Source organism: Topomyia yanbarensis, chromosome 3 (assembly GCF_030247195.1).
Source record: "Topomyia yanbarensis strain Yona2022 chromosome 3, ASM3024719v1, whole genome shotgun sequence".
Taxonomy (NCBI): Eukaryota; Metazoa; Arthropoda; class Insecta; order Diptera; family Culicidae; genus Topomyia; species Topomyia yanbarensis.
The window spans coordinates 121,257,029-122,409,057 of NC_080672.1; the positions used below are offsets into that span (position 1 = coordinate 121,257,029).

General features: G+C 38.6%; 17 protein-coding genes, 2 long non-coding RNA genes and 7 other non-coding genes across 42 annotated transcripts; 16 read left to right on the forward strand and 10 right to left on the reverse strand.

The window, feature by feature from the left end:
- The first annotated feature begins 27,341 nt into the window (after nt 1-27,341).
- LOC131687176 (uncharacterized) lies at nt 27,342-99,154 on the forward strand. Its single transcript, XM_058971229.1, has 5 exons — nt 27,342-27,511; nt 47,064-47,334; nt 56,224-56,562; nt 74,970-75,179; nt 98,366-99,154. The coding sequence occupies exons 1-5, from the start codon at nt 27,342-27,344 to the stop codon at nt 98,618-98,620; spliced, it is 1,245 nt and encodes a 414-aa protein (XP_058827212.1). The 3' UTR covers nt 98,621-99,154.
- Nucleotides 99,155-121,989: 22,835 nt separating this feature from the next.
- Nucleotides 121,990-122,487, forward strand: LOC131687177 (uncharacterized). Its single transcript, XM_058971230.1, has one exon. The coding sequence runs from the start codon at nt 121,990-121,992 to the stop codon at nt 122,485-122,487; it is 498 nt and encodes a 165-aa protein (XP_058827213.1).
- A 2,041-nt stretch (nt 122,488-124,528) lies between these two features.
- LOC131690702 (coiled-coil and C2 domain-containing protein 1-like) lies at nt 124,529-128,394 on the reverse strand. 2 transcript variants are annotated; one of them, XM_058976635.1, is made up of 6 exons: nt 128,177-128,394; nt 126,664-128,095; nt 125,922-126,565; nt 125,710-125,861; nt 125,159-125,249; nt 124,529-124,987 (listed from the first exon to the last, which is right to left on the reverse strand). In XM_058976635.1, exons 1-6 carry the CDS (start codon nt 128,237-128,239, stop codon nt 124,868-124,870), a joined length of 2,502 nt encoding a protein of 833 aa, XP_058832618.1. In that variant the 5' UTR covers nt 128,240-128,394; the 3' UTR covers nt 124,529-124,867. The 2 variants fall into 2 exon arrangements, with proteins under 2 accessions (XP_058832618.1, XP_058832617.1); XM_058976634.1 differs by having other exon boundaries at nt 124,530-124,987; nt 125,922-126,571.
- A 6,427-nt stretch (nt 128,395-134,821) lies between these two features.
- On the forward strand, nt 134,822-135,422 carry LOC131692054 (M-phase phosphoprotein 6-like). Its single transcript, XM_058978899.1, has 2 exons — nt 134,822-134,934; nt 134,989-135,422. The coding sequence occupies exons 1-2, from the start codon at nt 134,825-134,827 to the stop codon at nt 135,341-135,343; spliced, it is 465 nt and encodes a 154-aa protein (XP_058834882.1). The 5' UTR covers nt 134,822-134,824; the 3' UTR covers nt 135,344-135,422.
- On the reverse strand, nt 135,417-136,458 carry LOC131687179 (ubiquinone biosynthesis O-methyltransferase, mitochondrial-like). Its single transcript, XM_058971232.1, has 2 exons — nt 136,288-136,458; nt 135,417-136,230 (listed from the first exon to the last, which is right to left on the reverse strand). Exons 1-2 carry the CDS (start codon nt 136,338-136,340, stop codon nt 135,417-135,419), a joined length of 867 nt encoding a protein of 288 aa, XP_058827215.1. The 5' UTR covers nt 136,341-136,458.
- Nucleotides 136,459-141,486: 5,028 nt separating this feature from the next.
- LOC131691522 (nucleolar complex protein 2 homolog) lies at nt 141,487-144,324 on the forward strand. The gene is made up of 2 exons (XM_058978029.1): nt 141,487-141,724; nt 141,785-144,324. Exon 2 carries the CDS (start codon nt 141,785-141,787, stop codon nt 144,215-144,217), a length of 2,433 nt encoding a protein of 810 aa, XP_058834012.1. The 5' UTR covers nt 141,487-141,724; the 3' UTR covers nt 144,218-144,324.
- A 14,048-nt stretch (nt 144,325-158,372) lies between these two features.
- Nucleotides 158,373-279,478, reverse strand: LOC131689705 (uncharacterized). Of its 3 annotated transcripts, none has more exons than XM_058974973.1 (5): nt 279,349-279,478; nt 278,380-278,523; nt 189,061-189,196; nt 181,187-181,658; nt 158,373-159,408 (listed from the first exon to the last, which is right to left on the reverse strand). In XM_058974973.1, the coding sequence occupies exons 2-5, from the start codon at nt 278,450-278,452 to the stop codon at nt 159,241-159,243; spliced, it is 849 nt and encodes a 282-aa protein (XP_058830956.1). In that variant the 5' UTR covers nt 278,453-278,523; nt 279,349-279,478; the 3' UTR covers nt 158,373-159,240. The 3 variants fall into 3 exon arrangements, with proteins under 3 accessions (XP_058830956.1, XP_058830955.1, XP_058830953.1); XM_058974972.1 differs by having other exon boundaries at nt 279,166-279,451; XM_058974970.1 differs by having other exon boundaries at nt 279,069-279,446.
- Nucleotides 279,479-324,804: 45,326 nt separating this feature from the next.
- On the reverse strand, nt 324,805-330,161 carry LOC131687180 (uncharacterized). The gene is made up of 2 exons (XM_058971233.1): nt 328,813-330,161; nt 324,805-328,702 (listed from the first exon to the last, which is right to left on the reverse strand). Exons 1-2 carry the CDS (start codon nt 330,159-330,161, stop codon nt 324,805-324,807), a joined length of 5,247 nt encoding a protein of 1,748 aa, XP_058827216.1.
- Nucleotides 330,162-380,659: 50,498 nt separating this feature from the next.
- LOC131687449 (Krueppel-like factor 12) lies at nt 380,660-898,376 on the forward strand. The gene is made up of 7 exons (XM_058971535.1): nt 380,660-381,798; nt 391,884-393,260; nt 521,217-521,252; nt 732,425-732,485; nt 895,793-895,913; nt 896,327-897,180; nt 897,238-898,376. The coding sequence occupies exons 2-7, from the start codon at nt 393,249-393,251 to the stop codon at nt 897,408-897,410; spliced, it is 1,257 nt and encodes a 418-aa protein (XP_058827518.1). The 5' UTR covers nt 380,660-381,798; nt 391,884-393,248; the 3' UTR covers nt 897,411-898,376.
- Trnag-gcc (transfer RNA glycine (anticodon GCC)) lies at nt 555,741-555,811 on the forward strand. Its single transcript has one exon. It is a non-coding gene; the product is annotated as a tRNA-Gly (tRNA).
- On the forward strand, nt 616,843-616,913 carry Trnag-gcc (transfer RNA glycine (anticodon GCC)). Its single transcript has one exon. It is a non-coding gene; the product is annotated as a tRNA-Gly (tRNA).
- On the forward strand, nt 674,622-674,694 carry Trnak-uuu (transfer RNA lysine (anticodon UUU)). The gene has a single exon. It is a non-coding gene; the product is annotated as a tRNA-Lys (tRNA).
- Nucleotides 676,508-676,702, forward strand: LOC131694406 (U2 spliceosomal RNA). Its single transcript, XR_009306502.1, has one exon. It is a non-coding gene; the product is annotated as a U2 spliceosomal RNA (small nuclear RNA).
- LOC131694412 (U2 spliceosomal RNA) lies at nt 679,257-679,451 on the reverse strand. Its single transcript, XR_009306507.1, has one exon. It is a non-coding gene; the product is annotated as a U2 spliceosomal RNA (small nuclear RNA).
- Nucleotides 690,581-690,775, reverse strand: LOC131694407 (U2 spliceosomal RNA). The gene has a single exon (XR_009306503.1). It is a non-coding gene; the product is annotated as a U2 spliceosomal RNA (small nuclear RNA).
- On the forward strand, nt 764,581-764,654 carry Trnan-guu (transfer RNA asparagine (anticodon GUU)). Its single transcript has one exon. It is a non-coding gene; the product is annotated as a tRNA-Asn (tRNA).
- A 21,903-nt stretch (nt 898,377-920,279) lies between the features above and the next one.
- On the reverse strand, nt 920,280-1,073,609 carry LOC131687447 (kinesin-like protein unc-104). 7 transcript variants are annotated; one of them, XM_058971528.1, is made up of 22 exons: nt 1,073,412-1,073,609; nt 991,740-991,834; nt 960,490-960,716; nt 959,991-960,415; nt 959,615-959,870; nt 949,881-950,044; nt 949,676-949,815; nt 949,239-949,280; nt 942,515-942,913; nt 941,993-942,450; nt 941,816-941,930; nt 941,587-941,753; nt 941,317-941,522; nt 940,613-940,882; nt 928,503-928,640; nt 927,969-928,430; nt 927,809-927,899; nt 927,080-927,745; nt 926,829-927,018; nt 923,386-924,232; nt 923,231-923,332; nt 920,280-923,161 (listed from the first exon to the last, which is right to left on the reverse strand). In XM_058971528.1, exons 3-22 carry the CDS (start codon nt 960,670-960,672, stop codon nt 923,044-923,046), a joined length of 5,439 nt encoding a protein of 1,812 aa, XP_058827511.1. In that variant the 5' UTR covers nt 960,673-960,716; nt 991,740-991,834; nt 1,073,412-1,073,609; the 3' UTR covers nt 920,280-923,043. The 7 variants fall into 7 exon arrangements, with proteins under 7 accessions (XP_058827511.1, XP_058827510.1, XP_058827512.1 ...); XM_058971527.1 differs by lacking the exon at nt 991,740-991,834; XM_058971529.1 differs by lacking the exons at nt 991,740-991,834; nt 1,073,412-1,073,609 and adding an exon at nt 988,704-988,958 and having other exon boundaries at nt 926,838-927,018.
- Nucleotides 1,073,610-1,079,168: 5,559 nt separating this feature from the next.
- Nucleotides 1,079,169-1,082,102, forward strand: LOC131687448 (protein Son-like). Its single transcript, XM_058971533.1, has 2 exons — nt 1,079,169-1,080,001; nt 1,080,067-1,082,102. The coding sequence occupies exons 1-2, from the start codon at nt 1,079,292-1,079,294 to the stop codon at nt 1,081,982-1,081,984; spliced, it is 2,628 nt and encodes an 875-aa protein (XP_058827516.1). The 5' UTR covers nt 1,079,169-1,079,291; the 3' UTR covers nt 1,081,985-1,082,102.
- Nucleotides 1,082,103-1,105,084: 22,982 nt separating this feature from the next.
- Nucleotides 1,105,085-1,107,255, reverse strand: LOC131687181 (E3 SUMO-protein ligase ZBED1-like). Its single transcript, XM_058971234.1, has 4 exons — nt 1,106,712-1,107,255; nt 1,106,024-1,106,599; nt 1,105,461-1,105,973; nt 1,105,085-1,105,408 (listed from the first exon to the last, which is right to left on the reverse strand). The coding sequence occupies exons 1-4, from the start codon at nt 1,106,946-1,106,948 to the stop codon at nt 1,105,085-1,105,087; spliced, it is 1,650 nt and encodes a 549-aa protein (XP_058827217.1). The 5' UTR covers nt 1,106,949-1,107,255.
- Nucleotides 1,107,256-1,107,920: 665 nt separating this feature from the next.
- Nucleotides 1,107,921-1,109,533, forward strand: LOC131687450 (protein Son-like). 2 transcript variants are annotated; one of them, XM_058971536.1, is made up of 2 exons: nt 1,107,921-1,108,058; nt 1,108,119-1,109,533. In XM_058971536.1, the coding sequence occupies exon 2, from the start codon at nt 1,108,242-1,108,244 to the stop codon at nt 1,109,157-1,109,159; it is 918 nt and encodes a 305-aa protein (XP_058827519.1). In that variant the 5' UTR covers nt 1,107,921-1,108,058; nt 1,108,119-1,108,241; the 3' UTR covers nt 1,109,160-1,109,533. The 2 variants fall into 2 exon arrangements, with proteins under 2 accessions (XP_058827519.1, XP_058827520.1); XM_058971537.1 differs by having other exon boundaries at nt 1,107,925-1,108,058; nt 1,108,106-1,109,533.
- A 656-nt stretch (nt 1,109,534-1,110,189) lies between these two features.
- LOC131687451 (superoxide dismutase [Mn], mitochondrial-like) lies at nt 1,110,190-1,111,370 on the reverse strand. Of its 2 annotated transcripts, none has more exons than XM_058971539.1 (5): nt 1,111,329-1,111,370; nt 1,111,216-1,111,270; nt 1,110,933-1,111,035; nt 1,110,498-1,110,873; nt 1,110,190-1,110,442 (listed from the first exon to the last, which is right to left on the reverse strand). In XM_058971539.1, the coding sequence occupies exons 2-5, from the start codon at nt 1,111,251-1,111,253 to the stop codon at nt 1,110,300-1,110,302; spliced, it is 660 nt and encodes a 219-aa protein (XP_058827522.1). In that variant the 5' UTR covers nt 1,111,254-1,111,270; nt 1,111,329-1,111,370; the 3' UTR covers nt 1,110,190-1,110,299. The 2 variants fall into 2 exon arrangements, with proteins under 2 accessions (XP_058827522.1, XP_058827521.1); XM_058971538.1 differs by having other exon boundaries at nt 1,111,325-1,111,368.
- Nucleotides 1,111,371-1,114,205: 2,835 nt separating this feature from the next.
- LOC131692920 (uncharacterized) lies at nt 1,114,206-1,115,479 on the forward strand. The gene is made up of 2 exons (XR_009306111.1): nt 1,114,206-1,114,410; nt 1,114,474-1,115,479. It is a non-coding gene; the product is annotated as an uncharacterized LOC131692920 (long non-coding RNA).
- A 150-nt stretch (nt 1,115,480-1,115,629) lies between these two features.
- Nucleotides 1,115,630-1,117,371, reverse strand: LOC131692919 (uncharacterized). 4 transcript variants are annotated; one of them, XR_009306109.1, is made up of 6 exons: nt 1,117,195-1,117,371; nt 1,116,995-1,117,127; nt 1,116,739-1,116,918; nt 1,116,314-1,116,673; nt 1,115,959-1,116,254; nt 1,115,630-1,115,877 (listed from the first exon to the last, which is right to left on the reverse strand). It is a non-coding gene; the product is annotated as an uncharacterized LOC131692919 (long non-coding RNA). The 4 variants fall into 4 exon arrangements; XR_009306107.1 differs by having other exon boundaries at nt 1,116,739-1,117,127; XR_009306108.1 differs by having other exon boundaries at nt 1,116,735-1,117,127.
- A 1,381-nt stretch (nt 1,117,372-1,118,752) lies between these two features.
- Nucleotides 1,118,753-1,120,998, forward strand: LOC131692848 (zinc finger protein 664-like). Of its 3 annotated transcripts, none has more exons than XM_058980168.1 (4): nt 1,118,753-1,119,114; nt 1,119,167-1,120,135; nt 1,120,203-1,120,239; nt 1,120,592-1,120,998. In XM_058980168.1, the coding sequence occupies exons 2-4, from the start codon at nt 1,119,178-1,119,180 to the stop codon at nt 1,120,974-1,120,976; spliced, it is 1,380 nt and encodes a 459-aa protein (XP_058836151.1). In that variant the 5' UTR covers nt 1,118,753-1,119,114; nt 1,119,167-1,119,177; the 3' UTR covers nt 1,120,977-1,120,998. The 3 variants fall into 3 exon arrangements, with proteins under 3 accessions (XP_058836151.1, XP_058836152.1, XP_058836154.1); XM_058980169.1 differs by having other exon boundaries at nt 1,118,753-1,119,063; nt 1,119,132-1,120,135; XM_058980171.1 differs by lacking the exon at nt 1,118,753-1,119,114 and having other exon boundaries at nt 1,119,128-1,120,135.
- A 296-nt stretch (nt 1,120,999-1,121,294) lies between these two features.
- On the forward strand, nt 1,121,295-1,122,185 carry LOC131693038 (superoxide dismutase [Mn], mitochondrial-like). Its single transcript, XM_058980510.1, has 3 exons — nt 1,121,295-1,121,406; nt 1,121,462-1,121,934; nt 1,121,993-1,122,185. Exons 1-3 carry the CDS (start codon nt 1,121,369-1,121,371, stop codon nt 1,122,142-1,122,144), a joined length of 663 nt encoding a protein of 220 aa, XP_058836493.1. The 5' UTR covers nt 1,121,295-1,121,368; the 3' UTR covers nt 1,122,145-1,122,185.
- Nucleotides 1,122,186-1,129,777: 7,592 nt separating this feature from the next.
- LOC131692739 (zinc finger protein 260-like) lies at nt 1,129,778-1,132,121 on the forward strand. The gene is made up of 4 exons (XM_058979973.1): nt 1,129,778-1,129,857; nt 1,129,930-1,131,398; nt 1,131,459-1,131,495; nt 1,131,644-1,132,121. Exons 2-4 carry the CDS (start codon nt 1,129,976-1,129,978, stop codon nt 1,132,077-1,132,079), a joined length of 1,896 nt encoding a protein of 631 aa, XP_058835956.1. The 5' UTR covers nt 1,129,778-1,129,857; nt 1,129,930-1,129,975; the 3' UTR covers nt 1,132,080-1,132,121.
- The last annotated feature ends 19,908 nt before the right edge of the window (nt 1,132,122-1,152,029 follow it).

Below are 1,152,029 nucleotides of genomic sequence, written 5' to 3' on the forward strand. Positions count from 1 at the left end.
GAGGGGGATGGAGAAATTTTGTGACAATTTGTTACAAGGGGGGAGGGGGGAGTCAATTTTGGGCAATTTTTGCGTTACGTAATTTATGAATGGTCCCTTACAAGCTGGGCACAACATTTCGTTTCAGTCTAAGGGCGGTCCAGTCCAGGTCGATTTCATATTAACTTTAAAAATAATTCTATTGCAACTGCAATATGCACACAATGAACCAAAAGTTGCAAAATCCATCCAAGTTTTATAATTTTAAATTATGTTTTGAAGACATTACTGAATTTTAAATTCATTCTTCATTAGATTGTTAGCAGATTTCCGTCGAGTTTTGGATGCCTCAGTAGAATTCGATAATGTAATCATCATTTGAAACATTGATAGGGTTAGAAATTAAAACTAAAAACTATAACAAAATACCTTTCAATCAATAGGTTAACAATATAAATCTATGCTATATTTTTCCTCCATAGGGTGAAATATAGCATAGTGCTTTCGCATAGGCCTGCTAAGCCAAGACAAGTTTCGGCTTCACTTGTGTCTCATCGGCATAAACAGAACTTCTGCTCGAACGGGACATCACGTTTGATCAGTCGTTTGATTGAAACACATAGTGTGTTTTAGTTTTAAGGGATTTGCGTCAAGCCGGCGCTAATCTATTCCGACAATGTGTTAGTGTCGGTTTCTGATGAGGCGAAGCCGAAACGCAACATAGTATGAATATAAATCTGTTCAACGGTTCTGAATTGTGAAATTATGAATTTAAAGAAAAAAACAAAACAAGTTTTGAAAAAGCTTGATTTTTCGGATCAAAGTGGAAGTCTAAAAACGAGAAAAAATACGGGTCTAATATAATTCGATAAGGAACGGTCCTTCCAAATAACAAATCTGAATGATCGCTAAATCTAAATCTATCGATGGAATCGCTATACATGTATGTATATTAGAACGAGCGTAAAAGAAGCTACTTCACTCTATATGATGAGAGGACACGAAAAATGCTTAAATTGAAAGGTGCAACAAGTATCTACTGAAAATGTAGGTCAATAATATTGGCAAAAACGCTTGTCGATTGGTACAATCCCACGCAGTGCACGACAATTGTCGAAAGAAAACAGACTGACGTCTTCCACACTGTCCTGTGCTGTTGTCGCAAACGAAAAGACGAAAAAAGTTTCTGACTGGTTTAAGCACCACGGAATTCTTAACTATGTCGCTTGCAGAAAGTATGCATGGGTAATGAGCCAGTGAGAATACTTTTCTTGTCCAAAACCAAAATTCTTAGAATCGCTGCCAGTGAAATCCCCGACGCAAAACTCTTCGCAAGCGGCACTAGGGCCGGTTTTGGAAGAAACAACTAGCAAACCCACTAACGACTGGGAACTTATTATTTAAATCACTTGGTACTTGCACACAAAGGTAAGCAAAAATACTACCGACTTAGTCTAGCGACGGCGGTACCAGGTGAAGTCGTTTGTTTGTTTATGAAATGTACACGGAAGGAACTAACCTGAGTTTGGGTGACGTGTCAAACGGCGGTTGTAAGCTCGTATTTATTTCTGGCCCAATTTGTGTTTTGAATCGTACTGACTTCACGTTGTTTGTACATAGCACTTCTCGCGCTCAACACTACTATATACGTAGCACTGCTAGGATATGGACACACTAATGAAGAAAAATGATATAATGTCGTGAAGGAATGCAATAAGCTAATGAAAATCAAACTAAACCACACATGAGGGAGGAAATTGTTCTAATGGCGGCATAAAGGCAATTAGATAGGGATCCAAAATGGCTACATTCATAATAAATTCCAGTTATAGTAATGTAACGTGTCGCAACAAAATAATCAAACCACGTCATGTTTTTAGGTTTCTGAACTTTTGGTTATTCCTCCTGTCCCCACTTTCGAGTACCCTCGTAAAGAGCACTGTGGTATAACTCCGATAGCATCGCGTCCGAACCGGCTTGCGTCACAACGCCTGGAACGTTATGACGCTCATGGCTGCCTAATGTACCTTCAAGTGTATCATGAAGACCACTATAAAAGAATAATCAGCAAACTGTGAATAATTTTGCGAATGATATTTTGGGATTTAACGTAAATGCCAATACCTTACTTGAGATTAAGTTTGTTCATGTTCAACGGCAAATCTAAACCGATTTTGAGTATTGGGGTATGAAAACACATCTACGTAATTCAACGTGAACGTTTTGTAACTTTTCCGAATAATAATAGAGATATTTTTCAAAATGTAATGCGTAGGTTAATTTCAAAGATGAAGAATATATTTTTTCGGAGATGAATCATTTGTCCGCCTGAATTCAACGCTTCTTGCAACCGTGGGTTTGATGTTTGATGGTACAGTAAGATTCCGTTTTTGGCACGTTCCGGTTTTGGCATGCTCCCTTTTTGGCACGCTCCGATTTTGGCAACAAATGGGTTCCATTTTTGGCAACATTTTTGTTGGTCATAATAAGTCTTTTAAAAATGTGCAATAAATATTTTTTGTATCAATTGATATCACATTTGACTTCATTTTCAATCATGGGAGTCATATTAACCCTCAAAGGCGCAAATCAATTTTTTTTAATATTGTGAAAATTGTCTCATAGTTTCAATACATTACTGTGATAATTTTGAGATGTTTTTCGCAATGTTGTTTTAAAACAGTTTTATGCATTTAAGGGTTACCTATATTTTACACTATACGTGTTGTATTTATTCATTACAATAAGTGTAGAGATGCATTATTTATGTATAATATGGACAAGTTGCATGTGATTTTTACAACAAAAATGGTTTTCTTCAAACCTAAATATCTTCAAGCATTGCAGTTCGATTTTCAATCTATCAATTCCATTTGAAAGATCAACGATTGGTTAGTTATGGAGAAGCAATAAATTTATTTGTTTTTTAAAAGAACTGTGTCTTTTAAACAAAATTGTTCAATAATTTTCAGAATGAATACATAACAGCCCCAGGAGCGAAATCAACACTACCATTCAGTGAATTGTTCAAGTTTTGACGTTCAGTAGGCGAAGAAAAGCGAATCGAATTAAATGCTATTTTACATATTCGTAATGAGGGGAGTTACACTCGAGAAGTGCGCGAAGATTGTGAGAATTCTACAGGACGGCACAATGGGTAAAATGCTACTTTCGACGCTCAAATCCTCTAGCGCCCTGGGTATGTATCCTGAATCATTTGTGTCTTCAGAAAAGTATATTTGATGAAAATGAGCATTATTTTGACAACTGACTGATAAACATTTCTTGAAAAGAATAACCTTATGACTGAACTACTATTTGGAAAACTGCAGAAAGGACTAAACACAGCAGTCATTTGAATAAGATTACTTTATAAATTACTTGATTTTTTTTCTCAGTTCGAAAAATTATATTTAAATTCAAAAACAAGAAAATATTTGCATACATTTTAGTTTACTCAAAAATTCTCTAGCGAAGTAGGAACTATTTCACTTGAATTATATTTTTTTCCTCATTTCATTTGTCTGCAAAAGGCCCACCTTGTCCCACTTTTTTCTCTTCGTTGTTATAAAGTTAAAGGTTTCTACTAGTCACGAACAAAATTCCATCTGCTGCTTCGTGGGATATTACAAATTTTGTGGAACATATTTTTTAAATATTTTTGATGATAACAACCTTAAAATGTCATGATAACATTTATTAATCTTTAAAGCATTTATATTATTATGTATTTTCGAAGATTTAGGAATAAAACATTTATTTCTAGATATATTTTTCATAAACAAATGTTAAAATTCATTTTCTCGAGAATTTTTTTAAATGTCATGTAGCGCCATCTACATAGGTTATAAACTATAAATGTCTTCAGTACATGTGTTAGAAATATCAAAACAAACAACGACAGACCGGCGAAAGTTTTCTGATAGAACTCCTCTATCAAAAGATAGAACTGATCTAGATCAGTTTCTACTTATCTAGATCAAAACCAAAGTTGTCAAAATAATGTTCATTTCCATCTAAGATACTTTGCTAGACACTAATCCTCCAGGATGTATACCCAGGGCGGTAGAGGTTTTGAGCGTCGAAAGCTTGCCCCACTGTACGACGTCTGAATTTGATAAAATCATGAATAAAATTGAATTTGCCTATTCTTTATTTCATATCATTTCATTTCACATATGATTTAAAAGCCTTAAAACATTTTTGAAGTCGTAAAATGAAAATTCAAACTTTAAAATAAGGTTCCATTTTTGGCACGGTTTCGGTTTTGTCAACTGAAAAAAATAAAATTGTTGCCGAAAACGGAATCCTACTATATATGAATACTTAAGCTTTTTACGTGGAATTCCTTTACAGTGAACGTTTGTTTCTTCGCAAATCGTGAGATTCACTCACTCTGTCTTCGTAACTTTCAACAAAATGGCATAACAAATCCTCGTGCATGTATACTTACGAATAGTGTAGTCAATATGACTCTTGATACATAAACAGGAAATACATTTATTATTCGGTATATGCGCCAGAATAAATTGAAAAAAATGAATAAAATAATCAAATTAGCCAAATGATTAAATTTAATTGATGAAAAAATGGATATAGCAAATTAAATGAATAAAATTGCTTTATTTAATTAGAAATAAGATTATATTTTTTTAAAGAAATTATATAAAAAATCAAACGAGATTAATTTCATTGTCTTCGAATAAAAAATATCTAAACGTAAATAATAATATTATTTTTGATCAGTCTATTCTCAACCAACAAAGGCATCAGTCACAATACCATTGTGCTCTCTGCTGCTACCCCCCCCCCCCCCCCCCAGCGCAAACAGTTGCTTTTTTCTTGTGTGCATTGTCTGAAGAACAAAAAGAACCGTTACTATTATTCTCGTGTGGTGATCTATCAAGATGACTGAGTCTCATCAACAAAATGTGATTCTTCGGGCTAACACCGTGGCCATTGACTTCCGGTCTTTCCGCATAAGACCGAGTGTTGGTGATGTGGAATATTTGCTGAAGGAGAAAATGCAGCTTAGGTTGTCAGTTTCATCCAGTTGGAGCACGCGGTACTGATAACGTTCACAATTTGGCCAGGCGAAAAGATTCATTTCGCAAAACAACTTGAAACACGTTCTGGATTGTGGCACCGCTTAAATCAAGATCCCTTTGTATATGGATAACGGAAACATTGAAATTAAATTACATGATTTGGCACCACGTACTTGCAAAGTGGCCATTAAAAGATTCATGTTGTATTTCGGAGAAGTGGAATCCATTACGGAGGAACTACTTTCCATCCAGGTATTTCAAATGATGTTTTTGGTGAGAATGCGGATAGACCAACCCATTCCCTCCTACCTTACCCTACAGTACACAACAGAAGGGGAGGATACCTTCATACTGCGAACTCTATGTCCATATCATTCTGTGAACAAAAGGCACATTACGGACAACCCTGCTCAGAAACCGCTAAGAAAAGCTCATCTACAGAAAGAAATACCAACATTAAGTTTCCAATATCATTCCCTGAACCACAAACGGTTACCAAATTTGTGGCTGCTGTTCAAGCAATAATGACAACTGCGAAAGCCGCGTCAAGTACCACAAACCCAACAACTAATACCATAAATGAGGGAGCTACTAGCAATGACGGAGGGTTCACGCTCGTGACCAGAAAGGGAAAGAAGTTAGGAACAACACCTGATCACGAACATCAAGGCAGTGACCCGATGACACAATAGATCTAAATATTGGTCGCAGTGGTCCGTCTCCAACAAAAAAAACCTCGATGATGACCCGGACATGTGCGAAGACGACAGAGATATGACCCCCATGATACAGTTGACGTGGATGCAAATATTTCCCCGATACGAAAACGGACCTCCGCGCACAATGGCAAGTCGTGCGTACGGGATCAATATTAGCATTAATTGTTTATTATTTTTATTGTTTACATCATTTAAATATGTAAAAGTCCTACGGCTCCGTGAAGCTAACGCCTTGAGCCGTGCCAAATAAACGAATTAAAAAAATTATTTTTGAAAATTGGCTTACAAGCATCTGAAAAAGTGGCTTCATAAAATAGCAATAAGCCTGCCAGTGTTCCCATTCCATTCTTTTGCTACCTTTTTGTTTTTGTTTTACTTTCTTCGGCGTTGGTGAAGCGAATTCCACGACGATCTGTCCGGAAATTGTTACCGACCATCTTAGATTCCGATGAAACTTTTCATGTTTCGCAGGCATGGAAGACTAAATATAACGTATAGTTTTTTTGTTTTAGCACCAACTGGGTGTCTAGTTAGACGATGTATCTAAACTAGTACCCAAATTAGCACTACAGTGACCGAAATTCCTATAAGCGCATAGCAAATTTTCAGCCACAAGCTCGATTAAAAAATCAAACGACATCAATAATCACTGTAGGCGGTATGTATCTGTAATATATGCTGTTTGAAGTAGTAAATATTTATTTTTATTTATCAATGCTTGGATTGAAGAAATAAAACATACTTTGTGCACAGAAATTCCTATAAGCGCAGCATTAATTTTTATTTAATATTAATGTAATAAAAACAATAAATCTCAACTTTAATATTTTGTTTGTTTTCCATTTTTCAGAATTGTTGCGTAAATTCATTTCGGCATAGAATCGACCAGATTTCCTAACATATTTATTGGAATTTTTTGCCACTCCTCTCTGGAAACCAATTGAAGCTCTCTGACTGTTCCAAACTGGCGTCCACCACTGTATACTCGTCTTGCCAGGATACCCCAAAGGTTCTCAATGGGATTCAGATCAAGACTTCGTGCTGGCCACTCCAGCAACGAGATATCTCGCTCGGCAAACCACTGTTTAGATGCCTTGCTGACATGAATTGCAGCGTTATCTTGTTGGAAAATGAACTCATTGTTCATTACATCTTCAGTAATTGGTATTAATGTATGAATGTGTCTTGGCGTCAGATTGGGATTTTTGGTGTTTTTTGTGTACACCATATGTCCAGAGCCACGCAATATTTGACAAACTCTCCTGTTTGTGATGGGAAGTTCCAGTTCTTCCTTTATTCCTGAAGAATTGAACTTTCCTGTCTCACCCAACTGAATAATTCGGTTGCGTTCCCGGTTGGTAATTTTGGAATTACCTCTATTTTTCTTCCGCATGCCGTATTTTTCACCTTTCTTCAGGAAATTTCGTACTACGGTTTCACCTCTACCAATCCTCTTCGCTACTGCACGGTTGCTTAAGTCGACATCCTTTAGTTCAAGGATTAATCTCCGTTCAGTTTCATCCAAAAATGTCGCTTTAAACTTAAAAAACAATCCCGCTTCGGACACGTTGGTTATGTTCAGCAAGCACTCACTTACAACTGATACACGATATAATGAAAGATTTTAATGGTGTGTGTGAATGCAACTCAATAAGTGTTGCCAAAATGGGCGTGCGCTTATAGGAATTTCTTGTTCAAATAAAGAGATTCTGTCACAATAAATCGAAAAAGCAACCATACGAATTCAACAACACACAACTACAATGTCATGACTCATGTAATGTTCTGACAAAACAGCGATGTACTTATATGCAATCATTAGTTCAATATTATAGAAAATGAACGTGCGCTTATAGGAATTTCTGCCACTGTAGTTAGACACTAAAATCCAAAAAGTCACACGCCTTGTGTGAACACTAAACAACTGGCTTACCGAGTGATCGTAGTACCCTATTAGTTGTGTGGTGTTGTAATAGTACCGAGTGATCGGTAAGCCAGTTGTTTAGTGTTCAACTGAATTTTGGGTACTAGTTTAGAGACATCATCTAACTAGACACCCAGTTGGTGCTAGTTACTGACAAGGAGAATCCGAAACACTAAAAAAACCATACTTTATGTAAGGTCTTGCGTCCTTATGCACAAAAATTTGGCTTTGTCCATAGACATTCGTGCATAGACTAAACATTTTTCACAGTCAATAAAATTATTTTGACTCAAGAGCAATTTTTCAAAAGGGCGTGAACGTTTTCACATGTAGCATTTTCGTAAAAAAAGGTCGATTACCGTATTTTATACAGCAAAATTATCTGAAACGAGTTTCAGGGAATAGATAGGGGAAGCTGGACAAATTCGGGCCTAGTAAGGGTTTATGACCTACAGAATTGGAACGCGCCAACCGATTTACAAAAAACTGTTTTTTCCTGAAAGCCTGATCAATTGCGCACATTTTTAGATGACTTTTGCTGATCTTCTAACGTATTGCATATAAACAGTTCTACGCAAAGGTATATGAAAGGTCCGAATTACCCCAATCCTGTTCCAATTCGGACCACCCATTTCTTATAGATTTTTTTCAATAGAAATTAATTCCTATTTTAGCCTAAGTTATTCCTATTTGATTTTCACTAATTTTCGAATTGTGAAACGAATAGTTCTCGTTGATATATAAAACATTGTAGTAAATGTATAGTAAAAAGTAAGAGCTGGGCCAAATTACCTAAGCGTAGGTTATGAGCTATAACGTCAAAACCTACCAACCGATTTGTGAAAACTTATGTTTTCCTGAAAGCTCCACCGACTGCGCATACTTTCCTTACAAACAATTTTTCGCGATCGCGTATCAGATCGTATAGTTGATGTTTTCGCCCAGAACAAAATATTAAATAAAAGATTTTGTCAAGCAGATCCAATATCACGATAGTGCATTTGATTTAATTAATTGCCAGCAAAAAATTTATTTTTCGGCTTTCACATTTTTCAAAAAAAGCGTTTCGAAACAACATTCGCCCATAGCGCACGCACTCGAAAACTGAGAACCGCTAAATTTTGTGAAATCAACTCTGTTCGATGACAGCCATGAAAATGATATTTTACCTTTTTCACAATTTTTCATGGATAAGGCATCAAGACAGCTTGGGTTCATCTTCCGAATAGCGAAAAACTTTAAGGACGTATACTGTTTAAAATCTCTCTATTGCGCGCTGGTTCGCTCAACACATATTGTTCTGCTGTTTGGAACCCTTACTACCAGAATGGTGTCGACAGAAATAGGCCGTCCAACGCCGGTTCATACGCTTCGCACTCCGACATCTTCCTAGGCAAAACAGATTTCAGTTGCCGAGCTACGAAAACCGTTGTCAGTTAATACAGCTCGACACTCTAAGCATCCGGAGGGACTGCTCTCGAGCCCTGTTCGTCTCGGACTTACTGTCTGCCAGGGTGGATTGCCCTACAATCCTCGGACGCCTTGATCTTCAAGCTCGCGTTCGAGCTCTGCGCAATAACTCTCTTCTGCGAGTCCCGTTCAGGAGAACCAACTATGGGCGCCAGAGCACTGTTACCGGACTCCAGCGTGTGTTTAACAGTGTGGCGACGGCTTTTGACTTCAACCTGACAAGGAACTCGATAAAAACTAAAATAATGCAAATTCTTAAATGTAATTAGTTTAAGTAACCACCATTGGGGCCAAGGGGTCTGTTGGTGACGGTACAACAAATAAACAAAAATAATATTACCATAGCTGAGAAACAGCTGAAAGTCCGAATTGGCAAGCGATCCAAATTGGCCCACTTCCATCTACTTCTGCACAAAAAATGTACACATTGAATAAAATGTGTCATTTTTAACAAAAACTAAAATTCATGTTAAAAATTTAAATTGTAAAACAATCCTTCTTTAATTTTTTTTTATTTTTAGCTTTTTTTTGTTAACCATTTTTTGTTAACGACCTATTGAGTCAATTTGTCAACAGTTGTTACGGCATTTAACTAGCAAGGGACTGGAAGGTGAAGTATATTTTTCAATATTAAGAGCCGTTGTACTCAAGGGAGAGCAAGGAGTTGAAGGGAGAAAGTTCAGAAAAGTGTGGAAAGATCATATATACAAGCTTAGAGCTCACCGGTGACTTAACTTTTTGTCTGCTACCGTAGGAGTCAAGATCTTTTGGCATTAGAAATGCGAATAACCTGAGTCTACGGCATGTCCGGTCAGCTTCATCCAGTTGGAGCACGCGGTACTGATAACGTTCAACAAATTCGCCCAGGCGAAAAGATTCATTTCGCAAAACAATTTGAAACACTTTCTGGATTGTGACACCGCTAAAATCAAGATTCCTTTGTAGGGTGAAGTGCCTATTTTCACCGTACTAAGGAGGGCGCCTCACTGATACATTAATTACTCGGCCTACAAACAATAGAATGCGTACAATAGCTTTGCTTCGTTGTTAAGTACCAAGATAATAACATACATGCGCTGAAAACAGTCAAATTCTCGTGTTTGAGCGCAACGAAAACACGAATCGAGTGCCCCTATTGTTGCGCTACCATTTGACTCAATGCGTTAAATAAAGATGGAAGACACTGCTCTAACCAACGGCTTCAAATGGGTAGCGTGATAATAGAAACATAGCGATAATGGGCTCATCACCCTATATGGATATAGGAAACATGGAAGTTAAATTACATGATTTGGCACCACGTACTTGCAAAGTGGCCATTAAAAGATTCATGTCGATGTGGCGAATCGTTGGACTTATGGATAGTGGCGAATCGTTGGACTTATACTCGCCATTCGAGTTATTGAATTCAAGCCTTTCTTCTCGCTCAGACATAAAGAATAAATAATAAATCGTGCATTAAATTAATGTCATAATGTTCAATGTTGCTATACTTTCTTTGAAACAGTTCGGAAACATCGCTATTACCCAGGGTTCGTAATATAATTTATAAGTGTCTCTTACTATTATCAGTAATTGAAAAAATTTGTTGGGTTTGGGTTTAGTGAATTTTCAGCAGAATGAAAATTCACTAAACCCAATTTATCGAAAATGACTTTTTAGATTTTTTCCCTTTTTTATTTCGACTATGTTAGTCACATTTTCTTTTTTACATTTTAACGACATTCAATTAGCTAAACATTACTGGGTAGAGAAAGTTATGAAACTTAGAGCCATAGTACTCAAGTGAGAGCAAGGATGTGAAGTAAACAGATCGGAAAACTAGAAGTGGCAGGGTCATTAGAACAGGCTTAATACCGTACGGGCTTAATCTTTGTCTTCTGTTAATAAGGGGCGAGCTTAGACCGAATAACTACGAATCACCCGAGCTCACTAACATGTATCCTGATAAAGGTAGACGTATCTATCTTTACCGTGACAACCGACAACTGAATTTTTAGATATAATCGTAAATGTTGAATTTTCAAACCACCCCAAGTGCCAAAACTTTAAGGCATGAAAAAAAATAAATAAATAAACATCAAATATGAATTCAGCGTCACAGAATTACCTTCATGAGAAATAGTATGAATTATAAAAATATGTTAAAATTTTTCATTGAAAGCATCTCTATGATCCAAATACACTAAACAAAATCTTTTACGCCTTTAAAACGATTATTATTTGATTATTGATAGTTAATGATAGAGAAACACGAATAACTTATAAAAAGGCATATTGTCGAAAATTATTGTTTTTGTTGGAGCAAAATTACAAATATCTCGACAACTATCGCATATTGGAAGAGTTTTGTTAAATGCATTTTGATTTGAAATAGAGATTTAGACATATTGTAAACTGTGTCCATACCGCAGAACTTGACCGATCTTCACTATCAGCCCAACGAACTCACGGCCTTACTTCCCGACAAAATCAACGATGCACAGAGCCGGTAGATAACTATTCAGGTATTTCGGATCGCGGAGTAAAAGCGAACTAGCTTGTTCGATTGTTTTAAGTAGACTGACTGTGTATTTCAACGATAGGATCGACAGCCCCAGTGGTTAGTAGTATGGGTATATTTAATCGGCAGTACCAGCATCAAAATTAGTTTACAACCGGACACCCAGATTCACCTGATTCCAAATTAGGTATAGTTCATTTTCTATATATATCAACTGATAATAATAATAATCCATTTGCAATTCAACACTAACAAGTTTCTTCGTACTCCATCATACTATTGTCTGCTGTTTCATCCGAATCGTCCAGATCTGCTAGTTGATACCAGCGTTTGATACGATCAGCTGCATACACCGTAGTTCGCATTCGATTCGAGTTGCGCACGCCCGGTAGATCCTCCAACTCGAAGCGATCATTGTCCAACACGGATTTTACCACATATGGGCCCTTGTATTTCGCCTCCAGCTTGCGACTGTGGCCCATCGCGGTAAGATCTCGCTCTACTAACACCATGTCATCCACCTGATAATGACTCGGTTCCATTCGTCGTTCGTCGAAATATCGCTTCTGCATTCGTTGTCTATTCTCGATAGCATGCATCGCCTGTTGTCTCAGCTCCTGAGGGTTCTCCAACACATTGTTCCCCTCATCGTGTAGCGATAAAATGATGGCATTCTGATGTATGTCACGTGGCGTATAGGATAATATCAACGCACTCGGTGTTACATTTGTAGTTGAATTTGGCATATTGTTGATCGACCACTGGATTTTCGGCAAATGCTCATCCCAACGCACGTTTTGCTCACCCACCATACAACGAATTGCATTTAGCACTGTTCGGTTGGCTCTCTCGGCTTGACCGTTCGCTCTCGGAGATTCAACAGCTGTTTTGATGTGTGTTATTGCGTTCACCCGACAATACTCCTCGAATAGTTTGGCAGTGAAAGCCGAGCCCCTATCCGTCACCATGCGATTTGGTGTTCCAAACGTAGAAATTCAACACAGGCGCAGTTTTTGTTGAACGCACTGCTCGGACTACCACAAACTTAGAAAATCCACAAGTTAGAAGCACCACATACGAATTTCCTCGTGCTGATCGCACAAATGTGGTCCATGTGCACTGTACTGAATGGAACGGGCTCTTTCGGTACACTATGCAAGTATCCTTCTGGTCTTCCCCCTTTACTTTTGTAGAACGCACACTGCGAACAGGCTAGTATATAAGACTGGACATACTTGCGCATCTTCGGGAACCAGAATTTCTGTCTCAACTGTTCCAACACTTTCTCTTCAGCGAAGTGGCCCATTTCGTCGTGGTATGTGTGTACCAGTCGCCAGCGAACTTTATTCGGCACCACGAATTTTTTATCTCCGTCCACTAATCTCATCAATCTGTGTCTCTCCAGTCGATAATTTTGCTTTATTTGTCTTTCTTCGTCAGTCAGTTGCTCTCTTCCCAAAATATTAATAATGTCACACAATCGAGGATCTTGTCGTTGTAGAGCCACAAGAAAATCTGTATTACTCACTTCGATTGCCAATATATCACACAGAACTGGATTCACACTTACACCATCTTCAACCGGATCTCGGCTCAATGCATCAACGTGTCTCATAGCACTACCCGGTCTGTGCTCTAGTCGAAAATCGTATTCAGTAAGCTTTAAAAACCACCGTCCGATTCTGGCGTTCATGTCACGCTTTGTACATGTGTCTCTCACTGCACTACAATCGGTACGCAACACAAAAAAATCAGATAATGACGGAATCTTTCGATGCTCGCTACAACTGCCAACACCTCCAACTCATAACTATGGTACTTTCTTTCCACTTCCGACGTTTTCTTGCTGTAATAGCTGATCGGACGCAAACCTTCTTCCGTGTGCATTAACAAAATTCCTGCCAAACCGTCTTGCGATGCATCCGTGTGCAACTCTAACTCGCAATTTGGGTCAAACAGCACCAATAGAGGTCTATTACTCAATGCTTTCTTCAGCTCTTCAAAAGCCTTAATTTGCTCACTCTTCCACCCGAATGATACATCTTTTTTCAACAGCGTAAAAAACGGTGCTGCCACGATACTGAACTGCGGGATGAATTTACGGAAAAAGCCCGCCAATCCCAGAAACTGTTGAACTTGCAGCACACTCTCCGGGACCGGGTATTCCGCCACAGCTCGTGTTTTTGCTGCACCTGGCTGGATCCCACATTTCGATACCTCGAATCCCAAAAAATCGACCGCCGCCTTGAAGAAATGTGATTTTTTCAGATTGATAGTGAAGCCACTTTCCAGAAGTTTTTCGAACTTATCCAACACTTCTTTCACGTTCTTCCCACCGATCACTAGATCATCGATATAGGCCACAATTCCTTCATTACGAAGCTTCCCGGTCAGCTGGTTCATGGCTCGCTGGAACACTGAACAACCATTGGCAAGCCCAAACGGCATTCGAAGAAAATGATAATGGCCGTCACGAGTCGAAAATGCAGTACCCTCTTGACTGTCTTCCGCAACTGGTATCTGGTAGTAGCCAGAATAGAGATCCACAGTAATAAACACTTCTGCCCCACTGAGCTTATTCAAGCACCATTCAATATCTGGCATTGGGTAACGGTCTTTCACTGTCTTTTTATTTAACAAACGGTAATCTACTGCCATTCGGAATTAACCGTCTTTCTTTGGCACCATTACGACTCGGCTACTATACGGCGATTTCGACTCTTCCACAATACCGGCTTCTATCAGCTCTTCCACTAAACCACGCAAAGCAGTCTCTCTTGCATACTCCATACGATGTGGTTTTACATACACTGGCTCTTGATCACTTAATACGATCTTCATTTCCGTACCTTTCGCGACACCTAACTCATTCATATCCTTCGCGAAGCACGAGCGGTACCGATTCACTAGCTTTAGAATTTCTTCTTTTGAACCCTCTACGTTCAAATCATCAACTTCAATTGGCGAGTATTTCACTTGGCTGTCAATTGTGTACATCGACTCATATTTCCGCGGCTGTACTTCTACTACCATCTGGTTTACCTTTCCCGAATCTGCATTGTGATCACTATCACGTCGAAATTCCAATTTACCGTTACCTTTCACCATCACTATACCATCTTGGTTGAGCACATCCCGTCCCAATATGATGGCAGTGTTCTGTACCCAATTAGGGACAACGTTCAGCTTAACTGGTACTTCAATCTCATCGAGTTTTACAAAAGACCTCACCATTTTATCGACATCCACCTTTTTGCCACCAAAACCGACCAACGTTGTATTTGTCACTTCACTAGCACCGGCCCTATCGGCGAACCGATACTGAATAGTAGACACTTTGCACCCCGAGTCGATCAAAGCGTTCAGTTTCATTCCTCCCACCTCAACCAATTTAACGAAATTGTTTTCCTCTTCTACCACTTGCATTTTTGAGGGTCCAGGTTTCGGTTGTTTCATATTTGAACAATTTTTCGCCATGTGGCCACTAATACCACAACTATAACAGCATCTTTCAGCCACCTTTGAGCAAGCGATCGCCTTATGTCCAGGTTGATTACATCGATAGCACGTAATAACTTTTTCTTTCTTCTCAGTTGTTCGCACATGAGTTGATTCCAACGGTGTATCCATCATACCCTCCATCCACTTCAACTGCGACATCAGCTCATCAACTGTTTCGATTTTTCCTCCGAGTTGTACTCGACATTTGGATACGAACTCTCCTAACCCAGCGATCGCGTATTTCACTACCACACCTTCAGCTAAACCGGCTCGTTTACCCAAAGCAACTTGAGAGTAAATGTACTCTTCAATCGTCTCATCTCTCAATTTTCGACGCGTTGTCATCTGATTGTGGTAGTAAATTGGATCGCGTGCCGACGGGTATGCACGAACCAATTTTTGCGTAAACGGCGTCCATGTAGTAGCTACATCTTGTACTCCAGACCACCACAACTTTGCCGAACCTTCCAGATTCAAACGAGCACAATGTAATTTGGTAGCATCATCCCAATCGTAATGTACTGCCGTAGTTTCGATCTCCTGGATCCACTCTTCCGCTGATAGACACATGGCGTCTTTTGGGTTGAACTTAGTGACCAATTCTCTCAATCAGGCATGCACAAGAACGGTGCTGCTCCGTTTCCTATTGCTGTGCACTGACTCATAATGTGCCATAGCTAAATTCATTGAGCTAGTGCTTGCGCTGGTTTCCGATGAGCTAGAGTTAGCAAGTAGCACGAGCACCGATGAGCGAGAGCTCTCGCTAGCACGGTGATAGCTAGCACGCTGCACGGAGCTATAGCTCAGCTATAGCTAAGCAGAATAAAAAACAACACGTTAGTGTGAGTAATGATGCCTGCATCGTTTTTTCAGCAACCTGTCGCACATTCACCAACGCATATTTCTTGCTTTGTCCTATTCTTTCATTCCATAGCTTACACTACTGCACCATTCTAGCTCATCGGACAAGCTTACCGTGCCAGTTCATTGAGTTAACTCGTGCTAGCTCACTGAGCTAGCTCATCGAGCTTGCTCGTGCCAGCTTACCGAGCTAGCTCATGGTGCTAGCTTATCGTGCTAACTCGTTGTGCTAGCTCTTCGAATACTACAGCTCGAGCACGAAGGTTACCTAGCACGAGCGGTATCAGTGCTTACTGCTTTTGGTTCGTGCAAAGCGGCCGCTCAGCTCGTGTTAGGCTCTCGTGCTGTGCTTTATGCATCCCTGCTCTCAATTCACGGAAATCTGGACGACGAACTGCGCGATCTTGGACATTCGCCGGTTCCATCGAGGCGATAGTTAAGCGATGTTGCAAGCGTTCGATTTCAGCTTCTTTGGCCGCCAATTCTAACCTTAGCGCCGCGGCATCCTGTTCACCATCTCGAGACATTTTGGTCGTTTTTCGCAATGTCACAAATTGATCACGCGAATTATCAGCACCTGTGTTTCCGAATTCACTTCCGCTCTCGTATTCTTCAGATTCCGACATATGGTCTTGGTCAGAACATGTGATACCACACCAGTCACTAGCACGTATCTATGATAACCATATGTTTTTTAACTAACCACGCGGTTCTTTTGTCCCACTATTGTCCACCGATTTCTATAGTTCTAGAACTTTTGACTACGATCGCCTCGTATTGTACCAATTGATCTAACTGTCTACAGCTTGTAAACTGTGTCCATACCGCAGAACTTGACCGATCTTCACTATCAGCCCAACGAACTCACGGCCTTACTTCCCGACAAAATCAACGATGCACAGAGCCGGTAGATAACTATTCAGGTATTTCGGATCGCGGAGTAAAAACGAACTAGCTTGTTCGATTGCTATAAGTAGACTGACTGTGTATTTCAACGATAGGATCGACAGCCCCAGTGGTTAGTAGTATGGGTATATTTAACCGGCAGTACCGGCATCAAAATTAGTTTACAATATGATGTAATTTTATTACATATAAAGTTATTATTTGAAAAACTTTTTTTTCAGATTAGTTCTCCATCATGCGATTATATTCAAAATGTTTGTTTCCTCGTTAGATTTTTGTTGGCAACATATTTAAAAAATTCAAAAATGGGTTTTCCACATATTGAATTTAAAAAAAAAACATGTTTTTCTGTGTATATATTTTTTGTGCCGAAGTATTAATTTATTGTAACTCTTTCTTAGAAAATTTTGCTGCATAAAATACGGTAATCGAAAAAAGTTGTTTTGAAGGTAATGCACGCCAAAATGTCTACACCCTTTCAAAAAATTTCTCTAGCATCAAAGTGTTGTAATTTCTAGAGAAAACCATTAAAATTCATAAACCGATCACAGCTTTATAGTTTTGTTCGAATTGGCGATGGTCGTATTTTGTGGTCGTCCGAATTCACATAATATTCCTCAGTATCAAATATCTATTTGACCCAGCAAAGGTAAGTTCCATGATACACCGTGTGCGACGGGCATAATTGAATCCCACCAGCCATTCAGTCCTCGACACGGAGAAATGCCTTGACTTGAGGGCGCCTGTTTTCTTTCGCGTTTTACGTCATGTATGTAGGAACACAGTGAAGTGTATGTGATACTTCAATCCGCCAGATACCACGTATCCTCTAAGCTGGTTTTGTCCCGAGTGAGACAATAAACTGTCATTGACCTCCTAGTGAATCACACTGCCTATGATCGCATATTTGGCCAATTTTTTATAGGATTTCCTATTTTTATGGAACTGATTTGCGATCATAGGCTGCACAGCCGTATAATACTTTTCAATCTACAGAATAAAGTACAGTAACTTAAGAAAGCTAATCTCGATGAAATATCTCGTTTTTGTGTAAGTTTATAATAACATTGTATCAATCCAATATGACGAAAGTAATTGGTTATACGTTTTATGGATTTTAACACCTTCTAATGAGCGGATTCTGCCTGAATTAAATACACAGGAAGGGAACTTTTAATCAGAAGAGCTGATAATATTTGAAAGGATGCAGTAAATGAGTTATGAAATTTATGCTCGAAATCTAAAACAAGTCCCAACAAACTTTGGAAATTGCGTAAAGTTTCGTAATCAAATAAAAAGTTTACCCGCTACATTACTAATAAATAGGGCAATCTTGCAGCACGCTTACGTGCATCATCATACGTCTACATCTATTATGAACCAACACTGCAACCTAGTGCTTTCAGTAGAAATTGATCTAACTAATCTTCAGGCAACCCACAGCAGAAGAAGTTGGGTTTGCTGTTGGTGGCTTTCTTGATTATGACTCGTTACTAAAAACAAAATCAAATTTTGTTATTAATACTTGCTAAATAGAAAAACAAGCAATTGTGGTCGGAAATTACTTCTCCACAGCTCACGCACAAAATTTCAAGATAAACAAGGATATTTAAATATAAATGGTAATATGGAAATTGGAGAGGAAATGGATGGCTGCTAGCTGCTCACTGGCTATTTGTATATAAATGTGGTTACTCTTCATCCAATGTAACACAGTTGAAGAGAAAGCACTTCCTGGCATTCCATTGCTCCTCCGACAAGTGTATTTCAACCGTTCCCTGAAGACTTGTGCTATTTTTATATAAATTTTCTCACCAACATGTAACAACAGCAGCTACATATTTCGAAAAGACTCGTTCCATTCTGGACGCAGTCATATAATGTTTGCGAAACGAGTTGGGAATTGGGCCAAAAATGGAAAAATAATGAACGGAGCGGAGATTTGATATGTAACCATGTGAGTTAGCGCAGGAAAAGCTTTTCCTCACTCGCCATCAAAAAGCGAATGATGGGGATGTCAGTTATGATCTCTTCTGGCCATTGCACGAGTTGGCCACAGCTGGCATTCTCACTGAGACTGATGCCATTTATGATCGGATGGTTGTCCATCCGTTTCATCATTGTTTCTTGTTGAAATAAATGGGAGATGTCTGTGGGGCAAAACCACCGACTTATGCTGAATAATGAACAAACTGAATGAAAGCATATCTAGAGTGTGATCAAATTAATGCTGTGACTGAGCGAGCCTCAGAATATAAATTGGATAGCAGGATGTTTGGAAGCGGAAATCGGAACTACGAAATGGAGAGAATTCCTCTAGTAATTTCTTTGTGGCAAGTGGTACGTTATGAGAGTTAGGGTTGCACTATTTTACGGCAAGACTTGGCATGTGCCATAATTGTAAATAGGGTTTTATTTATTAAAAACGTTCAGGCGAACTCTTTGATTGGATGAAACTTTACTTTCTAGGACCAAAAAAATAACAGATCGCGATAAGACGAAGAGAAATTACGAATACCATAATAAAACTGCTGATATCTTGAACATGAGTCATATTACTCCACTGTAATATACGAAAGTAAGCTCTAGAATAAAATATCACGATACGGTGAACATAAATTACTAAAATAATAACTAAGATCCTGAAATCATGAAAACACATCACACAACTTGTGACAAAAATATCAAAAATCGTAACTAAGATCCTGAAATCATTAACGCAAATAAACGTAAATCTCTATTCGTGAAAAATATGACAACCACGCGAATAAAAATTATGAAAATCATGACAAAGTTCCTGAAATCATAAACATAAATAACATTGCATCAAAAATCGTAACTAGGATCCTAAAATCATGAACATTAATCTCGATAGTCTGACAGAAAAGTCCGATACTAAACTCATAAATATAACAAAGCACGGTGTCGTGATGAGAAATAACAGAAATCGCGAACAAGCTCCTGAACAACAGCAACAAAACCAAACATTTCAATATAACGCTATGTATGTATTCGAGGCGAAATAGTTTTTCGAAAGCACAAATAGTTCCATGAGTACGAGATTTATTATTCATAATTTCAGGAACTTGGTCACGGTTTTCGTAAATAATTCAGTTAATGAAATCGTCATCTTTAGTTCATGAATTTATGAACGGATTTTTTCCATACACGTTTAAGGTTGCCATCGTTGGGAACTCTAGTGATATAGGGGAGCACACTCTCTTCTAGTATCTAAACCGTACCCTCAAAATTAAATGTCAGACTCATAGTCCGCGCGAACTTCAAGAACCTATATGACTACGTAAATGGGTAGACGGTTATACAATCAATTTTATACGCGCAAAGCTACATCACGCTAACACACGCCGCATGCAATCGCCTACGCGGTCAAACACGTTAACATATAAACGCTCGAGCCCTTCACGATTATCCACGCAATTACGATACTGCAAACATAAAAGCACTTCGGTGATTAAGTGAAACACTTATATATTTATACACGCGGTCTCAAGTGCGAATATATAAACGCTTGCACCAACGCGATCATGACATCTCCACGCCCCCACATCTGAACTACACACTCAATGTCGCAATCAAAATATCAGTCCGCTGCAGTTTTCTTTTAGTAGCGTTTTAATGGGTGGCATTGACCGAATCGTCTAAAATTGCACTGAGTGATTCTGGCAGAGAGCCCTTCCGAAATATATCTGATATCTTAGTAAAGTAGGATTTGTTTGCTGATTTTCGGTGAAATATTTTTCGAGTCTCAGCTATCAAACGTCACTTTTACTGAGATCTCAGCAAAAAAATGTTTACTGAGATCTCAGCTGATCGGTAAAAGATACGAAAAAGTTAAGATTTAGCAGAAAAAATTAAGTGTAGGTTCTCGGGAGAAGCCCTATCAGTAACACAACAATTGCAGACGAGACGAGAAATAATAATCTTTGCGGTTGTTATTATAGCCTAAAGAGCAGCCACAAATTTGGCAACGCTTTTGTGGTTCAGATATTGTAATAGAAACCATTGTTTTGCATTGGTTTGCCGTAGATGAGTTGGCAATCTGTTGAGATCTCCTCTGCATCTCCCGCGCAAGGTTTTCCATGGTAAGCTGTCTGATTGCGGTACTTGCACGTAGGAGTTTGCTCCTCATGAGTGCATAATGTAGATTGTTTAATAGTGCTGCTGTGAGTTTTGTATTTTATAGTCAAACAGGAGGGAATAGGTCTTTCGACCCGCATCTTCGCCACAATGACACCGTTAGGAATACCTGGGCAGATGTTTCTCCAAGCAGCAGGTGTCCGTTTTGCGTTAGCTCAAAAGAGGTACCTCGCTGATAAGTCATGTATATGACTATATAGATGAGTCATGCTTTATGTACATGGAAATTTTAATTTCAATGTTGGCACTTTCAAACACGTGTTTTAAGTTGTTCTGCAGAGAAACGTTTGGCTTAGGCTAATGTGCTAAATTATATAAATACTGCATTGCAGAGAAGATAATGATAGATTTAAGCTCAATTTCACCTTCAGAAGGAATTCCACTTCACGAAAACTCTTTCGTATATGAACAAAATTTGAAGTCAACGACAGCAGCGTTGGGTCGGAGCAGAGTTTTCTCGTCAACTTTACTCAAGGCAAGAATAAATGTTTTCTTTGTTCTCTAGACAGTGCACACTAGATCGATAGACTGCTAGTTAGTCGGAGTTAAGTCATACCGGACTAAGTGACAAAGTATTGATTTCGAGAAAAACGGGTTTAAAGTTTGAATCGCAACATTCTTCACGTTATGATTGGAAATTAATTTTGGCTATAATTCTTGTTTCTTGTTACATATTTCAATACTGGTAAAAGTCGAATGTAGCCGCAGAAATTCTTTACCCAGTGCTATCAATATCTCATTTTTTTATATTTTGCGACTTAGTCCGATCTGACTTAACACCGACCAGTTGTAGTTCACTTGGCTCGTTTGTAAGTCTGATTCGGACAGAAATAGAAAGTGAGATCGACAGTTGTTTTTGCAGTTTTATCGATCATACCTCACAGATATTTGAGAATGCCAAGGACCCACATTTACTGCTATGTCAGAAATACTACTTGGGACCGTTGATGTCACTTCTTTACTTCAATCATGTATATCTAGTGATGAAGATTCCACATCAGTCCATTGCAAACGATCTCATGATATTTCATCACACCAAATCAATTGAGGATTGCAGATTTCACCAAGAATAACTTGATCAACAGGATTTCCCAGCTATTTTGGAAAATATTAACATAAACGTTGCTCTTCGCACAATGCTCCGATTACCAATTTCACGCACTAATTATAATATGCATAAAGTTATCTGTGACGTACAAAGGATCTTCAACCGAGTCACTCTATTGTTTGTCTGTATCGTTTTTATATTATTTTCATTTTGATGAGAATTATGCGCATGGCGTGACTTGACTATACAAACGATAAAACAATTAACAAAAGCTATCCGAGATTAGATTAATTACTTAATGTTGGGACTCTAGGATATCTATTGAATAATATAAGACGCATATAATATTATAACACATCAAGTTATGGATTTTCACTCCCCAAGTCCTCCTGGACTTTTACTCGCCTGATGTGGTCACCCTAAAATAGATAATTCGTCAATTTGAAATGTCAGTGAATGAAAATTTACAATTATTTACCATTTGTCAACATATTTCCCTAAAGTATTGATAATACTTTAATAATATTTGATATATATTGGTAAAAAATAAATTTATATTGGAGAAAAGCGGATCAAACGAGAAAAATTTATAAAAAATAAAAATTAGGAACTGAACCAACAACTAAGTTTTACTGGCAAAATGCGTGCTAATCATCTGCCCCTTTAACAAGTCGACACGAACTATACATTCAAATTTCCATCACAAATGGCCCTCCATCATTGTTCATAGTCTACAAAACAAGTCAATCAACTTTCATACATTCATAATGCTGGAGTCAGGCTAGAAAAACAAGAACGAAGGCTAGTAATGAAGACCTAAAACGCCAATCATCGTTTCAAATTCTCTCCAAAACAGCCCGCAAACTTGGTCTTTCACCTGTTTGTATATGAACGGAAAAACTTCCCAGCAATAAAACTACCAACAATTGGTAGAAAACACTGTGGTTTCCTTCTTTTCCCACCCCGTCCATGACAATTCACACGCTTGCACATGGAGAAACTTTATGTCCGACCGGTATGTTATACATTTCTATTTTCCTGCAATCCTGCTAGCCGTTGGTTGGCGCCAAACTACACCCAATAATAATTATGTAGTTTTTCGTCTGTTTTTCGCGTAAATTAGAACCGAAATCCGGAACAGAACCACATTGGCTTTGACGCTGAATATGTGCTGCGATGATGTTTCCCGGAAAAAGTTCAACATTGGAATTGGCCACATCCAACCGGTCGGAATCGACCACCATTCCGCAGAGTCATCATTATTCTGTCATTATTTGCTACCACAGCATGATGGACGGTTATTTTAACCGTGTGGTTCAATTGTTTATTTTTGCGCTATGCATGCATGGATAGACATTGGAATAAACTAATTGGTGGTTTTACATAAACTTTTAAAATGTCTTTAAAATCTATAATATGCTCAGTAGACTGCCCAGAAAAATGATGAATTTTTGAAAACTCAATTGACCCACCCTGAGTCGATTTTTAGTCCCACCAGAAGTACTTGTACCAACTCGAATGAAGCAAATCGGACAAGTCTGGCTACCGGACCAACGCACACATGTGTTATGTTATATATACAAATTGAACCAATATACTAAATACGCGTCGATTTCCCGCTTAAATGGAATCGAAAGTCTTACTGTAATGTTACAATTCAATTGATACAAACATTACAGTAAAGCGGGGCTAGCTGATGGAACGATGACCTCGGAACATCTCTGGCACTGTACACGAAATGGGTCATCGGAAAGTCAATTGAGCTAACACCTTCCTAAATCCGTGAACCAAGTTATTTGCATGAATGTTTAAATACATGCAAACATCTTTTTTCTGTAAATCACTACCAGCTAGTGGGAGATAGGATGGTTAACACACACACACACACACACACAAGTCTGGCTACCGGACAAACGTGCCTGAAGTTTTCATGGGATTTTTCGGCAACTTACATGGAGAAAACCTACCAGCTCGCATTTTCACCGCTAGGTGGCATTGTATGCATCGTATTATCACTGTAAGTGAATAAAGAAAAATTTAGTTGTCTACAACTTTGCCGAAGACTGCTAGTCAATCCGGCTTTGTTCAAAGAAGTTATTGAACTTTAACGAAGTGATGTCTGAATCAGTTTTGCATGGGGCCTAGCGGTGCATGGTTGTGTATCAGTACTCGAGTCCCGCGAACTATACATTTTTGGGAAATGATGGTTAGAATTAGCAGAATAGTATGTTTAGAAAGAATTGTAGTACATAATACGATAGAAAATTTTAGTTCCACCTGTGACCGTATAGAGGGAGCCAACACTAACTTTTCATAGCAAGAGAGATTCGCTATCGAGATGTTCGGAAGGAATACTGCAAAATGCCTGTTCTACAACTTTGTAGCAGATACCTATTTTTTTCTCTCTCTCCGTTGAAAAGTTCGTGTTGGCGCCCTCTATGCGGTAACATGTGGAACTAAAATGTTCTAACCAAAACATGACTCGTATTATTTACTATAATTTTTCTGAACATGCTGTTGAGTTAAACCTTATTTCACAAAAATGTTTAGCTCGTGGGAATCGAGTACTGTACACAACCATGCACTGCTACGCCCTATGAAAAACTGACTCAGGCACTTCGTTAAATGTTAAATAACTTCTTTGAACAAAACCGTATTGACTAGCAGTCTTCGGCAAAGTTGTATACAATTAAATTATTATTCTTATTTTTACTTACAGTGATAATATGATGTATACAGTGCCACCTAGTGATGGAAATGCGAGCCATTCGGGTTTCTCCATGTAAATTGTCGAAAAATCCCTTACAATCTTCTGGCACGTTGGTCCGGTAGCTAGACTTGTCCGATTTTCTTCAAATATGGACCAAGAACTCCTGGTGGGACTAGGAATGGACTCAGGGGTGGGCTAATAAGGGTCATTTTGTTCTTGTGCACAGTGTCTTTAGCATTTTCGTGTTTTGTAAAAGCTGAATACTTTGCAAACCGACGGAAAAAGTAATAGTAAAAAGCCATAGGGCCTCAAGGAACGAAGATGTGTGAAAGCATAATCCCACCCGAAGTAATACCCAAGCATTTTATTGAACCTGATCACCTCAATCACAGGAGCACTGGATAGTACTAACACTTTAATTATGTCCAGCTTTTATTGAAACTATAGAGTAAACTAAAACTCGCTAACATGTTAATTGAACAAATTCACAACAACCCCTGGCAGGTACATGGAGGCACTTGGTTGCTTATTACATCACAATCATTCGTTGTTGGAAACACTTAAACTGTCGAAAGCAAGCAACCAGGTAGTTCAAATTAAACCTAAGAGTTTGCGAAAAATAAACAATCGGCTAGAGTGGAGAGTAAAATTAAAACACTGGAGACTGCAAATAGACAATGAACAGAGCAAAAATGTTGGGAAAGTTTTTCAGAACTGCAAACCGCACCATTATTGCACCAACCTATCGTCGTCACCGTGCTCGAAACCCGGCGTATAGTCCGGACCGTTCAAGCATGGCCCGACGACCGACATCCCGTATCGAAGAAACCGACCGAAGCACCACCCAACACACCAACGTCACTCCCACCAACAGCAACCAGGAAACGCAGGTTTAAACGTGAAAGAAAATGGGTGAAACAAACTGGCAAAAGCTGTTCGTGACTTTTACGAGCCAGAGGACTCTCTATGCCGGATACGGGGCCACGGGTACCCAGCCCACGATAGTGTGGTAGAAAATGTGTGCTTCTTTTTGATGTTTCGTGTTGGCAGCAAATTAAGGGTTCTAATAGTCAAAAAAGCAGGAACATGTATAATGATGGTGAAGTGCACGGATAGTGGAGTCCGCCTAAACTGCTTATTCCCAGGGTGGGGTGTAAACTAACGTTTCTTGAAGCGTAACTTTTGTGGTTTGAATATGGTCAGCACGGAAGCAAGGGTAAAAAAGCGAAATGGTTATGTAGGAAAACAGTTCGGGCCAGTGTGTTTCAGTTTTCGCTCGTTTCTTTTGAATTTCCTTCAAGTGTTCATAAACATTTGAGTCGGGAATGTTTATTTTTAAACGATTGATTCAAATTTCTCATTTGGATAACATCTTACCGCCGAAGATGAAACTGAACGAAATTCAAACTAGTCATATCTCGAACTAGCCAGTAAATCTATAAAATAACAAAGCGCGATCTGGAGACTAATCGGTAAAAAAATTTCACTAGAACTTAACTATATCACCCATGTAAATCGAATTAATTATGTGTATTTTATAGTTCTTTGAATTATGGTATTTTATAAGTTAAACTTCATATTTTAACGAAATCTCAAGTACACGTGCGTTGTAAAAACTTTTAATAATCGTGGGAACAATAATATTTCTCCAAAAGCAGGCACATAGCCAGAAGCCAATCTAGTTTTAAAAAAATGAATAAAGGAAAAACATGAGACTCTTAATAAATTTGGGTTTCGCTAGTATTGAACAACTTGATGAGAGGGGGACGGGCATAGCGTGGTTGGTATATCGATTATCTTGTACGCAGCTCACCTAGGTTCGATTCCCAACCCCGCACATGGGGTCAGAGATTTTTCCAAAGAGATTTCTCTAACCCGAAAAGAGGTGAATAACCCTAAGGTTAAAACCTCTATAATAAAACAACTTGATTAGAAAATGACCAAAATGAAATAACCCACATTTTGCATTTTTTTCAGGAAACGAAAAAAAACTTCTATATTTTCAAATTGATAGTTTTACATTTCTTACAAAAGAAATGTATAGGATTCGCTCGAACTTGAAATTTTTTTTCCGAGGCCCGGAGGCCCGAGTCTCATATATGTACAAAAACCCACCGTCTCAGGGAATGAATTTGGGCAGCCTACTGACCCGCTAAAACAACTACTCTTGCATGGAACCTTATTGCTACCTGGCACTACCTTACGGAATTACTTTGGGGAGAGGTATTTTTATCTGCACAGCACATACCCCAATCCAATTACTTAGTTCTTTCAGTACGGTTACAGCGCCACTCTTCGACACACCACCAGTTCTCGGCCATCCACATAGGCTGGCAATTTCTATATGGCAGTCGGAAAGCTGGCTGTGGGTGGCAAACTTCAGATTGTCTAATCTACCGAACCCTCCGGCTGCCTTGTTCCTTTCAGCACCGGAATTTCTTTTCGTACCATTCAGCACCACTTAGTCGTTGAGCTCCTGACTTGTTCGCGTACTACTCGGTGTTTTCCCTGACGATGGATCTAGTCTTCTCCGACGCAGAATTCCACCACGAGAGAGGTTTTCCCGAAACCGAGCGGTTTCTAGAGCCATTCAGCTCCCCGCTTCGTCCCGATCTACAGGCGGTGGATTTAGCCTACTCAACGGGCCAGAGTGCTGAGATCTGTCTAGCAATTCCAGGTGGGGCGTAGTTTCTGATTCAGCGGCGCCCCTACGACCCACTGCTAGCTATTCGACGCGGTCTACTCGCTCTAATTCCCGGCGGTGAATCGTACTCACGAGCTACCCGATAGGGTGTCGAGATCGGTTCGACGATTCCGGTGAAGCCTGACGTCTGGTTTACTGGCAACCCGACGACCGAACCCGGTGCTACGTCGCGTATTATACAACTGGTCCCCTGCGGTGGACCTAGTCTACACCGACGGAGAGTTCTCCGGCGGCGGAATTTCTTCCGAAATCCGATTTGTGGCTTCACGACGGCTCTCTAGCCGATGGCGCTACTTTGTTGGTCCCTTCATTGCTTCCTCTGTAACTCGTAAAGTACACTTGACAGCATCCCAGATATGCTCGTCGTGGCACACCTCTTCGACAATATTGTCAACTGTCACACCAGACCTTTACACTTCTTCGGACCTAGGGTATTCGAAGACCATGTGTTCCGATGTCTCTTGCACGTTCTCACGCTCCGGACGAAGGGGTGATGAAGCATATCCAAACCGATGCAAATACTTCCGGAAGCATTCGTGCCCGGACAAAACAGCGTCAAATGTAAGTTCACCTTCCCATTCTTCCTATTTACCGAAGCAGACATATTTGGGATTAGTCGTTGGGTCCACCTTCCTTCTCCGCGTTGTCCCACTCTTGCTGCCACTTAGCTCAGAGCAGTCTTCTTGCATCGCGTACAAGCGCAGATAGGGAGCCAGAGTGATGCAGATAGGGATCATTCCAGCAATTATGTATACCGCCTCCGACGATATCGCTCTGTACGCACTCACGATACGAACGGCCATTAAACGAAACGTGCTTATCAACTTGGTCCGGTTCCGCTTTGAGTTCAGCGCAGCAGCCCAGGCCGGTACGCCATACCTCAGTATTGAGGATAAGACACCCGCCAGGAGTCGTCTCCTGCTCCATTTTGCTCCTCCGTGGTTCGGCATGATCCTTGCCAATACGTTAGTTGTCCTCGCAGCCTTCTCACATACATAGTCGACTTGGCTGTTTTAATTTAACCGCTCGTCGACCATCACACCCAGGTGCTTCAGCGCACGCATCGATGGAAAGTATTGTCCCCCAATGCTGATCACGGCACGCGGGCACCTCCACCAGTTGCAACTTGACGCGAGCCAACCAGGTTTCCACGATGCCTATTGTCTCTGCCGTCAACATCTCAACCTCTCCAAGGATCTAGCCCGTTATCACAGGAACAACATCATCTGCAAATCCGACGATCTCCACTCCTCTGGGCGGTTCCAGTGTTAACACTCCGTTGTACATTATATTCCAGAGCATTGGGCCGAGTATGGAGCCCTCTGCGGTACTCCCGCTGTGACCCTAATCGACCTCTGCCCTATGTTCGTCTCATAGACCAGCACACCCAGCTAGCATTATTGAACGCGTTCTTCACGTCGATCGTTACCATGGCGCAGTAGCGATTTCCTATTCACTTTTGCTTCGATGCTTGCTTTGCATTCGCGATGACTGTGCGGATGGCGTCCACCGTCGATATCCCTTTCCGGAACCCGAACTGCCTCTGCGATAGTCCGTTCTCACTTTCAGCGTAGGACTTCAGTCTATTGAGGATAACCATTTCTAGAACCACTTGGTAAACCCAAGTGTATCCAGCAGGAATATAGGCCGACAAGATACTGGATCTGCTAGTGGTTTACCTAGTTTTGGCAACAACACCAGCTTCTGGATCCTCCATCTATCCGGGAAGTAGCCATCGTCCAGGCATTTCTGTAGGACTATCCTGAACATGTCCGGAAACGCCAGGATCGCGGTCTTCAGTGCCACATTGGGGATACCGTCCGGTCCAGGACTTTCCTCGCTGTCACCCTTTTGTCACTACAAGAAGCTCGTCGTTGGAGATTCGATTGTCACCTGCATTTCCACCAGCCATGCGGTTGGGTCGTGCTTCAGGAAACGACCCTCCACGATAACCTTCATTTTGTCAGCACACATTTCGACTGGCCTCATTGGACGACACGGGAAGAATTGCTCCAGGGGTTAGCGTTTACTTCTCTGCAAGCTCCTTGTAGCAGGTTGACTTAATTAGTACTATTTTGCGTTTAATAGCGGCCCTAACCGCCCGGAATATTGCCTTACACTCTTCTATGACTGCCCATATCTTGCTCTCTGAACGCGTCTTCAGGCTTTTGGACAGGCAATCCGGAGGACACCGAGCCTTTCGTTCCACCAATATGCTGGACGTCAGCAGTTTCTCGGCTCTATTTTTCTCGGCACTGTCACGGCACACGCTTTCTTTACTGTTCCCGAGAGCTCATCGACATTCTAAATTAGAGTGAGACTGTCAGCACGAAGTACTTCCACAAAAACGTCCTTGTCGAAATCCTTTAGTTTCCACTTCCGCTCGCCAGTTCTCACTTTCCGCATTACAATACAATTCCGTCGAGCAATGGTGTAGTGCATCGCTTGATGGTCGCTGTGTGTGTACCACTCACTAGCTCGCCAAATCATGTTATCTAGCAGCGACGGACTGCAGAATGTTATGTCAATAATGGACTCCCGATCGTCGTTACAAAATGTGCCAGTGGAAACTTCGGTGCACAGTGTTACGTCTAGCTTCGCCAGGGCTTTCAACAAGCTATAACCTCTTGCTTTGGCTAGCCTCCACCCCACTTCACGGCCCAGACGTTAAAGTCTCCTCTTATAACAACCGGCGTTTGTCCGATTAACGAGTCGGTTAATGCGCCCAGCATCCGATAGTACTGCTCTGGTGTCCACCGTGGGGGAGCATAACAACTACATACGAATACACCGTTGATGCTGGCGATCACGAAGCCTTCGTGTGCGTTATCCACCACAGAGACAGGGATAGCGCTTCATCTTAATTCTTGTTTCCCGATCATAATAACTTGAAATGAACAAATACATTCATAATAGGTATGTACTTGCATACTGCCTTCATAACTCCAGAAAATAATTTGAGCAATTTTATTTTTCACTAACGTATTAATTTTGGCCCATTCTCACACCTTAGATCGGGTGATAATGTGCCAACGAAATTTACATTACTTGCTGATGTGAAAAATGTTAAGGAATTAATATGTATTTATTAAACGAGCAGTTTAGGTCTAATAATAATATCAATAAACTAAAATATATGATGTCACCTTAAGCATATTTATGCAGAGGAATAAGTCGTAGTCCGTTGCATGGTCTTTCGTCTACAAATTTTCATGTTTTTTACCCTATTGCTGCTTGTTAAAGGTTGCCACTTATAAAAACGTTCAAAGAATGTTTCTATAAGCTTGATACAAATTCTTGAGAGGGGGACGGGTGCTGATGAATTCATCATGCTTTCTGGATACTCAGGTACAGGAACACTTTCCAGAACCTGGAACAACAATCACGTTGGCCTCGTCGAAGTTCCAGATATATCCTCGTGGAACATTATTGACATCCACCAAAATCAACAATCTTGAAAAAAGTTCAACTGTAATGACAACTCAGTTCCAGGCTAAGCTCATTTTTATATTGGCCTATAAGAAATTACTATTTATTTCTGGCAAGTGAAGTTGGTCTTAAAACATTGCGTTATTCATTCAGAAGAAGCCAAATCGTTCAAAGACGTTATAAAGGTAACAAATGTTGTTACTTCATTCGGTGAGAATACACACTGACTAGAGATAGTCAGGTTCGACGGCCTGGACCCAACCCGATCGCGATGAAACGTCGCTGGGGTGTAGAACAGCGATTTCAAAAATTGCCATTTTGGGCATTCTAGTGACCATGCATATGGAGTAGAAGCACTATTCTTTTATATTAAAACAAAACATTTCAAATCCATTGATTTTATCATGATGACATGCCAATTTATACCAAATCCATATAGCGCTGACAAATGTAAATGTGTGAAAGACAATGATTGGCATTAGCTAATACGCTACCTATTTATGGATTCAAACGTGGCACATGGATTTAACTCTGTATTACGACTGGTTGATTCCAGTTGCAATATATAGACTGAAACTTATCACGTAGACCTAGCATTACTCATAATAATAATTAAATTGACATATTGTTATGCTTCAACATGTTTTTTTTAATCTCACAAGTGACCATCATCATACGCGTGCATAGTTTGGAAACGGATCGATAATTTTAGAATAAAATACATCCCTATTCGCTCTTAACCTTCAAACTACCAAGCCTTCTTCGATACACCAAAATCGACGTTCAATTGGCCATAACTTTTTTTCTGTTTAATCGATTTTGATGCAGTTTTTTGCCAAAGAACCGGAAATTATTCCAATTTTCGAAAATCTGTTTAAAATCGTATTCGGAGCTACGACCCCGGAGTAAATCCAGATTGCAGTGGGGTACCAACTTTTGGTCATTTTCAGTTTTTCATAAATATTTTCAAAACAACGCTAGAATTCAACATTTTTCGACAAGAATTTGTCAGAATTGACCTTCTTACATAATAATTGCACTTCATATATTAGTAATACGAATTGGCCAGTTCCTGGGAGCGGTTCCCAAAAGTGGCCATTCATGAGCTTACATTGCATATGCTTTATTATAACAGAAACACTAATTTATTTCAACAAATCTTATCAGATCGTCTACTTAGTATAGCAAGCAATTAATTCAATAAAGATTTAATATAGATTTGCCACTTTTTGACCAGTTCCGGGAATTCCGGAGCACGGTTCCCAGGACGAAATTTATTTTTTATGATAATTGTGGAATGCGGCACATCAAAAAACATCAACTCGATGATCTATGAAGAATGCAATCATATACGAAGGTATCCGGACACATGTAGACACTTGATGACCAGTTCCGGTAATTCCGGAACATGGTTCCCAGGTCAAATTTTATTTTTATGATAATCATAGCATGCGACACATCAAAAATTATCAACTCGATGAGCTATGAAGAATGCAATCATATACGAAGGCATCCGTACACATGTGGACCATTAACGACCAGTTCCGGGAATTTCGGAATACGGTCCCCAGGACAAATTTTATTTTAATGATAATCGTGGCATGCGGCACATCGAAAAACATCAACTCGATGATCTATGAAGAATGTAACCATATACGAAGGCATCCGGATACATACGGACACTTGATGGCCGGTTCTGGGATATCCGGTACACGGTTCCCAGGTCAAAATTTATTTTTATAATTGTGGTATGCAGCACATCAAAAAACATCAACTCGATGAACTGTAAAGAATGCAATCATATACGAAGGCGTCCGCACACTTGTGGACCATTGATGACCAGTTACGGGAATTCCGGAACACGGTTCCCGGGTCAAATTTTATTTTAATGATAATCATGGCATGCGGCACATCAAAAAACATCAACTCGATAATCTATAAAGAGTGCAATCATATACGAAGGCATTCGGATACATACGGACACTTGATGGAGAGTTTTGGGAACTCCGGAACACGGTTCCCAGGACGAATTTAATTTTTATGATAATCATGGAATGAGGCACATCAAAAAACATCAACTCGAAGATCTATGAAGAATGCAATCATATACGAAGGTATCCGGACACATACGGACACTTGATGACCAGTTCCGGGAATTCCGGAACATGGTTCCCAGGTCAAATTTTATTTTTATGATAGTCATAGCATACGGCACATCAAAGAACATCAACTCGATAAGCCATGAAGAATGCAATCATATACGAAGGCATCCGTACACATGTGGGTCATTGATGACCAGTTCCGGGAATTCCGGAATACGGTTCCTAGGACAAATTTTATTTTTATGATAATCGTGGCATGCGGCACATTAAAAAACATCAACTCGATGATCTATGAAGAATGCAATCATGTATGAAGACATCCGTACACATGTAGACACTTGATGACCAGTTCCGGGAATTCCGGAACATGGTTCCCAGGTCAAATTTTATTTTTATGATGATCGTGGCATGTGGCACATCAAAAAACATCAACTCGATGAACTATGAAGAATGCAATCATGTATGAAGACATCCGTACACATGCGGACACATGATGCCCGGTTCCGAGAATTCCGGAATACGGTTCCGAGGACGAATTTCGTTTTTTATGATAATCGTGGCATGAGGCCCGTCAAAAAACGTCAAGTCGAAGATCTATGAAGAATGCAATTATATACGAAGGTATCCTGACACATACGGTCACTTGATGGCCTGTTCCGGGAATTCCGAAATACGGCACATCAAAAAACATCAACTCGATGATCTATGAAGAATACGAAGGCATCGATACAAGCGGACACTTAATGACAGGTTTCAGGAATTCCGGAACACGGTTCCCGGGTCGAATTTTGTTTTCCATGATGAGCATGATAATATATGAAGGCATCCGGACACATGATTCTCAGTTCCGGGAATTCCGGAACACAGTTCACAGTACGAAATTTTTTATTCGATTTTTTTGTTTTTGAGTTGAGATATGCGGTTCATCAAAAAACATCTACTCGATGATCTACGAAGAAAGCAGTCATCCAGACACATACGGACATTTGATGGCCGGTTCCGTGAATTCCGGAACACGCTTTATTTTCCTTTCGTTGCTAATGGTCTGTGAAACCGTAGTACACAAAACAAATACTCTGGAGCAGAAAAGCATTTGTTTTGTTGCTCATAAGCTGTGCGGATTATAGCAGACGCATGTGAGTGTGTCATCGCTCCAAATTTGGGCTCCTATCACAACATGTCCCGTATCAACTTAATGTCACTCCTGAATACCATGTCTACAAACATGTCTAGTATGAATAAGAAAATCGGAGACAAATAACTGTATTGTGGCGACTTGTGGTTACTTATACTGTGACATTTTACTTATGAGTTTCTCATTTGACTTCCCACAAATTTCAGCATTGATCATGATCGCTGAGAAATATTTTCCTAAAAAGGCAAATCAAATTGGCACTAAAAATGGGGTAAAGATGAGGTTGAGAAGCTGAACGATAATTTTTTTTAACCACACCAACGGGGAAAAAATATCGTTCATCACGCATATGAAGTTTACTATTCCATTGTATGGTATTGGTGATGTTATAGTTATAGGAGTAGAGGATAAAGCCGGCGCAAAAAAACAAAGTGTCAATAATGTGGATTGAGAGAGGGGTGTGGTGGTAAAAAAAGACTATCCAATTCTATTTTATCTCTTTGTGGTTCGTTGATATTTGCACTCAATCACTGTGTGCGAATTACTGCATGTACATGAGGATGACTTTTGGACAAGAGAGCGTTAGCTCAAAATCAAAAAATGCGACCGCGCTATTTTGGATAAAACTTAAAAAAATAAGTTACGTAATGGAGTGTAGTATCAAGGCTTTGCTTTAAATACATTACAGATCTTACAGAAAAATATATCGGCCAAGGAACCGTATTCTGGAATCCACGGAACCACAACATCAATAGACCGCATGTGTCCGGATGTCTTTATATATGACTGCTTTCCTCGTAAATCATCGAATTGATTTGTTTGGTTATGTTACTCTCCATCAAGTGTCCGTATGTATCCGGTTACCTTCGTATATGATTGCATTTTTCATAGATCTTCGAGTTGATGTTATTTTATGTGCCTCATTCCATGATTATCATTAAAATAAAATTCGTCCTGGGAACCGTGTTCCGGAATACCCGAAACTCTCCATCAAGTGTCCGTATGTATCCGGATGTCTTCGTATGTGATTGCACTCTTCATAGATTATCGAATTGATGTTTTTTGATTTGCCGCATGCCATGATTATCATAAAAATAAAATTTGACCCGGGAACCGTGTTCCGGAATTCCCGGAACTGGTCATCAATGGTCCACAAGTGTACGGATGCCTGCGTATATGATTGCATTCTTCACAGATCATCGAGTTGATGTTTTGAAGTAGAATACTTCTAACGTTTCAATATGGGGTCCCGTTTCAAAAATTTCAGTTGAGAAATTTTCCCAGGTTTGAAATGCGAGTATCTTCCGTTCTACTGGACGAAATCGCAATATTTTTGCACTATCTGATCGGAAATTTGTGCACGTATATCGTATTAAATTTCGGAATTACTGCGACTACTATAAATAAACCAAAACAAGGATTTTCAGAAAATCCTTCGGAAACAGCGAGGAAAATGCGCAATTTGTCAGCATATCCCACGCAGAGCCGTCAAAAAGGAGCATGTAAGCGTTTCATTACATACGGGAATGTTATATATACAGGTCACGCGAGCTTGTTTTGTATCAGTGGGTGCTCGCTTACCACACGAGCAACATGCTCGTCCGGACGGTACAATGAGCGGTATCATGTTTGCGTTCCCGTACCAAGCGTCATCGCCAGGTTCTTCGTGATAAAATCTAGGGAATCACCAAATCTGCCAGTCGGCGTCTGGCTCGTCGTGGTGATGTAAAATGCATCTCCAATTTAATCTACGAATGCTGATGGTGTGCAGAAAAAGCGCAAAACCGCAATGAATGTCGTCTATACTCTGAAGCGGCAGGGACGCACTTTCTATGGATTTGGAAGTTGAAAAAGTAGAACTCACTTGTATCATTATAAAAAAGGCCCTTTTCAGAGCCACCAAAATCATTTCAAAGAATGAGTTTGCATTTTCTGTTTCATGGACTGTTTCTCCCTGGAGAGCTATTTGGGTTAAACCCTAAATTATGATTTATTTCAGTACGCAAATTGCAAATATGGTCAGAAACAAACTGGAGTGAAGTGAATTTTTACTAGGCGCATTCAAAAAAGGTTTCAATTCTCAAACATTTTACAAAGGTGCCGTATTACATTACTCTCTTTACCCTTAGTGTTCGATAATCTCCGTAGTGGAAACACAATTTCAATTTTGTTCTTTATCAAAAATATGTGGTCGACCAACCAAGGGGTGGAGCTACGACGAACACATTGAGGACAACACAAAAAAGGACGAGCTTACGTTGTGCTGTAGTCAGGTATAAAAACTCAGCATGCTGTTGCTTACGCTCAGTTCGTTTCCAGCATCAGCATGCAGCGGTTCGTTTGCAGCATGTTCCGCGAAATTCAAACCGCCGTCCATTTGCTGCTGTCACAGAAGAGTTGGCCAAGCACGCCGTCTTCGATGGCACCAAAACTGTTACCATATACACCAGCACCAAGTAAATTTCGAAAACTGCCCAAAGAAAAGGCCCTTTTCAGGGCCATCAATTTATCGACAAAGAATGAAATTGAAGTTTTGTTATTACAAGCATCAGCTTGTCAAGAGCGTTGGACGGTAAGTGAGCCACTTGTGAACAATACCGTCGCTTTCACTAGAATGGCACAAAATGAAAAGTTATTTGTGATTTATAGACAGTTTAGTGTAATGATTCAATTTACAAAAATCGAACGTTTCGATATAGGGGCTCCGTTTCAAAATTTTCGGCCAGAATGCTGCCTGTTTTTTCAAACGTGAAAATCTGCTGTTGTATTGAATGAAAACCTTCGATTTTTGCGCTGATTGGAAATAGTTGTGACTAATTCTGTAGAATGTACAATTACTGAAAATAACGGATTTTGTGAAAGCAGTGGTTGGTCCATACAATTCGATTCCAAGCCAGACTAGTTTTCGTTGGAAGGTCCACCTCTGACAATAGAAGTAAACTTTTTTACTATGAATTCAACTACAACTTCCTTGAAAACAGCACAGCTAAAAAACTTTTGGGAAAAACGCGCAAACCTAAATTTTTCACTATAATGGAAACTGCCTGTGCCCAGCCGCACAGCATCATCAATATTGATAGTAATTCAAGCCGGGAGGAAAGAGGTTGTAAGGCAATGGAAAACGAAAATTTCATTTATATCTTACTGGAATATAATTGGCTGGTCCTGAAAAGAACTTGTTGGTTTGTGGTTTATTTTGGGTCACAATTTAGGCCTGCTCGATTGCTGATAGCTGTGAATTTCTCGCAGGGCGACAGTTTCTGTTCAGTAGTGATGAGGCTTCCTAACGCCAACCGTGACTGGGGCACTTTTACACGGCCTTCGTTGCTTACTGCTTGCGGGGAGGCTTTCCTCCGGTGGACTTACGAGCGGTATGTTTGGTACGGGCCATTTATCAACAAAGAATCGAATTGAAATTTTGTTATTACAAGCATCCGAAAGTAGCTTGCCAAGAGCGTTCGATGGCAAGTGAGCTACTTGTGAACAATATCGTCGATTTCACGTATTTCACAAAAGAAAAAGTTATCATTTGTTTGTTTGTTTACAGTTTCGTGTTTACTAGGCGCATTCAAAAAAGGTTTCAATTCTCAAACATTTTACCAAGGTGCCGTATTACATTACTCTTTTTACCCTGAGTGTTCGATAACCTCCGTATTGAAAACACAATTTCAATTTTGTTCTTTATCAAAAATATGTGGTCGACCAACGAAGGGGTGGAGCTACGAAAAACACATATTGAGGACAACACAAAAAAGGACGAGCTTACATTGTGCTGTAGTCAGGTATAAAAACTCAGCATGCTGTTGTTCACGATCAGTTCGTTTGCAGCATCAGCATGCAGCAGTTTGTTTGCAGCATCTCCCGCAAAATTCAAACCGTCGTCCGTTTGCTGCTGCTAGAAAGTTAGCCAATCACGCCGTCTTCGATGGCACCAAAACTATTACCACATACACCAGCTCCAAGTAAATTCCGAACACTGCCCAAACAAAAGGCCCTTTTCAGGGCCATCAATTTATCGACAAAGAATGAAATTGAAATTTAGTTATTACAAGCATCAGAAAGTGGCTTGCCAAGGGCGTTGGATGGTAAGTGAGCCACTTGTGAACAATACCGTCGCTTTCAAGTAGAATGGCACAAAATAAAAAAGTTATTTGTGTGATTTGTAGACAGGTTAGTGTAATGATTCAATTTAGAAAAATCGAACGTTTTCTAACGTTTCGATATAGGTGCTCCGTTTCGGCCAGAATGTTGCCTGTTTTTCTAAAAGTGAAAATCTGCTATTGTACTGAATGAAAATCTTCGATTTTTGCGCTGATTGGAAATAATTGTGACTAGTTGTGTAGAATGTTCAATTACTGAAAATAACAGATTTTGTGAAAGCAGTGGTTGGTCCATACAATTCGATTCAGAGCGAGCCAGACTAGTTTCGTTGGAAGGTCCATCTCTGACAATAGAAATAAACTATTTCATTTTGAATTCAACTACAACTTCCTTGAAAACGCACAGCTAAAAAACTTTTGGGAAAAACGCGCAAACCTAAATTTTCCACTATAATAAAAACTAGTGCCCCGCCGCACAGCATCATCAAGATTGATAGTTATTCAAGCCGGGAGGAAAGGGGGAGGGAGGTTGTAAGGCAATGGAAAATTTCATTTATAATAATAATACTTTATAATTGGCTGGTCCTGAAAAGAACTTGTTGGTTTGTGGTTTATTTTGGGTCACAATTTAGGCCCGCTCGATTTCTGATAGCTGTGAATTTTTCGCAGGGCGACTGTTTCTGTTCGGTAGCGATGAGGCTTCTTAACGCCAACCGTGACTGGGGCACTTTTACACGGCCTTCGTTGCCAACCAGCCCCCTGTCAAGGACGACGTCTCTGTACAGCCAGCATCACTGCCATGAAAGGCAAAACATTGATTTTGAACCGAATGATTAGAAGCTGTATTTAGTTACAAAATGTCAATTAAATTAAATTATTAAATCATTCCACAAGATGCAAAACGTCGTGTGGAATGCTTGAATATCGAGCATAGTGCCGAACATAATTCTTTGTTTGGGGCTTTATAGCTATAACACCCCATACATGTAGGTCGCTGTCAAACTCCATATGATGGTATAGGGTTGCCAGGGGGCTGTTGCCAACTGCTTGCGGGGAGCCTTTCCTCCGGTGGACTTACGAGCGGTTTGTTTGGTACAGGCCATGTAGCGAAAAATGCTGATCTGCTACTTCTCTGATGCTGGTAGTAGGACGACGGTCAAACGCTCGTTTGCGTGCCTTCATTCATAAAAGTTCAACAATATTTTCAAAGAATGTTGCAAATTGTCAACTTGATAATTCCAAAAATACTCCAAATAAACTATGAATGTGCTAGAGTCGACAAAGTCGCATAGAAATTGCTTATTCCAGAGCAGAATTTACCGGTCTAAAGTGTATTCTACTTCACTCCGGTTATGTCTCTGACATTACCCACCCATCTTTTTTTTGATGTGCCGCATGCTATGATTATCATTAAAATAAAATTTGACCTGGGAATCATGTTCCGGAATTACCGGAACTGGTCATCAAGTGTCTACATGTGTCCGGATGCCTTCGAATGTGATTGCATTCTTCATAGATCATTGAGTTGATGTTTTTTGATGTGTCGCATTCCACAATTATCATAAAAAATAAATTTCGTCCTGGGAACCGTGTTCCGGAATTCCCGGAACTGGTCAGAAAGTGGCAAATCTATATTACACCTTTATTGAAATAATTGCTTGCTATACTAAGTAGACGATCTGATAAGATTTGTTGAAATAAATTAGTGTTTCTGTTATAATAAAGCATATGCAATGTAAGCTCATGAATGGCCACTTTTGGGAACCGCTCCCAGGAACTGGCCAATTCGTATTACTAATATATGAAGTGCAATTATTATGCAAGAAGGTCAATTCTGACAAATTCTTGTCGAAAAATGTTGAATTCTAGCGTTGTTTTGAAAATATGTATGAAAAACTGAAAATGGCCAAAAGTTGGTACCCCACTGCAATCTGGATTTACTCCGAGGTCGTAGCTCCGAATACGACTTTTAACGCATTTTCAAAAATTGGAATAATTTCTGGTTCTTTTGCAAAAAACTGCATCAAAATCGATAAAACAGAAAAAAAGTTATGGCAAAAAGAACGTCGATTTTGGTGTATCGAAGAGGGCTTGGTAGTTTGAAGGTTAAGGGGTTATATTTAAACAAAGCTGTGGCGAAAAAGTGAGCTAAGTTCGTAATTTTTTAAAAGTGATTTATGCAAATTTTATTTGAAAAAACCAAAGACAGTTCGTTAGTAGTACTATCGAAGTTCGAAAAAAAACAGATTGAATTAAAAAAATATTCAAGGCTAGTGAAGTTATGGCCTATCCCCCGAAACGTGTTTTTTTTGGCAGAGGTGTACGGTGAACGCTCTCCAAGCCGAATCGCTCAATAGAAATCAAAAAAGTAAAAAGATTATTGAAGAAAAATGGATTGTGGTGTACTTGAACGGATCGGTTTCCCAATAAAAAAAAATTTCCTATAAAAAAACATGTTGACCAAAAAGATGAGTTTTTGGTGTTTAAAATTTTAAACAAAAATTCATTGCGAACAATCGAAAATTATTGGATGAAAAAGTAACCGTTCAAGTACACGAGAATATTAATACAACAATTCAAAAAAAAAATATGAAGATCGGATGAATAGTTTTTGAGATATCACGTTCACTGCAACGGTACTTTTCAAAAATCATAGTTCCGAGATAATTGCGTTTACAGTTTTGTGTTAACTTCACTCGTGGAAGAACCTGCGCGCTGCGAACGGCTGTAGTTTGAAATCTGGTGCTCCTATCTGGATGAAATTTCGCACAGATATTTTCAAATGTATGTGCTTTCAGAATATTGAATTTTTTTTCGGTTTTTTGAGTTCCAACTTTGTATATTCTGTTTGACTATTTAGTCACTACATCATTGGTATTCTACGGCAACGGTTCTCAAACTTTTGATCCCGGGGACCCGTTCCCCAATCACGCAGGGTTGTTGAAAACTGTTACGGCTTAACATCCATTTTGTGTAGGGTTACTGTGCCCTAATTTATCTTAGCTGCTTATTCATCCTACCCATCTGAATACATTGGTCAGAGCAGTGTCTGCTATCTCTATTCAACGCATTAGGTCAACCGGTAGGATGAATAAGGGTGCGCTGTACGCGACTTTTCACTTCGCTCAAAGGCAAGTATTTTACATTTTCCAACCCAGATTCTTTATGTTACTGCTTCTACTTTAGGTTACTGTTCCTATGAATGAAACAAGGATGCTGATACCTATTTAAGCGCAATACAATCACTGTAAGCCGAGTTGCAATCGAAACAGTGTGACATCCTGACTAATGAGATGAATAAGGGCTCGTCTAGCTATCCACATATTAGTTTCAGTGTGTTACAATAAAGCTAATCTGCTTCGCAGACTCCTGGTAACTACAGATTTAGAACCATTGTTCTACGGTACTAAAATTAAATCTTTCTTTTTGTTCAGACGATTGGGGCAACATTGATTTTTTCAGGGATGCCAACGGTACCGGTAAACTACATTTTTTCGGTATATTTACATTTGTACAAGCCGTACAGCCCTCTACAGAGACGCATCACTACAGCTCTAAACAGAACGGTAGCCAAACCGCGTACATTTTCCCGTACAGCAGTAGAATACATTTTTGTTTTGCTGCTGTACTCCGACTGCTCGGTGAGAGTATGGCGCAGTAAAGTTTGTTCTCTCGCTTTGTACACTTTTCTCTGTATAGTCAAAGAGAGAGGCCCGCACACGAAAGCGTTAATGGCGGTCGTGGCGTAAACGAACCGCATTCATTGTCGTCGTTTGTGATTAAAAATATTGAATAAATTAAAAATATTAAAAAGTGTAAAATAAGGTAAGAGAAGCTGTACCGCTCGCGTCTGGTGGCTGTACTGGGGGCAGTATTTTTTGACAAGTTACTGCTTTGCTTACAGACTGCCGTACAGCGCTGGGCGTCTTGCACTAGCGAACGACAGCAGCGTCGAAAGAGAAATGAGAAGGTAGACAGAAAAATTACATCCGCAGAAAAGGTAGGCATTTTGCATCCTTGGATTTTTGAATATTCGAAAAAATCCAAAGAGAGAAGAAAGGTATGAAATATGAAATGTTAAAATTGAAAAAAAAACTTCGACGATTTATATTCAAAAATAGCATTCAACATCAACATCTAGTGTCAAAACAAACGAAAACCGCAAAAAAAATCAATTTCAAAAAATTTTAGTGCCAAAAGGACTGAAAAAAAATTCGGTGATCAAAAATTTTATGATAATGCCAAATGATTCAAAATTAATGAACCGTTGAGATCTGATAACAGAGCAAAACAGTAAGATTTTGCGCTAAATAAAAAATTGCAAAAATTTTTTTTGGGTCATTCAAATTGTAAAAAAAAGATTTTCTTTGGATTTGGCAAACTTTTGACCATCGAATTTTCCTAACGAAAAAGGTTTGGGAGAAGGACAAATCCAAATAGTGCCAGGAGTTTAGGGGTTATGAAAATTGACGTTACCAAATCGCACTATCTTTCGATTCTCCCGATGGATTATTTTTAAATTCACCGGTTCGTGAATACTACACCTTCCGGATGCCGAAGGCCGCATTAATGGTCATTTTTTCTGTTATTAACGGTTTTGGGCACACCGTGTAATCAGTCACTCAAAGATTCCCATTTATTTCTTGTCTTGAAGTATTGAATTAACGACGTATAATTGAATTTATAGAAATATTAGAAACAAATATATGTTAAAAAAATTCAATCTTTGGAAACTATTCAACTTTGAAAAGAATGGCACGAGCGAAAAAAGTAGTTCTGTCCATCGCGTATGAACTGAAGCTGTGCAATTATGCGTGAACCTTCACAGCTTAGCAGCTAATGAATAAGTAAGGATTTAAGTTGAGGGATAAATGTTAAAGTGACCGAATTATTAACAGAAGAGAAAGTAAACAAAGAGAGTAACTCATTGCCGATATGTCGTTTTGAAAAAATGCTCAAGATTTGTGATGTTCTGTAACGAAAACTACATGTGAGTGTAATATCGCTGGGTGTCATGCACGACTGTTATCACTCCATGTAACCTGTTGTGACAACAGTCGTGCATGACTGGTAGCAAATGGTTCCAAAGACCAGTACCCTGCAGTCTGTATGCACATGATAGTGTTTCATGTTTGTGGTGTATGTCTAATGGTTTGGCTGGTAGAAGGGCCTCCTAGGCAGCAGTCGAAGTTGTCGTTAACCAATCAACAGCATGAGAGCCACTCTTTGCAGATGGTTTAGCTACGATTGGACCGTTACAACCTCTCCCCTCTGCCACTACACAAGGAATCCATACGACAATATTAGACGTACAATTGTTTGTGAATTCAATAGATGTATTTGGGTTTGGGACCTCGGTTCTTTCCAAATGTTCGTCAGCACTGCCCAAAGGCGAGGCACGATTTCTTGACTCCGAACTCAATATGAGCATACCAGTTCGGTTTGGAATTAGCTATAACTCCAACGTACTTAATCCGTACACAATGGCTCAGAGTCAAATAACTGCAAGGAATGAACCCAGGTTGTTATTTCCTTCTTCGTGAAAAAACAATTAAGATTTGGTTTGGATTAACTGATAATTTAACTTGTCGACACCACTGTTCGACAGCTCTTAGTGCTTGTTCAGCAGCAATAATTGACGTTGCGTTGCGTTGCGTTGCGTTGTGACGATGATTTTGGCGGATTGCACACTGACTTCATCATGTTTGACTGCTGATTATCTAATAAGAGTTGCTTAGGAAGTGGTAAGTAGGAATTCATACCAATCCGACCCATATTAAAACCTCAACAGCATGATAGCCATCATTGCCGGCCGCCCCCATCTCCATCGTTCACGGGGAAGGATAAAGGATAAGGTAGACAGGAAGTGTTGATGCTCCACCTACTTAACGGAAGGACGACGATTCATCAGACTCTTCCATAGGTGTCGCGGAGTTGGTGGTTTGGAAGGGTATCAGGTCTAGGATTCGCTCCAAGCAAACGATGCGACCTGTAAAGCATATTTTATTAGGTAGTTGTTTAGTTAGTCTTCGAGTGCACGATCACTCGAAAAAGAGATGATCTTGTTTAGTTTTTGGTTATTTTTAAACTCTGGGCAGCCGGCTACCGAGAGTATACTATGTTCCCTAAACAAAAACAATTTGAACTCCACACAGCCGATCGTGGGAGTATTGCCTGGAAAAGCTAATCTTATCTGCGTAATGGGCCGGATCACTATTTATTGCAACAGTATTTGGACAGAACTCGCTACTTCTTCTCTACGATATATTTATTGGCTTGAAAACTACCAAGTGACAGCATATTATACTGGCAAAAATAGCGCGAGATGTTATAAATCAAGGAAAGTATTTCTTATTTTCCATATCGGATTGTTTGTGGAATACAAGTATACGAGCGATAATACCGAACACTGAAGGGAAATATAAAGGATTGTTAATCTGATGCACGGACTTGTTAGCAATAACGGAGCTTTAAATTAGGTTCATAAAAACAGACGCGGCGAATTTTCAATACGTATTGAGCCGTGTTCATAGATACTAGTCAGATTAGTCGTATTGGGGCTAATTTCCGATCAACTATTCATTTTTACGGCAATGTTTTCTCGACTAGATCTGTTCGCACCCTCTCATTCTGTTCGCACCCTCTCATTCTGCGGTCTAAGGACCAAATGTCATCAATAGACTTAGAATCGCGTGGAGGCATGAGATAGGAAACTTGTAAGAATTTTGCTATCCCACCGTTTGACTACCAGAATGGATGGGAGAACAGTAATACTAGCAAATACCGACTACCATAAGAGCGGTGCAAATTTGAACGAGTGACGTAGAGTACTGCACTGAAAAAAGGACCAGGAGTGCGATTTTACGAAGTTTTAGCTTCCGATGGCCCTACATTTTCTGACAAAGTGAAGTTCTTGAATGTTGAGATTTTTATTACTGTTTAGAAAAGCAAAAGTATCATAAAGCTAGTGTCAGGCCTTCATGAGACCTCAAGAAGTCACTTTTGGAGGTATTCGTAAATGTAGATTTGTCGGTAGACGGTTCCAAATATAATAGAAAAATACCTAATTTAACACAACTACAGATCACTTGCAACATAAAAAGCTTTTTGTGAAATTCGACAGCTCCATCTTAGGCCAATTCAATAAATTTCCTGCATGAAAGTTTCCATTTTTTAAAAACGGTTTTTAAGCCAAAGCTTTGGAAGTTAAACCTTGGCGTGGAAGTGCCGGTATATTAATATATTCTGTTACTTAGTGTAGAATTAGATTTCGTCATTTACGGCTAATATACAACCGCCAGAAGAAACTTAAAACGTTGGTACACAATCAAGAAAGGCGAATCAGAAAAGGTATATGTCAGTGATTCACTAAATACAGACTGGAAAGAGGGTAATATGGAAAACCTTAAGGTCCGCCCAGATTAAGTCTTCGGTACGGAACAAAACCTCGGCCTAGGAACTCCTAGCATGTTGTTAGTCGCCTCTTACGACATGGGAGCAGTTCCCAGAGGTTCTATTCTTGGTTGAAATAGTGCAAAAAGATTTCAGCCCGCCGGACACCACACGGCTTCTTGTTCAGCAGCAATAATTGACGTTGAAAAACAACTCAGCAACTTCTGCTGTCAAACATTTAGAAACGATAGAAGCAATTCACTTTTCTAATCCACTCATCTCGTGGCGGAGGCAATTTTGAGAGCGCTTTTCGTTGGCAACTGCTAGCGGAGAACGGAATCCACAGGCAAGAGTTATTGTGATAAAGTTATTAATAAATACCGGACCTATCAGCAGGATTTGCAGGAAAAATGCGATGCCAGTGACTTTATGTAACTCATTGCAAATCATCGAATACGATCTGCTTGTAGCTAATACTATTTCGTTCAAGTAAAAATAATAATTTATCACAGCTATCACCCTCCAGCCTGTAAGCTATGCAAAGCAAATGTACTGCCATATCATGATTTTACGGTGCAACCCGAGAATAATTTTTCAACAATGAATTTCGTCAAGCATAAAAAGCTGCATGCACAACAAGCTCGCCAACATCAGCACGAAACTCGGACTGAAAAATACAGTTTTAAACAGCCACTTTATTAAAATAATAAAGGGATTATTAATATTTATGGCCAAATTTGAATAAAAAACATTGCAGCTCCACTGGCACGAGCTTATCTCGTTTTCTATAAGCTTTCTGCTGTTATTTTTCAGGACGCTTTATTATTTCCCCTTTCCTCCTTCTCTATGTGTAATGGTTCACTGCTGTGGTATTTTCCTTCGCAGGAGGTCTGCTTCTGTTACTGCCCCTTTCGATGGGAGCTTGTCCGATGTTGTGTTTTTGGATAGTGGCCGGTTGACTGGGATACCCAGTGGCTCTGCAACAATCGTGTGTTGAATAGTGATGACTGCAGCGATGATACTACAAACTTTGAGCAGCCGGTTGACCAGTTCGGAACTCAGTCAAGAGGATGATCTCACTTACAAAACTCAATTTCACTACTCAATGATAATCCGGAATCCGAGCTCAAGCGCACATGCATGCGAGCCACGTTCTCGCCCCAAGTGATTAATTATTACTTTTCCTGACTGACCACAGTTGTCCAAGTGACTCTTTTATTTATGGTCGGAAATATTGAGCACAAGGAGCGATTTTTCAGAAGATTTGGTCTGCTGGTAGATAGACTGCGTCTGATGTCCTGGTCAATATTGTATAAAAATGAAGCAAATAAATTATTTACAATTCTCCACTGACGATGATTATTTCCATTCCAGGCGTGACCGTGGTTTCCTTCAACCGGAATATCCTGCTCAATCTGAAATCTCCACTACCACGATGTCGTCAAGCTCGGCACTAGATGTCAGCTCATCAATTTCCATAACCAATACCACCGCCGGCGCTATTATGAGAACAATGATGACCAACAGCGGGGAAACGATATTCATTTACATTATCCCGGCGCTGCTACATCTCGCTGGCTACGTAATCGCAGTTTACATTTACCGCTTCGCCGATAATGAACATTTGCAGTGTTTAATTGAAAGGGTGGGTACATTTGTGGTCGCATGTTGTTGTACACGGATAACAATAACAACCAGTTGGTCGCATTTTTCACTGCATGCTAGCATGCATTTTTTGTACGTTGCGCTAAACTCTGGCCTTTGGTAGGCTATGCATGTTGCATGATGAGCAGTTTTAATAACAGCTAATGGTCGATTGAAATTAAATGCTACACCGATGTTACTGAATGTCAACATCAAGTCCTGTGACATTTAGGTTATCGCAAAGCAACACACAGCGGCCTAAAAAGAAAGTTCAGATCACAATTCTTCTTCGCAAATAACGTAGCCTTTTCTTTCATTATTCGTCATTCCCGCGACCAATACTCCTGCCAATCTCCCGAGAAGGCGAAGAGCATAGTTTAGTGACTTTGACTTGCTGCATGGGCGCCGAGGAACTCGCTGGACTGTGTGTCGCACTGATAACACTCACACCAGTATGCGGCTAGAGTCTACCTGAAGAGCATACATCCCAAAATTTACGCCCAGGGCCGTCTGAAGATCATTCGGGGCCCCTGTAATTGAATAAGTTTTTGAGATGTATAATAGCATGGTTCATGCCACCCTAATGGAGTTTTTCATTGAAAAACCCCAGAGCGGTGGATTGCACTGGTGTTGCATTTTCTAGCAGAAGAGCAGGCCACAAGACGTGTTTCATTACCACTTCTGCTAGAAAGTGCAAATCCAGTGCAATCCACTGCCCCAGTGTTTTTCAATAAAAACGACAATAAAAACGAGTAGGCAAACAGTCAAGTTTGCATGGAAAAACATCAAAATATATGGAGAAAATACATGGTTATAGATTCCATCAGCAGGAGGCACTCGCAAATCCCGGACATCCTAAGGTAGAGTTACTAGTGATTAAAATGATAAAGCAGCGTATCACAGAAAAGATTCGTGTCTCAATTTAAGATTTCCAAAAATAAAATATATTGGGTGGCGTTTCGCTTAATAGCAGTCGCATTATGTAGTAGTATTCTGACAGAAATAACATATAGTAATCTGACCTTCATAGTTGCATGACGTTGTTTGAAGATAAAGCACGGTGTGTTTGGTAGAACAAGTTTATTCGAAAAAAATCGGCATCGATAAAACTTCAGCATGTGATAGAATGGGTTTTTCTCTTTCATGTTTAGGTAAAATTAAAATATTCTGTCGGGAGCTCCAGAACAACTTTTTATTTTAAAGTTTTTTGTTTGAAATCTTAGGTTTTTCAATGAAACTGGTTCCTATTTTTGCCCCTAGGTAGTACTATAGACATTCAAATATTACCAAAGCTGAAAATCCGATAGACAATTACATTGTCTACAACTTTGTAGAATACCACACTCGATATAAAATCGCCAGAGAAAGCTATTAAAATTTTATCAAAGTTTCCGGATTCGCACGAGGCCTACTGGTTAAGATATCGATTTCCAATAACATTTTTCTTTGTAAAAAATGACTTGTATTCTAACAGTGTCTGCAGAAGAACTTGAATGCTAATAAAGTCTCACTTTTAAACGGTAAAACATAATTTCAGATTCCATTGGTTTATGCGCACCAATGTTATTATATGAACAAGGAGATATAGAGAAGACTAGATAAAATTTGAACAAAATTTGTACTCTTTTCAAAGATTCTGAGTAATACAGCAAAAAGACACAGTTTTTTTCTGTCACAGATATATTTGTATCTTCTTTTTTATTTCTTCACTCATTCTGGAGAATCCTTGATGTAATCTTGAATCAAGTTCCTCTCTCGTCAGCATCTTGGTATACCACAAATTTAAATTAAATTTGAACTTTTTATTTGATCAAACTCGATTAGATATTTTGTCATTTGATTTGGTTTCAGTTGAGAATCCTAGTTGACAGTTTCCTGAAGAATAGAAAAATAATTCAATGAGATTTATGTTCAAGCTTGTTAACTTTTGGGATAAATTCGAGGACTTCTGTGCATCGAATTATACTGCTGGAATGTATTTCTTGTACTCAAATCACACTTTGTTTCAAAAGGAAAAAAATTCACATAACTTAGGAAAAAAGTGGCAAAGCCTACTGTAAATACATTCTTTGAGAAGGAATTCCAGAATCGCTATACACTGAACAGAAATCGCAATAGTAAATGAGATACAAAGGCTTTATCTATTGTACGAAGAGAGCGATCTTAATATAAAAGTAGAAGTATCACCTTTACCCGAAAGACGAGTTGCTGTTACTGTCTCCAGATTCTGAACTGAACTGGCAAATCTGTCTTCTGCATATGTGATATTTGCTCTTATCACATGTTATGAGGTAAATCTTCAATAAACAGACTTACATTACTTTGAGAATTTACTGAATTTGTGATCTAGCCTGAAATTTTCTTGTTCGTTTTTTGTAGTGATCCGTGTTCAGCGAGTAACGACTCCGGATTTTCTTCTTAAAGGAAATTATGAAACTTGGTTTTGTTCCTTTTTCCTAAGATTAGGTGAAATGTGTTCGATTTGGAAACAAAGCGCAATTTGGGAGCAAGTAAAACTCTATAAATTCTGATGAAATGAATCTACCCCAAAAGATAACAAATAAAAATCTAAAACTCAAAGCGCTTTTTTCTCTTTCAATCATCTTTCTTTTAATGTTGATAAGGACAAATAGGATTCTCAATCCAAAGTTGCAAGAAAAGCCATCGATTATTACAATGACTTAAACTATCTACTTTAGTTCATACAAATATAAAGTTTTGAATTTAGGTCAATTATATTTTACCAGGCAGGATAGGATCAGGAAGAAAGGTCATTCTAGATTGCATTAGCTATTTCCTAGAGCGAGAAAAGAAATAAAAAAGACACCAATACATGCTAAAATCAGTTACTACAGTAATCAACATCTTGAAAAGGTAAGAATATCGAATATATTTGCTCAACACCCTTCCAATAACTTCCTTGTTCATAAAATGTTATTTGCGCCCAAGAACCGGAGGAATCTGAAAATATATGTTTCTGCTGAGAATGGGACTTTGTAAACATTGAAATTTATCTGATTATACTGTTCATCTAAACTCAACAATTTTAAAGTCCTTGTTAATCGTATTAATGCGTGTTAATCAATAGACCCCGCGCACATCTAAAAACTCATAAAATTTTAATAACTTTCTCGTGTGATTTTACATAGATTTATAGCTTTCTACGAAGTTGTAGACAATGAGCTTGTTCATCAGATTCTCAGTATTTTTGAAAGTCTACAGTACCAATCAGTGGCAAAAATGCAAATTAGATTCATTAAAAAACTTAAGTTTTCAAACAAAAAACTTTAAAATAAAAAGTTGTTCTAGACCCCCCGACCGATTATTTTGCCCTTGGTTTCAAATGAAAGGGAAAAGTCCATTCTTTCATATCCTGAAGTTTTGAAGATGCCGATTTTTTTTATTAAAGTTGTTCGACAAAGACACCGTGAAAGCGTGCCTTGGCCAATGACGAATGCGCAAGTAGGGTGGGTTTACCATTTGAACGTTGTCTTGACCAGAAAACAATCTTTGTATCCCGTGATGGGTTTTAGGAGGCTTTCGTAAACAAAGTGCAAAATTCCTATTTCATGCCTATTTTTTAACACGGTTTTGACATGTTCAATCTGAACTTGTTACACATCGCGGTATAGTTGGAAAACATCGTTAATGTATGAGCGAACGTTACTATTGTAGTGGATTATGCAAAGTAAAGTATCACACATTCTAATGTTCACAATACTAATAAAAAATAGAAAGAAGTATTTCTTGTTGATTTTGGCTGTTGTTCGTTTATATCACTTAAAATTTGTGTAAAGCCGTAACAATGTCAGTTTTATTTTATAAATCATGATCACGATTAAAATTATTATCAATATAAGTTTTGCACCTTTCCCAAACCGCTTTCTGACAACAACTTTCTGAACTAACAGAAGTCTTGAGAAAGTGAAAAAGTTACTGGAAAGTGATCAGAATCAAAGTCAGCATAATAATTAAAAAGTAGTTTACCGTTGGAATTGATTTGAGTATTATTCTAGTAAGTTTTTGTAAGTCTCCTTTCAAAAAGTTAATTTGCTTGCCAGTACACTGAAAAGACAAATACCGTAAAGCGGGGTGACTTTGATCATCGGGGTGACTTTGATTACTCGAAACTTTTTTCGTAGATCGCTTATCAAACCAGAATAGTCTACCGAATCATTTCAATTTGAAATGATTTTTACTCTAAACTTATAAAATACTGATTTGATATGCTTTTTGAGTATATTGTTCGGGTGTTCGGTCCAAAAACTACGAAACACCGAAATTTGACTTTCCCTTATTTTTACGAAGCTTCGTAAAGTGTCTATTTTTTATAAAACAAATAAATCTCAGATTTGAGCTAGAGTAATAAATTACAAGCGAGTTTTTATTTTCCATTAGATTGGGATGTGGCAAATTTAGTTTCAAGAGTTTGTTTATTTTAAATATTTTTTTTGTGAAACTACTTGGCAATTATTTAAAATTATTTTAAGCTAAAATTCGCACATTTTTTTTATTGTTCAATATTCCAACGTGTTAAAATGGATGAATCTTTTTGTACATTGATAAAGCACTGAAATAAAACCATTTTAGCAGTTTTAAAGGTTTTCAAAACATTTTATTCTAGTTCGACACAAATTATAAGAATTTTGGTTACTCGAATTGTACAGTACATTGAAATACTTTTTATAATACCAATTAATAACTATTTAATAATTAGTATCTTTCCAGAATTAGTTTAAACAAACATTTGAATGAAAAACATTGACATCAACAACTTAATGTGGGTGAACATGCAGGTTATCAAAGTCGCCCCGGAATGCGAAAACGGACTTCAACTTGAAATCATTTTTGGAAAATTAACTGTAAGCGGACAATTTTAGGTAAAACCATCCAATCTTGTTCTCCATACATCAGTACATGGTTTAAAAATATGAATCTTGAAAAAAATGTGTTGCGTCTAAAAATATGTAATGATTACTTCGAAAAGTGATCAATGTCACCCCGGTTTACGGTACGCTGCAGCAATAAAAATGGTACCAAGATCGGTTTCAAACTCGGTATTCAAACTCTCGAACATTCTAATTTATGAACATTGTAGGATGGTGTGACGGAGATAGAAGATCCTTTCATAGGTAGAAAAGTTGTAACTCTACTTTGGAGCGGATTAACACGTTTAAACTTGTTTTCTTGAAGTGTACCTGAAGAAGTAGGTGAATTTTTTATTTGTTGTTTTTGTTATTTTGAACGAAAATTTATATTTTTTTTTTTTGAATAGGACAAGTCCAGAAATTCGAGTAATAGCTTTCGCTACAATTAGCGCATTTGAAGCTTTCTGCGGTTTTTTCAGCGGACAAGCGTCCTATGTGTGCGATTTATCACCACAGACAGAGCCGTAGCGTGTGGTTGGCCTATACCCCCGCCAAGGGCACCAACCTTGGGGAGACGCTAAAATCTTGACCGGCTTATTAAAATAAATGAGGTTAAGTCATGAAATTTGTCGAGATAGGAGTATCATTCCCAGGTACACACAAAATTATTGTTTGAAAGTCGAACTTAAAAAGAAAGCCAAAGAAGACAACAAAAAGGCGCATAACTGAGACTCTACCAAAGACGTCAGAAGCCTACGCACCGTCCTTTTAGTCCAGAATAAAGAACAAACAAAACAAAGACTTCAAATTTCAACAAAAATATCGAAAATAGAAAACTTTTCCGCTCGTTTTCTCAGTTTAATAGGAACAAGGGGAACGGAAATATGGTAATGGCCAGTAAAGCAGGCTGCCTTTTTAAAATTGTAGCAAAGATCGTAGAGTAAGCTAGATTATTATCGAGAAGATAACCCGTACCATGAAAACTACCGCCTCCTCGATGCCGGGAGGAGTTCCGCAATTTAACAAAGTTGCCGGTTTCCAACCTAGAACTAACCAATCTTGCACTAAGCTGAATCTCTGGTTGAAATGTCACATGGTTTTTTATGTTCCTGGAAATGTTGGAAACTCTTTGTTTCTTCTGAATTGACCTGTTGCATCTTTGCGTTAGATTTGTGACAGAGTTTTTTCTTGCTGGTATATTTAGCGGCATATCTAAGAAGAGAAAAAATATTGTTACGAAGACTCATTTGCTTGGATTTAGTGCAATACTGCATGAATGACGCGCGGGACCAACAAACAACCGATGATGCAGACGATCCTTGCCGAAGAAGATGCAAAGCAGCCTCGCCAAAAGGTCACCCGACACTAGTTTGAAGGTTCAGTGCGATTGTCACTCAAAATCGTCGCTCACTGACCCCTTATTGAAACAGACAATCCCGTCCTTCAGTAGATAGACACATGCCAAGCTCGAATCGATAACTACACCATCGATCTCAACTTTGTGAGCGGGTATGTAAACGCGTTAGTTCCTCATGAAAGCCTTTTCGCCAGTAACGTCATTTGTTTGATTTAGACAAAATATCACAATCCTGAGCTTATCTAGGCGAACTTTCGAGATATCTGGCACAGATGAATATTTCTGCGTCTTGTGGAATATTAGAATACTTTGCGTACTATCTTTGATCCGACAAAAGATCGGATTCGGTCGAACCCAGTTCAATATGTTTGATTTTAAATATAAGCTCAGATCTTTGGCGACGAATCTTGTTCTGCATCCATTTTAGGATCATTTGAGTCAATTCAGGAATACACTTAATATACGGTAGAGTGCCAGTATTTATGATCTTCCTGAAATTTCAAATCGGACACACCTCAAATGTATTGGTACCTCGAAAAAGTCTCCATGCAATATTTGAGCGCAATTGAAAAACAATGTCATGAAGCGTCGAGATCTGGTGTAATGTTGAAAAAAGTACCAGAGAGGCAACTTTTGTCAATACATTTTTTATGAGAAGATGCAACAAGATCCGTTGTTTCAAGCAGTTTTAAGATATTTGGCATAAAAATAAATTAAAAGTAGTCTTTTCAAACCCCAGTATATACACAAATTCAGATTTTTCCAAGTTTCATAAAAATTATCTTAAAACAAAATTCAAGATGACAGTAGATCTCGACGCTTAATTATATCCTAAGCTATTTCGTCGCATTTGTGCTATCTTATAACAAGCGCCATTCGGCGCTTTTCAAGAAAAACGATTTTTAAAGTTTGAGATTGAATATCTTGAAATGTATTGAAGCTTTTCGGAGAAGGCATTCGATGCTTCTATCTTTTCTGTAGTAATCTCTTGATTTATGCGAAGATCGATTGACTATATTTGCTCAATTTTCTCGTTTTATTCGAGAAAACCCATAAGTAAAATGGATTCATTAACAATTGAGAGACAATATGTATCATACAATGTTATTTTTGATAGGCGATTAAACGAAAAAAATATTCTTGCATAATCCATCATAACATTTCGGCACAGTTTCCAAAACTAGTAGAAATAATCTAGAAAACACTAGCCAACAATTCGCAGAAAAAAACTGTGGTAGGAAAAGTTTTGCTCCAAAGAATGACATTCGAAGTTTCATGTAATGCATTTCGAAAACGAATGGCTTTAAGTTTAGGGGATAGTTACTCCAATGGATATATACGATGACGATTCTTCCAAGGATCACTACTATGAACTCGGATCCTTATTCTATACAGCCCCAGAAGGGTGTACTAGCGACCTATAATTTTCTGAACAAAATCCTCAACCATTCTGCGCATAAAACATCATTAGTTATAACCAAATTAGAAAATGTAAACATAATAAATATATGTATAAACCCCATGATGCACAACCAAACATTCATTCTTTAACCGAAGCTTCCTATCCAGCGCAAAATAGATAAAACGAAATACAACTCATGCGGTAGCTACTGAACCAGCTCATGGTTGCATGCACAAAACGTAAAATAAACATAAATTAGCCCGTCAATGTGTTTAAAAGCCGATATATGAAACGGACGTGCCCTTTTCCGGTGGAAATGCAGTTTTTCGTCTACTCCCCAATCCGGTTTTACAGTGCCATGGTGCGCAGGCAAGCAGCAAAGAACAACAAACCTCAGCTTCGTTATTACCGCACCGCTGTGTTTTCTTTCTTGCACCAACCCTGACGAGCATGATGATAATGATGATGATGATTATGAGCCTTATTATCATTATTATGGCCGCACATGTGTGAAACTAGACTAACAAAGGGAAAATTACTGGAGAGAAAAGTGCTATGTAGAATACAGCGTCAGAGTTGGAAAACAACACCGATAATTCACAAAACAAGCTCATCGTAGCGCGAGCACGTTAAATTACCGTCATTAAAAATTTACGGCTTCCGACCAAAATGTCAGCGCATTTGTTTAAAGAGAATTCGACTCAGCAGAAGTTGCAAAATTAGAATTAATTGGACCGAATCGATAGAAAAATGCATTTTGTTGAAACGTGGAAAAGTTAAATTGGAAAATGATGGGATATCGAACAAATAAATTACTAAGCTTCTACGAAAATTTAGAGAACAAATTTCAAACGCTCTAAAAATAGTGCAATGGATAATCGAATATTCGACGAGAAAAGCAGTATTGCTTACAGTAGATAGATATGTAAGGAACATTCGAGATTCAAAAGCCAGCTTTTACTGGAAAATAATATATTCATGAGTAGATTTTACACCATCCTCGTCCAATGGAATAACTACCAATAAGCTCTACAATCAATTTCAGAATCTATATTTGGTCACAATTCTAGTTGCGTCTCATTATTCATTAACATCCGTTGCAGCCTCTCCCAGGAGGCAACGGAAACGGTAAAAGCAAAAGCGCATCTGATGCTTCTTCGATTGTCCCCGCTGACTGAGTGAAGCCGCTATACCGGTCATTAAAAATTCATTCTCACCGCCCGTCGTCCTATCACTATTCACTATCCACTAATCTTCTTACAGGTTTTCATCCTGAGCAGCACTCCCCGCCGGCTGGTGGCAACTTTGTGGGTCTACTTCGTCCTTGGGATGCTGTGGCTGGCCGGCTCCACCGTATACATCGGGCTGTTGGCGAATAAGCAGCAGTCGGCGCTAACCCATCTCGAATGGACGGGTGAGCTCAGCCCAACCGGGCAAAATTGTGTCAGGGGTCTTCTCAGTGTGGCGCTGTTCTTCCACGATCTGGTCCAGATGGTCATTATCGCCAGCTTCAGTCTCACGTGCTACTTGCTGCGATGCTACCTGCAAGGGCTGAAGGAAAAACTACTGCTGCACACTATCGAACCACTCAACTGGATGCGGGTGAGTTTCGTGCTTTTCAATTTACGGACCTATTTAGCCGGTGACCTGATTTTAACGAGTCTTTCATGGAGTGCCATTATTTATTTATGCCTATGCATGATTGAAAGAAAGACGTACACGGGTAGGCACTTGATTAAATCATCGGCACTTTTCGGACATAGATTGTTCATTCTTTTTTTATTTATCGGTGGACATATACAGTTAATTGTTTTTATGAACAACTATCTATGCCTTAAAAGAAAGGATTTTGAACAAGGTGACGACTTTTCGTTTACTGTCACAAATATAAAAATAATAGTAAAAGTTGTTCTAGTAAACAAAGATAAAAGAAATGTTTGAGCGTTTCATGTTCTTTCATTATTTTGATCCTGTTTCTTACATCGTTTATTTGACACGACTCATTGCGTTCGCCATGGGTCCTTTAATATAAACAATGTTCAAATAAAAGTAAATAAATCAAATTAATTAATTACGTGTGGGTTATGTTGTCAACTTTCTCTCGAATTATCGTTTTCGGCCATGCTGTCCTCGCTGTTGATAATTTCACGATTGACTGGTTTGGGTTGCTTGTTGAACTTGTGAAAGTCTAAACTTCAGGCTAGGAAGCAATCACGTTAAAGACAAATAATAGAGACGTGAAACGGACGAAAGAAATTTCACATATATGTGGCACTCACCCCTTTATAGCGCCACTGTTGTGTGTCCGGTGAGTGTACACTGAAAATCATCCACGAAAAAGTTATCGTCACAAACATAAAATCTGTAACCTGAGGCTGATGTACATAACAGTGCATGTTTCCATAGGCTCCAAAACTTAATGTTTGTTCATTATTTGGCTTTTTTAAAATGTTTGGATGCAACTGTATTGGTAATACATATAATAGGCTTGAAATGTGCTTGTACCAAACTGTTGACTTAAATCAAGGGATACTTTCTTCATCTCGTCCACGGAAAAAAATAAAAAAAACCCTACACTTGCAAGGGAAAAAATTGTCGTATGGTATTTTTCATTTTGGAGTCTCTCGTTAAAGTTTTTTTTTCTAACCCAAAAAACAATTGTAGGATTGATATCTCTATAATAACGAAACCCTTGCGATTACTTTTATATTTTTTTAATTATGCCTATCGTCCATTATGCCTAACGTACGTTATGCCAACCATCCATTATGCCTAACGTATATTATGCTAATCGACCATTATGTCTAACGTCCATTATGCCTAATGTACTTATGCCTAACGTATGTATGTCTAACGAACTTATGCCTAACGTATTTATGCCAAACGTCGCGCACCGATTGTTTATCGACCAAATTAAATCAAAAATATGAATAAAAGTTAAGAATTCATGCTTTATTTTCATAGAAAATTTTTCATGCGCGATCATGATACGTCATACATATTTTGTCATCATTCAATACACACTTATGACAGGTGTGTCATGCTGTGTAAAGAAAATATAATTCACATTTTTGGTAAACACATATTGTGAAATATGGTCAACCGATTTTCGCAATAATTGAGAGATTAATGCACAAAAAATAGAAGCATCAATTGTCTTCTCTGAAAATTTCTGCCATTTATAAGTTTCAAGATATTCAATCTCAAGCTTTACAAATCGTTTTTCTCGAAATCTGCAAAATGGCACCTGCCATAAGATAGCATAACGTCGACGATAAGTGAAAAAAACCTTTAAAACATGTAAATGTCCTGTGTATAAACAATATAATTCACATTCTTTTGAAGGTAGTCTCTACAACATACAGTAAAATAAATAATTGAATTGAACTGGGTGTATGAAAATTTGTTAAATATCGTTTTTTATCTCGATATACTGCATTCATGTAGCCTTCATATTTTCAACAAAGTTGTTTAAAATAACGTTATCAACAACTTTACTGAAGACACTAAGTCTATTACTATTTTTGAAAAGTTATTTCTTCATGATTATTTCTAGAAGATTTAATTAACAATATTATTACATTAAAAGATGTGCTTTTCATGTTGGACAACTTCTTCGATATTGTTAAAACTCTAAAGTTGATGCTTTCGAAATTTTGTGATCTTGACCGTTAGAAAAGTTTTCGAACATTTATTTCACCTTATAGGTGCACTTTGTATTTTCATACTTTGTTTGAATGGACATATTATAAAAGAAACTATAAATAACATCTATTAGACTAATTTTGTTTCTTAACTTTCAATAATTTATCAAACTTACATGAAATTTAAGCATTTTCGAAAAAGCAACGATTATTATCAAAATTTAATTTAATTAATTAATATTCTCGTTTGACCAATAATTCTTCGTAACACACTTTAAGCATGTTAACGATTATGAAGCCATTTTAAAATACAATGCTTGGTAACATACTCATCCCTTAATTATGGATTCGAAAAACCTATTTTGCTTCCATACATAATTAAAGAATACAAACAAAAGCAATTGGGGCGGGCAGAGGGGGCCGTGCACTATTTACGTAAGGCTTTTTTAGAACGTTTCAACTTCCAGCTTCTAAACCAGATAAGAGTTCGTAAGATTTTGGTGAACTCTTCCTCCCCCTTACGTAAGATCTTATCATGATTTTCGTAATTAAAAATCATTTTTAATTAATTAAACATTAAGATTGCGAAAACGATACTTATAGAATTATTACAAGAAAATTAATGACAAAATTTAACTGTAATCATCAGCAGTAATTTAATTAATGACAAAATTTAACTGTAATCATCAGCGGTAATTTAATTTGCATCTTAATTTTTCTCAGTAGATATTTCAGAATAACTGTTGGGAGATATTCAGAAACTCTGATTTGGTCCACATAGTCTGCTTCGCTATATTCCACTTCGTTTGAATCTATTTCCTTGTGATGTAAAACCTCTTCTAGCGTGAATTTATTCTGAGTTCCTACTGTGACGCTTATCGTACGCGTAGCTCCGACATGGCCATCTTCGAATTTTCTTGAAGTCAAATACAGTTCACACTCTGGAAACATTCGGTCTACAAGATCTTTGACAATCACATGATAGAACCTTTCTCGGATACCTAGCGGAAGCGAAAATTGAACAAAATTCCATAACTAATTTAGCAATTATATCTTGCCGCAAAACACTTCAATTCGAGGTCCGCCCTTCCTTGACCATTATGTGCAATATGTGCTCGTTTTGTGTGATGTACATCATGTTTATGGCAGAAATAATAACTAGTATCCTTTTCTAATGAAAAGAATATTTTTCTTATTGATTTCATTTTTCATACTTGTTTTATGATATTACGTAAAAAAGAACAAACCCTCCCTCCCCCTTAGATAAAAATTTGTAAGATTTTTTGAAACTCCCCCTCCCCCCATATTCCCTCACGTAATTAGTGTATGGCCCCTAAAGCAGTAGATAAATCGATTGCCTTGTACGCAACTCATCTGTTGCAGTTCGATTCCCAACCCCGTACATAAGGTTAGAGATCTTTCCAAAGTCATTTTTCTTGCCCGATTAAAAAGGCGAATCAACCTATGGTTAAAATATCTATAATCGAAATAAAAAAAATACATGTAATTTATAGATACTATTTGTCAGAAAATCAAAATCTAGTTATTTCTTATTTTTGCGAATAATTCTTATTCTTCTTTGCAGTGTTTGTACTACTTACGGTAAGAATACTAAAAAAATAATAACTTCCAAGCAGCTTAAAGAAAATGGAACGTACCCTTGTTTTGTCATAAGTGCTAGTCAGTTGGCTTCCATAAGCTCTCCTTGCTGGCACTATCCCACCGGGTGTTGCTTCAGATCGTCTATCTTCATCAAATCGAACGTAATGCGAAGGAAAACTATGTTTCCAGCTCTTTGTACATCCATTTATTGTCTGATATATTTTGTTCCATTATTGCAACTCGAAAAGTATGTTTATTGTTTCTTCGTCTTTGATAAAGTAAGAAAAGCTCGATACGTTTGGCTGCAGCTGTTTGCCATACCCACATTTCAGTGCTGATACAGAACAGTCGATATAGACCAAGATAGATGCGCCATTTAGATGCCATTCGGTAAACTACACAAGACTTCATTGCGCTAGTCGCCTCAGCTTCAACCGGACAAATACAACTAGAATTGCACTATTTTCTCGACACAGCTGACTTGCTACGGAACGAACTTTTGCATCGTCGCTGCTGCTGCTGTTGACTGAAGTAGGAACGATGTTAAATTTATCTTTATGTGCTGTACATTTTTTTTATAAGTCTTGTTTTCTTTATAATACCTCGTCGGTAGGTTGTTTGCCGAGGAATTCAACAAACGATTCGAAGCCAAATAGACGGGATTGAATTAATTTACTACCTCTACTATGTTTCGTATTGGATACACATTGAAAGAAATGCTGATGAATTTATTGGTATATTCGGACCAAACTAAGTAATTTCAATTTATTACCCAATAGTAGCCTATCTGCACTATTATCAATTGAAGAGTGAAGCTGCAAGCTGCAATGATCACTTGCCTAATAGGTTTTTCCTGTTCGATCCACAATTTGAACCATTCGAATGGAGTTATTTACAGCTTAAGGTTTATTTGCAAATTTCAAAGCCATATTGGTTTTTGCTTTTCTCATATTAAAAATGTCAAACAATCATTCTGAAGCTCGGTTTTCCAACCGTAGCTTTCAGAGCCGACTCTTCATCGAAATAAGAAAACATCTGTATATATGTGTCAATTAAACTCACATGATGACCAATGCGATTTGATCAAACTTTTTTTTCAACCAGTGATACATAACGCTCCCATGGGCTAATTTTTTTTTGTTATCGCTGTCTTCGGCTTTAGACCTGGAGTGGTCCATCTCGCCGACATGCTGCTTTGAATTTTCTATTTTCCTCATTGTCCCGGGTGTCAGGTTGATGAGCGCATCCATACAACAAGCTACCATATAAGTTGGTTCCACCATGATGTCAAGATGATAAAAAACTTATTAAAATTAATGCAAAATTATATAAATTCTCTGTTTTTTATTCAATTCGTTTATTTGATAAGGCACGTTTGCACTAGCTTAAAGGGGCGAATTTTGTTTTGTTTTACATTTTAAATTACTTTAAACTAGGGGATTACATATTGATTTTTATAAATGAAACTAAGGAGATTTTATAGCCATCTTATACATATACACAAGGGGGTAAAATGATTTTCGTAAGACTAGGGGGGTCATTTAGTTTTTATGGTAATATGGTTTGACATTGTTAGCATGGAGATTATTGGGGCAAATAATTTTTAACTAAGGGGGACAATTTTTACAACTATCTTAAATCTAGGAATAGCTAGAGGGCGTAATTTAATTTTGTAGAGATTCGGGAAGATTAATTAGAGTTATTTTTATATGGAAGTAAAGTTGGGCATTTTCAACGAGATAATGTAATATAATAGTTAAAAGAGCTAAATGAACAAAGATGGCAGGGGAGAAAATTATTAACATGGGTTACAGACTCCGGTGGCTTTCATCAGGAAGAATTATGTACTGGGACGCCGGGTGGTCCTCCTCACATCGTAGGCTCCGATGCGGATCGGAAAGACTTCGAGTTGCGCGCGTGACGTCTGTGCTGTAGGTCCCGTGTTTCTTGGCTCATTTGACAGAGATGGTTTGTGTCGCCTTGGAGTCGCATCAAACCTTCGTGGGTGTATGGTAGAGGCGGGAGAGGGCACTTCTGAGAAAGATAAGAAAAATAAATGGGGCAGTTAAATCTGTATATTGATGAACCGGGACGGAGGGTCTCCATTAGCGAGACCTGGCGGAACTGTATTCGGTGAACTAAAAAGATTCCATTCACCTTCAGAGATTTTATCATATTAGAAAAATGGCAAAATATGTATGATTTGCAATTAAATTAAAAAAATAGAGGATGATCCAGTATCCCATTTTCCCGTATATTTCAAATACTAAGGATATTTCCTTTAAAAAGAGGTATGAATTGTAATTTGCTGAGTGCTACTTAAAAATTTATAGGATTTAATATATTTTTCTTCCATATTGTCCCATAAAAAAAAGATGGGTGGGTAATGTCAGAGACATAACCGGAGTGAAGTAGAATACACTTTAGACCGGTAAATTCTGCTCTGGAATAAGCAATTTCTATGCGACTTTGTCGACTCTAGCACATTCATAGTTTATTTGGAGTATTTTTGGAATTATCAAGTTGACAATTTGCAACATTCTTTGAAAATATTGTTGAACTTTTATGAATGAAGGCACGCAAACGAGCGTTTGACCGTCGTCCTACTACCAGCATCAGAGAAGTAGCAGATCAGCATTTTTCGCTACATGGCCTGTACCAAACAAACCGCTCGTAAGTCCACCGGAGGAAAGGCTCCCCGCAAGCAGTTGGCAACAGCCCCCTGGCAACCCTATACCATCATATGGAGTTTGACAGCGACCTACATGTATGGGGTGTTATAGCTATAAAGCCCCAAACAAAGAATTATGTTCGGCACTATGCTCGATATTCAAGCATTCCACACGACGTTTTGCATCTTGTGGAATGATTTAATAATTTAATTTAATTGACATTTTGTAACTAAATACAGCTTCTAATCATTCGGTTCAAAATCAATGTTTTGCCTTTCATGGCAGTGATGCTGGCTGTACAGAGACGTCGTCCTTGACAGGGGGCTGGTTGGCAACGAAGGCCGTGTAAAAGTGCCCCAGTCACGGTTGGCGTTAAGAAGCCTCATCGCTACCGAACAGAAACAGTCGCCCTGCGAAAAATTCACAGCTATCAGAAATCGAGCGGGCCTAAATTGTGACCCAAAATAAACCACAAACCAACAAGTTCTTTTCAGGACCAGCCAATTATAAAGTATTATTATTATAAATGAAATTTTCCATTGCCTTACAACCTCCCTCCCCCTTTCCTCCCGGCTTGAATAACTATCAATCTTGATGATGCTGTGCGGCGGGGCACTAGTTTTTATTATAGTGGAAAATTTAGGTTTGCGCGTTTTTCCCAAAAGTTTTTTAGCTGTGCGTTTTCAAGGAAGTTGTAGTTGAATTCAAAATGAAATAGTTTATTTCTATTGTCAGAGATGGACCTTCCAACGAAACTAGTCTGGCTCGCTCTGAATCGAATTGTATGGACCAACCACTGCTTTCACAAAATCTGTTATTTTCAGTAATTGAACATTCTACACAACTAGTCACAATTATTTCCAATCAGCGCAAAAATCGAAGATTTTCATTCAGTACAATAGCAGATTTTCACTTTTAGAAAAACAGGCAACATTCTGGCCGAAACGGAGCACCTATATCGAAACGTTAGAAAACGTTCGATTTTTCTAAATTGAATCATTACACTAACCTGTCTACAAATCACACAAATAACTTTTTTATTTTGTGCCATTCTACTTGAAAGCGACGGTATTGTTCACAAGTGGCTCACTTACCATCCAACGCCCTTGGCAAGCCACTTTCTGATGCTTGTAATAACTAAATTTCAATTTCATTCTTTGTCGATAAATTGATGGCCCTGAAAAGGGCCTTTTGTTTGGGCAGTGTTCGGAATTTACTTGGAGCTGGTGTATGTGGTAATAGTTTTGGTGCCATCGAAGACGGCGTGATTGGCTAACTTTCTAGCAGCAGCAAACGGACGACGGTTTGAATTTTGCGGGAGATGCTGCAAACAAACTGCTGCATGCTGATGCTGCAAACGAACTGATCGTGAACAACAGCATGCTGAGTTTTTATACCTGACTACAGCACAATGTAAGCTCGTCCTTTTTTGTGTTGTCCTCAATATGTGTTTTTCGTAGCTCCACCCCTTCGTTGGTCGACCACATATTTTTGATAAAGAACAAAATTGAAATTGTGTTTTCAATACGGAGGTTATCGAACACTCAGGGTAAAAAGAGTAATGTAATACGGCACCTTGGTAAAATGTTTGAGAATTGAAACCTTTTTTGAATGCGCCTAGTAAACACGAAACTGTAAACAAACAAACAAATGATAACTTTTTCTTTTGTGAAATACGTGAAATCGACGATATTGTTCACAAGTAGCTCACTTGCCATCGAACGCTCTTGGCAAGCTACTTTCGGATGCTTGTAATAACAAAATTTCAATTCGATTCTTTGTTGATAAATGGCCCGTACCAAACATACCGCTCGTAAGTCCACCGGAGGAAAGCCTCCCCGCAAGCAGTAAGCAACGAAGGCCGTGTAAAAGTGCCCCAGTCACGGTTGGCGTTAGGAAGCCTCATCACTACTGAACAGAAACTGTCGCCCTGCGAGAAATTCACAGCTATCAGCAATCGAGCAGGCCTAAATTGTGACCCAAAATAAACCACAAACCAACAAGTTCTTTTCAGGACCAGCCAATTATATTCCAGTAAGATATAAATGAAATTTTCGTTTTCCATTGCCTTACAACCTCTTTCCTCCCGGCTTGAATTACTATCAATATTGATGATGCTGTGCGGCTGGGCACAGGCAGTTTCCATTATAGTGAAAAATTTAGGTTTGCGCGTTTTTCCCAAAAGTTTTTTAGCTGTGCTGTTTTCAAGGAAGTTGTAGTTGAATTCATAGTAAAAAAGTTTACTTCTATTGTCAGAGGTGGACCTTCCAACGAAAACTAGTCTGGCTTGGAATCGAATTGTATGGACCAACCACTGCTTTCACAAAATCCGTTATTTTCAGTAATTGTACATTCTACAGAATTAGTCACAACTATTTCCAATCAGCGCAAAAATCGAAGGTTTTCATTCAATACAACAGCAGATTTTCACGTTTGAAAAAACAGGCAGCATTCTGGCCGAAAATTTTGAAACGGAGCCCCTATATCGAAACGTTCGATTTTTGTAAATTGAATCATTACACTAAACTGTCTATAAATCACAAATAACTTTTCATTTTGTGCCATTCTAGTGAAAGCGACGGTATTGTTCACAAGTGGCTCACTTACCGTCCAACGCTCTTGACAAGCTGATGCTTGTAATAACAAAACTTCAATTTCATTCTTTGTCGATAAATTGATGGCCCTGAAAAGGGCCTTTTCTTTGGGCAGTTTTCGAAATTTACTTGGTGCTGGTGTATATGGTAACAGTTTTGGTGCCATCGAAGACGGCGTGCTTGGCCAACTCTTCTGTGACAGCAGCAAATGGACGGCGGTTTGAATTTCGCGGAACATGCTGCAAACGAACCGCTGCATGCTGATGCTGGAAACGAACTGAGCGTAAGCAACAGCATGCTGAGTTTTTATACCTGACTACAGCACAACGTAAGCTCGTCCTTTTTTGTGTTGTCCTCAATGTGTTCGTCGTAGCTCCACCCCTTGGTTGGTCGACCACATATTTTTGATAAAGAACAAAATTGAAATTGTGTTTCCACTACGGAGATTATCGAACACTAAGGGTAAAGAGAGTAATGTAATACGGCACCTTTGTAAAATGTTTGAGAATTGAAACCTTTTTTGAATGCGCCTAGTAAAAATTCACTTCACTCCAGTTTGTTTCTGACCATATTTGCAATTTGCGTACTGAAATAAATCATAATTTAGGGTTTAACCCAAATAGCTCTCCAGGGAGAAACAGTCCATGAAACAGAAAATGCAAACTCATTCTTTGAAATGATTTTGGTGGCTCTGAAAAGGGCCTTTTTTATAATGATACAAGTGAGTTCTACTTTTTCAACTTCCAAATCCATAGAAAGTGCGTCCCTGCCGCTTCAGAGTATAGACGACATTCATTGCGGTTTTGCGCTTTTTCTGCACACCATCAGCATTCGTAGATTAAATTGGAGATGCATTTTACATCACCACGACGAGCCAGACGCCGACTGGCAGATTTGGTGATTCCCTAGATTTTATCACGAAGAACCTGGCGATGACGCTTGGTACGGGAACGCAAACATGATACCGCTCATTGTACCGTCCGGACGAGCATGTTGCTCGTGTGGTAAGCGAGCACCCACTGATACAAAACAAGCTCGCGTGACCTGTATATATAACATTCCCGTATGTAATGAAACGCTTACATGCTCCTTTTTGACGGCTCTGCGTGGGATATGCTGACAAATTGCGCATTTTCCTCGCTGTTTCCGAAGGATTTTCTGAAAATCCTTGTTTTGGTTTATTTATAGTAGTCGCAGTAATTCCGAAATTTAATACGATATACGTGCACAAATTTCCGATCAGATAGTGCAAAAATATTGCGATTTCGTCCAGTAGAACGGAAGATACTCGCATTTCAAACCTGGGAAAATTTCTCAACTGAAATTTTTGAAACGGGACCCCATATTGAAACGTTAGAAGTATTCTACTTCAAAATTTCGGCACTCCGTGATGAACGCACAAAATCATTAATAAAATTTTCGTGAGTAATTAAAAAGGATTATTTTACATCTCTAGAGTTATAATTCTTCGAAAGACAAACTCACAATATCATATTACCGTATAAAAGTGACCCCATATACGAGATATAGAGAATGCGGCATCTCTCCTGACGCGGCATATCTCCAGAAATTACCCTATGCAATGCCCTATTGCTTAGGAAATGGTAAGCAGGAATTCATACCAATACGACCCATATTAAAACCTCAACAGCCTGCTAGCCATCAGTGCCGGCCGCTCCCATCTCCATCGTTCACGAGGAAGGATAAAGAATAAGGTAAACGGGAAATGCTGATGCTGTACCTACTTAACGGAAGGACGACGATTCATCAGACTCTTTCATAGGTGTAGCGGACTTGGTGGTTTGGAATGGTGTAAGGTCTGCAATTCGCTTCGAGTAAATGATCACTAGAAAAAGAAAAAATCTTGCTTAGTTTTTGGTTCTTTTTAAGCTCTGGGTAGCCGGCTACCGAGAGTATCCTATGTTTCCTAATCAAAAGCAAACACTATACAGATAAAGAGTTACGATAGCACAAGATTTTATAAATCAAGGAAAGTATTTTTTATTTTTCATATCGGATGGTTTGTAAAATACTCGTATACGAGCGATAATAACGATCATTGAAGGGAAATACAAAGGATTGTTAACCCTCTGGCACTCGCGCGAATGGCTTTCCGAACGAGCAGCCGCTGGTGCTGAAAGAAGATTTCGCTATAATTTCTGAAGGTGTTGCACTAAATACAACGACGCGAGTGCCGGAGGGTTAACCTGATACACGGGCTTGTTAGCAATAACGAAATTTGAAATAAAATTCATAACATGTTGCGGCGAATTTTCAGTACGTATTGACCCGCGATCATCGATACTAGGCAGATTAAAGTTTTATTGCGGCTGATTTTCGATCAGCTATTTATTTTCACGGTAATGTTTTCTTGATTAGATCTGTTCGCACCATCTCATTCTGCTAATGTCGGCAGAAGACTGATAGCACCCAGTCGTCGCTGGTCTAAGGACCAAATGTCATCAATAGACTAAGACTCGCGTAGTGGCATGAGATAGGAAACTTTTGAGAACTAAAGAGACTAGATAAACAAAGAGATGACATGCTCCGTCTATAATCCGAGCTTCGCTATAAGTTTCTACAGCTGAATTGAAACTCCAAACAGAACATAGCATCCCTTTGCTGATCTAGCATTTTTAGTGAGAACTATGTTATCTCACCGTTTGACGACCTACACCTCGCCCCAGCCCCATTTAGTCGAGTAAAACATTTTCAATGATAAAAATTTTCATGCGCCGAAGACCTAGAGAAATATTGTTTAGATACCAGCAATGCTAACTTTTATGAATTTATAATGCACATTTAGCAAATGTGCCTAATTGTTGCACTAAGAAACGCATAAAGCTTTGCAAAAAATTACAATTTTGCTGTTCGTTTTTGGATGTTTTGCTTCGAGCGCTTATTCCGTTCTAAATTGTTCAACAAGGTATTTGATATGCTCGCAAGCAGGGATGCCAAAGGTACCGGTAAACTACATTTTTTGGTATATTTACATTTGCACAAGCCGTACAGCCCGCTACAGCGACGCATCACTACAGCTCTTGCCAGAACGGTAGCCAAACCGAGTACATTTTCCCGTAGAGTAGAATACATTTTTGTTTTGCTGCTCTACTCCGACTGCTTGGTGAGAGTGTGGCGTAGTAAAGTTTGTTCTCTCGCTTTGTACACTTTTCTCAGCGTAGTCAAAGGGAGAGGCCCGCACACGAAAGCGTTGATGCCGGTCGTGGCGTAAACAAACAGCATTCATTGTCGTCGTTTGTGATTGAAAATATTGATTAGATTAAAAATATTGAAAAATGTAAAATTAGGAAAGAGAAGCTGTACCGCTCGCATCTGGTGGCTGTACTGAGGGCAGTATTTTTTGTCATGTTACTGCTTTGCTTACAGACGGCCGTACAGCGATGGGCGTCCTGCAATAGCGAACGACAGCAACGTCGAAAGAGAAATGAGAATGTAGGCAGAAAAACTACAGCCGCAGAAAAGGTAGGAATTTTGCATCCTTGCTCGCAAAAACATGGTAACTGTGTAATAATATCACCAGCAATAAGTACCCGATACGCATCTGCAATAAAACATCTATTGCCTAGGTAAGAACTAAGGGTGTGTTTGGTGTTTCCGGATATAAATAAATGCACAGCAGTAGTTTCCACCTATTGCAAGCAAGCAATTGAATACACTTTTTATAATGACATGCATGAATAGAATTAGCTCATTATTTTGCATTGAACTGGAATCTCCCTTATTTAACTTGGAAAACAATAAATTCGTTGATCCGACAATATTCAAATTACACAATTTTCGTAGCGAACCATTCATTATTACAATACCATTAGATCGCAACTGCTGTTCGCGAAAAAAAAATATTGCTGATTAGGACTCTTACAATAATCTAAATTAGTCTAGTACAAAATATCACTCAACCTATCATATGAATGTGTCTCATGTCATACAAACATATTCGTAAGAAGCCATTTGACAAGCTTGCGGCCCTCAGCAATTTATTATTATCAAAACACCATCATATTTACCAGTTTCACACTGTTAGTACAGAGAATTGAATAACCGACTATAAGATTCGATTTCTGGCGAAAGTAAAAGTTCTTCCGTTTAAAATAGTTGTCATAACGGAAGTACAATTTGAATTTAAATCGACATGGAGGTTGCGACAGGGACGCAACCTGAAGCTTGATTATAGGTATGTACTTACTACGCACAGTCACAAATGACAAAACCCAACTATAACGTAGATAGTACGATGTCAGGTCTATGCCACCACGCTAATACCTCATCCGTTTAAATAAAATATGATGTGTCGAATAGTCGCCATTGTTATAAAACACATGCAATCGCAAAGGTTCTACAATCCAATGTTCGGAAAAGGCTCAAAGAAACGAGTTGCACGCTTGGATGAGTTCCGTCCAACATCCTCCGAACGCTTCCTAAAAGGGATGCACTGCTTTTTACCAAACACATTCGCTTTCCATTGTATTCGTGCCGCAGATCAGTCGAACGGACGAACTACAATAATGGAAACAGAAATCGTTGCGTTAATTTACGCACCCTGTCCTTTCTAATGGGGCTTTCAATTATGGCTATTTGCCACATAATCACCGCCCTAATCTATTGAATAAATAAATCAGCAGCTTCTCATTCACCGTGTTCAACGTAAATGCAGCCAAACACGAAAACGACGACGTGCTTCGGTGCGAGTTGGCTTTACCGGCTTGCCCCGGGAATAACAATATCCGCGTCATGTAGAGGCAGTTAGCGAGTGGTGAATTTCTAGTACCTACTATTCTATTACAATGGTCAGTGTACAACAATGCTTTGGTACTACATCTCGTTGCGGAAGGGCAATAGGAGCAATAGAATATGTTATGTAATTATACTTCATTTAGAGAATTGTTCAATTGTGCTGGATTGAGCTTTAAAACACCGACCAAAGAAAATTGAAATAATGTGTTCAATTTTCTTAGAGGTATTGAAAATTTGAATTAAGTTTGGCATATGTTATCACAAAACCATGAGCCATTTATGTCAAACGGGATTTTTATAATAGCGAAATTCAACAGGTATACGAACAAAATACAATACCGGTGTTTTCATGTCATCTTTAATGTCAACAAATTAGTCGATTGCCGAAAACAATTTTAGGGGTAATTTACATTTCGCTTGTCGTTCGGGTCAATGTCACCATCGTTAAATGCGTCAGATTTTTTCCTTACCTTTTGCACTTACTGGTTTAGTAGTTGTAAAGAGATCTGAAAAATAATCAGCCCCAGGTGTGTTTTAAAAAGGAACGAAATTCTGAATGGAATTTTCCTTTGTTTCCCTCGTCATGTATTCATTCGGTGCAGTGCATTCATTAAGGTATATTCGGTTTAAATTAGACTTTTGTTGCAAATTGAATTCTTTTTCTATGCTGGCTCTGAGAGAGATAATCGAGCAAAAATGCACCAGACAGAGAATATAGCGTTGACTTTTGCTCAAAATTGTAATAGATGATTCCTTCTGCCTTCAATATGACCACATATAACAAATAACAAATAAAAGGACGTGGACGTTTCTACGTGCAACAATTTTCATTTTTTTTTGCTCTATTACTGTATTTTATACAGTAAAACTATCTGAGAACGAGTTACAGGGAATGAATACATCTGTACGAAAAAAATATACACTCAAAAAATGTTATGCCAGTTTTCACAAAAATAAAAATTTATGTTAAACATTTAGATTGCAAAAACCTATTTTTTATATTTTGTCAACAAATCCTGTAAAGAAAACAAAATTTTTGAATGTGGTTCCATAAAGGAGAACTTATCGGTAAAAAAATTTCTAACAACTTTATACATGCTTTTGAATTTCATATTAATTGACATACTAAACTGTAATTTTATTACAAAATATAATTCTAAGTATCATTTTAAATCAAAACGCATTTAACAAAAAACTTCCAAAATGCAACTTGGAAACGCATTTTGGAAGATATTTGGAATTTTGCTCCAACAAAAACAATTGGTTCGTGTAATGTTAACCTTTCAAAAACGCGAAAGAAACTTTTTCAGTGTACTTGAATCATGAAGAAGCTTTCAATAAAATTCTAAACGCCATTTTAAATCAAAATGATCTCAACAAAAAAATTCTGAAATGTAGTAATCCTCGAAAAATTTTAAAGTTTGTTTTAACAACGTAATTATTTTATTTTATTACTACCTTTTCATGAGTTTTTCGCGTTTCTCCATAAACAACAAAAGATTTTCCAAAAGCCCAATAACATTTCCTGTAACTTTCCCATTGACATCAAGATGATATTGTAAACCATTTGAAAATTAAATGCAAACAATCAAATATGATTCAACTATATTGTTTCATCATCAGACAATAAGAAAAGGAGTTTCGGTTCATCAAATCTTATCAGCTTAATCAGAACTCCTTTTCTTGCGGGACATCACGGAGTTTGCTCAGAAATACAAATTGTGTTTTCGTTTTTTGGAGCTAGCGTCAGTCCGGCACAAGCTTAGTCCTATCACTATGTTAGCCCTTAAAACACCGGGACGACTTTGTTACATATTTTTGGTTATATCTTATTATGTATATATATATATATATATATATATATATATATATATATATATATATATATATATATATATATATATATATATATATATATATATATATATATATATATATATATATATATATATATATATATATATATATATATATATATATATATATATATATATATATATATATATATATATATATATATATATATATATATATATATATATATATATATATATATATATATATATATATATATATATATATATATATATATATATATATATATATATATATATATATATATATATATATATATATATATATATATATATATATATATATTATTTATATTCATTGTATATGAATACAGGTCATTCAATCAAAGAACTGTTATATTTGGGGAACAATTGCACTATCAAATGAATATGGAGAAATAGTGCTACAAGTGGAGAGATTGCCGGAAACGTACTGTACACTCTTGAAATCATACAGAAATGCTTCAATTGCTTTAGCACACATTATCGCTTACCTTGACGGATGTTAGGTTACCGGAAATTCCGAAGTCCGGTTCCGGAGGACCAGTTCAGATTTAGAGGTCATTTCTATCATGTGACGCGTCAAATCACATTTTTTCGATGAAATAAGACTGACGGAAGAGCAAGGAGGCCATTTTGGACACACATGGCAATTTCAAAATTAGTTCCGGAACTCCGGTGGCGGGACTGACGGAAGAGCATAGGGAACATTTTGGGCAGACATGGTCATTTCAACATCAGTTCCGAAACACCGGTGTCCGTCTCCGGAGGATCAGTTAAGATTTTCATCATGCGACACTTTCTAGATTAAGTCAATCTGACGGAAGAACAAAGATGTAATTTTGGACACATATGGCCATTTCAACATCAGTTCCAGAACTCTGGCGTTTGGTTTCGGAGGACCAATTTCTATTTTGAAGTCATTGCCATCATGCAACATATCAAACCACACTTCCTCGACGAAATAAGTTTGACAGAAGAGGAAGGTGAGCATTTTGGACACATATGACTATTTCAACATTAGTTCCGGAAGTCCGGTGTCCAGTTCCGAAGGACCACTGCTGATATAGAGGTCATTTCTATCATGCGATACGTCAAATCACAATTTCTCTACAAAAGAAGATTGATGAAAGAGCAAAGTGGTTTGATTTGAAGTACCGCATGATAGAAATGACCTCTAAATCAGAATTGACACTCCAAAACTGGACACTGGAGTTCCGGGATGAATGCTGAAATGGCCATATGTATCAAAAATGGCATCTTTGCTTTTCCATCAGTCATATTTCGTCGAGGAAGTGTGATTTGGTGTGCTGTATGATGGGAATGACCTCTAAGTCGGGATTGGTCCGCTGGAACCGGACACCGGAGCTCCGGAACTGGTGTTGAAACGGCCAAATGTGATCAAAATTACATGTTTATACTCTTCCATAAATCTTATTTCATCGAGAAAGTATGATTTGACGTGTCGCATGATGGAACTGAACTGAGCTTATTCTTCGAAATGGACACTGGTGTTCCGGAACTGATGTTGAAATGGCCATGTCTGCCCAAAATGGTCTCTATGCTCTTCCGTCAGTCTTATCCTGCGAGAAAGTGTAAGTTGATGCGTCACATGATAGGAATAGCCTCTAAAATTGAACTGGTCCTCCGGAACCGGATACCGGTGTTCCGGAACTGATGTTGAAATGGCTATGTGTATCCAAAATGGTCTCTTTGGTCTTCCACCAGTCTTATCTTGTCGAGAAAATATGATTTGATGTGTCGCATGTTAGGAATAGTCTCTAAATCTGAACTGGTCCTCCGGAACCGGATACCGGTGTTCCGGAACTGATGTTGAAATGGCCATGTTTGCCCAAAATGGTCTCTATGCTCTTCCATCAGTCTTATCTTGTCGAGAAAATGTAATCTGATGTGTCGCATGATAGGAATAGTCTCTAAATCTGAACTGGTCCTCCGGAACCGGATACCGGTGTTCCGGAACTGATGTTGAACTGGCCATGCGTGTCCAAAATGGTCTCTTTGGTCTTCCACCAGTCTTATTTTGTCGAGAAAATGTGATTTGATGTGTCGCATGATAGGAATGGTCTCTAAATCTGAACTGGTCCTCCGGAACTGAACTCCTGAGTTTCTGGTAACCTAATATCCAGCAAGGTAAGCGGTAATGTGTGCTAAAGCAATTGAAGTATTCCTGTATGATTTCAAAAGAAAAAATAAAGTTTTCACCCGTTTTCATTCATGAACATCAAAATCAGATATAGTTTTCTTTTGAAAATACGAGGTTTACAGTACATTTCCGGCAATTTCTACGGATTGGCCACGTGCAGCCCTATTTCTCCATATTCATTTGATAGTGCAACTGTTTCCCTAAATATGTATCAAAAGATATAACCAAAAATATGCAAGAAAGTCCTCCCGGTGTTTTAAGGGTTAGTGTCGGATTCTGATGAGATGAGCTCGAAACGAATTAGTTTAACTTTCTTGATGTTTTTATTTTTCATGCCTGCTACATGATAGTACGTCGGAAAGGACAAACTCCTATTCCTGCTCAAATAACATTTTGTCAGATATTTAACCCTTAAACGCACAAAGTTGTTATAAAAACAACATTCCGAAAAAAACATCTCAAAATGATCGTAGTAACAGAGCAAAGCTGAGAAAATTTTTACGAGGCCGAAAAAAATTATATTTGCGCTTTTAAGGGTCAAAAATTCCCCGTACCTCATGTTCATGGCCCCACCATGTTTATAATTTTCCTCCTAGCACACGTGTTTCATTACAATTAGTTTTGTATAAAATTATCTGACCTAATTTTTTAACTTTTTCCATTCCCACGATTTATATCTACTGCAACCCGCGCATTCTTCGGCTCCCGCATCATGACGGCCACAGGAAATTTGCGAGTTCCGCAAACTATTACACCACTTGAATGGAAAAATTGCAGCTCCCGTAGCGTGTCTGACGCTGCTGAATATTAGCTACACATTCTCCAGCATCGCTCATCTTTTCCAGGATATAAATACCTGCCCAATTGGTGTGTTTAGTTTCACAGCTGCCAACTTACTGCTGTGGATGTTCATCTCGCTGACTCCATTTTTTCAGGTAAGTCCATTCGGAAATTGAAATCCACTAACCAGTAGAAGGGACAGCTCCGACAGATTCGAAAATGATTCGCAAACTCAGACTGGTCGCGTCGCTTTACGGCGGATGCTGTGTTCATAAATTGACTCAAATTTGGCAGTTCTGATGCAAACGCATGATACATTGTAGAAAATAAAATACCATGCGTCTGCTGCATACAATGTTTTGACGTAGGACTACGTCTTTGTTTTCGATATGGGAGTGCACTCTGCAAATTCTACAAAAATGGTATGTAACGAAAAGTGATCCAATTTTAAACGCATATAATTCAGCCATATCACGATAAATTTTCAATTTTTTGCGCAAATCGCCCTGAAATACTTCTAAGAATAGATTCCAATAGATAAACCCAAAGATTTTTGATATCATAGCAAAAATTAAATAATATACAACCTTGTCAAAATATCGCGCATTAACACACAGAAGATAGCGCTTCCCAAGCCCTGTACGACGGATTGGTGTACCTAGCGCGCAACGCTTCTATGAATGACGTCATCATCGACTATTTAAAGAACGGACTTGGCCAGACACGCTCAGTTCCCTGTTGAACGGCTGGCGAAGCAGATCACTGCGCTGTGTTTTTTACAGCCAGTGTAGCTGAGCTAGAAGACCGTTACACTGGCTGTGGAGGGACGCTACCCAGTGTCGTCCAACAGGCGACCGCCCCAACTGCTTCCTAAATGCCTCTGTAATGTTGCCAGTAATTTTTTGGTTTAACTAGCACATGTATTTGCTATTTGCGCTTGAAATTAAGTAATGTAGTGGTAGTAATAAGCTTCCCATTTTGGTTTAAACGCAAGGACAGTTTTTAAAACAGGATTTGATTAATTAGTTCAGCTCATTTAAGCAATTTTATCAATTCTGTAATTTAAAAGGAATTTTACGGAACTTGGTGAATTTGGCCCAACTTGCAACTGGTATAATCAACCTGCACAAAGTGTTGCATAACGCAGGGCTGTTTTTTGGAACAAAATGTGTTATCATTCAGCCCTTCGCTATGCAAAACACGATATTATGACAGATGGGCTAAGCGCGGCCGTTCCTTTCAATCGGGAAAGGCCGCGTGGAATTTTGGTGAAATGCGCTAATAGTGTCGTGGTGGTACTAGTTGTCTCCTTCGCTCTACCCATCATCATCAGCGTTGACTCATTTTGCATTGTACGCTTGGGTTCAATGTTTGGGGCGAATGTGTTGGTAGGTAGGGGAACTGGCGGTAAAATGAACACGTTAAGCAAAGTCATTATTTTCTAACTAATAAGTGAATGAGATATTACAATTACCTTATGTTTCTTGTTAGACATGTTTTGTACATATCTGGTAAAAATACTTCGTCATAAACACATTTTTTCAAACATGATTCTTGATTTCTAAACATGTCCAAAAATGAGACATGTTTATAGCGAGTGGGTAAAATGAACATGTGGCGGTGGTAAAATGAACAGCTTCTGGTGACCTGCAAAATGTCGTGTATGTATGCAATGCGCAGCATTGGAAAGCATTTTCCGATCAATGCTAATATCCCAACAAATCATGAGCTTTGCATACACACAGGGCATTTTGCAGACAAAAAAATTGTCACGGAAGAATTGAATTTTCATGACGTAATATTAACCATTTTACAATCCTGTGGCATCGAAACACATCTACAAACTTGGGGTTATCCATGGGTGTTTAATCTTTTAGGATCTGTTTGAGAGCAACTAGAAAGCTTGTTCTATACATGAGATGTGATTATATTGTCTAAAATTTGATTTTTCTTCACCGGTCCGGGTGTTTTTTCCCACACACTAAGTACTAAGAAAATAAATATTTTACATTAAGTAGTATAGTCCTACGTCTACAGTTCGTGCAACCCCATAGGGCTGCTTCTTGTAGTTTTTATTCTCGAACTAAACGCGTTCGAAATATCAGAAACGATTTTCCAACACGGAAAACCGATTCATCACAATTTCAACTAAAAAATTAGTTGAGTTTTTGGTTTCGTCTAGTTAATATTTGGGCGAACTAAATTTTTGTTGAAAACAATAATCCAACGTTGTTGGTTTGATGCTGTCAGTTTCAGTCTGGACACGAACGTTTCATCCTAGCACAAAACTTAAAAAGCTAAAGCACAAAACTTGAAAAACTACATGAGCTAAAGCTTGAAACGCTTGTCTCAGCTTCTAACGCTTGTTTTAGTCCAGACACAATTACATATGCCGTTACACTACCTTTTCAGCCAAGACACAAACGACTAGAATTCAACTAATCTCATTGTTGAATTAAACTGCTTCATCGTAAAATACAACATAGGATATTTCAAACGTTTTGTTTCACCGACCGACGGATGAAAGGTATGGAATTAAATTGTTGAAAAATTCCGTATTTCAGTAATTCACACGTAAATATAATACAGAGTTATGTTTCTCATAATGTTATCTTTTTATAAACTGCAATCTTAAATGAGACGAAATAGCCAAAGGTATTTAAGGATTGTTGGAAATTGATTGATTTGAATTTTAGAATAAAGGTATATTTTTTTCTATTTAGTCACAAACACTATCCAGCACTACAAAAAAAACTTCATACTTATTCCACATCTAGTTTGGAATCTCAAACGATGAAAAATAATTATCATATTACATATTACATTGGTTATTAATTGAAATGTTACTATATAATCGACTACATCCGAAATAGAATGATTTTGACAATTTTCGACAATACTTTCAATTTTCAGTGCACATGTATTGAAAAAAATGTCAATAAAAATCATCCCTTTATTGAAATGTTTTTAAAGAAAAACTAGGTAAAACCAAAATGAGGTCAGTTGAATTTCTGTTTTTTTTGTGTACTGGTTCAGGTAGTTGCGTCCAGGATAAAACAAGCTTTCCAAGCTGAGACAACTACCTACGTGCTTAACCGTTATGCCCAGCGTGTATGAACATAGTTGCTGTCGCTACCTTGATGTATTTCAGTAAGGTGTGCATCTTAGCTACTTGCTGTCATTTCGTATGATGTGCGTCTTGAATCAAAATCAATAATAATTTTCAATAACTATTATTTGAGAATCTCTCAAAATTAAGAGAAAATTTAGTTACGTTATTCAGTTTTCTGTTGAAATCAACTAATTAGAAAAACAAAAATTTGTTTTGTTATTTTCTTCATCGAATGGCTTTCAGTGAAGTGTTTAAAAATAGGGAAACAAATCATTTTAAATTTGGTAGTCTTATTACTTAAACACGAGTCCTATCTTAAAATTTAAAATTGCATTTTTCAGATTTTGAATTGTCATTTATTATCAATTTTATCAAATTCGCGCTGAATACAAATTTCACTCGTTTTGTCGATAATTTTTTTCAGTTTGCATGTTGGCTGTTGTAATAGCATACCAAATCTAGCTGAATTATAAAAAATCCTTCTAGTAACTAGATTTAACTTGGCACTTGTTAGTAATCAATTCTGTGCGTTTACTGATGAACAACTATTTTTGCAAATTATATCAACATTTGTAAATTGTATCAACATTGTATAGTTGCTAATAGAAAATCAGTTAAATGAAATCATTGTTGAACTGTTTTCATTCATTTGTTTCATTGCGCAGTACATTTTATGCAAATATTTCAGAGAATCTGAAAATTATTAATAGTCTAGAAATATAAAATTCGCACATAGTGTTCGCAAGACATGCTGCATTTTCAATGTGACCGAGGTCGTGTATTGCACACAACTCTTTAGTAGTTTCTAAGTGTAAATATGTTCACGAACATCTTAAATCTGATATTGCGCATCATTCAACAAATTCGATTAATCATGCATTTAGGATGAAGCCATAAAATCTAATAAATCTTGATTAAATGATTCTTGAAAAACAAAGTTATAACAGAAACCAATTTTCGCAGTAAGCTGTGTTATAAATCTAGTTTCGATAATAGTTAAAAGATTATGAAATTATAGTAAGTAACAGCCCTAGATATTGTTTTCTGAATCATTCAATCTGTGCTTCTGACTGAGAATCACTACACCAAAACCTTGCAACCTTTAGTTTATGTTGCTACTTACAACTTACTTCATAACAACTTGCTCATCAATAATTCCATGTACGATGTTTGATATGTATGATCAAAACAGTAAAAAATATGTTGGTGTTAAATACCTAACCTTTGGCTATGATAGCTTTGGAGAATTTTATCGACTTCATAAGCTTTCATTTTCGTGTTTTTTGGTGCACGAGGGTTTTTTATTCTGTTCCATGTGAAAAGTTGATATAATTTACGAACCAGAGCTTTTGTACGACATCGTCCTCACCAACAAGAAAGAATGATTTATGATAAACAGGGCTAATGTTGCTAAGTATTCTTTTGAAAGGAACGTACAGCTACTATTCAACACTATGCCGAAGAAATGGGCAAACATTTGAACTCCTGATATATTCGGTAGCGAACACCACCACCCCCCAATGAAGGACTAATCTATCACTTGTGATACATGGCATTTCTGAGCTTCGGGATTACTGCAGTATTAGCAGTGAACCCTAATATATTTTGTCGCAACCATGGGATGGCTCGCCTCAGGCCAAATTAATTAATTCCACCAATTGCCAAAAATGCTGATACAAGATCAGTAGCTGCAAATATCTCCCTACGGTATACCGACATTTTCTAGATAAGGAAAGTTATGCCAATTTAATATGGGTATGTTTTCAATCTGAGAAATAGGTTTAGTGCTAGTATTCCGGAGGTTGAAAAAAAATGTTGCATGGATGTCTTAGACCTTGAAACGAGAAAAAACCAAAAGTTCTTTTCTCTTAAAAACGAACGTTATTATAATTTAATCTTGCATAATAATGCGAGGTTGTTTCGTTTGACATTTTTGGTAGCGCCATTGAATATTGATGATAAGTGTATTCAATTTTCTATAATTTTCGGTCCAAATTTGTCATGTCCGTGAAAATTGTGCCTAAATTCAATTCTCCACAAGAAAAGCATCCCTTTATCGCACCGAAGCTGATACTGGTCTGAGCCAAAGTAAGTGCAAACGTGCCGGAGATTTATTATCACTTCACGCACAAGAACTCTACGTGATCCCAGCATTGCACTTGGAGCCTGTGCCTTCTGGTGTGACGTGGTTCGTATTGTCACAACGCCTACATATATTACGTCCAATAGCACTCACATATGCGAATGAACATATCATCGGTCGACATTTTAGTGTTTCCACTTTTACTAATAGGGGCCTTTTGGTGCACTTGAAAACCGTTACCATCAAAAACTAGAACCTAGATTCGTAAAATAGGAACCTGTTATTGTGATCATCCATGTTATTTATATCTAAAGTTGGAATAGGAGATGGTGCAGTGTTATCATAACATTGATCGATTACATTGTGTCTTTATCACAACTCACCGTCTCCGGGTGGTAAACCATTCCGCTGTAAATATAACACAATAAACATTACCGTTGTTACCCCTCTAAACCAGCGAATCAGCACCGTTGAGTTATCCTTCAACTAGAGTGAGCTAATTCATATGAGAAGCACGCAGCTTGCATCACATTCCACTCTCCCTCTCTCTCTCTCTCTCTCTTAGCTGGAATATCACCCAAAGTGGATAGGCGTTGCTACGACCCACTGACGGCTGTTGAAAGTGAATAGAATGCTAGACATAAAACTACGACTGGTTGCACCATGCCAGTTGTGGTTGATGGAGGGTTATGTTTTCTGGACTGCTACTTCGTGGTTTTAGTTACAACGAACTTTCCCATTAGGGTTGGCCAAAAGTAATTGTAATATATGAACGTAACCCGTCTTTTCAGGTAGTATTGGAACAAATTCTCACCGATTTTTGGTGTTTCAAGATGAGTTCATTTAGCACCGTTGTAAATTACACATAGAAAAACAGAAATGGGTTACAAGAACTTAACTACTATACGATGTGATAGCTCTGAGTAGTGATCAGACGTCTCGGATTAAGCGGCACAGTCTTGCTGTTAGTAAAGGGCTGTTCATAAACCACGTAGATTCATAGGGGGACGTCTAGCAAAAGTCTATGTTTCTCTACGAGGGAGAGGGTGGATTTTTTGCAAAAGTCTACGTAGACTTTGATTTTTTGTTATTCTCGTATTACTAATTGTAAATAAGATTTACAGAGAGTTGTGTTCAACATACTAGTCGATTCAGCTGGATATATTTATGTAAAGGTAGTACACTATTAAGGTAACTGCTCTTTCGGCAACCACTCAACCCAGAACCTACGTAATTTTTTGGACAATATAACAACGCGAAACATTGTTTCTGCATATATTTAGATATATTTTTGATATCGTGGAAAAATCTAGGAATAACACAAAATAAACAGTTCTAAAGACGATCTTCCAAAATGTCTCTTCGAAAAAGATTTCGACTGGAAATCCTGCAGTCGTGAATTGTCACCTGAGACACCACTAGTTAGCAGACATGCATGGGCCATTAAATGCATGAACCATTGAAATTTGGTAAAATGATAAAAGTTAAGCATTAAAATATTAACAAGAAAAAGTCCAATTTTTAACAATAAGTGGATCGATTTTTTAAAATTATTTTTCTGTTAATTTCGGTGAATCAAGCAGTAGTGTAATTAAATTTCTACAACAATGTGTTTACTCGAGTTAATTAGTTTGAAATTTCTCTTGCAACGATTTACACTGATTTAAACGCCCGTTGAATTTTACGCGTTGACCCGGTACAACTCTGTGCAAACCGGTTCTAAGGCAAAGTGCCTATTTTACCCATATAAGGGAGGGTGTCTCACTAATTCATTAATTACTCGGCCTACAGTCAATGTCATGCGTACAAATTGGCATCAACATCTTTGCTTTGTTGTTAAGAAGCAAAATAATAACACAAATGCCCTGAAAACAATGAAATGCTCGTGTTTAAGGGGTTATATATTTTGAGATGCGGGAAAAAAGCGAAAAGTTTGAATTTTTATAAAGGTATGTAGCCATATTTTTATGAAATACTTGTTATACGTCTAGCGTAGGACAATGTCAAATTCGCAAATTCCACTTGAGAACATAAAAAATAAAACGCTTTTTTTCCAAGAGGATTGCCGTGACTACGATTCCAGTCCAACAGCTCAACTGAAACCATCAAATTAAAAAAAAATCATTAGTATATGTACGTGTGGTGTCCTTGAACGATTGAAAAAAAATAATTATCTTCTTTTTGAAAACGTGGACGATTTTTCCAAAAAAATCACTATTTTCATCTGAAAAAAATTATTAAAAAATTCATAACATTAATATGAAAATTTTTTACGAAAAAAAGGAATCGTTCAAGGACACGGCAGTTCAATTACGAACAAGCCAAAAAAAAAGTTTTAAGGGCGATTGAAAACTTTTTCGGCAATCGTATTCACCGCAAAGACGTTTTTGGAAAACATTATTTCGAGATAATCGCGTTTAAATTTTCAAGTATAAGCCACATCTCCATAAGGGAGCAAAACGCAAAACGCTATAACTTTGTGTCTACTACTCCGATCTCCACAAAAATTTGAGATAAAATTCTTAAGAATCTCAACTTTAGGATAGAAGAATAAAAAAATTCTTGGTCGATTTTTTGGTCAACCGCAACATATGTAACCCCTTAAGTGCAACGAAAGCTAGAATAGAGATGCCCTATTGTTGCTTTATCATTTCACTCAATGCGTTGAGCAAAGATGGAAGACGGTGCTCTAACCGACGGCTTCAAATGGGTAGCACGGCGAAAATAGGTTCATCACCCTACTATTCGGAGTTAAAATTCTCAAATTTCGGTCTACGTGGTTTGTGGATGGATCCAACATGCTGAGAAATCCAGAAAAGTGTGTTTTTATGTTGACTTCAACGTACGCTCTATACAGCCAAATAGATCAAATTTTTACTTCAACTTGTGCACACATTTTCATTTGCCGTTGAATATATTTACTGTATTTACGGTAAAACTAGATTGAAATTTTTTTTTAATTTACTTTTTAACGACATTCAATTAGATAGAGATTTGGGAAAGTCATGAAAATTTAGAGCCATATTACTCAAGTGTGAGCAAGGATTTGAAATATATAGATCGGAAAACCAGAAGAAACAAGCTTAAAAACTTACGGGCTAATCTTTTGTCTTCTGCTGGCAGGAGCCGAGCTTGGGCAGCGTAACTACGAATCACTCAAGTGTACCAACAAGCCTCCTGGTAAAGACAGACTCCTGGTATCCCTCTTCCCCGTGAGAACCGACAATCTTTCTAAAAAGTACTAATAAACAGCGTTTTAATTTGACTGAACAGCTGATACTAAAATTCTCTGCAGGAAGATACAGTGAGTAACAAAAGTCTGCAACATACAGTGACACAATTTCAAATTGATACACCTCTAGTGTATATGTTTAATATTGTTTCATAATTTTTTGCGCTATTTAATATCGGTATTGTTTTGTAAATGTGATAGTAGAATCATCACAATTGTGCAAAAAGCAAAAATTTTTTGGAATGAACCAGTTTTAGTGCGAAAGGGTACAATACCTAACTTAGTTAGTGTTTAGCGTTTCGGATTCTCCTCAGCAGTAACTAGCACCTTCTTGGTACCAGGTAGATGTTAGATTCCAGGCGTTTGGTACTTAAACCAAAAGACTGCTTCGGATTACACTTTTCGCATCAGCAAAGCCCGAACTTCTGTGCTTGACTTCCGAGACATCACTCGGGACAAGCCAGTCGTTTATGTTCATGCAAGACGTTTAGATTAAGCGTCTAACTAGTGCCAATCTTGGTACTAGTCTAGATTTAGCATCTAACTGGTACCAAGAAGGTGCTAGTTCATTCGTTTACGAGCGGTCTATCGAGAAGCAAGTGTTTTTTCCAGTCCGTCAGTGTGAGATAAAGAATCGTACTAATCCCCGTTCAAGGTTATCTTGCACATTCTCTACCTCTCGAGTTTTTGGACTTTTTTCTTCTTTTGTGCGTGTGTTAATCGTTAGGCCGCATTCCTCAGCCTTTTGTTCGCGTAGTGAGGATTGAACAATAGCCAGCTATATAGGAGAAGATGGGGTAAAACGCACCCCCTAAGGAAATATGATCATAACTCAGCTATAGAACACCAATCGGGAGAATTTAATTAATGATATCGTTTTGCCAACATTTTCCTCTGTAATCACAGTCATAATGATTTGCAAAATAATCAAGAACATGAAAAATATTCGATTTTTCAAAATCATTAAAAATTGCCTTTTAAAAAATAAGCGGGGCAAAACGCACCTGTTCGGGAGTAAAATGCACCACAACATCGGGGCATAATGCACTACAACAACGGGGAAGAATGCACCGCAACAACGAGGCAGAATGCTCGATGAACAAGCAAGTAGTTTTGTTTTCTAACGAGATTTCACAAAAGTGTGCCATTAAATAGTCTTAGGTTATGCAATTAGTAGGTTTTCAAACCATTTTTTTTTGTTTTCGATTAAAAAATCAGCCAAATCAAAGAAGAGAGCATTTTGCCCCCGATGGAGCAGAGATACAAATTTAGCAAAAAGTGAATTATTTAGTAAATTTTTCATATATAGTGCGACAGAATAATGAACAAAGGTGTAAATAGAACTGGAATGCACTGATATAATAATACAAATTGCATTTATAAGAGCTGAAAATCCTTATTGCACGAGCCACGATAATGACATGAGAAGAGCACGAAATTATCTTTTGTTTATTTCTCGAGCTGCTATTGATGTACGGTTATGTAATTTTGACAAAGTATGTTTACTTTGGCGGACTTCTGACTGGTGTTATCCTTTTCTATAAATTTTCAGTAGTTTTCGATATAAGCAAAGGGTGCATTTTGCCTCGGGGGTGCGTTTTACCCCATCTTCCCCTAAGCTGGACTGGTGCGTCGTGGGAAACAAATTTACAGATAAGTAAAATCTACCTCTTTTGACACATTTACGGCATATTCCCGTCTGCGCGGGTGCTAACCCCGTGCGTCGACGGTGTCGATGGCTCCCTCCCCGGACGGCCAAATGGAGGTCGAATCGACTCCCAAGGCTCTCCCCCGACCCAAACAATATCCAGAGCTCTCGACCGGTCCCTTTGTGGTCTTCTTTCGGCCCAAAACAAAATCGCTGAATCTATTACAGATTTCGAAAGACCTGACGGAACGATTCTCGGCTGTGATCGAAATAAAAAAGGTCCGCTCAGACAGGCTGAGGGTCGTGCTAACTAACTCAAAGCAGGCAAACGATAGGACTATCACGTGTATATTCCAGCTGTAAAAGTACAGTCTAAAGGCGTTGTCACCGATGAGAGTTTGACATGCGAGGATCTGCTGCAGTACGGGGTAGGCCGTTTTAGAGACCGCTTACTTCAGCCAGTGAAAATACTTGAGTGCAAGCGTTTGCACTCAGTAGTAGTTGCGGGGGATGGTTCAAAAACGTACCCCCAGGAAAAGTGGCAGCACTGCCGAATCTCTCGGAAGTGATTTTGTGTTTCTCCCATAGTTTACAAAATTTTGCAGTGAAATATAGTATATTTAATAGTAAATCGAAGTTAATCGCTCGGTAGGTCGTTTCTCCTGTTGTGTTATGTGTTGGTAGGCAAAAATATCGTTGGAATAGTGTAATTTGACGTAGTGATTTTATCGTCACATCACAATTATTTTACTATGTATGTGCGCGACTCGAGCGAGCTACCAAAAAAATGTTCCCACTTAGCATCGACAGCGCCATCTGAACTTGACTAGTTGATGCAACGATTTCACTGATTCCCAGTTAAACTCATTCCGGAACCGGTTCGGATATCTGAATGGAGTCAGCACCCGGTCAAAAAAAAATGCGGACGGAGATCGGCAGGCGATTTAAATGATTTGACGTTAGACTTAACTCGCCTGTGCTAATTGCCCCTAGGAACAAATGCTATTTGCGAATGCGATTTAAAGGCAATTTCAATACTTAGACGACAAATTTTCTGGCGGCTGCAATGGACTTGGTTGTTTTTGCATTTTTCAAATATGGCGGTTAGTGTTATCCACATTATTCATATTATTTATCTTATTAATTCAATAATTTTTTTTATTGTTTTATTCATGTTATTTGTTTCATTTGTTTTAATCATTTTATTAAATTGTTAGTATTTCCCAGTTCATATATTGTTCAGTTTCTTCATTTTATTAATTCGGTTTAGTCAGTTCTTTTAGTTTTTGGATGACAGTTAGTTAGCTTGAAACAATTTAGTTTACTCTCTTAATTTCATAACTTTTTTAATATTGTCTGATTTTCATTTGAGCTAATTTGATTTGTTCTATTAATTTGATTTATATGGATCATTCTATCCATTTTATGAATAACTTTTTTTTTATTCATAATTGTTTAGATTTTTGGTTTGTTTTGTTATTGTTTTTTAATTTATTCAGTTTATTATACGTGTTATACGTGCAGGACTCGAGGCTGTGCTTGTCTCACATATAGTTGCTTGCCAGCTTTGCGTGCGTTTGGCAATTTAATGAATAATACAATTATATGTATGAGAGGTGTCTCATCCCACTGATGGGTGGATTAAATCGGTTTTATGTATACATGTGTGTATATATGTGTATGTGTTTATGTGTGTATATGTACATATAAATGTTCAAAAACTGGTTGCATTATAGACCGGATTGTTTTGTAGTGTACACATATAATCTATTAATGTGAAAAACTGATACTTCTGGATAGAAGTCAGATCTTCCTCCAATTACAGCTCCTTGGAGATCTCCAATGGAACAACTTACACAAGTCCAACAGGTAGTGACACCAGACTAGGAGAAACGGAAGCGCTGAGGAAAACACGGAGTCTATCGGTTCTTTTTTATTATTTCCCCTTTTCTTTCTTAAATAAGCAGGAATTCAAGAAATGTGGATGAGAGTTAAAGGAGACATAAATGGGAGATAGGAATGAAGGTAGAAAACTGAAAAAATGGTAAGTTCTAGTACACATGTGTTATGTTATATATACAAATTGAACCATTATAATAAATACGCGTCGATTTCCTGCTTAAATGGAATCGAAAGTTTTACTGTAATGTTACAATCCAATTGATACAAACATTACAGTAAGGCGGGGCTAGTTGATGGAACGATGACCTCGGAACATGTCTGGCACTGTACACGAAATGGGTCATCGGAAAGTCAATTGAGCTAACACCTTCCTAAATCCGTGAACCAAGTTATTTGCATGAATGTTTAAATACATGCAAACATCTTTTTTCTGCAAATCACTACCAGCTAGTGGGAGATAGGAAGGTTAACACACACACACACACACATGGTTCAAAAACGTACCCCCAATCAAACTCTTATCGGGTGACATTCGCTGGTACCGCTTTGCCAAATTACCTCCTCTTGCACAAGGTTCGTCTGCCTATGCGTCTGTTTGTGCCGCGGGTCATGAATTGCACAAAGTGTAAACAATTGGGTCACACAGCCACCCATTGTAGCAATAAGGCCCGCTGTGGACGATTCGTGCAGTAAGAATGCTGAGAAGTGTCCTTACTGTGCAGATAATCTGCATGATATCTCGGCATGTCCCGCGTACAAATTACGCGGGGATAAACTAGTTTTAGTTTAGTTCCCTTGTGGTGGGATCTGAACGTTCTTTCGCATAAATGCTAAAGAAAGCAACGCCACCATCCTCAACAAACATCTATACTCACTTGCCTCCTAACGAGGGCGAAGATAATGACCCACAAGAGGGAACATCTACTAGGGCGCCTAGAAGTTATAGCAACAGGAGGAACATTTCCTCTTCTAAAGTTCCTTGTAAAGGCCAGAAGGTATCCCTTGACGAGGCTCCGAAAGTCACATCTATTGGAAGTGTTGCAACGAAACCGAAGCAATTAGCTCCTGGTATCGGAGGATAAAGCTCAGCGAAGGAGTTCCCAGCACTTCCAGGAACATCAAAAATCCCAAGTGTTCCTTTGTTTCAGTTCGAGAATAATCACAGCACTGGAATTATCAAACTCTCGGACATAGTCGACTGGATAATAAAAACTTTCAATATAACTGATCCTATTAAAAGTCTTATGTTAGCTTTTCTCCCTACAGTAAGAACATTTTTGAAGCAGTTGACTGCTTAATGGCCCCTCCTTTCAGCGATTGTATCCTTCGATGGCTAACTCATCGAACGAGGTCACTGTTTTACAGTGGAATTCCAGAAGTATCATCCAGAAAATCGATTCCTTCAAAATTTTAATAAATAGTTTGAGTTGCGATGCATTTGCATTATGTGAAACTTGGTTAACTTCCGACATAGATCTCAACTTCCACGATTTTAAGATTATTCGCCTGGATCGAGACACCCCCTGTGGAGGAGTGCTTTTGGAGATCAAAAAGCGCTATTCCTTCTACAGAATTAACCTTCCCTCGATAACAGGTATTGAAGTTGTCGCTTGTCAAGTAACAACCAAAGGCAAAGATCCTTGCATAGCTTCCATATATATTTCCCCCAACACCGCGATTGGGCACCGCCGGCTACATGACATCATAGAACCCCTGCCTGCACCGCGACTTGTTTTAGGAGACTTTAACTCTCACGGTACATCACGGGGTTGCCTCTATGATGATAACCGGTCTTCCTTAATTCACGATCTTTGCGATAACTTCAATTTGACAATTTTAAACACGGGTGAAATGACACGGATCCCTCCCCCCAGCGCGCCCAAGTGCATTAGATTTATCCCTTTGCTCGACCTCGCTACAGTTGAATTGCGCGTGGAAGGTAGTCTCGATCGTAGTCTCGATCACCAACAGCGCAAGACAATTGCAATCAATCAATATTTCGTATGACCTCTCACGAAATATCAATTGGAACAGCTATGCGGCCGCGATATCCGACAACATCGAATCTACCCAAGAACTTCCTCCGGAGGAAGAGTACACCTTTTTGGCTGGCTTGATTCTCGACAGCGCGAATCATGCTCAGACTAAGCCAGTACCCGGCGCGAACATACAAAAACGTTCTCCCAATCCCTGGTGGGATAAAAAGTGCTCAGACGTGTACGCAGAGAAGGCCGCCGCGTTTAAGACCTTCCGGAACGACAGGGTACCCGCTAGTTTTCGACAGTACGCGACGTTAGACAAGCGAATGAAGAGTTTGATGAAAGTCAAGAAACGCGGTTATTGGCGCCGGTTCGTCGACGGATTAACGAGAGAAACATCGATGAGCACTCTTTGGGGAACTGCCCGACGTATGCGAAACCGAAACAGTACTAATGAGAGCGTGGAATATTCAAACCGTTGGATATTTGATTTCGCCATGAAGGTTTGTTCGGATTCCGCCCCGGCACAGAAGATCAACCGCGCCGCGCCCCCTCACGATAACGCGAACGAAACACCTTTTTCGATGGTGGAGTTCTCACTTCCTCTCTTGTTGTGTAACAATAAAGCTCCAGGGCCAGACAGAATCAAATTTAACTTGTTGAAGAATCTGCCAGACTCTGCCAAGAGACGCTTGTTGAACTTATTTAATAAGTTTCTTGAGGCTAACATTGTCCCACACGATTGGAGACAAGTGATGGTCATCGCCATCCAAAAACCAGGAAAACCAGTCTCCGATCACAATTCGTATCGACCGATCGCAATGCTGTCCTGTATACGGAAGTTATTCGAGAAAACGATCCTATTCCGCCTCGACAATTGGGTCGAAACAAATGGCTTACTGTCAGATACACAATTTGGCCTTCGCAAAGGCAAAGGGACGAACAATTGTCTTGCGTTGCTCTCAACCGAAATTCAAATGGCCTATGCTAGCAAAGAGCAGATGGCATCAGTGTTCCTAGATATAAATGGGGCTTTTGATTCAGTTTCTATCAACATTCTTTCAGAGAAGCTGCACCAGCATGGTCTTTCAGCAACTTTAAACAACTTTTTACTAAACTTGTCGGAAAAGCACATTCATTTTTCGCATGGTGACTTATCGACATCACGATTTAGTTACATGGGCCTTCCCCAGGGCTCATGTTTAAGCCCTCTGTTATGCAATTTCTATATCAACGACATTGATGAATGTCTTGACAATTCCTGCACGTTAAGGCAACTTGCAGACGATAGCGTGGTTTCTGTAACGGGACCCAAAGCTGTCGATCCACAAGGACCATTACAGAATACATTGAACAATTTGTCTGCTTGGGCTATTAAGCTGGGTATCGAATTCTCTACGGAGAAAACTGAGCTAGTTGTATTTTGTAGGAAGCGTGAACCAGCACAATTACAGCTTCTACTAATGGGTCAAACTATAGCTCAGGTCTTCACAGTAAAATATCTAGGGGTCTGGTTCGACTCGAAAGGCACTTGGGGATGCCACATTAGGTATCTGAAACAGAAATGCCAACAAAGGATCAACTTTCTTCGTACAATAACCGGATCGCTCGATGAAACAAGGCAAGCACTCCTCGTATTTTTTGGGGAAAATACGGGAGCTACTAAGTGCTTTATCTGACAAATCTTTCCAGATTACCTTGGTGTGGGTCCCTTCTCATTGCTCCATTCCGGGCAATGAGAAGGCGGACTCCTTAGCTAACCTTGAAGGTGACGTGTTTGAAAGACCAATTTTCTTCCACGAATTTTTCAGTATTACTCATCAGAGAACCCTCGAAAGTTGGCAAACCTCGTGGAGCAATGGGGAGCTAGGAAGTTGACTACATTCGATTGTCCCTAAGGTATCGACGAAACCTTGGTTCAAGGGGATGGATGGGGGTCGTGCCACATGTCGCAACTCATGGCAAACCATTACACGCTGGATGCACATCTCTGACGTATTGGGCTCGTGAAGAGTGGTATCTGCGCTTATGGCGATGACTATCACGACATCGAGCACATTGTCTGGGCGTGGACCGACTACAGTTCCGCCAGGTCTCGGCTTATGGACACCCTCCGGGCCCGAAGAAGACCACCTAACGTCCCGGTTCGAGATATGTTGGCAAGCCGCGATGTCCTCTATATGTCCCTTATATACACCTTCGTAAAAACCATCAATATCCAACTTTAACTGCCTCTTTTTCCTTATCATTCTCAGAAGCCCTCTCTTCCACCTGTACCATACACCCACGATGGTTTGATGCGACTCCAAGGCGACACAAAACATCCCTGTCGAATGAGCCAACAAACACGGGACCTACAGCACGAACATCACACGCACAACTCGAAATGTAGCCGATCAACACCTGAGCCGCACTACGAAATCGTCTGGAGAAACCCCTGCCATCTTGAGGAGGACCATCCGGCGTCCCAGATTCTGTAATCCATCCGTTGATCTCCCGAAGCCTGAAAGTGAAATAATGTTCTCCCCCTGCCATCTTTGTCCACCCTACTTCCCCTGACTCTTATACACAGAAGTAACACCCCTTCACATACCCCCCCCCCACCCAATATCTTCACGAAGCATTTAGCTCTTCCTGTCTTTTCTAGTTTTAACTATTATATTATATGATCTCGTTGAAAATGCCCAACTCTACTACCACATAAAATAACTCTAATTAATGTCCTCGAGTCTTTCATATTCTTATTTTTTAATGTTCCCCGAATGTTTTCACAAAATTCGTGCTTTGGCATTTTTATCGAATACGAATCACCTGATTCTGCGACACACCTAGGGTAACGAAATAGCATTTTATGCTGCCGGAACCGACAAAAAATTAAGTCACGGATAGCTGCCACACTAAGCATTTTTGCGACGTTAAAAATTCTTTGAATGAGCTGGTTTGTTCTCTCACACATTGCATGCAGCAGCGTTTTATTTATTCAACTATTGTGCTTGCCTCAGCATCAGCTCCAAATAGTAGCGTGTATTGATTGATCACATTGTTGGTAGCCAACGCACATGGCTGCTGATGGATTCCCCATCAAGGTACACTCTCTTTATCTTTTTTTATGATCGACTATAAGGAAGTCACTTCACTACTTCATCGATAAGTCTCTATACGCTTGTCCGGGCATGCCGCAGACTCAATGCCAAAATATCCTCAATACTGCGGTAGAAGATAAAGGGTTAAGTCGTCGGGAAACTCTAAGCTTGCTCATATGACCCTATGCCACATTTTTCTAAAATTTCTTCTTTCACATCTTTACTCTTTCTTGGGTGCTATTGCTCTTAATAATAAAATACTATCATATCTTCCAGTCCCTTGCTAATTTATTGGTAAATTCCACCGAGCTACGTTCCCAGACATCATAGCACATCCCTAAGCCATCCCATATCTCTGTGGACGATAGCCAACCAACCCGATTTCCAGTTGGGGTTTGAAATGAAAACCGTGGTAGCATATAGTTTCCTGCGTACATTTATGCGAAAGCCTCTGCGTTTGTGATGGAGGGAATCGCTGCTCAACCATCTATTCAGTAGCCATCCAGCGAGACCTGACCAAAAACTGTGCGCGCTTTCCCCGAGGCTCGTGTGGGAAGGAAAGTTTTCGCACGCAGGCAGGTCGTATGTAAATGAGTAGGTATCAAGTTTCAGCAGCAGCAAATCTAATTTCACAGATGGAACACCAAAGAGACCTTTTCACCTGCCACCATGCTCTCGACTCGAGTGAACGAACTACACCGGACTCGTGAAACGCACCAATTCCCCAAAGTGGACATTCCCCCGATGGAGTGTGTGCTTCAGTCCAACGACCTACATACGTGTTGTGCAAGTTATAACGGATGGGGGGAACCGCAGCCGCAGAACATAGTGGACTCTAAGCGATTTGAAACATGCTTGTGTCGCTTTGGGAGTTCCGTGATGTGTGAGCTCTGACTCGCGATGTAGCGCGGTATGGTTTTGTCGGTATTTTTGCCGAAGTTGTGGCACGCACAAGCTTCACATCTGGCGAATGGTGGCCATTTGACGTCAACGTTGGGAAAATACAGAGGGATGAATAATATATGTGGTGGGATTCAGTTTGTGAAAAATAATTAAATTTGATACATTGTGTTTACACGCGATTTTGTAGATGTACGATCTACATGCTTTGAGCACGCTAATTTTGTTGAAATTATGATACAATGTTTACAAAGTACGGATGTTTTCTTATTAAAAAGATGGGTGCATAATGTCGGAATGGACCGTAGCGAAATGGAATATATTTAAAATTTCTTCTTATAAATTGTACCGTTAATTGCCATCGGTCCCCAAAAAATGAATTCAATCTGCAATGCAATGCGTATACGATAGAATCTGAACACAGTAAATTGCTGGAGATATATTCCAAATTTTTTTTTGAACCCTAGAAACAAATAAATTATGTGAGTCGATATGTTGGTGGTTTGATAGATAGTAGAAGTTATTTCAAGCTGGTATACTGCTAACAGTTCGATAAGACCAGTATTTGCTGTCGGACGTACTGACGTCCGCATGGAACGACTACAAAATAGGAAATGCATAATTTTCAAACAGTCAATTTCTTATATTATCACGCTGCTACTCATCTAATTGGGTGATGCCAACTATGTAATACAATTCATGCTCGCTGGGCGAGCAGGGAAAAACTGTTCAGACCACAAATAATGACTGCTTTCAAAAAATCCTTTGCTTTGTTATTTATAGTATTTATACATTGTACAGAATTGGATACAAAATTTCTGGGTATATTTGTATTCAGATTGCGTAAAAATCTAGTAGGCACTTCTTAACGTCCAAAAATCATTCGTTCTGTGACTCTCGGATCGATTAGCCTATCTTGCCAGTCCGTGTAGTGTCTCGTTAAAAAGAATAGTGCTATTTCAAGGTTATCTTGTGCACTCTCCGTCTTCTCGAGGTTTAAGTATTTTTTCCGTCTTTTGTGTTTCTGCGCGTTAACCGTTATTATATAATTCGCTTGGATCGAGAGAAGTACATTTGGGGATCAAAAGGGCTATTCTTTCAATCGAATAAACCTCCCTTCGACAGGCACTTAAGGTACCAAACATAAATTACGAGACGCATTTAGGGGGGGAGGGGGACGACAAGTTGTGACATGTTGTGACATATGGGGAAGGGGGAGTAAGCTAGATCGTTACGTAACATGTTTTAACTGAACAAAAAAATTTTTTTCTAAGAATTTGTTACGTAATAGGGGAGGGGGGATAGAGCAAATTGTGACAATTTGTTACATGGGGGGAGGGGGAATCAATTTTGGGCAATTTTCGCGATACGTAATTTATGAATGGTCCCTAAGTTGTTGCTTACCAAACTAGAATTAGATAATTTCAACCCCCACGGTACGGCATGGGGTTACGGTAATCTATCTGCATCGCTTCATGAGCTTTGCGGCAACTATTGAGCGCCCATTTTAAATACGGGTGAAATGAGAGCACCCGAGCGCCTTAGACTTGTCCTTCTGCTCGATATCGCTGCGGTTAGATTGCATATAGAAGGTAATCCCTGATCTCCACGGAAGCGACCATCTGCCAATCGTAATTACTTTTGCTAACGGTTCAAGGCCACCGAATACAATGAATGTTTTGTTTGACCTCACACGAAATATCGATTGGAGGAACTACTTGTTCGCGATATCCGGGAAAATCGTACACACACAAAAGTTTCCTTGGGGGAAGAGTACGGGTTCCTGGTTGGCTAGATTTTCGATACCGCGATTTAAGCTCATACTAAACTCGTACCATACGCGAACTCTCGCGATCGTCCTCCCAACCAATGGTGATACAAAGAGTGCTCAAACGTGTACGCGGTGAAGACCGCCACGTATGAAACCTTCCGGGACGACGGGCTACCCGCTGGTTATCGACAGTACGCGACGATAGATACGCAAATGAAGAGTTTGATGAAAGCTACGAAACAGAGTTACTGGCGCCGGTTCGTTGACGGACTAAAAAGAGAATCATCGATCTTTGGGGCAATTAAGGGACCATTCATAAATTACGAAAACAAGAATTTGTTTTGTTATTTTCTTCATTGAATGGTTTTCGGTGTAATAATATGGAAGTTTTTTTTCTTTGTAACCTTGTGTAATAGGGTAATTTGGGGAGAGATGCCGCACATTTCTAAAAATCGATCCTGCATCAAAGTAAACCACTCAATATTCGATTAAATCATTTTTATCAATTGCGACAAGCTTCTCAAATACACGGAAATGGTTTTTGTCATGAAAAAAATCACAAAATTTTCACGAACTTTTTAAAAAAAGGAAAAATGGTTAACAATAGTATTTTTAGCTCTCGTTGATGTTTCTTGTGATTTCTTGTTCAGCTGAGTTTCTTGACATTAATTCATTGATAGTTTCGTTTTTATCCTAATATTGACATCACTACAAATCAATGCGACCACAAAAATTAGTGCCAGAAACTTTGAAGAACAATCCGAAGTAACTAATACTTAGATATACATCGCACTTATAAATATATAGATAAATAGACACATATTCCTATATAGAAAAATTAATTACGACCAATTGAAAAATTGAAGAAAATTGGTTGATTGGTTTTTCGACAATCGTGATCACGGAAAAATCGTTTTGGAAAAAACGACATTTCGTAGAGATGGGTTTTTGCACCCGAAACCCAGACCCGACCCGAACCCGACGGGTTTCGGGTCGGGATCGGGTTCTTTAAATTTAAACTTCTCGGGTTACCCGGGTTCCATGTTTTCATATATGAAATTCTCGGGTTCGGGTCCGAGTTTTTGGAATTTTAAACTTTCGGGTTCGGGTCGGCTTCGGGTTTTTCAAATTTGGAGTTTTCTTATTCGGGTCGGGTTCGGGGTTTGAGCAAATCACTTCAACCATATGTTTATGTCTGTACACAACACCCAGTCTTATTTTGTAGTAATTAACTTTACTTCGTGATACGATACTGTTATTTTTAGTTTTATATAGGTTTTCGGGGTCGCAGATTCTGATTCTGACGTCGAAAATGTGAAGTTCAAAATGGCGGATCCAATATGGCGACTGTGCTTGGCTAAATTTTATGTTTTTATATTGACCTAAAACGTCTTACAAGGGGATTCTGAATCTGACGTCGAAAATGTGAAATTCAAAATGGTGGATCATATATGGAGACTACGTTTGGCTAAAAATTACTGCCATTGTCCAGCCGTCATTTTGTATTTTTAAATTCTGTCCCCAAAAACCACATAATCTATTTTTATGCTAGTTGAGAAGTTATCCCTGTCTCTCAGAATCTTTTATAGACCAACATAATAATATACTCCATTTTTGCATATTTTGATATTTTTTTTTCGAAAAAATGACCTACGAAAAATTCTGCAAAAAATCTATTATTTACTTCAATGTTTGAGATACTTGCAAAAAAAATTTAGATCTCTACGACTTTTAGTTCAGACACAGCTGAATTTATTGTAAAAAAAACGAAAGAACTCGTATTTATATGTCAACGCTAACTAGAAATCCAATAAAAACATAAGAGAAGTAGGTGGGACGTATGCGTCCCACTGCGTCGCAAAGGGTTAACAAATCATGTTCGGATCGGGTTTCTCAAATTATAAATTTTCTGGTTCAAGTTATCAAATTTTGAAATTCTCGGGTTCGGGTTTCACAAAATTTTCATTCTCGGGTTCTGGTTTTTCAATTTTCAAGCTCTCGGGTTCGGGTCGGTAAACCCGACCATCTTTAAAATTTCAAGAATTTAAAATTTCAAGTATCACTGCTCTTGGTAGTCGAAGTGCGCTTAGAAGTGCTATAACTTTCTATCTCGATCTCGGATCTATATGAAAATTTGCGAAAATATTCTCAAGGAGTTATACTTACTGGTAAAATAATAAAAAAAACTCGATTTTTTTTAAAATAAGGGTATGTAATTTTTAAAAGCAGTTTTTGACGGTTTCTCCGTACAATGAAATTATATCACTTAGGTTTATTCATGAAAGTTTCATTTTGCGAAAAAACATACAAATTGATGCATTCACAAATGTTAGTGCCTAAAACTTTAAAGAATAAACCGAAATAACCAATTCTTAGATCCATTTAGCCCTTTAAATATATAGATAAATAAACTAATGATCCTATATGTCGTCTTAGTCCGTTAGTTTGTACATATTGCTTATTAAAAACCTATATCTGACGCAAATGTTCCTTTAATGACATTCCGCTGTAAAAAAATACATTTTAGCTTCACGCGGAAAAAATAATAAGAATAAACAAAGTTTAGTTTTAATTAACAATTTTCCTGTTTGACACAGTAATAAACAAGATTTGATTGAATCAATACTGTTGATTGAAATACTTAACACAAAAATTCATTTATTGGCTGTTCAATAGTTTCAACAAATATTTCGTTTGAAACAACAAAATTATGATAAGTTGAACCAAACAAACAACTTCGATGAAACAAAAAAAAATCTTTAGTATTAACCGAAGGAGAGAACAACTCAAATTTAGTTGAAATCAAACAAATATTCTGTAGGTTTTTAATGTTGGGATCAGTTCGAACTAACAAATTTTATTTTGTTTCAACGATGTTTCTATGCAAACAGCATTTGTTGAACTAAACCAAATACATGCTTTCAAGAAACGCCCATTTCAGTGTGAAACTGTCATTAGTCAAATTTCAAATTCAACTAAATGATTTGTTGTTTCAAAAGGGCCTGCTTCTTTTGCGTGAACCTCAATCGAGTGGTGCATCTCACCCGCAATTTTGATGCGGCATCTCTCCAAATTGTAGGGGAGAGATGCCGCACGACGGCATTTTCATCTGAAATTATAGATGACCATGATCAGAATGCATTCTAAAAGGTCCCAGCTATTCAACCGATACATGATTTATAAAAAAAATATTGAGCAATTTAAAAAACTAATGCATTTCTGAAAATTTTCGCCTTTCGGTACTTCGCGATGCAACTGGATGCACATAATCATTAATAACATTTTTGTGAGGTAAAAATAAGGATTATTTTACATCTCCAGTAATATAATTCTCCGAAAAACAAACTTCCAATGTCATATTATAGTAGTAAACTGACTCTATATACGAGATATAGAAAGCGCGGCATCTTACCCGACGCGCCATCTCTCCCGAAATTCCCCGATAAACATTATTCATCAATGTTCTATTTTGGAACTATAAAATAAACATATTTGTGCACGTATAAAAAGTAGTTACCGAAACCCCCAAACTTAAGTCCAATAACCAATACTTTTCTTAACGTTTTATTGTTACTTTGCAATACACAGTTAAAAACATACCTCAACTGATTTTTTTCTCTTCTAATTACAGGCAGCATCGCTTACGGTTGCGTGCCGTCGTACACAAACCTGCGGTCACCTAATCAGCATTCGTCCCTTCGTCCATCGGAACACTTCGTCGGAAGATTTAAACACTGTTCTACTGTACGCCTCATCGCTGCAAATGTCGGCGAAACTGTTTCGCATGCCAATTAGTGCCCACTATTTGTGCTTTTTCGTGTTCGTTTGTGTTATCATCATTCTCACGTTCGGGATGTGTCTAAGGCTCACAATCGGTGGTGTTTGATTCAGCAATTGTGGCGGCCACCCACGCTATCAGGAAGTGGCAGATGTCGAAAGAAAAATTTGCTACAGGGCTCGAGGCAGGAAGTAAACAGCGGACAAATAAAAGTTACCAATTTCGTCTGATGTTGGTGAACGGAAAACCTCGAAAACCATTTCAAATTTTGTTACAGCGGGCACAGTTTGGTTTTCGATTTCGACAGTGCAAATATTGGGATTGGAAAAATTGTGCAAATAAACACTACAGCTTACTTGGAGCGGAATGGGCAGATTCGATTGCGTGAAGTAATGGGTCGGGGGAATAGCAAACCGCCCATCAGGAACAAACAAACGAACTTATTGATTCGTTTATAGATATGTATACTTGATTATATGTTTTTATGTACAGCTGAAAGTAATTAAACAGTTGTAAATTTTGGGTAACTCAACAACAATGGGGACGTGTGTAAACTCGTTAATCACATTCGTCGCACTGTTGTGACATAATTATTAATTATAGGTATACTATTATTTTGAATAAACATATCGGTGCAACAAATACGATTTAATGTTTTCTCGACGGATTCAATAAATGCATTTTCTCATGTTTTTACAGCAGCATAGTCATTTGCTAATCAGCATGATATATATTGTGAATTTGTTCAAACTGAAATTAATGACGCCACTTATTTTCAACACATCGCAACTATAATTTAATTGTAGCTTGGCCTTTGATTTCATTTATTTTTATGTTTTATCAAAATGAGATTATTTATCTGAATTATAAATAAACCATTCGCGTAATTATTCCAAATATCTATTTGAACGTCGTACATCTTCCTAAGCTAATGTAAAAAGAATTCATTGTGAATCATTCACAAGGGGTCGCTAACCCGATCAGAATGAAATAAAACAATGTTATAACTCTGGTCTCGTTAATAGTTGAAATAACAAAAAATATAATAGAGATTCAAAAATGACACATGATCATCATTACTTATTGTATAATAATTTTAGCATGCATGTCTAAAAGTAAAGTGTTAATAAAATATAGCATAGGGCGCTTTTTATTTGGAAGCAAACAATCTTAAGGACCATTCATAAATAGATTTTCCGAAGTTTTTGTCGTGTCCGTAGTAATGCCAAAAAGAGTTGATTTTGAAGATTTTTTCAATTGGGTTAATTGATCAGAACTCTGATAATTTTCGTCTGTTTAGCTTGAACTGTTTTTGTCTGACAGAACTTACAGCTACCAATAAAGCTATTGTTGATCGAAATCCATTCAAAACTTTTGAAATGGCAGCATTTTGAATTTGGCAAAATGTCAAATTTTCGTAAAAAGTGGCATTTTTTTTTTTTGCTTACGCATGGTTTTTTCGAATTTGACAGTATTCAATATGCCTTTCCAGATTTCCAAATATTTGTCTGGTGTTTGTAGCACCTTTTAATAATAGATTTGATATAGCTTGTAAATTCGAAAAATTAAAAAAAATAACACTGACTAGTAAAAAAAAGCTAATTAATGGAGAAATCTCAAAACAGGAGCACGGCGGTAAAAACTATGGTCATTTTTTTAACTCAGCGCACCCTATTCACCCTAAAAACTACTATCACAACCCTGCACGAAAATGGCTGTCGACCAGTGTTGTTATTGTGGTTAGCGCTTTGAACTTGGGTGTTCTGAGTGTGATGTGAATACCTCCTGTTTGAACCAGCGAACCTTTTCCGACAGATCAAACTTTCTTAAAAGTTGTGTGAACATTTAAATGAAAATACGTTGAAAATCGCCCGGATACAGGTTTGTATCGTGTATCAGCATTGTATCCAAGTTTGCATACAAAACCTGTATAGCGATTGCTGGTCGATCGTAGCGCCAGCCAGTGGCAAGTTCTACTTGCTGGTGTCACTTCAAAACGACAGTTTTATTTCTTACGCAAGTTGAAAACTTTACTTGTATGTCAGTTCTCAGTGGGATAAGGGCAGAGTGAGACGCTTCTCGACCAACAAATTTTGTTTTCTGTCAATACATCACAATGTAGCGATAATAAAAAATAGCCCAAGGATATGCAATTCGACGGCATTCTGCTTTGTATTGGCATAAGAAATATGTCCATCTTTCCCTACCCTACTGTGCCCGTCAATATGTCAATATGAATATGTAAAGTTTGTGTATTTTTCGCTAGTCAAGTTTCAAATATCCAGTACCTCATGCCCACTTAGAAACGAGTAAAAAATAACCCCAATGATGAAAACCTCAAAGCTCTTCTGCAACACATAACTAAAAAAGTTAATGTAATGAAAAAGCGGTGCAAAAAGGCCTACTTTGAAAACCTTCTATCCAACACAACTCATTCAAAACTTTGGAAAAATATTAATACCATTTTTGGTCGTTCAAAGTCGGATGTTCCCATCAGCCTAATTTGCAACGATATCAGAGTCACTGAGACTAAAGAAGTATGTAATGTTTTCAACGAGTATTTCTCTAGCATTGGCAAAAATTTGGCTGACAATATTCCCACGAGTCCCAACTCAAATCCTATTACAAATATACAACACGTCCAAGAAACAATCTTCTTGCGTCCTGCAACCATAAACGAAGTGATCCTTTTGATTAAAGACCTCGAAAAAAATAACAGTTGTGGTCCTGATAAGATCCCCGCTAGTGTTCTTAAGAGTAACTGTACCGCTTTTGCAAACATCCTAACCAAAGCTTTTAATTTAATAATTCAAACCGGCAGGTACCCAGACTGTTTAAAATTAGCCCGAGTAATTCCAATTTTCAAAGCTGGTGATCCAAACCAACCTTGCAACTATTGACCAATTTCAACATTGTGCGTTTTCAATAAAATTCTTGAGAAATTGCTCATCACTCGACTACTCGAGTTTTTGAACAAACACAACATAATTTACAACTACCAGTATGGGTTCAGGCAGGGCTGCAGCACTTTAATTGCAATGACCGAACTAATTGACTCCATCATTAGTCAAATTGATAGCAAAAGAATTGTTGGTGCCCTTTTTCTGGACCTAAAAAAAGCATTCGATACTCTGGATCACTCAATCCTGCTTAAGAAGTTAGAATGCTATGGTATCAGGGGATTAGCGAATCATATTATTCGTAGCTATCTGTCGTATAGGCACCAATTCGTATCTATTGGAGACTCGTGTAGCTCTTATAGACCAATAGAAATAGGAGTGCCCCAAGGCAGTAATATTGGGCCACTGTTATTTTTATTGTATATCAATGACCTAGGTAGACTCGGGTTAAAAGGGACTCCTCGTCTTTTCGCGGATGACACAGCGTTGTTCTACCCGAACAACAACTGCCTGGATATTGTACGCGACATTGAATCGGATTTAAAAACACTAACGACGTATTTCAACGAAAACCTTCTTTCCTTGAACCTATCAAAAACTAAATATATGCTGTTTCGTTCATCTAGAAGAGCTATAGGCGTGCATCCAGACCCAAGAATGGGACAGTCTGTAATTCAGGAAACTAACTGCTTCAAATATTTAGGACTTCACTTAGACCCCACACTCTCCTGGATTGAGCATATAACATCTATAGAGAGAAAAGTTGCATCGTTATGTGGGGCTATGCGTAAAGTATGCTCTTTTGTTCCCCAGCATGTACTTCTAAAATTTTATTATGCGCACATCCACTCATTGCTGAACTACCTTGTATCTGTGTGGGGCCGTGCCAGTATCTCGAATCTGAAAAAGCTACAAACGCTTCAAAACAGATGTCTTAAAATTATTTATAAAAAACCATTTATGTACCCTACTATTTTGTTATACAATAATAATGCCCATAACATTTTACCTTTGCTTGGGTTGACTAACTACCAAACAATAATATACATCCACAATGCTTTGCATAACACTATTGCTCATAATAATCTAGAATTTACAACAGGCATTCGAGCTCACAGCACTAGACAAGCCAATCATTTATTATACTCCAGAGTATCCACGAACCTTGGTTAAAGACGCATTTCTTTCATCGGACCTAAGTTATTCAACCAGCTTCCTACTGATTTAAAGCAAATAACATGTCGCACTCGTTTCCAAGCAAAATTGAAACTAATTTTAAAAAATAAAATAGGAGAATTTTTAATATAAACTTCGTTCACCACCAATCGAGCTTATTCCTTTAGCTATAATTGGTTAACATTTTTTTAATAAAAACAATTGATAATTTTACCATTTTTTTTGTTAACCATTTTTGTTAACGACCTATTGAGTTAATTTGTCAACAGTTTTTTCGGCATTTAATTATTCAATGAGTTTCAACGTCGCAAATGCTTAGTGTGGAAGTTTACCGTGACTTAACTTTTTGTCGGTTCCGACAGCATGAAGTAACAAGTTACTTTACGCTTGTTCGGACATGCCGTAGACTCAGGTGATTCGCATTTCTAATGCCAAAAGACCCTGACCACTACGGTAGCAGACAAAGGGTTAAGTCGCCGGTGAGCTCTAAGCTTGCATATATGATCCTTCCACGCTTTTCTAAACTTTCTCCTTTCAACACCTTGCTCTCCCTTGAGTACTATGGCTCTAAATATTGAAAAATATACTTCACCTTCCAGTCCCTTGCTAATTAAATGCCGAAAAAACTGTTGACAATTGATAAATGCATTTTTTTCTAGCAATTAGTAATAAATAAATTTAAATTATTATGAGCTTCCTGCAAAGCTACGATGGGACCCTTAAAAGGATTCTTTTCCGCTGGGTACTCGCCGTAGCTTCTTGTCAAATTTTGTGTTTTGTCGGTCTCGTATTGTTTTTTTTTGTTCTCAGCGTTTCCGCGATTCGTAACTTTGTTTTGTTGTGCTGACCTTTTTTTTTGTACGCTGAGAACTGATGTGTCCACTACCAGGGGGCTCCGTTTGTGAGCTTTTTGGTGTGGGGGTAAGAGGCGGGCTATTAAAAAAAAAAAATAGTTCCCCGAGATCAACGGTTTTCAGGTTTTAATCGCTATTTTCTGCTATAAAAAAATAATATCTATTACCATGTTGTCGAAAAAACAAATTGTTTTGCTCATATATCTGATATTTCCCATTCTTGATTATTACAGTATCTTTCAGAAGTATTTGAAATCTTTTAGAAATGTTACCGTATCATTACATTTTTATTTAATTTTGCTGATTGTGAGAAACGCAAAGTGTCCGTCTTAGCCGACTTTCCCCTACAACTCGCGAGATAAGCTTTTGTGCTCTTTCTACTTATTTTGTCGTCCAGGTTAACTTTTGTGAATATGGCTAAACCCAAACGTTTACCAAACGTGTTCCGACGTCTCATTTATTCAGAATTTCGGTAGCGGGTATTTACACACATTTCGAATCGACCCTAAACTGCCTATAATCGCGAGTCAGTCCTATGCAGATAGAGAATCCCATAGAACATGAGACTAACTTACAATCATTGGCAGTAAACGTCTGTTATCTGTGGCCAAATTCAATGCCACTGCAAATTTTTTATCTTATTTTCTTCTGCCACTTCCACCATGCACTTTTTCTTAGCAGCCTCTTTTGTAAAAGACACACCCGATATTTGAGCAACCGAAAATAAAACTCGTAAGGATAAAACATGCTTCGTAAAACCCGCTTCAAATATGAAGGGCTCAGTGCAAGAACGGCCCAAGTCAAAAAAATATCAAAAGTGGGTTAATCACAAATTGTTTATGTTATTATGTAATTAATGCAATGACACCGCCTGACCAAAAAACTTAATTTGAAGGTACCTATTTATTTGAATAAAATATTGTTTAGCATTCGATTTTTTTTCAAATATTCAAAAGGAAGAGCGGCCCAAGTCGAATTGGGCCATTTTTCCTTTTAGTCCTGGTGAGGAATAAGCAATCTTACACACAGAGCCGGCGGATAGCGTGGGTAGTATGGGTAGTACTACCCATTCGAAAATAACCGAGTGGGTAATTACCCACTCGAAATTTTGGACATTTTAATAAATTTGAAATCTGCCACGTAAGTATCTCGGGCACACATTTGAAAATATCGATGCACAACAACTTCATTTACACAAACACACTGCAAGTGATTTAATGTAAATGTAATGCAAGCGTGTGTATTGCGAAAATGAGACGAATCCCTATTCTATTACCCTCACCCTATGCTTACTACCCACTCGTGCTAAAAGTGTAACGCCGGCCCTGCTTACATATGGTAGCAAAAGTAATTTTTTTCGAATTTGTACAGGAGTACACATTGTTATTACATAAAGGCTTTTACACATAGAATATTTAAAACGATTTGATGGTACATCATATCAAGTTTTACAGTTATAACGTTCACTTCACTATTGCACAGTTCCCACCAAATCGAACTGCACAGTATGAAAGTGTGATGAATCAAAAGTGTGATCAGAAGTGCAACTCCTTTGACCTGAAAAATTATTGACATAGAACAGTGTCAAAAACAAACTTCTTCGTACTTTTAGTAGCTGGAAGGTTAGCATGGCTGCCAGTATCCCGGTTTTTACAATAATTTTGATGGAAATAGTTAAGTTCTGGAAATGTCAAAGCTCTTAACTAACCACGAAAAGACAATGAGATCTGGCGTGATTAAATTTTTGTTTGTTTGTTTAGTTTTATTTACGTGACTTTTTCCTTCTCAAATTGAGAAGTTCGATACATGCATTTTTATATTGAATTAATGTCGCATTCGTCCCAATCTCCGTTCGAAGGATTTTCAATATGCGGCCGTTCATATAGCACGTAAGCAATAAAATCTTCATTTTTGACACTCTCCTACCCCGCTGTGGACAAGCGAGGACAATTCCCGTACCTACTTCCTTCCCACGATGTCCACGTGGTCAATTTTATTTGGGTGGCTTCATAAATAGAAATGGATTTTAAATTCTAGGAGAAAATTTTCCAATGTGTTAACTTCAACCTGTGCTTCAACCACAGAATATCATAGAATCTCTTTGAGAAATTTTCATGGAAATGTCTCATTCCTGAACGACATTGCCATCTATTGGATTTACGTTTTAAAGTCACCATAATAACACAAAGTTTATATAGATAGATTGACAGATTATTGAGTTGGCTCGCAATTTTAACAGGCTTTCCAATCTAAAAAATATTTAAATGTTTTCAATTTAAATAAATGCCTGCACACTCACACACTCTGCTATTATTAGCACTTTGGCTATTTCAAAATTTTGAAAAATTAAAATGCGAATTTGTTTCACTTTCTTATATAAGACCAAAATGAAATGCAATGCTCTGGTGGACATTTCACATCCCCTTTCCCCCTTCTCCGTGGACTTTCAACCCCTAAATTGTCCACGTGGTATCCCAACAAACATTAGGAGCTGAACTATAAGACTACTTGCTGATTAAAAGCAGATTAAAGGCTATTTAAGCTGAATAATAATTTCGCTGAACTATTCAAACATTAACAGTTTATTCAGTCTATGTAAACTCCAGTATTCGCCAGTTCAAACTAGGCTGCACTATACTACTAACAAATGTAGTAACGACAATATTAATGCTTTTATTCAACCATCTTAATTAGACTGAATTACGAGTTGAAGAAATGATGCTATTATCAATACTATTACCTTTAATCATTAAGCTGCACTATGTGTCTTCAAAAGGTTGTTTCTACCGATTGTATACTATTCCCCCGAAAATCATTCCCCAGAATTCCACCCCCCAGAATACCATTCCCCAGAATATACCATTCCCCAGAAAGTCATTTCTCAGAATGTACCATTCCCCAGAATTCCATCCCCCAGAATGCACAATTTCCCAGAAAAGCTTTATTTTTTATTCATTTGATCTTTTGAACATACTACAGTCGTGATTCGCTGCTTGGTCACTTTTGAACTGGACCGCTTTTTAGTTGGATCTCTGCTAGTTGGACCATTGTCCAACTAAAAAGCATCTTAATGTCAAAATCCTATTTCAAAATCACCTTGACAATCAAACTGAAAATAATCAGAGATGTGAACAGAAGCATTTACTAACGTCTCCTTTGGATAGCTTTGGACGAATCAAATTCGTTAGTTGGACATAGGCTATAGCTCAACCAACGAATCACGACTGTACTCGCTCCCACTTTCATCACACGATATTCTTCGTTTTCGATTCGTGCACATTCCACACAAATTAAAATACCGAAGTGTTTTCCCCAGAAAGAACTATTGTCCAGGAAACATGTAGAACAAATTGCAGAATCTAATACAGGTGTGTTTAGAGAGACATTGGGCATCAAGCATAGGAAGCGGTAGCGCCCCTTCCTAGGATTCAAAAGAATGAAACAGTGTTATGTAAGTAAGATTATATGGTGAAACCAAACCTTTGTGCATTATCGAAGTAATTGAAGTGATGTGGTGCTAAGTTGCTGAGGATGAGCTGCCGAAAGCGATGACTCCTCGCAAGTAAGCCAGTTATCCATTCGCTTACACGATTTACTCAAACATAGGAATTGATTCCTTATTTCAAACATGAGCAGTTCATTCAATCTTCATGAAAATGACTCTTTACGTCTGCCCAGTTTAAACTTGAAGAATTGTCCCGACTTTTGAGCAAGACTATCCTGTTCGGCATTAAGTCTTTTGGTACAAGATCGTCTGACATGAGACATTATATGGTAGTTGGCCATTTGAACGAACAAGCGTGTGGCATAAACACAGACAAACAGACACAACACTATGATTAATTGCTTAAAAATATCGATCCGCCAAACACTATACACGCTTCTAACCAGTCATTTACAATTTTTTTTACTAGCGGTCTATCCCATATACTTGCGCATATACCAGTGGCGCCATATATGGATTATAATCGTAAATGCTATCACTGTCCCATACTAAAAATATATTCAAAATGACCGCTAACGTTGGCGAAGAATTGTTGTCGAATATTATATTGTTAATCTGTGGTATAATTAACATTTGGCATAAGGTAAAAATACTTTAGAATGTATTTTGGGTAGATCGCACATTTGCGTACCAAACATTTCCAATGCAAAAGAAAGATAGATCTCGACAAACATATGATTACGGCGTTAAAGCAACTGTCAGAATTCATTTTTAGCGGAAATTCTGGACAAACCGTTACTAGGGTTGTGGTACCGGTAATACTGGTACCGAAAATCCCAGGAATACCGACCCATTTTTGGTACCGTAATACCGGTACTGAACAAAAGCCAGTACCGGTATTTTCGGCACTATACAATTTTTTATGACAAATATGTTAACTCTGCAGGGGATCTGTTTCAAAATATCGGTCTGCAAGATACCGTTTAATTATATTAATTTGCCTTCTAGATAAATCGTTGAGATAATACCACAGAGAGCAGACATATAAGCTAGAGCAAACTTTCCCGAAAAACTTGTGTAAACATTTAAATGAAAATACGTTGAAATCACCATCGCATACAGTTTCGCATGCGGGAATCACCATTCTATTCAAGTTTGCACACAAGTCCCGTATAACTGATTCGTTTTCGAGCTCTCCATCGAGACAGAGGTTGTTTCTTCTAGTCCGTAGTGCTGTGTGAGGCGATAAAGAATAGTTTTAATCCGCATTCAAGGTTATTTTGCCAGTTCGGTTCGGTCCTCAGTCTTTTGTTCGCGTGTGAGGATTAAACAATAGCCAGCTGTATAAGCTGGATCGGTTCGTCGTTGGACACCAGTTTAAAGCTAAGTGGTTTTTGTCTTTTGTAACACATTTATTGCTTTCTTCCGTCTGCGCGGGCGCTGACCCCGTGCGTTGACGTTTTCTATGGTTCCCTCTCCGGATGGTCAAATGGAAGTTGAATCGGGTTCAACTTCTAAGGCTCCCCCCGGCCCAAATGCTATCCAGAACTCTCAACTGGTCCATTTGTGGTGTTCTTTCGGCCCAAGACTAAATCACTGAATCTTCTTCAGATTTCTAGAGACCTGACGGAACGGTTCTCGGCTGTGACCGAAATTTCAAAGGTCCGCTCGGACAAGATAAGGGTGTTGCTAACCAACTCAAAGCAGGCAAACGATATTGCTTGCTGTGAGCACTTTACGCGGGATTATAACGTGTATATTCCGGCTGTAAGAGTACAATCCGAAGGCGTCGTAACCGATGAGAGTTTGACGTGCGAGGATCTGCTGAAGTACGGGGTTGGCCGATTCAGAGACCGCTTACTTCAGCCAGTTAAAATACTTGAGTGCAAACGTTTGCACTCAGTAGTAGTTGCGGGGGATGGTTCAAAAACGTACCCCCAATCAAACTCTTATCGGGTGACCTTCGCTGGTACCGCTTTGCCAAATTTCGTCCTCTTGCACAAGGTTCGTCTGCCTGTGCGTCTGTTTGTGCCGCGGGTCATGAATTGCACAAAGTGTAAACAACTGGGTCACACAGCCACCCATTGTAGCAACAAGGCCCGCTGTGGAAAATGCGGGGAGAATCATCTAGATGATTCGTGCAGTAGGCAAGCCGAAAAGTGTCCTTACTGTGCGGAGAGTCTGCATGATATCTCGGCATGTCCCGCGTACAAACTACGCGGGGATAAACTGAAACGTTCCCTTGCGGGACTATCCAAACATTCTTTCGCAGAAATGTTAAAGAATGCTACGCCACCATACTCAGCAAACATCTATACTCACTTGCCTCCTGACGAGGGCGAGGCTGGTAACCCACAAGAGGGAACATCTACTAGGGTGCCTAGAATTTATAGGAAGAGGAGGAACACTTCCTCTCGTAAAGTTCTTTGTAAAGGCCAGAAGGTGTCCCTTGAGGGGGCTCCGAAAGTCACATCTATTGGAAGTGTTGCAACCAAACCGAAGCAATTAGCTCCTGGTCTCGGAGGATTAAGCTCAGAGAAGGAGTTCCCAGCACTTCCAGGAACATCAAAAATCCCAAGTGTTCCTTTGTTTCAGTTCGAGAGTAATCACAGCACTGGAATTATAAAACTCTCGGACATAGTGGACTGGATAATAAAAACTTTCAATATTACTGATCCTATTAAAAGTCTTATGTTAGCTTTTCTCCCTACAGTGAGAACATTTTTGAAGCAGTTGACTGCTAAATGGCCCCTCCTCTCAGCGATTGTATCCTTCGATGGCTAACTCATCGAACGAGGTCACGGATTTGATCACTGTTCTACAGTGGAATTGCAGAAGTATCATCCCGAAAATCGATTCCTTCAAAATTTTAATAAATAATTTGAGTTGCGATGCATTTGCATTATGTGAAACTTGGTTAACTTCCGACATAGAACTCAACTTCCACGACTTTAATATTATTCGCCTGGATCGAGACACCCCCTATGGAGGAGTGCTTTTGGGGATCAAAAAGTGCTATTCCTTCTACAGAATTAACCTTCCCTCGATAACAGGTATTGAAGTTGTCGCTTGTCAAGTAACAACCAAAGGCAAAAGCCTTTGCATAGCTTCCATATATATTCCCCCCAACACCGCGGTTGGGCACCGACGGCTACAAGACATCTTAGAATCCCTGCCAGCACCGCGACTAGTTTTAGGAGACTTTAACTCTCACGGTACAGCATGGGGTTGCCTCTATGATGATAACCGGTCTTCCTTAATTCAGGATCTTTGTGATAACTTCAATTTGACAATTTTAAACACGGGTGAAATGACACGGATTCCTGCTCCTCCAGCGCGCCCGAGCGCCTTAGACTTGTCCCTTTGCTCAACATCGCTGCGGTTAAATTGCACGTGGAAGGTAATTCCTGATCCCCACGGCAGCGACCATCTGCCGATTGTAGTCTCAATCAATAACGGTTCAAGGCCATTGAAATCAATCAATATTTCGTATGACCTCACACGAAATATCGATTGGAAGAGCTATGCTGCCGCGATATCCGACAACATCGAATCTACCCAAGAACTTCCTCCGGAGGAAGAGTACAGCTTTTTGGCTGGCTTGATTCTCGACAGCGCGAATCAAGCTCAGACTAGGCCAGTACCCGGCGCGAACATACAAAAACGTTCTCCCAATCCCTGGTGGGATAAAGAGTGCTCAGACGTGTACGCAGAGAAGGCCGCCGCGTTTAAGACCTTCCGGAACGACGGGTTACCCGCTAGCTATCGACAGTACGCGACGTTAGACAAGCGAATGAAGAGTTTGATGAAAGCCAAAAAACGCGATTATTGGCGCCGGTTCGTCGACGGATTAACGAGAGAAACATCGATGAGCACTCTTTGGGGAACAGCCCGACGTATGCGAAATCGAAACAGTACTAATGAGAGCGTGGAATATTCAAACCGTTGGATATTCGATTTCGCCAAGAAGGTTTGTCCGGATTCCGCCCCGGCACAGAAGATTTACCGCGCCGCGTCTCCTCACGATAGCGCGAACGAAACACCTTTTTCGATGGTGGAGTTCTCACTTGCTCTCTTGTCGTGTAACAATAAAGCTCCGGGGCCAGACAGAATCAAATTCAACTTGTTGAAGAATCTGCCTGACTCTGCCAAGAGACGCTTGTTGAACTTATTTAATAAGTTTCTCGAGGCTAACATTGTCCCACTCGATTGGAGACAAGTGAAGGTCATCGCCATCCAAAAACCAGGAAAACCAGCCTCCGACCACAATTCGTACCGTCCGATCGCAATGCTATCCTGTATCCGGAAGTTGTTCGAGAAAATGATCCTATCCCGCCTCGACAATTGGGTCGAAGCAAATGGCTTACTGTCAGATACACAATTTGGCTTTCGCAAAGGCAAAGGGACGAACGATTGTCTTGCGTTGCTCTCAACTGAAATTCAAATGGCCTATGCTAGCAAAGAGCAGATGGCATCAGTGTTCCTAGATATTAAGGGGGCTTTTGATTCAGTTTCGATCAACATTCTTTCAGAGAAGCTGCACCAGCATGGTCTTTCAGCGACTTTAAACAACTTTTTACTAAACTTGTTGTCGGAAAAGCACATGCATTTTTCGCATGGTGACTTATCGACATCACGATTTAGCTACATGGGCCTTCCCCAGGGCTCATGTCTAAGCCCCCTTTTATACAATTTCTATGTCAACGACATTGATGAATGTCTTGACAATTCCTGCACGTTAAGGCAACTTGCAGACGATGGCGTGGTGTCTGTTACGGGACCCAAAGCTGTCGATCTACAAGGACCATTACAGAATACCCTGGACAATTTGTCTGCTTGGGCTATTAAGCTGGGTATCGAATTCTCCACGGAGAAAACTGAGCTAGTTGTATTTTCAAGGAAGCGTGAACCAGCACAAGTACAGCTTCTATTAATGGGTCAAACTATCGCTCAGGTCTTCACAGTAAAATATCTAGGGGTCTGGTTCGACTCGAAAGGTACTTGGGGATGCCATATTCGGTATCTGAAACAGAAATGCCAACAAAGGATCAACTTTCTTCGTACAATAACCGGAACATGGTGGGGTGCCCAACCAGGAGACCTAATTAGGTTGTATCAAACAACGATACTGTCGGTAATGGAATACGGATGCTTCTGCTTTCGCTCCGCCGCGAACATACATTTCATCAAACTCGAAAGAATTCAGTATCGTTGTTTGCGTATCGCCTTAGGGTGCATGCAGTCGACCCATGCGATGAGTCTCGAAGTGCTGTCGGGCGTTCTCCCGTTGAAAAATCGATTTTGGGAACTCTCATATCGATTGCTCATTCGATGCGATATCTTGAACCCGGTCGTGATTGAAAATTTCGAAAGGCTTGTTGAGCTCAATTCTCAGACCCGTTTCATGTCCCTGTACTTTGACTACATGGCGCAAAATATTAATCCTTCTTCTTACAATCCCAACCGTGTGCATTTCATAAATACTTCTGAATCTACTGTTTTCTTCGACACATCCATGAAAGACGAGATTAGTGGAATTCCGGACCACATACGCCCACAAGTGGTTCCAAACATTTTTTATAATAAATTCCGAGAAGTCGACTGTTCTAAGATGTTTTATACTGACGGATCAAACCTCGAAGGATCCACTGGCTTCGGTATTTTCAATCAAAAGTTCACCGCCTCCTACAAACTCAGTGACCCTGCTTCAGTTTACGCCGCAGAACTAGCTGCCATTCAGTATACCCTTGGAGTCATTGAAACACTACCCGCAGGCCATTACTTCATCGTTTCGGATAGCCTCAGTTCCATTGACGCTATTCGCTCGATGAAACAAGGCAAGCACTCCTCGTATTTTTTGGGGAAAATACGGGAGCTACTGAGTGCTTTATCTGACAACTCTTTCCAGATTACCTTGGTATGGGTTCCTTCTCATTGCTCCATTCCGGGCAATGAGAAGGCAGACTCCTTAGCTAAGGTGGGTGCCTTAGAAGGAGACGTTTACGAAAGACCAATTTGCTTCAGCGAATTTTTCAGTATTACTCATCAAAGAACCCTCGAAAGTTGGCAAACTTCGTGGAGCAGTGGAGAGCTGGGAAGGTGGCTACATTCGATAATCCCTAAGGTATCGACGAAACCTTGGTTCAAGGGGATGGATGTGGGTCGTGACTTCATTCGTGTGATGTCCCGACTCATGGCAAACCATTACACGCTGGATGCACATCTCCGGCGTATTGGGCTCGTGGATAGTGGTATCTGCGCTTGTGGCGACGGCTATCACGACATCGAGCACATTGTCTGGGCGTGCACCGAGTACAGTTCCGCTAGGTCTCGGCTAATGGATACCCTGCGGGCCCGAGGAAGACCAACCAACGTCCCGGTTCGAGATGTGCTGGCAAGCCGCGATGTTCTCTATATGTCCCTTATATACACCTTTGTGAAAACCATCAATATACAAGTCTAACTGCCCCTTGTTATCTCCTTATCATTCTCAGAACGCTCTTCCACCTGTATCAAACCATCTGTATCGAATGAGCCAACAAACACGGGACCTACGGCACGAACATAACACGCTTAACTCGAAATGTAGCCGATCCACATCTGAGCCGTACTACGAAATCGTCTGGAAAAACCCCTGCCATCTTGAGGAGGACCACCCGGCGTCCCAGTACATGATTCCCCTGATGAAGGCCACCCGAGTTTGTAATCCATCCGTTGATCTCACGATGCCTGAAACTGAAATGATTTTCTCTCCCTGCCATCTTTGTCTACCCTCCCTCCCCTGACTCTTATACCCAGAAGTAACACCCCTACCCCCCCCCCCCCCCCCCAATATCATCACGAAGCATTTAGCTCTTCTTGTCTCTTCTAGTTTTAACTATTATATTAGATAATCTCGTTGAAATTGCCCAACTCTACTACCCACAAAAATAACTATAATTACGAATCTTTACAAAATCCAATCATGCCCTCTAGTTATGCCTAGTTTTAAGTTAGTCGTAAAAAATTGTCCCCCTTAATTAAACATTATTTGCTCCAATAATCTCACTGATAAAAATGTCAAACCATATTGCCACAAAAACTAAATGACCCCCCTAATCTTACGAAAACAATATTATCCCCTTGTGTAGATATATAAGATAGCTATAAAATCGCATTAGTTTCATTTTAAAAAAATCAATATGTAATCCCCTAGTTTTAAGCAATTTAAAATGTAAAACAAAACAAAATTGGCACCTTTAAGCTAACGCAACGTGCCTTATCAAATAAACGATTTGAATAAGTCCCGTATAACGATTGCTGGCTGATCGAAGCGCCGACCAGTGGCAAGTTGCTACTCGCTGTTGTCATTTCAAAGCGACAGTTTTGTTTCTTACACAAGTTGAAAACTTTACTTGTATGTCAGTTCTCAGTGATAATACATTTGTGTGGGAATGAGGTGGGGACATCATCATAATAATTCTAGAAGTTAAAGTTTTATTAGCGACATTTCGATTGGTTTCCATTATTCACTGGGTGGCGCGTAATAAGACTATGGTCTAAGTCATGTCTGGTTTGCTCTTAAACCTTTATCTATAAAAGAACGAAGAGCGATTTAGTAGCTAACAGTTTTAGACTTGGCGAACTGCTTCAAATATGGCGATTTGTAGTTATTTGTGATCGGAAAATTCAGCAAAACTTCATAGTTTACAAGAAAGCAAGGAGCCTTGATATGCATTAGAGAATAGTAGGCAAACTACATAAAGGTCGAAACCAATTTTCAGAAAAGCAAGAGAGGAAATGCGATTAACCTGCTCGGATTTACTGCCATTCTCGCTTTGATTTACTGTTGTTAATAGGGTTTCATACATTTACCATCTGTTCAAGTCGACGAAAGTAGCCCCACTTAGCAGTTATTGATTTCAAAGTGGCCTAGATTTCGAAATAAAAGATGGTGCCGCATACGAAAAATATCTTCTGTAAAATGAATAATGCCATTCCGAAGCAATTAAAAACAATAAACAAGTTTTTTGATCAGCACAAATCAATCATCTGAGAATAAGATCATCAGTTTGATCATTCAATTTCAGTTTGAAGTTTTTTTCGATTTTTTTAAAAAAATATTCAAGTACCGGTACTTTACCGGTACTACCGGTACTGATGGCTTCAGTACCGTAGTACCGGTTCTCGCCAAAAAGGGTCGGTACTGCGAACCCTAACCGTTACTCTCCAACCACAGATGTTGGTAGTAAACAAAAAAGAAAAGTTTTCTTTTTCATTAAATGCTGTGAACTGTGCTGTCATATGTTTGTCGAAAAATGCTCTATGTTTGAATAAACAGGTCAGACGAAAATATGACAAATTTGCGTGCAAGAGTTATTTGGCATACAAAATCAAAAAAACTGCTCATGATTGAAAGAAGGAACGGTCCCTATGATCGAGTAAACCGGCTATACGAGTGGAATTAGGTAATGAGCAAACCTTAGGCTCCACCACAAAAAAATAACTACGAACATTAACTTTTCTGGGGAACGGAGCATTCTGGGGTATGATTTGCTGGGGAATGGAGTAGTCTGGATAATGGCTTTTTAGGCAATGATACATTCGAAGCAATGTCTTTCTGGGGAACGGTACATTCTGGGGGATAGAATTCTGGGGATTGGCTTTCTGAGAAATGGCTTTCTGGGGAATAGTATACAACCGTTTCCACCTATACATTTGCCCTTATACCTCCTTTGACTTTTAGATGAATTGTGTGTAATTGTACCTACTCCAAAAATTGACACGGTTAAAGAACCATGACGAATGGTAACCGACCTGGGTTCGAGTCCCAATACATGCACATTATTTTTTTTTACTTTTAAGTGAAATACATTTATACAGTGTTCTTTTATAATTTCATGCAGTTAATTTGCAATTTCGATTTCGTCCTAAAAAGTCTGCTAATAAAAAGAAGCTATCAAGTTGGTTCGATGCATTAGTAAACCTAAAAAATAATTCATACCAAGGACTTGCATATACATACACACATAGTTGAACCCAGCCAAATCCCCGCACAGGCGAGTAATAAGTAATGTTTTATACTGATATGTCGGAAAATTCCCGATTTATCGAGACAAAAAGATCGATTGTAAGAAAATCGTATCTTTTTCAATGACAATTTTGAAACAAAAATTGATTTTACAAGATCAATTTTTTAAAGTTAACAACATCGACTTTGAAAAATTTGTTTCAACACGCCCATTCCTATTTCGAAGTAAGTGCCTATCTGTGGACTATAAAGTCCCTGGAATAACATATGATTATTACATTGGCGACAACTATACTCGTTAATCTTTCAAGCGAGAAAACAGTATATTTTGTAAGTGTTTCGGTATATTCCAATCGAGATGTTTTCATATACTACGGTTTAGAAGCAATAACAATAGCAAAATTGTTGTTTCTTTTATATCTACTGAGTTTTCAGCAAGTGAAACCAACGATTTACAGTTTTTCAATGTAAAAGCTTGCCAAGTCATACCCGCCCTTGTTTTATGTAAATTTACCTTTTAATTCAAAATGGTCTGTTTACTTACTGAACACAAGAGAAATTTTTTGTTCGAACGATGCTGTAAATTTTTGACACCAGGGGCGACATTATGGAACCATTTCGACTTTTTCATACAAGCATTCATACAATAAACCTTTCGTTTCGAGATGCGCAATGTCACCCCAGAATTGTTACCATGGACCATTTGGCAGGGAATGGTAAATAAATCGAGGAGATTGCTACCTTAGAATTATAAATGGCTTCAACCCATCATTCAGTTACCATCACTTTCATATGACACTCATTTTTACTTGTCTAAAAGTTTTGTGACATCCGTAAGTCCTCATATTGGATACAAAAACGTCTACAGCATTAGTTTTTGAAACTAGTAAATTGTTTAATTTTAAATTTCCAAATGTTATTAAAAATTATCGCATTAAAAAATTATCGTAGGTCGGGATCCAAACCCAAGCCAACTAGGTTCACTCAAATCTATAAAAGGCTAGTGTAGTCTTTGTACAGACTCTATTCAACAGCCTAGACTTTTCGGTACATCGGTGAAATCTTAAGCATTCGATGTATGCAAGATTGGTGCAGACAGTAAGGTAAGTGCTTAGTATTCAACAGGTTGCTGGTTCGGATCCCAGGTACGTAATATGATATCCAACAAGGTAATACAAATTTTCTCTAATTGTAGCGTAACACTAATAAAAGTATATTTATATTTATATATATTGTTACACGCAAATATAAATTCTCTTTGGACTATTTTCATTATTACATTTATTTCTGTGTATACGTAAGATTCTTATCCCTATTTCATTTGACAGGAGTCGGGGAGAGTTTACTCTCCAACGAGCGGAAGCAGATAGGAGAGTAGGAACAACAAGATCAGACAGTAACAAACCTTCGTGCGGTTTGCACGCGTTTTCAATAAAAACATAAAATTACAGTCCACGCGTTTTTACACCACTGAGTATCCACGGAACATTTTGGTCCTAATCGTACCGGATTAGTGGATGAAAAAACCAATGATTCTTCGTTCGTGCGCGAAACGAAGAGAATTCGATGTGTTTCTCGGCTGTTGCGACGGTCAGGAGCGCGAATTGAATCCGATTGCTTCGGAAAAGGATTTTCGACAGTTGCGATTGTCGATAAAGAAATTTTGTGCTTGATTTGGGAAACTGAAATTCGGTGGCTTGCGAGTCTCAGAAAAAAAGTGTTGACCGATCAGTGCATTGAATTCGAAAGGTCATTGGAAGATTCTTGAACAAATAGAAACGAGAAGAAAAAAGGAAAAAGAAGTTCATTTCATGTGATGTTTTTGCGTTCTGGAAAAGTTAAGAAAGTGCTGTTTCCGACGACACCATTTTATACGCCTACAGTACCATATAGTGTGCCTCTTAGTGTGCGTGAGCAAAAAATTGAGGCTGTGAATCGGCAAAAAGAAGCAAAGTTGGCTGAAAACGTGGAGACCTTAAGCCAGTGTTGCGAGGCAACCAAATCAAAAGTAGAGAGAATCAGATCCGCTATTTTAGTCGCCGATCAGGATCACAACAAGTTTAGTTATCATGCTTTGAAGCTGTATTTAAAAACAGTTGATTCTTTCTACGACGAGTATAACAGTTTCCAGAATCGTATTTACCTCACGGATCCTACGAAGAAGGCCGAGTTTGAGCCGAAGTTTATTGACTTTGAGGAGCTGTATGAGTTTGTTCGCATATCGTTGTGTGAAATGATTCAGCGCCACGTAGAGGCACAGAAGGCTATAGCTGATGTGACTGCTTTGGAACGGGAGAAACAATTGCTCACTAATAAATTTTCGAGTGAGACATTAATGCTGGACGGACGAGCTGAAAGTAGTAGCGTGCAAGGAAATTCCATACCATACCGAATGCCACCATCTCTACTATTGCAGCAAACACCGTTACCGACTTTCGACGGTCGGTATGAACAGTGGCACAAGTTCAAGGCGAGATTTTGCGATATTGTCGATAGATGTACGCAGGATTCCCCAGCAACAAAACTCCATTATTTGGACAAGGCGTTAATCGGAGATGCTAAAGGGGCAATCGATGAACAGACATTGAATGACAACAATTACAAAGGGGCTTGGAGGATTTTAATAGATCGCTACGAAAACATGCCGATGCACTATGGTCCCAAAGCTGTATTTAGGAAGACAAAACTGTTTGCGCCTAAACCGTTGGTTTAAGATTTGTAGTATCTTCGGCAAACTTTCTTAGAACTTTCTTGCCAATTTTTTTATATTAGTTGAATTAGGGTGGTGGTCCTTGTGGTTAGGATGTTCAAAGTATCAACTTCTTAGATATGTAAAATTCAGCTACATAATGTTCTACAAAGTTATAAATCAATCAAATTGAAGCAACTTTTCTGAATAAACTATGTGGCTATCTCTAATGGTTCATGTGCTATGATTTTTGCAATATTTAAGGTAGGGTGGCTGTTTAAAAATTGGTTTTCGATTAATATCTTTTTATGTGTTAATTTCTCGCTAATACTTTGTTCTGGAGATTTTTAGAACTTTTGTAAATACACATTTTTGTCGAAGCAATGAAGTTTCTATCTCTTTTCTTTGCATAGTTACAGGCAATTTTCAAAACAAAAATGATTTTTTTCAAAGCTATACATCTTCCAACATTGCAAATGGATTTTCAATCTTTTAATTTCATTTGAAAGATCGAAACTTTTGTAATTTTTGGTGAGAAAACTGCGGGAGCGTTATTTCTGTAAAATAAATAATTTATTTTTGAATATGGTGTATTTTTCAACAAAAATCGTTCATAACTTTTCAAATAGACGAGTTAATAACTTTGTCACTTCAGCAAAAATCTTCGCCATGCAAAGTTATAAAAGTGCTGCAAACAAAGTATTTACGATAAATCAATGTATGAAGTGACAAATGAAAAATAGTGATTTTAAGAGGTTACGTTTTCATCGCTCAATCTCTTATGGTAAAATCAACTGAGAAATAGTCATTGGGTGTGATAATACCGAATGTCATGGCAATTTTATTGGATTTATAAACGTTTTTGAAAGAACAATCTACCGTACATCTAAATAGTACAGTGGATTTACAGTAGTGTTAGCTGCAAACTATCGTTAATTCTAAATCGGCCAGCAAAAGTTATCTATGCTCACTTAAGTAAATCCTTTTTGGTTTAGACTAGTGCTCAAAACGAGTGCTAGAAAGAAAATGTTTTAGTTCACGTCTTATCTGTTATCTTAAAATAAAATCTTGAAACGAGTTTGTTATTCATAGCAGCGGAAATTATTGTGTGCTTTTCCAGCATTTATACAATGTTTGAAAGTATAAATTAATTATCGACTATAATGACGGCTCACGGAAAGATTCTCAATTTTTCGTTACTTCAAAACAAATAAAAGTAAGAGGTCTGAAAATCGCTAACCGCGAACTGGTAGAATAACTCATAAAGCATAATTCCCTAGCATCTATATAATACATGATGACGGTACTTGCTTATTGGCCCCGTAATAGATAACTTTTATTTAGAGGTTACTATAGTACGCTATTAACACTATTGTGAATTCACGCTAAAATGTAGTTGTACGGTAAAATGTTGTGTTTTCAAAAAGTGTCACATATTCAATAGATTTTCATTATAACACACATTGACTATTTCTCAGTTGATTTTACCATAAGAGATTGAGCGATGAAAACGTAACCTCTTAAAATCACTATTTTTCATTTGTCACTTCATACATTGATTTATCGTAAATACTTTGTTTGCAGCACTTTTATAACTTTGCATGGTGAAGATTTTTGCTGAAGTGACAAAGTTATTAACTCGTCTATTTGAAAAGTTATGAACGATTTTTGTTGAAAAATACACCATATTCAAAAGTAAATTATTTATTTTACAGAAATAACGCTCCCGCAGTTTTCTCACCAAAAATTACATAAGTTTCGATCTTTCAAATGAAATTAAAAGATTGAAAATCCATTTGCAATGTTGGAAGATGTATAGCTTTGAAAAAAACCATTTTTGTTTTGAAAATCGCCTGTAACTATACAAACAAAAGAGATAGAAACTTCATTGCTTCGGCAAAAATGTGTATTTACAAAAGTTCTAAAAACCTCCAGAACAAAGTATTAGCGAGAAATTAACACATAAAAAGATATTAATAGAAAACCAATTTTTAAACAGCCACCCTACCTTAAATATTGCAAAAATCATAGCACATGAACCATTAGAGATAGCCACATAGTTTATTCAGAAAAGTTGCTTCAATTTGATTGATTTATAACTTTGTAGAACATTATGTAGCTGAATTTTACATATCTAAGAAGTTGATATTTTGAACATCCTAACCACAAGGACCACCCTAATTCAACTAATATAAAAAAATTGGCAAGAAAGTTCTAAGAAAGTTTGCCGAAGATACTACAAATCTAAAACCAACGGTTTAGGCGCAAACAGTTTTGTCTTCCTAAATACAGCTTTGGGACCATAGTGCGATGGTTATTCACAGCCATGTAACGAAGTTGCTGAACTTGAAATCGATGTTCAGAGAGTCATCGCAAGAGTTGCGAACGTTGATCGACGATTGTACGAAGCGTGTTGAGTCACTTGAGTTTCATAAACTTAAAATGGACAAGATGGCTGAGGCCATTCTAATCACGTTACTGACGTCAAAATTGGATCCAAGCACACGAAGAAGCTGGGAGGCATCCTGTGAACATGAAAAACTACCAGTGTTCAAGGACACTATCTCTTTTCTACGTAAACACTCTCATGTCTTAGAGCGATGTGAACAGAACGTCGCAATAACGAAAGGCAAAGCTTTAACCCTTAGAACCCAGATTTCTTCAGTTAATACCAAAACGCACACTGTGACAGTTCAGAAGGCGCATGATGGTTGCCCATTGTGTGGAACTGGTCACTCGATTGAAGCATGTGGAATCTTTAAAAAGTTGAATGTTGAAGAGAGATACACCAAGGCAAAGCAACTGGGATTATGCTTCGGTTGCTTGCAACGAGGACACCGAACGACAATCTGTAAGAACAGCAAACCGTGCCCGACATGCACGAAAAGGCACCATGTATTGCTGCATCCGGAGGAGAAGAAATCCACTGCAACTGATTCCATACAACAGTCACAACCTGTAGTGCAGGTCGCAGAGAAGAACACCAATCAACCGTTGACTGCGGCAGAATGCACTGTCCCGTTCAATCCGACGCAGACAAAGCAGATTTTGTTGGCAACAGCTCTAGTGATTGTAGTGGTGAAGCGCACAAATGTCGTATGCTGCTTGATTCCGGAGCGATGGCAAATTTTATATCAACAAGAACGGTTGAGTTGCTGCGGTTACGTAAGGAAAGTGCAAACGTCCCGATTGATGGTGTGAACGGGATGAAGACGGTAGTGAAATATAAAGTGAATGCCAAAGTAGTATCTAGAACAACCAGTTTCGAATCGTCATTAGATTATCTGGTTGTTCCTCGAGTTACCGGTGCATTACCAGCTATAAAAATCAATCCGGAGAGCTGGCAGATTCCAGAGACAGTACTGTTAGCTGACCGAAGTTCTATGTACCTGACCGCATTGATATGCTGGTCGGTGCAGAGTTGTTTTTTGAAGTGCTGAAAGAAGGTAAGATCAAATTATCCCCAAATCTACCAGTGCTGCAAGAGAGTCAACTCGGCTGGCTAGTTTCTGGACCAGTGGCCGACAAAGTGATCGGTACTGTAAAGGTATGTCAAGTTGAGCCTACGCCAACCTCCGATGAGCAGCTGACTAAACTACTGAAGCAGTTTTGGACCATCGACGAACTTGGAGGTGACACGTCATTTCCACAAGACGATAAATGTGAAGTGAACTTTTTAGAAACTTATAGTCGAACCAAGGATGGCCGCTACATAGTGAAGCTCCCGTTTCGAGAAACCGTTGAAGATCTTGGAGAATCCCGGGAACAAGCGAAGCGGCGATTTGTGGCGTTAGAACGTCGCCTAGACAGATTTCCAGAGATTAAACAAATGTACGTGGATTTTATCAACGAGTACCTGTCATTGGGTCACTGCAGAGTTGTGTCGAGTGCTGAACTCTAAAATCCAGGATTCGCCTACTACCTTCCGCACCATTGTGTAATGAAACCAGGCAGCTCTACCACTAAGTTGCGAGTGGTGTTCGACGCTTCGGCGAAGACTAGTTCCGATTTGTCTTTGAACGATGTCATGGACGTCGGACCAACTGTGCAAGACTCGTTATTCAATGGGAGCCCATGAAGGAAACGCAACGGGATGTCAGAGCGGATGCGACGCCTGCTGAGATGACGATTCCGAGACTTGAATTGTGTGCTGCATTGTTGTTAGCTGAGCTTATGGAAAAAGTGCACGAAACCCTAGCGTTACAAACCGTAAAGGTTGTGCTTTGGTCCGATTCGAAAATTGTACTGTGGTGGTTGAAGAAAATGAAAGCAGGTACTCCTGTTTTTGTACAAAATCGTGTTGTGAAGATACGACAGTTGTTTCCATCTGATAAATGGCGTTATATTTCAACGCAGCACAACCCTGCAGATTTAGTATCTCGTGGAGTGTTCCCAGCTGACCTGATGCACTGTGAAGGATGGTGGTCCGGTCCAAGTGCTCTCTCGACCGTTGCAGACAATGAAGATGTTATCGATTTGATGGAGTCTGAAGAGAATGAAGAACCATCTCTTCAGCAAATCATCGGTTTGTTAGTACCGAAGACACAGTTTGATCTATTAGATTTGATTCTGAAGCACAGTAGTTACCGTAAGTTACAGCGTATTTTTGCGTACATAATCCATTTTATTTACAATTGTCAAACTGAAAAATCAAACTGAACGCAGAACTGGATATCTCGGCGTCAAGGACCATTGCGATGCGCAGAAGGCAATGATGATTGTTGTACAGCGAAAGGTTTACACTTCACTGAAATCTTGATCGAAGCTCTACATCGAGAACATCTTCATGTTGGTTTAAACGGATTGCTCGCGGTAGTAAAACAAAGGTTCTGGCCTGTAAACGCAAAACGAACCATTCATCGTGTCCTGAAGAAATGCGTACGTTGCCTTCGAACCAATCCCAAAGATGTACTGCAGTATAAGGGCGACCTTCCGAGCTGCCGAGTGACTGTGGCTCAACCATTTGTCAGAACTGGTATGGACTATGCGGGACCTTTCTTCATAAAGGTTGGACGAATGAAGACGAAGATAAAGGTGTACGTGTGTCTGTTCGTATGTATGGTGACGAAATCCATTCATCTAGAGTTGGTGAGTTCGCTAACGATGGATTTTTAGCGGCACTTCATCGATTTGCTGGTCGACGTGGAAACCCATCTGAGTTATTCTCTGATAATGGAAGCAACTTTCGAGGAGCAGATCGAAAGCTATTGGAGTTGTTCGAGTTACTGCGGTCTCAGATATTAAATGAAAAGGTAAACGAGTTCTGCCAGCCGAGAGGAATCAAATGGAGTTTTAATCCACCCAAAGCTCCTCATCATGGAGAAATTTGGGAGGCCAACGTGAAATGTATGAAGACCCATCTGTACAAAACGTTGAACGAAAGCTACTTGACATATGAAGAGATGAACACATTGCTGATCCAGATAGAAGGTATACTAAATTCGCGGCCTCTTGTGCAATTGACGGATGATCCATTTGATTATGAAGCTCTGAAACCCGGACACTTCCTAGTTGGACGCGAGTTGACGGCGGTAGCGGAACCACTGTATGGTAGCGGAACCACTGTAATTCCTGTGAAATACATTGCTACATACGACCTCCGTAACAATGTTTGCTACACGTTTCCTTTCCTATCTCGATGACGATGTAAGGACGTGACCGGCACCGTTATTGACATTTCAGCTCGCGAAACACGCACATTGAGGGTGGATAGCTACTCCCAGAGCCCATTCGTTGATTCTGTGTAATTTCGCTTGTTCTGGCCAATCACGAAGAAACAAATACCAATTGTATGGTCATCATGCCCATGCTTATAGAAAATATAAAATAATATTCAGTGGTATTAGTTTTGATAAAATTATTATTATAACGTGTCAATCTACAAAATGCCGAGTTAAATAATTGTTTAAAAAAGATAAAAACGGAGAAAGATGGTTCGAACAACATATAAAACTCCATTTTTTCGTTTACCTCTTTATTGATATTCCTAGTATTCTATCACAATATGTAGAATCAGAAATCAGTTCGTAGCTGAACTTTTCACTACAACCGGCGTTGTACAAGCTTCTCTAAAACTCAACAAATATTTAAAGCGCTTTCTCGATTGTTTCTGGCTATGGCTTTTAAAAGCACCCACTAACTTTCGTTCCAATATAAATAAGCGTTGCAGTTGTACCGCTCCCGATATACAATGCAGATTCAATTGAATATTTTTCTCCTTTGTTTGGACTTTTTCACCGCACCGGTATCTGTTGGTTGCCACCCATCGATGGCAGTTCTTTTCATGCATCGATAATCAGCCACTTTTCCTTAATCTGTTCAATCTGCTTTGTCACTATCGGATTGCGAACACGTATTTTCACTTCCAGTGTACCGCCAACCGTTTTGCGTCCGTCCATCAGCTAGCGTGCACGAAAATCAGTTGAGTGGATGATTGTAGTGAGATGATACATTTTAAAATCGGAAAAATAAAGCAATATACGTGTGTTAGGAATGAGTCATTGATTTGTAAATGTTGATGGCGGAGATGCTATAATCTATTTTATTAGTGTTAAGACATTTACAAGACCTACCGGGAACGAATCATGAATCTCACATTGCGTTTCCAGTGGTTGTAATTTGACCGTGACCGTTCCAATCAGCGTATCCGAGCGTAGGAAACCTCTGAAACAGGAGGAGTATGAAAAAAATCTTGACGAACGCGAGGTACAACTACGAAAACAGCATCCAGCACCACAACAACACCTGCACTTCGTCGTAGACGCCAATCGCAATTCATGGCACGTGCATTTTTTGGTTTGTATTTCATGCAAAATGGTGGAATGAAAAAAGAAAAAAAAATAGCCTGTGGGGTTATTTTGTTCGAGAATGCGTGAGGACTATTGGAGCGTATGAGAGAAGCAATGTGAGCAGCCGACAACGGCATGAGGAAAACACTTTTTTAACTGAAAATAAAGTTGTGCCATATATGGAGTCTGATCGTAAACAGCTCCCTACAGAAAAGTGCATGCGAAAGCTGAGGTGCTCGACACATCGCAGCCATTTAATTTAATTAAACGGCTCGGCAACATCGCAGCCGTTTAGTTTAATTAAACGGTCATAAAACGAAACGAAAGCTACTCACCCTTTCGAGTATACTTCGAACTTGACGGCCTGTCTTTTAAAAATTCGTTGACATGCCCGCTGGCTTCGCTGAATTTCGATACTCTGTCGATGATTGTACTCCGGATTGTCCGTATCACGCACGAGGGCGGTTTTAATTTTGAACGGATCGTCCTAGGGAAATTGAACCGCAATAAATGAACAATCCTGACTTATGTTCGAAGACAAACCCACCTGTGGATAAGGAAACTCCAACTTCACATAAGTATCGATTTCTTTCGGATTAGGAACGTTATATGTAATGCCTCTCACCACCGTCACTTCAATCTCATTATCCGATAAATCCGTATTGCATTTAACCACGTTGAACTCCTTCAACTCATAGTGAAATTTAGGCACCGGTAATCTTTTCTTGTGAGCTAACCTAACAAAATCCAAATCCTTCTGCACACTACAGGCCAGATTTTCAAATCGGTTCGTTCCAGCAACGTCACCCATAGCTCGATGGTGATCTCTGGTATTCTTACACATTATCAACTGTTTCGAGAGTTGCTCCTCCAAACGAGTGTTCAGATCCACATCTGCATCATCCTCCGCAGTGCAATCTTCCTGAGCAACAATAGTGAACGAATCCTCCAACGAGCTTCGCTTCGCTGGAGCTATCGGTATGGTGGCCATATCGATCGGAATCCCACCACGAGCGGTATCAATCAGTTTTTCCAAGCCTTTGTATATTCGTATGTATTCCTTGGCTTCCTCTAATTCGCCTGCCTTTTTGGCCTCCACTGCTGCCTGTCGATATTCCTTAAGACGCGATGTTAGCACTGCAATTTGCTTTTCGTTTTGGGTTAGAGCCGACTTTGTTTCTTTACTAGAACCTGGAACTGAAAAATGTTATGTATTAAGGTAAATTTCTATTCAATGCAAGCTAGCATATTTTATGTTGGATGTTTTCTTTATCTAATCAATAATTCACCTGCTACTGGTGCAACCGCAGGAATTACACTCGCCGCTTTCGAAACAGGCCTTGGTGATGGAGCTGGTTGTGGCTTAGCTGGTTGATCCACTGGAATTGGCGCATAACCGGGCGGTGTCGGTAGTTCGTCTATTGGGATTGGCTTCCCTGCCTTGTGCATCTTAATCGCATCCTCATACTGTTTCACGATTCGACCTATTCTGCGTGCCTTGGACGCATTCCCTTCGTCTTTGGCCGCCTTTTCGACTGACCTATACTTGTCCAGGCGCTGTTGTAGAGCTTCCAAAACAGTAGATGCTTGTATGAGAACTTCCTCTTCCTCTTTTTCTTCAGGTTCTTGCGAATCCGGATTTGGTTCTACTGTAGAGGTTACGATAGGCACAACAATGGCATCCTTTTGGGTGGCATCTTCCTCTTTTCGAACCCTTCGGGGAGGTACTGGTGGAGCAAGTGCAGCAGCTGGCGATCTTTCTTCAAGTTCGGATGGTGCCGGTGGCATCTTACTCAAGTCAACTTCCTGACCGTTTTCTAAGGCATGTATTACCGTATCGAATTGCTTGACGGTTTTCATAAATCTTATTGCTTTCTCTGTATTCCCCGCTTTTTTCGCTTCCAAAGCAGCTACTTTATACTGATTTTTCCTTTCATTTAGTATAACTAATTGAGGATTTCCCGTCAATTCTTTCTTTTCTGGTGGTTTTATAGTGCTTGTAGACTCAAACACCGGTGCTGGATCAGAAGGCGGTAACGAAACCGAATTAGACAGCTCAGGTTCTAGAATGGTACCACCTGGTGGAGGAGCAGGAGCACGTCTAGTGGATATTGCTGGGGTATCTACTGCTTCTTCCACTTTTGGAGTTGCTGGTTTTGGACTTACTTTCCCTGCCATTTTTACGCTAACTTCAGGTGGTATTTCACTTGGATCTATCGATCTTCCAGCTTCTACCTGTTTCAGTTGATCCTTTAACGTTTTTAAACCTCGATTAAATCGCCTAGCTTTACCCGAATCACCCGCCTTTTTCGCGTTATCCTCCGCTGTGACATACATCTCAATTCTCATTTTAATCAGATCCTTCGTTGCAGTACCGGAAGAGGCAGCTTTTTTTGGTGGTGACGCTCTATCCGGTTCCGATTCTTCCTCGGCCACACCGCTAGAAATTGCCGCAAGTTCATTCATCAGATCCGAATCATCTTCATCGTCGGAGAACTCTTCGTCACTTCCGATATCCCGTAGGCTGGCTGCCACCATAGCATCTAGTGCTTCTGGTGCTACAATGCCACCTTTCGGTTTCGGCTTCTGCCTGGGTTTTTTACCAACCCCAGACCCAGAAGCGATCGCAGCCAGTTCTGCCTCTAAATCACCATCATCTCCATCAATATCAATATCACTGCCATCGTCATCTATATCGTCGCCTATTCCGAACAGACCAAACTAAAAAAAATGTATATAAAATCATTCACTTGGCACACAGGAATGATGACTAATACGGAAATCGCATTATGGAAAACAAACCTCAGATGGATCGCGTTTTCTGTCTCGCTTTACGGGAGCAGCCTTTTTGCTGAAACTAAACATTTTACCGACAAATTCAAAATAGCATTTCCAGCTGACGAAAACAAGTAAAAATCGTTTGAATAAAAACGATCAAACTCAATCAATTTTTTTTTAATTTTCACGGCGGTTTTAGAAAATGCTTGCGCAAAACTTTTGAAACAGTCGCGGTTGACAGTTCGAGTTGAGTCAACAATAATAAAACCGATAGGGCAAAGTAACCACAAATTGAACGTTTTCTCCAGGGATGCCAGATGGTAAAACAAAATTCTATTTTGAAGACCTTTGAATAATGATGTGAGGATATTATCTTTACAGTTGAAATCAGGAAAATCCAACCAGCGACAATCGTTTTTTCTCTTGTTCAGGGCTAACTCGCATAAATAGGTACCATATGCCAACCATTGCATTAAACGTTTATAAACCATTTTCAATATGGTTCGTTTAACAATAGATTAACCATTGCTTTGTATAATATCGAACATAACCATTATCGTTTTCCATTCCTTACCATACAAACAACGGGATGTTAAGAACTGTCACCATACCAAAATATATTCTTTTCCATATACATTTTGACAACATACCATTCAAGGACCATACAGTATATTTTAGATCTAGCGATGCAAAAAATATTAGGTGGAGAACAAAAATCTCTTTCCTTCACCTTTTCAATTATATCGATTGATGAAGTGTTATTTTGTTACGCGTCATATTCTGATGAAAGCTAAGTGGACTGACGCTTTATCAAATTGAGCTAACGTCGTAATATTGTAGGCCGAGGATTTTTGATCATGTTAATCTGCAGGTTTTTGGAGCAGGGTAAACAGATACACAAATAACAAAGACCGACGTGATTCAATTGTTTAGAACCAGAGAAAATACGATTGACGCTGGTTTGAACCGCAACCAGAACATTATTTTTAGATTGTGGAGACACTCATTTAAGTCCAATTTCTTCACTGGATGAAAACCGGTTTTCGCTGAAACCCACCCAAGTAACCATAAGCATTAAGCCATTGCACTATATTGGCTATACATTTGCACTAATGTTGCATTGAAACTCCATTACAGCATTAACAACGCAATAAAGCTCTTTATTAGCATCAATAATGCATAACTGCACAGCCGACATATAGCATTATAGCTTGCTCTATATGCGTATATAAAGCTGATATAACGCGTACATGCTTCAAGGATCTTTAAAGCATGTAAGCTTTACAAGTGCATTTAATGCCATTATAGAGCATATAAAAAGCTGATATAATGCTATTGTAATGCTGTGGGTTTATTTGTTATGCAACTCTTCTTGAAGATTATATTCGGCATATTTCATTTCAATCGAACATATGCAATATAGTCCAGGAAGCAAACGCAGCGCACTTACCGTGAAGGACGAGGCAAGGTACCTCAGTTCGAGACGTACTAAAGGTAATTTTCGTAAACATTCATATCATGTGAGAACGAAAACCCATTAAGGATATTCATTACAATGCGTTAGAATAGACTCAATTACGGTTTTAAACAGAATATTTTATTTTAAAATTTTTCCTTTTTGCTCATCATACCGAAAGGAAACATAATTAATGGTTTTAAAACCATGGCGGACAATGACAACCAACTGAAGCTTTTTAATAGCATTAGTAGTGCCAATATAAGGCTTTCAAATTTGACATTTGTACGCTTTTGCTATATAATAGCATTAGTACTGCAGAAACGAGCTGTCAATCTCCGCACAGTAATAGCACTATATTTCGCCTTTTCTGGCATAATATCGGCATTAAATAAGTATTTAGGGCTTCACTGCTTTTTAGGACAGCTTTATATGTGGATCTAAAGCAGATATTAGGCTACGTTATAATGCTTATTGGTTACTTGGGCAGTTTTCAGGTTGCTGGTAATAAATTAGCCGAAATATGGTTTTCATCGAAAACCAGTTTTCATCCAAGTGAAGAAATTGATCGTTAAAATTTTATTTGGAAATCTTGTTGGTTTCTGGAACACTTCTTGCAGAATACTTACTCAAAAGCAACACTCAATTCCTAGTCCTGGATCTTGAAGACAAATGACATCATTTTTTTCATAATTCGAGCATGTGGCGGAAATACATCTAGACATAAATGTCAAATGGTCCTACCCAGCTAAACCCATTCCAAAACGGACGATTCGGATTTCTGAATGGATTCCTTCTCAAATCCAACAACCGATTCTGATTCAATCGGTTTCAGAATCGGTTGTTGCATTTGAGCTGGAACCCATACTGACTCCATTCAGGGTTCCGAATGGTTTGACCGGGTAAGTGCAAATGAGAGCAGTGTTAAAAACGATGAATTTAATTTTTGGGTTGCCGGTATCTGATGAGTACTATCCAAGTAATGCCATTCGCATTTTTGTACCCAATTTTAAGTAACAAGAACACGAGCTTTACATTGAGCATTTTTTACCCAAACAATAGGTAACTTTGGTTTTCAGTGTAGAACAAAGTTTCAATAGCCTACCGATCTCGGTTAAAATAAAGTACCCATTAGTGAGTAGTATTCCACCCATTTACAACAAAACTGGGAAAACTCATACATTGGGTAAACACCACCTATCCAAAACTGTGTAGCACATGTATATGTCAAAAATGGGTAGATTTTTACCAAGTTGTATGTAATTGAACGAACTAAAAATGAGTTCAATCATTCCCATTTATGAGTACATTCAGAATGGTGAATATAACTTATTTATTCGGAACATAAAAAATTGAAAAACGCTTGCTTTTAAGGCCAAGCGCAAAAAAGGGAGTGAATGGTCTGTTCATGCCGAGGCAGGTTTGGCGCAGCGACTGGCAACCGCGTAAGGGGTAAACCCAGCCACCCCGAAGCAAGACAGAAGAGTGAGTGTATAGGCGTATAAGTGGACTGCCTCATGCCAAGACGGGAGGGTCGTAGCGTAGTATTTTGGGACTTAGCTATCGATACCTCATGGCGTGGCAGAGGAGTGAAAGGGTGAGCATCCAAGTCAGTCTCACACGGTATGTTAAGGGTGAGCACAAAAGTCAGCCTCACATGGTATGGTAGAGGCTAGCACAAAAGTAAGCCTAGCAAGGAATGAAAAAGGTGAGCACACAAGTCAGCCTCGCATGGTATGTCAGAAGTGGGGCCTAAGAAAAATGTCCCACATGGGATGCCAGGGGGAGTGACAGAGGTACAATAGAGTGGCACGATCGAGAGTGAATCAGGTTATAGGGTGAGCACCCAAGTCAGCCTCACATGGTATGGGTGGGGCGAGCACAAAAGTAAGCCTAGCAAGGAATGAGTAAGGTGAGCACACAAGTCAGCCTCGCAAGGAACGAAAAAGGTGAGCACAAAAGTCAGCCTCATGTGGGAGTGTTTGAGAGTGAATCAAAGTGCGATTGAGAGAGCACCCAAGTAAGCCTCATACAGGACGTATGAACGCGTGAGTGAGAGTGAATGAGTACATTTAGTACAGCCATCCCCCCAGAAGTAATACCGAGAGGTAGTTCCTGGGAGGAACGATGGCAGAGTCCAATGGAGTTTAGTCGGTATTAATGGCAGCGTCACCATTCGAGCCCAACACGCCCCCAGTGCACCCCGTGCGGTAGATTGGACCCTACCAATAGCACGTGTACTGGGCTAGGACGTAAAGGTCTTCTCCATTGTTAAAAAAAAGACGTCTCCGGAATCGACGCCGTCCAACATCGTTTGAAGTAAGTCGCAATGGTGTATTCTCTAGGAGCAGATCACTCTAGAAATGTATAACAAATTTGCATCAAATTAGAAAAAATGCATTTAATTTCCATTTTTGCATCAACTTTGCACTTCCTCGCAGAAAAGTTTGTGTAACAAACGTCCTACGCTGATTCATTTTGTTCGACGTTTTGTTGAATGTAGGGCTAATTTTTTGTAGGGTTTTGACGTCTTATACGCAACGCAAAATACATTACAAATTTCTATTTTGATGGAAAGAAATGCATTTAATTTAGCTGATTTTTAAAAATGCATCACAAGTGATCTGCCCCTAGTGTATTCTAATGTAAAATAGATATATTACAAAATAACATTTTCATTGATGTTGTCAAATCGTACCTAAAGATTCCTTTTTGTAGCAATGTTGCTGATGGTACATGCCCTTGGTAGTATCACCAAATACAAATATGTTGTATTTGTATGTATATAATGTATATATTATATGTATATAATTTGTATTTGGTATCACCTATGAAGCGCCTTGATCTATTATTCACTCCGACTAACAGTTTCTTCGGTTTTCAGTAAGTTTTCTCCTTTTCGAATTATGCTTTCCTATGTTACGGTAAATCTCCATTCTCCAAACTGTTAATTGTTTTTAAACCATTTATCAGTAGCCACTTTTCTTGTTGAATAATAGTTTCTGGATAGACAAAATTTTATCCACTTTCTTATTCGAAAAATACCCAATTTGTGGCAGCTGAAATTGAACCGATAATTCCGGTACTCATAAAGGAGTATTTTAACTATAAAGAACAGACATCCATGGTCGAACAAATATTTAATAAAATTTGTGTAAATTTTCGAATGAATATACGTTGAAATACTAGCGCCGTCCCATCAACTTATCCAAACTATCCCAGTTAAACTCATTCCGGAACCGGTTCGGATTTCTGAATGGAGTCATCACAGAGAACAGACATCGATGATCGAACAAAAATATTTAAAAAACGTGTGTAAACATTTGAATTAATATACGAAAAACACTAGCGCCGCCACACCAACCTATCCCAACTATCCGTCAAATCGATTCTGGAACCGGTTCGAAATCCTGGATGGATTCAGCATGGAATCTAGCTCAAAGAAAACAACCGATTCCGACTCTATCGGTTGACGCATTTGAGCTGGAATTCATGCTGGAAGTCCGAATCGGTTCCGGACTAGTTTGACTGGGTAGAGGAATAACCGCTGTCAATTCTGTCGCACTCAGCCACAAAAAAACATGACGACAGTAGCGCACCTGGTTTAGATATCCAAACTACCTTCGAAACCGTTAGAGATTTTACACAAGTTGAATGCTGAAGATGGACGTCTGTTCTCTGTGGAGTCATTATGGATTCCAAATCAAATGCAACAACCGATTCCGACTCAGAATCGGTTGTTGTATTTGATTTGGAATCCATACTGACTCCATTCAGGATTCCGAATCAAATTCCGAATGGTTTGACCGGGATTCGTCAAATCCATTCCGTAACCGGTTCGAAATCCCGAATGAATGCAGTATGGAATCAGGCTCAAAGGAATCAATTCCGACTCAATCAGTTGATGCATTTGGGCTGGAATCCATACTGAATCCACTCAGAAGTCCGAACCGGTTCCGGAATGATTCGAATCGTTCGAATGGGACCCTGTCAAAAAAATGCGGACGAACGTGGTCAGGCGATTTAAACAGTTCGACGTTTAACTCAACTCGGCTGTGCTAATTGCCCCTAGGAATAAATGTAATTTGCGAATGCGATTTAAAGGCAATTTCAACACTTAGACAAATTTTCGGGCGGCTGAAAAGGATTTGGTTGTTTTTGCGTTTTTCAAACAGAGCACAGAGAACAAACGTCCATCTTCATCATTCAACTTGTGTAAAAATTCCCAACGGTTTCGAAGGTACCCAGTAAAGTTCAGCCGGAACTGAACTGGAATTCTGGCTGGTTCCAGTTCGTATTCCGGCTCCAGTGACACAACCGATTCTAACTAGAATCGGTTGTGTCACTGGAGCCGGATTGCGAACTGGAACCAGCCGGAATTCCAGTTCATTTCCGGCTGAGCTTAACTGGGTAGAGAGTACTGACTCCATTCAGGATTCCGAATCAAATTCCGAATGGTTTGGCCGGGTCCCAGTTAAACTCATTCCGGAACCGGTTCGGATTTCTGAATGGAGTCAGCATGGATTCCAAATGAAATGCAACAACCGATTGCGACTCAATCGGTTTCAGAATCGGTTGTTGCATTTGATTTGTAATCCATACTGACTCCATTAAAGATTCCGAATCAAATTCCGAATGGTTTGACCGGGGTTGTGTCACTGAAGCCGGATTATACTAACTAGAGCCAGCTAGAGTTCTGGTTAATTTTCAGCTGAACTTTACTGGGTGAATTGATTGCCTAAAATTTGGCATCCCTGGTACTATTGACGTTAATAACATAATTCCAACATTGTTTTTGTTTACTTATGTGGTTTTCGTTTGAAGCGAAACTGAGTCAGTTCCTAACCCCAACTAGGCAATCCATTAGACGTTTGTTTGACAATTCAGCGGTGGGTTCTGCCAACAAGTCTACTCCTGCGAACAGAAAAACTCGTCCGACAAATAACTTTGTTAGTCCGATTCGTTTGATGTTGGATCGAGTCAACGATATTGTCGGACGTCGCACCCCTCGGAGTAACGTCAGAATAAGTAAACAAGAAATAATCAGCTGATCAGAAACGTCTCATGGATTGCCTAACTGCTGTCAAAATGTATGAACTGACAGCAGTTGGGGTTAGAACCTGACTCAGTTTCAGGTTCAAGCGAAATCGCCATTAACTTCCGTATCTCACAGAAGCACATCGTAATTAAACCGAAATAATTGATTAATATTCAAAATGAGTTCGAAAATGGCCAAAGTAAAGCTGTCCAAAGGCATTCTGGAAATGAAATTTATGTCCCGAACCAGAGAAAAGATCGAAAAGGAAAAGGATGATGCTGAAGGAAGGTAGCTGTGTTCATTATATATTTTATGATTCCATTCTCAGATCTTGCCTTGTAGGGCGTTATATTCCAATGAAATCACCGATAAAATGTTGCACGGTTCCTCCAAATTCATCATCGAGACAAGCTACGTTCCGTGCGAGGACCTAATCGAAGGACGCGTGAGCTACGGTGGAATGAATCCTGAAATCGAACGCATTATTGAGTTGGAAAGGAATAAGGATCTTGCCGCGCTAGTAGAAAAAGAGCGTGCTGAAGCAGCCAAACGACAGAAAATGCGCCTAGACGTACCCGACGAAGAAATGGCTGAATTCTACACCAGTGTTGTGAAAACGGTCAAAAGGAAGTTTGATAAACGCCAAAGCGTTCTACCTTTGAATATTAAGCGAATGGAACGTCCAAAAGACGAATAGATAAACGTAATATCCAGCAATAAAAAATCTTTTTTTAAGTTAATACATACGAATAATGTATTCTAAGCAGCGGTTAGGAATCGTCCATTAGTTTAACCGCTTGTAGCGCATAATTTATTTCTGTGCTTTCAGTCCAACACCAACTGTTTCTCCAAAACTCGAAACACATTCCATGGACTAAAATAGTACTACAGTTGTATGTTTTCAAAACACGTTGCAAGTCCAACGGAGAAATAAATTTATCCCAGTCATGAGTATTCTTTGGGACAAGATCCAGAATATATTCTGCAGCAACAATTCCGCCCAACCAAGAAGCGGTCGTTTTATTGAGTGTAGTGATAAATATCGATCCGCCTGGTTTGAGTGCCATCAAGCAATGCTCGAGAAACATTATTTTATTGCTCACGTGCTCCAGAACTTCTGAAACGACGATGGCATCATACTTCTCTACATTTTTCTTGGAGTGCTCTTCCACTGTTTCCACTTCATAATGAATTTTGCTGGCAATGTTTTGGTCCAGTAACTGAGCATGATCTTTCGCCACCTCAATCAGCTTTTCTCCCGGATCAATACCGCACACATCGGCCCGGATTCGTGCTAACGCTTCTGTAAGAATCCCTCCTCCGCAACCAACTTCTAGTATGTTAATCCCGGATAGGACCTGAGGCGTACGGATCTGCTCTTTTGGGATAAGGCAAGTTGAAATGAGTCCATCCCGAATAAGTGGCACTCGCAGTGCATTCATTGAGTGGAGTCCCTTCAGAGGTCCGGTTGGATCCCACCAGTCTGAGGCCATCTTCGCTAGAGTATCCACTTCATACTGGTCTACATTGCTAGGAGGATTAGTTTTTATTGGGGCTATTTGGGATAAGGATCTGATAGACGGACTAAAATGTTTATACAAATTTTATAATTTAAATAAAATCTACTTTTATGGCACATACCGTATATTGATAACCAACCGGTATAGCACCCGGAAGCGCATCGAGGATAACATTTTTGTGGATAAAGTTGATTTGAAGGAATTCAATCTATAGATTCCTATAGGATGACTTCCTAGAAATGTTAAAAAAAATCTAGAAAATCTGTTCACAACTAAAATTTGTGTAGGTATACAAAACCTATCAAAATATACAAAAAAAATTGTTTTGACAATGCGAGATATCAGCTGTTTATTTTTTTTCCAGAAACTACAAACCCACAAATAACTCTGTCTGGTTACCGCCATAATTCCGGCTCAAATGGACCAACACCTTATGAGTCGGAACCGTTTGAGTCACTTGAGCCAAAGTTCTGTCAGAATTCTGCTATTAGTTCAAATATCGGTTCGGAATCCTGATAATCAACGTTGCCAGATATACCGATTTATATATTTCTAGAGCTTCTATTTAAAACGACATTAAGATTTCTGGCAGCTCATTAACAACCACCCGATCAAACCATTCAGAATTTGATTCGGAATCCTGAATGGAGTCATTATGGATCCCAAATCAAATGCAACAACCGATTCTGAGTCGGAATCGGTTGTTGCATTTGATTTGGAATCCATACCCACTGAGACGTCCAAAAATTTGTTTCAAAATCGTTCAACACGGGTCCAACGATGGACGTTCGTTGAACGGTTATTTGGACGTTGTCCAAATTGGTCCAACGAACGTCCGTCATTGGACAATTTTGAAACCAACCGTTCTTAGAGGGTAATGACTCCATTCAGAAATCCGAACCGGTTCCGGAATGAGTTTAACTGCCCTCTAAGAACGGTTGGTTTCAAAATCGTCCAATGAAGGACGTTCGTTGGACCAATTTGGACAACGTCCAAATAACCGTTCAACGAACGTCCATCGTTGGACCCGTGTTGAACGATTTTGAAACAATTTTTTGGACGTCTCAGTGGGTGGGCACAGATGCAAATTCAAGTCAAAGCAAAATGGGTTTGTTTTCATCACGAAATACCTAATCTCAATCGATTTTTGCAGTGCAAAATGTTTCGTTTTCATCACGAAATAATTCAGCGCCTTATCTTTCTCAACGGGAATAGAAAGGTCAATATCTACAACCCAGTTAAACTCATTCCGGAACCTGTTCTGTCAAATAGATTAAATTCAAATTGCTGCATTTTCAGCATGTTAAATTGCTGAAACTTTCAGCTGGTAAAAATCCGGCAAAATTTAGCTGAAAACGATAACCAAATTTTGGTGTGTGATGGAGCCCAAAAATTGACCGATTGACTTTTATTTAAACCGATAAATACCGATTTTTATATAATTAGGTCACAGAGAACAGACGTCCATCTTCAGCATTCAACTTGTGTAAAATCTCTAACGGTTTCGAAGGTTGTTTGGATATCTAAACCAGGTGCGCTACTGTCGTCATGTTTTTTTGTGGCTGAGTGCGACAGAATTGACAGCGGTTATTCCTCTACCCAGTCAAACTAGTCCGGAACCGATTCGGACTTCCAGCATGAATTCCAGCTCAAATGCGTCAACCGATAGAGTCGGAATCGGTTATTTTCTTTGAGCTAGATTCCATACTGAATCGATCCAGGATTTCGAACCGGTTCCGGAATCGATTTGACGGATAGTAGGGATAGGTTGGTGTGGCGGCGCTAGTGTTTTTCGTATATTAATTCAAATATTTACACACGTTTTTTTTATATTTTTGTTCGATCATGGATGTCCGTTCTCTGTGATTAGGTTTTATAATAATATATGCGGATCAGAAATGCTCGTTATTACTTCGAGTTTTTTCATGAAAACTTTCTAGTATTCATCTTCAAAAGGGTTTTGGTGGTATGTCTATCTTATACATGTAGATACAGTTTTAGATTAAATGCTACATATTGTAGGTGCTTTGAAGCATTGAACATACTTGTGACTGGTTAGCAATGAAAATGCTAGCGTAGGACTTATAATCAATCTAGAGTATTTAATTATCTTAGAATTTTATTTATTTGCACTTATTGTAAAAAAAATTAAAAGACTCAATTGTGCTAACGCATTGAGCCGTTTAAAATAAAACTTTAGATTAAAAAAAATTGAATGTTTACTCAGGTTTTTTAAGAAATTTTTTCTAGCCTAAATGTTTGTTATCTGTGGTGTAACCTAATTTGAAAGTTTTATTTGCACTGAATCTAGCCAAAACCAGATATAGAGTGTATTAGCTAACACTTGTTATACTCAATAGAACTACTAATCAAACAAACGGAATTCGGTTCATTTTTCGACTGGCTTTGCTGGATCCGCGATCTCATTCGCGATCGAATTGGATCATTAAATGAAGAATAAAATTCTCCTTTTATTTCATAAAGCGATAGATCATCTTTCAAAATACAACAATACATAATATGTCCAACCTTCAAGACTTCAGAATGACTGTCATTGTTTAAAAAAAATGTAAACGCGTCCTCGTTTGGCAATATCGGTCTTCCTTGACAGTAAATTTAGCCACATGGGTTGGTATCTTGGACAGTTATCCCAGCAAAAGGATACGGATCAAGCTAGTTAAATTGAAGGTGTTGTCGTGATAATTCAATTTTATGAAATAATTAAATATTAATAATTAAATATTATTTGCGACACCGAAAATGTCATGCCAATTTTTTGATAATGTTTAAAATCAAACCAAAATTTTAGAGTAGTTTTATACATATATTTACTTCAAAAATCAAAAGAAAAGTTAATCGATGGAGCCTTGAGTGTAAAATTGAACGCATTTTCGCTTGATGCCCCCTTCTTCAAAGTTTTTACAGTGTCATCCGGTACCAGTTTCTCAGTTTTTTTTCCATTTTCTTAACATGTCCTTCTCGTCTTTGACTGTCTTCTTACTCTTCCGAAGTTCCCGCTTCTTCATTGCCCAGTACTGCTCCACCGGGCGCAGCTCCGGACAGTTTGGCGGATTCATGTCCATGGACAGAATTGGCCTCATACCCTTCCAGGACACTTTTAGAATAGTGGCATGATGCCAAATCTAGACAAAATAGCGGATCTTCGTCGTGCTGTTGCAAAAACGGCAAAAGGCGCTTCTCGAGGTACTCAGATTTGTAGATCTCGCCATTTACTGTGCCCTTTATCACGAAAGGCTCACTCCTCAGTCCACAAGAGCAGATGGCCTGCCAAATGAGATATTTGGAGGCGAGCTTCGACATTTTCTTCTTCTTAAATTTGTCGTCCACATAGAACTTGCTTTTGCCGGTGAAAAACTCCAACCCCGGAATTTGCTTAAAACGGCTTTTATACACGTTTCGTCGTCCATCACACAGCAGCCATATTTTGTCAGCATCTTCTCGTAGAGCTTCCGTGCCCGAGTTTTAGCCGTCGATTGTTGCCGCTCATCGCGGTTTGGGAAGTTCTGTACCTTGTATGTATGTAGTCCAGCTCTCTTCTTTGCATTTTGGACGTAGCTCTGCGACATGCCGATCTTTTTAGCTAAATCACGGCTTGAGACGTTGGGATTTGCTTTAATCATCCGCTTCACCTTTCCCTCCGTCTTTTTGTTCTCCGGTCCCGGTTTTCTTCCAGCTCCTTTGCCGTGGTCCAATGTCAACCGCTTCTGGAACCGCTTCAACACTCTGGAGACGGTTGAATGGTGAATGTTCAACATTTTTCCCAACTGCCGATGCGACAGGTCAGGAAATTCCAGGTGTTTGGAAAGAATTTGTTCTCTCGACTCGCGTTGGCTCACCTCCATTTTCGTTGAATCGAAAAACACGACTACGAGTTTGACAGCATGTAAACAATACACATCAATGAGAAGGTGTGCAAAATTCGGTTGATTTTTACCCAATGGTAAAAAAGTTATGCCCTGTTGAATGTGTCGCAATAATTTCGTGTTCGCACTTTAACGTTGTCAATTGAAATGTAAAAAAAAACTGTATAAATCTGTATTGTGTATTGAAAATCTGTATTAAATCTGTATTCTGTATCAGGTACAAGCTTAAAAGTCTGTATAATACAGATAAATCTGTATAAATAACAGCTCTGTAGAATCGGTTGTGTCACTGGAACCGGAATACGAACTGGAATTAGCCAGAATTCCAGTTCATTTACGGCTGAACTTTGCTGGATCTGAGCTTGAACAGACCCACTGAGACGTCCAAAAAATTGTTCAAAATCGTTCAACACGGGTCCAACGATGGATGTTTGTTGAAAGGTTATTTGTACGTTGTCCAAACTGGTCCAACGAACGTCCTTCATTGGACGATTTTGAAACCAACCGTTCTTAGAATTCGTAATGAACCGGTTTTTCTTTTATCTGCCCAGGGTGTACCGATTTATCGGTAGTCCTACCGATTTTGGTCTTCCCTACCGATTCACAAACGACCAAGGCAAAACTACCGATATTTTGTTATTCCTACCAAAAACTACCGATTTGGACACATCCAAATCAACATTCATTTTTTGGGTTGGATTTGGTCTGAGATCTGTGTTGTCAGTATTTTAGAATTCTATGTCAATACTACGTTTTTGGGACAACAACCCCGAGGTGTATACAGGTGTACACATTTTTTTTCTATGTGTGCATCAGCTGTCACTTTTTTCGGGCAAACAAGAAGAAATGAAGAAGAAAACAGAAGCACGTGGTCCCATACTTCATTCTGATTGGTTAGTGATGTAAACATTTGCTCTTTTGCGATCCCGGAGGCCATACTTATTTTTACCACGTGCTTACAAGCTTCATTTCGATTGGTCGGTTTGTTGATTATGTTCTTCGCGGTCCTGGGCCGCCATAATTAATTTCACTAGCAACAAACCAATACACTCAAACATGACAAATGTGAACACCTATATACTATAATGCATCTCGCAACAACCCGGCCTACCGATAACTACCGATAAACTTTTAGTGACCCTACCAGGGATACCAGGTATCTTTTTGAAATGTCTTCACATTTTATAAAAAATGTCTTCATTTTTTGTCTTAAACGGCCAGGATTCTGAATCGATTATTGATTTTTAGCCAGAATTCTGCCAGAAATCAGTCAGACATCCGAATAAATTTGCCTTTAAAATGAAAAACACGTCTTCACAACATTTCAAATGTCTTTAAAATGAACACATATCTTCCAATCTGGCATCTCTGGACCCTACCGATATTAAGGAATTCTATCTGGCCACCCTGTATCTGTCAGTTTGGGTAAACAAATCGCTCAACCGAACACACGTGCGTTTAGTTGGTTTTGTTAGAAGGCGTGTTCGGATTTATAATATACAGCGTTTAGATCTTTGTAATTTGTAATTTTATTGAGCACGATAACCTGTTAGTACAGACTTTGAATCAGATCAAGGAAGTTACTTGGATAGTGGTAAATACAAATAAATAAATAAATAAATCTTTATACCGAAGTGAACTGTTCTCGGGGTACAGTACAATTTATCATTAAAGGTAGGTTAAATTAGCCGTAATTGACACAAGTTAAGTCAAATGGAATATATTTTCAAACAGATGAAACCGAAGCCCACTAAGAAACGGCACGATCTGGAGAGCATGTCGCTGGACAACTTTCTGGATAATATAGATGCGGATTTAGACGACGACAGTAGCATGGATGTTACCTCGGCGCCAGAGACTAACCTGGGTCCACCGATTAAAACAAGACTAAAAATGCAGAATGGGGACAATGTTAAGCTGGAGACGAAAACTGTTGATAAGAAGAAGAAAACCAAAGATAAAGTAAGCAAAAGAAAAAAGGTAAAAGTGGAACCAAAAGATTTGGGTTCTGACGCCGAGGAAACCGACGGACAGAAGGATGTGGAGAGAGAACATCAGCAAGCGTTGGCCAAGTTGAAGGGAACTGATCCAGAATTGTATGCATTTCTAAAGCAAAACGACAAAAAACTGCTTAAATTCGGATCAATGTCACAAAGTGATGATGCTAGTGATGATAGTGACGAAGACGAAGATAACGATGACGAAGACGACGTTGAAGAAGGGATTGTACATAAGCTTCCGGACAGGCTGGAAGTTGCTAGCGACGAAAGTGATTTTGAAGATGAAGATGATTCCGAAGATGGAGAAAATGAGGACGATGTTGAGCCAGGAACCCAGAAGAAAATTACGTTGAAACTACTGCAGAAATGGACGGAAGATTTGACTACCTTTCCATTGAAAAACGTGGAGATAATACGTACTGTCTGTAAAGCATTTAATTCGGCGTTGGTCACGGTGACAGGTGAACAGAACGTGATTCCTGCCTACAAAGCGGAAGGTTCTGCTATTTTTAACGGAGTAGTACAACTTTGCGTTCTCCATCTCGGTAATGCCGTTAAACAGTATCTCAACGTGAAGAGCTCAAAGGAATACAAAAATCTAAAAAAGAACAAAAAATTTTCCAAGGTGCAGGCTTGCCTTCGAATGTATCTAACAGATTTGACCAATTTATTAGAGAATGTTTCGTCTTCTAATATTATGAATGTGTTACTGAAACATCTACATCAGTTTTCGTCGATATTGGTATGCTATCCGTCGATTACGAAGCCAATCTTGAAACGCATGATCATAATATGGAGTACCTCTGAGGAGGAATCGATTCGGGTACTGGCCTTCCTTTGTATCATTAAGATTACATGTGGTCAGATGCGACGATTTTTGAGCGATGTCTTGAAAAACATGTACTTGGCCTACGTAAAGAACAGTAAGTTTGTTAGTCCGAATACGCTTCCCGGAATCAACTTCATGAGACGATCCCTAACGGAAATGTTCACATTGGACATGGTCGTTTCATATCAGCATGTATTTCTTTATATCCGTCAATTAGCAATTCATTTGCGAAATGCGGTTATCCTTCAGAAAAAAGACAGTTTTCAGTACATCTACAACTGGCAGTACATAAACTCGCTAAAACTCTGGTCGGACGTTTTGGCCGCAACCCACAATAAGAAAGAGCTTGAACCACTGATTTACCCATTCGTCAGTATAGTTACCGGGGTCATCAAACTTATTCCGTCGGCGCAATACTTTCCACTTCGTTTCCACTGTTGTAAAATGTTGATTGATTTGACCGCCCGAACCCGAATTTTCATTCCGGTTCTTCCATTCCTGGTGGAAGTGCTCAACTCTAGTAGCTTCAACGAAGAACACAAAAAGCTGTCGATGAAACCTGTCAATTTGACATGTTTGCTCCGATTTGCACCGGCTAACATTCAGGAAAATGCCTACAAGGACGCCGTGTTGGATCAAATATACGAGCTTTCGCTCGAATATCTAGCTTACGAGTCGCATTCGATTTGCTTCCCTGACTTGGCCACTCCAATCGTGACCGCACTTCGCAAATTCTGTAAAACCACGAAAGTTTACAAATATTCGCGCAAAATCAAACAACTGAGCGATAAAATCGTAGAAAACAGTAATTTTATCGAGAAGGAGCGCACGTTGCACCCGGTTCGACTGAATGATATTTCCGCTATTCAAAGCTGGGAGGCAACGCGGAAAGCCAACGGAACACCATTGTTGACATTCTATCAAAGTTTCGCTAAGGAAAACGAGAAGGTCAAACGGCGGCAGGCGACACAGTCGGAGGATATCAGCGATTACAATCTGCCGACGATTACGAAGCTCGATAAGAAACCTACTGCGACAAAGGAAGGACCTACGGAACTCTTCCCATCGGATGATGATGATGATGATGATGAAAATGACAACTTTGAGGATGTTGATCCGGAATTTGACTCAACAGAAAAAAAGAAAATTCCAAAAAAGCAAAAGCTAGAACCTAAGGTAAAGAAGACGAAAAAGATGAAAGAAATCGCCGAAAAGAAGGAAACAAAGAAGAATAAACTCAAACCGACCGGAGAGAATGCTGATTTTCCCCTGGAAAGGACGGATAATAACGAAGAAGTCGACATATTGAAAGATTTAACTTTGGAAGATTGGGAATAGGGATCAGTGTTACATATTTCTATAAACAGTTATAGAATACCTTTATTTTTGCAATTTCACTGAAAACTAAAAATAAAGAGATGTTTGTGCTCTAAAACAAATCACAAAAAGAATCGGGTTACATAGCATCATCTACAATTTCACTTTCCTGTAATTTCAAGTAACCTTAATTTATCCCTCGAACTTCCAACACAGACTAACAGACATAACGCTATGACGAAATTTCTCTAAACATATCGATCCGCTCTTTTTCCCACAGCACTAACTCCATCATTTATACACAGTGCCTTTTTCGGAATCTTGTTGACTTACAGCGAAAAAAAGCCCATTATTTTTTACGTGCCTTGATTCTCAGAAGCGGGATCGTGGTGTTCATTTATACAAGGTATTGTTAAGAATAAAGTAGGGTATACGAGCCCTTATTCATCTCATTAGTCACGATGTCACACAATTTCTCTGATAACTCGGCTTACAGTGATTGGATTGCGCTTAAATAGGTATCAACATCTTTGTTTTGTTTATAAGAAGCAGATGAATAAAAAATCTGACTTGGAAAATGTAAAATACTCGCGTTTGAGCGAAATGAAAAGTCGAGTACTACGCACCCTTATTCATCCTACCATGTGAACTAATGCGTTGAATAGAGATAGCAGATACTGCTCTAACTAATGTGTTCAAATGGATGGGATGAATAGAGGAGCTAAGATGAATTAGGGCACAACCTATATTTTTAAGTTATTCAAAAGCACATAGCTTTAATTTGTCGATGGTGTTGTATAAGTTGTAACAGGTGTACTTATGGACTCTGTGTTAATTTATTGGTGTGATCTGTAATTCATTCTAAAGCTTTTGTTATCTCTCGTCAAATTCGACAAGTAGTCATGAAAGTTACAAAAGGTAAGCATTGCATGTCCAAACACGCCACGGCACCGCGTACTGCATTTTAACACCGCAACCGAGTGTATTGAAATGAGCACCCCAAGCCAGTGCTCGATGAGAAGCACCGATACACGATAAACGAAGCACCTGTGTCGGTGGCGGTGTTATACTTTCGACCCGGTGCTTCGATGCTTCGGAAAACACTCGTGCCGGGTGCTTTAAAATTTCTGAAGCACCGGAGCCGAGCACTTCCAACTTCGGATAACACCTCGGAAACTTTGATTTTGCAGCCGTATCAAAGCGAGAATGTTTAAGCCCGCTAGCATATGCACAAAAAGAAAGGAAAAAAGATTTTTCGGTGCAACGGAATAAAAGAGAACAGCAAATATACTTCTATAATCACGGCAGTTTGATTTTTAGTTAGATATGTAATTATAAAATATCCAAAGTCGATGCAAGTATAGATCGCGGATAGTGGATTTTTTTTAATTTTGCGTCTTGGAAATACTAATCAACGAAAATTCTATTTCTTTATCTTCTTGCAAATGTATATCTAATTGAAAGCAAAAGATATGAACTTTGCCATCGATAAACATCTTTTTATTTTTTTTATGATCCCAATCTATACGGATAACGCACATATGGTGCTTTACTTCAATTTGAATCTATTCCTATTGCCGCCATTTAGTTGATCTTTCTATACAACTCAATCTTATTATGGCGTTAGAATTGGGCACACGTTTCGAATTTTCGATCAATCAATCACGAGTATTTCACAGTATTTGGATAATTTTTATTATACGAAACTTTGGTACCAATTTTTAGATTATCTATTGCTGGTCGTAATAATAAAGTATTGAGTCATTTCATGTCGCAAATTCTATTACAATATTTAGCTAAAATAGTGATGAACTGCCTCATAGTGCTTTTTAGGCTGACAAAATGGAGACACTGAAAAAATCAGTTTATCCGGTGATGCTATTACCTGTAAGTCGATTATTCTTGGAAAGTGAATGGGTTACCAGGTTGTTTTGAAAAAATGAATTAATTTCAATTAGAATGTCAAATTACAGTACTAATTTTATCATTGCGGTCAATAAAACGTATTTTCAGAGGAGCTAATCTCATATAAAATTGTAGCCCTTTGCTGAAACAAGGTCATGTATAAGGTGATCATGTTTCTCAAATATTTTATATTCATTCCAAGCACTCCGGCCTGGTAAGTTAAAAAGGAGGGAGGCTTTGCTTTACTCTAATGGAACTGGAATTGTTAATATCATTTGTAGCAAGTTACCTACTGCAGAGAACTTCAGTTTTCAAAATTACTTGAAACACGTTATCTTATGTAAAGGCGTTAGGGCACAATCGAGGTGCGCCCATACGATTTATTTATACGATATACGTCATTACCAGTGCCATTACAAAACTTCTAACATAGCACAATGCATAGAAATGAATTTTGGCCGGACTTCATTACTTTTCTGGCACATAAATATCGCTAGCTAGTGTCCTAGTCCTTATCAGTTCTTCGATAGGTATACTATATAAGCTATATTCATTATTCCGCATGTAAACTCAATAAAACAAAGACAAATTTAGTTGACAAGATGGTAAGTGATCACTCAAACCACATTCTGGTGATGCAGTTTGAAATCTGAATACTAGATTTTTGTCTTGCTATATTCTGCATTTGTAATAATTGATCCGATACTTTGTCCTTTTTATATCTATTCTGCTTTAAGGTATAAAAAAGCCAGCTTCAAATAGGGTTTTTACAATTTGATCGGCAAAATTTAATTTCTGCATGCAATTTAGATACATAAAATTTCATTTGACTGTCTAAGGAGATTTCAATTCTTGCACAGTATAGTGGGTAAGTAGACTTACCAGTCATAAAGAGTATAACTGTACTGGAAACAGTGATCGATGTAAGGATATGCGATGATTTTTGCTGATACGGTCGGGCATCTATCATCGACATAACTTTTTATAGTCCGTCGGAGATGGCAAACATGAGTTGAAGAGTTTGTGAAAACTAAAAGCTAACAACATTCTTAAGAAATGATACTTGAATTTGGCTTGGTTCGTCAATAGACCATCGGTATAAATTGTGTTGAGTTTGTGTAAGTCATAGAAATTTAAACGCGTATGTAAATGATATGTTCCCACGCGAGTTGACTTTATTCGCTTGCATATTATCATATGATAAGTTGTTTCTTTTTACTTTTACTGTAAATTTTGACAAATAAACAGTATATTTGATTGAATTTATTAGAATGACAAAATAGGATCAGATGTAATCGGGAGTTGGTCTGATTTGCATTGAATTCTAAAAATTGCAATACAATCTAGTTGAATCCACTCACATTTTCTCGAAAGGTAGACTGAAAATATTGGTCCTAAAGTTTTTGTTTAATTCATACACGGCACTCATGAAGTCATTTGATGTTAGCTGAAGCCGCCACTTTTGAAATTTTACTAAAATACTGCAATTTCATGTTCGATTTTGCCTATGCGGAAACAAAAGAGAATTTCCATAGATTTTAAATAATGATCTTGCTACCTAGAGTTAAAAACTAAAATGTTTTCTCAATCAGTGACATATTCACTTTCCAGACTGATGGCTGGAAACATAATTTCTTTTTGAGGTTATGACTAAAGCTGAATACTTTACAGGATACTTAACGACCTTGACTTATACTACTTTTTCAGAAATCATATTTTTATTAATTTTATAATGACGGGACATTATTTTGAGCATTTCGAGACAAATGAAAAATACAACCGTCAAACTGGGAACTTGCAACACTTCTGACTTCCTCTGTTAATGTAAATTTAGCAACGGTAATAATAATTTTAACAATTTGGAGTCAAAAGTCTTAAAATTATACAAAACATATGAAAGGTGTTGACTGAATAAAAATATTTAAAATCAACATTTTTTCTACAACGCATTCCTATTTGCTTTTCAATTTAATTTAGGCGCATATGTATTTCCATACCTGAATAAAATTTTCAAACTGAGCTATCTAGTACTAAGTAGCGGAAAATTTTGACACTTTAGTCTTTCAATGATACTTTTAGTAATACAAATGTAGAGGTTACAATCCAATCGCTATTAATCGTTAAATAGTTAGTCTCAATATTAATTTTTTTTAGTTCTTAGAAGAGAATTTTCTCTTATTTGTAAAGAATACAAATGACCGGACGATATTTAAATTTCGAAGTGCAGAAAAATCTTTTTAATTTTGATACTGAATAAAGGTCAGTTATGGTTTTTAAACGTAATACTCGGCCTAAAGTTGTTTGATGTAAGAGTTGGCTAAGATGTACAATTCGACTCCAGTACCAACGCCAATTTAAATCCATTCATTCATCCATTTATAATTCCTACTTGCATACCTACTTAATCCTTCCTTGCTGTAAAGTGCATTACAGATTCTTCAAAGTACCAAGCTCGTTCATGCATATGAACGCACCAAATTGCTTTGAGCCACTTACCAAGCGACAGCAATAGCGCGGCGATAATTGCTACCGAAATATAAGCTGCCGTGTTTTACGAATTTGAAAACACTCGGTACGGTGCCTGCCGATGTCAGAAACACCTCGGTTGCGGTGCCTGCCGAAGTCAGAAACACTCGGGTCGGTGCTTTGCCGAAGCAACGAGCACGGTGGTTAAATATCATGCGCTGGCACCGACACCGGTGCCTTGGTATCGCCGACCGGTGTCTGCTGTTGAGCACCGGTACGGCGTGCCAACTTCAATGCTCTTGATGGCGTGTTTATTGGTAGAAGTGCCCACCATGCAGCACCGTTCGGTGCTTTTGCCATGCCTGTACCATCGAACTGCTTAGTAAGCAGTTCGATGGTACCCATCAAAACTATCGCAGCAGGTGTGGCGAAGCTCTCGATTTCGTTTGGAAGAAATGCAACAGTTTCTGAAATGGTTACGGCATTGGAGGTCAAGCAGTTTGAACCTAGTCAATCCAATACGTTGCCGATGCATCCAAATCCGATCACGAAGGCGACTATATTGGCGAAATAAGCGTGGTCAGCAACTTCACAATCGTGCTTAATAAAGTCGCTTTTACAGCTAGAACTTCAAAAATTAGACGGGCTTTCGAGCAACAGGAGCCAGAGAAGCGTAGAACTCTGGAGCAGGAGGAAGCAAAAAGACGACGAGATTTTGAGCTGAGCGAGGCGGAGAAGTATCGTGAATACATCAAACAGAAGTATGCTCTACTTGAAGAAATGTCGAACCGGTCTGATTGAAGTCGCAGTGAGACGGCGAGCAGAGTTGATGATTGGATGTACAGCGTAACTGTTCTACAACAAAGAGGACGGAAGGTCACTCAGACCACTGGCGCCTTCAATCCACAGCGACATTCTACTCAGCATCAATTCACGTTTGTGGAGCATGGTACTATTCCTATTCCCCGAAGACATTCACTAAACGTGGGTTCCATTACTGGAGGCGCATGTACTATTGAAGATGATTCAATGGTTCCGGTAGACCGAACTCGTTCCCGTACCGATTCTACGATCCGCTGTAGCGGACACCTGCTCTCACGATCCGGACGAATGACGCAGCAAGTTAGTCGATTGCCAGTAGGCGAAAAATACGACACGGAATCTTGCCAGCTCAGCAAGAAGCAGTTGGCCGCACGTCAAGCGATTTCAAATCTTTTCGGGTAAACCAGAAGAGTGGCCCATTTTTATTTCAATCTACAATAGTCTTGCGGATGTGCGGATTTTCTGACGAAGAGAACATCATCCGGCTTCAAAGGTGTCTGAAGTGAAAGGCTTACCAGGCGGTACAAAGTCGACTATTTCCCCACTGCGGAAAGATAAGTTGGAATGTACAACATTTCTCTTGCACAACAAATCTTTCGCACGAATTATCAACCGAGATAGTGCTTGGGATGAGTTGGTGTACGGAAAAGGATGTTTTTATGTACAATGTTGGATGGAATCGCTACGACCGCACCTTACTATCAGGTCAAGGTCTTCCGTGTGCTTATGACGATCTTCGATCCCCTTGGTTTAATCGCGCATTACCTTACGTATCTCAATGTTCTGCTGCAGGATATGTGGCGTTCCGGTACCCAATGGGACGTAGAAATCAATGACGATTTGTACAATAAATGGAAAATTTGGCTAATAGTTCTTCCGTAAGTCGAGCAGGTTAAGGTTTCACATTGCTATCAACTACGAACACCTTCAGTTGATGGCGTTGAATCTTTCAGCTTCAGGATTGATCACTCAACTCTCTCTCTCTCTCTCTCTCTCTCTCTCTCTCTCTCTCTCTCTTTTCTCTTTCTCTGTGCAACGTTTACAACTTAAAGTGCTGCTACTTTCTTATATTGGGCGTAGTACGCACAGAAAAATGTATTGTAGGTACAATATTCTGATTCAAGTTCAATAATGATTATTATTCCAGGGGTAATAATATTCATTATTTATTTCAATCCGTATTGATATTTCCACAAAAAAAACCTTTTTTTGACACGGTTAGGGTAACGTTAGAGCATAACTGAGCCGTAGATCATAAGCTTTCACAAAAAAAAATTAAAAATAAAGCTAGGCTGCATATAGGATCAAAGTCAGCCTAGAAGAGTACACATTTGATTCAACGTCAGATGTTGCATCAAGTTGTCAGCTCCTATTCTACAGTTTTCAAAGTATCAACCTGCAGCTTATTTTGATGGTGCAAATTATTTTAGATTTTCAACGCATAAGTGGTGATGCGAAGTATGTTATTTCGCATCTTAGAGGTTTGTTGTCTTCAGCAAAGTTTCAGAACGCTTAAAACTAACGTTTTAAAAAATTTAAAACTGAAAAACCCGTATCTTTCGTAAACCGGTAACATGACGTTTTTTGAAGTGAAACAAAAAATTGTTCAGTAGAGGGTTAACTCACCATTCGATGGCCACTACACACATATTGAATATATATAATTTCAGATTGAACAGTTCAGCAACTGTATGCAATGGCGCTGGGCTTGTGGCCTTCGACTGGAATGTTGCATTATGATTGGTTTGGATGTCTTCGAGGTTGGTTGGTAAATGTGTACACCTGTGACAAGTGGATTTTACTAGTTATCAACTTTTTTGAGCTTGAGCATGAGCCTAGCTCAGAGAAGGAGTGCTCCTAATGGATAGTTAATTATTGAGGATTTTTTGTACGATTATATAACTCGAACAAGCACACCGGCTCTTAGAAATGCTGAGTAGCCTTCCCGGGTCGGTGTGATCTGTTCGAGTCGAACCAGATGGACATTTGGTTCGAGCTAACTTTCTGGGGCTCCTTCTAGTGAATCGTCGATAAAAGTAGTTTATGTAGTCGACTTCTAACCTTGAACATCACGATACACAGATGCTTCTGCGTACAATTTATTTATTTTTTATATTATATCGACATTTAATTAACAAGATACTGGAAGGTGTGTAATATTTTTTAATATTAAGAGCATAGTACTCAAAGAAGCGCAAGAAGGTTAAGGAAGAAAGTGTAGAAAAGCGATGAATAGGGTCATATGAGCAAGCTTAGAGTTTCCCCGTGTTTTAACCTTTTGTCTTCTACATGCACGAGTCAGGATATTTTGGCATTAAATGCGAATCACTTGAGTCTGCGGCATGTCCGGACAAGCGTAAAGTCACTAAAAGACTTATGTTGTCGAAACCGGCTAACTATTATTTCGTCGTTTTCTGCAACAAAGCATTTTTGTGCATAATAAATAGTTGGTTTCGTTAAATTTCGCGAACTGAAGAAATGGCGATTTAAGGATCAAAAATATTCGTTATTTAACATATTTAGTGTACGTTGCATGAAAGTTATCGTCGGTAATGAAACTATTTTTTGTGAATGAAACAAAATATGTTGTATTTTTACTAACTGTTTCTAGTGTACTTTTCGTACATTTAACGAAATATTCTGTGATGCTAGTAAATTTATTCATTAGTTGAACGGTTACTTTCTCGTTCAAAGAACGAAGGTTTTAGTATTTTTACATACGATTTTTTCATCCGATCTTTTCGGTTCAGTTTGATTAAAAAATGCTGATCTGGCAGTTGATTGCACGAAATTTATTTGCAGTAGATTTACAAATAAATCCGTTCAGTGACATAATTTTTTGCACATAAATATTTTGGGAATATTTAGGGACAAAAATTATTCATATTACGAAAGGTGTTCGTAAATATTAGAAAGATTCTCGTAAATTTCATCAAACAATTTGTTTTACTAGTGAAACCGATTAGTTTCTCGGTATTTATTTTATTTGCGGAAGCCCCCGAGCGCTACGATGCAGTCACGCTACCACCCACCCAGTCACCAAATTTTCTGGCAGAGACCTGCCAGATTTCTGTTAGTCTTGGTTTAGTAGCCCTGTCAGATTTCTGCGTTCAACCTGTCGGGTTAGCTGAACTAGGGCGAACTCGATTTCGCTCGCGTTTTCTGGCAAATTTTGACAGGAACTGAGCAAAACCCTGGCACAACTGCCATAACTTTGTCAGATGTTTTGCTCGATTCGTGCTAAAATTCTATCGGGTAGGAATTGCCAGCAGCTTTGCACGGTTTAATTCCGAGTTGTGCATGGGTTTTGCTCGGTTCCTGTCAGAATCTGGCAGAAAACGTGAGCGAAACCGAGTTCGCCGTAGTTCAGTTAACCCGAGAGGTTACGCACAGAAATCTGACAGGGCTGCTAAACCAAGACTGAAGGAAATCTGGCAAAACGGTCTTTGCCAGAAAATTTGGTGACTGGGCAGACAGCGACCAGCTTAGTCGTCCCGGCACTGCGTTCGGAGGTCGTGAGGGGGTCTTTCGAACTCCCTTCTCACGCGAGTAATTTGCTTTAAATGATAACATACTCCCTGAAAATCTCTTGCTTCATAGCACGCCGTCGCAAACAACACCTGATTTCCTGACACGTCTACTACCAGAACGTTCGTGGAATAAAAACAGAAACACAGGCCTCACCTTGCTTGCCCTCACCTTCTGCGACTACGACATTATCGTTCTCACTGAAACCTGGCTACGTGATGATATATTAAACGCCGAGTTCACGACGAACTACGCAATCTACCGATGCCATCGCAACTCATCTGTTATTATAGCGATAAAGAAACATATAGCTGGGACTGTATTAAAAATGCCAGGATGTGAATGTTTGAAACAATTTGTTGTGCGCGTTTCAGTGACAGGTAGATCGTTAGCATTCTGGACAAAGCTAATAGACGCGACAATGAACTTGTAGGTGATTACGATCTCCCTCATCTTTGTTGGGTTTTTGATGATGATTATATATTTGAAAATGCAACTTCGGAACAAGAGACGGCCATCACAGAAACGTTGGTCGCTGATGGCTTGTATCAAATCTGCTCTCTTAGCAAGGTGAATGGAAGACCTCTCGATCTAGCCTTCGTTAACGATACGGACGTTTTTGCACTGATTGAGCCTCCAACATCTATACTGAAGGAAGATCCACACCATAAACCATTCGTTTTAAGATTTGATTTGCCTTCTGATGATGGTGAAGTTTTTGATACAATTAACGACTACCTCAACTTTGACTTTACTCGATGCAACTCTGATGAACTACTCAATTGGCGTGAGATGCTGGCTGGAAATGATTTAAATATGGCAGTTGCTGCGTTCTATGATTCCATATATGGGGTTCTTCGCCGTAATGTTCCTAAAAAAACTGTCAGCAGAAAAGCAGATTTTAAGTTTCCGTGGAGGAACGCCGAGCTTGATCGTACACAACGTACTTAAAAAAAACAACGAAAGCGATACTTCCATCATAGGACCGACGACAATAAAATTATTCTTCGTAAAACTAAACTGCAATATGAAACAGTCCGGAATAGTTCTTTCGGTGAATTTTTAGCCAAGTTCAACGCAGCCTTGTCTATCTTTAAAACAAAAATTCGCAGTCCATAGCCAAGTCGGTAGACCTTTTTGCAGATCGCCTCCGAGATGTATTTACCAGCGCTCTTGTCTATCCATCGCAATAGTATCTTGAAACATTGCCAACTCATAGTATCAACCTTCCCCTCCTAACGTAAATGATACCGATGTATTTAGCGCTCTGTCCAGCGTTGATCCGTTGTAAGAGCTTGGTCCGGATTTCTTGCCTCCTGTGCTTAATAAACATAGTGCCCGAGCACTTTCTGCACCAGTAAGTATTATTTTCCAGCGTTCAGTCTCAGAAAATGTTATCCCAAGTGTATTGAAAGAATCTGCTATATTTCCTATTCATAAAGCTGCAAACATGCACAATGTTAAAAACTACAGAGGAATCTCGCTGCTGGTTAAAGCTCTGGAAAAGTTTGTCTACAATTCGATGTTCGCTGCTTCTTCCAACAAAATTAACGTCAACACGGATTTGTAAAAAAACGTTCCGCCACTTCGAACTTGATGACGTACACAAGCTTTCTAGTTCTAGCTGTAGAAAAACGTCAACAAGTGGACGCTCTATATTTTGATTTCGCGAAAGCATTCGACAAGGTGCCCCACAACGTTGAAGCGACTAGGTTTTTTTGGATGGGTAACCAGATCAGGCTGCAATCTTACCTCTCACAATGATCCACCTTCGTCAGAATTGGCTCCACACGCTCAAGCACATTCGAAACACCGGCCGGTGTGCTTCAAGGAAATCGCTTAGGGCCTCTGATCTTTCTTTTATTCATCAACGATCTCTGCAGCCGCATTAAGTCTGAAAAACTATTCTATGCTGATAATTTGAAAATCTTTTGTTTAATTACCTCAGTACTCGACTCTGCTGTGCTCCAAGACGATATAGCCAATATAGAAAAATGATACTTGCTGAACGGCATACAGAACGGAACGTCGGTAAATGTAAGGTAATAAGTTTTGGTCGTTCGGTAACTCACAGGTGTTGCGGATATACCCCTCAAGCCTGTGTCATCCAGATGGAGGATTCTATCCGTGTTATTCGACAGAAAACTTCGAGCACATCACTGCAATAACGGCGAAGGCTTTTGCAACATTGGGTTTTATGAAACGGAACACAGTCGATTTTATGGTTTTCTACGCTCTGAAATCTTTATACTGCGCACTGGTCTGGAGCACCTTGGAGCATGATGTACAAGTATGGGCGCCATACAACGCCGTTCAAAGTAACCGGCTGGAGTGCGTTCAGAGAAGGTTTGTACGATTTTCTCTCATAAAACTGCCTTGGATCGACCTTATTCGTCTTCCGCCGTATAATAATAGATGCATGTAGCTAGATTTGCCAACGATAGAGTCTCGCCGCACTGTCTTGCAAAGAATGTCCATTTTCGATATGTTGTCGAACAATATTGATTGTCCCGACATTATCTCAAAGATTAATTTGTTTGCTCTTCCTCGTGGTATAAGGAATCGTCCGCTTCTGTGGATACCGTACAGCATATGACCAGAATTATCCGGTGGCCAGGTGTTGTAGCAAATCCAACGAAACTGCTTCAGTTTATGACCTCAATATCACTAAATCTAGTTATAAGTCAGCAATTAGGCATTTTAAACATTGATACTAGCATTGGCATTAAGTGTAATCTGTACGGTAAATACCGAAGACGTAATAATAATAATAATTTATGAAACAAATAAAAGTAATAAAAATAAAAACGTTTTCATAGAATTACGAATGATTCATCCTATGTATGAAAAATTCGTATATTTTACGAAATGTTACTGTATAAAAGCTATTCGTAGCGGATTTACGAATTTATTCATTCCGTGTGGTCTTTTGATATATTTTACGTGTATGTATGGTGAATAGGCTGTCCCAAAAAAATCGATGTTCGAAAAGTTATGGTGCTCAACCCTATAATGAAAGATAAGCACATTTTAAGCACTTTTGTAGAACAAATCAAGTTTCTAAAAAATCATCTAGAGGTTCCGCAAGTGCGATTTATGAAAAATGGTCATTTTTTAGCAAAATTGTCGTATATAAGCGGTTTTCGCAACTTTTTCAAAGCCCAATTATTTTTAATATATTTTTTCATTTTTCTGTGGACCTCAGAGAAAAAATCCCATTTAAAAGTTTTTTACAAAAAGTCCTTATATTAATTATAGAACCTCTTAATCATGGCGAAAAAAATATTTTTTTGGTTAATTTTGAAGAAAATCCACACAAAACGAATGTGAATAATTTTTTTTCAATAAACCAAAGGCATGTTTTGGAAAGTACTGTTCATTGCAAAAATTTTCGTGAACAAATGTTGTGAAAATTCGGTCGAGGGGCTGAGATATAGCATTTTTAGTAAATGCTTTCAAACCATGAAACTTTGCTACATTTTTTGAATTGTTCAATATCTCAACCGTAACTTGACCAGTGTAGGTATATTGGGTGTCAAATAAAAAGGATTTTTCTCAATCTTACAAAGCATTTTCATATGTGGAATCTACCATCTTATTCTAAGGTAGTTATTGAGAGATTTATGAGATTGTGCATGATCAACAACTTTTTCGAATAAGAAGTGATAACACCAATATTGCTATAACCTATGTAACATTCACGATTGATTAGATTTATTTATTAAAGTGAATGTATGCTAAGTCTTGTAATAAAACACTCAAATTGAAACTATTTGATATGTTATCGAATACATACGGCCTGATTGAAGCTTTAGAAGATTTATTTTGGCTATTTCTGTTTTTGGCGATAGTAACATTTCGTTTGTATCAATACCATTCTTTGAGCCATCTTTGTTGAATTCTTCACATGAAGCTAATAATCGTACAGTTTGATAATTACTGAAATATTTTCCGAGCATGCTCAAGATTTCCGAGCAAACTTTGACATGCCTAAAACGATTCTTGGTAGTCCGTGCTGATTGATCGGTGTTAAAGCCAAGTTGTATCGAAAAATTGGAGTAAAGTTTGGATAACATAATCTGGTATCGTGGGTTCAAAATATTTAGCTTAATCAGACATCCATGATAAAATTGATTGTAAAAGCTTTAAAAAGAAAAGTACTGGGAAATTTTTGATCAGAGTAAAACGGCTCGAATCTCTGTACGCTACCAGATTAAGTTGCCCAAAATATATTCCAATATCTCGGTATAACTGGATTTGTCTTTAACACAGATCAATCAGCATGGACTACAATGAATCGTTTCAAGTATGTCAAAGTTTGTTCGGAAATCTTAAAGTTAAACTGAAAATGGTATAAAAATTTACAACGAGATAATTCAATTTTCTCTACTGCGTTTGCTAAATCTTTACTAAATTCAATCAGTAGTACTAATACTATATAAGCTAATTTTCATGGCAAAAATTGGTGAGGAAATAAACTGCTATTTTCGTGTTCCTGTATTTTCCCGTTCAAACTTAAATGACAGTAACGATCGTACTGAAAGAACTGTAGCTTTATGTGGAGAAATATACGAGAAGGGCTCTATAAATGACACTGATAGAAACGAATTATTACTGACTATCACCCAAAATACGCAGAGTCAAAATAGCTTCTAAAACTTGAATCATGCCATATTTATTCGATAACATATGAAATGGATTCATTTTGACTGTTTAATTACAAGACTTAGCATACATTCACGTTAATAAATAAATCTAATCAATCGTGAATGTTACATAGGTTATAGCAATATTGGTGTTATCACTTCTTATTCGAAAAAGTTGTTGATCATGCACAATCCCATAAATCTCTCAATAGCTACCTTAGAATAAGATGGTAAATTCCACATATGAAAATGCTTTGTAAGATTGAGAAAAATCCTTTTTATTTGACACCCAATATACCTACACTGGTCAAGGGACCATTCATAAATTACGTAACGCTTTTAGGGGGGGGGGCAGGCGGTACAACAAGTTGTGACATGTTGTGACATAGGGGGAGGGGGAGTTAGCTAGATCGTTACGTAGAATCTTGCTTAACCTAGTATGAATCACGAATAAGTCCACGAATCGGAATAATGCTAACGAAGTACTGAACTAGGTCATGGATAGAAAAATGAATTGGAAATGACAACGCAGAAAGCATGACTGGAATATTTATATATCTCTTCATAGATAAAAGCACTGTGGGGGCTTTACGAAAGAAAAATTGCACTTAATCACAAAACATACGATTTTTGTGCACGGTTCTAAATTGTAACGTGTATAAGTGATTGTTACAGAACGCATGACAAGTTATTCAACAATTAAGACATACATTTCTCAACAACCTAATGTACTTATTAACGGATATGATACTTAACCCTACTTGAGACTTTACGTTGTACGTACTTTACGATCAGTAAAAAAGCTGAAATATTTTTCAAAAATTAAACTTTATTGGTTTTACCCCTCTTAACTCACTAGTATTTGGTTTCAGTTTAGTTCAGTAGCAAAGTACTTAACTGAGTAATAAAATTCGGCTTAGTCAGTATAATCGACTTCCTGTTGATATTTAACATGGGTTCCTTAATTTATATGTGATTGCTTCTACCTAACACTATTTTCAAGAATATTTCATATTTATTGACCCTAATCGCCACTATATTCAATCATCTCACATATGTACACCTTCTTGCTACATAATAACGCACCTAATAAAAACAACACAAATTTAATTAACCTCAACTAACCTCACTCGTTTGATAAAACTAATGGAGACGGAACTGTTTTTTTTTTTTTATTTTTGATAATAATCCTCCTACTAGCTCTACATAGTCTACGGCGAAAACAATCAATTGGGTCCATACCTAAAAAGTGTCAACACTCTAGGTGCTTACTTAGCATATGTCTTTCAACGGGTTTCCAGTATCGCATTCTGTCTGGGTCGAAGTGGGAGCATGAATAAACCTTGGCAACTAATTCGACTCAATAAATTAATTAATACTAATTGTCCATGGTCTCATTTTGTCCCGGCATCGTAATAATGATAGGAAAGTGGCCGATATAATTCGGTGACCGCATTGACCACCGTCGATCCGGCAAGCTACCAGCTGCGTAACCTATGCTAACAAATTTGTTATTACACCTGCACAGATAGTTCAACTGCTATAAGTCGTCCAGAATTGACCCTTTTTACGCAGTTCTGAAACATTGTAGAACCAACGATACAAACAGCAGCGCCGTTCTGTGATGTGCTGGGCAGGGTAGGAGAGCTGCGCTTGTTGGCTGGTGGTTGTTGTTTTTTATCGTAACCGGAGTGAACCGATCGCTGGAAACCACGTGCTCAGGAACGGAAGAGCTGATGAGATTAGCACCAACAGATAACTGGAGGCGTAGTTTACTTTGACACTGAATGCAGATGATTGCGCCGAGGGACACTTGTTCGAGCGATAGTAATCTTCGCAGTACATCTGTGGGAGATTAAAGAGAAGGAAATTGAGGCTCATTAGTTTAGTTTGATAATGTTCAGCTACAAAATTTGATAGGATTCATGAGTTTTAAAGGCTAGGATTTTTTTGTGATGTAATTAACATTAACAGTAGGTACTACAACACAGTAAATATCAGAAAATTATTTTTTTTCGGCTTATTGCCACTTGGTCAAGTCTCTCCATAAAATCTTGGTCAAGTCTCCCCAACATTAGTTATTGCGTTCAATGTCGTGCAAATTTTAGTAATAACTATTTCAATGTTCCGATTTATATAAAATTGTTTCATTGTAATTACTTAGTTTTAAGAAACTTAAAATGTAAAATGGAAAAAATTGGCACATTGAAGCTGTATCGGTAGGGAAGACTGAGGAGACTTGATCCCCGGGGAGACTTGATCCCATCATTGTAACTCAAAGGCGGATCAGAATACATTAATCGAATATACTATAAAGTTGAGTAGTTTTATCTAAACATAAATTTCATTAACACAGAAAAAAGAAAATGGACTTTTGTGTAACCGAATTTTTACCGATTTAAAAAAAAGTCTCAGAACACGCAAAAGAATTATCTATGTTTGATTCTACAAATTATTTCTTTATTTTCAATCACGATTAAATATTTATTTCAAATCAAAGCATTTATTGAGCTAAAATGGATTTTTGGGTTAGATCAACAAAAATATTCATTAAATTAACCTTACTGGTTTTGTTATTTGAGATTTTAGAAGAGCGACAAAATTATTGTTTATTTCAAATAAATCAGTGATTAAAGCAAAAACATGCTACGAATTGATTCCAAGGGTTTTCCTACATTAACTCGACAAATCTTGTTGGATTGCAACAAAGAGATAAAAGTTTGTTCCAACCAATAAGGAAGTTGATCACGCGTGCGGCAAAACTGGAAAACTTTACGCTCGCTTGCCTTGTCAAGATCCGGAGGAGCAAATTCTGAAGTGTTCAAACGATCGTAAGTAATCAAATTTTTCCAAACGATCGTAAGTAATCAAATTGTTGCCAAAAAATCTAAAAAATAATATTGAACAAATTTTCCTCCAGCGATATGTGGGCTAGTTCCAAAGCAGCAAAAGTCGTTCGAGATCGATATCAAGCGAGCATATGACCGAGAAACGAACCGAGCGGAAACGTCATGCAGAAGTGCTAGTTTACGCGAGTTGACTGTCGTTATCCCGACATTCGAGAATGCGCCGGTACGTCTACAGTGGTTCTACCTTACATCGAGAAGCTTCTAAACAAAACAAAATTCTTCAGTGGTAAGTCACTAATAATTTGATCTTTTGTAATGAGTTGAGAACATTTCATTCGTTTGAAGGTACAACGGATGCTACGACAAATCAGTTGGATTGTGCGACGCACGAATGAATTCAACAGGGACGATCGCACCCACAGAAGCTCTGAGGAATGCACAGTCCCAGTAGTACAGGATGTCCTGCAAAAAATAAAATTGCGTGAACAAAACAAATTTAGTTTTGATTTAACATTCGAAATGCGTTATTTTGAACATTTATTGCATTTAAAATAATAAAAGGTACAATTTGAATTGACAAATTTTTTTATTTCGATTCAATGTTCGATTTGCATTGATTCAAATATTTGTAGCGTTTAAAGCAACAAAATGAGCTTATTAAAACAACAAAATTGTATTTTTGTTTCGATTGTGGTTATGATGAGATTCACAAAATACTTTTTTGATTCAACTTTTTTTCATGTTTGATCCAATAAAATTTTCAGAGTTATTTCAACAATTGTTTTATTTATATCAACATACATTTTTTATTGAACACAGAACAACTTGATAAATTTGTTGGTGTAACCCTCATATTATTTGAGAATAATAATTATTTTTCTGCGTGAAGAACTGAAGAAGATTTATTTTTCAAATTTTCAAACTTTTATAAAATTGATAAAATCACCCACTACATACTCTACTTTTGCATACAGAATTACAGGAGAATGTCAATTATATGAATACGTTATGATTGAGCTGATTCTTTTGTTCAACTATATTTTTACTAAAGTTTGCTGAAATAGATGCTATGAATTCACTTGATCCCTTCAAATTCGTGGAGATTTGATCCCCTTCGCCATACTTCATACACACCACTGAAAATAACCAAATTCACACCAGAACAATTGAAGTCATTGTTGTCATAAAAAATGTCAAAAATGAACGCTTCATCGTAAAGAAACATAACTGTAATTGTTTACTACAGTATACGTAGCAACCATTCATCCCACATTTGACGTTCCTCAACCATAATAAAGACAGCTTTCAAATAATTGCACGGAGATTTGGGGAATTCGTAAAAAAATCAGGTGAGAGATGCGTAATATGTAGTAACAAAAATAACAATATCTAATCATAACAATTTAATCAATACTACAATCCATTTATAAAATTGAATGGGGTAATGTACCCGTTTTTGTCCTATTAAGAAGGGTACCACATTATTACTACAATAATTTTATTATTTCAGCTTCTTTGATTTGTTATGAAGGTCCATTTTTTTATTTCGATTATGGAGGTTTTAACGTTAAGGTCATTCGCCTCTTATTAAGAGCCAATATAATAACAAAATTGTCTTGAGAATGGTGAAAATCTTCTGTTTGAGCGCAGCAAAATCTCTAATCGAGTACCCCCATTATCGCAATACCATTTGAGTCAATGCGTTGAGCAAAGATGGCAGACGCTGCTCTAACCAAAGGCTTCAGATGGGTAGGATGATAGTAGAAACAGGGCAAAAATAGGCTTATTACCCTACATGCTCTTTTAAACACGTTTTCATAAAGGAATCAAGTGTCCCCAAATTAGGGATCGAGTCTCCACTAATCAAAGAATTTTCCATTTTTTGTTGTTTTCCAGAAATGCTCATAGCTCATGTCCAGTATAATATTTCCATGTAATTTTTTTATGATTATTAGTCATCCCTAGAAACAATATAAGGGACCGTTCATAAACCACGTAGACCGAAAGTTGAGAATTTTTAACCCCCCTCCCTCCTAGTAGACCTTAGTAGACTTTTACTAACCCCCTCCCCCCTACGCCAAAAGTCTACGTAGACTTTTAATTTTTTTGTATTCGCAGGAAATATGAATTTAGCAAGAAGCACATTATAATGTTCAATTAAAAATTAGCTTCCAGATTTATTTCAAGCTTTTTAAATATTAAAGAAAGGTTTTTCATATTGTTTTTTTGTCTATGATTGATCAAATCAATTAATACCGATTCAAGGTGCTTTCCAACGTTTGTGTAGCAGCATACTTCTTTTCAAGGTTAGTCACTCAAATATATGTAAAAAGATATATTGCTATAACTAGCTTAAATTTTGGCCGAAGTGCGACCTACACCAACAATGCAGAATTGCTAAACACTTTTTGAGCCTTACTGGTGCATTCAAAATTGTTAAATTATAAGAAACAATTACAAATTAATACTGTCGATGTGTACTATAATCTAGACTAAAATAACAAACCAAACATGCACACAAATGTCACTTTTCGTGGACAAATTTCAATATTTCGAAGATATTAAGATAATCAAAATTGCCTTATTTGATTAAGGGAACGAAGCTATTTAAATCTTCCCGAAAATATTCATATTTCTTATGTAATTAATAGCCGTATCACCTTAGAGTATTATCGCAAAGTATCAAAGTTCAACTCCGAATATTTACGAGGATAAATATAGTAGAGCCGGTTTGCACGGAGTTGCATAGGGTCAAGACGTAAAATTTAACGGGTGCTTAAAGATTTTGAAATCAGTGTAAATGATTGCAAGAGAAACTGATTAACTCGAGTAAACACTTTGTTGTAGAAGTTTAACTACACTACTGCTTTAACCACCGAAATTAATAAATAAAAAATAAAAAAAATTAATTTACTTATTGTTAAAAATCGGGTGTTTTGTTGTTACAATGCTTAACTTTGGCCATTTTTTAACTTTTTATGGTTCATGCATTTAATGGTCCATGCATGTCTGCTAACTAGGGGTGTCTCAGATGATTTCACTGTCAAAATCTTCCGTCGAGAGGAATTTTGGGCGATCGTCTTTAGAACTGTCATTTTGTATTATTCCTAAATCAAAATTATATCAAAATATACGCAAGAAACAACAACGTGTGAGGTTGTCCAAAAAAATCGTGGGTTCTGGGTTGAGTGGTCGCTTAACGAGTAGTTACCTTAATAGTGTAAATACTGAATAGACCGATATTTTGAATACAACTCTCTTTAAATCCCATTCATAATTAGTAATACGAGAATAACAAAAAAATAAAAGTCTACGTAGACTTTTTCACAGACCCCCCATCCCCCCTCGTAGACAAACGTAGACTTTTGCCAGACCCCCCCGTCCCCCCTATGAGTCTACGTGGTTTATGAACGGCCCCTAAAACTACAAAAAATACATAGTTTTTTATCATTCCACGGAGTTGGACTGAAAAATAAAAAAGGGGATAAAGTCTCCTCAGTCTCACCTACCGTGCCTTCTCAAATAAACAAAATTAATAAAAAAAGTATTAGACTGATAGTATTATGAAATTTTGTTTGCAATTTGTTGTGAAACCTTTTTTTGGTAAAATTGTGCACTATGAGTGTATTACAAATTGTCGTTTTGTGTAAGAATCTTTTTTGCCTTTCTCATATAAAGAAAGGCTATGCAATCACTGTAAAAATCGACTTTTTAACCGAGGCCCGGAGGGCCCAGTGTCATACACCATTCGATTCAGTTCGTCGAGATCGGCAAATGTCTGTGTGTGTGTATGTATGTGTGTGTGTATGTGTGTGTGTGTCATTTAAACTCACACAATTTTCTCAGAGATGGCTGAACCGATTTTCGCAAACTTAGTTTCATCTGAAAGGTATAACGCTCCCATAAGCTGCTATTGAATTTTTAGTTTATCCGACCTCTGGTTCCGGAGTTACGGGTCGAAGAGTGTGGTCACACAGCAAATTCCCATATAAACTGGTACCACCATGATGTTCAAATGATGTAAAACATATTAAAATTGATGTAACATTACTCTAGTTTGCGGGTCTGGATCACTAATGATCAATCAAAGCAGCTTTGACCACATTGGCCACCTATGACGGTTCATGACGCCCCCGGGGAACCCGCCAAATTCCTAAGCTAATATCACACCCATTCCACAACGAATTCTCTACCGATTTTTACCAACTTGATTTCAAATGAAAGATACAGTAATGCCATTGACTGCTGCTGAATTTCATTCGGTTCTGACTCTTGCTTCCGGAGTTACAGGGGTATTAGTAAGGATACACTGGAATTTCCCATTTAAATCGGTACAATCGTATACCTCAGAGGATAAAAACTATCGAAATGGTCACCAAATTACTTCTAATCGCAGATCTAGATCACTGATTGCCAATTAAACATTCTTTGAATATATTGTCCACTATCGACGATTCCGGAAGTCCGGAATTCCGGGCATATTCCACAATTAAAGTCACATCGGTTCTTCGGTGATGACTGAACCGATTTTCTCAAACCAAGTCTCAAATGAAAGGCCAAAGAAGCAGTTAAGTATTGCGTCGCCGCCCCTCCCCCCCCCCCCCGCCTTGCCCTTACACCTCCCTCCTTCATCACTCTCCTCCTCTTGGACCACCCTCACGCCCGTATTTCCTTCATCCACCCCGTATACCGAAGTAAGATGAAGGACTTCTGACGCATCCTCCACTCCCACTCTACTAACCCCCCATTCCCTACACGTTCAAACCCATTCCACCAACCTTTCCAAATTATAATCACATGAAGATAACATTGAACATGCTTATTAAGCTAATTAAATATTATTCTTTTGCCTTTCTCATATAGAAAGGTTATGCAATTGCTCCAAAAACCGACTTTCTAACCGAGGCCCGGAGGGCCGAATCTCATATAACATTCGACTCAGTTCGCTGAGATCGCAAAATATCTGTGTGTATGTATGTGTGTATGTATGTATGTATGTATGTATGTATGTATGTATGTAGGTATGTATGTATGTATGTAAGTATGTGTGTGTATGTGCGGATTTGTTAACAAAATGTCCACATCGGTTTCTCGGAGATGGCTGAACCGATTTTTACAAACTAAGATTCAAATGAAAGGTATAATATTCCCATAGGTTGCTATTGAATTTCATTTTCAACCGACATCTTGTTCCGGTTTACGAGTTGAAGAGTATGGTTACAAAACAAAATTTGTTGATTTGTCCACATCGGTTTCTCGGAATTTTCTGAACCGATTTTGACAAACTTGATTTTAAATGAAAGGTTCATGAATTTTGTGTGAATCCGAGTTCTGGTTCCTGAATTATAGGGTGATACGTACGATCACGCAGCAAATCCCGATTCTAACGTATTCGGCGATGAATGTGGTGGAATTTTTTTTCAAAATGTGAACACAACTGTTGAATTTGTAGATTTAGGTCCCCAACAGTCATTCAAAGTCTCTTTGGCCACACTGGCCACCATCGACGGATCCTGAAGTATCCAAATTCAGAATAACGGTTATATTGGTTTCTCGAAAATGGCTAGACCGATTTGATCAACTTAGTCTCAAATGAAAGGTGTTGCGTCCCCGGAAACTGATATTAAATTCCATCTCCATCCGGCTCCGGCTCCGGAGTTACGGGTTGTGGAGTGCGATCACATGGATAACTCCGATTCAAACCGATACCGCGATGAATGCAAAAAGGTGCTCTTATATATACTTACCAAGTGTAATAAGAATGAAAGACATTTTCATAATGTTGTATTGTACGAACCAGCTATTAAATCATAGTTTGGAGAAATGAGAAAGGCACAATTGCACATCTAGGTGGATTAAAACAGGTTTTTTAAATCATCTACGCTAAGATTATTTTCTGGGATCGAAGCATAAATAAGTTTATGAGAAGATGTATTTGTTAAAAACTAGTCACATTTAATCGCAAATTGACCAATTTGAAATGGGAAAAAAAGTAATTTAATTTGTGGCGTATCGTTAGAAAAATCTAAACCTCTAAGTGCAAAACCCTCGAAGTGACATCTGCTACTCCCATCTTCATCGTTTGATTTGAAGAAATATAAGTTAAAATGGATTTTTTTTTAAATTTTAGCATTGCATTACGCTGTTTGGAGGATTAATATGATCATCATTAACTTATGGGGGGGCTTTATTGGTGAGAAAAAAAAAAACACTTTTTATAGCGATTTTTTTTAGAACTTTGAGCGAAGCGAATTGATCAAAACTTTTGTACATTATAGTGCATCATTTCAATAACATGTTGTAATTTTTTCATGCAAAAATATCGACAAGCGACTCGGTGACGAAGCTTCTTGTAGTACACCTCTGGAAAAAACCATGGCACTTCTGGAAATTACTGTAACTTTGCGAATTTTTAACCGATTTGAAAAAAATCAAATGATTCTAAAAGTTGAAAGAATGGTCTAGAAATGGTATAAAATGGAATTTCGATATTTTTGAAAAAGTGCAATTATTTGGAAGAGTGAACGTTTAAAAATTGGGTGTTGAAAAATACCTCGAAATGGGATGGAAATTGAAATGAAAAAAACATTTCTGACCAGTAATACATTGATAACTCGCAACGCTACTGTTACAGCAGTTACTGTGCGCAAATTATACTTGCAGGCCATTGCTTTGAAAAACTATAAAAAATAAACAATAGAAATCAGCAAAATTGAGAACGATTTTTTCCTACTTCAAAATTAAATTAAATTAATTGAATAAGTGATTAAAAACGATTATATAACACTAATTGTTACTTATGTAGTGAAACAATCAGTATTTAAATTGGTATTGTCACGAGTCACATTTGCACTGACAGAACGAAATCTGACGAAACACCAATCGGCAACCGTACACTGGGGTACAAATGCACCCCACGCAAACTTTGACACCTGCTTCCACGAAAGCTATAAGCAAATTGGCTATACCACCTTTTCCTACTCTTATTAGGAACTCTTAATTGAATTATGGTGTTCCAGGTCGATAAATGCCGAATTATCGTCCTCAAACGGCTCCAAAGAAGGCGTGGGGTACATAGTGCAACGTTCTAGGGTTAAAAAGTTGAAAGTTGATTTCCCATGTAGCATTTTTAGTTTTATAGCACACTACAAGTGCAATTTAAGTTTTAAGAAGAGCTACAAGAGTGCCATAAAACCTCGATTGTTACTAGGGTTAGGGTCATATTGATCCAAACATCGAAAGAAGGTTAAAAAGAAATGGTTCCAACTATTAGAATAAGCATTTAAATTCATGGGATGGCCATTGAAAGTGTCCCTTGACATACACTACCGGTCAAAAATCTACGTTCACTTAAGAATTTTACATAATTGAGTGGGTTTATCAGTAAACTTTGTCAAGGACATGCGCCTTGACTGTATCACGCTACTGGTCAGAGTGTAGGAGGGAGTTTGACGCCTTTGGGTGACGTGTAGATCACAAACAAACTTGTTATGACAGGTTGTTTTATTTCGATGCGTCGAGTACACATACGCGTAACATCTTAGTGCTGCGAGAGCTCATTTCAAAAATTATATTCCAAATAGTTTTTAATGTTTTTCTTTATTAAAAGGTAAGTAAAAAGATTTTTATATTGAAAATCGTAACTGTCAAAGGAAAATATCTATTCAAATTGACCTGATTCGAAGATTATCATCTCATTATTAAAAAGTGAAAACAACTACATATTTTATGTGTTTATCGTAGAGAAAAGGGTCGAAAAATAATTATAATCAATAAAATAAATATCAATAAATGAAGGAAACCTTAACTTTTTGAATATTACATTAACATTGTAGGGTGAACTACAGGGAACAGACATATACGCTAGAACAAACTTTCCCGAAAAACCTGTGTAAACATTTAAAAGAAAATACGTTGAAAATCACCATCGCATACAAGCTCGCATGCGTGAGTCACCGTTGTATCCAAGTTTGTATACAAGTCCCGTATAGCGATTGCTAGCCGATCTAAGCGCCGACCGGTGGCAAGTTGCTACTTGCTGTTATCATTTCAAAGCGACAGTTTAATTTCTTGCACAAGTTGAAAACTTTACTTGTATGTCAGTTCTCAGTGGGTGAACTTAAACTTTTGACCGGTAGTGTTCTTGAAATTACAGCCCCTAATAAATCACGGTGTTCCTAAAACCGTTATTAACAAAAAATGACCATAAATTTGTCATACGGCATTCGAAAGATACAGTATCCAAGCATCATGTCAGTGAATTTCAAAATGATCCATAGTTGAGGATAATTAAGTTGTCTATTGTTTGAAGTAGCCAACTCTATTTTATATTCTTCTTGATGAAAATTAACGATGAAACGTCTACCTGTTCAAAAATGAAAAAATAATTAGAATCAGTCAACATACCATTGAGATATGGCCTTTTGAAGTAAACATTCCAACTTTCATCTATTTTTTTTTAAATTACACATTATATTTAACGTTTGGTAGACAACCCTATTTTCATATTTTTTCAGTGCACCATATAAATAACACCTTTTGTACATTATATTTATGTAATTTAATGGTAAGGTTTTCCTTTAAAAACCGCGACACGTATAAACGATCTAAATAGTCAATGGACACACATGGATTCACGCTTGAAGTTTGGTAGAAAACCCATCTATGACCGCATACCACATCCAAACCGTTATAAATTTCGATTCCGTCAATGAAATATTTTCAAACTTGCAGGGGATATACTTGATTACTATATCTTTCGAATGCCATGTACTAAATAAGTAGATAAATATTTTTTTTCTATAGAGATAGGACCAAACCCGTGGGTGTTTGCTGGTAGCCTTATGAAACGTGTCATAAAACTTCAAATTGCAATTTCTCTCGAACCTCCGATGGATCATTTTGAAATTCACTGAGAAGATGCTAGGATACTGTATCTTTCGAATGCCGTATGACAAAATTTATGGTTATTTTTTTTAAAGACGGTTTTAGGAACACCGTGTATAGTTTTCTCACAATACAAACATTTTGCCAAATATTCTTAGGACTACCAATATTTTCTCTGATAAATAGAATATAATATTACATTTGTTTCCACGAGTGGCTCTGCTCTACACTAAAATGCAAAAACTAGGGAAACACATGAAAAAATAGTTTTGTCTTCCCAAATCTACACAATTATCAAATTAGCTTGGACATTAACAAATATTTCAGACTAATAGAGCATATTATGGCACAACTTAGAAATGGATAAATAAATAGATAGACACCAATTGCCACGAACACGAAGAGATAGAGAGAGATAGATAGATAGATAGATCGAGAGATCGAATGAGAGAAAGGGAGAGAGAGAGAGGAGGAGAGGGAAAGACGTGCAAGGAATGGTATTTTGACAAACTATATCTTGTTAGAAAGGTATTTTCATAAGATTTGTATATGCATGTAGTGTGAAAAATTCCCTTGTTTAAACGATATTTGTTTAAAATATGTTGTGTTTTGACGAATTCACCCATATCTCAGAAAGTAAATAACGCATAAAAAAATAATAGTGTCAAATTGTCACTTTAGGCCTTTCATTTGAAACTAGTTTCGTTACGATCGGTTCAGACGTTGCTGAGAAAATTACATGACATTAATGTACATACATACATACACCTACATACAGATATTATCCTAATTTGTCGAGCTGAGTCGAAAAATGTATTCAAAGTTTAAACAAATTCTATTCATTTGTTAGCAATTTTAAAAAGGAAATATCAATTTTAGAAACTTATTTTTTTAGGTTTTATCCGGTCTCCGGGCACTGTGCGTTGAGGACTTCGGTTATTTCTGCAATGGAAACTTAATATATACTCATCATACTATATAAGCATCATTGGATAAAAACTACAATCTTTTTTGATACATAGAATATCATGTAACAGAGTTCGGTCGCTTAAAAATTGATTTCCAATTCTCTCTCTCCCTCTCTGTTGGACCCGAGCCAAGGATTAGGATGGAGTCCTGCATAGCAGTCATACGGAATTCTGCTTTATATTCTAGCGAAAACTTTTCTCAATATTTTGAGGGAATTCTGCTTATATTTATAATAGAATCCAACTTAGGATTTTGATAGCCATTCCAAGAATACTGATGAATTTCTAATGAATATATACGCATAATTTTGATGTAGTTCATTTAAAGATTTTAAGGGAATCCTGTTATTTCTATGTTAACCTGCTTCATTAGAACACCGAAAAAATGCCACAACAAGTATTAGCTGGATTCATTGAGCCAAGTAACATTACAAAGTTGAAGGGGGCAGTGTACAACGAGATTACGTCAAAATACTTAACAGAATTTTGTCATGTCATCAGATTGTCATGTAAATAATGCATCTTGAAACAAATATTCAATAGCAGTTTGCTATGGCACAAAACAAACAGTCGGAATCAATAACACATGATTATTTTATTTGCTTATTTTGATTAAAAGTCAACTCATTGCCTTAATATGTTTAAAAACTTTTTTTGATCAAACTTTTTCTTTTAACGTAAAATTTGGACAAAGAATTTCCGAATGTCGCAGTATTCAAAGGTGATCTTCGATATTAAAAGACTATCTGAGTGTAATTATGCTTTTACCTCAAATCGTTTGGCTTTTATATGAAAAATACATGTATTTGTCAGTCTGTTTGATTTACATATTCATAAGTTTTTTTTGAATGCTCGAAAAGTTCTGAAATTTGGTAGAGTTCGAGCATATGAAACAAGGTTTCAAAAAAGCAAGATTTTACTAGTCTAGGCATACAGTTCGGACTCGATTATCCAAGGATTTCAAAAAAATCTCACCACGGATAATCGAATCACCCGGATAATCGAATCAAACTTTTTTGTGTTATTTTATGAATGTAAGCTTTATACGCGAAACAATTAGAAATAAAATGGTCTGGTTAAATTTTCCTATCATGGTAAATGTAAATGTACCTATTTTGACCCTAGTCGATTTCTCAGAATTTCAATATTCGTAACGAGTTAATAGTATGTATCAGTTGTTTATAGCCATTTGCGCAAGAATTCTAAGACAAACTTTTTAATAAGGTGTGTCTTCTGTAATACAGGGCTAACTCGATTACCTGGGGCTTCGATTTTCCGGGGTAAATGATTTGATTACTCGTAGACCAGAAAAATAAAGTAAAGTAAGTAAACAAATAACAGTTAACGTGTCTTTTAACACTCATTTTAGTTAGAAGACGGGCGCATTGTGCATCCAAAAGAGATCGTTGTCTTTGTAACATCATTTAGTTGACCAATGTCGCCTCCAGTGACTGCTGGGTCTCTTATCAAAATCTTGTTAACCATTTCTTGACCAACTTTTTTCTACTATTTTTCTTAGAACTGTTGGCATCATGAAACACGAAATACCTGGTTTACTAACGAGAAGGTGCTTCTTTCGCAGTGCTAGAAGCTGCTCAATATTTACCTTCCGATTAAGTCCAATTTAATGAAAAAGGTAGTTGAAAGCAGTCTAAATTAGAAAGTTCTATCAGTTTCCAATAATATTTACACGCTACGGCTACGAAAATATTCCAAAATTTCACTTTCACCATTAACAGAAACTATCCTTGGCAGCACTGCCACAGTGGGACGACTTAGAACAAAAGGTGGACTAAAGTCCAAACTTTGCCGTATTGGTTTAAATAGGACGATTTTATGTAATTTTGGTAAGCTGAATTCGTTTTTGATATTAAAACATTTCAAAAATATACGTTTACTATTCATTAGGGTGCCTCAAAAATATTTTTTTTTTCGAAGTCGTTCTTAAAATTTGTGTATATTAATTTTCGTGTACTAAATCGTTTTTGATATTAACACATGTAAAAAAAATTCATTATGCGTTAGTGTGGCTCAAAGAATTATTTTGTAGCGAAGATACAAAAAATTTTTTAAAAAAGTTTTTGTGCGCTAAATTTCTATTTTAATTATAAAATCAGAAATTAGCTTTACCGCTTATTAGAGTGGCTCAAAAGTAAGTATTTTGTCTTTTATAATGATTTTTTTTCAAGAGTAATTTTGGAATTTATTTTCCATATTGAAATGAATTAATTGACAACTCATTATGGGGCTTCAGAAATGACTATTTTGTTTTTACGAATCAAATAAGATGTGTTCGACTAATTTTGGAATATTTATTTCGTTAGTGGGTTACTTGATATGAAAGGTACATTTTCTATCTTTTTCAAAACAAACATTTTGAGCATCTTAGTGGAATGTTTAATTACATTCACTAATCAACAAGATTATTAACGATTTTTTTTCGTAGGTGTTCTTTAAGTTACATAGATTGCTTATTTCATATCATAAATGAAAATAAATCCAAAACCCTTTTTTCGTGTATATGGTTCATTTAAAAATGGTCTTATTTCATTTGGATAATATCGCATATCCTTAAGCTATTTCAGTGCTATGCAAATTCGGATCAAAATACTCACCAAATGACTAAAACTCAACTGTGTTCACTCTATTTGACAGTTATTGCGCAAGTTAGCAAGAAATAGTTCCATAAACATTTTATACCCTATTTCAGATGGTTGAAAATATTTGCTGATTTTCAATCAGTCTTAATACCTCTACCATCTAAAAAACATACTTCCCACTCAGCTCCTTAGTCTTGATCACTAGTAAAACCCTTGTAGATCATGCTCTCAATGCTATTTGAAAGTTGTGCATGTATTCGTGTCATTATTCTAGCTATGAAGTGATTATCCAAATTCAATATCAGTAATAACCATGCGTCTCCATTCATAGTTTTTTTTTAAATTTTGACTGCTTATCGCAAGTTTTCGCAAAACTAGCATATACTCATTTGAAAGAGAAAATTAAAAGCTTTCGAATGAGTATAGCGTGATCGCGGGCACTCATGGGCGTCGTTGTTGTTATCGCATTTGAAGTTTGAATTCAATAAAAATCCATGACAAACTGTTATCTAAACACGAACAAAAGTAACTAGTGACTTATTTTTGGCGATTTTATGATGTAATTTTATCACACCGATAATTTTGGTCAAGTAATGCAATGCATAAAATCAACCATTTCTTTGAAAAACGAAAATAACCGGATGTAGTTCCTATGGTCAAATTATGCAAAAACACTTGAATTACACCATTAAAAAAGCTGCCAAAAATTCATTTTACGTTCAACTCACTTAAAATCTCGCAAAAATTTCTCTGATGGCTCAGCTGATAGAAGAAAAATACTAGCGAGAAAATCGCATAACATTCATATATGGACTTAAGTCCGGGCTCGTCCCACTGTGCACTGTTTCAACGGAACCCAATCAGATTAATTGTGATAACTTTTTTTCTGCTCATCATATTTATAACTGTTACTGCTCGAATGAAAGATATTAGTCCCAGTTATTAGCCTTACTTGTCATTGTAAACATACGTTGTGTAAACCAAAAGTTTTTTTTTTTTATTCAAATCGTTTATTTGATAAGGCACGTTGCGTTAGCTTAAAGGTGCCAATTTTGTTTTGTTTTACATTTTAAATTGCTTAAAACTAGGGGATTACATATTGATTTTTTTTAAAATGAAACTAATGCGATTTTATAGCTATCTTATATATCTACACAAGGGGATAATATTGTTTTCGTAAGATTAGGGGGGTCATTTAGTTTTTGTGGCAATATGGTTTGACATTTTTATCAGTGAGATTATTGGAGCAAATAATGTTTAATTAAGGGGGACAATTTTTTACGACTAACTTAAAACTAGGCATAACTAGAGGGCATGATTGAATTTTGTAAAGATTCGTAATTATAGTTATTTTTGTGGGTAGTAGAGTTGGGCAATTTCAACGAGATTATATAATATAATAGTTAAAACTAGAAGAGACAAGAAGAGCTAAATGCTTCGTGATGATATTGGGGGGGGGGGAGGTAGGGGTGTTACTTCTGGGTATAAGAGTCAGAGGAGGGAGGGTAGACAAAGATGGCAGGGAGAGAAAATTATTTCAGTTTCAGGCATCGTGAGATCAACGGATGGATTACAAACTCGGGTGGCCTTCATCAGGGGAATCATGTACTGGGACGCCGGGTGGTCCTCCTCAAGATGGCAGGGGTTTTTCCAGACGATTTCGTAGTACGGCTCAGATGTGGATCGGCTACATTTCGAGTTAAGCGTGTTATGTTCGTGCCGTAGGTCCCGTGTTTGTTGGCTCATTCGATACAGATGGTTTGATACAGGTGGAAGAGCGTTCTGAGAATGATAAGGAGATAACAAGGGGCAGTTAAACTTGTATATTGATGGCTTTCACAAAGGTGTATATAAGGGACATATAGAGAACGTCGCGGCTTGCCAGCACATCTCGAACCGGGACGTTGGTTGGTCTTCCTCGGGCCCGCAGGGTATCCATTAGCCGAGACCTAGCGGAACTGTACTCGGTGCACGCCCAGACAATGTGCTCGATGTCGTGATAGCCGTCGCCACAAGCGCAGATACCACTATCCACGAGCCCAATACGCCGGAGATGTGCATCCAGCGTGTAATGGTTTGCCATGAGTCGGGACATCACACGAATGAAGTCACGACCCACATCCATCCCCTTGAACCAAGGTTTCGTCGATACCTTAGGGATTATCGAATGTAGCCACCTTCCCAGCTCTCCACTGCTCCACGAAGTTTGCCAACTTTCGAGGGTTCTCTGATGAGTAATACTGAAAAATTCGCTGAAGCAAATTGGTCTTTCGTAAACGTCTCCTTCTAAGGCACCCACCTTAGCTAAGGAGTCTGCCTTCTCATTGCCCGGAATGGAGCAATGAGAAGGGACCCATACCAAGGTAATCTGGAAAGAGTTGTCAGATAAAGCACTCAGTAGCTCCCGTATTTTCCCCAAAAAATACGAGGAGTGCTTGCCTTGTTTCATCGAGCGAATAGCGTCAATGGAACTGAGGCTATCCGAAACGATGAAGTAATGGTCTGCGGGTAATGTTTCAATGACTCTAAGGGTATACTGAATGGCAGCTAGTTCTGCGGCGTAAACTGAAGCAGGGTCACTGAGTTTGTAGGAGGCGGTGAACTTTTGATTGAAAATACCGAAGCCAGTGGATCCTTCGAGGTTTGATCCGTCAGTATAAAACATCTTAGAACAGTCGACTTCTCGGAATTTATTATAAAAAAAGTTTGGAACCACTTGTGGGCGTATGTGGTCCGGAATTCCACTAATCTCGTCTTTCATGGATGTGTCGAAGAAAACAGTAGATTCAGAAGTATTTATGAAATGCACACGGTTGGGATTGTAAGAAGAAAGGTTAATATTCTGCGCCATGTAGTCAAAGTACAGGGACATGAAACGGGTCTGAGAATTGAGCTCAACAAGCCTTTCGAAATTTTCAATCACGACCGGGTTCAAGATATCGCATCGAATGAGCAATCGATATGAGAGTTCCCAAAATCGATTTTTCAACGGGAGAACGCCCGACAGCACTTCGAGACTCATCGTATGGGTCGACTGCATGCACCCTAAGGCGATACGCAAACAACGATACTGAATTCTTTCGAGTTTGATGAAATGTATGTTCGCGGCGGAGCGAAAGCAGAAGCATCCGTATTCCATTACCGACAGTATCGTTGTTTGATACAACCTAATTAGGTCTCCTGGGTGGGCACCCCACCATGTTCCGGTTATTGTACGAAGAAAGTTGATCCTTTGTTGGCATTTCTGTTTCAGATACCGAATATGGCATCCCCAAGTACCTTTCGAGTCGAACCAGACCCCTAGATATTTTACTGTGAAGACCTGAGCGATAGTTTGACCCATTAATAGAAGCTGTAGTTGTGCTGGTTCACGCTTCCTTGAAAATACAACTAGCTCAGTTTTCTCCGTGGAGAATTCGATACCCAGCTTAATAGCCCAAGCAGACAAATTGTCCAAGGTATTCTGTAATGGTCCTTGTAGATCGACAGCTTTGGGTCCCGTAACAGACACCACGCCATCGTCTGCAAGTTGCCTTAACGTGCAGGAATTGTCAAGACATTCATCAATGTCGTTGACATAGAAATTGTATAAAAGGGGGCTTAGACATGAGCCCTGGGGAAGGCCCATGTAGCTAAATCGTGATGTCGATAAGTCACCATGCGAAAAATGCATGTGCTTTTCCGACAACAAGTTTAGTAAAAAGTTGTTTAAAGTCGCTGAAAGACCATGCTGGTGCAGCTTCTCTGAAAGAATGTTGATCGAAACTGAATCAAAAGCCCCCTTAATATCTAGGAACACTGATGCCATCTGCTCTTTGCTAGCATAGGCCATTTGAATTTCAGTTGAGAGCAACGCAAGACAATCGTTCGTCCCTTTGCCTTTGCGAAAGCCAAATTGTGTATCTGACAGTAAGCCATTTGCTTCGACCCAATTGTCGAGGCGGGATAGGATCATTTTCTCGAACAACTTCCGGATACAGGATAGCATTGCGATCGGACGGTACGAATTGTGGTCGGAGGCTGGTTTTCCTGGTTTTTGGATGGCGATGACCTTCACTTGTCTCCAATCGAGTGGGACAATGTTAGCCTCGAGAAACTTATTAAATAAGTTCAACAAGCGTCTCTTGGCAGAGTCAGGCAGATTCTTCAACAAGTTGAATTTGATTCTGTCTGGCCCCGGAGCTTTATTGTTACACGACAAGAGAGCAAGTGAGAACTCCACCATCGAAAAAGGTGTTTCGTTCGCGCTATCGTGAGGAGACGCGGCGCGGTAAATCTTCTGTGCCGGGGCGGAATCCGGACAAACCTTCTTGGCGAAATCGAATATCCAACGGTTTGAATATTCCACGCTCTCATTAGTACTGTTTCGATTTCGCATACGTCGGGCTGTTCCCCAAAGAGTGCTCATCGATGTTTCTCTCGTTAATCCGTCGACGAACCGGCGCCAATAATCGCGTTTTTTGGCTTTCATCAAACTCTTCATTCGCTTGTCTAACGTCGCGTACTGTCGATAGCTAGCGGGTAACCCGTCGTTCCGGAAGGTCTTAAACGCGGCGGCCTTCTCTGCGTACACGTCTGAGCACTCTTTATCCCACCAGGGATTGGGAGAACGTTTTTGTATGTTCGCGCCGGGTACTGGCCTAGTCTGAGCTTGATTCGCGCTGTCGAGAATCAAGCCAGCCAAAAAGCTGTACTCTTCCTCCGGAGGAAGTTCTTGGGTAGATTCGATGTTGTCGGATATCGCGGCAGCATAGCTCTTCCAATCGATATTTCGTGTGAGGTCATACGAAATATTGATTGATTTCAATGGCCTTGAACCGTTATTGATTGAGACTACAATCGGCAGATGGTCGCTGCCGTGGGGATCAGGAATTACCTTCCACGTGCAATTTAACCGCAGCGATGTTGAGCAAAGGGACAAGTCTAAGGCGCTCGGGCGCGCTGGAGGAGCAGGAATCCGTGTCATTTCACCCGTGTTTAAAATTGTCAAATTGAAGTTATCGCAAAGATCCTGAATTAAGGAAGACCGGTTATCATCATAGAGGCAACCCCATGCTGTACCGTGAGAGTTAAAGTCTCCTAAAACTAGTCGCGGTGCTGGCAGGGATTCTAAGATGTCTTGTAGCCGTCGGTGCCCAACCGCGGTGTTGGGGGGAATATATATGGAAGCTATGCAAAGGCTTTTGCCTTTGGTTGTTACTTGACAAGCGACAACTTCAATACCTGTTATCGAGGGAAGGTTAATTCTGTAGAAGGAATAGCACTTTTTGATCCCCAAAAGCACTCCTCCATAGGGGGTGTCTCGATCCAGGCGAATAATATTAAAGTCGTGGAAGTTGAGTTCTATGTCGGAAGTTAACCAAGTTTCACATAATGCAAATGCATCGCAACTCAAATTATTTATTAAAATTTTGAAGGAATCGATTTTCGGGATGATACTTCTGCAATTCCACTGTAGAACAGTGATCAAATCCGTGACCTCGTTCGATGAGTTAGCCATCGAAGGATACAATCGCTGAGAGGAGGGGCCATTTAGCAGTCAACTGCTTCAAAAATGTTCTCACTGTAGGGAGAAAAGCTAACATAAGACTTTTAATAGGATCAGTAATATTGAAAGTTTTTATTATCCAGTCCACTATGTCCGAGAGTTTTATAATTCCAGTGCTGTGATTACTCTCGAACTGAAACAAAGGAACACTTGGGATTTTTGATGTTCCTGGAAGTGCTGGGAACTCCTTCTCTGAGCTTAATCCTCCGAGACCAGGAGCTAATTGCTTCGGTTTGGTTGCAACACTTCCAATAGATGTGACTTTCGGAGCCCCCTCAAGGGACACCTTCTGGCCTTTACAAGGAACTTTACGAGAGGAAGTGTTCCTCCTCTTCCTATAAATTCTAGGCACCCTAGTAGATGTTCCCTCTTGTGGGTTACCAGCCTCGCCCTCGTCAGGAGGCAAGTGAGTATAGATGTTTGCTGAGGATGGTGGCGTAGCATTCTTTAACATTTCTGCGAAAGAATGTTTGGATCGTCCCGCAAGGGAACGTTTCAGTTTATCCCCGCGTAGTTTGTACGCGGGACATGCCGAGATATCATGCAGACTCTCCGCACAGTAAGGACACTTTTCGGCTTGCCTACTGCACGAATCATCTAGATGATTCTCCCCGCATTTTCCACAGCGGGCCTTATTGCTACAATGGGTGGCTGTGTGACCCAGTTGTTTACACTTTGTGCAATTCATGACCCGCGGCACAAACAGACGCACAGGCAGACGAACCTTGTGCAAGAGGACGAAATTTGGCAAAGCGGTACCAGCGAAGGTCACCCGATAAGAGTTTGATTGGGGGTACGTTTTTGAACCATCCCCCGCAACTACTACTGAGTGCAAACGTTTGCACTCAAGTATTTTAACTGGCTGAAGTAAGCGGTCTCTGAATCGGCCAACCCCGTACTTCAGCAGATCCTCGCACGTCAAACTCTCATCGGTTATGACGCCTTCGGATTGTACTCTTACAGCCGGAATATACACGTTATAATCCCGCGTAAAGTGCTCACAGCAAGCAATATCGTTTGCCTGCTTTGAGTTGGTTAGCAACACCCTTATCTTGTCCGAGCGGACCTTTGAAATTTCGGTCACAGCCGAGAACCGTTCCGTCAGGTCTCTAGAAATCTGAAGAAGATTCAGTGATTTAGTCTTGGGCCGAAAGAAGACCACAAATGGACCAGTTGAGAGTTCTGGATAGCATTTGGGCCGGGGGGGAGCCTTAGAAGTTGAACCCGATTCAACTTCCATTTGACCATCCGGAGAGGGAACCATAGAAAACGTCAACGCACGGGGTCAGCGCCCGCGCAGACGGAAGAAAGCAATAAATGTGTTACAAAAGACAAAAACCACTTAGCTTTAAACTGGTGTCCAACGACGAACCGATCCAGCTTATACAGCTGGCTATTGTTTAATCCTCACACGCGAACAAAAGACTGAGGACCGAACCGAACTGGCAAAATAACCTTGAATGCGGATTAAAACTACTCTTTATCGCCTCACACAGCACTACGGACTAGAAAAAACAACCTCTGTCTCGATGGAGAGCTCGAAAACGAATGAAAACCAAAAGTTATAGTCGTTTAAAAACCTGGTTACATATAAACAACAACATTGGCACGAATGGGTTAAAGATGCCATTGAAATTCTGAGAAGGAATCAATTGTTAAGGGGGATAATGGAAGAAGAGCAATATTGTGTCAAAGTCCACTGGAACTCAAGATAATCATCAAAATTTTACACCGGATTTCATTGAAAATAGGAACATGGATTTTGAGAAGGATTCATCAAAATTCAGAGAAAAAAATACATAAAAATACGGATAAGGATTCAATTGAAATTTTGAAATAGATTCCATCGGAATGCTAAAAAAACTTCGATCAGAATCCTAGAAAGTATCCAAACAGAATCCTGAACAGCATGTCAACATTATCCCAAGAAAGAGTCAGAAAACGACCGTACTTTTAGTTTAAAACTAAAAAGTTGCATATTTGGCAACACTGCCGTAAAAACTAACATTTTTTCCAAATTCATTAAACAAATCCTTCAAAAATCATCTCTCTGATTGCTTCTAGTGCAAAGAGTACCAGAGATATAATCCGAAAACAACTATTTTTTTGAAACAATTTGTTAAAATCAGGAGTGTTCCTATGGACCGAGGGGTGGTTAAAATGGCACAATAATTTAGGATATTATATATTGGCCCTAGATGAACAATTTATTCAAAACTGGTTCCAATTCGTGAAGGTTGATTCCAAATTTTGGTTTTTTGGCCACTTTGCACGGAATAACCCATATATAAGCTTTTTTTAGGGGCACCAAAATTTGTGAGGAGATTAACCGTAGACCCCCGAAAAAAAGTTTTGTTGACTGCAGTGATGGAATTTGCACTATAATTAGACATTCTAGTTGAAATTTGAATCTTTTTCGAAACACCCGGATAATCGAATCATTTTCCCCGGTTAATCGAATCGCGGATAATCGAATCCCCGGATAATCGAGTCCAACCTGTATTATAATAATTGCTTTTGAAATATCCGGAAAATAAATATATTTTGGACCTTGCATCATGTAGTCGAATCTAATATCAAAAGGTTTCAAACATTTAGAAAAAAGTTATAGGTTTTCAAAAAAAACGAGTTCAATCGGTTTGTGGCTCGTGTTATTTTTGATCCAATTTCACTAAAATGTTGCGCAAATAAAAAATTCATTGCCTGCAAACAACGCACATTCCTTTTGCAGTACTCATTACTGATAGACATTAAAGCGGGTTCCAAACTAACCTTAATCAGTGTAGAGGACATTTTATCCAAAAACCCTCGCGTGAATCTCGCCGTATCCGATCCACACGTTTTTTTCGCCGCACTCTCGGAACAGTCCAGGTACTCGATGAAAGAGCAGCAAACCGTCCGCACATCATCCTCTGCATCCCTGCCGGCCGTGGTGTGATAGTTCGATTGCTGCTGCTGATGATGCCGCTCCTGACGTGCCTGATGGTTCTGGTGCTGTTGCTGCTGTTGAGTGATGACCGAAACCGTGTTGTGATACTTGCGACCGCATACCTCGTAGTCTGGCTTGACCCGCTGCAAACAGGGAGCATGCGATAGGAATTCGTTCTGATAGGGACCTTCCTTGCAGAGATCTCGCACGAACTGATGGGTGCCATTATAGAGTTTATTGAAGCGATCTCGTTGCTCCATAGTCATGCAGCGCCTGGTGTAACTGCGGATGCATTGCAGGCCGGTATTTAAATCACTGCAAGTAAAGGGAAAAATGGAGGAGTTGAAACAGTTAACAGTTTGTCATTTGGTCAAAGGAAGTATTACGATAATTAATAGCAAACTCGATGTCTTGAGAAATAGATTGAACCATTTAACAAAAGTCATTCCTCTTTACATAAAGGGGCATCCAGAGCGCGTTCTGTCGGTTGAATGAGGGACTGCTAAAAAGTGTCACCAAGAGAAGGCAATGTCACGTTTGGGGGATTTATGAGCATATATAAAGGCAAGCGAGCGAACGATATGAATGACTACTGCTCTACAAAAGTCTGAAAGTATGCAACACTAACCGGGCTGGGGAGTAGTTTTCTGCACCGGATGATGAGTGTGTCGGAATTTTTTTTCGTTCTGAATCATTAAGGCTTGGAATTATGTTTATGTTCTGACGTGACAGTTGTGAAATCGTTTAAGCTATTAAAAGTTGAGCAATAATACAATTTTTGCGGCAATTTTGAATAAGGGTGGGTTGTCATAAAAGGATTATAAACTATCACTTTGATACTCGGTTTGGGGCAACTCACTCTTCTAGTGCTAGTTATGCCAGAGCGTTGTTGTAGTGAAAATTGAGATTATATTTCTCATTATGTCACGTAGATAACAAAAATATTAACTTAATTCTTGATGAAATCTGTATGCAATATTTCGTTTAACAAATAGCAACTGAATGTAAGCGCATGGTAGTTCAGTCATCGTGAGTTTTGCTGTTTGAACAAAAACGGATTATGTACAGTCGGGTCTCCTACTAGACGATTAACTGGGGGCGTGAAAAGGAATCCGCGTTGTGGGAATCCGCGTAGTACCCGACCCGACTGTACCTATTAAAGTAGTTCGGCACAATGTACCATGCTTCCCCTCCATAATGTAAGCTAAACGTGAACACATGGTTTTTGCCTGGTTTATATTAAAAATTAATAGTATTAATTTTAATATTACTCCTGTAGTCAGAGGAAGAAATTATAGTAGTGTGAAATTTCAAAATGAAAATGTAGTCATGATGATGTTGATTATGATATAGTAACTCACCATCATGGCATGGAATGCTCCGGTGGCTTCAGATGATTTTAACAGCAAAGATACAACGATCATATCAAGTGACGTGTATATTATCACACGTAATAAGTGTCATTTATGTGCAATCAAACGTTGCAGAGAATCTCTTTTCAACGATAAGATCCAAAAACATTAGTTTTTTAGAGTTTCGGGTTCTCCGCCTCAGTAACTAACGCCATCTTGTTACCGGTTAGATGAGTTAATTATGGTTAGATGAGTTAGTTACTGATAAGGAGTATCCGAAACGCTAAAAACTAATTTTAAGTTAGGTATAGTGGCCTCCTGCACAAAAAAAGCATTTCCTTTTTTTTGTATAGTGCCAGGCGTTTTGAATCGCATTGTCTTCCGAGACATCACTCGGAACCTGCCAGTTGATTAGTTTATGCAACTTGGTTCTGGATTTGGATTTACAGCCTCCAGCAAAAGCAAGTGTCAGACTAACATTCCTTCCCTTTTCGTTACTCCCGCTCTATGTTTGGGCCTGCCCGGCGCTGGTATTGATCAATAAACAACTTAGGATTACCAAATTGCAATTTCAGCTAGTCCCGATCAATAGCGAAGTAGCAACCAGTGGTGGTCACTCAAGCTCAAGCTAAACTTGAGTCACGATTTCCGCTATGCCATTTTTGATTCTCGTTTCTGTCCGTGAAATAGTTCTCAACTTCATTATTCATAAATTATATGTTGATTCGCGATTTTATTCATAGGGTTAGGAGCATTACATAATTCATTCTATCTTGATTATGATCTGGTTTTTGAAGGGTGTGAATTAGTTTACAAAAACAAAAGTCTTTATTGTTAGGGACTAGTTCATTAAATCCAGAATATTGTTCATGGATTCATTCCTGACTTGTGAACTAATTCACAATTCAAAACCATAAAATAGGTATGCACTTTCATGATATTCATATGCAATTCTTTCATGTGCATCATATTTTCACGTGAACAAATTCTCCAAACTATAAATATTATTTATGTATCCAGTTTTGTTTTATGAGTAAGTTTTTGAATTATAGTATAATAGTCATGAACTATTCTTAGAGCTCGTGTATAAGTTTACGTGTTAATGACATTGACGATTGTCTTGCCAATTCATGCACGCTAAGGCAACTTGCAGACGACGGGGTGGTCTCTGTTACAGGGCCCAAAGCTTCCGACTTGCAAGGACCATTACAAGATAGCTTGGACAATTTGTCTGCTTGGGCTCTTCAGCTGGGTATCTAGTTCTCCACGGAGAAAACTGAGTTTGTTGTTTTTTTAGGAAGCGTGAGGGTGCAACTCCAGCTTCTATTAATGGGTGTAACGATATATCAGGTCTTCACATTTAAATATCTCGGGGTCTGATTCGACTCTTAAGGTACCTGGGGATGTCACATTAGGTATCTGAAACAGAAATGCCAACAAAGGATCAATTTTCTCTGGACAATAACTGGAACATGGTGGAGTGCCCACCCAGGAGACTTGATTAGGTTATACAACAACGGTGATGGAGTACGGGTGTTTCTGTTTCCGCTCCGCTGCGAACATACACTTCATCAAACTGGAGAGAATCCAGTATCGTTGCTTGCGCATTGCCTTGGGTTGTATGCACTCGACCCATACGATGAGTCTCGAAGTACTGGCAGGCGTTCTTCCGCTAAAAAATCGATTTTGGGAACTCTCATATCGATTGCTCATCCGATGCGACATTCTAAACCCGTTGGTAATTGAAAACTTCGAGAGCCTCGTCGAGCTTAATTCTTAAACCCGATTTATGTCCTTGTACTTCGACTACATGGCACAGAGCATTAATCCTTCTTCGTATACTCCCAACCGTGTTCGTTTCCTAGATACTTCTGATTTTACTGTATTCTTCGACACATCCATGAAGGAAGAGATTCGTGGAATCCCGAACCATATACGCCCGAAAGTGATCCCCAATATATTCTATAATAAATTCAGAGAAGTCGACTGTGACAAAATGTTCTACACTGACGGATCAAATCTCGATGGGTCCGCTGGCTTCGGTATCTTCAACAATACTATCACCGCTTCATTCAAGCTCAATGATCCCGCTTCAGTTTACGTCGCAGAATTAGCTGCAATTCAGTACACCCTTGGGATCATCGACACTCTGCCCAAAGATCACTACTTCATCATTTCGGACAGCCTCCGCTCTATCGAGGCTCTTCGTCCGATGAAGCCCAAAAAGCAATTCCCATATTTCCTGGGGAAGATATGGGAGTCCTTGCGTACGTTATCTGAAAAATCTTATCAGATTACATTTGTTTGATTAGGGGGTGGACGTAGCGTAGTTGGTAAATCGATTGCCTTGTACGCAGCGCACCTGGGTTCGAGTCCCGACCCCACACATAGGGTTAGAAATTTTTCATAAGAGATTTTTCTAACCCGAAGAGGCGAATGACCTTGAGGTTTAAACCTCTATAATCGAAATAAAAAAAAGGAAAAAAAACATTTGTTTGGTTCCCCTCTCATTGCTCTATCCCGGGCAATGTAAAGGCCGACTCATTAGCAAAGGTGGGCGCAATAGATGGTGACATATACGAAAGACCAATCTGCTACAACGAATTTTTCAGTATTTGTCGTTAGAGGACACTCAACAATTGGCAAATCTCGTGGAGCAATGGTGAACTTGGACGATGGCTACATTCCATTATCCCAAAGGTATCAACGAAGCCTTGGTTCAGGGGGATGGTTGTGGGTCGGGATTTTATTCGTGTAATGTCCCGACTTATGTCCAACAACTACACCTTAAATGCGCATTTGCAACGTATTGGGCTTGCGGAAAATAGTCTGTGCGCTTGTGACGAGGGTTATCACGACATCGAGCACGTTGTCTGGGTATGCGCCGCGTATTTGGACGCCAGGTCTCAGATAAAAGATTCCCTTCGGGCCCGAGGTAGACCATCCAATGTCCCAGTTCGAGATATGCTGGCAAATCGCGATCTCCCCTATATTTATACTTTCATAAAAACGATAAATATCCCAATTTAGTCCCTCTCTTTTATTTCTCGTTTTTAGAAGTTTCCTCCTGCCTTGTAGAACCGATCAGCTCCAGAGTGCCACTATGTAACCGCCGTCGCCCTTACCACTACGGAAACTGAAGCGAAAGCGACTCGAGGTCCGATGACTTTTGAAGGATTCCCCGCGACTCCGAAGAATACCATCCGCCAATCCGATCTACTAAACTGAGGCGCTAATTTGTATCGCTGATCTCCCGTTTGCTCGAAAATTACAAGTTTTGCTCTTCTCTACCGGTCACCATCTACTCCTTCTCTCCCCTGTCCTTGATACAACTGCTGCTACACCGATTTTGAAAATAAACCCCCTTTTGAATATCTTGACCAAGCATAAGTCTCCGATAAAAAATCAAATTTGTATTCCGTATTCCTAGTTTTAAAATAGCTGTAATTTTTACTCTTTGATAAAACTATTGTCCTCCATCTTCTAAATAGAATTGTATCCCTAGTTTTAAGACTTCTGTGAAATTTCTCATAAATATTTGTTCCCCCTTTTGTGTACCAAACTATTATATTGTTAGTTTTAAGATAACTGTAAAATATTTCGTAAAAAACTACTCCCCCTCTTGTATATCAAACTGAATTCCTTGTTTGAAATTTAAAAAAAAAATCTTTTGCCCCCTCTCTTGTATATAGAATTTTATTTCTAGTCTTAAGATAGCTGTAAAATTTTTCTTTTATAAAATAAAATATTTCAACATTGTAACCTCCTAGTTTTAAGATATCCAAAATGTAAAAACAAAAGAATTTGGCACCGCCAAGCTAACACATTTGTACCTATCAAATAAACGAAATGAATAAAAAAAAGTTTACGTATAAGGAAGATACCCCTAACCGCTGCCATTGTCTTGAACTAGTAGTAGACCATTATTCATGGATCCAAAGTTGCTCCGTGAACAGGTTCTTGATTCAGAGTATTTTGATCACAATCTTTTGATCGTATTCGCGAATAGTTCACAAAATCATGGGATACCGTCGATTCCACTTTCATTTTTGTGCGTTGACTTAACCCTGTCATACCCAACTTTTTTGGGCTTCCAAAACTATTTTTCCTTGAAAGCGAAACACTTGTTTTGATCAAGATAGGTGCTTTTTCTGCAGTGCTAGAAGCTGCCACTATTTATCTTTAGATGCTCAATACAATTCTTCTCTCTAGTTGGGGATAGAATAAATCGATAAATTTTATCAGTTTTCAATATTATTCCAAGATAACGAAGCTATATGAAAATATCATTTTTCACCTTTCAACTGTCCCTGGCAGCACTGTTCCAGCGGAGTCCAATAATACTAAATTCAATAATTTCAGTTTTACGGATACTGCTTATACCGGGACTGCTCAAATGAAAAGCAGTAGCTCAAATTAACAGCCTGTATTTGTTTTTGTGAAAATTTCTTTGGTTTAAATTAAACAAAGGCATGAAGTGGTTTATATTTGTAAGGGAACTATTTCACGAAACTAGGAATATGATTCATGGATCCATTTATGCCTTGGCGAATGGTTCCTTATTCATAGTTCCCATAATGGTTTTGAATTAATTTTGAAATTTTCCTGACCAGAAAAAACTATACTGCGAACCGTTTTGCCACGTAAAATGTCAAACCCAGCGAGCGTGGCTGCAAAGATATGTAAGTCAAATGGTTGGCATCTCCGGATCGGTTCACGGCTCGACAAGTTTCGATATATGCACGATAGTAACACGAGTTTGCAACAGCAACTAAGCATTAAAAACAACACCGAACTACACAAAGTCGGCTACCTAAAACTGATAAATATCACTGCCGGTGATCTGTCCGTGGGAGTGCCTGAGAGTTAAATAGCGAAAACGGGCATCGGCATCAGGAGAAATTCCGCTGCCGGAGAACTCTCAGCCCTAGCTAGCAGATAAATGGGAACGGGTTGCACCTAGAAAGATACGAATCTTTGGAAGATAGTTGTAAACAGATGTAAGTCATTACAGTCAGCATCTCTGGATCGGTCCGCGTCTCGGCTGGAGACGATATTTGCAGAAAGGGAAAGGAATAATAGGTTTAGGCGGCAAGTTCACTACACAACACTGCAGTAAGAATCCCGCGTTACCACGAGCCAGCAGGTAGCGGTGTCTATTGAAGATTCCTTCTCGATAACAGATGTTTTTCCAATTTGTTAAGCTGTGTCAATTGGTACAAAAGACTTGATACTCCAGACCTAAGAAAAGATCTTCAAAATTTGAAGGTTGCTATTCCCCTCTTTTTGAAAGAAACGTATAAAATCAAATCCTTCCTCCCGCGCAAAATTTTCTGCTCACATGTCTACATAGAGGTGGAAGTATAAACAGTAAATAACTTATAAAAATGATTACATAAAAACTGGCATGACGGCAGCTAGCATAAGCTTTGTATGGGTTTCTCACTATACTTTTTTTTAAGAAATAGTGTTCCATGAAATGTTTTTAGCGAGCAAGTACATTGCCACATTTTTCAAAGCAGTTTTTATAAAGAAATTAATATAAATATGTTCTAAACTAATTGAAAGAACCGTGTATCCATTCATATAACATTCAGTAATAGCCCTGAATTCTGGGTCTTATAAAAGGCGACGGCGCCAGTGAGTGGTAAGCGTGACCGACACTCATTCCAGTTGGTCTGGGTCGAATCCCAGCCGAGGTTGTTGAGATTTTTCTGAGGTGAAAAAATCTCTGGTCACGTCTTCCTTCGGAAGGGAAGTAAAGCCGTTGGTCCCCAGTCCATGAGTTGATGGATCGATATGTAGTTCAGATAGTGGATGCATCTCTCTGGCGTCGGTAAAGTAGATGTAAAATCTAACTTCTATACTTACTAATAAATATCTCCTCCTCCCGTGATACTTATGGAGTGCGCAGTAGTATATACGACCTCTAGCAAAAGCAAGTATCGGACTAACATTCCTTCCCTTTCCTTCCGCGATTTACGTTCGGGCCTGGCCGGCACCGGTATTGGTTAATAAAACATTTAGCATATTAATAAAACATTTAACATAAAGATTACCATTGCGCATTGAAAGATGTTTCGCTATCCCCAAGCATAATTATCTACTGATTCCTGGCTATCTCAAATCGATAACGGAGTAGCAGCCAGGGCTTTTCGCACAAGCTCTCAAATTCAAACTGAATTCTGGGCCTTATAAAGGGTTAAGGGAATATTACGTTTTGTAATTGCCAGCCATTTCTTCTTGAAATTGATCTTGCATATGGCATATTTCATTCGACCGAAAAATTAACTTTTTTTAATTGTGAGCTTAAATATTTTCATTCACAAGGTATAATAGTATTGATAACGTGGAATAATACTCACGGGCAAATTTTATCCAACTCCTCCTTCTTAGTAGCAATCGACAGATCCGTTGAAGACTGTAGCACCTGAAAGGGTCGTGCACATCTCGCCAATTCCTCCTGTCCACAGTTTTCTGCTCTGATTTTTGCAAGATTTACTGTAATACAAAGAAGAGAAGAATGTTTCTAGTTTTATTATCAGAATAATACAGAAAACGAGTGAAGATCACTTTTATCTAAAACAATGCACATATTTTTGATTGTCGATGTGACTTGTGAAATTATATAAAGGTGACAGTTAAATATTGGATTAAAAATTGTCCCCATTCAGGGAAGCAATCCAGGCAAAAAGATGAGATATTAATAGTCATTACGACCGCATTGGTGACATTCGACGAGTGGAAGACAACTCCTGAAGCTATGCTGTAAGTGTCGGTACCTAGAAGTGAGAAAAAAGAACTAAAACATCTCATAGCCGGTCCATCATTAAGAAGCTCGTAGAAAGATGATTGCAGAATTTCTCACCTCTTTGTCATGATATCCTTTTTTGTTTTATCTAATGTACTTTAAAAAAATGCCTGCAAACGGTGTGCCAATTTGCGTGTTTTTCAAATGTTGAATGTTTGTGTGACAGATGTTAGTAATCCTTATAATGATATTGTCATCCTACATTAATAAATTACTATTTGAACTGTAAATATAATTGTTCGGAATAACTTGTAAGAATCGTATAACGAATAATTCCACCAACAGTACGGGCTAGTCCATTTCGATACTGATTACCAGCTTCATTGAATGCAGCGTCAACAATGATTCAGGACACCGGTGAGAATTCCAACAAAATGACCTCTGGAGACCACCTTATTCCATCATCATCGTTTCGCTTTCTCGATGTGTTTTTATTTTTGACTTCCGTTTGCAAAGGCTATAGTTCCAATGACACAATCCGGGGCAAAGGGGGTCGCCACTAGCATCCTACTTTGGCGCGTATCCGAAAATGGATGCGGATAATCAGGGTTGGCATAGAGCTCGAGGGGTGGGTTGTGAATCGTGATTCCGAGACAGTTAAATTTTTCCTGCTGTGATTGCCGCTTTGGTGAGGGAAGCTGATTTTTCCGATCGTTGGATTGTTGGTGTGGTGCTGGTGGTTGTTTTTATTTTGTTCATACTAAATTCGCTATTCGATCCTGATTTTCCGGTAGGTCTCCAAGGGGTTTATTGAATCTGAAATTTGTGTTTTATCCGTTTGCTTCGGTGGTTTCGGTGGGAAATAATTATTTCGCAACTATAATGATTTATGACGATGGCGTCTCGAGGGGTCTGAAGCGAACCGTATAAACAGGAGGGAGATAATTTGGTTTCCATGAAGTTGAAGGCTGTGACCTTTATTAGTGAATTTCGATTTTTTTCTCAACGGAATTTTAAACGAAATGCTTGATTTTTCGCACTTTTTTTGCATTCCAAATTTAATCGAAATGAATCGAACTTGGTTTCCGAACAAGGGAAACAATTAATTATGCACTAGTTCATAGTAGTTTTAAAAGTGACACGAATTTCAACCTCATTTGTGATACTTTATTCAGCCAGAAGTATTCACGTTTCGCCACTTATGAGTAAAATAGAAGTTGCCATATACTGTTGAATACGCCATCGCACATGTTTCAAATATTTCGAATGCATGATCGTGCTGTACGTTTCCTTTTGCATATACCGTTCGTGGTAGTGTCTCTGGTCATATCGGCGGGGTGCTTTCATATTTAAGGATACGGTACGTATATACTTGAAGGTATTCCACCGGGTATCATCTGAACAACCAATGAATCAAACCGTATGCCACAGTTCGGTTGCTCTGGAAGTCCGTACCTGCTGATCGAAAATGCACCATGTTACGGCATTTCCCTGGCTCAACAGCGAGGTGTGATGAAATTTTCATTTATCATAAATAACCGTAAAACACTTACACGGGAAAGTCCGCTCCGTCTGGCAAGAAGTGTGAAAAGAATAATCATACTCGTGAATGAAATGTTTGCTGCCATTGCCGCAGCGTGTCGAAAAAAAGCGTTGTCTATTTATGCCAAACTGTTTGGGGTTGTTTACACGAAGGGTGAGCAAATTTTCATAGTGCTTCAGTCTGACTTCAAATTAAAACACTGCGGAAGAGTGCATAATTTTTGTGCAACGTCGCGCCACGTTCGTAATTGTTTATTCAGATCGGCCGGTTTGGTGCAACAATTTGTTTTGTTCAGTTCACTATGCTAAAGAAGTGTTATTTATGTGATGGTTGGAGAATTACGCCAGGTTAGTGCTCTTGAAGTCCATTACAATTAACTTTGATGTTGTAGTAGCACTGTAATTTTAAGGTTCCATGCTGACCTGTTGATTGGTACTGGTTATTATTTTAATTAACGATTACTCAAAATCGTTGGCTTGCCTTTCCTTGGAATTTTATGAATAGCCAACAAATCAACATTGTTGGAAATTTTTACCAAAAACGCAAAAGCTGTAGCAGTGCCAAATGCTGAGCTCCGATTTTTAATATCTTCCATTTCCATATCATGAAGCGTGATTTATCGCATTTATTACTTTAGTGACTATGAAACATGCGACATGGAATAGCATACGTGCAGTTAATATTCGACATTTTCTGTAATTGTAGTATCGTTTGTAACTTTTGGAACGAAATTTTCTTGCATTGGAGTTGAGAGTCTTTATTATGATTTATGAGTTCGTTGTGTATTGATGTCATAAAAAAATAATATCGTCCACGCATGTTCAAAAATGCTAATGACCGCAAAGGTGTGTTTTTGTTTCATTCATAAACATACTGTGAATGTCTTATATACCCTAGGGCTAGGCTCTTATAAAAATGGTAGAATCACAAAAATGTATTTTGTAGTGTTTCAACGATATTTAATTAGCAAGGGACTGGAAGTATTAAGTTTTTTTTAATCTTAAGAGCCATTGTACTCAAGGAGGACTGCGAAGGAAGAAAGTTTAGAAAAGCGTGGAATAGCGTCATATGTGAGATTTTTTCGACGATTTAACACTTTGTATTGTATCGCAGGAGTCAGGCTATTTTGGCTTTTTGTCAAATGCTTATCACATGAGTCTGCAAAACTGATACAGCACCTTGGAATCGAAAAAAGTAGAACTTACTTGTAGTCGGTAATAAAAAAGACAGTATTTTGTAGATTGATGTTTTGGTTTGTATATGACGCTATCCAATTAATGAAAAAGTTTTTTAAAAATATTTTATAATCAATCAATGACATAAAATTCGACAAACTGTTTGTTAAATTTAGTGTCACTCAAATCACAAGATTACCAATTAATAATCAATTGACTATTTCTACTTCAGATGAAAAGTTAAGATTCCATGGTAGCAATCGTTCAAATGGCCCGTTCCGAGGTGCCGCACAGGATCCGCCATTTTGCTTTTTTTGTAATAAGAAGGGTAGGCTGTTTATGAATGCTGTAATTTTTATTTTCATTTAGAAGTCTGCATTTAAATCAGTTACTTCGCTATTTCTAATGGAAATATCGAAATATTGATACATGTACATCGAAATCAAAAATATTCAAATATATTAGAACAAATGGATTCTCATATGGTAGCCCTAAAAAGGGCATTTAATGATAACTGAACAAATCAGTTGGCAATAGCAGACAATTCGATATACGTGTACCGTTATTTCGGTGTTAGTGAGAAAACTAACGACTGTTGGTGGAGTTCTTTTTAAGGGTTATGTTCGATTTCCAGTCTTTGAAATATTTAACAAATGGAAGCCGAATACAACCCCAAAAAAGTTACTTCGGTGTGTGAACTCTTGTTCTGCAGAGGGGTTGAGCGTGGTATAATTGAAATCGTCAATAAAATATGTCATTCGATTAAAAATAGGGTTTTTTGTGGGTCTCGTCTCATTTTATAGACAGAAAAATAACAAGTAAGGGGGGAAGGGACAATAATAATTAAGGGTACTACATATATGACAAACTATTTCATATTTGAGCTATACGGACTATTGATAGACTAGCGGTGCACATTAAATTTTTTTTTCAAGAGTTGCCCTAGCTAAGGTTTCGGAAAGGCCTCAGAATCACACGATAAAATTGCAGACGAGACGGGAAAAGCACTGCTTAAGGCCAATTGCAGCGGGCCGTGATTCTGAATGTGATATTCATTGTACACCTCAAATCTGTGCGAGTGTAATTACTTCCCGATCGCGTGTATCATTGCGAGGGGATTGAGCGTTTGTGCGTTAACGTGTTCGATCACGTGGGCGTTTGCATGTCGCGTACGCCAGCGTGTATGTTACTTCGCATATAAAAATTTGATTTTATTGCCGTGCGTCAATTCGCATATGCACGTGTGTTCTAGAATGATTGCGCGCGGGCGGTGAATCTGATACTTCATTTTCGGTATACGGCTCAGATACTAGAAGAGAGTGAGTTCTTTCCTATTTCTAGAGTTCCCGGACTAGTGGATGAGCGTCATTTTTTATTGGTCCAACTGAAGGCATGGACATAGGCTGTTATGGCCGAGTAGGGACTTCCGGACGTAACCAATTCATGATCGAGCGAACAACTGGCGTTTGTAAGTTCACTCTTGGGAGCGCGATTGTAAATTTATAAGTGCTAAAACTTTCTCTTAGTCACGGGGGTGTTTTCATGTTTTCGAGATCGCGGACGTAGGTGTGCGTGGATGATCATGAAGGGGTCGAGCGTTTGTATGTTAACGTGTTTGCCACTTGCGCTAGCGTGTATGTAACATCGCATGTATAAATTTGATTTTACAACCGTGTCGCATATTCGTATGTATTCTCGAATGATCGCGCGCAGACCTTTGATGTTTAATTTCTAGTGGTACCGATGCTACAAGAGAGTCTGTTTCCCCATATCACTAGGGTTCCTGGTCATGTCACCATGCAACGTGTTGTTTAGTGAATATGAGCGTCATTTTTTTTATTGGTTCAACTGAAATCATAAGGCTAGGCTGCTAGGACCGATGGTAGTGACTTCCGGACGTGAACGATTCAAGATCGCACGCGGCGGGTTAACACTTAGGACTGGTGGTATCCAACGGGGAAAAACGATCGGAAATGCTGAGTGAAGCTAAGCAATCATGTGAAAAAAATTCCCCCCAGAGGCGAGATTCGAACTCGCAACCTTTGAGACTCCGACCCAATACACTAACCCTTATGCTATCCCATCCCTGGGTATGGTGACATCCCAGAAAGAACATATGATTATCCCACTGGCGACGGTGATCGCACCCTGCCTAAAAAGCGAGAATCACACACAACGGCAGCTGATCACTCCAACACATTTAATCTATTTAATTTCCCCGCTAGATACCAAGGCCCGGGTTTTTATTATCGTCTGATGTCTAATTTTTAGTTCATTACCCATCGTACTTCGGTGGGTGGCAGAGCTAATGAAGACTGTCGATTTCTAGTCCCTTGCCCAGTGAACAGAGGTATGACGGGAGCGAACCCGCCCCACAGTGGGCAAAAAGCGACCCCCAGAGGCACTTAATTAGTCGCCGCGGGATTCCTATCATAATTTATATATGAAAAGTTGCGGAATTTGATAAGAAATCAAACGCACCTAGTTTGGTCCACTGCACGCATCTGTGGCCAGAGTCACGGGGGTTTGAGTACCCGGAATATTCCGGTATTAGACAAAAAGTGATTCCCAGAGGCACTCAATTAGTCGCCGTGGGATTCCTATCATAATTTATATATGAAAAGTTGCGGAATTTGATAAGAAATCAAACGCACCTAGTTTGGTCCACTGCACGCATCTTTGACCAGAGTTAGGGGGTTTGAGTACCCGGAGAACTCCCGGTATTAGGCAAAAAGTGATTTCCAGAGGCACTAAATTAGTTGCCGCGGGATTTCTATAATAATTTATATATGAAAAGTTGCGGAATTTGATAAGAAATCAAATGCAACTGGTTTGGTCCACTGCACGCATCTGTGGCCAGAGTCACGGGGGTTTGAGTACCCGGAGTATTCCGGTATTAGACAAAAAGTGACTCCCAGAGGCACTCAATTAGTCGCCGCGGGATTCCTATCATAATTTATATATGAAAAGTTGCGGAATTTGATAAGAAATCAAACGCAATTGGTTCGGTTCATTGCACGCATCTGTGGCCAAAGTCACGAGTGTTTGAGTACCCGGAGTATTCCGGTATTAGACAAAATGTGATTCCCAGAGGCACTCAATTTGTCGCCGCGGGATTTATATCATGATTTATATATGAAAAGTTGCGGAATTTGAAATAAGAAATCTAACGCAACTGGTTTGGTCTACTGCACACATCTGTGGCCAGAGTCACGGGAATTTTAGTATCCGAAGAATTTCTGGTATTAGAGTAAAGTAGTAAAACTGCCAAAATATACGACTTTGTTCGTTTTTATTTCAGTTTCTAGGTGTTAACAATCTTGGTGAAAAACAATCTAAACTTTGAGTAATTTAATTTCTTTTCCGATAGTACCGTAACCCGGGGTGACATTGATCACTTTTCGAAGTAATCATTACATATACATTTTTTCAAGTTTAATATTTTTAAACCATGTACTTATGTACGAAGTACATGATTGGATGGTTTCACCTGAAATTCTCTACTTACTACTATTTTTTCAAAAAACCTTAAAATTTGAAGTCCGTTTTCATATTCCGGGGTGGCTTTGATAACCTGTATATTCACCCACATTAAGTTCTTGATGTCAATGTTTTTCATTCAAATGTTTGTTTAAACTAATTTTAAATCGATACCCATTGTTAAATAGATGTTAATTGGCATTGTATACAGCATTTCACTATACTGTAAAATTCAAATGACCAAAATTCGTGTAAATCGGGTCTAACTAGAATAAAAGTATCTAAAAACTTATTTAACTGCTAAATTTGTTTTATTTCAGCGGTTTATCAATTAACAAAGATTTTCATCCATTTTAACATATTGGAGTATTGCACATAAAAAAATTTGAGAATTTTAGCTTGAAATAATTTGAAATAGTTGCTAACTAGTTTTACAAAACATTTTTCTAAAATTAAGCAAGCTCTCAAAAATCGATTTGGCACATCCGATACCAAAGAAAAATAAAAACTCGTTTGGAATTTACTATTCTAGCTAAAATCTAAGATTTATTTGTTGTATAAAAAATAGATGCTTTTAGAAGCTTCGTCAAAATAAGATAAAGTAAAAGTTAAGATTTTTGCATACTTTGTACTAATAAATCGAATAATGTACTCAAAAAGTATAATAAATCACTACTTTATAGTAAAACTCATTACAAATTTGAATGATTAGGTAGACTATTCTAGCTAAATATGTAATCTACGAAAAAAGTTTCGAGTGATCAAAATCACCCCGACGATTAATGTCACGTTATTATAATTACCGAAGCGTGATGTCTATAATATAATATGGCTTCATTTTCAGAAAAAAAAATGGCCAAAAATTTTTTTCTGAGACACCTTTATGTGTAAAAACCTTACTACTGCCCTCACGGAAAATAGCAGCGAAAAAATACTTTTTTATTGAATTCAATCGGAAAAGTAATCAACTTACTCCAAATTTAGTTCATTCCTCACGAAGATACCCAAATACACTACACTCTCCTATTACCACACTCCCCTAAATTCCATAAATAATCCCCAAAACTAAAATGAAAACGAATAAAGTCGAATATTTTGGCAGTTTTACTACTTTACCATAATACCAGGAATTCTTCAGATACTAAAACCCCTTTGACTCTGGTCACAGATGCGTGCAGTGGATCAGTTGCGTTAGATTTCTTATCAAATTCCGCAACTTTTCATATATAAATCATAATAGGAATCCCGCGGCAACTAATTGAGTGCCTCTGGGAATCACTTTTTATCTAATACCGGAATACTCCGGGTACTCAAACCCCCGTGACTCTGGCCACAGATGCGTGCAGTGGACCAAACTAGGTGCGTTTGATTTCTTATCAAATTCCGCAACTTTTCATATATAAATTACGATAGGAAACCTGCGGCGATCAGTTAAGTGCCTCTGGGAATCAATTTTTGTCTAATACCGGAATACTCCGGGTACTCAAACCCCCGTGACTCTGGCCACAGATGTGTGCAGTGGACCAAACCAGTTGCATTTGATTTCCTATCAAATTCCGCAACTTTTCATATATAAATTATTATAGAAATCCCGCGGCGACTAATTGAGTGCCTCTGGAAATCACTTTTTGCCTAACACCGGGAGTTCTCCGGTTACTCAAACCCCCCTAGCTCTGGCCACAGATGCGTGCAGTGGACCAAGCCAGTTGCGTTTGATTTCTTATCAAATTCCGCAACTTTTCATGTATAAATTATGATACGAAACCTGCGGCGATCAGTTAAGTGCCTGTGAGAATCATTTTTCTCTAATATCGGAATACTCCGGGTACTCAAACCCCCGTGACTCTGGCCACAGATGCGTGCAGTGGACCAAACCAGTTGCATTTGATTTCTTATCAAATTCCGCAACTTTTCATATATAAATTATTATAGAAATCCCGCGGCAACTAATTTAGTGCCTCTGGAAATCACTTTTTGCCTAATACCGGGAGTTCTCCGGGTACTCAAACCCCCCTAGCTCTGGCCACAGATGCGTGCAGTGGACCAAACTAGGTGCGTTTGATTTCTTATCTAATTCCGCAACTTTTCATATATAAATTATGATAGGAATCCCGCGGCGACTAATTAAGTGCCTCTGGGGGTAGCTTTTTGCCCACTGTGCGCCCGTTCGAATTAAACTAATAATTCAATTTTTGGTCTTTTGGCTTAAGTGCCAATACCTTATTTTAGAACTGGTGGTATCCAACTCAGTCTCAGTTACGAGTTCGAATCTCGCCTCCGGGGGGATTTTTTCCCATGATTCCTTAGCTTCACTCAACATTTCCGATCGTTTTTCCCCGTTGGATACCAACAGTCCTAAAATAAGGTATTGGCACTTAAGTCAAAAGACCAAAAATTATTGGGTTAATACTTGCTGCGTTCGTTAATTTATAGGTGGTAAAACGTTCACTTAATTATCGAAGTATCTTAATGGTGGCGAGATCGCGGGCGTAGGTATGTGTGGATGATTGCATTTTCTTGTTCGCGTTTGTGATCATTTATTCGGGAAGGCTACGAACATTTGTACGTTTGCGTCAGTAAATAATTGAACCTTAATTGATCTATTTCGATCTTCCCGAATGAATCGAATCGAATGCACAAATTGAACACCGGAAGGATTATCCACTATTCTATCATATATGCCAGTTCTGCATCCATTCCCTGTCCTGCTGTCACAACTAGTCAGACGAACATATACACAGATAAACATACGACTAGCACATAACAACTCTCTCGGTCTCCTCGATGGACCACTATCGTGGCGTAATGCAATAACCAAAGAAATTGTCTGTCTGGGGTTCTTTAGCACTGATGCACAAAATATGTTTAATGATGTTTGCCATACTGTCAAATTCATCTACGAAGGGGGGGGGGGGGGGGAGTCATAAAATTAATTCTTTATGTGATAAAAACAGTCACTCTGATAAGGGCGGGTTTTTCGACCAGAAATGCAATTTTGGTTTCGGAAACCTTCCTTTTTTCTTCTTTGGCAGCAGAACGGCCTGGATGTTAGGCAACACTCCATCCTGGAGGTAATGGTCACACCGGAGATCTCGTTGTACGTGTGTGGTCACGAAGGCAATACGAATAACACGCCTTTTGCAAAACACCTCCCACTCGGTTCATTCTACATCGTTCACGAAAAGGGCGGGCCTACGAACGAACGAAACATAAAAAAGGACTAACCTTCGTTTCTCAACGGTCGAATATAAAACATAGGACCAGTGTTTTCTATCATTGGTTGTTAATCGCTAATTATGAATTTGTTCGTTTGTTATGGCAGAAAATAGCCGCTAATTTCTATATTGGCCATTTGTGTATTAGGGCTAAAAACAGTTAAATATTTATCTTAACCGCTTGTTTGATTACCAAGGCAGAAAACGGCCAATTATTTCAGTACTTGCTGTTATTGCACATTATTGTACACGGTGGGAATTTATTTTGTTTATTAAGGCAAAAACCCGTTTAGTTTAGATTTAGCAGCAGAAATTTTTGAAACGAGCCTCCGTTATGAAACGTTAGGAGTATTCCACTTCAAAAAGTTTTTGTTAATTTCAAATATGTAACTAAGTATATGTAAAATACTATTGACATGCCTCACCAGTTTACACGACACGTTATCTTTTGTCTTCTGCTGGTAGGAGTTGTGTTTAGGAAGAGTTACTACGAATCGCTTCAGTCTACCAACATAAGTAAATAAAATAAATAAAAACATGCCTCACGGCAAAGACAGTCATGTCCCTCTTTACCAAAGAATAGTCCGTAAGTTTTTAAACCTGTTTCTAATGACCCTGTCACTTCTAGTTTTCCGAGATGACTACATACTAGTCGAACAAAAAAATGAAAAAAAGGTAAATCTTTATTTCAGCAGAATTATAAATATTTTAGCTACTTCTCGTAAATCGCTTCGATTTCTTGTCCTCTTTAGCACAGTTCAACGTGTTCATTCCGACCGCTGCATAAGAATCGGATTCAAACTATCTTGAAATTCATGTTCCATAACGGAAAGTTGAACCAATATTTTCCGTCAAATTTCTTTAATGATTTTTTTTAATGATTAGCATTAAAACAAAATAGCAAAATAATTTTTGCTGTGAACAACTTATTGCTGAATGCTCACTCATAAGTGTTCGCACGAAAACTAAATAATTCAAGCATTTTGTGTATCTGAATCCATGAATATAAAAATATTTTGACACCAGAAAATATGACGAATTCTAACGATTCATAAGGGGAAAAAATTACTACTGTTATATGTACTAGCAAATCATATCTGAAGTAGAGCTCATTGACCTTACTACAATAAAGGGACTATGTGTTGACAGTAGCTAGACTAGGAATAGTAGCTCCCAGTTTTGACTAATCAGTTCGATACCGTGAAATATGTTGCTGTTAATTATGACCTAGTTTACATTCAGGGTTGTCTTCATGTTGAACGGATGCCTTTAAATAGTTTGAATCAATCATTCCCATATCCATTAAAATTGTCGGAAATGGGGAGAGAAAGCTAGCTTGCAATACATCCCTATGTCAGGAATGGACAGTCTTAGCCAACCGTCTTACAACCAAGGATGCAAAATGCCTACCTTTTCTACGGCTGTATTTTTTTGCCTACATTCTCCTTTCTCATACGACGCTGCTGTCGCTAGTGCAGGATTCCCAGCGCTGTACGGCAGCCTGTAAGCAAAGCAGTAACATGACAAAAAATACTGCCCCCAGTACAGCTACCAGACGCGAGCGGTACTGCCTCTCTTACATTATTTTCCACTTTTTAATATTTTTAATCTATTTAATATTTTTAATCACAAATGACGACAATGAATGTGGTTCATTTACTCCACGACCGGCATCAACGCTTTCGTGTGAGGGCCTCTCCCTTTGACTATGCAGAGAAAAGTATACAAAGCGAGAGAACAAACTTTATCACGCCACACTCTCACCGAGCAGTCGAAGTACAGCAGCAAAACAAAAAAATATTTTACTGCTGTACGGAAAACTGTATTCGGTTTGGCTACCGTTCTGGCAAGAGCAGTTTTGATGCGTCGCTGTAGCGGGCTGTACGGCTTGTGCAAATGTAAATATACCGGAAAAAATGTAGTTTACCGGTACCGTTCGCATCCCTGCTTACTACTGCTTACCATGGCCAGCAGTATGATTAGACGTAAACAGCGACAAGAAATGGTTTGGTTTGATTTGTTCGAATCCCTGACTCGATGCGAAACCGGTAATGCCAAATTTTAAAAACCCGGACCCGACAATATCGAATCACAAGGATCTCGATTTTTTTTCGGCAAATCCTGGATAAAATCGATACCGAATTTTTTCGGAGTGATCTAAATAGAATGATTATAAACCCGAGACAATTCCAAAACACTCTCACGTCAAGGATCTCGGAGTCATCATGGATTCGGCAATAGTCTTCAAACCAAATACTGCATACATGGTGGATAAGGCATCATGACTGCTTGGGTTCATCTTCCAAATAGCGAAAAACTTTAGGGACGTATCCTGTTTAAAATCACTCTACTGGTTCGCTCAACAGTACAATATTGTTCTATTGTTTGAAATCCGTACTACCAGAACGGCGTTGACAGAATCGAGGCCGTAAAACAAATTTCAGGTGCCGAGCTACGAAAACCGTTGTCAGTTAAGTTTCAAAGAACTTTGGACGAGCGTCTATAGCTTTGCCACCGGTTTATGCATATAAAACCTTTTCAAATTCTAAAAGAAGAATATCAATCGATTTGTTAGATCGATACGATTCAAATAATAGAAAATAGCTGCTGGCAAAATTCTGGACCTAACTAAATAGTGCTACTGAAAAAGTTGCGTTGATTTTTTGTCACACTAGCATACTGTGTACACTGGTGCCTTTGAAAAAGTGACTGTACACTGTACAGTCACTTTTTCAAAGGCACCATTTCGCCTGGTCAATTGTTTTTCAAGCAACTATTTTGCATAATTTGAATCTATCACGATTCAAATTATGCAAAATAGTTGCATAATTTGAATCGTGAAAATTGACTGATATTCTCTTTTAGAGTGTTTATATGAATGAACCGGTGGCAAAGCTGTACAGAATTTTTCCGACGTATAATAACGGGTGTTCAATAAAAAAAGAGAATGATTTCAATACCTTTCTGTAATTAAAGTAAAGAGCATAATTTTTTTTTCTGTCCAAGAGAATTGCTCTCTGGACTTCCTAGAAACGAGTGGCATGTTTCTTTTCGCTCGGGTGCTGTCAATTCAATCGAAGGTGGCATCAAAACAGCAAGTGCTCCGCGAGCGTGTTGTACGGTTTTACGAAACGCATCGTGGAAAAAAGTTTACGGCAGACCACTTTCGAGACGAAAACGTGCCTGCGAGTACAATTTACCGGATCCTGGTACCCCTGCGCGTGGAGCGGAAGGCCGGTAGCAGTCGTCCGGGGAAGATAATGACCAAAAAGAAGAAGGAAGCGTTGAAAAAGCTGTACGGCAACAAGAATGGAACGAGCTTGCGTGACGCTGGCCGACAATATCCCTGCTCCCATACATTGATTCACTGAGCCCTTTCCGTTCTCGAAGACCCACATTCCAGGAAATAACAGCTACTATTCCAGTGACAAGTACAATATAAGTTTGAGCATACATTTGAAAAAAAAATATACTATTCATCGCCATGTCGGACAGAGAGATTTCAAAGCCGTGGTTCAAGCCATCAATCAACAAGTGTACCAGGAGAAGTGTCTTGAGAAAATTCTTCTGCCGTTCTTACAGGAACATCATGCGGATGGGAAGTACGACTTCTGGCCGGACAAGGCGTCTTTCCATTACGCCAAGAATACGCTGGAGTATCTTGAGAGGAAAAAGATACCGTACGTGTCGAATGAAAGGAACCCGACCAATTTGCCCCAGTGCCGTCCCATTGAGGATTTTTTCGGCTCCCTCAGTGACCTAGTGTACAAAAATAATTGGCGGGCCAAGGATACGAAGCAGTTGACCAGCAGGATCCGGAATTGTATTCGGAAGATGGACGTCAGTGCCGCCTGACGTTCTTGTGAGAGCATCGCGACTAAGTTGCGTCGCGCGGCTGACCAGGGCCCCTCTCCAATATTCTTTGACTTTGTTTTTAATAAAAAAAATACTGAATTCTTTGAATTTTTTGTTTTTTGACTACATGATTAAAGAAATTCTTATGTTTTTTTGAACACTCGTTATCTAGTGTTCAATTCTTACACATGCTCAAAGAAAGTAACTTGAGCCTTAATACAGCTCGACACTGTAGGCATCCGGAGGGACACTTCTCGAGACCTCTTCGTCTCGAACTTACTGCCACTTTTTCAAATGCACCATTTCGCCCAGTCAATTGTTTTTCCACCAACTATTTTGCATAATTTGAATCATGATAGTCTAATAAATCGACTGATATTCTCTTTTAGAGTGTTTTATATGGATAAACTGGTGGCAAAGCTGTACACAATTTTTCCGGCGTATAATAACGGGTGTTCAATAAAAAAGAGAATAATTTCAATACCTTTCTGTAATTAAAGTAAAGAGCATATTTTTTTTCTGTCCAAGAGAATTGTTCTCTGGACTTCCTAGAAATGGGTTGCATGTTTCTTTACGCTTGGGTGCTGTCAATTCAATCGAAGGTGGCATCAAAACAGCAAGTACTCTGCGAGCGTGTTGTACGGTTTTACGAAACGCATCGTGGAAAAAAAGTTTACGGCAGACCACTTTCGAGACGAAAACGTGCCTGCGAGTACAGTTTACCGGATCCTGGCACCCCTGAGCGTGGAGCGGAAGCCCGGTAACAGCCGTCCGGGTAAGATAATGACCAAAAAAAAGAAGGAAGCGTTGAAAAAGCTGTTCGACAACAAGAATGGAATGAGCTTGCGTGACGCTGGCCGACAATATCTCTCCTCCTATACCTTGATTCACTGAACCATTTCCGTTCCCGAAGACCCACATTCCAGGAAATAACAGCTACTATTCCAGTGACAAGTACAATATAAGTTTGAGGATTCATTTGAAAAAAATTTATACTATTCATCGCCATGTCGGACAGAGAGATTTCAAAGCCGTGGTTCAAGCCATCAATCAACAAGTGTACCAGGAGAAGTGTCTTGAGAAAATCCTTCTGCCGTTCTTACAGGAACATCATGCGGATGGGAAGTACGACTTCTGGCCGGACAAGGCGTCTTCCCATTACGCCAAAAAGACGCTGGAGTATCTTGAGCAGAGAAAGATACCGTACGTGTCGAATGAAAGGAACCCGACCAATTTGCCCCAGTGCCGTCCCATTGAGGATTTTTTCGGCTCCCTCAGTGACCTAGTTGCGTTGCGTTGCGTTGCGTTATGACGATGATTTTGGCGGATTGCACACTGACTTCATCATGTTTGACTGCTGATTATCTAATAAGAGTTACTTAGGAAGTGGTAAGTAGGAATTCATACCAATCCGACCCATATTAAAACCTCAACAGCATGATAGCCATCATTGCCGGCCGCCCCCATCTCCATCGTTCACGGGGAAGGATAAAGGATAAGGTAGACAGGAAGTGTTGATGCTCCACCTACTTAACGGAAGGACGACGATTCATCAGACTCTTCCATAGGTGTCGCGGAGTTGGTGGTTTGGAAGGGAATCAGGTCTAGGATTCGCTCCAAGCAAACCTGTTTAAAATCACTCTACTGGTTCGCTCAACAGTACAATATTGTTCTATTGTTTGAAATCCGTACTACCAGAACGGCGTTGACAGAATCGAGGCCGTAAAACAAATTTCAGGTGCCGAGCTACGAAAACCGTTGTCAGTTAAGTTTCAAAGAACTTTGGACGAGCGTCTATAGCTTTGCCACCGGTTTATGCATATAAAACCTTTTCAAATTCTAAAAGAAGAATATCAATCGATTTGTTAGATCGATACGATTCAAATAATAGAAAATAGCTGCTGGCAAAATTCTGGACCTAACTAAATAGTGCTACTGAAAAAGTTGCGTTGATTTTTTGTCACACTAGCATACTGTGTACACTGGTGCCTTTGAAAAAGTGACTGTACACTGTACAGTCACTTTTTCAAAGGCACCATTTCGCCTGGTCAATTGTTTTTCAAGCAACTATTTTGCATAATTTGAATCTATCACGATTCAAATTATGCAAAATAGTTGCATAATTTGAATCGTGAAAATTGACTGATATTCTCTTTTAGAGTGTTTATATGAATGAACCGGTGGCAAAGCTGTACAGAATTTTTCCGACGTATAATAACGGGTGTTCAATAAAAAAAGAGAATGATTTCAATACCTTTCTGTAATTAAAGTAAAGAGCATAATTTTTTTTTCTGTCCAAGAGAATTGCTCTCTGGACTTCCTAGAAACGAGTGGCATGTTTCTTTTCGCTCGGGTGCTGTCAATTCAATCGAAGGTGGCATCAAAACAGCAAGTGCTCCGCGAGCGTGTTGTACGGTTTTACGAAACGCATCGTGGAAAAAAGTTTACGGCAGACCACTTTCGAGACGAAAACGTGCCTGCGAGTACAATTTACCGGATCCTGGTACCCCTGCGCGTGGAGCGGAAGGCCGGTAGCAGTCGTCCGGGGAAGATAATGACCAAAAAGAAGAAGGAAGCGTTGAAAAAGCTGTACGGCAACAAGAATGGAACGAGCTTGCGTGACGCTGGCCGACAATATCCCTGCTCCCATACATTGATTCACTGAGCCCTTTCCGTTCTCGAAGACCCACATTCCAGGAAATAACAGCTACTATTCCAGTGACAAGTACAATATAAGTTTGAGCATACATTTGAAAAAAAAATATACTATTCATCGCCATGTCGGACAGAGAGATTTCAAAGCCGTGGTTCAAGCCATCAATCAACAAGTGTACCAGGAGAAGTGTCTTGAGAAAATTCTTCTGCCGTTCTTACAGGAACATCATGCGGATGGGAAGTACGACTTCTGGCCGGACAAGGCGTCTTTCCATTACGCCAAGAATACGCTGGAGTATCTTGAGAGGAAAAAGATACCGTACGTGTCGAATGAAAGGAACCCGACCAATTTGCCCCAGTGCCGTCCCATTGAGGATTTTTTCGGCTCCCTCAGTGACCTAGTGTACAAAAATAATTGGCGGGCCAAGGATACGAAGCAGTTGACCAGCAGGATCCGGAATTGTATTCGGAAGATGGACGTCAGTGCCGCCTGACGTTCTTGTGAGAGCATCGCGACTAAGTTGCGTCGCGCGGCTGACCAGGGCCCCTCTCCAATATTCTTTGACTTTGTTTTTAATAAAAAAAATACTGAATTCTTTGAATTTTTTGTTTTTTGACTACATGATTAAAGAAATTCTTATGTTTTTTTGAACACTCGTTATCTAGTGTTCAATTCTTACACATGCTCAAAGAAAGTAACTTGAGCCTTAATACAGCTCGACACTGTAGGCATCCGGAGGGACACTTCTCGAGACCTCTTCGTCTCGAACTTACTGCCACTTTTTCAAATGCACCATTTCGCCCAGTCAATTGTTTTTCCACCAACTATTTTGCATAATTTGAATCATGATAGTCTAATAAATCGACTGATATTCTCTTTTAGAGTGTTTTATATGGATAAACTGGTGGCAAAGCTGTACACAATTTTTCCGGCGTATAATAACGGGTGTTCAATAAAAAAGAGAATAATTTCAATACCTTTCTGTAATTAAAGTAAAGAGCATATTTTTTTTCTGTCCAAGAGAATTGTTCTCTGGACTTCCTAGAAATGGGTTGCATGTTTCTTTACGCTTGGGTGCTGTCAATTCAATCGAAGGTGGCATCAAAACAGCAAGTACTCTGCGAGCGTGTTGTACGGTTTTACGAAACGCATCGTGGAAAAAAAGTTTACGGCAGACCACTTTCGAGACGAAAACGTGCCTGCGAGTACAGTTTACCGGATCCTGGCACCCCTGAGCGTGGAGCGGAAGCCCGGTAACAGCCGTCCGGGTAAGATAATGACCAAAAAAAAGAAGGAAGCGTTGAAAAAGCTGTTCGACAACAAGAATGGAATGAGCTTGCGTGACGCTGGCCGACAATATCTCTCCTCCTATACCTTGATTCACTGAACCATTTCCGTTCCCGAAGACCCACATTCCAGGAAATAACAGCTACTATTCCAGTGACAAGTACAATATAAGTTTGAGGATTCATTTGAAAAAAATTTATACTATTCATCGCCATGTCGGACAGAGAGATTTCAAAGCCGTGGTTCAAGCCATCAATCAACAAGTGTACCAGGAGAAGTGTCTTGAGAAAATCCTTCTGCCGTTCTTACAGGAACATCATGCGGATGGGAAGTACGACTTCTGGCCGGACAAGGCGTCTTCCCATTACGCCAAAAAGACGCTGGAGTATCTTGAGCAGAGAAAGATACCGTACGTGTCGAATGAAAGGAACCCGACCAATTTGCCCCAGTGCCGTCCCATTGAGGATTTTTTCGGCTCCCTCAGTGACCTAGTTGCGTTGCGTTGCGTTGCGTTGCGTTATGACGATGATTTTGGCGGATTGCACACTGACTTCATCATGTTTGACTGCTGATTATCTAATAAGAGTTACTTAGGAAGTGGTAAGTAGGAATTCATACCAATCCGACCCATATTAAAACCTCAACAGCATGATAGCCATCATTGCCGGCCGCCCCCATCTCCATCGTTCACGGGGAAGGATAAAGGATAAGGTAGACAGGAAGTGTTGATGCTCCACCTACTTAACGGAAGGACGACGATTCATCAGACTCTTCCATAGGTGTCGCGGAGTTGGTGGTTTGGAAGGGAATCAGGTCTAGGATTCGCTCCAAGCAAACGATGCGACCTGTAAAGCATATTTTATTAGGTAGTTGTTTAGTTAGTCTTCGAGTGCACGATCATTCGAAAAAGAGATGATCTTGTTTAGTTTTTGGTTATTTTTAAACTCTGGGCAGCCGGCTACCGAGAGTATACTATGTTCCCTAAACAAAAACAATTTGAACTCCACACAGCCGATCGTGGGAGTATTGCCTGGAAAAGCTAATCTTATCTGCGTAATGGGCCGGATCACTATTTATTGCAACAGTATTTGGACAGAACTCGCTACTTCTTCTCTACGATATATTTATTGGCTTGAAAACTACCAAGTGACAGCATATTATACTGGCAAAAATAGCGCGAGATGTTATAAATCAAGGAAAGTATTTCTTATTTTCCATATCGGATTGTTTGTGGAATACAAGTATACGAGCGATAATACCGAACACTGAAGGGAAATATAAAGGATTGTTAACCTGATGCACGGGCTTGTTAGCAATAACGCTTGGACTCGCGTGGAGGCATGAGATAAGAAACTTGTAAGAATTTTGCTATCCCACCGTTTGACTACCAGAATGGATGGGAGAACAGTAATACTAGCAAATACCGACTACCATAAGAGCGGTGCAAATTTGAACGAGTGACGTAGAGTACTGCACTGAAAAAAGGACCAGGAGTGCGATTTTACGAAGTTTTAGCTTCCGATGGCCCTACATTTGCTGACAAAGTGAAGTTCTTGAATGTTGAGATTTTTATTACTGTTTAGAAAAGCAAAAGTATCATAAAGCTAGTGTCAGGCCTTCATGAGACCTCAAGAAGTCACTTTTGGAGGTATTCGTAAATGTAGATTTGTCGGTAGACGGTTCCAAATATAATAGAAAAATACCTAATTTAACAACAACTACAGATCACTTGCAACATAAAAAGCTTTTTGTGAAATTCGACAGCTCCATCTTAGGCCAATTCAATAAATTTCCTACATGAAAGTTTCCATTTTTTAAAAACGGTTTTTAAACCAAAGCTTTGGAAGTTAAACCTTGGCGTGGAAGTGCCGGTATATTAATATATTCTGTTACTTAGTGTAGAATTAGATTTCGTCATTTACGGCTAATATACAACCGCCAGAAGAAACTTAAAACGTTGGTACACAATCAAGAAAGGCGAATCAGAAAAGGTATATGTCAGTGATTCACTAAATACAGACTGGAAAGAGGGTAATATGGAAAACCTTAAGGTCCGTCCAGATTAAGTCTTCGGTACGGAGCAAAACCTCGGCCTAGGAACTCCTAGCATGTTGTTAGTCGCCTCTTACGACATGGGAGCAGTTCCCAGAGGTTTTATTCTTGGTTGAAATAGTGCAAAAAGATTTCAGCCCGCCGGACACCACACGGCTTTTTCGGCTCCCTCAGTGACCTAGTGTACAAAAATAATTGGCGGGCCAAGGATACGAAGCAGTTGACCACCAGGATCCGGAATTGTATTCGGAAGATGGACGTCAGTGCCGCCTGACGTTCTTGTGAGAGCATCGCGACTAAGTTGCGTCGCGCGGCTGACCAGGGCCCCTCTCCAATATTCTTTGACTTTGTTTTTAATAAAAAAAAACTGAATTCTTTGAATTTTTTGTTTTTTGACTACATGATTAAAGAAATTCTTATGTTTTTTTGAACACTCGTTATCTAGTGTTCAATTCTTACACATGCTCAAAGAAAGTAACTTGAGCCTTAATACAGCTCGACACTGTAGGCATCCGGAGGGACACTTCTCGAGACCTCTTCGTCTCGAACTTACTGTCTGCCAGGGTGGATTGTCTTACAATCCTCGGATGCCTGGATCTTCAGGCCCGCGTTCGAGCTCTATGAAATAACTCTCTTTTGCGATTTTCGTTCAGGAGCACCAACTATGGTCGCCAGATCGCTGTTAGCTGACTTCAGCGTATTTTTAACAGTGTGGTGACGACTTTTGCCTTCATCCTGACGAGGGATTAGATAAAACCTAAAATATCTGCTTTCCTGAAATCCATTGGGGACAAGGGGGTCTGTTGGTGAAGATACACTAAATAAACAAATAAACAAATATTGCGGAGACATTTTTTCCTTGGCATTTACAACGGTGTTTGTGTAGTGAAAATGTGTCTAACTCAGACAACGCAACGCACTTATGACATTCGTACTCTCGTGGGTCAGTTTTTATAAAATAACCTGGAAAACGACACGCGCAAGCATCCGAAAAAGAACATCAACCACATTTATTTAAAAATGTGACGATTGCAGCATTGGAAGCCAACATTACTCGAGTAATTAACCGGATGCTACTTAAAATGCTCGAAAGTGTCATCAAAAATTGGACCATTCGAATGGACCACATCAAGCGCTGCTGTAGCCAACATTTAAAAAAAATTCTTTCTGACAATAAATAGCAAAGAATGAACTTTCGAGAGATAATAAAGATTTCTCGATTTAATTCATTTTCTAATTTTTTTAACTGGTTTAAAAAAAACTCGTGATGAATCACCCTGTAGCTTTTGCTCACGTGTGTTCGCCGCACCAGGTATGCATCATTTTCTAAGCAAACAGAATGCATCACAACTGAAGAAAGTTTTCTTGTGAATGGCAAACGAACGGTTCGTGAACCGTTTTTCCTTTTCCAATCCCTGGATGTAGTATGAACATCGTTCATATTTATTTTATTTTGCCTATTTGCAGTGCAGCGTGGTACCTTATCCTAGCAGCATATCCTTTTCCAGATTAACGACATCAGCACTGCCGCCTGCAAGCAAACTGTAAAAAGTTCAGTCCGGCCTCCGACGAATGCTGGCTTATCGGAGGCGCAGTTAATGAACAATCTAATTAAGCCGAAGAGCAGCTAGACGCGATGATACTATCAGGCAGGGGCGATTTTATTATCTAACTTTAAATATTTTATGTTCACTTATCTCGGACCGTTTCCCGAGCCCGCTGATGGCGTTAACCTCGTGGCGTGCCAAACATACGTAGTTTAGTCCGATACATCACATTTCTCGGCTCCGGCATCAGGCACATACTCATCGACACGGCTATAGGCTCACGGGACTGTTCGTTTTTTGGTTCATGTGGGTTTGTTCCGTGCATCGAAGGTAATCTGTGTTTTCACAACCGTTATTTTTGGCTTGCTTTAGTAGATCGCAACAACAGAATACACGAAAAAAGCTTGCGAAAAATATCGAAGGTACTTGAAAATATAATTGGAGGGGTTTAATTTTCTTTTGTGCATTCCAACCTTTGGACCATGGTGTATTCCTGACTTTCTGGGCAGTCTGGTTAAGCGGAACGGGGGTTTTCTGTTGTAAATTACCTGTGGACAGGGATTTTTTTAACTTTTAAATCGTTTCATGTGTCGAAGATTTAATCTTGCTCCTTTAAGTCCAACGAAAATAATTTCCTATCCCGTGATTCGACTATTTCGGCGGTGGCGCCTCTTTCCGTAATTGCATTTTGTTGGAAATTTTTGGTGTTTCCCTGAGAGCAAACTAGAACGACGAGCCTTCTCGGCTAATTACATGCAGCAGAGGGCTCTCGGCACTGGAAGAATTAAAATTTACGAGCTGAAAAGTCCTCCCTTGTTCCGTTCTATATCCGTTTACAACACCGGCAGCACGAATCGGGGAACATTAATCTTGCTTGTCTTCGTCCAAGCGGAAAATCGAATCGATTGTTGTCGTATTTATAACTGGCAAAAATTAGTGTTTATTTGTCAAGGGTTTACGGGTTACCTCAAAATTGGTTTCGCGGCTTGTTGGGAGCATGAATTTATTGCTCTGTCTGAAATATTGTGTTTTAAAAAATGACATTATACACATCAATTGAAGTTTAACTGTTTTACGACTGATCTCGTTGAAATAATGAAAAATGACCTTTAGAAAGCACCGGTAAGAGAAACAACTGAAAGAGAGAGACCGGTCTGGCCAAGATTTATGCTTCCTACAGGGGAAAACCATTTTTGCTTTCCCGGCTAAATCCTAGACACGCTTACGTTTGTCAACGAAATCTCGCCTGACTGTGTGGCACAAAAAACACATGTGGCCCTCAGGTGAACAGGAAGCTTCCACAGCATTGGCGAAACGGATTCAGGGGGCGCCGCTGGTCCGGAAGAAGGAAGAACGTGCGGTGACGGGACGAGAAAAGGGTTCAGACTATTTTGCTTGTGTGCAAACCACGAAATCCCTTCCCGTCAAGCCAATGTTTTGGGGTTGCCCAACAGGATGGGTTAAAACGATGTGCACAAATCGGTGCAAGGTGCTTGGCGCTAGTGATGGTCAAAAAGCGTAATGTGTCAAATAAATCTTTGTTAGTTCATTATGTTTTTTTTTTGTTCGCGAAATGCGTCTCTCGGTGCATTTGAAATAGCACAGGGGAATGCCTCCGGCTGTGGAAGACACTCGGTTGTGAAATTTCTGATCTCTTTTACGTTTACTCCTAGCTACCTAGCATTGTGAAATTGCTGACAACTTCAAGTTTGTTTGCATGCTAGCATGAAATAAAGACCGAAGATTTTTGAACACTGTGTAAAGAATTGATAAAAAAGTTTTCGAAATATTTTTTGTTCAGAAAATCGTTCAGGAAAAATTTGCAAAATACGTCCAATCTTCGAACAGCATTTCATTATACAAAAGAAATTTTGGCGAAAATGACTTGAAAAATGGGGGAAATTATTTGCAAAATTGGGTGAGACCCGGTTGTAAAACGCTCATGTTTCCAGTTATGAAACTCGTGAAATATTTTCACGAGCATATATCGCCATTATCATCGCCATCGTGGCCGGGCAGTCCGGATATTCCGAATTATGACCGAATGCATTTTAGATTTTCAGGTTACTCGATCATCTTCTTCGATTGCACATTATATTGCCCAGAGAAATAACAAATCCATCGGTCTCTGTTTCAAATTTGAATCAAATAGGACAAGTATAGCTAGTGGACCAACGCACAAAATGTGCAATTCCATGCCTTTAATTATATTGCGGCTAAACCATACGGTTTTGAGTTTTGGTGACTTCAGAAGAGTTTTTCGAGTTATTCAGACGGATTTTCAGGCGACGGTCATGTTCCAAAATGAAGTGTAAAGGCATTTCTTAAATGTAACTTTTCACTGGAAGCAGATAGACAATTTGAGTCTTCAGCAAAGTTGTAGAGAATGATATTTTAAACAATTTTACTGAAGATACTAACTCTCTAATTAAAGCCATTTCGTTAAAGCCCTTTAAAAATAAGTTATTTTAAAAATAACTTTTGTCGTATTCATTTCTCAACAACAATGTTCTCTGCAATGTTCTAAATATTATAAAAACCCACAATTTTGCTGAACATTTTAAGACGATACGATGTGTATAGGAAGGGTTGAGCTGTTTCTTTGATTAAAAATGTCATATTTCTTAGCCAATTTTTTAAAAAAGTTGCAAAAGTATGCAGATAAATTAGTGTTATCTTGGAAGCAATAACAATCTAATATAAAATCTTGAAGGAATGGTTTGTATCCGTTAGTATCCAAGAATGTTATGAAAGAATGAATGTGAGATTTTGAGTTTTTTTCTTCGGCGCAATTTGGCTTGTCGCTTGTATTAAGCTTCTCCTAACACAAATATACAAAATTTTACTGAGCAAGCTACCATCTGTTGCGTATTTAAATAAAAGGTTTCAGGAAAAAGGAAACTGATTGCGAAGTATATATACAAATTTTATTCAACTATTTTATATGTACTGAATCTAAAAAATGTTTTTGGTTATAAAAATCGGTTTATGAGTGTAAAGGTAATATAATAACACAGTGCTACAAAATAAAAAAAATAATGTACTTTAAAAGTGGTCTGTTAAAGGTTGTAGATCTTGTCAAATACAACACAAAACCACTTTTAATCAATTTAATATACCCTCAAAATCTTGATTTATAGCAAAAAAAAACATTTTCAGCACGAAAAAAATTTCTGCGCGGTCATTTTCAACACATTTTAAATTCTCTGATTGTTTTGGAAAAAAAGTAGACATGACCTTTCCAACGGTGTACTTTTGCTAAAGACACTTTGCGGTTTTGGGACAATAATATAAAAGTTACCAAAATTTTGCGATTTTTTCATTAAAAATATGAAAATTGTTCTACATTTTTATTAAAAAGCGTCTTTGTTCAAAGAAAAATTTAGAGAGAACATTTAATTCCGCATCCAACGACCTATTGATGAACAAAATCGCTTGAGAAATTGGCAAAGTTATTATTTTTTTTCCAAATTAGAAACTTACTCGCATGAACTTTTAAGGGGACAGTCTCATATAATGTTTTCAAAAAATAGATTTTTTTCGCTCGATTACGTATACATTCAAAAATTTGTGTGTGAACTTTGAGCTTGAAATTGGAAAAAATAACGGAAGATATATTTATAGCATTGTTAATTAGATGCTCTCTTGAAAATTTTATTAATGCAAAGACGATTCTTTAGAAGAATATTGATTAATTTTCATAATTTACATGGAAAACTCGCAAAATTTTGGTTGTTTTCGTATTGTTGACCCAAAGGTATCTTTGACAAAAGAACATAACAAAGCATACTGTTGGAAAGGTCATGTCTTCCTCTTTCCAGAACACTCAAAAAAATTAAAATCGGTTTAAAAATAACCGCGTAGAATTTCTTTTATGCCGAACGTTCCGAAAATAAATTTTTTGCTTTTAAACCAAGATTTTTGGGGGAATACAACATTTTTTAAACATTGTCTTGTGTTGTATATGGCGAGATCTACAACCTATATTAAGTCGCTTGAAAAGTTCAAAATGACTGTAGCACCGTGTAATTAAACAAAAAGCGCTCATAGTTCCATTGAGAATTGTGTGAAGAAGAAACAATTGGTCTAGTAGATTTTGAGTTACGATGTGCACCGATTTTCTTAACGTTTCCCCCGAAGATTCACCGTGAATTGTTTTTGCAATGAAAAGTAGGGAAATTAAGTTCAAATATTGCATTATTGTAGGGGAATTGACAGTAGTGACTAATAAAAGCAATTTTCACCGAATGAACCTTACCTCTCATCTCCCCACCCTCGTCAATCTTAACATGAATATTTGTATAGTATAGTGTAAACCGTGAATAATCGCAAAATTGAAATCAAGCAATTGCGATATTCATAGGTGATCTGTTGCTTCCTTTCTATTTGATTCATATATTACTAATAATAAATATTATGTTACGCAGCGTGTTTTCATTTTTCAAACATTCTCATGCAATAGTTTATTAGTTAGCGATTTTGTTTATAGTCGAATCTGATAAACGTAAGCTGTTCCAGTTTTGGAGTAAAATCGAGGATGATCCAAACCCAAATTTTTCATGACGACGCAGACAACAGCTCGTCGACAGAGCAGAAGATAACTAGATCATGAACATTTTATTGAAGACCTTTTCTACTTTCCCATTGTTTGAGATTGAATAGAATATAAACGCCGTAAGAAGTCAAATACTAGAAGTTTCTTGGATAGTAACGGATATTAACCATTCCTTCAGAATTTTGTAATACATTGATAGTACTTTCAAGATCACACTATTTTTTCTACAGATTTTTGCAATTTTTTTGAAAAACTGGCTAAGCAATATGACATTTTTAGTCAAAGAAACACCTCTAACTCTTTCTATGAACATCGTAGCGTCTTTAAATGTTCAAAATATTGCGGGTTGTGCAGAGAACATTGTTTTTGGGAAATAAATACGACAAAAATATTTAAAAAAAACTGATTTTTAACTTTAACTGATTTTTTTAACTTGATTTTTGATCTTATAACAACGAAATGGTTGTGGTTAGATAGTTAGTATCTTCAGTAACATTAGTTAAAATATCTCTACAACTTTGTTGACGATTCAAACTGTTTATCTCCTTCCAGTAAAAAAGTTACTTTTCAGAAATGCCTTTACACTTCATTTTGGAACATGACTAATGTCATGTCCACTTATAAAAATCCATCTGAATAACTCCAAAAACTTGTCTGAAGTCACTATAGCTCAAAACCTTATGGTTTAGCCACAGAATAATTAAAGGTTGCTCACTATTGTCATGCATGCATCGGAACCGGTTGTTCTATAATCTATTCCCAAATCAATAGTTAGCACCATCAGCGATGAATCGAGGGCAAGAGGCAAGAAAGAACATCTGATCGCGAGCACCAAGACAGGTTTAACGATGCCGATATTGACATGAACGAAAACAAAAAAGAAGTGAATAACTCCAAAGAGGTAGTAGGCTAGCAAACAAATGCTTTCTTACTGCAAAAGAAGGTCTTCACGGGTAGTAGCATGTTACGGGCACGAGTTTCGACGGATTCTGAGGGATTTTTTTAAAATTTATTTCAAGCTTCACATATTATAAATGAGAGAGAGAGAGAGATCGTAGTAGGCATATGCGTCGGACGTGATTTTTTTCGCTCCCGTCAATCTTGTTGTAAAAATTTGCAATTTTGGTGCTTTTTGTGTTAAAATTATTATTTTAGAGTATTCTGATAAATTTCAGGTTTTATTTTGAATGGGAAAGTGTTGATGATGTATGTTTACAATATTGTAAGAAATAATAGTGAAACTAGTGTTTACTAGCTGATCCTTATTTGAAGCATCGGTAAAGGTTTGATTGAAACAGAGGATATACAAACTCGGTTCTTTAGTACTAGATAATAAAGTTAATTCGCAATTTTTCTTTTTGCCCAGAGAACAGATCGTTTATCGAGTATGGAATACTAAATTGCTGCTTAATTAGAGAGAGTTAAAAAATACTCATCTTGTGGTTCTACTAACCAATTCTCGAACGATTGTAGATATCAGACTAGCTCACAGTTTTAGTAATACTCCCACGGTGGGCTGTTTGGAGTTCAAATTACTGTGTTTAGAAAACTTACTAGTTCGTATGTTCGCCGCTGGGTAGCACTGTATGCATCGTATTATCACTGTAAGTGAAAATAAGAAAGATAATTCAATTGTCTACAACTTTGTCGAAGACTGCTAGTCAATCCGGCTTTGTTAAAAGAAGTTATTAAACTTTTAACGAAGTGATGTCTGAGTCAGTATTGCATGCGGCCAAGCAGTGCATGGTTGTGTATCAGTACTCGAGTCCCAATAACTATACATTTTTGTAAAATAATGGTTAGATTTAGCTGAATAGTATGTTTACAAGAATTGTAGTAAATAATACGAGTTATGTTTTTGTTAGAAAATTTTAGTTTCACCTGTGACCGCATAGAGGGTGCCAACCCTAACTTTTCATAGAAGAGAGATAGAGTATCAAGAAGTTTGGAAGAAATACTGAAAAATGCCTGTTCTATAACTTTGTAGAAGACACCAAATTTCTATCTCTTTGTCGAAAAGTTAGTGTTGGCGCCCTCTATGCGGTAACATGTGGAACTAAAATTTTCTAATCAAAGCATGACTCGTATTATTTACTATAATTCTTCTGAACATACCATTGAGCTAAACCTGACGATTATTTCACAAAAATGTTTAGTTCGTGCGAATTGAGTACTGATACACAACAATGCACTGTTAGGCCCCATGCAAAACTGGCTCAGGCATCACTTCGTTAAAAGTTTAATAACTTCTTTTAACAAAGCTGTATTGACTAGCAGTCACCGGCAAAGTTGTAGACAATTAAATTATCTTTCTTATTTTCACTTACAGTGATAATACTATGTATATAGTGCCACCTAGCAGCGAAAATGCGTCTTAGTGGGTTTTCTCCATGTAATTTGTTGAAAAATCCCATACAAACTTCAGGCACGTTGGTCCGGTAGCTAGACTTGCCCGATTTGCTTCAAATTTGGTGCAAGCACTCCTGGTGGGACTAGGAATCCACTCAGGGGTGGGCCGATAGGGGTCATTTTTTTCCTGTCAGTCTAGTGTACATATTCATTACGTGGCCGCATTGTCTACTTGTGGCGAATTCTAGATCTATACCTGTCCTTCAATTCAACACTGTAATACCTATGGAAGCATCGCTGAGTCGGTGGCCTTCCTTAAGAAGCTATTACATCAACATTTCCACTCTATACGGTGAAGATGGTCGTGCTCGTCAATGAAGATTCTCATGCTATTGATTTACTGAACTCAAAAGAGATAAAGTTTATTCCCGATCATTTATCTCTCAAGCAAGATAAGTTGAATTACCTATAGGAAACATGATAATTGTTAGTATGCAATCTACGAATAGCCCCGTGCTTCGGAACGCAACATATTGTAAATATATGGCTTAGGGCTCCGTTATGTTACCGTAATGAGCTGTGTTAAAAAAACGAATCCCAGATTTTTTCTTTTTTTCAGCAGCTTCTAAAAATTCTGTAATAATATATCAGTATTTATTATAATTAGATATCAACATGAAACATGGTAGATAAAATGGTGGATCTGAAATTTATCTAAAAAATATTCAACATTCTCAGTGTTTAAAATTTTATATCCGCATAACAATAAGAATACACTTGAACAAATCTTGCTTAAAAATTTAATGGGTTAGAAAAATATGTTTTGAAGGAGTGCTTTGGACAATTATGCAATACTCCGAAGCTTATAAAATTAAAATAGTTGTTCTTTTAATTTCATTTCTATAATAATATTCAGGTAATCCGCAATTAACGTTTAGATTTCATCTCTTTAATATGTGGCAGCCGTAGCATAAGCGCTCAATCCAAAAAGAAACATTACTGGTCCTAGGAATGAGTTTTTTTTTTCACCTCGAAAAATCGATAACTTGCATCCGATCTTTTCGGTTCAATGTTTGACAATATCGATTTTATTAATTCAAAAAAAAAACGATTTGGTAAAACCAATTTTCCTTCCAACATTCTCATCGAAAACAATGTGATTTCTTTCACAATCGAATGTTTACCTCGAAAAAATCGATTTTTTTCATTCGATCGATTTTTTAATTAAAGAAATCGATGCGACAAAATCGATTTTATTTTTCAAAATGCCCATCAGTAACTGGTCCTCATATCGAAATGATGTCCCATTAGTACAGAAGTTATCTGATTAGGTCCAAATATAGTTCGTGTGAGTGTTTACTTCAGCTACCGTATTTTGAAGAGATGAAATCGAAACGTTGATGCTATCTTACTAAAGCAGGATTTGTGCCCTTTTGCACAAAAAAGTTGCAATTTGAGGAAGAAATATGAAAAAGATCAGAATATCAAAAAAATATTTCTTCTGATTTTAGATAATGTACTATTTTGTGGATATTCATTTTGAATGACATAATGGGTAGTAGTATATTTATGACTCGCTGATAAAAACCTGTTTTATTCCCCTGGAATTTTCACTTTCTCATTCATTAACATTAGATTCCATAATTGCTGTATTAACCCTCAAAAAGGCACGCGGGTCTCTGAGGCCCGGCACGTTACAATTTTTAGTTACAAAAAAAATGTGTATGCAGTATAAGCTTAGGCATGGAAATTTTGATGAGTAGCTTTGAAATCTATAACAAAAATAAAGAATTGTGAAATTTTCATCTATGAAGTGATGCGCAGCTATGTTTGAATTTTTTACATGCACAAAAAGGCAAGCCGGGTCTGGCAGGCCCGGTTTGCATGCAATATTTACTAGGAATACCACGGGTTTTATACATTAATATTTATCTGAAAAAAACATTTTGATGAGTTCATCTTCATATTAGCAAATATTTTTTTTCATGTTTTGGTTGATTTTATCTTTTTACCTTTTCTCACAAGAAAAAAATCTTGAAAGTTTGAGCGAATTCTATACATTTCTTTTATAAGAAATGTAAAAATAGCATACGATAATGACGCGTGTCATGTTTTTTTGGGTAAATACTTTTATTTCACACACTGTGGTCTACTTGACAATTATTTGGATACAACATAACCTAACTCTGTCGTTATTGTCTATATTTGTTGTCTATTCTTTGTGTTATAGTTGTAATTATTCAAATTGTACGATCTAAAAGCAATAAAAAATTGAAATGGCTATAAGACGATATGCCCATGTTTTCAATCGTCTCAAAGAATCTGAAATAATGGAAGAAATTCGAGCAAATTCAACAGCAGACGATTTCGAAACTGATTTGCAAAGCGAGGAAGAAGATGTGAATGATATTGCTTCTGACGATGAATCCATCGCCTTATACGCTGAAATTGGGATTTGTTGCGTGTTCGTACTCATCATCCTGTAATTCCGGAACCGGAAGTCGGATCAATCAGAAATTCAACAGCAGCCATTGGGAATGCTGTACCTTTCATTTGAAACCAAGTTTGTAAAAATCGGTAAAGAATTCGCTGAGAAATAGGTATGACATTATCTTAGGAACTTGGTAAGTTCCCCCGGCATAGCTGGCCAATGTGACATGCAAAGCCAAGTAATGTTGTACATATTTTAATATATATTGCATCATTTGAACATTATGGTGGTATCAGTTTCTATGGAAATTTGCTGTGTGATTGTACTCTTCAACACGTAACTCCAGAAACGAAAGTCCGATCAATAAAAAAATCAATAGCGACCGATGGGAAGGCTGTACCTTTTATTTTAGACTAAACTTGTACAAATCGGTCCAGCCACCTCTGAGAAAAATTGGTGAGATTGTTTGCCACATTCATACATCCATACATACATACAAACATACACACACATACAGACATTTTACGATCTCGACGAACTGAGTCGAATGGTATAAGAGATTTAGCCCTGCGAATCTCGGTTAAAAAGTCGAAATTTCGACCGATTGCATAACCTTTCTATATGAGAACGGTAAAAAGGAGCTTGAATTTAGACGGGCCTGAGAGGCCCGGCTTGCCCTTTAATGTTAGGATTTTAGCTTGCCTTCACAAGGGTTAAAATTTAATTGTGATTTTCTAGGCGTGTACATTGCTTAATTTAACCCCAGATTTTAAAAACATCGAAAAAAAGTACCTTCGCCTTATTGGATTTATCTTGAAAAATATTTAGCCAAGCATAAAACCATAATTGCCAAAACGTTGCCAGATGTATAATATGTCCAACGAGAGCTTGTTTGTCAAAATCAGTGCAAAAATACCATCACAAGAGCTCGCCAAGGAAAACTGATCTACTTGATCCCACTCTATTCTATACATAAATGGCTACTAATTCATCTTAGCACGTCTAATTCTCCACCTATTGAACACACCTAGTAAGAGCATTCTCTGCTATCTCTGTTCAACTCAAATAATAGGGTAATTGGGAGTGTGTTGTACTCGTCGTTTCACTGCGTTCAAACTCGAGTATTTCGCATTTTCTAGGGCAGATTTTGTCTTATTGTACTACTCTTAGGAACTCAGCAAAGATATTGTTTCCTATTAAGGTTCAAGAAATCTTTTTTGAGCATGTGTAAGAATCGAACGCTTAGTAATAAGCGTAGGAAAGCTTGTGTTCAGCTTTTCCACCTATTTATCCATATCAAACCTTTGCAAAACTCTAAGAGAGGAATATCAGTCGGTTTATTAGATGATTACGATTCAAATTATGCCAAATAGTTGGTGGAAAAACAATTGAGCGATTGGAATGATGCTTTTGAAAAGGTGGCTTTGGTAATTTCATTACGTAGTTGTGTGGCGTATCCCAGCACAGTGTGGTAGTGTGACATACAAGTACAACGCGCGTGTCGTTTGTTTTCCTTTCCTGTCAGCATACGACCACAGATCCTAGCCGATCTTAACTAATACCACTCCCGTTAGAAACAAAACTGAGACAGGCGCTAATCCGTCAACCTGTCTAAGTGATCGAACTGACAGCGGTTAGAGACAGAACCCGACCCAGTCCCGAGTTTAAGCAAAAACGGTAAAAGGTGGCCTGTACCCCGGTTGGCACCGCTGGGAGGTAAGGGATAGGAGTTCTGTATCAGAGGTGAATGGCGGCATAGATTGACCTCATGTTGCACGATAATACAGCTTTGCCAACCAAAACGTTATTCGATCAAGCAACATACAAAAACTATTTTTTTTCTTATCGTGATTGATCTTTGATTAACTATCCATTTTACGGTAGGATTTTAACGTTCATATTTTCTTTCTTTCCTGTCATTTTGCGACTACCACTGAAGACGGATAGCACCCAGTCAACTCTGGTTGGTCTATGGATTTCATACCATCAATAGACTCACGTGGAAGCATTATATTAACACTTGTGAGCTCTATATTATCTCACTGTTAAACGACCAATCGTACCGTAACAGATTTTCTCCGGGTTGACAAATCTGTAAACTCAGATTAAAATGGTCCAATCCTATAGGATTTAGCTTTCAAAGAACGCGCCTTTAAATTTGCCCGAGAAGGCTTTATTATCCATTGTCATCAGTTCCTACTACATACAATCATTTTATTCTTACTTTAGTTATTCGAACACCTCTCCAGTCACTGCACATTTGTTCAGTAAGAATAATCTTCCCATTCGCTTAGCCCGCTGGCAAGGACACAACTTAATGCATAAATTATTAATTTCTCACGGTATCATCCGGTTGTTCCGTTAGGTGGGTCGCTAGTTACTCGCACCACCGTCGATGTTTTCCTTGGTGAAATATACCACCCTGCACTTGTATCAGCATCTACTCTCGCATACGTGTGTTTCCTAGTCAAACGGAACGGGACAGAATATGTGGTGTAACATGCACGACGTAAGTAGCAGGGAATAGTGAAAAACTAGCCAAGTGAGCAGTTTACGTTGCTGAGCTGGACGTCGGCTGCGAGGGGATGAAAGCTTGTTAAGGCAGTCAACACAGCATCGTCAGCCAGCCAGCCGGCTAACCTGCCGTGATGAATGTGTACTAACCGGATGGAGGAACTCCCTTCCCGACTAGAGCATAAACTGGTATGCTTCAGGTGAGATGGTGCATTTTTAATGTGGTCATCTTTTTTAATCGCGTGGATGCGTTGATGACAATTCTCACCAAACTAGAAACAATTGCACTACTCGTACAAAAAATAACTCAAGGGTCGGAAAAAATTATAATTAAACCTAACTTGGCAGAATAATAAGCGCTGAAACTTGGGTTTATTCTTGTTGTTTGGACGGAGAACATACTTCGCAGGAACGAAACGGATGGCTGATTCTTCGATTAACTCATACCTACAGGTTACTTTATTTCGTCGGCTAATTTGAAATGGCCGGGGAATTAGCTGTAGGGAACAAAAAATGGTAGATTGAGTACGGTTGTGCTGATACGGTTGGTTTAGTACGTTGCTGCGAAACGGGAAAAGTGTGCTGTTTAGTGCTCTCTGGTAAATTAGACTGCGGTACTTGCTGGAATGGGACAGGTAGAATTATAGATCGATAATACTGGTTTTGATTTTCGGCTATGTAAAAAATACACAACACTAACCAAGCACAACAAAGCGTTTTGCTGTTTCGTTTCTTTTGGATATTCTGTAGAATGCAAATTCTATCGGTAAAAGATTAGAGTCCCACATTACAAGCCGACTATTTTTTGAAAAAAGTGGTTGATCAAGGAATATTATTTTTGAGTCAACGACAAGGTCATAGATATTTTGAAATGAGAAACGTCATAGATATTTTGAATTTGAGTGGCTCGACATATGCCATTTTCTAGCACAAAACTTTTTGAGTTTCTGACTTTGAATGACATTAAATTTTGAGGGCGATTGGTTGCTCCACGGATTTGCAAATTGCATTTAAAGTTTGCATGAGAATAAGTATTTTTGCAACTCCGCACGTTCAAATAGCTATTGCACTCAAACCAGTGGCGGATCCAGGGGGAGGATCCTGGGGGTCCGGACCCCCTCCGAAATTTTTTAACCTTTTGAGAAATTATAAATTAGTTTTAATTTTATACTAGTTTCAAATATAAAATCATTTGAAACCAAATTTTACCACCAAAACAGATTTTCATTAAATGAGCTTTTGACGTATAATTTATTGTACAATGTTCATTCCAAAATCAAAATTTCGGACCTCTCCCGAAATTTTTTTCTGGATCCGCTCCTGACTCAAACTGAAAATTATATAAAACGTTTGTTCAGAATGTGGTTATCAACTTTGCCGAAAACTGTAACTAGCTAGGATTTTTTATAAAAATGTTATAACGATTTTAACATAGTAGGGTTAAATTAATCGCAGAAATTGATTATTTCAGTCAACACTGCAAAAGTACCATCAACACCTACGTTTCAATTCCAAATATCTCAGAATATGTTCGTCGCAGATTTGGTATCTTCAACAGAATTTTTCAGAATAATTTTCAGAATCACATGAACTTAGTTGGGAAGTCAAACAAACGATTCTTATCACATTTCGTTCAATAGGTTTCGATCGATCGGAGTTCAGGTTAGTTTGTTGGGATCATGTCTTCCGACACAAAATCCACCGAGTGAACCGTATACCACTTCAGTACGGATTTGGAATAGTAGCATGGCGCCAAATCAAGCCAGAACAACGGTTTTTTATGGTTCTGTCTGAAAAAGTTTTGAAAAACTCGCCGCACATGTTGTCTTTGGTCACGAAAGGTTCACTATGTTTGCCAAAACTGCATTTGGTGTACCAAATCAGGTATTTCGAAAAGAATTTCGTATTTAGACATTTTTGGTGATATCCAACGGGGAAAACTGATGCAAGTGAAGGGAAAGCAATTATGTGAAAAAAATTCTCCCAGAGGCGAGATCCGAACCCGTTATCTTTGAGACTCCGGCCCAATACACTAACCCTTATATCACCTGGCTTTTTGGTGTTTTTATTAGTAAAGACCCCCTTAATTGAAAATTTACCTCAAAAACTCAACGTAGGGGTTAGGTATTTTTTACATAGAATGTGTATGCAAAGTTTGACTGAAATCGGTTAAGTAGTTTTGGAATGGCAGGTAACACTGCAAATCATATTTTTGCAGAGACGTTCTACAAAAAGCTTCGTCACCGAGTCGTTTGTCGATATTTTTGCATAGAAAAATTACAGCATGTTATTGAAATGATATACTATAATGTACAAAAGTTTTGATCAATTCACGCAATGTTCTAAAAAAATCACAAAAAAGGATTTCTTTTCACGCTGAAACCCTTACCCCAGCCCCCTTAACCAAACGGCAAGCAACACATATGTATAAACGCTGCATCCTTGAAAAATGCGTTTACGGTATTGTAACCGTATTCCTTGCGTGACTCCTGATTTGTTACTAAACTGAGAAGAAAGCGAAGACCTATCATTTTGATATACAAATAAAATGCCAGTAAGTGACTTTTCGTAAAGATTTTTTGATGATCTATTCGGCCGAAGTCCACCTTTATTTGAGGTAATTCTACGTTTTATTTGAAGAAATTTCTCGCTCTTCGATAAGCAGATTCCCGTAAAATTAAAACAGTTTGAGCTCATCCCTCAAGGTCGTCCCAGCTTCCATATTGATCGGTACTTTCCGGAAAACCAGTGAAAACGAAATAAGAAAACAACTTTACATAAGTGTAAATATAAATGTTGTGTTGAGTCAACTACATTTATTAAAGATCAGCCTGTTGAAATCGGTTGTTTCCGTCGTTGGACACTTGTTTGAAATCCAATATCTCACAGCACCTTTTAAAGGGTTGGTACCTCAGGCTCAATCCTAGTTCAATGTTATGTTACCACGGCGAAACAACTAAACACGGAGCTGTGCGGTAAATCCGTCTCCGAGAAGGTTTCAAATTTAACCGAGCTTGTTAGCTGCATGACCAGGTGCTGATGAAATTCGATGATGTGTCTGGAATGACGATGAAACCTATGCTTAAGACGATTTCAAATAAATCCCGAGATTACAACTTTACAACTTTACTGGTCGCGGTTTCTATTTACAAGATTTACCTTCGCAAAAAAATATTCCCGAAAAAAAATTATGACTTGGCAAGCAAACAGTACATGCAGCAAGAAAATCAGCACTTTTGTGTCGGATCAGATTCAGAATCCGAGAATATATAGAAAAGTGTGCAGATTTTTTTACTCATAATATTTGACAAAATATGAAAATATTCTTGAAATTGCCTTTTCCTATGCTATATCACTTTTGGACTTAATTAATCCCCTTTATGAAAAAGCTTAACATAAAATGAGTGCTATAACTGGTAGTTTTGAACTTTAACTTCAGCAACGAATCATGTATCATAAAAATATTCAATCTTCCAATCGTCCAGTCTGCTCTAAGTTGATCAGATCGGAATACTAAAAGCGCCCAAACCAAAAGATTTAAGATTTTTAATTATTTGTACATTGTGCGAAGACAAAGAACAATGTGGTATATTCCTGCTATGTACAACTACACCATAGCGCTTGATATAAAGTATTGACATTCCCATTCATCTTCATCTGGGTACAAGAACGAAGACAAAAATGTTGCATTAAAGGGATGTGATTTGAGATTTGAAGTTCTTTCTTCCCAGATGTTCTTAAAGGTAATTCGACTAATGAGTAAGCGATAAGCCCGACTAATAATTCAATACCAGCACTGGTGAAATCAAATGATAAGTCCTTGTTATTGCTCAGACCAAGCTACGTATATTAGTTCACGAGTTAGTACCGTAGACAGACAACATATCAAGAAAGCCCTGCACATGTGCTTCTGAAAATCCTCTAGTACTCTCCAGATAAGTATAGAGCGCGTTATTTAAAACACCACTGTTTCCCAACAAGTGCAACTACTGCCCCTAGTACCTAAGAGATGGATTGTTGAAAGTGCAATTAAACTAGATGTAATATCTTAAGTTGCGCGGGGCGGATGTGTGATCTCTCTTAAGAGGCGAATGAGTTTCACTATCACCAATGTTATCCTGGGATATCAGAAATAGCTTAGGAGCTTTGAACCTTCATAATAACGATTTTATTGATCAGATTTGGCATACTTAACAAGTATTCTGATGAACAGTGTTTTAATGTGTTGCTTTGGAAATATATCTCACATTGCACAAGAAGATTTTTTTTCTAATGTGACACCTTCTTTGATTGCGCGGTACCAAAAATGAGTTTAGTGGCTTGTACGCAGCTCACCTGGTTTCGATTCCCAAACCCGCATATAGGGTAAAAAAAATCCAAAAGATATTTTTCTAACCCGAAAGGAGGCAAATGACCATATGGTTAAAACTTCTATAATCAAAATAAAGAAAAGTTTAGTGGCTATGGCCCACTAGGTAGTTGATAACAGTCTATTTTCTTTCTCTGGTCCAAGCCAGCCTAGAGGCCGTATTACATCTTGCGGGTTGGAGTATCTCAACCAAGAATTAATTCGCTGGGTTCCTGCTCCCATGTCGTAAGAGGCAACTGAAAACAGGAGCGCTCAAGTCAAGGTTTTTCTCCGTGCCGAGAACTGAAGAGCGAACAGGACTAAAATAAGCCAGTCGCGCACGGAGTGTCGTGGGTTACTATTGTTGTGTTACGCGAAATTCTGACACAGTAGACGTTTGTTACTTCACAAATTGTGTGATTTAAATGATGGTCATGTACCTAATACCCATTTCTGGGTTCGCTATAGGCGATTATAAGCCAATGTGTAGTGCTGTGTTCGTGTATGGTTAGAGTAGCACGAATTAATCTTCAGCATAAACGTATAGCAATTAAGAATCTATTCCGTCTTGTGCAGAAAGAAAAAGCTTCCATAGCTATAATTCAAGAACCGCATTTCCATAAAAGAAACTTGCATGATGAAAATCCACGTGAAATGCCTCGTGCATGCATATCTGCGAATAGTGCTACTAACGCATGCCTTATATCCGGCCTCACAATTCATAAGCAGGAAATACTTCAAGTGTTCGGCGTGTTCGCCGCACAATGAAAAATCACCGCCTGATGATTTCCAAAGGGTTGTATCACAATGGGTTTACACTTATAATCTGACAGTGATGCAAGTTCACCACATAATTTGGGCAGTCCAGATACCAATTTGATAGAATACTTAAGTGGTATAAATCAGTATGTACTTCTTGCAGGAAATCGCCCAACATTTGCACGATCTGACAGAGAAGAGGTTTCAGATGTAACTCTTCGCTCTGATGGTATTACGCATGAGTTTGGCAAACTTACACGCACCCAACGAACCGTCGTTATCTGATCATAAGTACATCGTATTTGCTGATTTGAACGTCTCGCTAGATATCGTCACGTATTGTAATCCTAATTGTACGAGCTGGGACCCCTACGAAAAGGGTTTGGCGACTTGGTTTCATGGGTATTATTCAATTATTGAATCTTCAAGTGACTTGGATGAGGTCGTGGATAAGATAAACTCACTCATACTAGCAGCATACCAAGAGACTTGTTTTCTTCGAGTTATGCGTACTTCTAGAGGATCCCCTCGTTGGAATAACGAACGTATTCTTCTCAAAAAATTATGCAGAAGAACATGGAATTGCAGACGCAGGGATGGGTTGAAGGCATTAAGTTGGCTTGCAATGTTGATAGAAATGCCCTTCGATCCTCTGAGCCGGGTGCGGGACGTTTGGCATAAATACGTTAAGCATAAGTAGGTTAGGCATACACACGTTAGGCATAATATACGTTAAGCATAATGGACGATTGGCATAATGTACGTTAGGTATAATGGATGATAGGCATAATTCACAAAAATATAAAAATAATTTACAAAAATATAAAAATAATCGTTAGAGATTTCACTTGTTTTTCCAGGTTAGGAAAAAATGACGCTTTGCTATACCATACCTTCGCATAACTCTAGCGAGAGACTCCAAAATGAAAAATACCATGCGAGATATTTAATCCTTACAAGTGTATAGTTTTTTTTTCTATTTTTCTGTAGATGAGATGAAGAAAATATCCTTTCAATTTTGATACAAGCAAATTTTTAGCCTTTTAGATGTATTACCAATACAGTTGCATCCAAATATTTAAAAAAAGCAAAATAATGAACAGACTGTTGTAACGGCATTTAATTGGCAAGGGACTTGAAAGTGAAGAATATTTTTCAATATTAAGAGCCATAGAACTCAAGGGAGAGCAAGGAGTTGAAGGTCGATTCCGACAGCATGAAATACAAAGTTACTTTACGCTCGTCCGGATATGACGCAGACTCAGGAGATTAGCATTTCTAATTTCATAAGACCTTGACTCCTGCGGTAGCAGACAAAGTCTTAAGTCGCCGGGAAACTTTAAGATTGCTAATATGACCCTTTCCACGCTTTTCTAAACTTTCTTGCTTCAACTCCTTGCTCTCCCTTGAGTACTATGGCTCTTAATATTGAAAAATATACTTCACCTTCCAGTATCTTGCTAATTAAATGCCGTTACAACATTTAACAAATTGACTCAATAGGTTGTTAACAAAAAAAATAGGAAAAAAAATATTGAACAGACATTAAGTTTTGAATCCAATGGAAACTGGCAGTGTTATATACAGTATCCACATTAGGCTACGGATTCTACGATTGTGACGATACCTTTTTCGTTTCGGTAACTCATCACAGTACAGGAATAAACTCTCTCTCTCTCTCTCACACACACACACATCAAAGAGTTTCCGCAGTTCTATTTGCGATGGCCTCGAGAATATAGTCATTGTGCTTAAGAATATGGGAGATAATCAATATAGAACCAGTAATATTCGTATATTCGTTGAATGAATAATAAAATGCATCATTCTTTCTTTCATGAATTGTTCTTCTAGGTTACATATTTTCTTCTTGGACAATTATACCTTGTATGCATGAAGAACAAATCTAAGTTAATCCTTACATGCCCAACTTTTTTCTAACGTTCATAGGGTTCAAAAAACACGAAAAACTCGTTTTGAAAGATGCTTCTTTCGCAGTGCTGGAAGCTGCTCAATATTTACCATCCGGTACTCAACACAATTCTACTAGAAAAGTTTCAATATTCTATATGCTAGGAAAAGATAGTCGAAGATACGCTTTAGCATTTTAATAATAATGGAAAATAATGAAGATATATCAAAATTTCATTTATCAACGCTAACTGTCAATATCTCTGGTGGTACTGCTTCAGCAGAGTTATATCAGACTAATCGCAATAACAGTTCTAAGTTCTAATAGTCCCAGTTACTGGTCTTACTTGTTTTTGTGAGTAAATTCTGCTCAAATCAAAAGTTTAGTTTAAAAACTTTGTTGTTTACAAACAACATGGGCATGAAGGGGTGCTTTATTCATACCTTAATAGACTGATTTTAAACAAGAGTATTTAGCCTATTTTAGAGATGTGCAATTTGTTCATTCGTTCATTCGATGTTCATTCGTTCTGCATCTTTTATTTGAGTGAAGATTTCTTGAGGTATATACAATAGAATAAAATGTTGATCGAGTTTTATCAGCTTCCAGAGTAATTCAAAAAATTTCAAACATTTGCGCTCTTACTTGAGGCTGTAACCACTAAAAAGTTATTTTCTTAAAGGATACTTCAATATGATAATTTATGCCCAACGTCCATTATGTCAAACGTCCATTATGCCTAACATCCATTACGCCAAACGCATTTATGTCTCCGGGAAAATATGGAATCATTCCAGTTCTACTTCAAAGAGGATATCAGGGATGTAATGCACCTTAGAACAAATAAAGAGAAGAATAAAAAACGCTCATTGCACTTTTCATGCGAATCACCGCTCTTCTCTTTCACAATAAACCTCTTCACTCCGATGTGTGTTGTTCCCACACGTGCATTCTACTCCATGGCTGCACACCTCAAAGAGTAGAAATGAAGAGGCTCTTTAGTGTAAATCTTGTCCCACGCGCACAGAAGCATAGAGGGCAACCAAAAAACATTTTTAAAACGTTCTGCCGATCAATTTTTATCTGAATTGTAGTTTGATTCGCCTTCCTACCTGCTTGCCAGTGAGGAGAAGCACAAAAAAGTGGCTCTTCAAGGTGACTCTTTGCGCGAAATTGTGTAGCTTTTGGTGAACAGATCTTTCTCTTTTTCGGTTTCCAAATTTCTCTTTGTGCGATCGTTCTGCACATCGCAATGTTTTTGTGCTGCTCTATTTTTCATTGGTGTATTTCACTCTTTGTGCACTTTGTGTGAGCAAATAACAAGCCCGTCTGGAGCCGCTAATACATTGAAAACCCGTTTTTATCAACCCCTGATTTAATCAGTTTATTGACCCGATTTTATGGACCAACCAGTATTATGAGACTATGTCTAGGGATTAAAGAATACTTTTAGAGCTTCGGTTTATTACAAATAAATACACAAATATGTTTTGCCATTGTCCCCATTTTTTCAACCTAAGGTAAACAAAGAGGGCTGATAAAAACGGGTCTTTGCTGTAATGATGATAATATGGTACTACCATCTATTGCAGCAGAACCACCGTTCATGCAATGGACTGATCTCCCAATACGACTTGATCAATCATTATTTACTGGTCCCCTTCAACTAACCACTGTATAAAGGGCCAAAAAGTAGTAGATTGGTTGGCCAGCAAAGTCGCCGACACGTACCACAGGGGGGTTGAGAGTCTCCTTCCAGAGGCTAGATCATGAGAGCCAATCATAATGAAAGCCGTCATAGTGGTGAACAGCCCCAATTCCCTCAGTCCGCCACATGTTACCAACCAGGAGTTGTCATTTCCACTCTCCTAGTCCATGTCGATAAGTCTGCCTGGAGCCGCCAGTAAAGGCCATAAGTAGGGGAAGATGGGGTAAAACGCACTCCCGGGGCAAAATGCACCTTTTGCTTATATCGAAAACAACTGAAAATTTCTAGGAAACGGCAACACCAGACGGAAGTCCGTCATAGTAAACATACACTGTCAAAATTTGATAACCGTACATCAATAGCAGCTCGAGAAATAAACAAAAAACAATAACGTGCTCTTCTCATGTAATTATTGTGGCTCGTGCAACAAGGATTTTCCACTCTTATAAATACTGATTTACTATTATATTAGAGCATTCCAGTTCTATTTATACCGTTGTTCATTATTTTGTCGCACTATATATGAAAAATCTACTAAATAATTCAATTTTTGCTAAATTTATATCTCTGCTCCATCGGGGGCAAAATGCCCTCTTCTCTGATTTTGCTGGTTTTTAATCGAAAACAGAAAAATCATTCTGAAAACCTACCAATTGCATATCCTAAGGCTATTTAATGGCACACTTTTATGAAATCCTGTCAGAAAACAAAACTACTTGCTTGTTCGCTGAGCATTATGCCCCGTTGTTGCGGTGCATTCTACCCCGTTGTTTTGCATTTTGCCCCCGCACAGGTGCGTTTTGCCTCGCTTATTTTTCAAAAGATTTTTAATGATTTTGAAGAATTGCATTATTTTTATGTTTTATAATTTGGCGAAGCGTTATGATTTTGATTACATAGGAAAATGTTGGCTAAACGATATCATTCATTAAATTCTCCCAATTGATGTTCTATAGCTTAGTTATGATCATATTTCCTTATGGGGTGCGTTTTACCCCATCTTCCTCCATTTCGTCACAAGTTCTGTTGGATTCGAATGTCACATAAGTGGCCATGCATAGCATTTTGGTGGGTAGGGGGAAATTTGTGACAAAGTGTGACGAGGGAGAGGGTACGGTCCGAAGTTGCGCGACGTAGCATTAAGTTTAATTATTTTTGACGGGCTTCAAACCCCATTGATTAGAGAAACCAATTTAAAGCGGAATGTCTGCGGAATTGCAAAACAAAAAGATTCGCGGAATTGCAAGCTTGCAAATAAAAAAGATTTGGTATGCGGATTTAACTTGCTACATTAGTTCGCTAATCTTGCTAACTAGTAGACCCAGGTTGGCAGTTGAATTAAATTTTCTCTTTGGATTCAACCAAATAAAATTTAGTAATTTAGTTGAACGTATGCTTTTAGGCAGTTGCAGAATTGAGAACTGAGAGAACATCTCTTCATGCTCCATGACATATAAAATTTAAAACAAAGCTATCAACACTATATTCGTCATGAAAAGGGTTTATTTTGTACGCAATTTACTGTTACAGTAAAGACCCGTTTTTATCACCCCCTTGGCAAATTTTAAGCTTGTAAAACAGAGACATTGATAAAATCGGGACATTTATTTTTCTGTCTGATTTATAAACCGAAGCTCTTAAAATATTCTTCTTTGGTCCTTAGATATAGCCTCGCAACCTTTTCTGATTATTTACTTTAAGTTCCCCTTAAGGGGGTCTGACAGGGAAAAATAAAAAAATAAGTTTTTTATTTTTGCATTTTTCGGATCTCTAAGATAAGAAATATATGCCCAAGAAAGGATTTGCTCGAATTCAACTTGGTTCGTCTGCTAGAGCCCATCAAACTACCAATTATCAATTTTCATATGAAGCTGATGAAATTGGGTCAAAAAGTTGATAAAATCGGGGGCTGATAAAATCGGGTCTCCACTGTATAATGAAAATGTTGATAAAAGCCGTCAAACATTTTGTAGAGACATGTATTTGAAAGAATTGGGGTTGTAGCTGCAGTTATTTACAAGGGGGAGATTAGAATTTTGTGACAAAATGCTACGAGGGGAGGGAGGAGTCGAAAATCGCTGAAAAAAGCTACGTCATTTGTGTACGACGGACCCTTATTTGCTCGGAAGCTTATTGTAGCTTCACTCATTGCTGTGAAGAAGCGCTTGGAAAGAGAACATCGGCGAATCGTGCAAGTACGATTTAGATTACAAAACGAGTCTTTAGTCCAAAGAAACTTTCTAGGAGGTTGCCATTTTGATGTGGGAGCCCCAACGCAGTCTAGAACTGGTGGTTGAAAAGCATGTTTACTCGATTTAGTCCGGGGAAAGCTTTGGTAAGTTAAAGTATCCAAGGGCATCACAACCAGTGTTACGAAATTTCAAAATCATTTACCTATTTCTGCTTGAATTTACCGAAACCGACATTCAGATTCAACGCCTCTCTCATTCATTCAATTTCCAACTGACTGAAATTTCATGCAGAATCGAATGCTTGAGTGCAGAGGAAATATAAATTCATTCACCAACCAAAGCATTCATTTGTTATTATGCCGACAGTTTGAAAGCAGAATTTAGCATCTTCTACATTTTCGAGCATAAGTGAACTGCGTAATATATATCTGGTGCACTTTTGATCGATAATCCCTCTCAGAGCCAGCATAGAAATAAAATTCACTTTGCTTCTGAAACCGAACATGTCCGTACCTGAAAGCGCTGCGTCGGGCGAACGAATGACGATGGAAACGAACCAAAAATTTCATTCATCGCAGCGGGCTTGAATTGAATTTCGTTTTCTTTCAAGTTCATGCAGCGATGTCAATTTTTTTAAGCTCTGATCACAACAAACGCGTCTATCTCATTAGAAGGGCTTCCTTTGGAATCTGGGTGGACTTGCATAATATCACTATAGAATCGTTTTTCAGAAGGATTCAAAGCTCAACCCGCTGTTGCAAAAGAAAACGACAATAAAAACTGCGCACTACGTCTGGAAATTTTTTTGTTACTGCTTCGATCCGTAAACACTTAAAGCATCCTCGAAAACTGTATCGTTGTAATTCTAGCATCTAGCCAAGTGACCGTTAAAAGTTAAATATCATAGTCACCATCAACATTAGCCAGATAAGCGTCCTCGAATTTCATCCTTATTCCAATGACGTTTCAGTAGTACGTACATCCGTAAACTACAAGTAAGGTAGGCCAGGTGCCCAAGATGAATGTACGAATATGTATCCGAAGGCATGATAGAAACCAAGAAGGTTTCAGGGAGAAAATTGTGACTTCAAAAATTCTCGCCTGAGAAGGGACAACGCAATAAGAATTACCGATTTAAAAATTATACGTCAGTTCAGTGAATTTTGTAAAATAAAAGAACTGAACAAAAATAGCCATTAATTTCTAATCGTAAGGTGGTTGTTCCATTTTCCATTACCCGGTAAGGGCACATAACACAAAACGACAAAAATGTGGTTGAGTACTAGCTTCTACATGAAACCCCTCCCTATCTTCAGTGCAGAGTTTACATTAACACAACATACATGCAATAGAACCAGGAGAGAATTTCTGATTTTCATTTCCTTTGACGTACAAGCCACTCGTTGGGGGTTGAGAGGGAAACCTTGAACAAACCGCACAAATTTACTTACACTTGACCTATCAACAGACGGTTTGCAACATCATTAATAGTCACATTGCACAGCAGGTAGGTGCTGCATATAAGGAATAGAACTGTAGGTACCATTCGAGGCACAAGCCTTCGGGTTTGTTTGACTGTTGCAGTCTGGATGACTGAATAAATTGGTCAAGATTCCAAAGATAAATGGCTTTTGTGTGGTAACTGTACTAATCAAAATACTACTGGCTAATGATATTAAAATAAATTTGTCAATCTATTTTCATTAGTTTGAACAGATCGATGGAAATGATGGAGAAGCTCGGTAATGCACTAGCCTGAAACGTACCTGGCGTCTACATTAAAAACTAACGCAACCATCAAGCACTGTTACAACCTCAATTAGCGCAAATACATGCGACACCATTGCGGTCACCGTTGCACGGGCTGGTACAGGAATTATCGCAGCCACCAGGCGCTGAAGAGCAGAATATTCATGAGTCGCTTTTAAACGGCGGTTGGGCCCAGTCATTCGGATAACTACTAGTGCGTTTGAGACTGGCTGCATTCATTGGTTCCTTTTTACCCCTTGCCCGCTCGTTCGTCTGAGAAGCGAGATTGCATTTCCAATCAGCTACCAACCGCAAGAATCCAGTTCAGTATTTGTACGTTTGGGTTCGAGGCTTGGTGAAATGGTTACTGCGACGAGGGTGGCTGAATAAATTTACATTTCACCTGTAACTTTCGCTCTTCCATTACTTTTGTTTGTTTTTCTGATTCACTTGATTTAGAATAGTTGAATAGTGGAACAGTGGGGCGACATTTTATAAAATGTATTTCCAGGAATACTGTTGGAGCGTGCTGGTGCTACTGTGCGGGAAACCACAGTTTGTGAGCAGGAAATGTGATTTCTATCAATCATTGCCAGTCAAGTGTGAAGTCAACGAGATTCAATGCATCTGGACGACAATGACGACAAGTATGGCGACCATGGCGTCTGCTATGACGACGGTGGTCCATCATCCCGTGAGCAGATCAGTGGGGTAGAAACAGGAATGTAAACATTTGTCCAGTATTGGTTGAACTGTAATTGTTCGATAACGGTTGAAACGTGATTTGAATGTTGCCTCCCGACGGTTTGCACGTTTTGTACTCAGTGTACAGGAAAATTTTCGATGCTGCATATAATTATTTGCACCTCCGTTATACAATCCAAATTCGATGCTGCGGTATCCGAATTAAACCAGATTATATCCACAACTGGGAAGAACCCGGTTAGCATCTTATCTACCAGTTCACAAAATTAGATTACCATGAGAGTGCTAACATGAAGGCGAAATTCGGCCTCCGTCGCAGGTGCGAAAATTTTTAATAGCGACGCAGTGCCCAGTGAAGTGTGACTCGGCGCAATCTACGACTCTGATTAGCACAAAGATTTACCATCATTTACAAGTCAAAAAGCTGTTAATATCACGACGCATCAGTCGAACTGATTCGAATGTCAAGGCACATTTTGACTGGAGTCGCTATTGAATTACATTACAGGCATCGCTGCTATATAATTACATCAATCAAATATCTTAATGACATGAACGTATTCGTACGAATTAAGCCTTTAATTATATCTTGACTTGAAACCACTGCGCATTAGCAAACATATTCCTCACTTGTTTGTTTCGGTGAAAGCACAATACGCTTGAAACTGTGTTTGCTTATTATCTAGATGTCACCAGTTCTTATGCAACAACCACAGCACGGACACCAGGTGAATTAATATCGTTGAGATGGATCCTACATTCAAATGTTACCATACGTAGGACAGTGGGTCATAATTTCGGTTAGAAGGTAATTTTTTATATTCAGATGAGACAGTAAAAAATTACTAATTGCCGAAATCGTTAAAAATGTTTGTGAAAACATTCGGGAAATAATAAGAACAATTTCATGATGCGAAAAATAGAAGTCTGATTTTTTTACCTTGAAAGCCTATCAACTGGGTAGCTTTATTTTCTAATATCGTTGTTCGACAGAACATGAAACGACTATTTTTCTCCGGGGCCATGTTTGCACCAGTGAAAACCCTTTGTGCGTGTGCATCTTCACGATGAGCTCCGCTCGGGGTTCAGCTTTCAACAGCACGAGAGTATATCTATAGTGTGCCTGTCGATGCGTTAATTACGATTTAATGCCATTTGTGAGTTAATGTAACATAGTTTGTGGTGTGTCGGTATGTGCAGCATGCGTACGCTTCTCTAGCTACGAATGCACAAATGCGAATATGCTTGACAAAACAATTACCCGCTTGAGGCTAGGATTGCGAAAGGTGTGATTTTGAAATATGTATCATCATCGTGCGGCTTCTGGTTTCTTGTGGCTGTCGGCTTCTAATTACCGAGAGCATTTGCATCGTTGACTTTTCGTTGTGGAATGTATGTATATGTTGTTCTAAATATATTTGGTACAGTTTGAAATATGATGATAATTACACAGATGAAGACGCAAGGAATGCAGGCGCCAAATCTCCAAAGTAACATTTATGGAATTCCGATAATTGAGGTAATTGAGTCAGTCAAAAGTCAAGAAGACAATTACCTGATTGACTAATTGAAATTTTTCGATCATTAACTGTTGTGAAGACTGTATTAGCACTGATGGTCTCTGGAAATCATCTCCCATCCCCCATAAGAAGGTGTTCCATTAAATAGTGTTTGTATTCATCACCTACAATGTTTTCTTGAATTTTTGTTTTATCATAAACGATAGTTAAAATAAATTTCTATGCGTAGGAAATAAAATTTCTAAATTATTTGCCAATTTAAGCAACGAACATAATTATTCGTTCTACACTCCGTTACTGTACTTAACCTTTAGTTGAACTGATTTCCAGAGTCTTCTAATATTGTGAATCCTTACAAACCAGAGCACAAACATCAGTCGAGTAGCATGTTGTCCGTTTCTACTCCTGAAATCAACCCGGCAAAATCATTTACATAAAGGTAAGAATCGCTTGCTCAAATTGCAAGAGTTCTGGTAATCCGCAAAAAAGGCAAAAAGTTTCCTTTTATGTAATACACAAAATAGGAAAAAAATCATCCATGTACTATGTATATATATTTATGTGTAGTGGTGATCAATATGCGTTTGAAAAAAAGACACCGGGGGTATTGAAAAACGAGTCCAATGAGCATGCCCATCGGCAATCAGTGGATAAAATACTTGAACGAGTTTATATTGAATGACCAACAAAATTTTCGGACACACATAGAGATTCGACCACGTACTCTTGCGCATCGTATATATCACTGACTATTGGCGACTTCTGAATATCGCACTAACCATTGTCGTTTGACCCATTTCGTGACACAAGTGCTAAATTGCTTCAAACTCAATTTCGTAGCGAAAAAAAATTTCAAATAGGAATTCGGGTCTTAAGGCTGGATTTACTTAATTTATAAGGAACCCATTTTCAAAGCTTCGATACATTCCCTATTGTCTTGGAATGGTTGTATGACTGACATTCAACCTTTCTTAGAATCCTTGACATGAAATTTGATAGTCTTTTTCCCAATATTTGTTAAGTTTGATCCTATACATCAAGAGTCTTGCGTGCCCTACCTGGTTTTTCCTCCAGGTGTGATTGCTCTCAGGGATGTTTACAAATAATTTATTGGCAGTCAACATAACCCAATGAAAAACAAAGGTAAAATTTTGAACCAGAGTTTAACTTAGAATTTCTAGGGAAACAATTTCGTTCCTCGAAAAACAAAACGGGAGTGTGGAGTTTTGGGACATTTTGTCTTTAAAAACTCCTATTCCTAATAACTGTTTTGCTCTATTCTGCAAATTATACACATTTTGCTGTTTTTTTTTTTCTAATGTGAAAAAATCTCAGGGATCGGACGGAACATTTACGGCCTTTGTCAGAATACGAGAAGTTTGGGTTCTAGAGCAAGTCACGAGCCCGGAAACTGTATACCCAGATGCTGACGAAGCCTTATGTCAAGGGGGACTTCTGGCAGCTTCCGGGGCTACTGTTCTTCGCCGCCAAGTATAAGTTTTATGTTCCGGAGGAAGCAAGGTAGCAGAAACTTCCAGTTTGCCAATAAATACATGATTTGGCAAGCGATCTGCTCATGTGGCAAACGTAGTGTGCCATTCGTGATTACTGGGACTGTAAACGGGGAGATCTACCTCAAGGAGTATTTACAGAAGCGCCCGCTTCTGTATCCTATGCCCTATGATCTTCTGACCGGATTTAGCTTCGTGCGCTTCGTGCTATTCAAATGTTGTTCTGGAGTGGTACGAATGAGATCACTTTCGTAACCATTAAGATAACCCCCCTCCAACGCACCGGAACTGAGGCCAATCGAAAAATACTGGGCTATTATGAAGCAGGCACTACGGAAGCATCCCAAGGAGGTCAAGAAAGACATGTAGAAAAAGTGGGTTTCCGTACAGAAGAAGCTACAGTCAGATGTTGTACAGAACCAAATGAGCGTAGAGTGCGAGTGTACGTTTATGGTATTGATGTTGAAAGAAATAACTATGCCAAAAGCTTACTAGCGGGTTATATTTTATTGTCTGAAAGTTTGAAAACGATCGATTTACTAGGATATTTTTACAGCGTTTTTTCCGTGATGCAATTTGTTGTGGGACACCCTTTATATGAACGAGAAAATGATAAAATTTGATTTGAATGACAAATGCCCTAGATCTCCAACTTCTCGTATTCTGACAAATGTCACAAAGTTTCCGTTCGGTTTCTGAGATTTTTTCACAATAGAAAAATTACATAATTTGTATGATTTGTAGCAGTGAGTTGAATGGTTATTGAAGATGGGGAATTGTCCCAAAAATAAGTATTTTGTTGCAATACCATATTCTTGAGCTTGTTCAAGATTTCTCAAATTGGAAAAGTATAGGGTTGATTAGAAATACGGATGAACTGAATTATAAAGGCATATAAATATACGTTATTATTAATCAATTTACAAGCACATTAAATTGAATGTTAATGATAAGTCATTCCATGATTACATTATGATTACAAACCATTATTCTGATTTTGTAAATAGTACGAAAATTATGACACCGATGACTACCGCGGTGATGATTTCACACAGACTGGAAAGTATGTATGTGTCAAAAAGACGGTTGAGTACTTCATTTCCGTCAGACGAGTATTCACTATTAGCAGTTGTAATTGAATTGACATGAAAGTCTTCCGATTTCGAACTAATTTAATTAAAAGGGTGTTATTTTAGTATTTTTTCAATCGTGATTTTTTATCGCTATTGACATATCTACTGAATTTTTTTAACATGTTCCGTTTTCTTTACAGTGTTATCAAGTCAAATATACGCTTGAGCGACGTCGTGAAACTTTTTTACAATTAGTTGCAAAAAAATAATCTTTTCAGACATATTGGCTCAAATGGTACGTTCCCCGCTTGCAATCGGGGACTCGTGCGTTGCCGTGGCTTCTCATCAATGCCCTGATCGGAAGGAAAAGAGAAGGAAGATGGAGGAAATAGAATTGGAAGGATGAGCGCGAATTTCGCACAAAATTTCGGACGAAATTTTGCGCGGAATTTCGTACGGAATTTCGTACGAAATTTCGCTCGAAATTCCGTGCGAAATTTCGAACGCCATTTCGTACGAAATTTTGCACGGAATTTCGCACGGAATTTCACACGAAATTTCACACGAAATTTCACACGAATTTTCGTACGGAATTTGGCAGAAAATTTCGCACGGAATTTCACACGAAATTTCGCAGAAAATTTCACACGGAATTTCACACGAAATTTCGTACGGAATTTCGCAGAAAATTTCGCACGGAATTTCACACGGAATTTCGGACGGAATTTCGCACGAATTTTCGCACGGAATTTCGAACAAAATTTCGAACGGAATTTCGAACGAAATTTCGCACGGAATTTCGCACGAAATTTAGCATGGAATTTCGCACGGAATTTCACACGAAATTTCACATGGAATTTCGCACGGATTTTCGCACGGAATTTCGCACGGAATTTCGCACGGAATTTCGCATGGAATTTCGCACGAAATTTCACACGGAATTTCGCACGGAATTACGCACGGAATTTCACACGGAATTTCGCACGGAATTACGCACGGAATTTCACACGAAATTTCACATGAAATTTCGCACGGAATTTCGCGCGGAATTTCGTAAGGAATTTCGCATGAAATTTCGCATGAAATTTCGCACGGAATTTCGCGCGGAATTTCGCACGGAATTTCGCATTAACTTTCGCACGGAATTTCGCATGAAATTTCGCAAGGGAATTTCACGCGGAATTTCGCACGGAATATCGCGCGGAATTTCACGCGGAATCTCGCGCGGAATTGCGCACGAAATTAGAGATATTGCGCGGAATTCAGCGTGGAATTTCGCACGGAATTTCGCACGGAGTTTCTCACGGAGTTTCGCACGGAATTTCGCACGGAATTTTGCGCGAAATATCGCACGGAACTTTGCTCGCAATTTCTCACGGAATTTTGCACAGAATTTCGCTTGGAATTTCGCATTGCGGAATTTCGTGCAGAATTTTCGCACGGAATTTCGTGCAGAATTTTGCACGGAATTTCGCACGAAAAGTCGCATGGAATTTCGCACGAAATGTCGTTGGAATTTCGCACGGAATTTCGCGTGAAATCTCGCACGGAATATCGCACGAAATTTCACACGAAATTTTGCACGATATTTCGCACGGAATTTCGAGCGGAATTTCGCACGAAATTTTGCATGGAATTTCGCACGGAGTTTCGCACGGAATTTCGCATGGAATTTCGAACGAAATATCGCATGTAATTTCGCAAGTAATTTCGCACAAAATTTCGAAGTTTGGCACAGAATTTCAGACGAAATTTCGCCCGGAGCTTCGCATGAAATTTCGCAAAGAAGTATACTTCTTAATACTTTACGTTTTTTTACGTTGCAAGTTCGTTGAAAAAGATTCAATTTAAGATGGCTCACAAATCAGCACAACAAAAGATTTTTCGCTCGTTTTTTGACACTGATCAGTGCAGCTGTGACAAGAATGAACTATAACTTCAACTGGGCATAAAAAGTGAGCTACAACCGAGTCTAGTATGCGCTAAAAATAACAGATGGCAACACTGCATAGGAACGAAAATATCGAGCTATACCAACCTATACAGCGTCCTAACATATACGACAATCCCTTACCCTTTCTGGTTAAATAGGAGGGAGTCTCCACAGAGTCGGCAGTGTTCTGATATTTTCAAAGAGTAATAAAAGAAATTATAATGAAAACCCGATTTTTTTGTATGTTTCATGGCCAGATTAGTTTTTCAATAACTTACCTCCCAAGTCACAATTGATGTTTTATAGTAGTTTAATAGCTACTCATAAAACAAAGATTGCCCTTGTAGCGTGCTATAAAATTCCAATTGTTACTTGGGCTGCAACTTAAAAAGCTTAGGCACACATTTGCATTCGATTACCATTTGTGTTTTCAACAATAAATTGACATAAATGTGATAGCATAATTTTGGCAGCCATCTTAAAACAGCGCTTGGGCCCCTGTGGCCACTTAGAAAATTTGTTTTCAATTTGTAAAAACTTAACAAAACGAGGAATAATAATCTCTAACGAGATGCTTCTAACGCCGATTATTTCTTTGGCATTTGAAATGTGTTAACGTGAACTGTAAGTTATAAAATATTATCAATTATTACAATTTCTGGTTTATGTCACTGTCGTTAGCTTCGAAAGAAAACCCCCTCTTTGAATCGCAGTTACACTTGCGACGATTCCAGTTTGCTTTTTATCAACGCAACATTAAGCTATGTCATGCGACTTGTGCCACGCAATGTGCAACATCTTTCACGCGCCTACCTATTGACGACGTGTGATGTAGTTATGCTAGAGCATACGAACTGGCACGCTACCGAGACACAAGCACACGTCATCGGGATACGTCATCACTCAATCGTTGTTACACACTGTACCGAGAGAAGTGCCGGTAGTGGTTCCGTCCGTGTGAAAGTAACAAACCTCGTGTCTCGAACGAAATCTGCTACACAAGTAAACCAAAGGAACGACGCGAAGCAAAACGACTTAAGTTTAAAATCCGCTGCGCCAAGAGCGAGTTTTATTGAATTAACGTTTCGCGATTGCCGTTGGTCGCGCGAGAGAGGGAGAGAGAGTGTGTGAAATACGATGAATGAAGCAGGTAAGCTTGAGTTTAAATAAAAAGAAATATATCAAACTATGGCTTGTATTCTTGTAGCTATCTGTAGTAGTGTTGGAGCAGGGCATGTTGGCAGTAGTTTGAAATATCGTACGATCCCACTTCGACCAATCGCTGCGGCGGATCGTGGTGGGCTCGTCAAGGCAAACGTGCCTCTCGCGCAACGCCACACTTTCCTCACTTCCAATGACAAAATGCGGGCAGCAGCGTGTATGCAATAACGATAGTTTAACGAGAGCGATAGGTAGTCATACTAACTATTTATTGCTTATAAAAAGATCATTGAAAGATATGACGTTACCAACATGATAACTGAAAGAATATTTTAATAATAAGCATCTAATAGGAAACCACCTTCCTGCGTCTACAACTTGTTCAAGAACAGCTTTGATCATCTGAACGAACGATTGCCATTGTAGTTGATGTAAATTAAGTTGTTTAACGACATTGTTCCTGACACTATCTAGCTCAGAAGGTGCAGATGCATTGACAGATTTTTACTGGCTATACATCTGTCGCAATGACCTGCACAGGTTCTTAAAAAAGATCAGTTCAAACGCAATTAGCAGAAGCAGCAGCGGGCCAAAGATCATTTTCTCGTAACTTCGTGCGTATGAAAATTTCCTGTATTTATTTTGGTTTTGACTCGAGCGCTCTACTTCATCCGACCAGTTATTACCGGTCGAGAAGCAAAGGGGAATCAACAAACACGCTGCCAATTGAGACCGTCCGAAGCGTACAGCAGCGGTCACTTTTCCCAGTCACCGACTTATCGAAGGCTCGGTCAGTGATGCTCTTTTGTGACGAATGATGATGGTAGGAATGCTAGTAGGAAATAATTGGAATAGTTTATGTAGCCTGGCCGGTATTGCCATCTAATACGAATCATAGCACACCAACACCAACTGTGGTTGATTTTTAAAGCGGATTGTGTTGAATGGGATAAAAACGTGCCCGTTGCGAGATGTGAAGGCATGTCACTTGAAGATTTCGTTATGTGGAATATTTTGTGCTGGAGGCCATGGAATTTCTAATGCATTATGTTGCGAATGAGATTTTTTCATGTGCAGAATTAATTTTAACTACAGATCGCGTATGAGTCCCATAAAGATAGGAAAACCCATAGATAACGGGACAACTATGCGATCATGGGTAAACTAATGTGAAAAGTAAATCTATGAAACTAAAACTGAGTGAGCAACATACCTGAATATATTTTAGCTTAGCAGTGAGATTTTCGGATTCTATCAAAATTTGTTGAAATTGTACAATCAATTGCATGATACTTAGGAGAGATACATAACACTCCATCTCAAATTAAACCAAAGATAATCAGACGTAAACTCTGATGAATCTTTATCGACCAAAAATACGGTTGATTTTAAATAATAAAATTAGCATTATGTCGGAATCTGGACAGATACATCCTGTCGTTTCCACACACCCATTTTTTAAAATTGATTATATTTTGTCGACAAAAACCTAACGAGAAAGGAACAATTGTATATAGTTCGATCATCAGACCCTTTGGTTGAGTAGTATTTTGATTGTTTTCGTGTAACTTTCAAATGGTTTACAATATCGTCTTGATGTCAAAGGAAAAGTTACAGGAAATTTTATGGGCCTTTTTTTAAATATCTCGAGAAATACGACATTTGAGAACATTTTTGTTATAAGCATTTTGATTTAAATTGGCGTTTAGAATAATATTCAAAAAGAAAATTGTATTTTTGACTACAAATAGTATTTTTATTGATCCTCCATTATCCAAATACACTGAAAAAGTATATCTACGTCTTTAAAAGGACAAGCATTAGATTAGCGAATAACTTTTAAAAAGGGCATAATTACACAAAAAAATTATTTCGTTGGAGAAAATTTCCAAATATCTCGAAAGCTATCGCATTTTGAAAGATTTTTGTTAAATGCATTTTGATTTAAAATGATACTTAGAATCATATTCTGTATTAAAATTATAGTTTTGTATGTCAATTAGTATGAAATTTAAAAACAAGTATAACATTATTGTTAGAAAAACTTTTTTACCATCATGCAATCACTTTCAAAATGTTTCTTTTCTCTTTAAATTTTGTTGACAAAATATAAAAATTTAAAAAATGGTTTTTTTTTTCAATTTAAATTGCAACAATATATTTTTTTTATTAAATATTGTAATTGTCAGAAAAAATCATGGAGATTCATCAACCGAACACAACTGCAAAGTTTCATTCGAATCGACAATGGTCATATTTTGTGGTCGGCCGGTTTCTCATGGAATCCCTCAGACGCTTCAAAATGTGAATTTGATCGGCGGGTAAAGTTAGCACAGCAGAAACCATCAAAAATTTGTCGCGTGATACAAAAGGGGAAACCGATTTATTAAAATATCAGCAATGCTCCTCATAGTCGGCTATCAGGAGTACAATGTGCTTATTCGGCCTATCGTGCTAATACAACAAATAATAAATTTCCCAAATTTTCGGTAGCCTGCTGCCCAGAGCAATTATTACATGCACACCAAAAAATTATGAATTTTATCGTTGACGTAATTGCAAGCATAACAGAATTTAACAAACCGTAATTCACGAAATGACGAAATATAACCGCGCTCCGTTTAATTTTACTTTAAACCTATACATTACATGCGCAGTGACATACAAATACACTTACTGCCATTCAGATCAAACGCTATATGTGGAGTAAAATTACGTGATTTACGAAATTCAACGACATGTAAAATTAAAATCAAACTTAAAAGTCAGTCATTTTTGATGCTCGTATATGTCAGGGTCAGGAGACGTAAATTTACACTATTTTTTCTAGGTGTGTGGTAACGCTATTGGCACACATACTAATAAATCTCCCCCTCCCGTGACACATGTGGAGATGCAGCGGATTCTTCGGTCTCTGGTAGCGACATGTATCGGACTAACATTCCTTCCTTCCCCAGAAGATCTGCATTCGGATGTGGCCGGCGTCAGTATTGATTAGCCTGCAGGGATCAATATCGATTGCACAATGTGGCTCACTATGCTATTCCCAAGCATATTGTTCTAATCAACATTTTGCAATCTAAATTCGATCTGGTCAATAACGAAGTAGTAACCACCGGCAATTTCTTATCTTTATGCTTATGCTACAGTTGTAGACGCTCCAAAAAGTCACAATTTTTCGGAACATTCCAACTCGCTATCTCTTCTCTTTATGGATTTATTTTTTGACCTTTTTCACTCTAATTTTAAGAGGTCACAGTTTATTCTAAAAAACATAAAATAGCATGTGTTGCAGTTAATATTTAAAAAGTTCTTGAAAAAATGGCCTCACAAATATTTAGCAAATCAATCAGATCTAGTAAGACTTTTAACTTAGCTATTTTCCAATTAGTGTTTATTTCGCAATAAAACAAACAATAAATTACACGATGCTGCAACATAAAAATAATTGAATGTACTTTTAAAGTGATATAGTAAAGGTTGTAGAGCTCGTCAAATATAACACAAAACCACGTTTGATCAATTTAATATACCCTTTCGGGCAAATGACCTAATGGTTAAAACCCAAATAAACAAATACAAATACAAATAATATACCCTCAAAATCTTGATTTATTGCAAAAATACGACTTTTCGAAACTTTCGGCGCTAAATTTTTTTTTGCGCGGTCACTTTTCAACCGATTTTAAATTTTTTGAGAGTTGAATTTTCCAACAAACTAAAATGCCAGTAACTAAGGTAATTTTCAACCGATTTTGATACATTTAGGTGTTTTGGATTCATCCATCCATCCACTTTTGGACTTGGTAAAAATGAATCGGGTTACTTTATTCAGTTCCGGGGAATCCGGATTTCCGGAAGCATGTTCCTGTGCTAGGATTTGTGAATACTATTTATGATACTATTTGTGAATTTCAATGGAATACCGGCAATATGGGTATCAAAATTTTTGGATTTATATCAGTAGGCTGTATCTCGCGGTTTTGGAACCATTTGGTGATTTGACCCCGGAACGGACATTCCGGAGCAGTTTCCCGTGGGGCCATTAGTGGCCATTCCATTCCAATTCCATTTTTCAAATTGCCATAGGGTCCCGTAACAATAAACAGCGAGACAATTTGAAGAGTTTTAATACTCATATTGCTAGTACATAAATAAAATTTACAAATCATACCCTAGTACTGGAACATTACTCCGGAAAATCCGAATTACCAAGAACCAGATCCACTCATCCGTTTCAGTTTAACTGAATCAGATAGTGGGCGAGTTCCTGAATCCGAAACATCTAAAGGTGTCCAAATCGGTTAACCGTTGTGTGTCCGACGCGGTACCCGGGTACCTTTTTAAGTTTCAATTAATTAAATTCCTATGTTTTATCCATAGCTGGAAATTGAAACTTTGTGACATCTTAGAACTTCACTAAGTCAAGCTTTTGGGTTAATAATATTGTTGATAAGTGAGGAGGGGCTCCTGAATTTTTTTTACTACGTAACAGGCCGACGTGGGTACCCGGGTACCCACAAAACTAAAATGCCCATAACTAAGGTAATATCCAACCGATTTCTATACTTTTGACCGTTTTGGATTCATGAACTCATCCACTTTTGGACTTGGTAAAAATGAATCGTGTTACTTCATTCAGTTCCGGGTTTCCGGAAGCAGGTTCCAGTGCTGGGGTACTATTTGCGAACTTCAATGGAATACTAGCAATATGGGTATCAAAATTCTTAGAATTGCATCAGTAGGCTGTATCTATTGGTTTTGGAACCATTTGGTGATTTGACCCCGGAACGGACATTCCGGAGCAGGTTCCCGTGGGGCCGTGACCGCACATTCCATTCCAATTCCATTTTTCAAATTGCCATAGGGTCTCGTAACAACAAAAAACAGACTTCCGAGACAATTTAAAGAGTTTTAATACTCATATTGCTAGGACATGATTAAAATTTACAAATCATGTCGTAGTACTGGAACATTACTCCGGAAAATCCGGATTACCAAAAACCAGATCCATTATTCCGGTTCTATTGTACAGAATCAAAAAGTGGACTAGTTCCTGAATCCAAAACATCTAAAAGTGTCCCAATCGGTTAAAGTAAGCCATGGTTATGAGCATTTCAATTTGTGGGTACCCGGGTACCCTCGTTGGCCTGTTAAAGGTGTTTTTTTTGTTGGACACATAAGGGTTAATAAAGAACATAACTTCAACGTGATAGTCCATTTTTCTTAATTTTCATAGGCTAATTCATTGACGAACACTAAATTTTTGAAAAAACTATTTTTTCTGACACAAACTTGTATTGGAATTGACTTTTCCGATAGCTACGCTATCGGAAATAATTCAGTGGTTCACAGAGCATTCTATGCCGAACTGACATCATCATAAGGTGCAATGGGAATTTGCATTTTTATTTGCATTTGTAAAAAATTATTCATCTAACATTTAATGTTTCAATGAAACTTCATAAAACTAGTGTGATTGAATTCATCTTCGAAACCTCCGAACCATTGCGATGATAGGACTGTTGGCAGCATAGTCAGTTGGTCTCATTTCAGGAACAAGCATAACTGTTTGGCGAAGAGTACGAGATGGCGCATAGACGTGCATTTGTGCTAGTAGGTCAGGATCATTGCATTCAATCAGCAGTATTTTGGCCACAAAGACTGCATGCGATGTCATTCTCCTTTCAGCAAGGGTGTGCAAGCCTAACAAACGACAGCGGTCTTCATACGGCGGCAGGTTTTGCGGATCACTCCATGGCAAGAAACGCAGAGCGTTCCTGACAAACCGCCTCCGAACGCCTTCGATTCTATTGATCCAAACAGCATGGTAAAGATTCCAAACGACATTGCCAAATTCTAGCATCGAACATACCAACGAACAGTAAAGAGCTTCAAAATAGAGTTACTATATTAAGAGTTAGGCGGACACAAAAGCCGGAAAACTGGCAGCTCTTATTTCAGGAAGAAAACACTGGCATCCCATGTAGATGTTCAAGCTCTAGCTTAATAATTTCATTGTCGTCGTGACTAAGAACTTTACATGCACGAGTAGAAAAACCAATTCGAAGGTCTGATTATATGATTTTATACTTGTGCGAATATTTCTTCTTGCTACAGAAAAAAATTGGTTCTTTTCGTTACTCTACACTCGATAACACAAGATAAGAGTAAAATAGTTATTACCATGATCACAATACTTTTTCCATATACATCCAATGAAAACATGTTATGTGACGTCATGCTCGATTGGCTCCGGCATTTGACATGTTCAATTGGCTCCGCTCAGTGTCTCCGCCTAACTATGAATATAGTAACTATACTTCAAAACACAAACGATCACGAAATTCGCCCAGTTGTCGATTGGCTTTGTCGATTGTAGCAGAGAAGTGACGATGGTAAGTTAGCTTATAATCCAGCATTACTCCTTGTCTTTGATGTAGTCAACACGTTGTAGCTGATTTCCAGAAATATTCTAATCAAAAGGAATGGTGTCCCTAGTGCGATGAAAGCTGATGACACTGCATTTGGGAATGCACAAAACATGCATATTCCGCACACACCAGGTGTTGAGAGAATCCTGAATGGCTGGCAGTACCATGCAGTCGGACTGAACACGAATTACGTAATATAGTTTAACATCGTTAGCGAAAAAGAGTTAGCCACCAAGATTTAAAAAACCAGCAACGTCATTAATAAACAGCGAAAATAGCAGCGGCCCGGGTGTACTACCTTGAGGAACTCCAAAGCTGTTCGAAAAGCAATCAGACTGAGCAGAGCCAATACAAACAGTAACTTGACGATGAACTAGATCGAAGCCATACGACTAGGTGCAGCCAAGTTTTTTTTAGTTTGGCAATCAGGATATTCACTTTGTCAAAGGTGGATTTCAAATCTGTATATATCGTATTCACTTGAAGTTTTTTGCACATATTATCCAAACAAAATGACGTAAAGCTCACTAGATTGGTTTCCACCGAACGGCCAGGATAGCAACCATCCTGACAGGTTCTAATATAGTGTCGGCAGGAAACAAATAGTTTTTCGTTAACCACTGACTCAATCAGCTTTGATTCAACTCCAAGCGAAGTAATTCCACGGTAATTTTCAACGTTACGCTTGTCGCCTTTTTTGAAAAATGGGATTTGTGTCGAACACTTCCAGTGCACTGCAAACGTTTACTGTTGAAGCGACATATTGAAAATTTGCGCGAGTTGGTGTAGCCAAGATGTCCGAGCATTTTTTTTGAATACAGCTGCAGGCATAATACTCGAACCGGGATCGAAGGACGCTTTTGTCTTCTCGATAGCCGAACGAACCATTTCATCTTCGATGGCGAAGAGATCCATGCTGATAATGTCAATCATCTCAGGCGATGCCGAGTCTTGAGAGAAGACGCTCGAAAAGTGCTGTGTAAAAAACAGCTGCACTCATCTTGAGACAAGTTTCCTTCCTCTTAGTGTTAACAAACGACCAGAATCCCTTGGGGTTCCGAATTAAGTTCAGTTGTAGTCGATTTACGTAACGTCTATAGACACTTACAACAGCGGTAATCGTTACTAGCGAGCGAAAAAAAATCGCTTCGATAAAAGACATGCGGAGAGTTCCATTAGACCATGGTGGTTTCTTGGCAGGTTGATATTTTGGGACTGAAGCTGCAACACATTCTAGAAGTAAACAGTTGTAGTGTGCTACAGCATCGTCGACATTAACGAAATGTTACAACTCATCCAATTGATCCGCATTAGAGAGCGACGAAGAGCGGAATAATCTGTCTTGCGAAAAAGAACTTATCGGGAGTCGGTTTGTTCTCGTAACGAAGACATCGGCGGAACTCCATCAAAACTTCCAAAGCAGGATGGTGATTGTCAAGGGGTACTAAAATTTCGGGCGCCTCCACAACAGAACATTCACGTACTGCACTTTCACTGACAAAAAACTTAGTCCAAAAGCGGAACTGATGAATGGAAATTAGCGAAGACTGCATATCAAGAAGACTAGCAACTCTGTCCAGAATCTGGAGAAAGTAACAACAGCACCACTTGCGGGTAAAGGTGGTACTTCCCATAGCGATGCACACATTTTTTACATTAAGCTTCTTACCTTCCTCCAATAGAGGCGCTGTAACCTCTGTCGCTTCTCCTTTGCATGGGGGAAGGAAGGAGATATCAGTCTTCTTAATATGAAGTCTTCGAAATTAGACTAACCTGATTCAGTCCATGAAAGGTTATTCCGTCAGAATGTAAATGGTGAAAAAAATTCAGCTGCTGTAAAGGGAGAACTTCATTTCTCGATTTTTGGCCAGCTTTTCGGAATTTTTGACCACTGTGTGGCGCCGTTATTAGAGTATAGATAGATAGTATAGATTCGTTGATTCTCCACACAATTTTCCTTGTTCTGGCCAATCACGGAGTAGTAAATACGACTCGATTACTAACTCATAATCATGTGACTCATGCACAGATTAACGATAAAAATATAGATCGGGCTTTGTAGTGCGTTTCATTTTTCTCCAGACCACCATTTCTATCATTATCTGAATTACCTTTCACCTTTTAATTTGAGTACTCTATTGGTTACCCTGATTTATTACATAGTTTTAGAAAAAAATAAAAAATAACACAAAAATAAGCGTTAGTGGAACTTCGCTTTTCTAATTTAATAGACTGTGCACTAAAAACGATACCTTTCAGTGATAAGAACAAATGATGGATGGTTCATGGAATAAGTGCCTTATCGCTTGCACTACCAAACCCAGGATAATCAAAATAATTTGTAACCTAATGAAAGTGGCATCGAATTATTTAGATTTGCAAGCCTAGTAGTCAGAAAGGGAATTAAATTGTAATTTTCTATTTTATATTATATATTGATCAATATCAGTTATTTTTTCCAGCTGCTTCCTATCGCTTTAATTACTTTCAAACCTCACCGGCCTGCTATGGAGGTTAAAATTCCTCAAACTATGAAATGAGTCTACTAATACCAACTGACCTGTTCTACAACCGAATCCCATCCGTCAATATCTGACCGACCACCTATTGGTGGCTAAACAATCCACCAGCGGTAGTGTCAATTTGAATATGATAAGCGAATCTCGGTGGGTTACTTCATGTGGAAGCCCATACTGCTTTGATGGGGAACATTGCATGGCAACAATAGTGGTTACAGATTAATAGAAAGCGTCCATGCGGTATCTGATGATGGTCACCGGATGGCCCACGGAAACCACGGAACTGTGCATACGTCCCAGAATTAATCCGAATTAGTATTCGGTGGTGTTGACATTTCGGTGTTCCTCGGCAAAATTAAAATATACCAATGAAATCGATTTAGCGAATATTAAAACACACGCCTATTGGTTTTTGGATCACTTGCATCTTCTTTGAAAAAACTATGATGTGACATTTTTTAATTCAAACTTGGTGGACATATTACGTGGAATTTTCGCCCACTAAAGAAAACTTGTTATTGTTATTCTTGTTAAGATAGCGATCAGTTTCGGTACACTTATTATTAGTCATCCCAAAATAAACTTCCCCATTTATTTAGACAGGCCATTCCTAGCGTACAGGATAACTGCAGATCTAGTACAATCCAAGCTATGGCTTCCAGAAGCAAAGAAATCCTCAGTTTCATCTTTGCCCCCAGCATCCCTAGTACAACAAAAATCTTCTTGTCGCTTATTTCACACTGATTGTTTACATTTTATCCATAACTTGAGCTCGGTTAGGCCACCATACGGCTCCCGCTTTTTCTACGACCGGTCAGTGTAGCCGTACGCTCGTTTGTACGGGCAATTGTGGAGACACGGTGTTCGCTTTCAGAAATATTAATTCATTCAATAAAAATCAATTTAACTGATTGCGAAAATGTGTGCGAAAGTTTCAATGGACGAAGACGATGTCAATTCGTGTGACGAGCCGATGAGGGATCGTATAGTCATTGCGGCCTTGTAACAAACGGTCATATGCCTCCTGTTTGGTTATGGTTCATTTTGCTTTTTGGAGCAGAAGCCGGAGCCTGTTTTGTGGTGCTTGTGTGTAAGAGGTAGCAGATCCAATTAAGAAAATTGTGTGATATGCCAAGTGAACTAATAATGACAGCTGCGGTCAGCTCGTTCCACATTCGATTGATTGAAGATTCTGCTAATATTTATTCTGTGCGGTTATGTTTGCGAACATTGTCGTAGACTAGAGTTGAAGGTTTTGTGGTTGCTGGAGATTATTGACTAATTAGATGAACAGCGGAATATGTGGTTTGTGCTATTAAAGACGAGGTGTTGTCGTAATTGACCTTTATCAATGGGTTCAATACGGTTAGCAACGGCAATATTATGCTATGTGCGTTCTATCATAGCACTCATCGCTCATTTAATTCAATCAATTGTTTTCAGCAGGACCACTCTGCCTTGACTGCTTCATTATATATGTACCGTCAATTTGTAGTTTGGCTATTTTACTATGATTCAACACTGCAATTCGAATTGAGAGATTCTTCAGAATTTTAATACCTACTATTTAATAATGATCCGTAACATAATATTCCTGCCACCAGCTTTCACTAGAACATGCTTTACCACTGAGTGTTGTTCCATGGAATAAAAACTTCAACGCTAAAGTTTGAACGAGTAAAACAATGGTGGTTTAGTCATCCGTATTCTGAAAACTTGAGCTAAAACAGTTTCGGTTATAATTCTGAAAGTTCTGCTTTCAATTAAAAGTAAATATATACAGATCCTTACACATTTTCAAACCAGCGCAAAAGTATCGTCTTGAGAAAGCCCCGATCAGAATCAAATAACAAAAATATAAGAGAATGTAATTTTCGATTCAAACTGGTTTTAGAATTTGGTCTCGTTAGTGGTCAAAATAATAAATATCAAAATAATAAAATAATAAGTATCACCACGAGATATAGTTTTCATAGATTTTTGTTACAATCTCTGATCGGCACATGATTCGATTATGCAGCTTGCAATACGCAAAAATCTCCTGCCCTAAGTATATTCAACTGATTGCTGGGGTAAGTATAATGTGAAGACGAATTGAATTGACGTCAATTGTACAATGCCAATCACTGATGAAACAGCTCTGTACATTGTAAGCCTGTATAACCCACTAGTGTTACTTTTTACCCTACGGCAACTCAACCGTCAACCATCAACCGGTAACCACAACGTCTGCCAGTCAAGTTTTTGCTGCTTCAGTTGTTTTTCCTCTCGCTCTCCATGAATTGCAAACACGTTGTAATTGAGAAACGATTAATTTAATACGTATGCAAAAAGGCAGGAATAATACAGGGCGCGTTCGAAAATTTTGTACTAATTGAGAAGAATTGAGGTTCAGAGAGTCGAAAAAGACGTAAAGATTTTGTTTGCTAATTTGGGAAAGAAGAACCATCGCTACTGAAAGTTCTCATATAACTGCGTTCATGGGTGATCCCTTGATGCTGTGTCAGAACGATGAAGGCATCGATTGTTTTCCGATGGGCAATGGCGTTGTCAGACTTAATGATTGTTGTTATGCAAGGTGAGCTCGGAGCAAGTCGAAATAGAAATAAATCAGAATTAAGTTTCTTGCACTCCTTGGGTTGTTCTGAATGGTTTGCAGTTTATAGAAAAAATTGTCAACTTTTATCAAATAGTTCTATCAATTGAAATGATTCTGGAATGGTTAACTCTATATTAGGCTGTCCCAAAAAAAATCGATGTTCGAAAAGTCCTGGTGCTCAACCCTATAATGAAAGATAAGCATATTTTAAGCATTTTTGTAGAACAAATTAAGTTTCTAAAAATCATCTAGAGGTTCCGCAAATGTGATTTATGAAAAATGGTCATTTTTGAGCAAAATTGTCGCATATAAGTGGTTTTTGCAACTTTTTCAAAGCCCAATTATTTTTAAAATATTTTTTTTTATTTTTCTCTGGACCTTAGAGAATAAATTCCATTTAAAATTGAGTCCCTTTGAGTCTGAAAATGTAAATTTCGAACATCGTACCAAGCCGAGATTGCTGTTTTTCAATATATGAATTCAATGCTTTAATGGGTTAAAAGCGTTTCTTTGTTGAGTCACTTCGGCCGGACAGCGGAATCAAGAACGTTGATGCGGCTGATCTAACAAGAAGGATTGTGATAGCTTGTGATGGTACAATGCCGCCCAAACTAGAACCACGCAGCAAATGGCGTCCAGTTTACTGGTTAAATGAGTAGCTCAGTACGTTGCATGTTGCTTGTCTCAGAGTCAGAAGTCGGGCTCAGAGAGCATGATCGGAGAATGAGAGAGGAGCGCAAGTGACGTTTCGGGAAGCTATGACCGCTTTTAAAATGGGAGATCAAGCTTAGTTTGCCATATAAGAAGCTGTGCTGAGAAGTAAATGCCAATCCCTGGGGGACGCAAACCGAGTTGTGATGGCAAAGATGAGGGTCCGTCGACGCAAGCTGAAATGTGCCGGAGTAAGCTAATGATAATCGTTGAGAATTTCTTCCCGAAGCACGATCCAACTACCTGGTCACCGACATCGTACGGATAATAAGAAGGAGCAAACACAGACGAGTGGCAAGTGACTAACAACGAGCTCAAAGAAGCGTCGATGCGACTAAAATCAAAGAAAACCCTCTATCCGTATGGAATACTAAACGTGGCGCCTAACAGCGCCAGCTGGGAAGCCATCGCCGCAGCGCTGTGCAGAATGATCATGCCGGATCCTGAAGAGCTACTTCCAGAGTGGAGTGCTTCTGTACCAACGGTGCTTCACTTTAAAAGTAAACTCTTTGGTACGGGTTGTACGATGGGGTCTGGACACTGTGGCTGCCAAGGAAATCATGAGTTTCGTGTGACGGAGACAGTAGACGTTATCGAGAACTGGATGAATGGGGTCAAGCTGCAGATAGCTCACCACAAGACGGATGTGGATGTGTTAACCAGCAGCAACTGCAAAGCGGTTCAGCGGAGGCAGGTCACCGTTGGAGGGCACCTGATTGCATTGAACCGTGCACTAAAGCAATGGGAAGTGATAATCGACGACAGTTTGATCGTCAACAACCACGTCGACTATGCCTGCGAACAGTCGGCGAAGGAACGCACTATCGAGGATCATGCCAAACGTAGGCGGCCCGAAACGCAGCGCGAGATGTCTGCTATCTAGTGTTTCATCATCGATACTGCGATATGGGGTTCCTGCGTGGGGTGCGGCGCTGAAAATTAAGCTGAATTGCGAAAAGCTAAACAGGACGTTCCGGCTGGTGGCAGTACGTGTTGCGAGCGCCTACAGAACATTATAGTCGGAGACAGCATGCGTTATCGCCTGGATGATCCCCATCTGCATCACCCTTACGGAGGATATCGATTGCTACAATCAAAGAAACATCAGAAACGTGAGGGAGAAGGTGAAAATCGATTTGATGGCGACGTGGCAGCAGGAATTGGACAATACGAAGAAAGGAACGTGGACCTACCGGTTCATCCCAAACTTGTCGAAGTGGGTCAGTTTAAAGCACAGAAAGGTGACCTTCCACCGAACACCGCTCCTGTCGGTCCACGACTCCTTCAGGAAGTATCTTAATCGGTTCGAGCACGCAACATCCATTGTACCCGGAGTGTGCAAACGTAGAGAAGACAACGGAGCTTCACTTTAAAAGTACTCTTAAAACACTAGGATAGGCCTAGTGTTATAATAGGATAATATTAAATACGGGGGTTCACATTATCGCCGTGTTTTGTCCGATACACTACCACAATCAAAACAATTTTTTTGCAACCATCATACAGAAAAGAATCACCAGTGCGGCCAAACCAAAACATGAACTTGAAAATATATTTTAATATAATTTCAGGTATACGTAATCAATTGTTTCAAGTTATTCAACTAATTGTTGATTGCAGAGATTCTATTTTCATCTGCACATACAATTCGGATCGGGAGAAAGCATTGTGTGATGTGAAACTTATCATGCCACTTGTTAACCTTCGAATGGTTATTTCCTGCGAGCGCAATTCTGGGCGCTCTTCTACTAACTGCTGATGAGGTTCTTTCATGTGTGTGATATTTGTGTTTGTTTTGATCGGCTGAAAAAAGCAGAATGATTCGCTTTACAAATCATTTGTTGGCGTCTATGATTTAGATAGCTAGTTAAAATCGACACAAATGGAATATAAGGCGTTGCGTTTCAACTAAAATGTTTTTCGATAAGGTGGAAATTGGCACGCCCAGAAGGCGATGATTGGATCGTTGAGGTGAGAATAGAAGCACAGAATAGAACATTTATTTTCATCTATGCTGAAAATATAAACAATTCTGCTAAATTAGCGTTGGGTATATAGATATTTAAGAAACAATGCACCGAAAAAATATGTTGGTGTTACGTTGGGATGGTTTGTAGAGAAATGGGACTTAAGGGACCACTTCAACGAAAAATACCTTGAAAGATAATAGTCTAGGAACACTGCTGTTTGCTTTGATGTTCGATTTCTCATAGTAAATAAAATTCTGGCCTACATTTGAAAAGGTCCTCTTATACGTTAAACTCATCTAATGTTTATTACATGCACAATTATTAGAGGTTTAGTTAATATTTCGGTAAATTGTAAGCATCTTCCATATAAATATATTAAAATATTATTATTATGTTTTTGGTGTAGTCAAAATATATTCGATCAGAATACAATAGAGTTTCAGTTCGTTTTTGTAATATGCGATCAGAAGGAGTTATATTTTTTCGCGAAAGAAAAGCTCTACTTCTTCCATACATTAGTTTGTTATGGAGCAATGGATGGCAGTCGAATGGACGAATCCCAAACGTATTTTTTACAAGAGCGATTTGATGTTCTGACCAGTGCTTTGCTTTATTTTCTAAACCCCGTTCGCTCAAAATTGTCCGCTGTTATTGATTATCAAAAAATTTTACAATACGCTTAGGTAAAGTGACTAGTCGTTTTCAGGATAAATGCGGGTCGTGCTCAAAAAGCATATTCACGACGTGCGTTTCCCAAATATTGCACAACTTGTGTAAGACCGAGAAACTATTCATAAGGATTCATGACCTGGCTCACATTAGAAGGCCAAAAGGGCACCACGATAATCAGAATAAATTGGCTCCCTTCGCACATTCCTCACGAATCTCGGAGACAGCATAACTCAAAACTTTTATGAGTGGTTTGAACAATATGACTGCAATTCGGGTATTTTGGAATAAAAATCTACATTTTGCTTTCCGGGACGTTTTACCATGCGGAATAAGATATTGAAATCCGGGACTATCGCGCCTGATTCGGGAAGTCTGGTCACTTCACTATAAGGATATTCTCGTGATATTTTCGTTTTTGACATTTAATTACTCCGGTGTAATCGGTGATAAACTCAAATTTGGGTTGGGTGTTATCAGACTGTCTGTTTTTCAAGACTACACCGGTGTAACACTGTGCGATAACAAAAATGCTATAAGAAACTGCTACAATTGAAGAGGCGATAATGATCACTTTTCTTCATAGCGTAAGCCATCAACTGAATAAACTCGACCAAAGTAGGAATCAAACATTCCAGAATTTTAGACTCAGGCGTTGTCGGTTTATTGGCGATCCATGGAGCCGACGATAGTTTCTTAGCAAGAGATCCACCCAAGATACATGAGAAGATGGGATAGCTAAGGAACAATAAGGTCGCTGACAACGATCAACTGCCATGTATTTTATTCAAAGGCGTGGGAGAGGTATTGGCTCCATAGAAAATTACCCCAGAATAAAGATCATTTTCTATCAAAGAAAGGTATTGGCTAAACCCGGAGCAGACTTTACCGAGCAGTATTGCCCAATGCCTCAACCGTCACAATGCTGAATGTATTATAACAAATTTGGTAGTGCATAACCAATATTAATTATGCAAATCCCTTTTCAATTAGTTTGCTGGATATATAGTTTGACAAGCCATATTCATCAACAAACAGGAGAAATTACTACTAGTCGGCCTTGAAAAAAACTTTTCCGATACCATATTGTTGCCAAAGTCAATGTAAACAAATGGTAATTGTCCTTTTTTGTTTCGGGGAGGAAATTCTGGTCCACAGGTCGTCTACGCGTATACTCCAGGTTGGAATACGTCCACTTTTTTATCGTGAAGGGATCAAGGTAAGTTGGATATCATCAATACTAGAGTATCGAAGATTTGAAGAGTTTGAGAATCTCATACTGTTCGATCGGTGCTGAGCTCTGAATCTTTTGGATAGGATATCTTCGAATCAGACAAGTGCATTAAACCGCTCTCTATTTCTTATTGTTTCTTGCTATTTATTACAGATATCAAGGCGCTATGAATACGCTCTAATAACCTAGGAATGAACGTTTTTGTGATCTTCCCAATAAGCCACAGTGGACTTTGAAGTGGTCCGTTAACGCAAACATTATTTAAAATTGGGAATGTTTCTATACCATTTGCAGAAATATTTGGTTGATTCATCGAATGCATATTTCGTCTAATTTTTTATACAGCTACTGTAATAATCGTGAATCTTGCACACAAATTGGCATGCAGATATTTAAATTTTTGAGTGCATAAAACGAAATGCAGAACGCTTTATCTGCCCAATATCATGCGCATCCGAACTCTTTGAATGTCGCTTTTAGGGATGCAGGCAGAATTTTTAAAGAGCCCTAAGTTCAAGCAATCCAGATAGTCTCCCGTAACAGGAAATCGATGGTAGACTTTACCCATCGCTGCGCAGTTCGTCCATTATCTGCTTAATTTTGATTCATTCTTAATGCGGAATGATGCTGATCCTACTGTGACGGAAATGGATTCCATATATCACGTTTTCTTATTTGATCGAGAATAACTGCACACTACTCTGAAGTAGCTCAATAATTTCATTCAGGATTACCAAAGAAGGGGATTTTCATTAAATTGATCACATTCCTTCGAAATGTTCTGATACGAAGATAGTAGGCGAGCTCTCGTCTGGAGTAGAACGCTTTTTTCGTTGTCAGTTTTCAGCTGTACATTTCAATTGAAAAAAAAAACAGTTTGTTTTTCACAGTTTGTTAATTCTGATAGTGAATCACCAGTGCATCATTAGGCGCAGCGTTCCCGGGAGGACTGTTACCCACGCGATGCCAACAAGAGACTATTAGTTGCTGTGTTTGATCTGCCGGCTTTTGGGAATGCTTCTGCGTGTTGGTGTGAAGCCCAGACAGCAGTTCGGAAGTCCCTCGCCGACTGTTAGGAGACCCACGTGTCCCGGCATTCCGCCGGAAGTTGTAAAGGTACCACGGAGCTCCCACCGAGATTTTTCCATGTTATTTTGATTATATTGTTTTCAGGAGCACTGCGTATGCATTGGTAATTTAATTAGTATTGATATAACTTCCAATATAGATTTATATACATTCGATTCGCCTTTTGTTGTCTCCTTCATCTATGAAAACTGTTTCGGTTCCGAGCGTTTTCAATAAGTAGATGATCGGACTATTATCAAAATAAAAACGCTTGTAAGGACGTAGCCAGGTATGTGAAAATAAGTGAATCTACGTCATTGCGCTTGTAAGGACGTAGCCAGGTGTGTGAAAATAAGTGAATCTACGTCATTGCGGATCGTGGCGAAAACTGATATGACAATAGATATGCTCAATTCTGCAACTCCACCCTACGATTTGTGCAGGTGTTCATGCTATGCTATTCTTTCGAAATGTTCTGATACGAATTACATGTTGGACAATGTTTAGTATATCATCCCGATCGTAATCGTAATTACCGAAATTTAGGTTACACATATTTCCAAGCAAAATCACCAAAAGAATTCTATGTTGTGCAAACTTAATGACGAGTTATCAAATGATTCAATGGTGTGTAGTCCAAAAAATCGACATCTTCTGATAACTGCTGCTCCCGGAATCCCGGGATTTCCCGGGAAAGTACTTATTTATTTCCCGAATCCCGGGAAGCTGAAAACCGTCGGGAAAATGCAGCTTTACTTACTTGATGTAGCTGCCGTGTTGCCATTGAATATCATAAATGATGGTAGTCCAGGTTCCTTGCACTGTTCTTTACCATATTTTCAGAAACGTTTCGGATGCGACTTAAGTTTACGCTGAAGATTTTGCTGGTATAGAAATAAATATTCTTGACTACCTCATGTGTCTGTGTGGTTGGATTTGACTTTAAAGTTTTTGAGTGATATTGTGCGATTCTTGGTATACCTCCGAACAGCTGTATCAAGTAACAAGACACTTCCGGCGTCTCATTGCGCTTTTTTACCTAGTATGGCCGGTTTGTTCGTAGTTCGGAACGTATCTACCAGCGACGTACGCCAACATATTGGAAAATGTTCAGATATTCTCGGGATCCAGAATTCTGATCGCTGACGAAACAAAAGTTACAGTGACTATTGTTGTTGTAATAGAATTGATTTGTGATGACGAGAGTTAGCTGTAGCTGTCGAGTAGTTTTACCTCACCTGTATGGAGAACTCAGCGATTGGAATCCGGTTTTATACGGGAATGGTTTAGTGCGAAAATCTCAACAACGCCATCGTTAGGATAGTAAAAAGTACAATTATGTACCATTCGCACGAATATCAACTTACGGTTTCAAAGCTCAATTATCGTCCGAACCTGTTCAAGGCAGTCCCAAGTGGTATTATCCAAAACATCCAAACGCCTTCAAACGGGAATTCGCAGCCTCCAGTACACCCCGTCCAGTAGATTTCGGATATTGTTAGAATTCCGGTCAATGAAAAACCTCGTAATCATGACCGAACAGCGTGTTATTACCTCGTTTCGACGAGGACAATTATGTCCAAACTCTGATCTTGATAATACAGCGGCAGCTTGTCTCTTCGTCGCTTTAAGGTGGATGTCGACAGAGAAGAGTTCTTTAACACATAGTACTTGGCTTCGGAAAATCTCTTTTTTCTATTTAAACACAGGACCGTAACGGCTGCTTGTCGCTGATTGGAGGGACTCGACTGTGATTAGGGAACTAGGGACTTCCTCATGATTGGCAAGTGTACGTCCGGACACCGGGACGGGTAGAGTCGGTAAGATGCAAACAAAGCAGTTACACTGGCGACTACTTCTGGATTTCGGAAGGCAAACTCACCAACCCCAAACACAGGATCTGGATGGCTGGAGGAGACTATCGAACTCCTCCAGCCATCCAGGGGGGGGGGGGGTTGAATCAGAAGGTTCGAAGAAGATGACCGAAGCCATATTCCAGAGAACCAGAAGAAGATAGATTGTGTAATTCGTTCGATGTAGTTGCTAGAAACCTCACACATTTCAGGGTACAAATAATTCGATTTTTCAATACCTCTTTTCCGACCCCAAACAGCTGCAGCTCGCTGGTAGGTTGGGCTCGTTCAGAGATGGCTCCGAAGCTTTCGTCGAACTAGCATGAACTTGAACGGGAAAAGGCAGGTAGAACACTTAAATAAAACATAACAACAGCTTGTACAAGAACTGTTTTACCATTAATAGGGTAACCAAGTCATATGAATTGCACGGAATTATTTACTAGCTCAACCGGATTACTTTTTTTTGCGACAATATATCTAAAGTGACGCACACAATTCTACACGCTAAAATCAACCAATTATATATTAATTCAATTGTAACCTTTAATGAAGGTGGTTAGTCGCTCGAAATCAAACTATCCGTGGCGAAAGCATCAATCAAAGGAAAAAAAACGAAAGCACGATGGACAATACAAGTCACTCGATACCCGTAAAAACAAGATTGATTTCTAATTGACCGAATATCAATCTCAGCCGTATCACGCCACACACCCATCTGCTGTTTTGTTTGAGGGAAAAGGCGTGGTTGGCACGAATAAGTTTGCGAACCGCCGCGTGTCAACTTTATTTGGCATCCTATTTGGTGGTACACAAACAACATGGTCGGTGACGTCACGGATCGTACGACATTCGAGCGCGCGATGTCTTAGTCAGACGCGGTTCGGCGGGTTTTCATGGGCCACAATTGTAAGGCCACCCAGTCAATAAAAGCGGAAAGTTTGACGTTAGGAGCAATGATCGAGAGGAAACGAGAGAGAGAGTGACTGATTCAACGTGTGTCCATTCTGTTGCATCAGAGTGTGCACTAATCAGTGACAGCTGAGATAGCAGAACGCGCACCAACTGATCTGCAATAACAGTCTAGTCTAGATAGCGGCTGTGTCACGCAATATAAACAGTGGATTTATTTCGCCAATCGCTGCACCCCAAGAAAACATACCTACGTGTCATGGTCGTGTGGCCAAACTAATCTCACCTGATGTTAGGATGGGATGGGGTGGTATGAAAAAAAGGAACAAAAAAATGTCGTTTTGGCACGAGTTTCGATCGCGAATTTAAATAGACGTGGAAATGGTGGGCAAAATACGTACAATCTAAGTGTGAAAGTGACAGCAGTGGTGCGATTTTTTCGTGGTTGTCGAATCAGATTTATTTTTAGCTGGTCACACACATAGTTTGTTAAGCTCCATCTGTTCTCGCACAGCAGTGCCTGTGCTAAGAAACTATATTCTGGTCCGCACTTGAAAATGCTCTGACAGTTTCGAAGAACTGCAACTTTTTTATCGCTTTTGAAATCTACATTACTTAGACGAAGACATCAACTATCTTCCCGAGAGACAGAGTGTTTACTAAACATAATCCCACATCAGTCACATGTTCAACGGGATTCCCTGTTTACATGACTTGCAAATATTAGGCAGTTTACTTCATCATTAGGAACTGTATAGGGCGAAAACATGCATTTTCAAAACTCGACCATTATAGAGTGATTAAAATTTTCTGAAATTGCCCTGTTTGTCTTAAAATATAGGGTTAATGTGCTAGTAATGGACCCCGCAGTAGACGGTGCTAACAATTTCAAAGAATTTGGATAAATCCAGTTGTACTTTTAATGTAATATTCTATCAATTGATGATACCAAGTCTTTCGAACAATATAATGCAAATTTAAAGCATTTTAACTTGTAACTCCTTTAGTTAAATTCGATATTTCGAACTAGTATCCATATCCGTATATGGACCCGTTTTCCTATTATGGACCCAGGGTCGAATATGCGAATTATGGACCCGGGTCCATTATACGCATATCCAACAATTAATACATAAAATTGTATTTGTACAGTTTTCTGGTAATATCAAGAGTCATTTTAGCACAGCATTATACGAATAATATAAAATATGAAAAATAATAAAATTTTGTTATTCTTTCCTTTCATTAAATATTTCAATGGCGCTCGAAACCTTTGACTAATGAATTAAATTTTTAATTGATCTGATGCTGATTTCAAAGGCGAACATGACTTTTATATCAAGCGATGTGATTTCTATGACGCTTATGAGTAAGGTGATGAGGTCTGCATTATAGAAAATCTTACACAAGATTACGAAAATTGGGGTTCATAATGCGCAGATACCTAGTTTCACTTGTTCCTATAATGGACCCCTAGAATTTCAATATAAATTTTAAATTATTTTAGTTTGTTAGATCTACATCGCAAAAGATTGTGTTAGTGTTAGGTATTAACCAGTAAAACAATGTCTTTTTCATGCGTAGTTTTTTTACATCAGAGCGAAGTATTCTTTTTATAATAGTAAAACAATTACTTACAAACCCTGTGTCATGCTGCGCTGGATTGAAATTGAGTGCAAATATCAATTTTGAAATGAATTATGGTGAAAAAACACATTCTAATTTCTGTCTAAGTCTTAAAGCTGTCCTGTAACCAACAGTATACGTTAAAAATAGTTATTAATGAAGAATAATTGACAAAAAAGCGTCAGGGGTCCATTATACGTAAAGGGTCCATTATAGGCATACAAACCTGCACGAAAAATAAAACATTTTATGTTAATGCTTTTTCCATTACAAAGCTGGACTAATTTTCTACTGAAAATTTACAAACGTTTCGGAAGTAAGGTATTCGACAATTAAAGGTTTTTTATCGAGTTGACCACCTCAAAAAAAAACCTGTTTTAATCCACCTAGCGGTGCAATTGTGCCTTTCTCAAACATGAACACGAGAATTTTTGCGTTGTTTATATTCATTATAAGCTTCCAAATGTATATATTACATTTTTATTGTACACGACATAACAACTATATACAAGAATAGAAATCATTATTCGAGTTCTAAAACTTTGTAAAAGAAAAAACAGCCACATTAATATTAAATTGAAAAAAAGGTGCGAAATCCCAAAAAGTCGACCTTTATAAAAAAAAAAAATTTCGTGATAACATAAAATCTCGACGTTTCATGCATTTTAAAGATGTTTGGCATCAAAAATACGAATTCGATTTCTGAAATTTCATGGGTCCACCCTTTGAAAAAAAAAAATTGAGTTCCGGCTTATATGGGAATTTCATATGTGACCGGACGATTTAGTCTATATTTTCGGACCCATATAAGCGATCCGTACGAAATTTAATGGACATCTGTGGGGATATTATAGCTATCATTTGGGACTAAGTGTGAAAATCGGCCCAACCATTTCCGGGAAACTGATGCGAGTTCGTAAATTTTGAAAGATGGCCGCTTTTCCCGGGCACTTCCGGAACCGTCTGTGGTGGTCAATGTAGTCAACGAAAGTTTGGTTGGCCGTCGGTGACCTAGAACAGCAAATTTAAGTTGTTTGAAAGACATTTTAGCGAAATTTTTACCTTTTTTGCTTTTATCGGAGTATCGGTTTGAATCACAATTTGCTATGTGATCGCACACCACAACCTGTAACTCCGGAACCGGAAGTCGGATCGGGATGAAATTAAATAGCCATTTACGGGGACGCAATACCTTTCATTTGAGGCCAAGTTTAGTCGAATCGGTCTAGCCATCTCCGAGAAACCGATGTGACTGTTATTCTGAATTTAGATACATCCGCCGGGGCTTCCGGAAGCGATGATGGTGGCCAATGTGGCCAAATAGACTTTGAATGGATGTTAGTGACCTAATACTACAAATCGAAGCAGTTGTGGTCATATTTTGGAAAAAATTTCACCTTTATACATTCATTGCAGAATTTATTAAAATCGACATTTTCTGCGTGTTCGTACTCATCACCCTGTAATTCCGGAACCGGAAGTCGGATCCATTATAAATTCAATAGCAGCCTATGGGAACGTTGCACCTTTCATTTGAGACTAAGTTTGTCAAAATCGGTTCAGCCATCTCTGAGAAAAATGAGTGACATTTTTGGTCACACACACACACATACACACACATACATACATACACACACACACACACACATTTTTCGAACTCGACGAACTGACTCGAATGGTATATGTCACTCGGCCCTCCGGGCCTCCGTTAAAAAGTCGGTTTTCAGAGCAATTGCAATACCTTTCTATTGAGAAAGGCAAAAAACTATAAAAGAAAGATTGTTTTTTGTGTTTTGAAGGAAATATACTTGCATTTTCCCGCATAAAACCGTATTTGCATTGGTATGGACAATGTTGAGAAAAACTTCTTGGTCATAAATACTGACCGTTATCTCCTAGAAGCGAACGATAAATAATCCGTGATCTCAGTCTACTAAAGATGGTGTTTCGTCGTGCGATTGTGAATCTATATGAGAAATTAGGAGTTATTGAAATTACAAATGCTTTTTATGTGAAAATGTCTCGGGAACACTATGGAATTAGAATTGCTACTAAAACTAGTGCAGGTAAACTTCGATATAACGCACACCTCGGTTTAAAAATTGTACGCTATATATAGCGATTCGATATATCGAATTGTACGTTATATCGAAACATGCAAAATTCTCACAGTATTGTTGTTAATGGTACTTTATTTTGTAGAATTTTGATGACGCGTAACTAATTATGAAAATCCAACCTACTTAGTAGTGTGGTACAACTTTTCTCATAAGAAAATTATAGTGGTTTCATAAAAAAGATGCCACAATTAATTTTAATTTATTTAAAAAAATCTTATTTTGACTCCTTTCCTAATTATTAAGTCATTCGTCATAATTATTCTGTTTGGGCTTGTAAAGTGTTTTATTAATATTCCCACCGTCTGCGCCTCATTAAGTAAAAGCAGTTTTCGGATTTTAATTCTTAGAATAGGCTGTAAAGATCCACTTGTATCCACGATTCAAGAAGTCTACAAATATTATCTCTCACTCTTATTTATTTGATGTGACACATAAGAGACCATCCATAAATGACGTAGCATTTTTGAGTGATTTTTAACATCCCCCTCCCCCATCGTAGCATTTCTTCATAAACTTCTAAATACCCCCTGGTAATTACGTAGCTTGACGGTGACTCTACCCCCCTTGTCGTCGCAATTTTTTTAAAAAAAACTAGAAAACGATGTTAGTTATTCCCCTTTAAAAAAGCTTCGTAGCATAACATGACCCCCTACCCCCCTGTAGTCACACATCATCACAAAAAAAAACTCCCCCCTCCCCCATAAAATGCTACGTCATTTATGGATGGTCCCTAATAGGACTCGAAAACAATCTTCGAGTCTAATAACCGGATTCAAGAGTCTCAGAATCCAGCAGTAAAATTTTGGTAAATATCACTGGATTCCTCGTAGATCGCCAAGGGGACTTAATTTCAAGCATCATATGATGGCAACATCAATGCAAAACAAACAGAACAATCATGAGTCCAGGGAACAGAATTCAGTAATATCCGAAATCAGAGTTAAATGTGTCCGCATTACTTTCAATATGATTCGTAGATCATACGGTTGATGTAATTTGATTATCCAAATGTCGAGAATGATAAAAAGAATCTGTAGTCCAAACAACCGAATTCGGGAGTTTCAGGAAGCGATTGTGTCTGATTGTCATCAAATGCTATTTTTTGTGGCACAGCATACCATGGAACATAAACATTGTCATTTGGGCCGAAAATCAGATTCCGCAGTCCCGAAACCAACCAACAATGGTCACACCAATATTATTACTTTTAGTTTTCAGTTAGAACTTACTGATTTTGTAATATTTATTGAGATAAATGGTTGGTTTTAATAAATTACGATCATACGCAAACGAAATTGCAAAAATCGCTCTCGCAGACTTCAATTAAGTAGACAATTGCTAACATGCTCATTAGAAGCCCGTGCTAATTGTACGTTTCAAGATTGAGTGTAACATATTGAATTCTTAAAATAAGGCATACAAGCGTAATTGACATGAAAAATAAATTAAAAACGCTTTTTTTACACATTTTACCCGATTAAGATCATTAAAGTAGAGCAAAAATTTGAACAGTTTAAGATGAGTTTACTGAGGAAGAGAGATACTGAGAGGGGATGTCGTGCAGTCTTCGTTGTTTTGCTACCCTTTCACGACCGATGCGATGTGACTTGACCCATCCTAGAAAAAGCCAATGAATCCGAACCTATCCTGCAAAGTTCGACGGAGAAATCGATGTATCTAACATCAACATGTTGACGTCCTTCTAATTATCGGATAATGAGTATGATACTAGGTTAATGGAAGTTGATCGATTAGACCTAAACTTGTGTTGAGATTCAGATATGAAATTAAGAATTTTTTAATTATTTTAAACAAATTGGATACTTCACATAATGAAGGTATCCGTTGATAGTATGAAACAACAACCATTTTGAAAACAAAAAATATTTCACGTACCAGGGAAAGCTCCAGACTGCAGAAAGCCATTCAACAGCATTGATAATAGTATCATTGGACTGATTGAACATTTTCTTACTATGATTGACAGAATGTCATCAGGTTCAACATTTGATGACAGCTTTAATTTGTAGTGTTCATTGTGGCAGTTGTAATATGGGGGCGAGAGCCAATAAGAAGAAAAGGCGAGAAACGCTTTAGAGATTGCAGATATCGAGTAAAGATAATTATTATACCTGGATAGGGCGAAGTGCCTATTTTCACCATACTAAGAAGGGTGCCTCATTAATTCATTAATTTCTCGGCCTACAATCAATGGAATGCGTAAAAATTCACATCAACAGCTTTGCTTCGTTGTTGCGAACCAATATAATAACCCAGACGCGCTGAAAACAATGAAATTCTCGTGTTTGAGGGCAACGAAAACTCGAATCGAGCGCCCTTATTGTTGCGCTACCATTTGACTCAATGCGTTGAACAAAGATGGCAGACACTGCTCTAACTAACGGCTTCAAATGGACAGGGTGGTAATAGAAACATGGCGAAAATGGGCTCATCGCCCTATATGGGTTTTTTTGAAAGACAATATCGATTGCTGGATAGCGTAGTATTCCCTACCCCGTGACGAAGAATTCCAAGCTAACTAATAGAGCTAATGCTTTTGTTTCGCTAGATCCAATGTGCCAGAAATGACCATTATAACTTCGGTTTAAGCCTTCGGAACACATACTTAACCAAACTTTAGATTAGCGAATCCCAACCATAACCACTTTCATGAATATCTTCAATTGTTTCATAGTCATTTCTCGTATAAAAAGAAAAGCTGAAACATACATAAATTGTAGGAGTAGAATTTAATGGTGCTCGACATCACACGACTAACGAGACAACATAAACAAACGACCCTCTCTCAGTGCAGAACAGGTAAGTGAATCAGTGCCATGCATGAATGGTTTACTGCGCGTTATCGGTGAGGGCTCATCCTACACCTGTACAGCACGGGCACCGGTAGTGTCATCCTATTAAATCTGTAGGTACGAAATAGTGTAATTTCGCACTATGTCACCTACCGCGCGCACCAGCGAGACTCCACTATTGCAAGCTCAGAAAATCGGAAACAGCAGATAAATAGTCGGAGGTGTGTCACATACACGATTGTGCTATTAGCGCCCGTGACCTGAGCTGAGGTTTGTATCGAAGCGCAGCGTGTGCCCGACTGCCGATGTTTTGTCTGTTCTTCTACATTTTTTACGAACCATTTCGCAAGTGCCCGAGACGGTTGGAAGAAGTTGGCCGAGAGCGTGATTGATATTGACCTTAAATGTGCTCATTTGATAAGGTGGCGGTTTTGCTTCTTCGGTGACTCGGTCGATAGTTCCTGAACTCGAGCGGTGTGAGCTGCATCGGAATTCACCTTCGAGCGAGTTTGTGGCGATCGCGTGCTCCGAATACAATGTTTATTCTAATCGGTTGCTTGGATTGATGCGGGTTGGGTGCAAGCATTCGAGTTCAGGAACTGTTATCAGTTAATTGGATGATTAGGATGTTGCAAGAAATAATGTATTTTTTGTTGCTAGACTATTAGTGGTTTCACATAGCCATATATAACATGAGGTCTGCGTTTATCTCAGTTAAAAAAAACAAAATGAGTACTTCAGATAACTTTAACTTTTCATATGAAAACAATCCTGAATTTTTCAAGAAATTCAAGAGTTGTTGGATAGTTAAAGAATTTCTTCTTGCTTGAATACAGTCCGTTCAGTCGAGCGCACCGTTATGGGGAGTAAATTAGAATCCTAATTTTCAAATAAAACGTCATAACATTTATCTGAAGCTGGTAATATCTGCCCTAAAAGCAGAAAAATGAGCACGTGGATGGAATAAGAGCACTATGATAAGCCTAGTTCTTGCAACCTTGGAAAACAATCAGCAGTTCTGAAATTTCAAACTCTTGTAGAACTATAACTGTCATACACGTATTAATATGAAAATATTAAAAAAGGTTAGCATGCATCAGTCCGGCTTGAACCTTCGTTCGGCCAGCAACAGTCTTTCTCAAGACTATCTCAATCAGTCTTTTTCAAGACTAAAACATTCATCAAGAATAATTTAGCCTGAGAAGTTATATAAATTTTATTGATATGATTTCAACACAGATAGAATATTTAAGGCTTTCTTGAAAGTGTTAGTGCAAGCTCAAAGTTTGGACGAAACATTCAACAAATTGAAAAACTTACTTGGCTTTCCTCATTCTCAAGTTATTCTTATAAAGAGAAAAGCTAACGGCTCCAACCCACCACAACGCTCTGGAATTATTAAATTTATTTTAACCCTAGAACGTTGAACTTGCGTTTTTAACCCAAGAACGTTGCACTCATTTTCTTCGTTTTTTAATTGCGTAAACAGCTGTGTAAGTGAAGGTACGGAGTTTATTGAATCAATGTTACATAAATTCGTTTGAACAAAAAAAGTAAACAAATTGCGGTTTTGACTTTTTTCACTGACATTACTATGACTTTGCGAATTTTCAACCGATTTGAAAAAAAAATCAAATGATTCGATGAGTTGAAAGAATGGTGTAGAAACGATATGAAATGGAATTTCGATATTTTTGAAAAGTGCAATTATTTGAAGGAGTGTAAGTTTTAAAATCGTGTTTTGGAAAATACCAAATCAAATGAAAAAAAAATCTGACCAGCAATTTATTAGTAACACCCATGGTTACTGTTACAGCAGTCACTGTGCGCAAATTATACTTGCGAGCCATTGTTTTGAAAAACTTCAAAAAATAAACAATCTATTTATATATATAAAAGTCAAAGTTTGTGTGTATATGATTTATGGACTCCCAAGCGGCTTAACCGATTGCCGTAAAAAATTATACATAGGCATTCGTTATGGAACGTGTTTGTGTGCTATTGGTTGAGGATTATCTGCCCACCAGGTGGCGCTTCGGAACAAATTGTGTTTTCCTCCTATTTCGTTGAATGTCGCAGCAACGTGCGATGGGTATTAGCTAGTACCTACTACAATAAAAACAAACAAAACAAAAACAACAAAAATATTGCATAATAAAAATCAGCAAAAATGAGGAAATTTTTTCTACTTCAAATTAAATTAAATTAATTGAATAAATGGTTAAAAACGATTTTATAATACCAATTGCTACTTACGTAGTAAAAGAAAACTGGTAATGTCACGAGTCACATTTCCACTGAAAGCACGAAACCTGACGAAGCGCTAGCGGCAACCGTACCCTGGAGTACAAATGTACCCCACGTCAACTTTGCCACCTGCTTCCACGAAGGCTATAAGCAAACTGGCTTTACCACTTCTTCCTATTCTTACTTGGAACTCTATCGCGAAGCCTGGGCTTCATTTTCCGTACAGCTAAATCCTTTGCAGACATTTATTGTCTCAAAAGCCTATACTGCTCTTTAGTGCGCTCCACGCTGGAGTATTGTTCGGCGGTCTGGAACCCGAATTACATGAACAGCAGCGATCGAATTGAAGGCGTTCAACGAAAATGTATACGGTATGCTCTTCGACGCCTGCCTTGGCGCGATCCTGTTCGTCTACCAAGCTACGAGAGTCGGTGTCAACTCATCCAGCTCGATACCCTCCAGCGTCGTAGAGAAACTGCAAGAGCCTTATTCATCTCTGATCTTCTGTCAGGACGCATCGATTCTCCAAATTTACTAGAGCGAGTTAACATCCAAGCAAGGTCCAGAACGACGCGGAAACGTTCTTCTGAAAGTGCCGTTTCGACGAACTATTCAAACAGCTAATGCCGCTATTACGGGACTACAACGCCTCTTCAATCGTGTGTCGCTCCTGTTCGACATTCATTTGTCTCGGATATCATTAAGAGATCGATTCCTACAGTTTAGATGTAATTAGTTTAAGTTTCCATCATTGGGGCCGAGTGCGGCCTGTTGATGTGCGCGATAAATAAATAAATAAATAAATTAATAAATAAACAAATAAATACATAAATAAATAAATAAATAAATAAATTAATTAATTAATAAATAAATAAATAAATAAATAAATAAATAAATAAATAAATAAATAAATAAATAAATAAATAAATAAATAAATAAATAAATAAATAAATAAATAAATAAATAAATAAATAAACAAATAAATAAATAAATAAATAAATAAATAAATAAATAAATAAATAAATAAATAAATAAATAAATAAATTTAACTATGGTTGCGTCGGAAAATGCCGAACTCTCGTCTTCACACGGCTCCAAGGAAGGCGTGGGGTACATTTGTACCCCAGTGCGACGTTCTAGGGTGTTACCCCTAATGAGGTTAATAATTTGAAATAGTGAGAAAAAGCACGTTTTATGTTCCACGTACGAGTAAAATGAGAAACATTATAGACGACAAGGGCAGAATTTAAAATCTATCCCAGTGTCGCAGATGCCAGGACTTTGGACCGAGAACTAAAAATTGTCATTTGGATTCCAAATGTACGATCTGTGGTGATAAATCGCACATCAATAACGCATGTCCTCCATTGCTTCATTACTCCAAGCGATCTAGGTAGCATCACGGAAGAAACATTAAAATTCTTGCAGCAATCAATGTTTCAATTGATGACTGCAATGCAATGCAAATTCCCATGTTTGAAGTTTCCAAACTGGGTTGGAAATTTTAAATTAGGAATAGAACAATATTAGCACTACTTGTAGAAATAAGCGTTAAAATATATCATTTGGATGTTCGTAATCTGTTGATACAAAAGAAGAGGAGGTTTTATACCTACTGGAAAAAAGTTTGAACGATTGAAACTCAATTCCAGCGGGTTTTTTCTATGTTCCGAAAATTTAAGAAAATAATGAAAAAACAAAATAACCCCTCTCCCCCTCATGTTGCTTATCTAACTACCCTTTCGGGTTGAAATATTATCTGTATCTAATTGTGATACAAACTATAGCAACACGTCATCCAGTCTGATAATTGCTATCATCACAATACCGATAACACTATCTAGAAGTGTCGACGTTTGAAGTACAATTTTGTCAATGCGTCTGATTTAAATAATAATTGGAATACGAATGTGCGCTTCAGTATATTCTTGCCATGGGATCATCAACCCGTGATTGTGATACAGCAAGAAATAAATAATCAGTATTATAATAAAGATTCTACTTCACATTTAGGTGGATCCTTTCGTATTTTTTCTGATTGCTATCGTGAATCATGCATGCTACTATTCACTTTTAACGTCATCTGTCGCTGAGCAAATGTTAATATTAATGCGCACTCCATTCACTTGGCGTCGTCAAGTAATCGCTGTGCAATTATTCGACTCGTGCACTATCAACCTGCCGGCAGCCTGTGTGTGACTAAGTGTTCATTGGGTGAGGTGTTTGGTTTACCTTAGCTGTGCTCAATGAGCTACATCGAATTGGATTTTTTTTGTTAGAAATTTTGTTACGAAACATATTATTCTCCACTGCTTGGATGGAATATGATTGATTTAAATAAATTCTACATTGATGATAAAACGGTAATCATGATCATTCTCGGTCTGAGTTATTTAGCCGAAGGTCATTTCAACGACTGAGTCGTTTCACCGAACTTTCAAATTAAGAAAATCGAGAAAGTTCGAAAGGTTGCTGGAACAATTTGTATGTGGAGAGTAGTTGATTAAATCACGCCATTCTTGAAAACTATAACTATACTTTAGTGTCTTCAGTCTTTAGAGGGTCGCCATTGATTCTTATAGCATTCAAAATGCTTAACTCGGCTATATGGAGCTACGGCTAGGCTAGGTGTAACTCTAAAATACGGAAATCGTTCCGAAATTGTGGTATAATTCTAGACGCTTACAGCGTTGTTGATTTTGGATAAATTTTAATTATGTGATTCGAACAATATCAAATGAAAGATGCATAGAAACACGTCGAACGACGTAGCCTAACTTTTTTACATTATAGTGTGTCCCATATTTATACTTTCATTCTATTTTTTCCGGATATCTTTTATTTTCTATTGAAACAAACTGAACCAAATTTACAAGGTTTGTTTCAAAGCTTAATCGACGGTGTTTCTTGAAATTCGGCAAACTTGGTGCGATTCGTTCATTTGTAATGGCAGTTTAAGTGGAAAAAGTAGTTTCCCACATTTATACGTTCACTAAGAAAACACGAATTTACATTTCTTATAAAGGAAATGTTTAGAATTCACTTCAATTTGCTAGATCTTTTCAAGTAATTATCAACACTCCATTTAGTACTGAATTGAACTCCCTTCATTTTTGAATACATGTTTAATTCGCTTCGGCATATAATCATTACGATTTTCTTAATTTCTTGCTCTGAGCCTGCCTTGGAATCACTTGATTGCTTTTATTTATCAAGCAAATGCCGTAGCGAATAAAACTTGTATTCAAAAATGATGGGAAATCGATTGACTACTAAATGTAGTGTTAATTGTTACTTGATAATAAAGTGAATAATGTATTTTTTGCATTTTTTACAAAAACCGTAATTTCATAGTGAACGTGTAATTGTTTTATTTTCGATTATAGAGGGTTTAAAACTTAGAGACTTTCGTCTCTTTCTTCGGGTTACAAAAATCTCTTTATAAAAATCTTTAACCCTATGTGCGGGGATGGGAATCGAAGCCAAGTGAGCTGCGCACAAGGCAATCGTTTTACCATCTACGCTATATCTGCCCCTCTGATGTGGGACACCACTTTTTTCACTTAACCTGCCATAACAAACGAACGAAATGCGCCAGGGTTCCCAAATTTCGAGAAATATCGTTGATTAAGCTTTAAAACAATCACTGTAAATTTGGTTCAGTTTGTTTCAACAGAAAAAAAGTTATCCTGAAAAAATAGAGTGAAAGCATATATATGCGAAAAATTGAATTCGAATTTTTTATGCTAAATGGCTTAGGATGTAATGAACCGTCAAGATCTAGTGCCACCCTGAATTTTGTTTTAAGATAACCTGGAAAATTCTGGATTTGAGTTGATACTGGGGTTTGAAAAGTCTGCTTTTAATTTATTTTCTATGCCAGATGTCCTAGAACTGTATGAAACAACTTATCTTTTATTTTCTCATAAAAATGTTTTGACAAAAGTTTCCTCTGGTACTTTTAAGATTTTCAAATAAGAATCAAAAATTTTGTTTTTTTAATTTACACCAGATTTCGACATTTCGTTGATTTCTAACACATTTGGCATACAAAAAATAAAAGCGGCATTACCAAACTCAAGTCTCATCTCAATTCAAAAATATTACTTGTAGCACAAAGACATTTTTTCAACATTACACCACCTCTCGACGCTTCATGACACTGTTTTTCGATTGCGCTCAAATTTTGCATGGGATCTTTTTTTGAGGTACCAATACTTTTGAGGAGTGTCTGATTTGAAATTTCAGAAAGACTCCTCAATTGATCCAAATGATCCTAAATGGATGTCGAATAAGATTCGTCGTCAAAGATCCGAGATTCCATTTTAACTCAAACATATTGAGCTGGGTTCGACCGTACCCGATCTTCTTTCGGATCAAAGCTGTAACAGATATCTCAAAAGTTCGTCTAGATAAACTCAGGATTGTGATATTTTGACTAAAGCAAACAAATGACGTTACTAGCGACAAGGCTTTCATTAAGAACTAACGCGTTTACATGCCCACTCACAAAGTTGAGATCGATAGTGTAGTTATCGATTCGAACTTGGCATGCGTGGATCTACTAAAGGACGGTATTGTCTGTTTCAATGACCCCTTGCTCCAGTGAGCGTAGATTTTGAGTGACAATCGCACCGGACCTTCAAACGGGTGACCTTTTGGCGAGACTGCTTTGCTTATTCTTCGACAAGGATCGTCTGCATAATCGCGCGTTATTCATGCAGTACTGCACTAAGCCAATGAGTCTTCGTAACAATATTTTTTTTCTTTTTTGAAAAGCCGTTAAATATACCAGCAAAAAAGCTTTGCCACAAATCCGAACCAAACAGAACCTGGTCAATTGAGAAGAAACCAAGAATTTCCAGCGCTTCCAGGAACACCAAAAACCATGTGACATTTCAACCAGAGATTCAACTTAGTGCAGGATTGGTTAGACCTAGGTTGGGAACTGGCAACTTTGTGATATTACGAAAATCCTCCCGGCATCGAGAAGAATTTAATTTTCATGGTACGACATAGGGTTGTTCTTTCGATGATAATTGATCTAGCCTACTCTACGATATTTGCTACAGCTTTAAAAAGGCGGCCTGCTTTATTGGCCACGACCACATTTTCGTCCCCCTTGTTCCTGTGAAACTGAGAAAATATGCGGAAAATTTTTTTACTATATTTTTGCTATTTTTGTTGAAATTTGAAGTCTTTGTCTTTTTTGTTGCTTATTCTGGACTAACAGGACCGTGGCGTAGTCTTCTGACGCCTTCGGTAGAGTCTCAGTTATGCGGCATTTTGCTGTCTGCTTTGGCTTTCTTTTTCAGTTAGACTTTTAAACAATAGGAATGAATGATGATACTCCCATCCTGACTAATTTCATGACTTAACCTCACTTATTTTAAAAGGCAGATCAAGATATTAGCGCCACCATTGGGTTGGTGACCTTGGCGGGGGCCAAAAAGAAAAATCAACTGCAGACTAATAAAGCTGGCTGAAAAGGGAAATATGGATGAATTCGGAAGATTAGGTCTCCATTACTTATTCATTTCGCCAAATTGTCCGGGATTGGACTGTGACTGAATGGTGGGTCCAGAATGGATTTTCAGTACAAGTATTATCGATGCACTATCTCCACAGTTGTCCTGTGTGCAACGAATCGGTAACGAAACTCATCAAAATGAATGGTTGAGTTCTGCTTCGGAATGTATTGCTTGTTGCTTGCTTCAAGTTTGACTTGAACCAAAAAATTGCTTTCACTTTACAGTTTAAAAAGAAATAAATAAGCTTAAGGTTGGAGAGAGAATGGGCAAAAATCAAAAACGAGACGTACTGTAACAGCATTTTAAATAAGCTGATTGATTTTTATGAAGATCTAACACTCGGTGTGGAAAAAAACTGCTTTTTTCGTTTTCGATGTTTGCCCATTCTCTCTCGGACCTTAATAGCGTGTAGATAATTTATAGGAGATTAGCCAAGATCCACAAATCACGAAAACTTGCATAGGTGGAAATGCTAATATCTTTCTACTAGTACACCTTCTGGATGAATAGGGGAGTACATACCCCCCCCCCCCCCATTCGGCGAAACGATTTGTTCCCGTTCAGACAACGGTTTCCATCATACTAAAACAATTTCAAAACGTTTTAATTATTCTCAGACTCGTTCTCTGAATGCTAGGTTGATAATGAAATTAGATCAAATATTGTCCAAATAATTATTAAACATTTTGCGAATTTCCAACAAGAAGCATAAAGTTCTAATACATTTGTAGAGATAATATCTACGTATAGAGAAAACATTTGGACCAAATACTTTATTCCAAATGTTGCAGTGATACTAAACAATGGACTACAACTGATGTTATCAGTTAGTCATATACTCCTGCGCGGGTAACCCTGAATTGCTGGTCGGAATCATTAATAGCATATGAAGCATAGTCAAGTTCATCTTGGGAGAAGATATATTATAGAGCAATATAAGTTTTGTAAATTTATAACAATTATTTTAAAACAGGTTATTCAGTAGACTGCTGGAATTACAAATAAGTAATTCTTCTTCTCATCGACAGCCACCCATTTAAACCCAAAAATGATCGGGTGCTTCAGTCTATTTGATTGAACTAATTCGTGCCGAGTTCATGTTTATTCTAGCAGAATCATCGCCAATCTGTTTATGTTCTTTCAAGTTCTCCTCCGTCTCAGGAAACTATTCTCATGTTTGCTGCTTCAAATCCACAGCATCAAGTTTATTTTTTAGCCTTCATCGCAAAAAAGTAAAAAAAAACTAACCACATAGATCAACACCTCAGTTCCGGAATCCACCGGAAAAGTGGTTAGCTTGCACGTAAACATTCACGTAAACCATCATAACCGAAGGAACACGAACATCGGTCGGTGGTATAGTTTGAAGCTAAGAGAAGGGCAGTCGAAAAACTTACCGGTGATAAAAACGGTTACTAAAATGCTCAAGCGATTGTAGAACTTGCTCAAGCTGGTCGTCGCCGGGAACATGTTGGTTACGGTTGTGGTGGAAGAAAGTGTGTTTACTATTTTTTTTGCTCACTGCACGGATTTCGGCAAACCTGTACCAACAAACAGAGTAAAAATAACAATCACTACTCACTGCACTGACGTACTCGGTAGGTACCGTCAAACGGGGTACATTTGATCAGATTAACTAATTGGAGGTCTTTTGAAACTACTAGCGGTGAATTTTGTACGACATGGCAAATCATTGGATTGTCTTGAATAAATGTAGAACTAAAATCTTACGAAATTGAATTGAGTTTTAATATCTGGGTCACCTTCAAAAATGATTTTGCTCATTATACCACATGTAAACCACAATAACTCTGCCTAAGAAGTTTTTTTTTTCATTTTCAAGAAGCGCAGAACATTGCCGACGGAAGAACTTTTATTAGAAAACATTCATGAAACCTAAGAAAAAGTGATCAATTGTACCCCGCATTACGGTATGTACCAAAATTCATACTATTCAAAACACGTTACGAAAACAACGCGACAATGCAAAACCGAAATCTTCAATCTAATTCTGAAGTTTGCACATTAGAACGGTTTCTATTTCTAACTGGATCACTCGGTGTTGGTTTGTAGCAAAATATCTTACCGCGAACGGTCAATCGATGTCAAGATCTTAAGCTATCCTACCGAGCCGGAACTACTTATTAACCGAAAATGTAAACGAATCAAGCTATCTTTCGCACCTGCTAACCACTGGTATGGTTCCTTCCGGCTACACTTGAACCTGTACGTGCGAGCGTAGCTTAGCCTTATCTTGCAGATCACAAGACCTGCTCTCGCGCAATATCTCCCTTCTGCACACAACGCCGCAACTCAAAACAACACTGATTGACAAACAATCAAGCGCGAAAAATTCGAACACACACCTGTGTATCGCCGCGAGACGTCGTGCAGTAACAGCGCAAAGAAAAGGACCTGATGCGACCGTACGCGGAGACTGTTAACTGGCAACTGACGATGGCACTGTGCTGGCATCAGGTTCTATGTTGGAGTGGCTGTATCTCCCGATAGTCCGAGCATCACACCGACCGGTAGGCAGGCTGGGTTGTATGTGCGACGAACTATACGAGAGATATTTTGTAGCAAAGACAGCCAAGGCACCTCATCGCACCTGCTGCTACCGGCCGTGGGGTGCAACATGCTCTCGTTTCATCGTGGCAACTATCGAAGCAAAACAACTCTGCGACGTTGCACGGCTGCATGAGAGTTCCCGCCCGGTATCACTCCATGCTGTTCTACCAAGTGGGAGCCCATAATAATAATCATGTTGCGCGAAATGGTCCGAAGTGGAAAAAAGACTACACACACGCACATACGTTCATACGTATGTGAGTAGCTATACGGTTCGCATGTTTTATAGGCATTTGAAGGTAGAACTTACAGCGTGCCAGGTCTGCATAATTGCCGCGTAGAACCGTCTCACTCGTGCTCGTGAGGCAACCGACCAACAACACATATCGTAAGAATTACTGACCGTTGTTACTGGTTTGGAGGCGAAAGAAATTTGCACGGTGACCTGAGTTGAGGTGGATGCCAGATGGATTTTGCGCCAACTAGTCAATGGGTTAGAAAACCTTCTCTTAGAATCTAATGGAGCTTTGTGAGTGTGAAAACATTCTTTGGTCTATCTTTTTTCGGCACACAAATAGTGATACGGTATTAATAAAATCAAGTGATCTAGTAAAGGATGTAGGTCTTTAAATACAAAACAAAACAACATAAATCATCATTTATAGCAAAAACACCATTTTTTCTGGACATTGGGCACTAAAAAATTAGTCACGTTGTCATTGTTCGGCCAATTTTCAGTGCTTTGTCCTGGACAGAAGAAGAATAAGCCTTTCCAACAGTATGGTAATGAAAATTCCCATGATTTTGTGATTTTTTCACGAAAAATATGTAAATTGCTCAACAGTTTTATAAAGGTAGAAAAACGCTAAAGTCATTTATTTTTCCCAAATTAACCCATTCATGCCCATGTTGTTTGTGGACAACATCAATTTCAAATAATTTTTTCGATTCGTTATCTAATATTTTGAAAATAAATTAGTACCTATAACAAAACTTGAGCTCACTATGCTGCTTTAAAGTTTATTTTTGTACTCATTTCTGCACTCCCAATGTGTGTAATAAAACTTTTTTAAACGGAAGTTATGGGAAAAAAGGAACTGATAAGAATATAATTTTCATTTTTCATTCTTTTTCAAAAACAGATGTTTTATTGGGCAAATAACTTTTTTTTATATATATTAATTCCTAATAGTATCGAAATAATTAATAAAATCTAAAATGTATAACGTATGTTTAATACAGCTACGCAAAAACCTGTTGTTTATAAACAACATTGGGCATGAAAAGATTCAACGTGTGTTTTGCGTGTTTTCCGCTTTTCTTAGTTGCTCAATCATTGTTTTGCTTTTGTGCTTCACGGATGCATTTGAGAAACGTTCCTCCAAAAGATTTTCGAACAATTTGAAAGTATAAAGTGCAATTAAATAATAATGCGGCTTCGTTAGAGAGAATTAACTGTAACGGAAGTGAAGTACATATCGGAATGCAACTGGAATGAGTCAGATGATGAACTAGAAGAACCAGCTGTCACTGGGAGAGAGAAAGTAAAACCAGCAGCAGAAAAAAAACTTCAAGCAATTTATCAACTTCCCCCAAATTATATTTTTATTCAGGTATCTACGAAGAAAGTGTTGAACCGCATATGTCAAGATGCGAATGAAGCTGATTTTCAGAATTTACTAGATCAAAGTTACGTCGTTGATGAAGCAGAGATCGAATTGATAGATGAACAAGAATATCTAGATGAATCTGAAAGGAAAAGCCAACAAAAAGTAAATCTGAAAGATCTACAGTGGAAGAAGAAAAAAAATCGTTCTATCGACGATAAATGGAGAAGATCACTTGATCAACCAAGAGATATACTAACACCTTTACAGTACTTCAAGATGTTTTTTCATGATGCGATGATTTCGCATGCAGTGGAACAGTCAAACCTTTTCGCGACACAAAACTTCATAGCGTTGAATGTAACAATTAAGGAGTTAGAACAGTATCTAGGAATTTTAGTTTGTATGGGGATATTGAAACTACCTGAAATGCGCATGATTTGGTCTGAGGAACTCCGTATACCACTAATTGCTAACGTCATGAACAGAAATCGGTTTGAAAAAATCAAAAAGTTCATTCATTTCAACAATAACTTATTATGGTATGACAAACTTTACAAAATCAGACCAATACTTGAAAGGTTGAGGCAAAATTGTTTGAAGGTGCCTCCGGAGGAGCATCAAGCGATTGATGAGCAAATTATTATGTTTAAAGGAAGACATAATGTGAAGCAATATAACCCAAAGAAACCCAATAAATGGGGTTTCAAAATGTTTACAAGAGATGGACAGTCCGGTATAGTTTATGATTTCGCGATGTACGTACACGTGCCCAATCTATGGATTAGGTATATCATCGGATATCGTTGTCCATTTGGCTGAAACTCTACCTCATAACGAAAATTTCAAGCTATATTTTGATAATTGGTTTACTTCAATTCACTTGATGATATCTTTGAATGAAAACGGAATACTATGTACAGGTACCATACGGTCAAACCGATTTGGAAAGTGTGATATAGAAAGCGACAAAAAACTTAAAGAAACCGGGCGTGGCACTATGGGGTAACTAGGCCGAAAACCTGGACAAAATTATTTTCTGCTGTTCTATATATTATTTTGCAATTATAATTCAAGGGAAGCTTAAATATTTGATCTTGAGCACATTTTTCATAAAAAATCCACCTAACAGTGTGAAATTTGTTTTCATCTTTTTTTTTATTTCTTCAAAAACTCAATCTAAATGAAACCATTGTGAATGGTGGCTATAGTAACATTCGAAGGACGATTTTCTAACAAATATAATTTTCTAGATTATATTTGTTCAATGGAGACAATACATTAATTACCTTGTTTTATTTATGATCATTCCAAAACTTGTTATGTTATTTTTCTCAAAGCAAAAAGTAATATTTTTAAAGGAAACGATATTTAACTGATTACTACAGAAACTGCTGCTTTGTATGCATGCATTCAATATTACAGTCACAATAATGCTGTTCGTCATTGTGTATGTATGTTTTGTTCAAAGCTTGAGGTGTGGATGTAAATGACCGCCCAAAGAAAATATTTGTGTCGACATAGATGAAAAATTACTAGGAGAATCTCATTCTCTTGGTAAATAGTAAATTCAAGAAAAAAAACACTTTCAATTTATCAACTATGAACAAAAGCAATAAAAAACTTTTTTCGGAAGTTCTACTGTATACTGAAGAAAAGTGTGTAACGGTAACATTCCTCGATGACTCTTTGTTCCTCATCTACAAGTTCTACCGCTGGTTTGAAAAGGTGAGGAGGGAGGGAGGTGAGGGTTTGTCATCGAAAATTTATGACTATTTTAAACGGTAAACAATTTACGAAACTGGTAAGAAATCTTAGCAGGTTAAATAAAACTTATAGTTGCTTATAATGTTTGATAAAAAGCACCAAAATTATGAAAAACTACAATTTTCAAATTGCTCGCGAACCAACAGTCGGACGCGGTCGGATGAGTATCCACCTGTGATGGACTGACAATAGCCGATAGTTTCGAATGCTTTCAACCTTTTATCTTAATTTGACTTAATTTGATAACTTTTTCAATTGCGAAGTAGTACTAAAATCACAAAACAAACAATTACCGTTTTTGTCAAAACAAAATAGTTTGCCTTTTTTATTTCGTTATATCCAGAATTAGAGTAGTTAGAGTAGGTCATTAGAAACGTTTCCTAGTATAATAATACTACATTGATTGTATTGTTCAATTTCAGTAGAAACTGTTTTCTATTGCCTGATTTAGTAGAAAAAACGTGTTTATTTTTAATAATGTTTGACCGTGTGTCACAAATTTAGACCAAAGTTTTTAGTTATCATTTCAATGGTACAAGATGTAGAAAATATTGAAGAATGTTGAAAAAATATAGTTTGATTAAAAAGTTAGAAATTTTTTTCTCTATTTTGTCCAACTTTTTGTTCTAGCCACCCCATAGTGCGTGGGTCTTACGATTATCGTGTTGAAAGTTCTCATAACCTAGTTTTGGTCAAATGGTATGACAACAAGCCTGTACAGCTACTCTCAACTATATGCGGTGTAGAACCCGTAGTTGAATGCCGTCGATGGAACAATAAAACTAAGAAGTATATTAATGTTACTTAAGGACATTATACATGCGAGCCACAACATAACTCCTACGCCACACACACCCCTCTCCCCTGCCTAACCAAGTATCTGACATGAGCAAATATAAAAATACGTTTTTCAACACACTAACCTTGCTGGTGTGCCACGAAACTGCTACTTAAGGAAGCTAGAATATTTTCCTATACAATCAATCCGAGTTTTTGACGGCATGCCATCTGTAGCTCCTATTTTGTGCGAAAATATCACCCCTCTTCACTTGGGGTTTCTTTTCGAAACACTCTTCTTATCGTTTTCATTGCACTTTTTCAAATGCACTTTTTTCACACATCACTGCAAAAACACTCGCGAAACTTTAATCGTTTACTAACAAAACTTAAAATTTTCTGCCAATGTGCAGATGACCAAAGGAAAATGTTCGGAAACTCTCATTTGTGCGTTTGAATTTTCACTTCAGATTTCAGTTTTTCCTAATGTAAACAAGCGAGTCGGTGCCTAGCAACGTGGCTTCCACATATCTTCACCTTAACCAGCTGTAGTATCAGAGTATAATAAGTTCATGGGAGGTGTTGACTTGACTTAGACCGTATGAATCACAAATCTTCGAAGTATTACACAAGCATTTTTTACTGGGTACTAAATACAGCTGTTGTTAATTCATGGCTTAAATTCAGGCGTGAGTGAAAAGGAAGGATTTTCTTTGATTCAATTTTCCGCAGTGATTGCAAAGAGTTTGTTGTATTCAATGGCGGGTGATACTAGAAAACGTGGTCGACCAAGTAATTCCCATTCAAAGTACCTAACGGAACATAAATCACGCCAAGTACTTCTGATAGATGATATTCGATTTGATGCTGTTAATCATTTCACGGGGTTTAAAAAAAATCAGTCAAGATGTAAACGTTGCAAAAACGGTTATTCAAGAGTTATTTGCACCAAATGTAGTGTTGGATTGTGCTGCAATCCACAGCGAAATTGTTTTCTTTTGTATCACTCTAAGTGAAATGAAGATTTTTTTTTCATGTTTTACTATAAATTAACGGATATAATCTTAAAAAACTGAATGGTTTTTATATGAAATAAACTATTAAAATCAAATGATTACGGTTATTTCTTTAACTTCACGCCCAATGTTGTTTATAAACAACAATCCGTAGAACATAAACGTGTAATCTGAAATCTAAAATTTCAAGTTTTTTTTAATTATTTCGTCCCTAACTGCCTTCCTGCACCAAGAAAAAAAATGTTGCATCGCCAGGAAAAAGTTGGGCATAAAAGGGTTAAAAACTTACAAGCATCAGGGACCATATATGCAATTTTCAAAAAATCGATTTCAATTGCTCCATTGCATATATATGTACAAGTGTGTGTGTAAAATTTGAAATTAAAATTGGAAAAAAATACCGGAAGATATAATTATAGAACACCACCGTGCAGGAAATATGGTGCTATTCAGGTAAAAATGAATATGAATGCGCTATGGTCCCAAATCTGTATTTAGGAAGACAAAACTGTTTGCGCCCAAACCGTTGGTTTTGGATATATAGTATCTTCGGGAAAACTTTTTTGGAACTTTCATGTCGATTTTTTTATATTAGTTGAATTAGGATGGTTCTTGTGGTTAAAGTGTTCAAAATATCAACTTTTAAGAAATGTAAAATTCAGCTACATAATGTTCTACAAAGTAATAAATCACTCAAATTAAAGCAACTTTCGTGAAGAAATTATATGGCTGTCTCTAATGGTTCATGTGTTATGATTTTTGCAATATTTAAGGTAGGGTGGCTCTTGAAAAATTGGTTTTCTATTAATATCTTTTTATGTGTTAATTTATCGCAAATACTTTGTTCTAGAGATTTTTAGAACTTTTGTAAATGCACATTTTTCCCGAAACCATAAAGTGTCTAGATCTTTTATTTGCATAGTTACAGGCGGTTTTTAAAACAAAACTAGTTTTTTTTCAAAGCTACACCCAAAACTCGGCCGTAATACTTTTACGGTAATAAGAAACAAATGCTCTAATAGCAAGACGTTTAATACTAAAATGGTCGCAACAAAAAATTCTTCAAACGGCAATACCAACACATTCAAATCGTCTCTGCGTCGCACACATGTTTCATCAATTCTTATATAATAAATATTAACGCGCCTGATTGTCTGGAAGTGCGTAGCACTTCGCTTGTCATTGTATTGCGCACCAAGCGAAGTAAACACAATGTGAATAAAGACGAGTTTCGATTTTCTTTACACGACGCATTTCGTATTTGAAGATCGGCTCGTACTCGGTTAGCTTCAAAGCACAGTCAGAAAAAAACCGAATAGTGGTGGGGTATTTCGGTCGGTGTTAAATTGAAATTTTATTCTATCGCGGACATCAACAGCAAGGTATCGACTGCACAAAAAATGCACAGCAGGGTTACCATATTCACAGATTTCAATGTGGCATCCCTGATGCACAGTCCTTCCCGTCATGTACGGGAAGCAAGACCTACGGTTTGGATCCACGCATCCGAACCGAGGGTTCGGATCCAGACACATGTTTGGATCTAAGCACCAAGTCTGGGCCTCGTTCAGGTCCAGACCTGGCAAGGGGAAAAAAGGGATGGGCTGGATCCCGGGACTGGTCCGGGTCCGAGTATTGGTCTGGATCCGGGTGCAGGTTCAGATTCGGAAAATGGTCCGAATCCGGGTGCTGGTCCGGATCCGGGAACTGGTCCGGGTTTGGGAACTGGTCCGAATTCGAGAACAGGATCGGGAACTGTGCCGGATCCGGAAACTGCCTATACTTTTTATTTCGCTATCCAACCTACTCTGTAAAAAAATCGTAATTTCGGCTGGTTTCTGCCAATATTGAGGTAGATTCCAGCCTGAATTTGAGTAGAAATCCGCCTGAGTTCCTGTTGGTTTGACCGGGTACTAATACTATTGTAGAAATCGACTGACGTATCTTACATACGAGCCGAGGTTGACACATACGCCAGCCCGGGACAACTTGACAGCTCCCACTTGAACTTATAAGTAAATTTTGTGGTGATTTGGTGATGTCATGGCGGCTCGAATGGAGAAAAATTTGAAAAAGACGCAACCCATATATTATTTTCCATATCTGTAAAAAATAAACAATTTAAGCATTTCTATCATCAAATTTATTTCGCTGTTCAAATTAGAAGCTGTTCGCATTCCGCTTTACTTAAACAGAAACACAGATTCCATTTTGAATTTAAAAAATTTAAAATAATTTCGATTTTCGGAAATACAAGAAGATGACTTTCAAAATCAAGCCACTAAATATTGGAATTCCCCAAAATCTTCCGGATCGAATCAACATTTCCCCAGGCATGAAATCCTCCGGTATAGGTTTCTTTCAGACTGGAATAAATTTCCAGAATAATTCTGAAGGGATCCGTACCGAAACCATCGCAATCTATACCGGACAGAATAATTGCAAAAGTCGAACAAAACTCTGGCAGGAGTTGAGCAAAATTGCACATTCCTGGCAGCATTCTTGCTGAAACCGAGCACTACCGGTTTGCTGCCAGAATTCTGATAAAAGCACACAAATTCTATTTAAAACTAATTTTGCTAAATAGGTAGAAAATCCTACATATATTATTTTCCCGATCAAAATACTAGAATTCTTGACGTTCTTAATGAACTTGAAACAAGGTGTCGTTGGTTCGCAAATTGTTAAGCTTGATGTGCTTTCATTGGCCAAAAGGTTTTTCATTTATATTTCTCGAGAAAAAAGCACCAATGATTTACCAACTACAAACTTCACACAACAAGAAAACTAAAACATTGTTAGGAAGGAGGTGAGCCGGTTGCCAAACAACAACGACTTCCAGCCAAATTTATAATAAGATTTATGTAACATTGCTGACGGTTTCCAGTTAGGGATAAATTTATTCTCTAATAATAGTTTTCTTTTTCCACATTTTGGTATACGCTTTTTCTAAATGCTGTTCTAGCCGCATTGACGGCGTTCATAACACACGTAACGAAACACGCTTTTCTCTTGAAACTTTTTCGATTCGTTGTTCGTGGTACTCGTACAGAGAAGGCATACTAGCACCACCATCAAAACGGTGGTATATATATGAAACAAGCACTATCTGTCAAGTTGTCCCTGGGTTGAATACCGCAATGCGCAACTGCGTGGTCTGTTACCGAAAAGAGAATAGAATCTTTCCCAAAAGTAATAGAAACATACCCGTCGGATTTTGGGTGTATATATCTTCCAAGATTTGCAAGATCAGAACATTTCTAGTTTTTGGTGAAAAAGTTGCGAGAGCGTTATTTCTGTAAACAATTGAATAATTTTTAAAAGTGGATTTTTCAACGTAAATCGCCGATAACTTTTCAAATAGAATATATAATAACTTTGTTAATTCAGCAAAAATATGCGCCATACAAAGTTCTAAAAGTGCCAATGGTAATGGAGATAACCCAGATAAACCTGAATCACTGTGACACCGTACAGCAACGGTTGCGGCAGTCTACGACAGAAACTATGTGCGATGTCGCATTGATCGCAGAGCCTTATCAAGTCCCCCTGATAACGGTAACTTGGTGGTGAATAGATCAGGAACGGTTGTGTTACAAGTTATAGGCAGATTCCCCATTTAAGAAGTGGTGCTCACCGGAACCCTGCTACAGTACGGAGAAGGAAGCCCTGTGAACGAAAGTGGAAGACGAAAGCCTTCAACCTCTTCGTTGAGGCACTTCGGCCAAACCGAGAACGTGGATTCGGCTAACCAAACAAGAAGGATTGTGGCGGCTTGCCGAAATGTGCCCGATTAAGCTGAAGATAATCGTCGAGGGTCTTTTCCCGAAGCACGATCCAACTATCTGGCCACCAACACCGTATGGCGACGAAGAAGGAGCGCACACGGACGATCGGCAAGTGACTAATGACAAGCTCGCAGAAGCATCGAAGCGCCTGAAATCAAAGATAGCCCCCGGTCCGGATGGAATAGCAAACGTGGTGCTGAAAGCTGTGATCCTGGCATATCCATACATGTTCAAGATGGTGCTGCAGAAGTGTCTAAATGAAGGCAACTTCCCTAAAATATGGAAGGTCCAGAAGCTGGTGTTGCTGCAGAAGCAAAGGAAGCCACCGGACAATCCGGCCTCGTACAGGTCCATATGCCTGCTGCATACATTCCGAAAACTCCTGGAAAGGATCGTCCTTAACAGGTTGACAAAATTCACGGAAGGCAGCGCGGACTGTCCAAGATGCAGTTCGGATTCCGCAAAGGAGCATCGACAGTGGATGCAATTCGGACAGTGGTCGAGAGTGCTGAGAAGGCATCTAAATGTAAGCATAAAGGAGATCGACACTGCGCGGTGGTCGCGATAGATGTGAAGAATGCATTTAACAGCGCCAGCTGGGAATCCATCGCTGCAGCGCTGGTTTCCCGACTATCTATGTCAGATCCTGAAGAGCAGGGCTCCATTCTTGGTCCAACTCTTTGGAACGGGATGTATGATGGGGCAACGGTGATGGGTGCGACACTTGAAGAGGTGGAGATGTCGGTGACGGAGACAATAGACGCGATCGAGAGCTGGATGAACGGGGTCATGCTGCAAATTGCCCACCACAAGACGGAGATGTTGTTGGTCACCAACTGCAAAGCGGTTCAGCGGATGTAGATCGACGTCAGAGGACACGTGATACATCGAAGCGTGCACTGAGAACATTGGGAGTGATAATCGACGACACGTTGAGCTTCAACAACCACGTCGACTACGTCTTCGAAAAGTCGGCGAAGGAAACGAACGCAATAGCGAGAATCATGCCAAACGTAGGCGGCCCGACAAGCAGCTCGAGACGTCTGCTATCTACTGTTTCGTCATCGATACTCCGATATGGGGTTCCTACTTGGGGTGCTGCGCTGAAAACCAAGCGGAACCGTGAAAAACTGAACAGGACATTCCGGCTGATGGCCGTACGAGTCGCGAGTGCCTACAGAACAATATCGTCGTAGGTAGTATGCATTGTTGCCGGGATAATCCCCATCTGCGTCACCCTGGCGGAGAACGTGAAATGCTGCCAGTGGCGAAATGCACGTAATGCAAGGAGATTGGTCCGAGCGGACTCGTTGGCTAAATGGCAGCAGGGGTGGGAAAATGCGGAGAAAGGAAGGTGGACCCATGAACTCATCCCAAATATTTCGGTTTGGGTGCATAGAAAGCATGGAGATGTGAACTTCCATTTGACGCAGCTTTTGTCCGGGCACGGATGCTTACATCGGTTTGGACATGCTTCGTCACCCCTTTGCCCGGAGTGTGCGAACGTGCAGGAGACACCGGAACACGTGTTCTTCGAATGCCCTAGGTTCGAAGAAATTCGTAGGGGTATACCTGGTGTGACAGTTGACAATTTTGTCGAAGAGATGTGCCACGACGAGCACACCTGGGACGCTGTCAATAGAGTGGTTATGAGCATACTCTCCGAGCTGCAGATTTTTGGGTTTCGAGAGAAATTCCGCCGTCGGGGAACTCTCCGACTGTGTAGACTAGGTCCACCGCTGGGGATCAGTTGAGTAGTACGCGAAGTCGCACCAAATTTGGTTCGGCGGGGCGCCAGTGAACCGGACGTCAAGCTTCACCGGAATAGCACCAAATTTGGATCGGCGGGGCGCCAGTGAACCGGACGTCAAGCTTCACCGGAATCGCTGCACAGAGCTCGACACTCTACCGGGTAGCTTGTGAGTAGGCTAGATTCACCGTCGGGGATTAGACCGAGTAGACCGCGTCGCACAGTGGGTCGCTGGGCGCTAGTGAACCAAAAGCTATGCTCCACCCGGCCCGTTGAGTTGGCTAATCCACCGCCGGGGACTAGATCTAGTACACGGGATGAGGCGGAGAGCTAAATGGCTCACGGAAACGAACATTGGTATCATGAGATTTCTACCGCTCGCTTTCGGGAGAACCTCCCTCGCCGGGAATTCTTCGTCGGAATAGGCTAGATCCAATGTCGGGGACTAGACCTAGTAGTTCGCGAACAAGTAAGGGCGGGAGCTGAATGGCTCATCGGGGAAGTAGAGCAAAATGGAACGAGAGGGAGCCAAAGAGCTCAAGAAATTATGGTGCCTAAACCAAAGAAGAATCGGTATCGGGAGAACTTCCTTCGCCGGGGAACTCTCCATCGGCATAAACTAGATTCACCGCCGGGGACTAGACTGAGTAGACCGCGACTAGACACCAACCGTCGCGGGTCATCGGGGCACCAGCGAACCGGATGCCCACCTCCACCACCATCTATCTGAAGTTTGCCGCCCAGATTGTTTTCTTAGGGGAGGAGCACTAAGTTTCGACTCACAGCCAGCTTTCCGACTGCCATGCAGAAATTGCCAGTCTGTGTGGATGGTGGTGAACTGGTGGTGTCTTGAAGAGTGGGGCTGTAACCATACTGAAGTAACTCACTACTAAGTAGTTGAATTAGAGTGGGAATTAAAACGCTTGAAAACCCCTCCCCGAAGTAATGCCGTAAGGTAGTGCCGGGGAGGAATCAGGTTTTGGACAAGAGCAGCGGTTTTTAGCGGATCGGGTGATGGCAGCCCAAACTCGTTCTCTGAGACATTTGGGTTTTTTGCACATTTTTTCCCGCCTCAGGGATTTCAGTTTTTTAATGCTCTCCAAAAAAAAACTCTCTCACACTCAGAGATATTGTCCCAAATCGTCGAGCTGAATCGATTGATATATAAGACTCGGCTCTCTGGGCCTCGGAAAAAATCTTGACAGTTTGAGCGAATTCTATACATTTCTCTTAAAAGAAATGTTACAAGATATCGGGATAAATCCATCATCAGGAATTAACAGTGGGGAAGATTATTATTGGCTGGGAGCTAATTAGCTCACGAAACAGACATCGGCACCGAAAAAAAAATTCCGCCGCCGGGAACTCTCCGTCGGAGTAGGATGAGTTCACCGCCGGAACTATCCGTGATAAGGCTGGGAGCTGAATGCTGCAGCTGTTCAGTTGTTGTCTCTTGCTGTATGCAGAAGCCGTCTCCACTCCACTCGGTCCATTGCTGCTTCTCACCAGCCTCGCAGTCTTCGAAGGGTCCGCAGGCCGTCCTCTATTTGGTCGTTTGGTGTTCTTGTTCATGTAGTGTCGCCCCCAAGAACCATCTTCATCGAGACGTTGTCCGACATTCTTACGACGTGTCGAGCCCGCCGCAAACGTCCTATTTTTGCGGTATGCGTGATGGATGGTTCTTCCAGCAGCTGATGCAACCCATGGTTCATTCGCCTGCGCCACGTTCCGTCTTCCATCTGCACTCCACCATCAATGGTACGCAACACCTTTCGTTCGAAAACTCCAAGGGCGCGTTGGTCCTCCACGAACATAGTTCAGGTATCGTGGCCGTAGAGGACCACCGGTCTAATTAGCGTCTTGTAAATAATCAACTTCCGTCGAATTTTGTTCGACCGGAGCGTCCTCCAGAGTCCAAAGTAGGCACGATTTTCCTTCAAGATCCGTCTCTGAATTTCTCTGCTGGTATCATTCTCGGCGGTTACCAGCGAGCCCAAATATATGAATTCGCCGAGCATCTCGATTTCATCACCGCCAATCCGAACTCGGGATGGGAGGGTCACATTGTCGTCTCTAGAATCTCTTCCTCTCATGTATTTTGTCTTCGAAACGTTGATGGCAAGTCCAATCCTGCTGGTTTCAGCTTTCAGTCTGATGTACGTTTCCGACATCGCCTCAATGTTCCGAACCATTATGTCAATGTCGTCGGCGAAGCCAAGAAGCTGGATGGACTTCCTGAAGATGTCGTGTCTATCCCCGCTCTCCTTATTACACCTTCTAACGCAACGTTGAACAGCAGGCACGACAGATCATCACATTGCCGTAACCCTCTTCGAGATTCAAAGGGACTCGAGAGTGTCCCTGATACTCGTACAACGCAACATTCATCGTCGCTGGTCAAAATCGTGTTAGCTTATCCGGAAAAACGTACTCGTGCAGTATCTGTCATAGCTGATCTCGATCGGTTGTGTCATACACCGATTTAAAATCGATGAACAAATGATGTGTGGGCACTTTGTATTCGCGACACTTCTGCAGAACCCTCCGAATCGCGAATATTTGGTCCGTGATGGCGCGGGAATCCACGAATCCCGCTTGGTAGTGTCCCACGAACTCCCTTGCAAATGGTGGCAATCGGCAGCAAAGAATTTAGGAGAGGACCTTGTAGGCGGCGCTAAGTAGTGTGATCGCGCGGTAGTTGCAGCAATCCAACTTGTCACCCTTTTTGTAGATTGGGCAAACGACACCCTCCATCCAATCCTCCGGAAGAATCTCCTCCTCCCAAATTTTGGCGATTACTCAATGCAGCGCTCTAGCCAGTGTTTCATCACCGTATTTTAATAGCTCGCTGGGTAGTTGATCTACACCGGCAGCTTTGTTGTTTTTCAGCCAGCGGATCTCCTCCTTGACTTCTTGGAGATCCAAGATTCCAAGATCCGTTGCCATACCGCCTTCGTCCTCTGCTGCTTCACCGTTGAGGTGCTCGTCATAGTACTGCTTCCACCTCTCAATCACCTCACACTCGTTCGTAAGAAGGTTGCCGTCTAAGTCCATGCACATATCGGCTTGCGGAACGTAGCCTTTGCACGAACTGATCAGCTTCTCGTAGAACTTCCGTGTGTCGTTTACGTGGTACAGTTGTTCCATCGCTTCACGATCTCGTTCTTCCTGTTGGCGCTTCTTTCTTCGGAGGACGGAGGTTTGCCTGTTCCGTGCTTGTTTGTATCGCTCCACATTCTGTCTCGTTCCGTGCTGCAACATCCTCCGTCCATGCTGAATTCTTCTCCTCTATTAACTGCTTACATTCGTCATAGAACCAGTCGTTTCCTCGATTCGGAATCCCTGTACCTAGTGTCGCTATAGCAGTACTTCCTATGGCGGAACGGATCTCCCTCCAGCCATCTTCAAGAGTAGCTGCGCCCAGCTGTTCTTCAGAGGGTAGTGCAGTTTCTAGGCGCTGTGCGTATTCATGGGCAACTCCGGCATCCCGAAATTGAGCGATGTTGGGCCTAGGCGTCCGACTGCAACGAGTGCTGTACACCGTCGAGAGTTTTGAGCGCACGCATACTGCAACTAGGTAATGGTCCGAATGGTAATGGTTCGCACTGCGGTTGGTACGAACGTTGGTGATATCAGAAAAGAATTGCCCGTCGATTAGAACGTGATCGATTTGGTTTTCGGTGCGTTGGTGAGGTGACTTCCAGGTAGCTTTGTGGATATCTTTGCGGAGGAAGAAGGTACTTCGGACTACCATGCCACGGGAGGCTGCGAAGTTCACGCATCGCTGGCCGTTGTCATTCGACACGGTGTGCAAGCTGGTTGGCCTGATTACCGGTCTAAACATTACCTCCCGTCCTACCTGAGCGTTCATATCACCGATGACGATTTTTACGTCCTGTTGCGAACAGCCGTCGTACACCTCCCCCAGCTTCGCATAGAACGCTTCCTTCTCGTCGTCGGGTCTCCCACAACCTTGCGTCGATCGGAGTCCATCCAATCACGCGTTTACGCATCCTACCCAACACTACAAAGCCGGTTCCCAGCTCGTTGGTTGTGCCACAGCTCTGGTAGAAAGTAGCCGCCCGATGCCCGCTTTTCCATACCTTTTGTCCTGTCAAGCAAAGTTCCTGCAGTGCTACGACTTCAAAGTTGCGTAGTTGGAGTTCGTCGAAGATTATCCTGTTGAAAGCTGGAAAGCAGTGACCTGCAGATCCATGTTCCAAGTTTCCAATCGTAGTCCTTATTTCGCGTAGGTCTTTGCTGATTGTTCCGATTCCGATTTTCTTCTGCATTGTTCGTAACGATTAGTTTTCCAGGGCGGCTTGTTGGGCCTTCCCCAACCCCCTGTTTCGCCGGAGGCCCATCGTGTCAGCTCTGTTTAGAGTCCAAAACTGACACGAGGACGATACATCAGCCGCCACTAACATGGGGAACAGACGCTCGGATGGACTCACCCTCCGAAAAGAGAAGCCCCCCTTCCCTGTCAGCATATGACCATGGTCCCACCGAGGTTGGTTACCCGATCTTTCCTATGGTTACTCGTACCCCAGCTGGCACCGCGAGGAGGTAGAGATAGGAGTTACTGGACAAGAATTGCCCAGTCATTTACCAACCAACAGGAGATATATGGCTCATGAAATCCGCAGCCAAACGGCACACTGAGACGAGAGCCACATAGCGATGTAATAGGTGAAGACGAAAAGCAAGAGAAGCGTTGATAGTTTAAATGGCTCAAAGATCGACATATTTCATGGATCAAATGAGTTTCCGAAATAGCTTAGCGAAAATTCGTGAGTGAAAGAAAGAGGTGCTACTGAAGCAAAAGGAGCTCCCCCCCTCCAGAAATCATACCTATGTGGTCGTGGAAGAAGAGCGAAAAAGAGTAAGTAGTGTCTTAGTGGTTAAAAATGCATACACACACACATTGTCCCTAATTGTTGATTTTTGTCGATTTGTATATGAGACTTAGCCTTCCAGCCCTCGGAAAAAGTTTTCAAAGTGTGAGCGAATCCTACACATTTCTTTTGCAACTAATGTAAAAATAAAGAAAAATTCAGATTGTCAGATCAGATCAGATTGTGGGTCACAAAGTGCAACCTAAAACAATTAATTTCGTGTTAAGCTGTGTCAAATAAATGAATTCAATAAAAAAAATGTTCGTAACCACAAAAGCGTGAAATGATAAAATTTTAAATATTATCATGAAATCAAATTTTTTGGTTGATTTTAGTTTCCTCAACCTACAAGTGGGTAGAAGCTGCAAAATATATGCATACCAATGACAAAAACAAAAAATAGCTATTAATTGAATATGCATATTTTTTAACAATTAAGGGCAAATGGATATTCAACTGTAACATTTCCAGTTTCACTAATCTAAGCAAATTATTAAACAATTGCGGTATCGAATGTTTCTATTGATGAAACAATATTCAAATAGCATAATCGTTCGAAAAAGGGAATCAGAGCCCGACAACAGCTTCCAATTATATTCATGCCTAAGAAACATTGATATCTTCTCCAATGACATTTATGATTGTACTACTAGTGCGTTTAAATTTGTCATCCGAAAACTAACCAACTAGAGGCCCTATTCGCAGATAAAGCCGTTTTTGGTTACAAAGCAGCATCGTAAGCAGCAAATGCAGTGCTTACGCTAGAAACGGACCCATGCTATATGTAGGGTAGAAATGTAAATAGTAAAACTCGGGGAGCAGGGAGAGTGGAAATAACTAAAGTTCATATTAGCTCATACATAATGCCATAATTTTGGTTGAAGGATTAGAGTGTAGAAAAAATTCATCAAACATAGTTTTAATAAAATAAAAAAAGTCACCCAACAGGCAAAAATGTGCTAGAAACAATTTCAGATATTTACAAACACTTTCTTAATTAATTTTTGTATCAAAAAATAGGACTGTATGTAACAATAATTTTCTTAAGCCTCAAAAAAGCAAGCTAAAATTTTGACTTCAAGAAGCATAGCTCCTAAGACCCAATGAAATCAAAAACCAAATTTTTTTGTCGTTTTATCAGTGAGAGAATCGAAAGCCCGAAAGTGCTCGATCATTTGTATTTCAAATTACAAGTTTATTGAAACTAGAGAACTGTAACTAGCTGGGCCTCTGAGACCCCTTGCCTTTTTGAAGGTTAAATACCCGTATAGTGATTGAATATCTGCCCTACAAACTGTCATTGAATAATACATATTATGGTTATTATAGTTTCTACATTGTTTGACTTTTTTTTACCAGTAAATAAATGAAAAATTTCCTGGAATAATCAATTTTACAGTCGAACAAAAAAAAGAAACATTAAGTTTTGCTCTTTCTGAGAAAAAATTACAATTAGATTTTTTTCTAAATTATTGGAACAGTAATATACTATTACAGTGAAAGCTGTTATCGTACATTTCTACTGGAACAGTACGATATGTTCAAGAGATGTACAAATGGAAAAACTGGATAATGTTTACGCATGATAGAAAACAGTGAAACAGAATTTAAATGATGGAAATCAATTCTAATAGATCAATTAGAGTTAGGGTCGATTTCTTCTCCCCGCATAACTTTCCACGTTCAATGCACCATTATTAAAAGTTAAGCGTGGGCGAAGAAATCCCTTGTACTCTTATACTCAATGTGTACAATACTCGAGCAATATTATACTACCAATTCCATCAATTTCAGTAATTATTATATTCCAAAACAATATAACTCGCTGTTGACGGTGTTACCCTAGACCAATATTCATGCATAAAGCCCTGCCTCTGGTGAGTGGCAGGTTGACTGTCGGTTGCATTATTGCTCATCCCTTGGAGGGTATAGTTTTAGGCGCTTTTGCGGTCTCCGATAATACCACAGTCGACTTTGACTGATTTTACGTGATGTGATAAGCAAGGTGCCTAGTAGTAGGCGAAATAAAATGGTGTTTTACTGATTTCCAAGCCTTTGTGATCCATAAATCCGAACTTACATTACCGTTTTCTAGTTGTCTGTATTGAAAGCACTATCGCCAGCATTAATTAATCCGATCCATACATTTCAGTCAAACTTCGGTAAAAAGATGTGTTGACAAGGCCAAGATCATTTTGTATTGCTACAAATATTTCCATTCCTGTGTTCAGTTCAGAACAGAATTTTTTGCTCTTGCTAGAATCTTTTATAGCTGAGGCACCGGCCTCCTGACTTCGCTGACGTGATTCACAACAGCCCATCTTTCAATAGTGTAAAATAAAATTTCCTTTAATTAAAAAGTTTTGCTCTACTTCTTCTCTGGCCAGATTTATGTATATCTTTCCGGGGGAAGCACAGCTACAAGCGTCCCGTACGGGGTAGTTCAGAGCATCGGGGCATCATCAGCTAGCTGGTCCGCTTGCCATCGGTATAGAGGACGGAAGTGTAGCTAGCGCTGAAGAGTAGTAAAAAATTACAAGATGAATAAGAAAAGTTTACGCGGTGATTATTTTTCTCTGCTCGATTCCTGTTCGATTCAGGAAACTTTTTTCATGCCTTCGATTTCCAGCATGCTATAATTTGTTGCTGTTTTCGATCCGTGATTTCTTGCTCTTCCTAATTCTAGAAGACGCTCGAGCATTTAGTTGTAGCTGTGTCGAAATTCGCACCAATCCAGGATGGTATGCAATTGATGTGAAATCCAGTCTGGCACTCCCAAGTAAATTAATGATTGTCATTCCTAAATTAATACGCTATTATTGACTCTATAATTTTTTAAGGTGAAATTTTATTGAATAGAAGATAATGCATTAGGGGAGCCCGGGGCTTGTTGTCGGTTGGGGTAAGTTGTCGGAATCCGCTTTTCTCCGTTTCCGTTAGCCATATGCTGCTGTCACTCGTTGTGTACCTCAACTAATGTGAATTACATTTTCCAATGTGTTCATAACATTTTGTTATGTAGAAGTTTTGGATGATATTGTGTTTTCGAGCATACTAAGTAAATTTGCTTAATTTTAAACATTTTGTGTTATTTAAGGTGGTTTGTAATCTATTCCACGAATGATTATACTTTTAGATAGTACGTGAAAAGAGCTTTCCGTATTCGTATAAATGCTACACCTATCTACAAACAAAAGTTGTTTCTTGCAGTGGCGGATCCAGGGGGAGGGTCCAGGGAGTCCGGACCCCCTTCGAAATTTTAAATTAATCTCAAGTTTAACTCAGAATCATCCCAAACCAAATTTGACTAATAAAACTTATATTTATTAAATAAGGTTATCACGCGTAACAAATTGTACAATGTTCATTTTAAAATTGAAAATTCAAACCTCTTCCCAATATTTTCTTTCTGGATCCGCCCCTGCTTTCTTGAATACTTTCATTTTAAATCTGTGGTTTGGGTAACTGTCGGTGGCGCACGCGAGGCACGGGCAAATTGGCGGTATTATTTACAGTACAAAAATAGTCATCAAGCATTTTTATTTCTGGGATTTACTTCAAAGTAAGAGTATTATTTTCTTACACATATCGTCAGTGCAGGGGATATTTGTTTCGTGCAACTTGTAAAATTTCGAAAATTTGCTTTTAAATATGTAATGCGCGTCGAAGTAAAAACGGGGTATTGAGTTGAGACGGAAATATCATGACAAATGTCAGTTAATATACCGTTTTATTGATAAGACATTCAACATGTCCCATAAGATTCCCTGCTTTAATTGAATTTTTATTTAATATCTTATTTTCTGGCGTAAAGCTATCACACCATATATTTTACGCATCACATATTTTTATTGATAAAAACAAAGACAACGTAACAAACACTTTGATGAAATTCAGAGATGTTGCCAAAAGTCTACCCTTTTATGCACATGTTTTATTTTGCACGATCTACCTAAAACAATGCGGTAAAATATAAAAACTGAAAACACCATCACCCAGTCCCGGGATCTCCGATTTAAAAAATGATGACAGTTCATCACTGTTGTGCAATCTTATAACAAACACCATTTTGGGGTAAACTGAGTTAGATATGTCACATATGGCGTACAAATGTACCCCACATCAACTTTGACACCTGCTTCAACTAAGGCTATAAGCAAACTGGCTATACCACCCATTCGTACATTTACTAGGAACTCTAAATTGAATTATGGTTTGGGTTCTAGCTCGATAAATGCCGAATTCTCATCTTCACACGGCGCCAAAGAAGGCGGGGGGTACATTTGTACCACAGTGCAACGTTCTAGGGTTAATGACACATTCTTTCGGGACGTTATGACGATTTGTCGAATCTTTATTCGATAAATATATTATAACTTTATCAAATGATCAACGCCTACATCAAAACTTATTACATATTCAGAAAGTAGACAAAATTTCGCGAAAGATTCAATCAACATTAACTGAATATACTGGAAGAGGATTGTTTCATGACCGATAATGTAACGTGACGTTACAACGCGTCATAAATTAGAACTTTCAACGTATTTCAATAAAAGTTAAATCATCAAATTGTAGTATATTCAGTTTATGTTGATTGAATCAACCCCCCCGCAACTTGACGTTTAGCCTAAGTTGCTTGAAATCACCGTGTTTCGAATGATGTCGCCACCATAGAACGCCGTCCACTAATTGCAATACTGTAAATTTCCATGCCAGAAAATAATTTCGTGACGTCTTTTACGAACTTGTTTTCTTTATTTACATTCGAAAGAGATAATCAAGATGATCATTTCAAAACAGCGTAATAATTTAAGATAAATACAAACAAGTTAAGGATTACAAATTGTGCCGAATGTAAAGTATAAAATGCATGATTTGATTTGAGTGCGCGTCTAGTGTGAACTTTTTCCTCTCCCATTGCCCTTGAAATATCTTTCGCATATGACAATTCTCGAAAGTTTGTCGTTAATCTTTAAATACATTTAGTTTTGTGATTATCATTTTTCACTTCGCATTTAACAAAGGCAGGGTTGACTTCGACTGTTTATTTCTGACAGTATAGCATCTAACTGATAGGTGCTGCGACATGTACGGTGCATAGGTTTCCACAAAAATCAGAAGTGATGACAGTTCAGTTTTTATCGGAGAGGGAGCAAAATAGTCCAGTATCATTGTGTGTGTTTTTTACATTGCAATACAAATATTACTACCTAATATCTTAAGACTAAATAAAGGTGCTCACTTACTAGTATAAGCGCCGCTTGTTTGTATGTTGATGATTCCAAAAAATCATGAATCATTTAAAAATAATGCATCGGAATTAAGATGCATTTTTATAACAAAACAACACCAAACGCCCAAAAATGTCTTCAAAAATAAATTATCGAAAGTAAAAAAAAATGAACAGAAAATTTTCACTGTGAGCAAGTTTACGCTTTTTTTTAGAAATTGTTCTTGAATAAAAATTGATCCGCCATTGTAGACCCACAGACCCAAATACAGTGGTTTACACGATTTGTATATGAGCTGTCAAGTTGTTCCCCCTCTGGATTGAATCTTTCGTGAAATTTTGTGTACTTTCCGAATCTGTAATAAGGTTTAATGTAGGAGTTCATTTGATAAAGTTATAACATATTTGTCGAATGAAGATTCGCAAATCGTTCTAAACGTTACGAAAGAATGTGTCTAATAACAAAATGTCACAATAATTTTAAAAATAAAAATACATGTAATTCAGTTTTACTTTTAAACTGGGAATATTGCATGTTTGGCAACGCTGTAACCCAATAATTAGTATTTTTCTAGATTCCTTGACCAATTTCCTTGAAAATGCATCTCATCGATTGCGTAGACCAAATAAAGCTGAAGATATGATGAAAAGTTTTTTTTAACCTATTATAACCCAGCTATGTTAATACTTTTAGTAATTTATAAAATACTACGTGAGCCCTCGTATTATGGCGAATTAAGTATGGGAAAAATTAAATATCCACTTTGTAACGTTCTGTTGCGAAAAAACTAACGTATGAAATTTCATACGCTGGGCTGATAGGGTATCAAAAAATCATTACATAGAAAATCCGGCAATAATCTTTATATTCAGCATAAAATCGAATAATATCTTCAACCTTGCGAGATCATTCATTTAGCAGCTTTTTTGAATGATTTTAACACTTCTCTCCTTTCTCGTGCCGTTTCGTCTCATGATTGTTTCGTTGCATCAAATCATCTTTCCCTCAAACTTTGTAATTATTTTAAGAAAAAGATCATTTTGTTACGAGAATTTACATAAAAAATATTCTGGGTGGAACCAGGTATGATTTGCTACGTATTAAGCATTTGTTAGCCTCGATTGCACTGATTCAACGTTACAATCAGCGAGAAAATTGTGAATCCCCTCCTGGTCCTAAAGAGGAAATAATTTTGCCTTGGGAAAAAAGATATTGGTTCAGCCTAGCGTATGAAATTTCATACCTTGAACTACCAGCAGAATTTTCGCAATTGTTTCACCAATTTGTTCCATTTTTTCGCACTGAGCCACATCTTTCACACCTCTCATGGCCATTCGTTCACAATCCGAAACAAGAATTAGAGATTTAGAAGATAAAATTAATGATATGTATTGTTCAGATTTTGGTTTGAATTTTGTCCAACTTTGACACTCGAAAACACAATGGAATTTTATTAAAAAAGATTATTGAGCATACACATTATAAACTATAGGGTATTCATTAACGTTTTCAGTAGACCAGAAGTTTGAAAACGCCTTTATCGTAAAACAAGTATGATCCTGAAATGTGCTGTTTTTGCGTATGAAATTTCATACGCAAGGACATAATGGGTTAATCTAAAGATTTATTTGAAACGGCTCAATGCGTTAGCACAACTGAGCCGTGAGTCTTTTATTCTTTTTTATGGTAAAAAGTAATAAAAAAAAAAAACTACAAGGGGCAGCCCTATTGGGTTGCACGAACTGTAGACGTAGGACTATACTACTTAATATAAAATATTTATTTTCTTATTACTTAGTGTGTGGGAAAAAGCACCCGGATCGGTGAAGAAAAATCAAATTTTAGACAATATAATTACATCTCATTTATAGAACAAGCTTTCTAGTTGCTCTTAAACAGATCCTAAAAGTTCAAACACTTATGGATAACCCCAAGTTTGTAGATGTGTTTCGATGCCACAGGATTGTAAAATGGTTAATATTACGTCATGAAAATTCAATTCTTCCCAGACATTTTTTTTGCCTGCAAAATGCCCTGTGTGTATGCAAAGCTCATGATTTGTTGGGATATTAGCATTGATCGGAAAATGCTTTCCAACGCTGCGCATTGCATACATACAGGACATTTTGCAGATCACCAGAAGCTGTTCATTTTACCACCGCCACATATACATTTTACCCACTCGCTATATACATGTCTCATTTTTGGACATGTTTAGAAATCAAGAATCATGTTTGAAAAAATGTGTTTATGACGAAGTATTTTTACCAGATATGTACAAAACATGTCTAACAAGAAACATAAGGTGATTGTAATATCTCATTCACTTATTAGTTAGAAAATAATGACTTTGCTTAACGTGTTTATTTTACCGCCAGTTCCCCTACCTACCAACACATTCCCCCTCAAACATTGAACCCAAGCGTACAATGCAAAATGAGTCAACGCTGATGATGATGGGTAGAGCGAAAGAGACAACTAGTACCACCACGACACTATTAGCGCATTTCACCAAAATTCCACGCGGCCTTTCCCGATTGAAAGGAACGGCCGCGCTTAGCCCATCTGTCATAATATCGCGATTTTGCATAGCGAAGGGCTGAATGATAACACATTTTGTTCCAAAAAACAGCCCTGCGTTATGCAACACTTTGTGCAGGTTGATTATACCAGTTGCAAGTGGGGCCTAATTCATCAAGTTCCGTAAAATTCCTTTTAAATTACAGAATTGATAAAATTGCTTAGATGAGCTAAACTAATTAATCAAATCATGTTTTAAAAACTGTCCTTGCGTTTAAACCAAAATGGGAAGCTTAGTACTACCACTACATTACTTAATTTCAAGCGCAAATAGCAAATACTTGTGCTAGTTAAACCAAAAATTTACTGGCAACATTACAGCGGCATTTTGGAAGCAGTTGGAGCGGTCGCCTGTTGGACGACACAGGGTAGCATCCCTCCACAGCCAGTGTAACGGACTTCTAGCTCAGCTACACTGGCTGTAAAAAACACAGCGCAGTGATCTGCTTCACCAGCCGTTCAACAGGGAACTGAGCGTGTCTGGCCAAGTCCGTTCTTTAAATAGTCGATGATGACGTCATTCATAGAAGCGTTGCGCGCTAGGTACGCCAATCCGTCGTACAGGGCTTGGGAAGCGCTATCTTCTGTGTGTAAATGCGCGATATTTTGACAAGGTTGTATATTATTTAATTTTTTAATGCTATGATATCAAAAATCTCTGGGTTTATCTATTGGAATCTATTCTTAGAAGTATTTCGGGGCGATTTGTGCAAAAAATTTGAAAATTTATCGTGAGATGGCTGAATTATATGCGTTTAAAATTGGACCACTTTTCGTTACATACCATTTTTGTAGAATTTGCAGAGTGCACCCCCATATCGAAAACAAAGACGTAGTCCTACGTCAATAAAATGCTAAGAATGTCGGTCTTCCAGATTTTGTTGACGCAGTTTGCTGCTGCGTGTTGAGATCCTTTTCCTTGGCGGTGAAGCCGCTTGGGGGTCATTCAGTCTGCCTTCTCTCGCGTTATCGTTTCCGTCCATGTCATCATCGGTACTGCTTTCTTGCTGTTCACGATCAGAGGTTCTTATTTGTTTCTTGATCTTACGGGTCGCTGTTGTAAATCCGTCTTCATCGGTATTTTCTTTTGTTATTGGCGATGCTAGTTGTTGGTTTGGGAGCGGTTGTCGTGGTCGTTGTACCTGCATTATTGGTTAATTGGATCGTAGTTTTTGGTTTAACTGAAGTTGTCGGTGGCTGCTTGTTAGAGTTGGCTGTAGTATGGTTACAGAATTGGCATGTTGGGGTCTGCCCAGGATATGTGATTAGCGTTGTTTGCTTATAGGTTACGCCATCCTTCGGTGATTTGCATTTGATAGTCATGTAAGAAGGTATTGGTTTAGTCACTCGCATCCTCACAATACGAACGCCGTTGGGAATGCCGGTGAAAAAAATTCTCCAGGCGTCATTCGTAATAGATTCTACTTCCCCATATTGCGACATGATTTGTTTGATGTAATCGTTCTTAGTGCGCGAGGCCAAATCATGGATACGTACGTCCACCATGTCGTTTTCCATATGCACCGGGATCTTGATTCTGGTGTTATTAAACTCGACCTCGTGTTGCATGTTGTTCTTTTCAATGAAGTTTCTAAACGTGATCAAAACACAGTTGTTAACGTGATGTAGCTGAACGTACGTAACTTCAGCGAGATTAAGCTCCATTTCAGCTTTAACTAATTGCTCCACTTCCTGAACTGTGGGTCTAACACGAGTTTTACTAAAGTCGATCGAAATCGTGTTATCCCGTAGCACGGGCACTTTTGTTACATTTGGCAAACTCATTTCACTCCGCAGCCGGGGGTAACAATACAATATTGTTTGTGCACTAATATTTTTTTTGATTTTATTTTTTTATGATAGAATTGATTGTTTCACTTGTGCGGCACGATTTTTAGCTTCTGCTTAGGGCGAGATGTGAGGACAAACTGATGATGAAAAGTTAATAATTGATGCTTTATTTGTATAGAAAGTTTTCCATGCACAATTATGACAAGTGCGTAATACACAATTTAATGCTACATTGTTACTATGGGAAATTAAATCTAGATTAATCGATTTGAGTTAATGATTTCTTACAAATATTTATCGGGGGGGGGGGGGGGGGGTGTTCCTGTCTTTGAAAAATGTATATCGTTGCATACAGCCCTGAATTCGTTTTGCAGAAACTACCTGCCATTCGAACAATATTTAGCGATACTCATTACAAAATTCTTCTCATTTTTCTTTTCCAAATTAAACTTGAAACATAACAAGACTGCCTCACTCTTCCACCCCAGAAACATCGGAAAAAGAAAACATAAATAAAGTACCGACCATCCAACAGTACAATTTAAGATTTTTTTACTGGTGCCAAACAATTCTACCATCAGCTGCAAACACGTGTTCTTGGTGCTAGCAATTTTTGTTTGATAGTAAGCAACTGTTGTGCCGGCGAGATCGAAAATATTTTCTACCATTCTCGGCTTCTCTCACCTCAGTTGTGCTGGGGGATGAGTCGCTCTCGTCGGCAAGTAAAATTGATTAGCATAAATTAATGTCACGCCTCGCCACTCGCCGACGGCCGTAGTAGTAGTAGTAGATATACGATACGACTACTGACTTGGCTGGTAAGGTGCAAGAAAGATGGAGTTTGTCTCAATCTCAGTCGATAACTTTATGACCACCTTAGCTGGCCTTTTCTTTATGGTAGCAATTTTTATTCTATCCATGGTTTTATTAGGAAAGCGTTGTTGCTTTCGATGGCTCGGAACGAATCATGATTGCAGCGGCTCGATAGTGATATCTATCGATAAGCTATAAGGATATCGAGTAAGGAATTAATGGTCCTGGTGGCGTGCTGTGGACGGAACGTGCGAAGGAGGAGCGTGGTCACTTGTGTAGTTCGCTTTTCAGCAGCAATCTTATCTCGACTTGAGTGCAGCTGAAGATTTTTCCACTAATCATTCCTCGTGGTTGCATACCGAACAGTCGACGGCAAGCACTTTTTGGTCATTAAACATCCATTACAGTCATGAGCGGGAATAAAAAGAGTAAAAACTACGCTACATTCGGGTGAGGGTGTGTAAAAGCTCTTGAAAGAGCACAAAAAGAGAATAGCAAACGTTCTGCAGCAGCCTAGTATGTCTACAAAAAGTACACCAGTATGCACTATGGTAGAACGCAAAAAAAATAATCGCATCATTCTAGAAGGCCGACTAAAACGCGCCAAAAAGGGAAAAAAGAGAGACACAAGTATCTATCTAAACTCTTCCACTTGGCTACCATTTTAGGCCAAACCGCCATTAGTAAGTAAGCACGCCGTACTCGAACCACACATGCAGTTCTGTGGTTACACCGCTGAGTACCTTCTATATCTATGGATGTGGCACTGGTAACATAAAAAACCGTGGAGAACCTTTGAGAGGGTGGTAAATGTCATACAATGGGAGATATTTCTGGGAATGGCATAGAGATGTTATAACTTTATTAGAGGGCACACATCAAACGATTCTGACAGTTTGAATCATGACACCTTTCCAAGTACATTACGGTGAAGGACGTCGTACTTATAAATAGAATGACAATACTGAAATTAGCAGTATATGACGTGGCTGAGGTGGTCTGGGCATTATGAGCGTATTTTGAAGACTTAAGAAAGTTTTTTGAATAAATAGTATTATCTGAATAATTCTTTTTTTTGCGTAAAACGGAATTATTTTATAACCAAATCATCAAAAAAAATTAAAGGGTTGTGTGCAGGTCCACGGTAGCATTGAAAATAGAGTGTGCAATATAATTCGCGATTGAATTATCGACTCGCGTTCTAGCTTACTCTCCTGCTCACATATGTTAATTTATTATAATTTATTGAAGGTCATTTAACAGTAACAAAATCCTAAAACGAAGTAAAACACCACGCTCTCTACTATACATTTAAACTAAACTATTGGGTTAGTTAATCAATCAATAGGAGTATGAAATTTCATTTTTCAATTAAATACTGAACCTAGCTAAAAAATCTTTAGGTTAAGTATTTAAACGATTAATGGCTAAACAAATGAAATTATTTGTTAAATTAGAGTGTTTTTAAACCTGTTCCAATTTGAAACTAAAAAACCTGTTTTAATCCACCTTGTGGTGCAATTGTGCCTTTCTCATTTCTTTAAACTATGAGTGGCTGGTTATGTTCGTTTCAATTATCGAATCATCTACTACATTCTTAGTACACTTTACACCTACACACAATAGTTTGCCAGCCACGAACCTGATGAGCTATGTGTCGACGGTGAAACACTTGAAACAAAAATATCATACTTTATTAGCCTAATCAACATTAGTTCAATGTTGTCTTCCTGCTAACTACGAACGAACCACTCCCCAGCTTAATTCGGAATGTCTTGTGCTGTAGCGGTGGTATAAAGATGATGGGGTTGAGAGGGGGAGGGGTATGAGTGATGGATCGGGTGGTGGCCTGGAGAGAGGGTGCAATGAGAGGTGATCTAAGGAAAATTTAAATTGGTGGTGACCGGTGATAGGGGGGGGGGGGGGTTGTAAATCTATCCTGTTAAAACCCAGAAACCTTATGTCAATGCCGGGATCAGGTTGATGATTTTTAGAGTGATTGCATATCCTTTCTATATGAGAAAGGCAAAAAGCTACATTATTTGTGCATGACCGCTGACAATTAGCTGAAATATATATTTTCGAAATTTGGACGGATCTGATATTTCGGATTTGGATGAATCTGAAGCTGAAAAGTCCATACAAGTAACAAATAGCGTTATAATTAGTGTATTAGGAAAAGATTGCAGATTTAAAATAAATCATTTGCTCCTTTTATAAACTGGATGTCCAGAAATGGCGGAAAGCAAACAGAACAAAATCCAATATGATTTTTAATTATTGCGCTGTCTGACCCTATTAAGCGAAATTTAAACTAAATAATCGGAAATGGTTATTAAGCTATATCTAGGGACTAAAGAAGAATATTTTAAGAACTTCGGTTGTTAAAAAGAAAGAAAAATATATGTCCCGATTTTGTCAATACCCCCGTTTTACCAGTCTAAAACTCACCATAAGGCTGTTAAAACGGATCTTCACTGTATTAGAATTGTCTAAAATTGATGCAAGTTATTATGAAAATTCTGCTAGTTAACTTGAGTGCTTATGCTACAGAATTTGCGAAGTTAAAGGCTGATGAAGTACTATCTCTGATAGTCGACACTAAGCTAACGAGGCATCAATACTTATTAATTTGCGCATAAGTAGTAGAAAGGCGCCTTTTAATATTTGGCTAGATTATAACAGAAGCGCTTTTTCTAAAGATACTTCTAGTTTTCCGATCTGTATACTTCACATCCTTGCTCTCATTTGAGTACTATGGCTCTAAATTTTCAAAATTTTTCCTACCCAACCCAGTAATCTCAAGCTAATTAAATGTCGTTAAATCGTCAAAAAGTGTTATACCTAAACGAAAAAACACACAATTAATAAAATCGTCGATTAAAACCAACAAACGATATCGAGTTGATAGCTGAAAGTCATACTAAGAATGTCGATAGATTCGATCATCTTATATAAAATTTGTAGTAAAAATAAGTTACAGTTCACTACAGTACGTTGAAATCTAATCCGCAACGACCGAATTGACGATAGTGAAATCGAATAGTTTATTAATGTTCTATTTCGTATTCATTACCAACTATTGGCAAAACTTATATCATAAAATGTGTGTCAAAATCAATTTATCACTATAAGATGAATTGATCTGATCTTTTCGATATCGAATTTGAGCTCAGCGACTCCAAATTCATTTATAATATATGGCTATGGAACGAAATTCTCTAAAAATGTATATGGCGGATGAAGAGAATATAGGTCAAAGGGGAGGGAGGGGGCGTTGATGTAGAAAGAGATGGCGTGAGGGGAAGTTGAGAGGGGGCTGATGGAGTATGCCTCCATTTGAGATTTGGTTGACGAAAATCGGTTCTGTCATCACCGAGTAATCGATGTGACTAATTCTGGAATTTGTCCAGAACCCGAAAATTCAGGAACTGACAATAGTGGACATTATATTCAAAGAATCTTTGATTAGCCATCAGTGATCTAGACTTGCAAATAGAAATGATGTAATCTAGACTTGCAAATAGAAATGGATTTTTATCCTTTGAAGTATTACGATTGTACCGGTTTTTATGAGAAATTCCTATGTGGTCGCAATAAACAACCTGTAATTCCGGAACCAAATATCAGATATGAATGAAATTCAATAACAGTCCATGGGAGTATTGTATCTTTCATTTGAAACCAAGATTATGAAAATCGGTCAAGAATTCTTTGAGAAAAAGGTGTGAGATTAACTTACGAACTTGGAAAGTATCCGGGGCATCAAGAACCGTCATAGGTGGCCAATGTGGTCAAAGCTGCTTAGAATGATCATTAGTGACCTAGACCCGCAAATTCGAGTTATGTTGCACCCTTTTTAATATGTATTACACCATTTGGACATCATGGTATTACCATTTTATATGGAAATTTGCTGGGTGACCGCACTCTTCAACCCGTAACTCCGGAACCGGATGTCTGATCGACAAAAATTCAATAGCAGCTTATGGGAGCGTTATACCTTTCATTTGAAATCAAGTTTGAGCGATTCGGTTCAGCCATATCTGAGAAAAGTAAGTGAGTTTTAAAAACACACACACACACATACAGACATTTGTCAATTTCGACGAACTGAGTCGAACGGTATATGAGACTCGGCCCTCCGGGCCTCGGTTAAAAAGTCGGTTTTCAGAGTGATTGCATATCCTTCCTATATGAGAAAGGCAGCAATGAACTTAGTGCATGTTCTGCAACGTTTTATTTTATATAAATGTTTCAATGTGGAACTAGAACTGAAGCAAATACATCCCCAGTATAGCGATTTGTTGCAGAATTTAAAACAGTTTCGTTTTAAAAGTTAAATTGGTATACACCACCGTTCTATTTGTTGCTTAATTTAACCCTAGAACGTTGCACTGGGGTACAAATGTACCCCACGCCTCCTTTGGAGTTGTGTGAAGACGAGAATTCGGCATTCACCGACCAATTCAATTTAGAGTTCCTAGTAAGAGTAGGAAAAAGTGGTATAACCAGTTTGCTTTTTGGTCTTCGTGGAAGCAGGTGTCAAAGTTGGCGTGGAGTACATTTGTACCCCAGTCTACGGTTACCGTTAGTGTTTTGTCAGGTTTTGTGCTGTCAGTGGAAATGTGACTCGTGACAATACCAGTTTAAATACTGGTTGTTTTACTACGTAAATAACAATTAGTATTATAAAATCGTTTTTAATAATTTATTCAATTATTTTAATTTAATTTTGAAGTCGAAAACAAAATCGTTCTTATTTTTGCTGATTTTTTTTATTTTATGGTTTATTTTTTGTAGTTTTTCAAAACAATGGCTCGCAAGTATAATTTGAGCACAGTAACTGACGTAACAGTAACATTGCGTGTTACCAATGTATTACTGGTCAGAAATATTTTTTCATTTCAATTTCCACCTTATTTCGTGGTATTTTCCAAAGCCCGATTTTTAAACTTTCACTCCAAATAATTTGAATTTTTCAAAAATATCGAAATTCCATTCTAGACCATTCCTTCAGCTTTTAGAATCATTTGATTTTTTTTCAAATCGGTTGAAAATTTGCAAAGTTACATTTACATTATACATTTCTTTTGTTTGCTTTTATACCTGCGAAAATTGCGATCAAACGCGTGGGGTGCATTTGTACCCCAGTGCAACGTTCTAGGGTGGAAAACGCAAGTGTAACGTTCTAGGGTTAAACACGTTTAAAAGTGTTTTTTTAATACATAGGGCAGAACATATTCTCAGACTGGGTAAATTGGGGAACTCAACATTTTCGATACGCACACCCAAAATCCGACGTATATGTTTATATTACTTTTGAGTAAGATTGTATTGTCTTTTCGGTAACAAGCCAAGCAATTACGCTTTGCGGTATTAAATTCATATTCCCGTAATGGTAGTAAACGGTAGACTGATGAATTTCGGTTGCTGTTCATGCATGTGCATCACACAATCAAACACCTTTTCAGTACATATGTGTCAACCTCGACTCTATTCGTATGCAGGATAATTCGGTCGCTATATCGTCGCTGTTGTGCTATCTTATGACAAACGCCATTTTGGGGTAAACTGAGTTAGATATGCAACATTACTAATCTGAAAATTCTCTACAAAATGGTGTTTTCAGAATTTTGAAATTTTGCTTGGTTACTGAGGTATAGCGAAAAAAGTGATGAGAAATTGTCAGTTTTTTGCTTTAAATCACTGTATCTTGGGATTCGCTTAAGAAATGTAGAAGTTTTAGATGTTTTTATATGTAAAAATGTCTGAGGAACACAATGGCATAATAATTTTTAAAATAAAAATACATGTATTGCGAGAAATATGCAGTTTTTCTTTTAAATTGGCAATATTTCATGTTTGGCAACACTGTAATTGAAAATTACTATTTTTTCTAGATTGCTTGCTCAATTTCCTTCAAAATGCATCTCATCGATTGTTTCTAGGCCGAATAAATCCGAAGATATTAATAAAAGTTACATAGTCAACCGAATATCGTGATATTTGAGGGATTAATACAAAATAGATAGAAGCATCGATTGTCTTCTCTGAATTGTTTCTATAATTTATAAGTTTCAAGATATTCAATCTCAAACTTTAAAAATCGTTTTTCTCGAAATGTGCTAAATGGCGCTTGTCATAAGATAGCACAACAGCGACGATATATGATAGTATTGGTACCGAGCCAAACCAACTGGAATCCTGGCGGATTTTTGCCCAAATTTACGCTGTAGTCTGCCCAAATATTGGCAGAAACCAGCAGGAATTATGGATTTTTACTAGGTAGGTTGGATAGTGAAATAAAAATTGTTGGCAGTTTCCGGTTCCGGCCTAGCTGCCAAATCCGGCACAGTTCCCGATCTGGATCAGTTCTCGGATCCGGACCACTACCCAGATCTAGCCCATCCCCTTTTACCCTTACCAAGTCCAGACCTGAACCAGTCCCAGACTTGGTGCTTAGATCCAGACAAGTGTCTGGATCCGGACCCTCGGTTCGGATACGTGGATCCAAACCATAGGTCTTGCTTCCCGTACGTGACGGGAAGGACTGTTCATATTTTGTGCAGTCGCTACCTTGCTGTTAACGTCCGTGATAGAAAAGAAATTTCAATTTAATACCAGCTGAAATACCCCACCACTATTCCGAGTCGTTTTTTCTGACTGTGCTTTGAAGCTAGCCGAGTGTGAGCCGATCTTCAAATACGGAATGAGTCGTGTAGAGAACATCGAAACTCGTCTTTATCCACATTGTGTTCACTTCGGTTGATGTGCAATACAATGACAAGCAAAATGCTACACACTTCCAGACAATCCTACACGTTAGTATTTAACGAAATAAGAATTGATGAAACATGAGTGCGACGAAGAGAAGATTTGAATGTGTTGGTATTACCGTTTGGGGAATTTTTTGTTGTGACTGTTTTAGAATTAAACGTCTGTCTATTAGAGCAATTTTTTCTTATTACCGTAAAAGTATTGCGGCCGAGTTTTGGGTGCACAAATCAATTAGCTGCGATATTAATCTTTTATGCGGAACGAGTACCTAATTAAATCAAATCTTTCCGACACGCGCCGAAATGTGCAAGAGAGTGTATGGGTGCAAATACAACTAGTTTCAAGGTGTTTCCCGAAGCTCAGAACAATCGGCTTTCCAAATTTAAGAACCGTCGGTTTGTTTAAAGTTTAAAAAGTCGAGTGTCAAAACTTTCCCAACAAGCGCAATAAGGGCGGCAAATTCATACTGTCTAATTCACTAAGCCCTTCCTAGTGCTATTTAGTACCACTTCCTCGTTAAGCTTCCGGACTTGTTAACAGATAATCGGTCTAATCCCCGACGATGGACCTAGCCTACTCCGACGGAGTTCCCCAGTGAGAGAAGTTCTCCTGAAATCGAGCCAACCAGCCAGGTGTCAAGGTCAGTTTGGTGATTTCTGTGGAGTAGGGCGTCCGGTTGGCTGGTCCCCCGACAACTCGTGGTGTCTCGTCGCGGTTTGCTCGGTCTAGTCTACGGCGTTGAATCTAGCTTACACCGACGGAGATTTCCCCGGCGAAAAAAGTTCTCCCGCTAACGATTCTTCTTTGGTTTTCGCTTTAGGTCTATTAGGCCAACGGGTGCCGCAATTGGTCCGGCGAATCCGGGTTGAGCGCAGCGTTCGGTTCGCTGCCGTCTCGGTGCTCCGGCGAAGAGTTTCCCGACGGTGATTGCTCTACCCAAACCGATGCTCGCTGTTCATCATGCCCTTTCCGCTGTAACCCGATCAGAATGAAATAACAAGATTATAACAGAACACATTTTTTGTAACATATTGTGTTATAAATTAGGTCTTGTTAGTAGTTAAAATAACAGAAATTTATAACAAGTAACAATGCGAGTTATAGTTTTGAAATATTTCTGTTATGTGTTTCTGATCGGGAAGGCGGCCATGATCTGCGTCACCCTTATGTTGACCCCATTCCAAGTGTTTTTGTCGCTTGTCTTTCTGTAGACGACATTATCCGGGTTGATGTTTGGTCCCCCCGTTTCAAGCCTGTGTGTCGCTTCGAACTTCGGACATTCGAAGATCACATGCTCCGGTGTCCCCTCGACGTTCTAAAACTCCGGCAACAATAGAGATGTTGTGTGTTCGAACCGATGAAGATACTTCCTGAAACAGCCGTGGCCCGACAAGGGCTGTATCAGGTGGAAGTTCACATCCCCATGCTTTCTATTGACACACGTCGACAGGTTTGAGACTAGCTGGTAGGTTCAACTTCCCTTCTCCGTATTGTACCATTCCTGCTGCCACCTCGTCATCGAAACGATTTGCATTATATTCCTCACGTTCCTGGTGTTTCTCTGATTGTAGCACTCGACAACCTCCGCAAGCGTGATGCAGGTGTAGATCACCACGGCGATAACGCATATTCTTTTCGCGCTCGCGACTCGCACGACCACCAACCGGAATATTCTGTTCAGCTTTTCACGGTTCCGCTTGGTTTTCAGCGCCGCACTCCGAGCAGGTACACCATATCACAGTATCGATGCCGAAACACTAGAAAGCAGACGTCACGTACTGCTTCTCGGGCCGCCGACGTTTGGAATGATCCTTGCTATAGCGTTCGTTGCCTTCGCCGGAATTTCGCAGGCGTAGTCGACGTGGTTGTTGAAGCTCAACCGGTCGTCGATTATGACTTCTACAGTTGCTACAGTGCGATTGCGTCTGTTGTATCCGTCACCGTCACTTCCATTTCTTCAAGTGTCTCATCCATCGCCGTTAGTGGCACGTGCGTCGTCCGCGAAACTCACATTTTTCACTTTCCAGGGCAATCGTAGTGTCAAGACCTGGGTTTCTTCTGTTATTGTGGTTGCACCACTTTTGAATCCTTTCACGCACGTATCAGCGTCGCCCGCGAAGCGTTCCATTATCTTGCAGAACCTCATTTTTGCCTGTAGGCATTATCAAATTAATTGAAAGAGCACTCAGACCACGACACGACTGCTCATATGGTTTTTCACGTAACTTCCAGTCGTTCAAAAGGGCAATTCTCATTATGCAGTGAATTATTTATAAGCATGCATGAGTTAATTGTGATAATGACTCATTGCAACTTCTGGTCACAATTTGATTTGATTGTTATAATCCAATAATTAAATATATCGCTACACTTATTGAAAAATAATACAAACTCGTCTTTGCCAACTTAATTGAAGCAATGTTGATTGAAAACAACAAAAAAATCGCTTGTTGAGATTCTCTATTCCTCAACACAAATCACATCCGTTGTTTTGTTCCCTCTTCATTTCAAGTGCAAAAACTTTCCCACTGATTGTCGTGGTGGACCTTCATCGTCATCATTATCGTTCTCAGTGAGTGCATCTAAAGAAAGCCCCCAGGGCCACTACGTAGCACAGCAGTTATTTACAACGGAAGCGAAGTACTGTCAGCGCCCGGTGTGCCCTTCGTTAGTTATTCTGATGACCAAACAAATCTGGGCAAATCCTGCAGGAGCTGGGGAAATTGAAATTCATCAATTGTAGTTGCACTTTGTTGAGATAATGCAGGCGACCATCGTTTGACCCGTTTGCCGTGGAATCGACCGATTTTCGATGTGCCGATATTGCTGAAACAATGAACGATGCGCTTGTTCCAATTTGTTAAAGTTGTCGGATTTCTTTGAGAGGGCACTCGTATCGCAATCGACTGATTTTCGTAAGGAGATTTTTTTCTAATGATCAGGATGGCACTGAATGCAGTTTTAGTGCTGTGTGTGAGTGTTCTATTCACCTGCTGTATACAGATAAAAAATTCATGTAAAATAATGCTAATTATACTGCACATAAAGGGAATGCGAGAAATAGTGTAAAATTATGCGTGTGATTAATTTTACATTGACCACAAATCGTACTATAACCAAACTTATGTATAAGTTAGTGACCATACCGACATCAAAAATAAAAAAAATTCCGTTAAATAATACCAAGACTTGAACTGACCATCATTGACTCACTAAAGAAACCCTCTTACCGACTGAGCTAAAGCGACATATAACAACGTGACTTTGCAGTAGCGTACACGCACAAAAATTTTGCTAGGATGAATTAACAAAATAGTTGTTGAATTCTACTCTTGTAGTTTGTTGAACCAACAATCATATTTGTGTTATTAATGTTTGATTGGATCGTCCATGGTGTTGTTGGATTCAACAAATTATTTTGTTGATAGTGTGTAAATTTTCTTAAACGTGTAAAAGTAATTCACAGTGTAAAAGAGTTTTGATTTTTCATGCGGCTAAAATAGATTAAGAATTTATTGTGGGCTTGCGGATAGTTGGAGCATTCATCAGTGTATATAGTTCTGAAAATTATTTTGAAACCATAAATGACATCTCTTTATTTTCAGCAAATAACCACAAATCCGTTCTAAGCGGAGCGCGCCGAATTCATCCCCGTGATGGATAATTAGGGTCAAATTGAGGTACTTATATCATATCAATTAGTTATTAATAAATTATACCTGTTCATTTTTTTAATAACTTTTTATTTGAAAGAAAAAACTGAATATTTATTGTACTGTCAGTTCAACAAAACTGATAGTTGATTCAACAAACAATGTTGTTGATCCAACCAAAATGAATGTTGAGGTAACAAATATGTTAAATCACGGTAATAACTATCACGATTGTAGAATCAACAAACATTCCGAGTTGAAATCAACAAAAATGTTTGTTAGCCCTCAGATAACAAACATGTTTGTTGGATGTGACCTAATATTTTGTTAAATGTACAATCAATTTTTCTGTGTGCACATAAGTTTCGCTTGAGCGTGAACGATCCAAGCGCATTGAGCTGCGACTCGTGCATGCATGTGTATAACCGTTATAATAACGCAGTTAGATTTTTCTCTCTGCTCAACATCGTTTCGTATCAAAACGGTTAAAAATATGATATTGTGGCTGAAAGTCTCAAGCAGAATAATGTAAATTTTCATAGAAACATACAGATTTGCATGATTTTCAGGGTTCATTTTATGTGCATGATATATAACGTAAATTTATTCGTGAAACATAATTACACGAATAGTTTTTCTGCGATACACCCAGGTTTTTTTCACGCGGTTTTTTGCAAGGTTTTTTACGAGGTTTTTTACGCGGATTTTCCAATTAACGCGGTTTTTCTTACGCGGATTTTCCAATTAACGCTGTTTTTTACGCGGATTTTCCAATTAACGCGGTTTTTGCAAAAACATTCTAAGTCCATTTGAATGCAAAAGACTTAGACTTTTTTCTGAAAAAAATTTCCTTTTAAATGCAAAGAACTTAGAAGAATTTTGGCAGTTTTTATTTTGCGCGGATTTCGCCATTCACACGGTTTTTGCAAAAAATAGTCCTTTTGAATGCAAGATTTGCAAGATAGTCCTTTTGAATGCAAGATTTTAGGAAAGATGGAAGAGACGGGTCTGGAAGATTCCTTATGGCCCGCACCTCAACCATATGGGTATTTTCGGAATGGTCTTGAAGAGTAGGTGCCAGAAATTTATTTTTGACGCCATTTTGAAATCAAAGATGGCGACTTCCGGCTTAGTGAAATTCGCTATAACCCAATCAATATGGGTATTTTCGGAATGGTCTTGAAGAGTATGCGCCAGAAATTGATTTTTGACGCCATTTTGAAATCAAAGATGGCGATTTCCAGTGTAGTGAAATTCGCTAACCCAATCAATATGGGTATTTTCGGAATGGTCTTGAAGAGTAGGTGCCAGAAATTAATTTTTGACGCCATATTAAAATCAAAGATGGCGACTTCCGGTTTAGCGAAATTCGCTATAACCCAATCAATATGGGTATTTTTGGAATGGTCTTGAAGAGTAGGTGCTAGAAATTAATTTTTGACGCCATATTAAAATCAAAGATGGCGACTTCCGGTTTAGCGAAATTCGCTATAACCCAATCAATATGGGTATTTTTGGAATGGTCTTGAAGAGTAGGTGCCAGAAATTGATCTTTGACGCCATATTGAAATCAAAGATGGCGACTTCCGGTTTAGCGAAATTCGCTATAACTCAATCAATATGGATACGGGGGATACGTACCGCGCAAAAAAAAACTTCCAAAAATATTCTAAGTCTTGCTGAGAGTTTTTTTACGCGGATTTTCCAATTAACTTGGTTTTTTACGCGGTTTTTTTGCGCGGTGCGTATCCCCCGCGTAAAAAAACCTGGGTGTATTATGAAATGCGCTTAAGTTAATTTTCATATATTTGCTGTGTGTCCATTGGTGTACTCATAGAATTGTCTAATGGAGATATCACAACGCAGTTCGTAGGTACACATAATCGTAGACCGACAACGAACAGAAAAACGGCAAGCTCGGAAAATAGACAAAAAAGAATGACCGAAACCGGTGACGATTTACCTTTTATTGAACACACTGAGAAAAGATATGTCCTCAAGCAGGAATACCTGTGATCTCCCAATAGTCTCCAGTTCGGTGCGTTAACCACTCCGCCATCGGTACACTGAGCTAATTCGTGTATTCGTGTTGTTACGACCAGCAGCAACTGGATCAGGCTAAGGCTGTTGTTAACAATCTGTATGACCGACGGCGCAGCGAATACGTGTTTGTTGATTATTGATACTTCATGGAGCATTTGTACAAATAAGTCCCAATTACTCCTTTCTTTTAAATTTCCATTCCCTGCGATAGAATTTTCTTTGGTCAGTACTGATGTTCGCATGATAATGTGGACCAGGCATTGCAATTCTCACTCAGTCACACGAGAAGAAGCTTATCCGATGTCCAACTTTTCCGAGGTAAGATGAGTCGCAAAAAGTATACCGCGATAAACTCATTCGCTCATTCTCCCGCGGATTAATGCGTCGTATTTATCCGGAGAAGTTATGTGAGTGCCAATAACTTTTCGTGTGAAAATATGAGTTTTTATTGTCGCAGTGGCAAATTATTCAGACTCTTTTACTCATATGAGTATGGACTAATGGGAAGGTAGCTCCGTCGACTATCCTTCCAGGCTTAATGGGCTTTGGCGGCAAAAAATCCCTTTCAATACAAACCGTACCCATTTAATAAACAGGCCCCTGGATAGTCTACTTCCGGACCAAAAAGAACTGTTGCGTTCATTATTCAAAGGCAGTGTTCTGATTCCGTTATCCATTCCTTTATTCGTGTTACAGTTGTTGGGAAAGGGATACAAAATTCCTGCATTCATTAATTTAATTAGCAATGATTCCAGAAGATATATACCATGATTTTACCTACATTTTATACCCTTTAAATAAAACTTGTGTTCGCAACGCAATGTATCGAACATAATTTGTAGATTTAGGCACATATTTAGGCACACATAATCCTAAGTTTAGAGATATATCGTGATATAAAGCACACTACTGTTTATCGGATATTATTTTCCATTCAAGCTGTCGTTATTTGACATTTGTTCTCGTACTCACTTTAGCAGGATGTCGTCTAGACTGTGTCAGTAAATGATGGTAGGTTTTTTACTCAATGTTGCCCAATGAGGCGCGGCGACTATTCTGTCGGTAACACTCCCCCCCAGTACGCCTGCTGCTTGCGCTGGCTTACTTGTTGATCGCGCCGAATATTCGAAATCTCTCGACTATTGATCCACAGACCTGTTTTATCCTCGACCAGTCTATGCTGGATAGCTATATTAAGTTTTACTAGACACTTGAAGGTTTGAAGTTTCCTTGTGAAACTGACAAAGTGACAAGCTCCGAAGAGTGGCCCTAATTAGGATCCCTAAATGGCTTCGCAAACTCTTTCGACGACATCGTACATCTATGGTATGGCATTGAGCCCGACGACGAAAATTGTTCACCACTCTTGGCCGTTCGACACCTGTGTGGTTGCAACTGTCTACGCCTTCACCCTTCTTCTGATGACTCGCACAGCTTCGCAAACTCCCTAGACGACATCGTACAACTGCGGTTTGGTATTGAGCCCGAGTACGAGAATTGCGCACCAGACTTGGCCGTTCGACACTTGTATGGTGGCGACAACCTACGCCTTCACCATTTATCCGATGATAAACACAGCTTCGCAAACTCCCTAGACGACATCGTACAACTGCGGTTTGGCATTGAGCCCGACGACGAGAATTGCGCTCCAGACATGGCCGTTCGACACTTATATGGTGGCGACAATCTACGCCTTCACCCTTCACCCGATGACAAATACAGCTTCGAAAACTCTTTCGACGACACTGTACTGCTGCGGACTGGTATTGATCCCCACGACGAAAAATGTTTACCACTCTTGGCCGTTCGACGCTTGTGTGGTGGCGACAATCCACGCCTTTACTCTTCATCTGGCGACATGCTAAGCTTCGAAAACTCTTTAGAGGACACAGTACTCCTGCGGACTGATATTGAGTCCGAAGACGAAAATTGCCCACCACTCTTGGCCATTCGACGCTTGTATGGTGGTGGCAATCTACGACTTCACTTTGTATCCGATGACACGCACAGCTTCGAAAACTCTTTCGACGGCATCGTACTCCTGCGGGCTGGCATTGAACTCGACGACGAAAATTGTTTACCACTCTTGGCCGTTCGGCGCTTGTATGGTGGCGACAATCCACGCCTTCACCCTTCTGGCGATGACAAACACAGCTTCGAAAACTCTTTCGACGACACTGCACTGCTGCGGACTGGTATTGATCCCCACGACGAAAAATGTTTACCACTCTTGGCCGTTCGACGCTTGTGTGGTGGCGACAATCCACGCCTTTACTCTTCATCTGGCGACATGCTAAGCTTCGAAAACTCTTTAGAGGACACAGTACTCCTGCGGACTGATATTGAGTCCGAAGACGAAAATTGCCCACCACTCTTGGCCATTCGACGCTTGTATGGTGGTGGCAATCTACGACTTCACTTTGTATCCGATGACACGCACAGCTTCGAAAACTCTTTCGACGACATCGTACTCCTGCGGGCTGGCATTGAACCCGACGACGAAAATTGTTTACCACTCTTGGCCGTTCGGCGCTTGTATGGTGGCGACAATCCACGCCTTCACCCTTCTGGCGATGACAAACACAGCTTCTAAAACTCTTTCGACGACACCGTACTGCTGCGGACTGGTGTTGATCCCGACGACGAAAATTGTTCAACACTCTTGGCCGTTCGACGCTTGAGTGGTTGTAACTATCTACGCCTTCACCCACTATCTGATGATTCACACAGCTTCGAAAACTCTTTAGACGACACCGTACTCCTGCATGCTGGCATTGAACCTGACGACGAAAATTGTTTACCACTCTTGGCCGTTCGACGCTTGTGTGGTGGCGATAATCCACGCCTTCACTCTTCATCTGGTGACATGCACAGCTTCGAAAACTCTTTAGAGGACATAGTACTCCTGCGGGCTGGTGTTGAGTCCGAAGACGAAAATTGTTCATCCCTCTTGGCCATTCGACGCTTTTATGATGGCGACAATACACGCCTTCCCTTTTCTTCCGATGACTCACACAGCTTCGCAAACTTTTTTGACAACATCGTACTTCTGCGGCCTGGCATTGAACCCGACGACGAAAATTGTTAACCACTCTTGGCCGTTTGACGCATGTATGGTTGCAACTATTTATGCCTTCACCCTGCTTCCGATGATTCGCACAGCTTCGCAAACTCTCTAGACGACATCGTTCAACTGCAGTTTCGCATTGAGCCTGACGACGAGAATCGCGCACCAGACTTGGCCGTTCGAAACTTGTGCGGTGGCGACAATCTACACCTTCACCATTCATCCGATGACAAACACAGCTTCGCAAATTCTCTAGACGACATCGTACAACTGCGGTTTGGTATTGATCGCGACGACAAAAATTGTTCACCACTCTTGGCCGTTCGGCGCTTGTATGGTTGTAACTATCTACGCGTTCACCCTCTATCTGAAGATTCACCCAGCTTCGAAAACTCTTTAGACATCGTACATCTGTGGTTTGGCATTGATCTCGACGACGAAAATTGTTCACTACTCTTGGCCGTTCGACGCTCGTGTGGTGACGACAATATGCGCCTTCTCCATTCATCCGATGACTTACACAGCTTCGCAAATACTCTAGACGACATCGTACATCTGTGGTTTGGCGTAGAGCCCGACGATGAACATTGCCCACCAATCTTGGCCGTTCGACGCTTGTGTGGTGGCGACAATCTACGCCTTCTCCGTTCATCAGATGACTAACACATCTTCGCAAACTCCCTAGACGACACCGTACTCCTGCGGGCTGGCATTGATCCCGACGACGAAAATTGTGCATCACTCTTGACCATTCGACGCGTTTATGGTGCCGACAATCCACGCCTTCACGTTTCATCAGAAGACTCGCACAGCTTCGCAAACTCTTTAGAGGACACAGTGCTCCTGCGGGCTGGTATTGAGTCCAAAGACAAAATTTTCCCACCACTCTTGGCCGTTCGACGCTTTTGTGGTGGTGGCAATCTACGACTTCACTTTGTATCCGACGACTCGCACAGCTTCGAAAACTCTTTAGATGACACCGTCCTCCTACAGCCTGGCATTGAGCCCAATAACGTAAATTGTTTACCACTCTTGGCCGTTCGACGCTTGTGTGGCTGCGACTATCTACGCCTTCTTGCATCCGATGACATCTAAAGGTGTGTGGGTATACGGTAACGTCCAATGGTTCTGATGCATTCGTCGATCGGTTTAGAGCAGGCTCAGACATTGCGATGAGTTTAGTGTCACTGTCTACATGTTCTGATGTTAATGTCGTTTGTTCAGGGACATGCTGGTAGACCCGGACGAAACAATGAGAATTATGAATCTCATTCACAGCAGATGTTCTGGCGAAACGGCGTGTTTGCTTTTTACTTACTAGCCAAAATGAATTTTGTATATTGTTGCGTTCATTATTCAAAGGCAGTGTTCTGATTCCGTTATCCATTCCTTTATTCGTGTTACAGTTGTTGGGAAAGGGATACAAAATTCCTGCATTCATTAATTTAATTAGCAATGATTCCAGAAGATATATACCATGATTTTACCTACATTTTATACCCTTTAAATAAAACTTGTGTTCGCAACGCAATGTATCGAACATAATTTGTAGATTTAGGCACATATTTAGGCACACATAATCCTAAGTTTAGAGATATATCGTGATATAAAGCACACTACTGTTTATCGGATATTATTTTCCATTCAAGCTGTCGTTATTTGACATTTGTTCTCGTACTCACTTTAGCAGGATGTCGTCTAGACTGTGTCAGTAAATGATGGTAGGTTTTTTACTCAATGTTGCCCAATGAGGCGCGGCGACTATTCTGTCGGTAACAAGAACCCATTTGGCATCATCGATATATCACGTGATTTAACTAAAAACACTCGAGCGTGTTCGAAGACGTATTTTGTCTACGTGCTGGCCCGAGAAGTAGAGATTAATGGTGTAGTCTCCGAGAGGGGCTTTAATTACGAAGTATGGAGTTGTCTCCTTCCAGACGCTTTAGTCAGTCAGTATGCAAGCAATTGCGTTCAGTGTTTCGCCAGATCTTCCAAACTTTGTTTTTTTTTTAACGGAGCTGGTCTACCTGTTTGCCTTTTTGTGCCGCGCGTCCTTGAAAACAATGGGGCCAAAACGTTACCCATTGTAAAACAAGGCACGGTGTGGAAAATGCTGAGAGAATTATGAAATTTTTTGCATCTGTGAAGAGATTCCTTATTAACTGTCGACATATCCCACATATAAATTGTACGGGGAAAAACTAAAGCATTCTTTTGAGGAACGCTCTGAGAGGAAAAGCTAAAAAGACCTACACCACCGGCCACGGCAAGATTCTGACAATCCCACTGTGGGAACATTTTGTAATGTGCCTATAAATATTCAGGAGAAAAATTTCCTCTCCTAAGCTACCTCGTAAAGGCATGAGAATGTCCCTTGATGCTGTTACAAAACCGACGTAAGTGCGTCAGTTCTATTATTTTCCTAGGTTTTACACAATGCATTTGCATTATGTAAAACCTAGTAAACTTCCGACGTAGATCTTCCACAATTTTAACATAATTCGCCAGGGCAGAGAATACACTATGTAGGAGCGTTCTGGGGATCAAAACGTGCTATTATTTCAATCGGATTAGCCATTGTTCGGTACCAGGCACTAAAGTTGTCGCTTTTCAAGCCCGAATCAAAGGCAAAAACTTTTTAATATTGTTTCCATATACATCGCACCTCAGCTGGTTCTAGAAGACTTCAACGCTCACTATGCGTCCACTATATCCGAAACAATCGAATCAAAACCAGAAATTCTTCCAGTGGAACTTTACAACGTTTAGACAGGCTTGATGTTCTACATTCGATTAAAGGACCGACGAAACGAATATATTTGGACGGTCTTCTACTCCATGGTGGGCAGAGAGTGCACAAAATTGTAGGCGCAAAAGTCTTGCAGGGACTTTCTGGAAGTCGAATCGCCCAAATTTTTACGAAAATGCGTGATGTTAGAAACACAAATGAACAACTTGATGAAGCTGAAAAGCGCGGTTATTGGTACCGGTTTGTAGATGGATTATTGAGAAAAACAACATTTCGTCTGGTGGCTAGGCCCTACGTTGTGTACACGATTCGATCATTGATCGGAATACACGGAACCAAGAATCCTTTTTCGGCGACTACTGCATTCCTTGTAGATCCACATTCAAACGATAGACGTTTCGCGATGAAATGATAATACTGTAAATAAACGTAATGATTGTACTTTGATCGCGCTAAGTGTCCTACGTTGTGGTTTTTTTAGCTCACCGATTTGGACAGCAACGCAGCAAGCAGCAGCTGAACACCGCAGCAGATGGAACAGCAAGCAGCACTTTGAAGAAGGGCAGGAACCACGAAAAACTACACGGTAAGTACTAATTTTATTAACCACTTTTCTTTTATTTTGCAGGTAGTGTTCACAGTTCGACGGTCGGAATCAACTGAATTTATTTTTCCCTATTACAGCTGTTACTATCTATGTATAGGTGACGAAATGCATAGGAAGCAAAATGCCAATGCTACACGGCTAACGTATACGAGTGGGGTTACAAAGTAAAACCTACACCGTTATCAGCTCCCTTTAGTAACATCGCTAAATTTGTACGGTTAATCTAAACATTGCCACCCCCTTGAAATGTCATTTCAAAATAAACAAAATTCACAAGAAAAAATTTCAACTTATCAACTAGGTGAGTATACAAAATTCAATTTCTTTTTTTTCAATTTTCATTTTCAGGAACCTCGGATCGTTGGGCCGGATGTTGGTTGGTGGCCAGCGGATCATCTTCTTCGTCGTTGGCAGTAGTAGCAGGATCAGACAGCAGGCAAATTTTGGTGATTGGGCGGGTGATAATTCCCCGAGCAGTACGCAGCGTTACAACACGTGTCATTCCATCCGGGCCGGGTGAAGTGGTCAGGATTCGGGCGAGCGGCCAACGTATTGGCTGCTGCATTTCATCGACGACAATAACCATTCGACCGGGAAGCAAACTATCGTTTCGTTGGTACATCACGGTGTCTTTCTGAAGCTCCTGGAGGTATTCGGTGCGCCAATGACACCAAAATTTTTGGACGTGCAGTTGCAGCTTCTGGTAGTGATCCAGTCGGTTGACAGGGATGTTCCGATGGTCTGGGTCGGGCAAGGCTAGCATACTGGTTCCGATCAGAAAATGCGCAGGTGTTAGTGCAGCTAATTCATCGGGATCGTCCGACATAGGAAGCAGCGGCCGGGAGTTCATCAGTGCTTCGATCTGAGTGAGCACAGTGCTGACATCCTCAAATGACAGTCGAGACGGACCGAGCTGGCGGTGGAGATGCTTTTTAGCTACTTTAACGGCAGCTTCCCATAGCCCGCCGAAATGGGGCGCTTTTGGCGGAACTAAGTGCCAAGTGATTCCTTCGTCAGCACAGGTAGATGCGATCTGTTCGTTTACTTCCGAGTTTTGAAGCATGGCAAATAATTCCGGTAATTCATTTTTAGCTCCTTCAAAGTTTTTGCCATTGTCTGAGTGGATGTGTGCTGGGCGACCACGTCTGGCGATAAAACGACGAAGCGCACATAGGAAAGCCTGAGTGGACAGATCGCTGACGAGCTCAATGTGGACCGCTTTGGTGGCGAAACAGACGAACAAACAGATGTACGCCTTTGCAGATGCTGCGCGTTTGTGGATCGGCTTAAGGTACAGCGGGCCAGCGTAATCGACTCCAACGATACTGAATGGACGGCTGGGAATAATTCGGTGAACGGGTAGCTGCCCGATGTGTTGATGAGCAGGCACTGGATTAAGGCGAGCGCAGCGGAAACATTTACGCACAGTGCTACGTGCTAGGCGACGACCGTGCAGTGGCCAAAACTCTTCGCGCATGGCTGATAATAGCAGTCGCCCACCGGCGTGAAGCATTTTTTCATGATAGTTCATGGCAATTAAACGTGATAGGGGATGAAAGCTGGGTAGTAGGGCGGGATGTTTCATTTGGTAGGGTAACTGTGCTAGTTTAAGACGGCCTCCGACCCTCATCACTTTCTCCTGGTCTAGAAACGGACTCATTTGGCGTACATGTGAGCGTTTTGATATAGGTTTCCCCCTTTCCAACTCTTTTATTTCAGGACTAAATGCATCTTGTTGAGCAAGGCGAATCAGGGTAAGTTTGGCTTTGGTAAGTATTTCCACAGACAGTGATTTCGCAACAGGTTCTGCGTTGGGGGGAGGCTGAGTTCTGGCCTTGGCGTGGGCGTTCAACAGAAAGCGAAGGCAGTAGCCTGTAACGTGTAGTAGGCGGGTGTATGACGACCAACGGAGAAACAATGCATTGACTGATGGAACTGACTGTACGGTAGCTACGATGTGTCGAACTTCTAGCATTTCCTCGGCCACACTTGGCGGGTTAGAGCTGGTCCATTCTCGATCCGGCAGAAGAAGCCAATGCGGTCCTTCCTTCCATAACGTGCTAGCCAGGAACTCGTCGACCGACATACCCCGGGACACCAAATCGGCGGGATTCTCGATACCAGCAACGTGCTTCCACTGACAGCCACGAGTGAAGTGCTGCACTTCCGAAACTCTATTTCCCACAAAGGTTTGCCATGTGTTTGGAGATGATTGGAGCCATTGGAGAACGATAGCAGAATCCGACCAGAAAATGGAAGCAGAAACGTCAATATCGAGAGCTCGTTTGACTCGATCGTGGAGATGAGCGGCCAAAACTGCAGCGCAGAGTTCCAGACGTGCGATAGTCAGTCGTTTTAGCGGAGCAACACGGGACTTGGCGGCAAGAAGTTCGATTTTTATGTTTCCTTGTTCGTCTTGGCAACGGGCGTAGGTGCACGCGCCGTAGGCTAGTTCGGACGCGTCGGCGAAGGTATGCAATTGCATGGTGGAACAGGGTAGAAATGCGTAGCGACTTACTCTGTGCGCGGTAATTTTCGGCAATTCGTTGTGATACTTTTCCCAGTTGACACGAATATTTTTGGGAACTGGATCATCCCACTCAATTGGTAGTAGCCACAACTGCTGCATAATGATTTTGGCCCGCACAACAACGGGCGCAATCAGGCCGATGGGGTCAAATAGCTTGGCAATAGACGATAAAATTGATCGTTTGGTGGGCGGTTTGCCGTCATGTTGCACTTGCGAATCGAATCGAAGAAAATCTCCTTCTGGTTCCCAAATTATTCCCAGAGCTTTCACCGTTTCGTGGGGGGTGAACTCCAGAGGGGATTGAGTGCCGATTTGGTCGGCGTTTAATCCGTGTAGGACTTCGAGTCGATTGGAAGTCCACTTGCGAAGAACAAATCCTCCCTTCCCAAGTAATTCGCTGATTTCTTTGCGTAGGCGGATGGCTTTTTCGATCGATTGCTCCCCACTGATGAAATCGTCGACGTAAAAGCCTTTCCGGAGAGCCCTGCTGCCGAGGGGATAGGACTGACCTTCATCGTCAGCTAGCTGTAGCAGTGTACGAGTTGCCAAAAATGATGACGGAGCTAACCCGTAAGTAACGGTAAGTAAGTCGAAGGCTTGCACTGGTTGGTCGGGGGAAAATCGCCAGAAAATTCGCTGCAGTGGAACATCATCTGGGTGCATGAGGACTTGTCGATACATTTTCGCTATGTCACCGACTAAAGCAATTGGGTACGTGCGAAACCGTAGCATTGTGGTAAGTAGCTCGTCTTGAACTACTGGACCAACACAGAGGGCATCGTTGAGGGAGAAACCGGTAGATGTTTTTGCCGAACCATCGAACACAACACGAACTTTCGTCGTGGAACTCGCTTCTTTGATGACAGGATGGTGCGGTAAGTAAAAAGATTTGGAGCTTTCGGCGCCAGTTGTTTTGGTCAGCTGCATATGGCCAAGGTCGAGGTATTCTTGCATGAAACGGTGGTACTCTAGTTTTAGGTCGGAGTTTCGTTCCAAGCGTCGCTCCAAATATTCGAATCGTCGCAATGCGCTTGCCTTAGACTCGCCCAGCATATCGTCAAAGTCAGGTTTTCGAGGAAGGCGAACCATGTATCGTCCATCGGGGTTTCTGGCGACCGTCGCTTGGTAGAGGGTTTCACAACGCCTCTCTTCGATGGAGTAGTTGTCCTTGGTTGTCAGTTCTTCCATTTTCCAAAAACGCTCCAGACTTTCTTCCAAGGAAACCATCGATACAGTTACGATACTGCTGGGACTGGAAGATACTCTCTGTGTTGGAAGAATTGAATCAGCCGAACCCGCAACGATCCACCCAAAAACGCTGTCAACTAGGAGTGGGAGATTGCCATGCAATTGTATGCGTGCGGCATTCGGGAAGAAGGAGTAAAAATGCTTAGCTCCGAGCACCATATCGATCGGCTGGCTCTTGTGGAATGTTGGATCCGCGAGAAAGAGATCCTTTGGGATTCTCCATTCGGCTATGGAGACATTATGCGATGGAAGATTGGCCGTCACTTTATCCATTACGAGGAAGCTAACACCACAAGAGAAAGGTTCCTTCCTTGAGCTGACTTGGGCGTAGACAGATTCGCTAATGACTTTCGATACTTGTCCGGCCCCTTGGACAGTAACGTTGACGGGATGCTTCTTTAAGCGGAGAATACGAGCCATGCGGTTGGTGATCAGATTTGGCTGCGATGCGCTGTCCAGTAAAGCGCGTGCAGGGTGATGCTGCCCATAAGCATCGACGACGTTGACGATGACGGTCAATAAGAAAACGTTTTCACGAGGTTGCTGAAGGGAAGCACTAACAATCGAAACATCTTCAGCAGCAGCAACAATGGTTGCTCGGAGATTACGTTAGTAGACGACGAAGTAGCCTTGACAGCAGGCTCGATGGAATTAATTGAACGAGAAGTCGCGTCGTTGCTGAACTTCTTTGGGCCGGCGGTTTGGCCCGTATGCAGAAGAGTATGGTGGCGCTGGTTACATTTTCTGCAATTCATATCACAGGGGCATTGACGTACCATGTGATCTCCTCTCAGGCAATTGTGGCACAATCGCTTCAGATTTACAAATTGCTGCCGATCATTCACAGACATACTATTAAACTTGCCACACCTTGCCAGAGAATGCGATTGGCTGCACGTGGGGCACTTGAACGACGGGCTAGCGGTGGATGCGCAGGACGACAAACGAAACTGGGAATGCCTCCGGAACTGACTGGTGGACGCACCGTCATTAGTCGCACTTGTAGATTGATGGTGATTAACGGAGATCGATTCCAACACGCGGGTTCTACGCTGGAGAAAATCGATCAAGCAAGCAAAATTCGAGTGCTGCGTTGTGGATGCGTGGTCCTCCCAGGCCTTCAGAGAGTCATCGTGTAGTCGCGTGCACAATAAATGCTCAAGGATGGTGCTCCAGGCATCCGTCGGTTCTCCCAACTGGTGAAGAATCTTCGTGTGTCTCTCGAACTCATCTACCAATCCGTGAAGCGTTGCTGCAGTCTCCTTCTTCATGCGTGGAATGTCGAAGAGTGCCTGAAGGTGTCGCTTCTTCAGTAGATATTCGTTGGAATACCGTCCCACGAGAGCTTCCCAAGCAAGAATATAATTAGCGGAGCAAATTGCGATGGATTCGATCAATTGAGCAGCCTCCCCCTTGACGGCTGCTCTCAAGTAATGGAACTTCTGAATAGGTGGAACATCAGCGTTGTTGTGGATTAAAGCCAAGAACGTATCATGAAAGGTCAGCCATTGCATATAGTCGCCATCGAACTCAGGAAGCGAAATAGTAGGCAGTTTAATGCCAGAGAGAGCGGAAGTAGCATGCGGGGGTCGGGGGTTACTAGCGTTACCAGGAAGTGCAGGCAGTTTAGTAATTAATGAAGCCTTTATTGTAAAAAGCCGGGGTTCGAAATCAGCACGGACTGCATCATGTTGTGCCCTACCTTCTTGATCTGTCGCTTCAGTTTCCAGCTCGGTTTGAATTTCCTCCAGAGCAGCCCAAATGCTGTTTAAATGCTCAAGCCTCAATAGTACCTGAGGTTCGTCCCGCTGAGCGTTGTAGTCCACCAGAAATGCCTCAGCCCGACCCAGAGCGCCAATCATCGTAGCTCTCCTTGCAGTCAGCTGATTGATTCGCTGGTTGTCAGCCATCTTGACCAGCAATAAGCGATCGAAAGAACGGTTGTGGTTCGAAAATGCGTCGATCTGCAGAAAAAAGGACCACGGTAGACCCGGAGGATAAACTATTGCAGATTGGAAAGGTACTCACCTTCTCCAAAGCAATCAATGCCTTGAATTTTATATCCAAACAGGAACAGGCTGGAACTCGATCAAGAATTCCAAAATCTTGATCCGAATCAGGAAGCTATATTGTTCGCAGATACACGCTACAATGGCTGCAAGTCGTATCGAAGAAAATGGCGCTAGATGGCCGAGTACCGTAGGTGATCCTCGAGTCTATTCAATACACGGCGCAGGGGCCATAGAGATGGGCGGTCACGTAAGTATCCCTCGAGTGGATCGTAGAGCCAGTATGTGCACTGCCTCGCAAACTACCGGATCCGAAAAACTGTCCTCGTCGTCGACCGTCGAAAGAATTCCAAGAATTTGATGAAGCCTCAATGAAACAGAAGAAACAAATATCTAGAGCGCACCAGAAAGCACAAAATTTCCGTTGGACAGAGACTAACCTTCTGCCTGAAGGTATCAGGCCTTGTATAAATATATTCCAACAGGTGCTTGAAGATAGCGATGGCGACTCTCAGATATCCAAGCGGGAAAATAGACGGCGTCTACAATGGCGACTTCAAGAATGTCCGGCGAGACAAAGTTGCTGTTCAAACGAATCGGCGATGGCGGAATCGATCGTTTGCTAATGGCGATCCTGGTCACGGCACCAATTATGATCGCGCTAAGTGTCCTACGTTGTGGTTTTTTTAGCTCACCGATTTGGACAGCAACGCAGCAAGCAGCAGCTGAACACCGCAGCAGATGGAACAGCAAGCAGCACTTTGAAGAAGGGCAGGAACCACGAAAAACTACACGGTAAGTACTAATTTTATTAACCACTTTTCTTTTATTTTGCAGGTAGTGTTCACAGTTCGACGGTCGGAATCAACTGAATTTATTTTTCCCTATTACAGCTGTTACTATCTATGTATAGGTGACGAAATGCATAGGAAGCAAAATGCCAATGCTACACGGCTAACGTATACGAGTGGGGTTACAAAGTAAAACCTACACCGTTATCAGCTCCCTTTAGTAACATCGCTAAATTTGTACGGTTAATCTAAACATACTTTATACGCACAAATTTATCTGACAGCAAATATGCTCGCGCTAAGCATTGTAGAGCGCATAACCGAAACGTTCATCAGATGATGAGAGCTATACATAGCTTCTATACTAATGATTTATTTATTTATTTATTTATCGCACGCATCAACAGGCCGCACTCGGCCCCAATGATGGAAAATTAAACTAATTACATTTAAAAAACTGCAGGAATCGCTTTCTTAAAGATATCCGAGACAAATGAAAGTCGAACATGTGCGACACACGATTGAAGAGGCGTTGTAGTCCCGTGATAGCGGCATTAGCTGTTTGAATAGTTCGTCGAAACGGCACTCGCAGAAGAACATTTCCGCGTAACGTTCTGGACCTTGCTTGGATGTTGACTCGCTCTAGTAAATCTGGGGAATCGATGCGTCCTGACAGAAGGTCAGAGATGAATAAGGCTCTTGCAGTTTCTCTACGACGCTGAAGGGTATAGAGTTGGATGAGCTGACACCGACTCTCGTAGCTTGGTAGACGAACAGGATCGCGCCAAGGCAGGCGTCGAAGAGCATACCGTATAAATTTTCTTTGAACGCCTTCAATGCTGTTCATGTAATTCGGGTTCCAGACTGCCGAACAATACTCCAGCGTGGAGCGCACTAAAGAGCAGTAGAGGCTTTTGAGACAATAAATGTCTGTGAAGGATTTAGCCGTACGGAAAATGAAGCCCAGGCTTCGCGATGCTTTACCAAAAACATACGAAATGTGATTCTTAAATGTAAGTTTCGAATCTAACAGCACTCCAAGATCCTTAACACAACTCACCCGGGAAACAAGAGCTCCAGACAAGTTATATTCAAACTCAATGGGATCTTTTTTTCTGGAGAACGATATCACAGAACATTTCGCCGGATTCAGAATCATTCGGTTGATTATGACAGTAACAGCGAGAACGATCATACAAGAGACTGTGCTGCAAACATTCTCCCCACAACACTCATGGTTTTATATTAACCTATCAACGGAAACGGTACAGTTCCAAGGAGGCTCTCCATTTGATGAAGCATGGAAAGCACTTCTTGTTTTCCTGGAAAATGGGGTGTTCCTGAGTGCTTTGTCTGAACAATCGTACCAGATTACCTACCAAATAAAAATATTAGTTTGAGTTCTTGCCAGAGGACGCTCGAAACTTGGCAAATTTCGTAGGGAAGTTTAGGAATCCCAAAGGTATTAATATACCTTGGTTTAAAAGGGATGGATGAAGGTCATGACTTCCTTCGGGTGATATTTCGGGTCATGTCCAATTGTACGTTGAATGCGCATCGCAGGCGTATTGGGGTCATATTATTTAGTCGTTCGCCTAGTGTTCTAGCGCCAGATCTCGAATTTCTTCGGCCTCGTTCCAGTCCAGTGACTATCCTCGATCGCTCCTACACGCAGAAGAATCGGGCCTTTTTGAATCAACAAAACGTTTTGTTGAATCTAAAACGTGGCGAATGACTGTTTCAAACTGAAATGGGCGTTTTTCAAAAGCATGTATTTGGTTTAGTTCAACAAATACTTTTGTTTACATTTTAAATAGAAACATTGTTGAATCAAAATAAAATTTGTTAGATCTAACTGATCCCTTTGTTAAAAACCAACAGAATCTTTGTTTAATTTCAACTAAATTTGAGTTGTTCTCTCCTTTGGTTGATACAAAAGATTTGTTTTTGTTTATTCAAACTTGTTTGTTCGGTTAAACTTATCATGATTTTGTTGTTTCAAACGAAATATTTGTTGGAACTACTGAAAAGCCAACAAATGAATTAGTTGGTAATTTCAACCAACAGTATTGATTGAATCAAACCTGAATCTTGTTTGTCGCTATATCAAACGGAAAAATTGTTATTTAAAACCAAATTTTGTTTATTTTTACAAATTTTTTTCTGCGTTTATATGTCTCACATTTATATGTTTTAAACACGTTAGATATCCAAATTTATTTATCTCATCTCTTTTTATTAACATGCTAACAGCTACCGGAAAATTTGTTCGCAACTGTTCCTAGTGGATCCAAGGAGACCAGTCGATGATCCTGTTCATCATGTCCTGACAGTGATCTTTCGTTTGCCAAAAAGCTGCAAGTTTAATTTCTTTTTCCCTGTCTACCCTCTCTTCACTTTCCCTGATACGGTCTTTGCTGCTGATGTTGGAATTAATCCCTCCGTATGTCTTTTGTCTTTCTTATAAACAGCCTACTAGTGTTTCTCTTTGCCTTAATGCTTTTAATCAAAGACAAATTAAAAAAATGGCAAATTGTATATCTAGTCTTTTAAAATATTTCTTACTACATGCTTTGGTCTGAATAAAATTGGATTAATATTTTTTGTATATCGATCGGGACTACTTGTTTTAAGATGTAGATGTGTCAACATGTATTCCTCTTAATATAATTATGAAAATCCTCATTATTTCCCATATTTTCAAGAAATTTAAAGAAATTTGCATCTGAATTAAAAAGGTGAATTTTTTTTACATCCAGATTTTCAGACGCATGCATTTTGTGTGCGCGACACATTCATGTTTAATCTCAGGTTTTAGTTTGTTCCAAACTTTCGAGTGTGTAATTCCTCCCTTCAGTAATTTTCGAGTGGGTAGTACTACCCATACTACCCACGTGTTCCGCCGGCCCTGCCTCAATGCACTGTTGTTATTAATTTTTGGAAATGTCCTGTAACACCGGCTACTTGAGAAGTGAAACATTTACTAAAATGACAGATTGTGCTCAATCTGGCAGAAGCTAACACCCTGCAAATGCACCATATTAAACATTAACCACGTACAGTCATTCGATTCGCGGAACAACATACAACGAATGTGGCAACGTTAACTACAGCGTCCCGGATATATAGACAACGGCTCATGAGAGGTGCGCTTACCTGAGATAGTGGTTAAAAAGTTATATCAAGATATGGAAAAGTGGATTCCATAACTTCCAGGTACATATTCCCGGGTGTTTCTAACATTTTCTTTCCGTAGTGAGAATGATTCCAAACAAACCAATTCCCTCAAAAATAATCATTTTATGCAGATCAACCGAAAATGGGACGTTTAATCAGACAACACTCATGCACCCAAGGCAGATTCCTCTGTGCAAATTCTTCAAAAAGACACTGCACCACGGAAAATCTTGTGCACAAGCTTCTAAAAAAGTCCGCCTACTATAACCATAAACAGCACACGGCTACAAAACCAATATATACTAGCCTGGCCCAAAATACCTTAAATCTTGAAATCAAAACCTTGCACATGAATATGATAGTTTGGGTGGCTAATAAGCTTCTCTGAAAATTTCAGGTCATTTGGTACACTGGAAGTGGTTCCGCAAATGGCTTAAAGTTTGTATGGGAAAAATTGACCAAATGTATGGAGAAACGCATCAGTTCCACATTTTCAGACCTAGGTGGCGCTGTAATCGATTAATGTTTTTCGTGAGAAAAATTAAGAATCTTCTTGTAACAACAAATCGACTCGTGAAGATTGCAAGTCAATCCAACAAAAACTGACAGTTATAAGCGCGCAAAGTTGAGGGTGTCATGTGCTGTAGTTGGGGTGAAAAAAGCGGCTTATGGTGAACGCACTATTTGCATGAGGTGGTTAACTACATGAATTTCAACTTTTAATAACACAAAATGCTGATTATTTGGAAGAGCAATATCTTCGGTAAACTAGATCAAAATGTCAAGGGCTTTCCGATGAAGAACATGCTAATGCAGAATCATCCCACCAGGTGGCGCTAGGGAGTAGGTAAATGACCTATAGTTAACTTATATATTGGGTCATATCTCATGATCGGAAATACCTAGCGGGGTGGACATTTCGACAAAGTAAGTCATAAGATCCAGGGCTTTTCGACGGAGTATATTTTAATTTATAATTCTTCCACTGGGTGGCGCTAGGGTGCCTGAGAATTTCCTATTCATTTTATATTGGGTCATATCTCGTGAGTGAAAACACTTGACGGAATAAAGTCTTCGGCAAAGTAAACTATATAATCAAGGGCTTGCCAACGAAGAACAGTTTTATTCGAAACTCTTCCCCTGTGGCGCTAACTCATATAAAAATGTCCTATTCTGTTTTTATTAGGTTATGCTAAGTAATCTTCACGAGTCGATTTGTTGTTACAAGAAGATTCTTAATTTTTCTCACGAAAAACATCAATTGATTACAGCGCCATCTAGGTCTGAAAATGTGAAACTGATGCGTTTCTCCATATATTTGGTCATTTTTTCCCATACAAACTTTGAGCCATTTGCGGAACCACTTCCAGTGTACCAAATGAGCTGAAATTTTCAGGGAAGCTTATTAGCAACCCAAACTATCATATTCATGTGCAAGGTTTGAAATTCCGCACTTTGCATTTTTTCATACAACTTTGGGCCACTCTAATATATACGGATCAAATAGGATTAAATATTCACTCAACAACAATCACGCCTAGTGTCTTCAAGGTAACAACCGGTACCACCAACAAAGAAGCGAAGGCAGAAGAGATTCGTTCGTCCGTGCACTCGCATTCCCGTTTGACGATCTATTGTTTTCTTCGAAAATACTTTGTATTGGCTTCCCAATATTTTGTAATGTATTCGTTGTTGGAAATAATTAAAACTCGTTTTTTACCTTGTACATAAAGTAGACAACTTTCTTAAGCACGTTAGTTTTAACATTTTATTGAAATTCAACTAGCTAGAGATTACTGGGTAGGGAATGCTATGAAAATTTAAAGCCATAGTACTGAAGCACGGATGTGAAGTATGCAGATCGGACAACTAGAAGTGGCTGGGTCATTAGAACAGGGTTGATACCATACTGGCTTAACTTTTGACTTCTGCTGATGGGGGTTGAGCTTCGGCAGCATAACTACGAATCACTCAAATCCACCAGAATGCTTCCTGGTAAAGAGTTAATTTTAACAAACTTCAAATAACAAATAAAGTTAAAGAGTTCAAATTTTCAAGTTATTAAATGTCTTTCAATTTTTTCCGCTTGAATTCCGAAATTTTTCATCCATCGTCTACCCATCCAGCTTTACTTTCAGATAAAAATGCTGGGCCCCAAATAGGACCCGGGCCCCAGGGAAATTGCCCCGGATGATACCCCTTTTTTCATCGGGCCTGTAGATATTATATTTTGTTACCCAGCGCCCCTCTTAGTCTTAAATTTGCCGAAAACAGTCAACAAAATCGATACAGTAGAACTTTGCGGCAACTAAAACATAGTAACATAAAGCACCTTATATTCTTCAAAAAATAATAATTTGTACTAGATTTGGAAGCCAGCTTTGTTACAAGATTTGAAGGGCACTATTATTGACGAGTATATTAACACTTAAACGACCACCGATTCCAAACGAGTTTACCAAGAAATGATCGAAAATACGAAATATGCGATTTAAAAATAGATAAAATTCATTGATTCAAAATTAGTGAAAAACTTAATTTTAGCTGTATAGATATTTTTTTGTAATATGAGGAGTATCAAACCGCTCACAAATTTGTATTACACTGTGCTGGTAAAACGCATATGGGGTACAACTCTAATGTGCACGTGATAATCATTTCAACGTAGACGCATAGACGCTTGATTCCAGCAATCCACGTTATAATCCTGGAGCAAATGAAACACCATGTGCATGTGACCCCAAGTTGCATGCTCAGCTCACTGACTACTGCTCATTCGACGCGTGTGTTTGCCATTGGGTCCAAGTTGCAGTACTTCAGCGTGCGTATGACTACAGCTGGCTAGAGCGACAGGATTGTATCACCACACTCTGCCCCACTGACGATACTAACAGAGCCATATGTGGTTGATTTAAGCCGCCCGTGGTTATTGTCGAGAGGATGGAAAGCCTTACGCTTGAAAGATGCTTTTCAATTCATCTCGTTTCGATCTCTCTCTCCCTCTCTGGCACTACTCCCTAATAAACAATAGGGTTCCCAGCCTATCTGATATGTAACGGATACTGATATAGTAAACCATTATGCACCCTATCCGTAGGGGAGGGTGGGGATCCCTGGCAATAACGCAGAATTCAAACACAACCCAAGCTACTACCTTATAAAGGGGAATGGCATATTTGGACATTTATGATGTTTAAATACAAATCAAGTGTATAACATTTGTTTGCGGAAAGTTTTGTCTTTTGAAAATGTAGGTTAAAATTGATCTTTTTTTACAAATTTTTGAACGGTTGTTGGACTAATTATAAATGTATGGCTTTAACTTCATAACTTTCCACTATGGTTGAAGTTTGCTGTGCTTCAAAAAAAGCATAATCAATACAGGCGTCTTCCTTTTAGTTCCTCTATGTGTATAATAATTAAATGCACATGCATTACACTATCAAAACAAATACTTGGATTTCGACTATGATCTATAGTCTTCATCAGCGTTCTTAAAAAAGAAAGACGTCTTGAGTGTGCTTAACACACTCTGTGTGACTAAGTCGCTCAAAAAGTACATAATTTACAATTGTAGTCTATTTAGTTATTACGTCAGATTAGTTTAACTCCTCAGCTTAGCCACGCTTTGCTTTGTATTTTCGCCAGGGATTCAAGTTCCCATACGTTTTCACAAAAATGTCTGTTTGTCATAATTTTGAAAACTTTTTACATAACTGACTGGACTGTTTGGATTTACATACATTTTAATAAAATGTCACATAACGCTTAGCGAACAAAAAAAACCTTTTTTCGTGTTCAAAGATGGCTACATTTTTAAGGCATTCTCAGTGGAATCTTAAAAAGTTATGGGAAAACACAAAAGGGGGATCAAGCGTACCCACTCTCCCCTAACGTTCACAGGTATGTTCGTGTGCCTTTTTGTAACCGTCCTAGCGGTGTTATTCCGCTTGACTGTTGTTCAGCAAAGCATAAGCATCTGCCGGTCGGCAAGGAAAGCATCATGAATTTTGGGTGCGTTGAGTGCAGATGTGGAATATCCGTTCACAATTTTGGTGGGATTATTTCGTTTACCGAACACGAATTTCAGCCACTTGTGATGCATGAGTGAAACATCAGATTTTTGGTATTCCAGCCTGTAGATTGACTAGGGGTAAAAGAAGTTGAACTAGATGCTGTCCGAAACATGTGTAATCTTCGAGAATAACAAAAGTATTCCGAATGCGGTAAACTCAATCTTACTGAGTTGATAAAGTCTTCCGACCTAATGATTCAGATCAAACATTACTAAAAGCTTCTTTATAAATGATACTCAAAACCTTAGGACGCAATGTAAGTTATGTTCAGGAACATTTACTTGTATGAATCAAGTAGTATCGATGTATTGTCATAATTGACATATATTTTAAGAGTTCATCATTCTATCCCAGAACATTCACCCTTGATTTCATCATACAGGTCGAAAAATTTCCAAAAGTGAAACTTCCAACAACGATAGGATTGTGCGAACTTCCGCCGCTGGACCGAAGCCGAAATTTGGCAGTGTAGGAGCTGATAAATGGAAACAAACTGGTCTGCCCTGGTGATGATTTCAGCTGACTGGAATTGAGATTGATTAGTGCACTCGGGTTCATCGTTCCGGAATATGTACGCTCCGATGGGCTATTATGGAGCACTCCAGCGGAAGGGCCGGTGTGTAAACATTTCTGGAGCGATTTATTTGTAGCTAGCTACGGTTTGTTCGAATGCAGTCGAGGGTACACAACATTGACTAGGCTCACGGAGGGCATGAATTACAATTCGATTTCAATGAAAATTACCTTTCCTTCCTGAGGCAGTAACCGAATAACCATGCCTGTATATGATCCCCCCCCCCCAAATAGTTCACGAAAAAAGCGGAGGCATTTTGGCATTTTAAACTAACCTGTACCGTACATGCATCATCATCACTCGAAGCTTTTAGCGTTGACTGTTTCTAATTGCCCACATTAGAGCATTTTGTACTAATATACTTCGATGTATGTGTCTGCCCAAAGTAAAGAATCCCATTGATGCGTAAGCAGACAAAATCACGTAATGTGTAGCGGCTTTCGACATTCACTGCACTTATCGATGCCCATGATGACGTTGTTAGTGTTAGTGGTGGGGATGAGGTAGGGAACGTTCACCATCGTTTTTACCTACTTGGCTAGAATCTGAATTTAATTCGTTGTCCTCGATGAACTACTGCAAGAATTTTGCGAAGGCTGATTAGAACATAACAGAGAGTTTAAATATGAGCTAAATAATGTGTATAGAGACGTTGCACCAATAACACTGCGAAAAAAATTAATAAAAATTGGGGAGCAGAACAAAAAAAAAGTGTCGATAGTTTGGGGTCTCGGGAAACCCCTGGTGTAGAAGTTTGTTTGGAGAACGGGGGTGGTTCTATTTAATGAAAATAGTCATCTCAAATTTCGCACAAAGCCTTGCATAAAATGCTTGTTACATCGAAAAAAGGAATCTTTGCAATTTTTAGGTCAATCGGACATCATTAGCGTTTGAATATTGATTTCATAATATTCGAAAAAATCCAAAGGGGAGTACATGAAATGTTGAAAATTGATATTTTTGTCGAAATATGTTTAAAATAGTATGAAATATCAGCATCTAGTGTTAAAACATACGAAAACCACTAAAAACAAAATTTAAAAAAAATGTACCAAGGACTTGAAATAATTCTAGTTGTAAAAAGTCTTTCTTTGGAGTTGTAGAAAACCTTTGACCATCGTATTTTCCTAACGCGCTGGGCTTGGTGGCAGAACAAATCCAAATGATAGCAGGGGTTTAGGGTTTCAGCTATTTCAATGTGATGAAGCTTTTGAAAAAAGAATGGAAAAAAACTTCACAGTTCAAATTCAAAGTTTTGTGAAATTTAAAAAAAAATCTCCCAGCTTAAAATTAATAAAGAGATAACTTTGAAGTGGGTCATTAAGGGGGTCTTGTCAAATGTTAAAAAATAGAATTTTTTTCTTTATTTAATTTCAGTCTATATGTATCTAAGAATACGCCACAGAAAGGATTTGGTGAAAATCATATTCCTTGGCATGTTTCTGGGAACCGAAAGGCACCCATCTCCGGCCGTTTCTGAGATACTGTAAGCGTGGCGCACCACGATGGCGCTTGTCTATGGAAAAATCATTGTTTAAAGAATTCACCGGTAAATTCTTGACGGTTTATGTATATGTGAGGGTCTGTGAAAGGTTTCTTGTTTTTTTTGGGACGATATTATCGTACGGAAGAAAGAATGCGTCGGGCATGTTGAGAAGCGTATGGGAACAAGATAACGAAAACTGAAGAAAGAAAACAAAGGTATCGGTGGGAAAGGACAGGGACAGTAAACGGACAAATCAATCGGCCAGCTTACAAAATTTTATGGTCTGGCGATTCGGAGAAAATCAAATTCTGTAGAACATATGCGAAATGCAATCTGGGCTTCCTTCGAACACTGCTCGTCATCGAGAACAGTTGGTGTAAGTGGCGGCAGTTCTGGTTCCTGAGTTACAGGGTGATACGTACAATCACGCAGCAAATCCCGATTCTAACGAATTCTGTGATGAATGTAAGAAGGTGATTTTTTTTCCAAAATGTAAACACAACTGTTGAATTTGTAGATCTAGGTCACCAACAGTCATTCAAAGTCTCTTTGGCCTCACTGGCCACCATCGACGGATCCGGAAGCATCCAAATTCAGAATAACGGTTATATTGGTTTCTCGAAAATGGCTAGACCGATTTGATCAACTTAGTCTCAAATGAAAGGTGTTGCGTCCCCGGAAACTGATATTAAATTCCCTTTCCATCCGACTTCCGGTTCCGGAGTTACGGGTTGTAGAGTGCGATCACATAGAAAACTCCGATTCAAACCGATATCGCGATGAATGCAAAAAGGTGCTCTTATATATACTTACCAAGTGTAATAAGAATGAAAGACATTTCCATAATGTTATATTGTACGAACCAGCTATTAAATCATAGTTTGGAGAAATGAGAAAGGCACAATTGCACCTCTAGGTGGATTAAAACAGGTTTTTGGGTGTTCACGTCGGGTACTCGTTTCGTCTGAGTTTGAATCGCGGTATCGAGAATCGAGTTGGACAAAAACTTATATTCTTCCTCCGGGGGAAGTACCTGTGTTGAATCGATATTTTTGGATATCTCAGCAGCGTAGCTCTTCCAATCAATGTTTCGTGTGAGGTCATAGGGAACATTGATTGGTGCCGATGGTCTTGAACCAGTGGTGATTGCAATTACAATTGGTAAGTGGTCACTACCGTGGGGATCAGATATTACCTTCCACTTGCAATCTAACCGTAGTGATGTCGAGCATAAAGATATGGCCAGTGCACTTGCTTGCGCAGGTGGTCTAGGAATCCGTGTCATTTCCCCTGTGTTCAGAATTGTCATATTGAAGTTGTCACAAAGGTCTTGAATTGTCGAAGATCGATTATCGTCGTATAGACAGCCCCACCCCGTACCGTGAGAGTTAAAGTCTCCAAGAAGCAGGTGGGGCGAGGGAAGGTGTTCAATCACGTTGGAGAATCTTCGATATCCCATCATGGCCCTAGGGGGAATGTAAATAGAAGCAATGCAAAGATCTTTGCCTTTGATTGTTGTTTGACAAGCGACAACTTCAATGCCTGGCGTCGAAGGGAGGTTGATTCGATTGAAGGAGTAGCACTTTTTGATCCCTAAAAGTACCCCTCCATATGAGTCTTCTCGATCCAAGTGGATAATGTTAAAATCGTGGAAGTTGAGGTTTTTATTAGAAGTTAGCCATGTTTCACATAGGGAAAATGCATCACAATGATTGTAATTTAGCAATTGTTTTAATGAATCAATAATAATAATACTTCTGCAGTTCCACTGTAAAACAGTGATCAGATCCTTGATTCCGTCTAATAAGTTAGCCATCGAAGGATACGATCGCTGTAAGGAGGGGCCATTGTTCAGTCAACTGTTTTAAAAATGTTCTTACTGTTGGTAGAATAGCAACCAGCAAGCTTTTCAGAGGATCGGTAATGTTGAAAGCTGTGAATATCCAGTCCACAATGTCAGAAAATTTAAGGAATCCCGTTTTAGGTTGAGTTTCTGACTGTAAAATTGGAGCACTTGGGATTTTTGGTGCCCCGGGGAGTGCGGGGAACTCCTGGTTGTATCTCAATTTCCCAAAACCAGGAGGTATTATCTTCGGATTTGTACCAGCACTTCCAGTTGATGAATTATTTTTATTTTGTACCCTTGTTTGGGACAACCTAGGACCCTTACGAGGAAGTTCAGGTGAGTTTTGATTAGGTCTTTTCCTAGAGTTTCCAAGCGGAGCCAAAGAATGCCCCTCGCAAGGGTCGTTAGAGGCGTTATCGTCAGTTGGCAAGAGAGCGAATGGGTTTTCGGAGATAAGTGCTCTTTTAAGCATTTCTGCGTAAGAGTGTCTGGAGCGATCTTTGACGGATCGCTACAGTTTATCCGCGCGAAGTTTGTACGTTGGGCATGTCAAAAGAGCATGTGGATTCTCCCCACAGTAAACACACTTCTCAGCGGGCCTACTGCAAGTATCATCCGCATGGCGTTCCCCACATTTACCGCACCGTTGCTTGTTGCTACAGTAGGTGGCCGTGTGACCTAGCTGCTTGCAATTGGAACAATTCATGACATGCGGTACAAACAGGCGTACAGGTAGACGAGCTCCTCCCAGTTCAACGTAGCTTGGAAGTGCAGATCCGGCGAAGGTTACGCGAAACGAGTCTGATGGATAGGAATTCCCATCTTCGATGGACTTTGAGTGCAATTGCTTGCACTCCAAAATCTTAACTGATTGAAGGTTAGGGTCCTTAAAGCGGCCAGCCCCATCATTCATCAGATCATCGACAGTTAGACCCGCATCACTTACCACACCGTCGATCTCCACATCACGAGAAGGGATGTAGACGCGATACTCCAGCGTAAAGAGGCTATTGCTAACGATACCATTGGCCTGTTTCAAGTCAGTAACGACTACGCGCAGTTTATCTGACTGAACCTTTTTAATCTCGGTTACGGCCGAGTAACGTTTTGTCAGCTCCCGAGCAACAGTTATGCTGTTTAACGGTTTATTTTTGGGCCGAAAGTATACCACCCAAGGACCAGCGGATCCATCCTGGTAAACCTTGACTCGGGGGGGCTGTGAGACATTGGGGGAAAGTGGGGGAAGTGGATCGACCATAACATTATCTGTCTCCGAATCAGATATACGTTCCTCTTCCCCATAAGATTCGTATTCGGAGGGTGATCCTTCTCTTTGTTCCATTTTTTTGCGGGAGCAACACACTCGACCGCATTGTTTAACTTAAATCAAAATAAAAAATCAAAAGCAATAAAAGGAAAAAAATCGATAAGAAAAGTAAAAAACGAAACACTTCACCAGTTGGTTCCTGGCGAGCTGGTAGGTGAATTGATCCTTCGTTTGTTTTATCCGTCACCCGCGTGACCTTCACACAGTAGAGAGCTGATATAACTCGTCTAAACAAAGCCGTCTTTCAGGCAAGAAAACTGTTTAGTGACGCACTTCACTGCACTACCTTCACCGATATCGCAGGTAATAATTATCACTCGCGGGACTGTTTATTAGTAATGCTTTACTACAGCCTTTGCCACAGCAAGCACCTTCGTACTACCGAAAAAAACTAAACCACACCGGAGAGAACAAAAAGCACTTGTTTCTCGGTACAAAGTTCGGTTACGAATGAAAGAACTCTGTTAAAAGGCGGGGGGACCGGGGCTGGTTGGCCGAGTTATGCTTTCGGAATATCTGCAATATTTTTGAAAAATGTCAATAAAATACAACCCTTGAGCAAATATGTGAATTTTTTCATTCATAAATCCAAAACAGTGAAAAAGTTATTAAACTGAAATTTGCTCACAGCTATATCACGTCAATGCGATAATTTTTAGTTGATTTTCCGGATGTTGTTTTAAAACAACATTGTGCATTTAAGGGTTAACAATCAAAGGCGAAAAGAAAAATCGGTCAACCAACCCCTGAGCTGGGGTAGGTTGGCCGAGTTGGGTTAAATTAGTTGAAACACATCAAATGCATCGGTGGAAAGCATTTATTAGTTAGAAAATTTCATTTTGCAATTCATTTTGAGGTACACAAAAAATCCACTTTTTCCTTTTTAGTAATTTGGACTACTTTAGACATAGTTTCTTTTACACATCCCGTGATTTTTTTCTTCTTCCAGTGCACGATTATGTTTTATTGCATTTTTCTCCTCCTCCGATGCTGATTTTATTGGGGAAATCTTGCCAGGAAATCCTCAGGGTCGTCAAACAGTGAGAAAACATAGTCTTCTCTAAAGGGATTAGAATGGCAAGGAGACGCCATGTTCCGTTTGGAGCTTCAATTCAGCTGTAGAAGCTTATTGCTGAGTTCGGATTCAGGACGGAGCATGTCGTTTCTTTGTTTTTTTTTAATGTTTTTAGTTCTAACAAGTTTCCTACCTCACGCCTCCACGCGAGTCTAAGTCTATTGATCACATTTGGTCCTTAGACCGGCGACGACTGGGTACTATCAGCCTTCTGCCGATAGTAGCAAAATGAGAGGGTGCGAACAGATCTAATCAAAGAAACACTACCGAAAAATGAATATCTGATCGGAAATCAGCCGCAACAAGATTTTAATCTGACTAGTATCGATGATCGCGGGTCAATACGTCCTGAAAATTCGCGACTGTTTTTATGAATCTAATTTCAAGTTCCGTTAACAATTCTCTGTATTTCTCTCCAATGATCGTTATTATCGCTCGTATACGTGTATTTTACAAATCATCCGATACGTAAAATATTAAATACATACCTTGATTTATAACATCTCACGCTATAATAACTCTTTGTCTGTATAACGTGTTATCACTCGGTAGTTTTCAACCAAATAAATGTATCGTAGAGAAGAAGTAGCGAATTCTGTCTTTAATACTGTTACAATGATAGTGATCCGGCCCATTATGCAGATAAGATTAACTTTTCTAGGCAATACTCCAGGGGCGGATCTAGAAAAATATTTCGGGAGGGGTCCGAAATTTCGATTTTAAAATGAACATTGTACATTTCGTAATACGTTATAAGCTCATGTAATGAATATCAGGTTTGTTGGTCAAATTTGGTTGGGAACGGTTTTGGGTGTGAAACTAACATAAAATTTAAACTAATTTAAAATTTCTCATCTATGTGTGGAGTTCAAATTGCTTTTGTTTAGGAAACATAGGATACTCTAGGTAGCCGGCTGCCCAGAGTTTAAAAGGAACCAAAAACTAGACAAGAACTTTTCTTTTTTGAGTGATCCTGTACTCGAAGACTAACTAAACAACTACATAATAAAATATTCTTTACAGGTCGCATCGCTTGCTTGGAGCGAATCCTAGACCTTACACCCTTCCAAACCACCAACTCTACGACACCTATGGAAGAGTCTGATGAATCGTCGTCCTTTCGTTAAGTAGGTGGAGCATCTACACTTCCCGTCTCACTTATTCTTTATCCTTCCCCGTGAACGATGGAGATGGGGGCGGCCAGCAATGATGGCTATCGCCAAAATCATCGTCACAACACAACGCAATGTATAAATCTTGCCAGGAAATCCTCAGGAAGAAAAAAAATATGGATTGAAAGGGCAATATTGGAATCATCTGTTTTTATAAACAATATCCAGTTTTTAATGGTGCTTATCTTTTCTTTGTTTTTGTCAATAATTTTAATTTATTGTTATTACTTATGTATTATGATATGCATATTTTTACTTACTAAAATATTTTATATTTTTACTTATTATAATACTTATCAATATTAGCATTTTTGTAGGAGACGAACCACTGCGACCAGTATTTAGATCTATTGTGGTAAATATTAACATAAAATCCCATTTCAATCAGAAAAATGTTAGAATTCCACGAATATCAAAATGCGTATTGCTCTACGCTAAATTTACAACTCGGCCAACCAGCAAAAAATTCGACCAACCTTCCCCAATCCATATTTTCGAGAACAATCACGATTTACATAAGCAAAAGTAAGGTTACATTGAAAACCGTTATACCATTTGGTTGGGTTTTGAATACTCTTTCCAGCGGTACCACGTTTTTGGTAATCGGATGTAAACTGATTCTCGTTACACCCATTACTTTACAAAAACAAAAATTTACTCGCCAGCGCCGGAAAAAGAATAAACGTGCTCCTGTACAAACGACAACACAAAAATACCTGAAATTACGTTCACCGTCGGGTCAAGCCTCGACGGCTCCACTGGCGCCCTTATATTCAATCAAAACCTCACCGCCTCATTGATGGTACATTGTCGACCTAATACTCCACCAAAATCATTCCGCCTACCTGCCCCTTCGGCCAACCAGCCCCGGTCACCCCTACAGCTTTGTTTTTGTGAATTTGAAGTATGGAATACGTCGTCTTTTTTCCAAGATTCAAATTTGCAAAAAAAATTCAGCGCACGTTTCACGTCTTTGGTCTCTGCATTCAAATCCTAATCAAATTTCATTAGATGGTCGTAGATATTTAAATTTGAAACCTAATCATTTCGAAACCAATGTTCTAAGCAACATAACAGTGTTATAATTTTAAAATAAGAAGGCCGCCTAGGGCAACTAGGCGAATAAAAAAACCTTTTTTCTTCTAGTTACTTGAACATAAGCGAATACAGATGGTTACTTATATTTTCGACTCCATCAGAACGCAAATTACCTAAACTGTAAGGAGTATTTCCCTAGTGCTTTGGTTGTTTAATTATTGACTTGTAATTTATAGTAGGGGAGTCCAGGGTCTGCTGGCGATGGTTTCACTTATCATGTTTTATCTTTTTGATTTAAGAAGATCGTGTAAAAGAAAATGCGTTGCATAAAATAACTGCATCACATAATTTTAAATATGTGACGCGGAAATCTCGCCAACTTACGACTATACACTAGAGTGGGACATGGTTATATGAAAAAAATAAAATTTGGCTCCGAGTAGCTTTTTGGGTCCCATTTAGCTCCCAGAACAACTCTGCAAATTTTTAGCTCGATCGGTGAAACTATATTTTTGCGCCCACGGTTTAAAGTTTACATGGGATTTCGTATGGGAAAATTGTCTGTTGCAAATTAATTCTTCCAAGAGTCGCCCGTTATCTCCTAAAAATAAACAGATGTCTGATTTTTATAGAAAATTTATCAAGCAAATATAGTCTAGAAGACTGCAAAACGATCTGATGCTTGTGGAAAAAGTTATTAAGCAAAAACCGATTGATGCCCTGAAGATTGATGAAAATTTCAGTTTTCATAGCATCACTGCTTCTGACGGTCTAATTATATACAAATTTTTTAACTTTCTCTTATTATGTAAAAAGAAGCCTCAATTTATCCCTCAAAACCTTTCGAAGTGACGAAATAGTATAGATAAACGATTTAGATACGTTAAGAGAGGATTAAAACAAAATTGCGTATAATTGGAGAACCAACAGCAGTGGTGCTAGAAAAAATGAATATTTTATCAATCGTCAGAGCATCAATCGGTTTCTGCTTAATAACTTTTTTGTCAAGCATCAGATCGTTTCGTGGTTTTCGAGACTTTGTTTCTTTGTAAAATTTCCTATACAAACGACATAACGATTTATTTTTAGGAAGTAATGGGCGGCTCCTGGAGGAATCATTTTGTAAAAGTTGACTTTCCCATACAAAATCCCATGTAAACTATAAACAGCGGGCGCAAAAATATAGTTTCACCGATCGAGCTGAGAATTTGTACAGTTGTTCTAGGACCCAAATGGTACCTAAAAAGTTGCTCGGAGCTGGAATCTATTTTTTGTCCCACCCTACTATACACACAATGATGCCATTTGGCCCCTTTTGATGATAAAGTATGGATCGCGTGAGATGTTTTTTCAATAAAACTGCAAATCAATCGATACTTGTAATCATTTTTCAGCCTCAATGTTCCGGCATTTTAAATTTAGCGCACACTTCGTATTCAAAAGCGAATTTTCGAAATTCTTCAGGTGAAATTCCGAAACAAATAAACAAACAAAAACAAATTTTGTTTGTGGTTACGTATCTTCCGTATACGGCCACGGAAAGTTCTTTTCGCGTGCTATCGAAAAATCTAGTCATTCGTGGAATTGCTTTAAATACGTCCTAAATAAAAAAAATGCTGACATTTAAAAATTTCACCTAGGGTAATGAGCCTATTTTCGCCCTAACCATATGAAGCCGTTGGTTCGAGCGGCGTTAGCCAGCTTTGTTCAACGCATTGATTGAAATGGCAAGGCGATTTTTGTTATCTTAGTGGATCATAAAAATTCTATAAACAAGAAAAGAAATCATTATTCGAGTTCTAAAATTTTGCAAAAGAAAAACCAGCCACGGTAATATTGAATTGAAAAAAGGAGCGAAATCGGTTAAGTCCCAAAAAGTCGATTTTTATAAAAAAAAATTTCGAGATAACATAAAATCTCCACGTTTCATGCATTTTTAAGGTGTCTGGCATCAAAAATACGAATTCGATTTCTGAAATTTCATGGGGTCCCCCCTTTGAAATTTTTTTTTGAGATCCGGCTTACATGGGAATTTCATATGTGACCGGATGGTTTAGTCTATATATCCGGAACCATATAAGCGATCCGTACAAAATTTTATAGACATCTGTGTGGATAGTATAGCTATCATTTGGGACTAATCAGCCCAACCATTTCCGGGAAACTGATATGAGTTCGTTTATTTTGAAAGATGGCCGTTTTTCCCTGGCACTTCCGGAACCGTCTATGATGTTCAATGTAGTCAACGAATGTTTGGTTGGCCGTCGGTGATCTAGAACTGCAAATTTAAGTTGTTTGAGAGACATTTTAGTTAAATTTTTACCTTTTTTGCTTTCATCGGAGTATCGGTTTGAATCACAATTTGCTATGTGATCGCACGCCACAACCTGTAACTCCGGAACCGGAAGTCGGTTCGGGATGAAATTAAATAGCCATTTACGGGGACGCAATACCTTTCATTTGAGGCCAAGTTTAGTCGAATCGGTCTAGCCATCTCCGAGAAACCGATGTCACTGTTATTCTGAATTTAGATACTTCCGCCGGGGCTTCCGGAACCGAGGATGGTGGCCAATGTGGCCAAATAGTCTTTGAATGGATGTTAGTGACCTAATACTACAAATCGAAGCAGTTGTGGTCATATTTTGGAAAAATTTTCACCTTTATACATTCATTGCAGAATTTATTAAAATCGACATTTTCTGCGTGTTCGTACTCATCACCCTGTAATTCCAGAAGCGTAAGTCGGATCCATTAGAAATTCAATAGCAGCCTATGGGAACGTTGCACCTTTCATTTGAGACTAAGTTTGTCGAAATTCGGTTCAGCCATCTCTGAGAAAAATGAGTGACATTTTTGGTCATATACACACGCACATACACACACATACATACACACATACATACACACACAGACATTTGCCGATCTCGACGAACTGAATCGAATGGTATATGTCACTCGGCCCTCCGGGCCTCCGTTAAAAAGTCGGTTTTCAGAGCAATTGCAATACCTTTCTATTGAGAAAGGCAAAAAGTAAAAAAATTAGGGCTTTGACTGTTTTTCACAAAAATTACTATAACTTTGCGAATTTTCAACCGCATTGAAAAAAATCAAATGATTCTAAAAGCTGAAAGAATGGTTTTGAAACGGTGTAAAACGGAATTTCTATATTTTTGAAAAAGTGCAATTATTTTGAAGAGAGAAAGTTTAAAAATCGTGTTTTGGAAAGTACCACGAAATGGGGTAGAAATTGAAAAGAAAAAATATTTCTGGCCAGTAATACATTGGTAACACGCAACGTTACTGTTACAGCAGTTATTGTGCGTATATTATACTTGCGTGCCATTGCTTTGATAAACTATAAAAAATAAACAATAAAACAATAAAAATCAGCAAAAATGAGAACGATTTTTTGTTCCCCTTGAAAATTAAATTAAATTAAATAAATGATTAAAAACGATTATATAATACTAATTGTTACTTACGTAGTAAAACAATCACACTCTTAGAAAAAATGAAAATTACGTTTGACGTAAACAACGTAGCGACGTATTTCTCCTGTCTGGTATTAGGATTTTACATGTTATGATATGTAAAATTAAATATTGTGACTCTTTTGATGTAAAACTCAAACTGAATGGCCTAGGAAAAGCCAAATAACTCACATTTTTACATGTAATTAAATGTAAATTTATATGAATTGCGATGCTCCTTTTATGTGCATCTGGCAAGACGTAAAGTTACAAGAATTTTTTTGCGGTGCAGTATTTAAACTGGTATTGTCACGAATCACATTGCCACTGACAGCACGAAACCTGACGAAACACTAACGGCAACGGTACACTGGGGTACAAATGTAACCCACGCCAACTTTGACACCTGCAAACGTTAGAACACGAAGGCTATAAGCAAACTGGCTATACCACTTTTTTCTACTCTTACTAGGAACTCTAACTTGAATTATGGTTATGGTCCCAGGTCGGTGAATGCCGAATTCTCGTCTTCATACAGCTCCAAAGAGGGCGTGGGGTACATTTGTACCCCAGTGCAACGTTCTAGGGCTAAACACAAAATAGTTTTTTTCTATGTTTTTCTTGTATTTTTAACTTTGAGTTTCAATGGCATTTGACAGATAGTTACGAATATTCAAACAATGTGTGTGATTGAAAAGTGTGAGCGTTGGAAAGAAATGCTAGTGCGGATGACAACATACAATCATGTTTTAGTAGTTTTATTTAGATTTTTATAAAGACCGCCTAGAGGCGGTGTTGGGAACTAGAAGGTTAAAAAGCATAATGCGAAGTACGAAACGATGTCTAGGAATGGTCGAATTAGACTTGGATGCTAACCTATATATAGTTTGGTTCCATAAATACGCACTGCTAATTAACTTCCGGCAGTCGCGCTAGTGCTCGGAGTGCACGCTATTCTGAAAATCTAGTGAAATCGTCTATGTGCACCAGCGGCTGCTCGTTCAGTGGGCTATAAGTGCGACTTCCGGAGGGTTAAATAACAAACGTACATGGCGGAAACCGATCAGAACACTAACATATAATTTCTGTGCTCCATCACCTACATTGAATCCAGAAAATATTTCGATTATAGAGATTTTAACAAACGCATCTTTTTTCGAAGTAGAAAAATCTCTTTTGAAAAAACTCTATCCCTGTGTGCGGAATCGGGAATCGAACCAATCGATTTACCAACTACTCTATACCAACCCCTAGAACTGTTAAAAATCCCAAAGTGACGACAACAGACTTACGGACTGTTGGGCCCCAATAAATAATACAATACTTGGAAATCCGAGTAATGATGGTAAAAATAAAAAAATTCGGGAGAAAAAAGTTATCGCATCTTACGCCAGTGATTGCTACGATCTCTTCCTGGTACCATGGCATTGCTTACAAATGCAATAATATTGTAAGAAATACTATCTTAACTAACCATACAATCCTAGTGTTCATGATTGAGACAGGCACAATTGCACCGCTCGATGTTGGTTTTAATGATAAAGATCAGAAAATACATTCGTCTAACGTGTTATTAAGAATCATCGCCTAGTTAACTCGAAACATTTAGTTATCATAATATAACAGTTTTTTCAAGAGCCGTGTAACACAACATCTTAGACACTACATTGTCGAATCCCAACTAACAACTGTCACACAACTCAGACAAGTTTATTGATGAAGTAGGTGCAGGGCATTCGAACGGTACGAGCAACAACCGAAACATCTCACGAAAGACTGTTAGTAATGCGCAGTCTCCATCGGAGAGATTGGCTCGTGGCCGAATACTGAAGCTTGGAGAGAAACTACACACGCTGTCTGGGAGGTTGTTATTGTACCGGACAAATGAAAATAAAGGACAGGAAGGGAAAAAACCTATCCCAACAACGTGCCTCAAGTAACGGCAACCTGTTGAATTCCCATCGTTCCTTCGTTGGCCACCGTAGGTTCAGTGTGAGACGCTGTGCCAGTCATCTTCGCTACCGTTACTGGTGCAGATATTTCTGTTTGTCATTCTTCCGTTCCTGGAGCTTCGTGCAACATATTTAATAAGATTGAATATTGTGGTTTGTCATTTTGCACATAATTACAAAAAAACGTTATGTTCAATTATTGGAATATATTTCAGCTGCTGCATCCAACACCGTTGAATTAGGTAACATGCGTCCCTTTCATTTGTAGAAAGGTTTTGACTCAAAAAAGGTAGTGTGCAATGCAATCTTTTTTTTTCTCGAAACCTCCATCGCAATATACGGTCTTTGGCATACCACCTCCCACCCATTAAAAGAATCAGTAAAAGTTCCATGATTGCCATTCACTCGCAGGTACGTCTCCTTCGACTAAATCACACGTCAGGCACCTACCGTGTAGCACATTCGCCCGACCATCTTCAATGCCATCCACCGCATATGAGTGTTTGTGTTACGTTTCGTACCGCTTTGCAGTATGTACAGCATCCATCCGCGTTCGATCATGCAGTGAACATTCACTCGAAATCGAATGCGCGGTGGGCGACGGGGTGGTGGTGACGACGACGACCCGTGGAGGCAGTTTTCGCGCTATTCCACAAATTTCCTCGCTTCAACTAGGCACAATTTATGTTACGGGCGTTTTCACGAAGTGGCAGCAACAGCAGCAATAAATGCGCGTACGATGTGCGATCCTTCGATCAGTAGTGTAGTTCAATGCATAGGTAGAGTGGGGTGGCCTTTTTGTATATTGTTGGTCGCTTAGAAATTTGGATAAATATTTTAATTTGCCCAAACTTATTAAGCAATCGAAATCATAGAAGTACCTCTTTTTACTACTTTCAAGAATTTTACTTCGTACTTCGAAGTTATTACTTCGGACCAAGCGAACATATCTTTAAAATTTTCCTACAAACCTAAACATTTTAAACATTTTTTAGATAACTGTCCCTCCCTTGCTACGCCACTGGTCACAGATAGTCTCACTTGGTCACCAAACATACCCAGCTGGTGACGGTTTACCGCCGCATTGAAGACTGAGAGAGAGTATCACAATAAAGATTCGTAGAACAGGGTCCTCCTTTCTCGATTTCCGGACTCGTCGCTGGCTAGGAATAGTCTACTACCGCAACCGCTGAGAAATGACTGATAACGTAAATAAATAATTTTACCTATTTTTCCATTCTCTTTTATTGACGGCTTCCCTCTGCTGGTGGAGTTTTTTTTCGTCTTAGTTGACCCCTGCCTGGCTGCTTGCCCTGCGAGTAGTCGACCAGCGTGAAGCATCGCTGATGCCCGGCCACAACCGGTCGAACAGGGCGGCTGATGGTGACGCGAACCAAGAGGGTCCGTACTCCGAGCGTGGGAGATTTACTATTTGTTTTCCAAACGCTTTCCAGTACGACCGGCCACAGCTGGAGCCACTCGCAACACTTGAACTGGGCAGCAGATTGGTAGAGTGCGATATGGGCGAATATGGAGATGGGTTCTGGTTTTCGCGAGTTATGCAAGGTCAATGCTGGTGAAGACCCGTAACGGTTTGTTTGCACATCTGAAACTGTTTGCAAAGTTTGGGTGGCAAAGGTTGAGTTAAAATTATATTTGCGAGGGATTTCTAGACGACTGTGAGTTAAGTGAACAATGTGTTTTTTCAGCACTTGAAAGCCTCGTACATTGTTTAGAATGATTTTAAAACACCTAATCCTTATGGGTTGTTAATTTGGTTTGTAAAAATTTTCCTATTAGAAACAAGTGACTATTGGATCATACGAAGGCATAGCAACAGCTCGTGAAAAACCACGATCAGCAGCACCACACTGAGCATAGTTGGAATGGCAGCAAGAGCCGTACATGTGGTGGCTATACAACCTTAAATGCGGTCACATCCAACAGCGGCTGGTACCAAGGGTTCATAACTACTCGTAGCTGAACCGTAATGAGAGCAACTTTTTTATATGAGTGGAAAGCTACCTGTCGACTATGTGGTACGTTGATCTAACTCCAAGAAAATTGTTCCGAAGGGGGAAACGATAATGATGGAGGCACATTTTATTATAAACAATGCTAGTCTTTGTGTATTTCCAAAATATACAAGTTTAAGCTTGATTCTCCCAAAAGCTTTGGAACGAAGTAGCTCACGACCGACTAGTTTCTACGTTTTGTGATTCGTCTCCACGTGCGGATACATTCTCTCAAAATTGGATGCACTTCTGAGCACCTACTACGCCGGTGGCGGTGTGAGGCGACCAGCATCAGATGTCGTAAATAAACACCTGAAGAATCGTTTGTGGAACTCATTGGATGCAGGAAGCCAATCTCCAGCTTTAGCTTACTACTCGCCAAAATGATACTAAAAAGCAATTATCTTGAAACGCCTATAAAATGAGAACTAGACACTAAATATAGCAAGAAACAATAAATTAAAGAAAAGAAACTTGGAAAAAGCTAGAAACTGTAAACTAGAAACTAAAACCTAGTAAATAAAATTGATTTTCGGTAGATTCGTTGCCTAAACCATCAATTGAATATTTTAAAGGTTCGAAAAGGATTTTGTTTGGATGCTGTTGCTGCTGAAAATTATATGCATTCCAAACTTGTTCAAACATCCGGTAGCCTCGTGAACGAAAAGCGAATGCCTAAATACATAATACACGAAAAAAATTCATCCCAACATCGTGAATAAAGTGCCATGAATTCTGGAACAAACACATTTTTACGTTACGGAAACAGGAACATAAACAAAAATCAGTGTTTTATAATTATGTTCAAATTCTCTTCAGAAACGCCCGCATACTGCTTTCATCAAAGGAAATATTTGTTTTTGTTTTGTGAACTCCAGTCACGGTTTTGGTCATGGTATTACCAAATCGATTTTTCTCTTCATGAACTAGTTTACAGCTTTATGAACATTATTCATAAAACCAAAGGTTGGCTAATAATTTTATTAGTAGATTTAGGAATATTAGTTCACAAAATCAAACAGTATGGATACCTTCTCGTGAAGCTAGTGAAATACTTCACAAAATCATCAAGTATGATTCATGTATTCGTTAACTGGTTCATGATTCCCAGTGTAATAATCGCGACTGGCCTTTGGTGCTCGTAAAATAGTTCACGGAATCATAAAAAATTATTCACTTATGGTGTAATGATTCATGACCCCCAATACAATAGTCACGACTTGCATGTCATGCTCGTGAAAGAGTTTGCAAAATCGCAAAATATTGTTCATGTATACCTGAGCAGGTTCATGATTCCTAGTAAATTAGTCACGACTTACCATTCGTGCTCGTAAAAAAGTTAACAAAATCATGAACTACTTTTCATGGATCCGTGAACTGGTTCATGTTTCCTACTATATTATTCACCATCAATCTTGCGTGCTTGTGATATTTAGAAGATATCCTTAATCATTGTCGATTTCATGTAACATGGTCATGAAACTTTTACGTGAACTATTTCGCAAAATTTGGAGCATTACTCGTGGAATCCTTTTTGTTCAATGCACCATTTCATGAAATGTTATATATTTTTAACTGCTAACAACCAGTAATAGGTACGGGCAGTAGATATTAGAAAACTGTCAGGACCGAAAACATCGATATTCATTTCATAAGGTTCAGTAGGGTGTTTGGACAGAAAACGAAAGCTGCGCTGAGCACCAAAAACATTATAGGGTTACAGATCGTGTTCGTGATATGGTTCACATTAAAGATCAGTAAAATATCACGATGACGTGCAGACTACTCGCGACAAAAATATCAAAAAGCGCAGCTAAGATCCTGAAATCGTGAACATCAATCACTCTACTCGTGACTAAAATATCACGATAACGTGAATAAATATTACGAAAATCGTGACAATGATCCTGAAATCATGAACATGAATCACTCTACTCGTGACTAAAATATCACGATAACGTGAATAGAAATTACGAAAATCGCGACTAAGATCCTGAAATCATGAACATAAAACACGCCATTCTGACAGAAAAATCCGACAGTAAACTCATGACGGTGACATGATGAGAAAATACGAAAATCGCAGATAAGCTCCTGAAATCATGAACATCGTTTAACTATCGGCTCTGTATTCCCAAAATATGAACCAGCATCATAAGAAAAGCTAAACGTGTCCTGGGAACAACCACAGTAACTCAACAAACCATTCGAATGTTACGCCATGAAGTTTTCCGGAACCACAAATAGTTTCATGAATAAGAGGTTTATTATTCATAATTTCAGAAACTTGATCGCGAATTTCATAAATCGTTCAGTTCACGAGGTCGTGATCTTTATTTCAAGAATTTATGAACGGATTTTTCCGTTCATTTCCGAATGATCGGAGTTTGAAATTATTGCACTCGTGAACAGAAATAGACCAGAAGTTGTAGAATAACTAATACTTCATAGAATCAAAATAGTATAGAAAGTATAGTAATGCTGAAAAATAATTAGGGTAAGGTGGGGAAAACCCGACCCCATGGTTAAACCCAACCCCCCTCTGTTATTGAAGATCTGAAGCACTACGCAAACTAATATCCCTGTTGTCGTGTAAACCACGACAGCATTTTATTAGTCATTATTATTAGACATTGAGATGCCCAAACGACAATAAGTGTGTTTTGCCTTTCTCAATAGAAAGGTATTGCAATTGCTCTGAAAACCGACTTTTTAACGGAGGCCCGGAGGGCCGAGTGACATATACCATTCGATTCAGTTCGTCGAGTTCGGCAAATGTCTGTGTGTGTATGTATGTGTGTGTGTATGTATGTGTGTGTATGTGCGTCTGTGTGTGTGTACGCGAACACAATCTCACTCACTTTTCTCAGAGATGGATGAACCGATTTTGACAAACTTAGTCCCAAATGAAAGGTGCAACGTTCCCATAGGCTGCTATTGAATTTCTAATGGATCCGACTTCCGGTTCCGGAATTACAGGGTGATGAGTACGATCACGCAGAAAATGTCGATTTTAAGAAATTCTGCAATGAATGTATAATGGTGAAAATTTTTCCAAAATGTGACCACAATTGCTTCGATTTGTAGTACTAGGTCAATAACAGCCATTCAAAGTCTCTTTGGTCACATTGGCCACCATCATCGGTTCCGGAAGCCCCGGCGGAAGTATCCAAATTCTGACTAACAGTCACATCGGTTTCTCGGAGGTGGCTAGACCGAATCAACCAAACTTAGTCTCAAATGAAAGATGTTGCGTCCCCGTAAATGGCTATTAAATTTTATCCCCAACCGACTTCCGGTTCCGGAGTTACGGGTTGTGGCGTGCGATCACATAGCAAATTGTGATTCAAGCCGATACCCCGATGGAAGCAAAAAAGGTAAAAATTTCGCTAAAATGTCTCTCAAATAACTTAACTTTGCAGTTCTAGGTCACCGACGGCCAAACAAACTTTCGTTGACTACATTGACCACCATAGACGGTTCCGGAAGTGCCCGGGAAAAGCGGCCATCTTTCAAAATTTACGAACTCACATCAGTTTCCCTGAAATGGTTGGGCCGATTTTCACAAACTTAGTCCCAAATGATAGCTATATTATCCCCACAGATGTCTATAAAATTTCGTACGGATCGCTTATATGGGTCCGGAAATATAGACTAAATCGTCCGGTCACATATGAAATTCCCATATAAGCCGGAACTCAAATTTTTTTTCCAAAGGGGGGACCCCATGAAATTTCAGAAATCGAATTCGTATTTTTGATGCCAAACATCTTTAAAATGCATGAAACGTCGAGATTTTATGTTATCTCGAAAAATTTTTTTTTATAAAAATCGACTTTTTGGGACTTTGCCGATTTCGCACCTTTTTTCAGTTCAATATTACCGTGGCTGTTTTTTCTTTTTCAAAATTTTAGAACTCGAATAATGATTTATTTTCCTGTATATAGTTGTCATGTGATGTATAATAATAAAATGTAATATATGCATTTAAAAGTTTTTAATGAATATAAACAACGCACACATTCTCGTGATTCATGATTGAGAAAGGCACAATTGCACCGCTAGGTGGATTAAAATAGGTTTTTACAAATTTTGATTTGCTTTTTATGCATAATTGACTACAAGATATTTCTGATTGTTGAAGTGATCGCAAAGAAAAGGTAAGTGGATTTAGATTCTTTAAATAAAGTGCTACAAAGTGCCTAGATGAATTTGGTTTAATTTTTTCATATTTTTTTTATTGCGTCGTAATGACGCGGTGGGGCAAATTAGAACTAGGAGGGTGGAGATGGCGTAGTTGGTAAATCGATTGCATTGTACGCAACTCACCTGATTTCAATTCCCAACCCCGCACATAGACTTAGAGATTTTTCTAAAGAAATTTCTTCAACCCGGCAAGGAAGTGAATAACCCTAAGGTTAAAACCTTTATAATCAAAATAAAAAAAATCCGATACCTAAATAGTGCTGGAAGTCCGACCACAAAATTGAACTTTTTTGTAAAACGCTTGCATTTCAAAATTTTCCGGAGGTATGAATAAAATGCTATACACAGAAAGTTACGCATAGCTTGACCTTCAATTTGGTATACATAACGATTTGATCCGATGTAAAATGTGCATATTACAGTCAAAACCATTTACTAGGTCGGATTTGCCTCACCTTACTCTACTATAATATAGCGAATTGATTGTTTTCCTTGCACTTATTTTATCACGTCATTCGAAGCCACGAAATTATTGAGCATCCAAACTGTATTTTGGCCACTTTTTGCAATTTTCTATACAACGAGAAATTAGATACTGTCTACTAAGGAAGGAAGAGAAATCAATATATCGTCACTTAGTCCGGTCTGACTTAACACGGACCAGATATGCTATAAACTGCTTGTCGTAGAAATAAGTTCATACTTAAATCACTGAGAGTGATGTTTACTTAGTGCACTGCCTGATTACCGGAGGATTAATTAGGATGCTCAACTTGCAGCTAATCCTTAGTTCGACAAGGAAAAATGTTTTTAGACAGTAAAGCAATGGAATAAAACTTATACTACGGCTAGTAGCAAACATCGATTTCCAAAGAGATGTTATTGGCGAACTGAATAGTCACCGTCTGATAATGCCAATGCCCACCATAAAATTTGAGGCAGCTCATATATAAACTCGAGAGGCGAATAAATGATGTAATACTTAAGCAGTACAAATGTACATATACATGAAATAGACCAACATTTGTACGATCTGGCAAGGAAAAGGTGTTAGTTGTAACCCTCTGCTCCGACAGTATTACGCATGGGTTGAAAAACTGACTCGTACCAAACGAGCTCGAACCGTCGTTATCTGATGATGAATATATTATATTTGATATATTTAAACGTCTCGCAAGATATCGTCACATATTGTAATTCCAAATCTACGAACTGTGATCTCTATGATAAGGGCTTGGCGACTGGCCATGAATTTTCTAACAATTGAATCTCCAAGTGGCTTGGATGAGGTCGTGAATAAAGCAAACTATCTCATAGGTGCAGCATACCAAGGCACAGTGATGCAAAGGTGGTTAAAATTAAAAATATGAAATTCAATTTTTATCATCAAAAATATTTTTCTTTTGGTTCAAAATAGTTGAATTAATAACCTGCGAAAAATTGTTATAAATTTATTATACGTTTGTTTTAAAATTACACCAAATACAATTAGAAATATAGGAGCTTATTGAGAAACTGTGATGCTATATTTAGATTCTGCGCCCATTGATCCTAAACCGAAAGCAGGGTGCCTCACTAATTCATTAATTTCTCGACCAAGAATCAATGGAATGCGTGAAAATTGACATCAACAGCTTTGCTTCGTTGTTAAGAACCAATATAATAACACAAATGTGCTGAAAACAGTGAAATTCTCGTGTTTGAGTGCAACGAAAACTCGAATCGAGTGCCCCTATTGTTGCGCTACCATTTGACTCAATGCGTTGAACAAAGATGGCAGACACTGCTCTAACCAACGGCTACAAATGGGTAGGGTGATAATAGAAACCTGGCGAAAATAGGCTCATCACCGTATAGTAATCCTATAGAGCTGTTTCATGTGCGAGACGAAATAGGGCCAGGACTAATCCCTGTAATGTTTTTGCCTTTCTCATATAGAAAGGTTATGCAATCACTCTAAAAATCGTCAACCTAATCCCGGCCGCGATTTTTTTTTGACTTTTTAAGGCGTAGGTAGGAGTATCCAGTAAGGACTTGCTACTTTAAAATTGAAACTAGTTTAAAATTTCTTAACAAGTTGAAAATTTTCGGCAGGGTCCGGACCCCCCGATCCTCTTTCTTGATCCGCCGCTGGTTTTAAGCGATTTTTCAGTATCGACACATAGCATCTCAAGATCGTGGCTGTCGGTCCATTGTATGTATGTGCAAATCGCACTGAATATGTAATATACATTTCCACCGTTGTATTGAACATAACCAGCCATGGAATCGTAGTTTGGACAAATGAGAAAGGCACAATTGCACCACTAGGTGGATTAAAACAGGTTTTTAATTCTAGTATCGTGTAATGTTCTCAACAAACCAAGACGGAGTATCTTTAAACATGTCATTATTTAAAATTATAAAGAGTAAATGTGCAAAATCGTACCGGTGAGTTTCTTTTGCATCCCTTCATCGTTCTTGTTAAATAGATCTTCCATTTTTTGCTTTTATTCTTCCTGTTTCCAGGATTCCAGCCGAATGATAGCACTTCGCGGCAACTGAAAATGAGAAAAAAAAATTAATTTTAAAAATAATGAGACTAAAATGAAATCTTACTTACAATATCCTTTTCTTTTTATTAAAGGCGAAATGGAGTCTTTACTCGATTAAAAGTATCTTACCTATTTTTGTATATGAATATACAATACGATAAACTTACTTTTTGGGTTACCATGGTATCTAAAAATAATACTTTCGCAAAAAAAGAGTAATGAACAGGATACTCAAAATTTGGGTAGGATATTTGAAACAGTCCCCCATTTTCTCCCAAGCCGGCAAGTTGTAGGATAGTTAGCGCACCAGAGTTGGTAAAGCCGGTAGCCAGAAACTTGTCCTTCTTGACTGGGGAAAATTTAATCCATTTCGCTGCATTTTCAATTTATTTATCCCGCATGCGTGATATTCATATGCACAGAAGTTTCAATGGCAGTAACAACTATAAAAATTTCCCAATCAGCAAAATTTGGAAAACTATGCCTTCCTTTATAGTTGATTCTTCCAATATTCTGATAAATCAATTTGAATTCTTCGAACCGACAAATTTTCCCAAACTATTCGATTAAACAGTAATCAAATAATTACCACGTACTGTTACCGTCTTTATCCAACTTATACAACTGTAAACGCATTCTCACACTATTTAGATACAGTTGACAAAGTACCTACAATTGTGCTATTTTTCTAGAATGTATCCCTTCCAACAGCTATGCATAGTCGTTGCGTTCCCAGACATAGTACCCCGTTCTAATATTGACGGCCTGAGCACTTTACCGTTTCCGCAGCATACACCCTCGCTTTTCTCCCGGAGGCTCATTTATGACCTGTACCTACCACGTTACTTTCCTGCCAAAGCGGTAGAACAAGTTCAAATGAATCTGCGGAGCAAAACAAGAAAACTGGTAAACCGCGAAATCAAAGCCACACACAACTAATAAAAGGTACAAATGAAGGTGGAGAAGCAGGAAAAAAACCGCGACCGCGATTCACTGCCGAGATCGAGAGAATGAGACATACGAGCGCGGAGAGTGAGGAAAACAGGCCCAAAAGAGCTTTTTAAAAACAGTTATATTATTAGTTTTCGCTCTCTGGTCCAGCCAGGCTAGCGAATGGCATTTTCGTTTCTAACATTGTACTACACCGGTGTAACACCGACTACATTCATTCGAACTTGGAATCAATAAGTCTATCTCCTTTTTTATACTACACCGGTGTAACACTATGAGAAAACGAAAACGCTATAAGTTCCATGATTTGCAGCAGCAGCAGCAGCTTCCATCGAGATCGACGTCGTCGTTGTTGTTTGCGCTTGATGCCAGGCTCTAAAGCCCGTGCAAACACCCTTCACCGGCAGCGACATGCACAGTGCTTGGTTGCTGTGGAACGTTAGCGGAACCAGCTGCTGGTGACGGTCGGTGCCCGTTGGGACTGGATTGGGGAGTTACTGTCAGATGGGGGAAAACTATATTGCTGTTGGAATTGTTTGGTGAATGATTTGTGGTTCATCTTTTTGGTTTTTTGGTATTAGTCAAATAGTATGAAATGAAAAAAAAAAAAATTAAAGTACTATGCTATAGCTGCTAAGCCAAGACAAGTTTCGGCTTCACTTGTGTCTCATCGGCATAAACAGAACTTCTGCTCGAACGGGACATCACGTTTGATCAGTCGTTTGATTGAAACACATAGTGTGTTTTAGTTTTAAGGGATTTGCGTCAAGCCGGCGCTAATCTATTCCGACAATACGTTAGTGTCGGTTTCTGAAGAGGCGAAGCCGAAACGCAACATAGTATGAAATAAGGATTGGTGCCCTCCTGTACAAAGACTGGTTTTTACCAACAAATTTTCACCCTAGTGAGAAACTTTGGTTTTTACCAAATTTTTCTCCTTAGGGTGAAATATAGCATAGTGCTTTCGCATAGGCCTGCTAAGCCAAGACAAGTTTCGGCTTCACTTGTGTCTCATCGGCATAAACAGAACTTCTGCTCGAACGGGACATCACGTTTGATCAGTCATTTGATTGAAACACATAGTGTGTTTTAGTTTTAAGGGATTTGCGTCAAGCCGGCGCTAATCTATTCCGACAATACGTTAGTGTCGGTTTCTGAAGAGGCGAAGCCGAAACGCAACATAGTATGAAATTAAAGTAGTTTATGAAATTAATTTCTTTGGAAATCAGTAAGTTTCGATATTGTATTCAAATGATGTTTCTGAACGCATCTAAAATAATTAACCCATTCTAAGGCAGTGGCAACTATTTTGCCACCTTTTCGTTTCGTTCAAAACGCAGGAATATGAAAGTGTTCCAATCTTATGAAATCTACTTGTTAGGAGACTGGCAGCTCTTCTTGTTACTTTTTATTGCGATACAGTGAAAAGTGTCAGATTGGTGAAGAGTTTTTGAAAAAAAAAATAAATAAGGCGATTTCCTTTTGGACAATAAAATTAGCTCGATTTTGAAAAAAATGCTCTAGACCCTATAAGTTGGTGATACAAATTTGTAAAAACAACTATTTTTAACCCGAAAATTTGGTTTATGAGTGGTAAAAGTTGCAACAAAAAAAATGAAATGAATAAATGAACGTCTGTAATATGTATCTAATTTTTCAACTCCTTTTCAAAAACCAGGGGTTATTTACTGTTAATCATGTAAGAATCAGTAACCCACCTTAATTTCTTTTTGAATTTCTGCTTCAGCTCGATATGTTTTTATATTTGCACCAATCTCGTTGGAAAAACATCAAACACTACAAAGACTGACGTTTTCTAACGGGCGGTAGTAGTATATTTTCAAAACAGTTTTTATTACGAAATAAATGTAAATATATTCTAAACTACGTGAGAGAACCGTGTTTCTATTAATATAACATTCATTAATGGCCCCAAACTCTGGGCCTTTTAAAGGGGTTAAATTGCAATTGTTTACTGATAAATTCAGTTACTTTACTTGCCGCTATCCAAGAATCGAGTTGTTGCACCGTTCGCTTCTTGAAATCGCTTAGGATTTCAGTCTTTTTTAAATCAATGAAAATTTCGAAGTCAACCATTTCAAAGTTTAAATTTTAATTGCACCACTAAAACTTAGTGGCGTATGCTTTCAAAACGACTTTCAATTATTTTACGCTACATCTAGTTTTCCCATTTGTAAAGAGACCAGAAATTCTCGGTGCCTATGTCGGATATGCAAAAAAAACACGCACGAACTTTGTCCTAGTAACATTTTATGTAAAAATACGAGACTTTTCGAAGTATGAAATGAGTGCTCATAAACTATATGACAAAAAAACTATGAACGTATTTTGAACATAACTGGCACAATGAATATCTATGTGCCAAATATGGTTGTATCCCCAGTAGTTGGGTTTCAGTTCGTCATTTTTGAAATGGCGTATAATGGTATAATTTTGAGGTTTTGTCAGGCTAGGCGACACTGTGTGCCGATGGCCAACTGAGGCTTTAGGAGATATGCGGGTCGAAGCATTGTCATTATTTCTGGTTTGGCAAGCGACAACTTCAGTGCCTGCTGTCGAGGAGAGGTCAATTCAATTGAAAGAATATCGGTTTTTGCAGAGCCGTAGCAACCTAAGGGGCAATGGGGGGAGGCTTTGCCCCACCACCCGTTTTCCACCGCACCATGTCTTTCTCTTATATATGATCTATTACTGGAATGAAATGAAAGAAATTAAAGAATAACCAAATAAAATAAAGAGATCTATTTTTTTATAATGTGTTAAATAATATCGGCCCGAAATTTCACCGCTGCAAATTATATACAACACAACGCGGACCGGCGCATGTATGTGTTGGTGGTTTATTGTCCAGTAAACGGCCAGTGGGCGATATCTCTCAATTTATCCACCGTGAGTATCTACCAGATTATGGTTGAGTGAAACGGCAACGTCGAGCCTTGTCATAGACTAGTATATCTGGGCGGTTGTGGTGTAGGAATTGGTGCGATATAACAGTGCGATCCCAGTACAAATAGAAATGGGAATTTTCCAGAACAGCTATAGACAGATAACGGTAGTTCGACACAATCTCTTCCAAAAGATCAATTACTGGTACAAAATCTTAGCAACACTGTTGTGACGCTCGGTGCTGGCTGCGATGGCCAGTACTTAGCAACCTGCCACAATATAGTGGCTGGTCTTGTGCGGCGAATGGTACATCTGGAAAATATCCATGATGTCTCCTGAAATTCCTTGTCGTTATTATCTTGTCCTGGATGGATTTGGTGTCAGATTCGATCACTAAACAGCTTTCTTCGTCCACTCTGAAATCTTTCTTCTCCGCAGTCTGCAGATTGTAGTTAAGCTTGTAGATCGTTGGTTGGCATTTTGTACGAAGTACTCACGCAGTCGTAGCACCTGAGCTACGCATAGTGCCTAGATGTCTACTATTCCTTGTGCCTTTGCAATGCTAATCGTTCCAGCGCTGACTGAGGTTGGTGGCTTTCCACTTGCCTTCTTCAATTTTCTCTCAAGATTTTCAAGGTCTGATCAGCTCCATGCGATCACGCCGAAACTGTAGGTCAACGCGGGGACTGCAAACGCGTTGATTGCTGTGACTTCAACTTCTTTGTCCCTTTGTGTCAACTTTGAACGTCCCCCTCAAGATGCGGAGCGTTCTAGACCGCAACACGTCTTTCCCACTTCTAAGCTGCAGTGTTGTCGTCCCCCGCTCCATCACCTGCCGCAGAAACCACAACCTTATACATCTCCAATACCGTGATAAGGGATGAGTGCGGTATTAGAGTCGTATGGCTTCTTGTAAGCCAAAATCGAAAATCTTTCTTCGCCATATGCTCGCTGGGTTTGGTTATGGCGTTGACGACATCATTCTCACACTGAACTATTTTGTTAAAACAATTATAACGTGGGGTGGGTGTAGGGTAGTTGATAAATCGATTGCCTTGTACGCAACGCACCTGGGTTCGAGTCCCGACCCCGCACATAGGGTTAGAAATTTTTCTAACCCGAAGAGGCGAATGACCTTAAGATTAAAACCTTTATAATCGAAATAAAAAAAATTATAACGTTACCTATGCACAAATATAATCAATGACCTATCGTACTCGAGAAACGGTCTAGTGAGAAGGTTTAGATTCAACAAATCGGAACCACTACACGGATAAACTCCAGTCCGTTTTATGCCCTGTTCACAGTATATGAGAATACAATTTCTTAATTTAAATTCATTAAGCAGAAAACTACCTTTGAAACACAGCTATTAAGATTGAATTAAAGTATTGCTGGAATTACTTAAATCTTGCACCTCAAATCAATTCAATTTAGTACGGAGAAGTATTTTCCACACTTGAAATTTTGAAAGACAAATATTGTGAACTTGATGAAATGTCTTTTTTTAGATTAGTTGAATGTGCATTGAAATTTTTGTTTCCTTTTTGCTTTCTTTATTCTCAGACAACTGACAGCTAGAAAAACAACAATATTTTTCAGCTAATTTGGAGAAAAAAATTGTTCTACAAATACCATCAAATCTCAACCGTTACAGAGTTACTGAACTTTTTGTGTAAAAAAATTATTTGTCTTAAAATACCTCTAACTTTAAAAGTATACTTTGTATTTTAAATATTTTAGTTCCATTCGAAAGGTGAGAAAATTTCCTATTGAATGGTGTTCTCATATCTTTTTAATAATTAGTTTTAATGACCTTTTAGCTGAAAAGTAGTTAAAAGTTAGTGTTTTTGAGGAAGTTTTTGCTAATTTTCTCGAAATAATTAAGTATGATTATATCAATATTCATTATCCAAAAGTTAGTCTTTAGGACGATTCATAATTTGCTCTTGGACGTCATATTTCTATCTCTTTGTAATTGTCCTCATCCTATCTCTTTGTAATTTCATTACTATACTTTTCCTGTAACCGACTTGCAAGTGCTTGAAAGACTCTAATCGAAAAAAATATGCTGTGTATCGTTATTTACAAGGTTTCATTGGAAAGCTGAGAAAATGTCCTATCAGTTTATGTACAAATATCTTTTAGTTAAGGGTACTAAATGATTTTTTACTAACGAAATAACTCAAAATTTGCGTTTTTTTTGGAGAGTTTTGTAATTATTCTAATTATTAATCAACAAAATTTATCGTTACTATTGTTCATTTGATGCCCCTTAATGTTCTTTATAACTTTTTATTTGACACATTGTCTATATCTCTTTTCATTTTGCTGCTATTTAATAGTTAACACAGCACGACTCGCCACAAATGTAATGGGTTCGAAATCGTTATTTTTGCATATGAAACAATGTAATAAAAACGATTTTGCATCGAAACCGAAAGAGATAATTGAATGGAGTCAAAGAAAGAACTGTAGAACTTGCTAAGATGCATTATTTCCATGATAATAATGGTTATGTTTATTATTTACTATTTTGAGAAAATTAACGAAAATGCTAATAATAGCACTAACTTTAAACTAATTTACTTCTAAAAGAATACTAAATTAACTTAACTGAAAGGTATTAATACATTTTTCTCTGTAAAATTTTCCTCGCTTTCGAATAAAAAGAAAGAAAAAGTACAATAAGTGTCATACTTTTTCAATTAGAGCTGGTATTAGTGAAAATGAGATAATAATATCCAAGTTAAATAACCCAAACTCATTAAAATAAGAAAAGGTAAGTGTATCATGTCAAAGAACGAATTATGCAGCTCTTCAAGACTAACAATCTGGATTATTAAAATGATGAGGTTAACAATTCGGATTTTCACGAAATGAACGAACAGTCGATTAAAATTGTTCAATTTTCAATAAATTACTTTGAAAAGCTTACTTATACTCATTAGCTGAAACATGTGAGGACATCACTCAATAGAAAATTTGCTCACCTTCCCAATGGATCTAAAATATTTGAAATGCAAAGTATACTTGTTGAGTTAGAGGTATTTTACGACAAATGAGTTTTTAACACAAAAAGTTCAATAACTTTGTAATGGTTGAGATTTGGTGGTATGTGTAGAACGATTTTTTTCTCCAAATATGACAGTCTATCACCCCTCGAGAGGTTCTTAACCATGAACCAAACACCAACCATTTTTAGTTTAATCAGCTGAAACGAAAATCAGCAATTGCGAAATTATAATTTTGCATTTGATGGGATTTCAGGGCAGTTTTTGCACTTCTGCTTGAAAATGCATACCACCCCGGTACACATCAGTCGGAAAGGATTAGACAGCATTGAACTGCTGACCAACAAGCTTCCCTTTTAGTTGCAGTGGCTCTCCAAGAAACCCGTGAGGCCCTATCTGTTTGGTTATTTATTTTAAGGGAGGCATCTGGTGGTAAGTTCTTAAACCGAAGGTCCTTTTGTTCTGCGATTTTGAAGGCAAGGCAAAAATGGACCTTTTTTGTAATATTAAGATCTATTTATACATTCATTGTGTATGAAAAAAAATACGAGCATTCCAAGAGTAGACGTCCAACCATTTCCACGTCGAAGAGCGCCGCGAATACGATAACTCTTGCTAAAATTGTCTGACACATGAAATGCAATAAGATTTATACCCAAGTAACCAATAAGCATTATAACGTAGCCTAACATCTGCCTTAGATTTAGGTCTACCTATAAGCACTCTTAAAGAGCCGCTAACCGATATATCCTGATATAGTGCCAGTATTATGCCATAAAAGGCGAAAAATAGTTGTATTACTGTGCAGAGATTGACAGCCCGAATGCAATTATATAGCATCAGTGCACAAATGTCATGCTATTAGAACGCTGTCACCAGTGCACAAATGTCATTGTATTACATGCTTTGAAGATTTTTGAAGCATGTTCGTCTTATATCAGATTTATATACGTATATAGAATAAGCGATAATGCTATATTTCGGCTGTGCATGTATGCATTAATGATGCTAATATTGAGCTTTATTGCATTGTTAATGTTATGATGGAGTTTCAATGCAACATTTGCGCAAATGCATAGCCAATATTGTGCAATGGCTTAATGCTAATGGTTACTTGGGTGAAGCTTTGACTTGTAGCTACTCGATGGACAAAAAATAATAGAAAAAAGTTCGAGATTCGGAAAATACCTTCATGAAAACCGAAAAATCTCACATTTTACTGTAAAATTCGCTCATTTTTCTTCGAAATAATAGGGAGAAAAAAATTATTTAGTTTTCTATGGTTCATCGACAGGCTACACCTATTGTGCATGCTTAAATCAATTCAATTCGTTGATTAGTTATCGTGATCGCCAATTTGAAAAACGCGCAGTGTAAGGGCTACGCCAGTGGCTGCAATTACTTTTAACCCTTTCATGCCCAACTTTTTTTCAGCGCATGTGGAGTTTCAAAAATATTTTTCCTTGAAACGGAGGGATCACGAAACACGAAAAGCCTTTTTTCATAAAAAATAGGTGCTAGCAGCTGCTCAATTTTCACCTTCCAATGCACAATACACTTCTCCTAGAATATTTACCTTTGCCTGGAAAACGGAACCAATCTTGATCCTTGTAACTGTTAATGCTTAAGTGAAAGGTAATACTCACATTTATTAGTCTTACTTGTTTTTGTGAGCAAATCTTGCCTCAATCAACAGTTATAGCTGCTTAAAAACGTTGTTGTCCACAAACAACAAGGGCATGAAGGGGTTAACAGCAAAGCTAAATGTTGCTAGCAAACGACTTTCAATTTATCGCTGTATGAAGTTCTTATACGTACTCCACATGGACAAAGAATCTCCTTCATTATTAATCAACTTTCTCCCTAGTGGACGAAAATAGTTTTTACTCAAATTTTTCTCCACTAAGGGGTAGTCTGTATAGTATAGTAAAAAAATCCTTTAACTGGCCGGCAGATTTCCGCAGAAGCTAATAACTATGGCACCTTTTAACCGATTTGAACAAATTCTAATGTTTTGGATTTAAGAACTCAAACGCTTTTAAAATCTGGGAATATGAACCGGATGTATGCATCTGGTTCCAGGTAATCCCGGATACAATTTGAAAAATTTAAATGAACTTCCAGCAATATATTTGTATCGTATCGAAATTCTTGGAATAGACACTGAAGTTTGTTCTTATCGTTTAGAGACCATATAAGCCCATTCATAAATTTCGTAACGCTTTTAGAGGGAGGGGGTCCGACAAATTGTGAAATACCGTGACATATGGGAGAGTGGGAGTAAACTAGAACGTCACGTAACATGTGTTACTGACGAAGTTTTTTTCAAAGAATTTGTCCGTAATAGGGCATTTTTTCATTACGTAATTTAGGAATGGTCCTTATGGCGATTTTACCTGAGAATGATTATTTAGGGCTATGTGAAGCAGTCCTCCAAGACAATTCCAAGAATTTTGACATCCATGTTATATTTGTATTTGTATTGTATTGTCTTCGATTAAAAAAAGTTACGTCGCACAGACTTAGACTGAACACCAAATTAAATCAATTCTTAATTTAAACGATTCTTTACTAATATTACAATCAAACAAATGATATACACTGTTGAAGAGTTGACAGCAAACATCCAAAGGATTATCCTGGCAGTACTGCGTGCGATGTGTTGAGCGTCGGGAAAAATCAATTCTCCGGAAAGATCTTCCCGGAACGTTGAGGTCAAGTTTTGCTAGAAGCGCAGGAGAATCTATATTGTCTTTCAGAAGGTCGAAAATGAAAAGTCGTTGCAGAAAGATTTGTCTGTTTAGTAGCGTAGGGAAATTGATGAGGATACAGCGAACTTCATATGAAGAAAGCTGGAAACGATTTTGCCAGGGTAACCACGAAGTGCAAACCTGATAAAGTTCTTGTGTACCCGTTCGATACGATTATTGTAGGGGAATTGTGGGAAAAACCGACACTGTGGGTAAAACCGACACCCCACAACATTTCCTAGAAATCAAATTTTTATTCATTTCATAATGATACATTATTATTAGTACGTTTGTTTAGAGCATTTGAAGAAAAATTGGATTTACGTTAGTACGCCGAATGTCATAAAAATAAACAAAATATACGACAGCAGCGTTCATACTCATCTGGATGTTAAATTTTGTTGGTAGATTTTAAGGTTTTAACCGAACAAAAGCTTTTCAAATCACCATATTTTTCAGTACCTATTATTATCGGTCTGTTCTATGATCAACAAAGTGTATTGAAGACGAGTTTGAGAAATTCAATATTTTTAATTGCTTTTATAAAAAAATGTGCGCTGTTGGGGTAAAACCGACACCCTGTGGTTAGGGTAAAACCGACAGGCTGTTAAGATGGTTGTGTATACTTGCGATTCATTTCAAAATACTGGGGATCTTTGTGACACTTCAATTAGCCTATTAGAACACTATAGTATTAGCAGAAATACACAGAAATACTTTTATTGTGTTTATATTTTGTAAGTCCCTTTAAAAATCAAAAATTGGAATTTTTGCTTATCTGATTCTATCGAAGCTTTTGCTATTTCTGCAAAAAGCTCATCAAACCGAATTTATAGTGTTCTCTTGGTTTGTCATAGACGAACTTTATCACAATGAGACAATGATCTTATGTATACCCCAATAGATCGTTGATGATCAGAGAAGTCAGAGAAGTGTGTGTGTCACTTATAAGTGAATGAATCCAATTAGCAGAACGTAGAACGCTTGCAAATCTTCTCTTACGAAATAAAATGACACTGGTGGTTGCAATGATGTGCGCAAGGATTATTTGGAAATACTCATATCAATAAATAATCCTATAGCATGAAATACTCTTATTTATAGTACTACGCTTTCGAACTTTCTTCCCCTCACTACACGATGAAGCAACAAAAAGCACATATTTGCATCATACATACTTACACTTTATTAATCACGCATATATCTCATTTTCAATAAAGATAAAGATTTTAATAATGTGGGGAGAAAATAAATTAAAGGGGGTGTCGATCTTACCCCTATGGGGTGTCGGTTTTACCCGCAGTGCCTACAAAAAGTCACTTTGTTTTCCAAGTTTTACAACCAATAATTTTTAATGAAATTAATTTTTTGAATCGCTGAAAAAATTAAGTCTTATTAAGAATTTTCTGAAGAAGAATTCTGCATACAAACTATAATTTTATTGGTTTTGTGGCAACTTAGAAAAACTGTTAATCTTAAGGTGTCGGTTTTAACCATAATTCCCCTATATGGTGTGATACGGTGCCCAAATGGTAACGCCATATTCTAGAACACTGCGTACCAGTGTAATGTATAGTGTTTTTAGACAATACACATCATTGCAATCACGAGTGTTGCGTTTGATGAGTCCAAATACAGCGTAGGCTTTAGCTATAACGGAAGAGTTATGTAGGGTAATTTCGGGTGAGATGCCGCACTTTCTATATCTCGTATATAGGGTCAATTTTATACGGTAATATGATATTTTGAGTTTGTCATTAAAAGAATTACAACACTGAAGATGTAAAATAATCCTTATTATTAACTCACGAAAATTTAATTAATGATTATGTGCGTGCAGTTGCATCACGGAGTGCCGAAAATTTTTCAGTAACACATTAAAATTTCGTTTTTTTAATTGTTCGATTTTTTTGGGTACATCATGTATCGGTTGAATAGCTGGGACCTTTTAGAAGGCATTCTGATCATGAGCACGGTCATCCATAATTTCAGAGGAAAGCGTCGTCGTGCGGCATCTCTCTCCTACAATTGGGATCAGAGTTAAAAATATTCAAATTCATTGAATGAAAATTGATCATATTCAGCCGCATTCATATTCAATATTCAGTGACGCAGCTGAAAACGTCAAACGAACAAACTGCCCATTCATCCATGCAGATTTTCATTCGTATCCGATTATTATACGAAGCGAACGTGCAACAACGAATCAAAAGCATCAAAGTAGGCCCTGGCACAATGTAAGCGATGATGATTGTTGTTTCATATGCTTTATCGGCATTTGAAAACATTTTCCTAGATAATTAGTGTAATAAATATATTGTACGATATTCAACTGAATGAATAAGATGGATAGTTGAATGAATATTTTTTCTATTCACCGCGAGTTGCGAACAGGTTCGTTTTCAGCCGTCAAAAAAGAGCTTCGATTATTTTTAACTCTGATTGGGATAGATGCCACATCAAAATTGCGGGTGAGAATCCGCACTCGATGGCGGAGGATACGTAATTAAAATAATTTTTTTTTCACCTCGGAATGTTATTAAACGATCATTTATGTCAGGTATAGGTTCTTAATAAGGTATATCCACAGAACAGGCAGACCTACCACAGTGACATATAGGATTATGAGTCTATTTATCTATATATTTAAACGGGCGATATGTATCTAAGTTGCTTCGGTTTATTCTTTAAAGCTTAAGGCACTAATTTTCGTGAACGCAGTGATTTGTAGTGATGTCAATACTGGGATAAAAACGAAAATTTCAACGAATTGATGATTTTTCAAAATGAATCTTTCAAGAACAAAGCTAAGTTATATAAATTCATTGTTGGGATAAACAACCAAAAACTGCTTTTAAGGAACCCCTACCAACACATAGATGTTATTGCTCGTACAAACATATAAATAAATAGTAGGGGAGAGAGGGTCACAGTGGAACACATTTTTTCAATGATTTATTTTTAGAGTAAGAAAACGTTTTTAATGTAGCTCAATATGATATATTGTTTCAAATATTACTAAACAAACACATATCTTTTTTTAGAGGATACGTTCAACAGAAAAAGCATTTTTTGAAAAAAATATGGTTGGTAGTAAAACGTTTCAGTGTACCTCACAGGTAGGAACAATGAAACATGGCGTCGTCTTCAGTGAAACAGTATTTTATTAGAAAATCTTATCCAATAATAATAATAATATAAAGTAATAAATAAAAGTATTTTTATGGTAACACAGAAAAGCATATTTAATATCATTAAACATTGCATCATTGCATAACATTCACGTCCTTTTTTCGTGGACAAAAGTGGATGTAGTGAAAGGCATAATCGGCGGTGCTTCGTTTAAAACTTATCGTAACTCTCGTTTCCTAGGATTGTCTAAACCTTTGCTTCGCTTTCAGTTTGGATACAGGAACGCAGAGTTTGGATGTTCCACGTCCTTTTCTTTTTGTCGGATCGGCAGGAACGAGAGTAGACGGTACACTGTCAGGAACTAAGACCATCGGACGCTCATTTGATGATCCGTTTATTTCCAGTGGTTCTTCTTTAATATTTATCTTCTTCCTTGCTGATTTTTCTGTTTTCTCCAAACGTTTCTGCTTGCATTGCTTAGCCTCAAGTTCTTTTTTTACAGGTGTGTCGGTCGCAAGCAAGCATCTACCTCTTGTTCGACGCTTTCCCAATTTTATATCCCTGCTAGGGAATCCACGAATATTTTCCGGGCGCACCAATGGCAATAGAGAATTTTCTTCTTTTTTTATTTGTACCACTGTTGTGATGCTCGCGCTATTCTTTTGAATTAGTTGCGGTAATTGTTCATTCAGTTCGTATTTAGATGTGTGTGATACTGCAGTGTCCGTGCTTTTTTCGACTGGAAAATCTGGTTGGAGTTCAGGTTGAGCATTAGATGGGTTTGCCCTTTCAGAAACAGCCGACGGTAGAAAATCAATGTCAGTGAAAATATGACGATTAAAGGGGAATATTCCAGTTTTTTTGAATGCTGCAGAAATATTCTCGTTAGTCATACTTTTCCTGTACGCAACACCAACACATTCAGCTACGTTGTATATTGTCATAGGACACCCCGGAGTGCGCATTAGTAATGAATCAATAGCCGCATTGTAGTACAAACTGAACGATCGAAACACGCCAACGTCCAGAGGTTGTAGTTTATTGCTGCAGTGTGGAGGAATTGTCAAAATCGTAACACCGTTGTCTTTTGCCAGATCCAGCACTTTTATGGACAAATGGCTCTCGTGATTATCATAAATCAACAGTGTTGGAGATTCTTTTGAAGAATTTGTGTATTTTATGAAGTGCGTCAGCACTTCTACAAAGAGCTCGCGATTCATCCAACCTGATGGGTTCGCCAAACCTAAGGTTCCTGCAGGAGCACCGTTTAGCATAATGCTTCGAAAGTGCACACGAGGGAAAATCATTGCAGGTGGCAGATTGTTTCCTGTGGCACCGATAATCGCACATGTCGTTACTAAAGTTCCTCTTTCTCCACTGGTTACCTTGCTGACCAGGGGACGGAAACCCTTTTGCGCAATTATTTTCGGTGATTTTTGAACCGTCATTGTTCCAGTCTCATCGAGGTTGTACACTCTGGTTCCATCAGCGAACTGAGGATGTCTTTTCATAACGTCGTTCAACAAATCAAAAAACGCATCAACATTTGTACGATTGAATGAGGAAGCTCTAGCCATGCTACAACCTTCGGGGCTTCGAAGAGACAAATTAGGATGTCGGCGCATGAAACCGTAAAGCCATTCTTTACCCGCTAACTTGCAGTGGTCCCATTTTGGAGGGTACTTTAAATTATTTGCAAAAGCCATTTCATAGGCTAGCTTCCTAACCTCAATCTTCGTCAATCCGTACATCATATTTGCGCATCTGATAATGTATTCCGCCAAACTATCCTCAAGGGCAATACTGAATATTTTGTTCACTGCATAATTCGGGCGCATCATCACCATTTCTTCCGCGTTTTGCCTCTGTTTTTTCACATATCTGTGTAGAGTGGCAAAGGGCAAGTGTTTTTCCCTGGCTACTGAACGAATTTTCTCTCCCTGCAGGACTCCGCATCAAATCCTCGGTAAAATTTCCGATGTTTGATTTTCGCTTGGGTTTCCGTGGCATCTGAAACAGATAAATGTTCTATATTGGGTGAAATTTTACAGTTTGTTTGATCTTACGGTTCTGAGTTTTTCGATCGTAAGATTCTTACCACCGCAGGATCATGAATCGGATAATGTTAAAAATCCGCCCCTTCGTGTACGGCGATGTAAACCTGCAATAATAACTTATTAGAAGGGTACAAACTAAAGATAATTTACAAATTTCTTACGGTTTGGATTGCTGAAAGACGAACCGAATCACGTTTGATGATGGTAAACAAAAACAAAACAATTCTAGGGCAGAGTTGCCAGAATTTCTTTAGGCAGTTGAATTAAACTATATAATTTTTTCCAGTTTGCTAATTTTTGAGATTTTTATTTCCTGTCGACTGTAAAAAAGTACACGACTTTAAAGTTATTTGAAAAAAAAAAAAACTTTAAAATGCAGTAATTGATGGAAACAGAGCAACTACTTGAAAGTTTCTGCGTATTTTGATTGAAACAACGTTTTTATATTTGGCAACCAGACGAACGTTGGTATAGCTGTGTTAATATGTATGCACACAAACGAAAGCTCGCTATAGCGAAATATTTTACCAGGTTTCCACTGTTACCCATGCATTCTTGTTCCATTGTTCCCCGATGGGTATTTTTTTGAAAATAATGGAAATGCAAATAAACATGACTCGATAGTGAAAAACTACATTTGCAACAAATATTGATCTGTAAATTTGCTATACATTGCAATATATTGAAAATGTAACTTATAAATCGTAACTCCATAAAACAGAATAATGTATCGCATTGCTATTTTACTTTTGCTGTAGCGAAACAAACAAATAATTTAAAAGGGAGCTAGAAGTATCAGAAATCTTCCAAATTACAACAGCACCTGCATATCATGGATTAGCATGAAATGTGATGGAATAAGACGACTCTGTTTATGCATGCTCATGTTATATCGTATGTTTCACTGTTCCTGCTGATCCACTGTTACCCTCTCTCCCCTACCCTTATTTTAGTTACTCCAACTTAGCTGTTACACAAGGTTGCGAAATAAAACTATTTTTAAAATGTTGACTAAAAAAATGGTTGTAGAAATGGTAGTACCCCCTTAAGAAAAGTGTAGGTGCTAGCCGATTTATGGGTGTAATCAAACTTCATGAAACTCAGCTGAAGACAGACCTAATAACAAAAATATCAACGAGAGGCACAAAATACTTTTGTTCACCATTGTGACCACGGTGCGGCATCTCTCCCGCAATGACCCTTTTTTTAAATGTTCATGGAAAATTGATAAAAAATTTCATGGCAAAAACCATTTCACAGTATTTTAGAGACATATCGCAATTGATAAAAATGATTTCATCAAATATTGAAAGGTTTACTTTGATGCAGGATCGATTTTTAGAAATGTGCGGCATCTCTCCCCAAATTACCCTACGGTAAAGCATAGTTTACAGTCGAGAATGACACCAAGGTCTTTGACGGATACGACTCGTTCTACGAAAGCAGAACACATTGAGTATTCGAACTTAATTGGAGTATGTACTCGTGTAAAAGTGATTGTGCTGCATTTTTGAATATTCACACTCATTCCGTTTCTGTCGCTCCAGTGTATCATTGACTGGAGCGACAGAAACGGAATGAGTGTGACGTCCATCTGCAATGCACAACAGTCTACCATAGTTGTTATGGCACAGTAAATTTTAAATCATCAGCATACATGACTTTAGAAAACGATAATTCACTGCAGAGGTCGTTCACAAAGAGCACAAATAGAAGAGGTCCGAGATGACTCCCTTGAGGAAAGCCCAATGAAATGTGGAAAGGATCCGAGAGTGTAGTTCCAAGCCGCACCGAGGCGCTACGATTCGCAAGATACGAGGAGATCCAATTAGTCAGCCAGTACGGTAGACCAGTCCGCCTTAGCTTTTCCACAGCAAGCTGATGAGGTACATGGTCGAAAGCTTTCGAGAAGTCGATGTACGCCGCATCGATCTGTTGTCGTTTTTCCAATTTATCAATCAACGACGACACGTACCTCAACAGATTTGTAGTTGTCGAGCGCTTTTTTACAAAATCATGCTGGTCCCAAGTGATGATGTGTTTTAACGCGGGGTTGATAACATCTAACAAAATACTCTCGAAAATTTTAGGAAGGCAGAAGATTGAAATTCCTCTATAATTGGTGACATCATGTACGTTGCATGTTTTGTGGATTTGAGTTATCAAAGCTTCCTTCCACTTCGTGGGGCAAACATTTTCAGCAAGAGATCGATTGAATAATGGAGATGCTGGTAGCGCCAAAGATGAAGAGCAATTCTTGATGAACGATAGTTGTAGCCCGTCGGACCCCGGGCCCTTGCAACTGTCAATCCCCCGAAGATTAATATGTACCTGATGTTAGGTGAATGATACAGGCAAATTCAGAGTGAACATTGTTAAACTACTCAAGAACGATTCAGACAAAGGTGGTGAGTTATTACTTAGCACATTTTGAAAGAATGACGAGAATAGATTTGCTGACTCCGCTGGTGACGTTGATGTCCTGTCTCGATAGTTGACGCATTCCGGGATTCCACCAGAACACGTTTATTGTCAGTATTCTATTGATACTCACATCATATCCCAGTAATAGAACACATATCCGAAAATCAGGATTCTCGGAAAGCAGATGAAGCAGTTCACTGAATCCAACCTTTCTGAACATATCCAAATCGGAAAAAATGTCAGAAGACAGAAGTAGGCTTTGGTTAGAAGTGGACTTTTTTATCTGTCGCGTTTTGCTTCAGAATTTTTTTTCCTTGTGAATATCTACAGTAAATATGATATAATAATTGCGACAGTAAGTGCTGGAATTAGGATTAAAATTGATGAAGTTATAGAAGTTAGTTATGTTGTGCTCTCTGCTGGGACACAGGAACAGGTTTGGTCTTCACACTGAAATTATCAGCAGTCTTTGGTGTACTTCAGTTGCAGTTTATGTTGAGAATCAGAGAATCTGATCAAGGACCCCCGGGGCCAACCACGAGAATGGTCAAAGTTTGAAGAACCGCTGGTTTTTGGTGAGATCGTTTGAATTTATTAATTTGATCTTATTTGCATTGAACTTCAGTTACACTAAATATACATCTTTGTTTGACGCGCTCTTCTCATACAAACCATCAGGCAGTGCTTTAACGAGTATTGTAAATGTTGTTATTTAATTGTCTGGATTTTATTGAAGGAAGGAGATTCTTTGGCCATGTGAAGTGCGCATAAGAACTTTTACTTATGGATTCAACACTTTGTGACTCTTCATACATCGATAAAATGAAAGTCGTTTGCTAGCAACTTTTGACTCTGCTGTTAAAAACAACTGCAACCAATGGCGTAGCCCATAGCGAGTAAAGGCGCTTTATCCTAGGCTTAACAGCCAGGGCAAGGTGTAAATACCTCTGTCCCATCTCAAAAGACCAAAGGAGTGACATTAACCTTCTTAGCAAAGTCACTCCCAACGATTTATCATATACCCTTCAAACGGAAACGGTTGGTACGGTTGTCCTCGTTTCTTCTTCCTTTAAGATTCAAAACTATTCGTCAATCAAATTGTTTATTAATTGAATAATTTGGCTGCCGTTTAATTTTGAAACATCTTAAAACCAAACTGTACACAGTAGGCCTGGCCGTTTTAATATTTGCAACATATGAAAATATGCTTCAAATATTAATGTTGACAAGAAAAACACCACAGAATAACTGTAGTGTTTTCCAGGATGCTTTTCAATACTGGCTGTGTAAGGGTTAGAATAGAATAGAATATCCAAATCGGAAAAAATGTCAAAGTTATAAGCATTTTAGTTTTTCAGTTCCGAGTGATGACCCAACATCACTAAGTATCAATTTTCATCTTGGGAAAGAACACTGGAATTGATTAGACTGGATTCTGAATAGGTACCCTGTAAAACGCATAACGGTTAACACCTAGTATGTTAATTATTTATTTGCTTTATTAAACACTTTTTTATGATTTCTTCCATTTAATTCCACTATTTAAATTAAAATAGTACAATTAAACGGAAGAAATCATAAAAAAGTTTTATATGAAACATTCCACTAAGTTACTCAAAAGCAGTGCTTTTTTAAAGTGTTTATTTGCTGCTTGGTGAACATACTAAACCTGGGCAAATATAACAAGAATTATCTATTTAAAATAAGAGATAACAATACATAATCATAAATGATAACTACAAATTCGCAACCACAACATATGACGTTTTCTTGCAAAATGTATCTTGTCATAAATAAATGTAATCGTCAAAATGTATTTTCAACTATTGCGGATCACATTCATTTTACAAATGGTTCAAGCCAGACCACTAAACCAGAAAAAAAACAAATCAAACCACCTCCCACTAACGGTACGCCGACCCATTGGGTGGGTGTGTACGTACCTACTACAACTCCTGGTTCGCCGCGATGCAGGCTCTCGCTCACCTCCATTGGACCCCCGTCTTGGTGTCTCCAGCAGCGCCGTCAACCTAGCCGAGTGAGCATCGGGTTGGTTGGAAAGTGAGTAAGCGAGTACACGAGAGGGTGGTACAGTGCAGTGTGTGTGCTGTTTGGGTTTGGGTGGTACGCTCATGATGCCTCGCTTGCTTATGTTTGCTGCTTTTGGCATGGCTTTGCATCGGCTCGCAGGCTGGTGGCTCTGAGACATTCTGCTGGGTTTTCGCTATGTGTGTACCTACCAATCTCTGTACCTTTTCCAGCTCCGCGTGGTTCGGCGGGTTGCTTGTTGCTTGTTTATTATGAATTTCATTTTCAGTATTGAGCTGTCCCGCGTGACGGCAGGACGTGTTTCTCCAAAAGGCGCGCTTGTGCACTCCTTCTTTTCAGCTTCCATAGCTCTCTACCACCGCTGCCGATTTAAGTTTGTTCTGTGATGTTAGAAAATCTTTCCATTTCCCAATCATTTCCAACCGGTCTGTTGTTTTTATTACTCCGGTCAAGTTGTGAACAGCTGTTCTTTAAAGACCTACATCCAGTACCTGATTAGACGGGCCAGTATCGAACCGTGGAAGAAGCCGGTTCCGCAAGTGTCAACTTCTTTAGCGGAATGTAAACAAAGTTGTTAAGTGGTTCGTGAATCGATTCCTCTGCATCTGTGCGTCCGAATGTGCCTCCATAGTGTCTCGAGACTATCGCAGTGACTCCGCCTAGCGGAAACTTGGTGACTAAGGCGCGATCCGCCGGCCGAGTCAAGTGCCCGTGTTTGTGTATTATGGGTTCTGATTACTGTTATTATCGTTTCAATTAGATCAATTTGCGCCAACTTCTGTTGCATTGTTGGGAGGACGGCTGAGCAGTTGTTGCTGTTTAGCGCTGGCCGGCATGAGTGAGTGAGTGTTTGCTCTCTATCTTTAGACTCGATAGGGGGGCTAGCCCAGCGAAGCATTGTGCGCGGTTGCTGCTGACTTGTGATGCATAATTGGAAAATTGGTGTTTATGGTACAAGTATGTTTACCTAAAAACCATACAAGCACAAACATACGAACCCAACGGCGCAGCCTGCGCAGTGTGAGAAAATCTCAACAATTCGGTATCTTGAGGTTGCTGCTAACCGGCCCTTCAGCCTAGAGTTCGCAGTGTCTAGCCAAGGTGAAACTTGGCCATTTGTGGTTCACTAATAGTAATAGTAGTAATAAGAGCAAACAATATAAAAGCGGCAACCAATCAATGTGAAGTGTTTCAGAATTTTTTTCTGGTGGCGAACTTGGAATCGACGCATGCCGGATGGGGAAAGCTTGTACTTAGTATCGGTTTTGTGCACCCATGCTGAACCTTGGTCTGAACTACTTTATTGTTATGACGGCGGCGAAGGCAGCGCTGGTTTCCGGTGTCTATCGAGAGATATATTTCTATAGGGCAACACAAGAGCTTCACCTGTAACCCTTCGCTCGAGGAATAGGCGGTTGGTTCCGAGCCGACCATTGAAGGAGTTGGCAAAGTCAATTACTAGGGAGGCAGCTGGGTGTCTTAAAACGTTGCCTGGAGCATATAATGTAGTGAGTGGTAAGTAATCCTAATGTTAGAGAATTATTTTTAAAGTAAATACGCGCATTTGAAGTTTGGGTTAGTCGAAACATCAGCTAATAATGTAGTTGAAATAAATTTTGCTAAACGCAACTATTTTTTAAACAGCCTATCCAAAATAATAATTTTATGCACGCAAAAAATTCATTCATAAATTCATGAACAAAAAATCACGATTTCGTAAACTGGACAATTTACGAAAACCGTGACCAAGTTCCTAAAATCGTGGGAAAAAAAAAAAAAAAATATATATATATATATATATATATATATATATATATATATATATATATATATATATATATATATATATATATATATATATATATATATATATATATATATATATATATATATATATATATATATATATATATATATATATATATATATATATATATATATATATATATATATGGCGTTACATTGCAATGTTTGGTAGGGTTACAGTGGTTGCTCCCTGGATATGTTTAATTTTTAATATGATTCGTGTTCATACTTAGGGGATACAATTGATTGAAGTATAACCATTAAAGCAGTGTTCATTTTGTTCATAAGTTTACTGACGAATTTTTCTGTCAGAATAGCATGATTTATGTTCATGATTTCACGGCTTTAATCACGATATGCGTAATTTTTATTCACGTTTTTGTGATATATATTTTATTTACATTTACATGAGTTTCCTGTTGGATTTTTCTGGCAGAGTAGTGTGGCTTATGTTAATGATTTCAGGAACTCATTCACGATTTCCGTAATTTCTATTCACGTTATTGTGATATATTAATCACAAGTAGAGTGATTCAAGCTCATGATTGCAGGATCATAGTCACGATCCGGTCATTACTTTTTCCAGAAAACTTCATTCTGTCTCCTTATTGTTTCTGAAGATATTGCTATGCCAAAAAATAGTGTAGACGACTATAAACAAAATATATTGTGAAAAAATACTTTTTTGATTAAGTTGCCAACACATTAGCCTCTTGCAATAAAATTCGTGAAAATATCGGTTTAATTCCTCAAGGTCTTAAATAGTATACTTATCAAATTAGTTGTGAACAGATATGTGAAAAGTTAATATGTATTCCATCGTCAAGAACAAAATGCTGTCATTACAGAGAATGCCTGTCTCAGACTTTGAGATAAGATTTTTAGATGAGGTTGAGCAGCGAAACTTAACTGAGATGTCGTTGGAACATTGATTATCTACAGATAAGTGTACGATTTAAATTCCAACAAACCTAGTTGGGGACAAAAAATTTCAGCGATAAGTTATCTATGTTATCTATGCATGGAAAACCGAGTCATCACAAGTTCAACTAAAAAAATAGTTAATTTTTTTATTTCGTCTAGTGCTGTTGTTACGATGCTCTGTTCGCTCAGGATACGAACGTTTCAGCCTCGGCACAACATTCGAAAAACATTCCTGGGTTAAAGCTTGAAAAGCTTATCTCAGCTTGCAACGTTTTATTAGCCTGGGCACAAACGCATATGCCGTTTACTAACGTGTCAGACACAAACAACTGAAGTTCAACTCATGTCATTGTTGATTTAAACTAGTTCAACGTTAAATACAACATACAGGTCGGACTCAATTATCCGGGGATTCGATCATCCATGTTTCGAAAAAAATTCAAATTTCAACTAGAATGTCTGATTATAGTGCTAATTCGATCATTGTAGTCAACAAAGTTTTTTTTTCGGGGAGTCTAGGGTTTACCTACCTCAGAAATAACTTATATATGGGTCATTCCGCGCAAAGTGGCTAAAAAAACTGAAACTTGGGATCGACCTTCACGGATTGGAACCAATTATGAAGAAATTGTTCATCTACAGCCAATATATAGTATCCTAAATTATTGTGGCATTTTTAACTCCCCCTCGGTTCATGGGAACACCCCTAATTTGAACAAATTGTTTCAAAAAAAAATTGTTTATGGGATTCTGGTACTGTTTGCACTAGAATCAATCAGAGAGATGATTTTTGAAGGATTTGTTTAATGAATTTAAAAAAAATTATAATTTTTACGGCAGTTTGTCAAATATGCAAATTTTAAACTAAAAGCACATTTTTCTTATAATACACATGTCGATTACTGTAGGCCTTTTTTACACATAAATACTTACTTGCGGTTTCTGGCACTATCTTGCGATAATGATGACATGCTTTTCAGGATTTTGTATGGGTACACTTTCTAGGATTCTGATTGAAGTTTTCTTAGCATTCCGATGGAATCTTTTTATAATTTCGATAGAATCCTTATTAGTATTTCCGTGGGGTTTTCTCTGAATTTTGATGCAGGATTCTAGAGAAAAGCTTCTCAAAGCTCTGGTGGAATCCTCCTCAAAATAGCATTCTACTGAAGATTGTGATTTTTTCATGATGCTGATAGAATCATGTTCCTATTTTCAATGAAATCTGGTGTGAAATCTGACGAATATCCTGCTCTGAGTTCCAGTGGACTTCGACACAATATTGATCTTCTTCCATTATCCCCTTCAACAATTGATTCCTGCTCAGAATTCCTTTCATGCCAATGCTGTTGATAAATAATCACGTTTTTAAAGGACTATAACTTTTGGTTTACACAACGTATGTTTACAACGACAAGTAAGCTAATAGCTGGGACTAATATCTTTCATTAGAGCACTAACAGTTATAAATATTATGATTAGAACAGAAGACATTACAATTAATCTGATTGGGTTCCGCTGTAATAGTGCTGCCAGGGATAGTTTCAGTTAATGGTGAATGTGAAATTTTGGAACATTTTCGTAGCCCAATAAATGTATATATTATAGGAAACTAAAAGAACTGTCTAATTTAGATTGCCTTCAACTACCTTTTTCATGCAATTGGACTTGATCGGAAGGTAAAGAAACAGACGACCCCCAGTTTAGGTACTTTATTTCTTCTAGTATACCAGTTATAGAATCATTTAGGGTAATTTGGGGAGAGATGTCGCACATTTCTAAAAATTGATCCTGCATCAAAGTAAACCATACAATAATTAATAAAATCATTTTTATCAATTGCGACAAATTTCTAAAGTACTGTGAAATGGTTTATGTAATGAAAAAAAAATTCATCAAATTTCCATGAACATTTTACAATAAAAGGTCATTGCGGGAGAGATGCCGCATGTGCAGGTGAGACGCCGCCCGTGGTCACAAACTGAAAAATGGTGAACGAAAGCATTTTTTGACTCTCATTGATGTTTTTGTGATTAAGTGTCTTCAGCTGAGTTTCATGAAGTTTGATTACACCTATAAATCGGCTAGCACCTTCACTTTTCTTAAGGGGGTACTACCATTTCCGGAAACATTTTTTATTCAATATTTTAAAAATATTTTTCTTTCTCATCCGTGTATAACGGCTAAGTTGGAGTAACTTAATTCAGGGCACTATTTATCTATATGCTTGTACGAGCGATATACATATCTATGTGTTGGTAGCAGTTCCTTAAAAACACTGTTTGGCTGTTTCTCCCAATGAATTTATACAACTTAGGTTTGTTCTTCAAAGATTCGTTTTGTAAAAGCATCAATTAGTTCAAATTTTCACTTTTATCTCAATATTGACATCACTAAAAATCAATGAGCTCACGAAAATTAGTGCCTGAAACTTTAAAGAATAATCCGAAGTAACTAATACTTAGATACATATCACCCGTTTAAATATATAGATAAATAGACTCATAATCCTATATGTGACTGTGATAGGTCTGTTAGTTTGTGGATATACCTTATTAAGAACCTATACCTGACGCAAATGATCATTTAATGACATTCCGACGTGAAAAAATACATTTTAGCTATACATCCTCTTCCATTGAGTGCGGCATCTCATCCGCTATTTTGATGCGGCATCTCTCCCAATTGTAGGGGAGAGATGCCGCACGACGACGTTTACCTCTAAAATTATGGATGATCGTGCTCATGATCAGAATGCTTTCTAAAAGGTCCCAGCTATTCAACCGATACATGATTTACCAAAAAATCGAACAATTAAAAAAACGAAATTTTAATGCAGTGCTGAAACATTTTCGGCACACCATGATGCAACTGAACGCACAAAATCAATAATAAAATTTTCGTGAGTATTTAAAAAGGATTATTTTACATCTCTAGAGTTATAATTCTTCGAAAGACAAACTCTCAATATCATATTACCGTATAAAAGTGAGCCCATATACGAGATATAGAGAGTGCGGCATCTCTCCTGACGCGGCATCTCTCCCGAAATTACCCTACCCCAGAAAATCGAAACTCCGGGTAATCGAGTTTGACCTGTATTACAGAAGACACCTTATTTAAAAGTTTGTCTTGGAATTCTTGCACAAATAGCTATAAAAAAACTGATACAAACTGTTAACTGGTTACGAATATAAATAATAAATGAAGTCCAACTGAAAATACAAATCACTCCTTGAAATTCTGATAAATTGACTAGGGTCAAAATAGGTACGTTTACATTTAACATAATAGGAAAATTTAACTTGATAATTTTATTTCCAATTTCTTCGCGAATAAAGCTTAAATTCATAAAATAACACAAAAAAAGTTTGATTCGATTATCCGGGTGACTCGATTATCCGGGGTGAGATTATTTTGAAATCCCCGGATAATCGAGTCCGACCTGTATTACAAAATGATGACTAATTTTGAGGGATGTTTAGTTTCGCCAACCGACGGTTAAACGTATGGAATTAAATCGTTGAAATACTCCGGAGGTCAGTTATTACATACGTAAATTGAACATTGAGTTATGTTTCTCATTTGATAATGGCAAATGGTTAGAAAATTTTAGTTCCACCTGGACCGCATAGAGGGTGCCAACACTAACTTTTCATAGAAGAGAGATAGAATCGAGATGTTCGGAATAATTACTGCAAAATGCCTGTTCTACAACTATATAGAAGACACCTAGTTTCTATCTCTTTTCGTTGAAAAGCTAGTGTTGGCGCACTCTATGCGGTAACATATGGAACAAAAATGTTCTGACCAAAACATGGCTCGTATTATTAACTATAATTCTTCTAAACATGCTATTGAGCTAAACCCAACATTATTTCACAAAAATGTTTAATTCGTGTGTTCCCACGAATCAAACATTTCTGTGAAATAATGTTGGGTTTAGCTGCTAGACCCCATGCAAAACTACACACTCCCTTCTAATTACTTATAGGCAAATTAATACTTTGAAATATCTACCTGTCTTATTAACGAATCGTGTTCTCTCTCTCTCTCTCTCTCTCTCTCTCTCTCTCTGTCGCTCTCTGTTTAAGGAACTTGAAAGCCCATGTGATCTTATCTCAGTTCACTTTTTTCAATTGCGCTTTAAAATATTAATTAAAGCCCACCATTAAAGCAGAAGCACCAGATAATCTTGAACTATGCCGTCAAGAAAAGAAGAACGAAAACGAAAAGGTGAAAAGAAAATGGCAACACTCGAACGTATATTAATTAGCAATTCTTCAAATAATGGGATTTTCAGAAACATTTCAAAACTTTCTGAAAAAATGATTCTAAAATTCGTCTAATACGTTTTATTCATTTGCTTTATTTGAATTATTTTTGTTTTAAATTTCATATATAGGGTAAGGTGGGGCAAATCCGATCTCTAAATAGTGGGCCCTTTTTTGTGTACGAAATTGTTTATTTATCAAATTAATATGTATTAATATTATTTCTTTTAGCACATTGCACAGTGGTCCCCCCATAGGCCAATAATACAAAAAAAATATTTCGGCGAAGGCGTGTTTTTATCTTGCGATTATATCGTTCTGGATGTATATTTTATAGTTTCATAATTAATTTTGTCAATACAGAACTGGTTTTTATAGTATATAGAAAAATGCATAGGGTGGCTCGTTATTTACCGTTAATGTAAATAATATCGATAATCGATTGCTCGCCAGAAAAATGTTTTTGTCGATCTGTAATTTTAATTATCCAAATTTTTTTCAGATAACACTACTATTAGCTTTGTATTGAATGGTAATTTTCAGTTTTTGGAGTGCCAGAAGAGCAGAAATATGGGTTTATTTGTATATGTAATAGAAAAATTAACCTAAGAATTTTCAATATGCCTTTAACTAACTTTGTCCCTCGATATCCTTCCCGAACTTCTTTTCAAAATGGTCGTCAAACATTCCACTTCCACTTAAACTAGGGTTCAGCTGCGCATCTCTGCGCCCAGAATGCCTAGAAAATCTAAGATGGTGTACGTGTTTAACGGGATAATGCAAGACGAAAAACTTTATATCAGATTGTCAAACTATATTACGATAATAATTACTACTGATCTCGAAACTATATAGCTTAATTATTATTTTCCCAACATTTCTTATCGATCGAATCATTATAACTTGAGTTATATTGATTTATTTGACGCTTCTCTTTGAAACACATGTCACTACGGAATATTCGATGTACGAGGCAAATGTCTCACTCCACTTCGTATTACAACTACGTTCTCAAGTACGTTAAAAAAGCCCAACACGATTAAGATTTACCAATAAACTTGAAATTATAAACTATTTCTCCATTTTAAAATAGCTGGTACGCGGAGTTTTTTTATTATGGGATAAATTTTATTGTAAGAAAACACATTTTTTATTCACGAAAACCATCATTTTAAAGGGAAAAAAATACACGATTTATTTAAAATTCGAGATATTATGCTCACCGAAGACGATATCATAATATTTGCGTTCAGGTGCAAAAGCTACAATTTAGAGAACTTTCAATGATATAATGTAATGTAATAAGAAAGGCCGTATCACACTGTTAGGTAAATATAATCGATCTTTTATTGCAAAATTTGAATTCAGCGACCCAAATTTACTATAGAAATGCAGTTTTGCATCAAAATTTCCATTAAATATATTTATGACCGCCTCTCTTAAGGAATGGAACCACTGTGCATTGGTTCGTAATTACAAACGAAAGACACAAACACGAGATGGATATAGCATTCGTCGAACAGTTGCTGCGATTCAAATGGGAATATCTTTTCGTGATTTTGACATTCCGAGATTGATATTGAATTCCATTTTCTTTTATTACCAATCAATACTATACATCAATACAATCAATACATAACATTAATTGATTTATCATTGAAAAATCATTAAATTTGGGTAATATCTGTACAAAATCAATCAAAAACACAGGCGATCGGGTTTACCCCACTATTTTTAAAACAGCAAAAATGATTTTTTTTTCTTAAATCGCTTGCATCTCAAAATTTTTCTATGGCATGCATTGAAAGTTGCGCAGAAGCCTAACCTTTAATTTGATTTATATAACAACTTGATACGATGAACAAAATGAGCATTTTACAGCCAAAATCATTTATTAGGTCATATTTACTATTTGACTATTTAATTTTAATCATTTACTTCTCTCAGTGTTCTTTTTATTCATTTTGTTGATTTGAGGTTATTTTTTCCATTTTATTTATTTTTTTCGTGTCATTCTTTGGATTTGGATTTTCTTCTTTTTATTCATTTTATCAATTCTGTCTATTTGCTTATTTTTTTCATTAAATTCATTTTATTATTTTGTTTATTTAATCAAATTCAATTATTTTATTCGTTTTATTGATTTTATCGTTTCATTTATTTTATCAAATTTATTCTTTTTATTTATTTTATTCGTTTTGAAATTTTTTTATTTGCCTCAAATTAATTGATTCTATTTATTTAGCTTCTTTTTTAATATTGTCTATTTTTATTTTTCGAGCTGGACTAGTTTGATTTATTGGTTTTATTAATTTAATTTGTATTAGTCATTCTACTCATTTAATGAATTTGATATCCTTTTATCATTGCTTTGCTTAAATAATTTTTGATATCTTTTTCATCGATTTTCTATAATTTATTTAATTAATTCGAAGCTCTATTTTTGCAGTACTCGAAACTGAAACCTTTTGTTGGGACCTACTTCACGCGAGTTCAGCAAATGAGCCAACAGTGATATGTGTAAGAAATGTGTTATATCGCTGCTAGGCCGGTTAAAAGGGAGGGGGGGGGGGGGGGTAACAGTTTCAGCGTGAAAAAACACTTTTTTGCGATTTTTTTTCGAACTTTGCGTGAACCAAATTTAATTTGGGTAATTTTTATTTGTAAAAATATTGATAAACGACTCGGTGACCAACTTTTTGTAGAACGTCTCTGGAAAAAACATGATTTGCGCTGTTACCTGCATTCAAAAACTACTTAACCGATTTCTTTCAAACTTTGCATACACATTCTATGTTAAAAATACCTAACCCGTACGTAGAGTTTTTGGGATATACAGTGATGCGCTGTCCTCACACTACCCATCAGGTAGTGCCGTTACAAAGTATTGCAAATATCGCTATTCAAATATTTGGGTTTTATTGTTGGAAGCAGATTCTTTGTCCTTGTGGAGTGCGCATAAGAAGTTCTGCTTGTGAGTCCAACCTTGTTTGGCCCTTCATACGGCGATAAATTGAAATTCGTTTGATAGCATTTGGCTTCGCTGTTAAAAGCAACTACATCATACATCAAAATTGTATTTTTTCACGAGAAATGTCTATTTTGAAATGCATTTGACTAATCAATAATATTTGATACACTATATTAGTAGTTTTGATAGTGAATATTAATTATCAAAGATTCAAAAATAAAAATCTTTTGCCAGTGATTTATGCAGGAAAATTATTTTTTGCAGCGCCATCTACATACACTTTAGACTATGAGTTTCTTCGGATCATATAACGAAAATATTAATTTTAATTTTTTTTGCTAGGAAACTTTTGTTAAAAGATAGTATTAATCTTGACCAGTTCAAACTTTTTTAATCAAAACCAAAGTAATAAGAATGTAACTCAATTTCATTCAAGATACTTTACCGTAGACACCAAACCCCCATGGTACGTACTCAGAGCACAAGAAACATTCCTCATCGAAACTAGGATTATTTTTCCTATGTGCATCATCTACACAGGTTATGGAACAGAATTTTCTCCATAGCATAAGCAAATAACTTGTAAACGAATATTTCTGTTAGAGAAAAATATGCAATGTTGTTCCAACTGATTAAGAAATACAAAAATCGTCAAAAATAGAATTTTATGAGAGTTTGTTGTCTATAAACGTTTCGGAGTACGAGTGTCTTCGAAATATATATTTTGCAAATTTCAACGCAAAAAATTAAACTAAAAAAAATTATGGCGCTTTTATCAAAAGATTGAACTTATCTAGATCAACTTTAAGTTGTCTAGATCAAAATAATAATATGGATAAATTCTACTCGAAATACTTTATCGCAGAAACCTAAATCTAAACCAACAATAGCTTCTTGCCCACACTATACGCTGAACCAGCATGTTTGCGTTGCCTTGTGACGTTGACGGATGACGGATGCCGGCTTGCACACTCACTTCATCATGTTTCTCTGCTGATTATCTCAAAAGAGTCGCATAGGATGGTCACCAATGCCCATCGTTCACGAGGAAGAAGGATAGGGTAGAAGGGAATTGTTGATGACTCACCTACTTAACGCAAATGCGTCGACTCATCAGACTTTTTCATAGGTTTTGCGAAGTTCAAGCAAGCGATGCGAGTTTGTTATATAGTTGTTCAACCACACGGCTACTCAAAAGATCCTGTTTAGTTTTTGAGTTTTTTTTTTATAAACTCTGGGCAGCCGGTTTCCGAGAGCAACCTATGTTTTCTAAACAAAAGCAGTTTGAACTCCACACAGCCGGCCGGATTTTCATATTGAATTGCTTGTAAAATACGCGTATATGAGCGACCAGTGAAGGGATGTCTATAGACTTAGATTCACGTGTAGACATAAGTTAGGAAATTTGTGGGAATTATGCTATCTCACCATTACCAACCTACACGATACTCCCGTTTTTTTAATCGAAAACAGATTACCGGAACATATCCACGAAACACTCGACTAAACATTAAATTTGCAGTGTATTCAGTATATATAGTGAAAAAAAGATATTCTTTTGAAGTGTACTGTAAACATTTCCAGTTTTAATAAGTAATACAGTTGTTGTTTCTTCTTTTTTACAGGATGCTCACAGAGGAGGAATTATCATAAATGTGCCTAAAACTAACAATCACGTGTCTTTAGACACAGTTAAAAACAGTTCAATCACGCCAAGGCGGACTTTCTTAACTTTAGTATTATCAGTTCATACGTTTCTTGAATCAACACTTTAAGAATACAGTGCTCTGTGGGAAAATATCAATAATCAAGTGCAGGTGTAGAATAGACTATTGATAATGAAGTGAACATGATATAACAAACTACTAGACAAACACTTTTCTTACCCATTTGCAATTATTTTATTATGTAAATTAAATTAAATAACTATCCATTAGGGCCAGTATTAAAATAGTAAGTTAATACCAGTAGTAATTTTACGCCTAGCTCAAGTGATAGATTGTCAACAGCTGCTTCCATATATACATGTGTAGATAAATATTGGCTCACACTCGGTCCAACAAACCAATCGTGATCCAGCAAACAAAACCTTCCCAACAATTCCAGCGTGGGCTCGCTCAGATAAGTGCGAAAACCGTTAATAATTAATAAAACCCTAATGAGACGCATTTGGTCAGTTAAGTGGCGAAAAGTGCAGGCGTGAAAGCAAAAGTGACACTTTGGTCCGTTGGCTAACTAACTAGCTGCTACTGCTACAGAGTGTACGTGTTTGTGTGTAATGTCTACAGAAATAAACCAACGACAGTTTACCAAGTCACGATTATCACGTGCTGATGTGGAAAAGTGACTACCCGCTTTAGCAGAATTTAAATGGAGTAATTAATGCACGCGGATGAAGAAGGAAAAAAATGCATTAAATCTTAATGCCGTGGACACAGTAACCAACTAGGTGTAGTTAGTCCACCTCTTTATTTACCACCACCCTGCTGCGTCTCCGATCGGAAAAGGGGTTATTAGAGAAGTTTAGAATTTCCAAGTGCAAGTGCAAGAGAACGGAAGAGTTACTACGGCCAGTTGAAGCCGAGGTACCCCCAGAAGAACTAGGGCTTGGCCTTCTGGATTATGCTGTTTCGCTGCCCGTGTGCCTGCTGACAACGAGTTGCCTTGAATGGTGTGACTTGTAGAGTTCTAGTTTCTAATGAAGCTGGCGCGACTAGATTAGTAGTGATTGTGTGCCGTGTGGCGTTCTATTCGGTGTCGTGCCCCGTAAGAATCTCGGCATGGAGGTTTGCCGCTGATAAGTGACTGGTTGGTTACTGTTACTTACCTTGTTACTATTGCCGATCGCGGAGCTGCCGGTGGTGCGGTAGCAGTTAGTGGGGAACGTACTATTGGTCAGCGACAGTCGCTTAGCTGCTACCCCGCCGAGACGTCCTTTTAGCCCACGGAGGTGACGGATTATCATTTTGATACGGTGTACTGGAATTTTAATGGTTTACATGGTAAGTCCTTCATGATTTAGAATATGTAATTAAATAATGGATAAAACTGTACGGATTGGGGGCGCAGGCACATTTCAAGGTTGAGCAGCTAGCGGTGAGGTGTGGACATAGCGTGAAGGTAGAGGTCATTTTAGCTATGAATGAAAGTTATTGCCATTGTTTCGAGTATGTAGTTTTCTCAACTCAAGGTTTCCTTTCATTCAAGTCAATGCATTGTTTCACGATACTAAGGATATTTACAGAATTATTCATAACTTTCCTATTTTCACTTCGTGCAATTTATCATATAATTATTTGAGCACGTGATATTGAAATGTCACTACAATAATTGGTCTACACGTTTGGTATTCCATGCCGACCAGGGGTTTTCTTTGGTTTCAGTCGCTTCGATGCTTCTGTGAGCTCATCGTTAATCACTTGCTGATCGTTCGTGTTAAATTCTTCGTCTTTGCTGTACGGTGTCGGTGACCAGATAGTTGGACCGCGCTTCGGGAATAGACCCTCAACGATTTTCTTCAGTTTGTGATTTCATGGTTATCTATACAAGCAGGGTGGCCATTAGAGTGGGACACGGTTATATGAAAAAAATAAAATTTCGTTCCGAGTAACTTTCTGGGTCCCATTTAGGTACCAGAACGACTCTGCAAATTTTAAGCTCGATCGGTGAAACTATATTTTTGCGCCCACGGTTTAAAGTTTACATGGAATTGGAAAATCGACTTTTGCAAAATAATTCTTTCAAGAGTCGCCCGTTACCTCCTAAAAATAAAAAGATGTCTGATTTTCATAGGAAATTTGCCAAGGAAACAAAAACGCGAAACGATCTGATGCTTGTGGAAAAAATTATTAAGCAAAAATCGGTTGATGCCCTGAAGATTGACAAAAATTTTAATTTTTATAGATCACTGCTGCTGAAGGTACAATTATTTATATAAATTTCAACTCACTCTGATTATGTACAAAGCAGCCTAAATTTATCCCTCACAACACTTGTGAAGTGGCCAAACAGTTGCGATAATTGATTTAGTCACATTAAGAGAAGATCAACACAAAATTGCATACCGTTAAACAGCCAGCACCAGTGGTGCTAGAAAAAATGAATATTTTATCAATCGTCAGATCATCAATCAGTTTCTGCTAAATAACATATCCTCAGATCGTTTCGTGGTCTTCGATACTTTGTTTCTTTGTTAAATTTTCTATAAAAGTCACATAACGTTTTATTTTTAGGAGGCAGTGGGCGACTTCTGGAGGGATTATTTTGTGAAAGTTAATGTTCCCATACAAAATCCCACGTAAACTTAAAATATAGTTTCAAGGATCGAGCTAAAAATTTGCATAGTTGTTCTTGGGGCAGGAATCTAATTTTTGTCCCACCCTAGTGGCCATACTAGGGTTCACACTATCCTCCACAGAGCTGAATCGGCGTAAAATCGAGAATGGTCAGTATGCCGTAATCTGACGTCGATCCTGATGTTACATTCAACAAAACCCAATGCTAGCGAAACCTCACCAAATCCTACCAAGAATCCCCAACTCGCAGTAGGTCCAAGGAAGAGAGGGAGGGGGTCGGTAAAACCCCGAGCTCGTGTCCCTGCCGTCTTTATGTATGTATGTATGTATGTGTCAAAAAATGTCACTCAATTTTCTTAGAGATGGCTGGGCCAATTTTAACGAAGTTATATTCAAATGAAAGGTGTAACATCGCCGGATCGGAGTTTTGGTTCCGGTGTTACGGGATGAAGAGTGCGGAACACACATCAAATCCACATATGAACTCGACAAAGTTCCTGAAATAAATAATCAATAATCACGCCCGAAGGGAACTCATTAACCAAGACTTGGCGGAACAATACTCTGCGCATGCCCATGCAATATGTTCGATATAGTGATATCCGTTGTCACAAGTCGAATGTTTCTCTGTGCTCAGGAGTCCGCTCACCTCGCTCACAAACACATATGCCTTCTCGCTTACTCCTGTACATTAGACAGCCCAGAAAAATAATAAATTTTTGAAAACTCAATCGGCCCACCCCTGAGTCGATTTCTAGTCACACTAGGAGTACTTGCTCTAAATTTGAAGCAAATCGAACAAGTCTAGCTGCCGGACTAACGCTCCTAAAGTTTGTATGGGATTTTTCAATAATTTAAATGGAGAAAACCCACTATCTCGCATTTTCACCACTAGGTGGCACTGTATGCATCGTATTATCACTGTAAGTGAAAATAAGAAAGATAATTTAATTGTATATAACTTTGCCGAAGACTGCAAGTCGATCCGGCTTTGTTAAAAGAAGCTATTGAACTTTTAACGAAGTGATGTCTGAGTCAGTTTTTCATGGGGCCTAGCAGTGCATGGTTTTGTATCAGTACACGATTCCTACGAACTAAACATGTTTCTGAAATAACTGTTAGGTTTAGTTCAATAATATGTTCAGAAGAATTATAGTAAATAATACGAGTCATATTTTGGTTAGAAAATTTTAGTTCAATCTGTGACCGCATATAGGGCGCCAACAGTAACTTTTCATAGAAGAAAGATAGAACATCAGTATGTTCGGAAGAATTACTGCAAAATGCCCGCTCTATAACTTTGTAGAAGACACCTAATTTCTATCTCTCTCCGTTGAAAAGTTAGTGTTGGCGCCCTCTATGCGGTAACATGTGGAACTAAAATGTTCTAACCAAAGCATTACTAGTATTATTTACTATAATTCTTCTGAACATACTGTTGAGCTAAATCTAACCGTTATTTCACAAAAATATCTAGTTCGCGGGAATCGAGTACTCATACACAACCATGCACTGCTAGGCCCCATGCAAAACTGACTCAGACATCACTTCGTTAAAAGTTTAATAACTTCTTTTAACGATGCCGGATTGACTAGCAGTCTTCGACAAAGTTATAGACAATTAAATTATTTTCTTCTGATACGACGCATACAGTGCCGCCTGGCGGTAAAAATGTGTGGTAGTAGTTTTTCTCCATGTAAATTGTCGAAAAATCCCACAAAAACTTCAGGAGCGTTGGTCCGGTAACTAGACTTGTCTGATTTCCTTGAAATTTGGAGCAAGTACTCCTGGTGGGAATACTAGAAATCGAGTCAGGGGTGGGTCGATTTTTCTTGTCACTCTACTGTACATTCATTCGCCGAACCATCATTCCGATGATGTTCTTGACGTCACCTTCCGTCACTGAAATGTACACTCATGCTTCAATATACCCGTAGCTGAACTCACACATAATTCAACCGTTACATCCAACCCAATTTATAGTAATATTATTTTATATTTGCGGTAGTGTTACATTTTTTTGCAATTATCATACGAAAACACATATTCCTTCATATAACATAGTCGTTCCATCTAGCTGGTCGTCTACTAACCCGATTGGAAAATCTCTCACCAGAGTCGTTATCCTCGGATGGATTCAAGGGACAATTCGTAGAAATGTGATCTGCTTTCGAGAGTTTTCCCGCAATGGGTATTGATTCTTCTGATGCTTCTATCAGTTTCTTCAAGTGTGAACTATTACGCTTCTAAGTTTTACCGGTTTCCTTCGACCTCACAGTGATTTCTCCTCCTTCGGTGTCTATTACCATGAATTCTTCTGATCTAAAATTTGGCTGATATGATCCGGATTTGAAAGTTTTCATTAAAACTATAACTCTTCTCCCCAAATTATTCGGTTTGGCCTAACGAGAATCATCAGCTTATACTTTACGTGACTCCTTTTGGATCATGTCTCTGTCTCTGAAGTATTCCCAGGTTAGATTTGAATGATGAATGAAAGGTATGCGATTGCTTATCGCTCGTCCAAACATTAGCAGGCCCGGCGACACGCCTGGAGTCTCTTGCGGTGTCGAGTGAAAGAGCGCTAAATATTCCCAAAGATCAGTCTTCCAATCTGCTCCCTGAATAATACCGATTTTGGACCCATTTTCCGAAATTTCGCAATTCTACCGCTCAATTCTGTTCCGACCAGTATGGTGTAGAAAGAATCAAAATGTATGCCGTAGCTCAAACAAAAATTCCGAAACTCGATTGCTTTAAATTGTGGCCCGTTGTCTGATGTAATTGATCGAGAGATACCAAAGGAACTTAAGATCCTCAAAAGTGTTCCTATTACTTTATGTGTTGTTGCTGGCTTCATAGGTTCTACTTGTACGAATCTGAAGATGTAGTACACAACAACTAGCAAAGATATTTCTTCTGGAAGACCTTGTTTAAAATCGATGGCTATATCTTGCTACGGCATAGGCGGCGTTCGACGGTTGATGAGGTTTGGCTTGTCTGGAAGGGCGGTAATCTTACACGGATTTCATTTCCGGTTAATTGTGTCCACCAGTTTATCCATGAGCGGAAACCATAGCTTTCATAGATGTTCCGCCATGATGCCCCAAGTGTACCAAATATACAACTTTTTCTCTCAACTGCTTAGGTATAATGGTTCTAACGCCTCGTAATATTAACTCTCCACATAATGCTAAATCATCTTTAACCGTCGCTGTTTTGAATTCGTTAGGAACTTCGTCCCAAATTCCGGAGTATAGTACTACTTTCACTTTCTGTAACTCGTCATCGACCAGAATCGCTTTCTCAAGCTCTTCTATAGACAAAACGGATCGTTTGATCTCATCTGCCAGCCAACATCAAAGCCAGCATTACAATCTTTCACACCTTGAGACATTCGAGAGATTGGATCAGCTAGATTATCTTCACCCGGTTCGTATTTCACTGTGAAATCGAAACTTTGCATTTTTTTATTCAAAAGGCATCTCATGTGAAATGTGAGGGCTGACAAGTTTGGCATAAACTTTCCAACAAAATTGACAAGCCCTAACAAGGACCTCAGTTCGGAGACCGATGAAGGCGGTTGTAGATTCCCAATTGCTTTAACTTTGTCATTCGTAGGTCGAATACCTTCGACGGATATAATACGTCCCATTCTACTGTAGGTAACCCGAAGGCTGACTTCTCCTTGTTGATTTTTAGATTGTATGTCTTAATCCGACGAAGAACTTCTTGCAACGCTTTATCGAGTTCTTCGACCGTTTCTCCATGAAGTAAAAATTATTTAATTCCATTCCACGTTGGAAAAGTTCTCGAACATTAATCTACAAAATCTATACCCTCCGCTTCTGGCTACAAAGGTAGTAATGTTTCTACTGTTTTCATCAAGTTCAAAATGATAATAATCCGCTTCAAGATCGATCTTGGACAATTTTGCAACCTAGTTGTGACAATAATAATAATAAAACTCTTGGATAGGTGACTATTTTTAAAAGCAACGATTTATTAACGTACCTTTTTAATTCCGGACATTGTATTGTCTATATTTGGCATCGGGTAGTTCTCACGTTTTACTGCCTTGTTGGCAGTACGCATGTCAACACACAGTCTAATTCTTCCGTCGGATTTCCTTACAGGAACCAGAAGAGATACCCAAGTTATTAGAGCATCATCTCGTTCGATAATTTTTTTTGTCTAACAAATCTTGGATTGTTTGTTCCACATCTGCTTCCATAGAAATCGGAAAACGTCGAGCTGCTTGGACAAATGGTTGAATAGTCAACCGAACATCTGGCATCTTTGGGAATTCTTCAGGACCTTGAATTTCGGCAGCCTTTCGATCAATATCAATTTGATTTACATAACAACTAATTTTTAAAATTCCTAAAGCAAATGCAGTTCCCTTACTCAGTAAACTATCTGTCCATTATGCGCAACCAAAACATGGGACCAGATCCCAGTTTCCTTCCCAGGAATTTTAATCTCAGCTTCGAGAACTGTGCTGAAGAGAATATCATGAATCGACGCGAATACTCGAAGCTGATTTCACCGTTCTGGGGCTCTCTTTCATTGAGGATTTGGGCATCTTGATTTTTCAATTTATTGTAAGTCTTAATATCTATTATGTTCGCTGGAGATCCCGAGTGGATGATCATCTTCGTTGTCACTCCTCCAATGTCCATCTCGAGTATTTCGCTGAGTTCCTCAGATCCTCCTCACGAAAAATACTCATTTTTCTGCTCTTCTTTCATCAGCAATTATCACGTGAATCTTCTTGGCGTTCACAGGGCGTCTGTTTGCGTAATCATCATGTTTGCATTTTCGGCAAAATGTTTTAAAAGGCCCCTCTGTTCGACAACTGTAGCATTGCACGGTTTTCGTTGGGCAACTCTCAATATCTCTTGCCAAATGCCCCGGTTTGTTACAATTGTAACTCTTCCTGGAGCCCTCTGTAAATCTGGAAATGGATGAGGCTTTACCGACAAGTTTCTGGACCAAACTGTTATCTCCATAAGACGGACTGGCAACCCTGGACCGGAGTAATGAAAATGTACGCGTCATTTACCGGCCGCAAATTATCAGTTTTAAGCAGGAAATATAAAGTTATAGCTCTAGAAAAGTGATAGTAATGTACTGCTAATGATTATGTATTGTGAAGTTCAGTGAATTTTCCCTTTTGTTGTTGAATGGTGGCTGATTTTATAGTTGAAAAAACGAAGGCAAGGCAAGAGTAGCCATTTGCATTAAACCGTGTGTTGGTGTGTTGATGAACTCATGGCTCATGTGAGTAATGAGAGTGTGAGATGGGAGAGAGCGGATTTGCTCTCCATTCAATGAGCGAGTTTCTAAATTGTGAAAAAGCCAGGCTTATTGGTCGGAAGAATGACATAATTTATTAAAATGGATATTGGAAAAATCGGTAGAATTTCACAGAAGATAGTATAGTTCGCGTTGCAAAGTGAAAAGTGCAGCGGACGTATTATTATAGTGGTCATTTGAACGAGGAATATTTGTTGAAAACTAACAGAATGCAGCAACAACCGCTTTGCACTAGATAGTGTTTTCAAATGACATCCGATTAAGCTAAGTATCTAGTTACGGTTTGTAGGAATTGTTGGTAGGATTAGAGGTTTGAAAGATATTTGTGTTTAGTTTTTCAGTTCGCCGCATTACATTAGTGAGCAGCATTAGTATGAATGTATGAGTGTGATTTGTTGATTGGCAAGAATGGATGAAACTAGACTTGCTACCGATGAGGACGATATGTAGCTTGTAAAAAATTCTCATGAGGTTCAGCACTTTTTTGAAAAATTGTTTGTATCGTCTCAGATGGAATGCGCCACTGATTGATACTTAAACTTTTGTATTGTCTTACATATTTTTGGGCCTTTACTTTTGGTGAATATACGCGAGTAAATAATAGTGTCACCGTATTGGTGATCGTTTACAAAGATTTGAATCTGGGAATCAGTGACACCCAGCGATGCCAACCTTCCAGTTTAAACTGTATTCTTCCAGTTTTTTTTACAACAGTCAAACAGACAATCGGAAAAATCTTCCAGTTTTTTTTAAATTTGAGCCAGTTTTCCATTTTTTTTAAAATAAATGTTTATTTAGTTTTTTTCTCACAAATTGTAACTTGATTCATAGAATTTTCAAGCATGTCGTCGCAGTATGTTTATGTTTATCTTTGTCCTTTGACTTCGGAAACCGAACGCCGCGCGTAGTTAGCTTGCAAGATTGCACTTTATTTTGCTTTTCGGCGCGTCTATCATATAACTTTAGAAATGTGAATTTGCCGATATATTCGGGTACGGAAGCATCATAATAAACGTCGATCAGTGTTGTCTCCGGCAAAAATCGTACTTATATAGACGTTGTTTTCATTCACTCACACGATTCACTCTAAAATGTCACAAATTGTTTATTCTTGATATTGCTTCTCGATCGTTTTAGCAATACTCCTACAGCCGGCTGTTTGGAGTTCAAATTATTAGAAATGTGATGCAAACTAAAAAATATCATCAAATATAAAATTAAATATACAAAAAAAGATTTGTCAACTCCTCCTGTTTTGCCTTTGCCACTACTCTACGATCAATACCGATAATGTTGATGTTTCCGATGAAACCCAAAAGCATGTATTAAGAGTTCATGATGGTGGTATGAGTCATTTGTTCATCGGATCTTCAATAGACCGATTGCTGAAGATAAACCTATGTTTTAGCACCAGAATAGCCTAGGTCTCGTTTACACCCAGTCGACGGTGAATTACGATCACGAACCCACGCGTTAGCGGGCACTCGGACCCTCTCCAATTGACTTAATGTCTTCTGCGCTGACGCACTTCAATATTAAACAAAAGCCACCAACCATTCGTTGCCCGCTAACCGAAGTGCCCAATGCAACGGACAGTCACTACGGATGCAATGACTTTTCCCAATGGGTTGGACGATTCCGTTGATTGAATAATATTGAATGCACTGAAAAAAAACACAAAGGCAACCGGTGCTACTACATACAGTATGCAATCAATATACCTTTCTCTCGCGTGGACTCTCGCTGATCGCCAAAGATGAGAAAGGTAGCACCGCTAACCAATTCTCATCTTCTCCAAACCCACACTCAAAGCATCAACTTGAGCTGCTTATGAATATAAATCTTTCGGATTGGGGTAATTTGCGAAATGTGTATCAAAACCACCGCACGTCTCCATTGCATCGATCTCCCAGCACCACCTTCCGGGAGTAGCACCGGAGGGAAGTGCATACCAACACGCGGTTGTGGTTGTACGAGTTACTTCACATTCATTCCAGCTCAGATGCTGTTGGAGGAATCGGACAGGGCGCTACCGCCCCGATGGACCGTCCGCCTGTAGGCATTACGAATTTAAGCGAAAGGGCGCGGAAAATATAAAAGTGCGACGATGAGTGTGTACTGATCGCTGCGCTGTAATTTTTATTTTCCTTTCGAAAATTTGTGATAATAAATGCATGCGAGGCATCGCGCATCCAGCACAGGCGTCGCTTTGATGGGACTTTGAGTGCGAAGTCGTAGGACGATAATTAGGTTATTTTTCCTCACGGATTCGTAATTTATTGAAATAATGCTTTGTTTTGCGGCGCTTATTGAGTCATTATGTAAACTTAACGATGTGAACATTCCGCGCGAGTAAATTGGTTCAGTTCCGGAGGGGGAACTTACCCACCTAACCGAAAACGATGATTAAATACGTGAACAAATCGGAGGTTAAAGATGCAGTAGGTTAGATGGAATTGAAGGGCTGCGTACTTTTTTTGATTTTTGCTTTGATTTCGATATTTGTTTAATCCTGTTCAACTGATTGTTTTATTTCTGTAAAAAGTCTTGGACCATAAAATTGGACCAAACAGCTTCTCAGAAAGATTGTTGATAGAAATCCTTAATATCCAAGAAAACTTATGTCATCTGCTCTTTGTTAGCATAGGCCATTTGAACTTTTGTTGAGAGCAACGCAAGACAATCGTTCATCCCTTTGGCTTTGCGGAAGCCGAACTGTGTGTCTGAAGCCATCTGCTTCGGCCCAATAGTCGAGGCGAATCAGAATCATTTTCGCGAACAAATTTCGAATACAGGACGGCATTGGAATCGGTCGATACGAGTTGTGGTCTTCACTTGCCTCCAGCGTTTGACAGATTCTACAGAAAGTTGATTTTTATTCTGTCTGGCCCTGCGGTTTTATTGAAACCGAAAAACGGGGTATCTTTGGTCACCGAGGTAAATTTGATCAAATGAGATTTTATTCAGTAACGAACGATAAGATGATTAGAATATGGGTTATATTTTGTTTCTAACAAAATCATCGAAACAAAATATAACCCATATTCTAATCATGTTCAGTATTTATTAACAACGATTATTTCGTCATTCGATGTACCATTTATGTGCACAATTACAAATTGAAAATGATACAACACCCATACATTGTTTCAATCTGTTCAAACAATCCCTCGTATATTAACCCTTTCATGCCCAACTTTTCTAGAGCATGTAGGGTTTCAAAACTATTTTTTCTTTAAAACGATGAGATCAAGAAATACGAAAAGTCTATTTTCATAAAGATAGGTGCTTCCCTTGAAGTGCTAGTAGCTCCTTAATTTTTACCTTCCAATGCTTAATACAATTCTCCAAGAATATTTACAATAGTACAATTGTATGGAAAACGTAGCCAAAGACAGTCTAAATTGATAAGTTTAATCAGTTTTTTATAATATTTCACCACAACGAAGATATATGAAAGAATCATTTTCCGATGTCAACGTAAACTGTCCCTGGCAGCACTGCTCCATCGGAATCCAATCAGACTAATTGCAATAACTTCGCTTCTAGAGCTGATCCTTATAACTGTTATTACTCAAATGAAAGGCAATAGTCACATACATTAGCCTTACTTCTTTTTGTGAGCAAATCTTGCCTCCATCAAAAGTTTTTGCTGTTTAAAAACGTTGTCGTCCACAAACAACATGGGCATAAATGGGTTAAAGAAATCAATCTACTTCAACTGAACTGGTCTGAGTGATCCCTTTTTTAAATATTTTTGTCCTCTAATTCATTTTAAATCCGTTATTTCAGTTGTTAACTGTTTTATTTCGACTATTTTCCTGATAAAATTCGATCAAAGTCAGTATAATTGGACGCGTATGGCGCTAATTCAAGTTCGAGTGGTTTTATAATTCTTCGATGAGCTTAGGATTCTTCGGGATTTTTGGTTGATTCTCCGTATAAACAATTCGAGCTCGGATCGGGTTTCTCAAATTTAAAATTTCCAGATTCGGGTCGGATTCGGGTTCTCAAATTTTGAAATTCGCGGGTTTTCAAATTTTATAATTTCAGGCTCGAGTCGGGTTCGGGTTTTTCAATTTTCATGGGTTCGGGTCGGGTTTGGGTGGAGGAGACTGGATAGATCATATTTCGAGAAATCGATTTTATTTCGACCTCCATCTCACCTTGAGATGAATCGTGGGAAGTCAGTTTTGCCCGGCCCTAGGGCCCAGTGCAGGTTTATAGAAGAGACATAAATGGGAATTTAAAATAATGGTGGTATTTAACTTCAGTTGAATTCGCATCTTACCCAGCAGCAGCAGCAGATAGGGAAACACCAAAGCCGGTAAAATTAGTCGAAGTAACCTAGCTTTTCGTTCTGCAACTTTTTGCTTACTGGCCCTTCCTCTTCTGTGAGTAACTGTAGGAATCGTTCCTTTAATTCCTTGGGGCACACTTAAATAAAACTGTCCAGGTACAATGAACGATACGATTTGCTGACAAAGCAATATTACCGTATGTGAAACGCACTTTATTCTGTTAGAACGTACGGGACAAAACCGAGAGCAAAAGAAAAAGCTACCTGTCACGCTCAAATACTATGACTTAGTTTAACCCTATAATGTTGCACTGGGGTACAAATGTACCTCACGCCATCTTTGGAACTGTGTGAAGACGAAAATTCGGCATTTTCCGACCTGGGACCCTAACCATAATTCAATTTAGAGTTCCTAGTAAGAGTAGGAAACCTTCGTGGAAGCAGGTGTAAAAGTTGGCGTGGGCTACATTAACGTTTCGTCAGGATTTGTACTGTCAGTGGAAATGTGATTCGTGACAATACTAGTTTAAACACTGGTTGTTTTACTACGTAAGTAACAATTAGTATTATATAATCGCTTTTGATCATTTATTCAATTAAATATTTTTTCATTTCAATTTCCACCCCATTTCGTGGTATTTTTCAACCCGAACTTTCACTCTTCCAAATGATTGCTTTTTTTAAAAAATACCGAAATTCCACTTTATACCGTTTCTAGACCATTCATTCAACTTTTTGAAACATTTGATATTTTTTTTTTCTAATCGGTTGAAAATTCGCAAAGTTATAGTAATGTCAAAACCGCAATTCTCCCCAGACCACCCGCACGACCAAGTGCATTAGATCTATCTCTATGCTCGACATCACTTCGGTTAGATTGCACGTGGAAGGTTGTACCTGATCCTCACAGTAGCGATCATTTGCCTGTCGTTATTTCAATTAACAGTGAATTAGGCCTCACGAATTCAATCAATGTCCCTTATGACTTGACACGAAATATTGATTGGAAAAATACAAATCTTTAATTTCCACTTCTCTTGTTTCGACGGAAGAGCTACCACCTACCGAAGAATATGAATTTCTAGCGGGTTTGATTATTGAAGCAGCAGAACAAACCCAAACGAAATGCAATCCTGGCATGACAATGAATAGCCGGGCTCCTAATCCCTGGTGGGACAAAGAGTGCTCGGATGCATATGAAGCTAAACAAGTTGCTTACAAAGAAATTATGAAACGGAAAGGGTGTACACGTGCGAACTTTGAAAATTATTCGATTTTGCCAAACAAATTTGACAGTATCCGTCGTGCCAAAAAGTCTAGTTATTGGAGACGCTTCGTTGATGGCTTGTCAAGAGAAACATCAATGAGTACCCTTTGGAACAGAGCCAGAAGAATGAGGAATCGAAACGTAACTAATGAAAGCGAAGATTTTTCGAATCGCTGGATATTTAATTTTGCCAAGGAAGTTTGTCCAGATTCTGCTCCTGCGCAGAAAATCATTCGCGATGCTCCCACAAGTAACGATTCCATAGATTCGCCTTTGACAATGATGGAATTTTCAATTGCACTCCTCTCATGCAACAATAATGCTCCGGGTCCAGACAGAATTAAATTCAAATTGGTGAAGAATCTGCCTGACCTAGCAACAAGACGCTTGTTGAATTTATTCAATAAGCTTCTTGAGCAGTATCACGACGAGGTCAATTCCCATTCAATACTTTGCTTACCGGAGCTAGGCCGTGCTGTTGAACAATACACTTATTTAAACACTTTGTACCTTTCCTAATGTTGTTTCCTTGGGCTGGTGCTGCTTCCGAGTTGGGCTTTTCTTTCCAAGTGAGTTACGACTGGGTTTAGAACTTTGAAACTTAATTTATTCAGAAAATATTTACAAACTTTATTTTAAAGCTACATGTTGCCCGCGCGATTCATATATCGCTACGGGAAAATTTATCCCTTCTAATCCTTAAGTTTTTCCCAATTCTCCTGTGATAGGTGTACATTTCCTGTGGCCTTAGAAGGGTGCGATTCCTATTTGTTTACTTATATATTTGGCCCTGCCTCTTCAATACTGACGTATTTAACCACCATACGGATTCTTGCTATTCAATCCTAGTCCAGTCCCGCAAGGGTTCACAAAATATGCGGTTACATTTGTACTGCTTTCTAAGATTTTATTACTATCCTAACCGCAGAGCAAGTGAGAAGGAAAAACCAAAGCTAGCTAATCGGACTGCGTATAACACGCTTATGTAAATTAGGCGCGGGAGGTCGGTAAATAGACAGAGTGATCCCTTTTCTGTGTTCTTTTCATTCCATTTTCGGGATTTTAAGATCAACATCAACCTTCCATACGCGTAGCAGTGATGCATTTCCTATGCACTGCTGACATTGTATAATTAACTCATTTGCGCGGCAACAAGCAGAACATTGTACCGCACGACTGGAGACAAGTGAGAGTTATCGCCATTCCAAAACCGGGAAAACCAGCCTCCGACCATAACTCGTATGGACCGATTGCAATGCTATCCTGTATCAGGAAATTGTTGCAAAAAATTACCCTACGACGGCTCGACAATTGGGTGGAGGCGAACGGCTTGCTATCAGATACCCAGTTTGGTTTTCGGAGGGGAAAGGGAACGAATGATTGTCTGGCGCTACTTTCGTCAGAAATCCAACTAGCAAAAAAAGAACAAATCGTCGCTGTTGTGCTATCTTATGACAAGTGCCATTTAGCACATTTCGAGAAAAACGATTTTTAAAGTTTGAGATTGAATATTTTGAAACTTATAAATGGTATAAACAATCCAAAGAAGACAATTGATGCTTCTATCTATTCTGCATTAATCTCTCAAATATTATGAAGATCAGTTGACTATGTTGCGAGTTTTTACTATGAATGTAAACAAAAGTCGCACTCACACGTGTCATAGGCGTGTATTGATGACAAAATTTGTATGACGTGTCATAATCGTGCATGGAAAATTTTCCATATAAAAAATCATCAATTTTTTACTTTTATTCATATCTTTGCGTTCATTTGGTCTATAAACAATCGGTGAGATGCATTTTAAAGGAAATGAGTCAGGGAATCTAGAAAAAATTGTTATTTTTGGTTACAGTGTTGCCAAATATGCTTTATTTCCAGTTTAAAACTAAAACTGTGTTTTTCTCACAACTCGTGTAATTTTCCTTTGAAAATGTTTATGCCATTGTGTTCCTCAGACATTTTTACACATAAAAACATCTAAAACTTCAATATAACTTGAGCAAATCCCTAGATACAGTGATTTCTAACAATTTCTCATCATATTTCTCGCTATATCTAAGTAACCAAGTAGAATTTCAAAATTCTGAAAACGCCACTTTGTAGAGATTTCTCAAACAAGTAATGTGGCATATCTAACTCAGTTTACCCCAAAATGGCGTTTGTCATAAGATAGCACAACAGCCACGAAATGGCGTCTGTGTTCTTAGACATAAAAGGAGCATTCGACTCTGTTTCCATTGATGTCCAATATTAAATAATTATTTATACAACTTATTGTCAGAAAAGCACATGCATTTTTCATATGGCGATTTGGCAACATTCAGAATAAGTTACATGGGCCTCCCACAAGGTTCTTGTTTGAGCCCCCTTCTCTACAATTTTTACATGAATGACATTGATAATTGTATTGTCAGCCCATGCACTTTAAGGCGACTTGCAGATGATGGCGTGGTTTCTGTTACAGGACCAGAAACCATAAATTTACAACAACCGCTGCAAGATAGTTTGGATAATTTATCAAGTTGGGCTTTGAAGCTAGGCATCGATTTCTCTACGGAGAAAACAGAGTTGGTTGTTTTTTCAAGGAAGCGTGATCCAGCTCAGCTTCAGCTTCAGCTGGTTGGTAGAACGATAACCCAAGTCATGACCTTTAAATATCTCGGAATTTGGTTCGATTCTAAAGGTACATGGGGAGGCCACATTAGGTATCTGATAAAGAAGTGCCAACAAAGGATAAATTTTCTCCGAACAATAACCGGATCTTGGTGGGGTGCTCACATTATTAAATTGGAACGAATACAGTATCGTTGTTTACGAATTCCATGAAATCGACACATACGATGAGTCTTGAAGTTCTAGCGGGAGTTCTTCCCTTAAAAGATCGATTCTTAGATCTCTCCTCTCGTTTAATTATACAAATACCAGAGGTTATGAATCCACTGGTAATTGAAAATTTCGAAAGACTTGTCGAGCTTCAATCCCAAACCAGATTCGTGACAGTGTACTTCAATCACATGTCACAAGAAATAAGGGACCGTTCATAAACCACGTAGACCGAAATTTGAGAATTTTCAACCCCCCCTCCCCCCTAGTAGACCTGAGTAGACTTTAAACAACCCCCCCCCTCCCCCGGCCAAAAGTCTACGTAGACTTTTAATTTTTAATTTAATTTTTTATTCGCAGGAAATGTGAATTTAGCAAGAAGCACATTATAATGTTCAATTAAAAATTGGCGTTCAGATTTATTTCAAGTTTTTTAAATATTAAAGAATGGTTTTTCACATGGTTTTTTGTCTATGATTGATCAAATCAATTAATACCGATTCAAGGTGCTTTCCAACGTTTGTGTAGCGGAATACTTCTTTTCAAGGTTAGTCACTCAAATATATATTGCTATAACTAGCTTAAATTTTGGCCGAAGTGCGACCTACACCAACAATGCAGAATTGCTAAACACTTTTTGAGCCTTACTGGTGCATTCAAAATTGTTAAATTATAAAAAACAATTACAAATTAATACTGTCGATGTGTACTATCATCTAGACTAAAATAATAAACCAAACATGCACACAAATTTAACTTTTCGTGAACAAATTTCAATATTTCTAAGATAATAAGATAATATAAATTGCCTTATTTGATTAACTGAACGAAGCTATTTAAATCTTCCCAAAAATATTTATATTTCTTATGTAATTAATAGCCGTATCACCTTTGAGTATTGTCGAAAAGTATCAAAGTTTAACTCCGAATATTTTCGAAGATAAATATATTTAGTAGAACCGATTTGCACGGAGTTGCATAGGGTCAAGACGTAAAATTTAACGGGTGTTTAAATATTTTGAAATCAGTGTAAATGATTGCAGGAGAAACTGATTAACTCGAGTAAACACTTTGTTGTAGAAATTTAACTACACTGCTGCTTTAACCATCGAAATTAATATATAAAAAAGAAAAAAATTAATCTACTTATTGTTAAAAATCGGGTGTTTTGTTGTTACAATGCTTAACTTTGACCATTTTTTAACTTTTTATGGTTCATGCATTTAATGGTCCATGCATGTTTGCTAACTAGTGGTGTCTCAGATGATTTCACAGTCAAAATCTTCCGTCGAGAGGAATTTTGGGCGATCGTCTTTAGAACTGTCAATTTGTATTATTCTTGCATCAAAACTATATCAAAATATACGCAAGAAACAACAACGTGTGAGGTTGTCCAAAAAAATCGTGGGTTCTGGGTTGAGTGGTCACTTAACGAGTAGTTACCTCAATAGTGTGCTAGCTTTGAAGTTTCTGCATAAATACAGAATAGACCGATATTTTGAATACAACTCTCTTTAAATCCCATTCATAATTAGTAATACGAGAATAACAAAAAAATAAAAATCTACGTAGACTTTTTCAAAAACCCCCCCTCCCCCCTCGTAGACAAACGTAGACTTTTACCAGACCCCCCCGTCCCCCCTATGAGTATACGTGGTTTATGAACGGCCCCTAACGCCTTCTAGTTATGTTATGACATGTGTTAATATAGTAGATACTCCCGATTCCACTTTATTTTCCGACACGTCCATGCAAGAGGAAATTCGTGGAATCCCGGATCACCTGCGCTCTCTGGAGATCCCTAAAATATTCAACCAACACATTGACTGCCATAAAATGTTCTACACTGATGGGTCACGAATCAATGAGGCCACTGGCTTCGGTATTTTCAACAATAACACCTCGATCTCTTTCAAGCTTGCAGAACCTGCCTCTGTTTACACAGCCAAACTAGCAGCAGTTCGCTATAGTCTGGAAATCATTGATACTTTACTTCCGAGCCATTATTTCATCCTCACAGATAGCCTCAGCACAATTAAGGCACTACGCTCATTAAAGCTTGATAATCACGCTCCGTTCTTTTTGAAGAAGATACGAGAATACTTAACTAAATTAACAAATAAATCTTATCAAATTGCTTTAGTGTGGATTCCCGCTCACTGCTCCGTACCGGGTAATGAGAGAGCAGATAATTTAGCCAAAATAGGGGCACTGGATGGTGACATCTATGAAAGACCTATTGCCTTCAATGAATTTTATAGCACTTCTCGTCAGAGGACGCTTATTAGTTGGCAAACATCATGGGATAATGGAGATCTGGGACGGTGGTTGCACTCAATTATCCCTAAAGTATCAACGAAGGCATGGTTCAAAGGGTTGGATGTAAGTCGAAACTTCATTCGTGTGATGTCTAGACTCATGTCCAACCTTTATACGTTGAATGCGCATCTCCGCCGTATCGGGATCGCAGAAGATAATCAATGTGCTTGCGAAGAGGGTTACGATACATTGAAGATGTTGTTTGGTCTTGCACTGAATATCGTGAAGTCAGATCCCAATTAATAGACTCCTTACGAACCAGAAGAAAACAACCCTATGTTCCTGTTCGTGATATTCTCGCTTTACAAGATCTTACATACATGGGCCATATTTATCATCTCCTGAAAACAATAAATATTCAAATATAATTATCCCCACAATGTTTCTAGTTTTTTTCCCTTGCTACTCCCAAACAATTTAGATTTCCTCGCAGTTAGTTAAGTTAGATAAAACGATATAAATAAAGAAAAAAATAAACAAAAGTTACAGAAAAGCTATCAATAGGTTTAAAATGAAATTCAAGAAAATAGAGTATAAATAAAAATATTCAAAATGATGATTATCCACAGTGTTAGCATTAGAAAGTGAATTTTTATTATAACGTGATAGTCTTAAGAACTTTTGTAACATGTTATGTAAAAAACCCCGGCGTAAAAAAGCATTTGCAAATGCCGTGTCAAATAATCGTTTTATGAAACCGCAATTTTTTCACTTTTTTTGTTCAAACCAATTTATGTATCATTGATTCAATAAATTCTGTACTTTCAATTCCACAGCTGTTTTCGCTATTAAAATACGAAGAAAATGATGTATTATACATTTCTTTTGTTTGCATTTTTCCCTGCGAAAATTGCGATCAAACCACACGTACCACGGGTACGTTTGTACCCCAGTGCAACATGTTAGGGTTAATTCTAGAAATTCGGCGCAATACTACACACCTAGAAAAAATAGTGTAAATTTACGTCTGCTGACCTTGACATATACGAGCATCAAAAATGACTTAGTTTTACGTTCGATTTTAATTTTACATGATGTTTAATTTCGTAAATCATGTAATTTTACTCCACATACAGCGTTTGTTCTGAATGGTAGGAAGTGTAATTTTATGTTATTGCGCATGTAAAGTATAAATTTCATGTAAAATTAAACGGAACACGGTAATGTTCCATCATTTCGTAAATTACGGTTTGTTGAATTGTGTCATGTTTGCAATTACGTCAACGATAAAATTCATATTTTTTTGGTGTGTAGATTTCTTAAAATACTTTCAGCCTCATGAAATCCACAAACTAGGCCAGCATTGCGGAACTTGACCTTCCATTTCCAAAAATATTATGATTTTCGAGTTAAAATTTATTTTTTGAAATAATCAATTTTATGCAAAATTTTGTTTTAATTTTAAGTCTATGCGATGAATTAGAACATTGCAGTAATCGCTACATATCGAACTAAACTATGCTGAGTTACCAAATGTCACAGAAAGTTTTTTTTGTCCTTAAAAATCACCTCTTTCTGCGTGGGAAATTCCACCACTACTCTACTGAAGCAAAAACCCCTCGGTCCCTTTCACTCCAAATCAATCACACAAAACAACATAAACTTCTATTGCCCCTGCCAATAAACATACTAATAGATGCAACAAATCTGCTGTAAATTACCATAAACTTCAATGCTCATTCGTAGCTTCCACCGGGGAAGCCGACACGTCATGTGCTCGTCTTATCTTCCGAAACAGCCGCAAAGCTCCTACGGTACGATAGGCCTCCGGTCTAATGGGTGTCAAAACCGTAGCCCGCAATCATAATTGCAATCTCTCACTCTGCGTAATTAAACGATAAAAAATAGAGAGAGAAAATAAGTGTTAGCATACGAATGTGCCATTTGCCCCTTCGAGAAGCCGTCCATTTGGTTTATCCTATGTAGGTACGTACATTCTCAGACAGTGCACTGTGAGTGTGGCGAAACAGCAAACCCAAAGCTATCGCAGAGTGTGGCGACTGCCCAGTCGTTTCTTATGCAATGGTAATTATTTTAACTTTTAATGACACTATTTAATGAGAGTGGAGTCGCGACTCGAAGCACACTTTTTTCCGTCCTTCTACAGTTTATGCGAAACGAAACAGCATGTACCGCACATTGATTGACGATAGCAACATTAGCTTTAAGCGTAGTAAAATATCTACTACGTGACTACGGGGAAGAAGATTACCTGTGACTTTCAGTCCATCTGTCCAACAGGACTGGTTTCTAGGAAACTTCAAAATCTTCGAAAAGTCCACCCTTGAAATTATATGCTTGCAGCTCACTTTAAATTCTATACCGGAGGCTCTACTCGTTCGTCATTTCTGATGAATATTGTACTCCGACTTTTTGCTATATATTGAACACCTCAATATGCATTAGTATCCTTAGTTTCAAGTCTGGGTGACGCCCAGCAATCGTCCGATTAATTCATTACATTAGCTCTGAAATAGTTTGCACCTGTCAAATGTGCTTGACAGTTCAAGGCCTGAAAAGAACGCTCTGTCACTGATGCTTCCAAATCAGCGGAAGCCGCTCGCTTCTCATGCCTATATTTTTAGGATTGATTTGTAAAATTCGCTAGTCATTCCCATAAATGAGACAATTCTTCCGTGCACCGTGTGAAAATGCAGTGGCACAGCAACAAGCGTTGCAAAAAAGAGGCGTTCGTTCAATCAAACGGTCCGGCGACCACGGTAAAACCAAACCGAGCGAATTATGCAAAATCCATTAGGATGTAAAAATCAAAACCACCTCTAACTGTTTTAGCTGGTACAATGTCACCGGTCGGTAGCGGTACAAAAAAACTGCCAAGCTCAAGCGAGCTGTAGCAAAGCTACTATCGGGGGACTCAGCGTCTAACATCAGCAGCAGTAACAGTTTTATGAGCATCTAACGACAGATCTAATTGTCGTTCCATCATAAAGATATCAATATTAATTACTGGTTGGCATAAAACTGTCACCTGTCAATCGGGCTTCGAAGTGCGGTAGTTTTTGTGCTATGGGTATGATGTACCATCATCATCAGGATTTATCGTCGCTGCTCGATTATGGTGGTTGGAAACTTGTATAGCGATTTGCAAGATCTGCAGACAATTTGATGCCCGGAACAAGTGGTACTATCTGTGGTTGCTGGTTGACCTTTGAAATCATTTTCAAACTCTTTTTTATGATTTTCTTGTTCTTGTTCTTTTCAAGGTTGCCGAAAATGTTCTATCCGGCTATTTCAAGACTATTGAAACTTAAAAATACGGTGCTACAGTCATTATGTACTTTTCTAATGATCTAGTATATGTGTTAGGTCTCGTCAAACGCAACACAAAACAATGCTTGAATGTAAACCCTCAAAATCATCGGAACAATTGCACTTGACTAATGCACCAACACTTCACTATATTTCTCCTAAGTGAAGAAAATTTAGGTAAAAATTATTTTTTCTCCACCAAGGAGAAAACTGCTTTAATTTTCGCACACGATGCGACAGGACACACTCCACAAAATTCACTATAGTTGTGGAATTTTCGTTTCGACTTCGTCTCATCAGAATTGGACACTAACTTGGTGACAAGGCTAAACAAGCGCCGATTGAAGCGCGTACAATTTGCAAAAAATGTACCCCTATTCGTTGGGCGTCAATTTGTAGCGCGTGCAAGACGCACTAGCGGTTCTGGTCTGTGAAATTGTTCCCCTGGGAACTCAAACAAGCGATTTATACGCCATCTCCGAAAGGACCGCTTGTCACGTTGTATTTGCCCGGCAAGAGTCTAAATCTCCCCTTAAAGAATCCGAAATTGTTTATAAATGATTTGGCAGACCTAGATGACCATCCAGTGACCTTGACTCGGATCGAATAGCGCCTGTTACAATTCACGACTGTGTGAAAAATATTTCATGTTTTTGTGATCTATTCATGAGTCCGAATGGTGAGGTGTGAATACATGAATATTTTCCGACTTTTTTAACTATTTCACAAGCATGTAGTGGGAAGTGTAGTTTAAATAAGTTGAATGCTTTTAGAACAAAGAGCTACTCAACAAAAAATACTTAGATTTCAATATTTGCTGAAAATGTTATTTTGTGAGATTGCGAAGAGTTGAGTAGGAAAGTCGATGCAAATACAAATGTGGATAACACCTTCTAATATGATTCTTCATTTCGTGCAATAATTGAAACAATCACGTTGTGGTTGTCGATATCTATTAACAATTTTTTCCATCTTCTGCCAAAGTAAGGTGAACGACAACTAGCAGCCTCCCGATCTAGTATTGATTGTGCCTAAAACATAGGAACCAATGTCTATATTCCATCTGTCACGAATTAATTTGATGGAAAATAGCAACTCCGACCCAATACTGCGCTCTTAGTCTTAAAATGCGTGCTATAAGACCGAGTCTTCGTGAAGCGGAATATTTTCCGAAGGTGAAAATTGAGTTTAGACTTACAGAAGTTGGCTGTATCCAGATCCATCACTTATGCCATTCAGTACCGATTTTATGCAACACATCTGCCCAATAGGGTGGGACAAAAATTAGATTCCAGCTTCGAGTAACTTTTTAGGTACCATTTGGGTCCTAGAACAACTGTGGAAATTCTTAGCTCGATCGGTGAAACTATATTTTTGCGCCGACTGTTTAAAGTTTACATGGGATTTTATATGGGAAAATGAACTTTTGCAAAATAATTTCTCCAGGAGTCGCCCATTACTTCTTAAAAATAAATCGTTACGTGGCTTTTATAGGAAATTTAACAAAGAAACAAAATCTCGAAAACCACGAAACGATCTGACGCTTGAGAAAAAAGTTATTAAGCAGAAACCGATCGATGCTCTGACGATTGATAAAATATTCATTTTTTCTAGCACCACTGCTGTTGGTTGTCCAATTATACGCAATTTTGTTTTAATCCTCTCTTAATGTGTCTAAATCGTTTATTTATAGTATTTGGCCACTTCGAAAGGTTTTGAGGGATAAATTGAGGTTTCTTTTGTACATAATAAGAAAAAGTTAAAATTTTTGTATATAATTAGATCGTCAAAAGCAGTGATGCTATGAAAAGTGAAATTTTCATCAATCTTCAGGGCATCAATCGGTTTTTGCTTAATAACTTTTTCCACAAGTATCAGATCGTTTTGCAGTCTTCTAGACTTTGTTACCTTAACATATTTCCTATAAAAATCAGACATCTACTTATTTTTAGGAGATAACGGGCGACTCTTGAAAGAATTAATTTGCAAAAGACAATTTCCCCATACGAAATCCCATGTAAACTTTAAACAGTGGGCGCAAAAATATAGTTTCACCGATCGAGCTAAAAATTTGCAGAGTAGTTCTGGGAGCTAAATGGAACCCAAAAAGTTACTCGGAGCCAAATTTTATTTTTTTCATATAACCATGTCCCACTCTACTGCCCAAGCAGCATGTTTCGTTTTTCAAATCAACCTGAAATACGTGACTGAAATTAAATTGGAATTAAAATTCCCGTGTATAGAGGAGACGACACAATATAAGTAAGACTACACGATCTGGCACCGCATAATTGTCCCAAGTTCTTTAAACAATGCATGTCGCTATACGAACAAGTAGATCCGCTACACCTGATACTGAGAAAAATTACTTCTCAAGTATTACCAACGGCAATTTTTGGTTGGGATGCAGGTCAACTGGCGCACTCCTTACTGCTTCACAATATCATTGAAAACATATGGAATTCAGATTGGCATGAATGCACAGTAGCCTGGCCCAAAATACCTTAAATCTCGAAATCAAAACCTTGCATCTGAATTTGATAGTTTGGGTGGCTAACAAGCTTTCCTGAAAATTTCAGCTCATTTGGTACACTGGAAGTGGTTCCGCAAATGGCTCAAAGTTTGTATGGGAAAAATTGACCAAATGTATGGAGAAACGCATCAGTTTCACATTTTCAGATCTAGGTGGCGCTCTAATCGATCAATGTTTTTCGTGAAAGGAATGAAGAATCCCCTTGTAATCACAAATCGACTCGTGAAGACTGCAAGTCAATCCAACTAGAACTGACAAATTTATAAGCGCGCAAAGTTGATGGTATCATGGGTTGTAGTTGGGGTGGCTCTGTCGAAAATGTAAAAAAGCGGCTTATGATGAACAACGATTTGCATGAGGCAACTGCATGAATTTCAACTTTTAATAACACGAAATGTTGACCATTTGGAAGGGTAGTATCTTCGGCACACTGGATCAGAATGTCAAGGGTTTTCCGATGAAGAACAGGCTAATGCAGAATTATCCCACTAGATGGCGCTAGGGAGTATGCAAATGATCTATAGTTAACTTATATATTGGGTCACATCTCATGATCGGAAACACTTATCAGGGTGGACGCTTCGACAAAGTAAATCATAAGATCCAGGGCTTTCCGACCGAACACAATTTAATTAAGAATTCTTCCACTGAGTGGCGCTAGAGTGCGTGAGATTTTCCCATACATTTAATATTGGGTGGAAGCACTTGACGGAATGAATTGGAGGAGCCATTAAAAAAACCAAAGCTTCAACAAATTTGTTTATTATTTGAAAAAAACCTTTGCGTGGCTTCCTCAAATAACACGGAATTTTCGACATAATTTTTTCTTAGAATAAGTAATTTCGTACTCAAGCACATATCTCGAGCTGTTGATAATGACGAAGGAGTGTTTAACCATGAAAAAGTCTTAATTCGCAATTATCGCCCTGGCATTTGAGCCAATGCGTTGAATAAAGATAGCAGACGCTGCTCCAACCAACGGATTCACATTTGTAGGGTGATAATAGCAACAAGGCGAAAATAATCTCATTAACCCGAATTGGCTTTGCTCTCGTGTGCGCTCATTAAAATTGATCATTTCCTATGCGCTCCTGGTGCGAAAAATCAAGCTCAAGCTAAATCAAAAATTTCTATTAGTCGTTTCGTTATTGCTACGGATATGCCCCTTTTAGAATCTAATTCTATTGTATTATTTTATTCTTGTCGTTATCATCGAAAGACTTCGCGTCGTCAAGTGTTTAGGGTTACGTATCATAACCTAATAAAAACAGAATAGGACATTTTTATAAGCCTTAACGTCACAGGGGAAGAATTTCAAATATACTGTTGTTTATATAGTCTACTTTGCCGAAGACTTAATTCCGTCAAGTGTTTCCACTCACGAGATATGACCCAATATTAAATGTATAGGAAATTCTCAGGCACTCTAGCGCCACCCAGTGGAAGAATTCTTAATTAAAATGTGCTCGGTTGGAAAGCCCTGGATCTTATGATTTACTTTGTCGAAGCGTCCACCCCGCTAAGTTTTTCCGATCATGTGATATGACCCAATATATAAGTTAACTATAGATCATTTGCATACTCCCTAGCGCCATCTAGTGGGATAATTCTGCATTAGCCTGTTCTTCATCGGAAAGCCCTTAACATTCTGATCCAGTTTGCCGAAGATACTACCCTTCCAAATGGTCAACATTTCGTGTTATTAAAAGTTGAAATTCATGCAGTTGCCTCATGCAAATCGTGTGTTCATCATAAGCCGCTTTTTTACATTTTCGACAGAGCCACCAACTACAACCCATGACACCATCAACTTTGCGCGCTTATAACTTTGTCAGTTCCAGTTGGATTGACTTGCAGTCTTCACGAGTCGATTTGTGATTACAAGGGGATTCTTCATTTTTCTCACAAAAAACATTGATAGTTTAGAGCGCCACCTAGATCTGAAAATGTGAAACTAATGCGTTTCTTCATACATTTCTCGACAAACATATGATTAGGGCCTAAAAGCCAACTGTCAAAATCCACTTTGATTGGAAATTCCGGACAGAACGTTACACGCCAATCACAAATGTTGGTAGTAAACGAAAGAGAAAAGTTTTCTCTTTCATAAACTCTTGTGAACTGTGTTCGACTAGTAACGGTTTGTGCGGAATTTCCATTCAAAGTGGATTTTGACAGTCGGCTTTTAGGCCGTAATCATATGTTTGTCGAGATTTTGTCAATTTTGCCCATACAAACTTTGAGCCGTTTGCGGAACCACTTCCAGTGTACCAAATGAGCTAAAATTTTCAGGGAAGATTATTAGCCACCCAAACTATCAAATTCAGGTGCATGGTTTGAAATTCCGCGCATTGCATTTTTTTCATACAACCTTGGGCCACTCTAATGCACAGTGGCGGATTTGCCTAAAAACCTGGCCAAAAGTCGAAAATTGCATGGTAGTACTTTGGGTTCTAGTACATACATTGTCTTTCAGATGGTGCTGCCGCATGCTATTTTAAGTGGAACACTCCAAAATTTCCATATTTGAGGTGTTGACACATCCAAACAGTTTAAACCATCGCGTTTTGCTCATATTTTTTATCGAGCGCACGAAATATTAGTATTATTCAAGTGTAGCTAGATTTTGATAAAAGTGCCAGTTTCAAATGTGTAATAATGGAAAGTTATGCTGACGGTATGTACTTTATTTATATGTATTGATGTCAAAATATATTATTTTGCCTGTTTATAGAAAATGTCAATAACTTTCACGCTTTTGTAGCAGACGGTTTCAACAGACATTTTTGCTAAATTATTGAAATACTTTTTTGTCCACGTATGTCCACTATGTTTCAAGGCAATTCGTGTTCCTTGAACGATTCTTCATTTGGAACATAATAGAATTCTTCATACGTCTCCCAACCTTTGAACGGAACGGATCGTTATATTTCACAGTGGTGTTCGTTGTGTAAATTTCAGTGATTGAAGGTCATCCTTTGTTCGTTCGTTAGCTGCCATTCTGCTGGTGCCGGCAGTAAATCCAGTACATTGTTTTCGCTGGTGCGGAACAATCGACGTTGTTTGCAGATAAGTTTTGCTTTATTTTTTTTTCCTCGTTTGCTTTCTTTCCTTTTCCCTACTTTTACTCTACCTTGTAATCAAATAATAAGACACATTCCCGTTTATATAACGCTCTGCCCTCGTGCTTAAATGGCCGAGGGCGAAATACCATCCGATGTAATCATGGAAGTCCCTGATCCCCCTAATACTCGCATTGCTCCCCGTATAAAGCAGTACCCAGAAGGTTCCTCTGGGCCATGGGTGGTATATTTTCGGACCGGAGAGAAACCGGTTAATATATTAAAACTTTCTCGAGATCTGACTGCTAATTACCCGGCCGTAACTCAGATAACACGTGTTCGGGCAAACAAGATACGTGTTCTAGTGAATGATCTCGGCCAGGCAAACGCGATTGCTTGCTGTGAGCGCTTTACGCGGGAATTTAAAGCATACGTGCCTTGTGTGGCCTGTGAAATCGATGGGGTAGTGTCCGAACCGGGCCTGAAATGCGAAGAACTGTTGGAGCACGGGGTTGGCTGCTTTAAGGACCCCTCTCTTGAACAGATTAAGATCTTAGAATGCAAACAATTGTATACCGCAAACACCGAGGGAGGTAAGACTACCTACTCTCTATCAGGCTCGCTTCGGGTGACATTCGCCGGGTCCTCTCTTCCCAACTACATCCTCCTTGACAGGGTTCGCCTACCAGTTCGCCTGTTTGTACCGCGGGTCATGAGCTGCAGCAATTGCAAGCAGTTGGGCCACACAGCCACATATTGTGGAAATAAGAAACGATGCGGCAAATGCGAAGGAGAGCATGAGGATGACTCTTGCGACAAAGAAACTGAAAAGTGTATTTGCTGCGGGGGCCCTTCACATGCTCTTAAATCATGTCCTGCGTACAAGCAGCGCGGGGATAAAATTAAGCGCTCCCTTAAGGAACGCTCAAGGCGTTCTTATGCAGAAATGCTAAAGAATGCATCACCATCTGTCCTGTCCGAAAATCCCTATGCTGATTTGGCTAACGTTGAGCAAGAATCTGACGACCCACGAGAGGGAACATCTTTGGTTAACCCAGGGGAATCCAGGAAGAGGAGAAATCCAGCCTCCCCTACATTGCCTCGTAAGGGTGCCAAGGTGTCGTCCACTCAGAGTGCGCCATCTACAACCAATAAATCCAACGGAAGTGATGCACAAAAGCCGAAGCAATTTGCTCCAGGACTTGGAAATATTAATTCTAACAAGGAGTACCCACCACTTCCAGGGACATCCAAAACCCCAAGTGTCCCCTTTTTTCAAACAGATACTCAGTCCAGTAGCGGACTAATGAAATTTTCTGACATAGTGGACTTAATTTTCACAGCTTTCAATGTTACTGATCCTCTTAAAAGCCTTCTGATACGTTTTCTCCCTATGGTGCAAACATTTTTGAAGCAGTTGACTACTAAATGGCCCCTCCTTGCAGCGATCGTATCCTTCGATGGCTAAGTCATCGAACGAGGTCACCGATTCGATCACTGTTCTACAGTGGAACAGCAGAAGTATCCTCCCGAAAATCGATTCCTTTAAATTTTTACTAAATAGTTTAAAATGTGATGCTTTCGCATTATGTGAAACTTGGTTAACTTCCGATATAAATCTCAACTTCCACGACTTTAATATAATTCGTCTGGATCGAGAAAACCCCTATGGAGGAGTACTTTTGGGGATCAAAAAGTGCTATTCTTTCAACCGAATTAACCTCCCTTCGACACCAGGCATTGAAATTGTCGCTTGTCAAGTTTTAATCAAAGGTAAAGACCTTTGCATTGCTTCCATCTACATTCCTCCTAGAGCCTCGGTAGGGCACCGAACGCTTTGTAATATCACGGAATCCTTACCGGCACCGCGGCTAGTTCTGGGAGACTTTAACTCGCACGGTACGGTATGGGGCTGTCTTCATGATGATAATAGATCAACATTAATCCAAGATCTTTGCGATAATTTCAACATGACCATCTTAAACACGGGAGAAATGACGCGGATTCCTACACCACCAGCACGCGCAAGCGCGTTGGATTTATCGCTATGCTCGACATCGCTACAGTTAGATTGCAGGTGGAAGGTGATCCCTGATCCCCACGGTAGCGATCATTTGCCTATCGTGATTTCAATTGCTAACGGTTCAAGACCATCGGAAACAATCAATGTCTCATATGACCTCACACGGAACATTGATTGGAAGAGTTACGCGACCGCGATATCCGTTAAAATCGAATCCACTCAAGAACTTCCTCCGGAGGAAGAGTACAGGTTTTTGGCTGGCTTGATTCTCGACAGTGCGAATCAAGCTCAGACTAAACCAGTACCCAGCGCGAATACCCATGGACGGTCTCCCACCCTGTGGTGGAATAAAGAGTGCTCAGAGCTGTACGCGGAAAAGTCCACTGCATATAAGGCCTTCCGGGAAGACGGGTTACCCGCTAGCTATCAGCAGTACGCGTCGTTAGAAAGGCGAATGAAGAGTCTAATGAAAGCCAAAAAACGCAGTTATTGGCGCCGGTTCGTCGACGGGTTAACGAGAGAAACAGCGATGAGCACTCTTTGGGGTACGGCTCGACGTATGCGTAACCGTAATAGTACCAACGAGAACGTGGAATATTCAAACCGTTGGATATTCGCTTTCGCCAAGAAGATCTGTCCGGACTCTGTCCCGGTACAGAAAACGTGCCGCGTCGCGTCTCCTCACGATACCGCGAACGAAACACCGTTTTCGATGGTGGAGTTCTCACTTGCTCTCTTATCGTGCAACAATAACGCCCCAGGGTTAGACAGAATCAAATTCAACTTGCTGAAGAATCTGCCTGACACTGCAAAAAGGCGCTTGTTGAATTTATTTAACAAGTTTCTTGAGGGTAACATTGTCCCTTATGAATGGAGGCAAGTGAAGGTCATCGCCATCCAAAAACCAGGAAAACCAGCCTCCGACCACAACTCGTATCGGCCGATTGCAATGCTGTCCTGTATTCGGAAGTTGTTCGAGAAAATGATCTTGTTTCGCCTCGACAATTGGGTTGAAGCAAATGGCTTACTGTCAGATACACAATTTGGCTTCCGCAAAGGCAAAGGGACGAACGATTGCCTTGCGCTGCTTTCTACAGAAATCCAAATGGCCTATGCTAACAAAGAGCAGATGGCATCAGTCTTCTTGGATATTAAGGGGGCTTTTGACTCAGTTTCTATCAACATTCTGTCAGAGAAGTTGCACCAGCATGGTCTTTCACCAATTTTAAATAACTTTTTGCTAAACCTGTTGTCTGAAAAGCACATGCACTTTTCGCATGGCGATTTAACAACATCGCGATTTAGCTACATGGGTCTTCCCCAGGGCTCATGTCTAAGTCCCCTGCTCTACAATTTTTACGTGAATGACATTGACGATTGTCTTGCCAATTCATGCACGCTAAGGCAACTTGCAGACGACGGGGTGGTCTCTGTTACAGGGCCCAAAGCTGCCGACTTGCAAGGACCATTACAAAATACCTTGGACAATTTGTCTGCTTGGGCTCTTCAGCTGGGTATTGAGTTCTCTACGGAGAAAACTGAGTTGGTTGTTTTTTCTAGGAAGCGTGAGCCGGCGCAACTCCAGCTCCTATTAATGGGTGCAACGATCAACCAGGTTTTCACATTTAAATATCTCGGGGTCTGGTTCGACTCTAAAGGTACCTGGGGATGTCACATTAGGTATCTGAAACAGAAATGCCAACAAAGGATCAATTTTCTCCGAATAATAACTGGAACATGGTGGGGTGCTCACCCAGGAGACCTGATCAGGTTGTACCAAACAACGATATTGTCGGTGATGGAGTACGGGTGTTTCTGTTTCCGCTCCGCTGCGAACATACACTTCATCAAACTGGAGAGAATCCAGTATCGTTGCTTGCGCATTGCCTTGGGTTGCATGCACTCGACCCATACGATGAGTCTCGAAGTGCTGGCGGGCGTTCTTCCGCTAAAAAATCGATTTTGGGAACTCTCATATCGATTGCTCATCCGATGCGACATTCTGAACCCGTTGGTGATTGAAAACTTCGAGAGGCTCGTCGAGCTTAATTCTCAAACCCGTTTTATGTCCTTGTACTTCGACTACATGGCTCAGAGCATCAATCCTTCTTCGTACAATCCCAACCGTGTCCGTTTCCTTGATACTTCTGATTCTACTGTATTCTTCGACACATCCATGAAGGAAGAGATTCGTGGAATCCCGGACCATATACGCCCGCAGGTGATCCCCAATATATTTTATAATAAATTCCGAGAAGTCGACTGCGACAAAATGTTTTACACTGACGGATCAAATCTCGATGGGTCCACTGGCTTCGGTATCTTCAACAATACTATCACCGCTTCATTCAAGCTCAATGATCCCGCTTCAGTTTACGTCGCAGAGTTAGCTGCAATTCAGTACACCCTTGGGATCATTGACACTCTGCCCACAGATCACTACTTCATCGTTTCGGACAGCCTCAGCTCTATCGAGGCTCTTCGTGCGGTGAAGCCAAAAAAGCAACTCCCGTATATTCTGGGGATGATACAGGAGTCCTTGTGTACGTTATCTGAAAAATCTTATCAGATTACCTTTGTTTGGGTCCCCTCTCATTGTTCTATCCCGGGCAATGAAAAGGCCGACTCATTAGCAAAGGTGGGCGCATTAAATGGTGACATATACGAAAGACCAATCTGCTTCAACGAATTTTTTAGTATTTGTCGTCAGAGGACGCTCAACAGTTGGCAAACCTCGTGGAGCAATGGGGAACTTGGACGATGGCTACATTCGATTATCCCAAAGGTATCAACGAAGCCTTGGTTCGGGGGGATGGATGTGGGTCGGGATTTTATTCGCGTAATGTCCCGACTTATGTCCAATCACTACACCATGGATGCGCATTTGCGGCGTATTGGGCTTGCGGAGAGTAGTCTGTGCGCTTGTGACGAGGGCTATCACGACATTGAACACGTTGTCTGGGTATGCGCCGGGTATTGTGACGCCAGGTCTCAGTTAAAGGAATCCCTTCGGGCCCGAGGTAGACCACCCAATGTCCCAGTCCGAGATATACTGGCAAATCGTGATTTCCCCTATATGTCCCTTATTTATACCTTCATAAAAACGATAAATATCCCAATTTAGCCCCTCTCTTTTATTTCTCGTTTTTAGAGTTTCCTCCTGCCTTGTGGAACCGATCAGCTCCAGAGTGCCACTATGTAACCGCCGTCGCCCTTACCACTACGCCTGCATAGAAGGAAACTGAAGCGAGAGCGACTCGAGGTCCGATGACTTTTGAAGGATTCCCCGCGGGTCCGAAGAATACCATCCGCCAATCCGGTACTCGACGACTTACTAGACTGAGGCGCAAATTTGTTTCGCTGATCCCCCTTCCCCCCCCCCTTTGAGCGAAAGTTGCAAGTTTTGCTCTTCTTTCCCTGTCTCTCCCCTGTCCTTGATACAACTGCTGCTACACTGATGCGGAAATAAGCCACCCTCTGAATATCTTGACCAAGCATAAGTTTTAGTTAAAAAATTCAAATTAGTATTCTGTATTCCTAGTTTTAAGATAGCTATAATTTTTACTCTTTATTGAAACTCTTGTCCTCCATCTTGTAAATAGAATTGAATCCCTAGTTTTAAGATTTCTGTGAAGTTTCTCATAAATATTTGTTTCCCCTTTTGTGTACTAAACTATATTGTTAGTTTTAAGATAACCGTAAAATATTTCGTAAAATACTATTACTCCCCCTCTTGTATATCAAAGTGAATCCCTTGTTTTAAATTTTTTCATGAAAAAATCTTTTGGCCCTCTCTTGTATATTGAATCTTATTTCTAGTCTTAAGATAGCTGTAAACTTTTTTTTTCCTTTGTAAAAAAAATATTTCAACATTGTAACCTCCTAGTTTTAAGATATCCAAAATGTAAAAACATAAGCATTTGGCACCGCCAAGCTAACGCATTTGTGCCTATCAAATAAACGAAATGAATAAAAAAAAAAAAATAATAGAATTCTTGCCCGAATTTGCCCGCTTATGAGTAATCTTTGATTAAGTGGAAACGGAGATAGATTATAAGATTTTCAGTTTAAAATTTGGACTCGTACTTTTAATTACTGCTGCACCTCCTGTTGTCATAGCAAATCGCACAATACTGCACAATTTTGATCAGAAAGAATTGTGTATTTAGTGGTGGAAATTTCATCGAGATTCATATACATGTTCAAAAGTTATCAAAAGTGGAACGCAAAAGACTAAATAATTTTGATCCTTCATATTTCATATCCAACGATGTCAACAGAAGTGATCGCCAAAGGTTCCAAATATCAAAAATCAATTATGAATACCATGATTAAACGTTACCGGGGAACTATGACCTTTGATCATGCAAAGCAAAACAAATCTAGAGGTGGAATATATGGCTGGATACTACAAGCGAAAATAGTAGAGTAGTGCAAAAGAATACTGGGATCTCCGGCCGCGATTTTGCCAAAGAGCGTACACTCGAGCTTGGCGAATTTGTTTGTGAGAAGGTTGACAGTCATAGCATGTCAGCAAGCATTACAACAAAACGTGGTTGCTCAAAACTAAACTGTACCAGGAAGCAGTACTAGCATGTTCTGAGCAAGTATAACGCACGAATTTAAATAGCCGTTTCGTCGTAATAATATAATTTGGACAAATCCTCGGTCAAATTTAATTTAAATAAAACTATGAATCTTAGTGAATTTCACTTATTTTCGTATTTTTTTCATATTCATTTTTAGTTGCTATAATTAGCAAACTTGTTATTAATATTCACTCCATGCATTTCGTCGCAGAAACGGCTTATTTTTTGTAATTTAGAAAAATACTATTTTCCGTTCTTTGAGCAATGTGTGCAGCAATTGAACAATAATCGTACAGAAAGTTTAAAACTTTTGTAACTATGTTGCATAATATTTCAAAATACAAGTTTGAAATGACTCTCATAATAGCTACATTATCTAGACACCCAAACCTCTTAAGGCGTGCAAATCAACAAATTCTATCATTTAACTACACACTATTTAAAATTCGATACATTATAAACGTTATTGGCATACACTGGAACCATTAAATCTTCATTCGTGAAAATTTACTTATATTTAGATTAAAATGTCGGCCATTTTGCATCCGCCATTTTGAATTTTGAAAATCTGACATCAAAATCGTAATCTGCTCCCAAAAAACCGTGGTATGCACCTTTGCAGGTCAATCAAAACCATTTTCGACTTTTGGCCAGGTTTTTGGGGAAATCCGCCACTGTGGAATGGCGCGCAAAATACTAAAAAACTTGCATCATAAACCGTTGTTCACTCATCCACGGCAATTAAATCCAAAGTAGAGTAATTTTGGGAGAGAAGCCGCGTGATGAGAGATACCGCGCTCTCTATATCTCGTATGTAGGGTTACTTTTGTACGGTAATATGATATTGTGAGTTTGTCTTTCGAAGAATTGCAACACTGGAGATGTAAAATAATCCTTATTATAAAATCGCAAAAATTTTATTAATCCTGTGCGTCCAGTTGCATAACGGAGCGTTGAAAATTTTTCAGAGCCGCATTAAAATTTCGTTTTTTTTTAATTGTTCGATTTTCTTCTGGTAAAACATGTATCGGTTGAATAGCTGGGACCTTTTAGAAGGCATTCTGATCATGAGTACAGTCATCCATAATTTCAGAGGAAAATGTCGTTGTGCGGCATCTCTCCCCTACAATTGAAATAGATGCCGCATCAAAATTGCGGGTGTGATGCCGCACACGATGGCGAAGGATCCATAGCTAAAAGTATTTTTATCACATCGGAATGTCATTAAATGAACATTTGCGTTAGGTATAGGTTCTTATTAAGGTACATCCACAAACTAACGGACCTAACACCGTGGCATATTGAATTATGAGTCTATTTATCTATATATTTAAAACGGGCGATATGTATCTAAGTATTAGTTACTTCGGTTTATTCTTTAAAGTTTCAGGCACTTATTTTCGTGGATGCATTGATTTGTAGTGATGTTAATATTGGGATAAAAGTGAAAGTTTCATTTATGCTTTTTTTTCAAAATAAATCTTTCGCGAACTTACCTAAGTTATATAAATTCATTGAAACAGCCAAAAACTGCTTGTAAGAAACCCTACTGACACATAGATATTTATCGGTCGTACAAACATATAGATAAATAGTACCCTTAATTTACTCAAACTTTGCCGTTACACAAGGTTGCGAATGAAAAAATATTTTTAAAATGTCGAATAAAAAAATAATTCTGGAAATGGTAGTACCCCCTTAAGAAAAGTGTAGGTGCTAGACGATTTATAGGTATAATCAAACTTCAATAAACTTAGCTGGACACCTAATCACAAAAAAACATCAACGAGAGCTAAAAAATATTGTGAGACGTCTCACCCGCACATGCGGCATCTCTCCCGCAATGACCTTTTTTTTTCTAAAATGTTCGTGAAAATTTGTTGAATTTTTTTTTCATGACAAAAACCATTCCACAGTATTTTAGAAACTTGTCTCAATTGATAAAAATGATTTCTTCGAATATTGAATGGTTTACTTTGATGCAGGATCGATTTTTAGAAATGTGTGGCATCTCTCCCCAATTTACCCTACAGTCTTAAATGCCATCATCTGATACACAAACGGAGGGCGCCCGTAGCATTTTTTTTATAAATCAGTTGCTACAAATGACGACGAGCTTAAACTCATAACCCGTAAGTACCAGAGACAAGGAGGAATAACAAATTTAACAAAGATGATATAGACGCGAACGATAACGTGAAAGTGAATGATCCTCAACATGCAGTCGGCTAGCAAACAAGAGGTTCCCTGCCGTTAAAGAAAGAAAGTTGTAATAGAATATTTGGTGTACGAGGTCTGACGGCCATTGAATATTATTTGTTTTATTTTTTTTATTTGTTTTGTTTTATTTCACTGTACAAAAACTCTACTTCTGTTTTGAAATGTAAAATGTTTTGGATTGGATAGTTGTTTCAAATCATCATCATCTAATAATCCAAAACTTCAGTAATATTTTAGATATAAGTTCTTTTTTACGGAAACTGGTTCTCAACAAACATAATAACAACGAAAAAGTGAAAACCATCATCAGCATGGGTGTCATTTGAAAGAGGCTGGTCGGTGGATGCCGGAATTTGATGATTTAAGCCATTCTAAATTCCAAAATGGTGGTTTCCAGTAACTAGAAAACAGTGAAAATTACCATGAAGATGGATGTCATTTGGATGAGAGTGGTCAACAGATGCCGAAAACTGATATGGAGGCCATTTCGAACTTCAGTGGGTTTAATTTGAAAGGGGCTGGTCAGTAGATCACGGAATTTAATAATTAAGACCATTTTGTAACCCAAGATGGCGGTTTTTGGATACATCAAAACAGTGAAAACCACCTTCAATATTGATATGATTTGAAAGCTAATAGTCAGGAGATGATGAAAATTGATAATGGAAGCCGCTTTGAAATTTTTCTTAGATTTCAACATATAAAAACTTTGGAAAGCTTTATGAAACAATACGTTTCTTTTGAAAAGGGGAGAAAGCAAATGATGAAATCGATGTTTGAAGTCATTTTGAATGTGAAAATATCGACTACCGCTTATCATCCGAGAACGTATAGTTCTCGACAACTTATTTGATGTAGCCGCTCTGATTATGTTCAAATCAATACATACATATGTAAATTGATAAAATTCACTTCATCCAGAAATTGCATAAAATATGAAGATATTAATTATAAGTAAAATTCGCACGGAATAAGGACTTAGGTAAATGTTCAGGAGTACAAGTTAGAGGATACGCCTTCTAAAGAAATGATCAACATATTCCCAACTATAAACCTTCTTCTCGACTTCTTCTTAAATGATATTGTGATGCAATTTGGTAATAAAAAGTTGTTACTTTAGATTTACAAATCAAAAATTTCCGTCAACTAAGTACAACCCAATTTCGAATTATACCCATTATAATGAGCACTCTAATTTGGAATCAAACATTACCAATTTAGACTTCATTTGATAACCACCCCCTTATAAGAACATGAATCTTGATCAATGTTTCAAGTGTTTGATATGATAACCAGAGCCGTAGCGTGACCTTCTGGCGCCCTTGGTGAAGTCTGACAAAACAGTTTCGGTTAAAAACCGTTTGGGATGCTATCCTTTGCTGAACCCCATGCTTACCACATGTTTGTAGATTTGTTCTTTGGCTTGTCTTTAATTTTATTATATCTTCGGTAATTTCTGTCTCTGATTTTGTATTCATTAAGTTTTCATAAATAAACTCTCCTGAAAAGATCCAGATTCCGACTACCCTTTTAAAAACATTGATTCAACTCGGTTGAATTTGAGCTTCGTTTGGACCAAAGATAATCAGTATTTATTGTAAATATTTTGAAAGAACTAACGCAGATATATTCAAGAGTGACAGATATCCCGAAAATTCGTCCAAATGAGTTCAGAATTACGATCTTCTGTCAAAAGCAAGCAAATGACGTTAGTGGCGACAAGGCGTGAATGAAGGACTATCGCATCTAAATGTCCGCTTACAAAGTTGAGATCGACGGTGGGGTCACCGTTTCGAAATTTTGCGTGGATCTATTGAAGCACGAGGTTAGCTGTTTGAAGGTTCGTTTGCTTCATTCAGCAAAGATTTTTGAATGGAAACCGCACTGGATGGAACAATAATGTATGTCCCTTCAAACTCGTATCGGATAAACTTTGGTGTTTACGGTGTTTACGTCTTCTTCAACAATAATTGTCTGCCTGGTCGGCTGTTGTACTGAGAATCGTGAGGATGACTCTTGCATTGAGAATGCTGCAAAATAGTTATGCATATTATGAGAGAGTCCATATTATTAAGGGTCCTAGGAATCTAAAGCGTTCTCTTTTATGACGATCTAAGCATCATGCTATTTTGGAAGAGTATCACTGTGATGATCCCCATGTGGGGATGTATCAGTTAAAACATCAGTTGAAGTTGGAACCTGACGGAGTTTCTCCTCGAGCAAAAATTTTATTAGTTTTGCAACCCTTTGGTGCTTCTTCTCTTCTTTTTCAGTGTTCACTTGGAAATGACACATTATCTTTACTAATTTCATGATTTATAGTCATAAAAATTAAAATGCCGGGTTGATTTCACCGCTCCTTTGAGGCAGGCGCCCTTGGCGGGGGCCACCCGCAAGCTACGGCTCTGACTTTAACAACCGAATGCATCACTTTTCGTCTACTTAAGTTCCACCTTTTCTATGACACCCATTTTTGTAATAGTTTTCAATGTTTGTTAGTAACAAGAAGTCTCCAGCTTGACTTTCAATACTATATCCACCATCAATTTCGTTCACCTACCGACTACCACCTTTCTTATGATACCCATATTTTTATTTATTTATTTAATAAATTTATTTAGGCCCAAATGCTGGACGAGGCCGATTGTTCGTTTTTAACACTTTTAATTTTTTTAAAAATTAGATTAAAAAAACAACTAAATTGTATTTTTTGTCTCGTTGAGGCGCCGCTTGCTGCTGCGTGTTGAGATCCTTTTTCTAGGGGGCGAAATAATGCCAGTGTTGTTCACTGCAAGTTGAGGTTCGATTCGTTCGTCTTCTTTCGCGTTATCGTTCACGTCCACGTCCTCATTCGTACTACTTTCCTGCTGCTCACGGTCGAATGTTCTAGTTTGTGTCCTACTCTTATGGGTCGTTATAGTATGTTCGTAGTTTTCGGTATTTGTTTCGTTGTTGTTGTTTCTGGTTGTTGGTTCTTGATCCGGAGATGTTGGTTTTGCAGCTGTTAGTGGTTTATCGTAAGATGGTTGTGTGCTGATTTCAGTATGATACCCATATTGATGAGGGTTTTCAAAATGGCATCAATCATCAATTTCCATATCCAACATATGACACCCAAATTGATGATAGTTTTCATTAATTGGTGGTTACCGGAAGTCGACATTGTTTTTCAAACTGTTGTCAGTCATAAATTTCCATCACCTACTGACTACCTCCTTTCTTATGATACCTACATTTATAAATGTTTTTACTGTTTTGTGATAATCAAAAGTCAAAAAAGTTTTCAAAATGGCGTCTATCATCAGTTGCCATCTTGGATTTCAAAATGGTGTAATTCAACTCATTCAAATTAATTATTCCACAATATTAAAAAGTATTTCTATCCTCTGTGTATTATTATATTAGCCGGAGTTGTTTTCATTTGAATGTAGTTCATTGGAATGGTTCATTTCCATAAGCTGAGACAGCGCTGAGGTGAGGCTGGTTTTCAACTGTAACAAAACAAAAAAGATCGGAACAATAGAAAATACTTAGCAAAGCCAGCTTCAAATACATTACAATGCAAAAATCGGATAAAACTTAAAGCATATCAATCTGACTGGAGCTCTATAATTTAAGACTAGTCAGTTAAAAAAAGGTTTATCCAGTTTTATAAAATATTTCTTATCCAACTTTCAATGTAGAATTTAGCCGACTTTTCTATTTATATTTTACTTTATTTATTTATTAATATATTTATTTATTTATTTTTTCTCATTCTTTTATTTTTCTTTCTTTATTTATTTATTTATTCATTTATTTTCATCTGGTTATTATACTGAAGGGTCAACTATGCTTGTCTTTTTTTTGGGAGAACGTTTTAAAGCATTCTTAACGGCGGTTTTAACACGTGAAATTTGTATCCGTTTTCACACTCTAATAATTTTCATCAAATATATCAAGGCATATACTGTCTTTGCAACTTTCATATTCGGTCGCTCAATTTGCTAGATTTACTTTGCGGTTTCGATAGAAGCAGAAAGACTGTGGCAAAATACAAATCTGTGCTTGGTTAAGTATAGACCCTAGCATACCTTGATTCGCACATTTGCTTCAAATCGATTTAAATCCCCGATATGATCCTCCCAACTTAGCCTGCTCGAACATGTCCGCATTTTTGCCAAGTCCGTTTCGAACCGAGCCTGATTGCAAGGTTCGAAACGGACCAACCATGACCTGGGTTCGCACTGCTCGGAAATTTACGAACGGGCTCTAAACACGCGACCAGCAATCCACCGGTCGTCGCGCGGGGATGCTGGAGATTGATTTACCAAGATAGGCGAGGGCTTCTCCGTGCTTTGGATCTCAAAATAGCAAGTAACGAACGCGTTCCGACAATCGCAGCTCCCCAAAGGGAGGATGAATTGAAAGGTAGGACTATTATTAATTAAATAAAATCAAATTACATTAATCAGAAGTGTGTTTTAATTCATACACTTTATATAGATTAGAATCGATAGACTTCCAAAGGCGTAACCACTTTACGGACTAGTCGTTATGGCTGTTTTTAGACTGCCGGGGCCAACTGCGCGAACTCTAGTAGAGAGCGCACATGCCCAGTGCAGTTGGTTTGCGATGGAGGTCCGCGGTTTGGGTGCTGTCTCTCGCGGTTTCATGTAAACTGGCAGCGCGAGATTTTACCTCGTTTTCCATCAGAATAGGTTGAACTCATTGGGGCAAGGCTTTTAATAAGGGGCCCACGGCTATATTATGGCTCGAACTACTCTGCCCAGAGCTCCGTTGTTGAACTTCTACGCGATAAATTAACATTTTGATCTTAAATGTATTGACAGCCGACTGATTTAGTGAAAGTGATTATTTTTGAATGAAATCCTAGTGGATATAGTAAGACGACAATTTGTTCACCTGTGGTTTACCTGACGGGTACGTTGACAGTCGTATAATTTTCAGGTCTTGAAAATTTGAAGAATGTGACAAAGTTAAATGCGATTAGTAAATCTGTGCATATCAAATTATGATGACCGTGAAATTGCATAATTACACGCACAGTAATGAACAGACGGAACCGTTACGAAGATGGGGCAGCCTTTTCTGTTGACTCTCCACCGGAGACAGGGAGGTCCTACATTAGCACTGCCGAAGATTAAAGCTTTCTGATTTTAGAAAGGAATCTCAACTTCAACCCATACGCCCCGATGATGAGTCGTGTTTGTTGATGAAGGAAAAAAAGTGAAAGAAAGGCCAGGTTTCTCACGTCACGTCTCGTCGTTGCTCTACTGTGGAGTAGAGATTCGCAAGCCCATGCCCACGCTTTGGTAACTGTTGGCATAAAATAATTTACCTATCTGTTCGGCTATGGTAAGATTGAAGCGAAATGAATCTTACCATTTTACTTTAACAGTGACAAGGTGAGAGTAAGTCACCAAATTTCAATACGGAGGGACCTTGAGCACTTTACAATTACGTTCCTTATTTACCCCCATTATTGCCCTATTTGTTGAACGCAGAGGGCACTGGTTCCTCCATTCTTCGTCGATTGCTGTCGAACAGGCAATATTCTGTTGCATGCTTAGGAACAGTGAGGTAATGCAATTCAATGAATAGCACAACTCAAAGCTTACCCTTTTGTTATGAGCGATTGTTTCGAAGAGCTTCTCATTATACCAGAACCCGCTCATACATCATCCATTGACAAGTTTCAGCCGATTGATCTTCGCGAGCTGATCTACATCTTAGCATAGACATACACACTTACACATCCCTGCACCATATGCTGAAAATGGTAGTGATTTATACTTTGTCAGACCCACACGAGCCGCCGGCCGGGTGGTTTGAGACACGCGATACACCCGCTGTTGCCTGTCGGTGCGGTAAACCAACTCGAGTTTCAATTTACATACACGCCAAACTGTTATTCCATTGAGGTGTGCGCGCCGCTAACAAAAGAAAGGAAAACTGCTCGTGTTGAGAATCCAACCAATCGCCTAGAAACCTGAACCAGCGCGTGCTACTGCCCTGACGAGATCCCATTACCACAGCGAACCTGGAAATCTAGATTGAAACACACCCTTTTAACCGCTCCGTATCTGCATCCAGTTGGACTGGCGAGAATAGATGATTGAATGAATCGGGGATCTAGGGTATTCTAGTTACACCAATCTGTATCTGAAGTTCGCTATCAGAAAATCTACAGTAAGAAATCATTTTTTTTTGCTCGCGCAGATAGATCAGACAGTAGTCACCGTAGAGAAAATGAGCCTCGAGCAATGTGAGCAAAGATCATCAAATAACTCAAAAGATGTCCTTGGTCGATAAATCAGAAAATAATTGAAAAGAGGAAATGCATGCTGTGAGATTTTATTAGCTGATGATCCTGCCAGCTAGTGTTAAATTCTACAATGTGTTCTAAATCGTAAATATGCGTGCTGTTTATTTTGGTGAAACCGTGAAAACTCTTCATGTGGTACAATATATTCTTCGTTTTACGATTTCAACATCGGGAAGATATCAGAATATTTTAGCTCAAATGGCACGTTCCCCGTATGTACGGATAGGATTCGAAGGTCGGCAAGAGAGGACTAATCTTTGTAAAAATATTATAGTTCCTTGAATGGAGAGCTCGGAATAATTGACGAGGGAAAATGCATAAACCCAAGCTGAGTATCAGAGTTCATTCGAGAATACCCTGAAGATGAAGAGACATGCGTACAGTCGAATTCACGTCTCTAAAACCTTTGGATAAGCTAGAGCGCAATTCGATACATGGGATATCGCCCCAAAAAATCCAAAATATCTTGAGAAATAGAAATTTTGCCCTTTTATGAGCAAAAACAAACATTAATGGAAAAGTTATCTCAAAAACTCAATGTAGCCCGATCAGAAACACATAACAGAAATATATCAAAACTATATCTCGAATTGTTACTTGTTATAAATTTCTGTTATTTTAACTACTAGCGATACCTAATTTATAACACAATATGTTACAAAAATTCTGTTCTGTTATAATCTTGTTATTTCATTCTGATCGGGAGGGGTTAGGTATTTTTTAATGCAAAATAAATCGGTTAAGTAGTTTTTTAATGGAAGTTTACACTGCAAATCGTGTTTTTTTCCCAGAGACGTTCTACAAAAAGCTTGATCACCAAGTCGCTTGACATTTTTGAATAAAAAAGTACAGAATGTTACTGAAATGATAAATTATAATACACAAAAGTTTTGGTCAATTAGAATCACCCAAAGTTCTAGAAAAATCTCAAAACCCGTACCCCCCCCCCCCCCCCCCTTAAAAATTACATCCCAAAAAATGGAAGACGAAAACGACATATGAATGTTCAAACGCCTCTTATGTAAACCTCAAATGTACTGAAAACTTTAATCGCGTTTTTCTCAAACCCACTCTTTTGAGTCGGCCGGACATCCACCACAACAAGTCACTGCCGCCAATTTAACTCCTTCTATAGCACGAACCATCAATCAAATTTCTGTCGATAATGCTGCCATTCTTGCATCAAATGCCAAACTGAAAGCATCTTGTTACTCGGGTCCAGATAGCATTCCCTCGATGTGCATCAGCGGGCTTTTTGAACCACTTCGGTGAGTCTTCGAGCTATTACTCACTACTGGATCATTCCCTTCCTGCTGCAAAGCAGCACACACACACATGTTTCCAGTTCATAAAAAAGGTAACAAATCGAACATTATTAATTATCGGGGAATCTCGTGTTTAAGTGCCGTATCAAAACTGTTCGAGCTGGTTGTGTTAGATCCTATTTTCTTTCACTGCAAACACTACATTGCAGATGACCAACACGGTTTCATGCCTAAACGATCGACAACGACAAACCTGCTCTCGTTCACAACGCTGACGGATAGCAAACCGATGCTATTTACATGGATCTATCTGCGGCCTTTGACAAAATCAACCATGACATCGCAATAGCGAAGCTGGACAAACTCGGCATTCATGGACAACTTCTGCGCTGGTTTCGTTCCTACCTCAATAGAAGGTAACTCCAAATCAGCATTAAGGATTGTCTTTCTGCACCATTCTTCGCTACATCCGGCATACCACAAGGAAGCCATCTCGGTCCAGTAATATTGCTCCTCTACTTTAATGACGTCAATATCACATTACAAGGACCCCGACTTTCTTTTGCCGACGATATGAATTTTTTTCGTCAAATACGGGATAAAACCGGGGCCGAGCTTCTTCAGAGGGAACTGGACAGCTTTAGTACGTGATGTTATCTAAACAGAATGATTTTAAGCCCGAGCAAATGTTCAATCGTTACGTTCACGCGGAAACGCCATTCGGCTCAGTTTAACTACCATTTATTCGGCTCAAGCATTCCAAGACACTCTCACATCAAGGATCTCGGCTCGGAGTCATCATGGATTCGGCACTAACGTTCAAACCACATACTTCATACATCGTGGATAAGCCACCAAGACAGCTTGGGTTCATCTTCCGAATAGCGAAAAACTTCAGGGACGTATGCTGTCTTAAATCGCTTTACTGCGCGTTGGTCCGCTCAACGTTAGAATATTGTTCTGCTGCTTGGAATCCGTACTACCAGAACGGGATTGACAGAATCGAGGCCGTCCAACGCCGGTTCATACGCTTCGCCCTTCGGCATCTCTCATTGCGAAACAGATTTCAGCTCCCGAGCTTTGTAAACCGTTGCCAGCTAATACACCTCGATACACTCAGCCTGCTGAAATCTTCGAAGGGACTGCTTTCGAGCCCTGTTCGTCTCGGGCTTACTCTCTGCTAGAGTGGATTGTAACACAATTCTAGAACGTCTGAATCTTCAAGCCCGCATTCGAACGCTGCGTGCTAACTCTCTTCTGGAGTACCTTTTAGAAGAACCAACTATGGTCGCCACAGCGCTGTGACCGGACTTCAACGAGTCTTCAAAAGGCCACTAGTTTCGACTTTCATTGGACTAGAAATATGATTAAAAATAATCTTTTGTCTATCTTTAAGTGTAACTAGGCTAAGAACCACCATTGGGGCCAAGGGGCCTGTTGGTGTTTATACAACAAATAAATAAATGCAACTCGAACAAATGATTTTAGATCGTTTTGAAATTTTCACAGCATATTCGAAATTGATTTCTCCAGCAACGTACATATGATTTTAGTTTATTATTGCTTAATTTTGGTTAAATTGACAATTTGTGTCGATTTTCATGGTATTTTTTGTGGCGTTTTTCACTTAAAAGTGCGCCATTTCGCAAAAAATCAAAATATCGAAAAAAAATCCGAAGAACGTCGCTTCTTACTGTCATAAGGAATCACGAAAACTAAAGTTTTTGGCTCTAGGTCAAAAATTACAGGAGATAGTTTTCAGGCCGTGGACCCCTACTTAAAAACTTACATAGCCGTATAATGCTGCACAGCCGCCATCTTGTGATGAAAATTATTTTTGTGATCCCATATATATGTATTAGACCGGCAACAATTTTGACTTTTTTCGGAACACTGTTAAATCATACGGTAACTGGCTTCACATACCATTTGTCAGATATGAGCTTTTTCCGAAAACTCTAGTTCACCCACAAGAGTTTTCGAGTGTGTATGTGAAAATATATGAAAAATAGGCAATAGAAACAATAAATTCAGTAAAAAATGCCAGAGTCATCTTGTGCATTCCATTATCTGCAGATATAACGCTTAAGGTGTAAGGAACAACATTGCCGAAGACTGCAAATTGATCCGATTTTGCAGTAACAAGATATTCTCATATAAAGTTATGTGTTGCCTCACTTTCTCGGACATGCACATGGAATAGGATATTTAAAAAAATCGGGTTGTCTTCAAAGTTAAATAACTCTGTCGGGGAACCTCCAATCAAAATGCAACCTTCAACAAAGATGTTCGTTATAAAATAAGCTAAGTTTTGAGGTATGCAGAGTTACTGTGGAATTTTTTATTTGATATAAAGTTTTTATATCCGAGTTTCCACATATTTTACTATAGAAACTTGAAACCTCTTGTGGGTGAACTAGAGCTACTGGAAACGGCTCGTATTTTGCATATGATTTGTGCATCCAATTACCATGTGAATTAGCAGTGTTCCGAAAAAAGTCAAAATTGTTGCCGGTCTAATATGTATGTTATAAATCCCATTTGACAAGATTTCGATTTATCTGAAATATGCCCATTTTTTCGAGCTCTACAGTGGTGTAACCCCTTAATGTTATTCTGCGATTTCGCACTAGGGCCGGCGAAATGCGTGTGTAATATGGGTAGTACTACCCACTCGAAAATTACCGAGGGGAGAATTACCCACTCGAAAGTTTGGAGCAAACCAAAACCTGAGATTAACCACATGTGTCTTGCGCACAAAATTGTTGCGTTGGAAATCCTTGATGTAAAACAATTGCATCTTTTTATTCAGATACAAATTTCTTTGCATTAAAATTTATTTTTTTTGAGAATATGGGAAAATAATTAGGATTTGTTTGAAATTTGGAATTGTTTTGACACATCTACATCTTAAAACAAGATTGATAGACAAATAATATTAATGAAATTTTATTCAGACTGTAGGATGCAGTTAGAAATATTTTTAAAGACAATATATACAATTTGTAAAAATTGCAACAAGGAGAAACAATAACTAGACAATCAGTAGACTTTTTATAAGGAAGGCAAAAGATTGTTTATTCCAACATCAGTAGCAGAGACCGTATCAGAGCTTTGTGGCAAACGGAATATCACTATCAGGATACATAAACCGGATCGCCGATTGGCCTCCTTGGATCCGCTGGGAGCTCTTGGGATCACATTCGCAGCTAGCTGTTAGCAAGTCAACCAAAAGAGAAGATATTAATAAAATTGGAGGATAGCCAGCATATTTCGGACTAGAACCAGGCCGAAGGGATTAGTTTACCGGAGATATGGCGCTACACACATAGAAAAAATCGTTTAAATTTACATCTCCTGACCGTGACATATACGAGCATAAAAAATTACAGAGTTTCACGTTTGATTTTAATTTTACAGTCGTTGAATTTTGCGACTCACGTCATTTTACTACACATATGACGTATGTTTAAAATGTAGAGAAGTGTGATTTTATGACACTGCGCATTAAAAGTGTAACATTAAACATAACACGGTTATATTTCGTCAAGTACGGTTTGTTAGATTGTGGCAAGTTTGGGATTACACACCAAAAAATATGAATTTTATAGATGACGTAATTTCAAACATGACACAATTTTGCCAATCCATAATGCACGAAATGACGAAATATAACCGTGTTCCGTTTAATTGTGTATGAAAGATGTACATTACGTGCGCAGTGCTATAAAATTACCCGTATCAACATTTAAAACAAATGCCATATGTGGAGTAAAATTACGTGATTTACGAAGTTCAATGTAAAATTAGAATGGAACGTACAACTGTGTCATTTTTGACGCTCGTATATGCCAGGGCCAGGAGACATAATATTACACGATTTTTTGTAGGTGTGTACCTCAACGGTAAAACTCAGATTTTTTTTTTTTGGAGTGCAGAACACTAGGCACACGACCCGACAACATGTTTAATGTCGCGATAGCTATCACCGCAAGCACAGAGAGCACTCTCCACGACCCCAATACGCCGGAGATGCGGCTTCAACGTATAATGATTGGACATGACCCTAGATGCCACGCGAAGGAAGTCACGACCTTCATCCTTCCGTTTTAACCAAGGTTGGTTGACGCCTTTGGGATTCCTACATTCCATTATCCAAAAGTTGTCAATCTTCGAAATACTAAAAAATTCGTTAAAGCTGTACGATTTTCCACAAATAATACCTTCTAATGCCTAAGCGTCCGTCTTCTCATTACACTGATACCTCCATTTAAAAACTCTTTTTTACGTAATATTCGATTTACGTAACTTTTTTTACGAGATAAATTCGAAATAACGAAGTTCGTAAAAAAATGTGCTCGTACAGTGCAGTATGAAGCTGTATACAATTTAACATATACTTAGCAAACTGTTCCTAATAAAAGTTGGATATTTTTGGAATGGGGTCGACGATTGCATGACGGAAATCGAAATCTTGAGCCATTTTGTAATCCAAGACTTCCAGTTTAGATATATTCTCTATTACCTCAACAATATGGATATTTTCGGAATGGGGTTGATGAGTGCATGACGCAAACCGAATCGATATTAGAGTTATCTAGAATATTGTTCAACCGGAAGTCGTCATCTTGGATTTTTCAAATGTTTCCAATTGTCCATTTTTATCATCTACTTGTCGAGCCCGTTCCAAAAATACGCATATTGTTAGGGTTGTCGAGAATATTGCTCAATCAACGAATATAAATAAGCATGTGAAGCAAAACTTTTTACACACTAAATCCCAAATAACGAACACTTTTTATACGAACTAATTCAATTTACGACCCTCCGCTTTGGTTCGTAAATGGAGGTTCCAGTGTACCATTCTAATCTAAGTGCCACTTTTCTCATTACCCGGAATAGGACAATGCGAAAGAACACAAACTAATATTTGTATCAGGCAATCAGGAACGATTTTAACATAAAGAATCTAGTAACGCCCATATTTTCTCCTGGAAACGATGTGCACATGGTCGTATAAAACCATAAATATGGGGGTACTGTTTAGCGCGAGTATCTTTGCTGTCTGATAAATTTGTGTGTTCGAAGAACAATTATTACGTTTATATACATTATTATAATTTGATCGCGAAACATCTATCATTTGAATGTGAATCTACGTGGAATGCTGTTGTCGCCGATAAAGGATTCATAGGTTCGTATATTACGATCAAAGGTCGCATCGAGTACACAACGTAGGACCCAGCTGCCAGACGCAATATTGTTTCTCTCGTTAACCCGTTGATGAGCCGGTGCCAATAACCACGTTTTTCAGTTTTCATAAAGTTTTTCATTTGCGTTTCTAACGTCGCGTATATTCGGAAAAATTTGGGCGAGCCGACGTTCAAAAAGTCCTTATAGGACCTTTTCGCATACAATTCTGAGCACTCTCTGACAACAACGGAGTGGGAAACCGTCTACGGTTGTTAGCGCCGGGTATTAGTTTCGTCTGACCTTTATTCGCAATGTCGAGAAACAAGCCAGTCAAAACGTTGTACGCTTCCACAGGAGGAATTTCTTATTTTGATTCGAATGTTTCGGATATAGTGGACGCTTAGCTCTTTCGATCAATGCGCACACTAATGAGGTAGAGTACAACGATAAATCTAGCGCGTTTGGCCACCCTGGTAGGCATTCATGTCATTTCCACTGTATTTCAAGACCAGGAGCCACTTACTTCGGTTTTGTAACAGCACCCATCAAGAGATACTTTCGGGCCTTTACGAGGAAACTTAGGTGAGGAAATGATTCTCCTCTTTCGAGAACTTGTAGGCACATTAGAAGATGTTCCCTCAACGGAATTGTCAGAATTTCGCTCTTTAGCAGGAAGCATGAGCGGATCCAGAAAAAAAATTCGGAGGGGGTCCGAAATTTCAATTTTGAAATGTTCGGTGTACAGGACGTAATATGTAGTACCCTCATTTAATTAAAATTAGTTTTGGTGGTTGAATCTGGTTTGGAAGGATTTTGAATTTAGAACGAAAAAAAAAGAAACTATTTATAAATTTCTCAAGAAGTTAAAAAATTTCGGGGGGGGGGGGGCGTCCGGACCTCCAGGACGCTCCCCCTGGATCCGCCATTGTGAACAAGGAAGCGTAAAAAATAGTCGTGGCCGGTGCTTTCTTTAACATTTCTTCCCATCGTTTCGCAAAAGAGCTCCGAGCAAGTGTGGATATCAGTGAAACTTGCCGATCGCAATCTCTTCCTGTGTGTCGTGTATTTTCCACCTGACCGAATTCGTGATTACAGCCTGATCGATGTACATCTTTCCTCCGTTTCTTTCATCACCTCGATCGCTGCCCCATCTGATGATATTGTTATACTGGGCGACTTTAACTTACCTGGCTTGACCTGGTGCCCAGCAAGTAACGGATTTCTACGATTGGATATCGAAAAATCTGTGCTTATCAACAATGCCAGTTGTATCTTGGACAACTACAGTAGCGCAACTCTTCGGCAAATTAATAATATCATCAACGAGAACGGACGTACATTGGACCTCTGCTTTGTAAGTGCCCGGGACTACGCTCCGTACTGCTGCGCCGCTCCGACACCTTTAGTCCAGCATGTGCGCCATCATCCCCCACTACATCTTGTACTCGCTGGTAACCTAGGAGTGAGTTTTGAAGACGTCTCAAGCTCTATCGTCTACGATTTTAAAAACGCTGACTACGACAGCATCGTTAGCACGCTGTTGGATATAAATTGGGACGAAAATCTTAACAATGATGACGCGAACGAAGCAGCGATGACGTTTTCTAATATTCTTAACTACCTAATCGACCGTCATGTGCCAAAACGAACAGTCAGCACAAATCAACACCCTCCCTGGCAATCAACAGTGCTTAGACGATTAAAAACTGCCAAACGAGCCGCATTTAAAAAGTTCTCGAAGCATAAGACACTTGCATTACGAAACCACTACTTTCAACTCAACCACGAATACAAACAGCAAAGCAGACGTGCCTTTTTTAGATATCAGCGAAACGTCGAACGTCAACTGAAATCCAAGCCCAAGTCGTTTTGGAAATATGTGAACGAGCAGCGAAAAGAATCCGGGTTACCATCTTGTATGTCATTAAATGGAGTTTTAGGCACCGACACTAAGGAAATTTGCCAATTGTTTTCCGACAAATTTTCAAGCGTTTTTTCCGACGAGAACCTTTCCCCACAACAAGTCGCTGCCGCTTCAAATCTAACTCCTTCTCTAGGACGAACCATCAACCGAATTTGTGTCGATAATGCTGCCATTCTTGCAGCAAATTCCAAGCTGAAAGCATCTAGTTCCCCGGGTCCAGATGGCGTTCCTTCGATTTTTGTCAAAAAGTGCATCAGCGGGCTTCTTGAACCACTTCGGCGAGTCTTTGTGCTATCACTCAATACTGGAACATTCCCTTCCTGCTGGAAAGCAGCGCACATGTTTCCAGTTCACAAAAAAGGAAACAAATCGAACATTGACAATTATCGAGGAATCTCGTGTTTAAGTGCAGTATCAAAACTATTCGAGCTGGTTGTCTTAGACCCTCTTTTCTTTCACTGCAAACACTACATTGCAGACGATCAACACGGATTTATGCCTAAACGATCGACAACGACTAACCTGCTCTCGTTCACAACATATGCAATGGATGGATTCGCTGACGGATTGCAAACCGATGCTATTTACATGGATCTATCTGCGGCCTTCGACAAAATCAATCATGATATCGCAATAGCGAAGCTGGACAAACTCGGTATTCATGGACAACTTCTGCGCTGGTTTCGTTCCTACCTCGAAGGAAGGCAGCTCCAAATCAGCATTAAGGACTGTCTATCTACACCATTCTTCGCTACATCCGGCATCCCACAAGGAAGCCATCTCGGTCCAGTGATATTCCTCCTCTACTTTAATGACGTCAACATCAAATTACAAGGACCCCGCCTTTCTTTTGCCGACGACATGAAAATTTTTCAACAAATACGGGATAAAACCGATGCCGAGCTTCTTCAGAGGGAATTGGACAGCTTTAGTACGTGGTGTGATCTAAACAGAATGGTTTTAAACCCGAGCAAATGCTCAATCGTTACGTTCACGCGGAAACGCCATCCGATTCAGTTTAACTACCATCTCTTCGACTCGAGTATTCCAAGACACTCTAACGTCAAGGATCTCGGAGTCATCATGGATTCGGCACTAACGTTCAAACCACATACATCATCCATTGTGGATAAGGCTTCAAGACAGCTTGGGTTCATCTTCCGAATAGCGAAAAACTTTAAGGACGTATACTGTTTAAAATCTCTCTATTGTGCGCTGGTTCGCTCAACACTGGAATATTGTTCTGCTGTTTGGAACCCTTACTACCAGAACGGTGTCGACAGAATCGAGGCCGTCCAACGCCGGTTCATACGCTTTGCACTCCGACATCTTCCTTGGCAAAACAGATTTCAGCTGCCGAGCTACGAAAACCGTTGTCAGTTAATACAGCTCGATACTCTAAGCATCCGGAGGGACTGCTCTCGAGCCCTGTTCGTCTCGGACTTACTGTCTGCCAGGGTGGATTGCCCTACAATCCTCGGACGCCTCGATCTTCAAGCTCGCGTTCGAGCTCTGCGCAATAACTCTCTTCTGCGAGTCCCATTCAGGAGAACTAACTATGGGCGCCAGGGCGCTGTTACCGGACTCCAGCGTGTGTTTAACAGTGTGGCGACGGCGTTTGACTTCAACCTGACAAGGAATTCGATAAAAACTAAAATTATTCGTATTCTGAAATGTAATTAGTTTAAGTAACCACCATTGGGGCCAAGGGGTCTGTTGGTGACGGTACAACAAATAAACAAATAAACAAATAAAAGAATGCTTCAGTTTTTTCCGTATAATTTACATGCGGGATACACAGTTCGGGTCGACAGTTCATTCGGAGTCTCTTCACAGGAGAAAAAGTTTTCTTGATCCTCTCCGCATTTTCCACACCGTGCTACAATGCTACAATGGGCCCATTGTTTGCAACGACGGCAGTTCATGCCCCGCGGTACAGAAAGGTGAACATATAGACGAGCCCCGTTCAAAAGAACAAATTTTGGAAGAGCAAATCCTGCGAAAAGCTCGAAATGAAGCTGATGGAAAATACTCCTCGATTTATGCTGAACGCAATTGCTTGCATACCAGAATTTTCACTGACTGAAGCACAGGGATCTGGAAGGAGCACCCGCTATTTTACAATAAAAGCCCTTCTCGGAGACTACACCAACAATATCTACGTCCCGGGCGGGTACGTAGACAAAATACTTTTTCGTACACGGTCGAGTGTTGTTTAGTTAGATCACGCAATATATTGATGATGTTAAATGGATTGACTTGGGCCCGGAAGTAGACCATCCAGAAGCCGGTTGTATTAGATATAATTTGCATCGAAAATGAGACTTATCCGTATTATTTTTGCAATCGGAGAAATATTCAAATCGGGAGAAATCACTCCGAATCTTACTACCCACTCGGATAAAAGGTGTTCCGCCGGCCCTGTTTCGAACTGTAAGCTCCGAAACAATTCAAACATCTACACCTGCTATTCTCAGTAGGTAAAACATGGAATAATACTTATCATGAGAGCTGAGTGAAATATTCGAACACTGATTTGAAGTTAACTAAATTTGGTTCCCTTCGAGGCAAAAACGAAACTATTTTATTCTCATCTGCCAACTGAGCAATTTATCTCCGTTGCTCCACCAGACTATGATGAGGTAACAACAGAGCATCTAATAAAGCTTTGCTCTGTCACAAGCAAGAGAATTCAGCAATGAGAGTATGTGGTTTCTCTCTGCTCTCTTAGTTTCTGGGCAAAAATTGTGCACCAAAATATAACTCATGTTATTGGGGGTAAAATATTTCTATATCTGAAGACTTTTTTTTCATTAGGTCCAATCTGCAAATGACAGCCCTCTTTTTGCGCTTTCTCTTTCAATTGTTACCGCGAAACCATAAAACTTTTTAATTATTCATCAGTATGTTTTGAAACATCAATATTTTTACGAGCTTATTATGCATACAGTTGACGAGAAATCAGAAAGGTGGCCGAGTAATTTCCGGAAGAGAATGTAACCAAACAGAAGCTCTCTTTTGTAGATTGGACCTATTGAAAAAAGTCCTCATCTCTTCGTTGCTAAGATGACTAAAACGAAGCCTGCATAGAAGACAAACAAACGTAGATTATTATAAAAACCTCACACAAAAAAAACTGTTTCGGCACATCTAACGGAAATTATTTATTTTACTGGCACAAAACCAACAAACTATACTCTTCTTCTTCTTCCAATTCTGTTTATTTTCCGTCGGCCTATTTCCGCTACGAGGCCAAACACCGACGCCAGAGAGGTGACACTCCCACTATCTGGACTGGATATCGACCCATCAACTCATGGACCGGGGGCCAACGGCTTTACTTCCCTTCCAAAGGAAGGCGTGACCTCAGATTTCTCTCACCTCTGAAAAATCTCAACGACCTCGACTGGGATTAAACTCAGACCAACTGGGGTGGGCGGCGGTCACGCTTACCATCCAACCATCGGCACCGTCCAAACTCTACTCAAGTTCGCTAGAAAAAAGACACTAAAAAGTTTCGAATCGTTAGATAACATAAACACACGTCACACAGAGGAGTATTTGAGCTAGAAAGCTGGCCAAAAGCAAAACTTCAAACTCGTGCAATAGCTTCTAATCCAACATGACTGGTTTCCTGGATAGCTATTACATAGTTTGGAAGCCTTGTTTGATTTATTTATGTTATTTACAACCAGCATAGGCCGTCAGAATTGGAATCAAACAAAAGCGATGAATTCTGGTCAATAAAATATATTTACTTTCATGTATCTAAGATCCAGTATTATCTATCGGCTAGTCGTAAAGAATCTGCTAATTCCACTGGTATGTTCATTCGAAAATAAAGATTAACCACATGTTTCAAAGATTGCACTGATAGAATATATTCGTAAATTGCTGCGAATTAGATTCGTATAGACAATTTTCATAAAATATACGAATTTTTCGTACATATGATGAATCATTCGTAGTTCTATTGAAACACTTTTATTACGAGTTTTTCGGGAAAGCCACGAAACGACTTTCGTTGGCTTATTACGAAACGGCTTCATTAGGCAAACGAATTGTTCACTGCTATATACGAAAGTCTTAATAATAATTACGAGCACCATTCGTCAAATTGTCAACGTCAAAGGAGCTTCAATAGAGGTAGAATATGGAGTCGTTGTTTCTATAAGTCAGATAATTGTTGATCATCACGACGATCTTGGTCTGACTATTTAGTAAACGTATCAGTGTCCGCCGGTTTCAGGAAGATTTCCTGAAACTCTTTCGCCTCCAGTTGTTTCAGAATCCGGAGCAGTACGGATTCTGTTGAGCCATCGCGAACTGCTCGTTGGGTTTGTATGAATAAGTTTGAGTTTTTCTCTGCCGGAGAAATGTCAAAGTAATATACTATTAAATAAGAAAACTTTTTTAAGACGCACGAAATGAATTCGTGCGACCAACGAAATCGATTGTAATATTGATTGATTGATTGATTGATTGTAAATATACACAACCGTTTATTAAAATAAAAGAATCATTTCGTTTCACTCAAGAAAAATAATGTCGTTATCAACGACAACAATCGTGCAATGTAGACTAAATAAGTAAAATTTACGAAAACTTTCGTTCATCAACCATTTCTTCATACCACAATAAAATCGATTTTAGCCATATCGGTTTTTTTAAATTAAAAAAATCGGTTGCCAAACATCGAGCATAAAAGATCGAATTAAAAAAAGAGTGTAATAAATACGTAAACTTTTCTAAGATGAACGAAATGAATTCGTGTGACCAATGAAATCGTCCGTAATGTACACAAACTTTTATTAAAATAAACGAAACATTTCGTTTCATTCACGATAAAAATGTCGTTAAAAAGTTACAAATAGAGGTGCCGCGTGCCTGTTTAAATCAGTTATTTGTATTATGCCAAACGAGCAACATCGTGGCTATAGCGTCTGGACGCTGCAATAGGCGGTAAACCGCGTGCAAATTATTCGGATGCCGGCACAGTGTCACAGAATGTTTTGCAAGGTGGATGAGTAGGGTGAGTTTGGATTCACGTTTGTGGGCTGCTTGAGAGTTTGCGTTTGAAAAGCATTATTTATTTAACCGCTTGTCTGTACGTTGGATTGACGATGTCGGCGGTTTGTAGGTACGTAGGGTTATGAGCCAATTGGCGCACATGTTTCATATTTCTGATATATGTGATTTTTTTTTTGTTGGAGACGGACCACTGTGACCAATATTTAGATCTATTGTGGTATGCCCCTTCCTTAATCTAAGTGTACTATCAACTATGACATATCACTATTGATGAATGATTGTCTTTATTGAAATACACACTCTTCCCAACTATGCACTACACTTTGGATGAAGTTTATTACCTGTTTGGGATTTGCAGTCCAAATATCAAAAAGCTCCAGTGTTCCTTTACCGATATATGTGATACTTTTTTATTATGAATAAGGCATCTGACAACATGCTTCTGTAGTTACGTAATAAGTACATTGAAAATTTAATTGGAAAATGAAATTTCATATTCAGTGGAAGAACTGAATATTTCCTTTGGTGAACGTGGGCTTCCTCATCACAGCCCTCAATATGGAGCTACTCGTTTCGAATATATAGCAGAGTGTATGGTGTTGAACTTGGTTTTTGAATTTTGTTACTGATAAATGACCTTCAATGAATTATATTTTAATGGAGAGGTTGTATAGCAAACAGTAATATATGGGAGCTGGAAAGTAGAACGTGAGTAGATGGTTGTGAAAAAATGAAATTAAGGCAGAATTAAATTGCATGCTTTTGAAATAGTTTCATTTTTAATGTCATCGTGGTCGGGTCCTGCACACAACCCTTAAATTTTGTCATCAATCCAAAAAAATTTAAGGCATTTCATAGATTAAGGCCGTCGAATTTGTTTTACAAGCTTGTCTAGCTGTTAGCGACTAGTTTAAACAAGGATTTTAAAAACGGACGAGAATCAATTTAATGCCACGGTGTCTTTGTCGAACAACTTTATTAAAAAAAATCGGCATCTGTAAAACTTCGGGATATGAAAGAATGGACTTTTCCCTTTCATTTAAAAGTAAAATGAAAATATTTTGTCGGGAGGTCTAGAACAACTTTTTATTTTAAAGTTTTTTGATTGAAAACTCAAGTTTTCTAATGAAATTAAATCGCATTTTTGCTACTAATTTCAGACATTCAAAAAATACTAAAAGGAAAATCTGATGAAAAAATCCCATTGTCTACAACTTCGTAGAATGCTTTAAATCGATATAAAATCACCCGAGAAAATTTTATCAGTTTTTAGGTGTGCCCATGGATTAAGAAGTCGATTAACAAGGACTTAAAAGAAATGTTGGGTTTAAATGAACAGTAAATTCAGATAAATTTCAATGTATACAAAGTCCCATTCTCAGCAGAAAAAATATATTTTTAGATTTCTCCGGGACACTTTATGAACAAGGAGGTGTGGAAAGGTGTTGACCAAATTTATTCGATAATCTTACATCTTGTTGATTAATGTAGTAACGAGTTTTATCATGCCTTTTTCATTTCTTTTCTCGCTCTAGGGGATAGCTAATGTAAACTAGAATGACCCTTCTTCCTGATCCTAGCCTGCCTGGTAAAATACAATTGGCTTAAATGCAAAGGTCTATATTTGAATGAACTGAAGTAGACAGTTCGAGTCATTGTAATAAACGACGGATTTTATAGCAATTTTGGGTTGAGAATCCTGTTTGTCTTTATCAACATTAAAAGAAAGATGATTGAAACAGAATAAAAGGTCTTCGAGTTTTGGATCCATGTTTGTTATCTTTTGGGGTAAATTCATTTCATCAGAATTCATAGATGCAGATTTTTGCGAGTCCTCAAATTTTATTTCCAAATCGAACACACTTCACATAATCTTAGAAAAAAGAACAAAACCAAGTTTCATAATTTCCTTTAAGAAGAAATTCCGGAATCGTTACTAGTTAAACACCGATCACAACAGAAACCAAACAAGAAAATATCAGGCTGGACCATACATTCAGTAAATTCTCAAAGTAATACAAGTTTGTTTATAGAAGATTTCCCTCATAATATGGGATAAGAGCAAAGACAACATATCAAGAAGACAGAGTTGCCAGTTCAGTTCAGAATCTGAAGACATTAACAGCAACACGTCTTTCGGGTATAGATGATACTTTCTATATCTACTTTTATATTGAGATCGCTATCTTCGTACAATAGACAAAACCTTTATTTCTCATTTACTATTGCGATTTCTGTTCAATATACAGCCATTCCCAAAGTTAACTTGAACATAAATCTCATCGAATTATTTTTCTATCTTTCATGAAACTGTCAATCAGGATTCTCAATCGAAATCAAATCAAATGACTGAATATCTAATCGAGTTTGATCAAATATAAAGTTAAAGGTTGATTCAAGATTACATCAAGCATACTCGAGAATGAGAGAAGAAAAAAAAGAAGAAACAAATATATCTGTGACAGAAAAAACTGTTTCATTCTTCTGCATTACCCAGCATCTTTCAAAAGAGTCTTAATTTCGTTCCAATTTTATCTACTCTTCTCTATATCTCCATGCTCCTAAAATATCATTGGTGCGCATAAAACGGTGAAATGTGGAATTATGCTTTTTACGCTTAAAGGTGGGGCTTTGCTATCATTCAGGTTCTTCTGAGAACACTGTTAAAATAAGGCAATCCATTTTTACATTTCTTACAAAAGAAATGTATAGGATTCGCTCAAACTTTGAAAACTCTTTCCGAGGCCCGGAGGGCCGAGTCTCATATACCAATCGACTCAGCTCGATAAATTGAGACAATGTCTGTATGTGTGTGTGTGTGTGTATGTGTGTATGTATGTATGTACAAAATGTCATGTAATTATCTCAGCAATGGCTGAACCGATCTTAATGAAATTAGTTTCAAATGAAAGGCACAACGTTGCCATTTGACACTATTATTTTTGATTTTCGATATGTTGTTTACTTTCTGAGATATGGGCGATTTTGTCAAAACACAGCAAGTTTTTCGCAAATAACTTTCGCACAATACAATATTGTCCCACAAACTGCACATAAATAGAAAGCTTGTAAAAATACCTTTCTAACAAGCTATAGATTGTTAAAATCCGTGCACGAGCGGCGGAGATATTAAACATTTAGTATTTTTAGTCCTCGCTTACCAATTTCCACTAACTAAAAATGAGATTGTTTCATACAGAGTATTGCTTTACTGGTGTTTTAGGGGCAAAACTAAACCGATTTTGAATATCGGGGTATGAAAACACATCTACGTGATTCAAGGAATTCGATGTTGAGAACATTTTGTGAATTACCTTTATAATAAATGAACTATTTCTCAAAAATCAATATATAAGTTCACTTCAAAGACAAAATAATGCGTTGATAAAGATACAGTGAGTTCTAGTATTTATTCCTTGGATTAGGCATTGTGTTCAATCATGAGGTAAATGTTGGATGGTATATCAATACACAGATCAACAAGTAATTCACCTAGTAGTGAGATAAAAAATTTCTAATATAATTATACTTGTGGCGTCACCGAAAGCAACTGTATGTTTGAGCCCAAAAAACTAACGAAAATTTAGCTCTTTTGCAAGATTTAGGTTATACTGGTTATGGCGCAAAAAATACTACTTACATTATTTATGATAAGAATGTAAGAATCAATATATCATAATAATATACCTGTAAAAATAATGTCACTGCATTAACCATCATTTGCCATGCCTCACACGCCCCCCCCCCATCTCTCTCTCTCTCTCTCTCTCTCTCTTTCTCTGTCTCTCTTCTATCGCATCTATCTAGCTATTTCTGTATCCATTTCTAAGTTGTGTGATAAGATCTTCTGCCTATCTGAAATATTTATTAATTGTAATTACGAAGGTTTGAGAAAACAAAACTATTTTTTGTCTGCTGCTACATCAACTCAACTTTAATTCAATTGAATTCAAAGCCTGTATCTACACTATAATTAAGGAAATTCATGGCTATATCAAAAAAATATTTGGCTTAAAAGGGTAATATTAAAGTTTGACGATGAAAATTTTCAAAAGAGACATTCCACGTGCGATATTTAAACTATTCGTATCTCTATTGAATTTTGAATGAAATATATGCTCAAAGACTGAAAGCTGAAGCCAGCAGGATTGGACTTGCCATCAACGTTTCGAAGACAAAATACATGAGAGGAAGAGGTTCTAGAGACGATAATGTGAACCTCCCACCCGAGTTCGGATTGACGGTGACGAAATCGAGATGGTCGACGAATTCATGTATTTGGGCTCACTGGTAACCGATGACAATGATAACAGCAGAGAAATTCAGAGACGATCTTAGCGGGAAATCGTGCCTACTTTGGACTCCAGAGGACGCTCCGGTCGAACAAAATTCGCCGCCGCACGAAGTTGATTATCTTCAAGACGCTGATTAGATCGGTGGTCCTCTACGGCCACGAGACCTGGACTATGCTCGTGGAGGACCAACGCGCCGTTGGAGTTTTCGAACGAAAGGTGTTGCGTACCATCTATGGTGGCGTGCAGATGGAAGACGGAACGTGACGCAGGCGAATGAACCATGAGTTGTATCAGCTGCACATTCGTTGTATTGGTACGAACTTTCATGAAAAATAACGGATCAAAGACCAAAAATATCCACAAATTAGATCCAGGAAAAGAAGTATCCCAAAGTACCCACTCTCGATGGGGGATGCAACTACAATGTGTCTTCTAACTTATCGTCGTCCATATTTGGATATACTGAGTAGTTTGAACCATTTCTTTTTCACAGTATTGGTCTGTATAGGACTTATTTATCCATATTTCCTGCACGAGAATTCCGAACGAAACAATATGAAAGCTATAAGGATGAATGGAAATAGACTGCATTGCAATCAACTGAATGCACGGCTTTTATGCTATCGACATACAGCCTAGACATTTCACACTATTTACCTCAATTCAAATAAAAAGTTTGAAATATCTACCTGTCTCATTCACGAATCGCATTCTCCGTCGTTCTCTGTTCAAGGGGCTCGAAAGCACATGTGACCTCGTCTCACTTTACTATATTCAATTGCGCGTTAAAATACTGGTCCAGTAAATTCTATTCTGTACATAAATCTTTTCCGCATCTTTTTATTCGTTTTGTTCATCTGCGCTCATTTTACTTATTTTATTCGTTTCATTCTTTGGATTCACTATGATCAGTTTATTCTTTTTGTGCATTTTACTCATATCATTCATTTAACTTATTTTATTCATTTTTTTCATTGTATGCACTTTATTCATTTTTTCCAGTTTATTCATTTTGTTCAGTTTCTTTATTTTAATAATCTGACTACATTTTCAGTTTTAATCATTTCATCCAAATAATTTATTTGATTCAATTTATTTCTTTATATTAATTCATAACCTTTTACCATTGTTCAATTTTTTATTTTAAACAATGCATTTTATTCTGCTAATTTTCTTCTTTTTATTCATTTTATCACTTCAGCTCATTTTGTTTATTTGATTCGTTTGGTTTATTCATGCATTTTATTTATTTTTTACTTAATTCATTTTGTTCATCCATTCTATTTATTCATTTGATCCATTTCATTAATTTGATTCATTGTATTCACTGGACGAATTAAATCAATTTGATTCATTTAATTCATTTGATTAATTTGATTCATGTGATTCATTTGATTCATTTGATTCATACGGTTCATATGATTCATTTAATTCATTTGATTCATTTGATTGCAGAACTCACGAGAAGTTGGGTGCCTACTTCTCGTGAGTTCTGCAAACTAATCCAATAGTGAAATGTGTAAGAAATGTCTCATCTCACTGCTAGGTGGATTAAATCGGTTTTTACAAATAAAAATATTTTTGGAATAAAGCTTAATAAACACACCGTGAATACTGTTGTGCATTTTACAGTTCATCGTGAACTGTCGATCCACATGCTTGACGCGCCCTTCTAACAGAAAATGACAGAGCAAAACAAAAAAATCCAATAAGCTACCACACAGTGACGGAGGCAGGTTGTACTTGCCCACTATCGGAAACATCAATCGCCCGGACCATTGTTATGCGGACGGTATATGTAAATTGGATGTCATAAACCGGCAAAAGTGAAATGACAAATTCTGTCTCAACTATCATAGTTTCCTGTTTCGACAGCTCTCCTGTGGAGTTCAAACAGGTCAACCTATAGTGCCCGCTGATGATGGTGGCAGAATGTAGGCGTTAAACGCACAACGGTCACGTCTGAAACGGTGTATATGCTGACATCTATGACCTGTTTAGATCAACTTGCCAACCAGCGTATAGCTCGTTAGCAATGAGGTGTGAACAATTCGTTCCATATAAATACCTTGTGAGCAGAATTGCTACAATTTAATCTGAATCGAGTTCTCGAGGTTGTCGAGATGCCGCTGTGTACTGACACTGTGTTCAATTAATCTTTTATTTATGCGCATTTATCTTCCAGAATAGTTGACTGGCATGCCGGGCTAAAGCTTGAAACATGACAGCTAAATATTTCCTGCCCATTCGATGCTGATTAACAACAAGTTAATACAATGTATCCAAAATAATGCTGCAAATTGAATTTGCTAACCCATAATGACGGTCGAGGCTCCACCCAAGATGGGGGAAACAGAAAAAAGGTAGAGAAACCTCATACCAACCGAAAGCACGACTTCGCATTAATTACATTAGAAGATGGATGTCGTGATTAAAGCTGTACCCTCCCTGCGAAAGCATTTCCTGTTTTGTATATTTTCCATCAAGCAACTGGCCACTTTGCGAGGCCAAACGCGAAAGCAGCGGGTTGATGCTTTCGAGCGTGTGATAAATGCTGCCGGCTAGCTGATGGCCAAACCCGTCCGTTCATGACTGACGACTTACAGTCACAGCTCAAGACTGCAGAGAACACCTCGAAGTACGCGGTTCGGTATCAATTTCAGCTACAATTAATGAACCACGGTCGGAGTGACCATTGCCTAGAGGGCTGTAGCTAGTAGGTTATAAAGTCGTCAATTAATTTTTCGGCTCTCACCTGAAGAGACGTTAATGGCATCGGTGGATAAGTTCTTCCTCACAAAGATGCTTGTAAGTTAAGGGGCGAGTCGCCAGAAGTGGAAAACCTCTCTCACCAATCAGTCTCTTTTTCAAACTACTTGCCGACAGATGTAATTGGGGGCCTAGGTGTGCATGATATGTATCTTTAGAGGGGGAAAGTTCTTGTTTGATGAAGAGTCCGTGCCGTTCGGTTGAATCTTCAATGGATTTTTTCATGTTTATCTACACTACGTTTTTTGCATACTGACATTTGCGATTGTCTTGCATAAAACCAATTTAACGTAGGTACCTCATGCTCCGAATTATTAGTATAATTTCGTATCAGCAAAACTTTACCTATAGGCTGAAAATTCAAAAAAAAACAAACACCTGTTATTCGATTTCTTATAGCAAAGCCTATTTTTCGAAGAAACCATACCAGAGCACCATTCACTCACCGAACACCGTAACATCTTCACCGAACGACCGCCGACGCCGTACCCGCAGAGACCTTTTCCAGTCATTTGCAGCATCTACAAAGCCACCACGTTCCAGCTTCCCATGCATTGAAATCTTCCGTGCGCCGACATCCATTCACCCGAAACCAGCTGCACCACCCACTCGATATCGAAGTCGTTGGCAAAGTCGCATCTAGGTAGGCATACCGTTTAGTTCAGCTTACAATCTCCACCGGCATCGGGCATCGGTTCGTGAGGAAAGGCGTGTCACGCGCGGACCGGGGATCTTCCCTTTCACGCTGATTGCAAGCTGAAAAGGGGGCAGCTAAAAGCTCGTTTGTTTTTTTTGTTACCTTGGAGACGGGGGCGGCGGTAGCAACGGTGTCAGTAGAGAGGTAAGGAGATGGCACTGAAAAGTCATAATCGCGATTTCAATTTTAGCCGTTTTTCACCTTTCGCTGACTGCTCTGATGGTACGATCTCTCAACCCGACTGTCGTTACTGCCTGCGTCACTTTCAAGTGCCGCTCGACTGCTGGGATGGGTAACGGGTGAAATGATGACGATCTTCGATTAGAGCATCACGGAGTGACTGACTGACTGTCTGACTGGACACGGTTGGTGGTAAAGGGTAGACGGTCAACGTGAAATGAAACCTTCCAAATGAACACTGACTGAAAAACACTTCACCTTTTCCAATACCCGTGTGTGATACTTTAGATGATCCTCTTTTTTCGAAAGCAAAAAAAAACATCATTAACCGACTGATTGTCACCTGCGGTGTGAAGTGTGGGTTCTCACTCGGTTGGTTCGCCAAATTCGTTTTTAATAAACTAATGATTTATGTAACCTATAATTTAATTTAATGGTTTCAATTTTTACTATGCCCGTATTTAGCCGATCCGGGAAAGGCTGCTGCCTGTGCACCATTGATTGATTAACGACGCGATGCTCTCTATGTTCATGGGGGCCCGTGGGGCGTGGGAATCGAACAGAATGACGATCGAAGCAAAATTTATGTCTTCGCTCGGTTAAAAGGAGGTTTTGCAGCTCGAGCGATAATCTATGCGCCATTTGTGCGCAGATTGCAGCGCTCGAAAGCTGATAAAACTGGCACATTAAAGTATGAATCGTCGTGTGGAAAATTGAGATGTTTTGCTTGATTTCAAGAGTGGCATCACGGGTGAATGGGATGCAAGCGTTATATGTACTTGAATTCGAGGTCATTTGAGTAGATGGAACGGGATAATAAGAAATATTTTCCTTTGGGTTTTCTAAATGTTCATTCCATTAGTAACTATTGTAAACGATCTTTTTCGGCAAGGCAGTGGTAACGGAGAAACATATCAAAAATAAACAAAAAGAATAGTGGAGATAAAAGCTCGTGGAAAAAATTTCCGCTCCATTGGTTGGGATTCGAACATAGCATACACTAAGGCAACACATAGCGAAATTCATAAGATTCATCTTATAATGACTAGAAAAGTAGAAAAACTATGTTTTCATAAGATTAATATGAAAAACATACGACTTGTACGATTACCTTAACATTTTATAAGTTATTGCATATGCCAGTCGTTCGAATTTCATACGAGCATCTTATGATTCTCATAAACATAAGAGAAATGTATAATATTGTCTTTTTTTTATTCATTTCGTTTATTTGATAGGCACAAATGCGTTAGCTTGGCGGTGCCAAATGCTTATGTTTTTACATTTTGGATATCTTAAAACTAGGAGGTTACAATGTTGAAATATTTTTTTTACAAAGGAAAAAAAAAGTTTACAGCTATCTTAAGACTAGAAATAAGATTCAATGTACAAGAGAGGGCCAAAAGATTTTTTTATGAAAAAATTTAAAACAAGGGATTCACTTTGATATACAAGAGAGGTAGTAATAGTATTTTACGAAATATTTTACGGTTATCTTAAAACTAACAATATAGTTTAGTACACAAAAGGGGGAACAAATATTTATGAGAAATTTCACAGAAATCTTAAAACTAGGGATTCAATTCTATTTACAAAATGGAGGACAAGAGTTTCAATAAAGAGTAAAAATTATAGCTATCTTAAAACTAGGAATACAGAATACTAATTTGAATTTTTTAACTAAAACTTATGCTTGGTCAAGATATTCAGAGGGTGGCTTATTTCCGCATCAGTGTAGCAGCAGTTGTATCAAGGACAGGGGAGAGACAGGGAAAGAAGAGCAAAACTTGCAACTTTCGCTCGAAGGGGGGGGGGGGGGGGGGTGAGGGGGATCAGTGAAATAAATTTGCGCCTCAGTCTAGTAAGTCGTCGAGTACCGGATTGGCGGATGGTATTCTTCGGACCCGCGGGGAATCCTTCAAAAGTCATCGGACCTCGAGTCGCTCTCGCTTCAGTTTCCTTCTATGCAGGCGTAGTGGTAAGGGCGATGGCGGTTACATAGTGGCACTCTGGAGCTGATCGGTTCCACAAGGCAGGAGGAAACTCTAAAAACGAGAAATAAAAGAGAGGGGCTAAATTGGGATATTTATCGTTTTTATGAAGGTATAAATAAGGGACATATAGGGGAAATCACGAGTTGCCAGCATATCTCGGACTGGTACATTGGGTGGTCTACCTCGGGCCGGAAGGGATTCCTTTAACTGAGACCTGGCGTCACAATACCCGGCGCATACCCAGACAACGTGTTCGATGTCGTGATAGCCCTCGTCACAAGCGCACAGACTACTCTCCGCAAGCCCAATACGCCGCAAATGCGCATCCATGGTGTAGTGATTGGACATAAGTCGGGACATTACGCGAATAAAATCCCGACCCACATCCATCCCCCCGAACCAAGGCTTCGTTGATACCTTTGGGATAATCGAATGTAGCCATCGTCCAAGTTCCCCATTGCTCCACGAGGTTTGCCAACTGTTGAGCGTCCTCTGACGACAAATACTAAAAAATTCGTTGAAGCAGATTGGTCTTTCGTATATGTCACCATTTAATGCGCCCACCTTTGCTAATGAGTCGGCCTTTTCATTGCCCGGGATAGAACAATGAGAGGGGACCCAAACAAAGGTAATCTGATAAGATTTTTCAGATAACGTACACAAGGACTCCTGTATCATCCCCAGAATATACGGGAGTTGCTTTTTTGGCTTCACCGCACGAAGAGCCTCGATAGAGCTGAGGCTGTCCGAAACGATGAAGTAGTGATCTGTGGGCAGAGTGTCAATGATCCCAAGGGTGTACTGAATTGCAGCTAACTCTGCGACGTAAACTGAAGCGGGATCATTGAGCTTGAATGAAGCGGTGATAGTATTGTTGAAGATACCGAAGCCAGTGGACCCATCGAGATTTGATCCGTCAGTGTAAAACATTTTGTCGCAGTCGACTTCTCGGAATTTATTATAAAATATATTGGGGATCACCTGCGGGCGTATATGGTCCGGGATTCCACGAATCTCTTCCTTCATGGATGTGTCGAAGAATACAGTAGAATCAGAAGTATCTAGGAAACGGACACGGTTGGGATTGTACGAAGAAGGATTGATGCTCTGTGCCATGTGGTCGAAGTACAAGGACATAAAACGGGCTTGAGAATTAAGCTCGACGAGCCTCTCGAAATTTTGAATTACCAACGGGTTCAGAATGTCGCATCGGATGAGCAATCGATATGAGAGTTCCCAAAATCGATTTTTTAGCGGAAGAACGCCCGCCAGCACTTCGAGACTCATCGTATGGGTCGAGTGCATGCAACCCAAGGCAATGCGCAAGCAACGATACTGGATTCTCTCCAGTTTGATGAAGTGTATGTTCGCAGCGGAGCGGAAACAGAAACACCCGTACTCCATCACCGACAATATCGTTGTTTGGTACAACCTGATCAGGTCTCCTGGGTGAGCACCCCACCATGTTCCAGTTATTATTCGGAGAAAATTGATCCTTTGTTGGCATTTCTGTTTCAGATACCTAATGTGACATCCCCAGGTACCTTTAGAGTCGAACCAGACCCCGAGATATTTAAATGTGAAAACCTGGTTGATCGTTGCACCCATTAATAAAAGCTGGAGTTGCGCCGGCTCACGCTTCCTAGAAAAAACAACCAACTCAGTTTTCTCCGTGGAGAACTCAATACCCAGCTGAAGAGCCCAAGCAGACAAATTGTCCAAGGTATTTTGTAATGGTGCTTGCAAGTCGGCAGCTTTGGGCCCTGTAACAGAGACCACCCCGTCGTCTGCAAGTTGCCTTAGCGTGCATGAATTGGCAAGACAATCGTCAATGTCATTCACGTAGAAATTGTAGAGCAGGGGACTTAGACATGAGCCCTGGGGAAGACCCCTGTAGCTAAATCGCGATGTTGTTAAATCGCCATGCGAAAAGTGCATGTGCTTTTCAGACAACAGGTTTAGCAAAAAGTTATTTAAAATTGGCGAAAGACCATGCTGGTGCAGCTTCTCTGACAGAATGTTGATAGAAACTGAGTCAAAAGCCCCCTTAATATCCAAGAAGACTGATGCCATCTGCTCTTTGTTAGCATAGGCCATTTGGATTTCTGTAGAAAGCAACGCAAGGCAATCGTTCGTCCCTTTGCCTTTGCGGAAGCCAAATTGTGTATCTGACAGTAAGCCATTTGCTTCAACCCAATTGTCGAGGCGAAACAAGATCATTTTCTCGAATAACTTCCGAATACAGGACAGCATTGCAATCGGCCGATACGAGTTGTGGTCGGAGGCTGGTTTTCCTGGTTTTTGGATGGCGATGACCTTCACTTGCCTCCATTCATAAGGGACAATGTTACCCTCAAGAAACTTGTTAAATAAATTCAACAAGCGCCTTTTTGCAGTGTCAGGCAGATTCTTCAGCAAGTTGAATTTGATTCTGTCTAACCCTGGGGCGTTATTGTTGCACGATAAGAGAGCAAGTGAGAACTCCACCATCGAAAACGGTGTTTCGTTCGCGGTATCGTGAGGAGACGCGGCGCGGCACGTTTTCTGTACCGGGACAGAGTCCGGACAGATCTTCTTGGCGAAAGCGAATATCCAACGGTTTGAATATTCCACGTTCTCGTTGGTACTATTACGGTTACGCATACGTCGAGCCGTACCCCAAAGAGTGCTCATCGCTGTTTCTCTCGTTAACCCGTCGACGAACCGGCGCCAATAACTGCGTTTTTTGGCTTTCATTAGACTCTTCATTCGCCTTTCTAACGACGCGTACTGTTGATAGCTAGCGGGTAACCCGTCTTCCCGAAAGGCCTTATATGCAGTGGACTTTTCCGCGTACAGCTCTGAGCACTCTTTATCCCACCACAAGGTGGGAGACCGTCCATGGGTATTCGCGCTGGGTACTGGTTTAGTCTGAGCTTGATTCGCACTGTCGAGAATCAAGCCAGCCAAAAACCTGTACTCTTCCTCCGGAGGAAGTTCTTGAGTGGATTCGATTTTAACGGATATCGCGGTCGCGTAACTCTTCCAATCAATGTTCCGTGTGAGGTCATATGAGACATTGATTGTTTCCGATGGTCTTGAACCGTTAGCAATTGAAATCACGATAGGCAAATGATCGCTACCGTGGGGATCAGGGATCACCTTCCACATGCAATCTAACTGTAGCGATGTCGAGCAAAGCGACAAATCCAACGCGCTTGCGCGTGCTGGTGGTGTAGGAATCCGCGTCATTTCTCCCGTGTTTAAGATGGTCATGTTGAAATTATCGCAAAGATCTTGGATTAATGTTGATCTATTATCATCATGAAGACAGCCCCATACCGTACCGTGCGAGTTAAAGTCTCCCAGAACTAGCCGCGGTGCCGGTAAGGATTCCGTGATATTACAAAGCGTTCGGTGCCCTACCGAGGCTCTAGGAGGAATGTAGATGGAAGCAATGCAAAGGTCTTTACCTTTGATTAAAACTTGACAAGCGACAATTTCAATGCCTGGTGTCGAAGGGAGGTTAATTCGGTTGAAAGAATAGCACTTTTTGATCCCCAAAAGTACTCCTCCATAGGGGTTTTCTCGATCCAGACGAATTATATTAAAGTCGTGGAAGTTGAGATTTATATCGGAAGTTAACCAAGTTTCACATAATGCGAAAGCATCACATTTTAAACTATTTAGTAAAAATTTAAAGGAATCGATTTTCGGGAGGATACTTCTGCTGTTCCACTGTAGAACAGTGATCGAATCGGTGACCTCGTTCGATGACTTAGCCATCGAAGGATACGATCGCTGCAAGGAGGGGCCATTTAGTAGTCAACTGCTTCAAAAATGTTTGCACTATAGGGAGAAAACGTATCAGAAGGCTTTTAAGAGGATCAGTAACATTGAAAGCTGTGAAAATTAAGTCCACTATGTCAGAAAATTTCATTAGTCCGCTACTGGACTGAGTATCTGTTTGAAAAAAGGGGACACTTGGGGTTTTGGATGTCCCTGGAAGTGGTGGGTACTCCTTGTTAGAATTAATATTTCCAAGTCCTGGAGCAAATTGCTTCGGCTTTTGTGCATCACTTCCGTTGGATTTATTGGTTGTAGATGGCGCACTCTGAGTGGACGACACCTTGGCACCCTTACGAGGCAATGTAGGGGAGGCTGGATTTCTCCTCTTCCTGGATTCCCCTGGGTTAACCAAAGATGTTCCCTCTCGTGGGTCGTCAGATTCTTGCTCAACGTTAGCCAAACCAGCATAGGGATTTTCGGACAGGACAGATGGCGAAGCATTCTTTAGCATTTCTGCATAAGAACGCCTTGAGCGTTCCTTAAGGGAGCGCTTAATTTTATCCCCGCGCTGCTTGTACGCCGGGCATGACTTAAGAGCATGCGGAGGGCCCCCGCAGTAAATACACTTCTCAGTTTCTCCACCGCAAGCGTCATCCTCATGCTCTCCCTCGCATTTGCCGCACCGTTTTTTATTGCCACAATAAGTGGCTGTGTGGCCCAGTTGCTTGCAATTGCTGCAGTTCATTACCCGCGGTACAAACAGGCGAACGGGTAAGCGAACCTTATCCAGGAGGACATAGTTGGGAAGAACAGACCCGGAGAAAGTCACCCGAATCGAGTCTGACGGAGAATAAGTTGTCTTATCATTTTCTGTTTTTGCGGAATACAATTGCTTGCATTCCAGAATCTTCACCTTTTGAAGTGAAGGGTCCTTAAAGCAACCAACCCCGTACTTCAACAGGTCTTCGCACTTTAGACCCGGTTCGGCGACTATTCCATCGATCTCCACTGCCCTACAAGGCACATACACTCTGAATTGTTTCGTAAAACGCTCGCTGCGAGCAATCTGGTTTGCCTGATCGAGGTCATTTACTATAACGCGTATCTTATTAGCTCGAACACGTGTTATCTGAGCTACGGCCGGGTAGTTAGCAGTCAGCTCCCGTGATATTTCTAGAATATTGGGCGATTTCGTGTTGGGCCGGAAATACACCACCCAGGGTCCATTTGAACTGGCTGGGTATGTTTTAATACGGGGAGGACTGGGGGAATCAGGGGAGGGGCGTTCTGTACCTTGTATGTATGTAGTCCAGCTCTCTTCTTTGCATTCTGGTCGTAGCTCTGCGACATGCCGATCTTTTTAGCCAAATCACGGCTTGAGACGTTGGGATTTGCTTTAATCATCCGCTTCACCTTTCCTTCCGTCTTTTTGTTCTCCGGTCCCGGTTTTCTTCCAGCTCTTTTGCCGTGGTCCAACGTCAACCGCTCCTGGAACCGCTTCAACACTCTGGAGACGGTTGAATGGTGAACGTTCAACATTTTTCCCATCTGCCGGTGCGACAGGTCAGGAAATTCCAGGTGTTTGAAAAGAATTTGTTCTCTCGACTCGCGTTGGTTCACCTCCATTTTCGTTGAATCGAAAAACACGACTTCGAGTTTGACTGCATGTAAACAATACACATCAATGAGAAAGTGTGCAAAATTTGGTTGATTTTTACTCAATGGTAAAAAAAGTTATGCCCTGTTAAATGTGTCGCAATAATTTCGTATTCGCCCTTTAAGCTTACCGTAAGCGTTTCAAAGTGTATGGTTATGTCCTACTACCGTCTCAGGCAACCACTAAATTTCGACTACACTATCAATGGTGAGGTTCTGCAAATAACCGATCGATTCAGTGATCTGGGAGTGTTGCTCGATCATAAACTTACATTTAGCCTACACCGTACAGCTGTCATCGCAAAAGCAAACAGGCAATTGGGGTTTATCCCGAAAATAGCGATGGACTTCACTGACCCGTACTGCCTGAAAGCTCCCTACTGCTCGCTCGTCCGGCCAATTTTAGAAAGTGCCTCAGTAGTTTGGATTCCTTTTCAGTTGAACTGGATCTTAAGGATTGAAAGTGTGCAGCGTAAATTTATTAGATTAACCCTGCGAAATCTAACGTGGCGCGATCCTCATAATCTCCCACCATATTCTGATCGCTGTAAATTGCTGAACATGGACACTCTAGAACGTCGGCGGATAATTCAACAAGCGGGATTTGTTGCCAAGCTGCTGAATGGCGAAGTCGACTGCTCGAAACTTCTATCGTTGCTAAACAATCGAGTGCCACTAAGACCTTTACGTAATGGTTCTCTTCTCGAGCCCCGGTTTCACCGGACAACCTTTGGTTATCACGAACCGATAACGGCAATGATTCGCACCTTTACGACTGTTGAGGAGATGCAAGAATTTGGAGAGACGTCCTCCCGCTTCATCGGACGGATTCGGAATCGTTGCAGGATTTAGGTTTAAGTTTTATTTCATGTAGACAATAGTCAGATGAAAAATAAAGATAATAATAATAATAATAAAAAATGCACGGGTTTGACACGTTGACAGACCCCCATGTGTATTGAAAATATCCAATGCAATTTATTTTCAGCTACCGTTACTAAATTCTATTGAAAAAAATATTTTTCATGGTTTCACAAAACACGCCGTTTTTTTTGCATGGTTTCTCGAAATAACACGGATATTTTTATGAATGGTTTCTCGAAACAACATGGATTTTGTTTGCACGGTTTCTCGAAATAGCGCGGATTTTTTTGCACGGTTAATTTTCACGGGATAATCGTATCATTGAATTGGCATATCGAAATATGTATTTTAAACATGAAAATCATGTTATTTCACAAAACTGTTCAAAAAAATCCTGCAAAAAAGTGCGAGCAAAAATAGAATCAGGTGTAATACCTTGATGTAGTTCCGCGGGGATGAAGGGCAAACAAATGTGTTTTTAATGGTTAGGCACGAAAGTGAGTCAATATCCCAATATGCTATAGACCAGGCTTTTGAAGCTGTTTAAACCTTACCATAAAAACTTTAACTGGCCGAGTCTCTATTAAAAAGCAGATGTTTGGAAAAGAAAAAAATATAATAGGCATTTCAAAATGAATGTTAAACATTATCATCAGTGGTCTTGAATGAAGAAAGGCACAATTGCACCGCTACGTAGATTAAAACAGGTTTCATTTAATGCCTTGAATAGTGCTTGCAGTTGCTGCTTAAACAAATGGGTATGATGACAAGAAACGCTTAGACAAATTTATAACTGTTACAGTTCACGAACAGGGACGGATCTGTGCCTAAAAACAAATGTCATGGCGAACATTCGCAGCAGTTTAAACGCATTTTAACCACACACAGGGCGACAGGACACAAGCTTTGGCTGTCGCCGCGCTGGAATAGCTAGAACAAAATTTAGCATAGTGAATAGCCCACCGCGAATGAAATAAGAAAGTTATTAGGAATTATGTCACGATTTAGGGGTAGGAATTTGTAGTATAAAATTCTGTGACATATATGGGAGACGGGAACTAAGCTTTAGCGAGACGTAAAATGATTTTAGCGAAGAAAAAAAAATAAAAAATCTTTTGCTACATGGTAGTGGAAGTAAGGGGGGGGGGGGAGGGGATATCTATGACATATTGTGACATACGGAAAGCGGGAGTGAATATATGGCAATTATTGCGTTACGTAATTTATGAATGGTCCTTAACTTTACACGGAACTCGGAATATTCCACCTAAACGATAGAACAGGTACAGCAAGTTCAGGTTTCGCCATTCAATAAATCACTGTCTCGGCTGCAACTGCATTTCACCGATTTGGTTGCATTCGCAATATGGCCCAAGGTGACGAAACGGGAGGAGCATACCTACCAAGTCAACGCAACGGGCAGTCAAAACCACCACAGGCTACACTGATTCGCAAATCAGGTGTTCATGTCAGCACCGCATTTATCATTCAACCGTATGGAAATTAGTCTACAAATTGACTTTAAAAGCCTAGTTGTAAAAATTTACATTTATTAGATGAATAGTTCGCGAGCGAACGGGCTTCACTCCGGACGGCCTAAAGACGATTTACGGCTGGGGATTGGATTTCAACCCCGCGCCTCCGTCGGCCAAAGCATGTAAAAATTGCAGCTATGCCGTACAAACAGGTTCCGAACCGACGGCCAAATCTGGACCAAACGAAGAGAATCGATGCTTTTCCCAGTGCGTGAGACCGCGATTACCGCGGTCGCTAATTTAAATTTTACCATATTTCCATCCAACTGATTGTCGTTCGAGCAGATTTCAATTCCGTCTGCCGGATTGGGCTTTATTCGCACGATAAGTGTGCTGAACGATACAGGATAAAACAACAGATGAAAACAGTAATAATAATGCAACAAAGTTCGTTTCTTACGAATTTCAAGCCAGGGCTGCTCCGTTCATTGGAATAACGCATTGGGTATTTAAAAAAATGTGCTTGAAAGTTCTCTTAATATAAACCATTTCTTATCCTTGAATTGGTATTTTACCATTTTCTAGCGATTTTAAAACTTCAACAACAGAGCAAACGCAATTTTAAAATAAACCACTGCCGGCAACCGAGATGCCATTGATGGTTCTGGTGCATCGCTCGCACATTTTCGAAATACACTCCATCCGATGTCGGTCCGCCAAGACCGCCGAGAATCGCGAAAAACCTGTAGCGATAGCGTTTAACGGGGTTTTGTGCTGAATAGTTTTTATTTAGCGGCAGCAGATCGTCATCAAGTGCATTCGCGTGCTGCTTTACCGCCGACCCTGTTGAAACAGGCCCAACGACTGAATACCTAGTCCATTGATAGCTCGTGTCTTACCACTCGAAAGCCCGTGCACAAAGAACTTGAAACCTGCGGTTCGAGTGCCGTCAACTTAAACAGCGTCGGTTTTACTGTTGAATTTAGGAATACAGTCATCCCTGGACCACCTGAGTGAAAATTATCCCAATAAATCCTAATTGCTGTTAAACTAAACTACCAGTCTTTAACTCGTTGCACATATGCATTGGGGATGAAAGCGGAAATACTAGATTCAAATTTAAAGCTGTAAACCGGTAAAAGAAATAGGTTCGTGGTCACGAAGCTGAGCAGTACGTTTCAGTTGAGATAGTACGTAGATGTGAGAAACGAGTGGGCGGCCCGAAATTTAACTGTTTTTGGAAGAATAAATTACGAAGTAAATATCTATTGATAAAATTTTGAATTTTTAAATTTTTATTGGGAAGACCAATTGACATTGAAACTGAAAACAATGTCACTACTACACTATCTTAACGAAAATAGTTTCAAATGAAAGGCCTAACGTGTGACCATTAGACGCTATTACTTTTGTTTTTGGGTGCGTGGGATATGGGTGATTTTGTACAAACATAACATGTTTGAAGCACATAACTTTTAAGCAAAGCAAATTAGTCAAACTGTTTGCAAATAATTAGAAATACCTTTCCACTAAGCTATAGATTGTCGAAATTCATTCGTGAACGGCGGAGATATGAAACATTTTATATTTTTATTCCTGAATTTCTAATTTTCAATAACAAAATCGATTTCGAATATTTATTTTATTTCGTGATTCAGGGAATTCGATTCTTAAAACAATTTGTGAATTCGCTCAATAATGAATGAACTATTTCTCAAAAAATTATAGATAAGTACACTTTAAAGTAATGTAATCCATACTCATATTATACTCATTTGCTTCACCGAGAATCACTGTCTTTTTGAATCCCAAACTTTTAGTGAAATTTTGATTCGTTTTGCAAGATTTAGACTATTTTGACCATGCTGAAAAAATACAAAAATAGTGTCACGACGCTAACCATTACCCATTACACGCTCCTCCCCCACTTTCACTCTTTGTGTTCATGGCAACTGCCCCAACACACATCAATTAGCTTTTCGTCTCAATTTCTAGGTTGCGCCATAAGATGTTCTACTAATCCGAAATATTTGTTTATATCCAATATAATTCGATTTACGCGTCGTAATTACGTAGGTTTAGGACGACGAAACTTCTTTTGTCTGCTGTTTCCCTATAAAATTTTTTTGCATCGTAGTGCAGAGCAGAGCCACTCACAGAAGCAAATTTAATTAAAAAAAAAAAACGCTTTTAATCCACCTAACAGTGTGATGAGACATTTCTTATAACTCTTATCACTCTCTGCGGATATTATATGGTTTGAGAACATTTAGAACTTGATGCTTCGCGATATTTTTGATAACAGATAGTGGCAGGACTCGCTCAAATCAGCATAGGACAACATCACTGCTAGAAATCTCAAACCAAATCAATGGGAAAGCGAAAAAATAGCCCATAAAATAGACATACAAACGAATTATTGCTAATGCTCTGTTAATAAAATATCTAAATTCCTCAATCAATGCATTGTGGTGGGAAAACTGAATTTTCCTAAAGGGGTTATGTATATTGTACTGAGCCAAAAAAAATTTTTTTTTGGAATCGATTTGAAGTTTATACTTTACTCAAATTTCCAACGCGACTGAGAACTAAGAAATCAATGCTTTTTCTTGAAAAAAGCGATACTAGCAGTGACATCATTCAAAGAAAATCAACAGCGAATATTTCCAGACTTGGTTTTATTTCCTATTTAAGAACTATTGTGTTTTTTACATCCTAGATTGCATGATTCAGTGATCGAAACCCAAAACTTCATGAAGTATTCGAAATTATTAAATTAAAATTTGTGTTTGCTATTGAAATTGACAAAATGATAGTATATATAGTATATAGTCCCTTTGGCGATTGTTTACTTTTTGGTCCCACCTATCAGCATTGAAGTATCGCCCTTACGTTTTTTACAATACCAATTTTACAATTGGTGGGGGTTTGGTGAAAATCGATCTTATTGTCCAAACGGCATAATTCCGAAACCATATTTTTTGAAGTTTTAAAATTATGCAGAATTAATTTTTCAGAAAATAGTAACAGAGTTCGTGTCTTTAGCGAATTTGTTGAGACTTTATTGTAGTCATGAATATTAACCTGAGAAAATTCACCATAAATACTTCTTGGACGATATACCGTCAAAATTATTTTATCAAATGATGCGCTGTTTAACGTTTGTAAAACTCATCGAAGATACTAAACCTCCGAAATTGGCGGTTTCAAAATGATGTTATCTTGACCTTAAATTACTGTTTTTGAACATTTGACCTATACATATAATTGGTCATACAACAAAAATCAAATGCTTATCAAAAACGATCAGGACCTGCTAGAGTCGAATGGAAATCGTCATTTTCCATAAATTTCTCTCTACATTCGGAAAGTGCTATCCTCGTTATTAATCATATTACGTTTTCGTCTCAACTCGACGCATTCCCAAAATAAAAACCTGTTTTAGTCCACCTAGTGGTGCAATTGTGCTTTTCTCATTTGTCCAGACTACGATTCCCTGGCTGGTTATGTTCAATACAATGGTGGAAATGAATATTACATGTTCAGTACGATTTGCACATACTATGTGATACTGAAACATCGCTTGAAACCAGCGCCGGATCATGGAGAGAGATCCGGGAGGTCCAGGTCCTGCCGAAAATTTTCAACTTGTTAAGAAATTTTAAACTAGTTTTAATTTTAAAGTAGCAACTCCTCACTGCATACTCCCTCCGGGCCGGTACGATTGACGATTTTTAGAGTGATTGCGTAACCTTTGTATATGAGAAAGGCAAAAATGTACCAAAGTCCAAAAAAATCAATTTTTGTCAAACATATTTTTTTCGAGTTGACATCAAATCTCAATGTTTCATGCATTTTAAAGTCGTTTGGCATCCAAAATACAAATTTGATTTTGAAAATTTTTCATTTCGGTTTATATGGGAATTTGTTGTGTGATTGCACTCTTCAACTCGTAACTCCGGAACCGGAGGTCCAATCAATAAAAAATTCGATTGCAGCCGATGGGAAGGTTGTACCTTTCATTTGAGACTAACTTTGTGCAAATCGATCTAGCCATCTCTGATTAACAGTGGTCACATTTTTTTCCACATACACACATACATACACACAGAGACATTTTCCGATCTCGACGAACTGAGTCGACTGGCATGTGACACTCGGCCCTCCCGGTCGGGATTAGATTGACAAATTTTGGAGTGAATGAGAAAGGCAAAAACATTTTTAGCAAATGTTGAAATTTAACTTTTTGGCGAGTAGTTCTATGTTTCATAGACATTAAATCAATTTTAACTTCGCTTTCTATTAAATAAAGACCCTTATTACAGTACATCTCTACAAAAGCGAGCTCAATTTGAAAAGAAATCTGAGGATTATGATTGATTTCAGAACTCTGGAATTTTCTATTGGAATGTTTTCAGGCAGGAATTTGATATTGATGCTATTAGACAACTGTGAAATCAAGACCAATAGATCAGTTATATATCAGGACCCCATTCCGAAAATTTTTCAAAAGTCCTCATGATGTTTACAACAACAGATTATCAATCTACGGATCAGATAATTGTTATTGTAATATTGAATTAAATCAGTCAGCATCAATAAATTTTCAACTTCAATCCATTTTTTTTGTTGGGTGTGGTGGGGGGGGGGGCGGTTAAACCCCAAAACCTTCTCTTGGCTACGCCGTTGCTTGGAGTTATTTATTTCGCCTTCCATTTTCCGATATGTTTCAGATCGATCCGATGGTTATAAGTTAGAGAAATTGCAGTCAGAAGGTTCGCACAAATGAGCATTTTTGCACTGATAAGTTATCAAGTTCCTTCCAGACAACTTGGAAGTATTCGGTGATTATTTCTAGCGGTTGTAGATAGAAAAATGAAATACAAAATTCGTTTTATCGAATGAATGTTTTGCTTATTTCAATGGATTATTACTATATTGAACAATAAATAGGCGACAAAGAGTAATCCACAAACAACAAGCCATAACTTTTAAAGTATTTAAAATAGATATTTGAAGTCTTCAGTAAAGTTATTCGCAAAAGTAAGAGCTACAAATTTGCTGAAGGCATCATTTCGATATAATCACTTCCAAGAAAATTTGTGAAAATATCTCACTCATAGGGTGATTAATCAGCAAAAGCACAATACCAAAAAAGGGCATATTGCCTCCATTAAATTCTCCGAAGATACTATTGACCTAAAATAAGTCGTTTTGGCGTTAATAATAGATTACATGTTTTTGGTCATATTTCTGGCAATGGGAAATGATAAAAATCTTTCGTCCGCATTTAATGTTAAATATCTCTTTTGATAATAGTCCGATTTAAACAATATATAGCTTGTTCGAAAGGTATTCGTTAAAGCTGTCTAAAACATATAAATTGGTAATTTATATTGTCAATTTCGGCAGATAATTAAAAAAAACTTCCGAAAACGCCATTTTTACGCATTCAAGCATTCATATCTTGGAAACTAAACATCAGAATCAAAAACAAATTAATAGCGTTCTTACTGTTTTTTAGTTCTTTCATTTAAAGATGGTTTGGATAGGATCGGTTCAGCCATTGCTGAGAAACACGAATGAGAATTTGTCCGTTACATACACACACAGACATTGTCCCAAATCGTCGAGCTGAGTCAATTGGTATATAAGACTCGGCCCTCCGGGCCTCGGAAAAAATCTTGAAAGTTTGAGCGAATTCTATACATTTCTTTTATAAGAAATGTAAAAAACATGTTTGTATTACAAAAATTTATAACATGTTTGTATTACGAGAAAACTATAACTAATTTATGTTCAAACCCTGCTAACCCCTGAAGATGAAAGAATATCCCTTCGAAACGTTGCACTATTGATAAGCATATGACCTCAAATCGTAAACTACATCAACTACAACTTAATTCAATTCTATACTGAAGATTTATATACATTATAGTTAAGGAAATCCTTGGTTATCTAAGAAAGATAATTGACTTAACTGGATAATATGGATTTTTGAAGATGGAAATTTTGGACACGTGTGTTTTTAAACTCTTCTTATCTCTATTGGATTTTGAAAGAAGTATATATTCAAATATGTCACTATGTCTGTCTAAGAATACCCGTTTTGTGAAGATATTATTGAAAATGCATTGTGTTGGTATCAACTTTTATGGAAAATATTCGATCTAATTCCAAAAATACTCACAAATTAAATCCGGAAAAATAGCTTCCGAAGACTCACTACTCTTGATGGGGAATACAAAAATAATGTTTATCCTAACTTATACCAAAGGTTCCAGTTGCCCTGTGCTGAGAATGTTTCAACTGAAGTTTCATTGGCAATCAGAATTAGTAAAGATGCGGTGGATAATTCAGTACACGTTGCCATTTGAAGGGTTGAGATTTTTGCTAATAACTATAATTTTTTGTGCACGCGCAACAAAATTTCTCAGCTACAGCTCACCATGTTTTTAATTTTCTCAAATTTTTTTTTAAAGTTCGAGTATTTATTAAATAAATTACACAGCCATACACAAAATAATTTGTTCTCCCGTTTTTCTCAAATCTTCAATTCTTCAACATCGAAATTTCACAACATAATCAAATTGCTTTTTTCCTTTTTTATTTCGACTATGTAGTCACATTTTCTTTTTTACATTTTAACGACCTAAGCTCGACCCTCATCAGCAGAAGACAAAAGTTAAGCCCATAAGATATTAAGCCTGTTCTAATGACCCTGCCACTTCTAGTTTTCTGATTTGTATATTTCACATCCTTGCTCTTACTTGAGTACTATGGCTCTAAATTGTCATAACTTTCCCTACCCAGTAATCTTTCGCTAATTGAATGTCGTTTAAATGTAAATAATCAAATAGCACCACGGAAAAATCGCTGTAAAAAATTATCTAGTGGACCGATCGTTTTCAAAATTGCAGACAATAGAATATAACTCATTAGTAAGCTTTTGGCACATTTATTTCATTCCACTTCAATAGTATAACCGTGTGCTCGCACCTTTAGCTTAACTCCGCTTATTAAACATCCGCTATGAAACATCTGGTTGCAGTGTATTCTGAACGGAAACCCACTTTTTCTTCATGTCTTCATTATCAATCTACGGATCAGATAATTTGATCTCCTTGGGATGCATCCGTAGTGACAGCTTCATAATTACCCAGTATTTTTTTATGTGCCTTAGCTCCGGTGCGTTAGGGAAGGGAAAGTGACCCTGTTGGCTTCGTACCACTCCAGGACAACCACTTTATACCACTCTAGTGTTGCTTCAACAGAAGAAGCAGACGCTTCTGTAGACAATCCTTGAGGCAGATCTCCCCGCTCAAACGCTTTCACTACACGCTTGTGATCCTGATCACTAATAGAACATCCATTCTGACCGCTTTTCTCCTTCGTTCGATGCTCAGAATTTGGTAGTAATGTTTAATCATACGACTCGCCATTGGCTGCACGATTCCGAGTTGTTTTCCAATGTTCCGATGAGAGAGTTGATGATTTTCCAGGAGTTTGCGTAAAATCAATTCGCGACGTTACTTTACGGGTGACGCCATCATGTTTTGTTTTTGTAGCAGCGATGGCACACAATCGTGTTTTGTACATTCTACAACGAATTTCTCGTACCCCGCCATCATTTAATTCTGTTTATTTTATTCATTTTCAAATCCTCTCATTTTGTTCATTTTATTAATTATATCTATATTATTCATATTTTTGGTTTAATTCATTGTTTCATTCATTTCATTCCTTTCTTTCTTTTTATTCATTTCATTCCTTTTATTCATTACATTCATTCACAGCGTTTCTCACTTCTAGCTGGGTTCTGCAAATTAATGCATGATCCAACAATGATTTATGTAAAAAAATATTTCATCTCACTGCTAGGTGGATAAAGTAGGTTTTCTTTGTCAAAATCGTGCGCTCTATTAATTACGCAGAAATCATTAAAGACGGGTCAATATCGTCTTTGAAGAAGTTTGTGGACATTACAAGGGGTTTCATATGTTTTACACTAATCTAGTACATACTTAGTATAACCAGTAGTTAAATCGTTCACGTACCGTTACACAATTAATAGCTCTTCAGGATCGGGCATAGATAGAGGACCTTAATTCTGTATAGCGCTGGGGCGATGGCCCCTCAGCTGGCGCTGTTAAACGCGTATGGGTATATATGTATATGTGCACATAGGTGTGTGCGAATATATGTGTGTGAATGTGTGCATGAATGTGTATGTATACATGTATACATGCGTCTTTTCATTTGTATGTATGCAGGCATGCATACATGTGTGCAGGTGTGTATATATGTGCATACACTGGATATTTGAAAGTAGATCGCGATCGGTGGTCCGGCGAAACTTTGTCTTAGAGGTTGGAGGTAGGTGCAGCCCGCGGTGGATATGACTCGATATGAGGAAAGACTAAGTTGTGGCTTTATTTGAAAGTGCATATTAAAAATACTCTTGACTTATGTTCCTACTACTCAATTCTCAAACGAATATTGATATCAGACTAGCTCGCGCTTTTAGCAATACTCCTACGGCCGGCTGTTTGGAGTTCAAATTGCTGTAGTTTAGGGAAAAACTAAATCACTCTCGATGGCCGGCTATCCAGAGTTTAAATACAAGAAAAATTATAACTAAATATCTTTTTGCTTTGAGTATACGTGTACTCGGAGATTAACCATCCCACCGCATAAAACATTCATTTTGTGGTCGCATTGCCTGCTTGTGGCGAATCCTAGACCTATACCTGCCCTTCAATCCAACTCCGTAATACCTATGGAAGCGTCGCTGAGTCGGGGGCCTTCCTTAAGTAGGTATTACATCAACATTTCCTACCCTATCCTAAGTATCGGTGAAGATGGTCGTGGCCGGCAATAACGATTCTCATGCTATTGGTTTACTGAACTCATAAGAGATAAAGTTCATTCCCGATCATTTATCTCACAAGCAAGATGAGTTGAGCTATCTATAGGCAACATGATAATCGTTAGTACGCAATCTACGAATAGCACCGTGCTTCGCAACGCAACGCAACATTACAAGAAGTTTCATATGGGTTGTGATTTTAATGATTAATCTCCCTAAAGGTGTTATATATTTATGAACTTTCTTGCAAGTACATATATAAATATTATGCTTCCAGCAAAGTTGTAGAGCGGGCTTTTCCCAAGAATTGTAACTGCTGTACGTCTTACCGTTTTTGCTTGAATAGTTTTGCATCCGGTTTTGGTGAAAAAACCACCATGAGCCGCAGAGAAATCCTTTCTGTGGCGTATTTTCAGATACATATAGATTGAAATTAAATTTAAAAAAAAAATCGATTTTAGAAGATTTAGATTTTAGATATTTTAGACAAATAAATTTTAGAAAATCGAGAGTAGAGGATCACATTAATCGGTTTCTTCGGAACAATGTCACTCAGATAAGAATATAGGTTTGGTGCATTTTGTGTTTATTATCCGGTCTGAGAAAATTTTTGCATTTTATTAATGAAATAAAGATATGTATTCCAACTGACAGTGTGGGAAAATTGATATCTAAATACTATTTTCAACAAGGTTTAATTTATTTGAATGATGCAATTAAATGAGTTAGATGTGTACATCAATTCGCTAAGTATCTTCAAAAGTATCCAAAGCTAAAAGAAATAAAAAACCGACTTAATCCACTTAGTAGTGAGACTAGTCATTTTTTACACATATGATTGTTGGATCATTCATTAGTTTACAGAACTCTTACGAGTTAAAACATACGGGATGAAAACAGTTTCTATTCTTGTACGAATAAAACCTCGAATAAACTGAATAGAAAATGAATAAAGCAAATGAAATTTAAAAAAAATCAAGCCAAAAATTAAAAAAAATTACCATATTTATAAAATGTGTACAAGGGTCATACATATCAAGATAATGAAATTAATAAATCAAATCAGTCCAGCTCATTGAACGAAATATACGAACATTTCAAAGAACAGTTCAAAAATTAATACAATATGTTAAATTGAGTCAAATTGAGAAATGAATAAAAGAAATGACTGAACCGAATTAATAACACGGTGCTACAGTGATTTTGTACTTTTCAAGAGACCTAGTATAGGCAGTAGATATCATCAAATGCAACACAAAACAATCTATGAAAAATGTTGTATACCCTCAAAATCTTAATTTATAGCAAAAACACGATTTTTCGAAACTTTCGGCACTAAATTTTTTTTTGCGAGATCATTTTTCAACCGATTTTAAATTTTTTCAGTGTTTTGGAGAGAACACAAAATTTTCTTTCCAACAGTATGATATATTATGTTCATTTGATAAAACTACTGTGCGGTTTTTGAACAACAATATGGAAGTTACCATCATTTTGCTATTTTTTCATTAAAGATATAAAAATGGCTCAACATTTTTATTAGAAAAAATCGTTGCATTATTAAAAATTTAAGGAGAGCGTTTAATTCCGCATCCAATAATCTATTTTTGATCAAAGTTGGTTAAAAGTGGCTGAGTTATTAAATTTTTCCCAATTAGAAACATGCTCTTATTAACTCTTAAGGGGTTAGTGAGGTATTTTCTCGTACTATAAGATGCTGTAATTATATCTTCCATTATTTTATCCAATTTTACGTAAAAATTTCACACACATACTTTTAAATGTATACGTAATCGAGCAAAAAAAATCGTTTTTTTTTAATTTTATCCGAGACCGTCCCCTTAAAAGTTCATGCGAGCAAGATTCTAATTTGGAAAAAAAATAATAACGCTGCCATTTTTCGATCGAATAGGTGGTTGTATGCAAAATTAAATGTTTTCCTTAAATTTTTATTAAAACAAAGACGCTTTCTAATAAAAATGTGGAGCAGTTTTCATACTTTTAATGAAAAAATAAATTAATGGTAATTTTCATATTGTTGTCCCAAAGACGCATAGTACTTTCAACAAAAGAACATAACATGGCATATCGTTGGAAAGGTAATTTCTTCTTCTTTCCATAACACTCAAATATTTAAAATCGGTTGAAATATGACCGCGTAAAAAAAATTTGTGCCGAAAGTTCCAAAAAATCGTTTTTTTTGCTATAAATCACGATTTTGAGGGTATATTAAATTGATCAAACGTGGTTTTGTGTTGTATTTGACCAGACCTACAGCCTTTACTATATTACTTTTAAAGTACATTCAATTATTTTTATTTTGTAGCACCGTGTAACAATAATAATAATAAAAAAAAAAGAAATTACACAAAATAAATTAACCGAAAGCATGAATTACATGAATTGAATGAATAAAATAAAAATCAATGAAATTAACGAAGTTAATAAAAATATTGAAAAAAAATTATTAAAATTATTACAATGAATTAAATAATAAAACTAATAAAGTAATTTGATTATTTAAAGTTATTGATGATAGTTATTAATTAAAGTAATTGATCTTCTGTCAGGACGCATCGATTCTCCAGATTTACTAGAGCGAGTCAACATCCATAAGCAAGGTCCAGAACGTTACGCAGAAACGTTCTTCTGAGAGTGCCGTTTCGACCAACTATACACACCGCTAATGCCGCTACCACGGGACTACAGCGCCTCTTCAATCGTGTGTCGTACCTGTTCGACTTTCATTTGTCTCGGATATCATTAAGAATTCGATAAATAAATAAATAGATGAGTCGAATAAAAGAAATAAAAACCTATTTTAATCCACCTAGCGGTGCAATTGTGCCTTTCTCAATCATGAATCACGAGAATGTGTGCGTTGTTTATATTCATTAAAAACTTTTAAATGCATATATTACATTTTATTATTATACATCACATGACAACTATATACAGGAAAATAAACCAATATTCGAGTTCTAAAATTTTGAAAAAGAAAAAACAGCCATGGTAATATTGAACTGAAAAAAAGGTGCGAAATCGGCAAAGTCCCAAAAAGTCGATTTTATAAAAAAAAAATTTTCGAGATAACATAAAATCTCGACGTTTCATGCATTCTGTGGTGGTCAATGTAGTCAACGAAAGTTTGGTTGGACGTCGGTGACCGAGAACAGCAAATTTAAGTTGTTTGAGAGACATTTTAGCGAATTTTTTACCTTTTTTGCTTTCATCGGAGTATCGGTTTGAATCACAATTTGCTATGTGATCGCACGCCCAGGCCTGTAACTCCGGAACCGGAAGTCGTATCGGGATGAAATTAAATAGCCATTTACGGGGACGCAATACCTTTCATTTGAGACCAAGTTTAGCCGAATCGGTCTAGACATCTCCGAGAAACCGATGTGACTGTTATTCTGAATTTAGATACTTCCGCCGGGGCTTCCGGAACCGATGATGGTGGCCAATGTGACCAAAGAGACTTTGAATGGCTGTTAATGACCTAGTACTACAAATCGAAGCAGTTGTGGTCATATTTTGGAAAAATTTTCACCATTATACATTCATTGCAGAATTTCTTAAAATCGACATTTTCTGCGTGATCGTACTCATCACCCTGTAATTCCGGAACCGGAAGTCGGATCCATTAGAAATTCAATAGCAGCCTATGGGAACGTTGCACCTTTCATTTGGGACTAACTTTGTCAAAATCGGTTCAGCCATCTCTGAGAAAAATGAGTGACATTTTTGGTCACATACACACACACATACGCACATACACACACATACATACATACACACATACATACACACACAGACATTTGCCGAACTCGACGAACTGAATCGAATGGTATATGTCACTCGGCCCTCCGGGCCTCCGTTAAAAAGTCGGTTTTCAGAGCAATTGCAATACCTTTCTATTGAGAAAGGCAAAAATGATTAAAATGAATAAGATGAGTGAAATAAAATAAAATAGATCAAATAAACGAAAATAATAAAATGAGTTGAATAATATGCATAAAATTCATAAAATCAATGAAATAAATAGAATGAATGAAACAAAACGAATAATGAGATTAAGGATGTGAAATATACAGACCGTTAAACTAGATGTGGCAAAGTCATTAGAAACAGGCTTGAAATCTTACGGACTAATCTCTTGTCTCCTTCTGGTAGAGGTAGAGCTTAGGTAGAGTTATAACGGATAGGCTCAATTCTACCAACATGTCTCCAGGCAAAGATAGACTTGTTCCACTGCCACTTTACCATGAGATCCGACAGTGAACAAAATAAATAAAAAGAACACTGATAGAAACAAATGATTAAATCAAAGTGATCATATATTTAAAATTAGTCCAATATTCAAAACGAATAAAATCCATGAAATTAATAACCTTAATTAATGGATATAACGTATGAAATTTAAAACAAACATGCTTAAATAAAGTAAAGCAATAAGACGAATTTCGCACCAACTCGAACAAATGTTGGCAGCACCCTCTCAGATTTTAATAAAACTTTATGTACATGAAGACTTTGTCACAAAAAGCCACTTTGCATACTTTGTTTGTCCAAAAATGATCTAGACTGTCTTTTGAAAAGGTCCAAACTTTTTTTACCAATTTTTTTTTCAAATGGCTATAGTCTAAAAATGAAAAATCCTACAAAAAACTGTAGTAGGAGTTATTTTTACAAAATTAGTAAAAAATTTTAATAAAAATATTGAAATTTTTTTTCATGGACTCCTACACTGAAAAAAAATCGTTTTTAAATATTTCAAGTCGATTTACAAAAAAACCCATTTTTGATTCGGATGAAATTTTGTTCCAAGATCGGTAATTATAGTCCCTACCTACCGTCAAAATTTCAAGTTGGGCACTTTCAAGGAAAAAAAGTTATTTGAAAAAAACTATTCCTTGTCCAAGCTGATTTTTTTTCTTCAGTGTATTTTTATCGAAAACTTAACCAATGAAAGTCATAGTCATCTCAGAACCCATTTTCCCAACTGCTAGTTGCCTTATACATGCAAAAAGTATCAGTAACGAGTTTGGTATTTATTCATAACAAACTTGAATGAAGACTGAAAGACTGGATGACTGCAGTTCATTTGTTCATCTCAAAAATGATAAATTGTATGAAATATTTGACAAACTTTTCTAAAATTTATTTTATGTCTGGTGGAGCAGCAGCACAATACAAAAATAAGAAAAACTTCGCAAGAAGATTCCAGTCAAAGTACGAATTAAGTGCAGAATGGCACTTTTTGCAACATCCCATGGAAAAGTACACTGTGATGCTATTGGTGGCACTCTCAAGCAGATGGCAAAAGGAGCCAGTCTTGCTCGCGACTATGAAAATATCACAACAAGTCCCCGAAACTAGGTAATTGAGCAAACTGATAAAAGTATCAAAAATTTATTTTCTGCTACATATTAATTGAACAGTAATACAAAATGTCAGAAGAACTCAAAGAACTGTATAACAACGCCAAAACAATATCTGATACTCAGAAATTCCACAGTTTTGTGCATATTCCTGGTGGCAAAGTAGAGGCGAAAAGATATTGTAATTTAGAAGATGAACCAAAAATATTTTGCTTGTATAGAAATAATACAAAATAGCATGCATGAAGATAGTTTTAAACAAATGTTATAAATAAAAATAAATAATTAATTACGTAAAATTGAATACATAATGTTTTGGTGGTTGTTGCTTTTCTTGATCCTTGCTCAGAATTTAACAAGAAAATAAAGAAGTAATAATGAAATATTTGTTTAATGACATAAACACTTTTCAATGAGATTCTTGATTAAGGGGTTACATATCCTTCTGGGATAAAAATGTCAAGAAAGTTTGAATTTCCGTAAAGACATAAAGCAATGATTTCATTACATAAAAATTATAGTATTTTGGTAGTATATTTTTCAGTGAAATAAACAAGGATAAGATTATAAAAATATATTGATATTTGGTGGGTTTATGGCTTTTTCTCCGAAACCCTTTTTTATTTAAGGTTTGCGGTGATCTCGATTGAAGAACATTAGATCATGTAAAATCCCAAAACTCAAAAAATTGCATTAGTATATGAGTATTCCTCGTACCTTAACGATTAGTTAAATAAATAATAGTTTTTTCCTGCATTCGAGAATGTTTTAGTAAAAAAACGCTGCTTTAAGCTCTGAAAATTGCATTAAAAAATTCTTATACATGAAACAAAAATTTATGCATAAAAAGCAATCGTTAAAGTACGAGAAAAATTAGTTACGATCAATTGCAAACAAATTAAGAAAATCGATTGAGTAGATTTTCGGCAATCGTGATCACGGAAAACCCATTTTTAGTAAAACGACATTTCGAGATAATCGAGTTGTCTTGATAGAAAAAAGCGCTGTAACTTTCGATCTATTTCTCGGATCTCTATAAAAATTTGGGAAAACATTCTCGAAGAGTTGTACTTTGAGATAAAGCAATACAAATTAGACAAAGCAAATGTAAATTAGACAATATCTTCTCACAAACTGACTTTTATTGGATTCTGAGATGATTATGACTTTTATTGGTTTAGTTTTCGATGAAAATACAATGAAGAAAAAAATTCATTTTGGACAAGGAAAAGTTTTTTTCAAATAGGGTGATGAGCCTATTTTGGCACCATTATGGAGAGGGTCGCACTATTTTTTGAACAACTTAAAAAGAAGCCATATTACCTATAACCTTTTTCAGAATAAAGTATCAGTGTACTGTTTCTTAAACATCTGTATAATGCTTATTTGGCAGAATTGTCTCAATTTTCAGCATCAATGAAAATAAATGTTCTATTCTGTGCATCTATTCCCACCTGAACGTTCCAATTATCGCCTCATGGGTGTGCCGATTTCCACCTCATCGAAGAACAATCTAGTTGAAACGCAATGCCTCATATTTCATTTGCGTCGATTCTAACTAGGTATCCAGATCATGGACGCCAACGCGTGATTTGTAAGACGAATCATTCTGCTTTTTCAGCCGATCAAAACAAACGTAAACATCACGCACACGAAAGAAACTCATCAGCTGTTAGTAGAAGAGCGCCCAGAACTGCGCATGCAGGAAATAACCATGCGAAAGTTAACAACTGGAATATACAGTTTCACATCACACATTACTTCCTCCCGATCCAAATTGTATGTGCAGATGAAAATAAAATATCTGCAATCAACAATTAGTTGAATAGCTCGAAATAATTGATTACTTATACATGAAATTGTATTACAATATATTTTCAAGTTCATGTTTTGGGTTGGCCGCACTGGTGATTCTTTTCTGTACGATGGATGCAAAAAAGTTTGTTTTGATTGTGGTAGTGTATTGGCAAAACATGGCAAAATTATGAACGCCAGTATTTAATATTTTCCTATTATAACACTAGGCATATCCTAGTGTTTGACGAGTGCTTTTAAAGTGAAATAATCGTAAAAAGGTTCTCCAGCTAAAATGAAGGTATGTATCAGTGCAATATTTAATATATTTGTGCCGGAATAACGAGATATGAGGCGGTAAATGCTGGCTCGAAAGTGTTTATTTTGCTAAGCGCCGTTGCGTCCTGTTTCGGTTCACTACGCAAGTGAGGCGGATCAGCAGATATTTCAATAAGGTGATTTTGTTTTAATTAAAAGTTGGATTTAGTGGATAGTTCTGAATACGTACGTGCACAACAAATAAAGAATATAACTTGAGCTTATTTTTGCACACCTGTTTTAGCCAAATCAATATTGTCATTATCTCATATGCTTGGTTCGAAAGCAAGGGGTACGAACTAGGGTCACAATAGGCTCTACTGCAATAATAGGCACATCACTCTAACTTTTTTTTCCTTAAAAGTGCCCAACTTGAAATTTTGGCGGTAAGTAGGGAACATAATTACCTATCTTGGAACAAAATTTCATCCAAATCAAAAATGGGTTTTTTTTGAAAATCGACTAAGTTTTTAAATTCGATTTTTTTCAGTGCAGGCGTCAATAAAGAATTTTTTTCAATATTTTTATTCAAAAATTTGACTAATTTTGTGAAACCCACTCCTACAACATTTTTTGTAGGATTTGTCAGTTTGGCCCTTTTTTCTAGACTGTCTAGATCATTTTTGGAAAAACAAAGTATGCAGAGTGGCTCTTTGTGACAAAATCTTCATGTGAAGAAAGTTTTATTAAAATCTGAGAGGGTGCTGCCAACTCTGAATACGATTTGGCGCGAAATTCGTCATAAAACGATTTAGACGAAATTGAGAACCATTGTTTCAAAGAGTTGTGAACCATTATTTGAAGAATAGCTAATTAATACACAAAGCACTTTCTAGTATTTCCATTCTTTTCTGATTTTTGAACATGACATGATTGACAAACACTTATGTTTAAGACTTTTGTACATAATAAAACTGTCAAGTTCAGTATTTTAACGCATAATTGGAAATAGTTATCTGAGATAAGGTCACATATGCTATCAAGTGCTTTAAACAGAGCGTCAGAGAGAGAGTGCGATTTGTGAATGAGACAGGTAGATATTTAATGTGAAGTGTCTAGGATTATTTTATTGTCGATACCACCATAGCCATACATTCAAACATGAGAGCGTTGTTTTCATACCACTTTCTATACGGCCAATATGTACTCTTTCATTACGGCCTCATTATCACCAAGAAACAGAAATCTACTACTTCGTGCAGCTCTTAAAAAATCGGAAAACGTTTTATTAAAAGAATCCACATGCGTTTTGAACAAAATAAACAATTTAAAACACATTTCTTGAGCGTTTTTTCAAAACGTCATATCTGCAATGAGTTACTCTCTTTGTTTATTTTCTCTTCTGTTAATATTTCGGTCACTTTAACATTTATCCCTCAGCTCTTTGCATAGTATGCTAGCTAAAACCACCGTCTTTCGATCTGTACTGTAAAATAAGTGAAAAGTGTTATAGTGACGCCGTAAAAATCGAAAGAGAAAGTATAAACAGAGAGTAACTCATTGCAGATATGACGTTTTGAAAAAACGCTCAAGATTTAACGCCCATTTTGCTTATAGGGTCGGTTTTGGACCACTCTACCCTACATGTAATAGCCCTAGTAACAATTGAGGTTTTATGGAAGTTTTATAGCCATTCATAAAACTTATCTTGCACTTGTGGCGTGCTATAAAACTTCAATTGTTACTTGGGAGACCTACGCTCAAGCAGCCAAACTGTGTTAATCGTATGAAATAAATGAAATTCAAAAAATAGAAGAGCACAACGTGTCTCCCAAATTTGTTGCTGTTTAATTTTCAATTTTGTAGGTAGTGCATATTCAAGAAACCAGTTCAAAATAAAGCACCTACCAAGTTCCCATTTGCCCCACATGTGTGTCCATATTCGCCATTATATTCACTACTATCGGACACGATGAATTCACGGCATGCTTGAATTTAGAATATTCACCTATTAGCAATCGTGCAGCTCGTACACAGTGCGCTACCAAACGTATTTAACGGCATAATTTATGTCCCAGCCGAAGCACTGCATTTGCGAACCAGGTTGCAGTATTTTACTCCGGTAAATACATTTTCAGTGTGTCCCTCGGGGGCCAAAGATGCATGATGCAAAATAATATCATCTAGTTTTTCTCTCATTCGACTCAACTTCGACGGCACGACACGGCAGTTCATTCCGTTGCACACTCGGGTCGAATATTGGCCAAAATATGGTCCAGCGAAGAGTTTGTTTATTATGTATACCTCTGAATGCCGATTATTTCGAGATGATACGTGTGCATTGATTTGTTTATCCATTAGTACGAAGAGAAAATCAGTGGGAATGGTAAAACGGATGGAAGACATGTGATCCTCGTTATAGAGATATGATTTTCCGAAACAAATATTTGATTGACTAAAATCGAAATATTTTCGGATGAGCTTGAATATTATATGAATTTTTATCAAATTTAGACATTCTTTGTGTTTCCACAAAATTCAGTATAAGGTATGTACGAAATATAACCAAAAAAAAAACATTTTTTTGATTTTTAGTTTTGACCAGAAACCTGTTCTACTTACTCTCTCTGTGCCTTCCTGGGTTGGTGCTGATATTGCACATCACCAACCACTTGCTGGTATTGTAGCGTCGACGTTCGCTGTACCTACCTGTATAGGACCTTATGATGGACGAGATTCCGTATAAAGACGCAGTCCTCGCTCGTCAGCGCGTCCCCTCGAGCCATAAACCGCAGATCAACCAGGTGATTGTGAATAAAATGTTAGGTCGCGCGGTACTTTGTCGACTTTGCGTGTTTGCGCACTGCGAGAGGAAAACACCGGTAGCCTTATGGGATGATGATAGACGACGATGCGATGTACGACTGATGTGTAGGCCTACGTTTGCTTCCCAAGCAGGGCTACAGCCTCTTGGATTCAAATTAGGTTCGACATCGAGAGACTGGCCGGCTGTGTTTGTTGGGTGACCGAGGTGGGTTGGGATTGGGACTGCCGACGGCGTACTACCTCCTATACCATATCGGAGGGAGAGGCTTTTTGCCCCGATGCCGTCGTTAGACAAAGTTGTCTTGACTCGATTTGGGGACGATCTAATATGTTTGTGATTTGCAAATTGGTTACATTTTAGACTAACAAATCAGATCGCCATAGTTTGCTGCGTGATGGTGTTTTTTGATTGGATCACTAGTAATTGGCTTTTAAGGAGCGGATAACACACAGTCAAGCAAGGCAAATTACATGCAGGACTGACTCGTGATTACAGTTCATTATTCAAATTGAGCCGAACTGATTCGAATTCAATAAATAAACTCTTTGTTAGAAAAGCACTTGTTTGTCTCTTTTGCCCATAGTTCTACATTCAAATAGAAGAATATTTCGTACAAAAATATTTCACTATTTGAACCATTACACCACCACGTATCTTGAATTGAACAATAATCCTCTACATATTCGAAACAAAACTTCGGTAGATTGTGAAAGTCGTTCAATTTCAAAAACACCCTTAAAACATAAAAAAGTCGCCGCGAGCACCGTCCTATATTTCAGATTCATTGCTTAAGCTTCGCGCATTAAAATCACATTAATCACTCGTGTAACGATGTGTTTCGAACTTAATTACCTAATTAGTTCGAAAACAGCGTGCAATCCGAATGCGTATACGTTCGAACACTGCTCCGCCTCTCCCGGCAATAAAGTGAACGCACGCATCGATCCTTGATATAGGTCTTTCGTTCGCTCAGCCAACCCTATACTGATTCCACGCGGACGACAGTGTTACGAGGCAGGGAGCCAATGATGTAGTACGCAGTGTGTCGGTACACAAAACAGCAATTATAAACTACGTTCATCGCGGTACTGAGCAGGAATTCAACCTGTGAACGATGCGTCGAATTTTATGGCATGTTGGTGATATCTTTGGATACTGTTTTTTTTAACTTTGGAACCTTGGGGTAATAGATAAAAATTGAGGTTAGCATGTTTTGAACTAACTTTTTTATTGATTTATACAACCGTGAAAACTATGGCTCACGATTCAAATACCTTTCCTGGAGTTGTATACGGGTATTACTGATAGGTTCATGTTTAGTTCAAATGAGTTAAACAATTTTTGAAAAAATGGACAGACACAACGAAAATTTCTTGACTTAGGGGTGAGGGTAAATACATATAAATCCTATAAATACACCATAGTTTTAGTTTTTGGGAGGATGAGAATATAGTTTAATGAAGGACAACAAAAAGAAATAGATTCAAAGTCGCTTCACAAAGATCAAACGAATGCAAAAAAATCCATTGACATTTTCGGACTCATTACTCGTCTGTCCATTCATTTCCAGTTTTCATTCCATTCCCATTCATGTTCTGGACTTCATGACGCGCATTTATTTTCGGATCCTATGACACACCCTTAGTGCGTCACAATGTAACGGACGTTATGGCGCACCTTCGATTACTGGTGATGTAGAAGTCGACATTCTGGACACTATGACGCACTTATAATTTCGGATATGATGATGCATAAGAACTGCGTCATAATGCCCTAGGTCTTATCGTCCCAAAATAATGTGTGTCATAACGCATTTTGGAGGCATGCCATGGGGTCCAAAAATAACTGTACGGGCTAACCTGCAAAACTAGGCGCACTGTGGAGCACCTGCTCGTCAACTGCAAAGAGCTGGAAGATCTCCGAAAAAAATACCACATGTCTTCGTACATTCTAGAAATACTTTCTAATGATCCTGTACGCGAAAATAACCTTTTAAAATTTCTCAAAGATGCGAACTTGCTTAGTAATATATAATGGATTCCTCAACCGCAGTTCCTCCACCGCACCCATACCGGATGCGATTTCACATATTCTACAATGTTTGTGTGTGTAAAAAGCGCCATCTTTTGGTGATATTAGATTTTTAAAAAATTGATCATAGTAGGCTACAGAAAATTTAACTTTTGAACCGAAAGAGATAGCGCTTGGCTGTCTTCGACAAAGTTGTAGAGGAGAGTATTTTTATAAATTTTGCAGAAGACATGTTGTCTCTGTCACTCATAGTAATCGAGTTATGAGAAGTTCTCTATGGTGAACTCCTTCATTTCCTATTTCCATTTTACACATAACTTTTTTATTTCTAATTCTTTGCATTAACAATGTTCTAAGGTATTTTTTATCATCATAAAACACACAACTTTTCTGAAGAGACTAGATAGCTGTGAATGCTGTGTAAAGACTTATAGCTGATTTTGATTTAATTTTGGCCTGTTTTTGAACCCGTGTGACCTCACTATCGGCAAAAATTGTAATTATACTATCAATTATTATAATAGGGCTAGGTTTCACCTACAAAACGAAGTTAAAATTGTTTGTCCATAAGCACCCGTTCAAAAGTTATATACTTTTGAAAACTTTATGTCTGGCCCTCCTGAAGTCGCGTGAATGGCTCACTGAACGAGTAGACGCTTTCGCTTGATTTCCTGAGTGACGCGCACTCTGTGTACTAGTGCGTCTACCGGAAGGTTAACACTGATATTGAATGATTTTCCACTGGGTGACATACAATTTCATCTCGGTCCAGATTATCGCATGACTGTTAGCTTCAGGGCAAAAAAGATGATGCATAAAATTTCTGCCTTCACCACAGTCTGAAATATTTGAAAATATCCAGCCGGTTAATGCAGCAATTATATGGAAAATGTGTATCTTTTACTTCTTTATCCATATCCTGAAACTAAAATTCATACGGTAAACCGGACCTAGATGAAATTGTATATCGCTCTTTGGAAAATCATTCAATATCAGTGTTAACACGCGCTAGTACACAGAGTGCGCGTCACTCAGGAAATCAAGCGAAAGCGTATTTGAACACCAGCGCCTACTCGTTCAGTGAGCCATTCACGCGACTTCAGGAGGGCCAGACATAAAGTTTTCAAAAGTGTATAACTTTTGAACGAGTGCTTATGGACAAACAATTTTACCTTCGTTTTGTAGGTGAAACATAGTCCTATTAGAATAATTGATAGTATAATTACAATTTTTGCCGATAGTGAGGTCACACGGGTTCAAAAACAGGCCAAAATTAAATCAAAATCAGCTATAAGTCTTTACACAGCATTCACAGCTATCTGGTCTCTTCAGAAAAGTTGTGTGTTTTATGATGATAAAAAATACCTTAGAACTTTGTTAATGCGAAAAATTAGAAATAAAAAAGTTATGTGTAAAAATAGGAAATGAAAGAGTTCACCATAGAGAACTTCTCATAACTCGATTACTATGAGTGACAGAGACAACATGTCTTCTGCAAAATTTATAAAAATACTCTCCTCTACCACTTTGTCGAAGACAGCCAAGCGATATCTCTTTCGGTTCAAAAGTTAAATTTTCTGTAGCCTACCATGATAAATTTTTTAAAAAACTAATATCATCAAAAGATGGCGCTTTTTACACACACAAACATTGTAGAATATGTGAAATCGCTAATATTTACAGTTTTGACTCCAGTGAATTAAGTACCTCAAAACGCTGTTTTGAGCCACTGTGTGCTGGGGAGGGTTCCTGGCATCAACCAACACATATCTTCAAAAGGAGCCAATCTGCACAAATCTAAACAAGACAGCACATGGGCCCTCCGCCACACCCGAAATGGGACGCTGGGGAGGTCATCCATGGCCCACTGAACACCTATATTTTGACATACTCAAGAACACCCAGCGAGTGAAACTTCTATCAGACCCATTATGAGGACGAATCCTGCGCAGTATTCTACAGAACATAAAGTTTAAACTGTTAAATGAAATGTACATTATAATTTAAAAATCTAAAGGTGAATGACCTCTGAGGTTAAAACCTAAATAAATAAATAAATAAATAAATAAATAAATAAATAAATAAATAAATAAATAAATAAATAAATAAATAAATAAATAAATGAATAAATAAATAAATAAATAAATAAATAAATAAATAAATAAATAAATAAATAAATAAATAACTGTGCGGGCTTTGTGATGCATGTTGGCTTCCGGGTCTTATGACGCCCCCCTTATGCGTCACAATGTCCCGGTCGTTATGACGCACTTTCGTTTTCTGATTTTATGTCGCAGTCGATTTCGCGGACACTATGTCGCACTTATAATATCGGATATTGTAACGTATAAGAACTGCTTTATAATATCCCAATGCTGCATGCCCTGAGACGTTGTGACGCAGTACCAGTGCGTCAACATATCCGAAACAATGAGTGCGTCATATTATCCCGAGCTTTATGACACTATACCTTTTCGTCATATCATCCCAATATCAGTATGCGTCATAAGATCCCGGACATAATGACACAGGACTACTTTCGGACGTTGAGTTACAAGAATATTATGATGCATTCTTGCTTTCGGATCTCATGGCACACTCTTGTACGTCATTATGTCCTGGACGTTATGACGCTCATTGTTTTGGAACGCTATGATCTGGGACATATTACTAAGATATTATGACGCAGTACCTGTGCGTCATAATATCCGACAATATGAGTGCATCACGGTGTCCAAGATGTCCATCGCTACATAAAATGCGAAAACGACAGTACGTCACAACGTCCAGGACATTACAACGCACAACAAGTATGAAAATATCATTCGTTTCCGAGCTTTACATCAAAGCAGTTCGTTTTCTCTCGCTGTGAGTGGTGTTATAACAAGTGTAAATATAGTGAAGGTCAGCCTTTGTCTGAGAAAGCCTTTGTTTGGTGGTGGCCCGGCTAGTGTAGTGAATTGACCTGGTGCAGACGAACGAACGCCGCGGGAGCAACTGAGTAATTCGTTTTATATTTATTTTCACGTTTACACTTTGTTACTGCGACTTAATAGATCCCATTCCCTGTGTAACCTCGTGCCTAAATGGTCGAGGGTGAAAATAACTCAAATCTTATCCCTGAATCGCCTGATATTCCAATGGATGTTCCTAAAACTACTCCCTCCCCTGATTCCTCCAATCCTCCCTGCATTAAAACATACCCAGCCAGTTCAAATGGACCCTGGGTGGTTTATTTCCGGCCCAACACGAAATCGCCTAATATTCTAGAGATCTCACGGGAGCTGACTGCTAACTACCCATTCTTAGCTCAGACAACACGTGTTCATGCTAATAAGATATGCGTTATTTGTTTATTTGTATATGAAGTATTCATCTGACATATATTGTCTTAATGAATAAAAAACTTAAAACTAATTGTCACGAACAACATTAAAAAGGTCAAGTAGTCGCTGATGAAAGACCTTGGACGACAAATTAAAATCGAATAGTTCTGCAAATTCGTTGAACCTCGTGCAAGCAAATCGAAGCGGATCATGCTGACCATATTGCGTATTGCGTGGTTCCAGGAACAGAAGATTACGGCGACGAAGAGATCTCTCAGGAGCGTACACATTCAGCTGAGTCAACAAAGCAGAGCAGTCGATGTCGCCCGTGAGTAGTTTTGCGACAAATGATGCTTGTGAAGTGATCCGTCTTATGTGCAGTGGCTCGATTCTTAGCAACCGACAGCGGTCCTCGTATGGCGGTAAATTGATTGGGTCACGCCACGGCAGAAACCGCAGAGCGTACCTTATAAATTTACGTTGAACACTCTCAAACCTCGCGATCCAATTAGCATGGTAAGGACACCATACAACAGCGTTATATTCCAGCAATGAGCATAGAGGGTCTCGAAATTGTGCTGCAATTTTGAAGATAAACCCCAATTGTCGGTTTGCTTTTGACAGGATATCGTCGTAGTGAAGTCTAAAAGTCATTTCACGGTCCAGAGTGACGCCAAGATCTCTACTCGTGTAAGAGGGCTTCCGCCAACTTCATAATCGTACACGATTGGCGAACTTTTCCGATGGAAAGAAATAATGCTGCATATTGCGATATAGTAAATGACCTCGACCAGGCACACCAGATTGCTCGCAGCGAGCGTTTTACGAAGCAATTCAGGGTGTATATGCCTTGTAGCGCAATGGAGATCGATGGGGTCGTCGCCGAACCGGGTCTGAAGTGCGAAGACCTGTTGAAGTACGGGGTTGGCTGCTTTATGGATCCTTCATTTCAACAGGCGATGATTCTGGAATGCAAGCAATTGTACTCCGCAAAAACTGAAAATAATAGGACAACTTATTCTCAGACTCGCTTCGAGTGACTTTCTCCGGGTCTTCTCTTCCCAACCATGTCCTCCTGGATAAGGTTCGCCTGTTTGTACCGCGGGTAATGAACTGCAGCAATTGCAAACAACTGGGCAGCACAGCCACTTATTGTGGCAATAAAAACGGTGCGGCAAATGCGAGGGAGAGCATGAAGATGACGCTTGCGGTGGAGAAACTGAAAAGTGTATCTACTGCGGGGGCCCTCCGCATGCTCTTTAATCAAGCCCTGCGTACAAGCAGCGCGGGGAAAAAATTGGGCGCTCCCTTAAGGGTCTCTCGAGGCACTCTTATGCAGAAATGCTAAAGAATGCTTCGCCATCTGTCCCTTCCGAAAACTCCTTTGCTCTTTTGGCTCGTGGTGAGCAAAAATCTGACCATCCATAAGAGGTAACAGCTTTTGTTAACCCGGGGGAAGCCAGGAAGAGGAGAAAACTAGCATCGAACGCTTTGTAATATCATGTAATATATTGTATTAACTCACACGGTACGGTACGGGGCTGTCTTCATGATGATAATAGATCAACATTAATCCAAGATCTTTGCGACAATTTCAAAATGATCATCTTAAACACGGGAGAAATGACGCGGATTCCTACACCACCAGCACGCGCAAGCGCGTTGGATCTATCGCTATGCTCGGCATCGCTACGGTTAGATTGCATGTGGAAGGTGATCCCCGATCCCCACGGTAGCGATCATTTGCCTATCGTAATTACAATTGCTAACGGTTCAAGACCATCGGAAACTATCAATGTCTCGTATGACCTCACACGGAACATCGATTGAAAAAATTACGCGACCGCCATATCCGCTAAAATCGAATCCACTCAAGAACTTCCTCCGGAGGAAGAGTACAGGTTTTTTGCAGTACCCGGCGCGAATACCCAAGGACGGTCTCCCACACTGTTGTGGGGCAAAGAGTGCTCAGAGCTGTACGCGGAGAAGTCCACTGCCTATAAGTCCTTCCGGCAAGACTGGTTACCCGCTAGCTATCAACAGTACGCGTCGTTAGAAAGACGAATGTCTAATGAAAGCCAAAAAACGCGGTTATTGGCGCCGGTTCGTCGACGGGTTAACGAGAAAAACAGCGATGAGCACGCTTTGGGGTACGGCTCGGCGTATGCGTAACCGAAACAGTACCAACGAAAACGTGGAATATTCAAACCGCTGGATATTCGCTTTCGCCAAGAAGATCTGTCCGGATTTTGTCCCGGTACAGAAAACATACCGCGCCGCGTCTTCTCACGATACCACGAACGAAACACCATTTCGATGGTGGAATTCTCACTTGCTCTCTTGTCATGCAACAATAACGCCCCAGGGTTAGATAGAATCAAATTCAACTTGTTGAAGAATCTGCCTGACACTGAAAAAAAGCGCTTGTTGAACTTATTTAACAAGTTGCTTGAGGGTAACATTGTCCCTCATGACTGGAGCCAAGTGAAGGTCATCGTCATCCAAAAACCAGCCCTCGACCACAACTCGTATCGACCAATTGCAATGCTTTCCGGAAGTTGTTCTAGAAAATGATCCTATCTCGCCTCGACAATTGGGTTGAAGCAAATGGTTTACCGTCAGATACACAATTTGGCTACCGCAAAGGCAATGGGACGAACGATTGCCTTGCGTTGCTTTCTACAGAAATCCAAATTGCCTATGCTAGCAAAGAGCAGATGGCATTAGTCTTCTTGGAAATTAAGGGGGCTTTTGACTCAGTTTCTATCCACATTCTGTCAGAGAAGCTGCACCAGCATGGTCTTTCACCGACTTTAAATAACTTTTTGCTAAACCTGTTGTCTGAAAAGCACATGCACTTTTCGCATGGCGATTTAACAACATCGCGATTTAGCTACATGGGTCTTCCTAAGTCCCCTACTCTACAATTTTTACGTGAATGACATTGACGATTGTCTTGCCAATTCATGCACGCTAAAGCAACTTGCAGACGACGGGCTGGTCTCTGTTACAGGGCCCAAAGCTGCCGACTTGCAAGGACCATTACAAGATACCTTGGACAATTTGTCTGCTTGCGCTCTCCAGTTGGATATCGAGTTCTCCACGGAGAAAACTGAATTGGTTGTCTTTTCTAGGAAGCGTGTGCCGGCGCAACTCCAGGTTCTATTCATGGGTGTAACGATCAATCAGGTCTTCACATTTAAATATCTCGGGGTCTGGTTCGACTGTAAATGAACCTGGGGATGTCACATTAGGTATGTGAAACAAAAATGCCAACAAACAATCAATTTTCTCCGGACAATAACTAGAACATGGTGGGGTGCCAACCCGGGAGACTTGATCAGGTTATACCAAACAACGATATTGTCGGTGATGGAGTACGGGTGTTTCTGTTTCCGCTCCGCTGCGCACATACACTTCATCAAACTAGAGAGAATCCAGTATCGTTGCTTGCGCATTGCCTTGGATTGCATGCACTCGACCCATGCGATGAGTCTCGAAGTGCTGGCGGGCTTCGTTAGAAAAATTGATTTTTGGAACTTTCATATCGATTGCTCATCCTATGCGGTATTCTGCGTTGGTGATTGAAAACTTATAGAGGCTTGGCGAGTTTAATTCTCAAACCCGATTTATGTCGTTGTACTTCGACTACATGGCACAGAGCATTAATCCTTCTTCGTATAATTCCAACCGTGTCCGTTTCCTAGATACTTCTGATTCTAATGTATTCTTCGACACATCCATGAAGGAAGAGATTCGTGGAATCCCGGACCATATACGCCCGCAAGTGATCCCCAATATATTTTATAATAAATTCCGAGAAGTGTACTGAAACAAAATGTTCTACACCGACGGATCAAATCTCGATGAGTCCACTGGCTTCAGTATCTTCAACAATACTATCACCGCTTCATTCAAGTTCAATGATCCCGCTTCAGTTTACGTCGCAGAGTTAGCTGCAATTCAGTACACCCTTGGGATCATCGACACTCTGCCCACAGATCACTACTTCATCATTTCGGACAGCCTCAGCTCTATCGAGGCTCTTCGTTCGGTGAAGCCTAAAAAGCAACTCCCGTATTTTCTGGGGATGATACAGGAGTCCTTGTGTACGTTATCTGAAAAATCTTATCAAACTACCTTTGTTTGGGTTCCCTCTAATTGCTCTATCCCGGGCAACGTAAAGGCCGACTTTTTAGAAAAGGCGGGCGCATTAGATGGTGACATATATGAAAGACCAATCTGCTTCAACGAATTTTTTAGTATTTTTCGTCAGAGGACACTCAACAGTTGGCAAACCTTGTGGAGCAATGGTGAACTTGGACGATGGCTACATTCCATTATCCCAAAGGTATCAACGAAGCCTTGGTTCAGGGGGATGGATGTGGGTCGAGATTTTATTCGTGTAATGTCCCGAATTATGTCCAACCACTACACGATGGATGCGCATTTGCGGCGTATTGGGCTTGCGAAGTCTGTGCGCTTGTGACGAGGGCTATCACGACATCGAGTACGTTGTCTAGGTATGCGCCGGGTATTTGGACGCCAGGTCTCAGTTGAAGGATTCCCTTCGGGCCCAAGGTAGACCAGTTCGGGATATGCTGGCAAATCGCGATCTTACCTATATGTCCCTTATTGATATTTTCAAAAAAGCAATTAATATCCCAATTTAGCCCCTCTCTTTTATTTCTCGTTTTTAGAAGTTTCCTCCTGCCTTGTGGAAGCAACCGCTCAGCTCCAGAATGCCACTATGTAACCGCCGTCGCCCTTATCACTCCGCATGCATAGAAGGACACTGAGGCGAGAGTGACTCGAGGTCCGATGACTTTTGAAGGATTCCCCGCGGGTCCGAAGAATACCATCCGTCAACCTGGTACTCGACGACCTACTACACTGAGGCGCTAATTTGTGTCGTTGATCTCCTGTTAGCCCGAAAGTTGCAAGTTTTGCTCTTCTCTCCCTGTCCTTGATACAACTGCTGCTACACCGATGTTGGAAATAAGCCCCCCTCTGAATATATTGACCAAAATTTATTTCCTTTAAAAAATCAAATTTGTATTCTGTTTTCCTAAGATAGCTGTAATTTTCATTATTTATTAAACTATTGTCCTCCATCTTGTAAATAGAATTGTATCCCTAGTTTTATGATAGAAATGTTTCATAAAGACTTGTTCCCCCTTTTGTATACTAAACTATATTGTTAGTTTTAAGATAACTGTAAAATATTTCTTAAAAAACTATTACTCTCTCTTTTGTATATCAAACTGAATTCCTAGTTTTAAAATTTTTCATGAAAAAAATGATTCCCCCCCCCCCCCCGCTTGTATATCGAATCCTATTTCTAGTATTAAGATAGCTGTAAAAAGTTTCCTCCTTTATAAAAAAAATTATTTCAACATTGTAACCTCCTAGTTTTAAGATATCCAAAATGTGAAAGCGCATTTGTGCCTATCAAATAAACGAAATGAATAAAAAAACAGGTTTCATTTTTTCGCCATCCTCAAAACAACAATCATCATAATGGTAAAACCGCAATTAAAGTAACAAATAAAAGTGAAAAAATAACAGGTAAGTGTTTTGGAAAACTTGGAACTCCTATTTTATGGAATGATTGTAGTTTGTGTGAAAACACAGATATTTTCGAGACGCTCACCCAATTTATGCGTAATAAGCGTACGAGATTATTCGGACCCCCTATTCCATCAACCACCGTTCAGCGGCTTGCATCGCCGCACACAATTGCACATACCACGGCTAAGAAAATACATGCTGCGCCAATTGACAGCTGTGACTACCTAGATTACTTTTATTAACACGATGTCATTTTTTTGCTTTTTAAGGAGTACCGCCATTAAAGATTTCATAATTCCATTATTTTTAATTTTATTTTATTTGTGGAGCAGGGAAAAGCCCGCTGGAGTGAAGCTCATTTTAGCCTCTTCTCCAGTAGTATAAAACCTACTCATCTTTTCATTGTCAACAGGCAATATGCTAACCATAACTACAAAAAAGCTAATTACTATATAATACACAGAATATAAATAATATACAATGATAGAACATACATGTCTAACACAAACTCGAAAAGTGAAACTTGCTTAAGTACTTATTACAACATAATACAAACATTTTATAAGCGAAAGCAACTAAACAGTGGATATGACTTCAAAAAACTTTTTTTTTATGGTGGCTCGGGACAAATTAAAGTCGAAGGCATCAGAGAGTTGATTAAACGTACGACTCATACTGGCTATGGGTTCGTTATGACCATAATTAGTTCTAGCAACAGGAAGGCGGAAAAAAGTATGGGATCGCAAATGCGGAGCAGTCGATATTACCTTGAATAATATTCGGAGACAAACAAATCCTTTGCGACATTGCACCAATTAGCGAAGATTTCTAGATCGCATTGAAGAAGTCTTGCATCATCAAGACATTTTACGATGGTGAATAGCTTGAAGTCATCGGCATAGGAAAGCTTGACACATTTTAGTGAAAGGTGGACATCGTTCATGTATAACAGGAAGATTATGGGTCCCAGGTGGCTGCCCTGTGGTACTCCGGAGGTAGCAGCAAATAGTAGGGAAACAGTATCTCCAATTTTAACACTCATTTGACGGCCAAATAGGTAAGAACGTAACCAACTAAGAAAAGGTCCATTAAAACCCAACTGTTCGAGTTTGGTAACAGCTATACGGTGGTTGACCTTGTCGAAAGCTGCAGTAAGGTCTGTATAAATCGCGTCGACTTGATGTCTTTGTTGGAGTGTATGAGTTATGTATGATGTGTATGAAAGTAAGTTTGTACTGGTAGATCACTTAGGAATAAATTCATGTTGTTCTTCAGCTATTATGTTACGGCAGTTGTGAGTGACAAAATCCAGGACGATAGACTCGAATAGTTTGGATGTAGCGCACAAGGCTGCAATTCCACGATAATTGCGCACGTCGCGTTTACATCCTTTTTTAAAAACTGGGAAAACAAAGGATCGCTTCCAACAGTCAGGAAAAATCCCTGATCGCAGAGAGTCGTTGAAAAGGCACGATAAAGGTGTAGCGAGACTAGCAGAACATTGTTTTAGAACAATCGCTGGGATCTCATCAGAACCGACGTTGCATGTTTTTTTTTATCTTTCTACATGCAGCAATAACTGCATCAGAAGTGATACGAGGATGTTGACCGATGGGGAGCCCACATGGAACTCCTAGAACAGCAGTAGAGATTTGTGAAGAGTTCAGTTTATCGTATGTAAAAACACTGCTGAATTGCTTACGAAATAAATCACAAATATCAAAACATATAACAAATGACGGTCTGAATTGCCCCGCAAGGACGTCCGAATTATCCCTACATTGTAAAAGGATGGAAAAACGTAGAGTTTTGCAAATCGTCGCCGATAAATTCTTTCACGCCTATCCATCTAAAAGGGGTATTTTGCTTAGATAGGTCCGAATAGTCCCGGGTTCCACTATACTAGGAATTCTGAACCACGAATTCACGAAAACATGAACAATATTTAATGATTTTTTGAACTATTTCACGGGCACGAATGGCGCATTATGACTGATGTACTATCAGGAATCAGAATATATTGGCTTAAATGGGACGTTTCATTTCCTAAGCGAATGGAAAGGAGAAGAAGGAGGAAGGAAGTAGACTTGGAAGGGCGTGAAAAATAACAGCACAAAAACAAACAGCAGGTAAGTTAAACTCAAAAGTGCTTCAACTCGCCTGCGAGTAAGCCTAAAGCTCTTCACCACATTGGATAAGAAACTTTAGTATGTCTATGTGAGTTTCAGTCGTCCAAACATGGTGTGTCTATGTAATGACGGCCGAAAACTCGCAATTGCGCTACTGCTGGGCAGTTACATATCAGATGATATGAGGTTCCGTAGTCGGATTCACAAAGATCACATGAAAAAGACTCAGCGCGCTGAATAGTTTCCATGTAATACTTGAGTTTGCAGTGGGCGGTTAAAGCCCTGGTCAGCATGCCGCAGTCGAGCTTCGAAAAATGTAGGAGATTTTTCGAAATCACTGGGCACGAAACGCCTTTGCTTGGCGACACGTTTGTAAATACCTCCACGTACGGAAAAAGTCCAGGACCGTATTTATCCAACTTGTCGAAATTGGGTGGGCGGGCTCAGGAGCAACGAAGTCAATCGCTGAACCTGCCCTGGCCAATTCGTCAGTGTTGACAATGCTTAGTTCCTCGATTTGGGTTCGGCACGCGCTCACTAGCTTGCACCGTGATTTGTCTGAGCTTAAGGCCTTGATTGCAGCCTGACTATCGGAGCAGAAGTTTATAACTTTGCCGGACAAACTCAGTTGAAGGGCTGATTGTACCCCGTGAGTGAGATTGTTCCAATTTCTTTTCACGACAGTAGACACCAGCAGCAGCACGTCCCTCCACCAGAGAACCGTCAGTTCTGTTACACTTGCGTTTGTTGTTGTCATTCCATATAGCCAGACAACCACTCCTCTCTAGAGGGAATCTTCACATGGAATGTTCTGTAAGGAAAACTACATGTGAGTATAATATACTAAGAATCATGAACAGTCTCGGCAAACAGGATAATATTCAATTTTGCGAACTATTTCACGAGCGCTAACGGTTATTCTTGAATATTATGCCAGGAATGATGCACCAGTTCACGAATACATGTAGAATACGTTATTATTCTGTGAACTATTTCAGGGGCACGCATGGCGTGACTATTATACTAGGAATCATAAACGATTCCATAATTAAGATTTCATGATTTTGTGAACTATTTCACGAGCACGAATGGTGAGTTGTGAGGAATCGTTCACGTATACAAGAATAATATCTGATGAGTTTGCGAAATATTTCACGAGCACGGACAGCCCCTGGATAATATATTAGGAATCAAGAATGCTGTCCCATGTCATGCAAAATGCCCGAAAAGAGCTGCTTTTAATGTAGAATACATTTAAGGTTTCAATATAGGGGTCCCGTTTCAAAATATCGGCTGCGGTGCCGCGTCAGATTTTGAACGTTAATAACTTTTATCATACTTAACAGAATGATTTGATTTTTAGGCCAATTTGTTGCAAATATGTTCCTCTATGCTGTATTAAAATTTGAAGTATGTATAACATGTACTAATAACAAAAAAAATGTGTTTTGAAAAATCTTTCGAAAACGACTCGGAAAAGTGAAAATTTTCAGCCCATCCCGCACAGAGCCGTCGTTATGGTAGACCAACCGAACAATAAAATAATGAAAAGTTTATATATAGGTCCACTACATGTTTGTTCGTATGGTTATTCGCATTGGGTTGCTTGACGAGAGCACTTGGTGGGGGAAAGACTGCATATTCCTTTGGTTAGGCCATTAGAAGCCGGACGGAAAGGAAAGGCTCATGCACGGCACGAGAACGAGCGAGAAAGCGATAGTAGTGCATATTAGCGCGATTATATAAATATCTGTCGGTCGGTTTTTCTCATCATTCGTATTCGTTCAAGCACTAGCAAGCAGCCAGTCCATCGAAGAAAAGCAGTGGGCGATGACGACGGCGGAAAAAGTGCCCCAGCTACTGGTGACTCATCGCAACCCGATCAGGAACTGTCGCCCTGCAAGAATTTCGCCCCAACTAAAGGGCAACAGAGTAGGCTATCGTTCCAGCGTCTGGGTCGTGAGATTGTGCAGGACTGCAAAGTCGAGCTACGCTTACAAAGCTCAGTCGTAATGATGCCCCGAGAAGCCAACGATGCCTTCTTGGTCGGTTTGTTCGAGAATGCAAAATAGTGCTTTCTAGCTCACCGTGTCCGCGGGGAGTGCGTCTGAATTATGCTCCCGCAATAAAACAATAAACGGTTCTTTACAGAACCAATTAATTGTGTTCTGATAAGAGTTAAACTGAAATTTACATTTTATGGTGTATAACAAATAATTTTCAGAAAGCAATATAAGAAATACGATGTGTGGAAAGAAAGAAAGAGAATTTAAATTATCCTCTCTCGCTCGTTTTCGTGCACTGCTTTTCCATTCCTTTCTGCTGCTACTACCATCATAACTAAAACGAATGTGCGTGTTCCCCCACCATCTCATGACCAGTGTTGCCACAATTGCATGTCGCTATTACAATTTGAATTATTTTATTGATCCTCTCTAGTATTGATAAAATATAGAACGTGCAAAGTACACTAGTCGCATGCTTTTATTCGAACTTTTTGGCAGCCTCCGTTGATTAACTGCATAAATCGATTTGTTTGTGCAGCTCCTTGCTAGTAGCAAACTAAATAGCCTTTATCAGCGCTAACAAATAACACGAAAGAATTTAAATTTGTGAAAATCTTTTCCTTCCTTCTTTTCAAATCTGCAACATTCTTTGAAAATATTGTTTGAATGTTGTTATTGAAAAACTGAACATGCAAGTTTGCTAGCACTGGCCACTAGATTGAAGGCGATGGAAAGACAGAATATTCGTTTTGGTTATGCTAGTATTGGTAGCCAAACGGAAAGGAATGGCACGAAAACGAGCGATAGTAGTGCTTTCTCGTGTGTTCATATATGAATATTGGTCGTTCGGTTTTTCTCATCATTCGTATTCGTTCAAGCACTAGCAAGCAGCCAGTCCACCGAAGGAAAGCAGTTGGCAATAGCGACGGACGGAAAAAGTGCCCCAGCTACTGGTGACTCATCGGAACTGTCGCCCTGCAAGAATTTCGCCCCAACTAAAGGGCAACAGAGTAGGCTATCGTTCCAGCGTCTGGGTCGTGAGATTGTGCAGGACTGCAAAGTCGAGCTACGCTTACAAAGCTCAGTCGTAATGATGCCCCGAGAAGACAACGATGCCTACTTGGTCGGTTTGTTCGAGAATGCAAAATAGTGCTTTCTAGCTCACCGTGTCCGCTGGGAGTGCGTCTGAATTATGCTCCCGCAATAAAACAATAAACGGTTCTTTACAGGACCAATTAATTATGTTCTAATAAGAGTTAAACTGAAATTTACATTTTATGGTGTATAACAAATAATTTTCAGAAAGCTATATAAGAAATACGATGTGTGGAAAGAAAGAAAGAGAATTTAAATTATCCTCTCTCGCTCGTTTTCGTGCACTGCTTTTCCATTCCTTTCTGCTGCTAATACCATCATAACTAAAACGAATGTGCGTGTTCCCCCACCATCTCATGGCCAGTGTTGCCACAATTGCATGTCGCTATTACAATTTGAATTATTTTATTGATCCTCTCTAGTATTGATAAAATATAGAACGTGCAAAGTACACTAGTCGCATGCTTTTATTCGAACTTTTTGGCAGCCTCCGTTGATTAACTGCATAAATCGATTTGTTTGTGCAGCTCCTTGCTAGTAGCAAACTAAATAGCCTTTATCAGCGCTAACAAATAACACGAAAGAATTTAAATTTGTGAAAATCTTTTCCTTCCTTCTTTTCAAATCTGCAACATTCTTTGAAAATATTGTTTGAATGTTGTTATTGAAAACTGAACATGCAAGTTTGCTAGCACTGGCCACTAGATTGAAGGCGATGGAAAGACAGAATATTCGTTTTGGTTATGCTAGTATTGGTAGCCGAACGGAAAGGAAAGGCGCAGGAATGGCACGAAAACGAGCGAGAGAGCGATAGTAGTGCTTTCTCGTGTGTTCATATATGAATATTGGTCGGTCGGTTTTACTCATCATTCGTATTCGTTCAAGCACTAGCAAGCAGCCAGTCCACCGAAGGAAAGCAGTTGGCAATAGCGACGGACGGAAAAAGTGCCCCAGCTACTGGTGACTCATCGGAACTGTCGCCCTGCAAGAATTTCGCCCCAACTAAAGGGCAACTAATCCGTAGGCTATCGTTCCAGCGTCTGGTTCGTGAGATTGTACAGGACTGCAAAGTCGAGCTACGCTTACAAAGCTCAATCGTAATGATGCCCCGAGAAGCCAACGATGCCTACTTGGTCGGTTTGTTGGAGGATGCAAAATAGTGCTTTCTGGCTCACCGTGTCCGCGAGGAGTGCGTCTGAATTATGCTCCCGCAATAAAACAGTAAACGGTTCTTTTCAGGACCAATTAATTATGTTCTAATAAGAGTTAAACTGAAATTTACATTTTATGGTGTATAACAAATAATTTTCAGAAAGCTATATAAGAAATACGATGTGTGGAAAGAAAGAAAGAGAATTTAAATTATCCTCTCTCGCTCGTTTTCGTGCACTGCTTTTCCATTCCTTTCTGCTGCTAATACCATCATAACTAAAACGAATGTGCGTGTTCCCCCACCATCTCATGGCCAGTGTTGCCACAATTGCATGTCGCTATTACAATTTGAATTATTTTATTGATCCTCTCTAGTATTGATAAAATATAGAACGTGCAAAGTACACTAGTCGCATGCTTTTATTCGAACTTTTTGGCAGCCTCCGTTGATTAACTGCATAAATCGATTTGTTTGTGCAGCTCCTTGCTAGTAGCAAACTAAATAGCCTTTATCAGCGCTAACAAATAACACGAAAGAATTTAAATTTGTGAAAATCTTTTCCTTCCTTCTTTTCAAATCTGCAACATTCTTTGAAAATATTGTTTGAATGTTGTTATTGAAAACTGAACATGCAAGTTTGCTAGCACTGGCCACTAGATTGAAGGCGATGGAAAGACAGAATATTCGTTTTGGTTATGCTAGTATTGGTAGCCGAACGGAAAGGAAAGGCGCAGGAATGGCACGAAAACGAGCGAGAGAGCGATAGTAGTGCTTTCTCGTGTGTTCATATATGAATATTGGTCGGTCGGTTTTACTCATCATTCGTATTCGTTCAAGCACTAGCAAGCAGCCAGTCCACCGAAGGAAAGCAGTTGGCAATAGCGACGGACGGAAAAAGTGCCCCAGCTACTGGTGACTCATCGGAACTGTCGCCCTGCAAGAATTTCGCCCCAACTAAAGGGCAACTAATCCGTAGGCTATCGTTCCAGCGTCTGGTTCGTGAGATTGTACAGGACTGCAAAGTCGAGCTACGCTTACAAAGCTCAGTCGTAATGATGCCCCGAGAAGCCAACGATGCCTACTTGGTCGGTTTGTTGGAGGATGCAAAATAGTGCTTTCTGGCTCACCGTGTCCGCGAGGAGTGCGTCTGAATTATGCTCCCGCAATAAAACAGTAAACGGTTCTTTTCAGGACCAATTAATTATGTTCTAATAAGAGTTAAACTGAAATTTACATTTTATGGTGTATAACAAATAATTTTCAGAAAGCTATATAAGAAATACGATGTGTGGAAAGAAAGAAAGAGAATTTAAATTATCCTCTCTCGCTCGTTTTCGTGCACTGCTTTTCCATTCCTTTCTGCTGCTAATACCATCATAACTAAAACTAATGTGCGTGTTCCCCCACCATCTCATGGCCAGTGTTGCCACAATTGCATGTCGCTATTCAGCTTTTTGCTGGTGGCTGCGTTTTTAAATGCGCACTCTATTTTGACAAGTCGTCTGTACAGTGTCAACTTTGACAACTCGTCAGCAGTGTCAATTTTGACAAGCGGTCTCATCAGCCTTGAGTTTCATGGCTATCATATATCCTTCTTTATTTATAAGCAGATTCTCAGCTTTTGGAAAGTGTCGAGAGAATTATGCGATTAGAACCTCTGCTCTTACCTAAATTCATCACACATGAAATGACTAATAATAGCACATGAAACTTGCTTTTAAACCACCAGGAAAAGCATCTTTAACGATACAGTACCTAAAAGTAGACCTAAACAATGTTTGTTCGCATCTGATTTTGGATACAAATTTGTAGCAAAATTAATGGTCGACCGATTTTTGTATGCCGATTGCGAGTAGCTAATAGTTTTGAATAGCAGATGTTCTGTATCCATATTTCGAGTTGAGTGCCGCTGTTGAATGGAACTACAGTTAACTGTGCGAATCCGTACCGAAATCAGTTTAGTTTTTCAACTGAAAAACAATATTTATTTGACGTTCAATTTTAGTTGAGAGCAGAAGTGAACGCCTACCGCGATCAAAAATTTGAATCTAAAGCACGTTTTGTCAAATTTGACAAGACTGTTGATTTGTCAAAATTGATATTGGACGGAGGACTTGTCAAAGTGGGGTGCGCATTTGAGGACGCAGCCACCAACAAAAAGCTGAATTACAATTTGAATTATTTTATTGATCCTCTCTAGTATTGATAAAATATAGAACGTGCAAAGTACACTAGTCGCTTGCTTTTATTCGAACTTTTTGGCAGCCTCCTTTGATTAACTGCATAAATCATTAGATTTAAATTAACGTCTCGAAGTGAAGTCACGATGCTCCGGTTATGTTACAGACATTACCCACCCATCTTTTTTTTTAGTTTAGTAGAGCGAATACGAACTACTATCGCTCTCTCGCTTGCTCGTTTTCGGGCCATGCGCCTTTTCTTTCTTTTCTGCTACTAATACTAGCATAATCAAAACGAATGTGCGTCTTCCCACCATCCATTTAGTGAGCAGTGTTGCCAAACGCATTTTCAGTTTTTCATCAATAACATTTCAACAATATTTTCAAAGAATGCTGTAGATTCGAAAAAAGAAAAATAGTTGGTGATGGAAAAGAATTTCCAATTAGAATTTTTAACCATAATTATAACGAATCATTTGAAAATTTCACATGCAAACGTAATTTCGTTGCATATCATTAGATTTGGATTAACGTCACAAGTGTAGTTACGACACTCCGGTTATGTCGCAGACATTACCCACCCATCTTTTTTATTGTGACCACGACTAACGGTTTAATATAGACACCCCATTTCAATATTTCTGAAGGAACAGAAGGTCGAGTTTGGAAAGTTTGTAACTTTCATTGTACTTAACCAAATTACACAATGTTCGCACTAATGATTCAGAAATATGACCAGGAATCTTCTATTAGATTTGTAAGTATGCATAATTTACATGAATAAAGAAAAATTGATTTTCAGGAATCAATTATTATCTGTTCTTCCATTGGCCAGTACTACGCGACTTCCTCATGCTAACAATTAATTTCATCGTTAGCCATCTCCCTCACCAAGGCCAACAACGCCAACAAAACCGGTCCTTTTCAGGACCACCATCATTTTTGTAAAGAATAATTTGAAATATTCCTCGCCCAAATCACCTTTTGTCCGAAAATTCCAATGAGTATCAACATATTTGAAGAACGTGTTCTTTATGTATTCTACATCTCTCCGGTTATGTCGCAGACATTACCCACCCATCTTTTTTATTGTGACCACGACTAACGGTTTAATATAGACACCCCATTTCAATATTTCTGAAGGAACAGAAGGTCGAGTTTGGAAAGTTTGTAACTTTCATTGTACTTAACCAAATTACACAATGTTCGCACTAATGATTCAGAAATATGACCAGGAATCTTCTATTAGATTTGTAAGTATGTATAATTTACATGAATAAAGAAAAATTGATTTTCAGGAATCAATTATTATCTGTTCTTCCATTGGCCAGTACTACGCGACTTCCTCATGCTAACAATTAATTTCATCGTTAGCCATCTCCCTCACCAAGGCCAACAACGCCAACAAAACCGGTCCTTTTCAGGACCACCATCATTTTTGTAAAGAATAATTTGAAATATTCCTCGCCCAAATCACCTTTTGTCCGAAAATTCCAATGAGTATCAACATATTTGAAGAACGTGTTCTTTATGTATTCTACATCTCTCCGGTTATGTCGCAGACATTACCCACCCATCTTTTTTATTGTGACCACGACTAACGGTTTAATATAGACACCCCATTTCAATATTTCTGAAGGAACAGAAGGTCGAGTTTGGAAAGTTTGTAACTTTCATTGTACTTAACCAAATTACACAATGTTCGCACTAATGATTCAGAAATATGACCAGGAATCTTCTATTAGATTTGTAAGTATGTATAATTTACATGAATAAAGAAAAATTGATTTTCAGGAATCAATTATTATCTGTTCTTCCATTGGCCAGTACTACGCGACTTCCTCATGCTAACAATTAATTTCATCGTTAGCCATCTCCCTCACCAAGGCCAACAACGCCAACAAAACCGGTCCTTTTCAGGACCACCATCATTTTTGTAAAGAATAATTTGAAATATTCCTCGCCCAAATCACCTTTTGTCCGAAAATTCCAATGAGTATCAACATATTTGAAGAACGTGTTCTTTATGTATTCTACATCTCTCCGGTTATGTCGCAGACATTACCCACCCATCTTTTTTATTGTGACCACGACTAACGGTTTAATATAGACACCCCATTTCAATATTTCTGAAGGAACAGAAGGTCGAGTTTGGAAAGTTTGTAACTTTCATTGTACTTAACCAAATTACACAATGTTCGCACTAATGATTCAGAAATATGACCAGGAATCTTCTATTAGATTTGTAAGTATGTATAATTTACATGAATAAAGAAAAATTGATTTTCAGGAATCAATTATTATCTGTTCTTCCATTGGCCAGTACTACGCGACTTCCTCATGCTAACAATTAATTTCATCGTTAGCCATCTCCCTCACCAAGGCCAACAACGCCAACAAAACCGGTCCTTTTCAGGACCACCATCATTTTTGTAAAGAATAATTTGAAATATTCCTCGCCCAAATCACCTTTTGTCCGAAAATTCCAATGAGTATCAACATATTTGAAGAACGTGTTCTTTATGTATTCTACATCTCTCCGGTTATGTCGCAGACATTACCCACCCATCTTTTTGTGTATCAAATGAGGGTGGACGTTGTATTCTAAACCTGGTTTATAATAAATGGCATAAAATATCCTATAACACTTGTTTACTTGTGAAAATCGGCTGAAAAATGGCGGAGTTGTTCAATGTTGAAAAATCCAGCTGGCGCACCCTACATGTGCAAAATACATGAATATCTAAGCTTCGTTTTACCATTCATTCAAGCGTTCATTCCATGTAATGGTCGTTTTTTACGGATTCCATTACCCAAAATCAAATGATCTAAATGCATACAACCAAATCAACCGCAAAGTAACTTTTCTTACATGATTGACTGTAATCACCACTCGCGACATCTGGTGTTACACTTACTTAGCCACAACCAACGATATACTACAAGGACCACCGTGCTGATGTGCTTTGGGCCAATCAATAAGACGATCCCACCCAACCCCAAACGCCCAGTACCAAATTTGAGGAATCCGCAGCAGTCGAAGGTTGCGTGAGATATTTTTCTACATTAACTTACCTTGAAAACGTTAGCCCGTCTCATCGTTGTCGGCCACGGTACCCAGTCCGGTATACCTCCATACACGGCCAGATGGCTTCTGGCGGACTGAAATCATCAAGAGGCCAGGCCCGTTGATTAAAAGTAGATTAACCCTCGTCGTGTCGGTCGTCGTCTTCGAGAAGATCGGCGCTCCGCTCGACAGTCGATTATGATGAGGGGAAAAGTCCAAAATTGTTCACAGTATTGCCTCTCACTGTAGCGCCGAGCCGACCCATCGAAAGCTATTTGAAGTTCATTAGCGAAGACGGAGATGGGCATGGGCAATGGGCACGCAATACGTACGTTGTTCGACCGGGCGGTTAGAGTTTGTACCTTTTCGTCATCGCTGCAGTCTGTGGGGCTTTTTCCAACTACAATTTGGAAGAAAAAAACTTAAGTAGGTTCTCCAACAAAGTTGTTTGAAGGATGCTTCGAATGGAATCGATTTTTTTAGTGAATTGCAGAACTTATTGAATCAGAAAAAATCGCATTGAAATTTAATCAGTCGTTAGAGAAATGCCAATTTCCGGATCGCTATTAACGGAAATTAGTTTGATATCAAAGAAGATTTTTTAACCCGCCAGATGTCGCCTAAATGGCTCACTAGTGCTTAATGAAAACTTTGTTCGATTTACAGAGCTATGTATGTGGATTCAGTGTATTAGCACGACTGTCAGAAGGTTAATAAAAAACTACTTTTGATGTAAACGAATATAACATCCTCGTATTATGCGATAGAGAAAAATGATCACCCAAATTGGACGAAAATACGTAGTTTAAATGAAATTAAACTATAGAAGCTTCTGTTACATTATGACAATTTAGCTTTTTTATCATAATCTTACTAGTTAGGAAGTTCCTGTCGAAACAACTGTGATAACGAATATCAACTAATATTGAAGGTCTCAGTAATGGTTAATATATGCAAAAATGGCCTGAATTCGCCTCATTCCCACACTACTGCCGTAGTACAACAACAACAAAACCGCTCGAAACGCTCAATATTCCAATCCATCTGCGATAGTCGAAGACGCCAGTGTAGGATAGCTCCACACGCGGAAGCAATATCAAATCAATCACACTGATTAGTGGCGTTGCGAAGAGAAGCAAAGATAGAGGATAAAAAAAAGCTTCCCGAGGAACGTCACTCGAACGCCAGTAATAGATACCAACCAATTGCCTCTGTCGGGAGTGTGGGCCCAAGAGGGTGGGCTTGTGGAAAAATAGTCTGACAGTTAACCGTAAATTCTGATTAATTTCCAACCGGAGGAAGCATAAATCAAATGCACATCGGCAAAAATCGATCTCAATCGTAGAAGAAATTAATTTCGATCCAATTGAATTTCCCGCTTCGACGTCCGCGCAGTGACTGACTGGCTGACTGACTGACTGACACACTGACTCTCGGTGCGCTGCAGCTGCCAGTGCCAGCAATCATCGATAGGAATGGCAAAAACTTCCATTTATTGAACGTTTGATCGGTGTTGGACGGGAGGGAATGCGAAAAAACGATTACGAAAAGGCACAGCCGAGGATTTGATACATTTGCTAATGTTGAATAGACTAAATTTCACGATAACTAAGATCGCTGAGTTCATAAAAAATGGAAAATACTAGATTATATTCTATGGAAAAAATATTCATAAAATGTATTTATAGGTAACAAAATAAAAACATTAATTATTTATGTAAGCTTGTGAGCCATGCCGCATTTGTTGTTTAACTGTTCCTTAGAAAAGAAGCAAAGCTTTGAGTGTGTTTATATGCAATTCATCGAATCTAGTAATACAGAAATTAGTGCAGTAATGTCCCTGGAAAGGTCAAAATATACTAATTACGGTTTATAGAAATTTCCGAAAACTGACGGAAAAATTTAATTGATTTATGAAAATGTAATGTAATTACGGGCGGTTTCAACATTATTACCTCAGTGATCTGAATTCGAATCTATTAAAGCAATTCTTTGAGTTTTATAATTTCAAGGAAACTAATAATTAATTTACAAGAATTTCCAAACCTAGTAGAACTTCGATGGATCACGTGTACTTCAATTTTGATTGGGTTAATTCGTAAGTAGAGGCCGATTGTAACATTTGAGATTATGAAAATTTTGCTGGACAATGATCAATGAGGAGAATAAAGTTAACATTAAGTACTGGAAAAGATATTCGAAACAAGCAATGTTTCAACTTGTTTCGAGAAGCGTGGATTTCACGGAACGGGAATTTAGATAACAAGGCAGTTGTAATAGAGCTCTAAAAAATGTTTTTATCGATTTTGTAACCAGTTCTCACGACAAACCACTTGGAGTACCGCAAGGTAGTCTCTTAGGTCCTATTTTATTCGCTACGTATATAAATGATATGAGGCAAGACTTACGATTTCGTGACATAAATTTGATTGCTGACGACACTGTTCTGTTCATTAAAGCTCAGGACATAAATGAAACCGTGGCATATCTGAACACAAACTTACATTCTCTCGGTCGTTGAATAAAATTTTAACAATTAAAGCTAAATGGTGCTGAACATAAATACATGATTATTTCCTCCGCTAGTATTAGACATAGCGTTAATGTTGAAATTAATGGTGCGACTGTTGATCACGTTAGTGAATTGAATTACATAGGAATAATGAATGAGATTACATTTAAGTCTCTCATCGACAACGACATGCAAAAGATATCCAAAAAGTATTGTTTGAAAAATGACCAAAAAATTAGTAGTAAAGTTTTATTTTATTTATTTTTTGTGTAGGTTTTATGAAACAACACAACTACGCCGTGGATCTTTCATACTTTTACAACAAGCAAAAAATGAAAAAAAACAGCAAATACAAATCTGCCGAATCGTGCTGACGCAATTTGCTACTGCGTGTGGAGAGCCTTTTCCTTGGCGGCGAAACATTAGATGCGTTATCTGTCGCAACTTGGGGCTCATACGGTCTGCCTTCCCTCGCGTTATCGTTCATATCCATATACTCATTGGTACTGATTTCGTGCCATTGGCGGCCAAACGTTCTTATTTGTTTCTTGTTCTTACGGATCGCTGTTATAAAGTCGTCATCATAGTCATTTGTTTCTTTACTGATGATGCTGGTTTGGAAGCGCTTGTCGTAGTCGCTGTTCCTGCGCTATTGGTTGATTGGACGGCTATTTGTGGTTTATGTATATGTGTCGGTGGCTGCTGGTTAGAGTCGTCTGTGGTAGATGAGTTTTAACTAATTGCTTCAGCGTATGGTTTTCCTTGTCCTTCCGGCAGTCGCGCTAGCGCACTGAGTGCACGCTGCTCTGAAAATCTAGCGAAATCGTCTTAGGGCACTAGCACTAACTGACATATAGGGGTCTGCCGAGGATATGTGATCATCGTCGATTGCTTATAGGTTCGCCATCCCTCGCTGATTTTCATTTGATGATTAAATAAAAATTTGTGATTTTTTCCTTTTTTTATTGCGACTATGTTAGCACATTTTCTGCCTAAGCTCGACCCTCATTATCAGAAGGCAAAGATTAAGCCCGTACGATATTAAGCCTGTTCTAATGACCCTGCCACTTCTAGTTTTCCGATCTGTTTACTTCACATCCTTGCTCTCACTTGAGTACTATGGCTCTAAGTTTCATAACTTTCCCTACCCAGTAATCTCTAGCTAATTGAATGTCGTTAAAACGTAAAAAAAAATAAAAATTTGTGAGGAAAACTAACGACTGTTGATGGCATTCATTTTAGGAATTATGTTCGGCTTCCAGCCTTTCAAATATATAACAAATGGAATATTTACTTTTTATCCGACGTTTCGTCGGCATGTATTGCGCCTTTTTCAAGGACTTCAACTAGTTACCGTGTTATCGTCAAGGTGCAATACATGCCGTCGAATGAAAAGTAAATATTCCGTTTGTGAAATATTTAAAAGGCTGAAAGCCGAACATAAACCCTAAAACAAGAATTAAATAAAAAGGTGTAGGTTTAGTCACTCGCATTTTCACTAAACGAACACCTTTGAGAATATCGGTGAAAAAGGTTCTCAAAGTGTCATTCGTAACAGATTTTACCATATTCCTTGTTTGGACGTAAATCTTTGTCTTTTTTTCCTTTTTCAAGGATTTTTATGAACGTGTCCACTGGAAAACAGACAGAGAAAGAATGACCGGAACGGTGAGAATGAAGAAACGGTGAAAACTCACCTTTTATTGGAAACACTGAGAAAAGATATGTCCTCAAGCAGGAATCGAACCTGCGATCTCCTAGTCTCTTGTTGGGTACGTTAACCACTCCGCCATCAAGAAACTGTGATGATGCCATCACATGTTCCCAACAGTTTCGTGATCAGCGCCGCAGCCTCCAATACCTCCTAATTGACCCATCGACCCCCAATGTCTCCTATAATCAGATCGTCACCTCTCCCAAACAGGGCAAACAGTGATAATAAATATCTCAAGCCTTGGGCGCAATCCACTGGACCTAAAAATAGATAGCGAGAGAGATTTGGCCCGATCGATGAGAGGAAGAGGTGACGATCTCCTGAGTGCGCCTGGTTCTTACTACACTCCTTCAGCTTGGGATCCTTTCTCACCCTTTGACTCCTTTGCTTTGACGACTAGAGCGTCTATCTTATAGTTCTGGTGCAGTCAATGGTTCTCGTTCTTCTTTTTTTTCTTTTCGTGCTTTTCTTTCTGTTTTTTCCTCTTCTCTTTAACTGTTTCTACAGTTTAACATCCACTTTATATTTGTCGGTTGTTTCGTTGTCCTTCACCGACCTTCATGGTCTTCTTAGGTTTCTATCCTCTCCTGTTTTCACGGTACGGGAATACCAGTCACCTTTCGGCGTCTCATAGGCTTCTGCTTTCGCTACTTCCGTGATCTTCAGTGCTTTTTCAGCGTTTTCAGCTCTCTCCACTAGCGCCATCTGTTCGCATTCGGTGTCAGCTACCGCGTATCACTAGATCCCTGATCTGTCATTCACGTTGCCCTTGCTTTTCATGAACTCGTAGTGCACTTCGATTTTTTGACTCATCTTCATCGCGTGAGGCAACTCAGATTGCTGGTTTTCTTGTGTTATGCTTGATTTTGGCGTGAGCAGCTGAAACTCTTGCTTTCCTTGGCGTCCCATTGGTTTTTTGCCGCTCTTGGCTGCTCTTGCTGCTCTAGATGCTGCGGCTGCATTTTCTGTTGCACTTGGTCGTTTTACTGGGTCGGCGACGTCACTAGCTCACCCGTAGTAGGTTATTTCGTAGTAGGTAGTGATCCCATGGTTACCTTTATAAGCAGTGAGGTCACATGCGAGGGTTGATGCGGCCCTATATTGGTTACCGCGTTCAGAGCCGGATTGGCGTTAGTCAGGAACGTTCAATTGAGCCTTCTTCCACCGGCTCAGGTGCCGGGTTTCGAACGTTCTTGGAGACCTACCAAAGTTTAAACTGTACGGGGGACAGTCAGTACCATTAGCCCACTCGGGATTTCGGGGAAATGTCAACACCTCTGATTAGGGTAGTGGAATGGCGTGGCTGTCGATCCGTAGTTCAATTTATACGAAATTTTTATTCACACCCGTGTTCTGCCGCCAGTATGCCATAATTAGGATCTTGCTGGTATCTCGTAATGTGCTAATTGGCACTCCGAATAGGGTGCTTTTAGTTCTGAGATATTTGGTCTTTGATAGTGGCTGAAGCGGCACAGATTCGCTTCGTCGGAGTTGTTAACGGAGTTATGGCTTTTTGTAGAGGTTTAGCAGAGCCCAACGCTGCCCAAACCCCACCATATCAACACATAGTAAAATGGGTGCAACATTAGTTTGATTTTTACAAAGATAATTTTAAATGAAAGATACAGTAATCCCATTGACAGCTATTGAATTTCATTCGGTTCGGACTTTTGGTTCCAGAATTACAGGTTGGTTAGAACCACACTGGAATTTCTCATATAAACCGTTACAATCGTAACACCTAAAAGGTTAAAAACCAGGTCATTAAATTAGTTCGTTTCGCAGATCTATATCACTAATTGCCACTCCAACATTCTTTGAATATATTATCCACTATCGACGATTCCCGAAGTCCCAAATTCCGGGCATATTCCACAATTAAAGTGACATCGGTTCTTCGGTGATGACTGAACAGATTTTCTTAAACCAAATCTCAAATGGAAGGCATAATATGCAGTTGAGTATTACATGACCCTTCCTTACTCTAACACCTCCCTTCAACATCACCACCTTTGACGTTTTTGGCTGTTCGGCCATCTATGGAAGTTGTCCTTTAATGTCAGCTTCTTTCTCCGAACAGCCTAGATAAGCCTTGTAGTGTCGGTAGTGGTTGTTTCAACCGGCTAAGAATTACACTACGGACTACCTGTTCCAGTGGTAAAAATCCACCAAACAGGGAACCCCAATTCCATAGTGGCATGCGACCCGTGCTATGGGTAAAATTGTTGAGGGGGTTTAAAACATTCTCAATGGCGAACGGAGCCTGGGAAGAGTTGGGCGAACTCCCCAGTATGCTGCATTACGCAGCGGAATGTTCTCTCTACACACCGAAGTTTTTTCGCCGATGATCCACTTAATTTTCCGAATTTTTGTTGGCTGGGGGTTTGCTGAGACTCTCGGCTGATGGTAGTTCGGTGAAGTTTTGTTGAGTTTCGATTATCAAATTTCGATGTGTACAGATGAACCTGCCCGGAGGCCGTGTGGTATCCGGCCAAGAGTTGAGCCACTGGGGTCCTGCTCCCATATCGTAGGAGGTGACTGAAACTAGGTGACCCTAAGTCAAGGTGTAGTTTCGTGCCGAGGACTTGAATGACTGGAGGGTCAAAAATATGCCAGTCGCGCACGGAGCATTTTGGGTTTTGTCCTTACTGTGTTATGCGAATCTCTGACACAGTGGACCATTATTTTCTTCGCAAATCGAATGATCGTGTCCCATTTAAACCTGATATGGCTCGCTATATGCGTTAACATCCCAACTTGCGTGGTGTCCTCAAGTTGTGCAATTTATGTTGGAAATGAAATGTACAGTTCTCTAATCAACAATGGTTAGAATAGCACAAATCAATCTCCAGCATAAACGTACAGCAACTATGAATTTATCTCGACTCATGCAGGAAGGTAAAGTTTCCATAGCATTGGTTCAAGTACCGTATTTCCACAAAGGAAACTTCTATTTTGGAAAGTTACTTAACACTGCCTTCATTGCTTACAACAAGACAGGCATGACTAACCCACGTGAAATGCCTCGTGCTTGCTTTCTGGCAAATAAGACTATTCACGCGTGTCTCATATCGGAGCTCAAAACTCGCGATATCTGTGTTGTCACAGTTACATTGACTGTCGGAAACGCAGACAAAAAAAAAATATATATATATATATATATATATATATATATATATATATATATATATATATATATATATATATATATATATATATATATATATATATATATATATATATATATATATATATATATATATATATATATATATATATATATATATATATATATATATATATATATATACTGTTCAGCATATCTACCGCATAACGAGTCATCTCCTTCTGATGATTTCAAAAGCGTTGTATCATATTGTATCAGAAATGGGCTTCCGCTCATTATCGGCAGTGATGCGAATGCTCATCACATCATTTGGGGCAGCTGAGACATCAATCTGAGAGGCTCTGAACTGATGGAGTACATAAGTAGTGCAAATCTCCATATTCTGAATGTGAGAAACCGACCAACTTTTGCGAGATCTGGGAGGGAGAAGGCGTTAGACATAACATATTGCTCTGATAGAATTTTGCATGAGCTGGGAAATTGGCAGGATCCAAATGAAACTGAACCGTCTCTATCCGATCATAAATATATATTTTTCGATCATTTTGATGTCATCTTCAATGTGGTGACAGATCGTAATCCTAAATCTACAAACTGGGACCTATTTTTAGATGACGTCGTGGATACGACAAACTCATTCATATTAGCATCCTATCTTGCTACCGGGTATATCCCGAAAGCATGGCAAGAAATAACTGTTAGATTTATTCCCAAAGGAGGGCGCTCAAGCTATGAAGAAGCCAAGAGTTTTAGGCCTATCAGCTTAAGTTCTTTTCTTCTGAAAGCTTTGGAACGGATAATCGATCATCACATCAGGAACGTTAGTTTAGTTGAATAACCACTGCACAAAATGCAACATGCGTATCAGTGTGGGAAATCCACGATCACTCTGCTTCACGATGTTGTTTACAACATTGAGAAAGCATTCTCTAGCAATCTAGCTTGGGCGTATTCCTAGATATTGAGAGTGCTTTTGACAATGTGTCCTTCCAGTCTATTCTGGAAGCGACGCGCGGTCATGGGATACCTGCATGTATCTCGGGTTGGATAAACGCAATGCTTAGTAACCGCATACTTTGCTCGTCACTGCGACAGGCTGAGATACGGAAGTTGAGTATTTGCGGGTGTCCTCAGGGCGGCGTTCTGTCACCTTTGTTATGGAACTTGGTAGCTGACGGCTTGTTCAAGAAACTCAATGAGCGTGGATTTCCAACCTACGGGTTTGCTGATGATTACCAAATACTAATTACTGGATTTTGCATCGGAATAATCTTTGACTTAATGCAACAGGCATTAAGAGCTGTCGAACAGTGGTGTCGACAAGTTAAACTATCAGGTAACCCAAGCTAAACTTCAATGGTTCTTTTCACGAAGAAGCGAATAACAACCGGGGTTCGTCCCTTGCAGTTCTTTGATACTGAGCTACTGTGTGCAGATCAAGTCAAATACGTTGGGTCATATTGGATTGCAAACTGAATTGGTCTGCTCACATTGGGTTCAGAGTCAAGAAAGCGTGCATGGCCTTCGGGCAGTGCAGACGAACTTTTGGAAAGACCTGGGGTCTCAAACCTAAATACATCTATTGGATTTACACGACAATTGTACGTCCAATACTGTCATACGGATGCCTTGGGTGGTGGCAGAGGGGAGAGGTGGTGACAGTCCAGTCAAAGCTAAACCATCTGCAAAGATTGGCGCTCATGGCGTTGACTGGTGCTTTCACCACGACTCCGACTGCTGCTCTTGAGGCACTTCTAAATATCAAACCATTACACGTACACCTCAAACAAGAAGCACTATCATGTGCATACAGACTGCAGGTTACTGGGATTTGGAACAGTAATCATGTTGATCTTGCTACCAGTCATACACGATTGTGGTCACAAATGGTTACATGGGGTGAAGATATTCTTGCTCCCAGCGATATTACACTCACATGTAATTTTCCTTACAGGACATTCCATGTGAAGATTCCCTCTCGAGAGGAGTGGTTGTCTGGCTTTATGGAAAGACAACAACAAACGCAAGTGGTCTGTTACACTGACGGTTCTCTGATGGAGAGACGTGCTGGTGCTGGTGTCTATTGTCGTGAAATGAGATTGGAACAATTTCACTCACTAGGTAGATACTGTACTGTATTCTAAGAAATCTTTGCGATTATGTGCGGGGTACAATCGGCCCTTCAACTGAGTTTGTCTGGCAGAGTTATAAACTTCTGCTCCGATAGTCAGACTGCAATCAAGGCCCTTAGCGCAGACAAATCCCGGTGATCGGTAGTGATCGCGTGCCGAACCTAAATCGAAGAACTAAGCATTGTCAACACTATCTACCTTATCTGGGTGCCCGGACATTCTGGTCTACTGGAAATGAATGGACTGACGAATTGGCCAGGGCAGGTTCAGCGATTGACTTCGTTAGTCCTGAGCCCGCTCTGCCAATTTCGACAAGTTGGATAAGGGAAAAAATACGGTCCTGGGCTTTGTCCGAGTACCGCGATTATTGGAGAAATCTACAAACGTGTCGCCAAACAAAGGCGTTTCTAGAACAACCGTGCCCAGTGATTTCGAAAAATCTCCTACATTTTTCGAAGCTCCATTGCGGCGCGCTAACCAGGGCTTTAACCGGCCACTGCAAACTCAATTATCACATGGCAACTATTCAGCGCGCTGAGTCTTTTTCATGTGATCTTTGTAAATCCGACTACGGATCCTCATATCATCTGATATGCAACTGTCCAGCGGTAGCGCCATTGCGAGTTCGAGTCTTTGGCCGTCCTTATATAGACGAAACCATGTTTGGACGACTGAAGCTCAGAGACATACTAAAGTTTCTTATCCAAAGTGGTAAAGAGCTTTAGGCTTATTCGCAGGCAAGTTGAACTACTTGTGAGTTTAACTTGCCTGTTGTTTATTTTTGTTTTTGTGCTGTTATTTTTCCCACCCTTCCAATTCTACTTCCCCACACCTCCTTATCCTTTCCTTCCGCTCAGGAAATGATGAAAACACACGGCAAGGCACAAATCCCCGACGGGGAACGTGCCATTTAAGCCAATATATTCTGATTCCTGATACCCTTACACCTCCCTTTATCATCACCACCTTTGACAACCCGCATACCGAAATAAGCTGAAGGATTTCTGACGCATCCTTCACTCTCACTCTTCTAACCCTCCTCTTCCTCTACCTTTCCAAAACCTTTCCCCCACTATTTCAAAATATGATCACATAAAGATAACATTGAACTCAGGCTGATTAAGCTAATTTACCCTTTCATGTCCATCTTTTTTCTATCGTATATAACGCATCAAAACAATTTTTTCATAAAACTATTGGAGTCAAGGAACACGAATAACTTGCTTTGATCAAGATAGGTTCTTTTCTTGCAGTGCCAGAAGCTGCTCCATTTTTACCTTCGCATGCTCAATAACATCTCCTAGAACTCCTAGTCCAATCGATTGACGAATGTAGACGAAAGCAACCGAAATTGATAGGTTTTATCAGTTTTCACTTATATTTCAAGACAACGAAGATATATCAAAATTTCATTGTAAACATTAATTTCAACTGCTCCCTGCAGCACTGCTCCATAGAAATCCAATCACAATAATTGCAATTACTGCAGTTTTAAGAAAAACACTGGCGTTTGGTTTCTTGAACCAAAAGACAAGAGTTCGTCTTCGCTTTCTCGTCAGCAAACCAGAGCTATATTTGCTTCCCGGGACATGTGGCTGTAGGCTTTCACATATGTCGAGTGAACTGTTTGGAATTTTTTGTGTCTAACTAGTGCTAATTTGGGTACTAGTTTAGATACATCGTCTAACTAGACAGACCCAGATGGTGCTAGTTACCGACGAGATGAATTCGAAACACAAAAAAAGCAAAACTTAATTTATATTAGGTCTTGTGCCCTTAACGCGCAAAACGGTTTAGTCTAATTTTATTGCATGTATTTTATTGTTTTCCTGCCGAAAAATTTAAATAAAATATTAAGTTTCTAATTAACCTTTAATTTGATAACAAAATCATGAAAATCGAACAATCCGTACTCATGCAATCCGGAACGCCAACTGAATATAATTTTCGTGTTAATATCTCCCAAATGAACAAATATATTTTAAGGAAAAATAAATCTATGCTAAAGTTTTTAAAATGGAACAAAAGTTTAAGCCTTTAACATGGGACCTTTTTGTTTGAACCACTCGCATAGATTCAGTAAGATTTTAACCGTTTATATGATAATCCCCTTTAATTCATTTATTCTTTAAATTTTTAGGCACGCCTTGAAGCTAAATTCTAACAGTTATGTCCCGACATAACGTGTTTTCTGAAAGCTTGTAAGTCAGAAAAAATATTTTAAAAAAAACTTTTCGTTGATGGTTTGACCGGAGGGGTGGAATTATAACGTGATATACTTTTCCAGGAGGGTTTATTAATTTGTGAAAAATTGAGAACATGTAGGGAAGGGCCCAATTTTTCAAAAAAAAAAATTAAATTTTGCTTAGTAAATGGGTGCCGTCTAAGCCAAAATCAGACAATTTCACAGAATTGCGAAGTCCATGGCATTGTTGATCTATGAAATTAATTTACATGGTTAGAAAACAAATTGCAAATTCATTAGCGACCATCGATCATTCCCTAAATGGAATTGCTGCAGGTGGTAATACGTCCAGGGATACTTTCTGTTGATTAAGAGGTAGCAAAACGCGCACACTCCTTATAAATCGACCGCCGCGAACTACTGTCACTATTCGACGTCCTCTGAAAATAAATCTATTTCAACCCAGGCCGGCGATGATGCTGAAAGCCTGCCAAATTTGTCCCGTGCCACATCATCAATCAACCATCGCGACGCCACGATGCCAATCGGATGTTGCTAACATCTTAATTCATTTGATGAAACAAAGAAAGACCTTGGCCACACGCCACCCAGCGGAGCGGGTACAGAGGAAAAAGCTCTATGTTATTAATCGACCGAGCCTTACCTAAGAAGACGGGGTATACGGGGCGAATTGGGAACATGATCATTAAAATAAAGAATCTATAAAAACAATCGTCGGTAGAAAGGGAAAGAAGAAGGTGATGTCTACGATTATAATAAAACTTTGTGTCCATTGTAGTCATCAATGTTTTGTCACGTTCGAACACAGAGTTTTTCCTATGTTTGAATCGTCGATCGATGATTGATGTCCGTTCGCTGAGTGGTTGCTGCCGGCTGGAGGCGGTTTTTCTACACAGCCTCAGCTTGATTCGAATCTAACTGAACATTAATGGCTCGAATGCAAAACACGTCACCATCATCGTCGTCCGTCGCCGGCCGGAGAGTACATCCCCTGGGGCTTGTATAGGCGGAGGGTGGCTGCAGAACCGACATGGCACTGACTGGGGCGTATATGGAGCAAGGCCAATGCTGACCTCCTTTCTCTCGCACCCTCGCTCGCTGTGCTGGTATGGCTAGCGACTAGTCACAGACAAGAACTCGATAGAATCTCGAGAGGACATTTCAACTCCAACATTAGGCGGCCACCAGTCAAAGGCACCTCGAAGCCAAAGTGGTTCAAATCCAAACGACATCAACTACCCAAACGGACATTAGTCGCAGCAGCAACAGCAGCACCAGCAGCCGTTGTAGCGGTAGGTAGGCAGCCCAGTGCTCACCAGTGACATTGTTCCGACACAATGGCAAATGGGCTCCCGCCGTGTTGCCCCGCTTCCGCCAATCTGGGCGACTGGACCGGAGGGTTTTTTATGTGGTTGAAACTTGAAGTTTTAAGTTTTATGTCCACCTCACGATTGCCGTGTTCGATTTCGTAACGATTTGTCATTAAAATTGACGTTTCTCATTATGCACCACACACATCCCGCACATAGTCCGCCATTCTTGGCAATCGAAAACCCATTCAGAACGAACTTTGTGCTGCTCAGATTTTCCTTTCTCTATTCTAGAAGACTGATTTGAATTTTACGCTAAGTGCACCGGAGGGAGAGTATAGCCATAGTACTGCAACATTGTATGCTTAGAGCAACTTTAACAACGTGAATGAGTAACTGAACTTTCAATTGAAATACATCAAATATTTCCCTTATGACTTCTAATTTGTACATAAATATAATATATTTTTGAATTTTAAACTTTCCTATATTTCAATTATTATACAATGCGTATGGTGAACTCATATTCAGCTTTTGTGAACATTAAAAACTAATTCCATGAAACCGTATCATAAGATAACGTATACTGACCTCAACCTTGAATTGTGAAAAGTGAAAGTTAAAAGATTGACAACCACATTGGCGGAAATAGCAGTTACTCCGAGACTAAATCAACACATCGTCCTGAATTCGATCCCAAAATCTAATTCCAAGAATCAAAACTGTAATTCGATGTCACTTCCACTTCATTCTTTCTCACTGTGGATTTTATATCTAATAAAAACTCTGTATCTGCTTGTTTCAGAATGGACTCGGCAATGACCCTCTGTCTGCGAAGGAGGTAAGCAAAAAAAAATCTAAAATTTCTGTTCGTGTTAAACCCAGTCGGCTACACGTGAATAGTGATTTTACGAATTGTGGCTAAAAATTGTGTAGGTTTAAATTTAGGTTCAAATTATCATTTTTTAGAAAATATGTACACAAATGTAAGATCTATTTCGTCAAATGTTGAAAATTAAACGTTGCTACCCTTAGCTCCCTTACTCCAAATTTAATCCCTTGTTTGTAGAAATGTCAAAGAAATTGATACCTTCCAACTACCACAATGTGTTGTATAATAAACGAACAAATTAAAAAATAGTTTTAAAGTTCAAAAGCAAAAATGCATGACAACATCTAGTAGACTTGGGGCAAATCGGTAGTTGAGGTGGTTGACGGAATCCTTGTTTCTTCGCTGCTATCAAACATATGACGTTGTGTCACCCTGTCTATTACAAGTAACGTGAAATACATTCTCCAATGTGTTTACGTTGCATTACATTTTGTTTTGTTGGAGTTGTGAGCGATATTTTGTTTTCGAGGGTTATAAGTAAATTTTCTTTATTTTAAATACTTATGAAGAGTTTATCTACCTACCTGCTGTGTAGCTGAAATATACTAAAACACCAATCAAAATAACATTACTACAAACAAATTACAGCAATAAAATGGGTATACAACACGGGAATAATGTTAGTACTTAGCTGAAAACAAACGGGTAATCTTTATCGTTTTCGTTCAACATCCGCAATCTAACCAAACGGAAAACGATACAGGCCACATTCTAAGCCCGCTTCCAAAATCAAAGTTACGTTTGGAATCGGAAGAAGTTACTAAATTTTACAACATCTATACATTATGACAACAGATGGGTGGTTTATGCCAGAGACTTAACTGAAGTCGGTATTGCATCATCTGTTCATGGATTTCAAGGCAGCGTACAATTAAGTTAATCGAAACGAACTGCGGCACGTAAAGCTTGAACTTGACTTTCTGACCACTAAGCAGACTTAAATATGGTCGGTGTTAAGTCAGACCGGCCTAAGTCGCAAAACATCAAAAAATGAGATAATGATAGCACTGGACAAAGAAAAACGTCAGCTACAATCGATTGTTGCCAGATTTGAAATATGTAACAATAAACAAAAACTTCCAATCATAATGTAAAGGATGCTGCGATTCAAACTTTAAACTCGTTTTTCTCGAAATCAATATTTTGTCACTTAGTCCGGTCTGACTTAACACCGACCATATTGTTTGATGAATGATAATCAAACGTCAGAATAGTCGGAGAGACATCCCATTCGATTGTTTCATCGGATGGATCGAAACGAGTGCGCGACGTTAGGCATAAGTACGTTTGGCATACATACGTTAGGTTAGGGTACGTTAAGCATAATGGACGTTAGACATAATAGACGAACATACGTTAGGCATAATGGACGATTGGCATGATGTACGTAAGGCATAATGGACGATAGGCATAATTCACAGAAACATAAAAGTTCTCACAAGGCTTTCATTATTGTAAAGATTTTAACGTTACGCTCGTTTTTTTTCTGATTAGAAAAAATCTTCGCTTTGCTATGCCGTGCCTTTGAATAACTTTACCGAGAAACTACAAAATGAAAAATAAAATAGAATGATTTTTTTTACTTCTTCCGTGGATGAGCTGGATGCTTTCTTCATTTAAGAGAACAGTGATGGTTCAAGCATTTTTCAAGACAATTAGATGTATTCTCAATACAATTGCATCCAAATATTTAAACATAGAGCATAATAATGAAAACCAATTAAGTTTTGGAACCTATGGAAACTTGCAGCGTGACGGACAGTATCAGCATTCTGCTACAGTCTTCCTCGTATCAGATAGTTTCCGTAGTTCTATCTTTGATGGCCTCAATAATATAATTATTTAACTGAATAATATGGGAGATATGAATATGGGTCATTCCACGCGAAGTGATCAAAAAAAGATGCAAACTTGATATCGACCTTCACGGATTTGAACCAAATTTGGAGGAATTGTTCATCTAGGGCTAATATATAAAAACCCAAATTTTTGTGACAATTGAACCACCCCTCGGGTCATGGGAGCACCCCCCGTTTTGGCAAATTGACAAAACCCTTGATTTTCTTTTGATCATATCTCCGGTTCTATCAAACCGCAGGATGGCTTTAGAAGAAAACTGTTCAAGGAATCTAGAAAAAATATTATTTTTGGCGGCAGTGCCGCCAATTATGCGATTTTTCAAGTTAAAGATTCAAAGTTTATTTTTCTCTCGATACATATTGTTTCCGCACATCAACGTCTGTAAGCTGTCGGAACACTTGGATATGGAAAACTTGTTCAGTTCGCGGGGCAGTCAATACTCGTGGTCATCTTAATTAGACTTGGTTGGTTTATTCTGTTCATAGAATTGATTATAAAAACTTGTGCAGTTCTGTAGAGAATTCACTTATCTTATTGGTTCACGAATTGAAAGTAATTATACAACTGTTTCCGAGTATTACTGTATAATTGACTGTGCAGTATTTCACAGATTAATAAGTTGAGAACGAACTATCGATAATCACTGAATTTTGTGTTAGTAGTGTGAGCTATATATATAGGCAGCTACAACTTTTAGTTGAACGCAACTGTTCTGTTCAGGAAGTGAGAATCTTCTAGAAATCCTACTGTAGTGTGGATAACGAAACGCAACAAACTGTTCCGTAACGCCTAGCTATTTGATTCGTCTTGTGATTTCGAATTAACCTATGCTACAGTGAACTTTCGCTACCTCGATGAAATGCAATCCTGAAACTGGCCTAAACATACCGCCCGCCTTGAAAGACGGGTCTTTCAAAAATATAAGATTTAATATTCACTCGTACTAATCATGACTGCTAAATAATTCACTTTCGATTTCTGAACTCCCTTTAGCCCTGCTTGTGGACCGCTCTATGCTAACTGCTGCTTATCATTGTTCGTTGGCTGTGTGCTGATGATGGCGCTGTTATCATCTGACCATTTGATAAATAAGAATTTTCCGTCGAATTAGAACTATAACTTCCGGTGTTGCGTATTGTTGCGATCTATATGTATTCGAATGTCTGATGGAGTTGCTTCTACTGCGTTACATGGTAATTGGCGATGAACCCTAGGCCTCCAGGGCGAGACATGTTGGTTGTAGTTACTTGTCGTTGATTGTTTACGTTGACCTCCTCCACCCCTCATCACGGTTGTTCCATTATCAATGCAGCTAGCTGGTAGACTATGACGATTGCTTGAAGTGTCGGGAAGCATCGGTACATTGCTGGTTAGTCCGACCTGTTGACAGCAGCGTCATCAACCGTCTGAATCTGTTCCTGTACAGGAAAACGGATAAGTTTCTGATGCGTTAATTGTGGAAAGAATACTTAACTTGGAGTTAAGCTGGGGTGGCAATTCTGATCGAGTTAACCAAAACCGTGCCACCCCCGCTTGCGTTGCTGCTGGAACCTCGAAGCCACTTCTGATGTGTGGCTGCATCTGCTGAGGAATGTTCTGCTAATTTCAACCGACTCTCGACGTAATCCGTGGTATGCTCTATGACGCCTTCGCGTTCCTACGTGAAGGATTGTCTCCCATGCTTGGGCAGACACTCTTAATCTCTCCTGCGAGCATCCAAGAGAGATTCATTTGCTTGTGCAAGTTCGAATGCAGCACCATCCGCCATGTACGATAGTGCTGTTTCACCTCAAGGTAAATGGATTCAGATGGACTCCAACGTGATGGAGTTATGCTAAGACCATATCAGAAATGATAGGACTATTACGGCGAGCAGTGCTTTGATGCAGTTTAGGATGACCGATATCAATCGGGATGGATTGAGCTGCTAATACTTGTATACCTTGGTTCAATGGCCGGTGGCCACCAAACAGAAGGGATGGAGGGGTGGAGTGGTGTTGTTGCTGCCGCTGAGCTGGTTCTATCTCTGTAAGATGCCGCTCCGCAAACTACTCGACAAACGGAGAGCGTAATAATTTGTGCACTATTATCGGTTCAAATTTCTTCTTGCAGGGACGATTGTTGATTGAGTAGATATGAAGCTGGAAGCTTGGTGAGATGAACGGTACATACTCCGAAATGTTCAGCTTGGCTATCACGTCGATTGGATGAGTGGAGTTGACTGCTTTGATATTATTCATCGGCTTATGCCACCGACTGGTTCTGTCTGGACGAAAAAACGATGCTCTGCCTCTTCTCGATTGGTGTTATTGATTCTGATACTGTGTTTGCTGTGATTGCTTTCGATTGATACATGTTGCTGTTGTGATGTGTTTGTTGTACTACGATGTTTACAAGAAGGTCCCAATGGACTAGGACAATGGACAGTGAAACCTTCCGAAACGACTCCGGCGGGCTGAGACCCCCGGACTGAACTCCAACGATCCTCTTCGTTGGAAATATCACCAAAACGATTTGATGATCCGTTGTGCACGATGGTGGTATTGGGGGTGCATTTTCTAGTTTACTGGATCTCAATCCAGCTCCGATGCGTTGTATGTGCACCGAACTGCAGTGGCTCTGTAAGCCGTGAACGTTCAACGTTGAACGTTGGTTGAATTCTACACAATTCAACCCGGTAAATGCACCCGAGATGGGCGAGGACTTATACCACCACGCGGTAGTATTTTCGTTGTGAATATAATGAAACTGGGTGATAAAAATATCTCATTTTGAAATTTGAATGACGGCAGAGCAATTTTCCTGAACACCAAAACGGATGATAGCTTCCTTATTTGAACGTGCATCAGATCGGAGAGTATTTACCACAGGGCTCAGGTATGGTGGATGAAGAAATTGGACAAATAATTCATACTTGTATTTAACGACAAAAAGAGAAACTCAAAAAATGCTCCGTGCCAAATAATCAAAGAAATTCATAGTGAAAATGTATACTGAACTGTACTGTAGATTTATGCATTACGCCTGCATTGCTGTGTGTAGCAAAGTATGGTGCCTACCATTGCAGCGCATACATCGGGATCCCTGACGACAGGTTATGGTGCGATGATCGCGGCTGAAACAGTTGTAGCACAGTTCGAAATCTTGTACAAACTCCAAACGCTTCCTTGGTGACTGTTGCTGGAAATCGTTGCATCTAAACAAAAAATGTTTTTCACCGCAAAAATGACACCGGGGTGGAATGATTTTTCCACCGTGCTGGTTTGTTTGCTCCATAGCCGTTGTCACCGTTTGGGCCACCGTTTTGTTTGCTTTGCGAGATCTGAGCAATAGCATTAAAAATGCTTCTTCCAGCTCCTCGTTAGCTCCGCGGATGACACCGTCTTCGCCAACAGTAACCGCCCTTTCTCGCCACCACTTTCGAACTACTGCTGAAGCTGAGATGATCAAATTAACTTCTTCCTGAGAGATGTGGCCGTCGACAAGTTGATGAGTAATGTGCACCAGCTGTTTTGCTAATTCCCGCTGCGACGCAAACGCGTTTTGTTTCACGATTTTGTCCATGGTTTTAGTTTTGCGACCGACGTGAAAACGAACTGCACTGACGATAACTTTATTGTGAATGATTGTTCGTTTTGACACTTGCTTGCGCAACTTGTTCGTCGATTTCACCGAACTGTAGTTTTGTTCTGATGCGAAAAGTTTTTCGCCCGATTAGCGGGTATGGTTTAACACACACATGGTGACGCGCATCGTCACACTACCTGGCTTCTTTTCGCCAGCAGATTAATAGTTGGCACAGCAATCGTCTGATCTGTTCTTAAAGTGTTCACGTAATTGAGGATTCACACACAGTGACGAGTATGGTCACGTAGTTTGGATTGCTTTGTACGAATCACTCGATTCTTTTGACCACGAGGTATACCGACCTATTTCGACTAATTTCACACACTCGCGCCCGAATAGACATTCTTCAGTTCCGACAGCGATTAAATCCGGTTCGAAGGACCAAAATGTTTCCGCACATCAACGTCTGTAAGCTGTCGGAACACTTGGATATGGAAAACTTGTTCAGTTCGCGGGGCAGTCAATACTCGTGGTCATCTTAATTAGACTTGGTTGGTTTATTCTGTTCATAGAATTGATTATAAAAACTTGTGCAGTTCTGTAGAGAATTCACTTATCTTATTGGTTCACGAATTGAAAGTAATTATACAACTGCTTCCGAGTATTACTGTATAATTGACTGTGCAGTATTTCACAGATTAATAAGTTGAGAACGAACTATCGATAATCACTGAATTTTGTGTTAGTAGTGTGAGCTATATATATAGGCAGCTACAACTTTTAGTTGAACGCAACTGTTCTGTTCAGGAAGTGAGAATCTTCTAGAAATCCTACTGTAGTGTGGATAACGAAACGCAACAAACTGTTCCGTAACGCCTAGCTATTTGATTCGTCTTGTGATTTCTAATTAACCTATGCTACAGTGAACTTTCGCTACCTCGATGAAATGCAATCCTGAAACTGGCCTAAACACATATATTTTAATTTTGAAAATTCCAATGCCATCGCGTTCCTCAGATATTTTTACATAAAAAACTCTAATCGTCTCAATATAATATAAGCGCATCCTGAGATATACCGTTTTGAAGGGAAAAACTCCCATTTTCTCATATAAAAATCCATTTTTATTGGCCAAAATTGAGAAAATCTTCAAACGGTTATAAAAATCGACTCTGATCTGCTAGAAGCAAACCAAAAACGTAGTTTTTCATCATTTCTCGTCTACTTTACGAAAAATTATGTTTGAACTCAGAATACTCAGGTTGGTTTTTAGTGTTGTGCGCTTGCGATTTTATATGGGAAATAGCGGTTTTTTTCTTCAAAACGGTGTATCTCAGGATCTGTTCAAATTATATTGAGATTGTAAGTGTTTTTTATGTAAAAATGTCTGAGGACCACGATAGCATTAGAATTTTCAAAATTAAAATGTATGTATTAATAGAAAAATAACCTTTTAATATTTAACTGAAAAAATCACATTGGCAGCACTGCCGCCAAAAATAATATTTTTTATAGACTCCTTGAACAATTTTCTGCAAAAGCCATCTTGCGGTTTGATTCTAGAGTAAATAGAACCGGAGATATGATCAAAAGAAAATCAAGGGTTTTGGAAATTTGCTAAAACGGGGGGTGCTCCCATGGCACCACAAATTTGGGTTTTTATATATTAGCCCTAAATGAACAATTCTTCCAAATTTGGTTGAAATCCGTCAAGGTCGAATACACATGCCTTGATCACTTCGCGTGGAATGACCCATATAGAAACAGCATGGAATGAATAATAAAATGCATTATTCTTTCTTTCATGAGCTGTTCTTCGAGGCATATATTTTCTTTTTTGACAATTGCACCATGCATGTGTGTAATAATAGGGCATCGCAAATTTTTTTTAATTCTCAAAGGCCCCCTTCTTATATTGTGACAAATGTTAAAGTAAGCTCAGATGCCAAATTTCACATCAATCGGACAATTCTAGACCCCCGCCCACTTTGCCTGAAATTTTTGAAATTGGTGCTGTGGGAAAATATGGAGAAAAAATATATTAAATGCTATAACTTTTGAAGTAGCACTCAGAAAATTACAATTCGTACCTATTTTTAAAGGAAATAACCTTAGTATTTGTTTCTCGAAAATTACGGGAAAGTGGGGTACTAGGTCATTTTATCCCAAATAGCCCCTATTTTTAAAAAAGTTTCTGCTCCGTGATGCAAATTATACGGGCCATTCCACGTCAGATTTACAACCAAAATTTTGATATTTTCCAAAAAAAAATCTTGCATTTTTTAGCTAATAAATAATTAACACGTATTTTTTGTTTTTTCAAGTTATTAGTTTTTGATCTTTTGAAGTTTAATTCAGCGGCTCTCAACTTTTTTCGTACCACGGATCACTCAGAAATCACCCTGGATTGTTCGGACCCCCACGGAAAAACATCGGTTTTGTATGATATCAATATGTTATTTTCAAATTGTTTGGAAACAAGACTTAAAATTTCGATATGCACTCGGAAAATATATTTTTCTTCGCGGACCCCCAGCAACGACTTTACTAAACATTTTTCAGTCACGGATAACTCGGACACGATTCGATATATGAAAAAAACTTAAATAAAAAAGTCGCGTTTTGAAATGAGCTTACCGAAAAAAAACTTCAAAAAATATTCATATTTATATAGCTTATGAAATTTGCAATTATTTGAAACAAATTGAATTTTTTAAAAGTTGGACCATTTTTTTTACTTATTATTTTCTTCGAATATTAAGAATCATGTTGAAAAGATTGTGGAAAAATTTGAGAATGATTGTCAAAATACTTTGTGAGATATTGAGCTTGAGCTTGAGCTTGTGCGACCACCCCTGGCTGCTACTCCGTTATCGATCTGGACTAGCTGAAGTTGCACAGAGAATAAGTAGATAATTATACTTTGGAATAGCGAAACATCTTTCAATGTGCAACTCCTGGTAATCCTAAAGTATTGATCAATACCGGCGCCGGCCAGGCCCGAACGTAGATCGCGGAAGGAAAGAGAAGGAATGGTTTGTCCGATACTTGCTTTTGCTAGACGCCGTATATACTACTGCGCACTCCACAAGTATCACAGGAGGAGGATATTTTTGTTAATAAGAGTATAAAAGTTGGATCACTTCTTCTTCACCGACGCCAGAGAGGTGACTTCACTATCTGGACTAGATATCTATCCACCAAACTCATAGACCGGGGACCAACGGCTTTACTTCCCTTCCGAAGGAAGACGTGACCACAGATTTTTTTAACATCAGAAAAATCTCAACGACCTCGGCTGGAATTGAACCCAGGCAAATTGGAATGAGTGGCGGTCACGCTTACCACTCAACCACCGGCGCCGTATCAAAATACTTTGTGAGATATTACAATTATTAACTTAAAACAAGGCAATTTTACACTAAACGCCCAGTGATAAACCTGTTACAATTGAAATATCTCGTATAATACTTCGAGTTCCATTCTGAAATTTTCACATAATCTCCTTAATATACTTATGTTATCAAAAAAAGTTTGCTATCAGGCCGACTTATAAAAAAATATTTGCTTCTAACACTTGGATACCACCAAAAATGTCTTATATTTGCAGAATGCGAATCATTCCCCGTCAGATTTACAACTACAATTTTAGTTCCCTTTTTCAAGCTTTAGCTGAATTTGATGTTTTTGAAGTTATGAGTTTTGGAACTTTACAAAATATTGTATTAAATTTCATAAACTTAATAAAATTGAACATTTTTCTATCTCTGATAATTTATAAACTATTTGATAGTGGAAAAAACCAATTATTAATAAAAGTTGCGTTTTCGCATGATCTAACCGGATTTTTTTTTAAATATTTGTTTTTGTTATGTAATTTATGTATTTTGCAAATGTTAGAAGCAAATAAAATTTTTAGGGCTGGGCCAAAACAATTTTTTTTAAGCTTTTTCAAATAATTTAGAATTATATCAAGAAGATTGTGTGAAAATTTCAGAATGGATTTCGAAGTATTTTACGAGATATTTTAAGTATAACAGGGCGTTTAATGTAAAATTGCCTTGTTTTAAGTTCATAATCGTAATATCTCGCAAATTATTTTGATATTCACTCCCAAATTTTTACACAATCTTTTTAACACGATTCTTAGTATTTACAGAAAATAATAAGTAAAAAAATTGGTCCAACTTTAAAAAAAATCAATTAGTTTCAAATAATTGCAAATTTCAAAGTTATACAACAAAAATAATTTTTTGTCAAATTTTTTGGGTAAGCTTATTTGAAAACGCGACTTACTTAATTTCGTTTCCATATATCGAATCGTTTCTGAGTTATCAGTGATGAAATACGGGTCAATTATTTTAAGCTAAAGAATGCAATAAAAAATGAAAGGAATCAAACTTTGGGTTGTAAATCTGACGTGGAATGACCCATACATATATTGCAGTTTTCTGATGTAAAAAAATCTCAGAAATGGAACGAAACCTTTTTAAAGTGTGTGTCAGAATACGAAAAGTTGGTGTTATAGAGCCTTTTGTCATTCGTATTAAATTTTATCATTTTCTCGTGTATACACTACCGGTCAAAATTTAACCTACAATGTTAATGTAATATTCAAAAAGCTGTGGTTTTCTTCATTTTTTGTTATTTTTTATTATTATTTATAATTATTTTTCAACCCATTTCTCTTCGATAGGCACATCTTTGTTTGTTTTATTTACGTGACTTTAAATTGAAATAGACACATCAAATATGTAACTTTTTTCACTTTTCAATAATGAGATGATAATCTTCAAATTAGGTCAATTTGAATATATATTTTTCTTCGACAGTTAAGATTTTCAATATAAAAATTGTTCTACTTAACAGGGTAAGTAAACAAGTAAAATATACAAAAACTATTTGGAATATAATTTTTGGAGTGAGCTCTCGCAGCACTAAGATGTTACGCGTATTATGTACTGTCATAACAAGTTTGTTTGTGTTCTACGCGTCTCCCAGAGGCGTCAAACCACCTCCTACACATTGACCAGGAGCGTGTAGCAACGTGATATAGTCAAGATGTACGCGTTTGACATAATCTACCAAGAAACCGGCTCAATTATGCAAAAATTCAACAAAAAAAATGCAAGTGAACTTATGGGGGTTTCGATTGATTGACACCGGTGTAGTGGAGTGCACTGAAACTGCACCATTTTTGCACTTTCTAGCAAAAGTGCAGAAAACTGGGTATGTTCTATTGACACTTCTGCTAGAAAGTGCAAAACCAGTGCACTCCACTACACCGGTGCACATCAATCGAAAATCCCATTATACTTTTGACCGATAGTGTATATCTCTATTATTCTTCAATAAATTTTAAAAAAATGTACCTTGCTGAACGTATAAAATCCTTAGGAACAAAATAAAATTAGATTAGCTACCGGTAAAATTAAGAAACATTAAATTTTTTGACATTTGGTCTTGATTTCACATTTTTATCATTAAATCGCACACATTACCTCCATTTCACAATAATTTTTTATTTAATTTTTTTACTTTAATGTAAAATACGCTTAGAGATTACATGAGAAAATTTTCATTCCTGGGAAAATAGGGGAAGTTGAGGTATTAGAAGATTTAATGAAAAAAGTGGTTTGTAGAGGTTATGTCAAAAACTTTAATGGTTTTGAATTTTACCTGTAACGAATCTATTTTTGTTTCCTAAGCATTTTTCCCGTTCAACAAGGTACATTTCATGAAAATTGGTTGGAGTATAGTAGAGATATATGCTCGAGAAAATGATAAAATTTAATATGAATAACAAATAACCCCCTATAACCCCAACCTAACCCTTATAACCCCAACTTCTCGTATTCGGACAAAAGTGAAAAAGGTTCCGTTCGATTTCTGATTTTTTCACATTAAAAATACTGCAAAATATGTATGATTTGCATCACGGAGCAGAAAAATTATTAAAAATAGGGGATTTTGAGGACAAAATGACCCAGTACCCCACTTTTCCGTAATTTTCGAGAAACATAAATATCTCCATTCAAATACTAAGGTTATTTCCTTTATATTTTCCCATAGTCCCAAGTTCAAAAATTTCAATCGAAGCTGGCGGGAGCCTAGAATTGCCCAAATGATGTGAAATTTGGCATCTGAGCTTACTTTGACATTTGTCACAATATGAGAGGATTTTAAGAATAGAAAAAATTGCAATGCTCTACTATGAACACCGATCCGGAGGAAAAAAAATTGTGCATATTTGTCTCTAGGAGTGTGGTATCTGTTCTCCAGTTTGTCTACTCCTATAAAACGATCTTCTGCCATCGTGTTTGAGTCATCACTAAACAAAATTCGAAATGAATCAGCTTTTGTCTCGTTCCTGTTCTTCTTTTTCATCCTTTACATCATCCAAGCGGATTGATCTATTATCTTGTAAGTAGGAACACACATCCACCAACCGGTTCGTACCAACGAGAATGGACCATGCCAGTCGAAAGCCACAGACCCAGGCTTAAATCACCCAACTCTATAAAACACGTGTGCCTGTTCCAAACTTTTTGAATGCCGATACGGAATATTGTTTGATGACAAAAACCCCTAAAAATATGAAATCTGTTTGTCGCCGTGATGAAATTCTACAAGTTCAAGATAGCAAAATATCCAAAAAAGAAATATTAAGTTTGTGGAAAGAGAAAGTACCATTAACAAAGAGATGGGTACGATATGAATAACTATAGTTGTATACAATAGTGAGATCGATTCTGTATAACTATTCATCACATGGACCAACATGCGTAGAATTTTCCGATTTCTATAAGCTTTTCCTACAGAGCATTTTTCATAATAACTAACGAAAGTTAAATTTTTATAATGAAAAATTGAACTAATCATATTGGGAACATTTGATATGAACTTAATTTTAGACTGTAAAACTTTACTTGATGCATTGCTTCTTTTCTCAGTTTTCAATTTTAAAGGACATGGGCGCATAATGACAGTAAAACACTAATGCTCTGTGTCTAATTACTCAATGCATAATCTCTGCATCGCATAAAAAATTTCTTTTACAGAATACATTGTCATTCATTATGAGTCTATCTGCAAAATTTCAGATCAATCCTATGCTTGGAGGTTAAATAATCATTTGTGAGACGATAAATACAGGGTTGTTACGGTAGTGCGGATTTTGTGATTTCGGATTTCGCGATTTTTTCTAATTTGGCACGTTTTCTGTTCTCAATTTGACGCATCGCGCGGATTTGGCGTGAATTCAATTTTGGAACGTGTTTCATTTATCGGAGTCTCTCCTAACATGTTCATTTATAATTTTGTTTAAGATGTATACTATTAACTTTCTCTTCAATCGCTGGGAACACTAATCCCTCAGAGAAACGAGTCATGATTATGAAAATTATCCTGAGACTCCATTTTAAGGTGATTGCGAATATTATGAACAAGGTTACACTAATGATTTTTGAAGTCAAAATTTATTTAAAAATGTTGAAACACAAATGGCAATAAATTGGTGCATGCAATGATCTGTGTTTTCTTTTCACTTGGATTCTAACTTCTTTTTAACTATAAAGTTCTGTATATTTAAAATCGGATTTTTGACTGGTCCTGGTGTGATCCTTCCTAGTGGTCGGTTACAGAAACTGTTGACAGCGATCCGTTACAAAGTTTTTATCTTCAAATCCTGTGGAAAACTTTTGGACAAGGTTCACCAATCTTTCTCGAATTGCCATTCGATGGAAAAAGGAGCAAATTATTTCTGCTCAAAAGTAATGAAATCACGACAGGGTCGGGTACGAGGATCGCAATGGAATTGAAAATAGCAAAATACCACCGTCTGTGCAGTTCTGAAACATTTCAGAGAACGTCTGTTTCCCGGATGGTGTAATCAAGGCGTCGGACGATGTTGTGATCAACTAACTCTGTGCTTCATAGTTCAAAATATGCGAATTCGGAATTTCAGAGCCGAATCGTAAAGCAAAACATTACGGCAAAAATGGGGGCCGGAAAGCTGGGGATCAGGTGCTGACCAAATCAAACGGATGCATCCTTATGGACGATGCAGCGTGTATCTGATTGGATTTCAAATAGCCTCAGAAAAAGAAGTTTCCTAGAAAATTCAAATAAAAACCATTACAAGTTTTGAAGATCTATAGAAATATTTATTTGGTAGTTAGGACCGCGGATCTGGCGCGTTTTTATTTTGTCGTCTTCCGCAACAACCCTGAAATACAATTTTTTGCACTGTTATGACAAGAGTTTAATTTTTCTGTAGCCAGACAACCTGAGATAGTTATCACGCTGCTTCTAATTATGTTGGATGGAAAAATAAATTCCGATTTAATAAACTCCCCGGTTTTTTCAACCAAACTTCTTCGGTTGGTTGATAAAAAATATGTCATTGCTGTACTTCTAAAAAACTGCGACGTACTATACTGACCGTGTCTATATATGGCAAGTGGGTTTTGCGAAAAGCGACAAAATAGGGATGAACCAACCATTAACGAGTTCACGCCTCACCGAAGAACCTGTCAAACACAATAATCATTTTAATTCCGACCGCTGATCAAACACATCCTTATTGAGCTTATCTCCAGTGAAGATATTATTATTGAAAAATTTGAGCAAGCTGTAGAGCCCCTTCGATGCACACAAGGTGTGCTCCAATTGCCGTCGCAAATGGCTCTAATACTACGACAAAGAAGTTAATCGCCACTGGCGTAGCTCCCACTTGACGTGCGCACCGGACTCGATGTAAGGCTGGGGGGGTTGGTGTCACGAGCCGTGTTTCGCCACATTTGATCTCGCGTTGTGGTTCTTGCGGAGGTCACATTGGGGCAGGCTGGTGACGCCTTATAATTTTAGTACTTCCTTATATGGAACTGCTACTACGGCAGCTATTTACATCGCCGAAAGGAGCGCTCGAATCGCCGCTGGGCGTTGCCAGAGCTATATGTGGTGGAGGGAGATGCATTGTAAACATGCCAAATTCGCCACCAATCAACTGTTAATAATCATATCACGAAATACGCCAATGTGTCCATTATTCTGATTATATCGTTCGAGGCCACCATATGTTAATTTATATGTTATAAATTGCTCGAATGAATAGTAGACTGATGCTAGACGCGTGTTTCCATGCTATGTTGGGGAAATCGTAATAACTACAATAATAATAATAACCAATAGACAAGCCGATTCTTGCGCTATTCTGATCAACTATGTAACTGTTCGTCGTAACACTGCTTTCATCTATCGATAACCTCACATTTACTCTTTAGCGCTTCTACACATGTTAGCGTGTGCGTGAACGATTCACCTTATCTTACACATTTAGATTTTTTTGTAACTTTACGTTTCGCGGAGTGTACATAAAATAGTCGTCACAATTCTCATAAATGAACAATTTAAACTGCCGAGTATTGCATTAAAAGAGACCAAATATTTTATTTTGCAAGTCAGAACATGTAAAATCTTATTAGCAGACAGAACAATTCACCGTCTACAATGCTTATTTTTCAAAGTGTGTAAAACTACTGTGTATCACCATTTCAAACCATTTTTGTTATTATATTGCTTCCTAGGAACGCACCGAAAATACTAGAACCAAATTAGATGCACTCAATCGATTGAATGCCGAATAATTAACGAAAAAGTACGGCACCCTCACTAATAGGGTTATAATAGGCTCATTACGTTATATGATCATAATAACTGGATCTCTGAACAAATTAGAAATTTTAGCGGTTCAGGAAGCCCCAGGCAAAGCGGTAAAAATATAATTCCAACCCGGCAATATAGTGAATCGAACATAAGTTAAGCAACTAGGTAGTAGACATGATCTATTTTTGCTTGTTATTGGAAACACGCGTGTTGGGGGTTTCGCTATTTAGTAAATACGAGCACTTAAAACAAATGATCATCCACATGTAGGAACATATACTTAATATTATGTTGGCCGCCCTGCTTGAAAATATTTACTAACGAGGGGCAAAAGTTAAGCAACTGTAGGGTTACCTAATTGGCTGGGAGTAAACTAAGGATACGTTGAGTCAAATGTTAAAGCCTGTTGCACTTAGTAGTCGGACCCTTTATTACTTCTGTAGCAGCACTTCTAGTGATTGGAATTGAAAAGTTCTAACAGCGATTCGTTTAAAAAATACACATGTTTCAGTGGTGAAAAGTGTTAGTTTAAATGTGCCAATTTCTTTGTTTTACATTTAAATTTTCCTAATACTAAGGAATATTTTATGATGAAGCTAAGATAATTTTACAGCTAACTTGAGGCAAGGGATACCTTTTTATATGCCTGAGGGGCCAATATAATTTTATTAGGACTAGGGGGGTCAATTAGAGCTATTTTTATAGAAAGTAATATAGTTTGGAATTTTTTAGCAAAAAAGATTATTGGAGCAATTATATTAAACTAAGTGGAACAATTTTACAACCATCTTAAAACTAGGAATACCGTTCGATGTACTAGAGAGAGTGATTGAAATTTATTAAGACCCCCTAGTCTTAATAAATTTCAATCACTTTCTCTAGTATTCCTAGTTTTAAGATTGATCCCCCTAGATCAATTAGAGTCATTTTTATGAGTAGTTCTACAAATGGGCATTTATAACGACATTATTGAATTTAGCAACCAAAACCAGAAAAAAACACAAGGGAGGGGGCAAGTATGCTTCGGGGAGATATCCAAAAAGGCAGTAGAATATGTATATCAATGATGTTTAGGAAGGGGTATACGAGGGACATATATAGAGAAGATCGCGGCCTGCCTATACATACCGAACCGGGACATTGGGAGTCCTCCGAACCGAAAAGAATCCAATAGATGAGATCTGACGGAACAATACTAGGTGCATGTCCAAAGAATATGTTCGATACCGTGATAACCGTCACAAGTGGAGATACCACTACTCGCGAGTTCAATACGTTTAAAATGAGCGCCTACCCGATCAGAATGCAATAACAAGATTATAACAGAAAGCAATTTTCGTAACATTTTGTATTACAAATTTGGTCTCGTTAGTAGTTAAAATAACATAAAATTGTAACAAGTAACAACGCGAGATATAGTTTTAAAATCTTTTTGTTATGTTTTTCTGATCGGGTAATGTCTAGTGATTGGACATGAGCCGAGACATCACACGAATGAAATCCCGACTCACATATATTCCAAGGCTTCGTTGATACCTTCGGGATAGTAAAATGTAGCCACCGTCCCAACTCCCCGTTGCTCCAGAAAGTCTGCCAAATTGCTAGCGTCTTCTAATGAGAGATAGTCAAACATTCATTGAAACAGATTGGTCTTTCGTAGATGTCACCTTCTAAAACTTTTGTCTGAGCTAAAGAGCCCAATACTTCAAACTTAGGTTATCTTGTGCGATCTTATAGATAAGTTACGCAAGAGATCCCGTATTTTCCCAAGAAATACGGAATGTGCTTTCTAGGTTTCACCAAACGAAGAGCTGAGGCTATCCAAAACGATACGCTAATGATCGGTGGGCAAAGTATCAATAAGTCCAAGGGTATACGGAATGGCAGCAAATTCTGTGACGTAAACTGAAGCAGAATCATTGAGTGTGAATGAGGCGGTGAGGTTTTGATTGAATATACCGAAGCCAGTTGAGACTTGACCCGTTGGCGTAAAAGATCTTTTTGCAGATACTGTGTGGTATCCAGGTTTCTGTCCGTATGTCGTAAGACCCGACTAACAACAAATGGCCGTGTGGCATCCGGCGGGTTGAAGTGTTTCAGCAAAGAATTGTTTCAATGGGTTTCAAATCCCATGTCGTAAGAGGCGACTGAAAACAGGAGTCCTAGAGTCGAGGTGTTTCTCCATGCCGAGGATTGCATGGCTGGCATGATTAAGTCGCGCACGGTATATCGTGAGTATTGTCTTTGCTGTGTTATGCGAATCTCTTAAACAGTGGACGTTTGTTTCTTTGCAAATCGTGGGATTCAAATGATGGTTATGCAGCTAATGCCCATTTCGGGGTTCGCTATAGGTAACTATAAGCAAAGGTGTGTAATATTTTCTAATTGCTGTACAATACGTGCCGGTGATGAAATGTACAATGCTCTGATCGACCATGGATGAGTAGCACAAATCACAAATCAGCATAAACATACAGCAACTATGAATCTATCCCGTCTTTTGCAGGAAGAAAAAGCTTCCATAGGTTCAAGAATCACATTTCCATGAAGGAAACTTCTATGTTGGAAAGATACTTAAGCCCGTCTTCGTAGCTTACAACAAAATCGCATGACAAATCCACGTGAAATGCCTCGTGCATGAAAACTTGTGAATAGTGCTATCGACGCATATCTTCTATCCGACCTCACAACTTTGTGCAGTCACAGTCAATATATCTGTCATGGGTGACATTATTATCCTCAAGAAACTTATTAAATAAATACAACAAGCGTCTCTTGGCAGAGTCTGATAGATTCTTCAACAATGCATGATAAGAATGCAAGAGATCCACCATCGATAAAGGTGTTTCGTTGCGGGTGTTGTAGGAGAACGTGGGCGGTAGATGTTCTGTGCCGGGGCGGAATCTGGACAAATCTCCATGACAAATTGCATATCCAATCCAAAAAAGTATTTTTTTCACATGATAATTTCCAAACAAACTTCAAATGCGATGTATAAAACTGGAAAGCAACGAACTGCGCCTAAAGAATTTGCACAGCCATTTGGGACTACAGAAGAAACTCAATTAGTGGTGAGCTGGAAAATGACTTATGAAAAGCACCTCTAACGAACAGTCTTTCCCGTTGCATAGGTTGATATTTTCCAGTATTTCGGTTCAACTAGAATAACCAATTCAGATATAGAATCGGTTGTTCTATTTTAAATCGAATTCCAACAGAAACCAGCATGAACTTCGGTTGGTTTAACTGGGTACTAATACAAGGACAGGAGACAACCGAATTATGAAATCTTTGAGTTAATAAAGGGTTAATACTGAATTATCCAATTGCAATATATTGATATATCTATTATCAAAGAGAATAATAGAAACTAATCGAAAAGTAATAGAAACTTATCCTTCGCTATTTGAGTGTAGACATTGCGGACCATTCGCTCATCTGCAGCCAATAGACGCAAGCATAAAAAGTAGTAGCTCTGAAGAATAAACACGAATAGAGAGAAAAGTTACATCTCATGGTGTGTTGTGTTCGCATCACTTTTCTTCCTAAACCTGCACCTGAGGAAGCTATTTGGTTTGCGTGATAGTCTGCACTCGTACCCAATCGTGTTTCGGTTGATATATTACGGTGCAATTTTGCTCATTTTAGCACACTAAAAGTTAAAGATCGAGTTTTAATATCTGCTGTAAAACATGAAAATTTAAATAGAACACCTGAACGATTACTAGTAGCAAAACTACTTTCAAATTTGTTCGCTAATCCCGGTAGAAGGTGGGATGGGACGGTTCCCGTCCCATGAATAGAAATTCAAGATTTCCAGTTTTACAGAAACTGAATGGGGAAGAGAAGATCCACAGCGGGCAATCACTAAAATGAATATCATACACTATATAAACATTGTACCTAGTACTTCAAAGAGGAGCGCACTTTTTAATAGTCAATGGCTCAATTCGATTATACATAACTCGGTTAGAGATAGTTCGATTAGAGATAGCTCGGTCGGTTCGACTTAGGAGCAATTATCAGAAATGAAATGTTTATTACAAATGCTACCCATAAAAGCATAAGAGTCCCATATGGATTTTGTTGAAAATAAGTTTTCTGTTGGATTGTATTGTGTATCACCACTGAATCACAATGCATAAATAAGATTATCAGGGTCGTTCAGAAACTATTGAAAAAAAATACCAAAACATGGTTGTCCCATCCATTAAGCTCAATGAAAATATAAATCTTGAACAACGTTTTTCTCGGCTTGCTGTTTTTAATATGGGACTCGTATGCTTTCATGGGCAGTATGAAAGTTTTATATTGCGGCCCTCGACGTCAGTATATGTTGCTGGGTGAGTATTTTTTAATATTTTTTAGGCACACAGCTGACCAAAACGTGTTATAATCACGATATAATCGCGAGTTAGAAATAAGTTTTTCCCGAAACTGTTTTATTATATTTTTGGTATATGAGAGCAACCGTGCGGCGATGCCTTTGTTTTGTACATACCACGACCGGTATGCTGAAAGTAACGGTAAAAATGGTAGCAATCTGGCTAGAAAGTTAAATTTAGTTAGTTTATTCCTTGCTGATAGCAAATGTCATTTAAAAAGCAGGCAAAATTTTCTTCCGGTGCATAATAGCATTCATACTGCTATTGAATTTCCCTTGTTCATCCATAAAATTCAAAACCCCAGCGATGGTGACTTTGAGGAAGTCTTTGAATACCATAAAGCCAACTATGACAATATCAGGCGGAAGCTATGTGTGTCGACTGGCAAAATACCCTCAGGAACGAAGGAAATAGTGTAACCGCCGTCATACCGGCTTGAACCTTCGTTCGAACCGGTCACAAATCTTGATAGCTCCTGGTTTACCTAGAGTTTTTCAACAGCAACAGTCTTTCTCAAGGCTACCTATATTTTCGCTCGATCAGTCTTTCTCAAGACTACCTATATTTTTTCGAAAATTAGTCTTTTTCAAGACTACCTACTTTTTCTACTCAATCAGTCTTTTTCAAGACTAAAACATTTTTCAAGAACAATTCAGCCTAAAGAAATATTTAATTCTTCCAACATGCCTGGGCTCTCCCAGAAAGGCCGTGTGCCAAAAATTAAAGCTAAACGGAAAAGGGTATCTTCTCCACCCGAAAATTCAATTGACTGCAGCAACTCATTCGATGTTTCATCCGAATGTGAAGCTGATGAAATTTCTAAATTTCCTCGCATAATGCCAATGAGAAGAAAACGCAATCACAGTGATGATCTCCGACTTCAAAGCCTTTCGAACTGAGCTTTCGACGTTCCTTCCGGACGTAAAAGTCTCTTTTCATATTGGCCGAAGAGGAGAATGTCGAGTTACAGCGGAGGAATTGATTGGCCACAAACGACTACTCTAGTATCTTACGGAGAAGTTATATAAATTTTATTCATATGATTTCAAGACAGATAGACAATTCAAGGCTGTCTTGAAAGGGCTACCTCAAGGTCAAAGTTTGGATGAAATATCCAACGAATTGAAAAATTTACTTGGCTTTTCTCCTTCACAAATTATTCTTATGAAGAGAAAGGCTACCGGCGATGACACGCCAGTACGATCTGGAATTATCCAGGAGCTATATTTAATTCATTTTAACCGTAATGAGGTTAATAATTTGAAAGTATTAGAAAAAGCACGTTTTATGTTCCACGTGCGAGTAAAGTGGAAACATTATAGACGACATGGGGGCAGAATTCAAAATCTGAGCCAGAGTCGTAGATGCCAAGGCTTTGGGCACGGCACAAAAAATTGTCATTTGGATTGCAAATGTATGATCTGTGGTGATAAATCGCACACGAAAGATACTTGTCCGGTGAAAAAAAAACCACAAAAAGTTTCAAATGCGCTAATTGTAGCGAAAATCATAAATCGAATTTCTAGGGTTGTCCTGTTCGAGAAAAAATTATAAATTCTCGTTCTAGACAACAAAAACAACAAATAAAAAATGTACCTACTTCTTCAGGTACACTTCAAGAAAACACGCCCAAACGTGTTAATCCGATTCAAAATAGATTAACAACTTCTTCTACCTCCGTCACACCATCCTACAATGGTGTGTCATCTTATGCTTCAGTGGCAGGTAGCAATGCCAAAACAACGGCTACAACTACCACGTCCTCAATCTCGTTTGCACCCCACGCTTCCTTTAGTCCAATGGATCTAGGTAGCGTAACGGAAGAAAAATTAAAATACCTACAGGAGGCTATGTTACCTATGATGATTTCCATGTTAAACTCTACCTCCATGTTTGAAGCTTTTCAAGCGGGTTGGGAATTTGCTAACAAAATTGTAATGAAATTAAAGTTTAACAATGATTTTAAATAATCATTTAAATTAATTAAATTAGAATTCTCGTTCATTAAAAACGTCCGAAGACGAATTTTTCAACTTCTTGAGGATACATAATGTGCATATAGCCGTTGTGACCGAAACTTTTTTAAGACCAAATATTAAATTGAAGAGTAACTCTAATTTTGTTGTTTATCGATTTGATCGAATTGTTGGATTCGGCAGAGAAATCGCAATAGCGGTTAATCGCAGGATCAAACATTCCGTTACGCCGTCTCTTGACACCAAGGTGATTGAGAGTTTGGGTATCGAAGTTGAAACTGATCTTGGTATCATTTTTATTGCTGCAGCCTATTTGCCTTTTCAGTGCACTGGCGAGCAAATTAATTTCTTGAAGGGAGACTTACAAAAACTTACAAGAAATCGGTCGAAATTCTTCGTAATCGGTGATTTTAACGCCTGGAATAATGCTCAAAGCAATTCCAACGGTAAACGACTTTTTAATGATTGCTCTGCTGGTTATTATTCAATTTTGTTCCCGAATGGTCCAACGTGCTATTCGTCTGTAAGGAATCCATCAACAATTGATTTGGTTTTGACAGATCAAAGTCACCTTTGTAGCGAATTGATTACACATACTGACTTTGATTCTGATCATCTTCCAGTAACTTTTTCACTTTCTCAAGAAGCCATTAGCTCAGTGTTCAATTATCACAAAGCGAATTGGGAAAGGTACAAAACTTACTTTGAGAATAATTTTAATCATGACCTTAATTTACAAAATAAAGCTGACATTGATACGGCATTACAAAATTTAAGTATATCTATAGTTGATGCTAGAAATTTATCAGTACCAACAACACAGACAAAATTTAATACTCATATTATTGACGACGATCTTCAACTTCTGATTCGCTTGAAGAATGTTCGAAGACGTCAATATCAACGTTCTCGTGATCATGCTATGAAATGTATCTATCAGGATCTACAAAAAGAAATAAAGCATAGATTCACACTCTTAAGATATGAAAATTTCGCGAAAGAGGTTGAACAAATCAAGCCAAATTCTAAACCTTTCTGGAATCTTTCTAAGGTTCTTAAGAAACCTCAGAAACCAATTCCAGTTTTGAAGGAAGGTGACCACATACTTCTTACAAACGAAGAAAAAGCTCAAAAACTTGCTCAGCAGTTTGAAAGCGCCCATAATTTTAATCTCAACGTTGTGAGTCCTATTGAAACCGAAGTCTTACAAAAATATGAAAACGTTTCAAATCAAGTATTGTCTCTAGACGATATTGTTGAAACAAACTATGATGAGATCAAATCCATCATGAAAAAGTTAAAAAATATGAAAGCTCCAGGTTATGATGGAATTTTCAACATTCTTTTTAAAAACCTTCCCGAAATCACCATGAGATACATGGTCAAAATATTCAACAAATGTTTTGAATTAGCATACTTCCCTGAAAGATGGAAAAATGCCAAGATTATTCCTATTTTGAAGCCAGATAAAAACCCAGCAGAAGCATCTAGCTATCGACCAATTAGCTTACTCTCTTCTAGTAGTAAATTATTTGCAAAAATCATCCTAACTAGAATGATGTCACATATCAATGAGAATTCTATTTTTCTTCCTGAGCAGTTTGGATTTCGTATTGGACATTCAACTACTCATCAACTTGTGAGAGTAACTAACATGATAAAGGCAAATATCTTAGAGGGCTATTCCACTGGAGTTGCTCTTCTAGACATTGAAAAAGCTTTCGACAGTGTTTGGCACAAAGGTTTAATTGCCAAAATGTGGGATTTAAATTTTCCAATTTACATAATAAAGATAATTAAAAATTATCTTACTAACCGTACCCTACATGTTTCTTATCAGAATTGTAAATCTAATAAGTTAAAGCAGGCGTCCCTCAAGGATCAAGCGTCGCACCAATACTTTACAATATTTTTACCTCTGATCTTCCAAATCTACCTACAGGCTGTAAAAAGTCACTTTTCTGTGATGATACTAGCATCTCAGCCACTGGGAGGAGTCTTCGTATTATCTGCAGTCGACTGCAACGAAGCTTGAATATTTTCAATGATTACCTGAAAAAATGGAAAATTTCTACTAATACGGCAAAAACACAATTGATTGTGTTTCCGCATAAGCCAAGAGCTTCTTCTCTTAAACCAAATAATAACCATATTATGAAATTTAATGGTTTGAATTTAACGTGGACAGATCAAGTTAAATACTTGGGTTTGATTTACGATAAAAAACTCACTTTTAAGGATCACATTGAAGGAATCCAAACAAAATGCAACAAATATATAAAATGTTTATACCCTCTTATAAATAGGAATTCTAGGCTCTGCCTAAAGAACAAACTATTAATTTATAAACAAATATTTAGACCGGCAATGCTATATGCAGTGCCAATCTGGGCAAGTTGTTGTGCTACTAGGAAGAAAACGCTTCAAAGGATTCAGAATAAAATTCTGAAAATGATTTTGAGGCGTCCTCCCTGGTTTAGCACAAATGAGTTGCACAGACTTGCAAACATAGAAACATTAGAAATTATGACGAGCAACTTCCGACAAAAATCGTTGCAATCTTCAATTGCAACGATTAGCTCTCTTTATAGTTTATAAGTTAGTTTATAAGATTTGTTTAGCTCCTTATTCAGAAGACAAGTAGGTTTAAAACATCCTACTGAAAAAAAATACTTAACTACGAAAGCATATTAATAATAATTAACTGAATCATGTAAACAACAGGGATGAAAAGTCACCACTTGTGGCTGAACACCCAATATACTAAATTAGATATGTAATGCAAACAAAACAATATAATCAAATAGAAAATAATATATAAAAAAGTGTAACCGCCGTGAACGTATTTTACAAAAGTATTTTCAAGATAATTCATGAAGAGGTGCCTATTAAAAAAAAAGACGACACGGCAACTCGAAGCATCCCGTTTGGTATAATAGACAAATTAAGAGTTTGAAAAATAGGAAGCAAAAAGCCCACAAGCTATATAAAAAAACCAAAATAATGAGCGCTGGGAAAAATATTTCGACATTTGTGATCAACTAAATATGGCCATAGATTCTGCACTTGCGGATTATAACTCAAAAACGGAACAGCAGATCAAATATTGTCCAAAGAATTTTTTCAACTACGTCAAAGCTAAATTAAAATCAGACAATTCCCCAGACAATGCACTTGGATGACAACGTACATGATAGCTCGGAAGAAATCTGCAACCTATTTGCAACATTCTTCCATGAAATATATACGACTTTTTCTGAACAAGACCGTGATCGCGATTATTTCGCTTTTCTTCCCGATTTTCCTATGGGTATTAGTGTCAATCGTGTCATAATGGAAGACATTTTCAATGCTCTAAAACAGTTAGATGCATCAAAAGGTTCTGGCCTTGATGGAATTCCACCATTATTTATGAAAAACCTAGCAACCGAGTTAACTGCCCCATTGTTCTGGCTGTTTAATATGTCTGCAATCTGGACAGTTCCCTAAAATATGGAAAAAAACCTTTTTTAATGCCTATATATAAATCTGGCAAAATATCTGACGTACGTAACTATTGTGGGATAGTCATAATCTGCTGTATTCCGAAACTTTTCGAATCAATCATTAAAGAAAAAATATTTCTTCAACTAAAAAACAGAATTTCCAACCTCCAGCATAGCTTCTTCAAAGTTCGTTCGACGTCAATAAACTTACTAGAATTTATTAACTATTCACTGATTGCAATGGATAATGGAAACTATGTGGAGACACTTTATACAGACTTTAGTAAAGCATTTGATCACATTGACATCCCAATGTTACTTTAAAAATTGACAGAGATCGGCATTGAGCCTGGGCTGCTTACATGGTTAGAATGATATCTCCTCGAACGTCAGCAAATAATTAAATTTAAAGGAAAGCATCTAATCCAATTAAAGTCACCTCAGGTGTTCAACAAGGCTCTCATTTAGGCTCCCTATTGTTTATTTTATACGTGAACGATATCTCCTTCATTCTCAAAAAACTGAAAATATTATTTTATGCGGACGATATGAAACTTTATTTGGAGATAAGAAATGCCGAGGATATTAATATATTTCAAAACGAAGTACAAATTTTACACATGTGGTATCAAAAAAGCCTCTTACAACTGAACGTGAAAAAATGTTATTCAATAACCTTTAGTCAAAAACGACAAACACCGAATGTTGAGATTACCTTAGGAAATCAGACTGTAGTAAAATGTGAAAAAATGAGGGATTTAGGAGTTATATTAGATTCTAAGTTAAATTTTATTGATTATTAAATACACAAAGCTAACAACATGCTCACTTTTATAAAACGCTTTGGCTACCATTTTGACGATCCTTATACAATAAAAACATTATACATTGCATATGTTAGGTCGATATTGGAATACTGCAGTATTATTTGGTGCCCTTTTTCAAGCAGACATGAAGAACGAATAGAATCGGTACGGGAACAGTTTTTATTATTTGCCCTTCGTAAATTAGGATGGACAGCATTCCCTCTGCCATCTTATGAAGCACGCTGCTTGACTATCAATATTCAAACATTAAAGGAGCGTCGCGAATTTGCAATGCTTTCATTCATTAATAATATCGTTTCGCGTCGTATCGACTCAGCTGAAATTGTAGCTACGAAATCGAAGTATTTTTTCATTAACTCGTTTTCGTACAAACTATGCAAAATATAGCCCCATAAATCGAATGATGTCTATTTATAATCACTATTGCGACTCAATGGATTTTACAATGTCTAAACTGAAACTAAAACAATATTTTATACACAAAAGAAATTCTAACGCGTAAGAGGATGATTCTGTAAAAGCCGAAATTGCTTCATTTATACTAAATTCACGGAATATACACATTAGTAATTAAGGAAAACTGTAGTCTACATCGATTGACGAAATAAATAAATCAATCAATCAATGATTTCGGTAGTATCGAGTGCATTTTTCAGAACGTGCGTATAAAACCGTTTACGGTTTCTGTCTACCAAAACGCTCCTTAGGTCGTTTTAGATGAATAGCTTTAGCGCCACCCCCGAAGAGGACCACTCGTTAGGTTAGAATTGCCCAGTATGAAACCTAACCTCATGGTAGGTTAAGTAAACTTGATCAAAAAATACAACGAAGAAACGATAGGCCTAAACACAAAATGTGAACCGATGTTAAGCAAACATAAGTAATTTTCAAATCAACGGAATGCGAAACATGAGAAAAAATTTCTGACCAAATTTATTAAACGGGAAAGCAATTCAAAACACATATATTTCAAGTTAAATAAATTATACAGTTTTATTTACGAATTTCAAAACCGCATTTTATTCCTAACTTATGTTGTAGGGGGAACATGGGGAGACTTGACCAAGCGCAAAATTCTATTTTGGGCTATGGCGTCTTCTATTGGATTCTTAAAAGTTTTTCAAAAATATTTTTATACCTGTTTCGATTCCTTAAGGTAATTTTAAAAGTGTGGAATGAAAAATCCTTTCCTTACAGAAAATGTTACGTGATTAATAAATTTGCATTAAATGATGTAATTTTTTATCAAACTTTGTACGGACATATCTACTCGACTACTAATTACTATTAATGTACTTATATACCATCTTAATCCTTGTGAAGCAGTGAAATGATTTTATATAAATTAGAACATTGGAATAGTTATTACTAGAATGTGCATGACATTGAACGCAATAACTAGTGTTGGGGAGACTTGACCAAGATTTTATGGGGAGACTAGACCAAGTGGCAATTAGCTGAAGAAAGATACAAAATTCCTGATATTTATTATGCTTCGGTATCTACTGTTAATGTTAATCACGTGTTAATAAAAGAAATCACAAGAATAATGTAAAAATCCAGTTAACAAATTTTCTATTGCGATTAGAGCTATGTTCACCAGTTAAAGCATGTTCAGATATGTCTAAGGAACACACTTTGATGATTTGTGGGCATGTAGGGCCTATTAAATCACAATGTAAGTGATCTTCCTATGGAAACATAGCAAAAACACGATTTTTGATTGGAGACACCTCTAAATCATGTCTAAATTGAGCCATTTTTGGTGAAAGTTTTTAAATTCACGCCTAGGAAAAAAAATTAGAGCTGCCCGATGTATATTTCAAAACTTTTTCAAAATGTGGTCTAGTTTGTATACTTGATGGTATAGCTCGTGGCTCGAGCATCTAACCCATTTTCTACTGTATTGAACGCAGGATTCTCCTCTCAAACTCACCATGCACTTGATAGTATGCTTCCTTCAACGTCCACGCTCCATGGCCGTACATAGTAACAGGGTGTATTAGCGATTTGTATAGAGGAAGTTTTTTGCTGAAACCATAGAAAATCTCATTCTCAGCCGCAAAACGGCTTTGTACTTCATTTCTAACATCGTTATGACATGTGGCGAGTGCTATGAGCTTTACGAATTCTTTGACAACCTTGTACCGTACCGGATTGATTGTATGTGAAATCTCGAGATAATGGTTTCGCGCTTTTGTACACCAGAAATTCGTATCTCACCGTCGAGCGCTAAATTGAACAATAGATTAGATAGTGCATCGTCCTGTTTCAATCCATCTAACGTCACAAACGAGTCGGGTTATTTTGACGCTTGATTTTGACCCATCCAGCGTCATACGAATTAGCTTAACCAGTTTTGCAGGAAAATCATAGTCAAGCCTTATCTTCCATAGTTAGTTTCGTTTCACTGATTCGTACGTTCCCTTGAAGTTCACAAATGGATGGTGAGTCCGCTAGTCGTCTTCTCGGAATTTATTCAGAATTAATGGCAAAGTAAACATTCGGTCCGTCGTTGTTAGCTTGACAAAGCGATATGTTTACAATACGTAAAATATGTAAATAAAACAAATGTTATTGATTATCTGTTGGATCTCGTGCACGCAGCTTTCTATTGCGCGCGGAGACCTTCTTTCGCGGCGAAGACACGTTCGTATGCTCGCCTACTGCTTCATGGGGGTCATTCAATTCTCTTGTGCCTATCAAGGTCATCATAGTTAAAACTCTCTTGGTACCGACCATCAGATGTCATTCCCTGCTTCTTATACTTATGGATAAACAGTGTAAATCCGTCATTATTGTTATTAACTTCCTAGCCGATATTGCTTTCAGTTGGTTCTGGAGTGATGGATACTTCTTTTGCGGTAATCATTATGACCTGGCAGCTGCCAGAAATTTGGCCACCGTTTGTGGTTATGGTTATTGATATTGAAAACTCTGTGTTGAACTGGTTTTCCGTTAATGAGTTGGCAATCGGTTGAGATGCATTCTCCTATGCCACTTCCGTGCAAGGTCTGATTACAATACTTGCACGTAGGAGTTTGCCCCTCATGGATACATAGCGTAGTTTGATTAATAGTAGTTCCGCGCGTTTTGAGTTTTATATATAAGTAGGAGGGAATAGATTTTTCGACCCGCATTCTCACCACAAGAGCACCGTTAGGAATACCCGGGAAGCAGGTTCTCCAAGTATCAGGTCCGACGGATTCTACTTCTCTGTATTACAACAAACATTTTGCAATTAGCTCAAGAATGGTACGTGATGATAGGTCATGTAACCGTACCTCTATATAGTCATTTTTTATATATACAGGAATCTTAATTCCAACCTTATCACTTTCAACTAGATGTTTTAAGTTGTTTTGCAAGACGAATCGTCGGCTTGCGCTAACGTGTTGAATGATATTAATACTGCACTGCGGAGTTGATAGTACTGAAGGTACGCCCTCACCTTCAGAATCTCTTCCACTTCACGAAAATTCGTTCGTATTGAACAAATTCTAAAAATGGCGACCGCGGCGTTGGGTCAAAGTAGAGCCTTTTCGTCGACTTTACTCATGTTGGCAAAAAGAACTATGTATAATGTTTCCTTTGTTCTGTAGACAATGCACACTAGATCGAAATGCTGCTTGGTGTCATCTCCGGCAGAGATAGAAAATAGACTAGGGTTGATCGACCTTCTCGAAACCCGTACTGGTATTTGCTGACAAAGGATTCAGCCAACGAGCACAGTCAGTTAAACAGTATACAAGAGAGTACCTTGTAGACGGCATTCAAAATCGTTATGCCTCGGTTGTTACTACACTCGATTATGTGGCCATTCTTGAAGATATGGTAGTAGGTCAACTTCGGTCGGGCAAAAGTCGATTTTTGACTGTTCCACCTAGCAGTGATAACCTTGGCAATGAGAATACGCCCAAAAGCGCACCCCTGTGTAACTTTGCAGAAACACATCCAGCTAAGTCCAATGCAATTGTGAAGCGAGAGCGAACAGTCATCATTATACCAATCGAGCAGCAAGTTGCGACTGTTACAAAGCAGGAAATTCAAGGCAAGCTTGACCCAGTTCGAGCAACAAGTTGCGACTGTTACAAAGCAGGAAATTCAAGGCAAGCTTGACCCAGTTTCATTGGGTGTCAAAGAAGTATATTACCGACCCAATGGAGAAGCAACTGTTAGATGTGACTCCTGTGAATCAGCGCTTAAATTGCTCAGTACAGTGAAAGCGAATCTGTCTGAGAAGTATGACGCCGACGTCCAGAAAGCTCTAAAACCCAGAGTAAAAGTCGCTGGTTTTACTGACGACATCACTGCGGAAAACTTCGTGGAAAAACTAATTCAGCAAAATAATTTTCCTCAGCCTGCCAACCTGACGGTGATAAGAATTGTGCGAAACGAAAAACACACAGATAATCCGAATTATTGAAACTGATTCCAAAACATTCGAAAAGCTGATGCAACTACAACATGTCAACTTGGGTTGGATGCGCTGCAAGATCTCTGAATGTGTAAACGTGCTCCGCTGTTATCGCTGCTCGGAGTACGGCCATAGAGCTGCCACATGCAAGAAGTCCCCATGCTGTCCGATTTGCGCCGAAGGGCATGAGCACAAAGAGTGTGTCTCAGATATCCAAAAATGCATTAATTGTCACAATGCAAATGTGACAAGAAATCCTGAAGATCAAACGCCAACTGATCATGCTTTCTGGAGTTCTGAGTGCCCCCTGTATCAAACTCGGCTCAGGAAGTCACGCCGTATTATTGACTACGGTACATAGCAACTAGCGCAACACGGCGAAGCCTCCCAGTTTTCCGACCGATGTAATCAGCAAGAATCTGCCACCGACGCCCATATGATTGACACGGAACATAGTATAACATCTACCAGCGACCTTTCCCGGTCAGGTAAAGCTAAGGAGGGTATATGTCCTCCCGAAGCTATTCGAGATACTGCGCACCCTGAATCTGGTCTACAATTGCAGTTTGCCAACGAACGGAAACAGCTTGACTCCATCACCGACTCCCATCTGTTTGCCATGGAATTTGGATGTTATGGCGGCGACCTTTCCCGGTCAGGTAAAGCTAAGGAGAGTATATGTCCTCCCGAAGCTATTCGAGATACTGCGCGCCCTGAATTTGGTCTACAATTGCAGTTTGCCAACGAACGGAATCAGCTTGACTCCATCACCGACTCCCATCTGTTTGCCATGGAATTTGGATGTTATGGCGGCGACCTTTCCCGGTCAGTTAAAGCTAAGGAGGGTATATGTCCTCCCGAAGCTATTCGAGATACTGCGCGCCCTGAATTTGGTCTACAATTGCAGTTTGCCAACGAACGGAATCAGCTTGACTCCATCACCGACTCCCATCTGTTTGCCATGGAATTTGGATGTTATGGCGGCGACCTTTCCCGGTCAGGTAAAGCTAAGGAGGGTATATGTCCTCCCGAAGCTATTCGAGATACTGCGCGCCCTGAATTTGGTTTACAATTGCAGTTTGCCAACGAACGGAATCAGCTTGACTCCATCACCGACTCCCATCTGTTTGCCATGGAATTTGGATGTTATGGTGGCGACCTTTCCCGGTCAGGTAAAGCTAAGGAGGGTATATGTCGTCCCGAAGCTATTCGAGATACTGCGCGCCCTGAATTTGGTCTACAATTGCAGCTTGCCAACGAACGAAATCAGCTTGACTCCATCACCGACTCCCATCTGTTTGCCATGGAACTTGGATGTTATGGCGGAGACCTTTCCCGGTCAGATAAAGCTAAAGAGGGTATATGTCCTCCCGAAGCTACTCGAGATACTGCGCACCCTGAGTTTGATCCACCATTGCAGCCTGCCAACATACGTAATCAGGTCAACTCCGTCACCGACACCCACCCGTCTACCACAGAACTTGAAGGACACGACATCAACCTTTTCCGGTCAGATAACAACGCTCTAAACAAGTCAGACCAACTCGAAGGACATGGAATTCTTGTATCCGTTTTCTCAGGTAAATACAATGAATGTATATGTCCTTCCGAAGTAGGACATACAGATGCTGCCCCCGTTGAAAGCCCACCCCATTTACAGGCATTTGCTTCCACAATCACTCGATCTACCACCGTTCAACCGTCAGGAGAAAACTTGCAGGGACATCTTAAAATCTACTATCAGAACGTGAGAGGGCTACGCACAAAAATTGATGAGCTGTTCGTCGCTGCTTCGGATATTGATCATGATGTTATTGTTCTGACCGAAATGTGGCTGAATGATCAAATCAACTCGCTCCAATTATTTGGCTCAAGGTACTCTGTATATCATAACGATCGCGATCCTAATAGTGCAGGGAAGAAATGTGGTGGTGGTGTGCTCATTGCAGTTTTCAACCGACTCTCATCCGAACACAAAAATGACAAAATCTCGAACAACTCTGGGTAAATATCCGTGGCCCCTATACTAATCTCTGTGTGGGTGTTGTATATATTCTCCCCGGTTCCGCAAGTGATGTAGAAATTATTCAGAAGCACATAGACTCCGCACTTGACATTGCAACTTCCATTGAACCCAACACGGCACAGCTACTATTTGGTGATTACAACCAGCCTGGACTTCTTTGGAAGAGCACTCCTTCCGGGTATGCTTTCCCAGACCCTTCTGAATCAACCTTTTCGAGGGCGAGTACTATCTTACTGGACGGAATGTCTCTGCTGAACATGCGACAAATGTCTACAGTGAATAATAGGCGATATCGAATCCTGGACCTCCTGTTTATAAACGAAGAAGCTTCAATGAACTGTACCGTATCAGAGGCACTTGAGCCTTTAGTTGCTGTAGACGCACATCATCCTCCACTTGTCATTATGTTATTACTTATTATGTTATTACTAGTATCAAACTCGAATCGAGTTGAAGGACAAACATTGAATGCTGGCCGAAATGCTTCCACGCATAATCGTTAAAGATATTAAATAATAAGCAGAATGAATTTCGCATCTCTTCATAGTACCTTGTACTGTAAGGGGATGGGGGCACACTCAGCAATAGTGATTGAATATTATTCCAAACGCCACCGTACAGCATCTTGCAGTAGAACAATTATTTATAATTTTATCCATAATCAATAAAACATGGGACACGAAAGCGCAAAGCAGGTAACAGTATATAAAAAGAGCAGCCAGTCGTAGACACAGTTCGATTGAGGACGGTGATTCGACGTGATAAACGGTACCGATGCCCAATCAACCAACCAACGCTCTCTTGGGTGCATCTGAAGGAAACATTGTTCATAGCTTTTCGATACCTGCTCTCCGGTCGGTGGGTTGGAAAAAGGATCGGTTCGAGCGGTGTGGTGGCTCATCGTACTACGTGGTGCCCAGGTGCCAATTTTTCTGCCTCGTTCACCATCCGAAACGAGATTTGCGCAGATCATGCTGCGGGAGGATGTCACTCCAACGATTGGATGATGAATGCGCTTCAGAGTGGCGCAAAATTAGCATAGAGTTGACCTTTGATTTTTCATATTTGCGTGGATGCTGTTTTCTATCTTCACCTGCTGTAGCGAATATTTATCGGTTTCGTAATCAACGAATGCTTCTTGTTAGGAGTTTAATTAACCTTTGATAATTTAGGATAAAACACTACCCGACGTGGAAATGTGTTGAAACACCGTAGCCACGGGGAAATAGTGCAGTTCATTCTTTCATTCTCACGTTGTTTTAGTTGCGGTTCATAGCAGTAGTAGTTGTGTGTTTCAGATCAGTTATTAAAGATATACCTACAGTTCATTGTATGTTTAATCGAGGTATACCTGTAATAAATTTATATTGCGTTATTGAAGTCAACAATTAGGTCAAATAACCAACCAATCGAAAGGCAATAAATACTGACAAGCAGCTCATGTATCCCGAGTTACAAACTGTCTCTTTTACACATTAATAATTATTAATCCGATAAAACAAACTAATCTCGCTACTAGTTCGGTCGGATTACATTGATAAAAAATGACGCCTCTATCACAAAGCCGGCAGAAGGCAACAAAACAGAAAACTCGCACGATCGATTCGACCTGCATGCCCACACATGCGACCACTAGACAAGCCGCGTCATGACGATTGCCTTGTCGGTCTGCCACCACCGGACGGACCGCCGACCGCACCGGCATAGATACTTACACAGATCGAGCACAGCAACGGACAAGAAAAGTCAGATAGAGCGCGCGCACACTCGAATGCTCGTCGTTCCTAAGCCAGAGGGATAGGGTGGGGTAGGTAAATAGAAATAGGAAGAACGCAAGCGCCCGCGCCGTTCGCGAGCCGTAAGTAAAACAGCGAAATGTAATCAACTGACAAGTGCACACGAACGTTGTACCTTTCGGTTCACTGGGTACTGGTTTTCATGATCATGGTACTACCTTTGGTACAAACAGCCAGTAGAACTGCTGGAAAGTGGCAACGGCTGGTGCAGCAGTAACACCAGAGGTCACGCTACGGCGATGATTCATGCTCGTACTTGTAGTGGCACAGGGTTAAGCAGCTTGTAGAGCTTTGGTGTACTTTCTGCTTGGATTTGAAAGGAGGAAGTTCTTTGGCTGTTCTCATTAGCATGCTCGGGAGGAAATACAGTTTTAGAATTGACTTGTTGCCTACAATTTGGGTGTTTTTAAAAGTGAATATTAACTTCAAGAAGCATCGGTGGTTCAGTGGTAGAATGCTCGCCTGCCACGCGGGCGGCCCGGGTTCGATTCCCGGCCGATGCAATTATCATTTTTTTTCGTTTTGCCAAGTGTTTAACGAATCACAATTAATTTGAGAAAATAAACTCCGCAGCTCAGCAATCCAACCTACATCCTGCCCTACGGCATTTGTAAGCGTAATGTTCGGGCACAACGTTAAATAAACCAATTAAATTTGACAAATATCAATCTGAGCGTTATTTTTGCTTTTCCCGGATCAGCCAAGTCTGACCGGGTCTCAACCAATTCTCGCGTCCAATTCTAGAGGCTAAAGATTTTTTATTACCCCTAAGCACCTGCCACGGCACACAATTAATAGCCGGTTTTCCTCGCAGGAGGTCTTAAAACCTGCGACTGCGGGCACCAACTGACTAGAGCAGGATGGCTGTCCGCCGAAGGTACACATTTGAACCGTGCTCTTTTGTCAACGAATTGGCAACTCCGCCAGCTTTTTGATCGACAGTTTAATTTATCTCGACGGCAATATCCGAGAGTCGAGTTACCGTCTGTCAATTAGACCGGTTGAGGTGATTGAAGTAACAGAAATGTAACCAGTGGCGTGCGCAGGCTGTGTCTAGGGGGTTAATTTTCACTAATAATGTGAAATTTTTTTAATAAACTTAGTGTAATTATGAAAGTACCATAAGAAAAACGTATGTAATTCTCACACTGTATGCCAATATATTGTTAAGCGAGCCATGAAATTAATTAAAGGGTAGTAAAAGTCTACTTAAGTCTACAAAGGGATTAGGGGGGGGGGGGGGGGGGGGGGGGGTCATGCGCCAAATTTTAGTGAGTTATGAATGGTTCCTATTGCAAGACCAAAAATATCAATTTGAATTCAGTAGAAGCTAGTCCATAATTAAAATTTAGTTGAAATTGTCCACTATACATTTTAAATATTTCAGATTTATCTTATATCTTTAAGTAAAGGCGTTTTTGTAGCAGTATCACAAGGAAAACAATTGTCGTCAAAAAATCGTAAATAAAATGCCGTGAATTCTGGAACAAAAACGTTTTTTAACACTATGCCATATTTCTCATTAGTGGATAAAATTTAGGTAAAAAACTATTTTTCTCCACTAAGGAGAAAATTGTTTTGAACCACATTTGCGCTAAAAAGGGCACAAAACCAACAACTAAATTGTAATATTAAAACTTTCCTACGCATACTTCACCGCGGGCTAGTTTATTTTCACACGCGGGTTGGTTTTTTTCGCTCGCGGGTCTCGACTCTTGAAAAACTACCGTACCACGACGTCACCATTTCGAGATTAGAATCGATTTGTTTTCTTGTTCGCCCCGCAACCAAAACAACAAACAGGTTTGTGTCGATCTTGTCCTCCTCTAGCTGAAATCATTAAATCCACCCGCTCCGACGAGCTTTCTTTGCGGACCACGTTCGATGTCCAAGTCAGGAATCAGGAATCAGAATATATTGGCTCAAATGGCACGTTCCCCGTACATAGTCGGGGATTTGTGCCTTGCCGTGTGTTTTTATCATTTCCTGAGCGGAAGGAAAGGACAAGGTGGTGTGGGGAAGTAGAATTGGAAGGGTGGGAAAAATAACAGCACAAAACAAAAATAAACAACAGGTAAGTTAAACTCACAAGTAGTTCAACTTGCCTGCGAATAAGCCTAAAGCTCTTTACCACATTGGATAAGAAACTTTAGTATGTCTCTGAGTTTCAGTCGTCCAAACATGGTTTCGTCTATATAAGGACGGCTGAAGACTCGAAATCGCAATTGTGCTACCGCTGGACAGTTGCATATCAGATGATATGATGTTCCGTAGTCGGATTCACAAAGGTCACATGAAAAAGATTCAGCGCGCTGAATAGTTGCCATGTGATAATTGAGTTTGCAGTGGCCGGTTAAAGCTCTGGTCAGCATTCCGCAGTGGAGCTTCGAAAAATGTAAGAGATTTTTCGAAACCACTGGGCATGGTTGTTCTAGAAACGCCTTTGTTTGGCGACACGTTTGTAGATTTCTCCAATAATTGCGGTGCTCGGACGAAGCCCAGGACCGTATTTTTTCTCTTATCCAACTTGCCGAAATTGGCAGCGCGGGCTCAGGACCAACGAAGTTAATCGCTGAACCTGCCCTGGCCAATTCGTCAGCCCATTCATTTCCAGTAATACCGCAATGTCCGGGCACCCAGACAAGGTAGATAGTGTTGACAATGCTTAGTTCTTCGATTTGGGTTCGGCACGCGATCACTAGCTTGGAACGGGATTTGTCTGAGCTAAGGGCCTTGATTGCAGCCTGACTATCAGAGCAGAAGTTTATAACTCTGCCGGACAAACTCAGTTGAAGGGCCGATTGCACCCCGCACATAATCGCAAAGATTTCTGCTTGGAATACAGTACAGTATCTACCTAGTGAGTGAGATTGTTCCAATCTCATTTCACGACAGTAGACACCAGCACCAGCACGTCTCTCCATCAGAGAACCGTCAGTGTACCAGACCACTTGCGTTTGTTGTTGTCTTTCCATAAAGCCAGACAACCACTCCTCTCGAGAGGGAATCTTCACATGGAATGTCCTGTAAGGAAAACTACAAGTGAGTGTAATATCGCTGGGAGCAAGAATATCTTCACTCCATGTAACCATTTGTGACCACAATCGTGTATGACTGGTAGCAAGATCAACATGATTACTGTTCCAAAGCCCAGTAACCTGCAGTCTGTATGCACATGATAGTGCTTCTTGTTTTAAGTGTATGTGTAATGGTTTGATATTTAGAAGTGCCTCAAGAGCAGCAGTCGGAGTCGTGGTGAAAGCACCAGTCAACGCCATGAGCGCCATTCTTTGCAGATGGTTTAGTTTTGACTGGACTGTCACCACCTCTCCCCTCTGTCACCACACAAAGCATCCGTATGACAGTATTGGACGTACAATTGTCGTGTAAATCCAATAGATGTATTTAGGTTTGAGACCCCAGGTCTTTTCAAAAGTTCGTCTGCACTGCCCGAAGGCCATGCACGCTTTCTTGACTCTGAACTCAATGTGAGACCAATTTAGTTTGGAATCCAATATGACTCCAACGTATTTGACTTTATCTGCACACAGTAGCTCAGAATCAAAGAACTGCAAGGGACGAACCCCGGTTGTTATTCGCTTCTTCGTGAAAAGAACCATTGAAGTTTTACTTGGGTTGACTGATAGTTTAACTTGTCGACACCACTGTTCGACAGCTCTTAATGTCTGTTGCATTAAGTCAAAGATTGTTCCGATGCGAAATCCAGTAATTAGTATTTGGTAATCGTCAGCAAACCCGTAGGTTGGAAATCCAAGCTCATTGAGTTTCTTCAACAAGCCGTCAGCTACTAAGTTCCATAACAAAGGCGACAGAACGCCGCCCTGAGGACAACCGCAGATACTCAACTTCCGTAGGCTGAGTCGCAGTGAAGAGCAAAGTATGCGGTTACTAAGCATTGCGTTTATCCAACCCGAGATACAAGCAGGTATCCCATGACCGCGCGTCGCTTCCAGAATAGACTGGAAGAACACATTGTCAAAAGCACCCTCAATATCTAGGAATACACCCAAGCTAGATTGCTTGAGCGAGAAGGCTTTCTCAATGTTGTAAACAACATCGTGAAGCAGAGTTATCGTGGATTTCCCACACTGATATGCATGTTGCATTTTGTGCAGTGGATATTCAACTAAACGAACGTTCCTGATGTGATGATCGATTATCCGTTCCAAAGCTTTCAGAAAAAAAGAACTTAAGCTGATAGGCCTAAAATTCTTGGCTTCTTCATAGCTTGAGCGCCCCCCTTTGGGAATAAATCTAACAGTTATTTCTCGCCATGCTTTCGGGATATACCCGGTAGCAAGACTGGAAAGCAAAATCTTTTTCAAGACATGTTTAAGAATATCAATTCCCTTTTGCAGTGGCACGGGAAGTATTCCATCTTTTCCTGGTGATTTGTATGGAGCAAAGCTGTCAACTGCCCACTTGACCGATACAACCTTGAAAGTGAGTGTCTAAGAGACAACTAAGAACATCTTTTTCGTTCGTCACATAAACACCATCTCTGGTTTTTAAGGAGTTCACTGAAAATCATTCGATTTGGAGAGAATTTTATTTAATCTGCTAGCCTCGTTCAGACTAGAGACATTAGTGCATAGGCTTTGCCAGCCAGCCCGTTCTGCAGATCTAAGACATTTCTTATATGCACTACGAGCTGACCTGAAAGCCCTGGAGTCATCACATTGACGCCGGTTCCAAGCTCTTCTCATAACTTTCTTCATTCTTTCAAGCTCAGCCCTCCACCAAGGGGTTCCCCTAGTCGATTTAACAGTACGAAGTGGACAAGCTTCTTCGTAGGATGCTAATATGAATGAGTTTGTCGTATCCACGACGTCATCTAAGTCGTCTAGTTGACTAATTGCTGGAAAATATCCATGAAATTTAGTCGCCAAATTTTCCAAAAAGGGGTCCCAGTTCGTAGATTTAGAATTACGATATGTCACCACATTGAAGGTGACATCAAAATGATCGAAATATATATATATATTTATGATCGGATGGAGACGGTTCAGTTTCATTTGGAGCCTGCCAATTTCCCAGTTCATGCAAAATTCTATCAGAGCAAAGTGTTATGTCTAACATCTCCTCCCTCCCAGACCTCGCAAAAGTTGGTCGGTTTCTCACATTCAGAATATGGAGATTTGTACTACTTATGTACTCCATCAGTTCAGAGCCTCTCAGATTGATGTCTGAGCTGCCCCAAATTATGTGATGAGCATTCGCATCACTGCCGATAATGAGCGGAAGCCCATTTCTGCTACAATATGATACAACGCTTTTGAAATCATCAGAAGGAGATGATTCGTTATGCGGTAGATATGCTGAACAATATATATATTTTTTGTCTACGTTTCCGACAGTCAGTGTAACTGTGACAACACAGATATCGCGAGTTGTGAGCTCCGATATGAGACACGCGTCAATAGCCTTATTTGCAAGAATGCAAGCACGAGGCATTTCACGTGGGTTTGTCATGCCTGTCTTGTTGTACGCAATGAAGGCAGTGTTAAGTAACTTTCCAAAATAGAAGTTTCCTTTATGGTGATACGGTTCTTGAACCAATGCTATGGAAGCTTTACCTTCCTGCATGAGTCGAGATAAATTCATAGTTGCTGTACGTTTATGTTGGAGATTGATTTGTGCTATTCTAACCATTGTTGATTAGAGAACTGTACATTTCATCTCCAACATAAATTGCACAACAACTAGAGGACACCAAGCGATTTGGGATGTTAACGCATTAAGCGAGCCATATCAGGTTTAAATGGGACATGATCATTTGATTCCCACGATTTGCGAAGAAAATAATGGTCCACTGTGTCAGAGATTCGCATAACACAGTAAGGGTAAAACCCAAAATGCTCCGTGCGCGACTGGCATATTTTAGACCCTCCAGTCCTTAAGTCCTCGGCACGGAACTACACCTTGACTTAGGGTCTCCTACTTTCAGTCGCCTCCTACGACATGGGAGCAGGACTCCAGTGGCTCAATTCTAGGCCGGATACCACACGGCCTCGTTCGATGTCCAAGTCAATTTCAGCGGCTCCAAAACTCCCACAACTCCGAGACTGCGTGTGATACTAGTATCGATTAGTCAAATTTAGAACAGATTGGACACGGTTTCCGCGACGGAGCGTTATCAGCTGTGACAACAATGTCGTTGTGTGTATATATGAGTCCTTTGGTTCTGTCTGGCTCGTTCGGTTTGGACACTTCCGTTCTTCGGATGCACGAGGATTGTTACCTCACTAGCGTCTACCCCCAACCTGTCCATAAACTCTCCAAACTGCTTCAGCGACGGATCTTTGAACGCTCGCTTGTGCCGAACCCAATCGAGCTGAACCGCTGCCGGCAACTTATCCACGAGCTCTTCTAGCAAAGTCGGAATTGTCAGATGGCCCCGAAGGTTCGCGGCTTCGAGATGGTCGCACAGCTGTTGAACCGCCATGCCGAAATTGATAAGACTGTCTAATCGCTCTGGCTTCGGTGTTTCCAAGCGTCGAACTTTTCCCAGTAGATTCTTCACAAGCAGCTGCGGCCATCCGTACAACCTTCGAAGGGTTTCTATTATCGACGATACTGCATGTGGGAACATCAGCTTGGTCACCACCGCATCGCGTGCCGGACCCTTCATACATTCTCTCAATCGAATGACGTTTTCTACCGGTGTGAAACAACATGCAGTGTTTGAATTCAGGTAGCTGCTGTAGAATATGGGCCACCCTTCGGGATCGCCCGAAAACGTTGGCAACTTTTTCGGCCATAGCTGTCTCGCGGCAATCTGGTTTGCGCTCAGTTGCATAATGGGCGTTTCATTGTGGTTAAATCTCGATGCCGCCCCGTTATGACTTCCATCACCTGAGGCGGTTTCCCCGATCGTAACACTTTCCGCTGGAGCTTCAGGTTTGCGTCTTAAATGTTTAGCCGATAGAGCTCGTTCTCGTACTTTCGATTCGTGCGCGAATCCTGGTGATTCCATAGCAGAGTATTCTTCTTCTTGATTTTCCACTGTTTCATTGATCACCTCTTGCTGTTTGGATCCATTACGCGACTGTTGATCTTTCAGCCATTTCCGTGTCAATGATCTAACACTATTGGAACTGCGCTGGGAAGAGACTTCATCGACCGCAAGTTGTTCTTCCAGATCGTGCTTCTCTTCCAAGAACTCCTCTAGCATCTCTAACCCCTTCTTGGTTATCGCATTTTTCTCTTCTTCGAGCTCCTTTTCCTTCCGCAAGCGTTCCCGTGTTTTCTCCAACTCACGTTGCTAGTTTTCTAGCTTTCGCTCTTCCAACTCTTGTTTCTCCTTTAGTCGCAGCAGCGCTCTCTGCGCTAAAGCTTGAGAACTGGATGTGCGTGCGGATCTATCCAGAATAGCAGTCTGTTTCGGGTTTTCTGTGTGCTGTTTTCGGCGTCCAGTTGTTGACAGATGATGCACCACCCATCGACGAACCCTTCAATGCACCACTGACTACCAGAGGCGCCTCTTTTCTTCTGCAATCGCTGGCCTTACCTCTCTTTTTCGAGCTAGTATCGCTCAACTCTCTCGGAGTCAGACCGCTAGCAGCGGATTCCTAATTGCCAGGCTTTAACGGTTTGGAAGTTACTGGAGGGCACGCTGTAGAGTGCCACCGATGATTCTCCACTCCAGGTGAAACATTCGCGCAGTCCAGGTGGTATCAACCTTGACATGCATCACACTGAACCATGTTGTCAGCTGAGTTTGACCGTTCGCATCCTTCGCAGTCAAATCCTTCCGTATGTTTTCTTCTCTGCGACGTGGTTTGATTCAATCTTTGAGGATGTTTGAGAGGTTGTTCGGACACACGAAAGTCCTTTGGAGCAGCCTTACGCACAGTGCTGCAGCTCAAAGCTGAAATCATTTTATTTCAATTCAGTTCATGATTAAATATAGAATTAGTAGCTACTCACATTGAGTCTTCCCTTATTCAGCTATCCGAATAATCTACTCCCCTTTGATCGTAGTGAATACTCGATCGCGAACCAATAGAATTCAACCTGAAGTTAATTTCAACAAATTATTACGGGTAATGTATTTGCAAAATTAGGTCAGGACATGATGCTTATATGTATGTATATAAATTCACTGGCCATAGTATCGCACTCTACCTTTTATCTTCCAGCAAATCACGTTCTTGAGCTACTTCGGTTTAATAAGTTTCAGGCGACGTCTGAATTTATAGTCAAATGTGCGCTACCCTAAAGGGCGAACACGAAATTATTGCGACACATTCAACAGGGCATAACTTTTTTACCATTGGGTAAAAATCAACCAAATTTTGCACACTTTCTCATTGATGTGTATTGTTTACATGCTGTCAAACTCGAAGTCGTGTTTTTCGATTCAAAGAAAATGGAGGTGAACCAACGCGAGTCGAGAGAACAAATTCTTTCCAAACACCTGGAATTTCCTGACCTGTCGCACCAGCAGTTGGGAAAAATGTTGAACATACACCATTCAACCGTCTCCAGAGTGTTGAAGCGGTTCCAGGAGCGGTTGACATTGGACCACGGCAAAGGAGCTGGAAGAAAACCGGGACCGGAGAACAAAAAGACGGAGGGAAAGGTGAAGCGGATGATTAAAGCAAATCCCAACGTCTCAAGCCGTGATTTGGCTAAAAAGATCGGCATGTCGCAGAGCTACGTCCAGAATGCAAAGAAGAGAGCTGGACTACATACATACAAGGTACAGAACTTCACGAACCGCGATGAGCGGCAACAATCGACGGCTAAAACTCGGGCACGGAAGCTCTACGAGAAGATGCTGACAAAATATGGCTGCTGTGTGATGGACGACGAAACGTATATAAAAGCCGATTTTAAGCAAATTCCGGGGTTGGAGTTTTTCACCGGCAAGAGCAAGTTCTATGTGGACGACAAATTTAAGAAGAAGACATTTTCGGTGTCGCAATAATTTCGTGTTCGCCCTTTATTCTGATGGAAGCTCAACACTTCGACTGGTCCCGAAAGGCGCTGAAAGATCTGAGAGTTAACTTAAGCAACTTAACCTAGCTTAGTAACAGTAAGCAGTGCTCACCAACTCTGTCACCGAAATACAGTTCAAAACTACAAACAGAATGGAGATCGCTCCAGTAGGTTAATCGATTTAGAATGCGTCGTGATCAGACTAGATCACTAAGTATTAGCCTTAATAAAGTAGACCTCACTAGAATATTTCTGAATCACTGCCCGTATTACCTATTCTTTTTCTTACTGTCGGTGACGTTGACACATTCGCATCCGGCTTTTTACCAAATTTCGGTACGAGGGAATGCCCATCTGTGCGGTATGTTGTCGGTGCTGCAGTGATGCCGGAACAAGCGCGATGGCCTTAGAATTTTCAAAATTAAAATATATGTTTTGAGAGGAAAATTAATTTTTAATATTTAACTGAAAAAATCACATAGTTGGCAGCACTTTCGCCAAAAATAATATTTTTTCTAGATTCATTGATCTTGCGGATTGATTCTATATTATATAGTTAAAAGAATATGAAGGGTTTTGGCAATTTGTCAAAACGAGGAGTGCTTCCATGGCCCGAGGGGTGGTTCATTTGACACAAAAATTTGAATGGCCCTTGAAGAATGATTCCTCCAAAATTGGTTCAAATCCGAGAAGGTACATGTGCCTTGATCGCTTGGCGCAGAATGACCCATATGAAATTTGACGTAGGTAAAAGAAACGATTCAACACAAGGGAAGGCTTCTAAATTTGTCAATGTTTGAAGAGTATAATTGAATGTTAGATGCCCTCCTCCCCTTCAAAATTATGAAAAATGCTAGGCACGTCTATGGAAACTGCAACAAAAATGCTTGAGCATACCATTTCGGAGCTTATCTGTTTTCTGAGTTTATCTAGGGGTATGTAATGAACTGTGACCAACATTCAGATCCTGGAGCGGTGCGCAGTGTCGGATTTAGTCTTTTTAGATAACATAGCGCCTAATAAATTTCAGATGAAATATTTTTGGTGGAAAGAAACGATTTACAAGTATAAAAAAATTGACAGGAGTCCTTTAATAAAAACTTTTAGTCCGTACCGTTGAGATTGATTGAAATTCAATTTAATCCCATTTGTTACTCCTCCTCGCTGCTTCCGGCTCTGGCCGAAAGACTAGTACAGTAATGTAATGCGAGCAATCTGATAGGATTATGCTGGTAATAGTTGAAGTTTCTTTCGCCGACGATTTTTTATCCCAACCGGTGGAAAGCAAAGCGATCGATATGAAAAATTATTCACCGCCATTCAGGCGAATGCAGGTGATTGATCGTAAAACGCATACGTGTACCTTTTTGTTGCCATCATCAAGCAGCATGAAATGCCTGTCTACCTAGCCCATGAAGTTCTTGATACAATCTTACGCGTTTTATTGAGAGATAGTAATCGATCCATCGCAGCATCGGTTGTTGGTTGGGCTACTTTTGCACCCGGGCAATTACTACCGAGAGCGGCAAATAAATGCTAGCAATGTTTTAAACGATTTAATGGTTTCTCTTTGCGAAATGTGTCTTTCTAAACCGAGTCGGTTAAATGTCGAACGAATGCGTACTTGACAAACAAGCATTAGTTCAAAGCCGCAATTGTTATGGGTTTCAATCTCCAATCCATGCTAGGACGACTGGTACAACAGCGCTTAGCAAATACTTACACTCCCCAATGCCGTAAATCAATCTGTCAGTCCCGGTTAATATCCTCATTGACCTGAAACAATCAAAAGGATTTAACGTGCACGAATTCGAATCGACCTTGCGGTGGTCTAATATTTGAATACAAATTTACGCATGTGCCAATATAACTCCAACGTAGTACAGACGATTAGTAACACATGTTTGCACTGCGGGCCGTGATTAAGCAATTAACGCCAACACTTGTGGCATATTGTGGTCCACAGCGTGTTGCCTAGCACCTCCCAAACAAAACACGCAGCTTAACTCGCCTTGATTACGAAAAATGACGAAGCGCTGAGAGCCACACCAATCCGGGCTCGAAGAGATCGGATTTCTTCTACTCCAACGCAGCGTCTGTTCACACAGATAACTAGTCTCGTTCTCACGCGGGACGCGCTGATTGCCACGGTCAATGCCATACAGCACATTATTATTATGGTTTCGCTCTTTCTTTGACCGTGTTTCGGTCGGTAGATCTACCGGAGCCAGTCACCGCCGAAATTGCGCTAGAGTGCCGGTAATGGCGAATGCGGCAGCAATTCTGTAACGCTGAAAAACTGTGCGAAGGTCTACAAATGGATCCCGCCATGGCGCTTGTACCCAGTACAGTGGTACGAGCATCCGTGAGATATGTTCTTGAGACGGGACCTTCGGAGATTTGTTCTGTAGTTTGCCGACTTTCTTCCGTAGCGCTAAATGCACTTTTCCGCTGTCATTGAAATCTGGCCAGAGGTGGACCGGCGTCGGAAACCGTCGGCCCGTTTTGAGAAATGAGATAATTTGCGTCCCTTCGAATCTTTAACCTAACCTAAAAATCTAATGCACGCAGTTACGATTTACAGCAGCGTAAATTTTAAATAAAAGGAAACCTTCAGGTCTTAGTGATTTATAAATGTTTTTTTCGAACATTGAAATGATTCCATAATTAGCCCAAATTTGCCGCTCCAATAGGGGGTGAGTATAGGCCAAGCGAAACATTTTGCGCACACAACCATGAAATAATGAATATGCAATAGACACATTCCGCGGGCTTGTACACCAAAAAGAGGTTTTTGTTTTGTCTTATTTTGGTATCACAATATTTTTTCTTCGATTCGGTAGTGTTTAAACCATTGAAAAGTTATGTAATCCAACTATTGACATTTCGACAAATAGTTGTAAAATATATAGAAAAAAAGTTAAATTTCACGGAAAATGTCTCCTGAATTATTGACTTCTAAGAAAAGTTCTATTTCATGAAACTATTATTGAAATTTTTATATGTTTAAAGGAATTTGTTCGTTATTGAGTGTATAACAATAAAACTAGAAAGATTTTTTTTCTTGATTTGACCACTAATACTTTTTGAACTAATAGAAGTTTTGGTTGTTTCTGCGTTGTAACGTCACGAAAAATGGCTATTTTTTAATTTTATTAAAAAACTGAAATTTTGTTCAAATTTATATTCCGGATTCTCTTTGTATTCAAAAATACTTTTCTAAAAAGCCTACAATTTCTTTTATTGGATGTGTGGAACTAAAGTTAGAACAGGATACACTTTGCGTTGTAACGTCACGTAATTTAACTTTTATCAGACGCTTGATTGATTTATCAGATATAGTGTCAAATTGTACTTCATATGGTTTATTGAAACGCTTTCAAGTTGTTTCGTAAACAGGAAATTATACTAGCGTGATATTCATAAATTCAGAATGTGTATCCTTAAGTGCTTAAGGTGTTATATACCATCGACACATTTTTTCGTGACGTTACAACGATTTGACCATCCTGTTATAACTTTTTCAAATGAACTCTTTCATCAAACCTAATTGTAAATTCAGAAAATAAACAAAATTTTATATAAGATTTGATCTACAACACTGGAGGAGGTATTTTTAATAAACGATTTAACAACTTCACATTATATTTCTTTAAAAGTCCACCTACACTGTACTCTCCTAAACGCTGGTCATATGGTACGCTCCGATGCAATCACGCTAACAGCAACGTAGTCCAGGACATGCGATGGAAGGTTGTGAGTGAATATCCGAACTTTGTTCTTGGGTTAGTATTTAGCCATGAATAACAATGCGTTCCCTGAATATTTCTTTCCTCCCAGCAATCAAACATTCCACACTTCGCCATCATCGACGAGACGCCCGTTATAAGGTTGTCCGCAACCTCCGTTGTAGTAGCACGTGCCGTCAGTTAGTAACTAACCAATTCTTCCGTTACAAGCCCAAATACATCGTCAAAGCAGCTACGTTATTGAAATGTCTGAGGTATTAAATCCAATATAAACGGGTATCTATTCGAATTTACCGGAAGTTGTAAAAACATAATTGGGTGTACAGAGACCTATCTAAGTGACCGCACTAAATCGTCTCAATTGCTTAGAGTCGGATAAAAAGGCTTTAGCACATTTCAAATGAGCACAAAAAAGATAGATGAGGAAGTGTTTATCAGTGTTTGCAGACATTTAAAAACCCGTCGAATTGGCGATAGGATGTAACACATTTTCTTTCGTAACATCACGACGATGTGACGTGTTTCTTTTCTCTGAATCGTTGCAACTATAATATATACAATATTTCAGTGTACTTAACACTGTCGATTGTCTGGCGCTTATATTGTGCTCGATTTGTCCAATAAATCCACTTGCTTAAGCCAAACAATACATATATCATACTATAAACTCGGATCGGGCAACTGATTCTTTGCCAAATTAAACAAAGCTAAACTGCCAGTTTATTTTTGTTTGTGAAATATGTGATAAAAGCTGCTATTCTGGCTCCGTTAAACCACTATATTGAGCCCTGTCAAATAAATAAATGTGTCAAATGGCTCAAATCTATCCACAACAGATATGAAAAAAAATTCTGATCAATTATTTCTGCTACAATAAAAAAAATAAACTGTAGCGTGATTTTTCGACAACCCCATATTGTTATTCGAGTAAATTATCATTAAAACGGCTAAATATGATAAATATTTAAAATTTTACTCAAAACAATAGCACCAGCGTAACTTACAGAGTTAAAGAAAAGTTGAAGATTTTCGTGACGTTACAACGCAATGAAATATCGCTTTTCTGAAAAAGGAGCGTTGTAACGTCACGAAAGTTAAAAGATGCTTAATAAGAAACAAAACAATAAAAATATATATTTAATGACACCTAGTTATTCGTGAGTTATTTAGAAATACATCATAGACGATTTGTTCTTGATAAAAAAAATCTTATAGAGCAGATATTTTGACTTTTATAGATATATGTTGAAAGTTCTAATTTGTGACGCCATGTAACGTCACGTTACATTATCGGTCATAAAACAATCCTTTTCCAGTATATTCAGTTTATGTTTATTGAATCTTAAGTGAGATTTTGTCTACTTTGCGAATCTGTAATAAGTTTTGATGTAGGCGTTCATTTGACAAAGTTATAACATATTAATGGAATGAAGAATCGTCAAATCGTTGTAACGTCACGAAAGAATGTGTCAATAGCACATGTTTACACAGGCAATTCACTTTTTCACATACTTGTTTCGTGTGTAAGTTAACAAATTAGGTTTATTTATAATCATAACAGAATTAAATTATTCTATCTTCAAGTAAAAGTCTCCTCACAAAATTACACGGTTCGACAAAAAAAACTAACTTAAATGTGCTGTGTGTGACTATGAAAGCAGAAGGAAAATACTGACAAATCGTCGCTGTTGTGCTATTTTAAGACAAACGCCATTTTGGGGTAAACTGAGTTAGATATGCCACATTACTCGTCTAACGAATCTCTACAAGATGGCGTGTGCAAAATTTTGAAATTTTGCTTGGTTACTGAAATATAGCGAGAAAATTGATTATAAATTGTGAGTTTTTTGCTTCAAATCATTATATCTTGGGATTGGCTCAAGTTATAATAAAATTTTAGTTGCTTTTATGTGTAAAAATGTCGTAGGAACACAATGGCATAATAATTTTCAAAAGAAAAATACATGTATTGGGAGAAAAACGCAGTTTTAGCTTTAAACTGGAAATATTGCCTGTTTGGCAACACTGTATCTAAAAATAACTATTTTTTCTAGATTCCCTGACTCATTCCCTGGCCGATTGTTTATAGACCACATGAAGCCAAAGATATGAATAAAACTTCATAATTGGTGATTCGGAAAATTTTCCATGCACGATTATGACACGCCATACAATTTTTTCATCAATACACACCTATGACACGTGCGAGTGCGACTTTTGTTTATATTTTTAGTGAAAACTCGCAACATAGTCAACCGATCTTCGTAATATTTGAGAGATTAGTACAGAATAGGTAGAAGTATCAATTGTCTTCTCTGAATTGTTTCTACCATTTATAAGTTTCATGATATTCAATCTCAAACTTTAAAAATCGTTTTTCTTGAAATGTGCAAAATGGCGCTTGTCATAAGATAGCACAACAGCGACGAAATGGTATTTCCCGTTAATTTCTAGTAAAGGTCAATTTTGACTCTTTTGGGGTGGGTGCCACACTATTTCATAAATTGCTCGATCTACAATGGAATGCATCAACAAATTTACTTCGTTACTTAGAACGAATATTCTAACAAATAGGGCCTGAAAACAGTAAAATTCTCTTGAGCCAATGTGTGAAACAAAGGTGGCAGACGCTGCTCCAACTAAATGGGTAGAGTGATAATAGAAACAGTGCAAAAATAAGCCCATCACACTACGCCAGAATCGATTTAAAAGAGCATTTCATTTTTTTTATTATCAGCAAAGTTATTGAGAGTTATATTGGAAACATGAAATATGTTGAATACAGTTCTACGTATGCAGCATATCGAGAAACAGAACAGTAACAGTTTCAAAAATATGCTTAAATGTTCTTAACAATTTTGCAGAAAGGTTTACAAATGTAAGAGTTATCGTAAACATTAATATTTGAACAATTTGTTATGACGGGTTTTGTTTCGCAAGCAACCTTATATATTTTGATACCCTGAGAATATAAAGAATTAATTAGCCATTTTCCAACTAATGGGATCAGTCTACTTTCTACTTCTGCCGCAGTCAGACGTACAATCGAGCCAAGTGATAGTGAGCAACAGGCCTCTCGATCTAGTGTGCATTGTCTCGAGAACAAAGGAAACATCGGATTGTTCTTGTCATCATGAGTAAAGTTGACGAAAAAGCTCTACTCCGACCCAACGCTGCGGTCGTTGACTTTAAATTTTGTTTAAACGACCGAGTTTTAGTGAAGTGGAATACCTTCTGAAGGTAAAAATGCAACTTAGACTTAGGGAAGTGTTGTACCTTCAGTATCATCATCTTCGCAGTGCAGTGTTAATATCATTCAACACGTTAGCACAAGCCGAGCGTTTCGTTTTGAAGAACAACTTAAAACACGTGGTTGAAAGTGACAACGTTGGAATTAAGATTCCCGTATATATTGAGAATGATATAGATGTAAGATTATATGACCTATCACCTCGTACCCCTCCTGAGCCAATTGCAAAATGCATGTCGCAATACGGAGAAGTAGAATCCGTTACACCTGATACTTGGAGAAACTTCTTCCCGGGTACTCCCAACGGCGTTTTTGTAGTGAGGATGCGGGTTGAAAGGCCTATACCCTTCTACTTGACTGCAAACTACACTATGCACTCATGAGGGGCAAACTCCTACGTGCAAGTATTGTACTCAGACAGCTCATCATGGACAACCTTGCGCGGAAGATGCAGAGGAAGACGCATCTCAACCGATTGCCAACTCATCCACGGCAAACCAACCCAAAACAGAGTTTTCAATACCAATGCCTGAACCACAAACGGTGGCCAAATTTATGGCAGCAGTTGCACAGACCATAATGACAACCACAAAAGAAACATCCAGTACCGCATAATCAATTGTAAGCAACATTGGCAAGGATAACAATAACAGTGACGGATTTACGCTGATCAACAATAAGTGCAAAAAACAGGGAAAAACATCTGATCGCGGACAGCCGGCTTCGACCTGGACGTGAAAAACAAAAAAGAATTGAATGACCCCCCAGATGCAGATTGCCAGCAAACCCCGCGAAAGAAGGTCTCCGCTTGCAATAAAAAGTTGCGGGCACGAGATCCAATATTATAATAATATTTGTTTATATTTTTATTTTTACATTTGTAAACATATAAAAGATCCACGGCTCCGTTAAGCTACCGCTATGAGCCGTGTCAAATAAACGAATTATAAAAAAAAACCAATGGGATAATACGACTATTTTTTTCGTTCGTCCATTTTATTCATTTTGTTCATTTCATCCAAGATATTAATTAGATACACTTTAATTGATTATTTATAGCTATTTGAATATCGTTTAATTTTTCATTTCAATCATTTTATTCTGTTTATTTTTTACATTTCTTACGAAAGAAATGTATAGGATTTGCTCAAACTTTGAAAACTTTTACCAACGCTTCAAATACCAATCCAGCTGTAAATTGTTAAAATTCTTTAACGAACGGCGGAGATATTAAACATTTTATATTTCTATTCCTCACTCACCTATTTCGAATAACTAAAACAAAACTGTTACATACAGAATTTTTCTTTACTGGTTTTTTAGGGGCGAAACTAAACCGACTCAAAGTATGATAACAAATCTACGTGATTGAAAGGATTCGATTCCGTATACATTTTACTCAATAATTTTTCTCAAAAATTAATATGAAAGTTCACTTCAAAGTGAAAATTTATCTGAAGTTGATGTATTTACACGTTGTATTAAGGGTGGCGTTCAGTCGTGCGGTAGATGTTAGGTGGTATGTGACTACACAGATCGCCAAGTAATCCACCTAGTAGTGAGAAAATAGATTTCTCATATAATTCATATGCATGTTATATTCGTAGCATTGCCGAAATCAACCGTATTTTTGAATCCACTGAAAATTTTGTTTCTTTTGCAAGATTTAGGTTATACTTGTCATGGCGCAAAAATTACCAATTGCATCATTCATAATAAGGCATTAGGCATTATATATTAAGGTAACGGCAGTTTAGCTATGTGCGCCGCCGCGCCACGTTGTCACCAGCGGTACTTTTGTCATACGCCGATGCCGTACGATTCTACGTCGGGGCGCCGCTAACGTACGTAACTGTTGCCAAAACTATTTAAATATTACGAGCAAGACAACATGTATTGCTATTAAGGATCACTGAATGCAGGATACCAATGTCCCTAATAAAACCTTAACAAAGAGCTGGGATTGTTGTAGTGATTAAAAGGAAGCTACTTTCAATGAAGTTTAATACAATTTACTTGATGTCAATGACAAGCCCCAAAGCGAATATTTCAGTTATAATTCTTACTAGAATGATTGGATGGTCCTGGTTAGGACCGTTTGTAGTTTGCTAAGAGGACAATAGTTTAGACACGTCGGCAAATAGCTTCTTAACACCTTAACTGTTACTTGTCCCTGCTGGTACTTCCGCACCTGACGATACAAAACACGAAACGAAGACAATTTCTTTTATGAGTAACTAATCTTTTGTAGTGATCCGCTAGGCGGTGTTTACAAGGTAATAATATGTTCGCTCACCGGCCAAATGCTACGAACCACTCATGAATGCTTTTACAAAATCTTTTTTTTTGTTATTTAAACAAGTCTATTTTACGGATTTAGATGCGAAATTGTCCCTATTTTCGTTCACATAGTCCAACAATCTAGTTATTTCGGCTGGCAAACGATTTCAGCAATAAAGTTTGAATGGGTATCTCTGTATTAAAACATTAAATGTATTCTAATTTAAACGAAATATTTAATGATCACCAAGACATTCTAGTGTCTAGCTAGAAAGGATATGTTTAGGAAATTAATGAGCCGCTAATCCATGTGGATAATAACGAACCCAAATATATCTCACAAAATATTGTAGCAGAAACTATATTTCACACAGTTATCACATTTCAGCATGATAAAACGGTGGCTTTTAATACAAAATTGATTCAGTATGTATGAATAGTAAACCTCGTATTCATGAAACTATTTGTGTTTCCAAAAAACTAGTTCGCGTCGAATATATACATGGCGTTACATTCTCATGTTTGCAAGATTACTGTGGTTGTTCCCTGGACATATTAAATTTTTGTTGTGATCCTTGTTCCCAATTTGGGAATACACAGCCGACAGTTAAACGATGTTCACGATTACAGGAGCTTATTTTGTGATTTCTCGTGATATTTTATTCATGAGTTTGCTATCGGATTTTGCTGTCAGGGTAGCGTGATTTATGTTCATGAAATTCAGATTCTTAGTATTGATTTTAGTAATTTCTATTTCGTGGTATTTTAGTCATAAGTAGACTGATTCATGCTCATGATTTCAGGATACTAGTCACGATTTTCGTGTGATTAGTGTGACTTATATTCATGATTTCTGAATCCTTGTCACGATTTTCATCATTTCTATTTCATGTTATCGTTATATTCTAGTCACGAGGAGAGTGATTTATATTCATGAATTCAGGATCTTAGTCACGATTTTTGATATTTAAATCAAGAGTAATGAGTAATTTTATATTCATGATTTCAGGTTCTTAGTCACGATATTCGTAATTTTTATTCGTGTTATCTTGATATTTTAATAAGTAAAGTGATTTATGTTCATGATTTCAGGGTAATAGGCAGTCTATCTTTTTATCACGAATAGTATGATTTATGTTCTTTAGGATCTTAAGCACGATTTTCGTAATTTATTTGTACGTTGTCATGATATGTTATTCTGGAGCTTACTTTCGAATCTGACACATGGAGTGATGTGACTGATATTTATTACATCTGTCGTTTTATTATGATGTTCGTAATTTCTCTTTGCCTTATCGCGATCTGCTAATTTTGATTATTATTGGTTTTTGTACTCGGAGTTTCACGACAATATAAACTGGAATCTAATATGCAGGATCTTGTTCCATGAACTATATCACGACCACGATTTTGTGGCTCTATAATGTATTTTTGGTGTTCAGCACAGTTTTCTTTGTCTGTCGAGACATCACACTTAACGTTATCAAATGGATAACAATATTCTACGTCCTAATTTTTTTTTTTATATCTACTAATCGTGCCTCTCGGTGGTCGCAAGCAACTGGACATATATGACATATCATGTAATAATCCATGGAACCAAAATGATTCTACGAAAAATACTATAGATTTTGTGAAATAGTTCCCGTGAAAATTTCATAACCATGTTGCATGAAAATGAAAATTATTTAGGATATCTTCCTAAATCCTAGATCAAGTACTAGAAATCATAAACTAGTTCACGAACCCATGAATCATGTGAAATAATTTACGTTCACGAATGGTATGTCTTGACTATTGTACTAGGAATCATGAACCAGTTCACGAATACTTGAATAATATTTAATGGCTTCGTGAATTATTTCACGAGCACTAATGGTATCTCGTGACTATTATACTAGGAACCATAAACCAGTTCACATGAAATATATTACATGATTTCGCAAACTAGTTCACGAGCACGAATGGTAATGGTACTTATACGCAGCTCACCTGGGGGTTCCCAACCCCGCACATAGGGTTAGAGATTTTTCTAATGAGATTTCTCCAAGAGGTGAATGACCATAAGGTTAAAACCTCTATAAAAACCAATGGTAAGTCGTGACTTTCAGTTCATGAATTCATGAATAATATTGTAAGATTTCGTGAACTATTTCACGACTACGAATAGTAAATCGTGGCTATTATACTAGGAATCATGAACCAGTTAACGAATATATGAATAATATTTCATGATTTCGTGAACTATTTCACAACCACGAATGGTAAGTTGGGACTGTTATACTTGGAATCATGAACCGGTTCACGAATACATCAACAATATTTGATGATTTTGTGAACTATTTCGCAAGCATGGATGTTGGATCGTGATTAATATATAACACACTTAGAAAAAATAAAAATTACATTTGACGTAAATAACATTGCGACGTATTTTGCTGTCTAATAATGGAATTTCACATGTTTTGACATGTGAAATCAAATATTGTATCTCTTTTGATGTAAAATTCAGTTGAATAGAGATGGAGAATTGTGAACAAAGCGTATTTTTACATGTTCTTAAATGTATATTCAAGTGAATTGTGACGCTCCTTTTATGCTTCTTGTGAGATGTTAATAATTTAAAGTGTGTAAGAATCATGAAATATTTCACGACGAATGAATGGATTCATGAATAATATTCCGAGTTTCGTGCAATAGTTCACGAGGAAGTATCCAGACTGTTTTGATTTTGTGAATTAATGTTCCTAAATCTATGAATAACATCATAAGTCAACTTATGACTAACATAAGTCAACTTATGGTAAACTTCGATATAACGTACATCTCGGTTTAAAAATTGTACGTTATATCGAAGCATGCAAAGTGCTCACATAATTGTTGTTCGTGGTAATTTATTTTGCAGAATTGTGATAACGCGTACCTAATTTTGAAAATCTAACCTACCTAGCAGTGTGAAACAACTCTTTCCGTAAGAAAATTATGGCGGTCCCATAAAAAAGATACCACAACTTTTTGGTTGCATATGTGAATTAAATTATTCTGTCTGGGCTTGTAAAGTGTTTTTTAATATTTCTAACGTCTGCGCCTCATCAAATAAGAGCAATTTATGAACATTCATCATTAGAAAGACTATAAAGATCCACTTGTATCCACGATTCAAGAATTTTTGAAAATATACTTCAGTCCACTGGGTTTCCTAAACACCCCAAAACGGTCGCAAAACGTGCAGAGTTGTCCATGTAACTACAAATATGATCTGTTACTCGTATTTATTTGCTGTGACACATAATAGGATTCGAAAACAATCTTCGATTCTAGTAACCAAATTCAGGAGTCTCCGAAACTAGCAGTAAAATTTTAATAAATACCACTGGATTCCTCGTTGATCGTCAAGGGGACGTCATTTCATGCGTCACATGCTGGCAATGCAATGCAGACAAAACAATCGTGAGTCCAGAGAACTAAATTTAGGAATATCCGAAATCGGAGTTAAATGTTTCCGCACTACTTTCAATATGAATCGTAGATAAATAAATTTGTAATCCGAAGAACCGAATTCGGGAGTTTCAGGAAGCGATTGCATCTGATTGTCATCAAAAATGATTGCATTTGACATGCCAGTGGCGTAGCCAGGGGAGATTTTGGGGGTTAACCCCCCCCCCCCCCAAACCAAAATTAATTGAATTGAAAAAAATTATTGGTGGTGACCAATCTATCTATCTATATATATATATATATATATATATATATATATATATATATATATATATATATATATATATATATATATATATATATATATATATATATATATATATATATATATATATATATATATATATATATATATATATATATATATATATATATATATATATATATATATATATATATATATATATATATATATATATATATATATATATATATATATATATATATATATATATAAAAGTCAAAGTTTGTATGTATATGATTTATAGACTCCCAAACGGCTTAAACGATTTCCGTAAAAAATTATACACAGTAGGTATTTGTTATGGGGTGTGTTTGTGTGCTATTAGTTGGAGATTATCTGCCCGCCAGATGGCGCTTTGGAATAAATTGTGTTTTCCTCCTATTTCGCAGAGTGTCGCAGCAACGCGCGATGGGTATTAGCTAGTTTAATATAAAAAACTACAAGGGCAGCCCTATGGGGTTGCACGAACTGTAGACGTAGGACTATACTACTTAATGTAAAATATTTATTTTCTTAGTAGGGTGGGTGCTCCTATAGTTGAGGTGTACCAATAGTTGCAGTAGTGGGTTATACGCCTAACTAAGGTACCAACCATCAATAAATATTTTTTTTATCGATTCATCGCACTAAAATTATGCGACAATAAAACTGTTATCCTTGAAATTTGCTCAAATAACTATTGAAAAAAATGATTTTCTTAGAATTTTGAGCTCCCTTGCACCTATAGTTGATGTAGTGTACCTATAGTTGCAAGTCCCATAAGAAAGCAATGGGATTTGCAACAATAGGAACCGAAATTAGCGATTAGCACCACTATTGGTACATGTGTTCCTATAGTGGTACAAGCGGTTTTGAATACATAAATTGGTTATTAAGCCATCTTTATATTTTTCCTATGAAGTAGGGACTGAAAGCTTTCGTTTAATGTATTAACATTGCCCATAGGTCTATTTTTTATCAAAAGTTTTCCTTAAGCATGCGACAATTGGTACATCCACCCTACTTAGTTTGTGGGAAAAACACCAGGATCGGTGCAGAAACATCAAATTTTAGACAATATAATCACATCTCATGTATAGACCAAGCTTTCTAGTTGCTCTCAAACAGATCCTAAAAGTTCCAACACCCATGGATAACCCCAAGTTTGTAGATGTGTTTCGATGCCACAGGATTGTAAAATTCTTAATATTACGTCATGAAAATTCAATTCTTCCGTGACAATTTTTTTTGCCTGCAAAATGCCCTGTGTGTATGCAAAGCTCATGATTTGCTGGGATATCGGCATTGATCGAAAAATGCTTTCCAACGCTGCGCATTGCATACATAAGGATATTTTGCAGGTCATCAGAAGCTGTTCATTTTGTCACCGCCACATGTTCATTTTACCCACCCACTCGCTATAAACATGTCTCATTTTTGGGCGTTCTTTAAATAGTCGATGATGACGTCATTCATAGAAGCGTAGCGCGCTAGGTGCACAAATCTGTCGTGCTGGATTTGGGAAGCGCTACCTTCTGTGTGTAAATGCGCGATATTTTGACTAGGTTGTACATTATTTAAGTTTTTAATGCCATGATATTAAAAATCTTTGGGTTTATCTATTGGAATCTATTCTTAAAAGTATTTCGGGGCGATATGAACATAAAATTTGAAAATTTATCGTGAGATGGCTGAATTATATGCGTTTAAAATTGGACCACTTTTTGTTACATACCATTTTAGTAGAATTTGCAAAGTGCACCCCCATATCGAAAACAAAGACGTAATCTTACGTCAAAAATATTTAATTTTTAATATTTAAATAATAATTTTGGAAGTACTACGATGGCATGCATATGAAAGACGGAATGCGGAGACGGCGTATGAACAACGAATTGCAACAGTAGCTTGGAGAACCACCCAATATTCGCTCAGCGAAATTTGGGCGGCTGCATGTCTGCAATGGTGAACAACTCGGTAAAATGGCTCTAGAAACTAATCGTTCTCAACACGTTGCATTCAAAATCACTAAGAACGCGTTGATCTCCCATCAGCATGCTCCAGATTTTTTGACCGTAGAAGATAACCGGACCAATGAGCGATTTGTAGAAGAATAACTTCATTCGGTGTCGTACCTTCGTGGATCGAAGGGTCTTTCGAAGCCCAAAGTAACAACGTTCACCTGCTAGAATACTTTTCTAAATTTCTCTGTTGGTGTCATTAGTGAGCCCAAATACACGAGCTCACCCAGTAAACGAAATGGCGACTAGGTGGGTTAAAACATGCCGACGAGTGGTAGGATATTGAAACATTGTTCTAGGCCTCCCGCTGTAACTCGCCAACCATCTGCCCTAATTGTGCGGGTATCAACCAATTCGATATCATCGTCATCGCTTCAACTGTCAGTCGGATGTACGTTCCCACCATCGTCTCAAGATTGTGTGGCACAATATTGACGTTACCGGCGAAGCTAAAAAGCTGAGCAGGCTTCCGGAAAACCGTGTCAATCTTAGCTCTTATTATCACACCTTACCGTAGCCCTTTCCGAGTTTCAAAAGGACTCAAAAATATTTCTAATACTCATCACATATCGCTCGATCTATTTTCGCTGGTCCGGAAATCCGTATTTGGGCGTTATATGCTAGTTTTCTCAACGATCTCGCTTGCTAACAGTGATTCAGCAATATGATTGCTCCATAACTATTTGCAGCAATCCCACTTAACACCCTTTTTAAAGATGGGACATACTACTTCCTCCATCCAATCTTCCAGTAAAATCTGTTTCTCCCAGATCTTTAAAACCCCCCAGTGGAGTGCTCTACACAACGCCTATCTTCCGTGTTTTAGCAGCTCATATGGCATTTGATCATTGCCAGCGGCTTTATCAGTCCTCAACCCGTCGATCACCTCAAGAATCTTCGGTAGATCTTGCACTGGGAATGTGTCGTCGGCTGCGCATGTCTCCAGCCTGGTTCTTGCGATACTCTCGTCGTCTACTGCTATTTCGATGTTCGTCATAATACACTTATCGATCAGCTCGCACTCGGTCGTGAGAAGGTCTCTATTATTATATCTTCATATGTCAGACTGTGGAACATAGCCTTTGTACCTACTCGTAGAATTTTCATAACTCTATACAGATGCTCCATCGCCTATCTTCCTGTAGGCGATTTCGAATCTATATTCGCACTGTGGTAGGTGCGCACATTTGTGATGCAGGAGAAATTTTTTGCGTTCATTAGAACGTGGTCGATTTGGTTCTAAATTTGTTAATCAGGTGATCTCAGGGGTGAGGTTCATGTCGCTGATGGGGAGCTTCACATTCTGCCGCGGGCTCCAAATGCGCGTTAAAAGTATCTTTCTTGTTCTCGGGATACGCTTCGTGAGGGCAGTGCACGTTAACGATGCTGTAGTTGTAGAAAAAAGCCTTTGATCCGCACACCTAGTTTCTCTGATCCCAACTTGTTTGTTGTGCCGTCGCTCTAGTAGAATATAACCGCGCGATGCCCGCTTTTCCACACATTCCGTCCTGCCAAGACAAGTTCCTACAATGCTACGTCATTGAAGTGGTGATTTTGAGCTCATTGTGTAGGATTCGTTCGAATCCAGAGAAGCAAAAAGAGTTACAGTTTGATACGCCAAGTTTCCAATCGTAGTCCTTTTTCGTTACGTGGGCTTTAATCGATTATTCCGATCCGCCTTGTCCTCCTGATTCTTCGTAACGTGGTGTTTTCCGGGCGGCTTGTTGGGTTTGACACAACCTCCTGTCTACTCGGACAGCCGCGCGGGATTTCTTGGCCACCTCACGTATTCAATTCTGTCTACGGTAGGGTTATAGCGCACATGCCCACTCGCACCTTCTCATTCCGCTTCTACTGCAGAAGACGGTAGTACCTAGTCGATGCCGGGATACAGATTAAATGTCATCAATGGACGCACAGGAAAGCATGAGATAGGAGCTTGTGAACACTGGGAAGTATTCACCATTTGATGACCAACCTTCGAAACTGATGGTTTCGAAATTTAACCGTAAGATATATTCCATTTTATAACTATATGAAGATATTGAATGTATTCTATATCTTTTTTCCTATTTTCAGACTGGAATGGTAACCGCTGAACTGTTTTTGTTTGTGAACTTTCAATATTTTATCAAATTTACATTATATTGAAGCATTTTCGAAAAATCAATGATTTTCGTCAAATCCCCCCACCCCAACCAAACTTATGACTACGTCACTATGACATGCTATTTTTGAACAGCATGCCATGGCTCTTAAACAATGTCATTCGGCCCAGTGAATCAGACTCCGCATTCTTGAAACCAACCAACGATTGTCACACAAATATTATTAATTTTAGTTTTCAGTTAGAACTTACTGATCCTGTATTACATATTTATTGAGGTAAATTGTTGGTTTTAATAAATTACGATCATTCGTAAATAGAATTGGAAAAAAATTGCTCTCGCTGCTTTCAAAGAAGTAGCCAATTGCTAACATGCTCATTAGAAACTCAATTAGTACGTTTTAAGACTGTGTGTAACATATTGAATTCTTAAAATATGGAATACATGCGTAATTGAAGAGAAATTTAGACTTGAAAAATAAATTAAAAAATATGTACGTTATATCGAGTTACGCTATATCGAGGGTACGTTATATCGAGGGTACGTCGTATCGAAGATTACCTGTAATGTTCTTAAAGTTGTGTACTAGTTCAGGTACAAAAAATTGATTTGGTAATGATATAGCGGAAAATATGACTTAAGTTCACAAAACAACAGCAAATATTTCCACAAATAAAAGCGTTACTGAATGGAAATTGAACTTAATTCGAAAAGGCATGATTTTTGTTCATCGTCCTGTTTTCGTAACGAAAAAACGTGGTTGTTCCAAAAAATTGGCACTTTTTTCATAATTTTGGGAACAATATTTTCCGTGCAGTTACAAGAATTATTCGTAGAACTGAAGTTATTGCAATTGTTCTGATTGGGGTCCACTGGAGCAGTACTGCTGGATACATTTTCAGTTATCGGTGAAAAATTGAAATATTTTTGAAAACTGATAAATCTTACTAATTTAGACTGCCTGCGCCTTTTGAACTTTTGAAAACTTAGCAGGAGATGTGCTTTGAGAATCGGAAGGTAAAAATTGAGCAGCTTCTAGCACTGCTACAGAAGCTCCTATCTTGATCAAAACAGGTTTTTCGTTTTTCTTTACTCCAAAAGTTTTAAGGGAAAACGGATTTGGAGCCCTATATGGGCTAGAGAAAAGTTTTGCGCGAAAAGCTTAATTTTATAAATTTCGTCTATTTTTTGTTTTATTCATATTATTCATATTATATTTCTTTTAATTTTGTTCACTTTATTAAGTTATATTTTAATTTTAATAATTCTGTTCAGCGATATTTTCCATTCATTTCATCCATGAAACAATGTAGTTTATTCAATACATTTTACAACTTTATTTGATATAGTCTAATTTCCATTTGAGTAAGACCAGCTTGATAAATTTATTTTATAATTTAATTTATATTAATCATTCCCATTTTATATAACTTTTTTTTATTATTTTGCTTTATAATTTTTTAATTACATTTGTTTTATTGATTTTCTATAATTTATTCAGTTTATTCGAGGTTTTATTTGTGCAGCACTCGAAACTGTATTAATCTCGCCTTTAGTTGGGTGCCAACTTCACATGAGTTCTGCAAACTAATGATTGATCCAACGGTGATATGTGAAAAAAAAGTCTCATCTCACTGCTAGGTGGATTAAATCGGTTCTTCAGACTCTGATAAGTATTTCCTTTAAGAAATACTTCACTCGCTTCAGCAGAGAGCATTCGTATTATTAATCTACAACCCCTTTTTCGCGCTTTTGCGCTTAGTTCCTTTGTGTTCCCAAGTACAGCAAAACATACGGTGTCAAACTTACAGCACTGACATGTACACGAGAAACGTCGGAAAGGCTCTTCATTATTATCAAAGTGCTTAGTGTTTCAAATAAAGAGACAGTTAAACTAGAGTAACACACTTTTTTCACATGCGATCAGACAGCAGCGCGCCAATTGCATGGACAAACATGGTCCCGCTAGAAACCGAGCACCGAGAAGGAAGTCGAAACGAACGATTGATTTATTACCAAGCAGGTGAATATATATTCATCGATATTCAATTAAATGGGAATAAATTTATACGAATGTTTTGATTTTCATGATGATGAATAGGTCGACTGAAGGAGTTTATTGATTGCATTCGAAAAAAAGCGTAGCAATTTACGGTGCAGAAATTTATGCGAAATGCTGCGGTTGATTTTCCATGGGAAAATGGTTTCCTTGCCTCGATGTAGACGTAGGCTGTGAAACTTTTTCTTTTTTTCCCATTGGATGGTACTTATTCTGGTTACCATTCCCGATTGCATTGGTTAACGAGATGGTGGACCTTGTTTCTGTTATTGAATCAGCACGAGGCGTATCAATGGATTGAATGTCACTGCAGATGTACAGAATAGCCATAACTTGAAAGTTTAGGACCCAGACCCATTATGCTTGAAGCTCTTCCACTCTTTAGTAAGATTCCAATATGATAGGTTATACACTTTAATAATGAAAGAATTTTTTCAGTAGTTCCTCAACTGATGAACATGAACATATCCATATCAACATTTGAATAGGGCTAATAGGATTTGTAAACAAACTTTTGTTTTGCTGATTTCTCCTAATTTGTTATCATTTCAAGACAGAAAACATTTGAAAATGATTCTACCAAGGGTAAAGATGTTGATTCATGTGTATTTTTCATGAAATTCAACTCGGTGGCGGAATAATGAGCGAAATAAGTTTGTTTACAAAAGTCTCATTCGCCCTTTTGAAGAATTACTATTGATATCTTCTATCCAAAGCAATTTAGCAAATCCATTACTGCTTTGTACGAATCTAACACAGTAATTATCACACCTCCTGTGTAACTACATATAACCTATGGTTGCACAGTCATTCAACTCACATGCCAAGGCAATATGAACATGTTTGACTTCCCTGCTGGTTTCTCGGGACATCCACTTCGACGCCTTCGAATGAAACATTCGCGGCAGGGAGTGCTTGCGTGAAAAATTCGCGAATGCCACGGAACTAAATCTAGAGCGAGCTTGTCTAACCACTGCACTGACGGTGATACGGACAATCAACCGGGCTAATACGCTATTCCCACCAGAAGCAAGGCGCTGCGTGTGGTCCAAGCGTCAATCAGCTGGAAGTAATTCCTAACCGAAGTAATTTGGATCATTGAGAACTGTTCCACTGCCACACTATGGTCCGTAAGTAGCGCCCACTTGTTCGATGGATCAGCCGCAACAAACAGCAGCCAGCCAAGCAGCAGCGGTTCGATGAAATATAAAAGCCATTTGCTGCTGTGTTGCTTGCAGTAGTCTCATTCCGTTCTGCCTCCGCCCGTTCAGTTAATAATCAGAAAATGGGTTTTATAAATATGTTTGATCTTAACGAGAGATTAACTTTTATTAAGGTTAACAGTATTTACACTCCTTGCGCGGTGCTGGCGGCTTGCAGTTTTTGCGCGCCAATCCCGATCCGAATTGGCATTGTTGTGGTGGTTGTATTTTGGCCAGGTACAACATAACTCCTTCCATTCTTCACTTGGGCCTGTACGGTGCGGCATTACGGCTTAACTCCGAGCAGGCGGGACTTGAAGAATGACAGCGACAGGTGAACGAAATGCCGATTTTTGCTTGCCCGCACGAATCACAGCACGAGGAAGCAATTATGCTGTCAGATCAGAGGGGCTCCGAAGTAACGTTAGTCCGGGGGTGGCTGGTTCAGGTGTAACATTTGTGTCACTTTCGGAACGATCAGCTAATACATTTTTTTTAGCTTGGTGTAGGTAGCGGAGACTAGGATATCAGCGAGATTGATCTGCGAACAACGATTGTGCGCTACTGAACGGTAGATCTATCGGTTGTCGTAAGGTACCTACCAGAACAATCCGAAGAATCTGGATACACGACTTTTCGACATATGAATGTATCGAAAGAAGCTTTTATTTTTATGCTAGAAGTCTTTTTAATAATGCTAGAAGTCTTTTTAATAATGCAAAAAATGTTATAAATAATGTTAAAAATTAAAATACAATTGAGAAAATCGCTTGTTGGGTTATAAATTCACTTAGTTTTAGTTCCTATGTGAACTAAAGCATCTGTTAGTCAGAATTAATTCAATATATATTTTATCATTCATGCTGATTTTGAAATATTTTTAAAATTCATATTGTATGGGTTTATATTATTTTATGGTGGTATCAGTTAGCAAGTATGTGAATTTCCATGTTTTGGCAAACAAGTTCTATACGAGAAAGTCAAAAATGCAGGTTGGATTTTTTCGGTAGTAAATATGTAGTGATTTATTGTTCCAATGAATGGTACTGGTCTTATTGGTCAGCATCTCAATATGCGGAGCCGAACGAGTAATGATTACCGGTTCGCAGAGGCAAGGTGTGGGGAAGATTGAAACAAACGCGAGATTCTACAATTGGTTATATTGGTATATAAAATAATTTCTTCATGAAAATTATAGAAAAATATTTCTATTGTAAAGAGTACTCGAGAAGTTTTGAAAACATCACAGTACGAGCAGGGCCGTCGAGAGCCGCGTCGGGCCCCAAGGCTTGTATTACTGCCGGGCCCTTTTAAACCTAAGCCCTCTAGTTCAGTATGAGTTAGTACCTCTTCAGCCATGGGAGACTCGTGAGTCCGTGGTTTCTATTTGTCTCCGGTTGACTTATATTGCCACATCCACAGATAGCATGCCAGGCAGGTGAATTTCGACAGCTTCTTATTCCGTGGTATCCAAATCGGGTAAAATTGTCATAGCTACGAGTTTTTCAATTTGCGCGTACTCAGGAACCAGGTAGCGTCTAGCTCAAATGGCACGTTCCCCATGTTGATCGGAGATTTGTGCCTTGCCATGAATCTCCACCCACTCTTCCACTCTTCTTTCGTTCGGCATGCCAACTGTTTTAATTGACGATTTAGTGCCTACCCGAGTAACATACTTTGTCGTTCAATTGCGTTGCTCAGGTGATTGTGAAACTTATCGTAATGTTTATGTAATTAATCTGGTATACAATTGTGTTAAGCGGCCCTTTCACGTTCAATATTTTTGTCAATATTTGACGATATTGGTTCAATACGTTAATCCCATTTGAAATGTACATCTTCAATACAACTTTTTTTCCATTACACGTTCAATACTTTAGTCAATACTGTCTACTATTGACAAAAATATGGAACGCGTAAGGCCTACTTTACGGAAAAAAGCGCAGATTACTTTACTGCTTGGATGTAAACTAAAAATAGACAATAACTAGTTTTTAGAACAATTTGGCTTCTATCCACCTACCAGTGCAGAGGTGAATTTTCTATATCCTTTCGAATTTTGTTTTTCTAGTTACATAAACAGATAATCAGTGGAAAAGGGAGAGTGGAAAGGACGCCTGTGCACGTATTCATAGAGATACATTTTTTCAAACATAGTATTTGGCCCTACAGCATTTCGGTGTACTTAAAATTAGTAAAAATTCAATATTTTCAGATGGATCGGACAAATCCGGAAGAGTTCGAATGTTTTTTGGATAGCTGGAGTCTTGTTTTGTAATATTGCTTCAGAAACTTGGCCGGATCTCGTCGTTGGTGCAATGCATAGTGACACTACTATTTTCAGTTAGTTGTAGGCTGAAGTAATACAAATGGTTGTGTTCAACTACGTTTCTAATAATATTGTCTTGTTTAATACGGTCATCATCTCTAGAAAGCGATATTGCTGGATATAAAGTGAAAATGATTAATAAACCCCTTAAAATATCACCATTTTCCATCCATGCAAAAATTCTTTAACGATTCTTGACATATTCCGAATTTTGATACGTTATTCAGCAGGCTTTTAGGTATGTAAAAAATATAACGAAGCAAAAGATCAAAAAAAATATTCCCGAATCGTTTCAACCTGTTTAAACAATTCCTTGCATATTAATGAAATCAATCAGCTTCAATTAAACTGATCAGTTTTTTAGAAACCGTAAATATTTTTGTCCAATGCTTCATTTTAAGAATCCAATATTTTTGTTGTTAACTATTTAGTTTCGACTATTTTCTTGAAAAAGCTCGATAAAAGTCAGTTGCTTCCTTTTAAGCAATTTTGCTCTCGTTCGAGACAACACAATATCAGGCCATCAATAATGTAATTTTATTTTTAAGGTAAAACGAAATAAAATACGCGACAATTCGAACACTTTCAATCTATGAGAGACAGTACTTGTTTTAAAAATGCAAACAGTTAAAATTACTCGAATTGAAGATAGTTATTCGAAAAAACTGTTGAAAAAATGATCAATGTCATTTTACGGTACTAACTTATTGCTTATCTAGAGTTTTAAATTAGTGCGTATGGGTACTTGGATAACGATACAAAACAATTAAAACAGAGCATTCTGCACCCCCGGAAGGATGTTGAACGATCTTTAGGTGCTACAATAGCAGGAATAATACTTCCAACCTCCGGAGGGATTTAGAATTTTTATTTTAACAGTGAGCAGATATATTTCGTTTCGCGAAACAAACATTTCTGCTTGATTGATGGTCAGGAACAAAATCAACACGCTATGTCCAACATGGTGAAATTGTAGGGTGTAGACATTGGCCATCTTTAGCTCCATTTGTACATTTAACAACAGATCTTAAGAAACGTCTCGAAAAGTAAACAGTTTTTAGCTTTTGTTATAAGAAAAATGAGAAGGTAGCAGATGCAGTTCGAAATTCTCGTTCAAAATTATGAAATAAAAAAGATTTTCAATTTACATGAGTTTATCTCATATTAAATCCAAAAAAAAAGCCGTTTTCAATGGTAGATTTTATGCAGGTTTAATTAACAACAATATGATATGTCTAACGTAGGAGCCGGTTTTGATATACTATGAGAATATATAGGACCCGACAACAATATAGACACAGAACCCAATAATAAGACGCAAATTAAACAACTGCGAGTACAGTGGGAAACCGAGTACTGCTGCTGTTGGATGAACTGAACTGATTTTATTTCTTTATTTCGCACATTATAATTAGGTTCTTATAGACACGCATCTTTGGCGAGGCCCAAAATCACCGTTCTATCTCAACACAATGCACTTTTAGAAGAAAAATTTCTTAAACGTGCTATAAAAATACATAAATTATCCATTTCAATCACTTGTTTATTAAGGTCAGTCACGGCAAAAACGACTGCAGACGAATTGTATTGCTCTTGATTTTTGGAAATATCCTGTAAGACCAGCTACTCGGGAAGTTAAATATTTACTAAATGTGCAGATTTTGCTCAATCCGGGAGAAGTTACCGCCCTGCAAATGCACCATATCAAACATTAAGAAGCACAGTCGTTTGTTTCGCGGATCAACGCGCAGCACACCAACGAAAGCTGCCACGTTAACAGTTCATCTCCGTATATGTAGGTAAGAGTTCTAGAAAGATGTGCTTACACGAATTATCTCCACACCCCCCTGACATCGTGATTAACAAAGATTAACAAGATACGGAGAAGTGACTTCCATAAGAGTTGCAATTTCACATTTGCCCGGGTGTCCCTAACGTTGTTATTGTGGCGAGAATGCTTCCGTACAAACCAACTTCATATGTAACCATTTTATGCGGATCAACCGAAAATGGGACGTTTCATCAGACAATACTGGTTATACAACCATGGTAGATTCCGAATGCGCGAATTCTACAATAAGACACTACACCACGGAAAACTTTGTGCCGAAGCAGCTAAGAAAAGCCCACCTACTATAACCGTAAACAGCACTCCGTTATCTTATGCCAAACCACAAACGGCTACAAAACCAACATCTACGGATCGAACAGGAACAAATATGCACTCAACAACAATCAAGCCCAGTGTCTCCAAGCCAACAACCGGCACTACCAGTAAAGAAACGAATGTAGTAGAGGACGGATGTGTTTGTCCGTGCGCTCGCATTTCTGTTTGACGCTCTATTGCTTTCTTCAAAAATACTGTGTATGTGTGTGTATGTGTGTGTGTATGTGTGTGTGTGTATGTATGTGCGTATGTGTCAAATAATGTCACTCATTTTTCTCAGAGATGGCTGGACCGATTTGCCCAAACTTAGTCTCAAATGAAAGGTGCAACCTTCCTATCGGCTGCTATTGAATTTTGGATCGATCGGAATTCTGGTTCCGGAATTACGGGTTTCAGAGTGTGGCCACACAGAAATTTCTCATATAAACTATAGGAAAAATTAAAAATAGAATTTTTATTTTTGATGCTAAATGTGTTCAAGGTGCATGAAACGTCGAGATTTGATGCAAATTCGAAAAAAAATTTGACGACGATTCACTTTTTTGGATTTTGGCACATTTTTGCCTTTCTCATATAGAAAGGTTATGCAATCACTCTGAAAAACGTCAACCTAATCCCGGCCAAATTTTTTTTTCGACTCGCATAAGGTTTCTGGATTTTAACAGGGGCGTAGTTGATGGTTTACGGAGAGGGGTTACACCCCCCTCTACTGTTCACTCCCCTCCTTTAAAAATCTCCTTAAATCACCCCTCAGACCACCACCCCATCCAGCCCTCATACCCCTCCCTTTCAACCACATCATCTTTAAACCACCACTATATCACAAAGCATACCAATTTAAGCTGGGGAGTCGTTCGTTCATGGGACTTTCGCCCTCCTCACATACCCACCCCCGCATGACAAAATGAGTTAGCAAGCAGATAACATTGATCTAATGCTGATTAGGCTAATGGAGTATGATATTTTTTGTTTCAAGTGTTTCACCGTCGACACGTAGCTCATCAAGTTCGTGGCTGGCATGCCATTGTGTATAAGTGCAAAGTGTACTAAGAATGTAATGGACATTTCCACAATTATGTTGAACATAAAAAGCCTCCGTGCCATAGTTTAGAGAAATGAGAAAGGCACAATTGCACCGCTAGGTGGATTAAAACAGGTTTTTTTACATATTTTAACAAAATAAAACATTGCGAATTCAATAAAACAGCGAAGAAGATAATATTTTTATATGTCGTGTGCCAGTGGTTCTGGTTGGAATTTGAATGAAAGAAACAGCTTAAATTTCTTGTTTTTGCTCACGGGACCTACCTAAGCAAATCGCCCTTTTAGATAGATGTGAAATAATGTATCGGTCAAAGGTCCTAATTGTTAGTTTGAAACCTCAGCTACATTTTTGAGCCATTAAAAATAATTTGCACCACTTCGCGGCAGCGCTAGACGACGATTTGCAAAAATTTATGTGGGTAGTACTGCCCATCCTACCCAAATTATCTGCCAACCCCGAGCGTCTTGAAAATATATATGTTTTCACCCAAACAAAAACCATTCCATAAAACAGGAGCTTCAAGCTTTCCAAAATATTTACGTGTTATATTTTTATCTTTTATTTCTTGCTTTAACCGCGATTTTACCATTATGTTTTCTTGTTTAGTGGCTGGCAAAAAATCAAACACGTTGTATCTCCTTTCTAAAAAACTGCAGAATGAGATTCATCTGCCAAAGTCTGTCAATGCTTCCACAAAGATGTACGACAGACAGAAAGTCTTGCGATTTTCTGAGAAATCGAGGGGTCTCAATAACCCCCACGGTTTTAATAGCCCGGAGTTCCCCTAAATTCGTGAGGTGGTTCATGATTCCTAGTATAATAGTCACGACTCACCATTCATGCTCGTGATGTAGTTCACAAATTCATTAAATATTATTCAAGGATTCGTGAACTTTTTCATTATTCCTAGTGCATGACACACGATCTACCTGATGTACTTTTAAGATGTCCCTAATCATTTTCAATTTTTTGCAAAACTACAATTCTTGAGCGTTTTTTTTAAAAGACATATCTACAATGAGTGACTCTCTTTGTGTACTTTCTCTTTCGATTTTTACGGCGTCAGTATAGCACTTTTCACTTATTTTACAGTAAAGATTAAAAGACGGTGATTTTGACTAGCATATTATGCGAAGAGTTGAGGGATACATGTTAAAGCGACCGAATTATTAACGAAGTAGAAACAAAGAGTAAACAAAGAGAGTCATTCATTGTAGATATGTCGTTTTGAATAAAAGGTCTAGAAATGATCTTCAAATTTACACGTGAACTGTGTCAAAAAATTTGGAATATTATTCGTGGAATCATTTTTGTTCCATGCACTATTAGGATCTCGAATATCATAATTCGTTGGATACGAAAACCGAACTGATCACTAAAAATACATTACTGAACCACAAATCGTGTTCGTGATCCTGAAATCATGAAAATATATCACACTACTTATGACTAAAACATTACTATTACGTGATAAGAAACTACGAATATCGTGAATAAGAACCCGAAATCATGAACTTAAAAACATTACTCGAGACTAACATATCAAGAATCGTGACTAAAATTCTGAAATCATGTACATGAATCACTCTACTCATGACTGAAATATCACGGAAACGTGTATAGAAATTACAAATATCGTTACTAAAATCCTGGGATCATGAACATAGTATAATATACTCATGAACAAAATGTCAAGATAATGTGATTGATTTCAGGAAATCGGTTACGGTTTTCGCAAATCGTTCAGTTCCTGAAATCGTGAACTTTTTTCATTAATTTATTAAAAGATTTTTTTCCATGCAGATAATACGGGGAGAGTCCATTTATTAAAAATTCAATAAAAAGCATTAGATAAACGCTAGGGTAAGCCTAATGTTATAATACATATGTGATTCGGAAATATGGTATATCGCCATGTTATTTAATATCATTCTCAAAACCATCTTTTTGCATCCAGCTCACAGAAAAGAATCAGTAGTGCAGTCAAACTAAAAAATAAACTTGAAAATATATTGCGATGCAATTTCAGGATAAAATAATCAATAATTTCTAGTTATTCAGCTGATTGCTGATTGCAGAGATTTGTTTTCATCTGTACATCAAATTCTGATCGGGACAATTGATTGATGTGAATCATGCGTAGACTAGCCATTACCACTTGCTGGTTTTCGCATGGTTATTTCGTTTGAGTACATTTCCAGGAGCACTTTTTTGACAGCTGATGACGTTCATTCATGTGTATGACGTTAATGTCTGTTATGATCAGGAGAAACAAGTAGAATGATTCGTTTTACAAATCCGGCTATGGTGTCCATGATCTGGATACCAAGTTAGAAATATTTCGGCGCAATGGAATGTAAGGCATTCTGCTTCAAACAGATTTTTTTTCGATGTGATAAAATTTGGCACACCCAGGAAGCGATATTTTGATTGTAACGCTTAAAGTAGAAGATTTGTTTTCAAGCATTCCGGAAAACGAGATATTACTACTAAATAAGCATTATATAGAAATTTAAGAATCAGTAATCCCATTCGTGGCTAAACCGATCTTATCCAAACCAACTTTAAATGAAAGGCCTATTACCCAGACAGAACGCTATTAATTTGTTTTTGATTCTGATGTTTAGTTTCCAAAATATGAATATTTGAAAGTGTAAAAATAGTGTTTTTGTAGTTTTTTTAATTATCTGCCGAAATTGACGACATAGATAAACACTTTATATATTTTTGGACAGCCTATAAGAATACCTTTCGAACGAGCTATAGATTGTTGAAATCGGGCTATTATCAAAAGAGATATTTATCATTAAATATGGATGAAAGATTTTTATCATTTCCCATAGCCACAAATAAGACCAAAAACAAGCAATCTATTTTTAACGCCAAAACGGCTAATTTTAGGTCAATGGTATCTTCGGAGAATTTGATGGGTGCAATATGGCCTTTCTTTGGTATTATTTTTTTGCTGATTAATCCACCTACGAGTGAGATATTTTCATAAATTTTCTTGGAAATGATTATATCAAAATGATGCCTTCAGCAAATTTGTAGCTCTTACTTTTTCGAATAACTTTACTGAAGACATCAAATATCTATTTTGAATATTTTAAAAGTTATAGCTTGTTGTTTGTGGATTACCCTCTGTCGCCTATTTATTGTTCAATATAGTAGTAAAACATTTAAATTAGCCAAATATAATTTCGATAAAACGATTTTCGTATTTCCTTTTTCAATCTACAATCGCTAGAAATAACCGCCGAACAATTCCAAGTTGTCTACAAGGAATTTGATCATTTATCGATGCAAAAAAAATTAATTTGCGCGAACCTGATGACTGCAAAGTTTCTAAGTTTCAAACATCGGATCGATCTGAAACATATCTTGGAAAATGAAAAGCTATATAAATAACTCCAAGCAACGGAGTAACCAAGAGAAGACTTCAGGATTCAACCCCACCCCTTGCCCCCCACCCAAAAAAATAATTGGATTGATGAGAATAATTCATTGATGCTGACTGACTTCATTCAATATTACAATAATAATTATCAAATCAGTACATTGATAACCTGTCATTTTAAACATCATGAGGACTTTTGAAAAGTTGTGGGAATAGGATCCTGACCTGTAACTGATCTATTGGTCTTGATCTAGCAGTTGTCTAATTACATCAATATCAAATACCTGCCTGAAAACAGTCCAATAGACACTCATTCCAGAGTTCTGAAATCAATCATAATCCTCAGATTTCCTATCATATTGAGCTTACTGTTGAATGGATGTACTGTAATAGGGTCTTTTTAATAGGACGCGAAGTTGTAAACACGGAATCATGAAACATAGAACTGCTCACCTAAAAATTGCACATCATTCAAAATTTGCTGAACATGTCTTTATTTTGGGAATGCGTAGAGTTGAGACGAAAACGTAATATGATTAATAACGAGGGTAACACTTTCCAAAAGTAGAGTAAAACTGGCGTTTTCCGTTCGACTCTAGCAGGTCCTGATACTTGTATTACCAATTATATGAATAAGTAAAATACATGTTCGCAAACAGTAATTTAAGGTAAAGATTACATCATTTTGCAACCACCAATTCCGGAGGTCGATGAATTTTACAAACGTTAAACAGCACATCATCTGATAAAATAACTGGCGTTATATCCTCCAAGAAGTATTTATGGAAAGTTTACTCTTCAAACAAATATAGTTTGAGATTTAATGTCTTCAGCAAAATTTTGGGGAGCGCTATTACAAACCACTTTGTTGAAGACATGAAGGATCTTTGTGCTCAGGGTATCAACATATTTCAGGCTATTTGTACCTTCAAAATAAATTATTATGATTTACATTTTATCCAGAGCTTGAGTTTGTGAAGCTCGCAATAAAAAGTTGTTTAAGATTAAAAATAGATTAAGGAACATTTCGTAAATATCATTTTAAAACTCGATATACTCCCTACACGTAGTATTCATTCCTGCAATAAAGCTGTTTTAAATGATAGTCTCAACAAATTCGCTAAAGAAACGAGCTCTGTTACTATATTTTTTTAAATTAATTCTTCAAAATTTTAAAACTTCAAATATGATAGTTTCGGAATTATGCCATTTGGACATTAAGTTCGATTTTCACCAAACCCCCACCAAACCGAATTGTGACCCTAAGTAAGTAGAAACAAACTCGTTCCACACTCGTCCACAAGAAACTTCTTCGAATACTGCCTTTCTATTATAATATAGTGAAGACCCCATTTGATTAGCTATATTTTCTTTCAATTGCATCGAATTTTTTGGTAGTTTTCAAGGGGTTTTTTTATCGACTACAAAATTTTGGTGAACCTATTCCCATTCGTGCGATAGTTTATGTTGAAAGGACTTCCTAAATTAATTGGTATACTTAAGGGCTTATATATTGCGGATTGAGAAAATACAATATATTACAAAAGCTTATTAAACAACTTTTCCTAATAAAGTTGTAAAAATTAAAAAGTAGTTGAGAATTATTATTAGCTTTAGTAAACAGGGTAGTGACCGTCGCTCCACAACGCAGTTTATTTTTCACTTGCGGTGAGCACAACTTCTCGAATTGCTGAACTGAAAATTATGGAATAGAAATTAGTTTTTAGAATTCTTTACAGATTTAACTCGCCGAAAATCGCGTAAATGGCTCGGAATGAGACCTGCTGGTGCCCTAAGACGATTTCGTTAGATTTTCAGAGCAGCGTGCACCAGCCCGGGGACAACTTGACAGCTCCCATATACTGAACTCATAAGCAAATTTTGTGGTGATTTGGTGATGTCATGGCGGCTCGAATGGAGCAAAATTTGAAAAAGGCGCATCCCATTTACTATTTTCCATATCTAAAAAATAATCAATTTAAGCATTTCTTTCATCAAATTTATTTCGCTGTTCACATTAGAAACTGTCCTCATTCCCACATACTTAAACAGAAACATAGATTCCATTTGGAATTTTAAAAATCCGAAAGAAAATAAATCGATTTTCGGAAATACAAGAAGATGACTTTCAAAATCAAGCCACTACCACTTATATTGGAATTTCCGAAAATCTTCCGAAACTAATCAACATCTCCTAAGGCATGAAATCCTCCGGTAGAGCCGAGGAAAATGCCAGAATAATTCTGAAGGGATCCATACCAAAACCATTGCAACATCTTCCGGACAGAATTATTGCAAAAGTCGAACAAAACTCTGGCCGAAGTCGAACAAAATTGTACATTCCTGGCAGCATTCTTGCTGAAACCGAGCACTACTGGTTTGATGCCAGAATTCTGATAAAAACACACAAATTTTATTCAAAACCAATTTTGCTAAATGTGTAGAAAATCCTACAAATATTGTTTATTCTCCCAATCAAAATGCTAGAATTCTTGACGTTCTTAATGAACTTGAAGCAAGATGTCGCAGGTTCACGAATTGTTAAGCTTGGTGATTTACTTTCATTGGCCAAAAAGTTTTTCATTTATATTTCATTTATAACACCAATGATTTACCGATTACAAACTTCACACAACAAGAAAACCAAAACATTTTTAGGAAGGAAGAGAGCCGGTTGCTAAAAACAACACCTTCCAGCTAAATCTATAATAAGATTTATGTAACTTTGCTGACGGTTTCCAATCAGGGATAAATTTATTCTCTAATAATATTTTTCTTTATCCACATTTTGGAATACGCTTTTTCTAAATGTTGTTCTAGCCGCATTGACGATGTTCATAACACACGTAACGAAAGACGCTTTTCTCTTGAAACTTTTTCGTGTCGTTGTTCGTGATAGTCGTACAGAAAAGGCATACTAGCGCCACCATCAAATCGGTGGTACATATATGAAACAAGCACTATCTGTCAAGTTGTCCCCGGGCTGGCGTGCACCCAGTGTACTAACACAAGTGACGGAAGGTTATCGAAAAGTTTCGTGGAAACGAAAATTCCAGTGATGATGATTTTCTTTAACGGATTTCGAGAGTTTTTTATTTGTTCTATGGCATTAGGATGATAATAATTCAAATCAAAGATACTACTGGGAAGTTACTTTTAGAAAAATTCGATATCGAAGTAAAGCTTGAACTATGCACGTATGCACTTCAGAGGTAGCATGATATCAAAAGCTTCAATTTTAGTTCTAAGTTCTCTGCATGTGTTATCAAAAACATCGCGAATCATAAAGTTCTAAATATTGTCAATCGATATAATATCCGAAGAGAGTGATAAGAGTTATAATAAATGTCTCATCACACTGTTAGGTGGATTAAACTCGTTTTTTTTCAAAATGGCTGTGAAACAGGATAAACGTCTCTCGAAGAAAAAAAAACCGTGCAGATAAATGTCAACTCTACGCACAGAATATATAAATTATGTTCGCATATTATCATTGCTATATGCACATTTATCAAGCTTCCTGGTAAACAGGATAAATTGATTTCAAAGAAAATATCATGTAGAACTATATGACTTCTGGACACAGCGAGTTCAAAGGTTTTTTTGTCGGCTCGAATGATAGCATAAGATAACTGTGCGTCGTAAATGTCGTAAATGTAATCACTATTGACGATGACGAGTGAAGATTCCTCGCTGCTCTTAGAAGTTCAAACATCATCGCTCGTTGGCGATTTGCACATCTAGTGACCCACTGTGAAGCTTTTTCCACCATTTTGCTTGGTGCGTTATTCATGGTTAATCATTTAGCACTAAGCTCTGTATACTTTGTGAACATGAGCTAGCAACTGCATACAAGTTTGAAATGCAATGCAGGATACTTGACTACAAATTTTGCAGTCGCTTTGGACTCCAAATGGACCCAAAATATGTGTTCTCGTTTCATGTGGTGAAGTTTACTTTTTGCCATACAACTATGCCCCATCCTAGTAGGCATTCACTTCAACTTTATCGTTTTTAGTTGACAAAGAAACCAAGAACTCCTCCCTGATTACTGGAGAAGGAATATATGAATTAATTTAAATTGCTTTCTGATATGTAATCAGATTTTTTTCGTAGTTTTGGAACTAAACCTTTCACAGCAAATCGTGATAAAAAAGAGCGAGTTATAAAATGAATAGAAACTAATTTCATTTGTCAAAGATTACGCTTATTCTTCGCTTCATGTTAACTCAATCCGTGGTTGAAATCATTTCTAAACAGGTAGCCGCTCATACATGACCAATCTCTGTTTATGCCAAAGCAGTAATAGCACCCTCATAAGCTGCAATAATTGACAAACAGGATTTAATCTAGACTATTTCACGTTAGCTCCCAATCCCTCTCGAGTGCAAACGGTAGCAGCACCTACCATTTCACATCGTGCACAGCCCCGCGAGTCGTAGGTGTGAACGAGTTCGCCATCATTTCCCCTCGTCCGGTCCTATAGTCCACCCGACGACTAATAACATAACAACAGTAAGTGGCGGCTATAAAGCAGAGCACAAGCCGTAGCTTGCCGGATTCTGATTGATTTATGGACAAGGTGTCAGAAGTTTGGTCCGTAAAAGTTTAGCTCTGATTTGAATTTGTAATAACCACTCGCGTCAAGTGACACTGCTTGAAGAAGGATTTTCGCACGCTCTCGAGGCCAGTTATAGCCAGCAGGGACAGCTGGTGCAACGATGCTGGCTAGTTCACCGCTCTAGAAGGATGTGTCTGCCGGTTGCCTGCGTTCGTATGCGACCTTTGCCGCGTGAGAGGTGCAACCGCTTGGTGTTGATTGACCTGCATCAAATTTAATTACCTTTATCTGCGGCTCATGATCCAAAGCTTTCCGTCAGATTAACGCAATCCGGTGCAGCTGACAATTACCAACCACAAACAGTCCCCGAGTGGGACAAAATTTAACCTACCAAATCCCCCGCGCTACACTGCGCAACCGGCTTTACGTTATTGCTTGGCTATGGGAAACTTCATTTTCCGATGTGAGAACCCTTCTGTGCTGCTGAAGGTTTTCGCTCGTGATCGGCGGTTCTCTCACGATCCGTCAAGCACTCAGCCGAAAGGTTTTCGGCGGTTGCCCCCCATTGCTGCTAGGTGATGGGCAGTGCAAGCATAGCGGTGGTCAAGCTACTTAAAATGCATCGTTGCATTTCATCATCCGGCGCTTCGATGTTGTAAGAACATTTTACCAAGGCGGAAATTGTTAAATATGACATTTATAATCGAATTGTTGTGTCCTGTTGTTAGAATGCATATTCGTCTAAACGTAAACTTTTGTAGACGATGAATACTACCCTGTACTAAAGCATTTGATTTGTCGAAACCAGCCCTCTTAAAGGTTAAGGTGATGTACAGGTTCTGGTAGTAGTAAACACATAGTGGGACTAGCGGGCATAGCCCATGCTTTTACATTGGGTTTTGTTGATTTTTACAAAGGCAGATGTTGGCTTGGAAAAAATGGCCACCTAACAGAGAACCGATTACAACCTATGTCTATAGTCATTTCAATACACTACATGCTGTCTGGGACAATGTTTTCCTCTAAATAACATAAACTACAAAAAATATTTACTTACTCTACATTACTAATGTTTACCATTCTTTCTTTGCAGGTAAGAATTCGGTTGCTCGACAGCTACAACACATCTAAAGAATACGGTAGCTATCAACTGTAAATATTATAATTATTTCTTCTCAAGCTGTTATCGCTCCCTCTGATTGTTTCACCAAGCAAATATTTGCCACTCGTTCGTAGATGATTAATTTTATATGTATTAGTGGCATTCAGCCATGTGGTGTATTTTTCTGAAAAGACCAAATTTATCATCATTCCACAGGCCCCGTCAGCGTCTCTGATCGCGTGTGTACTAACAAATTGTTCCGTCATACCAACGACTACTAATCCACTTCCTCACTGACAGCAGATCATCAATTCGCGGTCGGCTGTCGTGATACCGGCCTGTCTGTCTGACATGCATCGTGAGAACTTTTCAAATTGAATTAAAAATCAATCAACAATCGACGGCAGCCGAAAACAGCGAACCGACCAGACACCCAGCCAACCTCCAAGCTAGCTCAGCTGTGCCACAGGTGAACTGGCGGCACAGTGATCTGCCAACGAAAGCAAAAGGGGGCAGCACGAAAAAAAAGATGTGGCCCACAGGCGGGCGAGCCGGCTGTCTATGCGACCGCTGCGTGAACCGTTGTTGATGATTTGTTATGCGGCGTCACCGTCGTCGGTGCAATCCCGCTCATCACTTTGTCGGATGCCGCGGTTACCCTTTCGGTGATTAAGGTAAAGTACGAAACAGAATGCGTCAAAATCCGGTTTGAAAAGTTTATCGAACCATGGATTGTTTACAGTAAAAAGAGAGGTGTTGTTGTCACGAGAACTTTAAAACTTTTCAAATTGCGTCAATGACGGAGCATTCTGTTTCAACTTTAAGAAGAGGTATAGTTGAATCTATATACCTGTAACCCTTTCCGCACCCAAGATATAGTCAATAGATCTTCGGAACGGTATGATTATTTGCAAACCAAGCGTGTTCATTAGGGTGGGACAAAAATTAGATTCCTGTTCCGAGCAACTTTTTGGATACCTTTCAGGTTCTAGAACAACTGTGCAAATTCTTAGCTCGATTTATGAAACTATATTTTTGCGCCCGCGGTTTAAAGTTCACATGGGATTTCGTATGGGGAAAATGAGTTTTACAAAACAATTCCTCCAGGAGTCGCCCATTGCTTCCTAAAACTAAACTGATATGTGGTTTTCATAGTAAATTTGGCAAAGAAACAAAGTCCCGAAAACCACGAAACAATCTGATGCTTGTTGAAAAAGTTATAAGGCAGAAACAGATTGATACTCTGATGATTGATAAAATATTCATTTTTTGTAGCACCACTGCTGTTGGATCTCGAATTACATGCAACTTGATTTGCTTTCTCTTCGTCATTTATTTAGTTCAACATCAATTTCATGATAACACTGAATCAACAATTTGCCTCCACAATACTCGATTTGTAGCTGCAGCTCTCCAACATCGGTTACGCCCAACACTCGCCAAATCACGTTCCACCTGGTTCGCCCATTGTGCTCTCTGCGCTCGTCGCCTTCTTGTACCAACCGGATCATTAGCGAACACCATCTTTGCAGGATTGTTGTCCGGCATTATTGCAACATGCCCTGCCCACCATATCCTTCCAGCTTTGGCCACCTTTTGGATACTGGGTTCGCCATAGAGTGCAGCGAGCTCGTGGTTCATCCTTCGCCGCCACACACCGTTCTCCTGCACACCGCCGAAGATCGTCCTTAGCACCCGTCGCTCGAAAACTCCTAGCGCTTGCAGGTCCTCCTCGAGCATGCTCCAAGTCTTGTGCCCGTAGAGAACCATCGGTCTTATAAGCGCTTTATACATGGTGCATTTGGTGCGGGGGTGAATCTTTCTTGACCGCAGTTTCTTCTGGAGCCCATAGTAGGCCCGACTTCCACTGATGATGCGTCTTCGGATTTCACCACTCACGTTATTGTCAGCCGTTAATAAGGATCCTAGGTAGACAAAATCCTCCACTACCTCGAAGGTATCCCCGTCGATCATAACGCTGTTTCCTAGCCGGATCCTGTCGCCTACCAGCATATACTTTGTTTTGGACGCATTTACCACCAGTCCGACCTTCGCTGCTTTCGCGTTTCAGGCGGGTGTACAGGACTGCCACCGTTCCAAATGTTCGGGCGATAATGTCCATGTCGTCCGCGAAGCATACAAATTGGCGGATTTCGTGAAGATCGTGCTCCGGCTGTTGAGCCCGGCTCGTCGCATCACACCTTCCAGAGCGATGTTGAATAGTAGACACGAGAGTCCATCACCTTGTCTCAGTATCCCCGTCGAGATTTGAATTGACTGGAAAGTTCACCCGAAATCCCTGCGCTGTTTTGTACACCGTCCATCGTTGCTTTGATCAGTCGAGTCAGCTTCCCGGGAAAGCTGTTTTCGTCCATGATTTTCCGTAGCTCTATGCGGTCGATACTGTCGTATGCCGCCTTGAAGTCGATGAACAGGTGATGTGTTGGGACCTGGTATTCACGGCATTTCTGAAGGATTTGCCGTACGGTGAAAATCTGGTCCGTTGTCGACCTGCCATCGATGAAGCCGACTTGATAACTTCCCACGAACTCATTTACTTTAGGGATAGCACTTTGTAGGCGGAATTCAAAATGGTGATCGCTCGGAAGTTCTCACACTCCAAATGGTCGCCTTTCTTGTGAATGGGGCAGATTACCCCTTCTTTCCACTCCTCCGGTAGCTGTTCGATTTCCCAGATCCTGACTACTAACCGGTGCAGACAAGTGGCCGACTTTTCCGGGCCCAACTTGATGAGTTCTGCTGCGATACCATCTTTGCCAGCTGCTTTGTTGTTCTTGAGCTGTTGGATGGCATCCTTAACCTCCCTTAACGTGGAGTTGGTTCATTCCCGTCCTCAACTGCACTGACGTAGTCAAATCCTCCGTTGCCTTGGTCATCTGTACCTACATTCACCTCGCCGTTCAGGTGCTCGTCGAAGTGCTGCTTCCACCTTTCGATCACCTCACGGTTGTCCGTCAGCAGGTTCCAGTCATTATCCCTACATATTTCGGCTTGCGGCACGAAGCCTTTGCGGGACCTGTTGAGCTTCTGGTAGAACTTCCGTGTATCTTGAGAACGGCACAACAGTTCCATTTCCTCGCACTCCGCTTCTTCCAGGCGGTGTTTTTTTTCTCCCGGATGAGGCCTGTCTGCTGCCTCCGTTTCTATTTGTATCGTTCCACATTCAGTCGGGTTCCATGCTTCAGCATGACCGCTCGCGCTGCATTCTTCTCCTCCAAAACTGCTCTGCGCTCCTCGTCCTACCAAACGTTCCATCGGCTCCGTTCCTCGTACCCGACAATGTCCTCAGCTACGTTGTTGATGGCTGCTTTTACTGTTCTCCAGCAGTCCTCTAGAGGGACCACGTCAAGCTCTTCCTCGTCCGGCAACGCTGCCTCGAGGTGCTGCGCGTATGTAGTGGCGACATCTGGTTGCTTCAGTCGCTCCAGATCGTACCGAGGCGGCCGTCGGCACCGTACATGATTGATGACGGATAGTTTAAGGCGCAATTTAACCATTACCAGGTAGTTGTCAGAGTCGATGTTAGCGCCACGATAGGTCCTGACGTCGATAATGTCGGAGAAGTGCCGCCCATCGATCAGGACGTGGTCGATTTGCGATTCCGTCTGTAGCGATGATCTCCAGGTGTAACGATAAGGGAGGCTGTGCTGGAAGAAGGTGCTATGACGGCTGGTGAGCGCTGAGCTTTCCAATCGTCGGTCTGAATTCCTCCTCCTGGCCTACCTGAGCGTTTAAGTCCCCAATGATGATCTTGACGTCGTAGCTTGGGCAGCGGTCGTATTCTCGTTCGAGCTGAGCGTCTTTGTCATCATCGGTGCTTCCGGAGTGAGGGCTGTGCTGATGTTGAAGAAACGGCCCTTGATCCTCAATCTGCACATTCTTTCGTCGATAGGCCACCAACCGATAACGCTCCTTTGCATTTCGCCCATCACAATAACAGCTGTCCCTAGCTCATCATGGTATGATTACCTCTAAACGTTCGCACCATGGATCCTGTCCAACACACCATCTGCAGCGCTACGATTCCGAACCCGCAATCCTTGAGAACATCGGCGAGTACGCGGGTGCTCCCGATGGATTTGAGAGATCTGCAGTTCCACGTTCCGAGCTTCCAACCGCTAGTCCCTTTTCGTCGCTGTGATCGTCGCCATTAGTATCGGTTCGCATTCTTATCTTATTGACTTTTCGCTGCAATCAGTTTTCCACGGCTGGCTCGCAGGGCCTAACACCAACCCCCTAACTTTCCGGATGACCATAGTGCACAGTTGAGCTTAGAGTCCTTTACTGGCACTCGGAAGATGATCAGCCGCCCCTAACATGGGGAACAGACGCTGTTGTGAGCCGCTCCATCCCAGACGCTCAGGCGCTCAGGCTTGCAGCAGCAAACCCCCCTCCCCCTTCCCTGTCAGCTTACGACCAAAGTTCACGCCGGGGTTGGTTACCCGATCTTGCCTAAGGTTGCTCGTAGTTCCCGGCCAGTACCACGGGGAGGTAGGGATAGGAGTTTCCGGGAAGAGGCTCTGTCTTACGCATTACACAGCATTTACCTTTTGCTTTCTCTTATTGGGCCTAAATCAATAACCTGAGCTTTTTGGTCCCGTTTAAAGAGTTTTGAGTGAGGTTCTTTTGTACACAATAAGAGAGAGTTAAAAATGTTGTATATAATTCGACCGTTCATGGCCGTCCTAAGACCACTCGGGGCCCCTGGGCACTATTAAACGAAGGGGCCCCTATAGTAGAAAAGAATTTTTCGTATTTCATGATGTATTTAAGGCTATTTTCGTAAACAATGGCGCTTGGCTACGTATACCTGCGTGAATATAGCAACATCTATTATATATTCATATACATGTCAATAGAAGCCAATCTTCATTGATAGATGAACGTTACTCGTTTAGACATCTACCGTTGAAGTATAAAATTTTTTGATACATTTAATACGAGCAAAATACGGAAACAATTCATAATTATCTATTTTGATTTTTGTTGGTTCATACTATCATCAGAATTTTTGGGTTTCCCACTCTTAATGCTATCCACAAAAATATTGCACCGCAAGTTTTTCTCAGAACGACGCAGAACAACCATATTTAGTTGAAATTCAGTTTAACGTGTAATGTTCATATTCTGTAAATGTAATAATGTACAAATGAATTTTCTTTCTATTAACATCACCAGAAAATTTAGCCTAGAAAACTTTAGACAATTCAGTTCGCACATTGCATGAATTCCAAATGATCCCATCGCAAATTTAGAAACGGCTCGGGGCAGTGAACGCCACAGTTTCAAGAGTGCCTGATATTTATCTCCAGAGATAGATTTAATATCGTTGAAAAATACAATGAAACAATAATTCGAAATCGATCAGCATTTTTTTGGTCTGGCAAGCAATCTGCAGTTGCAGCAAATTACATCGGATTTATGTCACAACCGGGATTATGAACCAGGGCAAGGAGTGCCTTCACAAACGTAGACTACTTCTTTTAGGCAAGGCTGTGGTTCTCTGGTGTTTTGGCCTAATTTGACATCGAGTCTTTATGCAAGATCAGTTCTAGAATTGTATAGAGTTATTAAAATAAATTTAGTGTCCGAAGACCGCAATACGCCAAACTACCCGAAACTTCAGTAAATCGAAAGATACTGGGCAATTACGAAGCAGCAGCTAAAAATCCTACGCTGCTAAAAATGAACTGGAAATGTAATGAAAGTAGAAGATAGCTGGGAGAAAAGTTAGTACTGTGTAAAAGTTTATGAATACCGTTCAAAAATGCTTTTAAATATTTCACATAGCAGACTGAATCTGAATCTTTTTCCTAATTTTGATAACAAATTAATTTTTGGCAGCGCTTTTGACGTAGTGCAATAATTTCGTAACCTTTTGTTGTAGAGCTAAAAATAACAAATATAATCTAATATACATGTTATAAACTACATCAATACCACTCATTTTGATGCGTTTTACTTCGGACTGAGCTAATTGTAATCAGAAGTGCACTGAGGATTCGTTTGTCTGTTTCGTTTGACCATGCATTACAGTAGGGCTGATATAATACCACGACAATCTACGAAAACCAAGTAACAATATGCTAATCAAATTCGTCTATTAAAATTATGTATTGGTTGATCTCTATTTTTAAACTACTATGCTTACAAAAGCATTATTCTTAACATAATGAACGAGAGCAGTATCACGTTCCTGATGTGGTGAAACTGAAATTTTTATCAATCATCAGAGCATCCATTGGTTTTTGCTAATAACTTTTTCCACAAGCGTCAGATCGTTTCACGGTCTTCGAAACTTTGTTTCTTTGATAAATTTTCTATGAAATGCACATATCGATATATTTTCAGGAGGTACTGGGCGACTCCTGGAGGAATTATTTTATGAAAGTCAATTTCTCCATACGAAATTTCTTGTAAACTTTAAACCGTGGGCGCAAAAATATAGTTTCACCGATCGAACCAAAAAATTGCACGGTTGCTCTAGGATTTAAATGGTACCCAAAAAGTTGCTCGGAGCAAAAAAAATTTTTTTTTTCATAGAACTGTGTTCTACTCTAGTGTTCATACTCATCGTGACAACCAACATTTATAACCAAACAGAATGTACCTAAATGAGATGGAAAAATAACAGAAGAATTACTTCCTTCCTTGGAACCTTTTTTTAAGTTTTTATTTGCAATTTGTGACTAAATGGTTAAGAAATTTTTAATTATATAAAAATATGTGAAATGAGATTAAGTTATAGAACAAATTCAGAAAATTCAAGTTTTTATAAAATTCAGTTGTAGTAGAATTCTCACTTCCAGTGTATTGTCAGTAAGTTTACGTAGGTTCAAAATATCATTCGAATTATCGAGCGACCATATGGTCAGGTTAGTGTTTTTGGGCCAAAAACTCAGACCCGACCCGAACCCGGCAGGTTTCGTGTCGGGTTTGGGTTCTGTAAATTTAAACTTCACGGGTTCGGGTCGGGTTCCGTATTTTCAAATTTGAGTTTCTCGGTTTCGGGTCTCGGTTTCGGAAATTGTCATTTGCACTTAGGACCATTTGACATGTTTAGCTAGATTTGTTATTTAAGGGGGCTTCCACTTGCGAGGCATTGATAACTGCAAAGCGTGGTTTGTAGATTTATACTGTCGTGTTTTGTATTGTTGGTCCAGGTAGGAAGGACGCAATCTTACCGCGTAACCACTATTGAAATACCTAGGAATAATTAGTTTTTTTCATGTGTCCTTTGTAATGATTCCACTTTTCTGAACAGCGACATTTTTAAAGACCGTATCGCAAGTTCAAGCTGCCATATCGTGCAGTCGAATCACGATTTTGCCATTATCCATAAACACGATATTGATTTTGATTCTAATGCGTCACGATCAGCAACTGGTAGATTGTTTTGCAAAATGATTTTATTTTCCTGGTGCAATCCATCGAAAATTATCAATATTGGATGTCTGATATGATGGCATCTGATAGAGGTGACTTTCGCAAGGCTAAGCTATGAAACCTGTATGTAAATATTCCAAAAACTCGGACTAATACGAAATCATTCGAAGTCACGTTCTTTGACCAGAGTTCCTCTTTTGTTTTTCATATTCACACATTTCGTCACTGAACAATCACTTCGGCAAGAATTAAAGTATTACAGCGATTATTGTTCGAATTGGCACTTCCCGACAGATTCTACAATACAGTAATTTCTCCAAAATTCACCCAAAAATCGCGAAAGACCGATGAAACATTAGACTTTTTACCAGCATAGGTTCTGAGCACTTTGCACGGCCAAGCAAAGCATTTTGATTCAAGCGCAATAATTTAAAAGGGCCTAAGAGTTTTTACAGGGTTTACAAAATAAATTGGCTTGAGATCTGTATTTTGTGTAGCAAAACACTCCGAGAAAAAATTGCAGGCAATATTCTCTTCTTTGCAAAAAAACAACAAACGCTGAATAAAAAGTTTTTCAAAAAGTTTATTATCAAAACTTAAAACTACAAAAAAACTCATTTTTTGAAAACTTTTATTTTTTGTCAACGAAAGTCTAAAGAGAATGGAAACATTTGTTGTGGTTGCATCGCGGAGAAGTAATTGTTAAAAATGTTTTTCTTGTAACTGCTTTAAATATGTTTCTAAATTTCATACTAACTGGTAGACAAAAACATAATTTTATTACAGAATGTGATTCTTACAGATATTTTAAATTTTGTTTTCTTTATTTCTTTTTCGAGAGTTGTCCTACTGGAACTGTAGAGCTGAGTTCACGGAAGAGCTCCCCATCAGAATCACTCATTACTGCTTAAGTTCAATTGCAGCAGGCCATGATTCTGATTGTGATATCGAGTATACGGTTCAGTTGTGCGGGCGTATGGGCTTTACGATCGCGTGGGAATGAGCGTTTATTTGTGTTTACTTGAGACCGCGTAATGGGATTGGAAGTGCTGTAGGGGTCACTAAATCATTGGGGGTGTTTTTGTGTTAGCGAAATCTTGGGCATAGTTGTGCGTGAATGATCGCGATTGTATGTTCGTCTTTGTGTACCATAGCGAAGGGCTCGGGCGTTTGTTTGATATTGTGTTCGATTGCGCGGGCGTTTGTTTGTCGCGTAGACGTTTGTATGTCGCGTGCGCTAGCGTGTCACATCGCATGCATAAATTCGATTTTAAAACCGGCTGTCCATTTCATATTTGCGTGTGTTCTTGGATAATCGCACGGACCGTGAATCTAATACTTAATTTTGAGTGTATGGTTCAGATGCTAGAAGAGAGCGAGATCTCTATCATTATCAACTCTATCACTACTGTTCTCGGTCATGTCGCCATTGAACGTATTGCCTAGTGGATAAGAGCGTATTTTTTCTGATTGGTCCAGCGGAGGGCATGGGACCTAGGCTGCTAAGGAGGAAGAACTTCCGGGCGTAATTAATTCGTGATCACAAGAACAAGAGCGTATGAAGGCTCATTCTTGAGAACGCGTTAAGGTTGCACAGAGAATGCGCAAAATTCGCAAACGAAAAAAGCAGTTTTTTTCCACACCGTATGTCAGATCTTCATAAAAATCAATCAGCCTATGTAGAATGTTGTTACAGTACTGCTGATTGATTTGTATGAAGATCTGACATACGGTGTGGAAAAAAACTGCTTTTTTCGTTTGCGAATTTTGCGCATTCTCTGTACAACCTTAACGTTCACCGGAGTGCAGGCATGCACAAGAACGATGCTGAACCGTGTACTATTCCTGTGCACTGGCTCATAATGTATCAGAGCTAAGTTCATTGAGCTAGCAAGTAGCACCTAGCACGAGCACCGCTGCTCCGAGCTATAGCAAAGTAGAAAAAACACAACGCGTTAGTGTGAGTAACAATGCTTGAATCGTTTTTGCAGAAACTTATCGCACATTTACCAACGTATATTTTTCGCTTTGTCCTATTCTTTCGTTTAATGGCTTACTCTACTGCACCGTTCTAGCTCATCGGGCAGGCTTAGCGTGCTGGTTCATTGAGCAAACCGTGCCAGCTTACCGAGCTAGCTCATCGTGCTAACCCGTTGTGCTAGCTCTTCGAATCCTACAGCTCGAGCACGACGGATACCTAGCACGAGCGTTGTCAGTGCTCATTACATTTGGTTCGTTCAAAGCGGCCTCTCAGCTCGTTTTAGGCTCTCGTGCTGTGTTTCATGCATCCCTGCCGAAGTATTCTCCTGTTAGCAAGATTGTAAGCGTAGGTATGCGTGGATGATCGCGAAAGAAGCAAGCGTTTGTATATCAACGTGTTTGTCGCGTGTATGAAACTTCGCGTGTATAAATTCGATATTATAACCGTGTGGTTATTCATATATTTGCGTGTATTCTTGAATTATCGCGTGCGGACCCTGAATCTGATACTTAATTTGCAATATATAGTTCAGATACTAAAAGGGGGTAAGTTCTCCCATATCACTAGAGTTCCGGGTTATGGCCAAAAAGGCTTCCATGTAAAATAAAATCACCTCAATAACTGAAATAGAAGTAAAAAATCTCATCACGACAACTTACAGCAGTAAATATGAACGGTTTGTGATACAAACGAGCCTGATATATAACACAATTTCTATTGTGCCATAATTTTATAAACGCAAAACATTATAGTAAAAAAACTGCTTCTTTGCACAAGAATAAATTGATAACTGAATATAAAAATAAGTGTCCACGCATTTGGCACTTATGCTCATCGTGTTCCTTGTGTGTATCCAGCTGCCCGATCAGCTCATCTGGCTGAAAATCTAACGTAAAATTAAATACTCTATTGTACTTAACAGCCTCGTTTGTGTATCTAATGGTCTTCGAGTAGGTTGAAATTTTCGGTTCAACCTTTCAAATCAAATTATATATGTAAATGGAAAATTTGAAAGAGTTCCAGAATCTACTGCAGATTTTAATCGTAATATGTCTCAGAACTACAGAAAACAGTCGAACTGCAGTGGTAATAATTTGATTCCGAAAAGATTAAAAATAGAAAATGTATAATCCGGATCATTTTCAGATACCTTCATTGGAGGCAAATTGAGTTGAATCAAATGTGTACATCTAGCACAATAGTTTTCATAACGAAAATTAATCGAGTAAATTGCGCTTCGACTTAGATAGAACGACTTGGCGGCTGCTAGACACTGAATTTCAAAATACCACCAACTTGAGAAACGGCTTATACATAGTCGAGGCGGATAGCGGGACATAGAAAAGTTCAATTTTTTCTTTAATATTAGAAAAAATCTTAAAGTTTATCTTAGTCCCAAAGTTTATAAGAAAATTTACAAAAATCGATTTTAGCACTCTTGTTCACTGGTTTCCTTGTGCTTTTAATTGCATATTTGGAACCTGGGAAACTAGTTTGCAACATTATTTAGTCTGTTTCCATTTGGGGAAGATTTTTTGTTGTCCCGAGAGTACTTCCACTTCCACTGAGGTTAAAAATTCCGTGCAAATTCCGGACAAATCCGTACAAGTACTTTTTCCGGACACACGACAAAAAATCCGTACTGTCCTCCTAAATTCCGGTTGGTCAGCTTACACATGACCCAGTCTCTTTTTGCAGTATTTAACTTTACTTCGGGATACGAATGGATGACACATATAACCGTATTGAATTTTACCACCTTTGAATCACCAGAATTCGTCATATTTTCTGATGTCCAAATATTGTATTTTTTATTCATGTATAAAATTCTTCTCTTCAGATTCGCAAACTGCCCGAATTATTTTATTTTTTAAACGAGCACTCGTGACAGAGCTTTCAACAATAAGTGTTTTGCGTCTAAAATCTCTACACGGTTTATTTTTCATGATAATCATCAATTTTTGAAATAACGCGATTTTCATTAACGCGGATTTTTGAATTCATGCGGTTTTCATTTAGGCGGATTTTTGAATTTACTCGGTTTTTGAAATTTACGCGGTTTTTATTTACGTTGCACTTGCGCTTTCCACCCTAGAACGTTGTGCTGGGGTACAAACGTACCCCACGCGTTTGATCGAAATTTTCGCAGGTAAAAATGCAAACGAAAGAAAAGTATAATACATCATTTTCTTCGGTTTTTAATTGCGAAAACATCTGTGTAAGTGAAAGTACGGAATTTATTTAATCAATGATACATAGATTGGTTTGAACAAAAAAAGTGAAAAAATCGCGGTTTTGTTTATTTTTACAAAAATTACCATAACTTTGCGAATTTTCAACCAATTTGAAAAAAATCATATGATTCTAAAAGTTAAAAGAATGGACTAGAAGCGGCATAAAATAGAATTCCGATAATTTTGAAAAAGTGCAATTAGTGAAGAGTGAAAGTTTAAAAATCGGGTTTTGGAAAAAACCACAAAATGGGGTGGAAATTGAAATGAAAAAAAAAATATTTCTGCCCAGTAATACATTGGTCAAACGCAACGCTACTGTTCTGGAAAACTATAAAAAACAAACAATAAAATAATAAAAGTAAGGAACGACTTTTTTCTACTTCAAAATTATAATAAATTAATTAAATAAATGATTAAAAACGGTTATATAATACTAATTGTTACTTACGTAGTAAAACAACCAGTATTTAAACTGGTATTGCCACGAGTCACATTTCCACCGACAGCACGAAACCTGACGAAACGCTAACGGTAACCGTACACTGGGGTACGAATGTACCTCACGCCAACTTTGACGCCTGCTTCCACGAAGACTATAGGCAAACTGGCCATACCACCTTTTCTTACTTTTACTAGGAACTCTAAATTAAATTATGGTTAGGATCCCAGGTCAGTACATGCTGAGTTCTCGTCTTTACGCGGCTCCAAAGATGGCGTGGGGTACATTTGTACCCCAGTGCGACGTTCTAGGGTTAAATCATAAAATAAGTCAGGATAGGAGTATCATTGTAAGGGACACACAAAATTATTGTTTGAAAGTCGAATTGAAAAATAAAGCCAAAGTAGACAGCAAAAAGGCGCATTACTGAGACTCCACCAAAGGCACCAGAAGATTACACTACGATCCTATTAGTCCAGAATAAACGACGAACAAGACGAAGACTTCATTTTTCAACAAAAATAGCGAAATTTTTTGCAAACTTTCTCCGTTCGTTTTCTCAGATTCATAGAAACAAGGGAAACGGAAATGTGGTCATGGGCAATAAAGCAGGCCATCTTTTTAAAGCTTCAGCAACGATCGTAGAGTAAGCTAGATTATTTAGCATCGACAATTGAAATTAAAATTATTGCTACAAACACCCATTTGCTTGTAATCAGTACAATACTGCATGCATGGGGCGGGGCACAAACAATCGATCAGGCAGACGATCCTTGTCGAAGAAGACGCAAAGCAGTTTTGTCACTCGACACTAGTTTAAAGGGACACATCATTTTGTCCCGTCCGGTGCGACTGTCATTCCCGTCCTTTAGTAGATACATGCATGCAAACTTCGAATCGATAACTGCACCATCGATTGCAACTGTGTGAGCGGGTATGTAAACGCGTTAGCTCTTCATAAAAGTCTTGTAGCCAGTAACGTCATTTGTTTGCTTTAGACAAAATATCGCAATTCTAGCATATGGCACAGCTGAATATGTCTGCGTCTTGCGGAATATTAGAATTCTTATTGGACTATTTTTGATCCAAAGAAGATCAGATATGGTTGAAGCCATTTCAATGTGTTTGACTTTAAATGGAAACTCGGAGTCTTATGATGACGAATCTTGTTCCACATCCATTTTAGGATCATTTGAATAATTTCAGGAGAGATTATTTCCGCACGTTTCTAGAGCCAGACGGAAAGTGAAAATTGTAGAATACAAGGGAAGAGACAGAAATCATGGTGAATATAATGTTAAAGACAAGTCTCAAAAACGGAATAATGTTGTCTTCTATCTTCACTCGATATATGACTGGATGCAACTTATTTTCTTAGAAACTGTAACGAAGAATGTGTGAAAAACTTAATCAGCAATAGATCATAAAAGCAGCTTTGGTTCTTTTGCTGGTGCAAAAAGTTGTGTGGGTGCTGTCTGGAATATAACCGGAATGCCGTGACGGCTCTTGGCCTGGTAATTCAAATCTAACAGGCATAGCATTTATCGCTCATATGAGTAAATGCGTCCGGATAATTTGCTACTGCGACAATAAAAACTCACATTTTCACACGAAAAGTTATTGGCACTCACACAACCTCTCCGGATAAATATAACGAGTTATTTCTCCGGATAAATAAAACCGCCGGAGAATGAGCGAATGAGTTTATCACGGTATCCTTTTTGCGCTCGCTGCCTTGCTGTCGCTATTCCAAAACACGAAAAAAAAGTCTGTCGTACTTCTTTGCCGCTTTTCTTTGAAATTAAGTGTATATTTTGACGCTTTCATTGTTTCCCACGAAATTAAAATATTATCACCTTCTCCGGCGAGAAGGAAAAAACCAAATAAATTTTATCCGGAAAATTATTTTCACGCAGGACGGAGAATTTTGCGACTCATCTTATCTCGGAAAAGTTGGACATCGGATAAGCCTCTTCTCGCGTGAGTGAGAGAGAGAATTACAATGCCTGAAATCTAATGATAAGCACTCTGATCAACAATCCACCAACCAGTTCCAAGTTCCTAAAATTGCCTCAATATATACGGTAGTGTGCCAATACTTATGGTTATCCTGAATTTTCAAACCGGACATAGCTCAAAAGTGTTGCACCTTAAAAAAAACTCCCCATGCAAAATTTGAGCGCAATCGAAAAACAATGTCATGAAACTACGAGATCGGGTGTAATGTTAAAAATATGATGCAAGGAAAATTTTTCAATTGATATGGAGCATGAGGTTTTGAAATGCAATTTTTTTTTGAATGCCAAATGTTTTCAAAATCCATGAAATGTCGAGATCTGGTGTCAATTCGAAAAAAAAATCAATTTTCTTGATATTTATTTGAAAATCTCAGTTTAAAAATTAAAAGTACCAGAGAGGCAAATTTTGTCAAAACATTTTTTTTACATCAAGATACAATAACTGCACCTAAGCTCAGCTAAGGAGATACAAGATCCGTTGTTTCATGTATTTCTAAGACATTTGGTATAAAGCTAAAATTTTGTAGAATTTTTTGCGAGGTGCTAATGCTGTTGTGGTGCGTCCGGTTATTAAATTCGATGGTCATGGTTATTTCCCATACATGCCATTGAATCCCTAATATACAGTTTTCTGTCGCCTTCAAACACCTATCGTTGACTGATTTCATAAATATACAGTTAAAGATTTGTGGTTGATATTTACATGAAATGAATGACAATCAAACATGAATGAAGTAGTTGGTAGGTATGCCATTTACATGTAAACAAATTATTGTTTGATGGTCGAATTGAAAAGGAAAGCCAACGTAAACACTAAAGGGGCGCAAAACTGAGACTTCGCCAAGGGCGCCAGAAGACCACAATACGGCACTGAGTGTTATAGTGTCGTCGTAAAAATCAAAAGTGAAAGTAAACAAAAAGAGGCTGTCACTTACATCCTAATCTAATTTTTCTCCAGAGTTACATAAATATGTAATGATCCGCCAAAGGCGTCGGTTAGATTACTAGGTCGTAAATCTTCCTGTTAGGATGTTTGCTGACATCGTATGACCTTCTTACGTACAGATTCACCGAGCTGTGTGGTGCGTCGCGACGTACCATTTGACCAAATTACCTCACGTCCCAATGTTATTTATTTTTGAAATATAAAGTAGTTCTTGCGTAGCTCTTTTAGGTAACCTACAGCTAAGGGCCAACTCACTCGACATATTAAAATTAGACTGAATCACATATGAAAATAAATCATTTCGATAAGACCAATAAGACAAATTGCCATTTTCAACAACCAAGCAAATAGCGACGTTGAATAACATTTTTTCCAATCTTGATCAAATCCGATTTCCTGGCTGTCTAGCTCCATTGCCACAACAGTCCCGCCCAGTATTTCAATCTATCTTAATCACTGGCCTTCCCTCTACATCTATTCATTTTTGCCGGAGGCAAAACAATTCTTCCTGCCATTGGCACTCAATTCTAGTGCGCAAGTGGCAGCTCACGTAAACATAATCCAAGAAGCAAACGCCCATCCTCGACACTCGACCGGGCATCAGTCGGCACCGGCATGGTGGTAGCGATTCAATGCGCGTAAAATGTGACCGCCCCGAACCACTAATCCACAAGTAGCCGAGGAGAGGAAGTTGCGGTAGCTACGGTGAAATAAAAATAATAAAAAATTGACCGCGAAACGCGTGCGCAAGATAAGCCTCGGTAGCAGCAGGCAGTCAGGCAGGCAAGCAACGAAACCGCCACCGAAGGCATTCGAGTTTTATATTGGGCTGCGGTTATTTGAAAAATAAAAGCCGATTTGTATTGTTATGACAATGGCTTTGTCGCTATCAAAAATTAAACGATGCTGATTCATTATAACAGATATTAGTAATTGGCCAGACGCTGCGGAGGTGCTAGAAGTAAATGAACATGCATATTCAGAGGTTAAAATATTCGCTCATTCTCACGACAAGCAGTTTATCGCACAGTTTTTTCATCCTTAGTAGGCACGGACCCAACTTTTCACCTTTCAAGAAATTGCGAGAATTTGCTGACAATGCAGTATGGAAACGTGATAATTTCGCAGCTTCGAACCTCGTGATAAATTAAGTTCAAGAAAAACCATTAATATATTGCATTATAGAATTTATTTCCCCACACTATTGCAGTATTTTCATTCTAAGAATCTGTATCTACTCATTTTTGTGATTTTTTTTGCGAAACCATTAGTTATTCGGCAGTTTTACATTAGGCGCAAAAATATCATCTCATATTATACCGCGAAAAGATGAGATCCAATGCTGTCTTGTCGAGAAAAGTTGGAGAGCAAACAATGTTACATCGTATGTTTGCTTTTTTATTGCTGGTCGAAGTAGGTGAAATATCGCCTTATTCTGTTCACGAATGCGAAAATTGTAAACTCTGTGCATATTACATATGTATTATGAGTTATCTCACAGAGCTAGTCGAACCGCGCAACATATTATTGTTGGTGATTTGCTAACAGTTTTTTCGTGGATCATCATTTTGTTTCATTGAAGATTTGAAAATTTAAAATTTGAATATTGTCAAGATGCAATTCGTGCAGCAGAATTATAGCCATAAAGAACTTCACAATAATCCCTACCGAATTATAAAGCAATTCAATGCATCAAAATTGGGCTGATCATGTGAAAATCAATCCATTTCCATCTCACACGAAACCTAGTTGAAGTTTACAAATAATTTGAACTAGTCCAATTTACTTCTACTATACCACATTCTAACCTTGGCGCAATTTCCATCGTTCAATCCAGTAAAAAGCGAACGCACGTGCACTCGGCGGTGAAGGATTTGCCTTACGTGTCTGGTCAATTTGATTGACTATTTTTAAATTGACCAAGCTCCGACATGGCAAAAGTCGGAGACCTTAATTTTTTCAATTATTTATGTTGGTGCCAACTTCAAACGAGCAGCTGTCCCCTCATCCATCCACAAGCGTTGTTTGGTGCAATTCGAGCCGCCGGATTCTCTAAACTCTGCCATCGGTCGTTGCGGAATCGTCAGCACTTAGTTGCACCTACCAACGTAGGTTTACAGCAGCACTCTGCTGGGAGCGCGTAGTAGTGTTATGGACCACAGGGTACCTCTCACAGACACCAGAGGTGAAAGGTAAAATCAACCCGAAACGGAGTGGAATACAAACCACCACCAGCGTACGAGCTGTTTGCCGTGCCAGCCAAGCCTAATGATTTCTCGAGAGCATCAACCGTCAGACCATTATGGGGATCCTCAGGCACCCAGCAGGTCCCCAGATGACCAGGTCTGCTGTCGAGCAAGGGTAATGGACACAACACAGCCGTGATTGATTAACTCATCAATTAGCAAGGCTAAAAGGGTTCACTCAATTCAATTAGCGTGAGACCCCTTGGAAAAGGTTTCACTCGTATGGTAACCTACCGGAGGAAATTGAAAACGGGAATATATGCCGTATCTACAATGTTACTCGGTTGGACGAAAAAGTCCAAACGAGCGCATCGGTGGTTCAGTGGTAGAATGCTCGCCTGCCACGCGGGCGGCCCGGGTTCGATTCCCGGCCGATGCAAGCAATATTTTACATGTTGAAACATTAATTGCAATTGGCAGTCGTTTTTACATGTGTTGGTTCTTACTGTGCACCGATGTCAAGGGAGCTTATTTTTTGTTTTAGTCAACTGCCCAAATCTCTGTTTGCAATGCTGTCATATTTCTACATTACGCAAACTAGGTCGACGTCTTGGTCGATCTTTATAAATGAATTGCGCTACTGAGACCATTTTTTCTCTCGTAAAACCTAGCTATTACTTTTAATTAAAGCTTCAATACCACCAGGTTATGAACACATTCTGTAAGGTGATTTCATGGGAATCGTTTAAAGATTCCGGAACAATACTATTGTAATGTTACTATGTTTTAATTGCCGCAAGGTTCTACTGTATCGATTTTGTTGATTATTTTCGGCAAATTTGAGACTAAGAGAAACGAAAGCAATAAAATTGAAAGACGGATAGGTATTTTAGAGCGAATCAGTTATAAACTTAGAACGGAAAACTAGGACTAGGCAGGCTCATATGGACATGATCGAAAGGAAATGTGAAGAATTCTTTGTCTTCTGCTAAGTAGGATCGGTGCGGCACTGATAGCTTGGTGTCGATTGAATGCATACGTCACGGCTTGATGCTAGCAGAAAGGGAGAAGAATGATCGCATGGTCGTTCTAGGCGAGGATTTGTGAAGAATTTTTTGCAGGCGTCTGCGGTAAAACATGATGATGAGTGATGTTCTACCATAGACCATGCGGTAGACTTGGGTGCAACGCCCAACTCCTACTTTAGCAGAAGGCAAATAATTCTCCGCATTTCCTTTCGATCATGTCCATATGAGCCTGCCTAGTCCTAGTTTTCCGTTCTAAGTTTTAAAACTATCCGTCTTTCAATTTCATTGCTTTCGTTTCTTTTAGTCTCAAATTTGCCAAAAATAACCAACAAAATCAATACAGAAATACTATTGTAAGGCGATAAACTTTTTGGAAACTGAAATTCCATTGTCTACTCAATTTATAATGTATCATGCACGCATTTTAAAAATTACACTATCATTGTTTTTTCTAAGCTTTCTCACATGAACAATTAATCGCATAATACTGCGTTTATTTCGTTTGAGGACTGAATTAGGTAATTTCAATGAAGATTTATGACTTCCTCACATATGGAATTTAGATCAATTTTTCTATTTTTCTAATGGCCTGCAATCGCAAATATAAAAACAAACAGTTTGTTTAAAAGTACAGAATGGAATGCTATAAATATTTGTTGATGTACTCGTTTTGTTTGATCAGTGTTTTCGGAACAACTAGAAACTGGGGCTCAGATATGTTTGGTACAAATGAATTGTCTGAGAGGAATAATTACTTCAGTTCGAATTCGACTCGAACAAGTAAATTTACAATAAGATAAACCGGATAAATCAGACCACGACCCAAAACCCAAAATTTCATTCCTGAGCGCCTGATTTACATGCAAACTAGTATGCATGCATTAGCTTAATTTGGTAATATGGGGTCACTTTTATACGGTACTATGATATTGTGAGATTGTCTTTCGAAGAATTGCAACGCTGGAGATGTAAAAAAAATCCTTATTATTAACTCGCGTTAATTTTATTAATGAACGCACATATCAAAACAATATCATTGGAACACCCGCAGTGCTGGAAAAAAAAAAGTTTTTGGCATTTAATCCGATCTATCGAACTTTGAACAGCTTTAACTTGTTTTAGAGACATTCTAACACCAAACATCCTTCGACAAAGTTGTTCAGCATATCCAGGACTACATTTCTATCTAACTGTTAGCATACTGCAGTAAGAATTGAAAATGCAAAATGTTAGGTTTTCTCATACTAATTTCAAACGCAATGCGCTACGCCAGGTCAAAACCAATCGACCCCAAATTTTGCACAGTTATTTGAGACCCCAAATGCTGTTCTGAAAAAACGATCATTTTGCCCCATTCTAATACAATATACATCTGCTCGGAGGTCTGTAGGAAACGAAACTGCGGACATACAAAAATCTTCTTGGGGAGTCAAGTAGCACAGTTGGCATTATGGTCGTCGAAATGCTACTCCAAACTGTTTTTGGAGTGCATCACATCTTTACAACAACTGGCAACTCGGAATAAAGCGATGATATTCTGGGTACCAGGCCACCAACGGAATCGCCGAAGTGGCCGACGAATTAGTCAGGCGTGGTTCATCAAACATGTTTGTTGGACCAGAGCCATTTCTAAGCATATCTACCTGTGCCATCCAGGGGCGGCGAAACACTTTACGCCCGTGTGGGTAGAAAGCATAGGGTGAGGGGTCCATTAGTAAGGATTTTTTCTCTTTTTGCAATGCGCACGCTTACATTACATTAAATCACGTTCGTTTATGCAAATGGAATTGTGGTACATCGATGTTTTCAAATGTGTGTAGTGCAAGATACATGCGTTGCACATCTAAATTTTTTGAAATGGTTCAAAATTTCGAGTGGGTAATTACCCACTCAGTTATTTTCGAGCGGGTAGTACTACCCATACTACCCACGCTTTCCGCCGGCTCTGGTGCCATCAAACTAAAACTTTCGACTTGGGCAAGAGACCAATTACTAAATGACTGGCGTTAAGCAGCAGTATAGTTTCCCCTGCCGCACTCTCTACATCTCGTATATAGGGTCACTTTTGAACGCAAATATGATATTGTGAGTTTGTCTTTCGAAGAATTACAACACTGGAGATGTAAAATGATCCTTATTATTAATTCACGAAAATTTTATTGATTATGTGCATCACGGAGTGCCGAAAATTTTTCAGCGCCACATTAAAATTTCGTTTTTTTTTTTAAATTGCTCGATTGTTTTATAAATCATGTATCGGTTGAATAGCCGAGACCTTTTAGAAAGTATTCTGATCATGAACACGGTCATCCATAATGTCAGAGTAAAATATCGTCGTGCGGCATCTCTCCCCTACAATTGGGATAGATGCCGAATTGCAGGTGAAATGCCGCACTCGATGGCGGAAGATACGTAGCTCAAATGTATTTTTTTTTTCACCTAGGAATGTCATTAAATGATCATTTGCGTCAGGGATAGGTTCTTAATAAGGTATATCCACAGACTACCGGACCTAACACAGTGACATATAGGATTATGAGTCCATTTATCTATATATTTAAACGGGCGTATCTAAGTATTAGTAGCTTCGGATTATTCTTTAAAGATTCAGGCACCAATTTTCGCATTGATTTATAGTAAATTTTAATGAATTGATGCTTTTTCAAAATGAATCTTTCAAGAACAAAGCTAAGTTATTTAAATTCATTGTTGGGAGAAACAACCAAAAACTGCTTCTAACGAACCCCTACCAACACATAGAAATATATCGCTCGTAAAAACATATAAATAAATAGTACCCTTAATTAAGTTACTCAAACTAAATTGTTACACAAATACTTTTCAAATGTTGAATAACAAAATAAAAACATAAAAAATGAGGGCTGTTGTTTTCTTCGCTCGAATGTAGGTCTGACAGCGGTAGAGGTAGAAAGTAGACTGATGATCGCATTTAGACCATCAGATCATTTTTTGGTTTTGCAGTAATATCAACTCTGCGTAAAATATTCAGGATCCCGTTTAATACGGTTATGCAGATGAAGAAGTGCACTGGCTTTGCCATGCCATGCCATTCCACTGTAGTCCACCGTCCTGTTGAGTGAACATTAGGGCATCGCAATTTTTTTTATATCGATGGTCTTTCAAATTGTGACAAATATCAAAGTAAACTCATATGCCAAATTTCACATCATTTGGATAATTTTAGACCCCCGCCCACTTCATTTGAAGTTTTGGTACAATGCAAAATACGAAGAAAAATATGTAAAATACAATAACTTTTGAAGTAGCACTCAAAAATAGCATTTCATACTTTAATTTAAAGATTTTTTTTGTCATTTTAAGGAGTTATATATGTTGAGGTCGGCAAAAAATCGAAATTATTTTTATTCCTCTATCGTAAAGCTCAGGTTCTTAAGAATGTTATCTCAAATTTTTATAGAGTTCGGAGCAGTGGACGCAAAGTTATAGCATTTTTCATCTTGCTCTCTTATGGAGGTGTTGCTTATACTTGAAACTTTAAACGCGATTATCTCGAAATCATGTTTCCCAAAAGTATCATTGCGGTGACTACGATTGCCGGAAAAGTTTTCAACCGATCTCAAAACATTTTTTTTGACTTGTTCGTAATTTAACTGCCGTGTCCTTGAACGATTCCATTTTTCGTCAAAATTTTCATATTATTGTTATGATTTTTTTTAAAAAAATTTCAGGTGAAAATAGTGATTTTTTTGGAAAAATCGTCCCTGTTTCCAAAAAGAAGAAATTTTTCAATCAATCGTTTAAGGACACCACCGGTACATATACTAATGATTTTTTTTAGCTTGATGGTTTCTGTTGAGCTGTTGGACTGGAATCGTAGTCACGGCAAACCTCTTTGAAAAAAACGCGATTTGCGGAAATTGCTATAGCTTCGACAATTAATAATATATTTTTATTTTCTCAAGTGCACTTTGCAAATTGGACATTGTACTAGGCTAAACGTATAACAAGTATTTCGTAAAAATACCTTTATAAAAATTCAAACTTTTCCATTTTTTCCCGCATTTCAACATATATAACCCCTTAATGGAAGTGTCTTCGTTTCCCAAAAAATAGGTAAAGCTATAGTTTCGGAGTATTTTGTTCCTTAGTCTTATTAACCATTCTGCTCTTTGCTGCAAATCATACATATTTTGCTATTTTTCTAATGAGCAAGTCTCAGAAATCAAATGGAACTTTTGCGATATTTTTCAGAATACGAGAAGTTGCAGTTTGTAGGGTATTTTATCATTCATATTAAATTTAAACATTTTCTCGAGCAAATATCTCTAATATTCTTCAATCAAATTTTATTAAAAGTGCCTTATTGAACGTAAAAAATTTTAGGGAACAAAATAGAAGAACATTTACCATCAGTAAAATTCAGATACATTCGAGTTTTTTGACATTTCATCTCGATTTAATATTTAATCATTAAATGGTCGGTGTTAAATCAAATCATATACAAAAATATAGGGTAAGGTGGGGCAAATCCGACCGTTGGGTAAACCCGACCCCCCTCTGTTACCGAAAATCAGAAGCACTACGCGAACTAATATCAATGTTGTCGTGTAGAGCATCGAAAATAATCATAATGGTGGTATGACAGCATTTTATTAGTCTACATTGAGATGCTCATACGACAAAAAGTGTGTTTTTACAACTTTTGATTTGACTTTTGAGCATCATTGACTACAGAATATTTCTGATTGTTAAAGTGATTGCATAATAAATGTAAGTGGATTTAAATTCTTTGATTTAAGTGGTACAAAGTGCATAGTTGAATTTAGTTCAACCTTTTTCATATTTTTTTAATTGCATCGTAATGAAAAATGACGCGGTGGGGCAAATCCGACCTCTAAATATTGGGGTAAATCCGACCGCTTTTTTGCTAAGAAAATTTTTATTTATCAAATTCAAATATATTTTTATTGTTGTCATTTATTATTTTTATGCAAAAGTGTTCATAATTACAAACGATAGATACAAAAACGTGATGATTATAGTATTCGTCGAGCAATTGCTCCGATGCAAATGGGAATATCATTACGTGCTACTGCTCGTGATTTTAGCATTCCAAGATTGACATTGAACTCCATTTTCTTTATTTTCTCTTTTCTTCTTTATTTTTCTGAACTAAATGAACCAAAAACATAGGGGGTCCGGTTTACCCCACCATTTTTGAAAACAGCAAAAATGGACATTTTTGTAAAACGCTTGTATCTCAAGATATTCCCAAGATCTAAATAAAATGCTATATATAGGAAGTCCCAGGAGCCAGGAGTCAAACCTTTAATTTGGTATATAAAACGACTTGATCCGATGTAAAATGAGCATTTTACGGCCAAAACCATTTACTAGGTCAGATTTGCCCCACCTTACCCTACACTAAATAATGATAATACATATAGTTGAGATCAATTATATTGTCTATTTATTGATGTAGACAACTCTATTTTATATTCATCGAGATATGGCCTTTTGAAGTAAACATTCCAACTTTTATTATTTTTTTTAATTTGCACATAATATTTAACGTTTGGTAGACAACCCTATTTTCCTATTTTTTCAGTGCACCATATAAATATCACCTTTTGTACATTATATTTGTGTAATGAAATGGTAAGATTTTCCTTTAAAAACCGACACGTATAAACGATCTAAATAGTCAATGGACAAACATGGATTCACGCTTTAAGTCTGGTAGAAAACCCATCTATGACCGCATACCACATCCAAACCGTTGTAACTTTCGATTCTGTCAATGAAATATTTTCAAACTTGCAGGGTATATACTTGAGTACTATATCTTTCGAATCCCAAGTACCAAATAAGTAGTCAAATTTTTTTTTGTTTATAAAGATAGGACCAAACCCGTGGGTGTTTGCTGGTAGCCTTATGAAATCTCCATGTCACCATATCGCTCGAACCTCTCGATGGATCATTTTGAAATTCACTGAGAAGATGCTTGGAAACTGTATCTTTCGAATGCCGTACGCCAAATTTATGGTCATTTTTTGTTAATAACGGTTTTAGGAACACCATGATGTAACAATAAACAAGAATTATGGCAAAAATTATTTTTCAATCATAATGTAAAGAATGCTGCGATTCAAACTTTAAACTCGTTTTTCTCGAAATCAATATTTTATCAGTTAGTCCGGTTTGACTTAACACCGACCAAATAGCACATAACTCCATTTAGCAGTCAATTATTATTTAATTTACCATTTGCAGTGTAAAAATGTTCGGGAATTACATGGTAAATGCTTCATTTTAGAAAATACGGGAAGTTGGGGTATTGGGGCATTTGATTTGGTTTCTAATTTCAAAAAAATCTGTTTTTTCTGAATTTTTTCAGCATCGAATCTATTTCCATTTTGTTCCTGAGAGTTTTGTACGTTCTACTTTTAATAAAAATTGATTTAAGAATATTGAATGACAAAATGCCCTAGAATCACTTCTCGTATTCTGACAAGGGTCGCAAGGGTCCCGTTGGATTTCTGAGATTTTTTCACATTAGAAATCTGCAAAAACCTTGATTTGCAGCAAAGAACAGAATGTTTATTAAGAAGGAGTTTTTTTGACAACATTTCTAAAAATTCCAGCTTCCTCTATTTTTTGCGAGACGAAGACACTTTCATTAAAATTAATTTTTTCATTAAAAAAAGTATAAATTACAATTTTCCAAGTTCTGCTTCAAAAGTTACAGCATTTACTATATTTTTTCTCACTGTTTCCCATAGTATCAATGTTAAAAACTTCAAGCGAAGTGGGCGGGGGTCTGAAATTAGCCAAATGATGTGAAATTTGTTATCTGAGATTACTTTGACATTTGTCGCTATATGAAAGAGTAGGCCTTTGAGATTTCAAAAATGAGTGCTTTTTGCCGTGTTCTAATGACCATCGAATATCAATTCAATAGGGTTCAATATAAAAATACCATTTGTTTACACTCTTTGCTGGATCGATGATTGGGAGAGCGAAAATATTGCTGCATAGACCATTCGCTGTGGAAAAACTCACCGCGTAATGCGCACACATACTCGTGAATAGGTTAAATATGTAACAGGGCATAGCATATATGAAATGAAAAAAAAAAATAAAATAACAAAACAAATTACTATATAATATAAATAAAATAAATAGAATAAATTAACTAAATAAAATAAATAAAGTTAATAAAATAAGTTAATAAATCAAAAATAAAAATAATAATTTTGTAAATTAAATAAATTATATAAATAATATAAATAAAACGAGCGAGATTGCATTTGTTAACTCTTGTTTCCTAGTTCAGTATCACCTAAATATTGCAAATTAAGTCAAATTTTCGTTAAAAGTTTTGGACTAAAAAATGCTCGGTACAAAAAGATACTGAGTAAAATAAACAGGGTGACTGATATGAAAAGCTGCCACCTTCAACCCGTATATCTTTCAAACTGCTGATGTAAAATACGTCAAATGTATATAGATGATAGCTTAATCTAATGTTGGAAATCCACCACTTTTCGAACATCTCGTTTTCTAAACATTCAAAAATCTAGATTAAACGGCTAAGCCGCTCAGTGTAGAGAAGAGTGGGCACACTTGATCCCACTTTCGTTTATTTCTAATCACTTTTCAATGAAATAAAAATTTAAATTGCTAAATTCGCCATTTTGTGGTCAATTTGAATTGTAAGAGCTATGAATAATATGTAAATCCGAATACTATGCCCTGTCAGTAATATGAACAAATTTGAAAATAAATGCAAAACGAGATTTTTGTAAAAACGTGTGGTAACTTGATCCCCTGACTACTAGAGCTAAAGAAACAAAGCCCACTATGACTAATAGACACGAATGTTCAGCTAATCACCTGTCCTGGCAAATTAATTAATTAGACTACCTTATTAGATACACGACAAACTTTAATCATAGTAGAAAGTCAAGACAAGTATTTGCGGTAAATCAGTGCTGTTTAACTGGCTTTCCAACCTTCAGTAACTTATACCATAATTTGTTCACTAAAAACCATTTTAGTTCAACTAATAGTGCCAGGCTTTTTATGAAATTTTTTTTCTATTCCTATACATTTCGAAAATGTTTGAGAGAGCTAATGGTAGAGATCAAGTGTTCCCAGTGTTACAGGGAACAAAGATGCCTATTATATGAGGTGAACAAAATTTATTTTTTTTGTAGGTGTTTCGAAACTTTTTATTCGAAAAACGCTTTTTTCTAGGCAAAAGCCCTTAATAAGTAATCGTACTTGAAAATATTCTTATAATAAAATGTTCGTCGATCTCATACAACCGTTTAAAAAATTGTAAAAAGATGTTCGAGATGGATATAATCACATATTTTCTAAAAAATTGTACAACTTTTCCAAACCAAATGTTGTACATTAAATTTGTTTTTAAAACATCATAATCGACCAAATATTTCATTTTCTTTTTATATTGTGGTAATTTTTGATGTATAAATTATGAGAAGTGTCCTCACTCTCCCCTATAGAAAGCATTCGAAGCAAACCTATTCGAAGCAATGACATTCGAGGTAACAGATTTCGAAATAATCGGGAAGAATCAATGGTATTATGTTTTAGTTTTTTTGCTGGGTTTATGTTTATGTTTATTACCTTCACCAACAAGCACCTTGGCCCCAATGGTGGTTGCTTAAACTAATTACATTTTAAAATTGACAACATTTTCGCTTTTATAGCATTCCGCGTCCGGTTGAAGCCGAAGGCCGTCGCCACACTGTTAAAAATTCGTTGGAGTCCGGTTACAGCGCTCTGGCAACCATAGTTGGTTCTCCTGAACGGAACTCGCAGAAGGGAGTTATTACGTAGAGCTCGAACGCGGGCTTGAAGATCCAGACGTCCGAGGATTGTAGGGCAATCCACTCTGGCAGAGAGTAAGTCCGAGACGAACAGGGCTCGAGAGCAGTCCCTCCGAATGCTGAGTGTATCGAGGTGTATAAGCTGGCAACGGTTTTCATAGTGTACATATAGTAATAAGAAAATGTTCAGTGATGTCTATTTATGCTATCATGACAATACCCAGAAGGTGTTCATTTAACTCGTACCACATATTCAATTCGTTATTATATTTCGGGAATCCATTAACCCAGATGAAAGTTTTATCAGATTTATCATTTCTGATACGGCCAAACGATAAAAACTATAATTTGCACAATGTATTTACACCAACGGAACCATTTTTGGTTACTACGTTGTCCTATTGTGTACGGCAAAACCAGTGTGATGCGGCTTGGCTGCAATACCGAGGCCTATGAACCGAAGCGACGCAAAGCCGCTGAGGATCCGCTGGATGAGGTGGCCCCCGACCTGCGAAGTGGCAGCCTCTCGCAAAAAAGCCTGTGATCTACTAGTTTGCCCGGTTTACTCAAACGTTGGGGCTATAAAGCAGTTTAGGCCCGACTGAGCGGAGCGATGTCGAAGAGCACACGAATAAAAGCGATGTGGGGTAGCTACAATAGGAGGCAGTAATAAAATGTTTATTTCATTACAATATTTACACTTAAAATTAAAAAAAATGGATTAAGAGGGTCCTCCACTCTCGAGGTCCAAAATTGAGCTGAACTAAAGTGCCACGTAGAGTAGAGTGGGGTCAAGTACATCAGTTTTTTGGCGAGTTTTTTTTTGTAGCCAGCTGGGTCATCTGTAATCAGAATATTTCTATTTTTCATTGTCATAGTTACGTTGACTAAGGTTTCCGGAGAGATTTTTTTATTTTGTGATTTGTGAAATTTATACAACAATCTGTAATTTGTTTTAAATTTTGACATAATTTTTTAACATAATAGGGACTATAGAAATTAAACAAAATATTTTTTTGCAATTCACGCTCGAAAAATTAAAACGGGATGTTTACTGAATAATGTAAAAAAATATTGAAATCGGACCAATACTTTTATGGAAAGTCATATTCGGTAGCTAGAAATACACTACTTTCGAAAAAATGTGTTTAAATATAAACCACGGTGTACATTTTGGATCCCACCCAGTTAAACTCATTCCGGAACCGGGTCGGATTTCTGAATGGAGTCAGTATGGATTCCAAATCAAATGCAACAACCGAAATCCTTTCTGTGGTGTATTCTCATATACAAAAAGAGTGAAATTAAAAAAGCAATCGATTTTTTGAAACCGCGTGAATAGAGGACCAAGGTTTATTTTGTCTTGGTTGATTTTACATGACACAAGAAAAACGCTTTTAATTGTACACGCTGGATAGGAAGAACTTTGAACAATAACAGGTATCCCGAGCGGATCAGCAATAAGTTTCTGATATGAGTAAGATGTAGCTCGATGAAATAACTCTCATTTTGACAAATAACTATTTTTTCAAAATGCGCTGTAAACTATCAATCACCCTTCCCATACGATATCGAACACTTAGCTGATGCTGATAATATAGCAACCAGTCTATTTACTAAATCGCAACCGCTCACAAATATTTGCGCGGTTTCGTCGATTTTGAGCGAAAAACTAGAGCCTGTCGCAAAACGCTGGGACACCCGGCGGCCCAGCGGGGCAACAAAACGAAAACGCGATCATTAGCCGCCGATGCACATTTCTCAGATTTGTATCGCGTACCGATGGCTGCTCCTCTGTACGATTAATTAAATTAATCAGAAAAAAGAGCTAAATGCTCTTTAATTATACACAGTGGCAAAAGTAGATTACTGACTGGTCGGCCACCGGCAACGAGAAGCCATTATGCGACTTCGCGAAAGGCGAGGCCCGCTGGGCTGTACCAAATCGAAGAGCATCGACAGCGATCGGCGAGGTTAATTATAGAAATCATTATCGCGCCTTGCCGCCTGGGCTACGAGACAGGGCTACAAAAACTAAAAATCAGCTTCCAGCTTTGGGCAGTAAAATAAGTGAGCACAGATACGACCCCTTCCTTGCAATCGATGCGTACAGCAGTGGAAGCGGACATGATCACTTTTGCGGTCTGTCTGACCGCCTGTGGTGGTTGTCACGAGGCCTGCATTGAGTACCTACACTGCTGCCGGTTCTCAGGAGGTGGTGAAATGCGAGTGCGCATTCACGTTGGCCAACCGGGAGTAGCTGCATGTACACCTAACCTCGGTGTACTATAGGTTTGACCTACACCGGTGCTAATGATGTTGGGATGGGAGCGCTTACGTGGGAAAAGTTCAAATCGTTTTGTAATCATATATGTAATAAATTACGAGCGGGCATCCGAATATTATACTATGCGGAGAAAAGCCAGATGTTTAACTATTAAACGTATTAAATTAGTTATGTGTTTGTGTTTCGATTTCGTCTCATCAGATTTTGACACCAACTTAGTGACAGAACTAAGTTAGCATCGGGTTGACACTAGCTCCAATAAACGAAAACACTATTTGTGTTTCTGAGCAAACCCACAGTTATGCGTGATGTCCGACAAGAAAAGGAGTTCTGATTACCGGGTCTGCTTTGTTGCTTGTATTCGTGGTTGAGTTGTGGTTTCGTAATGCAAGTGTCTTATGCTTTGAGAATTTTTTAAATGCAGCTCGTTTGGCAGTTTTTGAACGACTAAGTTTATATCCAACAGCGTGCTGTCGTAGTCAGCGTTTTTAAAATCGTAGACGATAGAGCTAGATACGTCTTCAAAGTCCACTCCAAAGTTACCAGCGAGTACAAAATGTAGTAGATGATGAAGACGCACATGCTGCACTAAAGCAGTCGGGGTGTAGTCCCGGCCACTTACAAAGCAGAGGTTCAATGGAAGTCCATTCTGGTTGATGACATTATCAATTTGCCGAAGAGTTGCGCTGCTGTAGCTGTCCAGAACACAACTGGCATTGTTTATAAGCGAAGATTTTTAAATATCCAATCGTAGAAATCCATTACTTGCCTGGCACCACGTCAAACCAGGTAAGTTGAAGTCGCCCAGTATAATAATATCATCAGACGGAGCGGCGATCGAGATGATGAAAGGAACAAACAATAGATGTACATCGATTAGGCTGGAATCACGAATTCTGTTAGGTGGAAAATACACAACGCACAGCAACAAATTGAGATCGGCAAGTTTCACTGATATCCACACTTGCTCGGAGCTCGCCCACTGGGCTTTTATACCATGGCGAACGGCGATAAGCACACCACCACCTGATGTCTTTTGGCAGTTAAGGGCGTTGCGGTCACAGCGGTAGACATCGAATGTAGAACCAAACACATGGTGAGACAAAGTATAGTTGTCGAGTCACGTCTCGGTCAAGGCGATGACATCATAACAGCAGCCCTTAGTTGCGAACAAATAGCTGTCCGTTAATAAATTTCAGCCACCAACATGGTGAGCGCGTTGGCAGGTTCTTTCATCAATCCCGCAAACAGCACCGGAGCAACTGACGGTGGTGAGGGATTCGAGGCATCCCAAATCAACTGCGTTGCGACACAGAAAACGACGATCGTCGTTAGCGAGATACATGGTTGACATCTGGTCACAAGATGTCGGAGTAAAAGGTAAATTGCTGGAAGCGAAGAATGCAACAGCGCTTGCAGTGTTCGGATCAGATGAATACTTGCCATTTGTAACTGGTTGAAAGACCCTTTCACCCATCCTCACACAAGACCGGGACGACTGATGATCGCTGGCTGCAATTGCTCGACTGTGGCGAGGGGATCCAGAGCTTCCTTAGTGTGCGGTGCGTCTCAGTATGGCCAATGGCGCGATGCAGAGAGCAGGAACGGGACGGTAGTAGCTTATGGCGAGAGTCGGACGGTGAGCTAGAAGCGTGAATCGGCTTAACCGTTGTATCGATACAATTTGTATAATACTTGCCGAGAAAGGCGGCTTGGAAAACCCCATCTCCACCCACACATTCAGGACCCGGACTACTGCTGAACGCTGGCGACAAGGACTCGACTGTAGCGGAGGGATTGCGGGCTTCCATAGTACCAACAGCGTTGCGCTCCAGTATGCGATCAGCATCGACACTTCTTCACAATGGCAGTGTAGCTTGGAATAGTGGCATTGCCAATCGTTGCGGAGTCCTCTGCAAGACCATTGAAGGGCAAGGTTGCATTAGAGACATGTTTCACTTGAAGGCGGAAGAAAATCAGTCGGTGAGCTCCAAATGTTCTGGGTTCGACTGTCCTCAAATTTCCTGAACATGCGGCCATATGTCACGGTTACGAGCTGCGTCACGGTACTTTAGGTGAACTCCAGCTTTGAAGGATATGAAGTTCAAACTACGGACGTCTATGCCTTTTTTAACAAGCGGAATAACCTTTATCTCCTCGTTACAATTTAGTCCTTCTTTGGACATTTTTTGACAGTCTTCTTGCTAACGCTGAGATGAAAGTGGGAAAGATACAGCTAGAACAAAGGGTACGGGAGGTGGAATCGTAACAATGTTGCTATTATCGACTAGCTTTCGACCGCCAACAAGAATATTGCTCGGATCAGGGCCATTCTCGTGACGACGTTTCTAAGGTGGTCGGGAGGTACCGGAGTTTGGCCGGAATGGAGTAGCTGTTGAAACTTTTCTTTTTTTTTTTTTCAAAAACGGCTTGTTAAATTGTTTCCCATATTGCAATGCACCACATTTTTGTAAAAGCTCATGCATTCGATAAAGTCGTCGTCCGATTTGACGGTTTTCATGCATGCACTTGCCATAATGCGTGACTATCTAAGAATGCGAACAATGAAATATAGATGGCGCTGCGTTCGGTGAAAAGTTTTGTTGGTTAAGTGACAGAAGTTCACTTGATTTCGTTCTTCGCTGGTGTTTTCACAACACATAAACAAACAGGAGACACTTTTGAACTGTACAATAACAACGGTAAAAACAAAATTCTCATTCGATTAATACAATAAACAACGATAAAAACTTCACAAATCTCGTTTAAAATTAAAAATAATTGGAGCGATTGATGTAAACAACTAATCGGTAAGAATACACTGAACCAAAAAAACAACACAATGGAATGTGTGGGAGGGTATATTGTAAGTATTTTGCCATCTTGAAAGTAATTAGTATTCTTTCAACGTTTTTTATACGGATATCATTTTTTTAAATGTGATGTATACATTAACTTTTGAAAAACTTCCACCAATTTGACAGTTCAAATGCAAAACATCCACCTCAAGCATATAGCTCCTAGATAAATTTTCTATGTAAAGATGCCAATCATGTTTATTTCATTTGGTGATCCAGATAGTGAGCATTATTCCTGTATGATAAATTTTTATAAAACCTTACTGAAATCAGAAATTTACGTAGTTTATTTATTGGCTGATTCATGGTACTAAAATATTAATGGTCATTTAAGGTTGCACAGAGAATGCGCAAAATTCGCAAACGAAAAAAGCAGTTTTTTCCACACCGTATGTCAGATCTTCATAAAAATCAATCAGCGTATGTAGGATGTTGTTACAGTACTGCTGATTGATTTTTATGAAGATCTGACATACGGTGTGGAAAAAAACTGCTTTTTTCGTTTGCGAATTTTGCGCATTCTCTGTGCAACCTTAAAGCAACAAAAATAGTCTATAATTTTATAGAAAAACCAAATTGTGTGTACTTACTAACCCAGGGACAACTTGACAGATAGTGCGTGTTTCACATATGTACCACCGATTTGATGGTGGCGCTAGTATGCCTTCTCTGCACGAGTACCACGAACAACGAAACGAGGTCACCATCTACGCTTTCTCTCCCCTGTCCTTGATACAACTGCTTCTACAGCCCCCCTCTGAATATCTTGACCAAGCATAAGTCTCCGCTAAAAAAGTTTAAATTTGTATTCCGTATTCCTAGTTTCAAGATAGTTGTAATTTTACCTCTTTGTTAAAACTATTGTCCCCCATCTTCTAAATAGAATTGTATCCCTAGTTTTAAAACACCTGTGAAATTTTTCATAAATATTTGTTCCCCCTTTTGTGTACCAAACTATATTGTTAGTTTTAAGATAACTGTAAATATTTCCTAAAAAACTATTACTATTGAATTCCTTGTTTTAAAATTTTTCATAAAAAAAATCTTTTGCCCCCTCTCTTGTATATAGAATCTTATTTCTAGTCTTAAGATAGCTGTAAAATTTTTCTCTTTCAAAAAAAATATTTCAACAACCTCCTAGTTTTCAAATATCCAAAATGTAAAAACAAATGAATTTGACACCGCCAAGCTAACGCATTTGTGCCTATCAAATAAACGAAATGAATAAAAAAACGAAACGAAACAGTTCCAAGTGAAAAGCGTGTTTCGTTACGTGTGTTATGAACGCCGTCAATGCGGCTAGAACAATATTTAGAAAAAGCGTATTCCAAAATGTGGATAAAGAAACTAATATTAGAGAATAAATTTGTCCCTAACTGGAAACCGTCAGTAAAGTTACATTGGTGCTTTTTTCTCGATAAATGTAAATGAAAAACATTTTGGCCAGTAAAAGTAAATCACCAAGCTTAACAATTTGTGAACCTACGACATCTTGTTTCAAGTTCATTAAGAACGTCAACAATTCTAGTATTTTGATCGTGAAAATAAACAATATATGCAAGATTTTCTACACATTTAGCAAAATTGGTTTTAAATAGAACGTGCGTGCTTTTATCAGAATTCTGGCAGCAAACCGCTAGTGCTCGGTTTCAGCAAGAATACTGTCAGGAATGTACAATTTTGTTCGACTCCTGCCAGAGTTTTGTTCGACTTTTGCAGTAATTCTGTTCAGAAGATATTGTGATGGTTTTGGTACGAATCTCTTCAGAATTATTCTGGCATTTTACTCGGCTCCTATCTAACGGAACGTTATCTACCGGAGAATTTCATGCCTGTAGAGAAGTTGATTCGATGCAGAGGATTTACGGAAATCCCACTACAGTGAAAACCCGTTTTTATCAGCCCCTAATTTTGTCAGATTTTCGACCCGATTTCGTCAGCCAGCCAGGATTATAGGGTGATGTCTACGGATTAATGTTGTCTAGTTTATCAGCTTCGGTTTATTAAAGCGAATGAATAAATATATTTTGTCATTGCCTTCATTTTGTCAACCAAAAACACATCTTGTATTTCCGAAAATCGATTTATTTTATTTTGGATTTTTTAAACTCAAAATGGAATCTATGTTTCTGTTTAGGTATGGTGGAATAACAATAGTTTCTAACTTGAACATCGAAATAAATTTTGATGATAGAAATGCTTAAATTGTTTATTTGTTTCAGATATGGAAAATAATAAATGATATGCGCCTTTTTCAAATTTTGCTCCATTCGAGCCGCCATGATATCACCAAATCACCACAAAATTTGCTTATGTGTTCAATATAGGGGAAGATGGGGTAAAACGCACCCCTGGGGCAAAATGCACCTCTTGATTATATCGAAAACAGCTGAAAATTTCTAGAAAAAGGTAACACCAGTCAGAAGTCCGCCATAGTCAACATACACTGTCAAAGTTTGATAACTGTACATTAATAGCTGCTCGAGAAATAGACAAAAAACAAAAACGTGCTCTTCTCATGTAATTATTGTGGGTCGTGCAACAAGGATTTTACGCTCTTATAAATACTGTTTTACTATTATTTTAGAGCATTCCAGTTCTATTTATACCGTTGTTTATTATTCTGTCGCACTACATATGAAAAATATCCTAAATAATTCACTTTTTGCTAAATTTATATCTCTGCTCCATCGGGGGCAAAATGCTCTCTTTTCTGATTTTGTTGGTTTTTAATTGAAAACAGAAAAATCGTTCTGAAAACTTACCAATTGCATAACCTAAGGCTATTTAATGGCACACTTTTGTGAAATCTCGTTAGAAAACAAAACTACACGATATCATTAATTAAATTCTCCCAATTGATGTTCTATAGCTTAGTTATGATCATATTTCCTTAGGGGGTGCGTTTTACCCCATCATCCCCTATGGGAGCTGTCAAGTTGTCCCCGGGCTGGTACCTACATACTACAGCGCAAATTCGTTAGTTGGGTGTTCACTAGTTGGGCTGTTCGTTAGTTGGGTGTTCGCTAGTTGGGGCATGCCCCAACTAAAAGACACTCTTATGTCAAAACTGAAAGTCAAAAACTGATTGACGTTTGAATGTCATTGATTTCAAAGGGTTCATTGGTTGATTTCTGTGGCAATCCAGAAAAAATCATACTTTGAAATTCAATGGAATTTTATTTTTTGAATTCATATTTCGGAATGACTTTAGTGAAATAAATGTGTTAAATATTTCGCTTCTTCCATTCAACATCAATTAGTTTGAAGGTAGCTTTTTTAGCTAGTAACAACGTAGTATGTTTGTGCTTTATCGGCTTTTTCCCAACGGTGTATCCATTTCCTGTTTTATGTGAAGGAATTTATCAAAAAATAATTGATGGCAAAAAGAACACTAATGACATACTTTGTCACAAAAAAACAACTTTAAACTGAAAGGAAACAGCCAACTTTTGTGAATTGTAAAACATTTCTGTTTATTTTTTATGAAAGAAATAAAAAAATCAGCGTTTCTCTTGGGTAATTTTTGTCAGCTGTCAGTTGCCCCAATTAACGGATACGATTCGCTAGTTGGGGCGCAGTCGTGACCCAACTAACGAATTTGCGCTGTATAAGAACTGAAGAAGCTTAACATAAACATGTGAAGTATTGCGCTCATTAGCTTTGTCTCGATTGTTTGATATAAACAATTCGCGAGGCTGGCCTATTTAATTTTTGCTGAGTCTGCTTCTAATCCTAACTGCTGTGGTTTTCTTTGATTTTACAGAACATAGAGTTAGAACCTGACTAAGTATCGAGGTAAGGCAAAAATGGAAATAATTTAACAAGCTTCAGTTTGGTTGATTGGTATCGTTGGTATTTACGTTCCGCAAGTCAAGTACCATACATTAGTATTCAAGCATAAATCATTGCAGCTTTTTGCGTGGCATAATGGTGATCAACATCATCCTGTTCATAGTAGGTTAAAAGCCCTTATTTTGACAATACAGTGAAGACCCGATTTTATTAGCACCCGATTTTATCAGCTTCCAATTTTATCTAGCCCCGATTTTACCAGCTTTATGACCCGATGATGATTTGATGAGCTCCAGCAGACGAACCAAGTTTAATTCGAGTAAATCCTTTCTTGAGCATATTTTTCTTAGCTTAGAGATCCGAAAGGCAAAAAAATTCCATTTTTTTAAATTTTGCAATGTCAGACCCCCTTAAGGGAAGTTTAAGCTAAATAATCGGGAAAGGTTGTGAGGCGATATTAAGGGACCAAAGAAGAATATTTTAAGAACTTCGGTTGCTTAAAAAGAAAGAAAAATATATGTCCCGATTTTATCAATGTCTCCGTTTTATCAGCCTAAAATTCGCCAAGGGGTTGACAAAAACGGGTCTTCACTAGAAAAACTCTGGTAAGAGAACTGCGGAGAGAAAAACAGCATTTTTGGCAACGTATGCCCCGGCATTATATGGCAACACGTCCAATGTTATAAGGATAGGCAATGTTCGATTGGATTCGTTTTTTGACAGCTAAACGCGAATCCAATCGATCCAAAATGGAGTCTCCGCAGTTCTCTTTCTTGAGTTTTTCTAGTCTTCACTGTAGTCGTTTATGCCCGTTTCGCCCAGTCAAAAGAAGTCATCCTATGTTAGTCTAATACGTTGCATGTTTGTTTAAATAACGCCAAACATGACAGCTCGAATATACGAACAATATAAAACTGATCACCAATATGGCGCATAAAAAGCTGAATACAATCCAAAGTGACAAATATATACACCTATCCTTTCCTTCATCTTGAAAAAATACTCTGTTTTAAATAGGTTTCTATAACAACATACTTACCATCTGTTGTGTCAGTTGCGTGTGCTTTTCTGACAGGAGAAAAAAATTGTCTATTGAAATGGGGAGAAAATACTTCAGAAAAGCGACTCGGATCTTGCGGTCAGCTGCGGATAAATGAAATTTACAGTTCTTGAATAACGAACAGGTGAGTTAATCGTAGTATCTACTCTAAAAAGCAAACAATTTCGAATGATTCCGCAGCGCTGTATATAACCTCACTTTTGGTTTCTCTTGAAAACGTGGCTCTTTTGAATGAATTAAGGGAACCTTTTTTCGCGAGAAAAATCCTTCCTCAATGAAATGTTACGTTCAAGTACGCAATATAAAAATCGTTTCCATTAGAAATTTTTGAATCGGAATGTCGTAAAAGTGCTGATAGATTTCAACATTGTATTCTATTTTGCGTTTTCCTAGAATCAGTATGCTCCCCAAAAACAGATACTTCAGCGCTCTTAGGATCAACTCAAAACGTCACATTTCGCCGCAAGCAGGACCAAATAGAGAACACATTGAAACGAAAATATAGACGCAAACCGCAGATGTCTTCGACTAACTGATTTCTTGGATATTTCTGGTAATATACGACCAAAATTCACGGACACTGAAGGACTGGTTACAGTAGACCAGCTTGAGGCGCTTTCCAGAAACTCTAAGTCTAATTACGTGTTCGTCAAGTTGCTTATGTTTGCAATATGGCCAGAAGGATTAAAAAACAGGATAATGTATGGGCAGGCTTCAAACAATCTACGTGGAAGGCGACCCCGTATAGCAAAAAGTCATTTTCGGGTCCGTGGTTTGCGTTTCGACTTCGTCTCTTCAGAACCACATCACTTGACCAATGCACCGGGCTGACTCCAAGTCCATAATTAGAAACACTACTTGTGAACACACTAAACGACTTCTAACTTACGATGTCCCGTAAGTGATGAGGTTCTATAGCTGTGACGACAGCAAAAATAGTAGAAGTAGCAACACAAAGAAATTAAATGCACCTTTGTAGAGACACTTGCACTAATGAGACTAATAATTATTTCGTGGAAGAATTTATTTTATTTATTAATCAAAAAAATTGATGAACTACAGTGACATAATTCTCAGACATATTTACTGCCCTGAATGAGTTACAAAATATCATAAATATCCATTTTAGTGACATAAAACAGTTATCAAACCAATATACAATTAAAATACGTATAGCAAAAAAAATTTCCGAAGAAACTCAGGTTCAAAAACAACATGCAAGGCCTCAAATTAGTGGCGGATCCAGGGGGAGGGTCCTGGGGGTCCGGACCCCCCCCCCGAAAATTTTTAACTTCTTGAGAAATTTTAAAATAGTTTCTATTTTAAATTGGTTCTAAATTCAAAATCACTACAAGCCAGATTCAACCACCGAAATTGATTTTCATTAAATGAGGGTATTACACATTACGTATCGTACAATGAACATTTCAACATCGAAATTTCGGACCCCCTCCGAGATTTTTTTATTGGATCCGCTCCTGCCTCAAATAAGTATTGTCAACTATCTATGGATTGATTCCACTGTGCGCTTCGCGGCCGTAGCTCTGTCATTTTCATAATTTTATTGAATTGGATACTCTTTAACTGATTTGTACGGGACTTTAATAATATGCATTACACTGCATTATTCCGAGTTCAAGCGTACCTAACCCCATAAGAGCACGTCTACGTTCCTTAAATTATTGAATATTTCGATTGCTCTTAAATATGCACTACGGTAAAACATAGTATTATTTACATCCTGGACAAATCAAAAATTTTCCCAAACGGGAAACCCAGTCCCATCCCTGCCTCTGTCTGATTGTCAATCAAAACGTTTCAGCAGTGCATGTCCCACACAGTCTCCGGCAAATTGTCGCTCCGAGGGACTCCCACCACACGTCACTCACATGTGTCGGTGTATGACCGGTACCACAGGCAATTTACGAACGGGGCCACCAACAATCAGCCGGCTAGTTGAGTGCGGCCAATCGATTCCACCGGGTGTTTCTGGGGTCCACCACCAGCAGCGGTGGGCTCGCGGAACTAAGGCAAGAAAAAGCGACCGCAAGGCGATAGCATCAAATCGATTTTACGCCCAATTTAATGGTCTTCACTCCGTATGCATTCTGTGTGACCCATCATGCCGGGGCGTCCGTCGGTGCGCATCGTGGGATATCGCGAGATTGGTTCACATGGCGCGATTGCGATCGCGATATCACATGTGTAGCCCCGCTTCGATGTCCGACTTTGGATTTTTGTTATTACATGTGGCGTGCGAGAACGGACAACGATATAATGAGGGGCTTAACAAGCTCGCGAAATTAAAGAAAAGTTCACTACCCATGTCTTAGCTGTTCGGCCTTTTGTGACTGTGAGGGGGAGATCGGGAAGGTTTGAGTCGGTTTTGTTTGAGATGGGATACATTTTAGGACCGAATTGTAATAGCAGGAAACTTCCGTCGATTTTGCTAGTTTAGCATTGAAAATTGCTGCCTTTATTGTAAATGTAATTTGCTATTCAAATCTTATAGGAAGTTACAATTGATTACTTTTGACTCGATCATCGGATCTAATTGGGTTCTTGAACTGTTAAACTATTATAGCAATAAGTATATGTAAAATAAATAAATTTTAAGTCTAACCTATTACGTGGCATAAAAAATTTGGCCGGTGGTGATGTAATGCAGTTCAAGCTTCTTCGCGACAAAATCTGGACACCTAAAAAAACACTGATCTCTTGAAATATTTAACCAAAAAAAGAATATTTCTCAGATATGGAACGTATGTCTGTTCTATCTGTGCATGTATACATCTATGTCCTAAGTTTTGTCATTCATTATCACGCAAGAAAATTTGGTCAAACATCCAGGAAAATTTTTTCGAACCAATGTCCTCATATTTCGCCTATCACTATGGTATAGAACCGTCATTTTCTGGGAGTCCGGACTCCCTCCGAATTTTTTTATTTGTTGAAGAATTTAAAATTAGCCTGATCAACAAAACTTATACTCACTAACTAAGGTTATTACGTATTGCGAATTGTACAATCATCATTTTAATTTTGAAATTTCAGACCCCTCCCGAGTTTTATTTTTCTGGCTCCTGATCAATACGTTAGCCAGAAGTACGTTATGCAACCGGCTGGGGTCCACTAGGAGGTTTATAGCAGTCTATTATCTTTCTCCGGACTAAACCAGCCTAGATGCCGTGTGGCATCCGGCGGCTTCAAGTTTTTCAACCAAGAAATGATCCACTGGGTTCCTGTTGCCATGTCGTAAGAGGCGACTTAAAACAGGAGTCCTCAAATTAAGGTGTTTCTCCGTGCCGAGGACTGGATGGCTGGCAGGACTAAAGCATGCCAGTTATGCACGGAGTGTCATGGCTCTTACCCTTACTATTTTAAGCGAAAATCTGATACAGTGGACGTTTGTTTTTTCGCAAATCGTAGGATTCAAATAGTGGTCATGTCCTTAATAACCATATCGGGGTTCGCTATAGGCGATTATAATCCAACGTATTTTGTATCTTCTAGATGCTGTAAAACAAGTACTGATGATGAAATGTGTAGTTCGGTGATCGAGTATGGTTAGAGTAGCACAAATTAATCTTCAGCATAAAAGTACAGCAACTATGAATCTATCCCGCCTTGTGCAGGAAGGAAAAGTTGCTATAACTTTGGCTCAAGAACCGTTTTCCGTAAAGGAAATTTCTATATTGGAATGCCTTCGAATAGTGCTATTGACGCATGTCTTATATCCGACCTCACATCTCGGGATATTTGTGCTGTCACAGTCAATATGACTGTTGATAACATAAAAAAGAAAAACGTCGGTTGCTTGGCATATTTGCCGCACAATGAACCATACCCTTCTGATGATTTCAAAAGGGTTGTACCATACTGTGGCAGAAATGGATTTCCACTCATAAAGCCTACCACATGGTTTGGGGCAATTCAGATACCAATTTGAGAGGCACCGAATTGTACTTACATAATGTAAGAAATCGCCCAACATTTGCATGAGCTGGCAGAGAAGAGGCGTTAGATGTAACTCTCTGCTCTGACAGTATTACGCAAGATTTGGCAAACTGTCTCGTACCAAACGAGCTCGAACCATCGTTATCTGATCATAAGTACATCCTCTTTGAACCGAACTTGCTCGGCTCAAAAAATTATGTGGAATCGCAGACGCAGGGACGGGTCGAAGGCCTTAGAGTTGACTCGCAAATCATACAGAAATCAGAGCTTGAGAGAATTGACATTCCTGCGTGAACTTAAAAGAAAACAATTGAATTCAATTCATGCCTGCCGCGATGAATGAAATGTTTGGTTCGTTTCCCTCGTCATTCGTTCTCCCGACATAGCGCATTCAGGTTCGGATATGTTCAGACTCAGAAGCAAACTGACTCAGAAGCAAACTGAAAAAAATGGATTATTGAGCAAAGGTGCACCAGATATAGATTACGTAGTTAATTTATATTCGAAAATGTAGAAGATGCCTATTTCTGCCTTCAAACTGAACACATAATATAAAATGAATGCTTTAGTGAAGGAATTTATATTTCCTCTGCACTCAACCATTCGATTCTACATGAAATTTCAGTCAGTTGGATAGTTAATGAATGAGGGAGGCGGTGAATTTGAATGTTGGTTTCGGTTAATTCAAGCAAAAAAAAGTAACTGTTTTTGAAATTTCGCAGCACTGACAGAAATGCCCTTCGATCATCTGAGCGAAGTGGTTGGAAAAGCCTGTGCACAAATATCTCAAGTCTCAACGAGACTAGCAGATTAAAGACTTTCATATCAGTTCGATTAGAACTACTAATGGTGAATACTCGTCTGACGAAGATGTAGAACTCAACTGTCTTTCTGTCACATACTTTCCTGTTGACGACTGCCCCTGAGTTCTTTTAACGTAGTTCTGATTCTTGGACGCTTGCTCGTAGAATTGTGGCATCCGAATCGATCAAATGGGCGTTTGAAAGTTTAGCTCCGCATATATCTCCGGGAAAAGATGGAATTATCCCAGTTCTGCTACAAAGAGGATGTGAAGCTTCAAACATATTTAAAAAAAATACTTAGATGTCTTGCAACAGGATACATTCCATTGGCATGGCGGAAATAACTGTAAAATTCATTCCCAAAGGTGGCCGCGCCGCGTATAAGGGTCCAAGCGCTTTAGACCAATCAGTCTCACCTCGTTCCTTCTCAAAGCAGTGAAACGTTTAATCGACCACTACATACGGAATCTTAGCTTGGGCGAGCATCCGCTGCATGCAATGCAACATGCATATCCGCGGGGGAAGTCTACTACCACCATGGTACACAATGTCATCCACAACATTAAAAAAACTTTACCACAAAAGCAATCGAGTTTAGGAGTTTTTCTTGATATTGAAGTTGCTTTTGACCACGCGTCTTTCGAATCTATTATGGAAGCAGCACGAGGTCATGGAGTACCTTCATATATCACGAACTGGATACATGCAATGCTTAGCAACCGGCATCTGTGCTCATCGTTAAGACAAGTAGAGATAGGGAAACTGGGTGTCTGTGGATGTCCTCAAGGTGGTGTGCTGTCACCACTTCTATGGAACCTTGTCGACGATAGTTTGTTGAGAAAACAATAAGCTTGGGTTTTCGACATATGGTTTAGGCGATGCTTATCATATAATGATCACTGGTATTTGCTTTAACACACTTTTTGATTTGATGCAACCAGCCTTATGTGTTGTTGAGTAATGGTGTCTTCATGTTGAACTATCAGTTAATCCAAATAAAACATCAATGATCAGTCTATCTTCTGACCTCGCACAAAACAGAAGCAAAAAAAATCACTACGCTATAGAAGGCTATAGGCACCAGTGAATCAAGCCAGTTTTTGTTCTATATCAGTGAACAAATAAATTGTATCGTTGCCCCCGGCTGCAGAGTGAAATGAGCTTGCCAAATGAAACAAAAGTTCCCGTGCTACGGGATAACGCGATTTCGATCGACCTTAATAAAACTTGTGTTAGACCCACAGTTCAGAAAGTGGAACAATTAGTTAAAGTGAAAATGGAGCTTAATCTAGCTGAAGTTACGCACAATCAGCTACATCACGTAAAAAACTGTGTTTTGATCACGTTTAGAATCTTAGCACAGGCCGAAAACTTGCAAAGAGTTGCAACACGAGGTCGAATTTAATAACACCAGAATTAAGATCCCCGCGCAAATGGAAAACGACATGGTGGACGTGCGTATCCATGATTTGGCCCCGCTCACTACGGAAGATTACATCAAACGAATCATGTCGCAATATGGAGAAGTAGAATCTATTACGAATGACACCTGGAGAAATTTTTTCACCGGCATTTGCAACGGCGTTCGTATTGTGAGGATGCGAGTGACTAAACCAATACCTTCATACATGACTATCGAATGCAAATCACCGAAAGATGGCGTGACCTATAAGCAAACAACGCTAATCACATATCCCGCCAATTCTGTAACCATACAGCCCACTACGGAAAAACATACGCCGAAGCAACTAGTCAAAACTCATCTACTACAGCCAACTCTAACAAGTAGCTACCGACACCTCCAGATAAACCAAAAACAACGATCCAATTAATCAATAATGCAGGTACAACGACCATGACAACTGCTCTCAACCCAACAACTAGCATCGCCAATAAAGGAGAAAATACCGATGAAGACGGATTTACAACAGCGACCCGTAAGAACAAGAAACAAATAAGAGCCTCTGTTCGTGAACAGCAAGAAAGCAGTAGCGATGATGACATGGACGGGAACGACAACGCGAGAGAAAGCAGACTGAATGACCCCCAAGCGACTTCACCGCCAAGGAAAAGGATCTCAACACGCAGCAGCACTGCGCCAACAATATCTGGCAGACCGACATTCTTAGAATTATTTTTTTTATTTTTACTTATTGTAAAAAAAATAAAAGACCCACGGCTCAGTGTGCTAACGCATTGAGCCATTTCAAATAAAACTTTGGATTAAAAAAAATGATAGAGTGGAATGGGGTCAAATAGGTAGGGGGTACAATAGGTATGGCCACTATTTTTGCTATATTATTGCAGAGGTCGTTCATGTAGCGTGAATTAGATATCGCCAAAATGAAGTGAAGAGAGAAAAAAAAAGATCGCTATTGTATATGTTCAAGATAGTGCCAGTATTCCATCAGCCTCTAAACAATTCAAGGTTCCGCTCGAAATAATAAGTGGTTATGTGAAAGGAAAGTGCTTGTTTGCAATAAAATCGCGTCAGATATTTCGCGTGAATTAACAATATAATAATTTAAGCTGTTGTTGAAGTAGATAATTGCAAAAAACATGATCGCAAAAGAGAAGCAAAAGGAATCTAAAAAAATGCTCCGAAGTGCAAACGTAATCATCGCACAGCTAAGTAACCACGTAAGCAGGAATGCACAACTTCAATTCCACACTCTGGCGACGACGAGGACGCCGAAGAAGTCATTCGCAAGTTCAAAACCGGGCACAACTGTTGGAAAAAATATGTTTTTTCAACATTTCCTTCAACGGTTTCATAATTTTTCACATCATTTACCACTTCCTCATTTTCTTACCTGAATTACGTCAATGGATTGAATTTGTTATTTGTGTTATTAATCTTTAAATAGTCTGCTGTATTCATACTCTTCAAATGAAAGTCGAACCACTGATTTTCTTGTTTTATTTGCCCTCGAACATAGTGTAGCCCCAGATTAAGAAAAAATCGAAAGAAGTACCTTCGCCATATTGAATTTAGCTTAACCAGGCATACAATCATTACCGCCAAAACGTTGCCAGATATAGAACTTTTCCAACGAGTGTTTTTTGTCGAAATCAGTGCAAAAGTACCATTTCACGGGCTCGCCAAAATAAACTGACTTACTTGACCCCACTCTACTCTACTATTCACGCAACGAAGGATTACAACCGGAGCTCGTCCGTTGCAGTTCTTTGACGCTGCAATTAATGTCGCATATCAAGTTAATTATGTTGGGGTAATTCCTACCTCAAAACCAGAGTTAAAAATAATCGAAGTTCTCTTTTGACGGCTGAAAATGAACCTGATGCGACTCGCGGTGAATAGAAAAAATATTCCTTCAAATATCCATGTTACTCATTCAGTTGAATGTCGTACAATATATTCATTTCACTAATTAGCCAGGAAAATGTTTTCAAATGCCGGTAAACCATATGAAACAACAATCATCATCGCTTATTGTGCCAGGGCCTTTTTTGATGCGTTTAATTCGTTGCAGCACGGTCGCTTCGTGTAATAATCGGAGACGAATGAAAATCTGCATGGATGAATGGGCGGTTTGTTCGTTTGACGTTTTCAACTGCGTCACTGAATATTGAAAATGAATTTGAATATTTTTAACTCTGCTCAAAACTATTAGGACAGCTCACAACGATTTCAAAATTAAGAAAGCTTGGCATTTTTTAAAAGAAATCCATTTTGTCAGTTGGCTATTTCAACCTGCGAATGAAAATGAAATGCAAATTTTTCAAGGTAAAAACATCGACACATGAAATGTGAATTGACTAAGAATCTGTTTCGTTAATAGTGCGAACATTATTCGTAATATCTACGAAAATTGAGTTTTCAAGTCATTTTCATTTGTATTGTGGGTTGCTCGTTAATAGTAGGTACAAAGTTAATTCCTTGGAATGATAACGATCGTATTTCGTAAATCATACGAATTACTTGATTATATAAACCTGACAAAATGTTAAATTTGCGAACATAATTCGTATATATTCCGATCATGAGCAACTAATTTAAATAAAAAATTTATCTGAATACATGTAAACAATTTGTATATTTTACGAAAGTCGATTTTATGAAATCTATTTGTAGTAGATTTACGAGAAAATCGTTCAGTGATATGCATTTTTTGTGTATAAATATTTTGGGGATTTTTCGATCAAAAATCCTTCATATTCCAGCTCAGAATATACTACCAAAACGTGAGAGGACTACGCACAAAGATCGATGAGCTGTTCGTAGCTGTAACCGACGCAGAGCACGACGTCATTATCCTGACAGAAACATGGCTGAACGACGAAATCAATTCCCTGCAGCTGTTTGGACCTAGATATACGGTCTATCGTAACGATCGTGACCCAGTCGTTTCTGGTAAAAAAAGGGGCGGGGGTATACTTATAGCTGTTTCTAATCGGTTAGCGTCTAAACAAAAAAGTTTTAACAATAACGACGTAGAACAACTCTGGGTAAACCTTAATAGCCATGGTATTAACACATGCGTGGGCGTCGTATACCTCCCTCCGGACTCCGCAGATAACATAAACGTTATTCAGAACCATATTCAATCCGCACTTGACATTGCTAATTCGCTAGAACCCCAAGCTTCTCATTTGTTATTTGGAGATTACAACCAGCCTGGTCTTGTATGGAAAACGACTTCTTTCGGTTATGATTACGCCGACCATTCCGACTCATCCCTTTCGAGATCTAGCGTTGCTTTACTAGACGGGATGTCATTACTCAACATGCTGCAAATGTGTACCATCACGAACAGACTAAATCGCACATTAGATCTTCTGTTTGTAAATGAAGATGCATACAAGAACTGCCATGTCTATCGTGCAGATGAGCCACTCGTTGAAATAGATTCGCATCACCCTCCCCTGCTAGTTGAGCAGACCTGTCCTGGACAGGTTATTTTTGACGAGATTCTTGACGATTTGAAGTATAACTTTTCAAAAACCGATTTTCCTGGACTCAACAACTCACTGCAAACGATTGACTGGGTGACTTTGCTCAATAACGCAACCGATGTAAATGACGCAGTAGAAGAGTTCTCATCGATCCTGACCCAACTGTTTGAAATATATGTCCCAGCCCCGCGTCCTAAACCAAAACCACTTTGGTCCAATCGACGTCTCCGAGAACTTAAACGACTGAGGGCAGCCGCGCTTCGGCACTACACCAACCGACGAAATCCCAATACAAAGCGGGAATTCATATATGCTAGCAACAATAATGAGAGATGGCGTTTGGTCGCGGATTTCTTACAATAATATTTTATTGCGTCTATTATCTCTCATTACTGAAAACAAAGTGGTCGTTCATCTTTCTATCGGCTAGCAACAATTACAAAGCTTATAACCGCTTCCTATACTCTCGGCATGTATTACAAACGCAATCTGACCTTGAGCGAAATCCCAAACGTTTCTGGTCTTTTGTAAATGAGAAGCGTAAAGAGAGTGGACTTCCTTCTAGTATGACTCTGGTAAATGAAACTTCTAGCACGACTCGCGGTATCTGTAACCTGTTTGCAAAACATTTTTCGAGTGCATTTGAAACAGTTCCGACTACTCCAGAACAGGTCGAAATCGGACTACGAGATGTTCCCAGGAGTGTGATGGACCTAGGTAACATCCATTTTACGTAGGAAGACATTGTTGCTGCTACTGACAAATTAAAATCTTCGACTTCGGCTGGTCCTGATGGGATTCCTGCCATTATTCTAAAAAGATGTGCGAGTGCCCTTTCCGCTCCCCTAAAGCTGATTTTTAATCTATCTTTGTCGCAAGGGACGTTTCCTCTTTGTTGGAAAAAATCGGTTATGTTTCCTGTTTTTAAAAAAGGTGATAAGCAGGACATAGCAAATTATCGGGGCATAACCTCTCTCTGTGCGGGGTCCAAGTTATTTGAAATTCTAGTAAGCAATGTATTGTTCCGGGAAGCCAAAACATATATATCAACAGATCAACACGGGTTCTTCCCAGGTAGATCAACATCCACGAATTTAGCACAATTCACTTCACACTGTATTAAAAGTTTTGAATGCGGAGCACAAGTGGATACTATTTATACAGATCTCAAAGCAGCATTCGATCGTGTTGATCACTCGCTCCTACTGGCTAAGATAGAAAGATTGGGTGCCTCACTCAACTTCACCAAGTGGCTTAAATCATACCTTGTAGGTCGTACCTTATCTGTCAAACTAGGAAATGTTGAGTCACATAACTTTATAAATTTATCAGGTGTGCCCCAGGGTAGTAATCTTGGACCCTTGCTGTTCTCCTTGTTCTTCAATGACGTTTGTAATGTCCTTCCACCAGGATGCAAACTTATCTATGCAGATGACCTTAAACTGTTTCTTATTGTACGATCTGAATTGGACTGCATTGAACTACAGCGACAACTAGATGAATTTTGTAACTGGTGCACTCGAAATCGGTTGACTATCAGTGTATCCAAATGCTCAGTAATTTCTTTCACGCGCAGAAAAAATCCAATTTTGTGGTGTTATACTATCTCAGGGAAACTACTGGATAGAGTGTCAGTTGTCAGGGACCTTGGTGTACAGCTGGATTCTAAATTGACGTTTAGAGATCACTATTCCCACATCATTGCGAAAGCCAATCGGAACCTTGGTTTTATCATTAGAATAGCCAAAGAGTTTACTGACCCATATTGTCTGAGAGCACTGTACTTCTCTCTTGTACGCTCCATCCTGGAAGCTTCAGCTATCATTTGGTGCCCGTACACAAATGTCTGGATTACCAGAATTGAATCTATACAAGCTAGGTTTCTCCGATATGCCCTTAAAACCCTGCCATGGCGCAACCCGATAGAGTTGCCACCTTACATTGAACGCTGTCGTCTGCTCGACATGGACCCTCTTTCAAAAAGGCGAAATATATCCAGAGCCGTGTTTGTAGGGAAAGTTCTAACTGGTGAAATAGATGCCCCAAATATACTTTCTCAGATTAATGTAAATGTGCCCGCTAGAAGTATAAGATCGTGGAATTTTTTAAGACTTGACTATCAAAGTACTGATTATGGACAGAATGAACCCATAAGGGCGATATGTAGCGTATTTAATAATGTTTATGAATGTTTTGACTTCTCTGTATCAAGTGACGTTTTTAAAAATAGGCTTAAACGGCTAACTTAGTGCATAAGATGTGATTTAGATAGTGATTTTGATTTGTTAGATGTATTATTAGTAACACATTGTAATGTAATGTAATGTAATGTAATGTGTGATATTGTTTAATATGTATATGTGAAAAGATAATGAGGTTTTTACGCGCATTTGGAGGTTGTTTGATGGACTCCAAATGGGCTTTTCCTCATTCTATATTTCATGTAGACCATGTAGGTCAGATGAAAAATAAAATAAATAAATAAATAAATAAATAAATAAATAAATATTTCGAAAGATGCTCCTAATCCATGTCGACTATGTGTATGAGAAAGACGCGAGAACAACTAACGCATTGGTAAGGATCAAGCCGAATAACGGAAGAGCAAGAGGCAGCACGAGATGTCTCCTGGCGCGTGTCTCATCTTCAATACAATACCATACTGAGCTATGGTGTACCGGCCTGGGCTGGTGAAGGAGTAACAAATTAGCGCCATCGGCTTGATCGTGGAACCACAAATCTGGTTTTAGGAGAAATTACGCCGCCGGGGAACTCTCTGACGGTGTAGACTGGGTCCACCGAAGGGGACCAGTTGAGTAGTACGCGACATAGCACCTCATTCTGGTTGTCGGGGTACCAGTGAACCAGACGTCAGTCTTCACCGGAATCGCCGGATCGATCTCGGCACCCTACCGGGCAGCTCGTGAGTAAGCTAGATTCACGGCCGGGTAATAAACCGAGTAGACCAAGTCGAATAGCCAGCAGTGGGTCGTTGGGGCGCCAGCCAACACCCGGAATCGCTGGATGAACCTCAGCACCTACTGGCTGGCCTGTTGAGTAGGCTAGGTCCTGCGCTGTGGACTAGACCGAGTAGACGAAGCGGGGAGCTAAATGACTCACGGAAACGAACATCGGTATCGGGAGCAATCTACCGCCAGGGCATTCACGGTAGGGTGGATTCGCCGCCTTGGTCTAGCCGACAGAATCGTGACGAAAACGGGAGCCAATTGGCTCACGAAACACTGGGGCCGAGAGAAATTCCGTTGCCGGGGAACTCTCTATCGGATAATAATAGGATAATATACGAATTGATCTCAATAAAGCTAGGAGCTAAATGGTTCAAGGAAGCGGGTATTGGTGTCGGGGAAAATTCCCCCTTCGGGGAACTATCAGTCGGAGTAGGGTGAGTTCACCGTGGGGGACTATCCAAGTAGATCGTGATAAGGCCGGGAGCTGAATGACTATCGGGATCATGAGCTAAATGGCTCAAGTAATCAGCACCTGAACGGCTCACGGGGACGAGAGCTAAACGGTGACGTAATAAATAGAGACAAGAAGCGAGAGATTAGTTGAGAGTTAAATCAAAGCTCATAGGTCGAGCCACTCTATGAAGGCTAAAGCTAGAGCAGAAGAGAGAGGAACAACGAAAGCACAACGATCCCCCCACGAAGTAATACCTTGTCGTTGTTCCGTGGGGAAGAATTACTTAAAATTAAGGATTGTTTTAGTGGTTAAGCACGAACGTGAGTGCCAATACACTACAGGCCAAGTTTTTTTAGCTTTTTGAACCTTACTATAAAAAACACACTCACACATAGACATTTTCCGATCTCGACGAACTGAGTCGAATAGTATAGACCCTCGAATAAAATTTGCAGGCATCGCAAATGCTTGGACAACCGCCTAGAGGTTCAGGTAAATGGCATTTTAGATACCAATACCAATCCTTGTAGTTTTATTAAAAATGGGGAATAGTTATTTTTCGTAATTGTTTATTGAGCAAAATGTACTCTAATTTGACATTTTGCTCCCAAACTCAAAACTGAGTAAACGATGAAAACTCATATTTTTACAAAGAGCGCTTTTATGAAACTGAGTTGCTGGAAACTTAAATTTGAGTTGCTATAAATAAGCGTCAGGAGGCTCATCGTCATCATCATCATCATCACAATCATTGTTTAATTGTAATTACAAAAATCAAAACTATGTTTCGAGTTAAATCCATGCTCAATGTAAGTAAGAGTTGAAGAAATAAACTGTCGATCATATAAAAATAACAATCATATAATGAACTGATATCGTAAAATAATACTCTCCCCGCAAATCACTCCGCCAATTGTTCCGCACGGTCATACTTCTAATAGCACCGCAATCAGCAACTAATCAGTGCCTGTATCGCCCAGGGGCTCCCGCAATATATCGCGCCATTGCTTCTCTAGGACAATGTTCAATCCACCGGGGCGACAAAGTATTTCTTCCAAAACGGGAAATCTGGCGCAAATGGCGGCACGGTACGGCCAATGATTGTGAAAAAAGCGGAATGTTCAAATCATAAATTTCTGCACTTTATTTGCGCGCCGTATGCAAAACAGAAAATATGTGCGCGCCCGTTGCTGCTACCCATTCCGAGAAACACTTTTTTTTGCTCAGGTTCCCTAGCATGTCGCGCACGGAATGTGTGGTGTCTTTGTTTTAATGCTCCCCTTTTCCAGCGGGCAAAAGCCGCCTCGGGAGTCTTTGAAATTTGCAATCCATATTCGTATCTATACACAGAGCACGGGGCTTTCTAACATCCGACCGGCTCCGATGGTGCTCGGTAGCCGCGAAATTGGTGCTCACAAGTGTCACCGGCCGGGATTCATTAATAAATATCCACCCCGCATCGAACTCCTTGGGAGGGTCACCGCCGTCCGTCTGCCGCGGTGACTACGGGCCAATAAGGTCTGTTAATTTCGAACCTTCGACACCTCCAGGGTGATATTTGTATTTCCCTTATTCGTACACCGCTACAGTGTAGCTTTTGGAGGTGATGCCGATGTATGGCACACCTGATTTACCGAGTAGAGGACTGGTAGACAGAGACCTGGTGTGGAAGAAATATGTGCTCAGCTCAGGAGTCATAACAATATTTTCATAAATCACCATCAGTGACGCGACGGTGGCGACAGCGGCGGCAACGTTTCTTTGCAGTTTCGCCGAACGGAGCTCATTTGGAACAATTCGTTGACATCGACGCTGAACTGCGGTACCGGTTGACAGCTTAGGTCATAGCAGCTGCCGGTGAACGGAACACTTTGCAGGTGAACTGGGCGTTTGAAAGGAAGGCCGAAAGTGGATATTTATTTAGATTTTAAGCTTCTCATGTGAAGTATATAGATAAATAGTGAAAAAATGTGCACAATCGTAACGCACTGCTGCAACAAGTGGCAACCTTGTCTGCAATCCCGACTCCTGTTTTGATCTGTCTGAGATTAGTTTTATCCGGAAGACCATGCTAGAACATTTGGATTGTTGTTGTTTATTACTCTGTCCGTTCCACAAAAGTGACACACGTAATCTAGACCGTTTATGGCTTGTCGGCGGAGTGCTCAGCTTCGCTAGGCTGTATCAATTTAAACTTTTAATCCCATCTTCACGTCGCAAAACCAGGACAAGTGCCAGCAGACCCTGACCGGCGAGGCCAATTATACGACGAACAGCATTCGTCGGGACTTTCAATTTGTCTACAATAAGCACAGCTTCAAGTAAAATGCAAATAAATGCCTGCGCATCAGATCGTCAAAATTTGAAAGTTGCCTTCTTCTTGACCGGCCCAGGCCCAGTCCAACTGCTCGGACAACTTCGTCAGGGTAATTGAATGTGGAGATTGTACGACCGACTTGACGCACTCGCGCACTGTATCGAACTGCAATTAAACACCCAGATGGCGGTGATGACGCAGAAGTTTAAAGCAAACAGCAAAGATGCACGCTCTACACTAGACTGGTTCAATTTTTGACTTTTAGCTCCACCAGGCTCTACTGATTCCTTTTATGGCCCTTAGTAATTGTGCAAATTTTGGTACCGATCGGTTGTGTCTACGGACCCTCCAAAAACTTCAAAGTATGGAAGTTTGTACGGAAAATCGGTTAACATTGAAAATAAATTCATAAAAAAATCACTTCATCAATCAATTAATAAGAAAACTATTTATTTCTAAAGCTATCTACTGAACATATTCGGGGAACATTGTAAGTGTATGAAAATTCGTCGAGAAAAGTTATTAACTAAAGAAGCAGCATGACTTCAAAACAAGTGGATTTTATTATTAATCATAGCAACCCTGGTAAGGGCTATAAAAGGAATCAATAGAACCTGGTGGAGCTAAAAGTCAAAAATTGAACCAGTCTACTCTACACACTTGATGCATAATCATTCGCTGTCTTTCTGAAAGCTGTCTCTCTAAAAGCACAAGTCCGGAGTGAATGGCATTTGATTTACCTATTTTCGGTTTCGGCTAGTAAATAGTGAGCAATAAAATATTCATAGCATATTAAGATTATTATTATTATTTTTCTCAATTTGCATGTTTTTAGTCAATCTTATCGTGTTTAAATCGGGGATCTTGACCAGAGATTCTCCCATCTACAGTGTGTTCCACATTTTTACGCCAAAAGCATGAATGGAAGGAATGCAGACAAGAGAACTTGGTTACGCTTTTCATCGACTCAGATTTGTTTGCAACTTGCAAATAGGTAACTATGGAAAATGTTCGTCTGTACACATGTTCGTGCATCGAAGCCATGGATTACTATCAGGTTTGATTTGGTGATGAGTGTTAATTTTGATGAAAAATGGTTTCACTGACGTTCACCCAAATTTTTCAGAATAACTATTCAAACAAGCTGCACCAAATTTTCAGCGTTTCGGAGCTTAATCAACGATGTTGCTCGAAATTTAAAAGCCCTGGTGCGTTTTGTTCATTTTTTATGGCAGTTTAAGTGAAAAAGCTTAATATTTATGCGCTCACTTTACTTTTTTTGGATAACTTTTTTTCGATTCAAACAATTTGCATTAGATTTTCGGCGTTTGTTTTAAAGATTAATCAACGATATTTCTACAGCTTTCGAAGCTCTGGTGTGTCTTGTTCATTTGTTATGGCAATTGAAATGAAAAATGTGACTCACATTTCGCTAGTAACAATCGTGGTTTTATGATAAAGAGCGAACACGAAATTATTGCGACACCGAAAATGTCATGCCAATTTCCTTAAAATGTTTAAAATCAATCCAAAATTTTAGGGTAGTTTTATACATATATTTACTTCAAAAATCAAAATAAAAGTTAATCGATGGAGCCTTGAGTGTAAAATTGAACGCATTTTCGCTTGATGCCCTCCATCAAAGTCTTTACAGTGACATCCGGTACCAGTTTCTCAGTTTTTTTTCCATTTTCTTAACATGTCCTTTTTGTCTTTGACTGTCTTCTTGCTCTTCCGAAGTTCCCGCTTCATCATTTGCCAGTACTGCTCCACCGGGCACAGCTCCGGATAGTTTGGCGGATTCATGTCCTTTGGAAAAAAAAATGGACAGAATTGGCCTCATACCACTCCAGGACACTTTTAGAATAGTGGCATGATGCCAAATCTGGCCAAAAATAGCGGAGCTTCGTCGTGCTGCTGCAAGAACGGCAAAAGGCGCTTCTCGAGGCACTCAGATTTGTAGATCTCGCATTTACTGTGCCCTTTGTCACGAAAGGCTCACTCCTCAGTCCGCAAGAGCAGATGGCCTGCCAAATGAGATATTTGGAGGCGAACTTCGACATTTTCTTCTTCTTGAATTTGTCGTCCATATAGAACTTGCTCTTGCTGGTGAAAAACTTCAACCCTGGAATTTGCTTAAAATCGGCTTTTATATACGTTTCGTCGTCCATCACACAGCAGCCATATTTTGTCAGCATCTTCTCGTAGAGCTTCCGTGCCCGAGTTTTAGCCGTCGATTGTTGCCGCTCATCGCGGTTTGGGAAGTTCTGTAGCTTGTATGTATGTAGTCCCGCTCTCTTCTTTGCATTCTGGACGTAGCTCTGCGACATGCCGATCTTTTTAGCCAAATCACGGTTTGAGACGTTGGGATTTGCTTTGCTCATCCGCTTCACCTTTCCCTCCGTCTTTTTGTTCTCCGGTCCCCATTTTCTTCCAGCTCCTTTGCCATGGTCCAACGTCAACCGCTCCTGGAACCGCTTCAACACTCTGGAGACGGTTGAATGGTGAATGTTCAACATTTTTCCCAACTGCCGGTGCGACAGGTCAGGAAATTCCAGGTGTTTGGAAAGAATTTGTTCTCTCGACTCGCGTTGGTTCACCTCCATTTTCGTTGAATCGAAAAACACGACTTCGAGTTTGACTGCATGTAAACAATACACATCAATGAGAAAGTGTGCAAAATTTGGTTGATTTTTACCCAATAGTAAAAAAGGTATGCCCTGTTGAATGTGTCGCAATAATTTCGTGTTCGCCCTTTAGTTTTATAGCCACTGAAATATCTTAGATTGGACTTGTAGCGTGCTATAAAACTTCTATTGTTACTTGGGTTATCCGTTCACCCTATTTTCTCAGAAAAATATTTTTTTTTTCATTCAAACATACTCTACTAATTTTTTTGAGTTTATTTTAAAACCTATTCAACGATGTTTCTTAAAATTTGCAAACTTTGGTGCGTTTTGTTTGTTTGTTATGGCAGCTTAAGTGAAACAAGTTATTGCTGCATTTATACGTTCTCTAAAAATATAGATTTTCCGTAAAAATGCTTTATTCAAGTAATTATCCAGTAATAATTAATACTACATGAAGTATTCTATCGAATTCCCATCAATTTTGAGTGCAATTTTCATTCGTTTTGGCATACATATAAGATTTTTTGGGGTGGTGCTCTGAGAGTGGTGTAATGAGGGATGCTCTAAGAGGGGTTAAAATAGGGGAGGGGTATTTCAGCGAAGATGGGGTGGGGAGATTCTCCTCCGTACACCTCTAGCTACGCCCATATCGAACTCCAAAAACCCTATGTCAGTCAAAAAAATAGGCCGGGATAAGGTTGACGATTTCCAGAGTGATTGCATAACCTTTCTATATGAGAAAGGCAAAAATGTGCCAAAATCCAAAAAAGTCGATAGTTGTCAATTTTTTTTTCGAGATTGGTTCAAATACCGATAATATTAATTTTAAAAAGTTTTGCATCATCTTGATATCATAGTGGTACGAGCTTATATGGGAAATTTCTGTGTGGTCGCACTCTTAAACCCGTAACTCCGGAACAGGAATTCGGATCGACACAAAATACAATAGCCGATGGGAAGGTTTTACCTTTCATTTGAGACTAAGTTTGGACAAATCGGTCTAGCCATCCCTGAGAAAAATGAGTGTCATTTTTGACACATACGCACATACATATGCAAATACATACACACAGGGAGCAGCAGGGACTGGAGGACAGAAGTTCAGAGGCTTAACGCCACCATCCCCGGACCCACTGCAAGTTGGGGAGTCTTGCTAGGATGTGGTGGGGCAAGGCAATGGTGGGCTCTGCTAAACCTCTAGACAAAGCCATATAAATCCGAAAGCAGCTTCCACTAAGGTTTTTTCCAAGACTTTAGCATAAAGCACCCTCACCCAACTGGAGTGCCAACCGGTACATTAATAAGTGAATAAGGATTTCATCGAAATTTATCCACGGACCGACAGCCACGCCATTCCACTACCCTAGTAAGGATGAGTGACACTTCTCCGAAACGGCGAGTGGTCTAATAGTACTGGCTGCCCGCCGTCTCAATTAAACTTTGGTGGATCTCCAAGTACGTTCGAAACCAGGCTCCTTAGCCTGTGGAAGTAGGCTCAATTGAAGGCTCCTGACTAGCGTCGATCCGGCTCTGAACGCGGTACCCCATGAATGACCGCGTCAACCCTTGCAAACAACCTCACTGATCGCAAAGGTAGCCATGGGATCATGGGAGGCTACTACCTACGGGCGTAGGTAGCGGCTTGGAGTTGGGACCCAAAAACATACAAGAAGACAAAAACAACAAAAATAAGAAAAAATCCAACGGAGCAAGTGTGGTGAACCCGTTTGCCAAAGGGGGTGAGCAAGGTCGCCGGCCCAGCATAACGAACAAGTGCAACCGAAACAGCAGCAGTAGCGAGAGCTGACTAGAAAGGCCATACCGAGCACGAGCGGCGACAAACCAACTGAACGCCAAGGAAATCTAGGAGTTCAGGAGCGCACGCCAAAACCAAGCGTTACCCAAGAAGACCAGCAGCGTCTGTTACCTAAAGTGACAACGTTGAGGCAAAAAATCGAAGAACTCTACGAATTCGTGAAAAGCAAGGGCAACGTGTTCGGACAAATCAAGGATCTAGTGATTAGCATCAAATCCGCCGTAGAAGCAGCCGAATGCGAACAGATGGCGTTGCTAGAGCGAGCTGAAAACGCCGAAAGGACGCTGAAGACCACAGAGATAGTGGAAGCAGAAGCCTATGAAACGCCTAAGAGTGACCGGTATTTTCGTTTAGTGAAAAGAATAATTGAAACGCCAGGAGAGGAGGAGGAACCGAAGAAGCACAAGAAGGTCGATGAAGGACAGCGAAACAGCCGACAATCGCAGAGTGATTGGCGAACCGTAGTAACCACAGAAGAGAGGAGGAATAAACAGAAAGAAAATGAGGAAAAGAAAATAGAAGAAAAAGAAACAAGTAGACCTTCGGCCACGCCAGCAGAAGCATAGGAGAGACGCTCTAATCGTCAAAGCAAACGACGGCGAAACGTACGCTGCGATCCTCAAAAGGGTGAGAGAGGATCCCAAGTTGAAGGAGCTGGGGGAGAACGTTATAAGAACCAGGCGTACTCTGAAAAGCGAAATGCTGTTCGAGCTGAAGAAAGATCCATTGATCAAGAGCTCGGCCTAGCGGGAACTCGTGGCAGAAGCGGTGGGAGGAGAAGCGAATGTGAGAGCTTTAGTGCAGGAAGCAGTGGTCGAGTGCAGGAATCTGGACGAAGACGAAGTGTGAAGCGCGCTAATAGAGCAATGTAACCTGGAGAAAGAGCAGATATGAATCAGGTTGAGGAAGGCATACAGTGGCACACAGACAGCAGTGATAAGCTTATCGCCAACAGCAACGAACAAGCATATGTCGACCGGTAAGATCAAAATCGGATGGTCGGTGTGCTCATTGCGATTGATCCCTAGAGTCACTAAACAAATAGAGAGGTGTCTCAGGTGCCTGGGTTTCGATCATCAGACAAGAAACTGTAGAGGCCCGAACAGATCTGGCCTGTGCAGAAAATGTAGGGAGAAGGGACACATTGCTATAGACTGCACGAAGTAACCGAAGTGCTTGCTCTGCACAAATGAGGGCGGTAAAGACTACATGACAGGAGGCTTCTTATGCCCAGAGCACAAAAAGGCGAAGGTAGGCCAATGATGATGAAGATAACCCAGCTTAATCTCAATCATTGTGACATTGCACAGCAACTGTTATGGCTGTCAACAACAGAAACGAAGTGCGACGTTGCAATTATTGCAGAGCCGTATCGTGTCCCTCCCGATAACGGTAACTGTGTGGCGGATGTGGGGTAGCAGGCTGACCAACGCAAGTGGTTACAGCCTATTGGAAGCACTGGTGAAGCTGGGCGTAAAGCTATGCAAGTCCAATGACGCCAGTCGAAATGTGCGCTAACAAGCCGAAAATTATCGTGGAGGCCTTTGTCCCGAAGCACGACCCAAAGGCATGGCCGCCTACACCGTAAGTTGATGCAGACGGTGGAAATGCAAGTAACAATCAAGTTTCCAACGACGAACTCCTTATAGTGGTAAAAGGGCTGAAAGCGAAGAAAGCTTCCGGACTTCCGGATAGTCCTACAGAAATACCTGGACCATGGCTACTACTCCGATGGTAGATCCAGAAGCTGGTGTTACTGCCAAAATCAGGGAAACCACCAGGAGATCCAGCATCGTATCGGCCTATATGCCTCATGGATGCTCTCGGTAAGCTCCTGGAAAAGGTCATCCTCAACAGGCTGACGACCTACGCTGAAAGTGAGAACGGACTATCGCAGAGGCAGTTCCGGTTCCGCGAACGCGGAGAAAGCAGTGAAGCAAAAGAGAAGGAGCAATCGCTACTGCGCTATGGTAACGATAGACGTGAAGAACACGTTCTACTGTGCTAGCTGGGGGGCGATCGCCGTAGCGCTGCACAGAATGCAGGTGTCGGACTATCTGTGCAAGGTTCTGAACAGTTACTTCCAGGACAGAGTACTGGTCTACGAAACGAACATGGGGCAGAGGTCGATTAGGGTCACGGTGGGAGTATCTCATGGCTCCATACGCTCTGGAATATAATGTACGATGGAGTGTTAACACTAGAACTGCCCAGGGGAGTGGAGATCGTCGGCTTTGCAGATGATGTTGTCCTAACGATAACGGGTGAGACCCTTGAGGAGGTGGAGATGTTGGCGGCAGAGACAATAGGCATCGTGGAAAACTGGAAGGCTAACATCAAGTTGTAGCTGGCTCACCACAAGACCGAGGTAGTGCTGGTCAGCTACTGTACAAAAATCCAACGTGTCGAGATCAGCGTCAGGGGACAATCCATCCAATCGATGCGTGCGCTGAAGCACCTAGGTGTGATAGTCGACGATCGGTTAAATCACAACAGCCATGTCGACTATGTATGTGAGAAGCAAGAGGCAGCACGAGACGTCAATACTGAGGTATGGCGTACCGGTCAGGGCTGCTGCGCTGAACTCAAAGCGAAACCGGACGAAGTTGACAAGCACTTTTCGCCTAATGGCTGTTCGTGTCGCGAGTGCGTACAGAATGATATCGTCGGAGGCGGTATGCGTAATTGCCTGGATGATCACCATCTGCATCACTCTGGCTGTGGACGTGGAATGCTACCAACGGAGAAATGCACGTAATGCAAGGAGACTGGTCCGAGCGGATTCGTTGGCTAAGTGGCAGCAAGAGTGGGATAATGCGGAGAAAAGAAGGTGGACGCACCGACTCATCCCAAATGTGTCTGCTTGGGTACATAGGAAGCATGGAGAGGTGAACTTCTATTTGACGCAGTTTTTGCCCGGGCATGGATGCTTCCGGAAATACCTACATCGGTTTGGACATACTTCGTCGCCCCTTTGCCCGGAGTGTGTGAGCGTGCAAGAGACACCGGAACACATGGTATTTTAATGTTCTAGGTTCGAAGAAGTTCGTAGGAGTATTCCTGGTGAGACAATGGACAATATCGTCGAAGGGATGTGACACGATGAGTATATCTGGAACGCTGTCAACAGAGTGGTTACGAGTTTAGTCGCCGAGCTGCAGAGAAAGTGGCGATGGGACCAACAAAGCAGCGCCATTGGTTAGAACGCCACCGGGAAACTACAAATCGGGCTTCGCGAGAAATTCCGCGACTGGGGAACTCTCCGATGGTGTAGACTAGGTCCATCGCCGGGGGGACTAGTTATGTAGTACGTGACATACAACCGGGCTTGGGTCTTTGGGGCGCCAGTGAACCGGACGTCAGGCTTCACCGGGATCGCCGGACCAAGCTCGACACCCTACCGGGTAGCTCGTGAGTAGGTTAGATCAACCGCCGGGGATTAGACCGAGTAGACGAAGCGGGAAGCCTAATGGTTCACAGAAACGTACATCGGTATCGGAAGCAATCGACCGCCGGAGAACTCATGGTAGGGTAGATTAGCCACCGTGGACTATCCGATAGAATCGTGACAAAAAAGGGAGCTAATTGGCTCACGAAACAAACACCGGTAACGAAAGAAATTCCGTTGTCGGGGAACTCTCACTCGGAGTAGGATAATATCTGAGTTGATCTCGATAAAGCCGGGAGCTAAATGGCTCAAGGAAGCGGGTATCGGGGGAAATTTCTCCGTCGGGGAACTATCGGTCGGAGTTTACCGTTGGGTTTTATCCAAGTAGATCGTGATAAGGCCGGGAGCTGAATGACTCACGGAATCATGTGCTAAATGGCTCATGGAATCAGCACCTAAACGGCTCACGGGGATGAGAGCTAATGGCAACGTAATAAATGGAGACAAGAAGTAAGAGAAGAATCGAGAGTTAAATCAAAGCTCATAGATCGAGCCATTCCATGAACCAAGTGAGGCTCCGAGATAGAGCAGAAGAAAGACGTGCAACGAAAGCATAACGATCCTCCAACGAAGTAATACCTTGACGTAGTTCCGTGTGGAAGAAGGGCGTGAAAAGAAAGGATTATTTTTAGTGGTTGGGCAAGAACGTGAGCCGTGAGTCCCAGACAGTGCCAATACACTACAGGCCAGGTTTTTGAATTTTTTTAAACCTTACTATAAAAAAAACACTTACACACACATACAAACTTTTTCCGATCTCAACGATATGGGATATGGCACTCGGCCCTCCGGACCGGGATTAGCTTGGTGAATTTCAGAGTGATTGCATAACCTTTCTATATGAGAAAGGCAAAATAAAAAAAAGTTCGAGTTTCGGAAAATGGTTTCATGAAAACCGAAAAATCTCATATTTTACTGTAAAATTTGTTCACTTTTCTTCACAATAATAGTGAGAAAAAATGGCTTTCTGTGGTACATCGACCTACACATATTGTGCATTATCATAAAAAAATCAAATCGATTCGTTGATTAGTTTTTGAGTTATCGTGTTCGCTAATTTGAAAAACGCGGTTTCGAGAAAACGCAATTAAATCAAATTGCATCATGCGAACAATACTGTAACATACGCAGATTTCAACCTATCGGCAACAGTTTTCTAAAAACTGACAGCGATAGAAATACAGTGTAAACAATACACTCTCAACTACTTCTACCCAAATTTACAAGAGAACATACCCAATGGGTTATTTTCTACAGTGTCTTTTCCATAATACAAATTAATGTGGAACACCCTTTACGTCATTTTTTTAGTCGCTCTTAGGTCATTCCTCCAATAAATTTTGCTTAGTTTTAGAGCCTTATCATTAGCACTGAGAACTGACATACAAGTCAATTTTTCAACTTGTGTAAGAAATAAAAATGTCGCTTTGAACTGACAACAGCAAGTAGCAACTTGCCACTGGTCGACGCTTCGATCGGTCAGCAATCGCGATACGGGACTTGTGTGCAAACTTCGATACAATGGTGATTCACGCATGCGAACCTGTATACGATGGTGATTTTCAACGTATTTTCATTTAAATGTTTACACAGGTTGAAAGTTAACTAACATTTAGAAACTATCTATCCTGTTTTTCATAGCGGCCCCTATATTGAAAGGATAGTCGTAGTAAAGCTAGCTTTTTTATAGGGTAGGGGTACTACTACTAATCATTTGCACATCATTATTATGATACTGTATGATTAAAACAGATCCATTTTTTAAATAATGCCCAGGGTGACGACATATTGCAATATTCTTTTCGAAAAATTAATGCGTCGTGTATATCTACGATAAGTGTCAACGAGACGTTGTTCATTACTCAGAGAAAAAAAAGAAAGCAGCTATTTGAACCTTTTCATAGTCGTGCTGCAAAACATTATTCCCAAAACAACAACACTCCGCGTAACCTTGAACGATTACGATGCCGCGGTGCCTTTCATTCTTAAATTTCATTCAGAAAGGGATAATGCGAACAGCTTAAAACCACAAGTCGTAAAGTAACTACCAGGGTCGTTCACTTGTGATCGTGTTTGTTATTATTGTTCGACTGCATGCTGTTTTCCGAAAATAAATCCGACTTCGGGGCGTTCGCTGTTCAACATTATGATGTGCGAATATGAGTTGAAGCAATAAATCTTCCCAACTGGGTAGTTCTTTAATATCCGCCTGTGGACAAAACCCTGTAGCGCAGAAATTTTATTGCACTAAAGTTTTTGAAGAATTAATGCGGTTGTTGTTATCCAGGCAGTAAATATGCAACTGAACCGACACCGTAAAACTTTCACTGCGAATTGTGTCGAATGAACGTGTGAATAAAGAACATTCAAAAAATTAACGGAATTACCATTTCATGCCCAGCTGGAGTAAACAATTTGTGATTAGTGAACGAATGTGATTACGAAATCCTCGATCGATTTAAAACCCATAAAATTACTTTTTTCACATAAAATTGCAGACGAATTCATTGGAGAGATCCTGAAGATGAAAATAATAAGTTTACAACCTCGAGTTGTTTTAGCATGACAAAACCCAAAAATAAACAGAAAACGTAGATGAAAGAATATCATCAGCATTATCAAACCATTCATTCTAACTTCCAATTTCGCAGACTATAAATCATTAAATAACAAATCTATCATATAAAGTCACTTTTACAAAATCTGGTAGAGCATGCCTCAGCTACATGAACCGGAAGAAGGGGCAACATTCTCTTTCGAGAACCTGATACTGTGCACTTTGTTTACACCGGCCATTGGCATGCCAGCTTGTGATCCCCCGATCGTTGTTCAACTCATTACGCAAAGCGAGTAAAAGTAACGTGTGAATGTCAAACCGACCAGCAACACAAATCAGGGCAAGTTTGGGCTGGGTTCGCGTCTCAATATCAGCTCCCATTACTTACCAACCAACGCCAACACGTATAGCTGGTTGGTATTTTGCATATACTAAAGTGAGAGTGTCCCGCGATTGGCACTGTGATGTGGGTCAAATGTACATTAAGATCACTTTATCAGTCACGAGTGAGATAGGCCACTTGGCTTTGACTGTGGTCAGGGTAGATGTATTAATAAATTACTCTGTTTGATTTATCTGACAGACCCCCGTTTATGGAGTTTAATGGCATCGATTTGCGCGGGTTTCTAACCAACCAAGGTCAGCGGTTAATGGGCTCGACCAACTTGGAAAAGCAGCAGTGATTTTTTCAGAACAAATGATTTGCCAGAATTTGTTAAGAAATACACAACAACCACCGTTATGCAAATTTGTGCGATTGAGCTATAGACACGAAAATCAAACCATTCGCATTTTGTGTTCGCAATGAATGATTTGATTATTCAACCACCGTTTTCACAGTCAGAATCAAAGCTGCTCACTATTTAATTGCCAAAAATTTCAACCCCTGAATCGATCATGTCCTGGATATAAGACAGACAGTTAGACAAATTCCTCTGTGATCAACAATCTACTCGCAAGCATGATTAATAGGTGCACTTAATATATACCTTAACGGCCTGCTGGCTTCATTGTCATGCATTGCAGGCTGACCGTGGATGTTTCGTCATGCCAAAAAGCAGCCAACGAGTATCTGTAAGGCTTAGACCGTCTACAACGGCAGTGCCGATATTATTAAGTTTATTAATATTAGCTAACTAATCAATATAGGTATTCAGCAAAAATCGTAGCGCATAATTCAGAATTACGCAGGTCAAATGAAAATAATTACGTGAACTATTACTTAAATCCTGGCAGTATAAGTGTAGCATTTACAATGAACATGTTGGGTTGCATAGTTTCTGTACCTATTCTTTTTATAATTTTTCTTACGCCGACGGAGAGTTCCCCGGCGAATGAAGTTCTCCCAATTCGATTCTTCTTGGTTTTCGTTATATTTGTCTAGGGTAGAGTTCCATGGTCGGTCCGGCGATTTCGGGTGGAGCGTGGCGTCTAGTTCGCTAACACCCCGGCGACGCACACCCTGGTGTTTTATCGTGATCTACTCGACTAGTCCCCGGCGGTGAATCTAGCCTAGTTCCCTGGTGGTGATTGCCGTTACTCGCTGTACATTACACCATTTTCACTGTACAACAGTCATGATCTGCGCCATTACTCTGTTGACCGCGTTCCACGTGTTTACGTCGTTTGTCATTCTGTAGATGACATTATCCGAATTGATGTCCGGCCCTCCCGTTTCCAGCATCTCTCTACGTGTTGCTTAGAACCTCAGGCATTCAAAGACCACATGCTCCGGTGTCTCCTCGACGTTCGCACACTCCGGACTTAACAGTGACGTTACGTGCCCGAGCCGATGAAGATATCCATGACCATGGCCCGACAGGGGTTGTATCAGGTGGAAGTTCACCTCTCCGTGCTTTCTACTGACTCACGTTGACCCGTTCTGCTGCCACCTCGTCACCAAATCGATTCTTACTATCTTCCCCACGTTTCTGATGTTTCTCCGATTGTAGCACTTGATATGCTACACCAAGGTAATGCCGATGGGGATCATCCTGGCGATAACACATAGTGCCTCCGAAGATATTGTTCTGTACGCACTCGCAAGTTCTACGGCCATCAGCCCGAACATCCTGTTCAGCTTCTCTCGGTTCCGCTTGGTTTTCAGCATCGCACCCCAGGCAGGAATCCCATATCGCAGTATCGACGACGAACAGTAGATATCAGATGTCTCGTGCAGTCGTGCTACTTCTCGGACCGCCATTGTTTGGCATGATTCTCGCTATTTCATTCATTGCGTTTGCCGACCTTTCACAGGCGTAGTCGACGTGGTTCGTTCCAGGAGTTTGCCGAGTGTATCCAGAAGACATATGCGCATATATCATGCCGGCTCGCCCGGTGGCTTCCCTGGATTCGACAGCAACACCAGCTTCCACATTTCGGGGTAATGAACTCCATTTAAACACTTCAACAGCACTATCCTGAACATGTCCGGATATGTCAGGATCGCAGCTTTCTTTGATTTCAGGCGTTTCGATGATTCTGCGAGCTCTTCGTTAGTCACTTGCTGATCTCCGTCTTTGCTCCTTATATTCGCCGTAAGGTGTCAGTGACCAGGTAGTTGGATCGTGCTTCGGGAAGACCCTCAACGATTATCTTCAGCTTACTCGGGCACATTTCGGGTGGCGTCGACGAGCCCTTCATTTTCACCATCACGACTCGGTATGCGTCTCCCCGAGGATTGGCGTTTACTTCGCGGAACAGCATCATTGACTTTGATAAGCACGGCTTCTCCCTTCGGCGTCTTCTGACGAGTTGGAGGTTTTCCTTTCCTCTTCTGTTCCCCTTTTCGCTCTTACTTCCGCTTTTGCTATGTCCCGCGTTTCTCCTTACAACCGTACTCCAGCTTTCTCCCTTTTGAGTGACGTCCTTTCCATCGGCAATGACATCGTCCTCGTGCGCCTGCTCTTGGGTCCGCCTGGTCTTCCATCTCCTGACGAGGTTTTTGTCCTTTTTGGAGTCACGGAAACTGGCGTTCTCCACTCCAATCAGCTTCTTCTTATCCTGCTTCGGAGCGGCAAGGGAGATAGTAGCCTTAGCCGACGCCAATGCTCGCTCAGATACATCAACCATCCACATTGTCGTGTCATACTCCTTTACGTCAGACACTAGCGCATTTCGATTTCTGAGAACCGTCTCCTTAATGTTCTTATGGACATTATTTCTCGCGTCCACAAATTTGTGGAAGTCTTCCACCAAGCACTTCGGTGTTACTACTTTTGGTTGTTGTAGACTGTAACTCATCTCGCTCTGCTATAGCTGTTGTTGGTGCTGCTGCTTCTTCTCCTCCTGTTCTTGCTGAATAATTTCAGCTGCTGGTGGTGGTGCTGACCTCACCAAACCACCTCTGTCGAACGGAATAGCTGCGCCTCCTCCGAATGCGTGAGTTTCTTGCTTTTCTCCATTTTATTAGTTCCCAACTACGGGCCGCTATCTCCACTCGTTTTACGTAGTCGCCTCTTGTGATCCCATGGTTATCTATGCAAGCAGGAAAGTCATACTAAGGTCGATCCTATCCTTCATGGAAAGTAGTTTTCAGACCCGGATCGGCGTAAAATCCAAATCTAGCACCACTAACTAAATGGTACCGAGTTTTGAACATACCCGGAGGCCTGTCAAGGTTTTGACAGGACAAAAGCAGACGTGCTGTTAGCCCACTCGTCATTTCAAGTTGGTGTCATCCTTTCTTACTCAGGGAACAACACGCCAAAACTCGCCGTACAATTCGTGATTCGTGTCCTGTCCGTTGCCGTTCGCCATGGCCAGTATGCCGAGACCAGGAAGCTACTGTTGTCGATCCTGATATGCCGGTTGGCACTCCAGTTGGGCTAGAGTGCTTTTATTACTAAGATCTTTGATTACTGAAATTTTATGATCTTAGTAGAAACAGCACGGACTTGCTTCATTGGGGCTGCTTTCGGAATTATGGCACACAACCAAATGAAAAAATTTCGGGTGCCAGTACTAAAGTAAATTATTAACTACCTACGGTTCAATGCAAAACAACAAAATTTGGTGCACGTGTCTGGCTTTCGAAACCCATATTTTCCTTCGACTGAAAGCCCTTTTAAAGGCTATAACAATCATTGAAGAAAAAATTTGAATATTTCCTATCATTTACAGTAGTAATCTATAATTTCGCAGTTCTTATTGGTCCCTTTGTGTTCAAACGTATAACCACAATCTAAAGTTCTATTAATCTATTATTTGTTAAAAATAACCTTACAGAAACATAATCCGAAAATTTAGAATAGCTTGCTACTCAAACGCACATTGACAATTTGAGGAAACCTTTGATTTATTTGTTCCGTGTACTGACTGTAATAATTAGCTTGGATGGCCGGAGACTACATTTCATTATCGGAAGAGGAGGTTATTAAAATTCAGCCGGCTCCGTGGACTGACTCTAATAATTACTGTGCTATATTTCACCCTAAGGAGAACAATTGGGCAGCAAAATTTCTCACTAGGGCGAAAATTTTTGGTAAAACCAGTCTTTGCACTTGAAGGGCACAAATCCTTACTTATTACTTGGGTGCGTTTCGACTTCGTCTCATCAGAAACCTACACTAACTTTTTATCGGAATAGATTAGCGCCGGCTTGACGCAAATCCCTACAACTAAAACACACTTTGTGTTTCAATCGAACGACTGATCAAACGTGATGTCCCGTCCGAGCAGAAGTTCTGTTTATGCCGATAAGACACAGTGAAGCCGAATCTTTTCTTGGCTAGCAGGCCTACGCGGCCTAATAATTAGTTTGTACAGCTCCGTGCTAGTGACGAGAGCCAACTGGAACAAAAATCTTCTACCCAGATCAAGCGCTATCAAACCGTCAACCAAGAATTAAATTAGAACATCTTTTCCTTCACCAACTATTATTTTTATTTCCGACGGGTCTAAATTAGCATACAGATACGGAAAACTCCGATTTTAAATCATGTAACTGAAGCTCATTACTGAATTATTACCGCTAATTACACGCATCGAGCCGTAAATCTTGAACAGTTTTTGTTCGAAGCCCCTCCCCTTTCACGATTGAAGCAAACTAATTTCATTCGATGGCCAGCCCATTTGGCGTCGAACGCAAACTGAATCAAGTATAAAATCGGGGATCGTATGCGAGTGCGACATTATTCGTGTCATACGTTCGTGCTGGTTGCACGCACATAGGCTTCCTGTCGGCCAAATCCACTGTCTTGAGAAAGGGCAACAACGCCGAGCGTGTCGGTACCAGAGAGTCTGTTTAGTTAACGGTCGTAATGGAATATCTCGACGCCGAAATATTAGAACTGGCAGGAAAGGCAGCCCGTAAAAAAGACCAGGATTATCCCCCGTCAGCTGCAGCTGGCCATTCGAAATGAAGAAGAGCTGAACAAATTACTCTCTGATGTGGCGTGTCTATTGTCCAGGGTGCAGTGTTGCCTAACAACCAAGCCGTTCTGCTGCCGAAGAAAACCGAAAAGAAGGCCTCCACAGCAACCTAAAATCGCCTTTATAGCCGAAACAAAAAAAAAAGAAAAAAAGGTTTGTGTACAAGACATGACCACGATGACATTTGAAAGGCCAGCAATATTAGCCAGCAATTTAAAACCGTTAGTGCCATCAACTCTCTCAGAACGCATGATAATGCTCACTCGAGATAATTGCTGAATTTTCAAATAAAGATCGATAATCTGTAATATGACAAATTGATAGATCAATTTTAAATAAGTTTCATTTAAATACCCAATTCTCTCGAGTGAGCATTATCATGCGTTCTGAGAGCGTTGATGGCACTAACGGTTTTAAATTTAGCCACGGCACGTATAATGTTGCTGGCTCACAAAAATGGCTGAATTTTTATGTCATCATGGTCGTGTCTTGTACACAACCCTTTAATTTTTTTAATGGACCGCATGAGATTTCAGAAATCGAATTCGTATTTTTGATGCGAAGCAGCTTTAAAATGCACGAAACATCGGTTTTACAGATCTTCATTCATATTTTCCATTTTTAGTAAATTTTCTTAGAGGGCCGATAACTGACCACATTTTCCTAAATAACAAAAATGGTCATTTTACTACATTGTTAATAAGTTTCATATTAACGGAATAAATTACATTCTTGCACCAGCTAACCCTAGTAACAATTGAGGTTTCATAACGCTCTTAAAGTCCGTCTTAAAACTAATAATGCTCTTGTAGTGTGTTATAAAACCAGAAATGCTACTTGGGAAGGGTTCTAGCCTTCCATTGATATGCTTACATATATCCCCATATTGAGCAATCAGAAATGTTACGAGCCAAAAACAAAAGGGTGCCGACATTCCTATCTTTTAGATCGATCGGCAAGATTTTCAATTTTAAGTAAATTTTTCAAACCACTTTTACTAGCTGTTCAATTAAGGGGACTTCTATAAACATCAGTTCAAATATTGACAATCTACCGTCGTACATGGTATGCCTCGAATAAAAACTCGGTTCGCAGCTTACGCCTACGTATCCTCACTTCCGTCAATATTTTCGAAAACTAAATATAGAATTTCCATCTTTGAGTAATTGTAGCTGGCATCCATTGCTCATGGATTGGAGTAAGAAATGCTGTAGGTCGCCGCGTTGAATTCAAAGCTATTTGTCGATTGAATTCAATTTCTGAAGTTCTATGAATTATTGCAATTCATTAAGACCATTTAAAATTTAACTACTACTAATACATTATTACTACCAGGAATTATAATCGGTATCAAATGCAATAGATTTATGTATTATAATACATAGATTATCGCAATGAACTCAAAGTTTTTTGCTAACTAAACGAAATTTCTGTATTTCTACGTAATTTATTAATTATTTTAAAGAATATAAAATTGTGTTCTGTTGTAATCAATTTGTGCATGAAAGTTAGTAACTAAGCATGTAAAATTTATGTACCTTTTCGAAGTTTTTATTTTTATTTTCAGAATATTTCGATTCTTCCAAAAATTATAGCTGAAATGAAATAAAAATTATGGGTGCGTATTAGTTGATCCTAAACTTTAAAAATAAATAATGTAATCGAGCTAATATCTTTTATTCGGACTACTAATAATCGAATAATTTTCTATGGATAATCGAGTCTGGCCTGCATTATATTTGTGTTTAACAACGAAACAAATCTGTTGATACCAATTCCATCGATTATAATTAATTATTCGGCCTATAATTATAGACTGAATAATTAACGAAATAGTTAGGTTAGGTCCCTAATATGGTGGAAATAGGCACTTTACCTTGTATGATGCAAATTTATGTAACATTCCTCAAATTTTGAAACAAAACTCGGAGGAATTAAACGGAAGGCAACACTATTCATTAAAAATGTGTCCAAGTAGTCCACGCAATGTAGTTTATATAGATGTCACAAAACATACGGTTCGCTAATCAAAAAAAAATGTAAACAATCCAGAAGCACAATGAGGACGTCATAGCGTTCACACGATTTAATGAGAGCTGAACGGACGGTATTATGGTATAAGCAAGTCAATTTCCTATGATATATGACTCACATTACTCATGTTAGATTCAACGTACGAATACCAAAATGCCATCATAGGCCCATCTGCATTAGGGCATTGCAAAAAAAATTTTTTTTTAATTCTCGAAGGCCCCCCCCTCTCATATTGTGACGAATGTCAAAGTAAGCTCAGATGCCAAATTTCACATCATTTGGACAATTATAGACCCCCACCCACTTCGCTTGAAATTTTTTGAAATTGGTACTATGGGACAATATGGAGAAAAAATACGTTAAATGCTATAACTTTTGAAGTAGCAATCAGAAAATTACAATTTATACCTCTTTTGAAAGGAAATAATCTTAGTATTTGAATGGAGATATCTTCGTTTCTAGGAAAATACGGGAAAGTAAGGTACCGGGTCATTTTGGCCCCAAAATCCCATATATTAAATGATTTTTCTGCTCCGTGATGCAAATCATACATATTTTGTAGTTTTTCTAATGTGAAAAAAATCTCAAAAATCGATCGGAGCCTTTTTGACCTTTGTCCGAATACGAGAAGTTGGGGTTAAATGGACTTTTGTCATTCATATTAAACTTCATCATTTTCTCGTGCATATATCTCTATTATTCTTCACTCAATTTTCATAAACTATACCTTGTTGAACGTGAAAAATCCTCAGAATTACAACAAAAATAGATTCGTTACCGGTAAAATTCCGCATCAAATTATCTGACATATAGTGTCGATTTCACATTTTATCATAACATTGCACATATTAACTCCATTTAACAACAAAATTCTTATTTAATTTACTACTCTTAGTGTAAAATATGCTTGGGGATCACATGAGAAAAGTTTAATTCCTGGAAAAATAGGGGAAGTTGAGGTATTAGGACAAATAATGAAAAAAATGAGATTTGTAGAGTAAATATCAAATGTTTGATGTTTCTGAATTTTACCTCTAACGTTTTCATTTTTGCTTTATTCCTCAGAATTTTACACGTTCAACAAGTTACATTTTATGAAAATTGATTGAAGAATAATAGAGATATATGCACGAGAAAATGATAAAATTTAATAGGAATGACAAAATGCCATATAACCCCAACTTCTCGTATTCGGACAAAGGTCAAAAGGGTTCCGATCGATTTCTAAGTTTTTTTTCACATTAGAAAAACTACAAAACATGTATGATTTGCATCACGGAGCAGAAAAATCATTAAAAATATGGGATTTTGGGGCCAAAATGACCCGGTATCCCACTTTTTCGTATTTTCCTAGAAACAAAAGTATCTCCATTCAAATACTAAGATTATTTCCTTTCAAAAGAGGTATAAATTGTAATTTTCTGATTACTACTTCAAAAGTTATAGCATTTAATGTATTTTTTCTCCATATTTTCCCATAGCACCAATTTCAAAAAATTTCAAGCGAAGTGGGCGGGGGTCTAAAATTGTCCAAATGATGTGAAATGTGGCATCTGAGCTTACTTTGACATTTGTCACAATATGAGAGGGGGGGCCTTTGAGAATTCAAAAAAAAATTTTTTTGCAATGCCCTAATCTGCATATAATATTATATTATTGGTCCACGTGGATATTTGCGATATCCCCACCTCTCTTCCTTTAGACTTCCTATAGCGTGGACTTTTTTATATAGCTGACCACTTATAAGGGATTGTCGTATAGGTTGGGACGCTGCACTAAGCAGTGTCAAAAAACGAGCGAAAAATCTTTTGTTGTGCTGATTTTTGCACTATCTTAAATTGAATCTTTTTCATCGAAATTTCAACGTAAATAATTTTAAAGCGTTAAGAAGTAACTAAAATGTTATTACCGATCAGGGTTTTGCGCTTGCTTTATTGGATTTTTTTCTTCGAATAATTGGTTGGCACAAGCGTGTCGTATACAATTACGCATGCGTACAAGATTGCGTACAAGTTTTAGGGGAACTGGTGGTAAAATGAACACGTTAAGCAAAGTCATTATTTTCTAACTAATAAGTGATTGAGATACTACAATCAGCTCACACGTTTCTTGTTAGACATGTTTTGTACATATTTGGTGAAAATATTTCGACATAAACACAAGTTTTCAAATATTATTCTTGATTTCAAAACATGTCCAAAAAAGAGACATGTTTATAGCGTGTGGGTAAAATGAACATGTGCTGGTGGTAAAATGAACACCTTCTAGTGACCTGCAAAATGTTCTGTATGTATGCAATGCTTAGCGTTGAAAAGCAATTTCCGAGCAATGCTGATGAACCTGCGGCTCATGAGCATTGCATACACACAGGGCATTTTGTAGGCAAAAAAAACTTGTCACGGAAAAATTAAATTTTCATGTAATACTAACCAATTTACAATTCTGTGACATGGAAACACATCTTCAAACTTGGGGTTATCCATAGGTGTTTAAAATTTAAGGATCTGTTGAAGAACAGTGAAGATATAGCAACTTGAACTTAGCGATTAATTTTGAAGCTTGGTACTTGGAGCAGCAAGATGGTTCATATTACCCCCACTACAACCTGTTCATTTTACCCCCTAAGACATTTTATTTTCAAACAGCCGTTCCAATTGAGCCGATTTGTCCTGATCCCTACTTATTGCTATGAAATATCTGCAAGAGTTTCAACTACTTTCATGTAACACCATTTTCACAATAAAATTAAAATTTCACCACAAAAGACCTTATATTCTACATGCCGAATTTAACATCAGCTACAAACATGAATGCCGATTTTGGTTTTCATCATATTTATTTCACATTCGACAGCTTTTTATCAAAAGAAATTATTTCAATATCCTTTGAATACTTGGCAGGTCACGTTTCTGTGAAGTTTGTTCTAAATTTAACTAACATTGACTTCATTTGACTACCTGTTCATTTTACCCCCTGTTCATTTTACCCACAAGTCCCCTACAGGAAAATGAGGTTCCAAGAACTCATACAAAGACTTGACAACACTGTAGTTGAGAGCGGTAAAATATCTGCACTTGTCATCGTTTTACCCAAAATCGTTAAGACTTATACAGAGAAACGGTTTGTACTTGTCCCTCATAACTGCCATCTTACGTTCCAAAGTTTTCACCTCATCCTTGAGTTCCGCAACTCTATTAATAGGCATCTTGATCCGGAATCGTGATCAGAGCCATATTATTGGTCTTCTCGGTCTCGTTTCGTCTGGTATCACGTTCAAATCTTGTGGAAGCAGCTGGTGTCATTCGATGTGCATAACCTAATTTCTGGTTAGGTACCAATCAGGACAAAGTTCCTCCAAGAAATCAGCACTACGCGCTAGTTGCAAAAAACGGCAAGTTGCTAGTTGCAAAATTAACACAACCATTAAACTGAAAACAGCTGTAATTACTTGAAATGAAATGCTGCGAGCATACAACCGTAGATGGCCATTTTCCGGTACCAAATCTGACCGTTTAATGGACTTCAACCACGCGATTTGCCGCTTTCGGAACAACTCTTCCCTCTTAGCGGAACGCTTATCCACCCGGGAAAAGCGGAACCAATTTACCCCATCACGATCTCCGCGTTTACTGCATTCCAGAACTGCACACGTTCTAGGCACTGATTTATATGTCAAAAATACAAAATAACATTTTTCATATTCTCATTCATATTGACAAACAATTCAAAGTATACTTACTGACAATTATTACTTTTTAATTGATGGATATGTTAAAGAAAACTATACATTTGATTTCAAATCTGCTATTGCGGCATCGAAACTGCTAATGACTTTTTACTGACGGAGTTAACCTCACTTTTCTTGACAGTTCACTAGTACTGTTTACGTGGAATTTAGTGGACGACTAGATTTGCTCGAAGAAAATCGCAAATAATTTTTCTAAGTCTATGTAAACAGTACAAGCAAACTGTCAAAAATGAACATCGAGTTAATTGAATACTTTACGCTGACGTCACAAATGAACTGAGTGTTCATTTATGGCAGTTCGCTTGTACTGTTTACATGGACTTAGAAAAATTCTTTACGATTTTCTACGAGCGAATCTAGTCGTCCACAAATTTTTCTAAGTCCATGTAAACAGTACAAGCGAACTGTCAAGAAAAGTGAGGTTAACTGTGCCAGTAAAGAACCTAATTTGTGACGTCAGTGTAAAGAATTCAATTGAATACTTTACACTGACGTCACAAATGAACTATAGTGTCCATTTTTGACATTTCGCTTGTACAGTTTACATGGACTTAGAAAAATTTTTTGCGAATCTAGTCGCCCAAAGTCCCTGTAAACAGTACAAATAAACTGTCAATAAAAGTGAGGTTACCTGGGTCCGTAAAGAACCCAATAGCTGACCATTTACATGTATTAAATTGTTCGAAATAAAGAGAGTGCTATAACAAATGTCTCATCACACTGATATGTGGATTAAAACCGTTCTCAAATAAAAATAACTCCAGTGCTCGCACTTTATCTCCCACAGCAATAAAGTTATTTTCTCCATCACATTTATTAACGCCTGGTGTAAAGCGCAAATAAAATCACTGATAGAATTGGCACTACAGGCCAAGGGAACGAAAAGAAATAGGTTTCGATATTGTGAACAATTTTGGAAAAGGTACAATAAATTTCTTCAACAGTTGTTTTGCGTGTGATTAGCAACATCCAAGGCAGACATGAATTAGAATTTTAAAAATAAATCAAGCCACCAGCACCCGCATTCTAATTCATTGGTCAGCACGGGCGTTGAAACTTTGTATTCAACTCGCTTTTATTAGCACTAATAATAATAGCAATAATTATAATTGGAGACGAATTGCAGGCTGTGGTTCCTTCTGCAGATTGTCTGTTTATCCGAGCGTGTTTTATTGATGCAAGGAAGTTATCATCAACGATTCGTCATTGGAAGGAAAAAGTATGTCACGGACAGCGCGCAAAATGTGATTTTGTAAGCCCGGATAGCTCAGTCGGTAGAGCGTTGGACTTTTAATCCAACGGTCTAGGGTTCAAGTCCCTATTCGGGCGGGTAACGTCTTTTTGGATCGATTTTCCTCGGTCAGGTGGGAATGAACTATTGGACCATTCATTCACGAATTCTCAGCTGCCCATCATCTATTTCCTCCAACTGTTCATGTAGGGAGCCAAATATTTTTGTGCATAAATTTTTGGATTCAGAATTAAATGAATTAAATAGTTAAATATATTTCATTACATTATCTACCCTGCTTATCGTATACGAAAGTGGCGTAAACGCCATCGAGTGTATTTCGCAGGAAATCAATTTTCGTCTTGAATGACGCGGGTAAAAGAATGCTTTCGTCACTTCTTTTTTTCGCGTTGAAGGGTCAATTTTTAATTTTTTTTGAGCCGATATATCAGCTGCCGTCAACGGAAAGAACGTCACCATTCGCGTTAACATGATCCGTACGTTAAAACATTTAGTACAGTTGATGTTATTTGCGAGTATCTCCATTTAACTATATGTTACTAATTGTGACGATCCGTTGACGTGCTGTACCGGTGACAGAAGCCTGACGTATCGTGTAAATCGTATTTAAAAGTCACTTACGCTTAAAGATGCGGATTTTCGTAGCGAACTTAGACCTATAAAAAAGTGAAATTCGACCAGACAGAGTGGCGTTTGTGTCACTGTTACATACAGCGTCGAGGTGTGCCAATAACCATTTCGGTTCTTGTTTTGATTCCGAATGTGTTGGAAGACGTCAAAATATTGGAGTGTACGATGAGAAAGATCAACTATGAATCAAGCCATTTGAAGACAAGTAGGTATAAAGAAAAATAAGAATGATGGGACGGTTTTCTACTACGAACTAGTCCATTAATGAAATTTGGTCCGTAAGTCAGAGTGCATTAATCAATGATCAAATATTCATTGAAATAAAAACCGTAACTCGCGTATGACATTTAAATCTCCCTTCTGAACATGAAGTTGCCGAACAAGTACCCTACACCTTGTCTTCGAATCAGACTTTATTTTTACTTGCTAGAAGACAGGAAAAGGGAATACCTATAAGAATATTAGGCAATCCATGAGACGTTTCTGATCAGCTGATTATTTCTTGTTCACTTCTTCTGACGTTACTCCGAGGGGTGCGACGTCCAACAATATCGTTGATTCGATCCAACATCAAACGAATCCGACTAACGAAAGATGTTTGTCCGACGAGTTTTTCTGTTCGCAGGAGTAGTTCTGTTCAGGGTGGCCAGACCTACCGATTTATCGGTAGTCCTACCGATTTTGGTCTTCCCTACCGATTCACAGACGACCAAGGCAAAACTACCGATATTTTGTTATTCCTACCGAAAACTACCGATTTTTATTGATTTTGGACACATCCTACACAACATTCATTTTTTTGGGTTGGATTTGGTCTGAGATCTGTGTTGTCAGTATTTTACAATTCTATGTCAATACTACGTTTTTAGGACAACAACCCGGCCTACCGATAACTACCGATAAACTTTTAGTGACCCTACCGATATTAAGGAATTCTATCTGGCCACCCTGGTTCTGTTGACAGAACCCACCGCTGAATTGTCAAACAAACGTCTAATGGATTGCCTAATATATATGTTTTCCTTTAGCTCGTTCAACGGCAAGGGCTAGTGCACGTGAAGCACAGGTAGGGAGAAACCTATTCGTTAGTCTGTTCCTAACGTGAAATAAGCTTTGCCTATTTCCCCTGCGGAGGACCAAGATAAGGGATGATGATTCATTGTACAGGTAGCCTTTGAAATTGCTGCCATCTTCTGCTACACATCACTAGTACAACATGATCGACTGAACTTGCCTAGCCCTGGTCGATCTCTAACCGGTATCGCTTCTCGGCCTAAAGGCTAAGATCAAAGTGTAGTATCTGTTCTTATCAGCTTAACATCTGATAGATCTCCCATAGGGAGACAACAAATGTTAAACTGATTTTTGTGAACGGGTGGAACGATTAGGGGCTTGCTCCATTTCCACCACGGGTTGGCCCGGTATTGCAGTACCGCCGGGATCGGCCCACGTAAACTAATAAAAAAAAATATGGATGGGTAAGGGAGTGCTAATAAAAATGCTCATGTGGACCCCGTTCGTGACGACCGGAACGGTCAATGGGCAGGAGTACTTGAAAGAATGCTTTCAAATTGTCTGCTTCCATTTCTGAGGTCTCACGATGGTTTTATTTCTTCTGGCCGGATTTAGACTCGAAAGATGTTTTGGAGTGGTACCAAGGCTACGAAGATACATTTGGCGTCAAAAGGTCTTAGTCCCTCGAACCTATCGGAATTGCGGCCAATTGAGAAATACTGGCCCGATATGAAGCATGTACTTCGGAAGCATCTTAAGGAGCTGAAATAAAGAAAAATGGATTTGCAGACAAAAACAAATTTGGGCCAAATGTTGTACAAGACCATATGAGATGTGTTAAGAGGAAGGTGCATTTGGATGTGGTTATGAGATTGAATCGATCCAACACGAAAAATGTTTTATAATATGTTTTATTTTATTATCTGAAAGTTTGCGACCGATCAGTTGAATTTGGCGAAACTTTCTCTAAATTTTTATTCGAACAAAGGCGATCGTTTAGAAGAATGTTAAGCAATATTCTTAATTTTCATAAAAAAGTCACAAAATTATGGTTGTTATCATATTTTTGACTCAAAACCGCATAGTATTTTAAACAAAAGAACATAACGTAGCATACCGTTGGAAAGGCCATTCCTTCTTCTTGCCTGCACAAATAAAAAATTGAAAATCTATTGAAAACAGATCGCGTAGAAATTTCTTTGGTGTCGAAAGTCGTTAATTTCCTATAAATCAAGATTTTGAGGGTATCGACGGTGGTTAGCGAAAATGAACCACCTTGGTTATACAACTAATTTTTCCGAACTTAGTTTAATTATTTTTTGTTATATTCAGAATTGCACATATTTTGTCGTACTTCTTTAATCGTTTAGTGTTTATTCGATCAACTAGGAAACCAATTCACGGGGTATTTTGTGTTCGTGAGCAATACACATGATCTTGTATGAGTGCATTGATGACTGTTCAATCATATCTGTCGAGTAATGTTGGCTTCAATTGCATCAATCATTGCAGGCTTATCCACATAGACTTTTGACTTCATTTAGCCCCCTAGAAAAAGTCTATAGGTGTCATATGGCACGATCTAGGCAGCCAATTGACTGGTTCACGGTGAGAAAGTAAGTGTTCACCAAATTTCTCGCGCAATAATTCCATTGTTACATTACTTGTGCGGCACGTGGCACCAACCTGTTGGAACCTAATGTTGTCAAGACTGCGGGCTCATGTTTAATCACCCTGTAGATCTAAAAAACTTCAAGCGAACTTTTTTTCGAACGTTTTTAAGTCCCAGAGACAATTTGCGCATTTCTACGACTTTTGTAATTGTATTTGTTTTTTCCACCATTTTAAACCATTTTTTCAGACACCATAGCAGGAATGCGTGATGTCGATGCGATTTTTTCAGAATTGATTTTTAAACTTCGAAAAAGCAATGTTTTGCATCCGATCTTTTCGGTTCCATGTTTGACAACGTCGATGCGGTAAATTCAAGTTTTCTTCCAGAATTCACATTGAAAATGTAGCGTTTTTTCACAATCGATCGATCAACCTCAAACAATTGATTTTTTTCAGATATTAACCGGTTCGATGGTTTACAACATCTATTTTTTAATTCAAAAGATCGATGTAGCAAAATCGATTTTCTTTTTTAAAATGCTCATCACTTCCGCATAGTCATGTCCAGCGATACCAGCCTTCCAGTTTAAACTGGATTCTTCCAGTTTTTTCCAGCATCCAGTCAAACAGAAAATTGGAAAAATCTTAGTTTTTTGAAATTTGAGCCAGTTCTATCCAGTTTTTTAAATATTCATATATTTAGTTTTTTTTCTCACAAATTGACTCTTGATTCATAGAATTTTCAAGCAAGCCATGGGATGATGCCGAGTTTCCTAGAATAAGCTTTTAATCCACCGTAACCTAAACTCTTTTTATACCACTAGTGAGTAAAACGGTTCGGGAATGTACAAATGATTCGATTTCAAATGAATTTTACTCAAACATAAACAATAAACTACATTGTGTCTAATATTTTGATGACCATTAGTTGAATTCTCAGCTAGTTGCTATAGTGGAATCTAAAGAAAGGTTTAGGCGCATCCTCAAGTTTAGCAAATGGTCTTAAATTTAGGATTTTGAGGATGTGTAGATTGAAACCTTCAAAACAGTAAAATTCGACTAACAATTACAATTACAATCAAATTGGAATGCTTTAATATTTTTTCAAAATTTTGACAATATCTAAAAACCGACTGAAATTTTCAGTAAAAGGAGGTATGGAACATACGTGTTTACAAAAATAACGTCATTGAATCGTTGACTTAAACATTACCAGGCTAGGTTTTTTTCGAACTGGATTTTTTCCCGAGAATGGTTCCAATTTTTTATAAATGTTGACAACGCTGGCTATGTCCGATTGTTCTCAAATTTCAGTATGGATTCTAAATTTCTTGCAAACTACTCATTAAAAGTTCAGTTTAATTTTACAATTTTATTAATAGATACGTGGGCCGTTCCCGGCGGTACTGCAATACCGGGCCAACCCGTAGTGGAAGTGGAGCAAGCCCCTAACCGTTCCACCCGTTTACAAAAATCAGTTTAACATTTGTTGTCTCCCTATGGGAGATCTATCAGATGTTAAGCTGATAAGAACAGATACTACACTTTGATCTTAGCCTTTAGGCCGAGAAGCGATACCGGTCAGTGATCGATCGGGGCCAGGCAAGGTCAGTCGATCCTGTTGTGCTAGTGATGCGCAGCAAAAGATTTCAGTAAATTGCAAGGCAACCTGGAATCAGTTTTTACGAATACAAATACATATTTACGATGAATCATCATCCCTTATCTAGGTATACAAAAGGCGAAGTAGACAGTATTTGTTTCATTTCTGTCTACCTGTCCGTTACTCACCAAACATTGCTATTGATGTTACTCTTGGAAAGGGTACGCAGTACAACCGAAAATTTCAAACCTGCATCCTATACCACAATTGCGCCGTAATGCGATAAATTTGATAAAAATGAAAGATGATCAAAATGGGTTGCAGTTGTCTAGTGTTGAGAGTTCCCAATTTGTTAGGTCACAATATATTATTACAAAACAAGCATTAGTAAAATTCTGCAAAGAAAATCTACCAAATAATATGGCAATGGAGGTTAATTTTCAATGACCAGGACACAGGAAAATATGCTCACACAACATCTACCATAGTTTGGTTGTTGCGATCGCTAACAAAAACAACATTTAACGCCCTCTCTAGCATTGTGCATAAGATGTTTGGTTTGTTTATTTGCTGTCCCCCGTGCAGTTTAACGTGAGAATACATATTTATTTTGCTGCTTTCAAAATGTGCACGAATTACTTAAACAGTTCGCTACTAAAGAACAACATACCAGGAAGGATTACCATAATGTCAATTGGGTAGAGTTCGCTCGTCGTGTTGACCAGATGTTAGACGTGAATAAAGTACTACGGTCAGTAGAAGAAATAGACCAGGCACTTGACGATCTGAAAGTGGCTCTAAATGAAGCAGAGAACCAATGCGTAAGGAATGTCCCGATTCGTGGTGAACTTCTCAAACTAGACCCAATGACTAAAGCGATTATCAGACAACGGAATAAAATTAGGCACCAATTTCAACGGTCCGGGGACCTGACCAAGAAACATGTAGCGGCAAAACTGTCTGAACTGATACGTGGCAGAGTGGATCAATTGAAAAATGAAAACTTCGCGAACGTTGTGCGAAGGCTTGACCCCTTCTCATGTCCATTTTGGAAGGTGTCCAAGGTCCTCAAAGCCTAATTGCAACAGATTCCTCCACTAACTCTGAATGATGTCAAGCTGATCACTCCGGTTGAAAAAGCGAACGCGATAAGAGAAAAAATTGTTTGCTCTCACAATCTTGGCGGTACTATTGTAAGTCCTATGGAAACAGCTGTTCAAGAAACAATAGGCATCCTGCGTGCTACGCCGTGTTATGTACCTGTTAGCCAGAAAATTAAACCGGAACAGATTGCTGCTGCATTAAAATCGTCGAAAAATATGAAGGCCCCTGGGTTGGACTCGGTCTTTAACATTGTTTTAAAGAAGCTCAGCAACACCGCGCTCACCTACATTGCAAACATACTGAATCGATGTCTGGACCTCCACTATTTCCCGTCGGATTGGAAATCATCCATAATAATTCCTTTGTTAAAACCGGGAAAGGACCCAACAAACCCCGCAAAGGCTTATTCTGGACCGCTTACTGGTCCACATTGAAAACAATATCATCCTCCTCCCGGAACAGTTCGGCTTCCGTAAGGGGCATTCGACAGTGCACCAGCTACAAAGAGTAATGAACATCATTGACAGAAACAAGGCCGTGGCGAAATCTACAGCAATGGTTTTGATGGACGTTGAAAAGGCGTTCGACAACGTATGGCACGATGGGCTATTCTTAAAATTGTATCGCTACAACTTCCCAAATTATTTGATTAAAATTATCCAGAACTACCTCAGCGAACGAAAGTTCAGCGTAAGCATCAATGGTTCCCTGTCAAACAGTTTCGACATTCCAGCCGGTGTCCCCCAGGGGAGTATCCTTGGGCCGATACTGTACAACGTGTACACATCAGATTTCCCGCAGCTTCCTGATGATTGCCAATTATGCTTCTTCGCCGACGACACTGCTATCCTCTGCAAAGGAAGGAACACCAAGCATCTGACAAAAAAGCTCCAGAACTGTGTGGACACTGTGATAAACTATATGCAGACTTGGAAGATCAAAATCAACGCATCAAAAACTCAGGCGATTCTATTCCCACTCAGCCTGTCACCAAAACACGTTCCAGCAGCCGACTGCAAAATCAGTGTAAATGGAATACCTATTGATTGGTCCTTTGAGGTGGTGTATCTGGGGCTAACTATAGACCGGAAACTGCTCTTCCGATCTCATGTAGAAAAAATCAAGAACAAGTGTAGTTTGTTAATTAAATGTCTTTATCCATTAATCAAGAGAAGGTCAGCTCTTACCAAAGAGAACAAAATAGCAATCTACCATCAAATAATATTTCCAGTTGTTAAATATGCTTTGCAAGTGTGGGGACGGTGCGCCGTAACTCACAGAAAGAAAACACAAATAATGCAAAATAGAGCTCTGAAGATGATACTAGACCTTCCATGGCATACTCCAACAACTACCGTGCATCAGCTGGCCGGTATTGTACCAATAAAACAGAGACTTCTTGAAATCCAAAACAAATTCAGAGAGAAATGTACGATCTCCGAACACCCCTTAATTAGGGCTCTATTTTAGTTTAAGTAGGTTAAGATTTACTCCAAACTGACAAGCAGTTAAGCAATTTTAAGCAAATTATTCAAAAATGTAAAACATAAACAAGCAGAAAAAATTAAAGATGAAAAGTATGTGGATACTGTATCACTTAACCTGTAAACATTATACAGTCATGTAACGAAATTCAGACCAATAAATATTTAACGTCAAAAAAACAATGTGCGCGAAAGTCTATCTACAGACGAAACGGGCAATAAATTAGTTGGAAACTTATATTAGTTTCAAACTCAAAATCTTTTTAGACCAAATTTGACCACCAATACTGAGATTAATTAAGTGAGGTTTTTACGTATTGTACCATATTCATTTTAAAAGCGAAATCTCGAGCCTCTCCCAAAAATGTTTCTGGATCCGGACCGGCCTGCCAATGACTGTCATTTTCGGGGTTCAAGGTAGTACACTGATAAAAATTCACACTATAAAACCAAATGAAATTGAACATAATTTTCAAGTGCACTTGCATGTTGAAAACCAAATCAAATGATTTCCCTTCGAATTTCACTTGAAAATCTAAAAAAACGCGCAGTTCATGTGGTATTTCAAATTAAAGTCACACAAATTTCACATGAATAGAACGTGTTTTATAATTGAATGTTTATTTGCCAATGCTGTTGAGTCCAATAGTATGAACTTTCCACATAACATTCATGTGAAAAATACAAACACTTTATAAAAGAGACTAGCGGAGAGAAAAACAGTAAAACTAGCAACCATGGATGTAAACTGGCATCACGGAAGATCCCATAAGCTTTGCATGGGCTTCCTCTTGCACTTCCCCTCTCAAAACCCTCATGCTTGTTTGGCTGCACTTTTTGACACTTCGCTAGTCTGTGTATAAAGTGTCTGTAGTGAAAAACGTATAGTGCATATCCATATGCAAAACAATTGTTTTTTCGATTCTTCTACTAATTAACCCTAGAACGTTGCACTTGCGTTTTTCAACCTAGAACGTTGCACTGGGATACAAATGTACCCCACGCGTTTGATCGCAATTTTCGCAGGTAAAAATGCAAACACAAGAAATGTATAATACACCATTATTTTCATTTTTTAATTGCGAAAACACCTTTGTACGTGAAAGTACGGAATTTATTGAATCAATGATATATAAATTGGTTTGAAGAAAATAAAAAGTGAAAATATCGCTGTTTTGACTTTTTTTACAAAAATTACTATAATTTTGCGAATTTTCAACCGATTTGAGAAAAATCAAATGATTCTAAAAGTTGATCCTGATACGGTATAAAAAGGAATTTCGATATTTTTGAAAAACTGCAATTATTTTGAAGAGTGAAAGTTTAAAAATCGGGTTTTGGAAAATATCACGAAATGGGGTGAAAATTGAAATGGAAAAATATTTCAGACCAGTAATACATTGGTAACACGCAATGTTACTGTTACAGCTGTTATTGTGCCCAAATTATACTTCAGAGCCATTGCTTTGAAATCCTATAAAAAATTAACAATACAACAGCAAAAATGAGAACGATTTTTTGTTCCGCTTCAAAATTAAATTAAATTAATTAAATAAACATTAAAAAACGATTATATAATACTAATTGTTACTACCGTAGTAAAACAACCAGTATTTAAACTGGTATTGTCACGAATCACATTTCCACTGACAGCACGAAACCTGATGAAACACTAACGGCAACCGTACACTGGGGTACAAATGTACCCCACGCCAACTTTGACATCTGCTTCCATGAAGGCTATAAGCAAACTGGCTATACCATCTTTTCCTACTCTTACTAGGAGTTTACTAGGAAAAAATGCTTAAAAAACCGCATAATTTGGAAAATTCGCCTAAAAAGATAATCTTTAGAGAGGAAAAGTTACTTAGGAGATCACAAACTAGCAGTAGATAATGTGAGGGACATATCCGTAGTATTGGTTGTTGGTATGACCATACTACTTTTATTTTTAAACAAATACCGTTACCGTTATTTGTTGGTTGCCAAGAGCGAATAATTTGATAATTTTTTTCGCAAATTCTACGTAAATTAAATTCATGCAACATGGAGTCTTCGCAAAGCTTTTTAAAATGTCAAGGATTACTTGATAATTGATAGAATAATTATTATAATTATAATTCAGTACCCATGCATACTTTTGAAATCCAAAATACAAATCGTGAGTTTTCCCAATAGGGATCTTTAGGGGCGTGTCAATCCTTTTTCAATTTCTAAGCCCGAAACTGTTGAAAAAACATTTTGTAGTTTGATTCCTTCTAGGACAATAACATCAAAACACATGCGACTTGCATGACTCCATAGCTTGTCTCATCAGATCTACCATGGTTTGCAGATGAAACTTTGGATTGCAAGCTGCTAGCGGATTTTTATAGGTGCATTGTCTGAAATGAAAAAAAATAACGTTAAATGCATTCTGGCGACCACTCTGTGTTGCGTCAGTAAGATCGTAATCAGATAATAGGGTCGAAGAAATACTTTTGTGGGTTTATGCACTAGGAGGGGTTTGAAGACATGACTAATAGAGATATCGACACGGACACAATAATAGAGAACGATGAATTGCTGGAAAGCCTACAGGAATCAGTTGGTTCTATATCAGAAGACGATTTAGAACTTACTTCCGATCGTATTGCTGAAGGATAAAATATTGCAGATAAACTATCAGAACATTTTTTGAAACACGATCCAAACATTCAAAGGGCCATATCGTTTAAAAACGATCTCAACTATTGCATTTTCGGTGCAAGAAATTACTCGAACAAAAAAATCTGCATGATGACGAAGGTTTCATTAAATTTCCGACTAAGCGTAAGCGTTCAGCTGTTATTAACGATAGTGTTTTTCGTAAATTTTAAAGTTTTTTTTGTTTTAAGTTAACATTGCAATGAAAAAATACTTGAATTAACTATGATTCAATGGCTGGTTATGTTCAATAAAATGGTAGAAATGTCTATTACATATTCAGTACGATTTACACCTATGTACAATCGACAGCCACGAACTTGAGGAGCTATGTGTCGACGCTGGAATACTTGAAACCAGCGGCAGGTTCGGGAGGAGGGTCCGGAAGGTCCGGATCCCGTCAAAAATTTTCAACTTTGTTAGCAAATTTTAAATTAGTTACAATTTTTAAAAGCTGTTTCAAACTCAAAACCATTTTAAACCAAATTTTCACTGGTTTTTATTAAATGCGGTTATTGCGTATAAAGGAATGCATTCATTTGAAAATCAAAATTTCAGACCCGCTAGGAAATTTTATTCTTGATCCGCCCTTGCTTGAAACAAAAATATATAGTATTTAATTAATTTAATCAGAATTAGCTCAATGTCGTCTTTCGGCTAACTTATTTTATCATGCGGGAGAGTGTGTGTGAAGGAGATGCAAAACCCACAACCGAACCACCCGCAGCCTATTTTTGTATGCCTAGTGGGTAAAGATGATTGGGATGAGAGAGGGGTGGGTCTGTGGAGGGTGGTTGAGGTGGTCGTCTACGTGTGATCTGAGGGGGGGCTTGATGGGTGGTTTTATGGAATCGTGATGTGTATTCCCCTACCGCACACCCCAAGCAAAGTCCCAGTTAAAATACAGAAAACCTATCTCTGTACCCTCGGATAGGTCTTGCTTCTCGTACATGACGGGAAGGACTGTGCATGTTTTGTGCGGTCTCTACCTTGCTGTTGACGTCCGTGTTGGAAAAGAAATTTCAATTTAACACCGACAAAAAACATCCCACCACTATTCCGAGTCGGTATTTTTCTGACTGTGCTTTGAAGCTAGCCGAGTGTGAGCCGATCTTTAAATACGGAATACGTCGTGTAGAGAAAATCAAAACTCGCCTTCATCCACATTGTGTTAGCTTCGCTTGATGCACAAGACAATGACAAGCGATGTGCTACACACTTTCAAACAATCCGACGCGCTTATATTTATTATATAAGAATTGATGGAACATGAGTGCGACGCAAGACGAATACATGTGTGCACTTTTTTATATGTGTGAGTGCGGTGGCCATTTTACTTCTATGAAGCCGATAAAACAGGAGGATATGAAGAAGAAAAGCATAAACAAATGAGGTAGTGGGCTTTTCTGTTGCCATAAGTTTTGTTTAGAGTCGGTCATATGTATTTTATATCGTTATTTCGAAATAAAAAGTGTCTAAGTGTTTGAATTGCAAGATCCGAGGTGAAGCTCGGTCTTTTCTCTCGTTTCATTGTGCGTCAAAGAATCACAATGCTCGGTCGGATGTTTATGTTTACTTCAAGTGCCCCGCGCGCCATGCTTAATTTTACAAGCATAAAACTAATATACTCAAAAGTGTCAAATGTTTTCACCTTAGATTTCTCTTCATCTCGAGTGCGACGCAGAGAAGATTTGAATGTGTTGGTATTTCCGTCTGAGGAATTTTTTGTTGCGACCATTTTAGTATTAAACGTAAAAGTATTACGGCCATGTTTTGGGTGTAGCCACAGGAATCAACCAATGAACTTCTTGAACTCGATGACTTTCAAACATCAATCACTTTTTGACCTTCAGTTTTGATATATAGTGTCTTTTAGTTGGGGCATGCCTCAACTAGCGAACCCCCAACTAACGAAATTACGGTGCATCTTGCAATTTCAGAGGCATGAATATAAAAAGTGAGTATCTCAATAAAACTCCACCAAGACCAAAAATTGGATGCATAGTAGTATTTTTATACTAAGATTTTTTTACTTCTATTATAGATATTTTAACCCTTTAGTCAATTATTTATTTTTCGGGTTGGCACGATAAGTAATCGAGCCCAAGTAAATATCATACAAGGCCTACCATCGTAAAATACAGTTTACCAGATTTTCTTATCATGAGATACCGTCTGCCTTCATACCGTAAGATAACGTCTGCCAGTTTTTCCAGAAATTTTTTTGCTAGTGCCCAGGCATTGAATTTATCACTCATATGGGTAAATGCGTCCGGATAATTTGCTACTTCGACAACAAAAACTCACATTTTCACACAAAAAGTTATTGGTGCTCACACAACTTCTCCGGATACCTACAACGCGTTATTAAATAAATTTTCTCCGGGTAAACAAAATCGCCGGAGAATTAGCGGATGAGTTTATCACGGTATCCTTTTTGCGCTCGCTGCCTTGCTGCTGCTATTCCAACACGAAAAAAAAACAAGACTATCGTACTTCTTTGTCGCTTTTCTTGAAAATGAAGTGTACATTTTGACAATTTTAATGATTTCATGAACTTAAAATATTATCAACTTCTCCAGTAAGACGGAAAAAATCAGATTCAGAAAAGTTGAGGGAACCTTGGGCTATTCGGACCTACCGAGGCAAGTCGCCCTTTTAGGTGGATAGATGTGAAAAAAATTACCGGCCGAAGGTCCTAATCATTCGTTTGAAACCCCAGCTACATTTTGGTGCCATAAAAATTCATTTGCATCACTCCATGACAGCGCTTGGCGACGATTAGCAAAGCTACGTTTTTCCATCCTTTTACAAGGAGGAAATTTGGACCTTCCTACGGGGCATTTTAGACCTAGTGGCAGATCACTTGTGATGTATTTTTAACCCTCAAAAAGGCAACCGGGTCTAAGAGGCCCGGCACGTTACAATTTTTTAGTTACAAAAAAATGTGTATGCAGTATAAGCTTGGGCATGGAAATTTTGATAAGTAGCTTTGAAATCTATAACAAAAATAAAGAATTGTGAAATTTTCATCTATGGAGTGATGCGCAGCTATGTTTGAATTTTTTACATGCACAAAAAGGCAAGCCGGGTCTGGCAGGCCCGGTGTGCATGCAATACTAGGCTACTACTACTACTAGGAATACCACGGGTTTTATACATTAATATTTATCTGAAAAAAACATTTGGATGAGTTCATCGTCATATTAGCAGGAATTTTTTCATGTTTTGATTGATTTTATCTTTTTACCTTTTCTTTTAAGAAAAAAATCTTGAAAGTTTGAGCGAATTCTATACATTTCTTTTATAAGAAATGTAGAAATAGCATACGATAATGACGTGTGTCATATTTTTTTGGGTAAATACTTTTATTTCACTCACTGTGGTCTACTTGACAATTATTTGGATACAACATAACCTAACTCTGTCGTTATTGTCTATTTGTTGTCTATTCTTTCTGTTATAGTTTTCGTAATAATTCAAATTGTAGGATCTAAAAACAAAAAAAATTGAAATGGCTATAAGACGATATGCCCATGTTTTCAATCGTCTCAAAGAATCTGAAGTAATGGAAGAAATTCGAGCAAATTCAACAGCAGACGATTCCGAAACTGATTTGCAAAGCGAGGAAGAAGATGTGAATGATATTGCTTCCGATGATGAATCTGATGTAGAAAAATATGAATATGTACTCCGGTTATGCATCAGAAGAAATTGATAGCAGCCCAGAAACATTTATTGGTCGTGTTCAATCGAAATGGAGCTTAGAACCAATCGACAGTCGACGTGATCTTCCGAGTACTACCCTTTTGGAAAAAAAATTGAGCTTTTTACATTCATCGCCTTATACGCTGAAATCGGGATTTACTGCGTGTTCGTACTCATCATCCTGTAATTCCGGAACCGGAAGTCGGATCAATTAGAAATTCAACAGCAGCCAATGGGAATGCTGTACCTTTCATTTGAAACCAAGTTTGTAAAAATCGGAAAAGAATTCGCTGAGAGATAGGTATGACATTATCTTAGGAACTTGGTAAGTTCCCCCGGGGCATCAAGAATCGCCATAGCTGGCCAATGTGGTCGAAGTACCCTCGGTGGGTCATTAATGATCTAGACATGCAAAGCCAAGTAATGTTGCACATATTTTAATATATATTGCATCATTTGGACATCATGGTGGTATCAGTTTCTATGGAAATTTGCTGTGTGATTGTACTCTTCAACACCTAACTCCAGAACCAAAAGTCGGATCAATAAAAAAAAATCAATAGCGACCGATGGGAAGGCTGCACCTTTCATTTGAGACTAAATTTGTACAAATCGGTCCAGCTACCTCAGAGAAAAATCGGTGAGATTGTTTGCCACATACATACATCCATACATACATACATACATACACACACATACAGACATTTTACGATCTCGATGAACTGAGTCGAATGGTATAAGAGATTTGGCCCTGCGGGTCTCGGTTAAAAAGTCGAAATTTCGACCGATTGCATAACCTTTCTATATGAGAACGGCAAAAAAGGAGCTTGAATTTAGACGGGCCTTAGAGGCCCGGCTTGCCCTTTAATGTTAGGATTTTAGCTTGCCTTCACAAGGGTTAAAAATCAGCGAAATTAAATGCATTTATTTCCATCAAAATAGAAATTCATAATGTATTTTGCGTTGCGTGCAATGTTTTTGCGTTGCGTGCAATGTTGTTTGTGTTGCGTGTAAGACGTCAAAACCCTACAGAAAAACTAGCCCTACATTTAACAAAACGTCGAATAAAGTGGATCAGCGTAGGACGTTTATTAAACAAACTTTTCTGCGGGGCAGTGCAAAGCAGATGCAAAAATGGAAATTAAATGCATTTTTTGATTTTTTTCAATTTGATACAAATTTGTTACACATTTTTAGAGTGATCTGCCCCTAGTTTTAGACCGTATTTTTTTTTACTTTTATGTGCAATGGAATTATGTTTACCTATCAAATATTTATTAGAGAAATTCCTAAAGAAGCAAAAAAAAAAAATAAAATGCGTTACAAAAACTAAACTACAATTGGTTAGTCACCGCTACCGATTGGAGCATAATGTATTTTCTGTGCTGTGGCGTGTGCGTAGCCGCAAGCCGCTAAAGCGTAATTGATGGAATGGGGGGTCCGAATAGTCCCGTACGCTTATTTCGCACAAAAGTGGTGAGAGTCTTGACAGTATCTTTTCACACAAACAAAAATCATTCCATAAAATAGGACCCTCAGGCTTTCCAAAACACTTACCTGTTATTTTTTTTCACTTTTGTTTGTTACGGTAATCGTGGACTATTATAATGATTTTTTTGTTTTGAGGATAGCAAAAAAATAATTATAAAAAAACCAAAGAATTAAATTTAGCTGTCAAAATTAATGTTTTAGAATAGCGGTTCCTCGAATATGTGCAACACTCAGCAAGTCTCAAAATTTTCTGAGGAATCGAGAGGGTTAAAATTACACCCACTGTCTTAATAGCCCCTGGTCCCCCTATTCTCACGCTATTTGTGGAGACGGAGAATTTTGCGAATCATCCTTTCTAGGAAGAGTTGGACATCGGATAATCTTCTTCTCGCGTAAGCAAGTGAGAATTACAATGCCTACTGGTGCCAGATTTTAATCCGAAATAATTGGCAACGCTAAGAAGAGCTCACGCGTTACAAACAAGCAGTAATCGCCCAACAAACAATTATGCTGGATAATGGCTTGTCCAGTTCTTGTTAAGCTTGTTCCCCCGTAATAAAGGCTTGTTCAGCTCTCGTTGTTTATTGGGCTTGTAAGCAACCAAATATTGCTCCCATTGCTTTCTATTAGTTTACGTGGGCCGATCCCGGCGGTACTGCAATACCGGGCCAACCCGTGGTGGAAGTGGAGCAAGCCCCTAACCGTTCCACCCGTTCACAAAAATCAGTTTAACATTTGTTGTCTCCCTATGGGAGATCTATCAGATGTTAAGCTGATAAGAACAGATACTACACTTTGATCTTAGCCTTTAGGCCGAGAAGCGATACCTGCCAGTGATCGGACAAGATCAGCCAACTCCAGCCGACCGTGTTGCGCTATTGATGGAACATGGATGAGAGCAGAAGAAAGAAGGGAAGAAAAATCTGCCTGGAGGAATATGGAACAGATGGAATTTTATTCTTATATGCCTGCATTCTAATTTGAAATTATAGACATGAAAATAATCTTGCTAAGTATCATATAGGAAACATGCTACCTAAGAATCGAGTAAGACACCACACGATCGAGTATAAGGGATATAAAAAATCTCGTTGTCAAGGAAGGTGCTTTTAGCTCGCCTAACAAATTGGTCCCATTTCTCTGCTTTACCAACTACTAATCGATCAACTTTTGAAAATGATGGGATTTTCGATTGATTGACACCGGTGTAGTGGAGTGCACTGGTTTTGCACTTTCTAGCAGAAGTGTCAATGGAACATACCCAGTTTTCTGCACTTCTGCAAGAAAGTGCAAAAACGGTGCAGTTTCAGTGCACTCCACTACACCGGTGTCAATCAATCGAAAATTCCATGAGTGAATAAGTCACGACGCTTTTTAAACAGTTGCGATTTACCGACGAAGTGAATGTTCATTATGATCTCAACAAAATACAAAGAATGATAAATGGATAGCTTACCATGGTCATGAATGACATAAAAATAAATAATCGTGATAAACGAATGAGCACTTTTTTGTATATGTAGCTATATTTAATACTTTACGCTTACGTCACAAATGAACTTTGTGTTCATTTTTGACAGTTCGCTTGTACGCTTGTTTACATGGACTTAGACAACTTCTTTACGATTTTCTTCGAGCGAATCTAGTCGTCCACAAATTTTTCTAAGTCCATGTAAACAGTACAAGCGAACCGTCAAGAACAGAGCTTAAAATTCTCATACCTATTCAATGAACGACGAAATTCAGAGAATTCATTTTCGTCCTTTCCCTGCCTCTTTCGTCGCTTACTGCATGAAAAAATAAAACAATAAAGGCGATGTCCCCTCCTCTCTCGATTCTATGAAAACGAGTAGCAGCAGCAGCGACTTTCGTTTTCCTATGAGAATCCGAAGTTGCAATTTCGTTTTGATGCATGGTCAGTAATTTGCGACCCTCATTCATTAAATGAAATTAATGCAATGTGCATCTAATAATGCAACTAGAACATAGTTAAAATGAGAAATATGCACACCGATCAGGCTTCCGTCTTACAATACCATCATTAGCTCGCAAATCTACAGAATCGAGCATCGACAAATAAATATCATTGCTAGTGTATGTTCGTTTCCCCAGCAGTAAGTTCAATATCGAATGTACCAATATCATTCTGAATCTCAAAGCGAAAACGAGCGTGTGGAGCGAATAATGAAAACGCTCTGCTACATGCTTGCTTTGTCCTAGCCTGTTGTCTCATTTTCGATTTCGCAAAGTGCTAGTGGTATGGAAAGAAGCTTCGTTCTTTCGTCATTTTCGCCTGATTTTAGCAAATGAAAAAAACATTTTCCGACTCTGGTCAAGAATAGTGAAATTACCTGTGCCAGTAAAGAACCTAATTGAATACTTTACGCTGACGTCACAAATCAACTCGAGTGTTCACTTATGACAATTCGCTTGTACTGTTTACAGAGACTGAAAAATTCTTCACGATTTACTTCAAGTGAATCTAGTCGTCAATAAAAATTTTCATGTAAACAGTCCTAGTGAACTATCAAGAGCAGTGTTGTAATAATCATAATCAAAAAATTAAAAATCAATGATCACCGTCGAAAAAAATCATCGATGATAATCGTTTTCATTATTACCACCTGACATCACAAACCTTATAACTTGATATACAGAGAGCGATGTTGATCTAGTATTCTCGTTTTCAATTTTATGTGCCCGTTGTCATCCATTACTGTTCAGGCAACGGTAACCAAAATAAAATCATCACGGGATTGCTACACATTTGAGTAGAAGAAATTTTATTGAAAAATCGTGAACAATTTTTCTCAGCGTTGGATGATCTGTCTCTGGCTAAACGCTCTCATCATATTTTGTAGGCTCTATTAGTAGAAGACACAGTCAATGGCATTTTCGTTTTTGACAATGCACTATACTGGTGTAGTCGGTGTTACACTCACTCAAACTCCCTAAAGCAGAGAAACCGTGTGAAGTTTCAGGGTTTCTAGTGTTTTGGCGGCTTCGGTGATCACGATGTAAGTCCTGTTGGGCTGTTTGTCAACTAAAATCGTAACACTCAAACATGTTTAATAGTATAGGGACATGTAATATTTGTACTATAACGTTAAATTAATATTTTGGTTCGCTGCATTCGAGAACATTTTCCCCCTAAACAAATGTGTTGGGCCCTAATTAACTTCCCGCTTATCCCATTATATTCAGCTCTAGTTGTTCAATCGCAGCTACTGCAAAATGGCAGACGAAACTGATATAGCAGTTTATGCGCATAATAAAATAATCAATATCACACATCGTTGATAATTGGTGAGATTGATTTTCTCTTTAGATGATTTTATGAGTACATGTGAAAGAAAAACTTATCACGATGATGAGATCGAAGAAGGCGTAATGGATTTCACATTTTCATTGTATTGCTAAACTCATCCGTGATTTTGCTGATAATGAATATCGAGTAAGAGAATCAGTAGTAATATTATGCGCTACCGATTTTTGATTTTTTGATAATTTCCCAACACTGGTCAAGAGAAGTAAGGATAACCCCAGTGAGCAAATTTTCTGGCAGAGACCGCTCTGCTAGATTTCTGTAAGTCTTGGTTTGGTAGCCCTGTCAGATTTCTGCGCGTATCCTGTCGGGTTAGTTGAGCTAGGGCGAACTCGGTTTCGCTCGCGTTTTCTGGCAAATTTTGATAGGAACCGAGCTAAATCTTGGCTGAACTCGGACATAAACTGTGCAAAGATCCTGGCTATTCCTACCTGGTAGAATTTAGCACGAATCGAGCAGAACATCTGACAAAGATGTGGCAGGAAGCGTGCAGAGATCTTGGCCGTATATTTCTGTCTCGATTCTGGATAAAAGTGAGCAGCATCGGTTGGTTTAAGGTTGCACAGAGAATGCGCAAAATTCGCAAACGAAAAAAGCAGTTTTTTTCCACACCGTATGTCAGATCTTCATAAAAATCAATCAGCGTGTGTAGAATGTTGTTACAGTACTGCTGATTGATTTTTATGAAGATCTGATATACAGATCTTCATAAAAATCAATCAGCGTGTGTAGAATGTTGTTACAGTACTGCTGATTGATTTTTATGAAGATCTGATATACGGTGTGGAAAAAAACTGCTTTTTTCGTTTGCGAATTTTGCGCATTCTCTGTGCAACCTTAACCGCTTTTGTAAGAAACGGTCGTTGCATTTGAGCGAAGACTGCATATCAAAGGCGCTGGAACCTCTGTCGCTTTTCGTTTGTATGGAGGAAGGAAAGAGATATTAGTCTTCTTAATATGGAGTCTTCGATTTGAGCGAATTCGTTGCCAGAATTCTCGCACAAATCGCGCAAAATGCTCGCAGAAGCTCTGCCAGCATCAATTTTGCTTTGCTCAATTTTTGCTAACTTTCTGCTTGCCACGCGGAACGGGACTGGGTCAGTAAAGAACCTAATTGAGTTCTACAAGATGACGACACTAACGAACTTATGATGAATGAAGTTCATGTTTGACAATTCTAGAGCGTTTTTTTCAAAAAGACATCTGCAATGAGTTACTCTCTGTATACTTTCTCTTTCGATTGTTACCGCGTCACTATAACACTTTTCACTTATTTTACAGTACAGATCGAAAGAAGGTGGTTTTAACTAGCATATTACGCAAAGAGTTAAGGGATAAATGTTAAAGTGACCGAATTATTAACAGAAGAAAAAGTAAACAGAGTAACTCATTGCAGATATGTCTTTTTGAAAAAACGCTCAAGAATTCTCGGTGGTTTGTTTACTTTGTCAGTTGCGTGAGTGCGAGTGCAACGGGTGCTCATCTGTTACATCCGAACTCACGTAACTACCATGTAAACAAACCACCGAGAATTGTCAAACGAAGTTCATCCGGCTCATTTTGTGGGGTTATGTCGGTTGGTGTAAAACCTAATAGAAATAGAACCGAAAAGGAGTTCTGTCTGATTAAGTGAGTCGGTTGGTCGTGTGTGAAGTGAACCCAAGAAGCATTTGGAAGTTTATGGTACCCTACAAATGCAATCAAAGATTTATGAATGGCTCTAAAACTACCATAAACCCTCAATTGTTACTAGGCAAAATCCCCAAATTGCTGTCATTTCAAGACGTGTTTCGGTCGTTTATTCGCTGGAAAAGTGTCCAAAGGATCTTCGGAGAGTCGGACATTATGGAATATGCCGGAGGAAATAGATTCCTGGAGTGTGACGACTGGAAAAATCGCTTCTCGGAGGTTTTTCTTCACCGCAGAAACATCGTCAGAAATAGTGATGTCTTTTTTACTCGATTAACGCAAATAATCGATTAATTTCTAAAATAATCTAAAAATCAATAATCCATTACAAGCTTTCGGTATAATCGAGCAAATCGAGTAGCTGCTATTAATTAAGCATAATTAATGAAGGGTGGCATTGAAAATGAAAGTCGCAGAGCAAAAAAATATGACCAGACTTCTCCAAAATTTTCAAAATGTGTCGAGCGACCTTTTTTTTGGTTGACAAACTTCACGCTCATTCATAAAAACTCAAATTTGAATGGCCAGCCACTCAATTTCATAAAAAGTGCACGTAATCAAAAAATGAGTTTGCTTCGTTTACTCAGTTTTGAGTTTGGGATGAAAATGTCAACTTTGAGTAGATTTTACTCAAAAAGCAAATGCAAAAAATAATCAATTCGTATTTTTAATATAGCAACAAAAAATCTCACCGGCACTTCAAATATCATTTACCTGAACCTCCAGGCGCTAACGATGCCTGGAAATATAATCCGAGAATGTTTCTCCTCCTATTTCATGTAAATCAGCGCCTCGTTGTAATGGCAGAAACTACAAAAAACAGGAAAGGGTAATTTATTTGAATAGAAGCAAAACTCAGATAAACTTAGCTTTTAATTTTGTGAATGATCCGAATCAACTCTACAACTGCTATGTCCGCGACTTGGTCTTTTATCCAAGTTTTAATTAACGTCGAAGTTCATTAACTTTTTCTTGTCTATAAGTGCTTTTTTCACTCGAAATTTCGAAAATTGAATGGTTACTCACTAGTTGAGTTAATTTTACTCAAATAAAAACTCATTTTTTGACATATTGCTCCCATTTTTGAAATTGAGTGCTGTGTACTCAAATTTTGAGTAGTTTTGAATGAGCGTGTAGGATTTACTAAGTAATCGATTATTGATTTTAATCGATTATCTTGGTCGATTAATCGAATGAATTAATCAAGCTCTCAAAAATTATTCCATTAACGGATAATCGATTATTTGCAAAAATCAGACATCACTAGCAGAAACAGCGCAGCGAAAACAAGCCGGGCGAAGGAATATTTCTCCGCGCACGCCGCTCAGAACTTCTGTACACTGATAAAAAATCACACTATAAAACCAAAGGAATTTTAACATCATTTTCAAGTGCACTTGCCTGTTGAAAAGCAAATCAAATGATTTCCCTTCCAATTTCACATGAAAATCTATTAAAACGCAGTTCATGTGCTATTTCAAATTATTTTCATACTACTTTCACATGAATACGATATGTTTTACCATTGAATTTTGGTTGCCATGCTGTTGAGTCGCATAGTATGAACTTTCCACATGACATTAATGTGAAAATCATATAGTGCAAATCCATATGTAAAACAAATGATTTCGGCGATTCTTCTACCCATTAAATCTATAGGTAAAACTAATTGATATTCACGTGTAATTCATTTGGAAATCTTAGTCAATGGTATTTCTTATGATGTTAATGTGATTTTCACATAATGTTCCCAAGAATTCCACTTGAAAATCATATTGTCCACACTCTATTAGATATTGAAATGGCAAACGTATCATTTTCATGTGTTTTACAATTGAATAAATTCAAGTGTTTTCCACATGATGTTAACATGTCTAGTTTTTTCAGTGTACGAATGCTATTGTGCGAACGAGAGTCTGAGGCTGTGAACCATTTGGCGATTTTTTTTAACCTTTAGTTAAAATTTGACAGTTCGAAAGTTATTTTCTCTTGAATGGAAAAATTTAACCGAGAGAGCGAACCGTTTCAAAAGTTGACATATGGATAGTTATTTAGAATTGACAGCTGCGATAACCACAAGATGGTAGAGGTGTGAACATTTGTCGATATTTTGAAAATTAGTTCTTTTCTTATTACATTAAGTATGACAGTCATAGCCTCGAAAAGTAAACATCCACATCATGAAATAACCCAAACAAATCTTAACACAACACGTTATCGTTTCCATCTTTATCCCTTAATTTTGTATTGAAAAATATTGACAACCTCAATTAGGTACAGAAAATGTTTCCACCTTTTTATTATGCATCATGGGCAACATTTTAACCATCGAGCTGTCAAATTTAACCATCGCTCTGTCAATTTTAACCATGCTTCAGAGTAGGGTTACTTTGCAAATAACTTTCGAAGTGTCAGATTTTAACTAAAAGTTAAAAATTTCACCAAATGGTTCACAGCCTGAGAAGAACCAAGCTATTACGAAAGTGAGGCGGACAAACCCACTGAAAAGTGCGTATGCACACTACACGGAGAGCTTCATCGACAGCATGTTCTTTCTGCCTATCTCTCGTTTTTTTCTGCTATGGACTTTGTGCGTTGGCGTTTTCGGTCTGTTCACTCGTTGAGTGCTTGCTGGGGGTGTATTCTTGGGTGTGCATGGGAATCGTGGCGGAGTGTGAGCGACGGAAGTGAATGATGAGCGGGTTCTGTACGCGCAAAAATAAAACAACTTAAGGTGAAGATATGCGGAAGCCACGTTTCTAGGCACCGACTCGCTTGTTTACATTAGGAAAAACTGAAATCTGAAGTGAAAATTCAAACGCACAAATGAGAGTTTCTGAACATTTTCCTTTGGTCATCTGCACATTGGCAGAAAATTTGAAGTTTTGTTAGTAAACGATTAAAGTTTCGCGAGTGTTTTTGCAGTGGTGTGTGAAAAAAGTGCATTTGAAAAAGTGCAATGAAAACCAGAAGAAGTGTTTCGAAAAGAAACCCCAAGTGAAGAGAGGCGATATTTTCGCACAAAATAGGAGCTACAGATGGCATTCCGTCAAAAACTCGGATTGATTGTATAGGAAAATATTCTAGCTTCCTTAAGTAGCTGTTTCGTGGCACACCAGCAAGGTTAGTGTGTTGAAAAACGTATTTTTATAATTGCTCATGTCAGATACATGGTTAGGCAGGGGAGAGGGGTGTGTGTGTGGCGCAGCAGCTATGTTGTGGCTCGCATGTATAATGAATAGGTTCTTTTAACTTACTTTTGAGTTGTACGTCGCTTTCGCACTTATTAGTGTTGTCAAAAACAAAACGAGAGATTAGACTCAGTCGAGGTCTTCCGCGCAGTAAGGTACTTTTAAATTGTTTGGGGTATACTCAAAATTACGTAAATTCAACATAAATTTTAGTATATTGAATTCAAGGTTGAGTTTAAAAAGATAGGCGGGTAATGTCTAGGACATAACCGGAGTGTCGTGACTACTCGTTTGACTTGTAATTCAAATCGAATGATACTCAATGAAATATGTGGGAATGTTTCAAGTTATTGTTCATAATAATTATGGTGGTTCTGAAAAGAACCTTTGTTGTTGGCGTCTGCGTTGATAGGGGCCGTACACAAATGACGTAGCTTTTTTTCGGCGATTTTTGACCCCTCCCTCCCCCCTCGGGTAATTGTTCCGAATCGCGGCTTTTTCGAAAAGAGGGTTAATTTCTTTTGGAAATGGTTCTAAATGGTCTATTTTATAACAAGCAATGAAAAAAATTCGGGGGGAAAGCTTTAAAGTAGTTTAAACTGGAAAAATAAGTAATTCCCACTTACCTTTCTAACAAAATGACGTTAAGGGTGAAGGTAGTGCGATGCGGCTTTGCCGCATAGTCGAGTCCAAGGATTCGAAGCGGCGCAAAGCCGGACGAGGTGGTTTTGATCTTGCTATCGAAGGGTGCAATCAAACCTGTAATCCACTCGTTTGCCCGGTATACTCAAACCTAGTGGCTATCCCTAGTTTAAGTCCGACTGAGCGGCAGCGAAGCCGGATAGCACTTGAATGAAGCGATGTGGCCACATTCGGCACTGACAACATTTTATTTTTGTAAATAAATACTATCCTATTGTTACTAAATAAAACATTGTTAATACCTAATGTGGCTACGCCACATCGCTTTTTGCCATGCTGTCCGACTTCGCTGCCGCTCAGTCGGACTTAAACTAGGGATAGCCACTATGTTTGAGTATACCGGCCAAACGAGTGGATTACAGGTTTGATTGCACCCTTCGATAGCAAGATCAAAACCACCTCGTCCGTCGGTTTCTCAGCGGCTTTGCGCCGCTTCGAATCTTTGGACTCGACTATGCGGCAAAGCCGCATCGCACTACCTTCACCCTTAACGTCATTTTGTTAGAAAGGTAAGTGGGAATTACTTTTTCCAGTTTAAACTACTTTAAAGCTTTCCCCCCGAATTTTTTTTCATTGCTTGTTATAAAATAGGCCTTTTAGAACCATTTCCAAAAGAAATTAACCCTCTTTCCGAAAAAGCCTCGATTCGGAACAATTACCCCCCCTCGTAGCATTTGGTCACAAAATTCTAACCTCCCCCTCGTAAATAACGTAGCATTTACCTACCCCTTCCCCCTCGTCCCATGCAACGCGCCCGGGTGATGAAAAAATTACATATGTCTTTCAGTTATTTTAAATACATGTCCTTTCAAAAGGTTGGACAACTTTTATCAACATTTTCATTATAACAGCAAATTGCGTGCAAAATAGGCCCATTTCATGACAAATATAGTGTTGATAGTTTTGTTTTGAATTTTATATGTTAAGGGGAGCATGAAGACAAGTTCTCTCAGTTCACAATCGCGCAGCTGTCAATGATTCTAAAAACCATACGTTGATCTAAATTACTTAATTTTGTTTGGTTGAATCCGAAGTGAAAATTTAATTCAGCTTCGAAACTAAGTCTACTAATTAGCAACCCATCCAACATTTTGATTCACTTTAATAGGTTGCAATTTGATTAACTGTACTCTTCAACGATATGAATTGATTGTATAAAATGCACAGATCTTTTCTATGTGAACAAAAGTGGAGGCCATATACGTACAACAAATCGGTATAGTAGAACTATGTGATTTACGACGAATTTTGATCTCATCAGAAGCATCATACAATCATCTAGCTTATCATTTTGAGTTTATATATGATCAACTTTACAATCACACATGAAGGTTTATACAGCTTAAGGTTCCCAATGTGGCAACAAGAAGTATTTAAAAAAAATAATATTATGAAAATAAAAAATCAGGATGAAATTTCCAGAATTCTGTTATAAGACACAGTTATGCCCACACTGGTAGATATGTTTTTACGGGTGAGGTTGGAGTTACTGGAACATCAATTATTAAAATTACCTGCTACGATTTACTTCCCAGTTTCAAACCTGAGATCTTCGTATTCCCAGCATAGCCGCTATGTACTCATCTATTTATGCACTGTCAAGCAACGATTATATTTGATAATTTTTATCGCTTTGTGATTACGATCTAAAAATACCATAATCCAACCTAAATATGGCACTCCAATGATACCTTCTATACCTGTCAAATCACAACCTACATTCTTTACTCAAGCCATTTTTTATCGCTCAAATATTGAACTAGTCTGGCAGAGAGTTTGCGAAGTGCTATAAAGAGGTGACTATTTTTTAACGATTTTGCAGTTTAATCCAATTGCAAATTAATTTCTATACAATGTTTCAAAATTGTCTTTATTAATCCGCATGTACAATTTTGTTTTATGTTGTAGTGGACTAATAAATAACTTCAAGTCAACATTGTATTTCGATCACAGATTTGCATTTTATGTGAACTTTTTACAACAAAACATAATTTTTGCTTGCACTATTTGTAATTTTGATTTAGTCTGTCATTATTTGTAATTTATTGTAAACTTTTATATACGATTGCTGGTTTGCTGGGAACATTATCTAACTAATGTAGCAAGTTAAATCCGCATACAAAATCTTTTCGTATTTTTGCGAACTTGTAATTTCGCGAATCGAAAAATTTACCTCATGAATAACCACATCAAAAGTAACTTGTTTGAATTTAAATTCATTTCTCTTGGGAATGGAGGATCATTAAATTGTTTTCTCTAAACAATGGGTTTTAAACTTAATGCTACGTCACACAACTTTTGACCCTACTTTCCCCCTCGTCACACTTCGTCACAAATTTGGTATACCCTCCCTACCCCCCAAAATGCTACGTCATTTATGCATGGCCCCTAGGGGATGCGCTGGATTCTAAGCTCGTTGAGACATTCATTCATGAAATGAACAAATTTCATATTTTCTTGCTTTGAAATATCAATGTAAAAATCTCTCGAAACGACCATCGGAATCTTTTTTCTAGCGTACAGAAATGAACACGCTTAGCGAAAAACTAGGGGCGGGTAATGTCCGGGACATAACCACGATGATCATATTCTTAAAATTCTGCTTGTATCTCTTTCAAATGGCTAAATTTTACGCATTAAGTTCGATTCACCGGGCTCAGCGAAATTTTCCTGGGGATCCCGTTCGTTAGTATATTCAGCAAAACAATTTTATTACCGAGTTCTCCGCATTGAATACAGGTCAATAATTTCACATAATGATTTCAACAAGCAGACAATGTACATGTATGACAGGTGCGAGTGTTCTGAAGTGTTTTAGTGGAGGTGACAACATAAAATCGTATATTGGACATTTTACAGTGATTCTCCTTAACCCTGCAAAACCACGGGGTTGGCAGCAGAGGGTTAAGTTGTTTGGAATATAGAACCGAAAAACTACTCGAAATGAACTTCTAACAGACATTATTTGAATCGTCTCAAATGAGACTTATTCGACCAAAAGAATCGATTATTTTTGTAAATGAATTAAACATGTATCAATTTACTCATCTCTAGTTACAATTTCCTTTCCTTGATTTCCTTCATTGGGTATTTTCGAAATGTTTCGATGAGTGCATGACGGAATCCGATGTCTTGAACCGTTTTGGAATCCAAGATGGCGACTTCCGGTTTAGAAAATTCTCTATAACCTCAACAATATGAGTATTTTCGGAATGGGGTTGACGAGTGCATAACGGGAATCGATGCTTTGAGCCATTTTGGAATTCAAGATGGCGACGTCCGGTTTAGAAAATTCTCTATAACCTCAACAATATGGGGTGATGGGGTTAACGAGTGCATAACGGAAATAGAACCCATATTGTTCGTTATCAAGAATATTGCTCAATCGACAATCGTCATATTGGACTTGGAAAAGGTTCCCATTTTCAGCATCTACTTGGCAAGCCCGTTCCAAAAATACTCATATTGCTGGGGTTATCGAGAATATTGCTAAATCAACGAATATTAATACGAATGTGAAGCTAACTTTTTTTACGAACTAAATCCCAAATGACGAACACTTTTTTTACGAACTAATTCAATTTACGAACCCCCGGTTTGGTTCGTAAATGGAGGTTTCAGTGTATCAGACTTATTGACAAAACCCAAAATCATCCAAAAAATAAAGGCAATTGAGTAACTGTTCTTGTATAATAAAGAAAAAAAAACTTACTTCTTCTCTTACAGCGATGGGCAGTTACAAAGTCTAAACTGGAGAGTGCAAACCAATCAACCCGGACTGTGTTAATTGATTGTTTCTAGTTTATCTTTCTGCTTCCATAATTGAACGAATCCTTAGAGAAATGAAAGCATGCCAATGAAGTAGTCGCCGCGTTTGATACAGTCTCATTGGTCAACTGAATCATATTCGTTCGTGCAGACAAACATACCAATGACGAATGCGCTGGAATGTACTCTGTCAAAATTATGACAGAAAATATCTCAATCCATCAAATGTTAATCCGTGCAACATGGGAACGCACCACCACCACGCATGGACCTATAGCTCTGGGTAGTCAGTCAGGTTGGTAATGTATATGGGCGCGAAATATTGCCATCTGTCATGTGTGTCTATACTGCCTATCGAGTCAATCCCAGGCAAATAATGAAGTTTTATTACTTTGGTTGCGCGACGTTTTTTTTTTTTTTTTTTTTTTTCATTCGCTACTTCACCAGTAAGTCAACTGCGCGGGTACACTTTGAAACGAATTAGTAACGGTGTACAGGTAATGACGTCCATAGAAAGACACTGAAAGGCCATCTATGTGGGTCGCGTTGAAGCCGGCTGGCTGGCATGTATATGGAAATGACATTGTGAAGGTGTTTTTGCGAAAGAGAACCTCTCCCTTCGGCAGGTGAAGTCGATCCAGATCGCTATGGTATCCTTGTTTCACCTGATTTTAATGGGATTCATAACCTTGAAAATAGGCGGCACGGAGCGCAACACAAACACACACCGGACCCGGGTTGGGTAGACATTGGTTTTTATATAAATTCTACAACTTGCACCGCTCGGTTGCTGGTGGAACAGATCGGCACTAACAAATTGCATTAGTCTATTTTACGTACTGGCTACGGAAACTGCTATAATCTCACATACATGTAGTTGGGACCAGCCGAGTGGCCTTTCAAACACCCGCACTCCTTGCGACCTCCCCAAGGAGATCTGCACCACCAGGATCGCAGCGATCAAGTGACAGCTGGTTTCACCTGTTCACTATAATATTTTTATGCCGGCTCATTGCTCGAACCATAAATCTTCAATTGCTCCCTCACTTTAAGTATCTCATAGCGACAGGTTTCCAATAGTGCTGTTTATGTCCATCAGGGATCGTAATTTTAACCCATACGAGTAAATGAGCCATATTAATTGACCACTCCAAAAATTAAAATTGACTGGGGAAATAGGAAGCAATTAAAAAATACTAAATCTAGTCAAACTTGATGAAATTCAATTCAACATGACAATTTTGAAAACGTTTATCTTATATTAACCAACAGGTGATGCAAAGCCCCAATGATGTTTTTCAATTCTAAATTTGTTGCTAACAGTCAAAGCGATGAAAATTTTCGGTCATATAACAATAATAATGTAAAGAAACACAATTATAAAACAGATAATGAAAGAATCAGGTGAAGTAAACTGGGCCACTGAAGGTTCTGGAAATTTGTAAACGTAAAAAAATAAACTCGAAAACTGATGCGACCCTTTGTAGGCCAGTAATGGCTCCGGGGGCATACTATAATTAGTGCGTGGAAATGGTAATCGAAGTATAATACTATGTTCACACTACAGAATTATAACACGTTATAATAATTAGCAACAAGAAAAATGTCATCAAGATAGCGTTAAAACACGTTTTAACTCGTAGTGTGAACGTAGTATAAGGTTGTTACGTGTTGTTCTTGGTGCGACTTTTATGCTAAACCCTTCACGGTGTGTTTGGTAGAACAAGTTTATTCGAAAGAAAATCGGCATCTCTAAAACTTCAGTATGTGATAGAATGGACTTTTCTCTTTCATTTGCAACAAAAAGTAAGATAATCGGTCGGGGTCCACAACAGTTTTCTATTTTAAAGATTTTTTGTTTTGAAAACTTAGGTTTTGCAATGCCACTATTTTTATAGAAATTCAAATACTATTACTAAAAGTGAGAAACTGATCGGCAATTTCATTGTCTGTAACTATGTAGAAAACTATCGATCTAAAATCGCTCGGGAAAGTTATTAAAACTATATCAAAGTTTTAGATTTGCCCGAGGCCTACTGGTTAGTAAGCCGATTTCAAAAAATATTTTCATTAGTGAAAAATGGTTTGCATTTATTGAACAATTTATTCAGAGGTATCTGAGTGCTAACAAAGTTCAAACTTAAAGCGGAGAACACATAATTCCAGATTCCACCGGTTCTTGCGCACCAATGATATCTTATTACCAACGAGATATTGAGAAGAGTAGATAAAATTTGTATGAAATTGGTACTCTTTTCAAAGATACAGGGTAATATAGTAAAAAGGAAAAGAATTTTTCTGTCAAAAATATATTCGTTTCTTATTTCTAATTTCTTCCCTCGTTATGGAGGATGGCTGATATAATCTTGAATCAACCTCCGTTTCCATCAACATCTTGTAACATACGTCTCCCAACCTTTGAACGGAACGGATCGTTATATTTCAAAGTGGTGTTCGTTGTGTAAATTTCAGTGATTGAAGGTCATCCTTTGTTCGTTCGTTAGCTGCCATTCTGCTGGTGCCGGCAGTAAATCCAGTACATTGTTTTCGCTGGTGCGGAACAATCGACGTTGTTTGCAGATAAGTTTTGCTTTATTTTTTTTCCTCGTTTGCTTTCTTTCCTTTTCCCTACTTTTACTCTACCTTGTAATCAAATAATAAGACACATCCCCGTTTATATAACGCTCTGCCCTCGTGCTTAAATGGCCGAGGGCGAAATACCATCTGATGTAATCATGGAAGTCCCTGATCCCCCTAATACTCGCATTGCTCCCCGTATAAAGCAGTACCCAGAAGGTTCCTCTGGGCCATGGGTGGTATATTTTCGGACCGGAGAGAAACCGGTTAATATATTAAAACTTTCTCGAGATCTGACTGCTAATTACCCGGCCGTAACTCAGATAACACGTGTTCGGGCAAACAAGATACGTGTTCTAGTGAATGATCTCGGCCAGGCAAACGCGATTGCTAGCTGTGAGCGCTTTACGCGGGAATTTAAAGCATACGTGCCTTGTGTGGCCTGTGAAATCGATGGGGTAGTGTCCGAACCGGGCCTGAAATGCGAAGAACTGTTGGAGCACGGGGTTGGCTGCTTTAAGGACCCCTCTCTTGAACAGATTAAGATCTTAGAATGCAAACAATTGTATACCGCAAACACCGAGGGAGGTAAGACTACCTACTCTCTATCAGGCTCGCTTCGGGTGACATTCGCCGGGTCCTCTCTTCCCAACTACATCCTCCTTGACAGGGTTCGCCTACCAGTTCGCCTGTTTGTACCGCGGGTCATGAGCTGCAGCAATTGCAAGCAGTTGGGCCACACAGCCACATATTGTGGAAATAAGAAACGATGCGGCAAATGCGAAGGAGAGCATGAGGATGACTCTTGCGACAAAGAAACTGAAAAGTGTATTTGCTGCGGGGGCCCTTCACATGCTCTTAAATCATGTCCTGCGTACAAGCAGCGCGGGGATAAAATTAGGCGCTCCCTTAAGGAACGCTCAAGGCGTTCTTATGCAGAAATGCTAAAGAATGCATCGCCATCTGTCCTGTCCGAAAATCCCTATGCTGGTTTGGCTAACGTTGAGCAAGAATCTGACGACCCACGAGAGGGAACATCTTTGGTTAACTCAGGGGAATCCAGGAAGAGGAGAAATCCAGCCTCCCCTACATTGCCTCGTAAGGGTGCCAAGGTGTCGTCCACTCAGAGTGCGCCATCTACAACCAATAAATCCAACGGAAGTGATGCACAAAAGCCGAAGCAATTTGCTCCAGGACTTGGAAATATTAATTCTAACAAGGAGTACCCACCACTTCCAGGGACATCCAAAACCCCCCCTTTTTTCAAACAGTTACTCAGTCCAGTAGCGGACTAATGAAATTTTCTGACATAGTGGACTTAATTTTCACAGCTTTCAATGTTACTGATCCTCTTAAAAGCCTTCTGATACGTTTTCTCCCTATGGTGCAAACATTTTTGAAGCAGTTGACTACTAAATGGCCCCTCCTTGCAGCGATCGTATCCTTCGATGGCTAAGTCATCGAACGAGGTCACCGATTCGATCACTGTTCTACAGTGGAACAGCAGAAGTATCCTCCCGAAAATCGATTCCTTTAAATTTTTACTAAATAGTTTAAAATGTGATGCTTTCGCATTATGTGAAACTTGGTTAACTTCCGATATAAATCTCAACTTCCACGACTTTAATATAATTCGTCTGGATCGAGAAAACCCCTATGGAGGAGTAGTTTTGGGGATCAAAAAGTGCTATTCTTTCAACCGAATTAACCTCCCTTCGACACCAGGCATTGAAATTGTCGCTTGTCAAGTTTTAATCAAAGGTAAAGACCTTTGCATTGCTTCCATCTACATTCCTCCTAGAGCCTCGGTAGGGCACCGAACGCTTTGTAATATCACGGAATCCTTACCGGCACCGCGGCTAGTTCTGGGAGACTTTAACTCGCACGGTACGGTATGGGGCTGTCTTCATGATGATAATAGATCAACATTAATCCAAGATCTTTGCGATAATTTCAACATGACCATCTTAAACACGGGAGAAATGACGCGGATTCCTACACCACCAGCACGCGCAAGCGCGTTGGATTTATCGCTATGCTCGACATCGCTACAGTTAGATTGCAGGTGGAAGGTGATCCCTGATCCCCACGGTAGCGATCATTTGCCTATCGTGATTTCAATTGCTAACGGTTCAAGACCATCGGAAACAATCAATGTCTCATATGACCTCACACGGAACATTGATTGGAAGAGTTACGCGACCGCGATATCCGTTAAAATCGAATCCACTCAAGAACTTCCTCCGGAGGAAGAGTACAGGTTTTTGGCTGGCTTGATTCTCGACAGTGCGAATCAAGCTCAGACTAAACCAGTACCCAGCGCGAATACCCATGGACGGTCTCCCACCCTGTGGTGGGATAAAGAGTGCTCAGAGCTGTACGCGGAAAAGTCCACTGCATATAAGGCCTTCCGGGAAGACGGGTTACCCGCTAGCTATCAACAGTACGCGTCGTTAGAAAGGCGAATGAAGAGTCTAATGAAAGCCAAAAACGCAGTTATTGGCGCCGGTTCGTCGACGGGTTAACGAGAGAAACAGCGATGAGCACTCTTTGGGGTACGGCTCGACGTATGCGTAACCGTAATAGTACCAACGAGAACGTGGAATATTCAAACCGTTGGATATTCTCTTTCGCCAAGAAGATCTGTCCGGACTCTGTCCCGGTACAGAAAACGTGCCGCGCCGCGTCTCCTCACGATACCGCGAACGAAACACCGTTTTCAATGGTGGAGTTCTCACTTGCTCTCTTATCGTGCAACAATAACGCCCCAGGGTTAGACAGAATCAAATTCAACTTGCTGAAGAATCTGCCTGACACTGCAAAAAGGCGCTTGTTGAATTTATTTAACAAGTTTCTTGAGGGTAACATTGTCCCTCATGAATGGAGGCAAGTGAAGGTCATCGCCATCCAAAAACCAGGAAAACCAGCCTCCGACCACAACTCGTATCGGCCGATTGCAATGCTGTCCTGTATTCGGAAGTTATTCGAGAAAATGATCTTGTTTCGCCTCGACAATTGGGTTGAAGCAAATGGCTTACTGTCAGATACACAATTTGGCTTCCGCAAAGGCAAAGGGACGAACGATTGCCTTGCGTTGCTTTCTACAGAAATCCAAATGGCCTATGCTAACAAAGAGCAGATGGCATCAGTCTTCTTGGATATTAAGGGGGCTTTTGACTCAGTTTCTATCAACATTCTGTCAGAGAAGCTGCACCAGCATGGTCTTTCGCCAATTTTAAATAACTTTTTGCTAAACCTGTTGTCTGAAAAGCACATGCACTTTTCGCATGGCGATTTAACAACATCGCGATTTAGCTACATGGGTCTTCCCCAGGGCTCATGTCTAAGTCCCCTGCTCTACAATTTCTACGTGAATGACATTGACGATTGTCTTGCCAATTCATGCACGCTAAGGCAACTTGCAGACGACGGGGTGGTGTCTGTTACAGGGCCCAAAGCTGCCGACTTGCAAGGACCATTACAAAATACCTTGGACAATTTGTCTGCTTGGGCTCTTCAGCTGGGTATTGAGTTCTCCACGGAGAAAACTGAGTTGGTTGTTTTTTCTAGGAAGCGTGAGCCGGCGCAACTCCAGCTTTTATTAATGGGTGCAACGATCAACCAGGTTTTCACATTTAAATATCTCGGGGTCTGGTTCGACTCTAAAGGTACCTGGGGATGTCACATTAGGTATCTGAAACAGAAATGCCAACAAAGGATCAATTTTCTCCGAACAATAACTGGAACATGGTGGGGTGCTCACCCAGGAGACCTGATCAGGTTGTACCAAACAACGATATTGTCGGTGATGGAGTACGGGTGTTTCTGTTTCCGCTCCGCTGCGAACATACACTTCATCAAACTGGAGAGAATCCAGTATCGCTGCTTGCGCATTGCCTTGGGTTGCATGCACTCGACCCATACGATGAGTCTCGAAGTGCTGGCGGGCGTTCTTCCGCTAAAAAATCGATTTTGGGAACTCTCATATCGATTGCTCATCCGATGCGACATTCTGAACCCGTTGGTAATTCAAAATTTCGAGAGGCTCGTCGAGCTTAATTCTCAAACCCGTTTTATGTCCTTGTACTTCGACTACATGGCACAGAGCATCAATCCTTCTTCGTACAATCCCAACCGTGTCCGTTTCCTAGATACTTCTGATTCTACTGTATTCTTCGACACATCCATGAAGGAAGAGATTCGTGGAATCCCGGACCATATACGCCCGCAGGTGATCCCCAATATATTTTATAATAAATTCCGAGAAGTCGACTGCGACAAAATGTTTTACACTGACGGATCAAATCTCGATGGGTCCACTGGCTTCGGTATCTTCAACAATACTATCACCGCTTCATTCAAGCTCAATGATCCCGCTTCAGTTTACGTCGCAGAGTTAGCTGCAATTCAGTACACCCTTGGGATCATCGACACTCTGCCCACAGATCACTACTTCATCGTTTCGGACAGCCTCAGCTCTATCGAGGCTCTTCGTGCGGTGAAGCCTAAAAAGCAACTCCCGTATTTTCTGGGGATGATACAGGAGTCCTTGTGTACGTTATCTGAAAAATCTTATCAGATTACCTTTGTTTGGGTCCCCTCTCATTGTTCTATCCCGGGCAATGAAAAGGCCGACTCATTAGCAAAGGTGGGCGCATTAAATGGTGACATATACGAAAGACCAATCTGCTTCAATGAATTTTTTAGTATTTGTCATCAGAGGACGCTCAACAGTTGGCAAACTTCGTGGAGCAACGGGGAACTTGGACGATGGCTACATTCGATTATCCCAAAGGTATCAACGAAGCCTTGGTTCGGGGGGATGGATGTGGGTCGGGATTTTATTCGCGTAATGTCCCGACTTATGTCCAATCACTACACCATGGATGCGCATTTGCGGCGTATTTGGCTTGCGGAGAGTAGTCTGTGCGCTTGTGACGAGGGCTATCACGACATCGAACACGTTGTCTGGGTATGCGCCGGGTATTGTGACACCAGGTCTCAGTTAAAGGAATCCCTTCGGGCCCGAGGTAGACCACCCAATGTCCCAGTCCGAGATATACTGGCAAATCGTGATTTCCCCTATATGTCCCTTATTTATACTTTCATAAAAACGATAAATATCCCAATTTAGCCCCTCTCTTTTATTTCTCGTTTTTAGAGTTTCCTCCTGCCTTGTGGAACCGATCAGCTCCAGAGTGCCACTATGTAACCGCCGTCGCCCTTACCACTACGCCTGCATAGAAGGAAACTGAAGCGAGAGCGACTCGAGGTCCGATGACTTTTGAAGGATTCCCCGCGGGTCCGAAGAATACCATCCGCCAATCCGGTACTCGACGACTTACTAGACTGAGGCGCAAATTTGTTTCGCTGATCCCCCTTCCCCCCCCCCCCCGCCGTTCGAGCGAAAGTTGCAAGTTTTGCTCTTCTTTCCCTGTCTCTCCCCTGTCCTTGATACAACTGCTGCTACACTGATGCGGAAATAAGCCACCCTCTGAATATCTTGACCAAGCATAAGTTTTAGTTAAAAAATTCAAATTAGTATTCTGTATTCCTAGTTTTAAGATAGCTATAATTTTTACTCTTTATTGAAACTCTTGTCCTCCATCTTGTAAATAGAATTGAATCCCTAGTTTTAAGATTTCTGTGAAGTTTCTCATAAATATTTGTTCCCCCTTTTGTGTACTAAACTATATTGTTAGTTCTAAGATAACCGTAAAATATTTCGTAAAATACTATTACTCCCCCTCTTGTATATCAAAGTGAATCCCTTGTTTTAAATTTTTTCATGAAAAAATCTTTTGGCCCTCTCTTGTATATTGAATCTTATTTCTAGTCTTAAGATAGCTGTAAACTTTTTTTCTCCTTTGTAAAAAAAATATTTCAACATTGTAACCTCCTAGTTTTAAGATATCCAAAATGTAAAAACATAAGCATTTGGCACCGCCAAGCTAACGCATTTGTGCCTATCAAATAAACGAAATGAATAAAAAAAAAACATCTTGTAAGATACATTTGGCTTGAATTTAAACCTTCATATTTGAACAAACTCGATTAGATTTGAGTCATTTGAGAATCATGATTGACCGTTTCAAAATTAATTTGAAAATGATGGATAGAAAAATAATTCAATGAGGTTTGGATTGAGGTTTGTTAACTTTAAAAAAATTGTTAACTTTTTAGAAAAATTGATCAGGAAGGAGGGTAATTCTAGGCTACAACAGTCATCCCTTAGAATTATGATAAACATTATAAAGAAGGCACGAATACATGAAAGAAAAAATAAAATATGTGCACTATTTTAACCAACATCTTTAAAAAGTAAGAGTAGGGGAATGTGGTCGGTTGTCGGTACCCTATTATCTTTGGCTCATAACATTTCTCCATTTGCACAATATAGGAACATAAGCATTAGACTGCCCAGAAAAATAATGAATTTTTGAAAACTCAATCGGCCCACCCCTGATTCGATTACTACTGCCACCAGGAGTACTTGCACAAAATTTGAAGCAAATCGGACAAGTCTAGCTACCGGACCAACGCTCCTGAAGTTTGTATGGGATTTTTCGACAATTTACATGGAGAAAACCTACTAACTCGCATGTTTGCCGCTAGATGGTACTGTATGTATCGTATTATCACTGTAAGTAAAAATAAGAAAGATAATTTAATTGTCTACAACTTTGTCGAAGACTGCTTGTCAATTCGGCTTTGTTAAAAGAAGTTATTAAACTTTTAACGAAGTTATGTCTGAGTCAGTTTTCTATGGGGCCTAGTTGTGCTTGGTTGTGTATCAGCACTCGATTCCCACGAACTATACATTTTTGTGAAACAACCGTTAGATTTAGATCATTAGTATGTTCAGAAAAATTGTAGTAAATAATACGAGTCATGTTTTGGTTGAAAAATTTTAGCTTCAAATTTGGAACAAGTACTCCTTGTGGGACTAGGAATCAACTCAGGGGTGGGCCGATAGGGTTCATTTTTTCCTGCCACTCTAATAAGCATCCAAATGAAATGCTATAGGGCTTAGCTAATAACTGGTGAAGGAATTTAGTAGAATGATAATTTTTTACCATTTAGAAAAATTTAGTCGGTTGTCTGGCGGTCATTTTTTTGTCAAAAGTTTCAGACAAATAAGATAAAAGTCCATGCAGGTAGGTAGTCAGAGGAGGAAAAAATTTAAAAAAGGAAGCAAATAAAAAAACTGAAGTTTGCAAAAAATAGAATAGTCTCTCTGGACACGACAATCTGGTGTATATAGTACGACCCAGCGATGAAAACACGACCAGATGAGTTCTCATGTAAATTTTATAAAAAATCCGATACAACGTCATGGCTAGCTGCGTGTCCGACGACAAATGTAGCCGTGCTGGCACCGCCAAGCTAACGCATTTGTGCCTATCAAAGAAACGAAATGAATAAAAAAAATGTAGCCGTGCCATTTTCCTGATGATTTTCGAACATTAACGACTTACATCTTTCTTTAGATGGTGACCAACTTATACCACACAGACTTGAATTAGATTATTTATTAGAAGTCATTATGTTACCCAAGTAATCAATAGGGACGGAAAGCACGGTGTCTTTTTTTAACAACTTTATGCAAAAAAATTCAGCATCTCTGAAACTTGAGGATGTGAAAGAATGGGCTTTCCCCTTTCATTGGAAACCAAAATCAAAATAATCCGTCGGGGGGTCTAGAGAAACTTTTTTTTTTGAAGTTTTTTTTCGTGAAAACATAGATTTTACAATGGAACTAGTTCATATTTCTGCCCCTAGATGGTGCTGTAGACATTCGAGCAACACTAAAAGTGAGAATCTGATAGATTATTTAATTGTCTACAACTTTGTTACCAACTAAAAATCGATTTGAAATTTTTCGGATAAGTTGTTTAATATTTTAACGAATTCTAAGTCTAAGTTAGCTTCACAGAAGACCTAGTGGTTTGTCAATTCACAAGATCTTTTTTTTATTTGCCAAATAGTTGCGTTTAGTTCAACAGTGAATTCAGCGGAATTTGAGAGCTTGGAAAGTCTCATCTTTCAGCTGAAAATTATAATTCCCTGATACAGGGCACCATTAATATGTTTGAGATGAAAAGTCTTAGATAAGTGTTGACAAAACTAGTATGATATTGATATTCTTGTTCATGATGGTAAGTGATTCCTCCCGCAGAAACAGCTTTTGCTATGATGTATGCCTTCTTTTTCATTTTTTCGATTGTTCTCAGGAATGACTGATAACTATTCTTATATGAATCTCCTACTCTGTTGGCATCTTCGTATAAAATTCACTTGTCCTGAACTTCAACCTTTATATTCGAACAAACTCAATGAAACTTTTAACGCACCATTGCACTATTTCGCGGATTTCATTGCAACGCATGGTTAAAAACGCTGATTATCCGTTTGCAAAATTAACTCAATGTGACAAACAGTTAACAAAAAACTATGAGTCTTTGGATCAAGATAATTTTTTTTGGGATATATTCGAGGACTTTTATGTATATAAGGTTTTTGTTGTACTCATATCATATTTTGTTTTCAAAAGTAATATATTTCGCATAATCTAGGATCAATTTAGTAACGATATCTCGCATAATTGATAGGAAATGGCCGTAAAATCCAACTGCCACAATATGCTATGTGGAGAAAATTTGAATAAATCGTTTCACGCTAAACAATAATTTGGACAGTTACTGCTGTGGTTTGCGTTAAATTAGAAACGGTGTGTCCCAACATTTCGTCTTGATCGGAATTATAATAGCTGACTTAAGCGATCATAACCTAAATTATACGACGTATGATCCTTTCTAAAACATAAATGTAAGCAAACCCTTCTAACCAAGCAATACCTTCCGATGAATGGTAGTTCCTTCGAAAATATCGGGAAAGATTACAAACAAAAAGCACAAATAGTTTTCTGACTCTGCCAAACATCCTAATTTTCAGAAGGTCAATTAGAATTGTCAACGTAATGAATCCCGTCTAATATTTTCATGCCACTAAGCCTATTATATTAATTCTTTTTTGGTCATGTAATAAGTGCGAGAAAACATATTTCCAAACCACTAGGCCTCGTGTGAAACTATCTTAGATATAACTTTGTTAAAATCTTAAGCAACTTTTCCGGATAATTTCAGATCAATTTTTAGTGGTCAACAAACTTGTACACAATTAAGTTTTCTATCAAATTCTCACTTTTAGTGTTGTTCGAATGTATAAAGCACCATCTAGGGACAGGAATATGAACTAGCTCCAGTAGTAAAACCTATATCGTTACGAAAAAAAACTTCAAAAAAAAGAAGTTGCTCTAGACCCCCCGACGGATTATTGTGATCTTAGTTTCAAATGAAAGGGGAAAGCCCATTCTTTCCTATTCCGAAGTTTCAGAGATGCTGAATTTTTTTGCATTAAATTGTTTTAATAAATACACCGTGAAAGTGCTTTTTAAAAACGCTTGTGGTAAAATATACCGCTCCATCACTGATGTGCCATGAAAACATTGTTTACTGCTTTTGTGCCTTCAAAATGCTGATTAATGACAAGAAATTTTTAAATTGTTTATTTTCGATTATAGAGATTTTTACATAAGGGTCATTTTCTTCTTTTCGGGTTAGAGAAACCTCTTTTGGAAAAATCTCTAACCCTATGTGCAAGATTGGGAATCCACAAGCGAATTTCTATCAAAAGCTGGCCAAAATTCAAAAACTAAAATTTCAAAAGATCCCGTAGATTTGATTGTTTTTACATTCTTAGATACTTGTAGCATAAAGTGTCGGCCATTTTGAAAATATCTTGAATAAGTATGATCAAAGCTAGCTGTTAAAACTTTGCCATTTTCTTCCAACTGTATTTTTTTGCAAGTGGTTCCATGAAAACAATTGTTTCGGGAATGCTGGGCCATTAGACCGAAAGCCGGAGGGCTGAATGTCGTTCAGCCGAATGCCATTAGGCCGACTGTCATTAAGCCGAAGGGGTCATTAGGCCAAATGTGGCATTAGCTCGAACCATTAGGCCGAATGGACCAAAGAGAGTGATCAATAGCTTGGACCAAAGAGAGTGATTAATAGCGGTTGGAGCTAAAAATTTTCAATGGAGGGTGATTAACGATTTTTTTTTAACTTAAAACAATACATCGCTCCGCTCCGTCGGATTTAAACTAATTTAAGCCCCTATGTTTGAGTAATCCGAGCAAACGAGTGGATCACAGGTTTGCTTGCGAGAAGCCGCCGCTTCCGACTGAATTATTGCATATGCATTTTATAAATGTGATTTTATGTTAAATTATCAGTCATATATAACTTAGGGGTTTGATTTACATGCGAATTAGTATGATTTTAATGCGAATTATACATTGGTACTGGTATAATGCATATAAAGCGTTATTGGTCCGGGACAAAAATGCATTATGCTGCTATTACAGCGTAGAAACCTACACAATCCGCCAATTGGAATGTATTGATGAATTCAACATTATCAGAGTATTGGTATTAAAATAACACTGCACACATGTTCACAAAACTTATTTCAATTTCGCAGATAGCATAGCTTGCTTCATATTACAGAAAGCCCATCATCGAATCGTTTGGGTGATGATTATATTATAAACCCGGCTTACCCTCAAACCCAAATGTTTGCACTTTTTTTTCGGAAATAGCATCTAGTGCACTCCATTGTCCAGTTCAATGATCATCGAAAATCAATTCAAGCTGCAGCGCAGAAACCATTTGTTTACACTTTTTGCTAGACCGGTAATTGAGAGAGCGAATAAGTTGCTGCATAGACCGTTTGCTGTGTGAAAAGCTCACCGCGTAATTCACACGCATACTCGTGAACAGGTTAAATGTGTGCCGGTAGAAGTTCGTACAAACACCAATGAGACACATTTGTGTGGAATACACCTTGTCGGGTGAAAGCAAAGCAAACAAAATAGACTAACACTTTTACAAGTGAATTTGTAGCGTGCAATTCGATTTGTTTCGTCATCGATTATGTTGTGTTGGTATAATGCCGAAGCTCTATTTCGCGTAAAATGCAAAGAATGCATGATTCTAATTCGGAATATGCACGAAACGATGTAATGCATTATTTGCATTAGAGAAATGTTTTGGGTGTAGACATCGTAAATAGAACTAGCGGGAATTTATATTTTATTTCCGGAATGATTTGTTAGTTGAATAAGTTTGCTGCAATAACAGTAATGTAATCCTTAATTGTATAGGTTTTAAAATTGGTAACGACTCTTCGGAGTCGTCCATTCTTCTAAGCATATTCATTTCTCTATGCGGCTCTTCCTCCAATAAGGAGCACCGCCCGCGCACTACCAGCTTTCTGTTTCAAACGAAGTTCGTCAATCATCCTCCATGTTCCAACATGTGGTGTGTGGTTCTTGGCAGGCCATTTACTACATTGGAATATATAGACCAAAAAGATGTCGGGTACATAGGGAGACAGCGCTGTTGCTTTTTTCTGTGCTTTTTTTTCTTCCCGAGGATGTACGTCTGTTCCATATACTGGATTACTGGCAGCATTGGCTCGGAAAGATCTGTCAAAACCATCTCATAACCACATGTTACATCTTCAGGAGCTAAGTAAGCGAGAGCTTAAAGGTTTTATAGCTTTCGTATATCTTGCTGTTGGGGTTTGAAAATAATGGAACAAAAACACCCAACTTGTGCAGCGTCTGGAAATTCTTCATGGCAGGCGTTTAGTTACGGGGCCCAACACTTGCATGGACAGAAAACAACTGACTGAAGAGCCCAGGTACCGTATCAAAGGTGGCATCTGCCACCCAGTATCGTGCGAGACAACCTTCTTAGATCTTGGTAACAAGAAAAAAACATTGCCCACTTTCGGCTGTCACTTTTCCTTGGAAGAATCGAGATCCATCCAACGTATTCTTCAAGTTTCCCGGAAGTTTAAATTAATCGAGTAAAGCTGGTTCTGCGACATCTCTGGGACGCGCGCGCTTCACTATTTTTCTTCGGGCGTTCTGACTCAATTGGTGCTGAACTCCAACGCAATGGTCCCTTACCGTTTTTTGAAGAATTCTAGCTGGAGGCCCACTATCATCAGTGGCACGTCGCTTGATGCTGCACCGGGACTTTATTGTTTCAACAGCCAGGTTCATGATTGTGGTCTGTGACAGCACTGATAACGGTGTGGCTACCGTTAGTAGCTTTTGTGAAAATTCGAGAGGAACACATTCTTGCAGTGTTTCCTCTCACGGCACTCCCAATAAAAATGGTCGTCTATCTATTCAATAGATAAGCTCTTTTTCGGTAGTGTTAGAAATACATTTCAAGAGTTACTTACGCGTTTGTTTTTGTGATAAAGGTAACCAGCATGTAGAAGAACATCTCCGCCGCGGAAACGTTTCAAAATTTCCGGATCGGAATCAGTCACACTCATTATGATACGTCTATATCTTGAGCCTTCTGAACAAAAAGTGAACCGAAAGAAAAGTGAAAACTTTGATTTGATTCATAGGGTGGTTGCCTAGCATCGATGTAGTAACAAGTTTCTCATTTCATTGGAGCCAAAAACAGTGTTTAGATCATTTTATCATCTTATATTTGGCTTATTTAAATGGATTATTATTATATTGAACAATAAATAGGCTACAAAAGGTAATCCACAAACAACAAGCCATAACTTTCAATGAATTCAAAATAGATATTTGATGTCTTTAGTAAAGTTATTCGCAAAAGTAAGAGCTACAAATTTGCTGAAGGCATCATTTCAATACAGTCACTTCCAAGAAATTTTTTTAAAACATCTCACTTGTAGGGGGATTAATCAGCAAAATCTTTATACCAAAAGAAAGGGCATATTGAATCCATTAAATTCTCCGAGGACACTATTGACCTAAAATTAGCCGTTTTGGCATTAATAATAGATTGCTTGTTTTTGATCATATTTCTAGTTATAGAAAATGGTAAAAAATTTCGTCTGTGTTTAACGTTAAATACCTTTTTTGATAATAGTCCGATTTCAAGAAACTATAGCTCTTTCGAAAGGTACATTCGCTGTCTAAAAATATATAAAGTGTTTATCTATGTTGACAATTTCGACAGTGATTTCCAAAAAACTGAAAAAACACCCTTTTTACACATTCAAACATTCATATCTTGGAAACTAACCTTCAGAATCAAAAACAAATTAATAGCGTTCTGTTTGGGTTCTTGGTCTTTGCTGAGAAACACGAATGGGAGTTTGCCCATACATACACTGCCCCAAATCGTCAAGTGGTACAGAAGACTCGGTCCTCCGGGCCTTGGAAAAAGTCTTGAAAGTTTGAGCGAATTCTATACATTTCTATTGAAAGAAATGTAAAACCCCCTAATTGAAAAATTATCTTAAAAACTCAATGTAGGAGTTAGGTAATGTTTACATAGAATGCGTATGCAAAGTTTGAAAAAAATCGGTTAAGCATGTCATGTCAGTTACGACCGCAAATCGTATTTTTTCCAGAGATGTCCTACAAAAAGCTTCGTCACCGAGTCGCTTATCGATATTTTGTCATAGCAAAATTATAGAATGTTATTAAAATGATACGTTATAATGTATTAAAGTTTTTATCAATTAGCTTCACCCAAATTTCTAATAAAATTGACAAAAAAGCGCTTTTTACGCTGAAAACTATATTTTCTATACAAATAAATTGACCATTTTTAACTTTTATTCATATCTTGGACTTATTTCGGTCTAGAAACAATCGAGGAGATGCGATTTAACCCTCAAAAAGGCAAGGGGTCTCAGAGTCAGAATTCCAGTTTTCTAGTTTCAATGAACTTGTAATTAGAAAAACAAATGATCGAGCGTTATCGGACTGTCGATTCTCTCACTGATAAAACGACAAAAAAGAAACTTTCGATTTCATTGGGCCGTAGGAGCGATGCTTCTTGAAGTCACAATTTTAGCCTGCCTTTTTGAGAGTTAAAGAAAATTTATAAAAAAATAGTAATTTTTGTACAGTGCATTTTTCTCGCAAAACATGTTTTTTTTCTATTGAAAATAATTATGCCAGTGACATTTTTACACATAAAATCTTCTGAAACTTCAATATAACTTGAGTCAATCCCAAGATACAATGATCTGAAACAAAAAACTCACAATTTCTCATCACGTTACTCACTATATCTCCATAACCAAGCAGAATTCAAAAATTCTGAAAATGCCATTTTGTAGAGATTTTTCAAACAAGCAATATTCGACTCATTTTACCGAAAAATGGCGTTTGTCATAAGATAGCACAACAGCGACGAAATAAATCGTTAGATACACACAGCAGCGATGATACTATGGACGAAAGCGACGATCAAGGTCGCAAATTGAATGACTCCCAGGCGACAATGCTCCACCGCCTAGAACTGCGGTAAACTGCGTGCTGAGGATTCATTGGAAACACATTAAAATACGATTTTTGATATATTTTTTCTGTATATATAAAAAAGACCCACGGCTCCTTTAAGCTCATGCAACGAGCCATGTCAAATAAACGAATTAAAAAAGAGTCGTTAGATGCAAAATTAAATGTTCTCTCTAAATGTTGAGCAATTCTAATATTTTTCATGAAAAACTCGCCAAATTAGTATAGTTCATGATTTTGAGAATATATCAAATTGATCAAACATGGTTTTGTGTTGTGTTTGACGTGACCTACAACCTTTACTAGATCACTTGAATAGTACAACCTTCTTTTTTTTTATTTTGCTGCACCGTGTAATCTACAACGAAATTGATCCTGAAAAACGTGATTTCCACGCCCACTTCCCTCAATCACATATTAAATTACGATACCATCTTCTTCGGAATTCGGAATGCCACAACTACGATTGGGTGTGTACCTTCATTTGGCCGGAGCAAAAAAAAAGGGAATAAATATTTCGAACGTGCCGGAGATGGTAATGATCAACATCAAAGTTCAGACGGCACAAGCGGAAAAAAACGACTGAACTATGCGAGCTAGACAAAAAAACCTACAGACTCACGTTTAGCTGTCCCAGTTAGGGTCTACTTTGGTATGAAAACGATTCGAAAATAAATGATGCTCATTAGTGAGAAAAATAGCACGAGAATTGATAGCAATTTAGTGTGATAAATAAGTGACAGTCACTCGGACTAGAACTGGACCTTACATAGATGAATGAATGAGTGAGTCCCTTCATAGTATGAAGTAACTATGTACTTGGAAGTTTCGCAGCACACCGCGGTTGGTTCGTGCAGTGGCACATATGTTTTACTTTCACACGGTGCAACTTTGTCGCTGACACACCAATTAGATGGAGGCTGACGGAGTTGTAATAGTACTAACCGGGATTTATTGATGGCGTTATTGCTACTTCTAACGACATTGTACGATCACCAACCCTGCAAATCGTAATGGCAAGCTAAACCGGGGTTAACCCTTTGTTCCATTTCATTCTCATCCGGGTCAACCTTTTCAAACTCATCACCACGGCGATTCAATCGTTGCCGCTATGAGCCACGATTGGGGTGGCAACCATCGCCCAAGGAGCCATTGCCATATCTCCCAGCTCATGTCGGTCGAAGGGGCGGTGGCGGAAGATCTAGGCGAAGGGCGTTCACGATCATCGGCCGACCGACGAAATACACACCGCCCGCAGGCCAACCATCGGAGTCGCATCCCAATGTGATATTCACAGCCGGAGCTAGGTGCACGCGAAGAGCCCGACAAAATATTCTCCCACGCTCGAGACACGATATTTCAATCTGTTTATGTAATAGATGCTAAAATGCAGATAGATTTTGATGAGTCGAAACTCCATCGGCGACGCTGCCGTGCCGTCGCTGCGATTGGTTTGTTGAGAGATCCGCCAGGAGAAAAGCTCCACACCGAGATTCAGAACGCCAGTCCATAGCGAGACGACCAGCATTCGGAGTGCGGTTTGGGTGGCGCCAGGGGAGCTTGCTAAGAAACATGATCAGGCAGCATGCATTTACCAGAAACAGCACTACATTGCTGCGCTTCTGACCTCCTCCCTGTTTCGGAAAGTGCAATGCACAATGCAGACTTGACGTTTATTGCAGTTGAATTGAATTGACTCCGAGGAGTTCCAAATAAACTCGTGTATGTTGAACGTTTTATTGTGGTTATTTTTCGAGGAAGGGGTATGGGTGTGTTTTCCTCCGACGATGCGACCGTTCCGTTCGGTTGTCGAGTTCGGTTGTGAAAATAATCTCTTTGGAGTCCTCATGAAAACCCGTGTAAAGCCACGCTCGGGAAACTGTACGCCGTCGCTTGCTGGCGAGTTACTAGAAACGTGATCGCTGTTCCAATACTCCGATTTCACATCAATATTACTATCCTAGGGAGGATCAAAATATGACTCACTACTTGAAAACTAAACACAGCAGCTTGATTTTGGTGGACACTTTCTGTTATATGAGCTTGGAGTGGCTTATGAATTAAATAAGCACTTTATATTAATACTCGTAACGAAAATTTTATTTGAAAGTCACCAATTAGCTGTGACTAGGTATTTTATTCAGTATACTGAGATATCTTGTTCAATTTCTGCATATCGATAATGTTTTGTTTACTGGGAAAAAGCGATCGCTGCAATCGTCGACTGCGCATGCGAGTAATTTTAGCTCCCGGTATTTTTTTTTTATATTTTTATCGATTTTCGATATCTCAGTATTTCAGACCCGATTAAATAATATAAACTTGCAATTTCGGGTAGGGGTATCTTAATGTGATACGGCGAAAGGTGCGCGTTTCGGTTATCAAATCGGGCTGCAGACAAAAAGTAATGTCTAGTTTATTACCCGTCAAAATGCGACGTAGAATGTGGTTTTGGCAGTATAGAATGTAAATGTAGGTCTTCTGGATGCACCGATACCTCAATTTACGTACTCTTTTTTACATTTCTTACAAAGGAATGAATAGGATTCACTTAAACTTTGAAAACTTTTTCCGATGCCCAGAGGGCCGAGTCTCATACACCAATAGACTCAGCTCGACAAATTGGGACAATGTCTGTATGTATGTGTGTATGTATGTATGTATATATGTACAATAGACCTCTCCACATTTTCAAAAAGTTTACATGGGTCACCCCAAATTCTTGCTTAAGGTGTAAATTGGGAAGCTTTCGCCAAATATGACTTGATTTGGACATAATTAAGAGGTGTCTCCAATCAAAAATCATGTTTTTCCTTAGACATATCTTAACATGTTTTAAAAGATGAACATAGCTCTAATCGCTATAGAAAATTTGTTAATTGGATTTTTGTATAGAAAAGTATATCAAAACCAGGGAAAATTAATAACATTTTTTCTTGATTTTGATATTCTTTTTTATATAAAAATCCAGTTAACAAATTTTCTATTGCGATTAGAGCAATGTTCACCTGGAAGGAACAACGTCTGTTGTTTTGTGGGAGGCTAAAACTTTTTAAAACTCAGAAGAAGTGAAATTACTATGGAAAAATAGCAAGAATACGATTTTTAATTGGAGACACCCCTAAATCATGTCCAAATTAGGTCATTTTTGGCGAAAGTTTTTAAATTTACACCTCGAACAAAAATCTGAGCTGACACATGTGTATTTCAAAACTTTTTCAAAATGTGGAGAGGTCTAATGTTCAATAATGTCATGTAATTATCTCAGCAATGACTGAACCGATTTTAATACCTAACTTTTTGTCGGAATAGATTAAGCTGGCGCTAATCTATTCCGATAAAAATTTGGGGCCAGATTCTGATGAGACGAAGTCGAAACGCACCCATGACCAATATTTTCAAATGTTCACACTCTCAAGATGAAAGGTGTATCCCTTCGAAACGTTGAACTATGGATAGACAGCTAATCAAAAATCATAGACTACATTAACTCCAATTTAATTCAGTTCTTTTCAGAGCTTTTATATACACTACAATTAAGGAAATTCATGGCTATCTCAGAAAAATCTTTAACTCAACTGGGTAATATAGAAGTTTGAAGATGAAAATTCTGAAAAGAGACATACCACGTGCGTTATTTAAACTCTTCGTATCTCTAATGAATTTTGAATGAAACATGCTCAAATATGTCGTGAAAAGTAAGAACACCTGATCATATTTCAAATACATATTCATTGTATTAGCATGATCCATTATAAAGAATAACGCATCAAAGCCTAAAAATATCCACCAATTAGATCCGGGAAAACAAATCTCCCAAAGACCCCACTCTCGATGGGAGATGCAAATACTTCTTCTTACTTATCGTTGTCCATTTTTGCTCTATACTAAGCACAATTCAATTGATGTTTCAATGACAGTCGCAATTAGTAGAGAGGCGTTGGATAATTCAGTACACGTTTCGTTTGGGTTGTCCGTATTGTACAAGTAAATTAGCGAGGATTACAATAATAGTTTATGCATTGGATAGATAGTTAATCTGACTACATTTTTGCCATCCTGATAGTTTGAACCCTTTCTTTTTCATATTATTTGCATAGGACTCATTTATCCATATTTCCTGAACGAGAATTCCGAACGAAACAATATGCAAGCTATAAGGATGATTGGAAAGAGACTCCATTATAATCAACTGAATGCATGGCTTTTATGCATTCGTCAAAAACATAATCACCAACATAGCCTAGATACTTCACACTATTTACTTCAATGCAAATGAAAACTTTGAAATATCTGTCTGTCTCATTCACGAATCACATTCTCCCTCTGTAGCTCTCTGTTTAAGGGGCTTGAAAGCACATGTGACCTTATTTCACTTTACTATTTCGAATTGGGTGTATTTACGTATTCAGCCCAAAAATTTTTTTTGAGAATATGTAACCAAAAAGACAACTTTGAATTCCAAAACAAATTGAACGTTCTAGGTTCCTGATAACTAATTGAGATCCATCAATTAAGTATAAACACCAGATAATCTTAAACGACGCCGTCAAGAAAAGAAGAATGAAAAAACGAAAAGATGAAAATAAAAAAGAATGGAAACCCTAGAATGTCAATTTTATATTAATTAGCCATTTTTCAGATGATGGGATTTCTAAAACAATTCATAACTTTCTGATACAAATTCAAATTTGTACAATACGGTTCATTCATTTACTTTATTCAAAAATGGTTTTTGTTTCATTCGAAGAGGTCAATTTTTTCAGTTTAGTTATTATATGGATTTCATTCGCTATGCTTTTTTTTATTCATTTTTAGTAATTAACTAATTGCATTTTAACAGTTTATTTCCTTCAGCATTCTTTTTATTCATTTTGTTCATTTGGGTTTGCATTATCAATTTTTTTCGTGTCATTCCTTAGATTCAATCTGATCTGGTTTTTTTTCGTTCATTTTATTCATATTATTCATTTAACTAATTCAATGCATATTTTTTCATTCTATACATTCTTTTCGTTTTTCCAGTTCATACATGTTATTCAGTTTCTTCATTTCAAAAATCTGACTATTTATGATTTATTTATTTCATTTAAAATATTTTTTAACGCAGTTTATTTTTTATTAATTTATATCATATTAACATCGCTTAATTTTTCATTTTAATCAATTAATTTTGTTCTGCCCATTTTCTTCTTTTTGTTCATTTTACAAAATCGTTTGTTTATTTGATTCGTTTGCTTTGTTTATTCCATTCATTTTTTTGTTATTAACTTCATTAATTACAATTATTTTATTCATTTAATCCATTTCATTCATCTGATTAATTGTATTCACTTGGTTCATTGCAGTCATTCGATCCATTTGTTTCATTTTAATCATTTGATTCATTTAATTCTTTTGATTCATTAGATTAATTTGATTTATTTGATTTATTTGATTTATTTGATTTATTTGATTTATTTGATTTATTTGATTTATTTGATTCATTTGATCCATTTGATTCATTTGATTCATTTGATCCATTAGATTAATTTGATTCCTTTGCTTCATTTGCTTCATTTGTTTCAATTGCTTCATTTGCTTCATTTGCTTCATTTGCTTCACTTGCTTCATTTGCTTCATTTGCTTCATTTGCTTCATTTGCTTCATTTGCTTCATTTGCTTCATTTGGTTCATTTGCTTCATTTGCTTCATTTGCTTCATTTGCTTCATTTGCTTCATTTGATTCATTTGATTCATTTGATTCATTTGATTCATTTGATTCATTTGATTCATTTGATTCATTTGATTCATTTGATTCATTTGATTCATTTGATTCATTTGATTCATTTGATTCATTTGATTCATTTGATTCATTTGATTCATTTGATTCATTTGATTCATTTGATTCATTTGATTCATTTGATTCATTTGATTCATTTGATTCATTTGATTCATTTGATTCATTTGATTCATTTGATTCATTTGATTCATTTGATTCATTTGATTCATTTGATTCATTTGATTCATTTGATTCATTTGATTCATTTGATTCATTTGATTCATTTGATTCATTTGATTCATTTGATTCATTTGATTCATTTGATTCATTTGATTCATTTGATTCATTTGATTCATTTGATTCATTTGATTCATTTGATTCATTTGATTCATTTGATTCATTTGATTCATTTGATTCATTTGATTCATTTGATTCATTTGATTCATTTGATTCATTTGATTCATTTGATTCATTTGATTCATTTGATTCATTTGATTCATTTGATTCATTTGATTCATTTGATTCATTTGATTCATTTGATTCATTTGATTCATTTGATTCATTTGATTCATTTGATTCATTTGATTCATTTGATTCATTTGATTCATTTGCTTCATTTGCTTCATTTGCTTCATTTGCTTCATTTGCTTCATTTGCTTCATTTGCTTCATTTGCCTTATTTGCCTTATTTGATTCATTTGCTTCATTTGCTTCATTTGCTTCATTTGTTTCAATTGCTTCATTTGCTTCATTTGCTTCATTTGCTTCACTTGCTTCATTTGCTTCATTTGCTTCATTTGCTTCATTTGCTTCATTTGGTTCATTTGCTTCATTTGCTTCATTTGCTTCATTTGCTTCATTTGCTTCATTTGCTTCATTTGATTCATTTGATTCATTTGATTCATTTGATTCATTTGATTCATTTGATTCATTTGATTCATTTGATTCATTTGATTCATTTGATTCATTTGATTCATTTGATTCATTTGATTCATTTGATTCATTTGATTCATTTGATTCATTTGATTCATTTGATTCATTTGATTCATTTGATTCATTTGATTCATTTGATTCATTTGATTCATTTGATTCATTTGATTCATTTGATTCATTTGATTCATTTGATTCATTTGATTCATTTGATTCATTGGATTCATTGGATTCATTGGATTCATTGGATTCATTGGATCCATTGGATTCATTGGATTCATTGGATTCATTGGATTCATTGGATTCATTGGATTCATTGGATTCATTGGATTCATTGGATTCATTGGATTCATTGGATTCATTGGATTCATTGGATTCATTGGATTCATTGGATTCATTGGATTCATTGGATTCATTCGATTCATTCGATTCATTCGATTCATTCGATTCATTCGATTCATTCGATTCATTCGATTCATTCGATTCATTCGATTCATTCGATTCATTCGATTCATTCGATTCATTCGATTCATTCGATTCATTCGATTCATTCGATTCATTCGATTCATTCGATTCATTCGATTCATTCGATTCATTCGATTCATTCGATTCATTCGATTCATTCGATTCATTCGATTCATTCGATTCATTCGATTCATTCGATTCATTCGATTCATTCGATTCATTCGATTCATTCGATTCATTCGATTCATTCGATTCATTCGATTCATTCGATTCATTGGATTCATTGGATTCATTGGATTCATTGGATTCATTGGATTCATTGGATTCATTGTATTCATTGAATTCATTTGATTCATTGGATTCATTGGATTCATTGGATTCATTGGATTCATTGGATTCATTTGATTCACTTCTTTAATTTTATTCATTTCATGATCAGTCACTCCACATATTTGTTTTTTTTTAATTTTTTAGTTTTTAATCAATTTCATTTATTCTATTAATTTTTATATATTGCCTAATTTTCCATTTAATTAACTAATCTAATTTGATTTATGTATTTTATTCATTTAATTTAAATTAATCATTCTATTCATTTTATGAATTCGAAATCATTTTTTTTTATTTCTCACTTTATTTAACATTATGTTCGTTTTATTGATTTTCTATAATTTATTCAGTTTGTTTGAGATTTTATTCGTGCAGGACTTGAAACTGTTGTGTGCCTACTTCGTATGAGTTCTGCAAACTAATAAATGATCCAACCGTGATATGTGTAAGAAATGTCTCATCTCACAAGGTGGATTAAGTTGGTTTTTGTTTTGTTAAAGTCAATTTATGTGTCTTTAATTCAATAAATTCAGTACTTTCCCCTACGCAGCCGTTTTTGCAATTAAAAAACGAAGAAAATGATATACCTTTGTGAATTTTTGGCTGATAAAACGGGGACATTGATAAAAATCGGGACATATATTTTTGTTTCTTTTTAAGAAACCGAAGCGTTTAAAATATTCTTCTTTGATCCCTAGATATAGCCTCATAGCCTTTCCTGATTATTTAGCTTAAACTTTCCTTAAGGGGGTCTGACAACGCAAAATTAAAAAAAAAATGCATGTTTCGGATCTGTAAGATAAGAAAAATATACTCAATAAAATCGAGCCAAAAAGCTGATCGGATATAGATAAAACCGGGGTCTGACAAAATCGGGTACTGATACAATCGGGTCTTCACTGTATTATGCATTACTTTTGCTTGCATTTTAACCTGTGAAAATTGCAATCAAACGCGTGAGGTACGATTGTACCCCAGTGCAACGTTCTAGGACAGAAAAAGTAAGTGTAACGTTCTAGGGTTAAGTATACGACTATTGGCACATCGACACTATCGTATTTCGTTCTAAGCAAATTATGCCAATAACCTTTTGAATAAAAAAATAAACTGCACAGACTTTAAAATCACATCGTCTAGAGGGCATCCCTACAGGTCCACTAACTGGTATATTTTAAACGATGCGACTATCGACAGAGCAGAGGTGGAGGCGTGTTCCAGTGTTTATTTTATTTATTATTTTATTCCCATTCGTTCCCCTGCCCCAGTGCACATTGATGGGAGCTCTTTAGAAAAGGGAAGTTAATTAGATTATTCCCACGCACTTCGAAAGGAAATACCCGATTAGTTGATACTAACTGTCAGCTAAGCCAATCGATCATCGGTAAATATGAACTGGGATATGTTCGCATTGGGGTAGTACGTGTGAAATAATAGACCTTAATAATACATATTCCAACAATTGCGCCATTCTTTTTGGTGCAGTACTAATGCACTTTACAATTTATTCAATCGAGCTATCTACTAGAATGTTTTAATCATTTAACGGACCACTTCAGGCAAAACTGCGTTTATTCGACGACTCCACAAAACATTTTTTTCTCTGAATATATTGCTAGAATTTCATTGAAAGCTTCTTACTACCTAAAATGAAGTTGAAATAATATTTAGGAATGTACCGAAAATTGATAGGTGTATTCATTACGAAGATATCCTGTCCAGAAAATTTTAGACCCTGTATAGAACCAATCAACATGGATCATTTTGGTACTTCAATTTTCTAGTCAGTATATCTTCGTAAATATATAAAAGATAACACTGAACTTACCTTGATCCCTTCGTGACATTCCAAGGAAGCTTTTCCAATACACTGCTTCACCAAAAAGCACTCAAAAATTGGAATTTCCTGTCCGAAAGATTTAGGCGAATAGATGTTTATTTACATCCATATCGGCAACACTATGGCGTTTGCAATAGTTTGCATGCACAATGTGAACTCGGATAAAGCATGGTCAAAATCGAATATCGAATATTGTAAAACGTACTTATTAGAATATAACCACATATGCATATAAAATAAACTACAAATAGTGCGTTCCATTTTGGTTATCAATAATAATATGCATTTTTACCAATTTATAGCGAAGAAAATTATGAAAATATGCTTGCATAAATGACCATTTATAGTGGTACATTTGTTACATTGTGAAAACATTTTGCATAAAAAGATATCTCATGGCCAGCTAGCTTCAGTTTGGCTTATTTGTTTACTCAAATGGCATGACTTCCATTGACGTCAATCCTTTTATCTAGCACGCTAGTTGAAAAGGGTTTATATCAGTTTTAAAAAACCAATGTTGCGAAAAATAATGAAATGTTGATTTGTTGATTTTACACATGCCACTAAAAAGCAATGCTGTGCATGAACACGAACAATAATGATAGCGTATAATGAAAAGGCTTAGCTGTTCATAAGAAGTACTGAAAGCGGTTGATTTTTCGAACCATCCACATCTGTCTTACTATCCGATTAATGGCAGGCGGCTGTCCCGAACAAATAGTCGAAACTAAGAGATTCATGTTCAAAATTATATTATTTATTGTAACTATTACAACGAGCTTTCAGTGGGCTCTAGTTTTTCAAATGTTCCACCGATATCAAGCATCTGTTCATGATCGAAATTTTATTCATGTTGCAAAAGTTCTACTTATTAGCTCATACATAGAGTACAGGTATAGAAGCAAGAACATTTTTTCCGGATAGCCTGTAAGCAGTTGAATAAAAATTCGTAACATGTCACCATATCACTCAATTTTGCATATGTACGAGAATAACCTTTATATCCCTGTGTGCACACAATCCAGCAAACATCGTAAGCTGTAGGCGTTTTTATTGCGAGAGAATAAGCTGAACAAGAACTGTTCAAACCATTATATAACTAGATTGTTTGTTGAGAAGGTCCGTATACCGATTGCTGAAAGTCTTCTAGGTAATCATAGCGCCGGTTAGCGTTACCCGAACAAACGTAAAACCCATAATTCCTCCATGCTCATGGTCCAAATTTACCCCCATTGCATGGTGTTTTGATAGTGCTTGAAATTGATTCAACCCATGAAAACACAATCAGCATGGTCCGAAAATTCTCATATAAAAACCATATTTGGGTTTATTCGTGGGTTTTCGAGCCCATTTTATGGTTCTGAAATTTGGCACGAACCATATTCAGGGTATTTTTATGGGGTAAAATGGTGGTTGAACCCATGCCATTTGAAAACGACAGATATATTTCTTGCACATATTGAAAACTTGGATGTCAGTTATCAATGCCTCAAGAATCTGATCTCAGATTTACACTGAACTGTTGTGGGGTCTGTTCAAGAGCTTTGAGCAATATTCATGTTTTTTCTAACATCTCGAAGGTGACATTGTAACATGACCAGAACCTACGTAAACACTCTGATTTAATTTGGAGCCATATTGGCCAGTTTCGAGTAATCTAGAACCGATTTTGGGACCCTTGTAGAATAAGCTGCATTTAGCTAAGCGCTCGTTACTCCGTGGAAAATGAATTTCACTATCGCGAAAATCTCTAGCTGTAGTTTCAAACGTGTATACTCCGTGGTGTTGCAGATAAATAACAGTAACTACATGAACAGGGGACCAGAAAGTGGTGGTGTACCTCGATGCTCCAATACGTGTTATAAATACTTTACATAGAATCAGTAGTTAAATTTCAATGGAACTTTACTGAACATTACCTAAGAAAACATCGATTTCGTGATCAGTGCACTGCAGTGCACTAAACTTGAATCAATATTCATGGTTCCATTCGTGCCTTGACAACTGATTCATGATACCGAGTATGTTAGTCACGATTCACCATTTGTATTCGTAAAATAATTCACAAAATCAGAAAATACTTTTTCACTTTCATGATAAAGGTAATAAAATATATAGTTTTATACATGATATTGACATTTTCAGGTTGACGATTTCACAGAACCCAGTATTGTTCATGGATCCGTAATCTTGTGCTTGCATGCTTGTGAATAAGTTCGTAAATTTTGAAAATTATGTTCACTTTCATGCAACTCTGCACATAGCCTTGAAAATTTCACGTGGACTATTTTACAAAATTTGACATATGTTTCATACATAGAATTTCATTTCACGAGCTGTTTCATAAAAAAATTGCATTGTTGTATCCAACCAGTCATGGGTGCGACCGGTAGATATAAGAAAACTATTAGGATCCTGAACGTCGTTCTTTATTAAATAAGATTCAGCGAACACTACGCTGAGCGCAAAAAATACATTAGAGAGTCACAATTCGTGGTAATGAATTGATTCACAAAACTATAAAATATCGCTTTTCGATTACGCTTTCATGATCCCGTTCATATTCCTCCTCAAAAATCTGATAGCAAACTCAACAAAAAAATCATGATAACGTGCAAAGAAGTTATGAAATTCGTGTCTAAGCTCCCAAAATCATGAACGTGAATCACATTACTCTGCTAGAGAAATGAGATGGTAAACTCATGAACAAATATCATGACAATGTACTTGATATTACGAAAATCGTGACTAATCTCTTGACATCATAAACATTGTTCAATTCTCGACTCATTTAGTCGATGTAGTTAATACAAACCAGTGTTTTTTAAATTATGAACTAGTATCATAAACAAAACGGAACATATTCGGGACGCAACCACAGTGATTATACCAAATATTCGAGTGCAACGCGAACGCCATGTGTTATTGGCGTGAACTAGTTTTGTAATTTTCTTTTAGAAACTGGTGTCAAAGTAGTTATAAAGTAGAGATTACATTCCTTAGATAAAATAAGGTGTCATTTGTTTCTATGCAACCATTGGTTGAAGCATCTGTTCCACTACAGTATACCGTTACCCATTTCATTGATTTGTTTGTGCCCGGAAAAATTACTGATGACACAAAAAAATGTTTCGACCAGTACGACGCTGTACTCTGTCTATTGAGGTTGTATACGCTTTTTGCAAACCATGTTCGTTGCTATACATAATATAACAAACTGCAAAAGGCGACTTTTTCAAATAAAACGCTTGATTTTTGCTTGGCATGTCTTGTCAAAACCATCAAAGCAACCAACAGTGTTCCTAGAATATTTTCGCTGCCAACGTATTTTTTCCATTGAAGTGGTCCCTTAAAGCCATAAATTCCAATTTATGTACATAACGACTGACCGGTTGATAATCAGTCGTTATGTACATAAATATAACTTCTTGATCGAATAACTACAGAAACTGTTAAATGCAATCTAAAACAAGAATGGAACCTAAATAATAATGAATGTTTGCATTTTTGTTCTAATTCCAGGCAGAGGGCCCTCCAGTCCAGCTGGAACCAGTTGATCTCAGCGTTCGTCCACCGCCAAAAGGTAAGTTCTCCGCATTCGGTTAGGGTCATGAGCCAATTTTCGCGGTACTTTTATTATCATCCTACCCATTTAAAGCCGTTGATTAGATGGCAGCGTCTGCCATCTTTGTTCATCGCATAAGTTCAGATGGTAGGGAGGAAATCGGGGCACTCGAATCGAGTTTTCGATGCACAAATAGGACATCAACATTTCTAGACAAACACGTGAAAAGAGCCTAAGTTCAAATGAGAGCCTCTCTGTGTTTACTTCGTCTTTCATTTTCGTTACAATAATGGTTCTTAGGAACGAAGCAAACATATTGATGCATTCCATGGAATGTAGACCCCTCCCTAATAGCGCCAAATTTAGCACTTTACTTTACACTACTGGTACTGCCAAATAAATGATACTTGTTCCAAAAATACATCTGCTCTAGGAGTTGTGTCCAATTAGAGCAACCGTATTGCAATACAAAACCAGAATCCAGTATGATTTTATCACATTAGAATTGATGTTTTCCTGCCTAAATACTATTTCCCATATACCCACTCCTCACTCTTTCTATTTTCGGCTAATACTATCGATGATCATAAATTATCATGTTTTATTATGTTTTAATGGTATAATTAATTTAGCAAGCTCGTTAAACACAGGCCGAAAGCGCGCGCGCTCTCGTTCGCCAGCTGATCCGATCTCTACGCCTGTTCGTAGTTCACCACACCATATACCTACCTACCTGCCGCAAACAGGGGCGCGCAAATACAAGCATGAAACAACATAACAGCATCACCCACCACCCGTCGGCGACCGAACGATCGACCGGACTGGCAAAAAAACGGTACGGCACACACAAGTTCATTAAATCTCGAGTGCTTTTTCAAATGGACGTAAGTAACAATGAGAGATTCTCTTTGAGGTCTTTCTCTTCTGTTCATTACTCGGCCATTTCAACATTTACTACTCTACTCTTTGCATAATATTGTAGTAAAAACCGTCGGCTTTCGATATGTACTGGAAAATTAGTACAAAGTGTTGTAATGACGTCGTAATAAACGAAAGAGAAAGTAAACAAAGAGAGGCTCTCAATGTTACTTACGTCCATTTGAAAAAGTACTCGAGAAATATAAAAACTAGATTGTATGCTTCGCTCCGCTTTAGCCACTTGTTTGAATGCTTCCTTTCATCGTCGTCATCCTTCGTATCGGCAGGCAGTCAGCTGAGATGTTACGGTGAGCATGCGCAGTGCATAGTCGCAGCTGCAGCTCGAAAGAGGAGGCAGAGGAGGTATAGCATTAACAGTCTCTCGTTTCACACTCTCAGCTGCGCACCACCACTGGTACATGAGTGGGGTAAAAATAGACTTTCTGCTTGGGAATATGCTGATCGTGACTCGCGTCCGTCGGGTAGAATGAGGTGAATGAAGCATTTGTAATGTTCTCACTTGAATTCGATGTGCTTTGCGAAACAGAGCAGATACAATAAAATGAGAAGTAAGCTGGTCGACCATCGATAGAACCGTTTCTGCCGTTGCTTACTATATATACACGTTTCAATTCGAACGCCGTCGGAGGTGTGTGTCTTCGTCTGTGATGGCACGATAACTGAACATTGATCGCTTTAAACAACGTGTTAGTTTGCAGATCTGCTCAGTGGCAACCCGTCACAACCTTGTGAACGGCAGCCGAATCTGGTATCACGGGTGAACTCTCGCTGCACGGCGCCGGGCCGTACGCACGATCGATGTCATTCGTGATACAAGACGCTGCCAAACCCAACTATTCAAAATTGTTGAGTATCGTAATTTAATACAGATAGCTTAGCTCTTCGGATTAAAATTACATTGTTCAGAACGCTTCCATATCACTAGGGCACCGCCGAGCGGTCGGCCCATTCTTTTGCTTGCTTTATATGTGATGTTTATTTTATATAGTGTGGTGTCCTTCACATTACTGTTATTAAAGAGGGAACAAAAGTGGATGGACGGACCCGTAAGTAGAGACATTTACGAGCGTTTCGCGTGATGAAAAAATCCTTTTCCAACCATAATATCCAGCCGAAGGATAAAATATTTCGCTATTCGTGCTTGAACCCACTTGATTGTTTGGTTGGAGAAGGGTGCGTCGAACTCATATCGGACTTTCTGAAATTTGCTTCAAGTGACTCAAACTGGTTATTCGTCCAGTCCTCAATTTGTATGATACCCTGATCCTTCCATCGCAATTCAAATACAGTAATACCACAGACATAACACTATGAGGAAATTCATTAAAAAATATCGTTCCGCCAATTTTAATAGAACATAAGCTCCACCTTTTATACTCGGTCCCAACCACTCATTTACAAAAGGGTTATCCCTCAGGCTCGGGAATAATTTTTCACTAGTGGTCTATCCCCCTTATATTTGCGCATATGTCAGTGGCGCCATAATCTCAAATGCGGCCACAGTCCCAACTAAAAATATATTTAAAATGACCGTTGAAGCGGTGTTATGTCTGTTAGTCTGTGGTAATACCTCGCTATTAAGCAACCTCGATATAAAGTAACCTCGACTTAACGTAACTCGATATAATGTAATTTTTACCTCGATATAATGCAACTTTATTTAAAAAATATTGAAAAATGTCAACTCATAATCGAGTGTAATGATTATAATTGCCTTTTAACTTGTTTTGTACGCCGTTTTATTTATTTTTTCTATGCACCAATAATATCGCAGTTTTATCGGTGACATAATTCTATATAGGTATGTTATATTTTAATAAAATCTAAATCTCGAAATGATGATATATACCAGTGTTCCATTTTCATGATATACACCAGTGTTCCATTCTCATCTTATGCATACCAAAATTCTCAGATGTATGGTTTATTGTATACGGGTTTACATTGCCCATGACTGCAATTTGATTAGATTTTGTAATAAAAAGATATTCTAATACAAAGTTATGTGTTGTTGTGTTGCTAAGATATTCTTAAAAATACACTTGACCTTCAAAGTCATAAAAAATGTCTAGTCACCTCTAATCAATATGTAACCTTCAACAAAAATGTTTCCAATAAAATAAAGTTAAACGGTCTTAAGTTTCGAGATATACAGAAAAACTGAAATATTTTATTGAATTTTGAATTTCTTTTACCGATTCTTCCCTATATATATATATATATATATATATATATATATATATATATATATATATATATATATATATATATATATATATATATATATATATATATATATATATATATATATATATATATATATATATATATATATATATATATATATATATATATATATATATATATATATATATATATATATATATATATATATATATATATATATATATATATATATATATATATATATATATATATATATATATATATATATATATATATATATATATATATATATATATATATATATATATATATATATATATATATATATATATATATATATATATATATATATATATATATATTTCGATATAAATTTGAAAACTCTTGTGAGTAAACTCATATTTGACATATGATACGTGGAGCAAAACACCATTTGATGTAGCATCAGTGTTCCGAAAAAGTTTAAAATTTTTGCCGGTCATATCCAATCGTCTTTTTTCATCATTTTTCTGGCCAATGCATATTCGGGACAATAGTTCTCATAAAGAAAAATAATCATGACGAACACTGCCACATATGCAATCTAACAAAATGAAATCGTTAGCTCATCGAGCTTACGTTCAAGAGATTCGAGATCATCGACAAAATTTGCTAAAACATCTTAGCCTTTATTGAATTCAATTGAATTGAATTCACGATCTAATATTCAACTGTGCTGCATAGATGGCACTCTAATATAACTTTGATGAGTCCTTGTGGCGTCTGCGATGAAGTTGTTCATCAAAACATAAAAAAGATTGTCGAAAAAGCATCAAAATTCCACTGCCGACTGATTTTAGGAAGCAGAATGAGTACATTAATTTGACCTACGAACACATTAATTTCAATTTTTTAAGTTCTCTATGATGTTTATACTTCTAACTATTGAAGTAGCCGTAGGTATAGTCAAATTAAACTGGGCATTAGATTAAAATTTTTAGCTCCAAAAAGGCAAAAACTCACAAAATGAAATTATAGCACTAAAATCCATTAGTTTGAATTTCATTTTGCGCAAATTTGGTGCTGCAGTAGGTAAAATTATACTTTCTAATTCGGTACGATTTTGTGCAGTTTTAGCTTTTCGAAAAAATATCTTCCATCGCTGTAACTGTAACATCTAGGTTTTCACGAAATTGCAGCATCATGTGCTATGTCCAACTTTATTGAGGAGTAAAAATGAGTATCTTTAATTGCTAACATCATCAAAGGTTATGAAGGCTTAATATTAAGATAGGCCAAAACAAAAGTTACTGCAAACGTCGAACTTTAACCTACTAAAATATGCAGTGATACAGTGCAGCTGTTCTAGAGGTATGTTTCCATTGCACAGTGAGCCGGAGATTACGAAATTCGACATGCTGCTGAGTTCAAAATGCAGAGTTACTGAAGGAAATAGACTAAAAAGGCAGTTTATATTATTGCTTTGGAAACATATCAAGCAAATTTGAGTAAAATTCTATAAGAAATATCCAGTACACCAACTAGATGACGAGAAATATATTTAAGGTCATTTTCTATCTACTATGAACAGTTTTGGATTTTTTAAGAAAAAAAAATTCTGCTTCGTTATAACGTCGCAACTCGATAAAAAGTAACGAAAAAAATTGAGTTGCGTTAGCGAATGCCGCTCGCTAACTGGGCTGATCTGTCAAATGCTAAAAATCGCCGAGGGCGATTTCGATGTTAAAGAATAATCGGATGTTTATGTTATGGTTTCGAAGTCGATAAATTAATAGGCTACTGAATAATATCGATAAATACCACTTAATGTTTGGTCAGTGAAGAGGTGAATAAATCGGTGACTTGCTAATTTGCAACAACCTAGTTCCTAACAAGCAAAGAATAATATTTCCTTTTATTGATTGATGAAATTTAAATTAATATTATTGTTAGTCATTTGTCAACATTGTTTTCCATTCGCTTGACACTGGCTATTTTTAACACAAAAATGTCAAATTACGTTTGACGTATATGTTTTGACGTTTATCTGCTTTTTAACTGGGCTGGCCAGGGTGGCCAGACCTACCATTTTACTGGTAATCCTACCCTGAGTGACGACACTGTCAAAATTGGAACAATGATTATTTGTCAGTGTCATTCCAAACGAGTCAAATCCATGTATTTTGAGAGGTCATTTGTCCGTTTGGAATGTCACTGAAGGATAATCATCACAGCTGTCTTCACTATCCTTACATACACTCTGGTCCTACCGATTTTGGGCTTCCCTACCGTTTCACAGACGACCAAGGGAAAACTACCGATATTCTCTAATTCCTACCGAAAACTACCGATTTTTATTTATTTTGGACTCAGCCTACACAAAAATTCGTTGTTTGTGTAGGCTGAAGTTCGAGTTGAATTTGGTCTGAAATCTATTTTTTTTCAGCATTTTACAATTCTATGCCAACACTACGTTTTTGGGACAAAATCACGGCCTACCGATAAACTTTTAGTGAGTTTATCGATTTCGAACGCCCAGTTATTGAGCGCCCAGATACCGAATTATTGCTGTATATTGAACACGATGTATGTAATGAAAAATGATAGATATTTGTTGAATAGCTACTGAAGAAAATTTACCTAGCTTATATGCAAACTAGTAATCAATATACGAACTTTTGCGAATATAATGCCACTGCTAAAAATAAACTATAATTACGGACAGTACGCAACCCGCACACCACACATTTTACAACATAAATACACTAGACACTACAACTCCACAATTAATCTTATTTAATTGAAATGGGCTGGATGTTGTTGGCTCGAATCAAAACTTGTCGAAAGTAAACAAAGTTCATTTCATATCGTCAACCTGGCGCCCAGGTAGTGAAATCATTAGAATTCAACGGGGTGCTGGAGCGTTGCCAGAAAATTTTTATTTCCAGGATAAATTTTACTAAATTTCCCAGTTTAACTCAGCCGGAATGCTGGCTGGTTCTAATTCGTATTCCGGCTCGGGTGACATAGCCGATTCAAGTTGGAATGTTTAAGGGGTACCATTTCGATGCGGCTTGGCCGCATAACCGAGGCCTAGGAACCGAAGCGGCGCAAAGCCGCTGATGATCCACCGGAGGAGGTGGCCACCGACCCGCTGTCGGACGCAAGCGAACCTGTGATCCACTCGTTTGCCCGGCTTACTCAAACATAGGGGCTATTCCTAGTTTAAGTCCGACTGAGCGGTAGCGAAGTCGGACAGCACCCGCAAAAGCGATGTAGCGCAGCCACATTGCACAGTGGTTGGAAACGCAAAAAACGTGAACTTAATTCACTAGAGGCCAAACCATCGAATATATTCACAGGGTGTCTTTGAAGGAATTGTTCGTATGAATATTCCCAACAATCTGATAATAATTGAAATTAAGCATGGCTTTTTATACTGACGAGGTAGAATGTTGGTGTCTTCGACAAAGTTTTAGAAATACTCATAGTGAAGAATTTTGTTGAAGAACTTGAGCTTGTAGAACTAAAGGTTATCGATTTACAAGGCGTTTTCTGAGGCAACCACCTTAAATCTAGTTTTTTTACGTAGGACTACGTCTTTGTTTTCGATATAGGGGTGCACGTTGCAAATTCTACAAAAATGGTATGTAACGAAAAGTGGTCCAATTTTAAAACGCATATAATTCAGCCATCTCACGATAAATTTTCGACTTTTTTGCGCATATCGCCCCGAAATACTTCTAAGAATAGATTCCAATAGATAAACCCAAAGATTTTTGATATCATGCCATTAAAAATTTAAATGATGAGCCACCTAGTCAAAATATTGCGCATTTACACACAGAAGATAGCGCTTCTCTAGTCCGGCACGACAGATTTGTGTACCTAGCGCGCTACGCTTCTATGAATGACGTCATCATCGACTATTTAAACGGACGGATTTCGCCGAACCAGCTCAGTTGCCTGTTGAGTGGAAGGCGAAGCAGATCACTGGGCTGTGTGCTTTCACAGCCAGTGTAGCTGAGTTAGAAGTCCGTTACACTGCCTGTGGAGGTACGCTACCCAGTGAATGCGAATGAGCTTGTCCGTTCAAACACAAACAAGGTGCTATCTTTTGTGTTGTGCTCATTTCCAGCACACTTTTATATATAATTATTCGTACACAAAATAGTGTGTACATGCGAGCTCTATTTGCAAACACGGTTAACATATTCGATTTTCTATTGATGGACACCGGTGTACTGGAGTGCACTGGAACTGCACCATTTTTGCACTTTCTAGCTGAAGTTCAGAAAACTGGGTATGTTCCATTGACACTTCTGCTAGAAAGTGCAAAACCAGTGCTCTACACTACACCGGTGTCAATCAATCGAAAATCCTAATAGTGTCGTGGTATTAGTTGTCTCTTTCGCTCTACCCATCATCATCAGCGTTGATTCATTTTACTTTGTGCGCTTGGTATTAATGTTTGAGGCGAATGATCTAATTTGTTACTAAATTGCACAACGAAAGTTTATTATTTACGTTCGATCAATTCATTGATTCATTTCCCCATCACGTGATTTATTTCCACTCAGCCTATAGTAGTTTGATTCTACTAATAGGTACATACTACAAAGCCTATTTATGAATGAATACATTGCCACTTGAAAACCCGTTGCTAAAACGCATCTTGTGCATATATAAAATTGTTTTCGAATCTTGTATGTTTATAGTTTCGATATATGATTAAGACCACTGCATTCGCTATATTTGTATGTGTACTTTAGGAAAGTTACAATAATGGCAAAATATAACTAGAGTGCTTGGTCTATACATGAAATGTGATTATATTGTCTAAAATTTGATTTTTCTTCACTGGTTCCGGTTTTTTACCACACACAATCGAAAAGTTTTTACAAGCTAATCTTATGCTATAAAGATTTAGTTCCAGATATTAGTTCAGTCACAGTTTTCTGTCTTCTTTCTTCAGATCTTCTTAAATAAGTTCAATCGGATTCGATCACCTACTACAAATGAAATGACCTGATAACCAAGAAGGTTTGGTTCAATATGTAATATTCGATGTTGATTGGCTATGATTAAACCATACGTAAGAAACATGTTTGATTTATTATTACTATAAATGTACTAAGAAAATAAATATTTTATATTAAGTAGTATAGTCCTACGTCTATAGCTCGTGCAACCCCATAGGGCTGCCCCTTGTAGTTTTCTTACACCAACTTCAACTACGTATAAGAAAGAAAGGTGCAAACAGGCACTAGAACCCTATGAATAGGGTAAGCTTACTTTATTCTGGTTTTTGACTTTTTCCATACCAAAATCAGCAAAAAAATTCCGGTTGAACCTATCGTCAATTGACATTTCGACGAGTTATGATTCGAGCCAATAATATGGGCCCCATCGCAACCGTGCTGCCAGAACTCCACTTTTTCATATATGGTAAATAGAAATTGTTTGTTTACTTTCTCTTCTGTTCACTCCTATGTCACATTTGGGGCTATATTCTAAGGTGAAAGTAAACAAAGAAAAGTGTTTATATTAATGCTTAGGTTCTATTAAAAAGGTTGTGCAGAATTAGTATTTTATAAAGTGAAGTTACGCGCAGTCAGGTCGGAAAACAAGTATCTTTCAATGTTTATTTTCTAGAAAAACATTTTGAATTAGTAACAAGAAAATTTATTCTTACATTTAGTTACTTATATGGTATGGTGCCAATTTTAAGACTAGAGCCTATTGTCACCCTATTTGGCACCTCTTGATTTCGAACCAAAGTATATGAGATACAGTAAGATTCCGTTTTTGGCATGCCTCATTTTTGGAAACCAAACAAGTTCCGTTTTTGGCAACAAATGGGCTCCGTTTTTGGCAACATTATTTTTGTTCATAGTAAATCTTTTGAAAAATGCTCAATAATCATTTTGTTGTAATAATGGATATCGCTTTTACACGAACACCAATGCAGTCTCTTGGTTGAAAACAATCCCATTTGCTTTTGCCGTCTATGTTTATTATTTCCCACCAAGTTTTGATGTAGCTGTTTGTTTCATATGACGTGTATATACATGAGTCGTAGAAAAGCCTATGATTGGAACATTGCAAGATGACGTCATCTGAGCAAAAATACTCGTAAAAATGACACTTTAGCGAGCTTCTGTACATGCCGTTAGTTTTTAAAAGCAATTCGAACCAAGTTTCGTACTGGATGGAATCAAACTTTTTCCAAATTCAAGTAAAGTTCTCTAAGCTGTCAGAAAAGTGAGGCTAGACAGTTTCATGCAATGTTCTATCGTTCAAAGCGAATCAAAACCCTCTCCTTGCATACACTATTGTGGTTACCTTTTTTATTTCCCTATATTAGGGCTTTGAGAAACTACCCCATAGAAAATCCTCCCGATTCCGATCGGCCGACTATGCCACCAATTATTCGGTCGATTGTTCACCGGGGGTTTAACATGGGCGTGTACCGACGCGACAACCGACTAAATACGAAATCGGTCTATTTCAACCAATTAAATCATTTGATTAGTTGATATGTAAATTTAAAAGCGGTACCGGATTTACACAGATTAAACTTGGCAATTAATATAGCGACGAAAATTGTTCACCGACGAAAACCAACTTTGTCGATTAATTTATCGGTCGACCTCGAAGCACCCGATTTCGTCGGTCGACTGGGAAATTTATCAACTGTCAAATTTTCTATAGACTTATTATCCAGCTACGTTGGTATTGTGCCCTTTTGACGTTTGAATTGGGAGGAAAACAAATCGTTTACACGGCGAATTGTGAGTAAAAACAAATCACTTCTGGGCGTAAGGGGAGGGTGGTAGCATAAAAATGCGAGATCTCAGTGCGCGTTTTTTAAACGTCAGATATCTCAATGGGGTAGTCACTTTTTTGAAGATTGTTATTGTTCTGTTTACGTCACTTACCACCGTAAGACGGATCATACATGACGGTATTTTTGGAAGTTTTGGTCTGCGTGGATTAGGGTTGCCGCCTTTGGAGATGCGTTGACCCGGAGATTTTTACTGAAGTGAGGGTGGAGGACTTCAGGCCAAAGGAAACAAAAAGTGGAATCAAAGCGATTGCACGACATTCTAGGCTTTAAGTTGTTTGTACAAGAGGCGACGCCACAAAAAATATTCACTGCGGATTTTGTTCCAACACTGTTGCTGTTGCCGCCAGCGTTGCCAAGTATTTTGAATCGAAATCTGGCACTTTCGCAAAAAAAGGCTGGAAAAATCGTCGAATTTTATCGGATGGGAGGGTGGGGTCGTTGAATTCGAAAGAACAGTTGTCTCCCCTGTGGCATCAAATTTGTTATCGCTACCGCTCATTCAAATCCCTTTAATCCATTAGCGGAAGCGAAACCTACGATTGGTTTATATGCCACTGAGATCGGTAGATCCATGACATAAAAATTAAAACAACTCAAAAAATAGGTTATTTAGCTAGTTTTGAGTTTTGCATTTCCATCGTACTCATTAAGGTTGCCGAAAAACAAATACGTTTGAGTCTTTTTATATATTTTCTAACAGGGATCTGTGTTACACAGTTTTTCTAAGTGCTACACAGATTTTTAAAACTGGGCAGAATTCCAAAGTTTTCGGTTATAATGCACATATATTGAAACAAACTTACGTTTTCTTTACGAGAAAATTTTTCAGAGGCAGTGCACGGTTTTCAAATAATATTACCTCTCATCCCTGTACTCAAATTCAAGTAAGTCGAAAGAACTGAATTATTCGCAGTTTTCCGTATCCATGTTGGAATTACCAGTTGGTTTGGAAGGTGTGCAAAAATTTTCAGTTTAAAAACCTTTTCTGTTTTTTTTTATTTCGAATTCTTGGCACTCAATTCAGCTTAGTAATTTCCGTACAACCCCTCAGTCTCGTCATTATGTACATTAAGACACTCTAAGACGTGTCTTAATGTAGATAAGGCGGTTTCGACTAAATTTCAGAACTTTGTGCACTCTGTGCACAACACGACTTTCGGGGGGTTCAAATTAATTTTGTTACTTGAAGGAACAAGTGCCAGATCGTATAGGTGATCGAGTGATTTTGTCGTTGTCCATGTAGACGGAGATCCTAATCCAAACGACGCCACCCTCGCAGAAGTGTGACCGATTACATTAAATTAAACTTTCTGCATCGGCCTAATCTCTGATCGATATCGGCACAAAATTCCTGATATGATGGAACTGGATGAAGGAAATTTTCATTAGCCCAACTTACACAAACCAACGAAGAAACAAACAATAAAGAAGAGGGATACACAACCGTAACTCTCAAATCTACAAAAAAAATCGGATTGAACCCAAAGCAGTAAGATTACCGCTGCGATAAAAGCATGGAGATTATTAGAGAATCGATTCGATTTCAGAAGTGTTATCCTGGAATGAAATCTACAATTCAAAATATATGGAAAAATCTGGCAAAATTAACAAAATCTGGCAAAATGTCCAGCTTCACTGGATGTCTGTTCAGTGGCGAGAAATCCGGCAAATTCCAGATAAATTTGGAACATAGGCAACCCTGGTTGCCGCGTTGGAATAGGTTGAACAAAATCCATAGCAAATACTTATTTGGCGTGTGTCCTGTCGCCTCGTGTGCGTTAAGTAGGGTTGTGGTACCGGAAAATCCCGGGTATACCGACCCATTTTTGGTACTGTAATACCGGTACTGAACAAAAGCCAGTACCGGTATTTTCGGTGCTATACAATTTTTTATGACAAATATGTTAACTCTGTTTCAAAATATCGGCCTGCAAGATAACGTTTAATTATATTAATTTGCCTTCTAAATAAATCGTTGAGCTAACACCTTTGTGTGGGAATGAGGTTGGGCCATCATCCTAATAATTCTAGAAGTTAAAGTTTTATTAGCGACATTCTGATTGGTTTCCATTATTCACTGGGTTGCGTGTAATAAGACTATGGTCATGTCTGTATTTGGTTTGCTCACAAACCTTTATCTATAAAAGAACGAACAGCGATTTAGTAGCTAACAGTTTTAGATTTGGTGAACTGCTTCAAATGGGACGATTTGTAATTATTGGTGATCGGAAAATTCAGCAAAACTCCATAGTTTACAGGAAAGCAAGGAGCCTTGATATGCATTAGAGAATAGCAGGCAAACGACATAAAGGCCGAAACCAATTTTCAGAAAAGTAAGCGAGGAAATGCGATTAACCTGGTCGGATTTACTGCCATTCTCGCTTTGGTTTACTGTTGTTAATAGGGTTTCATACATTTAGCACCTGTTCAAGTCGACGAAAGTCGCACCACTTAGCAGGTAGATAGCACTTAGATTTCAAAGTGGCCTAGATTTCGAAATAAAAATATCTTCTGTGAAATGAGTCTTGCCATTCCGAAGCAATTAAAAACAATTATCATATTTTTTGATCAGCACAAATCAATCATCTGAGAATAAGATCATCAGTTTGAACATTCAATTTCAGTTTGAAGCTTTTTTCGAATTTTTTACAAAAATATTCGAGTACTGGTACTACCGGTACTGAGGGCTCCAGTACCGTAGTACCGGTTCTCGCCAAAAAGGGTCGGTACAGCGAACCCTAGCGTTAAGTTTTAGTTGCTTTTTATTACCTAATGTGCGAAAAAAGAGACAAATATATAGTTTTTCATTTCTTCTGTAGATTGTCATGAAATTTAGTCCTGGTTGATTGAGAAATTAGCTAACATACCTCACAATCACCGTAGAGTGATCTCATCTATACCGTCAAATAAAGCTGTAAATTTCTCAGGTTTGTGAACGGTTTCGTCGGTTTTATTAGGTGTAGAATTTCTGTTCTCCGGCTAAGTGCAAAGATCACAAAAGCACCAGCCACTCTCGCTGTGGAGGATAAGTTAACATTGCTCTGATCCACAACTAACAGGAGAAGGAGAATCACTCTGAGGCCTCGGTAATTCGTCACTAGACGTTACATCAAAGGGGCAAAACTTACCTCCATAGCCAATAGTTGGGGCTCGCTGCAAGAGCAGCAACAATTCCGGATGAACTCGTTTTATGTTGACCTAGCCACTTAGAATAGAACGAACCCACCATCCCTTGTTGCAGCTGCAGACGTTAGACGTAATAACGAAGTGATTTCGTAAAATTGCAGGAAAATAACTTTTGAGCGACTTAGTGTACGCAAAATTTTAATTGCAGCATATAGCGAAATATTGTTTTTCGTAAACTTTAATAAATTTGATTTGTTTTTCATTTTCGTTGTTTTGCGTACGATATCAGAAATATTTGGTGGTCTGAACCAGGTAAATAATAAATGCACTATACTTATACTTTTTAAATATTTTGCAAAGAATCAAAAAATTATAAAAAAGTTGAAATTATCAATCTCTCTGCCAAACCCGGAGAAATTGAAGTACAACCTGGAGGCCCGGAAATCGCTCCCGAAACCCGGAGGCTCCAGGTCAAACCCGAAGGGGTGACAACCTTAGCGTGGATGATGGTTCTTCAGAATAACTAGACAGATTTTGAATATTTGAATTGGCGTAATTTAAATATTTTTGACGATTAACGCTAATTCAATACGTTGTGCAAAATGAATTTTATCTAATTTAAATCGTACAACATCCATAGGATACTGCATCGGTCTGGGTCTAGTTGAATGTTGGCAGTGAAGACAATTCAATCAGTCACTATCCCTTCGCTTCTATTCGCGACCGGAAACACGGACTTTTGGGCTTCCAGATTCTAGGGACTACAACAATCGGGGAGCTCTACTCTACAAATCTCTAAATTGTAGAATGAAACTTACCGTTGCAAGCCCACGAAATTTTACTAATATGAAAAAAATCCAAAAAAGTATCAAGAAAGTGTTCGGAAGACAACATATATCTAAATCTATCCATTTTGGGTGCCAGCAGCTTTGTGTTCCTAAATACGGGTTTGGGACCGTAATACAAAGAGGCTCTATGGCTTATCACTAATAGGCAAAATACCCTATCATATTTTCCTCCTCATAGCAACAACTTTCCACAGATTATGTAGACGTCAATCTCGTCATCGAAATCCTTACTGTACGTTAAATAAACGAGTATTATTAATTGAACATAATAGTGTAACTGGTTATTGCAACAACCCGTTCTCTGAAAAAAAAACTCTTCCATATCCATTCCCGAACCTGTAAGGAAACACACGGCTGTCGCCACATAGTTATCTCGTTCGGGTGGACCCAACACGCGCCAGGCGTAGATCGACTTACTGATAAGCCGTTCTGCGATTCATCATCGACTCCAGCTAGTGCCGCGTGGTTAAAGATGCCCGCGGAGCTTTCGCGGTTCAGCGAAAGATTGTAGAATTACGATATGGAAGCTAAAATGTTACCACCGTTTCGCGGTGATCAACTCTACGATGGAGGTTCGTTTACCGGGCCGCGTAAGTACTGTATACGAACAAAGTTGCTTCTGCTGACTGTGAATCAGATATAATGTGGTGTCAGTTCATATCCACTGTTTTTGCTTTTGAGAGCGCGCGCGTTGTGTCTGCGGGAAGGCAACGAATTTCCACTCTCCAGCGCTTTGGTCAAGTGCAGGCAATTGTAGCTCGAATCGGTAATAATCAACTAAGCCGATGGACGTGAACTTGGCCGGCAGCACCGAGTAGGCAGCGTACTCTATCATTATTTCGAGACTCCCCGTTTTTGCTCCTGGCACAGGCTTTGCGCATTCGATTGGCTTCCAGATCGATCAGACTGATTGATTGGAGGTTAGGGTGAATTGCATGTGATCGTTCTTTTTTTTTTCTCTTAATTTTTGAAGCTGCTGCCGCGCACCGTAAGTAGACCGACTGGCGGTTTTATTTGACACCGCGTTGTGTTTAATTGAGACCAGATTGGTTGCGACTGCGAGTGGGCTTGCTGAATTGTGTTGATTGCTGGGCACGTTCGAGTTAGATCAGGTGCCACGTTACACCTTCTAATCACACTGCTAGGCACAGTCGATGCGGGCCAGCCGGTCGTCCCACTAAGAGCTATTTTGAGTGGCAAAAACGTGTCCTTTTGCGAAATCGTAAATTGACTAGAAGTGTGCAACCATTGGAATTCTTTGTGTGGGCTCCTATTTCTTCACTCGTGTGAATGATGGTTTGTAGAAATCTAATACACAAATACAACTAGTAAATGTTATACAATAGACGGAGTGAATTAAGTCCCTAAAGAATGCTGAAATAGATAGAGGAGACCGGGGCTAGTTGGCGGTGTTTTCAGTTCTTATTTCTTACCGCTTTGATGTTGCTAGATTTTTCAAAATAGAACACGTGGCATGGAAGGACAGACTGTTGGCAACATCTCTAAATTTTATTGAAATGTTTGATGCGTTGTCTCCATTTTTAGAGACAAAAATATGTGACGCGGAAAACCCGCCAACTTACTCCAACCCCGGGGTAAGTTGGCGGTATGTGCAGATACACCATAAAATAATCAGTCAAATGGAGAATCAAATACTTCATGGGTCCGTTTGGAACGTGCTGAATGTCTTCTCAATAAAACTATATATTAACCGACATTTGCTATTATATTTCAGTCTCAATACCCAGGAATATTGACTTTGACGCGTACTCCATATTCGATAGCAAATTTTCGAAATTCTTCATGCAATTGGCCAGAATAAATGTCTCCTACATTGGCGAGATACACAAGAAAAAGATTTTCTTACTTTGGAGTGAATTCCAGAAATAAAAATTCTTGACGACTTTTTTGCACTGTAAATAGTACCGTCAACTTGCCCCGCGAGCAGCACCGCCAACTTCTCCCCCTACCGCATATTTTATAAAAAACAATTTAAAAAATAACTTTTGCTTGTGGATAGATGTAATATCTATACGGATACTGAAAGCTCATTTCACGCACTGTCGAAAAATATATTTATTTGCGAAATAGATTGAAAATCACCCTAAACAACACAAAGTGTTTAAAGTTTAGGAAAATTACTTGGTATGCTCGACACAATATCGCCCACAACATCCACAAAACAGAATATTTTGCAACCAAAACACATTGGATAATATGTTTCACATAACTTGAGGTACATAACGAGGGGCAGCGCTATATGTGTAATAGAAACGGAGAAAAGGGATTCCGCCAACTTACCCCAATCGCCAACTAGCCCCGGGCTCCCCTATTTAATCTTTCAGACGAACACTATACAAACGAAAACGATAGCTCTAGAAAAACGTGAAAATCATAACAGACAAAGTTTTGCACAAACGGAGCGTCAAAACCCAGTTTGTTCAACCGTAAATTGCTGCGTGTAGTACGCCGACGATGTTGTCCCGACAATTTTGAATCTTTTTAAATTGGGACATACGCTGCACCATTGACGGAGTATTCTGGTTGACCCTTTTACTCCACGGTGTGAATATAAAATGATTTTTATTTCAAAAAAATAACCTTCGTTGAACTTTTCGCTATTCGATAGCAGACCTCTATACCTTTAATTTAAGACTTGTTTTAAAATAATCCACCGAGGGTAGATGAACATTTTTATTTTTTCAATTCAATGAGGGTGGCTAACTATCGCAAAGGCCAAAATAATGCTTCTAAAGCTTCAATCATGCCATATGTATTCGATAACATATAAAATGGTTCCAATTTGAGTGTTTTATTACAAGACTTATCATACATTAACATTAATAAATAAATCTAATCAATCGTGAATGTTATACAGGTTACAACATCATTGAAGTTCAGTATACTTTCTACTTCTGCCGCAATCAGACGTACAATCGAGCCAAGTGAACAACAGGCCTCTCGATCTTGTGTGTATTGTCTCGAGAACAAAGGAAACATCGGATTATTCTTGTCATCATGAGTAAAGTTGACGAAAAAGCTCTACTCCAACCCAACGCTGCGGTCGTTGACTTAAAATTTTGTTTAAAACGACCGAGTTTTAGTGAAGTGGAATACCTTCTGAAGGTAAAAATGCAACTTAGACTTACGGAAGTGTTGTACCTTCAGTATCATCATCTTCGCAATGCTGTGTTAATATTATTAAACACGTTAGCACAAGCCGAGCGTTTCGTTTTGAAGAACAACTTAAAACACGTGGTTGAAAGTGACAACGTTGGAATTAAGATTCCCGTATATATTGAGAAGGATTATATAGATGAAAGATTATATGACCTACCACCTCGTATCCCTCTTGAGCCAATTGCAAAATGCATGTCGCAATACGGAGAAGTAGAATCCGTTACACCTGATACATGGAGAAACTTCTTGCCGGGTATTCCTAACGGCGTTTTTGTAGTGAGGATGCGGGTTGAAAGGCCTATACCCTCCTACTTGACAATAAAACTGAAAACTCATGGAACTACAATTATGCAAACTACGCTATGCACCCATCAGAGGCAAACTCCTACGTGCAAGTATTGCAATCAGACAGCTGATCATGGACAACCTTGCGCGGAAGATGCGGAGGAAGACACATCCCAACTGATTGCCAACTCATCTACGGCAAACCAACCCAAAACAGAGTTTCCAATGCCAATGCCTGAACCACAAACGGTGGCCAAATTTGTGGGCAGCAGTTGCACAGACCATAATGACAACCACAAAAGAAGCATCCAGTACCGCAAAATCAACTGTAAGCAACATTGGCAAGGATAACAAAAACAGTGACGGATTTACGCTGGTCAACAATAAGTGCAAGAAACAGAGAAAAACATCTGATCGCGGACACCAAGCCGGCTCCGACCTGGACGTGAAAAAAGCGCGAAAGAAGGTCTCTGCTCGCAATAAAAAGTTGGGCGCGCGAGATCCAATATTATAATAATATTTGTTTATATTTTTATTTTTACATTTGTAAACATATAAAAGATCCACGGCTCCGTTAAACTATCGCTATGAGTCGTGTCAAATAAACGAATTATAAAAAAATCATTGATGTTGTCACTTCTTATTCGAAAAAGTTGTTGATCATGCTCAATTCCATAAAAGTCCTCCATGCCTTGGAATAAGATGGTAAATTCCACATATGGAAAAATTTTGTAAGATAGAGAGAAATCGTTTTTATTTGACACCGAAAATGTTACACTGGTCAAGTTACGGTTGGGATATTGATCAGTTAAAAAAATGTGCAAATTTTCATGATTTGAAAGCATTTACTAAAAATGCTATATCTCAGCCACCCACCCGAGTTTTCACAATATTTATTCATGAAAACTTTTGTAATGAATAGTACTTTCTTGTACATGGCATTGGTTTAATGAAAAAAAAATACGGATATTTGTTTTGTGTGGATTTTCTTCAAAATTAACTAAAAATATTGTTTTCACTTTGTTTAATCATTGATCGCTTTGTTCTATCATTGATATCAGCACTTTTGCGTTGCGTTGCTTTGCGTTGCGTAGGCACGGTATATTTCGTAGATTGCAGACTGATGACTCTCATTTCCAGCCAGACTACTTGAGGAGCGTTGTTTGGGAATAACAATTGATCCAGCCCAAGCGAGAATTTCGCCTGAGAACCACCATTGTGGGCCACGATCATCTTTACCGTAACTTGGGATATGAGAAAGGAAATGTTAGGAAATGTTGATGTAGTACTTACTTAACGGAAGGCTCCCGACTCAGTGACATTCCCATAAGTACCACGGATTGAGTAGTGGGTGGGTTTTCAGTCAGGATGCGCCTCAAGCAAGCGATGCGACTGAGAATATAATTGAGTTTACTGACTGTAGGATACGTAAATGTTCTAGATGTTAAGGCAGTTAAACTCTGGGTAACCGTTTATCGAGAGTTCGTTTCATTGAAAACAACTTGAACTCCGGACAGCCGGCTGTCGGGAGTGTTGTCGACAATATAAAATGGACCATAAACAATAAGTTTTAAGGGATGCGTTAGTCTGTATAAATCTCAGCGAATTGGAAAATTGGTATTGTGGACCATTCATAAATTATGTCACGCAAAGATTGCCTAATACTAGCAAACTCTCTCTCTCTCTCTCTCTCTCTCTCTCGTATTACCACGTTTTTTGTCTCCTTGGTCTAATACGAACCGAATGATTTCAGTTTTTTTCCTTTATCGTAGGATCACATTACTGCCGCTACACGCAAAGGTGTCCATGTTCTATGGAATTTATTATATATATATATATACATATATATATATATATATATATATATATATATATATATATATATATATATATATATATATATATATATATATATATATATATATATATATATATATATATATATATATATATATATATATATATATATATATATATATATATATATATATATATATATATATATATATATATATGGCACAATCGAACATAAAACGGCCGAATGCGTCAAAGCACATGACGTGCTCCCCATCCCATTTATGTCACAATTTGTCATAGCTCTTTCCCCCAATAGCGCGGAAGAATTTATAAATGGTCCTTTATAGGTATTATCACAAGCTTTTTGAGATCCCGTAACTTCAAATTTTCCACCTCGTTCGAGTAAACGTAGCGATATTACAATGAAGACGGGAAGCAGAAAAAATATTCATGCTGCTTTACTAAACGATATTAATATCATGCACGAATCAAACTCCCCCAATCTCCAAATAGTAAGTACTTATTCTTAGCTCAATATAATTGATTGACGATTTAATGGACTAAAAGTAAACCACTAAATATGATAAGAAAACATTTGTTCCCCGTGTTGAATGGATTGCCGTAAATTGGTAATTGGTTTTCAAATTGTTCTTGCGAATTGTCAATTCTCAACCCTCATATATAATTCAAAAGTCATCATTTACTCAGACAAGACCATGCGTATTCCCTACGCGCAATAAATACCCAGTGGATTAGTTTCCTAGTTGGCCAAATAAACACTAAACTAAAAATAAATATTTTGCTCAGTCTAAAGAAATGTCAGCTCGATTGGCATCAACCGGCGGATACATGTTCCCTTACAATGCCATCAAATCAAAGAACATATTACATACGACAAAATATGTGCAATTCAGAATATAACGAAATGAAGACTGCTTAATTAATTGCATTAAAAGTAGATAGGAAACAATTATTTGCATAATCGAGGTGTATCATTTTCAAATATGGCGCTGCTGATGAATCACTATATAAAAATAAGTGATAAGAGACGCGGACGAAAATAGCTGACCACTGCCTCATTTAGCATGGGAGCGGGCCATTTGGCATAAAGTTATTTAGCATAAGGTCATTTGGCATAATGGACGTTTAGTGATCTCTCTGAAGGTAATTTGGAATATCAGACGAATGTGTAGTTTATCCGACCGAGCCATAAGGTTCAAGCTGAACTAAGCAATAATAATAATATGTTAGTCCTGTCACTAAGTTAGTGTCGGATTCTGATGAGAGGAACTCTAAATAACTCTACAAGAATCTATCATTGATATCAGCACTTTTTGTAAAAAAAATAAAATGGGATTTATTCTCCACAATCCACAGAAAAATAAAAAAAATTTAAAAAATAATCGGATTTTGAAAAATTGCGAAAACCCAGGGGCGGATCCAGTACAAAATTTCGGAGGGGGTCCAAAAATTTGATTTTGAAATGTTCATTGTACTAATACTTAATTAGTAATAACCTTATTTAATTAAAATTATTGTTGTTTTAAAATTTCTCAACGAGTTAAAAAATTTCGGGAGGGGTCCGGGCCCCCAGGACCTTCCCCCTGTATCCGCCACTGCGAATAAACCGCTTATATACGACAATTTTACTCAAAATGGCCATTTTTCATAAATCGCATTTGCGGAACCTCTAGATGATTTTTTATGGCGATTTCGCTTGAACCTGAAACTGAGTCAAGTTCTAACCCCAACCGCTGTCAGTTCATACATTTTGACAGCAGTTGGGGTTAGGAACTGACTCAGTTTCGCCTCAAACAAAAACCACATTAGTAGCTTGATTTGTTCTACAAAAGTACTTAAAGTATGCTTATCTTTCATTATAGGGTTGAGCACCATGACTTTTCGAACATCGATTTTTTTGGACAGTCCAATATAGTATGTTTCATAAATCAAGATATTTAGATTTGAACTTGAAAAAAAAATGTTCTGGATCCCTCGGTGGATTATTTCCGAATTAGTTTTAAATTAAAGGTAAAAGTTTCTTTCATCCAATAATGAACAATTTAGCGATGCTTATTATTTTGCCATAATATTGTTCTAGTGTACACCGTGACTCTTTACTTATACCGGGAATTACATGTATATAAGCTGACCAACTCTGACAAAAAATCCGTGCACCATGCGAACTGTGTGCCTGACCGTGATGAATGGTCGCGCTTCGTTGCAGAATGGTATACGGATTTTTTCGTCAGAGTTGGTCAGCTAGTAGCGCTAGTATAGAGCTAGTATACACTCTAATGGCCAATTTCTTTACCCTCGCTTAACGCTTAAACCAGGTTCACCAGTACGTTTAAACCTGGCTCTAGCGTTAAGCGAGGGTGAAGAAGTCGTCCCTTAGAGTATTACCTACAGTTATTAAATTTCTGTACTGCAGTAAATTAAGTAAAGTCCAACGCACTAACTGAAAAAAATCGTTTCGGAGTCGGGATTTTCCACGTTATTGATCCCCTTTAACTCGTTAGTATTTCGATGTGTTTCCCCTCACACTGAATTTTGACAGTTGGCTTATCTGCCCTTATCACATATTTGTCGCGAAATGAGGTATTGGCAATTACACCAAAACCCAGAGAAAATTTTTTTTATCCTAGTAAAACTCTTATATAGTAGCCCTTCCATAGAAAATCCTCAACGGAGAGGGGAAAAGGGCCGGTGTGATTGATTTTTTTACGTTTCTGATTAAAGAAAGATATAGAAATCCTCATACTTCAAAAAAAAATTCGAGGCCTGTGTGTCAATCGACTCAGCTCAACAAATTGGGTAAATGTCTTATCAAGAAGACCTTTTGTTTCTCGTCATCCTCATTCATGCTCTTGCTCGCCGGCTCACAGTGATCACCTTACATACAAAAGTCGGACGAAACCTCAAAAGTGGCCCAAAATTTATAAAACTTCACATTGAGGTAATTTTGTGACGCTGAATTCATATTTCATGTTAATGATTTATTTTTTTGACCTCAAAATTTTGGCACATAAATAGGGTGGTGTAAAATTATTTTTTCAACGAATTTAGTATTTTTTATTAAAAACAATGTTTATTCTTCAATAAAACGTCAATGAATATTGGAGAAGGGGCCTTGTTCAGCCGTACGAGGCAACTTAGTCGCGATGCTCTTACAAGAGCGCTAGACGGCACTGACGTCCATCTTCCGGATACAATTCCAGATCCTGGTGAAGCAGTTGGCTTCGTATTCTTGGCCCACCAATTATTTTAGTGCACTAAGGCACTGACGGATCCGAAAAAAATCCTCAATGGGACGGCACTGGGGGAAGTTAATCGGGTTCCTTTCTTTCGGCACGTACGGTATCTTTTTCTGCTCAAGATACTCCAGCGTCTTCTTGGCGTAATGGAAAAACGCCCTGTCCGGCCAGAAGACGTACTTCCCATCCACATGATGCTCCTTTAAGAATGGCTGAAGAATTTTCTCAAGATACTCCTCCGGATTCACTTGTTGATTGATGGCCAGACTGCTCGGCTTGAACCACAGTTTTGAAATCCTTCTGTCCGATATGGCGATGTACAGAACATTTTTTTTTTCAAATTTATGCTTAAACTTATATGTTCTCCGTGGCATGTGGCCGACTTGTCGCTGGAATAGTAGCTGTCATTTCTTGGAATGTGGGTCTTCGAGAGCGGAAAGTAACATCCGTCGTCCAGTACTCGGGGAACCGAGTCTTCTTCCGACAGATGATGTCCTCCATCTAGAGGGTTCGGTGAATCATGATATAGGAGCAGTAATATTTTCTGTCGGCGTCACGCAAACTCGTTTCGTCCTTGTTGTCGAACAGCTTTTTCAACGCTTCCTTCTTCTTCTTCGTCACTATCTTCGCTGGACGGTCGCTACCGGCTTTCCGCTCCACGCTCAGGGATACCCGGATCCGGTATACTGTACTCACAGGCACGTTTTCGTCTCGAAAGTGGTCTACCGTAAACTTTTTTCCACGATGACCATGCGATTCGTAAAACCGTATAACACGCTCGCGGAGTGCTTGCTGTTTTGACGCCATCTATGGAGTCCAGAGAGCAATTCTCTTGGAGAGAAAACAATTTACGCTCCTTACTGTAATTATAGGAAGGTATTGAAACCATTTTCACTTTTTCTTGAACACTCGTTATATCTGAAAATTCATCTAAAAAATAGCATTTTAAAAAAAAATAAATTTTTAGCAGAATACACATTTTTTTAATTGTTGATAATGCTAAGAGACATTTATAAATTATATCAAACACTACCATGCATTTCCTTCAGACGTATCATGAAAAATCACATTTTTTATACGAGGCAGAAAGGGGCAAAACAAGACATTAATTTTCGGAAATCACAATAATTTTCAAGTGTCATTAACTACAAGCGCTCTTTCCGAACTGTTTCAAAAAAAGTATAGCCACTTTGAATATTATAGTTTTCATTTAATGTATGATTTTTTTTTGCTCTTCTTGTTTGAACGAGAAGAAAGGCTTGTATCGACTAAAACGAATGGCAAGTATATAATATATATTTCCTGATTATACATCATATTATCATCATTTAATCTGTTCCACAATATTTCGCCCCGTCACTCGGTCAGTTGCAGCTTGTCTCCAACGTCTCAGGTACCCGATACTCACCAGGTTCTGCTCCACTTGGTCCAGTCACCGGGAACGCTACGCTCCTCCGTCTTGTACCTGCCGGGTTGGAGGTGAAAACCAACTTGGTGGGGTTGTTGTCCGGCATCCTTACAACATGCACCCTTCCAGCTTGAGCTACTTTCCTGATACTTGGCTCACCATAGAGTCGCGCAAGTTCGTGGTTCATCCTTCTCCTCCACACGCCATCCTCCTGCACACCACCGAAGATCGTTCTCAGCACCCTTCTTTCGAAGACTTCGAGTGCTTGCAAATCCTTCTCGAGCATTGTCCACGTTTCGTGCCCGTAGAGAACCACCGGCCTAATCAGTGTATTGTACATGGCGCATTTCGTGCGGCGGTGAAGCTTCCTAGATCTCAAAGTTTTGTGGAGCCCATAGTAAGCACTACTTCCAGAGATAATACGCCTTCTGATCTCCCGGCTGGTGTTATTGTCCGCAGTCACCAATGAGCCTAGATAGATAAACTCGTCAACCACCTCGAACTCGCCGCCGTCGATCGTAATACTACTGCCCAAGCGTTCCCTATCGCGATCGGTTCCGCCAGCCAACATGTACTTCGTCTTAGACACATTTATCTTCAGTCCTACTCGTGCTGATTCGTGCTTCAGTCAGGTATGCAGATCTGCTACCATCTCCTTGTTTCTACCGATTATGTCCACGTCGTCAGCGAAGCACACGAACTGTCCGGACCTCGTGAATATCGTGCCCCGCATGTTGCTCTTCGCATTACACCTTCCAGCGCTATATTGAACAGCAGGCAGGACAACCCATCGCCTTGTCTTAGTCCCCTGCATGTTTCAAACGGATCCGAGAGGCCGCCCGAAATTTTGACACAACACCTTACACCATCCATCGTAACCTTAATCAGTCTTGTCAGCTTCCCAGGAAAGCCGTTCTCATCCATCATTTTCCATAGCTCTACACGGTCCACCGTGTCATATGCGGCTTTAAAGTTGATGAACAGGTGATGTGTCGGGACCTGGTATTCACTGCATTTTTGGAGGATTTGCCGTATAGTAAAGATTTGGTCGTTTGTTGATCTGCCGTTGATGAAACCGGCTTGATAACTCCCAACAAATCCATTTACCAGCAGTGATAGGCGCCGGAACAGAATATGGGATAGCACTTTGTAAGCGGTATTTGTCACTGTGATCGCTCTGTACATTTCATAGTCCAATTTGTCGCTTTTCTTCTATATCGGGGTGATGACCCCTTCCTTCCACTCCTCCGGTAGCTGTTCTCTGTCCCAGATTCTTTCGATTATTCGGTGCATGCTTTCCGTCAGTTTCTTCGGATCCAGCTTGAAGAGTTCCGCTCCTAGACCATCCTTACCAGCTGCCTTGTTGTTCTTGAGCTGTTGAATAGCCACGTTAACCTCATTCATAGTTGGTGCCGATACATCCCCGTCGGCTGCGACACTGACATAATCGTCCTCCTCGAACGCCCGATTGTCCGCCTGCGCACCATTCAGATGTTCATTGTAGTACTGCCTCCACATTTCAACCACCTCACGTTCGTCCGTCTCTACACATTTCGGTCCGCGGCACAAAACCGTTGCGAGAGTCATTCAGCTTCTTGAAGAACGCCCGCGTTTCCTGAGAGCGATACAGCAGCTCCATCTCTTCTCTCTCAGACTCTTCAGGCGGGGCTTTTTGTCCTGAAAAAGACGAGTCTGCTGTTTTCGCTTCCGTCGATATGACTCCACGTTGTGACGAGTGGCTTGAAGCAACATCGCTGCGCGTGCTGCATTCTTCTCGTCCAATATCTCTTGGCACTCGCCATAGAACCAATCGTTCCGTCGACTCCTCTGTACGTATCCCAGGACGCTCTGCGCAGTGCTGCTTATGGCTGCTTTAGTCCTGGTCCAGCAGTCCTCAAAGGGGGCATCGATGAGATCCTCCTACAGTGGCAGCGCTGCTTCAAGATGCTGCGCGTACGTTGTCGCGACGTTGGTTTCCCTCAGTCGGTCCAGGTCAAACCGCGGCGGGCGCCGGTATCTTACACTGTTCACTACGGATAGTTTTGGACGCAGTTTAACCAGATAGTGGTCCGAGTCATGTTAGCGCCCCGATAGGTCCTAACGTGGATAATGTCCAAGAAGTGCCGCCGTCCATAAATCAGAACATGATCAATTTGCGTCTCTGTTTGTTGCGGTGATCTCCAGGTGTATCGGTGCAGGAGGCGGTGCTGGAAGAAGGTGCTCCTTATGGTCATGTTCTTGGAGGTGGCGAAATCGATTAGTCTTATGTCGTTCTCGTTCGTCTGCTGGTGGGCGCTGAACCTTCCAATTACCGGTCTGTATTCCACCTCCTGGCCAACCTGAGCATTAAGATGACGATCTTGACATCATGTCTTGTGCAGCGATCGTATTCACGCTCCAGCTGCGCGTAGGATTCGTCCTTGTCGTCATCGCTACTTCCGAGGTAAGGACTATGCACGTTAATTATGCTGATAGTGAACAACCGGCCCCTGATCTGCACATTCTGTCGCTGACCGGCCACCATCCGATCACAAGCTTTTGCATATCCCCCTCCACCATTAAAGCTGTTCCCAACTCGTGTGTATTGCCGCAGCTCTGGTAGATGGTGTGGTTTCCGCGAAAGACCCGCACCGTAGACCCCTTCCAACACACCTCCTGCAGCGCCTCAATGTCGAACTTGCGGTCTGTCACTATACCGGCAAGTATGCGAGTGCTCCCGATAAAGTTAAGCTACCTGCAGTTCCATGTCCCAAGTTTCCAGTCTCTTGTCCGTTTCCGTTGCGTACGTCTGTGCCAATTTTGTCCATCCGAAATTTCTTGTTGAACTTCCTGAGCATGCTATTTTTATGGGCAGCTAGCTAGGCCTGCGTCAACCTTGCAGTAACGCTGAAGGATCGCGGGAAGAGAGAGATTTGGGCTAAGCGCTTATTTAAAGGCGGCGCTGGCTCGCCTTGTCAGGGCTGCTTTTGTGCATGTGGTATTTAGGCCTAGAACGTGTAGGGCCCACTATCTCGTCCTACCACACCCGCAGTCTGCCCCCGCTACATAGTTCGGGTCGCGAATCACAACTAGTTGCTATCGCCACTAAGCATTATCCACTACCTATAACCCGCCCGGTTGCTTGCAGCTCAGCTTCCCACATAGCGTTCCTCCACCACCACGGGGCCCGGGAATGGCAAGTATAAGACCAGCAAATAACCTTCAAAAAGAAACCAGTTCGACCCTAATCGGAATCTTAACTAAAAAGATCATTTGAATAAGATAGGTTTGAATACAGGTTTTTCCAAAATTGATAACACTGCGAAACAAAATTAAAAAAAATTGAAAGCAGAACGTGAAAAAATGGCGAAAATTTGCGGTCCCAGGAAACCCCTGGTGAAGAGATTTTTGAAAAAAATGGAACGAGGTTTCACGAATTAAAACCAAAATTTGTATGAAGATCATGGGGTGTTTAAGAGGGAAGATATCAATAAAAATGGTCATCTTAAATTTTCGCATAAAGTGTTACATAAAATGCCTATTACATCGAAAAAGGAATCTACGCATTTTTTAGCTCAAACGGACATCATTAAGGGGGGGGGGGGGTTAGTGTTTGAATATTGATTTCATAATATTCGAAAAAATCCAAAGGGGGGAGAATACATGAAATGTTGAAAATTGATTTTTTGTCGAAATATGTCCAAAAATATCATGAAACATTTAGTGTTAAAACAAACGGAAACTGCTAAAATCAAACAATTTTTTTTTAGTTCCAAGGACTTAGAATTTCTTGAAAAAAAAATTGAAAATCAAACATTTTATTGTAATGTCTTATGATTTCAAAAAAATCGCAACGAACTGGACTTGGGAGCAGAGCAAATAAAAAGATGGCAGGGCTTTAGGGTTCCAACTATTCCATCGTGAAGAAATTTTTGAAAAAAATTGGAACGGGACTTCACAATTTAAAACCAAAGTTTTGTGAATTTTAACTAACCTAAAATTAGCCGTTTTGGAGTTAATAATAGATTGTATGTTTTTGGTCTCATTTCTTAATAGTGGAAACCGGTAATAATTATTTTAATTATTATTATTATTATTATAATCAATGCGAATAGCGTCTTTATGTCAATGTTGTCATACAAAATTAGTATACCTTGATAGAACTTTTCCAGTTTTCTTATTCATGATACAGCCACGCAAAACTATCGGCTCGTGCTTTTCTTCATAGACGTTTTTTGTGTTTACATGGAAAATTTTCTCGGAAACATAGAACGCTGATTTGTGGTCACTTCGACCGGTGGCGGTATTCTTTCGCAACCGCAAGGCGCGCCATCCTCGATGCAACATTCCTACGTGAAACAGTATACGACATGACGAGCCTAACTGTATGTGGCGCGACGCCATCCGTGGGGAATAAGCGCTGCCTGCGTCGGTTGGTAGAAGGCAAACCTACCTACCAACAAGCAAACTGGACAGATTGCTGAGAGATCGCGTATTTCCGATAAGCGGCTCAAGTGACGATGGATGACGACGATGCGACGAGACGGCGGCGTGTTTACAAACCTTTCCTAATCGCTCACGCTTCTTTTTGAAGCGTGTGTTGACAGTCGGCGGTGCGGTACTTTTTTCCTGCTACTCCTCCTACCGCGTATATTTCGCAGCTGTGTCAAGTGCTAGTGACGGGATTGATTTGATGATGACAGGGCTGATTGGTACCTTCATGAGGGTCTCTCGCATGCGTTTGCAACCTAAAATGTGGGACAACCTATCAGTTGCATGCAGTGGCGTAATCAGGAATTCGGTTGGGCGGGTCTTGAAAATTGATAATTCTTCAAAAATACTTGAATTTGAGATCATAGATAAATGTCTCGATAATCTTCTGATATAATAATTTTAGTTACTAACACTCCTAGAAATATTTTTGGATAATTAACCCTTAAAAGTAGCAAGAGGCTTAGTATCTTTATCAAATTTGTTAAGAATGTCATTTAAAACAATTTAGTTGAAGAAATCAATGCTACATAAATGCAACATATAGAGATAAAATAAATTAAAATAATATTTACGAAATATTCCAAATCCAGTTTTCTTCAATACAACTTTTTATTGTAAGTTTCAGTAGCCCATGTCATCGATAAAAAAGCGAATTTTATTACTTATAACCTCCTGATATTATTTTTGCCTTTCTCATATAGAAAGGTTATGCAATCACTCTGAAAAACGTCAACCTAATCCCGGCCAAATTTTTTTTTCGACTCGTTTAGGGTTTCTGGATTTTAACAGGGGCGTAGTTGATGGTTTACGGAGAGGGGTTACACCCCCGCCCCCCTATACTGTTCGCGCCCCTCCTTTAAAAATCTCCTTAAATCACCCCTCAGACCACCACCCCATCCAGCCCTCATACCCCTCCCTTTCAACCCCATCATCTTTAAACCACCACTGTATCACAAAGCATACCAATTTAAGCTGGGGAGTCGTTCGTTCATGGGACTTTCGCCCTCTTCACATACCCAGCCCCGCATGACAAAATGAGTTAGCAAGCAGATAACATTGATCTAATGATGATTAGGCTAATGGAGTATGATATTTTTTTGTTTCAAGTGTTTCACCGTCGACACGTAGCTCATCAAGTTCGTGGCTGGCATGCCATTGTGTATAAGTGCAAAGTGTACTAAGAATGTAATGGACATTTCCACAATTATGTTGAACATAAAAAGCCTCCGTGCCATAGTTTAGAGTAATGAGAAAGGCACAATTGCACCGCTAGGTGGATTAAAACAGGTTTTTATCATATAATTTAATATTAATAACTTGCTTTAAAAGCTTTATTTCCCTAATAGCCTAATATATTACGACACCCTGAATACATGAAGTATTTGTGGCTGCAACAAAGTAATAGCGCTCTCGAAAACTTTTTGAAGACATTAAACTATGAACTAGGTTCGTTTAAAGAGTAATTTCAGCACTAGATTTAATCGCCAAAATTATTTTATCAGATGTGTTGATTTTTTCGTGTAAAATTCTTCAAAGATACCATACCATCAAATTTGAACAAATCCATCTTGAAAGTGTTGCAAAAGTCATCGACTCACTCTTTCGGGTACCAACCAACCAATAAATACATTGAATGGAATGAATATAAATAATAATATTTAAAAAAATAAATAAAATGAACAGATTTGGTCTGGAACAAAGAATTTTTTTTTAATTTTTTAGCAATTATTTCAATGAATAAAAAAATAAAATCAATAGAGGGATTCCACGAGAAACTGGCCGACCGCAAAATATGACCATCGTCGATTCGAACGAAACTTTACATTTGTGTTAGGTTTATGAATCTCCATGATTTTTTCTGGCAATTTCAATATTCTGATACAAGAGCAATTTTTCAAAAGGGCGTAGACGTTTCTACGTGCAATAATTTCAAAAAATTTCTGTTCGATTACACTATTTTATACAGTAAAACTATCTGAGAACTAAATACAGGTAATGAATACTTGTGCACGAAAAAATATACGCTGAAAAAAATGTTGTGTCATTTTTCACAAAATCAAAAATTTAAATTGCAAAAAAAAACCATTTTTTCTATTTTTTTATATTTTGTCAACAAACATCTAAAGAGAAAGGAAACATTTTAGGTGTGGTTTCATGATGGAGAAATTATCAGCAAAAAAGTTTTTTTAACAATAACTTCATACATGTTTTTAAATTTCATACTAATTGACATACAAAGCTGTAATTTTATTACAGAATATAATTCTAAGTATCATTTTAAATTAAAATTCATTTAACAAATATCTTCTAAAATGCAACAGTTTTCGAGGTATTTGGAATTTTGCTCCAACAAAAACAATTAATTCAAGTATCTATGTCCTTTTTAATAGTTTTTCGCGTTACCCAATCATAAATTGTCAAAAGTCTAATGTTTATCGTTTTAAAGACATAAAAGAAACTTTTTCAGCGTATTTGGATCATGGAGAAGCTTTTAATAAAAAAGTTTTCCTAACAACAACTTTTGACAAATTTTTATAATTCATACTATTTGCTGTCAAAAGTAAAATTTTATTTTTGTATATGATTCTAAACGCCATATTAAATCAAAATGCTCATAACAAAAAATTTCTAAAATGTGGTAGTTCTCGAGATATTTTAAATTTTGTTTTAACAACACAATTATTTTGTTTTATTTCGATCTTTTCAGAAGTTATTGGCGTTTCTCCATCAACAACAATTAGTTTTTTGTAAGGCCCATAACATTTCAAATAACTTTCCCCTTGACATCAAGGCGATATTGTAAACCGTTTGAAAGCTATACAAAAACAATCAAAATATGATTCAACCATAGGATCTGATGATTAAACTATATAGTTGAATTAAACTGGTTGGTTTTCAGAGCAATTGCAATATCTTTCTATTGAGAAAGGCAAAAAGTAAATAGAATTAACGAAAGTGTTGACTCGAACTGTATGAATGTGCATTGACATATTTTCAATTACGTGTATGTCTCGAAATAAAAACGATAATCGAATTGGAAAGTTTCATCTTAGAACTAGCAATAAACTAAGATTTAAATGAATAATGAAGTTGCAATAGACGCTCTGAAAGCGGTATAAAATTAATCGATCCACTAATAATGTACCCCAGCAGGAAACTAATTTGCATCTCTCAGAGGAGAATGGGGCGAAGACTCATGAAGGCTTGCAGAGAACTCATTTTAAAAGCTATCGCAGACCCCGGTCGCGATAGGAATCTTACTTGTTTGACTACAAGATCGTCATATTGCCAAAATACTGACGTTCGAATAAACGACTGTCTCAGCCCGTTCTACTCTACTTTAATTAGTTTACTATTTCCAGTCGCAATTAATTGTCCTTTAAGCACAGCTTAAACTGCCAACAGCTAACATCTCCACACTTGACTCGGTCAAACAAATCAGCCTTTCACGCTCATCGTTACCCTGGAGACGTTCACTCGTGTGATGGCAGGGCAGGCCGTTTTATTATTTATTTCGCTATGCCCGACCATTCTCTTGGTTGGAGGAGCTGTCGTCTGTTCTAAGCGCCACGAGGCAGAAAGAGAGGCGGCAAATAAACTGTCCGGCTTTATCGGGTAATAAAATGTAAAGCGACAAAAGCAGCAGGAGTTGACCGGAGAATTAGATTGCCGATAGGGGTATGTAAATAATGCTAGGTATGTGTACGTTGTAATTAGAAATGGAAAATGTCTGATATTTTGCAGAGTAGCTCTTATTTAGGTTATGGAGACGGAAGTTTCGAGAGCCTTCGTGGCGCAATCGGTTAGCGCGTTCGGCTGTTAACCGAAAGGTTGGTGGTTCGAGTCCACCCGGGGGCGGATTTTTTGGTATTGCTTATCGTGCTAACAGTTGCAACATTTCTGCCGCCTGTTCTTCTAGCACGAACCTATTAACTTAACTAGATTGAGACTGTATTTATTTTGTATTTTTAACATTTTTCAGTCGTCATTATAAAGATAAATATTGCAAATAAATTTTAAATTAAGCGAACTGCACATATTTTGTACAACTTTGTACCTGCGTGGCATAAATGCATTTAGCTCGCTTGGCTATACCTACATACGAGTGTCAATAAAAACGAGTTTCCGGCGCGCAAGTGAACCAGTAAATCAAACTGGAAATACACCCAAGAAAAAACAGCAACAATTTCAATCATCATTTGTTACAAGTCCATTTTCTTAACCAGAGGTAAACAAAAAAATGCAACAACTTGGTAGGTAGGTTGTGTTCTGGTAAATTTATTCATACATCAATTTCTCTTTGATCAATCATTTGCTTTTCTGCTGGCGCGTTTGGTATATGGTAGCTTGTCTCAAGAGGAATCACCCTGGGAGGGCAAAATGTATGCAGCCGCGTAAGGAGAGAAAAAGTTGCACCTTTTTTCCAGCTCTAGGTGGACTATACGCCACCCGAGTCCACACCTAGGAGATGGCTCCACACTTTCCACAAAAGTTTCGTTGAGTGTGCGGAAACTATGCTGCGTGAGGACTTCCACTTCAAGTTGACTGTTTTCGAATATAATTACTCTCGCTACCTGTTCGAAGCTACCGGGGCATGCAAGCGAGCTCTGTTAGAGGCGAAGATAATTTTTGCAGCGTGGAGTTGTTTTTGCTTTCGAGCATTCGTCACTGGCTCAGACATGCGGCATTATTTTCCAGCTATCTATCAGTAAGATAACGTAACTAGCCTCCCTATACCGCAAAACGCCCCGCAGACGGGATTGTCGATGTGATATCATCAACAGGTCGCAGTGAGTTTTTCTCACTTTTTTTAAATGATTGAGTGAACGCTGAAATGCGCGGGGTAACAATCACACAACTTTTGTCATGGATCCTTGGTTTCTGGACGATGATTCGACTTATTATTATAAGATCTAAGCACAAATCAAAGTTTACAGATCGGCAGCGTTTTATTACTTTTTCTGACTAAATTACGTCTTTTTGCACAATGAGTGTGACGACTATCAGATCCGTTACTACTATGTGGATATGCACATCCATTGTTTAATGTCTTCTACAAGGTATCTCAGGTTAAATTAGGCATTATTTTCAGAATTTAGGTGTCGATCTGGATAAGGTGGAACTGATCTAGATCAGCTCTATCTTGGAAAGAAGCACTTTGCAAAAAACTATCGTCTAGTCACTCTGAGATTTTCGAAATATTTACAAGACACTGAGGAATGTTATGTAGATTTGTATATGTAAAACAAGTAGGGATATATTTTATCAGCCCCCATTTTTTCTTCCCCCGATTTTGTCTACTCCCGGTTTTGACAGCTTTTTGACCGGATTTTGACAGCCACATATGAAAAATCTGTTTGGCGGGCTCTAGCAATGCAATTTGTCTTTTTTCCCAAAGGAAAAAAAATGGATTAACTAAACCACTCGGTACCTTTCACTTGCTTTAGGCAGTTCACACATGTTGTATGAACTGTTTAAATTCAGTGTCGAACTGACGTCAATTTGGTGTTAGTTTTGATACTTGATAAAACGGCCGACCACAAAATATGACCATCGTCGATTCGAACGAAACTTTGAAGTTGTGTTCGGTTTATGAATCTCCATAATTTTCTCTGAAAATCGCAATATTTTGATTCAAGAGCAATTTTTCAAAAGGGCATAGACATTTCTACGTGCATTCATTTCATTTTTTTGTTCGATTATTGTATTTTATACAGCAAAACTTCTGAGAACGAGTTACAGGGGGTGAATATTTGTATACGAAAAAATATACATTGAAAAAATGTGTCATTTTTCACAAAAATAAAAATTTGTGTTAAAAATTTAAATTGCTAAAAATCCATTTTTTTAATTTTTTATATCTTGTCAACAAAAACCCAAAGAGAAAACATTTTGAATGCGATAGTATGACGGAGACCTTATCGGTAAAACAGTTTTTCTAACAACTTTATTCATGTTTTTAAATTTCATGCTAATTGACATAAAAAACTGCAATTTTATTACAGAATATAATTGTAAGTATCATTTTAAATCAAAATGCATTTAACAAAAATCTTCCAAAATACGATACTTTTCAAAATATTTTGAGTTTTGTTCCAACAAAATCAGTAAATTCGACTGATTATGTCCCTTTTAAAAGTTATTCGAATTACCCCATCTTAAAATGTCCAAAATCTAATGTTTATCGTTTTAAAGACGTAAAAGAAAAAATTTCAGGTGTATTTGGATCATGGAGAAGCTTTTATTAAAAACAGTTTTCCTAACAACAACTTTTGACATATTTTTATAATTCATACTATTTGCAGTCAAAAATACAATTTTCTTTTCGCCATTTTAAATCAAAATGCTCATCACAATTCTGCTCATTCTGGAATGTAGTAGTTCTCGTGATATTTTAAATTTTGTTTTAACAACACATTTTTTTTTGTTTTATACAACCTTTTCAGAAGTTATTCGCGTTCCTCCATCAACAACAATAAGTTTTTCAAAAGGCTCATAACATATCCTGTAACTTTCTCTTTGACATAAAGGCAATATTGTAAACCATTTGAAAGCTATACGAAAATAATCGAAAACGATGTATACAAACAATTATGACTAATATACTAGTATTTACGAAACAACTCGCGAAACCTTGAATAATGTTCTAAATTCTGTGAGTACGATTTGACTAACGGGTGTTCAATAAAAAAATGAGAATGATTTCAATACCTTTCTATAATTAAAAAAAAGATCGTAAATTATTTTTTCTCCAAGAGAATTGCTCTCTGGACTCTCTAGAAATGGATGGCATGTTTCTTTTCGCTCGGGTACTCTCAGTTCAATCGAAGATTGCGTCGAAACAGCAAGCACTCCGCGAGCGTGTTGTACGGTTTTACGAAAAACATGTTCATCGTGAAAAAAAGTTTACGGTAGACATCTTTTGAAACGAAAACGTGCCCGTGAGTACAGTTTACCTGCATCCCTGAACGTGAATCGGAAGGCTTGTAGTAGCAAGCCGGCGAAAATAATGACGAAGAAGAAGGAAGTATTGAAAAAGCTTCTCGACAACAAGAACGAGTTTGCGTGACGCCGGCAAAAATATCACTGCTCCCATACCTTGAGTCACCAAACCCTCAAGATGGAGGACATCATCTGTCGGAAGAACACTTGGTCACCGTAGTACACGACCGAGCAGATAGCGATCACGAAATCGCAGTGCCAGTGGATGACGAAGAACTACTGCGGGACGTCGTTTATGCTGGACGACGAAAGTTACTTTCCGCTCTCGACGACCTACATTCCAGGAAATTACAGCTACTTTTCCAGCGACAAGTCAGCCACACCCCCTCCCCCTCGAAAGTAAAATATAACTTTAATTATAAATTAAAAAAATAAAGTTAAGCTGTGCATCGACATGTCGGACAGAGGGTTTTCAAAGCCGTAGTTCAAGCCGAGCTGGCCGTCAATCAACCAGTGTACCAGGGGGAGTGTCTTGAGAAAATTCTTCTGCCGTTCTTAAAGGCGTATCATGTGGACTTCCGTACGTCTTCTGGCCGGACAAGGCGTCTTCGCATTACGCCAATAAGACGCTGGAGTACCTTGAGCAGAAAAAGGAACCGTACGTGCCGAAAGAAAGGAATCCGACCAACTTGCTCCAGTGCCGTCGATTTTTTTGGCTCCCTCGGTACCCTAGCTAGTGTACAAAAATAATAGGCGGGCCTAGGATACGACGCAGTTGACCACCAGGATCCGGAATTGTATTCGGAAGATGGACGTCAGTGCCGTCCAGCACTCTTGTGAGAGCATCGCGACTAAGTTGCGTTGTACGGCTGACCAGGGCCCCTTTTCCAATATTCATTGATGCTTTTTGGTATAATAAACATTGTGTTTTTAATAAAAAATAATGAATTTGTTGAATTTTTTTTTGTTTTTTAACTACATGACAGAAAAAACTTTTTTTTTATTGAACACCCGTTAATGTATTAGGAACCATGAATAAAGGTATGAATAAGCTCATTATGAACACTCGAAGTTGCGTGAAATAGTTTAAAAGAAAATGGCCAGAGTATTTTGATTTTGTGAACTAATTCACAACCACGAAGGCCAAATCATGATCAAGATGTAATCTATCATAATTCAATTGTCATCATATAGATCGTAAACAGTGTTTCTACAATTATGAATCACGGGTCAAACTAAGGTTTATGAATATTGTTCATGAAGTTGTAAACTAGTTCTCGTTCAGGATAACAATTCGGTAATGACATAGCGAAAACCATAACTGAAGTTCACAAAACAAAAACAAATATCTCCACTAATGATAACGTAATGCTAGAGAAAAATTAAATGTAATTATAAAACACGTGATTTTTTTCACATTCCAATTTTCATAATGTAAAAATATGATTATTCTAGAATTCGAGGCACTTTGTTCAGGAATTAGGTAACGATTTTTTCCCGTGTCATGTAATAAAAATCCTTGTGTATTAAGGTACTCAGAAATTCTCGACATCACTTGCCTCAATGATATGTTAAAAACTAATTTTTCAAATTATTGTAAAATTTGGAGATAATTTAATAAAAACATAGATATTTGCAAAAAATATAAGAATTTTTTTGTCACGCCACTGTGATGGTGCAGCAAGAATATTCAGGTGCGCCTAGAGGATTCACAATAATTCTAGGCAATGGCGAATTGATCGGTTTTTGGCCCAGTTCTCTTGACAGTTTTTGATTATAAAAAAGAGTTAGGTGTACTACTTGAAACTTTAAACTCGCTTTCCTCGAAATCAATACAATTTGCCATGCATAGGCTGAATTTATTGAAAGCGCAGGTACACATTTTCAAGTAAGCCTCCATAAACTTCTAATTGCGTAACTGGGTTTGCTTACCGTTACACGAATATGTTTAAACCAATTGCCTCACAGACTCTATTAAATATTTGACGAATTTTTGCATTTATTTACAAGTGTAAAATGTTCCGAATAAGCAAAGGTTTGCTTTTCAAGTTAGGTTGCAAAACGAGTATGTACACAAATTCTAGAAAGCGTTCATCCATTGTGTTTTCAATGCTATTCGATTATGTCATTCGAACAAACCACAATATTATTGAAAATCAAATCCAATGTGCAGTACATTTATTCTTCACAAGCAAAGCAGATCGTTATAGTGAATAATTGCTCTTGCTACCATAAAATATATTAAACCAACTTCCAATGGGTCATTCCATGCGAAGTGATCAAGGTACGTGTAATCGACCTCCACGGATTTGAACAAAATTTAGAGGAATTGTTCATCTAGGGCCAATATATAAAAACCCAAATTTTTGTGACAATTGAACCACCCCTCGGGTCATTGGAGCACCCCCCGTTTTGGCAAATTGCCAAAACTCTTGATTTTCTTTTGATCATATCTCCGGTTCTATTTACTCTAGAATCAAACCACAAATTGGCTTTTGAAGAAAATTGTTCAAGGAATCTATAAAAAATATTGTTTTTTGTCGACAGTGTTGCCAACTATGCAATTTTTTCAGTTAAATATTAAAAGTTAATTTTTCTCAAAATACGTACATTTTAATTTTGAAAATTTTAATGCCATCGCGTTCCTCAGACATTTTTACATAAAAAACACTTATCATCCCAATATAATATGAGCGCATCCTGAGATACACCGTTTTGAAGAGAAAAAACCGCAATTTCCCATATAAAATCGCAAGCGCACAACACTAAAAAACCAACTTGAGTATTCTGAGTTCAAACATAATTTTTCGTGAAGTAGACGAGAAATGATGAAAAACTACGTATTTGGTTTGCTTCTAGCAGATCTGGGTCGATTTTTATGACAGTTTGAAGATTTTCTCAATTTTGGCCAATAAAAATGGATTTTTATATGAGAAAATCGGAGTTTTTCCCTTCAAAACGGTATATCTCAGGATGCGCTCATATTATATTGGGATGATAAGTGTTTTTTATGTAAAAATGTCTGAGGAACGCGATGGCATTAAAATTTTCAAAATTAAAATATACGTATTTTGAGAAAAATTAACTTTTAATATTTAACTGAAAAAATTGTATAGTTGGCAACACTGTCGGCAAAAAATAATATTTTTTATAGACTCCTTGAACAATTTTCTTCAAAAGCCATCTTGTGGTTTGATTCTAGAGTAAATAGAACCGGAGATATGATCAAAAGAAAATCAAGGGTTTTGGCAATTTGCCAAAACGGGGGGTGCTCCCATGACCCGAGGGGTGGTTCAATTGACACAAAAATTTGGGTTTTTATATATTGGCCCTGGATGAACAATTCCTCCAAATTTTGTTCAAATCCGTGAAGGTCGATTTCAAGTTTGCATCTTTTTTTGATCACTTCGCGTGGAATGACCCATATCAAATAACAATCGGCATCATTGTTCTGCATAAAATACTCCCCCGACGCCGTGATCTTGTTGAATCGGATTACGATCATACAGTAACCCGAAAGCTCCGTTGAAAGCGAAAGAATGGACAGCATTCTTACTAACGCAATACCCAAACCTCCAAAGGGCACTTGAAAATCCAGATCGCCCATCACGGCCGCATACCTACCTTCAGAACCCGAACCCAGCCACTACCAAGCAAATCCATAGGTGCTCTAGTTTTTTTTTCTCTCTCTTATTTTACTCCCGTCAAGGCCAACATGATCTTCCTTGGTGGCTTGTTCGGAGTCGGTCCACGCGTCACCAGCACCACCACTGCAACTAAAAGGCGGGATAAAAAATGAAAATGAATAAAATTTAAATTATACTCACGGAAGAGCGGGCGACTTACGTTTTTTTGCATAGGTAAATACATATAAGCTACCAAATAGAACAATCTAGCTTTTATTGCTTTTTATGCCACTTGGGCAATTGCCCGACTAGGTATAAGCTTTTTCACCCTTCATCCCATATCGGCCACAGCGGGGCGGTAGTGGGCTCTCAAGTGCCACAGCTAAGCACTCTTGGGGTTTACTACTTGTGCAAGGCAGAGGTCTTTTGCACCGGCCACTCACCTACCGGTCGGTCGACACTCTTGAGCTATGGTGCCTCCCGAGGTGGAAAAAGTCTGCATTTTTCAGTCGATCTAGGCAAATGAATTGCGCCCGCCAAGAAGCTACACAGGAAAAAGTGAAACCTAATTTAGTCATCTCATTTGTGGCGGAAAAGCAATCTAAATGCGCCTTTTTTGCTGAAACGATGCACTCCGTTACAATGAAGGGAAGAAATGCTTGAAAAAAAAAATTAAATTGCGCCAATAAAATAATTGCACTATTCAACATTCACCGATTTCTGCGCCTTTCTGTGCAGCCTTGAGCAAATTCTTATGGGCTTAACCCATTATTGCCCAACCTACTATATATAGTAGGTGCTAAGAATAACTCCTATTACTCAATTAATAACGCAGAACAGGCATTATCAACGAGTTAATATTGTTCATATACTCTTGCAGAATATGTTTAGAGAAGTTAGAGTGGTTAAACCGGTGTTTATGTTTTGTTTTTAATAAATTTTCACTTAAGGGGTTACACATTTTTGTTAGGATGAAAAAAATCGAATTTTTGTAAATTAGATATTCTAAAACTACATACGCCGAGGAAAATTTTCTCAAAGTTTCATTAAGATCGGAATACTACAACTTAAGTTACAGCTATTCATAGATCGCTACCCATTCACCACTTGTAGGCGGTACGTAGTGTTTGATACGCTAGACCGTTGACTCGCTGCACCGACAGTAAAACTCGATTATCTCGGAGTTGTATTTTGTTGAAAAGTTCATCCGCGGCGATCACGATATCTCAGGAACCGATTAACCGATCAATCTTAAATTTTCACTGGTTGTTTCTTATAATATCAGCTACTTTGAGTACAAAAATAATTTTACTGGAATGACCACATCATTTTTCTTCGATCGGAAAACACAATTTGTGATGCGCGTGAAAAATAAGTTGGGCAATAATGGGTTAATAAGCATACAGCCCTTCATAAGACCATAAATATGGTCCATGCTCAATTAAACAACCATCAAAACACCGTGAAATTATTAGTTTCTATGTGACCGAACTCATCATCGCACAAGTAGGGGTAGTGTTGAACAAATCCAATACCTTCAGTTTTATTTTTATTTATTAGGTCATCACAAATATATAAATAGGATATCGATTCAACAGAATATTTGAAATAATAATTGCGTTTCGATTTCGTCTCGTCAGAATCCGGGCCATCACGCTTGACTAGGGGTTTGCTCAGAAACACAAATAGTGATTTCGTTGTTGGAGCTAGCGTCAATCCGACGCTAGTTTAGTCCCGTCACTAAGATTGTGTCAGATGCTGATAATACGAAGTCGAAACACAAATTCCATGCCCTGAGTTGATTATTGGACTTCTTGTATTACAGAGTGTTGAAGACACAACAAATCGCCGACCTTGCCTTGGCTGGAATTTGTTTCTGATGTTTCTTAAGAATCTCAGAAAGTTTAAAAAAATGTTTAGACTATTCGTTCAACCCCTTTGGCGAAATTTTCATTTCTTAAGAGTGAATCTATGCTTAATTTCTTTTGGAGATCTTTTTGCCTTTCTCATAAAGAAAGGATATGCAATCACTCTGAAAATAGACTTTTTAACCGAGGCACAGTTGTCCAGATCTGGGAAAAGCTGGCCAAAAGTCACTATCTCACAAGTGTTGCATTTTAGGCCAGTGATGTCTTCAGGAAAGTTTCTGCACATAAGCAGCCTCTACTTTTGCCATTGACAGACCAATGATTAATCGCCCTAGAAGTGTGATCCGAATTTTTTTTTATTTAATTTTTTTTATTTCTTCATATTCAAAACCAGTATCTTCGGCAAAGTTTTAGCAAATATCACCACAAGAATTTTTTCTGAAGACACCAAGTGCCCTTCTCTTGCACGGAATGAAATATCAACCGTTTTTTACAGAAAAACTGTACACAACGGTTTTTACTTAATAATTATTTTCTTTAACATTCACATGTTTGAAATGTTCTGCAAAATTGTTCCATACTACAATACGCAAAACATCTCTTATCAGTCTAGTACACTTAATTGTGAATCTGACAAGTTATCATTTGTTCTACTCGAAAAAAATATATTATATCCACAAAATTACGAATAACTTCTATTCCCCACCATACCCCACGCCAAAATCGATTACTATAGAATTGTTTAAGTGTGTTTTATTAGAAAAATTTTACATTTTATGCAGACACGCGAATTATATGTGAAAAACAACAAAAATCGGATGGTTTCTAATAGAGTTTCATGCAACTCAAATTCCATCCCAATTTTCTTTCCGTTCCCAAGTATTTCGTGATCCTCTTTGCGACGACATCTACCAAAACTGGCACCTTAACTTCTGCACTGCTTCCAGATATCGCGATAGCTTCCGATGGTGGGTACGCTTTTTTCATGGCCTCTAGTATCAAATTATTAAAAAGAAAAACGCCCGCATGGTGCGCTTTCCTATCGATCTCATCAAATTATATTGATTTTTACTGAAACCAGCTTCAATCACTGACGAAACGGTCTCCTCGGGAGTAAGCTTGATTGGTAATGAATAAATTTCTGTTTTCTTGTATGCCTCAAAGCAATCACAGGCTTTTTGAGGATTTTCAACGACAAATCGAAGATGCTTTGTTGCAGACTCATTGTCATCAGCTCTGAACTGCATGGACGCTGTATGTAGTAGCTCTATGCCACTATGTTGAACATCTTTGTTTTCCACCACTTATTGAGAGTTGACAAACCCTCGAAAGTCACAGATGGCCGACCAGTCTTTTTCCTCCTCTTTTAACTGAAGCGCCCTCCATATTGAAGCAAATTTCGCTTCAAACGTGGATAATTTCCTGTGGAATTCGACCCAATGTTCATAATGTTTAGCTGCTTAGGTAAATTTAATGGGTGTTAGACTAATTCTCTCGAAATAATATTCCATAATATTGCTTAAAGGAAGAATTATTTTTCAGGGGTTACCAAAAATATTGAAATGTTGTAGTTTTTCACGTATAACTCGCTTGTCTGCATGCTTCTGCAAGAAATTTTAAATGTTTTGAATAAAACGCACTTAAACAATTCTGTGGTAATCGATTTTGTCGTGGGGTATGCTGGGAAACAGAAGTTATTCGTAATTTATTGACTAAAATATAAATTTTTCGATCAGAACAAATAATAACTTGTCACATTCACGATATAGTGTACTAAAATGTTAAGAGATTTGTTGTGTATTATAGCATGGAACAATTTTGTAGAACATTTTAAACATGTGAATATAAAAACCGTTGTGTAGGGTTATTCGGTAAAAAACGGATGATATTTCAATCAGTTCAAGAAAAGGACACTTGGTGACTTCAGCAAAATTTCTTGCGATGATATTTGCTAAAACTTTGCTGAAGATGCCGATCTTGAATATGACATATTTGAAAAAATAAAATTCGGATCTCACTTCTAGGGTGATTAATTAATGTTGATTGATTAATTAATGGTGATCTGTTAATGGCAAAAGCATAGGCTGCTTATGTATAGAAACTTCGCTGAAGATATCACTAGCCTAAAATGCAACACTCGCGTGATATTGACTTTTGGCCAGCTTTTCCCAGATCTGGACCACTGTGCGAGGCCCGGAGAGCCGAGTCTCATATACCATTCGACTCAGTTCGTCGAAATTGGCAAATGTCTGTATGTGTGTGTGTATGTGTGTGTGTGTTTTCAAATCTCACTCGCTTTTCTCAGAGATGGCTGAAACGAATCGCTCAAACTTGATTTCAAATGAAAGGTATAACGCTCCCATAAGCTGCTATTGAATTTTTTGTCGATCGGACTTCCTTTTCCGGAGTTACGGATTGAAGAGTGCGGTCACCCAGCAAATTCCCATATAAAATGGTAACACCATGATGTCCAAATGGTGTAATACATATAAAAAAGGGGGCAAAATAACGGATTTGCGGGTCTAGATCACTAATGATCATTCTAAGCAGCTTTGACCACATTGGCCACCTATGACGGTTCTTGATGCCACCAGGTACTTCCTAAGTTCGTAAGATAATCTCACACCTTTTTCTCAATGAATTCTTGACCGATTTTTATAAACAAATTCAAATGAAAGATACAATACTCCCATGGACTGTTATTAAATTACATTTGGTTCCGGAGTTACAGGTTGTTGATTGCGACCACATAGGAATTTTCCATATAAACCGGTACAATCGTAATACTTCAAAGGTTAAAAATCCATTTCTATTTGCAAGTCTAGATAACATCATTTCTATTTGCAAGACTAGATCACTGATGGCCAATCAAAGATTCTTTGAATATAATGTCCACTATCGACAGTTCCGGAATTTTCGGGTTCTGGACGTATTCCAGAATTAGTCACATCGATTACTTGGTGATGACTGAACCATTTTCATAAACCAAATCTCAAATGGTGGGTATAATATGCGGTTGGGTGTTGCATACTCCATCAGCCCCCTCTCAGCTTCCCCTCACACCATCTCTTTCTACATCAACCCCCCCTCCATCCCATTTGACCTACATTCTCTTCATCCGCCATATACATTTTTAGAGAATTTCGTCCCATAGCCATATATTATAAGTGAATTTGGAGTCGCTCAGCTCAAATTTATGTAATATCGAAAAGATCAGATCAATTCATGTTATAGTGATAAATTGATTTTGTCACACTTTTTATGACATAAGTTTTGCCAATAGTTGGTAATGAATATAAATGAGAACATAAATAAACTATCCGATTTCATTGTCGTCACTTCGGTTTTTGCGGATTAGATTTGACCGTACTTTAGTGAACTGTAACTTTTTTTACTACAAATTTTATATTAAATGAGAGAATCTATCGACATTCTTACTATGACTTTCAGCTATCAACTCGGTATCGTTTGTTGGTTTTAATCGACGATTTTATTAATTGTGTGTTTAGGCTAGCCTCAATTCGGTTGATTTCTTAGCAGTATTTTCGATTTAAGTATAACACTTTTTTACACTTTAACGACATTTAATTAGCTAGAGATTACTGGGTAGGGAATGTTATGAAAATTTAGAGCCCTAGTACTCCAGACGCCTTTCTACTACCTATGCGCAAAATAATAAGTATTGATGCATTGTTAGCTTAGTGTCGACTATCAGAGATAGTACCACAGACTAACAGACATAACACTTGAAAACAAAGCTTCGCCCGCTTTAACGGTCATTTTAAGTATATTTGTAGTTGGGACTGTGGCCACATTTGAAATTATGGCGCCACTGTCATATGAACAAGCATACGGGGGATAGAACACAAGTGAAAAATTACTCCCAAACCTGAGGGGTAACCTACCAGTAAATGAGTGTTTGGGACCGTGAATAAAAGGTGGAGCTAGTGTTCTGGAAAAATTGTCGGATCGATGTTTTTTGAGGGAATTCCCTTATAGTGTTATGTCTGTTAATCTGTGATAGTACTTCATCAGCCTTTAACTTCGCAAATTCTGTAGCATAAGCACTCAAGTTAACTAGCCGAATTTTCATAATAACTTGCATCAACTTGAGACAATTCTAATACAGTGAAGATCCGTTTTTAACAGCCCTCTTTTTAACAAACCGAAGCTCTTAAAAGATTCTTCTTTAGTCCCTAGATATACCTTCATAACCTTTCCGATTATTTAGTATAAATTTCGCTTAATGGGGTCAGACAGCGCAAAATTTAAAATAAAATTAAAATTTGGATTTTTTCATATTAAGGATCACTAAGATAAGAAAAATATGCTCAAGAAAATATTTATTCGAATTCGACTTGGTTCGTCTGCTAGAGCTCATCAAACTACCAACTATCAATTTTCATACGAGGCTGACAAAATCGTGGGCTGATAAAAGCGGGTCTTCACTATAATCTATCAATCGTACAATGTAATGGTGCAACAAAATGACAACAATGTTCCATAAATACCTTCTCGTCTCATTGCGACTGTACTCTCCGCAAAATAGATCTTTGTCACACACGTCCATAGCGAACTAATCCATTGTTCACATTGTTCTTTCAAATTGATGTTCTTTGGGTGTTTCATACAACTCGAATAATTAAAAATCATATTCGTTCTGTTTGCTTTCGTCCATTTCTAGACAGCCAGTTTATAAAAGGAGCAAATGAGTTATTTTAACTCTTCAAACTTTTCCTAATACACTAGTTTTAACATTATTTATTACTTGTATGGACTTCAGCTTTCAGATTCGTCCAAATCTGAAAAAATCAGATCCGTTCAGATTTCGAAAATATGTTAGTTAATTGTCAGCTAATAATTTTTGCTGAATTAATACTATCAATTTTGGAAGTAATATTTCGAACAGCATCATCTTGAATATAACCAAACATGCTTACCATGCTCTTGAAAAAAAATACACAGCCAAACTAAATGATGAGCAGTCAACCGTTTGGCGAAGCTACAACCTGAACAAAGATTTCACGAACAGTACTACTTTCATTACTTGATACCTCAAATCAATCGACCTATCAAATACGTCATTACGAAACAACTCAGATATGAACTCTGCAATGCAGATATGAAATTAGTTTGGTTTGGAAATATAAATATATTTGGCTTTCTTATATACATATTAGGAAATCACTTCAAAAATCGACCTGCCATTTGAGTCCCAGAGGGCCAAGTGTCACATACTATTCGATTCAAATCGTCGAGACCGCAAAATATCTGTGGGTGCATGTGTGTATCAAATAAATCCGCTCAATTTTCTCAGAGATGGCTGAACCGATTTGCACAAACTTAGTTTCAAATGAAAGGTTCTAACGCTGCTATTGTATGTTTTGTTGGACCTACTTCCGGTTCCGGAATTATGGACTGAAGACTGCAGCCATATAGCAAATTCCTATATAAACTTGCAACATGAAGATGTTCAAATGATGCAATACATATTGAAACGGATTTAACATTACTTGGATTAGTGGGCCTAGATCCCTAAAGACCAATCAAAGTAGTTTGAAGACTACATATTACGAAGACTGATATCTCTTTCCTTCCCCCATACAAACGAGAAGCGACAGAGGTTACAGCGCCTCTATTGGAAGAAGGTAGGAAGCTTAATGTAAAAATGTATATATGTGTGTGCATCACTATGGAAAGTACCACCTTTACCTGCAAGTGGCGTTGCTGTTACTGTCTCCGGATTCTGGACAGAGTTGCCAGTCTTCTTGATATGCAGTCTTCGCTTGTACACAGGTCACCTGGCTTCAATTCCCAACCCCGCACATAGGTTTAGAGTTTTCTCTAAAGAGATTTCTCCAACCCGACAGACAGGCGAATGACCCTAAGGTTAAAACCTTTATAATCAAAACAAAAAAAATATTGGCCACCAATGACGGTTCTTGATACTCTCGGGTAACTATCAAAGTTCGTATGATAATATCACACCTATTTCTCAGCAAATTCTTAACCGATTTTTACAAACTTGATTTCAAATGATAAATACAATACACCCATTGACTGCTATTGAATTTCATTCAGATCTGACTTTTGATTCCGGAGTTACTACGGTTACACAGGAATTTAAACCGAAATAAGCTACCGGGCATATTCCAGAATTAAAGTCACATCGGATTCGGTGATGACCAAATCCATTTTCACCAACTAGGCCTCTCTCACATCCTCTTTTACAGGTATAATCCCTTTCCCCTCCCACTGCATTCCAAAATATGTTATACGAAGACAACATTGCTGATTTATACACTTAAATATTATATTTTTTGTTCCAAGGACGTCATCGTCAACATGTTGCTCATCTGGTTTGTGGCACTCGTGCCCTTGTAAATATGTGCAAAGTGTAATAAGAATGTAATAGACATTTTCACGAATATATTGAATATAACTTGCTATTGGATAAATGAGAAAGGCACACCATTAGGTGGATTAAAACAGGTTTTTTTGTTTTTCCTATTTTTTTGTTAACCTATTCAGTCAATTTATTAATTGTTGTAACGGCATTTAATTAGCAAGGGACTGGAAGGTGAAGTGTGTTTTTCAATATTAAGTGCCATAGTACTCAAGGGAGAGCAAGGAGTTGAAGCAAGAAACTTTAGAAAAGCGTGGAATAAGGTCATATGAGCAAGCTTAGAATTTCCCGGCGACTTAACCTTTTATCTGCTACCACAGGAGTCAGGATCTTTTGGCATTAGAAATGCGAATCACCTGAGTCTGCGGGATGTCCGGACGAGCGTAAAGTAACTTTGTACTTCATGCTGTCGGTTCCGGCAGAAACTCCGCTGCCAGGGAACTCTCAGTACCAGCTAAATAGAAACCAGATAAAAAGTGACGAGTAGCGCCAATAAAGCTAAGAAACCCTGGAAAGTATTAGTAAAGACATGGCGTGGGATACATTTGTGCCCCAGTGCAAAGTTCTAGGGGTAAAGCGTTGTGGCGCGTTGAAGTCGTTAGCTTTTCTCTTCATTAGAATAACTTGTGAAGCAGAAAAGCCAAGTAAATTTTTCAATTCGTTTGATATTTCGTTCAAACTTAGACCTTGCCTGAAAATTTCTAAAGGTTTTAAAAAGTATGATTATAATTTTGAGAACATACAAGAAACTTGTGTAATTCACTCACTGTATATCTAATTATGTTTAAACAAGTCATGGAACAAATCGATAAAATCAACAGATTGCATAGGTCCGTTGAAATTACAGACGTAAATATACAAGAGTATTAGGGATGAACAATTTCATTTGGTTTTAGTAAAAATTACGCTTAACGCAGTCAGTGAAGACTTATAACACACTGGAGCTTGAACGCGGTTTGAATGTTCCAATATTAGCAGGTATCTATTACATAGAAATCGTTAATAATAGAATCGTAGTCTTAGATTCTTTTCACTTTTAACTTTCTTCTAAAACTATTTAACTTAACGCAACAATATCTTAGTCAAACTTTAGGAATTTGAAAGATCGTATTTATTTCGGTGACAACTGATTCTACTTTTATCGATTTCTGAAAAACCTCTTAGGGGTTAATCTATTCACAATAAAAGTGTAGATCGACTCATTTCATGACATGCAATGGTATGCAGGAGGATGCAAAAAGTCTTCGTTATTCGAATGAGAAATCTACAACTAGGTTTTGGAATGTATCTAAAAGTGTTTTTATTCGGTTTACAGTTTTAATTTTGTTAAAACAACATATTTTTGTGTAATCTGCCTTAGCAGATCACAAAAAAAATTGACGATACCTACTACCATAATATAAGCCATATTTTGAAGCAAAACGTTTCGTTTTTGTGAAAATAAATCACATTTAAAACATCTGGAGAAAATCCGACACATACTTTAGTAAAGTTTTTATTTAAGAAGTTTGCGGTGATCACGATTGAAGACCAATAGACCAACTAAAATCCCAAAATGCAAAAAGTTACATTACTGTATGAGTATTCATCGTACCTTAACGATTAGTTGAATAAATAATAGTTTTTTGCTGCATTTTTGAACGTTTTTCCTAAAAAATCGCTGTTTTAACCTCTAAAAATTCTATTTAAAAACTCTCATCTACAAAACAAAAAATTATGCATAAAAAGGAATCGTTAAGGCACCAGAAAAATTAATTACGATCAATTGAAAAATAATTGAAGAAAATCGATTGAGTAGTTTTTTGGGCAATCATGATCGTTGCGTTGCGTTGTGACGATGATTTTGGCGGATTGCACACTGACTTCATCATGTTTGACTGTTGATTATCTAATAAGAGTTGCTTAGGAAATGGTAACTAGGAATTCATACCAATTCGACCCATATTAAAACCTCAACAGCATGATAGCCATCATTGCCGGCCGCCCCCATCTCCATCGTTCACGGGGAAGGATAAAGGATAAGGTAGACAGGAAGTGTTGATGCTCCACCTACTTAACGGAAGGACGACGATTCATCAGACTCTTCCATAGGTGTCGCGGAGTTGGTAGTTTGGAAGGGTATCAGGTCTAGGATTCGCTCCAAGCAAGCGATGCGACCTGTAAAGCATATTTTATTACGTAGTTGTTTAGTTAGTCTTCGAGTGCACGATCACTCGAAAAAGAGATCTTGTTTAGTTTTTGGTTTTTTTAAACTCTGGGCAGCCGGCTACCGAGAGTATACTATGTTCCCTAAACAAAAGCAATTTGAACTCCACTCGGCCGACCGTGGGAGTATTGCCTAGAAAAGCTAATCTTATCTGCGTAATGGGCCGGATATCACTATTTATTGCAACAGTATTTGGACAGAATTCGCTACTTCTTCCCTACGATATATTTATTAGCTTGAAAACTACCGAGTGACACATTATACAGGCTAGAGTGACAAGCTAGAGTGACACATTATACAGGCAAAAATAGCGCGAGATGTTATAAATCAAGAAAATATTTCTTATTTTCCATATCAGATTTGTGGAATACAAGTATACGAGCGATAATAACGAACACTGAAGGGAAATATAAAGGATTGTTAACCTGATGCACGGGCTTGTTAGCAATAACGGAGCTTGAAATTAGGTTCATAAAACAGACGCGGCGAATTTTCAATACGTATTGACCCGTGATCATAGATACTAGTCAGATTATTCGTATTGGGGCTAATTTACGATCAACTATTCATTTTTACGGCAATGTTTTCTCGACTGTTCGCACCCTCTCATTCTGCTACTATCGGCAGAAGGCTGATAGCACCCAGTCGTCGCCGGTCTAAGGACCAAATGTCATCAATAGACTTAGACTCGCGTGGAGGCATGAGATAGGAAACTTGTGAGAATTTTGTTATCCCACCGTTTGACGACCTAGTTTTTTGGGCAATCATGATCACGGAAAAACCATTTTTGGGAAAAACGACACTTCGAGATATGGTAGGTAGTTGTAGAGTTTAATGTACTTTTATTGGGAAGTAGCCCCGACGGCAGTACTATAACAAAATTTTACATTCAAGTTCTCCAATTAGACTTTAGATGTTTAATTATTTAAATTTTAAGCATGCTCCACTACATTAATATCGTATATGTTAATGAAGTTCGCTTTGACTGGCTAAATAACGATTCAAGTTTCGTTAGTAAAAGATCTATCGAATTTAGGCGATAACTATTGGAAGAAATTTTTGCTTTTGAACTTTCAACGATTTGTAGAATATACCTCAAATTTTGAACAATACGTGAATCCCTAAGACTATTGTGTTCCAAATTATAGTTTAGATTAAAATCTGTAGGTACTATTTATTGATAGGGGAGCCCAGTTGGCGGTTGGGGTAAGTTGGCGGAATCCCCTTTTCTCCGTTTCTATTAGACATAAAGCGCTCTCTCTCTCGTTGTGAACCTCAAGTAATGTGAAACGCATTATCCAATGTGTTTTTGTTGTTAAACATTTTGTTTTGTAGAAGCTGCGGATGATGTTGTGTTTTTGAGCATACTTTGTGAATTTTCTTAATTTTAAACATTTTGTGTTATTTAAAGTGGTTTGCAATATATTCCCTGAATGATTATATTTTTCGATAGTGCGTGAAAAGAGCTTTCAGTATCCGTATAGATATTACACCTATCCATACACAAAAGTAATTTTTTAAATCCTTTTTTATAAAAAGTGCGGTTGGGGTAAGTTGGCGGTGACGCACACGGGGCAAGTTGGCGGTACTATTTACAGTGCAAAAATAGTCATCAAATATTTTCATTTCTCGAATTCACTCCAAAGTAAGAGAAACTTTTTCTTGTGTCTCTCGTCAATGCAGGGGACAATTATTTCGATGAATCGCCTGAAGAATTTCGAAAATTTGCTTTTGAATATGGAGTACGCGTCGAAGTCAAAATGACGGGGTATTGAGACTGAAATATAATGAATAATACAATAAACAATCGGCACATTTCATAAGAACCACTGATGTAATCGAATTTCCATTTGATTGCTTATTTTTTAGCTTTCCGCCATCTTACCCCACACATACCGCCAACTTACCCCAGCCCCGCGTCACATATTTGCGTCTCTAGAAATAAAGACAACGCATGAAACATTTTCATAAAATTCAGAGATGTTGCCAACAGTATGCCCTTTCATGCAACGTGTTCTATTTTGCAAGATCTACCAAAATCAAAGCGGTAAAAAATGAAAACACCGCCAACTAGCCTCGGTTTCCCCTATCTTCTAACTCAACCTACACTGCAATACAGTTATACTAGGTACTTGACGCATAAAATTGAGCATACATTGACGTTTTCATACTACTGGAAGAGAATGTCAACAGACGACCTTCTAAGGTAAATCTTCGAAAATATCTACGCACAAAATCTAACCGTAATTGCTAATCAATTTGCGATATCCGTTCGCTGTTGGGCTGTAGCATCGTCGTCGGTCGGTCGCCTTTGAACCTCCTTTTCCAGTTGTCACAGTAATTTATCCTTTAATCCGACGAAACGTCAGAGACCTACATTTCACGCAGCCCCACAGTTCAAATCCCAGCGAATAGATCGATTAAGCCACCAGTGTCTCTATATTAGCAATTCTAAAAATTAGTCCAAATTAGGCAGCGCAATAAATTACACGCTTGATAAATTGGACACTGCCGATCGATGATCGCGCTCAGGTTGCACAATCACTTACAACGCAGGGATTATGTACCCCACTACGGGGTTGAGTACACGCACCGCAAGATCTTGGAGGCGTCGAGAAGCACACACCATTTTTCACGCCGATGGGAGTTCCACGCCAGTTAAATATGAGGTGCCTAAATTTGTGCCCTGCCGTGGGATACGATAGAAGATCGGCGTTAGACCTGTAATTTGCAATATGTCGAACCAAAAAAACACGCTATGGGGACCCGGTATCTGAGCTTTCTGACGTCACCAACAAAGATATTTAAAAAAAAGTTATTGTGCGGAGCACTAGATCACGAGGCAGCGTCGTAGGAATTGGCTGAATCGGACCTTTCGATTACGCCGCATATCCAGTCAAGTGCACAATTGTTCTGACGCAGGCGGTACACTTTATAGTATGATTGCCCTAATCAGGGTTGTATTCGCAAAATTACACTCGATGGAACTCATACCTGAAGAGTTTCGAAAACAATGGACCTATAATCCTTATATAATTGGTAACTAAACATACTTTTGTTCTTGAAGATTCTGTTGCGAGGGATCTAAAAATTAGATTTTATAAAATGCGGAGCCTATCCAACTTGATCCCTGAAGCAGTTTGTAACTTCAGAAGACCTACCGCAGCCTATAATTATGTATTTGGCATTGTAAATGCATCTACTTCTCCTTCCTTCCAAGCAAGCAAGAGCATACCATTAACGATCTTTTCGTCACCTTGCCAACCCGAGAAAAAACCATAAATAAACCATACTTCTGGATCATATTTCGTTTACCTTGGAGCGATGTTAATGATCCTTTGGGTACAAAAATATGTGCTTATTGTCAGTCACGAACATAGTTGAGTAGGAATTGATCAATTTGGCAGATAATTGATTTGAACATAGCTGAATCTGGCAACAAACTAAAATATTAGCAATGGCGCTGCGTTGCATTGGGTTGCGTTGTGACGATGTATTTGGCGAATTGTACGCTAACTGCATCATGTCTCACTGCTGATTGTCTAAAAATAGTGGCATAAGTAATGGTATATAGGAGTTAATACCAATCCGGAAGGACAACGATTCACTATTAGGTCCCTTGACAAACAATTCCTTCATCTCCGTAAAACAAATTCTCGCAACTCTGTAGGTAGCTTTTCATTGGCTTTTTACTAACAAGCTATTTATTATGGTGGGGCATTGTTATATGAAAAACATACTCATAACCTAATCAACCGAGCACAGCACTTTTTGACGTAGGACTACGTCTTTGTTTTCGATATAGGGGTGCACGTTGCAAATTCTACAAAAATGGTATGTAACGAAAAGTGGTCCAATTTTAAACGCATATAATTCAGCCATCTGACGATAAATTTTCAATTTTTTTGCACATATCGCCCCGAAATACTTCTAAGAATGGATTCCAATTGATAAACCCAAAGATTTTTGATATCATGGCATTAAAAATTTAAATAACGAACAACCTAGTCAAAATATCGCGCATTTACACACAGAAGATAGCGCTTCCCTAGTCCAGCACGACAGATTTGTGTACCTAACGCGCTACGCTTCTATGAATGACGTCATCATCGACTATTTAAACGGACGGATTTCGCCAGAGCAGCTCAGTTGCCTGTTGAACAGCAGGCGAAGCAGATCACTGCGCTGTGTGTTTTCACAGCCAGTGTAGCTGAGTTAGAAGTCCGTTACACTGCTTGTGGAGGTACACTACACTATGCTATATTTTGTGTTGTGCTCGTTTCCAGCACACTTTTATTATTCGTACACAAAATAGTTTGTACATGCGAGCTCCATTTGCAAACACGGTTAACATAGTGTCGTTGTATTAGTTGTCTCTTTCGCTCTACCCATCATCATCAGCGTTGATTCATTTGTAGGTAAGTAGATCTAATTTGTTACTAAATTGCACAACGAAAGTTTATTGTTTACGCTCGATCAATTTATTGTTTCATTTCCCCATCACGTGATTCATTTCCACTCAGCCTATAGTATTTTGATTCTACTAATAGGTACATACTACAAAACCTATTTATGAATGAATACACTGCCTCTTGAAAAACCGTTGCAAAAACGCATCTTGTCCATATATAAAATTGTTTTCGATTCTTGTAGGGGAACTGGGGGTAAGACGGACATGTTAAGGATATACTCAAATAAAACATAGTGAAAGCATGTTTTTGTCAACATGTAATACTCTATGCTGTAGCTCCATATGTTGGCTTTCGAGTGCCCAGAGGGATTATGTTACAAAAATCAACAAGTATCTTTTTTAAAAGAAATAGAAAACAAAGAAATATCTGCACTTTTTCCACACTGCGGGTGAAACGGACATATGGTGGGGGTAAGACGGACATGTCGCCGAAAGGATGATCACAATACAAAACATTAAAATATACGGATGTTTTGGATAGTTTGTGGTTCTTCTTAATATATATGTTCAATTCGAGGTGAAAAATAACGTTTTGGTGTTTGATTTAAAGTTGAAGTAAATGATGTATTTTCTAATATCGTTTTTTTCGTTGTCATAAAGAGGGCCATACAATCAGTTTCAATGATCAATCACAAATCATTTATATAAAACTGGAAAGTTACATATTAAATACGCAATTGGTAACATCAGTTCCTCGAGTACACACAGCCAGAATATGGGACCTGCACAAAGTCGTCTACCTTTTCCAGGTCCTAGGAATTCCGTATTCAGCCTCGGTCACATTAACGTACATCTTGCAGTCTACTACATGTGAGACTTCAGCTAACAGGATGGTTCTCCACGTTTGGCTGCTAGAATTTCATTTCCTCACGCGAGACTTCATATAAGGATGAATCAATAGAATTAATCAAGACTGGCCGTCTTGCCCCACCAGTACACATATTTTTTAAACGCTTGCACTTATTTACTCGTATATAAACATACCTGTTATTTTCCACGAAGATATCATTTAAGAGTTACATTATCGAAATAAAAGAAAAGATCCGCGAAAAAATTGATTTTTTCCTCGATAAACCTTAAAATCAGAGACGTAAAAATTTCATGCGCTCGAAGATGCACTACTGATTATCAATGTTTGCTTAAATTTTTCGCGTTTAACAATATTCAAGGCCTACTGAGTGCTTCATAATTCAAGGATATCCATAAAAAGAGGGTACTCATATAAAGCAATTGAACTTTATATGTTATATGCCTAAAATAACCATGTGTCCGTCTTACCTCACCTGTCCGTCTTACCCACAGTTCCCCTATATTTATAGTTTCGATAATGCATTCGCTATATTTGTACGCGTACTTTAGGAAAGTTACAATAATGGCAAAATATAACTAGAATGCTTGGTCTTTACATGAAATGTGATTATATTGCCTAAAATTTGATTTTTCTTCGCTGGTCCGGGTTTTTTACCACACACAATCGAAAAGTTTTTACAAGCTAATCTTATGCTATAAAGATTTTTTTTTTTTTTTTATTTCGATTATAGAGGTTTTAACCTTAATGTCATTCGCCTCTTCGGGATAGAAAAATCTCTTATGAAAATTTTCTAACCCTATGTGCGGGTTCGGGACTCGAACCCAGGTGAGCTGCGTACAAGGCAATCGATTTACCAACTACGCTACGCCCATCCCCTATAAAGATTTAGTTCCAGATATTAGTTCGGTCACAGTTTTCTGTCTTCTTTCTTCAGATCTTCTTAAATAAGTTTAATCGGATTCGATCACCTACTACAAATGAAATGACCTGATAACCAAGAAGGTTTCGTTCAATATGTAATATTCGTTGTTGATTGGTTGTGATTAAACCATACCTAAGAAATATGTTTGATTTATTATTACTGTAAATGTACTAATAAAATAAATATTTTACATTAAGTAGTATAGTCCTACGTCTACAGCTCGTGCAACCCCATAGGGCTGCCCCTTGTAGTTTTTCAGATAAACATCAATGTATAAAACCCGTGGTATTCCTAGTAAATATTGCATGCACACCAGGCCTGCCAGGCCCGGCTTGCCTTTTTGTGCATGTAAAAAATTCAAACATAGCTGCGCATCACTCCATAGATGAAAATTTCATTATTCTTTATTTTTGTTATAGATTTCAAAGCTACTTATCAAAATTTCCATGCCCAAGCTTATACTGCATACACATTTTTTTGTAACTAAAAAATTATAACGTGCCGGGCATGTGAGACCCGCGTACCTTTTTGAGGGTTAATAAAATATGCAATCTTAATATTTTCACGTGAACGATTTCTCAGAATATTATTCCTGGTTTCAAGAACTGGTTCATGATTGCTGATATATTGGTCAAGACTCACAATTCGTGATCGTAAAATAGAACTCACAAAATCATAAAACATTCATGAGCGTCTGGTGTAGTGGGAAAAAATCAACTTTTTTTTATCCGCTTAATTGTTAGCATACAACCTCTAGAATAATATCCCGCAATCTCGGTGACCACGCTGAATTTCTTTTATTTCAAACAGCCATGAATTCCTCGCTCGTATTTGCTGTAACACACGCAGATTTCAATCTGTCGGCAACAATTTTCGAAAAATTGGCAGCGATAAAAATACTGTGCAAACAATACACTCTAAATTACTTCTGCCCAAATTTTCAAGAGAAAATACCCAATGTGTTATTTTCTACCAATGTAGTATATACAAGTATGGCGAAGAGGGCACTTTGGTATTCGTAAGATGAATCTTATATGAGTGATCACAGAATAAATCGACTTGCTTTCGTCATACCGTTCGTTCCGCTCCCATTGAATCGTGTGAACGCTATGACGTCGACCCGATGTGCTTCTGAATTGTTTACATATTTTTGGTTGCTAATACTAGCAAACCATGTGTTCTGCCACACCTATATATACCTCATTGATTTTCTACAGCGTTTTTTTCCGTGATGCAATTTGATGTGAGGCACTCTTTAATAGCGTATATCTCGAAACCGCGTATTTCAAATTGGCGAACACGATAACTCAAAAACTAATAAACGAATTTACTTGATTTTTTTCGATGAGGATGCACGATATGTGACCTGTCGATGAACCACAGAAAACTAAATAATTTTTTTTCTTCCAATTATTTTGAAGAAAAATGAGCGAATTTTACAGTGAAATGTGAGATTCGGTTTTCATGCAATCATTTTCCACAATTCGAACTTTTTTCTATTTTGTTTTAGGTTCATCGAGTAACTACAAGCTTTACAAATCTTGTTGAATTTCCTGTGTCAGACACTTTTATCAAGAGTTATCGTGTTCGCCGTGGCGCTCCTCGACGTGGAAATGGTTGGACATGTACTCTTGGAACGCTCGTATGTGTGGCTCTGCGTGACTGAAATTTTTTCGCACGCAATGAATTTATAAATAAAATTGTCGGACACAGGAAATTCAAACAGATTTGTAGTTAATCGACGAACCAAAAAAAATAGAAGGAATTTCGAGTTTCGTGAAGCTTCGTGAAAACTGAAAAATCTCCTATTGTACCGTAAACCGGGGTGACTTTGATCATGTGGGTGACTTTGATCACTCGAAACTTTTTTCGTAGATCGCTTATTAAACCAGAATAGTCTACCGAATCATTTTAGTTTGAAATGATTTTTACTCTAAACTCATGAAATACTGGTTTGTTATACTTTTTGAGTATTTTGTTCGGTTTTTGGGTACAAAAACTACAAAAAACCGAAATTAGAGTTTACCTTATTTTTACGAAGCTTCATAAAGTGTCTATTTTTTATAAAACAAATAAATCTCAGATTTGAGCAAGAGTAATAAATTACAAGCGAGATTTTATTTTCCTTTAGAGTGGGATGTACCAAAATTACTTTTAAGAGTTTGTTTATTTTAAATACAATTTTTTGTGAAACTGGTTGGCAATTATTTCAAATTTTTTTAAGTTAAAACTTGCAACTTTTTTTATTGTTCAATATTCCAACGTATTAAAATGGATGAAACATTTGGTACATTGATAAAGCACTGAAATAAAACAATTTTAGTAGTTTTAAAGGTTTTCAGAATCTTTTATTCAAATTATACGAATTTTGTTTACTCGAATTTTACTGAATACTTTGTATAATACCAATTAACATCTATTTAACAATGAGTATCTTTCCAGAATTAGTTTAAACAAACATTTGAATGAAAAACATTGACATCAATAACTTAATGTGGGTGAACATGCACGTTATCAAAGTCACCCCGGAATACGAAAACGGACATCAACTTGAAATCATTTTTGGAAAAAATAGCTGTAAGCGGACAATTTTAGGTAAAACCATCCAATCTTGTTCTCCTTACATCAGTACATGGTTTAAAAATATTAAACTTGAAAAAAATGTGCTGCGTCTAAAAATATGCAATGATTACTTCGAAAAGTGATCAATGTCACCCCGGTTTACGGTACTTTAAAATACGCTCGGTTTTTAGCTTATTACACCAGACGCCCCCTTAACACCTACCGCACCAATCATATTTGAATTTCGCGTAGTGGTTCTTCACATAAATCCACAGGTAACAATTGCAGCTTTTTCCCATTTTTTAATTTTTTGTAGGACTTAGAAGCAAAAAGACCGATCTGCGTTAAATTCATCGGCTGATTTGTTTTTATAAAAGCAATATGTTCAAGATTTTTTAAACGACACATTGTTAGCAGAAGAATTATGGTAAATTTATGATTTTTACGATGCGCCTTATCATTCACTAAATTTTAATGTTTTACTCCAGAAAAATATTGTCAAATTTTGCTTTATTATATGGAAATTTATGTACTAAATGTAACACTCTGTGCATCGTAAAAAAACCAAACCCATCTTTGTTTTTCACCGCAAACACGAAAAACCCAGGGCACAGTAGCGCAAGTGTTTTCATGCTACGTAAGTAAGAAATAAATATATTCATACCGATTCAATCGAATTCGCTGACTCTAAGCCAAATAATCAATGGAATGACTTCACTGATAGAATATATTCGTAAATCGCTATGCATTAGTTTCGTACAGATAATTTTCATAAAATATACGAATTTTTCGTACATATAATGAATCGTTCGTAGTTCTATTGAAACACATTTATTTTTTATTAAGAGTCTTTCGTGAAAACCACGAAACGACTTTCGTTGGCTTATTACGAAACAGCTTCGTTCGGCAAACGAATTGTTCGCTGCTATATACGAATATCTTTATAATATTTACGAACACCATTCGTCGAACCGTCAACGTCAACAGAGCTTCAATATGGAGTCATTGTTGCTATACGTCAGATAAGGGACCATTCATAAATTACGTAACGCTTTTAGGGGGGAGGGGGTTCGACAAGTTGTTACATATTGCGACATAGGGGGGAGGGGGAGTAAGCTAGATCGTTACGTAACATGTTTTCACCGAAGAAAAAAAAATTTCAAGGAATTTGTTACGTAATAGGGGAGGGGGGATAAAGAAATTTGTGACAATTTGTTACATGAGGGGAGGGGGGAGTCAATTTTGGGCAATTTTTGCGTTACGTAATTTATGAATGGTCCCTAATTGTTGATGTTCACGGCGGTCTCGGTCTGACTATTTAGTAGCCGTATCCGTGTCCGCCGGTTTCAGGAAGATTTTCTAAACTTCTTCCAATTCTAGTTGATCCAGAATCCGGAGCAGTACGGATTCAGTTGAGCCATCGCTCGATGGTTTTGCATGAATAATTTTGACTTTTTCTCTGCCGGAGTAATGTAAAAGAATATGCTATTAAATACGAAAACTTCTCTTAGATGAACGAAATGAATTCGTGCGACCAACGAGATTGTTCGTAATATACATAGACGTTTATTAAAATAAACAAAACATTTCGTTTCATTTACGAAAATTAATGTCGTTTTCAACGACAACATTCGTGCAATGTACACTAAATAAGTAAAATTCACGAAAACTTTCGTACATCAAGCGACCATTTATTCGTACAACAGTAAAATCGATTTGGCCACATCTATTTTTTTAAATAAAAAAATCGATGTAGTCAAACATCGATCCCAAATGATCGACTGAAAACAATAAGAGGCTAATAATACGAAAACTTTTCTAAGATGTACAAAATGAATTCGTGCGACCAACGAAATCGTTTGTAATTTACACAACCGTTTATTAAAATAAACGAAACATTTCGTTTCATTCCCGAATAATAATGCCGTTTTCAACAATAACATTCATGTAATGTACACTGAATATGTAATATTTACGAAAACTTTCGTTCATCAAGCGGCCATTACTTCACACTAGAGATGGTCGGGTTTCAATTTTTTTGAACCCGAGCCCGACCCGAACCCGAGCGCATGAAAATTTAAAAACCCGAACCCGACCCGAGCCCGAAATTATAAAATTTGAAAAACCCAAACCCGACCCGAGCCCGAACATTTTAAAACTTAAAAACCCGAACCCGACCCGTACCCGAGAATGAAAATTTTGTAAAACCCGAACCCGACCCGACCCGAGAATTTTAAAGTTTGAAAACCCGCACCCGACCCGAACCCGAAAATTTAAAATTTGAGGAGCCCGATCCGAATCCAAATTGCTAATACGGAGAATCAATCAAAGATCTCGAAGATTTTTAATTCTAGGCACTCGAGCTGGACCTTTGACCCATCTAAGAATAGTAGAATAACTCGAATCTGAAGTGGCACCATATGCATTGAGTTATATCTGCATTTGGCAAAACAAATCACTGCCGAGTAGAATCCGCATTTATATTTACTATTATTGAACGTCAAATTTGTAACGTTCTGAGAAACTGTTGATATCTTAACCGGAAATTAAGTTAAATCGGCGACTAACTCATGGGGAAACAGAAAGCTTAATGGTCACAGTTTCCAACAACCTTGCCCGTCGTACTTAACCAAAATTTCTAATTTTTTATCAGAAACCATTCCTGCAAGGCAGTTTCATATAATTTGTTACATGTATTGAATTAAGTTATGGCAATTGGCAATTCGTATTCGACAGTTTACATGACGTCACCCACGTTACTGGTTGAAACCGTCAATCCTGTATCGAAGGGTATCAATCATTTTCTGACGTATTCTTGATGTCCCATCATTAGCGTTAGGACGATCTATGATTGGGTGTCTAAGTTATTTTATGCTTCAGATTGTACGGTAAACGCGCCAATAGAGATGCTTCGACATCTCCAATGGAGCTCTCGGAACGACTCCAAACTTTTAAAAAATTCGTTAATGGCTTCAACAGAACACACAAAACTTTTGCGATCAATTCGTTATGTTCGTGGAAATTCATGTATTTTTATGAAGGCATCTGGATCATGCAACAGCTCAGCCCGGGAACAATCTGACAGAAAGTGCTTGTTTCATATATGTACCACTGATTTGATAGTGGTGCTATTATCCCATCACCATATGAGTGTCATGAACAACGAAACCTGGCGGAAATTAAATTTGAGCCGCCATAATGACACCAAAGTACCACCAAATTTATAAGTTCAAATCCTTATTTTTCCGTTACAGTTTATTTTAATTGCAAGCAATCTTTATCATAAACCAATTTGATTATTAAACTTCCGTGAAGGCAGGTACAACCTATTTGTTTCATTTGACCAATTTAACAGCGCTTGCTTAAAGTTTGTATTAAAGTTTATAATGTACCCCACAAAACCGTTTGCGTTAGTGTTTTGTCATGTGCACATAATTCAAAAAAAAATATATCTTTTTTTAAAGCAGAATATCGATACATAGTAAGCGAGAAACTTGTGTAAAATTGTATAAGTTCCAACTCTACCGAATGATAGTATCTGTTATTTGATATAACAAAGCACTATAGCAGTAACTAGAAAATGCGTTTGGATAATTTTTGCTTTTGCGGTTGAAAGAGCCAAAACACATTCGTGAACATGATTTGTATAAAGTATGCAAGACGCATCATTCGAATCATTATCTTCTGCAGCCCCGGCTCTGGAACATACTTACTATATATACACGTACAATATTTTTTTGCATATTGCTGTATTTTTAACGTTTGTATTGGCGTTTGGTTTTCAAAAAAGCATCGGAATAAATATACTTTTTGACTGGTTTTTGAAAAAAAAATTTCAAAAGGAAATTTAATAAGCTTTACAACGTCGTATAAATGGTCAAAATTGATTTGAAACTACCGGAGTTATAGCATTAAGAAGAAAATAGGGCATTTTGACGTATTTTAAAGACTTGTTCTATACAAAATGAAATATTACATAGGGGCCATCCATAAATGACGTAGCATTATATGGGGGAGGGGGGAGTTTTGTATTTGGTGATGATGTGTGATGACAGGGGGGGTAGAGGGTCATGTCATGCTACGTATCTTTTTTAAAGGGGAATAAATTACATCGTCCTTTATTTTTTTTTAAATTACGGGGTCAAGGGGGGGGGGTAGAGTTACCGTTAAGCTACGTAATTACCAGGGGGTATTTAGAGATTTGTGACGAAATGCTACGATGGGGGAGGGGGGTGTTAAAAATCAATCAAAAATGCTACGTCATTTATGGATGGTCCCTAATTAAATAGTCAAACAACACATATTTTAAACAGGTTACTTTACGAATGATTTTAGAATAAAACTATCCAATTTAATTATAAATTTAATGAAAATTAGACATATTAGAGCGATTTTATTTCTGGAGTACGAATGTACCCCACAAAACCGTTTACGTAGAGAAAAAGTCGCCGCGGCCTAAGTATCGGTTTTAAAGTACCTGTCGAAATTTATGTTCCATTATAGAAAGTTGAACCGATATTTTCCGATAAATTCCTGTTGACTTGCTTTATTACTAATTATTATGAAAAATAAATCGCAAAGAGATTTTAGATGTGAAACACGTATTGTTGAATGCTCTTTCATGAATGTTTAAAAAATTAAATAATTCAGGCAGTTTGCGAATCTGAAGAGACGGAATTTTATACAATAATGAAAAAATACAATATTTGAGCACCAGAAAATACGACGAATTCTAGCGATTCAGAGGTGCTAACATTTGGTACGTTTATATGTGCCATCCATTCGTATTACGAAGTATAATTCACTACTACAAAAAGACTGCGTTTTGTGTATATACGCAAACAGTGTCATGAAATGGATGGGTTTTTTTGAGTTCAAAACCCGAACCCGACCCGACCCCGATAATTTGTAATTTAAAAAACCCGAACCCGACCCGAGCCCGAAAGTCCAAAATTTCAAAAACCCGGCCCCGACCCGAACCCGAGAATTTCAAATTTGAAAACCCGGAGCCCGACCCGAACCCGAGAAGCTTAAATTTACAGAACCCGAACCCGACCCGAAACCCGTCGGGTTCGGGTCGGGTCCGGGTTTCGGGTCCAAAAACCCGAACCCGACCATCTCTACTTCACACCACAATCTTTTTAGTCATCAATAGAAGGGAGCAGGTTGAATTAAAATCGATTTTGCCAGATCGATCCTTTTAGTTAGTTGAAAAATCGTTGTTGTCAAACATCGATCCTAAAATATCGATTGAAAAAATAATATGCTAATGAATACGGAAACTTTCCTAAGATGAACGAAATTAAATCGTACGACCAACGAAATACACGAAACATTTCGTTTCGTTCACGAAAAATAATGTCGTTATTAACGATTACTTTCGTGCAATGTAAACTAAATAAGTAAAATTTACGAAAACTTTCGTTCATCAAGCGGCCATGTCTTTGTACCACAATTAAATCGATTTGGCCACATCGATTTTTTTAAATAAAAAAAAAATCTATGTTGTCAAACAACGATCCCAAAAGATCGACTGAAAACAATAAGAGGATAAGAAATACGAACACTTTTCTAAGATAAACGAAATGAATTCGCGCGACCAACGAAATCGTTCGTAATATACACACACGTTTATTAAAATAAACAAAACATTTCGTTTCATTTACGAAAAATAATGTCGTTATCAACGATAACATTCGTGCAGTATACATTAAACGTGTAGAATTTACGAAAGATTTCGTTCGCCAAGCGGCCATTCTTCTTCATGAAATGAACGAAACCTACTATTTAGAATGCACGAAAATACTTCGTTGCTGAAAACGAGGTATGAATTCGTGCATTTTATGATCGATTTCATTATATTTAAGAATTTATATTATCATTGTTGATACCCTGATTAAAAGGATCATCAGTGGCTTCGGTCCACTAAATAAATACTTTTTGGATATTATTATTTTAACTATGCTATATTTCTCCTTAGTGGAAAAAATAGAAACTATTTCTTCTCCACTAAGGAGAAAATTGTTTAAACCATCTTCTCGCGTTAAGAACACAAAACCTAAAACTAAATGAGTTATGTAATTTCGACTCCGTCTCATCAGAATCCGACACTAACTTATTGACGGGGAGCTAATGTTGGATTGGCGCTAGTTCCAGAAAACAATACACTATTTGTGTTTCTGGGCAAACCCCTTGATAGCTTGTTTATTCCAGGACACTAAACTGAATCCGCTGCCGTTGAAGAGTTTGATTTCCACTACCATTAAGTAAATAATTCAATCAAGAAACTGGTACACGATTTGTAATGCACTCACGGATCAGCGAAGTTTACATTAATATGCCCCACACACGCCAACAATTAGTCGCGACCGCGTCACTTTGCGCGGATTCCGACGTGTTGTACCGACCAAGCGATCAAGTCAACCAAGCCGACGACGCAGGGTGAGAGGATGGCGCGTCGTGAGTGTGAAAAAATATTTCCCGTTTTCTTTCGTCGGTCGAGGAAAACTCAACTGATACTTGAGCCCAACCGCTGAGTTTCATCGTGCCGAAGTGTTTCTACGATGCTGTAGGAAAACATAGTTTCAATGAGAAAGGCCAAACTGCTTGGCTCCAATGAATGGTGTCACCGCCTTCGTTCGGTGGAATCGCGACTTGCGTTGCCAAACACTCACCCCGCCGGTTGTAAATAGAAATCTTCATCAGCGCCACTGAGATTTTTCGTGACAAACATTGCTAATTAAAGTCGTCCTTCGTTATCGCAGCTTTTCCGAACGGATCGTTTGTTGCCAGATTAGCGCTTGTACAAAACAAGATAGCTGGCATCTTGAAACGCTGGCCAGTGCGCTAAATAAGCTTTCCATTGCTTCGCTGCAAGTGGACATTTTGTCGCATAAATTAATTCTCTTGTCGCTGCCTCGGGGTTTGAACTATGGTTAGGTATAACATCTTTCAAGAGCTCACGGTTGAAGTTGAAGACAAATAGAGCCAGTCGAGAGATGCAAAGAAATCAACACAATTTGTTTCATTCGATAGTGCTTGTGTGTAGAGGGGCTGGTTTTTCAAACTGTGAACCAGATACTATGCTTTTTAACTAAAAATACTATCTAACTGATAAAAAGATGCTTTTCATAACTAATATATTTACTCTAGGCTCTGTGTGATGACCTGTAGTGAGACTGCTTTACCTATTTACGTCTTGTTCGACAAGGTTCATCTGTCTGTTCGATTATCATTATATTCTCTTAGCTCAAGAAGAGTGCGGCTCTGACGATACCCTTATGGAGACATATCGTCGCTGTTGTGCTATCTTATGACAAGCGCCATTTAGCACTTTTCGAGAGAAACGATTTTTAAAGTTTGAGATTGAATATCTTAAAGTTTATAAATGCTAGAAGCTTTTCGGAGAAGACATTCGATACTTATCTTTTCTGAAGTAATCTCTCGATTTGTGTGAAGATCGGTTGACTACACTTACAGTTTTTGCTTAAAATGTAAACCAAAGTCGCTCGAATACATGTCATAAGTGAGTATTCATGATAAAATATGTATGACGTGTCACAAATGTGCACAGAAGATTTCATATAAAACTGAATTATAACTGATTCGTAAAATTATGCGTTATAGATCACTTTGTCCAATATTATACTTTTCCATGCGATAGCAGCAATATCAGGTTGCAAAATGATAGTATTGGAACACAAAGTTTTCCCAATTTTCCTCCTTTATTCAGGAAAAACAATAAACAAAAGTTGGTTTCATTGACAATTTAGAGACAATGTCTATCAAACAATATTATTGTTGACAGGTGACTAGACGAAACAAATATTCTTCTTGCATAATCCATCACTACATTTCGGTATACTTTCCAAAACAAGTGGAAATCTCAAAAGGAAATTTGTTCAATAATCTGGAATATATAAGCCAACCATTCCCAGAAAAAAAACTATGGTAGGAAAAGTTTTGCTCCCGAGACAAGAACCTAGCTAATGCTTATGGTTGATCTGCATAGGAATTACCTATGTCATCAGAGACATCTGTTGGCTTGCTATAAGCTTTTCGGCATATAGCAAGCCAACAAACTAAGAATGTTGTCTCTTTTTTCTTTGTCATAAGATAGCACAACTCGATCACTCGAGAAATTGGCGCTTGTCATAATCGTGTTTCGCTATATCTCAGTAACCCAGCAGAATTTCAAAATTCTGAAAACACGACTTTATGGAGATTTTAAAATTTAGCAACATGGCATATCTAACTCAGTTCACCCCAAAATGGCGTTTGTCATAAGATAGCACAACAGTGACGATATGTCTTCTGCAAATTTCTTGCTGCACCAAATCTGGAAACAGCGATTAGATTCAGAATTGAATAACAGTTCGACGTGCGAGAAAATCAATAACTCATAAAATTATCTCCATTTCATCATCGGTCACTGACCATTAGGCAACCATACACGCAATAAATTGTTTTAAGCGAGCCTGTGCACCTCTAGATCACAAACTCGAATCCCGAACGGGCTGATGGTGACGTTGTCGTCAAACTCCACCACACCAGTCCGGTCGAGTCCACAGGCCAGGCAGGATCCAAACAGATCCACACAGTTAATTATTGTGAAAAATGTACCCATTACAAATTGGACGCACACTTCTTGATAGCCTTTCGTAGATTTAATTACTCCTCGAACCAAGCTACGCAAGGCCTATCTGCACACTGTCACTTGCTACACCCGAGAGTCGCAGATCTTGTAGCACCCCTCCAAGATGAGACTGGTTTGGTTCCCCTTCCTGCGGCGTGGAAATTGTCTCCTACGGTCATGAAATGTGGACAGAGCATAGAGGGCATGGCCAGCACCTTCCCCGTCAGACGCAGACTAGACACTCGAAGCTGTGCTGATGATGGCATTTTTATGTGACAAACGAGCACGCTTTCGCATCTTGTTCGAGTAGGAAAGTGTAAAACATTTCCTCCTCATTAAGTTCGATTTCAATTACTGTTGGCACCAACCGGTGGCAGGTGGATTGGCCGTCTTGGTCGTAGCCTGGCTGGCACAGTTAAGTGAGTGAATAATTTGCTTGTAAGGTTTCAGGCTGCCGGCCGTTGATGCCGTAAACTGACTACAACAACTGTGAAGCAATGATTTCGATGGAACGGCTCTCGTCGATTTGTTGATGTTTCGGGATTGATAGCCTTTACATCGGGCAACTATGGAGTATTTATGCGTTTTAAATTTGACACGAGTTGCTCAATTATGCAGCACAAGTGCTGCTGGAACTGGTAAAATTGCACGGCCTTAATTATTGCATATTAGAAAGTTTACATGATAGTTACATAAGCTAATGGGAAGATTTTGTTTCCATTTTCCTGTTATTAACTGCATTTAATCAATACAGTTTGAATAATGGGGATTTAAAGGATTATTATTATTTATATGGCTAAGTAATGGTATAAAATCAATAAATAATATGTACAACTAACGAAGTCATCTATTATAATTATGTAATCCGAACCATGAAAAACGAGTGTAGCCTATTAGACATAAATACGTTAGGCATACGGACGTTCAAAATTGAGATATTTTTCTACCTCGTTTTGTACGCGGTTGACAGTACAATCATAGAAAGGGATGGCGAGCATCACCGATTCGTACAATCTTTGCATTTGTGGTCGATTCGGCAATTAGAACATTTGGACTCAACTGCAATTTTTAAATGTTTTTAGAAGCGTTACTTTCAAACAAATTGTGTTCGATTACTGTCTTTTGTACAGTAAAACTATCCGAGAATAGGTGAAAGGGGATAAAATATGCATTGAAAGCAGATTTTTTACGAAAACTTTTGTCTATGTTTAAAACTCCAATCACAAAACAACTATTTTGTTTTGTAAAAAAATGTTTAATCTTAAGGGTTGCAGCACTGTGGAGCACGAAAAAACGGCCATTCTTCGAGAATTTTTCTTAGCGCAATAGAGAAGTGAATCGAGATCATGTTTAATGAGATTTATAACATAAGTATTGAATCACACAATATAATTTATTCGCGCAATTTCATCACAAGATGACGGCTGTTTAGCATTTTCCCCCATGCGCGTTTCTTTTGGAAGGGGTCCATGGCCGGAAATCTATCTCCCGTAATTTTTGACCTAGAGCCAAAAACTAAAGTTTTTTTTTATTCCTTTTGTCAATAGCACATACCTAGGATTTTTTCGATATTTGAATTTTACGCGGAATGGCTCACTTTTGGGTCTGTGACAATTTCAAAGCATAGCATAGCCTAGCATAGCAAAGCATGAAAACCTGCACAAATCGTACGGGTGGATTTGCGGAATTGAACATATCCATTGTCATATCAGTTTGCGCCACGATCTGCAATGACGTAGACCCGCTTATTTTCACACACCTGTCTACGTCCTTATAAGCGTTTTTAATTTGATAATAATCCGATCATCTACTTATTGCAAACGCTCGGAACCGAAACAGTTTTCATAGTTGACGGAGATAACAAAAGGCGAATCGAATGTATATAAACCTATAGACGAATTTCGCGCTAAATTGTATTCAGAGTTGGCACCCTCTCAGATTTTAATGAGACTTTCTGTACATGCAGAGTTTGTCACAAAAAGCCACTTTGCTTACTTTGTTTTTTTTTCCAAAAATGATCTAGACTGTCTTTTGAAAAGGGTCAAACTTTTTTTACCAATTTTTTTTCAAATGGTTAAATTTTGAATAAAAATATTTAAAAATTCTTCATTGACTCCTACACTGAAAAAAGAATGATTTTAAAAATTTAAATTCGATTTATAAAAAAAACCATCTTTGATTTGGATGAAATTCTGTTCCAAGATAGCTCCATAGTTATACAAGTGTAAACTAGACTTGCAACCCACCGCTCGCGTATGGCAGATATAGTTATTCAAACAGGGTTGCTATGATTAATAATTAAAATGCACATGTTTTGAAGTCATACTGTTTCTTTAGTAATTTTTCTTAGCGAATTTTCATAAACTTACAATGTTCCCCGAATATGTTCAGTAGAAAAATACCTTTAGAAATTTATAGTGTTCTGATTAATTGATTTATGAGGTGATTTTTTAAGAATTTATTTTCAATGTTAACCGATTTTCCATATTAATTTCCATATAAACTTTGAAAATTTTGGAGGGTCCGTAGACACAAACGATCGGTACCAAAATTTGCACAATTACTAAGGGCCATAAAAGGAATCAGTAGAGCCTGGTGGAGCAAAAACTCAAAAATTGAACCTGTCTAAAATACTACGTGTAAGGAGTATGTCGAACAAAAAATGATAGTTACGAAATGTTCTTAAATCTAATTTTTTTTTTTAATATTTTTTTATTATGAGCTTCACAAACTCAAACCTTTGATAAAGTCTAAATTTTGTTCTTTATGAACATTAGATGAAATAGATAATAAACAGTAGTATCATATTAACTTATTTTAAAGGTTTTCTGTCACAAATAGCCGAAAAATTGTCGATTCCCTGAACACATGGAACCTTCATATCTTCAACAAAGTGTTTTGTTAAAGCACTCTCGAAAACTTTGCTGAAGACATTAAGTCTCGATCTAAATAAGTTTGAACAATAAATTCTCCATACATACTTCTTGGAAGGTATAACGCCAAAATTATATTATCAGATGATGTGCAGTTTTACGTTGTAAAATTCTTCAAAGATACTAAACATCCGAAATTGGCGGTTTCGAAATGATGTGATCTTGACTTTAAGGATATTTTTTTTTTCAATAAGGGGGCTATCTATTCCAAAAATAGCGTATTTTTTCTTGAAAAATAACAATTCCGCCATCTTATGAGTAAAAAAATGCACAGAAAAAGTTTTTATATATATATATATATATATATATATATATATATATATATATATATATATATATATATATATATATATATATATATATATATATATATATATATATATATATATATATATATATATATATATATATATATATATATATATATATATATATATATATATATATATATATATATATATCTAGGCGTTATAATCGAAACATTACTGTATTACAGTTTTGAAGCTGTGCAGTCAACTGCTAGCAAAATAGCGTTTTCCTCGCCGAAACAAACCGTTCCAACACGAACTCAAAGCTAATATACAAGCTGAAATTTCTGCGATTAAGCCCGAAATGCTATCCAATGTCATGCAAAATGCTCGCAAATGAGCTGCTTTTTGTGTATCAAATGGGGCTGGTCATTTAATAGACGTTGTATTCTAAACCTGGTTTATAATTAATGGCATAAACTATCCTAGAAAAACTTGTTTATTTGTGAAAACCGGCTAAAAAATGGCGAAGTTGTTCAATGTATAAAAAGAATACCTCCAGCTGGCACACCCTGTATTCATATAATTGTTAATACAACACAATCAAATTCTAACAAACATCGATCCGGATCTGCTGGAGTCGAACGGAAAACGGCATTTAACGTATTCCATCTTCACTTCCCATTCGAAAAATTGACCCTATTTCGCTGCATTCTTTCAAAAGTGAGCTCAATATATTTGGAAATTCCAGAATTATGATTACTTTCTGAACTCCAGAATGAGTTTTTATTAAAGTATTTTCATGTAGATGTTGATACGATTTGACAACTATGGGATCCCGACAAATAGATTAGTTGTTCATAAATTTGCTGAAGACATCATCGGTTTTTACATAATCAAACATCCATATCTTGGAAACTAAACATCAGAATCAAAAACAAATGAATAGTGTCTGGGCGTTAGGCCTTTCATTGGATAAGATCGGCTCGGCCATTGCTGAGAAACACGAATGAGAGTTTGTCCATTACATACACACACAGACAGGGCCGGCGGAACACGTGGGTAGTATGGGTAGTACTACCCACTCGAACATTGCTGAGAGGGGAATTACCCACTAGAAAGTTGGGAGTAAACCAAAACCTGAGATTAATCACGTATGTGTCTCGCGCACAATATGAATGCATACATCGATGTACAACAATTTTATATTTTTATTCAGATACAAATTTCTTCGCTTCAAATTTTAAATTTCTTGAAAATATGGGATAATAATTAGGATTTGCTTGAAATTTTAAATTATTTTTTATATTTCTACTAAGAGGAATACATTTTAATACAACTACATTTTAAAACAAAGTGTGTTGATAAAAGAGAAGAGATAATTCAATTAGGATATCTATCGTGTTTAAAATTATGACCTATAGGAGAGATCGAGAATAGCCAGCACATCTCGGACTGGAACAAGGCCAAGGGAATTCACTTAACGGAAATCTGGCGCTAATGTTGCGCACGACCAGACATGTTCAATGTCGCGATAACCATCATGTCATCACAAGTGCAGAGACCGCTTTCCACGACCACAATACGCCGAAGATGTGCATTTAGTATGTAATGTTTGGCCATGACCCGAGACATCACCCGAAGGAACTCACGACCTTCATCCACCCCCTTTATCTTTTTACATTTCTTATAAAAGAAATGTATAGAATTCGCTCAAACTTTCAAGATTTTTTCCGAGGCCCGGAGGGCCGAGTCTTATATACCAATCGACTCAGCTCGACGATTTGGGACAATGTCTGTGTGTGTGTGTGTGTCTGTGTGTGTGTGTGTATGTAACGGACAAATTCTCATTCGTGTTTCTCAGCAATGGCTGAACCGATCTTAACCAAACCAATTTTAAATGAAAGAACTAAAAAACAGTATGAACGCTATTAATTTGTTTTTGATTCTGATGTTTAGTTTCCAAGATATGAATGTTTGAATGCGTAAAAATGGCGTTTTTTGCAGTTTTTTTGAATTATCTCCCGAAATTGACAATATAGATTAACAATTCATATGTTTTTAGACAGCTTCAACGAATACCTTTCGAACAAGCTATAGATTGTTGAAATCGGACTATTATCAAAAGAGATATTTAACATTAAATGCGGACGAAAGATTTTTATCATTTCCCATTGCCAGAAATATGACCAAAAACATGTAATCTATTGTTAACGCCAAAACGGCTTATTTTAGGTCAATAGTATCTTCGGAGAATTTAATGGAGGCAATATGACCTTTCTTTTGGTATTGTGCTTTTGCTGATTAATCCCCCTATGAGTGAGATATTTTCACAAATTTTCTTGGAAGTGATTATATCGAAATGATGCCTTTAGCAAATTTGTAGGTCTTACTTTTGCGAATAACTTTACTGAAGACTTCAAATATCTATTTTGAATACTTTAAAAGTTATGGCTTGTTGTTTGTTGATTACTCTTTGTCGCCTATTTATTGTTCAATATAGTAATAATCCATTGAAATAAGTTAAACATTATTTCGATAAAACGAATTATGTATTTCATTTTACTATCTACAACCGCTAGAAATAATCACCGAACACTTCCAAGTTGTCTGGAAGGAACTTGATAACTTATCAGTACAAAAATGTTCATTTGTGCGAACCTTCTGACTGCAATTTTTCTAACTTATAACCATCGGATCGATCTGAAACATATCGGAAAATGAGAAGCGAAATAAATAACTCCAAGCAACGGCGTAGCCAAGAGAAGGTTTTGGGGTTTAACACCATACAACCACCCCCCCCCCACCAGACCCAAAAAAAATATTGGATTGAAGTTGAAAATTTATTGATGCAGACTGATTTAATTCAATATTACAATAACAATTATTTGATCCGTACATTGATAACCTGTTGTTGTAAACATCATGAGGACTTTTGATAAATTGTCGGAATGGGGTCCTGATATGTAACTGATCTATTGGTCTTGATTTCACAGTTGTCTAATTGCATCAATATCAAATTCCTGCCTGGAAACATTCCAATAGAAAATTCCAGAGTTCTGTAATCAATCATAATCCTCAGATTTATTTTCAAATTGAGCTCGTTTTTGTAGAAATGTACTGTAATAAGGGTCTTTAGTTAATAGGAAGCGAAGTTAAAATTGATTTAATGTCTATGAAACATAGAACTGCTCACCAAAAAAATGCATAACTTTCAACATTTGCTAAAAATGTTTTTGCTTTTCTCATTCACTCTAAAATTCGTCAGTCTAATCCCGATCCGGAGGGCCGAGTGTCATACGCCAATCGACTGAGTTCGTCGAGATCGGAAAATGTCTGTGTGTATGTATATGTGTGTATGTGTATATGTGGAAAAAAATGTAACCTTTGTTAATCAGAGATGGCTGGATCGATTTGCACAAATGAAATGAAAAATTTCAAAATCAAATTTGTATTTTTGATGCCAAATGACTTTAAAATGCATGAAACATTGAGATGTTTGACAAAAATTGACTTTTTTGGACTTTGGTACATTTTTGCCTTTCTAATATAGAAAGGTTATGCAATCACACTAAAAATCGTCAATCATACCGGCCCGGAGGGAGTATGCAGTGAGGGGTTGCTACTTTAAAATTAAAACTAGTTTAAAATTTCTTAACAAGTTGAAAATGTTCGGCAGGGCCTGGACCTCCCGGATCTTTCTCCATGATCCGCCGCTGGTTTCAAGCGATGTTTCAGTATCACATAGTATCACATAGTATCACATAGTATCTCAAGATCGTGGCTGTCGATCCATTGTATGTATGTGCAAATCGTACTAAACATGTAATATTCATTTCCACCATTGTATTGAACATAACCAGCCATGGAATCGTAGTCTGGACAAATGAGACAAGCACAATTGCACCACTAGGTGGATTAAAACAGGTTTTTATTTTGGGAATGCGTCGAGTTGAGACGAAAACGTAATATGATTAATAACGAGGATAACTAGCAGGTTCTGATCGATTTTGATGAGCATTTGATTTTTGTTGTATGACCAATTATATGTATAGGTCAAATGTTTAAAAACAGTAATTTAAGGTCAAGATAGCATCATTTTGAAACCGCCAATTTCGGAGGTTTAGTATCTTCAATGAGTTTTACAAACGTTAAACAGCGCATCATTTGATAAAATAATTTTGACGGTATATCGTCCAAGAAGTATTTATGGTGAATTTTCTCAAGTTAATATTCATGATTATAATAAAGTCTCAACAAAAGACTAAGACGAACTCTGTTACTATTTTCTGAAAAATTATTTCTGCATAATTTTAAAACTTCAAAAATTACGGTTTCGGAATTATGCCGTTTGGACAGTATGATCGATTTTCACCAAACCGAATTTCTGGCAAGCAAGTAGAAACAAAGTCGTTCTACACTCGTTCACAAGAAACTTCTTCGAATGCTGAATATCTATTATAATACATTGAAACCCCGATTTTATCAGCCAAATATGAACATATGTTTGATGGGCTCTAGCAGACGAACAAGACTGAATTCGAGTAAATCCTTTCTTGCGCATATTTTCCTTATCATGCAGATGGAAATATGTAAAAATAAAAAGTTCATCATAATCAGAAATAGTTATCAGACTACATCAAGGGACGGGAAGAATATTTTAACAGCTTCAGTTTATTAAAAAGAAAAAAAAATTGCCCGATTTAGTCAATGTCCCCATTTTGTCCGCCTAAAATACACCATGAGATAGATAAAAATGGGTCTTTATTGTATGTATTATTCTTTATTGTATGTATTATTTCACATTAATAGGTACATTTCATTTTTGGGGATTTTTTTATTGCATCGAACTACAACAATTTTTAGGTAGCTTTCAAGGGGTTATTTTATTGACTTCTTCCAAAATTTGGCGAACTTATTCCAATTCGTATACCATTTAATTGGTATACTTAAGAGTTTATATGTTGCAGATAGAGAAAATACTGAAACTTTCAGCTTTTTTCCTACACAATATTACGTAAGCTTATTAAACAATTTTTCCTAATAAATTTGTGAAAATTAAAAACTATTTGAAATTGTTTAATAGTTTAATTTTTTATTTAACCGTGATTTTTTAATAAATAATGACCATCGCTTCACAACGTAGTCTATTTTTCATGGCTTGCGGTGAGCACGATCTCTCGAATTGCTGAACTGAAAATTATGGAAGAGAAATTAATTTTTAGTATTCTTTACAGATTTAACTCGCCGCACAGATAGCTCTGATTTAGACCCGCTGGTGCCCTAAGACGATTTCGCTAGGTTTTCAGAGCACTGTGCACCCAGTGCATTAACGCAAGTGACGGAAGGTTATCGAAAAGTTTCGTGAAAATGAAAATTCCAGTAATGATGATGATTTTCCCAAACGGTTCGTTTTCGAGAGGTTTTTATTTGTTCTTTGGCATTAGGATTAGCGATAATAATTCAAATCAAGGATACTACTGGGAAGTCACCTTTAGAAAAAGTCGAAGTCGAAGTAAAATTTGGAACTATGCACGCATGCACTTCAGAGATAGCGTGATATCAGGATCTGCGATTCCATTTCAACGCTTTTTTGTGAAAAGGGCTATACTTACAAATATAAACATAAGGCTTTTTTTCATACATGCGAATGAGGGCTTTGAAACGCAACAAATTAACCTAAAAATTTGGGTTCTACGATTTTGCTTTCTTAAACTACAGCAAAAAATACAACGGGCGAAACTGTATTTTTGTTTGTTTATTTAAAGTTTCGCCCTCCACGCTCCATGCAAACAATCAGGGCGATACTTTTTTTGCTAGCAGTTTAGAGGCGAAACTGTTTTTTCGTATTTTTTAGGATTATCAAGCTGATACCAGCTGTAAATAGTTGATTGCCATTGAAAAAACCTGGACGAAATCGGTGGTGTAAAACTGTAGTTATTGTAAAAAACGTAAGGGCGATACTTCAATGCTGATAGATGGGACCGAAAAAGTAAACAATCGCCAAAGGAGCGATACTATAATTTTGTCAATTTCAATAGCAAAAACAAATTTTAATTTAATAATTTCAAATACTTTATGAAGTTTTGGGTTTCGATCACTGAATCATGCAATCTAGAATATAAAACACAATAGTTCTTAAATAGGAAATAAAACCTAGTCTGGAAATATTCACTGTTGATTTTCTTTGAATGGTGTCACTGCTAGTAGTTTTTAAGAAAAAGCGTTGATTTCTTAGTTCTCAGTCGCGTTGGAAATTTGAGCAAAGTATAAACTTCAAATCGATTCAAAAAAAAATTGATTTTTTTTCAAAAAAAAAAAATTGATTTTTTAGGAAAATTCAGTTTTCCCACCACAATTTAGATATTTTATTAACAGAGCATTAACAATAATTCGTTGGTATGTCTATTTAATGGGCCATTTTTCGCTTTCCCATTTATTTGGTTTGAGATTTCTAGCACTGATGTTGTCCTATGCTGATTTGAGCGACTCTCTGAGTCCTGCCACTATCCCATGTAGTATGTGTTATCAAAAACATCGCGAAGCATCAAGTTCTAAATGTTCTCAAACGATATAATATCCGAAGAGAGTGATAAGAGTTATAAGAAATGTCTCATCACACTGTTAGGTGGATTAAAAGCGTTTTTGTTGATGCCCTTGGGATTCCTAAAATTTCGTTGTCCAACGAAATTATCATATTTTTCAGCGTCCTCTAACAAGAAATACAGAAAAATTCATTGAAGCTACGTGACCTTCATAAATATCACCTTCTAATGCCAAAGTGTCCGCCTTCTCATTATCGTTCTAATCTAAGTGTCTTCTTCATAACTACCCGGAATGGAATAATGTGACAGAACTCAAATTAATATTTCTATCTGGTACGCTTTTGCAGATAAAGCAGTCAGGAACTCACATATTTTCCCCAGGTAAAACAAGGAATGCTTTCTTGGCACTATTTCGATGTGAGCATGGTCGTTGATAGGTAAATATAAATCTATTAGTTTTGTGGAGAGAATGATTGCAGCACAGCCTTACCACTACCACAGAGAACAGACACCCATGATCGAACAAATATATTGTTAAAACGTGTGTAAACATTTGAATTATTATACGATAAAACACTAGTACCGCCACACCAACTTATCTCAATTATCCGTCAAATCTATTCCGGAACCGGTTCGAAATCCCGAATGGATTCAGTATGGAATCTGGCTCAAAGGAAACCATCGATTCCGACTCAATCGGTTGATGCATTTGATCTGGAATCCATGCTGAATCCACTCAGAAGTCTGAACCGGTTCCGGATTGGTTTGACTTGGTAGAGGTATAACCGCTGTCAATTCAATCGAACTCAGCCACTAAAAAACATGACGACAATAGCGCACCTGGTGAAGGTATTCCAACTACCTTCGAAAGCGTTATGGATTTTTACTCAAGTTGAATGCTGAAGATGGACGTCTGTTCTCTGCGCCACTACTGTCATAATAATTAGGATAGAAGCTATGCATCGCTCTCATCATTTGATGAAAGTTACGGTGATATGCGCACTACAATACTTGACGCGAGCATCTTTGCTGTCAGATAAATTTGTGTGTTTGAAGAACAATCATTACATTTATATACGTCGTACGTATACGTCATTTTATCGCAAATCGTCTAATGTTTGAATGTTGTCGCCGAAAAAGGATTATTGGATACGTGTCCACAGATTAAAGTTTGAATCGAGTACACCAGGAAGGGTCTAGCCACCGGATGAAATGTCGTTGTTCCCATTAATCCGTCGACGAACCGGTGCCAATAACCGCGTTTTTCTGTTTTTCATTTGCGTTTCTAACGTAGCTATATTCGATAAAAAATCAGGCGATCCGACGTTCGAAAAGTCCTCATAGGACCTTTTCGTGTACAATTCTGAGCACTCTATGTCCAGCATGGAGTGAGACATCGGCCACGGTTGTTCGCGCCGGGTACTCGTTTCGTCTGACCTTCAATCGCAGTGAAGAGAATCAAGAAAGTCAAAAGGTTGTAAGCTTTCACCGGAGTACTTTCTTTTTTTATTAGATTGTTTCGGATTTAGTGGACACGTAGCTCGTTCAATCGATGGGCACACTGATTGTAGCGAGGTCGAGTACAACGATAAATCTACCGCGTTTCACCGCGCTGGTGGAGTAGCCATTCGTGTCATGTCTATCGTATTCCAGATCATCATATTGAAATCGTTGCGAATATCATGCAGTAAGATAGATCGGTTATCATTGTGAAGACAACCTAATATCATACAGTGGGAGTTGAAGTCTTCTAGAACTAGCTGAGGTGCAATGTATATGCAAACAACGTCAATAAACCTTTGCCTTTGATTCGAACTTGGCAAGCGACAACTTTCATACCTGGTACCGAGCAAAGGCAAATCCGATTGAAATAATAGCACGTTTTGATCCGCAAAACGCTCCTCCACAGTGTTTTCTCGGCCCGGGCAAATAATGTTAACCCTAGAACGTTGTACTTGCGTTTTCCACCCTAGAACGTTGCACTGGGGTACAAACGTTACCCCCGCATTTTCGCTAGTAAAAATGCAAACAAAACAAATGTATAATACATCATTTTCTTCGTTTTTTAATTGCGAAAACAGCTGTGTAAGTGAAAGTACAAAATTTATTGAATCAATGATATATAAATTAGTTCGGGAAAAAAAATAAAAAGTGAAAAAATCGCTGTTTTGACTTTTTCACAAAACTTACTATAACTTTGCAAACTTTCAACCGATTTGAAAAAAATTAAATGATTCTAAAAGTCGAAAGAACGGCCTTGAAACGTTATAAAATGGAGCTTCAATATTTATGAAAAAGTGCAATTATTTGGAAGCGTGAAAGTTTTAAAATTGGGTTCTGGAAAATGCCACGAAATGAGGTGGAAATTGAAATGAAAAAATATGTTTGACCAGTAATACATTGGTAACACACAACGTTACTGTTACAGTAGTTAATATGCGCAAATTATACTAGCGCGCCATAAAATAAAATTAAATCAATTGAATAAATGATTAAAAACGATTATATAATACTAATTGTTACTACCGTAGTAAAAGAACCAGTATTTAAACTTGTATTGTCACAAATCACATTTCCACTGACAGCACGAAACCTGACGAAACACTAACGGCAACCGTACACTGAGGTACAAATGTACCCCACGCCATCTTTGACACCTCCTTCCATGAAGGCTATAAGCAAACTGGTTATACCACCTTTTCCTACTCTTACTAGGAACTCTAAATTGAATTATGGTTAGGGGCTCAGGTCAGTTAATGCCGAATTCTCGTCTTCACACGGCTCCAAAGAAGGCATGGGGTACATTTATACCCCAGTGCAAAGTTCTAGGGTTAAAATTGTAGAAGATCTACGTCGAAAGTTAACCATGCATTGTTTAAATCCTAAGAAAATAATAGGGCTGAAATATAAAGACACTTGGACTATTGGATGTCCCGTGTGGACTTTCTGAGACCAGGAGCCGGTTTTGTGAAAGTATCCATCAAGGGGCACTCTTAAGTCTTTACGAGGAAGCTTATGAGAGGAAATGATTCTCCTCTTTCGAAAATTTATAGGCACATTAGAAGATGTTTCCTCAATGGGATTGTCAGAATCTCGCTGTTTAGTGAACAATTGAGCGTAGAAATTAGTCTTGGCCGTTGGCGTAGCCCTCATTAGCTTCATTCTCTGAGCGCTCCTAAAAAATGCTTCGGTTTATCCCCATGTAATTTATATACATGATATGTCGATAGTTCCTTAGGAGTCTCTCCACCGAAGGAAAAATTTTCATGATTTTCACCGCATTTTCCACACCATGCCTTGTTTCTACAATGGGTAACTCTATGGCTCATTGTTCGCAACTACGGCTGCATATTTCCCGTAGTACAAAAGGTAAACAGGTAAACGAACCCAGTTCAAAAGAAAAAAAGTTTGGAAGAACAGTTCCTGCGAGAGGCTCGAAATGAGGCTGATGGAAAATAAATTTTCTTGTACTCCTCGACTTTTTTTGAACGCAATTGCTTGCATACCAGAATTTTCATTGACTAAAGCAAAAATTCTCGAAAGAAGCCAACCCCATGACCAAGGCCCCTCTCGGTGACCACACCATCAATCTCTGCTTCCCGGGTGAGTACGTAGACAAAATACTTCTGCGTACATGGTCTAGTGTTTTGTAGCTAGATCACGCCATATATCGTAGATGTTGAATGGGTTATCTTTGGTCCGGAGGTAAACCATCCAGCGACCGGTTGTATTAAATGGATGTAATTTGTATAGAAAAGGAGACTTATCGGCATTATTTGTGATATAGGAGAAATATTCAAATCGACCTCCATTAAGCCTGAAAAGATGTCAGTCGTCGGAGATACCTTCTCAGTAGTCAACACTATCATGCTGGATTCAGTATCCGCGAAAAGAAGGTTTTATAGCAAGGAACGAAAATTAATGCGACGAAATTTGAAAGAATGGAGTAATTGGTATTTAGCTGTGGAACATTTGGTCGGTGTTAAGTCAGACCGGACTAAGTCGCAAAACATCAAAAAATGAGATAATGACAATGCTGGATAATGAATTTCTTCAACTACATTCAGCTTTTGCCAAATTTTAAATATGTAACCATAAACAAGAATTATGGCAAAAAGAATTTCCAATTATAACGTAGAGGATGCTGCAATTCAATCTTTAAACCCGTTTTTCTCAAAATCAATATTTTGTCACTTAGTCCGGTTTGACTTAACACCGACCATTTGTAGTTCAGAAATTATTAAACACATTTTCGCAGAGCCGTCGGTCATACAACTCGTTAACAAAGGGTGTTTCCAAATAGCCACCAGCTATTATCAGGGCATTTTCATTTTCACTTACACACGTCATGCCTGAACTTCTATACATTTTTTTATAAGAAATGTAAAAAGCAAAGTAAAATTCTATATAATCTGCTAATTTGCGCTATTAGTATAGTGGGTTGCCATTAATGGATCAACACGAACACTTTCTCTTGCTTCGATGTTATAGATTGTATTTGTTGCTTCGGCAAATACAAACACTCCATATCGACAAATTAGCACTCAAATGTCCACTCTTTTTACATGAGCGCTAACATATTACAAGAACAAGTCAATTTTGAAAAGAAAACACCCTTCATTACATGGTTTATCCCCCCATAACCACTTATCAAGATGATCAACCCATGGGAACTATAACGCAAACATGAATCCCTTTTCACACACCTTTTCACCCTTGATTCATCGCCACTCATTAGTTATTACTGAAATGATACCCTAGCCGTACTGGAATCGCCTTGCAGCAAAACGACACCGAATAAAGCAATCGCATCTGCAACCCGGCAATATCTGTCGCCTCTCACCAGTTTCGCGTTAATCGCAGCTCAGTCCGGAAAGTCCGACTATTCGAAACATTCACCGTGAAGACGCGTAGACATTCTCGCGTAGCCAAGCCACCGCTGGCGTGTCTGACCATGCCGTGTATATATAGTTACCGAGGTGTACACCGCAATCAAATATGTAGGTAGCTTGTACTGCAGTATCAATTGCCCCACGGCCACTTCCAAAAGCCCGCGCGCATATCGGAAAGTGCAAATCTTTATTTGCCGCCGCACTTTACTTTGGTAGCAGCGGTGGCGAACGGTGGAGTCCGGCAATTGCCGACGAAGCCCTGCAGCATCGAATCCGAGAGATTGCTCTCATTACTCACAATAATGAATTAATTAAAATGTAAAATGATATGTTTTTATTTCTCTTCTTTCACTCTGGAATATTCATGGTGCGGCGCATACTTTACTTTCATCCGAGCTGGCCAAACAATCTGGAAGCTGTGATCTTCGTCGGCTCCTGTGTCCACCGACCACCACGGATGATTTGGTCCGATTTTTTTTCTAGTAAGTGTATACACAACTCTTGACGACCTTTGTTAGCACTGTTAAAGGTAGTATGGAGACCAGACCCCACACGGCACCTAAATGCGCCAATGGACATATGACGATCTGCCTTCCTCAGCCAATCCGGGTGGCCACATGGCTAGTGGTAAAGTTCCAAAAGTGAAGATCTGCCACGCTAGGCGAAGCGAGCTACCATTTCGAGTCCGAATGCGAAAACATGTGAATTGGTTTGTGTTCCTCTCGAAATGCCACTCTTATGGTATGATGATGGTGAGGTTTCTTGCATAACATGTTTATTAATTGCAAAAAGGAGAGTAATGTTTTGTTGTTTCAAATCACTCCACAACTCCACATTGCTTGTGCTCCAGCTGCTGTTGCTGTAATAGGGTCTTCCTTTACATATGTAGCAGTATGGCGGGCCGAAGAGGTACAAAACTATCATTCTACAAGTCGTAGAAACCATTCGTTGGTAATGGACCAATTGAGAAGGAGACAGTCCCCCGGTTACAACCTATAGGTCAAGTTGGTGTATAAAGCCAAGTGAGTGAAGTTTTAATTCACTTGCCAAAGAAGTCGGCGAGCGTATTTATTCCGCTCAAGAGGTTGCACTAGTTTGATGTCTCTATGTGTCGTTATCTTCACGCTTTATTTTTGCTCCTTGAAGCATTTCAATCAGCTGCGAGACCCGAGTAGCTTTCTGGGACCTCCGTCGCAGCCGCATTCGCCGCCTCGTAAGATCAAACCAAACAGACAAGACTAGGTTTGAATCTGCCAGTCGGAGTGTGTTTCCATGACATATACCTGGCGAATCCATTGAAATTGAATTGCTTACGTTTCATGTTCGGTGCTCTTGTGAAGGTTGATCTAGTGCTGTTAGATTTGAATTGAATTAGTTGCTGTGGGACTGCGGGGCGATTGGAAAAAATGAGGCCACACTACCAGAAGACTGTGAGAAAATGTGCAACTGTTGATGAATCGAAAAAGGGTCTACGCGGCAGGTGTGCCAAAATTGGACTTGTTTGGACACGCAGAGCACACATTTGACCTACAATCGAAATATTTTCTAAAGATAAAACTGATCAAATTAATTTAGAGATTGCAGAATGTGTCCATTTGTTTCTCGTGTGGTCAGAATAAGTTGTAGATATATATAGACTTATTCAGTTTACTCTGAGAATTTAAAACTGCAATATATCCAATCAATAACAATAATGAATTTGTTTATTTGGAAACGTATCTTAACCTTGGTACATTACTCAGTAGATCGTGACCTTTAAGTTTGATAGATTTCGTAGCCGATTTTTAGTATAGCAATTAACACATTAGAGTGTTCTCATAAAAATTAATTTTTTTTTCTCAAATGATGAAAACAAATGATATGTATGATGGATTTCAGGTGTACGTCTGAGTATCATCTACTCTAGCCCCATCTCTCATATTTACTCGTGTTACTCCATCGGTTTCACAAGAAATTTCTTATGGACATAGATGCAGTATTTTAAATTGCTTTATATTTTTTTAACCCCTTCATGCCCATGTTGTTTGTGGACAACAACAGTTTTTAAACAGCTATAACTTTTGATTGAGGGAGGATTTGCTCAAAAATATAAGTAAGGCTGATAAATGTGACTATTGCCTTTCATTCGAGTATTAACAGTTACAAGGATCAGCTCTATAACTGCAGTTATTGCAATTAGTTTGATTGGATTCCGTTGGAGCAGTGCTTTCAAGGACAGTTTACGTTTATCAGTGGCGGCGCTAAGGAGGGGCGAAGGGGGCAGCCGCCCCGAGCGGCAAAATTTTGGAGCGGCAAATGCTGCTCAACATAATTATCTATTAGTGATTATCATTGTTCATTAATCGCGATAAACGTTAAGTTTATCAGTTAAGTTAAGTTAAGTTTAAGTTAACTAATTAAGTTAACTAAAGTTAAGTTAACTAATAAACGTTAAGTTTATTAGTTAAGTAAAAGATTAAGAGTGTTAACGATCAGAAGTACGACGGATCTGACGGAACAAAACAATATATATCTGAACCTGAATCTCAAACGTAACGATCTTAGCAAATGCCATCGAAACTTGTTTTGAAAAAATCCTTTATTAATAACTTAACTTTTTTAGAAAGAAAAACTATAATGGCCTAAAGTAGAACAAAAGGAAGAATAAAGGTGAAGGTGCAGTTTATGTCTCACTAATAAGGTACCAGAAAAATTGGATTCTTACTGCTGTAATTGAAAGTAAATTTGATGTTAATTTTTTTTCTTATGTTTATATTAACACTGTCTAATTGTGGAAAATATATCCCACACGCTATACGGCGTTTTATTTAATTTGAATAACGTTTCCAAATTTTTGGGAACTTCCAACACTTACAATTGCAATACCAATCAGTCTAATACCACCATGCCCTTTGCTGTATCAATATGTCGTCTCTAGCTCACTCTGTTAATTGCCGTTTGTCGCAGAGCACGAGGACTCCTCAGGTTCCCTCCATCGTGGTCAACCTACCTTGCTCGTTGTTGCTACTTGTGCCAGTCGGATTAGTTTCGGAAATCATTTTTACGGGGTTGTCACCATAGCCTCGTATATTTTGCTGTGTGAACGATAGTCCCAGAGCCACAACGTAATCTTCTGAGTACCAACAGATCACTAAAGTTTGAAAACATGTTAAAAATAACTTCACTGCAGATTTGTTTTTCAAGATTAGGTGCTTGATGACGAGTGCCGGAGCATTTTTTCAGGAGACATTATGACGGACTGACAGCATCTAAATGTCGGTTTATATAGTTGAGATCGTCGGTGTTGTTACCGTATCGATTAGGTTATGCGTGGGGTGAAGCGGTTGGTTGTTTGAAGGACCGCTTTCTCCAGTAAGTGAAGATTTTGAATGGAAATCACTCAGGACGGGACAAAATTGTATGTCCCTTCAAACTCGTATCCCTTAGCAGTATTGCTGTGTTGGATTTGTTCTTCGCAAGGTGCACTAAATAAAGGCAAATAGGCAATTGTAGTAATAAAACCGCAAGTGGCATGTACGTAGAGAATCTAAATCCAAAATCAAAGCCGCTCTTCGCACTTTTTTACAGAAATACTAAAAAAAGCCACGTCTCACCACGACAAATCGTTATGCTCTCTTGGCTCGGGAAGAGTATGACTCTGACGATCGCTATCGTGAAACATCTGTTACTGCTCCTAAAAACTGTAGTGGAATAAGATTTATTTGTTAAGGTAAAAACATTTGTCATGAACCACCGAATATAACAGCTATAGGATTCGCTGACACAAAGCCGAAGCAAACAGCTCCAGGTCTTCGAAATTTGAGAGCTTCCAGCGTTTCAAGAAACACCAAAAAGTGGGTTATCTTCTCGCTGATAAACGATCTAACTTTCTTCATGGTCTCTGCTACAATTTTAAAGAGGTAACCTGCATTACTGCCCATGGTCAAATATTTGTCCTATTTTTGTTGCTATGCAACTATTTTCGCTTTTTTTCAATTGCAAACCATTGCAGTTTGTTATTTAATCTTCTATCAACTTTATAGTTGATTTCAATGCTATTTATTGTGAATGAATCTAGTCCCATTCAGATAGGGCCGTTGCGTACTCTTTTGACGCTGTTGGTTGAATTTCAGTTTAGTGCCCCATTTTCAATTCGACTCACGAACAGTAATTTAGCGTGCATAGCGCATTTATCCTACTTATTTTATTATTTATGCTTACTTATTTTATACAGCGGATTTCAGCGTCCCTCTAAGCTTGGCGCCCTTGGCGGGGATCAACCTGACCAACCAAACACTACAGGTCTGCATAGCCCATTGGCCAACCAGCACAATGAACATTTTGTAGCTGGTTTGCTTCGTACCGTATCGTACTTTGTTCGACCGAAAGCCCGAGTCTAAAGTACCTGCCAGAATACATCTCTGAATTTCTCTGCTGGTGGGCTCATCGGCGGTCACCATGCTCACCATACAATCCTCCGGCAAAATCTCTTCCTCTTAAGTCTTCTAAATCACCCAGTGAAGTGCTCTACCCAATTACCTCCTCTGTCACACGGAGTTAATCTTTATTATTCTTCAACCATATGATTTCCTTCTGATAATCAATTAGATTCGGTGTTGGGAATCTGTCGTAAGCTGCGCGCCTCCACGGGCTGATTAGCGCAATACTATCAGCGTTTACTGATTTGCCATTTAGATGTTTGTCATAATACTGTTTCCATCTACCGATCATTTCAAACATAACTCCCGTGATACATAGCCTTCGCGAGAACGATTCGCCAACTCGTAAAACTTCCTTGTCTTATTATCGTCGTATAGCTCTATCGCCTCGTTGTCTGGATCTACCGTTTTTTGTCCGAATACCGAAACCTTCTCGCCTTTGCCATATTCTTCTTTTCATCTCAGTAGTGCTACCTGTGGTGCTTCATAAGTTGCTCCAGCCATCAAGAGTAGTCACACCGACCTATTCTTCCGTTGGTAGTGCCGTCTCCAGCTTTTGCACGTATTTCCGCAGCACCATCGTAGCTGCCAGATGTTGAGCCTCGGCGTCCATGCTCACGAGTGTTGTACTAACATGTAGTCGCTCTGGTAGAATGTGGCTGCTCGACGCTAGCTTTTTCACACCTTCTGTCCTACCGAGCAAAGTTTCTGCAATGCTACGATCCCGAAATTACGAGTTTACAGCCCGTCGTGCAAAATTCGGTCGATCCCCTGGAAGCCAAGCGATTAACAGTTCCAGATTTTCAATAGCACTCTTTTTTCATAGCATGACTTATTTGATCCGTAATCGTACGCAAAGCTGTGTTTCCGGACAGCTTGTTACACCTGCACAAAACTCCTATCTGGTCGGAGGCTTCTCATTTCGCTACTGAAGGTGACGATAGCCCACTGATTATCCGTTGTGTGTCCAACAAAAGAAACCAGGCCGACCCCGGTATCCGCAAATTTTAAAGTTTGTAGTTATGTAAATTTTAAATCGATTTAAGACACTTTTGGATGTTTTGAATTCAGGGAATCATCCACTTTTAGAATCAGTGAAATTGAACACGACGAATATATCTCGCTAATCCGGATTTCCACAAGGATATTCCAGTATTGAGAAACAATTTGTAACCTTGGAATTATTTCGGAGGGTTCTTATCGTTGTGGGACCATATGACGATTTGACCTCGGAACGGTCACTCACGACCTTGCAGGTACCTGCTCCGGAAATAGTATTGGAACTTACTTCCAGAAATCCGAATAACCGTGAACCAGATGCATTTTTACGGAATCTAAAAGTGGTTGAGTTCAGGAATTCAAAACATCCAAATGTGTCTATATTGGAGAAAAAATGCCATAGCTACGAGTATTTCGGATTTGGGGGCACTCGGGTACCCTGCCGGGCTGTTACGGGTTAAATAAATCCAAGAGCCCTTCCTCAAACCCCGATCACTGTATCATTGGTCAATGCTTGGTATTATTCTAAGATGTCACTAAGTTGCAATTTCCGGTTTGGGAAAGAATACTGGAATTTCGACCTTGTGACCTTGTGAACAGAGTTGTAAACTCACTTTGCTCACCGTGATTAATACGCAACGCTGTCGCAAAGCTACTTGATCAAGTTTGAATACGTTTTATTCTGTTGATTCCAAATGGCTAAAACAAAGTGTATTCATTTCATTATTGAAAGTTTAATAAATAAAATAAATCGTTTTTAGGTGCAATATATGTATCAACGCGGAAAACTGTATTGATAAGATAGTTTGGTTAGTCAGAAATATGTAAGAGGGCGGCCAATTTAACTTTTAGCCCCGGGCGGCAAAAAGCCTAGCGCCGCCACTGACGTTTATGACGGAAAATTTATATCTTATATATCGTCGTTATGTTGCAATATTATTGAAAACTTATCAATTTAGACTGTCTTTGGCTACGTTTTTCATGCAATTGGACTATTGTAAATATTCCAGGAGAACTGAATTGAGCAATGGAAGTTAAAAATTTAGAGGCTTCTACCACTGCGAGGGAAGCACCTAACTTTATGAAAATAGGCTTTTTGTGTTTCTTCACCTCACCGTTTTTTTAGGGAAAATAGTTTGAAACCCCACATGCACTAGAAAAAAAAAGTTGGGCATGAAAGGGTTAAACTGGGATTAGATTTTTTGATATTAAAAATGTCTTACTGCACTACCTGGGGTTGTGACCATTCTAAAATATAAATTCTATCGATGTCACATTTTTGCGTTTCTATTTTGAATGTTAATATCTCTGTTATGTATGGATGGATCTCCGCCCTTTTACGATCAAACAATGCGGAATTAAATGAAATTTTCTATTATTGTTATATTATTCATGTATTTCAATAGTACATTATTGAAAAGTTGTAAAAATGAATTGATCTCGGAAAGCGTCAAAACTCCGATACATTAGTCAGTCTATTTCGGGTAGAGCCGTCAGTAGGGAGCACATACGTGACTCAATCGCGTGAGCTTGTATTTTAGACATATGATTTCGCCGGTGATTTTCATTTAATGATCACCGATATTTGCATTAACACACTTTTTGATTTGATGCAACAAGCCATGAGTACGTGAGCAAGGATGTCTTAATGTTGGACTATCAGATAATCCACATAGCACATCAATACTGCTCTTCACGCAACGAAAGATTACAACCGGAGTTCGTCCGTTTCTGTTCTTTGATACTGAAATTATTGTCGCTGATCAAGTTAGGTACTTTGGGCTATTTCTTGATTCAAAATCTAATTGGACAGCTCATATCGATTTCAGAATCAAGAACGGTTGCATGGCCTTCGGCCAATGTAAACGCCTTTTGGAGATTCGAACTCAAATACAGTCAGTGGATCTACATGACAATTGTTAGAGCAATACTTGGATACCCCTTGTGCCTTGTGTGGTAGAAGGGATACGTCATGACCAGGGCCGCAGAGAGAAAATACGGGCCCGGGGGTCCAATGTACGGGCCCCCACCACTGTGTATTGCCTGAGTACAAAAAAGTTAATGTTTGAAATCGATTGGAGTTCACTGATATTATATATAGTACACTGAAATTTTATATTTATGACCAGTTTTTTGCTCTAGTTGTTTGTAGTGCCAATGAAGGAAAAAAACGTAGAGCTTTTCATACTTAGGGAGTTTTTAATACCTAGTTTTGGTGACTTTGAAATGCGCCATTTTTGTCAATAATATATTTAAAAGTAAGGAGAAAGATTAAAAATGTAATGATTACAAAAATTAAAAATATCTAAAAGGCGATCAACGGCAAAACAAATAAATAAACAATAGTAAAACTAAATATTAAAAGAATGTACAAAAAAGCTAAAAACAACAAAATCAACCCAATAAACAATTTAATGTCAATTGTCATAAAATATTTAATCGAGAAAAACCAAAACAGAACCTATAAAAAGAAAACAAGAAACTAGGAAAACATAATGCAAAGATAAAAAAGTCGAACATTATTGAACAAATGGTGAAAATAATTAAAAATCAGTAGGAAAGTAGGAAAAGTTTTAAGAATCAATGAAAATGAAAAAAAGCTACTAAAAAGAATACAGGCATTAATATGAAAAATGCATAAAGCTGAAAAACTCGATAAATCAAGAATAATAAAACTTATTTAACATTAAAAACAAGACATATTTATAGCAATAGAAATAGCAAGTAAAACGTTAAGAATGCATAAAATTAGAGAAGTATATATAAAAACAAGAATAAAAAAACCGTAGAAAAATTTAGAAAAATTTCCGAACCGAAAAATTAAAAAAAAAGGCAAATTGGAATGATGAAAATACGAAAAAGTAAAGAAAATTGAAAGTATTGAACAAAAACGGAGCAAATAGACCAAATGGAAAACAAAAAGTAGTAGAAAAAAGCCAACGTGGTATACTATAGAAACACACAAAATGGACAAATTAACACGAAGAAAATGAATAAAATGGATTAAATTGTTCAAAAAATAGAAAAAACACTAGAAATTCAATTTGAAAAAATATGAAAAAATTCAAAGTAAACGTGTAGGAAAATGGTCAACAGAAAAAAGTGCTTTCAAAATAGGTTAAATGGAAACAATGAAAAAATTGGGGTGGGCGTAGAGTATTGGTAAATCGATTGCCTTGTACGCAGCGCACCTGGGTTCGAGTCCCGACCCCGCACATAGGGTTAGAAATTAATCATAAGAGATTTTTCTAACCCGAAGAGGCGAATGACCTTAAGGTTAAAACCTCTATAATCGAAATAAAAAATGAAAAAATAACAATAACGAATTAAAGCTTAAGGAAAATGTGTACAAAATAAATAAAACTATGTTAAATGAACAATGGGAAAAAATAAAACTACGTAAAACGGAAAGCTAAAAGCTAGAAAATAAGGAAGAAAATACGAGGTAAAAAATTAAACAATAAGACAAAATTAGAATGAATTTAAATAAGTAAAATTGCTTTTGGAAATGCAAAAAATATGAATAAAAGGAAATAGAAAAAAGGCTATGATAAGAATAAATTTAGTAAACAGACAAATTTTAAAAATTAGATGCAACGACAAAAGAAACAATAAAAAGGAGGGTATTAAAATATGAAGCAATTAGAAAAATTAAATAAAGAAAGAATTCCTTAAAAAATCGCGAATAAAATGAAATAACTGAAAAAAAACTATAAATTAAAGTGATAGTGATAGCAATAGAAAAAAGCAAGAGTAAGGAACGTGAAAAGATAGATAAAATAAATGTATGGAAAGAGATAAAAAAGGCAGAATTTTAAAATTGTAGAAATACAAATGCTAGATCAATGAAATATTAGCAAAAATCCATGCAAAAATGAAAAAAATGGAAAAAATAGAGAAACATGGATCAAATTTCAAATAAGGGTTGTGGTTGGATTTTACGCTAAGCTGGTTTCGAAAACATTCATAATCCTATAAAAACATGAATTATACTGTTATTTGTATTGGTGTGTTAGCACACCTTAAAATTTTTTACAAGAATGTTGTAACTGATTTCTAGTAAATAGTTAAAAAATAAAAGTAAAACAGGAAGTGTCGGTCAAAATCTCACGCTCACTTCTCCAAAACGAAAAGATTATGTATACGGATTTAACTTGCTACATTAGTTAGCTGCTAACTATTTGATTTAGTTTGGTAGCATATTTCTCTCGAAATCAATCAAACTATCTTTCTCTCTAAATTAATCTAACAAAATTTAGTTTCTCTCGAAATCAATCAAACTAAATTTAGTAATATAGTTGAACGTATGCTTCTTACAATCATTGTCCGCTGGAGGATTGCGAGATCTTCTTTTCATGCTCCATAACATATAAAATTCAAAACAAAACTATTAACACTATATTCGTCATAAAAGGGGCTTGTTGTGTGCGCAATTTGTTGTTATAATGAAAATGATGATGAAAGGCCGTATTTGAATGAATTGTAAAAAGTTTTTTTTTCATCCCTGGACGCTTTGCAATAGTTGCTACGTTTTTACAAGGGGTAGGTTAGAATTTTGTGACAAAATGCTACGAAGAGGAAAGGAGGGGTCGAAAATCGCCGAAAACAGCATTTGTGTACGACCCCTTGACAGAAATGTTTCGATATCATCTCGTATCTGAATATGATTTTTTATGGATTTTGTAGCAATGAACGTATACGTATAACCATGTATATTAAATTTTAAATTTTAATTTTTGGATTAATCCCGAATTATTTTAGTATATAAAGAGTGTTTGATGACTCATTTGACCAATTGAGCTCTCAAACAGAGGTAGGGTTACCGCCTCTAGTGGTACTTGGACCAGCAGAGTTTTACTGAGCAGGGGATAGACTTCAAGAGACACATGGGTATGAGTTGAAATCAATTAGAATTTCGAATTAATTTGGAGCGCTTCCATGGCTTTTTATTGCATAAAATGCTTAAAAACAAATAAATATGCACTCTTTTATTTCTTATGTAGCTCGTAGGCACTAGGAGGAAAAATATTTTATTTTCTTCACATTCACCGTAGTTTGGTAAAGCACTCCACTTTTCTGTGCCGTTCACATTTAGTTGCATGTTTTTGCATTTGCATTTTGTTGATTTAGTTGATTGTAGTGCTTTGCTTCCTCGGATATTCACAAAGATTCTAAAAGCACCAGCCACTCTCGCTGTGAAGGATAACCCGAGCGAGCTTTGGTCTGCTCCACAGTAAACAAGCACGGGGAGTGAAATCACACTTCAGTTTCTTTCGAGAATCTTTGTGAAGGTTCAATGGGGTAAAGTAAACCCAAAAGGCACTTTTAAAATAATATTTGCCAACGCCAAGAGGGCCCTCCTTAACGATTTGGGCCTGCAACCCGAGGATGATGTTCACGAGGACTGGGTGCTGCACGATGCCTGGTAAAGAAAAGGGTAACGCAAAATTGCAAAATTATCCAATGGATTCTTTCCGGCGAATTCGGATTTACCTGAACGAAGACACGCAATTCGCTTCCAACAACCGGTATGGCAACCCTAAGTAGGGTTTTTTCTTTCAATAATTACTTTCGATAGTAATCCAGCACTTTCGAAGATAGGAAATTTTATAGAATTTTAAATTAAAAAAAACGATTTCATATTGGAGAAATTTGAAGACAACTTCATGACTTCTAATCAAACCATTTAATTGTTTAATCCTTACAATGATGATATTTTTGTTAAATTAAATTTTCACTTTAATTTTTGAATTAGTCTCGAATTATTTTAGTATATCAAGAGTTTTTGATGACTCATTTGACCAATTGAGCTCTCAAATATTTTTGTTTCGATTATAGACATTTTAATCTTAAGGGCATTCGCTTCTTCATTCAGGCTAGGAATTTTCCTATAAAAAATCTCTATTCCTGTGTGCGGGGTTGGGATTCGAACCCAGGTGAGCTGCGTACAGGGCATTCGATGTACAACTTCCGCTATGCCCGCTCGAGTATGATCTTGTTTCGACGTGAGAATTAGGTTTGTATAAACATAGTTGATATCAAATATTCAGTAGTATAGAATTTTCGCTATTCTAGTAAGTTTTTTTTTATACAAATAAACCTCATACACAAGATATTGAATTTTAAGTTGCTTGTTCAAATAAATTTTTGTCGAAAAAGTATTTGTCAAAATTTTAGTCTATGTTAAAAATCCGGGCCCCCTCCAGAACTCCGGGCCCGGGGGGAAACACCCTGGTCCCCCCCGCTCGGCGGCCCTGGTCATGACAATCGAATCAAAATTGAACCATCTTCAGAGGATGGTCTTGATGGCGATGAGTGGCGTGTTCTCCACAACACCTACTGATGCTCTAGAAGCACACTTGAGCATGAACGTACTACATGTGTTTCTGAAACGTGAATCGTTTTCATGTACATTCCGTCTTAAGGTTACTGGTCTCGGGAGCAGTAACTCAATAGATAGTGCAACTAGCCCCATAAAACTGTGGCCCCACGCTCCCAGAGACATTACACTCACATGTAATTTTCAGTTTTAAAACTTACAATGTGAGAATTTCTCCTCGCGATGAATGACTCCTTTGTTGGAGGGCCGAGCCGGTGCTGGTGTTCATTGTCGTGAAATGAGATTAAACCAATTTCATTCGCTTGGTAAATACTGTACTGTATTCCAAGCAGAAATCTTCGCGATTCTGTGGGACATACAACACGGCACTTCAATAGGGAATTTGCGGTAAAAGAATCTATTTTTGCTCTGACAGTCAGCCTGTCCTGACAACACTTAGTTCTGCAGATTCGAGATCGAAATTAAAAATCGCATGTTACACGGGTACGTTTCGGCTTCCCCATCATCAGAAAAAAATAGCATAGTAAAAATCGCATGTGGAACGCAGATCGAAGAACTTAACTTAAATCGGTTAAAGCCGTGTTTGAATGACAATATCTCTTCGAGGGTATCTCCGCTCGCGGATTTTGATATATTCACTCATCGAGAAGTGTCTTTTATTCCTTTGGGAGTGACGAATACTTCCATATTGTCTATGTTCTCGGTGTCGTTATTCTCCTTATCCCTAACCTTACCACTTCCCCAATCCTTCCCATCACTAAATAATGAAAAGACAAATCACGGCAACGCATAATTAGCATGGGGAACGTGTCATTTGAGCCAGTCGCTACTGATTCCTGATAGTTGCTCGCATGCCAAGCGAGCAACATCATGACTATGACGTCCGGACGATATAATGAGCAGTAGACTCTATGGATTTTCGGCAGTGATGGAATTAGCCCGCACACAGTTAAACCATGTACGAATTTTTCGGGTGCCAGTAACACTATTGGGTTGGGATTGAGTTGAACACTGCAGCATGCAACGTGTATTTGCTGCTTGTGAATTTGCGTTGGAATAAACTAGTTTATTTTTTTGCTTCTGTGTGCGTTGGGTTGGAATTCTCATTACAAAATGTTTTCGGCAAGGTGTGTAGGTAGGTAGGATAATGAACTTATTGGCAGACACGTTTTGACATTAAAAATAAAAACTCCATTATATTGGATTAGGTGTCATTTTAAAGAGCCGTCAAAAGGAAACACCTAAGTGGCTCAAACAAATACGGGAGGGAAGGACGTGACGAATGAAGAAAAATAAAAGCACGCTAAGGGGGTCTTCTACTCTCACGGTTTCAAAAAAATCGATTTTTTTCTTTGTTTAATTTCAATCTACATGTATCTGAGAATACGCCACAGAAAAGATTTGGTGAAAATCATATTTCTTGGCATGTTTCTAGGAACCGAAAGGTACCCATCTCCGGCCGTTTCTGAGATACTAAACGCTGCGCACCACGATGGCGCTTGTCTAGCGAAAAATCATTGGTTAAAGAATTCACCGGTCCATTCTAGACGGTTTATGTATATGTGAGCGTCTGGGAATGGCTCCTTGCTTTTTTTTGGGACAAGATGATTGTACGGAATCAAGAATGCGTCGAACGTGTTGCGAAGCGTATGGGAACGAGATTACGAGAGAAACTGAAGAAAAAGAAAACAAAGGTATCGGTGGTAAAGGAAAGGGAAAGTTGACGGACAAATCAATCGGCCATCTAACAAAATGTTATGGGCTGGCGATTCGGAGAAACTCACATTCTGTAGAACATATGCGAAATGAAAGTTGGGCTTCCCTCGAACACTGCTCGTCATCGAGCAAAAATTCCCAACACTCAAAGTGCTCACCTGGCGAGGACATTTGTTGCAAATGGCGTCAGGCTGAAGTAAAAGGAACTTTGGAATCTTTCGAACATGTCAGGATCTACGAAAGTCTATCATCTAATGATTTATTAAAAAGATGCTTGGGAGCTCACACCCAAAACATCAATGAGTGGAATCTGTTCCTTAGCGCAAAACACATGCACAAATTCTGGGAGGTTGGTGATCAATATTGCAACTTATTAGGCAGTCAGCATCTTCAACCAAGGATTTTCATCGATATTACAAACTATGGAGGTGATGGACCTTACCTTGGGGACTGAAGCTGAAAGATGTGCTACTCGACTCGACGGTGAACGTATAACTCGTTCTGAACGCAAAGTGGATGTCGCGGCAAAACAGGCCCGAATTCAACAGAGGGAGCAAAATGTGGACAACCAAGAACATTTCCGTGATGTGGAAGGTGAGCTCTACGGCCCCGGTATAGCAGATAAACTAATAAGGTACTACAATCGAGTTATACACCGTACTTTATCTTTAAACGCGTTTTCCCGAAAGTAGTGTTTTTTGAGCGGTCAAGTAAGACTTTTCATAGAAGTACTGGTCCGATTTTAATAATTTTTTCTCTAATTGTTCAGAAAATATACCGCTATGTTTGGTCGACAGAGATTTGCAAAATGTCAATTTGTTCCATATTTATGGCCCTTAATAGACCAAAAACTTTTACAAATTATAAAATAAAAGAAATCCCTCGCGTCTAAACATAGCCATCGTGACTATGATTATAAAAATTATGAGTTTACTGATTACAGATAACCCAATTTGCCAAAACTGCGGGATCCATACAGTTTCAACATCAATGTCATCAAAGAAGTTTCAAGATCGCGTGAGATTTTTCTTTTTATCTTCAAAAGTAGAAATGAAAAGTCAAAACATGTATCTTCAAAATAAAAAAAAAAGTTTCTGAATCCATTGAGTAGATGCTTTACAATTTATTCCCGAAAAAGTGCTCAATTTTAGGCCTCGCGAGTAGAAGACCCCCTTAATAAAAATCAACCAAATACGGGAGATTGTATATAGAAATGCGACCTATCCGTTTCAATCGTTCGTTGCTCACCTGCCAAAGGAGCAACATCATGATTACATCATCCGGACGCTACAAGCGGTAGACGCTATGGACTTTCGGTAATGGTGGGAAACCGCTTAAATTTCTTGTTTTTGCTTATATTTTCAAAATCCGGATGGGTCATTAAACCCCAAAGCCTGCTCTTGGTTACGCCGTTGATTGAAGTTATTTAAATCGTTTTTCATTTGCCGAGATACACAGAAAAAAATGTTTTCTCATTTTAAATTTATTTACATGCACATATTTGGAGCATGAATATAAATGTAAAATTAAGTTCCACCACAAATACACACAATTTGTCGTGCTTTCTTCAACTAATTTTAATTTAATATTACACGTTGACTGAAAATTACAGCTTCATTAAACGGGATACCAATGCTCTTTTATGTAATTTTACTTCAATATTGTTGTAAAATAAGTGACATGTAATATCACTCGAACGAAAGTGTAAAATCATATGCTTTTTGATGCTCCTATTGGGTGCATCGAATTCAACTTAATTTTCAATCAAATTTTTGATTGAAGCTATGTATGTTTACATTCGTATTGATTTACATGTCGTTTAAATTTCATTACTTTTTTGTGTGTATGCTTGAGATCTATCCGATGGTTATAAGTTAGAAAAGTTGCAGTCAGAAGGTTCGCGCAAGTGACTTTTTTTTAAAATCACATTCTGACAGAGAGTAGAGTTCCCGGTCATGTCACCATGGAACGTGTTGTCCAGTGGATATGAGAGCTTTCTTTCTTCAATTGGTACAATTAAAGGCATGGCCTAGACTGCTGGTACCGAGAATAGAGGATTCCAGAAGTGACCGATTCATGATCCCGCGAGCGCAAGAGTTTATAGGTTCACGTTTGAGACAATATTTGAACATTTCTAAGTGCTGAGACGTTCGCCTTACCACCGGGATGTTATCATGTTTGCGAGTTCGTGGGTGTAGGTTCCGTGGATGATCGCGAAGGGCTCAAGCCTCTGTATGTTAAGTGTTTGTCGCGTGTATGTGACTTCGCGTGTATAAATTCGATTTTACAACCGTATGCCTATTCGCAAATTCGCGTGCTTTTAGATGATTGCGCGGAACGTGAATCTGATGCTTGATTTTCAGTGTACTAGTACAGATACTAGAAGAGAGTGAGTTCTCCAATATTACTAGAGTTTCCGGTCATGTCGCCATGGTATATGAGCATAATTTCATGTTGATGTCTAGACATGTTGTCTAGTGTATATGAGCATAATTTTTTTATTGGTCCAACAGAAGGCATGAGGTTAGGCTGCTAGGATCGAGGGTAGAGATAGCACAACAGCGACGAATATGTGGAGTAAAATTACGTGATTTATGAAATTCAACGTCATGTCATTTCTAGGGATTTGCTCAATTTATATTGAAGTTTTAGATTTTTTTATGTGTGAAAATGTCTGAGGAACACAATGGCATAAATATTTTCAAAAGAAAATTACACGAGTTGTGAGAAAAACACAGTTTTAGTTTTAAACTGAAAATAAAGGATATTTGGCAATACTGTAACCAAAAATAACAATTTTTTTTAGATTCCCCGACTCATTTCCTTCAAAATGCATTTCACCGATTGTTTCTAGACCATATGAACGCATAAATAAATGAATAAAAGTTAAAAATTTATGATTTTTTACATTTCTTATAAAATAAATGTATAGAATTCGCTCAAACTTTCAAGATTTTTTTCGAGGCACGGAGGGCCGAGTCTTATATACCAATCGACTCAGCTCGACGATTTGGGACAATGTCTGTGTGTGTGTGTGTGTGTGTGTGTGTGTCTGTGTGTGTGTGTGTATGTAACGGACAAATTCTCATTCGTGTTTCTCAGCAATGGCTGAACCGATCTTATCCAAACCAATTTTAAATGAAAGAACTAAAAAACAGTATGAACGCTATTAATTTGTTTTTGATTCTGATGTTTAGTTTCCAAGATATGAATGTTTGAATGCGTAAAAATGGCGTTTTTTGCAGTTTTTTTGAATTATCTGCCGAAATTGACAATATAGAATAGCAATTTATACGTTTTTAGACAGCTTTAACGAATACCTTTCGAACAAGCTGCAGATTGTTGAAATCGGACTATTATCAAAAGAGATATTTAACATTAAATGCGGACGAAAGATTTTTATCATTTCCCATTGCCAGAAATATGACCAAAAACATGTAATCTATTTTTAACGCCAAAACGGCTTATTTTAGGTCAATAGTATCTTCGGTGAATTTAATGGAGGCAATATGCCCTTTCTTTTGGTGTTGTGCTTTTGCTGATTAATCCCCCTATGAGTGAGATATTTTTTCAAATTTTCTTGGAAGTGATTATATCGAAATGATGCCTTCAGCAAATTTGTAGCTCTTACTTTTGCAAATAACTTTACTGAAGACTTTAAATATCTATTTTGAATACTTTAAAAGTTATGGCTTGTTGTTTGTGGATTACTCTTTGTCGCCTATTTATTGTTCAATATAGTAATAATCCATTGAAATAAGCCAAACATTATTTCGATAAAACCGCTAGAAATCTAGATATCTACAACCGCTAGAAATAATCACCGAACACTTCCAAGTTGTCTGGAAGGAACTTGATAACTTATCAGTGCAAAAATGTTCATTTGTGCGAATCTTCTGACTGCAATTTTTCTAATTCATGACCATCGGATCGATCTGAAACATATTGGAAAATGAAAAGCGAAATAACTAACTCCAAGCAACGGCGTAGCCAAAAGAAGGTTTTGGGGTTTAACACCATACACACAGTTCATCGAGATCGGAAAATGTCTGTGTGTATGTATGTGTGTATGTGGAAAAATATGTGACCTCTGTTTCTCAGAGATGGCTGGATCGATTTGCACAAAGTTAGTCTCAAATGAAAGGTACAACCTTCCCATCGGCTGCAATTGATTTTTTATTGATTGGACTTCCGGTTCCGGAGATACGAGTTGAAGAGTGCAATCACACAGCAAATTCCCATATAAACTGAAATGAAAAATTTTCAAAATCAAATTTGTATTTTTGATGCCAAATGACTTTATAATGCATGAAACATCGAGATTTGATGTAAACTCGAAAAAAATAATGTGTGACAAAAATTGATTTTTTTGGACTTTGGTACATTTTTGCCTTTCTTTTTTTTTATTTCGATTATAGAGGTTTTAACCTTAAGGTCATTCGCCTCTTCGGGTTTGAAAAATCTCTTGTGAAAAATTTCGAACCCTATGTGCGGGGTCGGGACTCGAACCCAGGTGCGCTGCGTACAAGGCAATCGATTTACCAACTACGCCACCCCCACCCCCTTTTGCCTTTCTCATACAGAAAGGTTATGCAATCAATCTAAAAATCGTCAATCATACCGGCCCGGAGGGAGTATGCAGTGAGTGGTTGCTACTTTAAAAATAAAACTAGTTTAAAATTTCTTAACAAGTTGAAAATTTTCGGCAGGACCCGGACCTCCCGGATCTTACTATGTGATACTGAAACATCGCTTGAAACCAGCGGCGGTCAAGCGATGTTTCAGTATCACATAGTATCTCAAGATCGTGGCTGTCGATCCATTGTATGTATGTGCAAATCGTACTGAACATGAAATATTCACTTCCACCATTTTATTGAACATAACCATCGTAGTCTGGACAAGTTAGACAAGCACAATTGCACCACTAGGTGGATTAAAACAAGTTTATATTTTGGGAATGCGTCGAGTTGAGACGCAAACGTAATATGATTAATAACGAGGATAACACTTTCCGAATGTAGAGAGAAATTTATGAAAAATGACGATTACCATTCGATTCTAGCAGGTCCTGATCGATTTTGATGAGAATTTGATTTTTGTTGTATGACCAATTATATGTATAGGTCAAATGTTCAAAAACAGTAATTTAAGGTCAAGATAACATCATTTTTAAACCGCCAATTTCGGAGGTTTAGTATCTTCGATGAGTTTTACAAACGTTAAACAGCGCATCATTTGATAAAAAAAATTTTGGCGGTATATCGTCCAAGAAGTATTTATGGTAAATTTTCTCAGGTTAATATTCATAACTACAATAAAGTCTCAACAAATTCGCTAAAATCACGAACTCTGTTACTATTTTCTGAAAAATTAATTCTGCATAATTTTAAAACTTCAAAAATTACGGTTTCGGAATTATGCCGTTTGGACAGTTAGATCGATTTTCACCAAACCCCCACCAATTGTAAAATTGGTATTGTAAAAAAAAACGTAAGGGCGATACTTCAATGCTGATAGGTGGGACCGAAAAAGTAAACAATCGTCAACGGGGCGATACTATCATTTTGTCAATTTCAATAGCAAACACAAATTTTAATTTAATAATTTCAAATACTTCATGAAGTTTTGGGTTTCGATCACTGAATCATGCAATCTAGGATGTAAAAAACACAATAGTTCTTAAATAGGAAATAAAACCAAGTCTGGAAATATTCACTGTTGATTTTCTTTGAATGGTGTCACTGCTAGTGTCGCTTTTTTCCAGAAAAAGCGTTGATTTTTAGGTCTCAGTCGCGTTGGAAATTTGAGTAAAGTATAAACTTCATTTCGATTCAAAAAAAAAATCAATTTTTTGGCTCAGTACAATATACATAACCCCTTTAGGAAAATTCAGTTTTCCCACCACAATGCATTGATTGAGGAATTTAGATATTTTATTAACAGAGCATTAGCAATAATTCGTTTGTATGTCTATTTTATGGGCCATTTTTTCGCTTTCCTATTGATTTGGTTTGAGATTTCTAGCACTGATGTTGTCCTATGCTGATTTGAGCGATTCTCTGTGTCCTGCCACAATCCCATGTAGTATGTGTTATCAAAAACATCGCGAAGCATCAAGTTTTAAATGTTCTCATACGATATAATATCAGAAGAGAGTGATAAGAGTTATAAGAAATGTCTCATCACACTGTTAGGTGGATTAAAAGCGTTTTTCTATGGAAAATTTTCCATGCACGATTATGACACGCCATACAAATTTTGTCATCAATACACGCCTATGACACGTGTGAGTGCGACTTTTGTTTACATTCATAGTAAAAACCCGCAACATAGTCAACCGATCTTCGTAATATTTGAGAGATTAATGCAGAACAGATAGAAGCATCAATTGTCTTCTTTGGATTGTTTATACCATTTATAAGTTTCAAGATATTCAATCTCAAACTTTAAAAATCGTTTTTCTCGAAATGTGCTAAATGGCGCTTGTCATAAGATAGCACAACAGCGACGATGTAATATTAAAATCAAACTTAAAACAAAGTCATTTTTGTTGCTCGTATATGTCAGGGTCAGGAGACGTAAATTTTCAAGGTGTGCAGAACTCCGGGACTTCCAGAACTAGTGGACAATATATTCCAATAATCTTTGATTCGCCATCAGTGATCTAGGCCTGCGAATCGAAGTAATTTGATGTTCATTTCAATAGATTTTAAACCTATGAGGTATTACGCTTGTACCGGTTTGTATGAGAAATTCCTATGTGACCGTAATAACCAGCTCCGGAACCAAATGTCAGAAGTGAATAAAATTCAATAGAAGCCAATGGGAGTATTATATCTTTCATTTGAAATTAAGTTTTTAAAAATCGGTTAAGATTTTGATGGAAAATAGGGGATTTGGCGAGTTCCCAGGGGCATCAAGATCCGTCATTGGTGACCATTCAAGACCCGCAAATTCAAGTAATGTTGAACGCATTTGAATATGTATTACATTATTCGGACTTTGTATGAGAATTTTCTGTTTGACCACACTCTTCAACCCGTATCTCCGGAACCGGAAGTCCGATCAACTAAACCTTCAATAGCGTCTTATGGGAACGTTATACCGTTCATTTGAAACTAAGTTTGTGCAAATCAGTTCAGCCATCTTTGAGAAAATTGAGTGACATTATTTGACACACACACACATACATACACACAGCCATTCTCGACGAACTGAATCGAATGAGGCATGACACTCGGCCCTCCGGGCATCAGTTGCACAATCAAGTATTGGAGTGATTGCATAGCCTTTCTTTATATGAAAAAGGTAAAACTGCAAAAACATCATTTTTACACATTAAAACATTCAAATCTTGGAAAATAAACATCAGAATCAAAAACAAATTAATAGCGTTCTATATGGGTGATAGGCATTTCATAAAAAATTGGTTTGGATAAGATCAGCTCAGCCACGAGAAACAGAAATGAAAGTTTGTCCGTTACATACACACACGCTGACACACACAGACATTGTCCCAAATCGTCGAGATGAGTCGATTGGCATATAAGACTCGGTCCTCCGGGCCTCGGAAAAATTCTTGAAAGCTTGAGCGAATTCTGTACATTTCTTTTATAAAAATTGTGAAAAATTAGGTTGTAAATTTGATGTTGAATAACCCATATGAATCTGTATTATTGTCGAAGCCCACGACGAGACTCAAATTCATCGTCTCCAGTAACAAGAACTGGAAATGCTCCGTAAAGCATAGGCAGGTAACGGATTGCATTTTATCGTTTAAGAATTAAAGCTATCTTAATAAGAGCATAGCAACATGTACCTGTCAATCGTATGTGACCGAGATCTTAGCTGTCCTTAATTATTCAAACTCAAATCCGATGCTATTCACAAAAGTACAGTACAACGTTGCTTCACAAAAATCAATCGTCAGTTCCAGTTTGCGTAACCCAAGAGCAATTCAATTCCAATTATTTGACATGCACGGATGTCCAACGATGATCGCTCACTGCCTGGCTAGCCACTCACGTTTTCTTGTGAACACTCGAGCGAGAGCAGGCGCAGACTTGCCAAAGTTACACAACGTTTTGACAGACCGTCACGGTGCCCTTAATTAAGCGAGAAAACTGTAGCAATTCAAACGAGCAAGGGAGCATTTAAAACATCCGATCATCGAAGGCTTCGACATGGTGGAACACGGATCACCGAACCATCAAAGGACTGGCAGTCCACGAGATTGCACAAACTAGAGCAAATGTTTACTTTTTCAGCGATCAATCAATCCGGGTGCGATCCTTTCAGGGCTATGTAGAACCTACCACCTCTATACAAGCCATTACCAGCACGAAACATGAGCTGTAAATGTATTTCATGATCAAACTCTGTTCGGTCTCCGTAGCACATGATTCCCGCTGACGGTGTGCTAAAGTGTTTTGAATGAATAAGTCATGAATATGCACAGCATCAAGCAGGCCCGTTTGCAGGGTGGGACGGTGAATTGTAGTTCAAAGCCCTCAAAAGGATTTTTGGTTACTTTTGAAAATTTCTTCACTTTCAGATTAGGAAAAAATTCCTGCAAGCAGTTTTGTCACATGTTATTTGATTTCGGTCACTCTATAAACAAGAAACATAGACATTGAAGAAACCCTGGAGGGTTGGAAGTCAAGTTGGTCGGTATCTCCGAATCGGTTTATGTCTTTACAATTTTGGATATTAGCAACAGTTGTTATGAAACCAGTTATACAACAAAGGTCAGTAAGCAAGCTAGAGTAACGGCAGCTAAGGAGGAAATAAAAGGAACGTACAACACGAAGTCGAAGAAAATCGGGATATCGTTGACTAGACAAATTTCTCCGCTGGTGACCTCTCCGTCAGAGTGAGCTAAATGTCTCACGAAAGCGGACATCGGTATCGCGAGAAATTCTGCAGTCAAAGAGCTCTCAGCAGCAGCTAGCAGATAAATAGGAACAAGTGGCGTCAAGAAGGATAACAAACCCTGCGAAGGTGATTGTAAAGCGATGGAAGTCATTATGATCGGCACCTCTGGATCGGTTCGCGGTTCGAAACAGCAACAATGAAAAAAAACACGAAGGATTAACCCAAAATAAAAGGAGCAGAGTACAATTGCTCCTTAAGTAATACCCAACGGTAGCCCCGGAATAATGAGGATCAGGAGGAACAAGAGGTTTAAATTTAGTTGGTAGACTTATTACAAACTAGCAGGCAGTGATGTATGTTGAGCGTTCCTTCTCGATACTTAATTTGTTGAGCGGAGACGAATGGTATACAAGTTTGGGCTCTTCAGGCCTCATTTTTTTTCAAAGATTGAAGGCTTTTATACCTTTCTTTTACAAGAAACGTATAAAAACCAAGCACCCTCCCCTTGATTTTTTTTTGCGCACGGGCCTGGTTCGACTCGCACGTTCGAGCGCCTAAGTTTTGATTCACTTTTTTCTTTCCCTACCGAAGATCTGTTGGTATACAAATGACTCGGGTTCCGTTAAATAATAATGTTTCGTACATACATTGATGTCAAGCCGGGAGATAAGGGGTTTGATTGCCATATTGGACAACTTAATTTTTAGATGGTTGTATGATGAAAGAATAAGATATTTTAGTAATTTAAGGATTTGAAAATAAACCTTATACAACAGATTAGCTCAACCAAAAATTTAAACGGACCTCGCGGTCAAAATCGCGCAATTGCAGGTCAAGTTTAACTATCATAATTTCTAACACCAAATTCCTTCCTTCTAAGACACATGCAAGTGCCTACATACACCTATTTCTAACACAGATCGCAAATCATTCCTAATTAGCTTCAAATCGAATAGCCAAAATCCGTCCGTTCAGTTTTCGTTTCGTTCCACAGATTGACGTGTTTGATTGGATACAGTTCGATTTATAGCCCAATCACGATTGTTTGACACATTCTTTACTTTTCCTGTCTCGTCTAATTACGCCCGGGCGTGCGCCGACCACTTTTACCTGTATAGTTCGCATAACTGCAAAGCACATCAGACCAATGCCGACCTGTTGTTTCTGTGCGGCGGTTGTGGCTGCTGAAACCACTCAGGACAGTTCGTGCTCAAACGGTTGAGTAAACACGTGTTTACTCAGTCTGCAATCTCGGGCAGGATGATGATGCCGATCACGGAGTGAGTGGTGCTGGCGAGAACTTGTGTTGTTTTACCTCTTCTTATAGTAGGTACATCGAATTGGATTCTTACGGTCACATACTTGTGTGTATTACTTTGCACGGCGACCTATAAAAAAGAGAGTGGCGGCTTATGACGGTCGTGTTTTGAACGAGTAATTTCCTAATCCCTTTAATTTAGTTCAAGTCGCGCGATCGCAGGTCGCACATTTTTCACAGCGTACTGCACGACCACGCCGTCTTCTGCGTCCTCTCGGAGCGGCTCTTCGCACTGTCTGAGGTTCACGAGCTGGCGTTCTTTTTTGTCTGCGATTCATTGTGTGTTTCTTTTTCGCTACTTCCCCGTCACTGGCTGTGCCGAATGGTAGAGTGTCCCTGTTCCTACAGCAAACCTTCTTGCGCGAGGTTAAGCACTTTGAAAGCCTGAGAAAAAGTGCAGAAACCTGATCGTGACATGATCGACGATGATCGCCGAAGCATATCTATGCTGTGTGAGAGTGCAGTCGCGCGCGCTTTCAATGGTGCTGTTGTAATGTGATACAACGATTATTTTGGTGGGGTTCACAGGCTATGAAAACATTTACCTTTACTGGTGAGATTTTCTCCTACTATAGCATATAATGGCCACCAACTGCAGGTATATCTCGGTTGTTCGGTATAGGTTTGCTTTGCTTCAAACTGACCTTGCCCGGGAAGTTCATTAGTATTGTTTTCAATTATCAATTGGCAATTAATAGAGCATTTATATTTTCACCATGACTATTGGAAATGGAAACCTAAAATAAATCAACAACACCACAAGTATCATGAGTCCGTTCTATAATCAAAACATTATTTAGTTTAAAATACTATCCGCAATTACAATTACAATTCTATGATGGTCTTACATTTGTTTAAAAAAATGATGAGATTTTCTGAAGCTTTGATCAATTACACTATTATTAACAAACATTCATAGCATTATTAGGAACCAAAAATAAAAACAAAATGGTCGTGAGTGTTAATTTTAACAACATAAACATAAAATAAAATAACTAAACAAATAATTAATTTTTTTTGGCTTTTGACGTGCCAATACCTTATCAAAGACTTTTTGGGAAAACAGATCGAAATGGTGAGATAAGCAAAAGCAATTATGTGAAAAAAAATCCCCAGAAGCAGGATTCGAATCTGAAAACCTTGGGACTCCGGACCAATGTACAATCCCTTTTGCTATCACTGGAATATGATGACATCCCAGAAAGAAAACATGACTATCGTATTGGCCACATTTGATCTATTGAATTTCCCCGCTAGATACCAAGGCCCGGGTTTTTATTATCTTCTGGTGTCTAATTTTAGCTCATTATCCATCGTACTTCGGTGGATGATAGAGCTAATGAAGACTGTCGATTTCTACTCCCTTGCCCAGTTAAGGGGTTACCGTTTTTTTTTTCAAAATGTCGAGAATTTTTATCACTTAGCATAGCATAGCATAGCATATACGACTGCGCAAATCGTGGGTGGCTGTACAATGATCAGCTAATATCTAACAAGGTATCCACCATACCGTGTCGCAAACATTTGGGATTAATGCTTTTTCTTCATAGTGTAACAAGCATCGCAGTGTACACCTGGCCACGCCCTAGCAATCGCCGAGGAAGGGAAGGAATGTTAGTTCAATATCTACTAGAGAACCCATACTTCTTTCATAGATGTTTCAGGAATAGGCGTTCGTGTTAGTTTGGAAGGTTAATTATGAGTAACTTATTTAACATTTCGTAGGAAATGCGGTGCAAAATGAATGTAACTTACCTTTTCTTTCTTTTAATATATGGTAAATACAAAATCACCCCATAAAATGGTTGTCGAAATGTACATATCGAATGCACAAAATTTTGTTCGCTCAAATAAAAAAAATCGTTGTTTCAAATATTTCTGCGTATTTTCTGAAAGACAACACTTCTTATACACCTGTGGTAACGTTTTGTCACGTAATGGAATTATTATCAAATTCAATTAAGTACGTTGCTTTATTTAAAGCCGCCCCAACTATGCACCGTGCAGCATAACATCTCGCGAAATGTACATAAAATGAACGTCGCAATTCACATAAACAATACGTCGCTGTATTTGTTTAAGTCAAATATAACAATCATTTGTTCTAGTTCTAGAGTAGAACATCGAGTAGAACTCAGTAACTTTAAACCCACCCTTATTGAACGCGGATAATACTTTCCGCTACTTGCCTGTAGATGGCGAACTGAGTGCGACGTGTAAAAATTTAATTGGAAATTGCGCATAAGTTAAAACGAAACTTTTTACTATCGAAAGCCACTCCAGCATCAAACTTTTTTTCGATTTTTGTCACCGCGCACCCGAAAATGAACAAGATATGAAACTATTCACTACAAGTCAACGGAGCAAACTATTTTCCGACCAAAACTACCAAATTGCACCTAAAATCTACTCAACATTACAAGCACAAAAATAATAACTTTATCGCAGCGGGGTTGCCGCTCCAGATCGAGAATTTTTAAGTAAAATACTTCTAACGTTTCAATATAGGGGCTCCGTTTTAAATTTACCCGATTTTTTTAACGTAAATATCTGCCGTTGTACTGAATAAAAAATTAGGATTATTTCGCTATCTGATTGGAAATATGTACAACAGTTTTGTATCCAATTCCGTAGGATGTACAATTACTAAAAATAACGGAAATAATGGATTTTATGAAAGCAGTAATTATCTGATCCATGATTGGTCGGCATAATGCGATCAAGCGGCGAGCGTTATTAGGACTGCCCCTTTGTCATCGAGTGAATACAGCGACAGGTATAAAAAGGGAACATAAGAAGAAATCGTTAGTATGTGTTCTGACCTAAAGCTTTTTCACGAGTTTATAGGGCGTTTGTACACTACCCGGGGAAACTTAAAATATTCGGCTCTCGGGGCAAACTGGGCAAAAGTTTTATGCAGGGATGTAATACACCTCAGAGCAAATAAAGAGAAAAATAAAAATACTCTTTGCACTTTTCATGCGACCCACCGCTCTTCTGTTTCACAATAAACTTCTTCACTCCGATGTGTGTTGCTCCCATATGTGTATTCTACTGCATGGCTTCACACCTCAAAGAGTAGAAATAAAGAGGCTCTTCAGTGTGAATCTTGGTCCCACACGCACGGAAGCAGAGAAAGTAACATAAAAACAGTTTAAAAACATTCTTCCGATCAATCTTTCTCTGAATTGTAGTTTAATTCGCCTTCCTACCTGTTTGTCTTTTTTCAACAACTTTATGGAAAAAAATGCAGCATCTCTGAAACTTCAGGATATGAAAGAATAGACTATCCCTTTTTCATTTGCAAGTTTTTTTTTAAGATTTTTTCTTGAAAACATAGTTTTTATGTTGGAACTAGTTCATATGTATGCCTCTAGATGGTGCTTTAGACATTCGAACAACATTACAAGTGAGAATCTGATAGATAATTTAATTGTCTACAACCATGTCAGCAACTGAAAATCGATCTGAAATCAACCTGAAAAGTTTAAAGGAATTTTAAGGCATGAGAAGTCTCATCTTCAAGTCGAAAATTATAATTCCAGATTCTCTATCAGTTTCTTCGTATAAAAATCAGTTGTCATGAACTTCAATTGTTCTATTTGAACAAACCCAATGAAACTTTGAAAAGTTTCATTGAGTTTGTTCAAACAATGGTATCAACATCATTGCAATATTTGACGAATTTCATTGCAACGGTTGGTTAAGAACCCTGATTATCTTTTCCAAAATTAACGTAATATAAGTGACAGTGAACAAAATTCTTTGAGTTTTGAGTTCAAGATTATTCGAAGATTTTCATGCATCTGAGGGTATAGCTACAAGCTTTTGACATTAAAAATGTCTTACTCCACTATCTGGGGCTAGGTGTCATTCTAAAATCTAAACTATCTCCCATGTAACGAAACTATGTAAGGTTTGCACGCTTATAACTCCGATATTACTAGATGGATTTTAATCATTCATACACCAACCGATTCAGAAACACCTAACTTAAATATTGGTAATAATTTAATATCTCCCCAATAAAAGTAGGCTTTTGGAAATTGGTAAAATTAAAAAGTTCACAAAAAACGGGAAAAATACCATTCGTGAGGCAGATTTCTCAGACACAGCCATCAAAAGAGGGCAGCTTAGTTTCTCAATGAAACACGAAAAGTCATAAATAGAAGCAACGCATGTCCGTTTAAATCAGTTGTTGCTCTTATCCCACACGAGCATCGTCGTCTCCGGGCGATGCAATAAGCGCTATCGATTTTCGGTAACGTTGGCATTTGCACACACTCGCACCTAAGTGACTAAACCATATACAAACTAAATAGATAAATAAATAGAGGTGACGCGTACCCGTTTGAATCAGTTTTTGTTCTTATGTCGAACGGGTAAGATCATGGCTGCAGCGTCTGGGCACTACAATAAGCGGTAGACGCTATGCATTTTCGGCAGCGGTGGCCGTGTGCGGATTTGTCGGGTACCAGCATGATGTCACAATGATTTGCAAAGTGGGTGGGCGGGGTGGTTTGGATTTAATTCAATACGGTGTGTGCTGCTTAAGGTTCAAGTTACCTTTTTTGAGCATGTGTTAGTTTTGAACGCTGGGTAGTATGGGTAGGAAAAATTGTGTTCAGCTTTGCCACCGGATTATACTTTTAAACCTTTCCAAAACTCTAAAATAAGAATATCAGCCGATTTATCAGATCACAACGATTCAAATCATACAAAATAGCTGCTGGAAAAACTATCGGTTTCGCTAAATGGTGCTTTTGAAAAAGTGGCTGTGATTTTTTGTCACACTACCACACCGTGCTGGGGTACGCAACACAACAGCGCAATGAAAAAACCACAGCCACATTTTCAAAAGCACCATTCAGCTAAGCTGATGGCTTTTCCGGCAGGTATTTTGCATGAATTGAATCGTGATGATCTAATAAATCGACTGATATTCTTCTTTTAGAGTTTTGAAAAGGTTTAAATGTATAATCCGGTGGCAAAGCTGAGCACAATTTTTCTTACGCACACTACCAAGCCTTGAGGTAACTTGAGCCTTAAGAGTTTTTTTTTTTTTTTTTTTTTTATTTCAATTATAGAGGTTTTAACCTTAAGGTCATTCGCCTCTTCGGGTTAGAAAAATCTCTTAGGAAAAATTTCTAACCCTATGTGCGGGGTCGGGACTCGAACCCAGGTGCGCTGCGTACAAGGCAATCGATTTACCAATACGCTACGCCCACTCCCTAGCCTTAAGAGTGTTGCGTTTGAAAAAAATATATTTTTATGCATGCGTGTGCGTTGTAACTTGTTAATCCATGTTTACGGCGCTTTGTAGCTGCGTAGGGTAAAGAGCCTATTGGTTTTCATGTTTCCTATTTCGGTTATATGTTTTTTATCAGTCAGGCATCTGACAATGTGCTTCTGTTGTTATTGCACTGTTCAGCAGCGTAGTATTTTATATAGGAGAGTACACTCAGGTTTTTTTACGCGGATTTTGAAATTTACGCGGTTTTCATTAACGCGTTTTTTTAAAATTTACGCGGTTTTCATTTACACGGCCTGTATCCCCTGCGTGAAAAATCTGAGTGTAATTGCATCGGAAACAATCACATTCCCAGCAGAACTTTTTGTTTTCTAATTTCAAACACTTTTGTTTCGTACTGCACACAACGGAAAATTTTAAAACAGAACTTACCGTCCCAGCAGCAGTTGAAGCGGGTGTTCTTTTTCGATTCAAATTCAAGCCATGTCTTAAGCGTTACTGGACTTAAAATTGTTTTCCCAGTTTAACCAGTCAGAATATCTGTCCTACCCTATGTATTTAAAACACAGTTCTAATTGCGTTTTAAGGTATACAACAAATACGGTTGGGTATACTAATTTAAATTTTAAAATAAATCTGTTTTAAATTATGAAACAAACCGCTGTACTGAAGATATAATTATGTCAGTCCTCAGTCTCTACGCATCGCTCGATCGAGATAGAAGTGTTTTGTTTTCGGTCTGTTGGAAAAAGAACAGTGCAGTAATCCGCGTTCAAGGTTATTTTGCCATTCTCTGCCTCTTCGAGGTTTGGACTTTTATTTTCTTTTGTGCGTGTGTTAACCGTTAGGCCACATTCCTCAACCTTTTGTTCGTAAAGCGAGGATTGAACAATAACCAGCTATTTAAGCTGGACTGGTGCGTCGTGGGAAACGAGTATACAGATAAGTGAAATCTACCTTTTTGATACATTTACGGCTTTTTCCCGTCTGCGCGGGTGCTGACCCCGTGCGTTGACGGTGTCGATGGCTTCCTCCCCGGATGGCCAAATGGAGATCGAATCGACTCCTAAGGCTCTCCCCCGACCCAAACAATATCCAGAGCTCTCGACCGGTCCCTTTGTGGTCTTCTTTCGGCCCAAAACAAAATCGCTGAATCTATTACAGATTTCAAAAGACCTGACGGAACGGTTCTCGGCTGTGATCGAAATAAAAAATTAAAGGGTTGTGTACAGGACACGACCACGGTGACATTAAAAATATAGCTTTTTTATCTATCACACATATCGACACACGTTCTTGTTCACTCGCCTGTTTTCATATGTTACAATTTGCTATATACCCTCCCCATTAAAACATAATTTATTGAAGGTCTTTTAACGGTAATCTATTAATTAATCAAGTATCTCACTAGGTGATTGGCATTATTTGGCTGATCCATCTAGTAAAAATAGGCTGGTCTGTCCAGAAAATATATTCAAAAGAAAAGTTCCATATTGAGAGCTGTGATGAGGAAGCCCACGCCCGCCAACGGAAATATACATATTCTGCATGAAATATGAAATTTCATTTTCCATTTAAATTTTCAATAATGTACCAATGAACTTAAGTAAACAATCTTAAGGTTAAGTATTTCTTGATCGATTAGTGGTAGAAAAAATGAAATTATTTGATAAATTACATTGTTATGCAACGTTCGCACTACCAGTTAAAACGGGTTTTTATGCTATCTTGGTGACATTTTTCTTGTTGCTAATTATTAAAACGTGTTATAACTCTGTAGTGTAAACATTGTATTATTAAACCAATTCTGCAGCGTTTTATGTTATATAGGTGTTTTATGTGGTAATAGGACTGACATAATTTTTTTTTTTCAATTCGTTTATTTGATAAGGCAGGTTTGCGTTAGCTTAAAGGTGCCAATTTTGTTTTGTTTCACATTTTAAATTACTTAAAACTAGGGGCTTACATATTGATTTTTGAAATTAAACTAAGGCTAATTTATAGCTATACATATACACAAGGGGGTAGTATAATTTTCGTAAGATTAGAGGGGTCATTTAGTTTTTATGGCAATATGGTTTGACATTTTTAGCAATGAGATTATTGGAGCAAATAATGTTTAACTAAGGGGGAAAATTTTTACGACTATCTTAAAAGTAGAAATAATTAGAGGGCGTGATTAAATTTTGTAAAGATTCGGAGACATTAATTAGAGTTATTTTACGTGGTAGTAGAGTTGGGCATTTTAAAACGAGATTATATAATATAATAGTTAAAACTAGAAAAGGCAAGAAGAGCTAAATGCTTCATGAAGATATTTGGGGGGGAAGGGGTGTTACTTCTGTGTATAAGAGTCAGGGGAAGTAGGGTGGACAAACATGGCAGGGGGAGAACATTGTTTCAGTTTCAGACTTCGGGAGATCAACGGATGGATTACAGAATCAGGGTGGTCTTCATCAGGAAGAATCATGTACTGGGACGCCGGGTGGTCGTTCTCGAGATGGCAGGGGTTTCTCCAGACGATTTCGTAGTGCGGCTCAGATGTTGATCGGCTACATTTCGAATTGTGCGTGTGATGTTCGTGCTTTAGGTCCCGTGTTTGTTGGCTCATTCGACAGGGATGTTTTGTGTCGCCTTGGAGTCGCATCAAACCATCGTGGGTGTATGGTACAGGTGGAAGAGAGCGTTTCTGAGAATGATAAGGAAAAAGGGGCAGTTAAAGTTGGATATTGATGGTTTTTATGAAGGTGTATATAAGGGACATATAGAGGACATCGCGGCTTGCCAACACATCTCGAACCGGGACGTTGGGTGGTCTTCCTCGGGCCCGGAGGGTGTCCATAAGCCGAGACCTGGCGGAACTGTACTCGGTGCACGCCCAGACTATGTGCTCTATATCGTGATAACCGTCGCCACAAGCGCAGATACCACTCTCCACGAGCCCAATACGTCGGAGATGTGCATCCAGCGTGTAATGGTTCGCCATGAGTCGGGACATCACACGAATGAAGTCACGACCCACATCCATCCCCTTGAACCAAGGTTTCGTCGATACCTTAGGGACTATCGAATGTAGCCACCTTCCTAGCTCCCCATTGCTCCACGAGGTTTGCCAACTTTCGAGAGTTCTCTGATGAGTAATACTGAAAAATTCGTGGAAGCAAATTGGTCTTTCAAAAACGTCACCTTCAATGGCACCCACCTTAGCTAAGGAGTCCGCCTTCTCATTGCCCGGAATGGAGCAATGAGAAGGGACCCACACCAAGGTAATCTGGAAAGATTTGTCAGATAAAGCACTCAGTAGCTCCCGTATTTTCCCCAAAAAATACGAGGAATGCTTTCCATGTTTCATCGAGCGAATAGCGTCAATAGAACTCAGACTATCCGAGACGATGAAGTAATGGTCTGCGGGTAATGTGTCAATGACTCCAAGGGTATACTGAATAGCAGCTAGTTCTGTGGCGTAAACTGAAGCAGGGTCACTGAGTTTGTAGGAGGCGGTGAACTTTTGATTGAAAATACCGAAGCCAGTGGACCCTTCGAGGTTTGATCCGTCAGTATAAAACATCTTAGAACAGTCGACTTTTCGGAATTTATTATAAAAAATATTTGGAACCACTTGTGGGCGTATATGGTCCGGAATTCCAATAATCTCATCTTTCATGGATGTGTCGAAGAAAACAGTAGATTCAGAAGTATTTATGAAATGCACACGGTTGGGATTGTAAGAAGAAGGATTAATATTTTGCGCCATGTAGTCAAAGTACAGGGACATAAAACGGGTCTGAGAATTGAGCTCAACAAGCCTTTCGAAATTTTCAATCACCAACGGGTTCAAGATATCGCATCGAATGAGCAATCGATATGAGAGTTCCCAAAATCGATTTTTCAGCGGGAGAACGCCCGACAGGACTTCGAGACTCATCGTATGGGTCGACTGCATGCACCCTAAGGCGATACGCAAACAACGATACTGAATTCTTTCGAGTTTGATGAAATGTATGTTCGCGGCGGATCGAAAGCAGAAGCATCCGTATTCCATTACCGACAGTATCGTTGTTTGATACAACCTAATTAGGTCTCCTGGGTGGGCACCCCACCACGTTCCGGTTATTGTACGAAGAAAGTTGATCCTTTGCTGGCATTTCTGTTTCAGATACCGAATATGGCATCCCCAAGTACCTTTCGAGTCGAACCAGACCCCTAGATATTTTACTGTGAAGACCTGAGCTATAGTTTGACCCATTAATAGAAGCTGTAGTTGGGCTGGTTCACGCTTCCTAGAAAATACAACTAGCTCAGTTTTCTCCGTGGAGAATTCGATACCCAGCTTAATAGCCCATGCAGACAAATTGTCCAAGGTATTCTGTAATGGTCCTTGTAGATCGACAGCTTTGGGTCCCGTAACAGACACCACGCCATCGTCTGCAAGTTGTCTTAACGTGCAGGAATTGTCAAGACATTCATCAATGTCGTTGACGTAGAAATTGTATAACAGGGGGCTTAGACATGAGCCCTGGGGAAGGCCCATGTAGCTAAATCGTGATGTCGATAAGTCACCATGCGAAAAATGCATGTGCTTTTCCGACAACAAGTTTAGTAAAAAGTTGTTTAAAGTCGCTGAAAGACCATGCTGGTGCAGCTTCTCTGAAAGAATGTTGATAGAAACTGAATCAAAAGCCCCCTTTATATCTAGGAACACTGATGCCATCTGCTCTTTACTAGCATAGGCCATTTGAATTTCGGTTGAGAGCAACGCAAGACAATCGTTCGTCCCTTTGCCTTTGCGAAAGCCAAATTGTGTATCTGACAGTAAGCCATTTGCTTCGACCCAATTGTCGAGGCGGGATAGGATCATTTTCTCGAACAACTTTCGGATACAAGATAGCATTGCGATCGGTCGATACGAATTGTGGTCGGAGGCTGGTTTTCCTGGTTTTTGGATGGCGATGACCTTCACTTGCCTCCAATCGTGTGGGACAATGTTAGCCTCAAGAAACTTATTAAATAAGTTCAACAAGCGTCTCTTGGCAGAGTCTGGCAGATTCTTCAACAAGTTGAATTTGATTCTGTCTGGCCCTGGAGCTTTATTGTTACACGACAAGAGAGCAAGTGAGAACTCCACCATCGAAAAAGGTGTTTCGTTCGCGTTATCGTGACGGGACGCGGCGCGGTAGATCTTCTGTGCCGGGGCGGAATCCGGACAAACCTTCTTGGCGAAATCGAATATCCAACGGTTTGAATATTCCACGCTCTCATTAGTACTGTTTCGATTTCGCATACGTCGGGCTGTTCCCCAAAGAGTGCTCATCGATGTTTCTCTCGTTAATCCGTCGACGAACCGGCGCCAATAACCGCGTTTTTTGGCTTTCATCAAACTCTTCATTCGCTTGTCTAACGTCGCGTACTGTCGAAAACTAGCGGGTAACCCGTCGTTCCGGAAGGTCTTATACGCGGCGGCCTTCTCTGCGTACACGTCTGAGCACTCTTTATCCCACCAGGGATTGGGAGAACGTTTTTGTATGTTCGCGCCGGGTACTGGCTTAGTCTGAGCTTGATTCGCGCTGTCGAGAATCAAGCCAGCCAAAAAGCTGTACTCTTCCTCCGGAGGAAGTTCTTGAGTAGATTCGATGTTGTCGGATATCGCGGCAGCATAGCTCTTCCAATCGATATTTCGTGTGAGGTCATACGAAATATTGATTGTTTCCAATGGCCTTGAGCCGTTATTGATTGAGACTACGATCGGCAGATGGTCGCTACCGTGGGGATCAGGGATTACCTTCCACGCGCATTCTAACTTTAGCGAGGTCGAGCAAAGGGATAAATCTAATGCGCTTGGGCGCGCTGGTGGGGGAGGAATCCGTGTCATTTCACCCGTGTTTAGAATTGTCATGTTGAAGTTGTCGCAAATATTGTGAATTAAAGAGGAACGGTTATCATCATAAAGGCAACCCCATTCCGTACCGTGAGAGTTAAAGTCGCCTAAAACTAGTCGCGGTGCAGGCAGGGATTCTATGATGTCATGTAGCCGGCGATGCCCAATCGCGGTGTTGGGGGGAATATATATGGAAGCTATGCAAAGATCTTTGCCTTTGGTTGTTACTTGACAAGCGACAACTTCAATACCTGTTATCGAGGGAAGGTTAATTCTGTAGAAGGAATAGCGCTTTTTGATCCCCAAAAGCACTCCTCCATAGGGGGTGTCTCGATCCAGGCGAATAATATTAAAGTCGTGGAAGTTGAGATCTATGTCGGAAGTTAACCAAGTTTCACATAATGCAAATGCATCACAACTCAAATTATTTATTAAAATTTTGAAGGAATCGATTTTCGGGATGATACTTCTGCAATTCCACTGTAGAACAGTGATCAAATCCGTGACCTCGTTCGATAAGTTAGCCATCGAAGGATACAATCGCTGAAAGGAGGGGCCATTTAGCAGTCAACTGCTTCAAAAATGTTCTTACTGTAGGGAGAAAAGCTAACATAAGACTTTTAATAGGATCAGTTATATTGAATGTTTTTATTATCCAGTCCACAATGTCCGAGAGTTTGATAATTCCAGTGCCGCGATTATTCTCGAACTGAAACAGAGGAACACTTGGGATTTTTGATGTTCCGGGAAGTGCTGGGAACTCCTTCTCTGAGTTTATTCCTCCGAGACCAGGAGCTAATTGCTTCGGTTTGGTTGCAACACTTCCAATAGATGTGACTTTCTGAGTCCCGTCAAGGGATACCTTCTGGCCTTTACAACGAACTTTAGGAGAGGAAATGTTCCTCCTCTTCCTATAACTTCTAGGCGCCCTAGTAGATGTTCCCTCTTGTGGGTCATCAGCCTCGCCCTCGATAGGAGGCAAGTGAGCATAGATGTTTGTTGAGGTTGGTGGTGTAGCTTTCTTTAGCATTTCTGCGAAAGAACGTTCGGATCGTCCAGCAAGGGAACGTTTTAGTTTATCCCCGCGTAGTTTGTACGCGGGACATGCCGAGATATCATGCAGATTCTCTGCACAGTAAGGACACTTCTCAGCATTCTTACTGCACGAATCATCTAGATGATTCTCCCCGCATTTTCCACAGCGGGCCTTATTGCTACAATGGGTGGCTGTGTGACCCAATTGTTTACACTTTGTGCAATTCATGACCCGCGGCACAAACAGACGCACAGGCAGACGAACCTTGTGCAAGAGGACGTAATTTGGCAAAGCGGTACCAGCGAAGGTCAACCGATAAGAGTTTGATTGGGGGTACGTTTTTGAACCATCCCCCGCGACTACTACTGAGTGCAAACGCTTGCACTCGAGTATTTTCACTGGCTGAAGTAAGCGGTCTCTGAAACGGCCAACCCCGTACTGCAGCAGATCCTCGCATGTCAAACTGTCATCGGTGATAACGCCTTCAGACTGTACTTTCACAGCTGGAATATACACGTGATAGTCCTTCGTAAAGTGCTCGCAGCAAGCAATATCGTTTGCCTGCTTTGAGTTAGTCAGCACGACCCTCAGCCTGTCTGAGCGGACCTTTTTTATTTCGATCACAGCCGAGAACCGTTCCGTCAGGTCTTTTGAAATCTGTAATAGATTCAGCGATTTTGTTTTGGGCCGAAAGAAGACCACAAAGGGACCGGTCGAGAGCTCTGGATATTGTTTGGGTCGGGGGAGAGCCTTAGGAGTCGATTCGATCTCCATTTGGCCATCCGGGGAGGAAGCCATCGACACCGTCAACGCACGGGGTCAGCACCCGCGCAGACGGGAAAAAGCCGTAAATGTATCAAAAAGGTAGATTTCACTTATCTGTATACTCGTTTCCCACGACGCACCAGTCCAGCTTAAATAGCTGGTTATTGTTCAATCCTCGCTTTACGAACAAAAGGTTGAGGAATGTGGCCTAACGGTTAACACACGCACAAAAGAAAATAAAAGTCCAAACCTCGAAGAGGCAGAGAATGGCAAAATAACCTTGAACGCGGATTACTGCACTGTTCTTTTTCCAACAGACCGAAAACAAAACACTTCTATCTCGATCGAGCGATGCGTAGAGACTGAGGACTGACATAATTATATCTTCAGTACAGCGGTTTGTTTCATAATTTAAAACAGATTTATTTTAAAATTTAAATTAGTATACCCAACCGTATTTGTTGTATACCTTAAAACGCAATTAGAACTGTGTTTTAAATACATAGGGTAGGACAGATATTCTGACTGGTTAAACTGGGAAAACAATTTTAAGTCCAGTAACGCTTAAGACATGGCTTGAATTTGAATCGAAAAAGAACACCCGCTTCAACTGCTGCTGGGACGGTAAGTTCTGTTTTAAAATTTTCCGTTGTGTGCAGTACGAAACAAAAGTGTTTGAAATTAGAAAACAAAAAGTTCTGCTGGGAATGTGATTGTTTCCGATGCAATTACACTCAGATTTTTCACGCAGGGGATACAGGCCGTGTAAATGAAAACCGCGTAAATTTTAAAAAAAACGCGTTAATGAAAACCGCGTAAATTTCAAAATCCGCGTAAAAAAACCTGAGTGTACTCTCCTATATAAAATACTACGCTGCTGAACAGTGCAATAACAACAGAAGCACATTGTCAGATGCCTTACTGATAAAAAACATATAACCGAAATAGGAAACATGAAAACCAATAGGCTCTTTACCCTACGCAGCTACAAAGCGCCGTAAACATGGATTAACAAGTTACAACGCACACGCATGCATAAAAATATATTTTTTTCAAACGCAACACTCTTAAGCAGCACACACCGTATTGAATTAAATCCAAACCACCCCGCCCACCCACTTTGCAAATCATTGTGACATCATGCTGGTACCCGACAAATCCGCACACGGCCACCGCTGCCGAAAATACATAGCGTCTACCGCTTATTGTAGTGCCCAGACGCTGCAGCCATGATCTTACCCGTTCGACATAAGAACAAAAACTGATTCAAACGGGTACGCGTCACCTCTATTTATTTATCTATTTAGTTTGTATATGGTTTAGTCACTTAGGTGCGAGTGTGTGCAAATGCCAACGTTACCGAAAATCGATAGCGCTTATTGCATCGCCCGGAGACGACGATGCTCGTGTGGGATAAGAGCAACAACTGATTTAAACGGACATGCGTTGCTTCTATTTATGACTTTTCGTGTTTCATTGAGAAACTAAGCTGCCCTCTTTTGATGGCTGTGTCTGAGAAATCTGCCTCACGAATGGTATTTTTCCCGTTTTTTGTGAACTTTTTAATTTTACCAATTTCCAAAAGCCTACTTTTATTGGGGAGATATTAAATTATTACCAATATTTAAGTTAGGTGTTTCTGAATCGGTTGGTGTATGAATGATTAAAATCCATCTAGTAATATCGGAGTTATAAGCGTGCAAACCTTACATAGTTTCGTTACATGGGAGATAGTTTAGATTTTAGAATGACACCTAGCCCCAGATAGTGGAGTAAGACATTTTTAATGTCAAAAGGTCCGCTCAGACAGGCTGAGGGTCGTGCTGACTAACTCAAAGCAGGCAAACGATATTGCTTGCTGCGAGCACTTTACGAAGGACTATCACGTGTATATTCCAGCTGTGAAAGTACAGTCTGAAGGCGTTATCACCGATGACAGTTTGACATGCGAGGATCTGCTGCAGTACGGGGTTGGCCGTTTCAGAGACCGCTTACTTCAGCCAGTGAAAATACTCGAGTGCAAGCGTTTGCACTCAGTAGTAGTCGCGGGGGATGGTTCAAAAACGTACCCCCAATCAAACTCTTATCGGTTGACCTTCGCTGGTACCGCTTTGCCAAATTACGTCCTCTTGCACAAGGTTCGTCTGCCTGTGCGTCTGTTTGTGCCGCGGGTCATGAATTGCACAAAGTGTAAACAATTGGGTCACACAGCCACCCATTGTAGCAATAAGGCCCGCTGTGGAAAATGCGGGGAGAATCATCTAGATGATTCGTGCAGTAAGAATGCTGAGAAGTGTCCTTACTGTGCAGAGAATCTGCATGATATCTCGGCATGTCCCGCGTACAAACTACGCGGGGATAAACTAAAACGTTCCCTTGCTGGACGATCCGAACGTTCTTTCGCAGAAATGCTAAAGAAAGCTACACCACCAACCTCAACAAACATCTATGCTCACTTGCCTCCTATCGAGGGCGAGGCTGATGACCCACAAGAGGGAACATCTACTAGGGCGCCTAGAAGTTATAGGAAGAGGAGGAACATTTCCTCTCCTAAAGTTCGTTGTAAAGGCCAGAAGGTATCCCTTGACGGGACTCAGAAAGTCACATCTATTGGAAGTGTTGCAACCAAACCGAAGCAATTAGCTCCTGGTCTCGGAGGAATAAACTCAGAGAAGGAGTTCCCAGCACTTCCCGGAACATCAAAAATCCCAAGTGTTCCTCTGTTTCAGTTCGAGAATAATCGCGGCACTGGAATTATCAAACTCTCGGACATTGTGGACTGGATAATAAAAACATTCAATATAACTGATCCTATTAAAAGTCTTATGTTAGCTTTTCTCCCTACAGTAAGAACATTTTTGAAGCAGTTGACTGCTAAATGGCCCCTCCTTTCAGCGATTGTATCCTTCGATGGCTAACTTATCGAACGAGGTCACGGATTTGATCACTGTTCTACAGTGGAATTGCAGAAGTATCATCCCGAAAATCGATTCCTTCAAAATTTTAATAAATAATTTGAGTTGTGATGCATTTGCATTATGTGAAACTTGGTTAACTTCCGACATAGATCTCAACTTCCACGACTTTAATATTATTCGCCTGGATCGAGACACCCCCTATGGAGGAGTGCTTTTGGGGATCAAAAAGCGCTATTCCTTCTACAGAATTAACCTTCCCTCGATAACAGGTATTGAAGTTGTCGCTTGTCAAGTAACAACCAAAGGCAAAGATCTTTGCATAGCTTCCATATATATTCCCCCCAACACCGCGATTGGGCATCGCCGGCTACATGACATCATAGAATCCCTGCCTGCACCGCGACTAGTTTTAGGCGACTTTAACTCTCACGGTACGGAATGGGGTTGCCTTTATGATGATAACCGTTCCTCTTTAATTCACAATATTTGCGACAACTTCAACATGACAATTCTAAACACGGGTGAAATGACACGGATTCCTCCCCCACCAGCGCGCCCAAGCGCATTAGATTTATCCCTTTGCTCGACCTCGCTAAAGTTAGAATGCGCGTGGAAGGTAATCCCTGATCCCCACGGTAGCGACCATCTGCCGATCGTAGTCTCAATCAATAACGGCTCAAGGCCATTGGAAACAATCAATATTTCGTATGACCTCACACGAAATATCGATTGGAAGAGCTATGCTGCCGCGATATCCGACAACATCGAATCTACTCAAGAACTTCCTCCGGAGGAAGAGTACAGCTTTTTGGCTGGCTTGATTCTCGACAGCGCGAATCAAGCTCAGACTAAGCCAGTACCCGGCGCGAACATACAAAAACGTTCTCCCAATCCCTGGTGGGATAAAGAGTGCTCAGACGTGTACGCAGAGAAGGCCGCCGCGTATAAGACCTTCCGGAACGACGGGTTACCCGCTAGTTTTCGACAGTACGCGACGTTAGACAAGCGAATGAAGAGTTTGATGAAAGCCAAAAAACGCGGTTATTGGCGCCGGTTCGTCGACGGATTAACGAGAGAAACATCGATGAGCACTCTTTGGGGAACAGCCCGACGTATGCGAAATCGAAACAGTACTAATGAGAGCGTGGAATATTCAAACCGTTGGATATTCGATTTCGCCAAGAAGGTTTGTCCGGATTCCGCCCCGGCACAGAAGATCTACCGCGCCGCGTCCCGTCACGATAACGCGAACGAAACACCTTTTTCGATGGTGGAGTTCTCACTTGCTCTCTTGTCGTGTAACAATAAAGCTCCAGGGCCAGACAGAATCAAATTCAACTTGTTGAAGAATCTGCCAGACTCTGCCAAGAGACGCTTGTTGAACTTATTTAATAAGTTTCTTGAGGCTAACATTGTCCCACACGATTGGAGGCAAGTGAAGGTCATCGCCATCCAAAAACCAGGAAAACCAGCCTCCGACCACAATTCGTATCGACCGATCGCAATGCTATCTTGTATCCGAAAGTTGTTCGAGAAAATGATCCTATCCCGCCTCGACAATTGGGTCGAAGCAAATGGCTTACTGTCAGATACACAATTTGGCTTTCGCAAAGGCAAAGGGACGAACGATTGTCTTGCGTTGCTCTCAACCGAAATTCAAATGGCCTATGCTAGTAAAGAGCAGATGGCATCAGTGTTCCTAGATATAAAGGGGGCTTTTGATTCAGTTTCTATCAACATTCTTTCAGAGAAGCTGCACCAGCATGGTCTTTCAGCGACTTTAAACAACTTTTTACTAAACTTGTTGTCGGAAAAGCACATGCATTTTTCGCATGGTGACTTATCGACATCACGATTTAGCTACATGGGCCTTCCCCAGGGCTCATGTCTAAGCCCCCTGTTATACAATTTCTACGTCAACGACATTGATGAATGTCTTGACAATTCCTGCACGTTAAGACAACTTGCAGACGATGGCGTGGTGTCTGTTACGGGACCCAAAGCTGTCGATCTACAAGGACCATTACAGAATACCTTGGACAATTTGTCTGCATGGGCTATTAAGCTGGGTATCGAATTCTCCACGGAGAAAACTGAGCTAGTTGTATTTTCTAGGAAGCGTGAACCAGCCCAACTACAGCTTCTATTAATGGGTCAAACTATAGCTCAGGTCTTCACAGTAAAATATCTAGGGGTCTGGTTCGACTCGAAAGGTACTTGGGGATGCCATATTCGGTATCTGAAACAGAAATGCCAGCAAAGGATCAACTTTCTTCGTACAATAACCGGAACGTGGTGGGGTGCCCACCCAGGAGACCTAATTAGGTTGTATCAAACAACGATACTGTCGGTAATGGAATACGGATGCTTCTGCTTTCGATCCGCCGCGAACATACATTTCATCAAACTCGAAAGAATTCAGTATCGTTGTTTGCGTATCGCCTTAGGGTGCATGCAGTCGACCCATACGATGAGTCTCGAAGTCCTGTCGGGCGTTCTCCCGCTGAAAAATCGATTTTGGGAACTCTCATATCGATTGCTCATTCGATGCGATATCTTGAACCCGTTGGTGATTGAAAATTTCGAAAGGCTTGTTGAGCTCAATTCTCAGACCCGTTTTATGTCCCTGTACTTTGACTACATGGCGCAAAATATTAATCCTTCTTCTTACAATCCCAACCGTGTGCATTTCATAAATACTTCTGAATCTACTGTTTTCTTCGACACATCCATGAAAGATGAGATTATTGGAATTCCGGACCATATACGCCCACAAGTGGTTCCAAATATTTTTTATAATAAATTCCGAGAAGTCGACTGTTCTAAGATGTTTTATACTGACGGATCAAACCTCGAAGGGTCCACTGGCTTCGGTATTTTCAATCAAAAGTTCACCGCCTCCTACAAACTCAGTGACCCTGCTTCAGTTTACGCCGCAGAACTAGCTGCTATTCAGTATACCCTTGGAGTCATTGACACATTACCCGCAGACCATTACTTCATCGTCTCGGATAGTCTGAGTTCTATTGACGCTATTCGCTCGATGAAACATGGAAAGCATTCCTCGTATTTTTTGGGGAAAATACGGGAGCTACTGAGTGCTTTATCTGACAAATCTTTCCAGATTACCTTGGTGTGGGTCCCTTCTCATTGCTCCATTCCGGGCAATGAGAAGGCGGACTCCTTAGCTAAGGTGGGTGCCATTGAAGGTGACGTTTTTGAAAGACCAATTTACTTCCACGAATTTTTCAGTATTACTCATCAGAGAACTCTCGAAAGTTGGCAAACCTCGTGGAGCAATGGGGAGCTAGGAAGGTGGCTACATTCGATAGTCCCTAAGGTATCGACGAAACCTTGGTTCAAGGGGATGGATGTGGGTCGTGACTTCATTCGTGTGATGTCCCGACTCATGGCGAACCATTACACGCTGGATGCACATCTCCGACGTATTGGGCTCGTGGAGAGTGGTATCTGCGCTTGTGGCGACGGTTATCACGATATAGAGCACATAGTCTGGGCGTGCACCGAGTACAGTTCCGCCAGGTCTCGGCTTATGGACACCCTCCGGGCCCGAGGAAGACCACCCAACGTCCCGGTTCGAGATGTGTTGGCAAGCCGCGATGTCCTCTATATGTCCCTTATATACACCTTCATAAAAACCATCAATATCCAACTTTAACTGCCCCTTTTTCCTTATCATTCTCAGAAACGCTCTCTTCCACCTGTACCATACACCCACGATGGTTTGATGCGACTCCAAGGCGACACAAAACATCCCTGTCGAATGAGCCAACAAACACGGGACCTAAAGCGCGAACATCACACGCACAATTCGAAATGTAGCCGATCAACATCTGAGCCGCACTACGAAATCGTCTGGAGAAACCCCTGCCATCTCGAGAACGACCACCCGGCGTCCCAGTACATGATTCTTCCTGATGAAGACCACCCTGATTCTGTAATCCATCCGTTGATCTCCCGAAGTCTGAAACTGAAACAATGTTCTCCCCCTGCCATGTTTGTCCACCCTACTTCCCCTGACTCTTATACACAGAAGTAACACCCCTTCCCCCCCAAATATCTTCATGAAGCATTTAGCTCTTCTTACCTTTTCTAGTTTTAACTATTATATTATATAATCTCGTTTTAAAATGCCCAACTCTACTACCACGTAAAATAACTCTAATTAATGTCTCCGAATCTTTACAAAATTTAATCACGCCCTCTAATTATTTCTACTTTTAAGATAGTCGTAAAAATTTTCCCCCTTAGTTAAACATTATTTGCTCCAATAATCTCATTGCTAAAAATGTCAAACCATATTGCCATAAAAACTAAATGACCCCTCTAATCTTACGAAAATTATACTACCCCCTTGTGTATATGTATAGCTATAAATTAGCCTTAGTTTAATTTCAAAAATCAATATGTAAGCCCCTAGTTTTAAGTAATTTAAAATGTGAAACAAAACAAAATTGGCACCTTTAAGCTAACGCAAACCTGCCTTATCAAATAAACGAATTGAAAAAAAAAAAATTATGTCAGTCCTATTACCACATAAAACACCTATATAACATAAAACGCTGCAGAATTGGTTTAATAATACAATGTTTACACTACAGAGTTATAACACGTTTTAATAATTAGCAACAAGAAAAATGTCACCAAGATAGCATAAAAACCCGTTTTAACTGGTAGTGCGAACGTTGCATAACAATGTAATTTATCAAATAATTTCATTTTTTCTACCACTAATCGATCAAGAAATACTTAACCTTAAGATTGTTTACTTAAGTTCATTGGTACATTATTGAAAATTTAAATGGAAAATGAAATTTCATATTTCATGCAGAATATGTATATTTCCGTTGGCGGGCGTGGGCTTCCTCATCACAGCTCTCAATATGGAACTTTTCTTTTGAATATATTTTCTGGACAGACCAGCCTATTTTTACTAGATGGATCAGCCAAATAATGCCAATCACCTAGTGAGATACTTGATTAATTAATAGATTACCGTTAAAAGACCTTCAATAAATTATGTTTTAATGGGGAGGGTATATAGCAAATTGTAACATATGAAAACAGGCGAGTGAACAAGAACGTGTGTCGATATGTGTGATAGATAAAAAAGCTATATTTTTAATGTCACCGTGGTCGTGTCCTGTACACAACCCTTTAATTTTTTCTTGTACTTAAATCATATTTTGCTTGCTACTTCTGCACTCCGATGTGTGTTGCTCCCATATGTGTATTCTACTTCACACCTCAAAGAGTAGAAATAAAGAGGCTCTTCAGTGTAAATCTTGGTCCCACGCGCACGGAAGCAGAGAAAGCAACATAAAAACAGTTTAAAAACATTCTTCCGATCAATCTTTCTCTGAATTGTAGTTTGATTCGCCTTCCTACCTGTTTGCCAGCGAGGGGAGGCACAAAAAAGTGGCTCTTCAAGGACTCTTTGTGTGAAATTTTGCAGCTCTTTGGTGCAGCTCTTGCTCTTTTTCGTTTTCAAGTTTCTCTTTGTGCGGTCGTTCTGCACATCGGTGTATTTCGCTCTTTGTGCGCATTGTGAGAGCAAATAACAAGCCTGGTTTTATGTATCAAAAATGTTCAACCTATTATATCCTAGCGTATGAAATTTCATACGCAGAACTATCCATTGTCTAGCGCGTATTTACTGTAGAATTTCGACGTCTATTTGCTTTGTTATTGTACTAATGGAAACATTACACCTCGTATTTATTTGTTAAACAAGACCGTTGCAATTTTTGTCATTTTTATTAATATTTTTTTATCGTCTATAGTTTGGGGTAAATAGCTTGGTTGATTGTCTATAAACACAAACTTCTTTACTGAAAAATTGGATAATTTCATTTTTTTGCTAAAATGCATTTTTTGACCCAGAAACTCATTGTGATTGACAACGATAAAAATATTTTGGAAAATGGAAGAAAAATTATAAAACAATAATTTTTCCGTTTGGTCAGGATCGGTTTTTATGAGCATTTGATTTTTGTTGTATAATCAATTATATAAATAGCCTTTAAGCAGGATTAGAAATAAAATTTCAAAATATTTCAAGTTAGTGGCATATTTGAGTGTTCAATTAAATGGTGCAATAAAATGTTGTATACGAGGACTCGTTTTGGATTTGCGAGCTTTAATTGTGGATAACAGTAAAAATACTGCTCGAAAAAAATTGTTTGCGGTCACGATCACATTATTTCGGAACTGTCAATATTCGATGTTTAGTATCTTTGAAGTATATTACAACGTAAAGTAGCACACATTTATCTTCTAATAAAATAATTTTGGAGGTTAACCCTCCTAGAAGTAATTATGAAGTATATATTCTTCAAACAAATTTAGTTCGAGAGTTAATGTGTATTAATAATAAAATTCACATTCTATTAAATGTTGTCTCTAAAGTGTTTTTATTGAAAAGAACTGGCTTTAAGAAAATTTCTTAAATATTGTTTTGTATCTCGATATATTGCATTTATTTAGCCTTCATTTCTACAAAGTTTTTTAAAATGATATTATCAACAACTTTGCTGAAGACACCAAATATCTTACTATTTTTGAAGAGTTACTTCTCCAAAATCAATTCTAGGAGTTTTCATCACCAAAGTTGTTATATCAAAATATGAGCTTTTATGTTGGAAAGCTTCTACGGAGTTGCTAAACCTTCAAAGTTGATGACTTCGAAATTATGTGATCTTAACCGTTAGAAAAGTTTTTGAACATTTATTCCACTTAAAAGTTGCGCTTTGTATTTGCATTATTTTACAAAAGAACTTATAACAGGCATCTGATAGACTAAATTTGTTTCTGAACTTTCACTAATTTATCCAAATTACATTAAATTTTAGCGATTTCGAAAACACATCGATTTCCATCAAACCGACCCCCCTCCCCCCAACCAAATTTTTGGCTAAGCCACTGGAGCCTATAGCTAATTAATTGGGAGAATTTATTAAATATCATTCCACCAACATTTTCCCCTGTAATCGCAATCGTAGCGCTTTGCAAAATGATCAAAAACATGCAAAATATGCGATGTTTAAAAATCATTATAAACTATACTTTGAAAAAATTGCAAAACGCGCTAAACTTTTCCAGAACAAGGGGGTATAGTTCACTACAGCAATGGGATAGAAAGCTCGTTGGACAAACACGTAATTTTGTTTTCTGTTAGGATCTCACAAAACTGTAGCTTCAAATCGCCTTAGGTTATGCAATTATTAGGTTTTCAGAACAATTTTTCGGTTTTAGTTTAGAAAGATGGGTAGGTAATGTCAGAGACATTACTGAAATGAAGTAGCATACACTTTAGACTGTTAATACGAATGCTACAATTTTTACTAATTTTTGAAAGGTTTTACTAAAGTAAGTAATTTCGGTATTTCTAATCGAAATTGCGAAATAACGATACAAGTATATGCGATTCTCTGCTTTTGCCAAATGAATTGTTTCACTCCCATTAAATGCTCTTTTTCAGTCTTGCCATATGAGGATAAATATGTTCGAATATTTTTGATTTCAATGTACGTGTACCGATATTACGGTGTTTCCATTAAAAATAACGAAATAACTGGTTTTAATACAGCCTATCAGAAGATAGTCAAAATTGTAGCATTCGTTTTAACATCCCAAAGTGTATTCTACTTCAATCCGGTTATGCCTCTGGCATTACCCACCCATATTTTTCATTTTAAATAATTTTCCGAACATTGCAATTTCTAATAGAGATTTAATGTGCTTCTAATTTCCCAATAAAATCTCAAAAGTTCGCTATGAACTTAATGTGAAGCATATTTTTAGGTTTTCGATTGCTTGTTTAGTTTTCGTTCCATCGTGGCTGCACTTTGCACAAAAAGCATGAAAATCGGTCAAAGATGAGTGCTCGATAACATTTTACTTGTGGACGATTGGATAACATTCTGAAAATAATCCAAAAGTGCTCCACAAATGTAAAGTGTGCGTCAATGGATTTATCGATTTTCTATTGCGTTTTTCGTTTACAGTAGTCTAGTGAACATACTTTCTGCGCATACTAAAATTTTTCGAGCACTGGTGGAAACAGCAGCTTTGGTTTATCGCTTGTGCTTGAAGACTTGTAGATATGTTTGCTTGGCCATGATAGTCATTTGGTTCTGCTCGGTGCACGTCTTCAAAATCCTTGCCTTTTTCCCATCTTGTGGCGCAGTAGGTAGCCACATAAGAAAACTTCATTTGATAGTCGTACGGATTTATGAAATGTTCAAGAATCATCAGTTCATTATTGCCTTTCTCATATAAGGAAGGCTATGCAATTACTCTGAAACTCGACCTGGAGTGTCGATTGTCGTCATATACCATTAGATACAGTTCCTCGAGATCTGAAAATGCTTGTGTTTTTTATAGTAAGGTTAACCTTCCGGAAGTCGCGTGAATGGTCTACTGAACGAGCAGTCGCTGGTGCGCTAACGCAGTTTCGCTAGCATTTCAGAGCAGCGTGCACTCAGTGCACTAGCACGACTGCCGGAAGGTTAAAAAGCTTCAAAAGTACATTGGCACTGGGAGAGACTCACTTTCGTAACTAACCACAAAAACAGTCCTTACTTTTCATCCTTCCCTTTTGCCCCACGGGACTGCATCAAAGGGGAGGCTGATTCAGACTTAAAAAATAGCATGATCACTTACGCTACCTAGTGGCAGAGTTGAAAACTATTTGGTCTTCCCCAGGCTAGTTCTTTATCTTCCGAAAAGGTTTTCCGAAGACGGTCCTGGGTCCATCTTCACTTCCATCTCGATGCACTGTTTGTCGAAAATTTGAGCTTCTTCTTCATAATCGTCCTCCTCACTGTACGGTGAAAATGGGTTCATGTTGGGGGAAAACCTTTCCATGATAACCTTCATCTTCTGCAGGCACCTTTCAGATGGTGCAGCTGGGCCTTTTAACTTTGCCATGGCAACTCTGTAGGCGTCTCTTCGAGAATCCGCGTTGGCTGTGTGGCAAAGCTCCTCAATACAGGCTTTTTTGTTCAGCTTGACTGCTTTGTTTAGAGATGTTCTTGCACCTCGTTTCCCTCTTTCGGTGTCATTACGAGCCCTCCAATTCCTCTCCAAGCTTGGAGGCACTTATACGTAGATTGGTAATCTTCACATTACTTCATTTTCTCAGCTTCCCATTCCTCGCTATGGTCGCATTGCACGCTCTTGTTATTACTGCCGTTAAGTCGTTTGCATTTAGGTTAAAGAAGATGCCCTCAACTTTAAGTTCTTCAATGGATACGTCCTTGTGAAAGATCTCTGTATTCTACCTTTACTCGTTTATTCAAACTGTGTCCTGTTACCAATGCTGTACCAGATCGTTTGATGGTCGCTGTGGGTATCTCCTCGCACACTTTTCAGTCCATCTTTCCTGTTACTCCAGGGCTACAAGAATTGACATCGATAACGGATTCTCGGCTCTCCCTGCGGTAAGTGCTGATGATTGTTTTGTAAGATCTACATTTAGCTTTGCAAGAGCTTTCTTGGTCGCTGATTGTCAGTCAAAGCCCCTCTGAAACCACCGTCTATCTCGACAATTTAGAAAGTTCGTGGTTCTTGGAATATTTCAGAATTAAAGTATTTCGGCTCCTCGGAAGGCTTATTCGATTTTCATATACTTAGTCTCAAACGGAAGGTTTAGTAGCAGACTTTGACCTGGTGAAGTTCATACGAATCGCGCATATGGCTGCGGAAATACGGTCTGAACACTAGGATCACATATAAAATCTTTAAATGTCAAAATCCTTTTGGTAAATCTCATGCATATTTATTATTGAACCACATAAATTGCCAGATATCTGATTTGAATTCAGATTGTTTCATTATCGAAATTAATTTCAAATGCAACAATCGATTCTGCCTCTATCGACTGTTCCGTTTAAAATGGAATCTATTCAGAAATCGATCTGTATTAGCCTATCCATGTAACGTTTGTTTGACAATTCACAGAGTGGTCCTTCCTTCCGCGAACAATAAAACGACGTCTATCATTAATCCTTTTCATTTTATGTTAGACCTGTTCGACGAGTTTATTCGGACTTCGAATCTACCCGAAAATGATCAAAACAAAAAAATTAAAGGGTTGTGTACAGGACACGACCACGGTGACATTAAAAATGTAGCTTTTTTCAAGAGCGTGCAAATGAATTTTATCTATCACACATATCGACTCACGTTCTTGTTCACTCGCCTGTTTTCATATGTTACAATTTGCTATATACCCTCCCCATCAAAACATAGTTTAGACATAGGTCTTTTAACGGTAATCTATTAATTAATCAAGTATCTCACTAGGTGATTGGCATTATTTGGCTGATCCATCTAGTAAAAATAGGCTGGTCTGTCCAGAAAATATATTCAAAAGAAAAGTTTCATATTGAGAGCTGTGATGAGGAAGCCCACGCCCGCCAACGGAAATATACAGATTCTCCATGAAATATGAAATTTCATTTTCCATTTAAATTTTCAATAATGTACTAATGAACTTAAGTAAACAATCTTAAGTTTAAGTGTTTCTTGATCGATTAGTGGTGGAAAAAATGAAATTATTTGATAAATTAAATTGTTATGCAACGTTCGCACTACCAGTTAAAACGGGTTTTTATGCTATCTTGGTGACATTTTTCTTGTTGCTAATTATTAAAACGTGTTATAACTCTGTAGTGTAAACATTGTATTATTAAACCAATTCTGTAGCGTTTTATGTTAAATTGGTGTTTTATGTGGTAATAGGATTGACATAATAATATCTTCAGTACAGCGGTTTGTTTCATAATTTAAAACAGATTTATTTTAAAATTTAAATTAGTATACCCAACCGTTCTATTCGTTGTATACTTTAAAACGCAATTAGAACTGTGTTTTAAATACATAGGGTAGGACAGATATTCTGACTGGATAAACTGGGAAAACAATTTTAAGTCCAGTAACGCTTAAGACATGGCTTGAATTTGGATCGTAAAAGAACACCCGCTTCAACTGCTGCTGGGACGGTAAGTTCTGTTTTAAAATTTTCCGTTGTGTGCAGTACGAAACAAAAGTGTTTGAATTTAGAAAACAAAAAGTTCTGCTGGGAATGTGATTGTTTCCGATGCAATTACACTCAGATTTTTCACGCAGGGGATACAGGCCGTGTAAATGAAAACCGCGTAAATTTCAAAATCCGCGTAAAAAATCCTGATTGTACTTTCCTATATAAAATACTACGCTGCTGAACAGTGCAATAACTACAGAGCACGTTGTCAGATGCCTTACTGATAAAAAACATATAACCGAAATATGAAACATGAAAACCAATAGGCTCTTTACCCTACGCAGCTACAAAGCGCCGTAAACATGGACACACAACGCACACGCATGCATAAAAATAAATATATTTTTTTTCAAACGCAACACTTAAGCAGGACACACCGTATTGAATGAAATCCAAACCACCCCGCCCACCCACTTTGCAAATCATTCTGTGACACCGTGCTGGTACCCGAAAAATCCGCACACGGCCACCGCTGCCGAAAATGCATAGCGTCTACCGCTTATTGTAGTGCCTAGACGCTGCAGCCATGATCTTACCCATTCGACATAAGAACAAAAACTGATTCAAACGGGTACGCGTCATCTCTATTTATAAACTAACCGTATATGGTTTAGTCACTTAGGTGCGAGTGTGTGCAAATGCCAACGTTACCGAAAATCGATAGCGCTTATTGCATCGCCCGGAGACGATGTTGTTCGTATGGGATAAGAGCAACAACTGATTTAAACGGACATGCGTTGCTTCTATTTATAACTTTTCGTGTTTCATTGAGCAACTAAGCTGCCCTCTCTTGACGGCTGTGTCTGAGAAATCTGCCTCACGAATGGTAATTTTCCCGTTTTTCTTGAACTTTTTAATTTTACCAATTTCCAAAAGTCTACTTTTATTGGGGAGATATTAAATTATTACCAATATTTAAGTTAGGTGTTTCTGAATCGGTTGGTGTATGAATGATTAAAATCCATCTAGTAATATCGGAGTTATAAGCGTGCAAACCTTACATAGTTTCGTTACGTGGGAGATAATTTAGATTTTAGAATGACACCTAGCCCCAGATAGTGGAGTAAGACATTTTTAATGTCAAAATCTGTATGGCAAATTTATGATTGATAATCACTTGGTCAATCAAAACTAAAAAGAAAATTACGTTCACCAGTCGTTATAGAATGATCGATTTAGACATAAAAAACTTAAACTGTTTCGACAAGTAAAAACTCACAACTGCATTCTTTATTGTCCGGTAAATTCAGCTAAAGATACTGTCGCAAAAGCATCCTTACATCGGATTATTGTACAATAACTTAAAGCCTAAAACCATACAAATCCCACTGTGTTTAGTGTTGTTTATTGTATGTCCCACTTTTTTGCTACCCTATATGCCATCAAACTTCTGAAACTGTGCGATTCCCGCAGATACTCATTGCTCGAGAACCGAGGGTCTAAAAGTACATGTACAAAACAACAATGCGGGCAAACGATTACGGGTCATTTATTATTCAAATCAAATCTTGTATCTCTAATGAAAAACGATTCTCCCCCGGACATTCTTTAGCTCCTGGCGAGGCAAAAAGTAGCACCTGATATTTAATCTCTCCCGATCGACGAACAGTGTGTCATGTTAACCTATATATAACCGCTCGTTCACCATACTGACCACCACCAAAGCAGCAGCAGTAAAACTAAGAATTCTCACAACAAAAGGGTAGTCGTCGTACATAAACAACAACCACTAAAAAATGCTACAAGCAGGCCAGGGAGGTACCACCATAAAATAAATCTGTAGATACTTCTGCTGCATCTATACAGACTATTAAGTGTGGTCGCTTAGGGTACTTTTTCTGCTATCCCAGCGACCGACGATGGTTCGCACACAGGTTGACAACAACAAACCAACTAGCCAAAACGACGAACCGTTTGGTGGTGGCTCTTGTTTCATTTGTTCGGCTCCTAACGACAGGCCACAAGGGTTGCAGTAAGAAACAGGAGGTTGTTAACTGTCAGTGGATTTATGTTTTCGTCGTGTAGGAGAGGAGGTCACTTTCAAAACCCCTCTTGCTGCGATGGAATCGGGCTCCCTTCCGTCTGGGTAACTGGGGCCCTCCTTCAATGGATCCATCTACTGAAGGAGGATCGGGTGTCCAACTGTTTCTGTGTCCAATTCATGCATGCTACCACAAAATGACATCGATCGCGCCTCGGTACATTGATTTCCTACAATCCCCCCCCCCCCCCAGCATTCGATGAAAGGTTCGTCGAGAAACATTACCTCGGGGGCGCGTCGAAAAAGGTCGAATCAATCTGCTGGAAATTCACGATAGGCGCGACAACCAACGACAACCTACCGAGTGCGCGATACGGGTTGCTGCCCATTGGAAAAAAACCATTCTAACCGTCAACTGTGTCCCATGGTAATCATGCAAACAGGGCTGTCCAGATAGACACGGACGATGTGGAAAAACGGGAGACAAAATGTATGCAAAAACGATTTTTCAAAGTATCAAACACATTTCAATCGAATTTACATAATATTATTGTCCGTTCATTTGAATAATAAAAACGTACGTTTAGTCGGCAGCATTTTGTGGAATGGAAGGTGCAGAGATAGCTGCACTTGTCAGTTTGTTTTAGGTTTGTGCTACAGCAATGTTCAAAATATTTTGCAAGTGATCTTACGCGATCGACAGCAGTTTCAGAACTCATCACCCAAGTTGAAATGTACTATCATGTAGTTCTGGAATCCGTAACCATATGTTGTTCAATCTATTAATATGTACAAGCACTTCAGAGGAGTATGGACAGTTTCAACCTAAAAATGCTGTGCAAACTCTCTCAACCGACTGTACGCTATGATGCCCATCGATCTGCCAACCTGTTGCAACCGATCGCTCCTTTTCTCAAGGCAAGAGTTGTAACCACTTACGTGCAACAATGGCAGAAAAAAAAACGTCATCAAAGGCGTTTTCCATATTCTGTTGTGGGTTCCATTCCAACATATTTTTTCTCGTCGCACTCAAACCAGAGCTGAGATTTCGCTTTCTAACATGAAAATGCTATGTGCTACTGATTGTTGCATTTGATATTGTGTTTTAGCCTATCCTCTGTTGCCTCCACTCGCACTGGACAGCGCGGCGGCGCCCACGAAGATCGACGACGCTGATGGTTAAATGGTGAATTGAAACCTGAAAATCTATCTCGTAAAAATTATTGAACCTTTTTCCTACTTTTTGCTGGGATCCGATCACGTGTGTTTGATTGCTGACTAAAAGGAGGTGCAAAGCTTTTTTTTCGCTTGGTCTCCAGATGCATGAATCGTGGGAATCAGCAGCGCAGAAAGTACTCTGACTGGGAAACGAGGGCGAGATCGTTAGTGTGATTTTTTCTCCTCTATCGAAGTGTTCCATTGGTACATTTTTTGCGGCTGGTACTGCGAGTGTCCACTGCCCGTAGTACGCAGTAGCAGCTGTTAGGATCGATTGCAATTTTACGGGACGTCGATCGGATCTTTGCTTTACGAGTTTTGTCGAGCTCTCCAAATCCGTTCACGCTATGACGGCGGGCGAACTTGGCCAACGCAATGCTGGCTCTACGACGTGTGATAGTGTTACCACGATGTTTCGCAGCATAGGTGATTCACGGACACTTAGGATTTTTTAACTTTTGAATACAAGGGAGCCATCGAATTTCCCTATCACTAATATTTACGAGGGACTGGTCCAATTAGGACCCTGCTATAATCCGGATCACAAGCTGTTATTTTCCTAGCAACATTTCTCTGGATTAACACAAAGAATTTGTCGTGTTTTTCGGTCGTCATGTGCGTACACCAGAGGCGTATGTTTCTTTGGGGTGCTTTATCGCATGGTGTGTATTTCAAATAGATTTATGGTAGCGACAATAGTTAATAGTTCATATGTACTGTTGTGTACCTATGTTGTTCTTTCAGCTCATATCATGGTTTTGGTGCCATTGAAAGAATGTAGAACCATTTAAATATTTTATATGAAAAAATCTCAAAAAACAAGTTTCATATTGTGGTTTCAATATCACACAATATTTATTACAAAACAGCATAATGTCGCATACCCATGGTGCCTCCAATAGAACATAATTTAGACAAAAAAATCAGCATCGCTGAAATTCTTACTAATCTAATGCTTAGATAATCCTCTTTCATCTGATACTAAATTTGTAATATTCTATCGGGGGGTTTAGAATATTTATTTTTATTATCATTTTGATGATTATTTTTGAAGATTACTTATCAATGAATAGTTCTCAGAAGATATCGTACTATTAGGGGGATGAGTTTTTATCCAAACAGTATCAGAAGGACGGGCTTGTTACGTTAATGAGTACCTCCCGAAGACACCAACGACCGACATTTAGCCAATTTCGCCTTAATTCAAATTTTAAATTTAAATAATAGTTTTACTCAGGTGTTTTTGTCTCTGGTAGAAAAATATTACCACTAACAAATCAATATCACTGATGTACTCACATTCCGGAAATTTGCTCCTCTTTTAAATGAGCTTTGAATTGTTCTTTCTAAGGGTTGTGACCTTTTTTTATTTTGAAAAAATAAATAAATATCTAAGTTTATGCACATATGGATACTTCATTGATCGTTTGTAAGTCGATCTAAGAATCTAACATTTGTTTTGTAAATTGATGAATAATATATACCTATACTTAATATAACAGTAAATGATATTAAAAAATAAATTTTCGGTGAATTATGTGTTTGTGTTCTTAGAATTAAATTAGTTATGTATATGCATGCTTTAACACTTAAATTTAGACGCATTTTTTCACAAAGGACCATAACTTTGATCGAGAAATCATTTTTATGCTTACCGATTTCAATGATTTCAGTGTTTGTTGGTTATTTTATAAGAGCATTGCCCTGATATATACTTCCTACTTCAATGGTAAGTGAGATAAAACTGTCTTTGTAAATCAACCTTCCGAAATTAGTAGAAGTTTTGAATACTTTCTCTTTAGATTTGCGATCAATACACTAAAATTTTAATATATTTTACCGTGAAAAAACAACTATATAGAAAACGTTACAATAAACCTGGCATAAAACCTTTTTAGAACTTCTTCAAATCCGCGAAACAATATGCTTTTGTTCATGTTTTGTTATTGGAGTTTTAATGCTCGTGATTCTTTTCTGATCCTTTGCTTAACTAAGCACGGTGTCTTTTTCAACAACTTTATGCAAAAACATTCAGCATCGTCGAAACTACAGGATATGAATTTAATTTTCCCCTTTCATTTGTAACCAACATCAAAATAATCCGTCGGGGGTCCCGAGCAAGTTTATTTTTTGAAGTTTTTTCGTGAAAACATAGGTTTTATACTGTTATTAGTTCACTTTTCTGCCCGAGATGGTGCGTTATACATTAGCATGATGATAAGCATGAGCATGATGACCGTACAATTCGTAGTGCTACTCCGTGATTGACCAGAACAAGCGAAATTGCACATAGAATCAATGAATGGGACCTGGGAGTAGCTATCCATTCTCAATGTGCACGTTTCGAGAGATCTTTGCAATGTCAATAACGGCGCCGGCCACGTCCTTACAGTCATCGGAGAAGGAAAGGAATGTTAGTACAGCAAACGTTGTTATGGAGACCGTGTATAACAACTCTGCTTCTCCACGTTTACCACGGGAAGGACTTTTTGTTAGTAGGATGGGGTAAAGAGTCACACAAATCTGGATTCACCTTGATAAGTGATACAATCTATGCAACTCTCAGAAGTGTTATCACGTGTTTATTGCTCTAGGCAGCCGGCTGCCGAGAATTTATGATATATTTATAGTTTGTTGAATTAATTCGAAAATGATCGGTTTGTAAAAAAACAACTTCAGCTTCGTACTGCCGACAGTCGGGAGTGTTGCTCATGTTTAATTGAATCTATGTATGTTCACGATTTCATTATTCCTTGTTTCTTTATTCCGACGAATCACGACATTCTAAAAACAATACAATACCATGAAAAGCGATTACCTTTAGTGTTTCGAGACATTGGTCGATATAGATATGGCAATACCTATGTAATTGAAGATTTCATAATACAGGTATTATTTATCGTGTATAAACTTTGATATTTATATAGCAAATAAAATGACAAATATATATTGGTTTCTCCGCGAACAATTGAATAAGGTGCCGATTTTTATGTTATCATTATTCGCGCGCATTGTTAAGCTAACTGAAGCGCATTTTAAACGGTATAAAATAAGCACTACCGAAATACCTGAAACGACTAGCTTTGTATCGAATATGCAACCGATGACACTAATTTCTACACTAATTACTAGAACAAGATTGAAGACAATAAGAACGAAAAGAAAGTAACCTGTCACCTTTTACGTGAATAATCAAGCTAGAATATTTTATACTCATCCAGAAATATAGTTAACATAACAAGTTGAAAATATTCGATACAATGAGAACAATTAATTAATTTGATTTCATTAAATTAATTAATGAGACTAAAAGCAAGTCAATGAATATGACAATAAAACATATGGTCTGTGTCAAGCCAGACCGGACTAAGTGACATTGTATTGATTTCGAAAAAAAACAAGTTTAAAGTTTGAATCGCAGCATTCTTTACATTATAATTTGAAATTCATTTTTGCTATAAATCTTGCTTATTGTAACATATTTCAAATCAGCTAAAAGTCGAATGTAGCTGAAGAAATTCTTTATCCAGTGCTATGATTGTCTCATTTTTTAAGGTTGTGCGACTTAATCCGGTCTGACCCAACACCGACCATATATTCTTCGTGCTGATATAACTGCTGCAAATTGGTAAATAGCTTCTGATTGTTCTCACGAGCTGCCAATTCTCAACCCCTAATATATGAATCAACAGTCATCATTTCACTCAGACAAGACCACGCGTATTCCCCACGCATATAAACAAACAAAGAAATTAGTTTGATCAGTCCAAAGAAATGTCAGCTCGATTAGCATCAACTGGCGGATACGTGTTCTCTTACAATGCCATTAAATCAAAGAACATTTAAAATTACATACGACAAAATATGTGCAATTCTGAATATAATAAAATAAAACCTACTTAATTATTTGCAATAAAATAAGATCAGGGAAATTAGTTCCATAACCAAGATTCATTTTCATTTTCAAAGATAACACTGTTGATGAATCACCTTATAAAATAGGTGATAAGGGACGCGGACGAAAATAGCTGACCGCCTGCCCGAGATGGTGCGTTATACATTCGAATAACACTAAATGTTAGAATCTGATAGATAATGTAATTGGCTACAACTTTGTGAACAACAGAAAAGGGACAATAGTTTGGTCTCATTGAACAATAGAACTTTGAGTGCTTATTTTTAAGCTGAAAATTATAATTCCAGACTCTCTATCAGCTTCTTCGTATAAAATTCACTAGTCACAACCTTCAACCTTTCTTTTTAAACAAACTCGATGAAAATTTTGACGCCATTGCAACGCTTGATTAAGAATCCTGAATATTCTTTTCAACATTAACTTAATATCAGTAACAGTGAAAAAAATCTTTGAGTTTTCGGTTCAATAATATTTTTGTTGGCATATTTTCGAATATTTTCATGCACCTGAGGGTATAGATGCAACTTTTTTCTTGTAAGATATATTTTCTTTTCAAAAGGAATACTTTTTGCATAACATAAGATAAAGACGTAAAAGAGGGATTCCATAAGAAACCGGCCGACCACATAATATGGTCGTTGTTAAGTCAAACCGGACTAAGTCGCAAAACATCAAAAAACGAGATAATGATGTCACTGGATAAGAAATTTGGTCAGCTACATTCGATTTTTGCCAGATTTGGAATATGTAACAATAATCAAGAATTATGACAAAAATTAATTTTCAATTATAATGTAAAGGATGCTACGATTCAAACTTTAAACTCGTTTTTCTCGAAATCAATATTTTGTCACTTAGTCCGGTCTGACTTAACACCGACCATCGTCGATTCGAACGAAACTTCGAAGTTGTGTTCGGTTAATGAATCTCCATGATTTTCTCTGACAATTGCAATATTTTGATACAACAGCAATTTTTCAAAAGGGCGGAGACATGTATAAGCGCATTAATTACATTTTTTTGTTCGATTACTGTATTTTATACAGCAAAACTATCTGAGAACGAGTTACAGGGAATGAATATTTCTGTACGAAAAATATATCAACTGAAAAAAATGTGTCATTTTTCACAAAAAAAAAACAAAAATGTGTTAAAAAGTTTAATCGCAAAAAAACACATTTTTAAAATTTTTTATATTTTGTCAACAAAAATCTAAACAAATAAGAAACATTTTGAATGATGTTGTATGATGGAGAACTTATCGGTTAAAAAAATTTTCTAACCATAACTTTATACATGTTCTTAAATTTCATACAAATTGACATACAAAACTGTAATTTTTTACAGGATATAATTCTAAGTATCGCTTTAAATCAGAATGCATTTAAAAAAAATCTTCCAAAATGCGATAGATTTCGAGATATTTGTAATTTTGTTCCAACAAAAACAGTTCATTCGTGTTATTATATTCTTTTTAAAAGTTATTCGCGTAACCCCATCATCAAATGTCAAAAATCTAATGTTTATCGTTTTAAATACGTAAAAGAAACTTTCAGTGTATTTGGATCGTGGAGAAGCTTTTAATAAAAAAGTTTTCCTAACAACAACTTTTGACATATTATAATTCATACTATTTGCAGTCAAAAATACAATTTTCTTTTTGAATGTGATTGTAAACGCCATTTTAAATTGAAATGCTCACAACAACAAAATTCTGAAATGTAGTAGTTCTCGAGATATTTTAAATTTTGTTTTAACAACATAATTCTTATGTTTTATTACGATCTTTTCAGAAGTTGTTCGCATTTCTCTATCAATAGGTTTTTCAAAAGGCCCAAAACTTCCACTTTCAACTAAGAGATGAGACTTTTCAAGCACTCGAATGCCTCTGAATGCACAGTTCAACTAAACACAACTACACCGGATTCTGTTTTTGCACGCACTTTTTTTGCACGGATTTTTTTTGCACGACTTTTTTTGCACGGTTTTGCAAAATAACACGATTTTTATGTATAAAATACCTATTTCGATATACCAGTTTAATGATTTGATCATCCCGTGAAAAAAAAACCGTGCAAAAAAAATCCGTGCTATTTCGAGAAACCGTGTAAAAAAAATCCGTGTTATTTCGAGAAACCGTGCAAAAAAAATCCGTGTTATTTCAAGAAACCGTGTAAAAAAAATCCGTGTTATTTCGAGAAACCGTGCAAAAAAAATCCGTGGTATTTTGAGAAACCGTGCAAAAAAAATCCGTGTTATTTCGAGAAACCGTGCAAAAAAAATATTTTTTTTTAATAGGCATTTAGTAACGGCAGCTGAAAATTAATGGCATTGGATATTTGCAATACAAATGGGGATGATCTGCCAATGTGTAAAAATCACGTATTTTTCAATTTTAGGAAAAGAGTTGTTAATCAAAATTCAAGTTATGGTAGTTGAAAATCAATAATGTTGGGCTATGGTTTGTATAGGATTGTATGCTTTTTAGATATCATCAAATAATATTCCGGTTCATATATCACATCGCATTGGCAATGGAGCAATTGGTATTTGGCCAAGTTCCCCGGGTAGTGCCACTACACAAAGTATATTAATTTTGCTTGTTCAGTTTGATAAGCTAGAAACTGATAGCGGAGATTTTAATATGCAGGGATACGCAATACGTATTGTTTGGTCTGAGTAGATAACGACTGATGTTTCTTTTTATCAACCAATTAGTGATCTCTGATTAAATAGAGCTTTCATAGAGTTAGGAACAGGCACAAGTCTATTTTTTTACTGAGATGGGACAAGTTGGTGCTGGACCTGTGGCCTTCGTCTGGTATGATCCATTCTCGTTGGTACGGATGTGTTCATGACTGGTTTGTAGATGAGTGGTCCTACTTACAAGCGAATTGATCACTTCGCTTGGGTGGAGATATATGTGACTTCAGCTAGCTGTCGAGCTTGGATATGTTAGCTGGTTCCAAGAAGATGTGCAGGACTGGCACCTACGAGAATGTTGATTGTTTCACTCGAGCTTTGGTTCTTGGAAATAACAAATCGCTTCCTCGGTGTGATATGCTCGAGTTGAATGCTCAGTGGTTGAAATGTGTTTGGAGGATTGGTGGTCTCCGAGAGCAGATGCGAATAACTCTGAAGTATCCAATAAAGGGAGATTGTATCTGTGGAACTGAAAAATATTGTCACTACTTTAGCATATTTTCCTAATGTATTGTACATCATAACAACTACCAATATCGACTATTTAGAACAGAGATTTTCAAATTCTGTTATAAGATCGAGAAGAAATATAGCACAGTTGTAGTGAATAAAGTATTTGCGAATAAGGGCCAATACTGCTGGCATCTTTTATCATATTTATTAATAGTCGATTGATCTGCTTCAGACCTAGGAGACGAAAGAAAAGAATAGAGACAAAGGCGGTTCTAATTCTAAATTGGTTTAGTATAGATATAGACGACTCAAACGCACTGGCAGGAGAATATTTTTTAGAAGTAGACAAATTAGAGGACATCACACTTTTTGAGACGCACATGCACAAAACTTTATCGTCCTCCTGAAGATCGGTGTTTAATTGGCAGATAGTCGCAATTTCGTACGATTTTGCAAAGTTTGCCTCGCGGGACGGACCGATATCCACCAAGGCATAGGTTGCAGTCGTTAAAAAAACTAGATTCGCTAAGTGAAAAATAGCGAATTTTTCAACTTCAACTATATAGAATTTTTAATCAAACATTGCAAAATGGCAAATGTCAACATTGCAAAATGGCAAATGCTGCCTCTTTCCAGGAAAGAGTATTTAATTAAGTAAAAGCCAATCAATAGGCCGTTGAAAATTGACAATTTCTGACATTTCAATTGCGCAAGAGTCTTTGCATCAAAATGATTTTTTTACTTTTCATGAAAATTCTTTTAATGAGAAGATAACCATTTACATGAAAAAATCGCAAAAAAATACAATTTTGATATTGTTGTCCCAGAATCGAACAATGTTTCTTACCAAACTGTATATGACCGCATACTGTTCGAAAGGTCTAGTTTTCTTCGTTCAAAAAATGTTACAAAACCGAAAATCGGCTGAAAATGACAACGCAGCTAATTTTGTTGTGGCAAAGGTCCCAAAAAATGTTTGTTTGCTTCAAATTTTCGTGTGTACATTACTTTGTATCGCATTTGTTATACTAGTTCATTTTAAAAGTTTAAAATCACTGTAGCACAGTGTAATCTACAAAAAGTTAACAAACTCTAAATAGTTGAAACATTTTACCATTTTAACTATTGCTTTTCAAAGGACAATAACTTCTTTTAACGAATAAAAAAACTTACATTTTTCTAAAAAAAACCTCGAAAAATTAAAAAACTTCTACTGGGCACACTGACAGCCCCCTTGTGCATTTAAAATGTCCAACAGTATTCATTGTTAAATACCATTAGAAAATAGCTGTTAAATAAAAAAAAATCAGATTTTTTTTACACGGTTTCTCAAAATAGCACGGATTTTTTTTACACGGTTTCTCAAAATAACACGGATTTTTTTTGCACGGTTTCTCAAAATAGCACGGATTTTTTTTTGCACGGTTTCTCGCAATAACACGGATTTTTTTTGCACGGTTTCTCGAAATAGCACGGATTTTTTTTGCACGGTTTCTCGAAATAGCACGGATTTTTTTTACACGGTTTCTCGAAATAACACGGATTTTTTTTACACGGTTTTTTTTGCACGGAACGCATCCCCCGTGCAAAAAAAGAATTTGGTGTATTTGGCAAATAAAATAAGTGTGTTCAAATTAATTTACAAACCACTAGGCCTTCTGGTAAACTAACTAATATAGATATAACTTCGTCACAATCTCAAACAACTTTTCCGGATGATTTCAAATCGATTTCTAGTTCTTAACAAAAGTGTAGACAATTAAATTGTCTATCAGATTCTCACTTTTACGGCCGATTTCTTCACCTTCGCTTAGCTCTTAAGCCAGGTTTAAACGTACTGGTGAACCTGGTTTAAAAGTTAAGCGAGGGTGAAGAAATTGGCCCTTAGTGTTGTTCGATTGTCTAAAGCACCATCTAGGGAAAGAAATGTAAATCAGTTTGAATATAAAACCTGTTTTCGCAAAAAAAACTCAAAAAAAGTTGCTCTGGACCCTCCGACGGATTATTTTGATATTGGTTGCAAATGAAAGTGGAAAGTCCATTCTTTCATATCCTGAAGTTTCAGCGATGCTGAATTTTTTTACCTAAAGTTGTTCTACCGAACGCACCGTGTACAGAATTTCCAATGAAGGCTCTGGAGAAGATATATTTAATACTATACATTCTTCTGCTTGATATTCAGTTGAGAGAGAGGTATTGGTGTGTAGAAAGCTCGATGGAGATACCTTTCTTCAGACCGCAAGTGTCATCCATCATATGTTGATTATAGATGACACTTTCTTAGGGCAGTACCAAAGCTCTTCGGCTCTTCAGAACATATGCATTGCTTATAAAACACAGATCGGTTTTCCTAATTACCCTTCAGAAGAACCAATATTTACTGTATCGATTTTATTGGCTATTTTCGGAAAATTTAAGACAAAGAGAAACGAAAGCAATGAAATTGAAAGACGGATAGGTATTCTAGAGTGAATCAGTTATAAACTTAGAACGGAATAGAATGATCGCAAGGCGTCGGTGGTAAAACATGATGATGAGTTAGGTTCTATCAATGACCATGCGGTAGACTTGGGTGCAACGCCAAACTCCTACTTAGCAGAAGGCAAAGGATTCTTCACATTTCCTTTCGATCATGTCCATATGAGCCTGCCTAGTCCTAGTTTTCCGTTCTAAGTTTATAACTGATTCACTCTAGAATACCTATCCGTCTTTCAATTTCATTGCCTTCGTTTCTCTTAGTTCTTTGCCGAAAATAGATAACAAAATCGATACAGTAGAACCTTGCGGCAATTAAAAAAAATTGTATCATTAGAACCAATATTTATACAAAATGAAGCTGTAAATGATCATGGTTTAGAAAGAAGAGCTGAAAGAATTAGAGATTCAATCAGAGATTCATTGGTCGGTAGATGGTAACATGCGCTATTACTAATGATAGACAAAATAAATACTGCAGTAATTTTCACACATTTTTCATGACAATTTGAACTGTTGTTTTGGAGAACTCAACACCTCGAAGTTCTTCATTTTGGTTCTCTCAAGCAATTTAGTTTTTGTTTTTACTATGTGTGCAGGTTTTGTAGGTCTGCTCATTTATGTATGTGGGTGCGTCTGTGTGAAAGTTGTGTGTATGAATGTGCATTATGTACGTATATGGAATCAGAGATCAGAAATAATGGGTTCCGTATGTCATCCGCTTTGTGCCTTGCGATATTATTAGTGTGTGTGCTTCTTCATGTTTTTGTCATTCTCATATAAAGAAAAGCGTGTCTGCGTGTGTTTTTTAGAAATCAGAAAAATGTTTAAAAACACTCTAAGCACGAAAAAATGTACAAAAACTAACAACTCAGGGAACGGGTTTGGGAAGCCACCCGATCCGCTAATACAACTACCTTTGCACGGATCCTGATTCCTACCTGGCACCTTGCGGCATTACTTCGGGGAAAGGTTTTTTTTATGTGCACAGCACATAAGTAGTTGGTTCTTTCGGTGGGGTTACAGTACCTCTCCTCGACACATTACCATCCACACAACGTGGCAATTTCTGTATGGCTATAATTGCTCTCCCGAAACCATTGCTCGCTGTTCATCACCACATTTACGCTGTAAGGCGGTCATGATCTGCATATCCACTCTGTTGGCCGCGTTTCACGTTTTTACGTCGCTTGTCGTTCTGTTGACATTATCCGGGTTGATGTCCGGACCGGACCTGTGTGTGTGTTGAAGTGTATGTATATGCTTGTACGTGTCTGTGTGGCCGTGTGTGTCAAAGAATTTTACTCACTTTTCTCAGAGATGGCTGGACCAACTTAAAGTTGTACTCAAATTAAAGATGTTACTATATTTGAATTGTTCAATTGAATCGTTTTTGTAGGCTATTTTTCGGCATATTTAAGTCTAAGAATAGGTATTCTAGAGCGAATCAGTTATAAACTTAGAACGGAAAATTAGGACTAGGCAGGCTCATCTCAACGTGTTCGAAAGGAAATTCAGGGGAAGGGGAATAAAATAGAAGCTTGCGGGGACCAAGTAATCTCATTACGGAACGGCTGATCTCATCGTTTTCAGATAGGATGTGACAACTTTTATTTTCTTTAACAGTGTTTACAAATGTGCAAGACTAGACGGCTGAGGTTGAAAATTTTACTCTTTATTTTGTACTCTGTCCTCGTTACTCTGCTCTTAGCTTTTTACTTTTAAATATCCAATCTTGATTCTCTACGCTTTTCTCTATAGCCTTTACCTTTTACTCTTTGCACTTGAATTTACACGTAAGTCTTTATTTTTCATTCTTCGTTCTTGATTATTCACTCTTTTCTCTACTATCTTTGATTTCTGCTCTTCAATTTACATTCATTCATTGGTTTTGGGATCTTTCATGCAAAATGGCAAATTTGTTTAATTCCAATTCATACATCTTTCGTTTAATTTCCAAGCTTTCCTCTTTAATCCGTAATATGGCTTGTTGCGTTGTATTACTCTCCTCTTTTGCTTCAACATATCTTTTCAACAGCTCAATTTTTTCTCGTTTCACATTAGTCTGGTTGTCCCATGTTTTCTTTTTCGATTTATCCTCCTTATCTTTCTAATTTCGATATTGTCTGTGCTTTCATCCAGAAATTCCTCCAAACACATTTGTTCTTCATCGATACCGGTTTCAACCTGTAGGTTGTGGTGGGATCAGTCATCGAACGTCTCCAACTTATCCAAATCATTAAGGTTGAACAGAGAATGGGACAAAAATGGAAAACGAAAAAAGCAATTTTTTCCACACCTTGTGTTAGATCTGCATAAAAATCAATCAGCAGTACTGTAATAACATTCTACATAAGCTGATTGATTTTTATGAAGGTCTGGAAAAACTGTTTTTTTCGTTTTCAATTTTTGCCCCATTCTCTGTTCAACCTTAACCACACTTGTTTGAAGCGACTTCCGGCAGTCGAACGACTTAGCTTTTGCTATACCGGATACAGTGACGTTCAACCCAGCAGACCTTACTACACTCTCTTCGTACACTCCGGCAAAAATACAGCGAATTTCATAGGAATATCGTATAATTTTTTGCCACAACTAGCACGTATGTAAATCATAAGATTATCTTATGAAACGGCATTTATTTCGTTAAATCGGTTTGCTATGATTTCATGTTCCAAAAGGTATCTTTGAATTATCATAAGACAGTACTATACATTTCTCTTATGTTCATGAGAATCATAAGATGCTTGTATGAAATTCCTACGACTGACATATGCAGTAACTTATAAAATGTTAAGGTAATCATAAAAGTCGTATGTTTTCATATTAATCTTATGAAAACATAGTTTTATTACTTTTGTATTCATCATAAGATAAATGTATACCCAGGCAAAACGTATAGCGAAATTCATATGGGTCATTCCACGCGAAGTGATCAAAAAAAGATGCAAACTTGAAATCGACCTTCACGGATTTGAACAAAATTTGGAGGAATTGTTCATCTAGGGTCAATATATAAAAACCCAAATTTTTGTGTCAATTGAACCACCCCTCGGGTCATGGGAGCACCCCCCGTTTTGGAAAATTGCCAAAACCCTTGATTTTCTTTTGATCATATCTCCGGTTCTATTTGCTCTAGAATCAAACCACAAGATGGCTTTTGAAGAAAATTGTTCAAGGAGTCTATAAAAAATATTATTTTTTGCCGACAGTGTTGCCAACTATGTAATTTTTTCAGTTAAATATTAAAAGTTAATTTTTCTCAAAATACGTATATTTTAATTTTGAAAATTTTAATGCCATCGCGTTCCTCAGACATTTTTACATAAAAAACACTTATCGTCCCAATATAATATGAGCGCATCCTGAGATATACCGTTTTGAAGGGAAAAACTCCGATTTTCTCATATAAAAATCCATTTTTATTGGCCAAAATTGAGAAAATCTTCAAACTGTCATAAAAATCGACCCTGATCTGCTAGAAGCAAACCAAATACGTAGTTTTTCATCATTTCTCGTCTACTTCACGAAAAATTATGTTTGAACTCAGAATACTCAAGTTGGTCTTTTAGTGTTGTGCGCTTGCGATTTTATATGGGAAATTGCGGTTTTTTCTCTTCAAAACGGTGTATCTCAGGATGCGCTCATATTATATTGGGATGATAAGTGTTTTTTATGTAAAAATGTCTGAGGAACGCGATGGCATTAAAATTTTCAAAATTAAAATATACGTATTTTGAGAAAAATTAACTTTTAATATTTAACTGAAAAAAATACATAGTTGGCAACACTGTCGGCAAAAAATAATATTTTTTATAGACTCCTTGAACAATTTTCTTCAAAAGCCATCTTGTGGTTTGATTCTAGAGTAAATAGAACCGGAGATATGATCAAAAGAAAATCAAGGGTTTTGGCAATTTGCCAAAACGGGGGGTGCTCCCATGACCCGAGGGGTGGTTCAATTGTCACAAAAATTTGGATTTTTATATATTGGCCCTAGATGAACAATTCCTCTAAATTTTGTTCAAATCCGTGGAGGTCGATTACACGTGCCTTGATCACTTCGCATGGAATGACCCATATTTATTTTATGATACATAGAAAAGTAACAAAACTATGTTTTCATAAAATTAATATGAAAAACATACGACTTTAGTGATTATCTTAACATTTTATAAAGTATTGTATATGCCAGTCGTTTGAATTTCATAGCAGCATCTTATGATTCTCATAAACATAAGAGAAATGTATAATATTGTCTCATGATAAATAAAAGATCCCTTATGAAACATGAAATCATAGCAAACCGATTTGACAAAATAAATGCCGTTTCATACGATAATCTTATGATTTCCATACGTGCTACTTGTGGCTAAAAATATACGATATTCCTATGGAATTCGGTGCATTTTTTGCCTGAGTGAAAAAGTCGTATGTTTTCATATTAATCTTATGAAAACATAGTTTTGTTACTTTTCTATTCATCATAAGATAAATCTTATGAATTTCGATATGCGTTTTTCCTTAGTGTATGATTACCTTAACATTTTATAAGTTACTGCATATGCCAGTCGTACGAATTTCATACGAGCATCTTATGATTCTCATGAACATAAGAGAAATGTATAGTATTGTCTTATGATAATTCAAAGATACCTTATGGAACATGAAATCATAGCAAACCGATTTAACGAAATAAATGCCGTTTCATGAGATATGATTTACATACGTGCTACTTGTTGCTAAAAATTATACGATATTTCTATGAAATTCGCTGTATTTTTTGCCTGAGTGTATTATCAGTTGGTTCCACAATCTGTGGGAATTTTTCTTAGCATCCGGCGTGTTAAGTACGTTCCGAACGAGGTCCGCATGCTCTTCCATGAAATTTACTAAAATATCTACTTGAGAAAAGTTTATGCTTAATGTATTTCGTGAAGGCCTAAAGCGAACAACTGGTATATGGATACAATATAATTAATATTTTGTGTTAACAAACTTAGCGAGGAATATTTTAATTTAAAATTGTACCACTTACATGTTTCGCTATTGAAAAAGCCAAGCTTTCGAGATATTTATCCTCGATTTTTGTTTAAAAATAATCGACTTGCTTTTACGCAATACCAAATTTCACTCGAAAATCTAGTACTACGTAATGGGATACGTACCCTTCAAGCTCGAATCGAAATCTGAAACACCAAACTGGTCGAAACGAAAAAAAATCCCTCGAATCGAAATACATCCCTGAATTCGTAGGAAAAGTTCTAAGTCTAACTAGTGAAATAAATGTAAATGTGCCCCATAGAAGTTTAAGATTGTGGGACTTATTAAGACAGGATTTGTTAGATGAAACGGGTCTATAGCTTGTTTTTGTATTAATGTGTGAAACTATTTAATTATAGATTTTAGTATAGCGTCTCTACAAAAATTTATACACGACGACTATAAAGCAATATACCTTATGCAAAAGAAAGGGTATGAGTAGGAAAAATGAACATGAAATTAAAACGTTGGTATAAAATACATAAGTTACATAGTGCACGCGGATCAGACATATATATTTTAAATAAAAAATAATGTCTGCAGGGGCTATATGGCCAAAAAATTAATAGAGGTAGAACTTGATTAGGGGTATTGTTGTTAAATGAAGGATTCGTCGAATGAGTCGAATTTGGAACTATTTTTTTTTTCACTTCGTGCTGACTTGTTCACTTAGACCAATGCCAAGATAATTTTTAACATCATCGATTCAATGGATAAGTAAATTATGATTATGACAACCCTGTCCAATCAGATCGATGATAACCATAATCACGATCGTAATTTCTGAGCACTGAATAGGACCCACTCAAGCCGAAGTGAATTGATATTGCAAGTCTCACATTGTGTGCTGGAAAAATCCCCGACTATTGAGGCGATAAATTATCGTCCAACCGGACAATTAAGAGAAGGAGCAAAACGGTTGGCGGGCGGTTATGATCGAGTTTGTGTTGCACAAAAACTTCGATTGAATTTGGGTATCGGGAGGTGTGATGATAAATTAAGCGGGGTAAGGATTCCAGCGTGAGAAAAAAAACAATTATTTTTTGCGATTTTTTTTAGAAGTTCGCGATTTTTTTCAAACTCTGCATACACGTTCTATGTTAAATATACCTAACCCCTGCGTTTAGTTTTTGAGATAATTTTGCGATTGGGGAGGTGTTTATTCATAAAAAGGCGGACTTTTTCGTGAAAAATGTAAATTTTTATTTAAAATGAGTAAAAAAACCCTTATTGAAAATTTATCTCGAAAACTCAATGTAGTGGCTAAGTACTTTTTACATACAATGTGTATGCAAAGCTTGAAATAAATCGGTTAAGTAGTTTTTGAATGGCAAATAACACCGCAAATCATGTTTTTTCCAGAGACGTTCTACAAAAAGCTTCGTTACCGAGCACCGAGTTTTTTTGCACGCTGAAACGCTTACTCCCCCCTTAAGGAACAACCTTAAAACGAGCGATAAAGAAAAAGCAAATATTGTTCCTACTTACGTCGTTATTCTAATTTTTCCGGAATTCTACTCATGGCATTGCATTATAAGTTTATGAATTATGTTAGAATATGGGGTCGTTATTAAAGATCTATATGTTATAGGCTCACAAAAAATCATAAGCCTTCTGAAAATTTTAAAATCTTGGATCTTCCAATAACCTAAAAATTGTCAAATCTTCTCAATATTGGTAATTATATGATTAGTCTTTCATACCGTTTTTGCGAAACTGAATCAGATTCTAACCCCAATTGCTATCAAAATGTATGAACCGAAAGCGGTTAGGGTTGCAACCTGACTTAGTTTCGGGATCAAGCTAAAACAGCATGAACCCATTCCTCTGATAATCATACACACAGCCACATCACTACCTCTACTATAATCAGAGTCATATATTAGGCATAATAAACATAAATACTTAACTGGAGTTCAACTAACCTCTTTCCCCGAACGGACAAAGAGAGCAACACTGTAACAATCAAAAAGATAGCCGAAAGCACCTTGAAGGCGTGAATCGGATTGCAAATTTTTCTGCCAAAAATTATTATCCATTAGCATTTACGCTGAAAAAAATGATCGCTTCGCCACCCTGGTAAAGGATGCAATCACCAGTTCGAACACATTAGCGGTTTCCTGTTCGGGTACAGATAAGAAACACAAGACCCGTATTTACATCATAACACACGATAACGACGGCTTGTAGCACTTGTGCGTTTTAAGCTGTATCTTTTGATTTTACGCACTCAACTAAATTGCGCTCATTGAGCTGGTGAAGTGGATTGAATGAGCAGAAGTCCAACAGTTTACTCGTGATCCACAATGACCATGAAATAAAAAAGCAAGAAGATGAAAGCTATTTTCCATCTCGAGAGAGGCGACAACCCGTTCAAATCCGTTCGGGTTAAACTTTATAGGCACGGAGCCGCTCTGTAACTGCTCAAGGAGACATTTGGGGGAATGGTTATCGCCGTGCTCGAATCGATTTATAATAAATATGATCGCTTACTGCTGGACCACTTTGCTTATGCGGTTTTATCTTTATAGTTATTTTTGTTTTCGTTTCACATTACCGTCCTACTGTCGTCGACGTTAAGAATCAGGATTCAAAGAAATTGACTCAAATACCACATTCCCCACGTGTTGACGGAGATGTGAACCTTGTCGCATTTCATTTCTATACATTCTAGGATTCTGATGAGACTAAGTCCTAAACGCGAATTCCGTAATTAATTTAGCTATAGATTTTGTGCTCTTAACGCAAAAATTGTGGTTTTAAACAATTTTCTCCTTAGTGCAGAAAATATGGTATATATAAATATAGGAATAGCTGACGTCCAAAAGGGGCTAACCCACATTTTTTTTTCCGAATTTTGAAAATAATTTTTAGATTTTTTGCTATTAGCAGTCAAAGTTGACCTTGGAGGCATCCCCAGTACTAGCTGGCGTCCAAAAGGGACTGACCCCACATTGAGTCTAATGGAAATTCAGGTTTTCTCGTTCGTTTTCCGAGGTTTTAGGAAAAAGTAGTCTATCGATTCGCAATCAGTAAATTATATGTTGTAGCTCACATATCGGTGCACTCGATATAATACTGTTTTTAATTGGATTACATTGTACGTTGAGGCCCACACAGTCGTTCCTGAAGGTAAGGGCCGCTCATACACTTGCTATGTATGGCTATTTTCTAACTAATATATATTTCTTGCACAAATGTATTTTATTGGGCATATTTTTTTTGAAAACTCCAGTGAAGGTGTCGTGTCTTTACATTGAAAGTTCACCTAGCAATAAGGGATTAAGAGAAAAACGGTACATTATGGTCGGAAAGTTAAACAATGTGGAATCACTTATTATCCTTCGTTATAGAGTTATTATGTCTTCGAAAAAGTTGCTGTATTGCACTTAGCGCTGTATTTGGTTGAATCATACTAGTTCAGAATTTAGTCGCTAGGGAGGCGCTGTTATCAACTTTTTAATAAAGCTAGATAGAAATGTGGCGTCTTCGAGAAACTTGTAGGTCCTATCCTTTTAAATATATCTTCTGAAGATGCAAACTTTGTAGGGTCTGTATGTTTCGAAATAGAAACAGTTTTAGTTAAAACTAGAGGTGTGAGCCGCGCCGCCGCCACGCCACGCAGCCGCGCCGCGCCGCCGATTTTAGGTAAAAATAGTCAGCACGCCGGCGCCACGCCGGTGTCACGCCGGTGCGCTAACTATTTTTCTGCAATCGGCGGCGCGGCGCACACCTCTAGTTAAAACATTTACTTACAGATTATGTTTTCAAAAATGCACCATATTTCAAAACTTATAGGACCTACATAGCTAGTATCTTCAGATGATATATTTATAATTACCTGACCTACAACTTTGACGTAGACATTATCTTAATATCTCGTACCATTAAAAAGTTGATAATAGCGCCGCCCTAGCAATTGTATCTCGAACTAATATGAAATAATCAAATAAAGCACTAGATGCCATGCAACAACTTTGCCAAGGACACCATAGCTCTAAAACGAAAGATAAGGAAAGGACGTGTGAATTGTGGGTACGCTAGGTACACCCGGGGTTACCCCCTCGAGCTAAGAAAATGCTCGTGAATTGAAAAGTAGTACATGTAATAATCTTATTTAGAGGTTTACTCGGAAACACAAATCGTCTCTTCGTTTTTTGCTGAAACGTAAACTTTTTGCGTCGAAATCGGCGCATAAATGGTAGCGGACACGTTTCTAGGACCTCGATGTAGTCCTTGCTATTCATTTTAAATTAAGTGAATGCAAGGTTGGGCTTTCCAGATGCACAGAATCCTGCGCACACCATACACGACCTCCCCCAAAGTTCCGGGTCGTGAAATACTGCTCATCCTTCCGCAGATCACGCCAATATCCATTGAAACCGTCAGGTTCATCTAGGTTGAATTTTTTCTCATCACTGAAGACCACCTGAAAGTGAACAAAACAGCTTTACAGCTTCCCGTTATTAACTACCACAATCATGTTCAAAATAGCTGAGGGTAATAACTGAATACTTACCATGGTCCACTGTCGATTCATATTAGCTTTTGCAAAGTTCAAGCGCCTCTCAATAAGTAAGATTTGGAGCTTTTGCCTTCTTTGCTCTTTTTATGTAGGGACTTTTAACCAGAATCTGACGAATAGTCTCCCGACTAACGTCCAAATTCAGCTCCTATGCTTAATATTCCTTAACGATTTCGTAGAGTTCGAAGCGATTCTAACAATTTTACGTTTTTCTCTGCCGGAAAGTTTTGATTTGCGGGGTTTTATTGAAGCTGTGCCATATTTTGCCGGATTTTTCAAGTAATTCAATACCACTTGATGTGACCGACCAATTCGACGGGCTATTTCCCTGATTCCAACAGTTTCTCCATGGAATGCTTCTATTTTGCGTTTTTTCCTTATCCGTTAGAACCTTTCCCTTTGACATAATGGTTGTTTATAATCCACAAAACCCAAAACACTTGCAAAAGCTGACTGGTCTTAATTTATGCTGTCACCAATACAACTACAATGGCATATAGTAGGCAAAAAGTATTTACGTATTTCTTATTAGATTAGAGAAATATTAGGTGGTCCTAAGCTAATTGGACAGAGTGTATGTATCTATATTTTTATACATTTTAACGACGTTCAATTAGCTAGAGATTACTGTGTAAAAAGCTATGAAAATTTAGAGCCATAGTACTCAAGTGAGAGCAAGGATGTGAAGTATACATATCGGAAAACTAGAGGTGGCAGGGTCATTAGAAATGTATCTATATGTCTGTATGAGCGATATAGCTATCTGTAAGTAGGGGTTCCTTAAAAGCAGTTTTTTGCTATTTCTCCCAATAATTAATTTATATAACATAGGTTTGATCTTGAAAGATTCATTTTAAAAAAGCATTAATTCCTTGAAATTTTCGTTTTTATCCCAATATTGACATCACTACAAATCAATGCATTCACGAAAATTAGTGCCTGAAACTTTAAAGAGTAAACCGAAGTAACTAATACTTGGATACATATCGCTTAAATATAGGGGAGAGTGGGTACGCTTGATCCCACTTTTGTTTTTCACTTGTAACTTTTCAATGAAATTAAAATTTTAATTGCAAAATTCGCCATCTTGTAGTAAATTCGAATCGTAAGAGCTGTGGATAATGTGTAAATCGGAAAACTATGTCCTGTCAGTAATATGAACAGTTTTGAAAATCATGCCAAAACGAGGTTTTTGTAAAATCGTGTGGTAACTTGATTCCCCGTCTACTAGGGCTAAAGAAACGAAGCCCACTATGACCTATAGATACGAAAGTTCAGCTGATCACCTATCCTGACAAATTAAATAATAAGACTACCTTTTTAGATGCACGACAAACTTTAACCACAGTAGAAAGTCGAGACAAGTATTTGCGGTAAATCAATGCTGTTTAACTGGCTTTTTCAACCTTCAATAACTTATACCATCGTTTGTTCACGGAAAAAACATTTTAGATCAATTAATAGTGTCAAGTACGTTATGAAAATGATATTTTGCTATTTCTATACATTTCGGAAGTGTTTGAGAGAACTAATGATAGCCACGAACTTGATGAGCTACTTGTCGGAGGTGAAACACAAAAAATATCATACTTAATTTGCCTAATCAGCATTAGTTCAATATTATCTGCTTGCTAACTCATTTTGTCATGCGGGGGTGGGTGTGTAAGGAGAGCGAAAATCCCACGAACGAACGACTCCCCAGCTTAATTTGGTATGCTTTGTGATATATTGGTGGTTTGAAGATGGGTTGAAAGGGGGGGAATTTCATTTAATTCCGATTTTCGGTTCCGGAGTTACGGGTTGAAGAGTGCGATCACGCATGAAATTCCCATATAAATTGGTATCAGCATGTTATCTAAAAGATGCAAAATCTCATAATATGCGTTCAAAATTGCTTAAATATATAGTTTCAGCTCACTGGTTCCCAATCAAACCCACATTGACCACTTTGGACACCTTCGGTGGAACCGAGAGCTCCGTGAAAGTGGCTAAGTTCCTGAAGTTAATTCACATCTGCTTCTTAGAAACATCTGATTTTATTTTCTCAAATTTTGTTTTAAATTAACGCTGCAGCATCCATATTGACTGATATTAAATTTCATTGGAATCGGACTTCTGGTTCCCGTGTTACGGGTTGAAGTATACGATCACATGCGAAACTCCCATACAAACCGGTATAATCATTATGTTTAAATTATGCAAAACTAATTGAAATAAGTTCTAAATTGCTTGAAATTGTCGGTCCAGATCTCTAATTGCAAAGCAAAGTCTTTTTGACCACACTGAGAACTGTTGAGGACCCCACAAAATCGAGAAAATGGCCAAGTTCCAAAATTAGATTCACATCTGATTCTCTTATATTGCTGACTCGCGTGTGTGTGTCGATGAGTGTGTATGTGTGTATGTATGTTACCAATAATCGAACATCGGTTACTCGAAGATAACCGAACCGAACTCAGACTTAACCTCAAATGAAAGGCATAGGTTTCTATTGAATTTATTTCTGATATGACATCCGGTTCCTGAGTTACTGGATGAGAAGTGCAGTAATACAGTAAAATGGGAAATGACTGATGCCATGCTTCAATTGGCCGTTGTTGCATCTCATCCCGATCTGACTTTAGTTGGGTAGTGTGGTTCCATAGGAATTTCTCATATACCTCTTCCATCATAATACTTAAATGGTTAAAAACCCAAAATGTAATTATTGCAACCACGGCAAATAAATTAATTTCGACCGAGGCTCTGGCAAAATTGCCCACACCGACTGTCAAATGAACTTTGTGTAGTTTGGGTTTCTAGTTATTAGTGGATACGCGAAAGAATCTCGTTTACAAAGCATGTTCGTTGTGCCACTATAATGCTGAATCCTGATGCATCTTAAATATGTAGTTATTATTATCATTCATAATTAATTGCACAACTAGCTGTCAGCTCTTTAAACATGTCAGATCGAAAATGATCTGTGATTATCTTGAGATTTCGTAGTTTCTGTCCCAGTATAATTTAAACTTCTTCACCAGCTCCAATAATGTACAAATTTGCGCCTATTTAATACATCTGATCAGATTTGATACATCGAGACATTTATTTTATTAACACTCAACCATGTTTAAGACATTATGAAACAATTCTGAACAATTTCTGTCTTGAGAACATCGATAGGAATTCATTTCGATTTTCGGACTATTTTGTTCGTTCCTGTTTACGTGCGATTTAACTGTGGTATCGTTTTAGGGTATGTGTGCAAACCACGTGATGTATTTGGTTATGCGTCATAATCATTTTACTCGCTCCACACTTGATAACACGGGGCAATTTTATTGATTTCAGATTGACCAATTTGTCTTTCTCATATAGAAAGGTTATGCAATCGATCCAAACATCGACTTTTTAACCGAGACCCGGAGACCCGAGTCTTATATACCGGTCGACTCAGTTCGACAAGATCGGAAAATATTTGTGTGTGTATGTGTTTTTGTGGCAAATAATATTACCTCTGTTTTTGAGAGATGGCTGGACCGATTTGCGCAAACTTACTCTTGAATGAAAGGTACAACCTTCCCATTAGGTGCTATGGATTTCGGTTCGATCGAGATTCAGGTTCCGGAGTTACGGGTTGAAAAGTTCGATCACACAGCATTTTTTCATTTAAGCTGGTACCACTATAATACCACTATCACCACTATCGAAATGATGCAAACTTTATTAAAATAGGTGTAAACCAAAGATTTTTTTTTTGTTTCAAGTTATTCACCGTCGACAATTAGCTCATCAAGTTCGTGGCTGGCGAGCCATTGTGTATAAGTGCAAAGTGTACTAAGAATGTAATAGACACAATTAAATTGAACATAACCAGCCATGAAGTCATAGTTTGGAGAAATGAGAAAGGCACAATTGTACCACTAGGTGGATAAAAACAGTTTTTTATGACATTACTAGCTAATACCCATCGCGCGTTGCTGCGACTTCTAACGAAATAGGAGGAAAACACAATTTGTTCCGAAGCGCCATCTGGCGGGCAGGTAAACCCCAACCAATAGCATACAAACAGGCACCATAACAAATGTCTACTATGTATACTTTTTTACGGCAATCGGTTAAGCCGTTTGGGAGTCTATAAATCATATACATACAAACATTGACTTTTAACCGTTATGTATCCGACGCGGTACCCGGGTACCTTTTTAGGTTTTAATTAACAAAATTCCTATTTTTTAAGCATAGCTGGAAATTGAAACTTGTGACATCTTAGAACTTTACTAAGTCAAGCTTTTGGGTTAATAATATTGTTGATATAGTAAGGGGGAGTTAGGAGGGGCTCCTGATTTTTTTTACTACGTAACAGGCCGACGTGGGTACCCTGGTACCCACAAAACTGAAATGCCAATAAGTAAGGTAATTTCCAACCGATTTTGATGCTTTTGGGTGTTTTGGATTCAGGAACTCATCCGCTTATGGACTTGGTTAAAATGAATCGGGTTACTTCATTCGGTTCCCGGAAATCCGGATTTCCGGAAGCAGGTTCCAGTGCTAGGATATTATTTGTTAACTTCAATGGAATACTAGCAATATGGGTATCAAAATTCTTGGAATTGCATCAGTAGGCTGTATCTCGTGGTTTTGGAACCATTTGGTGATTTGACCCCGGAACGGACATTCCGGAGCAGGTTCCCATGGGGCCATGAGTGGCCATTCCATTTTTTGAATTTCCATAGGGCCCCGTAACAATACATAACAGACTTTCGAGACAATTTGAAGAGTTTTGATACTCATATTGCTAGGACATTATTAAAATTTACAAATCATACTCTAGTACTGGAACATTACCCCGAAAAATCCGGATTATCAAGCACCAGATCCATTCATCCGGTTCAATTTTACAAATCAAAAAGTGGACGAGTTCCTGAATCCAAAAATTCTAAAAGCATCCAAATCGGATAAAGGAAGCCATAGTTATGAGCATTTCAAATTGTGGGTACCCGGGTACCCACGTTGGCCTGTTAAAGGTGTTTTCTTTTGTTGGACACATAACAGTTAAATATATAGATAGATAGATAAATAGATTGGTATTGATGAACAGTAACCGAAAATCTGTCATAAAAAATGCGATCATAGCCATAAGAAAGGTTCATGACACTGTAAGGAAAAAAATATTTAATATTTTATTACTTTTGAAATCAAAAATAAATTCAGCACCTCAAAATTAGATTAACTTGTGATTTTCAGCCAAATTAGACAACATTTTAAGTTTTGTCCGACTTTTGTTCGAAGATCCGCCACTGTGCGCCGGCGTCCTAGCATGCAGAAGGAAAAAGATTCCTCACATTTCCTATCGATCATGCCCATATGAGTGTGCCTACCCGAGCAAATTCTCATGGGTTCAAACACCATATATTCTCACAGAAATACCATGAACATGGTTCGTGCCAAATTTCGTAACCATCAAAACACCATGAAATGGGCTTGGTGTTTCCGCGGGTTGAAACCATTTCAAACACTACCAAAACACCATGCAGTGAGGGCGAATTTGGACCTAAGAATAGGGGAATTATTGGATTTTCGTTTGCTCGGGTAGCTATAGTTTTAGATTCTAACGGCCCTATTCTGCGCGGCGTGTGACGAGAGACGACTAATCTCACCTCACTCTACGTGAGTTTTCTCACCCAATTCTGAAGAGTCACTTCGGGTGACGTGAGACGCCCATTTAACCCCAATGGAGAATCTCACCTCACCCGAGTCAACTCTAAGAATCGAGTGAAAAAAGTCACATAAAGTGAGGTAAGTTTAGTCACCTCACGTCACATGCCGCGCAGAATAAGGCTGTAAGTTTATAACTGAGCAAGAAATGGTTTGATGATATTGGTAATCATTTTTTGATCAGCCTACAGTCATTTATTGCTGTTGAATTTTAGAGGCTGAAAATCTAAAGATTTCTAAAAATTAGTTGTAGCTATTAACTAAAGAATACGGGACTCAGTAACTTTTCAACTGTAGAAGATTCCCTTGTGAAAGTATGGTTCTTGAATAAATGCAATGGAGCCTCTCCTTTCCTGCAAAGGTGAAGATAACATCATATTTGCTGTAGCTGTATGCTGGAGGTTGATTTGTGCTACTTTAACTATACAACAACTATTAGCCACCAACACATGGATTTGTGAACGCAAACCATGACAGATTAATTTATTTAGATCACATGATTTACGAAGAAAAAACCTGTTTTAATCCACCTAGCGGTGCAATTATGCCTTTCTCAATCATGAACACGAGAATGTTTGCGTTGTTTATATTGATTAAAAGCTTTAAAATCCAAATATTACATTTTATTATTATACATGACATGACAAATATACAAGAAAAGAAATCATTATTCGAGTTCTAAAATTTTGTAAAAGAAAAACACAGCCACGGTAATATTGAACTGAAAAAAGGTGCGAAATTGACAGTCCGAAACATAAAATCTCGACGTTTCATTCATTTTAAAGATGTTTGGCATCAAAAAAACGAATTCGATTTCTGAAATTTCGTGGGGTTCCCCTTTGAAAAAAATTTTGAGTTCCGGCTTATATGGGAATTTCATATGTGACCGAACGGTTCAGTCTATATTTCCGGAACCATATAAGCGATCCGTGCGAAATTTTATAGACATCTGTGGGGATAATATAGCTATCATTTGGGACTAAGTTTGTGAAAATCGGCCCAACCATTTCCGGGAAACTGATGTGAGTTGGTTAATTTTGAAAGATGGCGGTTTTTTCCGAGCCCTTCCGGAATCGTCTATGGTGGTCAATGTAGTCAACAAAAGTTTGGTTGGCCGTCGGTGACCTAGAACTGCAAATTTAACCCTTTCATGCCCAACTTTTTTTTAGTGCATGTAGGATTTAAAAACTATTTTTACTTGAAAACGGTGGGGTCAAGAAATACTAATAGTCATTTTTCATAAAGCAAGGTGCTTCCCGCGCAGCGCTAGAAGCTGCTCAATTTTTACCTTCCAATGCTCAATACAATTCTTCTATAATATTTACAATAGTCCACTTGCGTGGAAAACGTAGCCAAAGGCACTCTAAATTGATAAATTTTATCAGTTTTCAATAATATTGCAACATAACGAAGATATATGAAAAATTAATTTTTCGTCGTTAACGTAAACTATTCCTGGCAGCACTATTCCATTGGAATCCAATTAGACTAACTGCAATAACAATAAGTTCTAGAGTTGATCCTTGTAACTGTTGGTACTCAAATGGAAGACAATAGTCACATTTATTAGCCTTACTTGTTTTTGTGAGCAAATCTTGCCTCAATCAAAAGTTATAGCTTTTTAAAAACGTTGTTGTCCACAAACAACATGGGCATGCATGGGTTAAGTTGTTTGAGAGACATTTTAGCTAAATTTTTACCTTTTTTGCTTTCATCGAAGTATCGGTTTGAATCACAATTTGCTATGTGATCGCACACCCCAACCCGTAACTCCAGAACCGGAAGTCAGATCGGGATGAAATTTAATAGCCATTTACACAACACCTTTCATTTGAGACTAAGTTTGGTTGAATCGGTCTAGCCATCTCCGAGAAACCGATGTGACTGTTATTCTGAATTTAGATACTTCCGCAGGGGCTTCCGGAACCGATGATGGTGGCCAATGTGGCCAAAGAGACTTTGAATGGATGTTAGTGACCTAATACTACAAATCGAAGCAGTTGTGGTCATATTTTGGAAAAATTTCACCTCTATACATTCATTGCCGAATTTATTAAAATCAACATTTTCTGCGTGATCGTGCTCACCACCCTGTAATTTCGGAACCGGAAGTCGGATCCATTAGAAACTCAATAGCAGCCTATGGGAACGTTGCAGCTTTCATTTGAGACTAAGTTTGTCTAAATCGGTTCTGCCATCTCTGAGAAAAATGAGTGACATTTTTGGTCACATACACACATAGACGCACATACACACATACATACACAAGCACAGACATTTGCCGAACTCGACGAACTGAATCGAATGGTATATGTCATTCGTCCCAGCGGGCCTCCTTTAAAAAGGCGATTTTCAGAGTAATTGCAATACCTTTCTTTTGAGAAAGGCAAAAATAGCTCACTATGTCAGAGATTCAATCCATCGACACACCATTCGTGAACTACACCTTGATTTTAATATTGGTCAGCTCCTATGACATTAGAACAGTGACCCAGTTCTTGGCGGAGTCATTTCAACTCGTCAGATTTCGCATAGCCTCTAAGTTAGTTCGTTTATAAAGCTAACGGTCTGATGCTTCATTGCCTTGTCCAGCACGAGTCACATGACACTATAGCATTGTGATTATCTGTTTGGGGGATTTTTACTACCGGAACAGGCGGTCCTTCGCATAATTCTTAGTCGGTTCTAACAACCTCTACAGAAACATCACGGTTTCCCTGTAACTGCCCAAGAAGACATGGTTATCGGAATCGATTTATAATAAATATGATCGCTTACTGCTGGATCACTTAACTTAATGCGGTTCTATCTTTAGGGTTATTTTTGTTTTCGTTTCAATTAACGTTCTACCGACGTCGAAAGTCAGCGTGGATAAACTTCCCGTTTCATTCTGAATCCTGCAAGAACATCGATTAGGCGGAAGAGCTATGATTGCAGCTCACACAGCAGGACCAAACGATAGTTTCAATTAGTTATGCACTAGCAACCGTATAAAAGGCCCCTTAAAAGGTCACAAGATCAAAAGATCCCTATCGACCCCAAGCAAGCAGATTAGATGAATAGATGCATGTTTTTGCCTATCTGTCTATTTGTTTACTCACGAGTGCTTTCTATAGGTAATATTATAGGCACAATAAACACAGCAGCTCAGCACCCCATGTGCTGAGATCTGATTCAAACCAGCGTGTGATCGGGCGCGGATTGTTCGCGACTCTGCTGCTTCACCGTGACCGTATCTGGTCGCAAATCCCCTCCCCACTACCATTGCGTCCTTCTTGATACCGCCATCGCCAAGTGGACTAATTTGAATCTGACTTGTTCTTCTTTTTTCCAGATACAGCAGCAGCAAGATCCGCCACCGCTCTTCGTGTCCGCAGCGGGATCCTGAAACGACCACCACCGCCACTTATCTCAGCACCGCACCTGTTAGCGTTAAGGCACAAAACGAAAGACTTGTAAGTATACGGATCGTTATAATTGTATCTTCCGCATATTGCTCTATGTAAAATGCTAGAGTGGTTCGCCTATTTTGGTTCCAGTTCAGTATGATGACACGCTGTTTCGAAGAAGGGATAGTACGAAAAAGTTGCCGTGCAGTTATGTAAGCGATCAGTCGCTTAGGATTAAAAAAAAATAAAACAAGTTTTGACAAATGTGCGGTTATATGACTGAATATTCATCCTTCAATACTGTACAACATTTGCAAGGATTTGAATCAATCAAAGCTAAAATCAAAAATTCTCTTTATCATATGAACAACTATTCAATCAAAGCCTCAAATTTTAAATCAAAATCTGTAATCATCCAGTATACTTTTAGAACCCATTATGACTATTTCTTTGGAATGATCTCAATTGGTTTCTTTCAGATTCTTGTCCATCAATAACGATGCCAGTAAACCCCACTCGCCATTCACTGCCAGTCACCTGTTCTCGTCCCTTTGCGGAAACACCATCATCAACAATAATAACAACGAGAAAGATGCCTTCAACACCAACAACAACAACAACACTAGCATTAACAACAATAACAATTACCTTAGCGATGATTCGAAAACAAGTACCTTACGTGAAACGTATCCTATGTACAACTATTGTGTTCAACAGAGTCCTACGCAACTGTTTCCGCCGTTCGTCGCCGGTGCCTTTAGCCATCACACGCATCCCCACCATCCTCACGTGTTGTCCCCACAGGACATTGGCCGCCATACACCACCACACCCTTTCCTGGATCTCCAGCAGCAGCAACAGGTGGGATCGGCCCAGCCATCTGCTCTGCAACCTGTGCCAGTACTAAGTTCCAAGCTGATGCCACCGATTCCTTTGGCCGCATCGATAGCAATCGCGTCCAGTCTACCCAAGAACCACCCGCTTAGCGAATCGGCCACTGCAGCCGCAGCATTCCATCGGTTGCTGCAGCCTTCCTCCTCGGCCTCCGGCATAGTGGCCAGTACGGCAGCAGCAGTCGCAGCAAGTCGAGCTCTTCTGGAAGCTCGGCACCATAGTAGCACCAGCAGTAGTAGTCCAGACCGGCACAAAGCGGATCGGATCGACTATTCTCTCTCGCCACGTCTACCACCGGATATCGGTGGACCGGGAGGAGGTGATGGCGGTAAAAGTATGGTCACCAAGAATCGAAAAATCCATCGATGCGACGCAAGTGGATGCGATAAGGTGTACACCAAAAGTTCCCACCTGAAGGCACACAAGCGGACGCACACAGGTAAGTTGACCGTTGAAATACAGTGAAAAATTATAATATTTATTTTTCTATAAACAGGTGAAAAGCCATACATCTGCACCTGGGAGGGCTGTGTGTGGCGATTTGCCCGGTCAGATGAGTTGACGCGACACTACCGGAAGCATACCGGTCTTAAGCCCTTCCGCTGCAAACTGTGTACACGTTCCTTCAGCCGCTCCGATCACCTGTCACTGCACATGAAACGACACTGAGTGCTGCCACTGTGCAATCATTCGATACTCCACGACGCAATATACTCCACCAGCGAACGAGCTGATAGTTTTTAAGCAAAACAAACCCTCGAATCTCATTTCTTTGTAATTTGTTTCTCTTGTAAGTATAGTTTAGGCTGAAATTTTCTTTAAGTTTCTTTCGGCCTCTGTAGCCTGTAGTACAATCAGTTTTTCGATGTTTGACATCTTCATGTTAATAGGAAAATTAGAACGGTCTGGTGATGTGTTCTAGATGATGGAATAGAACGCTGTGATTTTGGGCCACGTTTTTTACGCGGCTATATAGTGTGAGAATTTTAACGTTACTATTCTATTTCAAAACTCAAAGCAAGATAACTGCGGAAAGAAAAAGTAGGCCTCCAACTTTTATGGCACCACGTCCAATGTTAATTGTTCGACTGGATGTGTTTTTGAGTATCTGTAGCTCTCTTACTATACTCTAGAACAGTGATTCTCAACGTGGGATCCGCGGACCCCTAGGGGGCCGCGAAGTCGTTGCTGGGGGTCCGCGAAGATAAAGATATTTTCTGAGTGCATATTGAAATTTCAGGTCTTGCTTCCTAGCAAACTGAAAATAACATTTTGATAGCATACAAAATCGATGTTTATCAGTGGGGGTCCGCGGCAACCCAGTGTGATTTCTAAGGGGTCCGTGGTATGAACAAGGTTGAGAACCACTCTAGAATATATGTTTCATAAATGGGTTGTCCTCTTCAGATAGGTTCCTCCTACAATGTCCCTTGGAATCGAACCAAGGGTAACCCAACTGTTCACTAAAATAACTTGAAATAGATTTTAGAGTTCAATTCAGATAACGCGCGTATTCTACAGTATGTAAAAAAATTATCCAAACCCGTCACAAAATCCGTATTTGTTCAATATTTATGACAAAATTAATTTTTTTTATTGATTAGACTTCCGGTTCCGGAGTTACGGGATGAAGAGTGCGGCCACACAGCAAATTAAACTGAAATGAAAAATTCTCAAGGGGGGGGGAGGGGGGGGGGGGGTGGCAGTTAAGGAAAATTACAAAATCAATTTTGTATGTTTAATGCTAAATAACTTTAAAATGCATGAAACGTCGAGATTTGATGAAATCTCAAAAAAAAAATAAAGCAATCTCGAAAAAATTCAGCGCACGCATCACTGATCACAACACGCTGCATTTTTTACGATTGCTGACCAGCAAAACCTCCGTCTTGTGGTGACCAAGCTGTAACTTGACATTAGCCATCTAGGTTCCCACGATACCTATTGTCTTGCTCGAGGATCTCGTAGCAGTTTTTGTGTTAACACTTCGTTGTACATTATATTCCTCTGCCCCATGTACGCCCCGTAGACCAGTACTCGGTTCTGAGTGTAACTTTTCAGAATAGTCCGCGACCCGTGTGAAACACTACGGCGATAGCCAATCAGCTGGTGCTGTTGAAAGCGTTCTTCACACCGATTCTCCTTTGCTTCGAAGCTTTCTTCGCGCTCGCGATGACTGTGCGGATGGCCTCCACCGTCGTTATCCCTTCTGGAATCCGAACTGTCTCTGTCCGCTCTCACTTTCAGCGTAGTTTGTCAGGCTGTTGAGGATGATCCTTTCCAGAAGTTTACCAAGTGTATCCAGCAGGCATATAGGCCGGTACGATGCTGGATCTCCTGGTGGCTTCCGTGGTTTTGGAATCAACACCAGCTGCTTTATCTTCCATCTATCCGGGTAGTAGCCTTCGTACAGGCATTTCTGTAGAACTACCTGAATATGTCCGGAAACGCCAGGATATTCAGTGCCACGTTGACTGGTAGCTTTTTTAACTTTCAGTCCTTTTGCCACTATAAGAAGCTCGTCGGCGGAGACTCGATTGTCACCAGCATTTCCACCGTCTGCATCAACGTACGGTGTATGGGGCCAAGCCGTTGGGTAGTACTTCGAAAAAGACCCTCCACGATGATCTTCAGTTTGTCAGCGCACATTTAAGCTGTGGTTGATGAAACCTTGATCTTGGCCATCACGACACGGTAAGTGTTGCCCCAGGGGTTAGCATATCTACTTCTCTGTACAGCTTCTTTTAAAAAGTAGATTTACTAAACACTATATTGTGTTCAACCCTTTCATGGCCAAGTTTTTTCTAGCGCATGGAGGGTTTCAAAACTATTTTTCCTTGAAAACGGTGGGGTCAAGAAACACGAAAAGCCTATTTTTCATAACGATAGGTGCTTCCATGGCAGAGCTAGAAGCTGGTCAATTTTTACCTTCTAATGCTCAATACAATTCTCCTAGAATAATTACAATAGTCCAATTACGTGGAAAACGTAGCCAACGACAGTCTAAATTGATAAGTTTCATCAGTTTTCAATAATATATGAAAAAATCATTTTCTGTCGTCAACGTAAACTGTTCCTGGCAGCCCTGCTTCATCGGAATCCAATCAGACTAATTGCAATAACTTCAGTTCTAGAGCTGATCCTTGTAAGTCTTAATACTCAAATCAAAGGCAATAATCACATTAATGAGCCTTACTTGTTTTTGTGAGCAAATCTCGCATCCATCAAAAGTTATAGCTGTTTAAAACGTTGTTTGTCCACAAACAACATGGGCATGAATGGGTTAAAGCAACCCTAGCCGTTCGGAATGTCACCTTCCTTTCTTTGACCTCTGTATTTTAGGTAGACAGCACGGAGGATGCTGAGCATTTCGATCCACCAATACACCGGACGCCGGTAGTTCCTTGGCTCCGTTTTCGTTGGCATTATTACTTCATACGCCCTCGGTAATGTTTCCGACAGTTCATCGGCTTTCGGAATCAGCGATATTTGGATTCCCAACCGTCTTTACGGCGGAACCTTTGTTGCACAGCCTTACATTCAACTTCGCTAGGGCTTCCAACAAGCGGTAACCTCTTGCGTTGGTCACCCTGCTGCCCCACTCCACGGCTCAAGCGTTAAAATCTCCTTCTATAACAAACGACGTCCGTCAAACTAACGAGTCGGTTAGTGCGTCCAGCATCCGATTGTATTGCTCAAGTGTCCACCGTCGAAGAGCATAACAGCTACATATGAATACGCCTGGTGATAACGAAGTGCTCGTGTGTGCTATCCATCATTTCTTGGACATGGAAACAGCCTATCACTTGGATTGTCGCCATCCCTGCACTATCCACACCCAGTTACCGTTATCGGGAGGAACGCGATACGGCTCTGAGATAATTGCAACGTCGCACTTTGTTTCTGTTGTAAACTTCCACAACAGTTTCTGTGCAATGTCGCTGAGCTATCTCCATCATCATTGACCTGCCTTCGCCTTTTAGTACTCCTTTGTGCAGGGCATGCACTTCGGTTGCTTTGTGCAGCCTCTAGTAATGTATACCTTCTCCCACCCATGCACCTGAAACACCTCTCCGTTTGTTTAGTAGCTCAAGGGATCTATCGTAACGAGTACGCCGGCGATCCGAGTTTGATCTCATCAATGTAGGTATGAATGTTAATTGATGCATATGAACCTAATGTGATTGGTCATTGGTGCTTTTTCACTTGCAATGTATGTGATTATTTGGCTCATTGTTTTCCTGAAAACTACAGACACTTTATACACAGACTAGCGAAATGCCAAAAATGCAGCCAAACAAACTGTCAACAACTTCAGCCAAACGAGCGTGAGGGTATGGTGAAGGGAAGTAAAGAGGGAAGCTTATGTGATCTTCCGTGATGCCAGTAAATATTCATGGTCGCTAGCTTTACTGTTTTAGTCTCCGCAAGTCTGTGTATAAAGGCCTGTACTGAAAATCGGTGTAAACTAAAAACACTCTTAGTAACAGACCCGAGAATGACCGAAAAACCGCCAAACTGGCAACTAGAAAATCAAGCATGTTAAGCTTGCATCACTGAAAAATGTGCAAGCTCGAACGTGCTAGATTGTTTCCGATCATGTTATGGAAATAAATTTTCAAGAGGTCCATTATATAAATCATGAGAGATTCGTCTGTTACATAGCAACAAGAGATCTTTATTAACCTATAACCTGGGAGGGAGAAACAGACTCAATAAATGTGAATGTCATAGCCAGCCAGAACGAAACTGTCACTCCGAGCCTAAAAAAAGTGTTCATCGAGGAAATGAGAGTATTGTTGTCATATGCTTGCTTGAAAATGTTTCCGAACGATGAATTTCCTTGATTTTTTGTCTAGATTGGGTGTAGCAGTAAATAGTATTAAAGTTTTTTTTGTGATTTTAATGCCATTTTGAAATTAGCCAGATAGATTTTTCGGTAATCCGTGCTGCCACAATCAAATAAATTGTATTTCTATGTATTCAATGATGAATAAGAATTTAGATGCGTTCAAAAGTTTCGAGCATCGTTTTAAGACAATATTGCGATCTTGCTATAATGTAAAATAAACGCTAATTTTATATGAAAATTTCAAACAATATTTACATTTTAAGCTCAATGAACTACGCCTAAAATATATTTTATGCTTGTTATAAAATGGGAATATGGAATCAAAAAATATGCTGTGACGTGCACGTTTTTTGGTAATTCAAAAATACTTTTTGGTTTAAAATAATTTATATCATCTTTCTATTTAAAACATGTCATAAAAGCTATTTTCATATCTATAGTAAAGACAAGTAATAATGGTGTAAATCGTGCGAAGAAAGTTTTAAAAATTTGTGACTGATTTAACAATTTTAGAATGAGTGACACCTTGCTAGTCAGATTTGATGGTTCTCCAGTTTAAAGTTTCTTTTGAGAGTATACTGCGAAAATGAAAATCATCAACGGCTTAGATGCATGCTAATAAATATAAACAAAGTTTCGAAAAAATTGGCAAGTTACTTCGACGTGAAGTTTGACATCGACATAATATTTTTAATGTTCGGGTGCTCATGCAGCTTAATCTGATGATCAGAATCATGAAAAAATTCCATTTCTATCTATTAGTTAAAATCTTACACTTCGAAAGTTATTTGCAAAATAACCTTGGCTAAATTTGACAGTTCGACGGTTAAAATTGTTTGATGATGTAAAAAGAAAGGTGGAAACAGTTTTCTGTACTTTATTTAGGATGGCAATATTTTTCAGTAGTAAATAAAGGGGAAATATAAAAACGAAAACATGTTATATCAAACGTTTTTTCGTTTATTTCATTATATGGATATTTACGTTCCAAGGCTGCAGCCGTACCTATATATATCTACCTATCAAATACCTATGCATTGGTCAACATTTCACAAATCAGATAAACATGCCTCTACCGGCGAGTTTCCTTATTCAAGGATTCTGTTAGTTAAATTTTTATAAAATTAAATTCTATTTTTCAGATTGAATTTAATGTTGTATCGGTTTTTAATATTCAGTTTAAGCAATTTTTTAGGAAACCGTGGTAGAATGAAGGAGAAGAACGGCACAAAAATCCTATTTTAAAAGTATAAGATTAGACACATCGTTCCGAAATTTGTCCCATTTCACTCGAGTACTGGAAGCAAACTGTCGTCTAACTTTATCTTCAAATCAATGTAAAGCACCCGGGAAAAAAACTTTCACTGATTTTATACTGTCCCAAGATCCTTTCCATCACACGATTGAAGCAGAGATGCCAGGTACTTTTTTCAAATGTCTGCAATAATAATTTTAAAAGTCTGGGAAGAACAAAAAATGTGAGGCAAGCTAGTGCAACCAAAAGCCTTTATATCCAAAAATCTGCAAATATCTGCAACCAAACTAAAAAATCTGCAAATATCTGCAACCAAACGGAAAAATCTGCAAATATCTGCGTCATCGAAAAAATCTGCAGCTTAAAATCAAAGTCTGCGAATTTGCAGACTTGTCTGCAAATCTGGCATCTCTGGATTGAAGTCATGTGCCGGTAAAACGCTTGCATCAATGACACGCAAAAAGAAATTTGCTCATTTATGCGTCGCCCACCTTGATTGATTTTGGCTGTCGAAAGTTTTCTTGCTTCTTGACAAGTGCTATTATTTACACTTCGTGCGTAGTGTCTGTTTCTCCCTCCCAGCCTATAACTAATTTAGTTATGGAATTTGTGTTTCGATTTCGTCTCATCTTCGGGGTTTGCTCAGGAACACAAATTGTGTCTCCCTTTTTTCCCTTTCTCATATAGCATCAATCCGGTGCTTGCTTAGTCCTGTCACTAAGTTAGTGTCGGATTCTGATGAGACGAAGTCGAAACGCAAATTCCATAACTAATTTAATACAAAATTGATTGAAAGAGTAGCGGTAAATACTATTAATGCAGTTACATAAAACACCACAAAACACAACGAATATTTTCCTCGACAACATTGAAGCCTATTGTGAACAATAAAATACATTTTTAAATTAACTCACAGCGACACCCAGTTGAGGATGTCAGGCGTTCATTGATCAAACATTCAACGCATTGGACTAACGTAGGATGACATCTTCTTACTGGGCGGATGAGGTGAACGACTATTGACAAAACGGGTAATAAAAAGTATTACAATTTACACCGCCATTATGGCACATATGAAGAAAAATACGTTGCAAATCACCATCGCATTCAATTTGGCATACCTGGTAACCATTGTATCCAAGTACGCATGCAAGATTCATGTTCTGATTGCTGAAATTATAATTTAATGGTTGTTTGTAGCGCCGATTGGGGACAAGTTGCGACTTGCTGAGGTCTTTTAAAAACAACGGTTATGTCTGTTATAAGTGGTAAAACCGTCACTAACACATGTAAAAAATCTAAGCAAAGTTCGGCAGTTACAAATGTTCGAGAAAGTGTATCCGAATATATTGAACACGATGTAGGGGAACTAGGGGTGAAAGAGACAAGGATATATTCAAATATAGAAAAAAAATGTTTTGTCAACATGTAGTACCCTATGTTGTAGTTCCATATACACTGAAGTTTTTTTTAAGCGGGGGATACGCACCGCATAAAAAACCGCATAACTTTGAAAATCCGCATGAAAAAAACCGCATAGCTTTGAAAATCCGCATAAAAAAACCGCATAGCTTTGAAAATCCGCACAAAAAAACCGCATAACTTTGAAAATCCGCATAAAAAAACCGCATAACTTTGAAAATCCGCATAAAAAACACATAAGGTGTGAAATATTTTTCAACATTCAACAAAAAAAACTCCATAATTTTGAAAATCCGCATAAATAACACATAAGGTGTGAAATATTTTTCTCAAGGAAGAGCAAGAATTTGAAGTAAGAAAGTTGAGAGAAAAACGTGGAGTAGGGTCATATGAGCAAGCTTAGAGTTTCATGGTTACTTAACTCTTTTTCTTCTGCAACGGATCTTTTGGCATTAAATTCGAATCACCTGAGTCTGCGGCATGTCCAGACAAGCGTACAGTCACTTGATGACTTATGCTGTCGGAACCGTGACTCCCCGGAATCGCAAGACTGACCTCGGCACCTAACCGACCAGCATCGAGATAACGATTTTGAGAGAAATTTCAACGTCGGGAAATTTCTCCGCCGGAGTAGACTAGGCCCACCGCCGGGGACTAGTTCGAATAGATCGGGAAGTAGCTCCGGCAGATGCTCGTCGGGACGCCAGTCACCTGGAAGTCACCCTCCACCCAGAATCGCAGGACCGACCTCGGCATCTGCCCGGGTAGTATCGGTTTCGGAAGATCTTCCACTGCCGGGGAACTCTTCGTCGGAGTAGGAAAGATCCACCGTCGGGGACTATTCCGAGTAGTCCGTAGCGAATCGCCGGCTTGAATCATCGGGGCACCAGTGAACCGGACGCAATCCTTCACCGGGAATCGCTGGACTGACCTCGGTATTCTGCCGGACTGCATATAAGGAAGAATAACGCGTCCGTCAACGGTAGCGTGAGACATTCTTTCGTCGGGTAACTCTCCGCCGAGGTAGGCTAGCTCCACCGTCAGGGACTACGCCGAGTAGCACCGAACGCGACAAACCACCAGGGTCGTCGGGGCACCAGTGAACCGGAAGCCACCCCCCAACCGGAATCGCCGGATCGGTCACGGCGTCCAGCTGGTCAACGTAAAGAGGAGGGCATGTAGGATATAATGCCCTGCAGGACTGATATGGCGGTTATAACACAAGCGAAATCTAGCACGACCAGCTAGACCTGGAATCAAGTGAAGTGCATTAGCACACCTCCCCCCGAAGTAGTCATGTCAAATGGAATCCGGGGGATCAGGCAAATGTCGGACTTCTGGGTGGAGTTTAGAGGAATAGGGTTCAGAGTTATCTTCTCTGTTCAGAGTCCCTCACTCTGGCACACGATGGACGAAATCGGTAGTGTGGTCTAACTACTGAACGTGTGCCGGGTCGGCGTAAAAGCTTTATCGCCAAGTAAAAAAAATACACGCTCAGAGACTTTTTTCCGATCTCGCCGAACTGAGTCGAATGGTATAAGAAATTAGGCTCTGCGGGCTTCGGTTAAAAAGTCGAAATTCCGATCGATTGCATAAGTTTTATTATGAGAAAGGTAAAAAGGTATTCAGTCATTTTCTGTTTTTATTTTCACTGCATCAAGAATGCTTCTCATATCCTTAACCCAAAGACTAGTAATTTATACCCTAAAATAAAAATATGAACATTTTATGTCTTGTTTAAGCATGTGCATTCACGAGGATCTATCTTTCGATAAAAGTCGCTTCAGGTGATGCCCTAGAAATTAAAAGGAAGCTGCATAAAAAGAATCGCATAACTTTGAAAATTCGCATAAAAAACCGCATAACTTTGAAAATCCGCATAAAAAAAACCGCATAACTTTGAAAATCCGCATAAAAAACCGCATAACTGACAATCCGCATAAAAAAGTCGCATAAAAAAACCGCATAAAAAACCGCCTAAAAAGACTTCAGTGTATTGGTTTTCGAGTGTGTTTACAAAATTCGTGCCATAAAATGGGTGAACATTGATCACTTTTTCAAAAGTTTTTCGAAAATATTCAAATTGTTGCGTATTTTGTTTAGTGTCGCTATAAAAATAAAATTACTTTGTTGTAAATTTTCATTCGTTGTGTTCGGGGTAACTTTGAACAACAATATATGTGTATCGAAATAATCCCGAGAACAAGTTGACAGATAGTGCTTGTTTCATATATGTACCACTAAATTGATGGTGGCGCTAGTATACCTTCTCCATACGAGTACCACGAACAACGAAACGAAATAGTTTCAAGAGCCTGTTTCGTTTCGTGTGTTTTAAACGCCGTCAATGCAGCAAGAACAACATTTAGAAAAAGTGTATCCCAAAAAATGTATACAGAAAACTATTAGGCAATCCATGAGACGTTTCTGATCAGCTGATTATTTCTTTTTTTACTTCTTCTGACGTTACTCCGAGGGGTGCGACGTCCGACAGTAACGTTTCAAAAAAGGCCCATTTCAGTTTGAAACAGTCAAGTTTGAAATTCAACTAAACGGCCTGATTCTTCTGTGTACCCAATAGTATTCAAGGCCTACTGAGTGTTTCATGATTCAATTTAATGAAAGGGTATACATTAGACCGGCAACAATTTTGACCTTTTTCAGAACCCCGCTAAATCAAATGTTAATTGACTCCCCAGCAATATACCAACTATGAGCTTATTCCGACCACACTATTTCTACAGTAAATTTGAAAAAACGAAAATTAAAATTCAAAATTTAATGAAAATCCCGCAGTAACGCTGTATACCTTAAATTTTAAGGCTACTTAGCTTATTCTATAACAATCACTTTTGTTGAAGGTTACTTATTATTTGGAAGTCACTGGACGAAGCTATTCAACTCTAAAGGTCAACAGGATTTTTGGAAATCTTCTATTCTAAGCATGTGCGAGAGAGAGAGAGAGAGAGAGAGAGAGAGAGAGAGAGAGAGAGAGAGCAACACATAAGTGTATATGAAAATATGTTTTACTACAAGATCGAATTAATTTGCAGACTTCGGCAATGTGGATTCTCAAAATAGGCATTGCTCTTTTCACTGACGAATACAGATAGATTGATAATTCCGAAAATGAAAAATCTCAAAATCTCAGTTTCACATGAAAAGTAATCCTGTACACCTCATCTCTGAATGAACAAAACGCAATAATTCGGCTACATCAATAAATGACGTAGCATTTTTTGAGTGATTTTTAACACCCCCCTCCCCAATGGTAGCATTTCGCCCCAACCTCTAAATACCTCCTGGTAACTACAGCTTGACGGCAACCCCCCCCCCTTCTCGTCACCGCAAAAATTTAAAAAAATGAAGAACGATGTAAGATGAAACGAGCAAGATTGTCGTGACATCAGGTCAACTTTTATTCTCCTTTAAAAAAGCTAAGTTCCATGACATGACCCCCTACCCCCCTGTCATCACGCATCATCACAAAATACAAAACTCCCCCCTCCCCAATATAATGTTACGTCATTTATGGATGGACCCTTACCACTCAGCTGCTGAATACACTGATGCGTTTATTGCCATAAGCCAGCGGTTCTCAACCTTCTTCGTACCACGGACCCCTTAGAAATCGGCCACAGGATCCGCTCAAATCATATTGAGATTATAAGTGTTTTTTATGTAAAAATGTTCAAGGAACACGATGGCATTAGAATTTTCAAAATTAAAATATATGTATTGAGAGAAAAATAACCTTTTAACATGCAACTGAAAAAATCGCATAGTTGGCAGCACTGCCGCCAAAAATTAATATTTTTTCTACACTCCTTGAACAATTTTCTTCAAAAGCCATCTTGCTGTTTGATACTAGAGTAAATAGAACCGGAGATATGATCAAAAGAAAATCAAGGGTTTTGGCAATTTGCCAAAACGGGGGTGCTCCCATGACCCGAGGGGTGGTTCAATTGACACAAAAATTTGGGTTTTTATATATTGGCCCTAGATGAAAAATTCCTCCAAATTTGGTTCAAATCCGCGAAGGTCGATTACACGTGCCTTGATCACTTCGCGTGGAATGACCCATATTCAGTTTGTTAGGAAACAAGACTTGAAATTTCAATCTGCACTCGGAAAATATATTTTTCTTTCCGGACCCCCAGCAACGACTTTGCGGCCCCCTAGGAAAATTAAAGTTTATACTTTTCTTTAAAGGCAAACATTACAATGAGAATATTTCCTAATACTCGAAAAATATGGGAAATTGGAGTTTTGGGACGTTATGTCCCAGAAACTCAATATATCTAATAACTATTCTGCTCTATACTGCAAATTACTCATATTTTGCACTTTTTCTAATGAGAGAAGATCTCAGGAATCGAATGGAATCTTTGCGACCTTTCGTCATTCATATTAAGTTTTATCATTTTCTCATGCATATATCTCTATTATTCCTAAACCTAATTTTATTAAATATACCTTGTTGAACGCAAATAAAAGTTGGGGTATTAGGGTATTTGAGAAAAAATGAGGTTTCAGGACTAAATGTCAAAAAATCAAAAAATGGCCTAGAAGCTCAATTTCTCGTATTCTGACACAGGTCGCAAGGGTACCACTCGATTGCTGAATTTTTTATATTAGAAAAACTGAAAAATATCTATGATTTGCAGCATAGAACAGAATGATTATTCACAATAGGAGATTTTTTAGACAAATTGTCCCAAAACTCCGTATTTTTCGAGAAACGATTTTTTTTTTCTTTCAATTACTAAGAATGTTTTCTTTAAACAAAAGTATAAACTGAGTCTCACGTCACCCGAAGTGACCCTTCAGAATTGGGTGAGAAAAGTCACGTAGAGTGAGGTGAGATTAGTCGTCTCACGTCAAACGCCGCGCAGAATAGGGCCGTTGGCCTGTGTTAAGCCAAAGAGGACCAAGCGCCATTTGGAGGGAGCTACTTCAAAATCGCTATCACATCCAATGAAGCAGTATAAAGCAGTATAAACACCTACATCAATTTATTTCTGAGAATTCAAATAGTAATCGAAAGCAAATAAATACCCCTAAACTTGCTATGATAATGATAAATTACCGAAAAATGAATTTTTCCATTGAAAAGACCAGGAAAAAATTATGGCGCCCAGTTCGCTTTGGCTTAACGGGCTTAACGCAGGTCATTTGTCACAATATGAAAGGGGTGAGGGTCTTTGTGATTTCAAAAATGAGTGCTTTTTGCAATACCCTAGCTATCAATTATCTCATCATCATCGTATCCAGATAAAATTGACATTTTAATATTGCCTACTCACGTGAATGAATGGGAACTTTGATGTCGGCTTTTAAGAATTTCAACAGCTTCCAGAACATCCTCCCGGAAGCAAAAAAATTACATCAGACTAGAACACCACCGTCCGTGAAAATACATTCCAACAAAAAATCAATTAACACGTCCAGATTTCTAAACCGATTTCTTCACCACACTAGTAAGTGCTCATATAAACTGTATTTCCCCCTTTAGTATATTTAACGATCCCTCTAAATAATAGCGCCAGTTGACACTTTGCCGTAGTTTATTTATTGGTAGGTTTTAACAGTTTTACTTTAAATATAGACTAGCATTAGGATCTGTTATTGTACATAAGAGTTTAAGAAACAAACTAGCGTGAGAATAGCAGAGTGTGGACAATAATCCCAGTAACAAGTGCAATTACAAAGCAAACAAATCCCAAACTAGCCACTAGGTATGCAAGAGAAAACAACCGCTATGAAATATAGCTGCGAAAGGATCAATGTTCCCTTCTTTTATTAAATAATTGTTAATTCAAATAGATAGGTAGCCAAGTTTTATTGCCTTTTTATATATATAAAAAGTACCAGTCGGAGCGAAGCGGTGATTTCACGGAAAGTGATGTGAAATCAATGCCATTCGGACGAGTGTGAATCTTTCGATCTGGTACTTCCCGTACGGCAAACGGCTGTTAGGTTTTAGTTAGCAACATAGTACTTTAAACATGATATTCCTATCTCCGGCATCCTGATGTTGGGACGCGCGAGCAAACACGAGATTCCACTTGACATAGGCAAGGAACCAGTTGATATTGTTATTTCGTTCAGTAAGAGGAGCTAGATGTGACAGTTTTTGTGCGAACAAAACAAAAAAAAAACAAGTGAGCCAGTAACTAGATAATTGTTTTGTTTTAAACTAAATAGTGGTAGACATTCTGGTTCATGCTTGGCACGATGTCCGATGAAACCAGTATAGTAGAATAAAGCGAAGCGAAACCGAATGAGGGATGTAAAAAACGCCAGTATTTTTTTAAATGATTGTTTTTTCTCTTGGCAGAAATGCCCCACAGCAGCCAGTTTTGTTAGACGTTTTTTAGAAGAATTTTATAGTATGTAACAGTTACATTGTAAGATGAATTTTTGAAGCTATTTTGTCGAAGGAAAAAATAAAAATTGACGGATTAAAACAACGGTGGGTGTGTTTTTTTTTCATTATCTTTTATTTACTTCTGTCCAAAGCATTTTTCTTAATAGAATGTTTAGTTTCAATAGCATGGTTTGCTTGTTTCCAGTTTCCATCTTGTATATATACTATCCTTTTTTGGTTTAATTTTAGAGTGTACCGTTTTATGTTCAATAAATAATGGTATAATAATTCTTTTTTATTTTTGGTTTGCTTTATATATAATGCTGTTATTTCGATTTGCCAATTTCCTTTTAATTGTCAAAACCGCTCCGCATTCTAAATGTTTTTCAGCAGCTTGCTCAAAATTGTAAGGATTATATGCTTCAATTATTTGCAAATATAGAATTTGTTCAGTTTTTCTGCCTTTTTAAATACTTTTAAGTATGTTTTTTCTTTTTTCGAGAAAAGTTTAATATGCAATTCGTCCATTTATAAATACTTTTACACCTTGTTGGGATGTGTGACAGTTATTTGCTTAGCGATTCTGTTTGGTTTGAAGTCAAATATCAACTGAAAAAACAAGAGAGCACAACGTGTTTATTTTTCTGCGAAACGATCGTTCGCAACAAAGGAACAATTGGGTTAGCAGATTTGTGTGAAGCATTCACTATTGCTATACATATAGAGGATGAGATTATGTGTATTTGGAGAAGTGGAATTAAAACAATTTAAAATGGAATGTGACTATCCGTTTTCGGCATAAGCCGATTATCACCAATTTCTGACGCTTCCGGTAGGGTGCAAATTGGGTCCTCACTCTCGTCGGTTTCAGTTCAACCGCGACAGAGGAGACCGGTTTTCCAATTCTACCAATGGAAGGGAACTATCCTCGAATCTTAACATCAAAAAAGTGACTTTAAAGCATCACTTTATGCAAGATTCTCGCCTTGGAGCAGCGCAACTTACCAACGAAACTTAATAATTATAGAAAATAATTCGGTTATAATCACATTTATATGACTCATTTCAGGATATAATTGCCTACTTCTTATCGCTAACGGGTGCCTGTTGTTTTCCTGTTCTTTTGCCATTTAACTAATCTTTGGTATGTTTGCCTCTTCTTTAGTAAAATTGAAAATTATAATCCTTGAAAAGCAAATGTAAAATATGTGCGAACTGAAATAGATGGTTCTGCCTATACGGAGTATTTTTACTTCAACCGTCGGTATAGTAGATTTGTGATTTGGTTTGTATCACTCGTTGTTCGCATAACAGTCCCAGCTACACGAAAATACTCCAAGAAAAGGGACTGTTAAGGGTGATCCGCACTAGACCGATCCGATCCGATCCGACCCGACTTTTTCATCTTCGGATTCGCTCGGGTTGTTGATGTAATGGTATTGGTAGCATGTCGGGCGTCCGACGCAAAAAAGAATCGTTGCCAACGATATTCCTCGAACAGACTCTCCGACTTTTTTCTGCTTCTCCACCGACCGGCTCGAACAGAGAGAGAGAGAACGTGTGAGGCAACCAAAGCAGGTAAAATGATTCTTCTGCTGGTGTGGGACAGCATGTCGTCCACTCAGAAAGGAAAAATAATATCGTCAATAACTTTTGCTTCTACCCATGCTTGAACGGCTTGACCAGAGGCGCATATGAGATAGCGGACAGATTTGTTTTCCAACCGGTGCGGAATTGATTCTATGCCGGGATAGCTAGGATTTCTTCCGATTTTACTTTCAGGTTGTTTTTGTTGCCGAGCTGGATGTTCAAATTTGTTTATGAACACCGTAACATAGGATATTTGTGCTATTTGCGGGTCCCGGTTGAATTTTGTACATCGGTAGGAAGAATGTTCTCGATTTGTTGACAAATATATCATTTTTGCTTGAAGCGAAACTGAGGCATGTTCTAACCCCGACTGCTGTTAAAATGCGTTAGGGTTTACAACCAGACTCAGTTTCGCGGTCAAGCAAAAACGCTCGAGAAAGGAGGCTGACAAAATCGGGTCAAAAAGCTGATAAAATCGGGGGCTGATCAAATCGGGTCTCCACTGTACCAACTTTTGAACAAAGTTTTCCTATTTAAGATTTGCAGATTGCGAAGTTTATAGATGGCGCAAGATAATAATTGACTCTTCTTTGAAATCCAAGAGGGCGACTTCCTGTTAACTCAAAACGCTGGAAACAGTCATCAAAATTTAAAAACCCAATATTAGAAAAATTTAAACATTTTGAAACCAAGAAATTTATAATTTCAACGATTCCAAGCATTTTCAAATCAAAAAGACTGAGAATTTAAAAATCTAAAAATCAGAAAAAAAATCAAAATATTCAAATTTAATAATTTAGAAATCCAAAAATTTTAATATCTTAAGATTAAAAAATTTAAATACAGCGAAGACCCGTTTTTATCAGACCCTTGGTGAATTTTAGGCTGATAAAATGGGGACATTGATGAAATCGGGACATATATTTTTCTTTCTTTTTAAGACACCGAAGCTCTTAAAATATTCTTCTTTGGTCCCCAGATATAGCCTCATAACCTTTCCTGATTATTTAGCCTAAACTTCGCTTAAGGCGGTCTGACAGAGCAAAAGTTAAAAAAAATATTTTTTTCGGATCTTTAAGATGAGAAAATATGCTCAAGAAAGGATTTACTCGAATTCAACTTGGCTCGTCTGCTAGAACCCATAAAACTACCAACTATCATTTTTCATATGAAGCTGATAAAATCGAGCAAAAAAGCGGATAAAACCGTGTGCTGAGATTTTTAAACATAAAAATTTTAAAATTCAAGAATATAAAATTTTCAAAAATTGAAATATGTGAAAATTCATTAATTTAAATTTTGGATTTTAAGAAATTTAAAAATTTAGATCTTTACATTTTTAAGAAATTAAAAATAAACTGATCCTTTCGTTGGAATAAAACGGAATCAAAAATACTCATACTCATCATTCTCTCATTAGATTGCCAAAATTTCGCGGTCTGTGTAGGTGAGTGGTTTTTTAGGAAAATCACGATGTTGCTATTGAAGAATTGCAGATGGAGAAGTTCACAGATGACGGAAGTTAATAATTTGCCTTAGCTTGAATTTAGTGCTTCTAGAAAACAGCAATGTTAAAACTTAATCCGTATGAATTTAAATCAAATAAAATTTGGAATTTTTAATATATTATCCAATTCATGAACTTCAAAATTTAAGCATTTAAAAACTAAACAATTAAAAAAAAATTAGGATGTAACATTTTTAGAAACGTTAAGATTTAAAAAGTTCAAATCCAAAATAAAAATTTGGAAATAAAACAATTCGAAAATTTAAAAAGTTAGAGGGCTTAAAATTTTAAAATTAAAAATTCAAAATATTAAAAAATTAAAAGGTTAAAACTTTAAATATAAAAAATATGAAAATTTAGAAATAGGGAAATTCAAAAATTTAAGAATTTAAAAGACCAAAAATTAAAAAATTAAAACATTTAGAATTTAAAAATTGCAATATTTGCAAATATAACAATTTTAAAATTTTAATATTTAGGAATTCAAAAATATTAAAATTTAAAGGTTCAAAAATTTGGAAATTTATGAATGTAAAGATCAAAAAATTTTAAAATCCAGATATATAAAAATTTAACGATTCAAAAATTTAAAAATTTATGAATTTAAAAATCTAAGAATTTAAAAATTTAAGAATATGAGAATTTAAAAATTCGATGATCTAAAAATTAAAAAATTTTGAAAGTTTAAAAATTTAAAAATTTAAAGATTTAAATATTAAAAATTCAAGATTTAAAAATTTAAGAATTCAGTTATTAAAGAACATTTAAAAATCAAAAATTTAGAAATTAAGGAATTCAAAAGTTGAAGAATTAAAAATCTAAAAATTTATAAATTTAAAGATTTAAAAATTTGTAAATTTAAAAATGCAAGGATCGTAGAATTTGAAAATTTTATGTTTTAAAAATATTAAAATTTAAAAATTCAAAAATTTGGAAATTTAAGAATCTAAAGATCTAAAAATTTAAATATTCAAATATTCTAAAATTTAAAGATTTAAAAATTTAAAAACTTAAGAATTTAAAAATTCAGTAATTTAAAAATTTAAGAATTTGAAAATTTTAAAATCTGATTATTTAAAAATTCTAAAAGTTTAAAAATTTTAAGAAATAAAAATTTAAAAATTCAAGGTTCCAAAATTTTAAAATTTAAGAATTTGAGAATCCAAAAATTAAAAAATTTGCGGATTTAAAAATCTAAGAATCTAAGTTTTAAATGTTAATATTTTAGGATATGAAAATTCAAAAATTTTAATATTTAAGCATCTAAAAATTTAAAAATTTTAAAATTTAAAGATCCAAAAATTTTAAAACTTAATTTTTTAAAAATTTAAAAATCTAAGAATTTAAAAATCGAAAAATTTATAAATTTAAAAATATAGTAATTTAAAAATATAAAATTTTAAAATTCATAGATTCAAAAATTCAAAGATATGAAAATTTAAAGATCTGAAAAATTAAAAATTTAAGAATTTAAAAATTCAAAGATTTTATATTTTATAATTCCGAAATTTTTAAATTGTTTGAATTTTCGGATTTTAAATTTTTTTATGCTTTGAAATTTTTAAATTCCTAAATATTTAAATTTTAGAATTTTTAAATATTAAAATTCCCAAATTTTTAAAAATTTAGAAATTTAAAAATTCAAGAATTTAAAAATTTAAGAATTTAAAAATTCAATCATTTAAGAACTTAAAAATTTGAAAATTTAAGGATTTAAAATTTTAAAGATTTAAAAATTCAAAAATTTAAAAATTCGGTTATTAAAGAACATTTAAAAATTTAGGAATTCAAAAATTCAAAAATTTATGAATTTAAAGATTTAAAATTTTGTAAATTTAAAAAATCAAAGATTTTGGGATTTGAAAATTTTATAATTTAACAATTCAGAAATTCAAAAAGTTAAAAAATTTAAGAAGTTAAGAGTTTAAAAATTTAAAGATCTAAAATCCAAGTATCAAAAATTCAGAAATTTAGAAAGTTTAAAAATCAAAAAATTTGGAAATCTAAAAATCTAAAGCTTAAAAAATTAAAATCTAGAAGTTTTAAAATTTAGGAAGTTAAAAATAAAAATATTAATATTCAAAAATTTAAATGCTTGTATATTAAAAAATCCAAAAAATTGTGAATCTAAAAGTTTAGAATTCTTAAAATTTGAAAATTCAAGGATTCAAAAATTTGAATATTTTGAAATTAGGACTTTTAAAACAAGAAATAAAAAAATTTGCATATAAAATTTAATAAACCAAAAAAAATGTACATTCAAGTGCATCAATTTCCAATTTTTTTAAATGTTATGCTTTTGATTGTTTAACCTTCCACATCTAAAGCCTCTTGCGTTCGTATGTTGAATAGCAACCTAAAAGGTACCCTGTTCTTAATTAAATGTATTTCCATCTAACCGCAATTAAAGGAACAACATGCAAAGCAAGGAGGAAAATTGGATTAACCCTAAGCGGTCTAGGGGCTAAGCGCACAAAGCCGTACATTCCTAAACGTTTACTGTCGCCAACTTGTTTCTCAAACCATCCTACGATTTACTAACGTTCAAAATCTCACTCCTATTTTTCCGATCTCCAAGCTTTGTGAACCCATTTTTTCTTTATGACGGATGCTTCTTCATATTCAAGTGCTACTACCATTATCAATAGGTCTTCTTCTGTAAACTTTTCCTTTTTCTGTATACTAGCTATAGTATTATAGGTTATTCTTTCAATTTATCACTACGCTTTTCTCCAAAATGATTTGTTTCTTTGTTTTTACAACACTATTTTATGGCTAAATGATCGACAACGGCCAACTCGGAAACGCCATCCGATTCAGTTTAAATACCATTTCTTCGACTCGAGCTTTCCAAGCCACTCTCACATCAAGGATCTCGTAGTCATCATGGATTCGGCACTAATACGCAAACCACACACCACGTACACTGGTAAAAATCACTATTGCGCACAGGCTCGCTCAACACTAGAATATTATTCTGTTGTTTGGAATCCGTACTATATACCAGAACGGCGTTGTCACAATCGAGGCCGGCCAACGCCGGTTCATACGCTTTGTACTCCGACATCTTCCTTGGCAAGACAGATTTCAGGGTGGATTGTCCTATAATCTTCGGACGCCTGGATCTTCAAGCCCGCATTTGAGCTGTACGCAATAACTCTCTTTTGCGATTACCGTTCTGGAGAACCAACTACGATCGCCAGAGCGCTGTTACCGAAGTTCAGTGTATTGTTAACAGTGCAGTGTGGCGACGGCTTTTGAATCCAACCTGACGAGGAATTTGATAAAAGCTGAAATAGGGGTGGGCGTAGTGTAGTTGGTAAATCGATTGCCTTGTACGCAGCGCACCTGGGTTCTAGTCCCGACCCCGGAAATAGGGTTAGAAATTTTTCATAAGAGATTTTTCTAGCCCGAAGAGGCGAATGACCTTAAGGTTAACACCTCTATAATCGAAAAAAGCTAAAACATTTGCTATCCTGAAATGTAATTAGTTTAAGCAACCAGCATTGAGGCCAAAGGGTCTGTTAGTGACGATACAACAAATAAGGGACCATCAATATACCACGTTGACAATTAAGGGGAGGGTAGGGGTCACGCGAAAGTTCACGCTTGTCCATGGGGAACGGGTGGGGGTATTGAAAATGTCCACGTGGACTTATCATTATAATTTTGTCTTTTATAAGAAAATGAAATAAATTTGTAATGTCATTCATGAGTGCGCTTACCTTCAAATTTTTTCATGATTTTGAAATAATCAAAGTGCCTATAACAGCATAGTATGTAATAGCAAATCATTAAAAAAAATCAGAGGAAATCGTGCGAAACAAATTCTGAGAAAAATGCTCTGTCCGAATCATTTGATTCAATCTTCTGTAACTCGGTCAAATACCTCTAGTTTTAGATTTGAAAGCGCGTGGTTGAAATTACGAGGCCAATTGAAGAATCCATACGTTACTTCAATTTTATGTTATTATGATGAATCTTTAATACATAAATATAAAAGATTATAATTTCGTTCAGAAATGAGATATTTCCATGAAAATTTGGCAAAAGACGGAAGCAGTAGAAGTTTGAACGATTTTCATTCACCTTCTTCGCCATAGTAGTCTAAACTTTTTGAAAACTCCTTTTTTATTAAATTGCCCAAAAAATGGGAAACTCCACGTGGACATAGTATGGCGGGCGGGGGTAGGGGCAGATAGGGATAAAGGATTGTCCACGGAGGGGAGGAGGAGGGTAAAATGACGTTTTTTTTGTCCACGTGGTATATGAACGATCCCTAACAAATGAATGGCTGGCGTCCACAAGGGGCTAATCCACATTTTTTCCGAAATCGACATTTTTTGGTAGTTCTAAGTAATCCACGTGTACTGCTATTTAAGAATTTTGAAAATATTTTTTTGATTTTTTGCTATTAGCAGTCAAAGTTGACCATGAAGGTGACCCCAGTACTAGGTACCCCCTGGGTTAGCCCCTCGAATTACGAAAATGCTCGTGACTTGAAAAGTAGTGCATGTAATGATCTTATTTTTTTGGCAACATGGATCAATGAACTACTAATAAAATAATGTATTTTTACAATAAAAATGTTAATTTGGAAATGCGGAAGTTTTTTTCATTTCCTGTAAAAAAATCAAAATGTGGGTTAGCCCCTTTCGGACGCCAACCATTCAAATAACAAAGTTCATTGTAAGGTGCACGCTCCACAACGCCTTGATATACAATATATTATACATATCGAAAACATATGACGGCTTAAAATGTTAAATGCTCTAACGAGCTTCACGAATGTAGAAAAATGCGCCGCCCACACCTCTGCAGGAATGGTGACTTATCACCCTATTTCGTCGTGTTTTCTTCTACTAACAATTTATTTTACGTTATTAAAACATCTAGAAGTTTTTAATTTGAAATTATATTGGATCACATAGGTTTCTACGACGTACCGATTTTGCTGTATTGGTTCGCGAAACTTCTATAGTAAAATAAATTGCGTAAGACGCCTAAATGAAATTACAAAACTAAAATAAGTCTTGTCTACAAACTTCGCAATCTGCAAATCTTAAATAAGAAACATTGTTCGAATGTTGGTATTTCCAACTTAAGTTTTCTAATATTCGCTCCGCATTCGGCGACTTTTGCTAAAAATTCCACATTATTCAATTAAAAAAAGATTCTGTTACATTTCAAGAAAAGGATTAGTTAATAAATTCTGTTTTGTTGGATTGGAAGAATTCTTTAACACACATCATTTGCGTGTTTTGTTTTATTGCTTTGACCTGGTGTAACTTTTATACATAAATATTGTTGATACGATCAATGCAAACAAAGAAGTTCGTTGTTTAAATAATAAAATATGACAATCATTAGAATCAATAAAACGTACGGTCGAATTAAGAAATATTAGGGTTCGACCATCATAGTATGCCCCGATAAAAAAAAAAATGTTTAGTTGAATTGAAATATGCGCTGCTTGATCGCGAAACTGAGTCTGGTTGTAAACCCAAACGCTATCATTTCAAGCATTTTAACAGCAGTCGGGGTTAGAACATGCCTCAGTTTCGCTTCAAGCAAAAATGATATAGGGTGATGAGCCTATTTTCACCATACTAAGCAAGGTGCCTCACTAATTCGGTAATTTCTTGCCTTATAATCAATGGAATGCGTAAAAATTGACATCAACCGCTTTGCTTCGTTGTTAAGAACCAATATAATAACACAAATGCGTTGAAAACAGTAAAATTCTCGTGTTTGAGCACAATGAAAACTCGATTCGAGTGTCCCTATTGTTGCGCTACCATTTGACTCAATGCGTTGAACAAAGATGGCAGACACTGCTCTAACCAACGGCTTCAAATGGGTAGGGTAATAATAGAAACATGGTGCAAATAGGCTCATCACCCTATTTGTCAACAAATCGAGAACATTCTTCCTACCGATGTACAAAATTCAACCGGGACCCGCAAATAGCACAAATATCCTATGTTACGGTGTTCATAAACAAATTTGAACATCCAGCTCGGCAACAAAAACAACCTGAAAGTAAAATCGGAAGAAATCCTAGCTATCCCGGCATAGAATCAATTCCGCACCGGTTGGAAAACAAATCTGTCCGCTATCTCATATGCGCCTCTGGTCAAGCCGTTCAAGCATGGGTAGAAGCAAAAGTTATTGACGATATTATTTTTCCTTTCTGAGTGGACGACATGCTGTCCCACACCAGCAGAAGAATCATTTTACCTGCTTTGGTTGCCTCACACGTTCTCTCTCTCTCTGTTCGAGCCGGTCGGTGGAGAAGCAGAAAAAAGTCGGAGAGTCTGTTCGAGGAATATCGTTGGCAACGATTCTTTTTTGCGTCGGACGCCCGACATGCTACCAATACCATTACATCAACAACCCGAGCGAATCCGAAGATGAAAAAGTCGGGTCGGATCGGATCGGATCGGTCTAGTGCGGATAGACCTTTATGCGTAAAACACACGACGAAAAGGCAAAAGGCAATGCAGCGGGACCGAGCACATTCGCGTGCTCGCGTATGTGCGACTGTTGTAAGGTTTAGACTGCTACGAGGGGTGGGTCAGCGTGAATGGAATTATCATGAGCTAATTTGCCTGTTTCTGCCAGGGAATAATAGATTTCAAAATTAGCAAATTGTTCTGTGCTGTCCATATTAGAATTTGCTCGGTTCATGGTTTTTAATCAGAGCTAGACATTAGCATATCGAAAATTTTCGAAATTTTATGAAACAGCATCTTTGATTTAATGATTATCCAACACAAAATAGCCAGCTCGCCATAATGATACTATATTAATTTCTTTCATATACTATGCCTTGCTTCAGATTTGTAATATTGGATTTGTTTCGAAAAATTTATTGCCAACAGAGATAAGACAAATTAGCTTCTCAAATAAAAGAGTGTGCTTCTTAGTATTCGAGGCCGTTAATTTTAAACTTTATCGTACGTCCATCTAAGAAGATGAACGTCAATAAGCAGTCAAGAATATTTTACTTTTCTTAACTTGAACTTTTTGAACGGCCCTCGCGTTGAAACCGTCAGAGGTGGTATATGAGTACCTTTTTTGGCAATGCCGCAAAAAAGGAAGAACTCCGAGAAGTGGCATTTGCATAAAACCTTCAATAGTAATTTCTATATTTAAAAAAAAGAACAATTATCAGACATAAAACAACTATTTCGCCTGCCATTAGTGAATCTATCTGACTCTAGTCCACAATCACAATAACAACTCATTGGATCAAAAACGGCCCCCACTAGCTACCATCTACCAGAAACTCTTGAAGTCTCAACCATCTCTACCAACCGTTGAAGTAAAAATATGATCCGTATACTTGCCTCGGTACTCCTATTTACAACTACTACTGACGCGGAAGGCGGGATAACAAAATCAATTGTATCTTTTAACATGTCTACTCTCAGAACACGGCAGAACTCAAGCAACTACTGGGACTTAATGACTACTAACCGGAAATTATGAGCGTTAATATTTACAGATTCTATACAGTGTAGATTCTTCCGCATTCCTTTCCAGCTTTCAGCTTCGAACGAGAACCGGAGAAATCCTAAGCGCACTAGCAGTTTGTTAGCATTTCTTCCTAATAACCATTAAATTGAGAAGCAATCTGGTACGGGTGCATGTGGAACGCCTGCGTGAGCTACTAACTACCTCGCTATGAAGGTCTTCTGAACTGGGGGATAAGCCGCTTGCAGATAGTTCTACAACATCGGTACTATCGGACCAACAGATAAGCATTTTTGTGGGCCACTTGCGGCAGTTTATGCCTCTGTCGCTGTGGCAAATGTTCCTTAATGAATAAAATATATTTTCAAAAACAAAATCTTATTCGAATCTTTGCCTTTACATAGTGCCATGTTTTCATGGACTTTATCTCTTGACCTTAACTGGCACACCTGATGAAAATACAACTAAATGCGAATGAATCTTTGTGTACGCATTAGATAATGGAAACAATTCTTCTCTAACACCGTAGACACCATCCTGTGAACCAGGTGCCACTAGAATATTGCACACTATTTTCTGTCTCACTATTTCTTAATTTTGCAGCACCACTAACTACACGTTCTCTTCCATTATTCCAATAAGTGTCTGTAGCGAGAGTGTGCTGAATACTGAAATTTTGCAGGTTGTTTTGTGGCTTTGAGTTTTGAGTGAGTTTTTGTGTGTTCCAACTATGTCACTGTTGTTGTTGAGTATTGTAGTTCTTAAAATTGATAATTAGCATTTTGTTTGTTTGATCTGACTGTAGAGAAAAGGTATACACATACGACTATTTAAAGTTATTTTTTTTGTTCATGTTGATTTGTTCCTTGATCTAGATATTAAACTTCTATTATTAATATCAATTTTATTGTTTTCTTTCCCTTTTTACTTTTCTCATTCGAACTAATACGTTTCATAACAAGGCAAAATTAGCAAACTTAGAATCAACTAAAGTGGTCACTCTTTGATTGCGTTTTCCGTTTTATCCTGTTTGCCCTTGCTTTCGGAGGGGTTTTGAGCACCTGGGAACTATTAATAGTTATAAGCAATTCATGAGGAGTTTTACCCGTTTCGAAATTTTACGTGGTCGACTGCGTGCCCGCGTTGAGAATGTCATTTTTAGTAGCAAGCGCTAGGAATCTTGAAACCAAGACAGTTTTATTTCTAGCTAAGGAATATTCAGTTGAAATTCATTTTCCCTGAATATCTTGTCACCTGTCTGTTGAAGGATCAATCTGTTCCCATTTTGTTATGAAATAAAATCAACAATTATCTACACAACTGGTTTAAATAAAATTGTATAAAAATATACATATTTTCCCTAAGGTTGAAAATATTTTAGCGTTGCAGTCAATGTTTGCCTTCGCAAAACATTAAAAACATAACTTTAAGCCTTCACAATTTACTTAGTAACATGGTAAAGTCTGACCGTCACTGTTTTATTCCTCAGCTAATCTTCGCCGATGGATCCGTGTGTTGGAAAGTATTAGGTACTCACGATTCTTGCTTCTCTGAAGCAGCCTCAACGTTCGTATAGCAATTGGAAAATGAATAGAAACAGAAACTGATCGTGTCTGGTACAGAACCAAACAAGACTGTAAACGTAATCGAAAAGAAGCACCTTAAAGCTGCTTCCTTCTACCATGCGGACGTTTCTATCATCATCACTTCGATCGTTGTTTACCGTCGCTGTTCGTCGCTGCCTTCGTCGTCGCACATGCAGACTCTCAAGATGGAAATCAGATCTTTCGTCTAGTACACCAACACGGACTCCATCGTAATCGTATCTCATTTAGCCGAACTACCACTGTTGATCTGGTGCTGTGCCTGCGAGATCATGAGAGTGGATGCGGACGAATCACCCCCACTACTGCTACCATTCACGTTTCGTCGCGCCAGGCGAGATCTGATCAATAGAAAAAAAAGTTTTAAAAACTATTACACAGCCAAAACTTATATTGAAACTCAAACTCACCTAATTTGACCAGCGAGAAGTGGATTAATAGCATAGAGCCAATCGTGCACTTCTTTGTCACCTAGTGTCTGCAACAGATAACCTCGATGTTTGGTTACCACACTGTAAAAAATATCACATTTAGAACCGAACCTCCCATCGTCAATCAAACTTACCTGAAGGTGTTGGGCACCTTAACCATCGCCGCTTGATCCTCGCTGCATTCAACTTGAGCGGTAGCCAAGTTCAATACCGCACGCTCAACCGGATCCTTGTCTGAGCGGAAGATAAATACGTACGGACGTCGCACGGTTACCCAACGTTTTTTCCAACCCGAACCGCCATGCTCTAGCACGTTCAGATATCCCTTCCTGGCTACAACAGGACTCACGCGAATCTCTTCAAGCTCGGGTACGTACAACCGCAGTGGCATTTCCTGTGTTTGTGGAGCTGGTGCCGGCGCTTCCCAACCGTTGGGTATTTCCACCCGATCCGGCGAGCAGAGCTCGACAGAATTACCCGATATGTAGCTGGCGTTCATATCAGCACAGCCTTCGTCGCCAGGTGAGGCATCCACCGCGAGTTGATTGTTGGTTTCGCTCGAATCGACCTTGTTCCCGATACGTCCCTGGATCAATTTGACACACTTCCACACCAACTCCGTTTCACGTGGAGTCAATTCTCGATCGGGCATCGTCGGTGTCTGCTGATCCTTGACCGGTGTCTGAGGTGAATGTGGGATGACCATGTGCACTGGCGAGGCGCTCGCTCGCTGGGCCAAATTGCACACATCCTTTTCGGTTTTGGTGGTCGGGTTCGGTGTGGTATCCATACCGAGACGTTCGCGCAACATCAGCAGGTGTCGAACGCGGCCGACTTCCTCGAGCCGGGTTAGCTTCTCCAGTTCCCACTGATGGTCGAAGATCAGCGAGTCGCCACGCGGACGCCAACCGTGCAGATTCTCTTCGCCGCGGACGTACGTCGAGCTAGTGTCCAGAACGCGACGTTGACGTCTCTGCACGCCTGAGGTTTAGTGGATGAAAGTTTGTTTACAAAAATTGTTAATTCAATATTAATTTTATATCGGTCGATTTTCAATTCGATGATTGAACAAAAAATTAAGTGCTTCTTGAATACTCCAATCATAATACATAACCAAATAATTAAGAAATAAACAAGCCTACTAAAATATAGAAGAGATTTTTAGAATAATAAAAGACTAAGAACGAATGCAAACTAAACAGCTACTAATTTTGAATCACACGATTCTAAAAGCTTCCTGATGACTTTTTAAACTAATTTAACTTTTGAAATGGAAGTATACTTATTTAAGTTAATATAATGCAGTTTTGCGTTACTTGAAACAAGAATTTCCTGAATTAAAAATGTTGTTTGTGCTTTGTGAGCAACATTAGGCAAGTGTTAGCACGTCTGTTAAATATATTAGATCAGAATAATTTGGCATAAGTTTAATTGATCACTAGCTGTACGAAATGTGAGACTAATTTGGTATAACAAACATTTCTATCTGCGGTAAAACCAACGACGCGACCTGACACTTTATGGAACGCTCTGTAGAAAAAGCTACCGTTTTATTTAAAAATCTTCGATGCGGCCGAAAAAAGTATTTTTTCAGGAACACTTTAGGTGATTGTAAGCATTCCATGTTTTGCCTACATAAACATGTTTTTCCAACATAAACTGCCTTGTTACCAGAAAAAATCCATATAGTGTAATCATTAACCATCCCATTAACCCTTTCTTGTGAGAGACTATCAGGACTAGCTCGAATGGCATGTACCCCATGTTGATCGGAGATTTGTGCGTGGCTGTGATTTGTCTTTTAATCATTTCTTAATGGAAAGGATTGGGGAAGCGATAAGGTTAGGGATAAGGAAAATAATAACACAGGAAACATAGACAATGTGTAAGTCTTCACGCCCATTGGAATAAAAGACACGTGTGGATGAGCGAATATAACAACACCCCCGAGGGGATATTGAAATAAAAGATCGACAACACCCTGAAGAGATATTGTAACTATAGTTCTTTAACACCGGGTGGGAACAAGTTTCGGCTCTCTATACATAGGTTCTTCTACGTATATAGAACCAAAAATCTGGCTACACAATTGCATTACTGCAGGGCAGTTAAATATCAAATGGTATGAAGATTCATAATCGAATTCACAAAGGTCACATGAATATTACTCAGCACGCTGAATAGTAGCCATGTTATAATCGAGCTTGTAATGTCCAGTCAATACCCTGACTGAAATGCAACTGTGCTTGGAAAAATGCAGTAAATTCTAGTAAAGCTACGCCAACGGTTGGCATGTTCGGATGCAGCGTAAGAACCTTGTGTTTTATCCAATAAATCGACAATGGTAGAACTGGTTCTGAACCAACGAAGTCAGTCGCAGCGCCAGTTCTAGCCAATTTATCCGCCCATTCATTTCTAGTAAAACCGGAATGACCGGGCACCCATAGAAGGTAGATAGCATTTGAAATGCTAAGATCTTCGATTTGCGTTCGACATGCGATAATTAATTTCAATCTCAAATCTGCCGAATTAAGTGCTTTCGGAGCAACCTGACTATCAGAGCAAAAATAGATTTTCTTTTGCCGCAAATTCCCTGTTTAAGTGCCTATTGTAATCACAGAATCGCGAAGATTTCTGCTTGGAATACTGTGCAATATCTACCAAGCGAATGAGATTGGCAAAGAAAAGGTTTAACAACTACATAAACTTCAAGTTATCGCTCCAAACAGCCAGACAGCCATTCCTCGCAAAGAGAAATTCTCATATTTAAAATTTTAAAAGGAAAGGTATATGTGAGTGTAAGAGTCACTGGGAGATACTGTATGCTCATCCCAAGTAAAAATTTGGGATCACCGTCTTGTGTGGAAAGTTGCACAATCTATTGGGTTACTGTTCCACAGCCCAGCAACCTTAAGACGGTATGCACCAGCAAGTGTTTCTTGTTTCAGAAATACATGTATGGATTTATGTTCAAGAGTGCCTCTAGATCAGCAGTAGGTGTTATCGAGGACGCACCAGTCATCGCCATCAAGACCATTCTCTGAAGACGGTTTAACTTTGATTGGTTTGCCATGACTTCTCCCTTCTGCCACCAAACAAGGCACCCGCATGCCAGTATTGCAACAATTGTTGAGTAGATCCAATGAATGTTCTTGGGTTTGAGTCAAGAATCACCCCAATGTACTTAACTTAATCTGTGACAATAATTTCAGAATCAAAGAACTACACAACGGACGAGCTTCGGTTGTAACCTTTCGTTGCGTGAAAAGCACCATTGATGTTATGTCTCGCTAGATCCAACTTAACTAGTTGAAACTACGATTCGGTTAAGCACGTTTTAGACTGCCAGCAATTACCCCTAGTTTTGTTTCAACTATTTAATAAGATAATTAAAGTACAGCGAAACTGTTCGTTGTGAAGCATGACCATCTCTAATAAGCAAACAAAACCAAGAAAACAACAACTGTAGCCGAAAAATAAGCAAACACAAATAGCGAACAAAAATCTGCCCAGAGAAGATCGTTTTTTTTGTGGGACTTTCGTAGTATTAGCGCTCTACACACTAGCACATTTCTACCTGGACTACCTGCTTCGGAAGCTCTCCTCAGCGATAGCTCGTACACGCCGGACAACCGATTCGCTTCCGGATTGCGATACTGGCCCGAGAACAGATGTTTGAGCGAACGAGGTCCAGTACGTGCGTCCCGTCCATAGATGATCATGCTCAGGTCCTTCGTTATGATGGCCGGACGGGCACAGTTATCGAGCTGTGTTGAATATAGCATTCAAGTTGAACTGTCACAAAAATCCACATGCAAAAAAACCTACCTCTAGATATGCACTAAGCGTGATGAAGATCTGTTCGCCAGTTTGTGTGACACGGTTGAGCAACGCCGAATTGTGTAAGCTGGAGTCCCAGGCGGCTTCAAAACGGAAGAATGACCGATCGTCACCAGGCACCTCCAATACCTCACCCGGGAACAGGCCCAGCGACAAAACACACGAGTCCGAATCATCCAGCTCATCTGCTGGCTCCGGTTGGTTTCGGATACGTCCTACCACTAGCTCGCGAATGTCCTTCCACTTTACTTCCGGGGTTGGCTCGTGAACAATTGTTATCCTAATTCGGCGCTGTATACCTTGGTGAAGCAGGAATAAGCCACGACACGGCAGATCATCGCTGTGATCGACCACGGCGGGAACGTATTCGCCGTTAGGAGCCAGTTCGCATATCTCAAACCATACCAACACGTCATGCTTGGCTAATACTGTTGACGAAGGGGGACACGGCAACGGTCCAAACTTCGGACTGCGAACCGGTTGACTGATCGGAATACTCGGCGGTAGCATGCGCCGAGGGGGTGGCCGTGTAATATGACAATCCTGTTTGGCGTCCTTGTGCAACGGGTGGTGTTGATAGTGGCCGAAAACCTTGAACACTATCGGCTGTGTTTTCAAGTATTCGATGAAGGATTTTGTGACTGGTACTGTTATCTGTTCAAAAAATAATGATTTCGAATTTAAACAAACCCGTATTCGATGGGGACTCTAACTTACATTCTGTACGTGATAGAATCCAAGTGGAGCTCCAGAGCCAGAGTTTTTGACCGGTTCCGTCGAAAAAGCTTCTTCATGGCGGTGCAAAAAGCTGCAACAAATTCCCCATAAAATAATCTATAATCAAAGAAAACAATACCCCCCAATGACAGCAACTTACTTAAACTGACAGAAGATATCCGCATATTCGGCCGCAATTCCAGTCGCTTGTAAAACCGTAACACGGAATGTGAATTCCTTACCCGGCTGTAGATGCTCGCCCGGTTCATGTTCGTTCGAGTCATGCAACTCGGAAGCGACACTCGAATCGCCACGACCCGAGTCAGCATCCTCCTGCTCCAATTCCTCCAGCTTCATGATATCGTTAGCACCCTCCATGTACTTTTCGTCCTTATCGTGAATCGTGCGAATCTTCGGTATCTTGTGCTGACCGTTTTGTTCCTCATCGAATAGAATGCGAGCGGACTGTTTTACACCGTTGCTGAAATCTGCATTTTCCTCATCCATAACTGGTTGAACGGCAACACGAAGATAACCGCGAACATCGCCACGCTCGTTGACGATCGCCACCTTGTGCACAAGCGGTACCGGATACAGTAGGTTACTCAAATACACAAATGATCTGCGGAAGAGAAAAAAAAGTGGAATAACTTACGGAAATACAAATATGCATATATTAGAACCCATCAATTACCTTCCAACCATGCGGAACCAGGGGAAGCGATCATAGAATGGATCACCTCCGGTCAAACTCTCCACGTTGTAATCAGGCGAAGTAGGACTGAGTTCTGCCTCGTTGTGGTACATTTCGCGCATCAACTCCAAACGTTGTCTATAATTTGTAAAGTTTGAAGAGTGGCAAATTAGTTTGATTGAGAATTTAACGAAATTATCACTGTTTTATTTATGATATGAGAAGCATGACTACATGCAAAATAAATAACTAGACATTTAAAATAAAACTACAAAATGCTACTTATGAAATGATGTCAACTGAAAATGCTGGGTCAGAACATTTCTCACTGAAAATTGCTCTGTTATTATCGCACACGATACTGAGAAAATTGGAATAAATGGCATCAACCAAAGAGCAGTGAGGAATTTGTAGTTTTAAGCTAAAACCATACAAACAATTTGAATTACTGCCATAGCAATAATTCCAGATCAATTATTAGCAATGAATATAGAAAAGACGATGTTTATATTGTCCAACATAAACAACGTGAGAGTCAAATCAGATTACATAAAAGTACGTATATTATGATAGTCTTCTACTTCCGAGCCTGAATTTCGAGCGTATTTTGACGAGAGATTTCGACAAAATCGACAAGAAGGTATGCGAACCTAATAAAATCCGCATCTTAATATAATATGTAGTTTTTTTTCCGCATTCCATCATAAAAATACGCTCGGAATTCGGGATCGGAAATAAAAGAAATTTGACAATTAAAGCCAAAGCTTTTTTCTCCAAGTTGATTTTCCTAGAAAAATCGCAATTGCCAAAAAATGCAGTAATGTACAATATTCGTTAAAATGTTTAAAATCTATTGCATCATTAAGGCAAAAAATGATACGCGTGGTTTGGTGGGTTTGATTTAATTTCAGTTTGAAGTAAAAACGAAATAAGAAGCAGCTTACTGGCAGTACATTCCATCCTCAAAGGCATGTGCTGTATTGTGTAATTGCTAATCCTAGCCTGAATAATGCCAGTGAACATGTATGGTGTTTTGATGTTAATATAAGGCGTGAATTACTTTAATATGAAATATTGTACTATTTAGTAAGGAAGAAAAGTTTGAATATGATCATAATATTAATTACAAATCAATTCTTATAAAGTTTGATCTTTTGTGATTAGATAATATCGGAACTAGTTAACAGCTACCTAGAAAATGGTGGTGCTTCCTCGTTATTGGATTACAAAATGATCTATTTACTACTTCTTTAGAGCTGGGACTGTAGACTGACCTTTGTACTCAATACATCCATACAATAAGATCTCATCCAATATCTACCTGGGACGACCGCAATTGAACGAATACACTAAGAGACACGATCGCATTCTACCGTGACACGATCTATTACCGTAGGTTAAGATCATTTTAACTATAAAACTATATTGATAATTATAATTTTGTGTGAATGGTACGCTTATCGTGTTTTTTCACATTATATATATATATTTTTCTGTTCATTGCTGTAGCTACATATACTCAAAATGTTTCAAATGACATTCTCAGCAACTAGGCCCGTGCGCAAGGGAAGGGTTTTGGGGATTCAAAGCTCTCCCATGAAGGTTTCGAAGTATTTTAAAAGTTTATTTAATTCCTGCTAATGAAAAAAATGTATGTCAAGTTGGCCGCCATCCCTGGATCGGTTCACGTTTCGACAAGTTTCGATATTAGAAAAAGTCAGTAGACCATTCACACAGCAAATGTCGGTTAGCAGGCAAGCAACAGGAGCTAAGCGGAAAAAACACGAAATCGGAGAAAATCGGGTATGGTTGTCTGGATAAATTACACCGCTGATTATCTCTCCTTCGGAGTGGCTGATGACCAAATGGAGTGCAAGAATGGACATCAGTATCGGTAGAAATACCGCCGCCGAGGAACTATCATCATCTGCTAGCTGATAAATTGGAACGAGGAGAACCAAGAAAGATGAGACACCCTGTGAAGATGGTTTTAAAGATATTTCAATCATTATAGTCGACACCTCCGTGTCTCAACAGGTGAGGTTGTTTGCAGCAGACCTGCGTAGATCAGATATACCGCGAAGGTTGAACAGCAAGCAAGAAAATGCAGCAACGGAAAAAACCTGAACAATTAACACAATCAGCAAGTAGAAAACGAGCAAGAGCACAATCCCTATTGAAGTTGCCCCGGATGGATGAGGATTGCTAGATACCGAGGTTTAGGTTTAGTCGGTAAGTTTAACCGTTATGTATCCGATGCGGTACCCGGGTACCTTTTTAGGTTTCAATTGATTAAAAACCTATGTTTTTAACCATAGCTGGAAATTGAAACTTTGTGACATCTTAGAACTTCACTAAGTCAAGCTTTTGTGCACCCAAAACGTACCCGGTAAGATTCGCTTACATTAATGCAATAAATGCGAGCAAAAATTGCAAGCGTTCTGGTAATGTGCGAAAATTGCAAGAAGCTTCCTTGCATGCAATGCAAGAAACAAAAAGAACGAATTTTGCCTATGTGTTAGCGGTGTATGTGTATTGGTGACCAATATGTGTTAGATAAAAAAGACTGCTGGTATTGTATAACGAACTCTGCACAAACAGATCGCTAGGCAATACTTTCTCCACCCAACCATACTACCAGTTAGTAATAAGCGGATAAAAGTCATTAAAATATGAAATCATCTTTCACGATTAATGAAAAAAGTAAAACAACCACCCTGATTTAAACTCAGGCTCTTGCGCATCATGGCGCTAACTATAAGCATTGATCTGTTCTTACACGTAAGAACAGGACGTTAAAACTCGTACAATCGTCACATTCGCAATTTGATGCCGTCTCATGTGTAATGAATAAACCACAAAACTGCGTTTGATGATGTTGGTGAGGAATGAATAAAAAGTAGACAGAAAATAAAAACTCGCCTTGCGTCGCTATACCAACCAGCATAGGCACATGAATGTGGTGGTAACAGTGTGTTGAAGAAACGTATGTAGTATAGCGAGAGATGAAGTGATTTTATACGCTTGCAACAATTGCAAGCGGCTTTCACTGAAAAATTGCAAGTGATGCTAACATTATTTGCAAGTGATTGTCGCTTGCAATTATTGCAAGAGATTTTTGTTTTGCGTGTGTTAATAGTATTGTTGATAAAGTAAGTGGGGGAGTTAGGAGGGGCTCCTGAATTTTATTACTACGTAACAGGCCGACAGTTTTGTCGGTTTAGATAGGAATTTAACTTCCACGGCTAACCGCAAAGAATCCAAAAGCACCAGCCACTCTCGCTGTGGAGGATAAGTCGAACGAGTATTGCTTTCCACCGGAGCAGAGTGGAAAGCATACTGCGGTGTCTTCCATAATTCTCAGTGCGTCGCAAATAAGGCGGTTATACGTCACCACAGTTGCTAAAGAATTTCCAACAAACGAGCATAGCTCTCCTCTTTGATCAACAGACGCTGCAGGAGCAGCCACCGCAAAACACCGGAAGAATTCCTTTGAAATTCAATATTATAAAAGTAAAAATTATCAGTCGTCTCACCAGACCCGGTAAAACTGATGAAAGTCTCGGAGACCCAGAGATTGCTTCCAAAAACCGGATTCCCCGGGTGAAACTCAAATGGGTGGTAACCCTATACATGACAGCTTGACGCATCATTCTCACAACAAGCCATCAGACGGGTTGAATCACGTATAGCGATTTTTTATCCTTTAACTGGGGATTTTAGTTAAAAAACAATTTTTTTCTAGACGCGAACGCATTGGAAACCAGTAAAAAAAAATAAAAAGTGGAAGAAACAACATAGCAGTTCGATGTGCACAAGATGTGTAAATTGCCAACTTTTTCCGCAAGGTTCGAAAATGTTATTTTAATTGATAATTATATGAATAGTTTTTAATGTTAAGAGATCTATGGAGGAATAAAGGCAAAACGCTCTAATACGTTGTCGATAAATAAATTCTGTAATAGTAGTGACCAGATTGTATGTAAGGAGAGTGAAGACAACTATCATGATTATCTATCAGTAATATTCCAACCGAACAAACGACCTCTCAAAATACATGGATTTGACTCGTTTGGAATGACACTGATAAATAATCATTGTTCCAATTTTGACAGTGTCGTTACTGTTCTTATATGCACTCAGGTAGTGACGAATATTTTTCAATTTTTACTCAGCAGATAGTGAAAGGTGAAAAAATCGGCAAATAGTACGTTGCGTGAAGCTTTTTGGCGTAACTTCAACAGTTCAGAAAGCTTGTTTGCATGAACTAATGTGTTGATTCTATCAAGTACGACAAACTAGTTTCGAACCGCTATCAAATTCTACCACCTTCGCTGAACTGTCATTTTTATGACGTCATCGTGCAATATTCTAGCAAATACAAACAAAATGAAAATTAAAACAAACAGCTTGCTTGGATCAGGTATCGTTATCAATTTCAATTATTTTTTAGCAAATGTGAACTGAAAAAAACCTATTTTAATCCACCTAGCGGTGCAATTGTGCCTTTCTCAATCATGAATCACGAGAATGTGTGTGTTGTTTATATTCATTAAAAGCTTTTAAATGCATATATTACATTTTATTATTATACATCACATGACGACTATATACAGGAAAATAAATCATTATTCGAGTTCTAAAATTTTGAAAAAGAAAAAACAGCCACGGTAATATTGAACTGAAATAGACTTTGAATGGATGTTAGTGACCTAATACTACAAATCGAAGCAGTTGTGGTCATATTTTGGAAAAATTTTCTCCTTTATACATTCATTCCAGAATTTATTAAAATCGATATTTTCTGCGTGTTCGTACGTATCACCCTGTAATTCCGGAACCGGAAGTCGGATCCATTAGAAATTCAATAGCAGCCTATGGGAACGTTGCACCTTTCATTTGAGACTAAGTTTGTCAAAATCGGTTCAGCCATCTCTGAGAAAAATGAGTGACATTTTTGGTCACATACACACACACATACACACACATACATACATACACACATACATACACACACACAGACATTTGCCGAACTCGACGAACTGAATCGAATGGTATATGTCACTCGGCCCTCCGGGCCTCCGTTAAAAAGTCGGTTTTCAGAGCAATTGCAATACCTTTCTATTGAGAAAGGCAAAAAGGTGCGAAATCGGCAAAGTCCCAAAAAGTCGATTTTTATAAAAAAAAATTTTTTCGAGATAACATAAAATCTCGACGTTTCATGCATTTTAAAGATGTTTGGCATCAAAAATACGAATTCGATTTCTGAAATTTCATGAGGTCCCCCCTTTGAAAAAAAATTTGAGTTCCGGCTTATATGGGAATTTCATATGTGACCGGACGGTTTAGTCTATATTTCCGGAACCATATAAGCGATCTGTACGAAATTTTATAGATATCTATGGGGATATTATAGCTATCATTTGGGACTAAGTTTGTGAAAATTGGCCCAACCATTTCCGGGAAACTGATGTGAGTTCGTAAATTTTGAAAGATGGCCGCTTTTCCCGGGCACTTCCGGAACCGTCTATGGTGGTCAATGTAGTCAACGAAAGTTTGGTTGGCCGTCGGTGACCTAGAACAGCAAATTTAAGTTGTTTGAGAGACATTTTAGCGAAATTTTTACCTTTTTTGCTTTCATCGGAGTATCGGTTTGAATCACAATTTGCTATGTGATCGCACGCCACAACCTGTAACTCCGGAACCGGAAGTCGGATCGGGATGAAATTAATAGCCATTTACGGGGACGCAATACCTTTCATTTGAGGCCAAGTTTAGTCGAATCGGTCTAGCCATCTCCGAGAAACCGATGTGACTGTTATTCTTAATTTAGATACTTCCGCCGGGGCTTCCGGAACCGAGGATGGTGGCCAATGTGGCCAAATAGACTTTGAATGGATGTTAGTGACCTAATACTACAAATCGAAGCAGTTGTGGTCATATTTTGGAAAAATTTTCACCTTTATACATTCATTGCAGAATTTATTAAAATCGACATTTTCTGCGTGTTCGTACTTATCACCCTGTAATTCCGGAACCGGAAGTCGGATCCATTAGAAATTCAATAGCAGCCTATGGGAATGTTGCACCTTTCATTTGAGACTAAGTTTGTCAAAATCGGTTCAGCCATCTCTGAGAAAAATGAGTGACATTTTTGGTCACATACACACACACACACATACATACATACACACATACATACACACACACAGACATTTGCCGAACTCGACGAACTGAATCGAATGGTATATGTCACTCGGCCCTCCGGGCCTCCGTTAAAAAGTCGGTTTTCAGAGCAATTGCAATACCTTTCTATTGAGAAAGGCAAAAAGATAAGACGCATTTGTATGGGACGTTGGCGCATTTAAGGATTTACATACCTTTTTATTTTTCAAAAAATCAAATCGTTTTTTTTATGTTATCTGGAAATACATCCTTGAGAAAATTTTACAAGATTTGTATAGAGATCCGAGACATAGATCTAAAGTTACAGCGCTTCCAAGCGCGCTTTGTCTACCAAGAGCAGTGGTAACTTGAAGTCATTTTTCCAAAAATGGTTTATCCGTGATCACGATTGCCGAAAACCCACTCAGCCGATTTTCTTAATTTTTTTTTTTTTAATTATTTGTAATTAATTTTTCTCGTACCTTAATGATTTATTTTTTGTGCATAAATTTTTGTTTTGTAGATGAGAATTTTTCAAAACAATTTCTAGAGCTTAAAACAGCAATTTTATAGGAAAACGTTCCCGAAAACAGGAAAAAATTAATAAATATTCAACTAATCGTTAAGGTACGAGGAATACTCATATACTAATGGAATTTTTTGAGTTTTGGGATTTTAGTTGATCTATTTGTCCTCAAACGTGATCACCGCAAACCTCTTGAATAAAAAAGGGGTTCGGGGAAAAAGCCACAAATCGGCCAATTATAAATATATTTTTATAAACTTATGCTTGTTTATTTTGCTGAAAAATGTACTACTAAAATACTATTAGTTTGATGTAATGAAATTATTGCCTTATGCCTTTACGTAAATACAAACTTTTTTGACTTTTTTCGCACAAAAGAGTATGTAACCCCTTAATTTATATTTGGTTCTGGTGTCAATTTACGACCATCTGATTTCTGACGAACAGCATCATGTGTGTCCTAAACTTGGAAGGGGAAACTAAAAGGATATATTTTCGTATTTTGCATCTAATCAGTTGTATCTTCGGCTCTTCTTTGAAAAGAGCAATCAAAATTCAAGAGAACTTATTCAAAAGGTCCTAAGTGACATTAAGCTCGAACTGAGAAAAACGTGATTAATGTTTCATGGACCCAAAACAGATACCTATTAGAGCACAAATATGTGTTACATGGAACAATTATGCCAATATAGTCTAAGGACTATGGTCTTTAGGTATTTGATGGGCTACAGCTGCTTCTAAATGCGCTTACGCCGAATGGAGTATCCTCCTTCACTGGACCCGATCCTGGGCCAATCGCTTCCAGTCGCATTGAACGTTGAGCGCCCTCAGGTCCTCCTCAAACGCACAAAGCCATCGTGTACGTGGCCTGTCACGAAGCCGGCAACCTCTTCCGGGTTCCCTGTTAAATATTATCTACGCTTGACGCTCCTCCGGCATTCGGACCACGTATTGCTCTTTAGGTAACTAATAGGGACTTTCGGGCTAATGTGGCTAATGTAGTTTTTAAACTCCTGAGCATGATGCGTCCTTGTGAAAATTATAGGATCTTTTACACAGGTCTTTTTTCAGGACCAAGAATCATACGACTCTGCACGTAAGGCTTTTTTCAACAAAGGTAGCACTATCGACGAGCATTGAATTGCTTCAGTTTTCGATAAAATGAGCTACGCACTACGAATGTTCTCCGTTGCTATGGTAAATAGTTAAGCTGGATTTAAAAAAGTCTTACAGAAAAAAATGTGGGAAACTTTAGTTTATATTAACAAATCATTGGCTGGAATTGGTTACAATCAATGAATGACATATTACATCGTAATAAATAAGATTTTCAATTACAATTTAATTTATTTTACTTTCCAAATTCAACTTCCAAAAAAGGCGCATGAACAGAAGAAAATAATTTATTTTATTTTGATGCTTAGGACGGTTTTACTATGTACCTATGTGCAGTAGGAAAAACATAGAATGAAATTAATCTTGCGTCGTTTTCGCAAGGCGCCTATGAACAGTTGCAGAAATTTTGAAATATTTCACGTCCTTTCGATTTAAAAGGTCTCAAGAGCAAAATTTAAAAACATGATGATAAAAATTTTGCGATTTTTTGTATAACGCTTATTTCTATAAATACAAATATTTCTGGTTTTCGGCATTCGTTAGCTATGTAATAATCACATGCTGTGCTGCAAACAGCTCAGTATGATTATATTTGTCCCTAAGAAACTCTTGAATTCATTTTTAACTACAACAAGTTTTTTTGAAGTAGAATACTTCTAACGTTTCAATATAGGGCCCCTATAATAGGGGTCCCGTTTCAAAGTTTCTGCTGAGATGTTTTTCCAGTTTCAAATGCGAATAACTTCTGTTGTACTGATCGAAATCGCTATATTTCTGCACTGTCTGATCGGAAATATGTGCACGCATATTGTATTTGATTCCGTAAAATGTACTATAACTATAAATATATTAATGTATTTTCTGAAAGTGGTAATTATCAGCGCTGATTGGTCCGAACAATTCAACCAAGCGGCGAGCGTTACTAGGACCGCCTCTTTGCCATCCAATGAACCGCGACACAATTATAAAAGCAGCACGTAAGAAAAAAATCGTCAGTTTGCTTTCTGACCTCGTAGTAGTTGCTACGTTCCGTCAGCTCGAAGCAATATATTCCATGCCGCCAGGCACCATTTCAATGATGTACAGGCGCGCTAGTTTTATACATACAATGATCATAGACCACAGAACGCTCTTTCTTTCGGAGCTAAATAAACATATTTCAAGGCGATGGGGTGGTTGGGCGCGAGAGACAGAGCTCTCTTGCTCTTTCAATTACGTGTTGCGTTCTCAAATAAATTCACCACGGCGCGCGCTCCAGAGTGCACTACGAAGGAGTGTGCTCATTTATTAGTTTTTTTCTGGCAAACGGTAGTGTGGCTGCGATTGACGATTTGAAGATTATGTTGGTTTGTTGAATATGTACTGATAAAACTAAAACTGTTGATGGTTGGATACTGGGGGCAAACTGGGAAACGTGAAACTTAATTTTACATTTTACGCAGGATTATTGCGAAGAAGGTTGGTTAAGGTTTGAACATATTATTTTTATAGGACATTCGCCCGAACTCTCGAATGCTGACATTCCACACGCACATGTCCTTCTACTGGCTTTCAACTATGGAGTGAGTTTAACTTCCAGTGAGTCCAAATAGTATTTGTTATCCCATTTGGCCTTTATTTTATTTGTGCATGCCATGCTTTAAAGTGGCCTATTTCTAAAGTAAAGCAGCTAGACGAATGCCTTTCGATCTCACTATACATACGTGTAATGGAATATTCAATGATATGAATAGTAAAAGTAGTACTATTTAATTGAAAAATAATTACCCGCTGAAAACTTGGGAACAAACCTAGCAGTTGAATTTTGCCACACATGTGACTCGGGCGGACGTTTACAAGTTTCGGAGGTAGGACCGAAATTTCATTTGCATAAACGCATCGCAAGTGATGTACGTGTAGGTAATGCATATATATATAAATAACAGAAATACTTGATAGATGAAGTTAATGCAACCATACAGAAAATTGCAGCATTCGAATTCCAGCCTAAGTGTATTATACTTCACTTCGGTTATGTCTCTGACATTACCTACCCATGTTTTTTTTATTTAAATAAGGTGAAAGTGGTGTTTGGTTCTGCAATGGAAATTCCATCTGGATCTACACATAAACGTAAGCAGAAAACACATTGGTTGCGAAGTTTATAATTATAGAGGATTTTGAAAATGGGTGTGGAAAACACGCTTGCTAGAAAATAAGGTCGTCCTGTATAACTCGGTTCATGCAATACGATTCAAGATGAATTGTGAGCCAAACTAGATGTTTAGAGAAAACACGATTTTGAAAGTCAAACAACGCTGAAGGGTAGCATTTACCTCTAATGGAAGAATATGTATGAATTCTCCAGCAGATGGAAGCCAATACTATTATTACGTCGGAAGCATTACAGCTGATTGGAGAATCGTAATTGCATGAGATTCAGAAACGCGGGTATTACGTGGAGCCGAATTTTGCATTTTCGGATGGATGTATATAAAAGACCGATTTGGACTGAATGTAAAATATGTAACCAGAGAAAAAGCTTCCGCGAATATACGCATACGTGAAATTTAAGGACATTTTGATGAAGAAAATGATCGAATCAACCTTGAAAAAGTCCCAAATATACAACGCTGATAAGTCTGCTTTTTTGGTGGAGTTGTCAGCATCACGAAATGAATCCTTTCTAACGAGAAGAAGGCGAAAATTAAACAAAATGCGCTATCCTTTCATACCATGTTGTAATGCCGATGGCCCGAACAACCTTAAATTGATGTTTATCGGATCTGTAACCACACCACGCTTGCTTCCTACCAAAGAATTTCTACCCGTATCGTATGATAACTCCAAGAAAGCTTGGATGAAGCGAGAGTTTTTCCGAACATTGTTCTATCGCGAATTCGTACCAACGGTAAGAGAGATCGCTAAGCAATTTACCTTAGAATCCAAGGCGTTATTGGTGCTTGACAATAGTACAGCACACGGAGGAGGAGACGATTTCAAGTCGGATTATGGATTGAGTAAAGTGAAATTGTTTGATACACTTCACATTACAATGTAACTAAGTAAAATTGGAATATTCTGATTTCCATAGGTAATTTATCTACCACCAAACGTTACCTCCGAGTGCCAACCTATGGACCAGGCAGTGATTAACGCTATAAAATTGAAAGATAAGCGGAAGCTGATGCTGATTAGTACTGGAAGGTGTAGTAGGGGAACATGGGGAGACTTGACCAGGGTTTCAGCTAAACCTGCATAGATCTTTAAAAGTAATTTCAATCCTTCAAAAGCCATTGAGATATAATGTGCAAAGGTATTATGCGTGTTCATATTTTTTTGCAGAATTTTTAGTTTAGTTTTTCAAAAGTTATGAAATTTTTTCTGCGAACTTTTTTTTGGTCAAGTCTCCCCACTACGGGGATATTATTTGATATACAAAATGTTCATGGAGCAAATAAGAAATAGTTCCCTTTGCTTAGTAAAAAGAATATTTTTCTTATTTTTCAATTTTTCATATTTCTTTTATGATATTATGTAAGAGAGGATAAACCCTCCCTCCCCGTCAGATAAGAGTTTGTAAGATATTTTAGAACTCCCCCTCCCTCCTTATGCACTTACGTAATTAGTGTATGGCTCCCATACACTGAACCATCTTTGTCAGAACTCTAAGACATTCCAAATTATGGGATTGCATCCTCCAAAAAACAGGATTTGTATTATCTGACTCTAGAAGATCACGAGTATCAATCTTGCCCACTAAATATTGTACAATTCAACATTATTGAAAAAATAATGATGTATGCATAATGAGAAAAATAAGATAAAACATTAGGCATATACATCTATATATCAGACGGAGTAAACAGAACAAAAAATAAAGAAATTAATGAAAGAAATGTAATGAGGTGCAAAACAACTAAAAACACCGAAATGCAATTATTATTAGCCAAGAGCAAAGCTTGCGCATAGATATGGATCGTAGCTGTTCTATTGCACAAGTGCAGGATGCATCGATGCGTACTCGGGCTGGAATTGCACGTTTCATCAATAATGTTACTTAGGTACCCTGACCACAATAGATCTAAATACTGGTCGCAGTGGTTCGTCTTCAACAACAACAAAAATGGGTACCCTGACGCGTGTTCCGAAACATTTCAATTAATTTTGACGAACATTTATGCACTGAAGTGCCCCAAACTTTCACTAATCAAATAACAAAACAAAGCAATATTATCAACGATCCGCGCAAGCCCCGCCAACGTTGTACACCATTGTTCAGTCCCAGTCTGCAGTTGCGTATACTTTTTATTGGTTATCGCACCTAGAGGGCATTAAATTTGCCAGTGTCAGCCGTCCGCAGTTACGTCCCGCACTGGCCCTAACATCGGCTGGCAGTGACGGTGACGTCAAGCAATCTTCCGTACATTCACCATCGCCGGGTTCCAATAGGGATTTAATGTCACAATTTTGCACGAAACCAATACTGGACTGCTGTTCGACATCCGTCCTCGGTAGATCGACCAAATATCTCATCACCTCGGGCGACGATTCCGCAGAATTATAAATCTGTCGCATCAGCTCTAGACGATAGCTAGCGAGCGCAGCGCAAAGCCAGCCAATGATTTTGGTAGGTTGTTTGGTTGCATTTGTAGTGTGTGGTCAGATTATGGTTACAGGTTAGTAGTTGAGAGTGATAGTGATACAGATGAGTGGAAAGAAAAGGAAGAAAAGAAAATCTATCATTTTCTCTCGTCTGATGTTAATAATAAGAAGATCGAATATGAAAAGAATAGGAGAATAAACTGAAGCTGTTGAACAGAATATATGTTGATCGATAGTGTAAAGTGAGCATAGAAAGACGTTGCCTTTGAGGATTTTGCATGCCAGTTTGAACGCACTTAAATGTACATCTGGCAGAATGTAGAGAGTGTTTGTGTAGTGACTTTTAAAACGATCTATACTCAATCATAGACAAAACAGTTAGAAAGACAGACGAAAAAATACAGTATGGGTATTCGTTCATACCGTAATTTATCCAAGCTCCAGTGATGTGTAGCCCCGTTTTTGGTATCGGTTACCTCAACAGCAACAATTGTCCTAGGAATAGGTACCTGATCAAACTCGTCTTCTTGACCATTGGTAAGAGCTCCCCCAATCAATGAGGATGATGTAAGTTCCGGAGGAAGCGGCGAGTACAATGTGTCGGTTAGTAGAGTGAATTGGAACTGAACCTGTTACAGAGACAATGAATTGTTAATTACATTAATAAATGTAGCTACTTTTAAAAATATATACCTTTTTCTTTAGTTCCACAGATATAGCATTGGCTTCCTTTAGGAATATTGCATTACCCCATAAATCGTCTCGAAGTGAAGTAAACTGGTGGAATCGCCACTTTCGGAAGGCCCAAGCAGCCAGACCGGCTTCGCGAGCTGTCCAGCAGGATTCGAATAGAGGGTTAACTGTTTGATAGATTTAATTATTCACTAATGAGCAATAGTTTAGAAAATTGATGAAATCTCACCAAAGATGTCTTCCTCTTGATGGAAATCCTCTGGGCTATAGCTACTGTACATCGACATAGTCATCGATTGCTCTTCAACCTGTTTCTGAAGAGCATCAATACGTGCTTCATATGTCTACAGAAAAAAGCAAACATCGAAAACAATTCACAACCCGAACGAATATAACGTTTACCCACCTTACGTTGCTCTTCGAATTCTTGATCTGCAGCAATTTTTTCACGTTTATATTGTTCCTCCAGCGCACATAGACGTTTCTCCATTTCTGCTTTCAAATCAATACCTTGCTTTTCCAGCAATTCACCCTGGGCAAAGTTCCAATCCGCCACCTCCCCGTTAGTGCCCGGTGTGCCACAAACGTCTTTATCTTTAGTTTTTTCGCGTTTCTCACGCGCCTGCTCCGGATGAGTGAAACGGAACACATGATTCCGACCAAGTATAACGCGCGATCCAGTTTGAAGGACCTCCGGTTCTACCAGCTTCCTACCGTTGAGATAAACCAACGCATCCTTATGGGGAACCAATGTGACAACGCCGTCCTTGTTCTCAAATACGCAATGTTCTTTCAATATGTGTGAACCCGAAAGCTGTATGTCCTGGGGGACATTTGCCTCCGACGTACCGAGACGAGTTAGACCTGAAAGAGAACGCAAGTGATAAATTGAACCGTTTGCACAATAGTTTGCAGCCCAGTATCTTACCGTCTTTAATATAGTACAGTAAGCATTCCGACAATGTCGGATCCTCGTTCAAATTCACCAGATGAGGTGACTTCTTCGGCGAAAAAACGCCCACGGTGATGCCATCCTCCTTGACGGCAACACCCATTTCCGCAAAGACGGCCTCCCGTTGGACGCGGATCTGTTCGGTGCGCTTTAATTTCTCCTCCCACGTTTCATTCAGCTCGGCAATCAGCTTCTCGCTGGCCTGCAACTGATCGACTGCCATCTCGGTGCTGGAGCCGGTACGTTTGCGCAGCCTGTTGGGGGAGCAAATTTTCTTCTCCATTTCGCCGATGTCGCCATCGGCGTTTCCGCTGTCAACACCACAGCCGCCTCCGCCACCTCCATCACCCTTTTCCATTTTGATGCATTCATCCTCTGGAAAGGATAAGCGTTAAAATGTTTGGTTCCACTTTTTTCCTGAATGGTTCGATTGGCAATGAGCGTAGGTGAAAGAAACATTTCAATTGTGGGAAAGGTGCGCTATACTACTGTACAGTGGTTTGATTCGGGTTGAGAGTTGCCGGCATTTGACCAGGAGATAGTTGTGGTTGCCAAATGACAAAGTTTTATATGTACCAAACCTCTCGTCTTGATCCAGTACTTTGTATCACATTTATATTAGTTACATTATTACAGTTTCTCATGTCCTGTGTACTACCATTCTACGTATAATTGCCCCATGTATATAGGGAACCCCATAGAACATAGGGCAGTTACGCGCATAACAGTAGTGCACAAGTCGTTCACAATATTTGAAACAAATATATGTATATTGCAGCTATTATTGGAGAATTGAGTTCGGTCCAAGCGATGTTGGTTATGAGATATTCGCTACACAGCGTCTTGCTGCATTTGATGTAGAAATAACCCCCTGCCACAAATTTTAAGAGAAAATTACAATCTCTGGTAATTGCGTCTTTCTACAATACGAATAGTTTTATCGTTTATCTTACATTTTTCTATTAAAAATAACTAATTTAGGTTTAAATTATGGTAATACTACTACTACACCTAACCTGACTTAAAGGGGTAGTCTGTTTTAGATAGCAAAAAAGAAACTGTTTTTCGCGATTTTTTTTCAAATGAGAATAACTTATCTTTTTGAAATTTTAAATATTCTTGAATAAATATTTGAAGTGTTCAAATAATTTATTTTGTTAAAGAATAACACAAAATTACCGCAATTGTTGGTAACAGATTATTTTTTTAGAGATGACAGTTTTTTAGCACATTGATAAAATTTCACATATTTCCACAGATATTTGGAAATGTTGCAATATTCCACAGCTAACCATTTTTTAACGTGTTTAAATGTAATTGGAAAGTTATTTATGCATTTGTAAACGGTTTTGTCTGTTTAGTTTGGTGTGGTTTCACTTCCCAGGCTAACCGTAAAAAACCAAAAGCACCAGCTACTCCCGCTGTGGGGAGAACGAAACGAGCATTGCTCTCCACAGCTAACAATCAAACACAATGAATCAAACAGGACAACGACATCGTCTGGAAAACACACTGTTGTGTTTTCAAGGAAGCCTTGTGGGGGAGAAATGAATCCGATGATTCGTCCCTATAGTCGTTAGTGAGGATCGAACAAAGAAACAAGTGGAAATCGCTATAGGAGCAGTCAACTAAAACACCGAGACAGATCAATTGTTATACATCTTGCCAGTACATTTTCACACACGATAATATTGCTTTGTCAGCTAATCGTAAGCGTCGGTGATCCACTGCACCTGGACAATTTTGTTTAAGTGTGCTCCAGGGCATTACCGAAACTATTCCTACCGTTACTCACAGAAGAAGGGCCAGCAAGCAAAAAGTTTAAAACGGAAAGCTGGGTTTGTTCGATTGATTTTTTCCGGCATTGGTGTTTCCCTATTTGCTACTACTGCTGTGTGAAGTGCGAGTTCAACTGCAGTTAAGTACCACCATTATTTTGCATCCCCATTCTTGTCTCTTCTATAATGCTGCCTAGGGTCCAGCCCGTGCAAAAATGACTTGCCATTACAGTGATTCATCGCAAGATGAGTTGGAGGTTGAAATAAAATCGACTCCACGGTTCAAGATATATCCAGGATTCCTCTGGGCCAAAGACAAGAAGTATTTAATTTTACTGAAGAGTTCTAGAATTCTGACAGATCGATGTTTAACCGTGACAGAAATATCGAAAATTCGGCTTCGAGTGGTGGTAAACAGTTTGAAGCAGGCGAATGATATTGACGGCTACGGGCCCTTTACAAAGGAGTTCAGAGTATATGTACCAGCAAATAGGGTGGAAATCTGCGGGGTCGTGCCCGATTCTAACTTGAGTTGCGCGGATCTGCTGACACATTGGGTTGGCTGTTCAAAAGACCCCATGTTTCAACCGGTGAAGATACTGAAGTGCAAATGTTTGCATTCAGCATCAGTCTCAGCTGACGGGAACAGGACATGTGTCATCTCAAAATTCTATCGAGTAACCTTCGCAGGGTCTGCTCTACCCAAATCCTCCTATTGACAAGGTTCGTCTACCTATTTGCTTTTTTGTGCCACGGGTTATGAACTGTACAATTAGCGAACAATTGGGCCACACAGCCTCCCATTCTAACAATAAGGCTTGTTGTGGGAAATGCGGGGTGAATCATGTTGCTGATTCCTGTGAAAGGGAACTTGTAAAGTGTTTGTACTGTGGTGGAAATCCACATGATCTCCCGACATGTCCAGCATACAAACAGCGCAAGGAAAAACTGAAGAGTTCCCTTCAGGGAACTTTTACAGAAAGATAGCTACGGTCACTACGAATTTCTATATAACTTGTCTAGTGACGTATACGACTCTGGTGACCCCCGGGAGGAAATATTTTCTGTTTTGCCTAGAAGCAATAGAAAAATGAAAACATTTCCTCTCCTTAGCTTCGTTGCAAAGGCCAGAAGGTTTCCCTTCAATGTCCTCCAAAAATAACTGCTCAGGGAAGTACTCAAGTAAGTAGCTCCTGAGCTCAGAAAAGGAGTTTCCAACCCTTCCTGGGACATCAAAAACCTCAGGTGTTCAGCCAGAAAAAGAAACCAGTGCTGGCTTAATAAAATTCTCTTTCCAGCTTTAAATATTTCTAACCCTCTTAGAACCATCTTAATAAGCTTTCTCCCCGCAATTAAACTGCAAATCCTCCTTTCAGCGATCCTTCGATGGCTAATACATCGAACAGGTCACGAATTTGATCACTGTTCTTCAGTGGAATTGCAGAAGCACTATCCCGAATATCGATTCTTTTCAAATTCTAGTAAATCTTTACATGCGATGCATTTGCATTATGCGAAACATGGCTTACTTCGGAAAAAGACCTCAACTTTCACGATTACAACACTTACTACTGTTGGGGATCAAGAACTTCCATTCTTTCAATCGAATCGACCTCCCCTTGACGCCAGGTATTGAAGTTGTCGCTTGCCAAACTAGAATTAAATTTATACCAGTATTGTAATCAAACTTTCGATTGCTTGCCACGAATAAGTGCGCATGGAACTGACACGTATGTAGTCCTTTGTATTGCTTCCAGATTCAATCAAAGCGAGCGTAGTGCGTCGGACCCGTGGAATTTTCGCTCCCGTCAAAAAGTTAAATGGAAACTACCTTCAACACGGTTTACTTAATTTTACCTTCCCAGGAGATCAAAAGTCAAAAACTGTAAAAAATCAAATAAAAAAGTTACAATAAAAAAACACATTTTAAGGGGGTATTCCAACCTGTACTTCAATTTCAACCAATAACTTTTTTCGCTTAACAGATAGCCATTTCGATACTTCAACAAAGTTTCATAAACTCATTTCGTCTACAAACTTTCCATACATGACTATCAATTTTGGCAACAATTTGCAAAGTTATTTTTTTCATCTGCGTATATACCCCCTTAAATCAAAATTTTCCAACATTATATTAAACTACTTAAAAAATAAAGAAACCTTTCCGAAGACATCAAAGTGCCACAGCCAATAGTTTCGTCGCAAATACCAATGACCGGCTTTTTTTGATTCCGTCCCACTGTGCGACGGTTTTGCGATATTGAGGAGCTCCTCCCCGCACCGAGGCTAGTCTCAGGTGAAGAGCTTTGCGATAACTTCAATATGATCATTTTGAACGCTGGTGGAATGACACGGATTCCTGTCCATCCAGCGCGTCTGCGCGCCTTAGACTCGTCCTTCTGCTCGACAACGCTGCGGTTAGATTATATGTGGAATGTAACATCTGATCCCAACGCTAGAAAACAGAGCTAGTATTAAACGCGTAAACGCGTTTGGGTCTTTATAGTAATATATCTAGGGATCTGGTTCGACTCGAGAAGTATCTGGGGGTGCCACATTAGATGTATGAAACAGAAATACCAAGAAGGGCTCAACTTTCTTCGTACAATAATCGGAACATGATGGGATGCGCACCCAGGAGACCTCATTAGGATGAATCAAACAACTCAAAAGAATTCAGTATCGCTATTTGCGTGTCGCTCTAGGGTGCATGCAGTCAACCCATACGATGAGTCTCGAAGTCCTATCGGGCGTTCTCCCGCTCTTGAACCCATTGGGGATTGAAAATTTCGAGAGGCTTGTCGAGCTCAATTCTCAGACTCGTTTTATGTCGTTATAATTTGACTACATGGCGCAGAATATTAGGTCTTATTCATTCAATCCAATGGATAGTGGTGTCTGCACTTGTGGCGATGACTATCACGGTATCGAACACATTGTCTGGGCGTGCACCGAGTATAGTTCTGGCAGGTCTTGGCTAATGGATACCCTTCGGGCCTGAGCAAAACCACCCAACGTCGCAATTCGAGATGTTATGGCAAACTACGATCTCCCCTATATTTCCCTCATCTATCTCTTCCTAAAATGAATCGTTATAAACATTTAGTTCCTTTCTTTTCCTTTTTCTCGTTCTAATAAGTCCCCTGTACTGCTTTTGTGAAGTCGACTCGTTCCAGTGCGCTACGACCTGATCGTCTTCATTATCACCACTGTGCTTGCATAGGCCAGTTGAAGCCGAGGCCATCTGAAGTTCTGACTAATCTTGGCGGATTCCTTACGGGTCCGACGAGAATCTGTTGTTGAACCATGGGGAGTTGTGAACACTGTCATTACACGCTAAGCTAAATCAGATCATATTCTAACTCATCTTTAGTTTAGAAATATCTTAAAATTTATCGTCTATAGCCCTAATAAAAAGAAACCACAACAATATTCCATTTCTCCTACTTTTTGTGATGGTTTACAACTCCCCACCAAACTAAAAAATGCCGATTGCACGCAATCTGGCATATCCCAAACAGGATATTGATTCTTTTAAATTACTTCAGCCTGTGGATGTATTAACGAGTCCTTCACAAATACCAGTTTAGATATTGCAATTCGACCAATGTTTATGGTAGTTAGGCCCCGAAAACAAAACTATGTTCACAACTCCCCACCGTCCCCTATTTGTCAACGATATATTTCCGATAAACATTTCCGTACTTTTGCCGATTGTTCCACCCTGTAAGATTACTTAATCTACAATATTTATTTTCTTACTCTTTCAAAAAAATGCATTCGTTCATACAGCAGAACTTACGAATACTGCATCCCAAAAAAAATCGACTTACTCCAAACTTACTCAAAGCACTGTACAGTTATACATCCTCGCGCCTCTTGTCAGCTGTGAATGCTTTCAGAAAGGAAGCGAAGGCGTTCAAGCGTAAATTTTGTAACAAGCACATTCATGTACAATGTACGGTTTGGTTATATATTTATAGAAATAATATCAAATTAAATTGGCACCGTGGGAAAATATATTCTTCAATGCATATTTTATTAATACATAACAGAGGAGAGTATGAAAACAAACTGAAAATAGTCGTATGAAATGAATAACCGAACATAACTCATTGCGTCGTGGAAAGCTAAAGTATGATTGAACGACAATAATGATTGATGCAAATTTCACCCTACGAATATTTATAGGTTGCAAGCATTGTACGAAAAGTTGTTTGGCCATAGTCAATAATAAAACTAGTAAAAGGTATGAAGGGTTGTTCAAAATCTCGTCTTCCGAATTTTTCTGTACAATAATTTTGAGCGAGTCAACGTTGCGAAAATTATGCCAATAATTGTCGATCGCATACTAAGCAATAATTTGGAAGAAAATTCAACAAAAAAATATGATCTGCCGAAAAATGTTGAGTGTATATTAGTTTTCCGGTTTTGTCCAACCCTGATTTACTTAATTGTTTGAATATATAATAGAGTTTTAGAGTCCGGTTGAAATAGTTACTTATGTGAGAGTTGCAAAACAACACCAATTATTTTAAATACACAAACTAAAAAAAACATGAACAAAAATCATATATTTATAAGTTTGGATTTTGCGTGGCACACTACGGCTTTATTCTAACTGTATCGGTAGAGCTATTTGTATTGTTTCAAATGAGTCTCAGAGTATATGTTGTTGTTAGGCAAAATAGGTCTGTAACAGATAAAATAAGTTTACCATTATTAAAATTTAGAATATAATCCGTTGGAGCTGAATACAAACACAATATCCAAACATAAACATTTTTAAATGACAGGTACAGTTCATTGTACGTTGACTGGTGATGTATAATGAACAAAATTAAATAAGGCAAACGCAATACAAAATCAACAACTAATTAGCTTATTGTTTTTTTTTGCTTAGCATTCGACGTTCTACTTACTATTAGCATCTCGCTTTTCACAAACCACTTTACCGTCCGGTCCTACAGGAAAAGTGTACGTCAAGTGTTTGTTCATAAAATTTGTATTCATAAGCAATTGATGCCTTAATTCCTTAACTCTATATTCAATTACGTTTATATATGTGGGACCTAACGGTTATAATTATTGATACCAATAGGCGCTTTGTTTTGATTTTGGATACAAAAAAACTAATGATGAGCCTTATAATGAGTGATCTTGTTTTGAGACAAACTCAAACATGAATAAAATAGTCCGAAAAACAGTCCATAAATAAAAAAGGTTAAGGGAAAGAGTTCTAAGGTGTAACAGAATCCGCTCTGGAAAAACGTTGGTGCCATTCCAGTACGGATAGGACGCGGATTATGATGTCGATTTATTTGTTTGAAAAAGGCTGAAACTAATTGGTAACACTCACCTTCCTGCACTTCGATACCCTCTGCTTTGAGCAGTTCGCGTAATTTCTGAATCTCCTCCTTGAGCTCGCGGATGAGTTTCGCGTTGGCATCCTCGTTGACGACGGCTTTGCAAACAATCTGTTTGGCGCGGTCCGCATATCTATTCGAATGGGAAAACCAAACTCACTACAATCGAAAACAAATCATTATAAACATGTCACTCACCTTAGGGTGCTCAACGTTTCGTCGTAGTTGATATCGGCCGGCGATATCGCGGCAATCATGGCCGTCTTCGAGTTTCCACCGAGATTCTCGCGCAACAACCATGTCAACACGGAGTCACGGTACGGTATGAAGTCGGCCTTTTTTGATTTTTTGCTTTTAGATGCCTATTGATATCGGATTCAAAAGGAAAAAAAATCCCACAAAAACATGATTAGAACATGTACCTAATAAACGGAACATGGATCTAATTAGCAGGTGTACTGCCTTTTGCGCGCTTATCCGTTCCAGTGGGCATGCGATTTGTTATCATTATGGAACGGACATGCGGGCTGTAGGCAGCGTAGCACACGAATAAAACGATATGCAAAAGCAAAATGAAGGTGAAAATGTTTTAATGAGTTAGGAATAGAAGCGATAAAATACGTGAATTGTATACTGATGAGAGCGTGTTTAACATGCCAAGAGTTAGTTAAACCCTAATGCTAACATTATTAGCTTTGCATTACTTTTCTACATTGTTGTATTTGTTCGACAAATAACCCTTATAAAAGTAGCAACTGTTTTAATCAATAAATAAATCCCACAAATTTATGAAGTCAGTCCAAACTGTATTTTCGAATGTTGGACAAAACAGTAAGGCCACCTTATACAAAATTAGCCATTTTCTATACTTTCTTTCGATGAATATCGAGTTTTTAATACAAATCAGTTAATTTCAATAGCTTTTTATGTATAATCTGAGAATAGAACATTGAAATTAAAAGAAACAATATCTGAACTTTGAAACATTAAGACCAGAATTAATTGAGTGAATGGTCCAGGCTGAAGATATTACCACTAGTATTTAGTAGTATAGCCATTATTTCTTATTAAATATCGGATTCTGCTCGACATTGACCGAGTCACTGTGCAACATGTAGGATTAGGATGCATCCGGATGGTGGCCCATGCTTCTTGAATATTTCTCCACTATTCTTCTTGATTTCGAGGTTTTTCAGGGTCAATTAATTTTTTAACGGACTATTGCAAGTTTTTATTTTTGTGTTTTATATTTATTGTGACTAACATTCCGACTTTTCTGAACTTCGAAACATTCGTTTCCCATCAAATCTAACCATTTTACACCTATGTCTCGTCACACCATAGTATGGCCGCGCTACCTACTTTAGCTGTTCTTTGGCAAACTACAGTCGAGTCTCCAGGTATGTACTGGTCTAGTAGGACTTCTTTTGAGCTCCTACCAACAAGTTTATGCTCCAAAACGAGAATTGTGGGTGACTTTGATTATTTCAGATCACCCCGGATCGTGCAATATAAGCACAGACTAACAGACATAACATTAAAAAAAAAACTTCGCCCGCTTTAACGGTTATTTTAGATACATTTGTGGTTGGGACTGTGACCACATTTGAAATTATAACACCACTGACATATGAACGAGCATATGGGGGATAGACCACTAGTGAAAATTTGCTCCTAAACCTGACGGGTAATCCACCAGTAAATGAGTGTTTGGGATCGTGAATAAAAGGTGGAGCTAGTGTTCTAGAAAAATTATCGGATCGATGTTTTTGAGGGAATTCCCTCATTGTGTCATGTCTGTTAGTCTGTGGTATAAGTATCATCAACGGCGGTAGTTTTCCTGCCCGTCCAGTCGCTAAACGTAGTTTCGCATCTCGACGAAGATTGAAAACATGTTGTCGGTCTTTCTAGAAGACGAGAGCAGGCATTGCATTTATCGCTCATATGAGTAAATGCGCCCGGATAGTTTGCTACTGCGACAATAAAAACTCACATTTTCACACGAAAAGTGTGAGTGCCACAACTTCTCCGGATAAATACAACGTGTTATTTCTCCGGATAAATAAAACAGTCGGAGAATGAGAGAATGAGTTTATCACGGTATCCTTCTTGTGTTCCCTGCTTTGCTGTCGTTATTCCAAAACACGATAAAACAAGTCTATCATACTTCTTTGCCGCTTTTCTTTGTAATTAAGTGTATTTTTTGCAGTTTTAATTGATTTCCACGAAATTAAAATTTTATCACCTTCTCCGGTGAGAAGGAAAAAGTCAAATAAATTTTATCCGGAAAATCATTCTCACGCTATTTGTGGAGACGGAGAATTTTGCGACTCATCTTATCTCGGAAAAGTTGGACATCGGATAAGCTACTTCTCGCGTGAGTGAGAGAGAATTAGAATGCCTGGACGAGAGCAATATTTCGAGTTTTTTGAAAGTGATATCTTCGACACATTTTTTTCTACAAGCTTGCAAAAATTCGCTAAAATAAGCTCTTTTTGAAATTTGCGATATTTCTCCTAAGTTGAATATTACAATAGAATTTAAACTGCGAAAATTTTAGGAATAACAAAAATCTGAGCAAATAAGGAACGAGGTCCTATTTTTATATCGCGTAGTTTATATGGCATCCCCGTTAAAATTTCAAACCTATTTGCATCACATTACTTCTCATGTCACAATGTTGGTAACGCTCATTGACACAGTATTACTAGTATCCGCGGCTAGATGACATCATCTTATTCATAACGTGGAGGTTAGGGGCGCAAAAAGAAATATCAGCGCCGTAGAGGCCTTATTGTTTTGTCCGTAACTGTACATTAGAGTGGGCACAGTTACATGAAAAAATTTTTTGCTCCGAGTAACTTTTCAGGTTCGATTTGGGCCCTAAAACAATTGTACAAATTCTAGGCTCGATCGATGAAACTATATTTTTGCCCCCACGGTTTAAAGTTTACAAAATAATTCTTTCAAGTGTCGCCTCCTAAAAATAAATCGACGTGTGATTTTCTTATTTTATAGGAAATTTAACAAGGTAAAGAAGGCTTGAAGACCATAAAACGATCTGATGCTTGTGGAAAAAGTTATTAAGTGAAAACACACAGGTATAGTAGAAGTATAGTGTCTTCGGCAAATTTGATGCTTCATATGGTTGCAGCAAAGTAGTTCGAAACTCGGTCACTAGGGCGTTAGGTTAAACTAACTTTAAACTAGGCATGATAAGGATGGTGTCTTCGGTGAAGTTTTAGGCATGCTATTCTGAGCAACTCTTCCAAATGTACTAACAATACGACCTGTATTGGAAATTGGAATTGGTTTGGAAATATTGCGCTTCTTTAAATAATTTTAAAATTTGTTTTTTACCCATAACCCACTTAGCTTCAGTCTAATTGTATATCTTTTTTCTACGGTCTTCCTCCGTATATCCTAGAGAATAATTTACTATGCCACTTATACCATTTAAACTCAAAGCATATTGAAAAAAATCTACTTTTTAAAAGAATTTATAAAAAGAAGAAAACGGGATATTTTTTTACTCCAGCTCCAACTCACCCGTCAAGCATTTTAGATTCTAAAAGGAAAGTTGAAAATTACTGAAGCCCAAAGTCCCTGTAAACAATGTCCTCGCATGCGTCAAAACTGTTAGTGGTAGTGAACAGAGACAACCTATAAAACGTGGTATTGATGACGTACCATTCGCCATAGAAACTGTCACACATACGAGCACAGAAGCAGTTTTCGTTTTGACGCATGCTAGGACTTCCTATATAAGGACTTTGACTGAAGCTAATCTCTTTTCTTTCAAAAAGAACGACATAAGAAATAGACGCACAATTAATAATTTTCTAAAATTTCTCAAAAAGACCGCTTGAGCTAGTGTTTCATTCCCCTAGTTCATGCGATCGACGGTATCGCAGTTTCCCATGGGTCTGGGTCAATTAGCATAAAGTCATTTGGCATAATGGTCATTTGGCATAATTCCGAAAATTGATCACACTGAAGGTCATTTGGCATAACGGACGTTTGGCATAACGGACGTTTGGCATAACGGACGTTTGGCATAACGGTTATTTGGCATAATGGTCATTTGGCATAGTTTAGAGAATTGATCACACTGAAGGTCATTTGGCGCAACGGACATTTGGCATAACGGACATTTGGTATATCGGACATTTGGCATAATTTTGAGAAGTGATCACTGGAGGTTTATTTGTTTATTTGTATATGAAGCATTCATCTGACATATATTGTCTTAATGAATAAAAAGCTTAAAACTAATTGTCACGAACAACGAGGTTATTTGCCATTTCTTCAACTACAGGGAAACACATAATTTAAGACTGTGCGAGAATTCAATATAAATCATCGTTTGAAAAACTTGGCGAAATCAACAAATGATGACGAATATAATTCAATAGAACAACTCATGATATAAAGAAAGATAATAAGGATAATTTTAATTATTGAAAAGCTGTATGGAAAACCAAAACTCACTTATGATCATAATAATGGCCAAAAGAAAACATACGTCTGGTGTATCACAGTTCTCCACTATACTATACTATACTAAAACGTAAGTCAAAGCCAAGTATCCATAATTGCAAAAATGAAAACACAAAAAAATTTAAAAATGAAACCTAAAAGAACTGCTTATATTTAAAAGAAGGCAAAATCAGTATTCACTCGAAATATAATCAATATCAGGTAATGCATAACAACATATTATTATTGCTTAGTGAAGCTTTAACCTTATGAGTCATTCTCCTGATAAACTACACATCCGTCTGTTATGCCAAATGACCTTCAGTGAGATCACTTAGCAAAATGCCGAATGTCCGTCATGCCAAATGTCCGTTCTGCCAAATGACCTTCAGTGTGATCAATTATCAAAATTATGCCAAATGACCATTATATCAAACGACCATTATGCCAAATGACCGTTAGGCTAAACCATCTTATGTCAAATGCATTAATGCCAAATAGCCCGCTCCCGTTTGCCATCTGCATGCCTCTTTCAACTGATATACGCAAGAACTAATTATTATAAACAGCTTCATTTAACTGAACGTTGAATTTAATCGATTTTTTGGCGTAAATAGCAACTCCACCAGTATGTCTGGAATGAGAAAAGTAAAAAGCAACATTGTATCATGCAATACTGTATTGATCAAATGCATCCGCATCAACTATATCTGTTTCTGATAGAAAATCCAACAGTGCACGTTTGTTTTCGACAAGATGTCGCATTGCGACAAAGTTTGTAGATAACCCAGCTATATTTAAGACAGCCTGCCTTTATTAGTTACCAGCGGTGCCAACGGTACCGATAAACTACATTTTTTTCAGTATATTTACATTTGCACAAGCCGTACAGCCCGCTACAGCGACGCATCACTACAGCTCTTGCCAGAACGGTAGCCAAACCGAATACATTTTCCCGTAGAGCAGTAGAATACATTTTTGTTTTGCTGCTGTACTCCGACTGCTCGGTGAGAGTGTGGCGTAGTAAAGTTTGTTCTCTCGCTTTGTACATTTTTCTCTGCATAGTCAAAGGGAGAGGCCCGCACACGAAAGCGTTGATGCCGGCCGTGGCGTAAATGAGCCGCATTCATTGTCGTCATTTTTGAATAAAAATATTAAAAAATGTAAAATAAGGAAAGAGAAGCTGTACCGCTCGCGTCTGGTGGCTGTACTGGGGACAGTAGTTTTTGTACAGAGCTGGGTGTCCTGCACTAGCGAATGACAGCAGCATCGAGAGAGAAATGAGAATGTAGGCAGAAAAAATACAGCCGCAGAAAAGGCAGGCATTTTGCATCCTTGTTAGTTACTATTCACTTGACAGCAGCAGTCTCCGATATGGTAGAAGCCCATTTGGCATAAAGTCATTTGGCATAACATCGGTTGGCATAACGTCGTCTCACATAAAGAAACTTGGCATAACCATAGCGAGATTCAAGGGGTCATTTGGCATAATCAATTAAACCCAAATTGAAGATAGATTGCCATTTGGCATGATACCCATTTGTCATAATGGCCGTTTTGCGTAATGGCCATTTAGCGTAAAGCCATTTGGCATAGTGGACATTAAACCTAATTCCTCAGATCTATTTGACTAACCAAACCTATAGGGCAATAATTGAAATAATAGATAACAAAGTCGGTAATTTTCTGGGATGCAGTTTCCCGAAAAGCCATTGCCCGATGTGGATTATACAAACTGCATGAATTTTCCGAAAATTCAATTAAACTACAGTTATTGCACATTGAACTTTTTTAGAAGACTTGCTATGCAGCCAACTGCGTTGTTTAGCTTTTCACTTTTTTATTTTGATTATAGAGGTTTCACCCGAGCAAACTAAAAGCCCATAATGCCCCCATGTTCATGACTCAAATTCACTCCCACTGCATGGTGTTTTGATAGTGTTTATAATGGGTTCAACCCATGGAAACACTATCACTATGGTCCGTAAAATCCCATTTAAAAACCATATTCTGGTGTATTTATGAGTTTTTGAGAACATTGCATGGTATTTTGATGGTTGTAAAATTTGTAATGGACCATGTCCATGGTATTTTTAAGGGGTTGTATGAGGTTTGAACCCATGAGAATTTGCTCGGGTAATCTTAGGGTCACTCACCACTTTGTTTTTCACTTTCTTTTGAATATGAGAATTTGCTTGAATTTCATTGATTTCAAATTCAACTAACAATTTCCAACCGTTTACATATTGTCATTTCTTCGAAAATATTTTTGCAACATTTTTTATTTTTATAATGACTTGCGTTCTTTTATACATTTGTAGTAAATTGCTTTTAACTTCAATTTTATCGCTATGAACTTTTTCTTCTTTCGAAAAAGAACTAACGTTTAAAAAGCAATATACTATATATCACGAAATACATTTCATATATTTTTAAACCAAAGTACCAATTTTAAACCAAGGTAGCAATCCAAATATTCGTAAATAGAATGGTTAATAAAAACATAAACATATTTCTTTTTCGCTGATTTTCTTCAATTTCCGTGGCCTGATCTGTAGTTTGAAACTAGTAGGCTATCATATCATCAGCAGATTACAAGTACAGTTTTTTTGTTGTATGACATCTAACAAATGCGTTAACTGCCATACAAGATGACCGTCATAATTCTAAATGCAAAAGTTCTCAATGCACAAATTCCGTGCTTACTTTAGTTTTCTACGTAATCAATCTGGCACAGAAATATTACTTATTTCAATGAATCAAAATGCCACAAAAAATTTAACGAGTATTTTCATACTTCATGCCTAACGACTTTTATGCCAAAATACCATTATACCAAACGACCTTAAAAGCATTCAATATCCTGTACATTTTATGCTACATAACCATTATGCCAAATGACTATTACACTCAGGCAAAAAATACAGCGAATTTCATGGGAATATCGTATAATTTTTAGCCACAACTAGCACGTATGTAAATCATAAGATTATCTTATGAAACGGCATTTATTTCGTTAAATCGGTTTGCTATGATTTCATATTCCATAAGGTATCTTTGAATTATCATAAGACAGTACTATACATTTCTCTTATGTTCATGAGAATCATAAGATGCTTGTATGAAATTCGTACGACTGGCATATGCAGTAACTTATAAAATGTTAAGGTAATCATAAAAGTCGTATGTTTTCATATTAATCTTATGAAAACATAGTTTTGTTACTTTTCTATTCATCATAAGATAAATCTTATGAATTTCGCTATGCGTTTTTCCTTAGTGTATGTCAAATGACCTGCTATCAAATTTTTCTTATGCCAAACGGACATAGTGCAAAACGACTTTATGCCAAACGACGTATTTGTTATACTTGAAGCGTGGACTTGCGAAATCAGCAACAACTTTAACATATTTAAACGGAATGTCATAGTTCTGACTATTCAATAAGTTCATAAGGACCTTCCTTAAAATATCAATCACTCATTCCTTCCTTAGAATATCGATCACTCATTCCTATTATTTTCAACTTTGGGTAGCGGGTATCAGTATAACATCATTATACTTTTCACCCAGATTTCTTACAATATCATCTTTCACCAATTTGATGTTATACTGAGCTGCACACTCCACAATAACAATTAGAATGGATCTTTTTATCAATACCATTCTTCTTTCTGTTCATTCCAACCAATTCCCGCGAAACGTTTTCATTATAACAGCTTTTAAAGTCTTCCCACTTTTTGGCAACACTGTTTTCCAAGCAAACCAATTTGCTCTCAAGAGCATCGTTACATGACTTGATCAGTTTCTCTATACCGTTCTCTAATGCGATATTTATTTGTATACATCAATATTTTTTCGAACATCAGAGTTCAGAAACAGAACCGATTTGTTGCATCTCCTTATTCAACTCAATCGAACTAACATCCTGTACGCTATAAGACTGGCCCGATAAACACTTCGCACATTTGAAGGAAAGACTAGCATGATGAGCTACCCAATTTACCATGACCTTTGTTAACCCGGAGCAAAGTTGATGGTACCTATACCTACAAACTGGACACATTTAGCGGAACCATCAGATCTTAAAACAAAACATTCACATTTTGGACAATTACCCGCCATACTAGACAAATTGAATGTCAGCTGAAGAAGCGAGACAAAACAAAATTTAAAACAATGAATCACCTCAATGCGGGGCAGCCCATACAGCCAGCCGTTGAAACGAAATGAAATCAGGAAATCACAACACAGCAAATGTAATATTGGTTTGGTACCCACAAAGTATTCAAAGAAAGGCAAAGTATTTCAACACGAAATTAAAGGTGCGAATTTGCATTGGTATAACGGCAATTGTCGTCATGTTGAAAACATAAACAGAAAGTTACTTCTGACGGTTTTCGCTTCCTCATTTTTTATTTATACATTATCACACAATTCCATAATACCTCTTCAAAAGGACTAATAAATTTTGTAAGCAAAGTTTTGTTTTACTGATTTCTTTTATCCTGCTATGAGCTCAGCGCAGAAAACTTTTGCAACTGCTCATACGCGTAGGGCTACCCTTCGTAGCTACGGAGGGTAACGATGTGGATTAACGTGTATTGTTCATGAAATTCCGGAATATCATGTGAAATAAGTTTATTTATAAATATCTCTTTAGCTCCTTTGAAGAATTATTATTGAATTAGTAGTCATTTTGCGTTTTCTCACGGAGGTGATAAGCGTAATTTGGAGGTATTTTCAAAAATCACAAAAATTATGATACACATTAAGCACCCTGATTAACATTTAAGAAGCAATTACATTATTGTAAAGCAAAGCGAAAAGCAGTGTCAAAGACAAGTTCATGACCGACATCCAAATGATCCGCTCGACTCGAAAGCCTGAATTGGAAGGCGATTTGAAATTTAACTTTTTGCATCCCATGCAGACTCAAAATCAACAGACCACCCTCAAGCCTAGCGAAGCCGCAGTGCAGAAAGCATGAAAACTTGCATTTGGCCTTTACAGTGCCTGCTTGATGCAGATTTATCTTTATTTTCCGTGGTGCAAAATTTCTATGCAAATATGTTTACGGGAACGGAAAATTCCCCTTTGAGCGATAAAGCAAAATGCAGATGAGATCTCGAGATACTTACCGACTGCAGTCGGATAATGGTGATGATTGTTTGATTTTAGATTTTATCGAAGGAGAAGTTGATAGAATGTGTGAAGATGGATTGATGGTTTGTAGTTATGGTGGGGCAGGAGGCGAGCAAAAAAGGTGAATAAAATTGGAAATGGTTAAAAACGTGATCGGTTGGCTGAGCGTAAATTGTAAATCTGAGCTTGAATTAAAAGTAAAAACAATAAAAATAATTTAGTTTTAAGGTGTGTGATATTTAACTATGAATAGATGGATATTATAAAGAAATAAAATATGCGTGGTGGGGGTACAAGCAGTGACTTACCATTTCAGCGAGTGCGGAAATAACCTTGCCAAGGGTGGTCAAGCTCTTGTTAATGTTGGCACCTTCTTTCAGCCGCGTGCCTTTGGCACCGGTTGAGTCCGCTCGTTCGGAGCCAGCTAAATCGACCAGGCTTATTTTAGAAACCTTCTCCGTCTCCAGGCTGGTCATTTTATCTACACGTCTTTGCGTAAAGAATATTGTAAACACAGCATGGGAACGAGAGCTCGTTTCATTCATGTTTGTAGCGGCAACGGTTCTGTTATAATTCAATTGACGGTGAAGGGTGAAGGAAGAAAACATCAAATCATCATTAGTGAATCGTTAGTCGAGGTCAGTTTGCAAATCACGCATGTAGGTAGCCGGGAAGATTAATTACCTTGCCTTGTTTCCTTCGTCGATGAGATCGTGTATGTCCTGATAATTTGTCACCGCTAATTTCGACAAATCTTCAACATACGGTCCGAGCAGCGGATGTTCGCGCACTTTGAGATTTCCTTTGTTCTTAGGATTCAGCAAATCCCTAACCCGTTCACAGTAGATCTCCATGTAGGACACTTCGACTGAGTACTTCAGATCAACCGTCTCGGTCTCTTGTATTCGGCGGAAAAGATCTTTGCAAATCATTGGGATTACGCCCTCTTGACTTTCTTCCTGTTTGCCCATCATTGTGTAGGACTTGCCAGCGCCAGTCTGACCGTATGCAAATATACACACATTGTATCCATCAAACGAATGTTGCAGCATTTCTTCTCCAATATCTGAGTACACCATTTCCTGCGTAGAAAAATCCGCATCCCTAGGCTGAATGTATAATAGAAAAAAAAAAAAAAGATATATTATCGATTCAATTCCCAACAAATTATACTCGAACTCACATCATGAGACCAATACGAGTAATCGTAATTGAATCGCTTGACCGAATCACTCGTACCCAGCGGCACCTTTGGATTTGTGATACAGGTCGTATTACCGCTCATTTCAATGATACATTTGGATTCACGTCCAATTTCGCGCGAGTTGAAGGGTCGCACTCGGACCGCCACCTTTACGGACGACATGACGGCGAGAGGCCCCCTTGGCCTAGACGGACGCTGTTAGTGTGCTATAACGTGAAAAAATAAAAATCAATTAGTAACACGGGTCGTATTCGCCAATATGTAGCTGCTATCACAAATTTTTGGTAAGGTCAAATTTAATTATTTCAATTGGCGTTTTCCAGTGAATACATGCGTATTTTACGCAATTAAAGAAATGGAAAAGAAAAGTGGAAAAACAACACGGTAGCCTTCGCACTGAAACAATCCAAATGAGCTGTTTAGCAAACGAGCTATCGAGTATATCGGGTGACGCAATAATTTATCTTTCTTCATTAAATTTGATGTGATTGTGTGAAAGCGGTCTAGCGTGGGTAGCAGACAGACTCTCTATCGCGGAAACGAGTCGTGATGCAGGAGCAGCAGGACGATGGCGGGAAATTCAATCTCACTTTGGGCGGATACACCCTTGTTTGCTTTCCATTAATTCCATGTTTGCACGTACAGCTCCATAGACGGTACGAACCAAAATCAATTGATTCGTACCGAATCTCGATGCGATACCCGGCGAATAAAAGTAATATTTCGACACCGGTTTTTGTTGCTTTAGTGCAGTTCGATTCTATTGGACATCAATATTTCAACTGGAATAATGTTGATTTTGATAATTGAGCGACTGAAAATAAATCGCATAGTTGGCAGCACGGCCGCCAAAAATTAACATTTTTTCTAGACTCCTTGACCAATTTTCTTCGAAAACTATCTTGCGGTTTGATTCTAGAATCAATAGAACCGAAAATATGATCAAAAGAAAATCAAAGGTTTTGGCAATTTGTCAAAACGGGGGTGCTCCATTGCCAGAGAGGTGGTTCGATTGACATAAAAATTTGGATTTTTATATATTGGCCCTAGATGAACAAAATGCACAGTGGAACGGGACAAATAAATAAAATCAATTCTACAATGATACGCAGTTAGATTCAACAGCTTTTCTTTTATGAATCATCACAAAATCAATATTGAACGGATTGTTAACTAGACAATGTTGATATAATTTTCAAATGTCATTATTCTTTGGTAAAGGTATATAACTGATCACTAACAAGCACAAATGCGAATCAAGATAATAGAAAGATTTTGCTAATTCAATTTATTTTCCATTATATATTCGTCCCAATAAGGACGATTTTCCGATAACTACATCTTGTAATTCGGTATAAACCAGCAATTCGCCAACTCGCTGCTGATGTGCCTTCATCGCTTGGACCAACGAACACGGCAACCTCTTTCATCAACTTTGGAAGGGCTACCTTTTGTACAACAAACGAAAATATTTTTATGATTCTGGTGTGGTTTTCGTTTTGCCACATTCACTAAATTTCTTGACAGTTTTCGAAATTTTCGAATTTATAGGTTATTAATAATTTAATGAATATGTGCTTATTATTATTCACTGGTAAAAGTGCAGAATTGATCATTAACTAGCGTAAAGGTGAAACAAGTTAACAGAAAGATTCAATTCTTTTCCCTTTATACAGCCGTCCTAATAAAGACGGTTTCCTGGTAACTAGATCTTGTATTGTGGGTCAAGTATCCTGTGAAACGAGTGCAATCATGCTAGCACGGCTCATACGCACGGTATAAACCAACGCCATCTCACCTCTGTATCGCAATCATCGCTTGGGCCTACAACATTAAAATCCTTCCATTACGCACAGACGAACGTTCCCCTTCCGTGGCACATGTCAAATATGAAATGGAACAATTTAATAAATTGTATATAAAATTCAATCAACGTTAAACAAAACGGGAACGAAAACTTGTCTTACATTTTCATAATGTATGTGCAATAGGCGGCTGTCGCCTATTTTCGTCCCTTATCACTTACTTTTAAAAAGAAATTCATTTGGAAAATTAGCAGTGCTATCTTTGAAAATGAACCACCTCGGTTGCGCAACTAAACTTTTCCGATCTTATTTTAATGCAAATAATTAGGCAGTTATATTCTGAATTGCACATATTTCGTCGTATGTAATTTAAAATGTTCTTTGATTTGGTGGAATTGTAAGGAAAACACGTGTCCGCCGGCTGATGCTAATCGAGCTGACATTTCTCTAGACTGAGAAAACTAATTTCTTTGATTGTTTAGTATTTATTTGACCAACTAGGAAAATAATCCACTGGGTATTTAATGCGTGGGAATACGCATGGTTGTGTCTGAGTGAATTATGACATTTGAATTGTGTAAGTGGATTGAGAAATAACAATTCGCAAGAAGAATTCAACCAGTTACCAATTTTCGGCAGTCATATCAGCACGAAGAACAAATGTTTAACTGTCATATTCATTGGTTAACATTTAATCTATTAAATCATCAATAAATTATATTAATTGTTCTTATTGTATTGAATGTTTGCACATGCTTTGGAGTAGTACATGTACTATGTTACTGTCCGATAACCATATTTATTCATGAGTACAAAAATATTGTGGCTTGATTATTGACGCGAAAGGTGACAAGTTAGGTTCTTTTCGTTCTTATTGTTTACAATCTTGTTCTAGTAATTAGCGTAAAAACCGCGCACATCAACGGTTGTATATTCGACATACAAAGTTTGTCGTTTCAGGTATTTCAGTAAGGGGCCGTACACAAATAACGAAGCTTTTTTCGGTGATTTTCAAAACCCTCCATACCCCCTCGTAGCATTTGGTCACAAAATTCTAACCTCCCCCACGTAAATAACGTAGCATTTACCTACCCCTTCCCCTTCGTCCCATGCAAAGCGGCCGGAAGATGAAAAAAATTACATAAGTTTTTCAATTATTTTAAATACATGTCCATTCAAAATGTTACGACTTTCATCAACATTTTCATTATAACAGCAAATTGCATGCAAAATAAGTTCATTTCATGACAAATATAGTGTTGACAGTTTTATTTTGAATTATATATGTCAAGGGGATCATGAAGAGAAGTTCTCTCAGTTCACAATCCTGCAGCTGCCAATGATTCTAAGAAGCATACGTTCATCTAAATTACTAAATTTTGTTTGGTTGAATCCGAAGTGAAAATTTAATTCAACTTCCAAACTAAGTCTACTAGTTAGCAACATTAGCTAACTAAAGTAGCAGGTTGAATCCGCATACAAAATCTTTTCGTATTTTTGCGAACTTGTAATTCCGCGAATCGTAAAATTTACCTCATGAAAAACCGCATCAAAAGTAACTTTTTTGAATTTAAATTTATTTCTCTTAGGAATGGAGGATCATTAAATTGTTTGCTCTAAACAATGGGGTTTAAACTTAATGCTACGTCGCACAACTTCTGACCCTACCCTCCCCCTCGTCCCACTTCGTCACAAATTTGGTATACCCCCCAAAATGCTACATCATTTATGCATGACCCCTAAACCTTATTTTATTCCGTTTAAAATGTGCCTTAGATAGCGTAACAACGCGCGTGCTCACGATAATGCTAAGCGCTGACGCGTTAACTTAACTGGGGAGTTCATTTGTATGTTCATGTTTGCTATCTGGTTTGTATTATAGCGAAGGACTCGAGCATCTGTATGTTCACGTGCGCGTTTGCATGGGTGTTTGCAGTACATGTGTGTGTACAAGTGTTCGTATATGAGATAATATGTTACAGGGTACGGGAGACTATGCAAAAAAGAAATATTAGAGGAAGGCCTATTTATTCGAGGTTCTACAACGCAGGACTGTCGTCGACAATGCTAAATTTGAATCATGAGTAGAAAGGCTGTAAAGGTAATATGTGACAAAGGTACAAAATACGATCATCACTTGATAAATATACATTAGTACTTTAAACATTACGCTGTAACTTGAATAACAGACCACCAAAAATAGACTAATAGCATGTAACGCTTGCTCTCAAAAAAGACAAAATTCTTCATGTGATTATACTGACACCTGATTTTCATGTGATTATACAGCCACCTGGTGAATCGTCAATAAATATAAGTGGGCTATATAGAGAAAAAAAATAATTAACTCTATTAGCTCGTTATCACCGGCTCCACTCCAAAGCAAAGAAGTCCAAGAAGATAAGAGCGTCGTACGTGGGTTTGCGTGACCGGATGGAGCAGCAAACGTTGAAGCGGAAATACACTGATAATATAAATTCGTAAATATAATGAAATCGATCATACAATACACGAATTCATTCATCGTTTTCTGCAACGAAGTATTTTCGTGCATTCTAAATAGTAGGTTTCGTTCATTTCATGAACAAGAATGGCCGCTTGGTGAACGAAATCATTCGTAAATTTTACACGTTTAATGTATACTGCACGAATGTTATCGTTGATAACGACATTATTTTTCGTGAATGAAATGAAATGTTTTGTTTATTTTAATAAACGTGTGTGTATATTACGAACGATTTCGTTGGTCGCACGAATTAGTTTCGTTTATCTTAGAAAAGTGTTCGTATTTATTATCCTCTTATTGTTTTCAGTCGATCTTTGACAACATAGATTTTTTTTACTTAAAAATATCGATGCGGCCAAATCGATTTTATTGTGGTACGAATAAATGGCCGCTTGATGAACGAAAGTTTTCTTAAATTTTATTTATTTAGTTTACATTGCGCGAATGTAATCGTTGATAACGACATTATTTTTCGAGAAGGAAACGAAATGTTTCGTGTATCTTAATAAATGTTTATGTATATGATGAACGATTTCGTTGGTCGCACGATTTCGTTTCGTTCATCTTAGGAAAGTTTTCGTATTCATTAGTATATTATTTTCTCAATCGATATTTTAGGATCGATGTTAGACAACAACGATTTTTTCAATTAACTAAAAGGATCGATCTGGCAAAATCGATGGTAATTCAACCTTCTCCCTTCTATTGAGGACTAAAAAGATTGTGGTGTGAAGTAATGGCCGCTTGATGAACGAAAGTTTTCGTAAATTTTACATATTTAGTGTACATTACGTGAATGTTATTGTTGAAAACGGCTTTATTTTTCGGGAAGGGAACGAAATGTTTCGTTTATTTTAATAAACAGTTGTGTAAATTACAAACGATTTCGTTGGTCGCACGAATTAATTTTGTACATCTTAGAAAAGTTTTCGTATTATTAGCCTCTTATTGTTTTCAGTCAATCATTTGGGATCGATGTCTGACAACATCGTTTTTTTTGTTAAAAAAATCGATGTGGCCAAATCGATTTTGCTGTGGTCGAAGAAATGGCCGCTTGATGCACGAAAATTTTCGTGAATTTTACTTATTTAGGTTACATTGCACGAATGTTATCGTTGATAACGACATTATTTTTCGTGAATGAAATGAAATCATTCGTTTATTTCAATAAATGTTTGTGTATATTACGAACGACTTCGTTGGTCGCACGAATTCATTTCGTTCATCTTAGAAAAGTTTTCGTATTTATTATCTTCTTATTTTTTCATTTGATCTTTTTGGATCGATGTTTGACAACACCGATTTTTTTAGTTAAAAAACAGATCTGGCAATATCGATTTTATTGTGATATGAAGAAATGGTCGCTTGATGAACGAAAGTTTTCGTGAATTTTACTTATTTAGTGTACATTGCACGAATGCTGTCGTTGAAAACGACATTAATTTTCGTGAATGAAACGAAATGTTTTGTTTATTTTAATAAACGTCTATGTATATTACGTACAATTGCGTTGGTCACACGAATTCATTTCGTTCATCTAAGAGAAGTTTTCGTATTTAATAGCATATTCTTTTACATTGCTCCGGCAGAGAAAAACTCAAAATTATTCATGCAAAACCACCGAGCGATGGCTCAACTGAATCCGTACTGCTCCGGATTCTGGATCACATACACATGTAAAATACATGTTCCCCATAAAATCCCGAAAGAAGGTCCTCTTGAGGCTGACAATCAGTGAGAAGGGCGGTTTTCTTTTCTTCGCAACTTGCAATCATCAGGGAGGTGTACGACACGAAGTGCTTACCGCAAGTTGTGGTCGTCATTAAGAAACACTATCTGAAGGACGGTGTCTTATTGCCTTCGTTCTGAACACATTACACGAAGCGGTCATTGAAGGAGATGGATGGTTCCAGTTGCATCCCAGAACGCCAATCTAATCGTCCCCCCACCGCGCAAAACATGCCCCCCCCCCCTGCGTAACCCATCTCAAAATTTCTGGACGAACTTGTGGAGGATCTATTTGAACAATATCGTGGCGAAAACCGAAAAAGAACTGATTAGGGACCATCCATAAATGACGTAGCATTATATGGGGGAGGGAAGAGTTTTGTATTTTGTGATGATGTGTGACGACAGGGGGACGGGGGTCATGTCATGCTACGTAGCTTTTTTAAAGGGATTAGGGGTTGACCTGATGTCACGGCAAGTTTCATCTAACATCGTTTTTTCATTTTTTTTAATTTTCCGGGGACAAGGGGTGGTTTAGGGTTACCGTCAAGCTACGTAATTACCAGGGGGTATTTAGAGGTTGGTGACGAAATGTTACGATGGGGGAGGAGTTAAAAATCATTCAGAGAGTTGAAGAATACACCAACATTTTTCGTTTCGATTATGGCTTTTCGCCTATGGCTAAAGTTCTAGCCAACTGCCGCAAGGCCGTCCCGAAAGGGAGTGTAGTTATTTTTGTGAAGTCTTAAATTAATAGAGGAATCAACGAAAATTTCTTTAGTTTTGATATAAGCGTTATTTTCTCATTTATCTATTTATTTTTTGGTCGATATTTGGCTATTATCAGGTAGCGAGAGGAAAAATATAGAAACGATAATAGGCTTACACAAGCCGTTTCTCATTGATACACCACTATCGAGGCGTATTTCATTCAACATCTTGAAGCTATCTTCTATTAAAATTCACTATCCAGAGCAACCATTATGACTGGTTGATTACTAGAATAAGAACTAATAGTAAAGCTTCAAGAAAGAAAAACTAAAACGAGTGAATATCCACATATTAGAAGAAAATAATTATTGTGGCTAGTTGATGTTTACAGTACTGTCAAACCCATTGACCTACGGGAGGAATAAAAACTAAATCGAATTAGTTTTTAATTGCCCGAAATGTGCAGCGATAAACCGAAGAAAATTAAGGCTACAAAAACAATTCAAATCCAGCTTTAAAATATGGAGATGATTTGACAAAACCCCATTCTATTCGTTTTTAGGAACACTCCCCTAGTATCTAATCAACTTTTCCACCTAGATTATACCATTTAAACGCCTTAGTTCATGCTTGCCCGAGCTCACAACTATCCTTCGCTTCGAAAGCAAACATCAAACGACACATCTCTTATACCCAGTGCCATACCCTTGATCACATGACCGTGCTGTGTAACATATGTTTTCTACTACGCTTCCTATGTTCTCCAAATGTTGGAATGTTTCGTAATTACGACCTCCAAGTTCCATCACAGGTTGGTGGAAGCAAAAAAAATGAATCCACAAGCGCCTACGTAGCTTATATTCAAACAAATGACAGAGGATGGGGGTAGATGCTTGACGCACAGCAGGCAATGTTTATAGTTTTATTATGCAATACGACGACGCGATGCTCACCACCCACTCGGAAATGCGTTGCGAGTTAGACGCCTTCTTCCGGTCCACAGCAGGATGGGTTATGACCGTACCGAGAAAAATAATAATGTTACGGATGATGCTTATTAAAATATTTCAATACAAAATATAAGGCAAAAATTTATTGTCTGCCCAACGAAAAATTGATTGTGAATATTTCTTACAGGCTCCTTATACACTGACTAGCCAGGATTTGGTTTAACAAAAACTGAAGCCACACGGACATGATGTTCAAGTGATAAAATTATATCAGGTTTATAGTTATACTAGCTTTACCTTCGCAAGTATAGTTTCTCCAATCATTTTGAATGGTGAATTCGAATAGTGGAAAACTATTGAGCTGCATGTTCACTTGGAACACTTGTTACACACTTAAGGATAGTGACCATTGAAAATTCGTCCTTTCAGGGGAATGGGAGGCAAGCAATATGTGAAGAATATAGTGATACTCTACACAATGTATACTGATACGTTTTTCAATCGTGTTAAACCCCAGGATTTTCCACAAAATGTATAACTATAATACATTAAATTGAGGAAGAATTGTCTAAGAAATCTGAAAACGATGCAATTTATTATTTATGAAAAAATTATTGAAAAGGAACCCCGAGTAAAAATGTAATTTTTAAAATATGAAGTTTCTGAAACAATGTAATTACCACAGGCTTATAACGGTAGTTATAGTTTACTGTAAAATTTATCAATACAAACCGACCCTCAATTAGTTTGTTCATGCAATAGTATTCAAAGTATGAAATAGTATCAAATGAATCCAATGAATCAAATGAATTGAATGAATCAAATTATCAAATGAATCAAATGCATCAAATGAAACAAATGAATCAAATGAATCAATTTCATTAAGTCCTATACAAACCAATGAATAATTTATCGAATCTAGTGAATATAATGAATCAAATAAATGAAATGGATTAAATAAGCAAAATGAATAAAATAAAAAAATAATTGAAATAAATAAATAAAAAAACAAACGAATCAAACAAACAAAATGTACTGAATTGATATAATGAGTAAAAATAAGAAAATGAGCAGAATAAAATGCATTGATTAAAATAAAAAATTAAAGATGTTAAAAGGTTATAAATTAAAAGAAACAACAATAAATTGTGTCGGATAAATCATACGGATGAAATGAATAAAGCTAAAAAATAGTATGATTATTAAAATGAAGAAACTGAACAAAATGTATGAACTGGAAAAATGAATAGAATGCATAGAATGAAAACAGTGAATAAAATAAGTTAAATGAATTATATGAGTAAAATGAACGAAAAGAATAAAATGATCAGAGTGAATCCAAAGAATGAAACGAAAAAAATAGATAAAATGAACAAAATGAATAAAAATATGCTGAATGAAATAATTAATTAAAATGCAATGATCATAAATTTAAAGTTAAAAACATTTTTGTATATTGAAAATGAATAAACCGAATTGCACGAATTTGAGAACCATTGCATCAGAAAGTTGTTAAATGTTTTACAAAAATCCCCTCTTCTGAGAAAAGGCTTATTAATATACAATGAACTTTCTAGGGCTTCCATCTTTTTTAGTCTTTTCGTTTGCATGCTTCTTTACTTGTCGGTGTCGTTTTAAGATTTTCTGTTGTTTCTACTTTATTTCATGGATCTAAATTAGTTATCAGGAACCTGGAACGTGCAATTTGCTGTGGAATTCAAGTTTTCTTTTTGGTCGCATGTTCCCCAGAAAAATATTTTCGCGCAGAATAAAATTTGCTCATCCAGTATTCTTACGCGCAATTGAATATAGTAAAGTGAGGCGAAGTCACTTGTGCTTTCAAGCCCCTTAAACAAAGAGCGACAGAGGGAGAATGCGATGAAAAAGACAGGTAGATATTTCAAAGTTTTCATTTGCATTAAAATAAATAGTGTGAAGTGTCTAGGGTATGTCGATAGCGTAAAGGCGTGCTTCGGTTGATTGTTGTGCAGTCTCATTCCAGTCAAAAAAAAAATCATTTCAAAGGTAACAGTGCCCTAGTAACAACTGAGGTTTTATGGTAGTTTTATAGCCACTGATAAAACTTCGATTGCACTTGCAGCGTGCTATAAAACTTCAATTGTTACTTGGGCGTGTAATGTACGGGTGTCAAAAAGCTATAGTTGTAGTCTACCAATCGTGAATGTTATTTTTAGTTTCCAACCATTTGCTTGTGATTTGAGTGCACCGCCCTTCTAATTAATACTGATCAGAACCATGAAGCAATTGAATTTTCCTTTTTGTGCAATCAACTATAGTCTACCTAGAAACATTTCAACAGTGTTATTATTATATTATTATATTATTATATTATTATATTATTATATTATTATATTATTATATTATTATATTATTATATTATTATATTATTATATTATTATATTATTATATTATTATATTATTATATTCAAGCATTCACAAAATGTTTTCCCCCTTTTATCTACATTGTATGTCAATTACTTGACAAATTTAGTTAAAACGATCAATGCCCTAGTTAAAACAACCAATACAAACGGTTTAATTAAATATTTGATTGGCGAAATATCACGACATTCACCCATTTTAAAAACTGAATTTTTGAATTTTTGCCACAAATTAACAAAGTGTTTACACAATTCCATCAAGAAATTTCAAACATCGACAAAGAGATTTTTAAGAAGAATTCCGAAGCTGAATTATTGTATGATGACGATGTAATGTGTATTTTATTCAATATGCCGAATATACTGTGTTTAATTTTCATTACATTATTTTATGTTTTCGTGTGTTACACTGCTGCCATCTATGTTGGTACATAGTGAATCTTAAAAAAATTACAGAAAATAAGTATGAATAGGAGTTCTTTTGAGAAAAAACACAAAAAAGGCAAAATTAAAGTGATGATTCATCTTTTTAATTTAAGTATAATAATATGGGCAGGAACTGTACATACAAACAGCTAGCGTTCGACATGCACACACACACCTTTACCATGGATAATTGCTAGAATAGTGGGTCTAAAGCTTGTTTTTACAATAATTTATTTTTTGTTCGAAATAGTCCTGCATTATAAAAATGCAATTGTATCAATTAAATCAGATGAATAGTATCATACCCTTCAATTGCTGTATGAAATTAGTTATATAAACAGTTTTTCAGGCCATCAAAAATACTCCTAGCAAGATTCATGCCATAATTAAACAAATTTCACAACATTATTAATTTCAGGATCAGCCTGCCAAGTACAATTAATGAGCAAACCCATTGATTGCAAAACTCTCGACTGTGCACTGATTAAACATATTTGGTACGTCTAAAGTAAGCGAGTAGCTAATATTTTAATGAATTCAATGAATTTTTAATGAAAATCCTTGTTATCCACAATTAAAAATATCCAGCGAGAACAAACAGAGAAAGTATGAGGAATTTCCATAAAGGCAAAGGTTTCGCTACATAACTATCAAATATAATTTACATCTAATATTAATCAACGTCTATGGAATGTAGATAATCGATGTCCTAGGAAAGCAACTTTAGGTCTACAAGAAATACCAAGAAGTCATTTTAAGAAAATATTTTAATATAGCTGCACAAAATCGGGCATTAAAACCAGAATGCACATTTGACCCTATTTTCCTATACTGGTCCCACAATTCGGCGTCAACTGGTTGCTTGCGTGTCTGTCAGTCATTCGATTACTATAATCCGAGTGCTGTAATTTAGAGGAGACATATTGACGCTGGCAATGAATCATAAATGGAAGCTTTGAATGAGCGACAGAAATAAACAAGCAGTCGAGTATGTGACTCTGAGCTGTACGATATTACTTTCACTTTCATGTAGAGTGAATGAAATCCCCATCTGAAGGGTTAATTTGGGCACACAGTAAAAATAGGTGGCCAATTAAATTGTTTGGATCATGAATATTTGATTTCATCGTATATGTATATCGGGACAATCTTAAACTCACGTTAGTATTGATTTGCAATAGACAACAGTGCAAAAAGACAGTGGAACAAAATATTTGAAGTTGATCTACCAAGCCAAATACTTTGCCTTTTTTCGTTCCAAAGGATAAGCACATATGCTGCAGACAGTGGCGGATCCAAGGGGAGGGTTGTGGGGGTCCGGATTCCCCCCCGAAATTTTTTATCTCCTTGAGAAATTTTAAAATACTTTCTATTTTAAATTCGTTCTAGATTCCAAATCATTCCAAACCAGATTCGACAACCAAAACTGATTTTAATGAAAAAGGGTATTGCATATTACGTATTGTACATTAAACATTTCAAAATCGGCATTTCGGACCCCGTCCGAAATTTTTTTCTGGATCCGCTCCTGGCTGCAGATATTTGGTTTAGTAAAATTTTTTTCCTATTAAATGTTTTTGGCCTTATAAATATAGACTGTGAAATCGTTGCGAAACTGCATATATCATCATTTAAAACTATACCAATTTAATTACCCTTAACTTTCGTTTAATTAACATAACAACCACAACAAGTAAACCCTCTAGCCCAGCTTTTCTAATATAAAAACAATACCTGAAACACATTAAACAATTCAGCATGATACATTTCAACTGCCCCAAGAGAAATGTTTGCTTGAAATATTATGCATTCTCTGCAACCAGTCCCAAACCGCTGCTAAATCCTCATCAAACATTCAATCTATGTGCCTTCACAAACCGTATTCTACTGCATACAAACAGCATGTTGCACATTTACATAAATTTGGTCACCGCATGGTGACCCGTACTCGATCCAGTGTAATCCAAAGTTTACCTTGTATTGACATCGGGAAACTTAAAGAGAAACGCTCATATTCCCTGTATCTCCCTCTCTTATGCTAATTTTGCCAGAGAAAACACAGTCAGTAAAGAGCCGTCTCAATTTCGTCTCCACGTGAAGCCGAGCCGGATTGACGTTAGTCCTTTCTCCGTATTGCTTGCTTCGCCAAGGCGAACACAACGGGCGCATAACAAAACAGTATCACTCACCCGAAAACCCCACCCTCCAAAGTGGTCGCGACAGCAGCTTATGCTTTTTTTCTTTGCACCCACGTGAAGTTCGTTCACAGGCGATTACCTAGTAAAATGGTGAGAAGGCAAAGAAAACTTGTTTCTTGAGGATTTCCGTTTACACGGATGAGTCATGAATCGGAATGGGAAAAATGAAACCGAAATATATGCCGCACTCGGAAAGTCTTTCCGAGTCTTTCTGAAGCAATTCATCCATCGCTTTTATGTTGATAATTTCGTTATAGCTACCACTATTCCCGTTCTTCCTTCCAGAAATATGTCCAAAAACGATACTACTGTGGGTGGGAGGGAAAGTTTTCATATCTAACACATACATATAACAAACGTCCTTCTCGGTGCTTGAGTTGTGTAAATGAAATTAAAAATTCTGGGATGTTACAGACTTGCTGTCTTAGCGTAGAATACAACTACAGAGTGATTCACCATGTTTTTTAAACTAGCAAGTTAAAAAATTAATAAAATCGCGAAATCTTTATAATTATTCGAAAAAACATTCTTTGCCATTTATTGCGCTTGAGGTGATCTGTTTGAGTGGTACAATTTTTGATGACGATTTTGAGCATGTCAAGTGGTATCTGATCAATATCCCAACAGAAAAAAGTCTAAAGTTGTGATATCACACGATCTAGGCGGCCGATTGACAGGTCCACGGACTAGAAATTAAACGTTCACAGAATTTCTCACGCAATAATTTCATTGTTACATAACTTGGGTGAGACGTGGCGCCGTCCTGTTGAAACCAAATGTTATCAAGACTACGGGTGTCAAGTTCGGGCAGTAACCAGTGTGTTAACATGGCGCGATAACGGGGTCCATTCACAGTAACATTGCGTCCATGCTCATTTTTAAAGAAGTATGGACCAATGATACCACCACCCCAAAATCTGCACCAAACCGTTGTTTTTTGTGGATAAAGTGTTATCTGTTGCATCTCTTCGGGTTGCTCTTCACTTCAAATATGGTAATATTGCTTGTTGACGTTACCATTGAACGAGAAATTGGCTTCATTGCTGAACCAATAAAGGTTCTTTTTTCAATACCCCAAACACTGAATTGGTGACGAACAGGCTTTTTAACCAATATCCTTCCGTAAAATATGCTAAGTTGTTCCATATGGTCGGAGCGCATGAAACATATTCCTCACAGAGCGCTGATTTACGTAATAAAGTTAAACAATTTGAGGATGGTGAGCCGGTGGTGAGTATTTACCAACAATACTGAACAACAATAGCATGACAGTTTGCTGTTAGCATCCGTTAACCACTAGAACATGCCCTGTTAAAAAAATACCATCACCCTGTGCTTCGTATTAGGAACGGCAATGGTATAGAACGGTCTTCCAAGTTCGTTCAAAAAATCCGAAATATGTCTGCAGGCATTCCTCTAGAAAATTTATTATACCACAATTAGTTTCTTAGTGATTTTTAAAGTTGGCGACCCAAAGGCACCATGAATGTAAATGTTTGTATTAAATTTTAGACATTTCTACACAATATTCAACTCATAACCTACCGTGCGCCTCCTTAATTGGAAGTGAAAATGTTGGAGTCGCATGGCAAATTTGGGGGGAGGGCGTTAGCCTAAGGGTTTCAGCAAGAAAAAAATCACTTTTTTGCGATTTTTTTAGAACTTTGGGTGAAGCGAATTGACCAAAACTTTTGTGAATTATAATGTATCATTTCAATAACATTTTTTCGTGCAAAATATCTTCAAGTGACTCGGTGATGAAGCTTTTTGTAGAACGTCTCTGCAAAAATCACGATTTGCGGTGTTACCTGCCATTCAAAAACTACTTAACCGATTTCTTTCAATTTTTGCATACACATTCTTTGTAAAAAAGTACCTAACCCCTACGTTGAGCTTTTTAGATATTTTTTCAATTAAGGATTTTTTTTCAATTAAGGATTTTTTATACTCATAAAATGGCGGAATTTTTGTTGAAAAATAGCAATTTTTATTTCATATGAGTAAAAAAAACCCCTTACTTGAAAACATATCTCAAAAACTCAACGTAGGGGTTAGGTATTTTTAAAGGAAGATTATTGAAATGATGCATTATAATTCGCAAAAGTTTTGGTCAATTCGCTTCACCCAAAGCTCTAAAAAAAATCGCAAGAAAGCGATTTTTTTCTTACTGAAACCCTTTCCCCTCCCTCCCCCCTTAAGCAAAATATAACACCGCTCGACGACAAAAAACAACTTTCATGGAATATGGCGTTTTTGTTTGTCTCTAGTACGTCAGGATCAGTTATTATCATTTGTAGAAATAGTTACAAATGGGAAAGAAAATTAAGTAAAATAAAAAATGGTTTAGGCTGTTTATGGTGTACATTTCAGTGCTAAGCTGAATGGTGTAATTAGATTTTGTATTCAGAACGCGACCTTAATTTATGCACTTTTAAAGTCAAGAAACTGAAATAAATGATTAAAACAGTTTTTAACTCTAGAAGTTGTAATAGAGAATCAATAGTTCAAAAACATGACTTAGAGACTTTGTGTCTTCAACAAAGTTATCGAGAATGGTATTAAAACAACTTTGCATAAGACGTAAACGCTCCATATATTCAGTATATCGGGTTATATTAGGTTGTTTGTGAAAAAAACGCTTTAAAGCAAGTTATTCTAATGTTAATGTTTACAGTAACTCTTACATTTATTTGTCCCTCTGCAAAGTTGTTTAGAACAGCGAAACACATTTTTATACACGGCAGGATTCTCTAAAACTTACAATAAAAAGTTGTACGCCGGATTCTGTTTTTGCACGCACTTTTTTTGCACGACTTTTTTGCACGGTTTTGCAAAATAACGCGTTTTATATGTATAAAATACCTATCTAGATATGCCAGTTTAATGATTTGATCATCCCGTGAAAAGAGTTGTTAATCAAAATATGGTAGTTGAAAATCAATAATGTTGGGCAATGGTTTTTATAGGATTTTATGCTTTTTATATATCATCAAATAATATTCCGGTTCATATATCACATCGCATTGGCAATGGAGCAATTGTTATATGGCCAAGTTCCCCCGGGTAGTGCCACTACATAAAGTATATAAATGTTGCTTGTTCAGTTTGATAAGCTAGAAACTGATAGCGGAGAATTTAATATGCAGGGATACGCAATACGTATTGTTTGGTCTGAGTAGCTAACGACTGATGTTTTTTATCAACCAATTAGTGATCTCTGATTAAATAGGGCTTTCAAAGGGACAGGCACAAGTCTATTTTTTACTGAGATGGGACAAGTCGGTGCTGGACCTGTGGCCTTCGTCTGGCATGATCCACTCTCGTTGGTACGGATGTGTTCATGACTGGTTTGTGGATGAGTGGTCCTACTTACAAGTGAATTGATCACTTCGCTTGGGTGGAGATATATGTGACTTCTGCTAGCTGTCGAGCTTGGGTATGTTAGCTGGTTCCAAGAAGGTGTGCAGGACTGGCACCTGCGGGAATGTTGATTGTTTCACTCCACCTTTGGTTCTTGGAAATAACAAATCGCTTCCTCGGTGTGATATGTTCGAGTTGAATGCTCAATGGTTGAAATGTGCATTCGGTTCGAGCAGATTGAGTCGTTTGGAGGATTGGTGGTCTCTGAGAGCAGATGCGAATAACTCTGAAGTATCCAATAAAGGGAGATTGTAACTGTGGAACTTAAAAATATTGTCACTACTCTAGCTTATTTTCCTAATGTATTGTACATCATAACAACTACCAATATTGACTATTCAGAACAGACATTTTCAAATTCTGTTATAAGATCGAGAAGAAATATAGCACAGTTGTAGTGAATAAAGTATTTGCGAATAGGGGCCAATACTGCTGGCATCTTTTATCATATTTATTAATAGTCGATTGATCCGCTTCAGACCTATGAGACGAAAGAGAAGAATAGGAACTAGACAAAAGGCGGTTCTAATTCTAAATTGGTTTAGTATAGATGTAGACGACTCAAACGCGCTGGCAGGAGAATATTTTTTAGAAGAAGACAAATTAAAGGACATCACACTTTTTGAGACACACATGCACAAAACTATATCGTCCTCCTGAAGATCGGTGTTTAATTGGCAGATAGTCGCCATTTCGTACGATTTTGCGAAGTTTGCCTCGCTGGACGGACCGATATCCACCAAGGCATAGGTTGCAGTCGTTAAAAAAACTAGATTCGCTAAGTGTAAAATAGCGAATTTTTCAACTTTTCAGGAAAGAATTTTTAATCAAGGTGCAGTTTTGGAAATTTTAAATGCAAAGAAAAGGGTCTGTCAAAATTGCAAAATGGCAAATGCTGCCACTTTTCAGGAAAGAGTATTTAATTAAGTAAAAGCCAATCAATAGGCCGTTGAAAATTGACAATTTCTGCCATTTCAATTGCGCAAGAGAGTCTTTGTATCAAAATGATTTTTTTTACTTTTCACGAAAATTCTTTTGATGAGAAAATAACCATTTACATGAAAAAATCGCAAAAAATGACAATTTTGATATTGTTGTCCCAGAATCGAACAATGTTTCTTACCAAACTGTATATGACAGCATACTGTTCGAAAGATCTAGTTTTCTTCGTTCAAAAAATGTTACAAAACCGAAAATCGGCTGAAAATGACAACGTAGCTAATTTTGTTGCGGCGAAAGTCCCAAAAACTTTTTTTTTGTTTCAAAATTTCGTGTGTGCATTATTTTGTATCGCATTTGCTATACTAGTTCATTTTAAAATTTCAAAACCACTGTAGCACAATGTAATCTACAAAAAGTTAACAAACTCTAAATAGTTGAAAAAAATTTCCATGTTAACTATTGCTTTTCAACGAACAATAACTTCTTTTAACGAATAAAAAAACTTACATTTTTTTAAAAAAAACTCTTCGAAAAATTGAAAAACTTCTACTGGGCACATTGACATTGTGCATTTAAAATGTCCAACAGTATTCATTGTTAAATGCCATAACCAAATATCTGTTCATTAAAAAAAGATTTTTTTTTGCACCGTTTCTCAAAATAACACGGATTTTTTTGCACGGTTTCTCAAAATAGCACGGATTTTTTTTGCACGGTTTTTCGAAATAACACGGGTTTTTTTTTGCACGGTTTCTCAAAATAGCACGGATTTTTTTTTGCACGGTTTCTCGAAATAACACGAATTTTTTTGCACGGTTTCTTGAAATAACACGGATTTTTTTGCACGGTTTCTCGAAATAGCACGGATTTTTTTACACGGTTTCTCGAAATAGCACGGATTTTTTTTTACACGGTTTCTCGAAATAACACGGATTTTTTTACACGTTTTTTTTGCACGGAGCGCCTCCCCCGTGCAAAGAAAAATTTGGTGTATAAAAGGATATTGTATTTAATTGAACTTCGACAATATTGTTCTATATCTCGATATGCTGCATAGAATAGAAATAAAATAAAGCCTTCAATTAAGTTGTTTAACATCAATCCCAAAAACCTTGATGAAGACACCAAGGCTCTAAATAAAGTTACTTTTCCTTTATTACCTTTAAGATAATTAATCACTAATTTTTTTCAAGAGATTCACTGTGTTATGTTATAAAATTTCTTAGAAGATACTAAACCTCCAAAGTTGCCGGTCCCGAAATTATGTGATCTTGACCGAAAAACAATGTTTTTAACATTTACTGCAGTAATCTTGGCTTTAAAATTACTTAACTTGTGAGCTTGTATACCAAATTTAATTACGCAATTCAACTCAGCTCTGAAATGTACACCAAAAATAGTCACAATTTTTTTTATTTTGGCTGATTTTCAACTATTTTTATAATTTTAAAATATTCATGAAAACCAACCCTGACATACTAAAGACAAACAGAAAACGTTATACTTCATCATTTTCCTTCTATTTTCCGAAAAAAGATATGCGATTACAGACACTCCAATTTTTTTTTATCAGTGTAATTCTTCAAGTTTGTCCAAGACGACAATTTTAAGCTGCTATTCGAGAAGACCAGTGCACTATGGTTTCAAAGATGTATTTAGATAGACAAAATTATGCTCAAAACGTTACTTTTAAATATATGGCGTGTTCGGCAAACTTTCTTAGTACTTGTTTGCCGAGAAGGTATTTACGGCAAACCTAGGCACAGTGAACCAAAGTTCAAACTTATCAGGAATTTTATCCGTGTATCGTGTTTCTCGTTCGCGCTATAGGTCAATATATTGTTAAACTTAAAGCCAGTCTTCCGGCGATGAAGTCAGCCAAATTAAACAATTACGGATCCTTGGTACGGTTACCAACTAACAACAGTCAACCTTTCACTACTATGTACAAGATATATGCGGTATATTTACACAAGCGATAAACACCATTAAATTTCATAAGCTTGATTCATTGTTAAAAAATACCGAAAAAATCCTCTTTGTTTTGTATGCCCGATGTAAGTCGTTTCCGTGAACTGCAGCAGATTCGTTTTACTATGTATTGATAACATAAACAGCCATTACTGGTACGATTTCAGACTTCACCGAAGCAGTTGTTGTGCAAAAAGCTTTATTGGTGGCTCGTTAAACGACGCAACACACAAAATATTCCCACGGGTTCACATCGGTCGTACATAACTGACATTTTTTTTTGCCGAATGCGGTACTTATCCTTTATCTGAGGAGTCATATAATCTATTTGATCGGGTTTCTAGACCTTTTATATACAATAAACTACTTTTTCGTAACATATACCGATTAGAAAATTTCACCGATAAACGAACGCTTGCTTGTGTCACCATGTTTTAATTTTACTGTCTGTTGTTCATTCTTCTCAGATACCTTGAAGCATGGACTATGTAACATATTATTTGTTTTAATCTGGTAACGTAAAATGAGATGTTGACGTTAGAATTTAGTACAAATTTACCGCACGCACCCTATATATGGGAGTATACGTCATGAAATCGTATAAATTAAAAACCCCATAGCTAAAACTGTGTTCTTCCAAGCAGACCAACACCACCGACACACTATCGGTGAACGAACTTTGTCGTGGCCATAGAACTAGAACCTTGAAACTACCAACCCTACCACCGCACAGTGATCACCTTCCATACAAAAGTCGGACAAAACCTCAAATCTGGCCCGAATTTGATGAAAACTTCACATTAGGGTAATTTTGTGACGCTGAATTCATATTTGATGTTTATTTTTGGTTTTTTATTTCCTCAAAATTTTGGCACTTAGGGTGGTTCGAAAATTCAACATTTACAAATATAAAGTGCACTATTTCCAAAAATTCATTTTCAAAAAATTAGGTGCGGTGAATTTTTTAGCAGAACACACATTTTTTCAATTGTTGATAATGATAAGACACATCTATAAATTATATTGCGAACCCTGAGTAGTCAAAGGCTACCATGCGTCTCCTTCAGACGTATCATGAAAAATCACCTTTTTTCATACCTCGGGGCAGAAAGGGGCAAAACAAGATATTCATTTTCGGAAAGTACACTAATTTTCAAGTATCGTGAACAACAAGCGATCTTTCCGAACCGTTTCAAAAAAAAGTACAGCCACTTTGAACATTATAACTTTAAACTATTGCTCAATTTATTATTTGTTTTTCATGTCTGAGCAAGAAGAAAGGCTTGTATCGACTAAATCGAATGGCAGCTATAAGTCCAGCGAATAACCTTTCACATGAAATCAGTTTGACCCCAATTGGAATCTTAACTAAAAAGATATATGCATTTGAATAACTTAGGTTTGAAAATAGTTTTCCTCAGAATTTATCATCTATTTCACCTTTGAAGTCATATAAAAAATCGTACTATCGTCCTCGGGACTTAATATTTCGAGAAGACTCTATTCAACCTGTTAAGAAACAGAGAAAAATGTTTAATCATGAAAAATCAAATATAAAATATTGAGGTTTTGTCCGGCTAGGCGACACTGTGCACCGTTTTCAAGCAATCGCTCAACGTTTTCTCACTAGGTAAGCATATAATTACTGTATGAAACGAAACTTCCTTACAAATAATTCGGCAACTCACCTTCAGAAGCGCTAAGCAGAAAGAAAAATCAGTGTTGTGAACGAATTAACTGACAACGGAAAAAATCACTATTAAAAATTTTACCAAGGGGCTCCGTGCAAGGCAATGGATGTTCACTGATGACTCATGGCTGCAAAGTGGCTGGAAAGCAAAACCGAGCACGGGAGAGCACAAAAACGATACCCGAGGTGCATTTTTATGATACTATTTCTCTTGACTAGAATTTACGTACATAGCGCCGTCCCAGCCGGCATACATACAAACATACACTTGGAAGCAGGCGCATCTGCACAACTAAAGACTAAAGACTGTATATGTATACCTAACCGGAGTTGCTACGAAAAATCGATATTCGGTACACGAGCAAAATTTACGAAGATAACGATGCGATGGGGTGGTGGGTGGAACTCCTGTAGGCTAGAACTGATTTTTACAATTGTTACCCATAGTGCCATATGAAACCGAGTGTCTGTGGTCAGCAGTTCAACTGTATTATTGAATTTGTCAAGTTTTGTGATAGTTGTTCTCAATCTGTTGGTATGGATATAGATAGAGTTTGATTTGACATCAATAAAACCGATGTCACCAATGCCAACAAAACACATTTGGTTGACTTTAAAACTTTTCTTTGAAAAATTTATAAACTACATGAATCTGCATTCACAATGTTTGAGGAAACCCACATGCAAGTGTTTTTGCTGGTGTTAAAGGGTTACATACCTTTTTGCGCGAAAAATATCAAGAAAGTTTGAATTTACGTAAAGGCATAAAACAATAATTTCGTTATATCAAACTTATAGTATTTTGGTAGTATATTTTTTAGTGAAATAAACAAGCATAAGTTCATAAAAATATATTGATAATTGGCGGAGTTATGGCTTTTTACCAGAAACCCTTTTTTATTTAAAAGGTTTGTGGTGATCACGATTGAACACCAATAGATAAGCTAAAACCTCAAAACTCAACCAATTCTATTAATATATGAGTATTCCCCGTACTTTAAAGATTAGTTGAATAAATAATATATTTTTCCTGCATTCGGTAACGTTTTTCCTAAAAATCGCTGTTTCAAGCTTTAAAAATTGTATTAAAAAATTTCCATCCACAAAACAAAAATTTGTGCATAAAAAAGAAATCGATAAGGTACGAGAAAAATTAATTTCGATCCATTGAAAAAAATGAAGAAAATCGGTTGAGTAGTTTTTTGGCAATCGTGATCACGGAAAAGCCATTGTCGGAAAAAACGACATTTAGAGATAATCGAGTTTAAAATTTCAAGTTTCCACTGATCTTGGTAGAAGAAGCGCGATTGGAAGCGCTGTAACTTTCGATCTATTTCCCGGATCTCTATAAAAATTTGGGAGAATAATCTCAAGGAGCTGTACTTTCAGATAATGTAATAAAACATTTCGATCCTTTGAAAAATAAAAAGGTATTTAACCCCTTAAGCATCTTAAGCAACGATGCCTAATATATACTAAATTTATCATCAATATTTTAATAGCTTTTTTGTTGAACATTTATTTTGGAATGCTGCAAATGCCTTGATGCGAGATGGTAACATGTTACAAAACCATTCTATATTTGTTTAAAAGACGAACTGAAAAAAATCACAGAAAGGAAATTCATAGTTTTATAAAACTTGAATCTGTTTTTGTGAAAAACGTCGGGAAAGGATAATTAAACATTCACCCGTCGACACAAAACTTTTGAATCTTTTATGCAAAACAAATTATTTTAAATTGAGCGAGCAACTAAAACACGTTTAGCAAACTTTTGTAGATAGCGCAACAATCGGTGCTATGCAGCCGGAATGCATCTGTCACACCACAGATAACAGACGTTTAGGCTAAAACAAAATTTCTTCAAAAACCTGTGTAAACTTTCAAATTGATAAACGTTGCAAATCCGTGTTTCGCTATAGCCATCTACGCAACTGTTTGCTACACGTGTTTGACAGAGGCACTCTAACTGCATTGTATCGATCACTGCGCCATCTACAAACGTTTGCCAAACGTGTTTCAGACGTCTGATTTATTCGGAATTTCAGTAGCGGGTATTTACACACGATTCAAATCGAGCCTAAACGTCTGTTATCTGTGGTCACACTACGTGTAGCAAACAGTTGAATAAATGGCAGTAGTAAGCCACTGATTTTAACGAGAGTCGTTTGGATAGCTATCACAGGTTTTCAAATAAATGTTGTTCTAGTGGAAAAATCTGTTATCTGTGGAATACATAAGAATCGAAGTAAACAAAAAAGTGATGAAGAGTGACCTAATTAAATGCTGTGTACGATTATGAAATAGTAATCGTAGTGTTATTCCAAATAGTTCTATTTTAAATAACTTTGATTATATTTTAGTGTATGTCACATTTTTAACTCAATATTGGTGCTCAGCCACTAGTAGTGACTTTTCATCGTTTTACCTTTTTGATATAGAAAGGTTATCACTCAATTGTCAACCTAATCTCGGCCCAGAGTGCAGAGTGTCATGTACCATTCGACTCAGTTCGTTAAGATCGAAAAAAGTGTGTATGTGTATATGTGCCAAAAACGTCACATCTGTTTCTCGGATATGACTTGACCGATTTGCACAAACCTAATCTGAAATTAAAGGTACAACTTTCCCATCGGCTGCAATTGATTTTTTTCTGATCCGACTGGCGGTTCCGGAGTTACTGGTTGAAAAGTGCGGTCACACTGCAAATTTTCATCGAAACTATTACCACCATAATATCAAAAATTATTATTCTTGGTAGTCAATCCAAAAGTAATGTCATCTGTCCAAGATGAAGTACTGATTGGATTTTATTGTTATCACAGGTTTGCAACCATTGGTATTTTATATCGATCAAGTCCTTAAGATCTATTCAGCAGCGTAGTGTTTAATATAATAGTTTAAAAGTGGAAAAGGAACAGAAACAATGACATCCCCAGCAGAGGGTTTTGATTTTATATTACGAACAGTTTTGTTTTGAGCATTAAAACTGGGATACGGTGCCCCTTCTATTTGTTGCTTCATTCGAAGCACGTTTAGAACTGTGTTTTGAATATATAAAGAGTATTCAGCACATACGCTCAAGTTCAATAGAATGGGGAAAATAATTTCGAGTCAAGCAACGACCTAAGGATACATTCTGGAGTGATTCACTTTTATATTCATAATTTTGACAGTTCTATAACATAAAACTAAAAATTTCAAAACTAGAATTTACTCTCCCCAGCAACAGTTTGAGCAGGTGTTATGCCGCGTCATGGTCGTCAAATGGTGAGATAACAAAGTTCTCACAAGTCTGCTATCTCATGCCCCCACGCGAGTCTAAGGTTATTGATGACATTTGGTCTTTAGACCGGCGACGACTGAGTGCTATTAACCTTCTGCAGAAAGTAGCAGAATGAGAGGATGCGAACGAATATAGGTGTGAAAACACTACTGTAAGAATGAATAGTTGATCAGAGATCTGAAAATTCGCATCTATGCATCTATACATCTAATTGAAGAACTATTATGACTAATTCATAAAATATAGACCGATTTCGCGCTATCACAACTATATGTCTATATTAAGTGTTATCTCTTAGTGGTTTTCAACCCAATTAAAATAGAGAAGAAATAACGAAATCTGCTTTAATACTGTTGCAATAACTAGTGACCCGGTCAATTACGCAGAGAAGATTAGTTTTTCTTGACAATATATCTGCGGTCGGCTGTTTGAAGTTCAAATTGCCTTTGTTTAGAAAACAAAAGGTGCTCTCGGTAGCCAGCTACCCAGAGTTTTAAAAAATCTCAAAAATTTAACAAGATCAACTTTTCTTGTTCGAGTGATCGTGTACTGGAAGACTAACTGAACGACTACATAATAAACTCTGCCTTACAGGCGCATCGCTTGCTTGGAGCAAATCCTAGATCTTATACCCTTCCAAGCCAACAACTTTTCGACACCTATGAAAGAGTCTGATAAATCGTCGTTCTTCTGTTAAGTAGGTGAAGCATCAACACTTCCCGTGAACGATGGAGATGGAGGCGGTATGTAATGATGGCTATCATGCTGTTGAAGTTTTAACCCTAGAACGTTGCACTTACGTTTTCCACCCTAGAACGTTGCACTGGGGTACAAACGTACCCCATGGCTTTGATCGCAATTTTCGCAAAGAAATGTATAATACATCATTTTCTTCGTTTTTTAATTGCGAAAACAGCTGTGTAAGTGAAGGTACGGAATTTCTCAAACCAATTATACATAAATTGGTTTGAATAAAAAAATTAATAATTCGCAGCTTCGACTTTTTTCACAAAAAATACTTTGCGAATTTTTAACCGATTTAAAAAAATCAAATGATTCTAAAAGTTGAAAGAATGGTCTAGAAACGATTCAAAATGGAATTTCAATATTTTTGAAAAAGTGGAATATTTTGGAAGAGTGAAAGTTTAAATATCGGGTTTTGGAAAATACCAGGAAATGGGGTGGAAATTGACATGAAAAAAATATTTCTGACCAGTAATACATTGGTAACAGTAGCAACGTTGCTGTTACAGCAGTTACTGTGCGCAAATTATACGTGCGAACCATTATTTTGAAAAACCATAAAAAACAATAAAACAATAAAAATCAGCAAAAATGAGAATTTTATCTCTACTTCAAAATTAAATTAATTTAATAAATGATTAAAAACGATTTTATAATACTAATTGTTACTTACGTAGTAAAACAACCGGTATTTAAACTGGTATTGTCACGAGTCACATTTCCACTGACAGCACGAAACCTAACGAAACACTAACGGCAACCGTACACTGGGGTACATATGTATCCCACGCCAACTTTGACACCTGCTTCCACCAAAGGCTGTAACCAAACAGGCTATACCACCTTTCCTACTCTTACTAGGAACTCTAAATTGAATTACGGTTAGGATCCCAGGTCAATAAATGCCGAATTCTCGTTTCCACGTGGCTCCAAGGATGGCGTGGGGTACATTTGTACCCCAGTGCAACGTTCTAGGGTTAAATAAAAATTTTAATTGCATAATTTGCCATTTTGTAGTCAATTCGAACTGTAAGAGCTATGAATGATGTGTAAATCCGAATACTATGTCCTATCAGTAATATAAATAAAAAGTTTTGAAAATGCTGACAAAACGAGGTTTTTGTGAAAACGTGTGATAACCCGAACCCCTGCCTACTAGGACTGAACAAACAAAGCACACTATGACTAATAGACACGAAAGCTTAGCTAATTACCCATCCTGACAAATAAATTAACCTTTTTAGATGCACGGCAAACTTAAACCACAGTCGAAAGTCATGACAAGTATTTGCCGTAAATCAGTGCTGTTCAAGTGGTTTTTCCAACCTTCAATAACTTATACCATAATTTGTTCACGGGAAAAAACATTTTAGATCAATTAATAGTGCTAGGTACTTTATGAAAATGATGTTTTTTTCTATTTCTATACATTTCGAAAGTGTTTGAAAAAACTAATGATAGGGATCAAGAATACCCAGTGTTACAGGGATCAGAGGTACGTGTTCTATGAGGTGAAAAATTTTTAAATACTTGTGTATGTGTGTTCAACTTTTTAGCAAAGAAAATACATGATGGGCCAATTGACAGCTGTGACTAACCAGATAAATTTTTTAAAGTCAATTTATTTTTTTGCTTTTTAATGAGTTTCTTCAAATACGGATTTTATATGTAAACATAATTCCATTGCCAACAAAATTTAAAAAATGGCGGTCTAAATTGCCTCGTAGTGAGGTCCGAATTACCCTTACATTGTGAAACGTAGAGTTTTGCAAATCGTCGCCTTGCGCTGCCATGGAGTGGTGCAAATTATATTTTATGGCAACAAAATGTACTATGCAAAAAATAGTTTTTTTGTGCACAATACCTAACTTAAATTAGTTTTTAGCGTTTCGGATTCTCCTTACCAGTAACTAGCACCATCTTGGTGCCAATTAGATGATAAATCTAAACTAGCACCAAAATTAGCACTAGTTAGACGCTCAATCCTAAATCCAAAAAGTCATACGTCTTGCATGAACTAAGCCACTGGCATCTTCCGAGTTATCTCTCGGAAGACAAGCACGGAAGCTCTCGAAACATGCCAGTTGCTTAGTTCATGGCAGGCGTATGATTTTTTGGATTTAACATTGAGTGCTAGTTTAGATTTATCATCTAATTGGCGCCAAGATGTTGCTAGTTACTGATGAGGAGAATCCGAAACGCTAAAAACTAATGTTAACAAAATGTAGCTGAGGTTTCAAACTAATAATCAGGACCTTTGACCGATACATTCATTAACATATATCCACCCAAAAAGGACGATTTGCTTAGGAAGGTCCGAATAGCCCCGGGTTCCGCCTATGCTTTCTTCGGTAAAACGTCGTTTTCAATGCCTTTCCAACAACAGACAAATCATAGCTCACGGAAAAACCCTGTCCTATACCAGGATATCTTACTTTACCTGATCCTATCTACGCTGTAGATTTCCTCACATAGGCTAACACAGAAAATTAATGTGTTTTGTCACTCATGCCCAGTCGAAGAAATTGAACACGGAGCGACAAAAGACACCCCTTCATGAAGTACCGTGCTACTGCAGCTACCAATGCAGCAGCAAAACATCTCTTTGTGACGTCTGAAACTCACGATGGAAAATTGGGATGAGTTCAGGCGATGCATCGTAATCAACCACCACCCCCCTCCCAACAGCTAGTTGCAACGGTTTGAGAGTTGTCCAGAGGACGGGAAAAGTGCATCGCAATTCGATCTTTGTTGTTCCAGAAAAATCAATACAATGATGGAATCTGAATGCTTGTTTCGTAGGCATATGCAATTGGTTGATGTAATTGTCATCTGGTTTATATAAAAAATTTAAGCATATTCAAGCTTGTTCTGCAGATTATCGGTGAAATGACATTTTACTCGGAGGAAAATGAATCATATAGAAAGAATCATGCGAAATCAATCCCCCGACGATGTCTACGACGTAATGATCCTGTGAGAGGAGAAAGAGAGCTTTTCCGATGGGGGCGAAAAAACGATGAGGAATATAAAGAAAGGCTGGTTTTCAAAATGGCGTTCCAGAATTTTACCACGAGCCATGTTGTCCAATAAATCCACGTAAAACAAATTTTATCGCGATTTTGCACTATGAAGTTTTTCTTCTTTGCTGTATTCGAATTCACTCTGGGAAAATCCCTGATCACATTTTCCAATATGGCCGCCAACTGCTTTTCATCACAGACGAAAATCAAATATGGAATCCAATGGTACTTCTAGTACATGACCTCTATCAAGTTTCTTCCCAGTTAGTCTAAAAACGCTGGAACTTTGGATTACATTTACATCACATTAGAAATTATAAATTTTTATAAATTTGCAAACACGTAAAAATTGGAAAAATATATTTTCCACTTCATGATTTATCACACTTACAGATGAAAATTTATAATTCAAGTTGAATTTTCCAGAAAACTTTATCCAGCACTTCCTAAAAAAAATTTTTTTCACTTCACTTCACCAAATCGCGAAACATTCACAAATTTCATAACATCTACCGTAATATCCTGTATTTTTTGGGTTCAGATTTGACCCTCCTGGAGAAGAGTGTTCAGAACAGAACTACTAGATATCCACCCTGTGGGCTCCGATTACAAATCCATACCGACCGAAGCTTCGTGCGAAACTAAACTGGAACAATCGGAAAATAAGGATTTACAGCTGAGAGAGCAGATACAGGTTCGATGGAATTCCGGGAGTTTGCAAACGACAAACGAATGTGCGCATGTGTGCGCTCTTTCGGTCCGAAAGGAGATTCGTTGTTATCGATTCCAAAACATAGATTAGAGCATGCAGCAGCGCAGCGGTCGAAATCTCCTTATCAGTGTTATTGAGGCTGGCTGTATGCAGCCTTTATTTCAGATAATAAAGAATGTACCACATCAAATTGCATCACGGAAAAAACGCTGTAGGAAATAATTGGGTATTTCCTCTTGAAAATTTGGGTAGAAGTAGTTAGAGAATATTGTTTACACTGTATTTTTATCGCCGTCAGTTTTTCGAAAATTGGAGAAAATGGCGAAAGTGGAAAAGCACCGTCACGAATTGATTTTGCGCACCTGGAAAATCCTCAACTCTTCTATCGGGACATCGTAAAACAACTCGGAATTGTGCAGTCAATGGTGAGTCGTCTGAGCATCGAACGGAAGGAGAAATGCGATCAGAATGGATGTTCTATTAGTGATCAGGATCACAAGTGTGTAGTGAAAGCATTTAAGCGGAATCCCAATGCTTCGGTCAGCGATGTGGACAAAAAGTTGAATCTGTCCAAATCTTTCGTTCAGAGAGCCAAGGACCGGGAGGGACTGCATATAATACAAAGTGCAGAAGGCTCCAAATTGTGACGAACAGCAAAATACGGTGGGAAAGTCACAGGCCCGGAAACTGTACACTAGAGTGACAGAAAAAAATGACCCCCATCGGCCCACCCCTGAGTCGATTCCTAGTCCCACCAGGAGTGTCTGCTCCAAATTTGAGCCAAATCGAACAAGTCTAGCTACCGGACCAACGTGCTTGAAGTTTGTATGGGATTTTTCGACAATTTACATGGAGAAAACCCTCTTGCTCACATTTTCGCCGCTAGGTGGCACTGTATACATCAGATTATCACCAAAAGTGAAACTTAAGAAGCTAATTTTATTATCTACAACTTTGTTGAAGACTGCAAAGCGATCTGACTCGAATAGGAAAAGTTATTAAACTTTTAACGAAGTGATGTCTGAGTCAGTTTTGCATGGGGCCTAGCAGTGCATGATAGTGTATCAGTACTAGGTTCTAACAAACTAAACATTTTTGTGGAAAAACGGTTAGATTTAGCTCAATAGTATGTTCGGAAGAATTGCAGTACATAATACGAGTTATGTTTTGGTTAGAAAATTTTAGTTCCACCTGTGACCGCATAGATGGCGCCAACACTAACTTTTCAACGGGGAGAGATAGAAATTAGGTGTCTTCTACAAAGTTGTAGAACAAGAATTTTTCAGTAATTCTTCCAAACATTTCGATATTCTATCTCTCTCCGTTGAAAAGTTAGTGATGGCGCGATCTATGCGGTAAAAGATTGACCTAAAATTTTCTAACCAAAATATAACTCGTATTATGTACTGCAATTCTTCCGAACATACTATTCAGCTAAATCTAACCATTAATCCACAAAAATGTTTAGTTTGTTAGAACCTAGTACTGATACACTATCATGCACTGCTAGGCCCCATGCAAAACTGACTCAGACATCACTTCGTTAAAAGTTTAATAACTTTTCCTATTCGAGTCGGATCGCTTTGCAGTCTTCAACAAAGTTGTAGATAATAAAATTAGCTTCTTAAGTTTCACTTTTGGTGATAATCTGATGTATACAGTGCCACCTAGCGGTGAAAATGTGAGCAAGAGGGTTTTCTCCATGTAAATTGTCGAAAAATCCCATACAAACTTCAAGCACGTTGGTCCGGTAGCTAGACTTGTTCGATTTGCTTCAAATTTGGAGCAAGTACTCCTGGTGGGACTAGGAATCGACTCAGGGGTGGGCCGATTGTGTTTTCAAAAATTCATTATTTTTCTGGGCAGTCTACTGTACACCCAGATGCTGACGAAGCCTCATTGCCTCATCATGAATGATGAGACTTCCGTGAAGGCGGACTTCTGGAGCTACTGGTCTTCATCGCCTAGCACAAAAGGAAGTAAGGAAGCAGAAACTTTCGAAATTTGCCAATAAGTACATGATTTGGCAAGTGATCTGCTCATGTGGCAAACGAAGTGCGCCGTTCGTGACTACCGGAACTGTAAATGGGAAGATCTACCTTAAGGAGCGGCTGCAGAAGCGTCTGCTTCCCCTGCTAAAGCAATACGAGGGCCATACGATCTTCTGGCCGGATCTAGCGTCGTGCCACTATTCAAATGTTGTCCTGGAGTGGTACGAAGCCAACGGGGTCGCTTTCGTACCCAAGGACATAAACACCCCCAACGCACCGAAGGTAAGGCCCATCGAAAAATACTGGGCAATTATGAAGCAGGCACTACGGAAGCATCCCAAAAGTGGGTTTCCGTACAGAAGAAGCTGCAGCCAGATATTGTACAGAACGTAATGAGTGGAGTTAAGCGTATGGTGCGAGCGTACGGTTATGGTATTTAAGTTTAATGAAATAAATATGTCAAAAGCTTACTAATGGATTATATTCAATTGTATGGAAGTTTGAAAAGGTAATTTTCTACAGCGTTTTTTCCGTGATGCAATTAAATATGTTAATTTGCATTGGGTTTACAAAATCTCCCCATTCAACACTTAAATATCTGTAAGACACCCAAAATCTAACGCTTGTTCTATTCTAACTGAATATATTAGGTGGTTTAGGTTAATTCAGGGAAACAATATGAACAGTCTATTTAGTAGGCAATAAAAGTAGAAAACGTACATACCTAAACGATAATTGTGGGAACTTGTCACGGATTTAGATAATGCGCTCATAAGCATTTACAAAAATATCCATTTTATAGATTGCTGACATCCATACCTAAAGATTGAGGAAGAAATAAAAAGTTATCTGAATTGAAAGATCAACATTTAAAAAAAAAACGGTAGTAGCAGTGACATCATATCATCATAGAAATCATCAGAATCCGACACTAACTTAGTGACAGGATTAAGAATCGGACGCTAGCTTAGTCCTGTCACTAAGTTAGTTTCGCATTCTGATGAGAGGAACTCGAAACTAATTAAGTTGAAGGATTTGTGGAACAATTTTCTCCTTAGTGACGAAAAAATAGTTTTTATCTAAATTGGATTGCTAAACCAAACCAAGTTTTGGTTTCAATGATTCTCATCAGCTTAATCAGAACTCCTTTTCTTGCGGGACATCACGTACTAGAGGTTTGCTCAGAAACACAATAGTGTTTTCGATTTTGAACCTAGCGATGTTTTAGTCCTGTCGCTAAGTTAGTGTCGGATTCTGATTAGAGGAACTCGAAACGCATCTTCATAACTAATTTAAATCACCCTTATGTTCTTTTACAGAAACTTCTGCTTTACTCCATCGATGTCGACCGCTTTTTTCGATACCAAGCGTTGTTACTATTTCCAACTGGAAACAGCTAGAACCGCGCACAAAACTTACTCTATATAAATCGGTGATACTCCCTGCTCCGTACTAACATGAGGCACGGGTGTTGAAAAAAGCAGCGTTCAGTACTTGGCGGCACAGTAAAAAATGGAGTATACAAACATATTTACATTGGAAAGCTGAGAAAATACGGCAGACTACAGCGGGATGTACACGTAGTACGAATGCCGAAAAGTTATTCTCAGCACGAGGTAGAGGTCGTCGACTTCGGAGCAAATCTTTTTGCACTATTTCAGCCAAGAATAGAACCTCTGGGAGCTGCTCCCATGTCGTAAGAGGCGACTAACAACATGCTAGGAGTTCCTAGGTCGAGGTATTGCTCCGTACCGAATACTTAACCTGGACGGACCTTAAGGTTTTACATCATAACCTTTACCCATTCTGTATTTAGTGAATCACTGACATATAGTCACCTTTTCTGATTCGCTATTCTCGATTGTGTACGAACGTTTTAAGTTTCTTCTGGCGGTTGTATAATAGCTGTAAATGACGAAATCTAATGTTATACTAAGTAACAGCATATATTAATATACCGGCTCTTCCACGACGAGATTTAACTTCCAAAGCTTTGGTTTAAAAACCGTTTTTAAAAAAAGTAAACTTTCATGTAGGAAATTTATTGAATTGGCCTAAGATGGAGCTGTCGAATTGCACAAAAAGTTTTTTATGTTGGCCGGCTGTTCGGAGTTCAAATTGTTCGTTTCGAATTCTCGGAAATTGATCGCGAGCGACTTCGTACATATTTCTAAGATCATATTGTCTATAGATGAATAGACCTCTATCATATTCCACGCGGCTTTATACTTTCATTACGTTCCACAGAAGAATAATTTTTAAAATGCCTATTTGAATGGATTCATATTTCTACTGGAGGTCGCACACCTGAAAACTTCTAATCTAAAATGAAAAGACAAAGCGCGTGAATACTTTGCTAAATCACAATATCTACCAAGATATATCCTGATTCATCTCTGCATCATCCTGTGACACCACTCCTCGGTCATAATAGTCACAAGTGTTGAACTAACATTCCTTCCCATCCCAAAATTGACCTGCATGGGCGTGGCCATCTACGTTATTGATCATACTATAATCTTAGTCTCTTTAGGTTGCACGTTGAGTATGATGAACTACTCCCAAGTATCATACATTTGGTTCAATATGCAATTTCAACAGGCTTTGATCAATCACGGGAAACTCACGGGCGGTCAACTAAGCTAAGCTAAGCTAATCCCGCACTCGCTGTGTGTAATCGAGGAAAACGCGCGTGCGCGGGCATTCAAATAGACCGATGACCCAAGCTCTAGAAACCTGTAAATCTAAAATCCATGATTCGGCCACGATAATGATGATAAACGGATTGATAATAATCATTAAAAATTGCGAAAAAAACGGTAGCCAACAAAAAGTACCACTCTGATTTGTGACATGAAAATACTGTTTCACCTGTTATACGTTTTGCTGTAATTCTAAGAACAACAGCATAGAACCAAAATTTTTTAGAAGTTTTTTTTTCTATTTTGAAGACTTTATCCATCTTTAAAGAAACCTTATTTTGTTTATATTTGTTAATATCGCTATTTTTAACCACAACAAATATAGATTTTAGTAACTTTTCTCAAATCGTATAGGAAAAGTAATTAGCAATAACATGTGCTGTACACTTTCTTCGTAGGTTTCGTGTGGGAAGGGGCTAAAGCGACACGACCACATATACAACAAGGATAGACCCACCCCACGAAGAGGGCAGTTGTACACCGTGAGAGCAAACGTATCCTCGGTGGCGGCAGTGTAATGTTCCATGTTGCAAATTTATGCATACAGCGTATATGTATAGGCATATGGCTCCTGGCATGAGTCACCATCGCCATCCGTTGTCTGGTGTTCGAGACAGCAATCAGGAAAAGGGATGCGCGCGCACTCGAGTGCCGCTCTTTTACCATATTGTCACTGGCTGTTGGAGAGCTCCACAAAATACCATGGGTGTGTGTGAGCTGCAGTTTCATTCATTTACAATTGGGTTTTCCATCACACTTGCTTCGAAAGGGAGGTTGGTGTTTTGATATTGCTTTCTCTCGTGACTATCAAACTCGGTTCTTCTGGATCTTCGCAATAAATTTCCTTATTTGCTTTTTAATTACTACAATTACCTGTGTGGTCTCAAGCAGTACATTTTCATTAAGGTTTCAATAGTTTACATATTGTATTGAGCCAACAAAATACATAAAAGCTAAGGCAATATCAAATTAGCCATAATTAAAATCGATAATACACTAGTTAGAGATAATACTGTATATTTAAGCAAATAGAACAAACAGAAATTTCAATCAAATTTTCTTAATTATATCATAACATTGCTCACCTAATAAGGTATATTATGTACATAGATTTATATACTAAATAATTCTAAGAAAACTAGACAGTTACGTTGAGTTGAGATGATGTTTTGAGCGATTTACACTGACTTCATCATATTTCTCTGTTGATTATTCCTTAAGAGCTGCATAGGAAATGGTAAGTAGAATTAGTTATGAAATTTGCGTTTCGACTTCGTCTCATCAGAATCCGACACTAACTTAGCGACATAACTAAGCTAGCGTCGGATTTGAGGTAGCTCCAAAATGAAAAAAAACTGTTTGTGTTTCTGAGCAAACCACTAGTCCTGCATGATATCCCACGAGAGAAGGAGTTCCGATTAAGCTGATTACAATTAATGAAGTCGAAACTTGTTTGGGCTTAGCATAAGAGGAAGCCAAAACACAAATTCCATAACTAATTTAGTTATATGCTTTGTGTATTTAACGCGAAAATGTGGTTTAAAACAATTTTCATCTTGGTGAAGAAAAAATAGCTTTTATCTACACTACGGACGTTACTTTGTTCATATTTGATCGAAATGAACAAATCTTTTCTCAGATTCTTTTTAAAGTGTATTGCTTACATCCGCTAAGTTTGGCAGTTGTCAGTGAGATTCCCGCCGAGATGGCAGAAAATCAGCAAACTATTCGCGAAACGATTTCGTTCACCCACATTCAAAATCCTAGGTTCGTGATATATCATTTGAATAAAGTAGTGTTTAATACGCGATAATATTTAGTACTGTCATTGTTTTCCTGTGAAACCGAATAGGAACCAACCGTCGGAACTCCGCATCTGTCCTGTGTGCAATAGATGCTACACTTGCCGTTCTGCAACGCTACACTGGAATTCCACTGTAAGTCACCGCTCTCACCTGTGCTATTCGACAGAGGACATTGATCGGAGATATCGAACATTTTACTCAAACTCATTCTAAAGTTTGCTAACAACTTTTAACGTTTTTTTACATTTCATACTATTTACAGTTAAAAATGCAGTTTTCTTATATGACTATAATAAATATTTTCCAAAATGTAACGTTTGATAGAGAAAAGCTTCAAGACGGTGAAAACGAAAGGTGCTCGCATTATGCGTAACAACTGTGATGTCTGAATGCTGTAATATATATTAAAATGCGTTCAACATTACATGGATTTGCGGGTCTAAATAACTAATGACTAATTAAAGTAGATTTGGCCACATTGGTCACCTATACCAGTTCTTGATGTGCCCGGAAACTCACCAAGTTTCTAAGCTAATACCATACCTATTTTCCAGCAAACTCTAAGCCGATTTTTTCAACCTTGATTTCAAATGAAAGATATAATACTCCCATTGACTGCTACTCAATTCCATTCAGTTCTGACTTTTGGTCCAGGATTGGTTATTGCGGTCACTCTGGAATTTTTCGTGTGAATCGGTACAATCGTAATTCTTCATAGGTTAAAAATCTATTAAAATAAACATCAAATTACTTCGAATCGTAGATCTAGATTACTGATGGCGAATCAAAGATTTACGGAATATATTGTCCACTATCGATAATTCCGGAAGTCCCAGGTTCCGGACATATTCCAGAACAAAAGCCACTTCGGTGGACTGAACCAATTTTCACTAACCTAATCTCAAATGGTAAGTATAATATGCAGTTGGACGTATCACCCCTTATCCACTTCTTCCCCATCCTTCCTATCACCCCCCCCCCCCCCCTTCGTCCACCCCGTTTACCAAAAAAAAATTAGGTGGTTCCCGACGCATGCCCCCCTCCCACTAATTATTTATTTATTGATTTATTTTTTATCTGACCTACATGATCTACATGAAATATAGAATGAGGAAAAGCCCATTTGGAGAAAGTCCATTGAACACCCTCCAAATGCGTGTAAAAACCTCATTATCTTTTCATATATACATATTAAACAATATTGCACATTACATTTTATTACATTACACTTAATAATACATCGAACAAATCAAAATCACTATTTAAATCATATCTAATGCACTAAGTTAGCCTAAAACATCACTTGATACAGAGAAGTCAAAACATTCACAAACATTATTAAAGACACTACACATCGCCCTTATGGGTTCGTTCTGTCCATAATCAGTACTTTGAAAGTCAAGTCTCAAAAAATCCCACGATCTTAAACTTCTAGGGGGCACATTTACATTAATCTGAGAAAGTATATTTGGAGCATCTATTTCACCAGTTAGAATTTTTCCTACCCCCCTCCTCAATCACACCGCATTTTTAAATATGCTATCATGAAGACAACATTGAACTCACGCTCATTAAGCTTATTAAATATGATATTTTTGATTTTGTATATTTCAAGTGTGTCAGCATCGACAATGTGTCGATCATTCATGAGGTTCGTGGCAGTCGTGCACTCATATATAAAGGGCGAACACGAAATTATTTCGACACCGAAAATGTCATGCCAATTTTCTTATAATGTTCAAACCAAAATTTTTGGGTAGTTTTATACATATATTTACTTCAAAAATCAAAAGAAAAGTTAATCGATGGAGCCTTTAGTGTAAAATTGCACGCATTTTCGCTTGATGCCCTCCATCAAAGTCTTTACAGTGTCATCCGGTACCAGTTTCTCAGTTTTTTCCATTTTCTTAACATGTCCTTCTCGTCTTTGACTGTCTTCTAGCTCTTCCGAAGTTCCCGCTTCATCATTGCCCAGTACTGCTCCACCGGGCGCAGCTCTGGACAGTTTGGCGGGTTCATGTCCTTTGAAACAAAATGGACAGAATTGGTCTCATACCACTCCAGGACACTTTTAGAATAGTGACATGATGCCAAATCTGGCCAAAATAGCGGAGCTTCGTCGTGCTGCTGCAAGAACGGCAAAAGGCGCTTCTCGAGGCACTCAGATTTGTAGATCTCGCCATTTACTGTGCCCTTTGTCACGAAAGGCTCACTCCTCAGTCCGCAAGAGCAGATAGCCTGCCAAATGAGATATTTGGAGGCGAACTTCGATATTTTCTTCTTCTTAAATTTTTCGTTCACATAGAACTTGCTCTTGCCGGTGAAAAACTCCAACCCCGGAATTTGCTTAAAATCGACTTTTATATACGTTTCGTCGTCCATCACACAGCAGCCATATTTTGTCAGTATCTTCTCGTAGAGCTTCCGTACCCGAGATTTAGCCGTCAATTGTTGCCGCTCATCGCGGTTTGGGAAGTTCTGTACCTTGTATGTATGTAGTCCAGCTCTCTTCTTTGCATTCTGGACGTAGCTCTGTGACATGCCGATCTTTTTAGCCAAAACAAGGCTTGAGAGGTTGGGATTTTTTTTAATCATCCGCTTCACCTTTCCCTCCGTCTTCTTGTTCTCCGGTGCCGGTTTTCTTACAGCTCCTTTGCCGTGGTCCAACGTCAAGCGCTCCTGGAACCACTTTAACACTCTGGAGACGGTTGAATGGTGAATGTTCAACATTTTTCCCAACTGCCGGTGCGACAGGTCAAGAAATTCCAGGTGTTTGGAAAGAATTTGTTCTCTCGACTCGCGTTGGTTCACCTCCATTTTCGTTGAATCGAAAAACACGACTTCGAGTTTGAGAGCATGTAAACAATACACATCAATGAGAAAGTGTGCAAAATTTGGTTGATTTTTACCCAATGGTAAAAAAGTTATGTCCTGTTGAATGTGTCGCAATAATTTCGTGTTCGCCCTTTACTTACCAAGTAAAATAAGAATGTAATAGACATTTTCACAATGTTCTATTGAACGTAACCAACAATTAAATCATAGTTTGAATAAATGAGCATAGCAATATCACCACTAGCTAAATTAAAACAGGTTTTTCAATTCGTTTATTTGGCACGACGCAAAGCGTTAGCTTCACGGAGCCGGGTTTTTAATATATTTAGAAGATGTAAAAAATAAAAATAAGCGATTAATAGTAAGAGTTTGTCCGATTCCGTACACACAACTTGCCATTACGTCGGGGAAATATTTGTATCAACTGTATCATGAGGGTTATTCATATCTCTGTCGTCATCGCACATGTCCGTATCATCATCGTGGTATGTTAGCGATCAGGTGTTCTACCGAACTTCTTTCCCTTCCGGGTCACGAGCGTGAACCCTCCGTCATTGCCAGTAGCTTCCTCTCTGATAGCACTAGCTGTTGAGTTTGAGGTACTTGATGCGGCTTTTGCAACTGTCATTACACACTGATACAATATATTCGTAAACCGCTGCGAATTAGTTACGTACAGACAATTTTCATAGAAATTTCGAATTTGTCGTATATATGATGAATCATTCGTAGTTCTATTGAAACACTTTTATTTTTTATTACGAGTTTTTCGTGAAAACCACGAAACGACTTTCGTTGGCTTATTATGCAAATTAATTATTTACTGTTATATACGAGTCTTAACAATATTTACGAGCACCACTCGTCAAACCGTTAACGTCAAAAGAGCTTCAATAGAGGTAGAATATGGAGACCTTGTTGCTATAGTCAGATAATTGTTGATCATCGCGACGATCTCGGTCTGACTATTTAGTAACCGTATCCGTGACCGCCGGTTTCAGGAAGATTTCCTGAACGTCTTTTGCTGCCAGTTAATCCAGAATCCAGAGTAGTACGAATTCCGTTGAGCCATCACGAACTGCTCGGATTTCATGTCTACGATGTACGACATGAATCTTTGAATGGCCACTTTGCAAGTACATGGTGCCAAATCAAGTAATTTCACTTCGATGTTTCCGTTATCCATATAGGTTGAGGTCTATACTATAGCAGCAGAGCGAGTTTTAGCTTCTGAACAGAGAAAATTGAGAAACCAAACTGACATAATAAGTTTTTCTAATTTCTGCATCAAGAATAATAAGTTTTTCAAAATGCACATGACATTTTCTGTAGTTTTTCTTTTGACATCAAGACGATATTGTGAACTATTTGAAAATTATGAGAAACAATATAACAGGCAGGGTACAATGTCTCTGACATGCCTTAAAAATTGTATCTGGTCCATACAGGGCACAGAAAACGAACCCCCTCCTGGACATGATAAAGCGGATTGAATCAACATCTCAACTTCAGAACTGAAGTGTATTCAAAGAGGATGAAATTATGGTCTCTTTTGACGAAACTGCCACATTCCCAAGAGTCCCTGTAAAAGATTTAAACTATTCGAGAATTAATTACTTCAATAAAATAGCAACAGTCTGTGTAAAAGCAAATAGCAACAGTCTATGTAAAAGCAAATAGCAACAGTCTATGTAAAAGCACGATTTTACAAGGAAAAAAACAATTTTACATTCCGGGGGGTAACCCACTCTCCTATGTATTTGTGAACTATTTACGGCAAACATAGACAAATATTTAAAGAAAAACTAGGGGTAGGTAATGTCCGGAACATAACCGGGGTGTTAACGTAGGCCAGTTATTGTGTGAAAGTTTTCTGTATAACCTTAAAAGATCCTGACTAAAACATACCACTTTTTCTAGAATTTAGATTTAAATTTCGAATAACTGAACTAGTCAGCATTCCTTAACTTTTATCGGCAAAAATTTGCCGAAAACTATTAGCACTTATTGACAGATGTTTATATACCTATATTTTTGGCAAAGAAACGATAATAAAATTGTTTTAATTGAATTTATTACTGGGTAACGGGATACTTCTTAGATCCCCAGAAAAAGTCTCGGACATTACCCACTCCTAGTTTCCGAAAAAGTGCGATCACACAAATTTACGTTTTCGTATGGATGTGCATGACTGAAGTAAGAAAATTCCTTTATACAAATCAGAATAAGAAAAATGACCCTTACGAAAAAATACTTCTATTCCTAAATGTTTGACAACAGAAGTTAGTTGATTTTCAGCGATAATTATTGCCGAATGGAATATATTTTTGCGCGATCTGTTAGGAAATATTCTCACAATTGCGTAACAAATTCCACAGAGAATGCGACTACCAAATATTACGATGAAAATGATTTCATAAAAGCAGCCATTAGCTGTGGTTTCATTGGCGGTATACTATTCAACTAGCTAACATAAATTTTGCTATCGGATGCAATTCAAATTTTCACTGTTTCTATCGGTAACATTGAAAAATATTCTTTACTTCGTGGTAGAACCTTGAAAAGGACTGTATAAAAGACAGTATAAAAAGTCGATCAGTCACCCTCACCGCTAAACTTTCAGGATAGGTGAATTCGTTAAAATACACGAAACAAGCAAAAGACTCTCAACACTTCCTACTAACTCGTACGGAACAAATAAATTATGCCGATGCAGATTATCTATAAGTGGAACATCTACCACGCACGTGTGTTCTGGTCTGTGTCTCACACAAGTCTGACTTTGAGAAAAGCTGTAGCACATATATTTATAGGCTCGAGAATTTATGTCGATTCGCATTTAAAATAGCTTTTGAACTATTTAAACATGTTTTATGTAGCAAACAAGGAAGCAAGCGCTGAACGTTTTCCTTTCGATTAGCAATTCGTTTAGTAGGAAGAAAGTCCTTGAAGCTTCAAAGTGTAAGTCAAAAGACAGAGATCTGGCGGATATACGTTGATGATATCTTCTACATTATCAAGCGTTATTTTTTTTTCGTATGTTGGAAGCCATTAGCAACATCCATAAAAATATCAAGTTTAGACATGAAGCAGAGAAAGATGAAAAATTGCCCTTCTTGGATGCCCTTGTAACGAGAGAGTGGTATTCTTGACTTTCGAAATATACAGGAAACCTACAAATACCGAAAGATTTATTTTTTTTTCGAGAGTTGTCCTACTGGAGCTGTAGAGCTAGGTTCTCGGAAGGGCTCCCCGTCAGAATCACATACCACAATTTGCAGACGAGACAGGTAATGTCGCCCACTAAAACACTGCATTAGGCCAATTGTAGCGGGCCGTGATTCTGAATGCGATATTCATTGTACGGTTCAGGTATGTGCGGGCGCAGGGACTCGCGATCGCGTGTATCATCGCGAAGGGCTCGAACATTTGTACGTTAGCGTGCTCGATTGCATGTGCGTTTGTATGTCGCGTGTGCTAACATGTATGAACTTCGCGTGTATAAATTCTGTTTCATAACCGTGTGCCTTTCGCATAGTCGCATGTGTTCTAGAATGATCGCGCGCGGACCGTGAATCTGATACTTAATTTTTTGTGTACGGTTCAGATTCCAGAAGAAAGTGCGTTCTTACATATCATTAGAATTCCCATTCATGTCGCCGTAGAACGCGTGGTCTAGTGCATATGAGCTTTATTTTTTTTTTTGATTGGTCCAACTGAATGTATGGACCTAAATTGCTAGAATGAAGGCTAAAGATTTCCGGACGTGACCGATTCATGATCGCGCGCGTTTGCGGGTTCGCGTTTGAGACCGCGTTTGTAACTTCGTAAGTACTAAAACGTTCACACAATTGAGTGTTATCAAGTTTACGCGATCTCGGGCATAGGTGTGCGTAGATGATCGCGAAGGGCTTAAGCGTTCGTATGTCGACGTGTTTGTCGCGTGTGCTCGCGTGTATGTGACTTCGCGTGTATAAATTCGATTTTGAAACCCTGCGGCCATTCATATATTCGCGGACCGTCATTCTGATCTTTAGCTTTCGGTGTACGGATCACATTCTGACAGGGAGAGAGTTACCCCATATCACTAGAGTTTCCGGTCATGTCGCCATGGAACGTTTTGTCTTGTGGATATGGGAGTTATTTTTCGATCTTTTTATTTTTTTTATTAATTAACAAGGACCTAGATTGTTGGTAGCGAGGATAGAGACTTCCGGACGATCCCGATTCATGATGGCGCGAGCGCGGAAGTTTGTAGGTTGACGCTTGAGATCGTGTTGCTAAGTTTATGGGTGCTGAGATTTTCACCTTATCACCGGGGTGTAATCATGTTTGCGAGTTCGTGGACGTAGGTTGCTTGGAAAATCGCGAGGGGCTCTAACGTTTGTGCGCTGACGTGATTTTGTAACGTGTGTTCTTGAATGGTCGCGCGAACCGTGAGTCTGATATTAAATTTTCGGTGCGCGGTTAGAATTCTGGCAGAGAGTGGGATCATTTATATCAATAGGGTTCCCGATCATGTCGCCATGAGACGTGTTGCCTAATAGGTATGGGCGTATTTTCTTAATTGGTCCAGCTGAAGGCATGGACCTAGGCTTCTAAGATCAAGAATAGACTTCCGGACGTGATTGATTCGCAACCGCGTGCGCGAGGGCATTTTTGTAGCTTCCCGCTTGATACCGCGTTTGAGAATGTGTGAGTGTTAAGACGTTCACTATCACCATCTTTGCTGACCCAGCTGAAGGCGGGTGTAGAATGGCAGTATAGGACTCGAAAAGAAGAAATAAAGGACAATATATGAGAGACGTAATAGATTAGATAGGTACAAGATACAGCTGAATTTATGATCATCACATGAAAGACATACATTAGTACTTCAAACTCTACCAATACTTGAATAGCCAACCACCACACATAGCACATCCTTTCTTTTTTTTATGTCGCTAGCCGTGCATTGAAGAATGCCTAAAACTCTGAACTAGGCCCCGTCGAGTCCAGTCCGTCATCTGTCCGTTTCGTCCTGTCGTGTCTGGGGCTTCCAGGTTACATGCATTCACCAGACGAGACTAGCTTATGTCAGCTTAATTGTGCACTGGTTTCGTAGAATCGAGGCGATCATCGAAATGATAGATCCTACGAATGAATGCACTTGGCCCAGTCACCTGTCGAGCATTTGTATATTTGCGAGTTTGAATGTTTACGTGTGTATGGGAAGTGTTGTGTGTTGAGATATGTGTGTTACCTGTAAATAATAAGTTAATACAAATAATATTTAATGTGTTAAAATAAGACATGTGTAATATGCTACTTGCAGTTTTTGGTCGTTCCTACTTATCTGATTCAATTGAGTATGAGAGTACATCTCAATTCTTCTAAAACCTGGCGACGTCTGATGGTAGCGAATAGTCATTGTTGGCAGCAATGTTACCCTTTTTGATGAATGAACTCGGAGAGGTCATCGTGGGAATGTGACGCATGAGACCGAAAATAAATAAAACAAAATGAAATAAAGAGAAGAGTTAGTATTATTATTGAGTATTATTTGAACAACACACATGTAACATGCAATAAAACTACTTGGAATCGTCTAAATGCCAGAAAATGATATGTATTTACTATTAACGACAATTGCATTCCGTTAAAAGTTTCTCATGCTATGCTGACCGGGAATGGATGATTGATGTGCGTCGGTAAATTAATGGTACCTTCATTTATCCAATCCGAATGAGTCGAATCGAATACACGAATTGAACACCGATAAAAAGTGATCCAAAGAAGGATTACCCACTATTCTATCATATAAGCCAGTCCTGCATCCATTCCCTGACCCATATGTCACAAATACTCAGACAAACACATACACAGATAGACATACGACTAGCACATAACAATTTTACACTAGTACTAAAAACTACAATTATTACAACACAACACAACTAATAGGGTTCAACTGTTAATTTTTAATGCGCCTGTGCACGTTGAAGAGGTCGACCGATACATCGACACACAATGACTCCCACTGCGAGCCGTGCTCAAAAAGGACAGCCGTTAAGCTGTTGAACAATATCTGCAAACACAGCCCACAAAAAAAGTCAATCCACGACGACCCGCCAATCGTCCACACCAGTGTGCACAGGTTCTTAGCTGACTGTTAGTTTGGGCTGGTGCAGAGTATGAAATAACAAAAAACATAAAAAAGGCCCATAAGCCCTCTCGGTCTCCTCGATGCACCACTATCGAGGCGTAATGCAATAACCATCTTAAAGCAGGTGTCTGCTCAAATATGCTTGAAGATGTTTCCAATACCGTCAAACCCGTCAGCCTAGGAGAGGGTATTCTTACATTTCATACTATTTACAATTAAAATGCAGTTTTTTATATGATAATTCCAAATCAAATTATAACCACTATAATAAATATTTTCCAAAATGTAAAGTTTAAACGTTTTCAAGATATTGTAAATGTTGTTCGAACGAAAACAATCATCGTTTTATTACGACCTATTCACGGCTCAATGCGTTAGCCTAGCTAAGCCGTAAGTCTTTTATTATTTTTACAATACGTAAAAATTAAAATCATCTTTCAAAATACCTGTCCATTGCGTCTTGTTGACGAGGCTTGTCTGCCGCAACGGGGTCATTCGGTTCGGTTACTTTTGCGTTTTCGTTCACGTTTTTGTTGTGATCGGCACTGCAACCATGTTGCTCATGGTTGGATTTTCCTGTTTGTTTTAAGTGCTTAAGGGTCGTTGTTGTAAATCCGTCTTCATCGGAAATTTTTTCAAACTTGATTTCAAATGATAGATATAATACTCCCATTGGCTGCTAGTCAATTCCATTCAGTTCTGACTTTTAATCCAGGAGTTACAGATTGGTTATTGCGGTCACTCTGGAATTTTTCATATAAATCGGTACAATTGTAATTCTTCATAGGTTAAAAATCTATTAAAAGGAACATCAAATTACTTCGAATCGTAGATCTAGATTACTGATGGCGAACCAAAGATTTACGGAATATATTGTCCACTATCGATAATTCCGGAAGTCCCAGGTTCCGGACATATTTCAGAACAAAAGCCACTTCGGTGGACTGAACCAATTTTCACTAACCTAATCTCAAATGGTAGGTATAATATGCCGTTGGGCGTATCACCCCTTATCCACTTCTTCCCCATCCTTCGCCCCCCCCCCTTCGTCCACCCCGTTTACCAAAATAAATTAGGTGGTTCCCGACGCATCCTCCCCCTCCCACTAATTATGTATTTATTTATTTATTAATTTATTTTTCATCTGACCTACCTTTCACGATGTAGACCATCATGAAATATAGAATGAGGAAAATCCAATTTGGAGAAAGTCCATCGAACACCCTTCAAATGCGTGTGAAAACCTCATTATATTTTCACATATACATATTAAACAATATTGCACATTACATTACATTACATTACATTACATTACATTACATTACATTACATTACATTACATTACATTACATTACATTACATTACATTACATTACATTACATTACATTACATTACATTACATTACATTACATTACATTACATTACATTACATTACATTACATTACATTACATTACATTACATTACATTACATTACATTACATTACATTACATTACATTACATTACATTACATTACATTACATTACATTACATTACATTACATTACATTACATTACATTACATTACATTACATTACATTACATTACATTACATTACATTACATTACATTACATTACATTACATTACATTACATTACATTACATTACATTACATTGCATTGCATTGCATTACATTACATTGCATTACATTGCATTGCATTACATTACATTACATTACACTTAATAATAAACCTAACAAATCAAAATCACTATCTAAATCACATCTAATGCACTAAGTTAGCCGTTTAAGCCAATTTTTAAAAACATCACTTGATACAGAGAAGTCAAAACATTCATACACATTATTAAAGACACTACACAACACCCTTATGGGTTCGTTCTGTCCACAATCAACTCTGATAGTCAAGTCTTAAAAAATCCCACGATCTTAAACTTCTAGGGGGAACATTTACATTAATCTGAGAAAGTATATTTGGGGCATCTATTTCACCAGTTAGAATTTTTCCTATCCCCCTCCTCAATCACACCGCATTTTTAAATATGCTATCATGAAGACAACATTGAACTCACGCTCATTAAGCTTATTAAATATGATATTTTTGATTTTGTTTGTTTCAAGTGTGTCAGCATCGACAATGTGTCGATCACTCATCAGGTTCGTGGCAGTCGTGCACTCATATATACTTACCAAGTAAAATAAGAATGTAATAGACATTTGCACAATGTTGTATTGAACGTAACCAACAATTAAATCATAGTTTGAATAAGTGAGCAAAGTAATTGCACCACTAGCTAAATTAAAACAGGTTTTTTTATTCGTTTATTTGGCACGACTCAAAGTGTTAGCTTCACGGAGCCGGGGGTCTTTTATATATTTAGAAGACGTAAAAAATAAAAATAAGCGTTTAATAGTAAGAGTCTGTCCGATTCCGTACACACAACTGGCCATTACATCGGCGAAATATTTGTATCCACACCAACTGTGTCATGAGGGTCATTCATATCTTCGTATCATCATCGTGGTTACTGCCTCGATGTTAGCGATCAGGTGTTCTACCGAACTTCTTTCCCTTCCGGGTCACGAGCGTGAACCCTCCGTCATTGCCAGTAGCTTCCTCACTGATAGAACTAGCTGTTGAGTTTGAGGTACTTGATGGGGCTTTTGCAGTTGTCATTACACACTGATAGAATATATTCGTAAACCGCTGCGAATTAGTTTCGTACAGACAATTTTCATAGAAATTTCGAATTTGTCGTCTATATAATGAATCATTCGTAGTTCTATTGAAACACTTTTATTTGTTGTTGCTATACGTCAGATAATTGTTGATCATCACGATGGTCTCGGTCTGACTATTCAATAACCGTATCCGTGTCCGCCAGTTTCAGGAAGATTTTCTGAACGTCTTTTGCTGCCAGTTGATCCAGAATCCGGAGCAGTACGGATTCTGTTGAGCCATCGCGAACTGCTCGGATTTCATGTCTACGATATACGACATGAATCTTTTAATGGCCACTTTGCAAGTACGTGGTGCCAAATCAAGTAATTTCACTTCGATGTTTCCATTATCCATATAGGTTGAGGTCTCTACTATATCAGCAAAGCGAGTTTTAGCTTCTGAACAGAGAAAATTGAGAATAATAAGTTTTTCGCATTTCTGCATCAAGAATAATAAGTTTTTCAAAATGCACATGACATTTTCTGTAGTTTTTCTTTTGACATCAAGACGATATTGTGAACTATTTGAAAATTATGAGAAACAATATAACAGGCGGGGTACAATATGTCTCTGACATGCCTTAAAAATTGGATCTGGTCCATACAGGGCACAGAAAACGAACCCCCTCCTGGAAATGATAAAGCGGATTGAACCCACATCTCAACTTCAGAACTGAGGTGTATTCAATGAGGATGAAATTATGGTCTCTTTTGACGAAACTGCCACATTCCCAAGAGTCCCTGTAAAAGATTTAAACTATTCGAGAATTAATTACTTCAATAAAATAGCAACAGTATGTGTAAAAGCAAATAGCAACAGTCTATGTAAAAGCAAATAGCAACAGTCTATGTAAAAGCACGATTTTACAAGGAAGAAAACAATTTTACATTCCGGGGGGTAACCCACTCTCCTATGTATTTGTGAACTATTTACGGCAAACATAGACAAATATTTAAAGAAAAACTAGGGGTAGGTAATGTCCGGAACATAACCGGGGTGTTAACGTAGGCCAGTTATTGTGTGAAAGTTTTCTGTATAACCTTAAAAGATCCTGACTAAAACATACCACTTTTTTCTAGAATTTAGATTTAAATTTCGAATAACTGAACTAGTCAGCATTCCTTAACTTTTATCGGCAAAAATTTGCCGAAAACTATTAGCACTTATTGACAGATGTTTATATACCTATATTTTTTTGCAAAGAAACGATAATAAAATTGTTTTAATTGAATTTATTACTGGGTAACGGGATACTTTTTAGATCCCCAGAAAAAGTCTCGGACATTACCCACTCCTAGTTTCCGAAAAAGTGCGATCACACAAATTTACGTTTTCGTATGGATGTGCATGACTGAAGTAAGAAAATTCCTTTATACAAATCAGAATAAGAAAAATGACCCTTACGAAAAAATACTTCTATTCCTAAATGTTTGACAATAGAAGTTAGTTGATTTTCAGCGATAATTATTGCCGAATGGAACGTATTTTTGCACGATCTGTTAGGAAATATTCTCACAATTGTGTAACAAATTCCACAGAGAATGCGACTACCAAATATTACGATGAAAATGATTTCATAAAAGCAGCCATTAGCTGTGATTTTATTGGCGGTATCCTATTCAACTAGCTAACATAAATTTTGCTATCGGATGCAAATCAAATTTTCACTGTTTCTATCGGTAACGGAAAGCATTGAAAAATATTCTTTACTTCGTGGTAGAACTCTGAAAAGGACTGATATAAACAGAATAAAAAGTCGATGAGTCACCCTCACCGCTAAACTTTCAGGATAGGTAATTTCGTTTAAATACACGAAACAAGCAAAAGACTCCCAACACTTTCTACTAACTCGTACGGAACAAATAAATTATGCCGATGCAGATTATCTACCACGCACGTGTGTTCTGGTCTGTGTCTCACACAAGTCTGACTTTGAGAAAAGCTGTAGCACATATATTTATAGGCTCGAGAATTTATGTTGATTCGCATTTAAAATAGCTTTTGAACTATTCAAACAAGTTTTACGTAGCAAACAAGGAAGCAAGCGCTGAACGTTTTCCTTTCGATTTGCGAAACAAGATTAGCAATTCGTTTAGTAGGAAGAAAATTATGAAGCTTCAAAGTGTAAGTCAAAATACAGAGATCTGGCGGATATACGTTGATGATATCTTCTCCATTATCAAAAGTTAATTTTTTTTCATATGTTTTAGCAACATCCATAAAAATATCAAGTTTAGACATGAAGCAGAGAAAGATGAAAAATTGCCCTTCTTGGATGCCCTTGTAACGAGAGAGTAGTGTTCTTGACTTTGGAAATAAACGGGAAACCTACAAATACCGAAAGATTTATCAGCATTAAATGGCCGCTGTTTGCCACATGGTACATAACACGCTTAGCTTACCACAAAATGCAGAAGAAGAACGTAAAGAAAAACAATTCACTATCGGAATTGGTAGGCTCCATGTGTACCCAGAACAAACCATTCAATCAGTAATTGATAAAAATCAAGAATGTTTAAGAAACAATTTCTCACAACCTTAACCCCAATAACTGTAGATTTCAACAAGCATACGGCTTATCCACTTAGATCAAAATTAAATAAGTTTGGTATAAATATAATTTTCAGTAGAAGAAACTACCAACTAAAATCAGTACTTTTATCTACAAAAGATCCGATAGAAGCATTCAACAAATCGAGGGTATACAAAATATCATGTTCACATTGCGATAAAGTTTGTATTGGACAAAACAAGAGAACACTAGAATTTCTATTCAAGGAACACATTTCGGAAATAGCAAAAGCTTCTAGGGATTCAGATAAAGATTTACCATTTCACTTCAAATCTAAAGTAGAAGAACATTTTTTTACAGAAGATATTAAAACACACGTCAAATCTCCAACCCCTGAGAATTGAATGTAGCCTAATGCTTGTAAATTTTCAAACATTTCTTTCCGTCCTTACTCAATCGAATTTCATGTAAAAAACGGTCTGATGGACGCATCTACTGACCACATCCTATCCGTATTCTAAATAAAAGACTGTACCCCGTAATTTCCTATAGACAGATACGAACACTGAAGTCGTAGTCGAAATACTAGTTTTATTATAATGTACATAGTGGAATTAAAAGGAGTACATCTGTATTAAATGTACTGGTTCTAATCATTGTATGCGACGATATGTAACTGATGATGAATCATGAACCCATTACCATACACCAGAGTGAAGTGACAGTCAATACAGTGGATTAAGAGAATCTCTGAAAAAAAATCTTGAAAGTTTGAGCGAACTCTATACATTTCTTTTATAAGAAATGTGAAACTGAACAAAATAAGCATTCTACAATCTTAAAAAATAACAGATTATTTTCAATAGTTTATTGTTTGCCCTTATATCTCGAAACAATGTTTTTTTTTGTTTTTTGGACCTTCTTGCACTAAGCCGCTTATGAACGTATAAAAGTTAAAAACAATATATCAGTCCAATGAGTTAAGGATATTACCAAGGGACGACGCTAATCTTACAAGCCAGTAGTTGCTTAATCATTACGCTTGGTCGCTAATGCTGCGCTAATGTTTGCTAAAATTGTCAAAATAGTAGCTCAACTTCTGCAACCGCATCTAATACCATGACTAGTCTAGCTAGCTGACCAATTCTGAAGAAAAAATCCATACACCATTCCGCAACGAATCGCGATCGTTCACCACGGTCAGGCACACAGTCCGCGAGGTGTACGGATTTTTTCGTCAGAGTTGGTCAGCTTAACCATGACTATGCTATACGTCGCACGTGTTCACTTTCCTTTAGGATACCGTGTTTCCTTTCCTTTAGGATGTTCGTACAACTACTGACGGACAACATGACCGGTATAATTATTTTAGGTGCGTCGTAAATCTTACACAATGTCCACGGTATTGAGGCTAAGAATCATTTCAAGTAGAAAGGTAAAATCTAGACGAGACTCTTCGCTGGGGGGCTATTACCGTTTAACGAGGATGCGGAACCTCCTAAAGTTCTGTATGGTTAGTAAAATTTACCACAGACTAGCTTACGAACCATTCTCCGGTCCCACAGAAAGTGGCTAACCAGCTTCGACATATTCATCTCCTTTACGCCCCCACATAAATAAATGTGGGAGGCACGCTTAGTTCAAGTTGTTTATCACTTCTACGCACGTACCACATACATAGGCTGAGCCTACTAGCGTGTGAGAAAGTTATTGCTTTTGAGGAAGGGGAGCCGTAATTTCCAAAATCCCAAGAGTATTGAAGTCAGCCGAATTACATTAGAAGTCTAGCATACATATTGGAAAGAGGGCCCATTCGCTAATAAATTTCCACACCTGATCAGATCTGTGTCGATTTCAACGCGGGTCATCCCGCGCCAGTCTCTCAAATGAACATAGCTATCTACATTGAGCTTGCGATGGCATGGGTCGGATGAAAAAAAAACGGTCTGCCTCGCTGGTGTGGATTGCGTGGGCGTAGGGCGACTTTCGCAGTAACTTTTTGCTATCACTACCCTTCTACCACATCCTCCTGGCGCATGCCGCATAATTTTACAGGATAGTGATTTGACACAGAGTCTTTTGTTGAACGATGTACTAACGAGGGTAAAAACATCCACATGCACATTGCCACGCTCAGCGCGTGTACGACATAATTTCTATTTTTAGACAGCTTTTTGAAGATTTGCGGTGGAAAATTATAGACGTCTGGAAAATTACTCTGCTCGCTAGTGTTCAAAAAGTATGCACACTGTGCTTTAGAAAAGGAATATAATAACTCGTCAGGATGTTTGTGTGCATTTAGTGTGGCGTTCATTGAACTTTTTAAGAAAATGTGGAAAATCGGTGAAATTTCAAATTTTCTCAATACAAGTTGTGACCGAACGGTTTCAAAGGCCAGGTATAGATGGTTTGTTGATACGAGAAGTGGCGAATTTTTAATGAATTGCGAGATTATCGGTCACTAGAGTTGTAGGTGTTGTGAAGATTGTTAGATTAAATCGAATTGAAATTGAAGTTATAAAATATTGAAATGTAACGGTGAAATTGAAAATATAAATATGATAAGAATGCTAAGGGATAGGAAAGGATGAAACGTTTTGTAACGACAGTGTGGCTAGTGGGAGTGATTTGCAGAAGATGCCGGATGGGGAGGATCGCAGCTTTGGGTGGATGGGGAGTGACAGGAAAGGGGGAAGAAGGTGCCAGGGAAGGACAGAGGAGTTCAGAAGGGTCTGACGACCGAAGTAGTGCAGACGTGCTAAAAGTGCAAAATTAAGATTCCTAGTAAATCAGCCCAAGAAAAGCTTACACGATCGCTGATTGCAGGCGACTGTAACGACAGCTAATCACAAAGGATCGGAAGGTAAAGTCGTCAGACGGGGTGAGAAGACACCGGAAGAGTGGCCACCTGGTTTCGTACCGACCTCACCCGGTTCCAGGTCCCGTCAAGCGCCATCGGTGTGATCTCCGCCAACACGGGAACCTCTCAGTGTGGAAAACCCTTCACTGACCACCTGGCAAGGGTTAATTACTAAGGATTTATTCACCCAACTGTCAGGTTTCGCCAAGTGTCAGCTTCCCACTCAGGCCCGTCAAACTCACTGAGCCCCTGAACAACCGGAGCATCAAGGAACCGTCACATAAACGCCGAACAGCTGAACGACCTCGAGCCATCCCCATCCACCACCAGCCACCAACCACGTGCACGTGAAGGAAGCGACCCTAATAATAGATCGATAGTTGATAGGCCAGGAATAAACCACAAATTAAAGGTAATCCACGTTTACGCTTTGTTATATTTGGAATCTCGAAGCCGTGTAAAGAAACCCTAAATATCCCCCACCCTACGGAACGACCCTGAGTTCGCGGTTCGTGCAGCCCTCTTAGAGAGTACTCACAAAGTAGCACTTTGTAAACTCACTTTCTAAAACGTTCAAATTCTATTTTTACAATTTAACATATGCGCATCCTATTAAAAGAAAATAAAGTGAGAAATCTTTGGTGTTTGCCCAATTTTTCTCCTTGGGGCCGATTTCTTCACCCTCGCTTGGCGCTTAAGCCGGGTTTAAATGTACTGGTAAACTACCCATGATCGCATAGTTGTCCCGTTTTCTATGGGATTTTCTATCTTTATGGGACTGATATGCGATCATAGGCAGTAAACCTGGTTTAAAAGTTAAGCGTGGGTGAAGAAATCGACCCTTAGGGTGAAATACACTCAAGTTTTTTTACGCGGTTTGCAAACTGCTTCTTGGAAATGTCTAACTCGATTTTCTCTAATTTAGTCTCAAGTGAAAGCTATTGACTGCTATTACATTCCATCCCTATTGACTGCTATTACATTCCATTGGAATCGGAATTCTGGTTCCTGTGTTACGGGTTGAAGAATACGGTCACATGCGAAATTCCCATATAAACCGGTATAATCATTGTATCTAAATGAGTTCTAAATAACTTGAAATTGTTAGTCCTGTTCACGAGTTGCAAATCAAAGTCTCTGAGCATATTGAGAGCCGGTGAGCATTCCGGACGATCCCAGCAAAGTACCAAAATTAGATTCACACCTGTTTCTCATATATTGCTGAAAAAATCTTAGTCTTAAATGAAGGGTATAATATTCACATTGATTGCTACCGAATTTCATTTGAACGAAGTAGTGGTTCCGGAGTTATGAAAATCCGATAAAAGAATCCGATCACATACGAATTTCCCATATACACCATTTTGCCTTTCTCCTAAAAAAGGCTATGCAATCACTCTGAAGATATTCCATATTACTAAATTTTAAAATCTCTATAAAGTAGCGTTTTCAGAATTTTGAAATTCAGCTGGGTTACTGAGATATAGCGAAACGCGATTATGACAATCGCCAATTTCTCAAGTGATCGAGTTGTGCTATCTTATAATAAAGAAAAGAGAGACAACATACCTAGTTTGTTGACTTGCTATAAACCGAAAAGCTTATAGCAAGCCAACAGATGTCTCTGATTACATAGGTAATTCCTATGCATATCAACCATAACTATTAGCTAGGTTCTCGTCTAGGGAGCAAAACTTTTCCTACCATAGTTTTTTCTAGGAATGGTTGGCTTATATTTTCATAATAATTGAACAAATTTCCTTTTGAGATTTCCACTAGTTTTGGAAAGTATACCGAAATGTAGTGATGGATTATGCAAGAAGAATATTTGTTTCGTCTAGTCGCCAATCAACAATAACCTTGTTTGATATACATTGTCTCTAAATTGTTAATGAAACCATCTTTTGTTTACTGCTTTGCCCGAATAAAGGAGGAAAATTGGGAAAACTTTGTGTTCCAATACCATCATTTTGTAACCTGATATTGCTGCTATCGCATGGTAAAGTATAATATTGGACATAGTGATCTATAACGCATAATTTTACGAATCAGTTATGATTCATTTTTATATGAAATCTTCTGTGCACATTTGTGACACGTCGTACATATTTTATCATCTATACACACTTCTGACACGTATGCGAGCGACTTTTGTTTACATTTTAAGCAAAAACTGTAAATATAGTCAACCGACCTTCGCAAAAATCGAGAGATTACTTCAGAAAAGATAGAAGCATCCAATGTCTTCTCCGAAAAGCTTCTAACATTTATAAATTTTAAGATATTCAATCTCAAACTTTAAAAATCGTTTTTCTCGAAAAGTGCTAAATGGCGCTTGTCATAAGATAGCACAACAGCGACGACATGTCAAAATAAGTTAGCAAGAAGACACCATTGAAATAATGAGCATGATAACCGTACAATTCGTAGTTGCTACTCCGCGATTGACCAGGACTAGCGAAATTGCACAGAGAATTAACGAATGGAGCCTGGGAGTAGCTATCCGTTCTCAATGTGCAAGTTTCGAGGGTTCCATATTTTTTAAAGTCAATAGCAGCGCCGGCCACATCCTTACGGTCATCGGGGAAGGAAAGGAATGTTAGTGTAACAAACGTTGTTATGGAGACCGTGTATACCTCTGCATCACCACATTTGTCACGGAAAGGAATTTTTGTTAGTAGGATGGGGTAAAAAGTTACACACATCAGGATTCACCATGATAAGCGATACGATCTATGTAACTCTAAGAAGTGTTATCATGTGTTTATTGCTCTGGGCAGCCGGCTGCCGAGAATTTGTGATAATTTATCGTTTGTTGAGTTAATTCGGAAATTCTCAGTTTGTAAACTTCCACTCCAGACAGCCGGCTGTTGGGAATATCATATACGTTTATTTGAATCGAACGGCATGTGAACGATGTTATTACTCCTTGCCTCTCCACACCGACTAAACACGACAGTTTAAGAGTATTGCATCACTACGCAGAGTTATTAACTTTACTGCCTTGAGATATTTGACGGCTAATACCTATGTTATCGAAGACCTCGTAATACAAGAACCACTCATCGTGTAAAACCTATGGTATTATTATAAACAGTAGAACAACTATTTACTGTTTCCTCGCCACGAACAATTGAATAAGATGCCGACTTATATGTCATCAATACTCGCGCGCGTTACTATGTAAACCGAAATGTACCCTGAGCGGTATGAAACAAGCATTATTTAAGCACCTGAAACGACGGACACACAACCGACGACACGCGTACGTTTTCATACTTGGAATCCTACTATAAATAGAACCAAGAACAGCACTCAAGAAAGACAAAAAGAAAGCAATACACCAATTCAACACAACAATATGCTAACGCCATAAAAAAAATAAAGAATAAACTCCCGTTTCTGTCGCCATCAATCGAGTACAAAACCATTACGCATATGACGACATATGCCCAACATGACAATCAATAAACCACTATTTAGAGGATCCGATCAGATGCTCAGTCAAACCTATGCAAACCTCTTAACAAATTTATAATTATACAAAAATGGTCAAAATGTGTAAAATTCATCCACTCATTCATGAGATTCCACAGAAATCAATCCCAACAAAGCCATGAAAGCTTTTCCATTTTCGTCCCTTCCTAGTCAAATCTTCTTGAAGCATGGAAACCTGTCCAAGGGCTGAAGATTAATATAACCCTTCAAATTGTGCACCTTTGATTTTAATGATTCCTTCAATCCGACCGATAAAAAAGCATATCACAAGTTCACAAGGAACAACGTAATACACAAGTACCATTAAAAATCATCTCCTCGAGTAGATATATTCCTACACACGGCTTACATATACAAGGCCACGGCTTACATATACAAGGCTAGCTTGTTAGAGTGTAAACATTTCAAGAAGACACCATTGAAGTAATGCTGATTAAGCTAATTAAGTTTTTTTGTTTCAAGTCTTTCAGCGTCGACACGTAGCTTATCAAGTTCGTAGATGGCGAGCTATTGTATATAGGTGTACTAAGAATGTAATTGACATTTCCACAATTATATTGAACATAACCAACCATAGAATCATAGTTTGGAAAAATAAGAAAGGCACAATTGCACCACTAGGTGCATTAAAACAGGTATTACCATGTACAAATAAAGTATCTTATAGGCGGTATAGAGAATCGTCATTCCGTGATAGTTATTATACTCGAGCTTCTTTTTCCACTCAAATTATTCCGATCACACAGCCGATTGCTTCGTACAGCCGGTCACTCAGACTTGTAAAAGTTAAGTCGGAATTCAATCCTTCCCAAGGGCCTTACCGTTATTCAGTTATCGAACCACCTTTCGCACTTTAAACTCTCGAATAACCATTAGCACAAGCGTGGGGGTGAGTCGATTCATCATCCTCATTCCTAGTTTCCTTGTTTTAATTGCCGCAAGGTTCTACTGTATCGATTTTGTTGGCTATAGCAATAACAAGCAATAGCAAAAACAATAGCCAACAAAATCGATACAGTGTTTTCTATTTGTTTGGCAGTTCAATAGTAACGTAAAATACTCCTTCGACCTGGCAGCTACTCGTGTACAATTTGTCAACAGATTCCCGTTCGGTTAATTGAACATGACCGATACCAAAATTTGGCCCCCTCGTGTTAGGGACCATTCATAAATTACGTAACGCGTTTAGGGAGAGGTACGACAAGTTGTGACATGTTGTGGCATATGGGGGAGAGGGAATAAGTTAGATCGTTTCGTAACATATTTTCACTGAACAAAAAAAATTTCGAAGAATTTGTTACGCAATGAGGGAGGGGGGATAGAGAAATTTGTGACAATTTGTTACATGGGAGGAGGGGGGTGTCAATTTTAGGCAATTTTCGCGTTACGTAATTTATGAATGGTCCAAAAGGTACCGTTTCTTAATACTTTCACACTTAACTTAGCCGTACAATATGTTCGCAAAGTTGTTGTACTTTGCAAGGCTCTTCTTTTTGTTTAAACAAAAGCTAGGATTATTCTAATTTTAGCAATATTTAAAATTGAACTTTTTAAGGGTACAAGATAGAGCTTGACTGTCTTCAATGAAGTTTTAGAGCAACACATTTTAGACAAATTGGCTGAAGATAAAGATTGAGAAAACGGTTTTATTTCTATAACTTTTGTAGGTTTTATTTTACACTAACATGCCCCTTAGGACAACCTGAAGATTATTTCAGGGCGCATAATTTGCTTTAAAACACCAACTACTAAACTTTTTTCGTTTTAAAGTTATGTTTATATAAAAAATATAACTTTTTCAAAAAGCCTGATCTTCGATTATGGCCATTAAATACCATTGCTGTCATATGAAATAGCATGCTTTGTAGTATAGATCACCAAAAAATGGCAAATACGATATTTTTTATATCTTGCAATATTTACTCAAAAAATAGTTAAGTTTTAGTAAAAAGTATATATAACTTTCTAACGAGAGAAGCTAGAGGTTCGGTATATTAAGACAAATTTTTCTCCTTCAAAATATCTGAAAGTATTTCAAAAGTGATTTTAATAAAAAATTAAAACTGCAAAAGTTATATAAAGAAAACCATTTTTTAAGTAACACATTGAAAAGTACACTACATAGAGTTCCAGTGTTTTTTTAAAATTTATTTTCTTTGATTTTCTGAAAGACAGTGAAATTCTATCTCAAACCATTAACAAGTTAACTTCTGATTAAAAAAATAGAACCACCCTACCCACTATTTAAAATGAAAGTATTGTAAAGCGCAATATTTTAACATGAAAACGAAACTATATTTTTATATTGTCCACCGCGAAAATAATTAGCATATTACAAGGGGTCAATTCACAAAAAATCAAATTTTTAATAGAACTTTTTAGTTTTCATTTTCCCCCAATCCTTCAAAAGTTTTTCAGAGTTTTTAAAGATAAACATTTTCTTCAAACACATCAAAAATCTAGCTTTCCTTATTCAAAAGATATAAGCACTTAATATATCAAAAACAGATTTTTTTAAATCAATTTTATGAAATTAAAAAAAATCGCAATCGCCATTTTTTGCTCAATTATAACTCTAATCATGACCATTTGAAAAATAGCAGCCATCAAGTATAATGGTACCGATGTTTTGAACATTTTTGATAGTAGCTAGCGGGTGCCAAAAAATCTCTACCCTCTATTGGTTTTAATTTTCAACAGCTTAGGTTTCGGAGAAATTGATTTGCGATATATTTGAATCTTAACCCATCTTTTGTACCTTTTCCTTTCTTCTATTTCAAGGTTCATTAGCTAGGACAGGTCCAAAGGAGTGACATTAACCTTCTTAGCCAAATCACTCGCACCGATTTATCAAACCCCCTTCAAACTGAAACGGTCGGTACGGTCATCCACGTTTCTTCCTTCTTTAAGACTTAAAATGATTCGTTGGAAAAATTCCTCATTTAACGAATAATTTGATTGCCGTATAATTTTGAATCATCTTCTACATTTTGTACGCTGCACAGTTGGCCTGGCCGCTTTAATGATTTTCATGGATCACTACATGTATTGGCTGTGAATGTGTAGCCTAGACTAGACTAGACTAGAAGAAGTGCTCATAACCTTTGAGGGAAAATAGTCTTAAAGTTGTCTGAAAACTAATTCAGTTTTGAGTCAATACCGCAAAAGTTATTTGAATAAAACAGTTTTTCTATAAAACACTAAGAAACACCCTAACCTTCTATTTTTAAATTGTTGTAAATTGAAAAGTATGACAGAGCTTACAAACTTTTCCAAAATGTGACGTTATACAACTTCGCTGAAGGCCGTTTAATCTAGCTAGAATGATTTAAAAGTTGATTTTTTGTTCTTGGTATAATTAGAACCACCCTTTAACAAAAAGAAGGGGCTAACAAACTACGAAAACTACTTCAAAGACTTTATAAGGCTATGTTGTTTAGTTTTAGTAAAATCTCAAAATTCCTGCTAAATTTGCATTCTGGACCACTGTGCACTGTCTTTATAGCCTGGCTCTTCAGTGTTGGTTTTCAGGAGAAAACATTTCAAAATGTAATTTTTAACTTAAATCAATCAATCGAAATTGAAACCCAACCGTATTCAGCAAAGTATGTAGGGTAGACGAGCCCTTATTCATCTCATTAGTAAGAATGTCACACTTTCGTTGATAACTCGGCCAGCTGTAACTGGATTGCACTTAAATAGGTTTCAACATCTTTGCTTCGTTCCTAAGAAGTAATACAATGGAAAATCTGTCCTGAAGAATGTAAAATACTCGCGTTTGAGCGAAGTGAAAAGTCGAGTACAACGCACCCTTATTCATCCTACCATTTAAGCTAGTGCGTTGAACAGAGATAGCAGACACTAATGTGTTCAAATGGGAGGGATGAATAGAGCTGCTAAGATAAATTAGGAATCAGAATATATTGGCTCAAATGGCACGTTCCCCGGACATAGATTAAATTAGGGAGCTGTTACCCTATATCATAAAAATTCAATAACTACGCATGATATATGTACCTCGTCATAGACGTAGGGTCGGCTTTTATTATATTGTGGTTCGAGGCTACCATATACAACTTGACAAGCCACGCCAGTGAAAACATTGTTCTAATTCATCACCTATCACTTCATGATATAAAAATAAGTATTCTTGATTTTCATTAGAACGTAAGCGACAATGATATATTCTCTCAGTTTACTTTCTATGTCGTGGTAACTCGGTCGCTTTTACAATTGCCTCCTAACACTTCATCTCGGCTGCTAACTACAACCATCGTTTTTCAAAAATATTGGAAAATTATTACCACGTTTTACAAACGCGCCGTAAATGGAGAAAAAGAAACTAATGAGAGGCTTTTATTGATTCCTACGTCCTAAAATTTTCTCCAGATGTAATGTCTAGTTTAAACATTAAAATTTGTAATATCTTTTGAAAACAATGCTACTGTAAATGAAAACCTCTCTGTGTTCAATTTTTCGTAAGTTGATAACACGTTCATTTTTGCGTTAGCTCCTCAACTGTTTGCATAATATTACAATCAACACCATAGTCTCTCAATATGTACTGAAAAGTTATTGGAAAATGTTATAATAACGCCGTAATAAATGAACGAAAGAATAAACAAAGAAAAACTCTCATTTGCACATACGTTGTTTTCAAAAATGATGGTAATAAACTCGATAAACATATACTCACGAGCAAAAACTAACCACACAAGCATCGTGGAAATGGTGCCAACCTGTCCACGGTTAAATATATAAAATTGTCGCTCTTACTGATGTTGCTGTTGAAATTGCTGCCTGAAAGTTAGCTAAAACTCCAAGTTGAAATTGTAATTTCATCCATTTTTCCAGTTCCAGTCAGCAGCTCAGAGGAAAACACGATTCTCGGATCCATTCGTCCGCCCAATATTGTCACGGCGTGTTTTCTACGTCACAAAGCTGTGGACGAAAGACGCGAACGCGGGGAAACTGGAAGCTTTTTGCGTTGAGATGGGAAAACTTTTTTCTCCTTCTCGTGGAAACGTATACACTCAGGTTTTTTTACGCGGTTTTTTTGCGCGGTTTCTTTTTACGCAGATTTTGAAAGTTACGCGGTTTTCGTTCACGCGGATTTTAAAATTTACGCGGTTTTCATTTGCGCGGATTTTTAAATTTACGCGGTTTTTATTTACGAGGTTTTTGGAATTTACGCGGTTGTCATTAACGAGGTTCCCATTAACGGGGATTCTTAAATTTACACGGTCTTTATTTACGCGGATTTTGAAATTTACACGGTTTTCGTTTACGCGGATTTTGAAATTTACGCGGATTTTGAAATTTACGCGGTTTTTATTTACGCGGTTTTTGGAATTCACGCGGTTTTCATTTACGCGGCCTGTATCCTCCGCGTAAAAAAAACCTGAGTGTATATGCTTCAAGGGCGAGGGAAACAAACAGTGGTAGATATACCTGCAGGCGTGCCGCATTAGTTCGGGACTTTTCATCCGGTTTGCTGTCCGTTGGGGGTAGGTATATTTTTTTTTGTTCCCAGAGCAATTGCTTCTCATTTTTATTTGGGTTTTATTCTGTCGCAAACCATAATTTTGGTGTATATGAACGAGATCGCTTCCAGTTCGGTGTTTCACAATTCCCAACCGCTAGCAATTAAGCTGGTTTTTCTAACAAACGGCAGTGATAGTAAGTAGTCGCTAAAGGGTTTGTTAAACGATCAGGTTTCATCAATAGGAACAAGACTTGTAGGCTTTGTTATAGGCGATGGCATATTATCGTAATGAGAACGAGCAAATAGTAAATTTGTCGAGCGATACTGGTGATAATTTTTCTCAGGAAAATTAAGGATACATGTTTCCATGGAGTCTGTGCCAACCATGTATTTATAAGTTTATATTTATTTTTGAAATATCTCCTAATTATCATGCTCCAAAACAAAGAATTTTAATTTCTAGTTGGAACTCGAATAACTTCATAGATTTGCAAAATGTTTTGTCAGACTAACGACTTACAGTTCTAATTCAATGGGACTCAGACAAGACTGTTATTTTGTATAAACGCTGTACATTTAATGGAATACATTTTGAAATACGGTAAATCGGCAATTTGTTGAGAACCGAAGCCTGTATTGCCGCGGAAAAACGCCGAATACATATACATTAATTATCAAGGGAACCATTACGTTAGGTTACGCTTTTGACACGCTTTCACCCAGAATGTCATCAATTTTCCATCACTCCGCGTGAGCTCTATCAAACGCACGCCATGGCGCCATGGCCATGACTTTTGCGAAAAAACGACCCATTTAGAGCGACTACCCGGAGGTTAAACGACAGCTTAGCAGGTGGGAATAGTAAGTTCTATTGATGCGAATTTTCGGAAAGCAGGAGCTACTGGATAGACGTAGAGAAGTAGAAGTAGAAAAATAAAGAAGTTGGGAAAATTGCTTTTCGCGTAAGCCATCGTATTTTTACCCAATCCAGTGCGTTTAACAACGGTACGTAGCTTATACCTTTTAGTCGCACGGATAAAAGGATCTTGAACAACCCTGTGAAATAGCTGTTATTTTAAATGGGATGCTCAACGCAACCAGATGCTCGAAATAGATGTTCGGTCCTTCCAAGAATGTCACGGTTAAGGTTATTTTCATCAGGATAATCTTTCTACAATTGAACACGGCGCCGCCCAGAGATGCTGCATGAATTATTCGATTTTAATCTGATGCAGGATCCAGTGAGTATCGGGTTACCAAAAAAAGTTCCCCGTAAGATGCAACAAACGTCGCAATTCAAAAAAAATTATATTTTGTAACATTTAAATATATACAGCAATCACAATTCTTCAGTTTATTAAGCAAGATTCTTCAGCAAAAAGAAATATTTCCTTTTACCTTTTTCCGGTCCTTTTATTTGACCCGGCACATTAAGTTAGCTTGCAGCTACCAATTTTCAAAAATACAATTTGTTCTTTCAAAACTAACCGGGACAACTTTGAGGCTCAGTTAAACCAAGTATACAGATAGATATAGGGAAAAATTGAATTTTATAAAAGCTGTCTTTAGTTGTCAGAACATATAAATTTCTATCATCAGACGTGTTTCGGGAGTAAATTTTGCGTGTGGTTTTCAAGCCAAAAAACCAAATTTCATTTTCATCAGCAAACCAGAGCTATTTATATTCAATGCGCCAAGTTGGTGCTAGTTACTGACGAGATGAATTCGAAATACAAAATTCAACTTCATCTAAGTTAAAAGATGTTATGCCCTGATGCACAAATTGGTTCAATTTACTCCCCCCCCCCCCCCCTGTGTAGCAAATTTTGCATTTGCGCCAAATTTAATATTCATTTTCCTAATGTAATGTAAACTTATATAGCCGCCGCCAAGCAGCTTGATCCGGTCACCCTATGTCCGGGGGAGCAAGAAACGAACTCACAGTAGATTGAATTAATGTCTACCCTCACTCAAAAACAAATAAAGTTCGCTCCGGAAATATTATATTTTTAGATGGCTAGCCAGCCAGGCCACAACATAGCAATTTATTTCGGTAAAAAGCCCTTCGACTTTGGGGATGATTTATATGTTAACAAAAAGAGAAAAAGCAATTTAATTTTAATCGAATGATCTATGAGTCATTGCAAAATGCCGTTTGTTCGGGGGATCCAATCTCTACACATTCAACATATTGCCAGATAGTCTGGAGAGTGACCACTTCGTAGAGCTATACTAATGAACTGTTGCAGACGCTCGCACAATAAATTGTCTTTGTCTAAGATGCTTCTCTGTATAATGAAGGTCAACTAGTCATTAAATTACTTCAAAAATTTAAAGCCCTCTTCTTCTCTTAAGGGTTTACACCATTGTACAATACGAAAAATAGGCATATTTCGTGAATCTATCTCGGCGCAATAAAAAGGTGAACCAAAATTTTGTAAAATAGAATTTAGATTACTAGTTGTGACGCACAAAAAATATTTTTTTCAAGTAATTTTATCACAAGATAGTGGCGGGGCTGCATTTTCCCGTATGCGCGTTTTTTACATTTCTTACAAACGAAATGTATAGGATTCGCTCAAACTTTGAAAACCTTTTCCAAAGCCCGCAGAGCCTGGTCTCACATACAATCGGCTCAGCTCGATAAATTGAACAATGTTTGTATGTGTGTGTCTCTATGTATGTACACGAATGTAAAGTAATTATCTCAGTGATGGTTGAACCGACCTTCACGAAACTAGTTTCAAACGAAAGCTCTAACGGGACCAGTAGTCGCCATTATTGTTACTTTTGGTTATGTTGTTTGCTTTCTGAGATATGGATGATTTTGTCAAAACACATCATAGCTAAAGCATATATCTTTCAAACAAAGCAATTAAGTGACGCTATGTACATATAATTAAAATAATGTAAAAATACCTTTATAACAAGTAACGGACTGTCAAAATCCGTTAACGAACGGCAGAGACATTAAACATGGTGACGTAATTAAGAAAATTATTATTTTCGTAAGAAAAGGAAACTATTACTTATTTGTGCCATGAACATTTTGTATATCAAACAAAATGAGAACATATCGTACATCATTCAGGGTGTCAACACATTTCTGAAAATGAAATTCCCTGATTTTCCAGGTTTTTCCAGACCTTGTTATAAATTTTCCAGAGTGCTCAAACAAACCAATTAAATTCACATTTTCAATGTATATTGTTTGAGCTTACAACATTTTTAGTTAGTTTTTAAATATATTTTTTTCAATGGGAGTATCTTCCATTTCAATTAAGCCACTTATGCTCTTTTAACTACCATCATCCAATTTAAATATTTCCAAATCTAAATAATTTTTTTCATTCCTCTTAATTACTAAATAAAAATATGTTTTTAAAAATCGCAATACCTGCTTGTGACGAATCCTGGTTCAATCTAAACTCTTGGATCCGACATCGTGGTGCTTATGGAAATCGCATACCAACACTCGAAAACAATGCTTCGTCTAATTTAACGGTAATTTTAAATATAGTTTTAGTTAGGGCTGTGGTCGCATTTGCAATAATGCCGGCACTGACATCTGCACAAGTAAGCTGGGGATAGACCACTAATGAAAAAAAAGATGTGTGGGTAATGTCTAGGACATAACCGGAGTGTCGTGACTACTCGTTTGACTTGTAATCCAAATCGAATGATACTCAATGAAATATGTGGGAATGTTTCAAGTTATTCTTTATAATAATTATGGTGGTTCTGAAAAGAACCTTTGTTGTTGGCGTCTGCGTTGATAGGGGATGCGCTGGATTCTAAGCTCGTTGAGACATTCATTCATGAAATGAATAAATTTCATATTTTCTTGCTTTGAAATATCAATGTTAGAATCTCTCGAAACAACCATCGGAATCTTTTTCCTAGCGTACAGAAATGAACACGCTTAGCGAAAAACTATGGGCGGGTAATGTACCGCCGTGAATTCCCCCCTACAGTAAGTTGACCCACCAAGCGAAGACACCAACCACAAAGCGGAGAAAAATACCCACGACAATGCGCCACCTAGCGGTGAACACTGCAACCACCGCGGAAATGCCCCCTACACCTAAGGATGGTATGCACTAAAATTTTAATATAATTGTATTTAATAATTATTGAATAATCTGAACAAAATATAATTTAAAACAAATGACATAATCCGAATACTCCAATAATGTACAAGAGATGCAAAGTCCAAGATAGCAGGCTGAACCGAGTAATAAACAGTTTTTTAAATAGATTTTGAAGTACATTTTATATGTTGGTGATGTAAAGTTATGGTAGGAAGTGGGTGAGCACTACAACCACCGCGGAAATGCCCCCTAGATCTAAAGATGGCTTGCAGTAAAATATTAATAGAGTTGTATGTATTTAATAATTATTGAACAATCTTAACAAAATACACCTAGGGATGGTTTGCAATAAAGTTTTAATAGATTTGTATGTATTTAATGATTATTGTTCAATCTGAACAAAATAAAATTTTAAACGAATGACATCATCCGAATACTCCAATAATGTATAGGAGATGCAAAGTCCCAGACAGCAGACTGAACAGAGTAATTGTTTTTTTATAAATATATTTTGCAGTACATTTCACATATCAGTGATGAAAGGGAAAGCCTCTTAGATTAGCAAAGTATTTCGGATAATTATTGGCACTCTGATGTTATGATGCTCTCTGTGCCATCTACTTGGGAGTTACAATCGTTCTGGCTTTTAAGTTATTGTAGAAAGGTATGTGTCGTAATCTAGTTCTACGATGCCAGGAAAATGTTAAGAGATTTCTACTATGAATGAAGGAAAGAAGAATACACTAAATTTGAACGTTAATAGCTTTAAAAAGACCGTCCCTAAGGAGATAAGCATTTATCATTGCATGGGTATCTGGAATAATGTAATATCTATTCCAGTGAAAATTGGCTACTACGTGGTTTCGGCACAGACTAACAGACATGACACTATGAGGAAATTCCCTCAAAAAACATCGATCCGACAATTTTCCCAGAACACTAGCTCCACCTTTTATTCACAGTCCCAAACACTCATTTACTGGTGGGTTACCCCTCAGGTTTGGGAATAATTTTTCACTAGTGCTCTATCCCCGGTATGCTTGTTCATATGTCAGTGGCGCCATAATTTCAAATGTGGCCGCAGTCCCAACTAGAAATATATTTAAAATGACCGTTAAAGCGGGCGAAGCTTTGTTTTTGAGTGTTATGTCTGTTAGTCTGTGGTTTCGGAAGAAGTAAGTCGAGCTAGAAGCTCATAGGATTGATTGAGTAGGACATCATACAGCCTTGTGATATTTTCATAATTTTTTAAATTTGAAAAAAATTGTTCTAGGGTCGGAGATGATACCCTCTGGAATCAGGTCATACCTGTTCCGGAGACCTTTAGCTACAACGTGGCCAAATATTAAGTGCCAACAAGCGGTCTGAGCCAAGTTATAAGCTCATAGGTTATCATACAGCCTTGTGATATTTTCATAAATTTTTAAATTTGAAAAAAATTGTTCTAGGGTCGGAGATGAGACCCTCTGGAATCAGGTCATACCTATTCCGGGGACCTTTAGCTACAACGTGGCCAAATATCAAGTGCCAACAAGCGGTCTGAGCCAAGTTATAAGCTCATATGTTTGATTGAGTAGGACATCATACAGCCTTGTGATATTTTCATAAATTTTTAAATTTGAAAAAAAATGTTCTGGGGTCGGAGATGAGACCCTCTGGAATCAGGTCATACTTGTTCCGGGGACCTTTAGCTACAACGTGGCCAAATATCAAGTGCCAACAAGCGGTCTGAGCCCAGTTATAAGCTCATAGGTTTGATTGAGTAGGACATCATACAACCTTGTGATATTTTCATAAATTTTTAAATTTGAAAAAAATTGTTCTAGGGTCGGAGATAAGACCCTCTGGAATCAGGTCATACCTATTCCGGTCCGGGGACCTTTAGCTACAACGTGGCCAAATATCAAGTGCCAACAAGCGGTCTGAGCCAAGTTATAAGCTCATAGGTTTGATTGAGTAGGACATCATACAGCCTTGTGATATTTTCGTAAATTTTTAAATTTGAAAAAAAAAATGTTCTAGGGTCGGAGATGAGACCCTCTGGAATCAGATCATACCTGTTCCGGGGACCTTTAGCTACAACGTGGCCAAATATCAAGTGCCAACAAGCGGTCTGAGCCAAGTTATAAGCTCCTACGTTTGATTGAGTAGGACATCATACAGCCTTGTGATATTTTCATAAATTTTTAAAGTTGAAAAAAATTGTTCTAGGGTCGGAGATGAGACCCTCTGGAATCAGGTCATACCTATTCTGGGGACCTTAAGCTACAACGTGGCCATGTTCCAAGAAGCGGTCCGAGCCAAGTTATAAGCTCATAGGTTTGATTGAGTAGGAAATCATACAGCCTTGTGATATTTTCATAAACTTTTAAATTTGAAAAAAAAATTTCTAGGGTCGGAGATGAGATCCTCTGGAAGCAGGTCATACCTGTTCCGGGGACCTTTAGCTACAACGTGGCCAAATATCATGTTCCAACAAGCGGTCCGAGCCAAGTTATAAGCTCATAGGTTTGGTTTGATACAGCCTTGTGATATTTTCATAAATTTTTAAATTTGAAAAAAATGTTCTAGGGTCGGAGATGAGACCCTCTGGAATCAGGTCATACCTGTTCCGGGGACCTTTAGCTACAACGTGGCCAAATATCAAGTGCCAACAAGCGGTCTGAGCCAAGTTATAAGCTCATAGGTTTGATTGAGTAGGACATCATACAGCCTTGTGATATTTTCATAAATTTTTAAATTTGAAAAAAATTGTTCTAGTGTCGGAGATGAGATCCTCTGGAATCAAGTCATACCTGTTCCGGGGACCTTTAGCTACAACGTGGCCAAATATCATGTTCCAACAAGCGGTCCGAGCCAAGTTATAAGCTCATACGTTTGATTGAGTAGGATATCATACAGCCTTGTGATATTTTCATAAATTTTTAAATTTGAAAAAAAAATGTTCTAAGGTCGGAGATAAGACCCTCTGCAATCAAGTCATACCTATTCCGGGGACCTTTAGCTACAACGTGGCCAAATATCAAGTGCCAACAAGCGGTCTGAGCCAAGTTATAAGCTCATAGGTTTGATTGAGTAGGACATCATACAGCCTTGTGATATTTTCATAAATTTTTAAATTTGAAAAAAATTGTTCTAGTGTCGGAGATGAGATCCTCTGGAATCAAGTCATACCTGTTCCGGGGACCTTTAGCTACAACGTGGCCAAATATCAAGTGCCAACAAGCGGTCTGAGCCAAGTTATAAGCTCATACATTTGTTTGAGTAGGATATCATACAGCCTTGTGATATTTTCATAAATTTTTAAATTTGAAAAAATTGTTCTAGGGTCGGAGATGAGACCCTCTGGAATCAGGTCATACCTGTTCCGGAGACCTTTAGCTACAACGTGGCCAAATATTAAGTGCCAACAAGCGGTCTGAGCCAAGTTATAAGCTCATAAGTTTGATTGAGTAGGACATCATACAGCCTTGTGATATTTTCATAAATTTTTAAATTTGAAAAAAATTGTTCTGGGGTCGGAGATGAGACCCTCTGGAATCAGGTCATACTTGTTCCGGGGACCTTTAGCTACAACGTGGCCAAATATCAAGTGCCAACAAGCGGTCTGAGCCAAGTTATAAGCTCATACATTTGTTTGAGTAGGATATCATACAGCCTTGTGATATTTTCATAAATTTTTAAATTTGAAAAAATTGTTCTAGGGTCGGAGATGAGACCCTCTGGAATCAGGTCATACCTGTTCCGGAGACCTTTAGCTACAACGTGGCCAAATATTAAGTGCCAACAAGCGGTCTGAGCCAAGTTATAAGCTCATAAGTTTGATTGAGTAGGACATCATACAGCCTTGTGATATTTTCATAAATTTTTAAATTTGAAAAAAATTGTTCTGGGGTCGGAGATGAGACCCTCTGGAATCAGGTCATACTTGTTCCGGGGACCTTTAGCTACAACGTGGCCAAATATCAAGTGCCAACAAGCGGTCTGAGCCCAGTTATACGCTCATAGGTTTGATTGAGTAGGACATCATACAGCCTTGTGATATTTTCATAAATTTTTAAATTTGAAAAAAATTGTTCTAGGGTCGGAGATGAGACCCTCGGGAATCAGGTCATACCTGTTCCGGAGACCTTTAGCTACAACGTGGCCAAATATTAAGTGCCAACAAGCGGTCTGAGCCAAGTTATAAGCTCATAAGTTTGATTGAGTTGGACATCATACAGCCTTGTGATATTTTCATAAATTTTTAAATTTGAAAAAAATTGTTCTGGGGTCGGAGATGAGACCCTCTGGAATCAGGTCATACCTGTTCCGGGGACCTTTAGCTACAACGTGGCCAAATATCAAGTGCCAACAAGCGGTCTGAGCCCAGTTATACGCTCATAGGTTTGATTGAGTAGGACATCATACAACCTTGTGATATTTTCATAAATTTTTAAATTTGAAAAGAATTGTTCTAGGGTCGGAGATGAGACCCTCTGGAATCAGGTCATACCTATTCCGGGGACCTTTAGCTACAACGTGGCCAAATATCAAGTGCCAACAAGCGGTCTGAGCCCAGTTATACGCTCATAGGTTTGATTGAGTAGGACATCATACAACCTTGTGATATTTTCATAAATTTTTAAATTTGAAAAAAATTGTTCTAGGGTCGGAGATGAGACCCTCTGGAATCAGGTCATACCTGTTCCGGGGTCCCTTAGCTACAACGTGGCCAAATATCAAGTGCCAACAAGCGGTCTGAGCCAAGTTATAAGCTCATATGTTTGATTGAGTAGGACATCATACAGCCTTGTGATATTTTCATAATTTTTTAAATTTGAAAAAATTGTTCTAGGGTCGGAGATGAGACCCTCTGGAATCAGGTCATACCTGTTCCGGAGACCTTTAGCTACAACGTGGCCAAATATTAAGTGCCAACAAGCGGTCTGAGCCAAGTTATAAGCTCATAAGTTTGATTGAGTAGGACATCATACAGCCTTGTGATATTTTCATAAATTTTTAAATTTGAAAAAAATTGTTCTGGGGTCGGAGATGAGACCCTCTGGAATCAGGTCATACTTGTTCCGGGGACCTTTAGCTACAACGTGGCCAAATATCAAGTGCCAACAAGCGGTCTGAGCCCAGTTATACGCTCATAGGTTTGATTGAGTAGGACATCATACAGCCTTGTGATATTTTCATAAATTTTTAAATTTGAAAAAAATTGTTCTAGGGTCGGAGATGAGACCCTCTGGAATCAGGTCATACCTGTTTCGGAGACCTTTAGCTACAACGTGGCCAAATATTAAGTGCCAACAAGCGGTCTGAGCCAAGTTATAAGCTCATAAGTTTGATTGAGTTGGACATCATACAGCCTTGTGATATTTTCATAAATTTTTAAATTTGAAAAAAATTGTTCTGGGGTCGGAGATGAGACCCTCTGGAATCAGGTCATACCTGTTCCGGGGACCTTTAGCTACAACGTGGCCAAATATCAAGTGCCAACAAGCGGTCTGAGCCAAGTTATAAGCTCATAGGTTTGATTGAGTAGGATATCATACAGCCTTGTGATATGTTCATAAATTTTTAAATTTGAAAAAAATTGTTCTAGGGTCGGAGATGAGACCCTCTGGAATCAGGTCATACCTGTTCCGGGGACCTTTAGCTACAACGTGGCCAAATATCAAGTGCCAACAAGCGGTCTGAGCCCAGTTATAAGCTCATAGGTTTGATTGAGTAGGATATCATACAGCCTTGTGATATGTTCATAAATTTTTAAATTTGAAAAAAATTGTTCTAGGGTCGGAGATAAGACCCTCTGGAATCAGGTCATACCTGTTCCGGGGACCTTTAGCTACAACGTGGCCAAATATCAAGTGCCAACAAGCGGTCTGAGCCCAGTTATAAGCTCATAGGTTTGATTGAGTAGGATATCATACAGCCTTGTGATATTTTCATAAATTTTTAAATTTGAAAAAAATTGTTCTAGGGTCGGAGATGAGACCCTCTGGAATCAGGTCATACTTGTTCCGGGGACCTTTAGCTACAACGTGGCCAAATATCATGTTCCAACAAGCGGTCCGAGCCAAGTTATAAGCTCATAGGTTTGGTTTGATACAGCCTTGTGATATTTTCATAAATTTTTAAATTTGAAAAAAATGTTCTAGGGTCGGAGATGAGACCCTCTGGAATCAGGTCATACCTGTTCCGGGGACCTTTAGCTACAACGTGGCCAAATATCAAGTGCCAACAAGCGGTCCGAGCCAAGTTATAAGCTCATACGTTTGATTGAGTAGGATATCATACAGCCTTGTGATATTTTCATAAATTTTTAAATTTGAAAAAAAAATGTTCTAAGGTCGGAGATAAGACCCTCTGCAATCAAGTCATACCTATTCCGGAGACCTTTAGCTACAACGTGGCCAAATATCAAGTGCCAACAAGCGGTCTGAGCCAAGTTATAAGCTCATAGGTTTGATTGAGTAGGACATCATACAGCCTTGTGATATTTTCATAAATTTTTAAATTTGAAAAAAATTGTTCTAGTGTCGGAGATGAGATCCTCTGGAATCAAGTCATACCTGTTCCGGGGACCTTTAGCTACAACGTGGCCAAATATCAAGTGCCAACAAGCGGTCTGAGCCAAGTTATAAGCTCATACGTTTGTTTGAGTAGGATATCATACAGCCTTGTGATATTTTCATAAATTTTTAAATTTGAAAAAATTGTTCTAGGGTCGGAGATAAGACCCTCTGGAATCATGTCATACCTGTTCCGGGGACCTTTAGCTACAACGTGGCCAAATATCAAGTGCCAACAAGCGGTCTGAGCCCAGTTATAAGCTCATAGGTTTGATTGAGTAGGATATCATACAGCCTTGTGATATTTTCATAAATTTTTAAATTTGAAAAAAATTGTTCTAGGGTCGGAGATGAGACCCTCTGGAATCAGGTCATACCTGTTCCGGGGACCTTTAGCTACAACGTGGCCAAATATCAAGTGCCAACAAGCGGTCTGAGCCAAGTTATAAGCTCATATGTTTGATTGAGTAGGACATCATACAGCCTTGTGATATTTTCATAATTTTTTAAATTTGAAAAAATTGTTCTAGGGTCGGAGATGAGACCCTCTGGAATCAGGTCATACCTGTTCCGGAGACCTTTAGCTACAACGTGGCCAAATATTAAGTGCCAACAAGCGGTCTGAGCCAAGTTATAAGCTCATAAGTTTGATTGAGTAGGACATCATACAGCCTTGTGATATTTTCATAAATTTTTAAATTTGAAAAAAATTGTTCTGGGGTCGGAGATGAGACCCTCTGGAATCAGGTCATACTTGTTCCGGGGACCTTTAGCTACAACGTGGCCAAATATCAAGTGCCAACAAGCGGTCTGAGCCCAGTTATACGCTCATAGGTTTGATTGAGTAGGACATCATACAGCCTTGTGATATTTTCATAATTTTTTAAATTTGAAAAAAATTGTTCTAGGGTCGGAGATGAGACCCTCTGGAATCAGGTCATACCTGTTCCGGGGACCTTTAGCTACAACGTGGCCAAATATCAAGTGCCAACAAGCGGTCTGAGCCAAGTTATAAGCTCATAGGTTTGATTGAGTAGGATATCATACAGCCTTGTGATATTTTCGTAAATTTTTAAATTTGAAAAAAAATGTTCTAGGGTCGGAGATGAGACCCTCTGGAATCAGATCATACCTGTTCCGGGGACCTTTAGCTACAACGTGGCCAAATATCAAGTGCCAACAAGCGGTCTGAGCCAAGTTATAAGCTCCTACGTTTGATTGAGTAGGACATCATACAGCCTTGTGATATTTTCATAAATTTTTAAAGTTGAAAAAAAATGTTCTAGGGTCGGAGATGAGACCCTCTGGAATCAGGTCATACCTATTCTGGGGACCTTAAGCTACAACGTGGCCATGTTCCAAGAAGCGGTCCGAGCCAAGTTATAAGCTCATAGGTTTGATTGAGTAGGAAATCATACAGCCTTGTGATATTTTCATAAACTTTTAAATTTGAAAAAAAAATTTCTAGGGTCGGAGATGAGATCCTCTGGAATCAGGTCATACCTGTTCCGGGGACCTTTAGCTACAACGTGGCCAAATATCATGTTCCAACAAGCGGTCCGAGCCAAGTTATAAGCTCATAGGTTTGGTTTGATACAGCCTTGTGATATTTTCATAAATTTTTAAATTTGAAAAAAAATGTTCTAGGGTCGGAGATGAGACCCTCTGGAATCAGGTCATACCTGTTCCGGGGACCTTTAGCTACAACGTGGCCAAATATCATGGTCCAAGAAGCGGTCCGATCCAAGTTATAAGCTCATAGGTTTGATTGAGTAGGAAATCATTAGTACTGGTTACATGGACTTAGAAAAATTTAGGACTACTAGATTCGCTCGAAGCAAATCGCAAAGAATAGCCACCGACGGCTTTGCGATATTGCGGAACTCCTCCCTGCACCGAGGCTAGTTTTAGGTGACTTCAACTCCCACGGCACGGCATGGGTTTGCCTTCATGACGATAATCGATCTACCCTACTCCATGAGCTTTGCGACAACTTCAATATGACTACTTTGAATACGGGTGAAATGACACGGATTCCTGCCTCTCCAGCGCGACCGAGCGCCTTAGATCTGTCCCTCTGCTCGACATCGCTGCGGTTAGATTGCATGTGGAAGGTAGTCTCTGATCCCCACGGCAGCGACCATCTGCCAATCGTAATTAATATTGCTAACGGTTCAGGGCCACCGAATACAATCAATGTTTCGTATGACCTCACACGACATATTGATTGGAAGAGCTACGCGTCCGCGATATCCGACAAAATCGAGTGCACTCAAGAGCTTCCTCTGGAGGAAGAGTACGGGTTCCTGGCTGGCTTGATTCTCGATACCGCGATTCAAGCTCAGACTAAACGCGTACCAGACGCGAACTCACGCGGGCGTCCTCCCAATCCATGGTGGGACAAAGAATGCTCAGACGTGTACACGGAGAAGGCCGCTGCGTATAAGACCTTCCGGGACGACGGGCTGCCAGCTAGCTACCGACAGTACGCGATGGCGGAAACGCGCATGAAGAGTTTGATAAAAGCCAGAAAACGTAGCTACTGGCGCCGGTTCGTCGACGGACTAACGAGAGAAACATCGATGAACACTCTTTGGAGTACGGCCCGGCGCTTACGAAACCGAAACAGTACTAATGAGAGCGTAGAATATTCAAACCGTTGGATATTCGATTTTGCCAAGAAGGTTTGTCCGGATTCCGCCCCGGCACAGAAGATCTACCGCGCCGCGTCCCCTCACAATAACGCGAACGAAACACCGTTTTCGATGGTGGAGTTCTCACTTGCTCTCTTATCATGTAACAATAAAGCCCCAGGGCCAGACAGAATAAAATTTAACTTGTTAAAGAATCTGCCAGAGTCTGCCAAGAGACGCTTGTTGAATTTATTTAATAAGTTTCTTGAGGGTAATATTGTCCCTCATGACTGGAGGCAAGTGAAGGTCATCGCCATTCAAAAACCAGGAAAACCAGCCTCCGACCACAACTCGTATCGACCGATTGCGATGCTGTCCTGTATCCGAAAGTTGTTCGAGAAAATGATCTTGTTTCGCCTCGATAATTGGGTTGAAGCAAATGGCTTACTGTCAGATACACAATTTGGCTTCCGCAAAGGCAAAGGTACGAACGATTGTCTTGCGTTGCTCTCAACAGAAATTCAAATAGCTTATGCTATGATTCAGTTTCTATCAAAATTCTTTCTGAGAAGCTGCACCAGCTTGGTCTTTCACCGACTCTAAACAACTTTTTGCTAAACTTGCTGTCTGAAAAACATATGCATTTTTCGCATGGTGATTTATCGACATCACGAATTAGCTACATGGGTCTTCCCCAGTGCTCATGTCTAAGCCCCCTTCTCTATAACTTTTACGTGAATGACATTGACGAATGTTTTGTCAATTCCTGTACGCTAAGGCAGCTTGCAGATGACGGTGTGGTCTCTATTACAGGTCCCAAAGCCGTCGATCTGCAAGGACCATTGCAAGATACCTTGAACAATTTGTCTACTTGGGCCTTCCAGCTAGGTATCGAGTTCTCCACGGAGAAAACTGAGCTAGTCGTATTTTAAAGGAGGCGTGAACCAGCGCAACTACAGCTTCAATTAATGGGTCAAACTATTGCTCAGGTTTCAACTTTCAAATATCTCCGGTCTGGTTCGACTCTAAAGGAACCTGGGGATGTCACATTAGGTATCTGAAACAGAAATGCCAGCAAAGGATCAACTTTCTCCGTACAATAACAGGAACATGGTGGGTTGCATGCACTCGACACATACGATGAGTTTAGAAGTGCTGGCGGGCGTCCTTCCGCTGAAAAATCGATTATGGGACCTCTCATATCGATTGCTCATCCGATGCGATATCTTGAACCCGTTAGTAATTGCAAATTTCGAAAGGCTTGTCGAGCTCAATTCTCAAACCCGATGTATGTCCTTGTACTTCGATTACATGGCACAAAATATCAATCCTTCTTCATACTATCCCAACCGTGTCAATCTCTTTCATGCTTCTGATTCAACTGTATTCTTCGACACATCCATGAAAGACGAGATTCGTGGAATCCCGGATCACATACGTCCGCAAGTGATCTCAAGCATTTTTCATAGTAAATTTCGAGAAGTCGACTGCAACAAGATGTTTTACACCAACGGGTCAAGCCTCGACGGCTCCACTGGCTTCGGTATATTCAATCAAAACCTCACCGCCTCATTCAAACTCAATGATCCTGCTTCAGTTTACGTCGCAGAACTTGCTGCTATTCAGTATACCCTTGGGATCATTGATACTTTGCCCACCGATCACTACTTTATTGTCTCGGATAGCCTCAGCTCAATCGAGGCTCTCCGTTCAATGAAACCTAGAAAGCACATTCCATATTTTCTGGGGAAAATCTGGGAGCGCCTGCGTGCTTTGTCTGTAAGATCGTACAAGATTACCTTAGTTTGGGTTCCCTCTCATTGCTCCATTCCAGGTAATGAAGAAGCGGACTCTTTAGCTAAGGCGGGCGCTTTACAAGGTGACATATATGAAAGACCAATTAGCTTCAGCGAATTTTTCAGTATTACTCATCAGAGAACCCTCGAAAGTTGGCAAACTTCATGGAGCAATGGTGAACTGGGAAGGTGGCTACATTCGATAATCCCTAAGGTCGAAACCTTGGTTCAGGGGGATGGATGTGGGTCGGTATTTCATTCGCGTGATGTCTCGGCTCATGTCCAATCACTACACGCTGGACGCACATCTCCGGCGTATTGGGCTCGTGGATAGCGGTATCTGCGCTTGTGGCAACGGTTATCACGAAATCGAACATATTGTCTGGGCATGCGCCGAGTACTGTTCTGCCAGATCTCAACTATTCGATTCCCTTCGGGCCCGAGGAAGATCACCCAATGTCCCGGTTCGAGATGTACTAGCAAGCCGCGATATTCTCTACATGTCCCTTATATACACGTTCCTCAAAACCATCAAAATCCAAATTTAAATGCCCCTATCTTTTCTCTTATCATTCCCAGAAGTGCCCTCTTCCGCCTACCGTACCCCAACGATGGTTTGATACGACTCCAAGACGAGACAAAACATCTGTCGAATGAACCAACAACACGAGATCTACAGTACAACATCACACGCGCAACGCGGTGTGTTTCTGATCCGTATCTGAGCCGTACTACGAAATCGTCTGGAGGAACCCCTGCCGGCTCGAGGAAAACCGCCCGGCGTCCCAATACTTGATGCATCCGTTCGAATCTGTAATCCTGGCCGTTGATTCCTGATGCCGGAAACTGAAAGTTTATATACCCCCCCCCCTCCCCCCCCCCCCGTTCAGCCTTGTCCACCCTCTCTCCCATGTCTCTGATACACAGATGTATGACTTCACCCCCTTCTCCCCTTGAATATCTTCCCAAAACTTATGTGCCCCCCTATATTCTAGTTTTAGTTGATCAATCCGTTCGAATCTGTAATCCTGGCCGTTAATTCCTGATGCCGGAAACTGAAAGTTTATATCTTCCCCCCCCCATTCAGCCTTGTCCACCCACCCTCCCATGTCTCTGATACACAGATGTATGACTTCACCCCCTTCTCCCATTGAATATCTCCCCAAAACCTATGTGCCCCCTATCTTCTAGTTTTAGTTGATCAATATTTAATCTCATTAAGAAATGCACAACAGTACCACTACTTTAAAATAGCCCTAATTAATTCCCCCTAATCTTGAACCACTCTCTCTAGTTATTTCTAGTTAATAAGCTTGTAAAATGTTCCGCTTAGTTAATAATTAATTTCTCCTATAATCTCCCTTCTAAAAATCATAAAGTGAATTACTATACAAAGAACACACAAAATAACCCGTCCCCCAAATCTTACGAATATTATATTATACCCTCTTTTATATGTATAAGTTAGCTATAAAGTTTTTTTTTAGTTTCATTATATAAAACAAAATAATATTGAAATGTGTAACCCCCTAGTTTTAAGAAATTCAAAATGTAAAACAATGAAAAATGGCACCTTTAAGCTAACGCATACGTGCCTTATCAAATAAACAAATTGAAAAAAAAAAATCGCGAAGAATTTTTCTAAGTCCATGTAAACAGTGCAAGCGAACTGTCAAAAAGTTCACTTGAGTTCATTTGTGACGTCAGCGTAAAGTATTCAATTCAATTATTAAGCACAGCAGGAACAAGCTGCAAGAGTAAAAAAACCAAAACATTGAAATTGACATTTCACAAAATGAACACCAAGTCACTTGTGATTCATGTTGTCACTCACCCTGAAATGAACCTCTCACCCTTACGTCACCCGACTCGACTCGTAAGGGTGATAAAAGTCATGTGACAGTGAAGTGAGTTTTGGCGTCTCACCTCACTCGCCGCTAGGTAAAACTAAAAATTTTGAAATTTTGTGGATTGGATTTCAAATTTTACTCTGATTGTAATCAGTATAACAGTTTTATTGACTGAAGAATATTGAGCATGAGTGGGAATGTGCTTATCTTGAATGGAACTAAAAATAAATTTGATTAGGACTATAGTTAAAACTCTGTTTGAAAGCTGCAACATGTTTCAAATGAATTATTGGTAACCTAAGAGGATAAAAATATATTTGGAAATATTTCATGGACTTGTTGACTTTTCTCGGTGAAAATGAAAACTTCAAATTTTCCCATTACTACACGTAACGTTTCGGCTTACTGCTCTTCAGCCATCGTCGGACGCATAAACTTATATCACGCATCTCCATTCACTCTCGTTCACTCTCCACCGCTAGGCGGGCGATCACTCTTCGACTGTCTGCGTTCCTCGCTATTCAAACTCGCTATCTTATATATATCTTATATGTTGTTTGAATAGCGAGGAACGCAGACAGTCGAAGAGTGATCGCCCGCCTAGCGGTGGAGAGTGAACGAGAGTGAATGGAGATGCGTGATATAAGTTTATGCGTCCGACGATGGCTGAAGAGCAGTAAGCCGAAACGTTACGTGTAGTAATGGGAAAATTTGAAGTTTTCATTTTCACCGAGAAAAGTCAACAAGTCCATGAAATAAATATGTTGCGGTGACCATAAAATCTTATATATTTGGAAATGTTTTAATAAGTTTTAATGTCCAAATCTCTTAGAAATTTCTCGAAAGTATAACCTATGAAAACATGCCAAAAGCAAATCAGAGTTTTTCCCAGCCCAACATCTATAACCCCTGAATGCAAAATGCTATGAAAATAGCTCCTCTGAAAGTGAATAGCGGAAATTGGTAGTCTAAATCACGATTATTTGTAGTGTGATTTAATATCAAAAAACCATATGTTGAGGCAGGATCGTGATTTCCGGCGGTTAGAGCTTTCGGGACTCGCACACGGACGACTCGTAAAGGCACAATAGAAAACGGGATACCGATGGAATATGGTTCACGAGGAATAACTACGCACTACTAGTACAGCGGAAAAACTTTTATTCGAGGTGTGTTCCTCTCGACGGTTCAAATGGGAAAGAAGATTTTTATTGCTAATATTACTACATTTTAAACCTACGTTGTTTCAATTCAATTTTTACACTCTAATTTATAGCAAGTCAACTGACTGCATTCGGGTGTAGCCTTTTCAACCGATAGTGTTGAGAACTGTCATCGCCGCCACCTGAAATTCCTGAATTTCACTCTAGCTTAACTCCTAGCAAAACAAAATCAATCATTTGGAATCAAATTCAATGAGTCAACACATAGTTCTTCGCTTATCTCTAACACTGAAATATTCTGTTTACTCTTCATTATAGGGCAGCAGGGATATCTTCGTAATCGGTCGGCGAATGATTCCCTTGCTGGTGCGTAATTCAACGACGCGGGTAAGGCCGTCTGGTCCAGGACAGGTGCTGATAATAGACCTTTCTCGTCAAAAAATTTTATATGATAGGATGCTTCCTTTTTTATCCCCAATTAGTTACTGCCTATTGCCCCGATGATTTGGTACCTCTTACTATTGAAAAAATCAAAAATAGTGCAAGCTGCTCATTTAACCCCATATTCTGAATACCTATCTTGCCTTGTTTCCCCATATTTTTACACCATTTGGATGAACTTCCTGTGGGGAATACTAAAAGGATGCCAGATCTGCATATATATTAGTAAATCTGCAGATTTTGCATTTTCACTGCAGATCTTTTGCAGATTACAAATATTTAGCAGAACAAAGCCTATGCCAGCCAATTTATACACCAGCCTTCAACATTTTTGATCATTTAAATTATATACATACTACATTTCTACGTCGCATTTATTGAAGATTTTTATAGCATTCGGCAGACTTTTATATTTTTACTGCTCTACTGATGCTGAAATGATTCATTCATATACCTGTCAATAATATAGAGCATTGTATGTCACTTTTCTGACAGTTCGGTGTGCTTGTATACCTAAGACTTGTTTACACGGACTTTTAAAATTTACATTACTTGAATACTTTCGATGCTCTTTGAAAGAATATCAACTCAAGAGGGATTAGGATTGGAACAATGGTAACTGGATGTAAAACCCGGTGGCATATGCTGAATTGTAAGATCAAGCATTGGGCTATAAAACGATTGCTTTCTGGATGATGGATAATGATTTGTACACATTTGTTTGTTTGCTCGTGGGTTAATTCCTAACAAGATGATCCGATTGATTATTCATTTTTAGGTGGTGAAGTTTACCTGAACTTTATAGGTAACGAATTCGGTCGATGATAAGTTGTTGAAATGATTTTGATCGTTCAATGCCCATATCGAAGAACGTTTCCATTGGTCAGAATGCCTACCAGCGTATGATAGCTGCAAACAACAAGGTTATCGCTTTCGAATGGAACAATTATTTATTATTCGTGTTCAAGTTCCATTACAGCAAAAGTTTCGTCGATTATCGCATTGTCGTTGATTTAGCCGGCAAATGCAAAATAGCGCTCGGCACTGACAATAAGGAGTAAGAAGGATTTGATTGGAGTGATAATAATAATGCAGAGCATTATACATTCTGGTAGAATATCAGAGAGGAGAAATTATATGTAAATTTATATTATATCCCGAGTAGCCATCATTTTGGCACCGCAATAAAGCTATCTGCTGTATTGTTCAAATTGGCACCAAATAACTAGGCAGCGAATGATAAATTTCATAGTCAATTTATTTACTTTTTCGGAAGGATAAGTAATTAGTATGTCGTGAATATATGTGTCGCCGGTGCCGTGTGTTATGGTATTACCGAACGGAACCATTGGTCAGAAGACCGTCCTTGTCGTACTGGTCATAGATGCGAGGTTTTTTCTCATCTGATAGCACTTGATATGCTTCGGAGATCTGTCTTAATGCTCTCTACTTAGCGCAGGATACGCGAAACCGCTGCTAGCTTTCGAAAGAAAATTCCTAGCTGCTGCTACTCTATCAGTCTCTCTCTCGACTGAGGACTACAATTTCGGTCGACTAAATTGTGCTATGAAAATTGTACTTCCTGGAATTTCACCTAACGAGATCAATTCATTGTGAGGAATTTCGCTGCGTTCCAATATTGCTTGCCTCTGTAGGTGATGATGTGTGTGGATTCACTTCGGCAGCCAGCTCTTATGTTTTGGGTAATTTTGCTATCTTATTCTGCTGAATAAATCATCTTCCTAAAGCCTCTACGTTATACTACGGTCACTTTAAAAACGCTCTGCTATTTAATCTTGTAGCTCTCGGCAAGTCAGTAGGTTTGTTCCAGTACACGGAAGTCACTCCGGAATAAACAGGAGCAAAAATATTTGCTCCTTTTTACTCCGGTTTGCTACCAGAAGAAGAAAAAAGAGAAGAAGAGAGTACAGGAACGATTTTCTCCGGAGTACTTCCAGTTTCTCCTGGTACTGGAACAGACCTAGTCCTGGCACTCTTCTCGACTATTCCTGGCACTATACCGCTGGCGTCGCACTTATCACGGTGATCAAGCTTGGCGAGAGTGGCAGTGGTTTCGTCGGAATTGTTCACTCGACAAGCAGTAAGTGCAAGGACTCTGCTACTTATGCCTGAGCCCCTCATTGAAACCTTCGTCCTGCCGGAGTGTTAGCTTCGTCCGATACCGGAGCGTATTGCTGAACCGAAGCAGTCTGCTACTGGCGCTGCTTCCTTCGAATCGGAATCGCTGAATATTCCCGTTAGCCGAATGTATCCAACGTGGCCGAAGGCAAACCGATTGCAGCAACACCACCAGCCATAGCTGACCTTTTAGCCTTTAATCCAAAAGAAGTTTTGGTCGAATTCATTATAATTCTATGTAAAATTTAATACTGTTTTATTTAGTTTGATTGCGCATATTGTTTACATGAGACACTCCCCTTAATTCGTTGAGTAAGTATTTCACTGCCTTTATAATCCTTTTGGAATCAGTTACAATAATCCATTATAATCATTTTATGATAAGTGTATTGCTAGTTAGGACTTTTATATCAGCCAAGCCCTTTTATAATTTGTTATAAAATCATTATCTAAATTCTTCATAATCCACTGTTACGTTATGTTTATGCACATGGCCAGATAGATAGTTTTTAACTGGGACGTGACGTGTGGATACGAAAAAACCTAATGTCAATGCAGCCAAAGGGAACCGTCAAATGCAGCCAGTCCATTTAAAATATGTGAGGAAGAAAGAGTGGCTATGCAAAACAAGAGATCAAATGAACAGAAAAAAACATATCCAGGTTTTGTCCCAGGATTTTAATAGAGAACATGAAAATTCGATTTGTTTGCATTTGGCAGTGGGCCTTTTTCAAATGTTTGGCTGGAAATTCCTTACTTCTACAATGAGTCATGTACATGAAAAGTAAAAATGTTAAATTTAACGGAACAATGTATGATGCCGACATCAAATAAAAAATTACAGCTGAGCGACCTTGTTTGGAAAGTGTTAACATTTGGCAGCGAACCAAACCAAGTTTCTCATACTATGATCGAATCAACAAAAATTCCAAGACCATGTAAACAATCTCTCTGAACTGTCAAAAAAGTGAGGTTAAACATTATCATGCAATGTTCTCCACCGAGAGGTTCACTTTAGTTTGTTTACATAACCAATGAACTTTGTACCGCGACTCACCACTTCATTTGCCGTGTTGGCAGGAACTCAAGCAAAAATATACAAAACAGTGTTGCCTAAACACACATTTTGAGTCCCACCATTCTTGCAAAGGTGAAAAAAATACTCAACATTCTTGCATTTTTCAAATTTAAAAAAATCATTAAAAAATCACGAAAGCTCCAAATAGTCTCATTTCAACGGCAATATTCTTAAAAATGTGTAGTCTTTTGAATAAAAATAAGAAAAAAGGGGGTTAGGTCGGACGAGAAAGGTCTATTCTCGCTAATGACCACTTTACGGGTGCGAGAAACTCGTCGACGACCACTACCAATCTGCCGGGCTGGAAAGCAGTGTTTGGTGCGATATGTTTGTTGTTTTTCTGCATTTTTTGAAGGTATTCGGTCTTCCACTGGTACCAAAACTATTGTGCTCGATGTTGGAGACGTTGATAGTGATCAAGACGGCCGATCGGCATCTGGCTAACGTCGGCGTCGGGGAGAGCGTATTGTGAAGTGCCAATCAGGAAGTGTGCTGGTGTTAGGACTGCTAGATCATCTGCAGCCCGGGGACAACATGACAGATAGTGCTTGTTTCATATATGTACCACCGATTTGATGGTGGCGCTAGTATGCCTTCTCTGTACGACTACCACGAACAACGACACGAAAAAGTTTCAAGAGAAAAGCGTGTTTCGTTACGTGTGTTATGAACGCCGTCAATGCGGCTAGAACAACATTTAGAAAAAGCGTATTCCAAAATGTGAATAAAGAAAAATATTATTAGAGAATAAATTTATCCCTGATTGGAAACCGTCAGCAAAGTTACATAAATCTTATTATAGGTTTAGCTGGAAGGTGTTCTTTTTAGCAAACGGCTCTCTTCCTTCCTAAAAATGTTTTGGTTTTCTTTTTGTGTGAAGTTTGTAATCGGTAAATCATTGGTGTTATAAATGAAATTCTGGCAGCAAACCAGTAGTGCTCGGTTTCTGCAAGAATGCTGCCAGGAATGTACAATTTTGTTCGACTTCGGCCAGAGTTTTGTTCGAATTTTGCAATAATTCTGTCCGGAAGATATTGCGATGGTTTTGGTATGGATCCCTTCAGAATTATTCTGGCATTTTCCTTGGCTCTACCGGAGGATTTCATGCTTTAGGAGATGTTGATTAGTTTCGAAAGATTTTCGGAAATTCCAATATAAGTGGTAGTGGCTTGATTTTGAAAGTCATCTTCTTGTATTTCCGAAAATCGATTTATTTTCTTTCGGATTTTTTAAATTCAAAATGGAATCTATGTTTCCGTTTAAGTATGGGGGAATAAGGACAGTTTCTAATGTAAACAGCGAAATAAATTTGATGATAGAAATGCTTAAACTGGTTATTTTTTAGATATGGAAAATAGTAAATGGGATGCGCCTTTTTCAAATTTTGCTCCATTCGAGCCGCCATGACATCACCAAATCACCACAAAATTTTCTTATGAGTTCAATATATGGGAGCTGTCAAGTTGTCCCCGGGCTGATCATCTGGTACCGTGACCAGGATACCATCGTGCCACAACAACCTGCCAGCCGATAGTTTGATATTTCGATAGTGGGAATTCATGTAAGGAGAATCGGCTACGGACTTGCTCTACGTCACTTCAGCTATGCCGGTGTGAGCGGGTATGCAGCTGTATAGCAAAATCAACCCCCTGCGGTGCTATATCAGTGTGGGCGTACTTGCAGCCGCTTAGTAGAATGCAATTTCCACCGAAATCTACTCCCAGTTGCGCGGATCGCAACGTCTCCGAATGCGTTCATCCATCAGCAAGTGCTCCGTAGCAGTAAGTCCCGAAACGCCAGCATGTCGCCATTACAAAATACCACCGACAATCCAAACAGCGATGGAGGAATCTAGTATGGAATGCAAGTCATTCTTGAAGTTATATCACAGACTAACAGACATAACACTATGAGGGAATTCCCTCAAAAACATCGATCTGACAATTTTCCCAGAACACTAGCTCCACCTTTTATTCACAGTCCCAATCACTCACTTACTGGTGGGTTACCCCTCAGGTTTTGGAACAATTGTTCACTAGTGGTCTATCCCCCATATGCTTGTTCATATGTCAGTGGCGCCATAATTTCAAATGTGGCCACAGTCCCAACTACAAATATATTTAAAATGACCGTTAAAGCGGGCGAAGCTTTGTTTTTGAGTGTTATGTCTGTTAGTCTGTGGTTATATCCTCAGAGTTCAGAATAATCAACATCCAAAATATATTTAAAAACATTCGTTTTGGTGGGGGAGTATGTTGCGGCAGAGCGCAATCTGTTCATATACCCTCGCCACCGTATTATTACCAGCAACAAAAGTACCAAATAAAATCAGTTCAATTCAACTCAGCCACCGCCGGCGGCGGTCGATTGATCGTAGTTTATTGTTTCTATTCTTTTACTATCACAGTTCGTCTTGTGTGCTACTTTTCCATGTAGTTTTAATTCGTTAGAGGTTTTGTGTGTCGAAACTTGGATGGCAGGAAACGGGTCCTACCGCTGAGAACGATCACCACAATTATACTTTATTCAAAACCCAAATCATGATATTTTCTGTAATATTTCCAATCGATTCAGTCGAAAATATACTAGTGATAGCTAACTTTAGAATATATTCTGGTTGCAGTTGAAAATCGATCTAGTGAACTTGCGCCTTTCAATTTTTCTCCTATTCACATCGTGCGGAACTAAAGCGCAACTGGTGTAGATGATGGGCAAGTTGATTCTCTAACATGTACACAAGATGCGCATTACTTGCCCACTCTGCAAATAGGGAAAAACGAAAGGCGCAGGTTCAATATTTCAATTTTCAACTGCAACCAGAATATAAAACTCCACTTTTCGAGCGTTTTAGCATAAGCAAGCTTGTTAATTAAAGTTCACTCAAGACGATGTAATGTATCAAAAAACAAAGTAATTTAATTTCAGAAAATTTAGTGTTTTAGAAATATTTCTAGATATATACAATCATGAAAGATGGATGAAAATATGTTAAATTTAGCGGTGTATGATGTTTTTAACGCATCACGTCATTTTAATGTCGTATAGTATATTTTTCAATTCAATATCATTTACCCTAGTATCGTTTAGGACATGTTCAGGAGCGTTTTATTTTATATAGGAGTTTCAAAGTAGAACTGGAACTGAAACATTCACATTCCCATTTCGAATATAATTTCGAACAGTTTTTTTTTTCAAAATTTAAAACTGTTATACGACGCTGTTCTATTTGTTGATGATTTTAAAACACGTTTAGAACTATGTTTTTAATACATGCAAAGTTTTCAGCACAGACACTTAGACCCGAAAAAATTGAAAATTGTCATCGGCGACATGAACGCACAGGTAGGAAGGGAGGCAATGTACAGACCGGTGATCGGGCCTAACAGCCTGCATTCCGTATCAAATGACAACGGCCAACGATGTGTGAACTTCGCAGCCTCCCGTGGAATGGTAATCCGAAGCACCTTCTTCCCTCGCAAAGATATCCACAAAGTCACCTGGAGATCACCGGACCAAGCAACAAAATATCAAATCGACCACGTTCTAATCGACGGTAGATTCTTCTCGGACATCACAAACGTCCGCACTTATCGCAGTGCGAATATAGATTCGGACCACCACCTGGTTGCAGTATGCTTGCGCTCAAAACTTTCGACAGTGCATAGCTCTCGTCGAAGCCGAGCGCCGCGGCTAAACATCGAGCGGCTACAAGATGGCAGAGTGGCTCAAGAATACGCGCAGCAGTTGGAAGTGGCACTACCAGCGTTGCCAATGTTCCAGATTTATCTGGAATCTTCCAGATTTTTCCCAACTGAACAGACATTCGTTCAAGCCAGACATTTTACCAGATTTTTTAAATTTTGCCAGATATTTCCAGATATTCTGAATTCTACGTTACAACCCAGCGGGGATACCATTATGCCAGATTTTTTTAAAGCTTCTAGCACAAAGTCAAATCTCTTATTCTATCAGATTTTTTAAACTATAGAAGTAGTATCACACAAATTTTGGAAATCTGGGTCTTTTTCGATAAATTCACTTCTATGGAGATCAAAATGTATACCAAATTTCGATGACTTTGAGGTCACTGTCAAGTGACAGATTTTGCCAGACATTTTTAGTTGAACTGCCAGATTTTCTTCGAAAAACAGTGGCAACCCTGGGCACTACCAACGGAAGAGCAGCTAGGCGCAGTTGCCCTTGAAGATGGCTGGAGAGATATCCGATCCGCCATAGGTAGCACCGCAGCCACTGCACTAGGTACGGTGGGCCCGGACCGAAGAAGCGACTGGTACGACGGCGAATGCGAGCAGTTAGTCGAAGAGAAGAATGCAGCATGGGCGAGAATGCTGCAACACCGCGCGAGGGCGAACGAGGCGCGATATAAACAGGCACGGAACAGGCAGAACTCGGTTTTCCGGACCAAAAAGCGCCAGCAGGAAGACCGAGATCGCGAAGCGATGGAGCAGCTGTACCGCGCTAAAGACACACGAAAATTCTACGAGACGTTGAACCGCTCGCGCAGGGGCCACGTACCACAGGCCGACATGTGCAGAGATACAAACGGGAATCTTCTCACGGACCAGTGTGAGGTCATCCAGAGGTGGCGGCAGCACTACGAAGAACACCTGAACGGCGATGCAGCAGACGACGAGGATGGCACGGTAACGCACCTGGGAGCACGCGCGGAAAACATTACACTACCGGCTCCGGATCTCCAAGAAATTCAGGAGGAAATCAGCCGGCTCAAAAATAATAAAGCCGCTGGGGTTGACCAAATACCAAGCGAGCTACTAAAACACGGTGGCGAGCCACTGGCTAAAGCGCTGCACTGGGTGATTACCAAGATTTGGGAGGAGAAGATTTTACCGGAGGAGTGGATGGAAGGTGTCGTGTGTCCTATCTACAAAAAGGGCGACAAGCTGGAATGCTGTAATTACCGAGCAATCACCCTGCTGAACGCCGCCTACAAGGTGCTCTCCCAAATACTATGCCGTCGACTATCACCAATTGCAAGAGAGTTCGTGGGGCAATACCAGGCGGGTTTCATGAGCGAACGATCTACCACGGACCAGGTGTTCGCTCTTCGTCAAGTACTGCAGAAATGCCGCGAGTACAATGTGCCCACACATCATTTGTTCATCGACTTCAAAGCCGCATACAACACTATCGATCGAGATCAGCTATGGCAGATTATGCACGAGTACGGATTCCCGGACAAACTGACGCGATTAGTGAAGGCGACGATGGATCGGGTGATGTGCGTAGTACGTATCTCAGAGACGCTCTCGAGTCCCTTCGAATCACGCAGAGGGTTACGGCAAGGTGATGGTCTCTCGTGTCTGTTATTCAACATCGCGCTGGAAGGTGTAATAAGAAGAGCAGGGATGGACACGAGTGGTACGATTTTCACAAAGTCCGTTCAGCTACTTGGCTTCGCCGATGACGTTGATATTATTGCACGAAACTTTGAGAAGATGGAGGAAGCCTACATCAGACTGAAAAGAGAAGCCAAGCGCGTCGTACTTGCCATCAACACGTCGAAGACAAAGTACATGATAGGAAGAGGTGCACGAGAAGAGAATGAGAACCGCCCGCTTCGAGTTTGCATAGGTGGCGACGAAATCGAGGTGGTTGAAGAGTTCGTGTACTTGGGCTCACTGGTGACTGCCGACAATGATACCAGCAGAGAGATTCGTAGACGCATCGTGGCAGGAAATCGTGCTTACTTTGGCCTCCGCAAGACACTTCGGTCGAACAGAATTCGCCGTCGTTTGAAGTTGACCATCTACAAGACGCTGATTAGACCGGTAGTTCTCTACGGGCACGAGACCTGGACCATGCTCGTGGAGGACCAACGCGCACTTGGTGTCTTCGAACGGAAAGTGCTGCGTACCATCTACGGTGGAGTGCAGATGGAAGACGGCACATGGAGACGGCGAATGAACCATGAGTTGCATCAGCTGTTGGGGGAGCCGCCCATCTATCATACCGCGAAAATCGGACGACTACGGTGGGCCGGGCACGTAGCCAGAATGTCGGACAATAGCCCTGTGAAAACGGTTCTCAATTGCAATCCGACCGGTACAAGAAGACGTGGCGCGCAGCGAGCACGATGGATCGACCAGGTGGAAGACGATTTGCGGACCCTTCGCAGACTGCGTGGCTGGCGACGCGCGGCCATGGACCGAGTGGAATGGAGGAATCTTTTGTATACGGCACAGGCCACTTCGGCCTTAATCTGTTAATAAATAAATAAAATTAGACCCGATGGACTGGGGAAAAATAAATTTGAATGCAGTAACGCTGAAGGCATGCCGAGACATAAATTTTAAACTGAATAGAACACCCGCTAAAACTACTGCTGGGGGCAACAAATTCCAGTTTTAAAATTTTCTGTTTCATATTATAGAACTGTCAAAATTATGAATCTAAAACTGAAACACTCCTGAACATGCTCTTAGGGTTCATTTTCCTTCTAGTTCTAGTCAAACTAAAAGTAAGCTGCATTATGTAATGTTCGGTTGGCTACCAGTTTTCCAAAGAATTATAAATTTTATTGAACATGATAAAATAATAAAGTTTTGGCATTGAAAATGTCTTACTCCACTATCTGGGGCTAGGTGTCATCCTAAAATCTAAAATATCTCCTATGTAACGAAACTATATCAGGTTTGCACGCTTATAACTCCGCTATTACTAGATGGATTTTAATCATTCACACACCAACCGATTCAGAAACACCTAACGTGAATATTGGTGAAAATTTAATATCTTTACAATGAAAGTAGACTTTCGAAGATCGGTAAAATTAAAACGTTCGCGAAAAAAAGATGGGTGTGTAATGTCAGAGACATAACCGGAGTGAAGTAGAATACACTTTAGACTACAATGCTACAATTTTGACTATCTTCTGATAGGTTGTATTAAAAGCAGTTAATTCGTTATTTCTAATGGAAATACCGAAATATCAATACACTTACATCGAAATCTAAAATATTCGAACATATTTATCTATATGGTAATCCTAAAAAGAGCATTTAATGAATGTTATTGTAAATTGAATCATTACACGAAACTGTCAACAAATCACACAAATGATACCTTTTTATTTCGTGCCATTCTACGACATACCGACGATATTGTTAACAAGGGGCTCACTTACTATCCATCGCTCTTGGCAAGCCACTTTCTGATGCTTGTAATAACAAAACTTCAATTCGATTCTTTATTGATAAATGATGGCCCTGAAAAGGGCCTTTTGTTTGGGCAGTATTCGGAATTTAGTTGGAGCTAGTGTATTGTGCCATCTGAGACGGCGTGCTTGGTGAACTTTTCTGACAGCTACAAACGGACGACCGCTTCTTCTTGTATCCTTTAACAATGTTCGGAACATTTGGATCGACGTAAATGGTTCGACGATACAAACAAACTGATATTGAGCAGCAGCATGCTAAGTTTTTATACCTGACTACAGCATAATGTAAGCTCGTCCTTTTTTGTGTTGTCCTTAATATGTGTTCTTCGTAGCTCCTCCCCTTCGTTGGTCGATACACAAGCAAATTGTGTTGAACGCGTCGGAGTGCCGTTTACTTAGTAGCTGTAATGGAATACCTTGCTGTTAAAGTGTTAAAATTGGACGGAAATGCTGCCCGTTACAACAAAAAGACGAATTAGCCCACGTCTTCAGCAGCTGGCGATTCGTAACATCGAAAAGTTGAACAAACTGCTCTCCGGAGTGACAATTGCTCAGGGCGGTATGTTGCCAAATATCCAAGCCGTACTGCTTCCCAAGAACAAAATTGAAATTGTGTTTGCAATACGGAGATTATCGAACACTCAGGGTAAAGAGAGTAATGTAATATGGCACCTTGGTAAAATGTTTGCGAATTGAAACCTTTTTTGAATGCGCCTAGTAAAAATGTTTTTCACTTCACTCCAGTTTGTTTCTGACCATATTTGCAATTTGCGTACTGAAATAAATCATAATTTAGGGTTTAACCCAAATTGCTCTCCAGGGAGAAACAGTCCATGAAACAGAAAATGAAAACTTATTCTTTGAAATGATTTTGGTGGCCCTGGAAAGGGCCTTTTTTATGATGATACAAGTGAGTTCTACCTTTTCAGCTTCCAAATCCATACAAAGTGCGTCCCTGCCGCTTCAGAGTATAGACGACATTCATTGAGGTTTTGTGCTTGGCGTGTTCAGTGTAGGTCACGGCATCTCGGATGACAATTTCCTGCACACCATCAGCATTCGTGGATTAAATCGGAGATGCATTTTACACCACCATGACGAACCAGACACCGAATGGCGGATTTGGTGATTCCCTGGATTTTATCACGAAGGACCTTGCGATGACGCTTGGTACGGGAACGCAAACATGATACCGCTCATTGTACCGTCCGGACGAGCATGTTGCATGACGAGCGAGCACCCCCTGATACAAAATAAGCTCGCGTGACCTGTATATATAACATTCCCGTATGAAATGAAACGCTTACATACTCTTTTTTGAAGGCTCTGCGTGAGATGTGCTTGCAAATTGCGCATTTTCATCGCTGTTTTCGAAGGATTTTCTAAAAATCCTTCTTTTGGTTTATTTATAGTAGTCGCACTAATTCCGAAATTTAATACGAAATACGTGCACGAATTTCCGATCAAATAGTGCAAAAATATTGCGATTTCGATCAGTAGAACGGAAGATATTCGCATTTCAAACCTGGGAAAATTTCTCAACTGAAATTTTTGAAACGGGACCCCTTATTGAAACGTTAGAAGTATTCTACTTCAAAAGGGGAAATTGCCATTCGTGAGGCAGATTTCTCAGGCAGAGTTTACCTTATTACCTACTCAATCAAACGTATGAGCTTATAACTTGGCTCAGACCGCTTGTTGGCACTTGATATTTGGCCACGTTGTAGCTAAAGATCCCCGGAACAGGTATGACCTGATTCCAGAGGGTCTCATCTCCGACCCTAGAACAATTTTTTTCAAATTTAAAAATTTATGAAAATATCACAAGGTTGTATGATGTCCTACTCAATCAAACCTATGAGCGTATAACTGGGCTCAGACCGCTTGTTGGCACTTGATATTTGGCCACGTTGTAGCTAAAGGTCCCCGGAACAGGTATGACCTGATTCCAGAGGGTCTCATCTCCGACCCTAGAACATTCTTTTTCAAATTTAAAAATTTATGAAAATATCACAAGGCTGTATGATGTCCTACTCAATCAAACTTATGAGCTTATAATTTGGCTCAGACCGCTTGTTGGCACTTGATATTTGGCCACGTTGTAGCTAAAGGTCCCCGGAATAGGTATGACCTGATTCCAGAGGGTCTCATCTGCGACCCTAGAACAATTTTTTTCAAATTTAAAAATTTATGAACATATCACAAGGCTGTATGATATCCTACTCAATCAAACCTATGAGCTTATAACTTGGCTCAGACCGCTTGTTGGTACTTGATATTTGGCCACGTTGTAGCTAAAGGTCCCCGGAATAGGTATGACCTGATTCCAGAGGGTCTTATCTCCGACCCTAGAACAATTTTCTTCAAATTTAAAAATTTATGAAAATATCATAAGGCTGTATGATATACTACTCAATCAAACCTATGAGCTTATAACTTGGCTCAGACCGCTTGTTGGCACTTGATATTTGGCCACGTTGTAGCTAAAGGTCCCCGGAACAGGTGTGACCTGATTCCAGAGGGTCTTATCTCCGACCCTAGAACAATTTTTTTCAAATTTAAAAATTTATGAAAATATCACAAGGCTGTATGATATCCTACTCAATCAAACGCATGAGCTTATAACTTGGCTCAGACCGCTTGTTGGCACTTGATATTTGGCCACGTTGTAGCTAAAGGTCCCCGGAACAGGTATGACTTGATTCCAGAGGGTCTCATCTCCGACCCTAGAACAATTTTTTTCAAATTTAAAAATTTATGAAAATATCACAAGGCTGTATGATATCCTACTCAATCAAACCTATGAGCTTATAACTTGGCTCAGACCGCTTGTTGGCACTTGATATTTGGCCACGTTGTAGCTAAAGGTCCCCGGAATAGGTATGACCTGATTCCAGAGGGTCTCATCTCCGACCCTAGAACAATTTTTTTCAAATTTAAAAATTTATGAAAATATCACAAGGCTGTATGATATCCTACTCAATCAAACCTATGAGCTTATAACTTGGCTCAGACCGCTTGTTGGCACTTGATATTTGGCCACGTTGTAGCTAAAGGTCCCCGGAATAGGTATGACCTGATTCCAGAGGGTCTCATCTCCGACCCTAGAACAATTTTTTTCAAATTTAAAAATTTATGAAAATATCACAAGGCTGTATGATATCCTACTCAATCAAACCTATGAGCTTATAACTTGGCTCAGACCGCTTGTTGGCACTTGATATTTGGCCACGTTGTAGCTAAAGGTCCCCGGAACAGGTATGACCTGATTCCAGAGGGTCTCATCTCCGACCCTAGAACAATTTTTTTCAAATTTAAAAATTTATGAAAATATCACAAGGTTGTATGATGTCCTACTCAATCAAACCTATGAGCGTATAACTGGGCTCAGACCGCTTGTTGGCACTTGATATTTGGCCACGTTGTAGCTAAAGGTCCCCGGAACAGGTATGACCTGATTCCAGAGGGTCTCATCTCCGACCCCAGAACAATTTTTTTCAAATTTAAAAATTTATGAAAATATCACAAGGCTGTATGATGTCCTACTCAATCAAACTTATGAGCTTATAACTTGGCTCAGACCGCTTGTTGGCACTTGATATTTGGCCACGTTGTAGCTAAAGGTCCCCGGAACAGGTATGACCTGATTCTAGAGGGTCTCATCTCCGACCCCAGAACAATTTTTTTTTCAAATTTAAAAATTTATGAAAATATCACAAGGCTGTATGATGTCCTACTCAATCAAACCTATGAGCTTATAACTTGGCTCAGACCGCTTGTTGTCACTTGATATTTGGCCACGTTGTAGCTAAAGGTCCCCGGAATAGGTATGACCTGATTCCAGAGGGTCTCATCTCCGACCCTAGAACAATTTTTTTCAAATTTAAAAATTTATGAAAATATCACAAGGCTGTATGATATCCTACTCAATCAAACCTATGAGCTTATAACTTGGCTCAGACCGCTTGTTGGCACTTGATATTTGGCCACGTTGTAGCTAAAGGTCCCCGGAATAGGTATGACCTGATTCCAGAGGGTCTCATCTCCGACCCTAGAACAATTTTTTTCAAATTTAAAAATTTATGAAAATATCACAAGGCTGTATGATATCCTACTCAATCAAACCTATGAGCTTATAACTTGGCTCAGACCGCTTGTTGGCACTTGATATTTGGCCACGTTGTAGCTAAAGGTCCCCGGAACAGGTATGACCTGATTCCAGAGGGTCTCATCTCCGACCCTAGAACAATTTTTTTCAAATTTAAAAATTTATGAAAATATCACAAGGCTGTATGATATCCTACTCAATCAAACCTATGAGCTTATAACTTGGCTCAGACCGCTTGTTGGCACTTGATATTTGGCCACGTTGTAGCTAAAGGTCCCCGGAACAGGTATGACCTGATTCCAGAGCGTCTCATCTCCGACCCTAGAACAATTTTTTTCAAATTTAAAAATTTATGAAAATATCACAAGGTTTGTATGATGTCCTACTCAATCAAACCTATGAGCGTATAACTGGGCTCAGACCGCTTGTTGGCACTTGATATTTGGCCACGTTGTAGCTAAAGGTCCCCGGAACAGGTATGACCTGATTCCAGAGGGTCTCATCTCCGACCCCAGAACAATTTTTTTCAAATTTAAAAATTTATGAAAATATCACAAGGCTGTATGATGTCCTACTCAATCAAACTTATGAGCTTATAACTTGGCTCAGACCGCTTGTTGGCACTTGATATTTGGCCACGTTGTAGCTAAAGGTCCCCGGAACAGGTATGACCTGATTCTAGAGGGTCTCATCTCCGACCCCAGAACAATTTTTTTTTCAAATTTAAAAATTTATGAAAATATCACAAGGCTGTATGATGTCCTACTCAATCAAACCTATGAGCTTATAACTTGGCTCAGACCGCTTGTTGGCACTTGATATTTGGCCACGTTGTAGCTAAAGGTCCCCGGAATAGGTATGACCTGATTCCAGAGGGTCTCATCTCCGACCCTAGAACAATTTTTTTCAAATTTAAAAATTTATGAAAATATCACAAGGCTGTATGATATCCTACTCAATCAAACCTATGAGCTTATAACTTGGCTCAGACCGCTTGTTGGCACTTGATATTTGGCCACGTTGTAGCTAAAGGTCCCCGGAATAGGTATGACCTGATTCCAGAGGGTCTCATCTCCGACCCTAGAACAATTTTTTTCAAATTTAAAAATTTATGAAAATATCACAAGGCTGTATGATATCCTACTCAATCAAACCTATGAGCTTATAACTTGGCTCAGACCGCTTGTTGGCACTTGATATTTGGCCACGTTGTAGCTAAAGGTCCCCGGAACAGGTATGACCTGATTCCAGAGGGTCTCATCTCCGACCCTAGAACAATTTTTTTCAAATTTAAAAATTTATGAAAATATCACAAGGCTGTATGATATCCTACTCAATCAAACCTATGAGCTTATAACTTGGCTCAGACCGCTTGTTGGCACTTGATATTTGGCCACGTTGTAGCTAAAGGTCCCCGGAACAGGTATGACCTGATTCCAGAGCGTCTCATCTCCGACCCTAGAACAATTTTTTTCAAATTTAAAAATTTATGAAAATATCACAAGGTTTGTATGATGTCCTACTCAATCAAACCTATGAGCTTATAACTTGGCTCAGACCGCTTGTTGGCACTTAATATTTGGCCACGTTGTAGCTAAAGGTCTCCGGAACAGGTATGACCTGATTCCAGAGGGTCTCATCTCCGACCCTAGAACAATTTTTTTTCAAATTTAAAAAATTATGAAAATATCACAAGGCTGTATGATGTCCTACTCAATCAAACATATGAGCTTATAACTTGGCTCAGACCGCTTGTTGGCACTTGATATTTGGCCACGTTGTAGCTAAAGGCCCCCGGAATAGGTATGACCTGATTCCAGAGGGTCTCATCTCCGACCCTAGAACAATTTTTTTCAAATTTAAAAATTTATGAACATATCACAAGGCTGTATGATATCCTACTCAATCAAACCTATGAGCTTATAACTTGGCTCAGACCGCTTGTTGGCACTTGATATTTGGCCACGTTGTAGCTAAAGGTCCCCGGAATAGGTATGACCTGATTCCAGAGGGTTTTATCTCCGACCCTAGAACAATTTTCTTCAAATTTAAAAATTTATGAAAATATCATAAGGCTGTATGATATCCTACTCAATCAAACTTATGAGCTTATAACTTGGCTCAGACCGCTTGTTGGCACTTAAGATTTGGCCACGTTGTAGCTAAAGGTCTCCGGAACACGTATGACCTGATTCCAGAGGGTCTCATCTCCGACACTAGAACAATTTTTTACAAATTTAAAAATTTATGAACATATCACAAGGCTGTGTGATATCCTACTCAATCAAACCTATGAGCTTATAACTGGGCTCAGACCGCTTGTTGGCACTTGATATTTGGGGACGTTGTAGCTAAAGGTCCCCGGAACAGGTATGACCTGATTCCAGAGGGTCTTATCTCCGACCCTAGAACAATTTTTTTCAAATTTAAAAATTTATGAAAATATCACAAGGCTGTATGATATCCTACTCAATCAAACCTATGAGCTTATAACTTGGCTCAGACCGCTTGTTGGCACTTAATATTTGGCCACGTTGTAGCTAAAGGTCTCCGGAACAGGTATGACCTGATTCCAGAGGGTCTCATCTCCGACCCTAGAACAATTTTTTTCACATTTAAAAAATTATGAAAATATCACAAGGCTGTATGATGTCCTACTCAATCAAACATATGAGCTTATAACTTGGCTCAGACCGCTTGTTGGCACTTGATATTTGGCCACGTTGTAGCTAAAGGTCCCCGGAATAGGTATGACCTGATTCCAGAGGGTCTCATCTCCGACCCTAGAACAATTTTTTTCAAATTTAAAAATTTATGAAAATATCACAAGGCTGTATGATGTCCTACTCAATCAAACCTATGAGCTTATAACTTGGCTCAGACCGCTTGTTGGCACTTGATATTTGGCCACGTTGTAGCTAAAGGTCCCCGGAACAGGTGTGATCTGATTCCAGAGGGTCTCATCTCCGACCCCAGAACAATTTTTTTCAAATTTAAAAATTTATTAAAATATCACAAGGCTGTATGATGTCCTACTCAATCAAACATATGAGCTTATAACTTGGCTCAGACCGCTTGTTGGCACTTGATATTTGGCCACGTTGTAGCTAAAGGTCCCCGGAATAGGTATGACCTGATTCCAGAGGGTCTCATCTCCGACCCTAGAACAATTTTTTTTCAAATTTAAAAATTTATGAAAATATCACAAGGCTGTATGATGTCCTACTCAATCAAACATATGAGCTTATAACTTGGCTCAGACCGCTTGTTGGCACTTGATATTTGGCCACGTTGTAGCTAAAGGTCCCCGGAATAGGTATGACCTGATTCCAGAGGGTCTCATCTCCGACCCCAGAACAATTTCTTTCAAATTTAAAGATTTATGAAAATATCACAAGGCTGTATGATGTCCTACTCAATCAAACCTATGAGCTTATAACTTGGCTCAGACCGCTTGTTGGCACTTGATATTTGGCCACGTTGTAGCTAAAGGTCCCCGGAATAGGTATGACCTGATTCCAGAGGGTCTCATCTCCGACCCTAGAACAATTTCTTTCAAATTTAAAGATTTATGAAAATATCACAAGGCTGTATGATGTCCTACTCAATCAAACCTATGAGCTTATAACTTGGCTCAGACCGCTTGTTGGCACTTGATATTTGGCCACGTTGTAGCTAAAGGTCCCCGGAACAGGTATGACCTGATTCCAGAGGGTCTCATCTCCGACCCTAGAACAATTTTTTTTCAAATTTAAAAATTTATGAAAATATCACAAGGCTGTATGATGTCCTACTCAATCAAACCTATGAGCTTATAACTTGGCTCAGACTGCTTGTTGGCACTGTAGTGTTCGAATCTAACTGTTATACAGTTACGATCATCTCGTCATGATCGTAACTGCCCGAGAGTATAACGATCACCGATCGGTCGAAATTGAGAATAAAGCAGTTGTAGTCTAACCACTAAGTGAAGCACACGTATTTTTATATCTCCCGAAATCACCAAACACAATAGTGGCGACGAAGGAAAAAAAACCCGCGTGCAAGTGATTTTAATTGGTGTGACACACCATGAACAAAGGTATTAGTTTTAAATTCAATATTTAAGTTATTGTTTGAAGCAGTAAATCGTGAATTTCGTGTGCTTCTGAACAGTTGCTGTGTGCTGACGGCAGTAAAGTGTCTGCATAATTATTTAAACAAATTAAATTTGACACCGGTACAGCGTATTACCTTTTATAAATCATAATCTCGATACCATCTCCACGAGGTTTGCTAAAATTCGACGCCAAAATTCGATGCCGAAAATTCGACGCCGCCGCAGCGTGAACAATAGCTCATCTTTCTCTTTCATCTCGACCACGAGGTTTGCGAACACCATCATTATCACCGCCATCACTACACGCTATTATCATAATTGTTCTACATTGTTCTATTCACAATTATTAAAGTTTGAAATTATCAGTGATAGACTTGCCGTCTATTCGCATTAGAACAAGGTGCCTCGTGTGCGTATCATCGTTGGTGGAAGGTGAGTGACTAGACTTGACCATTTTTTACGCAATAAATCGATTTGATCGTGTGCTTGGGTTGTTCAGTAGTGGTTGAGTGCGTCAAGATTCGTGGTTTTGTGCTGTTGAGGAATCATTAGTGATTGATCTTCTATTCTATCCAGGGCTCCCACAAAAAAAAAAACAAAAAAAAAATGTCGACCTTTATCGGATCTGTCGAACCTTACGTAGTGGGTACATCGTTTAGCGACTACGCAGAGCGTTTACAACACGTTTTTAACTATAACCGAGTCCCCGAAGCGAACCGTAAATCACTCTTTATCACGGTGAGCGGAGCTGCGGTCTTTTCTGAGCTAAAGAAGTTGTACCCTGGAATTGACCTTGACACGTTACAGTACAATGACATCATTGGCAGGCTGACAAGTAGATTTGATAAAAAGGACGGACGAATGATACAAAAGTCCCTATTCTATGAGCGATGCCAGCATAAAGACGAGCCGGCTGAAGATTTTATTCTTGATGTCAAACTATTAGCGGAAAGCTGTGGATTCGGTGCAATGAAGGATGCCATTATACGCGACCGTTTGGTTTTCGGTGCCTATGATAAGAAAGTGCGTGAACGTTTATTGGAAGAAGAAGAGCCTTCACTTGAAGAAACAGAACGGGTTCTTATAGCTCGTGAACAGATGGCACGTCGTTCACTGCGGATGGAGCAAACTGGTGATCGTGTAAGTGCAATAGAAAAATCGACTGTCCGTAACCATAGAGATGATTACTCGGGCGGAAACCGGGATTATCGCTATGGAAGAAGAGAAGTTTATCCGTATAGTAGCCGCAGTGAGCAAGACCGTTATCATCGTAGCCGAAGTAGATCGAGGTCCGGACAGAGATGGCAAAATAATAGCAACAAGAACGTTATGTGCAGCTACTGCAAGCATCGAGGACACGTGCGAAAAAATTGTTTTAAGCTTCAACGCTCCCGACAGTCTATTCGATTCGTAGAAGATGAAACCCCTATGAAGTCATTAGGATTCGATTTCAAGCGTTTGGGGCTACCAAATAAGAGCAGTGATTCGGAGGAGGATTTGGATTGTATGTCAATTACAACAGGACTTCAGGTAAATAAACCAGTTTTTATTCGAGCGAAAATAAATGGATTGGGATTTGATATGGAGATTGATAGCGGATCTGCTGTCTCCGTGGTTGGTGAACAAGTATATAAAAATTATTTTAATAAACTTACTCTTAAAACGTGTAGACGAAGGTTATCCGTAGTAGACGGTGCCAGATTGGAAATTTTAGGTGCTTTAGATGTCACAGTTTCGATGAGAAATATGACTAATAATGTAACTCTAATTATTTTAAAGGGCAACACAGATTTTGTGCCTCTTATTGGGCGAGATTGGCTTGACATATTCTTCAAAGGATGGAGAACAAATTTTTTACAACCAGCAAATATCAATAATGTAAGTGAAAGGGACGAAAAATCAGTAACTATCGAAGAAATCAAACAAAAGTATACTGCTGTTTTCAGCAAAGATATGTCTATTCCAATTAAAGGTTTCGAGGGAGAACTAACTATGCGGGAAAGTGCGCCTATTTTTAAAAAAGCGTACACTGTGCCTCTACGTTTAAAAGAAAAAGTCATCAAGCATTTAGACTCACTGGAAGAAAGTGGGATAATCACGCCAATCCAAGCCAGTGAGTGGGCTTCCCCAGTTGTGGCAATTGTAAAAAAAGATAACGATATCCGTTTAGTCATAGACTGTAAAGTATCGATAAATAAGTTGATTGTGCCCAACACATACCCGCTTCCACTAGCCCAAGATATTTTTGCAACTCTTTCTGGGTGTACGATTTTTTGCTCGCTCGACTTAGCAGGTGCTTACACCCAGCTGCAACTCTCAGAGCGGTCGAGAAGGTTCATGACAATAAACACAATCAAAGGGCTGTACACGTATAACCGACTTCCACAGGGAGCTGCGTCGTCGGCAGCTATTTTTCAAAAGGTCATGGACCAAGTCCTGCATGGCATAGAAGGAGTATCATGCTATCTTGATGATGTGCTAATCGCAGGCAAAGATTTCGAAGAGTGCAAAAGAAAGCTTTTATTGGTACTTGATCGTTTGCAAGAAGCAAACATTAAGGTTAAATTGAATAAATGCCAATTTTTCGTCGATGAGCTTACGTTTCTCGGACACGTAATAACAGGAAATGGACTTTTACCTTGCCCTGACAAAATAGATACAATATCTAACGCTAAGCCACCTAATAATCCAACGGAACTTAAAGCATTTCTTGGATTGATTAACTTTTACGGCAAATTTATACCAAATTTGTCGTCCAAGCTATATTGCTTATACAATTTACTAAAAAAAGATTCTAAATTTATATGGGACTCAAAATGCAACGAAATTTTTGAAAACTGTAAAAAGTATTTGCTAAAACCTAACGTTTTAGAGTTTTTCGACCCAAAACAACCGCTCGTAGTGGTCACAGATGCTTGTAGCTATGGCTTAGGAGGCGTCTTAGTCCATGAGATTGAAGATCAAGAAAAACCTATATGCTTCACATCTTTCACTTTAAATGATGCGCAACGTAAGTACCCGATCTTGCATCTCGAGGCGTTGGCCGTAGTCAGTTGTGTTAAGAAGTTCCATCGATACTTATATGGTCAACATTTCGTGATCTACACCGATCACAAACCTCTTCTTGGAGTTTTTGGGAAGGAAAACAAAAACGCTATTTCGGTCACGCGTTTACAACGTTACATAATGGAACTATCCATCTATAGTTTTGATATCCGTTACCGACCGTCAAAAAATATGGGAAATGCGGATTTCTGCTCCAGATTTCCACTACCTCATACAGTTCCACGGAGTTTAGACAGAGAATATATAAATAGCCTGAATTTTACTAATGAATTACCCATTGATTTTAAAGTTATAGCCAATAAAACAAAAAAAGATGTTTTTCTTACGCAAATTATTAACTATCTTAAACACGGTTGGCCGGAAAGAGTTGAACGGGAATTGAAAGATATTAAAGCTCAAGCATATGACCTGGAGTTGACCGAGGATTGTCTCCTGTTCCGCAATCGAGTAGTTGTGCCGAAATGTTTGCAACCAAATATCATGAAACTATTACATACCAATCATGCTGGAATCGTAAAAATTAAACAGCTTGCTCGTCGAACAGTTTTTTGGTTTGGCATAAACGCTGACCTGGAGCAGTATGTTAAGAACTGTGATATTTGCAATCGTACTCTTGTTGTTCCTTCAAAGGAAAAATCGTCGTGGATACCCACCAGTAGACCGTTTAGTCGGATCCACGCTGATTTTTTTCATATGGGGGAAAAAATATTCCTTTTAATCGTTGACAGCTACTCGAAGTGGGTGGAATTATATTACATGCGTAGTGGAACAGATTCTAAAAAGGTAATTAGCAAATTTGTAGATGTTTTTGCTCGGTTTGGTCTCCCAGATGTACTTGTAACTGATGGAGGGCCTCCGTTCAACTCTGACTATTTTATTGAATTTATGCGCAAACAAGGCATCGTAGTTCTGAAAAGCCCTCCTTACCATCCAGCCAGTAACGGGCAGGCGGAAAGAACTGTTCGTACCGTCAAGGATGTACTTAAAAAGTTTCTATTGGAGCCACAATTTAAACAACTTGAGGTGGAGGAACAACTAAGTTATTTCTTGTTGAACTACAGGAATAGCTGCCTAACCAGGACTAGAACATTTCCCTCTGAGCATGTGCTGGCATACAAACCAAAAGTTTTACTGGACCTTGTACACCCAGAAAATCATTACAAAAATAAATTATTAGCTCCCCGTCGGCAGGATTTATCAACAATAGAGAATCCTAGGCAAGATCGGTATGACGAGCTACAAAAATTAAATTCTGGAGATACGTTATGGTATAAGAACCACCGTCTCAAACATGTCGAACGATGGTTAGAAGCGACATTTGTTAAGAGACTGTCCTTGAATATCTTCCAAATTTCGGTGAACGGTCATGTGTTGTCAGCACACCGCGAACAAATTAGATTACGCAATAATCTAAAAGCAACAGGTTTTAAGCAAATCAAACATAATCACAAAAGAAATCGTGAAGAAGATTTCGATGAATCAGCTAATGCAAAATGTACAGATGAACGCTATCCAAGTCGGTCGTGTTCGAAAATAGGTAACCAGATTTCTATACCTATCGTTTCAGGAATTAGAAGATCCGAGCGTCTGAAGAAGCGACGTCTTTTAGTAGACAATGGCGAAGAAAGCAGGGATTTGTCTCTCATCGATCAGTGAACTATTGTGCTAATAATAATGAATTCAAATTAGTGAATAAGTTTCAAAAATCTAGTGTTAGATATCGAATTGCATGTACATTAAGGAATTCTTAAATCGAAAAGTTAGTAAAATGATCAATGAAGTTTTAACTACAAGAGAAGGGAGGATTGTAGTGTTCGAATCTAACTGTTATACAGTTACGATCATCTCGTCATGATCGTAACTGCCCGAGAGTATAACGATCACCGATCGGTCGAAATTGAGAATAAAGCAGTTGTAGTCTAACCACTAAGTGAAGCACACGTATTTTTATATCTCCCGAAATCACCAAACACAATAGGCACTTGATATTTGGCCACGTTGTAGCTAAAGGTCCCCGGAATAGGTATGACCTGATTCCAGAGGATCTCATCTCCGACCCTAGAACAATTTTTTTCAAATTTAAAAATTTATGAAAATATCACAAGGCTGTATGATGTCCTACTCAATCAAACCTATGAGCTTATAACTTGGCTCAGACCGCTTGTTGGCACTTAATATTTGGCCACGTTGTAGCTAACGGTCTCCGGAACAGGTATGACCTGATTCCAGAGGGTCTCATCTCCGACCCTAGAGCATTTTTTTTCAAATTTAAAAAATTATGAAAATATCACAAGGCTGTATGATGTCCTACTCAATCAAACCTATGAGCTTATAACTTGGATCGGACCGCTTGTTGGCACTTGATATTTGGCCACGTTGTAGCTAAAGGTGCCCGGAACAGGTATGACTTGATTGCAGAGGGTCTCATCTCCGACCCTAGAACAATTTTTTTCAAATTTAAAAATGTATGAAAATATCACAAGGCTGTATGATATCCTACTCAATCAAACGTAGGAGCTTATAACTTGGCTCAGACCGCTTGTTGGCACTTGATATTTGGCCACGTTGTAGCTAAATGTCCCCGGAATAGGTATGACCTGATTCCAGAGGGTTTCATCTCCGACCCTAGAACAATTTTTTTCAAATTTAAAAATTTATGAAAATATCACAAGGCTGTATGATGTCCTACTCAATCAAACGTAGGAGCTTATAACTTGGCTCAGACCGCTTGTTGGCACTTGATATTTGGCCACGTTGTAGCTAAAGGTCCCCGGAACAGGTATGACCTGATTCCAGAGGGTCTCATCTCCGACCCTAGAACAATTTTTTTCAAATTTAAAAATTTATGAAAATATCACAAGGTTGTATGATGTCCTACTCAATCAAACCTATGAGCGTATAACTGGGCTCAGACCGCTTGTTGGCACTTGATATTTGGCCACGTTGTAGCTAAAGGTCCCCGGAACAGGTATGACCTGATTCCAGAGGGTCTCATCTCCGACCCTAGAACAATTTTTTTCAAATTTAAAAATTTATGAAAATATCACAAGGCTGTATGATGTCCTACTCAATCAAACTTATGAGCTTATAACTTGGCTTAGACCGCTTGTTGGCACTTGATATTTGGCCACGTTGTAGCTAAAGGTCCCCGGAATAGGTATGACCTGATTCCAGAGGGTCTCATCTGCGACCCTAGAACAATTTTTTTCAAATTTAAAAATTTATGAAAATATCACAAGGCTGTATGATATCCTACTCAATCAAACCTATGAGCTTATAACTTGGCTCAGACCGCTTGTTGGCACTTGATATTTGGCCACGTTGTAGCTAAAGGTCCCTGGAATAGGTATGACCTGATTCCAGAGGGTCTTATCTCCGACCCTAGAACAATTTTCTTCAAATTTAAAAATTTATGAAAATATCATAAGGCTGTATGATATCCTACTCAATCAAACCTATGAGCTTATAACTTGGCTCAGACCGCTTGTTGGCACTTAAGATTTGGCCACGTTGTAGCTAAAGGTCTCCGGAACACGTATGACCTGATTCCAGAGGGTCTCATCTCCGACACTAGAACAATTTTTTACAAATTTAAAAATTTATGAACATATCACAAGGCTGTGTGATATCCTACTCAATCAAACCTATGAGCTTATAACTGGGCTCAGACCGCTTGTTGGCACTTGATATTTGGGGACGTTGTAGCTAAAGGTCCCCGGAACAGGTATGACCTGATTCCAGAGGGTCTTATCTCCGACCCTAGAACAATTTTTTTCAAATTTAAAAATTTATGAAAATATCACAAGGCTGTATGATATCCTACTCAATCAAACCTATGAGCTTATAACTTGGCTCAGACCGCTTGTTGGCACTTAATATTTGGCCACGTTGTAGCTAAAGGTCTCCGGAACAGGTATGACCTGATTCCAGAGGGTCTCATCTCCGACCCTAGAACATTTTTTTTCAAATTTAAAAATTTATTAAAATATCACAAGGCTGTATGATGTCCTACTCAATCAAACATATGAGCTTATAACTTGGCTCAGACCGCTTGTTGGCACTTGATATTTGGCCACGTTGTAGCTAAAGGTCCCCGGAATAGTTATGACCTGATTCCAGAGGGTCTCATCTCCGACCCTAGAACAATTTCTTTCAAATTTAAAGATTTATGAAAATATCACAAGGCTGTATGATGTCCTACTCAATCAAACCTATGAGCTTATAACTTGGCTCAGACCGCTTGTTGGCACTTGATATTTGGCCACGTTGTAGCTAAAGGTCCCCGGAACAGGTATGATCTGATTCCAGAGGGTCTCATCTCCGACCCTAGAACAATTTTTTTCAAATTTAAAAAATTATGAAAATATCACAAGGCTGTATGATGTCCTACTCAATCAAACATATGAGCTTATAACTTGGCTCAGACCGCTTGTTGGCACTTGATATTTGGCCACGTTGTAGCTAAAGGTCCCCGGAATAGGTATGACCTGATTCCAGAGGGTCTCATCTCCGACCCTAGAACAATTTTTTTCAAATTTAAAAATTTATGAAAATATCACAAGGCTGTATGATGTCCTACTCAATCAAACCTATGAGCTTATAACTTGGCTCAGACCGCTTGTTGGCACTTGATATTTGGCCACGTTGTAGCTAAAGGTCCCCGGAACAGGTGTGATCTGATTCCAGAGGGTCTCATCTCCGACCCCAGAACAATTTTTTTCAAATTTAAAAATTTATTAAAATATCACAAGGCTGTATGATGTCCTACTCAATCAAACATATGAGCTTATAACTTGGCTCAGACCGCTTGTTGGCACTTGGCTGTATGATGTCCTACTCAATCAATCCTATGAGCTTCTAGCTCGACTTACTTCTTCCGAAACCACGTAGTAGTCAATTTTCACTGGAATAGATATTACATTATTCCAGATACCCATGCAATGATAAATGCTTATCTCCTTAGGGACGGTCTTTTTAAAGCTATTAACGTTCAAATTTAGTGTATTCTTCTTTCCTTCATTCATAGTAGAAATCTCTTAACATTTTCCTGGCATCGTAGAACTAGATTACGACACATACCTTTCTACAATAACTTAAAAGCCAGAACGATTGTAACTCCCAAGTAGATGGCACAGAGAGCATCATAACATCAGAGTGCCAATAATTATCCGAAATACTTTGCTAATCTAAGAGGCTTTCCCTTTCATCACTGACATGTGAAATGTACTGCAAAATATATTTATAAAAAAACAATTACTCTGTTCAGTCTGCTGTCTGGGACTTTGCATCTCCTATACATTATTGGAGTATTCGGATGATGTCATTCGTTTAAAATTTTATTTTGTTCAGATTGAACAATAATCATTAAATACATACAAATCTATTAAAACTTTATTGCAAACCATCCCTAGGTGTATTTTGTTAAGATTGTTCAATAATTATTAAATACATACAACTCTATTAATATTTTACTGCAAGCCATCTTTAGATCTAGGGGGCATTTCCGCGGTGGTTGTAGTGCTCACCCACTTCCTACCATAACTTTACATCACCAACATATAAAATGTACTTCAAAATCTATTTAAAAAACTGTTTATTACTCGGTTCAGCCTGCTATCTTGGACTTTGCATCTCTTGTACATTATTGGAGTATTCGGATTATGTCATTTGTTTTAAATTATATTTTGTTCAGATTATTCAATAATTATTAAATACAATTATATTAAAATTTTAGTGCATACCATCCTTAGGTGTAGGGGGCATTTCCGCGGTGGTTGCAGTGTTCACCGCTAGGTGGCGCATTGTCGTGGGTATTTTTCTCCGCTTTGTGGTTGGTGTCTTCGCTTGGTGGGTCAACTTACTGTAGGGGGGAATTCACGGCGGTGGGTAATGTCCGGGACATAACCACGATGATCATATTCTTAAAATTCTGCTTGTATCTTTTTCAAATGGCTAAATTTTACGCATTAAGTTCGATTCACCGGGCTCAGCAAAATTTTCCTAGGGATACCGTTCATTAGTGTATTCAGTAAAACAAATTTATTACCGAGTTCTCCGCATTGAATACAGGTCAATAATTTCATATAATGATTTCAACAAGCAGACAATGTACATTGTACATGTATGACAGGTGGGAGTGTTCTGAAGTGGTTTTAGTGGAGGTAACAACATAAAATCGTGTATTGGATATTTTACAATGATTCTCCTTAACCCTGCAAAACCACGGAGTTGGCAGCAGAGAGTTAAGTTGTTTGGAAGAGATGACAGTTAATATATGATAACTAAAAATATAAAATTGTTCTTTAAATTGCAAAGTTATTGCCGCGTTGACCTGAAAATTTGTCATTTCAATCATATAGGAACAATCATTGAAATTATGTCAATTTATGCTTTGCAAGATTTGAAATAACTTCGAAGTGTGGTCACGACACCCCTGTTATGTCATATACATTACCAACCCATCTTTTTTCCATTTTTCATTCGTCCTAATAAGGACGGTTTGTAGATAACTATGTTGATACAAGACGAGAATCTTTTGAAACAATTCAAACCTTGCCGACGATTGTTTTTACTGCGTACATACATATGATCTTTCCCCTTTCGCAGCTCACACCGGATGAGCACGCTTTGCATCAAGGTGTTCCTATTTATAGACTTTTCAATGCAGATGGAAGGCCATATGCCAGATACTTTTTCCAAATGTCTGCAATAATAATTTTAAATGTCTGGGAAGTACCAAAAATGTCAGGAAAACTATTCTTGACTAAAATGACTTATAAATGATGCGTTACATTAAATAAAAATAATGCATTTATAGCCCAAGATAAGTAGAGAGAAAGATTTTATGAAGGAAAAACCTAAAGTAGATAAAGCTGTAATTTGAAACTAGTGTAACCAAAAGCCTTTATTTTCAAAAATCTGTAAATATCTGCAGCTAAAATCTGTGAATTTGCAGACATGTCTGCAAATCTGGCATCTCTGGGGCATCCTTTTGTGCGATAAATGAAAATATTTTCATCATTCGTTTTGGTGTCGCTTTCGCTTAGTGGCAGAGTTGCCACATTCACTGATTTTCTTGGAAAGATTTGCAAAAACTTTCGGGTTTGTAGATTAGAAAAACATTTTCTTATGATTCACTGATAAAAGTAAAGAATTAACAAGCGCAAACTTAATACTAGTTAATACAAGAAATTTTCTAATTAAATTCTTTTTCCATTTTGCATTCGTCCTAATGAGGACGGTTTGTAGATAACTATGTTGATACAAGACGAGAATCTTTTGAAACAATTCAAACCTTGCCGACGATTGTTTTTACTGCGTACATACATATGATCTTTCCCCTTTCGCAGCTCACACCGAATGAGCACGCTTTGCATCAAGGCGTTCCTATTTATTAACTTTTCGTTGCAGATGGAAGGCCATCCTTTTGTGCGATAAATGAAAATATTTTCATCATTCGTTTTGGTGTAGCTTTCGCTTAGTGGCATTCACTGATTTTCTTGGAAGGAATTGCAAAATTATTTTTAATTATACTAATTAATAAAGGGAATTTCCTAATAAAATTCTGTTTCCATTATATATTCATCCTAAGGACGGTTCGCATACAACTATGACACAAATCCATCTACAATTAACAGCGCTAACGGAAAATAAGCACCACTAATTCTTTACAAGTATGTTGTTAGTCCTGAAAAGGACTGTTGGCAACATTAGAGACGCATGAATTTACTTATCTTCTTCGGGCAGCTTTCTTGGCAGATTTGGCGGCCTTCTTTGGCTTGTTCGCTGCAGCCTTCGATGTTTTGGTGGCATTTTTAGTGGCAGTTGCTAACGCCTTTTCAGTGACTGCGTTTCTTAGCCTTTGGCTTTTTGGACTTCTCACCGCCACCACGTCCACCAACATTTTTCTTCTCTCCGGTGGTAGCCGATTTGATTGGTCGTCCGATGCAGCTTCTCACGACCACGCACGTCTGTTATGCACTGCGTCTTACACACGTCTGGCTTTGAGAAAAGCTGCGACACCCCTATTTATAGGTTTTATCATTAATGTTGATTCTCATTTAAAGTAGTTTTTGAACTATTTAAGCAAATTTTATATAGCAAACAACGTATCGGTAGCAAGCGTTGAACGTTTTCCTTCCGATTTATGAAACAAGATTGGCAATCCGTTTAGTAAAAGAAACGTTATTAAAGTTCAAAATGTACGTAACGCTTTCGCTAATATGCACTACTATCGCTTTCTCGCTCGTTCTCGTGGCGTACATGAGCCTTTCCTTTCAGTCCGGCTTCTAATGGCATAACCAAAACTAATATGCTGGCTTTCCCCCACCAACTGCTCTCGTCAAGCAACCCAATACGAATAATCATAGGAACAAACATGTAGTGGACCTATATATAAACTTTTCATTATTTTATTGTTCGGTTGCTGCACCATATTGACGGCTCTGTGCGGGATGGGCTAAAAATTTTCACTTTTCCGAGTCGTTTTCGAAAGATTTTTCAAAACACTATTTTTCCGTTGATAATGAATGTCCTACATATGCCAAAATTTAATACAACATTGGTACAAATATTTCCGACAAAATGCCGAAGCAATTGATTAAATCCATTTAGTACAACAAAAGATATAAGCGTTCAAAATCTTACATCATTTTTCTTCCGAAATTTTGAAAAGGGGCCCCTATATTGAAAGGTAAGTCGTTGGTCACGACAAAAATCTACACCCAGAGGTGGTCCAGCTTCGCTCAATTGATTTTCACTCAAAAGGAGCCGTCCCGGCCAATACAAACCTCACGCACTTGTTGGTTTACGTGAATTTATATTTTTCAGTGTCGTGTTGGGTGATTCCTATACTATGCATTGCTTAAAAAATAGTGTGCTGCTGATCGCACAGCACCCCTGCCTTGGTCGCCAATGTGAACTGTCGATAACTGCAAGGAATCACCCAACACACGGAACTAGTATATTACACATCTTACCTCAAAGGCGAGAGGTGACTGCCGGTCGTTGCAATGACACATGAATGTATTTGTCTCTGCCTACTTTGATATCTATATCATGTCCCACAGGAACTTAGATTAGGGAATTTAGAATAGGCCCAATCAATGAATTTATCAATAGTAGGTTACTCGCATTCAATTTTATTATTTTTCTCGATATTGAATTTTTTTCCCTGAGAAAATAAGTTATAGTGAAACCAAGAAATAAATTAAATATCTATCAAGCGGTAAAAATACAGTGTAAATAATACACTCTAAATTACTTCTACCTAAATTTTCAAGCTAAAATACACAATAAATCATTTTCTACAGCGTTTTTTCCGTGATGCAATTTTATGTGGGATACCCTTTAATAGCGTTTTCCTCGAAACCGCGTTTTTCAAATTGGCGAACACGATAACTCAAAAACTAATCAACGAATTGATGAACCACAGAAAACTGAATAAAAAAAATTTCTCCCTATTATTTTGACAACCAAATCTGAACTAAAGACACCTTTTGCTTTACATAAAAATATGAATTTCACATCAATGTCCATCGATACGCATGATAAATTTTCATATGGGAGATCAAACTTCTTCAATTATGTAAGAATTCATGCAATTATAAAATACTAAGTTTTTTGAATATTAAATTCTCACTGTTGATAATTTTTAAACCTAATTTAGTGAAAAAAAACATCAAATTATTTAATTCGCAGCCAAACTGCATAATGGGATATGTATTGTACTGGTGACTGAAAAGATCCGATACGTTGGTGGTTCGACAGGCAGTAGATGTAATCGAGCTGGTATGCTGGTAACGAACTATATCGACCGAATCTTAATATCGACGACACTATGGCACGACAACAAGACACGAAATGAACAAACAGGCCGTATCAGTCATCCCTGGGGCGGTGCTAACAACGAAATAATCTTCTCATTCTCTGGTTTTATAGTAAGAACCAATCGTGACACAAATAATGATTGCTTACATAAAATCCTTATTATTGCTTATTTTACAGAATTATAACACAAAATTGATACGCATACTACCGATGAGATAGCGAACAAATCTAGTTACTTTGTTTAGAATAACGGCAGATGTTTCCGTGGAAATCCTGGGAATCTTGGAGTTGAAACAAGACCCCTATACTAATATGAGAGAGGTATTCTACTGCAAAACATTCTCGATGTCTTGAATGAAACTATCAGCGAAGGAAATTTGAAATCGAAGTATACATACTTATCGTGGAACAAGGAAATCCCCCACGTACACCAAAGCTTTTTTCTTCAATTTCAATTCGACGGCCGAAGTAGTTGTATGGATGGAATATACTGCACTCACGGACATTACCTTGGAAAAGATTTGTACAGCGTGAAGTAAAGGAGGAGATAACCGAACGAGAAAGTTTCATATTTTCCGACAACCGAGAAAGCGAGAACGAAGAAATGTATTTGTCGTCCCCCAAGGGAGAAATTGTAATTCGGTTCTTTAGCAAGCAATATGATGCCAATTCGGATGTAGCACAGAAAACAAAACGAACATCCATTACTCGCGGTGCTTTCCGTCTAGTCCCATATGTCGTTTGGAATCGCTTTTTATTTAGTAATGTAGATAACCAATCCAACCCAGAGGGACGAAAATTCTAAACATACATACAATCGTAAAAGCATGTAATATCCGAAGCTTTCTTAACTTTGTAATACGATGTATTTAAAAACTTTCTGATGACATCAAAGATAATGTTCAATCTAATAACATGTAACCGTTAAATACCATCCTTAATAGATGTGTTGAATAGAAACTTTCGATTTCCGATGGCTGGCGATTTAGTCTTAATCTGTTGAACAGAACGGTACTAGTAATCAGTAGGGTCCTATGACTAGCCCTACAATTGTCCTGTACATTAATAATCGGCTGCGATGTCTGTCGAAATCGAAGCTCCGTAACGGAATGCAGTATCTACCAAAGCGTGCTTTTTACTGTGAATAGTTTTAATGTTTTCGCAAATGTTATCGTGTTGAGCTATAATACCCAATAAATTTAATAAAGGAACTATAAACGCGGTCACGTTTGTTAAAACATATTCTATTGATTTTTTTTTTCAATTCAACAGTACTACTTATCTACTAAATATTATAATGGTCTGTCATAGCGGTTAACACGGATACGTTGAACGAATTTCTTAGAACATATTACAGGCGAGAAAATCAGTTATATAACACTACAGGAAATCCTTGCGCAACAAAATTGATTCTGCATTCTGTCTGTGGTATGTTCTGCTAGGTTTGCACAGAAAGAAACAGGCACTTTGCTGGATCTAACGCGTACGTACTATACTTACCTATATACGTATAACTCGCGAGAAAGAAGAGAGCAGATGCAATAGATCGATCGATTCGCGAAAAACTATTTTGCACAACAAAATTGATTGTATAGGGCATAAATGGCACTGGATACTCATAAAAAGTTATGATATTATCTGTTCTTCAGTATGTAATCATTTACGGTACTATGCCGTATATTGAAAGCTTGTTGAAGATACAAGAGGGCAGCATGAATCAGACAATGGATATCCCTTTGGAATATCGACTATTTTCAAACATATTGCCAGAGTTCAAGCTTACCTTGAAAAGTGGAGATCCTTGAAATAACGAGCACTTCCAATGTTTTTTGTATAATAGTCACTTGTCAACTAGTAGTTCTCACCAGCACTTGAATTCACTATCGTTTAAGAACCTTCAAAAAATTATCCTGCTTTGGATGTAAAAGCACTCACGAAGGAAAATTCGATTTTCCTTTCTCCTCATGCAGTGACAACGTCAATGATAGGATTTGTTTTCCTGTAGATCGAACGAAGCAGGATTATGCTGTCAGTTGGGCGTATTTACAAACATTATGATTAGTGTTATGCTGTGAGATTCAAGAGTGCCAAAAGAAAACAAAGCAAATTCGGGCACATCTGGTACACGCTAAACTCGGAGAGACTAAAGTTAAATTCATACATCTCCGATCCGATTCAGTGCCCGGATAGAATTTTACAATAGCATTTACCCTACAAACAATCATAAAACAATAAATATTATAGTTATTACTGTTTCAACATTGTTCGATGCCAAATTCTCACAGCAGATTTACAATAAAATTTCATGTAACAATAAATTTCACTGTTCAGCAAAAAACTGATACAGTGCATTCACATTAAATTATACTGTTTTCGAGAAAAAATGTATGGAGAAAAATTGATTTTTTTTAATGTTAAGATACATAACCACCCCCCTTTTTCACTGTAAAAGTCTATTTTACATTGAAATTCACTGTAAAAACGTTAAAGTTTATTGTTTTTGTATTGTAGCATAACACTAAAACTTACTGTAAATTATTGTAAAATTACTGTACTGTCACAGTGAAAATCATGATTTTGTTACTGTACACTTCTATTCGGGTGACGGTTCAGTACCGTGAACCGGGAGGATAACAATCTTTCATACAAATTCAAATGCAAAAATTTACACTAGTCCGGCACAGTGCCGTGCCGGATAAGTACGAATGCTCGCATTTGAAGTGCATAAAAGCATATTGGTGTCCGTGCCCAGCACTGAAGCGCCCCGGAAATCGGCGCCTGTACATTCTGCTGAACGTCATCTTCAGTATTTTCTGCAACACATTACTGATCGTTCTAGAGTCGGCTAAATCCACTATACAATTTTAATTCGTTCAATTCCAGCAACATAATGTATGTTTGAATAGATGCACACATTTTATTTGTTTCTCCTACTATTTAAGAACAAAGAAATAGTGCGCATACCCCTGTGTAAACGGCAACAAACTGATGTTGGATGTTACCACAATGACGATTAACATATTATGAATCTGCGGCTTGTACGCACCAGTGTAGATGGTTGCTGAAAATAAAGAGATGTCGTAAATTTCATTTACGTGAGCTTCAAAAAACAATTGTTGGCGGAGATCTCAGTAAAAGTGACATTTGATAGCTGAGACTCGGAAAATATTTCACCGGAAACCAGCTAATAAATCTCACTACATTCGTGATTCGCTGGTTGGACACTTTTTTACTGGACCGCTTTTTAGTTAGGACCATTGTCCAACTAAAAAGCATCTGAACGCCAAAATCCCATGTCACATTTACATTGAGGGAAGTGAATAGATGCATTTACACTGCCAATATCTCCTTTGGAGAGTTTTTGACATTTGTCAGTCGGTCCAATTAGCGAATAAAATTCATACTATGTTGCGTTTCGGCTTCGCCTCATCAGAAACCGACACTAACACATTGTCGGAATAGATTAGCGCCGGCTTGACGCAAATCCCTTAAAACTAAAACACACTATGTGTTTCAATCAAACGACTGATCAAACGTGATGTCCCGTTCGAGCAGAAGTTCTGTTTATGCGTTTGATCAGTCGTTTGATTGAAACACATAGTGTGTCAAACGTGATGTCCCGTTCGAGCAGAAGTTCTGTTTATGCGTTTGATCTATTCCGACAATGTGTTAGTGTCGGTTTCTGATGAGGCGAAGCCGAAACGCAACATAGTATGAAATAAGGATTTGTGCCCTCCTGTACAAAGACTGGTTTTTACCAACAAATTTTCACCCTAGTGAGAAATTTTGGTTTTTACCAAATTTTCCTCCTTAGGGTGAAATATAGCATAGAATAAAATTCGTTAGTTGGACAAGGATGTGGCCCAACCAGCGAATCACGACTGTATACTGAAATATCAGTTTCTAAATTTGACTACATGGCTGTTGGGGAATTGCCGAGCCGAATTAAATGTGTATCAACACAATTGAAGTACCGGCTCCTTATGTATTCTACATCTCTCCGGTTAAGCCGCAAACATTACCCATCTGAGTGGCTAGTGGTTATGCGGGAAAACTTAAAAATGATTTAAACTAGCGGACACAGTACTTTTTGAGTTCCTTTTGTAGTTTCAAATGCATGTGCAAAATTTGGTAGCGGTTGGTTCCTTCCCGGGTTTGCGCATTGCGTTCAAAGTTTGTATGGAATTTTATATGGGAAAATCAATTATTTTGCATTTACGTCTATGAAGATCGCTATTTCACTCAATATGAAAAACCAGATTAATAAAATTCTAGTTCAAACCTTGGTTAACAACATTGTCGAAGACGGTAACTAGCTACAAGTTTTCAAAAAATAGTAATAACTATTTTAAAACTATAGTTCAATCCAAATACAGCCCCCTCCCCTCTTCTTTTCATTTTCTGATTACGTCTAGTTGTTCAGCAATTTATTCTAAATATTTTATTCAAAGGTACCAAGTCTCTGCGATAACTATATATTCTCATTTATTTAAGTTTTACATGTCGAGGTCGGTGGTGCACTGGCAGTGTTGGAAGAAATAATTTTTTGCATTTGGATTGAGCCATAAGTTTTAAAATCGTGATACCTATTTTTTGAAAACTCGTAGCTAGTTACCATCTTCGACAAAGCTGTTAACCAAGGTTTGAACTATAGTTTTAAAAAGCTGTTTTTTTATATTGAGTGAAACAGCGATTTCTATTAATGTAAACCCGGGAAGCAACCGACCGCTCCCAAATTTTGCACATGCATTTGGGACCACAAAAGGAACTCAGAAAGTGCTGCACCGAACAATGTCATATGTCGAGCCACTCTATTACCCACCCATCTTTTTTAGTCCAAACATGATAACTTGACGGAGCTGCTCACGAATTCCCCATAGAAAATCCTCTCGATTTTCCCACCGTGTCTGCATCGGCACGATCGGCCCTGAGACGAGACATGCAAATAGCAAAAAATCGAAAGTCAAATGTAGCCATGGTTTACAGTCATATGCAGCCAGTCCATTTCAATTATGTGAACCAAAAAGAGGGGCCATGTGAGACGAACGCTAGAATGAACAGAAAAAAAATGAAAACATCTATCGACAAGTAATGTCCCAGAATCAGCCAACTACATGCCACCAATTAATCGGTCGATTGTTGCACCGATTCTTACGAGGGTTTAACATGGGTGTCTGTCGACGCGACACCCGATTAAATACGACCGACGAAATCTGCTGAAATCGGTCTACAATTAAATCGATCGATTAGTTGGTAGTTAAACTGGAATCAGATTCACACAGATTAAATCTCGCGATTGATATGGCGACGAAAATTGTTCTCCGACGAAACCAATTTAGTCGGTTAATTAATCGGTCGACCCTGAAGCACCCGATTTCGTTGGTCGACTCGGAAATTTATGGACTGTCAAATTTTCTATGGGGTTGAGTTAAATTTACTCAACACCTAAACCAACGTTGCCTATACGCAAAAATAAAACAACCCACAGAATAAGTTCTTTTAACTTAAATTTAGGTACTTTCGAGTTGGGCGTCGCTTTCGTACTTATTAGTGTTGTCAAAAACAAAACGAGAGATTCGACTCAGTTGAAGTCTTCCGTGCAGTAAGGCAGTTTTGAGTTGTTTGGGGTATACTCAAAATTAGTTAAATTCAACTTAAATTTAAGTAATTTAAACTCAAGGTTGAGTTATGATTTTTGCCGTAATTAAATGGAAACTACCCTCAACACGGTTTACCTAATTTTACCTTCCTGCACGATACCATTGAGTCAAAAGTACTTAATTTTAGGTAGTTTTTCAGTGGCGTGTAAACTATTTTTTGACAGATTGCCTCAATTTATGAAATAGAATACGAATCTCAAATCGATCGTGTACCGACAAATGAGCCTAAATAACAAATGTAAGCAAACGGAGATTTTATCAATATCTTAAAGAGGAGTAAAAATACTTCATAATAAATTTCGATCGTGAACCGACAAATGGGCGAAACTAACAAATATACACAAACAGAGATTTGATTAATATCTGAAAGAGGAGTAAAAATACTTTATAAAAAATATAAAAACTCATTTATAAATATTTCACACTTCATGAAAATCAATAAAAAACAAAACGGCGGATCTGATTTTCAACTGTAAACAAAAAGCCAGGCGAGTTACGCCTCTGCATTTCTATGGTAGTGTATACAGGCGAAATTGACAGCATCATTGTTTACAAGGTCCGTAAACAGAATCGCCCTAAACAAAAACCAAGTGCTTGTTACGCCCAGGGAGAATAACAAATTTTCCCCTCCAGCGAGCACGGCGAAAGCCACATTTGATTTTTGTTTTTTGGCGACACTGCAGGGCGAAATTGAGAGTCGTCAAAACAAGAGGGCGACTCAAAAATGGCCTAATCAACATTTCATAACAACACTCGGCGAAATAATCTGTTTTCAATTTTATCAACGAAAACGTTATTATATAAAACATTTTAGTTATGCTTCCGAAAACTAGTATTGTTTCAAAGTGTTTCAATACATTTGAAGGCGCAGTATGCAAACACTGTTAAAATACGATTTAATTTTCTGAACCGAATTTTCAAAGCTATTTTTCTCGATTCGATATCATTGCGACTTCGGCCCTTTGGTCGATTCATGATCGATTTAAAAACTCATTTCTAAATGTTTCACACTTCATGAAAATCAATAAAAAACAAAACGGCGGATCCGACTGTCCACTGCAAACAAACCGCCAGGCGGGTTAGCCTTTGCATTTTTAAGGTAGTTTATACAGGAGAAATTGACAGCACCATTGTTTACAAAGTTCGTAAACAGAATCGCCCTAAACAAAAACCAAATGCTTGTTACGCCCGGGTTAATGATAAATTTTCCCCTCGGGCGAGCACGGCGAACAGCACATTTGATTTTTGATTTCTGGCGACACTGCAGGGCAAAATTGAGAGTCGTCAAAACAAGAGGGCGACTTAAAATGGCATAATCAACATTTCTTAACAACACCCGGCGAAATATTTTTTTTTCAATTTTATCAATGAAAACGTTATTATATAAAACAATTTAGTTATGCTTCCGAAAACTAGTATTGTTTTAAAGCGTTTTATTACATTTGAAAGCGCAGTATGCAAACACTGTTCAAATACGATCCAATTTTCCGAAACGAATTTTCAAAGCTATTTTTCCCGATTCGATATCATTGCGACTTCGGCCCATCGGTCGGTTCACGATCGAAATTTCGAGAAGTTTTTTTGAATAGCGGCCCTTACACGTTCAATATTTTTATCAATACACAGTATTGACGATATTGTTTCAATATTTCAATCCCATTTGAAACACACATCGTCAATACCTCTTTTTTCCATTACACGTGCAATACTTTTGTCAATACTCTCTAGTATTGACAAAAATATTGAACGTGTAAGGGCCGCTAATGAGTCTCGGGTGTAGCCGCCAATCCCATTAATTGGGCACATCTGGAATCATCACCACTGTCCGAACCCCGATTAACTGACAGCATAACAAAACCTCGTTTTGACATTTTGAAATAGTAGAAAACGTAGAAAAGTGTGCTGATTTAATTTGCAAAATTTTTATATATTATTTTTAATAACATTAATATTGTATCTCCAAAAGTAAATATTTCTTACCTTCGATTAATGGTGATTTATTTATGTGCATTGCTTTGAAAATGAGCGACGCCGAAGACACCAAAGAGGAGAAACCGATGGCGACGGAGATGTTCCCGTTGAACATCAAAATTAAACAGGAAAAAACAACTAGCTACGAAGACTCGAACAGATCGGAAACGGTGGATAAATTGTCGATTGATTTGAATTTGTCGAATTTCTTCTCATCTCGAACGACAACTACAAGCGGTTCTGTTCCTGAAGATGAAACAGCGAAGGAAACAAAATCGGTGGAGCCGCTCAAGTCATCCAATGAAATATTAACCGAACTGTTCAAGGTATTTAATGCAGCTCCACCGGAAATTATCGATGATGATTCAAATGATGGCGAGGAAGAGAAGAAGAAAAAGCGGAAGCACAAGAAAAAATCCAAAAAGAAGAAAAAGGATGGCGGAAACGTTTCTTCGTCTGTATCCGAAGCAGAGGAAGGGGAAATCACGAAAAAGATGAAGAAAATTAAAAAGGAGAAAGATAAAGAGAAGAAAAAGCACAAGGAAAAGGTTAAAGTGAAAAAGGAAAAGGATCAGAATAAAAAGAAAGAAAGCCACGAGAAGATAGATGAAGTTATGGCCAAAGCGGAAATGTCCTCGGTGGTAGTAAAGAAAGAAAAAGATGATTGGTATTCGCGGGAATTAAAAGATTATCGAGATGCGAGGGAGCATAATCATCATCATCATCACCATCACCAACAGAGGTTTATACTGAACTAAAACATTTTTACTGGTTATAACCGATCGATCAAATCTTTCTTTTTTCCAGCTCGCGTGAAGAGCATCATCAGCCGCGTATAAAATTAGAAAGAGAAGACCATTCTTATCGGGAATATGATAAGGTCCGGGCACGAGAACGCGACGGTGAGAAAGAGAGAGAAAGAGATAATCCGAAATCTAGGAATAAAATTCAAATCAAAAGTCTGAAAGACAGCGTTATTTTCAAAGAAGCTGCTACGAGGGATAGAGACCGGGAGAAGGAGAAAGAGCGAGACAGAGACAAAGATCGTCGCAAAGATCATTTGGGTTCGAAAGAGTTAAAACGACGGAGATCCGACTCAGATTTTTCCATGTCCGATGAAGAGCCTTACCGGCAAGGCCGGTATTACGACTTTTACTCGAAGAAATACAACTCGTTCTATGCTAGTTACAAGGAAGACGAATACAATCGAAATCGCAAGCGTAGGCGAAGTGAGGAGAGGGAAAGATATCGGAAAACTAAGTCAAGATCCCGTTCCCCCCAGTTTGACAAGCAGAAATTGCTTGAAATTGCTCGAAAGAATGCAATTTCCATGTTGAAGAAGGGAACTCTTCCAGGGGTACAAGGTTTAGATAAAGAGTCGAAGGAAATGTTGATCATGAAAATGAAGAGTAGTGGAAAATCGGTGGAAGAACTGACTGAATACTGTAAGAAGATATCAGAGAAGGATAATTTGAACGAATTATCGAGTCTTTCAGAAGACAGCGATCACGATGCGGACGGAGGCTCAAAGGCTTTTCATCATCCGTTCCAAATTAAGGATCCGGGTACGATTGTAATGAATATAAAGAATGCAGTTCCTCTGGCGCCAAAATCTGCTGAGCAAACTAAAGCTCTTCTGATGCAGTTTCCCGTTTCTTCTGGTGCACAGCACAGAAAAATGGAAAATGAGTGGGTTCCTGTTGAAACTCCGAAACCACCAACACAAGTAGCTATAGTTCGCCCAGAGAAGTCGCACACAAAGATTCTCCTCGTATCGGCAAGTTTCGTTCAATCGGTCGAGCAACAACAACCTGCTTACACTCCAGTCAATCCCCCTCCTCCTGGACCACAGGCACTTCCACCGATAGTACCCCCACAACCTGAGTTACCAGTCACTGCTCCATTACCTGTACCACCTCCGATGGATTTCTCATGCCTTCCCGGTTCTGCTGCCCTACCTGCTATGCACGAGCCTCCACCGATGGAAGTTTACCCTATAAACGCCGAAGCCAATAAACTAGACGTATCGTCTATCATTTCCCAGCGACTCAATGCAATGCGCAAACTGCAAGACAATCCGGCTGATGCGGAGGCAATAAAGCTGTTGTACAACACACAGAAAGACATGTCCGCATGGGCTTCATCTAAATTTACGCCAGGCCAGTTTATGGGATCAACTGGTGTTCAGTGTCTTAGTCAAAAGGAGTTGGCTGAAGGCTTCCAACCGTGGGCCACTCGAGATTCTCTGAAGCACACAGCTCCAGTTTCCGGCGGTATGGGCATGCATTTGCTGCAGAAGATGGGTTGGGTACCAGGCGAAGGGCTGGGTAAGGAGAAAAATGGTTCCCTGGAGCCTCTACTACTAGACGTTAAACTGGATAAGCGTGGTCTGGTGGCCAGCGCAGAGGATCACCAGAGGCAAGTACAGATTCAAATCGCGCAGCAACACAGTGGTCGGCGGGCAAGGTTTGCAAGTGTGAAGATCAACACCGATGGCAAACATCCAGTTTCGATACTGGGTGAGTATTGCAGTAAGCGCAAGTGGTTGCCACCAAGGTACGATCTAGTGCACGAAAGTGGTCCCGGTCATGCGAAAAACTTTGTATTCAAAGTGATCGTGAACGGATTGGAATATCAACCGGCAATAGCTAACAATACGAAGAAGGAAGCGAAGGCAACTGCGGCAAAGTTCTGTCTACAACAGCTGGGGATTTTGCAGTCTTAGAACGAGTGTGGCGTTTGTCCTGCGTTACCTACAAGAAAGGTAAGAGAAAATTTCATAATTATATGCATTATGTGTCATTTCTGTTTTGAACAACCTATCCAAACTTGAATACACTATCCCGAACTAATATAATCGGAGGCTTTTATAGAAAATATGAGAGAATCCTGTACCACTTAAAGTTGGTTTCATGGCTACCAAGCATTGTATATTTTGACTTTAAAAATGTCTTAAGGAGTTCCCTCGGCATGATACTGTACCTTGATGTGGTCCGGGGGCTTTTCCACCAAAGCAGTATTACAGTGATTATATCACAGAAACTTGGGATACGAATATTTTCTTTTTAGTTAAGTTACATTGTGATCAATTTTAGTACTTAACTTGGCGACCTTTATTATCCACTGCCATGGTCAAATAATATACAATGTGGGTTTAGGGCCCAATTCCTTCTGCAACCAAATTTCTTGTTCTCTCATATACACTATCAATCTCTCATTTCAAACGTACAAACGTGGCCTACACAATAAAACAAACCTGGTCACAAATACGAACGCCCGCGTTCTCGCCAATATTCAAACATCCCGATTGATTAGGTGAACGTTGGAACCTAAGAACCTAAGTTCGCGTAATCATGAATCGGTTACGTCCGGAAGTCTCCGCCCTTGATCCTAGCAGCCCAAATTCATGCCTTTAGTTGGACCAATAGAAATAAAAACTAGATAAGACGTCCACGCGCGGTCATTGAAGAATACGCGAACATGCGAATGGCCACACGCTTACAAAAATAATGTGCCCACGCGAAGTTACATACTAGCACACGCGACAAAAACGTCCACATACAAACGCTCGAGTCCTTCGCGATCATCCACGCACGACCACACTCACGATCTCGTAAAAAGTATAACACCCCGGTGACTAAGTGAATGGTTTAGCACTTATAAATTAACAATCCCGGTCTCGAGAGTGAACCTCCAAATGCCCGTGTTCGCGCGATCATGAATCGGTTTCGTCCGGAATCCCCTATTCTAGGCCCTAGTAGCATAAGTCCAATGCCGTCAGGTGGACCAATCAAAAATATAATGCTCATATTCACTAAACTACATAAAAATCGAATGTATACACACAAAGTCACATACACGTGACAAACAAATATAAAAATGCTTGAGCCCTTCGCGACCATCCACGCAACCTATACTCGCGCTCTTTCAGACATTATAACATCTCGGTGATAATATGAACGTCTCAGCACTTGTAATCACTCAAATGTAGTCTTAAGCGTGAACCTACAGTCCCCCGCTCTCGCGCATTCATGAGTCGTTCACGTCCTGAAGTCTCTATCCTCGATTCCAGAAGTCTAGGTCATGCCTTAATTGAATCAATTAGCTCTAGAGCTCCAGTAGGACAACTCTCGAAAAAAATCGGCACATTATTAATACTCAATAACAATACTAACTCTTCTTTTTATTTTATTTTTATTTATTTTCGGTCTCATGCGTTATATTCTTGTGATGACCTTTCCGAGCTCATACATCCAAGAAGAGCAACATTGCTGTCAACAATGATTCTTCTCTGCCATCAGACGTCGCCAGGTTTTAGAACAATGGAGATGTATTCTCATACTCGATGGAATCAGATAAGTAGGAACGATCAAAAAACTGCAAGTAGTACACGTTTCTTATTTTAACAAATACAATAATATTCGTATTAAAATATTATTTACAGGCTCCACATATATCTCAACACAAACAAATACACAAATGCTTCACAGGTGACTGGGCCAAGTGCATTCACTCGTAGGATCTATCATTTCGAGGATCGCCTCGATTCCACGAAACCAGTGCACAAGTAAACTGACATAAGCTAGTCTCATCTGGTGAATGCATGTAACCTGGAAACCCCAGACACGACAGGACGAGACGGACAGACTGGACTCGACGAGACCTAGTTCAGAGTTTTTGGGCATTCTACATTGCACGGTTAGTGACCTAAAAAAGAAACATGCGGCATGTTATTTTTCCTTTATTACTATATCTTAAGTTAGGTTCATACTCACACTCACTAACACAATCAATTGCATATTCTCTCATATACACTCACATCCAAAACGCCCAAACGCCCCTAACTTTCACGATAACACAAACCTGGTCAAAACGCGAACTTACATTACAATTTCAATCATCCACACACACCTACGCTCGCAATTTCGCCAACATTAAAACACCCCCTTACTTAGGTGAACTTTTCAGCACCTATAACTTTACAACCGCGGTCGCAAGCATTAACCCACCACTCGCGCGATCATAGACCGGCTACGTTCGGAATTCTCTACTCTCGACTCATGCCTTCAGTTGGACCAATCAAAAATGATGCTCATATTCGCCAGACAACACGTTCCTCTACCATACACTAAAAATTAATTATCATATTCACGGTCCGCGCGCGATCGTTCAAGAATACACGTGAATATGCGAATGGCCACACGAATTTAAAATCGAATTTATGCACGCAAAGTTAGAGACACGCTAGCATTCAAATGCTCGAGCCTTTGGCGATCACACTATTACACAATTAGTAAACGCCCCCGCTAACCCAGACAGATATGCACTCCTGGACTCGAACGCTAAAAACCACACCTTCCACGCATACACCACCAAGGACTGAACATTAGATTCATACATACAAAGCAACAAGTAATAATTACAGGTATTCGTCTGGCAACCGGGGGAAGTACATCTCAAACGCAGAACTTATCATTTCAATGATGGCCTTGGATCTGCGTTGCCTGTGTTCAAGGCACCATAGCTTTGTCCGTCAGGTCAAGGATGTATGAAACCCGCTAGCCACCACCCTCGGCCCTAGCTGCCCATAAAGGGATAAAAAAAATGTCTTAAGGAGTTACATACCTTTTTATTTAAAAAAAATCGATTTTTTTATTACTTTATCTGAAAGTACTCCTTGAGAATATTTTCTTAAATTTTCATAGCGATTCGATCAGTAAATCGAAAGTTACAGCGCTTCGAAGCGCGCCTCGTCTATCAAGAGCAGAGGTAACTTGAAATTTCAAGCTCGATTATCTCAAAATGTCGTTTTTTCCAAAAATGGCTTTTCCGTGATCACGATTGCCGAAAAACTACTCAACCGATTTCCTGCAGTTTTTTTTTATTTCTCGTAATTAAATTTTTTCGTACCTTAACGATTCCTTTTTACGCATAAATTTTTGTTTCGTAGAACAATTTTTTTAATAAGTTTTTAGAGCTTAAAACATCTCTTTTTTAAGAAAAACATTCCCGAATGCAGATAAAAAAATTAATATTTATTCAACTAATCGTTAAGGTACGAAGATTTTTTTTGTTAGGGGAAACTTTGCCACTGCGACCACTATTCAGGTTATCTTTTGTGGCGGCCACTGTTTGCTCTACATGTTACAAATTGCCCGAATCCAATGTAGTTGGAAGTGATTTGTTTGTTTGTCCACATGTGTCGTCCCAATCGGGTAGTACATTATTAATGTAGCTGAGGATCCATTTGAAACAGGTATGCCATGTCTCGTAAGGCGTCATAAGTTGCTTTCCGAAGTGTCGCCCCCTTCGAAGAAATAGTACTGCACACTGGCAGAGAATATGTTCCGAGCTCTCGGGCTCGTACTTACAAAATCGACAAATATCATCTTAACTTTTGCCAATTTTTTTCAGATGATGCTTAGCAGGACAATGTCCCGTAAATAAACCTGTGATTATACGTAAGTCTTTACGTTTTAGATCCATTGGTTTTTTGGCTCTCGTTATATCTGGGGTTTTTGGCTCTCGTTGTATCTGGATGGATCTTTTTGGCTCTCGTTGTATCTGGATTCTTAGCTTGTCGAGCACCTTCTACGTTACGCCAGTCGTTCAGTAGTTGGTCTCTTGCCCAAGCCGAAAGTTCTAGTTTAGTGGCACAGGTAGATATACCTAGAAATGGTTCTGTTCCAACAAACATGTTTGATGAACCACGCCTGGCTAATACGTCGGCCACTTCGTTACCATCGATTCCTTGGTGGCCAGGTACCCAGAATATCATTACTTTATTCCGAGTTGCCAGTTTTTGTTAAAGATGTTATGTACTCCCAAACCAGTTTGGACTCACATTTCGATGACCTTAATGCCAACAGTGCTGCTTGGCTGTCCGAGAAGATTGCGATTTTTGCATGTCTGTAGTTTCGTTTCCTACAGACCTCCGAACAGGTGTATGTTGCATATACCTCTGCCTGGAAAACAGTAGGCCACTTTCCCATTGATATCGCTTCTTTAATTCTTGGTCCGTAGACTCCCGAGCCAGTCAGCTCACCCATTTTAGAACCATCCGCATAGAATGATATTGTACCTTGAGGCAGTATAGGATCCCCTACATCCCACATTTGACGATCCACTATGTGGACCTCATATGAGATATCGAAGTTCGGTTTAGCCTCCATTTTATCTTGAACTGTTATCAAGACAGGGTTTAGTTTGAGTTCCTTTATTATACTCAGGTGACCATTTAAATCCCCATCAAATAGTGGTTTACCATTTAGCACTCTCAGAGAGCCAAGTCTCGCCTCCCTCATAACATGTTTGTGCAATGAAGGTAGATGAAGCATGGCTTCCATAGCTGTAGTGGGTGTTGATTTCATAGCGCCTGTGATAGAGAGGCAGGCTAGCCTCTGAACTTTAGTTAATTTAGCTTGGGCGGTCTTTTGCTTAACTTTGGGCCATCACACAATGGCAGGAATAAGTTCATCGTGGTCTGGAGATGGTCGTGTAGGACCAGTAAGCCAACCTCGGTTTGATACCGCAAGTTTTCCCGAAGAGTTTACTGCACGCTCACAGTGCTGTTGTTGCTTTATTAACGGCGTATGTCAGGTGCGAGTTCCAATTCAGTTTTTTGTCTAGGATAACACCTAGGTGTTTCGCTTCTTCTGCGTAGTTGATTGTAGTTCCATTGAGTTCCACCAACTTCAGTTTTTTCCTTGGTAAATGGTACAATGACCGTTTTGCAGGGTTCGCGTTCTTTGAAACACCGTGTCATGATGAAGTTTAGAGCTAGTTGAATCCGATCGCTTAGTACAGATGCATGTTTTCCCGTCACAATTAGGACAATGTCATCTGTATATCTAACAATCTCGAAACCCATTTCAGTCAGATCATTTAAGAAGATTGTCCACCACTAGTGACCAGAGCAGGGGTGATAGCATACCTCCCTGGGGACAACCTCTATTGGCTTTTAAAGTTGCTTTCGTGTCTCCCAACGTTGCTGTGATCTCTCGACTCTTGAGCATTGCAAGAATCCAGTCATCTATCGGGTTTTCCACTCCTCTTTTTGTCAGGGCCTTGTGAATTGATATGCAGAACGCATTATCAAAAGCATCCTCGATGTCAAGAAAAGCGCAAGTTGCTATTTCCTTGAAATCGAGGGTTTTCTCAATAAGTGACCTTAGTGACGGTATGTAGGGCTGTTTCCGTAGATTTGCCCTTTTGATATGCAAACTGGTACTTGTTTAGCGGAGCTTTCGATAAGTGCTCCGTTCGAATATAGTATTCCAGCAGTTTTGGAAGTGTTGATGTCAAACTAATAGGTTTAAAGGCCTTGGGTAGTGTCAGGTCTTTTTTACCCGTTTTTGGAATAAATATTGGCCTAACTTCTCTCCAGCCTATAGGTGTGTGCCCAAGCATAAGACTGGATCTCAGGATGTTTAGTAGATCCGGAAGAATTATGTCTGCCATTTTTGTAGAAATTTTGGAAGAATGTTATCAGGGCCGGGGTATTTGTAGGGTTCGAAGGTGTTGATAGTCCATTTAATTAGAGATGATGTGAAAATCTGACAGGCCAGATTTTGTGATGCCTCACAAGTCCTGTCAGGACGGAGTACATCACAATCCTGACCTGTCAAATTCTCGTCTTTCGCAACCGACCCAGGAAAGTGGGTGTTCATTTGAACATCCAATGTTTCACTATTGCCCAGTCTTCCCATGAACATCGATAAGTTTACACCTGTGTACAAAATTTCGTGCACGCGTTCAACCTCAAACTTGCTTTGCCTTTGTGTAGGGGAGACTGAGGAGACTTGATCCCCGGGGAGACTTGATCCCATCATTGTAACTCAAAGGCGGATCAGAATACATTAATCGAATATACTATAAAGTTGCGTAGTTTTATCTAAACATAAATTTCATTAACACAGAAGAAATAAATTGGACTTTTGTGTAACCGAATTTTTACCGGTTTAAAAAAAAAGTCTCAGAAGAACTGAAGAAGATTTATTTTTCAAACTTTCAAACTTTTATAAAATTGATAAAATCACCCGCTACATGCTCTACTTTTGCATACAGAATTACAGGAGAATGTCAATTATATGAATACGTTATGATTGAGCTGATTCTTTTGTTCAACTATATTTTTACTAAAGTTTGCTGAAATACATGCTATGGGTTCACTTGATTCCTTCAAATTCGTGGAGATTTGATCCCCTTCGCCATACTTCATACACACCACTGAAAATAACCAAATTCACACCAGAACAATTGAAGTCATTGTTGTCATAAAAAAAATGTCAAAAATGAACGCTTCATCGTAAAGAAACATAACTGTAATTGTTTACTACAGTATACGTAGCAACCATTCATCCCACATTTGACGTTCCTCAACCATAATAAAGACAGCTTTCAAATAATTGCACGGAGATTTGGGGAATTCGTAAAAAACAGGTGAGAGATGCGTAATATGTAGTAACAAAAATAACAATATCTAATCATAACAATTTAATCAATACTACAATCCATTTATAAATTTGAATGGGGTAATGTACCCGTTTTTGCCCTATTAGGAAGGGTACCACATTATTACTACAATAATTTTATTATTTCAGCTTCTTTGATTTGTTATTAAGGTCCATATTTTTATTTAGATTATAGAGGTTTTAGCGTTAAGGTCATTCGCCTCTTATTAAGAGCCAATATAATAACAAAATTGTCTTGAGAATGGTGAAAATCTTCTGTTTGAGCGCAGCAAAATCTTTAATCGAGTACCCCCATTATCGCAATACCATTTGAGTCAATGCGTTGAGCAAAGATGGCAGACCCTGCTCTAACCAAAGGCTTCAGATGGGTAGGATGATAGTAGAAACAGGGCAAAAATAGGCTTATTACCCTACATGCTCTTTTAAACACGTTTTCATAAAGGAATCAAGTGTCCCCAAATTAGGGATCGAGTCTCCACTAATCTAAGAATTTTCCATTTTTTTGTTGTTTTCCAGAAATGCTCATAGCTCATGTCCAGCATAATATTTCCATGTAATTTTTTTTTATGATTATTAGTCATCCCTAGAAACAATATAAAACTCCAAAAAAATACATACTTTTTTATCATTTCACGGAGTTGGGCTGAAAAATAAAAAAGGGGATCAAGTCTCCTCAGTCTCCCCTACAGGTTCGCCTCGAACACCGAACCCAAGCGAACGATGTACAAACTTAGGTTTAAAAACCGTGTACGTACACCGTTTGCGTACACAAGAAAGGCACACACACAACAGAATGAGTCAACACTAGTGATGATTTCTTGTCATTTTTTTTATACATTTCGTTTATTTGATAGGCACAAATGCGTTAGCTTGGCGGTGCCAAATTCTTTTATTTTTACATTTTGCATATTTTAAAACTAGGAGGTTACAATGTTGAAATATTTTTTTATGAAAGAGAAAAATTTTACAGCTATCTTAAGACTAGAAATAAGATTCTATATACAAGAGAGGGGGCAAAAAAAATTTTTTATAAAGAAATTTAAAACTATAGTTCTAATCTAATCTAATAGTTTTTAGGAAATATTTACAGTTATCTTAAAACTAACAATATAGTTTGATACACAAAAGGGGGAACAAATATTTATGTAAAATTTCACCGGTGTTTTAAAACTAGGGATACAATTCTATTTACAAGATGGGGCACAATAGTTTTAGCAAAGAGATAAAATTACAAATATCTTAAAACTAGGAATACGGAATACAAATTTGATTTTTTATCGGAGACTTATGCTTGATCAAGATATTCAGAGGGGGGATTATTTTCAAAATCGGTGTACAAGCAGTTGTATCAAGGACAGGGGAGAGAATGCGTAGATGGTGACCGGGAGAGTAGAGCAAAACTTGCAACTTTCGGACAAACGGGAGATCAGCGAAACCAATTAGCGCCTCAGTCTAGTAGGTCGGATTGGCGGATGGTATTCTTCGGACCCGCGGGAATCCTTCAAAAGTCATCGGACCTCGAGTCGCTCTCGGTTCAGTTTCCGTAGTGGTAAGGGCGACGGCGGTTACATAGTGGCAGTCTGGAGCTGATCGGTTCCACACGGCAGGAGGAAACTTCTAAAAGAGAGAAATAAAAAGAGAGGGGCTAAATTGGGATATTTATCGTTTTTATGAAAGTATAAATAAGGGACATATAGGAAAAATTACGATTTGACAGCATATCTCGGACTGGGACATTGGGTGGTCTACCTCGGGCCCGAAGGGAATCCTTTAACTGAGACCTGGCGTCCAAATACCCGGCGCACACCCAGACAACGTGCTCGATGTCGTGATAGTCCTCGTCACAAGCGCACAGACTACTCACCGCAAGCCTAATACGCCGCAAATGCGCATCTAAGGTGTAGTGGTTGGACATAAGACATTACACGAATAAAATCCCGACTCACATCCATCCCCCTGAACCAAGGCTTCGTTGATACCTTTGGGATAATGGAATGTGGCCATCGTCCAAGTTCACCATTGCTCCACGAGGTTTGCCAGCTGTTAAGTGTCCTCTGACGACAAATACTAAAAAAATCGTTGAAGCAGATTGGTCTTTCGTATATGTTACCATTTAATGCGCCCACCTTTGCTAATGAGTCGGCCTTTTCATTGCCCGGGATAGAGCAATGAGAGGGGACCCAAACAAAGGAAATCTGATAAGATTTTTCAGATAACGTACACAAGGGCTCCTGTATCTTCCCCAGAAAATACGGCAATTGCTTTTTAGGCTTCACCGCACGAAGAGCCTCGATAGAGCTGAGGCTGTCCGAAACGATGAAGTAGTGATCTGTGGGTAGAGTGTCGATAATCCCAAGGGTGTACTGAATTGCAGCTAACTCTGCGACGTAAACTGAAGCGGGATCATCGAGCTTGAATGAAGCGGTGATATTATTGTTGAAGATACCGAAGCCAGTGGACCCATCGAGAGTTGATCCGTCAGTGTAAAACATTTTGTCACAGTCGACTTCTCGGACTTTATTATAGAATATATTGGGGATCACTTGCGGGCGTATATGGTCCGGGATTCCACGAATCTCTTCCTTCATGGATGTGTCGAAGAATACAGTAGAATCAGAAGTATCTAGGAAACAAACACGGTTGGGAATATATGAAGAAAGATTAATGCTCTGTGCCATGTAGTCGAAATACAGGAACATAAATCGGGTTTGAGAATAAAGATCGACGAGCCTCTCGAAATTTTGAATCACCAACGGGTCAGAATGTCGCATCGGACGAGCAATCGATATGAGAGTTCCCAAAATCGATTTTTTAGCGGAAGAACGCCCGCCAGCACTTCGAGACTCATCGTATGGGTCGAGTGCATGCAACCCAACGCAATGCGCAAGCAACGATACTGGATTCTCTCCAGTTTGATGAAGTGTATGTTCGCAGCGGAGCGGAAACAGAAACACCCATACTCCATCACCGACAATATCGTTGTTTGGTACAACCTGATCAGGTCTCCTGGGTGAGCACCCCACCATGTTCCAGTTATTGTTCGGAGAAAATTGATCCTTTGTTGGCATTTCTGTTTCATAATTTAAATTTATTTAAATGTGAAAACCTGGTTGATCGTTGCACCCATTAATAGAAGCTGGAGTTGCGCCGGCTCACGCTTCCTAGAAAAAACAACCAACTCAGTTTTCTTCGTGGAGAACTCAATACCCAGCTGAAGAGCCCAAGCAGACAAATTGTCCAAGGTATTTTGTAATGGTCCTTGAAAGACGGCAGCTTTGGATCCTGTAACAGAAACCACCCCGTCGTCTGCAAGTTGCCTTAGCGTGCATGAATTGGCAAGACAATCGTCAATGTCATTCACGTAAAAATTGTAGAGCAGGGGACTTAGACATGTGCCCTGGGGAAGACCCATGTAGCTAAATCGCAATGTTGTTAAATCGCCATGCGAAAAGTGCATGTGCTTTTCAGACAACAGGTTTAGCAAAAAGTTATTTAAAATTGGCGAAAGACCATGCTGGTGCAGCTTCTCTGACAGAATGTTGATAGAAACTGAGTCAAAAGCCCCCTTAATATCCAAGAAGACTGATGCCATCTGCTCTTTGTTAGCGTAGGCCATTTGGATTTGATTCTGTCTAACCCTGGGGCGTTATTGTTGTATGATAAGAGAGCAAGTGAGAACTCCACCATCGAAAACAGTGTTTCGTTAGCGGCATCGTGAGGAGACGCGGCGCGTTACGTTTTCTGTACCCGGACAGAGTCCGGACAGATCTTCTTGGCGAAAGCGAATATCCAGTGGTTTGAATATTCCACGTTCTCGTTGGTACTGTTTCGGTTGCGCATACATCGAGTCGTACCCCAAAGAGTGATCATCGCTGTTTCTCTCGTTAACCCGTCGACAAACCGGCGCCAATAACTGCGTTTTTTGGCTTTCATTAAACTCTTCATTCGCCTTTCTAGCGATGCGTACTGTTGATAGCTAGCGGGTAACCCGTCTTCCCGGAAGGCCTTATATGCAGTGGACTTCTCCGCGTACAGCTCTGAGCACTCTTTATCCCACCACAGGGTGGGAGACCGTCCATGGGTATTCGCGCTGGGTACTAGTTTAGTCTGAGCTTGATTCGCATTGTCGAGAATCAAGCCAGCCAAAAACCTGTACTCTTCCTCCAGAGGAAGATCTTGGGTGGATTAGATTTTAACGGATATCGCGGTCGCGTAACTCTTCCAATCAATGTTCCGTGTGAGGTCATACGAGACATTGATTGTTTCCGATGGTCTTGAACCGTTAGCAATTGAAATCACGATAGGCAAATGATCGCTACCGTGGGGATCAGGGATCACCTTCCACATGCAATCTAACTGTAGCGATGTCGAGCAAAGCGACAAATCCAACGCGCATGCGCGTGCTGGTGGTGTAGGAATCCGCGTCATTTCTCCCGTGTTTAAGATGGTCATGTTGAAATTATCGCAAAGATCTTGGATTAATGGTGATCTATTATCATCATGAAGACAGCCCCATACCGTACCGTGCGAGTTAAAGAACTAGCTGCGGTGCCGGTAAGGATTCCGTGATATTACAAAGCGTTCGGTGCCCTACCGAGGCTCTAGGAGGAATGTAGATGGAAGCAATGCAAAGGTCTTTACCTTTGATTAAAACTTGACAAGCGACAATTTCAATGCCTGGTGTCGAAGGGAGGTTAATTCGATTGAAAGAATAGCACTTTTTGATCCCCAAAAGTACTCCTCCATAGGGGTTTTCTCGATCCAGACGAATTATATTAAAGTCGTGGAAGTTGAGATTTATATCGGAAGTTAACCAAGTTTCACATAATGCGAAAGCATCACATTTTAAACTATTTAGTAAAAATTTAAAGGAATCGATTTTCGGGAGGATACTTCTGCTGTTCCACTGTAGAACAGTGATCGAATCGGTGACCTCGTTCGATGACTTAGCCATCGAAGGATACGATCGCTGCAAGGAGGGGCCATTTAGCAATCAATTGCTTCAAAAATGTTTGCACTATAGGGAGAAAATGTATCAGAATGCTTTTAAGAGGATCAGTAACATTGAAAGATGTGAAAATTAAGTCCACTATGTCAGAAAATTTCATTAGTCCGTTACTGGACTGAGTGTCTGTTGGAAAAAAGGGGATACTTGGGGTTTTTGGTGTCCCTGGAAGTGGTGGATACTCCTTGTTAGAATTAATATTTCCAAGTCCTGGAGCAAATTGCTTCGGCTTTAGTGCATCACTTCCGTTGGATATATTGATTGTAGTTGGCGCACTCTGAGGGGACGACACCTTGGCACCCTTACGAGGCAATCTAGGGGAGGCTAGATTTCTCCTCTTCCTGGATACCCCTGGGTTAACCAAAGATGTTCCCTCTCGTGGGTCGTCAGATTTTTGCTCAACGTTAGCCAAATCAGCATAGGGATTTTCGGACAGGACAGATGGCATTCTTTAGTATTTCTGCATAAGAGCGCCTCGAGCGTTCCTTAAGGGAGCGCTTAATTTTATCCCCGCGCTGCTTGTACGCAGGGCATGATTTAAGAGCATGCGAAGGGCCCCCGCAGCAAATACACTTTTCAGTTTCTTTGCCGCAAGAGTCATTCTCATGCTCTCCTTCGCATTTGCCGCATCGTTTCTTATTTCCTCAATATGTGGCTGTGTGGCCCAACTGCTTGCAATTGCTGCAGCTGTGGCATGTGTATCACACATGTCATCGACCCACGGTCAATCCCAGTAAAATGCACACGTTGCGTCTTGCTGAGCTTACAGAAATATTGCCTTCCCACTGTTACCGGTCTAATATATCCTCTCTCACGATCAACGTAGCGATCAATGATTGGCTTACAAATACATAATGACTTCAGGTACCTCCAAATTGCATAGGCTAGGATAAGTTATGTCTCTGAATAAATATATTCAACTTTGAACAACGCATGAGTACACATCGTGCTTTTAATTAATATCACACTCAAAGGTATAAGACGCAAGGACCACACAGCTCATGACCCGCGGTACAAACAGGCGAACTGGTAGGCGAACCTTGTCAAGGAGGTGTAGTTGAGAAGAGAGGACCCGGCGAATGTCCCCGAAGTGAGCCTGATAGAGAGTAGGTAGTCTTACCTCCCTCGGTGTTTGCGGTATACAGTTGTTTGCATTCCAAGATCTTAATCTGTTGAAGTGAGGTGTCCTTAAAGCAGCCAACCCCGTGCTCCAACAGTTCTTCGCATTTCAGGCCCGGTTCGGACACTACCCCATCGATTTCTACCGCCATCGCAGGCACGTACGCCTTAAATTCCTGCGTAAAGCGCTCACAGCAAGCAATCGCGTTTGCCTGGCCGAGATCATTCACCAGAACACGTATCTTGTTTGCCCGAACACGTGTTATCTGAGTTACGGCCGGGTAGTTAGCAGTCAGATCTCGAGAAAGTTTTAATATATTAACCGGTTTCTCTCCGGTCCGAAAATATACCACCCATGGCCCAGAGGAACCTTGTGGGTATATATGGGGATTATACGGGGAGCAATGCGAGTGTTAGGGGGATCAGGGACTTCCATGATTACATCAGATGGTATTTCGCCCTCGGCCATTTAAACAAGGTTGCTATGGTTACTAATAAAATCCTTGTTTCTTGTTTTGAAGTCATACTGCTTCTTTTGTTAATAACTTTTCTCAACGAATTTTCATAAACGGTGTCTCCAACTTGAATATTAGGCTGAATCGCGTGGCGCGTCAAATATTGCTTCTCTTTTCCTTTGTGCTTCAAAATCGCATCTCGGTCATAAGCCTCAGATCCTGAAGGGGGTACGACCCTGATATCATTCCACGAAGTAACAAGCGTCTTACCAATAATAGAGTGGGGTGTAGTTTGCACATCATGAGATATTCAAGAAGGTACAAGTAACATGCGTCTTTTTTATTCAATTCGTTTATTTGATAAGGCACGTTTGCGTTACCCTAATAAAAAAATATTATACACGAACTTTAACCCATATAGTGCAACGATTCCACATATTGTTTGGATGATACCCTGAACAGATCGTTAGGCTCTTGAATCATAAGAAGTTTATTAGGGTAGCTTAAAGGTGCCATTTTTTTCGTTTTACATGTTGAATTTCTTAAAACTAGGCGGTCACACATTTAACTATTATTTTGTTTTTATATAATGAAACTAAAGAATTTTTATAGCTAACTAATACATATACAAGAGAAGATAATATAATATTCGTGAGATTAGCGGGACGAGTCATTTTGTGTGTTCTTTGTATAGTAATGCGCTTTATGATTTCTAGAAGGAAGATTGTTGGGGTAATCAATTATAAACTAAGCGGAACATTTTAAAAGCTTATTAACTAGAAATAACTAGAGGAAGAGGTTCAATTTTATTAAGATTAGGTTGGGATTAATTAAGGCTATTTTTAAGTAGTGGTACTGTTGGGCATTTCTTAACGAGATTAAATATTGAACAACTAAAACTAGAAGATAGAGGGCGCATAAGTTTTGGGAAGATATTCAAGGGGAAGATGGGGAGGGGTGAAGTCCTTTATCTGCGGCGTATCAGAGACATGAGAGGGAGAGTGGACAAGGCTGACAGAGGGGGGGGGGGGAATCAACGGTAAGAATTACAGATTCGGACGGATGCATCATGTATTGCGACGCCGGGCGGTCTTCCTCAAGCCGGCAGGGGTTCCTCCAGACGATTTCGTAGTACGGCTCAGATGCGGATCGGCAACACACCGCGTTGCGCGTGTGATGTTGTGCTCTAGATCTCGTGTTTTTTGGGTCATTCGACAGAGATGTTTTGTCTCGGAGTCGCATCAAACCATCGTTGGGGTACGATAGGCGAAAGAGGGCACTTCTGAGAATGATAAGAAAAATGATAGGCCCGGTAAATCTGGATATTGATGGTTTTTAAGAAGGTGTATATGAGGGACATATAGAGGAGATCGCGGTTTGCCAGTACATCTCGAACCGGGACATTGGGTGATGTTCCTCGTGCTCGAGACATCACACGGATGAAATCCCGACCCACATACACCCCTTGGACCATGGTTTCGTCAATACCTTCGGGATTATCGAATGTAGCCACCTTCCTAGCTCACCATTGCTCAATGAAATTTGCCAAGTAATACTAAAAATTCGCTGAAGCAAATTGGTCTTTCATATAAGTCACCTTCTAAAGCGCCCGCCTTAGCTAAAGAGTCCGCTTCTTCATTACCTGGAATGGAGCAATGCGAGGAGACCCAAACTAAGGTAATCTGTCGTACAAAGCACGACAAAACACGCAGGCGCTCCCAGATTTTTCCCAAAAAATATGGAATGTGCTTTCCAGGTTTCATTGAACGGAGAGCCTCGATTGAGCTGAGACTATCCGAGACAATAAAGTAATGATCGGTGGGCAAAGTATCAATGATCCCAAGGGTATACTGAATAGCAGCTAGTTCTGCGACGTAAACTGAAGCAGGATCGTTGAGTTTGAATGAAGCGGTGAGGTTTTGATTGAATATACCGAAGCCAGTGGAGCCATTGAGGCTTGACCCGTCGGTGTAAAACATCTTGTTGCAGTCGACTTCTCGAAATTTCCTATGAAAGATGCTTCGGATCACTTGCGGACGTATGTGATCCGGGATTCCACGAATCTCGTCGTTCATGGATGTGTCGAAGAAAACAGTTGAATCCGAAGCATGAAGGAGATTGACAAGTTGGGATACTATGTAGCAGGATTGAGTCGGGTTTGACAATTGAGCTCGACAAACCTTTCGAAATTTGCAATTACTAACGGGTTCAGGATATCGCATCGGATGAGCAATCGATATGAGAGGTCCCAAAATCGATTTTTCAGCGGAAGAACGTCCGCCAGCACTTCTAAACTCATCGTATGTGTCGAGTGCATGCATTGGATTCGCTCTAGTTTGATGAAATGTATGTTCGCAACGGAACGGAAACAGAAAATCCCGTACTCCATCAACGACAATATCGTTGTTTGGTACAGCCTGATCAGGTCTCCTGAGTAGGCACCCCACCATGTTTCGGTTATTGTAGGGAGAAAGTTAATCCTATGTTGGCACTTCTGTTTCAGATACCTAATGTGACATCCCCATGTTCCTTTAGAGTCGAACTAGACCCCGAGATATTTGAAAATTGAAACCTGAGCAATAGATTGACCCATTAATTGATATGACTAGCTCAGTTTTCTCCGTGGAGAACTCGATACCCAGATGGAGGGCCCAAGCAGACAAATTGTCCAAGGTATCTTGCAATGATTCTTGCAAATCGACGGCTTTGGGTCCTGTAATAGAGACCACACCGTCATCTGCAAGCTGCCTTAGCGTGCAGGAAATGACAAGACATTCATCAATGTCATTCACGTAAAAGTTATAGAGAAGGGAGCTTAGACATGAGCCCTGGGGAAGACCCATGTAGCTAATTCGTGATGTCGATAAATCACCATGCGAAAAATGCATGTTTTTCAGACAGCAAGTTTAGCAAAAAGTTGTTTAGAGTCGGTGAAAGACCATGCTGGTGCAGCTTCTCAGAAAGAATTGTAATAGAAACTGAATCAAAAGCCTCCTTTATATCTAGGAAAACTGATGCCATCTGCTCTTTGCTAACATAAATCATTTGAATTTCTGTAGAGAGCAACGCAAGACAGTCGTTCGTGCCTTTGCGGAATCCAAATTGTGTATCTGACAGTAAGCCATTTGCTTCAACCCAATTGTCGAGGCGAAACAAGATCATTTTCCCGAACAACTTTCGGATACAGGACAGCATCGCAATCGGTCGATACGAGTTGTGCTCGGAGGCTGATTTTTGGATGGCGATGACCTTCATCAGCCTCCAGTCATGAGAACAATATTACCCTCAAGAAACTTATTAAATAAATTCAACAAGCGTCTCTTGGCATAGTCTGACAGATTCTTCAAAGAGTTAAATTTGATTCTGTCTGGTCCTGGGGCTTTGTTGTTGCATGACAAAAGAGCAAGTGAGAACTCCACCATCGAAAACGGTGTTTCGTTCGCGTTATCATGGGGGGACGCGGCGCGGTAGACCTTTTGTGCCGGGGCGGAATCCGGACAAACCTTCTTGGCAAAATCGAAGGTTTAACGGTTTCAATATTCCACGCTCTCGTTAGTACTGTTTCGGTTTCGTAAGCGCCGGGCCGTACTCCAAAGATTGTTCATCGATGTTTCTCTCGTTAGTCCGTCGACGAACCGGCGCCAGTAGCTACGCTTTTTGGCTTTCATCAAACTCTTCATGGGCGTTTCCACTATCGCGTGCTGTCGGTAGCTAGCTGGCAGCTCGTCGTTCCGGAAGGTCTTATACGCGGCGGCATTCTCCGCATACACGTTTGAGCACTCTTTGTCTCACCAGGCATTGGGAGGACGCCCGCGAGAGTTCGCGTCTGGTACGCGTTTAGTTTGAGCTTGAATCGCGATATCGAGAATCAAGCCAGCCAGGAACCCGTACTCTTCCTCCGGAGGAAGCTCTTGTGTCGATTCTACTTTTCCGGATATCGCGGACGCGTAGCTCTTCCAATAAAACACACGAAGCGACAGGACACACGCCACATAAAATATACACAATGGATTTCGTTCTACCTATTCCAACGCGGCAAAAGCAACAGCGTTGGAAAAGGTAGAACAAAATCTATAGTGAATATATGTGGCGTGTGGCTTGTCGCCTCGTGAGCGAACAGCTTAAATATTTCGTGTGAGGTGTATGACAAACAGACATAACACTCTAAATTTCACCATCGCTCATGTTGCATTTTGCAAATTTGTTAGTGTGCAGGAACTCCGCACGTAGTGCAGTGGCACCACTGTGTATCTTATGATGCTACCGCGTAGTAGTCTGGGAATGAAAATTTGTGTGTTCGCTTTCTGTCAAAACAAAGAAGGTGCAAGCATTGAAAACTTTCTATTCGGATTTCTATTCTGGAAACGTATTTTACTTATAATTCAAATTTACATCAGTAATGTATTAAGCTTAATTTCAGCTGAGCTGTTGGTGAAACTTCTGCTATTGCTTCCTTTTTCGGCTTACATATTGTAAATCCAAAATCAGACTGTTCCCAATTGCATGATGGTCTCTTTCTGGGCATATTTGCTTAGATAATATGCATTACAAGGTCTTGATTAGGAACAATATGCAGGAACTGGTGCTAAAGGGAAGCATGTGGAAGATCCATTCCACGAGGAGCAGATTGCTGCAAAAGCTTATTTTGAATGGCAGATGGAGAAAGCGGAATCAATAATTTGACTAGATTCGGAAGTAGATGGCAAGGACGGGCCATTGAAAGGGACAGATATGGGAAGCAGAGTCATTTACGAAAAAAAAACATTAAAAAGCGAATACTGTGGAATGACGGGTAAAACTATGTGGTGTCAGAAATCCACTTTTAACATAGATTTTATAAATACTTATTCATTTACATTTATTTGATCATTCTGTAGGAATCGATATGTTCAACGCCTATACAATTGCAAATAAGAATCAAATGCCAATTATGGGTGGAATATTGTTTTTCGCAATATTATTCCACCATTATTAGAGGCCTCTGGTCTTGAGATCCCCTACACGGGAAGCAAATTGCTCAAAAAAAAATGGACTGCAAAAAATCACGAATTCACACTGCATTACTGCGTAGCAATAACAGCATAACCAAATTTGTTTCCTTGCATTGATCTGGCAAATTTTGTAACTGAAACAGTTCATTCCAGGAGCATAATTTGTCTGTGGTCATACGAAACATTGATTGTATTCGGTGGCCCTGCACCGTTAGCAATATTAATTACGATTGGCAGATGGTCGCTGCCGTGGGGATCAGAGACTACCTTGCACATGCAATCTAACCGCAGCGATGTCAAGCAGAGGAACAGGTCTAGGGCGCTTGAACTCGCTGAAGGGGCAGGAATCCGTGTCATTTCACCCGTGTCATATTGAAGTTGTCGCAAAGCTCGTGAAGTGAGGTAGATCGATTATCGTCATGATGGCAACGCCATACCGTACCGTGGAGTTCTGCAATATCGAAAAGCCGTCGGCAGCTAGCTGAGACTCTAGGGGGATGTAGGTGGAAGCAATGCAAAGGTGCCTTCAATTCTGGTTTGGAAAGCGACAACTTCAATGCCTGGTGTCGAGGGGAGGTCGATTCTATTAAAAGAATAGCACTTTTTGATCCCCAAAAGTACTCCTCCGTAAGAGTCTTCTCGATCCAAGTGAATAATATTAAAATCGTGGAAGTGCAGCTCTATTTCTCAAGTAAGCCACGTTTCGCATAGTGCAAATGCATCGCCTTTCAAATTATTTTGTAAGATTTTAAAGGAATCGATTTTCGGGATAATGCTTCTGCAATTCCATTGTAGAACAGTGATTAAAACCGTGACCTTGTTCGATGAATTAGCCATCGAAGGATACAATCGCTGAAAGGAGAGGCAATTTCGCAGTGAACTGCATCTAGAATGTTTTTACTGTGGGGAGAAAGCTTATCAAGACGATTTTAAGGGGATCAGAAATATTTAGTGCTGTAAAAATACGGTCCACCATGTCAGAGAAATTTATTAAGCCAGCGCTGGTTTCTTTCTCTTGCTGTGATATGGGAACACTTAGGGTTTTGATGTTCCTGGAAGTGCTGGGAACTCCTTTTCTGAGCTCAGATTTCTGAGACCGGGAGCGATTTCCTTCGGTTTTGCACCAGTACTTCCTTGAGTAGTTATTTTAGGGGGGGCATGGAGAGACACGTTCTGGCCTTTACGACGAACCTTGGAAGAGGAGATATTTCTCCTTTTTCTATTGCTTCTAGGTACAACAGAAGATGTTCCGTCCTGCGGTTCATCACAGTCGCCGTCGTCAGTAGACAAGATGGTATAGGTGTTCGTAGAGACAGGTGGCGTCTGGCGTGGCTATCTTAAGCATTTCTGCAAAAGATCGCTTAGACAAGATATAAAACCATAGATATGTAAACAGCACAGTAGAAATGAAAATACATCTATTGAGATTTCTAGAAATCCAAAGAACATAACGTAGACGGGCCGTACGAGCATAGACTTATCCAGATGCGTTGGTATTGTGCCGTTTTGATGTTTGAAATGGAAGGAAAACAAATCGTTTACACGGCGAATTGGAAGGAAAACAAACCGCTTCTGGGCTTAAGGGAATGGCGGTAGTATAAAAGATCAGATCGTCAGATATCCGAATCGCATAGCCCGAATAGAATTTTACAATATCATTCACCCTACAAACAACCATAAAACAATAAATATTATAGTTATTACTATTTCAACATTGTTCGATGCCAAGTTCTCATAGTAGATTTACAATAAAATTTCATGTAACAATAAATTTCACTGTTCAGCAAAAAACTGATACACTGCATTCACATTAAATTTTACTGTTTTCGAGAAAAAAAATGTATGTAGAAAAATTGATTTTTTAATGTTAAGATACATAACCACCCCCTTTTTCACTGTAAAAGTCTACTTTACATTGAAATTTACTGTAAAAACGTTAAAGTTTATTGTTTTTGTACTGTAGCATAACACTAAAACTTACTGTAAATTATTGTAAAATTACTGTACTGTCACAGTGACAATCATGGTTTTGTTACTGTTCATGTCTATTCGGGAGGCCCCTGAAAAACATGGTACAGTTGGGTGGCATAAGGTAAAATGCTTTTCCCTTGGCATGTGGAAATCGTTCGTAATAAGTGACCATGGAATTTGTCGGTGCAGTAGAAATGAAATCACAAGTGTTTCGATATTTAGCATAGGTCCCTAGGGATCTGAAAAGTATGGTGTAGTCGGGCCCAGGTGTAGTCTTTGATACCCTTGGGTGGTATAAGGTGGAATTTGTCGATTTAACGGTTATGTGTCCAACAAAAAAAACACCTTTAACAGGCCAACGAGGGTACCCCGGTACCCACAAATTGAAATGCTCATAACTATGGCTTCCTTTAACCGATTTGGACACTTTTAGATATTTTGGATTCAGGAACTCGTCCACTTTTTAATTCTGTGCAATAGAACCGGAATAATGGATCTGGTTTTTAGTAATCCGGATTTTCCAGAGTAATGTTCCAGTACTAGGATATGATTTATAAATTTTAATAATGTACTAGCAATATGAGTATCAAAACTCTTCAAATTGTCTCGGAAGTCTGTTTTTTATTGTTACGGGACCCTATGGCAATTTGAAAAATGGAATTGGAATGGAATGGCCAGTCACGGCCCCGCGGGAACCTGCTCCGGAATGTCCGTTCCGGGGTCAAATCACCAAATGGTTCCAAAACCACGAGATACAGACTACTGATGCAATTCCAAGAATTTTGATACCCATATTGCTAGTATTCCATTGAAGTTCGCAAATAATACCCCAGCACTGGAACCTGCTTCCGGAAATCTGGATTCCCGGGAATCGAATGAAGTAACCCGGTTCATTTTTACCAAGTCCAAAAGTGGATGAGTTCATGAATCCAAAACGGCCAAAAGTATCGAAATCGGTTGGATATTACCTTAGTTACGGGCATTTTAGTTTTGTGGGTACCCGGGTACCCACGTCGGCCTGTTACGTAGTAAAAAAATTCAGGAGCCCCTCCTCTTTCCCACCCTTACTATATCAACAATATTATTAACCCAAAAGCTTAACTTAGTAAAGTTCTAAGATGTCACAAAGTTTCAATTTCCAGCTCTGGATAAAACATAGGAATTTAATTAATTGAAACTTAAAAAGGTACCCGGGTACCGCGTCGGACACACAACGGTTAAAGAATTTTTGGCAATCAGTGATCTAAACCTCCGAATCGAAGTAATTTGGTGACCATTTCAATAGGTTTTTAGCCTATGAGGTATTACGATTTTAACGGTTTATATGAGAGATCCAAAGAGGACTTAATAACCACCCTGTAACTCCGGAACCAAAAGTCAGAACCGCATGAAATTCAATAGATATTGGGATTACTGTATCTTTCATTTGAAATCAAGTTGTAAAAATCGGTCAAGAATTCGCTGGGGAATAGGTGTGATATTAGCTTAGTAATTTGACGAGTTCATGAGCCGTCATAGGTGGCCAATGTGGTCAAAGCTACTTAGATTGATCATTAGTGATCTAGCCCCGTAAATCTATGTAATGTTGCACGGGTAACGGGTAATATGTATTACATCATTTGCATTTGGTGGTACCAGTTTATATGGGAATTTGCTGTGTGACCGCACTCATCAATCCGTAACTCCGGAACCGGAAGTCGGATCAACTAAAAATTCAATGTAGGCGCGTTGTAGCTTTCCTTTGAAACTAAGTTTGTGCAAATCGGTTCAGCCATCTCTGAGAAAACTGTGTGAGTTTAAATGACACATACATACGTACACACATACATACATACGCACACAGACATTTTCCAATCTCGACAAACTGAATAGAATGGTATATGAGACTCGGGCCTCTGGGCCTCGGTTAAGAAGTCGATTTTTCAGTGATTGCATAACCTTTCTTTATATATGAACAGCAAAATTCCTAAAACGTTGATTTTTTATAAAAAGGTACCATAAAATCTCGACGTTTCATGCATTTTAAAAATGTTCGGCATCAAAATACGAGGTCGATTTCTGAAATTTCATGGGGTACAGTTTTCAACCAGGAAACTGCATTAGTGTTCGTGAGACCGATCGACAAGAACTCAATGTTATGTGACGTTCAATTGGCTCCGCTCGGTGTCTCCGCCTAACTATGAATATAGTAACTAAAGTTTCACCCAAGGACTTTTGAGTAGTATTGGGCATTATCCCACAAAGTATCGATATTGACGTATCGATATTAAAAAAAATAATGTATCGATATGCCATGAGAATCGAACTTAAAATATCGATACTAAAGGTATCGATATTGTTTTTTGTGAAGCAAAATCACAAAGATAATGTACGACTCATGTTACTACGCTGCATTTCAAGTATATTCCATTTCTTCTAATGTCAAACCGTAAATCTAACGAGATTGTCAAAGAATCGTTCATTTATTGTTCCAGTATTCGTCATCAAGTGACCCGAGGAAAGCCAATTGTGCCATTCGCGTAGCGTTCATCCTATATCGATTTTCGTAGGTAGCCCCTGTCCTTGAGAATAAGCGTTCAGAAGGCACCGAGGTAACCATCCGTGAAAGGTAATCCCTAGCTATTGGATACAGGTTAGAATATTCACTTCTAATGGTATCCCATATTGCTAGTGGATCTGACAATCTAGATACAACCGGTTGATGTAAAAAATTTCTCAGTTCACCAGAGATTCCACCAGGCCTATCTGGCTCTAATGAGGCAGTTGATTGTATCACCTGAAAACAACAAAATTGATCTACATACGTTACAATTAAATCGTTATTAGAATTACTAGTTTTTCGTGAAGATCCCATAAAACGTTCTGACTGTTGTGTGATGTACCATTCTGCGGAACCACAGCTGCTGGCCGTTCCGAATTTTTCGAAAAAGTATCTACTTTGTCGGATACAACTTTCAGTACCCTCGAATGAGACAGCGGCTTGAAATACATAGCCTTGAAGCGCGGATCTAATAACGTTGCTATTGCAAGATTATCGACTAATTCGATGAACTCAAATCTTTTATCGAACTGAGCCACGATGTTCTTTTTTAGTTGAATAGCTGCGTCCGTGGTCGGGTTCTTACAGTCTATTACCTACAAATAAAACTAAAATAACTTTATGTTCTGTTCAAGTAAATGTATTCACCTTTCTCATCATGTTTAGTATCGGGATTACTTTTCCTGCGATAGAAGTTTTCTCCGCCTCGAGCTCTGTTATGGCATGTGCTATTGGATGGAGAAGATCACATCCTTCCTTGACTGAAGAAAGCTCGGATCCTGAGAGCATGCGAACATTATCGTGACGTAAAAGCACTACACCTACATCCTCGGCAAGCAGGATAAATCTTTCCAACATTTGAAAGTTACTTCCCCATCTGGTGGGTTCATCTTTTTTCAATTTCAGTATCTCGCCTTCGGATTTGCCATTTTTCCTCTGGATTGATCGGAGCGCATCTGCTGCATTCACTGAGCGTTTGAAGTACGTCACTATGCCGCGAATCCTTTTGAGCAGCTCGTCGAAAAGTGGAGAATTCTCAATTGCCACTGTAGTCATTCGACTGAGAGTGTGATCGACACAGACAAAATGTCGTTTTTCTCCAACAACGGCTTTTGCTGCTGCAACAATATTTGCACCTCCATCAGTTACAAACACGCTTATCTGAAAAAAGAACAATTGAATTTAGAAAATAAAAAAAGCTCTGGTAATACCTTCAAAACATCAATCCACCATTCTGTACACAACGAATGGATTTCTGCAGCAAGATGCTCTTTTGTGTGTGATCCTTCTAGTGGCCGAGCAACAAGTGCAATTGACTGCATGACGTTCCCGTTCAAATAATGCACTGTCATGCCAAGAAAGCTAACATTATTGCATGAGTCCGTCCAGACATCGGCAGTTAAACTGTAATTGTCTACTGCGCTTAGATGTTCCCTTACAGCATCTTTTTGAACTTCGAATTTGTTGTTGAGCATTCTAGTTAGAGTTCGACGGCTTGGTAACTTATACAATGGAACTGCTGATTTACAGAACCGTAGAAATCCACTTCGTTCGACCGTCCGCAGTGGGAGGTTATCCTTGGCCACCATATACATCAACGCTTCGTGCAGTTGTATAGTTGAAGAACCGTTTGCTTGAATGATTATTTTAAAATTGACTAGAGAAAAATAGAAGCAATTGAAACGGGATTTACCTCCAAATGAAGATACTCTAGTAAACGATTCACTGATGGTAATCGCGCGCGCCACTTGCGAAGGTTTGCTGTTGGGTAGCTCTACGATACCAGTCTGAAATAGTTAAAACTATAAATTAATATTCAATCATTTTGAATGCTTCCATATTTAAACTGTAGCAACGGCCATAGCGTGCAAACCAACAAAATAAATATAATACAATTACCTTCTCGTCGCCTAAAGCTGAATTCTCCTCCACATCGGCTGCTGCATTTTTAGGTGTAGTTTTAGGTGGAAGTTTTTGCAGAGTAACACTGATAAGTGGATGATGCCTGTCCAAATGTTTCCACAAATTCTGGGTATTCCCTGATGTTTTCACCATGCTTCCGCAGTGCTTACATTGAGAATAATTTGTCGAAAGATTTTTTATAAAATGCTTCCAAACGTCGCTACGAGGAGCCATGGTCTGTGCTTTCGTTTGATTTTTGTGTAACTTTTCCAGATCCAATTTTTTTCTTGCTGCTTACGAACTTAGGCGCGCTATTGCTTTCAAGTTTTGAATTCAAATTTCTTCACTTCTCATTGCGCGCGCATTTGTTGTGAAAATGGTCGAACGCTTCTGGGATGGTTGCACTGCCCATGTTGCCGTATAATGTTGCCCATGAAACAATCAAACGGGACATGAAAATTTAACAAAATTTCACTCCAATTGTAACTCACTAGAACGCCGCCACTCACTCTAACTAAACCGTTTTCATTTTTTTCATTTCGCTGCAACTGCTGTTACGCAGGGATACCAGACCTGCAGATTTGTCTGCACAACTGCAGATTTTTCAATCAAGCTGCAGCTTTTTTTTCAGACTGCAGATGTATTCCAGATCCTTAAATACTCTGCAGATTTTGAAAATTTGGTGAATATTGGAATAAAATATCATATAAAATTTATTAAGATACGATTTTCTCCATTTAGATATTTTGCCGACATTTAAGAATATTTACAGATTTTTCAAAATTTCTCTGCAGTTAAACACAAAAGTAGCTGGCATCCCTGCTGTCGCGTCAAATATTACACACTAAAGTGATGATACTCACTACAGACGTAGGTATATCCCAGTAAAAATAACCGGCATTTCAGTTGAATTCTGTGAGAGTTCCGTCTCGAATTAATACAACAGATTCAGAGTCGGAATCGTTTGTTTCGTTGAAGCCGGAATTCCGCCAGAAGTCAACCGTAGTTCTGGCTCATTTCTCAGCTGGCTTTGCCGCGATAGAATATCACTAGAATATCGAAACTTCAGTATCGATACGAATAAAAATCGACTTGACGAATATCGATTTTTAATTTCGATACTTTTGCTTTAAAGTATCGATATTCATGGTATCGATACAGTATCGCCCCATACTATTTGAGTTATTTTAAATGAGCGTGTATACGTCACTTTTATTGCTTATTTTGCATCATTATTTTTATATCGATTTTCATGTGAAAATCTGTTATTAACAATACAAATATACCCAACAGCGTTGAGGGGCAAGAAATTTTGCATCATTATCGATTTTCAAGTGAAATCAGGTAATAACAATACAAAAATAACTATAAACTTCCTTGACCTGATTCAGTCTGTACTAACAGGTTATCGTGCTCAATAAAATTACAAATTACAAAAATAAACATTAAGACGTGAGAAATTTTGTGCTGATAGCTTTAGAAAAGGTTTTCTGCAACTTAAAAAAGTAAACTAGTAAAATTTGCGAGATGTATCCCGTTGATTATACCTCGCAGCAAGGATATATGTATAACACACCATCGACACAGAAGTATCCAGCGAATTTGGGAACATCCACAAGTTATGATTCACAGAATAGCGCCGCAGCATATAGCACCAACAATACAAGTTATTCGAAGATGTTTTCCGCCGGATCGACATCACAGCAATCGTATAGCTATGGCACATCAACACAAAAGTACGATGGGTACACGGGAGCTGTATCAACCACAGGCTCCCTTCGTTCAGCAACTCAATCCAATTACACCAACAATTCGAGTTATTCCACAAGTTCGTCAAGCATCCAACCGTCCTACAACCCACTCCTCGCTTCATATACCATCTCATTGTATTCCGGTATTTCGAACTCTACATCTAGCAATGATCAAGAACCAACTTCGAAGAAATCCAATTACGATAATCACTGGGTCAAACGAGATTTTCATCGCAAAACCACTCCCTATACGGGTGAAAAGGGAATGAATCTACTACAGAAAATGGGCTGGATGCCTGGAGAGGGTCTTGGCAAGCAGAAGAACGGCTCGTTGGAACCACACTTACCCTACATCAAGGTGAACAAACGCGGTTTGGATGTTTCCATAGAAAAGAAACAGAAGCAAAATCTTAAAATTGTTGGCACTGTTAAAAAGAAATCCGCAGCAACCACTCTCGTTACCGAGGGTAAACATCCGATTTCAATTTTGGCCGAGTACTGCAGTAAGCAGCGAATAGATCTACCAATCTATCGTGCCGTTGTCGATGAGGGTCCCATTCACGCAAAAAACTACGTGTTCAAGGTTATCGTCAACGGAATCGAGTATGAGGCAGAAACGGGAAGCCACATCAAGAAATCTGCGCAATCTGAAGCAGCCAAGAAGTGTCTCCAGCAGTTGGGCCTTTTACCTTAGGTTAATGTGACCAGACAGCCCGGGAAGTGTCCTGCATTTGCCAAAATGCAAATTATTCCAAAATATCCATACTGCATATTCATATTGTTCAAAACATCCATAAAAGTGCTGTCTAATCTGGATTAAGTGAGGAATGTACAAATTCAGCCTATTTATTCTGATTGTCTCGGTACCTTTTTCGACGTCTAATGTAAGCCAGGTCATGCATCCTTACGAAAAGTTTCTTAGTTTCACACAAGTTGCGCAAATATTTGGTGAACGTACAGTGTTAATAGGTTACGCGTATCGCTTTTTTCCTGAAAATGGGAACGTGAGCAAATTATAATATTAAACCGATAATTTTAAATATATTTAATTCAGGTTTGGGCAGCAAATGTCTAAGAATAAGTAATCCGAAACTACCCTAACATATCTTGCTGTTATTTTTGGCGGATATTAAGAATAACGGAATCGAGTTTGACCATTAGGCAAACAAATTTTCTTCTAGTCACTAGATGACGTGACTATGCGAATAGTAAAAGCTCTTTAAGTCATATCATGATTATAGTTAAACAGGCGAATGACATCACACGAATATCAATCGTGTTCAAAATGCTATACTAAAGCTAAGCTTGAGCGATGCAAACGGCGTCAAAGATCCGAAATCATTCTTGTGTCATGTCCTACGTACTGCGTAGTATTCAGAAACATGTGTTACATCATCCAACTCCGGGATTAAATATCGCAACATATAGAATCGGATATTATGAAGCATGAGAGCTACATGGGACATTCCACGAGGGGAGCATCAAAATTCAAACGCACGTCTGCATCAGTCTGTTTTCGAATCATCTGACGCACCCGTTCTCCCTATTATGCCCGATTTCTTTATGCACGTATAACATTTAAACCTGCTTTAACGTGCGTTAAATCTGGTTTAAAAGTTCTGCATTTGTGAAGAAATTGACGCCCAATGTTGCGAATCTTAGAACACATGCATTCTCGATTTCTTGGGGCTGTTTTGGAATTAGAGTAAAAATGGAAACATGCGTTGTCTAATGTCAAAACAAATGCCAATAACTCTATTTTGGATCATATCCTTAGTACAGAGCACATTTTCCAAAAGCAACTTCATAGTACTACATTCGAGTAATTCCTAAACTACTGTGCCTTCGCTAGACGCTCTGAAATGTCCTTCCAGTTGACGACATCCCAAATGGCATCGACGTAGTTTGGGCGAAGATTCTTATATTGGAGATAGTAGGCATGTTCCCATACGTCTATTCCTAGCAGGGGAACCAAACCTGAAACGAAACATTACATTTCAAGACGTTTTTCTAGTGTTGGTATTGTTCATACCAGTAGTTGCCTCCAGCGGATCTTGATTCGGACAAGCAGCAATCTGTAAAGTTCTAGTCTTCTTGTTGTAACCGAGCCAGGCCCAACCGGATCCCTGAACAGCTACTGCGGCAGCCTTCATCTCCTTCTTGAAGTTATCCAATCCCCCCAAATCTCGCTCAAGGGCTTTTTTCAACTCGGCTGATGGGTCCGATCGGTCCGGTGACAGGTTCTTCCAGAAAATCGAGTGATTGATATGACCGCCACCATTAAATTTAATTGCACCTCCCAACTGGATGATCTTCGAAGCATTATTCTTTGCTACTGCCTCCTTAAGTTGCTCCTCGGCGGCATTTAAATTTGTGACATATGCATTGTGATGCTTTTGGTGATGAAGCTAGAATGAAATGAATAAAATGAGACAAATTTCTCTTAGTTTGCCGGGATGGAAGTAACCTCCATAATTTCGCGACATATAACCGGTTCCAAGGCCCCGAAATCATAGGGGAGATCGGGAAGGGTATGTTTGCTGCGGCATGCCAAAACTGCTGGAACGTTCCTGAAAAACAATTCATACAAATATAATGCAGGTAAAACAATCTATGGCTTGCCAATTTCAAATAATTGCTTCATAAGATTTATAGGTGACAGTTTTACATAACAATCGGCTATAGATTAGCAGTGCTAGATTCAAAGATGATAACATATTGATTTGTTTTAATTGTAATTAATTGCTTACCTTGCAGTTCCCAAGAGAGCGCCGCGAATCGCCAACATTTTTTCAAGTTGTGAAACTGAAGGTAGATTGAATTAGAATATTAAATTTCGGTATTGATCAGCCAAAATACCTACTAATGCCTATCAGCGAACCTGCTGTCTGCCCGTGAAACAGTTCTAAAATGTCATGTTTATGCTCTATTATATGCTGGGAGTTGTATGTAAGAATGCTGTCAGCTCTGAAAAGGCTGAAAAGTTGCGCGCAACCAGAGCTGCCATTTATACAGATTTATCTGTATTATACAGAATTTTAAGCGCAAATACAGATTTTCATAAGATCATACAGATCATCATACAGCAATACCCGATGCAACAAATGAGGCGAAACATCGACAGTTATCTACAAATTGAAGAGGCTGGCCCCAAGTGCGCTAGCTGTGGGGAAAACCTTTGCGCCATCACGAAGGGTCGCACAAAGCGCGTGGAATTTATATATAATATCTATAGATACAGCCAACCACAGCGGAGATCAATGCTGTCCCCGACGATTAATGAATAAAATATTCCGGCAATTTGCTCATCCTGATCCTACAAACGCTCCAACCCTGTACACGGTTGGCAGTTTCTGCAGCGTCGGCTTCATACAGTTCTCGAACCACGGCGTTCCACCCATCGTTCGATGACCAGCTCTTCCTTCTGGATTCAGCCAGTACCCAACCAGGAGAAAATGATTGGTCAATATCCCGATTATACTGTTTTCTGGTATCATACCAAAACCTGGTATTAATTGATTATTAATACCTCATTAAGATACCGTGCAAGGACCATCTACCGATCAATTAGCAGCCATTTTCACTTTCAACGTTTACTAAAAAATAAGATTATAGTTAAATCTAATAGATGTCCGTTTTAAACTATAGAGTATTTAAAACACTACTAAGGAAAATACGCAAATTTACAAAAAAATCGTGGAAAGTAAAAAATAGCCGAAACGCTCAACTACTTTAGAGGGCCATTCGCCGATCAATATAAATAATGAATAACCATTCACCGATCACATGGACATCCCTTCACCGATTACTTGTTATTGCTCATCTTCTGGCCGATTAACAGTTTATAAATGAAATTTTTAGTAATTTCTAAGAAGATTTTATTGATTTGAAAATCTACAATCTACATACAGGAAAAACTATTTAATCCATCCAACAGTGTGACCAAACCTTATACCATTAAACATATGTATTATTTGTATGATTAATTATGAAAATGTTTTCAATTCTATCAAAAAGGAAAATTGATCAAGTGAGAATTACGTGTGGTTCCTTCTAGTTGTAGAGTTTTTTGACCTTGTGTGTGAGGTTTGTTTAGGAAACGAAGGCAGAACTTGCACCACATTGATAAAATAAAGTACCCATTAATGAGTAGAAAACTGCCCATTTAAAATAAAGTAGAATAACCCACTTGATGGGTAAAGAGTTTGTACCCAATAATGAGTACAGACCATGTACGTCAACCTGGGTACGAATTTCCTATTAAATTTCGCAGAACAGTTACAACAAAATGCGTAAAAATACTAATTCATGAAAATCGTCCCCAAATGAAAAATACTGAAAATTGAATTATTTCTGCATTTGAAAAACGTGGAACATTCATTTTTCATTATTCCACTCATAAACATAAAGAAATCTCAATAGGGATCCTGTCTTAAAAACCACAAAACTAAATAAAACCTGTCACTGGAGAGAATTGTTTTTTCTTCTAGATCTTCCTCAGTAGTTTAAACTGCCGTTGTTTTCGAAGCATTACCGAAATGTTCCGTTTCCGCCACGGATTCCGTCACGAGCCAATAATTCGCAGGTTCCGGTACGATCCATACTTTGCAGGCTAACTCCCTAGAAATCGTTCCTTCAACGTATGTTTGGTTGACTTTATTTCACGGGAATCATATGCGTCAAACTTTCGCGATGGGACAAAATGACGATGTTTTTTTTTTTCAAATTTTCTGAACAAACTCTACATTTTTTAATGTTTTCACACACAGGAAAAAAATGACGGTAAAAATAAGAGTTTTTCGCTATTAGCAAAAAAAAAAAACAACCAACACATACTCTTAGTTTGAAAATAAAACTTTTATTTTGATTACTATTCTTCATTAAATTGAAAGAAAAACTTTTATTTTGATTACTATTCGTGATTGATTTATAAGTTTTACTTTCAACCTAAAAGTAGGTGTTGGTTGTTTATTACTGCAAGTGGAACACTCGTATGCTGATTACGTTTTACGTTTTAAATCAGAGTAGCTCTAGGTTCGCTCGGAGCTGTCACTTTTGTATGGAAACTGTAACATTGCTGGAAACTGTAAACATTAGAGCAAACCTAAAGCAACTCGATTCTAAAACCGAAATCAGCATTACTTTTATCAATATTTTTTCTGTGTAGTTTATTTTATGACATTTGGCGATGATAAATGGCGACATGGGACAGATATGCTTGGAACGGCGGTATAAAGCCAAATTTACACCTTTCCGATCCGATTCAGTGACGGTTCAGTACCGTGCACGGACGTCAATATTCTTTCATACAATTCAAATGCGAGCATTCACACTTGTCCGGAACGGTGCCGTGCCGGACAAGTGTGAATGCTCGCATTTGATTTGTGTGAACGAATATTGGTGTCCGTGCACGGAACTGAATCTACACTGACACGGATCGGATAGGTGTAAATTTGGCTTAAATCTGTATTGTGTTTTGGACATCTGTATTCTGTTAGCAAGGACTTGAAGATTTTTATTTTCAATATTAAGAGCCATAGTACTCAAAGGATAGCAAGGGTGTGAAGAAAGTTTAGAAAAGCATGGGATAGTGTCATATGATTCGATTCCGACAGCATAAAGTGCTAAGTTACATCATTCTTGTCCGGGCATGCCGCAGACTCAGGTGATTCGCATTGGATAAAAATGCCAAATCATCCTGACCCTTGCCAAAAACAAAGGGTTAAGTCAACGACACGACTAGATACTTCATGAAATATCCCGAAGAAAAAGTGTTGGAGTCATTTACCGCCAGTTACCACTACATTGAGTTGCCCCTCGGAAGCGAAACAAAATAAATTTCTCAAGCAACACTGCGCTCTAGGAAAATAAACATAGTCGGCAATGGGTTATAATATGAACAAATTAAAATATCCCGTTTCAGCGATAGATTTTTATTATTCTGGGTAGGAAAATTTGTAGATTTAACCTGCAAACCCAATTTATATCAAATCCCCTCTTTTCCGCAGATGCCAAAAGGGCTATTTTTCAAAAGCATCATCGTTAACCATCTTTCGGAGTGATCAGAGTCCGCGAAGAAATCCGCCATGCAAAACCCATGCTATCCAGCTTCTGTTACGGTAGATTACCGACGATTTGATCGTATCTTCTATTCAGGAAGGCGATAAACTGCCCTTAATGTTAGGAACCGTTTGAGTGGTAACGGAAGTTACATCATAGGACCAAATATTTGTGCGATTTAGGCCGAAGGCAACGACAGAAGTATGCTTATGTTGCGCTACTGTGAACTGTCCGACACGAAATCGATTATGGTAAAAGAAATTGGAACATTGCAATCCCAAACCAGTTTGTCTATTACATCAAGCGATCCAGGTAGCACTTGACACGAAGAATAATCAGGCTTTGTCTAAGACATGAAATAATCTTTATTCATATTTTGGCTTGATTCTATGTAGACTACGAACAGCATACCATCGGCTACATTATATTTGATCATACGGGATTGGTGGTTTGTCGAATAAACTTGGTTACTCGATGCGCGTTGACTAAGTACATCATGTGGACAAGCTTCAAATGTAAGGTGTCATCGCCGGCCGTTTCGGTACAGTGAAATTACTTCTGAAGGCCAGTACAAGTCCTTCATCCGGAACTATTTTGATCGTATGCTTTTTTGAGTACAACAAAGTAAATAAAAGTGATGCACGGTTGCGCATTCATGTTATTTATTTGAACAGTAATGTTACATGCAACCTCAGTATGTATCTTAGTAAAACTAATAGTCGTTTTTCATCTTCACAACCAGATCTCGATCATAATTATGCGGCGAGATTAAAAATCTATGCGAGACTCCCTGCTCATCATTTCCAGAATGGTAAATGGCGTTCTTTGAAGGAAAAGCCAGTAGGATGATTCCCTATCACAAAAATACAAAGATCAAATGACTTGTTAAGCCATACCTTATATTGGATGCGATACCATTTTTCAGACCTCTCTAAGGGCCGATTTATTCACCCTCGCTTAACTTTCAAACCAGTTTCACCAGTACGTTTAAACCTGGCCTAAGCGCTAAGCGAGGGTGAAGAAATCGGCCCTAAAAGGGTTAATACAAGCCAAATATCTAGTATTGACAATAATTTTATCTTGTGCTCTACTGAGAAACAATTGCTGCTACATCATTGGTTTAGGATGAGTTTGTCAAAAACTGAGAACAGAACGAAGTAAGCCAATGGCAAGCTTCCCATATACAAACTTTTTTTTGTAATTGTCGTCGGCTCCGTATAGTTAAAGTAATACTTGGTAGTTGCGGACGGTTCCTGGCGACCTACAGCCGGCGCAAAACTTCTTGATACAAAACAGCAACTTTTTTGCCATACGCTCATGTTTTGAATGAATCCTGCAGCGTTGAACCATTCCTGCATATAAAGATTTCATGTTATATTCGCTCGGTGGATGCATTACTGCTACTAGAAAGAATACAATTTTACAGTTCGTACATATTATGTTCAGCGGAAATTATAAAGCTGATATTAAAGTTAAGTTGATTTCACTCTGTCCAGATCTGATGGGATAAAAGTGTTGCTGAAATAGTCCTGAACTTTCTTGAGTCTACATTCTGTGCAGTAATCGACATCTACTTGCAGTTCACTATAGTTCCAAATGGAGTTCGTTGAACTTGGATTTCAACCGAGTCGACGTTGGTGGAAAAGTATTTTCTGTTGTTCTATAGGGAATTTCGTTACTTGACATCAGCCATTTATTCCGACACTGAAAATTAGATGAATAGCAGTAACTGGAAGTAAAATTAAAACTATTAGAAACAATACAAAACATTCAATGGAGTTTACTTACACAGAATCATTCGATAACTGCGTCATGAAGTGGCCGACTAACGATCATTTGTTATGCCAGGGACTGATCACAGTCCCAAGTGGATTCTTTTCAAACTTATACGTTATTTCTTATCCGGCAATCTGTGAGTCAAACGATTGAATAACGAATTCAATAAAATTGCAATTACAATGATGGATCGAGTGTCTCTATGTTCTATTTGTTTTTGTCAACATTTAATGGCACAGCCCTAGTGGATTAATCGACACACACTTGTGATGTGATGGTCATTTTTTTAGATATTAACTCTTCAACAACAAATCGTTTCCGGTACCAATTCGACCTCTGCTCCTTACGGCTTACAGATAACTTGATACGACACTAGAAAGAATGATGAAATTTAATACCTACGTCCCAATTTTTCTAGGAGAAAATGAGTTACCTACTTGTAAATTCGAAATCTTTTGGGTCCATCTTATCCATCGTATAGTTCTGAGCAATGCATCCGCTGATCGGTTTTGATCCTTTTCACTTGTATCACTCTATTAGTGTATCGTGTTCCCAGGACCGCGCCAACAATTTCATGTACATATGTAAAACGTAAGTGCTTTCGTTTATCCGGAGATCTGTAAAAATTTTTCAACAGGAAACGGTTACAGTATATTAGGTCCTATATTAAGTCTTTCATTCATTCTTCTTGACCATCCGAAATGCTTTTGTCAAACTCGTAAATAATTCCATCGGTGAGATAAAGCTGTGGTTCAGGTTCGTAAGTTTGAGCGATACAACAGGAAGACTCGTTTCTGAATATAGCTGTTCGCTGTGTGCTACTTCTCTAAAAAATCTATTAGTTAGCTGTTTTATTTCTCATACCGCGAAGGGACAGTAAAATCGATATTTACCCAAAAACATACCCGTTGGCCTTGTGTGGCAGCAGAAACAACCGCAAAATTGCACTAGGTCCCAGGTGAATTTAAAAACGGACGAAATCAAGTAATAACATTTTTTTTTGAATAACAATTTTAATCGGTCGGTTTGTTTTGTTTGTATTTTGCGCGGCGTAACCAGGTGTTGCAACGGTATCTACGCACCGGTTATTAGAAAAAATAACAGATTCTTCAGTGCTGCGAGATTCGTGCATTTTTTAACCAAATATCAAATTTGACACATCCAGTTACCGAGTCACTGAGGGGTAGTCGGATTTGCGATGCAGTTTTGGAATGCCAGTGTCTAGTCGTGTCGTTGGTTAAGTCGTCGGGAAACTCCAAGCTTGCTCATATAACCATATTCCACGCATTTCTAAACTTTCTTTCTTCAACTCCTTACTCTTGCTTGAGTACCAAGGCCCTTAATATTGAAAAATATACACGGTAAAAAAAAACTTTATCCATTTTATGTATTCAAATTGCCCATTTTCGGAAGTTATTCGAGCTGTCAAAAAATGGGTATTTTTTGTTTCTAACAATGAGTACTTTTTATTCATTTCACAACTACTCGATGAGGTAATGTCAATGTGAAAAATCCTTAAGAATTATTTTAAGCGAGTTCGCTTGCAAATTAAGGATCGTAACGGAACCTGCAAATTATTGGCCTGCATCGGAGTCCGTGGCGAAAACGGAACTTTTCGGCATTTTTAGAGCAGTTCGGCATTTTTAGAGCAGCCAAAAGATCCAGCCATCAAAAATATATCCAGTTGGCGGTTTTATTTGGTTAAGGAGTTTTGGAATAGGATCTCGGGATCTCTATCTAGATTCCTATACTTTTATAAGGAGACAATAATGTGAAATGACAGTATTTTTCATTCGGGCACGATTTTCATGAATGGGTATTTTTTACGCATTTTGTTATAACAGTTCTGCGAAAAATAATGGGTAAAACTTATCCAGGATGGCATGCAAGGTTTGTACTCATTTATAAGTACAAACTCTTTACCCATTTAATGGGTTATTCTACTTTTATTGAAAATGCGTAGTTTTCTACGCATTAATGGGTGCTTTATTTTATCAGTGTGCTTCATACGGCAACGTATACCAGTTTTAAATTTTGAAACTAAACTTTTCGAAATTGAACACTGCTAAAAATCCAAATTTATATTTTATGTATTCCACACGTTTGATGTGAAATCTGCTATGAAACAAATTTCTATTTGGCAAACTTTTATAATTGTAATGTACGCCAGATGAATCTCAATAGTTTTTTCACATTATATTTAGGTGCGACAGATGATTTTTATGTGCTGTTACAAATTGTAAAAAATCATGTGTGAAATCAATAGATTCAATATAGCGAATTTTTTCAGTGAACGGAACGAAAACTGTCCGAAATTTAAAATAGGTGGGGGGGGCATCTGTATAAATGGCAACCATGGCAACCTTGGCATGCACAAATGTTTTGTTGATATTCATCTGTCAATGTGATATCCCGATGTGACCCATAGTATTAATTTTTTTCACAAAATCTCGAGTACTTTTTCAAATGGACGTAAGTAACATTGAGAGCCTCTCTTTGTTTACTTTCTCTTTCGTTTATTACGACGTCATTACAACACTTTGTACTAATTTTCCAGTACATATCGAAAGCCGACGGTTTTTACTACAATATTATGCAAAGAGTAGAGTAGTAAATGTTGAAATGGCCGAGTAATGAACAGAAGAGAAAGACCTCAAAGAGAATCTCTCATTGTTACTTACGTCCATTTGAAAAAGTACTCGAGAAATATTGTTTTACAATTAAATAAATAAATGAATTAGTGATAATTCTGATTTTTACTGGTAGAGAAAATATTCGATATATTTTGAAAGTTGTTAGGTCTGAAATACAAGGTAAATTATTTTTTTAGATGTTAATTCCAGAATATTAAACTGTACTGAATAGTTTATTACAAAATGGAATTCCGTTTACAAACCGATGCCACACTGCTGTGTCGCATTTGTATGGAAGACACTACGGACTTGGAGGTGGAAGACATCTACACTTCACCGAGCGAAAATCAGCCAAATCTATACAGCATGCTAAGAACCGTCTGTACATCAGTTTTCTCGAATGGAGATAACCAGGAATTGATAGCAAAAGAATTGCTTGGAATGCCCAAAATCGTCTGTCTTACCTGTAAACAGAAAGTGGTGCTGGCGTACGAGCTACATGAAACTTGTACCGAAACCGATCGCAAACTATGGGAAATGATTATTGTTCAACAGGAGTTGCAAGACGAAGCAGTCATTATGGACAAGGAGGAATTACAGATTAGTTCAGATGAAAGGAAAGATTTTTCGGGACATGATATAGATAAGGACAATAAAGAGTGTCAAACACAAAAAGCAATGGATAAAAAACTAGCCGATAGCACCGGGAAGGCTTGCGATTTGTGTCCGAGAGTGTTCAAGACAACAGCTCAGTTACGGGATCATATGAAAACAAGACATGCTAATCAAGTAGTTGACTGTGATGAATGTGAAGAAGTCTTTTTTAGTCCACTGAAACTGGAAGATCACAAGCTTTATCACTCAACTGGCAAAAAATACTCCTGTCATGTATGTAAGAAGAGATTCAAAAGCATCTGCGGAGCAAGAAACCATACACGAGCCCATGCAAGTGTTGCTCCATTCAAGTGTGAACATTGTGATAAAGGCTTCCATAACAAAACTGCGTTCGATGTGCACTGTCGACGACACACGGCACTGAGGCTTTATGGTTGTGAGCAGTGTCCTTCGCGATTCTTCACAGTAAGTGCTGTAAAACAACATATGCTGACTCATACCAAGGAAAGAAACTTTTCCTGTGATATTTGTGGCGCCCGGTTTACGAAAAATTTCTCACTGAAAACGCACGTTAAAAATCATTCAGGTTTGTGTTCATAAATAAAATTTGCGTGAAAAACGAAATGATAACTCTACCTTCTTAAATCTTCCAGGAGAACGGCCCTATGTTTGTGATATATGCCCACAAAAGTAAGTTTTGAAATCGTAGTAGTTCTTGTTACGGGTGAATGAACAGTAATAGTGGTTGCATAGATTGCTTGAGGTACCAAAAGAATGACTGTTTTAAAATAATTGTTCTACACCACAGGGTCGTGCCAATTCATCAGAAAATGCCGCTGTCCAAATTAGAACGGTTTCGGTTAACTTCAACCCGCAGTCTTAAGAATCCTGGTTTCGTTTTTGGAACCTGGTCAAGGTATGATTGCTCGGCAGTCATTTTATTTTTTTAAACTTTGGGGCAAACTTACTGACTCGGATCCAAAAACGAAATCGGCATAATCATCTTTCCATTATTATGTTTCTAATGATTGCGCTATTTCAGATTCACAACTTCCAATACTTTGAAACGTCATAAGCTTACGCACACCGGAGAAAAACCTTTCAAGTGTGCATACTGTGACCGAGCATTTTCGCAGAGCAACGATCTGGCAAAGCATAGCAGGAACCACGTCGGTGACAAACCGTATAAATGTGATCGTTGTGAAGCGGCTTTTCGACTGTTGTCCGATCTGCGAAACCACTACAAGGTTCACTTCCAATCGGGGGAACAGGGTGAAAACGATGCGATGTGTGCTCTGAACAAGCTGTATTTCGATGGTTCAAACGGACAGCCATTCACTATTGTATCGGTGCTGAATCGGCGATTCGAACAGGAAAAGCAACAGCGTGAACAAAAGCAACAGGAAGAGATAGACGAGAAGCTGTAGCGTTGTAGGCATGGATTGCAAACGATTATCTTTTTTTATATTTATTTTTTACATTTTTTATATAATGGAAATAAAACTAGATATAGTTTAGCATTCATGAGCATCATTGTACGTTTTCATAGGAATGTATCACTAATAAGTTCTTCATATTTTGTCTGCTCAGACAAACTAACAAAAACAAATAGCTTTGTACCTGTCTGCTATAAATATGCATTTTTCTGCATTCTACATCCACTTCGAGCACACACATACGCATAATTGAATGGTTTTGTACACCACGAAACCCCTTGTTTAGTCGATATATATTTTGCTGTGATATAAGAACAAGACCACAGTAGCCTATGTTTCCAAACGTCATTTAAGGGACCATTGTGTGTTCTCAATTATCTACCATGCTGAGGTTATTTGCTAAATCAGTAAAATTTTCTAGGTAATTTAAAACCTTTCTTCACAAAAAACTTAATAAATAAATGTCAAACATGTAGATCGGTTCATTGCCAGCTGCGAGACAACCACACGCTTCCAGAACTTCCGTATGATTACGCAGCTCTCGAACCTACTTTAAGCCGTGAGGTTATGGAACTTCACCACCAAAAGCACCATGCTGGCTACGTTAAGGCTTTGAATAGCGCCGAAGATGAACTGACGGATGCTCTTGCTAGCACTGATATATCCAAAGTTGTACAACTGGGGAAGACTATCAGATTCAACGGCGGTGGTCACATAAACCATTCGCTCTTTTGGGAAAACCTGACTCCACATTGCACAATCCCTTCGAAGGCGTTGGCAGCTGCATTGAAAAGTAATTTCTACAGCGCGGAAGACTTCAAAAGTATAATGAAAGAAACAGCGCTCCAAATTCAAGGGTCGGGATGGGCTTGGCTTGGTTGGCATAAACCGACGAAATCACTCAAGATTGTTGCATGTGTAAATCAGGATTCGCTGGAAGCTACAACTGGTATGAGTTATGGATATTATATTCATTAGACGTAATCTTGACTGTTTTGTCTCTTAAGGTTTGATACCGGTGTTGGGAATCGATGTTTGGGAGCATGCCTACTATATTCAATACAGAAATGATCGAGCTATGTACTTTGACGCTTTGTGGGAGATCATCGACTGGAAAGTGGCATCCAAGCGGTACGAAAAAGAACGTTGTGCAATTTAGTGGGAAGTACTTTTTTCGTTTGATCTGGTAATTTTAGTTGAATTCACTACTTCAATAAATTAATACATTTCTCGATCAGAGGTGTCCACCCACATAATATTGTTACGCCTTTATTTCGAGTTGAGTTCAAGTTCCTTCTTCTTCCTGCCCTTGTGCTCAGTAAAGGAAATGGGTGCGTTGTTTCACGTTGTGCACATTTCGATTGTAATTGAATACCTGACGCGCAAAGGAGCCTGAGCCAATGGCAATGATCAATCGAAGATTTTGAAACGGAAAAATGTATACATGTAGAACAAGAATAGTTTATTTATATTTTATTATTCATTAACTGCCTTCGAGTTTCTCTACTATAACATTGTTAAAAATACTTGTGGGTGAATTGAGATAGTGAGTAGTTATGTAAGGTATGCAAACTAGACTCGATGGAACTATCCAAATTAGTCTTGGATATCATATACATTTGGAGTAACATCAGATGTTGGTTCAAGCTGTTCTTAACCCCTATTCGGCAGTTTTCACACCGCCACCCGCGTAACGGCTTGTTTAAGCTAAACTGATGTCGAAGAGGGCCAAAGTTTTCTGATTATTCTTGATGGTAACATCACTCTCCATTAGAATCGGAAGACAGCCTTAGTTGATTATAGGATTAGGAAATGTGTATAAAATGATATATAATGTCTTGTTCGCTTGAGATAGTTGATATTCGAGCCAGTAGAACTCCTTGAGCGTCTCATATACGAGTTCCGATGGAAATTGAGGATTTATTGAAAGAGATCTATGAGACGGTCGACCGACGCCGTCGAAATGCCGGAAGAGATGAGTAACGACTAGAAAAACTCTAGAAAGAGAACTGTGGAGCATGCATTTTTGACAAGGTATGCCCCGGCATTGTATGGCAACACGTCCAATGTTATAAGTATAGGCAATGTTCGATTGGATTCGCTTTTTGACAGCTAAACCCAAGTATCCAATCGATTCAAAATGTAGTCTCCGCAGTTCTCTTTCTATAGTTTTTCTAGTAACGACAAGCGAGATTTACGAGAGGGAATGAGAAAAAATGAGAATGGACCATGCCAGTCAAAGGCCATAGCCACAGTACCGTCTCGTACAATTCCTGAAAATAGATGTGTGTTAGTGCTACTTACAGATTTCATTTCAATGGTAGTCAGTGTACTTACTACCATTGAAATGAAATCTGTAAGTAGCACTAACACACATCTATTTTCAGGAACCGTACGAGACGGAATTGTACCTGTGGTCTTCGACTGGCATGGTCCATGTATGCATGTATATATAGATGTATATAGGAGCAACGTATCCCTGAGCAACATGGAAGGACAGCCTCTGAGCCGCCAAAACGCTTATAGGAAGCCGGTTGCGCGACTATAGGTGTGATCATAAAGCACTGCACACACTGCAGATTTGGTATTTTTTCACGGAGTCTTCGAACAAACTGTCTGATTTGAATGTGTTTTCTGAAAATATATTTCAAAATGGACTGTTTGATGAAAAAAAGTTAAAATGATCAAAAAGTAACATGGGACAATTATGCGTAGAACGGAAGTGTACACTGAACGCAGGAATCATGTAAAATTCATGTGAAAACATACATAATTATTTTCCATACAGCTTTACACATAATTCATAAGCACAGACCACATAAAGATTCCTGATATGCTGACGATTACATTCATTGTATCTATCGCATACATTCTACGTGAAATACTAATGCGAGTTATTGGTTTTGGTCAACAGATTTCAACTGAAATACCAATGAGGATTATTGGTTTCGATAATATCCACTATTCCCCATAAAGTTTGCTCGAACCGAATGTCCGCCTGGTTCGACTCGAATAGACCACACCGACCCGAAAGGGTTGCTTATCATTTCTGAGAGCCGGTGTGCTTGGTCGAGTTTTAAAAATCATAAGAACAAGCCCTGAATAATTAACTATCTCTTAGGTGCCAGTCCTGCACTCCTTTCCTGAACTAGCCTCATACTCACGATCAAAAGAGTCGAGAACTAGTAGGATCCACATATCCCCCACCCAAGCGAATTGATCAACTTGCAAGTAGTAGCCCATATCTACCAACCAGCCAAGAAGACTTCCGAATCAATGAGAATGGACCATGTCAGTCGAAGGCCACAGGCCCAGCGCCACCTCGTACAGTATCATTGTTATTGTCATTTCTCAGCCCACACCCTGGCAGACGTTCATCCGCCCATCTAGACTCTGTCAAGATGAGAACCTACAAAGCCTAACTGTTCGTATGTGCTAGTCCGTATAGATTTTGGTTTGCTGAAACGAAAAACTAGGAGTGGGTAATGTCCGGGACGTAACCGCGGTGTTGACGTAGGACTAAACTTGGGCATATCATATGACATTCATGAATAATTTGAGCCAATGCACTTTTTGAATGAATGTTTACTGGAAATTTCATGTCGAATGAGATTGCCACATTCACTGATTTTCTAGGACTTGCAAAAACTTTCGGGTTTGTAGATTAATTTGATAAACATTTGCTTATATGAATCACTGGTAAATGTACACAAGAATTGACAGGCGCAAACTTATTAAATGGAACTTTCTAATTCAATTCTTTCTCCATTATGTTTTCATCCTAAAAAGAACGGTTTGTAGATAACTATGTTTGGTGATACCAGACGAGAATCCTTGCCATCGATTCGAACCTTGCCCGAATTCGCATCTGCTGCGTACATACACGAACATTCCCCTTTCGCAGCTCACATCGAATGAGCATTGTATATCGGAATGCGATCTCTTTTATAAACTTCTTAGTGCAGATGGTAGTCCATCCCTTTGTGCGACAAATGAAAATATTTTCATCATTCCACATTCACTAATGTTCTAGAAAGATTTGCAAAAACCACCATTCCAAGCACGGCTAATTAATGCTTTTACAAAATCATTTCTATCAAAATTTACGGTAAAATCTACGGAATCTACTACACAATTGTTTTAATTATTTCCCAACAAATCGCGCAAAAATCTGTTCCGTACAGCACAGCGCAAATAATTGACGTTGAAAAACAAATCGGCAACTTCAGCTGCCAAACACTTAGAAACGATCGAAGCATTTTTCCGTTAATATCACTTTTCTGACTCAAATTGTTGTAGGTATTTTATTGCTTCCGTCCAATTGGTCAGTTTATTGGTTTTATCGCACATTTTTCGGATATTATTATAGAAAATAACTAACCCGATAAGAGGGAAGTTATTTTCCAAAGCACGAAATGGAAATTTCAATTGTAATTCTTCTGAGAACGATTTTGTGGTCCTAATAAGGACCGTTTGTTGTGAATATTATTTCGCCGTTTCCCGCTCGGCATGATGATTATTCGCTTGGCATGGATAGCGCACAGATTGGTATTTTCCAACAAACTAACCAGGCAGGCCTCACTGGCTTCTTAAAGGGCCATTACGGCTGAGCTCCGGAAGAGTAGGTTTTGAAATTCTGTGCAATCTCACGGACCAGGCACTGGAAGAGCAGCTTGCGAATTAGTAACTCTGTCCACTTCTGAGAGCAATGAATTTCACGCAGGGCGACGACTGTTCTTGGTTGGCAGCGATAAGGCAGTAGCTATGATTTGGTTGGTGGTCAAAATGCAGCTTCTCGTTGAGCAGCACACGTACGTGTGTTCTGCTCTGTGGCTTACACACGTCTGGCTTTAAGAAAAACTGTGACACCCATATTTATAGGTTTTAGCATTAATGTTGATTCGCATTAAAAGTAGTTTTTGAACTTTTTAAACAAGTTTTACATAGCAAACAAGTTATCAATAGCAAGCGTTGAACGTTTTCCTTTCGATTTATGAAACAAAATTAGTAATTCCTTGAGTAGGAGAAAAGTTATTAGAGTTCAAAGTGTACGTAACGCATCCGTTTTGAAAATTTTGAAATGACACCCAGTATAGTAAAGAAAGACGTAAGTCCTACGTCAAAAAGAAAAGCAAAATAATTGTGATTAGTGTCGTAGGTATAATAAATAAGTAAACGATTTCTCATCTGTTGTTTGTTTCCTTGTTCGTAGTACTCCTTCCTGTTCCTGATCTGTTTGGGCCACTGGCTTTCCGTTTCCTTGGCCGTCACGCTCTCTTGCACCGAGCCGCACACTAGGGGCAGATCACTCTAGAAATGTATAACAAATATGCATCAAATTAGAAAAAATGCATTTAATTTCCATTTTTGCATCAACTTTGCACTCCCTCGCAGAAAAGTATGTTTAACAAACGTCCTACGCTGATTCACTTTGTTCGACGTTTTGTTGAATGTAGGGCTAATTTTTTGTAGGGTTTTGACGTCTTACACGCAACGCAAAATACATTGCACGCAACGCAAAATACATTACGAATTTATATTTTGATGGAAAGAAATGCATTTAATTTAGCTGATTTTGAAAAATGCATCACATGTGATCTGCCCATAGGCCGCAGATATTGTAGCAAGAGAAACAAATGAAAAGACAAAACAAAAAATGAAAATAAATGCACGTCTGCTATCTGTGCCTAAATTCATGTTGCTTTTCAGTTTTGCACGACCCAGGGGGAACTTGGCCTTGATCCCAATGCTCTGTCGCCGATGTTACGTGATACTCGTTTGGAATATTCTTTGTTTGGGGGGCATTCATAAACAATGTTGTTCGTTTTTTTATCCCTGATCCGCTGGTACGTCTAAAATTCATTTTTAGTTTTTATCTCGTTACGTGACGCTCTTCCCCTATTGTCAATATCCGATGTCATTTATGAATGGTCCCCTGGTGATATATTTAGAGCAGACAATCCAATGAAAATAGGATTGACAGGATTTTAGTGCGCTGTTGGCGCCTTGTGTCACATCTTCATGTTTGTTATACATACTAAGAATACCAAAGCATGTGATGTGATGACCGGAAGATTAGAGAAGCAACTCCTCCCCTTCCTCCAATAAATTTCAACTTATTTATTAATAATATTAAAATTAATTTATTTCTAGTTCTGTTACGTTTATAAATATTATTTTTGGTCATTTTGGTTATGAATGAACAATGCAACTAATGTTTGATAACATTTATATTTTTAATATGGTCATAAATGGCCTGTGTTAAGCTGAAGAGGACCAAGCGCCATTTTGAGATAAATGCTCTAAAAACGCCATCGCATCCAACTTAGCACTAGCAACACCCACATCTATTTGTTTTTGGGAACACAAATAGCAGACGAAAGCAAATAAATGTTTCTTAACTTGCTATGTTAATGGTAAGTTATCTAAAAATACATTTTAACATGAAAAATATCAGAAAAAAATTATGGCGCTCAGTTCGGTTTGGCTTAGCACGGGCCAAATAAAGTGTATTTTATGTAGGGTAAGGTGGGGCAAATCCGACCGTTCGGTAAACCCGACCCCCCTCTGTTATCGAAAATCGGAAGCACTACGCGAACTAATATCAATGTTAGAGTTATAGAGCATCGAAAATAATCAGAATGGTGGCATGACAGTATTTTATTATTTTACATTGAGATGCTCAAACGACATTAAGTAAGTTTTTACAACTTTTGATTTGATTTTTGGGCATCATTGACTATAGGACAGTTCTGATTGCTAAAGAGTTTGCATAAAAAATGTGAATGGATTTAAATTCTTTGATTAAAGTCCTACAAAGTGCATAGATGCATTTAGACCAACTTTTTTCATGTTTTGTTTTAATTGCATCGTAATGAAAAATGACACGGTGGGGCAAATCCGACCTCTAAATAGTGGGGTAAATCCGACCGCTTTTTTGCTAAGAAAATGCTTATTTATCATATTGAAATATACTTTTATTATTTTTAGCGCAATGGTAAAGTGCTTTTATTATTTTTTTTGCACAATGGTTTAGAAAATAAACATTTTTGTGGTATTTTAAAAAGTACACCATATTCAGGAAAAACACTGGTAAATCCGTTCACCTATTTTTTGATTAAGATAGGTTTCTGGAATATCAAAAGCGGCATAACTCGGATATGCTATACATTATCTTATACATTACCAGTCATGGAATCATTGTTTGGATGGATGAGAAAGGCTCAATTGCATCACTGGGCGATTAAAACAGGTTTTTATTTCGCTAAATAGTCTGTATTTGTGTGAATGACCAATATTGATCAAGAAGCATTATTGCACATTGATGATTTAAAACACGTGCATGTTAAAAATATAATTTGAACGCATAAAAATACAAATGTTCCTTATTTACATGGCAATGGATATTAAAATAGCCACTTTCATTGGTGTACAATGTAACGTAGTTCTTTGTTGCCAGTATCTCTCGTATTGAAGAATTGTCCGTCTAGACCAAAACACTCTCGATTGTCGTTGCCAAGTGTGGTATGATCAACAAGCAAGGTATGAATTTTCGGAATTGAGAAAATGCCATTCGGCCAAATTTAGTTGAGTTCAGTTGGTTCAGTTGTATTTTCCAAAAGGAACAAAGAAATTAATAAAGCCAATTTTATAGCATGCTTTCTTTTTCGTTATAATTTTTAAGAACAAAGTTGGATTGAAAACATTTTGTTCGTAAAGTGCACACAATGACTTGTAGGAACTATAGCGAAGGATTTCGTTGATCTCTTTAGTAATCAGAACTCATGTGCTTACGAAGCTTAATCCATGGTAAATAGTCTGTGAACTAGACGCGAATCGTACTAAATGGAAAAAATCATTCAAAATTCGTATGAATCATTTAATTGAATGTCGTACAATAATATTCATTGCACTAAATAGGGTCACTGTGCCCTAATTCATCTTAGCACATCTATACATCCCACCCATTTGAAAACAATAGTTAGAGCAGTGTCTGCTATCTCTATTCAACGCATTAGTTCAAATGGTAAGATAAATAAGGTGTACGTTGTACTTGACTTTTCGCTTCGCTCTAACGCGAGTATTTTACATTTTCCAAGCCAGATTTTGCATTGATATGCATCTTAAGAATGAAGCAAAGATGTTGATATCTATCAAAGCGCAATCCAATCAGTGTAAGCCGAGTTATCAGCGAAATAATGTGACATCGTGACTAATGAGATGAATAAGGGCACGTGTACCCTATTTAGGTTGTTGGAAAAAGATAACTACTAGAGGTCGCATGCCGCTGTTAACACTGATGGTTTATTATCTCGCTCTTACATATGCTAGGCCTATTAGTTTGACACATATTGCCCTGGCTACGCACGTGGCAAAGTAATAGGATACAAGATGCTAGAGCGAGACCTCATGTTTCAGTCGTGAATATATTGAGACAGTAGCGCTTTGCTTCCTCTAGTAGTTTTAATCTCTTTTGTTGGAAAATCATTTAGCTATAATTGTTATCACTTATATTGTGTCTTGCATTGAATGAAAGAATAATTTCTTCGTTTGAAGTTTTCGAATATGATGAATTTTCATTCAATGAACTTCGAATATTAGTAGCTCTGCATGAACATAAGTAGTGTTTCTTTTTGGAATTTTGTAACCAAGTCATCTGCCATATACTGATGGGACGAAGTCGAAACGTTCATCCTTGACGTATTTTAATAGTTGTCTTAATAAATACTGTAGAGTTTGAGGAATCAAGATAAATCTAAAAGGTTGGCATCCCTGCATGTTGCACCTTCATATATAAGGACTTTGTTCCTAGCTGTACTTTTGTGTACATAACAAACGGGATCCTAGTACTGTTTTGGTTGGGTAGGACGCTGTAAGTAATACACATTTAATATGCCCAAAGCTATTTCTCCATAACACATTATTCTTTTTGATTTCCTTTTAGAGAAACGCATGTGTTCAGTTGGCAAGGCGTCTTGGAGGACTCAGCTATGGCACCTGAAATATCCCTGCTTTGTCGAATTTGTTTACGGAATACTTCGAATATCGCTGCAGAAAATATCTACGATCTGTCGAGCTCAAGTAAGCTTAGCCTGTTCAAAATGCTTAGTTTAATCTGCTCCGAAGTATTCTCTGATCCGATGGAACCGTTCAGTTTCCCTCGAAGTGTTTGTATAACTTGTCGGAAGAAAGTTGTGTCAGCATACGAACTGTATGAAAAGTGCGTCGAATCGGATCGTAAACTACGGGAGCTTTGCATAGTAAAGCTAGAAAATACTGATGTCAATTTTGTTGAAATTCCGGAATCATCAGATAGTATGGATACTCCATTGAGCAGGTATTTTAAAACAGAACATGATCAAATTGAGGCCGAAGCTGTTGCTGAGGACAGCAATGATATTACTGTAATGCACCCGTGTGTCGTCAAATTGCAATACGACCAAAGTAATGAATCATTTATTTCTGCTAAATCTGGTGAGCGACATTTGATGACAAACCTGAATAATGAAAGCAAAAAATCCAATGGTGATTTATCTATATCGGAACAGAATTCCCAATTCGCAGATTCTGGAAAACATTGCTTTCTATGTCTGGAAATGTTCCTAAATGATGCATCGCTAAAAGAGCATCTGCGAAAAATACACCCCGAGAGTCACATTTCTATGTCAGATCCGTTAAATGAATGTGATGAAATTAAGGCAAATGAAAATATGCTCATGTCAGAAGAAAATAGTCAAAACCAGATTAATGAAAAACAGGCTGGACTTTGCCTACAAAATTTCTGTAATGATACATCTCCAAAAAGGCAGGAGAAAAAAATACACCCGGATAGTCGTGAGGACTACCCGTTGGTCCACAGTAATCCTTTGTCAGATTCCCAAAATGAAAGTGAAGGAGCAGCAACAATAGAAAATATATCCAATTTGGAGCAGAACACTCAAATTCCTGACACTGGAGAGCATTGCGTTATCTGCTCAAAAAACTTCAGCAGTAAGTCGTCTCTAAAAAGGCATCTGAGAAAAATCCATCCAGGTGATCGAAACCCTAGCAATAAATGCGACGAGGAAAAAACCGATCTAGACCCAGCGTTTGCTTGTCAGTTGTGTGATAAAAAGTTTCATACTGCCGGTCGCTTACGTGAACACACCCGCCGCCACTCTAGCCGGCAACCTTTCCTGTGTACGATTTGCGGCAAAGGATTCAATGACAACAGTAATCTCAGACAGCATCTGATGCGGCACTCTGGTCGCAAAACATTCTCTTGTGATCAGTGTCCTTCGAAGTTCTACACAAAAGCAGAGAAGGCAACTCATATGGTTACGCACACCAAGGAGAAACGGTGGGCTTGCGAGACTTGCGGCACTAGGTTCACGATGAAGAACTCGCTGGTTAAGCATGAGCGAATTCATTCCGGTTAGAGTGAAACTTTTTCAAAGATGAAAATATAATTGAATAGATTTTTTTGTATTGCAGGTGATCGACCTTTTCCTTGTGATGTTTGTGATCTAAGGTGAGGCATTTTCAGAGTTAACCTAAATTGAACAATTCAGTGTTTTGCCATACTACAGGATTATGTTAAAGTTTGCGTTATCTATTGCAAAGTTGTATTACATGTATTTCCGCATTTATTACTTACATATTTCCACCCTGTATCTCAGGTTTGCCGCATCGGACCATCTGAAGCGCCACAAGCGTATTCATACCGGTGAACGACCTTACAAATGTCATTTTTGTGAGCGTTCCTACTCTCAAATTAACGACTTAGTGAAACACAGTCGTACTCATCTTGGAAGTGATAATCTCTATCAATGTGACCGCTGTACATCGAGCTTCAGGCTGTTGACGGATTTACGAGATCATTACAAAGTTCACTTTCAAAGTGGTAACGCGACCAAACAAGGGGATAGTTATTCGAGCGAGGTACACCCAAAAGCTGATGAGGTACGGTTTACGAGTCTTGATATGCTGAAAAGGATATACGAGAGGGAGCAACAACGCGTGAACATAAGTGAACAACATCAGAGAAGAGAGACTGTTACCTCGATTCCCGTTGATATTTCGGAAATTCCAACTGCAGAATGGTGTCCCCAGTGAGTAATGTATATCAAAGTTGAAATAAACTTTCATACACAAAGATGTGTGTCCCTTTCTATAATTTTTTTTCATTTCCACAGAGAAGATTTGACACTTAAAACATAAACTTATCCTCGTACTTAACTAATTGCTTATATTTTTCACCAATCAAAAGAAAAGGCTGATTGTGCTCTCTCTTTTGTGCTCTATCGAAGCTTAAGGTTCAAGAAACCTTCGGTGAGCGTCTACACGAATTGAACGCTTGATAGTATGCGTTGGAAACAATGCGTTCAACTTTGTCACCGGTTTATCTATATAAAGCCTTTATCAAACTCTAAAAGAAGAAAATCAATCGATTTATTAGAATATCACGATACAAATCATGCAAAATAGTTGGTGGAAAAACAATTGGCCGGGCGGAATGGCGTTTTTGAAAAAGTGGCGGTGATTTTTCGTCACACCACCACACTGTTCCGGGGCACGCAACACAACTGCGTGGTGAAAAAACCACAGCCACTTTTCAAAAGCTCCATCCCACCCGTTCAATTGCTTTTCCAACAACTATTTTGTATAATTTGAATCCTGATGACCAAATAAATCGACTGATTTTCTTCTTTTAGAGTTCAATGAATGCTTTGTAAGGATAAATCGGCGGCAAAGCTGTACACAATTTTTCCAACGCATACTACCAAGCGTTCAATTCTTACACATGCTCTAAGACTGTTACTTGAGCCTTAACTGATTTACAGTATTCGACAAAATTATAGACAATTACACGAAGGGTCATCGGTCTAAACCTCCTAACTGGCTTTTCATAAATTTTACATGAGAAGGAAAATCTTTGTCATTACTACATTTTTTTTCTTTTAAAAAATTTACGGCAAATAGATCGTTTTTTTCAGTGCAGTGCGTTAAAAATTTGCATGAAAATTAATATGGGAAAACCAACTTTTTGGCATTTTCAATTCTATAGCCTGAAATTTTTCCTGCAGTATGCCAACAATTAAATAGAAGTATAGTACTGGATATGCTGAACAACTTTGCTGAAGGATATATGGTGCTAGAATGCCGTCAAATATTATAACTTATTAATATATAATATTTGAAATTCATAAACTCTGTCTCAAGCGACAACATACAAACACCTTCTCTCGCACGTTTATGAATCATCAGGAATCAGAATATATTGGCTCAAATGGCACGTTCCCCGTACATAGTCGGGGATTTGTGCCTTGCCGTGTGTTTTCATCATTTCCTGAGCGGAAGGAAAGGACAAGGAGGTGTGGGGAAGTAGAATTGGAAGGGTGGGAAAAATAACAGCACAAAACAAAAATAAACAACAGGTAAGTTAAACTCACAAGTAGTTCAACTTGCCTACGAATAAGCCTAAAGCTCTTTACCACACTGGATAAGAAACTTTAGTATGTCTCTGAGTTTCAGTCGTCCAAACATGGTTTCGTCTATATAAGGACGGCTGAAGACTCGAAATCGCAATTGCGCTACCGCTGGACAGTTGCATATCAGATGATATGAGGCTCCGTAGTCGGATTCACAAAGATCACATGAAAAAGACTCAGCGCGCTGAATAGTTGCCATGTGATAATTGAGTTTGCAGTGGCCGGTTAAAGCCCTGGTCAGCATGCTGCAGTGGAGCTTCGAAAAATGTAAGAGATTTTTCGAAACCACTGGGCATGGTTGTTCTAGAAACGCCTTTGTTTGGCGACACGTTTGTAGATTTCTCCAATAATTGCGGTGCTCGGACGAAGCCCAGGACCGTATTTTTCCCTTATCCAACTTGTCGAAATTGGCAGCGCGGGCTCAGGGCCAATGAAGTCAATCGCTGAACCTGCCCTGGCCAATTCGTCAGCCCATTCATTTCCAGTAATACCGCAATGTCCAGGCACCCAGACAAGGTAGATAGTGTTGACAATGCTTAGTTCTTCGATTTAGGTTCGGCACGCGATCACTAGCTTGGACCGGGATTTGTCTGAGCTAAGGGCCTTGAACTTATTAATATATAATATTTGAAATTCATAAACGCTGCCTCAAGCGACAACATACAAACACCTTCTCTCGCACGTTTATGAATCATACTCGTCAGGGAGTTCCCACTTTAAAATACGGAACTCGTATACACTAGTACACTCAAAATTAAACTTTACTATGACGGCCCGCGCAAACACTCGAAAACCTACGCGAATATGCAAATGGCTACATTGTGGCATAAACGAATTCCAACACGCGAAATAATACACACGTTAGCATGCGCGAGATAAAAACGCGCACGCCATCAAACACGTTCACTTAGAAACGCTTGTGCTCTTCACGGCAATAAAAATCACATACTGCATGAGAACATGCAACCGCGGTGATTTGCGCGGTGTCAGGTCATTTGGCATAAAGCCGATTGGCATAAGCCCGTTTGGCATACAGTCGTTTGGCATAAAAGTCATTTGGAATAAAGTCAACTGGCATAATGGTCAGTTGCCATAATGACCATTTAGCATAACGGGCGTTCGGCATAATAGTCATTTGGCGAGAAAGAAAGCAACTTAGATACTTTGGACGGTGGCAAATATTTTATTATTTATAGCGTTGTAAGTGACGATACATGGCAAGCAAACCTGCAATTTACTCGTTTGCCCGGATTACTCAAATATAGGTGCTATACACCCTTATTCTTGTTTACGACGAATGCGAGATTCGTTCGAAGGCGATTCGAACGAATAGTAAGCCCATTTGATTTTGCTGTCGTAAACGGGAATACAAACCACTGTCGAAGGAATCTCGCATTCGTCGTAAACAAGAATAATGGTGATAGCTAGGACAGCACGGTTGGAAAGCGATGAGATGTAGCCACATTAGGCGGCTGCAAGCACATTTGTAAGATATTTATAGTGTCGGAAGCGGCAGTACTTCGCAAGCAAACCTGTAATCGCAACATGATTTTCTTCATTTTGTAAATATTCCGTATAAAGTATTCGTTTCAGTGCAGTGATTATGCTAAATAGCCATTATGCCAAATGACCTTTATGCCAAATGACTTTTATGCCTAATGACCTTATGACAAACGACCTTACGCCAAATGACTTTATGCCAAATGGGGTACAATCGCCATGATATGGGGCAACTCACTCTCTTATAGATGCGAAGCGTACACTCAAAATCGTGGTTCGTGGAAACATTTAAAAGCCTTCGCGAATATGCAAAAGATTACACGGTTATACAAACGAATTTATTCACGCAGTACATAGACGATTACGCGCAAAACAAGTTAAAATACAAACGCTCGAGACCTGCGCGATAATACAACCCTGATGACTAGCGCGAGCTTGCAATTGAGGATTTCCACACAAACCTACGCCCGCATTCTCGCCAACATAACAATGCCCCTGTGATTAAGTGAACGTTTTAACACTTACAAATCGTTACACGTAGGCTCTTGTGGATGCAGCTTACGTACATGCCTCCAGTTGGACAATCCTGAAAAAAATGAATAACGCTCATGGACACTAGACAACAAGTTTCATTGCTAGGCACTCCTTCTCTTCTAGCATCTGAATCATACACTCAAAATTAAGCAACCAACTCGCGGTTTGCATGAACATTCAAAAACTCCAGATGACCTGACTACACCGTTATACAATCGAATTTATTCACACGAAGTTACATATTCACAGGCACATGCGACAAACAGCTACACGATCAAACACGTTAACATACAAACACTCGAATCCTTCGGGATTATCCACGCACACCTACGCCCGCGATCTCGCAAACATGAAAGCGCCCCGGTGAATAAGTCAATGTTTTAGCACTTATTGAATTTATGAACGATGTCTGCAGCGTGAACATATAAACGCTTGTTCCCTCGCGATTATGAATTCTCCACGCCCAACATTTGAATCGTACACTCAAAATCGCAATCAGAATCACGGCATTCTGTAATTGGCCTTAAGCAGTGTTTTAGGCGATATTTCCCGTTTTGTCAGCAACAAAAGCTTGGTACATTTCATATATAATTTAAGAGCCATGGAGTGCAAGTGAAAGGGCTTTAGTGCCATATCGGTTCCGATAAAAAGAGATCGATACTAGGAATGCCCAACTTCCCAAAACTCAGAAATTAATGTACAAAATCGAGTTTAATCACTCTTGTTTACTGGTTTCTTTTTAGCATCAAGATAATATTTTTAAATCCTAAGATACTAGTTCCCATCGTTATTTGGTATGTTTTCATTTGTTTAAGAATATTGTCCCAGGAGTACTTCTACTTCCACAGAGCTCGAAAATTTCGTGCAAATTCCGGACAAATTCGTACAGCTACTTTTTCCGGACAAATTCCGTACTATTGATCAGCTTAGCTATGTAGGGGAACTGGGGGTAAGCCCAGTGTTTCGAAAAATCACAACACAACGGTTCGGATAGCTTACTACGAAGCGTGCGTCACTTCTAAGTGAATGAGTAGTAGTAGCGTATATAATCTGCTTGCAGAATAGCTCTTCCTCGTTAGAATGGTTATACAAGTGGCAATAAAGCTCGATAGAATTACTTGAGAAAAGCCGTACCAATGTACCATAATATAAACCATGCGTTAAACATTATTTATTCACAACACCACGCATTCGAATGCTCTTCCTCTTGCTACGCGATGAAACTACAAAAAGCATACGTTTGCATCACACATACTCATATACACATAATTGCACTTTATCACACATACACAATACATTATTAATGGAAAAAATTAGACAAAAAGAAAGTTCAAAAGGGGGTCGCTCTTACCCTTTTGGGGTGTCGGTATTACCCGCAGCGTTTTTAAAATGTCTTTTTCTCCATTTTTTGGAAATCAATAATTTTTAATGACTTCAATTTTTTGAAACGCTGAAAAAATTATATTTTGTTTTTGTGGAGCTTTGTGGTATTTTAGAAAAAATATTGCGCTCAAGGTGTCGGACTTGCCCCGCGTTCCCCTACATGGATTCCAACGCGTTCATGTGTGAACTTTCTGAACAGATTTTACGAGTTTCACGGTGTCCCAGTCTATTGTGTAATTGTAAGCTATAGTGTTTGCCGCCACATTGGATCTATATTGTGTGGCAATCTTTGCAGGGGATCTGGTAGATCCCCGATTTTTGGTCGGTTGGAACCTTTAAGGTTACACAAGAGATCTTTCAGCCTGTTGCCACTTTTGTGTGCGATTTGGTAACCATGGTGTCCCAAATGCTACTAGGAACACTCAACTGGTCAATTTGTGGTCTCCTTTCGACCCAAGACTAAATCGCTGAATCTTCTTCAGATTTCTAAAGACCTGACAGAACGGTTCTCGGCTGTGACCGAAATTTCAAAGATCCGTTCAGACAAGATAAGGGTGCTGCTAGCCAACTCAAAGAAGGCAAACGATATTGCGATATTCGATATTCCAGTTATAAAGGTACAGTCTGAAGGCGTCGTCACCGATGAGAGTTTGACGTGCGAGGATCTGCTGCAGTACGGGGTTGGCCGTTTAAGAGACCGCTTACTTTAGCCAGTGAAAAGACTTGAGTGCAAGTGTTTGCACTCGGTAGTAGTTGCGGGGGATGTTTTAAAAACGCACCCCCAATCAAACTCTTATCGGGTGACCCTCGCTGGTACCACTTAACCGAACTTCATCCTCTTGCAAAAGATTCGTCTGCCTGTGCGTCTGTTTGTACCGCGGGTCATGAATTGCACAAAGTGTAAACAATTGGGCCACACACCCACCCATTGTAGCAAAAAGGCCGACTGTGAAAAATGCGGGGAGAATCATCTAGATGATTCGTGCAGTAAGCTTAAGCTTGAGATTGTGCGACCACCCCTAGCTGTTACTCCGTTATCGATCTGGACTAGCTGAAGTTGCATAGAGAATAAGAAGATACTTATGCTTGGGAGTAGCGAAACATCTTTGAATGTGCAACTCCTAGCAATTCTAAAGTGTTTATTGATCAATACCGGCTCCGGCCAGGCCTGAACGTAGATCGCGGAAGGAAAGGGAAGGAATGGTTAGTCCGATATTTATGCACACTACACAAGAATCATAGGAGGAGGATATTTTTGTTAGTAAGAGTATAGAAGTTGGATTTACTTCTTCTTTACCGACGCCAGAGAGGTGACTTCAGCATCTGGACTAGATGTCGATCCACCAAAATCATAGACCGGGGACCAATGGCTTTACTTCCCTTCCAAAGGAAGACGTGACCACAGACTTTTTCACCTCAGAAAAATCTCAACGACCTCGGCTGGAATTGAACCCAGGCTAACTGGGATGAGTTGCGGTCACGCTTACCACTCAACCACCGGCGCCGTCCATCTAGATGATTCGTGCAGTAAGAAAGCCAAAAAGTGTCCGGGGATAAACTGAACCCTTGCGGGACGATCCGAACGTTCTTTCGTAGAAATGTCTTTATAATTATAACCGTTCTTCGTAAATATTTGCGACAACTTCAATATGACAATTTTAAACACCGGTTAAATGACACAGATTCCTCCTCCACCAGCGCGTCCAAGTGCATTAGATTTATCCCTTTGCTCGACCTCGCTACAGTTAGATTGGAATGTGGAAGGTGGAATCCCTGATCCCCACGGTAGCGACCATCTACCTATCGTAGTCTCGATCATCAATAATTCAAGGCCATCGGAATCAATCAATATTTCCACATGAAACATTGATTGGAAGTGTTATGCTGCGATGAGATCCGAAACTGTCAACTCGATACAGGTACTTTCTCCGGAGGAAGAGTACAAATTTTTCTCCGAAGTGATACTCGACACCGCGATTTAATCTCAAATGAAACGAGTACCGGGCTCGAACATTCTAAGACGCTCTATCAATCCGTGCTGGGACAAAGAGTGCTCAGACCTATACGCAGAGAAAGCTGCCACGTATAAAATCTACCGCGACGATGGGCTACCCGCTAGCTATAGACAGTACGTGATGGTAGAAACGCGAATGAAGAGTTTGATGAAACCAAGAAACGTGGTTACTGGCGCCGGTTCGTTGATGGATTAACGCGAGAAACAACGATGAGCACTCTTTGGGACACGGCCCGGCGTATGCAAAACTGAAACACTACTAACGAGAGCGTGGAATATTCAAACCGTTAGATATTCGATTTCGCCAAGCAGGTTTGTCCGGATTCCGCCCCGGCTCAGAAGATTTACCGTGCCGCGTCTCCACACAATAACGACAACGCAAACGAAACACCGTTTTCGATGGTGGAGTTCTCACCCGCTCTATTATCAAGTAACAATAAAGCTCCAGGGCCAGACAGAATTAAATTCAACTTGTTGAAGAATCTGCCAGACTCTGCCAAAAGACGCTTGTTGAACTTTTTCAACAAGTTTCTTGAGGGTAACATTGTCCCACACGATTAGTGACAAATGAAGGTCGTTGCCATCCAAACACCAGTATCCGATCACAATTCGTATCGACCGATTGCAATGCTGTGCTGTATCCGGAAGTTGTTCGAGAAAATGATCCTATTCCGTCTCCACAATTGGGTCGAAGCAAAATTTGGCTTTCGCGAATGCAAAGGGACGAACGGTTGTCTTGCGTTGCTCTCAACAGAAATTCAAAGGGCCTTTGCTAGCAAATAGCAGATGGCATCAGAGTTCTTAGATAGCACGATTTAGCTACATGGGCCTTCCCCAGGTCTATGCCCCCTGTAATACAATTTCTATGTCAACGACATTGATGAATGTCTTGACGATTCCTGCACGTTAAGGCAACTTGCAGACGACGGCGTGGTTTCTGTTACGGGACCCAAAGCTCTCGATCTACAAGGACCATTACAGACTACCTTGGACAATATGTCTGCTTGGGTAATTAAGCTGGGTATTGAATTCTCTATGCAGAAAACTGAGCTAGTTGTATTTTCTAGGAAGCGTGAACCAGCACAACTACTCGCTCAGGTCTTCATAGTAAAATATCTAGGGTTCTGGTTCGACTCGAAAGGTACTTGGGGATGTCACATTAGATATCTGAAACAGTAGTGCCAACGAAGGATAAACTTTCTCCATACCATAACCGGAACATGCCCACCCAGGATACCTTATACCAATTTGCTTCAACGATTTTTTTAGTATTACTCACCACCCTCGAAAGTTGAGAAACTAAATGGAGCAATGCGAAAGGTGGCTACATTCGATAATTGCTAAGGTATCGACGAAACCTTGGTTCAAGGACTTGGATGTGGGTTGTGACTTCATTAGTGTGATGTCCCGACTCATGTCAAACTATTACACACTGGATGCACATCTCCGGCGGATTGGGTTCGGGGATAGTGGAATCTGCGCTTGTGGCGACGGCTATCACGATATCAAGCACGTTGTCTGGGCGTGCACCAAGTACAGTTCCGCCAGTTCTCAGCTAACTGGATACCCTGCGGACCCGAGAAAGACCAGCCGCGATCTCCCCTACATGTCCTTCATCTATCTCTTCCTAAAATCAATCAATATAAGAATTTAGCCCTCTCTTTCTTTTTTTCTCGTTCTCGGAAGTCCCTTGTACTGCTTTATGGCGCCGACTCGCATCAGAGCGCTACTACGTGATTGTTTTCACTCTCACCTTTGTGCTGGCATTCATCAAAATTGGAGCCGAAACGACCAGAAGATCTGACTCAATTTGGAGGATTCCCCACGAGTCTGACGAGGACCACCCGACGTCCCGCTGTGTGCTGTCTTGGCAGTACAGGCGTAAAGGTCGTAAACTACAAGCTTGAATCGTCTCTTCTCTGTCATCCTGTCTTCCCTGCATATTGCTGTTAGTACGACACTGACATCAAATCCCCATGAAAATCTCTCTCTCAAGTAAATAGGCCGTTGTTAGAAAAAGTGAATTTGATTCTGTTTCCCCTTATTAATTTGGCATTACAGTCTCATCCCCCAAAAACTTAAAACTAAGGTGTATTTATAGTATCATACACTGAGGTTTTTTTATGCGGGAGATGCGTACCGCATATAAAAAACGCATAACTTTGAAAATCCGCACACAAAAAACCGTAAAGCTTTGAAAATTCGCATAATTTTGAAAATCCGCATAAAAACACATAGGATGTGAAATATCTTTCAATATTAAGAGCCATACTACTCAACGAAGAGCAAGGATTTGAAGTAAGAAAGATTATAAAAGCGTGGAGTATGGTCATATGAGCAAGCTTACGGCCAATTTCTTCACTGAATGAAAACGGGTTTTCGCTGAAAACCAGTTTTCAGGTTGCTGGTGATCAATTAGCGGAAAACCGGTTTTCACTCACTTTTCACTCAAGTGAAGAAATTGGCCGTTAGATTTTCCCGGCTACTTAACTCTTTGTCTTCTGCAACGCAGGAGTCAGGATCTTGTGGCATTAAATGCGAATCACCTGAGTCTGCGGCATGTCCGGACAAGCGAAAAGGTACTTAATGACTTATGTTGTCGGAACCGTGACTTTCCGGAATTGCAGGACTGACCTCGGCACCTAACCGACCAGCATTTAGATAACGATTTCGAGAGAAATTTCAGCGTCGGGAAATTTCTCCGTCGGAGTAGACTTGGCCCACCGCCGGGGACTAGCACGAGTAGATCGGGAAGTAGCACCGGCAAATGGTCGTCGGGGCGCCTCTCAACTGGAAGTCACCTTCCACCCAGAATCGCAGGACCGACCTCGACATCTGTCCGGGTGGCATCGGTTTCGGAAGATCTTCCACTGCCGGGGAACTCTTCGTCGGAGTAGAAAAAATACACCGTCTATTCCGAGTAGTCCGTAGCGAATCGCTGGCTTGAATCATCGGAATCGCTGCGAATCGCTGGACTGACCTCTGCATTCTGCCGGACTGCATCGAAGGAAGAATAACGCGTCCTTCAACAGTTGCGGGAGACATTCTTTCGTTGGGGAATTCTCCGCCGATGTAGGCTAGCTCCATCGTCGGGGACTACGCCGAGTAGCACCGAACGCGACAAACCACCAGCATAGTGTTGTCGGGACACCAGTGAACCGGAAGCCACCCTCCAACCGGAATCGCTAGATCGACCACGCCATCCAACTGGTCAACGTAGAGAGGAGGGCATGTAGAATATCATGCCGTGCAGGACTGATATGGCGGTTATGAGACCAGTGAAATCTAGCACGACCAGCTAGACCTGGAACCAAGTGAAGTGAATTAGCATGCCTCCCCCCGAAGTAGTCATTTCAAATGGAATCCGGGGGATCAGGCAAATGTCGGACTTCTTGATGGAGTTTAGAGGAGTAGGGTTCAGAGTTATCTTTTCTGTTCAGAATCCCTCACTCCGGCACACGATGGACGAAATCGGTAGTATGGTCGAACTACTGAATGTGTGCTGGTTCGGCGTAAAAGCTTTAGTACCAAGTCAAAAAAAAATCACACGCATAGAAATTTTTTTCCGATCTCGCCGAACTGAGTCGAATGGTATAAGAGATTTGGCTCTACGGGCCTCGGTTAGAAAGTCGAAATTCCGACCAATTGCATAACCTTTATTATGAGAAAGGTAATGTCAGTCACTTTCTGTTTTTATTTTCATTGACATCATGAATGCTGCCGATATTCTTAACCCATAGTTAACTAATAATCTAAAATAAGAATATGAACATTTTATGTCTTTTCTTTGAGCATGTGCATTCACGAGTATCTTTTTTTTCCTGGGATGGCCCACCTCACACCCATACATATCTTTTGTAGTGTGGAAGGTTTGCGAGCAGATATCTTTCGATAATAGTTTTCACTCATGAGAGATTCCTTCAATCTTACTTCACTTTCGTATATGCTCATCCTTCTCTCTTATAAATCCAAAGGACTCTGCTTCACAAATATCTTGCAGACCTCCTTAAATTCTCTTAGGTTATTAGTCCGCTTGGCGTATTCTGGTAATGCGTTGAATAAATTATAGCCTTTATAAAATAAAGAGTTCTGCATACAAGATTTCTTAGCGCTCAACAATCTCAGATTGCCAGCTTGTCTGGTTTCATACCGGTGCACATCTCTCCCGTACACAACAGTGCTACACAAGTACTGCGGCGTCATTCCATTTATTACTCTGAAGATGAAAACAAGTGTGTTATATTCAATACGTTGCTGTACTGGCATCCATTGTAAACAATTGAGCATCAAATGTCGCGGAGTTCGTCTGTCGCATTACTTTGTTTTGTAAGATCTGCATTCGCTTACGCTGTTTCTTGGATGCTAAGAACGGAATAGAAGCACAGTAATCAAAATGGGGAGCTATTATGGTCTTGTAAATAGTTATCTTTGAGTCAAATATCAGAAACCTATTAATCCTACAAAGAACGCTAAACTTCCTGGCAGCTTTCCGGATTGTATAGCTCACGTGCTCATTAAAACTTAGTTTTTCGGCCAATGTGACCCCAAGATATTTGATAGTTGCAACTCGTTCAACTATCTCTCCTTCTATTTCAACTGTTGCAATACTTTCATTTATCTGCCGCGTAGTTACAATCATATATTTGGTCTTGGAAATGTTCAGCTTGAGTTTTTTCCACTTCAACCAATCACTAAAATTCGTCAGCTCAAGGTTCATTAGTCTGATGCACTCATCGAAACTATTACCGATGATAAACAAAACTGTGTCATCGGCAAACAGGTTTATTTCTGCATTTTCCAAAAGGTTTCTCATGTCGTTAATGTATGTATAGGATTAACAAAAGTGGTCCTAGTACACTACCCTGTGGAACACCAAGGTTAACTTCGGCTTCCGATGATGTTGCGCGGTTATACCTTGTAACTTGCATACGTCTTTCTGAGTAACTGCGAAACCACTCAAGAGCACTTCCTCTTACACCACATTTCTCCAAAACGGAAATCAGTTTACGGCGATCAATTGTTTCAAATGCTCGTTTCAAGTCAACAAAAACCGCCAAGACAACTTTTTCATTCTCAATGGCCTGCTTCCACTTCAACAATAATAGATTAAGCGCTGTTTCACACGAATGATTTTTCCGGAATCCTGATTGTTCACACATCAGTATACCAGCACTATCCACATAACCCATCAATTGCTCTTTAACGACCGTCTCTAAAACTTTCTCGTCGATCGGTAGCATATTTATCGGCCTGTGATCCTCTGCTCGTGATGCATTTTGCACTTTTGGAACTGGAATTAACAAACAAATGTTAACAGTTTATCAGCAATTATGTCAAACGCATCCACCAGCACCAGTTTAGTAACATTGTCCGTTCCCGAACAATTTTTAAGGTCCGAGACAATTTCTTTAAGTTTGAGCATAATGTCAAAACTGATTTTCGGTTTCCTCGCTTTCCTCCACTAGTCACCCTGTCGGTGGTGGAATGGCTTCGTGAATCTCTTCAACGCTTTTGATAAAAAACTTATTAAGTTTTTCTGCCGTAACTTCGTCAGAATACACCTCATTCGAACCATCAAAAATAACCTTTGAATTTGTCCCATCTCCAGGTTTGATAAGAGCTTTTAAACATTTCCAGAGCCTTTTGGAGTCGCCAGCACATTCATTTATTTCTTGCTGAACTGATAGATTTTTTGTTACACTAAGTTCACACACATAGTTGTTGCGGAGGATTTTATAAGCCTGCCAGCTCTCGGAGCTTTATGTTTCTTTAAATAATCTATACGCACTATCTCTTTGGGATTTTATCGATGCCAAACGAGGTCCAAACCATTTATTTGGTCTGGAGGAATTATTTACACGAATTTTGGTTAATTGAGCTACTGCACTTGTCAAAGCGGAACTAAGAACTTGGGCTTTCCCCCACACTGATGCTATATCATTCAAAAGCGTTCTGTCGCTTCTGAGAATGCTTTGTAGTTTTTGTCTAGAGTATGTTTTCCATGATACATGTGTGCTATTACGATCTGGCAAGTACAATTTCGGAGAACCAGTAAAAGCTACTCCGATTGTCTCATGGTCAGTGATGTTTCACTCTTCTAAAATTTTAGCTTCGCACTCCTCAATATCCGAGAAAACCAAATCAATCAATCTGCTACTCCTGAGGCAAACACGGGTATGTTCCGAAACTTTTTGCTTCATTCCTACGGCATCTACTATTGTTTTCAATTCTCGAGAATAACCACGCTCACCCCACTGGATATTTAAATCTTCACCAACGATATTTATTTTCTCCTCCGAAATAATTTCCTGTAACCATTCTTCAAACGCTTCCAGGAAATCTCGGTAACTTCCACTTGGTGAATGGTAAACTCCGTAGATACCCGGAAAACTAGGATGCTTAATTTCTACTGCCAAAAACCAGTTATCGCCGACCGTTTTGTTGGAAATTGTTTCGAATTCTAGACAATCAACTATGTACATCAAAACGCCGCCAGTATGCACAGATTTGGGAAAACAACTCACCAATTTATACCCTGAGATAGAAAACTCTTCCATATCCCGGGTTTGAGTCAAATGGGTCTCTGTCATTACGACTAGCTTTGGTTTCACACGGCCAATAAGAAGCTTTAGCTCATCAAAGTGTGAGGGAACCCCAGCAATGGTGAAAAATAAAACTTCATAGTGCTGCTCTAATTGCTATGTAGAGAAATCAACTCGCTCAGTTCGTCGTTTGCGCTGCCGTAGGTACACCGGACATTGGTTGCTCCATACTGTACCAATTTCTGTTCCATACTGTACCAATTTCTGTTCACTTCTAACTTTCTGGCAGTTTGCGCCTTTATTTTCTATCGATTTGCAGTCTTTCAACGGACGATTGCCACTAAAAATTGGACATGTAATACATTCGGCTTTACATTCAGCAATTTTATGATTAAACCCACAACACTTATAACATCGTGTCACCTCCAGACCATCAAACACACGACATCTATCCCATCCAACATTTAATTTTCCGATCTCAATTGCTTTAAAAAATGTTTCGGCTTCAATTTCAACTATTGCGCTATATGTATTTGGTATATTTGAACTTTTCGTTGCAATACATTTTACGCAACTTGAAATGCTTCATGCCAGCACAAACTTCATTTTGCTCAGTCAAAGATTCTTTCAACTCTTGCTCATTTAACCCATTATAACCCAGCTATGTTAAAACTTTTGGTAATTTATAAAATACTTCGTGAGCTCTCATATTATGCCGAATTACGTATGGGAAAAATAAAATAACCACTTTGGACCGTTTCGTTGCGAAAAAAACTAACGTATGAAATTTCATACGCTGGGCTGATAGGGTATCAAAAAATCATTACAGAGAAAATTCGGCTAAAATCTTTATACTCAGCATAAAATCGAATAATATCTTCAACCTTGCGAGATCATTCATTTAGCAGCTTTTTTGAATGATTTTAACACTACTCTCCTCTCTCGTGCCGTTTCGTCTCATGATTGGTTCGTTGCATCAAACCATCTTTCCCTCAAACTTAGTAATTATTTTAAGAAAAAGAACATTTTCTTACGAGAATTTACATAAAAAATATTCCGGGTAGAACCAGGTATGATTTGCTACGTATTAAGCATTTGTTAGCCTTAAATGTACTGATTCAACTTTAAAATCAGCGAGAAAATTGTAAATCTCCTCCTAATCCTAAAGAGGAAATAATTTTGCCTTGGGAAAAAAGATATCGGTTCAGCCTAGCGTATGAAATTTCATACGTTGAACTACCAGCAGAATGTTTGCAATTGTTTCACCAATTTCTTCCATTTTTTCGCACTGAGCCACATCTTTCACATCTCTTATGGCCATTCGTTCACAATCCGAAACAAGAACTAGTGATTTAGAAGAGAAAATTAATAATATGTATTGTTCACATTTTGGTTTGAATTTTATCCAACTTTGACATTCGAAAACACAATGGAATTTAATAAAAAATGATTATTGAGCATACACATTATAAACTATAGGGTATTAATTAACATTCACAGAAGACCAGAAGTTTGAAAACGGCTTTATTGTATAACAAGTATGATCCAGAAATGTGTTGTTTTTGCGTATGAAATTTCATACGCTAGGACATAATGGGTTAATTCATCACTCATACTTATCAGCTTTATCGTCGGCTTCATGCAATCTCGCACCGATTATTTTTTTGATTTACTTAGAAAAATAGATTTTATCACTACAGAAAAGTGTTCATTGGCACAGTTTCCTCTACACTAGTTTAAGCAATTCCCTCAAATTAACATAATGGTTAAAAAAAGTAAACTAGCTGCCATTATGGGACGAAAACTAATTATTACTCCCCAAAATGAAGGTAAATCACTTCATGAAATCTTTGAAATTGTTCAAAGGTTGCGTCCAACTATTTAAAATGTCATTAAAAGCTTTGATGTGGCGAAACGTAGAGCAGATATTGCGAAAAACTTGAACTGTAAACAATTTACGATGAGGGATAAACGATGTTTAATTCGAAAAAATTGGGAAAATCGAGTAATTAATGTTATATACATGATAAATAAATTGAATTATATCATTTAAGTATAAGTCTGCTCTGGTACGGCTCGTAATGTATGGAGAACGGATAATTACAATGCCTGTGTTCTGAGCAAGAAGCTGTTCATCAATGAGAAGAACAAAGAATCGATTTTTTATTTACTAAACAACATTGAAACATTTTATCGGAATATTGGAAAGATTGTAAACTTTGTCTACGAGTCCAAATTCAACACTTTTGACTCAAATGGCTGTTGTTTCGAGTGGAGAAAATCGAACTCAGACCTGGACGTAAAAGCCTTATAACAGCAGCCAAGCGCAGAGACAGTGGACTTTTGACGTAGGACTTACGTCTTTCTTTACTATACTGGGTGTCATTTCAATATTTTCAAAACATAAGCGTTACGTACACTTTGAACCTTAATAACTTTCCTCCTACTAAACGAATTGCCAATCTTATTTCATAAATCGGAAGGAAAACGTTCAACGATTGCAACCGGTACGTGGTTTGCTATAGAAAACGCGTTTAAATAGTTCAGAAACTACTTTAAATGCGAATAAACATTAATGATAGAACCTATAAATATGTGTGTCACAACTTTTCTCAAAGCCAGACGTGCGTAAGACGCAGTGCAGAACGGACGTGCGTGTTAAGTCACCCATTAGGAAGCTGCATCCCGCTCGGACGTGCCTGGCAGGATTCCCCCCAGATAGCCGGCAGCGAAATAAAAATTCTGGCAGTATTTCTGGGGGTCTGGCTGGCAGAGCGCTGCCCAGCCGGCCGGCTTAAATGCAACAACCGTTTCTGGCAGAATTTTTCGCCTTACGGTTTTTTCTGCCGGATTTCTGCCAGGCACGCACCGGCAGGACCGGTTTTGCACCGCTTCAGGTTTTGCTTGTATTTTTTTCTTTATTTTTTTAAATTTTATGTAAATTTGTAATAAAAACATGTCTGGAGACATGAAATCCATATTACTTACCTTGTTTGAAACTAAAATCTTTGTTTCTTCCTATTTTTTCATCTGCCAAAACTATCCTTCTTGGAAAAACCGGTGAGGCGAATCTGCCTGCCATAACTGGAAGGAGTATAGCTGAATTCTGGCAGCGCCATTTTGATAATTTTGACAGCTGCCGGAATCCTGACGGATTTTTGCTGGCTGCTCGTTTTTCTTTCAAGCGGGATCGGACGACCAACTAAAGCGCGACTCAGACGATACATTAGCTTCCGTCAACGTCAACGGAACGTCACCGTTCCTTCCGGATAAGTTTAATACTTTTCTCTTGCGCCCGTTCACACGTGCCGTACGTCAAAACGTTCCGTGCCGTTGATGTTGTGTGTGAATGTCTCCATTTAGCTGCATGTAGCTTATCCTGACGGAACGGTGACGTTCCGTTGACGTTGACGGAAGCTGATGTATCGTTTGAATCGTCCTTAAATCGACTGCCACGGGAGAGAAGAAAAAGAAAAACGTTGGTGGAGGTGAAGGAGAAGGTTAAACAGGCTGCTGCGAAAAATGCCAATGCGATAGCAACTGCCACGAAAGCATCGAAGACTGCAATGAACAAGCCGAAGACCCCTAAACCAAAGGCCGCCAAACCTACCAAGAAAGCTGCCACGAAGAAAATTACCGCCGGCAAGAAGTAAATAAAGTTGTCTCCAATGTTGCTGACATTCCTTTTCAGGACTAACAAAATACTTGAATTATTGGTGCTTATTTCCCGGTAGCGCTTTTAATTGATGGATTTGCGCCATGGTTATCTGCAAACCGTCCTTATTAGGACGAATACATAATGGAAAAAGAATCTAATTAGTAAGTTCCTTTTATTTGTTTTTTTTAATTCTGAACCTTTATCAGTGAATCATAATATAAGCAAATATTTAATTAATCTACAAACTCGTAGGTTTTTGCAAATCTTTCAAGAACATTAGTGAATAATGCAACCCTGCTACTAAGCGAAAGCCACACCAAAAAGAATGATGAAAATATTTTTATTTGTCGCACAAAAGGATGGACTTCCATCTGCACTAAGAAGTTTATAAAAAAATCGCATTGCGATATACAATGCTCATTCGACGTGAGCTGCGAAAGGGGAACGTTCGTGTATGTACGCAGCAGAAGCGAATTCGGGCAAGGTTCGGTAGAAAGGATTCTCGTCTGGTATCACCAAAGATCTGCAAACCGTTCTTATTAGGATGAAAACATAATGGAGAAAGAACTGAATTAGAAAGGTCCATTTAATAACTTGCATTGAGTTTGCGCCTGTCAATTCTGCTGTACATGTACCAGTGATTCATATAAGCAAATGTTTATCAAATTAAATATAGAAAACATTCATTCAAAAAGTGCATAGTCCCAATCACTGAAGATTGGTTCAAATTATCCATGAATGTCATATGATATGCCCAAGTTTGGTCCTACGTCAACACCGCGGTTATGTCCCGGACATTACCCCCTCCTAGTTTTTGTATGGGGTATTATATGTCCACTAGGAGTGCTAGAAATGTGGTCTTCATTGATGGAATGATGGATCAGAATGTGTATTTTAATATGAATATCTTAAAATAAATTTTAAAGCAAAGCTTCTATAAAATGGTACTTTTACTAAGAAATGGTGGATATTGGAAATTCGATCAGGAGAAGAACCTAAAGCATAAGGCGTGCAAAAAACGTTTAGAATTTGTTTGACTGTTATGGATTCTCCACAGCGGACCCCGTTTATTAACTGATTAGAAAAATAAATGGGAGTATTTGGATAAAAAGTACGAAACTATCGAAACTATTATAATGAGAATGATCTTAGAAACTACTACTTAGAAGAATGGGATAAAATTTAAGTTAAATACACACAAAAACTAGTGGTTAGCATTCCAATACGATTGAAAACTGTAATTACAAACAAAAGCTAGCACATTGAATATTTATTATAGAAATTTCAATTGATTTTTGAAAAAATATGTGTACTGTACGAATATGAGATTGCGTGTATATTTGACTATCTTTAGAATTATGATTATTTTTGAAAAAAATGAGCATTTGTAGTACAAAGATAATTATTGTATCTTCCCTATGCTGTCTAGTAAACTATTTCTACATATATAAAATATCTCGTAAACTTAATTTTTGCTTGTAAAATGAATATAAGCATTCCGCATAGCGGTGTACGAAAATGAGATTGCGTCGCTGTATGCCAATTGGGTGATCGAAAAAGTGTTGTTATATTGCTTTTTGAGCAGCTAGGTTTCCTCTACATAAATATTATTATAATACCTCATTAATCTGGATTTAGGCGGTAGTTATTAGACTATTAAAAAGATTGATATTTTATTCTTCCTGACACTATAATGCTTAGTGATTGGATATGTGGATAAATATATAGGACAGCCATAAAATGCGCGATACATTGTTTATGCTTAAGTGGCATTCAAAGAACAGCTTCGTGAAGCGAAAAAAGCATTTTGAACAGTGTGGTACACTCGTATGAGAACACTGTAAACTTTTTAGTACAAACCAACCGATCATAGCTTCCATACCACAAAAGGTAGATGTTCCGAGTAAATAGATTTCGCCCAACGGTATCCAGCAACAGTAGTAGCAGTAGGTGCTACACCCAATTCGAACCCAAGAGCATCTGGCCGTTGATTCGAGACTCACACGAGAGAGCACCATTAATTGATGACAATCGCATAATATTCAGCATCAGAAAGGCGATGCGGTCGGTCGGTCGGTCGGTACAGGCGAGACAGATTGACCTGGTCCGCCGTGCGTTTAACATCTCGTGGGTCTTGTCGGTGTCTGGTCCGGATCGCGCTACCGGCAGTTGTACGTGAAGAGAGAAGCTATACATAGGCGCAAATTGGGATTGGCGCTTCAGTTTGCATTGGACTGTGATTTGATCAACATGGCCGAAACGGACTTTTGGGGTCTGGCGAGAACGAATGGTACTGAGATCGTTCGCTATATGGGTATCAACAATTGGTTCTAGATTGCAGTTTTGTTTTCTCTCGATATTGCAAATTGAATTAATGATGTGCGTTGATGGTCGTGTGGAGTTTAAATGTTTGTTTTTTCAATGAGATTATCGTAGGTATATTCATATTTGAGGAACAGAACGGAAGAACATACAGTGTACTGAGCTATGATCTATAGTTCGTTACCAGAGACAAAAATGCTTTGCTTAATTCGAAATATGAGAAGATTTAAAAATAAAGTGGTTCAACATTTGTCGCGTTCCAGTAGTGTTTGTGCTCCTTTTGGGAAACACTTCGGTGCAGAGATATCATAAGATGTGCTCAATTTGTCCAAAGGGTGACCGGTACTAACCAGTATGCAAAGTGGCTACGAATAAAAACTGTATCACTGCAAAGTAGCAGAAAATTATGGCAAAGAACACAGACATCGCATGTACTGACTGCAAGTGTAATAGGGACTGTCGTTGTGTTCGAATATGTATTCACTACCGGTTGTGAATACTGAGGTGCGATGCTAGAAACACAACTTATGATATTTGGTGGCGGAAAGCAGCGATGATCTCGCGATCTTTTGTGTTCCTATTTTATACAGAAAATGCTCTCTACGAATAGGCCCCCACTTT

What these genes read in the sequence shown, in the direction of transcription:
- LOC131687176 (XM_058971229.1), top strand. Translation starts at nt 27,342, where the DNA reads ATGGATCTAGTCTTCTCCGACGCAGAATTCCACCACGAGAGAGGTTTT. An exon ending in CTAGCAATTCCAGGTGGGGC is followed by an intron (nt 27,512 to 47,063) that starts GTAGTTTCTGAT and finishes TTTCCATTCCAG; the next exon opens with GCGTGACCGTGGTTTCCTTC. An exon ending in CGCTGACTCCATTTTTTCAG is followed by an intron (nt 75,180 to 98,365) that starts GTAAGTCCATTC and finishes TTCTAATTACAG; the next exon opens with GCAGCATCGCTTACGGTTGC.
- LOC131687177 (XM_058971230.1), top strand. Translation starts at nt 121,990, where the DNA reads ATGCTGGTCGGTGCAGAGTTGTTTTTTGAAGTGCTGAAAGAAGGTAAG.
- LOC131690702 (XM_058976634.1), bottom strand. Translation starts at nt 128,239, where the DNA reads ATGTTTAGTTTCAGCAAAAAGGCTGCTCCCGTAAAGCGAGACAGAAAA. An exon ending in TGCGGTTGCACCAGTAGCAG is followed by an intron (nt 126,572 to 126,663) that starts GTGAATTATTGA and finishes AACATTTTTCAG; the next exon opens with TTCCAGGTTCTAGTAAAGAA. An exon ending in TTCGAAGTATACTCGAAAGG is followed by an intron (nt 125,250 to 125,709) that starts GTGAGTAGCTTT and finishes CTCCTGTTTCAG; the next exon opens with AGGTTTCCTACGCTCGGATA.
- LOC131692054 (XM_058978899.1), top strand. Translation starts at nt 134,825, where the DNA reads ATGAGTTCGAAAATGGCCAAAGTAAAGCTGTCCAAAGGCATTCTGGAA. An exon ending in AAGGATGATGCTGAAGGAAG is followed by an intron (nt 134,935 to 134,988) that starts GTAGCTGTGTTC and finishes CTTGCCTTGTAG; the next exon opens with GGCGTTATATTCCAATGAAA.
- LOC131687179 (XM_058971232.1), bottom strand. Translation starts at nt 136,340, where the DNA reads ATGTTATCCTCGATGCGCTTCCGGGTGCTATACCGGTTGGTTATCAAT. An exon ending in CGGTTGGTTATCAATATACG is followed by an intron (nt 136,231 to 136,287) that starts GTATGTGCCATA and finishes TAAACATTTTAG; the next exon opens with TCCGTCTATCAGATCCTTAT.
- LOC131691522 (XM_058978029.1), top strand. Translation starts at nt 141,785, where the DNA reads ATGAAACCGAAGCCCACTAAGAAACGGCACGATCTGGAGAGCATGTCG.
- LOC131689705 (XM_058974973.1), bottom strand. Translation starts at nt 278,452, where the DNA reads ATGTTCCCGGCGACGACCAGCTTGAGCAAGTTCTACAATCGCTTGAGC. An exon ending in AGTAACCGTTTTTATCACCG is followed by an intron (nt 189,197 to 278,379) that starts GTAAGTTTTTCG and finishes TTTGTATTACAG; the next exon opens with TAAATCTTGCAAAAATCAGA. An exon ending in TGTCCTCTACACTGATTAAG is followed by an intron (nt 159,409 to 181,186) that starts GTTAGTTTGGAA and finishes AATCTCCCACAG; the next exon opens with ATGTACTGCGAAGATTACTA.
- LOC131687180 (XM_058971233.1), bottom strand. Translation starts at nt 330,161, where the DNA reads ATGGCTGACAACCAGCGAATCAATCAGCTGACTGCAAGGAGAGCTACG. An exon ending in CTGCTGAAGATGTTTCGATT is followed by an intron (nt 328,703 to 328,812) that starts GTTAGTGCTTCC and finishes TTTACTGGACAG; the next exon opens with CGCATCGCAGCCAAATCTGA.
- LOC131687449 (XM_058971535.1), top strand. An exon ending in AGGCACAAAACGAAAGACTT is followed by an intron (nt 895,914 to 896,326) that starts GTAAGTATACGG and finishes GGTTTCTTTCAG; the next exon opens with ATTCTTGTCCATCAATAACG. An exon ending in ACACAAGCGGACGCACACAG is followed by an intron (nt 897,181 to 897,237) that starts GTAAGTTGACCG and finishes TTCTATAAACAG; the next exon opens with GTGAAAAGCCATACATCTGC.
- LOC131687447 (XM_058971527.1), bottom strand. Translation starts at nt 960,672, where the DNA reads ATGTCGTCCGTAAAGGTGGCGGTCCGAGTGCGACCCTTCAACTCGCGC. An exon ending in GGGTATCGAAGTGCAGGAAG is followed by an intron (nt 949,281 to 949,675) that starts GTGAGTGTTACC and finishes CTTTTCCTGTAG; the next exon opens with GACCGGACGGTAAAGTGGTT. An exon ending in ACTGTACTATATTAAAGACG is followed by an intron (nt 942,451 to 942,514) that starts GTAAGATACTGG and finishes GTTCTCTTTCAG; the next exon opens with GTCTAACTCGTCTCGGTACG.
- LOC131687448 (XM_058971533.1), top strand. Translation starts at nt 1,079,292, where the DNA reads ATGTGCATTGCTTTGAAAATGAGCGACGCCGAAGACACCAAAGAGGAG. An exon ending in CATCACCATCACCAACAGAG is followed by an intron (nt 1,080,002 to 1,080,066) that starts GTTTATACTGAA and finishes TCTTTTTTCCAG; the next exon opens with CTCGCGTGAAGAGCATCATC.
- LOC131687181 (XM_058971234.1), bottom strand. Translation starts at nt 1,106,948, where the DNA reads ATGGCTCCTCGTAGCGACGTTTGGAAGCATTTTATAAAAAATCTTTCG. An exon ending in CAGCTTTAGGCGACGAGAAG is followed by an intron (nt 1,106,600 to 1,106,711) that starts GTAATTGTATTA and finishes TAACTATTTCAG; the next exon opens with ACTGGTATCGTAGAGCTACC. An exon ending in GGTGGATTGATGTTTTGAAG is followed by an intron (nt 1,105,974 to 1,106,023) that starts GTATTACCAGAG and finishes TTCTTTTTTCAG; the next exon opens with ATAAGCGTGTTTGTAACTGA.
- LOC131687450 (XM_058971536.1), top strand. Translation starts at nt 1,108,242, where the DNA reads ATGTATCCCGTTGATTATACCTCGCAGCAAGGATATATGTATAACACA.
- LOC131687451 (XM_058971539.1), bottom strand. Translation starts at nt 1,111,253, where the DNA reads ATGTTGGCGATTCGCGGCGCTCTCTTGGGAACTGCAAG. An exon ending in GCTCTCTTGGGAACTGCAAG is followed by an intron (nt 1,111,036 to 1,111,215) that starts GTAAGCAATTAA and finishes ATTGTTTTTCAG; the next exon opens with GAACGTTCCAGCAGTTTTGG. An exon ending in TCCGCTGGAGGCAACTACTG is followed by an intron (nt 1,110,443 to 1,110,497) that starts GTATGAACAATA and finishes GTTTCGTTTCAG; the next exon opens with GTTTGGTTCCCCTGCTAGGA.
- LOC131692848 (XM_058980168.1), top strand. Translation starts at nt 1,119,178, where the DNA reads ATGGAATTCCGTTTACAAACCGATGCCACACTGCTGTGTCGCATTTGT. An exon ending in GCACGTTAAAAATCATTCAG is followed by an intron (nt 1,120,136 to 1,120,202) that starts GTTTGTGTTCAT and finishes TAAATCTTCCAG; the next exon opens with GAGAACGGCCCTATGTTTGT. An exon ending in TGTGATATATGCCCACAAAA is followed by an intron (nt 1,120,240 to 1,120,591) that starts GTAAGTTTTGAA and finishes GCGCTATTTCAG; the next exon opens with ATTCACAACTTCCAATACTT.
- LOC131693038 (XM_058980510.1), top strand. Translation starts at nt 1,121,369, where the DNA reads ATGCTGAGGTTATTTGCTAAATCAGTAAAATTTTCTAG. An exon ending in AAATCAGTAAAATTTTCTAG is followed by an intron (nt 1,121,407 to 1,121,461) that starts GTAATTTAAAAC and finishes TCAAACATGTAG; the next exon opens with ATCGGTTCATTGCCAGCTGC. An exon ending in TTCGCTGGAAGCTACAACTG is followed by an intron (nt 1,121,935 to 1,121,992) that starts GTATGAGTTATG and finishes TTGTCTCTTAAG; the next exon opens with GTTTGATACCGGTGTTGGGA.
- LOC131692739 (XM_058979973.1), top strand. Translation starts at nt 1,129,976, where the DNA reads ATGGCACCTGAAATATCCCTGCTTTGTCGAATTTGTTTACGGAATACT. An exon ending in GCATGAGCGAATTCATTCCG is followed by an intron (nt 1,131,399 to 1,131,458) that starts GTTAGAGTGAAA and finishes TTTGTATTGCAG; the next exon opens with GTGATCGACCTTTTCCTTGT. An exon ending in TGTGATGTTTGTGATCTAAG is followed by an intron (nt 1,131,496 to 1,131,643) that starts GTGAGGCATTTT and finishes CCTGTATCTCAG; the next exon opens with GTTTGCCGCATCGGACCATC.